Source organism: Hemiscyllium ocellatum, chromosome 25, assembly GCF_020745735.1.
Source record: "Hemiscyllium ocellatum isolate sHemOce1 chromosome 25, sHemOce1.pat.X.cur, whole genome shotgun sequence".
In the NCBI taxonomy this organism is placed as follows: domain Eukaryota; kingdom Metazoa; phylum Chordata; class Chondrichthyes; order Orectolobiformes; family Hemiscylliidae; genus Hemiscyllium; species Hemiscyllium ocellatum.
In genome coordinates, this window is record NC_083425.1 from 14,302,935 (window position 1) to 15,428,675 (window position 1,125,741).

General features: G+C 41.0%; 5 protein-coding genes and 1 long non-coding RNA gene across 12 annotated transcripts; 2 read left to right on the plus strand and 4 right to left on the minus strand.

Annotated features, from left to right (window-relative positions):
• The first annotated feature begins 2,113 nt into the window (after positions 1-2,113).
• On the plus strand, positions 2,114-47,605 carry LOC132827859 (uncharacterized). The gene is made up of 4 exons (XR_009646053.1): positions 2,114-2,175; positions 6,271-6,345; positions 27,631-27,680; positions 47,109-47,605. It is a non-coding gene; the product is annotated as an uncharacterized LOC132827859 (long non-coding RNA).
• A 267,254-nt stretch (positions 47,606-314,859) lies between these two features.
• socs3b (suppressor of cytokine signaling 3b) lies at positions 314,860-316,904 on the minus strand. Its single transcript, XM_060844849.1, has 2 exons — positions 316,268-316,904; positions 314,860-315,737 (listed from the first exon to the last, which is right to left on the minus strand). The coding sequence occupies exon 2, from the start codon at positions 315,648-315,650 to the stop codon at positions 315,033-315,035; it is 618 nt and encodes a 205-aa protein (XP_060700832.1). The 5' UTR covers positions 315,651-315,737; positions 316,268-316,904; the 3' UTR covers positions 314,860-315,032.
• Positions 316,905-323,095: 6,191 nt separating this feature from the next.
• On the minus strand, positions 323,096-323,585 carry LOC132827774 (V-type proton ATPase subunit G 1-like). The gene has a single exon (XM_060844479.1). It carries the CDS (start codon positions 323,572-323,574, stop codon positions 323,218-323,220), a length of 357 nt encoding a protein of 118 aa, XP_060700462.1. The 5' UTR covers positions 323,575-323,585; the 3' UTR covers positions 323,096-323,217.
• Positions 323,586-335,173: 11,588 nt separating this feature from the next.
• On the plus strand, positions 335,174-391,209 carry LOC132827775 (CDP-diacylglycerol--glycerol-3-phosphate 3-phosphatidyltransferase, mitochondrial). The gene is made up of 10 exons (XM_060844480.1): positions 335,174-335,278; positions 355,329-355,524; positions 357,238-357,315; positions 361,131-361,230; positions 363,024-363,213; positions 366,991-367,169; positions 372,621-373,145; positions 386,873-387,021; positions 388,801-388,945; positions 391,120-391,209. Exons 1-9 carry the CDS (start codon positions 335,175-335,177, stop codon positions 388,918-388,920), a joined length of 1,641 nt encoding a protein of 546 aa, XP_060700463.1. The 5' UTR covers position 335,174; the 3' UTR covers positions 388,921-388,945; positions 391,120-391,209.
• LOC132827952 (dynein axonemal heavy chain 17-like) lies at positions 391,045-834,394 on the minus strand. The gene is made up of 80 exons (XM_060844799.1): positions 834,029-834,394; positions 823,827-824,020; positions 813,414-813,606; positions 808,180-808,279; positions 807,945-808,030; positions 797,615-797,740; positions 788,892-789,044; positions 788,562-788,648; positions 783,380-783,547; positions 763,287-763,403; positions 760,240-760,508; positions 752,460-752,655; positions 747,944-748,090; positions 745,525-745,633; positions 742,203-742,306; positions 733,689-733,829; positions 732,004-732,147; positions 730,685-730,867; positions 722,160-722,414; positions 711,034-711,203; positions 708,054-708,276; positions 699,373-699,489; positions 693,034-693,120; positions 677,869-678,021; positions 675,166-675,414; positions 674,240-674,362; positions 670,967-671,314; positions 665,477-665,568; positions 662,616-662,742; positions 657,693-657,845; positions 656,666-656,791; positions 652,194-652,301; positions 643,393-643,524; positions 636,022-636,182; positions 614,882-615,038; positions 604,522-604,626; positions 600,633-600,790; positions 594,167-594,305; positions 589,638-589,865; positions 587,130-587,267; positions 576,896-577,028; positions 566,115-566,242; positions 557,668-557,816; positions 549,437-549,719; positions 535,731-535,904; positions 529,993-530,200; positions 523,714-523,879; positions 522,920-523,022; positions 516,954-517,101; positions 514,668-514,759; positions 511,634-511,795; positions 507,420-507,584; positions 491,366-491,557; positions 488,567-488,833; positions 484,737-484,898; positions 478,847-479,080; positions 475,675-475,839; positions 475,439-475,534; positions 467,509-467,726; positions 461,930-462,137; positions 458,062-458,177; positions 455,956-456,148; positions 444,836-445,071; positions 442,461-442,583; positions 440,794-440,998; positions 438,187-438,351; positions 437,006-437,146; positions 430,833-431,003; positions 428,719-428,841; positions 423,298-423,491; positions 422,347-422,495; positions 419,513-419,640; positions 416,666-416,893; positions 410,798-410,989; positions 409,389-409,568; positions 404,377-404,559; positions 398,214-398,396; positions 394,201-394,344; positions 391,680-391,905; positions 391,045-391,301 (listed from the first exon to the last, which is right to left on the minus strand). Exons 1-80 carry the CDS (start codon positions 834,392-834,394, stop codon positions 391,054-391,056), a joined length of 13,413 nt encoding a protein of 4,470 aa, XP_060700782.1. The 3' UTR covers positions 391,045-391,053.
• Positions 834,395-868,370: 33,976 nt separating this feature from the next.
• On the minus strand, positions 868,371-1,102,655 carry cyth1b (cytohesin 1b). 7 transcript variants are annotated; one of them, XM_060844851.1, is made up of 13 exons: positions 1,055,024-1,055,229; positions 947,509-947,591; positions 924,504-924,568; positions 907,632-907,698; positions 905,505-905,623; positions 895,958-896,038; positions 893,552-893,664; positions 892,642-892,790; positions 891,761-891,872; positions 880,826-880,902; positions 879,486-879,557; positions 873,294-873,448; positions 868,371-869,326 (listed from the first exon to the last, which is right to left on the minus strand). In XM_060844851.1, exons 1-13 carry the CDS (start codon positions 1,055,088-1,055,090, stop codon positions 869,248-869,250), a joined length of 1,239 nt encoding a protein of 412 aa, XP_060700834.1. In that variant the 5' UTR covers positions 1,055,091-1,055,229; the 3' UTR covers positions 868,371-869,247. The 7 variants fall into 7 exon arrangements, with proteins under 7 accessions (XP_060700834.1, XP_060700836.1, XP_060700840.1 ...); XM_060844853.1 differs by lacking the exon at positions 1,055,024-1,055,229 and adding an exon at positions 1,102,553-1,102,655 and having other exon boundaries at positions 868,372-869,326; positions 880,826-880,904; positions 891,760-891,872; XM_060844857.1 differs by lacking the exon at positions 1,055,024-1,055,229 and adding an exon at positions 1,029,598-1,029,788 and having other exon boundaries at positions 868,372-869,326; positions 880,826-880,904; positions 891,760-891,872.
• Between the last annotated feature and the right edge of the window lie 23,086 nt (positions 1,102,656-1,125,741).

Consider the following 1,125,741-nt stretch of genomic DNA (forward strand, 5'->3'; position numbering starts at 1 on the left):
ACAGGCAGGAGGCTGGAAGAACTGAGCAAGTCAGGCAGCATCAGGAGGTGCAGAAGAAAGGTTACACCCAAAATATCGACTTCTGCATCTCCTGATGCTGCCTGGCTTGCTGAGTCCACCCAGCCTCTTGTCATTCTACTCACTTACTATTGGAAACAAGGTTTCCAGACATACCCGGTCAAAAATGATCATTTACACCTCTGTTAAGATTTTCTTAACCTTCCCCACTCTCGGTAAAACATTTTCAGCTTCTCTCCAGACCTAATCAATCATTATTGACAATGCTGTAGAAACAGGGCAGGGAATAGTGAGACTGTGAAGGCATGGAAAGTAACAAATCAAATTGCACAGTATTGACGTGGGATTTATGAAGAAAATGGGGAGATGAACAGAAGGTCATTTTAGTCTATTTCCTTCATGCACAGAACTAAAAAGGAGTTAAGTCGTGTTGAGAACTTTAATGTACATTGGTGCACCTGATTGTAGTGACTTCAAGTTAACTGTTCAACGATAAGGTCCAAGTAATATTCGACAGCTCTTCTGTCCAGAATGTGTGCATGCAAAAGGAATGTTGGATGAAAAACACACAATGTAAATAATTCACAGATTTTGGCTTCAGTAGAATCATAGGAATTATGGCAGGTCTAGCACTTATTATGTCTTTAATTACCCAGGAGAGGGAGTTATTAAGCTGCCTCTTGACCTGCTCCTGACCTTGGGATATCAGTTAATGCACAGTGCTGTCAGAGAGGGAATCCAGAATTTTGGCCTCATGATACTGAAGGAATGGTAATAGAATTCCAATACACATCTGCAGGTGAACTTACATATCTGCTTTCCTTGTCATTCTGTGTGTTAGAGATCATGGGTTTTCCACTGTCGGCTGAACTTTGGTGAATTGTTGCAGTACACATTGCTACCATTGTACATTGGTGGTGAAGAGAATAAGTTGCCTATCAAATAGGTTGCTTTGTCATGGATAGTGTCAAGCCTTTTGAGTGTTGCTGGAGCTGCATTCATTAAGGCAATGGGCACGTATGATATAGAGACAACAATCCAGTACCAGGTAATTTTTCCTCATGCAGATCCTTATTCACCAGCTTTCGGAGTCATTTCCATTGATTTCCCAAATGTGCAGAGGCAGTCTGGCCAAATGGGAAATGTCAGTGTGAAAGTTTCCATGGTTACTTCATCCCCAGATCCACGCTCCATTTCTGTGAAAATCCCAGGGAATTATTTCAGATGAGATGGCCCCCTCTCCAACTGAAAGGAGTTGCCTGATGTCCCCAGCCTTTGCTGGTGGAATACGGATGGTCCACAGAAAGAGGGCAAAACTTCAGAATTAAAAAAAGCCAATTGTAATAAAATAAAAATCCCAACCAGGTTTATAGCACATTGTTAAAGCCAAAAGAAATTCAACATTCTGAAATTAGTTGACAATTACTGTGTAAAACGCCAAATAATATTTATGAAGAGAGAAACATTGCTTAGTTTTTAAAAAAATATCAAAACCATGTTAAATTATCAGCTGAACCAAGCAGAATGTCTCGTCTTTATACGATTATTTACTCGCTTCTGAAATTCCCCATCTGGTTTTTGCTTAGAAAGGGCATGGGAGAAAGTATCACGTAACTGCAATTATTTCTGTTGCAAATTGCTTGCATACGTCTGATAATCACTGAGCTGTGCCAAGCATTTATCAATAACTGACAGCTTTCTGCTATCGGCTGTCACACACTGATACCTCTTCAGACAGGAGGCTGGGAAGTCAGGTGACTGCTCGGAACCTTATATTCCAGTTGATTTAAATTAAATGGAAAAATCAGGCTCAGCTGCCCTGGGGCTGAACCCAACACACGCAAAGAAATTAATTAATGAAGAGCTGAACTGTGTAAAGCAAGCAGGGAACTGGGAAAAGGATCTCTGGAGAATAATCACCTCCTTCTGGCCCCCATATAATCATTCATGTTTGTATGTTGGAGACTTATTAGTTTCTGATAACCAAGTCTGCAACTTCTAGTCACCAACTGCAGTATCTGAGCTGCCAGCATCATTATGCCAATTGGCGAAAATGTAAAGCACTGTTTGACTTTTTTTTTACCTATTTTCTAATCGACTATTCAGAAATGTTCCTACATGCCTCTGGATTAGGAGCCCAGGTCACCGAGCCCGGAGGTAAGGAGATACATCCGCCACAAGAACCCAAGCGAGGTATTTAGTTGCTATTTGCTCAAAACGAGTGCAACATGTTTCTGTTTATCCAGGAGACACGCACTTCTCTCAACTCTGCGTCATCACTTTAACCCTTTAAATGCCGAACACGAGTCGTTCAGAGATCAGCAGCTGAGCAATGATCAGTTCAGCCCAAGTGGAGAAGGAGGTTGAAGTGTGAAGGATCAAATTAACCTGCTTGCTGAGCACTGACACAATAGGGGCTGACATTGTTCATCACAAGTAACAGCTTGTGAGTTCTTAAAGTGCCGCTATTGATCTGTGCTTGATTTATTTCATTTCCACTAATGGTCAGAATGATTTATTTGACTGTCTGACTTTTTTTTTCACTCTCCTCCCCCTGCAACAGGCTTTTCTCCAGTACAAACACCTTTTCCATGAGTGACAGCAGTTATGTGATCCCCTCTCAGAGGCCTCTGGAGCCAGTCACCAGGAGATGCAGGAAAAACAAAAGCATGTGGTTTCCCTCATGTTCTCTGAACACTTTTTTTGTTCTCTTAGAGGTCCCAATGTGTCTGTGATGCTCTAACAATATTCCTCCTAATGGGGGGAAAAAGGTTGAAACTGACTTGTGTCTCAAGCATTAAGTAGGTGCAGATTTTATTGCACTATAAATACTCTGGGATGGTCAGCTTACCATTATACACACACCGAACCAGAGAATGGTTTTCGCACTAATGGAGAACATTGTGTCCATCCAGTACACACTAGCTCTCCTAACAGCAATTTAGTTAGTCCTGCTTCCCCCCACCTTTTCCTTCCACTTTCATTTTATTTTCCCTTGAGTACTTCTCCAGTTTGGGGTGGCTCCATGGTTAGCACTGCTGCCTCACCATACCAGGAACTTTGGGTTCAGTTCCAGCCTCAGGCAACTGTCTGTGTGGAGTGTGCACATTCTCCATGAGTCTGCTTGGGTTTCATCTCACAGTCTAAAGATGTGCAGGTTGGGTGGAATGCCGATGGGAAATGCCAGATTGGATGGGGTAGGATAGTCTTCAGAGGATTTGTGTGTACTCGATGGGCTAAATAGCCTGTTTCTGCATTGTCGGGATTCTATGGTTCCAATTTCATTTTGAAAGCTATGACTGATGCTATGTTCTATCACCCTTTCACATACTGTTTTCCAGATTTTGCTACTTGCTGTGTATAAAAAAAAAACCTCATCTTGCCTTGGGAACCAATTTAAATTTTTTGTTAGATTAGATTCCCTACAGTATGGAAACAGGCCCTTCAGCCCAACAAGTCCACACCGACCCTCTGAAGAGTAACCCACCCAGACCCATTCCCCTAAATTATATTTGCCCCTGACTAATGCTAGATGAAGGGCTTATGCTCGAAACGTCGAATTCCCTATTCCTGAGATGCTGCCTGACCTGCTGTGCTTTAACCAGCAACACATTTCCAGCTGTGATCTCCAGCATCTGCAGACCTCATTTTTTACTCCCTGACTAATGCACCTAACACAATGGGCAATTTAGCTTGGCCCATTCACGTTGGAGGAAACCCATGCAGACACAGGGAGAATGTGCAAACTCCACACAGACAGTCGCCCAAGGTTAGAATCAAACCCGGGGCCTTGGCACTGTGATGCAGCAGTGCTAACCATTGAGCCACTGTGAAAGTTCCTCTCCATTGTCTCTTGAGATCTCATGATTTTGAACAGCTCTATTAAATCTCCTCTAAGAAAATGACCCCAGTGTTTTCAATCAGTCCATGTCACTGCAATCCCTCAGTTTGGAACCCGCTTGTTAGTGTCTCCTCCACACTTTCTCAAATGTCTAAAGTGCAGTGACCAGAATTATACACAATAGAGGGCTTGTGCCTGAAACGTTGATTCTCCTCCTTGGATGCTGCCTGACCTCCTCTGCTTTTCCAGCACCACACTCTTGACACTTATACATAACAGTGTACAGTCTTAGACAGTGAACTAGTATTAAACAAAAGCTCACCGTAACCTTTTTGCTTTTTGAAAAAATTCTGGGTCCTTTATAAATCCCAAGATGCTGAATGCTTTTTAACTACTTTCCTAACCTGCTGTCCCACCAGTTATGTAAGTGGGCAGGAAGAGGTAGATGTGAAGTTACTTGCATTGATGTTAAGTATAACAGTACACACTTTTTAAAAGTTCAGAGGGACTTGTGCACGCTCTATACAAGAAACACTCAAATGTGGCGTGCAAGTATAGTAAGCAATTAGGAAGGCAAATGTTTTGCTGACCTTTGTTACAAAGTGTTTGCATACAAGAATGAGAAAGTCTTGCAACTATTTTATAGAGCTTTGAGAGGGCACCTGGATTATCGTGCATAGGTTTGTTTCTATATTTAAGAAGGAATGTTATGTTGGAGATATTACAAAGCAGGTTCACAAGGTTGCCTGGAGTGATGGTGGTGTTCTATATTGAGGGACTGAGTAAACTGGGCATATACAATGTGGGGTTTAGTAAAATGAGAGATGATCTCACTGAATCATACAGGATACTGAAGGTTTTTCATCGGGGAGACACTAAGATGTCCTCTGGCTTGGGAATGTAAGACACAGGGCTGCATTTTACTAGAAAGTGTATGTTCCGGTAAGTTTCAAAGAGGAATGGCTTCTGTGAGTCCCAGTGAGTTTTCTCTATTTTCCCAAAGTTGCTTGAGTAACTGTACACCACATCACTATGGTGCCCTGCTCAATGTGTTCTCCTGCCAGGTGAAAGTACTGGTTATTGCTGGGATATACCAGGATTCCTTGCGCCAGGATCATCTTCAAAGCTCAGCCGTGGATCTGGAAAAGTGTTGTCAGTCCACAGCTGCCTGCATGAATCCTGTCAATTGGCTTTGACTTGTGGGCAGAAGCAAATTGAGAACCCTATTTTGTCAGCTGGGTCCTTGTGGCCTGGGGTTGGGGTCTGTGGTGGGGAGAAGGGGTTGTACTGTGGAGTAACACTGAGATTTGTTGACTAATCGATGTCTGAAGGAGCAGGCAGTGAGCTGGAGTGACCAGGTAACCACCCTGACTTTGTTAGGAACTGTCACCATCTGGTTTCTATCAGGCAGGTGGGAAGATGGGAAACTAATTATCAATGAGGAGAGATGATATTATTATGTGGATAATATGAGGAGAATCATATCTCGCTGTTCAACACTCAGTTGGAAAATGGGATTTTTGGCTCTTGATGTTTGGAAGTTCCCCCTGCCATCACACACTTATCTCCCCCAACTTTCTCCCCATTGCCTTCATAGTTCGGGAACTGGGAATGTTCCCACCCATAGTCTCATGAGAAAAGGTTGATCATTTAAAACTGAGGTGAGGAGAAATTTCTTCATTCTAAAGAGTTGTGAGTCTTTGGAATTTCAAACCTGAGAGTGTTGGAAATGCTCTGTTGTTGAGATTAAATTCTCTGGTCTCTGAAGCAATCACTGGATGTGGACAATGGGTGGGAAGATGGGCAAGGACAGAAGTGATCCATTGGTTATATTTGAAGCAGACTTATTGTCATATGTGGTCTTTTACTGTTCCTGTTTCTCATGATAGTATTTTGTGCACGCATACACTGGTACTGATGAAATGTGAAGAACACAAACCATTTAGAGAAGGATTTCTGAAGTGATTATCATTATTTCTAAAGTATGGGCCACAGGAAAGTGCATGAAAAGGAAAGTGCTGTTTTTGTTTATGGGGAGAATATTAACTCGGACCCTCTGATCCTTGACAACAAACAAGGATGGAGATGAGGGACACAGGAGCGCACATTACTCGTGACCCTAACTCATCACAAAATGATGAGTTCAAAATCTTGATCGAACTTGATAGTTTGAAAACTGGTCTCGAAATCTTGCAGAAATCATGTGGTAGTCGATGTCTCCTCGAAGGGTTTTAATGAAATCACAGAGAAAAGTGAAGTTATGATGACAATTGGCTTTAATATGTTGGGGTGAAGAATGCAAGAAAAAAATATATGCAATGCTTTCACTCCTACAGTCTGGAGGAACCTCAGAAAGCAGTCTCAGCTTTACCTGCCTGATAACAGAACTTTTAATCCCTTTGTTTTTCCAGGGTGAATCTCAGACTTTGCCTGAGGGAACCGTTACTGCACCAAGAAGTCACTTCTGAGACTGCGAGTGTGACAAGGTGAACACACACACTTATATTTTGTTGCTCTCACCTGATGCTTTTGTTGACTTGTGAAGAGGGATCAATACACAGACTTAGCCTGTTCACCTTGTGTGGAGAGATAAACTGTACTTGTGTGAAAGTGTACTAACAATACAAATACAAGATGGCTAAGAGTTAACCTAGGTTAAAAACAATGACTGCAGATGCTGGAAACCAGATCCTGATGAAGGGCTTTTGCCCGAAATGTCGATTTTACTGCTCCTTGGATGCTGTCTGAACTGCTGTGCTTTTCTAGCACCACTAATCCAGAAATAAGAGTTAACCTACTGAATCATAAAATAGTGACTTAAAATTGGTCATGGCTGTTTACGATGTCCATTACAATTTCACATTATTAATTACATAATGTCTTGGATGAATCCAAAACTTCAGATACCTGGCCTCTTGTTTATCTCCAGTTCAAATCTTCAGCTGAGACTCCAAGCTCTGGAATTACATCCCAACATTTCTCCAATTCTTCACTTGCTGTGCATCTTGAAGACATATTTTAAAATCTACCTCTTGGCCCAACATCATCTTGTGTTTCACTGATTGGTTTATGTTTCTCGTGAAGTAATTTAGGATATTTTGTTACATTAATGATGCCATATAGGTTGTTGGTTCTTAAAAAATGTGACTCCTTCATGATTACACTACAATGAAGCCTTAATTAACTATATTCTAATTTCTTATCTTCTCAACTATCTTCTGGAGTTTGCAAAAGACAAAGGCCTAAAGTCAGGTGCAAATCAATAGTCTCCTGACTGACATAAATAACTCAGGAAAACTTCATTTCTGTGCTTGTTGTTAGGATTGTGCTTATTTTTCACTTCAGTGTCGAAACTTTAGATGTACCATATCGATGAGATCAACATTTGATGTTTGTTAGTTATCTACCCATCACCCACATCTTGCTTGATGCTTTTCTCCATTAGAATAAATAAAGTAATTCCATTGTTCCCGAAGAAGGGCTTATGCCCAAAACGTCAATTCTCCTGCTCCTTTGATGCTGCCTGACCTGCTGCACTTTTCCAGCAACACATTTTTAAGCAATGGAGCAAATACCCAAGATTCCGAATGACTAATTTTGGAGAATTTTACAAAGTGTCATTAGATTTACTGATCTTCTTTAGCTCTGGGCTAGTGCAGAATATAAACATGGGCATGGATCTAATGGACAGAATAGCCTGGCTTCTTTGTTTGTACATGCTGTACTACTTTGTGACAGCGGAGAGAAAGTGAGGTCTGGAGATCAGCTGAAAATGTGTTGCTGGAAAAGCGCAGCAGGTCAGGCAGCATCCAAGGAGCAGGAGATTCGATGTTTCATTCCTGAAGAAGGGCCAACTTGTACTGATGTAGTACCTTAACACACTGAAGATGTTTTCTAAGGTAGGGAGAGGAGAGGAAATGAAGCCACGCTGTAAGTAGGTGGAGAAGCAGGAGTCTCAAGAGAGCCTTTTGAAGGCTTTTTGAAACTGAGTAGAGTTGCAGCAAAAAGGATTGGGTATGGCAGAAGAATTCCAAACTGCAGGTATTTGTTCGCTTAAAACTCTTGTTGAAAAGACATCTGAAGTCCAAGGTGAAGTTCCCTAAGCATTTTGAGCAGCAAAATTTCTGCTCCCTATAGACTTGTGCCACGCTGAGCATATAGATAGTCACTGAGCCATCAGGCTATACCTTATAACCAAACTCCAAAGCTGCAGTTTTGGAGCTTGGTTCAGCCTGACACAGCATCTGGTAATTCTTAGATCATGTCACAGGCAAACCTTCTTGCAGATGAAATTCATCAGCTCGCAATGATTTATGAACGATGAGACAGATTTGTAAACTTCATAAAATTCAATTCAGGCTGTAATGACAGGAATTTAATTCTCTACACTGCAATCTCTGTCCCTGCTGAATCTGTAAAAATAAAAGCAGATAGACTCAGCTGCTCATGTTGCTACGAGTGAAAGCTTTACAGTGAGATCCAAAAGTTTTTATTACAAAACCATGGAGTTTAGCTATGTAGGTCAAAGATAACACATTTACTTCATGTTGTAAACTGGAAGTAGCAATGTGAGTACGTGCTTGGAAACCAATAATTTCCAAGAACACTTCCCACAGATTCCTATCAGTGGCCAATGTGAGATTGAAGTTTTCAGAGATATTTAGCATGACAATCTATTACTGGCAGTTTCAGTCTTTTTGAAATATACTTTGGGGAAACAAATCCACTCTCCGATCTAAAATAAAAACAGAAAATACTGGAAATGCTCAGCAGATCAGAGTGTCTGCGGCAAGAGAAGCCAAGTTAATGTTTTGGGTTGGTGACCTTCCATTAAACTGCACCCTAAAGACCCTAGGCTAGGCTGTGTCTCCTGGCACTCCCCGATGGTGCATGTGGAAAGTTCTGCACATGCAGATCAGTAAAGTCACCACACGCTTACCAGACCATCTCTGATTAGAGAGAGACAACTGGTGCTGGTTTAAACTGAGGATCACCACACCTCAGATATTTGGAAAGGTTGAGAAGGAGAGCCATTCATCTGAGTGGGAATTGAACCTGCGCTTCACGAACCAGCTGTCCAACTGAGGTAACCAACCCGTCTTTCAGTGCATGAAACACTTTCTGAAACACTCTGCAACACCCGTGTAAACACAATAACTATGGGCGAATGGAATGGATTGAAGACAATGGCACAGTTACTGCTCATGTGTATTTTGCACACGTGTACTGTGAGCTTGTTTTGGGGTGTCAGCAGCCATTTGCTTTTAGCGATTATGCTACCTCCATGTGATTAGAGCACCTTGACAAGTCTCCACCAGGATTAATGTGTGCAGTTTTAATGTCCTAATCTGTACTTGCCAAAGCAGGAGTTTTGCAAAGCTTCATTAACCTAATTCCTGGAATGATGTTACAACCAGTTGCTGGGCGAGGTTCTTCAATTTATTTCAGTTCCAGACAGAATTCCCCAAAGGGCCAATCTCCTGGGAGAGGAGCCATGAATTAGTTCCCCAACTGGTTACACCAAGGTTAGTGCAGTGATGGGAACCAGGTGGATCTTGTTAACTATGAGGTTCCTGATTGGCCCAGATTAACAACCCCAATCAGGATCGCCCTGGCTGACCAATGTAACCAGGAGATTAGAATCTCCTCAGCTGAGTGGACTGACTCTGAACTGGCTGCCTACAGCCAGTGTAGTGTATAACCAAATAAAGGATGACTTGGTGATGGGATACTGGCCTCTGTGCATTTATTTTAGTAGTGATAGGAGAAAACACAATGTTCCTGAAGAACATTTGCTTGTAACACTCATCTTGGAATTGGGATAATTATTTTTGTCATCATGTGTTTATTTGGGAAACTTGACTCCTTTGATCCTGCTATTGATGACTAGGCCTACTATGTGGAACGAATGTGATAATTTTTCTGGGCAAATAATAATAAAAGGAACGAGTAATCATCCTGACTGCCTGCGGACTTGCAGTGTTCTCAGTTATAAGGGGCTTAACTTTGTCAAGAGTTGGAGTTGATTTAAGAAATATTATGACCCCCATACCACCTCCTAATTCTGAGATGTTATTGGTTTTACTTGGCATTAGAGACCTGAAAAAAACTGTATCAGGTGTTTTGACCAGGTTAAGATGTCTGGCAGAGGCGTGTGATTTTGGGTTAATCCTGAATGAGGTGGTGGGAGACTTGTTTGTTTGGTATGTGGGATTAATAATGTAACCATGCAGAAGTGTCTCCTAGTTAAAGCCCAACTGGACTTCAAACAGGCACTACAACTGGCATTGTCATTAGAAAATGTAGCAAAGAGCATGGGAGCTACAAGACATCCCAATGGAACTACGTTGCTTCACCTCTGAGCTTGTGGAACACCACTTGAGTATAGACATCGCAGAGCCTTACGCAAGGCATATCCTGAGCAGAGGGACCATAGGCTAATCCGCAGCAGAGCCCTACAACAAAGCCATGCCTTAGCCAAATGGCTAAAAAGTCCTTCAGGATCTGAGCCAGCAAGCTATTGTGGTTGCTGCCGGTATGTGGACCCAAGAGAGTAAAGGAGTGCTATAGGCCTCACTTGAGTAAGAAAATTTGTAATCTGGAATCCAGGAGAGTGCACACCCTGGAATGTCCCCCTATGTGTGAATTGGAACAATTAAAATGCTTAGTGACACCCAAATCAGAACCAATTAAAATTAATGTTTGCTTCAATGGTCACCCAGTTCCCATGGAGTTCAGTACCAGTGCAATTGTATCTGTGGTTGCAGAACCTGTCTTTAGCAAGATTTGCTCAGGACTCCAACATTTGTGTTTGCTCAAGGCCTCAGCCAGGCTGGGGAACTATTGCAGATTAATGGAATGACTGGTTCTGGTGTCTCATGAGAAGCAATTGGTGTAGTTACAGCTGGTAGTAATAAAACACTGGGCCCCAATTATTGGGGCAGAATTGATTGAGAAAGATTCACCTGGATTGGCTCAATATTTTTCAGTTGGAAAATGGCTACCTTAGTGAAGTCCTAGCGAAATAACCAGGAGTATTTCAGGAAGGGCTTGGGACTATCACAGGGGCCAAAGCTACATGTGACCAGGAAGCAATTCTGCAATTATGCAAGGCCCACGGGTGCCATTGTGGGCAAAGGTGGAGGTGAAAATCGGGAGGCTGTACAGCAAAGGAATCATCAAACCAGTGCAATTTGCAGAATGGGCAGCAACAGTCACACCGATTGTGAAACCCGATGGCTCAGTTCACCTTCGTGGGGATTTTAAGCAAATGGTAAACCGTTTCTCGCAGCTGGAGAAATGCCCATTCTCTCACATAGAGGACTTGTACACAAAGCTCGCAGAGAGTTACTATCCTTTACAACGCTGGACATGAGCCATGCCTCCCTACAATTGTGGCTGGATGAGGAATCCCATAAGTATGCCACATTTAACACCCATAAGGATTTACACCAATCTACAAGACTGCCAACCGGGTATCATTAGCCTGTGCCCTTTTCCAGCGGACCATGGAGCGCATTTCACAAGGGTTATCCCAGGCTGCCACTTATCTGGATGATGTGCCGATAACTAGGAAGACCAATAAAAAGCACTTGTAGAACTTAGGAATTGTGTTTAAGTGTTTCTCCAAGGCAGGCATACACCCGAGAAGGCAACAATGTGTATTCCACTTGTTCCAAATGTCCTACGTGGGTTATGAACCGAGAAACTGGGTTATCCACCTTAGAGGATAAAGTGAGGGTGATCAAAGGAGCCCTCACTCCTACATGTGTGCTGGAGTTTTAGGTCTTTCCTTGGGTTAGCAAATTATTGTCGGAAAATTTGTATATAACCTGATCTCCATCTTGGTACACTTACCTGCTGTTGAAAAAGGGTCAGCCACAAAAATGGTTGTGTAGGCAAGAAGTCACCTTTACAGAAGTGAAAAAGCAGTTATCGTCATTTAAGGTGTGGGGCCACTACAATCTGAAGCTAGAGGTGGTGCTGACATGAGATGCTTCCCCATATGGTATCAGGGTGGTGTTGGCTCACGGGTGGCCCAATGGAGAAGAATGCCTGATAATGTATACTTCCCAGACTGTGGCTGACGCCAAATGCAAATATGCCCAGATAGAGAAGGAAAGTTTGGTGGTCATCTTTGGTGTGAGGAAGTTCCACCAGTCCCTTTACAGACAAGTACCTTTATAATCAGAGTGCCAACAAGGACAAAAATTGCCACCAGCAGCACCCCCATGTCTGTGCAAATGGCCAGAAAGACCGTAGGCTCAGTTGTATGTTGGCTATGCTGGTCCTTTCATGAGCTCAATGTTCCTGGTCATTGTGAAAGGTCCTTCAAAATGGCTGGATGTGTAGAAAGTTTGTTTGGCAATATATTGATTGGAAGCAAGTTGACCACAAGGTCGTTGATTGGCCCAAGTTAACATCAAAATCAGGAAAGCTTATCAATATAACTGGGTGATTAGTATCTTCTCAGTTGAGGCTACTGATTCCAAGCTGGCTGGCCAGAGCCAGTGTACAGTACACAAGTAAATAAAGGGGGACTTGGTGATGGGATGCTGGCCTCTGTCCAGTAATTCCAGTTAATTTCCAAAGGTTCCCTTCCTTTTGTGAATGCCTTTTTCTCCTAGACCAAATGTTTACATTTTTAAAAGGAGTCGATTTAATTGGGCTTTCTGGAGTTAAGAAAATGTGCGTTTATTAGGTACTGAACTTGAGCTGAAATAATAACGTAACACAGGTTTGAAATAGGAAGGGGATCCCAATAAATAAAAAGATAAAATGAGCGATATCGGATCAGTCCCTATTGGTCTTTTGTGAAGAGTAAAGAATGGAGCTTTGATAGTTGGATCGCCAGTTTGTGGGTCTTGTGGCTGTGCAGGTTAGTTGAAAAGTTTTTGTCCAGTTTCATTTGATGGCTGATGCCACTCTGTGAGAGGATCCTTTTCTGTTGACTGGCTTGTGCTGGCCAGCTGGCTTCAAGCACTGACAGTGAGAGAGTTATTAACTACAATATACAGTGGCCAGCGGGTAGTTCTTCAACTGTAACCTTTACACCACAAACCAAGCCAGCAAACAGGAGTAGGTCAACATGCTGGCACACACGAGCATCTCTGCTCACTAGCACACTTACTTCTCCTAATGGAAACAGACCAGAATCGTATTGGCTTTAATCCCAATGTAGAAGATAACCTCACTGAATAGCAGAGCAAGTTTGAATGGTCGACTCTTGAGATGTCAGCTCTCTCCAACTTTCATGGTTGGAGCACTCATCTGCTTTACCAGCACCCAACCCCTCGGCCTCTGCCAGCATTCCTGGTGAATGCTGAACCTTAAACACTGAATTAAATCGTTCCCCTCTGTTCCAAACCAATTTCACCTTTTTATAATGAGACATGCTGTGAATGAACATCGATTACTTTATCCTGACAGTATTTTGAAGACGCGTGTTTAAAAGCTGCTACTTCAGAGATTGTTGCACATTTGACTTGGAAGTATAGCTGCTGAATCACAATAACATAAGCTGGAAATACTGGGCAGTTCACTAGATCTGATCTGTGGAGAGAGAAAAACTGAGTTACTGAATTTCAGATTGATAATCCTGTTGTGTTATATCTCATAGTCAGTATGCCAGTGTCCCTTTAAGCACCATAATATATCAGTATATCTTTTAAGACACATGTCACGATGGACTTTGATACCATGTACAAGTGTCCTGAGGGTATAAAGATCTTGGACTCCATCCTACCCTGAATTATGGGGAAAGAATGGGAAAGTAAAGTCAAGGTAGAAGATGAGACAGTATTTCACAGGCTCACCAAACCATTTGGTCATCCCCGTTCCTTAAATTTTCACAAGGTTTCTGTGTATGTCTGACCTGGGAATAAAATGCAAGTGATATGCTGGCAGTTCCTTGTGGTATCTTTTGCCTAAATGCTAACTTCGCTCTGAGAAACATGACATAATTTGTGAAGCTAAAACTGCCTTGTATCAATGTCAACTGTGTAGTTGAACTGACCAGCAAGGCTGCAGGAGAGGAAATTAATCTTTTGACAGAAAGATTGTACCAATTACCATCTAAATGCTGCGGTGAGGATCTGAATGCTGTTGGCCAGACAAAGAGAGTGCAATCAATTTGTCTGCACTAATGTCTAAATGAATTACTGATGCTTATTAATGAAGTTTAATACAGTTGAGGACAGACATTAAGTGACTGGCTGTTGTTTCCATTACAGCCACATTGTGAAAATGTTTAAGAATCAATTTCAATATTGGCAAACTACAATGTTAACTACATCTGCTTGGCTCCTGTGACATTGTAGCGCAATAGCATGGCAGCATGGATGTTGCCGAAAGCTTATTTGGTCTTACAGGTTGTTTAAGTTGTCTTGTCCTGACAGGCTGTTTTCCACAATTACCACCTCCTGTGACACTTTGTGCATTTGTCTCTGAACAACAATTGCAAGTGTCTTATATCTCATGCTCAATATGTCAGCATACCATTCAGGGACAAGCTCATTTTTTCACTGTATTGTGGCACATGACTTGAAAGTAGAAAAATTGATGCTCCATTTTACTTTAGATCCCCTGAAACAGGACACATCATTAAAAGCAGGCTGCCTAGTTGTTATCTATTAACTTGACAGCAATGTGCCAGTGAATATAATGCACATATAGAATAGCTAATTGTGGTAAATGTCTGTTGGACTCTTCAATATCTATGTCCAGTTTCTTATGTTGCGATGGATAACATTAAGCATTGGTGTATCAAGTATATTACTCCATTGGAGGCAATGTCTCAAAGTGGTAAGGTGACTGGTGAATAATCCAGGGCACTGTTTTCTCTAAACTTCAGGCCATGTAGCTGCTTTGAGTTTCTCTATCTTTTGGCACACTGACACCATTTGCAACACTGACTTCTGGTTTCAGAAGTAGCAACTGGGTATTGGAAGAGGGAAAGCTAATCAGCTGATCCAAAGGCCCATAGATGCTCTCAAAATAAGAGTTCAAATCCCGCCATCACGGTTCATGAAATTGAGATGCAAATGAAAAAAGTCTGAGATTGAATGCTAGTTTTAGTGATTAATTAATTTCATTAAGAATGGCCATTAGGCTATCATCATTGTTGTTAAAAAATCTAGTTCACTCTTCCTTACAAAAGGAAATCTGCTGAGCGATCCAAGATGGCGGTGGTGTGAGTAGTCTGCGGTGCTGGGCTCTGTGCCATACCCCCTGGCAAGGTAGGCCTTTACACACCTTATTAATCACCCTGAGGAGACAAAATTGCTAATATAAACTTACTGAGCATCTGGAACTGCTAAAATTGTGGTGTGAAAGCTTTTAAGGCCAGAATGAAAATTAATAAAGGAAAGGGGCCTAAAGGGGTGCAGCAGGCAGGGCACTCTCCTACTGCATCAGGGGTGCCTGCAGCCATTGCTCAAACTCTCAGGGTGACTTTAGGTTTAATGGGGCAGCAGCAGTTACTCACGGAGTTTGCCAAACTCTAAGAAAAGACTGAAGCAGCAGTGGAACCGCTATCTGCCATGCTGAAAAATAGAAATTTAATTGTTGGACCAAAGAGTAGAGGCAGTGAAGGAGAGGATCACGACATCGAAGACCATAGCGGAGGTCTGGGGAGAAAGGCTCGGAAAGCTGGAAGACAGGTTTAGGTCCTTCAGGAACAAGTGGACGATCTGGAAAATAAAAATAGAAGGAAAGCTTACAGTTTGTGGGTCATCTTGAAGGCGAAGACCTCATTGGTTTCCTGGAGAAGTCCCAAAGTTCCTGGGACTGGAGTTGGAGTCAGGTCTGTTGAGTGTGGAGTGAGCCCAGCAGAACGCAATGCACAGGTCCAGGTCAGACCTGTGGCTCTGCGTGGTCCCAGTGTGAATCCTGCATTATGAAGAAAAATAGTTATTGATTGAAACAGCAAGAAGACTGGGAAGAGATTCACAGGCTTTAATGCACAAAGGCTCAAGAATAATGCTTTTTCAGGACTTCTCATGTGCCCTAATTATGAAGAGAAGGGTTTTGATGAAGTTAAGAGAAAAATTAAGGGATTTGAACATTCAATATTCCTTGAGGTACCCAGCTGTGTTGCATTTCATGCACTGAGGGATGGTACATAATTTTGCTTCTGTAGAAAGACAAAGGAATTTGTGAATTCTCTGAATTAAAGGACTCTAGTCAGGGTGGGGGTGAGAGGGGAAATTGTTACAGACAATGGTATGGGTTTTTTAATTGCCCCTTTTCTCCCCTTTTTTTTGTGTGGTTATTGGCTTTATACATACTGCCTTGATGTAAAAACCGGGATTATTTCATATATCGGTCAGTTTGGGTATTATCTGGGGCTTTTTTTTTACTGCTGTCCTTTTCTGATTTTGGATTGGGGTGGCTATGCCTGTGGTTAAGATGTGTGTTGGTGGTGGGGTGGGGGGGGGGGGTGGTGAATGGGCATCCATTATTAATACTCAGAATATAAATAACATTTTTGAATTTCCTGGGGTGAGGGCACAGCCTCAGCTAGAGGGAGTTGGGATGGTAGCAAGGATTGGGAGGAGTGCCCCCTATGGGCAAGGGGGGAGATTGCTAATAATTGGGAGTTATTTGGGTGTTTGCTTAAGCTAAATGTAGTGATTATTTTTTTTTAGTTGTAATCGTTTTTAGACTTTTATAGAGTGAATGTCTTTGTTGCTCGCCACACCTCAGATAAACTTCCTCCTCTTGGGAAACCACTGGCTGCCCTGGATGACCATGGCTAGTGATTTATTTTTTCAGATGGTGCACCTGGAATGTACAAGGGAACCATTCCCCCTTTTAAAAAGAAAGAAGGTACTGTCAAGCCTTAGGAAGGAAAGGGTAGACATAGCCCTGCTGCAGGAGATGCATCTAACTGATAAGGTATTCTTCTTCTCCTTTAGCTCCATCAGTAGAGGGGTGGCTGTACTGGTAAGAAGGAACCTCACATTCCAGGTAATTGAGCAAATTAAGGACAAACATGGATAGTTTATCATTCTTCAGGCTCTAACACATAGAGAAGAGTATGGCGTCCTGAATGTATATTGTCCCCTGGCACACCTTCTTAAATTTCTAATTGATGCCTTTGCTAAATTAATGAATCTTGGGGTGTGCCGTATGACTACAGGAGGTTATTTTAATCGCCTATTAGATCCTAAGGTTGCCAAGGAGCCCAGCAGTTACACCTGCGCAATCGAAGCAGTTGATGGGCTTGTGCGAGGAGTTGGGATTAGTGGATGTGTGGAGGCACCTCTACCCTAATGGAAGAGACTTTTCTTTTTATTCCAAACCACACAAGTGCCGAATGCACATTGGCATGTTCTTTTATGCCACCAGTTTGTTTGGACAGAACATCTGTAGTGCAAAATTGGGAATATAGCTGTCTTGGACCATTCGCCAGTGTATTTAGATGTTAAAATCAAGGGTGGTGGAATAGATAGGCAAAAGTGAGGATTGCAGATGCTGGAATCCCAAGTTTGAATCAGAGTGGTACTGGAAAAGCACAGCAGGTCAGGCAGCATCCGAGGAGCAGGAAAATCGACGTTTCGGGCAAAAGCCCTCCACCAGGAAAGGAGTCTGAAGGGCTTTTGCCCAAAACATTGATTTGCCTGCTCCTCGGATGCTGCTTGACCTGCTGTGCTTTTCCAGCACCACTCTAATCTGAAGTGGTAGAATAGATGCATGACAGTGGCGCATGGACCCATTCCTGTTAAGATATAGCAAATTTGTTGAGTACATCACAAGAGAGTTCAGGGCCTTCTGGGGTAACAACTCGGGTAGTAATCTGACAATAGTGTGGGAGGCCACTAAGTCATATTTACGAGGCCTGATTATTTTGTATTCAACGATTAGAAGGAGGCAGAGGGAGGACCAGCAACAGATGCTGGAGACCCGGCTGAAAGTAGCTGAGAAAATAGGCCATTATTGTTCAAGCTGCAGTGGGTCACGGCTCTATGGGCTGCTCTCGACTCATTGCACACAAAGTGGCTAAAAATGAGTTCTCTTTTGTGAAACTAAGATTGTTTGTTTGAATTTGGAGATAAGCCAGGTAGATATCTGGCTAGAAAGAAAAATGCTTCCCAATCCATTCTGTCTGTTAGAGAGAAGGCTGGCATGGTTATATGTGAGTTGAAGATGATCAATGTTAGATTTAGGAAATACTTCACGGAGTTATATCAGTCAGAGGGAGGCGAACACGGTGCTGTGAGAATGCAGTCCTTTTGAGAACCTGGACCTCCCCAGTATAAATCTGAACAGATTTCCCTGTTGAATGCGCCTATGACAGTACAGGGAAGTGCGTGAAGCTCTGGGGCCAGATGGATTCCTGAGTGAATTTTATAAGGAATTCATAAATGTGTTGATGGAGCCTCTTCTGGCAATGTATAGCTATTCATATACACAGGATTGTCTTCAACCCTCTCTTAGGGAGGCTAATATCTCTCTCGTTTTAAAGAAGGGGAAAGACCCCCAAAAATGTGTTTCATACAGACCAATTTTGTTGTCTAGTGTAGAATTTAAAAATTCTGTCAGAAGTGCTGACCCTGAGGTTGGAAAAGGTGTTGCTCCATATTATAAAAGAAGAACAGATGAGTTTTATCAAGGGCCTTAGCTCCTCCAACAATATCAGGAGGGGACTGAACATTGTGCAGGTATGCCAGCAAAGATTGATCCCAGGTTTGGTGATCTCTTTAGATACAGAAGGCATTTGACCAGATAGAATGGCTGTACCTGTTTGGGGTCCTAGAGCGTTTGGTCTGGGGGGAGCCTTTGCCAGATGGGTAGCGGGGTTGCAAAATGATCCTCAAGTGGCAGTCATCACAAATGGCACTAATTCAGATAACTTCAGTATTGAGACAGGGTGTCCTCTTTCACCACTGTTATTTCCCTTGGCAATTGAGCTTTTAGCTGAGGCTATCAGGAAGGATCCTGAAATAGTACCGCCAAGGGTGGGAAGGGGGGGAGCATAAGATCACCCTATACACTGGTGTCATTTTGTTCTTGGCCAATCTGGAGGAGTCTATTCCTTGATTGATTCAAAAAAAACTAATTTATTTGGCAGTTTTTTGGGCTACAGCATCAACTTTAATCTCCCCACCAGCATGGCTTCCGATTTTGTGGTGGAGATGCCTGATCTGAAGGATGGAATGCAGTTCCCGTTTAGATGGTCGTCAAAAGCTTTTTTTGTATTTGGGCATTTTTATTACCCCTGCCTTCCACAGGCTGTGTAAAGTTAACTATGCACAATAACTGGACAGGATAAAACAGGATCTGCAGTGTTGGGAGGGATCACCATTATCATGGCTAGGCCAAATAGCCCTGAATGCTGTTCCTTGCCTGTTGTACCCCATGAGGATGCTCCCATTGTTGCTACCCAGACGAGTGTTATGGAGGCTCTGTGTTTGGCTAGGTTCTTTCATTTGGTGTCGCAGGTGCCCCCAATTAAATTTACCAAATTGCAGCTTTCACATGATGAGGAAGGGGTGGATCTTCCGAACTTGAAGTGAAATCAAATAAGCGCCCTGTTAGCATATGTGGGTGACTGGGTACAGGGGAATTCAGAGTCGATTTGGCTTGACCTTGAAGCCTTGCAGTCGGGATGTCCCCTAGTTAATCTATTGTTTATAGATAAGATAAAATCCATGACCAGGCAGTGTAAGAGTCCAATCATTTTTAATAAGTGAAAGTCTGGAGGATACGGAGACGAGACGAGAGCAATTGGCTTAAGACCTCACCATTTATCCTGTTAGTTGGAGCCCAAGGATTTAAACCTGGGACAATGGACTCTGGCTTTAAGGCAGAGGAAAATAAGGGAATCTCCTGTCTGGGAGATTTATTTGAGGGGGAGGTCCTGATGTCGTTTAGCCAACTAAGTCAAAAATATGGATTGTCTAATGGTGCCTTTTCTGGGACTTTCAGAGAAGGGATTATATACAGAGCAAGACCAGCCTCTTGGCTCAGCTTTACACATTAGACATGGAGAAAAGAGTGCTCCAGTTTACGGATGCTCTTTCAGTTAGTACTTTGTAACATTTACAGAAAGGAAGTGCCTTAGGGGATGTGGAGGGACTATGTAGAATGTGGAATTGAGAGAATATCTCATTGGAGGTATGGGAAAATGTAAGGAAAATTTCAGTATGTAACATAGGTGACCAAGGAAGTGGATGAGGGTAAAGCAGTAGATGTTGTGTATATGGATTTTAGTAAGGCGTTCGATAAGGTTCCCCATGGTAGGCTAATGCTAAAACTTCGGAGGTATGGCATTGAGGATACGTTAGAGGTTTGGATTAGGAATTGGCTGGCTGGAAGGAGACAGAGGGTAGTAGTTGATGGATTATGTTCATCTTGGAGCGCAGTTACTAGCGGTGTACCACAAGGATCTGTTTTGGGACCATTGCTTTTTGTTATCTTTATAAATGATCTAGAGGAAGGACTTGAAAGCTGGGTAAGTAAGTTTGCGGATGACACAAAAGTCGGTGGAGTTGTGGATAGTGAGGAAGGAAGTGGTAGGTTACAGCGGGATATAGATAAGTTGCAGAGCTGGGCGGAAATGTGGCAAATGGAATTCAATGTAGCTAAGTGCGAAGTCGTTCACTTTGGTAGGAATAACAAGATGATGGATTACTGGGCTAATGGTAGGCTACTTGGTAGTGTGGATGAGCAGAGGGATCTTGGTGTCCATGTACACAGATCTCTGAAAGTTGCCACCCAGGTAAATAGTGCTGTGAGGAAGGCATATGGTGTACTGGGCTTTATTGGCAGAGGAATTGAGTTCCGGAGTCCTGAGGTCATGTTGCAGTTGTATAAGACTCTGGTGCGGCCTCATCTGGAGTATTGTGTGCAGTTTTGGTCGCCATACTATAGGAAGGATGTGGAAGCTTTAGAACGAGTGCAGAGGAGGTTTACCAGGATGTTGCCTGGAATGGTAGGAAAATCTTATGAGGAAAGGCTGAGGCACTTGGGGTTGTTCTCATTGGAGAAGAGAAGGTTTAGGGGAGATCTGATAGAAGTGTATAAGATGATTAGGGGTTTAGATAGGGTAGATACTAAGAACCTTTTACCGCTAATGGAGTCAGGTGTTACTAGGGGACATAGCTTTAAATTAAGGGGTGGTAGGTATAGGACAGATGTTAGGGGTAGATTCTTCACACAGCGGGTTGTGAGTTCATGGAATGCCCTGCCCGTATCAGTGGTGAACTCTCCTTCTTTATGGTCATTTAAGCGGGCATTGGATAGGCATTTGGAAGTTATTGGGCTAGTATAGGTTAGGTAGGATTCGGTCGGCGCAACATCGAGGGCCGAAGGGCCTGTACTGCGCTGTATCCTTCTATGTTCTATGTTCTATAGCGCAGGCCATGCAATTGAAGATTTTACACAAGGCACATATGGTGCCAGAGAGGCTGGCTAAGTTCAAGAGAGGAGCGCCACCAGGTAGTCCCAAATGTAAAGTTAGTGTAGGCATTCTCACACACTGCTATTGGTCATGTTGTAAGATCCAGAGATACTGGAGTGCTATAGTAAGGGAGCTGAAGGACACCCTGGAGATTGAAGTTAAAGTGAATTTGGGGTTGCCAGATTTATCCTCTCTGGGAGAACATGGGAAGAGATTAGGTAACATTCTTACCCACTCTGCAAGGAAGAACATTTTAACATATCGGATGTTGGAAAAACCACCAGGCCTTATGGGGTGGTGTAGGCTAGTCATGGAGCATCTCCCCCAAGACTACCTCACAAATATGGTCGTCTTTACATACTACAAAACGGAGCAGTTTTACAAGATGTGGCAGCCCTTTTTAAATTATATTGGCACAGATTTATCAGCAATATTAATTAGGGCTGTGGTATAGCAGTCTGGGCGCCCATGGGCTCTTGGGAGGGGGAGGTTGGAGTAAAAGAATATGGATACTCTCGTGCTCACAGGGATGGGAGCCTCAGTGGAGGTGTGATGAGTGAAATAGAATGAAGTAGTGAGATATAATTTAGTTTTAATTTGAATTCAGTTTAATTTAATTTGTTTGTAGTTTAAATAGATACAATTCTAACAGAACAAACATAGGAAGTTCTTAGTTTTGTGATATGACATTGTTGTACTGCCAGTACCTTCCTGTATTTTGATTTTTTTTGTATATAGATGTTTTCTGAAAGATTTAAAAATGTTTCTCATAAAAATATTTATTAAAGCAAAGGATGTCTGGTATCAGTGCCTGGTTTGGCCTATATGTGACTCTAAGCCCACAGCAATGTGGATGTAAATTAGCTGCCCTTTGAAGTGGCCTAGGAAGCCTCTCAGTTCAAGGGCAATTAGGACTAGGCATGATGCACTCAACTCATGAAAGAATAAAGTGAAAGGAAAATTTCAGATCTGTTGAAAGTCTGTTGCTAAATGACTCCATTTCCTATTGAGGAGAGCACCATTTGGATACATTCTCAAGTCCAGGTATCTAACTTGTGCGCTACCAAGATCAAAACTTTCCTTTTTCCGATAAGAGGATGACCACCTTTTCCAATTTGAATGATCTCACTTCACATGACGGTGAATATTTTAGAAACAAGCAGAAATTGCTGGTAAGACTTAACAGGTGTGACAGCATCTGCGGAGAGAAAGCAGAGCTAATGTTTCAGGTCCAGTGACCCTTCATCAGAGTTGGACTTCGGTTTCTGATTTTCAGCATCTGTAGTTCTTTAGGCTTTTTTTTTTGTTTGGTGAATATTTTAGCCCCGCTCAGATTTCTCGATTGTTAGCAAAAATATCAAAATGAAAAATCAATCCATTTGTCAGTAACTTTATGATTTTAAATTGTGCATGGAGTAAGCAGCGAGTTCTGCTTCTTACTGTAGTGTGTAATCCCTTTTATGCAAAGCCCTTTCAGAATATGTTTGCTATTAATTTTATTGCGAAAGACGGCACTGTCATTAAATGTGACGCAGCAGGTGCCCACACTTGAAACAAACAAGCACAATCCTTCATCACTTTTGCTTTGTGTGAAACTAACTACACCAAAACATTTCACAGTCTTTGTGAAGAGCTTGTTGTTTTGCAGGTTGTGCTGCTTACAACAGCTGCAAATGTGTTGCTGGTCAAAGCACAGCAGGCCAGGCAGCATCTCAGGAATAGAGAATTCGACGTTTCGAGCATAAGCCCTTCATCAGGAATAAGAGAGAGAGAGCCAAGCAGGCTGAGATAAAAGGTAGGGAGGAGGGACTAGGGGGAGGGGCGATGGAGGTGGGATAGGTGGAAGGAGGTCAAGGTGAGGGTGATAGGCCGGAGTGGGGTGGGGGCGGAGAGGTCAGGAAGAGGATTGCAGGTTAGGAGGGCAGTGCTGAGTTGAGGGAACCGACTGAGACAAGGTGGGGGGAGGGGAAATGAGGAAGCTGGAGAAATCTGAATTCATACCTTGTGGTTGGAGGGTTCCCAGGCGGAAGATGAGGCGCTCCTCCTCCAGCCGTCGTGTAGTTGTGTTCTGCCGGTGGAGGAGTCCAAGGACCTGCATGTCCTCGGTGGAGTGGGAGGGGGAGTTAAAGTGTTGAGCCACGGGGTGATTGGGTTGGTTGGTTCGGGCGGCCCAGAGGTGTTCTCTGAAGCGTTCCGCAAGTAAGCGGCCTGTCTCACCAATATAGAGGAGGCCACATCGGGTGCAGCGGATGCAATAGATGATGTGTGTGGAGGTACAGGTGAACTTGTGGCGGATATGGAAGGATCCCTTGGGGCCTTGGAGGGAAGTGAGTGTGGAGGTGTGGGCGCAAGTTTTACATTTCCTGCGGTTGCAGGGGAAGGTGCCGGGGGTGGAGGTTGGGTTGGTGGGGGGTGTGGATCTGACAAGGGAGTCACGAAGGGAGTGGTCCTTGCGGAACGCTGATAGGGGAGGGGAGGGAAATATATCCTTGGTGGTGGGGTCCGTTTGGAGGTGGCGGAAATGGCGGCGGATAATACGTTGTATGCGCAGGTTGGTGGGGTGGTAGGTGAGAACCAGTGGGGTTCTGTCTTGGTGGCGGTTGGAGGAGCGGGGCTCAAGGGCGGAGGAGCGGGAAGTGGAGGAGATGCGGTGGAGGGCATCGTCGATCACGTCTGGGGGGAATCTGCGGTCCTTGAAGAAGGAGGCCATCTGGGCTGTGCGGTGTTGGAATTGGTCCTCCTGGGAGCAGATGCGGCGGAGACGAAGGAATTGGGAATATGGGATGGCGTTTTTACAGGGTTCAGGGTGGGAGGAGGTGTAGTCCAGGTAGCTGTGGGAGTCAGTCGGTTTATAATAGATGTCTGTGTTGAGTCGGTCGCCCGAGATAGAAATAGAAAGGTCTAGGAAGGGGAGGGAGGAGTCTGAGACAGTCCAGGTGAATTTCAGGTCGGGATGGAAGGTGTTAGTAAAGTTGATGAACTGTTCAACCTCCTCGTGGGAGCACGAGGCAGCGCCGATACAGTCATCGATGTAGCGGAGGAAAAGGTGGGGGGTGGTGCCAGTGTAGTTGTGGAAGATGGACTGTTCCACATATCCTACAAAGAGGCAGGCATAGCTGGGGCCCATGCGGGTGCCCATGGCAACTCCTTTAGTTTGGAGGAAGTGGGAGGATTGAAAAGAGAAGTTATTCAGGGTGAGGACCAGTTCAGTCAGTCGAAGGAGGGTGTCAGTGGAAGGGTACTGGTTGGTGCGGCGGGAAAGGAAGAAGCGGAGGGCTTTGAGTCCTTCGTGATGGGGGATGGAGGTGTACAGGGACTGGATGTCCATAGTGAAAATAAGGCGTTGGGGACCGGGGAAGCGAAAATCCTGGAGGAGGTGGAGGGCGTGGGTGGTGTCCCGAACGTAGGTGGGGAGTTCTTGGACTAAAGGGGACAGGACCGTGTCGAGGTATTGGGAGATGAGTTCGGTGGGGCAGGAGCAGGCTGAGACAATGGGTCGGCCGGGGCAGGCAGGTTTGTGGATTTTGGGCAGGAGGTAGAAACGGGCGGTGCGGGGTTGTGGGACTATGAGGTTGGAGGCGGTGGATGGGAGATCCCCTGAGGTGATGAGGTCCTGGATGGTCTGGGAGATGATGGTTTGGTGGTGGGAGGTGGGGTCGTGGTCAAGGGGGCGATAAGAGGAGGCGTCCGCGAGCTGGCGTTTGGCTTCAGCGGTGTACAGGTCAGTGCGCCAAACTACCACCACGCCTCCCTTGTCTGCTTACAACACACAACCAGATGATGAAAGGAACCTAGAGCAGGTTGATCTCAGTTGATGGCAACACTGGACAGTTGAAAGTAAACCTGAATTGAGAGAACAAATGATTTACTTTTGTAATTTGGTTATCAAGTGATTCAGTTGCAAAGGACTTCTGAAACAAATGGGTTTAGCAGGAGGAAATAACAGGAGGAAAGTAGGAACAGAAACTGCCTCAAAGAATCAGGCAATCATGGGCAGGCAACGTGAGAGGATCCATGAAGAGAATGAATGAATATACTTCTGTGAAATGAAAACAGAAAATATTGGAAGCTCTTAGCAGATTAAATAGATTCTGTGCCTAGAGAAACTGCACTAACACTTCAGGTCCATGATCTATCATCGTTCCTTTTTTGATGTTATCAAATTACTTTTCTTAGAAATCAAATGATGAACAGTGGAGACAAAGTGCAGTTATTCAGTGTAATTGTTGCAATGGCATAAAGGTAGGCTTAATATCAGGGCTATTGTTAATGTGATGAAGGCTTATAAAATATAATTATTTTGGGAACTTGGGCTCTAAAGTGGAAGTAAATGTGTTTTTAGGATTTTAATTGAATGAAGATGCCTTTTTTTAAACAGAAAGCCAAAACAGCATTTCCAAGAAATCATGTGACTTAAGCTAAAGGGCTCAGCAAGCTACTTGGTATGACAGATACCAAAGTCTTTACTAAGCTGACCTTCTATCACCCATAGAAAGAGAAAGCAGAGAACCAAAGCATATTCAGTTCAAAAGAAAATATCCATACCAGTAGACATCCTGGTGTGTGGGGACGGGGTGGGGGGGGGGGAGCGGGGAAGCTTTTGTTTTCGTTTCTTAGAATTCAGTGAGGAAAGTCAATGTTAGCCTATGTCTGTGTGTCTATTGACAGACAATATATAATTGTGAATGTCTCTATTAATGTGCAGAAAATTGTCAAAAGGAAACACACAATTGACAAGATCACAAATAAGATATTTTAAATTGAAGATAGAAGAGATCTTCTCTGGGATTGAGTGTCTGTAAAGGATATTGCTGGGAAAATGGATTAATTTTTTTTCTGTGGCCTGTAAGGTCTCTCTGAATTATTTATATATGTATTATTTTGTATGTAATGAACCCTGATGTTCTTTAGTTAAAATTGGGGCGGCACGGTGGCACAGTGGTTAGCACTGCTGCCTCACAGCGCCGGTAGACCCGGGTTCAATTCCCGACTCAAGCGACTGACTGTGTGGAGTTTGCACGTTCTCCCCGTGTCTGCGTGGGTTTCCTCCGGGTGCTCCGGTTTCCTCCCACAGTCACAAAGATGTGCGGGCCAGGTGAATTGGCCAAGCTAAATTGCCCGTAGTGTTAGGTAAGGGGTAAATGTATGGGTGGGTTGCGCTTCGGCGGGTCGGTGTGGACTTGTTGGGCCGAAGGGCCTGTTTCCACACTGTAAGTCTAATCTAAAAAAAAAATATACTGGCAGCTTCTTGTAAATCTGTTTAGTAACAAACCAACTTGATAACCAAATTGCAAAAGTAAACCATTTGTTGTCTCAATTCAGGTTTCACTCTGGAACTTGAACTGTCCAGTATTACTATCAACTGAGATCATAACGAAGTGAGGGCAGGTTGGGGAAAAAAATAAATTAACGTAAAAGGGACCGGTGAATTTAAAAAAAACTTGGTGAGGTGCAGAGTATAAAATGACGAGTCGTTGTAAAGTAAACGACATAGGTTGGAATTTAAAAATGGCTTGACTATCACTACGATGTAAAAAATGAGGTCTGCAGATGCTGGAGATCACAGCTGCAAATGTGTTGCTGGTCAAAGCACAGCAGGCCAGACAGCATCTCAGGAATAGCTGAGATGCTGCCTGGCCTGCTGTGCTTTGACCAGCAACACATTTGCAGCTATCACTACGATGTTTTGGGATTAGAAAATATAACTGTGGATTATTTGAATTCTTTGATAAAGTTGCACAAGGGCGAACAGATAAGTTGCTCACCAGCCCAAAGCCAGCATGGCTGACACTCCCTCACTCATACTTCTCTGTTCTGTTGCTCTAGTCACTGTTTAACCAGCAGACTGTACAGTTTACCTGTCCTTAGTTACATCCCTTTTAAAATCCCTAAGTCACTGATCTTAGCATCCAGCACATCACTTCAATGTCTGTTCCAATTGTGTAGAGCACAACACAACAGGATGATATGGTGCACTGTGTCCAGATTATACTGGATGGCCTATCCAGACTGTCCAAGCAGTGGACCCTCAGCAGCCCCATTGTCTGCTCCATCATGGCGCTGAGGAAGGATGGGCAGCATTGTATCTATGCTCCACATTATTGCAAATTTCAAGTGCTTTGGTCACTTATGGCCAACATTCACTACTTTTTAAACCATTGCCATTAACCTCATTGAGATGCCAACATTCAATTTGCAAACACCGATGGCATGATGCAAATAAACTTTGATCAGCATTTGAACCCTGAACATGTCCATTCAAAATACCTGAGGAATGAACAATGGAAAGATTGCAAATTAAATGAAAGTGGAATTTGCAAGTGTTCGCTTTGTTTATGTGCTGCTTTGATGTCCTACTGTCTTTCAGTTCTGCGTGGAGTGACAACATTTACTGAGTGGCTCAGGAAATTGCAATACGTGAGTATTAACAAATCATATACTAAAATAACATTTTTATTAGCTAGGATTACATAAAGGTGCAGTGAAATTTTGACACAGATGTCATATAGTAGGGAAGCCCTAATCATTATTTAAAGTGATTCCTCTAAATCCAACACCAGCTTTTGAAGAGTCATTTAGCAATGTCTTTTAAAAATTGTGCAGGACTTCTACGCAAAATCAGTAATGGGAAGCAGTATCTTTTAGTAATTATGCATGTTTCATCAAGATTTCTTGAAGCAAGCCTTTGGAAAACTAAATTGTAGTGCAGAAGTTGATTCAATTATTTACAGTGTATGGACAATTTCAAAGAAATATGATTAAATCAGCTTTCAAATTTTAGAATACAAATGTTCAAAGAGGTAATGCATACTTTAGGAATCATTTTATTTGTACAATTTTGTCATACTTTTTTCATCCACAACCTCCATAAAGGTGGCATCAAACACTAAAGATCATGATTAGACATTTAAAGGACATTTTTGACAAATAATATCCTGTATGGATAAAGGGGTGACAAAGTTACTGTTTGTCATTAGTGCTGCTCCTAATGCATTCACAGGATTTTGAACTGAAATACAGACATGAGATGAGAGGGCTCTTCCATAAATTAAAGCAAGTTTCAAAGAGTTAGTTTATGAGAGACTACACATCTAATCTATATCCCTCAAGTTTCCAAGAGACCGAACCAAAACGTTAGAGTTAGTCAACAAGCATTTGGAAGATTCTCAACAGGCAATGAAAAGGCCAAAGCTTGCAATTGCTACCAACAAGTTGTCAGTGTTGTTGTGTTCTAGGCAACCATCAGAGGCAAAGTACATGGGACCTTGTTGAGTCAGAAAGAAAGCTGAAAATGTGTTGCTGGAAAAGCGCAGCAGGTCAGGCAGCATCCAAGGAGCAGGAGAATCAACATTTTGGGCATGAGCCTGAAGAAGGGCTCATGCCCGAAATGTTGATTCTCCTGCTCCTTGGATGCTGCCTGACCTGCTGCGCTTTTCCAGCGACACATTTTCAGCTCTGATCTCCAGCATCTGCAGTCCTCACTTTCTCCTGAGTCAGAAAGTTATGGGAGTTACGAAGCAAATATTTCAGATAGAAGGAAAAGTCAATGACTGTGCTGAAAATGTGTTGCTGGAAAAGCGCAACAGGTCAAGCAGCATCCAAGGAACAGGAGAATCAATGTTTCGGGCATAAGCCCTTCTTCAGGAAACATGATCTCCAGCATCTGCAGTCCTCACTTTCTCCTCGAAAGTCAATGACTATGTCATGTTAATATGTTAACATTATATATACATGGATAGTCAGGGCATAATTGTATTTACAGTTGTGAAAGAAATAAGGAGCGAAGTAGCAAAACAGAATGATTTGAGAAAATTCTATAGTTGGTTCTCCAGTCATCAGATTTGTTAGTATAGGGGTACTTATAAAGATAGATGGAATATTATGCAGTTCCCTGAAAACTATTGCAATGAATTGTGAAATCTTACAGATTCATGGTGTTTAGGGAGGCTTGGAGAAATTTCTTTGGCTATGTATGATCACAATGTATGATCACAATGTAGGGGATGCATTACCCACAAGGCAACAACATTATAGACTCAACCCAGAGAAGTTAACTAAAGTAAGGGAAGAGCCGAACAATGAGTTATTGACCTAAGCCATATAGCAGGAGCTCACCTATTGTAAACTTTTCACTGCACTCCTGCAAGCAAGTATGTGTGATAGTAATTCTAAAATTCAAATTCTAATTCTACACATGCCAGGATAGTGCTATACAGTAGAATTTAGGGCAGAATTAATTCAATATTAAAGGCAGAATCTTACAACTTCAGTTGATTTTTCAGGCATTGGGACCCAGGTTTACATTAACCTGAGTGACAGAATTAACAACAAATCCATAAACTTTATCTGACCTGGTCATACGGTCTCTTCCTTGTAGAAATTCACTTAAACAAGTGAAGATTAAATTACATTCTGTTTAATGAAGCAAAATGATTAATTATTTAGCAATAACACCCCTACAAGATTAAGAATCCTGTCTGCATGCATTATCTTCTTGAAGGCACAGTGGCTCAGTGGTTAGCACTGCTGCCTCACAGTGCCAGGAACCCTGGTTCGATTCCAGCCTTGGCTGACTGTCTGTGTGGAGTTTGTGCATTCTCCCTGTGTCTGCATGGGTTTGCTCTGGATGCTCCAGTTTCCTCCCACAATTGGATTAGATTACTTAGTGTGGAAACAGGCCCTTCGGCCCAACAAGTCCACACTGACCCACCAAAGCGCAACCCACCAAATTGCCCATGGTGTTCAGGGATGTATAGGTCAGGGGCAAATATAGAGCAGTAAGGGAATGGGCTGAAAATGTGTTGCTGGAAAAGCGCAGCAGGTCAGGCAGCATCCAAGGAGCAGGAGAGTCGACGTTTTGGGCATGTACCCTTCTTCAGGAATCTCATGCCCGAAACGTCGACTCTCCTGCTCCTTGGATGCTGCCTGACCTGCTGCGCTTTTCCAGCAACACATTTTCAGCTCTGATCTCCAGCATCTGCAGTCCTCACTTTCTCCAGTAAGGGAATGGGTCTGGATGGGTTGCTGTGGAATTGTAGGGCTGAGTGGCATGTTTCCATGCTGTAGGAATTCTATGAGTAGGAGGCTGTATCCAGGACAGCCTGGCTAATTCGGGAGGGTGGGAGAGCATGCTAGTTCCCTGGGCAGCAGGATAAAGTGAGAGGCATTGGACTGTTCCTGACCCACTCAAAGAGGAATAAAAATTGAGGGCACTCCAAGATGTTGGCACACTCGATTCAAAAACCCAGAAATGTGCAATGGCAGTTGAGCCATCATGACCCAGTGGTTGAATTCTCTTTCCAAGATATCCCAAAGGACCTCTGGCTTTGGGGAATGGGGGAGCTGAAGGAGCCACCTTGGTCACTGGACTTTACAAGGGGAAGCTGCCTCAACCTACCGGCTGGGTTTTTGCCTCATTGAGGGGTCTCCTCTTGGGCAAATCCCAGCAACCTGACTAATTTTACTTCCAACTGGACACTTTGCTGCGAATAATTTGTGGCCAAGTCATTCAACAGGTCTTTTTGTTCGGGAGATGACGGCATGCTAACTGTACAGCCCATAAAGCAACTTTCCAAGGTTCTGTCTCCAACCTCAAAGCTGCTTCCGTTGGTTGATCAGATTCCATTGTGTGTCATTTTGTCTTGAAGATGGTAGTTATTTGGTAAATTCATTTCACTCAAGTGTTTGTAATGGAGTTTTTGACCTGGTGAATCCCTGAACCTCATACAAAGCACATTTTGAAATGTTGTTGTTCTCACTCAGTACATGAAATGACCTTTCAATATTTACTCACTCAATGCATAAATCGAGTCTGCTCACTCGATATATCTCATCTCACCATATCTCATCTCACCTTACCACCCAGAAATGACCTTAAACTTCCTGCCTGAGTGCATCTCATAGTGTTTTCTACATGATCGCACTCATAAGAAGATGGTTATGATTGTTGGAGGTCAGTCATCTCAGCTCCAGGACATCTCTGCAGGAGGTCCTCAGGGTAGTGTCTTAGATTCGCACGGTGGCACAGTGGTTAGCATTGCTGCCTCACAGCGCCAGAAACCCAGGTTCACTTCCCACCTCAGGCAACTGTCTGTGTGGAGTTTGCACATTCTCCCCGTGTCTGCATGGGTTTCCTCTGGGTGCTCCGGTTTCCTCCCACTGTCCAAAAATGTGCAGGTTAGGTGAATTGGCCATGCTAAATTGCCTATAGTGTTAGGGGAATGGGTCTGGGTGGGTTGCTCTTTGGAGGGTAGTGTGGACTTGTTGGGCCGAAGGGCCTGTTTCCACACTGTAAGTAATCTAATCTTCAGATGCTTTATCAGTGACCTTCCCTCCATCCTATGGTCAGAAGTGGGGATGTTCACTGGTGATTGCACAATGTTCAGCACCATTCGTGACTCCTCAGCTACTGAAACAGTCCATTTCCTAAAGCATAAAGACTTGGACAATGTCTAGGCATGGGCTGAAAAGAAGCAAGTAACGTTGCCTGGCACTTGTGTGGTATGAATCAGCATGTCCAATAAGAGACAATCTAACCACTGCCACTTGATGTTCAACAGCATTATCATAACCAAATCCCCTATTATCAACATTCTGAGATTTGCTATTGAACAGAAACTCAGCTGGACTCATCACATAAACACAGTGGCTGCAAGAGTAGGTCAGAGGGTAGGAAAACTGCGGTGAGTAATTCACCTCCTGATGACCCAAAGCCTGTATACCTCTCCAAGGCACTAGTCAGGAGTGTGATGGAATACTCCCCACTTGCCTGGATAAGTGCAGCCCCAACAACACTTCAGAAGTTTGACACCATCCAGGAAAAAGCAGCCTGCTTGTTTGGCACCACATCCACAAGTATTCACCGCCTCCACGACTAACGCTCAGAAGCAGCAGTATGTACGACCTACAAGATACTCTACAGAAATTCAACGAAGATCCTCAGACAGCACCTTCCAAGCCCATAACCATCTCCATCTCGAAGGACAAGGGCAAAAGGTACGTGGAAACACCATTACCTGCAAGTTCCCTTCCAAGCCATTCACATTTGATTTGGAAATATATTGTCGTTCCTTCACTGTTGCTGTGTCAAAATCATGGAATACTCTCCCTAACTGTATTGTGGGTCTACCTGCAGCACATAGACTGCAGCGGTTCAAGAAGGCAGCTCACCACCACCTTCTCAAGGGCAACCAGGGATGACAGAACACACGAGAGGCTGGACCAGCCGCTATCTCTGGACGAGCTGACCAAGGCCCTCAAGTCCTTCGAAAAGAATAAAACTCCCGGAAGCGACGGCTTACCGGTCGAGCTCTATTCCGCTCTGTGGGACTTGATTGGCCAGGACCTGCTGGAGGTGTATGTCAATATGCTTCAGGCGGGTACCATGAGCGAATCCATAAGGAAAGGCATCATCACCCTCATCTATAAGCGGAAGGGGGAGATGGAGGAACTCAAAAATTGGAGACCGATCACACTGTTGAATGCAGATTACAAAATCCTGTCAAAGGTAATCGCCAACCGGGTCAGGTCTGCTCTGGGGTTGGTGATTCACCCTGACCAAACCTGTGCTGTGCCAGGCAGGAAGATCGCTGAGAGTCTCGCACTCCTCAGGGATACGATCGCCTACGTGCAGGACAGAGGGTTGGACGCCTGCCTGATCAGCCTGGACCAGGAGAAAGCCATTGACAGGATATCACACAGGTATATGAGAGATGTTCTCTCCAAAATGGGCTTTGGGGAGGGAATCTGCAATTGGATCAGACTGCTCTACACCAACATCGTCAGTGCAGTCTCAATCAATGGGTGGGAATCAGATAGCTTCCCAGTCAGATCTGGAGTCAGGCAGGGCTGCCCTCTCTCTCCTGCCTTGTTTGTGTGCTGCATTGAGCCATTTGCCGAGTCCATCAGGAAGGATGCGAGCCTGAGAGGGGTGACTATTCCTGGCAGCGGGAGCCTGCAGGTTAAGGCCTCCCTGTACATGGATGACGTCGCCGTTTTCTGCTCGGATCCACTGTCCGTGCGCAGACTCATGTGCATTTGTGACCAGTTTGAACGGGCCTCGGGGGCCAAGGTAAATCAAGGCAAGAGCGAGGCCATGCTCTTCGGGAACTTGGCCGACCAATCCTTGATCCCCTTCACCGTCAGGACTGACCACCTGAAGGTGCTGGGTATTTGGTTCGGGGAGGCTGGGCCGTGCGCCAAGTCTTGGGAGGAGCGTATCAGTAAAGTGAGGCAGAAACTGGGCAGATGGAGGCTACGGTCGCTCTCCATCGCGGGAAAAAACCTGGTCATCAGGTGTGAGGCACTGTCATTGCTGTTGTACGTGGCACAGGTCTGATCGCTGCAGTCACCCGGGCCATCTTCCAGTTTATGTGGAGTTCAAAGATGGACCGGGTCCGAAGGGATTCACTATACAAAGATCTGGGCAACGGGGGAAAAAATACACCCAATGCCACCCTCACCCTGATGGCCACCTTTGTGTGTGGCTGCATTAAGCTGTGTGTGGATCCCCGGTACACAAACACCAAGTGTCACTACATTCTGAGGTTCTACCTGTCCCCGGTGTTGTGAAGGATGGGCCTGGCCTCGCTGCCGCGGAACGCTCCGAGTAGTTGGACCGTTCCGTACCACCTGTCTTTCATGGAGAAATTTTTGAAGAAAAACACCTTTGGCCACAAGTCCATCAGGAAGTGGTCAGCTCGTAGCATCCTTGAGACCCTTCGGGAAAAGGAGAGGGCAGATCCTGTCGAGTGGTTCCCTGAGCAGACTGTCAAAGCAATTTGGCAGAATGCCTCATCGCCAGAACTTTCCAACAAGCACCAAGACATGGCTTGGCTGGTGGTGAGAAGGGCTCTACCTGTGAGATCATTTATGCACGCCCGGACTCTCAGCCGCACCGCACGCTGCCCTCGAAGCGGCTGCGGGAGGGATGAGACTGTCACACACCTCCTTCTGGAATGTGTCTATGCAGAGGAAGTCTGGAGAGGAATGCAGTGGTATTTGTCGAGGTTCGTCCCGAGCAGCGCTGTGACGCGGGACTCCGTGCTCCACGGCCTGTTCCCCGGGACGCACACCGAGATGAACATCAACTGCGCCTGGAGGATCATCAACTCGGTGAACGACGCTCTCTGGGTGGTCCGAAACCTGTTGATCTTCCAGCTGAAGGAGTTGACCCCAACTGAGTGTTGCAGACTGGCACATTCCAAGGTCCAGGACTACGTGTTGAGGGACGCGCTGAAGCTTGGGGCAGCTGCTGCCAAGGCGCGGTGGGGAAAGACCACCATTTAACATCTGCCTGCCTGAAGAAAAACAGGGGGCTCATGCAGTCATTTGGGCTCTGCTGATGCCTCAGCTCAATATATGGGCGTATGAGTGAGAAATGCAGAGACCTGTATGTAATAATGATAACACTGAGCTGTGTATGTAAATGTTGACATATGTATGGCATTACCTAATGTACAGTGTATCAAATTATTTTATGAATATTTTACGAATAAAGTATATTTTTGAAATAAAAATAAATAAATACTTATCCAGCCTGCAACACCCAAGCTCCACAAGTGAATGCAAAAAAAATTGACATTCTCACTTGGATATAACATTTATTCTTTCCACAGAGCTCATTATAAAAAAACTGCCCTTTCCATCCAATAACTTTGCCTTCACAGCACCAACTTTGCTGTCCCAACGCACATCATAGAGTCACAGAGTCCTCAGCATGGAATGGAAGTTTTGCTCCAACTCATCCATGCCAACCAAGTTTCCCAAACTAAACTAATCCCCTTTGCCTGTGTTTGGCCCAAACCCCTCTAAACATTTCCTATATATGTACCTGTCCAAATATCTTAAGTGTTTGTTAAGTTTGTTCCACATTTGAATTGTCCCCTATCATGAACTGTATTTGTCCTGCCCTTGTTCATTTTACCAAAATGCAACATCTCGCAGTTATTTAAATTAAACTTCATCTGCCTCCCCTAAGCTCATTGGCCCAATTGATCAAGATCCCTTTGTAATCTTAGATAGTCTTCTTCACTGTTGACAATGCCACCAATCTCGGTGTCATCCGCAAAGTTACTAACCATGCCTCTTAAATTCTCATTCAAATCATTTCTATAAATGATGAACAACAGTGAATCCTGCACCGATCCTTGCAGAATACTGCTGGTCACAGACCTCCAGTTCAAAAAGCAACCCTCCATCACTATCCTCTGTCTTTTACCATCAAGTCAATTTTATATCCAACTGGTGAGGTCTCCCTGAATTCCATGTGATCTAACTTTACTAATCGATCTATCATGCAGATAGATAACCTTCAGTTATCTATCTTGCAGATGGTAACTGAAGGTACATGCGGAACCTTGTCAAAGGCTTTACTAAAGTCCATTTAGACAACATAAAGTGCTCTGCCCTCATCAATCTGTTTGGTTGCATCCTCAAAAACCTCAAACAAGGTATGTGAGACACAATTACCCTCGCACTATCCCTAGTCAGTCCTTGCCTCTCCAAATGCATGTAAATTCTCTCCCTCAGAATCCTCCTCAATAACTTACCCACCACCAATGTCAGACTCACAGGTCTATAGTTCCCAGGTTTCTCATTGCAGCCTTTCTGAAACAAAGGTGCAACAGTATGCACCCTCCAGTCCTCTGGCACCTCACCCATGGCTGTAGATGATGCAAATATCTCTTCTAGGGCCCCATAATTTCTTCCCTAACTTCCCACAATGTATCCCAGGACATTTGATCATTGATGCATTATCAAATGAAATGTGATTCCAAGCCACTTAAGGAGACATGACCATAGATTGAGGATAGATGACCAAAGGCTTAATCAAAGAGAGAGGTTTTAATGGATGCCTTAAAGGAGGAAATAACATTCCAGAGATTTATGGAGGGTATTCCAGAACTTAGAGCTTTGGGAACTGAAGGTATAGCTACCAACCCTGGAGTGATTTAATGTTACGGGTCCTCATGAGGTCAGAATTGGGGATCCGATAAGCCCCACCATATAAAATGATTTCCTGTCTAGTCCTTACACAACACTTTCCTTATGACCTTATAAACAAAACTGTCCCTAATGTAAGTGCTTTAAAGAGCAACAAGAAGAGGATGAGTCCTGATACTACACTCCCAATTTCCACATTACCCCATATGATTGTCAAGCGGTTTTTGCTATTGTTGTTTCCGAATGAGTTTACCTGGTAAAGGTGAGGCTACATTCACATCTGAGAAACCCTGGCTCATATTTCAGAGCATCATCCAATTTGCACCATAACAAAGAATATATTCTAAGCCATGTAATTCACACTGTTTACCATGGCCTTTGACTTTTTAGGTACAATGAGCACTGCATTCCAGTACTTTGAAGAAAAGAAAGGAAATCAAAAACAGTCAGTCCCAGTAAGCCACGTGACTTCTCTTAAACGAATGTTTGTGCTGAAATCTGATACTGTTTAGTTCATGTTGTGAACACTTGACCAATTTTGGAGATGCATGACAGTAATTTATTCATTTACACTCAGCATCTTTTCCATTTCATGGTTAACTCTTTACTAGCAGCTCTGCAAGGGAAGGTCAAACATCAACACGGTCTTTCGAAGTTTAGATTTTTAAAAAATTGTCCTTGATAAATTAACGCGCGTGAATATCTCAAGCTGATTTACCATGTTTAGTGCTTTGATCCAATTACAAAACTGAGCATTGTTCCCCCGTTTTCTCCGAATAACATGGCCGTAGTTGTCAGACCTTACAAACACACACCCTACATTTTTGCACTCTATCTTTCCGTTTGACTCTTACTGATGACTGACTTCTTTGTCTGCATGAAAAACAGGAAGTCATTCCTTTTTATAACATTCCTGTAAATCCCTCAGAAGGGCTGTGGCAGCAGTTATAGAGTTACTGCATAGATATTTGGGAAATCTAAATGCATGGCTCTGAAAGTTGCTTTCCCACTCTCCTCCATCCTTCGCTATGTCTGACCTTATCCTACGCTCACACTTTGATATTTCCTAACAGTTGAGAGTTTTCTACCAAGTATGCTGAGGAAATAGCTCCAGGTTTCTGCTTGTTCTGGGCAAAATGCACTTTCTCTACTTCCACAACTTTTCTGTCCCTCTCAAAGACACTCTTTATTCCCAATAGGCGAGCATATACTCCCCATTTTTGAAAACTATAAATATCCCCAACCCCTATCTGTCTCTAAGCAAACCAGAGTATACAGTAAGGTCACCGTAGTCCCACGCTCGTTAGAGCGAAGCAGCTGGTTGTGGTTTAATCTCAGGATAGCCACTCCTCAGGCAAGAGGGTGAGGTTGAGAAAATGCAACTTTCATGGTAACCTTAGTGTGGGATTTGTGGGCGGCACGGTGGCACAGTGGTTAGCACTGCTGTCTCACAGCGCCTGAGACCCGGGTTCAAATCCCGACTCAGGCGACTGTGTGGAGTTTGCACATTCTCCCCGTGTCTGCGTGGGTTTCCTCCAGGTGCTCTGGTTTCCTCCCACAGTCCAAAGATGTGCGGGTCAGGCGAATTGGCCATGCTAAATTGCCCGTAGTGTTAGGTAAGGGGTAAATGTAGGGGTAGGGGTATGGGTGGGTTGCGCTTCAGCGGGTCGGTGTGGACTTGTTGGGCCGAAGGGCCTGTTTCCACACTGTAACTAATCTAATCTAATCACACTGTTGGCTTCACTCTGTATTTCTAACCAGCAAACTGACCCATGGTGTGCAACTGTGGCCAGAGTCAGTATAATTCACCAAGCTTTGTCCAATAATATACTTCTCAGAGATCAGTTAGGCTTGAAGGAAAATGATTGCAAATGTTTCGTCCCCTGGCTGGGCGACATCATCAGTGCTCTGGAGCCTCCTGCGAAGCGCTTCTTTAATGGTTGAGATCATTTCAGGGTCAAATGACTAAAACGTTCTACCTCCTGGCTTATCAGCCTTGCTTCGCTCAGATTTCATGGAGTATTTAGTTTCCTTGAAAGAAGACTCATCAAAATGCTTTTTTTCAATTTTAGTTGTATGACAGTGGTTTATAATGTTAAAAAAATATCATTTGAAACGACCAATGGATTGCATTTTCACCCTAGTTGTACTTGTGAGTGATAGTTAGGGATATAGGTCTCTTCATAAATATTGCCAGGTCTGCTGATCATTTATAGCATTCTGCTGACTATATGCCACGTCACATCCAGTTGTACTAAGGAGAGATTCTAATGTACAGATTGAGATTGCAACCTTACCCTGTGGAGAAACCTATGTATTAAAATAATATGGGATGTGATTCGAATAATCATTTGATGAACCATTGAACTACTTTAACAAGTTTTTTTAAACACTAGCAATAAGGCTAATGACAAATAGATCAAGTTGTAGCTTTTTGATAAATAGGTTTATGTATTTTCAGGTTCAATATAATTTCTGTGAAACAATGTTATGATATTTCAGCCAAAACAAAACTTTTTGTGGAAATATAAAATGCACGTGTCCTTATTAGAAATTTACATATGAAGTTCCTCACTAGCCTTTTGAATCAAATTGCTAAAACCACAGGATTGCGAAAAACCATGGAATATTTGTTGGAATCATCTAGTGGAAACGGGGCCTTCTGTGTACATAATATCTCTTTGGATAGAGTTATCCAGTTATTTCCATACCCCCAGTTATGCAAAGTATTTAATCTAAATGAAACAAAGAACTGTGGATGTTGGAAAATTGTAACAATGTGTTTGCCTTCCAATTATATATCCACTTCCCTATTGAAAGGTTTTACCGATCTCTACACTTTCAAATGTTGTTTCTGATTCATTTTGTTCTTCTGCTTAATTTATGTTTGTATCGCTCCTTCCAGCTAAACTTCCTACTCCTGACCACTCCTTCCATTAAGCCATCTCTCGCTACTCCTTTTGGTTTGCCCAATGGCAAGGATCTGACCCATTCTGTATATTCTGTCCTATACCCAATTCCAACTCCACTTCTTTCTTTGTCCTTGGAAAACAGCTCGCCTCCTAAGTCACTTATAACAGACTCTTAATTGCTTCACTTTTGGCCTTCCATTTGCCTCAATACTTGTGTGCCCCAGCAGTGCCTTCTTCTTTAACACGCTTGTCCCCAGAAAAGAACTTCTCTGGCTTCCCTTTATGATGCTACATGAGGCAACTAATTTATTCCACTGCTTTACTGAAGTGGCCATAAGCTTACATCCTTCTGACTCAAAGCTGATAATACAACCACTAAACCAAGGTTCACTCCTGACAGCACAGCCTTTAATTTGTCCCGTTTTAGTCATTTGACCCTGAAATGATCTCAACCATTATTTTCTCAATTCCAAACGGTACAGATTTGAGCATATCTAATGCACAACTAATTAACACTAGCAATAAGGCTAATGACAAATGGATCAAGATTGTAACTTTTCAATAAATAGTTTAATGTATTTTCCGGACCAGAACAGCACAGGGCTGTTTCAATCAGATTGAGTGCTTCACTCTCTTTGACTAGAATTGTCCACTTCTCCAAGATTATCCTAGACACCTAAGGGTAACCCTATGTAAACACACAAACTGCAACCACCTTAAACCCCTAATTCCTGTCCCCTCCAACCTCACTTCCAACAACAAATGTAAGGAACTCCTATCCTTTTGTCATTGAGATTCAGAGAATCCTTAGGCTGCCTAAAGTTGTACCAATCCCAGCCCTATCCAGTGTCTTTCTCTCATTTCTTTCCTTTCCCTCCTCGATCTTTTTCCAGGCTCACCCTCTTCATTGTTTCAGGCTTAAGCCCTTCATCAGGAACACTGTGCTTTTCCAGCACCACACTCTCAACCTGATCTCCAGTACCTGCAATCCTCACTTTCTCCTCACCTTCTTCAATGAGACTTATATTAATTAAAACTAAACTACTGAATACCCTACTTCCTTATCAGGTTCCCACTCTAGTAGAAATTACAAACAGTTGTTTTGTATTAGTCTTTGCAACTCCTTTTCAAAGATGCAATCACTATCTCCCTCTGCAAGCACCCTATGTTTTAATACTCTTTTCTTGTTAAAGCTAACCATCTCTTTAACAACTCTTTTGTTATCCAAATCTCCTAAATTAGTGCTCATCATTGCACACCACAGCTTTGAAACTCTCCAAGAACTGTGCCCTAGCCACAGCATCGAAATATCTTGTTAGGAAAGTGGTATGTTATCCTTCGCTTTCCCTCTGACCTCTATGTAGACATTGACAAGATGCAACTTGCATCATCTTCTTTCAGCACACATCCCAACAAGTTGTTGTCCAGCTAACTCTGGTGACGGGATAAATGAAACATCTGAACAGGCGGCTACTACTACCCTTGTTCCTGGCTCAAGATTATCTGATTTATTTAGTTATAGTTTGAAAAACAAGGTCAATACTTTTGGGATGATGCATATTAACTGATAGTACAAAGGAGGTTGATTTTCAGTATTTTACTGAATCAGAGACTCATCTTATCTTGGAATGAGCTAATGGCTTTGATTTTGACTGCACGCTTTACTTAATTAAACGTTACTGCTACCCCCACTACCTAGGCAGCTTCTACTATTTCTTATCTATTAGTTTACTTAACAGAGAATTAGTGTATTACCATTTGTTTATGGTCACATAATTAAATAATGCAATCTAAAATGTAAGGACTTTATTTGTTAATTACATAATTTCTCTGTTCAGTGTCAACTTCATATTAATCATAAATATTTTCGATCATTTCATTGAATCTTCTTTTGAATGCAGGTCCTGTGTTTGAATTTAAAATCCTGGAACTTCATTCCTATTAGTACAGTGGAGTACTTACACCACATGGACTGTAGCAGTTCAGCAAGGCAGCTCAGTACCACCTTCACAAGGGACAGACAGCAAATATTGGCCGAATCAGTAATACATGAAAGAACAAGAAAAGTTGGTTCCTCTGCTAATGATATCATGTAACACTGCTCTTTCACTCTGCACTTCTTCGTTTATTCAATGTGCACTGTAAAGTTACTGTAAAGACGAGCAGGGGAGCTGGATGCATGGTTTTCAATAGCAGTGCATAGGGCAGCTTTTGGCATTGTACTGATGGAACTTGTATTGGAAACCAAGTGTGCAGGCCAGTATGCAGAGGGATGAGGGCTCCAAACCCAGGGCAGTGTGCTTGGAATTTGGGTGACTTGGTGGCAACTTTCTTAGAATGTAAAAAATCTGGGCTTTTTCCCAAGAGAGCAGTTGGTTTCTTGATATTTCCATTTTTGTGGGGATGGGGATGAAGTCAGGTCAGGATTTCCACATGTCCAGGTTATGGAGGCAGTTCAGAGGCTAATCATCAACTGCCTTGACTGAAGTGGGATATCTGTAGCTTTGGAGTCTGAAACCTGAGGTGTACAGAGTAGACCCGGTAAGTCCAGAACTAAAGTTTGTGCAATGCTTTGGATAGCTGGTGTGAGGTATTCCCACTGATCTGGTTCTGAGACACTTTTGTGGGAAGTTCAGGTCTTCTGTTACTGAGTTCAAGCACGCTTTGGAATTTTAAAAAGAATTGGTATAAAAGTGTACAAACATTACTGTGAAACCGAATGGACCTTCCAATCGATCTAACATATATGAGGGACCATGGTAGAGGGTAGCGAAGGGGTGCAGTTAGTGGGACTGCACAGCTTGGCATGGGTTTCAGGAAAAGCAATCATTTTTTTGGAAGGCACACCTTGGCATGGCAGGGTGGGATGGGGGTAAAGGCATTGCGACCTTGGATTGTGGGTGAGGGTGTAATGCAGCGTGGATTGGCATGGATAGGGGATTGAGCCCACCTTTGTGCCTGGAAAGCAATTGGGTTCTTCCAGGCTTACCAACCCTCTTCGCAATCCGCGCACCTCTCCGACCACCACGAACACTGCCCCCTAGCCCGAATTCATGGAACTGAGTATTTCCCCATCTCTATAAGCTTGACCCAGAGTGCAATCCCAGACTAGAGTTAACATTCCAAGTTGTAACCGACTATCAAGCCACACGTAGTCTGTATTTTTAATTCCCTTGACATTATTTGAAGAACAAATATATGAAAAACACTTTTCTTTAAAATAAAGGCATTTAAGTAGTTCAGTATTTTTGGGAGGCTTGGTAGTTGGCACATCGATGTTTGTGAAGAATCATTTCCTGTTTGGTTGAGATGTTCCCAATGAGTACCGTGGCCCTGTGTTCAAGTTCAGAGTACTCTTAGTAGTAAATCACGTGACTTTTCAGAATAATAGCTTTCCGTCTGCAATTTCTGTGTGTACAACATCACTGTGTCATACAGTTACCTTTCGACATTAGTGTATGAAAATAATTTTTTTTTGATCATTCATAGGAAGTGGTCAAATGTCTGTCAGATGTAAAGTGAAAATTGGGACTAACCACAAGTTACCTGCTGTATGCAACCAAGTATGTTTCATTGTAAATATGCAGGTCAGAAATGATACTCATTGAGTCATAGAGACGTACAGCACATAAACAGACCCTTCAGTCCAACTCATCCACGCCGACCAGCTATCCCAACCCAATCTAGTCCCACCTGCCAGCTCCCAGCCCATACCCCTCTAAACCCTTCCTATTCATATTCCCATCCAGATGCCTTTTAAATGTTGCAATTGCATCAGCCTCCACCACTTCCTCTGACAGCTCATTCCATACACTCATCACCCTCTGCATGAAAAAGTTGTTCCCTTAGGGCTCTTTTAAATTTTCTGCCTCACACCATAAACTTCTTCCCTCTAGTTCTAGACTCCCTCACCCCAGGGAAAAGACTTTGTCTATTTACCTTATCCATGCTGCTCATGGTTTTTATAAGCTTCTATAAGGTCACCCCTCAGCCTCCGCTCCAGGGAAAATCACCCTAGACTATTCAACCTCTCCCTATAGCTCAAATCCTCCAACCCTGGCAATACCCTTGCAAATCTTTTCTGAACCCTTTCAAATTTCACAACATCCTTTCGATAGGAAGGAGTCCAGAATTGCTATTGTCATTTATCAAATATTGTGTTGATAAATGTATATTTATGCAGAAATAAAGTGAAATGAGTGGTCGGCTTTTATTAACATTTTTGTTTCAATTATGGCAACTGGAAAATTAAAAGATGATCATTAGTGGATAATTCTTGAACACAAACACAGCAGGAATGCTTTATTTGTAATAAGAAGTTCATTTGACTCGGAAAACTATTCCTAAGAAATGGCCAGCTCCTCAGCTTTGGATATTGTTGCTGTGTTTTACAACGTCACCCTTTTATTAGTCAGAGCCTTGCCAGTAACAGGAACAAAAGTAACAGTGGACTGAATGTTATTCAAGGGGGAACCAGGCATTTTCACAAGGTAAATAGACTGAACTGTCTGAAATGCGTTACCTCATAGGAATTCCTGCTGCTCATTTCAACATATCCAAGTTGGTCAGTCGTTTGAACTTATCTTGAACTGATGATGGTCAGTTTTGAAATAGGTTGAGTTGCCTCTCAGACACGGCAACTGGCTGTTAACCAAAAACTGAGATTCTGGAAGCATTCAGTTGGCCGGTTATTATATGCAGAGAGAATACATAAATTAATAAAACAAAGCAGCTGCCAGTGCTAAAATTCTGAAACATAAGCATAAATCGCTGAAGGAAGGCAGCAGGTCTGGAAGCAGAGTGCATTCTCTCCAGAGAAACTGCCAGACCTGCTCAATTCTGTAGCAGTGTCACTTCTTGAATAATCTTTTATGAGCAGACTTTTGTCGGAACAGTTTTGAGTTGGTTTTATCAGATAAAGCTGCATTTTATTGGAGTTTAAACCACATTCTCTTGTTCAGAATTGTATTTTTTTTGCAGATGCCATTATACTTGATAACAGGGATCTCTCCAATCCAATGCACAAAGGCACATTTGGTATTTTAACCTAACTGGCATGTTCGTAGCATGAGGAAAGTGGAAGGAATTTGATTGTGTGAGCATTCGTTGCTGGGAATTAGGTTTGACGGGGCTGTCAGCTGTTTGTATTAAGGATTAACAAAGGGACAAAAACCTGAGGAAATCATTTCCCTGCAGGCTGGTTCTGATCCTCTGAGTTCACTCTGACCTTATTCTTTTCTGCAACAGATCGCATCTAGTGATATGTGAAGAGGTACATGTCTCATCCAGTAAAGCTTTAAATCCCTCTTGAGATTCAGCCAAAATCTTTGTTAGAGGGAGTATGTCTTTATAACAGAGTTTACTCCCCTATCGTTGTGCCAATAACATCATTCAGTAGAAGTACTTTCTGTAATGTTGCCTGACTGAGTCAATCTGCCCTCAGTATATTTTTGAAAGGGTGACTTTTGTACTGCAACTACATTACAGGTTCCATTTCTTTGTGTCACCTTTCCTTCATTTCTTTAGCTCATTCATTGAATGAGGCCAGTGTTGATTGTCCATCAATACCCGGTCTTGTGAAATTGGTGTTGAGCCACCATCATGAGCTGTTTTGGTCGTTGTGGTACAGTGTTGTCTGATCAGGAAGTACAGAGTTCTGACATAGCCACAAGAAACAATATGCAGAGGAACTTTGATAATATGAATTTTGGAATACCCAAACAAGATCACAAGGTCCCCATTCTTGGCTAAACTGTGTTATCCAGCGTTCAGTTATCCAAACAAAATGCACCCTGACCGTGTCGTTCGGATAATCAAGGTTCCTCTGTGTTTCCAAATCAGGATGATGTGTGACCTTGATGGAAATTGGGAAGCGATGGTTTTCTCAATGCGCCTGCTCACCTTGTCCTTCTCGATGGTAGGGGGTGAGGGTTTGCAAGACACTTTGCTGAGTTGCTCCAGTGTTTCTTGTGGATAGTACACACTGCTTCCCCTGTGTGTAGAAGTTGACAGTTGTGGATGGGTTGCTAATTAAGTAGCCTGATTTGTACTGAATGGTGTTGAACTACTTGAGTATGGTTGGAGTATTTTTACTTCCCTTCAATTTAGCGATCCCACATTGTTCTTCAAGACGCAGCAATGACTTCTCCAGAATCCTTTGCCAGGGAAACAATCCAGCCTTAACCAACATCATTTAAAATGGAGTAAGTTGTCATTCATTTAAAACCGTAGAATTAGATTAGATTACTTACAGTGTGGAAACAGGCCCTTCGGCCCAAGAAGTCCACACCGACCCGCCAAAGCGCAACCCACCCATACCCCTACATTTACCCCTTACCTAACACTACGGGCAATTTAGCTTGGCCAATTCACATAACCTGCACATCTTTGGACTGTGGGAGGAAACCCACGCAGACACAGGGAGAACGTGCAAACTCCACACAGTCAGTCGCCTGGGTCGGGAATTGAACCCGGGTCTCAGGCGCTGTGAGACAGCAGTGCTAACCACTGTGCCAGTGTGCCGCCCACTAGAATCTTAAAACAGAGGAGGCCATTTGGCCCATTGTGTATATTCTTGCAATAACAGCTTGTTTGCTGTGTGTGCCTCATTGAAAATTTCACTTTGAACTCATTTAATTTACAAATCGTTTGGGATATTTCCTAAGTAAAGGCAAGCATTGTTCCCTCACATTGGTGCTGAAAACGAATAGCCAACAACCTCCCCCCACAATCCCTGTGCTCCCTTTACAGTGGCCCCTTTTGCTGGTTTGGCTGAGATGAGCTAACTCGGCACAGATGTGCTCAAATAGGGCAGGCTCCTATCAAGCAGAAGTAGTAGACCTCTGCAGGCATAACAGACTGTGAATAATTTCCTTTGTCATTATACAACAAATCATACGACTTCTCAGAACCCAATTTTTTTTAAATAAGTGATTTTAGTCAAATAATTACAAGTCACTTCTATTTCCCTGAAGATATATGCTTCAGGGATTCAATAATCTCCCTCGAGAGAGCTAAGTTATATAACCCTTTCAGTACCAATCGTTCTTTGGTGACTCTGCTTCCAGCCCCTGTTTTAAAAAGTTTAGATTAGATTACTTACAGTGTGGAAACAGGCCCTTCGGCCCAACAAGTCCACACCGACCCGCCGAAGCGCAACCCACCCATACCCCTACATTTACCCCTTACCTAACACTACGGGCAATTTAGCATGGCCAATTCACCTGACCCACACATATTTGGACTGTGGGAGGAAACCAGAGCAAACCCACATAGACACGGGGAGAACGTGCAGATTCCACACAGTCAGTCGTCTGAGTTGGGAATTGAACCTGGGTCTCTGGCACTGTGAGGCAGCAGTGCTAACCACTGTGCCACTGTGCCGCCCAATAACTCTCCCTGGCGGGGAATTGAACCCTGGTCTCCCGCGTGACAGGCGGGGATACTAACCACTATACAACCGAGAAAATCACTAATGATATCTTTTTTTAACATCCCCAGACCTTGGCACCTCATGCACAATATCGTGGTGGAGGTAGGCGGATAATGACCTTTTGCAGTGGGAAATTGCCTCACCATGCGAAGCACATTGACTATTGTACCTATTGTGCTTTGGTGGTAAAGTGTCTCTTTTTCCCTTCCTGTGACACTCCTCCCCAGTGACACAGTTAATACTGGGAACTGAGTGTGTGGAGGACTGTGGGATTGGACCCACTTCCTTCCTGTACAAGGCACCTAGCATTGGTTTACCACATCCTGTACCAGTTGGTCATCTGTACATTCCCGTTTGTTAATTATTAATCAGAATTAACCAAGAGTATAGAATTGTGCAACATTTTATAATTTATTGCATTCTAGCAAAAGGAAAAGAGTTGAACAAGGTTTGCATGGTTGCAGAAACTTACTGGAAGTCTAGATTTGAATGAGTTTGCTGAGCAGCTGCTGTGGTACATTCCTGGGTTTCACTATTTGATATTTTGAATTATTTTAGTTTCAACAGATTCCAGGAAAGACTGGACCTGAGATGGTTGGTGACACAATGCAAACAAGTCTTCAAGCCTGAAGGGTCAAAATGGCCAGAACTGAGTGGTGGCCTTGTATCCATTTTGAAAAGCTCTAGTTGGTTTTCAGGTTCCACCACAGCATTGAAACAGTCTGAATGTTTCAGAGAAGACACTAAACCAAGTTTCCATCCACAAGATACTATTCAAAGTGGATCAGGGGAATTCTTCCTGGTATCTTGGCCAATACTCATGACTCAACCACCAATTACAAACAATGTTATTATATTGCCATTTGTGGGAGCCTTGCTCTGTGTAAAATGCCTGTCCTGTTTCCAACATTACAGTGACTGCACGTCCAAATGATTTTATTTTTATTCATTCATGGGATGAGGACATCACTGGCTAGACCAGGGGGCAGTTAAGAGTCAACCACATTGTGGGTCTGGAGTCAAGTGTAGGCCAGACCAGGTAAGGATGGCAGTTTCCTTCCCTAAAAAACATTGTTTTTCCAACATCATCATACATTTAATTCCAGATGGTATATTTTCATTGAATTCAAGTTCCACTGCTATGGTGGGATTTGAACCCAGGTCCCCAGAACATTCCCGAGGTCTCTGGATTAATAGTCCGGTAATAATACCAAAAAGCTGTCAACTGCCCATTTGTTGGTTGCAAAGTGCGTTGGACATTGAGTGGAATCTTCCCAGGCTCTGAATGATGCAGACAATGTCTTGACAATTCCTGAGTAAGAATTCCGAGTGGGTACTTGGCAAGTCCACCTTGCCACTTACTCCCCTGGGCTTCCATCTTAGACAACAGTCATGCGCATCTCAGGGCATGCTCTGTGGGCAGTGACTGGACACATAGACCTTGTTGTTGAATATGTTGCAGGCAAGGCTGGGGATAGAAGAACTGGCTATCTCCCGTCTGTCCCGAGGAGACTACGTGCCACATCCCCCAGCTGTGCACCTCCTAGCACTGACCCATTTCTTTGTGAGGAAGGGGCACCCAGAAGGAGCTAAAGGTTGCTCTCTCCACTACACCTCCCCCACCCCAGTCTCCTTGCTGTTGAAGCAGAGCACCAGCAGCCAGAGCAATGGAGTGCAGGTCTGTGCATACATCTTCTTGGCAGTCCCAACCCGTCCATGGAGGTGGACAGATACTCACCTGCTACAGACAGCACAGAGCTAACAGTGTTGGGTGGAGTTCTCCAACCTTTGGGCCAGTTTACTCAGAGCCTCTGACAAACCTGCCTGCTGCCCCACTGTCTGTTTGTGTACTTACAGAGTCATAGAGATGTACAGCAAGGAAAAGACCCTTCAGTCCAACTCATCCATGCTGACCAGATATCCCAACCCAATTTAGTCCCACCTGCCAGCACCTGGCCCATATTCACTCTAAACCCTTCCTATTCATATACCCATCCAAATGCCTTTTAAATGTTGCAATTGTACCAGCCTCCACCACTTCGTCTGGCAGCACATTCCATACCCGTGCTACCCTCTGTGTGAAAAAGTTGCCCCTTAGGTCTCTTTTTATATCTTTCCCCTCTCGCCCTAAACCTGTGCCCTCTAGTTCTGGACTCCCCTACCCCAGGGAAAAGACTTTGTCTATTTATCCTATCCATGCCCCTCATGATTTTATAAGCCTCTATAAGGTCACCCCTCAGCCTTCGACACTCCAGGGAAAACAGCCCAAGCCTATTCAAACTCTCCCAATATCTCAAATCCTCCAACCCTGGGAACATCCTTGTAAATCTTTTCTGAACCCTTTCAAGTTTCACAACATCTTTCCGATTATTTGTATTTGTATGGAGTTGTTAACTGCTAATAGCCTGGAGAGTCCCCTCCTGTGTGGGGTCTGGCAGCTCTCCAGTACCCTGGAGTGTTTCTCCCTCCACCGCCTGTGGGGATGTGGCAGGGAAGCGCTCACCGGCGTTTGCTCCTGATTCCAATCGGGCTAAAGTACCCGCCAGCGGGTCAGGATGGAGCTGGTGGAGGGTGCAGGAGGCAACCTTGCTGGTGTCCCCTCTGAGGGATCTGTGGCTCTTGCTGGGAGTTGGAAAGGAGATGTCTTACAGATTGATTGCTGAGGCCACACAGATTCCACCGGTACCTGCAGGAGACGAGAGAGAGAGAGTGCTTCGTGAACGGGGGGCAGACTTTCACATATATTAGGAGGACGTGCACAACGGCAGGGAATGGGAAAACAGCGATGGACAATGATTCTTACTCGGTTCCTGGGTCATTATCACATTAGAGGTCATGGTCCTCACTAGCTGGGGCTGGGATCCTTTTCCTGTTGGGAGTGAGGAGAAGGAAATTGGCCGGCCTACCACCCATCTTGGCTCTTCCTGCCTGACTGAGGGCTGTTTTTCTCTCAACATGAGGAAGGGCTGAGTGAGCTGCAAGTGGTCGACACAACTGTTGGTGATGGTGATGGTGTCGGTGGGGGAAAGGTGGTGAAGGGTGCCCAGTGAGTGAGTAGGCAATGCAGATGCCATGCAGGGTCAGTAAGGGATTGAGGGAATGAAGGAACATGGTACATATGATAGTGAGAGTGGCAGACTTAAGGGCCTTGGTGGTTGGTGGATGCAGAGATGGAGTGAATGTGAGGTGGTGGATGAAAGATGGTACCATTTATGATTGTGAAGCGGAGAAGATCATTGACCTTCCTCCTACATTGCTGGGCATTTCTCTGGATCATTGAAATGGCACTGGCCTTGGAGTTAACTTCAGATCAGACTGGCACGGTGTGTTGGTGTGCTGTTGACTTGATGCACAACTGTGTTTTAAACATGGCACTGGTGTCAGGGATCTCAGCAGGCCCTGGCCGTGAGGAGGACTTCTGCCAGTGGTGAGAGGGAGTAGATTGTGAACAGGACACTGTAGAGATGTGGGACATGGGCGATGAGGCATGTTTTGAAGGATGGTTTGAGAAATCTCACCTGCCCTGAAAGAGTGAAGCCTTCAATGGAACTTGTCAAAATGGATACTTAGCCGATTTCTAGTAAAATTTCAGCTTGTTTGGGGATGTGGCAGGGATGCGCTTGTTTGTGAGTGTTGCTATATAAATGCAAGTTCTGCCTGAAATGAAGTACACGAAAAAAAGTCTGCTTAGGATCTACTGGTCATTCTTAACTGCCTTGTGGCCTTACGAGATTCAATGTTTGGACAGAGAAAATAAACTTTTTTAGACTGAGTATTGTGAGATTATGAAAACCATTCCCAAGATTAGCGGTTGAGGTAGAACCTATGTCAGCATCCAGAATTTGGTTAGATGTTGGATTAAGGGAATAAGGAAAGGGGTGTGGGAAGAGCTTGAATAAATATGATGAGGTGTATTTGTGAACATGGAGGATAAATAGTTTCTGTAAAGTTGTATTTCCACGTTGCTTTTTGACTGATACTTGACATTCACATTTTGGTCAAATTACAAGAAAATTGTCCAAAAGGCTTGCACTGTTTTATAAGTGAAGTTTGTTTGAGTAAAAATAAAACTCTTAGAATAGCAACTTAATTACCTCAGCCTTTGAATTCCTTATCTTCACCTTATCTTCGCAATGGTCCCCGGTCCCCAACGCCTTACCTTCACAATGGACCTGCTCCATGATTTTCGCTTCCCCGGTCCCCAACGCCTTATCTTCACAATGGACATCCAGTCCCTGTACACCTCCATCCCCCACCACGAAGGACTCAAAGCCCTCCGCTTCTTCCTTTCCCACCGTACCAACCAGTACCCTTTCACTGACACCCTCCTTCGACTGACTGAACTGGTCCTCACCCTGAACAACTTCTCTTTCCAATCCTCCCACTTCCTCCAAACCAAAGGAGTAGCCATGGGAGTAGCTATGCCTGCCTCTTCGTAGGATATGTAGAACAGTCCATCTTCCGCAGCTACACTGGCACCACCCCGCACCTTTTCCTCCGCTACATCGATGACTGTATCGGCGCTGCCTCGTGCTCCCACGAGGAGGTTGAACAGTTCATCCACTTTACCCGACCTCAAATTTACCTGGACCGTCTCAGACTCCTCCTTCCCCTTCCTAGACCTTTCTATTTCTATCTCGGGCGACCGAATCAACACAGACATTTACTATAAACCGACCGACCGACACCCACAGCTACCTAGACTACACCTCCTCCCATCCTGCCCCCTGTAAAAACGCCATCCCATATTCCTAATTCCTTCGTCTCCGCCGGATCTGCTCCCTGGACGACTAGTTCCAACACCGTACAACCCAGATGGCCTCCTTCTTCAAAGACCGCAATTTCTCCCCAGATGTGATCAATGATGTCCTCCACCGCATCTCCTCCACTTCCTGCTCCTCTGCCCTTGAGCCCCGCCCCTCCAATCGTCACCAGGACAGAACCCCACTGGTCCTCACCTACCACCCCACCAACCTCCATATACATCGTATCATCCGCCTTCATTTCCACCACCTTCAAACGGACCCCACTACCAGAGATATATTTCCCTCCCCTCCCCTATCAGCGTTCCGAAAAGACCATTCCCTCCGTGACTCCCTCGTCAGGTCCACAACCTCCACTCCCGGCACCTTCCCCTGCAACCACAAGAAATGCAAAACTTGCGCCCACACCTTCCCCCCTTACTTCCCTCCAAGGCTCCAAGGGATCCTTCCATATCCACCACAAATTCACCTGCACCTCCACACACATCATTTACTGCATCCGCTGCACCCGATGTGGTCTCCTGTATATTGGGGAGACAGGACGCCTACTTGCGGAACGTTTCAGAGAACACCTATAGGACACCCGGACCAACCAACCCAACCACCCCGTGGCTCAACACTTCAACTCCCTCTCCCACTCCACCAAGGACATGCAGGTCCTTGGACTCCTCCATTGCCAGACCATAGCAACACGACGGCTGGAGAAAGAGCACCTCATCTTCTGCCTAGGAACCCTCCAACCACAAGGGATGAACTCAGATTTCTCCAGTTTCCTCATTTCCCCTCCTCCCACCTTGTCTCAGTCAAATCTCTCGAACTCAGCACCGCCTTCCTAACCTGCAATCTTCTTCCTGACCTCTCCGCCCCCACCCCCACTCTGGCCTACCACCCTCACCTTGACCTCCTTCCACCTTTCGCATTTCCAACGCCCCTCCCCCAAGTCCCTCCTCCCTACATTTTATCGTAGCCTGCTGGACACACTCTCCTCATTCCTGAAGAAGGGCTCATGCCCGAAACGTCGATTCTCCTGCTCCTTGGATGTGCGCTTTTCCAGCAACACATTTTCAATTCCATAAATCATTCAAGAAAGCAATGCCAAATCAAAACAAAAGAACAGAATTGCTGTTTTGGCACTGGTTACAGGGACATACCTGCAATGCTTTCTCAAGAGTGTTGCTGTACAAGCACTTTACCTTGTGTACTGTAGCTATGGTGATTTATGGTCTGGCATCGTGTCAAACAGACAAGTTGATCATTTAATTAGTGTTTCAGATCAAACATGAGGGGAATTGCCAATGCTCTAGCTGTTCAAAAATGTTCTTGTGCAAATTTCCATCTTTTGATCTGTAGCAATAACATTTGGAGCAGTTGGCATAGAAATCAGTGGGCGTAAGCTGATTTAGCAGAGAATGGCCCAAGCTCCAACTGCATGGATATTTAAGGCATTGCTATTTTCCAGGTTTAGGATCCACAGACATGGGATTGGGTGAGTGGAGGGGTGGGGGTGGTGGGGGTGTCGCTATCACTTGTTTATGGCCTTTTGCCGAAAAATGTTGGCAGTAGTTTGAGTAGGAGCAACGTCTATCCATTCATGATTCATCACTGGCTGCCCATTAAAGGTGAGTTATTTATTTTGTGCAAAATAATCAGACATTGCCAATGCGGAGCTGGGAGGAGATGCTTCCTGACTCCACAGCACGTACTGTTGCTTCCACCAACTTCGCCACATCCCCCACCTAGTTAATGCTCTGCTCCCTGGCAAGAGGCGATGGGGCTATTATTTAGTTCCTGTGGACAAAAGCTGAACACTCACTGGAAAGAATGAGGCCCAAAGACAGTTGTTGGGCTGGATCCTTCTGGTTGGGTGCAGTTAACTAATGGTCCTCTGGTTATGGACCTGCCAACGAACCAAAATAAATTTCATCCCATCATTTCTCAATCGCCTCTGCTGAAACAGTGCCTAGTTTCAACTCAGCATAATTAAACGGTCATTAACTCATCAGCCGCGGCATTATCATTTCAGTTTGATTCAGGTAAAGTACTGTTGAGGCTTTCATGCAAAAAGAGATGACTGCAGATTGGGTGAATCATAGTTTCGGTGCCAGTCAGACTAACCTCACCATTGCAGCATAGTGTGTCTTCTGATACCTCAAAAAGTGACAGTTCTCCCTGAGGGAGACTCAGCAGGATGCCTGGCTGGAGGGTATCACAGCAGAATCTGGTTCATCTTCACTCTGTGTCCACAGGCAATCTTTCATTGAACAGGGTTGTGGGAAGGTATGTTGTATTGTTGCCTTGGATCAGATAAACCAGCTGACATCTGATGAGGTGTCACCTGAAATGTTAACTCTGTTCCTCTTTTCACGGCTGCTGGCTGCTGTGTTGGGTATTTCCAGCATTTTTTGTTTGTACCTTCAGTGACTATTGTGTTAGCTCCGAGAGGATCATTCGCTTATGGAGAGCCAAATGAGCCATCAACATAGCATGTAGATTATTTTCTTAAATATTAAAGCAAGTTAGCTTTATTGAGTTCTCTCCACCTTTTTCTCAGTTATTTTTCATTGTACTTACTTTAGGCTGTAATAATATCCCTTAGCTATTAGTACAGCATATCGAATTTACAATCACTTTAGCCAGAATACATTCAGAATGGAATGTGCTGCCAGAGGAGGTGGCGGAGGCTAGTACAATTGCAACATTTAAGAGGCATCTGGATGAATAGGAAGGATTTGGAGGGATATGGGCCAGGTGCTGGCAGGTGGGACTAGATTGGGTTGGGATATCTGGTCGGCATGGACGGATTGGACCAAAGGATCTGTTTCGTGCTGTACATCCAAATGACTCTATGACTCTGATTCTAGCTACTGAAAAAGAAAAAAGATCTCACAACTTAGAACGTGACAACACAGTTTTAGTCCCCTTTATTTGAGAGGCATGTTGCATTGGAGTCAGTTCAGAGGCGGTTCAGTAGATTGATTCCAGAAATGAAGGGCTTGCCTTCTGCAGAGAGAACTCTTTTTAGAGTTTAGAAAAATAACAGGAGATCTGCAGAAGGATTTGACATGCTGACGAATGGGCAAAGAAGTGGCAGATGGAATGCAATGTGTTAAATTGTGACGTTACACAGTTTGGTACAAAGAATAGAGGCGTAGACTATTCTCTAAATGGGGGAAGGCTCGGAAATCAAAAGCACAAAGGAATTTCGGAGTCTTGGTTCAGGATTCTTTTGAGGTTAACATGCAGGTTCATTAGGCTGCTAGGAAGACAACTGCAAAGTTAGCATTCATTTCAAAACAGCTAGAATACAAGAACAAAGATATACTGCTGAGGCTGTGTAAAGAGAAAATGATGTCCGCAGATGCTGAAGATCGGAGTTGCAAACGTGGTGCTGGAAAAGCACAGCCGGTCAGGCAGCATCCAGGGAGCAGGATAATCAACGTTTCGGGTATAAGCTGTCCTGATGAAGCCCTCCTGATGAAGGGCTTATGTCTGAAATGTCGATTCTCCTGTTCCTCAGATGCTGCCTGACTGGCTGTGCTTTTCCAGCACCACTCTCGATTGAAGCTGTATAAGGCTGTGGTCAGACTGCATTTGGAATATGGTGAACAGTTTTGGGCCCTGTATCTAACAAAAGATGTGCTGGCTTTGGAAGGGATCCAGAGGAGGTTTACAAGAATAATCCTGAGGTTGAAGGGCTTGTCATATGAGGAGCGGTTGAGGACTCTGGGTTTGTAGTCAATGGGGTTTAAAAGGTTGAGGGGGGATCTGAATGAAACTTACAGAATACTGAGAGGCCTGGATAGAGTGGATTTGGAGAAGATGTTTTCATTAGTAGGAGAGACTAGGAAACAAGGGCACAACCTTAGATTGAAAGGACGACCCTTTAGAACTGAGCTGAGAAGGAATTTCTTCAGCCAGAGGGTGGTGACTGTGTGGAACTCATTGCTGCAAAAGGCTGAGGACGCCAAGTCATTAAGTATCTTTACGACAGAGATAGATTGATTCTTGATTGGTAAGAGGATCAAAGATAATGGGGAGAAGGCAGAACGATGGGATTAAGAACCATTTCAACCATGATCAAATGAAGGAGCAGACTCATTGTGCAAGAATAGCTTAATTCTGCTCCTGCATCTTATGGTCTAATTGATGTTTATAAGATATTAAAGGGGATTGACAAGGCTAATGGAGATCATTTCTCCACCCCCCCCCCCCCCCGCCCCCCCACAATGTGGCAATCTAAAATGAGAGGCCATAGTTTTAGGATAAGGGAAAGCAAATTTAAAACTGAAAAAAGGAAAAATTACTTCTCTGAACGGTTCATGAATCTGTGGAATCTATTACCCCAAGAGTGCAGTCGATTTTGATTTTCTGTGTGTCATTTCTCTACTGAAGGGTTTTTATATCTTGGGCACTATTTTATAATGATTCCTCCAGAATCTCATTGTTGGTCTATAACTTTATTTATTAAAGAAACTCTTCTCCCCTTTCTAAGATGGTTAATTATGGGACTTTTAAACTGATGGACGTCTAACGTGGAAGACATCTGCTTTCTTGAAACAAGTACCTTCTTATTGCAGTCATAATATGGAGATGCCGGTGTTGGACTGGGGTGTACAAAGTTATAAATCTCACAACACCAGGTTATAGTCCAACAGGTTTGATTGGAAGCACTAGCTTTCAGAGCACTGCTCCTTCATCAGGTGGCTCCTTCACCAGCTGATGAAGGAGTGACACTCCGAAAGCTAGTGCTTCCAATCAAACCTGTTGGACTATAACCTGGTGTTGTGTGATTTTTAATTTTCTTCTTGTAGTATCCTATAATTCTGGACCATGGAATATCTTCTTGCTTTACAGTTGTCTGTAGGTTCAGACCAGGTAAATTCTTTTTGATGGTGTCCTGTATATGTGAATAATGGCCTGGCTTCTATGGCACATATGCAACTCAACTCCATTTTGTTCAAACACATTTTCACTCTCAATATGCTGAAATATTGGAGTTGAGGTATGTTCTTCAGCTTGTTGATTAGATTGGACTCAGCACCATCTCTGTAACTGATAATTCTGCTTTGGAAGAAAAATGTTCTTCAGTAATGAAATAATTTTCCACCTGTCCTGTAGAATGTGTGACTTCTTTCCTGTTGACAGTATAAAATACTTGTGTCCTGCCAAATTAGGGAATCACAAATGGGTTCTTACTTCTGTTTGGATTCCACCAGGAGAAATCGCAATGCAATAATAATGCAAGAACTGATTGTCCCTTGACTGGTTAGTTTGTTTCTGAACAATTTGTTCTCTTGGAACTATTTGAACTGCTCTTGCTATTTTAAGAATTTTGAGGCCAAGATGTGGATGCAGATGTGAAGAGTTCTGATTGTGAATATGTAAACATTTTCAACTCTCATATATTCCTTATGTTGTACTGTTACTTATACTATGCTCCATGTATTCTCTTCTGTTTCTTTAGCTATAATATGATTAGGAAGTAATATACAGATCTATATCTAGATTAAAAACAATGGTTATCCATTGACATAAACACACATAATGAAACTTAAAAATATTTGGATCACCAATTTCCATTGGGGATACCTCAAATCCTTTTGTAATACAAGTATATCATCCAGTGAAGTGCTTTTTCTAATGAAGTAGTCCAACAGCAACAATCTCTTTTGTATAAGTAAGTATTTGGCTGGTCTGAGACTTTTGTACATTGTCTGGAAGTTTTTCAGAGTCAAAGAGTCACAGACATGTACAGCATGGAAACAGACCCTTCGGTCCAACTTGTCCATGCCGACGAGATATCCTAAACTAGTCTAGTCCCATTCGCCAGCATATCCCTCTAAACCCTTTCTATTCACATACCCATCCAGATGCCTTTTAAATGTTGTAATTGTACCAGCCTCCACCACTTCCTCTGGCAGCACATTCCATCCGTACACCACCCTCTGCGTGAAAAATCTTTTAAATCTTTCCCCTCTCACCTTAAACCTACGGCCTCTAGTTTTGGACTCCCACAACGCAAGGAAAAGACCTTGTCTATTTATCTTGTCCATGTCCCTCATAATTTTATAAACCTCTATAAGGTCACCCTTCACCTCTGATGCTCCAGGGAAAACAGTCCCAGCCTATTCAGCCTCTCCTTATAGCTCAAATCCTCCAACCCTGGCAACATCCTTGTAAATCTTTTCTGAATCATTTCAAGTTTCACAACATCCTTCCTCCAGGAGAGAGATCAGAGTTGCACAGATATTCCAAAAGTGGCCTAACCAATGTCCTGCACAGCACAACATGACCTCCCAATTTCTAGACTCAATGCTCTGACCAATAAAGGAATGTAGATATACAGACGTATATTGCCTATATGTAGTGCTTATGCCTGTGAGGCTTCATTGTTTTATAACACTGACACTGACTCTTAGTATCTGCTGTGCTGCTTTGTCACCTGTCCATACCTTATAAAGTGAGTAAGTTATTTCAAGAATTGTTTTCTTCAATATATCTGAACCTATGTTCATTTGACACATCTCTGATATTGAATCTTTTCACACTACTGTTTCTTCTTAGTGTGTTCATTTATTGCTTTTCTTTTAAAGCTGATTTAGGTTTGGAGCATTTCGATGTTGTTTTAAAATTGTTGTCTTTGGTGGTTCTGTGGTTAGCACTGCTGCCTCACAGCACCAGGGACCCAGGTTCCATTCCAGCCTCAGGTGACTGTCTGTGTGGAGTTTGCACATTCTCCCTTTGTCTGCGTGTTTCCTCTGGGTGCTACGGCTTCCTCTCACAATCCAAAGATGTGCAGATTAAGTGAATTGGCCATGCTAAATTGTCCATAGTGTTCAGGGATGTGTAGGTTATGCATTAGTCAAGAGTAAGTATAGAGTAATGGGGAATGGCATTGGGTGGGATGCTCTTCAGAGGGTTGGTGTGGACATGTTGGGCTGAAGAGCCTGATTTTTATAAACCCTGTTCTCGCAATATTGCAGTTTTGTATTTGTTTGCAAGCTATTAACATCTTTACATTGTTCATAATGTCTGGAGTGCTTGGAATAAATTCAATGAAATAGCAAAATTGGAATTTTACTTCTTTTAAGCATGAAATTATCTTTGTGTAGCAACGTTGTATCTCTGTGCTGCTTACCAGAGTTTCCCAACTTCCTAAATTACAGAAATTTACTTTTCTGCATTTCCCTGTCTTCTGCAGTGAAGATTAAGGTTACCTCCTTTTTTTCCAATTAAAATAGACTTTTCCCCATCTTTCACAGTCCAAAACACATTTTTTTTATCCCTGTGCATAGTTTTTTCAAATAAACTTCTGTGGTTATGACCTTAATACATTTTCTGACCAAAAGTTTCAGCTTAATTATGCATCCTGATCTTCTAAAAGCCTTACGATTTTTCCAACATGCTTCGTCTGTTTGATTCTTTGTTCAAATCTTTCAAACTTGCCTTTTGGTTGCCTGAAATAAACCATAAAACTTTTCTCATATTCTGAGCTGGTATAAAATTAATTTTCAAGTCCTTGTTCCTTTTACTGGAGCTGTGCCTCCTGGACCCTACTTGCGCTGCTGTCGGTATTCTTTATGAAGGCATGTGCTCCTGTTTTCTTTTATACCTCCTGTGCTGTTAGTGTAAAGTTTACCCCCTTTCCCTAGACATAATTAACTTTCCTCTCAGAACTCCCTACCACTCCTCCAGAGTTGTCATCTTTCTTTCCAGGTGGCTGGTCTTTCAACCCAGCCCACATTGTTTTTACTATTCCTCTTACCAGTGCTGAGCTGAACATTTCCTTCTGGAGTGCTGCTTTACATTGTTGCTGCTCCCAGAAAAGCTGCCGAAGATATTTCCCAGTCAACTTGGATCATTATTACACACCTCTGCAGCAGGCGGGACTTTAGCCCTGGTCACCAGGCTCAGAGATATGACATTACCATTATACCACAAGACCCCCTCCCAGAAAGCTTTTGATTTCTTGTTGGTTTATGCATTTCAGCTGCTGACTGCCTGTCTGTGTCTTCTTAAAGGGGTAACAGATTTAAAGTTGCAAATGTTCATTTGCAGCTGTGATCTCCAGCATCTGCAGACCTCATTTTTTACTAACAGATTTAAAGTGGTAAACTCACTTATTTTTAGGATCTATTTCCCCCAGGTCAAATGAATTCTCTCAATCATTGTTATTTTGATGTATTGCAGCTGTGATGCCCACCACTGATCACCTGGTCACCTTGAGCTCTGCCTGATTCACATATAGTGCTATCACCTAATCTCCTTTCCATGCTGAGTCTAGGGGCCTGGCTGTAATGGTAGAGGACATACCACTAATGAGTCTTAACAAGAAGAGGCACTATTCTGACGTGGCAAGAAACAATTTATTGCATCAATGCAATAGATACAGATAACATTGGCAAGTTAAGCCTCTTTAGATTATTAGGAGCCAGAGTAGACAGTTCTGCCCCATCTCCCCTGTAAGGTGCATAGTCATGCAGACCTCCAGCTGCTGGAAGGTTCTGTGATTGATTTGTCAATGCATTTGGCTTCTGCCCCTGGAGGCTGCTGCTGAGGTTAAGCTTCAGAGATCTGCATTGTGAAAATACAAAATTAGGAGGCACCCCATTGTTTCTCACCCCATTGGAGTTTCCTGGAGGGCAGCTTGGTTCTCTATCCAAAAATGGTGTAACATCATCAGTTTGAGTGGGGCTTAATACAGCATCAACTTTAACTTTTTTTGGAACCATTAATGTACACAACGTGGTATTATTCAAAGAACAATAATAGAGTTCTCCTGATGACCTAGCCAAAATTCCCCTATCAAATAAAACCACTAAAATTGGTCACTCAGTAATTTATCTCTTTTCTGTTGGATCTTGCTGTGGCTAGAACATAACAGAGACTAAATTGTTTTGTTGAGGAAATTAGAAGTGCATTGTGTGATGCAAATGCTTTTTCAGTCTTTCTGAGTGAGGATTCAATGTAACCATCCCAAATAAGAACACCGACCTGGGATACAGCCTGATTAACTCCAACCAACTTGGCCAGCTCCTGGTCACTCTTATACTTAGTATACAGTTTAATCCTTTCTTAAGGAACAATTGGTTGGATGAACAAATTGAAATGTCCTTGTGATCTAAGACAAAATGTACACAGAATGTGAATTGAACTTCATGGATGGTTTAGTGATTTAATCCACATCAGATAATAAAATGCAATTCCCTAAAACACATTGAGACAGATAGAGCAGCTTCATGTTAAGTTAGTAAATATAACTTGGGCTGTTACTGCTGGGATGTAGTTAAGTCTGTGTCTGGCGATAGGCCAGACTTTCCCAGAATTCTAATTTGTGAGTAAATATATCAATGTCCAAACCTATAACAACAATTCCCAAAGGAGACCTTTCATTGAGAGAAGAGACTGTGCAATGTTAATAACTTATGGGTAGCCACAATGACTGTGCTCTCTCCATCAAAGTTGTTTTTCCTTTGCTATAATTAAGTTCTAAAGATAAGCCAGATTTCAGTTCACATTGACATTAAGTTATCAGGCAGTGACACTGCATTTCTCCTCTGAGACCTTTGAATGTAAAGTAAATTTAATTATCAGTTTCACTATTGAAGCAATGTCTTAGTAATACCAGTATTCTTTTGCATTAATAAATCTTGGTATTGATGTTGAAAAACAAATCCAGTTTACTCTATTCTAAAATATTTTAATGTTTCAAGCACTAGTAATTGATTAGTATTCCTATAAAATTTAATTATGGTGACCATTTATGGTCAGTCTGGATATCAACATATAATGTAATACCAATCACTCTTTCTGTATAAGTTCATTCTGTTTTGTTGTCTTGATAGTGGAGCCATGCAATAGTTTTGAACTCAATTTTTCTCTCCTTCTTAAGTTATGTTTTTTTTAACTTAAATACAGGAATGACCCCATTCTGATGGTAAATCATGGGCAGGTTAGTGGGCGTGAGCACATCTCTCACCTTCTCCCCATGCTTTGACTGTCCATCCAAAATAAAAGCAAAATACTACAAAAATCCAAAATAAAAACAGGAACAGTTGGAGAAACTCAACAGGCCTGGCTGCAGAGAGAAATCAAGTTAATGTTTCGAGTGCAGCAACTGTTTGGTCCTTGAGAAAGTCAGCAGTTTTGAGTCATTAAGAAATAAATATTTGCATTTTCAGCCAGATTAAATTGAACAGAACGAGTCTGCACGAGACCATCAAGAGAATTTGCAATGGAGCTGACACACCAGATCATGTGAGACACTGGCAACAGTCAGGCTATTTCTGCTCCAGCATTGCACGTTTTTTAATGGTTGTCAGTTGTTTTTTTTTTACAGGAGATTCCCTACAGTGTGGAAACAGGCCCTTCGGCACAACAAGACCACACTGACCCTCCGAAGAGTAATCCACCCCTCTCTGACTAATGCACCTAACACACTAATGTGGGAGGAAACCCACGCAGACACGGGGATAACGTGCGAACTCCACACAGACAGTCGCCCAAGGCTGGAATTGAACATGGCACCCTGGCGCTGTGAGGCAGCAGTGCTAACCACTGAGCCACCATGCCACCCTTCTTCCTGCATTCCTGCTGAAAAGCCAATTCAAACTAGCATTGAAACTGTTCAAGTGTTTCATGCATATGGGTAAAATATTCCAGTGATTCTTGGGGCTACTGAGGTGGGTAGCTTGAGTTAGGATGTTTTCTGACTTGTTGGACGCACTTCACTAAGAGCTCCCCTGAAGGATGAGGTTTTCATTTGATTAGATTAGATTAGATTACTTACAGTGAGGAAACAGGCCCTTCGGCCCAACAAGTCCACACCGACCCGCCGAAGCGCAACCCACCCATACCCCTAAATTTACCCCTTACCTAACACTACGGGCAATTTAGCATGGCCAATTCACCTGACCCGCACATCTTTTGGACTGTGAGAGGAAACCGGAGCACCCGGAGGAAACCCATGCAGACACGGGGAGAATGTGCAAACTCCACACAGTCAGTCGCCTGAGTCAGGAATTGAACCCGGGTCTCAGGCACTGTGAGACAGCAGTGCTAACCACTGCTTGAGACGTACTTGAGACGGCAAGTATGGGATAGGACCAAGTCTGCTAACCCTGGAAGAAGACAAATGCCGACATGAAGACAGACAAGTGCAGAGGCAGGCTGGTTAGAAATCTCTCTTGGCTTTTTTTGGGACTCTTCCTATTTATTTTAGAAACTGTTAGTCCATCTAGCCCTCACCTCTCACTCCCTCACCTTGCTCCCCTTCCCATCCCCCACACCCCATGGTCCCTAAAACCACCATTGCTGCTTTCCTAGTCACTGACCTAGTATTCACCATAGTCAGACCTGGTGAACCAAGTAGAAATGAGAAAAGTAAACTTCTGGAAGGGCTCATGCCTGAAACGTCGATTCTCCTGTTCTTTGGATGCTGCCTGACCTGCTGTGCTTTTCCAGCAACACATTTTCAGTTGTAGCAATCTGAGCCCGGCACACTTGATACTGGAAAAAAAGTCAACTTTACTCAATCTATCTGTGACTCCCACACACTGGGTTAAAGCCCTTGATGCATGTATTTGAACTGAGCACTCAGTGAAAATGTGGTTGCTGAGCTCAGTTTTCACACATGCGTAAATTACACCTCACCCTCTTTCCCCTGCCAGCAAGAATTGGTTTTCTTGAATTCTTTTTTATTATCCGTTCACAGAATGAGGGTGTTGTTGGCTAGGCCAGCATTGATTGTCTACCCCTGATTGTCTAAAAGGCAGTTAACTATCAAATACATTGCTGTTAGGTTGGAGTCACATGTAGGCCAGACCAGGTAAGAACTGCAATTTCCATCGTTAAAGGATATCAGTGAGCCACGTGGGATTTTATGACTATTGACAACAGTTCTATCATCACCATTAAACTCTTAATTCCAAATTAAATAAAAAGCTAGCATCAATGGGATTTGCACCTTGGTCCCCAGAGATGTAGGACTTTGCATTCTAGTCCCTTATTAAGGTTTTTGGAATCTTCCAAACACCATGAAAATCTCATCCTTCATCCCTGTTACAGAGAAACAAATGAAAAGCACAGAGAGGATATTAGTGAAGTAATTGTACTAAACAGTTCTCAACTTCAACTCTACATGGCTGTTTGCTAATCATGTTTCTTGGCCAAATGATCATGATGATTTGGTTAATAAGTCACTGAATTACATATATTCCCAATATTTATCCTATACTCCCTAATTAGTTATGTCTGTGCAAAGTACCTAGGTATTTCTTGAGTGTTTTTCAATTTAAAAATGAACTTTGTTCTTCAAACTGACTCTTTTTAGATTAGATTAGATTAGATTACTTACAGTGTGGAAACAGGCCCTTCGGTCCTACAAGTCCACACCGACCCGCCGAAGCGCAACCCACCCATACCCCTACATTCACCCCTTACCTAACACTACGGGCAATTTAGCGTGGCCAATTCACCTGAACTGCACATCTTTGGACTGTGGGAGGAAACCGGAGTACCCGGAGGAAACCCACACAGACACAGGGAGAATGTGCAAACTCCACACAGTCTGTCGCCTGAGTCGGGAATAGAACCCGGGTCTCAGGCGCTGTGAGGCAGCAGTGCTAACCACTGTGCCACTGTGCCGCCCATTGTTATAATTTAAGTGACCTTAAGATATTCTGTACCATGATAAATAAGCTTCTGCACTGAATGTTCTTGCTATCTTCCATTTTCATGTTTAGCTGGGGGTGTACAGAGAGTGGTTGAAGGAACCATCCTCACGGGTTAACTTGGAGTGGACAATGGGAATTCACAGGGAACAATTCAAAGGAAAAACACTCAGAAAAATGCAGCTTCGTCTAGAAACAAGCATGTCATTAGACTTCGATGTTGAATTTTAAGGTCTGTACCTCTTATAGATTTGAGAGTACGGTGCTGGAAAAGTACAGCAGGTCAGGCAGCATCCGAGGAGCAGGAGAATTGACGTTTCCGGCAAAAGCCCTTCATCAGGACTCTGATCTCCAGCATCTGCAGTCCTCACTTTCTCGAGTACATTTTATGGAGAGTTTAGTCTTACCCTGGCACATTGACTGAGTTTGCCAGCTCCATCAAAAGCCTGTCGTGGAGGGTGGCCATAACATGTTGCTGGAGTTTAGCGCATTTTGTGATCTCTTTGAACACATTCAGAAATTCCCCAATAGGTTTATATGAGCAGTTCTAATGAAAGGCCATAAGCTTGAAAGTAAACTGTGTGTCTCTCTGCTCATGTTCTGTCAGATCTGCAGAATTTTCCATTGTATTTACTTTGAAGTGAGAATTAACATCAGAGTGCTTGGATTGCATTTCTCAAAATCATTGGGATAATGGTGCGTGAAGGGGAGTTTTTCTGTCCGTCCGTTTGAGTATGTTGGATCACCTGGACACAGCAAATAAAGGAATATTGGGTAGACAGGATTCTAAGGACAAGGAGGTGGTCTTTCCTGTCACCCATTGCTCCAGTAACTTTCCCACTGCCTGAACAATATTCACTACATTTCAAACTACAATTCCTGTGCCTCCAATTTTAATAAATATTCAGGTTTTAAGAAAAAAGTATAGTCCACATACACAAGTAAGGATTTTTTGTCAGAATCACTTTTAAGTAAATTGGAAAATCTGCTTTATTCACTGTTTGTAACCATTGACAACATTAGTCCAAAACTTGAAGAACTCCCCAGAAGTGTTAAGGTCAGTTATTAAGGCATCAACATAACAAGAATGAACAGAAATATTTAATACATAAGTGCTAAAATAAACATTTTTTTTCTGGGGAAGTCAGTGGCAAACAGTTAATGTCATTGCTTGTCTGAAATTATTTCCAGTAAAGATTAAATACTGTTCGCCACAGAAGGTCTCAGTGAAATACAATAAACAAAGGCACACACAGATCCTCAAATGTACAAGGAACAAAGAAGCATTCACATCAGGTCTGTTACTGTAATCCATTCTAAGTGGCACCAGAACTACAAGCTTGAGGGCTGTGGTGTGAGCAGAACTGAAGAGATTGCAATCACCAGACATTGTGAGCAAGCTCATACATACCATTTATGTTAGCCCTCTGTACAGTCAGTGCCTGGCACAGAAAATATAGCTGTGGAACAGGGGTGAGGTTGGGAAATCATAGGAGATCGTAGTAGTCAGAGGATCAATTAAAGGGAGGTATTCAATTAACAGTTTCAGTGATGTTTGGAAGCACTTGGAAACTTCTGTAAACATTGCAGGGAGAACTTGTGAGTAGCTGACTGCTTAGTTCTACATCTAAAGAATTATTTCACACCTTGAGTAGTGCAAGCGTAGTTACAGGAGAGGGGTTCATGAAGGGCTAGGCTTTGTATTCCTAGTTGTATTCCCCAAAGGGCAGGAGATTAACATGAGGCACCTTGGCCATTGGCTCTGTGCCTCAAAGAGCACTGAGGGATTCTAAATAACTTGACACACATAAAAACACTGTTCAACTGAAATGTCGAGTTCACCTCGGGGTGAATCCTATGCTTTTTTTTGGCCATGTGTCAGCTTCATTGAATTGCATGAAGAGGCCTAGGAAATTTTCTCCCCAAATCTCAGCAAACTCACCTGATTAATGACCTGCCCTTGCCCTCACATGTTGCTGCTCACATCCTACCCTGGGCCAATTCTACTACTCACCGTCCCTGGAAGAACACACCTCTGCCGGGAGATTCCAGATTGGACTGGGCAGCATTCCTGCTACCACTGCATAGGCCCTGGCAGTCTGGAGCTACCATGCATAGCTCCCAGTTTTTCCCTGGGCATGGCAGAGAAGGAAAAATTGGAACTCTGTGGGCAGAGAGCTGGAAGTCCTGCTTGATGGGACAGTGCAGAACAGAACATAGTCTTGATCCAGGGCCATGCCAGCCTGGACCAAGATTGCACCCAGATAAGGGTAGTCTCAGCCATTTGTAGGAATGTCCAGTCCTTGAGGAAGAAGGTCAATGATCCTCCCTACTCTGCCAACGTAAGTACCACCATCTCTTTCTGACACCTCGCACTCACTCAGTCTCTCTCCCTGCCACTTCACCAGCTCCCGCACTCGTTATTGTCTGCAACTTCTTCCCTCACTTTCTCTCAGCCACCTTAACCCCTTACTAGTACTGATCCTGCACACCCTCTGGGCTACCTACACACTCACAAGGAACACCTTCTACCTCCACCGAAAGTAACAGGGATGGCACATCCTGTCATTTCCCATAACACCTGGCCCCAACCCATTCCAGAAAACAGCCCACAATGGGGGAGAGAGTTAAGATGGATGGTGGGCTGACCAATATTCGGCAACTCATCTCTTATGAAATGAAGGTCCTGACTCTGACCATCCTGAGCAGCTGACCTTGCTCAGCCTGTATTAGAGACTGCCCTTGACTTACAGAGCCGGGATCCTCTGACTGACATCTGTCTTCTTCCTTGACAGATGCCTGCTGACAATAATGACAAGCTTCCTGGCTTTGTGTCTCTGCAGTAAATGGCAAGGCAATATTACAGAACTGTGAGCCTGATATCTCTGGCTGAGAGGCAAGACACGAAAAGGCACTGCAGAGATTCTGTGAGCATCCCGGTAGGTTCAAAGTGAGCATGTGCTGAGGGAGCAAGCAATTATTGGAGAGGATTCTGAGAGACAGGATCTATGATTACTTGGAAAAGCATAGTTGATTAGGGATAGTCAGCATGGCTTTGTGAGCTGTCATGCCTCACAAACCCTACTGAATTCTTTGAGGATGTGACAAAACACATTGATGAAGGTGGAGCAGTAGGTGTGAGGTGCATGGATTTTAGCAAGGTGTTTGATAAAGTTCCCCATGGTAGACTCATTCAGAACGTAAGGAGACAGAAAATGTGGCTGTCTAGATCCAGAATTGATTGGCCCATAAAAGACAGAGGATGTTAATAGATGGAAAGTATTCAGCTTGGAGGTCAGTGACCAGTGGTGTTCCATAGGATTGGTTCTGGTACCTCTGCTCTCGGTAATTTTTACAAATGACTTGGATGAGGAAGTAGAAGGGTGGGTTAGTAAGTTTGCCGATGACATCAAGGTTAGCAGAGTTGTGGATATTGTGGGGGGCTGTTGTAGGTTGCAACGTGACATTACCAGGATGCAGAGCTGGACTGAAAAGCGGCAGATGGAGTTCAAACTGGAGAAATGTGAAGTGTTTCATTTTGGAAGGTCAAATTTGAATGCAGATTACAGGATTAAAGGCAGGATTTTTGGCAGTGTGGAGGAACAGAGGGATCTTAGGGTCCATGTCCATAGATCCCTCAAAGTTGCCACCCACGTTAATGAAGTTGTTAAGAAGGCATATGGTGTTTGGCTTTCATTGGCGAGGGATTGAGTTTAAGAGCCGCAAGGTTATGCTGCAGCTCTATAGAGTCCTGGTTAGACCACACTTGAAATGTGTTCAGTTCTGGTCACCTCATTATAAGAAGGATATGGAAGCTTTAGAGAGGGTGCAGAGGAAATTTACCAGGATGCTGCCTGGACTGGAGGACATGTCTTATGAAGAGAGGTTGAGGGAGTTCGGGCTTTTCTCATTGGAGCGTAGAAGAGTAAGAGGCGACTTGATAGAGTTGTACAAGATGATGAGAGACATAGTCAGAGTGAATAGTCAAAGGGCAGAAAACGTTATCACAAGGGGACATAAGTTTAAGGTGACTGGAGGAAGGTTTAGAGGAGATGTCAGAGGTAGGTTCTTTACACAGAGAGTGGTGGGTGTATGGAATGCACTGCCAACAGGATAGCAGAGTCAAACACGTTCGGAACATTCAGCGACTCTTGGATAGACACACGGATGATACTGAAATGAAGGCTATGTAGGTTAGTTTGATCTTTGAGTAGGATAAAAGGTTGGCACAATATCGAGGGCCAAAGGCCCTGGACAGTGTTGTACTATGTTCAAAAGCCCAGAGACATAGCCTTGTCCAGTCCCTAAGTTGGGTGTGTGCCCCTAAGAGTACTGTGTCCTAACTGCCATTGCACCCCAAGGTGTAGCGTTGAAGTGCTGAAGTGTACTGCCGGTGAATCACAGATATGCCATGAGGGTTCTTAAAGGTTATTATCTATGAGATGCTAATGTGTGCGCATGTGGCTGGTGCTACAGAATATGCTCTGATATGTTGGTGGCTGGTGTCCAACTTGGAGGTCATTTGTAACAAGTCACTAAGTACCTGTTCTGATAGAATGTTGTTTTTTTACTGAGATGAGATATGCAGCTAATAAGGTTGTTAACATTCTATAATCCCACTTAATAAGTAACTCACCACTGCCTAGTGAGAATCTTACCTCAAAGCGTAGATGGAACTTAGTTAAAAGATACAATGAGTTGCTCCCAATGTCAAGATAGATTTCACAGAGTGTATTGTACAATTCTACAATATTTTGCACATAGCCCATGTCATTCAGGCCCCAGTTAGATTCTGTTCCTGGTTTCCTCCCATATTCAGCATTGTCTTTATTAGAACCAGTCACAAGTCAAGATCCACGAATGCCACATTATTCCTTTCTATTATTGTAATGTACCAAAGAACAGTAATGATCAGGACCCAACACAGAATCAGCCTTCATCAAGTTGATAGATGTCTTCAATGTGAAATGTAGATAAGGTCAATGTGTCTTTCCTGAATGCTTTCCCTCAGTAAAAGCAGTGAGTTCTCCACACACTCTCTTACAACATTGGTCCAGGAGAAGGATTAAGCCCTGAATGAAGTTTCCAAGGTGGCAGAATACACCCTGTGCTGAGTCAATGGATGGCACTGTCAACATGGGCATGACATTGGGATGGTGACTGCCTGGATGGCTGTGCAATGCGGTATACCAAGTGGTGACTAGAGTGGAGTGGCTGAATCTTTCAAACATGGCAAAATCCTGTGAGACACCCTCTCCATCAGTGCCAGCTCCTGCCCTATTTCAGTCGGTTACTGGAAGCTCCTCTACCAGAGATCTCTGTGAGAGCAACAATGAGGTTGTTGTCGTCCTACTCTAAGCTCCTCAAGCTGCTCTCCCAACACGCACTGAATCCTGAAGCAGTAAACCTCTGATCCCGAGAGTCCTAGGTCTTGAGAATGTCATGTGATGCTGACACGGGGATACCTTGGCATAAAACACTGTTAAGATCAGAGTGGTGCTAGAAAAAGCACAGCAGGTCAGGCAGCATCTGAGGAGCAGGAAAATCGACATTTCGGGCAGGAGGCCTTCATCAGGGATACGCGATTAGTAAAGTAAAAACTTTCAAGAAGTCAAAATCACAAATTAGCAATTAATAGGCTTGAGCAGGTGTCTGGACTAGCAGTATCCAGACAATAAAACACAGTTTAATATTTAACAGCCATTTTAATTTCAAACAACGGGCCTAATGTCTATCTGGTACTTTCTGAATGCAACGTGCTTACTCAGCAAAACGTTACATTTGGATTTACTTGATATTAAAAATCAAAGATCTCAGCATGCAAGCAATGAAGTCATACCAAGCTCCGGAGAAATATTCAGCCAGCAAAATGCAATGCATGCGCACGCATGCACACCCACACACACATACAAAGCTCATTCCGATCAAACCTAATCTGTTTATGAATAGAAATGGATACGTGCCCCATGGTCAGTGCAGAAGCAACAAAGCAGCCTTCGCACCCTTGGGTTATATAAAAAAAGTATCTCAGCCAAGATTCAGCTCTTGATTTCTGTGTGATGATTACTGCTAAAGCATACGCATATGTGAGAATCCCCTGGTTGAACGCAAGACTGTCCAGTCGTGATGCCTTCCACGGTCAACGAATGTGTTGAACTCCACTGTCTGGGGTCAGAGATAGAGAAAAACCCCTTTGGCAAGGCAGCAGAGTCCTACTGCTGTTTGTCAGAATGAGAACGAGAGAGAAGATTAGAAAGAGAAATGAACACAGAATGAAGTTTCAGATTTGAACAAAGGCAGATATTTCGAAATCTTGCCTTCACTTCTTGGCAGCTACAGCTATCCAACACATGAGCAACACTTCCTCAGGATTCCATTCCGTGTTCCCAGTCCTGCTTTAATCAAAGCCAGGTGAAACTTGGCTGGACGTAATGGAAAAAACCGAGCATACAGCATAAATGATGCAGAATGTGCCTAATAAATACTCCTAGAGCAGTAAATCACAGCATTCCAGCAATATGCAATCAGAAAAAGTAAATCCAGAAAGATGGATTAAATATTTTTGAATGCTATATACAGGAAACTTGTTTTGTGCTAGGAGGAGGTGAAAATCAGAATGAGCGTAGACTTTTTGATTGATAAAAGGCTGGTCAACCCCTTCCACTCATCACTGACGGTGTTGACTTAAATGCAAAAGTGTTAAAATATTAAGGAATTTTTCCAGGCATAGAAATATTGCTCAAGTAAAAACAATTCAGTTGTAAGAATTGTTATTATATAATCAGATTGCTTTAAAGAGTCATACAGTCATAGAGTCATAGAGAGGTACAGCATGGAAACAGACCTTCGGTTCAACCCGTCCATGTCGACCAGATATCCCAACCCAATCTCACCTGCCAGCACCCAGCCCATATCCCTGCAAACCCTTCCTATTCATATACCCATCCAAATGCCTTTTAAATGTTGCAATTGTATCAGCCTCCACCACTTCCTCTGGCAGCACATTCCATACACATACCACCCTCTGTGTGAAAAAGTTGCCAAGTAGGTCTCTTTTAAATCTTTCCCCTCTCACCCTAAACCTATGTCCTCTAGTTCTGGACTCCCCGACCCCAGGGAAAAGACTTTGTCTATTTACCATATCCATGCCCCTCATAATTTTGTAAACCTCCACAAGGTCACCCCTCAACCTCTGACACTCCAGGGAAAACAGCCCCAGTCTGTTCAGCCTTTCCCTACAGCTCAAATCCTCCAACCCTAGCAATATCCTTGTAAATCTTTTCTGAACCCTTTCTAGTTTCACAATATCGGCGGCACGGTGGCTCAGTGGTTAGCACTGTTGCCTCACAATGCCAGCAACCCGAGTTCAATTCCCGCCACAGGCAACTGTCTGTTTGGAGTTTGCACATTCTCCCAGTGTCTGCGTGGGTTTCCTCCAGGTGCTCCAGTTTCCTCCCACAGTCTAAAGATGTACAGGTTAGGTGAATTGGCCCTGCTAAATTGCCCATAGTGTTAGGTGCATTAATCAGGGGTAAATGTAGGGGAATGGGATTGGGTGGGTTGCTCTTCGGTGGGTCGGTGTGGACTTGTTGGGCTGAAGGGCCTGTTTCCACACTGTAGAGAATCTAATCTAATCCTGCAGAATCTAATCTAATCTTTGCAATAGGAAGGAGACCAGAATTGCACGCAATGTTCCAACAGTGGCCTAACCAATGTCCTGTACAGCCACAACATGAGCTCTCAACTCCTGTACTCAATACTCTGACCAATAAAAGAGTCATATTGGACTCAAAACATTAACTCATACAGCACAGAAACAGAGCCTTCGGTCGAACTAGTCCACACTGACCAAACTAAGCAAATCCGACTTACCTGCGCTTGGCCCATATCCAGATGTTTTTTTAAAATGTTACTTATCCAGATGTTTTTTTAAAATGTTCTAACTGTACTTGCATCCATCACTTCCTCTGGAACTTCATTCCACACACGAAACAGTCTCTGTATAAAAAAAATTGACCTTCTTGTCCTTTGTAAATCTTTCTCTTCTCACTTTAAAAATATGTCCCCTGGTTTTGAACTCCCTTACCCTAGGGAAAGACCCTCGTCATTCACCTTATTTGTGCCCCTCATGATTTTATAAACTTGCAGAAATAGAGAAGGCAAAGACCCTGAAATATCCTGGGATTGGATTGCACCATATAGGCCTTTACTTCTGGTGTTACCGAGAGTGTCTGGTCAGGATAAGGTCATTTAATTATTGTGGCCTGAATTTCATGGTCAGCAATAAAGCAGCAGCACTGACCTTGAAGAAAGATCCATGAAGACCTAATAATCTTGTCGTTTGGATCTCCTCTTTCCCAATGATAGTTCAAATCTGCTGTCAAGTACTGATGATGTCATCAAGCAAAGTAAGCAGCCATTGAAGATTTTTCACAGAAAACCAGAACATAAAATGTACTGAGGTCTTTACTTTTAATTATTTTTGCAGAGAGCATGATAGATGAGTTGGGCATTAACTTGGAATTAAGGAAGAAGATGAAAAATTATACGCAAACTTTAAAATTACTATAACTTTAAATGGAGGGGTCAACAGAAGGTGCATGCTGGGAGCAGCACCAGGCATACTTAAAGATGAAGTGTTAACCTGGTGAAGCTTCAGTAGAGGAATTTGTGCATGCTAAACAGCATAAACAGTACGGGATAGACAGAGCTAAGCAATTCCGCAATCAACAAATCAGATCAAATCAGAGTCCTGTCACATCCAGTCATGGATGGAGATGGACAACTAAATACTTCACTGGAGGAAGTGGCCTCACAAATATCCCCATCGATGGAAGAGCCCAACACATCAGTGCAAAAGATAAGGCTGACGCATTCGCAGCAATATTCAGCCAGAAGACACCAAGCCACCACTATACTGACTTTGAATTCTCTATTCCTGAGATGCTGCCTAACCTGCTGTGCTTTGACCAGCAACACATTTGCGGCTGTGATCTCCAGCATCTGCAGACCTCATTTTTTACTCGAAGATTTTAACCTACTGCGAATCCTCTTACAAGGATGCCTTCCTTGAAGAAGCTCTCTTCCTCCCTCTACAAGGATTTCAGTGAGTCCCTACCTATCCCACCTCCATCGCCCCTCCCCCTAGTCCCTCCTCCCTACCTTTTATCTCAGCCTGCTTGGCTCTCTCTCTCTTATTCCTGATGAAGGGCTTATGCTCGAAACGTCGAATTCTCTATTCCTGAGATGCTGCCTAACCTGCTGTGCTTTGACCAGCAACACATTTGCAGCTGTGATCTCCAGCATCTGCAGACCTCATTTTTTACTCGAAGATTTTAACCTACTGCGAATCCTCTTACAAGGATGCCTTCCTTGAAGAAGCTCTCTTCCTCCCTCTACAAGGATTTCAGTGAGTCCCTACCTATCCCACCTCCATCGCCCCTCCCCCTAGTCCCTCCTCCCTACCTTTTATCTCAGCCTGCTTGGCTCTCTCTCTCTTATTCCTGATGAAGGGCTTATGCTCGAAACGTCGAATTCTCTATTCCTGAGATGCTGCCTAACCTGCTGTGCTTTGACCAGCAACACATTTGCGGCTGGGAAATATATCACCAGTGTCACTGGGTAAAAATCCTGGAAGTCTCTTGTTCACGGCTTTGTAGGTCTACTTACAACACATGGACTGCAGTGGTTCAAGAAGGCAGCTCAAACCTTCTTGAGAGCAACTAGGGATGAATAATAGATGCTGGCCCAGCCAGCAATGCCCATATTCCATGAATTAATAATAAAAAATACGGAGAAACCTTTCATTCCACAAGTATAATGTTAATTTGACAGTGTCAGTCATGCTGTTCTGTAATAATTATGAACTCAGTATGAACAACACTGTTGTATCTCATTCATTATATTTCAACATTATCAAGGGTTTTTCCTGGATTTGGTTGCAATGGAAACCTGCTTCGTTCTGGTGAAAATTGTAAATGAGTCTGGAAATCACAAGTCCCATCCACAAACGTGACATCTCTCACTTTGCAAGAACAGGAATGGGGTTATGTTTAGATTTGCACTTGTGCCTCTTATAAAGGCATGTGGCCATTCAGAACATGAGCTGCTCCAATAAAATGAGATTTTGTTTGCCTCAGAGTGTAACAATTCAACTGTGCAGAGTTGACCTGTTGAAAACAGGTTCAACCTCTGGGCATTTCTTGGATAACCAGGATATCTGCTTAGACCCACCATTTGGGTTGGTCAGTGTCCTTTGATGTTGCAAAGGTTGGCATGAATATACGTAAAAAGTGCATAAACTAATTAGTGACGAGTTCATTGGAGCTGCCAGCAAACTTGTCATAACTGGCAGAAACACCTGTTAGAAGCAGCTGTCAAATGGAACTGTCAAAAATCTCAAGCTGTCACACTGTCAAGTTTTTTAAAAGTCCTGCCCTTCATATTTTTGCAAAACAAATCTGGAGGTTTTGTTTTGAAGAACAACAGCTCGATATTGAACTTTCTGTTGACATAGACCTGAGGGCTTCCATTAGTATTTTGATTCTCCATGACTGATTTCTCTGATGTTTTATTTTTTAATGTTAATGGTTAAGGACCAGACCAAACACTCTCAAAATATATGAAGAAGATTGCCTAGACTATAACCTTTTCTTATTTTAAAAGCAAGTGCCAGATGTTGTGTTCCAGATGCAATTTGATAGGTCAAACTACCAATCGTGAAGCAAAACACACTTACGCTATAGGTAAACAAAAGAAAGAAAAAAATTGGAATAACTTAATTCTGTTGGAAAACTTAACAGAATGGTAAATTATTTAACTGCTTAACAGTGACTGTTCCAATATTTAACATCACATAAACACGCCCTTGGCAAAGGCAAATTCAATAAAATAGATTGTCTCACAGGGAATTCTCCAGTCCAGGGAGGAAAAAAATGTCCAGAGAAAACTCTGAGAGAGAGTCGCAGGGAGAGATATATTGCAGTTTCCAAACCCAGCTTGAAGTCCCCAGCAACTGTTACTGAAAAACCACAGCTAAAATTCCTGGTTCAGTGGGAGCTTGACCCCATCCATTCAGGCTGCTGCTATTGTTCCAACTTTTTTTTAAAAAACCAAGGCTTCACAAACTGTTTATTGGATTCAAATGGACAACTCTTCCCCTCTGTCCTCGAGTCATAGAGTCATACAGCACGGAAGCAGACCTTTCAGTCCAACCCATCCATTCTGAACATAATCCCAAACTGAACTAGATCCACCTGCCTGCTCCTGGCTCATATCTCTCCAAACCTCTCCTATTCATGTGTCTATCCAAATGTCTCTTAAACACTGTAATTTTACCCACATTCCTCAGGAAGTTGATTTCACACATGAACCACCCTCTGTGTAAAATACTTGCCTCTCATATCTTTTTAAAATCTCTCTCCTCTCACCTTAAAAATAGGCGTCTAGTCTTCAAGGCTCTCTTCGAAAGAAAACAGGACAAAGAACACCTCTTAAAGCCATAGTATCTCAAATAGACATCAAATGATGCCCAATCCATAAAGCAGCTTTCCTCCCAGCCTATTCTCCATCCAGCTGCTTCCTTAGCTTTTCTGGGGGAAAAAATGACTTTATTTGACAATGTAACAAGGATGAGAGACAAAGTGGAACTTGCAGAAACAGAGCACGAGGATTTCTAAAAGGTATTCCCGATGGTGCTAAGATTAACACATAAGATTAATACAAAAGGTTAATACAAAAGAATAGGGCTCATAGAATTGTAGGTGATATCAGCAGGGAAAGAGAATTGATTAATGGCAAGAAGTAATGAGTGAAGAAAAATGGAGCATTTTCAAGTTGGCAAGTGTGACTGTGGAACGTCGCAAAGATCAGTAGTGGGGCCTCAGCTGTTTATAACTTACATTAATGTCTTAGACAAAGAGACCAAGAGTAATGTATCCATGTTTATGGATTATACAAAGTTATGTGGGAATGTAAGCTGTGATGTGGAAATGGAAATAAATGTCTGGAATTGAGTCAATGTGCAACAGACAGAGTTTACTGAGGGAAAGTATGAGGTTATTCTCACTTGCAGTTAGAATAGAAAAGCAGAATGCTTTTTAAAAGGTATGGAACTTGTAAATGTTGATATTCAGAACGGTTTGCAATTACTTACACAAAGATACAAAATGAACATCATGAACATATGGACATCTGAAATAGGAGCAGTAGGAGGCCATTCAGCACTTGAGCCTGTTCCGCCATCCAATAACATCTTGGCTCAGCTGATTATGAAGGCAAATAGTATCTTTATTGCAAGTGGATTGGTGCAGAGGAATAAGGAAAGGCAAAATATGTCAGCGCAGGTTTGGAGAGCCAAAGGGCCTGTACTGATCTTTGTTCTTTGACGTCATTCTACAATTCTATCAGACTTTGATGAGAATGCAGCTTAGCTATATGTGCAATTATAGTCTCCATATCTAAAGGTGGACCTACTCTAATTGGAAGTGATACACTGAATGTTCACTAGATTAGTTCCTGGGATGAGATCATGGTCCTGAGGCTGAGTAAACTGGGCCTGTGCTATCTTTGAGGAATGAAAGGTGATGTATTGAAACATAGAAGATTCTGAAGGGGGCTTGACATGCTAGACACTGAGAGATTGTTCCCCTTGGCTGGGGAAAGTAAATCATAAGGACAGTTTCAGGTTAAAGGATGGAGTATTCAGCACTAAAACACGGAGAAACACTCTCATTCAACCACTTGTGAATGTTTGGAATTATTCACTCCAGATGATGATGGATGTTCCATCATCAAGCATATTCAAGATTGATAAATGGAAATGTTTTGTTTTCTTAGAGGATCTAAGAAATATGTACAACTGAATGGAAATTGAAGCAGAAGATCACCCAGGACATGACGACGTCTTTCTATTTGATTGTTATCTTGAATTCACATATGAACAATCAAATTATTTTCCCCAACTTGGCACCTCGACGCATTTCAAACCAAAATTCTCCCTAGCAGCTCCAGACAGCATCAGAGATGATCTGATCATCAACCCTATCACGCCTTTCCTTTCCACCACCCCATCTGGCCAAAATTCTTTTAAAATATCTCTCCACTCTGATCCTAAAGTCACATCTTTCATGAGCTTCTCTCCTATTTACCTTCACTCCTTCTCTGAGTTCATCTTGCCCATGAGACCTCAGTCTTGTACAATGTTCCAGTTAAGCTGCTTGGCTATGCACGTGCACACATTTCGATGTTCCATGCATGGTAATTGGTGTTGGCACGCTGACTGTGGCATTGATTTCTGCCATTCGCGGATGTGGGAGGTAAGAAAAGTGGAGGGAATACCATTTCTATACCCTCAATCCTATTCTGGCTAAAATGATCCAGGCCTGTGCCTATATTGGCTAATATTGTGAGTGGTTCTCTCTCCTATGGACATTTTCCATTATCAACACCCTCCACAAATAAGACAAGTCTTTTCCTCATGTCTTTTCAAATTGCCACCCCATTTCCAAATTTCTTTTCTTCTCAAAGGTCCATGACCATGTTGCCTTTCAAATACAATTCCATCTTTCCTGGAATTCCATGTTTTGAATTTCTCCAGCAGGTTTCTGCCCAGCCACTGGACTAAAACAGTCGTGAATGACAACTTATGGTCAAACTTAGGAAGGTAAGATATCCCTCCTCATCCACCTTGACCTGTTTGCAGCTATTAAAATAGTTAAGCAAGCCATTCTCCTACAATACCTCACCACTGTCTTCCAGATGGATGACTGCTCCCACCTGAATCTATTCTTACGTATCCAACCAGAGCCATAGAATTGCAGTGTTTTACTCTTAGAAGGGAATGTTAGAATCATTGACAAGACCAGCACTGTTGCTCATTCCTAATCACCCTTCAGAAGGTGCTGATGAGCTGCTTATCTGAATAGCTTTTCAGTCTATTTCAGAGGGTGAAGATTGTGTGGACTTAAAGTCACAACTAGACCAGTCTAGTCAAGGCACATTCCTTTCCTAAAGGATATTAGTGAACCAGATAGGTTTTTATCTTCATCTGTTTGTTTTGTGGGAGCCAGTACTTGGGCAAGAGCCTGGGTATTCGGATATCTCCCAGCTCCACAAACCTGAAACCTAGAAGTTGGAATTATTATTCCTGGATAAGGAGTAGTACAGGTTTTATGGGTGTCGTGGAGAGTAATCCTGGAAGTGGTGCAGAGGATATCAGTTGTAGAGGTGGAATGTGCAGAAGAACTTGCTCAGTGCTCTGGCACTTTGTCAAATGTTTGCAAAACCTCAGTAAAAGTAAAACCCACCCTCTAGTTCTCACCCACTTCGTGCCCCACATACTGCACACAGGTGTCCCCCCCTCCCCCCGACCCACAAAACATTTAAAGCCCAGGAGTTTTAAATGCCTTCACAGAAACTGCGACTGTCTTTTATGGTTCCTTTTCCAGATCCATTTGACAGTTTCTTTTGACACCTCTTTTTACATTCCGATGAGTTAATGTACTTTTTAGGCACATTCATGTCAACTTTAAACAATCCCAAAGGGTAATCCTTACCTCTGCCAGAGAAGACCCTCACACCTCCCAAAGGGCAACTTACTTCTCTGGAAAGGAAATAGACTTGCACCAAGAGGAGTCTGGGATTGTATCTGAAAGGGTATCTGACCTCTCAACACATGTACCCCACATCTCCAGAGATCTTAGTAATTGTAGAGCTTCTCCTACTATGTCTGAAGTACATAGGTTGTATTTTTAATTAACTGCAGGTAAAAGTTAGATCAGCCTCGGCCGCAGTTTCCTCGTGAACCGCATGTGTGCAAATTAGAGACACTTCATAATTTATTAAGAGAAAGTGAATTAGATGCTGGAGATCAGAGTCGAGAGTGTGGTGCTGGAAAAGCACAGCAGGTCAGGCAGCATCCGAGGAGCAGGAGAGTTGATGTTTCGAGCATAAGCTCTTCATCAGGAATGACACAGAGCTTATGTTCGAAACATCAATTCTCCTGCTCCTCGGATGCTGCCTGACCTGCTGTGCTTTTCCAGCACCACACTCTCGACTCTGATCTCCAGCATCTAATTCACTTTCTCTTAGTAAATTATGAAGTGTCTCTAATTTGCACACATGCGGTTCACGAGAATCGATAGGTATTCAGAGCACAGGATTTCTGGATTCAGATATTCAGACACATTTTTATAATTTCTATATTGTTATCATTGATGTCACTTCAGAACTTGTCCCTGGCCTCCTCCTGTGTCTCTCAGTGCTACCATCCAAAGACACAGTGCTTGTTCTCCTTATTGATGTGTGTTCTAATGACACACAATTTCACCTCAACACCCTTTCTCTCGACTCCTCCCCTATTGCTAAATTTTCAGGCTGCCAATCTGACATCCTGTACTGCATGACCAGAACGTTTCTCCTGTTAAACGTTAGGAAGACTGAAACCATTTTTCTCAGTTTCCAATCCGAACTCTGTTCCCTGGCTACTGACTCTAAAGCCATAAGTCTAAGACAAAGTTTGTAACCATGGTGTCACATTTGATCCCAAACTCCTTTTGCTGTCATCGCTAAGACTATCCATTGACACCTTTGTGAGATTGCTTGACATCTCTCCGTTTCAACTCATTTGATGGTGAAACCATTATTCTTGTCTTCCTTACCTCTATACTTGGTTATTCCAAAGCATTCCTTGTTGGTCCCTCATGTCCATGCTAAGTAAACTATATGTCATCTCAAACTCTGCTGCCTATGTCCTAACTGTTGGAAAACCCCTCTCATTCTGCTTTTTGAATCCCTCGATGGCCTCACCCTCCATATATCTGTAAGCTCCTGCAGTCCCATGACTCTTCAAAATGACTGAACTCCTCAAATACTGGCTCTTGTAGGTTCCTGATTAGAATCACTGCACCATTTTGGTGATGTCTTCAGCTGACTAGGCACCAAGCTCTGGGATGCCTTTCCTTTACCTATCCACGTTTCTGTCTTACATTATTCCTTTTAAATCTATCACGTTGACCAAGTTTTTTGTCACTTGACCTAACATTTCCCTTTGTGAATCAGGGTCATGTTTCGCTTTATAATGCATCTGTGAAGCACCTTGGGATATTTAATTGGCACTATAAAGGCACTATATAAATATGAATTGTTGTTGTTCCCTCATAGCATTCATCAATCAATGACAGACATATTGAGATGGGTCCAATATGGAATTGAATGCAGTATAAGTTTATGTATTAACTCTCAACACTAAATAATCAAATTTGATAGAAATAGAGTTGGTGCTGTCTTCAAAATGAAAGATAAAATCTTTGTTCATGTGGATCAATGATGCATGGTTTGGGGTCTTGAGTGAAATGTGTTTAAATAGTTCCAATCTAGCTCCTGATGACCATCAGCAGAACATTAACCTCAGAACAGATGCCTTGAATAATTACATTTAAAAAATTGTACTGTGTCTTCTACTTTGTTGCAACAAATTGCTTGAATTAGACTGACAGTTTTCATTTAGAAACCCAGAGTTAAATTACTATAATGGAAATTTAAATTTCTTGTGATCTGTTTGTTCAGTTATATCTACAGTTTAATATAGTCCTGTAGATGCACACTGTGGGAACATATTTACATCCTTGAAACCATTTACCATGACTCACAGTTTTCAAAATCAATAGCATTTTCCCATCACTGATTGACATTTTCTAGTAAAAGTGCTGTGAATATCTTTGCTGACTCCTAACTGACCCACGTCAAAAGTGGTGGCTCCTCTGTGTCTATTGGACTATTGGGATAAAATGCCAATTATCTTCCTAAATGCTCAGATGCAAGATGTGTTGATCTTCTCCAACATCTAAAAAGATAAGATAATGTCATCAAGATTTCAGAGTACCCAGAACTGTAATCCTTTCAAAGTAAATATTTCATTGTGTGACCTTTCAATAGTTCAAATTTTTCCGGTTTTGTGTTGTTTTGTGAATGACAATGAAAAAGAGTTCAGTGACTTCATCCTCTCAATTTTCCAAACAGTTGAAATTCCATTGTGCAGCTCATTGCATATCCCATCCAATCCTTTGATAGGTTTAATGTCTTGCAGAAAGCACAGAGGATAGGCAATGAGGATTAACCAAAGATAATTATGTCTGTTGGGAACATGTCTGTATTATAATGATGGATTTGTCACACAACTCTAACCAATGGCTATGAACCTACAGACTTCTAAATGAGAATGTCCACTTCCAAGCTGAAAGCACAAAGAACATAGGCTCGTTTTTGGAAGATTATAGTGAAAGCAGATCCAAAGGTTGAGACTCCAGTTGTGTAGCAGTCTACAGAGGGAGATGTTGCTAAGCTAATTATATAGAAAACATTGGGTACTTAAAAGTGACTACTAAACTGTAATTTAGTTGATGGCTTGAGATAACGTCATAAATCATGGCAGAGAAACTCAAGCAGGTTAAACTGTAATCTGAAACCTAAGATTACTGTCTGGTGATTATCTACATAATTAGTTTAGCAATAAGTACAAACACCAGATTGGATGTTAGAATTTGGCTGACTTGTGTCTTGCTCTGATCTCCAATTGACAATATAAACACAGTATTAAACATGAAGCAGTTGACTCACACCTAATTGTCTTTCCTTCTCTATGACTTTATGGAGATTAAGTTTTCACTTGGAAACACAGCAAACATCATACAACATTCTGAACAGATGTTGTAATTACCTTTCCTTTTATTAGACAATTCTTCCTCTGTCGTTTTTCTGCAGACCTTCCATAAAGTTTCCAACAGAAGAAAGTTAGAACAACTGGAAATCGCGGCATGTATATAAAACCAATGTTTTTAAGGACTTCCAGCCTTCTCATACATGATCAGAAGCACACGTTTGATTAACCCCTTCCTGAAGCTCTGAATTTTGGGAGGGAGTGGAACAAACGATTTTTCCATCTTTGCAAAGTCATTAGAAAAAGAAGTATGCTGATTTGTGATCTGCAGAAATAGATTTAAACTCATAATTATCTTTGGTTAATCCTCATTGCCTCAGTGGCTTGGCACACACATGCATTTAGCAGGAAGAAGCATGGGGTCTTATCATTATTCTCTGCTTACTGGAATCACCAATAATGCAATAATTGCATGGCTAGAGAGTCCTGGAAACCACAGGGGTATTCTAAACTGCTGATAAAACATCTAAATATATCTTTGGGTAGGCTCAGCTCCACCCTCCAAAATTTTTCCAAGTTATGTAAAACCTTTAGAAGTGTTTGGCTATCCTTTAGTTTGGATATGTTAAATTTCGGAAGGATGCTGAGTTTTCAGCAAGGCTATAGATGCGGTTTACCAGATGATACAAGAGATGAGGGTTCTCAGTCCTGTCGAAAGGTTGGAGACTCTGCGATTGTTCCCCCAAGAGCAGGGAAAGTTAAGGCGAGACCCAATAAATTATTTCCACTCGCAAGTGGGTTGAGATCACCAGAGGTCGCAGATTGGTGGGTGGCTGTTATTACTTAAGGTTCTCGCAGTCAATGTACTCGGTTTGCTCACCAGTTTTCGCACATAAATCTTCCATTTCTGCCCTTGAAAGGGAAAATGGGTTCAGTATGTAACGTCTGTTAATATGAACATCTATTATGTGAGATAAAAAATATTTTAAAGTGACAGATGGCAGATCCTGTCTGTCACTTTAAGATGGCACGGTGGCACAGTGGTTAGCACTGCTGTCTCACAGCGCCTGAGACCCGGGTTCAATTCCTGACTCAGGCGACTGACTGTGTGGAGTTTGCACGTTCTCCCCGTGTCTGTGTGGGTTTCCTCCGGGTGCTCCGGTTTCCTCTCACAGTCCAAAGATGTGCGGGTCAGGTGAATTGGCCAAGCTAAATTGCCCGTAGTGTTAGGTAAGGGGTAAATGTAGGGTATGGGTGGGTTCCGCTTCGGCGGGTCAGTATGGACTTGTTGGGCTGAAGGGCCTGTTTCCACACTGTAAGTAATCTAATCTAATCTAAACTAATTTCAAATAATTGACAGAAAAGAAAGAGAAGCTTTTAAACACAGAGGGTTAGTAAGATGCGAAATGAGCTACCTGAAGTAGATTTCTAAAAATCTTCCAAATGACGGACACTTAAAGCGGTTTCATCTGCAGGGTTCTGAAGAAAAAGTTATGATGTGAGATTAAATTGACAGCTCTTGAAAGAGTCAGTACAGACCTGACAGCCCAATTGGCTCTTCCTCTGCTGTAAGATTATGTGATTCGAATATGCTGATGATTCGTAGATTTGTATCTCAAGATTGTGCAGGTTGAACAGTTTGTACAATGGGTTTCGATGTATCTTGTATTTGCCAATTATTTTGTAGGTTCTGAGAGATTTCAGAGCAGCAATAATAAGTTTGAGGAAACAAAGTTTGAATGACCTCAGTTCACTGATGAATTATATCTGATAAAGAAGGTTTCTCATAAATTGGAAAACTGATTTTACAAACAAAGCCAATGAAGTACTTTGCAAGCAAATGTTAACTCTTTTTGCCTTCGAGCATATTCTTAATTATCAGACAATCATTGAACAACATTTACTGTGACAATAATTTGGAATGCTAAAGTTTACTTGGGAACAAAGCAGTTGACATGGTTGTGGCAAATGTTCCCATTGTTCAATGTCTTCTATTAAACATAATTACACTTAGTGCTTTGATCCCATTTAGCATATGCCATCCTTGGATTTGAAGAACTGTATTTCCAGCCAGAGCTGATGACTATTTAAAACCTAACCCATGATTTTATCTCCATCTTGTAATGGAGCAGCAATAGGAAAGTTCAGCAGCTCTGGCACATGGAGGGACACAGCAGGACATTGAAAAGCTGAATAGACACACTGTGACTGACATGGAACCTGTTTGTCATAAGAGAGAAATAAAGGAAACTGTTGTATATCAGCACTGGCTTTTTGTAGCAACCTAAACGTTTGGCACTTTTAAAAAGGTATTCTTGTATTGGCTATTGTACTTTACTCTCATTACTGAGAGGGTTTAATGAAGGACAAGGGTTTGTGAAGGGCAACATTTCTGTTTTACAGTCTTTCAGATTTGGTATTCCGAGAATTCTGTTCTTTGGAGCAATAAGGAAACAGTCTGTTCCCTATAATCATCTTGCACTTGGGTGATGTTCAAAGCTGTAATTACACTTTGTACTGTGAACGTGAAAAATGCTTTGTTTTACATACTCTGTGCCAATGAACAGAACAGCTCCCATTTGGCGCCTCGTATCATTCTAATCTGTGGTATCTCACAATAATATGTTTTGAATTGTAGCTGGTTTTAATTAAAGGAACATTTGGATCTACTGATGGGCAATCCTCACTCACAATCTTGGCCTCAATGTTTTATTATATTTGCGAAAGGACCATAAACAGGATAGCTTTTTGCACGTTTTTGTCCGGCATTCCAGTTCGTATGAAAAAGTACCATTACATAAAGCCATTAACTTTCAGAAAGCATCCTTGAACGTCCCATTTGAGTATATGCAGTCCTCCCATTCCTGGAGAACATCCAGCCAATGCAGAATTGGAAGCAGGAAGAGTGAGTCAAAGGAACTGGAACAGGCAGGTACATCAGCCACATGTATTAAGATCCACCTAAAAATAGGTGGAAGTGCATAGCACAGAAATGATATGGATACCTTTCAGCTCCAATGGGAACTATCTCTGCAAATGGGAGTCAGTAAAAGCAGACTGCAACATAATTGACCTCCATCAATGGTCAACTACCCATCAAAAATATCCATAACATTTATTTTAACAAAGTGAACCTTTCAACTACAATTATTCTGGAATTTGAGTGTTTAAAAGAACCTAAATGGAATTTTGTGTAAATGTGTTTAGCTAGTTCACAAATATTGGATTATAAAAATAACCAACCCCATGGGCGGCACAGTGGCTCAGTGGTTACCACTGCTGCCTTACAGCGCCAGGGACCCAGATTTGATTCCAGCCTTGGGTGACTATCTGTATGAAGTTAGCATATTCTCCCCGTGTTTGCGTAGGTTTCCTCTGGGTGCTCTGGTTTCCTCCGACCATCCAAAGCTGTGCAGGTGAGGTGAATTGGCCATGCCCATAGTATTCAGGGATGTGTAGGCTAGGTGCTATAGTCAGGGGAAATGTAGAGTAATGGGGTAGGGGAATGGATGTGGGTGGGATACTCTTTGGAGAGTCCATGTGAACTTGTTAGGCTAAATGGCCTGTTTCCACATTGTAGGGATTCTAAGAAATATATGTAGTTTTTGTTTCAAATGGTAGTTTTGAGCTGACTCACCAGGGATCGATAGTATTTGCATATTCCAACTGTGTGCATTGTGGAATAAATCAAGCAGAACTGAACATTGAGGTTACACATTTTCATGTTATTGCACCATTGGTGTACCTCATAGTGCATAAGCTTAAATGTTTTCTGCTTTGAGATGATGTGAACCTTGCTACAAATTAGAATTTAATGCAAATAAATCTATTGGAGCCTAACAGGGATCGCCCTGCTTGTCATGGTAAATTTTACTAAACGTCCATTTCAATGTGTCACATTAAGAACCACGAGTGAGGTTGAAAGAACACGATGGACCGAATAGCCTCTTTCTGTACCATAACAAGTCTGTGATTTTTGTTGCCCAAGGTTTCAGCAGCATCAAGGCAAACTATTCTTGGCCTGGGGCTCAGACAGGTATCAGGCTCTTTTCTCAAGTGTACAAAGATAGTCAGGCTTTTTCAGGCATTGGCCCCACTGATACGAAAAGCATTATACAGCTAGCTCAGAATGAATGTATGTTTCTGGCTGAGTATGACAGGTTGAGGTGACCTGTTAATGCCCAGGGCGGGTCTAGGTTGATGCTCTGTTGAAGCATGAGCATGTAGGACAAGATGAATGAATTGACTGTCCTTCATTTGTATGTTTGTACCTTTAACCCGTTTTTTTTGTCCTTTTCATCCTGATAATGTAGTGTGTAAAACACCGGACACCAGCTTGGTTTGTTTGATACTAAGGAAAATAATTGTGCAAAATTATAATGTCAAACAACGTCAATGGGTTTAAAGTCTTGCAAGTACAAATTCGTTTATATCCGCAACTGTTAAAAATGGAAAATCGTGAAAGAAGAATGCAACGCCTGCAAACCATGTTTTGATTCCAAGAATTAAACACAGTCAATCATTGCAATAGTCAGCTGTTACTGGTCACTATACTTTTTCCGTTGGTGACACGATCTTGTGATAACTGTACCAATTGTGCCTTGTTCCTGTTACTATGTAAAGTTCCACTTCTGGTACATGCAAATAGTACTGAACTAATTGCCTCTTTATAACCCTCTTACTGTAAGTTACCTTACAGCAGCCAACTAAATGATTACAGTAAAGTGCAGGCAATTTTTTAAACAAATAAAGATTACCCTTACAGTAATTAACCCCCTAGGGTGTGTGTTCACTGCTGTACCAACAAATTCACCTGTAATAAATCATGAACTCTAACTTTTATAATGTATTCTAGAAATAACTGTGGCAGGATAAATATTGAATAAGTTCTTCTGACAGGCTGTTTGTAATAGAGTTTTCACCCACTGAGTACAAGAGCAGGGATGTCTTGCTGCAATTGTACAGGCCCTTGAAGAGACCACATTTGGAGTATTGTGTGCAGTTTGATCTCCTGATCTGCGGAAGGTTGTTTGGCTGCGCAGGGAGTGCAGCAAAGGTTTACCGTTCTGATTCCTGGGATGGCAGGACTGACCCATGAAGAGGGACTGGATTAGTTAGGGATAAGTTAAAAATCACATAACACCAGGTTATAGTCCAACAGGTTTATTTGGAAGCACTAGCTTTCAAAGCACCGCTCCTTCATCAGGTGGTTGTTCACTGGAGTTTAGAGGAATGATGGGAATGTCAGAGAATTCCATAAAATTCTAACAGAACCAGACAGGATACACACAAGAAGGAAGCTCCCGATAGCTGGGGAATCCAGAACAGGGGCTCACTCTTTAGGAGTACAGGTGAGACCATTTAGAACTGAGATAAGGAGAAATTTCTTCACCCAGAGAGTGGTGAGCCTGTGGAATTCACTTCCACTGAAAGCGGTTGAAGGTAAAACATGAATGTTTTCAAGATATAGTTTCTAAGGCTAAATGAAATAGGTAGAAAGCAGGAACAGGGTACAGAGTTGGATGCTTAGTTTTGATCATTTTGAATGGGGGAACTGACTCTTCGGGCCGAATGGATCCTGTGAATGGCTCGTTATATTTTGCATATTTTTCCTGTTGAAACTAAATTGGCTAATGCCTTCAATAAACTGATGGCCAAAGGAATGTTATATGAATCTTAATCATTTGCCAGGGATCAGCTTAGCTCAGTTAGTTAGTCAATTAGCATGTGGTTCAAAATATATCAAACAGTGCAGGATTTGGTTCCTAGGAACATAGGGACAGGAGTGAGCCATTCAGCCCCTCGAGTCTGCTCTGCCATTCAATGATAGCATAATCTATGGCCTAACTCCACATGTCTGCCTTGGGCCCATATCCCTTGATACACTTGCTTAATAAAAATTTATCATCCCCAGATTTAAATTTAACAAATGAATTAGCACCGATCATCGTTTGAGGAAGACAGTTCTAAACCTGCACAGGGAAGTGTTTTCTAATATCTCTCCTGAATGACCGGGCTTTAATTTTTAGACAATGCTCCTGGTTCTAGAATGAACCGTGGAAATAGTTTATCTTTTTCTATCCTGTCTTCCCCTGTTAATATCCAGAAGATCTCAATTAGATCACCTCTTATCCTTCTAAATTCTAAAGAAAAACAGCCAAATTTGTTTAATCTCTTCTCATAACTTAACCCCTAAAGTCCAGGTGTCAGTCTAAACCTACATTGCACTCTCTCCAGGACCAAAATATTCTTCCCTACGTTGTCATCCCTGATACAGCTGAAGTGAATTAGGGCATGTCTCCTTGCTCTGACCTGTATTAAAATGGGGATCATGATCCCTGAAACTCAAGCACCCTTCAAATTATCGAAGATGTCAACTATAGAAAAACAGCAGAAAATTTGTCCACGAAGACTGTGAAGTTAGTGTTGAGCCTTTAGTAGATGGTATTTGGGCAAATCATTCTGTTCTTTAAAATGGATATTGTGATTTGTTGTATGTCTTGAATTTCGGTTTGGTCTGTTTAATCATTTCTTTCCTTTATGTGTATAATATCCTCTCTCTAGTCCATTGCCACTCGTTCCAGTAGGCTGCACATTTTTTCTATCAGTTCAGAGCCTAGCCTGTGAGACAAAGGGACAAATTAATGTACAAAAACACAACAAAGAAAGGAAAGAGTCAAAAGGGTTGAAATTAAGATGGTGAATCCTCATTAAGAACATTCTCAATCCTATTGCTTTAAGTATTGTGCTGATTAGATTAGATTAGATTTCCTGCAGTATGGAAACAAGCTCTTCAGCCCAACAAGCCCACACCGACCCTCTGAAGAGTAACCCACCCAGACCCATTTCCCAGCCCTATATTTACCCCTGACTTGGCAATTTATCATGGCCAATTCAACTGACCTGCACATCTTTGGATTGTGGGAGGAAACCCACACAGACATGGAGAGAATGTATAAACTACAAACAGTTGCCCAAGGCAGGAATCAAATCTGAGTCCCTGGTGCTGTAAGGCAGCAGTGCTAACCACTGAGCCACCATGCCGCCCTTAAGACACAAGGATTAATAGTCTAACGATAATACCATTAGGCCATCGCCTCACCCAATGACATTACTCGGAAAATGTCCCTGTCATTTTGAAAGATAGGGCAACTCACTCATTTGCAAGACTTTTAACTTTAGAATTTTGCAAGAATTATCTCAAATTGCGGGAGTGCTTTACCCTTAAGTCCTGATCCCCACATTGTAATATGAATGTGTATCTTATGTCTTATTGGTTGAAAATTATTATTATTGATATTAGTGGACACACATTAATGCTACTCCTCTTACTTTAGTGGATGTTAGTCTTTATTATAGTAACTCTTCACACATTAATCTTTTCAATATCAACTGCTTACCTTCACAATGTTTAGAACAATGGGGTAGTATCATTAATAAGGACAAAATGGAAAAAAAACTAATAGTGGAGTAAACAAGAACCAAAGATAGAATTGAGACTATTGGGACTAAACCAAACTCATTACAATCCAGAATCAGAGCAGTTGGTAGTCAGTATCCAACTGTATCTATTCAAAATTCATTCAGCTTAACCTAAGCTTTTAAGCTGAAGAAGGGCTCATGCCCGAAACGTCAATTCTCCTGCTCCTTGGATGCTGCCTGACCTGCTGCGCTTTTCCAGCAACACATTTTCAGCTCTGATCTCCAGCATCTGCAGTCCTCACTTTCTCCTCCAAGCTGTTCAGTAAAACAACATTTCAGCTTTTGTGGAAATGAAAGCTATTTGATACCATGGCAACATTATCAGCAAGGCTTTCCCAGAAGGCACTAATCATTATATGACAGCAGTCAGTTACCAATTAATTAGAATTTGTAAGCAGGCTCATCAGTGCTGTATCTGACATCAAAATGAAGTTATGCTAAATTGTCGGACAATAATATGAGATGGCACAGAAGTGCAATTATTTCTGAAATGTTGTTTACATTGATAAATTTGGTGCTCACTCAGCACAAGCCAGTGACACTTTGCAATGATAAAGCTTCAGTATCCATTCTGCTGAATCCCTTTGGCTCTGCACAATTGCCCATTTTTAAGACTGCTGCTGTTTTGAGCTCTTCTGTTTCGGGAATTTTGAATGTCTGCTTCCTGGAATGACCTGAGTTGCATTTGCTTTTCAACCACTCCCTGGGTGTGTAGAGAATCTATTGTGGTGCCGAGGACATTACAATTGTGCTAGAACAGGTTGAATGAACCTTTATTCGTTAGCATGTAATTCAGATTTTGAGATTTGGAGGGATCCAGTTTTAGATCCCCAGTCAATGATAGCCTAGCTGTTCTATGAAGGGTTGACAGGTTGGGTGTTACGTTCCACATTGATGATCCTGAGCTGGGGAGCTGAAATGTTGGCTAGGATCCTGCTTTTGGGTGGGCAGGAAAACTGCATCATGATGCAGAAATTCTTCCAGTGACAGCTGAAAAATAGTTGTGTAAATGGAAAGTGATAAAAGGATCACATTTAACTGTGATATTTTAGACTCGATGAAGGATGCACTTTACTATTTTACACAATGTGTACAGTATGTAATACAATTATTGACAGAGAGAAGGAAATGACTTCAAACCAATTTCTTAAGATTTTGTGTAGGGCCTTGTCAATCAGCTTTAAAGCTTTTTTTTCAGGTCATTAGGTCTTTATCGATCTGCTGTCAAGAGTAAATCACATTTATATTCTATTGATGAAACATGGATTAAATTGTTTCTGAGTTCCTATGGTTGCTGGAGGGGGTTGGTTTCGCTCAGTTAGATGAATGGTTAGTTTCTGAAGCAGTGTGATAGCAACAGTGTGGGGTCAATTCCAATCACCAGCTGAGGTTACCATGAAGGACTCTCCTTCTCAACCTTCCCCCTCACCTGAGATATGGTGGCCTTCAGGTTAAACCACCACCAGTCATCTCTCTCTAATGAGAGAGTTGCTCTATGGTCTGGTAAAACTATGGCGACTTGATTGTAACTGGAGTCTGATTCATACATACACCTCCTTATGTTGCATGTTATACAAAAGTATCTCATTGGGTACTACTTTAACCTTTAAAATTCTTCCAAGTTAATGAACAATATGGGAGGGAAGAGCTTCTCAATAACTAATTGTGTGTGTTCTACTAAACTTTGTCCTTTGGGACCTAAAGGTCAAATGACAATGTTTTCACTGTCGATAAATACCTGCACCAGTTGTTTCAGGTGAATGGTCGGATCTGACGGCTGATTTAATCCATGATCAACTTTATTTCCATGTTAAATTTTTGATCACTGTGAAGTGGAAGGAGCTTTGTAGCAACAGTGAATGCATGAATTCATCTGAAATTAACATGTATTGGTCAACATGCAACCATTATGTCATACAATCCCTACAGTGTGGAATCAGGCTATTGGCCCACTGAGTCCTCTGAAGAGCATCCCACCCAGACCCAACCTCTCCTTGTAACCCTGCATTTCCCACGACTAACCCACCTAGCTGGCACATTCCTGTATACAATGGGCAATTTAGCATGGCCAATCCACCTAACCTGCACATCTCTGGAATGTGAGAGGAAACCAACGCACCCAGAGGAAACCCCCACAAGCACGGGGAGAATGTGCAAACTCCACGCAGATAGTTGCCAGAGGCTGCCCGTGCCAATGTTCATAAAGGTTTGTGAAGGTTTGTAGCTCAGGTTGCGGTTTAGGGTGTAGGTTTGCTCGCTGAGCTGTAGGTTTGATATCCAGACGTTTTATTACCTGGCTAGGTAACATCATCAGTGGCAACCTCCAAGTGAAGCCTTTTTTTATGTAAATGGCTTTGGTTGTGATTGTAATTTGTGCTTTATGGTCACTTTAAAGATCCATCATCTCGCTGAATTCCACTATCCTACAATTTCCCAGAGGATATCTCAGTGTGACATTACTCCTTCACTCAGCGTCATCACCCAATGGTCGATCTGAGATAGCCACATCCCTGGCCATTTGCACAATGTGTTATTCAGGGAAACACTGACACAAACATTCAAAGAGGAGTTCGGAGAACATCACTTTTGCCGATGTGACTGTTTAGGATGTAGGTTTGCTCGCTGAGCTGTAGGTTTGATATTCAGATGTTTCATTACCTGGCTAGGTAATATCATCAGTGGCAACCTCCAAGTGAAGCGAAGCTGTTGTCTCCTGTTTTCTATTTATGTTTGTCCTGGATAGGGTTCCTGGGGTTTGTGGTGATGTCATTTCCTGTTCGTTTTCTGAGGGGTTGATAGATGGTATCTAGATCTATGTGTTTGTTTATGACATTATGGTTGGAGTGTCAGGCTTCTAGGAATTCTCTGGCATGTCTATGCTTAGGATAGATGCGTTGTCCTCTCCCAGGATAGATGTGTTGTCCCAGTCGAAATGGTGGCTTTTTTCATCCGTGTGTAGGGCTACGAGGGAGAGAGGGTCGTGTCTTTTTGTGACTAGCCTCAGTTCGTGTACCCTGATGGCTAACTTTCTTCCTGTTTGTCCTACATAGTGTTTGTGGCAGTTCTTGCATGGAATTTTGTAGATGAGGTTGATTTTGTCCATGGGATGTACTGGGTCTTTTAATTTTGTTAGTTTTTGTTTGAGACTGTTGGTGGGTTTCTGTGCTACTAGGATTCCGAGGGGTCTTAGTAGTCTGGCTGTCATTTCTGAAACTTTTTTGATGTATGGTAAGGTGGTTGGGGTTTCTGGCTGTGTTTGGTCTGCTTGTCGTGGTTTGTTCTTGAGGAATCTGCACACTGTATTTTTTGAGTATCCGTTCTTCTTGAATACGTTGTATAAGTGGTTCTCCTCTGTTTTGTGTAGTTCGTCTGTGCTGCAGTGTGTGGTGGATCGTTGGAATAGTGTTCTGATACAGCTTCGTTTGTGTGTGTTAGGATGGTTGCTAGTGTAGTTAAGTATTTGGGAGAAAGTGAGGACTGCAGGTGCTGGAGATCAGAGCTGAAAATGTGTTGCTGGAAAAGCGCAGCAGGTCAGGCAGCATCCAAGGAGCAGGAGAATTGGCGTTTCGGGCATAAGCCCTTCTTCAGGCTCATGCCCGAAACGTCGATTCTCCTGCTCCTTGGATGCTGCCTGACCTGCTGCGCTTTTCCAGCAATACATTTTAGTTAAGTATTTGGTCAGTGTTTGTTGGTTTTCTGTATACACAGGCTTCACTTGGAGGTCGCCACTGATGATGTCACCTAGCCAGGTAATGAAACGTCTGGATGTCAAACCTACAGCTCAGCGAGCAAATCTACACACTAAATCTCCACAAATTTTTAGTCCTTGCAAATAAGGATTTGTAATCTTGCAATGCCCCTAAATTGTGCTCATGGACTTGTCACATTTACAGAATGATCTATAGCTCTCACCTTTGGAACACATCACCAAGTCCTATTGCTTTTTGCCTCCGTGTAAAATTCAATATTAAATAAAGGAATTCAATTCAGAATCATAAGTGAAATGGAAAGACTCAACGAAGCAGAATTGTGTTGTTTGCAGTGTTGTTTGGAAGTGAGGCACTTGCTGGAGAAGATGAGATGCCACAGTTCAGTCTCCCTCAGTCTGACATATTGGGAAAAACTTACAGGAGCCTGAGTGATGTGGCCTACGGTACAAAAAATTGCAGAACTACTTGAGAAATTCACCAAGGTCTTTCGTGATGTCAGGAACATCTTTCTGCGTCTTTTTAAAAGTTCCAAGCGTCGAGGTGTAGTTCCTGCAGGGCAGTTGTGCATTGGCTGTTAAGGGATATTATGATCTTATTAACTGTAGATCTCACCTTATTAAAATGCAGCTTTCTATCATACCTCCAGATATGAGTAAACTGGACACCAGGAATTCTTAACATGGAGGTCAATTACAGTTGGATCCTTGTTCCACTGACTCTCCATTTTCAAGGGCATACTCAGTGGGCACTAGCCACACCTCATCTGACACGTGCCAATCTCCAAGAAGCCTCATGGCACATCTCCGATCCACTTATAATACCTCAGTGCTGCACCTTAGGAGACAATCTCATTATAATGCTGCAGCAAAGAGACTGTGCAATCAGGAACATGCACCCAGCTAATGGACTGGACCAGGTTGCATCTCTGGCCCTGTTCACTTGCTCATTTACTGCTCACTCATTTTGAACCTACCTGGATAAACACAGCATCGCTGCTGTATGCTGCCTTTTTGTGCTTCATCCTTCAGACAGTGATTCCTGATGAAGGGCTTATGCCTGAAACGTCGATTCTCCTACTCCTCGGATGCTGCCTGACCTGATGTGCTTTTCCAGCACCACTCTCTTGACTCTGATACTCCAGCATCTGCAGTCCTCACTTTTTCACAGTACTATTGTGTTGCCTTGCTGTTTAGTGAAGACACAAAGCCAGGAAGATAATTATTATTGTCAAGGGACTGAGTCCTCAAGCAGATGTTCCTGGCACAAACTTGCAGAGCACTTCAGAGAACATCTCCGGCACACCCGCATCAACCAACTCCATGCCATGTGGCTGAACACTTCAACTCCCCCCTCCCACTCTACCAAGAACATGCAGCCTCCTGGGCCTCCTCCATCCCCACTCCCTTACCACCTGATGCCTGGAGGAGGAACCCCTCAACTTCCGCCTCGGGATCCTCCAACCCCATGGCATCAACGTGGATTTCACCAGTTTCCTCATTTCCCCTCTCCCCTACCTTATTCCAGTTGCAATCTTCCAGTTTAGCACCACCCTCATGACTTGTCCTATCTGTCCATTTTCCTTCCCATCTATCCGCTCCACCTTCCCCTCTGACCTATCACCATTACCCCCTCCTCCATCCACCTATTGCACTCTCAGCCACCTTCCCCCAGCCCCACCTGCTCCAATTTATCTCTCCACCCCCGAAGCTCTCAGCCTCATTCCTGCTGAAGGGCTTTTACCCAAAATGTCAATTTTCCTCCTCCATGGATGCTGCCTGACCAGCTGTGGTTTTCCAGCACCACACTCTCGACCTCTGGCACAAAAGACAGGGGCAGGCTGTTATACCAGTTCAGGGACTTGGACATAGTCAGTCAGCTGCTTAGGGCAGTCAAAGCCAGGATCATTACTTTGTAAGGGGTGAAGAGCCAGATGTGAAGAGTTTACCACCCATTTTGACTCTTTCACTCTATTGTGGGCTGTTTTCCTCTTGGAATAAAGGACAGAGTCAGCTCTTAAGGGAAGTAAAATTGGAAGGAGGGATGTGCAACTGTTATTTTGGGGGCAGGTGAGGTCTCTGAGCAGGTGAGCAGGCAGTGCAGAGGGTATAACAGGGCTAATGGTGTCAGGGCGGAGGTGAGTGATAGTGAGTGAGGGAAGTTGTTGCAGACAATGGCGAGAGGTGCAGCTCATGAAACTTGTTTGGAGAAGGGCGCAGTAGCAAAGGTAGAATAAATGTGAGCTATTGGATAGAAGGTGGTGGCACTTCCATTTGGTAGAGTGGTGAGTTATTGACCATATTCCTATGTTGCTGTGCATTCCTCCAAATGCCTGAGACTGCACTGACCTGAGTGCCAACGTCCGACCAGGCTGGTGATGTGACCTACACAGCCAGCCTGGGGAGAAGGGGGCATTGCGTCTCTGCCCCACCCCATCCAGGTCCCTGCCCAAAATGCTAGTGCACTTTTCTTTTCTCTGACACACCCAGGCAGCATGCCAGGAACTGTGCAGGACAGCCCAGACTGACAGAGGTAAAACAGCCTTTTGAAGATGACACCAGTGCCAGAGATGCTGACCAATTCTGGGTATGACCAGTGGTAGAAAGGGGCTAGATTTGAATGAGAAGAGCTCCATAGAGATAGGGTGGGTAGTTAATGAGGTGAGTTTGGTAAGGTACAGCAAGAAAATCTAGGAGGCCTTGCAGAGAGAAAACCTCTGCTCCAAAATGATACTTAGCCAAAAAAAATATAAGATTCAGCCTATGATATTTTATATTTGGAATCTTAAATGCCAATAAGCATACAGTTCAAAAAATTCACCAATAGTTTTTAATTCCAGATCATTAAAAATTGATACATTTCGCTGGATTGATTCCACTTGCTATTTTATGTCCACCTGAGAGTATAGAGGAAACCTTACCCAAAAGGAGACATCTTTGACCATACTGTACTGGAATTGTCAGCCTAGATGTGCAGTCGAGAGTATGGCACTGGAAAAGCACAGCAGGTCAGGCAGTATCCGAGGAGCAGGAGAATCAACTTTGTGCAAAAGCCCTTCATCAGGAATGATATGCAATCAACTTGCTGATGTGTTCCAAAGGTGAGAGCTATAGATCGTTCGGTAAATGTGATAAGTTCATGAACACACATTCTTCAATCTTGTAAGGAGTATCAAATTATTAAATTCAAAGCTCTATGGATGCTGGAGATCTGAAATAAACAAACAGAAAATGCTAGACAAACTCCTTAGGCTTGGCAGCATCTGTGGAGAGAAATAAAATTAATGTTTCAAGTCCAACATGAGTCTTTCTTTCAGACCTGATTATTAAATTGCCTGTTTTCCCTGTAGCAAACAGTAACACTTGTATTTGTGAGGTATTTTTCACAATTTCTGAACAATTTAAAGTCCTTTACGGTACTGTTGATGTGTTGATGGCTACTTTTGTCGTGTTCAGACTGTACCATATCTTTTATTTTAAGTAGACGCATTTAACACAAACCAAAGAAAATAGAAGAGATGTTTTCCATCTTACTTTCTGGTAATGTTCTGGAAATGATTATTTTTGCTCAATATTACAAAAGACCTGGGGCTCCTAGCTTATATTTTTTAGCTGCATGTGCTGTTTGCTCAGCTCACAGAGGAATTTGATGTGACATGCTGGCGCCTGTAGGGATCCAGGACTCAGCAGAATTGCGTGAAAATAGTCTTTGAGCATAACTCCAACATCAATAGATACCACATCTGGGAAAGGGGGGATTGGAAGGGAGAAGGGTTTGAAATTAAGGCACTCTTTCTTTCTGAAGTGTAGTATTATCATTAAATAAAACATCACAACTGAGGCCATTTTGTTGTGAAACTAAAATGAAGCTTTGTGCTATTGTATATGTCAGAATAATGAATGCTTACTCATCCTCACAGTCACGCACATTCACATTCTCTCTTATGCTCCTGCAGAATATTATTACAGTTTTACAAATGATTACATACTGATGTTCTCCTATTCAAGTCATTTAGCTCTAAAGTGAAATATGTACAAATCCAAATTTAGTTTGATGGCTTTTGTCTTGTTAACATAACCAGATGTGGTACAACAGTGAGGTTATGCCATTGTTTGGAACAACTAAATTTATTTTAATGTCTCACAAATGTGTTGAAAGTTGACATTATATCCGATCTGGGAGAATGTAGTAAATATTAGGCCATTCACATGCCAAGTATTTCACTTCTTGACATGAATTTTTTTACATAACATTGAACACAATACCAAGCAAACTTTAAAATTATATTGATTTTAAGAGATTTTCCATCAACTTTGTAATGTTACGCATGACCTAATCCAATGGATACATTCTTATACTCTGGAGTTTACAAGAATGAGAGGAAATCTAATTGAGAACATACAGTCAGTTCTGCTATAACGTGCCTTTCATTAACATGAACTGGCTGTAACGCGATTGGGCGAATAGGAAATGCTGTTTCTAAAGTGTGAACTTTTAAAGTGTGTGTTAACTATAACATGATTAGATCGGCAACACTTTAAGTGTTATTTGTATTGTATGATTTTTGTATAGTGTGGAGTCTCACTGAAACACAACTATCCTGTTCTTGAAGAACTGACTGTTAAAATACTAAAGAGATTGACAAAGAGACATAAGAAAGGATGTTTCCATGAATGAGACAATTTAGAGGTCATTGTTTTAAGATAAGGGGTGGCAGATTTTTTTAAAAATGAGGAGAAATTACTATTCTCAAATGGTCATGAATTTATGCAGTTTGTTTTATTAAATCAACTCAAGTTTTGAAAATTTGGAGCTGCTGTTAATTCAGTACACAGTATTTAAAAATACTGATGGTAAATCTCACCAATTTAGCATTAACATGCAAGTTGTCAGGGCTGGTTTTGATCTATCAAAGAATGTGGTGGATGCCAGGACATTGAGTAAATTTAAGGAGGAGGTAGACACTTTTAATTAATAATGGGTTCATGAATTAGGGAGAGTGGGAAAGAAAACGAAGTTGAGGTTGAAATAAGATGAGATCAGTCATGATCGTTTTAAATGGTGGAACAGGCTCGAGAGGCTGAATTGCCTATTTCTGCTGCTAGTTTTTTCTATGTCACAAATGAAAAGACTATTCTCAGAAATGCCAAAAAAAAACCCTGACATTTGGCTGGTGCTTCTCAATGGGAATAGAAAGGACTGCCGCAGGACTGACATAAATGGCATCAATTGTAAGTGAGTTAATGCAAAACATTTACAAAAGCAGTCAAAACTTTAACTGGAACCACAATGAGACTATGAGACTGATAGATGACTCTGACAGCAAAGAACATTAAATAAAGGGCTTTCAGATTATAAAAAGATTGTTACAAACTCATACCAAAAAAGAGAAAATGCTGGAAAATCTCAGCAAGTCTGGCAGCATCTGTAAGGAGAGAAAAGAGCTGACATTTCGAGTCTAACTGATCCTTTGTCAAAGCTCAATGTCCCAGTAGGCCCATTGTGTCAGCATGCTCCTGCCCTACTGAACTTATTTCCTCCTATCTTGACTCCACCCTTACTCCTTTGGTTCACTTCCTCCCCACCTACATCAGGGTTTCCTCTGATGCACTGCGACACATTGTTTAAAAGGAGCTTTGACAAAGGGTCAGTTAGACTCGAAACGTCAGCTCTTTTCTCTCCTTACAGATGCTGCCAGACCTGCTGAGATTTTCCAGCATTTTCTCTTTTTTGGTTTCAGATTCCAGCATCCGCAGTAATTCGATTTTATTTATTATTGTTACAAAGTCATTGTTTCTCAATAAACAATATAAAAGACACATATATGCTGACATTATAAAGGTCATATTATAGTATTTGCATGCTTGACAGAAAATATAACAAGGAGAAAGTGAGGACTGCAGATGCTGGAGAGTCTGAATCGAAAAAAGTAGTGCTGGAAAAGCAAAGTAGGTCAGGCAGCATCCAAAGAGCAGGAGAGTCAACGTTTCAGGCATAAGCCCTTCATCAGAAATGTTGGGGGGTTGGAAGGGGGCTGTGAGATAAAATAGGGTGGGGGATGGGGCTGGGGGGGAAGGTAGCTGGGAAGGCAATAGGTAGATGCAGGTCGGGGGGATAGGGTGATGGTGATAAGTCAGTGGGGAGGATGGAGTGGATAGATGGAATAGAGAATGGACATGTAGGACAGTTCAAGAGGACAGTGCCGAATTGGAGGGTTGGGATGAGGTTGAAGGAAGGAAAATTTGAAACCAGTGAAGTCAATGTTGATGCCATGTAGTTGAAGGTCCCAAGGCGGAAGATGAGGCATTCTTCCTCCAGCCATCAGCTGGCTTGGATTATTTTTAAGAGAAAACATCTCAGTTGTGTAATCCAATATAAGTTAGCTACAGAGGACTGCAGCCCTCAGAGTTGCCTGACTAAGTGACACTTATGGATATTCGAGAGTTTGTGTTTGGCTGAGGGAAATAATTTCAGCTTTTCATTCTTCTCCAGCTGCCGATTGAGGCAACTAGCACTGACTGTATAAGATAGCAACATTACAAAAGCTCATTAAAAAAGTACTACTCACAGGAAATATGCCACTGCAATCACTAGACTCTACTGGCCAATAAAATTCAACCAAACTCAAAGCAATTGGTTTTGGATTTTGCCACTTGCCCTTTGGCATCTGGGCTTAATTTAATGGTCAATTTTGTCTTGTAGTTCGGGGCATTTTATCAGGCAAACAGGAAGTGGGGGCAGGGTATGGTAGTCCTACTACCTTGCCACCATTACTCTAATTAAATCTGTAATGGGAAGCTCCATACTTGGCCAATGGAGTGTACCACATCTAAGACCCAGGAGAGAAAGGGAAGGACTTTACATTTTTTTCCATGTGGTTAGCATTTACAGTGAGTGACTGAAATCCAAACAAATTACAACCTTGTTTGCACGTCAAAAGTGTCTCATTGAGAGTGAGACATCCTGAGGACCTGTCAGGTGATGTAAAGTTCTTTCTTTCTTTGACATAGAAGCGTTTGATTCTCCAACACTTTTTGAGTAGACACATTTAACAGAAAAGGTTTACAAAAAGTATCTAAACCAGTCTCTACAACTTGTATTTTAATGCAAAATTGGTGATTTTTACCATTAGTGTTTTTAATAATTACAGATCGAATTAACAGCAGTTCTAAACTTTCAAAATTAAAATTGATTCAATAAGATAAATGAAACAGTCAATCTGATGGTTTGGGTTTGGGTTTGGGTTTGGGTTTGGGTTTGGGTTTGGGCTTGTGTTATGCATAAGTATGTTCTTTTGCTCGGAAATGATTTTGTAAAGATGTCCCAGCATCAAAAGTGGCATTTTAAAGTGTAGAGCCTAAGCCAGTCTGGGCAGGAGGTGAATAGCTCATGTCACACACGTAATGGAAGGTCAGTTTTAGATTAGACCATGACCTGATTCATTTATATGATGTTATTCAGGGTGTACACGCCATCAAAATTGCTGCTAAATGTGGTTGTCGCACCAATGGCTGGAGTGTATGATAAGACTTTATCTTCCAGGCAATATAACGTGAGTCACTTGTGCAATTCTTAGGCCAGGAGTCTTGATTGACAGATGATAACAGAACACTATATTACAGCATACCGCTGAATTACAGGAATCCCAAGAAATATCACTCAACAATCAACAAAGGACTCCCCTGCGACAAGCTGGTCTATTGTTAAGTTTGACATTGTGTACAAATACTTGACATTTTTTTGAGTCAAGTACTCTCAATGCTGTACTAACTGAAGTACATTTCAGAGTTCTTGTAATCATAGCTAAGGCCTTGGGCTTTTGCCAGAATGTGAAGAAATTGTTCCAGTGACGGGAACTGTTGGTTTTCATGTTCATTATCAGCAAATACACTAATGCATGTTAGTACATGAAGTAATCTGGTGCTTGAAAACGTACAGCCCCTATTAACTAGCAATTTCTTAATTTAAAACTATTGATGCATCTAATGATGTCAGTGAGATCTCACCATCAAGTTGCCTATTATACAGATAGTCAGATTAATATTTTGTGTTTTTGCATGATGATTTGTCTCATTTGTTAAGGATCTCTGGTCAGATGTTTTGAATTACAGCAAGCCTCAATGTCTTGTTATGAGCTCAGAATTCTATTCTGTTGACATCACTCCCATTAATAAAATAAAAATGAATCAAATTCCTTACTTTATTAAAAGCACATTGCATTTCAGACACTGCAGGGCTTTATGTGATGATTTAAATCACACCCCGAAAGCAGCTACATTTTTGATTAAAAACATATTCTTCACACACCATAAGAAGATTTCCAGTATGCTGTTGTAAGCTTAAAGTCCTTTTTGTGCAAGAATATAGCCTAACCCGCTTCACCCCAGCATGACCAAACTAATCATGCCTTGGCCATTATTATTATTAGTTATTCACTTTAGGTTTCTCAACTGAAAGCAACTGGTACTCCTCTCCTAGTGGTACAAAATGTCATTCATTTTGTAAATCTATTGAGGTACTAAGTTCTGAGACATAAGTTGGGCTGACTGCAGATGCTGAAGATCAGAATTGAGAGTGTGGTGCTGGAAAAACAAAGCAGGTCAGGCAACATCTGAGGAGCAGGAGAATTGATGTTTCGAGCAAAAGCCCTTCATCAGAAATGAATCATGGAGGTCCTTTGCCTGAAACGTCAATTCTCCTGCTCCTCGGATGCAGCCTAACCTGCTGTGCTTTTCCAGCACCACACTCTCAACTCTGATCTCCAGCATCTATAGTCCTTACTTTTACCTAACATTGCAGAATGATAAACAGAGGAAATTATAATTAGGCTTGCATGACAGGATAGAAATTCATCAGTAAACAAGATTGCATTAGAAACCTGTTAATTATTTTGCTTGATATTTAGCTCCATTAAAGTCAATGTTTCTGAATGTTGAGTGGACTTGAATATTGGGTGGGCCAAGACGAGGGTTATATATTGAATGGTGTATATTGAGCATGGTATATATCAATTGGTACATTGGATGATGTATTTATTGGTGGTCATAGGTCAGAGTTTGTATTAGCTGAAGTGGGACTTGTATACCAAATGACTTACGCCACACCACCAGTTTAATGCTACTGTTCATGACAAATTTCTCATCACAATATGTCCTACAGGGACAGCTGTCATTCAATTTAAACAGAAGATTTTCCTCTAAATCTGTCCAGCTGTATATTAAAATTTCAATGACTTTCACAGGGCATCTTTTCATGTGGGAATGACGCTGCAATCAGTACACAATTCTGAAAGCAACTCCATTGGGCCAACCACATGCTCAGGATGCCTGAGATCTGACTAACAGAATAAATTTTCTTTGCCCAGCTCAAGGAAGGCACTGAAACATGAGGGCAAAGGAAACACAGCTAGGCCAATGGGCGGAGGATTGGCATGTGGTGTTTAATTTAGATAAATGCGAGGTGCTGCATCTTGGAAAGGCAAATCACGGCAAGACATATACACTTAATGGGAAGGTCACGGGAATGTTGCTGAACAAAGAGACCTTGGAGTGCAGGTTCATAGTTCCTTGAAAGTGGAGTCACAGGTAGATAGGATAGTGAAGAAGGCACTTTGTATGCTTTCCTTTATTGGTCAGAGCATTGGAAGGTCATGTTGCGGCTGTACAGAACTTTGGTTAAGCAATATTGTGTGCAATTCCGGTCTCTCTCCTATAGGAAGGATGTTGTGAAACTTAAAAGGGTTCAGAAAAGGTTCACAAGCATGTTGCCTGGGTTGGAAGGTTTGAGCTGTAGGGAGAGGCTGAATGGGCTGGGGCTGTTTTCCCTGGAGCGTAGGAGACTGAGGGGTGACCTCATAGAGGTTTATAAAATCATGAGGGGTATGGTCGACAAAGTCTTTTCCCTGGGGTGGGCAAGTCCAGAACTATAGGGCACAGGTTTAGGATGAGAAGGGAAAGATATAAAAGGGACCTAAGGGGCAACTTTTTCAAGCAGAGGGTGATGCGTGTATGGAATGAGCTGCCAGAGGAAGTGGTGGAGGCTGGTACAATTGCAACATTTAAAAGGTATCTGGATGGGTATATGGATAGGAAGGATTTTATAGGGATATGGGCCAAGTGCTTGCAAATGGGACTAGATTAATTTGGGATATTTGGCTGGAGTGGATGAATTGGCCTGAAGGGTCTGTCTCCGTGCTATACATCTCTATAGGTCTATGACTCTATTTCAAAGACTCCCTGAAGGCTTCCCTCAAGAAACGCAACATCAAGGTCAACACATGGGAGACCCTCATGCAGAAAAAAATCAGCTTGGAGGAAACTCCTGTATGAACACAATTCTTTAAGAGCACCCATTAGCAAGAGGAAATAGGAAAAGGAACGGAAGATAGGAATGCTATAGATCTCATGTCAAGGACCATTTCCACTTCCCAAAACACGTGTCAAATGTATAGTCAGAGATTTGGCTCTTGAATTGGGCTCATCATCCAGGCAAGGATCCAAAGAACCCATGGCCAGTGATTCAGAATTTCCAAGGTGGACAGTCATACTCAGTACTGAGTGATCACTGATGCCAACAAAAGGTTCAACGTTTACTTGATCCAAATGCCTTGCAGAATTCATGAAAATTCCTCACATTCAATCTTCAGATGGAACACAAAGCTGATGACCCTGAAATCAGTTTTGTCAATGAGCCTTGATTCTTCTGCTTTCCTATTAAAGGAGAAAATTTGCGGGGACAGAAAAATTAAACAAGAGAGATAAGGGTGGCAGGGAGAGTGAACATCTAAGAGTTCCAAAAATTGAAAACATAAATAAAGTGCACTTATGTGGAACCATTTTACAGCAAGACCAAAAAAACTGAGAACCATAGCTGTTGGATTTAGAGCTTGGGCTCCTTGTTGTTAGTACCATGACCGTCGCTCTGACCTCTGCATTTTTTCTTGTGTGCTGCATTTTACTGAATGAAAATCCTTGATCTGCAGTAGCTGCATTCCTCTTGCTCTTTGTTGAGAATGTGCCAGTTGTCTTGGTTACAAAGTATATCCCAGGGTTGAATCCAAAATCTATCATAGATCAAAATAAAGGGCAAGCCTTGAACTATGGTCTGCGTTGCTCCATTTGCTTCATCACCAATCAGTCATTCTGAAGTGTTATCACATACTCTTTTTCAAAATATGACATGGAAGGCAAAGCCTTAATTTCTTGAAATAAAGCAAAAAACTGCAGATTTTGGAAATCTGAAGCAAAACGTACTGGAGAAACCCAGCAGGTCTGGCAGCATCTGTAGAGAGAGAAAAACAAAGTTAATATTTTGGGTCCAGTGACCCTTTTCCAGAACTGATAGCAGCTAGGAAAAAGTGATCCATATGCGGAAGAGTGTACAGAGAAGTGGGTGGATAGGTACACTCGGAGCTCAGGGAGAGAGTAAGAAAGTTGGGCAGGTAAAGGGATGGTTACTAGGAAGCCAAGGAAGGAAAAAAAGCTGTAATAGGGGCAATAAGAACATAAGAACTAGGAGCAGAAATAGGCCATCAGGCCCTTTGAGCCTGCTCCACCATTCCATAAGATCATGGCTGATCTTCTCGTGGCCTCAGCTCCACTTACCCACCCTCTCACCATAACCCTTAATTCCTTTATTGTTCAAAAACAATCTATCTTAACTTTAAAAACATCTACTCAAGTAGCATCAACTACTTCCCTGGGTGGGGAATTCCATAGATTTACAACTCTCTTGGTGAAGAAGTTCCTTCTCAATTCAGTCCTAAATCTGCTCCCCCTGATTTTGAGGCTATGCCCTCTTGTCCTAGTTTCACCCACCAGTGGAAACATCCTCTCTACTTCTATCTTATCTATTCTCTTCATAATTTTACATGTTTCTATAAGAACCCCCTCATTCTTCTGAAATCTAACGAATATAATTCCAACCTACTCAGTCTCTCCTCATAAGCCAAACCCCTCAATTCCGGAATCAACCTAATGAACCTCCTCGTCACCCCTCCAGTGCCAGTACATCCTTTCTCAAGTAAGGAGACCAAAACTGCACATAGTACTCCAGGTGTGGCCTCACCAGCACCCTGTATAGCTGTAACATAACCTCCCTGCTTTTAAACTCAATCCCTTTAGCAATGAAGGACAAAATTCCATTTGCCTTCCTAATTACTTGTTGAACCTGCAGACCAACCCTCGGTGATTCACATACAAGGACACCCAGGTCCCTCTGATTAGCAGCATGCTGCAACCTTTTACCATTCAAGTAATAATCCTTTTTACTGTTGCTCCTACCAAAATGGATGACTTCATATTTATTAACATTGTACTCCATCTGCCAGACCTTTGCCAACTCATTTAAAATATCTATGCTCCTCTGCATTGTTTCACTGTCCTCTGCACACTTTGCTCTGCCACTCATCTTAGTGTCATCTGCAAAAGTTGACACACTACACTCAAAATTATTTGTATACGTTGTGAATAATTGCACTGATCCCTGAGGCATACTACTACTATGATTGTCAACCAGAATAGCACTCATTTATCCCCATCCCTTGCTTCCTGTTAGTCAATCAATCCTCTATCTATGCTGATACTTTACCCATAATGCCATGCATTTTTATCATATGTAGCAGCCTCTTGTTGAAGGCCTTTTGGAAATCTAGCTATACCTCATCCACTGGGTCTCCGTTGTCCACCTTGCTCATAATGTTTTCATAGGATTCCAAAAGATTTGTTAAGCGTGACCTGTCCTCCATGAACCCATGCTGCGTCTGCCCAATGGGACAATTTCTACCTGGATGCCTTGCTATTTCTTCCTTGATAGTAGACTCAAGCATCTTCCCCACTACAGAAGTTAAGCTAAACCAGTCTATAATTCCCCATCTTTTTTTCTACCTCCCTTTTTAAAGTAGGTGGAAGTGGATTGGCTGTGCTGAAAGCAGCACTGGGGTGTGGGGGTGGAGAAAGGACATGGAAATAGGTGATTAAGCTCTAAAGTTCTCATATTGAGTTCTGGAGGCTGCAGCCTCTCCAAGCAGTTTGTGCTGAGCTTGCCTTATTTAATATTTAATCTAAAAGGTGGTCCCTCCCACAGTGCAGTGCTTCTTCAAAGCTGCCCCCCAAGGGTCAGCCTGGATAATAGGTTCAAATGTCAGAAGTGGAGTTGAATCTACAAACTACTGCTGCAGAATGAATGCCAAACCCACCGCACCACAAGGGCTGGAGTCTAAAATGGTTATTATCATTGGAGGGCCATAATTCCCTTTCTTACCCAACACTGTCTAATATGCTGAGAGTTTCTAGTATTTTTCAAATCTGGCTTTTGTTTAAAGCATGTGCAGGTGGTAGTAACGATGGGTCCTGTCATTGGTCTAAATGAGATAGGCTCAAATAAGTCAGCTTCAAACTTGGAAAGCTCAGAAACCTGCTGGATCCTATTGAACAGTTTGATTTTGAATTGAATTGAATTGAATTTATTGTCGCATGTACCAAGGCACAGTGAAAAGCTTTGTCTTGCGAGCAATACAGGTAGATTGCAGAGTTAAGTAGCATGGATAAATAAATAATAGGTAAGCAGCAGCAAAAACAAAAACACAGGTACAGGTGAATGTTAAGTGTTTGTGATTCCATTCAGTATTCTAACAACAGTAGGGTAGAAACTGTTTTGAACTGGCTGGTGCATGTGTTCTGGCTTCTATACCTTCTCCCCAATGGTAGAGGTTGTAAAAAAACATTGCCAGGGTGGGATGGATCTTTGAGAATGCTGGTGGCCTTTCCTCGACAGCGGACCCGGTAGGTGGATTCTTTAGATAGGAGGTTGGCTTTTGTGATTGTCCGGGCCGAGTTCTCTGTTACCATCTCTGATACAGTTGCCATACCAGGTGGTAATACATCCAGACAGAATGCTCTTGATGGCGCACCTATAAAAGTTGGCAAGGGTATTCGCCGTCACGCCTTCATGATTTACAATGAGTACAAAAAAAGGTCTGATTATGTTAGCGTTGTTGTGTCAGACGAAGGCTACGAAATAAAAATACTGTGCTACTTTGAATTAATTAATGTGATGGAGTATTGCATAATGCATAAATGCTGCCATGGAATGATTGGGGTAAAAGGCCTGAATCTGTGTAATTTTAGCAATGTTATGTAATTCATTCACAGGAGGTGGGGGGGTTATCTCAGGCAACCAGTGGAGAGTTTTTCCCTGATTCCCATTGGCTCCAGTTATGCTAAAAAATAGGATTCTGGGTAATCCAAGATGGAGGACGGGAATAATTTCTGGCTGTAACAGCTACTCCTTTATTGAGGTGTTGGAGGTCATTTCCTCAAATTCCAAGAGCAGCAATTACTGTTTTATACACTGTTGCATTCTTTTTGAACTTTAGGAAAAAAAGTTAAAGCAACAGCAGTGTTAAAAGGGAGAAGAACAGACAAAAGAAGCACATGGTGAGGTCAGTGCAGGGGAGAGAGGGAGAGAGAGAGAGACAGAAAAAACCCACACTGCTCCCTGACACAGCAGTGAACCTGCACAGTTACTGCCTTTGCTGTTTGAATTCATGTGTCGCCGGACATTGGAGTGGGACTGGAAAAATGAACAAACAGTGAAATTCACAACTGTTCTTGGAGGAACTGTTTGGGTGAAGTTCACAGCACTGAAGCAGCTGAACAGGCTGGGGCTGTTTTCCCTGGAGCGTCGGAGGCTGAGGGGTGACCTTATAGAGGTTTACAAAATTATGAGGGGCATGGATAGGGTAAATAGGCAAAGTCTTTTCCCTGGGGTGGGGGAGTCCAGAACTAGAGGGCATAGGTTTAGGGTGAGAGGGGAAAGATATAAAAGGGACTTAAGGGGCAACTTTTTCACGCAGAGTGTGGTACATGTATGGAATGAGCTGCCAGAGGAAGTGGTGGAGGCTGGTACAATTGCAACATTTAAAAGGCATTTGGATGGGTATATGAATAGGAAGGGTTTGGAGGGATATGGGCCGGGTGTTGGCAGGTGGGACTACCTCGGGTTGGGATATCTGGTCGGCATGGACGGATTGGACCGAAGGGTCTGTTTCCATGTTGTACATCTCTATGACTATGACCCTATGAACCCCTTGATGTCACAATGAGTCAAATCCAGCCTTGATTTCAGCATGGGTGAGTTGGACTGAAGGGTCTGTTGCCGTGCTGTACATCTCTTTGACTTGATTACTGCATGATCCCAGTTGCTTGGTTCTCTTTTGCTGCATTCTAACAACCGCTCCGTTCTCAGATTTATGATTGTATCTGTTCACTTTTTAGGCCTTCTTTTAGCCTTATGCCATCTTGAACTTGCTTGGTTTTTTTTGCACATTGAAGGATATTTAGTTGCTGTAAGTTAAAAATCACAACACCAGGTTAACGTCCAACCGGTTTAATTGGTAGCACTAGCGTTTGGAACGATGTTCCTTCTTCAGATGGTTGTAGAGAATAAGATTGTAAGACACAGAATTTATAGCAATTTTTGCTATAAATTCTGTGTCTTACAGTCTTATTCTCCACAACCACCTGATGAAGGAGCAGTGCTCTGAAAGCTAGTGCTTCCAAATAAATCGGTTAGACTACAACCTGTGTTGTATAATTTTTAACTTTGTACACTCCAGTCCAACACCGGCATCTCCAAATCATGACCTAGTTGCTGTATAACATGTCATAGTTCTTTAAAGAAGAACTGCATTTCAATCCTCATTAAGAGTATCACGTCAGATGTCAGCCATGTCTTAGCATGGGGCCATATTTAAAAAGCCAGATTGGGACTTGACATGCACTGTCAGTCATTTGCCAGACACATGGTGCTCAGGGAGAAATCAGCTCATTGCTTTATGATCATGGTTCTGATTTATGAATTGGCAAAGTCTCCTCTTCCCTCAGGGTCAGTGTGAGGCCATGATACCAATCAAGGTTAGTCCAAGGTTGCCACCCAGGCTGATGCAGTCTCAGTGCCCAGCATTGCAGGAAAAAGGTCAATGACCGTCTCCACTTCTGCAACATATGTTCCTCTCTCAACCCAGGAAGAAAGCAGCCCACAGTCAGGCAGAACGAATCGGGATGGGTGCTGGGCTGTCAGACATTTGGCGCCTCACCCTCTGTGAATAGAGCATGCTGACTCTGACCGCCCTGTGCAGGGCGTGGATGGGAATCGGGGGTTGCCCTTGACGTACTGTGCTGGGACTGCAAGCCAAGACAGTAGTAGTGTGAGCCAGGTCTCTCTGGTTGAGGGGATAATGCGTCGAAAGGTCGGGATACTGTAACAATCCAGATAGGCTCAGAGCGAGTGAGCACTATGATGGTGAATGAACAGCCTAGAGATAGATCGGGTCCGGTCCATAATCTGAGTACATGTTCCTAAGTACACATGCTCTTGATGCAGCAGTATAATGGTTATGACTGGGGCAGCTGGAGGTGCAGAAGTGCAGTGCAGAGATGCCCTCTAAGTAGATTGGAAATGTGCTCTGTGTGTTTCTAGATGATGGCACACATTGGATATCAATGTTTGTGAATGGAGAGTGTGTGACCAGAGTCATGGAGGCGGCCTAGAGATGTTTGTGCCTGTGTCCAACATGGAGTTCTTTTCGAGCAAGCAGTGAGTTGAACCTGTCAAGCACCTGTGGTGGTTTCTATTCTGGATAGATCATCAGTTTATTGTCAACCGTACTTATGAAAATACAGTGAGATGTGTACAAGTTGCCACAATCCGGTACCATTTTAATTACAGAAATTATAAAAAGAAGTAATTGAGACAAAGTTAGATTTCCTGATGGCTTGTTTGACTGGTGAGTTAGGCCCATGGCAAATCGGACAGTTAACAAGGTGATTAACAAGTAAAAATGATTATCATAGAGTCATAGAGATGTACAGCACGGAAATAGACCCTTCGGTCCAACTTGTCAATGCTGACCAGATATCCCAACGCAATCTAGTCCCACCTACAAGCACCCGGCTCATATCCCCCCAAACCCCTCCCATTATATAACCATCTAGATGCCTTTTAAATGTTGCAATTGTACCTGCCTCCACCACTTCCTCTGGCAGCTCATTCCATATACATACCACTCTCTGCGTGAAAGAGTTACCCCTTAAGTCTCTTTTATATCTTTCCCCTCTCACCCTAAACCTATGCCCTCTACTTCTGGACTCCCCCACACCAGGGAAAAGACTTTGTCTATTTATCCTATCCAAGCTCCTCATGATTTTATAAACCTCTATAAGGTCACCCCTCAGCCTACGACGCTGTAGGGAAAACAGCCCCAGGCTATTCAACCTCTCCTTATAGCTTAAATCCTCCAACCCTGGCAACATCCTTGTAAATCTTTTCTGAACCTTTCAAGTTTCACAACATCTTTCTGATAGGAAGGAGATCAGAATTGCATGCAATATTCCAAAAGTGGCCTAACCAATGTCTTGTACAGCTGCAACATGACCTCCCAACTCCTGTACTCAATACTCTGACCAATAAAGGAAGCATGCCAAACACCTTCTTCATTATCCTATCTACCTGCGACTCCACTTTCAAGGAGCTATGAACCTGCACTCCAAGGTCTCTTTGTTCAGCAACACTCCTGAGGACCTTACCATTAAGTGTATAAGTCCTGCTCTGATTTGCTTTCTCAAAATGCAGCACCTCATATTTATCTAAATTAAACTCCATCTGCCACTTCTCAGCCCATTGGTCCATTTGATCAAGATCCCATTGTAATCTGAGGTAACCTTCTTCGCGGTCAACTACATCTCCAATTTTGGTGTCATCTGCAAACTTACTAACTACACCTCTTATGCTCATATCCAGATCATTGGGAACTCACTGTTGCCTTGTGAGAAGCTTGCCATGACATTAGAGAAAGTGTACAAGATGCAGTGAGATGGTCTCAGATTCAAAATGGGCCTCAATGAACAGCCCCCCTGATTCTATCACCCATCTCACCACACTCCATGGCACACAGAACCTGATAAGATTCGGCCCTGTGCCTTACTTTGTGAACACAGAACTAAAATAGCTGTTTCATTGCCCTGCCATTTCCTTGGTCACTGTGGGGTGGCACGGTGGCTCAGTGGTTAGCACTGCTGCCTCATGGCACCAGGGACCTGTGTTCAATTCCCACCTCTGGCAACTGTCTATGTGGAGTTTGCATGTTCTCCCCGTGTCTGTGTGGGTTTCCTCCAGGTGCTCCAGTTTCCTCCCACAGTCCAAAGATGTGCAGGTTAGGTGAATTGGCCATGCTAAATTGCCCGTAGTGTTGGGTGCATTCGTCAGGGATAAATGTAGGGGAATGGGTCTGGGTGGGTTGCTCTTCAGAGGGTCAGTGTGGACTTGTTGGGCCGAAGAGCCTGTTTCCACACTGTAAGGAATCTAATCCTCCTGCTTTCTACTGTAAAGGATTTACATTTGTCTGTTCTAATTTTTTCTATCATAGTTATGGAAGCTCTTACAACCTGCTTTTATGTTTCTTGCAAGTTTACATTCATAATCTATTTGTCTATCTTAATCTTGGTCCTCATTTATTGAATTTTAAGCTGCTCCCAATCCTCAAAATTGCTAGTTTTTGGGCAACTTTATATAACTCCTCTTTGGATCTAATGCAATCCTTAATTGTCTTTTGTTCATCATAGTTGAGTCACTTTTCCTGATGTGGTCTTTGGCCTGAAAGGAATACATGCCTTTTAATGAAGGTATCGCTGCCAACTCATCCCTCACACATCTGTAATTTCCTTTGTTTAGTTTTAAGATCCTAGTTTTGCATGGGACTACTTTGCTTTCTATCATAATTAAGAAGTCTATCATGTTGTGGTCACTTTTTCCTGAAGGATCTCTCAAAACAAGATGATTTATTAATCCTTTCCTCATTGCACAAAACTAAATATATTGGTTCCTTAACATATCAGACTAAAATTTAAACTTGTACACTCTCCAGGAATTCATCAACCACAGTAATAATGTAAACATGTTTTTTTTCTGTCTATACATAGATTAAAATCACCTATAATTACGGTATCACCTTTGTTGCATGTATCTCTAATTTCCTGTTTTACCAATATTGTTTGTAGGCCAATCAATATCTTCCACCAATGTTTCCTGAGTCATATTGGTCTATAACGTCAGCTCTGTTTCTCTCTCCACAGATTCTGCCAGATATGTTGAGATTCTGCAGCACTTCGTGTTTTTATTTCAGAGTTTGAGCATGTGCAGTATTTTGTTTTTTATTTTAATATTTTCCACCCCTTGTTTTCCATGATCTTTCTTGTGATTTTTCCAAAGTTATAGGATATAATAACTCTATGCTGCACAGCCATGAATTATTGAAGTAAAGTCACTGTTAATCACATTAGCAGATTACGTCCAACAAGATGCTTCCAACGTGTACAAAGTCAGTTGAGACACGTATATTGACCAGCTCATAGTGTTATGACATGGGGTAAACCCTCCTGCTTAATTTAAAACCAGCAACACAGAAAATATTTATCCCGTACAGTAATCTGTAAAACCTCGAATGGCCAAGAACTATTTAAAGTAAAAATGAACAACTTTATTTCTTAAATTATAACTGAGAATAATTAACTAACAACTATTCAGAAGTCCTTACTCTAACCTATCTTTTACCTTCCCTTCTATAATACTAGTCCGGTAAAACTCCCAATTAGGATTTACAAAACAAAACTTATCTCAAAATCAGGCCACTTTCCGTTCTTCTAGTTGGATCTTCCTGTGTCTTCTTTTCTTCTTCTTAAGGTTTTCTGCTTCACAGGTTACTGATCAAAAAAGGTACCTTTTAAGAGAGCTATTTTTCAGGCAGCTTGTTTACATGCTGGTAGTTCTCCTCCCAGCTGTTCAATTTTCCCTGGTCTTATGCCTCCAAATTATTGGATTGTGTCTTTGGCTTTTAAGATTGTCAATATACTCAATTCAAACTTGATTGGAATTTGGTAATTTTGGGTTATAACTTTACTGATTGGCCAAATTTAAATTTGTGTTTTTGTCTCATGGCGACTCAGCCTGTGCTGTTTGTTCTGAATCAAATGTCACTTTGTAAAGTCTTCAGCACTCGGTGTGCTTGCCAAGTCCTTCACTCTCCCAAAGGAACAGTACACTTCTACACCTTCATAACAACAGAGAAAACCACTTGTTCTTCAGATAATTTCATGGATGCCTTTATGTCCACTAAAGTAAACAAACAGAGCCTTGATTAACATCTCATCCAAAAAATACACCTTTGACAATGCAGCATGCTGAGTATGGATATGAGGAACCTCAGATCAGCATTGATCCTATTGAACAGTGCAGCAGGCTCGAGGGACTGAACAACCTCCTCCTGTTCCTATTTCTTATGGTCGTATTAATTGAAGCATCCGTCATGATCATTTGCTCAATTCTGCAGAGTGGAACTAATCCCTCAGTCTCAGCCACTTGTACTCTCTCACACTTCCAGTCTCAGTTACCAGAATGCTGTCAGCTAAGCCCAATAGACAAAATGGGCCATTCATCCTTCTCCATGAAGCCCTAGCAGGCCATCATTCGGAGTTTCACAGAGTTGTTTGGTGGCCCATCTGCTGGAATTTAGGAGAAACTTTAAAGGAGGGTCAGCTATACAGCAAACAGTATAAAAAATGAATCCAAACTACTCAATGGTAGGATGGCTTTGCATTCTTTTTAACATTTCCATCTGATTAGTTTCCATACAGTTATATCTAGAACGATTTCTGAACATAAAAGGTATTTAATTTCAAAATGGTCTTACAATGTCTAGTTTCATAATTCATGATTTGATTCCATAGAGTTTCTTAAAGTCTGTTCCCCTATTTTACTAATCCAATGAACTTAGTTTTGTCCACTGGGCAATGCCCTGATATCAGGTTGTTAAATATTTAATGAGGAGCTGGAGAATGTGCAAGGTCTGTAATAGATATAAAAACTTCAAATGACAGGTGGACTTCAGCCCCCAATCTTCTCCCGATTTAACATGCCGTCTGCACAATGCACAACTTCCTTTGAATGATCTTTTCAGAACTTTCCCACTGTAGTTTTCTCAGCGTTCACATCACTCTGATACAACTGTAAACAGATAACCTTGGTTTCATGTGTGGGCTCTGTGATTGCGTGACAGGAAATGAAGGTGTCTCACAGCATAAGAACAGTACACCAGAGTTTAAAAAAAGGCTGATACAAAGTGGGGGCTTTCTATGAAGTGTAGCGGGGGAGTGACACCCCATTTCTCATTTCTCTGTCTAGGATATTAGATGCCATTCATAAGCTGCTACTAGTTTGTTCTAATGAGTCATAGAAATGTACAGCACGGAAATAGACCCTTCAGTCCAACTCATCCATGCTGACCAGATATCCTAACCTAATCTAGTCCCACTTACCAGGACGTGGCCCATATCCCTCTAAACCCTTCCAGACACCTTTTAAATGTTGTACTTGTACCGGCCTCCACCACTTCCTCTGGCAGCTCATTCCATACACGTACCACTCTCTGCGTGAGGGGAGATGATCGGACTTCCTTGGGTCCCTTGTGTGTATGTCAACATCAGGTTTGTTAATTTTAAATTAAATATATTATGATTTTACCAAAAACACTAAAGGTGAGGCAAAACTTTCTAAACCCTTTTGACCCTGGTGGTTCTTGAAAAATCATTTGGTGAAGTTGCTGCGATTTTCCTGCCATTCATTTCAATAAATTGTTGCCGGCGTCCATAATGTTTCATTGGGTTACCGAATTGCAGCAAGGCTCCTTCTGTCTAATATTTCTATAATTACTGTTAAGTATTTAAAATAATACTCGCATTTTCATTAACATAGTCATTGAGTCAGCGAGTCACAGAGATGAACAGCATGGAAACAGATCCTTCAGTCCAACTGGTCCATGCCGACCAGATATCCCAACCCAATCTAGTCCCACCTGCCAGCACCCGGCCCATATCCCTCCAAACCCTTCTATTCATATACCCATCCAGGTGACTTTTAAATGTTGCAATTGTACCAGCCTCCACCACTTCCTCTGGCAGCCCATTCCACACATGTATCACCCTCTGCTTGAAAAAGTTTCCCCTTAGGTCCCTTTTATATCTTTCCCCTCTCACCCTAAACCTATCACCCCAAGACATTTTATAGGTGTGTTATCAAACTGAGCCCTACAGGTTTTAAGGAACACCTAAAGGAAGGAGAGAAAGGTCAAGAGATGGAAAGGTTATTCCAGAGCTTAGGGCATTGGGTTTTGAAGGTATGGTCAGCAAAAGGTAGGTGAAGGAAATAGATGCCCGACTTGGAAGAGTACAGAGATCCTTTTATCTTCATTTATTTAATGTCTGGGATGTGGGTGTCGCTAGCTGGGCTGGCATTTATTGCCTGTCCCTTGAAAAGGTGAGCTGCCTTCTTGAACCACTGCAGTCCACCTGCAGTAGACAAGGGGAGTAGGCTGTTGCTGGTGATAGTAATATGGAGAGGTAATGCTGTGAAATATTGACAACTAAATTTGTGATCCTACTACTGTAGAAACTCCAGAAATCCATCTCTCTCTGTACATTATCTGTGGTTCAGTAGGTCACGCTCTCACCTCTGAGGCAGAGAGTTGTGGGTTTAAGATGCATACACAGTCTAGTGTTATGATCCCAGCTGAAGTAATTACTGTGCAGGCTAGATCATAGATTGAAATCTGGTTTGATAGATTGTTGTTTTTTTTGGTTTTACTGAGGTGGTCTGTCATTGAAACATAAGCATGCAATATTGCAGATTTGGTTACAACGACAAAACACTAAAAAAGTGAAGATAAATTAAAATAAACTCTATTTATGCATAGCCCAAGTTTAGAGACTTAGAAACTCAAAGTGATATATAATCCCATTAATCCTAAAACCTTTCCTCAGACAACACTGACATCAGAGAACAATGCCTTTCTTTAACATGGACTTTGAAGCCCATTTTAGAAAACTGATAGCGTTTTCCTGGAGCTTTCATATAGCCGAGTTTAGATGTCTTCAGCTTCAAATAACCACTTCAGAGTTTTCTTTCAGCACTTCTAGCCTGGAATATTGACTAAACTCTCTGCTCTAAGAGAATGTATTTTTACTATCCTCTCACTTTCTGAGATTATACTGCATATTATAGTAAACCTCTCAAACTGTCCCAAACTATTTTTAAGCTACGAGTGTTTCTGCTAAATTTGAAAGAAACAAGTCAGACATTTCCAAAGATGAATGAAAATGTTTTTTATTAGGGACTTTCACAGTACATCGACATTATCTTAATGACACTTCTATGTTGTCATCAAGTTTACAATGATTTACATAAAACACAGAAAAAAGGACTATATAACATGGGAAGAGGCCCGTTGGCCCTCCATGACTGCACTGACATATTTTGTCCTTCCGTACAAAAACCATCTTCACTTATAGGATCCATAACCCTCTAATCCCTCTATTACCTCCCTATTCATGTATTCATGCAGGTGCTTCTTGAATGCTGCTATTGAGTCTGCTTCCTGCACTCCTCTGGCAGCATATTCCAGGGACTCATCTCCCTAAGTGTGAAAAAAATTATCTTGCACTTCTCTTTTAAACATCCCCCCCCCCCCCCCCCCCACCCCCCTTGCACCTTGAACCTGTGTCCCCCTAGTAATTTGTCACTCCACCCTGGGAAAAAGCCTCATACTTTCCACTCATCCATGCCATTCAGAATCTCATAAACTTCTATCAGGTCGGCCCTTAACCTCCTGCATTCCAGTGAAAACAAACCCAGTCTACCCAAACTTTCTTCATAGCTAAAATCTTCCATACCAGGCAACATTTTGGTTAACCTTTTCTGGACCCTCTCCAAAGCATCCACATCCTTCTGTTAGTGTAATGACCAACACTGTATGCAATATTTCAAGTGTGGCCTAACTAAAGTTCTATAAAGCTGTAGCATAATTTGTCTATCCTTATACTCAATGCCCCTTCCAATGAAGGCAAGCATGTCATCAGTCTTTTCGACTACCTTATCTACCTATGCTGCCACCTTTAGTGATCTGTGGACCTGCACACCCAGATCCCACTGCATATCAATGCTCCTAAGGGTTCTGCCATTCACTTCACATGGTCTGTAGACCACGAACAGCAGAGGCCCCAAAACTGATCCCTGTGGAACACTGCTAGTCACAGCCTTCCATTCCAAAAAGCATCCTTCCACTGCTATCCTCTGTCTCCTGTGACTCAGCCTGTTCTGTATCCATCTTGCCAGGTCACCTCTGATGCCATGTGACTTCACCTTTTGAACCTTTTGCAAACTATAAAGCATAGGTTCATGGGTACAGTGTCTTATACATTTGCCCTCAATAAAGGATCTGCTGTAATGTCGTTATTCCAAGCTCATGAACAGTTTTCACATTATATGGTTGGTGATTTAAGATCCATCAAAACACTTGTAAGTTATTTTCTGAAAATTTTCAAAGAAGATTATAGGATTGTGGTCTGCATAAATAAGTCTCTTCCATGATATTTGTTGATGTATATTTTAATATGATACAGAGCCAGCACAAGACTCGGGGCTGAACCTTATGTTTACCTTGGCGAAGTCTGACTATCATTGAGTTTTTGTAGAGTTTTCTGCTGCTAGGCCTGGCAGGTACTTTCATTGCAGCTTACTGAACTGGCATCATTAAGTACCTACCTTGCCCCTATGGAGGCTGTCATGCCCAATTATTTGCCCACCTTGCCACATGCTGTGTGGCAAACCTCACCACTCAGTGAAAATCTGCCCAACCATGTGGCATCCCTTGTGCCTGTGCCATCTTTAAAAGGATACTGTGCACCTGGACAAGTGCTGGCATTCCAATGCTACCCTGCTTGTTGACGGACCAAGTCAGAACATGGCAAAGAGTGGGTAGTTGGCACTGCCATTCTCTGATGGGGACCCGGATGTCCTGGTGGGGGATCGGGTGGTCCAGAGGACAGGAAGACCAGCAGAAGTGGCCGTGCCACCAGACCTTGCTGTCTCGGTCAGCGCTGTTTCCAGGGTGCGGGAGAACAGCTGGCAGTGCTGCAAGAAGGTCAATGCTCTTTTCCGCTTTGCTGGGTAAGAGCCACACTCTTTTCTCTGTCAGCTCACACTCACTCTATCTCTGCCAGTGCACCAACCTCTCACCATGCTCTGCCACTCTCACTGTCGCTTGTAAAACATTCCCTCACTTGCTGTTGTCTCAGCAGCATCCCTCCTCTACCCTACCTCCCACATTGCTAACTACCTCTTCAGTACCATGGAACACCTCGCCACTACCTTTACCCCACCTGCAGCAGTGTACCCAGCCAGACCACCCACTGTTATTTCACTAATTTCTCCCCTTTCTGCATGTTGAAGGAGACAACTGCCCTAAACAGGTCAGAGGCACCCTTAATGGGTGGGAGTCCAAATTTCAGGTCCTCAGCCTGTACAAAGTGGGAGTCTTTACACCTGCAGAAGAAGACTGAGACTGTCCCTGCACATCGCAGAAACATCCATGTCCTGTCAAATCACTGAATCCAGCTCTGCCACTCGCCCATTAACTGCGCTGTCAGCCTCATTCATTACAGCAGCTCAGCACTCAACTTCTCAAGAGAAACTAAGGGTGGGTCATAGATGCTGGTGGCACAGTGGCTCCATGGTTAGCACTGCTGCCTCACAGCGCCGTGGACTCGTGTTCGATTCCAGCCTTGGGCGATGTCTGTGTGGAATTTGCACGTTCTTCCCGTGGTTGCCTGAGTTTCCTTGCAGAGTCCAAAGGTGTGCTGGTTAGGTTGGATTGGCTGTGCTAAAACAGCCATAATGTCCAAGGATGTGCAGGCTAAGTGAATTGGCCACGGCAAATGAAGGATCACAGGGGTTGGGCCTGAGTGAAATGCTCTTTGGAAGGTCGGTGTGGACCCGATGGGCCAAATGGCCTGCTTCCATACTGTAGGGATTCTATGATTCTGCAGTCTCCCCTCTTCCTCGGCACTACCTGTCCCTCCACCTCTCCAGACTTAATAGAGATGACCCTTCTGAGGGGCAGCTGGGGATGGTCCATCAGTGCTGGTCCATCCAGCGATGCCCACATCCTATGAGTAAATTTTTAAAAATGTAATAATTATTCTTCCACATCAATCAGCTGCAGCCTCAATTGAAAACTGGGATGGCAGGATTGACATATGAAGAGAGACTGGATTGGTTCAATCTCCATCACTGGAGATTTTGAAGAATGAGGAAGATCTCATAAAATTCTCACATGACTAGAAAGGAAGGATGTTCCTGTGGAGCAGAGGGTCCAGAAATGGGCACTGTTTAAAGATTCAGGGTGAGCCATTTCAGACAAGGATGAGGAGGAGTTTCATCACGCAGACAATGGCGAACCGGTGGAATTCTCTACCACAGAAAAAATGTTGAGGCCAATACATTGAATGTTTTCAAGAAGAAGTTAAATGTGGTTCTTAGGGATAAAGGGATCAAAGGGTACAGGGAGGAAACAGGAACAGGGCACAGAATTGAACGATCAGCCATGATCATATTGAATGGTGGAGCAGCTTGAAGGGCTGAAAGGCCTACCCATGCTTCTATTTTCTATGTTTCTATAAAAGTAATTTATACACTAACATAAATAGTGAGTGGTTTCTTTAAAAATGGCAGATTTTTGAAATGCTATGCAATGCATTTGATTTGTCGCAACTCAGTCTTTAATGGCTTTAAATAGTATAATAAAACCTCCAGAATACCTCAACAACACTAATTAGCAACTACATAGCACACTTGGTGTGAACTATCAGAAAGTATTTCACAGCGTGTTATTGGACAAAAGTTAATACTGAGCCATAGAATGAGATTGGGAGAGGCGACCAAAGGTTCAGTCACACCAGGAGGCTTTGAGGAGTATTTTAAAGAGGAGAGAGGAAATGAGGTGACATGCCTTAGGAAGGGAATTCCAGAATAGAGAAGCTCTGCAGCTGAAAACACGTTCACCCCTTTGTGGGCTGTTAGGCAATGTACGAGAGGCCAGAATGGGAAGAATACAGCTTTACAGAGATGTGTGTATGACTGGAGGAGGTTGCAAAAATAGGCAGGATTGAGGTCATGGAGGAGGTTGAACACAAGGAAGGGAACTTCATATGTTCAAAGCATTGCTGGAGCATATGCAAAGGCAGCCAGGAAGCACAAACGTGCAATATGACTTGGTCTGAGTCAACACATGAGCAGCTGAATCGTCGATGATCTGAAGCTTAAGGAAGGGAGAGAGATGGGAGATACAGTGCAAACAGTGGATTGGAAAAGATGAGAGCAGTCCTGGAAAAGCACAGCAGGTCAGGCAGCATCCAAGGAGCAGGAAAATTGACATTTCGGGCAAAAGCCAGGTCATTAAATTACTTCTCAAAGCCTCCTGTTGTGACTGAACCTTTGGTCACCTCTCCCAATCTCATTCTATGGCTCGGTGTCAACTTTTGTCCAACAACACACTGCGAAATACCTTCTGATAGTCCACATCAAGTGTACTATATAATTGCTAATTAGTGTTGTTGAGGTTGTCTGGAGTTTTTATTACATTATTTAAAGTCATTAACGACTGAGTTGCGACAAATCAAATGCATTGCATAGCATTTCAAAAATCTGCCATTTTAAAAAAAACATTCACTATTTATGTTAGTGTATAAATGACTTTTATAGAAACATGATTAGGAGCACTTCTCTGAAGTGTCAGTCTTGGCCAAGTCCACCCATCTCTGGAGCTGGGAATTGAATCCAAGGCATTCTGATTCAGAAGTGAAGCTCCAGCACCTAGAAATCGTGATCAGCTATACTACCTGTGGAGGGACAAGTAGTGCCAAGGAAGAGGGGAGACTGCAGAATCATAGAATCCCTACAGTATGGACGCAGGTACACATTTGGCTGCTACAGAACACAATTTCCAGAACAATGCTAAAACTAACTTGTTAAAAAGTTGTTCATAGCCTTCCATTTTCCATATCTGATTCAATGTCCAATTTGGCAGAATGTTCGTATTGGGCAAATGTTCAATGTTAGATTAGATTAGATTAGATTACTTACAGTGTGGAAACAGGCCCTTTGGCCCAACAAGTACACACCGACCCGCCAAAGCGCAATCCACCCATACCCCTACATTTACCCCTTACCTAACACTACGGGCAATTTAGCATGGCTAATTCACCTGACCCGCACATCTTTGGACTGTGGGAGGAAACCGGAGCACCTGGAGGAAACCCACGCAGACACGGGGAGAACGTGCAAACTCCACACAGTCAGTCGCCTGAGTCGGGAATTGAACTCGGGTCTCAGGCTCTGTGAGGCAGTAGTGCTAACCACTGTGCCTATAATACTGTTTATAGACGTTTTAATCCCTCTTGTGTTTTTCAGCTTCTATTGAATACAAAAGGGTGTGATATCCCCCTCCTTGACGTGGCACTGGAAGATATGGCAAGAATGAAAAAATCAGAGCCTCGATATCAAGAACAAGGTAGAGCGATTTTGCTCTACAGCTTTAAATAGCATTTTCAGAATCTCACTATTAAACCTTATTTCTCTGCCTTAGCAACTCTTTAATAGCCCAATTATTTTTTTCTAATCAACCTGCTCAAAGATGCAATTACACCACTCTCGCATACGTGGAATTTCCCTTCTGTCTCAGTGGCAGGGATACTGCCACTCCACCACAACATAGCCCAAGTATTCATACAACACTTCCAATTCCCCTGTCTTTTCCTGAGAGATAGACAGTGCAATTTCCTGACAGGTACATCTGGTCAGCACTGAACTGGGTAGCTACCTGGAGCCAGGCTGGCTGTGTCGAGTATATCAGCCTGCAGTAAAATGGATGGTTCTGCTCTCTCTACCAGCCTACCCACCAGCACCTTCGGGGCCTGGAGAGCAACCTTTGTTTTTTGGATCTTGTCCTCACTGATAACAGTGGAGCAGCACAGCTCCTGGCATACAGTGTCTGAGGTGGTGTGCAGCTGGGCTTTCAACATGGTGCCGCAGTAAGAATGCTGGTACATCCACCAGTACATCGGCCACTCCTGCAGCATGGGAATGAGGTCAAAGAGCACAATTATACAACTGATGTAAAAAGCAGAGGATTACATAAGGAAAATTGCTCTGAGCCATAGCGGACCAGGTGACATGAATCTCATTTAACAAATCTTTTGAACTGAATATGGCAAAACTAGCTTAAAACAGGAAGATCCTTCACCTAGAATTTTGAATTCACATTTGTTAGTCCTGCTTAAACAAGTTGGTCTCCTGCCAAGTGTAACTCATTTGATTCTGATAGATTAGATTAGATTTTTCTTAGATTACTTACAGTGTGGAAACAGGCCCTTTAGCCCAACAAGTCCACACCGACCACCGAAGAGCAACCACCTGGACCCAGTCCCCTACACTCACCCCTTCACCAAACACTACGGGCAATTTAGCATGGCCAATTCACCTAACCTGCACATTTTTAGAATGTGGGAGGAAACTGGAGCACCCGGAGGAAACCCACGTAGACACAGGGAGAACGTGCAAACTCCAAACAGGCAGTTGCCTGAGGCGGGGATTGAACTCAGATCTGTAGCGCTGTGAGGCAGCAGTGCTAACCACTGTGCCGCCCACCGGTAGACAGTGCTTTAAAATAGTACTTGTCAGAAAGGTTTGGGCATGTATTGGAGTACTTTTCATTCTTTCTGGTGCAAATAACACTTCTGGCAATAACTTAGTCTGTCGGAATTTTGCTGTGGTACCAGAATAGAATGCAAAATCACAAGAGTGCTTTGACTTCTGCTTACATTCTCACCTGAGCTATTTTTGGACTGTGTGAACTCGTGGGAACAATGGCTTTATTCAAGGAGAGTAATTTTGTAAAGGTCAGGTGAGAGTAGGTGTAACTCTAACATACCTGATACAGTGTTTTGCTGCTTGTCTGAATTGAGTTGTGTGTTAAATTTGGCCCACAAGTCTTGTAATTTGGAGCACGTTATTTAGTTCAAATATTGATTCTTCAATAACCAAAACAAAAGACCTCCTCGAGCTCCTTTCAATGTACCATTTTTGTAATTTTGTCAAGGGAACCAGAAATACTTAGAGTCATAGAGCTGCACAGCATGGAAACAGACCCTTCAGTCCAACTCATCCAGATATCCTAAATTAATTAAGTTCCATTTGCCAGCATTTGACCCATATTCCTCTAAACTCTTCCATTCATATACCCGTCCAGATGCCTTTTAAATTTTGTAATTGTACCAGCCTCCACCATTTCTCTGGCAACTCATTCCATACACATACCACCCTCTGTGTGAAAAAGTTGCCCCTTAGGTTCCTGTCTCAACTTAAATCTATACGATCTAACTCTGGAATCCCCTATGATGGGAAAAAGACCTTGGCTATTCTCCCTATTCATGCCTCTTGTGATTTTACATGACTCTATAAGGTCACCCCTCAGCCTCCAATGCTGCAGGGAAAATAGTTCCAGCGTATTCAGGCTCTTCCTATAGCACAAATTCTCCAATCCTGGCAACATCTTTGTAAATCTTTTCTATACCCTTTCAAATTTAACAACACCTTTCCTCTTGCAGAGCTTTCCCATAGTGCTTTTCACAGCTTCATGGGCGATCCAAAGGGCTTCACAGCCAATGGGATTTTTTTGATTGCTGGTCATTGTTGTAATTGGCTGTCTGCAATGACCAGTGGTTCACTCTTGGCAACTGTAGATGTATTTCAATTCATGTAACCTGTGGAGAGGTCTGTTCAGGCTTGCCTTATCATTTGTCCAGAATTTGGTCTCTTGGCAACCCAGTGTATTGAAATGCAGGGTGGGATTATTTAGATATGGTGACAAACTAAGTTGTTTTGGACAGATTGTCAAAGTTGTGATCTGTCAGTTAGAACTCACAGCGTTTTCTCAAGGAAAGAATACAAAGACACAAAAGCACAAGCAGATGGCCATTTTCTCAGCAATACCAGCAACATTAGTTTATTGTTGATACTAACTGATTTGCTTTAAATGTGTTGACGAGTTATAGAGTCATTGCGATGTACAGCATGGAAACAGACCCTTCGGTCCAACCCATCCATGCCGACTAGATATCACAACCCAATCAAATCCCACCTGCCATCACCTAGCCCATATCCCTCCAAACCCTTCACATATATATTCATATATATATGAATATACACCCATCCAAATGCCTTTTAAATGTTGCAATTGCACCAGCCTCCACCACTTCTTCTGGCAGCTCATTCCATACCCGTACCACCCACTGTGTAAAAAAGTTGCCCTTAGGTCTTTCCCCTCTCACGCTAAACCTATGCCCTCTAGTTCTGGACTCACCTATCCCAGGGAAAAGATTTTGCCTATTTATCCTATCCATGCCCCTCATCATTTTGTAAATCTCTATAAGGTCACCCCTCAGCCTCCGACGCTCCAGGGAAAACAGCCTCAGCTTGTTCAGCCTCTCCCTGTAGCTCAAATCCTCCAACCCTGACAACATCCTTGTACATCTTTTCTGAACCCTTGCAAGTTTCACAACATCTTTCCGATAGGAAGGAGACTAGAATTGCACACAGTATTCCAAAAGTGGCCTAACCAGTGTCCTGCACAGCTGCAACATGACGTCCAAACTCTGACCAATGAATGAAAGCATGCGAAACGCCTTCTTCACTATCCTATCTACCTGTGACTCCACTTTCAGGGAGCAATGAACCTGCACTCCAAGGTCTCTTTGCTCAGCAACACTCCCCAGGACCTTACCATTAAGTGTATACGTCCTGCTAAGATTTGCTTTCCCAAAATGCAGCACCTCACATTTATCTGAATTAAAACTCCATCTGCCACTTCTCAACCCATTGGCCTATCTGGTCAAGATCCTGTTGTAATCTAAGGTAACCTCTTTGCTGTTCACTACACCTCCAATTTTGGTGTCATCTGCAAACTTACTAACTGTACCTCTTATGCTTGCATCCAAATCATTTATGTAAATGACAAAAAGTAGAGGACCCAGCACCAATCCTTGTGGCACTCCACTGGTCACAGGCCTCCGGTCTGAAAAACAACTCCCCATCACCACCCTCTGTATTCTACCTTTGAGCCAGTTCTGTATCCAAATGGCTAGTTCTCCCTGTATTCCATGAGATCTAACCTTGCTAATCAGTCTCCCATGGGAAACCTTGTCAAACGCCTTACTGAAGTCCATATAGATCACATCGACTGCTCTGCCCTCATCAATCCTCTTTGTTACTTCTTCAAAAAACTTAATCAAGTTTGTGAGACATAATTTCCCACGCACAAAGTCATTAGAACCCTTCTACCTAAGTGGACTGGTTGGACCAGTCTGGGACTTTTTCATTTGGCAGCAAAATAACTTCCTTAATTTGGAAAGTTTACAGGGTTATTTTCTTTATTCCTTTTCACATGGAAAGTATCAATCCTCTCCATTACTCCTTTTCCATAAATTTATCACCGTATGGCCACTTTTCATTGTGGAACTTAAATGGTAAGTTTCAGGGTGATATACAACCTGGGGAATTATTATGGTCAGCCTTAGCATCGTCCCTATTGGAGTCACTTGATAGTGATCGTAATGGCCACCTTGACTGATGGTAACCCCCTCTCCATCATGCAGTACTGAGGAATTAGCATTTGTATTGTCTCATTGCTAGTCCAGTCAAAACCACCCAATTCAGAATGCCCATGGTCTGGAAGAATGGATGGCCCACAAGTGTTTGTGGCTCAATTGCTAATTCATCTCCCCACTTACCTCCCATACCTTTTCAGCTGGCCCAAACATTCTGCTTATCTCCCGACGAACCTCCTCCAACTTATTTCAGGGTGTGCTGGAGAGACGTGCCCATCTACATCAGCTTGGCACAGGTCCTCAGGACCAAAGGCAAGGTAACATACTCACATGGTTAAAAATCACACAACACCAGGTTATAGTCCAACAGGTTTAATTGGAAGCACACTAGCTTTCGGAGTGTCGCTCCTTCATCAGGTGGTAGTGGAGGAAGGAGCGACGCTCCAAAAGGTAGTGTGCTTCTAATTAAACATATTAGACACGTTGGGTGATTTTTAACTTTGTACACCTCAGTCCAACACCGGCCTCTCCAAATCACACTCACATGGTGGCAGGGTTATGCCAGGAGGAAGCACACACAGTCCCCTCAGAGGTCTTGAGAGATGGCCGGGCCCTCCAGCTCCACCCTGCCAAGACCCTCAGATCTTCTTACATTGCAGCCATGGAAGGTTCACTTGTTTCTGTCAAGTTGCCCCTCAAAATATCTGGCCAGTCCAGTCGCAGACCTCCAAGGCTCACCTAAACAAATCTCAAGGGCCAATGGGCTCCACTGCTGTTCAGATTCCTTCCACTCCAGCTGTAATATACTGAGACCTAGTGAGAGGGAGAGGAAGAAGGTGTTTCAAGGGCACTTTGGTGGCATGCATGCCAATGCACTGCATGTTATTTGCTACACTCCGAGATTAGTTACTGTTTGGATCTTACATTTGTTGGGTAGAGTGTGTATAATTCTGAATGTAACTGCCAGCATGATTCCTAACTTAATTTCCACTCGGGGTGTACCCCATGAGCAATGTTTATGTTGAGAACCTGCTGCAGAATGTGGAAGCAAGAGGAACAAGGTGTGTACGGGGCAATAGGTCATGTTGGTACCTTTGTCCTACAACATACATATTCTTTTCTTGACCTATTTGTCTGAAAGAGTTGTTGTGATTGAGGTGGTCACTGATTTCTGGAGAAATCATCTAGCAGCCAATAGGGATAAGGGACCCTGCAGATCTGCAGAAGAATAGATGGCCCGCAAGTATTTGTGGCTCAGTTGGTCTGAGTGTTGTGATGTTTGGGGTGGCACAGTGCCTCAGTAGCTAGCATTGCTGCCTCACAGCACCACGGACAGGGGGTCGGTTCCAGCCTTGGGTGACTAATTGTGTGGAGTTTGCATATTCTCCCCATGTCTCCATGGGTTTCCTCCGGATGCTCTGGTTTCCTCCCACAGTCCAAAGATATGCAGGTCAGGTGAATTGGCCATGCTAAATTGCCCATAGTGTTCAGGGATGTGTACGTTAGGTGTACGGGAGGCAACAGTAAGTTGTCCTCAGCTGGTGGCTTCCAGTCTCAGCCTCTTGTGTTAATGAGGTCCCAAACATCTAAACCCCTTTCCAGGTGGACCTTCATGTGAACCCCATCAACTGCACACATCCCAACAACCTATACATGTAACCCCTGCCTCCCTTCGTAATTGTCATCAACCATTCACCCTACTCCACAGCCTGCTGCCCCCACACCCCCACCCCCACCCTCAGCCTGAAGATGAGTTGAGTTTTTCTCTTGACCATACCCATACCCCTTTCTTTTTCGAAACTCCATCATGGAATGAGGGCATGCCAGTAATTATTGTCCATCTGTAATTGCCCAGAGGCAATTAAGTGTCAACTACATTGCTGGCGTCATATGTAACCAGACCAGGTAAAGATGGCAATTTCCTTCCCTAAAGGGCATTAGTGAACCAGATGGGTTTTCTGATTCTCACCAGTGGATTTGTGGTCATCATAAGACTCTTAAACCAAGATTTCATTTTATTGAACTCAAATTCCAACAATTGCTGTGGCAGGATTTGAACCTGGGTCACCAGAACATTACCTGAGTTTCTGGATTAACAGTCCAGTGATAATATCACTAGGCCATCAGTTTCCTTCAGTTTCTGTACACGTACCTTCAGCCTGATCATGGATCCTCCCCCTTTAATGACCTAATGGGATAGTACTGGCTGAGAAATGCCATGAATCCTGACTGAAGCTTATAGACATCTACCCAAAGCACATTAGCCCTACCCATTGATTGGATTTGACACAGGTCTGACAATGACCCAGGACTGCAGAGGTATGGATCACTGCGATCGATAATACCTGACCGGGTGCCTGATCACACCCTTGACTTACTGTCCCACCACTGAAGGGTGCCCTCTGTGGACTTTGTTGACAACTATGTCCCTAAGAGTGAGAGACCCAGTTGTTTGCTTGCTGCATATGCGATATTTTACCATATGAGCTATTGACACGTGGTGCAGGTGGAAGATTGACTTAGCACACTGCCACACTGAACAATATGCACCTACTCGACTGAGGACCATTGAGCATTGAGGCAGGCTGCCGGTTTGTGTGGTTGCACTAGCATTAAACAGTGAGGTAAGACATGGTAAGGAAAGGAGGCTGCGAACACGCAGGTAGGTGTGAAGTGAGCGAGCATTAATAGAGCAAGCAAGCAGCTCTGAGATGCAGCCTTGTCCATCCTGTGAGCTGTGTGAGCTGCCACTATACAAAGTGTCCTTGCAGCAGCCTTTCAATGCTAGGAGCTGGTGCACCATGCACTGCAGATGTGTTCTTCCTGGGCATCCTGCAAGGGGATTGGCAAGGTATCATGATGGCTGTGAGGTGTGTTGCCTTAATGAGAATCTTTCACCTTGTTGCTTAGTGATAGACCTCGCCAGACTTCTCCTCTGATACTGCCACAAATATCACTATCGCCCTTGTCACTCAGACCCCTGTAAGATTCCACCCTCAGAAATCTCACCAAATATTTCCCAAATTCTTTTAAATTTCATGCCGAGGCTGATCTTAGTGGCATTACCTTTCTCAGAATGAAAACTCATGTGGTAATTTTAACCTTTCCCAACTCCTCCCCAGGAGAAGCAGTGGTATTTGGGATGTCAGAAATTGGGGAAACATTATCTCCAGGTTTCCCACTTCTGACATTAAGAGGTTAATTGGGGGTGTGTGAGCGACCTATTTTTAACCTATTTTTCCAATCAGCCTGTTCAGAGCTGTCATTACACACCACTGGAGCAAATCAGATTTAAACCCAGGCCTTACTGGGCCAGGGGCTCTCCATCTACAGGTACCTAACTTTTAAATGAAGCTATGTTTCTTGAATATTACTGTGAGTTCCTCTTCTCTTGATTGAATGTCGACCAAGTGGAGGTCTTTGCTATTATGAAACTTTTTTGGACAAGAGTTCCCATGGATCTGGCATTTCTATGCGAATAAGATAAAAAAGTGTACTGAAGGCAGCAACTTACACACTCTATAATGGACTTACAATGCGTGAGAATTGTGGTTGCTGTAGCACCATTTTCAAAATCTAGTGTGGGTTTTTGAACTGCTGTGAAAAAGATGTTGAAGAATTTTGTTTTTGAACTAAACTCTTCGGGTTTTATGAATTATGTTCCATTAGTTGGAGTCCGTTTAGTGAGTGTCATGCAGATGTGAAATGTTATCAGTTTTAAAACCAGCAGCATTTGATAAACAGGAAAAAGTGCACCTCCCAAGAAAGGTGTGACACCTGCAAGTTGCGGTAAGTATGTGAGCACTGAAACCACCCTTCAAACACTTACTTAGATTCATCACACAACGATACACTGTCTTATTGAAAATTAAGGTCGGAGAGTAATTTCAGTGTCAGAGCCAGCAATCATTATTTCAGTTGTTATGTTGCAATCCTGAACTAGCATTAATATCTTGCTGACAATTCTGAAGGGCATTCTCCAGGGCAGAGGAATGTTATGATGCAAAAAGTGCAACTTTGCCAATTCATCAGATTTTGTGAACATCTCTTATTGTCTGGAAATGAGGGACTGTAAAGAAATGTCACTGGCTTTGGTGAGCTGACATTTTCTGCCCACAAGAGACATTATTGAAGTCTGGTGCTATGGTGTTTCATTTGCACTGTGTCTGCAGCTTGTTGCACAGTTAGATTTCATATATGCATGAACCAATCTTACAGATAGGACATCATAAAAATTAAATGTCTCTTGCTGGGATCAGTTTATTTTCCATTTCAGGCACCCTTCCAATCATAGGCCGCCATTTAGACTGTTTCGGAAGTGGGCAGGAATGATTTGACTGATATTTCCAGTGTTCCTGGCCTCTGTAGCCCCATTAGCAGTGCTGCCGCAGGACTGAATTTTGCTACTTTGGTTTCTGAATTTTTCTCCTCTTCAAATTCAAAACGTTGGTGGATGCAAGATCAGCTCTACTGGTAGAGTTTAGGATTTGTATCAGAGTCAAAAAATGTGGTGCTGGAAAAGCACAGCTGGTCAGGCGGCATCCGAGGAGCAGGAGAATCGAACATAAGGTCTTCATCAGGAATGTAGTGGGAGGCCCAAGGGGGCAGAGAGATAAGTGGGGATGGCGAGATGGTAACTGGGAATATGATAAGTACATGAAGGTAGGGTGTGATAGTGATAGGTCGAAGCAGAGGGTGGAGTGGATAGGTGGGAAGGGAGGTGGACAGGTAGGATAGTACAAGAGGGTAGTGCTGAGTTGGAGGGTTGATCTTGGATAAGGTGGGGGGAAGAGAGATTAGGAAACTGATAAAATCAACATTGATCCTGTGTTGTTGGAGGGTCCCAAGGTGGAAGATGAGGTGTTCTTCCTTTGGGTGTCGGGTAGCTAGAATTTGGTGGTTGAGGAGGCCCAGGACTTGCATGTCCTTGGCTGAGTGGGAGGTGGAGTTAAAGTGTTCAGCCACAGAGCAGTCAGGTTGTTTAGTGCGTGTGTCCCAAAGATGTTCTCTGAAACATTCTACAAGTTGGTGTCCCGTCTCCCCAATGTACACAAGACCACATTGAGAGCAATGGACACAGTAGATGACGTGTGTGGAGGTGCGGGAAAAAATGGAAGTGAGATGGGAGGTGTGGGCACAGTTCTCACTTTCTCCTTTAGGATTTGTATGACTGGGAACAGGTCAGTGTTCGAAGTCAATAGGGCCCCCATGCTTCTACCCATCCACTTCAAAGCACGTACTTTAGCAGAATTTGATCATGGGTCCTTCGTAGTACAGAAGCAGTTAAGGCGGCACACAGGACAGGGAAGACATTGTGTGAAATATGTCCGGTAACCCAGAGTGGTGTTAGCAGCTGAGAAGCCGTATTATGATGGGGCCTTCCTAATGACATTGGGAAAATGATAGAGGTGAGAATATGGCAGAGGATGCACAAACACCAAAAAGTAAAATTAAGGCTTAAAAAAACAACTTGAAGCTGATTTACTACTGATTAACGTGCCTGACTTGTTCAGGCTTTGTCAAACTAAAACTCAAATGTAAAGCTTTGAATAGCAAATGAGACCTATTTAGTGGAAGCATGCAACTTCACTCGCACAGTAAAATATAGAAATGGGCCTGATATATAGTCACCATTGTTTTGTAACCTATCCTGTTTTGTGGTTGAACAATCTGTTCTCTGTTCAGTCAGTTTATTTACAAAGAATATGGGTGCTGATCATTTTCCATTTAATACATAAAGCAGGATGAATGAATTGTGATTCCGAGAATGGGTGTACAGTGTTCTGTGATGAATTCAATTGAATGTCACATATTATTTTAGTACAAATGATGTGATAACAATCATGGATGTCACGTTGCAAAATGCAACAAACAAATGCAAATGCTGAAACAAAGAAGTATACTTTGAAATAATGCTATATAAGGAAAGTTTCCCATCACTTCAAAATATGCAGAAAAAAATTCTCTCCTCCCTCTGCCAGACAGTTTTGTAATGTACAACTCGTGTAAAGTCCTTCTTCTCTGTTTCCTAGTGCTATAATTGTAAGTGGGTATCAGTCACTTCTCATCAAAGAAGAGAAATTCAGAAAACAACACGATAAACTTCAGTACTAACAGTGCTACAGAGGTGAAGAACTTTGGAAATATCAGTCAAACTGCTCTTGGCCATTTCTGGCTCAGTGGTGGGCTATGATTAGGAGAATGGCTGTGACATGGAAGCATCAAAACTATTGTCACAATAACTTCCAGGACAGACTCTTGGAATTCTTCCTCTGACAATGCATTGGAAGTGTACCTCCCACCTCCTCCTCCTCCTGTATAAAGGGCTCTAGCACTGACGAACATGGGAGTCATACACTCTGACCTTCTTCTCAACTTACAATCTTCACACCATCAAAGCTTTTCAGCTGCTGTTGAACTAGCTTCTGTAGCCTGAAAGCAGCTGACCTGCCTTTAAATGCAGACTAAGTGTGCACTACCATGCAAGCCAGGCACACGCTACTGACTGTGTTGAAAGTGCATTGGGCTTCACTCCACAATCACGTAGCATTTAGGTACAGGCAATAAATGTTGGCTTAGCCAGCCCCACCCTCATCCCACGAATGAATAAAAAAAGTTCTTAGTCAAGGATTCAGTCACGGTGATGTTATTGAATGTCAAAGGGAAGGAATCTCTCTCGCTGGAAATGGTCATTGCCCTTAGCTCTAATTTAATGTGAAGGTTACAGGGAGGAATTCCCAAAGGACCCAATGGCAGCAGCGTAAGGAGCCCTCCATGTCTGCAGCTCACTGTTTTAAAGAAGGGAAATTACATAGACCAAATGCATTCAAATGCATCCAGGTATTTCAGTTGGATGCATTCCAGGCACCTCAAATACTTCTTCCTGATGTTTGTGGTGTGATGTGAATTCCTTCCTGCACCAATCCTCCTGCCCCGTCTCTATTCTCAGGTATGCAGTGCATACCTGATGCAGTTGTGTTGGTACTTAGTTTAATTTGGAAATATTATTTCTGGACTTGTTGCTTCAATTAGTTCCTTTTGGCTTTTGCTCACATAATTTGACTCCACTCGGCACCTGAGTTCTTCTTACGTTTCCTGTTAACCCATCATTAAAAACAGGGAGAAAGTGAGGACTGCAGATGCTGGAGATCAGAGCTGAAAAATGTGTTGCTGGAAAAGCGCAGCAGGTCAGGCAGCATCCAAGGAGCAGGAGAATCGACGTTTCGGGCATAAGCCCTTCTTCAGAAAGAAGGGCTTATGCCCGAAATGTGGATTCTCCTACTCCTTGGATGCTGCCTGACCTGCTGCGCTTTTCCAGCAACACATTTTTCAGCATCATTGAAAAGTCATGACTCTGAAAATCTAAATCCCTGTTAAGGTGACTATAATACTTTTGCATGTCCAGACTTCACAGTGGCAGATTGAATATTGTTGTTAGACTTGTTTGAAACTCTACCTCTGTTCTCCAGATCCTCAAAGGTGACTGATAACTGCTCAGTTGTTCCAGGAAAAATCACCCTCTCCCGTCCCTTTGTATGCCACAAATGTTACACAACAAAACCCAATTGATGTTTGTTTAACAAATACATGGGACGTGTAGTGTAGAATCAACGCATATGTTATCTTGCAGTATTAAAGGTCACATCACCATCGTCTCAGCAAATCAGAGGGTTTGTTAAAGAGTCATAGTCATAGAGATGTACAGCATGGAAACAGAGCCTTCTGTCCAACTTGCCCATGCCGACCAGATATCCGAACCCAAACTAGTCCCACTTGCCAGCACCCGTCCCATATCCCTCCAAACCCTTCCTATTCATACCCATCCAGATGCCTTTTGAATGTTGCAATTGTACCAGCCTCCACCACTTCCTCTGGCAGCCCATTCCACACACGCACCACCCTCTGCGTGAAACAGTTGCCCCTCAGGTCTCTTTTATATCTTTCCCCTCACACCCTAAACCTATGCCATCTAGTTCTGGACTCACCACCCCAGGGAAAATACCTTGATTATATATCCTATCCAAGTCCCTCATGATTTTATAAAACTCTATAAAGTCACCCCTCAGCCTCCGACATTCCAGGGATAACAGCCCTTGACTAATAAACCTCTTCCAATAGCTCAAATCCTCCAATCCTGGCAACATCCTTGTAAATCTTTTCTGAACCCTTTTAAGTTTCATAACATTCTTCTGATAGGAGGGAGACCAGAATTGCATGCAATATTCCAAAAGTGGCCTAACCAATGTCTTGTACAGCTGCAACATGACCTCTCAACTCCTGTACTCAAAACTCTGACCAATAAAGGAAAACATACCAAATGCCTTCTTCACTATCCTATCTGCGACTCCACTTTCAAGGAGCTATGAACCTGTACTTCAAGGTCTTTTTGTTCAGCAATACTCCCTAGGACCTTAACATTAAGTGTGTAAGAGAGGGGAAAGGTTGAGAAGGAAAGTCCTTTGTAGTAACCACTGCTGATACAGAAATTGAATCCACACTGTTGGTGTCACTTTACATCACAAACCAGATATGCAACCAACTGAGCTAATCAATCTCAAGCGATGAGCCATTTGCCTGAGCACAAATTGCAGGAGAAACTTAGCAAGTCTGGCAGCATCTATGGTCAGTCAATGTTATAGGTCCAGTGAGGCAGCTCTGAAGAAAGGTCCAAAGGACCTGAAACGTTGACTCTGCTTTCTCTGCACAGATGCTGACAAACCTGTTGAGTTTCTCCAGAAAATTTTGTTTTTGTTTCAGAATTCCAGCATCACCAGTTCTTTGTATTAGTTCAATCTATTGTTTTCCTTAATCCCTTACTTTCTAGTGATGGTCTTACTTATAATTGAGGTTAAGAAACCACATTGTCCTGAAGAAGAATCATTGGCGCAGAAACACTAACTGTCTTTCTCCATCCACCGATGCTGCCAGACCTGCTGAGTATCTCCAGCATTTTGCTTCTATTGGTTTCTAATATGAAAATATTTCTTAAATAAAACATTTCTCTTTTCACTTGACAAGTAGTTCAGTTGGAAGCAGCGACTGAGATTGCATTTTTGGCTTTATATCACAGCCTTAGACCTTTACAAGGCCAGTTGATTCTCAGATTGGTCACGGGTTTTGATTTTCACTGGGCCACCATGTGTGAAGGAAGGAAGGTGGAAGGGTATGCTGAACGCAGACCCAGAAATGGGAAGGATAATGCATATTAAAGAGCAGTTAGGCAATCTGTCTTTGAGTAACATCCCAGGTGCTAACCACTTCCAAACTGAATGTGGTGCCATGGAACCTGATTAGCTTAAGAGTAAATAAATATATAAGCTCCTAAGTTCAAATGGAAAATTCACACTTTGTTGTATTTGCAAGTATTTTTGACAGTATGAAATAGTGACAGTTCTCATCTATGTTCCTCAGCATCAGTGAAATCATTCTCAAAATCATAATCTTCAATGCTATTGTTGTGACATCTAAGCTTTTCACAGAATCTTGGGTCAGAGTAATGTTCCTGCCCTGTCAATGCATATACAAGTTTGTCAGTAAGACCGAAAACCAAGGCATCATCTTTGTAAATAGTGTTTATTGACTACTCAGTCTTATAGCATCTTCCATACGCTTGACCTTTCCCTTCCCCTCCCATATAATGTATACTCCCTACATGCATATTTAAATTCAAAATTTTGATAATCTTTTCAAAGCTAATAAAAAAAAGTATTTTTCTGACACACATTGACAGACCCTGCGTCCTCCATTCTTATATAAATCCACAAATAGAAAACAATTACAAAGCAGTTGAAGAAGAAAATTCTCTTCCATGATTTTACAAAGCAAAATTCCAAGTTCTCACCATAATATGATATGCCCCTCTCTGAGGGCATTCAACAATTTCTTAGGGCAAGAATTCTCTTTTGTAAAATAGCCTAACAATTGCTGACTTGAGTCAACCCAATTTAATTTAGAAATAAAAAAAACTGGAAGAACTGCGGATGCTGTAAATTAGAAACAAAAACTACAATTGCTGGAAAAGTTCAGCAGGAATGGTAGCATCTGTAAAGAGGGATATAGAATTGGCTAAAAGGTAGAAGACAGAGGATGGTGGTGGAGGGTTGTTTTTCAGACTGGAGGCCTGTGACCCGTGGAGTGCCACAAGAATTGGTGCTAGGTCCTCTACTTTTTGTCATTTACATAAATGATTTGGATGCGAGCATAAGAGGTACAGTTAGTACATTTGCAGATGACACCAAAATTGGAGGTGTAGTGGACAGCGAAGAAGGTTACCTCAGATTACAAGGGGATCCTGACCAGATGGGCCAATGAGCTGAGAAGTGGCAGATGGAGTTTAATTCAGATAAATGCGAGATGCTGCATTTTGGGAAAGCAAATCTTAGCAGGACTTATACACTTAATGGTAAGGTCCTAGGGAGTGTTGCTGAACAAAGAGACCTTGGAGTGCAGGTTCATAGCTCCTTGAAAGTGGAGTTGCAGGTAGATAGGATAGTGAAGAAGGCGTTTGGTATGCTTTCCTGTATTGGTCAGAGTATTGAGTACAGAAGTTGGGACGTCATGTTGCGGCTGTGCAGGACATTGGTTAGGCCACTATTGGAGTATTGCATGCAATTCTGGTCTCCTTCCTATTGGAAAGAAGTTGTGAAACTTGCAAGGGTTCAGAAAAGATTTACAAGGATGTTGCCAGGGTTGGAGGATTTGAGCTATAGGGAGAGGTTGAACAGGCTGGGGCTGTTTTCCCTGTAGTGTCGGAGGCTGAGGGGTGACCTTATAGACGTTTACAAAATTATGAGGGGCATGGATAGGATAAATAGACAAAGTCTTTTCCCTGGGGTTGGGGAGTTCAATACTAGAGGGCATAGATTTAGAGTGAGAGAGGAAAGATATAAAAGAGACCTAAGGGAAACATTTCCACACAGAGGGTGGTACATGTATGGAATGAGCTGCCGGAGGAAGTGGTGGAGGCTGGTACAATTGCAACATTTAAAAGGCATTTGGATGGGTATATGAATAGGAAGGGTTTGGAGGGATGTGGACCGGGTGTTGGCAGGTGGGACTAGATCGGGTTGGGATATCTGATCGGCATGGACGGGTTGGACCGAAAGGTCTGTTTCCATGCTGTACATATCTATGACTCTATGACTCTAAGTCAGAGTTAACATTTCAGGTCGAGTGACTCTTCCTCAGAACTGATGGTAGCTAGGAAAATGTCGGTTTATATGCAGAAGATAGGGCGAGAAGAAGGTGTAAGGAATAAATGATAGGTGGGGATAGAGCCCAAAAAGTGAGAAGAATAGGTGGACAGACAAAGGAGTGGATAATGGTCCGGCTCGGAAGGTAGAAATAACTAGTCTTGCCAACATTTTCTTCACACTAGCCAGGTCAGTTCTCAACCTTTTGTCTACAACACCTATTGTTCAATGAACATTACCACAAAGAGAACAGATATTGACATAACCTTCTGTGGGAAAATATATCTCAGATTGTGCCTTGTATGGGATTTCCTTCAGAAAATTGGTCAAGAATCCTCCTAAATCCATTAACATCAAATGGAGCACAACGGTTTAGGAAGGCATCTCACCACTACTGCCTTCTCAAGGATAATTAAATATAGGCAGTAAATGCTGGCCCAGCTAATGATGCCCACATCCCATGATTGATTAAAAAAAACATTGCTTAAGCCAGCTCTGGTATTTCAGCAGCTAAGGTGAGTTTAACCAGCCACTTTATTTTCATAGGTTCCCAAAAAAATTCATTATTCTTTATTAGGAGAAAGTGAGGACTGCAGATGCTGGAGATCAGAGCTGAAAATGTGTTGCTGGAAAAGCGCAGCAGGTCAGGCAGCATCGCCCGAAACGTTGATTCTCCTGCTCTTTGGATGCTGCCTGATTTGCTGCGCTTTTCCAGCAACACATTTTCAGCATTATTCTTTACTACCAAAGATATGATAAACTCCAGGAATTTTAGAATATCCACCTGGAAGATTAACATGCAAAGACTCTTCTGGATCACCCAAGGCTGGAAGGTTGAATGCACAATTTGTTGAATTTAATTTCTTAAATATTGTACCTGCCCTCAGCATTGCTTCAACTTCAGTATGGTTCAACATGGTACTCAGTGGCAATATATCATCACTGGCATTGTGCCTAGTCTCAGTGCACCACTAGCTCAGCTGGATCAATCAAACATGTTAACTGGTCTATTTTTTACCTTGGTTGCAGAACCCTCTTTCAGTGAGGACATGGATCTATTTATTGTGTTGCGATTAATACATTCTATGCCACTTCTGACTTAGGAGCAAAATACTGCACTTGCTGGAGATCACAGCAGGTCAGGCAGCATCCGTGAAGAGAATTCAAGCAAACGTTTTCAGTCTCTGTGGCTTTTTGTTAGAGCTACACTACAGTATTGTTGCTCCTTTTGTTCCTCGTCAGTGGTGCAAGGATGCAGTTGCATCAGCTGGTCCTATGTTGTGATGAAACCTGACAACCTCCAAAGTGTTGTTCAACATGAGTAAGCGCTGAGCAGGCGGTGTACTTTTCAAGAAGATGGCAATCACTGAGCCAGCGCATTTTCAGGATTAGTGATCGGAGTACAGACCAATCACCAGGATATGGCTACAACTCCTTAGTGTCTCTGTTCAAAGCTTCCATTTAAGAAGACCACATGCAGTATTTAGATTGGCCCTGGCAAGTTGCTGACAGCTTGAGAAATAGGTGCATTGGCTACTAAAGGCAGAAATGTTGAGTTAGCAGTTAATGATCTACTTGGATATTTTACCTCCCACCAAACTGCACTAAATAGGTCCCTGGAAAATCTACCCAACTGAAAGTTGGCAGTGGGTGGAGTGTTATCTGAATCATAACTTTACTTTGAGAAGATTTAATTCCCTTGCTCCAGGCTCAGATACCTCCTATTCCATCATATACTCCCAAGGGTGAAATCTTTTGCTGTAAAGGTGCCAAAAAAACCTATTCTTTCTCCAGAAACTTATAAATATCTTTGTTAATTAAAAGCTTGCAAACCATGCCAGTGATTACTGAATCAGCCGATACTTTAGAAGGGCGCCAAGTTCAGAACTGCTTGGGTGTGACTTTGTGCACGAGAGTTAAATGGGTAACTGGAAATCAGCCACCTTTCTCCCCTCATTATTCCAACTGACTTTGTAGAAGACAAAACTTACCCAATTAAAGTTTGGTTATTTGCTTTGTGGGTTTTGAAATTCACTGCAAACTTTAATAATTAATGACATCAGATTGCGAGAAGCAGTAGTAAAAAAAAATGGACTTCTATTTAAAAATCAGACTTCAGGTCTCCAGTTAACATTGTGAAACTCTGATGGTATTAATTTGTGGCTGCTCGTTACTCACTGACTGACAGAAAATGTCTTTTTTACAGTGAAGCGTTTTCCTGGACACGGTGAGGTCTTTAGAAGCTACTTCACTGGGTAACTGTGAAGGTGATGGATGTTGCGGTGGGACATGGAAATAGTAATGCCTTTGTATAATGGGGGCTCCGTTACTATGTTTCAATCCTCAGCTTTTAGCTGGATTTGGTCATAATGGACTTCCTTCATTACTGAGTTTTTGCAGGAGAGCCACTGGAAACTCATAGAAGGCAGGTATCTCGGTTTGTGTGCAATCTATTACCATATGTTCTGACATGCATCCTTGTGGTTTCATTGCCACCTTCCATTCTCTGTGCCCAGTAAATAACTTTTCTTCTTCCTCTAATGAAGTACCTTAGATTTATTTTTTAAAAACACATCAGTGCCAGGAAAATAGAAGTCACTTATCCTCCCAAAGCTCAGTGTGAACCATAAACATTTTTTCCTTTGTCAATACACTAATTACACCATCATTAGGTACAATGAGCAAGGTTAGAGTGGTGCTGGAAAAGCATAGCAGGTCAGGCAGCATCCGAAGAGCAGGAAAATCGATGTTTCGGGCAAAAAGGCCTTTATCAAGTCGTTCCTGATGAAGGGCTTTTGCCCGAAATGTTGATTTTCCTGTTTCTCGGCCTGACCGGCTGTGCTTTTCCAGCACCATTCTAATATAGACTCTGATCTCTAACATCTGCAGTCCTCACTTTCGCCACAAGGTGTTGGCTCGGCATGGCAATTTTATCAGATTCTCTGAACTGTTTTTCTCAGCAGCCACCTTTTTCAAATACAATGCTGATTTGTCAGACCCGGGTTGGAAGGACAGATTTAGGACAATTCCAGGCTCTCTATAGCTGACCCAAGATAACCTATCCCAGGTTGTTAGATTTTCATTTTGGCCAGGAGGTTTCACACTTGTACTGGCTCTGAAATTTCTTCCTATATCTGTTCCTTTGTGGCTTGGCAACTATTCTGCTGTACTTCTGAAGGCCCTTGTTGAAAGATCTTGTACAAAGGCAAGAGGTTTTAAATTGAGGACCAACAGTAAAATGGTTTGATTTTTGACTGCCTCAGTACTTAGCAATGTGTTTAGTTTTGACTGTATACACGTGGGAAGATTTTGTGTATCCACTCATATCAGGTTTATAGAAACATTGGGTGTATACTATTGCTGGGAATGAAAAGTTTGAATAATAAGGAAAGACCTTCCAGGAATTAGTGGAAGTGGGTACAGTTCGAATTAAGATATTTGACATAAGGTAATACAAAATTGTTGGAGGGATATGGGCCCAGTACAGGCAGGTGAGACTAGTTTAGTTTGGGATTACGGTCAGCATGGACTGGTTGGACTGAGGGGTCAGTCTCTGTGCTGTATGACTGCCTGCCTGCCTTATCAGTTGGGTCTATTGTCCTCAGAAAGAGTTTGGATGCAGTCACAGATAGATTTTGGCTTGTGGGAAAGGGTGATTTTCCAACTTTGTTGCAGCTGTTTAAAAACAGCGATAAAACCAAAACAGTCCCTTCAGCCCTGAATATTCATGCTCTAATCCTCCAGCACGCTTCTTGTGCATCTCAAGCTACTTCATGCCCTCAGGCATACCTATGGCTCTACCTTCTCTCCATGCCTTCCTCTACTCACCCGCGTGACCCTCTTCATTCCAACTCACCCAGTACCCATCATAGGCAGACCTCAGGATCCAAGCTGAGATGAAATAAAGTCTTTATGTGTCTATTGGCGAGTTCATTTTCATTTTCAAAAAATTATCTCATTGACTAAAAACCCATTCACCAGATTTAACTTCCTAAAAATGAGCATTTGTATTTATTGATCCATTTGAAGGACTTAGAACTGTTATTCAAAAGACCGTCCATGCAGCCAAACTGCGATGAGCTTGGGCAATCAGTGCAGGCATGAAGGGCTGAATGGCCTTTTTTGTGTTGTAACATTTCTATGGTTTTCGCCAATGCTCTGCATTCAGGATTCAGTGTATTGATTATTGATGTGGGGAGTGGCTGGTTGGGGGGTGGGGGGGGGGGGAGAGAGGGGAAATACATTTGCATACAATTTGTTTTCCTTCTCATCTGAAAGATGATAAATGTGATCATGAACATGCTGCATCAATTTATCTTTGTCTGTTTTCACTCACATCATAGCTGTGGCAAACTCCTGAGAGATTTTCCTCTCATTAAAGTATTTTAGGAGTTTGAAAGGAACCAAACTTTTTATTTACAAATTATGCACGTGAATAAGTGGTACTTGGTAAAAATAATGTCAGTGCCTCATTTATCACTGCCCAGCACTGTGGGAGTATCTTCACTGCACAGAGTGCATTTAAACATATGAACTAAGAGCAAGAGTAGGCCATAGTTGAGGCTACTCCAGGTTTCAATAAGATCATGGTGAATCCTATTTTCGCCACACCTCACTTATCCTGCATACCCCCATTAAACTTTTGACTCCCTTGTTAGTTAGGAGTCTATACACCTCTTAAAAACATTCATGATTTTGAGGTGCCAGTGTTGGACTGGAATGTACAAAGTTAAAAATCACACAATGTCATGCTATAGTCCAGTAGGTTTATTTGGAAACACTAGCTTTCGGAGTGCTGCTCCTACAACCACCTCATGAAAATTACTTTTTTCCACATACTTCATCTGCCAAAATATTTGCCCACTCCCCTCACATATCTATTTTCCTTCTTATTCCACACATGTGCAGGTCTTCCATTTATCCACGTTGCTTGTTACTTCCTTGAAGAACTTCAATAAATCAAGGAAACGTAGCTTCCATTTCACAAAATCGTGGTGACTCTATTTGATTGCATTGGGATTTTCTATGCATGCTGCTATAACCTTTTTAATGATAAGTTATGGCATTTCTCTATGACTAATATTAAGCTAATAAACTGTAGTTTCCTGCTTTTTGATTGTAAGCTTCCTTGAATAGAAATGTCGTGTTCTAACTCAACCGGACCTTTCCAGAATCTAGGCAATTTTGGAAAATTAAAACCGGTGCATTTCATAAGTCACTTCCTTGAAGATGTCAAAATGAAATCCATCAGTACCTACAGATTTATCAACTATTAGATTGAATAATCTTCGCACTACCCTTTCCCTGGTAATTATAATTGTTTTTTAAGTTCGTCCCTTCCTTTTACTTCCTGCTTCAAATTATTTCTGGGACATTATTTGTATTTTATTTGTATACTCTACAGTGAAATCAAATGTAAAAATACCTGTTAATTCATTTGGCACTTCCTTATTTTGCTGTTATTAGGTTTCCAGACTCACTGTCCAGAGGACCAATGTCCAATGTACTTTTTTTTAGTCATTCATGGGATGTGGGCACTGCAGGCTGGGCCAACATTTATCGTCCTTGGGAAAGTGGTGGTGAGATTTCTTCTTGAACTGCTGCAGTCCATGTGCTGCAAAAGCACTCACAATGCAGTTAGGGAAGGAGTTCCAGAATTTTGACTCAGCAGCACTGAAAGATCGGTTATACATTTTCAAATCTGGATGGTGAGTGCCCTGGATGAGAACTTGCAGTTTGTGGTACCTGCAGCCCATTTCTTTCTAGATGATAATAATCCTGGGTTTGGAAGGTGCTGCCCAAGGAGCTTTGGTGAATTTCTGGAATGCATATGTGTCTGTACTACAGGGAAGGACAAGGGCAGCAGATACTTAACAACACCACCACCTGCAGTTTCCCTTCAAGAGGCAGTTTACCATTGCCTTTTCAAAGCAATGGCCAAGAAGTGGCCAAGAAATTTGATAAACATAGATTCTTGTCTATAATGTGTGTCCTTTGCCTTACCTTCCAGTCTTGGTTCTATCCAGGCAGGGCTGTAGAGCAAAGCTAGTCTAAGCAAGACAAGGTTGGAGGGTGGTGGAGGAGAAATTCTTAAATGCCACCACATCTACATCTTGTGAATGAATCCATATTTGAAAACTGATTACACAACACCAGGTTATTGTCCAAAAGCTTTATTTCGAAGCACTAGCTTTCGGATCGCTGATCCTTCATCTCCGAAAGCTAGTGTTTCCAAATAAACCTATTGGCCTATAACCTGGTGTTGTGTGATTTTTAACTTTGTCCACCCCAGTCCAACACCAGCTCGTCCACATCATAGAAAATATTTCCATTTCATTGCAGGTGCTTCCAGCTGATGATGAGGGCATTTTTCCAGGCATCATACTCATAGAGTTTACCCAGAGGGGGAGACTAGATTGACAACTGAGGATGAAGGGAATAGTGGGTTATGCTGATAGAGTTAGAGCAGGGAAAGTTTGGAGTGCTGTGTGGCTTACGTCTATCCGTTGAAAAGAGGAAGTCCCTTCACTTGCCTACTCACAGACATTTCAGCAGAGACTGTGCATGGCTCGAATTTATCTGGTTGAAGGGGTGATGCTCTGTAATTGCAGCTTGCTACCTGGCACTGTGACTGTAATGTTGAGAATGATGTCAGTTGGAGTGATGCTGCAGGAGCTCAGCAAGAGAGAGCTGAACTAATCCTGTTTCAAACACCAACGTAAACAGTGCTTTGGAGTGAATTTCCTCCCCCCTTCTATTTTGGACAGGCATCTGTACTGTCAGGAGCTGCCTGGGCAATCCAATCTATTTTTAATGATGATGTCATTCCGAGTAAAACTGGCAGCATGACGCTAAAAACACAAATGATCTCATTGACCTGGCTCATGTAGAGACTCCGGCTTTTGTCGAGGGCAGGCACTGTCATTCACAATGAAACAACCTTTCACAAACTGGCCAGAAATTCATTCAAACAGGCAAAAGACAAATTAACCTCACAGGGATAAGACATTGTTATAGCATGAAGCAAGGCGAATTTAACCGTTCACAGAATTCTCGATCTTAAGGCAGGAAGGTAAAACGAACAGCTTTGAAAAGTATTACAATAACTTCGTGAAGCTGCTGTTCTATTCCTCATAAAATCATTCTCCAAGGGCAATATTAATTTTCAGCTTGGCATTCAACAGAGGGACAGTATCACTTTCCATTTGGGAAATAGAGAGACCATATCAACCGCTCGTGGAGTGGCTGGGGTTTGAGATATTTTATTTTTTATCTTCTCCTACTACTATGTTGTCAGGGAGACCTCTGGTAACCATCCAGAATATTTACACTAGCCAGACTCTGAATAGAGATATCTGCCAACATAACTTGGCTGGGAAAAACAGGTTACATTGCTTTAACACTGAGGGCGCCCTACTGACACATGTTGGTTTATTTCTTAAGAAGGACATCCTTTTAGATGCATCAGTGACGAACAAGTTTGAACAAGAAATGCGTGGGTTGATTGAGGGACTGTAAATATGTTAGGGCTGCTGAGGATGCCACATTGGTTAGTGCTGCAACAACACAATGACTCACATCAGCCGTTTTTAGGATTAGCAGCCCCCACAGGCTACTTGATCATCCCCAGCAACGTCTTCCAGAATCCCACCTCCAATGATATTTATATACAATCCGTTTATATCTTATGGCAGCTTGCCCCATAATGGAAGATGGGGGCTGGTGTAGATACCAAAAGATTCTTATCTTTATCATATGTGCTTTATCTTACTGTCCAGTGATGATGCCACCTGTCCTTAACTGTACTGTAAAAGTGGAGTCTGCCAGCAAAAGTGGGGGTGAAATTGATCATGACAAAAGTCACAAAATGGTTGGCAATAGATCAGCCACTTATTTCAGACTCCAATTTAGCTGAGAGGAAAATCAACTTGGGTCCAAAATTGACAATCGATTCATGATCACTTCTTCTGAAAACCAATTTTTTCTCTCCCTGCCCTATGCATTTCTATTTGTGTCTCCCTAACAAGGGGTCATCAGTAGATTACACTGTAATGACTTTAAATTCAACCCATTCAAAACAAAAACAAAATCTAGCATCTCTGACAGTGAAGTTAGGATTTTCTATTTGATCATGAAGCAGTGTCACTGTGTGATCTAAGCAATACATCCATATTGTCTTTATTTTATGAAATAACTGAACATAATCTAGTGAAAACTTTTCCATGCTTGTATCATATTTATTAATAACTGAGGTGTTAGTTGTTGGTAGCACTCTGTCCTCTGAGTCAACAGGTTGTGGATTCAAAGAAAAAAACAAAGGAATTATCTTTTGTGTTCAAGCCAATGTTAATACGTCCATCAACTTCACTGAAAGCAGATTCTCGATCCTTGTTACATCACTGTGGGATCTTTCAGTACATACATTGGCAGTATGTGAGAGGGTTGTATTAGGGATAGGGTTATAGTCCATGAAGTATTCAATTGATTGTAGAATGCCTTCTGATGCCCCGAGGCTGTGAAAGGTGCTCTACAGATGCTTCAGTGTTTAAAACTTATTTGCTCAGCCCAACAATACATAATTTAGTCACGCATCTTTCCAGCTGGTTTCAGGTGCACACTGAGCTACTGTATTGCATCTGTTTATCAGCATAGTTATGATCAAGGGTTTCCACCCAATTAATGAACCGATTTTTCTATTTTGAGCATGATGAAGTATTTTTTTACTTCCGACTCGATTTGTATAAGCCAAACTGTGGTTTGTTAAAGAGAAAATAGAAAGACTTGCCTTTATATACAACCATGCACAACCTCAGGTCAAACCAAAGCACTTTGTATCCATGAAATTCTTTTGAAGTGTACTCTATTGTAGTTTTGGAAACACTGGAGTCCATTGTACACAGCAGAATCCCATATGCAAGCAATGGAAAAATTACCAGAAAATCTGCATTTAGTCAAATTGGTTGAGAGAGTTTTGTGCCATCTAAACTAAGCTTTAACCAAATGTTACTTCTGTTAGTTATTGATTAGTTTGTTATTTAGAAGGTCCAGTCAACAATGGTCATAATTTCTTCCACTGCTGTCTGTCAAGACTAAGGTACTTAATATTGATTGAAGTTTTTGTATTGTTCTATGTTCTATTTATTTTCAGGTTGATGTTGATATGAGGCAGACCTGCCTTAACTCTGGGTTATTTTCTGGGTGCCATTTTTGAAATGGTCAAGATTACTCTTGGCCTTACTCACAACGTCCACCAGGAGAACCACTCAGTACCTAAGTTACAGGCCAATCTGCTTTCGGTAACCCCAGCAGGCATCACATCTCTGCCCGCATTGCTCCGGCCTTCTCACAAGCTCAAGGAGCGTTCTGTCAGGAAAATGTAGCAAGGGGATCATACTGGAACCAAAGTTGGTTTCTCCGAGCATCGGTCCTAACTTCAGGCCTTGTGGATTTACTTAGAAAGGGATTGAATAATTTTGAACTGTTCAGAATTGAGCCTGAGCTTGTTCTCTGAAAGAGAGAAGTCCTCCACAGCTTTTAGGAATATGTAGTTGCAAATATAGTTTCCACATGTGGTATCAGTGTGACTGCAGCACATGTTGTGCTGATTATACTCATGGAAACTCCTCGATTAAACCTCTAGCTGACAATTGCTCCTTCCAAACATTAAATACTGCTGGCAAGAGCCACAATGGACAAATCGAACACATACATAGGAAAGGTTAAAGACCTTCAGCTCCTCAAGTCCAATGAGCAGGAAACAAAATTGAAGTTGCTCCCATTGATGAGTCCTTGGCCAAAAGGGTAGAAAGCAGCAGCATAAAATAAATATTATCTGATATCAGGACATGCATTTCTCCCAAAAGACTGGAGAAATCTGAGACTTTCTCCTCAAGACACTGTAGATGCCATGATAAATGGAGATTTATAGATTCCCTACAGTGTGGAAACAGGCCCTTCGGCCCAACAAGTCCACACCAACTCTCTGAAGAGTAACCCACCCAGACCCATTGCCCTACATTTACCCCTGACTAATGTACCTAACCTATACATCCCTGAACATTATGGGCAATTTAGCACAGGCAATTCACCTAACCTGCACATCTTTGGAATGTAGAAGGAAACCAGAGTGCCCAGAGGAAACCCATGCAGACATAGCAAGAACGTGCAACCTTCACACAGACAGTCAGCCGAGTGCCAACCACTGGGCCACCGTGTCCCCCAAGGGTGAAATGTTTTATTGAGAAGGAAATGCGGAGCAAAGGATAGGGTGAGATGATTTGTCAATGGAATTGCTCTTTTCCCACCCCCATCTCCCCTCCCCCACCACCTTGTCAAGGCATGATCTTTGGTCAGCCAATTAAAGACTTGCCAAAAATTACTCTCCACTGGTTTCACTCATTTTATTTTCAGAGAAAATGAGCAGCCAGAAGTCGAACCTTTACTCTATACAATCCCAGTACTCTCCCCTGTCAGGCAGTGAGATTGGATTGTGCTAAAGAATTGTCCTCCAGAAGCGAACAACACAAATATCAAGGGGTTTTTGGGTTTAAGTGATCCATGCACAATCTTTGATACATTTGAACAATGTTTGGTGAGACACTGGTCAGCAACCTGAATGTCAGAAGAGGGAAGATTAAAATGAGGGGAGAGAATTTATGAAAGTTAAAAGGAAGAAAAGATGGTAAAACTCTTCTGATATCACAGTTTAATTTGACCGAGAAGGTCCAGAAGTCACATTTCTTCGTGATTTTCTGGTGGGCGGGGGGGGGAGGTCAGAAGCAACACTAACCAAACATGAGAAATTTTATATGTGTTTAACGATCGATTTTGGCTGTTTCTTTTAATTAAGTCACTCAATGTTTCTTGGAGATTATCTAAAACATCACTCATGGTTCACAAGTACTCAGTCAATCCTGTGCCTTCTCACACTCAGAATGGTAACCAGAAAATGTTTAAATTTAGTAATTACTCTGTCTAAACAGTGTTTTCCATTCACCACCCCCTCTCCCTGATTATAGTTTACTGCAAACAGTCATAACAGAAACCTTCCATCTCTGCCCACCCCATCCTGTGCAGGTCACATGACTGTGACTTACCTTACTGTACTAGGAAATCAGAAGGCTTGGAACTGCCAGCTAGATTGAGAGTTGCATCATTTCTTTGGTACCCTTTTGCGCCCACCTGTACTGAGAAATCAAATGCATTGACTGAAAGCTCTTCTGAGTTTGGGACAGATCTTAAAGCTGGAATGCCTTTCCATTCAAAACTAACAAAAAAAAACCATTAAAATAAGGCAGTGGATAGAATGTACACCAAATGGTAATAGAATTACTGTCTGAAAATTAGAGTCAGAGAAATTGCTTGGTTGGAAATACAATAACAAGTTTATTCACATAATGTTGAGGAAAGTTAATGATTTTATAGAACAATTCCTGTTTCAGGTTCTAGTTATTTTGATTGCAGTTATTTTAGCTAGAAAGAGGGTTGACCAGACTGGAGTTCCCTAGAATAGAGAAGATTAAGAGGTGACTTAATTGAATGGATTTTATAGAGGAGATAGAGAGAAACTAGTTTCTCTGAATGGTATGTAATAGTGGTGACTGGGGTCTTGTCAGCAATCAGAGACACATTGAGAGCCCCATGTTGCCTCTTTTTGGGACGACCTGTCAAATAAGGTGTCAGTCAAGCACTTAAGTGGCCAGCAGCTAGCCTTCCCTGTAAAAAACGATTGGGGAATCGTTAGACATTTTAATCACATTGGTCAGATTATGTGTGAACCCAAATTTCTGAAGAATGAATGCTGTCATTATACTACCTAGAATATTTCTCAAGTTATTACTGCTGACCATCCAATCAGACATGAGGATTTCTAAGAATAGCAAAGTGATACATTTCAAATGAACTGTGATGAGCACATTATGACAATGTAAGGCAAGTTAATATGATTTTCCGGTGTGCTTTTATAGTACAGAATGTCCAAATGGATTTAAGCCTGTGAGGCATCAGTACTTTACTGAGCAAGTCAGCGCATACGAAAGTGTGTAAGATACTAAAACAGTCTTTGTGATTTCTTGCCTTTCTCATGCTTCCAGATTTCTGCTACACTTAACATTGTACACTTCCTATTGTTCAGTGGAAAGTCCCTAGTGTTTCTCTTGTTTAGAAGTCAGCAATGATTTTCCCTGTTGGGTTATTACCCAATGACTTGAAAGCTCTTGATATTTTTCTTAAATAGCTCTGCACTTTTCTTTTGCTCTTTGTTCTAGTTCTTTCTTGCCCGCATCTAACATCTGCAATAAAGACTTCTTTTCTGCTTTTCTGTTTTGACTTCACTATTTTCTATAGCTCTTATTGTTTCTTCTTTATATTTTTCTTGTTGCTTCAATTTTTCAAATTTACACTTGTTCAGAATGTGTCTTTTGTGATCCTCACCCCAACAGGGAAAAAAAAACAAATCCTCAAAGGAGACAATAAAAATTGAGGATAGGATGCCCTTACAATTTAGAACAACTAATAAAAATGCTATCTGAAAATTATAGTAGGAAATATAATGGTTGGGAATATCGTAACAAGATTGTTAGAATGGTTTTAACATAAGTGATGTTCAAACATAATATTAACAGCTTATATTTATGTTAGACCTTTAATGTAGTTTAACACCCCAAGGCACTTCTCAGGAAATGAAAGAATATTTGACACTGAACCACATAAGCAGCTATTAGGGAAAATGATGAAAAGCCTGAGCGAAGAAATGATTTGCCTCTTTAAAAGGGAAAGAGATGTAGACAGTGAGGTTTGGGGACGAATTTCCAGCATAAAACTGAACAGTGGAGGATGAAAGCAAATTAAAATGGAGGCTATTTTGATGAAAACACCGGATCAGACTGCTTTTAGATGTCTGGAATCTTGGTTTGATGAAGGAGCGACACTCCGAAAGCTAGTGTGCTTCCAATTAAACCTGTTGGACTATAACCTGGTGTTGTGTGATTTTTAACTTTGGATTCTTAGGCCTATTGCAAATTGCCCCAAGTTAAACTTGTCTGGACTGGTTGAAACAGAAACAATTGCCGGATTAGTACTCAGGCACAATGTAAATACAGTTTTCAAGTAAATGCATGCATTGATTCCACAATTGCAAACTCCTGAAAATGTGGGACACATTCTATGGCATGCTGCAGCAGGTTTCAGAGTTGCTCAAGATACAAAGAGGAGTGTGCACTGGCTGTCTGACATTCCTGTGAAGCATCTTACACTGAAGGTCCAAGGAAGGGGAATCATTGTGCGAAGTAGTCCACCTCTCTCTCTCTCCTCTGCATAAAATCATAACAAGATCTTGAAGTGTAGGCACATGGTTCCTTGAAAATGGAGTCGCAGATAGCTAGGATAGGCATTTGGTATGTTTGCCTTTATTAGTCAGAGCATTGAATATAGGAGTTGCACCTTGGTAAGGCCACTTTTGGAATACTGTGTGCAATTCCAGTCATTTCTCCTATAGGAAGGATGTTGTGAGACTTGAAAGGGTTCTGAAAAGATTTACAAGGACTTTGCCAGAGTTGGAGGGTTTGAGCTATAGGAGAGGCTGAATGGACTGGGCTATTTTCTCTGGTGAGTTGGAGGCTTAGAGATGACCTTTTCGAGGTGTATGAAGGGTGCGGATAGGGTGATTACATGAGGTCTTTTCCTTGGGGTGGAGGAGTCCAAAACTAGAGGACATAGGTTTAAGACGAGAGGGGAAAGATTAAAAGGGACCCAAGGGGCAACATTTTCACGCTGAGGGTGGTGCATGTATGGAATGAGCTGCCAGAGGAATTGCTGAAGGCTAGTACAATTGCAACATTTATAAGGCATCTGGATGTGTATATGAATAGGAAGGGTTTGGAGGGAAATTGGCCAAGTGTTGGCATATGTGAAAAGATTGGGTTGGGATGTCTGGTCTGCATGGATAAGCTGGACAGAAGGGTTTGTTTCCATGCTTTATATCTCTATGACTCTATGACACTAAACATAAACACAAGCAGACTGTTCAGACCCTAGAGCCTACACTGCCTTCAATAGGATCATGGATGATCTGACATTCCTCATATCTACTTTCCTGTCTTTCCCCAACTGGTCAAGAAACTCTCTCTATCTCAGCCTTAAATATGTACAAGATCTCTGTGGCAACATGTTCCACAGACTCTCTACCCTCTTAGAGAAGGAATTTCTCCATGTCTCCATCTTAAATTCCACTGGTCCTAGACTCTCCCATGAGGGGAAACACCCTCTCAGCATTGACCCTGTCAAGCCCCTTCAGAATCTGATATGTTTCAGTGAGATCACCTCTCCTTCTTCTAAACAGCAGTGAGTTGAGTCCCAATCTGTTAAACTTTCAATCATAAGACAATCCCTCCATACCAGGGATCATCCTAGTGAACCTTCTCTGAATGGCCTCCAATGACATGATAGCTTTCCTTAAATAAGGGGACTGAAACTATTCATTGTACTCCAGATGGTGATGGTCTCATCACCACCTTCTACAATTGTGTCTCACTCTCTCCCATTTCTGTAGCAGACCAATGGAAACCTCTAGGAATGTGTCTATGAATAAGTATCATTCCCCCTCACTATCAGAAGATACTGCAAAGGTTTCAAAGCAGGCATAGCACTGAAGCTTTTCAGGTGAAGGTGTTATCAAACTTCCAAAGCAATGCAATTAGGGTATTGGCGAATGTTTAGAAAACTACCTGAGATTGTTTCCCGTTGCATTTCAAAAATCTTCACACCTTGAGCAGCAAATGAACAATGAAAGCTAAACAATTTTAAATAGCGAATTTAGCAATCCTCAGCTGTAACTTGTTTACTCATGTTTATTGTTAGGAGAGGTATTAGCTCAATGTTTGCCACCAAAATGGTTTGCAATCTCTTCAATGAGTGCTAGCAGACAATTTAGATATGAATCACTCCCCTAATGATCCTCTGGTAGCCATTTCTCATTTGTCCTTGTCTGTTACCAAGGTAGAGTTGTCCATTAAATGTAGCTAAGCCAGTATTGTAGCTGAAGACCCCATTAAAGACCTCTGTGGCCCTTTAATACTTAAAGTTGTCTGAAGAAAATTACCTCCAACATATAAAGAGCAAAAGGCAACCCAATAAAATTTAGCTTTGCAACCAAAATAAGAAAAGGAAACATTAGGCAAAGTACTGGATCAGAATACAGGAAGTGCAAACTGTCCCCAGCAAGGGTCCAAAGTACCAGTGTCACAAACTGGCTAGGAGCACTTCTACCTTATAGAAAATAAGGTAGAAATGCCGGCAAGGGAAGGTAGGTATCATCTCCTGTATCTGAATGATGAGGCCCTTAACTTTCTGTGTGAGGCTCAAAGAAGCTGGTAGATCGCTGCAGGAAACATTGGGGTTTTAGTATACAAGTTAATAGGTGTGGTTGAATTAGAATTCCCTTGTAGTTACATGGTGAAGATGGCAGCCATTTCGGAGGAGTTGAGGAATAATGATTATTTTCTTACTGTTACAAAATACAACAACTTTAACTCTGCTGCTATGTATGCTGATGGTTCTGGTCTTTCTCTCTCCTTGCTAAAGCATAGACTGTTTTGGATGAATCGACAGGTCATAGAGTTTCCCCAGAAGCTCAGCCAACATTTCACAAACAGTGATAGGTTTACAAGTGACTAACAGAAGCATTCCCACAGAAGGCACCAACTGGTTACTTGAGGGTTTGCTAATGTTCTTGAATTAGGATTGGGAAATGTAAATTGAGTGGCAGCACAGGACCTTAAACACACACTTAGCTGGGAGATATCCACAGAACGTTCTGCAATGTCTTGGCTCCAAGCCATTCAAATATCACAGAAGACCAAAATAAGTTTGTTTGATTTGGATGGGTGGTTGTCAGCCTAATATTTTTAGCTGTAACTTGAGCCTTGCTACACCCAATACTGTGACTTTTCATTACCAAACATCGCTAACGATTTTAAAAAAAGATTTATTTTGATATATGTCAATACTACAAAATGTGTTCAGATGTTTATATTCATTTTGCTTTGGGTGCACACACCCACAAAGAAATTTTCAACTATTTCAATGCAGGACTTCAAGGTGAAATGAATGGAGCAACAATGGTTTGGTGTAATCTCCTAAACTATTTGCCAACAGACATTTTCCCTCCATTATAGTTTCATAAATGGGAATTACAAGCAATGAGCAATACATGTTCAAACACTAAAACCTTATAGTGTAGAGAGGTACTGCATACCATTATCGACATGTGGAGCCCTTTTTTGTGTAGAAGCGCTGTTTTATTGTTATTGCTCCTGGGTAACTGTAATGCTATGTGTTGTTTAAAGTACAAAAGTGCACATATAAAGATGAGGTGGCTTACATCAAATGACTGGTTTACACTGGGTTAACTTTGCTTTTTATTTGGGTGTGGCTAAATCATTCCCAGAACACAATTATGTATTTTTATGTAAGGCGTATTAAGACATTTAGACTTACGGCAAGCTTGCTTCCAATTGTAGTTGGGATCTGTAATACCTTCAGGCTTTAACAAGCTGGGATTATCTTTGAAGACTATTGATTAATGAGGATTTGCTAAGAAGGTTCATATTCTTTTCATGCCTATCTCAGCAGCACAGGGTCAGCCAGAAGATTTTAAAGGCAACAGAAATGGCAAATGCATGGTCATCTTCAAGTAAATATAAGGTAACACTGGACTACCAGTGACGAAGACCACATCATTACCGGGGTAGTCTTGTGGTTCAGTAGCTCGTGCTGAAAAACAAAATTCAATTCCCACTTCAGGGCTTGTTACCTACAGAAGCAGTCTTCATGATATGTTTTAACTGGTTAATAATCAACTTGTTAATTTACCGTGCTATTCCCCAAAGGGGGAATAAAAGTGCGTGTGAAGACTTTAAGCAAACCAGCACAATGTATGTGCATATGCAACTGGAAATTGGCCATTTGACTTGTGTCAGTATTTACCACCCACAGAGTGAACAGTCCTAATGATTTCTACCCACACTGTTTCTGTACTGCTTCATCCACTGAGTAAATCTAATTTTAAATGTTGACTTTTTCTTTAACCCTGCCTGAGGTTTAAACGCCCCTTTCTTCATTACTTGAAGAAACTGTTTGCTGTCGCCTATTGTAGTATTCCAACTGTGTAGCAGCACAATGACACAACAACTTTCTCCTGCATCTGAATGTTTCTTGTCACTCAAGTGGAATTTTCTTTCTTGCATTAGTTTTTAGTTAGCATTTGCAACTATGTGGAAAACTACAGGCCTCTCTAAATATTGGGTGAAAGCCTATTGGGCTAGTTCAGGTTTCCATCCTCTGTTTAGGTCTTCTCTGTCCAGGAGGTTAAGAGTTATGTTGTTGATAATTTTACAGGTTCCTGCCTACATTGAGATCAGGGTGACTTCACCCAAACAATGGTAGTATACCGCAGTGTGTATCCAAATCTCTGTGGAGAGAATGTCACCCACTCAGCCTGAATTTCACTCAGAATACTGATGGACTTTGGAAATTGAGTTACATTCTTTTGGTGAAAGGGGTCCAATGCTGGAGGGATTTAAAATATCTTTTTAGATACTTCAAGTGAAAATCATTTGATTTTTGATGTGGATATTTCTTTCAAGTTAATGCAGCTGAAAATGTGTTGCTGGTTAAAGCACAGCAGGTTAGGCAGCATCTCAGGAATAGGGAATTCGACGTTTCGCGCATAAGCCCTTCATCAGGAATGAGAGAGAGTAGCCAAGCAGGCTAAGATAAAAGGTAGGGAGGAGGGACTTGGGGGAGGGGCGATGGAGGTAGGATAGGTGGAAGGAGGTCAAAGTGAGGGTGATAGGCCGGAGTGGGGTGGGGACGGAGAGGTCAGGAAGAAGATTGCAGGTTAGGAGGGCGGTGCTGAGTTGAGGGAACCGACTGAGACAAGTTAATGCAGATCAATCTTGTCTTGTATACTTGAAAGTGAATCTTTAGTTTAATCCAAGTTTTACTGTGTTTTGTTTAAAGATTCCCTCCTGAATCTGCTCATTGAGGTCACAAATTGATGAATTCATTTAAGGAATGGCAGACAATGGATGGGTGCGGATGACACAAAAATGGGTGGGAACACAAGCAGTGAGGTTGACACAAACAGTCTGCAGAGGGGTAGAAACAGGTTAAGTGAGTGAGTAAAAACTTGACAGGTGGGATATTATATTGGGAAACGTGAGGTTATGCACTTTGTCAGGAAGAATAGATGAGCTGAATACTATTTAAATGGAGAAGGACTGAAGAGATTTATAGAACAGAGGGATTGGGGAATCCTTCCGCATGAATCACAAAAAGCTAGTATTTCAGTTCAGCAACTAATAAGGATAGTTCAGCAACTGATAGGGAAGGCAAATGGACTTTTGGTCTCGAGTTCACAAGGAATGGAATATAAAAGTATGGATTCTTTGCTGAAAAAATATACAAGGTATAAGTCAGGACACAGCTGGAATATTGCGAACAATTTCGCCACCTTAGTTAAGGAAAGATATACTGACATTGGAGGCAGTCCAGAGAAGGTATACTAAGCTATACCAGATAGGCACGGACTTCCCTATGAGAAGAGGTTGAGTAGATTGGGCCTGTACTTGTTCGAACTTAGAAGAATGAGAGGTGACCTTATTGAAACCCACAAGATTCTTAGATGCAGAGAGGTTGTTTCCCTTCATGGTAGAATCGAGGGCCAGGGGGCATCATCTCAGAATAAGGAGTCACATATTTAAGATAGAGATAAGGAAAAATTTATCTTCTCAGAGGGTAATAAATCTGTGGAATCCTTTAACACAGAACACTGTCGAAACTGGTTTATCAAGTATATTCAGGGCTGAAATAGACAGTTTATTTTTCAGTAAACAAATCAAGGATCATGGGGAAAAATCAGGCAAAAGAATGATCAGATCAGCCTGCTCTCAACGAATGGCAGAACAGACTCAATGGGCTGAATGGCCTCCTTCCCTGTCATGGTCCTATGGAATGCAACTCAACCATGGTGTCTCCTGCTCAAGAAATTCTGGAGCATGATTATCTCTGGGTGGGATGGATTTGACAATAAAGATTATTTTCAGAAAAAAGATATATGGCTTATGTGAGTCCTGCAGTAGTTACATTCTTTAATAGGCTAGCCTCATGTCCTTGGTTTTAGGTCTGGAGCCCTCAATAACCTTGTCTCCTGTAACAAAAGAGAGAGAAAGATAGAGCATTCCTGAACAAAATGGGAAACCAGACTCCACCATGACTTTGCTGTTTATAGTGAGAATTACGTACAAGATAACCTAAATAATCCTAATTTTGAGAAGGGATCTGATGACTAACATTATTTCCAACAAGAAGGTGGAATGAAACCAAATGTTGTAGCAGGGATGAGAATTTTGATCAGCGATGTCTCCAAGCTTTTAATTGCTTCCATGGAAACGAAACCACTTGTGCCAAAATTTTGAATGAAAGGATTGACATGAACCCAGTGACTCAGCCAGTGTTTGTACAGCAGAGTTCTGTCTGCTGATAACCTAACACTTCTATTTGTAAAACTATTTAAGATAATGGAATTCTGCACCATTTCCAGAATGCTGCAACTATTGAACTGTATAAATTCTTCCACAGGCAGAAGCTCTCCATAGATTCAGTTGTAATCTAGTCTGGAGGTTTTCTTTTAATAAACTGTTACTGATTTTTTATTAGGTTTGACCACTGTAATTCAGTTCTTCTGCCACGTTGAAAACAATTATCAATTGTTTGAATAAAACAACTAAAAGAAATATAAACAAAATTACTGAAGGATCTCAGCAGGTCTGGCAGATTTTGTGGAGAATTAAAGTTTGACTCCAATAACCCTTCATCAGGATCGATCGTTTTATTTTAGCAAAGTTCTATGTTGCTCTATTATCTTTAATATTCTATAGTGCTCAATGGAGAATCGTTTTTCATAAGTTGAACTGCCTGTACTCACATTTGTTACAAGTGTATGATTACATGGGTTAACAAAGTTAAAAATCACACAATACCAGGTTATAGTCCAACAGGTTTAATTGGAAGCACTAGCTTTCATCACCTGATGAAGGAGCGTCACTCCGAAAGCTAGTGTTTCCAATTAAACCTGTTGGACTATAACCTGGTGTTGTATGATTTTTAACTTTGTACACCCCAGTCTAACACCAGCATCTCCAAATCATGGGTTAACAAATTATTGCTAAAAGATACCAAGAAACCTTGACATTGTATGAACTCTTATCACAATGAAATGACTTGAAGTGCTTCATGCAGCAAAATTACTTTTGAATTCCAGTTTTATCTAGGCTACGGGGCAATCATTCTGTCATTAACTTCCCCGTAATAACAACAAACATAATGAGGTTAGCTAGAGGAAGTCTCAATTTCTAAATTGGAAGAGCTAGTCTGATCTGAAATTTGTATAATAAATCTAACAATGTCAAATCCTCTAGAATAAATTTTATATCAGATTCACATTAATTTTAACATCCTGTGCACTTAAGTAGAGAACTTTAACCAGCTCAGACCTATTATGACCTCTTAATAGAGTCAAGGTTACTTTGAATTGTTGAAATAAACATTCCAGTGTCAGGAAATACAGGAGTGAAACTTTATTTTCCAAACCAACAGAGAGCACCAGGGGAATTTGTAACGTTGGAAACATTCCTTGGGTTATTAAAAAAGTTTCTGAGGCAAAGTTAGATCAGCATTCTGCAGAAACCAGGTGAGGGGAATTTCAAGCAAAGTTTCATAATGTAAATTATTTTTAAAAAGGGAGATCCCAGGGCAACGCCTCAAAGATTAAGACAACGTTTCAATCAGTATCAAAAGGGAACAGTTACCTTGAAAGTGATGCAGCATTTTAAGCCACGACGATTTGTAATTCACCATGTAAACCAATTAAGAGCAAATTCCCAAAAGAAATTGGATTAGATTCCCTACAGTGTGGAAACAAGCCCTTCAGTCCACACCGACCCTCCGAACAGCAACCCACCTATTCCCCTACGTTTACCCATGATTAATCCACCTAACACTATGGACAATTTAGCTTGGCCAATTCACCTGACTTGCACATCTTTGGACTGTGGGAGGAAACCAGAACAAATCCACGTAGACAGAGGGAGAACGTGCAAACTCCACACAGACAGTTGCCTGAGCCAGGAACCGAACCCAGATCCCTGGTGCTGTGAGGCAGCAGTGCTAACTACTGAGTCACCGTGCCGTCCCTTGATAAATCCATGAAAATTGTTCGGGAGTGCAGACATTGGGCTTGAGCATTGGAGTAGGAGTAAGCAAAACATAGAAAAAGGAACAGGAGTAGGCCATTCGGCCCTTTGAGTCTACATTGCCATTCAATATGATCATAGCTGATCATTCTACTCAATCTCTTGTTATCTTTCAATCCCCTTAACCCAAAGAAATATTCTTATCTCTTTCTTGAAAATAGTCAATGTTTTGAACTTGACCACTTGCTTTTGCAGAGAATTCCTCTGCTTGGACCTGCACCCTTAGGAACATGTCCTGCATCCTCGAAATGGACAGTTGAACCTTCTCCTATGCCTCAGGAAGATCTCCTACATGGGTTTGCTGACATTTAGTGTGGGATTAGATTTAAAATGCACATGAGGGAGGTGTGTGGGAAGGTGGAAGATGATGGACAGTGGTAACTTCACTGGACTACTTAGTTGTTCATTACCTCAGGGGTTTGTGGCGCAGAGTGATGTGAACACTATGGGTTCAATTCCCAAACTGGCTGAATCACTATGAAGAGCTCAACCTCACACCTCACCCAAAGTATGGTGACCCTCAGGGTAAACTCACCACTAGTTTTCTCTTTCTTTAAGAGTGCGGGACTATGATGACTTTACTTTAATAATCCACAGCATGATGGCTCAATGGACAGCACAATAGCCAAGTGGTCACGGCAACCAGGACCCAGGTTCATTTCCAGCCTCAGGCGACTATCTGTGTAGGTTCTCCCCATATCTGCACAGGTTTCCTCTGCGTGCTGCGGTATCCTCCTACGTTCCCAAGATTAAATAGATTGGCCATGTTCACTTGCCCATAATGTCCAGGGATATGCAGACTAGGTGGATTAACTATGGGAAATAGGAAGGGATGAGTTAGGGAGGATGCTTTTCAGAATGGGCTTGATAGACCAAATGGCCTGTTTCCACTCTGTAGGGATTCTGTGCTGCCCAGATGCCCAAGCTAAAGCTCTGAAAATATGAGTTCAAATCCCAGCACTTGATTAAGAGATCTGGAATCTAAAACTAGTCATATTAATGCTGACCATGAAAATATTTTCAGTTGTAAAATCCCCTCAGGTTCATTAGTGCCCTTTAAGGAAGGAAATCTGCTGTCTTTACCAGGTCTGGCCTACAAGTGACTTCAGATCCTCAACAATGTGGTTAACTCTTAACTATCCAATGAATTAGTCTAGCAAGCTGCTCAGTTCGAGGCCAATTTGGGATGGGCAACAAATGCTGACCTTCCAAATGACATTCACATCCCATGAATGAATGAAATATTCTGCCTACAGTATCTAAGATTTGAACTGATTTGTTTTCACTGTCCATGTCCTGTTAGCCCTTGTATGAGCACTGCTATGGAGAAGGACAAATTGGTAAGTTCCAAATGATAAATGTACATACACAGCAGGAACATTCATATAGGTTCATCTATGCTTTGTTAGGTGATCTCAGCCAAAATAGCAGTGGGTTTCACACTGCTAAGCATTTGAACAATTCATGCCCAATCACTCCTAAAGGATAGGACATGAGTGCAGCATTTCAGTGAAGACTTGATTGGGACCTGTGATATCTCAACAAAGATGTTACGCTAATACTTTACTGATTGGGGACCTAGCTGGAATATTATGATCAGCGCTGAAAGGTTGTCAAGAGAACAAAGGTGTCAGAGAAGATTCAATAGAATGATCCTAAAGAAGACAGATTTCAGCTATGTGGACAGACAACACAGGTGTTCTGAAGAAGAGAGTCATATTAAACTTGACTAAACTGTTTCGATCTCCACAGGTGCAGGTAGAACTGCTGAGTTTCTACAGCATCTTCTGATTTTATCCCTAACTTCCTAACGATTTGATTTTTACTTCAGCATCTGAGTAAATCTCTTTGCTGTCTTTGGTGCAATTGTATTCTTTCTATAATGTGGTGACCAGAATTGCATGTAAGACCTCAGTTATTTCATTGAAACAGTATTTATACAGTTCCAGAATATTTTATTGAGATATTGTTTGGAATTAGGATGTGGCACAATACATATCAAATCAATCCATTCTATTATATAATATTCAGAGATAGATTACCACTTTAAATCCTTGTACAGTAACCAGGTTCTGTGGAATGGTGGTCATCAATGCCCCACTGGGAGGTTCTTCAAGTTACAGAATGCCTAAGGTTTCCTGTCCATCTTATGAAATTTGGAGGTAAAATGCAGAAGATTTCAAAGAATGGAAGGGAACTAATGCTTACTTGTAAATACCAGCTACAACAGCAACATGAATTTACCTGTGCACATTGGAACTTCTTCTGAAGATTAAATGTACACAATGTTTAGAAGCAATAGAAATGTTCAATATAAACTCTGCTTTGGGGTCATGTTAAGATGGATGCTGACAGCACTGATCATCCATGTAGATTATAAACTTTAATCCTATTGTGTCTTTTGCAGTTACTGCAGCAGTGCGAGGTGAGGGGGCTAACAGAATGAAAGTAGAAGCCCATTGTTCATGGAACAAGTGATTGATTCAATGATGTCAGTTAAGTTCTCCTTTTTATTAAGCATTTATTCTCAGTCTGAATTATTTCCTGTTTTGGTTCACAAACTGAAACTGAAATGAGTAAAATTCTTTTGAAACTAAAGGTTACCCGGGTAGCCCATCAAGTTTGCCTAGTCTATTATCACAGGAAGTGACAAGCTACAGAAGGGAACCAGTTGCTTTTTGAATTAAGTGCAGGTTTCATGTGTTTTCTCATTGCATCAGTGTTGATTCAATAAGAATAAAACTACACATGAAATTATCTACAACTTTGGATGAAAAATTGCTAAATTGGTTAATGGAAACTCAACTCAGAACCATATTGTGTAATTATCTGTATATTGGTGTCTTACGGTGTTAACTATACTTTTTAAACTTATTTTTACATTAGTCTTGCAGAGCAGCAATAACTTGTTTATTTTAAATTGTGATTGATGAAGGAATCAAGATGGTTGTACTATCTAAATGCATAGGGGTTATTGGGAAATTTTCAAGGACTAAGCACTTTATACTGATGAACATGTTTTGGTAGTCAGACCAATGGCTCGTCCTAGGCTGAATGGGTTGTATCATGTCTCACAGTTAGCTTGTCAGTATACCTTTAAGAGCCATGTTCATAATATAATTGCGATGAAAGAATGTGATGAGAGGGTAATAAAATGTCTCCGATTCAATTTTAATTTGGAAAACCTGAGGTATGGCACATTGATGTTCGCTACTCTTTGTAACCATGTAGTTTAATGATAGCCCAGAGATGGATGTGGCTGAGAATGTAATATTTCCACGCATTAGTGAGCTGTAATATCATTTGTTAGATCTTTATGTAGCAGCCTCCTAGCTGCTAAAACACAGACAGATTGATAACTTGGCCAAGTAGCAAGGGATGCTGGGTATTGGCCAAATAAAACTCTGAAATCACAAAACCCACACACCAGACACAGCAGCCAGACGCTAATGGCATTAGCATTATATAAAAGGCAACAGTTAGCTTGGACAGACATGCCCCCAACAACGTATTCACTCAACAAAGGAGGGCTCAGAAAGTAAGGCACTGAGTCCTGCTACACAAAGAAATGAACAGTAGCATGCCATCTTAATGCTATGATGTGGAGGAGCCGGTGTTGGACTTGGGTGGACAAAGTTAAAAATCACATAACACCAGGTTATAGTCCAACAGGTTTATTTGGAAGCACTAGCTTTCAGAGCACCGCTCCTTCATCAGGTGATTCTCCTGAAGAACCAGGTGAAGAAGGAGCGGCGCTCCAAAAGCTAGTGCTTCCAAATTAATCTGTTGGACTATAATCTGGTGTTATGTGATTTCTATCTTCTGAAAGCCAGTACTTCCAAATAAACCTGTTGGACTATAACCTAATGTGTGTGATTTTTATCTTAATGCTAGTACTTAAAGCCAGTACTCCCAAATAAACCTGTTGAACTATAACCTGGTTTTGTGTGATTTTTATCTTAATGATTGCCTCTCTTTCAAACTATTGGCCAGAAATATAGAAAGTTCCAGAAAACCATCTAAAAGGTGTAAAAATAGGGTTCAGCTGCAGACTTGTCTCTTGGAACCACTCATGGAATATTGGGAGGCTTTTCGAGGAGACCAGCATGGCAAGGGGCAGAGATCAGCTGACCAGCCAGAGAGACAGACAGAGGAGGAAAGCAATTCTGCAGACCCAAAGACAGAGCTAGAGAGAGAGCAGCTGCGCAAATCTACCAGAGAGTCAGAAAGTATTGTAACCTCAAGGCACCAAATAGAATTAGAGATGGTGTGTTTAGTATTAAAAGTTATTGTAACTTTGTTTGTAATAAAGTTGGTATTGTTTTGCATTGGTACCAACTGGTGTTCATGTTGACTTGACTGCTTTGGTATTGTGGTACTCATGGGCAAATTCATTCATAACATTCTGGTCGGAGTTGTCTAAATTATTTAAAGGGAAGACTACACAACATTTCAATGCCACATTACTAATGTCTTAGTTCTTTCTATCATGAGGGATAACATAAGTATTGCAGCACCAGGTGCATATCGTACTGGAGGTAAATTGTGCATCAGAGAATATGGCAATATTAACTCCATTTTCTGGTAGCAACTTTATCAATTAGTTATCCTCCTGGACTTGAGGAAATGTTAATAAACTCTTTTTGGTGGCATAAAGGTCAGAAACTACAGGATTTTCAGAACCAAATAATTCTCGTTATTCAGCAAAGCTGCAAGCTCTTAGGAATAAGCAGTGGTAACAAATATAATTAGATTATTTCTAAATTGATCCCTATAGTAATTTTCTTGAATTGCTCCACCAGCATCCATGATTGAAACACACCAGGAACAGTGCAGTAACACACAACTTGTGCTGATATATACGTAAATAATTATTATTTTGCATTATTTCATCCAGTTGAGACTAATATCTGCAGAACAGATGACGCTAGAATAAAAGTGGAACAGATGAGCAGTCAAGGGGGCTGGAAAACCTGAAAGAAAAGCAGAAACTTGCAGCAATGGTCTGCTTCATTCATTAGGCATGACTAGTTATAGAGCTCATGACTGATTAATGCAAGACTGGTTCCCCAGTTTGTAAATCAGCTGCTGAAAGTGACGGCATTATACCACAATGTCATGAATCAAAGCACCAAAAGCAATCTTTCTATAATGAGCTTTTCTTTAATTGAAAACATCTCATTTGATGATGCAGTTAATTGCTAGCAGGAACATTTTATTTTGTGTTCTGTTTTCCAAAGGCCTAAAACTCCCCATTTGAGAATTGACAGAAGCTTTGAATCCTCTTGAAACTTAATTGCTTATTCTACAGTTTTGAACATATCACCTCAGGAAAGGTAAGCTGACAGTGAATGTGGTCGAATGAAGGTTCACCAGAGTGATATCAGGTATAGAGGGACTGTCTTATACAGTAGGTTTGGCCTCTTACTCATTGGAATATAGAGGATGGAGAGGTGATTTTAGTGAAGCATACAAGATTCTTAGGGGGCTTGACAAAGTCAATGTGGAGAGGTAGTTTCCCCTTGTGAGGAAGTCTAGGACCAGAAGGCACAATCTCAGAATAAAGGGGTCACACATTTAAGAGTTGAGGAATATCTTTTCCCAGAGGGTAGTGAATCTGTGGAATTCTTTATCACAAGACCTGTTAAGGTTGGGTCGTTAAGAATATTCAAGGCTGAGATGGACAGAATTTTAATCAGTAAGACAATCAAAGATTTTGAAAAGACAGGAAAGTGGAATCGAGGATGATCATGCTTACTAATGGAACGGTACAGCATACCCTGGATGGACTAAATCACCTACTTATGTTCCAACACACTTACTTTGCTCATGTGAAGAACATCAAAAATCGCTAACCTAAACGCCTAACATGAAAGATGATCAAAGCCTTACTGATTCATACAAAATTAGATGAGAGCATTACTGGAGATCGCACCTTTACAGAGAAAATCCAAGGTTCTCTCAGGAATGCAAAGCATTTGGTTGGGTGACATCATTTAAGAGATGAAGTGAGTAACTTTAAGAGCTTGACAGTCTTCATCAGATTTTCACTGGCACGCCGTAGTTATTACCTTCACCAGAGTTGATTAAACTTTTAATTGTTGACCATAGAGCACCTACTTCTGTAAATGGGTAGATTGAAAATTACTGCACCAAAGCAGACTACTTGGCTATTGTACAATTAGAACTTGGGAAAAGCGATCCAATGCGTGACACAACCTCTGCTCTCTTTCTCCGTTGCCTTGTGAAAATTTTCAGACTTCGAGTAAAACTAATTTCTAAGCCATTTGTTCCTGTCATTGCAGATTCCATTATTTACATGTTGGTGTTCTGTTTATCTTGATACTAACTTGTGTGTTGATTCCTTAACAAAACATAATGAATCATAAAACTCATTGACAAAACATTTTGAACAATGAATCTAGTTGCAGATGACACTGAACAAACATTTAGGCGAAGTAGCCAAACAGCCAGTGGGGACTTTCATTTAAATGAGCAAGTTATAAACTCGAATGCACTGCTAAAAAGCATGCTGGAAGCGAATTTAATAGTAGCTTTCAAAATAAAAGATAAGCACTTGTGTAATTTTCAGAACTTTAAGGCAATAGAAATGGAGTGGAGCTAATTGGATAGGTATTCAGAGGGATGTCACAGACACGATGGGCTGAATGACCTCTTTCTCTGCTGTTATACCTTATAACATGAAGATTTTGTAAATACTATTTTACGTTTTGAATAACTGATTGAAATTCAGTCCATTTTTGACAAAATGTAAATGCCCCTCTCTGTTTTACCTGTCCCTAACATTTGAAATAAAGAACAGCAGCAGCCTGTTATCTGAACAAAAACAAAAGGTCCATGCCCCATATTCAAGAAACTATGACAGGTACACAAAAAAAGCTGAAAAAAAATCGGTGGAAAGCTGTTTGTTTTCTTAAATCTGGACAAATATTTAAAAACTGAACTGAAACCTTAGCCTCCCTCAAGGATGCTAACGCAATTGTAAATATATACTAAAACAGAATTTCCCTCTGCTGAGATAACAGCTGTAGTTAGTTCCTTAAATGGAACTTGAAGCTTTTCAATGCCTCCTTTGTGAAATCAAAACTAGATTTCAGCCACTCAGAATCCCCTCAAAGCTCAGCAAGTTTCTCCAGTGGGTAGCTGATCTACAATGGATAGGAAAACCCCTGGTTTGATTAGCGGCTTGTGCTGACTGAGCTGGTTGTAGGTTGGACAGCAGAGATGCGGCGAATAGCCTATCAAGCCTCAGTGAAGGGAAAGTGTGGGGTGATTGGCCAGATTTCCCAGGTGATTAATGGGAATCCACCTTGTTTGAATTTTTACATGGACAACATGAGCCAGCATCTCAACTGGCCTTCCATAATTACCATTACGATTACACATCTTGTGAGGTACAAGATGAAGCCAAGCCCACACATTACTTCCAAGTAAAAAAAAAGAGAATTCTTATCAGGCCTGCATAACTGTGCTAAAGGGCAACTGGGTGGTGAGTCACCTTCCACGTTGAATAATCTCAAACAGCTTCGAATTGTTTGTTTCTTTTTTCTTTCAGCAGTTTTTACTGCTGCTCAAGGTACTGACCTAAAATTATATACATTGGCAGCCTCCTGGAAAATGATACAAGAGATACCACACACTTCCTGTAGCTTCACCCAAATGTAGTTCTTCCTTTACCATGAGGATTCAGGCATGGTGTTTAAATGTAGTGATATTACAGTTTCTTCCCTCCTCTAACATCTGCACGTGTGATTCCCTACACAGCAGAGGTGTGGTGTATTAGAATGTATCTATTGTATTGGGCTAGGAATGTCAGGGCCTGGTCTAATGATTTGGAGAAATTTGTTCAAATCTTACCCCAGCAGCTCAGGAATTTAAATTCAATCAATCAAATAAATCTGGAATTAAAATGTAATATCTTGAAATAGTGGCTAGAAATATTATACATATATATATTACACAGACACAGTTTATTCAGGTCAATAATGAAAAGAAATCTCTTATTCTTCTCTGGTCTAGTGTCGGAGAAATTAGCCCAATAAGTTAGAGATCACAAAGCGCAGTTTGAAGTGAAATAAACGAACAGTTTATTAGTAGGTGATATCAGATTAGATTCCCTACAGAGTGGAAACAGGCCCTTCGGCCCAACCAGTCCATACCGACCCACTGAAGAGTACCCAACCCAGACTAATTTCCCCTCTGACTAACGCACCTAACACTCTGGGCAGCTGAGCATGGCCAATTCACCTGACGTGCACATCTTTGGACTGTGGGAGGAAACCGGAGCACTCAGAGGAAACCCACACAGACACAGGGAGAGTGTACAAATTCCAAACAGTCAGTCGTCTGAGGCGGGAATTGAACCCGGGTCTCTGGCGCTGTGAGGCAGCAGTGCAACCACTGAGCCACCATGCCGCATATCGTGGAAGAGAAATTGACTGCGCTGAAACAGCATAGGCTGTGTGTCCAGGTAGCCAAGAATTCTCTTCCTCGAGATGAGGGTGGAGCCAGGAGTCTTGTACAATAAGATTAATTAAAATGGGGAAAGATACAATGTATTTGGGAATTAGGTAATCCAGTTACAATGATCATAATTGAAAAACAGTTATCGGAAGAATGTCCTGATTGTCGATACAATGTAACACCCTGACAGTATCAATGAGTTCTTGATGGGATCAGGAGATTCCAGCTCTCTTTGCAGGTCGGTGAGAATGGCTCTTTTGAAACAGTAAGGTGCTTCCATTGTTCCTGTCCTGGGAGCGAAGTCCTTGGTGGTGCCTCTCATCTGCTGAAAATGTGTTGCTGGAAAAGCGCAGCAGGTCAAGCAGCATCCAAGGAACAGGAAATTCGACGTTTCGGGCATAAGCCCTTCTTCAGGGAAAAAAAATTCCTGAAGAAGGGCTTATGCCCGAAACATCGAATTTCCTGTTCCTTGGATGCTGCCTGACCTGCTGCGCTTTTCCAGCAACACATTTTCAGCGGTGCCTCTCATCTGACCTGTTCTTTGTGTCACTTTGGTATTGCTGTATTATGAGACTGCCCTCGGGGCTTTGGGACAGCTGTGTTGACGAGTATTGTTAGTGGGTTTTGGGAAGTGTATTCCCTTGTCTGCGAGTGCTGTCTGGTTTCACTTGTCAGCTTGTTTGGTCACTGCTGAGGCATTCTGGGTGTTTCTGGTATAGTTTGGCCATGTTTGCTTTCCTATGTTTTGTGTGGGCCTACTAGGGGTAGGCAGGGTGGCTGATCTTCTCCCACATCTAGCTATCTGCTACATCTTAAGCAAGATTACGGATGACTTGCTTTCACTCAAGCTCATTGGACTCTGAGTGGTGGATAATTCCAATGAACAATTTGTAGGAACAGAAGCAGGAATTGCTGGAGAAACTCAGCAGGTCTGACAGCATCTGTACAGAGAAAGCAGATTTATTTTTTCAGGTCTAATAATCCTTCTTCAGAATGGTCCCAGGATCCAAAATATTAACTCTGCTTTCGGTCAACAGATGCTGCCAGACCTGCTGAGTTTCTCCAACAATTCCTGCTTGTGTATCAGATTTCTAGCATCTGCAGTTTTAAAAATTTTTTTGAACAATTTACAGGCTCTTCCACTTGTAGGACAGATGGTGCTTGGAAGTTTGAGTAGTTTGTGTTGTTTGGAGATTGTGTGACCCTGATGTCTAGACATCAATCTGTTGATGTGTTCAGTGCCTTCCTGAATTAATCTCCTCCATCTTTTGGCCAGTTACAGATGGGATCACCCCAATGCCAGTGGAGGTGTTTGACATTTTCAGGGATGCTTTGAGAACATCTCTCAGGCATTTCTAATAGTCTTCCCATGAATCTCCTGCCATAACCAAGTCTGAGTAGAGCAGTTGCTTTGGAAGTCTATGTCAGGGATATGAGCTATATGTCCCACATGTTGCAGGTTGGGTTGGGACAGGACACTGCTGTTGGGCTACATTTTCACCACCAGACTCTGGGGATCTTGTAAAAGTGCCACTAATGTGTGCATTGCCACACCTGAGTGCACATTTCGAGGTACCTGCTTTAAGTTATCTAATTCTGCAATTGTACAAAGCATACAGGACACAATAATCACTGTTTACAGATAAAAGATTTGAACTCCTGGCTCTTAAAATACTCTTTTCCATAGTCTTCCGGTCTAAGGCAGAACAGGCACATTGGAGGTAATAATGAATTTCAGAGTTCAGCCTTCATCAAGCGCAACCTCCTAAAATATGGAAAATAGTCAACATTTTCCCAGATGTGCAGCTGTACAGGACATTGATTAAGAGTAGAGTGGTGTTGGAAAAGCACAGCAGATCAGGCAGCTTCCGAAACATCGATTTTTCTGCTCCTCTTGACTCTGATCTCCAGCATGTGCAGTCCTCATTGGTTAGGCCACTTTTGGAATATTGTATGCAATTCTGGTCTCCTTCCAATTGGAAAGATGTTGTTAAACTTGAAAGGGTTCAGAAAAGATTTACAAGGATGTTGCCAAGGTTGGACGATTTGAGCTATAGGGAGAGGTTGAAAAGGCTGGCGCTGTTTTCCCCGGAGTGTTGGAGGTTGAGGGGTGACCTTACAGAAGTTTATAAAATCATGAGGGGCATGGAGAGGATAGATAGACAAAGTCTTTTCCCTGGGGTGGGGGGAGTCCAGAACTCAAGGGCATAGGCTTAGGGTGAAAGGGGAAAGATATGAAAGAGACCGAAGGGGGAACTTTTTCATGCAGAGGGTAGTACGTGTGTGGACTGAGCTGCCTGAGGAAGTAGTGGGGGCTAGTACAACTGCAACATTTTAAAGCCATCTGGATATATGAATAGGAAGGGTTTGGAGGGATATGGGCTGGGTGCTGGCAGATGGGACTAGATTGGGTTGGGATATCTGGTCGGCATGGATGGGTTTAACGAAAGGGTCTGTTTCCGTGCTGTACATCTCCATGACTCTATGACTCTATCTCATTCACTGAGCTCAATCAATGACACATACTCGACTCCAGATCCACGTCAATGTGATTATTTCTTAACCATCCGCTGAAATGGCCTAGGAAACCATTCAGTTGTAGAATGGTAGACATTAAATGTTGGTCTTACCAGTGACATCCAAACCCATGAATGAACAAAATTAGAAAAAAAGCCATGGTTGGGTTTTCTAACCCACTGCCAATGTTTTGTTCTATACATGCAACTTGTAATCACAATTATGTGTTTTGCAAAAACTTGGGGCAGAATGGGGGCCCAAATTATGGCAAGAAATGTGGTAGCATTAAGTGGGAAGTTCAATGAGGCCTATCTTGATGATGGGGACAACTCACTGTTCTTTTTAACTTAGCTCAGGGATGCAATATTATCAACAGGCCGTGATGAGTTATCTATTAAATGGATATTACTGCTTTAAGTACCTTATTAACTTCATATCTTACCTCCTTAATATCTAGTATTTTATTATAGAATCACAGAATTCCTACAGTGTGGAAGCAGGCTGTTCAGCCCATCGAATGCACATCGACCTCCAACATGTATCTTACCCAGACCCACCATCCCACCCTATCCCTATAACCCTGCATTTCTCATGGCTAACCCACCTAATCTGCACATCCCTGAACACTATGGGTAATTCAGCATGGTCAATCCACCATTACATGCACATCTTTGGACTGAGGGACCAAACCATAGCACCTGGAGGAAACCCACACAGAAACGGGGAGAATGTGTAAGCTCCATACAAGCAATCTGCCGAGAGCAGAATTGAGCCTGGGTTACCGGTGCTGTGAGGCAGCAATGCTAACCACTGAAACACCATGCTGTGTCTCATCATATCTAATGCCATGAGCAAATTGGACGCTGAGAATTCTTGCCATGGAAGTCTGAGACCTGTCAATTTCAGCTCACTGCTTGCTCCAAAAATGATTTCCATGCCGGAGAGAGGCACCGACACATCACAAGACATGCTCTATGCACCAGGGATGCTGGTCCATTCCTGCATATTCTTGCAATGCTGAGATGTTCTGGATACAGCAAGTGGTAAAATGGGATTAAACTCAGAAGAGGGGGAGTACAAGAGGTGCACGGTAGTAGTTAAAGAGGCAAGTTTGGAAAGACGCAGTGAGAAAATCTGCTGGGCCTCATGCTGAGAAATCTTCTGTGCAACTTGATGAAACTGACATTTAAACAAAAAACCCCATCAGATTTAGCGGTCTCTTTTTGATTTTGTCCCTTAAGCATTTTACTAATTTTGGGTTGATATGGCACGGGAAATACCAGGATGGTGGGGAGGGGGAGTGGTGTACTGTCTTAAATACCCCTCCCCCATCATTTTTATGATATTCCCAAGGGAAGCAGAAGATGCAGATTTTAAGAAGTTGGCGAATGAGGCTAAGTCAACATAGAGCCATACAGCCCAGAAACCAACCTTTCGATCCAACTAATCCATGTCAACCATAATCCCAAACTAAACTAGTCCCACCTGCCTGGTCCAGGCCCACATCTCTCCAAACTTTTCCTCTTCATATACTTATTCAAGTGTTTTTTAAACTATGTTAATGTACCCACATCCACCACCTCCTTAGGCAGTTTATTCCACACAACGCATTGCATGGTTTGGATCTAGAGAATATCATAGGGGTAGTTTCAACTGCGGCTTTCAAAAGGGAATGATTAAGTGTCTGAGTGAACATCCAAGAGTACAGAGAAAGGATCAAAACATCAGACTAGTTGAACAGCTCTTCCCAAAGTAGCATGGGCTTTCAGGGTACGAAGGCCTCCTCAGTGTTGAAGCCTTCACTGGTTCAAAGATTCTAAACTGAATACATCCACTTTCAGATAATGATGGGAAAACATCATTTAGCATATTTCCCATCATTTGTCCTGTAGCATTAACTGGAGATCAGGAACGATGCTGTTTTCCTGGTATCCAGCATTGTTAAGAAGCTGGGGGATGGGTAATACAAACTGGAAAGGCTGGCAAATAATCAATAGGCAAATTGAGAGAGTTTAAAATCAGGAATAAAATAATACTCAAAGAGTATTGATAGTGGCATTCTGATCTGTCACTCTGACAATCTGGAGCTCCAGCACAGCACATCTGCAATGAAATTCCATTCAAAGAAAACCTGATAATTTCCCTTACAATCTGAAACAAAAATTAGGTCAGCTCCTGTTTCATTTGACCAGAGATCACAGGGGTTATGGATGGAGCATTGTTACACTACAGTAAGTCTACTCATGGCTCAATACTTGTGAAAGCTCAGCATTAATTTATCTATTTTGAGTTCTATTTTGGATTTAACTCCTAGACCTATTGTCTTCCTTTTTCTGTACATTTTGTTCAATTTGATCTTTATCATCGCTTGTTATTGCTCGATTTCCCAATTCTGCACAATAACATATTCTCGATAAAATTACACAAGATTACTGAGAGCATTGTGTAACTTCCATGCCAGTTTTTAATACTGTCTACAAACCTCTAAAACTTCATGAATATTAATTAAGTACCATGTAATTAACATTTCAGTGAAAGAGATCAATAAAAGAATTTAAATGAAATTGCCTCCTGTGTATTAATTCATTTGTGTATCCCAGAAACAGCCATTAGACCCACACATCATGTCAATATTTACATTTGAGCCATTTACTGAGTAAAGAAGTTTCTCTTGAGTTCATTATTTGAATTTTGGTGACTGTCTTATATTGATTATCTTTAGTTTTGTATTTTCCCCACAAATGAGAATGAACGAATCTTTACATAATTTTCATAAATTTCCAAAATCTTTCTCCAAGGCAAAAAGAACCACTTCAGTGTTTCCATATCCTTTATATACCACTGGCAATATTCATTCATTTTGATAGCTTCCTGACCTTGCATTGTTATAACATACCTGCAGAGAATCCAATAGGATTAAAGATTAGAGTATACATTAATGGTCTGTACCATCAGAAACCATCTTTACTAAGCTCCAAACAGAGTCTATACATTGAACTTTAATATAGTTCCTATACATTGTGTGTATTTGTGTCAATTTGGATCGAAGCCTAAACAAAAGGCCACTTTATTTGTGTGCAGAGTTTATTAACTATTCAGTTTTACAGCTCCTTCCACACACCAGTCCTACGTGCTCCCACTTTATGTCTGTACATAGGTTTTTTTCAAGAGGCCCCTACAAGGGCTTCAATCTATTTTTCTAATCAACCAGTTGAAAAAAATGACTTTTCTCATGCTTTTAAAATGCCTCATACATTAAACATTCCCTTTCATGTATCACCAAACACTTCTTTGTTGTGAAAGTCTGACGACTAGTGACTTGCATCAAGCCATTTTATTTTGGAAATATTTTTTTTTCTAACATTTCCTTTATGCAGTCTTCCACAATCTTTTCTTAGCAACAACCTTCATCAAATGTACATGTCGTAAATGAAACAATTATCCTTAAAGCATTTTATAGACAAGGTTGTTAAAGGTTTCCTGAAGCATATTGGATATTTATGTACAAGTTTTATAAGCATCAGTGTTTCAGCAGCTAAGGTACTTTTAGTTGCCATTTTAATTTTCAGTTTCTGGGCTAATGAGCAATGTTCATCATTCTTTCCCACCAAGAGCATAATAAACTCTGTTATACCTAAATAACTATCTGGAACAGTAGCATACAAAGCATTCATATTTTCTAGGTCACTCAAGGCTGAAAACCTTAGTGTACATTTTACTGAATTTAATTTGTTTAATGCCTTATTTACTCTCAAACTTCCTCGATAGTAGCACGTTTCATCATAGCACTCAGTCAGATATGTCATAACTGACTAGTCTGAGTGCACCCCATTTACTGTCCAGTCAATCTTCTTAATGGTCTGATTCTTTCTGGTGAAGGCTTGGCCTGATTTATCAGAATGTGATTAACACAATCAAGCAGTTGATCTAAATTAATTCTGGACTTAAACTGATTAATCTTGAACTGTAACTAAAGTTAGAGTCATAGAGATGTACAGCTTGGAAACAGACCCTTCAGTCCAACCCGTCCACGCTGACCAGATATCCCAACGCAATCTAGTCCCACTTGCTAGCGCCTGGCCCATATCCCTCCAAACCCTTCCTATTCATATACCCATCCAAATGCCTCTTAAATGTTACAATTGTACCAGCCTCCACCACATCCTCTGGCAGCTCACTCCATACACATCCAACCTCTGTGTGAAAAAGTTGCTCCTTAGATCTCTTTTATATCTTACCCCTCTCACCCTAAACCTATGCCCTCTAGTTCTTGACTCCCCAACCCCAGGGAAAAGACTTTGTCTATTTATCCTATCCATGCCCTTCATAATTTTGTAAACCTCTATAAGGTCACCCCTCAGCCTCTGGCACTCCAGGGAAAATAGCCCCAGCCTGTTCAGCCTCTCCCTGTAGCTCAGATCCTCCAACCCTGGCAACATCCTTGTAAATCTTTTCTGAACCCTTGCAAGTTTCACAAGATCTTTCCAATAGGAAGGAGACCAGAACTGCATGCAATATTCCAACAGTGGCCTAATCGATGTCCTGTACAGCCGCAACATGACCTCCCAACGCCTGTACTCAATACTCTGACCAATACAGGAAAGCATACCAAACGCCTTCTTCACTATCCTATCTACCTGTGACTCCACTTTCAAGGAGCTATGAACCTGCACTCCAAGGTCTCTTTGTTCAGCAACACTCCCTAGGACCTTACCATTAAGTGTATAAGTCCTGCTAAGATTTGCTTTCCCAAAATGCAGCACCTCGCATTTATCTGAATTAAACTCCATCTGCCACTTCTCAGCCCATTGGCCCATCTGGCTTGGATCCTGTTGAAATCTGAGGTAACCCTCTTTACTGTCCACTACACCTCCAATTTTGGTGTCATCTGTAAACGTATTAACTATACTTCTTATGCTCGCATCCAAATCATTTATGTAAATGACAAAAGGTAGAGGACTCAGCACCAATCCTTGTGGCACTCCACTGGTCACAGGCCTCCAGTCTGAAAAACAACCCTCCATCACCACCCTCTGTCTTCTACCTTTGAGCCAGTTCTGTATCCAAATGGCTACTTCTCCCTGTATTCCATGAGGTCTAACCTTGCTAATCAGTCTCCCATGGGGCACCTTGTCGAACGTCTTACTGAAGTCCATATAGATCACTTCTACTGCTCTGTCCTCATCAATCTTCTTTGTTACTTCTTCAAAAAACTCAATCAAGTTTGTGAGACATGATTTCCCACACACAAAGCCAAGTTGACTATCCCTAATGAGTCCTTGCCTTTCCAAATACATGTACATCCTGTCCCTCAGGATTCCCTTCAACAACTTGCCCACCACCGAGGTCAGGCTCATCAGTCTATAGTTCCCTGGCTTGTCTTTACCGCCCTTCTTAAACAGTGGCACCACGTTTCCCAACCTTCAGTCTTCCGGCACCTCACCTGTGACTATCGATGAGCCAAATATCTCAGCAAGAGTCCCAGCAATCACTTCTCTAGCTTCCCACAGAGTTCTCGGCTTCTGGGGATCTATCCACCTTTAACCGTTTCAAGACATCCAGCACTTCCTCCTCTGTAATCTAGGCATTTTGCAAGATGTCAACATCTATTTCCCTACTGTCTATATCTTCCATATCCTTTTCCACAGTAAATACTGATGCAAAATATTCATTTAGTATCTCTCCCATTTTCTGTTGCTCCACACAAAGGCCACCTTGCTGATCTTTGAGGGGCCCTATTCTCTCCCCCGTTACCCTTTTGTCCTTAATATATTTGTAAAACCTCTTTGGATTCTCCTTAATTCTATTTGCCAAAGCTATCTCATGTCCCTGTTTTGCCCTCCTGATTTCCCTCTTAAGTGTAGTCCTTCCTTCTTTATACTCTTCTAAGGATTCACTCGATCTATCCTGTCTGTACCTGACATATGCTTCCTTCTTTTTCTTAATCAAACCCTCAATTTCTTTTGTCATCCAGCATTCCTTATACCTACCAGCCTTCCCTTTCACCCTGACAGGAATATACTTTCTCTGGATTTTTGTTATCCTTTCTGAAGGCTTCCCATTTTCCAGCCGTCCTTTTACCTGCGAACATCTGCCTCCAATCAGCTTTCAAAAGTTCTTGCCTAATACCATCAAAATTGGTCTTTCTCCAATTTAGAACTTCAACTTTTAGATCTGGTGTATCCCTTTCCATCACTATTTTAAAACGAATAGAATTATGGTCGCTAGCCCCAAAGTGCTCTCCCACTGACACCTCAGACACCTGCCCTGCCTTATTTCCCAAGAGTAGGTCACGTTTTGCACCTTCCCCTAGTAGGTACATCCACATCCACATACGGAATCAGAAAATTGTCTTGTCCACACTTAAGAAATTCCTCTCCATCTAAACCTTTGACACTATGGCAGTCCCAGTTGATTCTTGATGCATGAATTTCAAATGTAAGTTTTTTAAAATGCTTAAGGTCTTACATAATATTTGCGTGCAGAGTTTATTAACTACTCAACTAAAACTCTTATGTGCATATTAAAGATGGCTATCAGTTTCTCTCCATGACATCAGTTGAATCTCATGTTTGCTTTAAGCTGAATGCAATGTATTTTCAGTAACCCTCACTGAGAAATAACATACTTTCACTGTATTATTCAATCGAAATGAACCTGTTTAATTCCCATGTGTCACCTCTTCCCTGTGTAGTTTCAAGAGTGCTTCCTTTTGAAAATTTTCACCCTCCAAAAATATAGATTTTACATTAATTGACTTATATTCCCAGGAGTATATTGTTAAGAACTAAGAAGATCTTCAAGATCACTTTTCTTGCAGTCAGTGAATCTACTTTAATATCTTTAACACAAAAGCCCTGAGTCATTAGTCTGGCTTTTCTCTTCTATATTTCTCACAGGGAATACTTTTTCCATTCACAGGTTTCTGGATCTGAAGGATGGCTACCCCTATGAGGGATCTCAATGTACACACCAAAGTCTTTCCAGCTCTCCAACTCATTTTTGTTTGGATTCCTTTATCAAGTTACCTTCTCAAATGTTTGTAACCACCAAATTTTCTCGATCACGTTGGCTTCTACTTCTTGTGTTATTACTACTCTGACAACTGCAACATCTCTCTCTCTCTCTCTCTCTCTGCTATGATACAACTCGTTTTGCAACTTTGTAAATTTTCGGGGCCAGCTCCACTTTCCAGTCGTCTTTCACATCATGTGTTTTCTGGCCTTCCACATAGTTACCTCATTTGGGCAATCCACAGATATTTCCACTGCCCCCTCATCTTGTCCATTTCACCAATAATTGTGTTTGCCAGTGGATTTTCCTTGCTCTCTTTAAAGTAGTGGTATTCCTCCATTCGTTGGCTCCCTCTGGCATTTTAGTTATTGTGGTGCCAATTGATGGCATCAGGGGCAAATAGCTTAGTTCTGATTCTCTGTGTCACTTTGTGCACAATGAGTCAGCCCTTCACCTGTCATAATCTCCTCCTTATAAAGTGACTGGCCTAACTAGATGTGAATGGCCTGTTGCCTCATCACATACTATGGCTTTTCACATTCTGTAAGTGTGTGATCAATGCCAGGTAAGCTCAAGGAGTGGAGCTTAACAGCTTCATTGCCATGCTGTAAAATTTCTGTTTCTCCATTACTACCTGGGGTCTTGTTGGTCCTTTCCTCTTCCTGCTCTTCCCGTCTTTAATATATCAAGTCCCCAGAGTAAAATGTATTTCTGATGGCCTTATGTGATGCCATAGGGATTGCTGAATGTTTTCTGAAGCCACAGCTTTAATGAATGACCTTCTCCCTCTATGCTGGCACTGAACAGCTCTGAAAAAGTGGAGGCATATGTGGTCCTTTCCAAAGCTGGAGGTGAACACTCATCGCTGAAAGAATTATTGGATTTCTTCCAAAAAGTGAATGACATGCACTGTAGCAACTGGCCTTTTGCAATGAGTTCTTTGCATGGACTGCTCATTGCGGGGTTGATGTTAGTTTAAAACTTGGTTCATCCATGAAGCATCTCTTATCCCTTACAGTATATGGGAAATCAGAGACACCATCAGTGTCCATGGTGACAACATATGTGAACAGTGTGCCTGACTGCTGCTTCTGAATTGCCTCATGGAGCTGCTGGAGCTGCGGATGGACTCACTATGGAGCATCCATGAGGCGGAGAATGTCGTGGGTAGTACATTTAGTGAGCTGGTCACACCACCAATAAGGGCTATACAGACAGAGACGAGTTGGGTAACCACCAGGAGACATGTAAGCATGGACAGGAGTCCACGCCAGCCTTTCCCCTCTCAAACAGAGTTACCTTTTAGGATACTGTTGTGGGGGTGACCTTGCAGATGAAAGCAGTACAAGCAGCAGCAGCCATACCAGTGGCACCAGGAGCGGCATTGTTGTATAGCAGCGAGGGTTGAAGTGTAAGGAAATGGTAGTGATAGGGGATTCTACAGTCAAGGGTACGGGAAGGTGTTTCTGTTGCTGTGAGTGAAATTCCAGAATGGTGTTTACTTCCCTGATGCCAAGGTGAAGCATGCCACTAAGTGGGCACAGGATATTCTGTAGGGGGAGGGTGAGCAGCTGGATGTTGTGGCCCATATTGATACCAACAACAGAGGCAGAAAGAAAGATAAGGTCCTGCAAAGGGAGTTCAGGCAGTAAGGTAGGAAGTTTAAAAGCAGGACCCCAGAGTTGTAATCTTGGGATTACTTCCTGTGTCACCTGTCAGTGAGGTCAGGAATTGTACAGTTAAATATTTGGCTGAAGAGCTAGTGTAAGAGGGAGGGCTTCAGATATGTGGATCATTGAGATATCTTCCAGGGCAGACAGGATCTGTACCAGGAGAATTCCTTGCACCTGAACTGGAGGGGCACCAATATCCTGGCAGTAAGGTTTGCAAGTGTCATTCAGGAAGGTTTAAATTAGTGTGCAAGTGGGGGAAGGAATCACAACAGTAGGTCAGCAAGTAAAATGACTGAGAATAAGTCAGAGTCTAAGGTCAGTAAGACTAACAGCAAGAACAGACAGGGCAAGGTTACTGGACTTGGCAGGACTGCCAATCTGATGTGAATTTGGTTTAATGTGAGGGCTATGACAGTTCAGGTAGATGAACTTAGAGCTTAACTGTGATGTTGTAGCTAATACCAAGACTTGGTTATGAGAGGGGAAGACTCAATATTCCAGGATTTAGATGTTTCAGGCACTAAAGAGAGAGATGTAAAAGAATTGGGGAATTTTCTTTACTGATGAGGGAGAATATCACAGTTGTACCAAGGGAGGACACATTGGAGGGCTCATCCAGTGAGGCCATATGGGTAGGTGGTCAGAAATAGGAAGAATGAAGTTTTCCTGAAGTTGTATTGCAGGCCTCCCAACAGCCAGTGGATGATAGAGGAACAGATATGTGGACAAGTTGTGGAAAAATGTAAAAACAAGAGGGATGGTAATATGATTTTAACTTCCCCTGTATTGACTAGGACTCACTTAATGCTAAGGCTTAGATGGGGCCAGAATTGGTGAGGTGTGTCCAGCTCAGTTTTTTGAAACAATGTAGCAGAGGACGAGGAGAATAGCTCATGTTCCTTTATTTAAGAAGGGCAACATGGATAATCCAGGAAATTACAGATTGGTGAGCCTTGGGAAATTACTGGTGAAGATTTTAGGAACAAGAATCAATCACATCTAGAAAAGTATAGACTTACTGGCAGCATGGCTTTGTATAGGGAAGACCATGTCTCACAAACTTGATTGACAAATTGGGGTGATTTTGAAAGGTCTAATGCAGGAGGAAGTAAACAGTTAATACACAAGATGTAGGAATCCACAGTTTCCTGAAAAAGATAACACGAGTGGATAAATTGGTCAAGAAGGCTTGGGGCCTTCATTGGTCAGAGCATAGAGTATAAAAGTTGGCAATTCATGCTGCAGCTGTTTAGAATTTCAGTCAGATCACATTTGGAATATTGCGTACAGTTCTGGTTGCCGCATTATAGGCAAGATGTGGAGGCTTTGGAAGGGGTGCAAAAATGGTTTACAAGGACATTACCTGGTTTTAAGGATATTAGCTATGAGGAGAGTTTGGACAAACCTAGTTTGTTTTCACTTGAACGTCGAAGGATGAGAGGTGACCTGATAGAAATTTACAAAATTACGAGAGGCATGAACAGAATGGATAGTCAGTCTTTTTCTGAGGGCAAAAATGTGATTAGTAGGGGTCATAGGCTTAAGGTAAAAGTGGGTTAGTTTACACTCGTGAGAGGGAAGTTTTTCACACAGAGAGGGGTAAGTGCCTGGAATGTGCTGTCTGAAGAGGTGATGGAGGTGCATACAATTGCAATGTTTAAGAGGCAGCTTGAGGGATATATGAATAGGCAGATACAGACAGCATTGAGGTGAAAGGTTTCTCGTTTAGAAAGGGATCATATGTCGGTGCAGTCTTAGTGGGCCGAAAGGCCTGTTCCTAAACTGTACTGTTCTTTATTCTTTGTTAATCTGTTATGTTGTGATTTCTTTCACATATTCTGTTACTAAGAAAGAACTTTCAGCTATTTTGCTCGTTATTACCACATTGTTTATATTTTCATACAAATTCCTAAATTCATCATTGGCAAACTTTCACCAACTTTGCCTCCAACACACCCCCAAATCCCACTTAAGGAATTTAGTTGGTGTCCCCAGTCTGGTCCTTATCTATTTCTCCATTTCCTTATCGACTATCACACTTTTCTATTTCATGACACCTTATGAATTATGGTACTTCAATTTAAGGTGAACTTTCAATTCTGGTTAATTCTTGCTTCGTAACTTGAAATTGCTGTTAGAACATGTACAATCATCAAAGAGCATATTTGAAATTTCAAACACTTCCATTTTTCTCTCTGTGATAAACATTAAAATCTGCCAGCAATGGTTTGGCTATTTGCATTCGCCTGTACAGAATTCACTTATATATGTCACAGTGATTGCATAGAATGAAACAAATCTTATCCATTGTTATCCTACAGATTCCCAGGAAACAGACCTCAGGTATGTGATTATAAAACCACGAAGTATGGATGCTGGAAATCTGAAATAAAACAGAGTGCTGAAGAAACTCAGCAGGTCTGGCAGCATCTGTTGAGACAGAAATAGAGTTAATGTCTAAGACCCTACTTCAGAACTGATAGCGTCTAGGCATTTGTATTGATGACAGTGGAGGAAGAGTGGACCGGGGTGTCCCGGAAGCAAGGATCCATGCAGAAAGTGGTGGTATCCTATTGCGGGTGACAAAAATAGCGGCTTCTGATCCCTCCATTTCCTCCACTCCTCTTCCACTCCCAACGCCTTCCCACACCCCACAGTGCTTTCCCATGCAACTGCAGTAGGTGTTTTCTTCCTCCCTCCTCACTCTCCGAGGCGCCAGACACACCTTCCAATGAAAGCAGTGCTTTACCTGCACTTTGCTGCTCACAATGTGGTCTCCTCGACATTGAGGAGATCAAGTGTAGACTGGGAGTCAGCTTCCATGGAACACCTATGGCCTATCAGCAAAAATGATCCCAAGTCCCTCGTTACCTGCCACTTCCACTCACCACTGTGTTCCCGTGCAAACATATCTGTCCCAGCACTACTGCTGCGCTCCACAGAGTCTTAATGCAAATGGGAAGAACTCATTTTCCATTTGGAGACACTGAACCCTTTAGAACTCAATATCGAGTTTGACAATTTTGGGGCTTGATCACTTCCTTCCATGTCCTTTACCCAGCCCATACTCCAGGGCCTATCATGACAACAGCCAACCCATTTCAAACACTCTTTGCCCCCATGACCATTATCTAGCTTCTCTTCTTAAACAAAAACTGAAATTGTTGGAGAAACTCAGCAGGTCTGTCAGCATCTGTGCAGTGAAAATAGAACTTTGCTGGAGCACCGCAGGAGATTTGAGAGAGAAATGTTGGCCAAGGAACACAGTCATCTGTTAAAGTGTCAGGCAAACCAGAAGATCATGGTCAGGCTCAACATTACCTGGAAGAACTACATCTCATTGGAGACTCTGTAGCCTCCAGCACTCAGTATTGAGTTCAATTATTTCAGGGCCCGACCACCTTCTTCCATGCCCTTTGCCTGTTCCCACACATCAGGCCTTGAGATCACATGGGGTAAAAAGTGAGGTCTGCAGATGCTGGAGATCAGAGCTGAAAATGTGTTGCTGGTTAAAGCACAGCAGATCAGGCAGCATCCAAGGGCTCATGAAGGGCTCTGGCCCGAAACGTCGAATTTCCTGTTCCTTGGATGCTGCCTGACCTGCTGTGCTTTAACCAGCAACACATTTTCAGCTGGAGATCACATGGACTGCATACATCACAGCAAGAGAGTAGGGGGAGGAAGAGAGCTTCTTCAAGGAAAGTAGAGGGAGGAAAAGAAGGGCTCATGCCCGAAACCGATTCTCCTGCTCCTTGGATGCTGCCTGACCTGCTGCGCTTTTCCAGCAACACATTTTCAGCTGTATGCATCACAGCCAATCTATTTTCACCCACAAACGACCCTCATTTGCAGCTTTTCTTTCTCCTCACCTTATCACTGTCCATTCCTTTGTCTGCCTAACTGCCGTTTTCTCTATGTGTTCTCCATCTCCACCTAAAGTTTACCCTCCCTCTCCCTCTGCCTCATCTTCTGCATTATTACTGCCTTTTCCTAACAACAGTCAGTTCTGAAGAAGGGGCACAGGACCTGAAATGTTGATTCTATCACAAATGTTACCAGGCCTGCTGAGTTTCTCCAGCAATTTCTGTTCTTATTACAGATTTCCACCATTGATGGTATTTTGGTTTTTGTTTAACTTCTCCTCTTCTAGGCCTTAATACCAACAATCTACCTTTGTCTATAACTTTTCCTTTTTTTTCTCTCTCTCTGGGTTCTGTCTCTAGCTCCCCACTCCTTCTCCACCTCCCCCACCCTCTGATAACCACAGAATGGGAATGGCTGGTGACTCATGACATAGGAAACAGAGATGAGAAGTGAATTGGAGGTTTGGAGAATCAGTGTCATGATAACCATGATATCCCTCCACCACTTTCAAAACTCAATCCGTCCCCTAGTAAGGCACAATTGTGAACCATCTACAAAATTCACTCTATCAATTCACCAAGGCTCCAACTAGAAAGACACGGGCAGCAGACTCATGGGAGCATTATCAACCTCAGATTATCCTCCACACAACATCGCTGCCTTGGAACCATAACACTCTGCCACTACTGCACCTTCTGTGGGTACTTGAGGGCTTGTAGGAAGTTGAATGATTAAACTATTTGAGGGTTGGAGCTTAGTAGGGCTTTGAGGGGTCATAGAAGTTTGAGGAAATAGAGATTTTGGGGGATTTGATGGGTTGCAGTGCTTGAGGGTTTAGTACATTGTGGGTTTTGAGTGACGGTAGGTGTTTCCCCATTTCCTATTGACTGCAATTTTGCTGAGGTTCCTTGGTGTCACACTATGTTAAAAGTTGTTTTGATGTTAAAGGTAGTCAATCTCAACTCAACTCGAGGTCTACACCTTTTGTGCATGTTTGGACCAAGGCTGGAGCTGAGAAGTCTTGGCAGAACCCTAAGTGACAGTCATAGTAAGGGCCCATAGTAAGCAATTCCCCCAGAAGCTATTTCTGATGGGAATATTTTTTTAAATTTTGATTTTAAACTGCAGGCTGTCTCAGCACAGTATCAAGAATTCAAGAACAGCCCAAAAAGTGAATCATTAACGGTTGGGTAACAGTTAGATACAGCAATTGATTTCAATAAAGCCAGGAAAGGAAGCAATCTTCATTTATGGATGTTACTCAGTGACTTAAGTTACACAAACTATATGAGGACTGATCCCATTAAAACATCCTATTCCATGAATTGCAAGACTGTAAATCTCATTGATGAAGCTCATGTAGAAAATAAAAATACGCAAATGCTAAAAAATATAAACTAAAAGGAAAACATTCTGGAAATACCAGCAGCAAACTGATAGTCCGGATATATTAATGCATTGAGTACAAGCCCTCTTTGTTGTGACACTTACTAGATGGCTGTTTATTTCTAGAATTTTCATTTTCACTGAGAAAAACTGCAACTTAATGGATAAAATGGAGAGCACTCTTTGCTCATAGAAGTGGCTTCAAAACAAGATCCCATCTTCCTGGGACTGTAGAGAGATGGGGATAAATAAAGAGATATGCTGCCTTCATTTTGATGGAGGGTTTTTTTTGGGAATCTGAGGGTTGGGGATGGGTGCAGAGGCTTATTCTGTACATCTGCTGTCATGGTAAACCTCAGCTAGCAGATTTAGCATTGTGGGAAAATACTCAAAGGCAAATGGAATGCTGCAATAAAACCACTCCTAAACAAACACCAACTCAATGGCGCAATGACTGTAATTCTGGCAATAACAGCAAAATGAATAACACTCAAACAATCTTTGTGTTTGTCATGCATACAAGAATACACAACTTTAAACCTGGCTACTTACTGTCAAACAGAATGCTATGTCACCTAAGGAAACCACAATGTCCCGAACAATAGGTTTCAATGAATACCACTATTATTTTTGTCCAATTTAATCATTTTTCTAAAATGTTTGTTGCCCATGCTGAGATCCAAGTCAGAAATGATAAAGGATTTTGGTTGGTGTTTGTCAGTGTTTGGAGAGTGCCTTTTTTTTTCCCATGCCTGCTCTTTTCTGTGGCTGCTGATTCATTTGTGTTACTGTAGCTAATCTTGCTTAAGAATGTTCTCAAAGACACAAAATACTTTTCTCAAAACTGATTAGTCATGCAGCTCATTTCAGTTCTACCCACTGATTTCGCTTTTTCACATTTTCCTGAAGTTTTGGTGCTTTTTCTGTCAAAAGGAAATTTTTTAATAAAAGTAACGGGTGGTTATTCCCTAATGAGACACTGGTTTCGCTAGGAAACTTACTTGAACAGATAGTCTCAAGCAAGAGTGAAGGAAAATATTGAATACTAGGTTAGAATTAGTCATAAAACAAACAGTTTATCGACTCATTCCTGAGTAAGCTGTTTAATTGCTTGTTTTCTTATGAAGAAGGACACAACCAAATAGATTTTGGCGGTTCTGTGCTTGCAAGATGGACAAGAGATGCAACCCGTGGTCATATTAATGTAGCTAAACGTTACAACGTTTCACAGAACATTAATGAGAAAGGAATAAAGAGTCAGGGATGACTCAAAGTTGTGTCGGCGATGGGTCAGTAGGGAGAGTAGTAAAGGAATGAGTGGGGCTGGTGGAGTGGAAGGGTTCAGGGAGAGACAGGGTGGGATCTAGGCAGCTAACAGTATGGCCTCAAAAAATGCTCAACTGATGTTGTCAATCTCCTAGTTTGGAGATGCAGGTGTTTGACCGGGGTGTACAAAGTTAAAAATCACACTACACCAGGTTATAATCCAACAGGTTACACTTGCTTTCTGAGCACTGCTCCTTCATCAATTGGTTCTGAAGTATAAGATCGTAAGACACAGAATTTATAGCAAAGGATTATAGTGTGATGCAACTGAAATTATATATTGAAGAAGACCTGGATTGTTTGACACGTCTCTCATCTTTTAGAATGACCATGTTGGTTTCAGTTCTTTCATATGTAAATCCCAGAACTTTTTTAAAAGTTCCATTCTCAAGTAGATTTTAACAATAGGTGCCATGTCAGCTCAGATAATGCATTGAAGGTGTGAGGTGCCCTGTGTGAGGCTGTCTGTGCCCCAGTGTTCAGACTGATTCTATTTCTAAAAGTGGGACTTTGAGAATCTTACATGGATTCATGCAGTTTTTGAGCAAAATAAAATGTGATGCAGCAAGTACAAATTCACCCCACAAACATGTGTGTGTGTGTGTGTGTGTGTGTGTGTGTGTGTGTGGTGCTGTAGGGTGATCTATAGTGTGACATGAGGCCATCCCCATGGGTACTGAACTTGGCTATCAGCCTCTGCTTAGTCACTTTTCATTGTTGCCTGTTCTGAAGTCCGCCTTGGAGGACAGTCACCTGAAGGTCTGAGGTCGAATGTCCTGGGCTGCTGAAGTGTTATTGGACAGGAGGGGAACATTCCTGTCTGTTGATTATTGTGCGGTGTCCATTCATCCGTTGTTGTATCCTATGCTTGGTCTCATCAATGTACCATGCCTCAGGGCATCCTTGTCTGCAGTGTATGAGATCGACAACATTGGCCGAGTCAAATGAGTACCTAGCGCATACATGGTGGATGGTGTCCCCAGATGTAATGGTGGTATCCTTGTCGACATACTGACACGTCTTGCAGTGTCTACCATGACAGTTTTGCATGCTGTGGTCCTGAAAACCAGACAGTTTGCTACGAACAATGATCTGAATGTACATTTTGGAGGGGCATGTGTTGGACTGGAGTGTACGAAATTAAAAATCACACAGCACCAGGTTATACTCCAACAGGTTTATTTGGAAGCAGTAACTTTCGGAGCACTGCTTTTCGCCAGGCGGTTGTGGTGTACAAGATCGTAAGACACCGAATTCATAGCAAATGTTTACAGTGTGATGTAATTGAAAATATATATTGAAAAAGACTTGGATCCTTTGTTAAATCTCACATCTTTTAGAATGACCATATTAGTTTCAGTTCTTCCATATGTAATTCCCAGAACATTTTTTTAACATTACATTCTCAAGTGAGCTTTAACAATAGTGCCAGGTCAGCTCAGATAATGCATTGAAGGTGTGAGGTGCCCTGTGTGAAGCTGATTTTAAGGCCAATGTTCAGACAGATTCTGTTTCTAAAAAGGAATTTACAGAACCGTACATGAATTCATGTAAAAAAAATGAATTAACAGAATCTCACATGGATTCATGCAGTTTTAGAGCAAAATAAAATGTAATTCTGCAAGTACAAATTCACCCCACAAACGTGTGTGTGTGTGTGTGCGCGCGCGCGCACCCGCGTGTGTGTGCGCGCGCACCCGCGTGTGTGTGTATATGTGCGCGTGCACATGTGGGTGTGTGTATGTGTGGAGGGTAGAAGTGGCTGTGTGAGATTGTATGAGTGTGAATGTAAAGGGGTAGAAGTCTGTGAGAGAGAGTTTGTGGATGTGTGTAGTGCAGTGGGGTCACCTGTAGTGTGATATAAACCCAAGGTCCCAGTTGAGGCCATCCCCATGGGTACCAAACTTGCTGTCAGCCTCTGCTCAGCCACTTTGCGTTGTTGCCTGTCCTGAAGTTCACCTTGGATGATGGTCACCCGAAGATCCGAAGTCTAATATCCCAGACAGATGAAGTGTTCTTGGACTGGGTGGGAACACTCCTGTCTGTTTATTGTTGTGCAGTGTCCATTCATCCATTGCTGTTGCCTCTGCTTGGTCTCGCCAATGTACTAAGCCTCAGAGCATGATTTTTAACTTAATCTCACCCTAAGTTAACTGATCCTTCTTAAATGATTTTTAAATTGGGTAGCGATTTAAAATCAAACTTGGGACAAAGTGGATTACATCACATGCTAAGGATGTATATCTTCAGCTTTAACTTGAATGAGTTTCGGCACGGTGCCTCAGTGGTTAGTACTGCCGCCTCACATCACCAGGGTCCCAGGTTCGATTCCTGTATGCTCTGACAGTCCCTTATGCTTTCTGCTACTCCACCAATCTTTGTGTCATCTGAAAACTTGCTGATCATACCAACAGTGCCCTCTTCTAGATCATTTATGCATATTACAAACAACACTTGTGGAACACCACTGGTCACCTTTCTCCATTTCGAGAAACTCCCTTCAACTACTACTCTCTGTCTCCTGTTGCTCAACCAATTCTTTATCCAACTAGCTAAAACACCCTGCATACCACGTGACTTCACTTTCTCCATTAGTCTACAATGGGGAACCTTATCAAACGTCTCACTAAAGTCCATGTATATGGCATCAACAGCCCTTCCTTCATCTAACAACTTGGTCACTTCCTCGAAGAACTCAACTAAGTTGGTAAGGCATGATCTCTCCCACTCAAAACTATGTTGCCTATCACTGATAAGTTCATTCTTTTCTAAATATAAATAGATCCTATCTCATTCTATCTGTTTCCAACAACTTCCCACCACCAACGTCAAGTTCACTGGTCTTCATCTCTTGAGCTAGGAGATTCCCATAAGCTTGTGAAGGTGTACATTTTCTCACAAAGGTTTGAAGGCATCTTCAAAGTGTTTGCTTAGTCCTCCTGGCGTTCCCTTGCTATGGCAAAATTTGGAGTAAAGAACTTGTTTGGAAGCCTTGTGTCAAGCATGTGGACAATGAGCCCATCCCCTTGACCCAGTGCAGCTGATTGACAGTAATTCAATGTGTCTCAATGCTGGCGGTATTGTTCTGTGAGAGAACACTGATATTGGAGTTGATTTGTGAGATTTTGCAAAGGCATTGCGAGTGATATTACTCAAGGGATAAGAGATGTCTGCTGTGCATTGTCCACGGCCCTGACACATACAAGAGCAAAGGTAACATTGTTGCTCTGTTGGATTAGAAATCTTCGTCATCAAACACCCCGTTCCTCAGGTGCTTCAGCACATTGGAAACAATTTTGGTTTTCACTGCCAATTTCACTGAAGGGGACTCTAACATATAGAAACAGATCTACATTGTCCCATTGTTTACTGTGGATTCTGATAGCTGAAGGATAGTGGATGCTGTGTTGGGTGACTGAATCAGGCTGGTAACAAACCCTTGGCTTTTAGATGTTTAACCTAAGGGCCCATTGTTTCATAGAATGTGCTGATGGTAGTTTGCAGTGTGCTCTCTGGGTGTATCCACATGCAAAGGTATCTGGGTACAGCAGCTTCAGCACAGCAACAAGGGGTAATCTTAATTCTGAACTGGAGGCAGCACAGGCTGTTTTGTATCTTGATTCCATAACAATGAGAAGCTTCACATTATAAGGGGTGGACTGTTGCAGCAGGAAAAATTGGAACAAACATTGGTGAGGTCATTATTTACTCAATAATGACGCCTGCCTACCAACACTCAGTTTGGGTTTTTCCAGGCCCATTCAGCATTATAGGATTGGTCCAAATATAGACAGAAGAGCTGCACTCAAGAAAGGAAGGAGGATGTCACTGCTGTTGACATTAAAACTGCATTTGCTTAACGTGCCTGAACACAACTATAATCAATGGATATCAGGGGGGAATCTTTCTGTTGGATGGTGGCTGTTGGAGGTCAGTCATCTTAGACATGGGACATCATCGTAGGAGTTCCCCAGGGTAGTGACTTCGAGCCAATCTTCCTCAGCAGCTTCATCAATGACCTTCCCTCAGAATTTGAGATGTTTGTTGATAGTTACACACTGTTCAGCATCCCTCATGACTCCTCAGCTACTGAAACCCAAGTTCAAACGCAGCAAGACATGAACAGCATTCAAGCTTGGACTGGCAAGTGACAAATCCAGTAACTGTGGATCCAATCACAGTGTCGTATCAGACAGCCAATGTCGCAGCTTTCACTGCAACCCAAACATTGACCACATGAAGTCTGCAGTGGAAGTACTTCCATCATTGCTCGGAGCGCAGTGTGCAAAGTGACTTGTCAGGTGTTACAGACCTCCCGATGTGTGTTTTTAAGATGACAAGTTATGTTGAACCACTGTCTTGGGATTGGCAGTTCTCATTCAGGATGACAGGACTCATCCTCCCAGCCTTTCAAGTCCATTATCTCTCTTCCTGTTATTTCTTAGTCAGACTGCTGCTGGCCACGTCGTGGTGCTGCAGCCTAAAGCCACGCCTCCCAAGCCCAGAGCAGCTCACATCTGCATGTGCAGTGTCTGCTGGGAGATTAGCAGCTGGCAGTCACTGTGACCCCATTGTGTGGGAGCACTAGGACAGACGAAGGTACACGGAGGACAGGCACAAAGGAAATGAACCAGGAGCATTATTGTACTTTCTTATGCAATGCAGCAGATAGGAACTTAATTTGAATGAATAATTACTGACATTGGCGCCAAGTGGATGGTCAGTGAGGGATAAGAAGGTGTGCCACTGTTAGCAAATGAGGAATTGAGGTTGTGGTGATTGGTGTGGCACTTAGAAGAATTCTTCATAGTGAGCCCTGCCAAAGGAGCCTTGCTCCTCCTCCTCTTCTCTGACCTGCTCTCTGATTCTAGTGGCACAGGTTTAGCTGCAAGCAACATATTCACATTGAATCTTAATGACCTTTCTGCTGGCCAAGTGGCAGAAGTCTGTTTGACATACCAACACTCTGCTCAATTTGAGTGGCATCTTGGCTTTCCTCGTACACACATTGTGCTAGTGTGCATGGGCTACATGCTAGAGCCATCAGCCATATCTTTGGACAACATTCAGTACCTTCCCTTGCAGTGAGTCAAATGTAGCTGTTGGCACAGCTGCGGAATGAGTGCATTGTTATCACTGACAGGAGATCAGCATTACCTTCTGGGGTTCTCTGCTTATGGTCACATGACAACTGAGCACTGAGTGTGTGGAAACCCCTTCAGTCCTGAAGGTGTTGACATGTAGCAGCTGCAAAACTATTTTTGTGCAGCTAATGGCAGCCTGTAGCAAGGGGAAGCTGCAATCCCTGTGTGCTCACTCTGACAAAAGATGGTGAAATGTAGTTTCGCTCTTAGTGAATATAGAGCCCGAGTAACCTCTCACACACAACAACAGACACAAACAGTGAGACAGCACAAATAGCTTTAGTCCAGCCTGGCATGAGCCAGACACTTGAAGGGTCATCACCACAGATCACCTTCACTACAGTTGGCAATGCTGTTCTCATCCTCCTCTGATGTTACAGTTATGGCAAAATGATGGGTGACAGATTTCTGTAAAATATAGACATTTCAAACATTGTTCTTCTGAAGCTTCAGATAGAAGAATTACTCTCTGAACACCTCAAGTATATTAGAAATCCTGCTGGGAACCGTCCTCCCTACCACTGCTCCTCCCACTTCCAACAACTGGTACTGCTTGGTTTGAGCTCTGTTTCTTCCCTCAGTCATGTTATAATCCCTGGGGAATGGTTACCGGCATCTCAAGGCAACCTAGAAGTCAGCAAAAAAAATCACCAGCATACCGTTGCAACTTTAAACAATGTACCAAACACTTGTGGAATTTAATGTATAGCAAGGAGAAATCAATCAGTAATTGTGTGATACGGTGTTGATGATTCCTTCAAATATCTCTGATGCTAAGTCCTTCCTGCTGCTACTGAGTGTTTAGCGGTGCAGCTGGAGAATGAAGCACTAAAATAGCATCAAATCAGTATTAAATAGAGATGGCCACCATCTGCATCCTCTGCGTTATTGAATCAAACGTTGGCTGTGAAAACTAATGTTCTCACCAATATGGCATCTGGCCAAATTTGGCCCTGAAACCAATGCAAACACTATGAGTGCCACTTTGAAGATCTAAGCGTCCTTGTAGTGTCCAATAAATGGGTGCAAAAAGAATCCCAATTTCACAACCAAAATGTGATTTTAAAAAGTCTTGTTTGCAGTGAATGAAAATATTCTTGTCTGTGGAATATCTTTGGGAAGGTTAATGGAGGATATGACAAACCTGCCATGATTGAGAGTCAATTATTTGGAGTGAATTCACCTAGCCTCATGATACATCTTAAAGTCAGGGTAGGAAGAGATAAGTCACATTCTGAAAGATCTGTTTGTATAGCAATCGTCACCATATCAGATGCTGGAGTATTCAATGTTACTGAATTAGGTAAATAGAGAGGCAGAGTGTTAATAATATCCTCAGTATAACGAAGCTTCTCCTTATCTTACTACCAAACTACAGCTGTGTTATGCACTCCTTACTCTGCACTTCTTGGAATAGTCGAACTGGATATGATCTCATATGCTGAAAACTAGCTGGCATGATTTTTTTTTAGTTTACTGGTATGCAACTAAAGCACTGAGAATTCACAGGCCATTGGGCAACACACATTCTCACACAACCAGAGTACGTTAACTCTTTGAGTACTGAATGCTCTTTGGTTTCAAAATGCATATTCTCTGCTTATGCATTCTGGCATGGCTTTACCCATTGCACTGGGTAGTCCTCAAGATGGGAAAAACACAGATTTTCTGGGGACTGCTGTATCCCGCGGAGGGTGACAATAATTCAATCATTTACCAGGTATCTGGTCGTACCACAGGCTCCCACTTCCTAGTTACCTTATGTAAATGATACCAGACTTGCCATTTTCCAGGGACCTGTTGAAATCCTCATTCTTCCATCCAGTGAGGAGCATGGGATTAAATTAGATTAGATTACCTACAGTGTGGAAACAGGCCCTTCGGCCCAACAAGTCCACACCAACCCGTCGAAGCGCAACCCACCCATACCCCTACATTTACCCCTTACCTAACACTACGGGCAATTTTAGCATGGCCAATTCACCTGACCTGCACATCTTTGGACTGTGGGAGGAAACCAGAGCACCCGGAGGAAACCCACGCAGACACGGGGAGAACGTGCAAACTCCACACAGTCAGTCGCCTGAGTCGGGAATTGAACCCGGGTCTCAGGCGCTGTGAGGCAGCAGTGCTAACCACTGTGCCACTGTGCCATCTTAAAGTGACAGACGGGATCTGCCGTCTGTCACTTTAAAATATTTTTTATCTCACATAATAGATGTTCCTATTAACAGACGTTACATACTGAACCCATTTTCCCTTTCAAGGGCAGAAATGGAAGATTTATGTGCGAAAACTGGTGAGCAAACCGAGTACATTGACTGCGAGAACCTTAAGTAATAACAGCCCAACACCTTCAGCACAAGAGCCAAGAGCAAGTAAGCAGGAATGAAGATCTCCATCATTTGATCTGACCTTTGCAGCCACCCACTCAGACACTGGAAGCTTATCTTGAAAGTTGATCTAATGTTGGAAGCTGGTATAATTACAACATTTAAAAGGCATCTGGATGGGGATATGAATAGGAAGGTTTAGAGGAACATGGGCCAAATGCTGGCAAACGGGACTACGTCAAATTGGGATATTTGGTTGGCATGGATGAGTTGGACCGAAGGGTCTGTTTCCATACTGTCTGACTCTATTTTCTTTTATTTAGTAATTCAGAGGATGTGAGCATTACTGGCTAGGCCAGCATTTATTTCCTATCCTTTGCATTTGAGAAGCTTGCGGTGAGCCGCCATCTTGAATTGCCGCAGTCTAGTTTGACACATGTAATGCTGTTAAGGAGGGAGTTCCAGGATTTTGACCCAGTGAAGGAAAAGTTATTTGTTTCCCGAGTCAGAATGCTAAGAGGTTTGGAGGGGAAATTGTATCTGCTGCCCTTCTCTTTCTAGATGGTAGTGATCAAGGGTTTAGAAGGTGCTGTATCTAGGCATGAGTAGGTTTGCAACCACAGATAAATGCTGGCAGCTCAGCAGTGAGTGAAAATTGAGACACATATGGATACACCGGACATAAATGAGGCCCTCAGTGGGGAATATTCTGACAAGTGCTGAGTGGGGATGCCCACTGAGATGCTGAGTTTATTAACCTGCTTGCCAGGTATCTTCCTGTCACTATCAGTGAACATGGAGGAATTTGATTGCCACTTGGCTGAGGGGATGGCATGTATCTTGCCCTCTCCGCAACCTTTTGCTTCACATTCATGCCATGCTGGAGACCCAAAGGCACTCCATACCTATGGTCATCTGTAGCTCTGCCACACCCAACGGGATGCACCAACATTCACTGGCGAGTGAGGAGACCTAACACAACACCTCCAAGGATGTTGCACATTAATTTCTTACATTTTCCATGAGGTTCTAAGAATATATAGATGACTGCCCCATTTTGCTGCCTCTTTGCTCCAAGAGTGGGCCTCACAGACTCTGTGTTGTCCAAACTTTGCATCATGGCGTCACAGCAACCAGTCAGCCTGTCCGAAGTAAGGATAGCAGCAATTCAGCGTGGTTGGCCACACTTGGGAAATGCAGTCGAATATGCCCAAATCAAAGAAGTATTCCGAGCTGCTCGGGCAATCCCCGTAGCAGCACTGGACATGCTGTTGGCGATGTCAAATTGGTTTAGCTCAGTTTGCTGGACTTTTGGTTTACAGAGCAATGTGAGGCTAAAAATTCCCATCACTTGAGTTTACGATGAAGAACTCTCCTTCTCAACCTCTTCCCTCAGCTGAGGTTTGGTGGCCCTCAGGTTTAATCATCACCAGTTGCTTCTCTCTCTCATGAGAGAGCAGCCCTTATGGTCTGGTGAGACTATGGTGACACAACCTTCTTTAATTCCTTATAACTTCTATAATTCCTCCTGTAACTGTTGCCACAATCTGGAAGCTGCTATTTAAATCTACAATCACTTTCCAAATATGTTCTATTCCGAGCATTCACCTCACCTTTAAAAGTAAGGTTTAGCTTGATAATTATTAGAAATGAAAGCAAAGGTAGTTTCCTACATTTCTTCTTTTTAATGAAGCGTTCCCAATAACTATAATGATTGTTATTACCCCCCAGGCTGCAATGACACACACCTTTTCATTTACTTTGATTGCAGCAATGATGTTACATAAAAGGTCAATTTGAACCATTTCTGAGCAGCACGCACACACACAGCGGTATTCCAGTGATTGGAAGTATGCATTGCTCCACCTGTGCCCTGACCCCATCAGCTGGCTCATTTCCAGACATTTACCGACAGGACAACACATCATTACTAAATCCCTTCTGATTGCTCTCAGCAGGAAGAGATGTTCTTTCCTTGCACAGAAACACATGTAAAGGTTTTGCAGTGCAGTATTTAAATGGTAGATAATACCATTTTTCCAACCTTCAAATGGTCAGCATGGATGTACTTATAAACTCTCCAGATTATGTGAATTTCTGACCATCTGCAACAAATTGCCTAAATGACTTACATTAAATTGTCACAGGCATGAACTTAAATCAGTCAAAAAATAGCATTCAGACTTATTTCTTATTCAAAATCAGAAGTCATACGACACCAGGTTATAATGCTGCTCCTTTGTCACCTGATGATGGAGCAGTGCTCCGAAAGCTTGTGATTTCAAATAAACCTGTTGGACTATAATCTGGTGTCATGTGACTTCTGACCTTGCCCACCCCAGTCCAACACTGGCACCTCCACATCATATTGCCTGTTTAGATAATGAATTAACATTTATAAGCACTACAATGCTTAAAACTCCTAGTTGTATCAACAATAAACAAGTTGGCTGCAGCCAAACTGAATCAGGATCTTCAAGAAATTTTTAAAAATCCAACTTTAGTGGTAAGCTCAAAACAATGTTGTGCCAGAGTTTCCATTGAATGATAAGTTGTTTTATTCAGGACTAGAAGAAGGGAACCATGTAACCCACAATCTTTACTCAATAAAGTGGCTTTTGTCTAAATAGCTTCCTCCAAAGTATTTGATCTCTAGACATTTTAAAGTTGGGATTTCCTGTTTTTTATCTTTTGTTTATCATTTTACTTTGCAATTTCCACTGGCAAAGGACAGTAATCTGGCATCATCAGAATGCGATGGTGGAATGAATTTTGTAGATTCCTTTGAAAACACACAAAGAATGAGCATAAAGGGGAACCAGTAGGTTTTGTAATTTGAATTTAACAAAAGACATTCAATAGGTACCAAATAAAACTATGAGTACAGCTGAGTTCTGGGAAAGCAATGGCAAGTTGACAAGTTGCCTCTAAAATTGTATTGTGTGAGGAGGAAAAATGTTAGAAAAAAGGAGAGGTCACATTTAATGTCAAATAGCTGATCCCCATGAGATAAGGACAGGTATTTCCAAAAGCATTTTGAACGCAACACTCTCTCTCAGTGGCTTCCAGTTTCTGTTGGGTCTGGCTGTTTCCCTTTTCGAGCTTTTTGATGGTAAAATCTGTGCTCGTGCCTGAAAGTTAGTACCAGATGGTGAATTCAACAGAAGAAAGTTCCCAAGCTGGGCACAAAACTTATGAAACCACAGATGGCTAGATCTTATTGTAGATCATGAGTCTTGACAGATGATTTGGAGATGCTGGTGTTGGACTGGGGTGTACAAAGTTAAAAATCACACAACAGGTCATAGTCCAACAGGTTTAATTGTGCACAACCACCTGATGAAGGAGTGTCGCTCCAAAAGCTGATGCTTCCAATTAAACCTGTTGGACTATAACCTGGTGTTGTGTGATTTTTAACCTTGTCAGATGAGTGAGTGTAAAACCTGCTATTTCTAATGCATGGAGAGACGCTAATTATTATTTTTGAATCTGCAAATAATGAAATAAGTTGATTGAGAAAGTTAACGATGACATTTCATTCCTTTTAAAAGACAATTTGCCAGCTTTGGATAAATGGAATTCTACCAGTAGGGGGCCCCGTTGGGTCATTTTAAAACAGCTCTCAGAAGCAAATTAGAGTTGGTCATGCTTATCTATTTCCAGTGAAGTCCTACACAGGAAGGTTATTGTTCCACACAAGTGTTATTCCTCACATACCATGAATCCATATTCGAAGAAACAAATTTCTTTTTAAAAATTGCCCCATCTCCTATTGGTTTGGGGTTGTGTTGATCAAGAATATTTGAGCATATTGCAGCAACTCGATCGAAGAGCGGATAAACTAAATTACTTAAGCATGTGGTTCATGTGTGAAATAATTGCTGCAATTAGCATCATTGCATTCATTCAATTCTCCTTGAAATGCATGAGCTGACCATTCTTTATCATGAAAAAAGTAACACAATTAAATCTATGTGGTATAGCCAGAACATCTCACTGCAGGTGATCGATCTCATTATTCCGTTAAGTTGGTAAGCATCATAAAGGCATGCATTTTAGTCCTGTCTTTCAAATTCATAAAAATAAGGAATATGTGTAGGTTTACTCAGGGAAATGCGTTTGTGGTTTATAACTCTGTAGTCTCAAATAAAAAGCAGGACATGCTACCATTTGCTTCTGTGAATTCTCTTCATACAATCATTTAAGATTCAGTTGCCTGTTTTCCCTATCTGTTTTTTGTGCCTTCAACTGGGAGGTGAAAACCATTTTGATGGGAAGAGAGGGAAGAGAACACATTTGGTTGAACCTCTCGGAAGAGTTCCTCTGTTTGTGGTTTTGCTATATAGTATAAACACAGGAAAGTTTCTACCTTTAGCATCTTCATGTCGTGTGCTCGTGTCAGGCTGACCTCAGTCGAGCCAGCTCTGGGTCACAGCTGGAGTAAAATTTTCTCTGCTATTGAGCAAGTAACTGAGTTAGTGAACATAGCATTGCACCAACATCATATTTCTTTTAGGGCACATGAGGCATTCTTGTGGCCTCTCAGAGACTGTAATTTTATTTTTAGCTTGCTATCAGAGAGTAGCATCAAATTTCCAGTCATAGCACTGAGAAAATTCTTTCAACAGTGACGAGGTCGAAACATTTCTGTCCTCGGTGACATTACTTTAAGAACACACAAAATAATAAGCAACAATTTGTATCAAAACTGTGCAAAGCCAAAAACTTTAGGCTCATTATCAAGTTCAGTGCCAGTACTGTGTGGAAATAATGAGTGTCCTTGTTTCAAATTCACAGATCAAGATATTTGAGGCATTGCTGAATTAACACATTGAATGTATCAGATTTACAGCATTGCCCTGATTGGACTTCTTAACAAGACAATGTTCCAGAAAATGCAACTTATTGCATTCCTTGCAGAGGCAATTAGTGGCTTGCTTGGAAAGGGTGGACGCTAGGAATTTTTTTCCGTTAGGCGAGGAGACTAGGACCTGTGGACACAGCCTTAAAATTAGAGGGGGTCAATTCAGAACAGAAACGCGGAGACATTTCTTCAGCCAGAGAGTGGTGGGCCTGTGGAATTCGTTCCCGCAGAGTGCAGTGGAGGCCGAGACGCTAAATGTCTGCAAGGCAGAGATTGATAGATTCTTGATGTCTCGAGGAATTAAGGCCTACGGGGAGAATGCGGGTAAGTGGAGTTGAAATACCCATCAGCCATGATTGAATGGCGGAGTGGACTCGATGGGCCGAATGACCTTACTTCCACTCCTATGCCTTATGGTCTTATGGTCTTATGATAGAGGCCAAAGTCTTTCTGTGAGGAGCAAGGGTTCAGATGGTTGGGATGGTGACAGTAGGGAAGAATATAGTTCTTCCTGGCCTTGAGAAACCTCTATTAAGCAGCAAATCTGATGGAGCCAGCAACTCTTACCACTCCCAGGCTTCCTGAGTTCCGGGAAAGCCTAACAAAACTTGGTAAACGTAAAGCAGGTACTGTGACAATATAACAATAAAATAATGAAATATCCAGCCTCTCCAAACTGAGGCATACGTACACTTTACAACACTGTGAAAAACATGGTGACATGAGCAATGTGGCAGGTTGGGGGTCGTGTTCCCCCATTACTGATTTTTAATCGACTTGCCGTATCTTACCCTTTCATTTTGACTGGCGTGGGAGTGCAGAGACTGGGTAGGTTTACACTGAGACCAATGGCTCCATGGTGCTCTGCTGCTAACTGATGCGCAAGTCCATCCCTTGATATTATGAATTACATATAACAGGAAACATTTTTTCTATTGTCGATGCTGCAACCATACTTTATAATACAAGTACTTCTATGTCGTTTGTTCCCTATTTTGCAGATAAACATTATCATGGTTTAGAAAGAAACTAGAACATTGCATCACACAAGGAATAGTTCACTCATCACCGATAGTCAACGGAAATGGAAAATCTCTTGTTGGTAAATTTGCATTGATATTAATTCCCTGACCACCTGGCGGTGAGTGCTATTATTGATGCATGGCTTGACGTAGGGATTTGACATAAATTTGTATATCAGGATTTTTGAGAATGGATTTTATCAGGACCCCTCTCACCAGATACCTGTTGCATTAGAACCAACTCTGTTTTTGCCTTTTTTCATATTTTCCACTCCTTCACTCTTTAAAGCATTCCTGCATTCTTAGTATTTTTCTTATTGTGCTTCCTTTTGAGGCTTGAATATAACTCTTCAGTCAGTTAATTATCATCTCTTCCCCAATGTCATCATGTTACTGCAATGTCTATTTCTGTGTTTCAGACAGATAGTGAGCAGGTACTGCTAGCCCTCTCCAGAGTTCCCATCAATTGTGTCAGCCTAGAAGAAGGAAGGGAAATTTCTGATTTTGTTAAAATGGCTGTGGAATCTGTAATTGCTGTTAAGAATGTTTAAAAAGGATTTTTAAGAATTTACATTAATTGTTTGAATATAAAACAACATACAAGGTTACGGGAAACAGAAAGGAAAATGGTGTTAATGATGCTCATTTAGAGAGCCAGTGCAGACAAGATGGGCCAAATGGTCTCATTCTACACCTTAACAGGTCTGTGATTTTGTAAAGTTTCAACAACCTTATTGAAAAGATATGGGGAGAAGGTAAATTGGTCAGGGGAGTAGAGTGATAAGTAAATGGGTGAGATGTTAGAGTCCCAGGTAGAATATGAGGGAGTAGGGCACCAGGTAGACAAGGGATGTAAGGGATGATGAGTCAGGGGCTAGGGTTTCAGGGTATGAGGTGGGTGAAGGGTTTAGGGTGGGATTGGAGGGAGTTTAATTGGGTCCAAAAGGTGTGGAACAGGTGTGTCCGGTAGGGTTGTGGGAATGTCAGATTGGGAAGGTGTCTGTTCTGGTTAGAGGGAACTGAAAACAAAAAATGCTGGAAATCACAGTGGCTCAGGCAGCATCCACAGAGAGAGAGCAAGCTAATATTTCAAGTCATGATGACTCTGCACTAGAGGTGACGTGAAGTGTGCAGTGGGCAGCATTTACGCAATAGTGAGGGTTGGAATGCTGGTCAGAAATTGGGTTTGGGTTGGGGGGGGGTTTATCAAAGAGGTCAGGGGTATCAGTAATATCAGGGGAGGATGTACGGCATCTTTTATCCCTCTAACCTTTATTGGGGTAACATCCATGTAAGATCTGGCCTTTTGTGATTGTCTCATCCTAAGCACCTAGCAGCCTCAATATACCTATATTTCCAATGGTGCATGACAATTTACTCTGCTGGTTCTTCTATACAAACCTCCATTGATTGGAATCTAACAAAGGAATCTAAGCTGTGTCTGTAGAAATAAATGGCCCTCAATTTGCTTGGACTTTCGTTAGGCCCACTGCTATCTGTGAATGCTGTACATGTGAGGGACATTCTAACAATTTCCTGGCACTTACACAGTCATGGGTTGTCAGTAGTTTGATAACATGGAAAGGAAGAAAGATCTGCACCTCCATAAAAAATTTCATGTCCTCATTATGTCTCGAAGTGCTTTCCAATGAATAAAATACCTTTGAACTTTATATGCTGTTATAATATAAGAATACAACAAACACTGCACTTCCAAAAGCAGTATATAACCAGGTTGTGTTTTATGTTTCTATAAATAGATGGAGTGATCTTCCTTTGTAATAAAGGTTGACAGCATTCACCATGGAAGATTAAACTGGCAAATTGGGAGAGAAGTAAAGTTTCTAATGCCCTATCTTTGATAACTTGCTAGAAGGTTCTCAGAGCTTCATATGCACCAGCTATTGGCAAGAAACCGTCATTGCAAAGCTGTCCCCTACCCCTCCACACCCCTCTCCCCTTTGTGTTCAAAACTCCACAATTATTTTGGAACTTCTAAGTCCAGCCGAGTTATGGCATTTTAATTTTGTGTTCTAAATTTTAATTTTACATTTTAAATAGGCTAACACTTATTTTATTTCCTGACAAATATTGATAATGTGCTGTGAGGTGTGAAGATGGTGGTTTACAGGGTGAGTATGCCAGTGAGCTGTGATGGTCAACCTTCCCGAAGCCTTGGTATACTGATGCCAGTTAGATACACAAGCAAAGAAAAGAAAGAAATGAACATGGGCATCAATTAAAGAACTGCAATTAAAAAATAAATCACAATTTGAAAAAGAAAAATACATATGGAAATAATTAACTGCTGCACCTGATAAGTAAAATACAACTACATAGAAAGTGAAGCTTAACATTTAGATTTTAATTAAACATAGACAAACCACTAAATTCTCATCACGTAGTCATTTGTTCATATTTTATTATGTACAAAAGCATGATAATCTTTCTAAGTTGCTGGGGAAAATGCTGGTAAGTGGAGTTGAAATGCCCATCAGCCATAATTGAATGGCGGTGAGGACTCGATGGGCCGAATGGCCTTACTTCCACTCCTATGTCTTATGGTCTTATGGTCTTAAGTATTAACTACAATAAAATGCCTCCTTAAAATTACTGTTTGGAGCAATGTGCCCACCCTGTGACCACAATTTGACCTTCATAGTGGAACTAATCAGTGTGATCTAAAGAGAAAGAGTTCAGGGATCCAAACCTCCTTGTTTATCATGCTTTGGAGATGCCGGTGTTGGACTGGGGTGGACAAAGTTAAAAATCACACAACACCAGGTTATAGCCCAATAGGTTTATTTGGAAGCAGTAGCTTTTGGAGCGCTGCTCCTTCATCAGGTGAATTCTTTGAATTATTCTGATTCAACTGGAGCATACAGCACAAATGCTATATTTTATTACATAGTGTGTTCATTGTGGGCTGTTTCTTTCAAAAACGTGGGTGAGAGTGAATTGTGACTAATCATCAGAATTTACAAACATCTGATGAAGGAACAGCACACCAAATGCTTATGCTTCCAAATAAACCTGTTGGACTATAACCTGGTGTTGTGTGATTTTTAACTTTCTTGTTTGTTGTTCTCACTACCTGCTCTCTGGGGTTTCAAAGTTGTTCACTGGAGGAGTAAATGTCAATCAAATCAAGTTATCTGTTTAAAGCTGCAACTTATTTGATAACAAGATTGCAAAGATTTGAAAATAATCCTTCTTAACATCTATTCAACTGGTTCAGGGAAGTTATTTACCTGCTGACCTTCAACTTGTATTACAAACCCCAACAGTGAATAACAAAGTCACATGCACAGACATTCTTTGAATCAAATACAGTTCCTGAACAGTACAGTTGCTGATTCAACTGGAGCAGACAGCACAAGTGCTACATTTTATCACATGGTGTGTTTTTCAGTGTGCGCTGTTTCTCGTGAAAATGTGGGTGAGAGTGAATTGTGACTAACCATCAGAATTTGCATCCATGTGATGGTTGTTTTTAATTTCAGGTTCCCTTTTATGTGGACAAATTATTACGAAAATAACATGAATGTTTTGGAAAGTCTCAACAAATTAAGTATATTTTTGTAAGAAAGGGAAATGATAACGTTTCTGGCACCAGGCCATTAGACATCATATGAGTAGACATCCAGGAATATGGTGAACCAAATGTGTCAATATTTTAGCCACAATTGTCCTGATCTTAATTGGCAGGATGGTGGCTCAGTGGTTAGCACTACTGCCTCACGGCGTCAGGGTCCCAGGTTTAATTCCAGCTGATTGTCTGTGTGAAGTTTGCACATTCTCCCCATGTCTGCATGTGTTCCCTCTAAGTGCTCTGGTTTCCCCCCACAGTCCAAAGATGTGCAGATTATGTGGGTTGGCCACATTAAGTTGTCCCTAGTGTCCAGGAATGTGCAGGCTTGGCTGCATTAGCCATGGGAAATGCAAGGTTATAGATAGGGTAGGGTGATGGGTCTGGATGGACTGCTGTTCAGAGAGTCAGCGTGGACTTAGAGTCATAGAGATGTGCAGCACAGAAATGGACCACTCGGTTCAAATCATCCATGCCGACCAGATATCCCAACCCAATCTAGTCCCACCTGCCAGTACCTGGCCCATATCCCTCCAAACCCTTCCTATTCATATACCATCCAAATGCCTTTTAAAGGTTGCAATTGTACTAGCCTCCACCATTCCTCTGGCAGCCAATTCCTTGCCTTTCCAAATACATGTACATCCTGAGAGACAGGATATACATGTCTTTAGAAAGACAAGGACTGATTCGGGATAGTCAACATGGCTTTGTGCATGGGAAATCATGTCTCACTGATGGGCTGAATGGCCAGCTGCCAAACTGTAGGAATTCTATGATGCTTCTGAATAGACCTGATGGCTTTAATGAGATTGCAAAAGTCAACCATACCTCATGCCTATTTAGACATGTACATTAATAAACATGTCCATTGATGCATTGATATTACCGATTGAACGCATATTCCTGGCAGACAAGGGACAAAAGATCATTCAGGAGGCCTGAGTGAAGAAATTAAGCATAGAAATCACGAAAACTGGAGACACCTTTCAACATGTCCCCATCTGCAGTAAATCAATGTGAATTTCATTAATAACAAAGGATGAAGAGGCAGATCGAGCACTACAGTTCAGGAATGATAAATGATATTGTGTCTCTGCCATACTTACATTTGTTAATTACATACTCTGAGGATCTAATAAGTTCTTAAGCAAAGAAAAGATACATTGAACATGCAGCAATGCTATTGTTTAGGTTTCCCTTAAATCTGGTATTACAAAGAACAAAGAACAATACAGCACAGGAACTGGGCCTTTAACCCATGAAGTCTGCACTGACATATTATGCCTTTCTAAACTAAAAACATTTGCCTCTACTTGGTCCATATCCCTCTAATCCCTGCCAATTCATTTATTTGTTGATGTCCCTTAAACATTGCTATTGTATCTGCATCTACTACGTCCTCATGCATTTCAGATACTTACCACTCTCTGTGTAAAATGTTGTCTCTCATATCTCCTTTAAACTTTCCTCCTCTTATCTTAAAGCTATCTACCCTAGAAATTGACATCTCTACCCTGGGAAAAAGACTCCGACTACATGTTTCATCCATGCCTCTCATAATTCTGTAACCTTCTATCAGGTCACCTGTCAGTCTCAACTGTTTAAGTGAGAACAAAACAACTTTGTCCAATCCTCCTGTTAGGGTGAAAGGAAAGGCTGGTAAGTATAGGGAATGCTGGATTACTAAAGAAATTGAGGATTTGTTAAAGAAAAAGAAGGAAGCATATGTCAAGTATAGACAGGATAGATCGAGTGAATCCTTATAAGAGTATGAAGGCATTAGGAATATAGTTAAGTGAGAAATCAGGAGAGCAAAAAGGGGACATGAGATAGCTTTGGCAAATAGAGTTAAGGAGAATCCAACAAGGTTTTTACAAACACATTAAGGACAAAGAGGGTAACTCGGGAGAGAATATAGCCCCTCATAGATCAGCAAGTTGGCCTTTGTGGGAAAATGCAGGAGTTGGGGCAGAAACTAAACAAGTATTTTGCATCAGTATTTACTGTGGAAAAGGACATTGAAGATATAGGCTGTAGGGAAACAGATGATGACATCTTGAAAAATGTGCATATTACAGAGAAGGAAGTGCTGGCTGTCTTGAAACACATAAAAGTGGATAAATCCCCAGAACCTGATCAGGTGTACCCTAGAACTCTGTGGGAAGCTAGGCAAATGATTGCTGGGCGTCTTGCTGAGATACTTGTATGTTCAATAGTCACAGGTGAGGTGCCAGAAGACTGGAGGTTGGCTAACGTGGTGCCACTGTATAAGAAGGGCGGTAAGGACAAGCCAGGGAAATATAGACCGGTGAGCCTGACATCGGGGGTGAGCAAGTTGTTGGAGCTAATCCTGAGGGACAGGATATACATGTATTTGGAAGGGCAAGGACTGGTTAGGGATAGTCAACATGGCTTTGTGCGTGGGAAATCATGTCTCCCAAACTTGATTGAGATTTTTGAAGAAGTAACAAAGAGGACTGATGAACCGCAGAGCAGTAGATGTGATCCATATGGACTTCAGTAAGGCGTTCAACAAGTTTCCCATGGGAGACTGGTGAGCAAAGTTAGATCTCATGGAATACAGGGAGAGCTGACCATTTGGATACAGAACTGGCTCAAAGGTAGAAGACAGAGGGTGGTGGTGGAGTGTTGTTTTTCAGACTGGAGGCCTTTGACCAGTGGAGCCCCACAAGGATTGGTCCTTTTCATCATTTATATAAATGGTTTGGATGTGAGCATAAGAGGTATAGTTAGTAAGTTTGCTGATGACACCAAAATTGGAGATGTAGTGGACAGCAAAGAAGGTTACCTCAGATTACAACAGGATCTTGATCAGATGAGCCATTGGGCTGAGCGTAGCAGATGGAGTTTAATTTCGATAAATGTGAGGTGCTGCATTTTGGGAATGCAAATCTTCGCAGGACTTATACACTTAATGGTAAGGTCCTCGGGAGTATTGCTGAGCAAAGGGACCTTGGAGTGGAGGTTCACAGCTCCTTGAAAGTGGAGTCACAGGTAGATAGGATATGAAGAAGGTTTCCTATATTGGTCAGAGTATTGAGTACAGGAGTTGGGAGGTCACGTTGCTGCTGTACATGACATTTATTAGGCAACTTTGGGAATATTGCGTGCAATTCTGGTCTCCTTCCTATAGAAAGGATGTTGTGAAACTTGAAAGGGTTCAGAAAAGATTTACGAGGATGTTGCCAGTGGATTTGAGCTACAGGGAGAAGTTGAATATGCTGGGGATGTTTTCCCTAGAGCGTCGGAGGCTGAGGGGTGACCTTATAGAGGTTTATAAAATCAAGAAGGACATGGATAGGATAAATAGATAAGGACTTTTCCCTGGGGTGAGGGAGTCCAGAACTAGAGGGCATAGGTTGAGTGTGAGAGGGGAAAGATATAAAAGAGACCTAAGGGGCAACTTTTTCATGCAGAGGGTGGTGTACGTGTATGGAATGAGCTGCCAGAGGAAGTGGTGGAGGCTGGTACAATTGCAACATTTAAAAGGCATTTGGATAGGTATATAAATAGGACGGGTTTGGAGAGATATGGTCCGGGTGCTGGCAAGTCGAACTAGATTGGGTTGGGATATCTAGTCGGCAAGGACAGGTTGGACCAAATGGTCTGTTTCTGTGCTGCATATCTCTATATCTCTGTGACTCCATGACTCTATACCCTGCGGTATCCTCTGACAATCCTCTTTACTCTCCGCAGCTCCCCCAGTCTTTGTGTCATCTGCAAACTTACTAATTAGACCATCTACATTTTCCACCAAATCATTTATACATATTATACACAACAGGGATCCCAGTACTGATCTCTGAGGAATACTAGTAGTCACAGATGTCCAGTCAGAAAAACATTCTTCTGCCGTTCTGTATCCATCTTACCAACTCACTACAGATTCCATGTGACTTCACCTTCTGTATCAGCTTGCCTGTGTCAAAGACCATGCTAATGTCCATCCATTAAACATCCATTGCCTTTCCCTCTTCAATCATCTTTCTCACTTCCTCAAAAAACACAATCAAGTTTGTAGAAAACAAGCTTCCCTGCACAAAACCATGCTGCCTATCACAAAATCCATATTCTTCCAAATTTGAGTAAATCCTGTCCCTAAGAATCTTCATCAATAATTTCCCAACCACTGATGTAAGGCTCTCTGGCCTGTAGTTTCCTGAATTTTCCCTGTTGCCCTTCTTATACAAAGTAATAACATTGGCTATTCTCCAGTATTCTGGAACCTCTCCTGCAACTAAAGAAGATACAAAGATTTTGTACAAGTCCCAGGCAATTTTCTTTATATTCGTCAAGGGCTCTGTGTGTCTTCAGTTCCTAAACTTAATGTATTTCTTCTTTTTCTTTTGACCACACTCATGAATTCCCTTGTCATTCAAGGTTCCTGAATCTTATTCTTGTCTTATCCCTGCCATCCTTATCCTTCACTTTCACAGGAACACGATAGTCCTCAACTCTAATCAACTGCTTTTTCAAAGATTCCCAATTACTAAATGTGGATTTACCCTCAAGCAGTGACCCCAGTCTACATTACCCAGTTCCCTCCTAATATTGTGCAGTTAGCCTTCCCCAATTTAGTACTTTCACACAAGGACTATTCATATCCTTATCCAGAAGTAACTTAAAGCCTATGAAATCATGGTTACTTTTTCCAAAATGCTTCCCACTGAAACTTTGATCACCTGGTTAGGCCCATTCCTCAATACCACATCTAGTATGACCCCTTCCCCAGTTGGACTGTTTACATGTTGCTTCATAAGACCCTCCTTTACACATGTAACAATGCTTCCCCCCCAACCCCGTCATCCGGGCCTTGACACTAACTGAGTCCCAGTCAACACAGAGGAATTTAAAATCACATCACCAATCCTGTTGTTTTTAGATTCTTCCACAATTTGTCCATCTATCTGTTCCTCAATCACCACTGGCTATTGGGAGGCCCATAGTACAACTCCATCAAAGTGATTGCACCCTTCCTATTCCAGGCGTCTAACCTTATGACCTTGCTGGATGAGCCCTCCAAGGCATCATCCCTCAGTACGGCTGTGATATTCTCCCTACTAATTAACATAACTCCCTCACCTCTTTTACATCACTCTCTATCGTGCCTGAAACGTCTAAATCATGGAATGTTAAGGTGCCAGTCTTGCCCCTCTCTTAACCAAGTCTTTGTAATAGCTACAATATCACGGTTATAGGTACTAATCCAAGCTCTAAATTCATCTGCATTACCTATTATTCTCCTTATATTAAAACAAATACACTTCAGAGCACCAGTTCGGTTGTGTTCAGTGACCTCTCCCTGTCTGTTCTTCCTCTTGGTCTTACTGACCTTAGGCTCTAACTCCTTTTTGGCCATTTCACTTTCTGACTTAGGTGTGAAAAAAACGTCTAACTGAACTTTTTGTTTGTGAGAAGTGAATCATAGAAAGGACCACAAAGGCTACAACAATACAAATAATTATTTCTATTCATTAGGTGCCTTTACTGCCACAGGACATCCCAATGTGCATCAGAGGAACATTATAAAATGAGATGTGATACCAAGAAACAGAAGTAAATGTTAGGGCTGATGGGCAAAATCTTGGCCAAAAAGATAGGTATTAAGCAGTATCCTAAATGAAAGCGAGGAAGGCAGGGATGGGAAGAGGCAAAGGGAGGGCATTCAGTTTGGGGGCCTTGGCTTTGCTAAGCAGAGCCTAGAGCAATTAAAACTGTATATGTTCAAGAGACCAGAATTACATGAGTATGAATATCTCAGAGGGTGGTGAGGAGGGAGGAAACGACAGACATAGGAAAGGAGGAGTGAGGCTAAGGCGGAATTTGAAATTCAGGACAAGAATTTTATAATCATGAATGTGCCTTGACTGGAGTGTATGTAATTCAGTAAGTATTGGCCGATAGGAGAACTAGACTTGGTGCACGCTAAGATATTTGGCAGTAGAGCTTAAGATAGCAGTAAGTTTGCAAATGTTGGAATGCATGTGACCAGCCAGGATTGCATTTGAATGGTTGATCACGAGGACCTGACCTTTAATTTAACATGTTGCCCTTTGTCTTTCTTATTGACAAATGCAGCTTGCCAGAGGATAATAATAACCCTGTTACCATCAGATTTAAAACATTTGCAAAACCAGTTTTACAGAATTAAGAGGGTGGGAAAATTGTAACTGTACATTCCTCACAGATATTTTAGTTAAAACATCCTTCATAGTTTCAATAAATCTTGCGTAACCCTGGCCATGTTAAAGTAATTAAATGTAAGTATTACGTCAAGTGCTGATCATAAATATGTTAAAGGAACTTGGGGATTTAGATTTTTTAATCAAAAATGCAGAGCTTTTGTCAATATCTCTCTCATGATCCTTTTGTGTTGATGGTAGATTTCAACATCAACATATGAATCCTGCTGTTTACAATCAAACTGAGCAGTTGGTCATTAATACCCATGCTTATCTCATCAAACTGTTAGAAGACTATTAACAAATTCTTATTTAAATCATAACACTGGCTGTTACATTAACCCAGTCATCTCATTTCCTGCTTTACAGAGAGTTGCCATGTTAAATTAGGAGCACGTTGCAACCTCCTGTTATAGAAATTTTACAAATGGACTTTCCAATAATCCAATGCACATCATGAATAACTGATTTGGGGACACTGCCCCTATTCCTTCTTGATTTTAAGATGCTGATTCTTGCTGTGGTAAGTCATAGAGTCATAGAGACCTACAGCAAGGAAAAGAGACGTTTTGCCCATCATGTCTATGACAGTCAATAACAACCATCTAGCTATTCTAATCTCCCATAGCCTTGTATTCCCTGACATCACATTAATTGTCCTTAAATGTTGTGAGGTTTTCAGCCTCTACCATCCTTACAGGCAGTGTGTTCCTGATTACCACCAACCTCTGGGAGAAGAAGCTTTTCCCCACATCTTTTCTAAATCTTCTGTTCCCTATTGAAATCTATATTTCCTGGTCATTGATCCCTACTATTAAGGGAAACATCTCTTAATGGCTATCCTACTGATGCCCCCTATAAGGTTCCACAGATGCTACCAATCCTACACTAGTGAACCCACTTGTCTCCCCCTTATTTAAACAAGTGTGTAAGATTTTCAGCAACTATCTCCCCCCACCCTTTGCTCAACCAGGCTGAGCAAATATTGTCCTTGTCTTCAATCAGTACTGTATGGAAAATAGCAGCCCAATAAGGTACAGACACTAATGGACCAAGGGATCCAGATTGATCAATCATCAGAAGCAATAGCATCAGCCAACACAACCATCATAAAATGGAAGGTCAAAAATCATATGACACCAGGTTACAGTCCAACAGGTTTAATTGAAAACACAAGCTTTCAGAGCCTTGCTTCTTCTTCAGGTGTTAGCAAAGAACTGGGTAGAGGAACAAAATTCAAAAACAGTGATGTTAAAATTTTATGCAATCTTAATTCAAGCACACTTAAAATAACAGATTCAGGTGAAGTTTCCACCTCATAAGAAAAAAAGGAGCTTTAGCATAAATTAGGCTGTTACAAGGGAAAAGGAAAGGTGGACAGGCTGAGATATCCATTCTCTCAAAAAACAGATCAGAGCAGTGAGAATTCAGAACAACAGAGCTGCTGAGGGAGAATAATGTGGGTTTCTTTTAAGGAGCAGCTTGGTAAGTAGATAAGAACCCCCCCACCCCCACCAAATCAAAATCAGCTTTTGACTGTGGAACTTCATCTCTATGTCACGTGCTTCCACCTTCATAGCATTATCTGACTTTATTCCTGCTTATCTGCTGCTGAAACCATCGTCCATGTTCTGTTATCTGAAGATTTGGTTATTCCAATCACTGCTGACTGTCCTTTCACCTTCCACTCTCCATGAATTTATGCTCATCCAAAACTTTGATGCTTATAATCCTAATTTAGACCAAGTCCTGTTTACCAAATGACATACACTGGCTCCTGAAGCATGCCTCAATAAAAAATGGTCAACTATGTCTTCTTATCACTCAATATCCTTGCTTTTCCTTATGCCTACAACCTCCTTCAGTTCATTAGCCCTGCGAGATATATTGTTTCTCCAATTCTTTTTTCTAGCACATTACTACATGTGCCTTCAGCTGCCTGGGCAATAAGTTCTGGAATTTTCTCTCCAAACCTCAGTCTCTCTCACTCTTCCTTTTAAGGTGCTCCTTAAATCTGTATCATTGACCATTTTTTAAAATTTATCTGCCCAAATAGCTCTTCGTGTGACTCGATGTTGGATTTTGTTTGATAACACTGCTGTGAAGTGCCTTGGGACATGTTGCTGCACTAAAAGCGCTAAATTAATGTGAGTTTTTGTTGTTATTATTAATTTCTTGAGCATCATACCCAGTATGACTTTCTGTCAGAGGCCTGGAGGGTGTCCTACAACAGGCAAGGTGAGCTCTCTGAGAATATGTATGTCTCATGATGGGGTCTGTGTATAATCATGCTCTGAGGATCTTAAACTCTCTCTGTGTCTGTGTAGGTTTCCATGGGATACTCCAATGCTCTTCAGAGGGGCAGTGTGGACTTGATGGGCCAAATGGCCTGCTTTCACACTGTAGGGATTTTATGATTCTATGATCCCTAACCACAACAAAGACAGCCAGACGACCACATTACGATCATCATAAGCACAGCAAGGTCATTGAATGAACAAACTCTGTTTGGTGATCCCCTTCCGAACTTTGAGGTCCACCAGTTAAATAGAAGATTCAAACCATGAGAAGTATGAACCCACCATCAGTGTCTGCGATAAAAGCTGAAAGGTTTTCCACTTGGTCCATGTGAATCAAAGTGTCCCTTTTATTATATCAGCGCCAATAAAACATGCCATGCCTTTACAGGTTGTAAAAAAAGTAAGGGTGCTACATTTCTTTCCCCCAAATGAACTAGCTTGGCTCTCTCAACTCCTGCTGGATGCTGGTTGTACCCATTTTGAGATGGCCCAGGTGGCATCTGCCCCACCAGGACTTCACTTGCCTTTCCTTGCTTCATACTGACTGACAAAAGATCAGAAATTTTGGGTAAAATTTTCCACGTGAATTACTGTTGTAATGTGGCCGAGACTCTGACTAACTTCCCTTTCTGTTTTTCCAGAATTTTTGTGCAACTGAGGGAAATTTTTCATGGAAGTTGAAACTATTGCTTGTTTTATTTCCACAATTTTAGACAGGGGATAAAAATCTTTTCCTTCTCTTGTCATTTTACCATCAGTTCGTGCAATTCCCAAACGTGTGAATGATCCAATTGTCTTTTTGTTTTGCAATCCTCTGTGAGGAAGTTTGTCAGCTGTGTCAGTGTGAAGGGAAGTTCCTTCCCACTATGTAAAGGAGGAAACTCTTGGTTACACGAATTGATTTGCATGCAAGCTCTGTGTAGGCAAGCGTTCTTGTGTAGTCTGGTTTGATGCAACCAATGATTAATGTTGTGCTGTCACTTTCTGGCAAGACACTGGGTTCTATTGCAGAACTAACAGCCAGATAATTAATGACTTGAAACTGAGAACATAGCACAGTGAAACCGTCAATTACAATACAAAAACTCCCCCAACCTCATGCTATTTTAAGTAAATAATTCTCAGGCTGAATTTTACCAAAATTTGCTGAAGTGGCCTTTTTTTTGATGAATTCCAGAGAGAGATTCTGTCCATGAACCCTGCTGAGGTATCCTGGTCTTTTTCCCCGAATGGCCTCATTCGCTATCCAGCATACCATGCCATGGCACCCTGTTTGTTGTGATCTCCCCCTTGCCACAGGCAGAAGTACCAGCCATTGCCAGGAACCTCTGGGGTGCCTTGGCACCATCACCATCTTTACTGGTAGTCCTCAGCTATCCTGCGTGGTTCCTGTCACTTGTCCCAGATGAGTGGGCAGAGGCACATTGGCACCCCATTTCACAGATGGAACTTTGCTGCCCTTGGAGCGTGCCCTGAGATTGATGGAGGCCCAGAGTCAAGTACAGTGACCTGCCAGGTTATTGCTTTGACTTTCATTGTTGGGAACTGCTTTATGTAGGTTTGTTCCAGCAATTGGGTGAATGGAAACTGCTTATCAATAAGGTGAGATATGAAACAATGAGATTGCTAAAGAATACTAATGCATGCAAATAAACCTCTCACCACTCGCTGGCGACAATCCCGTCTCACACTCAAAACACAGTTAGAAAATGTGACTTGGAGATTGGTGTTGGACAGGGGTGTACAAAGTTAAAAATCACACAACATCTGTTTCAAACAGATGAAAGACTCAACATTCAATCAAGGTATTTTTCAATGTATAATTTCAGTTACATCACACTGTACATTTTTGCTATAAATCCTGTGTCTTAGGATTGAGTCTTCCACTACCACCTGATGAAGGAGTGACACTCCGAAAGCTAGTGTGCTTCCAATTACACCTGTTGGACTATAACCTGGTGTTGTGTGATTTTTAACTAAGAAAATATGATGTTTTACTCTTGATGGCAGAGAGACACACAGAGAGAGATTACCTGATTCTCTCTACTTTCTGGCCAATGCCCACATCGCCCAAGTGCTGGGACAATTCCAGCCTTGTGGCTAGTCGGTAATTTGAGTCAGTTCTGAAAGAGGGTCGCTCGACCCGAAACGCTAACTTTGGTTTCTCTCCAGATCTGCTGCCAGACCTGCTGAGATTTTCCACCAATTTCTGTTTTTGTTTGTAGTTTCAGTTGAAGTTTGTTGACTGAAGGTAAATACTAGAGTGTTTCAGGTTTATCTAGTAAGTACACATACCAGCAAAACACATGAAACAAATATATGATACTTTAAAACAAATGAGATTATTTGGTAAACTCTGTTCACTGGCTTCTAAACGCAAGTCACAATGAAAGGAAAAGGCTCTGTCTCATGATTGCACAACATTGCCAGGTGATTCTCCAGCTCAACCCTTCACCAAACATTGACAATTTGGCCATCGTCTTCTGATAAGTGCATCTATAATCCGTCTTTTGTGCTGCAAAGGTTAAAATAAACAACCTTAAAATAAATGACCTTATATTGTGCTGTCCTTGTAGGTGAAAACACTTCCTAATGTAGTGTGACTTGTTAAACAATGCTGGAATGATAACACAAACAAATTTGCAGATGCTGGGAATCTTAACAAAAACAGGAAGTGCTGGAGAAACTCAGCAGGTGTGGTAGCATCTGTGGAGAGAAAGCCGAATCAACTTTTTGAGTCCAGTGACCCTTCTTCAGAACTGCCTGGAATGATGTTTCTGTTAATAGACTAGTAATCCAGAGACCATTCTGTGATGCTAACACAGCAGGAAGAGAATTCAAGCTCAATTAACTAAATAACGTTGAAATACAAGCAAGTATCGGTAATGGTTAAAGGAAACTACTAGGTTTCCTTAAATCCCATCAGAGCAATTAATGTCATTTAGGAGTTGAAATCTACTGTCCTGAACTACAGTATATGCGATTTCAGAGCGTCGGTAATGGGGTTGACTCTGTTCTTCAAGAGTACCTTCCTTGGCAACAGTCAGGATTTACTTGGAAAGTACCTCTTAACCGGTTCAAGTTTTTGCTGAAAGTCCACCTGTTTTAAAAGGTCAGTAGTAAAAACTAAGTAATAGAGATCATTGTAACAAGCAGAATAAAGAGGTGCTGGATCGACAAAGAATGTGATTAAAATTCTACAGCCATCTTCTGCATTCAATAGCAGGACATATGAATCAAATACGCTTAAACTAACTTTTGTTCATTAGGTTATAGAGTCATAGAGACGTACAATACAGAAACAGACCCTTCGGTCCAACTCGTCCATGCCAATCAGATATCCTTATCTTATCTAATCCCATTTTCCAGCACTTAGGCCATATCCTTCTAAACCCTTCATATACCCATACAGCTGCCACTTAAATGTTGTAATAGTACCAGCCTCCACCACCTCCCCTGGCAGCTCATTCCAAACATGCATCACCATTTGTGCAAAAACATTGTCCCTTAGGTCTCTTTTAAATCTTTCCCTCTCACCCTAAACCTATCCCCTTTAGTTCTGCCCTCCCCCTCCCGACACCCCAGGGAAAAGACCTCATTTATTTATCTAATCCATGCCTCTCATGATTTTATAAACCTGTATAAGATTACCCCTCAGCCTTTGACGCTCCAAGGAAAACAGCCACAGTCTATTCAGCCTCTCCCTTTAGCGCTAACCCAGGTTGAGAAATTCAGGTGAGAGATCCATCTGCAATCTCAGTTTCAGGGTTACAGATGCTGTTCATGAGGACCCACAGATCGCAAATTATTCATGCAGTTGTTAGAAGGCAGTTCATAAATATCTTCTTGTGGGCAGCCAGAGATGGGCAACAAATGATGCCCTCGCCATTGATGGCCACCTCCCGTGAATGAATATTAGCACCTTGGTTTGGTTCCTAAGGGGTAATAGGTATAAACAAAGACTGCAGATGCTGGAAACCAGATTCTGGATCAGTGGTACTGGAAGAGCACAGCAGTTCAGACAGCATCCGAGGAGCAGCAAAATCGACGTTTCGGGCGAAAATCCTTCATCAGGAATAAAGGCAGAGAGCCTGAAGGGTGGAGAGATAAGTGAGAGGAGGGTTGAAGAAGTTTTCCTCCTCTCTCTACAAGAATCTCAGGGAGTCCCTCTTCCACTGCAACTCCCAGGTCATTCCCCCCGACCTATCACCTTCATCCCCTCCCCCATTCACCTATTGTACTCCATGCTACTTTCTCCCCACCCCCACCCTCCTCTCACTTCAGGCTGTCTGCCTGTATTCCTGATGAAGGGCTTTTGCCCGAAACGTCAATTTTCCTACTCCTCAGATGCTGCCTGAACTGCTGTGCTCTTCCAGCACCACTAATCCAGATCCTAAGGGGTAATGTCTTTTACTTTCACACACCGAACAGACGGCTTATTATTCTTAGCTTTTTTACATGATCACGCCCATTCAACTGATGTTCAGTGTTGACCCCTGGGGGATTGAAAACTTAAACCTGCATCCCCACATTCCCCACCATCACCTATGCTCCCTCACCCACTGACCTCCACCCTGTAACAAGCTCTGTCAATAGTGACATGGCATTGATAGAACAAGGAGCAAGCCATTTGCTATAGACTGCCAATGCTCAGCTCTATGTGAGCAATAGAGTTGAAATAATTCATTTAAAGGAACTTTAATGAAATTTATCTGAGAATGGTGGTGGTGGGGAAAAGTACATAAACTGATTATGGTGGTGCCTCTGAAGGTCAGTGTGAAGGTGGTTATGCCTGTTCTTGCTGACGTTTAGGTGGTGCAATAATTGTTACCTAGAGAAATTAATTTGGTTCTGATTTCAGATCTGGTTCCTCCTAGACAGAAGAAAATTAGGTAAATTCCCACGTGAATCCCCGTGTTCTATTCAGAGACTCACAAACCAATAGTAAATAGGAAAAGGAGATGTCATCTGATCTGGTGTCAATCACAATTTTTCACAATGATGAAACAGTGATTTTAAGAAACAAATGTAGGAAGTCAGCATCAGTGATAAAACTCAAGCACTGGTGCACATTCAGTAAAAGGCACTACTGTCTGCATTAAAATGTCAAGTGTTTGAGTCAGACTCAACAACGGCATTTCAATTTGTTACTAAAGAGATGCTGAACTGTCGCAAATACTCATTGTTTCAGAGTGATGTTTTACTCTCTGCCTTCTAAAATGGGCATAAAAGATGCATAGTACTATTTATATAAAGAGCCAATACATCCTTGTGACCACACTTTTATTCTCTCTGCAAATATCACTCAAATAGATGATAGAAGCAAGAGACGGATATTCAGCCCTAAAAGCCTGCTGCATCATTACCTTCCCCAACAGACCATCTGTCTCAATGCCTTATTTCCATGCCAACCCCACATCCCTTAACATGATTAGTAACTACAAAGCTCCTAGTTTTTGTCTTGAGCTTAATTATTGTCTAAACGTCTGCATCCTCACAGGCAGTGAATCCCAAAGATTCACCACCCTCAGTGCAAAATGGTTCCTCCTCTTCTCAATCCTAAAGGGCTTGCCTTTTACTCTGAGATTGCGTATCCTGGTTCTCGACCCCACAACCAGGGGAAACATCCCTTCTGCATCTTCCCTGTCGATCCCTTTAAGATATTTATACGTTTCTGTAAGATTGCTTCTCATGATTTGGTCATCTATCTCTTTGCTGTTTGTGAGAGGTCACGATGTGTCAATCTGTTGCTGCTTTACCCACATCACAGCAATGGCTGCCCATCACATAATGATGAAGAGTTTTGGTTGGTTTTGAAAGGTGTTGGGTTGGATAAGTTTGTTGTTTGCATATCCACATCACATTTTTTTTTCTAACTAACAAGGCCAGAATGAAATTTTGCAAAGCTAAGGGATTACAAAAATGGATTTTGCTGTTAATTAAGACAATGAAAAAGTGTATTTTTCTGAACAAACTTTAAATGAGATGACTGATTTATTTACTTACTTTCTTGACCCCTGTTGAACATTGATTCAATGATCGAGATATCTAACATTGTTTTTGTTTACTGTAGTGGAGAATATCTATCCACATACTTGATATAGTCATGTGGAATATTCCAGAAAGGTCTCCAATATTCAGGAGCGATCGTGACTTTGTTGTGTATTATTCTTGAAGAGAACTGAGTGATTTTACTAGCGAAGAGATTATGTCCGAAACATCGTTTCTCCTGCTCATTGGATGTTCCTGACCTGCTGTGCTTTTCCAGCCCCACATTCTCGATTCTGATTTCAAACTATGCAAAGAATTGGAGGTTGTATCTTGATACATTTTGACAATACTCTGAGAGAGCATATTGACTCTAACCCACGAGCTGTATGTTGACAACCCTGTTATTTGCATTATCTTCCAATTCTGATGTTGACTGAAGCATTGATTGATTGATGATGATTGGCTGAGTGCTTAAGGTATTTTCTGGTTTACTTTTGTGTCCAAGTTTATCAGAACCTCTGAACATATTTACATTTTTCATGTCTTTACATCTTTTTCTTTCTATAATCAATTTTACTGGAACATGTTTAATATTTAATAACTCTAATAACCAAGGACTCAGGGCTGAATTTGTTGGCTGAGTCTCAGTTTTGACAAGCTTCATGTATGGTTTCTTTCTCTGATGCCTAGCACATTTCCTTGAGCCAGGCAAAAGTGAAGGCTGAAGATGCTGGAAATCAGAGTCTAGATTAGAGTGGTGCTGGAAAAGCACAGCAGGTCAGGCAGCATCCGAAGGGCAGCTGCCATCCAACCTTGCATGATTAGTGTTAAACTGATATTCCCTTGTGTCTTAGTTGGAATTTTTAGATTAGATTACTTACAGTGTGGAAACAGGCCCTTCGGCCCAACAAGTCCACACCGACCCGCCGAAGCGCAACCCACCCACACCCCTCCATTTACCCCTTACCTAACACTATGGGCAATTTAGCATGGCCAATTCACCTGACCCGCACATCTTTGGACTGTGGGAGGAAACCGGAGCACCCGAAGGAAACCCACGCAGACACGGGGAGAACGTGCAAACTCCACACAGTCAATTGCCTGAGGCAGGAATTGAACCCGGGTCTCTGACACTGTGAGGCAGCAGTGCTAACCACTGTGCCACCGTGCCACCATTGCCCTGGTGTCCTGATTGGACTGGCATCCCTGGCACTGGTGCCAACTTTAAAAGGCGATTATGCCCCTGGACAAGGACTTTCAGTCTGGAGCTGCACTGCACAGTTCCTGACCTTTGCCTTGGACATGGCGAATGAGAGACATTTGGCACCTCACCTTATGGACTGGCCCCTGGAGTTCCTGGTAGATTGCATGGTGCAGAGGATGACCACTACCTTTCCCCAGGACTGGTAGAGAAGGCCATGGTATTGGATCCTCCCAACTGGCAAAGTGCAAAGACAAGGCACAGATGCTAAATGGCATCCAGGTAGATTCAAGGTGAGTGAGTATGAAGAGAGCAAGCCATCTCCCCAGAGATGCAACCTGCAAGGTCTCCTTGAGGAACAAAATTGCAATGATAGATGCCTGTACTGCCCAAGGTGCTGCATGTCCTTTCAGCATCAGAGATGTACCATGATAATGCAGAAAGACCAGCAAGTGTCTGATAGAAAGGTCCATGGATGTGGGGTGTGTGTGGCCACTGCCCGTGGAGCCTACCTAAGGAGAGGTTCAGTCATGGAAGTGGTGAGCTGGAGACATCAGGTACCCACTCAGACTTTCATGGTGGGAATTCTCGTTTCCTCACAGCGGGTGGGAGGAAAAGGAAGCTGAGATCTGCTATTAATGAGGTTGAGAAAAAGCAATCATCCCCTTTAATAGACATCTTGCTGCTCTGTAGAGAGAATCTCGTCTTGTCATTCAGACCTCTGTCAGAAAAAGCAAGAAGTTGGTCCTAATGTTGAGAAAAGTTTTGCTTGACTTCTCATGCAATTCTTCCAGATTTCTCACCATACCTACATCATTCAGATCCCTTTGAGATTCTTCCACAGGTATTAATGCATCAAATTTGTTTCCTCTTCTAGCATTGTTCATCTGTCAGGGTATTGACTCTCAGTTGTTGACAACCATCTGGTACATTGTCTCATGCCCCTTATGATAGTGTGAGCTGAAACAATAAGGCTGCAGATGCTGGAGATTAGAGTGTGGTGCTGGAAAAGCTCGGAAGGTCAGACAGCATCCAAGGTGCAGGAGCATCAACATTTCGGGCAAAAGTTCTTCAGCAGGAATGAGGGCTACATTCCTGATGAAGGGCTTTTGCCTGAAACGTCGATTCTCCCACTCTTACATGCTGCCTGACCTGCTGTGCTTTTCCAACACCACACTGTCGACTGAAACAGGAAATGGTTTAGCAGGTTTGTGAAATATTGCCGACATTAAAACCATGCTAACTCTCCCCCTCCCCCCCCCCCACCCCCCACACCCCCACACCCCCACCAATGCCCACAGATTGTAACTTTCCAGCATCAATCAGGGTCATCAGCCTCTGTATTGGCCTGGAATCTTTGTTAGACTATAATGGCCCAACGATAGATCAGGCTGAGAACAACGAACTCCACTCAGACCCAGGACTGACCCAAAAGGATGGATGGGCAGTGGTTTAACCATGTGAGCCACCAGTGCAGGTGGGGTGGGGGGCGGAAATCATGGTAAAAGGATTAGAAAGATGTGTTTTGGATTTTGGCTGCCTAATTGTATGATCTGGTTTTTTTGTGGAATTCAACAATCTAGATTGAACAAATTTAAAAGACTCTCCTCATTTTTCTTACTAAATTCTACTGATAACAACCACATCAGTCAGAAAATATGAGAATGGGTTGATAGTCTCCAACATGATCAAAGCAGGACAGTATCAATGAAGTGGTCTGATGGGCAGAATAATGGCAAGAGGAATTAAACCTGGGTGAGTGTGAGGTAATGCATTTGTGGAGTAAAAAATGAGGTCTGCAGATGCTGGAGATCACAGCTGAAAATGTGTTGCTGGTTAAAGCACAGCAGGTTAGGCAGCATCCAAGGTCCTATTCCTTGGATGCTGCCTAACCTGCTGTGCTTTAACCAGCAACACATTTTCAAATGCATTTGTGGAGGGCAAAGAAGATACAGGAATATGTGAGAAATTGGTTTGAAACAGAGAATTCAAGAGAGAAATAAGTAACTTACGGTACATGCCCATGGATCTTTGAAGATGACAGGACCCATAGATAAGGTGGTTAAAAAACAGTAAAGATACTTAGACATAGTAAACGAGGGTCCATAAGCATTGCTATCTGATTGGGACAAAGGTTAACTTTGGGGTGCATGGATGCAGAGCTGCATGAACAGTTTCATTAATGTCATTTTGCACCAATGTTCTGGTCATCCAGCCAACAGACATAATAGACATTGCAAAATGGTTAAAAAGAGATTTGGGATACTTTGCTTTGTCAGCTGAGGCACAGAATATAAAGGGGTTTGGGGTCCATCTGTGAAGCATACAGGGCAGACTAATGCCAACAACATGTACTCGATTTCCATTCCAGACCTGGAACCTGCCTCTTAATCTGCTCCTGAGAGTTAAGGCAATTACAACCCACCAGTGATTTTAAAAAAAACTACCCAGAAAACTGGTTCAGGCTGAAGCATCATACAATCAGTAAATACTTGCTATCAGGAAGAACACCGATGAACAAATGAGAAAATAAGGGAAGGGAGGGTGTGTCACAATAAGTGTACTGTAGAACAGGTCCGTAACCACATAACAGGAAATCAACTCAAGCTATTATAGAGGAGACTCACAAGGAGAATGCCAGGAATGAAGAATTTCAATGATGAGAAATGAGTGATTAAAATGTGTTTATTTTCTAAGGAACAGAGAAGGTCAAGAGGAGATTTAGTTGATATGCATAAAACTAAATGGGACCTAGAGACAAAGTGAAACGAGAGGAATCTTTTCCCTTCAGTGGAGAAGTCAATACTGGGGTCATTGTTTTAAGTAATTTTTGGGAGAGTTAGGGCAGATTTAAAGGTAATTTCTATTTATTCAGAGAATTGTGGGGGTCTGCAACTCTGAAGAGGAAGTGGTCATTGTTTGGAGAGCAAGTGAGATTGAGTCAAGAGCAACATTGGTGGAGGGAATCAGAATATCACAGGATGATCATGGTGGAGGGAGTCAGAGCTCAGAGGGATCATGGCTCATTGATAATGGGGGTGTAATAAAATCTAAGAAGGTGGGTCATTGATACGGTGGGGAGAAGTTGGGCACAGTGAAGAGTAGGTTTCAATGGAAGACCCTGAAAGGATCAGGCAATGAAGAGGACACCATTGTCCATTCTGCTCCATTCATGAACACCATCTGTAGGCCCCAGGTTTCGACCACAGATCTTCATGTGACCACCAGGCCAATTCTTGACCTTTATTGCGAGGGTTTTTTTTTAGATTAGACTTACAGTGTGGAAACAGGCCCTTCGGCCCAACAAGTCCACACCGACCCGCCGAAGCTCAACCCACCCATACCCCTACATTTACCCCTTACCTAACACTACGTTCAGAAGTACAGGAATAAACTTGCTAAAGTTGTGCAGAGTATTGACACGGCCACAGCTGCAGTATTGTCTGTTGTTTTGATCACTGCATTTAAGATGATACATTTGCAAGGATACTTAAAATTCCCTAAATTGGTTCTTGGGATGAAGGGGGATATCTATGATGAGAGGTTGGATAAATTGGGTTGATATTCTCTGAAGTTCAGACTAATGAGAGGTGATCTCATTGAAATATGATTCTAAAGGGGTTTGACAGATGGAAACACTTAGAGATTATTTCTGCTGATCAGGACTCAGTCACAGGATGAGCATTCAATTTTTTGAGATGAGAAGAAATTTCTTCATGCAAAATGTTGTGAATCTTCAGCATCCTCTGCCCCAAGATGGTTATGGACACTTCAGTGTCGGGCTTAAGGCTGGAATTGACCAATTTTTGGTCACTCTGGAATTGAGGGTTGTGGAGAGCAGCAGGAGAGTGGACATGAGCCCAAGGTAAGCCATGATTGTATTGAATGGTGCAATGGGCTCAATGGTGTACTCCTGCTTCTATTTCTGGTGTTTGCGTTCATATTCCTGTGGCTGCCAAGGACTCAGACTATTCCCGAGTCCTCCTTTCACATATTTGGGAGGTGGAATACTTGACTTGTGCTTTGTTTTATCAACACCCAAGAACATCAATAGATGGGTAGGAGAAGTCTGGCATGTGTCAGGGTGCGCAGGAGTTGGGGAGGGTAAAATCAATGGAAATGATAACAAATTTGTTCAGTGAGTCCTGGGGACAAGCATCTTCTGGTGGTCAGTTTACATAGTTGAAAATGCGTTGCTGGTTAAAGCACAGCAGGTCAGGCAGCATCCAAGGAATAGGAAATTCGACGTTTCAGGCATAAGCCCTTCATCAGGAATTCCTGATGAAGGGCTTATGCCCGAAACGTCGAATTTCCTATTCCTTGGATGCTGCCTGACCTGCTGTGCTTTAACCAGCAACGCATTTTCAACTGTGATCTCCAGCATCTGCAGACCTCATTTTTTAACCGGTCAGTTTACATACTTCACATGAGAAATCCAGCTCCCTTGATAATAGAAAAGCACCAAGGAGTTTGAGGACTTTGGCAATTTTAATTCCCACTTGCTCCAAAGCATCCACTTTAGGCAATTAAAATTAGCAAAAGACCCTTCCCCACACACACAGATACAGAGGCCCTTCCCAACACACACACACACACACACACACACACACCAACCTGAATACCCATCCTCACACATTTACTAACACACATTGACGCACACACATATTTACAAGCACACATTATTCTCACTTGTACACACTCCTCTTTATCTTGTATGTGCATTTATAAGGAAATGGGAATAATTATACAGCAAATAATGTTCATCTGTCCAAAGGGAAAATGCAAGATTGTTAGTTCATAATTGGTAGAATTATTTTAGTTATTGGGATCCTGATATTAATACTTTAAAGCACAATACACACTGACTGGAATTCATGTCAATCATTTCCTGGTAAGAACACCCTGAGGCCCCTGTTACTTGAAATATTTCCCTTGAAGGTTCTCTGCCAGTATTGTGTTCTGCTTTAAGGTGTGATATGAGATTCATGTTTATAGTTTTGACTGTAATACACTGGGAAGATCAGCTTCACTGCAGCAAAAGCAAAAGAGAACAACAAACAAATCTGTTGTCAGTATGTTTGTTTTGTATAAGGCATTAAATCAAATAATATTTTAAGCTGCTTAAATTTTAAGGATAAGAATATATAGGAGTGGAAATCCATCTGGTCTGGAATATAGCCCAGCCAAAACTGGGTCTTGGATTTAATTGTTCAATTTTTTTACAAGAGTTGCCAGTACCTATTACAGCCCTCAGACAGTTTCCATATTTCAGAACATAAGCGTTGTGCTGTGTGTCTCACTGGCAGTCACTCAAAGAAGATTATGGTGGGCTTTAGGGGTAAAAGGTGGGGCTGGGGGTGGGGGAAGGGCATTGGGGAGGCAGCACGAGGTGGACTGTGACAAGACTAAAGCCAATGGCACTGTAAGAAGGCTCTGTTTTGAAACTCTTACCTATTGGTGGTGATTCAGCTGTGCTTAAAGATCTCAGCAGTTGCTGCAAATTCTGAAGAAGAACACTAGGCCCAAAACCTGCCTTTCTGTTAGGGATCAGACATTTGGCCTATCATTTCCAAATATACGGAAGCTAACAGCTGTATTAGGTGTTTCATGTTCCCCATGTTACTCCACCCTGCTCCCAACCAAGACCATCCTCTGCTGAAAACTGTCCTTTTTAAACTGCTCTTCCTTGAACACACACACACACACACAACCTCCCACAATATGTGTGATCGCATGATCAGATTTCAGCAAAAATTAAAATAAACATTGGCTTGAAGGACCACTGGACTGGGCTGGTAGTGGGGAGCGTGGGACTGAAGGTGGTTGCTGAGAGGTTGCTATACAGAATGTGGGAGTGGAGCTGAAAATGTGTTGCTGGAAAAGCACAGCAGGTCAGGCAGCATTCAAGGAGCAGGAGAATCGACATTTTGGGCATGAGCCCTTCTTCAGGAATGGTGCCCGAAACGTCGATTCTCCTGCTCCTTGGATGCTACCTGACCTGCTGCGCTTTTCCAGCAACACATTTTCAGCTCTGATCTCTAGCATCTGCAGTCCTCACTTTCTCCTAGAATGTGGGAGTGGACATATTGTGCATGTGTGATAACATCTATGGTGCGTAGCTCACCTCCTGACATTGCAAAGATTTTCCACTGACTACAAGGCACAAGTCAGGAGTGTGATGAAATACTCCCCACTTGATGGGATGGGTGCAGCTCCAACACCACTTCAGAAGCTCAACACCACCCAGGGACAAAGAGGCCTGCTTAATTGGCACCACATTCTTCACCATTAACATTCATTCCTTCCACCAAGACACAGTGGCAGCTGTGAGTGCCATTAATAAGATGGAGTGCAGCAACTCACTGAGGCTTATTTGACTGGACCTTCCAAACCTGTGACTTCCACCGTGTAAAAGGTCAAGGAGAGCTCCTGGAAGAGTTCCTCCCAACAACATCCATACTCAGAATTATATTATTGTCACTGTCACTGAGTCAAAACCTGGAAATTCCTCGCAATCAACACTGGGGGTGCAGCTACACCACATGGTCTGCAAAAGTTCAAAAATGCAACTACCCAGAGTCTTCTTCAGGGCACTTAAGAATAGGCTACGTCAATTAGCAATGTTAGCTATGTCAGTGATATCTAGATTCCAAAAAGAAAGAAAACAAATCCATAAATAAAGGTGCAAGTCTTGAGCTGCTGTCTTTTATCTTAATCTTTTATATTTTTTATTCGCTCAATAGTCATGGGTGTCATTGCCAGTATTTATTGCCCATTCCTAGTTACCATTGAGAAGATGGTGGTGAGCTGCCTTCTTAAATGCTGCAGTCCATATGATATGGGTTTACCCACAGTGCCCTTAGGGAAGAAGTTCCAGGATTTTGACCCAGTGACAGGGAAGGAACAGCAATATGTTTCCAAGTCAGGATGGTGAGTGGTTTGGAGGGGAACTTGAAGGTGCTGGTGTTCCCACGTATCTGCTGACCTGGTCCTTCTAAGTGGATGTGCTTGTGGGTTGGGAAGGTGCTGTCAGAGGGATCTTGGTGAATTTCTGCAGAGCATCTTGTAGATAGTATACACTGCAGCTACTGAGCATTGGTGGTGGAGGGAGTGGATACTTGGGGATGTGGTGCCAGTAAAGTGGCTGCTTTGTCTTGAATGGTGTCAAACGTCTCCACTGTTGTTGGAGCTGCACCCATTCAGGCAAGTGGGGAGTATTCCATCACAGTCCTGATTTGTGACGTGTAGATGGTGGACAGGCTTTGGGGAGTCAGGTGGTGACTTACTCACAGCAGTATTCCTAGCCTCTGACCTGCTTTTGTAGCCACTGTGTTTATGTGGTGAGTCCAGCTGCGTTTATAGCCAATGTAACTCCCAGGATGTTGACAGTGAGGGATTCATTGATGGTAACACTATTGAATGTCATGGGGGGTGGTTAGATTGACTCTTATTGGTGATGGTTATGGCCTGCCATTGTGTAATACGAATGTTACTTGCCACTTGTCAGCCCAAGAATGGATATTGTCCAGATTTTGTTGCATTTGAACATGGACTGCTTCAGTGAATTGAATTGGCTGAAGACTGGCACCTGTGATGCTGGGGACATTGGAGGAGGCCAAGACGGATTATCCACATGGCACTTCTGGCTGAAGATTACAGTGAATGCTTCAGCTTTATCTGCACTGATGCGTTGGGCTCATTCATCATTGATGACAGGAATATTTGTGGAGCCTCCTTCTCCAGTGAGTTCTTTAATTGTCCACCATCATTTAGAGCCATATAGTCATAGAGATATACAGCATGGGTGCAGACCCTTCAGTCCAACCAGATATCCCATCACAATCTAGTCCCACCTGCCAGCACCCAACCCATATCCCTCCAAACCCTTCCTATTCGTATACCCACCCAAATGCCTTTTAAATGTTGCAATTGTACCAGCCTCGACCACTTCCTCTGGCAGCTCATTCCATACACGTACCACCCTCTGTGTGAAAAAGTTGCCCCTTAAGTCTCTTTTATATCTTTCCTCTCTCACCCTAAACCTATGCCCTCTAGTTCTGAACTCCCCAACCCCAGGGAAAAGACTTTGTCTAATTATCCTATCCATGCTCCTCATAATTTTGTAAACCTCTATAAGGTCACCCCTCAGCCTCCGACCCTCCAGGGAAAATAGCTCCAGCCTGTTCAGCCTCTATCTCTCTCTGAAATCCTGCAACCCTGGCAACCTCTTTGTGAATCTTTTCTAAACACTTTCAAGTTTCACAACTTCTTTCCGATAGGAAGGAGACCAGAATTGCACGCAATATTCTGACAGTGGCCTAACCGATGTCCTGTACAGCCGTAACCTGACCTCCCAACTCTTGTACTCAATACTCTGATTAATAAATGAAAGCATACCAAATGCCTTCTTCACTATCCTATCTACCTGTGACTCCACTTTAAAGGGGCTATGTACCTGCACTCCAAGATCTCTTTGTTCAGCAACACTCCCCAGGACCTTACCATTAAGTGTATAAGTCTTGCTAAGATTTGCTTTCCCAAAATGCAGCATCTCGCATTTGTCTGAATTAAACTCCATCTGCCACTTCTCTGCCCATTTGTCCATCTGGTCAAGATCCTTTTGTAATTTGAGGTCACCCTCTTCGCTGTCCACTACACCTCCAATTTTGGTGTCATCTGCAAACTTACTACACCTCTTATGTTCGCATCCAAGTCATTTATGTAAATGACAAAAAGTAGAGGATCCAGCACTGATCCTTATGGCACTCCACTGTTCACAGGCCTCCAGTCTAAAAAACAACCCTTCACCACCACCTTCTGTCTTCTACCTTTGTGCCAGTTCTGTGTCCAAATGGCTAGTTCTCCCTGTATTCCATGAGATCTAACCTTGCTAATCAGTCTCCCGTGGGGAACCTTGTCGAACGCCTTACTGAAGTCCATATAGATCACATCTACTGCTCTGCCCTCATCAATCCTCTTTGTTCCTTCCTCAAAAAACTCAATCAAGTTTGTGAGACATGATTTCCCATGCACAAAGCCATGTTGACTATCCCTAATCTTTACCTTTCCAAATACATGTACATCCTAATTCAGGATTCCCTCCAACAACTTGCCCACCACCGACATTAGGCTCACTGGTCTATAGTTCCCTGGCTAGTCCTTACTGCCCTTCTTAAACAGTGGCACCACGTCAGTCAACCTCCAGTCTTCCGGCACCTCACCTGTGACTATCGATGATACAAATCTCTCAGCAAGGGGCTCAGCAATCACTTCTCTAGCTTCCCACAGAGTTCTCGGGTACACCCGATCAGGTCCTGGGGATTTATCCACCTTTATGCATTTCACGACATCCAGCACTTCCTCTTCTGTAATTTGGACATTTTGCAAGGTGTCACCATCTATTTCCCAACAGTCTATATCTTCCTTATCCTTTTCCACAGTGAATACTGATGCAAAATACTCATTTAGTATCTCCCCCATTTCCTGCAGCTCCACACAAAGGCCGCCTTGCTGATCTTTGAGGGGCCCTATTTTCTCTCTAGTTACCCTTTTGTCCTTAATGTACTTATAAAAACCCTTTGGATTTTCCTTAATTCTATTTACCAAAGCTATCTCATGTCCCCTTTTTGCCCTTCTGATTTCCCTCTTAAGTATACTCCTATTGCCTTTATACTCTTCTAAGGATTCACTCGATCTATCCCGTCTACCTTACATATGCTTCCTTTTTTTTCTGAACCAAACCCTCAATTTCTTTAGTCATCCAGCATTCCCTATACCATCCAGCATTCCTTTCACCCTAACAGGAATATACTTTCTCTGGATTCTTGTTATCTCATTTCTGAAGGCTTCCATTTTCCAGCCGTTCCTTTACCTGTGAACATCGGCCTCCAATCAGCTTTCGAAAGTTCTTGCCTTTCTCCAGTTTAAAACTTCAACTTTTAGATCTGGCTTATCCTTTTCCATCACTATTTTAAATCTAATAGAATTATGTTACGACTGGATGTAGTGGGACTGCAAAACTAGATCAGATCCAATAGTTGTGGGCTTGCCTATCTCTGTCTATCACTTGCTGCTTATGCTGTTTGGCATGTAAGTAATCCTGTTTGGAAGCTTCACCAGGTTGAAGTTTTAGCTGTGCCTAGTGCTATTCCTGGCATACCTCCTCACACTGTCCATTGTACCAAGGGTTGATCCCCTGGTTTAATGGTAATAGTTGAGTGGGGAATATGCCAGGCCATGAGGTTTCAGATTTTGTTGGAGTACAATTCTGTTGCTTTTGGTAGCCCACGGTGCCTCATGGATGCCCAGTCTTGAGTTGGTAGATCTGTTTGAAGTCTTCCCATTTAGCACAGTGATAAAACATGATGGAGGTATTCTCATTTATCTCAAGAGGGTTGGAATATAAAAGCACCGTTGTGCTACTGAGACTTTATAAAGCTCTGTTTAGGCCCCATTTGGAGTACTGTGTCCAGTTTTGGTCCCTACACCTCAGGAAGGACATACTGGCATTGAAACATGTCCAGCGGAGATTCACACGGATGTTCCCTGGAATGGTTGGTCTAACATACGAGGAACGGCTGAGGATCCTGGGATTGTATTCATTGGAGTTTAGAAGATTGAGGGGAGACTTAATAGAAACTTACAAGATAATACATGGCTTAGAAAGGGTGGACGCTAGGAAATTGTTTCCGTTAGGTGAGGAGACTAGGATCCATAGACACAGCCTTAGAATTAGAGGGGGTCAATTCAGAACAGAAATGCGGAGACATTTCTTCAGCCAGAGAGTGGTGGGCCTGTGGAATTCATTGCCGCAGAGTGCAGTGGAGGCTGGGACGCTAAATGTCTTCAAGGCAGAGATTGATAGATTCTTGATGTCACGAGGAAATAAGGGCTACAGGGAGAACGCTGGTAAGTGGAGTTGAAATGCCCATCAGCCATGATTGAATGGCGGAGTGGACTCGATGGGCTGAATGGCCTTACTTCCACTCCTATGTCTTATGGTCTTATGGTCTTATGTGGGACTTTGTCTCTGTAAGGACTGTGCGGTGATCACTCTTACCGATACTGTCATGGACAGATGCATCTGCAGCTGGCAGATTGGTACGGATGAGGTCAAGTATGTTTTTTCCCTCTTGTTGGTTCCCTCAGCAGCTGCCACAGACCCAGCCTAGAAGATACTTCACTTACCCAACTAGATCGATCAGTAGAACTGCTGCCAAGCCAGTCTTGGTGGTGGACATTGAAATTCCCCACCCAAAGTACATTTTGTGCTGTTGCCACCCTCAGTGCTTCCTCCAAGTGTTGTTCAGCATGTAGGAGTATTAGGTCGTCAGCTGAGTGAGAACTGTACACGGTAATCACAGGAGGTCTCCTTGCTTGTGCTTAACTTGAAGCCATAAGACTTCATGGGGTCTGCAGTCAATGTTGAGGACTGAATTGGTGATGCTGGAAGAGCACAGCAGTTCAGGCAGCATCTGAGGAGCAGCTTCTTGGATGCTGCCTGAACTGCTGTGCTCTTCCAGCACCACCAATCCAGAATCTGGTTTCCAGCATCTGCAATCATTGTTTTTACAATGTTGAGGACTCACAGGTGAACTCCCTCCCAATGTATCTCACTGTGCCACCACCTGTGCTGGGTCTGTCCTGCTGGTGGGACAGGGCATACCCAGGGATGATAATGGCAGTGTCTGGGACAGTGTCTGTAATGTATGATTCTGTGAGTATGACTATGTCAAGCTGTTGCTTAGCTCATCTGTGAAACAGCTCTCCCAGTTTTGGCACTAGCCCCCAGCTGTTCGTAAGGAGGACTTTGCATAATGGACAGGGCTGTTTCTGCCATTATCTTTAGAGAATCAACCACATTGGTGTGGGTCTGGAGTCACACGTAGGCCAGACTAGGTGAGGATGGCAGATTTCTTTGATAGGCTGGGTGGGTTTTTCTGACAGTTGGCAATGATTCTTAATTCCAGATTTTTTTTTATTGAGCTCAAATTCCACCATCTGCCATCCTCAGAATATTAACCGAGTTTCTGGGTTAATAATCTAGTGATCATACCACCCGGCCATTGTCTCACCCTGTTATACTCGAAAACATGTAAAGATCATGGTTGATCATAATTTTTGTCCCAATAATGTGAATTAACGGTGCTTGTAGATCTACTGTAATAAAAGTAATACAGTTTATGAGTTATCACATTTGATCAGGAATTCTGGCTACTTGGTGCCACTAGGTTTCATCATTATAAGTATCATTCAAATCTAACAAAATTTCTGGTATGATCTGTATTTGTTGACATTTTGGGTAACCATTAGTACAGGCACTGGGATACACCAGAAGGTGCTATGGCATTTGGTAAATGCTTTGGTTCTGACTTGAAAGATTCTGCCCCAATACCTTGCTACCAAATATGGTGCATAGTTACTGAGATATTGTGGGGGAATGAGCAGTGCACAGAGTTGCACAGACAAGCTGCTGAAATGGTGGAAATACCTTCATCCATTGTATTGTGACTGCGCTGATCACCATTTACAGAGTTAATTCAGATAGAATTTGCAACAGGAGTGCTATAGGAGGAAGCATGACTTTATAATTGATAATGGTAGGAAATAGCCCATCCTCACAGTGTCTTTGATGTTAAATTGGCTCCAAACTATTACATATAGATTGAAACCCAGTCCAGGCTCTTCAGTCTTCAGACTGAAGCACTTCTGTAGCATTATTGTTGACAGCTTTAAGCTTCCTTCATGCTTAAAGGAGTTGACTTGACACTGGGAGATGATAAACTTCCTAGTGGTTTCCAGATAAATGTAGCAAGTCAGCGCCTTGATAGGTTGGGTGGGTCTTGTTGGACAAGCAATGGCAAGTTGATCCTGACATTTTGTCAAGATTTCCAATCAGTGATCATTTTGTAGATAATTAAACTCTTAGCCCTCATAGCAACCTTCGCTGCAGCTTACAAGAATTACAGTCACACGCAACATTCAGACACTGTCTCATGTGTTATTCTATTGAAACCTTTCCAAAGATTTGAAATGGGAAATTCCAGAGAAATGAGACACCACTTATGAAGTATTTGTGATATTCCTGTAGAGGCTGTGGTGACTTAACTCAGCATCAAAGAGGAGAATTCTCACAATTCCTGAAACTAGTTAGCAGTGCAGACTTGAAACTGGGACTTCCACACATCAGCAGTACTCGGTAATTGATGAATTGATCAGCTCCCTGATTAACTCAGTGTTGGGAATGGGTGTAGGGGGTGGAATGGAGCATTTGGAGCTGAACCTGCTTTCAGCATAGGGTAAATAGATTCAGAGTTGTGTAGGCCTTGTTGAAGGACATCTATAAATCATCCTCACCAATGTTGGCTGGCCAATTCTTTTTTTAGATATGCAGGTAACTTTTAACAGACTTTGGTTCCTTGCATGTCCCAATGTGAGGCCAAATGCCTGTTTCAGGATTTACTCTGAAAATTGGTTTGTCCAATGCTTGCTTTGCTCAAGCTCAGCAGGATTACATACAACTTATGACAAAAGTCCTTAAAGGATGCAGTAGATCAAAAAGGTAACTTTTTCTTTAATTATGTTTCTGTGAAGATAGAGGAAGGAATCACTCTCCTCTCTCAGCTCCTGAACATGACTGCTGACCTACATTCAGCAGCAACCCCTCCACCAACCCTGTTCTCTTCCATTCCTTCAAGCAGTTATCTTACAGCCAAAGGTATGGGGCAGATGATCCATTGTGGGCATCAAAGTGAAGGGCTGCCTCTAGCTGAGTGAAAAGACTGACTAATTCCCAAGAACCAATTATGCACCCTCTTCCAATGTGTGCTGCTAGTGGGCAAGATGGTTCATGCAAAGTACAGATGTCAAGAGGCTCCTGCATCTCTCTAGGTCTGCACTCTCTCCAATACCCAAAGTGTGAAACCTACGTAATACTCCAGCTAATGCCAACTTAATTAGAGACAAAAAAAATCTGCAGATTGTGGAATCTAAAGTAGACAGGCAGGAGGCTGGAAGAACACAGATAGAGCATCAGTCTAATTGTTTTTGCACTACATGCCTCTCTTAATAAAGCCTCGGTACTGCATTCTTAAAATAATTTCTCTTAATCTGTCCTGTCACCTTCAATGACTTTGGTACATAATCATCTTGGCCCTCTGCTCCTACACCTCTTTCAAAGTTCTTTTCGATATTTTAATGTTTCCCTCCATGGTCTTCCTGCTGAAATCAATCACTTCACATTTCTCTGCATTGAACTTTATCAACTACTCATTTGGGAATTGCACTACTCTCCTATGTCCTTTTGAAGTTCTACACTATCTTTCTCACAGTTCACAATGCTCCAAGTTTTACATCATCCACAAATGTTGAAATTATGCCCTGTATCCTGATGTCAACATCATTAATATATATGTAACAGACCAATGATCCCAGCACTGATCACTGGAGAGCTCTACTATAAACGTTGCTGCAGCCTGAAGAGCATCCATTAATCATTCTCCTCTGTTTCCTCTCACTTGGCCAATTTTGTATCCATGTTATTACTGATCCTTTTAACCTAAGAGCTGCAACTTTGCTCAGAAGTCTGTTATTGGCACTACAAATACCTTCAGAAATCCACGTCCAACAGCATTACCTTCATTAACATTGTCTGCTACTTCTTCAAAAATTTCCACCAAGTCAATTAACAATGATGCTCTCTTCACAAACTTGTGTTGCTTTTCCTTAATAAACCCACCCTTGTGCATGCGACTATTGATTTTGCCCCATGTGATTGATTCGAGAAATTTCTCTGCCACCAAAGTTAAATTGGCTTGTAGTTTCTGGGCTTATCTTTTCACCACTTTTTTAATATAAATATGTACCATTTTCAATTCTCCTGTCTTCTGACATCACTTTTGGCTCTTAAGTCAAAGGATAACTATAAAATTGTGGCTGCAATTTCCACTCTCACTTCCTTCACTATCCTTGGATGCATCTCATCTGGTCTTGGTAATTTATCAGTTAGAAATATAGACAGCCTATCCCTCTTACTAATTTTAAATCCTTCAAGCATATTAATTACTGTTTCACCATGATCTGGGTAGTATCTTCTCCCTTAGAAAAGACAGATGAAAAGTATTAATTTAACACTTCAACTATTCCCCCACCTCCCTGCTTAAATCCGTTTGTGGTCTCTATTCCATCCTACTCTCCCTTTAACCATTATTTTACCCTTTATATGCCTATAGAAATCTTTGGAATTCCCATTTATGTTATCTGCTAGTCCCTTTTCATATCCTCACTTTACTGCTGTTTTTAAATTTTCACATCGTCTCAGAATCTCCTATCGCCAACCTGGTTCTCCATTGTGTTATGTGCACGATATAAGCACACTTCTTCTGCTTCTTAATCTCTGTCATTTTTGTCATTGAGAGAGCTCTGAGTTTGTTTGCCCTACCTTTCCCCTTTGAGGGAATATTGTTAAGAGCTGTTCCCGGACAAAGTTCCCCAACTTATTACGGCTCCAGATAGGATACCCCAAATCGTAAAGCTCCTAAATGAGGAACAGTGAATTGGATCCTCTTCGTTATTCACATGCCCCCTCAGTCACAAGATGAGTTAAAAAAGAATTTCCTCTCTTGCAGATGGGTAATAAATGCTGGCCGAGGCAGTGATGCTGTCATACTGCGAATGAATAAAAAAGAAATGAAGTTCTGCTTTTTCTGGAGCCATCACAAACTTTGAGGAGCTTATAAAAGTTTGCAAAATTCCCCAATTTTCTGATCTTTTAGACCCAGGTTGACAGAAAATTAGGCTAAATTTCAGTGCTTAATAAGAATTACTATTTGTTACAAATAATTAGATTCCAGCTACAGGTAAACAAGTAGGAACTGTTAATGTATAACATCACAAATTAAATCCAGCTCTATCTATTTCGTCATCTTCAATTTCCACCTGCCAGCCATTGGCCACTGTTTTTAAAATGTCCAATTTTCTAGATTTGGGCAAAATTCCTCACAGGCCATTAGACAGAGGAGTAGAATTACACTAGCTGCCAGAGGAAGTGGTGGAGGCTGATACAATTACAACACTTAAGAGACATTTGGATGGGTATATGAATAGGAAGGATTTGGAGGGATACGGGCCGGGTGCTGGCAGGTGGGACTAGATTGGGGTTGGGATATCTGGTCAGCATGGATGGGTTGGGCCGAAGGGTCTGTTTCCATGCTGTACATCTCTATGACTCTACTCAACCCATTGGATCTGTCCTGCCATTCAATGAAATTGTGGCTGATTTGATTATTCTCAACTCCACATCCCTGCCTTTTCCTCATAACCCTTGATTTCATTACTCATTAAAAATCTGTCTGTCTCAGCCTTGAATGTACCCTAATGACCCATCGTTTTCTCATCAGAGAACGGCGGGAGCTGGGCGGAAGTGAAGTCGGAGTACAAAGCCGGTCGGGAAGGTAAGTGATTGTTATTTGAGTGGGTGTGTTCTAGATTCCAGGTCCTACAAAATAGAGCCTCCCTCCCTCCCTCCTACTCTAACCTAAATTAAAAGTCCACAGACTTGCCCCAAAAAGAGGGTCCAAAGAAGTTCCTGTGCATTGAAGAGTGAGGCTTTAGCTCAGGAGTCTTTGACAAGGAGGTTGAGTGAAGTGATTACGCCACAGTTGAAAAGGGTGAAGACATGACTGCCCAGTTGGTTCAGTGTGCTAAGTGTTTGATGTGGGAGCTCAACGACTCTGGTGTGTCTGGCTCGTATAAGTGTGGAAAGTGTATGCACGTTCAGCTACTGACAGAGCATATTGCAGCACTGATGAAAGAACTTGAGGACCTCAGGCTCATCCGAGAGAACGAGATCTTTCTGGACTGGACCTTCAGCAAGGTTATTACACCGACCATACCAGAAGAGAGCAGAAGAGAGCGAACGATGAGGAAGGCAGAGAGGAGACAGGTGCAAGAGACCCCGGGGGAAGTACCCGTCGGGAACAAATTGAATCTTTTGGAAACAGTAGAGACAGATGACACTGCCAGTCCGCGAGGCGGCCAGGTCTGTCAATCAAACATTGGCATGGAAACAGAGCGGAAGAGTCGGACATCGCACAGAGCCATGGTGATAGGGGACTCCATAGTGAAAGGAACTATAGTGAAAGGGGTTTTTGTGGCAGCAGACAGGACTTAAGGATGGTGTGTTGCTTTCCTGGTGCCAGGATTAAAGACATCATGGACAGAGTGCAGGAAATCCTCAAGGAAGAAGGTGAAGAGCCAGAGGTGGTGGTACATGTCGGCACAAATGATGTCGGGAAGAAGAGGAGGAACATACTACAGCGGGACTTCGGAGAACTAGGAAGAAGGCTGAAAAGCAGGACATCCAAGGTGGTTATCTTCGGTTTGCTTCCAGCTCCTCGGGCTGGTGAGGCCAGAAACAGGGAGATAATGGACTTGAACGTGCGGCTGAGGTACTGGTGCAGGAAGCAAGGATTTAAATTCTTGGATCACGGGGTATGTTTTGTGATAAGTATAAATTCTACAAGAGAGACGGTTTGCACCTTAATAGGTTAAGGACCAGCATTCTGGCAGGTAGGTTTGCTACTGCAACACAGCTACGTTTAAACTAAGTAGCGGAGGGGAGGGGACAAACTGGAGGGAAGCAAATTGGAGGGAAAGTTAGAACAAGGAAAGTCAAGAAAGACAACTGTATCAATGAGGCAGAAAACTCAGAAAGGGATCATGCTGTAAGGTTGAATGAAATAGGAGTTGATGGAAGGGTGAGGGCAGTAACAACTTAAAAATACTATACATGAATGCACGAAGCATTAGAAATAAGATGGATGAGCTTGAGGCTCTTTTGGAAATTGGCAGATACGATATTGTGGGGATAACTGAGACGTGGCTTCAAGTGGACAGGGCCTGGGAAATGAATATTCAAGGCTATATGTGCTATCGTAAGGACAGACTGGCGGGCAGAGGGGGTGGGGTGGCCATGTTGGTAAGGGATGATATTCAGTCCCTTGCACGGGGGGACCTAGAATCAGGGGATGTAGAGTCAGTGTGGTCAGAGCTGAGAAATACTAAGGGTAAAAAGAACCTCTTGGGAGTTATCTACAGGCCCCCAAACAGTAGTCTGGATGTCGGATGTAAGTTGAATCAGGAGCTGAAATTGGCCTGTCGCAAAGATGTTACTACAGTTGTTATAGAGGATTTCAACATGCAGGTAGACTGGGAGAATCAGGATGGTATTGGACCTCAAGAAAGAGACTTCGTGGATTGCATCAGAGATGGATTCTTAGAACAGTTGGTGCTGGAGCCGACCAGGGAGAAGATAATTCTGGATCTGGTGTAGTGCAATGAACCAGAATTGGTCAGAGACCTCGAAGTGAAGGAGCCATTGGGAAGTAGTGACCATAATACAATAAGCCTCAGTATGCAATTTGAGAGGGAGAGGGTACAATCGGAAGTGACAATTTTTCAGTTGAATAAAGGGAACTATGGAGCTATGAGGGAGGAGCTGGCCAAAGTTCAATGGTGCAATACCTTAGCAGGGATGACCATGGAGGAACAATGGCGGATATTTCTGTGTATAATGCAGAAGTTGCAGGATCATTTCATTCCAAAAAGGAAGACAGATCCTAGGAGGAGGCATGGGTGGCCATGGCTGATGAGGGAAATTAAGAAACATATAACGTTAAAAGAGAAAAAGTATAACATAGCAAAGATAAGTGGGAAAACAGAGGACTGGGAAGCTTTTAAAGAACAGCAGAGGAATGCTAAAAAGGAAATACGCAGAGAAAAAATGAGGTACAAAGTAAACTGCCAATAATATAAAGGAGGATAGTAAAAGTTTTTTAGGTATGTGAAAGGCAAAAAAATGGTTAAGACTAAAATTGGGCCCTTGAAGACAGAAACAGGGGAATATACTATGGGGAACAAAGAAATGGCAGAATTGTATTGGGACTTCAGATCTGTGTTCACTGGGGAATAAACAAGCAATCTCCCTGAGGTAACAGTGGCTGAAGGACCTGAACTTAAGGGAGTTTATATTTGTCAGGAATTGGTGTTGGAGAGACTGTTAGGTCTGAAGGTTGATAAGTCCCTGGGGCCTGATGATCTACATCCCAGGGTATTGAAGAAGGTGGCTCGAGAAATCGTGGATGCGTTGGTGAATATTTCGCAGAGTTTGATAGATTCGGGATCAGTTTCTGCGGATTAGAGGGTGGCTAATGTTGTACCACTTTTTAAGAAAGGTGAGAGAGAGAAAGCAGAAAATTATAGACCAGTTAGTCTGACCTCAGTGGTGGGAAAGATGCTGGAGTCTATTATAAAGGATGAAATCATGACACATCTAGATAGTAGTAACAGGATAGGTCAGAGTCAGCATAGATTTATGAAGGGGAAATCATGCTCGACTAATCTTCTGGAATTCTTTGAGGATGTAACTCTGAAGATGGATGAGGGAGATCCAGTAGATGTAGTGTACCTGGACTTTCAGAAAGCTTTTGATAAAGTCCCACATAGGAGGTTAGTGAGCAAAATTAGGGCGCATGGTATTGGCGGCAAAGTACTAACTTGGATTGAAAGTTGGTTGGCTGATAGGAAACAAAGAGTAGTGATAAACGGCTCCATTTCAGAATGGCAGGCAGTGACCAGTGGGGTACCACAGAGATCAGTACTGGGACCGCAGCTTTTTACAATATATGTTAATGATATGGAAGATGGTATTAGTAATAACATTAGCAAATTTGCTGATGATACTAAGCTGGGTGACAGGGTGAAATGTGATGAGGATGTTAGGTGACCAGGACAAGTTAGGTGGGTGGTCAGATGCATGGCTGATGCAGTTTAATATGGATAAATGTATGGTTATCCACTTTGGTGGCAAGAACAGGAAGGCAGATTACTACCTAAATGGAATCAATTTAGGTAAAGGGGCAGTTCAGAGAGATCTGGGTGTTCTTGTGCAGCAGTCAATGAAAGTAAGCATGCAGGTACAGCAGGTAGTGAAGAAGGCTAATAGCATGCTGGCCTACATAACAAGAGGGATTGAGTATAGAAGCAAAGAGGTTCTTCTGTAGCTGTACAGAGCCCTGGTGAGACCACACCTGGAGTATTGTGTGCAGTTCTGGTCGCCAAATTTGAGGAAAGACATTCTGGCTATTGAGGGAATGCAGCGTAGGTTCACGAGGTCAATTCCTGGAATGGCGGGATTACCTTACATTGAAAGACTGGAGTGACTGGGCTTGTATACCTTTTAGTTTAGAAGACTAAGCGGGGATCTGATTGAGACATATAAGATTATTAAAGGATTGGACACTCTGGAGGCAGGAAACATGTTTCCGCCGAACCAGAGGACACAGCTTAAAAATATGGGGTAGACCATTTAGGACAGAGATGAGGAGAAACTTCTTCACTCAGAGTGTGGTGGCTGTGTGGAATGCTCTGCCCCAGAGGGCAGTGGAGGCCCAGTCTCTGGATTAATTTAAGAATGAGTTGGATAGAGCTCTCAAGGATTGTGGAATCAAGGGTTATGGAGATAAGGCAGGAACAGGATACTGATTAAGGATGATCAGCCATGATCATATTGAAGGGCAGAATGGCCTACTCCTTCACCTATTGTCTATTGACTATTGTCTATTGTCTATTATTGTCAATCCTAAGAGCCTGGCTAAGGTTTTTATAATCTGTTGGAGAGATAGAACGTTAACATCCTTCAAAAGGACCTTTTCCTAATTCTCCTAGAAATGTGTCAGCATCGAATGTGGACATTTCTATAATGTGTCACTGCAAATTCAGTAAAATCTTTTGTGTAGTTTTTTTTAAAAAAACCTGTGTTTGTTGACACGTGACACATGCATGCTGTGTATGCAGATTTCAGGGGGACCTGGCTGGGGAGAGGAAGTAGATCGGGGTATTAGGGAAATCAAAATGGGGCAGAAGAGATCAAAACAGGGTAGAAAAAATTGGGATGAGATCGATTGGTACGAATGGGAGGAGAATGGGGATGGGGATTGCAGAGATTGGGGTGGGTGATGGTGGAGATTGGGATGGAGGTGGCAAAGATTGGGATGGAGGCTGGCAGAGATTGGGAAAGGGTGAAGGCTAAAGGGATGGAGGGGTGGCAGAGATTGGGATGGGAGTTGCAGCAGATTGCAATGGGGAAATGGGGGTGGACCAGATTAGGATGGGGGTGGAGAAGATCAGGATTGAGGTGAGAGATTGGGACCCAGGAGGAGGATGGGGTTTCCTGGCTCCTGGGACCTCCTTGTGCCCCATGTCCCCTGTTTCTGAGCCCTTTTCCCTTTTCAGTCCAAGTGTTCCACTGCTGTCTCACAGCCCCTCTCCCCATCACTAATTCCCATTTTGAAACAGCCCATGCTTCCTGCACTGCACAGTTCTATGCTTACACATGACACATGTAACGTCTACGTGATAATGTTAGTGTTTGGGATCATGTGCAAGCCTGTTCCTGAAGGACCACACATGCTCAGCTGCCTGTAGTTGTCGGTGTCAGCGAGCACTGCCGTTAATAAATTGGTTTCAAAAGAGACAATTTACCCACGCTAGTTCTTTCATTTTAGTTGTGGTTTCAAATTGCAGGACCATTGTCATACTGAGCTGCGATGCAGCTCTGCCCAGGACCCTAAAAAACAGCCCAGTCCATCACACAAGCCACCCTTTCATCCACTGACCCCATGTACATTTTCTACTGCCTTGGGATGGCAGCCAACATCATCAAAGACCCCTCCCACCTCAGTTATAATCTCTTCCAACCTCTTCCATTGTGCAGGAGCGTTGGTGGCTGAGGGGGGACCTTACAGAGGTTTAGAAAGTCATAAGGGGCATAGATAGGGTAAATAGATAAGGTCTTTTCCCTGGGGTCAAGGACTCCAGAACTAGAGGGCATAGGTTTATGATACAAGGGGAAAATTTTGAAAGGGACCTAAGGATTGACATTTACCAGAGGGTGGTGTGTGTATCGAATGAGCTGCCAGAGGATGTGGTCGAGGCTAGTACAATTACAACATTTATAAAACATCTGGATGGGTATATGAATAGGCAGGGTTTAGAAAGATCTGGGGTGGAAATAGGACTAGATTCGGTCAGCATGGATGAGTTGGACCAAAGGGTCTGTTTCTCTGCTGTACATCTCTATGACTCTATGAAAAGCTTAAATACTCACACCAACAAATTCAAGAACAGTTTCTTTCCCACTATATCAGACTTCTGAATGGAGTGCTGTTATTAGACTTCTGAATGGACCTCTTAAATTGCAAATCTAACATTGATATCGCTCTCTGTACACCTTCTCTGCAGTTGTAACATTGTATTCCTCACTCTGTTCTATTGCCCTAATGCACGATCTTCCTGTATTACACGCAAAATGAAACCTTTCACTGTACCTGGATACATGCAACAAAATAAATCAAATTAAAATTGTGGACAGAAGTCCCAGTTTGTTATGATCAGTCCCCAGACAGGGGTCTCCAACCTGTCATGGCTCCAGATGGGCTATTGACAATAGTCCAGTGCCCAGGTGAAGAGAGAAGAACTGGCTTACCCACTTCATCATTTGCTCACTTGGTAAAAACAAGGACTGCAGATCTGAAAACCAGAGTCTAGATTAGAGTGGTGCTGGAAAAGCTCACTTGGTTGATCATGAAAAGGTTAATTTGAAAAGATTCCCTGGCTTGGTGCATACCTGTCTCCAAAACCAAATGAATTGATGATGCTTTAAAGGGAGGCAGATGGCCTAGTGGTAATATCACTGGACTGTTAACCCAGAGACTCTCTGGGGATTAGGTTTGAATCCAACTATGGCAGATGGTGGAATTTGAGTTCAATAAAATTGCCATTATTACCTGGTCTGGCCTACATGTGACTCCAGGCCCACAACAATGTGGTTGACTTCTAACTGCCCCCTGGGCAATTAGTGATGGGCAATAAATGCTGCTTAGTCAGTGATGCCCTCATCCTTTGAATGAATGAAGAAAAAAACTTAGATAGTAAATATATTATTGTAACTATATAAATTTTATAACACCTTTCATGGCCTCAGGACTTTTTAAAGTACTTCGTTCTCAATAAATTGCTTTTCTACAATAATGTAAGGAATGTAATGTAAGGAAATGCAGCAGCAAATTTATATGCAGTAAGACCACAAACAAAAATAAGATAAATGATAAGTTATTCTGTTTTCGGCAATCAGTTGAGAATAAGGGTGACGACTCTCCAGGATTGCCCTAGAGTCACCAGGAATTTAAGATTAATCTCCAAGACACTGGCAACAATCCTGAAGAAAAATCATGGGCTGTTAGAATAGTAATGCATTTTATTTCTTGCTTAGTATGTTGTTGTTTTCTTGTTATAATATAAAACATTTTGTAAAGTTGCTATAGTCCTACCAGACCATGGGGCTGCTCTCCTATGAAAGAAAGATGACTGCTGATGATGTAGGTTGAGAAGGAGAATTCCCTTCATGATAAAAGATTTTGTTGTTTTTTTTCTCTTTTTTTAAAATTTTCTTTTTTTTTTCTTTTTTTTTTCTTCCCATCACCCATGGTGTGTGTAGGTGTGAGACACAGTGAGAGAAATCTCCTGGTTATATGTTTTTAACGTTTTTTTTTCTTTTTTCGGTAGTGCTTATTTTTAAGCATTTTGTTGATAGATGAGGAAGGGCTATTTTTGATTAATAACTAATTATCCAATCAGATATCAAAGATTCAGTTCCAATTGGGAAGGTTTGGGTGGAGGCATTGTGACATGTTGGTGACCAATGCTGGAGATTGTGTGATTAAACTTCCATGAATATCTTCAACAGCAGATGGAAACACTAGGAATAAGTGTAGCCAGAACACTCCCTACTTTTCTTTGAATAATGATGTGTGATTTTTTTTTTACATTTCCCTGAGAGTGCACATTAGGCTCTCGGTTTACTACCTCAACTGAAACACAGTGCCTACACCCTGCAGTTCTCTCTCAGTATCATATCCCATGGGTGAAGGTCAAAAGTTTGAAAAATTGGTCATTCTGTCAGGTGACTAAAAAAAAATGTTAGGAATATAATGACATTGACCTTTAGTTCATCAGTTAAGATAGTGGAGCCTTCATTTCTGTTTAATTTTTAAACAGACGCTGGGTCAACATTTTGACCCTCAGTTGAGATCCAAGATAAATATTTTGCATCAAGATACCAACATAGCAAGGGTGATTGTTCAGGTTTTAGATGTTCTGTTGCAAAAATTCAGAAATATAAATTGTTCTTATGTTGAAGCCAATGTTACAATTTTGTGGAGGACTAGCAGCCCAGTCAAAACCTTTTATAATTTAGACATGCTTCTAACATTCAGCCTCCCTCCCATCCTGACCTCATGCAAACCTTACAGTCTGTGCTTCTCTCCATCTACTCTTAGTCCATTAGTTTCTGTAACATTGCATTCTATTGATTTTAGGAAAGAGAGCATTTTACATTAAAAAAGAATGGTCACATTGTTAGAACATAAAACATGGAAAAATACAGCACAGAACAGGCGCTTAGGCCCACGATGTTGTGCCGAGACTTAATCCTAATGTAAAATTTAGTAACTTAACCTACACACCTCTCAACTCACTGCTATCCATGTGCATGTCCAGCAGTCGCTTAAATGGCCCCAGTGACTTCGCTTCCACCATGTCATCTGGCAATGCAATCCATGCATTCACAACTCTCTGCGTAAAGAACCTACCTCTGATGTCTCCTTTGTACCTTCCTCCTAATATCTTCAAACTATGACTTCTTGTACCAGTCAATCCTGCCCTGGGGAAAAGTCTCTGGCTATTGACTCTATCTATTCCTCTCATTATCTTTACACCTCGATCAGGTCTCCTCTCTTCCTCTTTCTCTCCAGAGAGAAAAGTCCGAGCTTATTCTGCCTTTCTTCATAAGGCAAGTCCTCCAGTCCAGGCAGCATCCTGGTAAACCTTCTTTGCACCCTCTCCAAAGCCTCCACATCTTTCCCATAGTAGAGCAACACAATATTCCAAGTGTGGCCTCACCAGAGACTTGCAGAGCAAACCTTGCAGCTCTTAAACTCAATACCCCTGTTAATGAAAGCCAAAATACCATATGCTTTCTTAATAACCCTATTCACTTGGGTGGCAACTTTGAGGGATCTATGTACTTGCACACCCAGATCCCTCTGTTCCTCCACATTGTCCTGTCAATGGGTTGCTTGTTATTGCCATTTGTTCTTGGGATATAGGCAATGCCTCAAAAGGTACATTCATTGGCCACGAAAAGGACAAATGCTGGAGATTTCAGTACAGATTCTAACATCTGCAGTAATTTGCTCCTACATTTATTGGCTATCTCTTGTTGTCCACAGGTATGCTCTAGTCCTTGAAGTGATACACTTTCACAAAGGTGTTAGGGCTTCTTTGATCTTCAACCTCCATATCATTTCTGTCACAGAGACCACTTCAGCATCATCAGATATCTCTGTGCCTACCTCAGACCATCTCAATCAAATCCAGCTGTATGAAATAATAGCTCTGGAAGGATGAACAATGGACACGGTATTAGGCTCATTCCAAGCTGATGGTGTCATACAGAGCTCGGTGGAAATTTGAGCAGCTTGAGATTCCGTTGGAGTCAGACTTGTCATCCTTGACTCCTGATAGTCTGTGCAAAATACGTCTAACTAACCAGCGTAACTTTACCCACTCCTATCATGCAATAAACTACATCTTGTTGTTAAGATAAGTGCCTCTTCTTGTTAGGACTTATTCATGGTTCACCCTATACCACTGTGAACCCATTAAGCCTTTAGACTCAGGTAGAAAGAGAGACTACTGGCAGCTCTCTATCCCACTAAGCAGCTGATGGTTGCTTTTGCATGACATATGACAAAACCTTTATTTCTGCTGCCTCCAGACATAACTATTCCAATCCATCCCTGACTGCATTCAAATCCTCCAACTGTGCCAATCTTCACTTCATCCAACACTCCGTTATCTGCATCTTATCCCCAGCAATTGCTATACCCACACATCTGACTCTTGGCTTTCAAAATTAGTTTTTATTCTGATGTTTTAATCCTTGAATGCCTCTTTCCCTCCCTAACTTTCATATCTTCTCCAAACCTCTGAAAATAAAATATCCATCTGACACCGGTCTCATGTATCTCCTATGCCTATTGACTCACCAGTGTTTGCCATCCAGGTCAGGAATTCTTTCCTTAAGCCTCTCTCTCTCTCTCTCTCTCTCTCTCTCTCGCTCTCTCTGACCTACCATTTTGACCAAACATTTCACCATCTTTCTTGATAACTCTTTCTTGCGCAAGTCACAAGTCTTTATCTGAGCATTTCTGTGGAGTGTCTAAGGATGTTGTTCTGTTGTTCTGGTGGCTCAGTGGTTAGCACTGCTGCCTCACAGCGCCAGGGACCCGGGTTTGATTCCAGCTTTGGGTGACTGTCTGTGTGGAGTTTGCACATACTCCCCGTGTCTGCATGGGTTTCCCCTGGGTACTCCATCCCATGTGGTTAAAGATGCCCTCCAATGCATCTCGTCCACATCCTGTACCTCCGCCCTCAGACCCCACCCCTCCAACCGTAACAAGGACAGAACGCCCCTGGTGCTCACCTTCCACCCTACCAACCTTCCAGCTCAGCACTGTCCCCATGACTTGTCTGGACTTGCCCTACCTGCCTGTCTCCTTTTCCACCCATCCACTCCACCCTCTCCTCCCTGACCTATCACCATCATCCCCTCCCCCACTCACCCATTGTACTCTATGCTACTTTCTCCATACCCCCATCCTCCTCTAGTTTATCTCTCCACACTCCAGGCTCACTGCCTTTATTCCTGATGAAAGGCTTTTGCCTGAAACGTCGATTTCGCTGCACTTTGGATGCTGCCTGAACTGCTGTGCTCTTCCAGCACCACTAATCCAGACTCCAGTTTTCTCCCACAATCCAAAGATGTACAGGTTGGGTAATTGGCTATGCTAAATTGCCCATCGTGTTCAGGAATGTATATTAAACAGGGGCAAATGTGGAATGGATTTGGGTAGGATACTCCTTGGAGGGTCAGCGCGGACTTGTTGGGCCGAAGGGCCTGTTTCCACACTGTAGGGATTCTAAGATTCTTAGTGTCATTAAATAAATTAAATTCACAATCTGTAAGTGCCTCCTGTTGTTATTGAGGGGAAAGATGCTGACGTTAACAGATTAGAGGTCAGGAACTAGTCACTTTCTCCCTGTGAAGTAAATTGGTGATTGCTGTCTATGGCTGCAGCCACAATGACATTCCTTTTCCATTGAATTACAAGAATCCTTACACTGAGTTCTTTATGACACCATTGCAGAAATATTTAAACAGTTTGACATGAAGATGTAAAATGTTAAAAGTTTTCACTGTATTCATTATTTGATATAACCATGTAAAAATTTATTTTTCAAGGCTTCAATTGATTTTATTTTATTTATTTATTGTTACATGTATTTTGTTACAACATACAGTCAAAAGTGTTGTTTAGTGTCATCATATTCCGGCACCATATTCAAACACAGAAAAAGCAAAACAAAACATGGAATATAAAGGGAAGAAAATAAATAAATAAACAAAAAACTGTTCAACTTTACAGTCTTTCTTCTTAAGTGCTGCAGTGTGGACCATGGGACTGGTGGCCAGGCACGACTCCCCTTCAGTGTGTCACTGCCACGGAACAAAAGTTACCACACTTTGGTATCATCTTACCTCCACCAACACCCTTGCCACTATGAGGCCTCGCTGGACCTTGCCAATGCAGACACCAGGTAGTGGACTGGCCCAAATGTGTCTCAGCTGCCGCCTTGAGACAGCTTTGGGCCCACACTCACCTCTGCTGCTGTGTAGATGCTGCAGGAACCCAAATTCACCTCCGCTGCAGCACCATGAGCCGACATCAGGACCACCCCGTCAATACAGAAGCCGCCAGGAGCCCAAATTCTCCCTGATGCTGCTGCTACGTATCTGTACTGCGCCCACCCGCCCATCACCACATATCTGTACTGCACCCACTCGCCCATCATCATGTATCTGTACTGCGCCCACCCGCCCATTACCATGTATCTGTACTGCGTCCACCCACCCATCGCCATGTATCTGTACTGTGCCCACCCGCCCATCACCACATATCTGTACTGCGCCCCCTCGCCCATCACCACCTATCTGTACTACGCCCACCCGCCCATCGCTATGTATCTGTACTGCGCCCACCCGCCCATCACTATGTATCTGTACTGCGCCCACCCGCCCATCACCATGTATCTGTACAGCGTCCACTTGCCCATCGCCACGTATCTGTACTGCGCCCACCCGCCCATCGCCATGTACCTGTACTGTGCTCACGGCCCATCACCACATATCTGTACTGCGCCCACCCGCCCATTGCCACGTATCTGTACTGCGCCCACTCGCCCATCACCAAATATCTGTACTGTGCCCACCCGCCCATCATCACATATCTGTACTGCACCCACCAGTCCATTGCCACGTATCTGTACTGTGTCCACCCGACCATCGCCATGTATCTGTACTGCGCCCACCTGCCCATTACCACATATCTGTACCGTGCCCACCCGGCAAACATCACATATCTGTATCTGCCCATCTGGCAAACACCATGTATCTGTACTATGCCCACCTGGCAAACACCATGTATCTGTACTGTGCCCACCTGGCAAGCACCACATATCTGTACTGTGCCCACCTGGCAAACACCACATATCTGTACTGTGCCCACCTGGCAAACACCATGTATCTGTACTGTGCCCACCCGGCAAACATCACATATCTGTACTGTGCCCACCTGGCAAACACCACATATCTGTACTGTGCCCACCAGGCAAACACCATGTATCTGTACTCTTCCCACCTGGCAAACAACGTGTATCTGTACTCTGCCCACCCGGCAAACACCATGTATATGTACCGTGCCCACCCAGCAAAAACCATGTATCTGTACTCCATCCACCAGGCAAACACCATGCATTTGTAATCTTCCCACCAGGCAAACACCACGTATCTGTACTGCGCCCACCCGGCAAACACCACGTATCTGTACTCTGTCCATCCGGCAAACAACATGTATCTGTATTTTGCCCACTGGGCAAACACCACGTATCTGTACTCAGCACACTGGCAAATACCACATATTTGTACTGTCCTCACCCGGCAAATACCACGTATCTGTGCTGCGCCCATTTGGCATACACCACGTATCTGTACAATGCCCACATGCCAACCACCACGTGTCTGTACTGCGCCCACCCGCCCATCGCCACGTATCTGAACTGTGCCCACCCGCCCATCGCCATGTATCTGTTCTGCGCCCACTCGCCCATCACCACGTATCTGTACTGTGCCCACTTGCCCATCGATATGTATCTGTAATGCGCCCACGCGCCCATCGCCATATATCTGTATTGCGCCCATCTGTCCATCACCACATATCTGTACTGCGCCCACCCGCCCATCGCCATGTATCTGTACTGTGCCCACCACCCCATCATCACGTATCTGTACTGCGCCCACCCGCCCATCGCCACGTATCTGTACTGCGCCCACCTGCCCATTACCACATATCTGTACAATGCCCACCTGGCACACGCCACATATCTGTACTCTGCCCACCCGGCAAACACCGCATATCTGTACTCTGCCCACCCCGCAAACACCATGTATCTGTACTCTGTCCATCCGGCAAACAACATGTATCTGTATTTTGCCCACTGGGCAAACACCACGTATCTGTACTCAGCACACTGGCAAATACCACATATTTGTACTGTCCTCACCCGGCAAATACCACGTATCTGTGCTGCGCCCATTTGGCATACACCACGTATCTGTACAATGCCCACATGCCAACCACCATGTATCTGTACTCTGCCCACCTGGAAAACACCACCTATCTGTACTCCACCCACCCAGCAATCACCAGGTGTCTGTGCTGTGCCTACGTGGCATACACCATATATCTGTACTCCACCCACCCGGCAAATACCATGTATCTGTGCTGCGGCCACATGGCATACACTATGTATCTGTACAATGCCCACCCGCCAACCACCACGTATCTGTACTCTGCCCACCTGGCAAACACCGCATATCTGTACTCAGCCCACCCGGCAAACACCATGCATCTGTACTCTGCCCAATCAGCAAACACCACGTATCTGTACTCTGTCCAACTGGCAAACACCATGTATCTGTACTCCACCCACCCAGCAAATACCATGTATCTGTACTCTGCCCACTTGGCAAACACCTTGTATCTGTATTCTGTCCACCCAGAATGTGCCATGTATCTGTACTCAGACCACCGGCAAACAGCACTGATCTGTACTCTGCCCACCCGGCAAACACCACGTATCTGTACTCTGCCCACCCGGCAAACGCATGTATCTGTACTCTGCCCACCTATCAACACCACGTATCTGTATTCTGCCCACCCAGAATGTGCCACGTATCTGTACTCAGACCACCCGGCAAACACCATGTATCTGTACTCTGCCCACCCGACAAACACCATGTATCTGTCCTGCGCCCACCCGGCAAGCACCATGTATCTGTACTCTGCCCACCCGGCAAAAACCATGTATCTGTGCAGCATCCACGTGGCATACACCACGTATCTGTACAGGTAAAACTTTGATGGATGTGGAAGGCTCCTTTAGGGCCTTGGATAGAGGTGAGGGAGGAGGTGTGGGCACAGGTTTTACAGTTCCTGCGGTGACAGAGGAAAGTACCTGGATGGGAGGGTGGGTTGTAGGGGGGCGTGGACCTGACCAGGTATTCACGGAGGAAACGGTCTTTGAGGAAGGTGGAAAGGGGTGTGGAGGGAAATATATCTCTGGCGGTGTTTTCATGGAGGGAACGGTTTTTGCGGAAGGTGTACTGTGCTCACCCGGCAAACACCACGTATCTGTACTGTACCCACCTGGCAAACGCCATGTATCTGTATTCTGCCCAACCGGCAAATACCACATATCTGTTCTGCACCCACCAGGCAAACACCATGTATCTGTACTGTGCCGACCAGGCAAACACCACGTATCTGTACTCTGCCCACCCGCCAAGCACCACCTATCTGTACTCTGTCCACCCGGCAAACACCGCATATCTGTACTGCGCCTACCCAGCAAACACCACGTATCTGTACTCCGTCCGCCCGGCAAACACCACATATATGTACTCTGCCCCACCGGCAAACACCACGTTCTGTACTCTGCCCACCCGGCAAACTCCGTGGATCTGTAGTGCCCACCAGGCAAATACCACGTATTTGTACTCTGGCCACCCGGCAAACACCACGTATCTATACTGTGCTCACCCAGAAAACACCATGTATCTGTACTCCACCCACTCGGCAAATGCCATGTATCTATACTCTGCCCAACCGCCAAACACCACGTATCTGTACTCAGCCCACCCGGCAAACGCCATGTATCTGTACTTAACCCACTCGGCAAATGCCATGTATTTGTACTCCACCCACTCGGCAAATGCCATGTATCTATACTCTGCTCAACCGCCAAACACCACGTATCTGTACTCAGCCCACCAGGCGAACTCCACGTATCTGTGCTCCACCCACCCTGCAAACACGATGTATCTGTACTCCACCCACCCGGCAAACACCACGTATCTGTACTCTTCCCACCTGGCAAACACCATGTATCTGTACTCCGCCCACCCGGCAAACACCACGTATCTGTATTCTGCCCACCGGAAAACATGCATCTGTACTGTGCCCACCAGGAAAACACTATGTATCTGTACTCAGCCCAAAAGGCAAACACCATGTATCCGTACTCCGCCCACCAGACAAACACCACATATCTGTACTCTGCCCACCCGGCAAACACCACGTATCTGTACTCCACCCAATCAGCAAACACCATGTATCTGTACTCTACCCACCTGCTAAACACCACATATCTGTACTCAGCCCACCCGGCAAACTCCGTGTATCTGTACCGCGCCCACCCAGCAAACACCACGTATTTGTACTCTGGCCACCCGGCAAACACCACGTATCTATACTGTGCCCAGCTGGCAAACACCATGTATCTGTACTCTGCCCACTCGACAAATGCCATGTATCTGTACTCTGCCCAACCGCCAAACACCACGTATCTGTACTCCACCACCCGGCAAACACCACGTATCTGTACTCTGCTCACCCGACAAGCACCATATATCTGTACTCTGCCCAGCCGCCAAACACCATGTATCTGTACTTCGCCCACCTGGCTAATGCCATGTATCTGTACTCCACTCACCCGGCAAACACCATGCATCTGTACTCTGCCCAATCAGCAAACACCACGTATCTGTACTCCGCCCACCCGGCAAACACCGCATATCTGTACTGCGCCTACCCGGCAAACACCACGTATCTGTACACTGCCCACCAGGCAAACACCACGTATCTGTACACTGCCCACCAGGCAAACACCATGAATCTGGAGTCCGCCCACCAGGCAAACACCATGTATCTGTAATCTACCCACCCGGCAAACACCATAAGTTCACCCTGGGCCGACTTGCTGACCACTGATACTGTCGCCATGACAGAGCTCTTCAACAAGAGGTAAGTAAATTAGAAACAACAAAACAGAAAAATAATAACAAAAGTGAGACAATAAAGAAAAGAAATGAAAAGAAAAGTGGAATGCATGAGCGCCAGGCTCAAGAAATCTTCTTCTACCGTCTTCTTACCAGAAATGAGTATTTGTATAAGTAACTAGTAGCTAATAACTAGTAACTTAGGGTAAAAAACACATAGAACTGTGGATGTTAAAGGGCTGGAAGAGATAAAGCCATAAATTACTGCAGAAACTCAGCTGGTCTGGCAGCATCTGTGAAGATAAAGCAATCAACATTTCGAGTCCAGTGATCTGGGACTCCAAACCTGAATTCTGTTTTCTTTTCACAACTGCTGCTGTAAATAACTTGATTTCTCCAGAAAGTTCTGCTTTATTTGTTACTGACTTAAACTATCAAGTGCGGAGCCTTCAGCCAATTGAATGATAACAAAGCAAATACAGCAGAACTATGTTGTAACGTGTGCAATTTCTTGGAAAACTGTTTTAACAGTCGCTTCCAATGAATACGTGATGTAAACGACATGCAAAGACTCTGATCAGTGTCAGCAACAAAGGAACAAATTGCAGCAGTGAAGTTTCACTCTCTGAAATGACAGCTCTCGGAGCCAAGCCTGACTTTATCATCCAGGCTGTCAACAAGGCTGACGCTGTTCTTGTCTGGTGAACTGACCTCTACATTGTGAAGGCTGATCTCCAATTCTCGGACATCTCCTCCTATCTCCCCTTGAACCTTGACCTCACCATCAAACATCAGATGATTGCTGACTCATCTCATTTGGAGATCTCCCCCACACCATCCCCTCAGCTTTCATAGACCCCAACCCCATTCACCCCTTCTACCCTCTCCCCAAAATGCAGTATAAGATTGCCCGGGGCAGACTCTCTATGGGTTCCCTCTTCACCTGTCTACTCACTCCTATCCCTCCTCCACCTGCAGCACAAATATTACCTTTTCTTAGATGCTATCAGTTCTGGAGAAGGGTCACTAGACTCCACCCATTTCTGGGTAAAAAATGAGGTCTGCAGATGCTGGAGATCACAGTTGAAAATGCGTTGCTGGTTAAAGCACAGCAGGTCAGGCAGCATCCAAGGAATAGGAAATTCGATGTTTCGGGCATAAGCCCTTCATCAGGAATGAGGAGAGGGTGGCAGGCAGGTTAAGATAAAAGGTAGGGAGGAGGGACTTGGGGGAGGGGCGATGGAGATGTGATAGGTGGAAGGAGGTCAAGGTGAGGGTGATAGGCCGGAGTGGGGTGGGGGCGGAGAGGTTAGGAAGAAGATTGCAGGTTAGGAGGGCGGTGCTGAGTTGAGGGAACCGACTGAGACAAGGTGGGGGGAGGGGAAATGAGGAAACTGGAGAAATCCGAGTTCATCCCTTGTGGTTGGAGGGTTCCCAGGCGGAAGATGAGGCATTCTTCCTCCAACCGTCGTGTTGTTATGTTTTGCCGGTGGAGGAGTCCAAGGACCTGCATGTCCTCGGTGGAGTGGGAGGGAGAGTTAAAGTGTTGAGCCACGGGGTGGTTGGGTTGGTTGGTCCGGGCGTCCCTGAGGTGTTCTCTGAAGCATTCCGCAAGTAAGCGGCCCGTCTCCCCAATGTAGAGGAGGCCACATCGGGTGCAGCGGATGTAATAGATGATGTGTGTGGAGGTACAGGTGAACTTGTGGCGGATATGGAAGGATCCCTTGGGGCCTTGGAGGGATGTGAGGGAGGAGGTGTGGGCACAAGTTTTACATTTCCTGCGGTTGCAGGGGAAGGTGCCGGGAGTGGAACCCATTTCTGACATAGCTTGTTTCAGGGATCTCCAGCATTCGCAGTTCTTTGTGTTATTGAAGCAGTAAGCTTCTTCTGCCTCCTGTACTCAGTGGGAAAACAAAGAATTCCTCATAAGTCATTTTGGTGCACTTTGCTGTTCATGGCTATTGATGAAAATCAAGAATAGAGAGTGGGGCTGGATTTAGGAGGCCAGATGGGAAGTTTAAAGTTGGGAAAGGGGGGTTGAGTTGAGAACAGGACTGCTGCACCCTGTGGAACCTGCAAAGGTGTTCAACCCTCTCCTGGCTGCGTGTGAAACCAGTGCATTTTACTAAAGCTGTTGGCATCACAACTGGCTTTGCTCTCTGGCACCGCCAATGCAAATAAAACCAGTAACAGCAGGATCATACCCTTAAGCGGCCTGAGGGAGGCAAATAGCTAAAGTTCCAATGCTCCTTATTTAATTGTAGTGAAGTAGAGATGGGTGGCTCAGTGGAAAGCACAGCATCTGCTGGATTTAACCTTTAAACCCACTGCTGGGGAACATATAACCAACTGTTAGGGTTAAAAGAGTCTTTCCAGTAGGATATGTTGCAAGTCACGGTTTTGTTTATGGGCAGTTTTCAGGTGCTGAGTTTTAAGTTTGTTAATAGCCTGCGATATATTTACAGTGAAGTTACGCATTTATTCATTTCCACATGATCCATGTTTGGCAACTATCAACACAGTAGCAGGTATATAAGTGGAAGGGTGCTGGATAAGGGACACAACTGTTCCAAAAGTACACTGAAGGCTGGAAGAGTCATAACTGGCGTCTTTTCCTACAATTACTTAACCTCATCCTCAAAAACACACATGGGTTTGTGAATTAAGATCAGATGGTTTTCACATCTTGAACCATTCAACCAGGAGACAGCATCAAGATCTTTCGAGACTGGTTACATTGGACAGCAATTACGTGAATGACAAAGTTATTTCTGACTCCTTGCAAAACATTTTCTGATGGACTCATAAGGCAGAATTTTCCATTTTGAAGTTAAAGAACGGTGTTGGGTCTATTTGAGGTCATCCCTTCCATTTGGGCCTCAGAGTACTCGTGTAATCTCGCTCTTTAGAGCTGATTATTTAGGGATGCGCATTATTGCGTGAGTTGAATGATGAATCATAGGGGATGGATAGTCAAAACCTTACTGCTTTCACCAAGATCTTCCTGGTTTGAAAGCTTGGGTGCTATATTTAACAGCCAGTTGGACAAGCTTTTATTTACGGTACACCTCACTGGGTACCCAAACGAGTCATATCCACCCAACCAGATAGAAATTGGCCCCAGTGTTCAGGAGCACCTCGTTCAATGTTCTACTTGAGACTGTTCAGGAAAAGAGGGAGGTCCTCATCCCCAGAGAAGGCAGCAGGAAGCCAGGAGGCCGAAGTTGAAATTAGAGGGCCTTTACGAAAGATGCCAGTGCCAGAACAGAAAGGGGATCAACTGTACCCTGCACCTTACACGGTTAAATGGTGCCATCTAGGCAAAAGTGAGGACTGCAGATGCTGGAAATTAGAGTCTAGATTAGAGTGCTGCTGGAAAAGCACAGCAGGTCAGGCAGCATTGGAAGAGCAGGAGAATCGACATTTTGGGCAAAAGCCCTTTGTCAGGAGTGGTGTCATCTACTCAGTGAAAACTGACACTCATGAGGCATCACTCTGTCCAACTTTGCCACTGAGCAGGCATGTCACAGAACGATTGTCTGTAATCCTCAGCACCACATGGCTGAAGTGCCTCTCATACTCTCAAAGTTCGAACACTTTCTGGACAGTATACTTTCTAATCAATTCCTGGGGAGTGCTCAGAATCTGATGTGTTTAATCCATGCTTATCATGCATTCAGATATCATTGTCATCATACTCAATCCTTCATTCTTTCTGTTTAGATTAGATTCCCTACAGTGTGGAAACAGGCCCTTCGGCCCAACCAGTCCACACCGTCCCTCCAAAGAGTAACACACCCAGACCCATTTCCCTCTGACTAATGCACCCAACACTATGGGCAATTTAGCACGGCCAGTTTACCTGACCTGCACATCTTTAGACTGTAGGAGGAAACCGGAGAACCTGAAGGAAACCCATGCAGACACGGGGAGAATGTGCAAACTCCACACAGACAGTTGCCCAAGGCTGGAATCGAACCTGGGACCCTGGTGCTGTGAGGCAACAGTGCTAACCACTGAGTCATCATGCTGCCCGTGCAGAACAAAGTGACCACAAACAGAGGGAGACTAGCCCATCGGAGGGAGTGCTACATTTTCAGAATCTCATCCCTGTTTTGAAAGAGCATCTGACGTTCTGGCAGCTACTGGGAGGAATGTGACCATTTCTGTAGGAATTTTCCATGAAGTCAGTGATGAACATTGCAATCTGCTGTTCTCAGATCCCCAGGCAGTGTTACACATTAGCCTGAAGAAAGGACAGTCCATTTTCACCACCTGCTTCTTTCTCCTCCCCACTGTATGTACTAATGGCCTGTAAGAAGAGGACAAAGCACAATGCCACAATTTCCCTCCAACATTAACAACACAGCCACCTCAGGCCCTGAGACCTCCCTTCTCTGAGACATCAAGAAGACACTGTCATAACATGCACCCTCACCTTTCACCAGCACAGAGACAGTCATCTCATGAGATTGAACTGGTGGTGGGGGTGGCGTGACAGTCTGGTTAGTACCTCACGAACACGGGTCGACGGGGGAAGCAACTCTTGATGTCTCTGACACTTAGAGGACTGCTGGTGACCAGGTACCCCCTTTGCCCTTTGAAGCTCCTGTGCCTCTGTACTCAGCCGTAAATGACATGTTAAATGTCCAGAAACAGGCAGAAGAACTTCTGGCAGGGATGCCGGAGATGCTCACTGGACGAGGGGAAAAGTTGGAGGAGTCCATCCAAGTTCTGTCCACTGTGGCTCCTGCCCTCATGGAAAGGGTGATGGTCACACTGGATATCCAGCTCCAGGACACTCTGCCAATCAATCCAGTTCATAGGGCAGCCTGCTGGCAATGTGGATGCAATTGATTCTCCACTTCACCTCAGGGGAAGCCTGCTCTGGCAGCAAAGGTGACTGTCCTAGCTGCTTGCATCCAAAGTGGAAGCACACACATTGGTGCTCTTTAGTGAGGAGAACATCAGTCATCGCCTGAGTGGCTGGCTGTGAAAGTCTGCAGAGATCCCAGTGTGGGGTTTCCTGAAGCCATTCACTCACACCAAAGTGAAGTATCACCTTCAAGCTTCTGACATGGAATTCCCACCACCCCCCACCCCAGCCCATGTGACTCCAGATGTGCACCTAAATGCTGGCAACTATTGAAGCTAATCTGGGCCATCCTGAGGTGCCTCTGAGCTTGCCTCTTTGTCAGTTACAGATAGCTGTGTGGCAATCTGTAGATGTGGTTCCTGGCCAATGCACATTGCAATGTTCAATGCGAGGCCTGGTGTTCCAAATGTGGTGCCCCTGCAGCCTGGGGCTGCAACTATTACTCCTCCATCCCAATGCCCTTCAGCTGTAAGATGACCAGAAGAATCTGTTCTATCTTACTGTCAGTTTCAGGAGATCTGTAAATTTGATGCATATTTGAAACATTGATGCAATGAGTATTTTGAGGCAGACCACTCTCCTTGAAATTTGTCTTGCAAGCCTCTTTCATGGTAAATCCTTCAGTAAGCAAAATTCCCCACTTCCCCATTCTCCTCCCCAACCAGCATACATATCACGACAAGCTCAAACTGAACATCCCCTTGTTACATTTTGGCAGAAAGATTCTAGAGGGTGGTCTTTCCCCATTGCACCTTGGAAGCAGCTGCCCCAAGCTTTAGGACATCCTTCAGCCTCTTATTGTTACCATTCGACTGGTTACAGGACACATATTTCCTTTTGTAGTTAATTACACTGTAAAGGAGGGAATCACTGGCTCATCCTCATCATTGTGCATATGACTGATGATGCGCTGACTATATCAGTGTAACTTCATTTCCTACTTTGATTGATAAAATAGATTTTGTAATGGGATCTGTTCTCTGCCTAGACAGCTTTATATGTGATACTTTTAGTAACTAAGAAAGGTTAATGGAACCTATCTTCCAAAGTGATCTTCTGAATAGCTTGGAGCTGCCCCGTTGGGAGAATGGATAGAAAGTCATTTATAGCCAGAAGTGAAACAGTGACCGACCCCTTTAAAAACACATCTGTGTTTACTTTTCACAGCGATATACATCAAAAGTAGGTTACATACCCAAATCAACACAACTGATTTGCAGTCTAAGTGAACAAGGCTTGACAGCTACACCAAACAGTAAGTCAGTCCCATTTCCCTCAGGACAAATACCATGTGATCCATTTAGCCTTTTTCCCAGAAAACTGCATTGGATAATAAAATCCGTTCTTTTCAAAGTAATTAAAGAATAATGGGTGAATGATACTGTCCATTGAAATATTTACTGATGTGTTTGTCCAGCATATGTACTGTGGTGAATTGGTGAGAGAATTGCAGTGCTCTGAAAGTACTTCGGAAAGTGTTCAGAATTTTTAAAAAAATACAAGGCACTTCCTAGCAGCTCAGCTGTTTCATTATTAAAGTCTTTTCTCAGATCAATATTTGTATCCAAGCAGTGCCAATATCATGAGATCATCTGAGGTAGAATGGATAAAAGTTGACTTTCAGTTGACAATGAGTGATATTGTGACTGCATGATGTTGTGAAACATCGGCTCCTTGTAACTTAGGATCAATTTATCCTGAGTCTATGTGGAACAGACCCTGCTCAGATGAAGAGTCATCTGGACTCTAGGCATTAGCTTGCTTTCTCTCCACAGATGTTGCTTGACTTGTTATGATCTCAAGCATTTTTTTTAGTACAGATTCCAGCATCTACAGTAATTTGTTCCTAAACCCTATTTGTTGTTTAATATGAGAAATCTGTACCTCCCTCAGTGGGGATAGTATCCTAAAAGATGGGGTAGCATAGTGGCTCAGTGGTTAGCACTGCTTCCTCAAAGCACCAGGGTCCCAGGTTCAATCCCAGCCTTGGGCGACTGTCTGTGTGGAGTTTGCACATTCTCCCAGTGTCTGCGTGGGTTTGCTCCGGTTTCCTCCCATAGTCCAAAGATGCACAGGCCAGGTGAATTGGCCATGCTAAATTGCCCACAGTGCTAAGTGCATTAGTCAGAGGGAAATGGGCCTGGTTGGTTACTCTTTGGAGGCTCGGTGTGCTCTGGTTGGGCTGAAGGGCCTGTTTCCACACTGTAGGGAATCTAATCAAGATCGCTATAGGAAATATCTACTTACATGGTAAAGTTTATTATTCTGCATTCCTGGATAGTAATCTTCACTGTTAGAAAGAAAATCTGACTCTAGTTACTAAAGAAGAAATCCAAAGAGATCATAGCTTACAAAATGATTTGGAGTGTTCAGACTAAAACAATTAGATTTTATTTCATTCGTTTATCTTGTTATATATTTTGTCACTGTAATGATTGGAGCGAGGGCCAGGGGGATATCATTGACAATGAGACCCTTAACTGGGGTTGTTAAGCTGAGCCATTCAGGGAGCCCTGGCCGTCAGGTATACCAGGAGATTTAGAAGGTCTCCTCACTCTAGGGACTGAGTCTAAGTTGACTGGTCAGAGTCCAGTACTTTGCACATCCAAACAAAGTGTGGTTACTGGCCTCTGTGCAGTTATTCCAGTTCAGGGTTTGCATTAAGGTTTGTAGCTTGGGTGCTGGTTAGCAATTGTTGGGAGTTTGTTTGCCGAGTGGGAAGTTGGTTTGCAGATGTTTCATCCTTTGTCTAGGTGACATTCTCAGTGGTGTGGAGCTTTCTGTGAAGTGCTGTTGTACAGGTGTTGGTTGGAATTTATTTGGATTTGTTCCCACTGCTTTTCTGTTTCTGATTCTGCTTTACCATTGCAGTGATAGGTATATTGGGTCTCGGTCTATATGTTTATTGATGGAGTCCAAAAAGCCAAACAGAGGACAGCCAGAGAATGTCAATAAACATGACACTTGTTCGCAGACTCCATCAACAAGCACATAAGCCTAGACCTAACATACAGATTACTGCAGCGAACAACTAGAACTGGCAACGGAAGCAGCAGGAAGGGAACCAAATATAATCCAGAAGACACATTACAGCAGTGTTTGACAGGAGTCTCCCCAGCACTGAGGATGTCACCGAGACAGGGGACAAAACATCTGCAAACAACTTCCCAGCTTGGTGAACATACCCACAACAACTGCAGTTATTTCAGTCACTGGATTGTTTTTGCAGGATCATATGTTTCTAACATGCAGCATAGTAACAAGTGTCATGCTGAACAGTAAACCTGATGACATAATTAAATGATGAATGGATGTGAAGCGTTTTTAATATTCATTCTGGAAATGTGGAGATGACTTCCCAAAGTGAGCATTTATTGTTTGTGACTGGAATGCTGAAAACTGCACATCAGCTCGAAACCCTTCTTATAATGGTTCACCAATTTCAGACAGTCATTTGGCTGTGAGAACAAAGCACAGCCTGGTGGACTTGTGGTTCCTACTAAAGTTTTTGTTGGTGTAATAGTACCTCAGGAAAATACACTTCTCCCAGTAAAACTTATGCAAAATATTTATCACTTCATAGACTTTCTGCTTGTTAATACTTCAGCTTGGTATTCTGGCTACAAGGATATAAAACTAAAACTGCCATGGTGCACCGAGCTCCCAATCATGTACACAGCTTGACCACAGGTATAAATAATTGCTGATTTTTCTAAAACATGTTGGTGTTCTGGAACAAAGCGCTGGAGACACTCAGCAGATCTGGCAGCATCTGTGGAGAGAAAGACTAAGTTTACATTTTGAGTCCAGCAATCCCTTGTCAGAACAGTTCTTTGAGAAATTCACTTATCAAACAATTCTTCACTTTCTGCACATCCACAAGCTTTCATAGTTGCAATCTTTTCTCACCTTTCTGTTGTTGGTCAGTACTACATTGCTCTTGTGAACACACCCAGCCCGCACATCCCTGACACTATTAATGTGGCCCATCCACCTAACCTGCACATCTTTGGACTGTGGGAGGAAACCAGATCTCCTGGCAGAAACTCACACAGATTCATACAGGGGAAAATGTGCAAACTACACTCAAACAGTTACCCAGAGCTGGAATTGAACCCAGGTCCCTGGCACTGTGAGGCAGGAGTGCTAACTAGTAAACCCTCAGGCCACCTATAGCTAAACTTTTGGTGTATTGGATAAATTCAGCATTCTTAATTATAATAAGCTTGTGCAAATGTCTGGCTGTGGTCAACAGCAAAGAGTTTTCACAATAGTTTCTTCTGAATTCTTTTACAACAACATAAAAATGTTTCATGTCTATAGTGCGTTAATATAGTAAAATTGCCAAAGTGCATCATAAGGATGTTATCAAGGAAAATATGACACCGATCCATATTGGGGCAGATGATCATAAAACATGCTTAAAGAGATTGATTTTTAAGGGGCATTTTGGGACTGAGGTAGGAAGCCAAAGTGGTTTTCCTTTCCCTTCCTGTTTCGTGTGTTCCTTGTGATTAGGATTGCTAATCTCACCAAGAACTACGCAAGCTGGACTAAACCTGTGCTCTGGTATTTTCCACACCACACTCTCACCACCAAACCCATCTCCTTCCAATAGGGATTTAGGAAGGAAATTTCAAAGTTTCAGGTCTAGGCAGTTGAAACTACAGCTCCAATGGTTGAGTGCTGAAAATTGGAGATGTACTAAAGGCTAGAATTAGGAAAGCACAAAGATCTCCAGCTGGTGGGTTTGTGGTGAGCTGATTCAGTGATTCAAAACAAAGAACCACTTTAAAACTGAATGTGAGGAGTTATTAAATTGGCTGCCAAAGGGATCATCTAATGTTTGCAACTTCAGACTATCAACATTTCAGAAGGTTCTGAACTGAATTATAATGCATGGGTGACTCTCCCCGGTCCCTACCCCCCACCACCCTATCTTGAATGCCTAAGTTTCATACCTGCTATTACAGAAGCGTCCCCCAAAATACAAAGACTTTGGGCCCCAAATCTTTATGTCTCCAAGTTTGTGACATAACAAAGGGAAGCTGAGGTCAGTTATCCACAAGTTAAATGAAAAAGACTTCTGTTGAGATCAATGACCTTTGTTCATGTGATTGAACAAGTCCTCTGACACTGAAAGATGTCCATTTGAACTTCACTTGCATATTAATAGCCATTAAACATGTGATTAAAATTGCTTCTCTGATAAACAAATCTCTACATTTGAAAGGCTGGGAATGCTGAAGAGTGCATGCACAAATAGGAACCCAGCAGCCTTTGGAAGTGATGGAAAGCAACAGGCAGTCTCAATGATAGCATTGCTGAAAGTTTGTATCATCGAAGGATGAGGAATCCAGGACTCAGTCGCCTGAATCAGATTCCACATTGAGTGTGAGTAACAGCAGTGAGATTGGGAGGGCTTGAGTGTCCGCACTATTCCAGTGCCATCCATTGATAGTGATGCAGACCTGGATAAGGAAGGGAATCATTCCTTCTTTGAGTAGGAGCAGCAGCTGGAAAGGGCCATGCAACGAAATGACAATGGTGATGATGGCATGTACGAGAAGGAGTGGCAACTGAGGATTTGCACACCTCTGGCTTCATCAGAACCAGGCTTCACCTCCACGTCCCTCTCCTTTCCAATCTCCATGGCCCTCTGACCCCCAGCCTTGGGACCAGCAGGAGTACATGAACACAAGCTTGCTTCTACCCTGCAGGTGTTATTTTGGAATTATAGGTAATTACTCTATATTCCAAAGGTCAGAGAGATTTAAGCAGTCTGCAGAATGAAAGCAACAATACAACAACTGCAGAGAAAGGTTGTGCCATTGTTGACTTTCAAGAACTGCAAGACTTAGTGTTCTTTTTTGATTCAAAAATCTGAGCTCACCCATTGAGGAATTGGACTCCCCGATGCAAGAACCACAAGGACCTGTCATTACGACCTGCTGAACATTCTTCACTTCCAAAGCAACATTGCTGTTAATCTGGATTTGATGCCAACTATGTGAAATTATCTGAAATACAATTCCAAAAGGATAATAACTTCCTTCTTCACTGGACTCTCAAAGGTATCTAAGCTGTGAACTATTTTGTTGGTGCAATTCTTGTGAAGTACACCGCCTTCTTTTATTGTATTTTTCTTGAGTGAGTGCTGTGTGACTGATGCAGCATTTAGATTCTTCGAGGTGATTGTGCTAATAGATAATACTCCTGGTTTAAACCCACAAGACGCTGCTGACGGTGTTTCTAAATTGGTCACATACTATGTGGGAGGGAGGGGAGTAGGGTCTGGTAACACACTTATCTACATTTTTAAAAATAAAATATATTGATGATAGACTGAAGGAAGGAAATTAGGGGTTTAATTTTATCTGTCCTCCCCTGTCTTTAATATTGAGGCATTTCTCGACTTGGAGCTGATGTGGGTCAGGGAGAACAAGGATGAACTGGATGTGATTGTTTAAGTTGCAAAAGAAAACATTACAAAATGTATAATGTTTCCATTTGTTTAATATGTAAACAATAGCAGAAAGCACAAAGGTGTGTGGGGAACGAAATGACGGTAAAATTATTGTTATTTGAGTTTGTTCAGTGACTGTAACTGGATTAGTGGTGCTGGAAGAGCACAGCAGTTCAGGCAGCATCCAAAGTGCAGCGAAATCGACGTTTCCGGCAAAAGCCCTCCATCAGGAATAAAGACAGAGAGCCTGAAGCGTGGAGAGATAAGCTAGAGGAGGGTGGGGGTGGGGAGAAAGTGGCATAGAGTGCAATGGGTGAGTGGGGGAGGGGATGAAGGTGATAGGTCAGGGAGGAGGGTGGCATAGATAGGTGGAAAAGAAGATAGGAAGGTAGGACAAGTCCGGACAAGTCATGGGACAGTGCTGAGCTGGAAGTTTGGAACTAGGGTGCGGTGGGGGAAGGGGAAACTGTTGAAGTCCACATTGATGCCCTGGGGTTGAAGTGTTCCGAGGCAGAAGATGAAGCGTTCTTCCTCCAAGCGTCTGGTGGTGAGGGAGCGGCAGTGAAGGAGGCCCAGGACCTCCATCTCCTCGGAAGAGTGGGAGGGGGAGTTGAAATGTTGGGCCACAGGGCGGTGTGGTTGATTGGTGCGGGTGTCCTGGAGATGTTCCCCAAAGCGCTCTGCTAGGAGGCTCCCAGTCTCCCCAATGTAGAGGAGACCGCATCAGGAACAATGGATACAATAAATGATATTAGTGGATGTGCAGGTAAAACTTTGATGGATGTGGAAGGCTCCTTTAGGGCCTTGGATAGAGGTAAGGGAGGAGGTGTGGGCACAGGTTTTACAGTTCCTGCGGTGGCAGAGGAAAGTGCCAGGATGGAAGGGTGGGTTGTAGGGGGGGGCGTGGACCTGACCAGGTATTCACGGAGGAAACGGTCTTTGCAGAAGGTGGAAAGGGTTGGGGAGGGAAATATATCCCTGGTGGTGGGGTCTTTTTGGTGATGGCAGAAATGTCGGTGGATGATTTGGTTTATGCGAAGGTTGGTAGGGTGGAAGGTGAGCACCAGGGGCATTCTGTCCTTGTTATGGTTGGAGGGGTGGAGTCTGAGGGCGGAGGTGTGGGATGTGGACGAGATGCGTTGGAGGGCATCTTTAACCACGTGGGAAGGGAAATTGCGGTCTCTAAAGGAGGAGGCCATCTGGTGTGTTCTGGTCCTCCTGGGAGCAGATACGGCGGAGGCAGAGGCGGAGGAATTGGGAATATGGGATGGCATTTTTTCAAGAGGTAGGTAGGGAAGAGGTGTAATCCAGGTAGCTGTGGGCGTCGGTGGGTTTGTAAAAAATGTCAGTGTCAAGTTGGTCGTCATTAATGGAGATGGAGAGGTCCAGGAAGGAGAGGGAGGTGTCAGAGATGGTCCAGGTAAATTTAAGGTCAGGGTGGAATGTGTTGGTGAAGTTGATGAATTGCTCAATCTCCTCACGGGAGCATGAGGTGACGCCAATTCAGTCATCAATGTAGTGGAGGAAGAAGTGGGGAGTGGTGCCGGTGTAATTACGGAAGATCAACTATTCTACATAGCCAACAAAGAGACAGGCATAGCTGGGGCCCATACGTGTGCCCATGGCTACCCCTTTGGTCTGGAGGAAGTGGGAGGATTCAAAGGAGAAATTGTTAAGGGTGAGGACCAGTTTGGCCAAACGAATGAGAGTGTCGGTGGAAGGGTACTGTTGGGGACGTCTGGAGAGGAAAAAATGGAGGGCTTGGAGGCCCTCGTCATGGCGGATGGAGGTGTAGAGGGATTGGATATCCATGGTGAAGATGAGGCATTGTGGGCCGGGGAAACGGAAGTCTTGGAGGAGGTGGAGGGTGTGGGTGGTGTCTCGAATGTATGTGGGGAGTTCCTGGACTAGGGGGATAAGACAGTGTCGAGGTAGGTAGAGATGAGTTCAGTGGGGCAGGAGCATGCTGAGACAATGGGTCGGCCAGGGTGGTCAGGCTTGTAGATCTTGGGAAGGAGGTAGAACCGGGCAGTGCGGGGTTCCCGGATTATGAGGTTGGAAGCTGTGGGTGGGAGATCTCCTGAGGTGATGAGGTTCTGTATGGTGTGGGAGATGATGGTTTGGTGATGGGAGGTAGGGTCATGGTCGTGGGGGCAGTAGGAAGAGGTGTCCTCGAGTTGGCGTTTGGCTTCAGTGGTGTAGAGGTCAGTGCGCCAGACTACCACTGCGCCCTCTTTATCTGCTGGCTTGATGGTGAGTTTGGGATTGGAGTAGAGGGATTGGAGGGCTGCGCGTTGTGAAGGTAAGAGGTTAGAGTGGGGGAGGGGGGTAGACAGGTTGAGGAGGTTAATGTCCCGGCAGCAGTTGGAAATGAAGAGGTCGAGGACAGGTAATAGGCCAGCGCGGGGTGTCCAGGTGGATGCAGTGTGTTGGAGGTGGGCGAAGGGGTCCTCGGAAGGTGGGCGGGAATCCTGATTGTGAAAGTAAGCTCGGAGGCGGAGGCGACGGAAGAATTGTTCGACGTCACGGCGTGTATTAAATTAATTGATGCATGGATGGAGGGGGATGAAGGTGAGTCCTTTTGCTGAGGACTGATCATTCGTCCTCAGTGAAGGGGAGGTCTGGAGGGATGGTGGAACTGAAAGGATTGTAAAGTAGTTTCAGTAATATAGTCTGGATGGTTTTGCTTGAAGCATAGCAGGTCCGTACTGTCAATATTATTTGACGAATAGTAATAATCCTCCTACTCTGTCAATGCCAAGAATACAGAGGTGTTTTGTTTAAAAGTTATGAACTGTTTTACAATTGGGTGGTTATGACCTTTTTTGCTTGCTGTATATTGTGTCACTCTAAAGACAATCAAAATAATATTTTTAAAAAATTTATGTGAGATGTGGGACTTGCTGGTCAACCAGCTTTATTACCCTTACCTTTAAGAGTCAACCACACTTTGCTGTGGGTCTGGTGTCATATATAGGCCAACCAGATAAGGATGGCATTCCCCTTCCTGAAAGGGCATTAATGAACCAACTGGCTTTTTCTGAAAATTGATCATGGTCAGCAATAGTCTCTTAATTCCAGAGTTTGACTGAATTGTGGAACTTCAACACAGATCTCCAGAATATTACTTAGGTCACTGGATTAATGGTCTGGTGATAATGCCACAAGACCATCCCATCCCCTAAAATTCCTGCTTTCATGCTATCCATGATGGGAAGAGAGCACACATTACATACTCCCAGTTGGCAACTGTCCATCCAAGGACTACAGCAATAGAGTCTCTTTTTTTTAACCTCATGATGATTCCAAGACAAAGGCAGTATTTTCCCATTTCTGTTTAAAAATGTGGAGCTGAGCATGTTAGCTGGTGACTAACATGCCATGCTCACCATTGTGAAAGCTTATACAATTGCATGTCAATAATCAGCCTGTTAAGAGATAGCAGACGAGCATGGGAGAATTTCTTGGTGAAACTCAGGTCTTGACACTGACAACACACGTTACTAGAAGCTGTCAGCCAATCAGAGGCCAGAAACAACTATTGGGGCTGGGGGAAGGAGGAGGTGCGAAGCAAAGGGGGACTGGGAGGGGTTTCAGATGGTATCAAAGACAAGAGAAGGGAGTTGGCTTACTCTGGTTAATTTCCTGTTCTAGATTGTGCCTGTGATTGGCAATTGGAAATCCCCCAATTGGACAGGTATGTCAACATATAATCGAGCTGAGAAACTTTCCACTTTCCTCACTCACCTGGGGAGTAGGGTGGTGTGTTGAGGCTCTTCAGTTGTGATTAATTGACCATTTAAAAGTTTTAATTGATTGAGATTCTGGAATGTAATTAGTGATGTGGTGAGAGTGGTTGCCAGGGTCAACTTGCCCAAATATTTCCCCTTCTTGACATCCCACTTTCCACCTTTGGATGGGGAAAGTTGCAAACATAGAATTTAACATTTACTCCACTGAATTTAAAACTGTTACACTGTAGATATAACACGCACCCCCTATTCTGTCAGACACAATGCAGCTGACTTCCTCTGAGATTTCCAATTAAGTAAATTACGGTAATTATATTGTTTTTTGATTCTGTTGTTGCTTTCTCTATGGTGACAGCTTAGCAAATTCAGTGTCAACTTGCCAACCAAGCAGTTTGGATTTCTCCTGTAACATAAATTGTTGCAATTGTTTGAGATTTTGTACTCGTCCTGATCAGTGCAGGACAGAAAGTTTCAGCAGCCTGTCTGTTTTTACCATTATTTTGCTGTTGGAAATAAGTAGCTATTACAAAAGATACTTTCAAGAAGAAGGATGTTCATCCAAGATATTTAAAGGAACATTTTCACTCACATTAATTATTGTTCCACCAAAGTCTAGGTGTACCCTTAATGTTCGCCAGCTGACATCACTTTTCTTTTGAGCAGTAACTAAACCTGAGTAAAGGCATCCCTCCTTTCCATTGACCAGTCTATCTCCTTTTTGTGCAGTTATACAGTTACTTATTGCTACTTTTTACACTTTCTTGCATTTAAACCATCGGTTTTGTTCCGGGGATGCTTCTTTCGAAGTACTGCTGACAGGCAGAGATTAAACTTTACCTTTTCAATGAGAAGGGCTGTCTATAGCCAGAACTGACTCAACTGATATTGAAGGAACTGCGTTGGGTTTCCGTTTAGTCTCTGTGTGTGGTAGCCAGTTATTACCAAAAAATTCCTCATACTGCTTCCAGTAAATTGCACTTCTAACAGTAACAGTTAGTCTCAAATCCCTGCACTGTTCTGACAGCTCGGTTGCAGAAACATGACACGCTCAATGAGAAAATGGTGGGTAGGAAATGCCTTGGTTGCCACAAATGACCTCAATTCATAAGGTGGAATCCAATCCAATAGGTTCTGAGACACATTGAGTATTATCCAGGGAGCACATGTTTCTGAGCATCAGATGAAGGCTGAAAATGACTACGCTGGATTTCCAGCCCCTCATTCTCCTTCTGAAGAGCCTCAGGTCAAACCCTAGCATACGCCATTATTTCTTAAAATAAATTGGGAAGAAAGCAAGCTACGTACATCACAGCAAGCTCCCAGAAATATTGGTCTGCTAATGCCTAGATAATGTGGTTTTGTGGCATCAGTAAAGGGATAAATATTGACCCTGCTTGTCTTTGCGATAGTGTCGTGGGATCTTTTGTACACACCGGATAGTCATAGAGTCATAGAAATGTACAGCACAGAAATAGGCTCATCCATGGTCCAACTCATCCATGCTGACCAGATATCCTAACCTAATCTAGTCCTATTTGCCAGCACTTGGCCATATCCGTCTAAACCTTTTCTATTCATATAACCATCCAGATGCTTTTTAAATGCTGCGATTGTATCAGCCTCCACTACTTCCCCTGGCAGCTCATTCCATACATGCACTACCCTTTGTGTGAAAATGTTGCCCCTTAGGTCCCTTTTAAATCTTTTCCCAAACCTATGCCTTCTAGTTCTGGACTCCCCCACTCCAGGGAAAAGACCTTGTCTATTGATCCTATCCATGCCCCTTGTGATTTTATAAATCTCTATAAGGTCACCCCTCAGCCTCTGATGCTCCATAGAAAACAGCCCCAGCCTATTCAGCCTCTCCCTGCATCTCAGATCCTCCAAACCTGGCAACATCATTGTAAATTTTTTTCTGAACCCTTTCAAGTTTAGAATATCCTTCCGATAGGAAGGAGACCAGAATTGCACGCGGTAAGGCTAATAGTTCATCCAGAAGGAGGTCATTGCACAAGCTACCGATGCAAACTCACACCTTATACTCCTGCAGACACTCAATGTAAATATGCTAAAGGATTTAAAGTTTCAACATGAAGTCTTATCTGGTTTATGTAAAATTAAAGTTTTTAATATCACCACATAAATCTTAATTACAATTCTAAGTTTCACATGTCATACATTTTAATATTTCCTTTTTTCATTTAGTTGGAAAGGACATTCAGTTTTTTAGAAATAAACTGAATCATTCACTGAAAATCTGGTTTGCTTCCAGAAATATGTGACTATACAAGTTCCAACGATCCACTTGCATAATGAAAAGAGGAACTGCAATGTATTTTGTTATACATTTCGCTGGAACCGCGGGAGATAGGTAAATAAATACTGGTTAAACAATTATCAAGAAACTATATCTCCAAAGATTTCCAGGTAAATATTGAAAAGATGACCACAAATGACTGTGTTTCTCATTACAGTCAAAGACTTATCCTTTTAAAATCTGAAATCAATTTCAATCATTGTATCAGAATTTTGTGTCTATGAAGAAAATGATGTCATAGTTAGTGATCAGACAGATGCGATGTAGGTCATTCAGCTCAATATGCCTGTGTTAGCTTGGAAAGAGTTCTCCAGTTATTCCAATCTTCCCATCCCCTTTACACATCAGTTCCTTTTTTTTTTGTCTTACTGAGTTCCACTGGTTTATAGTTGCTATTTCTAAATTTCAGTATAATCTCTGATTTTACTGCAGTTTGTTCTCACTGTGCTGCCTCACCATGTCTCATTATAAAACTTGCTGCTGCAGTGGTAGGTACAAGAGAGCAATCTCTCAGCACGTTGACCATGAGAAAAGAGAGGAAGGTCGATCAAAACGAGGAAATTGCAAAATAACACCCAGATAATAAGAATTATGACACAGTAAATGACTGATACAGAATTATGTGGAAATGCCGACAATGATAAAGCTCGTTTGGTCCAGTCAATTATTTGTCGATAGGGAGAGGCTGAATAGGCTGGGGCTATTTTCCCTGGAGTGTCAGAGGCTGAGGGGTGACCTTTTCGAGGCTTATGAAATTGTGAGGGGCATGGATAAGGATAAGTCAAGGTATGGTAGGGGAGTCCGAAACTAGAGGGCATAGGTTTAGGTTGAGAGGAGTAAGATTTAAAAGGGGACTAAGGGGCAACTTTTTCATGCAGAGGGTGGTGTGTGTATGGAATGAGCTGCCAGAGGAAGTGGTGGAGGCTAGTACAATTACAACATTTAAAAGACATATGGATGATATATGAACAGGAAGGGTTTACAGCAAAATGCTCAAAATTGGACTAGATTAATTTAGGATATCTGATCGGCATGGACATGTTGGACTCAAGGACGAGTTGGACTGAAGGGTCTGTTTCTATGCTGTACATCTCTATGGCTCAAACTCAGCACCATCCCGATGCCATGTGCCTGTATTAATCTGTAATGAGGTAGATTCTACACTTCTGGTAATATACATTAGCAGCTTTTTGAATGTAACCATTTACAAGTCAATAATGAGGAAGGGGAGGCATCAGGTTCCAGTTTTCCTGAGTTCTGATGTCACTGTGACATAGCTCATTTCCAGACTTGCTCAATAGTTTTTATTGGAGTAAAGTTATAATTAACCCTTTACTCAAACACTCATTTACTTCATTCACCTTTTGAACTATTCTTAACTGTCAATTTGCTTTCTGCTTCAGTCTCTAAATGTGGCAATGCATTCCACAGTCTCATGGACTCAGTAGAAAAGGGTTCTCTGATGTTGTATAAAGTCAAAATCAATTACAAGATGGCGGCAGAGTGGGATGCTCTGGCTGGGGCTCATCTGTTCCGTCTGTTCCTTTTCATTCTCTTTCCCTCTCATTTTATTCTCTTCAGTCTTTTCCTGTCCAACCAGCTGCTCAGAGCAGTGTGGGGGACATCCAGTCGCTCAGAGCAGTGTGGGAGACAGCCAGTGGCTCAGAGCAGTGTGGGGGCCAGGCAGTGGCTCAGAGCAGTGTGGGGGACAGCCGGTGGCTCAGAGCAATGTGGGGGACAGCCAGTGGCTCAGAGCAGAGTGGGGGGCCAGGCAGTGGCTCAGAGCAGTGTGGGGGACAGCCGGTGGCTCAGAGCAGAGTGGGGGGCCAGGCAGTGGCTCAGAGCAGTGTGGGGGACATCCAGTGGCTCAGAGCAGTGTGGGAGACAGCCAGTGGCTCAGAGCAGTATGGGGGCCAGGCAGTGGCTCAGAGCAGTATGGGGGATCCAGGCAGTGGCTCAGAGCAGTGCAGGGAGGGGGGGGGGGGTGGAGCAGGCAGGGGCTCAGAGCAGTGTGAGGGGCAGCCAGTGGCTCAGAGCAGAGTGGGAGGCCAGGCAGTGGCTCAGAGCAGTGCAGTGACAGCCAGTGGCTCAGAGCAGTGTGGGGAGGGGGCCAGGCAGTGGCTCAGAGCAGTGCGGTGACAGCCAGCGATTCAGAGCAGTGTGTGAGGACAGCCAGTGGCTCAAAGCAATGCAGGGGGGAACAGCCAGTGGATCAGAGCAGAGCAGGGGGACAGCCAGTGGCTCACAGTAGTGCGGGGGGGACAGCCAGTGAACCAGTGCAGGGCAGGGACAGGCAGTGGATCAGAGCAGTGTGGGCTGACAGCCAGTGGCTCAGAGCAGTGCAGGGGGACAGCCAGTAGCTCATAGCAATGTGGTCCGGCAGCCAGTGGATCAGGGTAGTGCAGGGGGAACAGCCAGTGGCTCAGAGCAGTGCAGGGGGACAGCCAGTGATTCAATGCAAGGACAGCGACAGGCAGGCCCAGAGCAGAGGAGGGGTTGTCAGTGACCTGGAGCAGAGTGAGGACGGAGACAAGTGGGGACGGCCAGCAGATGGGTGTGAAATGTTATCAGCCAGTGACCTGGAGCAGAGTGACGATGGCTCACAGCCCGGAGCAGAGTGAGGATGGCCCACAGCCTGGAGCAGAGTGAGGATGGCCCACAGCCCGGAGTAGAGTGAGAATGGCCCACAGCCTGGAGCAGAGTGAAGATGGCCCACAGCCCGGAGCAGAGTGAGGATGGCCCATAGCCCGGAGTAGAGTGAGGATGGCCCATAGCCCGGAGCAGAGTGAGGATGGCCCACAGCCTGGAGCAGAGTGAGGATGGCCCACAGCCTGGAGCAGAGTGAGGATGGCCCACAGCCCGGAGCAGAGTGAGGATGGCCCACAGCCCGGAGCAGAGTGAGGGTGGCCCACAGCCTGGGATGGAGTGAGGATGGCCCACAGCCTGGAGCAGAGTGAGGATGGCCCACAGCCTGGAACAGAGTGAGGATAGCCCATAGCCTGGAGCAGAGTGAGGATAGCCCATAGCCTGGAGCAGAGTGAGGATGGCCCACAGCCCGGAACAGAGTGAGGATGGCCCACAGCCCGGAGCAGAGTGAGGATAGCCCATAGCCTGGAACAGAGTGAGGATGGCCCACAGCCTGGAACGGAGTGAGGATAGCCCACAGCCCGGAACAGAGTGAGGGTGGCCCACAGCCCGGAACAGAGTGAGGGTGGCCCACAGCCCGGAACAGAGTGAGGATGGCCCACAGCCTGGAGCAGAGTGAGGATGGCCCACAGCCTGGAACAGAGTGAGGATGGCCCACAGCCTGGAACGGAGTGAGGATGGCCCACAGCCCGGAACAGAGTGAGGATGGCCCACAGCCCGGAGCAGAGTGAGGATGGCCCACAGCCCGGAGCAGAGTGAGGATAGCCCATAGCCTGGAACAGAGTGAGGATGGCCCACAGCCTGGAACGGAGTGAGGATGGCCCACAGCCCGGAACAGAGTGAGGATGGCCCACAGCCCGGAGCAGAGTGAGGGTGGCCCACAGCCTGGGATGGAGTGAGGATGGCCCACAGCCTGGAACAGAGTGAAGACAGCCCATAGCCTGGAGCAGAGTGAGGATGGCCCACAGCCTGGAACGGAGTGAGGATGGCCCACAGCCCGGAACAGAGTGAGGATGGCCCACAGCCCGGAACAGAGTGAGGATGGCCCACAGCCCGGAGCAGAGTGAGGATGGCCCACAGCCCGGAGCAGAGTGAGGATAGCCCATAGCCTGGAACAGAGTGAGGATGGCCCACAGCCTGGAACGGAGTGAGGATGGCCCACAGCCCGGAACAGAGTGAGGATGGCCCACAGCCCGGAGCAGAGTGAGGATGGCCCACAGCCCGGAGCAGAGTGAGGGTGGCCCACAGCCTGGGATGGAGTGAGGATGGCCCACAGCCTGGAACAGAGTGAAGACAGCCCATAGCCTGGAGCAGAGTGAGGATGGCCCACAGCTTGGGATGGAGTGAGGATGGCCCATAGCCTGGAGCAGAGTGAGGATGGCCCACAGCCTGGAACAGAGTGAGGATGGCCCACAGCCCGGAGCAGAGTGAGGATGGCCCATAGCCTGGAGCAGAGTGAGGATAGCCCATAGCCTGGAACAGAGTGAGGATGGCCCACAGCCTGGAACAGAGTGAGGATGGCCCATAGCCTGGAGCAGAGTGAGGATGGCCCACAGCCCGGAGCAGAGTGAGGGTGGCCCACAGCCCGGAGCAGAGTGAGGGTGGCCCACAGCCCGGAGCAGAGTGAGGGTGGCCCACAGCCCGGAGCAGAGTGAGGATGGCCCACAGCCCGGAGCAGAGTGAGGATGGCCCACAGCCTGGAGCAGAGTGAGGATGGCCCATAGCCCGGAGCAGAGTGAGGGTGGCCCACAGCCTGGGATGGAGTGAGGATGGCCCACAGCCTGGAACAGAGTGAAGACAGCCCATAGCCTGGAGCAGAGTGAGGATGGCCCACAGCTTGGGATGGAGTGAGGATGGCCCATAGCCTGGAGCAGAGTGAGGATGGCCCACAGCCTGGAACAGAGTGAGGATGGCCCACAGCCCGGAGCAGAGTGAGGATGGCCCATAGCCTGGAGCAGAGTGAGGATAGCCCATAGCCTGGAACAGAGTGAGGATGGCCCACAGCCTGGAACAGAGTGAGGATGGCCCATAGCCCGGAGCAGAGTGAGGATGGCCCACAGCCCGGAGCAGAGTGAGGGTGGCCCACAGCCCGGAGCAGAGTGAGGGTGGCCCACAGCCCGGAGCAGAGTGAGGGTGGCCCACAGCCCGGAGCAGAGTGAGGATGGCCCACAGCCCGGAGCAGAGTGAGGATGGCCCACAGCCTGGAGCAGAGTGAGGATGGCCCATAGCCCGGAGCAGAGTGAGGATGGCCCACAGCCCGGAGCAGAGTGAGGATGGCCCACAGCCTGGAACGGAGTGAGGATGGCCCACAGCCCGGAACAGAGTGAGGATGGCCCACAGCCCGGAGCAGAGTGAGGGTGGCCCACAGCCTGGAACAGAGTGAGGATGGCCCACAGCCCGGAGCAGAGTGAGGATGGCCCATAGCCTGGAGCAGAGTGAGGATAGCCCATAGCCTGGAACAGAGTGAGGATGGCCCACAGCCTGGAACAGAGTGAGGATGGCCCATAGCCTGGAGCAGAGTGAGGATGGCCCACAGCCTGGAGCAGAGTGAGGGTGGCCCACAGCCCGGAGCAGAGTGAGGGTGGCCCACAGCCCGGAGCAGAGTGAGGGTGGCCCACAGCCCGGAGCAGAGTGAGGATGGCCCACAGCCCGGAGCAGAGTGAGGATGGCCCACAGCCTGGAGCAGAGTGAGGATGGCCCACAGCCTGGAGCAGAGTGAGGATGGCCCATAGCCCGGAGCAGAGTGAGGATGGCCCACAGCCCGGAGCAGAGTGAGGATGGCCCATAGCCTGGAGTGGAGTGAGGATGGCCCACAGCCTGGAACGGAGTGAGGATAGCCCACAGCCCGGAACAGAGTGAGGGTGGCCCACAGCCCGGAGCAGAGTGAGGGTGGCCCACAGCCCGGAACAGAGTGAGGATGGCCCACAGCCCGGAGCAGAGTGAGGATGGCCCATAGCCCGGAGCAGAGTGAGGATGGCCCACAGCCCGGAGCAGAGTGAGGATGGCCCACAGCCTGGAACGGAGTGAGGATGGCCCACAGCCCGGAACAGAGTGAGGATGGCCCACAGCCCGGAGCAGAGTGAGGGTGGCCCACAGCCTGGGATGGAGTGAGGATGGCCCATAGCCTGGAACAGAGTGAGGGTGGCCCACAGCTTGGGATGGAGTGAGGATGGCCCACAGCCTGGAACAGAGTGAGGATGGCCCACAGCCCGGAGCAGAGTGAGGATGGCCCACAGCCCGGAGCAGAGTGAGGATGGCCCACAGCCTGGAGCAGAGTGAGGATGGCCCACAGCTTGGAGCAGAGTGAGGATGGCCCACAGCTTGGAGCAGAGTGAGGATGGCCCACAGCCTGGAGCAGAGTGAGGATGGCCCACAGCCTGGAGCAGAGTGAGGGTGGCCCACAGCCTGGAGCAGAGTGAGGGTGGCCCACAGCCCGGAACAGAGTGAGGGTGGTCCACAGATTGGAGCAGAGTGAGGGTGGTCCACAGCCCGGAACAGAGTGAGGATGGCCCACAGCCTGGAGCAGAGTGAGGGTGGCCCACAGCCCGGAACAGAGTGAGGATGGCCCACAGCCCGGAACAGAGTGAGGGTGGTCCACAGATTGGAGCAGTGTGAGGGTGGTCCACAGCCCGGAACAGAGTGAGGGTGGCCCACAGCCCGGAACAGAGTGAGGGTGGCCCACAGCCCGGAACAGAGTGAGGATGGCCCACGGCCTGGAGCAGAGTGAGGGTGGTCCACAGCCCGGAACAGAGTGAGGATGGCCCACAGCCTGGAGCAGAGTGAGGGTGGTCCACAGCCCGGAACAGAGTGAGGATGGCCCACAGCCTGGAGCAGAGTGAGGATGGCCGACAGCCCGGAGCAGAGTGAGGATGGCCCATAGCCCGGAGCAGAGTGAGGATGGCCCACAGCCTGGAGCAGAGTGAGGATGACCCACAGCCGGGAGCAGAGTGAGGATGGCCCACAGCCTGGAGCAGAGTGAGAGTGGTCCACAGCCCGGAACAGAGTGAGGGTGGCCCACAGCCCGGAACAGAGTGAGGATGGCCAACAGCCCGGAACAGGGTGAAGATGGCCCACAGCCTGGAGCAGAGTGAGGATGGCCCATAGCCTGGAACAGAGTGAGGATGGCCCACAGCCCGGAGCAGAGTGAGGATGGCCCACAGCCCGGAGCAGAGTGAGGATGGCCCACAGCCCGGAGCAGAGTGAGGATGGCCCACAGCCCGGAGCAGAGTGAGGATGGCCCACAGCCCGGAACAGGGTGAGGATGGCCCACAGATTGGAGCAGAGTGAGGGTGGCCTACAGCCCGGAACAGAGTGAGGTTGGCCAACAGCCCGGAACTGGGTGAGGATGGCTCACAGCCCGGAACAGAGTGAGGATGGCCAACAGCCCGGAACAGGGTGAGTGTGGCCCACAGCCTGGAGCAGAGTGAGGATGGCCCACAGCCTGGAGCAGAGTGAGGATGGCCCACAGCCCAGAGCAGAGTGAGGATGGCCCACAGCCCGGAACAGAGTGAGGTTGGCCAACAGCCCGGAACAGAGTGAGGTTGGCCCACAGCCTGGAGCAGAGTGAGGATGGCCCACAGATTGGAGCAGAGTGAGGATGGCCAACAGCCCGGAACAGAGTGAGGTTGGCCAACAGCCCGGAACAGAGTGAGGTTGGCCCACAGCCTGGAGCAGAGTGAGGATGGCCCACAGCCTGGAGCAGAGTGAGGATGGCCAACAGCCCGGAACAGAGTGAGGTTGGCCCACAGCCTGGAGCAGAGTGAGGATGGCCCACAGCCTGGAGCAGAGTGAGGATGGCCCACAGCCTGGAGCAGAGTGAGGATGGCCCATAGCCTGGAGCAGAGTGAGGATGGCCCACAGCTTGGAGCAGAGTGAGGATGGCCCACAGCCTGGAGCAGAGTGAGGATGGCCAACAGCCCGGAACAGAGTGAGGTTGGCCCACAGCCTGGAGCAGAGTGAGGATGGCCCACAGCCTGGAGCAGAGTGAGGATGGCCCACAGCCTGGAGCAGAGTGAGGATGGCCCATAGCCTGGAGCAGAGTGAGGATGGCCCACAGCCTGGAGCAGAGGGAGGATGGCCCACAGCCTGGAGCAGAGTGAGGATGGCCCACAGCCCGGAACAGAGTGAGGATAGCCCACAGCCCGGAGCAGAGTGAGGTTGGCCCACAGCCTGGAACAGAGTGAGGTTGGCCCACAGCCTGGAACAGAGTGAAGATGGCCCACAGATTGGAGCAGAGTGAGGATGGCCCACAGATTGGAGCAGAGTGAGGGTGGCCCACAGCCTGGAGCAGAGTGAGAGTGGTCCACAGCCCGGAACAGAGTGAGGGTGGCCCACAGCCCGGAACAGAGTGAGGATGGCCCACAGCCCGGAACAGGGTGAGGATGGCCCACAGATTGGAGCAGAGTGAGGGTGGCCCACAGCCCGGAACAGAGTGAGGATGGCCCACAGATTGGAGCAGAGTGAGGGTGGTTCACAGCCCGGAACAGAGTGAAGATGGCCCACAGATTGGAGCAGAGTGAGGGTGGTTCACAGCCCGGAACAGAGTGAGGGTGGTCCACAGCCCGGAACAGAGTGAGGATGGCCGACAGCCTGGAGCAGAGTGAGGGTGGTCCACAGCCCGGAACAGAGTGAGGATGGCCCACAGCCTGGAGCAGAGTGAGGGTGGCCCACAGCCTGGAGCAGAGTGAGGGTGGCCCACAGCCTGGAGCAGAGTGAGGGTGGCCCACAGCCCGGAGCAGAGTGAAGATGGCCCACAGCCCGGAGCAGAGTGAGGATGGCCCACAGCCCGGAGCAGAGTGAGGGTGGCCCACAGCCTGGGATGGAGTGAGGATGGCCCATAGCCTGGAACAGAGTGAGGGTGGCCCACAGCTTGGGATGGAGTGAGGATGGCCCACAGCCTGGAACAGAGTGAGGATGGCCCACAGCCCGGAGCAGAGTGAGGATGGCCCACAGCCTGGAGCAGAGTGAGGATGGCCCACAGCTTGGAGCAGAGTGAGGATGGCCCACAGCTTGGAGCAGAGTGAGGATGGCCCACAGCCTGGAGCAGAGTGAGGATGGCCCACAGCCTGGAGCAGAGTGAGGATGGCCCACAGCCTGGAGCAGAGTGAGGATGGCCCACAGCCTGGAGCAGAGTGAGGGTGGCCCACAGCCTGGAGCAGAGTGAGGGTGGCCCACAGCCTGGAGCAGAGTGAGGGTGGCCCACAGCCCGGAACAGAGTGAGGGTGGTCCACAGATTGGAGCAGAGTGAGGGTGGTCCACAGCCCGGAACAGAGTGAGGATGGCCCACAGCCTGGAGCAGAGTGAGGGTGGCCCACAGCCCGGAACAGAGTGAGGATGGCCCACAGCCCGGAACAGAGTGAGGGTGGTCCACAGATTGGAGCAGTGTGAGGGTGGTCCACAGCCCGGAACAGAGTGAGGATGGCCCACAGCCCGGAACAGAGTGAGGGTGGCCCACAGCCCGGAACAGAGTGAGGGTGGCCCACAGCCCGGAACAGAGTGAGGATGGCCCACGGCCTGGAGCAGAGTGAAGATGGCCCACAGCCTGGAGCAGAGTGAGGATGGCCCATAGCCTGGAACAGAGTGAGGGTGGTCCACAGCCCGGAGCAGAGTGAGGATGGCCCACAGCCCGGAGCAGAGTGAGGATGGCCCACAGCCTGGAGCAGAGTGAGGATGGCCGACAGCCCGGAGCAGAGTGAGGATGGCCCATAGCCCAGAGCAGAGTGAGGATGGCCCACAGCCTGGAGCAGAGTGAGGATGACCCACAGCCGGGAGCAGAGTGAGGATGGCCCACAGCCTGGAGCAGAGTGAGAGTGGTCCACAGCCCGGAACAGAGTGAGGGTGGCCCACAGCCCGGAACAGAGTGAGGATGGCCAACAGCCCGGAACAGGGTGAAGATGGCCCACAGCCTGGAGCAGAGTGAGGATGGCCCATAGCCTGGAACAGAGTGAGGATGGCCCACAGCCCGGAGCAGAGTGAGGATGGCCCACAGCCCGGAGCAGAGTGAGGATGGCCCACAGCCCGGAGCAGAGTGAGGATGGCCCACAGCCCGGAACAGGGTGAGGATGGCCCACAGATTGGAGCAGAGTGAGGGTGGCCTACAGCCCGGAACAGAGTGAGGTTGGCCAACAGCCCGGAACTGGGTGAGGATGGCCCACAGCCCGGAACAGAGTGAGGATGGCCAACAGCCCGGAACAGGGTGAGTGTGGCCCACAGCCTGGAGCAGAGTGAGGATGGCCCACAGCCCGGAGCAGAGTGAGGATGGCCCACAGCCCGGAGCAGAGTGAGGATGGCCCACAGCCCGGAACAGAGTGAGGTTGGCCAACAGCCCGGAACAGAGTGAGGTTGGCCCACAGCCTGGAGCAGAGTGAGGATGGCCCACAGATTGGAGCAGAGTGAGGATGGCCAACAGCCCGGAACAGAGTGAGGTTGGCCAACAGCCCGGAACAGAGTGAGGTTGGCCCACAGCCTGGAGCAGAGTGAGGATGGCCCACAGCCTGGAGCAGAGTGAGGATGGCCAACAGCCCGGAACAGAGTGAGGTTGGCCCACAGCCTGGAGCAGAGTGAGGATGGCCCACAGCCTGGAGCAGAGGGAGGATGGCCCACAGCCTGGAGCAGAGTGAGGATGGCCCACAGCCCGGAACAGAGTGAGGATAGCCCACAGCCCGGAGCAGAGTGAGGTTGGCCCACAGCCTGGAACAGAGTGAGGGTGGCCCACAGCCTGGAACAGAGTGAAGATGGCCCACAGATTGGAGCAGAGTGAGGATGGCCCACAGATTGGAGCAGAGTGAGGGTGGCCCACAGCCTGGAGCAGAGTGAGAGTGGTCCACAGCCCGGAACAGAGTGAGGGTGGCCCACAGCCCGGAACAGAGTGAGGATGGCCCACAGCCCGGAACAGGGTGAGGATGGCCCACAGATTGGAGCAGAGTGAGGGTGGCCCACAGCCCGGAACAGAGTGAGGATGGCCCACAGATTGGAGCAGAGTGAGGGTGGTTCACAGCCCGGAACAGAGTGAAGATGGCCCACAGATTGGAGCAGAGTGAGGGTGGTTCACAGCCCGGAACAGAGTGAGGGTGGTCCACAGCCCGGAACAGAGTGAGGATGGCCCACAGCCTGGAGCAGAGTGAGGGTGGTCCACAGCCCGGAACAGAGTGAGGATGGCCCACAGCCTGGAGCAGAGTGAGGGTGGCCCACAGCCTGGAGCAGAGTGAGGATGGCCCACAGCCCGGAGCAGAGTGAAGATGGCCCACAGCCCGGAGCAGAGTGAGGATGGCCCACAGCCCGGAGCAGAGTGAGGATGGCCCACAGCCCGGAGCAGAGTGAGGATGGCCCACAGCCCGGAGCAGAGTGAGGATGGCCCACAGCCCGGAGCAGAGTGAGGATGGCCCACAGCCCGGAGCAGAGTGAGGGTGGCCCATAGCCCGGAGCAGAGTGAGAATATCCCACAGTCTGGAGCAAAAGTGTCTACAAAATCAGTCTAGACAAAATAAACTGATATTTTGTTTTGTTCATGGGATGTGGTCATCGCTGGTTAATTGCCTATCTCTAATTTATCATAAAGCAACCTAGAGTTATCCACACTGTTCTTGGTCTGGAGGTATTTGTAGGCCTGACTGAGTAAGTATGGCAAATTTACCTCTCCAAAAGTCTTTAGTAAATCAGACTTTTTAAAATGACAATCATTGTTAGATACATGGTCACCATGAGGAGAGCTTTCTTTCCTCCCCTGATTTTTGTGGAATTGCAATTTCACCTTCTGTCCCAGAGCAATATGAACTCATTCCCAGAACAGTAACCTGGGGTATTACTAGTGCAGTTACATTACGATTGCTTCCCCCAATGAAGGTTCTCTTGACAATTATTGAGCTCTGGTTGAATCTAAAACTGTTAAAAAAAACTGCACAAAGTTTATGATTACAGAAGAAGACTTGCATTTCTATGCGGTTTTCTACAGTTTGAGATTAACGAAAATACTTTATATGCAATTAGGTATTTTTGAAATGTAATCCCTGTCCTAGTGTAGGAAACATAGCCACTATTTGATGTACAGCAAAGTCCCACAGACACAATGAGATAAATGGCCTAGTCATCTTAATTGTGATAATCATTAAGGTATAAGTATTGGACAGGACACCGGGAAGAACTGATCTACTCTACTGTCCTTCAAAATAATACCATGGGACTTCTTACATCCACCTGAGAGGGCAGACTCCTTAATATCTCATTTCAACGATGGCACATCCTGCAATGCAGCACTCCCACAGTACTACACTGGGGTATCTGCCTCGATGAAGGCATTAGAGTGCAATTTGAATTCACAGCTTTCTCTAGCTCAGTGAGGAGACAGAAGTAAATCATGACCACTAGAGTTAATTTTCTGAGCTTAAAAGCGAGTTGAGGATAATGGTGGTCCAATGATATCCATTTTTCCAACATCCGTTCCCTTGGAGTTGCTCATGGAATGTACCCAACCCCTGAATGATGTGGGCTTTGGTGACAAGGTTTGGAAAATAGGATGGAAAGAGATTTTCGATTTTGAGAGCAAATTGTTCAATTCTCCAACCAGTATTGAAAGGTGGTACGAGAATCTCACTAGTGAGAGATGCTGATTTTTGTTTTCTATTTGTATATATAAGCATGTCATTATGAATCTATCCTGACTCATTGATATGCAGACGCCTATTTTTCCATCTGCTGATTAAGTCAGAATGGGTACTTGGCAACTCTGGGTCACTGCCTTTACGTTGACAGCAGCTCCTGCAGGGGACACTTTGGGGGCAGTAACTGCTTGCATCCTCTGTCCATAGACATTAGTATTGGGTGTGTAAAATCTTCAGTGGACCCTCATGTCATATCTCTGATCCACTTACAATACGGTTGTGCACTTCAATGCTACACTTTGGAGTTGCAATTTATTGCACTGCTGCTGCCAGGACATTTAATGTTTAGAGATAAGGTCGTGGATTTGTCTAAGGTGCACCACGGGGTTCATTGCTTGCTCTCTTAGTATCCACCCATTGTGGATGTACTTCAATGCTCACTGCATCTCTGCCTTACCTTTCAGCACAGACACCAAGCTAGATAGCTCATTTTGGTTGTTAGCAGTCAAGGAGGTGGATACTGTGCTGTGTTAAGCTCATAGCTGCATCATGAGCATCTACCAAATGGTGATGTCTCAAAATATAGGGTGAGTAGGTTCTTGGTCAGGTCAAGGGAGACAGTCTTCAGTTAGTGGGCCCTGGCAGAGGGTAACCTCCAACATCAGTCCAAGGGCTTTGCATACAGTCAGACAGCTGCTTTGGGGCAGTCCAGATCAGGTGGTTTATACCTGTACAATGCAGGGACTGGGCCACAATCAGCACTGTAATAGGAGCAGGGCTGCACATCCTACATTGCAGCACTCCCACGGTACTACACTGGGGTATCTGCCTAGATCAAGGCATTAGAGTGCAATTTGAATTCACAGCTTTCTCTAGCTCAGTGAGGAGACAGAAGTAAATCATGACCAGTAGAGTTAATTTTCTGAGCTTAAAAGCGAGTTGAGGACAATGATGGTCCAATGATATCCACTTAAGGTGGGAAGCGACACACAGTACTAGTCTGGATTTTGGTCAGCCACAAGCCACAGCTGTCCTTTCACATCAGTCAAAAGGATGTTTCAGGGGTATGGGTACTAGGGAAGCTGAGCAACTCAATTGTGTGCATTGTAGGCAGCAGCCTGGCATAACAATTGTGAAAGTGGGCAATTTAACATATGAAAGAGGAGATGATAAAACATGGGAGAAGGGGGAGGGGGAATTCACTGACAGTCAGCACCATTCTGGCTCTGATAGGAGGACAGCACACTATTCTGCCTGGCATGATGATACAGCATGTCTGCAGCTTGGGGGAGAGTGTGAAGATGAACAAGTTGATTGGGAACATGAGGAAGATCAAAGTTGATGAGGAAGACACTTGAAAAATGTCCATATTACAGAGGAGGAGGTACTGGATGTCTTAAAATGCAGAAAAGTAGATTAGTCCCTAGGACGTGATCAGGGGTACTGTGGAGTTCTGTGGGAAGCTAGAGAAGTGATTGCTGGGCCTCTTGCTGAGATATTTGTATCATCGATAGTCACAGGTGAGGTGCCGGAAGACTGGAGGTTGGCCAGCTTGGTGCCACTATTTAAGAAAGATGGTAAGGACGAGCCAGAGAACTGTACACCGGTGAGCCTGACGTCAGTGGTGGGCAAGTTGTTGGAGGGAATTCTGAGAGATGGATGTACATGTATTTGGAAAGGCAAGGACTGATTGAGAATAGTCAACATGGCTTTGTGCATGGGAAATCATGTCTCACAAACTTGATTGCATTTTTTGAAGAAATAACAACGAAGATTGATGAGGGCAGAGTGGTTGATGTGATCTATATGGACTTCAGTAAGGCGTTTGACAAGGTTGCTCATGGGAGACTGGTTAGCAAGGTTAGATCTCATGGAATCCAAGTAGAACTAACCATTTGGATATAAAACTGACTCGAAGGTAGAAGACAGAGGGTGGTGGTGGAGGGTAGCTTTTCAAACTGGAGGCCTGTGACCAGTGGAGTGTCACAAGGATTGGTACTGACTCCACTGCTTTTCATTGTTTATATATAAATGATTTGGATGAACATGGGAGGTATAGTTAGTAAGTTTGCAGATGACACCAAAATTGGAAGTGTAGTGGACAGCATAGATAGAGTACAATGGGATCTTGATCAGATGGGTCAATGGGCTGAGAAGTGGCAGATGGAGTTTAATTCAGATAAATGCAAGGTGCTGCACTTTGGAAAGGCAAATCACAGCAGAACCTATTCACTAAATAGTAAGGTCCTGGGAAGTGTTGCTGATCAAAGAAACATTGGAATGCAGGTTCAAACTTCCTTGAAAGTAGAGTCACAGGTAGATAGGAAGGCAGATAGGATAGGTAGATAGTGAAGAAGGCATTTGGTATGCTTTCCTTTATTGGACAGAGCCTTGAGTAAATGAGCTGGGAGGTCATGTTTTAGTTGTACAGGACATTGGTTCGGCCATTTTTGGAATATTGTGTGTAATTTTGGTCTCCTTCCTATCAGAAGGATGTTTTGAAACTTGAAAGGGTTCAGAAAAGATCTACAAGAATATTGCCAGAGTTGGAGGATTTGAGCTACAGGCAGAGGCTGAATAGGCTGGGGCTGTTTCCCTGGAGCATCAGAGGCTGAGGAGTGATCTTACAGAGGTTTACAAAATTATGAGGAGCATGGATAGGGTAAATAGACAAGGTCTTTTCCCTGGGGTCTGGGAGTCCAGAACTAGAGGGCATAGGTTTAGGGTGAGAGGGGAAAATTTTAAAAGGGACATAAGGGCTACTTTTTCCACGCAGAGGGTGTTGCGTGTTTGGAATGAGCTGCCAGAGGAAGTAGTGAAGGCTGGTACAATTGCGACATTTAAAGGCATCTGGATGGGTACAAGAATAGAAAGGGTTTAGAGGGATATGGGCCAAGTGCTGGCAGGTGGGACTAGATTAGGTTGGTATATCTGGTCGACATGGACGAGTTGAACTTGAAGGGTCTCTTTCTGTGCTATAAGCTCTATGATAATCAAGAACGGAATATGACGATTTGAGGGGTCACCTCGACTGAGAGGCTGAGTCTGTGGCTCACTCCATGAAGTACGAGTTTCCTTCCATTGTCATTCAAATAATGAGTGGACGATGAGATGAAAATGGCTACTCCCAAGCCCTGAGTAAAAGTGCTTTTACGTCAGTAAGTGCTTTATCTATGAGGGAGTGGACTTCACTTAGTGCGATGACAGGCCCTTCAAAGGGCAATAGCATTGAACAGACACATGCACAGCACAGGTGAGAGGCACTAAATGCTGTATGTAAACTATACACATCAACTTACTGTGGCCCCAAACATGCTTCACCACATCATGCAACACACCACATCATGTATTCCCAGGTCTACTAATGGCTGAATATACAAGCAGTGTAGTGCAGTCTGGAAAGATCTTCCCTAGTTACCAAAGCAGCAATCCCTTTCCAAGGTCCCAGAGCCTGCACACAACGTGGGATTTGCTCACTTCACAGCTTGGACCACAAAGCATCAGACAGCACGAAGGATGCCTGGACACTGCACTTTGATTTTTGTTGTTGCACTGGAATGACATTTGCTCACACAGCTGATGATGAGAAGTATTCATACATTGACAGATGTTGATAATATATTTACAATGAAATTTCACCCATGCCATCTATAGGCCCGCAGAAGGCCTGCTTCTAATTCCTTCAACTATATCTAGGTGCAAGCCTGACTTCCACAACTGGGGTAGTGGAAGCCTGCCCTACAGAGAAACCTGTTGGTGTTGGAATGTTTGTTGGTAGCATTTGTGGCTAGAGTGCCCAAACATGCTCAATGTGTCTTTCCCATGGATACGTTGACCCTTCTTGGCTTAAACTGTCACAGCACTGAGGAGGGCAAGCAAGGGGAAGGTGGAATGCCTGCCCATCTTTGATGTAGTTCCTCATCTGGTTGGTTTCCCACAATGCATCCTTGTGAGGAAGGGGCAGCCAGAGTGAGGTCAGGCTCCCTTGTCCTCCTGTCATTGTGCTGGACACTAAAAGTTGAAGCAATGGAGTGCAGTTCTGTGTCTATCCAGTAGACACTGAGAGTGTTGGAGCTGGGTCTCCTCAACAGCTCTCCTATTATTAACCTGTCGATGAGGCAGTCAGGTCCCAACTGCCAGAATCGGCACAATGCAAACAGTGTTGCTGGAACCTTGACTCTTTGGGGCAGTTTGGCCAGAGCCTCTGACAAACCTGCCTGCTGCTCCAGTGTCTGTTTGTGTATTTGTATGGAGTTGTTAATTGCCGATAGCCTGGAGCGTCCCCTCCTGTGTGAGGTCTGGCAGCTCTCCAGTACCCTGGACTGTTTCTTCCTCCACCGGCTGTGGGGATGTGGCAGGGATATGCTCACCGGCGTTTGCTCCAATGGGGCTAAAGTACCCGCCAGCGGGTCAGGATGGAGCTGGTGGAAGGTGCAGGAGGCAGCCTTGCTGGTGTCCCCTCTGAGGGATCTGTGGCTCTTGCCGGGAGGTGGAGAAGGAGATGTCTTACAGAGGTGACCTCTTGATGGCTAAGGCCACACAGATTCCACCGGTACCTGCAGGAGACGAAAGAGAGAGTGCTTCGTGAATGGGGGACAGACGTTCGCATATGTTAGGAGGATGTGCACAGCGGCAGGGAATAGGAAAACAGTGATGGACAATGATTCTTACTCAGTTCCTGGGTCATGGAGGTTTCTGCATTACCACATTAGAGGTCATGGTCCTCACTGGCTGGGGCTGGGATCTTTTCTCTGTAGGGAGTGAGGAGAAGGAGGTTGGCTGGCCCATCACCCATCTCAGCTCTTCCAGCCTGACTGAGGGCTGTTTTCACCCAGAATGAGACAAAAGAATGGGCTGAGTGAGCTGAAAGTGGTTGACATTGCTGTTGGTGAGGGAAAGGTAGTAGGTGTTCTGAATGAGTGAGTAGGCAATACAGAGGCCATGCAGGGTTAGAGGGCTGAGTGCAAGTGAGGGAAGATGCTGCTTGTGATACAGAGAGTGGCAGACAACAGGCCTTGGTGCCAGGTGGCCACAGTAGCAGAGTTTGAGTGAGCGTTGGGTAGCAGAGGGAAAGTAGTGGCACTTACCCAGTTGCAGCACAGCTCGCTGACCTGCCTATAGCATCGCCACATATTTCTTTAGACCATGGAAACAGTACTGACATGGGTGGCAACCTTAGACCAGGCTGGCAGGGTCTGTTTGTGTGGTGTCCTCCACTAAGACTTCCAAGTCCTGGTTGGCAAAGTGGGGTTCCAAGTTTCCTCTGTTTGCCATGTCCAGGGCAATTCTTGAGTCAATGAAACGGTGCAGGGCAGCTGCAAACGGATAGCACTTGACCTGTCGTACAACCACATTCCAAATATGGTGTTGGCCTTGGGTATTCTCATAATGGCGAGTAAACCCGTTTGCAGTGAGAGGGAAATGTAATGAGTGGGGCACCATGGGAGTGTGGTGCACAGCTAATAGAGTATGGTTTTTGAGAATAGTAATGAAACCTCACCATGGAGAATCCCTCGATGGAACTCAGTGAAATTGATAATTTACAGCAATATTTAGCCCAACAGGTCCAAAGCAAATTTTGCTTTCTCATAAATTCCACATTTATAGCATTGATATAATCATGTCATATTCATCTCTAATTTCCCTTTTGGAACAGCGTCCTAACCCGACTTAACATGTCTTTCCTTTGATCTTATAAGTCAAAAGGTTAATGGAAATAAAAGAAAATTTTGTGACATCTGAGTTGGCAATGGCAGAAAATAGAATGAAGAAACATTAGAATTCAGGCTACAAGGTTAACCAATTGTATTGCAAATGCAAAGTTACAACATACAATTACATCAGAGAAAGTAACAGATTGTGAAATTGCACATGATTTAGTTAACAAACTGAAAATTTTAAAAATGATTCATTTTTGGCATTCTTATTTCAAGGAAACATGTTTTTGCAACTTTGATTCAATATTTACTAAATAATCAAGATACTTATAAGCTTTTACATTGAAGGGTATTACATTGAGAATGTCTGACGTGTTCGATGATGATAGTGAGAAGCTGAACTTTAGATTCTTCCCACCCTATATTGCAACAGGGTCAATAGTGCAATAAATCGCTTTACACTGCTGAGTCAGCAGCAGCAATGTCACAGATAGGGGACATGGGGAGAACAGGTGATTAAATTGCTTGTGGCGATTGGCTAGAGATGTAAAATGTTACATTAATGAGCGCCAAATAACAATAATGATTGCCTTTTCTGGAAATGCAATAAAACTCCATTCAGCGCTAAGAGAAAAGGAAAAGAATTGTCAGATTTATATTCTTGTTTAATACTTTTAATAGCCTTTTGATCATAAATGTACTGGGCAGGGCCAGGGCAACAAAACAGAACCTCGGGACTTTACTAACAGTAACAAAAAAATTACATTTATATCGCATATTTAACATAGTGAAATGCCTTTGCATTATCAGACATGGCCAAGTAAATGGGTATTAGGCCAAAAGAATCAAAATGCTATTGTGAAAAATGAAGCTCACTCACTTCAATAATTTCAGTCCGAGACAAGATCTGAATCAGTAGTATCGTTTATTACGCTCTTGCAAGAGGGTTGTGGTGCCCACTGTCCACAAGGCAGGCACACACACTGAATTTAATGAGTACACAATATTTACGTAATTTGTTTCTCTTCCCTCCTCCCATTGCTCCTCCCCTGTTTACATCTGTTTCTAATCTAAACCCAGCTGTTTATCTCTGAACTCATCCTGCCTTGTCCATGTCAAAATGTTTATCTCTGGCCTCAGAAGGCCGTTTGACCACCTCCCTCCGTGGTCTTATTGGTATTTATCCTTCTTCATTGCCATCTGTTTCCGTGCTTGCCAAAGCAATATTTCCTTTTATTCTTTATTTACACAGAGCCTTATAACCTCTTGATGGTGGTCTTTTTTTGTTTTTGCTGAAGCGGAAAATAGATGCTTGTAACAGTTTGTACAGGCATATCTAGCTTAACCTACACCCCCTCCCCTCACAGCACCTATTTATTTATCTGTAACGTCTACCATTGTTTGCTGGCACATTTCATTCTTGTATGCACATTTTAGCTAATGCAAAAACAATTATGTATTTCCTTCACATAGCTTTCATTCTTGTTAACTCAACTCTTGGCTGAAACAATTATACACTGGTGTGAGTTCATTTACCTTGCATAAACAATTATGATTGCAGAAGTAACACTGCTTTACCTATAATCCACACTATGTTTTATAAGTGTCTAAAAGAGCAGAAAAAGGCAGAGAGAATTAGGGTAGGAAATCAAACTTAGCGGGTAGGTACCAACCAACAAAGAAGCAAAGGAGACTGAAGAAGCACAGTTGACTAGACTATGAAAAAAAGCAGAGTGTCAAGAGAGTTACAGTGTGGGCAGGTGTTCCAAAGATAGGGGGGGATGCAAAAAAGTGATTGGAACACAGGGACAAGAGGCATCTTGGAGCCAGAAATAGAGAATTATCTGGTTTGTGACATGTTTTCTCTAATTACTTCAAAAATGTCAAAGAAAATCTTTTGGCCAAATTCAAATTCAAATTGCAATTAGGATCACTTTAACTCTTTAACTCTTTAACTCTACCAACCACCCCGTGGCTCAACACTTTAACTCTACCAACCCACCCTGTGGCTCAACACTTTAACTCTCCAACCACCCTGTGGCTCAACATTTGAACTCTCCCTCCCACTCCACCGAGGTCATGCAGGTCCTTGGACTCCTCCATCGGCAGAACATAACAACACGACGGTTGGAGGAAGAGCGCCTCATCTTCCGCCTGGGAACCCTCCAACCACAAGGAATGAACTCAGATTTCTCCAGTTTCCTCATTTCCCCTCCCCCCACCTTGTCTCAGTCGGTTCCCTCAACTCAGCACCGCCCTCCTAACCTGCAATCTTCTTCCTGACCTCTCCGCCCCACCCCACTCCGGCCTATCACCCTCACCTTGACCTCCTTTCACCTATCACCTCTCCATCGCCCCTCCCCCAAGTCCCTCCTCCCTACCTTTTATCTTAGCCTACCTGGCACACTCTCCTCATTCCTGATGAAGGGCTCTGGCCCGAAACGTCGAATTTCCTGTTCCTTGGATGCTGCCTAACCTGCTGTGCTTTAACCAGCAACACATTTTCAGCTCTGATCTCCAGCATCTGCAGACCTCACGTTTTACTGCAATTAGGATCAACACCTGTTTTGCTTATGAAAGTTCTTGACAAATGTATTTTGCATGGAGTCACAGGATAATAGAGTTTACAGCATTGAGGGAGGTTACTTGAACCATTGCTCTGTGCTGAACATCAAGCATCTATCTTCTCTAGTTCCACTTTCTAGCACTTGGCCCATTGTTTGTGTGTTATGGCTTTTCATGTGTTAATCTGAATACCTCTTAAATGTTATGATAGTTCCCACCTCTACCTTTAAGATAGTGAGTTTCAGATACCCACTACCCTCTGGATAAAATATTTCTTCTTTAAATCGTCTCTAAATCTTCTGCCCCTTATCTTAATGCTATGCCCCCTCATTGAGCCTTCTAATATGAGGAAAAAAATGCTATCTAAGCTACCTCTGTCCCTTGAAACATTATATCCCTCAACCATGTACCCCCTTAACATTTTGTGCTTTAAAAAAAACAACCCAAGATGATCTAGGCTTTTAGCTGAAACATTGCAGGACAGGTAACAGCTTGGTGAAGTCCTCTGTGCCATCTTTGGAGCAATCATATCCTTCCTATAGTGTGCTTTTCTTAATTCATTAACAGGATGAGGGCATCACTGGCAAGGCCCATCAACAATTGCTGAGAGGGCAGTTAAAAATCAGCCACATTGTTGTGAGTCTCGAATCACATGTAGGCCAGTCCAGGAAAAGATGGCAGTTTCCTTGTCTAAAGGTTATTAGTGAACCAGATGGGTTCTTTCCAATAATTGACATAGTCGTCATGAGTGTCTTTATTCCAGACATGTTTCTTTAAAATTAAATTCAAATTGCATTGTATACCATGGCAGGAATTGAATCTGGGTCTTTGGATTAACAGCAGCAATAATACCATAAGGCCATTGCCTCCCCTCAGTTACCAAAACTGCACAGGAACTCTAGGTGTGGCTTCACTAATATCTTATACATAACATCTGTGATTAATAAAGGCAAGAGTCTAATTTGCCTCCTTAACCACCTGCCCTGCTGCCTTCAAGGATCTGTGAATACGCACACCAAGGCTCCTCCCACACACCTACCACTTACTGTGTACTCCCTTGCCTCGTCAGTCGTTCTAAAATGCATTGCCTGATGTTTCCACACTAAATTCCATTTGATACTGCTCTGCCCATCTGCCAAACCATCTGTATTGTCATGTAGTACAAGGCTTTCCTCCGCTATTTATCTCACCATCAATTTTCATGTCATCTGAAACTTTGCTGATAAAACCTCCTACATTAATGCCAAAATGATTGAACTACAGCATGAACAGCAAAGGACTCAGGACCAAAGCCTGCGGTATACAGTTATAAACAAGCTTCACATCATAAAAGCTTGAGTGTAGGCATCGATAGAGTGTCAACCTGCGCTTTACTGACTGATCCACAGCATTTAACAGCCTCTAGGTTGTTAATCGGCTTGAGGTTGGCCTTTAACAGTCATTGAGGTAAATGTGCTACTTCTGTGAATTACTGAACAACCTCGACTTCCTGAGGCACCTCCAGCAGCAGTGAGTATTGTAGAAACTGCAACCAGTCCCGAAAAATGCATGTCACAATGGAGCTTGAAGGTAAGTCTGGAATCACACAGGAACCAGGTTGGCAGCTGGGACTTAGGGATTTGAGTGCCATGGTCGGTGGGGCTGGAAGTGAAAGAAATAGAGACCATGAGTATAGTAACTCTGAGCAATGGAGTCTCCTTAAAGTGGTAGCGATCCTGTTGACCAATTCTGCAGCTCACCCAGTGAAAACTATGGACTGGAGAGCTGATTGGGCTCCCATCACCATGCGTAAAGTTTCTGCCATGCCAAGAGTGAGTGGACCTTAAGTAATCATTAATTATGGGATTGGTTTCCTGATGCCTCCTTCCCTTATTGCTGGGAAAAGCACAGAAGGGCGGGTATGTGGGCAATGGGAGTATGGTTCTCAATTTTACACCTTTCCCACCTGCCTTCCTGCCACCAGGGATGGTAAAATCAAACTCTCTTATATGGGAAACTTACAGCATAATGTCCTGAGAGTAAAACAGAAAACCCACAAATTTACATTATAATTCTAACTCTTGTGATACCAGTTTCATAGTGTGAAAATTTCTTTAAAAACTAATTGTCCAGGTATTGTCCAAACGTTTGACAGAGACAACTTTTGGTGAGTTTAATCTGAAGGTCAACACACCCCAGGCAAGGTTGAGAAAGCGGTGCATTTATGGAAAGTTCTGCCAGCAGGTATTGAGCCCATATTGTTAGTGCCTTCATTGCAAAACAGATAACTCAGCTAGGTTTCAGAAAAGGTTTTCTTAAAATAAAAATAGAGTGCTATAGATAATTTGAGACAGGAAATGTATCTAGGGAGGTAAATGCCACACTTGAACAAAGTATGTGCTTTGCCTAAGATTGTTTGTATAATCTTAGAACTTCACATCTTTACAGATGACTGCCACGAGCACTTTTAAAGTTTGCATGAAAATGAAAAAAATGTATAAATGGAATAATTCATTTTCAGTTGTGAAATGGTCGATTCAAATTGCTGAACTTTAATCAAACATCAGAACTACTCTTCTTCCAGTGAACTGGTGCAGAGGTATCCAATTATTGAATCAAATAATTGGATCCGTGCGTTCAGCGAGAAAGTTGGCTAAATTTAATGCAATCACTTGCAAAGAAGGAAAAGTGGTACTTAAATGCATCCATTTCCAGATGTATTTTGCAAGATTTGTCGGTCAATGCCACTTCCATCTCCCACCATCTGTGTCTGGGTACCGATATAACTCAGTCCATCTAACTCATTTCATTTTAGACAACTCACTTCTTGTTGCTCTTTTTCTCCCTCTTTGTCTCTTCACTCGTTCAGTTTAGATTAGATTAGATTACTTACAGTGTGGAAACAGGCCCTTCAGTCCAACAAGTCCACACTGACCCGTCGAAGCGCAACCCACCCATACCTCTACATTTACCCCTTACCTAACACTACAAGCAATTTAGCATGGCCAATTCACCTGACCCGTACATCTTTGGACTATGGGAGGAAACCGGAGCACCCGGAGGAAACCCACACAGTTCTGCTTGTCTCTCCTTTACTTCCATCTGTATTTCTTGGGTTTACTTCTTTCTCTTTTCTCAACTTATATTTTTGTTTGTTCGCCTGTCTGTTATCTCATTTTTACTTCTGTTATTATTCAATACTGCTTTTACTCCTACTTTCTGTGTCATTGATTTCTTGCAATCTTCTGATTTTCACTTCTTTTTCTTACTTTTTAACTATTATTGTTTTTGTACACATGAAGTCAGTGATTAGATGAGGCATGTCATGGTCAGAAATAGGAGGCATATATAAATGTTTAGAATCAAAGTCCAAGGCTAAGTTCAATCTTAAGTTATGAACAGTGGAGTTTTATTTTGTTTTTAAGGGAAATTGGTCATTGCTGGAATGATTAATATTTATTGCCCATCACTAATTGCAATTGGGAAGGCATTGGTGAAATATTTAATTGAACTACTGATGCTATGTGATGTAGATACGCCAGAGTGCTGTTAGGTAGAGAGTTCAAGGAATTTGACACAACAAAGATGCAGGCATACATTTCCAAGCCAAAATGGCCTATTACTTGCAGGTGGTAGTGTTCCTATGCACCATTTACTGTTTTTCTATGAGGTGGCAGATGTCATGGATGTGCAAGAACCACTCAAGAACTTTATTGAGCTTTGCCCAGCCTTTGGTAAATGGTATGCACTGTCACCACTTTAGAGAATAAATTTTAAAAAGTACCTGTAATTAGCTTGGAATGCTCACAAACCAAGCTCCAAAATAGGAATTGTCATTACCTGTAAGGGTGTGTTCAGGTGCAGGATATCTGCAGAGGCACTGCCATAGATTGTACAACAAAATTGCAGACCAAAAAGGAACAGACTGTTGAACAACAAAGGTTGATCCTGGGGTCAATTGGAGATACATAGTGATCTCAGAGATTAGCACTGCGCACTAGTGGATCCTGCAAATAGCAGAAGAGTCATTGAGTCATAAAGCCACACAGCACAAAAACAGTCTCTTCCATTCAACTCGTCTGCGCTGACCAAACATCACAATCCAACACAGCCCCATTTGCCAGAATTTGGCCCATATCCTTCTAAGCCCTTCCTATTATATGTCCATCCAGGTGCCTTTTAAATGTTGTAATTGTACCTGTCTCTGCCACTTCCTCTGGCACCTTGTTCCATATACACCCCACCACAAGTGGTGAAGAAGGCATGTTTGCCATCATAAGTCAGTGGCAGCTGAAAAGGACATTGGGAGGCCACTTTGACAATAAACAGCTCTGGTCACCCTTCAATAGGAACGATGTTGTTAAACTTGAGAGGATACAGAAAATATTTACAACGATGTTGCTGGGATTAGGCAGTTTGATGTATAGGGAGAGACTGAATAGTCTGGGGATTTTTTTCCCTGGAGCATCAGTGGCTGAGAGAGGTTTATAAAATCATGAGAGGCATGGACAGGGTGAATAGCTAAGGTCTTTTTTTTAGGGTATGGGAATCCAAAACTAGAGGGCATAGGTTTAAGGTGAAAGGAGAAAGATTTAAAAAGGACAGTGGGATTTAATTGGAAACAGTCAAACTGGGAGGTCTGAAGAGTGTGGATGTTAAATTCATGGGACATTGAGGGAGCTGGTCAAAAAAAGTCAATGGTGCTGTGCAAAAACATGACCAAGTGCAGCAACTATTGCAGGAGTCAGGAAAAGATGATGGGAGCATCATAGATGGACAAGTGAAGCAGTGTAGTAACCATGAGTACTAAGTGGATAGCAGAAAAGCAGAGGTCATTCACTAATATGGCAGCAGAGTTTTGAGCAAAGTGGAACCAGCAGAAACAGGTCAAAGGCAGCTCAGTGGAATGCGAAAAATCCCAACGAGGAGTTTGGTTTTGAACCCACAAGGACAGAGTGGGTAAAGGACAGAGGTAGCTCACTGGAATTTAGAAGAATTCACTTCAGTAGAAAGCATCACCAGTTGCTGATTTGCTAACTCTTATGACCAGATCTCGGCAGTGGTTCCCTAACATGATAGAGTTCTAGACAGGATACCCCAAGTCAATAATCTCCCAGGCTCCCTTTGGTTATTCACCCAACCCTTCCATTAGTCATGACTAGGTTAATCTAGAAAGGATCACTTCCCATTTCTAAGCTGATTTAACCAAGTTTTTATTAATTAACAAAATGTGGGTTTATTGGTTACTAAATATGAGAAGATATAGTAATACAACACATAAACACGTAGGAAAAAATGAGGACCGCAGATTCTGGAGACCAGAGTCGAGTGTGTGGGGCTGAAAAAGCACAGCAGGTCAGGCAGCATCCAAGGAGCAGGAGAATTGACATTTCGGGCATAAGCCCTTCATCAGGAATTACACATGCACGCATAGCGTGGAAACAAGACCTGAGTTCATAAAAATAAGTGAAAAATAAAAACGTCTGGATTAGTTTCTGAATTATTCGTGAAGGGCAGATATGAAGACATTGTGACTGTTACTTGGACAGCATTACCAGCATTGAAATTACATCCTTATGATATCTATTGAATTGGCTGATAGCATTCAGAGTGAGAGAAAGAACTTTTCTTTTATTTTACCTGAAGGGCAGGGATATTGAAAATGGCAGACCTCAAAACTGCAGCACTCACAGCACTCTAGCCATGGGATATCTGGCCAATAACACATAGAGACTAATGCTTTTTGTATGTTTTTGAGCATTAAATAGACATGCCTGCAAGTGATAGGTTAGATTATATTACATACAGTGTGGAAACAGGCCCTTCGGCCCAACAAGTCCACACCGACCCGCTGAAGCGCAACCAACCCATACCCCTACATTTACCCCTTACCTAACACTACGGACAATTTAGCATGGCCAATTCACCTGACCCGCACATCTTTGGACTGTGGGAGGAAACTGGAGCACCCGGAGGAAATCCACGCAGACACAGGGAGAACGTGCAAACTCCTCACAGTCAGTCGCCTGAGTCGGGACTTCAGCTTTCTGCTGAAGAGAGAAGAGAATATTCAGCCCTTTCTTCATCCCTTCTTATTGCATCTCTCCCTGGTTAAAGTTTCTCTGACTCTTTACAGGTACAATATGCATTAGTTTTTCACAAGACTTTACCAGCCTGTCACTGAATTTATGTCTGCAGTTTCCTTTTACTGTCGCAGTTCTTAATTTAAAGAAAAACACATTTGGAATTAAAAGTAATACTTTGAGGTTCTGATCCCTTCTGAGAACATAATTAGAAACAAGCCTAGAATTGGGATTTGATCCATGACAGAAAGTGAACTGCTCTCTTGGACAGCAGAGAAGCATTGGCACAGAGTCCAGAAGAAACAACAGTAGTTAGTGGACAGCCATTCTGACTGGGAGGGTTTATTCTAAATTTGAAAACGGAAACATAGATAATAGGTGCAGAAGTAGGCCATTCAGCCCTTCGAGCCTGCATTACCATTCAATATGATTATGGCTGGTCACGCAATCTCAGTATCCCACTCCCACTTTCTCTACCTACCCCTTTGTACCTTTATCTGCAAAGGTCACATCCAGTTCCCTCTAGAATATATCTAACAAATTGGCCCAACAGCTTTCTATGGGAGAGAATTTCACAGGTTCACAACTCAGAGTGCAGTCTTTCTTCCTCACCTCAGTCTTGAATGGCTTATCTCTTATCCTTAGACTGTGACCCCTATGTTCTTCCTACATCTAGCTGGTCCAGTCCCATCATGATTTTGTATATTTCTATGAGATCCCCCTCCCCCCTCATTCTTCTAAATTCCAGTGAGTGTTAGCCCAGTCGATCCAGTCCTTCCTCATATGTCAGTCCTGCCATCCTGGGAATCAGTCTCGTGAATCTTCGCTAGGCTCCCTCAATAGCAGGAATGTCCCTCCTCAAGGTATGGCCTCACCAAGGCCCTGCATAACTGCAGGAAGAAATCCAAGAAACAGTAAGATACAGTCAGAGTAAATTCATGGCAGTGGAGCAGTACAGTGTAGTTTAGCACACAATACATTTCTGATAGGAGGAAATGTGAGCTGCCTAGTTATCTAAAATGCAAAAGCACGGAAAAGAAAGGGCAATGTGATTTCAAATTGCAAAATGAAACCACAACTAATTAGATTGACCTTTCACAGAGTCAACACTGGTACTTACGATTTGATATCTTCCTATCTATGATTTAGTGATAACTTCACAGAGAAACATCCATGTTTTGGGACACCATTATTGATGTAATACAAAACCACATGACTCATCAGAAGGTTTATTAAAGTGTTAATCTAATTCTGGGAAATTCAAGCTCTTGTGCAAATTATTGCCAATACTCACTTATTGTCATGTTTTTACATATAACTTGCTTGAAAAATAACACTTTTAAGAAATAGACCATTGTCTTAACAATTGATCACAAATAATTAAAATTCTCTTTGGCAGCACAGTCACTTCTTTCCAAAGCTGGAGCTGTTCCAAGAAATTAGTTGTAATACTTTAACTAAACAACAGTACAGAAATTAAGCCCTACATTATTATCATTTAGCATTTGGCATACATTGCTGTAGTTTTGCCTGACAACCAGCAAATTAAAAGTACATGATAATGGCATGGATTGGAATTAAAGAAATAATTCATTTAATAAGTGCTTTTCATGACCAAAGCATCTCCCACTGTTGGGGAAATGCTGTTGTTCAGATAATCAAGGCTCCTCTGCACAGTCACTTTGCTACTTGAGAGACCTTTCCTCTGTATTGCACAGCCTGCTCCACAGCTTCAACACAGAAACAAGGATGTAATAAAATGATATGAAAGAAGAGAATTAGAATGAACAGAAATAACAGCTGGGCAGGATTATCTGGAATAAGGGATTTGCCATGACAGGCAAAACTGAGCAGTAAGCTACCTTCAAAGAGGAACTGCTCAGCTACAGTTGAGGGGTATTCCCTAAAATGGGAAAAATAGAGCAAACAAATCCAAGTTCCCTAGGTGAAAAGGAGACAGAAACTAAGATAAAGAAGAAAACATGTGCTTATGAAAAGTATCAAGTTCGGAATAAAATTGAGAATGAAGAAAATTACTGAAGGTTCAGAGGGCCAGTAAAAGACCAAAGCAAAGAGGAATTATGGGAAAACACTGACAGCCAACATAAAGGGCAGTCTCAAAGTCCTCTGTGGTGGTATTAATAGACAACAAATAATAAAAGGAGGAGTATGGTCAAAGTAGGGTTCAAAAATGAGATTTACACCTGAAGGCAGGAGGCATGGCTGAGGAGTTAAATGAATAAGAGAAAGATGTTACCCAGGCCATGGTGACAGATGAAGGAACACAGTTAACAGAAGAGTTCAAAATTAATAGGGCAGAAGTGTTGGATAGGCTGTTGGCACTTATAATTGACAAGACAAGGGTCCGATGAGAAGCATCCAAAACTTTGAAAGGAGAGTGGAAATTACAGGAGCATTGACCATAAGCTTTCAGTCTTTCTTCAACGGTGGCACAGTGGTTAGCACTGTTGCCTCAGAGCACCAGAGACCTGGGTTCAATTCCTGACTCAGGCGACAGTCTGTGTGGAGTTTGCACGTTCTCCCTGTGTCTGCATGGGTTTCCTCCCACAGTCCAAAGATGTGCAGGTCAGGTGAATCGGCCTTGCTAAATTGCCTGAAGTGTTAGGTGCAGGGGTATGGGAGAGTTGCGCTTTGGCGGGTCAGTGTGGACTCGTTGGGCCGAAGGGCCTGTTTCCACAATGTAAGTAATCTAAATTCAGGTGAGGTACCAGAAGGTTGGACAACTGCAAATATTATGGCTTTGTTCAAGGAAGCTTGTGAGGATAAGCCCAGCAATTATGGTACAGACAGGTTAATTTCAGTGGTGTGGAAGTTTCAACAGACAATTGCTGGGTGTGGAATTTGTAGTTACATGGAAAAAGGTGGGTTGATTAGGAAGAATCAGCAAGGATTTCTAATGGGGAAATCATGTTTAACTAACTTGTTGGAGTTTCTTTTTTGAAGAGGTAACAGAAAGGCCCAATGAAGGTAACATAGTTGATATGGTGCATATAGACTTTCACAAGGCATTTGATATAGTGTCATAAAAAGATTTGTGAGGAAATGATAGTTTATTGAATAAAAGAGACAGTTGCAGTTTGGATACAAAATAGTTTGTGTGATAGAAACCGACAATAATGCCAAATGACTATGTTTCAGATTTGAGGAAAGTTTATGGAGCAGTTCCCAAGCGGTCAGTACTTGAATTCTTGCTTTCCCAGATACATATTAATGATATAGATCTTGGTGAGTAGGGGGCAGTTTCAAAGTTTGCAGATGACCCAAACCCGGAAGAACTGTAAACTGTGAGGAGCACAGTTTAGAATCTGGAAAGACAGACAAGTTGGTCAAATGGGCAGATTGGTGGCAGATGAGTTTTGTTGCAGAGAAGTGCAAGGTGATGCATTTTGGTAGGAAGAACATTGAAACACAATAACAAGAAGGGAGTACAATTCTAAAGGAGCAGAGGGACCTGGGTGCATATGTGCATAGATCATTGAAAGGGCCAGGACAGGTAGAAAGAGCAGTAAGGAAAGCATTCAGTATTCTCAGCTTTATTAAGAGGGGCAGAGATTAAAAGTGCAAGGAGGTGATGTTAAACTTGTAAAAGACACGTGCTAGATCCCAATTGGAATATTGTGTACAGTTCTGGGCTCAACATCACAGGAAGGATATGAACACATTGAAGAGAATGCAGAAGATGTTTTGAAGAATCATTCTGGAATGAGAAACTTCACTTATGTGAATGGATTGAAGAAGTTGGGACTGTTCTCCTTAGAGAGAAGAAAACTAGCGAGTTTTGAGAAGATTTGTAGCTCAGCATGAGGTTCTGGATATAGGTTTACTCACTGAGCTGGAAGGTTCATTTTCAGATGTTTTGTCACTATACTAGGTAACATCTTCAGTAAGCCTCCGGATGAAGCACTGGTGGTGTAGCCCACTTTATATTCAGATGTTTGAGTTTCCTAGGACCAATGATGTCATTTCCTGTGTGACACCATTTGCTATGTGATGTCATTTCGTGTTCTTTTTTTCAAGGGGTGGTAAATGGGATCCTAAGAGGGGATATGATAAATGTTTCTAAAATCATGAACTGGCAGGATAGAGTAGAGATGGAGAAATTGCTACCATTTGTATAGACAACAAGAGCAAGAGGGCATAGATTTAAAGTGATATGGAAAAGAAATAAGGGTGAAGTGAGAAAACCTCTTTCACTCAGAGGGTAGTTAGTGTATGGAATGCAGTGTCTGGAAGTGTGGCAGAGGCAAATTCATATGAAATATTCAAGAGGGCATGAGATAACTATTATGTTTAAAAAAGTGTGCAAGGGTAAAAAAGCAGGAGATTGGCTGATAATGCTGCTCATTTAAAGTGCCGTTACAGGAATGATGGGCCAAATGGCCTCCCTCAGTGCCAAAGCATTTCTGTGATTTCATTACATTAGCAATGAGAAAAAGAAATCATCTGTTCATTTGGTATTAGTTGAGGGATAGATATGGTCCAAGACAGCAGAATCTCTTCTGCTCTTCTTTAAATGGCGTCTGTGGATAATTTGCATGCACCTGACAGGGCAGACACAGTCCTAATTTAATGCTTCAGACTGTACTCAACACTCTGGAATGAGATCCAAAGTTACTTCAGATGTGAGAGTGTCGCCATTGAACTATGACTGATACCACAACCTCTTAACGATTAGATTAGATTACTTACAGTATGGAAACAGGTCCTTCGGCCCAACAAGTCCACACCGACCCACCAAAGAGAGACCCACCCATACCCCTACATTTGCCCCTTACCTAACACTACGGGCAATTTAGCATGGCCAATTCACCTGACCTGCACATCTTTGGACTGTGGGAGGAAACCGGAGCACCCAGAGGAAACCCACGCAGACACAGGGAGAACGTGCAAACTCCACACAGTCAGTCGCCTGAGGCGGGAATTGAACCCGGGTCTCTGGCGCTGTGAGGCAGCAGTGCTAACTACTGTTCCACTGTGCCGCCCACTGAATTAAACTTTAGTGGGCAGCACGGTGGTACAGTGGTTAGCACTGCTGCCTCACAGCGCCAGAGACCCGGGTTCAATTCCCGCCTCAGACGACTAACTGTATGGAGTTTGCACATTCTCCCTGTGTCTGTGTGCGTTTGCTCTGGTTTCCTCCCACAGTCCAAAAATGTGCAGGTTAGGTGAATTGCCCGTAGTGTAAGGTGTAGGGGAATGGGTCTGGGTGGATTGCGCTTTGGCGGGTTGGTGTGGACTTGTTGGGCCGAAGGGCCTGTTGCCACACTGTAAGTAAGCTAATCTAAAAGTAAACTTTGTGTTCTTGGCACGGGTATAATGCAATTTTCTGAAATGCATGCCAGCAACTAACAACACAAGTAAATTTCCCTGTACTGGAGTTGTTCATTAACATATTCATGCTGTGTTTCCTGTGTGGGTAAGGCAGTGTAAAGAATTTGGTTGACAGTATACCATAAGAGCTGTTTCCCCACATTCCCACCCAAAAAATCTGTTTTGGGGTCTCAACTAATAACATGGTTTAAGGAATAAAGAGTTGCATATCCAAATTTTTAGATGATACTCAGTTAGGAGGGATAGTGAGCAGCGCAGTTGGATGCAGGAAGTAACAAAGAGTTGTAGGGAAAACTGATGGCAAATTGTTCGATGTGCACAAGGGTGTGGTGATTTACTTTGACCCCAGGAAATATAAATTGAATACTTAGCAGTGGTACAAAATTTAGAAACTGCAGGGAGGTAAAGAACATTGTGAAACCAAGTGGCCAGTTATTAAAATCCAGTAAAATTATATAAAATAAAAAAATCAAAAAAGCTAATGGAAAGTTAGATTTTAACTCACAAAACTGCAATAATAAGTGGAGGATATTAGGTCTACTTCTCAGGCAGTCTCCCCGCCCACTTGCTTCGATTGGTTCTGAAATGACAGATGAGTCTAATGTATGACCTGAAGCCAATTTCGTATGCAGAGAAGATGATACTGGGGCAGATCACATATTGGGAAGTTTGTGTGCTCTCACTCTGATGCCTCAACTTTGTCTCTGCATGTTCCTGTAAGTCTCTCGATGTGCTTGGTCCATTCCTAAATTTTTAATTTTGCTCAATCACAGGCAGGGACTTCCTTGAGTTGACAGCAAGCCTGTCTTCTTCTGGAGTACTTTGAGGACATCCCTAAAACACTTCCATGGTCCTTCTGGGAATCTTCTGTTACAGCCAAAGTTCTGGGTAGGATAACTGCTTCGGAATCTGGTATCAGGCATTTAAATGGCACATTATATCCAGCAGAGTTGGTTCTTTATGTGATTATCTTTCGAAGCTGGACATTTGGCCTGGGAGATGTTGGACACTATTTTTGTTGCCAGATTTGGAGAGTGCTACAAGGTTGTACCCAGTCATGTCTACAGTATTCCATTTGTTTTTGGACCCTGCACCTGAGGAAGGACGCATTAATCTTTCAGGGTGGCAGCATAGATTCGTCAGATTAATACCAAGGCTTAGAGTGAATTTATAATGCCTGTTACATAAGCATTGTTGTAGTAATGATAATGGTCTCGTAATTAATTGTTCAACAGAGATTGATTAACTCAGTGGGTTAGTTAATTTAAAATGGCATTATAAGCTGTAAAAGAGACATAAAAGCACAACTGATTTGTGTGTGAACAGCTAGACAAACTGACAGACAGAGTGGCAATATTGTATACAGCATATGGAGTTCTCTTAAAGGTGAGACACAATTACAACAAACACAGCTTTTACTCCCCTGACTATAACAAACTGGTCTGATGTTCAAAATGTTGTAAGGATTTTGTTGAAATATTTGATAGGCTTGATAATGGAGAAACAATTGGTGGGAAATCAAAGGTTGGGAGGGGTGGTGCAACCTTACATTAGAGCTAGGCCATCAAGAGCAAAATCATTGAGGCACTGTTTCTGCACAAGTGTCAGCTATGCCATCATGTATAACATTCTCTGCACTGAGCCCAAAATGGCTTTGGGCTCTAGTCTTAATTTTGCAGAGACTCAGAAACAAAACTATAAGTTGACACCAATACAGTACTTGTGGAAAGCTACATTCTTGGAGATGTTGTCTCTTGGATGAAACTTTAAATTTTTAATTTATTAATGATCTAGCTCTTTGTGCACCTTCTCCGCAGCTGTAACATTGTTATCCTAGTTCTGTTCTATCACCCTTATGCACTTTGTACGGTATGACCTGCCTGTACTGCACGCAAAACAAAACTTCACTGTAACTAGGTACATGTGGAAATAATAAATCAAATCAAATCAAAATTAAAGTCAGTGCTGATTTGATTTCTCAAATGCACATAAAAGATCCCATGACAGTAATTCTGGGTAGAGGAATGAATCCAAGTGTCCTAGCCTGTACTTATTTCTTTATTAGCATCACGGCATCAGCTGTTCAATGGAGTTCGTCATGAGCAAATTAGTTGACACAATTCCTCTGTTAGCACAGGAAGTATTTGAATGGTTGTACAGAATTCAGGATATTGTGAGGTTGTGAGAAGTAAGATATAATTGCAATAATTTATTTTCTTTTACAGATCTGTGGATGTTTTCAGGATTGAAAAAGACTTTTTAGGTAATAATACAAGGTATATCGAGGAATGTCTGTGATCTAGTTGAACTGTGATGCAAACATGAGGAGCTGAAACACAAAATATTTCTCACAATCTCACATGGTTTTTTTTACGGATCTAATGATTTTGCATTTCAGAAATAATGGATAAATAGAATTACATTTGGGATCTAACAAATGCACTTGATACAAAACTTCATGGACAACTAAATAGAAGCAAAAAACAGCAAAGCCAGAAGAAAAATGGTTTAGAAAAAGTGCCAGAATTCCACTGCAACTCTTATTGACAATTCTTTAAATTAGTATCCCCAAATTATATATCAGAATATTTAAAACAGACAAGATATAAAGAACAATTGGTCCAATTATCAGTACCCATATAGTGTTGATATATGAAGCAGCAAAACTTGCCAAACTCACACAGCTATTTTATCGGAGGGTGAGAAAACAGATAGAAATCTGAGCCTATTAGGATAAAGATTGTCTGGAAATCTGTGACCCAGTAGGTGATAAAAAACTAGTCCAGGAGACTATATTAACCATAATGTATTGTGCCTTACTGCATCTAAATGGATCATCTTCCCTTCACTGAAATAAGTCTGGTTCTCTCTTGAAAGAATACTACAAATTAGCATTCACTGCAGAAGCCGCCAATCTATTATGCAGGTCTGCTATTCTAACACAAAGTTGAGAAAGCATTTAATCTTACATAGCCTATAAGCATAACTCCTGATCCTCCCTATTAAAATCCATTTTAAAACATATTTTCAGGTAAAGACAATCTAGCTTCTTTAAAATTATACCTATCTTGATCAAATCACTCTGACATTTTTCTTTTCTGTATTATATACACTCAATTGTTTAATCCTATGTTGGTAATTATGGTGTTTTGAATTGAATCAATTCTCTAGTTCTTATTTCAATCAATTGCCAAACCTTAATATACCCTCAACCCCTTCCCCAAAGCATGTGGGGGTCCCAAAACTAGACTATTCCAAATTAAGCCTCACTAAATACTGGTAAATGAGAAAATAGTTTGTTTCATAGTGAATTGAACTTGGAATACATCCTAAGAGTCTGTGTAGGCCTTAAAACTTATAGAATGGGATATTGAAGACTCAGATCTCTTCCTTTTATCAACAGAATCAATTATTTTCCTGAAGTGAGCTTACACCGATCTAAGTTAAACATAATTTAGCAAACATAGAAACATTTTCCCACTACATTGAGACTTTGCTTACCCAGCTAAGTATCCTCTAGTTGCAAAGCCTCACATAGTGAGTATCATCATAAACATGAAAATCATTTCCCAAACACCAGTATCTGTCCACAATTGAAGATAGTAAAAAGCAAACACTGATTTGTGTTTTTTAAATGAAAGGATATATGACTCTGTACGATGTAAATGACATGAACTGGACTTAGGTTCAGCTGCAGACTGGTCAATGCTTTTAGTGTTAATGAAAACAAAATTGGATAATTTAATATGACCCTGGTGGATATGGTGGATAATATGGTGGATATTGATACAATTGCACTTCACAAACTCTTCCAGGATGTGAGCACAAACATCAAGGCTGGTGCATTGGTGAGCAAGTGCTGCATTGTCAGAGGTGGCATCTTTCAGATGAGATATTGAACCAAAGTGTTGTTTCCCTTGTTAAGAGGATGACAAAGATACCATGTCACCATTCGAAAGAACAGCAGAGCGGCTATCTCTGGTATCCTGGCCAATATTTATCCCTCAACCAATTTTAAAAATAAAAAAACCATTAATCATTATTATGTTGTTATCAACAGGAGATGTATCATTCTATAACGATTCATGTCTTATGATGGGACATCAAAAGTTGGGCACAGATGGCTGCCTGATCTTTTTTTTAAAAACTGTGGCTGCATTTCAAAGGTGCTTCCTTAGCTGTTAATCACTTTGGATGTCCTTACGGCACATTAAAGGCACAATGGAATTGCAAGTCTTCTTTTTTTACATGCAGGGAGATAGGAGTTAAATTCCTTGCCACCAAATTTCTAGTCTCTGACTTGCTCTTGTAGCTGCAGTTTAGATTAGATTAGATTACCTACAGTGTGGAAACAGGCCACAGGCCCAACAAGTCCACACCAACCCGCTGAAGCGCAACCCACCCACACTAGGGACAATTTAGCATGGCCAATTCACCTGACCCACACATCTTTGTGACTGTGGGAGGAAACCGGAGCACCAGGAGAAAACCCACGCAGACACAGGGAGAACGTGCAAACTCCGCACAGTCAGTCGCCTGAGGCGGGAATTGAACCCGGGTCTCTGGCACTGTGAGGCAGCAGTGCTAACCACTGTGCCACCGTGCCACCCACATATTTATATGATTTATTTTATGGTCAATAGTAACCCCACCCCGCCCCGAATGTTGAGTGGGGAATACAGTTTTAGTACTGCCATTGAAAATGAAGGATCAATGTTTAATTCTCTCTTATTGGTAATGATCATTGTCTGGCACTTGTGGGGTACAAATGTAACTTGCCACTTAAAAACCCAAGCCTTGATATTATCCAGATTTTGCTGGTTCAGCATCTGAGGAGTTGCAAGTGATCCTGAATAATGTGCAATCATCAGGGACATCTCTACTTCTGACCTTAAGATTAAGGAAAGATCTTGATGAAGCAACTGAAATTTGCTAAGCCTACGATCAAACTGAGGAACTTCTGCAGAGATGTCCTGTGGCTGAGATGTCCTTTAGTCCTTCCACAACCACAACCACCTTCCTTTCTGTTAGCTATGAGTCCTGATTTTTGCTGGTTTCCATTCGACTCCAGTTTTGCTAGGGTCTTTCTTACCATACCTGATCAAAGGCTAACATGATATCAACAGCAATCTCTCTCACCACCCCCTTAGAGTCCAGGTTCATCGTCCATGTTGGGACTCAGGCTGTAATGCAATGAGGAACTCAATGAACTCAGCAAAACCCAAACTGAATATTAGTCAGTTGGTTATTCTAAGCACATGCTGCTTGATGGCACCATTGTTGACCCCTTCCTTTGCTTTGCTGATTATCAACAGGAGATTGATAAGGTGGTAATTGGCTGTGTTGGTTTGGCCTACTTATGGTGAACAGCTAGGCAATTTTCCACATCATTGTGTAGATGAATAAATGAATAATATTTTTTATTGTCACATGTATTTTACAGTGAGGAAAACAGTAAAATACGTAAGAAAGAAAATTAGAAAGTGTGGAAGCCATTTTCTTGGCTATGGCTTCCGTCCTGGTTAAGGAACCATTTTACTGAAGTGCCACTCACCAGCAGAACAGTACTTGACATGTAGCTGTGAGAGGCTGTCTCGCAGACTCCTGTACATTGCTTAGCTCCTCTCTCACTAGGAGGTAATGTTAAAGTGTAGCTTATCTGTTCAAGGTGTCACAGTTTGCCTGCTCACTGTTTCCCCACTGTGGTGTATTGCTAGAGTATGGAGCTTAGTTGCTCAAGCATGCTTAGTCCCATCAATTAGTTTATGATATATTGCCAATGTGTGTGATTCCTCTAATTAAGGACATCTGTCCTACATTTGTTAAGGATCTCTGTAAACAGCATGTTAGGTGATAACTTTCAATCCTGTCCATTAGTGGAATGTGTAGGGTCAATTAGGGCTGACCCTGAGAGCTGACCCCGATTCAGTACCTCCTTGGACCATCCTGACACTTTGTAATTAACAGTCAACCTGTGTCTCAGCCCAAGTCTTGTTTCCTATATAATCTAATAACTTTCTGCTGTTTTTCGTAGTTCTACTGAGCCACTGTTAGGACAGTGCTCTTCTGATGCCCTTCTGCTGTCACTTCACTGCTATCAGTCCAGGCCCAACCAATGACACAGTCACCAATCCTCGGGCACCATCACTCACCACTTTGTCTAGCTTACTGACATCACCTCTGCCAATGAAGCAGCTGCCGACTCCAATGCAATTGTGCTGGAACAGCTTGGTTATGGGTATGGCTAATTATGGGAGAAACGTCTACACTACCATTGCTGGAAAGTTGTCAGAGCCCAATAACCTTTGTAGCATCCTATGGCTATAACCATTTCTTGACATGGTGTGGAGTTAAATGAATTGTTCGAAAAATGACATTTACAATGCTAGGGGCCTCAGGAAGACACCCACATGGATTATTTACTCAAAATTCTAATTGAAAATGATGCAAATGCTTCAGCATTGTCTTTTGCTTTGATATCAGGGTCAAAAAGATGTGGTGCTGGAACAGCACAGCTGGTCAGACAGTATCCGAGGAGCAGGAGAGTTGATGTTTCGAGCATAAGCTCCTCATCACATTTGTGATGAAGAGCTTAAGCTCGAAAAGTTGACTGTTCTGCTCCTTGGATGCTGCCTGACCGGCTGTGCTTTTCCAGCACCACATCTTTTGACTCTGATCTCCAGCATCTGCTGTTCTCACTTCCTCCCTTTTGCATTGAAATGTTGAACTTACCATCATTGAGAATTGGGATATTTGTGGAACCCCCTCCTCCCATCAGTTGTCTAATTGTTGGCCACCATTCATGGTTGGAAATGGGAGCACTGCAAAGTTCATATGTTTATTTCAAAGGGAATAGAACATAAAAATATGGAGATCTTGCTAGTTAGGCACTAGTTAGACCACAGCTAGAATGCTGTGAATAGTTTTGGCCCCCTTGTCTAAGGAAAATAATATAGTGACATTGAAAGCAGTCTGAAGAAAGTTTACTGGGTTGATTCCGGGGGTGGAGGCACTTTCTTATGACAAGAGGTTGAGTAGGTTGGGCTTGTACTCACTGGAATTTAGAAGAATAAGAGGATATGTTCTTACTATATATAAGATTATTAAGGGGCTTGACAGGATGTGTGCAGAGAAGGGGTTCCCAATTTAGGAGAGTCCAGCACCATATAGCACAATCTCAGAGTAAAGGATCACCTATTTAAGACAAAGATGAGGATGATTTTTTTCTCTCTGATGGCAATCAATCTATGAAACTCCTGACCAAAGAGACTGGGCCATTAAATATGTTCAAGCCTGAAATGGACAGATTTTAAAACAGCAAAGGATTATGGGGTAAAGGCCATAAAGTGGAGTTGAGGATTATCAGACCAGCCATGGTGTCATGGAATGATGCAGTAGACAAAATGGGCTAAATGGCAAACTTTTGTTTATATATCATATGGTTTCATAGGTTATGGAATAGCATAGTTTTGTCCAGAGAGGGCTTAATGGGTATAGTCTGGACTATTAATCCAGAGACGATGTTCTGGGAACCTGGTTTGAATCTCATCATGGCAAATGGTGGAATTTGAAGTCAATAAAAATAAAATCTGGAATTAAGAATGTACTATTGACAATAAATCCATTATTGATTATCAGAAAAGCCCATCTGGTACACTAATGTCCTTTAGGGAAGGAAACAACTATTCTTACCTGGTCTGGCCTATACGTGACTTCAGACCCACAGCAATGTGGTTGATTCTTAACTAACCACTGGGCACTTAGGGATTGGCAATAAATGCTAGCCTAGTCAGTGACACCCTCAGTCCATGAATGACTTAAAATAAAAACTACATGAATGCCTCTTTTGTTTGTTATGTAAATAATCCTATGTTGAAGCTTCTCGAGTTTGACACATCTTTGATAGCTATACTTGATACTGCTCCTGCCATGCTCTGCTCCACTGAAGTAGGATTGCTCTCTCAGCTTGATGATAATGGCAGAGTGGGTATATGGCAGATCATAAGATGACAGATTGTGGCTGAATACAATTTGGCTGCTGATGATACCCAGTGCAATTGATTGCACAGTTTTGAGCTATTAGATCAGTCATTTAGCAAAATGGTATTGACACCATTGCGCCATTTAGCAAAGGATTGCGCCATTTAGCAAAATGGTATTGACACACTTGATGGAGGATATCCTCAACTTGAAGACAGGATTTCATCTCCCTGAGACTATATGGTGGTCACTCTTACCGATACGGTCATAGACAGATGCAACCCCTTCAGTTAGATTGGTAAGAAAGAGGACAAGAAGGTTTTTCCTCTTGTTGGTTCCTTGATACATTATGCAAATTAGTTTGACAAAACTTGGAATTACAGATTATGGTGAGTGGGTGAGTAAGTAGAGCTGAGTGCAATGAAAAGATCAGCTATGATCTTATTGAATGGTGGTGCAGGCTCGACAGGCCAGATGGCCTATTCCTGCTCCTATTTCCTATGTTCTTAGGTTATGGTTTTTTTAGGACTTGGCCAGTTTGATCAGTAGTGATGCTACTGAGTGCCCTTGGTGATGACATTGCAGTCACTCACCCAGAGTACATTCTGTAACCTTGCTACTTTGACAACTGTTCAACATAGAGAATCAGCTGGGGAGGGGAGGAATAGGTGGTAATCAACAGGAGGTTTACTTGTCTATGTTTGATCTGATACAATGAGACAACATGGAATCTGGAATCAATAATGAGGACTCCAGGGCAGATCCCTCCCAACTGTATAAATCTGTGCTAGTCCGTCTGGTGTGTTTATCAGGTTGGTGGAACAGGATATACCCCAGGAGGTATGATTCTATGAGGAGAAAGTGAGGACTGCAGATGCTGGAGATCAGAGTGGAGGGTGTGGTGCTGGAAAAGCATAGCCGGTCAGGCAGCATCCGTGGAGCAGGAGAGTTGATGTTTCGAGCATAAGCTCTTCATCACGTTTGTGATGAAGAGCTTAAGCTCGAAAAGTTGACTGTTCTGCTCCTTGGATGCTGCCTGACCGGCTGTGCTTTTCCAGCACCACATCTTTTGACTCTGATCTCCAGCATCTGCTGTTCTCACTTCCTCCCTTTTGCATTGATATGTTGAGCTTACCATCATTGAGAATTGGGATATTTGTGGAGCCCCCTCCTCCCATCAGTTGTCTAATTGTTGGCCACCATTCATGGTTGGAAATGGGAGCACTGCAAAGTTCATATGGTTATTTCAAAGGGAATAGAATATAAAAATATGGAGATCTTGCTAGTTAGGCACTAGTTAGACCACAGCTAGAATGCTGTGAATAGTTTTGGCCCCCTTGTCTAAGGAAAATAATATAGTGACATTGAAAGCAGCCTGAAGAAAGTTTACTGGGTTGATTCCGGGGGTGGAGGCACTTTCTTATGACAAGAGGTTGAGTAGGTTGGGCTTGTACTCACTGGAATTTAGAAGAATAAGAGGATACGTTCTTACTATATATAAGATTATTAAGGGGCTTGACAGGATATGTGCAGACAGGGGGTTCCCAATTTAGGAGAGTCCAGCACCATATAGCACAATCTCAGAGTAAAGGATCACCTATTTAAGACAAAGATGAGGATGATTTTTTTCTCTCTGATGGCAATCAATCTATGGAACTCCTGACCAAAGAGGCCTATTGAGGCTGGGCCATTAAATATGTTCAAGACTGAGATGGACAAATTTTAAAACAGCAAAGGATTATGGGGTAAAGGCCACAAAGTGGAGTTGAGGATTATCAGACCAGCCATGGTGTCATGGAATGATGCAGTAGACAAAATGGGCTAAATGGCCGACTTCTGTTTATACATCATATGGTTTCCTAGGTTATGGAATAGCATAGTTTTGTCCAGAGAGGGCTTAGTGGGTATAGTCTGGACTGTTAATCCAGAGACGATGTTCTGGGAACCTGGTTTGAATCTCATCATGGCAAATGGTGGAATTTGAATTCAATAAAAATAAAATCTGGAATTAAGAATGTAATAATGACAATAAATCCATTATTGATTGTCAGAAAAACCCATCTGGTACACTAATGTCCTTTAGGGAAGGAAACAACTATTCTTACCTGGTCTGGCCTATACGTGACTTCAGACCCACGGCAATGTGGTTGATTCTTAACTAACCACTGGGCACTTAGGGATTGGCAATAAATGCTAGCTTAGTCAGTGACGCCCTCAGTCCATGAATGACTTAAAATAAAAACTACATGAATGCCTCTTTTGTTTGTTATGTAAATAGTCCTATGTTGAAGCTTCTCAAGTTTGACACATCCTGAGTGACTTGCCAGACTGTTTCAGAAGGCAATTAATAATCAGCCACTTTACTGAGGATCTAGACTCATGTGTAGGACAGAATTAAGTACGGATGACAGGTTTCCTTTCCTAAAGGATATTAGAGAACTGGATGCACCTTTAGGACAATTGACAGTGGTCACATGGCAGCCATATTCCAAATTTTATTGAATTCACATTTCCCCACCTGCCAAGATACAGTGACACTAGAACATTAGCCTGGGGTTGGTGATTATTAAATCGAGGACATTACAGGTAAGTCACCACCTGTAGGAAATAAGCCTGCTAATGTTCTTTCTTGTTGACCTTTGGCAATGATGTCATATTTCTAGGCCAATCTATGCTAACTGAATGAGTAGAAGGAGAATTAATTTACTTCACTCTTGAAATGCTCATGACACTATAATGCGTTAGAGGGTGAGAAAACTGCAAATCATTTCTCCACAATTAATCGAAACAGAGAGTGGCATTCTAGTATAAAATCTTCACAACATTTTATAAGTCCTTCCAGAAATTGTGGTTTTTATGGACATTTATATGTTAAACATTACCTGAGGATTCTGATCTATGCTTTTCCATCTGATTGTGGCCAGATCCCAACGTCAGTAATGAAATGCAGTAAAGCATTGTACTCACAGTTAGGATACAGGATTTAAATAGGGCATTGGTAACTCAAAATATTTTTTGTCAAAGTTTACTCACTGCAAAGAGGCTTAAGCACTACCTCCCTCTATCAGTTTGAATAAAATCCACGTGTGAAACAACCACTATCAGAGCACCAGAAAACAGAAACTGACGGAGAACCTCAGTACATCTGACAGTATCTGTGGAGAGAAGGATGAGTCAACATCTAAGGTCCAGTGACCATTCTTCAGAACATATTGTAGCTGGGCAAGTTGGTATTTATGTTGGAGATTAGGGTGAGGACAGAGGGGGAAGGGAAAGAAGTGAACAACAGGTGGAGACGGAGCCAGAGACAAAACAGCAATTGAGCAGAGAAAGCCCTGACAAAGGGCTTTTGCCCAAAACATCGATTTCCCTGCTCTTTGGATGCTGCCTGACCTGCTGTGCTTTTCCAGCACCACTCTAATCTAGACTCTGATTTCCAGCATCTGCAGTCCTCACTTTTGCCAGAGAAAGATATGGATAATGTTGTATGTTTTGACTTTGATAGGTTGCCACGTGGCGGGTTGGTTAACAAATCAGAAATGTTTGAGTCTGATGGGCCCTTGGTAGCATGGGTTAGAAGTTGGCTAAAAGATGCGTAATTCTCAGACTGGAGAGAAGTTGAACGTTGTATTCCCCAGGGATCAGTGTTGGGACTGTTTTTCTTCTGATTTATATATTGGAGATGGGTTTTGATCATTTAGGCAAACACCTGGCTGATGAATTTCAATGCAGAGAAATGTGAAGTAATGTATTCTGGTAAATGAAACATGGAGACACAATACAGGCTCAATGTACTACTTTGAGAGGAATGCAGGTTTCGGTGCAAAATTCTCTGAAGATAATTAGGCCAGTTGAAATAGTTATCAAGAAGGCTTATAGGATCCTTGGCTTATTAATAAAGGGCAACACGGATAGATATGGTCATTGTTACACGCTCACTGAAGCACAGTGCTGGAAATTCCTACATAATAAAACCTTGGGCGCACTTTCATTGCATTAAGTGCTGCTGTTCAAACACCACATTACTTCCTCAAAGAAACCATGGGTGGGCGGTAAACATCAACTTTGCCAATGATGCCTAAAAGAATGAAATATATTTTACATCTGAAAAACTTTAACAAGTATATCTGTATTATTTAGCGCGGCCCGTACACATGCTTTATTTTTGGCGCTGCTTTCATCAGTGTTTACACTCAGTCAGAGATTTCCACGTAGAGAATGATTGATCATACAATGTTCAAACTTGCTTCCTTCCCTCACGTTCTCTAACTTCCCTGTCATTTCTAGTAGAATTTGTCATCTCTTCTGAAAAGCAGAGTCTTTCTTACGTTCTGTGACTCACAGGAAATGTGTGTACGGCTAACTGTCCCCACCCTCTGGCTCAGTGGACTGTTCAGGAACATGTATTTTGCAAACGAGGAGTGTCGTTTCCAAGGAGACATCCGATGAGTTGGACGTCCTTTTGGAACTTTTTCTAATACAGCCTGATGAAGTTGATGATTCATTATGACAATTCCAGCTAAACACACAAAGGGACAAAAAAAAATGTGTACGGTAAAATACTTCGGCTGAAATCTAAGTCATCGGCGATTATGATACGGCAGAAGGCAATTCGGCCCATTGAATTCATGCCGACAATAGTTGAGAAAATGAGTGAAGTTCGGAGCTCGACGAAGTTTATGCATTCTGTGCATTTACCCAGAGTGTCTATTGCCTGTTGAAAAAAGGGTTCAATCTAAACTGAGGTCTCACTGAACTCAATTCCGCTGTTCTTTTAAATTGTGTTTTTTTTAACATTAAGCACATGGTCACGACATTGCCTTCCAAAGTCTGAGACAGCCCTCTATTGAACTATAAAAGCCTGCAGTTGTATGACATAGTTGAGACGATAGAGTTTCACAGCGTTTTACTGTGGTTTCCTGGTATTTGCTATGAATAAACAGCTGTGCTTACATTTGCTTTTGCAGCTATGGTAACAGAACATTGGGGGGCGGGCAGAGTTGTAAATTACGTCAAAGGAACCTCCTTTAACTGTAGATAAACAGTGAATGAGAACTAGAAAACGGTTCTTGTGCAATTTCAAATACTTCTCATGGCTTTCATATGTGGAATAGCGGGACGCCTGATGAAATGGTTTTAAAAGTAGAAACTACACTCATTGTAATAAATAGACAAAATAATTTGAATTTATTTCTTTTTTTTGTTAGAATGTGCATTTATTACTCTCATCGATTCAAGACTGCTTTTATTGTCCTGTTAGTACAAAATTCTAGATATTTGCAGGGGATAAAGTGCAAAAGCCAGGCTCCGAATTAAAAGCACTGGAGTTACTGAAGCTTCCAGACATGTAATCAGTTTTCTTACACCTAAGTTAGAATTACGTTTTTGGATTTACTTTCATGCTAAATAAAGTAGTTAAGACGTTGAACGTAAATTTTTTTTAAAGCTTCAATTGATTCTCTTGCTGTATCTCATTTTCACATCGGTTGAGATTATTTGTGCCTGACCATTTATTTAGAAGCCTGACTCCCTTTGGTGAAATCTTGATGTTTCCAATTATTTGCGCCACTATTTATCATAACAAAACTTGCTCCATCCTCCATCAATTACATTAATTATTGCTGGGATATTGATTCATTTTTGCCAATTACACACACTTGTTATTGCAAGATATCATTATTCATCTGTGAATCTTAACAGTGAGTGTTTGCAAGCTACTTAATTGAAGCAATCACCAAAGGTGAACCACAATCTATCCTCATCTGACAAGTCACACACACATACATTTATGTAGCTATACGTTTACACACTTACACCAGTATCACTGTACATTAGTCAGGATAATCCCTTTCTGAACTTGAGGGAGAAAATGTTAATTGCAGTACCCTGATATGAGTTTGAATGAGATCCAATAACTGTATAGCCTAGATATAAACCTAGGATATAAACTTAGGATGTTTAATGAATATTTTCACTAAACCAATAGAGGAGGCTTTTCTATTTGTTTATCTGGGATATTTATTTGACTAAGTGTATATAAATTACATCAAACAGTGAAAAGAGCTGGGATCACACATATTCCAACTTTTTCTGTGCAGGAAAGAGTGGTTACTAAGCGAAGCTATTATATTACTTACCTCATTGTGTTGAAATGAAATTGAGCTGCACAAAACATTATTTTCTATTTTGTTTCAGTACTCAGCATTAATCTCAAAAGTTGGTCGAGAATATCTTATATTCTTATCCAATGGAAAACATTTTATGTCAATAAATACCTTACTGGGTTACTCAGAGCCTTTAACTGGAAAATTGCTGCTGAATTCACATCATAAGTAACTGAATGCAGCAGTTAATGTAATTTAACATGATGGGAAGCAATAATTTGTAATAGAATTCACTGTCAGTTAAGGTCAGTTTGGAATGGAGCCAGGTCCAAGGCAGACCTTGGGTGTGGGTAGTTCACATCCGCCAGCACTACGTATGTGTTCAATACATTGATCACTAGTGAAATATAGAAAGCAAACAAGACTAATAATTTGTCCTTGAATTTATACAGGAAAAGCAGCATGTCTGTCAACCATTACAGTGTTGTATACATCGTCATGCTTTCCATTGAAACAAAATCTTTATATCTTCATTCAAATGGGAGTTAAATGAGTATGCGGTTTCTAATATGTTTTCTAAATCTAGACCATAATTTGTTCTAGGAAAATTAATATTTTGAGATAGATTAGATATTTAATAATGTCTTTACATTTCCAGTGCTTGTTAAATTGGATGATATATTCTTACAGCACAGTGGAAAAGCTTATGCAGTGTACACAATCAAACCACACAACCACAGCTATTTAAATTTATCAGCATTCCCAGCCATTCACATTTGCGCATATAGTGGCAAGTGATTACTGGCACAAGCATAAATTGATTTCAAAAGAACACATTTCCATCAAGCCAGAATTGACTGATGTTGCTGCCCTAGATGAAGGGGATTACATTGCTGAAGGCTTGAGTGAACAGCTATTGATTTGAGTATAATCATCAACACAGTACCAATGATTGAAGCTTTCAGCTGCTTGTGGATAACTACCAGCTGTTACAAGCACTCCCTTCATGGTCAACCTAGCTGAGTTCATTGTAAGTTATAGCTTACATTACAAACTCAGCCTTTAAACACTTAGTACAACCATAAAAAGAGATTGCATAGAAGATTCTGCTTTATTGCTATAGGCTTTTAAAGCTATATTGAATGAAAGATTTGTAAATTGGACAGCATTTTAATGGAATCACATGCACAGTTCCAAATGCCATAGGGGTTATGATAATGGTGTTCGAGGGGCTCTACTAGGGTCCATTAAGTATTATGTGCTAAATGCAGCTAAGTTTGGATACTTCTCTGTGAATTATCAATTTGTGTAGTTTTAAACTTAGATTTTGAATGCAAAAGAGGTACATAAATTGTTTGGAATCCAATTTAGTGCTTATCATTGAAATTATATACATTGAATACACATAATATTTTTGTCCTTTTCTAACCATGTAAGAGATCCTTCTAATTCATAGAAAGCACAATTAAATGTTTACACAAAAACTCTAGCCACTAATTAAGCACTACAGGAAATAAATGTGTGAAAACGGAGGGGTGGTGCTTTGAATGAAAGTCAATAGTCTGTCTGTTTCAGAGAAACCTTTGCAGAAAATAGCAGCACTTGAAATTGTTCGAACAATGCACAGGATTAAACCTCTTCAAACATGGTGATGTTGGTTCTTGAGTACTTGCATCTGTCCACATATCAGCGTGGGTTAACTACAGTGCGGTCAAAACAGCTAGAAATGTGCAGTACTCTGATTATCCTAATGAAATGTTGCTACACTGGTGTGTTTTAAACTAGTTTAATATGTTAGCTACCTTAGGCCCCACAATCATATGGGATGCAAATACTATTCCATTGAGCTAAGAGTGATATAGAGCATGCCTTTTTTTTCTGGTAGTCTGCTAAAGCAGTAATACCAAGTTGGTCCTTAAAAAAAAGGAACAGGACAACATTGGAGGCTGATTGAAAGCAGATTTGTGCTTTTTACATGATAGTGTTTGGAGAAACCTGACAAAGTAAAGGCAGTGATTGATATATACATTTGGAACTCCACTTTGTCTGACATATGTTTCAAACTATATGTTTTAAACACCATCTGGTTGAAAAGCTCCACCAGCAACAGATGACATATTTCAGAAACGAAGCATGCAATTTTGTTGTCATTAAAAATAGTGCATTTTATTATAAATTATTGAAACTTTTTTATAAATAAAAAATGAGTGCAAATGTTTCTGTTTCTTCAAGCTTAGTTATCCAGCCAAGAGGCTATGTGGTTCTTCGAAAGTTCATATGGCAATTTCAGGATTATACTGGAGCGTCATAATCCTTGAGGAACTGTCTGACAGGCACAGGCAAATCTTGAACTTTACCAGATACCTCCACATGTCCGTTTACAGTTTTCCTGCACAGGTGCTGCAGTGTTGAAACACTAGATGAGAGAGGTCTGGAGAGCACCAAAGGAATTTTGTCACCCCCAGAGTAAATGAAATAAACTCTCTTCACATTCCCTGAGTCTGTAGACTTTGAAGGCATATAATGGTGGATCAATTTTAACACACAGTCAAACTTAGGAACGGTTTGGGTGCTTTTAGGGTCCGTTTGCAGGAAAAATGAACAGTTCTCACACTGTATCCTCAGATTCTTGGTACCCGATTCCGTTTTAACACTAAGGGTAAAGAAATGCCTATTGTCTGAGCTGTCCCTTATGAGAAAAGTTCCAACTGGCTCGGGACTAAGGAGGATGTTCGCCTCCCCCCCATTCATTGTACTCCAGTAAAAACCACTCTCTTTCAGTTTCCGCACAGTGTTCACAATTAAGTTGTACTCGTTTTTGGATGAAAACGTCTTCAGTCGGTAAGAGAGTCTTTGAGCGGGGACATCGACAGGACGGCTCATCCCGTCAAACTTACTGTATGTTACCATTGCAGATACGTCCAAATATTGGAAGTTCAGGAAGAATTTGTAAACTTCTGCTAAAGCATAAGTGGCTTGTTGATAGGTTTCCCGCCTCTGTGAAAACAGAGAGAAAAAAAATGCCAGTTAGTAACTGATACTAGAATGTGTATTAACCATTACGTTTAACTAGGCAATGCTACAGTAGATGAGCCTACTTTCAGTTCACAGAGCGTGCTGTTTAACAAAAGATGGAAGTGCTGGTCTCACTCAGCAGAATCTGAAGATCAAACGAACGAGCCTTTTAGACTTTCACTCCCACAACAGTAGGAACGGTGGAAGTTGAAAGGTTTGTTTGTCTTGTTTCAGATGTTGTGTAAACCTGCTTAGAGTTCCCGGCACTGTTTTCATGTCCTTGCTAACATTCTCACTAACATGAAAAGACATGACCTTTTCAAAGCACATAATGCATGAAACTTCTCCCCCCGTGTTTATTAAAAGTTCCCAACAAAAAATCCAGGACAATTCTATTCTTGCTTTTAAAACCCCCCACTAAACTACAATCGAAGATTCCCATGAAGTTCCCAACTGCACGCGGTGGGAAATAGTTCCAAAGCACGGACTGACAGGAAATCCAGGCAACTTACCTTCAACTGTAACTTCTTTTATTCCTGTTTAAATCAACGCAGTAAAATCCTTCTTTAATAAAAAAAAACTGAGGATTGAAGCTGTTTCAGGTCGGCAGTGGAGAGGACCCAAGGTAATTTTCTTTTACAGTCTCTGAGCCAGTGTGTGTGTGTGTGAACCACACAAATGCTTACGTCCAGAGGCACTCCGTCTGCTTGGCTCCTTTCAGATCAATGCCCTTTTAAATGTATTTCAAGAAGTCGATAAAGTTTGTGTGTGTGGGTCGATCAGACGGTTGCCAGACTTCTCTAGAACGGTGCTTATCACGATCTCTCTGATACCTTCTAACAGACTTGCTCTGGGAGCCTGCCTTTATATTGTGTTCAAGCTCCGCCCCTCGCGTTCCTGGAAATGCATTAGTTCTGGTAACAACGTGATTCAAAAAGAAAAAAATGGGCGATTTGCCAGAAAAGGGAAGTGTCTAAAGAATACGCTCCTTTACGGGTATTGATTTTGAACTAGTTCTGGGGGAGTCTGAATCAGTGTTTTCATTCTTAGAAGGTGAGAGTAACTCTTAGATTCCCCTCTCTAACCTGGGCTCACCCCCCTCCTGCCTGTCACTTGCTGCTAGCAATGATTTACAAACGTGGTATATTGTCCTCGATTCATAAAAGATTAGGCGGCCCAATGTTAGACACCCTCTTCCAGTAATTTGCCTCTGTCAGAGCTCGCTTGTAATTTCATTCTCTCTTTCATTCACAATGTGTAATGCTTTCCTCCGTCTCCTTTTGCGATATTTTTGACTCACTCTCTTGTTTCTCATTCTCAAAAGTCTGCCCATTATTCTTGCCTTCCCTCCCGCCCGGCTGTTTATTCGCGTAATGGATCAGTTATCCCGGAACTGCAGGCTCTGACCTTCAGTAAGAGTGGAATTTTGCTCTGAATAAGGAACTGGTAAAACGGGGAGAAGAGAAATCCCTGGCATCTGCCCGGAATGCATCAGAAAGCAGAACGAATGGCCCTCCAGAGAAAGCCTCTCAAGTGGCTCAGCACCTCTTTTCTATTTTGGTAGGGTTGGATGAGTGTAACTAATTCTATGTAAATTGTCACGAAGCCGCTCCTACTGCCACCTCTCGAGTCTTGTCACAAAGAACTAGTGGCGCCATCACTTGGTACATGGCAACATTGCATCGCCCCTCTCTATTCAAAGTCCGAGAGAATTGCTACTTGTTTTCCTCACTTTTGCAAGCTCCCTTTCCGCTCGAAGTCACTTAAACTAACTTAATCACAGAAACAAACTTATTCCCTGACGTGTTCAGACAACGAAAGTTCAACAGCGCTACCGGGAAAAAAATATCTATAGACATTTTGAACAGAAGGGTCATATTCGACTCAAAACGTGCACTCTTGTTTTTCTCCGACTTACTAAGTATTTCCAGCACTTTCTGGTTTTGGTTATTATGAATACACAAGGGATGAAATCAATCGTGTTCAGAGAGTCCTTGAATGTTGGAAGCGGAACCCAGAGCTTCTCAGCTGGGTTCTTCCCGTATCCTCTTCACGTGGGGAATGTTGTGAAAGTTGTAAACTTGGCTTCCAAGCATGAACCGTGGGGAGAGGCAAGGAGATTGCCTAGATTTCGAAGACAACAGAAGGACTTTCCAAATTCCGCTTTCGAAATGTGAACGGCGCTTCTGAGAAGAGCAAGCGCCGAGCAATAATTGAAATATGATTCATTCCCTAATCTCGGGTGGCACATGGAGTAACCCGACGCGGTGCGGAAGAAATACTCGCACATTTTCCATTTCTCCAGAAGGCACCAAGTTACGGTTCCAGGTTATTCTGTTAGGGAAGAAATGTTTCTATTTTTACTGAGCAAAGTTTACTCGTTTGTACCTAAATAAACCATGTAGAAATTCTGGCAAAACGCGGCTTGTGAAATAAAATGTCTCGTTATTTATGGATTAAATAAACGTTTAAAGTTGCTATATTTGTAAGAAAAAAACCCACAGCAATTTATGAATGGACTTTTTTTAAATCGTAATCTTGATTATTGAAAAGTTTCATCATCTGATATTTGCAAAACTAATGGGACTTTTTCTACATCAGGAGTGTGGTGCTGGGAAAGCACAGCAGGTCAGGCAGTATCCCAGCAGCAGGAGATTGGAGGTTTCGGGTATACACCGTTCATCAGCAGGGCTTATGCCCGAAATGTCGATTCTCCTGCTCCCGGGATGCTGCCTGACCTGCTGTGCTTTCCCAGCACCACACTCTTGGCGTCTGATCTCCAGCATTACTTTCTCCTCTGACTTTTTCCATGTTTTTGGTTTTAAGTGTCATACAGCACGTAAACAGACCCATCGGTCCAACTCATCCATGCTGAGCACAGAACAAACTGCCTGCTTTGGTCCATATCCCTCTAAACCCTTCCTATTCATCTACCCATCCACATGCTTTTATACTGTTGTAATTGTACCATCCTCCACCACTTCCTCTGGCAGCTCATTCCATACAAGCACCATTCTCTGCTTGAAAAAGTTGCCCCTCAGGTTCCTCTTAAATCTTTCTCCTTTCACCTTAAACCTATGCTCTAAGTCTTGCACTGCCTTACCCTGGGAAAATAAAATCTTGGCTATTCACGTTGTCCATGACCCTCATGATTGTATAAACCTCGACAAGTTCACCCCTCAGCCTCCAACATGGGGAAGGATTTTGCATTTTCTTCATTTTAATAGTACTTTCAAGTCTCTAGCACATCAGAAATGAATGACGTATACATTATCAAAACTCTTGAGCTAATGAAATATGGATTGAGACCATCCAGTTGGCTTTCATAAAAATGTTAATGTACAGTAAACTGATTTTGTCAATTTTAAGTTACCATACACTTTCACATGGAAGAGATCATATAGATTACATAATGTGTTGCTTACTATATTTAAAGAGTTTCAGAATGGAAAATATTTAAGCTGTGATTTGTAACAAGTGTGGTGGCATCAAGTTAGTGTAAAGCAGTAATACCTGATCATGGCTAATATAACTAAGGACCCAAATATAACCTGAATGCTTTATTATAAATGCCAAACACTTCAAATGCTGAAGCATCATAGGCATTTTATTATTAAATATAAAGAATGTTCAGATTTCATTTAAATGAAAATTGTACCTAAGTAAAATCTCATTATTGTTTCTTGACCCACTAGTTGTTATTCCCAGAGGGAGCAAGCACATTACTATCGACTTCAGCTTTTAGACCTTACTGATACATATCTATTTGAGATTATACACATTAAAAATATTCTCATGTAGATTTCCTCCCTGTAGCATGTTTCTGGTTCAGGATAGTACTCAAAGGAATCATGATTTAAAATTGTCTTTCTCAAAACTTCTCAAAACTTCACTAGTAGAACTTGTCATCAAAATAGACTCATGATTACAAAATTACAAAGAAACCCGAGTCACACTCCTAAATGCCAATCTTCAATAGCATCATAGTCATTCCGAATGATCTTCCATATGCTCACAATATCCAAATTTGTTTTTCCACCAGACTTTTAACCACCATGAAAGACTCTGGGCCTAAATACAAATATTAAAATATCAAATATTAAATAATAGAGACACCAGAAATGCTTGAGCTGCACTTTGGGAAGAGTGACCCCATCATTTGTTCCATCATTTGTCAGTGGTTCCAAATCTTTTGTCAGCAGCTGCTTTTTCAGGTTGTATGTAGCCTAGATCTGAGCTTAAAACTTCATATTCTATGCACCCCAAAGATCCCGAGTTTCATCGTTACAAAAGTGTCTGCCAGTTATGCCTCAAAGATGTCTGTATGAGATGATAGAATTTCCTATTGTGTTAGGGGGAACCAGAAAATGGCAACATCATAAGTAAGTAGCAGTACTTTTTAACACGTTGTTTTGGAACCTGATAAAGCAGGAAAGCCAGCTTCCAGCTTCTTTAGATTTCTTTTACCAGTATTTTCAATGCCTTTCAACTGGCTTCTGTGATGTTACATACTATGGACTTTTAAGTTTTGAGACCATATCTAATGAAAGTTTGCATAGTGAAAGCTTTTTTAAAAAGAAGCTTTTTAGCTGTCTTCTGTATTGCTGCTAAGAATATTTAAATTACTAATGCAATGTTGCTCTGCGATGTTGCATCATGTATTTCAGTGCTGAATGTCTATAATGTTGATCTTTATAACAGTTTGAGAACACACATAATAAGAGTTGTGCAGCATTTCATAATTCACGCTGTTACTTTCTGACACACAGCATGGATAGGGTAAAGAGACAATGTGGGTATATCTTTGGGAAGGGTTTGGAGAAAGTGAGGACAGCAGATGCTAGAGATCAGAGTCAAGAGTGTGGTGCTGAAAAAGCAGAGTAAGTCAGGCTCCATCTGAGGAACAGGAGAATTTACGTTTTGGGCAAGAGCCCTTCATCAGGAAGGAATATGGGCCAAGTGCTGACAAATGGGACTAGATTAATCTAAGATTAATCTAGTCGGCATGGACGGGTTGGACTGAAGAGTCTGTTTCCGTGCTGTTTATCTCTGTAACTGTATGACTCTGTACAATATATGCGAGAGAAGAGGAAGCGGATTTATCTCTCATTTTTAATAGGTATTCTATAATCCTTCCAGTGCTGAAACTTTTAGCAGGAGATCTCACTGCCATTACATTGTTAATGATGAGGTTATGATGCAAATACAGGAACTTCTAAAGGAAAACATTTCGATTTCTTGTGCATAGGAACAAATACCTAATCCAGACAATGTACACACAGAGGATTTCATATGAAATGATTTCTGAGGAATTGTGTCAATGGTACATTGCTTCATCAGGAGTTGGTAAATTGGATGTCTCCATGTGATGTTGAATGAAGAAATGCTGGTGTGAGGGGCCTGCATTTTTGATAGGACTTTGAATATTATTAAATCTGACATGCCCCAACTTAGGATGAAGGACAGTTTATTGCATGCCACAGGATTGTTGTGTTTCTGCAGATGATTGGGGCTATCAATGGAACACAAGTACCATGAAGTCACCAGTACCTGAGGCTTTTTTCTTTATCAAAATGAAGGGACTTTCTAATCAACCCATTCAAAGATGTTATTACATACTTCTGGAGCAGATGGGATTTAAAACCAGGTCTCCTGGCTCAGAGATAGGGAGACTACTACTGCAACACAAGGCCCCCATTGTTCTTTTAGGCACCAGGGCAGGCCAATGCCTGTTATCCAAACTCATACTCAATGAGCTCCATGAGGAGATTAATCAGTGATTTCCCATGGACCTTGTAGAAGTTATCACAAACCCTTCACCTTTGAAATTAAATAGGGGTGGAAAGGGATGATCTGGTTGAGCATCATGTGCAGCCAGATGCAGTTCAGTTGATGGATCATGCTGAGCCATCTGTGATACATTTCATTACTCTTGCTAAAATCTAAAGGCCACACATTTTCTAATTTAAAGAAAACACTAGATTCATTGTCAGAGCCAGCTCCAAGACAATTTCATTTTATGACATTTCATAGAATTTTAACAAGAGCACCTTTCCATGTGAAGCTCACTTCTTTGCCTAAAAACATAGGATTTGAAGTTTCACACCGACAGCATTGATCTCCTGTGCTCGGCACAGTGCTAATGGGAGTGACTGTAGTGAATATCTTCTCCCCGGCAATGCTTTCACTTCTCACGGGTGCCTTAACGTTGAGAGTCTAAGATTTCTGTTGTACCTCAGCAAGAATATTCATGTCTTTGGCTCTGAGATTCTGGCATCTTTTCTACAATGTTTGCATGCAAAAATAAAAGCCCTTTTCATCAAGTTACACTTAGCAGCATTTCATATGTTACATGTTTAAAATAAGTCACAATGAATTATAATAAGAATGACTGCACTAGGGAGACAATCACCGAGTACTATTAATGGTAGGCTATTAATCCAGAGATGTAGATAAATTTCTGGGGACCCAGGTTTGATTCCCACTGAAATAACTCCACAGAGGCTGATATCCCGTCACTAGGTTACCCTTCATTTACACGTGCATAGTACTTGTCAATGTTTCGGCTTTCTCAGAGCTAGCTCTCATGGTGGACAGAAACTTTGACACTTCTACTTTTTAAAAGTCTTTTCACTTTTTTTTCTTCTTTTTTGTGTGTGGGGTTTGGACCAAGTGAGAAACAACAAGGTTGTAAATCATTATTTATATTCCACTACCGGGAAGAAAGGAAACACCCGAGTGGCCAGTGAAAAGCAGCTCCCTTCTCAGGGGGCAATGCTGTGTGACCAAACAGTGAAGGGGAGGGCAGGGACTGTCACTTCTGTTTAATTTTTTTTTGTTTTCTTTTTCTTTTTCTTTTCTTTTTTTTCCCCCTTTCGTGTGCAAGTGCGAGACACAGTGAGAGACACAAAGTGCACGAGTCTTTATTCAATTTCCACCACCAGGAAGATAGGAAACACCCAAGTGGCCAGTGACAAGCAGCTCCCTTCTCAGGGCAATTCTGTGTGATCAAACAGTGAAGGGAGGACAGGGACTGACGCTTCTGTTTTTTTTTAATTTTTAAAATTTTTTTTTAAATTAACCCCCACACTACTGCCTAACTGCAGTAGTGCTTATTTTTTCCCCAGCACCCATGGTGTGTGTGTGTGTGTGCAGGTGTGAGACACAGTGAGAGACACAAAGTGCACGAGTCTTTATTCAATTTCCACCACCAGGAAGATAGGAAAACACCCGAGTGGCCTGTGACAAGCAGCTCGCTTCTCAGGGGCAATACTGTGTGATCAAACAGTGAAGGGAGGGCAGGGACTGACATTTCTGTTTATTTTTCAAAGTTCATCTGATGCAGATTTTATTGAGAAATATAAATGCTGCACAAATAAGTTTGCATAATCATGGTAATATTACAAAATATTGCTATTCCACCAGCTGCTTTTATTCCTTAAGGCAAAACTACATTGCAGTTCTAACCATTAATGCGAAAGTTTACATGAATTTCTGGTTTAATGTCATAAATCAAACCAAGAAGAGTATTCAAGACAACTTCCTTGCTCTCTTCATAGCTTGCTCCAATTTCACTAATTTTCTCTTGGGTTTCTTTGTCAACTTCAATTGCAGAATTACCATGTGAACCAAGTGCATCATTTTCCTTAGCTTTAAAGTCCTTTTCTTTCTGCAGGCGATACTGTTCAATCTCAGCTTGAGCTTCCTCTTTTGCTTGCTTCAATCTGCGATTCTTTCGTTTTCGAGCCTCAGCCACCTTCTCCGCCGCCCGTTCCTCGGCCTGAAGCAGCTGTTGAATTCCCTGCGACTGACTCGCCATTTCCAACGGCTACGCTCCACATTTCTGTTTATATCTGTCAGCCAGGGTTCCCTGATTGGACCAGATTAATTGCACCAATCAGGGAATTCATATTCTAGGGGGTCTAATCACTACACCACCATGCCAGAGGCTGCAATTTGAATTTAATAAAAATCCAGAAGTGTCTGATGATGACCATGAAACCATCGTTGATTTTTGGAATTGCCCATCTGGTTCATGAATGACGTTTAGGGAAGGAAATTGCTTACCTGCTCTGGCCTACATGTGAGTCCAGATCCAAAGCAATGTGGTTGACTCTTAACTGCTCTCTGGGCAAAAACAATAAATGCTCACCTAGTTAGTGATGCCCACATCCTGTGAATAAATAACTTTCAAAAAGTATATTAAATGTTTAAAGTAAAACTAAGTCATGAAACTTACAATAATTTGAGTAATAATATCAAAGCTTTAAAATAAGCTTTACAACATACATGATGGCTCAGTGGCTTAGTGGTTATTACTGATGTCTCACAGCACCAGGGACCCAGATTCAATGCCAGCCTCAGGCGACTGTCTGTGTGGAGTTTGCACATGCACAATGTGTCTGTGCTCTTCTGGGTGCTCCGGTTTCCTCCCACAGTCCAAAGATGTGCAGGTTAGGGTGAATTGGTCATGCAAAGTTGCCCATAGTGATTGGGGATGTGTAGGTTAGGTGCACTAGTCAGAGGTAAATGGAGACTAATAGGTTAGGGGAGTGGGTTACTCTTTGGAGTGTCAGTATAGACTTGCTGGGTCAAAGGGCCTGTTTCCACACTGTAGGGATTCTATGGTTGAATATGCAATATCCTTTTATTGTCACATGTACACTACTCTATTTAAGGAGTACAAAGTAAAGCTTTTACAATGTCTGCCTTCTTATGGCGACATCTTAGGTACTTGTACCTAGGTACAATTCTGATACAGCAAAAGGAATAAAAGCAGTTGCATTACTTAGAGAGTTGAAAAATAAGTTAAAAATAGGGCATCATTAAAGAATAGGAAATTTCAAATAGACATTAGAGTGTGTCAGCTATGGCAGGGGCTACACATGTGCTCTGACAGACCGTGCCACACCCGAGTGCAACAGCTGTCTCTGATCCACTCTCAGCCTCAGACCACACTGTACCAGCTCTCAGAAGTTCCAAGCCTCAGACTGCTACATAACAGCTCTCAGCTGCTCCAGGACAACCTCCCCGATTCTGGTCTCTGCCCGGGACACACTGCCCTTGCACTGCTCCAGGCTGCTTCCCTGTGCTTTTCCAGGGTTCAGATCCCACACGCTGTACCAGAGCTCGCTGCTCACACTGTTCTGGGACTCACAGCCCACACGCTGTACCAGGGGCTTGCTGCTCACACTGTTCCAGGACTCACAGCCCACACGTTGTACCAGAGCTCGCTGCTCACAGAGTGCTGGAACTCACAGCCCACACGCTGTACCAGAGCTCGCTGCTCACATTGTGCTGGGTCTCACAGCCCACACACTGTACCAGAGCTCACTGTTCACACTGTTCTGGGACTCACAGCTCATACGCTGTACCAGAGGTCACTGCTTACACTTTTCTGGGACTCACAGCCCACACGCAGTACCAGGGCTCACTGCTCACAGTGTGCTGGGACTGACAACCCACACGCTGTACCAGAGCTCACTGTTCACAGTGTCTCGGGATTCACAGCCCACACGCTGTATCAGAGCTCACTGCTCACACTGTTCTGGGACTCACAGCTCAACCGCTGTACTAGAGCTCACTGCTCACATTGTTCTGGGACTCACAGCGCACACGCTGTACCAGAGCTCACTGTTCACAGTGTCTCGGGACTCACAGCCCACACGCTGTACCAGGCCTCGCTGCTCACACTGTTCTGGGACTCACAGCCCACATGCTGTACCAGAGCTCACTGCTCACAGTGTGCTGGGACTCACAGCCCACACGCTGTACCAGAGCTCACTGCTCACAGTGTGCTGGGACTCACAGCCCACACGCTGTACCAGGCCTCGCTGCTCACACTGTTCTGGGACTCACAGCTCATACGCTGTACCAGAGGTCACTGCTTACACTTTTCTGTGACTCACAGCCCACACGCAGTACCAGGGCTCACTGCTCACAGTGTGCTGGGACTGACAACCCACACGCTGTACCAGAGCTCACTGTTCACAGTGTCTCAGGATTCACAGCCCACACGCTGTACCAGAGCTCACTGCTCACACTGTTCTGGGACTCACAGCTCAAACGCTGTACCAGAGCTCACTGCTCACATTGTTCTGGCACTCACAGCCCATACCCTGTACCAGAGCTCACTGCTCACAGTGTGCTGGAACTCACAGCCCACACGCTGTACCAGAGCTCACTGTTCACAGTGTCTCGGGACTCACAGCGCACACGCTGTACCAGAGCTCACTGCTCAAGTGTTCCGGGACTCATAGCCCACACGTTGTACCAGAGCTCACTGCTCACAGTGTGCTGGGACTCACAGCTCAAACGCTGTACCAGAGCTCACTGCTCACAGTGTTCTGGGACTCACAGCCCACACGCTGAACCAGAGCTCACTGCTCTCAGTGTGCTGGGACTCACAGCCCGCACGCTGTACCAGGCCTCGCTGCTCACACTGTTCTGGGGCTCACAGCCCACACGCTGTACCAGAGCTCACTGCTCACAGTGTGCTGGGACTCACAGCCCACACGCTGTACTAGGGCTTGCTGCTTCGGGGACTTGCTGCTAGTGCCTGCTGCTGCATCAGTATTCATCTCCGGTGCTGAGGGGAGAGAAAAAAGAAAGAAAGAGAGACAAAAAAGGAAAAAGAAAGAAAAAAGAACAGGCAGAACAGAGGAGCTCCAGCAGAACTGTCCTACTCTGCTGCCATCTTGCCTCCTTTAAACCCTCCAGTGGGATGCTACCACTTATTTCGCTGCCTTCCCTTGTTAGCATTCTGCCGGGATTGTTTTGTCTGCGACACTCTGGTTCTTCCTCCTCTACTTTCATCACTTCACCACTCTCCCACTTTCTCATTCTACAATTGTCTAATTGAAGGTCTAACACTTGTCCATTTACTTCTTCCCTTGTCACTATCCAAAGCTCAAGACCTGCCTTCCAGGTGAAACAGCGATTTATCTGCACTTCCCTCAATCTAATCTACCGTGTTTGCTCTTCATAATGTGGTCTCTTCTGTCTTGCAAAGACAAAAAGCAGACTGGGTGACCGCTTTATAGGACACCTCCCCAATCTGTCTGTAAAAGTATTCTCAGGTTTCCAGTTGCCTGCCAATTCAGCATACCACTATATTCCCATATCAACATTTTTGCCTCCAGCCTACTGCTCCAGTGAGGCTCAATGCAAACTGGAGGAACAACGCCACCTAATATTTTACAGCCTTGGGGACACAACATTGAGTTTAACAATTTCCAGAGCTGAAAATGTGTTGCTGGAAAAGCGTAGCAGGTCAGGCAGCATCCAAGCAACAGGAGATCAACGTTTCGGGCATAAGCCCTTCTTCAGGAGGGCCCTCCTGAAGAAGGGCTTATGCCCGAAACGTCGATTCTCCTGTTGCTTGGATGCTGCCTGACCTGCTGTGCTTTTCCAGCAACACATTTACAGCTCTGATCTCCAGCATCTGCAGTCCTCACTTTCTCCTTTAAAAATTTCCAGGCATAAATATCATCCTCTGTCAAGTGCCCACCCCACACACTTGCTCCTGTCATAAAAAGGGTTGCTTTTACCTCAGCCAACCCATTTTCAACTATTCACACTTTCCGTTATCACCAACTCAATATTTATCTCCCTACCTGGCTTATCATCAGTATTGCCTTTTGTCTACTCCTTTTTTTTCTCAATTTCACTCTGTGCACCATATTCCTCTATCTGATTCATTCCTCTTCCAATCCACTGCCTCTGTCATCAGCATAAATATGACCATATCCCAACTGCTTTCAGTTCTGACGAGGAGGCAAAAGATTCTCTATTTTCTTTCCACAGATGCTGCCAGACCTACTCAGTTTCTTTAGCACTTACTTTTTTTTTGGTTCAGATCTTGAACGTTTGCAGTTCTTCAGTTTAGCTAAGAGTCAACTACCATTCTGAGAATCTGGAGCTTTGTGTAGTGGCCTGACCAGGTAAAGATGATAGATTTCCTTCCTTTCAAGAATAATAGTGAACCAGATTGGGTTTTAACAAAAAAAGGTAGTTTCACAGCACTGTTACTGAGACTAGGCTTACAGTTCAGATTTATGAATTGAAATTCAATTGTACTAGTTGCCATGGTGAGATTTTAAGCTGTGAATAGTTGCTGTACTATCTAACACAATGACATTACTACTACACTAAGTTATGCTCTTTTCTAAAACTGCAATGGAGAGCCATGGAATGAGGTTCAAATTTCGCAGGGACACTAGGTATGTGGACCTTAGGAGAAAGTGAGGACTGCAGATCCTTGAGAGCTGAGTCGAGACTGTGGTGCTGGAAAAGCAGAGCAAGCACAGTGAAATTCCTGATGAAGGGCTCACGCCCGAAACGTCGATTCTCCTGCACCTTGGATGCTGCCTGACCTGCTGTGCTTTTCCAGCACTCCATTCTCAATTTCTGGACCTTAACACTGTGAGCTGTAGAAGTTACTGCTTCAGTGAGAATCTCTGGCCAATAACTGTTTTATATTTTAGCATCGTTGTTTGAGGACAACCAATACAGATGGATCAGACTGACCAGACACTATCAGGAAAACTCCGTTGTGCAGCTTACAGTGTGGAAACTGTAGTTGCAGTTTGCAGCATGCAAGGCTGCAGTCTGCATTGTACAGTTTGTAACATGTTGTGCTGCATGTTATAATGTGAAGCTGGCAACATACAAGAATGCAGATTATATTCGGTGGTGTTCAGTGTGTATCCTTTTTATTTCAAAAATATACTTAATTCATAGAAAATATCCTGATATGCATACATAGTCACTAAAGCAGTTTGGTTCCGTAGAGTAGCATATGAAGAAACAAACAAACATTGGAGTTTAACTCTATCCAACAAACAAACCAAAGGCATTTCTTACTTGTACAAAACTATGTTTACATAATTTGACGCACCAGAACAGTCTGATAACTGAATGGACTCGCATTGCACTTTGGCAGAAAGACCTTAGATGGTGGTCTTTCCTCAGTGTGCCTTGGCGGCAGCTGTCCCGAGCTTTGGTGCATCCCTCAGCATGTAGTCCTGGACCTTGGAATGTTCCAGTCTGCAACACTCTGTTGAGGTCAATTCCTTTCTCTGAAAGACCAATACATTTTGGGCAGACCAAAGAGCATGTTTCACTAAGTTGATGATCCCACAAGCACAGTTGATGTTTGACTGAGTGTACATCCTGGGGAACAGACAATCGATCACAGAATCCTGCATCACAGAGCTGCTTGGGAAAAACCTCGACAAAATCCACTGCGTCTCTTGCCAGACTTCCTTCACGAAAGCACATCCCAGAAGGAGATGTCTGACAGTCTCTAACCTCTCGAAGCTGCTTCGGGGGCAGTGTGCTGTGGTGCAGAGTCCAGGCATACATGAGGGTTCTCACACAGGAGGGTTCTCACACAGGAGGGTTTCTCACCACGAGCCGAATGATTTCTTGGTGCGTTTTGGAGTATTCTGGTGGTGAGGTGGTTCTCGCCAAATGACTTTGACAGTCTGCTCAGGGAAAAACCAATAGGATCCACCCTCTTCTTTTCCCACAGGGTCTTGAGGACGCTATGTACTGACCATTTCCTGATGGACTTGTGCTCGAAGATGTTTCTCTTTGCAAATTTCTCCATGAAGAATAGGTGATACAAGAACGGTCCAATGCTTTGGCATGTTATGAGGCTATGAGGTCAGTCCTGTCCTTTGCACTACTGGGGACAGGTACATAGTCACACATGGTGTTTGAGGCATTGGGTATGTTTTCCCCCCTCTTTTCCAGTGTTTTGTACATGAAGTCTCTGTAGACACAGTCCATGTTAGACCTGAAGTGAAAATGGCTCAGGTGACTGCAATTGCGCAGGTTCTGGGAATGGGCCAGACTTGAGTCATGTCCAATAACAGAGACAGAGTGCTTCACACATGATGAGAAAGTTTTTACCCATAATGGAGAGGGACTGGTGCTCCCCCGTTTCTACCTTAATTTGGCAATATGCTCCTCCCAAGATTTTGCTCATGCCCTGGCTCCTCCAAACCATATTCCCAGCACCTTCAGATAATCTGTCCTGATTGGTGAAGGGGATAAAGGATCGGTTGGCTCAGCTGTAAAAATCTGCAAATGAGAAGGTGACTACCCACCACTTCTTTAACCTTGGAAATGGTGAAGTTGCCTCCTTGCAGCAGAATATCTAGGCTGAAGGAATGGCTATCGTTTCTGCCCGACCAAATCGAAGGCCTGTGGGGCCCCAGAAGTTTGACTATTTCCAGTAGCTGGCGAGGTGCAGTATCCCGCATTCCTGCAGAAACTGGAGGTCTGTTTTGATATTGGCCAGGTAGACCAACGTGGAAACACATCACATATTAGATTTAATGCTACGAACATCAATACTAGCAATAGGGCAGGCATCCACCTCTGCTATCCTGCACATAGGTGATTGTATCCCTGAGAAGCACGAGGCTCAGAGATTGGATTGGTTGGGGTGAATCGCCAATCCGAGATCAGACTTGATCCAATTGGTGATGACGTTAGACTGGATTCTGCATTCATTAGCGAAATTGGCTGCTAATTTCTAAATTCCTCCCTCTTCCCTTTTGGCTTGTTGATGAAGGTGATGATCCCTTTCCTCATGGATTCATCCATTCTACCTGGCAGAAACACATTGTTGTACACTGCAGCAGGTCCTGACCTATCAAGTCCCATCAAGCTTTTTGAAAGTTTATTGAATTAACTGCAGAGCCATTCTGTCCGTTCGCCTGCTGTCTTGTCACCGGGGGACTCCCCGCATCCCCATGAAGTGGGCAAAGTGATAGACATTCTCCACATTGAGGTAGCCATCCTGTCCGTCCCTGGGGGGGGGAATTGCCCTAATCCGGTATCATCAAGGTGAGAACGGATTCAGGAAGGTCTGGTTCGGAATCCGATAGAAGGATAGACGTGCTCTGCTCCTGATTCAGACTGTCACTATTCCCGGTTGCTGGGAGGTGTGGTGGGGTGGGTACCCCATGGTTCCTGATGGACGGACGTTGGGCTGCACTGGACCCCTTGAATTGTCCGGTGTTTCCAGATTGGGTGGGGTGCTCCTCTCCCTCTCTCCTGTGGTTCTGTTTGCCTTGCTTTGTTGGCGGCCATCCCTTCACAGGTCTTTGTCGTCAGAGGACTGCTGGTGTGTCCATCCTTCGGCTGCCTCTTTCCTTTTTGTTGTGGTCCTGTGAGGGGCCTGATGTGCTTTCCTTTTCTGGTTGTTTCTCGCAGGTATCCACACACCATGCCATCCTCATTTCTTCCTCCTCCATTGAGTCCGTCTGTTCAGATGGAGGTTGGATTGGTTACTGAACTCCATGCTGGATACCTTTTCCTGCTGTCCAGCCTGATCTTCTTGCTGGGTGCTCCTCTTTTCAGTTTTCTCGCTGGAAGGTGACACCTGATTATCCTTTGGGGCCCATGGCTCACATTTACACTTACGGCCATCTGAGCATATGTGCAGTGCCCCTCCAAACTTGAGCAGGCCTTGTCTAGGTGGCCTGCTTCCTCATGTAAGATGCAGCTCTTGGACCTTGGACTTCTTGCAATCTTTTGTCAGGTGGCCCTCCAGAGGTCCATTGCCCTCCTACAGGTGAGACACACTCTAGGTTTTCCTGTAAGATAGCCTCGGCTCCGTCCGATCGCGAAGCTGGAGGGTGGGTGGAGGATGTTCCCACTAGCATCCACCTTTAGGGTCACCTTGACCTGCCGCTTGCTGGATAAGACGCCGATAGAATCCACTCGTCATTACTGCCTCCTTCTAGCTGTATGTACCTTCCTGGAAGGTCAGGGCATCTGCATCCCAGAGCATGAGGCTTGGACATGTGGATTGTAACAATCCGGCTCCTCTGTGCAGGTAGAATAAACAATGGTGCTGCAGACAGGATGGAGAGGGATCCCACACCTCCTTTCTCCTCAAAGTCCTTCAGGAGATTCTCACATTCCTTCACACTCCTGAAGGTCAAGGTCAAGTCCCGCTGAGGAAATCCTGAAGGCAGAAAATATTTTTTATATCAAAAGTATATTTTATTCATAAAATTATTTTGGTATCTATACAATTGGTCATGCTATACATACGTATACATTCCATTTCTTTATATAAAGAGATCGGAATTAATCATTCGTATGTACATGTCTGTACATTGACCATCCAGATATTTTGCTGAGGTGTCAGTGGGCCCCCTTTCCTCTTGGGCAGACAGACCTTACACTGTGGTCTTTCTCCAACGCGCCTTGGCGGCAGCTGCACCAAACTTGAGCACGTCCCTCAGCACATAGTCCTGGACCTTGGAATGTGCCAGTCCGCAGCACTCAGTCGGGGTCGGCTCCTTCAGCTGGAAGATCAACAGGTTTCAGACAGACCAAAGAGCATCTCTGACCGAGTTGATGATCCTCTAGGCACAGTTAGATTAGATTAGATTACTTACAGTGTGGAAACAGGCCCTTCGGCCCAACAAGTCCACACCGTGCGGCCGAAGCGCAACCCACCCATACCCCTACATTCACCCCTTACCTAACACTACGGGCAATTTAGCATGGCCAATTCACCTCTCCCGCACACCTTTGGACTGTGGGAGGAAACCGGAGCACCCGGAGGAAACCCACGCAGACACGGGGAGAATGTGCAAACTCCCACAGTCAGTCACCTATTCATCTCAGTGTGCATCCCGGGCAACAGACCGTAGAGCACGGAGTCCCGCAACATGGAGCTGCTTGGGACGAACTTCGACCAACACCACTGCATTCTCCTCCAGACTTCCTTTGCGTAGGCACATTCCAGAAGGAGGTGTGTGACAGTCTCGTCCCCTCCACAGCCGCTTCTAGGGCAGCGTGCGGTGCGGCAGAGAGTCCGGGTGTACATAAAGGATCTCACAGACGAGCCCTTCTCATCACACCACCAGAAAATATCTGCTGCTTGGAACCCACAGCAATCCAGGAGGACTCTCTTCACGAAGGATCCTTCTTCCACTTCACTCTCACCCTGACTGTATTTCAGAACCCCCCCTCCCTTGTCCTGGGGTGTGGGCACTAGCAGAGACTGTGGCTCTGGTTGACTGGTTACTGAATTGAAGTTAGGCTGAAGTCAGTATAAACATCCACCAATTGCTGTTCAGCCGAACCAAGTTCTGCTTTCAATCACTATCCAGCGATGATCTCGTGACCTTCTGAAGATGAAGGTTCTCAGCTCAGATTCGTCCTGGGAGAACCACCTACTGGATCACGGTTTCTCTCCGGACAGGTTGCAGTATGTACCCCAAGGTAGCACTGCTTGTCATGTGGCTCTATGTTGCATTTTGTACTTGGCAGTGTTTAAGGTTGCAGATTGCACTTTGTTGATGTGACAATTGGTTGCAATGCACATTTAGCAAAACATAAGGCTGCAGCTTGCATTGTGTAGATTGCAGCATGGAGGGTTGCTGTTTACGTTGCATAATTTGAACAATGTATGGCTGCAGACGTTATTGCACAATTTGCAGCTGTTAAGGCTGCAGGTTTCATGGTGCAGTTTGCATTTTATAATGTTGACAGAGTCTGCATTATGCACCTGACGACTAGAGGAAGAATGCCTCATCTTCCACCTTGAGACCCTCCAACCACACGCATCAATGTTGACTTCACCAGGTTCCTTATCTCCTCTCCCCCCACCTCATTCTGGATCCAATCCTCCAACTCATCACCGCTCTCTTGAACTGTCCTACCTGTCCGTCTTCCTTCCCACGTATGTGCTCCACCCTCTACTCCAATCTATCACTATTTGCCCCCACCTGAATTTACCTATCACTTTCCCAGCTACCTCTCCCTCCCTTCTATTTATCTCCCAGCACCCTTGCCCCACATTCCTGATGAAGGGCTTATGCGGGAGACATCAACTCTCCACCTCAGATACTGCCTAACTGGCAGTGCTTTTCCGGCACCACACTTTTTGACTGCTGTTACTATTGTGCAGTTTGTGATACCTGTGTCAGGATGATGTCTGGATTCCTGTAAATATGGTTGCACCTTGCATTTTGTAGCTTGTAGCGTGTAAGGTTGTAAATTGCACATTTCAATTTGCAGCGGTTTGCACTTTGCAGATTGCAGCACGTAAGGCCGCAGCTTTTAGTATCCGTATTGCAATCTGTAGGGTTGCACAAGCAATTTCTAGTGTGTAGGACAGTAGACTTAATTGCACATTTATTAGTGGTATCCAAAGGCTGCAAACTTCACTGAGTTGCTTGCTGTGTGTAAAAGTTGCAGGTTTCAATATGCCGAGGTTTTATCATCCAGCTTGCATTATGCAGGTTGCACATCATTCAGGGTTTGCAAGGACTGCAGGTTGCATAGTGAGGTTTCCAACAACTCAGGTTTCAACCTACATTATGTAGTTTGCAGCTTGCAATCCCAGGTTTGCTTTATGTAAGGCTGAAAGTTGCATTGTGCAATCTGCAGCATGAAAAGTGGCAATCTGCACTGTGAGGATGTAGGATGCATTCTGCAGTTGGCAACATGTAAAGCTGTACATTGCATTATCCAGTTTGCAGCATGTAAGGCTGCAGGTTTCATTTTCCTGTTTGCAAAATGTAAATCGTAGGTTGCATTATGTATTTTGTGCATGGAAATCTGCAGGTGCATTGTTCAGCTTAGAGCGAGGTTGCTGTTTACATTATGCAGTTTGCAATATTTAGAGCTGCAGTTTGCACTACGAGTCTGCGTTGTGCCATATGCAAGGCTGGAGTTTTCAATATGCAGGTCGCAATAAGTTCAATTGTGGTCAATATTGTGCAATTTACAATGTTTGGAGTTACTCTTTGATTCAGCATTGCACAATTTATAATGCATAGTCTGTATTGTGCAAAATGTGAGGCTGAAGTTGACAATGTGTAGTTTGCAAAGTGCTAGGCTGCAGCCTGCATTGTGCACTTTTCGGGGGAAATTGACAATGCGTAGTTTGTGATGTACAGTGTGTATTGTACGTGTTTAAAGGCTGAAGTTGACAATGTGCAGTTTGCAATGTGCCAAGATGTCGTTTGTATTGTGCAGTTTGCAATCTGAAACCTGCATAGTCCAGTTTTCAAAGCTGCAGTTTGCAATGTACAGTCTGCATTGTCAACTTCAGCTTTGAAAACTGCACAATGCAGACTATACATTGCAAACTGCTAATTGTCAACGTCAGCCTCTAAAAGGGCAGAATGTACGTTGTGCAGTTTTCATAGGTGAAGTTGACAATGTGCAGTTTGCAATTTGGAGTCTGCATAATGCAGTTTTAGAGGCTGAAGCTGACAATGTGCAGTTTGCAATGTACAGACTGCATCGTGCAGTTGTCAAGGCTGAAGTTGACAGTGTGCAGTTTGCAATGTGCCAAGCTGTAGTTGATGCTGTTGCCAATGTGCTCATCGCAGCTCGAGCCTGTTGCTCTCTCCCAGGATGCTTCACTCCTCAGTCATGGCGGCTCCCGTCGCGCTGCACAGGCTGCTGGCGTCGGTCCTGAAACCTTTCGCTGCCGGTTTGACAAGGATGAAAGTGGGGCTCCGGAGGCGGGAGAGGAGGTGAGGTTTTGACGAGGCTGACTGTGTCGTTTCCCGGCGGGGTTTATGTTTGTGTGTGTGTGTTTAGGGTCGGGGAAGGGGAGAGGGGGGGACACTCGGGCCCGGCCTCTGCCCAGAGCCAGAGACCGACCTGAAACCAGCAGCAGCAACATTGTCATCACCATCAGTTACTGTAAACCGCCTGTCCCTCTGTGCAACAACTTCCCAGCTCCCTCCCTGCCACCGTGGGAACTGCCGTTCAACTTCAGTCCTTTCACAACACTGAAAACAGACACTTAATCTTTCTGTTCCCTCATTGCACCGACAACTTTTGTCAGTAACCACACACAAAAGCGCTTACCGGAAATTCCGTCTTTTGCACAACCCAACACGAGAAACACTTCAAAAACAATAGTTACTGGGTTTCCAGAAAATGTGTTGGGAATAAAGGAGCTTTTCTCACAACAAAGTGACAATAATTTCACATCTTTCTAAGAAAGAATAACTAATATTCAAGTAGTGATTTCTGACTTTTAACTAATTGGACAAATAAGTAGATGTACCTGTGCATGGTTACTTGTAATTTTATATTGTACATACAAAAAAAAAGAAATTGCAAGAGAAATATCTAGCAGCATCAATGAAGATAAAATAGAGTTAATGTTTTGAGTTCGCTGACTGTTCTTCAGAACACAATTTAATACAGTTTTGAAAGAATTGTTAGCCTAATCTTTCTCATTGTTTGGAAAATGTAATTTTATATACTGCTTTGAAATTTTGAATGTAAAGTACACGCAAATAGATGTGCCCCATGAAGATAATCTCGTATACCATTCTCCCTTGTATAATTTTGCATTTAAAATTGTAGATCTTTTCCTTTAAAATTATGACTGTGATATATTTTAAATTGTATCATAAATTCATAAGAATATGAGAAATAGAAACAGGTGTAGTCCAGTCAGCTCTGCTCTGCCATTCTCGTGATTTGGAAAATGTAATTATGACTGATCTTCTGCTTCACCATATGCTGCATATCTCATTGTTTTAACAATCACTCAATCCAACAATGAACATAATGACTAAACCTCCACAGCACTCTGAATTCTAAAGAGTCATCACCCTTCCAATGAAGAATTTCCTCCTGATCACAGTCCTAAGTTGCCTGTCCCTTATTTTGAGACTGTATCTCCTGATTCTCAATTCCCAGTCAAGAGAAACATTCTTTCTGTATGTACCCTATTATCTCTGCCAGAATTTTGTATTTGTATGGAAATCCCCCTCATTCTACAAAGCTCCAAAGCATATGGGCCCAATATATTGAACCTTTGCTGAAACAACAATCTTGTCATCCCAAGAATTAATTTGGTGAACTATTGTTTTACTGACTAGTATTCCTATCCTCTGACAAGCTGTCGCAGTCACAATATTTCTATGGATGGTCCAGTTCAGCTTATCTCTGGTCAGAGCTTACCCTGAATCGGAGTCCTACAGCACAGAGACAGGCCCTTTGGCCTAAACTGGTTCATGCTGAACAAAATGTCCGTCCATGCTAATTCCATTTCCCTGCACTTGGCCCATATCCTTCTAATCCTTTGCTATCCAGGTATTTGTCCAAATGCCTTTTAAATGATGTTAATGTACCAGGCTCAATCATTTCCGCTGGCAGCGCATTCCATATGCATACCACCCTCTGCTAAAAAGGTTGCCCCTCAGATTCCCTTTTATTCATTCCCCTCTAACCTTAAACTGATGCCCTCTCGTCCTTGATTCCCCAACCCTGGGAAAAAGACTGAATGCATTCACTCTATCTGTGTCTCTTGTAATCTTATACAACTCTGCAAGGTTCCCTCCTCAGTCTCCTGTGCTCCAAAGAAAAACTTGTCCAACCTCTCCCTGTAACTTAGACATTGAGTCCTGGCAACGTCCTTGTAACTTTTTTCTGCACTCTTTTCAATTTAATAAATCCTTCCTATAGCAAAGTGGCCAAAACTGAATATTATTCTCCAAGTGTGGCCTCACCAACACCCTAAACAACTGCAACATAACTTCCCAACTTCTATACTCAGTGTCCTGACTGATGAAGGCCAGTGCGCCAAAAGCCTTCTTCACTGTCCTATCTACCTGTGATTTGACTTTTAGAGAACTGTGAACCTGAACTCCAAGATCTCTCTGTTCCACTACACTCCTTAAGGCCCTACCATTCACCATGAAACTCGTACCTTGATTTGACTTTTCAAAATGCAAGACCTCACATTTATCTGTGTTAAACTCCATTTGCCATGTCTCGGCCCACTTCTCCAGGTGATCAAGATCCTGCTGCAATTTCTGACAACCTTCCTCACTGTCCATGATACTGCATATTTTAGTGTCATCTGCAAATTTACTAATCATGCCTTGTACATTCTCATCCAAATCATTGATATCAATAACAAACAGTAATGGCCCCAACACTGACCCCTGTGGCACTCCACCAGTCACAGGCCTCCAGTCTGACAAGCAACTATTACTGTCTGCTTCCTACTATCAAGCCACTTTTGTATCCAGTTTGCCAGCCTGCCCTGGATTCCATGTGATCTCAGCTTGCAGAGCGGCGTACCATGTGGATCCTATCAAAGACTTTCTGAAATCCATATAGACTACGTCTACCACCCTTCCCTCATCAACCTTCCAGGTCACTTCATCAAATAGCTCTTCACAAGTCTGAGGTGTTGATAATATGGAATCATTGATGGTAATGCCATTAAATGTTGAGGGATAATGGATAGATCCTTTCTTGTTGAAGATGGTTGTTGGCTGGCACTTGTTTGGCAAGATTGTTACTTGCCCATGCAAGCCTGGAGATTGTCCACGTCTTGCTGCATTTTGACATGGACTGCTTCATCACCTGAGTGGTCATGAATGGTGCTAAACATTGTACAATTGTTGGTGAACATTCCCACTTTTGACCTTCCAATGGAGGGAAGCTAATTGAAGCAGCTGAAGATAGGGCCTACAACAATATCCTGAGGAATTAGGGCTATTGTGGTGCAGTGGTAGTGCCCCATCTCTGAGCCAGGAGACCTAGGTTCAAGTGCTACCTACTCCAGAGGTGTGTGATAATAGCAATACCATCCCTGATCAAGTTGATTAGAAAATATATTCTGAGGAATTAGGGCTTTTGCGGTGGTGTGATGGTGTCAGTATCTCTGAGCCAGAAGGCCTGGGTCCAAGTCCCACCTGCTGCTTAATGTCTCTGAACAGTTGCAGTAGATGATATTTGTCTTGAGCAATTATGGGTCTTGTGATACAGTGGTAGTTGTTTTTTTAATCTCTGAGCCAGAAGGCTTGGTTTGCAACCCTACTTGCTCCAAAGGTGTGTAATAACATACCTGAACAGGTTGATTGGAAAAATGTTCTGAGGGTTGGAGAGGCAATTTCTGGAGTACTGTGTGCAGTTCTGGTTGCCCTGCTGTAGGAAGGATATTGTAAGATGGGAGAGGGTTCAGAAGGTTTACCAAGATGTTGTTGGGAATGAAGGGTTTAAGTTATAAAAATAGGCTGGATAGCCAGGGTTTTTTCTCACTGGAGCGTAGGAGGTTGAGAATGACGTTATAGAGGTTTATCAATTTATGAGGGGCATGGGGAGGGTATTTTCCTCGGGTGGAGGAGTTCAAACCCTGGGAACACATTTTAAGGTGAGAGGAGATAGTTTTATAAAAGGCATGAGGAGCAACATTTTTACACAGTGGTTTGTGTCTGGTATGAACTGCCAGAGGAAATGTTGGTGCAGGTACAGAGGCGTTTGGATAAGTACATGAATAGGAAAGATTTGGAGGGATATGGGCCAAACACTGGTAGATAGGACTAGTTTTGTTTGGGAACATAATCGGCATGGGCTAGTTAGATTGAAGTGTTTCTTTCCATACAGTATGTATAAATTAGGGTTCTTGAGGTGCAGTGGTAGTGTCCAAACCTCTGCACCAGGAGTCCCGGTTCAAGTCCCACCTAGTTCATATATATGCCATAACATCAGAGCACGTTGAAGTAAACAAAACCCTGAGGAATTCTTTCAGTGACATCCTGGTGTTGAGAAGACTGACCTTCTGCAACTAGTCATGTTTATTTGTGCTCTTTTGTCCCTGATTCCCTTTGACTCTCGTTTTGCTAGGGTTCCTTGATGCCACATTCTTCAAATATGGTCTTGATGTCAAGGGCAGTCATTCTCGCCTCACCAATGCTGTCTTGTTACATGTTTGAACTCAAGGCTATAATGAGGTAAGGAGCTAAGTGGCCCTGATAGAACCCAAGTTGAGTAGATGAATATTGGCTGTGAGTAGATTATTGCTAGGTAAATGCGGCTTGTAGCATTACTGATCACCTTTTCAATGATTGTACTCATGTTTAAGAGTAGTCTGATGGAGGATGGTGGTAACTGTCAGCATTACATCTGCCATTTTTATCTGTACAGGGATATTATAACACTGCGGTGAACCCCACTTAATTTAACTAAACACCCAGAAAAGCCCACCTTGCCTCGTAATCTGTCAAAAAATAAGTGATAGAGAATCCCAAGTTCAACTATTTCACAAAAATAATATCAATTTATTCTTTAACTCTAAAAGTGAACATTAAACAACAATTCACAACTCTAAGCCCCTCCCCTTTCTCTTAACTGCTTATTATCTGCCACCAACTCTATGACAATATACTGTTCAATAAATTGCATCAACTCATTTTCAAAACCATACAGCAGCTGTCATCGTCGGTGTCTGTCTGTCTTCCGGCTGAAGATCTCCCTGGGCTTTGTCTTTCATTTACTGCGATTATTTTTATGTGAAAAGATACCATTGATACAGAGTGTTTCGATGTCAGTTACTCTATCTGCCTTTCAAACAGCCTGCTTTTTTAATCCCCCCCAACATTGAATCATCTCATTGGTTCGAGGTTGGAAGTCAATTGATTTTAGTATCCTGAAGCATAATTTAAACTGGTTAAGTTCAAATTGTTGTCAAAACAGCAACCAACTTAGGTATCCATTTCACAGCCAATTGTTACATATTTTCAATTTTTAGTACACTCTGGGACTGCTAGCTAGTCAAATGACAGTGCTTGAAAGCTCTTAGTGCAAAACAGCATTCACACTCTCTTAAAGGTACAGAACACACCTTCAACTTCATAACGGGGAAAACCTGTTTCCACATTGTTGACTAGATTCTCTTATTGTAACTATATTTGAAGACTTGGTTAGGTTGCATACCCGTGTTATGAAGTACAAGTCTTGAGTTTAATTGCTACACTGTTGGTGCAATATTGGTAGAGCCCATGGCTCTTGTAGCATGCAGTGCTTTCTGTTGGTTCCTGATATCACGTGGAGTGAATCGAAGTGGTTGAAGACTGACATTGGTCATGCTGACACCGCAGGAGGGGATTGGTGATGATTCGCCACGGCAGATTTGCCGCCAATGATTAGCCACTGCCAGCGTTTCTCCACTGGGGTCGTTTGACCTCTAGAGACTGATTGATTGTTTTCCCTCCCACCTATTCTTTCATTCTTCTCATTCCCCTTTATTTATACAACCACATACTACATATTGATTTAAAAAAAAGTAAAATAAATATCATTTTGTTGGTTTATATATAAAATTGAGTTACAAACTTTAACCAGAAAAAGGAAATATATTTTAAAAATCTTTATAATGGCAGTAAAATCTCACATTAATATTAAACAATGAAATTTTAGTTCATTTGATGGTTATGCGCTTTTCCTCTAAGATATTCCAAACAGTCTCTTTCACCGTATTCAAGAACAATTGTTTGTATTCTGTCATCTGCGTCTCCTATCATTCCTTTTTCGTCGAATTATTTTCTTCATGCTGCTTGTCGTTGGTAAAGATGCTAGGACTGACTGAGGGACATCAGCTACACATTCATTAATAAGAGCACTACAAGAACACAATAAGAATGTTCACATAGCCAAAACTTAATACTCGAATCACTCTTGGACAGTTTATCAAAAACATATAAAACCATCGTGGTAAAACTTCTTATTTTCACGTTTACTAATAATTGCTGTTTCCATTTTGGAGGTTTGAGGGTAAATGGAAAACAAAACAAACTTTAAAAAAATTCTCCTGTAACAAAAGTAAGTTGTTACTGAAACAACACAAACACTACCTTAAACAATATAACGACAATTTTATACAGTTTAGATATGCTTGTTCTCTAACATTTTAAACTTATTTGCGGTGGCGAATTGTCTTCAGTGGCCAATGGGCGGTGGCTAAGCACCCTCGGTAGTCAAAGGGCAGTGGCTAATCGTCGGCGAATCTGCTGCGGCGAATGTTCCCATCCCGGCAGGAGGATGCCAAGGCAGGTTGGCACTTCTGGCTGAAGATCACTGCGAATGTTTCAGTATTATCTTCTGTACTAGTACTGAGCCTCCCTGTTAAGGATGGGGATATTTGTGAAGTTGTCTCCTTCTCCTGTGAGTTGTTTAGCTATTCCTTAGCAACTCTTAGCTCCAGGTCATCCCTGCAGGAGTCCTTCAGGGTAGTGTCCTAAGCCCAACAACCTTCAGCTGCTTCATCAATGTCATAAAGCTCAGAAATGGTCAGTTTGCTGATGATTGCATAGTGTTAAGCACCATTCACGACTCCTCAGATACTGAAGCAGTCCGTGCTCAAATGCAACAAGATCTGGACAATATCCAGGCTTGGGCTGACAAGTGGCAAGTAACATTCGCTCCATACAAATGCCAGACAATGATCAACACCAATAAGAGACCCTCTAACCACTGCCCCTTGACATTCAATGGTATTACCATTGCTGAATCTCCCTCTGTTCACATTTTGGGGTTATCAATGACCAGAAATTCAACTGGACTCACCACATAAACACAGTGGCTACAAGAGCAGGTCAGAGACTAAGGATACTCTGGCGAATAACACATCTCTTGACACCCTAATGTCTATCTACCACCTTCAAGGCACAAGTCAGGAGTGTGATGGAATACTCCCCACTTGTCTGGATGCGTTCAGCTCCAACAACACTCAGGAAGCTTGACACCATCCAAGACAAAACAACCCGCTTGGTTGGCACCACATTAACAAACATTCAGTCCCTCCCCCACCAGCACTCAGTAGCAGCAGTGTGTACTATCTACAAGATGCACTGAAGAAAATCACCAAAGATCCTTAGACAGCACCTTCCAAACCCAACTAGAGGGACAAGGGCAGCAGGTACATGGGAACACCACCACCTGCAGGTTCCCCTCCAAGCCATTCACCACCTTGACTTGGAAATATACCACCGTTCCTTCACAGTTGTTGGGTCAAAATCCTGGAATTTCCTCCCTACCAGCATTATGGGTCAACCCAAGCAAGTGGACTGCAGCGATTCAAGAAGGCAGCTCACCACCACCTTCTTGAGGGCAAATAGTGATGGGCTCTCAATGCTGGTCAGCCAGTAAATGAATAAAAAAATGGATATGATAGGACTACAGAGCTTAAATCTAACCTGGCAGTTTGATAGGATTAATGAATGATTTCAGTGAAGGCACCCTAATGTGGCAGTGATTATAATATGATTGAATTTTACATTTTTTTAAAGGAGAGGAGAGTGCATTCAAGATTAGTATTTGAAACTTAAATAAGGGTAATTATGAAAGCAAGCTAACTAAAATGAGTTGACAATTTAGATTGAGATTGTTCAACTTAGATGCAATGGCATAAGTATATAATTCAAGAAAAAAAAAATTCCTGAGGTGACTGAAAAATTCCCAGTAGCAGACCTGGTTACTTTGAAAAGTTAAAGATATTATCAAACCATAAAAAAGCATGTAATTGTGCAGACAGGTAGCAGATCAAAAGATTGGACAGAACAGAAAGCAAAGAATGATTGAAGAATTAATAAGGAGGGACAAAATTAGAGTAGGGGAGTAATTTAGCTAGAAATATAAAAACAGATGGTAAGAGTTTGAATATATGTTCTAAAAAGTGTAAAGACAATGATCATTGATTCTATAGAAAGTGAGCCTGTGGTCGAAATGGAAAATTATGAGATGCCTATTAATTTATCCAGTATTTCACATTGCCCTTCATGATAGAAGATATGAGTGAGATCCCATAAATAGCTTTAAATTAGGAAATATAAGGGGGAGCAGAGGAAAATTGTAAGCACCAGGGAAGTGATGTTGGACAACTGGCTGGAGTTGTGGTCTGATAAGGCCCTAAGTCCTGATGAACTTCATCCTAGAATCTGAATGGTTCTGAATGGTTGCTATATTTGGCTGATGTCAGAAATATAGGTTGAAAAATAAGCTATGTAGACAATATAATGAGGTTACAAAGGGATATTTCTCAGGAAGAATACAGAAGCATATTATCTAAACAGTGAGAGCTTGCAGAATTCTGAGATATGGAGGGGTATGGATGTCCTGATACTCGAATCACAAAAGGTTAGTATGCAGGGGAGTATGTAAGGGGAGTAATTAGGAAAGCTAATGGAATGTGATATATTAAAGTCGCCATTGTCCCAAAGGACTATAAGACTGTTGCTCTCGAATGACAGGAACAATTAGTGGTGAGTTTGAGCTGAGGGTCACCATGCCTCAGGTGAGAGGCAAGGTTGGGAAGGTGGGGCCTTCATGGTAACCGGTGTTACCAGCACTGTAGCATCACTCTGCATTGCAAACCAGCCATCCAGTCACCTGTACTAATTGCTCTCCTTGATGGAATGCGATATATCGGTTTGGGGAGTAGACAAAACCTTGGCATATAATGTGGAGAAATCTGAGCTCATGTATTTTAAGATTCAGAGAGATGTACAGCATGGAAACGGACTCTTCAGTCTAACTCATCCGTGCTGACCAGATATCCTAAATTAATCTAGTCACATTTACCAGCATTTAGCCCATATCCCTGTAAATCCTTACTACAGAGGAACTTCGATTATTTGAATGACACGGGCGGGGAGTATTTTGTTTGGATAATGGAATGCCGGACAGTCAAATGCTGGACAACACAGTTTAGTCAAGCATTGGACCTTGCAATCTTGTTTGGATAATTCGAAATTCGGATGCTCGAATGCCAGATATAATCGAGGTTCTTCTGTATTCATATATCCATCCAGATGCCTCTTAACGTTGTAATTGTACCAACCTCCATCACCACTTCTGGCTGTTCATTCTGTACAAGCATCACCCTTTGTGTGAAAAAGTTGCCCCTTAGGTCCCTTTTAAATCTTTGCCCTCTCACCTTAAACTTTGGGCTCCCCTACCCTGGCGAAAAGACCTCGACTATTCACCCTATCCATGCCCCTCATGATTTTATAAACTTCAATGACATCACCCCTCAGCCTCCCATGCTCCAAGGAAAACCACTCCAGTCTATTCAACCTCTCCCTATAGCTCAAACCCTCCACCCTCGCAATTTTGTAAATCGTTTCTGAACACTTTCAAGTTTAACAACATCTTTCTGATAGAAGAGAGATGACAATTGAATGTTGTGTTCAAAAAGTGGCCTAATCAGGGCAACGTGGTGTCTAACTGATTAACACTACTGCCTTGCAGTGCCAAAGATCCGGATTTGATTCCAGCCTCAGGCGACTTTCTGCGTGGAGTTTGCACATTCTCCCCGTGTCTGTGTGGGTTTGCTACCACAATGCAGAGACGTGCAAATTAGGTGAATTGGCCATGCTAAATCGCCCATAGTGTTCAGGGATGTGTGGGTGAGGTACGTTGGTCAGGGGTAAGTGTAGAGTAATTGGGTTGGGGAATGGGTTTGGGTGGGTTACTCTTCAGAGGGTTGGTGTGGACTTATTGGCTGAAGGGCCTGTTTCCACACTAGGGATTCTGTGATTTCAACAAATGCCCTATGCACCCGCGACATGACCTCCCAACTCCTATACTTGATATACCTGACTAATAAAGGCAAGTGTATCAAATACCACCTTCACTATCCTGTCTACCTACATCTCCATTTTCAAGGAACTATGAACCTGCACTCCAAGCTTTCTTTGTTAGCAATACTCCTTAGGATCTTACCATTAACTGTATAAGTCCTGCCCTGATTTGTTTTATCAAGATGTAGCAGGTCACATTTATCTAGATTAAACTCCACCTGCCAGTCCTCAGCCCATTGACCCATCTGATCAAGGTCCCATTGTCGCCTGAGGTACCTTCTTCACTGTCCACTGCATTTGAAGGAAGTAGAGGAACTAAATGTTGTTTACGTGGTGAAGGACTGCAGAAAGCTACCGCACAGAGGGATTTGGAAGGCTTCATCCATAAATCACAAGAAGTTAACATCTAAGTTCAGCGTGTAACAGGGAAAATAGATGGAATTTTGGACTTTATTTCAAAGGGAATCGAGGATAAAAGTAGGAAGATTTTTCCAAAACTATATAAGGCACTGGTCAGAGCACAGGATGCCTTTTCCAAGGAAAGATATACTGGCGTTGGAGACAGTCCAGAGAAGTTTCATTGAGGATGATACCCTGGGTATGGAGGGGTTGTTTGATGAGATCCTGCTCCTCAGCTGCTACCTGAACTGCTGTGCTTTTCCAGCACAACTCTAATGTAGAATCTGGTTTCCAGCATCTGCAGTAATTGTTTTTACCTACCTGAGATATTGAGAAGGTTGGGCCTGTAATGATTGGAATATAGAAGAGGTAACGTTGTTGAAACATACAAGATTTTTAGGGTGCTTAATAGTAATTGTGTGGAGGTGGTTTACTTTTGTGGGAGAATCTTGGACTAAGGGGCATAATTTCAGAATAAGGGGTTGCAAGTTAAAAAGATGAGGAATTTTCTCTCTGAGTAATGAATCTGAGGAATTCTTTACTACAGAGCCTTGAGTACAGCAGTTGGGAGGTCATGTTGCGGCTGTACAGGACATTGGTTAGGCCACCTTTGGAATATTGTGTGCAATTCTGGTCTCCATCCTGTCAGAAGGATGTTGTGAAACTTGAAAGGGTTCAGAAAAGATTTACAGGGATGTTGCCAGGGTTGGAGGATTTGAGCTATGGGGAAAGACAGAACAAATGGGCTGTTTTCCCTGGAGAGTCAGAGGCTGAGGGGTGACCTTATAGAGATTTATAAAATCATGAGGGGCATGGATAGGGTAAATAAACAAGGTTTTTTCCCTGGCGTCGGGGAGTCCAGAACTAGAGGGCATAGGTTTAGAGTGAGTGGGGAAAAATATAAAAGAGACCTAAAGGACAACTTTTTCCATGCAGAGGGTGGTGTTTGTATGGAATAAGCTGCCAGAGGAAGTGGTGGAGGCTGATACAATTGCAACACTTAAAAGGCATCTGGACGGGTACATGAATAGGAAAGGTTTAGAGGGATATAGGCTAAGTGGTCAGCATGGACGAGTTGGACTGAAGGGTCTGTATGTCTCTATGACTGTAATCACTTAAATAAAAATACAACTTTGGCTTAAATAATACTTACTGGCAGAGAGCTTACTCACTCGCACTCTCAACTGACTATTGGGACATTGCAGAGGTTGCGATAATATAGTAAACTTCTAGTATTTGAGGTACATAGTTTTGCTGGTTCATCGAGGGCGCTGGTTAAAACAAACTTCCTGTATAAGATCCTGAGGGAGTCTGAGAAGTTTGAGGTTGGGAGGGTGTACCCTCTGTGAGAGAATTGAGCACTAGGGGATGATGTTTCTCTAATTTTTCTTGCTGCTTCATGAACATCCTTGATTGTGCTGCTTGGAGAGAATATTGCTCGGGATCACTGTTTAAAAATTAGGCGAGGTTTGTCCGTTTAAGACAGAGGTGACAAGTTTCCTGAGAAACTCTCAGAACTTTCTCAAAAGGTGGTAGAAGCAGAAACTTTTAATATTTTTAATGCAGAGGTAGGCAAATTCTTCATAAGAGGGTGAAAGTTCACTGGGCGTAGGTGGGATTGTGGATTTGAGGTTACAAGCAGGTCAGCTTTGAGCTTATGAAATGGCACAGAGCAGGCTCACGGGGCTTCTGGCGTACACTTGCTCTTAAATTGTGTGTTTGTGTTTCTTGCACTGGGTGAGGTTTGCAGGATCCTCCCTTAGCAGCTTGCCCATAAAAAACATGAAGAAAGGCTGGTGGGGAGTTTTTTTTTGTTTAATCAGCATCGGAAAAATTAGTTCAGACTCTAATCAGAAGAGGGCCATTGAAAATGTAAATTACTGTTCAAAGAAAAATTACACTCAGCAGCTGCTTGGGTTTAATGACATGGCTCCATCTAGTGACAGATGTTTGCCAATGCAGAGAGCAGCTGAAGAGTCAGTGAAGGGAGCATGAGAGCTGGAGCAAGAGTAATAAAGGAAGAGAAAGTGAGGACTGCTGGAGACCAGAGTTGAAAAGTGTGGTGCTGGAAAAGCGCAGCAGGCCAGGCAGCATCCGAGGAGCAGGAGAATCGATCTTTCAGGCATAAGCCCTTCTTCCTGAACTTGCAGCGTGGGTTTGTACCTGGGATTTCGATGTTGTGGCTATTACGGAGACATGGGTAGAACAGGGACAGGATTGGCTGTTGCAGGTTCCAGGGTTTAAATGTTTTAGTAGGGTCAGAGGTGGGGGTAAAAGAGGGGGAGGTGTGGCATTGCTTGTCAGAGATAGTATTACAGCGGTGAAAAGGACGATGGATGAAGCCTCACCATCTGAGGTAGTTTGGGCTGAGGTTAGAAATAGGAACGGTGAGGTCACCCTGTTAGGAGTTTTCTACAGACCTACTAATAGTCCTAGAGACGTAGAAGGAAGGATTGCGAGGATGATTCAGGAGAAGAGTGAAAGTAATAGGGTGGTTGTTATGGGGACTTTAATTTTCTAGATATTGACTGGGAAAGTTATAGCTCGAGTACGTTAGATGGGTCAGTGTTTGTCCAATGTGTGCAGGAGGATTTCCTGACACAATATGTAGACAGGCCAACAAGAGGTTAGGCCATACTGGATTTGGTTCTGGGTAACGAACCAGGCCAGATGTTAGAATTGGAGGTAGGTGAGCACTTTGGGGACAGTGACCACAATTCGGTGACTTTTACTCCAGTGATGGAGACGGATAAGTGTGCACTGCAGGACAAGAGTTATAGCTGGGGGCAGAGAAATTATGATGCGGTGAGGCATGACTTAGGATGTATGGCTTGGAAAAGTAGGCTTCAAGGGAAGGGCGCAATCGATATGTGGACCTTGTTCAAGGGGCAACTATTGAGTGTCCTTGATAAGTATGTACCTGTCAGGCAGGGAGGAAAGGGTGGTGTGAGGGAGCCGTGGTTTAGTAAGGAATTGGAATCCCTTGTAAAAGGGAAGAGGGTGGCCTATGTAAAGATGAGGCGTGAAGGTTCAATTGGGACAATTGAGAGTTATAAGGTAGTTAGGAAGGATCTAAAGAGAGAGCTAAGAGCAGCAAGGAGGGGACATGAAAAGTCCTTGGTTGGTAGGATTAGGGAAAACCCAAAGGCTTTCTGTAGGTATGTCAGGAATAAAAAGATTGACTACGGTAGGAATAGGTCCAGTCAAGGATAGTAGTGGGAAGTTGCGTGTGGAGGCTGAAGAGATTGGGGAGACACTGAATGAATACTTTTCGTCAGTATTCACTCAGGAACAGGACATTGTTGCTGATGTGAATATTGAGTCACAATTAATTAGAATGGATGGCTTTGAGGTATGTAGGGAAGAGGTGTTGGAAATTCTGGAAATGGTGAAAATAGATAAGTCCCCTGGGCCTGATGGTATTTATCCTAGGATTCTCTGGGAAGTAAGGGAGGAGATTGCAGAGCCATTGGCCTTGATTTTTATGTCCTCGTTGTGTACAGGAATAGTGCCAGAAAACTGGAGGATAGCAAATGTGGTTCCCTTGTTCAAGAAGGGGAGTAGGGATAACCCTAGTAACTACAGGCCGGTAAGTCTCACTTCTGTTGTGGGCAAAGTCTTGGAGAGAATTGTAAGGGATAGGATTTATGAACATCTGGATAGGAATAATTTGATCAAGGATGGTCAGCATGGTTTTGTGAAGGGCAGGTCATGCCTCACAAACCTTATTGAATTCTTTGAGAAGGTGACTAAGGAGGTGGACGAGGGTAAAGTGGTAGATGTGGTGTATATGGATTTTAGTAAGGTGTTTGATAAGGTTCCCCATGGCAGGCTACTGCATAAAATACGGAGGTATGGCATTGAGGGTGAGTTGGAGGTTTGAATTAGGAATTGGCTGGCTGGACGAAGACAGGGTAGTAGTTGATGGTAAAGGTTCATCTTCGAGTGCAGTTACTAGTGGTGTTCTGCAAGGATCTGTTTTGGGACCATTGCTGTTTGTCATTTTTTTAAATGACCTGGAGGAGGGGCCAGAGGTTGGGTGAGCAAGTTTGCGGATGATACGAAAGTCGGTGGAGTTGTTGACAGTGAGGAAGGATGTGGCAGGTTACAGCGAGATATAGGTAAGCTGGGCAGAAAGGTGGCAAATGGAGTTCAAAGTAGGTAAGTGTGAAGTGATTTACTTTGGTAAGAGTAACAAGAAGATGGGATACTGGGCTAATGGTCGGATACTTGGTAGTGTGGATGAGCAGTGGGATCTTGGTGTCCATGTACACAGATCTCTGAAAGTTGCCACCCAGGTAGATAGTGCTGTGAGGAAGGCATATGGCCTACTGGCTTTTCTTGGTAGAGGAATTGAGTTCCGTAGTCCTGAGGTTATGTTGCAGTTGTGTAAGACTCTGGTGCGGCCGCATCTGGCGTATTGTGTGCAGTTTTGGTCGCCATACTATAGGAAGGATGTGGAACGGGTGCAGAGGAGGTTTACCAGGATGTTGCCTGGTATGGTAGGAAGATCGTATGAGGAAAGGCTGAGGCACTTGGGGCTGTTTTCATTGGAGAAAAGAAAGTTTAGGGGTGACTTGATAGAGGTGTACAAGATGATTCGGGTTTTAGATAGGGTTGACCATGAGAACCTTTTTCAACGTATGGAGTCAGCTATTACGAGGGGGAATAGCTTTAAATTAAGGGGTGGTAGGTATAGGACAGATGTTCGGGGAAGATTTTTTACTCAGCGAGTCGTGAGTTCATGGAATGCCCTGCCAGTAGCAGTGGTGGACTCTCCTTTATGGGCATTTAAACGGGCATTGGATAGGCATATGGAGGATAGTGGGCTAGTGTAGGTTAGGTGGGCTTGGATCGGTGCAACATCGAGGGCCGAAGGGCCTGTACTGCGCTGTATTTTTCTATGTACTCCTATTTTCCTACATTTGGCCCATATTCCTTTAAACCTTTCCTATCCATGTACTTGCCCAAATGTCTTTTCGATGCTGTAATTGTACCCATCTCTCCCACCTCCTGGCATCTCGTACCATACATGCATCATCTTCTGTGTGAAAGAGTTTTCCCTCAGGTCATTTTTAAACCCTTCCCCTCTCGCCTTATACCTATGCCCTCTAGTTTTGGACCTACTCCACACTAGGAAAAAAAAAGCCTTAGCTATTAACCCTATCCATGCCCCTCATGATTTTATAAACCTCAATAAGGTCACCCCTCAGTGTCCAATGCTTCAGGGAAGAAAGTCACATCTTATTCAGCCTTTCCCTCCAGAAAATAATGTCTTCCAGTGCCAGCAACATCCTTGTAATTCTTTTCTGTGTGCTGTTTTGAGTTTAACAACATCTTTGCTATAGAAGGGAAACCAGAATCGTACACAGTATTTTAAAAGTGACCTTACCAGCGTCCTGTACAGCTGCAACATAACATACCAACTCTTGTACAGAACAACCTTGATTATCTGAACTAGACGGATGGGGAGTATTTTGCTCAGATAACAGAGTTCGGCTGTTGGACCATTGGATAATGGGTAGCGTTTTTACCGGACCCTGAGATCTTGTTCAGATAATCTGAAATTTGGATAATTGAGGTTGTTCTGTATTCAGTATTCTGACCAATGAAGGCAAGTGTGCTAAATGCCTTCATCACTGTGTCTGCCTGTGACTTCACTTCCAAGGAACTATGCATCCTGCTCGCTTAGGTCTCTTCCTTCAGCAACGCTCCCCAGGGCCCTACCATGAACTATATAAGTTCCATCCTGGTGTGACACCTTGAACCTATGCCCTTTAGTTTTGAACTCCCTTGCCTGGTTAAAAGACATTGGCGATTCACCTTATCTGTGACACTTGTGATTTTATAAACATCTATATTTATTAGATGTTTATAGCCTATAGCCTCTGATAATCCGGGGGAAAAAAGTCTGAGCCTCTCCTTATAATTCAAACTCTCCAGTCCAAGCAGCATCTTGTTAATCTTTTCTGCACCCTTTCCAGTGTAACAATAACTTTCCTGTAGCAGGGCAATCTCCAGAATTGTATGTAGTATTCGAAAAGTGGCCTAATCATTGTCCTGTACAACCACAACATGATTTCCCAAGTCCTAACGGTGCTCTGACCAATGAAGGCAAGCATGCCAAATGCTGCCTTCATCACCCTGTCTACCTGCTACGCCACTTTCGAGGAACTGTGTACCTGCACCCTCGGTCCCTCTGTTCGACAACACTCCCCAGGGCATTACCATTAACTGCGTAGGTCCTGCCCTGGTTTGTCTTACCAAAATGCAGCACCTCTCATTTATTCAAATTAAACTCCCATCTGCCACTTCGTGACCCGTTGCCCACAGATTTTGTTGAAATCTTAGATACCTTACTTCACTGTCCACTGTATCACCAATTTTGATATCCTCCACAAATTTATGGATCATGCCTCCTACATTCTCATCCAAATCATTTGTATAAATGGCAAACAATGGTGGACCCAGCACCGATCCAGTCTGAATAACAACCCTCTATCACCATCCTCAGAGTCCTCCTGTTAAGCCAGTTTTTTATCCAGTTGTTAAGTGAGTCAATGTTACGCTGTTTTCTTTACTCTTCTCGCATCCTGTCAATTGCATTTACACTTCTATGATATTCCTTGCGTTGAATTTCTTGTATTTATTAATGACTTTGTTACATCTTTGTAAAAACTGATAATTTGTAACTTCAACTTGTAACAGCAAATTCATAGTTTAACATGTAATGGTTAAGATTTAATTTAAATGTTTTACTGTACAAAGCAAGTAAAACCACCATTAGCTAATCATTGTTTTGTTGGCAATATATATTTTAAATTTAACTTAACACAACTGAGAAAAAAACATTTTTATGTTTCACTCACTTTTAAGTAGACAGTCAGTTCTCCTAGAGCTATTTTTTCATGTTGAGAATTTTTCTGGAGATTCCCTCGCATAAGCTGGGTGAATTTTAATGCCTCAAATTTAGTTATTTTTCAATTTAAGCCCAAGCTTCCTGCCTACACATCTGCATTATAACCACAGAGACTTTTGGATTCTAGTTGTGCTCTGTCTTTCTCAGACCCCAGTTGTCTAACTTTTTCGTGATATTTTAGCAAACCTGATCTGACCATGGGTTTTTCTTAACCTCTCAAAACACATTATGAATCACATACATAACCATTTACAACCTGATATTCTTATCACTTTCCTGGGACTTTGGAAATACTGGAAGTCGAGTCACTGTCAATGTATTGCTACCAGCTGTGAACACCTTTTGCATTCTTTTGAACATAGCAGTCTGAGTCTCCCTTTAATCTAATAGCTATGTCACTCACACCTGTTGTCAGACAGACTTTGGAACAGGTGACATGACATCCTTCATTTTAGTTATTTTATAGATGTATACATTTATAGACACATTCTCAGAACATAAACTTATAAACTTTATAACCATGTAATCATTTCTTACAGCACAGAAAAAGGCTTGTGCCCTATCCTATATTGATTTTTGTGTAAGGAACAAGTTTAACAATGAAATCAGAACAATTAGCCCACAGTCTGAGTATTAGTATCCTTTGGATTTCTAATTAATTATCTACTTTGAACTGTTATAATTCATGTATTATTATAAAGCATAACAAAATAAATTTACGTGGGAGCTCACGCGCGGTGTGCCTAGTCTCCTGAATGAAGAGCAGAGTTTTCACAGAAAACTTTCAGCCCCAGGGGAAATCAATTAACCGAATAATCAATTATCCAAACGAAATAGTGTCCGCCCATCTCGTTTGGATAATATAGGTTCCTCTGTAATTGCAGATTCCTGGCTGCTCCAATGTCAGGTAAACAACTATTGATCTTTTCCTCTTGTTACATCTTAAAAGACAACTATGTTTGAAAAATTCATTTTACCTTGAGGTGAAATAGGTGTTCTGGTGGGGTGGGGCAAATGTTCACACTAAACACCCCTTCTCAGAGATCTTGTGACAGTGGGAGAGAAGTCCAACTAAACTTATCAAAATATTAAATGACAGTTTTTATGTCTTTCCACAGTAATTCTCAGTAAAGAAATAGCAGTTTTACCAAACACATGAATAGCAAGAAATAGTCAAGGCATATTCTACTGGGCAGCGAAGCAACAAAGCTGCTGTTGTGAGAGAAGGGTAAACTTGTGTTAATGATGTAAGATGTTCCAAAGAGTTGGTTTTCTATTTGAAAGAAAGGGGACTAAAGCAACAGGATTTTGGAGGTGGAAGGAACAGGAGTTGCTGAGGTGAGATTTGCTGATGGAAGTCAATTTGTAAGACTGAGACTCAGCAGAATCATTTCCTTTAGTAAAGTGTTGCTTGTTATATAAATGTTTCATCTATGTTGGTTTTAGTTTTTGTTACATTAAAAATATTAAAAAGTGAAATTTTATCCTTCAGTAATATCCTTTGACCACTTACAGATTTATCTCTTAAAAAGTTACGGGCCTATCAAAGCATTATAGTGCATTAATTCCCAGAAAGTTATACGTGTATAACAGTGGTTGGAGTGGAACGCACGTTTACAGAGCATCCAGCTTTTTGGTTGGAATCTGAAATATTCACACTGCAAATTATTAAAAGACTTGCTTGGGGGCTGAAGTGTGAAAATGTTACTTGTCTGTTTTTGTTTTTTGAGAGGTATGTGAGTTGTCACAGCCAAAATTTGTATTTCTTTTTACAGCTCTTGATTAGTAAATTAGTATGTAAGAGGAATGTGACTTTTTAAATTCATAAACATTGAGATTTGATACCTGTTGCATAGCCCATATCTGCTGTCTGTCCCTCATTACAACCAGAGGGACCCTTTTGGCGAGCCACAGTGCATTTAAAACGTGTGTTATACTGAAAGAAGATTACATGTTGAAAAGGCTGCACTTGCTGATATCAAGGAACATGTGCATTAACAGCAATATATCTCAGCTATTGTATTAACTAGGTTCAAATTAGTGATACAATTTCCAGGAAAAAGTACATTGGGCCACAAAAATCAACTGTTAACCGTCCTAAGAAATTTTTAATTTGAAAGATAGGCTTAATATTGTTTGCATGTGTACACAAGCAGTCAGTAAGAATTGATTGTTTGAAATTGTCAAGAGCGACACTTAACTAGAAATTTAGGTTACGTATTATGGCTGTGTACTAATAAATGCAGATAGAGTCGCTGATTTCCAGCAATTGAATAATGATTTGCTTGGGTGTGACGATCTAGACAAGGTGAACTTGGTCAACTGCCCTCCCTGATCCACATTAGAGTCGTAGAGTCATAGAGATGTTCAGCACGGAAACAGACCCTTCGGTCCAACCCGTCCATGCCGACCATATATCCCAACCCTATCTAGTCCCACCTACCAGCATCCGGCCCATATCCCTCCTAACCCTTCTTATTCAAATACCCATCCAGATGCCTTTTAAATGTTGCAATTGTACTAGCCTTCACTATTTCCTCTGGCAGCTCATTCCCTACAAGTACCACCCTCTGCATGAAAAAGTTCCCCATAGGTCTCTTTTATTATCTTTCCCCTCTCAACCTAAACCTATGCCCTCCACTTTTGAACTCCCCAACCCCAGGGAAAAGACTTTGTTTATTTATCCTATCCATGCCCCTCATGATTTTATAAACTTCTGTAAGGCCATCCCTCAGCCTCTGACGCCTGAGGGAAAACAGCCCCAGCCTTTTCAGCATCTTCCTATTGCTCAAACCCTCCAACCTTCTCTACTATCTCAACTATTTCCATCTATCCTGTTGCTATATTTTTAATTGAGAACTTTTTTGTGCCTAGGTCATCGTACTTGCTGTTGGCTCCATTACTGTGTCAGGCCAAACCACAGGCTGAAGTGCCATCTCCTTCTTGCAGTGCATATGCACACAATATTCAGCGATTCCAGTGGATTGGGGAGTTTGTTCCAGCTTTTGGAATTTCAGGCAGCCAGGTGAAGGTGCTAAGTTCCCCCTCAGAGTTCTATGAAACAATGAAGGTAAGTTAATGTGCAAAATGGATTACCATTTGAGCATGTGAGCAATGTCATTTTGTGTATGCAAAAGGCTCAGAGCATTCTGGTTTTTGGTGTTGGCCTTTTTGTATGCTCTTCATTTTTTATTCCTTCATCTACCTTGGAAAAATATGTAATGAATTTATATGCACCCGACCATTTCACATGCACAGGTACATATGATGGTTTTCAGTTTTTAAACAGTTAGTTGACTGTTAGAATTGCAACTTAAGTGGTTCGTGTTCTTTTTAGTTCAGAGCATCAGAGCGTACAACTTTGTATGGTATTTTTTGCATCTAAGTTGGATCTGCTGTAGCAGTGATTTACCAGAAGTTGCAGTGCAGTTGCAGCAAATTTTGCAAAGCTGCACTCGCCAAGTTTTTGAGGAATTCAATGTAACAGTATAGGCATTCTCTTACTGTAATCTGGAGGCCTGGACTAATAATCCAGAGAATGATTTCAAATCTCAGTATACTAGACAGAGAATTTATACTATGAGGCTGTAATATTCTCATCGAAAATACTATTTTCTTTCACGCATGCCATTTGGAGGACACTTGGTACTTGTTATATATACAATTCCGTTCCTCTCCAGTAGGGTTGACTGTTAGAATGAGCACTTCAGTAGATAGATCACTGAACAGGTCTGTTATCATTTTCTCAGACCAGTTATGGCAGAGCCTTGTCCTATATCTTGAGAATTATAAGTAAGATTAATTTAGTCCACAGATGTCCTTTGGAAGTTCTGCATAAAATTGCAGTTTTATTTTGTTGCTACCACAATCACATCACTACTGTAGAATTATCAGTAGAACCTGTAAGTGGAGTGCATTGTATTCTTTCATCTGCGTGCTCTGAGATTCATTCCACATTGACTAAAGAGCTAAGAGCTACCCACTGCTGTTGTCGGTGCTGAGGTGCATGCTAATGAGACAAAGTGGCGCAATGGTAGTGTCTGTGTGAAATGTTCTGTGTTTAAATACCACCTGCTGCAGAGGTGTCATAACATGCCTGAATAGTTAATTAAAAAATAACTTTAAAAAATCTAAATTTCAATAGTGATTTGCAGTCTCACCAAAGGAACAGGATAGATGACAGATGGGAATAATGTAAATGCCACGTCAGAAATTTTTTTGGATGCTGATTTATAGGTTTAAGATGTGCAATCCTAGAAACTTCACTCTCCATCCAGTAAATTCTGTACCAAACATCGAATTAAAAAACAAGTTATGGAAATTTTTTATTTGCAGATTGACAGCATACAATTGACACATTGCAAAAGAAACAAGTAAGTTTATTATCTTTGGAATTGTTGGAGAAATTTGTTTAGAAGGTTTAAATAAATTCCTTTAATTCTTAGGCATACTAAATCTGCAAAATTAATTAACCAAAAAATTACATTAAAAACAATATTCATATAATACATTCATAATCATATAATTGTGTACCTCCAATTTAATGTCATTAAAAATGATTTATAATAAGAACAAAGATTAGAATGAGAGGTTGCCCACTTTGTCATCATCTTGATACATGTATAGGTAGTGGATTATAGTCTACACTCATGGCGATTAAAGCTTTCAACATTTCATGTATTCATTTTGACTTAGTTGTTGGTGTACAGCAATATAACTTTCATAAGTTTACATTATTGTTAACTGAATTGAAATAATGTTCTGTTTTGATTTATATAAATAGGAACATATCAAAATGGCTAAGAAGAGAATCGTTATGGCTTCTTTATACCTTGGGACAGGACCTTTGGAGCAGGAGCTGGTGGGTAACATACTGGAGGACCCCAGAAGTTAATTATTGAATGGTATTGTATTTTGTGTATTTTATTGGAATTAAACAATAATTTGGTATATGCAGCACCATTACACCATATGATGTAAGAACAGAAGTAGGTTATTTGGCACATTGAAACTGCTCACCATTCAGTGAGATCGTGGATTCCCTTTCCCTACCTTTTCCCCATAATGCTTCTTTCTCATATTGATTAAAATTCTGTCTATCTCAGCCTTGAATACACTGAATGACCCAGTCTCGACAGTGCTCAGCAGTAAAGAGTTTCACAGATTCACTACTCTGTGAGAGAAGAAATACATCCTAACCGGGCAACCCCTTACTCTGAGATTATGCCGATCAATCCTAGACTCTGCCCAAAAGGGAAACAGCCCTTCAGCATCTTTTCAAGTCCACTATGTTTCAAAATGTTGCCTTTCATTTGTGGAAACTCCTCTAAGTATAGGCCCAACCTACTCAATCTTTCCTCCATATCTAGGATCAACATAGTGAATTTTCTCTGGACTGACACCAATGCCAGCACAATTTTCCTTAGTTAAGAGGCCCAAAGCTATTCACGTATTCCAGATGTGGCTTAATGAGTTTATAGTTGCATACTTTTGGCAAGATTTCTTACTTTTATAGTCCATTCCCTTTGAAATAATTAGCAATGTTCCGCTTTCCTTGCTTATTACCTGTTGAGCTTGTATGCAGAATTTATTATGATGTGTGCTCAAGGATTCCATTTAAATAATAGTCAGCTCCTCCTCCTCCAGCCAAAGTGCATTAACTCACATTTCTCCGCATTATATTCCATCTGCTCAGTTTTTACCCAGTCATTTATTTATATCCTTCTGCAGAGTCTTTGTGTCATCCCCTCTATTTGCCTTTCCACTTCTTTTTGTTTCATTCACAAACTTAGCTTAGTATATTCACATCTCTCTTCCAAGTCATTAAAATATACTGTAAATAATTGTGATCCCAGCACTGATCCCTGTGGTACTCTGCTGGATTCAAGTTACTCTCCTAAAAATGCCCACGTATTCCAGCACTCTGACTATCTAATAGAAGACGATCATCTAACAATATACTATGAATGTGGTGCCCCTAATGCCATGGACTCTTGCTTTACTTTGATAAGTACTTGAATAGGAAAGTTCGGAGGGATATGGGTTAGGAGCAGGCAGGTTGGACTAGTTTAGTTTAAGATTATGTTCGGCATGGACTGGTTGGACTGATGGGTCTGTTTCTGTGCTGTGTGGCTCTATGACTCCATTAAGTAGCATCTGAGCTCAGTGAGTTGGCTCCTGCCCTTTGGGCTGGGGATAGGAGAAGGGGGATTGATGAGGGGTGAGAGTGTGGAAGGGAGAGGAATGAGTAGAGAGGAGAGGAAAGAGACTGAATGGAAGAGGTGGTGAAGGCGAAGGAGAGCAGAGGAGTGTTGGGAGAAAGATGTAGTGAGTAATTAGAAGGCAAAAGGCTTCCAACTTCTGTAGTAGGCAGCACCCAATGGATGGGGTGAGACTGCTAGTGGCAACAGCCCTGAGAACAGAGATGGGGAGGAGATACTGCTGAGCTTGGCACCCACTGTTCTGCCTCTGTCACATGGGACCTTGCACAGTGGTGAGGGATGTGGAGACATTGGGAGCGGCCACTAGTTTGAGAGGGAGCGTTCACTCCAAAATAAAACCATGTGGTCATGTAAGGTACTATAAGCAGATCATATGAATATTGCAGTGCTCAATAATATTTCCCATCCTATGAACATAGCGATATTAAGATGAAATGATACTCACAACTGCAAGATTAAACAAGAACTCCCTGTGTATCTCAGCTCTGTGGAGACCTGTGAATAGATTATCCTGCTGTCACCTTTGTTTCTAGGATTTGGAAGGATAACAGAAAAGGAAGGGCAATACTACATTTGAGTGTATATTAACAAACTTTTGGAACTCTGAAGTAAAATCAACAAATGCTGGAAAATCTTAAAGTAGCAGTATCTGTGGAGACAGAAATGGTTTTAACTTCAAGTCAGATACAACTTTCTTTCCTCAGAACTGAGCCATGATGTTTGCTGAACCATGTCTATTTTGGTTAAGTTTTAAGTAGAGAGTGGACTCAGGGCCATATCAATGAAATCAATTACTGTTGCAATGTGTAATTCTGGGCAGGATGATTTAAGTATTTCGGTGTGTGCAGTATAGATTCCTTGGAGTTTTGGACAGTTAGCTCGGTTGACTATAAATCTTTGTGCTGGCTTCTTTTTGATGCAAGTAGCGCAAGCAGGATTTGTGCTTGCTTGCGAAAGTTGGGCAATATTTCCATGAATGCAGTGTTTGAACTTTTAAACTGTTATTTACTGTTTCTCAACTTCTGCTGAACTGGTCTGTTCATTCATTGGAATAAAGGTAGCTATAGCTTGTTCGCAAATTAGTAATCTTTGTAAGTTTCAGTTTGATGTCTCTAATTTATTTGCATATCAGAAGATTCTAAAATTAAGTATTATTTCTAAAACAAAAATGTAAATTTTATAACAGAGTGTGACAGATGAGCAGTCAATATATTTTATGTGTAGATGTTTCAGCAACCCCTTTCAAGAGCTACAGCTTTTAAAAGAAATACCGATTTCCAGTGACCAATTTAAAGGACAGAGAGATTTGACGTTTTAAAGTTTTTACTGCAACAAGCAGATCAAAAGCAAGGTTGTCTAAACAGTATTTTCATATGTTGCTTATATTTTAAAATACAAAGCAAAACTTTCTCCCTTTACTTTTAATGCAACTGAGGACCCCACTTCATATTTATGTGTAGCACTATCCCATAAATAGATACTAATTTCTCTTGGAGCCAATCAAAAATAATTTTAGGCTCCCAAGGAGCTACTTACATTCTTTTGTTTTTCAGATCTGGAAGTTTTAGATCTCAGAACTAGCTTTTGCAGTGGCAGTTTCCCTCGAGATTCTCCCTCTATCTTGATGTGGGCGAATGTTCAAATCTTGTTTCAAATCCTCATGAATGTGGGCTTTTCACTTTGAATACAAACTTCCACGCACACTCTTGTGTGGTGAACAATGTAGGCTTGTGGCCTCTGCCTTACCCCTGGCAGACTTAGCTATATGTGAAACTCCTGAATATCTTTTAGGAGAAACTTATAGTATGGTGGTACTATAGCTGCCAACGCATCTCAACCCCGTCTACATAGTAATGTGTATCACATAGCCATTATATCCAGGTAGAAGTCTTGATTAACGAGTTAAAAAGTGTGGTGTTGGAAACCACAGCCAGTCAGCATCTGAGGAGCAGCAGAGTTTACATTTCGAGCAAAGGCTCTTGTTTAGGAATGTCACATTCTTGATGAAGAGCTTATGCTCGAAACGTCGACTCTGCTGGTCCTCGGATGCTGCCTGATCTGCTGTGCTTTTCCAGCATCACAACTTTTGACTGATCTCCAGCATCTGCAGTCCTCACTTTCTCCTAGCTGATTAACTAGCTAGTCTAATTTGAAGTTAGTCTATTTTGTTCTATTAATTTGCAAATCTATGAAAATCCTGTACTAATTATGTCTGTTCCCACTGTTCTACTCTGCCATGTTACAATGCTAAAACAACAGAAGGTGGAAATTTAAGTCCGTTTTAATGGGTAAAATCCAAAAAAAGGTCTTTTTAAATTAGAGGGATCACTAAACTAACACATTTAGATTGCTAGGACTGAAAATTAAAGAGGGATTTAAAGTTTGATCAGTGCTAACGGCATTGATATTTAAATTTCAACTAATGAAATATGATTTGTAACCTTGATTTTATTAGGTAGATTGCATTGAAGAAACACTGCAACGATCACAGGATGAAACTCCGAAATCTGATCTCAGAGTTTCTGTTCTGCTGGATTGCACAAGAGGGTCTAGAGGTACGTAGATAGGAACAGTTGTTACCACCTAAAACATTAGATATTCCTCAAATAGTTTGATACGATTAGGGTTAAATAATGCAAATGTAGGTGAACTCAGTTTAAATGAATAACATTAAATTTTATTGGTGATTTATGTTGTATGTCCAGTTGTCTATTGTATGCACTTTTATTGCTTTCTTACTTTGATAAAAACTTTGCATTCTAATAAACAAAATTGTACTTTATGTAGACATTTTGAATTTTTAAAACAATGTTCTTTCACGAGATAGCCAGCATTTACTGCCCATGCCTAATTGTCCTTGAGAAGGTAATGGTGAGGAAAATTCTTGAGCCACTGCATGTAGTTTTGGTACATCCATATAGTTCTTGGGAAAAGTGAGGAAATGAAAGATTTTATCTACCTTCTATTAGGAAAGCAGAACTATTGAAGCATGCTGTTATTCTTATGGTTATTCTTACTGTAGGTTTTCAGGAGGTTGGTGTTAAGTTAACGCACTAATATTCTTAGATTTCTACTAGTGGCTTCTGTTATGATTTGTTTTTAATTTTGTGACTGAAGATCCCAGGTTCCTCTTTTTTGCCTTGAAGGAATAAGCTAATAAAACAGGGAACGAGAGCTCTGGCCTTTCCCAACAAAGGGACAAGAGAAAATGCAAATTGCTTCAATTTTTCTTCCTCCTGACTACACTCTTGTCTGAATACAGATGATCTAAGTAGTGACCTCGGAATGTGTTCTGTCCAAGTTTTCAATCGTTTCTTAGTCTGTAGCGTGGGTGATGAATAATGGAGAAAATATAAGTTGGACTTGTCCCTTGTAAAAAATGAGGTCTGCAGATGCTGGAGATCACAGCTGAAAATGTGTTGCTGGTTAAAGCACAGCAGGTTAGGCAGCATCCAAGGAATAGGAAATTCGACGTTTCGGGCACAAGCCCTTCATCAGGAATGAGGAGAGTGTGCCAAGCAGGCTAAGATAAAAGGTAGGGAGGAGGGGCTTGGGGAGGGGCGATGGAGATGTGATAGGTGGAAGGAGGTCAAGGTGAGGGTGATAGGCCGGAGTGGGGTGGGGGCGGAGAGGTCAGGAAGAAGATTGCAGGTTAGGAGGGCGGTGCTGAGTTGAGGGACCCGACTGAGACAAGGTGGGGGGAGGGGAAATGAGGAAACTGGAGAAATCTGAGTTCATTCCTTGTGGTTGGAGGGTTCCCAGGCGGAAGATGAGGCGCTCCTCCTCCAGCCGTCGTGTTGTTATGTTCTGCCGGTGGAGGAGTCCAAGGACCTGCATGTCCTCGGTGGAGTGGGAGGGAGAGTTAAAGTGTTGAGCCACGGGCTGGTTGGGTTGGTTGGTCCGGGCGTCCCTGAGGTGTTCTCTGAAGCGTTCCGCATGTAAGCGGCCCGTCTCCCCAAAATAGAGGAGGCCACATCGGGTGCAGCGGATGCAGCAGATGCAATAGATGATGTGTGTGGAGGTACAGGTGAACTTGTGGCGGATATGGAAGGATCCCTTGGGGCCTTGGAGGGAAGTGAGGGAGGAAGTGTGGGCGCAAGTTTTACATTTCCTGCAGTTGCAGGGGAAAGTGCCGGGAGTGGAGGTTGGGTTGGTGGGGGGTGTGGACCTGACGATTTCAAATCTACGAAGTGTGCTTCAAAGTGAAATATTTTTTAAATGCAAAGTGTTGAACATTTATTCTGTTTACAGTGTATTAAATCCTCCCATTAAGCATTTTGACATGTTCTTTTTAAACTGAGTGTTGGTCATCCTTCGAGGTATAATTGTGTTGTGTCACTCCCTATAGGCAAGAAGAATTCTCGAACTATGCTGATTCCATTGTTAAAGAAATTTCCAAATCAAGTGCGTGTTTCTTTGTATCACACTCCGGATCTCCGAGGTATTTTTAAGTTCCTTCTCCCAGAACGGTTCAATGAGATAATTGGACTGCAACACATCAAAGTCTACCTCTTCGACGACAATGTCATTGTTAGTGGGTGAGTATGAAAAAAAAGGCTGAACTTCTAAAAATTATTGCAGCAGGCAGGTGTTTGAGTAGAAGGTAACACGACCAGTGAATCAGGAATCCCTGGAGCTGTAGAGAATTTTAGTTAGAGGGGTTCTGTCACTTTTTAAAAAAAAATCTGTTTCCTGCCCAGCAGCTGGACAGTTTCCAGCCAGCAAATTTAACTGCAGGAGTTCAGAATTAATATTGATGGGGTCTTGTGTGAGGGTGCTGGTGTTGGGAAGTGGAGGCTGGTTTAGATGGATTGGAGATGTAGGGTGTTGGCAGATTGGTGATCAGGAGGTCAATGATAAAAGGTAATGAATGGGACACGGTAGAATGGGAATCAGCTAATTGTGGCATTGAGATGCAGTTGTGATTAATAAAGGATTGTTTGTTTGAGGGCTTGAGTGGTAAAATAAAACTAATCTTGGCTCACAAGCAGAGCTCTTAAAAACTGCTTATTATCTGTAGCCTGCTGCACGTCTTTCTAGTTGCCAAGTTTCATGAGTCCCGGGAAATCTGTCTAGCACTGTACTGTAAAAACTTTGCTTAAATATTAGTCAGTGTCCCAGATGGCCCATGATGAGACACAGGCACATGTGCAAGCCCAGAATAAAATTTGCAGCAGCATTGGGTTCGAGTTATGTTTCCCAATGTTCATTTTTAAACCCGTTGTGACTCAGTTCTGCATATTGTAAACTGAGTACTAAATGTAAACAACCTGAAATTCTTAAATTTCACGTAATCATGATCATAACTCATTTGTAAAGAAGTTGTGATTTACTGGCTGACTATTTGTCAGGTTTGCATGATTCATATATATGAACAATGTATTGGGGCTTGCCAGGAGCAGCACAAGGCATATCTAAAAATGAGATGTCAACCTGGTGAATCTGCAACACAGGACAGGTAATGTGGCCAAGCAATCCCAAGCACAGCAGATCATGTCAAAGCTTTACAGTCACTGCACATCCAGCTGTGTTTCATGGTGTACAAGTAAACATCTGAAAAACAGTGGAGCGTCTACTGATATCTCCCATTCACCTCCATGGGGTTCCCAGCATATCAATGCTAAAGACAAGGCAGATGCATGTGCATCCGTTTTCAGCCAGAAGTGCTGGGTGGATGATGTATCTTGACCTCCACTGACAATCCTAGTATCATCGATGCCAGTCTTCAGCCAATTCCGTCATTCAACATGATATCTGTTGAAAGGCATAGGATGTTATAATGGCCATGGGCCCTGACAACATTCTGACAGGAGTACTGAAGAATTAACTGTGTCCGAAGCCAAGCTGTTCCCCTAAATTGCAAAACATATTAATATTAGCATCGGCCTGACAATGTGCATAATTGCCTAGTTATATCCTGTACACACAAAGTGGGTTTATATTTTTTCGCCATTCATTCATGGGTGTGGGTTCTGCTGACTGGAGGAGCATTTATTGCCCATCCCTGCTCACCCTTGAGAAAATGCTGCAGTGTTTTTGTTGTAGTTAGCCCTAAAATCCCACTGAGGAAGGAGTTCCATGATTTTGACCCAGTGCTATTGAAGGGGCGATAATATATTTCCAGCTCAGGATGATGCATGGTTTGGAGGAGAACTTGTAGGCAGTGGTATTCCCATATACCTTGCTGCTTGTCCTTCTCGCTGGTGGTAGTTGTGGGTTTGGAAGGTGCTGTCGGAGGAGCTTTGTTGAGTTTCTGCAGTGTATCTTGTAGATAGTCCACCCTGCTGCTGTTGAGTGTCTGTGATGGAGGGAGTGATTGCTTGTGAATTTGGTGCCTATCAAGCAAACTGCTTGGTCTTGAATTGCATCAAGTTTCTTTAGGGGCTGCACTCATCCAGACATTCTGATTAATCACCGACTTGTCCCTTGTAAATTGTGAACAGGCTTTGGTCAGTTAGGAGATGAGTTACTCAATGCAGGATTCCTAGCATCTGACCTCTGCAGTTAGTCCATTTAATTTTCTGGTTATTACTAATCCCCAGGATGTTGATAGAAGGGGATGGTAATGCCATTGAATGTCACTGGTTAGATTCTTTCTTGTAGGAGGTAGTCTTTGCTTGGCAAAAGTGAGGTGTGAATGTTACATGTCAATTTTCAGCCAAAAACTGGAAATTGTCCTGTTATTGCTGCATTTGTGTTTCCATCCTATCACTTTATACTCAGTCATTGGCAAAGTGAACGAAGGGGTTGTTGACAGCACTATCAAGCAGTACATACTCAGAAATTAACTGCTTGCTTGTGGTCTTATTTATTGTTAATGTTGAGAGTTCCACCAATCTTTCTGCCACAAGTATGTGGAGACCTTCTTCATTTCCAAAATAGACTGAACTGATATTGTGTTGTATCTGTGCAATTATGATGCAACTTATTGGTGTAGATTTTGTGGTCAACTGCAAATGAATAGTGATAGTTGTTAATTACACTTTTCCTCAGCCTTTGTGTGCTTTTGCACTGGAGTCTCCAGTTATGAGAATCAGAAACAGTGTGTTTGTATGATGGTTCCTCACCACTGCTTCATCATGTTGTATAAGCTGTTTGATAAACTTGCTACTCTCATCTTATTTCCTGGAATAGACCAATACACTTACTTGGTTTAGGTAGTAGAGAAAAGCCACTTGGTAAGACAGGTTCTTGCCTTAATAAAGATGTACTTCCCTGTGAACAAACAAACAAACAGATTAGATGCAGGGGTAGGCCACTGAAAATACCCTCTCAGGATCTCATGTTTTATTCAAGTTGCTTATTACTCCTCTAAAACCCCTGTGGATACAAGCCCAGCCTATCCAACCTTTCCTCAAAAGATGACCAGAAGTCTTCTGCTTTCTGTCTCCCTTTTTGAATAAAGGAATTACATTTGTATCCTTCATATAAATAGAAACTTGTTTGCAAGAGAGAGATTTTGGAAAACTAAAACCAATGCAATCACCTCTCTCTCACCTGATAGCAGTCATGTACAATTTACATTAATGTGATAGACATTGCCACAGTGACTATGAGCAACACAGAAGTGATAGGATTTACTCGTTTGAGATTGTAAACTATTGTACAAAGGATCCTACGATATCATGTTTGTGGTGATGCTTATGGCTTTCCTTGGCATGAAGTCTTTCAGACCCTGACACCTTTGCAACAATGATCTTTACAGGGATCCAGGACCTTTGTGAACAGCATGCAGCACTGTACTTGTTTTACTAGTCAGATTGAAGAAGCCTTAGTGAACTATGCAGAGTTTAAATCAGGAAGTGAAACTTAGAATATATAGATAAATGTAAATGGATAGACAATAAAATGGAGAGGGAAAGAAAGATATGGTTTAGAGACATAAAGGAAAAATAGAAGGAAAGTTTTAAATTTATTTTTGAATAAACAAACCTCAACTTTTATACAGTTTACTTAGCATTTATCATGTATGTAATCTTCTCATGCTGCTGCATGTATTTGCATGTGGAATCTTTTAACGTGATACTCCTGTAGTGAAGCTTCTGGAAGAATAGGATCTTGATTAGCAGTGTCCTGATTTCCCCAGGTGGTAGATGTTGTCATTTGATTTTTGTTAATAATTTGTTATTTCTATCTCAAAATCCTGCCCACTTATTCAGTGACATCTTGAACCATTATGGATAATGATAGAACGCTATATCGAGATGAGTGCAGCTTTATAATGTTGAAGCTCCTAACACTTGGAGAGCTGAAATAGTATTGCAATCTTCAGGGCTTGATTCCAGTAACAACTTTGATTTTTTTTATCTCTGTAGAGCAAATCTGAGTGATTCCTACTTCACAAATCGACAGGATCGTTACGTTTTACTCCAAGATTGCCATGAAATAGCAGATTTCTTTGATGACCTAGTCAATGCAGTCAGTGATATTTCACTTCAGTTACAGCAGGATGATACCACTGACATGAATCAGGGAATGATCCACCCATTCACAGGTAGAGTACATTCATTTTAGCAAGTTTTGAGAAGATTTGTAGCTCAGTTTGAGGTTCTGGATGTAGCTTGCTCACTGAGCTGGAAGGTTCATTTTCAGACGTTTCGTCACCATACTAGGTAACATCTTCAGTGAGCCTCTGGACAAAGCACTGCTGGTGTTTCCTGCTTTCTGGTTTCCTTGGGTCAGTGATGTCCCTGTGATGACATCATTTCCTATGGTGATAACATTTCTTTTTCTCTGGAGTGGTAAATGGGAATGGAGAAGTCCTAGAAGCATGGCATTCCAACCAGAACTCTATCAACAAACACATTGACTTGGACCCCATTTACTACCGTCTGATAAAAAAAACAGGAAATGACATCACAGGAAATGACGCCACCGATCCAAGGAAACCCAAACTTATAAATAGAAAGCAGGAAACACCAGCAGTGCTTCATCCAGAGGCTCATTGAAGATGTTACCTAATATGGTGAAGAAATGTCTGAAAATGAGCCTTCCAGTTCAGTGAGCAAACCAGTACATTTGTTTGTCTGAAAAACAAATTGATCTGATTTGAAGCCTGTAGACTGAATATTGTTAGGTTTCAAAGCATGCATGTGAACAAATTGGTATGTTTCTGAAGATAAGTATCATCAAAATATGTGAGGGTATGCATTAGAAAAGTTGATCCTTTTTCATTGTCTGTGAAATATTCTGTCACCAGAAATTGCTCTTGATTCTGAGTTCATAAAATACACTTAATTTAGTGAAAGAAATTCTGTTTCTGTATCATACAGAAGAATATATTTAAAGATGTAATGATCAATTTGACTGAATTTGATGGATGTCAGATTTAATTTTTCCACTGCAGATGTTTTTTGTTAACATGAGTTTCATGTGAAATTGGAATACCACTTATTGCTTTTTGCAATTCTGTCACCTTTTTAAAAAAGCTATTTAAACCTTGTATTTCTCCTGCAACCATTCTGTTTGCATCATATTTCTTCAGCTAACATTTTCTCGGCAAATAGACTCCCCTTCTCCCTTAGTGCGGTGAATGAATCATTGCAACTTCACTTCCTTGAAGCCTTTTGGGCCATTGAAAATTTCAATTTTTTTCAATCCTTAAATCTAGGCGTAGTTTCTCCCTGTCTTCACACCCATCAACTCTTGCCTCTTGATGGTTCAATGTTAATCCCTCATTAATCAATGTTTTTAAACTCACGAGCCTTTCTGAGCTCAAATACAATTGCAGTCACTCTGGTCAGCCATTCTTATTTGCTCAAGTTTTCAGTCTTGATTTATTTATATTCCTAAACTTGAAGTATGCTCATTTTCAAATGGAATTTCTGTAGGCTACATTACAACAATTCTTTATTTGACCATTGTCAATATTTTTCCCCAATCTCAAATTGGTCAAAAGTTTAATATTCTTAAAAATCTGGAGGGATTCATTTAATATTTGTTGATATTGAGGAGAAGAAAATAATTGACATGTAATGGATGATCCGTTGCAATGTCTGATCTCTGAATCAACAGTCAACATGACTTTTTTTTGAGTTTTAGAGTTATTTTTCACTATGGTTTTGGCTTTCTTGGTTTAAAAAAAATTGTTTCCTGCCTTTTTTTCTTAATTAAAAAAGCTGTCATGATGTAGCAGGGTTAGAGATTAGTGTTGTAATAATTGTAGTAAGGACTGCTACGTGATAGAAGGCTAAAAGGATGAGGGAAGTGAATAGTTAATGAGGAAGAGGGATGTGATTGCGGGGGTTGGGGAGGGTAGGACGGTGAAGAACGAGGAGTTCCCTTTACCCTTGCTCCAATGTTACAGCATAAAATTTCAAAAAGACCTCTGCTATGGGCACAGGCTGTACAGACATCACCACCATCAGCATACTAGCCTCGATGAACATCAACTGGTCGGTTGAGCTCATTATCAGAACAGAAGCAGCTGAGTGAGAGGGGAGGGAAAGAATTTTTCAGTTATGGTGACTATTGAGGACAGATGCACAGTCAGAAGGCAAAATATCTCTCAGACAATTGGTATCTTACCTCAAGCTGAAAATGGAAAAGTGAGAGTAATATTGAATACTAATTTTGTAAAAGTAACTAGATTTAAAATTAAATATACACTAAGCTCTCAGAAACCTTTCTTAACAGTACTGTAATCAATTTAAATGTTAAATTATTAGGAATTAACACCGGAAACTTATATTATGGTGGCAACTCCCAGGTTAACACCATGCTGGAAGTCTGACAAGTATGGTTAACATTGGCATTTTTGGGCATTTTGAAATCAAATATTTTGTTCCACTTTCCGGTTTTTGTAAATTATAAATGTTTATGAGAAATCTTGGGGTGCCTTCAGTGATCCACAGCATATATTTTATTATAGATATCTTTGAATTCAATATACTAGGTTGATTATATAACTTAAGACAAATGATTAGTTTTTCTATACATTTCAAGTTTCATTATTTCATGTTTGCTTGGTTTGGAACGCTTGTTAGGGAATGACAGCATTTCAGTGATTTTCTAGTTGGTTGTAGGTCAAAAACGGGCTAAATTGTGATATGTAGATAATTTGTTTGTGAATAGTTTCTGGCAATTGTTTCTCGAAAAATACTTCACTGAAGCAAAGCTGCTTAGTAAATTAAACTGTCACTTCGAATACAGGAAAGTGGATTTTCCATGGTATTGATTTGTGAATAATCGTAATATCTTAGTCATAGGGCTATTGCCAGAACATTTAAGAACTGATCATTGCAATCCATTGACTACTAACTGAACACATTATCCTCACTAATGTTGACTATAGGGACTTTGTTGGAATTGAGTCTTGCCACATGGGCATCAATCCTGAGACATTCATTCTTGCAATTTATGTTCCAAAGGCCTTGTTTTAACAGGAGCTGAATGATCCCTATACATAAATGAGCACTAATGGTTTTGCTATGGGGCCAGACTGTATTATGAATGTGATTTCCTGCACTCAGTTCATGTGACCTTAATTTCTATTAAATTACTGTAAATGAAAATTACCTCACTGTATAAAATTGGCACTAAATGTTGCATGTGATTCTGGATCAATTGCCATTCACAGAAGATATTTCCAAACTTTAACCACGCTTTATATGTGGGAGAGTTCCTCTAGTTTCACTGGTTGTAAAGTTTAGCTGTAATTTGTAAGCTATACCCCAGTCCTGGATGGACCAACCAATGTAAATAGTTTCTGTCTATCTACCACAGTATGATTGAAGTAGGTGGGGTTGGGGGAAAGCCACAGCCATTTACTATGACAGTTGCAAGTTGTGATCCTGTCATAGATATAGTCTTGGATTCCTTCATTGTCCCCGTTCCTTTCAATTCAGTTGTTCTTCTCTGTCTAGTATCTAGTTATGATGATGATGAAACTTACTAACAATGGTGCGTGCTTATTAAATGACTTAAATATCAAGATCTTTGCACTTAACCTCAAGTGACCTTTGTATCAATTTTAGAAAGTCTATTTGTGCTGAACCTTGCTGGAATAGTGCAGCAGGCCTGAGACAGAAATGTTGGGCGCAAACACGACGGTGTGTTGAAATGGGAGGCAACTGAAAGCTCAGGATCATTTGTAAGGACAGAATACAGGTTTGTTTTGTTTCCCCGTGTTGTGAGCAGCAAATACAGTAGTCCAGATTAAATGTAGTGCTGGTAGATTATTGCTTCACCTGGAAAGTGTGTCTGGGACCTGGGGTAGTAAGGAGGGGGGAAGTAAACAGCTGTTCTGCACTTGCACGGGAAGGTGCTGCATGGGTGTGAGGAGGTTTTGGGAGGGGAAGAGGAGGAGTGCACCAGGCTGACCCAGAGGGTGTTAACCTAGACAGAGCTGTCCCTGTGGAAGGCTGACAAGGCATGGCAGGGGAGGGTGGTGGAAATGGCAGCTTGTGATCCTTTGGATGTGGAGGCTGGTCGAGTTGAAAGTGAGGACCAGAGGGACTCTGTTAGCGTTGTGGGAGGGAAGAGAAGGGTGCGGGCAGGGAAAAGAATTGGACATGGCTGAGGGCCCAGTTAACCACAGTGCTAGGAGTCCTCGATTGAGGCAAAAAGTAGACGTTGCTGAGACCCTCCCCCGCCCCCCAAGGAAGCATCAACAGAACAGAATGATGCATTAAAACTCCTTATTGTTAGGGATTACATGTACAACAAATGAACTATCTGCCTTGACTGCACTCATTCCTTTGCACCATCAAGTTGAAAAGTTTGATTCTAATTGCTGTAAGCTGACTATTTTTCAGTGGAAGTGAAATATAGCCTGGATGTTGTGGATGCAGTCTGATCTAGCCTGGATGCTGTGGATGCAGTCTGATCTAGCCTGGATGCTGTGGATGCAGTCTGATCTAGCCTGGATGTTGTGGATGCAGTCTGCTCTAGCCTGGATGCTGTGGTTGCAGTCTGATCTAGCCTGGATGCTGTGGATGCAGTCTGATCTAGCCTGGATGCTGTGGTTGCAGTCTGATCTAGCCTGGATGCTGTGGTTGCAGTCTGATCTAGCCTGGATGCTGTGGTTGCAGTCTGATCTAGCCTGGATGCGGTGGTTGCAGTCTGATTTAGCCTGGATGTTGAGGTTGCAGTCTGAGGTGGCCTGGAGGTTGTCGTTGCAGCTGTGTCCCCAAGGGAAGAAACCACATCTTAACCAACCCCGAGAAACCATTAGATTAAAAGAAGCCTTCACTCCCCCAAACAACCCCTTCCATTGCTGAGAAATGTGTTTCCCCCCCACCCACCCGCACAACACCACCACCAAGAACAGCAGTCCCTTGACCTCCTCCTAACAATGTTCAACCCCTCTCCTCTCTCTGGGTGTCGCTTGCCTGTAGAACACTTATCCTGGGCGCATAACATTAACTCTGCTGCTCACTGTCAGATGCTGTCAGACCTACTGAGCTCCTCCAGCATTCTTTGTGTTTGTTTAAGACACAATCATATTTTCCATTAGTTATCAGAATATTTTCTGGAATAGTGAGCAACATTTGTTACCCCCTGTTTTTCACTCAGATGTTTGATCACTTTTATTCATTCCAGGGTCTTCGACATTCTTGTCAATGTTAGAATTCATTACGATCATTAGTTGCCCTTGAGACAGTGATGGTGAGCTGTCTTTTAAAGCCTCTGTAGTCCATAGGGTGAAGCTACACCCATAGTGCTGTTTGTTTGGGAGTTTGAAGATCTAGACCTAATGACCACCGATTGAATGGAATCACATTTTTGCCAAACATTTTGTGAAGTTAACTTTCCTTCATTGCTGCATAAGTCAAAATTCGGTGGTTCTTCTATCCTTGAAAATAATACAGAATTTATAATGTTTTACGGAATGTCAACACACATGAATTCTAATATTTAATTGAGTATTATTCAAACGTCTGTTTTATTAAATTTAAAAATATGCCAGTCACAGATGCAGTATTATCTTAAAATTGTTTTTCAGGTAACCGAAAAGATTTCTGTGCAGAAGCAAATAAGAGGATCATGGCTGTGGTGAATGAAGCAAGAAGCAAGCAGCTGTACAGAAACCATATAAAATGCCTGAGTGAGAACAATTCTGAACAGTTGTTAATACCCAGTGACAATGGTCAAGCTCTGAAATGCACAGATACCTGGATCTATCCCATAATACAAATGAAATCATTTGAAATTAGAATAGACGAGCAAGTGACTGAAACATTAATGACTAGAGCTGAGGCGGAGTCTAAGATGTACTTGACTTCGGGGTATTTTAACCTCACTAAAGCATATATGGATCTTATTTTGGGTACCAGTGCGGATTATCAGATACTGCTCGCATCACCAGAGGTAAATGGCTTCTTTGGTGCAAAAGGTGTGGCAGGAGCCATTCCTTCTGCTTATGTTTACATTGCCAGACAGTTTTACAGGAGAGTGTACCAGAGTGGCCTGCAAGATAGAATAAGACTACATGAATACTTCAGGGAAGACTGGACTTTTCATGCAAAAGGTGAGTGGTAATATTTTTTTGTAAACTTACCACTTTTTCCACAGCTGTGTTGGTGGTTGTATTGGTTTGGTTTGTCAGCTCTCATATCTGTTGTATGAAGACATCCTAGATTTTACACAAATTCATTTCTACATTGGTAGATATGGGCTCAAGATCCACTCCAGAAATTGAGTACTTAATGTAGGGTCATCAGTTCAGTAAAGTATTGAGGGAGTGTGACACTGTCATAAGTATTCTTCAAATGAATGATTAAACTAGTGTCCTTTGGTGATTTTGCAGAAGAGCAGGAAATGCTCTCTGTCAACCTTCTTGCTTGACAGTAAGGACTATGTGAAACAAAATCGACCATTAATCTCAGCTGTTTTTGGGATGTGGCTCACACAGAAAGTGCATGTAACAACAGTCATTGAACTCCAAAAATAATTCAACATCTGAAGTGTCTTGAGTCATTTTAACATGTAAACAGCTTCACGTTATTCTGAGAACATTATTTTAAGCAGCAGATTTTGCATGGTAGCTGATTAGGTTAAAGTAACAGCACTCTGATTTGCATTTTTACTTGTGCCAATAGTGTAATGTCATACGTTAGTTGGTGGAGAGTAGCCTGTGACCACATTATATATGTCACACCTTAAACATGTAGCAGTTGCCATGGCGTAACTATGCAATTCCTTGTAACCTGAACTTAATGTAGCATTTTTCACAAATGCCCCAAGTGTCACATTTGCTCACATCGTAATAAGTGCCTGGATGCAAAATGCTAAGTTATTTCACTTCACAGCTGGTGTGTGAATATAGTTTAACAGCCGAGCCAGATCCCAGTACCTATAGCTCAGTGGCACTTCTCTAAAAAAAAACTTGGAAATGAAGAGTATGAAGAAGTTTGCAGTATGGGTGAATAAATAAAACATGTGATATTCCTTCACTGGTCTAACTTGCTTGTTTCTTTTGGAATTGCTTTATTTTCAGACTGTGTTCCTAAACACTGACCTTTTTTCAGTTTCCTGCTCTGTTAAATTTCACAACCTCCTATTCAGAACTCGAGTGCCTTTGTAGTTCATTGTCACTCCACCTAGGGAGAGGGCGTACAAAATGCCGATTTCCTCCTCCTATTGCTTTGTCATTTGGCTTTCCCTTTGGGATAAGATATTTAAAGAAAACAATGTCTTGTGTTGTTCTTAATGACCAGCAGTTATCCCAGTTAATGTGCCTGGGACAAAACAAGCAACATTCATTGTATTAATGCTGAATTCTACGAACCAAAACAAAAGTAGAAACTAGTGAAAATACTCAGCAGGTCAGGCAACATCTGTGGAGATGGAAGCTGAGTTAATGCTTCAAGAGTTTAATCTGTCATTAGAATTAAAATACATTAAAAATCTGATGAGTTGAGCGTGAAAGGAGAAAGACTGGGAAAAGAAAAAAAAGGGAAGGCTTGTGATGTGTGGAGGGTAAGTGGGATTATATGCCTAAAATGTTAATGAATCGAATGAAAAAATAAGAGATGTTATCGAGGAGGTCTGAATGTCAGGATAGTTGACATCTGCTTACAAAGTCACAAGAGGAATGAATGATTTTTGTCTCCCCATTGGCATCTTGTTGTGGGAAGGGACTACACGATACTAAATTGAACAGTGTGCAAGGTGCTGGAAGGAATTGGTTTGTTTAAAGAGTGGACCAGGACGTTGTAGAGGAAATGGTCCCTTTGGGTGCTGAAAGGGGCGAAGGGAAGGTGCGATTAGTATTTTACCATCATGGAAATGTCAGAAATGGTGGGGGTAGTCTGTTGAATGTGGAGGTTTATAGGGCATTTAGAGGTGAGGGCAAGGAGAAACCTATTGTCATTCTGGGAAGCAGGGAAAAGTGAGAGAAATTTATGAAATTAAAGTGGATTTGATGGAGATCAACATGATCATATTAAATAATGGTGCAGTCTCAAGGGGCTGAATTGCCTATTCCTACTCCTAGCTATTAGTTCTTCCCTGGTTGCCTGTGAGGGTTTGTTACTGATGTAACTGTGGAAGTCAGTGGGCTTACAGTAAATATTCATTGATAACTTGTTCTCAGGAATAGATTCAAAGAATTCAAGGAAAGGGAAGCATTGGCGATGGACCATGTGAAATATGAGAAGGGTAGAAATTGGATCAAAGTCAATTAATTTTTTTCAGTTTGAGACAAGAGCAGGAAACAGCTGCAATGCAGTCATCAGTATAACAGGTGAAATTGGAGGCCTGAGTATAACTAGAATAAAGAATGACACACAGTTCCCAAAAATGGCAGGAAAAGTTCTGATCCATGTGGGCAGAGATAACAGCATTATTTATTTTGAATAACTGAGTGGACTTGAAAGAGAGGCAGTTCAGTATGAAAAGGATGATCAACTGATTGCACCTCCCATCAAGGAAGATGCACAGGTCTCAGACGATCCTGGTGCAAGATGGAGGTATGCAGAAATGAAAGCCCATGGTGCAAGGAAGAGACTTAGTACCAGCAAACTGTTCAAATGATGAGGGCATCAGAAGACTCCTGGATGGAGGGGGCTGGAGATCAAGCAAGTGGAGCAATAAGAGTTAAGATGATGATATTGTTTTGGTGGATGAAGAATAGGCTGAAACAGTGCTGTTTGTGTATTTTGGGAAGTAGGTAGCAGTTTGAGAGGCTGGAGCCCTTCACAGAAGGGCCACCAAAGAAAAATGAGGTCGTTGAGAGTCCTAGAGTAAAGATTTGCTATTCACTGGTGGGCACATGGCCCATTGGGACTGAAGAGAAGTATTAGCAAGTTGGCATTTGTCAATACATGACACAGCAGCAGCTTGGCAAAAGTGAGGACTGCAGAAGCTGGAAATCAGAGGCTAGATTAGAATGGTGCTGGAAAAGCACAGACAGTCAGGCAGCATCCAAGGAGCAGGAAAATCGATGTTTCAGGCAAAAGCCCTTCATCAGGACTGAAGGCAGGGAGCCTCCAGGGTGGAGAGATAAATGGGAGTGGGGGGGGGAGGGGGCTGCGGCTGGGGAGAAGGTAGCAAAAAGTACAAAAGGTGGATGAAGGTGGGGATGACGGTGATAGGTCGGAGAGGAGGGTGGAGCGGATAGGTGGGAAGGGAGATTGGCAGGTCGGTCATGAGGATAGTCTGAACTGGAAGGTTAGAACTGCAGCTTGCTCAAGCATGTTTGAAACTATGAGGGAACAAAATGCAGCAACCTCAGGGATATTAATTAAGGTGATTGACAGGAGCAGGAAAATTGAGATGTCTATGAACAGGCTTTTATAACTTCAGAAATGTTCTTTAGTATCTACAGACTGTGACCATTTTGAATCTATATAGATTTGTTTGTTTTAAATGCAGCCCTGAATCATAAGTCAATTTCAAAATCCTTTTTGTTGAAGAAAAATACTAGAGACCTGAATGTTGTGTAAGGGGATTAAATTTTGGGGTAGCCTTGTTATGATGTCATGGAACTGTATCACCAGGTATAAATAATACTGTGTGGGTGGAGTTACAGTACTTCAGAATAATGTGACAAGAAGATACACTAAAATGGGTGACCCTCTGGAAGACCCACTGAGAATGCATGATTAGTTATTTAACACTTGATTAATTATTACCTAATCTAATATTATAGTTTACCATACGTAATAGTAGTTAGTTTGACGATATAACAAATAGTGTTACTTTGTGGTTTAAACCTAAAGATAGTTCTTGACTTTGCTTATTCCCTGACCAGTCTGTAAGGAACCTAACCTCATTCTATGGCATCAAATACACAAAAGGGAGTGTCCAAGGTGGGATGCACACCAATAGAAGACTGAAATGTTTGCTAGACATTTAAAACAAAATATATGCTTAAAATGAAAGTATTTTTGTCATTTTAACATGTTTTGTATCATCAAAATTTGCTTGTTAAAAGGGCAGTTGTTGTGATAGATGTAAAACATGTTAATATTCAGAGATGGGCTTTGGTGCTCTCCCTGTTGAAATTCTGGACAATTATTCCTCACTAAAATAGATTATCTGGTAGTTTATTTTTGTGTTGTTTGTGGGTTTTCTATGCACCGATTGGCTGCTGTGTTCCTTTACACAATGTCAGTAACTTGTCTTCAAAAATCAAACATTGTCTGTGAAACCCTTTGCCTCATCCTCCTTCCAAGTTTTTTTTCTTCCACGGACAGGTATGCTTTGGAATTGTAGGAGACTTTTTACACTTTGTTGGGATGTAGAAATTTTTAAAAACCATCTGTCATTGAGGAATCCGGGTAAATTTTATCTGCTTTCAAGTAGTTGAGGTCAAGGCATTTCATACGTTGGAGTTTTAGTCAACAGTTCTCCTTCTGAAACATGAAAAGGGCCTGTTACATTCCAGTAAAGTTCTAGGTAGCCTAAAGTGACCTTGTTTAAACTCCTAGCTAATTGAATTGATAGAAAGTTGCATCACTAGACATGGTGGCCAAACTGTTACCAAGTAAGCATGGTAACCTCAATTTAGACCATGTGTCAAAATCTGAAATGAAGGGGATGCTCAAAGTAAACCATAAGATGAATGGTAGTACATTAATGTTCAGGGGTTTCAGCCTTGTATGTTGACAAAGCCGAAAGATCAAGGCTTCATTGTATTTGTACTCTACTCCCTGTCGAGTTCAGACATTTTCACAGCCAGTTCAACTTCAGTAGTAACTGATGTATTGGAGGATGTAGTTGCTAAAAAGTCATCCATAAGACATAGGAGCCAAAGTAGGCCACTCAGCCCATCGAGTCCTTTCCATCTTTCAGTGAGATCATGGCTGACCTGATTATAATCGACTCCACTTTCCTGCCTTTTTCTCATGATGCTTGATTTTCTTACTGATTAAAAATCTCTAGATCATAATGAAAGCTGACACACGCATTTTTTAAACTAATGGGACCGGAATAATTTTGTAACAAATCCATGCTTTACAATTTGCACTTTAGAAACAGTGCCCCCAATTTATCAGTTGCGTTAACAGCGAATTTGCATTAATGAAATCCGTATTATAGAAGAACGACCTGTGCATAGAATAATTCTCAAGTCATGAAAATAATCTACCCAAATTGGGCTAATTCTGAAAATATGAAGCTGAGATGCCAGCAGTGATCAGTCCAAATGGAAACTGATGACACCAGAGCAGTCACCATGAGCTGAAAGGACCGAAATAGTGTTACTGCCATAAGTCTTTCCTTCATGGCAGTATGTGAACTTTGAACTCAAATCAAATCTACAAAAGAATATTCAAACCTTTTCTAAATTTCTCGGTAGTGCATACGTGTAAAGCAATGGACAGCATAGTCTTTTTGCTCCATCTTGACAATTAATTTAAGATACTCTTAGATGTCATAAAACTCCGCTAAACTGTCTCTGTTGAAGATCTTGCTATAGTTTCAAAAAGACAACAAATAAAAACAGGAAAGACTCAGTCACTGGACCACAGAGAATGGCTATCTCCACAGTTGCTCTGTTTAGATAGTCTAATGTCAGTATAAACTGCATTCTTTATCCCATAGGTACAGGGGACTGAATCTTAAAATCAATGGATTCAGAAAGACAATCTAATATCTCTCAGCCAGCACAATCACCTGGGTGGTATTACAAAGAAAGTGCACTTGTTCAATCACCGTCACAGATTTTATGGTTTTGAGGGATTTGATACAAAGGATATTCTCCATACTGAAGTGTAAGAACTTCTGAAATCATAGCATTTAGCAGAACAGTCAAAGATTTACATTTACACATATAACTTTTTTCAATGAAGTACTTTTAACAGATTGTCACTTCGCTTGTAACTTGGGCAAAGGTTTTGAAAACAAACCTAAAGAAAGTGCTCTTTAGTCCAGCAATTGTTCCACATTCCACCTATTTCTGACTGGACCATTGAGCACTTCCATCCCAAATCCTAGCTATGCTAGCTGGTATTTTTAACTTCCTCTGTTTGTAGCTCAGCACCCGACACACAGGAATTCTACTTGGTTGCCTTTTTGATAGTACTACATTAACAGGGGAGGGCATAAACCATGTTTAGCACTGGTAGTTGAATAGGGCCTGATTAAGATAAACTTTCCTTGAGTTTTTGGGTTCTTCCTTTAATAAATTATCCAGATTGATCCTAGGCATTATGAGGCCGCTGGAAATTATTCGGCAAGAAAGCCTCTGTGACATGCAGCAATTCAACCTTTTATTTGACCTGAAGTCAGCATAGTGCCAAATTGCACTACCCAGTTAAATCTGTGATTCTGGTCAACTAAAACAGATGTTGAGCAAAGACAGAGAGAGGATGGGCAGAGCATAAACTGATTTTAAAGAATTGCAATCAATTGTCCTAATGTGGATCAAAATTGTAAACTGAAGGTATCTAATTGTAAATTAGATTGCAAACACAAGTGTTAAGGTTTACCAAATGTATTCTAGGATGGAGGAAACTTGTATGTAGCACGGCACAGATAATTTCATGTTATGCCTGATAACAAGTGTGTCACTGGGTCTGTCAGCCACTATGTTGCTTTCTCAACCAACTTGGTTTAACTTCACCAAAGGAATGGAAAATGCTGAATGAAAATTGCATATTGTAATGCATGTGGTTGATGAAAAAACAGTAAGATATTAAATTCACAGGAATTGGATAAACACAGAGATTCTGCTCATTCTTAAGGTCCGGGCCTCTGGCGACTGTCTGTGTGGAGTTTGCACATTCTCCCTGTGTCTGCGTGGGTTTCCTTTGGGTGCTCCGGTTTCCTCCCACAGTCCAAAGATGTGCAGGTCAGGTGAATTGTCCATGCTAAGTTGCCCAAAGTGATAGCTGCATTAGTCGGGGGAAATGGATCTGGGTGGGTTACTTTTCGGAGGGTCGGTGTGGACTTGTTGGGCTGAAGGGTCTGTTTCCACACTGTAAGTAATCCAACTAAAAAGCTAACTGAGGAGTTGGTTACAAGTGAAGCTGACTGGTTCTTAGCTAACTGAGCAGGTTGGAACTGGAAACGAGTTACACAAAGAAAGACCCTGTGGTCAACTGATCTCCCAGCAGTCTGTTCGCTGCAGCTAAAGAAAAAAAGCTAATTTTAAAGCTTGAAGAAAACGAGTCACTGTTCCTGCAACAGTGAGCTCTGACTTTTGAATCGATAATTCAGAGATATTTTCCAAGTGAATCATTGCTCTGTACTTCTTACAAACAAGTGGGTGCTTCCAGACAAAGACAACTGAACACCAAGGGCCTGTCTAGTTGAAGGAGGAGCTTCTCAACAATTGGAATCTGCAAGCAAAGACCACTGAACAGACTGTCAAGTTTACCTCTACCTCTGCTAACAATCCATTTTCCTTATTTGTTTGTCTGTAGAGTGTGTGTGTAAGAGGAGTTTATAATGGGATTAAAGTTTTAGTTGTTATATGCCAGTAGTTTCTACCTGTTTACAGGCTATTCTGCTGTAAGGTGCATTCCGTTAATGTGAATTCACTGTGACACGATTGACGAATTGGGGATAGTGTTTCAAAAGTGCAAACTTTTGAAATGTATGTTGGCTGTAATTTGATTACAACGCCAACACTTTAAGCGCTGTTTTTAAAGCGCAATTTTTCTGTAATATGGAGTTGCAGAAGAATGTAACCATTACATTATAGAAGAATAGCCTGTAATAAATAATAGAACAGTACAGTACACATGCCCTTCGGCCCACTATATTGTCCCGAGCATTTATCTTAATCTAAGATTAACCTAAACTACCCACCCCTCAATTTAATGTGCTTGTTGAGCAGTCGCATAAATGTCCCTAATGTCTCTGACTCTACTAGCACTGCTGGCACCCACCATTCTGTGTAAAGAACCTACCTCTGACATCTCCCCTATACCTTCCTCCAATCACCTTAAAATTATGACCCTTCGCGACAGCCATTTTTGCCCAGTGGAAAAAAGTCTCTAACTATCTATTCTTATCTATTCCTCTCATTACCTGTACAGCTTGGTCAAGTCACCTCTCTTCCTGCTTCTCCAGTGTGAAAAGCCCGAGCTCACTCAACCTCTCTACTTAAGACAAACCCTCCAATTCAGGCAGCATCCTGGTAAATCTCCTCTGCACTCTCTCTAAAGCTTCTACATCCTTCCAATAAAGAGACGACCAGAACTGGGCACAATATTCCAAGTGTGGTTGAGCCAGAGTTTTATAAAGCTGCAGCAAAACCTCGCAGCTCTTAAACTCAATCCCCCTGTTAATGAAAGTCAAAATTTCATACACCTTCTTAATAACCCTATCAACCTGGGTGGCAACTTTGAGGGAGTTGTGTATGTAGACCCCAAGATCCCTCTGTTCCTCCACACTGCCAAGAATCCAGTCTTTAACCCTGTATTCAGCATTCAAACTTGCCCTTCAAAAATGAATCACTTTGCATTTATCCAGGTTGAACTCTCTCTGCCGCTTCTCAGCCCAGCTCTGCATCTTGTCAATGTTGTAGCCTGCAACAGCACTCGACAGTATCTACAACACCACCGCCCTTTATGTCATCGGCAAACTTACTAAACCACCCTTCCAAGTCATTTATAGAAACTACAAAGAGCAGAGGCCCAAGAACAGATCCCTGTGGGAAACCATTGGTTACTGACCTCCAGGTGGAATACTTTCCATCCACTACCTGTCTTCTTACGATCAGCCAATTCTATATCCAGACAGCCAAATTTTCCTGTATCCCATACCTTCTAACTTTCTGAACCTGCCGTGAGGAACCTTATCAAATGCTTCACTGAAACCCACATACATCCAATTCACTGCTCGATCTTCGTCAACTTGTCTCATCCTGTCCTCAAAGAACTCAATAAGGCTTGTGAGGCACGACCTACTCCTTTCAATTTACTCAAACTATGTTTTTCCAAATATAGTGGAACCTCGATTATCTGAAGGACACGGCTGGGGAGTATTTTGTTCGGTTAATCAAATGCTGGGTAACATAGTTAGCTAAGCATTGGGACCTTGTGATCTTGTTCAGATAATCCGAAATTCAGTTAATTGAATGCTGGATAATCGAGGTTCCTCTGTAGTCATAAATTATATCTCAGAATCCTTTCCAGTACCTTGCTTACCACTGACTGGTCTATAATTCCCAGGGATTTCCCTATTCCCTTTCTTGAATAGAGGAACAACATTCACTCCCCTTCAATCAGCCCGTACTACTCCCGTGGAGAGTTTGGATGCAAAGATCATCGCCAGAGGTGCGACAATCTCATTCCTCGTTTCTCGTAGTAACCTTGGATATATCTGGTCCGGTCCTAACGACTTATCTGTCTTGATGCTTCCCAGAATTTGCAGCACATCCACTTTTTTACTGTCAATCTGTTCAAACCTATTAACCTGGTCCACAGTGTCCTCACTACCAACAAGGACCTTCTCTCTTGTGAATACTGAAGTAAAGAACTCATTCAGGACTTCCACTACTTCTCTAGACCCCAGGCACAAGTTCCCTCCTCTATTCCTGATTGGCCCTACCCTCTCTTTGATCATTCTCTTATTCCTCAGTCTATTTTTGAGTTCTTTCTTAGTACCCTGTAATCCTCTAAAGCTGTGCCAGATCCTTGCATCCTCAACCGTTAAGCTTTGTTTTGATGAGAAGCTCCTCTGCTGTTGTCATCTAAAGCTCCTTCACCTTACCATTCCTTGCCTATCTCAGTGGGACAAAGTTATCCAGCACTTGTAACAAGCGTCCTTAAACAGCCTTCACATTTCCATAGAACTGCCTTTTCCGTAGAACTGTTCCCAACTTGTACTCCACATCTCCTGTCTAAAAGCAGTATAATTCTCTCTCTTTCCCCCCCCCCCCCCCCCCCCCCCCCCGCCTCCCCCAATTAAATACCTTCCTATACTGTCTGCTCCTATCACTCTCCATGGCTATGGTAAAGTTGAGGCAGTTGTGGTCACTGTCACCGAATGCTCTCCCACCAAGAGATCTGACGCCTGGCCTGGCTCGCTATCCAGCACCAAATCCAATGTGGCCTCCCCCAGTCGGCCTATTTACATATTTAGTCTCTCGCTACAGAAGGATTTAGATTTCATTTAAAGTGAAAGTATTGGTAAATGACACAGATGGAGAGTATATCCCAATTCTATTGAACAAGTTCCAATTGGAGTGTCAGTTGTGCTAAGACCAGTGGTAATTGGAGTCGTTAAGAAATGTCCTGTGGATGAAGTTGATTTGCCTATGGGGAATGATTTTGCAGGAATGAAGATTAATTTGATAATCATGCAGAGTCCAGTTGAGGCTTGAGAAATAGCACAGTTGCAGGCACGCCATTTAGGTCCCAGGTATTTTTCAGTCATGTGTTGTTAGTAGGGCAATGGCTAAACAAATCCCATCGTCAGAGGTCATAGTACTACCATGAGCAGATATTAGTGTAGCTGAAACTCTATTTGTGTGAAGTAGTTCAAGAGGTGTTGGTCATATCTTATTTAATTGTATTGGTTATAATTCAAGTTTCACTTGATTCTGAAAATCATTCAGCATCTTCCTGTATTGCATCTGTATTCATTGAGTAACAGTTCTGACTCTGACCTCTGTTACAATGCACTGTCTCTTGAGTATAGGTCTGAAGGTCTTCCTATAGATACATGACATCTCTCCTCTTCTCTTCCAAAAAGATCTCCACTGCATTATCAAATTGTTGGTGCTTGCTGTGTCAGATGTTTAATCTCACCCGAAGTCTTGACACCAGACTGAATTTCAGAAAACCCACCTGTGCTTACCATCTTGATGAAGCTCACCTTTGTAAGACTTGCAAAGCATTTTATTGCATCCCCTGCTGATATGTGTAGCTGATGAAAAGCACAGGGAGCACTGGCTGCAGACAGAATCATTTAAAACTTTAGGCAACACACATTTAATCTGTTATATAAACTGCAATGAATGAGTTGATAATTGATATTTAATCATGCGTCCCCTTATTACGACCCCACATGCTTTGTACCTTGGCAAATGGTGATCAGCATACTAAAGGACAAACTCTAACTCTGATTGGCTGGCTGGAAGAAGACAGAGGGTAGTAGTTGATGGTAAAGGTTCATCTTGGAGTGCAGTTACCAGCGGTGTTCCGCAAGGATCTGTTTTGGGACCATTGCTGTTTGTCATTTTTATAAATGACCTGGAGGAGGGGCTAGAAGGTTGGGTGAGCAAGTTTGCGGATGATACGAAAGTCGGTTGAGTTGTTGACAGTGAGGAAGGATGTGACAGGTTACAGTGGGTTATAGATAAGCTGCAGAGCTGGGCAGAAAAGTGGCAAATGGAGTTCAATGTAGGTAAGTGTGAAGTGATTCACTTTGGTAAGAGTAACAAGAAGATGGGGTACTGGGCTAATGGTCGGATACTTGGTAGTGTGGATGAGCAGAGGGATCTTGGTGTCCATGTACACAGATCTCTGAAAGTTGCCACCCAGGTAAATAGTGCTGTGAAGAAGGCATATTGCGTACTGGCTTTTCTTGGTAGAGGAATTGAGTTCCGGAGTCCTGAGGTCATGTTGCAGTTGTATAAGACTCTGGTGCAGCCGCATCTGGAGTATTGTGTGCAATTTTGGTCGCCATACTATAGGAAGGATGTGGAGGCACTGGAACGGGTGCATAGGAGGTTTACCAGGATGTTGCCTGGTATGGTAGGAAGATCGTATGAGGAAAGGCTGAGGCACTTGAGGCTGTTTTCATTGGAGAAAAGAAGGTTTAGGGGTGACTTGATAGAGGTGTACAAGAAGATTAGGGTTTTAGATAGGGTTGGCCATGAAAACCTTTTTCCACGTGTGGAGTCAGCTATTACGAGGGGGCATAGTTTTAAATTAAGGAGTGGTAGGTATAGGACAGATGTTCGGGGTAGATTTTTTACTCAGCGAGTCGTGAGTTCATGGAATGCCCTGCCAGTAGCAGGGGTGGACTCTCCCTCTTTATGGGCATTTAAATGGGCATTGGATAGGCATATGGAGGATAGTGGGCTAGTGTAGGTTAGGTGGGCTTGGATCAGCGCAACATCGAGGGCCAAAGGGCCTGTACTGTGCTGTATTTTTCTATGTTCTATGATCTCTAGGCAGAGCTGTCGTGGCTTCTTTATGAATTGGAATTCAAATAACAGCAGAACCGCCTAACATTTAGCCTATTGCTACACTCAAGTTGTTTATGGGCATTACTTTGGTCCTCTTCAATAAATCTGTCAATAATATGCAATTTCATTAATTTATGTACCTCTATCACATCACCTCTAAATCAATGCTTCTTCAGCTCTGGGGAATCAGTGTGAAAACTGATTGCTATACTCTAGATGCAGTCTGCCCAGAAGTGTGTAAGGACCGAATATCGTCCTTGACTCTTATTGACCGAATCTTTTAGTTGTTCTAGGATTTGTAAAGAAGAGGCTGCAGAGATTGTAAGTGCATTAATTGAAATTTCCAAAATTCCCTAGATTCTGGAAGAGTCACAGCAGGTTGTAAAATGTCAAATAGAATATCTCTGCTAAGAAAAAAGGAAAATCAGTAACTGTAGGCTCATCAGCTTACAGTCAGTCATTGGGTAAATGCTATAATCTATTATTAAGCAGGCAGTAGCAGAGCAGTTAGAAAATCAAAACGTATTCAGGTAGAATCTGAATATCCTCCGTTATTGTATACATTTTGTAGCCAATGTCAAGAAGATTACTATCATCCATTAACCTAATAGCATTCAGAAAAAACATTTCAAGCATGTTTGTAAAGTATAAATTTCTTTTCCAGAGCATCTTTCTCAGGGAACATTAAAAGCATTTCAAAGATCCCTTCAAACGTCTTTTCAATGATCCAGTGTCAGATTAATGAACCTGTAGTCCACTAGCTTTGATTGTCTCTGTTTGTACTACCTTGCAGTCTGAGAAGAATATACCTGATGCTGTTGAGCCTTTATGTCCTGATTCTAATGCTTTTATGTCCTTGAAGATATAGGCAAATAACTCTTGTCTCATGTTTAGTTGTCCTTGGTTGGGGTCATTTAAATCTGGAGATTAATCTAGTTTGAGATTTCCTTTCATACCTGAGATTACATCATTATCTATTTTAATATTTATAGAGTCTCTGTGACATGTACAGCTGGAAGCTGAGCAGCTTGTGCAGGAATATAGACTGATGCAAATTTTGAAACTGCTGTATATTGTCTTTTCATAGCCCTGATTTATTTATATATAAATTAGAAAATGAAACAAAAGACTATTTCCTGGCAATTTCATTGGCTTATGTAATATTTTTCAGTTTATTTTAATTGAACTTATTTTTTTATTTGAATGAAGAAACTTTGTCTTGTCCTGTAAGTCACTGTTACATTGAGGCTTCAGTTATAGTTGACTTATCTGCCCTCGCAGATTCTGCTTTGTAGATTAGTTATTAATCTGGGAAGAAAATTGATCCAAACACAGTAAATTATTATGTAAAGTAAGATATTAGCATTTATTGATTAATTCTCTTAAGTAGTCAATTCTAGTGTCATCGTTCTAACTTCTGTGTCATCAATTTATCTAACTCTGTGGCAACTATAAAACAAGCCAAGATAGTTTATATCACTTCGGCTCTGTCCAACAGAAACCAGATGAACTATATAAAGGCTTCTAGTTTCAGAAGAGATTTTTAATTCACATAAAATAATATTTAACTTTTGATGCTGTTAGCCATGACTGTTAGAAGGAATTGTTCTTTCTCGTCTAATATATATAGAGCTGATTCTCATTACTCCCTCTTTTCTCTGTAGGTCTGTGGTATTATCTGTCAGGAAGCAGGTGGCCTTGCCTAACTTTAATTGGTTCTCCTAACTTTGGGTACAGATCAGTGCATAGAGATCTGGAGGCTCAGCTAGCAATTGTCACAGACAACCACAATTTGCAGCAGCAATTACAGCAGGTCAGTAGTGAATTAGTAAACTTAAAACTAAAATGAACATTTCTTTTTATGTTTCACAATCAGAACAGTTACTTACGTCCATTTTACTTTAAGGGACACATTTTTCACTTTCATGTTCTTGATGCAAAATTTGACACGTCTGCAATGCTAAGGAACTCCCCCATAACTTTAAATCTGAATAGGTTACTTATGAAGTTCATAGTGATGTTTCTCAGTTAGAAGGAACCAAGGGCAGAGGCTGGTAAGATATGCTATGATTACAAATATGTGTCTTTTGTATTGTAGTGAAAACTTAATTTGCACCATATAAAAATACTTAGCTGCCAAGTCACACTACTCATGATATGCTGTCTGTATAAAGTTTTGCAGTGCATTGAAATTTGTAAATTAAATTTCCATTGAAGGAACAGTCTGCAGTACTGCCTACAATAGTGAATATTTTTCTTTAGTTCCTTGTTCAATTTCTCATGAGACAACAAATGAATCTTGATACTGATGCAAAATATACATTTCTTAAATGCCCATGGTTGTCTTAATATTTCAATATTCTTTCAAGTGCTGCATGGGCTGTGAGCCACAGGTGCAAGACATTCCACTTAATCCCAGCTTTAATTGTTGAACTTAATTGGCTCTTACCCGTTGTTTACTGCCTTCAGCAGCTGTTTGTAACAAAAGTTTTCATCTTCAACAATCTTTTCTGCACAGTGATAAAATTTTTCCAAACTCCCTCTTTAGTTTTTGATGTTACTTCTGAGATATCAAACCCTTATTAATTCCAGAATATAGTCCATTGTGGTAGCATGGGCTCTCAGTATGAGTGTTTCATCTAATACCATACTCTGGTCTTTACTCTCTAGTCCTGCACCTTGTTCATTTTCATGATTTAGTCTCTTTAAAATAAGGCTAGTAGTTTGCATATATTATAAATAATGGTAACCACTGTGTTAACCATTGGTATAATTCTGAATGTTAATGTGTCGTTTCCGTTTCCGTTTAGGTCTTCTCCAGTATTGCTTTTCCATACCCTCTTGGCTTATCATGTTGATAATTCTTTATTTAAACACAAACAAAATACTTGCTGAGCGTCTGGTTTACTCTTTTATTTCCATCAATAGATTCAGAGCTCTCATCCGACTGCATTTATCTTTACTGTCTTTTGTTAACATGCTTATAAAAGCTTTTGCTATTGCATCAGCAGTTTTCACTTAATATGCAGCTTAAATGAAGAAAAATACTCCAAGACCTCATGACTCCGTGGTCATGAAAAATGAGTATTGAAATTCACTGGGATAACAAAAGTTTGGCCAAATACATGCATTTTGAAGGGCATTCTAAGAGGGAGTGGAATGGATGGTCTTGGAGATGGAATTCCTGAGAGTGGAACGTGGGCAGGTGGAGGATCAGAGAAACATGCAAGAGGCTCATGTTGGGCAAGTTTACGACTGAGGGTTGTTTACAGAGACAAGGTGTAGTTGAGACTGTGGTGGGATTTAAAGATAAGGATATGAATTTTACAATTTACAATATTAGGGAACAGGTGCTGACCTAAATGAGACTGAATATTAAAGTAAAACAGAACTTGGTGCTTGATGAGATACAACTTGTAGAGATACAACTTGTAGAGTTATGATATTTGATTCTTATACTTTTCACATTTTCTGAATCATCATAATCTCTCTCCTAGCTTTGTGAAATATACCTTAATGAATAACTGCATTGCTATCGTAAAATAAAATGAACCCTGTCACTCAGAAAAGTATTTGTACCCACATTTTCTAGGAACAAGAAAATCTGTACTGCCTCTCGAATGAGATTTCGACTATTACATTTGACCAACCAAATAGACATGTGAAGCTCTGGGTGAAATTGGTAACTCCACTAATAAAGAATTTTTTCTAAAATCTAAAGGAATGCCATTCCTGTTGTAAGTAATATAGCTTAACTGGAATTTTTTTTACACGTTTTACAAGCAGCTTTTACTGTGAACTTTGTATCAATTCAAAACTTCTGAAATCAAGTCTGGTCTCCATTGGCCTCAGGAGTATTGTATTTGAATGGTTGATTTTAGTTATCTGCTATTAAAACTCTCTTCTCAAGCATTATGTTTTTAAGCAAATGGAAAAAAGATCCATATCAAATAGTTTTTAATGTTTCCTTAACAGCATCTAAAATATTACTGTGGGTTACAACTGAAGGACGGATCACGATGTTTTATTCCAGGAACATTGAATTTCGGGCTGAATAATTATTGTGATACATTTTCTAACTGTTAGTTACATTTTGAAGAAAATGTTGAGATAAAATTGTTTGAGATGCACCGATGCCTCAGAATTCTAACATTTTAAGGAATTTAAGTTTGGGGATATTGGAATAAATCCCAGACAAGAATTTGGTTGCTGGAATTGAAATAAATGTGCAAGAGTGTGATGAAAGAGTATGCAAATATATTCTTTAACTTGCTAATTGTCACAGTCAGATGTTCCTTATAATCAAATAAGAGTCAAACAATTTGTTTCCTTCAAGGTTCAGGGGTGTGTTTGGTGTAAAATTATCGCATGGGCAAAAAGCAGAGGTGATGTCATCAATGAGGAGTTCTTGGCTCTCAAGTTAGATTGTTGTCAGAGCAAAGGAGATTGAAGGGAGATTTGATGGAGGCATACAAAATTATGACAGTTTTCATTAAGATAGACTAGCAAAGTTGTTTCCATTGGCTGTTATTAAATGGACTGTGGAACCTAAATACAAGGCTTTGGGGAGAAGATATTGGGTGGAGGGGCAAAGGTCTTTTTGTTTGCACTGAGTTATGATGATTAGGAATTAGCATCTATGATGAGAAATCAGTTAACATTTCAGGTCCAGTGGCCCTTCTTCAGAACTGATGGTAGCTGGGAGAAAGGTTTTTTTAATGCAGAAAATAGGATGGGGAACAGGAATAAATGATAGATGCAGAGAGAGGCCAAAGAGAGAGCAAAACAGTTGGAAAGTAGATGAAGGTAAGCCTAAGAGAATGAATTGCTGCTAATGTGGACTGCCAGTAACTAATGCTGGGTTGTGCATAGTAGCAGTCCATGTGATGACAAGGCCCTAGGTATGTGAGGGAGAGCAAAGGGAAAGTGCCCAAGTCTTAGAATTGTTGAACCCGAATCTATTTTCCTCCACTTACACAAGACGACCTTCGAGAACTCTTGCCCTCTTTGGATCTCTGGCAACTGGGACTAATCACCAAACATTTTTATTTAGAATGGATCACAATTGAGAATTGTGAATGGGAATTTCTGATTTTGAGAATCTTCCCTGATCTCCAACCACCTTGTAAAGCTGAGATGGAAGTTCCATCTTTTACAAGACATTGAGGCATATAATTAAGCTTAACATTGCAAACTTCAGTTCTGTTAAGTACACATTCACCCATCTCCTGTTCAAGTATAAATAACAACAGTAGCTTATTTTCAGTTACCACTACTGTTTTGTAGTGAGAGAAAAAAACTTTGCTGTTTGTCAGAGCTTAAGGTGAACTCAACAGCATGAAATTTGGGACCTCTTATTATGCGCATGTGAATTTCTCTGCCCTACTTGCCAGTTCCCAGGTGACTAGATGGAATTTTACTATGCTGTCTTTACAATGACTAGCCATGTTATGAATTTTTGTTTACTTATTTAAATTTGGAAATTGTGGACTGAAAAGCACGTGAAGGAACAAAGTATAACAATAGTTGGATAATCTTTTAAGTTAATCTTGGCTGGTTCATTTTAATCGTTCAGGAAATGATTTCAGGCTTTCTTGTTAGCTCATTGAACGAGGAAGAAGGTAAATTTGTAACAAATATTACAAAGTGTCTAAACTTTTCAAAGCTTTCCAAGAACCTCTTCTGTTTAATTTGGCATTATTTCAGCTTGAATAAATCACTTAAATTATTAATTTTAAGCACGTATCATTTATTCAGAAGCATTTTCAACAGACACAATTGAATTATTTTAAATTTGCATCATGACATTTTAAATGAGATTTTTTTTAAGTCTACAGTGTACAATTTAAACTTGTAGTAAAACAGCAACACCTGCAAGGATCCACTTGGCTCGATTTTCTTTTGTTTTCAGGTTAAAAGTCCAAACGTAAGTAGGACCTCGGCTCCGGGTTTTGTACACTGGACACTCGTAAATGTTTTTTGTTTCTTGACGATCTACTGGAATGGCTTTGATGAATACAACTGGCATTCCTGGTGTAAGCTCCTTCAGTCGTGCATCAGTAATGATTCCACTGTTCTTCTCCCAACGCGCACCTTTCAACATATCAAACATTACTGGTAATTAACTGGAAAAAGATTTATCATGTTTTTATAATGAAAATAATGAAGACTGAGAAAGAATTATTTCTCGTGAAATGCCTATGTATTGAAGGAAACTTTGTAATCAATTTATTTGTATTTTAGAATTCTGTTAATTTGCTAAAAATCTAATAAAACAGATTGAAGGTTGGCTGGAGAATTTTATTTTAACATCTATTTGTCTTTACATTTTTGTGGGTAGTTGAACAGATATTTCTTATTTAGCATGTTTTATAGTGACCCATTAGTTGAATAATAAAATGTTTTCACTAGGTGAATATTTTTGTAAAATTGTTATTCATGGCAGTGATTATTAGTTTTCAAATGTCTCACCTTCCATGTATAGTCCATGGATGTAGGCGCCTTCTCTGGGAGCACTTGTCATGTCTTCTCTGTTTTTCTTTGTAACTTCAACAGCTAGACACATTTTGTCAAGTGGCCATTCATTTTTCCTGGCCATGGATTGCATTATAGCTGTGAGGAAAGACTGTGGGTTGAAAAAGCCACCAAGCCACACTGCACTAGGCAAAGCAAAATCCGTACTCCAAGCTTCCAATTCCTGAGAATACAAAGACGTGAGAAAATTGCTACCAAATATTTGTCACTGTCTACATTTTTGAATAACTTCAACGAAATAGTTAAAAATCACACAACACCAGGTTGTAGTCTAACAGGTTTAATTGGAAGCACACTAGCTTTCGGAGCGCTGCTCTTCCATCAGGTGGTAGTCTATCACCTGATGAAGGAGCGTCGCTCCGAAAGCTAGTGTGCTTCCAATTAAACCTGTTGGACTACAACCTGGTGTTGTGTGATTTTTAACTTTGTACACCCCAGTCCAACACCGGCATCTCCAAATCATGACTTCAATGAAATAAATTGTGAAAAAGTGCACCAAGTATGATTGTCCTATAAATATATTCTATCTGTTACAAAGCAAAGTACAAGCTCTTAGTCATGTGCCAGTTACATTTGTTTTACATGATGCTTAATCTTAAGGCATTGTAAAGGGTGTGAAATCATCTGACCAGATTACTCCTGAGTAATGCTAAGACCTTAACCTGGAATTAATGTGATGCAAGTTTATAACATATTGAAAGAACAAGATTTTGATTGTATAGTTGAGCTGTTTCATTAAATATTGTAGGCAGGACCAGATTTCTCTCTGAAGTTATGTAAACGAAAAGCTAGGTTGGTCATTGAGATTATTATTTTCCCAAAGATTAATCAACCTGTAGGGTTAATGCTGATTTAATTCAAGTGAGAGTGGATGTGTTTCTTGGAATAGAGTACACCTTGGTCTCTTGCCGTATTCAATGGGTTGGTCTGCTAGACACATTTTGATTGCTTGTGGAAGTCTGAAATTAATGTTTTATCTTGAGATTTTGTCTCATTTTTCGTTTCTTCTGGAAGATTCTCTCCCACCAGTATGACATTCCATTGTAAGGGCAGACTGGAAGAACTAAATAAGTTCGTTCTTGTCTGTCATTTTTCATATCTTTGTAACAGTGGCACTTTAGCTCAGTGATAGCACCCTTAGTTTCTGCATCAAGTTGTATTCAAGGACACCAGCTGATAACATAGACTTGTTGAAGATGACATCTTCAAAAAGTTAATCATATTTGAAATAAAAGTGGAAACTTCAATAGCATTGGCTTCCTTCAAACTTGTGTGATGCCAGGAGCCTGTGTCTGCTAGCTCATTCAGTTAGCAAAATATGTTGTGGCCGTATTCAAAGAGGAGCATTTATTTCCCAGCTAGCTTCACAGAAAAACATTATTTAATCTTTTAGCTCGTGTTTATTTGTGGAGCTTTGCTGTTTATGTTCACTTACAAATGACAGTGAATGTAGCTAATGCTATGACACATTTTGGGATGTCCTGAGTATGTGAAAGACTCGGCCTAAACATGCATGTTCTTTCTCTACTTATATTTAGGACCACAAACTCTAATAATGAAATACTATTTTGTGTATTGTTATCTTTGTTTGCTGCTTTGTATTTTTACTCCCCTTTGCTTAACAAAAAAAACCTAAAAATTCATTTAATTAAGAGTTATTGCCTGTCTAAGAATTTTAATACAAATTTATATTTTTAGCATTTCAAAACAGTTAAAGTCCAACATTTGAAGTGTACTCACTTACTCTGGAAACAAACACAGCCTGTTTGCAGTGAGAATTTAGTCGGTAAACAATGACGAGTTAATTTGTTTTTGATAGGATCAGTTGAAGGAATGTTGACTCGAATTTCCAGTTTCTCTCAAAGATACCATGGAAATTCTCATATCCACTTAAACAGGCAGTCAAGATGCTTGATTAATGATTGATCTGCAAAATGACACCTACCCAGTGTCCCCGCTGTGTGCAACTAAGACATAACATTCATTTAAAATTTTCCTTGCTCATACGAGCAGGTTAAGTATCCTCCATGGTAATTTTCAGATTGCAGTACAGATATGTACAGTTTGTAAAGAATACTGATCCTATTGTCTATTAGCAGTATCACGGGAGATGAAGTTCTCGACTGTTACTGTTTAGAAGCAGATTATTTTTGTGCTGTACAAACTAGAGGAAATTCAGATTCAGTACCAACCTCTGAAGCCTCGAATCAAAGGTATAATTCATCAGATGTCTAGGTTGGCAGATGTTCGTTTATTTAACTTAGTACAAGCTACGTATAAAATCAAAAATCATTTTGGAAATGACTGAAGATGGTACTTTCAAAACTCAAACTTGATACAGTATCTTATGACATCAATGTTAGAGAAATACTTTAAGAACACTAAAACATTGTACGTAATTGTGATATTCAAAGTACGAATGACGAAATGAACATGCAGTTAAGCTACTGTGGCTCACCCTGATGCGAAGGAGAAGATCAGTAAACCAAGCACCTAAGCTAAAAAGTGATGGATAAGCTAGGGCTGCCCATGTTGCTGGAACTGTGTCGAAAAATAAGGCATTTGAAATCTCTTCCATGTCAGCTGTGATGGTTAATTCTCCCTGAAAATCAGCATAGGTATAAAATTTGTTACTGAAATCCTGACTTCAAAGATTTTGTTTTGCCTTAGAAAAGAGTACAAACGAAAGTGTCCCCTATGGTATTTATTTAAAGATTTTCCAATATGCATCAGGCTGGTGTGTGACTTTATAGGAGTTTATAAAATAATGATGGGTCTGGATAGGGTGGATAGCCAAGGCATTTTCCCCAAGGTAGGGGAGTCCAAAACCACAGGCCTGAGGTGAGAGGGTAAAGATTGAAGAGGGACCTAAGGGACAACTTTTTCATGCAAGTAATGGTGCATGTATTGAAGGAAGTCGGGGATGCTGGTACAATTACAACATTTAGATTAGATTCTTTACAGTGTGGAAACAGGCCCTTTGGCCCAACAACCCCACACCGACCCTCTTAAAAAGTAACCAACTCTTTTGGTTACTCTGAGTAACCAAGTCAGAACCATTTCCCTCTGACTAATGCACCTAACACTATAGGCAATTTAGCATGGCCAATTCATCTGACCTGCACATCTTTGGATTTGGGAGGAAACTGGAGCACCCGGAGGAAACCCACGCAGACGTGGGGTAACTCCACACAGACAGTCGCCCGATGCTGGAACCGAATCTGGGTCCCTGGTGCTGTGAGGCCACTGAGCCACCGTGCCACGTCCAAAGTCATCTGGATGGCTATGTGAATAGGAAGGGTTTAGAGGGATATGGACCAAATACTGGCAGATGAGACCAGATTAGTTTAGGTTATCTAGTCAGCATAGATGAATTGAACTGAAGGGTCTATTTCCAAGTTGTACAGCTCTATGACTCGTAATAACAAAACCACTATCTCTGAATGAACTACATTGATCAACTCACCTATTAGGTTACTCAACCACTTTCAAGGTCTACGTTCTTATTTTTACCAACTCATTACAAAAATAAGGGGTAAATCTGGAGCTGCTGAAATTTGCAATTGTATAGTTTCTGGTTCAGCCTTTGTGTTACCCCATGCTGTTAAGGATGCTAGTCCAGATGAGCTGTATATTGTCTGAAAACTTTAACTTAGGACAGATTGTGATATCAAAACAGCATCTCAGGCTGACGACACTGTTCTGTGACCTGAAACATTACCTCTGATTTCTCTTCAACAGATACTGCCAGACCTGCTGAGTTTTACAGCAATCTCTATTTTTGCTTCTGATTTACAGCATCTGCAGTTCTTTTGATTTTTACATATTCTGTCAATTTTGATCATGTAGATCCAGTGATGATCAAACCTAAGCATTCCTTCAGTCCCATGAAGGAACTTGAAGTGGGAGATGGCATGGGGCAGGGTGACACTAGGCATATGCACACACAAGATGGCCACTGAGCCATCAGTTGGCCACTTGACACATAACATGGCCACCAGACCACAATATGGAGAGAGACAGCAGACCAAATACAGACATGGCCTGGGGCCACCAGAATGTCAGCACAATTCACTCACAACCTAGTTGATTAGTTTAAGGTGGGTGGGGGAGAAATTACACGTGAGTAGCGTACACTGTCCGCCGAAGTGTCTGGGTCCAGCCAACACCTTTAATAGAAATGCTAACAGTGATACAGACTCAATACAAAGCGCTAATAGCCAGGGCTGCAGTAATCATCCTTTTCATGAAGAGCGATTAGCACCCATTGCTACAGCAATGTCTTCTGTGCAGACATTGAAACTGACAACAACTGCAATGAAATTAACAAAGGCTGCGCTGGGACTGACTGCACTGAAACTATCAATGATTCTGCAATGTTTACAATATACTAACTATACTACAGAGACAATAACCTCATCACTGAGCTACTATATTAAAAAAATGTGTAAAAGTGTCTCGACATATACTCCAGGTTGAGAGAAGACTCACAGTTGACCACAGTGCTGTTGGTGTCTTTCTTTCCCCAGAGCTCTGGTATTTGTTTGTACAGTAAACTCTGTCATTGAACCCCGACTCTGACTCTGAGACTGGTGATTTTCCCCATAACAAACTCCTTTTCTTGCAAGATTTAAAAGGGCCAGGCACCCAACTTAAATAAATGCTTGGTAATACAGAACCTAAGCATTGATAAAACAAGACAGATACGAATTTTACACTTTTCAGAACGAAGACATAAGAAACTGACTGGAAAAAAAGGCATCATTTTATAAGATATGAAAAGAGGGTGCTGATTGAGTAAGAACACTGGCAGTTTTAATTCTCAGACCAGGCTGGAAGATTCTGATTGGTCAGGGCATGACTATGGGAGATGCAGCAGTATTTGACTATTTCCATGACCCTTTTTTAATATGGTCTGTCAATAGTTGGGATTACAACCTATATACTTGGTGTCACACCAGCACTGAATTCAGATTAAGTTATTCATTTGTGTGGTAAACAAAACATCTTTGTGGAAGCATTTATATCATTTGGATTGGGCTAAGATTAGTTGGTCACTGAACCATATTCACACGTAGTTGCAGATGTTCTTTATCAACAGACCAAATGTTTAGTGCATAAAAAAATTCTATATTTGTCAGTTGGAAAGACCTTGACAACAACAGCAATTCAAAGTTTCACCTGTTTCCCCACACTTTTTTTTCACAGATATCAGTTCCAGAGATCTATCATTCTCACCTCAACTCTTCAAACGTTTGCTTAACTGATTCTTCCCAGTTTCTTTTCCTTGGACTGTGGAGCCAGCTTCACAATTCTGACAGCCTAAAGCTTTTCAGTTTTAACAACTTGAGGACTTCTAGACAAGTTCTCTTAGCTTGAACATTCATGAACTAACATTACTTTGGCAAACTAGAATTTGGTTCTCCTAAAAGTAAGCTGTTCTTCCTTCTGAACTAGTCAAAAGTTAACAGCTTCTGGTCTGATGCAAATGCAGCTGAAACTCCTGCAATTTGACATTGTTCTTCCTTTCTTGCTGGGTTTTCCAAAACCACTTTTACTAAAAATACAAGTGTAGAATTCTTTGCAATGGAATTGGGGTGGGGGAGTGGTGTGTGAGGTGAAAAGAGACTACAAATGGCTTTTATGGGAGGAGCTGCCCTATAATAAGTTTAGATGCCCAGTTTGAATAATAGTGAGTGAGTGAAAGAATAGGTTGATATGTAGATGGTGGGTGAGATGCTAGGTTGTTAGGCTGGTAGATGATTAAGGTGAAGAGGGTGATAATTAACAGGCAGGTAGGATGGCAAGTGATTGAGTTGGTAGGTACAAGAGTGGCATGTGTAGGATTGCAGGTGGGTGGTTAAGTGGCAAGTAAGTGAGATAGTAGATGTATAAGGTGACAGAGAAGAAGGAAGAGAGGGCAGAGGTTGGGGCAGTTGCAGTTTGGAGATAAGGGTGAGTGATTTGGCTAATTCCAGAACTGATGTCCCAGAGTTTTACTGAGTTTTTTCTGTCTAATATTTCCTGGGCAACTATTCAGTACAGCTGAACTGTCTGAAGTCTTCAGCTGTAACTCAGAAATATTTGTGGAGGAACCCAAAGTAGCAAAGGAATTGATCAATGGACATTGAAATTTGCAGTTAAGTCAGCACCTCAGGACTTCCACAAGGTTCAGATAACCATTTCTGATTGCACATCTGATCGTTGATGATCTAGATTTCTTTTCAAACTTAAAAAACAAGAAGTGTAACTGTATACACATGCCCATGTCAAAAACAGCTGGGATGAATGGAGTCTGGGAACAGGCAGATATAAACTCGCTTTGGAAAGTTTAGTAAGTTTAAAAACAACTTACCCATTGGATATCTTTATTATGGTTATGATATTAAAATTCAAAGCATCAGCTCCCTCCCCCAATGTCATCAGCAAATAGCAAAATAATGAAGTCAAATATTTTAAGTATGTCCAAACCTTTAATCCCAGATTCAGCTCCTTCAATGACCGTTTTAGCTCTGCAGTTAAAATGTTTGTTCTTTCACATTCCTGGAAAGCTACTACTACATAAGGTGTCCGTTCTTCCACTTTGCCCATGATCTCATGCATATTAAAACTTTCTGGCAGTTTTTCCAGGATTTCGTCCAAAACTGACTTAACCTGAATATCAAAGTATTATTAAATTCCATTATTGCTAAAATTTTACAATGTTAAAGAAAAATAATATTTTCAGTGACGTTATACGAATTCTAATACATACAGTTTGATTTCGCTAAGAGAAATTTAGTATTTACATAATGCATACACATTTCAAAGCACGTTTCGAGCACAAGCCCTTCATCAGGAATAAGAGAGCGAGCCAAGCAGGCTAAGATAAAAGGTAGGGAGGAGGGACTAGGGGGAGGGGCGATGGAGGTGGGATAGGTGGAAGGAGGTCAAGGTGAGGGTGATAGGCCGGAGTGGGGTGGGGGCGGAGAGGTCAGGAAGAGGATTGCAGGTTAGGAGGGCGGTGCTGAGTTGAGGGAACCGACTGAGACAAGGTGGGGGGAGGGGAAATGAGGAAACTGGAGAAATCTGAATTCATACCTTGTGGTTGGAGGGTTCCCAGGCGGAAGATGAGGCGCTCCTCCTCCAGCCGTCGTGTTGTTGTGTTCTGCCGGTGGAGGAGTCCAAGGACCTGCATGTCCTCGGTGGAGTGGGAGGGAGAGTTAAAGTGTTGAGCCACGGGGTGATTGGGTTGGTTGGTTCGGGCGGCCCGGAGGTGTTCTCTGAAGCGTTCCGCAAGTAAGCGGCCTGTCTCACCAATATAGAGGAGGCCACATCGGGTGCAGCGGATGCAATAGATGATGTGTGTGGAGGTACAGGTGAACTTGTGACGGATATGGAAGGATCCCTTGGGGCCTTGGAGGGAAGTGAGTGTGGAGGTGTGGGCGCAAGTTTTACATTTCCTGCGGTTGCAGGGGAAGGTGCCGGGGGTGGAGGTTGGGTTGGTGGGGGGTGTGGATCTGATGAGGGAGTCACGAAGGGAGTGGTCCTTGCGGAACGCTGATAGGGGAGGGGAGGGAAATATATCCTTGGTGGTGGGGTCCGTTTGGAGGTGGCGGAAATGGCAGCGGATGATACGTTGTATGCGGAGGTTGGTGGGGTGGTAGGTGAGAACCAGTGGGGTTCTGTCTTGGTGACGGTTGGAGGAGCGGGGCTCAAGGGCGGAGGAGCGGGAAGTGGAGGAGATGCGGTGGAGGGCATCGTCGATCACGTCTGGGGGGAATCTGCGGTCCTTGAAGAAGGAGGCCATCTGGGCTGTGCGGTGTTGGAATTGGTCCCCCTGGGAGCAGATGCGGCGGAGACGAAGGAATTGGGAATATGGGATGGCGTTTTTACAGGGGGCAGGGTGGGAGGAGGTGTAGTCCAGGTAGCTGTGGGAGTCAGTCGGTTTATAATAGATGTCTGTGTTGAGTCGGTCGCCCGAGATAGAGATGGAAAGGTCTAGGAAGGGGAGGGAGGAGTCTGAGACAGTCCAGGTGAATTTCAGGTCGGGATGGAAGGTGTTAGTAAAGTTGATGAACTGTTCAACCTCCTCGTGGGAGCATGAGGCAGCATCTGCTCCCAGGAGGACCAATTCCAACACCGCACAGCCCAGATGGCCTCCTTCTTCAAGGACCGCAGATTCCCCCCAGACGTGATCGACGATGCCCTCCACCGCATCTCCTCCACTTCCCGCTCCTCCGCCCTTGAGCCCCGCTCCTCCAACCGCCACCAAGACAGAACCCCACTGGTTCTCACCTACCACCCCACCAACCTCCGCATACAACGTATCATCCGCCGCCATTTCTGCCACCTCCAAACGGACCCCACCACCAAGGATATATTTCCCTCCCCTCCCCTATCAGCGTTCCGCAAGGACCACTCCCTTCGTGACTCCCTCGTCAGATCCACACCCCCCACCAACCCAACCTCCACCCCCGGCACCTTCCCCTGCAACCGCAGGAAATGTAAAACTTGCGCCCACACCTCCACACTCACTTCCCTCCAAGGCCCCAAGGGATCCTTCCATATCCGCCACAAGTTCACCTGTACCTCCACACACATCATCTATTGCATCCGCTGCACCCGATGTGGCCTCCTCTATATTGGTGAGACAGGCGCTTACTTGCGGAACGCTTCAGAGAACACCTCCGGGCCGCCCGAACCAACCAACCCAATCACCCCGTGGCTCAACACTTTAACTCTCCCTCCCACTCCACCGAGGACATGCAGGTCCTTGGACTCCTCCACCGGCAGAACACAACAACACGACGGCTGGAGGAGGAGCGCCTCATCTTCCGCCTGGGAACCCTCCAACCACAAGGTATGAATTCAGATTTCTCCAGTTTCCTCATTTCCCCTCCCCCCACCTTGTCTCAGTCGGTTCCCTCAACTCAGCACCGCCCTCCTAACCTGCAATCCTCTTCCTGACCTCTCCGCCCCCACCCCACTCCGGCCTATCACCCTCACCTTGACCTCCTTCCACCTATCCCACCTCCATCGCCCCTCCCCCTAGTCCCTCCTCCCTACCTTTTATCTTAGCCTGCTTGGCTCTCTCTCTTATTCCTGATGAAGGGCTTGTGCTCGAAACGTCGAATTCTCTATTCCTGAGATGCTGCCTGGCCTGCTGTGCTTTGACCAGCAACACATTTGCAGCTGTGATCTCCAGCATCTGCGGACCTCATTTTTTACATTTCAAAGCACAGCAGCTGACAGAAATGGAAGCTAAATGAAAAACACAGAAGCTAGGAAGAGTAAGCCATTTGACCCTTCAAGCATGCTGCACTATTCAATATGATCATGCTGAACCGCTTTCTCAACACTATATTTCTGCTTTGTCTCCATCCAAACATGTAATTTGATGCTTATAATGTAAGAAACTATATCATCTCCCTCACTAATCAAGCTAACCTACCACCTTTTTCTCTTTGCCTGTTCTACCCAAACATGAATAACCCTGTATGTTGGTTCCATTGCAGCCATGTCTCTGCAATTGCAACTGTATCATAATTGTGTATATCTATTTGCACTGTTAATTAATCGATTTTATTGTGATTGCTCCATGTATTAAGACACAATGTACTGAGCTCAACAGTCCTATCGCTTTGCTTTATACTGTGCTCACAGTTCTTCATCCTCATTTTATGTTGGGTTCACTGCTGTCCTGACAGGCTCCCTAATACCAAGACAGGGATCTTTTTTTCCTTCTTCAATCATTTATGGGATGAGGGTGTCTGGCTGGACACCATTATTGCCCAGAGGGCAGTTGAAAATCAACCACATTGCTGTGGGTCTGGTGTCACGTGTGCCCAGTCCAGGTAAGGATGGCAGTTTGCTTCCCTAAAGGAGCTTGGTTGAAACAGATGGTTTTTCTGACAATGAGGATTTCATGGTCATCATTAGACTTATCCAGATATTTATTGAATTCAAATTCCATCCTCTGCTGTGATGGGATTTAAAGCTGGGTTCCCAGAACTTCTCTGGATCTCTGAATTACAAGTCAAGTAATAATAACACTTAGCCATTGCCTCCCCGCCTATAAACAGGTGAAAATCATTGTCTGTTTCTTTCATATAATATGGGCTTTGCTGATAGGGCATTATTTTTTGCCTATCCATAGGTGTCAGAAGGTAGCCGGTTAGAAGCAAGTTGAAGGAGGATATTGCACAGGAAGCAAGAGCCAGGGGACCAAAGAAAATTGCCATGTTCTGCTGTCGGAACAATAGTCTTCGCCTCATGAGCCTTTTAGTCATTCATTCAATGGCAGCTGACTTATATCAGCTCTATTTACCCAACTTGGTCCATATTAATTCATGTCTTTACATAATCTCTATGAACATTTTAATTCAACCACCATCCTCAGCCTTTATTCTAGGTTATCTCTATATTTCGTGCGAAGAATGCTGGCTCTAATTTTAAAATGGTGCCTTCGTGTCCTGGATTTCACCATGAGAGAAAATGGTTTCATTAATCATTTAACAATTTCATTTGGATCATTAGAATTTTCTTTGTCTAGACAGGAGTGAGACTGGGATTCACTACCGCACAAAGCGGCATTCCAACCGCAACTCTATCAACAAATGCATCGAGTTAAACCCCATCTACCACCCCCAGAGAAAAAGAACAGGAAATGACATCACCAATGCGAGGAAACCCAAACACATAAATAGAAAGCAAGAATCAGCATCAGTGCTTCACCCGAAGGACCACTGAAGATGTTACCTAGTAGGGTGATGAAACATCTGGAAATGAACTATCCAGCTCAGCGAGCAAACCTACATCGAGAACCTCTTATAATTCAAATGAATCTGCAATGTGCCCCTCCCATGTTCAACATACGTTTCCATTGATCTCAAACTTCAGTATTTCAGATGGGATCTAACCAAGGCTGTATTCATAGAGTCATGGAGATGTACAGCATGGAAACAGACCCTTCGGTCCAACCCATCCATGCAGACCAGATATCCTAACCCAATCTAGTCCCACTTGCCACCACCTGGCCAATATCCCTCCAAACCATTCCTATTTGTATACCCATCCCAAATGCCTCTTAAATGTTACAATTGTGCCAGCCTCCACCACTTCCTCTGGTAGCTCACTCCATACACGTACCACTCTCTGCGTGAAAAAGTTGCCCCTTAGATCTCTTTTATATCTTTCCCCTCTCACCCTAAACCTATGCCCTCTAGTTCTGGACTCCCCGACCCCAGGGAAAAGACATTGCCTATTTATCCTATCCATGCCCCTCATCATTTTGTAAACCTCTATAAGGTCACCCCTCAGCCTCCGACGCTCCAGGGAAAACAGCCCCAGCCTCTTCAGCCTTTCCCTGTAGCTCAGATCCTCCAACCCTGGCAACATCCTTGTACATCTTTTCTGAACCCTTTCAAGTTTCACAACATCTTTCTGATAGGAAGGAGACCAGAATTGCACGCAATATTCTAACAGTGGCCTAACCAATGTCCTGTACAGCCGCAATATGACCTCCCAACTCCTGTACTCAATACTCTGACTAATAAAGGAAAGCATACCAAACGCCTTCTTCACTATCCTATCTACCTGCGACTCCACTTTCAAGGAGCTGTGAACCTGCATTTCAAGGTCTCTTTATTCAGCAACACTCCCTAGGACCTTACCATGAAGTGTATAAGTCCTGCTAAGATTTGCTTTCCCAAAATGCAGCACCTCACATTTATCTGAATTAAACTCCATCTGCCACTTCTCAGCCCATTGGCCCATCTGGTCCAGATCCTGTTGTAATCTGAGGTAACCCTCTTCGCTGTCCACTACACCTCAATTTTGGTGTCATCTGCAAACTTATTAACTGTACCTCTTATGCTCGCATCCAAATCATTTATGTAAATGACAAAAAGTAGAAGGCCCAGCAACGATCCTTGTGGCATTCCACTGGTCACAGGCCTCCAGTCTGAAAAACAACCCTCCACCACCACCCTCTGTCTTCTACCTTTGAGCCAATTCTGTATCCAAATGGCTAGTTCTCCCTGTATTCCGTGAGATCTAACCTTGCTAATCAGTCTTCCATGGGGAACCTTGTCGAACGCCTTACTGAAGTCCATATAGATCACATCCAGGGCTGTGCCCTAATCAATCCTCTTTGTTACTTCTTCAAAAAACTCAATCAATTTTATGAGATATGATTTCCCATACACAAAGCCATGTTGATATCTCTAATCAGTCCTTGCCTTTCCAAATACATGATATGCTTGTTCCTCAGGATTCCCTCCAACAACTTGCCCACCACTGAGGTCAGGCTCACCGGTCTATAGTTCCCTGGCTTGTCTTTACCACCCTTTTTAAATTAAATTCTTTTATGAAAAGTGTAATGTTTTAGGACATGGCTTTTAAAATACAGTCATTTTCTGCTAAAATGTTCATCTTTTCAATGCAAATTGACTTTAATACGATTGAAAAATTTAGACCATTAATTGTGGAACCAAACATTCTTTACCTGTATTGGCTATAATTGATTCCGGACCTATTTTCTTATAATGGGAGATCACACAAGAACGGGACTTTCACATTATATCAGAACCAAATTTATAATATATCTCTGAAGTACATTAGGTTTAAAGTCAGAATCAGAAAAAAATCATACCTTTTCCTCCCTCGTTACTCCACCACCACTTTCTGCAGCAGATTCTTTTGGTTGCAACTCAAGGACTGTGCGAAACAACTTTTCAGATATCACTGTCAGAAATCCAATTTCTGCATTTGGGTGCAGGCCATATAAGTATGGGCTCTCAGGAGGCAACATCTCATTCACGTAATCATGATAGCCCTTTAAACAAGAAAATTGCAATTTATACCATTTATTTATGTTGGAGGTCATTTTGCCTCCAGCAGCAGATGGAATTAGGTCAGTTAGATCAGAGTAAAAACTCAACAGGAACTCAACCAGGTGGGTGGGTTGAAGGAAGGTTGTATTGGAGATGGGATGATAGCACAGTGGAAATGTCACTGAATCAGTAAATCTGGAGACTCAGGTTCAAATCCCATCATAGCAGGAATTCAATTAATGAATCTTGAAGTAACAAAAAAAACTACAATAATGCTGCCCACATGAAACCATTGTTGTAAATATCTAATTGGTTCACTGAAGTTCTGAGGGAAGGACATCTGCTGCCCTTGTCAATTTGTGACTCTAGACCCACAGCAATGTGGTTGAGTGTCTTTGGATTGCCAACATTGCAATGCTTTCCTGATTAATAACTAGAGGTTCTGCCAAAACTGGAAGACCCACAGATTAGTCAAGTAACAGCCTGACATAGTTATTCTCATTGTATTGTACATTACAGACAATATCGCAGGCATCATCATTTCAGATAATATCCTGTATCACTAAAAGGATAGATCTACCAGAGGTAGTGGCACAGTGGTATACAGTCAGGAAGGAGTGGCCCTGGGAGTTCTCACCATTGACTCCAGACTCTATGAAAGATCAAAGCAAGAACTTAAAGATGGGTCTTTGATCTGCTATTTATCATTTACCAATCCCTGCCACCCACCCAGCTAATTAGTGACCTTTTGGAAGAAGTACTAAGAGTGGCAAAGCTGCAGAAGTTTGAGATGACATGAACATGAAAGTGTCAGCCTCTGCAAATTTCCAATAGGCTTAATGTTGTCTCAGCTTGTTTGGATGAGTACAGAGGCTGCAGCATGGATGAGCAGCCTAACCATAACACCAATGTAATGCAGATTGAAATTGATGGGTACAATATTGTTGGTGTCACAGAGATGTGGTTGTAAGGGGATCAGGGCTAGAAACTAAATATTCAAAGATATTTGGATATCTAAAGGACAGACAGTTGGGCAGGGTTGCCTTGATAGTGAGAAATGAAATTAATCAATAGCCAGAAGTAGTATAGAGCCAGAAGGTGTAGAATCTGTGGGTAGACTTGAGAAACTGCAAAAGGAAAAAGACCATGATGGGAGATCTATACAGACCTACTAGCAGTATAAATCAAGAGATAGTGAAGACATATAAGAAAGGCACGGTTATAATAATCATGGGAGACTTCAATATGCAGGTGGACTGGGAAAGCCAGGTTGGGAGCAGATTTCAAGACAAGGAATTTATGGAATGTCTACAAGATGGCTTTTTTGGAGCATATGTGTATTAAAACAGACTTGATTGGGTCAGTGACCATAATATGATTTGACCACTATCCTTCAGTTTGAGAGGGAGAAGCTGGAATCAGAAGTAATGTTGTTACAATTGAGTAAAGGTACAAAAACATAAGGTGGGAACTGGCCAGAGTTGATCGGAAGGGGAGCCGAGCAGGGAAGACTGTGGAACAACAATGGCAGGAGTTTCTGGGGGTAATTTGGGAGACACAGCAGGCAGAAGAAACATATGAAGGCAAAGATGAGGCAACTATGGCTGACAGGAAGTCAGGGATAGCATAAAAGCAGAAGAAAAACACGTGAAGTTGAGTGGGAGGCCAGAGAATTGGGAAGCCTTTACAAACTAAAGAGGATAAGTTTAAAAAAAAAGCAATAGCGGGGAGAAGATGAATTGAGAGTAAGCTAGCTAGTGATATAAAAGAAGATTGCAAGAGTTTTTTTGTACATACTAAAAGTAAGAGGCAAGATTGGATATTGGACCACTGGAACATGGGGCTGGAGAAAATGCAGTGGGGAACAAAGAAATGGTGGAGGAACTGAATAGGTACTTTTCACAGTGGAAGAAACAGTAACATCCTAGAACTTCATAAAAGTTAGGGGGTAGAGGTGAGTCTAGTGGCCATCACTAAGGAGAAAGTGATGGGAAAGCTAAAAAGTCTGAAGGTGGATACGTTATCTGGATCCAGAGTTCTGAAGTCAATAGCTGAGGAGATTGTAGAGGTATTGGTAGCAATCTTTTAGGAATCACTGGAGTCAGAGAGGGTTACACATAGGCCAGACCAGGTAAGGATGACAGTTTCCTTCCCTAAAGGTCATTTCTAACAATTGGCAATGGATTCATGGTCATCATTCGACTCTTAATCCCAGATTTTTAAATTGAATTCAAATTCCATCATCTGCCATGGCAAGATCCAAACCTGGGTCCCCAGAACAGTACCTGGGTCTCCAGATTAACAGTGCAGCAATAATACCACTAGGCCATTGTATTTGATACAAATATAGGTGGAGAGACAGGTAGTGTTGAGGAAGCGGGGAGGCTGAAGAAGAACTTGGACAGCGAGGAGAGAGAACAAAGAAGTGGCATATGGAATACAATGTGGGAAAGTGTGAGGATTATGCACTTTGGTAGGAAGAATAGAGGCGTAGACTATTATCAAAATGTAAATCTGAAGCACAAAGGGACTTAAGAGTTCTAGTTAAGGTCTAGTTAACTAGTTAACCTTGTAAGGTTATTATGCAAGTAGGAAGGCAAATACAATGTTGGCATTCATTTCAACATTGGGTCCTGTACCTAAGGAAAGATGTGGAGGTATGGAAGGGCTTCCAAAGGAGGTTTGCAAGAATGATCCCTGGGATGAAGGGCTTGTCACATAAAGAATGGTTGAGGACTAGGGGCCTGTACTCAGTGGAGTTTATAAGGATGAGAGGGATATCTCAATGAAACTTAACAGAATACTTAGAGGCCTGAATAGTGTGGATGTGGAGAAGATGTTTTCAATCACTGAAGAGACTAGGAATGGAGTACACAGTCTCAGAGTGAAGGGACGGCCCTTTAGAACTAGCACGAGAAGGCATTTCTTCATCCAGTGGATAGTTAATGTGTGGAACGCATTGCTGCAGAGGGCTGAGACCAAGTCATTGAATGTATTTAAGACAGAGATAGATAGGTTCTTGATTGGTAGTGGGATCAAGGATTACATGCTGGAAGGCAAGAGAGTGGGGTTGAGAAACATATCGATCGATCAAACAGTGGAGCAAATTCGATGGGCCGAATGGCCTAATTATGCTCCTTTATCTTATGGTCTTATCTCAGTAGCAGGACATCCCATCCCAAGACTGTTCACAATATTCCAAATATGATCTGAGCAGAGCCTTTTGCAGCTTCAGCAGTACATCTTTGTTCTTATATTCTAGGCCTCTTGGTCCAACTATTTTCAACTGCTTCATCAAAAATCTTTCTTCCATTATAAAGCAGGAAGTACAGATGTTTGATGATGATGACAATATCCAAGCTTGGACTGATAAATCTGCATGTAATATTTGCATCACACTAGTGTCTGGCAATAGTCATTCCCAATTGAGTGAATCTAACCATCTTCCCTTAGCATTCAATGACATTGCCATCACTAACTCTCCAGCTATCAATACCCTGGGTGTTAACATTGACTGGAAACAAATTGGAACAGCCATATAAAGAGAATGGCTACAATGGCAAATCAGAACTGAGACATTAAGTAGATAGCTCCTGACCACCACAAAGCTCTTCCACCGCTTACACCGGAAGCAGAGTGGAAACATGATATTACCTTCATTTGTAGTGTAGGTCTTGTGAGTTTTTTGCCAAGGGGACTGGAGGCCTGATTGCTTATGTTTTTATAATCGTTGAAATGAAGAGATGGGGATTAGTAATTTATTGCATTTAAAAAGATAGAAAATCAGCCAATGTATGTGTATAACAAAGTATATGGGCAGGAGCATTAAACTCTATCGTTATTCTGTTTTCCTTCTTCCCTAGTTCATCAATATAAATACTATTATATTTCAAACTTTTATCAGTTCTGATAAAAAATCATGGCAACTGTCAACTGTTTCTCCCTCCACAGATACTACCAGACTTGTTGAATATTTACATAATTTTCTGCTTTTTTTCCTGAGATTTGGCTGATTTAACGTGAAGGGAATCAAGCTAAGAACTAAGCAATTCCTGCATACCCAGCTGAAGTCCAAAATAAGAACTACACAGATATGTAAGATGCACTGACTCCAAAGGTAGGTGATATTTTAGATTAGATTCCCTACAGAGAGGAAACAGGTCCTTTGGCCCAACAAGTCCAAGCTGACCCTCCAAAGAGTAACCCACCCAGACCCATTACCCTACCCATGCACCTATCACTATGGGCAATTTACCATGTTCTGGATTAGTGATGCTGGAAGAGCACAGCAGTTCAGGCAGCATCCAAGCCTCCGAGCAATTTACCATGGCCAACTCACCTGACCTGTACATGTTTGGACTGTGGGAGGAAACCAGAGCAAACCCATGCAGACATGTGGAGAATGTGCAAATTCCACACAGACAGTCACCAGAGGTTGGAATTGAACCTGGGTCCCAGGTGCTGCGAGGCAACTGTGCTAACCACTGAGCCACCGTGCTACCCAATGTTCCCACAACTGCAATGGAGGTTTCCAAAACTATTGACTGACTTCAAAGTCATTAAAGGAGCAATCCTGAAACTCCTAAACCCAATTAGCTCCATCGTTGTATTTGAATTCTAGGATAACACTTGTTTATATTTTTATTTGCCCAGTCTGGGATCTTCAGATTAGTATTACATCACAACTAACATAATTTAATACAATGTAAGACCAATGCTACCAGGATTCATGAACACTGATTGCCAGGAAGATGCATAAAAATACACAGAAAAATGCAGTTGATATTAACATATGACAATAATGAATCTTTTTAAAAGAAGCTTATCTTACTTTGTAATCAGAATTGGGTGGGATAGGGAAGCCTGGTGCAAGCAAAAGTTCTCCATCCAGCATTTCATTTTTGATGTATTCCTCTAGATAGGTACGACATAGTTTGCGATCCCAGTCATCAGTGATGTGGCCTCCATACATTATTTCACCAAAGAGATAGCGTAAATCATCCCAGGGAACCTAATAATGAAATGGTTTGCCATGATTAAAAAATAAACTGTAACTGCTGAGCTTCTGTTTTAAAAATATAAAGGAATGTGAATAATACTATTAGATCCTCAGGATTATTCCATTCAATAGATCAACAATGCAACAAGTCTCAAGCTTCACTTTATCTGTGATACCACTTCAACAGGTTAAGTACTGAGGAAAGATTATACAAATTAGGTCTGTTTTCTAGAAGTTAGAAGCTTAAGGGGAGATTGAAGTCTTCAAGATATTAACAGGAGAAGACAGGATGGATAAAGATAAATTGTTTCCACTGGTTGAAGATTCTAGCATGAAGGGACATAGCCTACAAATTAGGGCCAGATCATTCAGGAGAGATCTTAGGCATCATTTTGACAAAGTGTGGTGGATGTTTGGAACTCTCACAAATGACAGCTGATGCTAGATCAGTTGTTAATTAAATCTGAGATAGGTATATTTTTGTTCAGTAAAAATATTAAGGGCTTTGGATCAAAGGAAGGTGTATAGAATTAGGCCACATATCAGCTACGATCTCATTGAATGATGGAATAGTCTCGATGGGCTGAATGGCCTACTACTGTTTTTATGTACCTCGCCACCCAGCCCTTGTATCAATATGTAGTAGTGAACAAACTATACCAAGTTAAGATCACACCTTGACACTGACAACCCCCATAACATAGTTGTTTTACTGTTCTTATTTTCTCTCATGTCTCATAAATCCATCTGGTTAATTGATCTAGAGTAACAGAACGATTAAATTGATTGTGGACAGTCCTTCTTATGAGCATAACTTGTAACACAAATCTCTCTCTTGCTTAGAGGGACAATTGTAAGAAGTGAAAACTGACACAATTTAAAGGACAGCTGCTCTGCTGTCTATTTTACCTTATTTCCATACATTTGTAGTTCCAGTCCCCAATCCATTCCCTCTCTCTCTCTTTCATCTAGTGTTAAGATTAGATTAGATTCCCTACAGCGTGGAAACAGTTGTTCTTCCTTACCAATTATGAAGGAGAGATTAATATCAACACCATTGGGAAGGCAGTGGGATCAGAAGGAATAAATTGCTTGTTAACTTCTTTCATCCACTCCATAATATGAAACTATTTGTCAGTTTGATCACATAAATTTAGCATGTTCTAGACTGAAATGATTTTTTCAAGTTTTCATCCATCCGAAATTGGACATCTACACAACTAACTTTGTTTACTTTATACCTTGGGATTAGCTTCCAAATAGTTGTACAGAACATAAACAGAAATTGTAAGATCTCCATTGTTAAATGGGTAGGCTCTGTTCCATCCTTGTGCTCCGAATTTACGCCTCTCAGCAACCACGGCATGAAAATAACAAAGAGCAAAAAGGATGCATTTGAATTCGGATTCTTTGGAACACATCTCCAAGGTATCCTACATTAAAAAGAAATAAACAGTTAAGGACTCTTAACTATGAAGAAAATGATTTGTAAGATTAATACTGTATCAACATTAATTGCTAATATCAAGATATTTGTATTATTGTTGTTAAAGGTTGCAAATATAAAGGATTAATGTGCTAAATATATGACTCATCATATTGGTTTAATCAAAAATCCATAAGTTTATAATAGTAGTTTGCACCAATAAGAATTAGCTATGCATTGTACTCTTGATACCACATGTTATTTTCTACACTGAATTTATAATCAGCGAAATAGCAAGACAACAGTGATTTCACAATTAGAATTTACTGCCTGTATGGTGCTTGCTGGCCATGCATCTTTCCAAATCAGGGTAACGTTGTAATGACTTTATATCCATTCAGGAAACAAATGGATGCTCTAACGTACAGACTTTACTAATCTTTTGATAATTAAGATGGGGAGAATTGCCTGTCTTCTCTGCAATTATTCTATGAATAGTAATAGCAATCAATGGATGAGAGTAGAAGGACTAGGTAGGGGTAGGTTAAAGTTGGAGTTTAGGGTTGGGAACATGTGGCTTTCCATGTGAGGCCAGAAGCACCCCTTCTCCTTTCGGTCCAACTTATATTGGAGGGAGCCTTCAGGTTATAGATCTGCTTTAGCATTGTGTGGAAAATCAGAGCAGACTTCTCCCACAGGTCCAGTGAACATGCCATCACAGCATATCTTTGATATAATATTTGGATTAATTTAGGAAGCTACCTCCTATTTTGTGTGAGTGTTTTATTTTCTTGTTGAACCACACAGATTAAAATCAAAAATGGGGGAAAGAAGTTAAGTTCTGAGTATCTAAGGAATCTATCACTTTTTACATCTCACTTACCCAAATGTTAAAATTTGTCATTTTTATTATAGTTCAGCAATGTGTAATATATCATAGAACATGTGCTCTGTTTTGGCTTCCAATTCAAAATACTTGTATAAGTTAGATGAAATGCAGATGATTTGTGGCAATTCTTCCTGCAAATCATACATCATCCTGATTTCACAGAATCACAGAACTGTTACAGTGCAGAAGGAAGCCATTCAGTACAACATACCTGCATTGACTCTCCGAATAAACAATTCACCTACTATCATTTTCCATGTCTCTCCCTGTAATTTTGATTTTTTTTCCCAGATAGTATAACTTCCTTTCAAATATTTCAATTGAACCTGGCTCCCCTACAGTGTCAGGCAGTGCATTCCACTGCTACAAGAAACAATTGCTTTTGTTTCTTTTAATTCTTTTTTAAATCTGTGCCCTCGCAACCCTTTCACAAGTGGGAACAGTTCCTTCCTAATGACTGTCCAGAACTTGCATGATTTTGAAGACTTCTATGAAATGTCCTCTCAGCCTTCTTTTCACGAAAAACAATTCTAACTTCACCAGTTTTCTAACTGAAGTCCCTTATCTCTGGAAACATTTACATAGACATTTTCTGCATGACCTCCAATGCCTTCACATTTTTCCTATGTGTGTTACCTGGAACTGGACGCAATACTTGATCAGTGTTTTTAATACAATTACCTTGCTTTTACTCTCTGGCTGTATTACTAAAGTCTACGATATCAAATGCTTTATTAACCATTCTTTAAATCTGTCCTTCCACCTAAATTACTTAGTGCATATGCATCCAGTTCCCTCTTCTCTGCACCCACTTTAATTCATGCCCTTTATCTTAATGTTCTTCTTAATGAGTCCCTTCATATTTCTGATATTGAACTTAGCTGCATCCTGTCCTCCCATTCCACCAAACTGCCTATGTCCCTTTGAAGTTCACAGCTATCCACTCACAGTTCACAATGTTGCCAAGTATAACTCACAAACAATAAAATTCTGTCCTGTGTATCAAGTTCTACTCAATTAATATATATCAGGGTAACAAGGATCCTAACGTTGATCCTTAGGGAACTATGCTACGTACCTTCCTCCAGCCTGAAAAGCATCCATTACCTAATACGTTTGTTTCCAGTTCATTAGATAATTATGTATCCATGTTGCTATTGTCTCTTTTATTCTATAAGCTTTAACTTTGTTTACAAGTCTGTTATGTCGCACTATATCAAACACCTTTTGGAAGTCCGGAGAAACCACACTCACCGTATTGCCTACATCAACTCTCTCTGTTACCTACCTATTTAAAACCTTAAGAAAGTTATTTTATCATGGTTTTCCTTAAGAAGTCCATCCTAGATTTGCCAATTAACCCACCTTCATTGCTGTGATTAAATTTGGCCTGAATCATTGTTTCTAACAGTTTCTCTACCATCAAACTTGTGGGTTTCCCCCTTTTTTTGATCAATGATGTAATATTTCCAATTCTCTAGTCCTCTAGCACTATTACTGAATTTAAGAAAGATTGTAAAATGATGGTAAGTAACTCTGCAATTTGTACTTTTACGTCATCTGGTAATTTTGAATGAATCTCATTCTGTCTTCATGCTTTATGCTCTTTACATACAGCCTTTCTAATATCTTCTTATCAACTTTAAACCCTTCTAAGATCTAAATGACATCAACATTTTTTCTGAGGTCTGGGGAGTGTCTTATTTGTTGTAAAGACATGTGGAGAATACTGACTTAATAACTCAGCTACACTTTAATAACTCAGCTATTCTTTTCACATAATACCCCTTTTCAAGTCTCCAATCAGCCCTTTTACTGACTTTCTACTCATTATATACCTACAGAAGACACTGACAATCCCTTTTTTGTTGGATCTTATTCTCATTTCACACTCCCTTTTTGATTCTCTGATTTGTTTTTTTGTTCCAATTTACCTCTGAATCTTCTAAAGTTAGCCTGGCTGTCAATTGTATTTTCCATGGTAAATGGGGTTAGTGACTAAATGCTAATAACTAAACTGCATCATTAATAATGCCAGATAACGTCACATGTAATGTAACTAAGATGTAAAGAGTGTAAGAAATTAAGAAGAGTTTATCATTTCTACTAATATGGCTTTCAGTCCTTTTCTGTTGAAAACATTCACCCTTGTCAGTTGTGATATAATTTATACTCAACATCCATCATTAGTTAAAAAGTGTGATGTTGGAAAAGCACAGCCAGTCAGGCAGCATCCGAGGTGCAGGAGAGTCGACGTTTCGAGCATAAGCTCTTCATCAAGAATGAATGTCGACTCTTCTGCTCCTTCGATGCTGCCTGACTGACTGCTTTTCCAGCACCACACTTTCTGATCTCCAGCATCTGCAGTCTTCACTTTTTCCCTATCCATCATTAGTGCATCTTTTCTTTTTTGTGATCTGGACTGGATCTGAAATTCTTCTTCTTTGAAGGTAACCCACCATTCAGAAATGTCTTAGCCTGCAAACATTTTAATCCATTTGATTCAGCCCCAGATCTGATGTTCCCCACTGGAATTGGATTTTCCCCAGTTAACCATTTTTATTTTGGATTGTTCATTGAACTTTTACGTTGCATCATAAAGTTTAGGGTGACAATGATCACTGTCACTTAATGTCCTCCTAATGACACTTGATCCACTTGGCTCATCTCATTCCCAAGAACCAAGTCTAAGAGTGCCACTCTTCTTGATGGGTTGGAAATATTCCATTATAGAAAGGTTTCATGAACACACCCTCACTATTCTTTACACTTCTACTGTCCCAATTTATATTTTATAAGAAATATTTCTCATTTTTACCACCCTATAATTTTGCACATCTAATTTCTTGCAAACTTGTTCATCTACATCCTTCTCACTCGTTGGTAGCCTATATATAACACAGGGGAATGCAATTTCTCTTGTTCCATTGTTGGATGTAACCAAATAGCTTTTTCCCTGACCCCTGTTGGAACTTCTTTCTCCAGCAATGTTATGATCTCCCCTATCAGTACTACTAACCCTTCCTCTTTTTTATATTTTTGAACACCTTATATCCAAAAAAAATTAACATCCCAGTTTTGCCTTTTGATTAGATTCCCTACAGTATGGAAACAGGCCCTTATGGCCCAACAAGTCCACATTGACCCTCTGAAGAGTAACCCACCCAGGCCCAATCTCCTACCCTATATTTACCCCTGGCTAATGCACCTAACACTATGGGCAATCTACTTGACCTACATATCTTTGGACTATGGGGGAAACCGGAGCACCTGGAGGAAACCCATGCAGACACAGGGAGAATGTGCAAACTCCACACAGACTGTCACCCGAGGCTGGAAACGAACCCGGCTCCTTGGCGCTGGAAGGCAGCAGTGCTAACCACTGAGCCATCATGCTGCCCTAAAGCATGGGGATGGCAGGGATCTGAGGAGGTGTGGTACAGCTGGAGCGCTCACTGTTTTCTGAGTCTGTCACCAATTTTCCTGATTTCATCAGAGTATCAGAGGCCTGAGGAGCGGCAAACACCCACAAGAAAATAAAGTATCGCGAACTTGAAGCTACCCAGATCTTTTGCAGGTATATCAGCCATGATAGTGGTAGTGGTGGCATTCGAACTCACGACTCAACAGAGACTGGAGTTTAAATTCAGTGCCTTAAACCACTCGACTACACTTATTAGATTCCCTACAATATGGAAACAGGCCCTTCGGCCTAACAAGTCCACACCGAACATCTGAATAGTAACCCAAGCAGACCCATTCCCCTACCTTATATTTACCCCTCACTAATGCACCTTACACTATGGACAATTTAGCATGGCTAATTCACCTGACCTGCACATTTTTTGGATTGTGGGAGGAAACCGGAGCACCCAGAGGAAACCCATGCAGACATGGGGAGAATGTGCAAACTCCAGGTGGACAGTTGCCCGAGGTTGGATTCAAACCCAGGTCCCTGACGCTGAGAGGCAGCCATGTTAACCACTGAGCCACCGTTTCTTTGAACCAGGTTCCTTTCTCCTTTTTCTGAACTCAACTATTAACTTACTATCCTCTATTAAGTGCTATCTATTTCTTCCAGTATTCCATGTATCATAGTATTCCTCTCTTTGTGTACCTCTCTTGGTTCCCACACCACTGCCAAATTAATTTGAGTCCTCCACAAGAGCACTAACAGTTGACTCCACAAGAAATTTCATTCCATATCTAATTAGGTGTCATCTGTCTGTCTTGCACATGTCCTCATCCACAACAGTGTAGTTGCTTCTTAATGAACAACTGAAATGGCCTAGGATACCACTCAGTTCTATTCAAAAGGTGGCTCACCAACTCAAGGACTTTCAATCTGTGCAGTAAAGGTTGGACTAAGTACCGTTGAATTTAAAAAAAAATTGAAAGCTCCTGAGTATAGCTTAAAAATAACTTTTAAACTCCATTATAAATTTCAGCATGTGAAAGCAGATATTTCAAAAATTCATTGTGTCCAGTACGACTACATTTTTATTTGCAATCCAAATTTCAAATGATAATGTATCTGAGCCGACAGAAAAAGGCCAAAAAGAAATCTAAGTCCTGTTTAAAAGCACAGTCATATTGGACTTGAAACATTTACTCTGTTTCTCTCTCCATCAAGGCTTTCTGATCAGCTTATCTTTTCCAGCACATTCTTTTTTTATTTCAGATATCCAGCATTTCAAGCAGTGCTTTGCCTTTGAAAGAAATCTAATATTAAGAAAAGCTGCCCCAATGGCTAGGCTATGAGTAGGGTGAAGAATATTTGTATTTTATTTTTACCTGGTTAAATAAGTCCAGAGCTTTGTGAAGGTTGGCGTACATTCCTGTTGGGGGTTCATTGGTGATTTTAATGGAATTTTCTAATAATCCTTGGGGAATAATATGTGACTCAGGTGTTCCTGCTGGCTCAGCAGTCATAAACACACGATAATCGTCATGGCTGTTAAAACTATAAAATTCCACTTTCTTATCCAATGTACCCAGCCATTTAGCAACTAGATGAATGTTCTGCAAAAGATTTAATCCAAATATATGAAGAACTGATCAATAATTCTAGAAATATATCATAGACATTTATCATTCTTGACTAATTTGGCACTATTTGAATAAACATTAGTTGCTTAAAATCTATTTATTACTTTAATGGTAAGTTGAATGTGTGGTTCAAGGATTGGTGAGGGAGCAATGGGTTTCAGTTCAAGCAGCGCTGATAACAATGCTCGGAAAAAGAAGCACCTATACTGTATCATTTGAACGGCCTTCACCTGAACTGTGATGATACAACTGTCATGGAGAATTATGTAACTCATTTAAAGCCCTCTCCTCTCTAAATCCTCAAGAATTGATAAAAATGAAATGGTTCATTTGAAAGGAGATTTGGAAATGATAATCTTGAGCATGCTAATCTGTGTGACAGGGAGGAACAACATGTACAAACATAAGAATGCAATGACAAATAAGATTAGACTGAGGAACAATGGTCCGAAAACAGAACTGAAGACTGTTTTATTGGAATATGTGTAGCATTCAGAATAAGACGGACAAATTGATATGGGCACTAGAAATAAGTATCACACGATAGCCATTACTAAAGACATGGTTGCAACATGAAGATGACAGGGAACTGAATATTAAAAAATATATGACACCTTGGAAGGGCAGGAAGAAAGGAAAAGGAGGTGAGATAGCTCTGTTAATGAAAAGTGTAATATTGAAAAATTATTTTGACGAGGAATATCAAAATATAGAGATAGTTTGCATGGAAATAAGAAATTGCAAAGAAAGGAAATTAATCATGGGAGTAGTTTAAAGATTATCCTGACAATAGTAGTTACACAGTAGGACAAAGTATAATGATCCCTCTGGAGACTGACAAATTTAAAAAATTGAATTGCAAGAGACTGATAGTATAAGTTGCACAAGATTTCACATTTGAACACTTTTACTGTGACAATCAAACTAAAATCTACATAGACTAAATCTATGGCAATTTAGATTTAAGGCATAGTTTAAGTGCGTTCTTACAAGAGTTACACTTCACTTACAGATGAGCGTTTCTTTTTACTACTGGTCATTTAACTTTCATTCTGCACAAAAGGTCATCTTGCATCAGTTATAGGGCATTTTCATATCCTTGGTTGAAATATTATAAATATTTTTTGGAATCTTTATGTAACACATATAAAAGAGCATTATATTATACATAGTCTGGATCCTGCAATGTTATCTGTGATGGGCCCAGAGGTTTCACAATTTATTTGGTCAAATTACCTTTGCCAAGAACAATCCTTCTGGCTTTACTGACTGCTATGAACTGTACTTCAAGGAAATATCCCGATAATGCACTTTTACCCTTTATTATTTTTTTAAAAAGTTAGACACTAAGGATGCATCTTATAGGAGTCTGAGTGATGTGGGCTGTGATGGAATTGGACAAGAAGTTTGATGAGGTCCATCCTTACACTGAAATCAACCTGTTCTGTCTTGTATTCTTTCACACGTAGCATGGTCAGATTCTCATTAATTGACTGGAGTTAATGTTTGTGTAATGCCTTGTTAATACTGTAACTTGCTGAATTAATATTCAGCTTCTATTACAAAGCTCAACAACCAAGCTAAATGTTGGGAAAACCCAACAAGGAAAACAGCACTGGATACCTGGTGGATATCCATGCTGGACACTGGGCAATAATATATCAGGACATGAACCATGGCCACTAGCTACACACACCCTTCATCTGCCAACCCAACACAACCATTATGGGAGCTCTCCAATACACTGTTAAGTTACAACTCAGGTCACACTGATGACTATTGAGAAGGCTGCAGCAGGAACATTTTGCACATATGACTGTCATCAGCTTATGTGATGAACCAGGCTGCATCTGAGAGCTGCTTGCAGTGTCCATGCATTGCCTTGCCTTGCTGTGTCTTGCCTATTAATCCATTGATCTTTTAGCCTGAGCTAAAGGATTTCACTGTTGTCAGTTTGAGGGGCTTTTACACATTGACACATTGATAGGCTACTTATCATATCCTTACAAATGTTCTCAATTTTATTCATTAAGAAAAGAACGAAAATATTTTATGTAATTAGCGGAATAAAGAAACCAAATAAATAAAATCAAATAGCTCTGCCTACATTTTCTACAATTGTTGAAAAATGTGGTGCTGGATAAACACAGCAGGCCAGGCAGCATCCAAGGAGCAGGAGAATCGACGTTTCGGGCATAAGCCCTTCTTCAGGATTATGCCCGAAACGTCGATTCTCCTGCTCCTCGAATGCTGCCTGGCCTGCTGTGTTTTTCCAGCACCACATTTTTCAACTCTGGTACTCCAGCATCTGCAGTCCTCACTTTCTCCTACATTTTCTACAGCATACCATACCACATCCTGTATTAAAATGGGATTCCTCTCACTATAAAATAATTGGAAAACATTTAAACTGACTGAAAAATATGGTAAAAAAGAAGACTTTTAAAAAATTTCGAAGTGACTAAAAAATTGTCAAGATTTTTTGGCTGACCATCGACATAACCTAAAGAAGCTAAAGAAAATGGTAATTTGGTTGATTGAATGTACAGTTTTACATATGTATAACATTGACACTTTAAATGTATTTATTACCTGAAGAATAACCCAGTGTCCATCTGCAGCTGCTTCATCCAAAGCTTGCTCTGCCACTATTTCCTGTCCCTGTCCCAACGATACATTATGAAATTTGCCATTGTCAATGGTAAAGCCCAATTTCTTGCCTATAAACAAATAAAAAAGATATTATAAACCTGTGTTAAGGTTTCTGTGAATAACAGCACATATATTATCTTGAGTGTATGTTATGAAATTTGCCGTTGTTGGAAGTAACATTTTCTGATGATGACATTGGAAATATCAAAATTGCTGCATTTCTATTGTCCAACTTTGCAAACATAGATGTACTTATATATAGTATTCACATATATAAAAAAGTACTTTAACAGAAATGAACTTAGAAAGACTATTAAACAGTGAGAACAATTTACTACAATTACATTTGATGCATGGTATCTATCTGATTGTAAGCAAAAGGGTTAATAGGTGAATAATATTTTTCAAGTCACATCTATCTTTGAACTTATAGCAACAATTAAGTTTATTCTTTGCCGGCTTTTTTAAATGGTCTGCAAGGACTTTCCTAATGTTGATATTATACTTTATTACAAAGTCCATTTGATTTAGCATCACTGAGAATATTGAGGATTCTGCTTTTGCTTTAAGCCAATTCCGAACTTCCATTTCACCTGAAAATTAATATGTTCAGTAACCTCTTGTTGGGCTGATCATGGATCTCTTGTTTCAAATCCATCTGCTTTTCTTTGCACCAACCTTCCCCTCTGAGCTCTGCTTTCAGAAAGTCAAGAATGACTTTCTGCACAGCCACACTTGTTCTGACATACATAGGCCACTAACTTAGAAAGGCATTCAGAACAATATCTTAACCCCTAAAAGAGTACTACATATGATAAGAGCACATGGTGTAGGGGTTAAGATATTAACATGGGTAAAGGATTAGTTAGCTAAGATAAGTTGTAACTTGTTGAGTGCCATCGTGCTGGGCCACAAGTACTTACAATGTACATCAACAGTTTGAATGAAGGGACTGAATGTAAGGTAGCTAAATATGCTGCTGACGGCAAGATCAATTGGTAATTAAGTTGTCAAGAGGAGATAATGAGCCAGCAAGGGGAGATATTTACATTAAGGAAGTAGGCAAAAAATTGGCACATGGAATCTCATGTGGACAAATGTGAGAAATAGAAAGTTTATAGAAAATCTAAATGGAGAGAAGGCTGAACTTGATGGTTGAGTGAGCTTGGTGTCTTGTTAACTGAATCACAAATTTGAAGTTGAGACTGTAATATGTTGGCCAATATCTTATCAAATTATGGAGTAGTATCAAGGACTGAATGGCCTACTCCTACTCCTAAGTTCTATGTTTCTAGAACTTAAACTTTGATGTGGCATCATATGTGAGTACTTGGTGTAGCAATTGGTCCAGTAAGGAGTCTCCTTCAAATAAATAAGATTAGACTGGCATGACAGGGATCGTGATGGCGGGACTGTAGCATGTGGGAATATTCACTGCAGTTTAGAGGTCTCCTGTGGACAGTGGTAGTATCCCTACTTTTGAGCCCAGAAGTTTGGGTTCAAGTCCTACCTGCTCCAGAAGAGTGCAACACCTTTTCTGAACAGGTTGTTCAGTAAATATCTCTCTGCAATTAGGGAAGAGAGATTAGAGGTGTTCTCATTGAAGCATATAAGATTCTCAAGGAACTTGATTAGTAAACATTGAGAGATTGCTTTTGCCATTCGAGAAATCTAAAACATACATACAGAGTCTTAGGATAAGCAACCAACCATTTGGACTGAGATGAGATTAAATTACTTCACTCAAAGAATATTGAAGATTTGTAATTCTATATCTGGATAGATTCGGTATCCTCCACTGTTGGATGCATTTAAGGCTGCAATAGACAGATTTTTGGTCTCTGAAGAAATGAAGGAATATGGAGAATGGCTGGAAAAATGGAGTTGAAGGTCAAGATCAGTGATAACTGTAATGAATGGTGAAGCAGGTTCAATGATCGACCCCTGCTGCTAGTTTTTGTTTCCTTCTACTGTCACTGTCAGAAAACATGAAAGTATCATTTTGCAACATGGCTGATTGCACTGTGCAAAGATTTTCTTCTCTATTCCCTATGCTGCATTTCACTATCATACTACTGACTATGATGTTATGTCACTACAACTCCCACTGCCATTGCAGGCTTTAAGTGGAAAGGTCACCTCCTCCTCTGTAAACCATTTGAAGATACAAGACCACTGTTTGCTAAGTCCATCAATGAACATCACTTCCAGAATCACTCACAGCACTTGCAGATACTTAGCAATAACAGAGCTTCTTAAAATTCAACTTTCTCACAAGTTAGTTACATAATATAATGCTTGTGCAGGACCAAGGTTGTAGCCTATTTCATTGTCTTGGAAAGGAAAGTGAATTCATTACCTGAGCCTGTGGAGGTCCAGGATCCTGATGCCACAAAAGCCCCAGTGACAAACAAAATGACAAACTGCTTGAGGTAGTACCATGGATATGTTGCTCCCCCTTCAGCCTCAGCCCCAATTTCAACCCTCTTCTCCTTGACAAACTGATGAACAGTAACCTTGCAGAATCATTCACTGTAACTGGTCTTACTCACATACTAGTTCATTGTGTGGGAAAATTTATGTCTCTTTTATTGACTTCCACACACGGAACAGATTGAAAATTAGCTGGTGAAATTTAAATGATGTCTGAGAGTTAATATATGTTGGGCTTTGAAATTACAGCAGCAAGTAAATTTTCCCATTTAAATTGGAGCCAGAGGTTTGAATCCTTCCACAAATATGCATAAATTAGTTGCCTCATTTAAGGCACCTACCCAATGCCTCCACATCCTTAAGTGGATCAACTCCTGGTGAGAGAATGAAGAATACTGGAATGGAAGGACTGCTTTCTTCATATGATTTTGCAAATTCCATACTACGGCCTTCCACATATTTAGCTCCGAGCTTCTCCTCCACAAAGCCACTGTAAAATTCCAAATAATGTTGTAGGATAAGGTTAAACCTTTGATATTGAAAGATTGAAATTGAAATCCCACTAGCCATTCTCACTATTAAAGTTCTTGGTATCCATTGCCATGATGGGACTTCCTTAGCTGGTTCCCCTTTTCCTGCCTCCACCTTCAGTTTTAAAGTTTCCTTCCCCTTATGTTGCTGCCCGCTGTTGCCTTTAAAGTTCCCTGTGTCTTTTACCACCATCAGGACCACACTTGGCTGGAACTTCTTCCGCTGCTACTTGTATTGATCAATTGCTGACAGTAGATGGAGTATGGCCAGTCTAAATTCAGGGAGCTGGTTGGTGTTAGTAATATTTTGTTCTATTTTATATTTGTTTTTGCAAGGAAAAGGCAGTTGAAAAGCAAGGGTAGACGGTTAGAATTTCTCTTTTTGAAGATGATCGTTGTCTAGCACCTAAGTCACTTGCTACTTATCAGCCTGAGCCAGAATACTATCAGTCTTGTTCCATTTGAACACCATTGCTTCACTATGTGAGGAACTGTGAATAGTAAAACACATTGTGGAATCAAAATCAAACACATTCAATTCTTACCTGTATTAGATTAGATTAGATTACTTACAGTGTAGAAACAGGCCCTTTGGCCCAACAAGTCCACACTGACCCGCAGAAGCGCAACCCACCCATACCCCTACATTTACTTGGAGGATAAATTAGATAGTTACCTACTGGCATATCAACCAACAACAGTACATATATTCAAACTAATGTACATTTTACAATGATACATCATCAGGCTATGATACAGCACCTAACAGCGTATGTCATTCTGTCAGGTCTCATACATCGCATCATGCATAGCTTCTCCATTGGCCCTTTATTTTTCCATTCTTGTGGCAATTTCTCCTTCTCTGGAGCTTCGGACTCCACAATTTTTTTCCAACGATTGGCTGAACCTTCTATGTCACTGTCCAGATTCTTAAACTGTTCCATTTCTGCCAAGACCTTTCAAGTAAAATCCATATGATGAGATTTCCAACAAATATAGTTTTAGAACATAATCTAATGTTTTATTTTAAACTGACCCACTAATGGTTTGTTTAATGTTCTTGTATTTGCATTTCAGAGAAAAATAGTCTGGGAAATATTTTATTTACCTGCTCAGTACATAAGGTAGCAAAGAGATTTTCAAATGAAGGGTGACAATCTCAGAGGCTTGTCACCGTCTCACTTCCTCAATTGTGATCTTACTCCCCACTGGAACTCCCAAGACTTTTTCCTTGTCTTTATACCATACACGAATGCTATCAGAGAGGCATAGTTAGGTTTCTAGACTGTTTTCTTCCCATCTGTACCAGTTACCAGATCTCCTTATGTGGAATCTTATTGAGGCCCAGGGGATCTCAGCAGCTGACTGAAGATCTGACAAAAGACCTGCACTGTCTTTTCCCACTTAAGCATGCATCAAATTAGACATTCGAGAAGTCACCGGCAGCCTTCACCTGAAACCAAGACGCCAGACACAGATGTCCTGCTGAGTGTGAGATGCAGGCCAAACATATGTTGCTGACCACTTATCAGGCAAATCTCAGAATGTTATCCAGGTATTGTTGCATACAGACATAGTCGACTTCAATAATATCATGGAGGAGGCTTCAGCTACCTTCAAAAGAGTACTTCTGTAGTTTCAGCATCATGGATGTCCCAGGACTATGGCATGTCACAGATTCAAAGAGGATGGAAAGAGACTCTTGGGTCAAATTAGTCCATGCTGACCATGTTCCTAAACTAAACCAGTCCCACCTGCCTGCACTTGGCCCACATCCCTCCAAACCTTTCCCATTCTTGAACTTATCCAAATGTCCTTTAAACATTGTAACTGTACCTGCATCCACCACTTTCTCTGGCAATTCATTCCACACACAAACCACCCTCTGTCTAAAACCATTGTCCTATATCTTTTATTAGATCTTTCTGCTCTCACCTTAAAAATATGCCTCCAAGTTCTAAATTGGTGTGTGAGTGGAGGAGAGGGAGGAGAATTCTTGGATTGGGATCACAGGAGGAATGGGGACAGAAGAAGCAAAGACAAGGGGTTGGCTCCATCATTGCCTGCACAGAGTGGCTTTGATCAAGGGTCTCATGCAGTCCCCCGCCTCCACCGGCTGACAAACTATTGGTATAGATTGACTGGTAGGGCATGTAACATAGCAGCAGGGTTGTGACAGTTGGGATAAGGCTGAGGTCATTAAAAGTACTTTTTAAGGGCTTCAATTAATTGAGGGGCAAGAAGAGCCTTTTGGTAACAGAAATTGTATACATTATCAATGGGTTTAATTACATCTAAGAGTTTGAGTTCAAGTTCACCATCTCTGACAGAATATATTCCAAGCTTGGGACTGCTAGGTAAAGCCCAGTGAATAAAAGAAAGAAGATCCCAAATTGCATGGATGCATGGAATGGGCTTTATTGTGCCTTTTCTCCCTCCAATTTGACCCAAATCATCGACTTTCACATCCATTGAGTCAACCACTTATTTAAAATCCATCTGCCTTTTAAATGACTCAATGCCTTTTCTTATGTAACAGTAGCAATAAAATTGCAGATCATCTATATTTTCCCGGAGTAACAAGTGGGCTTTTGCATGTGTGAATACTATCAGGAGCCTGCTGTGAGTTTATAACAAGCATTAAACCCATGTGACTATGGTCATGGTGGGGTTATGGCAACCTGCAGAATACTCTTTTTGATTCTTTGGAGTCAGAAAAGAATATTCTAGCTTGTAAAGACAACTTCATTGGAACTTAACTTAATTTGCACTTTGTTTTCATTCAAACAAACTAACTGCGAAGGTAAATGGCGATTAAGTGCATCAAGCGCATTTGGTAGCCCCATAATGCTGATGCTGAAGTTTACACTAGTCAGGATATTTGATATAAAGGAAATCAAGTACATCTAATGCCATTCCTTTGGAAATCAATGCTAGCCATACAAAGGTCTTAGGAAAAGTTAGATCATCTGTATGAAAGAATGTGATTCCTTGCTACTTTATCAATATGTGGAATGTGTGACATTAATATAATAGCTAAATGCATGTTGATCAAATGATAGACCAACAAATCCTTCACAGGAAAGAATGATTTTGGATATAAGAAATAATTTCTTCTTATCTAATTAACTGAAAAATACTGTATATGCCTTTTTGTTATTAGTTTAAGAGTTTTATAGCTCACTTATTTCCTGACAAACAGAAAGCCCTGTTGCAAAACAAATCTACATCTGTGGAATTAATCTATTGTTTTACAAAGTAGGAGACAAAGGATTCACTTCTTCAGTTAGATAAAGGCTTGGTCATTTTATTAATATTTCCTTCTGGATTTTTTTTCCATTTGATCTTGGTATATTTCTGTTGCTGTCAGTTCAAAATGGAGAAACAGGAGGATAATCAGTCCCTTGACCTTGCTTTATTGCTCATGTAGATCATACCTCAGCTATAATTTCAAGCCTTACATAAAGGGTAGTTCAAAGCTTAGTTGAACCCCTGAACAAAACAGCTGAAAATTATACTCAAGGTGGAGCACCTTTTGTTATTTTCCAAATTTGATATTATTACATTGAGTGAACAACTATATTGTAACAGGAGTAGGCCATTCAGCTGCTTGAGCTTGTTTTTGATAGAATTTCTTATATAGACAAATACATTGGACTTGTTTTAGCACATGACCTTAGTTACTGTGGAATCTACATCTGAAACACAAAGTCTGGCTTTAGTAGTATTTGTATTTGGACAACTTCATTGAAAATACTGAATACCATGTACACATTTGGTTTCACAACCAAGGAAAGATCATCTTTCCTTAGTGACAGTTGAACAAAGATTAAGTAGACTAATTCATGAGATAGGAGAACTGTCTTATAAGGAATATAGGAGTTGGCTGGGCTGATAAAGCTTAGAATTTAGAAGAGTGAGAGGTGATTTAATTGAAACATGAAATTCATAAGGAGCATGACAGTGTAGATCAGGCTTGAACACTAGGGAGCTGGGAGCCACAATATGGGCCATCAGGGTTTCCCATGTGACCTTTCAAACCTTTGTTCAAAATATAGAAAGTACGAATGGAAGATTGTGCAAGGAGATTCTCTTCCAATTTAAGGCAGGTTCTCATTCTGTCTCCCATGAATGTGGCAGAAAAACAACCTCTGATAGGAAGGGCAGTGTGCTGTCTGACCAAATAGCTTCATGAAGCTTGAGGTCTGCATATTGGGACCGACGGTGTCTGTGAGTTTGCAATAGTATAGGGTGGGAAAGAGAAAATAAGGAACCGTACTAGCCTGTTAAGTATAGTGAAGACTAGCCCCAGGTAGCCTGGAAGAGATTGCCAAGAAAGGCGGAGCAAGATGCTTGCGACAGGGGACCCTGGGTAAGCATGTGAGAGTGAGTGTATGTCAGCAGACAGTGAAAGTGGAAATGAGGGACAGAGGATGGTAGGGGGACTGGTGTGAGAGAGAGTGTGAGGGATGGACGGAGAGAAGGTGTTAAGGGAGTATGATGATGGGACAGAAGGAAATAGTGGGGGGGGGGAATGTATGAGGGAGGATAGTAGAAGGTGAGAGTGAGGGAGAGGGAAATATTGTGTATGAGTGAGAGAGAAAGTATGTGAGCACGTGGGAGAGAGTGTGTGAAATCTGAGACAGGTGAACACACATACCTCTAATTTCTCCTCAAACAAATATCCACACAGCTGGCTGGAAGAGGACAAAAACCCATACTGAAGGGCAACGCACTTCAAATTCTACTTTCACTTGAATTCTACCAAGGCCAAGTTACAGTGCATGCAAATACAGGTGATTGCAAGTGTGCATTAATTAAATCCAACTCCTTAGCTAAGTGCTGGTCTCCACCCTCACTGTTGGGGATCAGGACTGGACATCTGTACTGTTTCATTTTAGCTGGGTTTCTTGACTGGGAAAGCAAAACAAATTTTATGAATTGGCTCTGCTGCTTGAAACTTTTCATTGACCATTTATATTAATTACCCATGTAAATTATTGATTTTTTTTTGCATTGGATTTTGTTTTCTTTGAAATTCATGTTTACTGCTTTATGCTAAATCTTCCTTTTCAGAAACTTGCAAACAAGTCCAAGCAGGAAGAATATTTAAATGAAGACTCCCATGTTGAAAGGTTGAACCATCCTGGGCAAATGCTAGGAGGATATTTACCCTGCCTAAGGAATCAGGAACTAGGGACCACTGTCTAAGAATAAAGGGTTGGACTGAGATGAGGAGAAATTTCTTCATTAACAAGGTTGTCAACCTTGCAAATTCTTTATCTAGAATGTTATAGATAATCAATTATTTTCAAGCCTGCAATTGCTGTGTTCTTGATTCTAATAGAAACATGAGATATAGGGATATTGTGAAAGTGGAGGAAAATGATGGCGAAGATGGAAGTGAAGTAGATAGAAGATCTGTTATTATCTTAATGAATAGCAAAACTGGATCAAATGGCTGAATGGCTAGTGCTCCTATTTCCTAAGACAGTATGAAAATTTGGAACCAAGAATATTTAATTACTCAAGACTTGGTTTTATCTAAATCAAAATCTGAGAGCACAAATTAACAGGAGACTCAACAAAATAGAAAGTGACAGCTCTGGTTTTGAGTCACAACCCTGTAAACCCAAGGAGAGCCACAAGGCAGACGAAGTTTAATGAAGTCACTGGAAGAATAGTTGTGTTACCAGATGAATACCAGGCATGATATCCCTGAAGCAAAATAATTAGGCAGTACTTATTCAATGGATGCAGTACATGCTGAACACCCATGATTCTTCAGGGAATACTCAGATTATTTTAATAAGGTCCAATTTGGGGCCAATCTCTTGCATACACTACAACTCCATTGCTACCTTTTGGCTTTAAATAGAGGTAGCAACACATTTTACCCCTATAAATACACTCTCCTGTTTGATTTCCATAAGAACCAGGGAAATTAAGCCACTTTTTTTATACACTTCCAATCCAGATTGCAGTCAATTCTCTATAAAATACCTTCAAGACACCATCTTAGTTAATTCCATGGTTTTCTTATTATCGATTTGCTTTAGTATACAACACAGCATATTTTGCTCTGCTTATAAAAGCCTTTCGGTTTGCATTCATAAAATATTACATTCATTATCTTACTCACCAATATCAGAAAACAATGCCATTTTGTCTGTAACTACATACCAAAATTCCACCCCATCCTTGGTGTGAAAGAAAGTCAACAGGGCTTGTAACACCAGCTTTAAATGGGAACCGCAGCAAAAAGTCGAGATGATTCGGATTTATTTCCTTTTTCATTAAAAATACCTATGAGGCAGAATATTAGTAATGGTAATTTCTAAATGGCAAAAATATACTTCTATTTATTGGTCAGTATTGAATTTATCTTTGAGCCATATGGCAATAACTTTACAAAGTACCTGTTCAATAAAGGATATTAGAGCCCAAAGATTTCCATGTCTTTTTAGATGTTACAATTACTGGTATTTTTTTGTTTTGATTTCTTTGACAGTCCCATCACTATTATTCAATGAAGTTGGCAACATGAGGCTGCAATCCTGAGGGGCAAAAGTATTCACTATCCCAGACGTATGCCTAAGGCCTAGAAAGCATTCCAAGTGCACAGCTGACTCTACCTGGCTCTTACGGCAGAAATAGAAGTCAGATGAATACAGCAAGCCAGCCAGTACACGGAGAATGTTTGGTTCTCTGACCTTTAATAAAATTAAGCAAACATTCCATATTTCTGATAAAATACATTTGCAGTTCTCCACTTGTGCAGTATCCATTCTCTAAACTCCACGCTTCACAGCATATTTGGGTGTCAGACTGAAAACTCTGTATTCCATCTGCAGTAATCTGCTTATTGGCTTCTAGTGCCTAGAAATCCAGTTCAGTTGTTCATGAGCATTGCACCAGAATTAACAGCCAGTTGTACAAATATACTGACCTCGAAATACTCAGTATATTCAGAATATTTGAGCTCAGTGCACGCAGTACCTGGAAGGAGATACTGAAATTCTATCGACATGTGTTTTCTGGTCTGCTAATTCCTAACTGTCCCTGCATTCATTTGTGCTAAATTGAAAAGTACTCTTGACGTAACTTTAATCATGTTTTAAATTCTGCTTGACTCACTTAACTTTGCTATGCAAAATGTTTGAAGAAACTACATATTCCTCTTGAAACAGATATATAAGATGACTTTGGCAAAATATGCAAAATTATGAACATGCTAATTCCTTGATATTTTGTACTTCTCAATCAATCGACTAATAATATCATTAAATCAAAAACAAAAATTAACTTAATTTCATCTTCTTGTATTTCTTGTCAAAACTGTTTTTGGTTTGAACAAAATGAACCATTTATTACTCTATTTTGTCAAAAATGTTATTATTTTCTTCAAAAGGATTCCAATGACACATCCTGAACATGAACGTGAATTTTCCATGGTCCGTGCAATTTCTTCCTACTAATTCTATTTTCTGATTTAACTTCTGTATCATTCTTCTCTTCACCTTGTAAAACATTTAGCTCCCTTCAATTGATTTGTGCTTTCCATTACTGCGCTGTATAAATTTATTGCATTGTCATGTAGTTTTTTTTTAATGCTTCATTTGTTAATAGTATAGTGGAACATATTGCAACCTTGAAATCTATGAACATCTTAAAAAAAATTCCAGCAAAGCTGAGAAATGACAAAGTAGATCAACTAACAAAGCTATAATATTTAGCAACTAGAAAATCCTTATTATATCTGCAGACAATAAATATGTTAATCAACAATAAAACAAATGAAAGTGTAATTTGGAAAAAAGTATTGCATGTTCATATGACATAAGCTGTAAAACAAAGTATGAAATAATTTTTCTGCTTTGTGGCTACAGATGCAGGATTATTATTGTCATTTTAATGAGGTGATGTGGCCTCCTGCCTGACTTTTTGTTAATTATGCTCTTGGGCATGTAGCTTTGGGAGCAGTTTAAAAGTCCCAATCCTGAAAGCTGAAGGCCCAATTTCAGATGGAAGAGTTCAGATTTGTTTACTTTTCAGATACAGAGCTCAACCAGTGGAAGGAGTTACCCTAGAATTTGGAGGTACACTGAAATGAATCTACCATACTTTATCTTTGGATTTAGTCCATTATTGATAGTCTGAAATAATACTGCCCTATGCGGATGGTAACAAATCAAGATGAAAAATCAAATTCTTAGCACAATGCTGAGAAGTACAGACACTTTTTAAGAGTATGATACACGCTAGTTCCCTTAACCAAAAATAAAGCACTGATATACCTGAAAAGCAACTTGAGCTGTGAAGATGAGTTTGTCTCTTTCAAATAGACCTCTGGTTATATACACAAAAACAGAATATGTGATTTCATCTGTGAGATTGAGGACACGCTCTTTGACATCATCTGCTGGTACTGAGCGCTGAATGGCTTTCTCAAATGTGACATGAAAGGCCTAAATAATAAAACAATAATTGCATTATTTTTCTGTTAAAGTTTACACATCAACTATTAGCTGCTTTGGCATAACTGTATTAAAAGATCATATTGAATTGCATATCACCCATAAATGAGCATAAGGCTCAGAATACTCAATCAACTTGTAGCCAGTAGTGGTACTATGAGCAGTCTCTGTAGATTGTGACTTTGGCATGGTAGAGAGACTTGTTTGCTCTCAAAATCTCTTGAGCAATGTTGCGAGGAGCTCCTTGCTCCTAGTCGTCCACCCATGGTGACAAGAACTGGTGGGGTGGGTAGAGGGAAGGTGTCAGGCAACACCTAAACTTGCAAGTTCTCAAAATCAGAACAAGAAAAAGATGATTGTGCACCTCACCAGCCACTGAAGACTTGTTACCTTAACTGCTCATGCCGAGAACTGTGTGTAGAAATTTTGGTGCTACAGACCCGAAGGACTGAAGGGCCTCTTCTACACTGTCTGATTCTAGATTCCTGCTGCCTCATGAGCAATGCACCTGAATTATCAGCTCGTTGTGAACTACCATGATCTCAAGATATTCTATGGGTTTAGGTTAACTATGCTCAAATGCAGACTGTATCTTGTAAAAGAAGGTTGCATTGGCAATGTAGCACCTGTCATTGTGGTTTGACACATTTCTGAACTATGACCACCAATTAATGACTGTCTGCTCATTCCAAATGGAGAGGAGCCCAGAAAAGATGGTCTAAAATTAGCGATTCATTTTCTTCCAATCTTAAACATGTAACAAGTTTAAGATTGTGTGGACAATGATAGCATCACAAGGTCTCCATGTGAAACAAAGTAATGAGAAGCTTCTACCATGGTCTATTTGCCAAGTCCTATGGTGACAGACAATGATGACAGGGACATTGCTGTGAAATTGCCTGGTCAAGAATCACAGGCAACAGATGAAAGTGATAACAGAGATGTCTTTGGCCCCAAGCATCGGCGATTGTGCAGTCATCTTCAGGATAACCTCTATTCACTCTAAATGGTGTGAATAGTAGGCTAGAAATGGTAGGCTAGAAAAGGTGTTCTTAAAGGCTATTCACATTCTTTTACCCAGAGAACAACACCCTGCAGTATGACCATATTAGGAGTGAAAGAAGAATATTTTAAATTTTGCAACTTTGAATGTTAGAACTCTTCTGGTTAGTCTCCAAAGTGACCATCTGAAAAAAATCTGAATTCAGTGAGTCCCACTTTCCTGAAGTGGGGAGCTGAAGGAACAAGCACGTGTATACATCTTCTCTTGCAAGGAAAAGATTAACGACAACACTCATGTCTAAGGAGTTAGATTTTGCCATGTGGGGTTTGATCTTGGATTCACTACTGGAAATTTCCATTTGGATTGATCAAAAATTCATGATCTGTTATCTAAAGATTAGCTATAACTAATACGCCAATATCATCAGTGCTAATTCCCCAACCTTTGATTTTGAGGATATCATGGACAAGTTCCATTCTCACCATGATCATCTTTTTGAAGGTTAATCATAAAATTGATATTCGAAGTTGAACTATTTTGAAAAAGGAGTAGAAAAAGTCCTGCTGACAAAGTATGCTTAGCACAGTTATATTATAGCCCCTTTCACTCGAAGGTCAAACACAAAACCACATGAAGGATTCCTACATCAAATCATTATTGCCCAGCTCCAAAGCTGAAGTGATGTCTGTGACACTCAATCCATGCTGAGGATGATGCCAGCTAATTGAATCGTTCAATCAATGATGAACATTCACCTAGCACCAAGATATTGCAAGACCCAGAACAGCAAAAGAAAAAACAAATCATCACTGAGCAATGTTATCACTCAGACTTATTCAACAAAAAATGCTCTCACCATCATAGATGCCAAAATTCAATCAATTTGATTTACTCCATGTGATATCAAAAAAATGGCTGCAGGCTGTTGATACTGCAAAGGCTATGGAACCTGACAATATTCAACCAGCAGATTTAAGCTTCAGAACTTTCCACGCCCCTAGCCAAGCTGTTCTAGCCTGGCCTGACATCTCCTCAGCAATATTAAAATTGCCCAGGTGTGTCCTGTATGTAATGAGCTGGAGAAATACAACCCAGCCTATTATTGCCCCATCAGTATACTCTCTACTACCAGTTGCATGATGGGAGAGTTCTTAAGTCGAGGTAATCACCTCGAATACTGACATTGGTCCAGGTTAATAATCTGGTGACATGGTAGATGGTGAAATTTGAATTCAATAATGATCTGGAATTAAAAAGCTAGCCTAAGAGTTACCATGAATCCCTGCTGATGGCTATAAAACCCATTTGGTTCACCAACATCCCTCAAGGAAAGAAATATGTTGTCCTTATCCAGTCTGGCACACAAGTGACCCCCATAAAAAATTTGATTTATTAAACAGCATTTGACTAGCAACATCCTGGTCATTGACATTTAGTTTGATTTCTGGTAGCCTACTCTGTTCCAGTCCTCATTATAGCCTTGGTTGAAGCATGGACCAGAGAGCTGAATTCCAGAGGAGTGGTGAGACGGGCTGCCCTTGACATTAAATCCCCATTTGACTGAGTTTGCCATCAAAAAGCCCTAGCTATATTCTTCACTGATAGTTTCACAATGTTACAATGTTCAATTTTTACAACTCCTCAGATACTGAAGCAATTTATGTCCAAAGTAGCAAGACTTAGACAATATCCTGGCTTGGTCTAACAAGTGGCAAGTAACATTTGTGTTGCACAAATGCCAGACAAATGCAAGACCATCTGCAGCAAGAGGAGTCTAACCATCACCTTTTGACATTCAATAACATTACCTTCACTGAATGTCCCACTAACAACACTCTGGGAATTAAATGAAAACTGAACTGGACTGGCCATGCAATTACTTTGGCTCTAAGACTGAGTTAGAGGGTAGAAATTCTGCAGTAACAAATTAATCTCCTAATGGTCCCAAAGCCTGTCCACCATCTACAAGAATAAATATCTAATAGCAGTGTGTACCATCCACAAGGTGCACTGCAGAAATTCACCAAGGGTCCTCAGACAGCACATTCAAAACCCACTACATTACTATTTAGAAGAGCAAAGCAGCAGATACATAAGAACACCACCATGAAAAAAAGCAGCAAATCAAAGGGCAATTTTCCAACAGCTCAAGGTTGACGCATAAAGACAAATCCACAGAAGTAGGGACGTGTGGTGGGAATAAAACATCTGAGATATCCAACCATCAGGACATGAGAATGTTTTCTTTAAAGCCACCAGGCACATCTAAAGATCAAGGTAAAACTTGATAATTCCACTTTTCTCAAAGAATGGTTTCTTTTCAATGAAACTACATTTTCATCATGTGCACTATAAATCAACAGTGGCAGATGATACTATCTCCCGATCTCTTGTGGCAGAATTAAAGAGTGAGAATGCTATTTATATGAGAGCCAAAACAAGCGATTGAACCCATGAAAAACAGCAAAGTCTAAGGCCCTTTCTATATTCAGATTGACAGGGTTGTTAAGAAGGCATATAGTGTTTTGGCCTTTATTAATAGAGGGATTGAGTTCCGGAACCAGGAGGTTATGCTACAGCTGTACAAAGCTCTGGTACGGCCACACTTGGGGTATTGTGTACAGTTCTGGTCACCGCATTATAAGAATGATGTGGAAGATTTGGAAAGGGTGCAGAGGAGATTTACTAGGATGTTGCCTGGTATGGAAGGAATGTCTTACGAGGAAAGGCTGAGGGCCTTGAGGCTGTCCTCGTTAGATAGAAGAAGGTTGAGAGGTGACTTAATAGAGACATACAAGACAATCAGAGAGTTAGATAGGATGGACAGGGAGAGCCTTTTTCCAAGTATGGAGACGGCAAACACGAGGGGACACAACTTTAAAGTGAGGTGAGGTAGGTATAAGACAGATGTCAGAGGTAGTTTCTTTACTCAGACAGTAGTAGAATGGAATGCTTTGCCTGCAACGGTAGTAGATTTGCCAAGTTTGAGTGCATTTAAGTCGCCATTGGACAGGCGTATGGACGTACTTGGAATAGTGTAGGTGGGATGGGCTTCAGATTAGTATGACAGGGCGGTGCAACATCGAGGGCCAAAGGGCCTGTACTGTGCTATAATGTTCTATGTTCTATGAAAATTCAGTGTTCTTATAAAGTATAGGTAACTCTGGGTGGTGCAGGAGGTGCATGGAAGTTAAAATGTAGAACTGTATTTATATCACAAACAGAAAGTACTGGAGAAACCCAGCATGTCTGGCAACATCTGCAGAGAGAGAAGCCATGTTAACATTTTGAGTCCAATTACCCTATGTTAGATCATCAGAGAAAAGTTGATAATTTAACCATTTGGCCTCTTGTCATTTACGTCACTTTTTCTCTGATTTAGATTGAGCTATGCACTTGATTTTCTTTCTGGAAGACATCACGATAGATCATTTAGTCGATGTTAGTCCCATCTGTCCCTTTATTTAATGAACCAAAGTAATTACCGGAAAATTAATAATCAAACACAAAAAAAAGCACTGACTTTTACACAACCTGGATTTTTACATGAGAAAGGATCCTGACAAAGGATCACTGGACTCAAAACATTTTTTCTGTTCCTTCCTTTACAGATGCTGCTTGAAATCTTTAAAACTATTTCTTCACTGTGACCTGCTCCTGGATACAATGCCTCTTACATTGACCAGTTTTATCACCTATCTACTGACTATATAAAGCTGGCCAGGAAACTCATTTACTGCTGGGAGTAAAGTGGACAGCGCTTCCTTGGTTGACTTCCTCCACCAATACTTCTAAAACAGTGTTGGAAAATTGAACTGAATTGAATTTATTACCACGTGTACCGAGGCACAGTAAAAAACTTTGTTTTACAGACAGATCACATTGTTAAGTAGCATAGATAAGTAAATAATCAGCGGCAAAAACAAAAACCCATGTACAAGCGAATGTTAAGTGTTTGTGAGTCCATTCAGTATTCTAACAACAGTAGGGTAGAAACTGTTTCGAAACCAGCTGGTGCGTGTGTTCAGGCTTCTGTACCTTCTCCCTAGTGGTAGAGGTTGTAGAAAACATTGCCAGGGTGGGATGGATCTTTGAGAATGCTGGCAGTCTTTCCTTGACAGTGGGCCTGATAGGTGGATTCTATAGATGGGAGGTTGGCCTTTGTGATTGTCCGGGCTGAGTTCACCACCTGTAACCATCTCCGATCTTGAATGGTACAGTTGCCATACCATGTAGTGATACATCCAGACAGAATGCTCTCGATGGTGCACCTATAAAAGTTGGCAAGAATATTAGCCGTCATGCCAAATTTTCTCAGCTACCTGAGGAAGAAGAGACGTTGTTGGGCCTTTGTAACCAGTGCATCCACATGAAGAGTTCAAGAAAGCTTGGTGTGGATGACTACTCCCAGGACCTTGACACTCTCCATTTGTTCCACCTTTGTGCTGTTAATGTGTAGGGGGCATGAGTAACATCCCGCCAAAATTTAATAATAAATTCCTTGGTTTTGCCGGCATTGAGAGCTAGATTGTTTTCAGTGCACCATTTTTCCAGGTCTTCAACCTCCCGTCTAGTCAGTTTCATCACCATCTGAGATTCGACCGACTATGATGATGTCATCAGTGAACTTGTAAATGGCATTTGTCTGGTATTTGGTGATGTAGTCATAGGTACACAGTGAGTACAGTAGGGGGTTGAGTACGCATCCCTGGGGGGCTCCAGCATTGAGTGTTAGTGAGGATGAAACATTATGAGTCTGTGCTGAATACTTTAGCCTACCATTTTGCCTATTCTGTTGAGTGCACTCAAAGGTGTGTTCATTTGGAAGATGTGTAAACTATCTTTAAATGAGAGCAATGATTTCTTGTCCTACCCATTCCCTCAATGAACTTGCCAATAACGAGTGCAAGTAATCTTTAAGCTTGTCAATTTTGTGTTCAAATATGGCTCATGCCTCTACCAAATGTGATTGGATTTACCAAACATTTACCTTGAGAGAAAACTGGTAAATAGGATTGATCTTATTCAGGTCATCAATAACAAAGTAGAGTAAAGATGCTCTCTGGGCAGCAGGTCTGTAGTTTTCTCTTGCCTCATTTATTTTAACCTCTGTTACCTTTGCTTCAGCCACCTGTATGAAAAATAAAAATTTATATATCAACGGATTCATTCAAGCTAAAGAATTGTTACATAAGGGAAACATGTGGAACCTAAAATTAATTCACAATGATATTGTACAGAAATAATTCAAATATTTAGATAAAGTTATTTAGTGAAAGCATGTAACATGATAAGTTTGAAAATATATTCTATTTTGTTATAGGTTGATCTGGCATGAGGATAGGTTATCAATAAAAACATATTGTGCAGGTGAAACTAATGTTTTCATTTTGACTCCAGTGACTCCTTTCCAAAAAAGAGTCTTGGATTTGAAACATGAAATCTGTTTCTCTCTCCACTGTTGCTGTCACAACTGCCCAGTATCTTATTTTTTTCAGTTCTCTAATAACTACAGTATTTTTATTCAGGTTTCGAAGATTTATTCTTTATAAATGGCACAGTGGTTAGCACTGCTGCCTCACAGCGCCTGAGACCCGGGTTCAATTCCCGACTCAGGCGACTGACTGTGTGGAGTTTGCACGTTCTCCCCGTGTCTGCGTGGGTTTCCTTCGGGTGCTCCGGTTTCCTCCCACAGTCCAAAGATGTGCGGGTCAGGTGAATTGGCCATGCTAAATTGCCCATAGTGTTAGGTAAGGGGTAAATGCAGGGGTATGGGTGGGTTGCGCTTCGGCGGGTCGGTGTGGACTTGTTGGGCCGAAGGGCCTGTTTCCACACTGTAAGTAATCTAATAGCTCACTTTACAACAAATATTGTAATTCCAAATAAGAATTATATTGGATTCCAAATGTTAACTCTGCTTCACTTTCTATGATTATTCCCAGACCTGCTGAGATCTTCCAGCACTTTCTATTTTATTCCAATGTTTTGAAATTGTTTCCTTACTGAAACAGCAGCAAAAGCAGTTTCCTATTAAATGTTATATTCTATCTCTGTCAGTAAAATACAAATATATAAAATACTCCAAAGGTTTGAGGAATTCTTATAACTGTGGATCTCATTTCCAAAGAATAAAAATAATGAGTGCATCAAATTTAACATTAACTAGCTGACCTTCTGTTCTATTTCAGTCGCAGTTTGTTTGGTTGTCTCTAAGTTCTCCACCAGAGCTGTATCACCAAGGAAATTTCCAGAAGCTTCTGAGAGTCGAGCTAAAAGAGAGTCTTCTAATTGTTTAAGAACAATCTTGAACTCATTCTGTTGTGTTGTAAGTCTTGCCTAAAGTAAAACGAATATTTATTGTTAGCTGTTAATGAAACTTTCTGTACGAAACTGATTGTATAGGTAGAGAATCTGGTAAGAGGATATATTGCAAACAATGGGTGTAATCTCTAAAATTTGTCTTTCTTTAGAAGAACATTTGAATTAATCAAATAAAGCCTAATTTTATGAAATCATTCTCAATTAAAAATAGAAAATTGTGGGTAGCAAGCTTAAAATTGTCTAACAAATGATTTTATTGATGTAGTTTCCATGTTGAGAGAACACTGGCAAAAGAAATTAGTCCTATGTTTTCCTTTTTGAATCAAGGTTATCATTTATAAATTGCTGCAGTAAATCATTAATAACACCTTTGTTGTGAATAATTGCCAAAGGATAAGTTCTGTTTAAGGTGCTTCTCTGCAGGAACTTTACCTACACCAGGCAGCTTTATAGAATCAAAGAATCATAGAGTTGTACAGCACAGAAACAAATTCTTCGGTCCAATTTGTCTCTGCTGACCAGATAAGCCAATCTGACCTAGGCCCATTTGCCAGCATTTGGCCTTTATTTCTCAAAACCCTTTCTTTTCATGTACCAATCCAGGTGCCTTTTAAATGTTGTAATCATACCAGCCTCCACCTCTTCCTCTGGCAGCTCATTCCATATACATAGCACCCTTTGCGTGAAGAACCTCTCAGCTCCCTTTTAAATGTTAAGTTTTCTTGCCATCCAAGTTGTTGCATGTGCAAAATAATAATACGCAGCAAAGCCAAAGTAAATAGGGCAGGAACCTTGGTGAACAATGGTGCAGTATATCACATTAGCATAGGATTAAATGATTAAGAAATAAATAGAGGAAAGACTGAAAGAGTTGATTTGAGTGGATGGTTTTGCCATCAAATCATGTACTGCAAAAAAAATTTAAGTGGAGCTCCCAATTAAAGAACCAGCTGGACACAACTAAATTTGAAAGGGAGCATTACTTATAGTGATTTACTTAATGGACAGGAAATTCTAGTTTTGGTTTTAAAATTAGCCTGTTCGGAAGTGTTATGACACATGAGGGGCAGATATGACAGAACCAGACTTTCTGGTCCAGACGTGACCAAGAAGAAAAGTTTAGGTTTATCTTATGTAGACATGTTATGATACACCTCTAGGATAGGTGAAACTTGAAATTGAGAGGAAGGGATACTACCTCTGCACCAAAGTTCCCCTCAACAGCAGTTATTTAAAATAAAAGCTATGGCAGATATTAATTATTGTCATGTTGTTAAAATGATTCTTTACCTGTAAGTTGCTAGATTTAACTTTCAGTGGCATAATTGCAGAGCAGTCAGTGTGCAACTGCAGGAACTCTATCAAAACTTCAGGTAACTGAATTTCAAGATGCCATTGTTATAATGTAGTTTGAATCAATCACAATCTGGGTTCAAATTCCACCAAGGCTCATGATTAAAATTGAATTCAATAAAAATCTGGAATTAAGAGTCTAATGATAACCATGAAACCATTGTTAATTGTCAGAAAAAAACATCTGGTTCATTAATGTCTTTTCAGGAATAACCTTACCATCCTGAGGGTGGCGCAATAGCTCAGTAGTTGGCACTGCTGCTTCACAGCACCCGAGGCCTGGGATTGATTCCATCCTCCGGTGACTATCTGTGTGAAGTTTGCACATTCGCCCTGTGGCTGCATGGATTTTCTCCAAGTGCTCGAGTTTCTTTCCATAATCTAATGATGTGCAGGTTAGGTGGACTGGCCATGCTAAATTGCCCACGGTGTCCATGAATGTGCAGGCTAGGTGGGTTAGCCATTGGAAATGCAGGTTTATAGGGAAAGAGTTGGGTCTGGGTGGACTGCTCTCCAGAGGGTTGGTGGATTCAATGGTCCAGATGGCCTGCTTCTACACTTTAGGGATTCTATGATCCTTACCTGGTCTGGCTTACATGTGAAACCAGACCAACTGCAATATGGTTGACTCTTAACTACCCTCTGGGGCAACTAGGGATAGCCAAGAAATACTGGCCGAGTCAGCAATGTCTACATCCCATGAATGAATAAAGAAACCGTTCCGATCCTTACTACGAATTACAAGATGATTTGAGCATTAACACCATGTCAATTATACACTATTATATTTTCAACAAAATCCAGCCATGTTAGTCAAATCCATTGTTTTATAATTTGAGAGAAATAAGAACAAAGTCACATTTGAATGCAAAGATATTGCTAACAATTTCACAATGCCTATAACAATAAAAAATGATTATTGTATTACCATAAATAACTTAGTAATATCTATTCTATATAAACAGCATCAAATAAAATATCCTTCAATTAATTAAGTAATGTCATGAGAAATATACCACTGTCTTAGAATATGTGTTATATTTAATTATATTGTGCATGATGCTGCAAACTTTTTTTTAATATCTTATGTCTATTAAAATATACCTTCAGCTCTTCTAAATCAGGACGTTCTTTAGCAACCACAGCAGCCAGTAGTTGATCTTCCAGACCATCTCTTGTTACAAGGAAATTAATTAAAGTACATTGAGCTTGCATTTCTGGTTTAAAATGGGGATTAAAATATTTGGTCTGAAGTATCATTCTGAAGTTGGGATGATATTCAACTTCTTTATCTCCTATATGGATATACCTAAATATGCAATAAATATTAATTATTGTACATTTTAGTTCAGAACAGTCATTTGCTGAACTTAACTTACAATAGTTTTGAAGGGTGTAAATATATAGGAAGTACCATGTTTAACTTTAGACATATCATTACTTGCTCAGGAAGTGGGAGTTGAGATGTTAATCATTGCCCATGGATTTCTAGGGCTTTTCTGAGAGAATGGTATTGGACCGTCTGCAGTCAAAGCAGATACATTGCAGCCGTGTTAATGAGGCCGGAGACCTTTATGGCCCTGATTCTTCTAGAGGAAGCACGGTGGCTCAGTGGTTAGCACTCCTGCCTTGCAGCGCCAGAGATCAGGGTTCAATCCCTGCCTTGTTCAACTGTCTATGTGGAGTTTGTACATTCTCCCTGTGTCTGCGTGGATTTCCTTCAGGTGTTCTGTACTCCTCCCACAATCCAAAGATGTGCAGATTTGGTGAATTGGCCATGCTAAATTGCCCATAGTGTTCAGGGATGTGAAGGTTAGGTGCATTAGTGGGGAGAATGGGTCTGCATGGTTTACTCTTTGGAGGGTCGGTGTGGATTTCTTAGGCTGAAAAGCCTGTTTCCAGATTGTGGGGATTCTATGAATACTTGTTACAATCCTCAGCGTAGGCATACTATATTAAGATGGTGGGTAAGACTTGGGAGGGAACTCAATACTGAGTGAAGGAAGGAAGGCAAGTTGTTTATTACTTTTTTCATTCCCCTTGTGATTCGGGCCATCATCCTATTTACTATTCCTAATTACTTATTGTATCAGTATGTGACATTTTTATCACAAGGAACCAGCAGCTCCTTTTGGACACAAACATTTTCCAATCTCTCAACATTTAAGAAATACTATTGTTTTTGCTTTTGCGACTAAAATGAATACATTGATCCAGTTTTTCCTGATCTGCTATTCACCTCAACTACCTCTTGCACCAGCAAATTCCACATTCTTATCACTCTCCAGGTAAAAATAAATCTTCTGGATTCCCTACTTGATTTTTCTTGTATTTATCTTATATTTGGTTCTGCTATTCCTCACAAGTGAAAACACACTCCCTGTGACTATGCTATCAAAATATTCCATTATTTTCAATACCTCTATTCGGTTAAATGTTAGCTTTCGCTTTTCAATAGAGATATAAAAAAGCCTTCAAAATTTGGTGTAATCTCGCAATGCAAATTTTTGTAACCCTTCCAGTGCCACGTTAATACTCTTGATAAAATGGCAATCAGAGCTGCTTTAAATGAGATCAAATCGAAGTTTGATATAAGATTTAGTAAATATTCTCCAGTTTACAAGTCTTTACCTCTTGAATAACTTGGTTTGTTTACATTTAAAGGCCTTATTGATCATACTGTAGCTTAGAATGATTTATGTACTTGGTGTCTATAAACCAAAGAAAGTCAGTATATGAATTATCAAAAAACATATGGTGGCTAAACTTACTTTCCCTTTTTGATGGTGTTTCTTCCCAAAAGAGCATCTAGGACTGGTTCCACCGTCTCACTGATGTTTTCAAGTAATAAAGTGTCTCCATTGGCTACAGCATGTTCAATTTTATCAAGGTAACTGTATGCCCAATAATTAATGACAAAATATTAAATTCTTACGTAGCTTTAACACTTAGTTTAATAATAAGTGGCCTGTAAATTAGATCATATCAGAACTGGAGCTATTTCACACATACCAATGCAGGCCCATGGGAAACTGCTGTCAGCACTAATGCTAGCCCTTGACACAATTCAACAGTCTAGAAAACACTGTGCTCAACCTGTTCTCAAGGTACTGAGGTATGGAACATAAATTGTTGTCCATAGAGCTAGGAGAAACATTCCTATGTTTGTAGTTGCTCAATAAGATGATTAACAATACATTTACTTTACCAGTGGTTAACTGAACAGTCTCTATATCGACCACATTATCAGGACTACCATCTGGGCAGAAAATGTCCGATTAGTTAGCTAAAAATGTTTGCGAAATATGGGGTCTGTGATGGGACAGACTAAAACAAAAGAGGGGATTTATTTAGTTGCTGGATGCCTAAGACTACAAAAGTTTCATTCTGAATTCTAAAGATACTTTACCAAAATAGAAGGCAGTTTTCATGGCAGAATGAACATTTGCTGCCAATTATAAAATCATTATGATGAGAAGAAGATTGATCAGGCCAGTGTCTCTGCATGGCACATTGGACTGTTAGAGACTTGCATAATTCAACTGCTAGGCCAACAATTCTTAGTGTTGTTTATAGTTTGTAAAAAAACTAACACTAAGTTTATATCAATCTAAAAAACTAAGAAAGATTAGATAGACCACACAATGGAAACGCTGTATCATCCAAACTCTCCTCCCCATAGCTATTCACAATCAAGCTTAGTATTATATCAAGAAATGACATTTTATTGATAGTCTGTAAATTTGGATAGATTACTTCTCTAAATATATAGCCTCAAATCTATTGAGGTTGAAATCCCTATTTCTGACAAAATCAGACAAAAATTATTGAATAGGGTTTCACTGAGTTCTTTTATGTTTTGGGTTTGACTTCTGTTAAAGGATTCTTCACAATAAACACAGGCAGCATTGTGAATCTGCAGAAGCTATGTCCTCTTTCTACAACAAAAGCTGCTGTATTATAATAAGTAAACAGAATTAAAAGTCCCAAAGCCACTTTGAAAAGCTACAGAAGTAAATGGTGGCAGGTAAGCGGGTGAGGTGTACGGAGTTGGTAGTTGAACAAGGAAGGAATGTGACAGATTGATAGCAGGATAATAGGCAAGTGGGTGAGGGGGTGAGGTAAGGAAGGATGTTTGGCTGGGTGTCAGGAGGGGTTTTGGGTTGGGTTCTGGGATCGAGGTTGGATTGGGTGCCAGGTTGGGGGTGTGTGTCACTGTGAGAAATTGGTGATCAGAAGTAAAGTCACCACAAGTTCAAACAAGGTTTTAATTCTCTAACGTTACCTGGATCATTATTCAAGTGAGTCTTTTAAAGTGCCTTTTAAAGTCTGTGACTCTGTATCGAACTTGAAGGCACTTTCTGAGGGTTCTACACACCGGGTTGTTGCCCATCAGAGTTTAAACTTCCAGACCTGTTCACAGGCTATCACTGGGACTTCCGAAGGGTCTCAATATACATTAGCTAGGGTATGTCCTCTGGAAATTAAAAGGTCTGAACTATTTTGCTGGATGGATCCGATTCCAGACTATCCCATTTAGAACTAGCCTGGAGTTGGTGCAGTCTGACACCTGTTCAAGTAATGCAGCTCAGGAGTGCCATTTTGATGAAGTCCACCCTTCAAATCAGCCACTGATATTTAAAGCTGTACCTCTGGTGTAAAAAGGCACAGCTATGAATAATCATGAGAAGAGGCTCTTTACTCTTGATAAAAACCAGCTGAGAAGTTCTTTATAACATTCCATTATATCATCCAGTGCAACAGAACCAGAGAATACAATATATAATGCTGAATGAAATAGAGGAGGTAAATTCAAGACAACGCTTTTATGATGGCAGCTGTGTACAGGTTTGGCATTGTAAATGGAAAAGTCAGAACAATTTCATTCCAGGGATTGTGGTATTAGTTGTATTACGTTGCCATTAAAAGCAGCTGAGGACCTATTGGTTGACTTAACAAACAGAAAATTCCTTAGTGGGAAGATGGGAATGTTGGTATTCTGAGAGAATAGTGTCACATGAATTGAAGGTCTTTCCCGCAACTAAAACTATCTTAGAAAGAAAAGTAATTATGCAGAAATTTGCTAATGTATTCAAATTAAATATATTAAATATCAGAAATTTCAATTTTAACCAAATGTACAAACCCTCTTTGTCCAAGTCGTATGATTTTCAAATCATCTCCATACTTCCTTTTAATCCATTTGATACCTTGCAGTTGTGCATCAATAATTAGAGGCCAACGTTCTGTGTTACAGAGGATTGTAGCATTTTCAGATGATGTCCGATCACTAGGCAAACCCTGATTATTCCAGGCAGCAATGTCAACATCATCAGTCAGAAGGGAAAGTGGGTCTAAGTTTTCAGTTATTGGAATTGGAACCTAAATTAATTACATAAAAAGTGTGCATCTTAAAATCTGATTGAAACGTGTATTAACAGTAATTATAAATTGCAATTTTATGCTTTACATCAAGTTTTAAAGTTGAGAGAATAATCTGACGTAATATGATTGCTAAAAATGTTCTGGATTATTGTGTTTTATTGTATTTAGATAATTTTCTCTTTTTTGACAATAAATCACAGCTATCTTCTCAGACCTCAATGTCAGTTAGTGAAGGAGATGTAGACATGTAGAAGTAAGTGAATATATAGCCATTGGTAGAGTGTTGGGCAGGAGTGAATCTGGGTGTCTTCAACATGGAGTTGTGTTGTTGTGTCACCATAGTCCTACCAGACCATAGGGGTTGTTCTCTTATTGGGGAGAAGCGACTGGTGGTGATTTAACCTGAAGACCTCCAGATCTCAGGCAAGGGAAGGGGAAGGTCGAGAAGGAGAGTCCTTCATGGTAACCTCAAACCGGTGATGGGAATTGAACCCACGCTGTTGGCATTACACTGCTCTATAAACTAATGATCTGGCCAACTGAGGTATACTGATTCCCTCAACATGGAATAAGAATCCTTCCATAACATCAAGTCAAACATGGGGAGGGAAACCTGTTCTGGATTACCATCCTTTCTCACCAGATGACACATTGCTTCTTCATGTTGAAGAAGAAACATTAAGGATACCAAAGGCATGGAAAGTAATTTCGATGGGGATCTTCAATGTAGACTCAGCTGCAGTCCTTATTATTACTTTAATCCAAACATGGACTGATGAGCTGAACTCAGTTGGTACAATGAAAATGACTGCACTTAACATCTGTGAAAGAAGGTGTGAAATTTTTATGATTAATTTTTGGAGTTTCGATTTTGAATTGGTGGCATGTGGGTTCTGATCTCTATGTATGAAGGGCTTTAATGATTAACTTGTCTGTCTTCCTCAAGTGATTTTTTTTAAAAAGAGAAAGGCAGTGTTCCTGGAATGATAGTGGGAATTTATTTGTATTGTAAGAAGTTTACAATCAAACAGAATAAATATTGAAAAACATCATCTTGCTTTCAGTTTAGAACAATCAGGATTTTCTTTTACTTGGGTGGATGATCTTATGGAGTGGGAACCTTTTGGTTTAAGTTTGCAGAAGTCCTGGTTAGTTGTGAAAGCAGTTTCTCCAGGAAAAATGACTTAATTCAGAAGGTGTGAAATAAGTTAAATCAGTGTAAGGGTTTGTTTAAAAAACTGCAGACCAGTATCTGTTTTGAAACCTTGAAGGTGTTATTTAAAGCTAATGAAGTTTAGGCTTAGTTGTGTGACTAATTGAAAAAGGTCCACCAAATTCTCAACTGGGAATTGAAAGAAATAGTCAAGCCAAACTTATAGCTGTGATAGGAAGAATAATTTGGTACTTGAAGACTATAAAGTGATGGTTTTAGGATAGTTGGGATTATATTTTTTGCTTTAAATTTCAAAATTTCAAATTGTGATCTACATAAATAGTTTGGTTTATTCTATTCTACCTTCATGTCTTTTGGGTAATAAACTTTGTTTTTTAAAACCAAATCTGAAGCATTAGGATCGTAGAATTATACAGCACAGAAAAGGTGCTTAGAACATCAAGACTGTCCCACCAAGATTACATTAAATATACAGTAGTCCCACTTTTCAGCATTAGGCCCATAGCGTTGAAAGTTATGACATTTCAAGTACTCCTCTGCGAGGCTTTAAGCAAAACAGACTTTTTTCTCACAACACAGTCAAAATGTAAATGAAAATTTATTGCTATAACTTTAATTCCATTGAAATATTTAATAAAATAATCTATTATCCAACTATTAATCATCAACTCTTCCAATATAGCAGCATCCCATAAATGCACCCTTGGCAAAGCCATGTTCAGCAAAACAGATTTTCATCATGTGCTATCTCCCTTTCAGTCCAGCAGAAAGGAACAGCACAAGATACAACCTAGCAGCAGAGAGAGAACTCAAGCTTTTTACTGCAGCAGAGAGAGAGAGAGAAAAAAAGAGAGAACTTTATCAATCAGCTTCAATAGCCAACTCTAAACCTCAACTGAAAGCAAAACTAAAATGCTGGGTCTGTGCAAGCCTAACTCCATCCACTCAAGCTTCTTTTATCTAATTTTCAAAAAAAAACACATTCAGGGAGTTCAAAGTGGTTTACCCACTGTTTATGAAGCAGATATTCTAGCAACACCTCTCTGCAAGAGAAACAGCACAGAACAAATATCTCTTAAAAGCACAGTAATGTCTCATATTTCTTTTCCATTCTCCTGCTCTCTCTCAATACCTTGTTTCTAAAAATCTTTTTTGTTCATAAATATATTCAGTGACTTTGTCTCCACACCCTTATGCGGTAGAGACTTCTGAAGATTCACCATCCTCTGTGTGAAGAAGTTACTTCTTATCCCTCCATCCAGTCAGTCCATCCCTGTCAAAACTTTATAAGTTTCAGTAAGATTCCTCTAATTCTTCTTAGTTCCAGTTAATACAAGCATAATCTACCCAATCTTTCTTAATATGACAATATTACCATGCTAATATTAAATCTGTTTAATCTTTGCCGAATCACCTCATGGCAAGAATTTTTTTCTTGGATAAGGAAACCAAACCTGTACATAATATTACACATATAATCTCACCAAGGCCCTATATAGCTATAGTAAGGCATCCTTGCTGCTGTATACAAACTGTTTTTCAATAAAGTCTAACATACCATTTATCTTCCAAATTGCTTGCTGCATCTGCATGCTGTTTTCAGTGACTGATATTAAGGACACTGAGCTCCCTTCATACATCAACATTTTCAAATCTATCACCATTTAAATTAAATTCTGTTTTGTTTTCCCTGTTAAGTGAATAACTTTACACTTATCCATGTCAAACTGTACCTACCATGCATTTGCTCAATCAGTAATTTACCTAAATTGCCTTGAAGAATTTTTACATCCTCCTCACCACTTATAATCTCACCTAGTTTTGTGACATAAACAAACCTGGAAATATCACATTGGATTCTATCATCTAAATCTTTTCTGAACTATAAGTAGCTGGGATTGAAACACTGAATCCTATACATTTGCCTAACACTACAGAATATAAAATATAATACAACTGCTGAAAGTTGTAGAAAACCTTTGAATTCAGAGGACGTAGGTTGTCTTGTGAAGATTTTTTAAATTCCAGATGCACTATATAATCTAACATGACAAATTATTTGACCTTGTGAAGAGCAATTGAACCATCAAAGGATATTTGACTTCACTTGAAGAGGATAAAGAGGCAATTCATCTGCTGAAATAATGTTGGACTTTACTGGTCTTGGTCTGCTGTTTCAATAAGGATACCTTTTTGGTCAGGAACCTAATTTCCTGACAGGTGAGCTTAACTATTGCTCACTGGGTTTTGGATCCAGTGCATTAAGAGGATGCAAGACCTCAAGAGGGCATATTAGATAAAATCCAACATTTTCATATGTCGAGCTCCACATGCATGGTATTTGAGAATGCTCGTAAAGTTATTCTTCAGCCTTCAAAATTGCAGTTTGACCCATTGCTCTTTTGCTTGTTCTTTACATTGCTAACTATAATTCACTAGAGGAGAAAGTGAGGTCTGCAGATGCTGGAGATCAGAGCTGAAAGTGTGTTGCTGGAAAAGCGCAGCAGGTCAGGCAGCATCCAAGGAACAGGAAATTCGATGTTTCGGGCACAAGCCTGATGAAGGGCTTGTGCCCGAAATGTCGAATTTCCTGTTCCTTAACTATAATTCACTGTCAGCTTGTAATCCTATTTCATTCATGCCTCAGTCACTCTTCACAAATGTTGTTGTTTCCTCTTTCCAAAACAGTACAATCTGCTTCAACTCTCAGTAGAACATGCGAGCACCCAATCTAGTGAGATACATAATTTGGGGTAGGTGTGTGGTCGAAGAGTGTGGTGCTAAAAAAGCATAGCACAGGCAGCATCCAAGCAGCAGGAGAGTCGACATTTCGGCCATAAGCTCTTCATCAGGAATGAAGGGGTGGCCCAAGGGGGCTGATAGATAAATGTGAGGGGGAATGAGGCGGTGGGGAGTGGGGGGGGGGGGGGGGGGGGGAGAGTGGGAGGTAGCTGAGAATGCAAAGTTAGGTCGGAGAGGAAGGTGGAGCAGATAGGTTGGAAGAAAGATGGACTGGTAGGACAGTTCAAGAGAGCAGTGCCAAGTTGGAAGGTTGGATCTGGGATAAGATAGGGAGGGGATGGGGGGGGGGGTGTGGGAATTGGAACCAGGTGAAATCTACATTAATCTCAAGTGGTTGGAGGGTCCCAAGGTGGAAGATGAGGTGTTCTTTCTCCAGGCATCAGGTGGCAAGACTTTAGCAGTGGAGGAGGGCCCAGGACTTGAGTGTCCTTGGTGGAGTGGGAGGGGGAGTTAAAGTGTTCACCCCACAGGGCAGTGGGTCATTTAGTGTGTGTGTCCCAGAGATCTTCCCAGGATCAATGTTGAATCAAACCGGGGTCCCTGGTGCTATGAGGCAGCAGTGTTTAACCACTATGCCATCGTGCTGCCTAAATTGTTTTGAAAGGTATGATGATGGTGCTTGTCATGGCTTAATGGAAATTGGCATTGAATAATCATGCTTGTTTGAAAAGCAGATGAGGCACAATGGGCGAAATGGCCTCCTGCTATGGTGTAGTAATTCTGTGATTTTGTGCTGCTTGTATTGCAGCTGCTGCTGGAGGTTTATTTGGTGGAATCACTTCTCCTCATTCCAAAGAGAAGCAGCATAAGTTGTTCCCATGCCATGGTGAAGGCTGGAAGGAAGGTAATGCAACTAAAAAATGAGTAAAATTCCTTCCAAAAGGTCAGAATCACTTGCTGCCATGACCAAATGTGGAGTGCATTTACAATGCTCTTTTTAACTGTCTAGGTCAGATGAAACAAATATCATTAATTCTTTTTAGCGTGCATCTGTCTTATTCTTTAAGGAAAATATGGTACGATTTAAAATGAAGGAACAAGTTAGAAAACTTTTTTGAATGCATGAGGAATACTATTACATGCTAAACCCAAGCAAAATAATGAAGTGAAACATTAAAAGCTCAAAACACAGGTATAAATTTTAAGAGTATCTAGTACAAAGGAAGAATGTACAATATGGAGTTTAAAAGTTTTTAAGGTCTTGAATTGTGAGAGTCGGCACTGACACCATACCATGGCTGATTAGTTGATGTATCATGTCATTAGCTGTAGCTCCTAGTGAGGATGTGTTTCTCCCACTTCCAAGAAGTTGACAAAACAGGAAGACAAACAGCAAGCCTCTTTTCTGCTGAATGGATTCATTTTCTTTCTCTGCTCTATCCAAAAGCTGTTTGCCTGAAATGCAGATCACTTGTGTATTCCCATGTCTGGTGTCACTGTTTAGTTCAAGCTCAATAATGTGTGTAGGTCATCCCAAAATATGAAACATGCAGAAAGATGTAAATCAAAAATTGAAATTTCTTCACATCAGACTGAGTTTCAGCACTTTTCAACAAAATTTGAGCTTAGATTCTCTCTGTTAATCTTGTATTGGTTTCATGAGCTTAGTTCAACCTCATCAAGTGATCACTGCAACCATCTTAAATCAGTGTGTTCTCATTTATCAGAAAAAAATATTTTGCTTGTGATGATATTATGGCTTTAAGATGTGCACTTTGTCCTCGTTTTGTTTTTGAAGACAGGTTTTGAGGCAGAGGTGTAGAGCTGTCTATTTGAATCCAACAAAGTAATCAGCTTTGGAGGCCTTGGGTACTTTTTAAAAGTTGGAATAATAGGAGCAGCCTGAACGGCTGGGGTCAAGCACCCCCAGAGCCAGGATTCTTAGTTTTAATCTTTGACTAGCAATTGTTGGGGTCTTGAAGTTGGGTTTGGAAGCTGACGTACATCTCTCCCTGCTTCTCTCTCTTTCAGAGTTTTCTTTTGATGTTTTTTCCTCCTGAACTGGAGAATTGCCGAAGAGACAATCTATTTTACTGAATTTGCCTTTGCCAAGGGTGTATTTATGAGATAGTGCTATGTTGGAACAGTGCTATTGCTTGAATATAGCATTCATGAATCCAGACTGAGCTGAGGAGGTTCTGCAGATTTTTCCAGATTTCTACGGAGGTGGATTGAAATGAAGTAGGCACCTATGGTACTCCTGTTAGTTGTGTGCTGCTATCAGCTGAGGAACAGGTTAGCTCCTAGAAGGGGAAGAGCTGAAATTCTTTGTGAGGAAGGCAGAGTTTTGAAGAATCTTGCTCCTGAGATTGACAATGTATTTGCTGTGCGAATTGTTGAACCAAGTCATATGATTTATCTTAGCTGACTCTGTCTAAGTTATAGCTTTTAACCAGTAACAATTTTCTTGTTAATTCATCTTTAACTTATGTTTCTTTTGGATGATAAGGTACAGGTAGCTACCTAAAATGATGCTTAAGGTTTGCTTTATCTTACATTTTTACAGTAAAAATTTCTCTAGTTTTAAATGGTGGAATCTTGAGGCTTCATTCATTCAACAAGTGGGATTTAAAAAAACAACTACTTGTCTCTATTCACATTATAGCAGATTATATCCAGATTTACCTAATAGAACCAGGGAAAGTGACCACTTGATTTCAGTCCCTCCCTGCATAAAAACAGAAAAGGTTGGGATAATGTCAGAATAATTTCAATTTCAGAGGGTTTAACTCCCATTAGAGAACACATGCAAATCTTTCTCCCTCCATCCTCCTTTCAGATTCTTTCATTTCACCTGGAGGCTGCTGGTTACCTTTCATTTTTCATCAAACCAGTCACCCAGTTTTGTGTTAGTTTTTCCACATTTAAATCTCTCACTGCTGAATTCTTCCAACTGGTTTGAGGCCTTCCTTGTCTTATCCTTCCTGTCAGTTCCACATCCATTCCTCATCACGTGTCTATCGCCTTACTAATATATGGCTATTGTGATGAGATGTGCCTTTAAAAGGAATTTGTTCTGTTTTGATTCCCTTGCAAGCATGTATTGTAAACCTGACACCAAACTGTCTGCTCTGTGCACAGCAGTGTGGATAGATTTGCTTTCTTTTAAAAAAAAAGTAGACAACAGAAGCATGAGTGGGTGGAGTCAAACTCGCACAGACCCAGGATTTCCAGGTTTTGCTTTTAGTTGGTGTAGCTGGGAATTTGGAGAAAGTTACAGCTTTCTCTGTTGCTGCTGCAAAAGCTTGTGTTCTCTCTTCACTGCTGGGTTCGTGTCTATCTGTTTTCCTTTCTATTTGCCTTTGCCAAGGATATTTATACGATGCTGATATATTGGAACAGTTAAGGTGTAGTAGTTAAAATGTATATTATTTTGTTAAATATTATGAGTTACAGTTAAGCCAATTATTTTTATGTTTGTATTTTGTCTTTGTTTTAACTGTAGTGTAAGAATAAAGTGTGTTTTACTTAAAACTTCATAGCTTGAACAATTGAAATGCATCTGAAATGCAATACCTTACATTTGCCTTTAAATATGAAAAAGTTAGGGTCTAGGTCATCTCCTTAATATATTTTAAGTAGGTTGGTCTGATTCATAGCACTATAACATTTCAATCTCTTCTTGATTCACTTTGATCAATATTTCTATAGTCTTCTCTGATCCTATGTAGTTGTTACTGATCCTGCCCTTTCTCATCACTCCACGCATCCATCTCAGCATCCACATCACATTAGTATCCAATCATTGTTCCTGTCGTCTTGATGTATGCTAGGTTTCTGCACAATAAAGTAAGGTCAGACTCATAAATATCTTGCAGATTCTCTTTTTTGGGTTCAATGATATTTTTCTTTCACATCACACTCCAGTACACTTCTATTAATTACTTGAAATAGAGCTAACTCCTTGTTTAATTTCCAGTTCTATACTTCATCTTCCATCAGTATCAACCTAAGATACTCAAATCACTTATTTCACCACGAACTGTGCAACCTCAAGCTGATTTTCATCCTTAAGGTTAAATTGGCAGTCCATACTCTGGGTCTTTCAGCAACTGATGTTGAAATCTTCCAGTGCTTTTTCCAGTTCTTCAGATTGGTTCTATTCATATCATCCCCCCCCACACCGATCATTGACCATAGCATTTTTGGTCTGTATTGTTCAGTTGGAAGACCCAATAACAATTCAGAAGAAGAATGATTTGGAGATGCTGGTGTTGCACTGGGGTGTACAAAGTTAAAAACGATGCAACACCAGGTTATAGTCCCACAAGTTTAATTGGAAGCGCTAGTTTTTGGAGTGCTGCTCCTTCATCAAGTGATAATGGTTGCCAATATTTGGTGGAATCCAGCTTTAGTTGTGAAATCTCCACTTTCACCACATTGCTCCTTCCTCTTTCTGGCACTTATTATACATTTCCGGTCATAGTTGACTGCATTTCTTAGGGACTCCTTACCTTCAAGCACTTCTCCAGACTTGTGCCCTATGCATCCAGTCTTAAGCCTTCTAGAGATTTATTAATACAATCTCCACGTTTCATTGACCTTTCTGACAATTATGTAATTTTTGTCTCAAAATGAGAAAGACATTATGATTCCATGCATGAATCTGAACAGACCTTCGTGGATTTCCACTATTCTCCTCAGTCTCTTGTCCATTATTCTCTTCCTTACCATGAAGGTATGAGGTAGGAAATTAATTCTTTGATAGCCTTGAAAAATTCCCACAATTTCAGAGAGAGAATGGTCAAATTATAGAACAGGGCTCCCAAGGGAGATGCTGGAAGCAATTATTTATCACTTCATTCAAGATTAATGTCGTTGGGAAATAATACTGGGATACAGTGAGTAATTTTCAGATGTAAAACCTAGAGCCAACTTGAAAGGAACAGGTTTCTTTTAGATGTATGGTTCCCAATGATTTTCTTTGTTAGATAATAGATAGAGATTTATTGCTATAATCAGCCAACAACTATTATTGTTATATCTCTTAGGTATCAGTGTGTCGAAGCTGGTCCATTCTCAAAATTACTGTGCCTTGAGTTTTTTTCAGAGAGTGGGTAATTGGCTAGACTCCAAGTAGGCTGGGTTTGAAAGGTTTATTCGGGCCCAATTTGTTTATCCCTAACAGATGGTGCCTCTAGTCTAAGGCTTTCATGTCTTTAAAAATAAAAGGAGTAAAGTAACCAACTTTCTAGCTGTGCAGATCAGTTTGATTTGGGGATTAGCTGAGTCAGGATCACAGTTGAAACTGGACGGTCTGTCCCTTCTTCTATGTTCTGATTTCGTAACCTGCAAACTTTTTGTGTCATTTTTACTCTTTGTGCTAAGGGGTTTGTTTATTGGGACTATTGCAAGTATTTTGCAACAGCATCATTAAGTCAGGATAGCCTGTCGGGTTTGGATAGGATAAGTTATTTGGGTATTCTATTTTCGGTTCATTATCTTTCATTCCATAATTTTGTAAATAAATTCTCTTTGTTTAAAACTCGGCAGTCTGACCAGCTTATTCACTCCAGGGATATCCACTATACACTTACCTGAAAAACTTGCGAAGTTATGATCTGGGCTACCTGCTTAAAAATGTTTTGAGGGGGTCAGGCTTGGTCCAGAACAGCCAGAATGATAGAATATAAATGAGATGGACTATGGCCTTTATTCTTCAAGCGGTTCTTATGTCCTGTAACAAGTTTCAAAGTATAAAAATCTAATTGCAAACTTGTATGTTTTATTTCATGATCAGGTCCAAACTATCCAAGTTTTCAGGGTTATGTTTAGCATACTAAGGAAAAACATTAAGATCGAGTGCTTTTTTCAAGGAGAATCGGGTAAATATAGTAATGAGAATCCGAACACCTGTTTTATTCCCCTCGAAGAAATTGAGGGAAGTTCATATAGGGAAGCAAGTACTGGTCGGTTTTGCGCAGATCTTAGATTATAGCAATTACCATAATTATTTACCTAACGGAACCAAGTGAAAATATTCACTTAATTTCAATACAACCCTGCAGAAACCCAGAGAAGGGGGAGATAATGTCAACAAAAATGCATCATGGTAAGCAGTCCATGTCAAAAAGACGGGTAGTTTTTATTTCTTAAAGGTGATGTGGAGTAATATCTGATCCTGATACTTTTCTGCTCCATTGTTGCCTGCTCGTAATCTTCCAATGACACGTAGGCAAGACACTAATCCAGCAGCATGCTAACCAAAGGAAGTCGAGTATCAGGAAATGAGTTGATGCAAGAGAAGATGTTTGAAAGTCTTCATTGCAAGCAGTCAGAATTATTTGCAGTACCTCATAGGTTAGCAATCCTAGTGAAAGAAGAATACCAGCAAATCCCATCCCATTACTCAAGCATTAACATATCTTAAATACCATTGCACCTTTACATTCACAGTGCAAATTAAACCCCCAGATCAAACCTTTTGCTCTGTAGCACATTAGTCTGTTGCTATAGGTGTTGATTTAGGAGAAAAATAGAAAACATTATTTCCAAATTCCTTTCTAACTCTCCCTCACCACATTTCAAAATCAATCAGCATTCTTCCATCATCATGGGGTTAGCTCCTGACCTGATAGCATCCTGAGAGTACTCCCTGGGACCAAAGTGGTTCAAGAAAGTCTCTACCACCTTCTCATGAGCAGCTAGGAATAGTAATAAATAAATGCCAGACTTGGCACTAAATGCTTAAATAAATAAATGGCATAATATTTTATTGGTGAGACTTCAATGTTAGTTCCAATATAATTGAACCATCACTATTAGAACACTTTGATTAATAATATAAATTTGAGCATCTGACAGTTAACTTCATTTTCAAGCCAAAATAGGAAGAAGGCTAATATTCATCAATACATTCTCTTAAGTTGATGTTCATATTTTCTTAAAAAAATTAAAAATCTCACTTCTAATTGTTGCAGAAAAGGCATCCAGTGGTCATTCAAAAGTTCATTTCTGTATTTTTTTGTGAAGTATCCAAGATATGAAACAAAAGCTGTAACAAGGAGCACGTCTCCACACAGTGTTTTTTCCTGCTCCTTGAACTTGGCTATTGAGTCACCCCAGCGTATTTTCTCTGAAACCAAACCTCCAACAAGTCTGTAAGAAAATTGTTACTTTTTAATGTAAATATCTTATGTTTTTTCCTATTTGTCCAGTTTGTACATTGCACAATTATAAACTAGGACAAAGTGTAGGAAGATGATTTGTTCACAGACTTTAACAGTGACATTCTAAATTGTGGTCTAGCAGGTGTGCAAGTGAGATGCTAGGGTAATTTACCCTGTTTTTCTGTGAAAGTAACCCAAAAGGTCAAAGCTGCTGTTTCAAAATTCCTCTTAGCTTAATTACTGCCTACAAATAAGGAGTGGAAGTTTGCATTTCACCATTTAGAAGAAATGACAGTAATTTTGTTGCCCTAAACCAACTAATTATTTTTGATGTGTATTAGCTGACTTGAATTTTCCTTTCACAAAAGCAGATAAAGCTGAAAATGCCTATATTGAAGGGACCCTTAGACCTGGAATTGTAACCTGTATTTACCTTAGTAGCCAAGCATTGACATTCATCATGATTGCACAAGAAAATCCCAATGAAATTCAGTGTACTATCCAATAATAAGCCTAATGGTGTACACATATACAGTCCAGGAAATGGTGAAAAGATCGCCTTCTCAGGGTGTGTCTCTGCTGTAGACTAATAGATCAAGTTACTCTTGCTTATTTGAACTATAAAGAAAAAGATATTAAAGCGACTAATGCATACTGGTCCAATTTATCTTCCATAAGTTCCAAACGGCCAGTACATTCATTTCCAATTTTTACTGGTTTCTCCCTCTGGTTTTAACATTTTAAAAATATTTAAACATAGGTGTAAGTGTTTAAAATGATTAAAATAATTTAAAAGTTTTAGAAGTTCAATACAACCTAATACCATTTAAAAACAGTGTTGTTAGAACACCAGCCTGAACAGTGACTGATTTATTGATCTCTTTTCCGAAGACATCAGTGGGGTTTAACTTTGCCGAGAGTGGAACATGCTCTTAGATCTTTGAAATTAGTTTGCCATGCTATAGCTTAGAGCGAGCTGATACATGAGAACAAGATATTCATGGATTTATTTTGAGCAATTAGCAATATTTTTGTATGTCCGCTTGTATAGCAGTAATGTGAGACTTCATTTATGTTTCATTGAAGGAACAGCTTCTTTGACAATCCAGATGTTTTTGTATGTTTGCAGTTTAGCTCTGGAGAGTGCAGCTTATTGCTCAGAGATGAGAGTACTACATTGGGTCAAGGTGACATGATAATTTGTTTCAAAAATCTTAAAAGGTCTTAACCAATGACATTGCACCATAGTATGTGAACAGTTGATCTTTCTTCTGAACATATTTTTTTCTTATAAATCTAAGAGGTCAGTGCTAAATTATTGAAAATAAACCAGATTTTATGATCAAAGCAGCATACCCTTAAATGGAGGTGAGGATCTGTAAGCGTTAAAAACTGCACAATTTTTCAGACAGTTTGGCACTGTAGGAATTGGAAATATGGAGCAAACTATAGGTATACTGCTGGAGCAGTGTAAATATTTTGTTCACTTGAATTAATTGGCCAAAACCTATTAATACTTATGATGTTGTAGAGTCCTTCATGAACTTAACTCCCTAAAGTATTGTGCATGGCACAGAAACACCAAGAGCCTACAATGTTTTCGAAGTCCTAAAATTCAGTATTAATAGGCTGATAATCATTAAATGTGAATATGCTCACCCATATTTAAAATGACCAATTGAAGTAATACTTGAACAACATTACAACTGTACAAAGGGCCAAGGACCCAGTGTGTTTGTCAAACTCAATTTTTCATCCACCACCCTTAGTATCACTAGAATTTTTTTCCAAGTTCAGTAACAGCTCAATAACGTAATGAAATATAACCCAAAGACAAATTATACATCTAAAAATTGTGAAAGATCTGCTCATTTGATTCTATTTATTCAAGTCCAAATTTACCTATTTGCAAGGGAAATTGTCCTATTGGTGTTATCAGCTTCTTGCTGACATTTGAGTTTTTCCGATGTGGCTTTTTCAAATTCAGCTGTCAATTTTGCTAAATTATCATCAAGTTCCTAAAAAATTAATATTGATAAGTTGTTAGAGAAAAAGATTGTAATCTAGAAACCCCTGTTTGTAATAATGTTTAATATTCCTGTTATTTTAAATTTTTAACATATTTAAGATAAAACAAAGATAGTGATTAGCTAATAATCATATTCTAATATGACTACTGTAATATTAGGCGTGTGTGACATTAAGACAATACAATACAGCATTCTCTTTATCATTTTCATGTCAGAAATATTAACACCCATCTAAATGAAAAGTAACAAATAGATTGTATTATAAATCATTAAATTTAAAAGATAATAGCCAAAATAATATTTATGCTTATGCACTTAGATAACAATATATTATGACTACTATATTTTCCATCATTGTTGCAGTTAAGTTTACACTTATATATCACTATTATTATGCAGGGTGCTTCAAAAAGGATTGCAGGTGCCAGATTAGAAATTAATGGAAATTTGAAGAATGTTACTAAGTTCTGAAGAGACATTCTAAGAGAGAAAAGAATGTGAAAGTATGCAGGATCACACCAAAGTGAGAAAGGAAAGATTAAGGATCCATTTTCAGAACTGCAAAGTTAGTAGAGGTGTACTATTTCCCCTGAAATTAAAAAATCAAATTTAGCCTTTAATTTATAAATTCAAAGATTCTAATGCCTAACTTTGGCATGGATTTGGGACTTAATAGATTTGACGACTGCCTGCTCAGGTTGAGTCCAGCCTGTTCCACTACTAAATTGGCATACATTTTATTTTATGGCCATTTTAGGTCCACAGAAAACAGGTGCAACACATACACATTTCTGTCCCAAAGAATTGTTGGGTGAAAAAGCATGTCAAATAAGAGTCCCTAAAAGCATCGGAAATTGTCAGTGATTTACCAGAGTATGAGGTATTATCTGATACACAGCAAACATTTGTCCAGTGTAGACTAGGATTGGAAAGCCTTGTAAATAGGAATGCGTACTTTGAAATCAATACACTTGGTCCAATGGAATTTTGTGTTATTTACGGCAATGCTGAGAAACATTTAGTATAGGACAAGATGTAATGGTACAGGGAGGACGAGCCATTTGGATGCAAATCTGGCTCAAAGTTAGGAGACAGAGGGAGGCGGTGGAGGGTTGCTTTTTGGACTGGAAGCTTGTGACTAGCACTGTGTCAATAGGATCAGTGCTGAGTCCACTGCCTTTTGTCATGAATATAAATGATTTGGGCGTGAACACAGGAGGTATGGTTAGTAAGTTTGCAGATGACGCCAAACATTTGTGGTGTAGTGAACAGCAAAGAAGGTTACTTCAAAGTACAATAAGAGCTTGATCAGATGGGCTATTGGGCCAAGGAGTGGCAGAGGAGTTTAATTTAGATAAATGTGAGGTGGTGCATTTTAGAAAGGCAAATCAGGGAGGACTTATACACTTAATAGTAAGATCCTGGGGAGTATTGTCAAACAAAGAGACCTTGGAGTGCTGGTTCACAGTTCCTTGAAAGTGGAGTCATGGGTAGACCGGATAGTGAAGAATACATATCGTATACTTGCCTTTATTGGTCAATGCATTGAGTATCGGAGTTGGAAGGTCATGTTGTACTGTGCAGGACATTGCTGGGCCACTTTTGGAATACTGCATTCCATTCTGGTCTCCCTGCTACAGGAAGGATGTTGTGAAATTTGAAAGGATTCAGAAAAGATTTACAAGGGTGTTGCCAAGGTTACAGGGTTTGAGATATAAGAAGAGGCTGAAGAGGCTGGGGCTATTTTCACAGGAGCATGAGAAGCAGAGGGGTGACCTTATAGAAGTTTATAAAATCATGAATTGCATGGATAGGGACTTTTCTCCGGAGTAGGGGTGTTCAAAACTAGAGGAAATAGGTTTAATGTGAGAGGAGAAAGATTTAAAAGAGGTTGAAGAGCAACTTTTTCACGCAGGGGGTCATGCATGTCTGGAATGAGCTACCGGGGATGTGGTGAAGGCTGGTACAATTATAACATTTGAAAGGCACCTGGATGGGTATATGAATAGGAAGGGTTTAGAGGGATGTGGGCCACTTGCTAGAGAGTAGGACTAAATTAACTTATGATACCTGTATGGCATGGATGAGGTGGACCAAGGGGTCTGTAGGGATTTTATAAAAATTGGCAGCACGGTGGCTCAGTGGTTAGCACTGCTGCCTCCCAGTGCCAGGGACTCATGTTTGATTCCAATCTCAGACAACTGTCTGTGTGGAGGTTGCACATTCTCCCTGTGTCTGTGTGGGTTTCCTCTGGGTGCTCCGGTTTCCTCCCACAATCCAAACATGTGCAGGTTAGGTGAAATGGCCATCCTAAATTGCCCATAGTGTTCAGGAATGTGTAGGTTACATGCATTAGTCAAGAGTGGATTACTCTTCAGAAGGGATATGTTGGGCTGAAGGGCCTGTTTCCATTCTGTAGGGATTCTATGATTCTAAAATATATAGTCTATTTCCATGCTACAGCTCTATGAATCTATGACTAAGGGTCAGGACAGCAAGTTTCAAGTCCAATCTGCTCCAGAAGTGTATCTGAACAGGGTTGATTGGAAATGACTACAGCTAGTAAAGTGTATCAAATTCTTGGCCCTTCAGACTCCAAGTATTATTTTATGATCTGTTGTGACTTAATTATGTCCCAACCCGATGCCAAGAGACCTAACTTCAAGTCCCACCTGTTCCAGCGATATTTAAACACATCACTGAACAGGTTGATTAGACAATGTCCATCATAGTATAATTGTTTTTGTGTAAGATAGAATTAAGATTTAAAAGTCATTCAGAAATAGCTTGAATCACAATAATCATTTATGGCCCACTTGGAGATGATATATTGTCATGAAGTTGAAGGTGTGCACTGACCTTTAAGAGAGAGTGAATGTTGTTTTGCACTGAGAGCTTACAAGCACCTGTCATATGAATAACTAGCAGTCTCAGAGTGTACTGGAAAATTGAAAATATGTAATATTTGGCTGTGAAATGAATACCTGAATTGGCTGCTGTTTTGACAACAATTTGAATTTAACCAATCAGTTCAAATTATGCCCCAGGATACTAAAACCCAATTGAGTTTGAATTTATTGTTTTGCCAATCTCGAACCAATAAGATGATCAAATGTTGGGGGTTTAAAAAAGCAGGGATTTTAAAAGTCAGACAGAGTAACTGCCATTGAAAGAGAGAGAGAGACAAAAGATTGAAACACTCTCTATCAAAGGTACGTTTTCATATAAAAAATATTCTCAGTAACAGAAAGTAGAAGGCCCAGAGAGATCCTTCAGCCAGAACAGGCAGACACCAACGATGACAGCTGCTGTTTGGTTTTGAAATTAAATTGATGTAACTTTAATAAGAGTTTTATTGGAACAGTATATTGTCATAGTGTTGGAGGCAAATAATAAACAGGAAAGAGAAAGAGGGTCTTAGAGTTGTGAACAGTTGTAGTTAAGTGTTCAGTTTTAGAGTTAAAGAATAAATTGGTATTATTTTCTTTAAACAGTGGAATTTTGGAATTCTCTGTCACTCATATTTTAACAGATTATGAGGTGAGATGAGCTTTTCTGGGTGTTTGATTTCATTAACAGAAGGGTTCTCTGCCAAGTTGTAGCAAAATTTAAGGCATAAATGTAATTTGACAAATACACAACTTTTCAAATACATTATTCTCTATTATGCATATTAAAAATTCTTAATAATGTTTAAAATAACTATTGAAATTTGTACATTATTTGACATGCACACTCACATTTATCATACGTGTGATACCAGCAAGTTTCTCCTGTGCAGCTGCCAGTTCAGCATTGGCCTGTGCCAGAGCTATCCTCTTGGGTTCCACTTCACAAAAGACCTCATAAAATTTGACAATATTTATGCACCATGAACACAGACCAGCTGCAGCAATGGATTTAGTACGAATAAAATCAGGATCAAACATTGCATTATCAAGAATTGGCCTGAAACCAATGATGTAAGCAAGTAAATTTTATATCAATGTTGTTGAAATGTTAATAATTCATTTAAAGAAAGCTGTCCTTAAAAAATGTAATCACATACATGAGAACCATGATGGAAAACAAATGGAAATATAATATAACTCACTAAGTACTACAGAGGAGCTCAAACACTGAAGTAATCAATCAAATAAAAGTTCATGTAAGACAAAAGCTGCAAATAATTTTGGGAAAATCTTCATTTTGTGCTAAATTATCTAAGATACAATCAAAATGTCTTTAGAAGCATTCGATCTTCAATAAAACAATACTGGTAATAATCATTTGCGAATGCATCCAGAGATTTCTGGGAGGATAAAATGGTTCACCAAAGAATGGTTAAGGAAGGTTTGATAAATATTTTTCACAGACAAATCTACAATGACTCTGAGTAGAGAGTAAAGTTAAATGAGGAGCAAATATCCAAAAAGAGACACATATGGTTGGCAGAGGCCCTCTGGTAAATTGCAAGGGTTTGGGGTAAAGGTTGGTTAAGGATATGCAGTGGTGAAGTGGATTGGTTGTTTGTTAAGGTGATGGTGGTGATGACGTTTTAGCTCTTCCATACTCAAGGACATTGCAATTTAGACTTTCAATGCTGTTTTAGTTGCTGCCTAAGGGGAAAATGGAAGTCAGGTTGCTTATTAGGTTCTCAAGACAGAATGAGGGAAACAGAAACTCAAGAATTTCAAGTTTAAAGAAGACAGTGACTTAATTTTTATTTGAATAGATTTTAGTATTATTCATGGATGTCATGGAATAGAGTAGAGCAAACTTGCTTGTGGACATGATTTACATTTAATTTAAACTCACCATGGCAGACTTTACTATGGCTGTTATAGTGACTCCAAAAGAAATAATTTCCATGAATTCTTGGGAGATCCAGATGTCTGAAATTTGGAGCAAGACAAACTTTTATTTTCATAGGGATCTAAAGGTGCTAGAAGCCAGGAGGGTTTAAGAGGAAGGTTTATTTCTGGGAGGATGGCAGGAGAAGCTGTCCATATAGAATAATTGGTGTGAACATTGCTGATGCTGCCTGTCACAGAAGTATGATGAAAAAAACTAGGATCCAATGCAGGAAAATGTTCAGCAACTTGATAGCTTTAGCAAGATAAACACAATCCCCAACAGGCTGCTGAATATCCACCATGCAGTAGGCGTACCTGAGGAGCCTTAGAGTGCAACAATGTGGGAGGCCACTTTTGACTTTCTACCAGCCTCCACCACTTCCTTTGGCAGCTTATTCCATGCACACACCACCCTCTGCATGAAAAGTTGCCCCTTAGGTCCCTTTTAAATCTTTCCCCTCTTGTCTTGAACCTATGCTCTACTTTAGGCTTCCCTACCCTGGCGATTCACCTTATCCATGTCCCTCGTGATTTTATAAACTTCTGTAAGGTCACCACTCAGCTTCTGATGTTCCAGAAAATAGTCCCAGCCCATTCAGCTTTTCCATATAGCTTAACATATCCAACCCTGGCAATCCTTTCAAGTTCCATAACATATTTTCTATAACAGAGACACCAGAATTAAATGTAGTATTCCAAAAGTGGCCTAACCAATGAACTGCACAGCTGCAACATGACCTCCCAACTCCTATACTCAATGCATTAACCAATAAAGGTGAGTGTACTAAGCACCTTCTTCACTCCCCTGTCGACCTGTGACTCCACTTTCAAGGAAGATGAACCTGCACCCAAGGTCACTTTGTTTGGCAACATTCCCCAGGACCTTATCAATAAATGGGTGAAAGTGAGGACTGCAGCTGCTGGAGATTAGAGTTGAGAGTGTGGTGCCTGAAAAGCACAACAGGTCAGGCAGCATGCGAGGAACAGGAGAATCGACGTTTCGGGCAACAACCCTTACCATTAACTGTACAGATCTTGCCCTAATTTGCCCTATCAAAGTCCACATCTCATAATTATCTAAATGAAACTCCATCTGATACTCCTTGGCCAAAGTTGCCCATCTGATCAGGGTCCCATTGTACTCTTCTTCACTGTCCACTACATCACCAATCTTGGTGTTATTTCAAAGTTACTAACCAAACCTCCAGGATGCATATCTAAATCGTTTATGTAAATGTCAAAAAGCAGTGGACCCAGCGCTGATTCTTGCAGCACACTGATGGTCAGAGGCCTCCAATCCAAAAGCAACCCTCCATCACTGCCCTCTCTTGTACCTTAAAGCCAAGTGTGTGTGCAAATGGCTAGTTCTCCCTATATTGCACATGATCTAGCCTTGCTAATTAGTCTACCCTGTGCATCTTTGTCAAATGCAGTCCCTAAATATGTTTGGAAAGTTAAAATCCCGTAATGTAACCACCCTATTATTCTTACAGATAACTGAGACCTCCTTACAAATTTGCTTCTCAATTTCCTGGTGAATATTGGGGGTCTATAGTACAATCCCAATAAGGTGATAAATGCCTTTCTTATTTATCAGTTCCACTCATATACAGAGGAACCTCAATTTTCCGAATGACATGGGTTGGGGGTGAGTATTTTGTTCGGATAATCAAATGTCAGGTAATTGAATGCCAGATAACACAGTTTAGCCAAGCATCGGTACATTGCAATATTATTTGGATACATTGTAATTCAGATCATCGAAGTTTGGATAATCAAGGTTCCTCTGTAACTTCCATGGATGTACTCCCAGGAATATCCTCCCTAAGCACAGCAATAATGTTATCCCTAATCAGAAATACCATTTCCCCTCCTCTCTTGACCCCTTTTCTTTCCTTCCTACAGCATCTATGCACTGGAACATGAAGTTGCCAGACTCTAACCCATATTTCTGCCATAGCTATGATATCCCAGTCCCATGTACCCAACCATGTCCTAAATTCATTTGCCTTACCTGTCAGGCCACTTGCATTGAAATAAATGCTGTTTAATTTATCAGCCCTACCTCATTCTTTACTTTGCTCCTGCCTGCGTTGACTGTTTGACTTGTTCCTTTTCTCAACTGCACTGGCTTCAAACTGATCACTTTTACCACTATACCTGTGGATCCCAGTCCTCCCGCCCACCCACCCCTTTACTAGTTTAAACCCTCCCGAGTAGCTCTAGGAAATCTCCCCATCATTATATTAGTCTCCTTCCAAATAATGAGCAATGCCTCCTTCTCATTTAGGTCACTTCTATCTCAGAATCACCAGAAGAGATGCCAATGATCTAAGAGTGTGTATTCTTCAAGTCCTTGCTAAAGAAAAAAAGATAAAATATTTGAAAAACAGTTTAGAAATAGATGAGGAATTAAGCCAAGTTCCATCCATTTTGCAGCATTTAGTGCTATTCAGGTTCCTGATATAGATTCTGGTCCAGATGTCTGTATCCTCACAGATAATGATACAGTCTTTTTTTTTGACAGAGTTTCAGAAATGTCCTTGCTGCAGAGAACCTGCAATCCCAGTTCAACCCTACATATTCCCTTTCTGATAATAACAAGAGAGCATCCATATCGTCTTCCCACAAGCTGGGAATGCTGCTACAAAATAATACCTCATGCTAAACAGATTTCTGGGGGCAGCGGAGATGGGAGTAAAGAAGTAAATGTTCATGGTTAAATTTTAATGTTTATATCATTGTCCCAAAAGAACTTGGCAGATATGCAGAGAAAAGGATCAATTGCCAATGGTGTGCCACAAGGACTGGTGCTGGGTCCACTACTTTTCATCATTTACATAAATGATTTGGATGTGAGCATCAGAGGTAGAGTTAGTAAGTCTGCAGATGACACCAAAATTGGAGGTGTAGTGGAGAGTGAAGAAAGTTACCTCAGATTACAATGGTATTTTGATTAGATGGGCCAATGGGCTGAGGAGTGGCAAATGCAATTTAATTTAGATAAATGCGAGATGCTGCATTTTGGAAAGGCAAATCAGGATAGGACTTATACACTTAATGGACAGGTCCTAGGGAGTGTTGCTGAACAAAGAGACCTTGGAGTGCAGATACATAGCTCCTTGAAAGTGGAGTCGCAAGTAGATAGGATAGTGAAGAAGGTGTTTAGCATGCTTTCCTTTATTGGTAAGATTATTGAGTACAGGAGTTGGGACGTCATGTTGTTTCTGTACAGGACCTTGGTTAGGCCACTGTTGGAATATTGCATGCAACTCTGGTCTCCTTCCTATCGGAAAGATGTTGTGAAACTTGAAATGGTTCAGAAAAGATTTACAAACCTGTTGTCAGGTTTGGAGGATTTGAGCTATAGTGAGAGGTTGAATAGGCTAGAGCTGTTTCCCTGGAGCATCGGAGACTGAGGGGTGACCTTATAGAGATTTATAAAATCATGAAGGGCATGGATAGGATAAATAGACAAAATCTTTTCCCTGGGGCGGGGGAGTCCAGAACCAAAGGGCATAGGTTTAGGGTGAGAGGGGAAAGATATAAAAGAGACCTAAGGGGCAACTTATTCATGCAGAGAGTGGTATGTGTATGGAAAGAGCTGCCAGAGGAAGTGATGGAGGTTAGTACAATTGCAACATCTGGATGAGTAAATGAATTGGGTGGATTTGGAGGGATATGGGCTGGTGTTTGCAGATGGGACTAGATTGGGTTGGGATATCTGATCAGCATGGATGAGTTGGACAAAAGGGTCTGTTTCTGTGCTGCACATCTCTATGACTCTATGAATCAATATGTTTTCTCTGATATAACTGCTCAACATGTGAGAAGGAAATTTGTTATAGCCTGTCAAGGTTTCAGCAGCGTGTATATTCTTACCCTTCCTTGAAAATAAGTATGTTTAATAGAGCCTATTAATTATACCTGGATTCATTTTGATTTCACATCACAATAGATTTTCTCCCCCTGACTGATGTTTACAATGGTGTAGGTATCTCACAACAAGACAGTGCAGCAGCAGGATCATTGAGCTGCTCTAGACCACCTATTTACATATGTAAAGTCCTCAGGTCCATTTCAATCATCGATGAAGGATGCCTCAAAAATGTCTTTACTTAATTTGGCAATTGATCCACCTTTGACTGTGAAAGCAAGCGCATTTCCTGATTCCCATTTTCAGGATTAATAGACTATGTAGAGTATAAAAGAAAATTTCTAGGCACATATGTTTCAAATTGAAGTGTACAATAAAAACTATGCAAATTTGCATATTTGTTAGAAAAATATCGGATTTAAAAGAAAAATCATAGACTTGCTATCAATTTATAGCTCATGCAATTACCATTAGATTAACACACGATGAATGAACAAAAATACATTTATAACTATAAGACAGAATTTATTAAATGTATAGATTGTTTTAACTAATATAAAGTTGTAAAATTCAAAGCAATCAAAGACTTAAAAATTCATTGACATACCGGAAAGCTTTCAAAGAAGAATCAGGGATGTGTTCCTTGTCATAGTTTATTAGTGAATCTAAAAAACTATCCACTTTACCCATCATAACTTTAGCAGCTTTCCAGCTTTTGTCCTTTGGGAGTTTTCCACTTGGTGCTAAAAGGATCATTACGGCAGCTGCCACAAGAACTACAGCATCTGGTGGGGAGCCAAAAGATTTCAGCTCTGTCAAGTTGTTCTAATAAGAAAAAAGAATCAGGTTAATAGTTTAAAACAAAACATGAAAATAAATATTCTAAGAGAATATATTTCTTGAAGGCACATTGCTCAAGAAAATAGGCTGAAGAGAAAAGAGTTTTTCGACTTTTCCAGTCAAGGTAATTGTGCTGCATTTCTTTGTGCTGCATAGTAGAGGAAATTTGGTGGAGGCATACCGATCTGAATAAAATTTCAATTTTTCTGGTGAGCCAGAAATGTCCTCTCTTTACCCTAACAAAATCATTTCTATCTTGGTATGACTTAAATAAAGTTTCAAAGAATCAAATTCCATTTGCAAACATTTGGAAATATATAGGAATGGGACAAAATCTTCAAAAGAATCCATACAGACTCAATGGCCAAATGACCTTCTTCAGTGTTTAATGAATGAGAGAGGGGTAGAGAGACTTGGCAAGGGCCTCGCAGGGAGTTGATGACAAGGTTGAGAATTTTTAAAATGAAGTGTTCCCAGTTCATGAGCAAGTGTGGGACATGAATACAAGAGTGATGGATGGTTGGTGCTTAGTGCAATTAAACTATGGGCAGCTGAGTTTTGGGTAAGCTCATGTTTATATTACATGGGACAAGGCAAGTCATCCACTGTAGTATTTTAAATACTCACGGCTGGATATAATAGAGCCATGGCTAAGGAACAGACAAAAGCAAATGATATTGAGTTAGTAGAACTTATTCGACTTAGGGATGGTATGGATATGGGTCTGAAATCATACTTCAGGGTCAAGTAAGATGCCAACACTTTAATCAGCCTGTTTCACCATCACACGTATTGAAGGAGAGCTTTGTATGACATAGTAGGCAGTATGACATAGTAGATTGGAATCAATTTACACAGAACAAATTGTAGTGAACTCAGAAGAGATTTCCAGTTATAACTTTAAGAACAACTTGATCATATGGTCTATACCAAGAGGAGTCAAACAATTTAACAACTTGGAGCTGTCAAACTCATGGGTGCTGGAAAAGCGCAGCAGACCAGGCAGCATCCGAGGAGCAGGAGAATCAATGAGGCTGGTGTGCCAAGCGGGCTAAGATAAAATGTGTGTGTGTGTGTGTGGAGGGGGGGGAGAAGTGCTGGAAATACGATATTCCCAGTGCGCCCCACCCCCCACCTTTTATCTCAGCCCGCTTGGCACACCAGCCTCATTCCTGAAGAAGGTTTATGCCCAAACCTCAATTCTCCTACTCCTCGGATGCTGCCTGACCTGCTGCGCTTTTCCAGCACCACACTTTTCAATTCTGGTCTCCAGTATCTGCAGTCTTCACTTTCTCCTAGCTAGCAAACTCATGCCAAGATTCTATAAGGAAGAATCTACATGAAAGGGCAAAAGCATTTCAGATTAGGTAAGAGAAGTACAAAAGTAAATATGAACAAAAAGCTATTGTAGAATTTGCCATACTACTCTCACAAAGCAGTTACAAATTGTATCAGATATCAACGAAATGTGGGTCCAGTACTAATTAGAAGTTCAAGCACAGAGAGTGAATGGACATTGGAAACTCTTTGAGTAACGTTAGTCATTCCTGGTGAACAAGGTGAAAAATTTTAAAAATGAACAGCATAGTCTTTGGCTGAAGTTGCCAGAAGTTAAAGAAAAGTATTCACAGCTCAGACCAAGCATTGCTACCACAACAGGTGAATACCATGAGGAACAGCTATAGTCAGAAAATGAAGCACCTTGGAAGTAATTTCAATCAAGATCATAGCACCACATAAATTGCAAAGCTAGAATTAAATTGCTAAGGGAACAATTTAGAAGTCTCAGCATGGATTCAATTGATAAGGGAGCAATTTAGAAGTCTAACAAAAAGAGAAAGTATGGAGACTATTTAAGATCTAATAAGATTAGGAGATGTATAATTAAAGCCAAGCAGATAATGAGAATCATCTATGAAAAGTTATTAAGCCAGCATAATTCATCTCTAAGGTCCTGAGTAACAGAATGCACCAATAAAGTTGGAGAATTATTTAGTGGGTATGTTTCACTGAGAATGTTAGCTAAGCCCATAAGAGCAAGCCTGACCTCCCAGTCACTGCCCATTTCAATTTCCCCTCCTACCCCTTCTCTGACATGTCCATCCTCGGTCTTCTCCATTGACATAGTCAATCAGACCGCAAATTGGAGGAAGGAGTTAGAGGGCTTGAGCTATAGGGAGAGGCTGATTAGGCTGGAGCTGTTTTCCCTGGAGCATCGGAGGCTGAGGAGTGACCTTATAGAGGCTTATAAAATAATGAGGGGCATGGATAGGGAAAATAGACAAGTCTTTGCCTTGATGTGGGGAATCCAGAACTAGAGGGCATAGGTTTACGGTGAAAAGGGGAAAAAAAATTAAAAGTGACCTAAGGGGCAATGTTTTCATGCAGAGGGTGGTGCATGTATTGACTTCTGCCTTAAAAATACTTCAAGGTTCTTCCTTTTGAGGAAGCGAATTCAAAGACCCACAATTCTCTCAGAGATAAAAAAAAGTTTACTCATCTCCATCTTAAACAGGTGATCCATTATTTTTAAACTATGATTAGATTCTCCCACAAGAGCAAAACATCCTTTCTGCATCTACCTAGTCATAGAATCATGGAGTCATAGACCATGGAAATGGGCCCTTCAGCCTAATGTATCGATGATGACCAGGTTTCCTAATCAGAACTAGTCCCATTTACCTGTGTTTGGCCCAAATTCCTGTCATTTAAATGTTGCAATTGTGTCTGTCTCTATCACTTTCTCTGGCAGCCTGTTCCATATACACAACATCCTCTATGCATCTGTCTAAATTCCATCTGCCATTCCTCGACACACTGACCCAGTTGATCAAGAGCACACTGTACAGTAAGCTAACCTTCTTCATGATTCACTATACCACCAATTTTAGTATCATTCACAATGCCTCCTACATTTTCATCCAAATCATTTATATAAATGATGGACAACAAAGGCCCCAACACTGATTCTTGCAGCACACCACTGGTCACAGGCCTCCAGTATGAACACCAACCTTCTACCACCACCATTGGTGTTCTATCATCCTGTCCAATGGCTAGTTCACTTTTGATCCCATGTTATCTCACCTTGCTAGTCAGTCTACCATGCAGAAGCTTCTTGAAGGCCTTGGTAGAGTCCATGTAGACAACATTTATCACTCTGTCTTCATTTGTCTTCTTGGTTACCTCCTCATAAAATTGCAACAAATTTGTGAATCATGATTTCCCAGCACAAAGACATGCTGAAGATCCCTAATCTGTCCTTGCCTTTCCAAATGCATGTAATTCCTGCCTCCCAGAATCCCTTCCAATATTTACCCAGCACTGACATTAGGTGTACCAGTCTGAAGTTCCCTGTTTTTCCCTTGCAGCCTTTCTTAATTAATGGCACAACATTAGCCACCCTCCTGTCTTCTGGCATCTCACCCATGGCTGTGGATGATACAAATATCTCTGCTGGGGCCTTGCAATTTCTTCCCTAATTTTCCACAATATGCTGGGATTTATCTACCTTTATGCATTTTAAGACCTATAGCACCTCTTCTTCTGTAATGGGGACTCTTGTCACCTCAAACCTTATATGTTTCAATTAAGCCATCTTTGACTCTTTGAAATTCCAGAGAACATTGGTCCAACCTCTCTAGCCTTTCCTCATAATGCAATTTGCTCATTCCAATATTAGTCTCATAAACTTCATTAATGGACTAAATTGCCAACTTCTGCTCTGATGCCTTATGATATTATTAACAAATCAACTGGCCAATAATCTGAACTGTCTGGGTTTCTAGATCCCACTTTGCACTCTCCTGAGCAAAGTTAGAGAAAAATTGGCAAGTGAGCGTGTTGGTTTAATTTGCCAATTTTTGTACCCAACCATGCTGTTGGAAATTTTACAAATATTAAGTTTATTTTATAAATTATTGTTCCTTTTTAATTTTTTCTCTTGCACTTAATTCCAATCTTATATTCTCTCTTTATTTTTCTTTTTATACTTTATACAGTGTTCTAAAAGTAGCCTAAAAATGTTTTGTACAGCTGCAACGTGTCCTCCCAACTCTTTTACTCAATGTTCTGACCAAGAAAGGCAAGCATACCAAACACCTTCTTCACTATCCTATCTACCTGTGACTTCATTTTTAAGAAACCAAGAACCTGCACTCCAAAGTCCCTTTACTCAGCAATTATCTTCAGGACCTTACCATTAAATGTGTGAGTCCTGCCTTGTTGACCATTTCCTTGCATTTCCAAATGTTTGTAAACCCTGTCCCTCAGAATCCCCTCAACAACTTACCCACCACTGACATATAGTTCCCTGGCTTTTACTTACAGCATTTCTTAAATATTGGCACCACATTAGCCAATGTCCAGTCTTGTGTAACCTTACTGCAGCTTTCGATGATGTAAATATCTGAGCAAGGGGCCCAGCAATCTCTTCTCCAGCTTCCCACAAACTTCTGGAAAACACTTGATCAGGTCCCAGAGAATGTGTTCCTTTATCAATTTAAGAACTCCAGTACCTCCTCCTCTATAATATGAACTCTTTTCAAAACATCACTATTTACTTCCCCAAGTTTCCCAGCTTCCATGTCCTTCTCCACAATAAATGCTGATGCAAAGTATTTGTTTAGTATCTCATCCGTCTACTGTGGTTCCACATATAGACAACCACATTGATCGTTGAGAGGTCCTATTCTCTCCCTAGTTGCTCTTTTGCCCTTATTGCACTGATAGAATCCTTAACACTATTTGCCAAAATTATCTCATGCCCCCTTTTTGCCCTCCTGATTTCCTTCTTAAGTATACTCCTTCTGCCCTTATACTCCTATAGGGATTCAATCCCAGCTGTCTATACTTGACATATGTTTCCTTTTTCTTGACCAGGGCATCAATTTCTCTAGTCATCCAACATTCCCTACACCTACCAGCCTTGCCCTTCACACTAATAGAAACATCTTGTTGCTGAATTCTCGATATCACATTTTTAAAGGCCTCCCACTTCCTAAATGTTCCTTTACCTACAAATTGCTTCCCTCAATCAACTTTTGAAATTCCTGTCTAATACTGTCAAAGTTGGCCTTATTCTAATTTAGAACTTTAAAACTTTTTTGATCAATTCTACCCTTTCCTGTAACAATTTAAAAAATAATATAATTATGATCACTTGCCCCAAAGTACTCACTAACTGACACCTCAGTCACTTGCCTTGCCTTAATTCTCAAATGAAGGTCAAGTTATGCTCCTGTAATAGGTACATCCTAGAGTTTCCATAGGTTTTCTTGTACACACTTAATAAATTCTTCCCCATCCAAACCCTTACCACATAAAGAGTCCCAGTCTATATTTGGAAAGTTAAAATCCTCTACCATCACAACTCTATTATTCTGACTACTGGGGGTCCATAATGCAATCCCAGCAAGGTGATTATCTCTTTCCTATGTGTCAGTTCCACACATATAACTTCACTGGATGATATCTGTAAGTACAGCTGTAATGATCTCCCCAACCAAAAACGCCACTCTCCCTCCACTCTCATCTCCCTTTCTGTCCTTCCTATAGCATCTGTACCGCTGAACATTAAGCTGCCAGTTCTGCCTATCCCTGATCCAAGTTTCTGTAAGAACTGTGATATTGCAATTCCATATTCCCAATCATGCCATAAGGTCATCTGCGTTTACCTGTCGGGCCTTTTTTCAATGAAATAAATACAGTTTAATTTATCAGTCTTATCTCGCTCTCTGCCAAGCTACTTTCTGTTTTGTCTATTTAACTTGCTTCCCTTATTTACTGTACTAGCCTCAGTCTTTTCCATTTTCTCAATATTGCTTTGGTACCCACCCCACTTTACTAGTTTAAAGCCTCCCAAGTAGCACTAGCTAATCTCCCCACAAAGATATTGTTCCCTTTCTAATTTAGATGGAACACCCCTCTCTTATACAAGTCATTTCTAATCCTGAAGAGGTCCCAATTCTCCAAAAATGTGAATTGTAGCCTTCTGCACCAGCTCCTCAGCCACACATTCATCTTGCTCTATACTCCTATTGCTAACCTCTCTAGTACGTAGCACCATAAGTTGTCCAGATTTTATTACTACCCTTGAGACCTACTTTTTAACTTCCTGCCAAGGTTCCAATATTCTTTCTGCAGAACCTCATCCCTTTCCCTACCAAAGTGCATAACAGCCTCTAGCTGGTTACTTTCCCCTATCAGAATATTCTGCACTCTTTCCAAGATATCCTCTTGTTCTTGTAAACCCCTCATTGACTCTATCTGCCACACCAACCAATCCATGCAGTCCAGCAGGATTCCCAATCCTTTTTCCAGTTTCAATGCAATTGAAAACATACTATGATTACATTAAGCCGTTTGAAAACTAAGACAAGGAAATAAATGAGAATATTTATTTCTTTTAAAATAAGCTTTTCTGCATATGTGCCAAACCCACAATCATCCAGAAATGAATTTTAAATTCAATGTCATAGATAGTTAACATTAAACCATGTAAACTTCAGAGAAAGATGAAACAAGTAAACCAGATGCAATCTTACATAACATTTATAAATTCTCTCTTGTATTAGATTAACGATCGAGGGTTAAATTTCATGATCTAGGTAGAAACAAAAGCTATCAGGTGTTAATTTCCAAATTTAAAAACAGTAGTTCATGTGAATCTTCTCTGTAAGAGTACTCAGTGAAACTGGTTTGGGCAGTCTCATGAGAACTTATGACCATTGAAAAAATCTAGTTTTAACTGCACAAAAGTGAAAATTCCATTCTGAAATAATACCCATTCTGAAATAATATTTCCTAAAGTGCTACATGCAAGAGGAAATAGTCACATTGGTGGTCACTATTTATGCTATGGCTCTTTATTAAATGGTAAAATTGCCATTGTCTTATTAGACCATAGGGCTGCTCTTTCATTAGGGATACTTGACTGGTGGTGGTTTAACCTGAGAACCACCTCACCTCAAGTGATGCGGGGAGGTTCAGAAGGAGAGTCCCTCGTGGTAACCACAGCCTTTACATTTACAGGTCAGGTAAAATAGTTGTAGACATTGTAAAGATGCCTTTACTTGATCTTAAGCTCAGTTGGCTTGACAGCTGGTTTATAATGCAGAGTGATGCCAACAGTGCACAAATTGAACCCACACTGTTGGCATCACTCTGCATCATAAACCAGCTGTCAAGCCAACTGAGCTTAAGATCAAGCAAAGGCATCTTTACAATGTCAATAACTATTATACCTGACCTGTAAATGTAAAGTCCTGTTACTAGAGGGATATTTCAGACATGAAATTCAGGAGGTAAATGACTTATAAATCATGGGGGCATTTATCTAAATTCTAAATGCATACATCCTTTGGCCAAATTGCTGTGACAAGAATGCAATTTCATAAAATCACCTTGCTTTCTAATATTTAGGCAGATATAAATTCACTCCATATTTATATGAGTGTGTTGGCTGGGATTCTCTGCTTCAGTGCATCATGAGAAATGCTGAGGTAGCTCCTCAATCCAAACATATTAATTTTTCTCACCTCTCAATGTTTTATTCCAAAGAAATGTTGCATGCCCTGCCATGCTGCCTGCTCTAAATATGGTCAACATTCCAATTCAGAATAAAAACCATTCCAAATAAATTACATGCAACCCATGAACAATGCCATTGCACATTGTCCATTATTTCTTAGTTTTACCTTATTTAATGTATTCAGTGCTTCTTGTGCTGCAATTAAAGCTGGCTCTGCTTTTGCCAAGTCTTCTTCACAAGACTGTTGTTTTTCTCTTACATTCTAAACATAAAACACAAAAGCTGAAAACCTCTTTAAATTTGTGCATTTTTAAATACATTTTAAACATAAAAAGGCTGAAAACCTCCTCACATTTCAAAGATTAATGCAGTAAGTCAATAAATTAATACAAAGTACTTTACCTCATTAATGATTTGTACTTTCTTCTCTTCCTCATCAGCAATTTTTTTATTTTTGGTCACAATTTCTGTTTGCTGTCCAACAACTTTAATTAATTTGTCTGCATCCTCATTCTTCTGTTGTAGCTCCACTTCTTGTATAGCAAGTTTACTTTTTAAATCATCTACCTGTATGTAAAGATATATTCATAATTGTTAGTTTCACAATTTATTACAGTATTAAAAGAGAATATGTATATGTATAGGTTGGAAATGCTGGAATTGTTTTTCTTGCAGAACAAATGGCTGAGGGATATTAACAGGGGAGATAGAGGACAACTGTTCTAATTGGAAGGATCAAGAACAAGAAAACATCAAATAAAAATGATTGGCAAAAGGAGCAATGGCAACATACAAAAATGTTTTACAGAATGAGTAGTTAGGATCTGAGTTGCAATGCTTGAGAGTTTGATGCATGTCTTCAGAAAGAGAATTAGACAATTACCTGAAGAGCAAAAATTATGCAGGGCTCTGGGTGGAATTCAGGATTTGGGGAGAGGTGGGACGAAGGTGGAAGGTTCCATTTGGTGAATTGGCCAAAAGCCCTCCTGTGTTGTATGACTATAAGACTGTAAGAAGTCGGAACAGGTGGATCCTGTTTTGCTCCTAGAGCCTGATCTGCCATTCAAAAGGAATGTGTCTGATCTGACATTCCACACGTCCACATCACTGTCTTTTTTCCCGTAACACTGGATTCCCCTACTGATAAAGAATCTAAATCAGTTTTAAATATACATGAGGACTCTACCCCACAGCTGTCTGTGACAAAGAGGTCCAAAGACTCTCAGCCCTCTGAAAAAAGAAATTCCTCCTTATCTCTGTCTTAAATTGGCACTCCTTATTCTGAGATGATACTCTCTGGCCCTATATTCTTCCATGAGGGGAAATATCCTCTCAGCCCATTACAAATCCTATCACCTCTTATTCTACCAAATCTCAATGAGTAGAGCCCTAACTTGTTTAATCTTTGCTCCTGAGACAATCTGTTCATAGCAGGGATCAAGCTAGTGAACATTCTCTGAACTGTCTCCACTGAAATAATATCTTTCCTTAAATAAAGCATCAAAACTGCTCACAGTATTCCAAATGTGGTCCTACCACATCATGTACAGTTGTAGCAAGACTCCCTACTCTTATATTTCAACTCTTTGAAATAAGGGCTAACAATCTATTAGCCGCCTTCAGAGCTTTTCCAGAAACATGGACACACATTGAGGATACATCTTTCTCATTCAAGAAATTCTCCTTAATCAATTTTACTAGACCCCTAATCTCATTGTCATAAACCAACACATGAGCTAAATCCAGCTGATTAAATTAGAGAATATCTGATAGCAACTAATAAGAAAACTAAAATTTTGTCTGAATCCCATGAGGAGTTGAGACATTGTGCCTTAATCACGATTGTTGAGAATCTGGTAATACATCTAAAAAGCTCCCTAGCTTTGTGAATGTTACACAGTTGGCTTCAATTATTTTATTCCCAAATTGCTAGAGATTTCTTGGAAATTTTTAGGCATGAAGTCAGGACCCTGATCAGACAGTACCTCAAATAGTTATACATAATGAATAAAAATCTTAATTAACCTTTCACCTACTACCCTTGCTGTAATGGTCCTTAAAAGAACAGCCTCTAGGTATCAAGTTAGCGTGTTCATAATTGGATATACTGAAGTCCCAATTTTCCTTTTGGTATTAGTTTTACACAATTCACTACAAATTAAATAAATAGTTTTTGAAAACTTTGAATGGTTTAGGTATGAACAACACTGGTCTGATTATATGTTCGGTTTTATTATCACCTGACATGTATGGCACTTTACAGAAATACTCTACATCTTTATGAAGTTCCAGTCATATATAATACTTGTTTGTTGACGCTGGTATTTTCCATATTCCTAACAGCCCTGCTATAGGCATTTCATGTGATGCCTGCAACAACTTCTAAGATATCTGTGCAGTAACACTACTTGATGAACAAGCCTCCAGTACTGGATCAGTGGTGCTGGACGAGCACAGCAGTTCAGGCAGCATCCAATGAGCAGCGAAATCGACGTTTCGGGCAAAAGCCCAAGCCTCCAGTACTGGTCTGCAGTTATGCAGTTATAGAGTCAAACAGCACGGAAACAGACCCTTAAATCTAACCAGTCCATGTGAACATCATCTCAAACTAAACTAGTCCAACATGCCTGCTCCTGGCCTGTTTCCCTCCAAATCCTTCCTATTCATGTATCTATCCAAAAACGTTGCAATTGTACTCACAACCCCCACTTTCTCAAGAAGTTCATTCTACATGCAAATCACTCTCTATGTAAAACAATTGCCTCTTATGTCTTTTTAAAATCTCTCTCCTCACCTTAAAGTGTGACCCCCTAGTCTTGAAATTCCCCCATCCAAGGAAAAAGACAACTACTATTATCTCTATCTATACCTCTCATTATTTTATAAACTTCTATCAGATAGCCTCTCCACCTCCTACGCTCCAGTGAAAAACGTCCTAGCCAATTCAGTCTTTTTGGTAACTCAAATCTTCCATACACAGCAACATCCTGATAAATCTCTTCTGAACCCTCTCCAACTTGATAATATCCTTTCTATCTTTCCACTTCCTCATTAAAACTCTGTTTTTGATATAATAGCACTCTGGAACCACTTCATCCTCAGCTTCAGTATGAGTTATCTTTGTTAATTGACTGAACTCTGGCTTTGCTTTCTGACCCTCATCAATTGTCTTTGTTACTTCCTCAAAAAACACAATCAGGTTTGTGAGACACGACCTCGCCCACACAGCGCCATGCTTATTGTTAATAAGTCCATATTTTCTGAATTTGCGTAAATTCTGTTTTTAAGAATCTTCTCCAACAGTTTCCCTACCAGTAATGTTAGGCTCACCAGCCTAATTTCTTGAATTATCCTTGTTGCCCTTCTAAAATGAAGAAACAATATTGGCTATTGTCCAATCCTCTGCGAACTTTCTTGGAGTATAGATTAGTGTTTGTCTCATCACGGAAAACACACATAGAAATTCATCTAGCTGTAGTATATTAGCTGCAATTCTAATAAAAGTTAGGATTCTGTTCTACTTTTATGTTCAGTAAATACAGTAATAAATATGAAACATTAGAGATCTACAAACCTGGCCAGCAGTGCTATTAAGTTTAGCCAAACCATTTTCAAGTCTATCCATTTTAGCAATCAAGTCTTTCCTTTGCTTTGAGAGCAGGTTTTGATAGAGCTTTATTTGTTCCAGAAATGTTTTGGGAGTAGTGTAGTTGTAGCGCCTTTCAGTTGTTAGGTAGATTGAAGACATCTCTTGGACGCTTTTGTGTACAAATGACATGAACAAGCTTATAGAATGCTTTACGTCACTCTGAAAGGTAATTCAGTATACAAAAAAGTATTCAGTGCACTTGTGTTAAATTAAACATGCAATTTAATAGTACAACTGTAATGAAAATGTTTCATATTGAATATTTTATTTGGGGATTAATATTTTGAAAGATTTTGAAAGAATTATTTTATTCCAAATTTTGGACTAGTTTCTTTCAGAGGTAATTGAAAAGTAACTGTAGACTTTGGAACATACTTCTCACAATGTTTCCTGGAAATCATACAACTTGCAATGAATGCTTCTTTTGGTGGTGACCTCCTCCCATGTCTGTTTTGAAAAGTGTTTGGTTTGGAGTTTGTTCTTGTCTTCTTTTGGAGGAAAAACACTACAAACAAGGAGGTAGAGACAAAAAAACTGCAGATGCTGGAATCCAAAGCAGACAGGCAGGAGGCTGGGAGAACACAGCAAGCCAGGCAGCATCAGGAGGTGGAGAAGTCTATGCTTTGGGTGTAACCCTTCTTCCGGATGAGGTCCCCAGTCCTGCAGAAGGGTCACACCCGAAACGTCGACTTCTCCACCTGCTGATGCTGCCTGGCTTGCTGTGTTCTTCCAGCCTCCTGCCTGTCTACAAGCAAGGAGGTGACTAACATATTGCAGCTTTTTCCAAAAGAAAAACCCCTATTATTGTGAATTCAGGATGAAATCCATTCCTTTTTCTGGAAGGGTGATTGAAATAATTTCTTAATAGTTAATTTATGAGCAGGCTGCATCTGCCAAGATTTTGGAGACAAGTGAAGATATTTAATTTACTAGTACAAGGTCCCTGACCAGAAGACTGCATAAAGGTTTTGTTTCCTTTTAAAGGACTAAAACCCTATGGGCCAATGCTTTTTTGTCCAGAAAGCCAATCTTTACAGATTTGCCTGGTGTGAGTAAACATGTATGTTTTTTGGGGCTAAGGGAGAGGAATAAACATTTATATTTCCATATTACAATCCGTATGTATTAGTGAGTTTTGCATTTCAATTGAATAAATTTTGTTTCTAAACTAAACCAGTAATTTTGTGTTTAACAATAAATCTGTTTAATAAATTTGATTTAAACTGATTATTTAATTGGCCATCTTAATAACTGGAAAATGTTTTACATTTGATGTTGTGACTGTGGAGTCATGGGACTAGAGCAACGGTGTCATAGCCTTGTTATAACACCATTTTACGTAAAGATAGATTTTGAAACATATCCATGAACATAAAGTGTAAGAGATTGTCTAAATCATTATAATTAATTTACTAGTAAGTGGATAGATTATTGCATTTTAAAAATTACACTATATGTATTCATTTTTTGACAGAATCCACTTCCTGTGAGATGCACCTGGAGATACTTCCATAATACCAGTTGTGTTTAACTTTGAATCATTTAAATCTTCAAGATGACTTTGTGTGCAAAATGGGAGATAACTTGGAAGATTGCTGGATCTAGACTAAGGCAGCCAACTACCTGTGTGAATAGATGAATTTTTGACTAAAAACAATAAAGCTACTAATGATGCTCATTCAATGGCAACCTAAGAAGAAATTGTAGAAAATATACATTATACTTCATGGGAGCAAAATACTGCGGATGTTGGAATTTGTTGCAAAAGCAAAAATAGCTGGAGATTACAGCAAGTCAGGCAGCATCCATGGAGAGAACCCGGTCCATCTCCCTCCAAACCCTTCTTATTCATATACCCACCCAGATGCCTTTTAAATTTTGCAATTGTACTAGCCTCCACCAATTTCTCTGGCAGACCATTCCACATATGCACCACCCTCTGCGTGACAAAGTTGCCTCTTCATCTCTTTTATGTCTTACCCCTCTGACTCTAAGCCTATTCCCTTTAGTTCTGGACTCCCCCACCCCAGGGAAGAGGTTTTGTCTATTTATCCTATCCATGCCCCTCATGAGTTATAAATCTCTACAAGGTCACCCCTCAGCTTCTGACACTGCATGGAAAAGAGCCCCAGCTTATTCAACCTCTCCCTATAACTAAAATCCTCCAACCCTGGCAACATCCTTGTAAATCTTTTCTGAACCCTTTCAAGTTTCACAACTTCCTTCCGATAGGAAGGAGACTAGAATTGTACATAATATTTCAAAAATGGCTGGACCAATGTCCAGTACAGCCGCAACATGACCTCCCAACTCCTGCACTCAATAGTCTGACGAATAAAGGAAAGCATACCAAGCGCCTTCTTCACTATCCTATCTACCTTCAACTCTACTTTCAAAGAGCTATGTACCTGCACTCCCAGGTCTCTTGTTCAGAAACATTCCCTATGACCTTACCATTAAGTGCATAAGCCCTGCTCTGATTTGCTTTCTCAAAATGCAGCACCTCGCATTTATCTAAATTAAATTCCATCAGCCATTCTTCAGTCCATTGGCCCGTCTGATCAAGATCCCATTGAAATTTGAGGTAACCTTCATCACTGCCCCTACACCTCCAATTTTGGTGTCATCTGCAAACTTACTAACTCTACCTCTTATGCTCACATCCAAATCATTTATATAAATGACAAAAAAAAATGGACCCAGCACCAATCCTTGTGGCACTCCACTGGTCACAGGCCTCCAGTCTGAAAAACAACCCTCCCCCACCTTTGTCTTCTATCTTTGAGCCAGTTCTGTATCCAGATGGCTAGTTCTCCCTGTATTCAATGAGATCTAACCTTGCTAATCAGTCTCCCATGGGGAACCTTGTCGCACGCCTTACTGAAATTCATATAGATAACATCTACCGCTCTGCCCTCATCAATCCTCTTTGTTACTTCTTCAAAAAACTCAAACAAGTTTGTGAGACATGATTTCCCACGCAAAAAGCCATGTTGACTATTTCTAATCAGTTCTTGCCTTTCCAAATACATATACATCCTGTCTCTCAGGACTCCTTCCAACAACTTGCCCACAACCAACATCAGGCTCACTGGTCTATATTTCTCTGACTTGTCTTTATCACCTTTCTTAAACACGTTAGCCAACCTCCAGTCTTCTGGCACCTCACCTGTGACTATCGATGATACAAATATCTCAGCAAGAGGCCTAGCAATCACTTCCTAGTTTCCCACAGATTATACGTAGGGTATACCTGATCAGGTCATGGGGATTTATCCACTTTTATGCATTTCAATACCTCCAGCACTTCCTCCTCTGAAATATGGACATTTTTCAAGATGTTGTCATCTATTTCCCTACATTCTATACCTTCCATGTCCTTTTCCACAGTAAACACTGTTGAAAAGCACTTGTTTAGTATCTCCACCATCTCCTGCATCTCCACACAAAGGCGCCGTGCTGATCTTTGAGAGGCCCTATTCTCTCCCTATTACCCTTTTGTCCTTAACGTATTTGTAAAAACATTTGGATTCTCCCTAACTCTCTTTGCCAAAACTATCACGTGTCCCCTTTTTGCCCTCCTGATTTCCCTATTAAGTACACTTCTACTGCCTTTATATTCTTCTACTCAATGTCTATACCTGACATATACTTCCTTCTTTTTCTTAACCAAACCCTCAATTTCCTTAGTCATCCAGCATTCCCTATACCTACCAGCCTTTCTTTTCACCATAACAGGACTATACTTTCTCTGGATTCTCGATATCTCATTTCTGAAGGCTTCCCATTTTCCAGCTGTCCTTTTACAGTGTGAACATCTGCCCCCAATCAGCTTTGAAAGTTCTTACCTAACACCATCAAAATTGGCCTTTCTCCAAGTTAGAACTTTTAGATTTGGTCTGTCCTTTTCCATCATTATTTTAAAACTAAAAGAATTATGGTCACTGGCACCAAAGTACTCCCCCACTGACACGTCAGTCACCTGCCCTGCCTTATTTCCCAAGAGTAGGTCAAATTTTGCACCCTCTCTAGTTGGTACATCCATATACTGAATCAGAAAATTTTCTTGTGCATACTTAACAAATTTCTCTCCATCTAAACCCTTAACACAATGGCCGTCCCAGTCTATGTTTGGAAAGTTAAAATCCCCTACCATAACCACACTATTATTCTTACAGATAACTCAAATCTCCTCACAAATTTGTTTCTCAATTCCACCCAAATAACTTCCCTGGATATATTTCTGGGAATATCCTCCTTCAGTACAGCTGTAATACTATCCCTTAGCAAAAACGTCACTCCCCTTCCTGTCTTGCGTCCCTTTCGATCCTTCCTGTAGCATTTGTATCCTGGAACATTAAGCTGACATCCTGTCCATCCCTGAGCTACATTTCTGTAATTGCTATGACATCCCTGTCCCGTGTTCCTAACCATGCACTGAGTTCATCTGCCTTCCCAGTTAGGCCTCTTCCATTGAAATAAGTGCAGTTTAATTTATTAGTCCTACCTTGTTCTCTGCTTTGTCCCTGCCTACCCTGACTGTTTGACTTGCTTCTTTTCTTACCTGTACCGGTCTAAGATTGATCTCTTTCCTCATTATCACCCTGGGTCCTTACTAGTTTAAATCCTCCCGAGCAGCTCTAGCAAATCTCCCTGTCAGTACATTAGTCCCCTCCCAGCTCAGGAGCAATCTGTCCTTCTTGTACAGGTCACTTCTACCCCAGAAGAGATTCCAATGATCCAAAAATGTGAATCCTTCTCCCATATACCAGCTCTCAGACATGCATTTATCTACCTTATCCTCCTATTCCTACCCTCACTAGCTTGTAGTACCAGGTGTAATCCAGACATTACTGGTCTTGAGCACCTCATTTTTAAATTCTTGCCTAACTCTCTATATTCTCCCTTCAGAATCCCAATGTTTTGTGTTTCCTATGTCGTTGGTTCCAACGTAGACAATGACCTCCTGCTGGGCCCTCTCCCCCTTGAGAACATTCTGCACCCCCTCTGAGACATCCTTGATCCTGGCACTGTGGAGGCAACGCACCATTTTGATTTTTCACTGCTGGCTACAGAAATGTCTGTCTGTGTCTTGAACTAGAGAATCCCCTAACATAATCGATCTCTAGGAACCCGGTGTACCCCTCATTGCATTAGGGCCAGTCTCAAAATATTAGTTTGTTTTTTCTTCATGGATGTTGCCTGACCCTCTGTGATCTCAAACAATTATTGTTTTCAGTAGGTCTCAGATTTCTCATTTAGTCCCTATGGCATGTAGAAATTCTGTTCTTCTAGGTAGAGTTTCAATTCTTTAGTATTGCAAACGTTAGGATTGAAATTCAATTGAACAGCAGCTTTATCAACCCTGAGTTCTATGGATATAAGATCTGCCAAAATGTATATATTTCTAATCATTCTTTGTACTGCTCCCAGAATCAGTACTTCTCAACTTCTGAAGAGCCCAATAGTTTTGTACCTTTGTACTCTGACAGCTTCTCAATCATTGTTTTTTTTCTTTCTACTGATGGAGTTTGACCTTTCAGACTGCTTTTTTCCTCCGAAATCAGCTTCTGTTTCTCTAGCAAACTAAACCAAAGATTGATTTTGCAAAAATCTGCTTCTACTCCCAGTTGGAATTACAATTAACAACTTCCTCTCTCAAAAGTCTGCATGTTTAGCTTCTGGTTTCAGGTGGTACTGACTCAAAAATTTAGGGCTTGAATCCAAAATCAATGCAGTTAATATCTAACAAGCTACTGTTTTTATTACATTTGCACTAGAATATATACAAATGAAAACAGTAGAATTTTCTTACCTCAATACCCTCAGTTTCCTCAAGGAAACGTTTACTGACAGATACCAAAGCTTCTTCTGGCCACTCATGGAACCAGTCGATAGATGTGCAGTTTACCAATGCAGGAAATTTCCGTGCACGTACTCGTAGAATTGAACCCACAGGTGAAAAACATAAAACAACCTGCAAAATCAAAAAGCATTGACAGTTTTAAAAAGACAAAGCAGTACTATATTGTAATTTGTAAAGAAATTATAAATCATATAATGATTAACTTGCAGATAAAATTTTAGTCTCTTTTGTTGCACATTTAATTCATGCATTCATAATTTTTAAATTATTATCAATCAAAAACTCTTCTTGTAGCTTTATAATAATTTCTATTGAATTAAAGAGGAAGATTTACTCAAGATATGGAAGATGGAGCATGTGTGGAAATAAATAGTCAATCTTTAAAAGTGTCCATATTACAGGGGAGGAGGTGCTGGATGTCTTAAAATGCACAAAGGTGGATAAATCCCTGGGACCCGGTGAAGTATACCCTATAACTCTGTGGGAAACTAAGGAAGAGATTGCAGGGTCCCTTGCTGAGATATTTGTAACATTGATAGTGACAGGTGAGGCACTGGAAGATTGAAGGATGACTAACGTGGTGCCACTGTTTTACAGAGGTGGTAAGGAAAAGCCAGGAAACTATAAACTGGTGAGCCTGACATTGGTAGTGGGCAATTGTTGGAGGTAACTCTGAGGGACAGGATTTAAATGAATTTGGAAGGCAAGAAATGATCAAAAACAGCCAACATGGGTTTTTGCATCGGAAGTTCGTCTCACGAACTTGATTGAGTTTTTTGAAGAAGTAATAAAGAAGATTGGCGAGGGCAGAGTGGTGAATGTGATTTATATGGACTTCAGCCTGTCTGTCGACAAGACTCCTCATGATTGACTGGTTAGCATGGATAGATTATATGGAATAGAGGCAGAACTAGCTATTTGGATACAGAACTGGCTCAAAAATAGAAGACAAAGGGTGGTGGTGGAAGGTTACTTTCCAGACTGGAGGTCTGTGACCAGTGGTGTGCCACACAGATCGGTGCTGGGCCCACTACTTTTCATCAATTATATAAATGATTTGGATGTGAATACAGGAGGTATGCTTAGTAAGTTTGCAGATGACACCAAAATTGGAGGTGTAGTGCATAATGAAGAACATTTCCTCAGAGTACAACAGGATCTTGATCAGATGGGCCAATGGGCTGAGGAATGGCAGGTGAAGGTTAATTTAAATAAATGTGAGGAGTTGCATTTTGGAAAGGTAAATCAGGCCAGGACTTACACACTTAATGGTACCGTCCTCGGGAGCATTGCTGAACAAAAAGACCTTGGAGTGCAGGTTCGTAGTTCCTTGAAGACGACGCTTGGTATGCTTGCCTTTATTGGTCAGTGCATTGAGTATACAAGTTGGGACATCCTTTTGTAGGTGTATAGGACATTAGTTAGGCCACTGTTGAAATATTGTGTGCAATTCTGATCTCTATGCTATTGGACAGATGTTGTGAAACTTGCAAGCGTTCAGAAAAGATTTACTAGAATGTTGCCAGGTTTGGAGGCTGAATAGGATGGGGATAGTTTCCCTGGAGTGTCAGAGGTTGAGGGGTGACCTTATAGAAGTTTATAAAATCATGAGGGGTATGAATAAGGTCAGTAGACAAGATAATTTCCCCAGGGTGGGGGCGGGGATCCAAAATTAGGGATCATAGGTTTAAGGTGAGGGGGAAAGAATTAAAAGGGACCTAAGGGGCAACTTTTTCCTGTAGAGGGTGGTGAGTGTATGGAATGAGCTGTCAGAGAAACTGTTCCGCCAACTCCAATTAGATCCCACCACCCAGAACATCTTCCCCTCCCCATCCTTCTCTGCCCTTCGTAAGGACCATTTCCCTTGTTACTCCTTGGTTTGTGCCACACTCCCCATCACCTCCCCCGTCCCCGCTCCTGCCAGCATGCCACCTCCTTTGCCTAAATCCAGGGCCCCAAACAGTCCTTCCAGGGGAAACAGAGGTTTACCTATATCTTCTCCAACCGAGTTTACTGCATCAGGTGTTCCTGATATGGTCCTCTCCACATCAGTGAGATCAAATGAAAACAGTCACTGCCCATTTTAATTCTCCTTCTCACTCCCTCTCCAACATGCCATCCTTGGCCTTCTCCATTGCCAGAGTGTATCAGAACACAGACTGGAGGAACAACACCTTATCTTCCACCTGGGCAGACTACAGCCCAAAGGACTCAACATTGAGTTCTCCAATTTTAAATAACCTTCCCACCCATCCTCTGACTCCCTTTCTAAGCCAACCTCCTCCCTTTCATTCCAACTACCTAACCCTCCTTTCAGTTACCATGGATTCATTCCTCCCATCAACCAACCAGGTCATATCCACATTTGTGATGATCTATCATGACTTCACCATTCTGCCCCTCTCCCCACCCAACACCTCCACCACTTTATCTGCAGGTCCCCCTATCCCCATCTCGATTCCTGAAGAAGGGTTATACCCAAAACGTTGACTTCTCTACCTTCATGTGCTGCCTAGCTTGCTGTGTTCTTCCAACCTCCGGCTTGTCTACTTTGGATTCCTACATCTGCAGTCTCTCTCTGAAGGAAGTGTGGAGGCTGGTACAATTATAACATTTAAAAGGCATCTGGGTGGCTATATGAATAGGAAGGGTTTAAGAGGGGAATGGGCCAAATGCTGGCAAATGGGTCTAGGTTTATTTGAGATATCTGTTTGGCATGGATGAGTTGGACTGAAGGGTCTGTTTATGTTCTGTATATCTCTGACTCTATGATGTTATGGTAAGAAAAAATAACCCCAATCTATCAAAAATCAAGTAAAGTCTCTGGAGGTCTGCAGGAGTTATTTATACTTATTGGTGACTTCAAAATTCAAGTTAAATTCAATTCTTCATACCTGAGTACAACCCACTGAAATTCATGAGGACTTGGCATTCATCATTGAAATGGATATCAAACAGATAACTTTTGATAACTTTTCTAAAAAAAAGTATCTTTTAACTGTGCCTGGCTGTTAGTGAGTGGGTGTTGGTGATCAAAGAAGATTGGTCTTAGATCATAAATGTTAATTAGATTTCCTTGTAGATCACCTGTATTTTGTTAAAGTTACATTATTAACAATAAACTGTTGAAGTTATGAACTTGGTGTCCAAGGTTGCTTGTTTCTAAAATCTGGTTAAGAGCAACTGAGCATTTTTTAGGTTCATCAGATGTCTTAATTTCACTATGTTGTTGATCCAGCGTGAGCACATCTTATTTGATTAACTTCCTATCCCTGGGTTGTAATATCCTGGAAAACTTTAATATAATGAAAGCTTTTGACTCCGCTGACTAAAATCTTGTACTAAGCTGAAAACATTTTCTGAACCGAAAACATAATTATTCTGCTAGTCTGTAATGAAAACTTAAATTTCTAACTGAACTCAAACTAATCCATCAGTATTTCATAATCATCTGTTTGTTTGTATGCCATAAAATCAGTATGAACTCTTCAGCAGTGAACATTTTTAGAAATTATTTAAGTAATTTTTCTAAATTACGTTCTGACCTCTTAATTTTCATGCACTTTAACAAAATATCACAAAAAAAGGACAGAATATGTGATATTTGAAATATGGGCCAATTTAATTCTGCACATTCTGGTCTAACTTTCTGTCAATCAGTAATCTCTTTCATCTGAAGATGATGTTTGCCTTTGTTTTCTGTATTTAACATCACATATGGCTGTTGAAACTGTACAATATGTTTGATTTAAAAAGCACAAAAATTCCATCAGCCATACCTTTAACTGCCTCCTTACTCTCTCTATGAAGAATTTCCAACAATTTTCTTTGGTATCTTGCAAACCCAGTAATTTAACTTCATTTCTCATTGCACCAATAATGTTTTCCAGCTCATCATCCTGAAACAGTCCTGGAATCTCACCAGATGCCAAAAGGTCATTGATAAGCACAAGAAAAATCTCCTCTGCAACCTGGGAATCTGTCATTAGAAATACTGTTCCATGATTTTTCACTCCAGCATTAATATATTGAGCACCAACATCTACCTAATTGAAACAGGAATCATAAAATAAATCAACTTTTGTAATTAATTTAACTTTTTGTTTTGTTTTGATTCCCCCAAAAAATGTAATACTTAGGGGTGAACTATAAAAATACGAAACACATTGTCTCCCAGTAAACAACTACAGAATTAATTAATATTTTGCATTGTGTCACAATAGTGTTAAAATATGTACTTCTGATATTTGAATGAGATCAGCTAGGACTTTTGTGACTGAACAGGTTTTACAAGAAGGTAAAAACATTAACTTAAAATGACCACAACCAATCTCACAGAAATTAGCGTTATCAAAAGGCACTGAAACCACTCAATCCAGTTAAGCATGAAAAGACCCTAACTTCCTATTTTGATTTACACTTGTCTAAGAACTTGCACATATTGGAGATGAAAATAATCACCTGCAATTGTCAAGCTTGGAGATAGTGAACACAAAGCAGCTCCATTTTATGTAGTGCTTTTGGCAAAGCAGTGTAGATTGGTCTGTGTCAGTGGAACTGGAGCTAGAGAAAATATTCTCTGTCTTTCAAGAACGAAAAGTGCCCAATAACCTGACACATTTAACAGAGGATTAGGACACTGAGAACCCAAAGAACAATTGAAATATTTGCTACTGCTGTTGATTCAAGAAACCAATTAAACAACTGATTAGATAAATTTAGATTAGATTAGATTTTATTGCCTCATTACTGGAGTACTAGAATACAGTGAAAAGTGCAAACAGTTGCCACTCTCCAGCATCAAAATGGACAAATTATAGCAAAAGATATGAAATTTTACCAGTTTGTCCATCCACTTGCCTACTCAATCACGATCACCCTGACTGTATCTTCTGATGCTGGAAATCAGCTGGACCCTGGAACGTTCACCACATCCAGGAGGCCTGGCAGGGTCTCAGTTCTGGGCTTCATCCCTGCTGCCACTGGCACCCACCCAAATATGCTGGTTCCATCCTTCCTGCCGTCAACCCCTCCACTGACACCGGTGCTACTTCCACAGCTGTGAGTCCTCCACTGGTCCCAGACTAGTCAATGCCGCCATCATGTGTCCTGCGCTGGTCCCACCCTCACCATTGCTGCCACCATGAGTCCTGCAATGGGCCCAACTTACACCCCTACTGTTGCTGGACCACCCTCACTGCTGCCATGTAACTGAGTTCCATGCCACATTTGACCCAACATCTCTGTCACTGCTGCCACCATGAGTCCAATGCAAGGCCCACCATTGCCACTGCCTTCCTCCGCAGTCACTGCTGAAATGACAGAAAGGAAAAGATGAAAGCTAAGGAAAAGATGAAAACGTGTGGATGCGGCCTATGCTCAGGAACGGATGAGCCTTGGGTTCAGGAACCTGAACGCTACCTATCCTGCCGCCCTTCCTCCTAACAGTGTCTCAGGCAAATATCTTATATCACAAGTTATCCTAAAGACTTTAAACTGTATATTCCTTTCACCTTCCTTTTGTACTGGACACCATCCTGTTTGAACAATGTAGGATGGGAAGGGTGCTGAGTGATAAATATGAGGGTGGGGGGAGATAGCTGGGAAGGCGATAGGTAGATGCAGGTGGGGTGAGATAGTGATCGTTTGGAGGGGAGGGTGAAGCATTTGTTGGAAAAGAAGTTTCCTCATCTCCCCTCCCCCTCATCCCAGATCTAACCCTTTAATTCGACACTGCTCTCTTGAACTGTTCTATCTGTCCATTTTCCTTCCCATCTATCTGCTCCACCCTCTGCTCTGACCTATCACCATCACCCCCCCACCTGCGTCTACATTTCACCTTCCCAGCTACCTCACCTCCACCCCCAACCTCCTTGTTATCTCTCAGCCCCCTTTCCCAACACCACCCCCCAACATTCCTGATGAAGGGCTTATGCCTAAACTGTCGATTGTCCTGCTCCATGGATGTTGCCTGACCTTTAGTGCTCTTCCAGCGCCACACTTTCTTTCACTGCAGCAAACCTTGTAATTGTATCCTTGTAGCGAAAATAGAAATGAAATAACTTGATTTTGTTTGAAGAGAAGTATAGCCTCACATTAAAAGAATGTAAATCGATGTTGTATCTAAATGAGGAGGTTGAAAAAGGGAAGCTGAATCAGTTTTCCTCACTTGGTCATAACAAATGGTCATTGTGAGCATCTGGTGTGTTGAATCCACCAGCACTTGCTTTAGTTTACATGTCAAGTTTTCTCGATGTGTTGCTTATTTGACAAGTTTACTAAGATAGGAAGAGGAATATAAATGAGGAGGTTGGGCTGCCAACAAAGCACTGAACAAACAATAACTTCCCTTAATTGGTAGGTCACTACAGCCCAGCAAGAAACTTGCCATGCTGCTTGTTTCCAGCATAAAAGATTAAGTAATTTGCTCCGAATGTCGACATAGGCTTTGACAGACTCCTGATGGGATTCTGCCACAAATCTCATCATAGCCCACATTGCTTAAACCCCTATAAGTTTCTGCCCAAGCTGTTAAAATCAATATAAGGAAATATTTTATATATTAAGAATTGTAGTACCTTGAGATCAGCAACAGAGTACCCTTTCTTAAGAGCGATTTGGAAAACATTTAAAGAGCTTATATATGCTGCTAACCGAGACAGGCTTTGCTTTCCACTGCCTCCAACTCCAACAAGTAGTGCATTTCCTCTGGGTGATTCTAAGATACGATTTATCCTACAGATATGAGACATTGCATCTTCAAACAGAACCTATAAAATATGAAATGTTAACAAAGAATACATTAAAGTGCTTTTCTATTAATTTTAAGTTACTTTGAAATTAAAAAGACAAAACATTTAGTAGTTCTTAAGAGTTAAATACTATTCACCTGAATAATATCTGTCAGAACTATTACTTTATTGTTTCTAATTTATTCTACTGTTTATTAATTTATTGAATGATTTATAAATAAAGTAATAGCATTAAAAATAGAAACAGGAATAGCATTCTGCCCTTGGAACTTGCTCTGCCATTCATTAAAATCATAGATGTTTTTAACTGAAGTCCACATTTCAGCCCAAACCTATAAAAACCAAAAGGAATATAGAAGGTTCAGAGAGGAGGGGAAAAAGTAAACAAGTGATGCACTAAGGAATTATGAGGAAACCACTGACAACCAACATAAAGAGCAGTCTCAAAGTCTTATGTAAGCATATAAATCATTTTAAAAAAAGTAATAAAAGGAGGAATAGGGCTGATTAGGGACCAAACATGAGATTTCTAGCAAATGGCTGGGGGCATGATTGACAGGTTAACTTAATATCTTGCACCTGTCTTTACCAAAAGAGAGATGCTAAACAGGTTGTAGTGAAACAAAGAGGGATCTCAATCACAAGGAGGTTCAAAATTGTTAGGGGTGAAACACTGCAACTGGATGAACTGCATCCAAAGATTTTGAAGGAAGTAAGGGTGGAGATTGTGGAGCATTGACCATAATCTTTCAGTCTTTCCTCGACTCAAGTAATGTTCCAGAACACTGGACAATTGCAAACATTACTGGTTTGTTCAAAGAAGCTTGTAAGGATAAGCCATCAATCACATACCAATCAGTTTAACTTCAGTGGTGTGGAAGTTTCCAGAGACAATTATTTGGGATAGAATGAATTGTTACATAGAAAAGATTGGGTTGCTTAGGAAGAGTCAGCAAGGATGTCTAACAGGGAAATTGTGTTTAACTAACTTGCTGGAGTTTTTTGATGAGGTATGGTGACTCAGTAGTTTGTATTTCTGTCTAACAGTGCCAGGGCGCCAGGTTTGCTTCCACCATTGGGTGACTGCCTGTGTGGAGTTTGCATATTCTCCCTGTGTCTCTGTGGGTTTCCTCCAGGTCCACTGGTTTCCTCCCACAGTCTAAAGATGTGCAGGTTAGGTGGATTGGCTATGCCAAATTGTCCAAAATATGCAGGGATGTGTGGGTTGGACGGATCAGCTGTGGGAAATGCAGAATTATAAAGATAGGGTCTGCTGGCATTCTTTGGAGGGTCAGTGTGGATTCTACAAAGTTACAGAAAGGCTCAGTGAGGGTAGCATTGTTGTTGTGGTGTACATGGTCTACTAGAGGTGTCTGATAAAGTGGCACACAACAGACAGTTGAGGGAAGTTATAGGTCCTGAAGTAAAAAGGTCAGTAGCAACATGAATACAAATGGGTTGACTGATAGGAAAAAGAGAGTATTGGTCAATGGAAATTTTTCAAGTTGGAAGAATGTTTGTTGTGGAATTCCCCATGGGTCATTATTGGGACTCTTACTTTGCCTGATATATATTGTTGATCTAAGTCTTGGTGTGCCAAGTGAAATTTCAAAGTTTGCAGATGGCATAAAACTTGGAAAAATTGTAAACTGTGACAAGATCAGTGTAGAATTACGAAAGGACATAGACAAATTGGTGCAGTGGCAGATAGGTGGCAAATGGATTTTAACGCAGAGAAATGTGAGTTAAAGCATTTTGGTAGGAGAAACATTCAAAAAAGAAATAAAATTGGGGGTACAGTTCAAAAGAGAATGCAGGATCAGAGGATCCCAGGTTTGCATTCGATTATTTGAAGGTGGCAGGAAACATGGAGAGAGCAGTTAATAAAGCATACAGCATTCTTGCTGTAACTAACAGGGGCACAGAGTACAAGAGCATGGAGGACAGACTAAACTTGCATAAGACACTTGTTAATGCTCAATTAGAGCACTGTGAACAGTTCTTATATGAAGGATTTGCATGCACTGGAGAGAATGTAGAAGCAGTTTAAAGGAATACATTCAAGAATGAGGAACTTCAGTGATGAGGATAGATTGAGATTTGGGTTTGTTGTTCTTAGATAGAAGAAGGCTAAGTAATCTGATGGACTTTTTCAAAATCAGGATAGAGTAGAGAAAAAGTGTTCATGCTCATAAAAGGAAGAAAATGAGAGGGTGTAGATTTAAAATGATCAATGAAAGAAGCAAGGGCGAAGTGAGAAAAGCCTTTTTTCACCGAGCAAGTAGTTAGGGTCTGGAGTGTGCTGTCTGGAAGTATGTTGGAAGTAGTTCAGCTGAGGGATTCAAGAAGCCATTGGTTGATTATTTGGATTAAAATAATGTGCAAGGGTATGGGGCAAAAGCAGGGGATTAGCAGTATGAAATGGTGTTTATTTACTAAGCAGGAATGATGGGCCAAGTAGTCTCTTACCGTGCCGTAACACTTTTGTGGTTCTGTGATAACTCCAGGCCATCTATGTGTGATGATTTTGCTCCTTTAATAAGGCTTTGCTGTCCTTGGTTTACTTTTCAGGAGGTCGTAAAAACATAGGTTTTGAAATGTCTATGTTTGAAGAGTTTTATGGCCAGTTTGATTATAGCTAACAGATACTGCCTCAGGAAAAAGGCTTTTAAGTTTTTAAAAAAAACACTTGTACAATGAAAGGGGAGTGGCCTTTCAGCTCAGCTTTTCTCTGGTTTGATTTGGTTTTAGCAGTCTGGCTGTTCACTGAAAGCAGTCAGTCAGTTTTGAGGCTGCTGGTCCAAGAAACAGTGACATGGAAGATAATGTTCCATGCGGAATCTCTCTGCCATCTCTCTCACTTCTGTAAGACTCTGTGTTTGATTTTAATTTATTTGCCAAAGGGTGTTAATGGGGATTGTTGCAAGTATTTGGAACAGCATCATTAAATTGGAATAATCTGTTGGATTTTCAGATAGGTTAAGTTATTCTGTATTCTGTTCCCTTTTGTTCATATTTCATTTGGTAGTCTTGTAAATAAATTTTGTTTTGTTTAAAACTAAGTGGTTGGGCCAGCTGCATCACTCCTGGAAAATCCACTATACACCTGTTTCAAACAACTAGCAAAATTAGGGTCCAGGCTACTTTCTTGAAATGTTTTGAGGGGTTTGGCCTGGTCCATAGCAGATTGGAGGTTCGCCCTGGATTTGTTCTATACTTCCAAGTTGGGAATAGGGTTGTTTGGCTCAAAGGCTGTGAGTGGTAGGTCTTTTGTTCTGGGTGTTGATTGCGCTTGGTTTAAACAGTGCTTAGGATAGCAATGGCTCTTTCAGTCACCAAGAGTTTTCTAGAGGTGGAAGAAGTGGCTTTGTGGGTTTAGCTAAAGGTGATTAAGCCCAAGCTGCTAGACAATCCGGAGTTGAAACTGCCTCCTTCTGTAAGGCAAGGAAAGATAAATACAGCAATAGTTCAGTATTTGAATTTACTGGAAATACCATCAGAATCTTTAGAGATGGCTAAAGCTCAATTGAAAATGAAGCAGCTTTAGTTCGAGGCAAAAGACAAGGAAAGGGCAAAAGAAATGAACCTGTTTGAGTTATGATTAAAAGCAGAGGAAAGAGAAAAAGAATGAAAAGCTGAGCAGAACATAAAGAAAATGAGAGAGGGGAGAGAGAGAGAGAAGAGAGAGTAAAGGTGATAGAAGAAAGGAAGAAAGGGAGGGAGTTTGAACTTCAGAATTTGGCACTTAGACTGGATAGTCAGCTTAAAAAGATGGAGATGAAGGCTGAAGGTGAGCTTAGTGAGGAAGCAGCTGAAATGGTGAATGATTATGAGTTGGTCCAAAATCAAAGTTTGGCTTCCAAAATCAATTTCAATCCATGAACAATAGAAATTGGGGAAATAGAAATCCTCACATGGCTATGCAAATATAGATCTCAGTGAAGATCATAAGGACAACTTATCCCATGGTAAAAAAATAAACCCTTGAAGTGGAAACAGATGTTGAAAAATTCCAGTGTTTTTATTACAATAAAGTAGGCCATATGAAATCACAGCTTTGGTGGATTAGGAAAAGCACAGGAAAGCCAGATGTAGGAAAATAGAATAAGCCACTGAATTTTATTGGAGTAATAAGGGAAAACATAGCGGAGACTTACAAGCTGCACCAGAATGTATAATCTGTTTGGAGGTTGGTTAAAGAGGAAGTGCCAGATCTTCTGAAACCATATGCCTGTGAAGGTACAGTTTAGTTGCATAGACCAAGAGCAGCAGGTCAAGAGGTTACAATATTAAGTGATCCATGTTCCTCTCAATCTTTGAAAGATAAGGTGGGATGTACCTCTGAAGAACTATTGCCAGAAAAGGTGCTAGTAATGGTAACTCACAATGGGACAAGAAGTGCTCAATTATGTAGAGTGAGGTTAGAATGTTCAGTGAAGAGTGATTAAGTCATGGTAGTAGGAGTACTGGAAAAAAACTCTCAGCTCAAGGAACACAATTTGTCCTTGCTAATGCTATAGCTGGTTCACAGGTAGGAATACTGCAAGTACGTTTCACGCGAAAGGTCCCTTTGATAGACAGTCCTTCCTAATTTCTTGGATATGACTCAACGGCAGTTGTTCTCTCTCTAATTTTCAAAATGTCTGCATTTTAATACCCTCAACATCAGATCATCTCATTGGTTCGACATTGGCAAAACAATAAATTCAAATTTGACTGGGCTTTAGAATCGCGCAGTATATTTTGAGCTAATTGGTTAAATTTGAATCATTGTCAAAACTCAGATATCCATTTCACAGCCAAGTATTATATAATTTCAATTTTCCAGTATACTCTGGGGCTGCCATCTAGTCATATACACAGGTGCTTGTAAACTGTAAGTTCAGAACAGCATTCAATCTCTTTTAAAGGTACAGTACACGCGTTCAATTTCATAACAAAAGGCATACACGGAAAAAGAATCCAAATGTGTCCCTGAATGCTACAGTCTTAGTGAGGAAATAGAGACCATCGTGCATTCAGGCAGATGAGAAATGGGCAGCAGTTCATCAAGGGGGAGAGGGGCCAGCCAGAGGTCACTGCACACAGTGGAACCAATGATATAAGAAGGGCAAAGGTTGAGATTCTGAAGGGAGATTACAGAGAGTTAGGCAGGAACTTAAAAAGGAGGTCCTTGAGAGTAGTAATATTTGGATTACTCCTGGTGCTATGAGCTAATGAGGGCAGGAGTAGGAGGATAGAGCAGATGAATGAATGAATGAGGAGCTGATGTATGGGAGAAAGATTCACATTTTTGGATCATTGGAAACATTTTTGGAGTAGAGGTGACCTGTATAAGAAGGATGGATTACACCTAAATTGAAAGAGGCTAATATCGTGGCAGTGAGATTTGTTAGAGCTGCTGGGGAGGATTTAAACTAGTAAGGTGGGAGGGGGTGGGACCCAGGGAGATAGTGAGGAAAGAGAACAAGCTGAGACTGATGCAGTTGAGAACAAAGGCAAGTCAAACAGTCAGGGCGAGCAGGGACAAAGCAGAGAACAAGGTACAACTGATAAATTAAACTGCTTTTATTTCAATGCAAGAGGCCTAACAGGGAAGGCAGATGAACTTCAGGCATGGTTAAGAACATGGTACCGGGATATCATAGCAATTACAGAAACATGGCTCAAGGATGGACAGGACTGGAAGCTTAACGATCCAGGATACAAATGCTACAGGAACTACAGAAAGGGAGGCAAGTGAAGAGGGGGTGTGGGAAGCTAGGAAAGTGATTGCTAGACCTATTACTGAGATATATGTATCATTGATAGTCAGAGGTAAGGTGCCAGAAGACTGGAGGTTGGCAAATGTGGTGCCACTGTATAAGAAAGGTGTAAGGACAGGCCAGGGAACTATAGACCAGTGAGCCTGACATCATTGGTGGGCAAGTTGTGTTAGGGAATCCTGAGGGACAGGATGTACATGTATTTGGAAAGGCAAACACCGATTAGGGATATCAACATGGCTTTGTGCATGGGAAATCATGTCTCACAAACTTGACTGAGGTTTTTGAAAAAGTAATAAAGAGGATTGATGAGGGCAGAGTGGTAGATGTGATCTATATGGACTTCAGTAAGGCTTTCATCAAGGTTCCCCATGGGAGACTGATTAGCAAGGTTAGATCTCACGGAATACAGGGAGAACTGGCCATTTGGATACAGAACTGGCTCAAAGGTAGAAGACAGAAGGTGTGGTGGAGGGTTGGCCTGTGACCAGTGGAGTGCCTCAAGGTTTGGTGCTGGGTCCACTAATTTTCATCATTTATATAAATGATTTGGATGTGAGCATAAGAGGTATAGTTAGTAAGTTTGCAGATGACACTAAAATTGGATGTGTAGTGGACAGCGAATAAGGTTACCTCAGATTACAGCAGGATCCTGATCAGATAGGCCAATGGGTTGAGAAGTGTCAGATAGAGTTTAATTTAGATAAATGCGAGGTGCCGCATTTTGGTAAAGCAAATCTTAGCAGGACTTATACACTTCATGGTAAGGTCCTAGGGAGTATTGCTGAACAGAGAGACCTTGGAGTGGAGGTTCATAGCTCCTTGAAAGTGGAGTCGCAGGTAGATAGGGTAGTGAAGAAGGCTTTCCTTTATTGGTCAGAGTATTGAGTACAGGAGTTGGGAGGTCATGTTGCAGCTGTACAGGACATTGGTGATGCCATTGTTGGAATATTGCATGCAATTCTGGTCTCCTTCCTATTGGAAAGATGTTGTGAAACTTGAAAGGGTTCAGAAAAGATTTGCAAGAATGTTGCCAGGTTTGGAGGATTTGAGCTATCGAGAGAGGCTAGAGCTGTCTTCCCTGGAGTGTCGGAGGCTGAGGGGTGACCTGAGAGAGGTTTATAAAATCATGAGGGACATGGATAGGATAAATAGACAAAGTCTTTTCCCTGGGGTGGGGGAGTCCAGAACTAGAGGGCATAGGTTTAGGGTGAGAGGGGAAAGATATAAAAGAGGCCTTTTAAAAGATTTAAAAGGGGCAACCTTTTCATGCAGAGGGTGGTACATGTATGGAATGAGCTGCCAGAGGGACTGGTGGAGGCTAGTACAATTGCAACATTTAAAAGGCATTTGGATGGGTATAATAATAGGAAGTGTTTGAAGGAATATGGGCCAAGTGCTGGCAGATGGGATTAGACTAGATTGGGGTATCTGGTAGGCATGGACGAGTTGGAGCGAAGGGTCTGTTTCCATGCTGTACATCTCTATGACTAAGTCGTATCGCCAGTGAGTCATGTAAAGAAAGTGTCGTGGATGGCACATGAACTATCATTCGTGAGTCATTTAGTGATGACAAAAACACAAGCTAAAATACAGAAACATTTTTACCGGCCTGGACTGTACAAGGATGTAGTTGAATTTTGCTAGACATGACATACATGTCAGGTAATTGGAAACCTACACCTTTAATATCTATTCCTGCATTCGAGGAAACTTATGCAAGAGTCTTAATTCATTGCATCGTACCTCTACTTCAAACAAAAGGTGGGAATCAGTATTTGTTAACAATAATAAATGTGTCCATTAGATATCCAAAGGTCATTCCATTGCACAATATCGCAGCTAAAAGCCAGAATTCAGAGGTCACATATTTAGACTGTGTGCCAAATTTTAGGGAATGATTAAATAGAGCCGGGAAGTTGGCTGGACAGCATTTAAAAGCATCATAGGATGTATTGTAGATGAGTTGCTAGATACGGAATACCTACAAAGATACAATCAGGTCAAGGGTCAAACTTCACATCAAAATTTTTCATGGAAGTTATGGACAGCTTAGGAATAAAATAATTCAAATCTACTGCATACCATCCAGAGTCACAGGGAGCACTAAAAAGGTGATATCAGACATTAAAGACCAGGTTGAAGTATACTCTTACAGTCAAGACAATCCAAATGATTGGGATAAGGGAATTCCATGTTTATTTTTTGCAATCAGAGGTGCACCAAATGAATCGACCTAATTCAGTCCATTTGAATTAGTTTTGAGTTTGGAGGATTGCTAAAATTGAACAAGAAGAGATAGGTAAGTCAGAATTCAGAGGTCACATATTTAGACTATGTGTCAAGTTTTTGGAAACGATTAAATAGAGTGGGGCAGTTGGCTGGACAGCATTTAAAAGTATCACAGCATACAACAGGAAGCAGACAAGAAATCAAAAACTCCAGACAGAAAGAAATCTCACAGACTGTGTTATATGAATATGCTGAAAAGGTATTTTGACAAAGAAGGAAAGACAAAGGAGACTGTGTTATTGGTTACAACACAAAGTGAAGAAACAAGTTCAGAGGATTCTGAATTGGACATTCCTCAAATTAAATTGTACAATGAGGAAGTTGTCAAAAGTTGGGATAAATTATTGAATTACCTTCCAGATGAAAATCAAAATGACCTGAAAGAGTTATTACTATCACATGGGGAGATATATAGAAATAAGCCGAGAAGTACTATCCTAAATATGCATAATGTACATATTGGAGATGGTGTTCCAATTAAGCAACATGCTTATAGGCATAACCCTCTAAAGGACATTAAATACATGCTTCAAAATGACATAATTGAAGTGCGTTACAGTGACTGGAGCTCACCCATAGTAATGGTGCCAAAACATGTTACGTGAGGACTATCATAAAGTCAATGCCATTGCAAAGACATATCTGATTCCACATTTGGAATATGGTGTTGAAAAGGTGGGACAAGCAACTTATATTTCTAAGTTGGACTTGTTCCGAGGATATTGCAGGCACTTTTGTCCAAAAGAGCTAAGACAGTTTTGGCTTTCATAAAGCCGAATGGACTGTAACAGTTTAAAGTTATGCAGTTTTATAAGAAAAATGTGCCCACCACATTTCAGAGACTAACCAATAAGGTTATTGCTGGATTATCCAATTGTGTCAGAAATATTGATGATCTGGTGATTTTTAGTCTCACGTGGAATGAACATTTGCAACATTTATCAGAATTGTTCGATCAACTTCAAGAGGCAGGTTATGTAAATTTGTCAAAGCACAAGTCACCTTCTTGGGCAGTGTTACTGGACATGGACAATGCCCTATAGAATGCAAAAGCAAAGTTAATTGGGGAGTTTCCCATAGTATTGATGAAGAGCAGTACTATGATTCCTGGGATTGAGTGGATTTTGTCAAAAATGCATACCAAATTTTAGCAGTGAAGCTGCTCCACTCACTGAATTGCTTAAAAAAAGGCAAGAAGTTCCAGAGGATAGTGGACTGTCAGAAGGCATTTGATAGTCTGAAAGCTGTGTTAACCACAGACACAGTATTAGCCACACCTAATTACACTAAGCCATTCAAGGTGGCTATCGAGACAATTGATGTGGGTGTCAGTGCTGTGCTCTTACAGGAAAATGACAAGAAAATAGAAAGACCTATCAAGAAATTGAATGTTCATCAGCAGAAATATTCAACAGTCGAGAAGGAGACTTTCATCTTGGTGTTGGTGTTACCACATTTCAATGTTTATGTTACCAGCAATGTATCTGAGGCAATCACATACACTGATGATAACCCATTGAAGTTTATGGAGAAATTTAAGGAACAAAAATTCCACACTGTTCAGATGGAGCTTGTTGTTACAGCTATTCAATTTGAAAATTATTCATGTGGCAGGACGAGAAAATGTGATTGCTGATTCATCGTCCAGACATGAATGAGAAATGGAGGTGTTCAGTGGCAGGAGTAAAACAGACTGAAACAGTATAGTAGTGCATATTTGCATGCTTATTGTTAAAGCAGTGTATATGGGTGTTGTAGTGTATGCAATCAATTAAATGAAACCTTCAAGACCATCAATAATATCTTTACTGGCATAAAATTATGGAGGAGGAAGAAAACAATGACAAAATGCCATTCCTCGATGCTACAGTACAGTGAACAACCAACGGAGAACTTCAAACCAGCGTCTACAGGAAAACAACACATACGGACCAAATACTGAACCACAGAAACAGTCGTCCCAACACCGACAAATGAAGCTGCATTAGAATATTATTTGAGTGAGTCACCACACACTGCAGCACAGAGGAACTACGAAGAGCAGAGGAAAATCACCTATACAGCGTACTCGAAGAGAACAGGTACATAATGAACACAGTCTGCCGATTTCTAAGCAACAAGCAGACAAAACATGTCCAGAAACCCTAGCCACTTTCCCCTACATCAAAGACATCCTGTAAATGACTGCCAGACTACTTAGATCTCTTGGCATCACGGTAGCCCACAAACCCACCAACACACTAAAACAGCAGCTAATGAACTTAAAAGACTGTATGCAGACAACAAGCAAAATGAACTTAATTTATAAAATACATGGCAAGAACTGTAACAAACACTACATTGGACAAACAGGCAGAAAGCTAGCTACCAGGATACATGAACATTAACTAGCCTCAAAAAGACATGACCCACAATCACAAATATCCTTACATACAGATGAGGAAGGGCACCACTTTGACTGGGACAACACATTCATTCTGGACAAGCCAAACAGAGACACACATGAGAATTCCTTGAAGCATGGCATTCCAACTGGAACTCTATCAACAAACACATTGACTTGAACCCTAACTACCACCCTCTGAGAAAAAGAACAGGAAATGTCACCACCACAGGAAATGACATTACAACAGGAACCTAAATACATAAATACAAAGAGGGTCATAACAACAGTGCTTCACCAAACTGTCACTGGTGATGTTACCTAGCATGGTGATAAAATGTCTGTAAATGAACCTTCCAGCTCAGCAAGCAAATTTACATCCAGTGTACTAACAATTTAAGATTAAGGGGTTTTAAAATGAAGTCATCTTTGGATATTGATGGTTCGTTTATTTTTATGGGCGGAGGTGTGATGACGCTGCTCATTTAACAAGGTTGTGTTGTCCTTGGTTTACTTTTCCAGGAAGTCGTAAAGACTTGGGTTTTGAAATGTCTAGGTTTGAAGGGATTTAGGGCCAATTTGATTATAGCAACAGATACTGCCTCAAGCAAAAGGCTTTGAAGTTAAAAAAAGCATTTGTACAATGAAAGAGGAGTGGCCAATTCTACCAGCTCAGCTTTACTCTGGTTTGGTTTGGTTTTAGCAGTCTGGCTGTTCACTGAAAGCAGTCAGTCAGTTTTGAGACTGCTGGTCCAAGAAACAACTACATGGAAAATAGTGTTCCATGCTGAATCTCTCTGACATCTTCCTCTCTCCTGTGCCCTGTGTTTGATTTTACCTTTTTTTGCCATGGGGTGTTTATGGGGATTGTTAGAAGTATTTGGAACAGTTGGAATAATCTGTTGGATTTTCAGATAGATTAAGTTATTCTGTATTCTGTTCTCTTTTGTTTGTGTTTCATTTGGTAATTTTGCAAATAAACTCATTTGTTTAAAACCATGTGGTTGGGTCAGCTGCAACACTCCTGGAAAATCCACTATACACTTGCTTAAAACAACTCATAAGTTTTGAATCCGGGCTACTCTCTTGAAATATTTTGAGGACATCTGGCTTGGTCCATAACATATGGACAATGAAACTTTAGTCCCAACATGTGTTTTTTTAAATAAAATATGACTAATTCAGCCACAATGACTGTGGATATAAATTTTATGGCTATCTGGAGAGAGGCCCTGGAATATTCTAACTGATGAGGTGCCAAGGAAACTTTAAAGGAAAATCTTAAAAGGAAGAAATGCACTGCAAATTGAATAGTAGTATCCTGGGAGTTTTCTCAGTTGGGAAAGAAGGCACAAATTCAAGCAAGTGACATGTTTTGGGTCTTCCCTTTTCAAGAATACTCAAAAACACAAGTTAAAGCTTGTTCAAACCTACTTGACTACGTTTGTGAGCTGAAAGGCTTATGTGTGCCATTTGTTGAGGTGCTCATCTATAATTGCTTGTGTTCGAGCACTAGTCTCCTGTGAAAGTTACAGTTGAGGGATGATCCACTGATCACCCTTAATTGAAGATAAAGGACCTTCCATTCTCTGGGTGTTGAAAGCCAGCTAGTCAGCATGCCAGTCAAAAAGAAGGAGGACATTTTCTCTCTGCCAGTCAGCTGCTGTAAAAATGTAACAGGTCAAAGCCATTTCAACTAATTTAAAAAGCCAAGGATCCCAAAATTGACAGTTCAATCCATTATCAATGCCTTATGATTGATCAGACAATACTAATCCAAATATCTTTGCTTTTGCTTCAGTTCTGTCTTAGGTGAGTTGTGCTAATATTTAGTAACTCATAAATTCACTTTTTTGTAATTTACAAAGGACTGGTTAAATTGATTTCTCTTAAAACATAAATTCATTTGGTCTGGAAGAAAGATAGAATATACATAAGTGAGGAAATTCTTTGTAAATTAACATTGTTGCAATCAACTCAGGGAAAAGTGAATGAAGAAAGGGAGCCAATTCATTCCCCCTCATCCAGAAACTTTATAATTTGAGGTCTCTTTTATGAACCTTAAGAATTTTGTAAACCTGGTTTGGCATCAGGTCATAACAAAATGGGAGCACATTTGGGAACTGGTAGTAACAATCTTTGACTTGGATTAGATTAGTTTAGATTAACAGTGTGGAAACAGGCCCTTCGGCCCAACAAGTCCACACTGACCCGCCGAAGCGAAACCCACCCATACCCCTACATTTACCCCTTACCTAACACTACAGGCAATTTAGCATGGCCAATTCACCTGACCCGCACATCTTTGGACTGTGGGAGGAAACCGGAGCACCCGGAGGAAACCCACGCAGACACGGGGAGAACGTGCAAACTCCACACAGTCAGTCGCCTGAGTCGGGAATTGAACCCGGGTCTCAGGCGCTGTGAGGCAGCAGTGCTAACCACTGTGCCACCGTGCCGCCCACAACCATCACCCGAGGCTGGAATTGAACCTGGGTTCCTGTTGCTGTGAGGCAGCAGTGCTAACCACTGAGCCACTGTGCCACCCCACAGTGGATATACTGAAATACTCAAGGTTTGTGTAAAGATTTGTAGCTGGGGTGTTCCTTCCCATAGTTGTGGGTATGTTTGCCGAGCCAGGAAGTTGATTTGCAGACATTTTCTCCCCTATCTCGGTGACATCTTCAATGCTTTGGAACCTCCTGTGAAGCGCTGCTGTATTGTGCCTTCTGGAATTTCTGGTTGCCAGTTCCAGTTGTTTTTTGTAGTGACTGGTATATTGGGTCAAAGTCTACGTGTTTGTTGATGGAGTCTATGAATGAATTCTAATTAAGAATTCCAAGACTTCACAATTCTCATCCCTGAAATAACTATCTTATCTTGATTTTATGATCCCGAGTTACAGATTCTTCAATCAGGTGATGTAACCTTTCAGCAAGTGTCCTGTTAAGCACTTGTGATATTTTATATATTTCACTGGAATTACCTCATAGCTTACCTCAGTGAGTAGAGAGCTTGGAGAATAGCCCATCCAAAGTTCTGTGTCCCTCCAAAACATATTCCGCTTACAAAACTGTGGCAGAATTGAACAGGTGCAGAGTTTCAGCCTCATCACCTTAAGATTTGGCAGGACAAATACCCATCACTAATTTAGTAATCCCATCTCACAGGAGTTCCAGCACTGCCAAGGAGTGTAATTGATTTCTGGGACTAAAAGAAGTTCCATGAGTCAAAGTTGAAAATGCCGGATATATGCGGTGTTATGGGGTGGGCAGTCTTCTTGGGAGTCAACCCAAGGAAATTGATGGGCCTGGACAGTGTCCCCAGCAGACCACTCAGATCCTGTATGGATCAACTGGCAGAGGTATTCACCAACTCTTCCTCTCTACAAGCCAAAGTCCCCACCTATGTCAAGGAGACCCATACCTAAAAAAAAAACACATAAAATGTGCCTTAATGACAAAAGCCCAGTGGTTCTGACCTCAATAATTATGAAATGCTTCAAGAGACTGGTCATGGCCCACATCAACTCCAGTCTCCCCTACAATATGCTTACCAATGTAACAGCTCCACAGCAGATGCCATATCCCTAGCCTTGCATTCATCCCTGGAACATCTAGACAAGAAGCACGCTTACGTCAGATTCTAGCTCATTGAGTACAGCTCCACATTCAAAACAATTATCCCATCTAGACTCACCTCAAAACTCCATGATCTTGGTCTCAGTTCCACCCTTTACAACTGAATACCCACAGACCACAATCAGTGAAGGTAGATAACTGCAACTCCTCGAAAATAACACAACACTAATGTCCTCCAAGGATGTGTCCATAGCCTCCTACTCTACTCCCTGTACACCCATGACAGTGTTGCCAAATTCTAAATGAATGTCATTAACAAGTTTGCTGATGAAACCACCATAGCAGGATGGATATCTAACAACGAAGAGTCAAAATACAGAAGGGAGATAGAGAGTTTGCAGCATGGTGCAATGAGGACAATCTCTTTCTCAACATGGGCAAAACTAAAGAACTGATCATTGACTTCAGGAAGAAAGGAGGAGGACATGCCTTCATCTACATCAACAGAGCAGCGTTTGAGAGGGTGGTGAGTGTCAAAGTTCCTCGGAGTAACAATAACCAACGATCTGTCCTGGATTTCCCATGCAGCTGCGATGGTGAAGAAGGCACAACAATATCTTTTCTTCCTCAGGTGGCTCAGGAAATTTGGCATGTTCATAAGAACTCTCACCAACTTCTATAGATGTCCAGGTGCATAATAGTTTTGTGTAGCAACTGCTTTGTCCAGGAGCATAAGGAACTACAGAAGGTGGTGTGCACAGCCCAGACCATCACAGAAACCAAAGGCTGCCAACATCATTAAAGACCCATTGCCCTGCTAATGCTCTCCTGCAATCTCTTCCATCAGGCAGAAAATACAGAAGCCAGAATACATGCACCGGAAGGTTCAAGAACAGCTTCTTCCCTGCCATTATTAGACCAATGAATAGACTGTTTTGCCTCAAATAATACTGATCTTGCTAATGTTGATCTCATCTAGCGCACACCTTGTGCAATGTAACATGTCCGTGTCTGTCTGATTCTTTTTGATCTGTACATCCTTGCTTATGATGATCTGCTTGTATTGCTCATAAACAAAGCTTTTCACTGTACTTCGGTAAACGTGACAATAAATCAAACAATCAATTGCCAGAACTGTGTACAGTGTTTCAAGTGCAGTTACACAAGGATTTAAGTCCCACCTGCTCCAGAGGTACAAACAACATTACAGTGCAGTACAGGCCCCATCGGCCCTCAATGTTGCGCTAACCTACGAAATTAAAAAGGTGTTTCATAACATCAATGAATAGGTTAATCAGGAAAAATATATAAGAGGCTATTGAGGTGCATTGGTAGTGTCCGACCCTTGGGACCAGAAGATCTTGGTTCATGTCCCATCTGAGCTGAAAGTGAGCCTGAACAGGTTGGTTTTAATAAAAAAGTAGCTAGCAAGATTAGGGTTTTTAAAATTAAGATTAAAATAATTTCTCAATGACCACATTAACAATATTAAATGCAAGCTTTAAGAATGCAAGATATTGCTGATGCCCAGGATTACCATTTGCAGAAGAGTAATAATTCTGGCATTAATATCCGAAATCAAAACTTGTATAATATAGAATCAGGAATAACATCTGTATCTTATATGTCTTATATTTGTCATTTGTGCTCTGTCCAAAGATAGACCCTTAGTTCATTGTCAGGTGATGCTTCCTCCTGAATCAATGTCTGGGCAGATTTTCTGTCACTAGCACAAGTTTATTTCTATTCTTTTCTCTTTGTAGTTATGTTTGGAAGTTTTGGGGTGTTAAAGTCATTAACTATTAAATCCAAAAATAATTTCATTTTTCACTTCAATGGTTTTCTTTCAATATACTTACCAAGTTCATGACAGCATTGATTTCATTGTAGCCGTCCAGAGCTTCCACTAATATTTTGTTCAAAGAATTCCAATTCTTCACAGGTAAATACTTTGGTTCTCCAATACCGGAAGCAAAATGGCAAAAGACATTGGGTTTTTGAAAAAGAGCAGATTCATCCATATCCTGCCCACACAAAAATAAAATTACAGTACAAAGTTGTATAGGGTAAGAAAATAGGTTGAAATTGAAGAATAAAACACATGAGTATCTAGCATGTACGAATACTTACTTTGCCACATTCAAATTAAATATACTTTGGAAAAGACGAAGATTTTGAAGTTTATCTGCAAACCTTTGTTGTACATTGACCATTCATGTCATTCGAGAAGTATTCTGGCATTTTGACCAAATGACACTGAAGAAATATTTCCAGGTCAAATGGTATGCAACATGGAGGAGGGTTTGCAAGTTCTAGTGTTCCAATGTATCTGATGCCCTTGTCCCTCTAGATGATAGTGGCCATGAGTTTGGAGCATTTGGGAATTTCTGCAGTGCATCTCTTGGATGTTATACATCTGTGGAGGAGGCAGTGAATATTTGTGGATTTGTTGCCAATCAAGCAGGTTGTTCTATGCTTTGTAAATGGTGGACACATTTTGGAGAGTCAGGAGATCAGTTACTCATCACAGAATTTCTAGACTCTGACCTGCTCTTGTAGCCACTGTATATATATGGCTTGTCCAGTTCAATTTTTGGTCAGTGGTCAATATGGAAGGTTGATTGTGGGGGATTAGTTGAGAGTTACAATATTGAATGGAATGATGATCGGATTCTCCTTTGTTGGCAATCTTCAATTCCTGGCACTAGTGTGCTGTGACTGTTACTTGCAATTTCTCAGCCCAAAACTGAATGGTGGCCCAGTCTTGCTGCTGTTAGGCATAGACTGGTTCAGAATCTGAGGAATTATGAATGATGAACATTAATGCGAACATCTCCACATTTGATTTTAATGATAGAGGAAAGCAGCTAAAGATGATTAGGCCTGTGAGGATGCCAAGAATAACTCCTCCAGAGGTATCCAGCAGCTGAGATAACTGAGTTCCAATAACTACACCCAGCTTCCTTTGTGACAGGAATAACTCCAATCAGTAAAGGTTTTCCCTCAATTCCCACTAACTCCAGTTTTGCTAGGGTACAAAGAACAAAGAACAAGGAAAATTTACAGCTCAGGAACAGGTCCTTCAGCCCTCCAAGCCTGTGCTGATCCTATCATCCAACTCCTAAGGATCCCTCTGCTCCCCACCTACTCATACATCTGTCCAGATGCACCTTAAACAAATCTACCGTGACTGCCTCTACTACCTCTGTTGGCAATGCATTCCAGTCACTTACCACCCTCTGGGCACCTTGATGTCACACTCAGTTATAGTCCAACAGGTTTAATTGGAAGCACTAGCTTTCAGAGCGCTCCTCCTTCAACAGGTGGTTATGGAGTACATGATTGTAAGACACAGAATTTATAGCAAAAGTTTACAGTGTGATGTAACTGAAATTATACATTGAAAAATACCTTGATTGTTTGTTAAGTCTCTCATCTGTTAGAGTGACAATGTTAGTTTCGCTTCTTTCATATGTAAATCGTGAAACCGTTTTTTAAAAAAAATGTTACATTCTCAAGTGAACTTTAACAATTGTTGTCAGCCCAGACAATGTATTGAAGGTGTTAGGCCCCTGTGTGCTGCTGTCTGTACCATAATGTTCAGAGTGATTCTAATCTCAAAAATGAATTAACAGAATCTTACATGGATTCATGCAGTTTTTCAGCGAAGTACAATGTAATTCTACAAGTACAAATTCACCTCACAAATGCATATGTGAATGTGTGCATGTCTGTGTGTGTGTGTGTGTGTGTGTGTAGGAGTGTCTGTTTGTGTATATAGTGCAATGGGGTCACCTGCATTGTGTGACATGAGCTCAAGGTCCCGGTTGAGGCCATTCCTATAAAACTTAGCTATCAGACTCCACTCGGTCACTTTTCACTGTTGCCTATCTTGAAGTCTACCTTGGAGATGGTTACCTGAAGATCCAAGGTCAAATGTCCCGGACCGCTGAACTGTTCTCCAACTTGGAGGGAACACTACTATGTGTTATGACGGTAGACACTGCAAGATGTGTCAGAGTGTGGCCATGGATACCTTCATTACGTGTGGGGACACCTCCCACTATGTATATGGCAGGTACTCATGTGACTCAACCAACGTTGGCTATCTCATACACTGCAGGCAAGGATGCCTAAGACATGGTACATTGGTGAAACCAAGCAGAGGCTACGGCAATGGATGAGTGGGCACTGCTCAACAATCAACAGATAATAGTGTTCCCTCCAAGTTGGAAAACACTTCAGCAGTCCAGGACATTCAACCGCGGACCTTCGGGTGATTATCCTCCAAGGCAGACTTCGGGACAGGCAACAGCGAAAAGCGACCGAGCGGAGACTGATAGCTAAGTTTGGTACCCATAGAAATGACCTCAACCGGGACCTTGGGTTCATGTCACACAATGCAGGTGATCCCATTGCAATACAAACACACACACACACACACACACTCACACACACACACACACACACTCACAGACCCACACACAGACACACACACACTCACTCACTCACTCTCTCTCTCTCTCACAGACACTCACAACACACCCCCCAACACACGCACACACACAAAAACACACCCCCAACACACACACAGACACACACGCGCACACACACACACACACTGAATTTGTACTTGCAGAGTTACATTGTACTTTGCTCAAAAACTGCATGAATCCATGTAAGATTTTGTTAATTTTTTTTTAGATTAGGATCAGTCTAAATATTATGGCACAGACAGCAGCACACAGGGGCCTAACACCTTCAATACATTATCTGGACTGACAACAATTGTTAAAGTTCACTTGAGAATGTAATTTCTTAAAAAAAGGTTCTGTGATTTACATATGAAAGAAGCAAAACTAACATTGTCATTCTAACAGATGAGAGACTTAACAAACAATCAGGTTATTTTTCAATGTATAATTTCAGTTACATCACATTGTAAACTTTTGCTATAAATTCTGTGTCTTACAATCATGTACTCCACAACCACCTGATGAAGGAGCAGCACTCTGAAAGCTAGTGCTTCCAATTAAACCTGTTGGACTATAACCTGGTGTTGTGTGATTTTTAATTTTGTACACCCCCGTCCAACACCAGCATCTCCAAATCAGTTAAATGTGGACTTCTCAACAGAAGAATATGAAACTGTGATGACATTGATTGACAAAACAAAACTAAGTTAATATAATAAAAACCATACAGTGTCATAAAAGTCAAAACAAACAATCTATTTGGTTAGAATATGACAAAAATACTTCATGTGATTAACGTACTTTAAAGCACTCTGAACATGATGTGTATAATACTACTAACTGCATAACTGTACCCCACAAATTCCAAAATTATAAAACATGGAGTTAGTCTGTCTCAAAACCCTACCAAAGACAATCATCTCAGAGGAATGTGAATTAACTCAACTATTTTATCATGCGGACAATCACTTGTGCATTCAACTGGGTGCGGAAGAAGCTGTTAGATGGAATTGCTTTGGACAATGTACTCTGACAGAGAAGGAAACTTCTCTAACTTGTACCCAAACCAGATGGACTGTAATTGTTCAAGAGAGTGGCTCGTCACCACTTCTATAGGGCACTTAGAATGGGCAACAAATGGTGGCCTTGCCAGCAAATCCTCAATTCATGAAAGACTTAAATAAAATTATCAGTGTTTCACTGAACTATCAGTTCAGATTCAAGAATCTGAATTGGAATTTGAACCCTCAATTATTTATCATTAGGGAAGAGGAATAATTGAGAATATGAAGATACACATCACCAATAGTTTGGTTTCTAAGTTTGTTTTAACAATTTAGTATTTGTTGTCTTTTAATAGTTGCTTGTACACTCTTGGTTTGGTAAAAGCTGTAAAGTATTTTTGTACTGATTCAAGGGACAGGCATTAGGGACAAGGATGCTGCCTAAGAAGTAATATAATGAGAAACAACAGGAGTGAGTTAAGCGTCATACAAAGTAGTCTAAATGCTAATAAAGAAGCTGTAGTTTATATTGTAAACTTTTGAACAAGAAAATTAAGTAATAATTTTGCAATTCTTATAATGCTTCCTATTTACCTGGAAGAATTTTTGACAGATGTTACTCTGATGTTTTGGAAAGTTTTCTGTGTCATGTTCATCAACTAATTTATCACCATAGACTCGGGAAGCTTCATGTAATAGGAGTCGGACTAAATCTTGAGGAATTTTTGCACATTCGGTTGTTGCAAAGAGAAAGCCCTGCAGTTGAACAGTTTAATAAAAATATAAGCATATCAACATAACAGCAATGCACTGTTATAGTTTTAAAGGATTGCAGTTTATGACAGCATTAAGATTGCAGATATGCAGGCTCTTGACAGTACCTATTGTCTGACAAACAATGCTTTGAAAAATAATCTGTGCTGATACTTAGCAGGCTCAATCAATGTTTAAGAAGGTGGCTGCAAGGAGGTTTACATTGCAATTCTTTCAGCTGACAGCACAATAGAAGGCCATTGATACAAAGTGTATTGCTGACTGGCCACAGCATACAATGGGGAATTCCCCACACATGTGTCATTTGTTCTGGGGGAAGGTAAAATTAATGAAATGGGTGACCTAACCCCAAGCTATTGCAAAGATGTCACTTTCCAGTGCACTTAATTAGATTGGGTATTGACTAAGTAATTCACATTGTGAGCCAGAAGAGGCAGAAATGTTTCTTGCCAGTGTCTACCTTTAGAATATGATCTTTAGAATATCCTTTGTTGTCATTATGTACTGAAGTACAAAGTACAGGAGTACAGTGAAATGTTTACAATGTCACCCCACTTGGTGCCATCTTAGGTACAAAGTACCGAGGTACAGAACCTGGAGATAAAATACAGAAATAAAGGAAACCAACTACCATCTTTGAACCTTGTTGAAATGCATCTATACCTCAGAGTTCAGGAGGCAAATTCCAGGTTTGTGGAAGATGCAACACTTGTGGGCATTGTAAACCACAAGGAGGGCAGTGTAGAATGCCAAAATGACATTTGTACAAGAGTGGAGTGCAGAGAGTTGGCAGATGAAGTTCAATGCAGAACAGTGCAAAGTGATACGTTTTGGTGCAAAGAAAACAAAGCGTGCTATTCTCGAGGATATGCAGGAGCAGAGGGACTTGGGCCAATATGTGCATAAGTCATTAAAGTTAAGAAAGTGTACAATATTCTAGCTATCATTAATAGGGGAATAGAGTACCAGAGTAAGGAGGCTAATTTGAATCTGAATAAGATGCTAGTTTGACCTCAGTTGGACTACTTCATACAACACTCTAGGAAGGATGTGAATACATTAAAGTAAGCGCAAGAATAGTCCCAGTGTTGAGAGACTTCAGTTGTGTAGAGCAAGCAGTGATTGCAAAGAGGTTGCTGGCATTCTTGAAGATATCACTTCTATTACTTGTGAAGCTTATGGCACTAATTCTACTGATCCACATTAGTGATTCATGGTAAAGAACTGCTCAATGCCATGTGTTTGAGAAAGTTGATAGCTAGGAAATTTAAGTCAAAGCAAAAAAAAAAAATAATTAGCCTCCTAAACCTGTAAAATCACTTCAAAGCAGAGGAGGTACATTCTAAGAACAAATCCTGTGAGTAGAACTATGTGCAAAAACGTAATTGTCAGATCTCAGTATTTAAAGATTTTCCAGCCTATTGATTAGTCAATGCCATCTGATACTATTGTTCTCTCACCTTGTTCAACCTGTGTCAAACAGGCAGGGAAACCCATGAATCAAGATTCAGAATACAAGGATAAAGATGGATCTAAACATATCGTAATAACTGATCCACCTGTCCCATTGTAGTTTCATGCATGCTAATGAATCAAATCCAGAAGTCAGTAGTTCCTACCTTTTTTCCAACAGATGGCATATTTGGTTTCTTTACCCTTCAATTTGTACCAGCATCAACCCAAGCAGAAGTTGGCAGTTCTTACACTTAGCAATGCTGCTGAGGGAGTCGTGGCTATTGTCAATGACTAACACTCCAGAGTTTCAGGATCATGGAGGACCTAGACAACAGGTATGTAGTGAGGGCTTCTGTAGGCTCAGGGTTAAATGAAATTAGGTTAGGATCTGGGTCTCGCCAATGTCCAAAGGTGATGTCTGGCTTTGACACAGGGACTTCTTCCAAGTTGAAAAATGAACTGTTAAACCTGTTGTGGAATGAGGTATTCATATTTTGGCCATTTATGGAACTCAAATGATGACAGGGGGAAAGGGTGAACCATAGTGAAGGTAAATTGAATATTACTATAATTATTTCATGGAATATTGGCCTTTAATTCAAAAGTTTGCGGTATAAAAATAGGGAGGAATTGTCAAAGTCTACCAAGGTACCAGTCAGACCACAGCTGGAATACTATGGACAGTTTTTAGTCCCTTATCTAAGGGAGATATACTGGCATTGGGGACAGACAAGAGAAGATTCACTGGTCTAACACCAGGTATGGAAGGTCTGTCTTATGAGGAGAAGATAAGTAGGTTGGGCCTTTATCATTGGAATTTAGAAGAAAGAGAGGTGACCTTATTAAAACATACAAGATTTTTAGTTGACTTGACAGAATAGATGTGGTAAGATTAGTTCCCTTTGTGGAAAGTCTAGGACTGGATATCATAATCTCAAGTTTAGAGATTGCACATTTAAACAGAGAGGAGGAAGTTCTTCTTTTATAGGGTAGCGAATTTGTGGAATTCTTTGTTTTGGACAGTTAATGAGGCTGAGTTGCTAAATATATTCAAGGCTGAGATTGACAATTTTTAAATTATAAGGGTATCAAAGTTTATATGAAACAGCAGGAAGTGGAATTGAGGCTAATAGCATTACATGGAAACAATGTAAATTTCTATTCTAAATGATCAGTTTATGGCAGATTTTAAGTTTGACAATGTGCAAAACTTTAGAAAATAAATATTTCTTACAACATTATAACTTTAAACACAGTTAGTACCTAGGTCACTATTTGCAACCAAAGCGGAAGCTTTTTGAATCTATTGCTATAATAGTTCATTTGGAAGTCACTGTAAAGTTTTCTCTTGCTTTTAATTACAAACTTAACATAAATGGATAAAGAAATTATACTGTACCTGAAATATGTTAGAAAGATCTCTCAAGTTGAATATGTAATGAAATTTAATGGCGGTTGGTAGATAAAATGATGCAATTCTCTGGTGCAAGGCTGTTGATTAAAAAATAATTTGGCAAAATGGAACATGAAGCATCTTAATGTTGCACTTTAAAAGTCTAAAATAAAATTTCTGATTAACAAATGTCTACTTCAGCATAAACTTGGCAATTCCATGGGGGAAATGCGATCAGTGTTTTAAATACAGATATAACACAGAACAGTACAGCACAGGAAAATCCAAAATGACGCCATACATCAGCAGAGGGCTTTAAAATCTATATGTTACAGATGAATTGTACAGAAGAAGGAAATAAAAATGCTGGGGAAACTCAGTCAGTCTGGCAACACCTATGGAGAGAGAAGCAGAGCTGTTGTTTCAAGTCCTATATGACTCCTCCCTAGAATGTGACTTAACATTAACTCTGTTTCTCCCAGATGTTGCCAGACCTACTGAGATCCCCAGCATTTTCTATTTAATTTCAGATTTCCAGCATATAAGGGAACTAATGTCAGAAAGGAAAAGAACTGTTATACACTGAGGAAATTAATCTATATTTTACTTTCTCGAGCCTCTTGTCTTTTATTAAAAATTGTAAGGGTTATGTGATAATTATTATTTAATTAAAACATTGGGATTTAAAAATAAGCCTGATGTCTGCCATGACCGAGTTGATAGTGCATAACTGATCAAAGCAGAGTACCTGCCATTTCAGTTTGATTGACAGCTCCAAGCATTTATAAGCTCTCTGGAGTGGAACTCCAGAGCTTATTTATAAGCTCTCTGGCTGCATTTTACCAAACCTTGGCTGCATTGATTTCGGCAAATTTCATGGAGAGTTTTTCTCCTTGAGCTCCTGTGAGTTATCTCACACAATTCTGTGCTTTTCACCTCATTATGTATGCACCACATCCGTTTGGTCCTGCTTTCATTCTATCTTGAGTTCTCTAGTTCAGTTCTGGCAAGATGGCAGCAGGTAGCATGCTCCTTTGCTCTTCTCTGCCTTTTTCTTTCTTTCCTTTTTTTCCTCCTATTTTAGCAGACCTGGAGCAGTGCTTAGTGAAGTAGTCCCCATAGAGTGTGAGGGGAAGCATGACCTGGACCAGTACACAGGGAAGCGTGTTCCTGAGCAGTGAAGAGAAGAATGTCTCAGACCAGTGCAAGGGGAGCGAGCCCTGGAGCAGAGTGAGCAGAAATGTGTCTCAGAGCAGTGCAAGAGGAAGTGTGCCTTGGAGAAGCACGAGGGGAATGAGCCCTGGAGCAGTGCAAGGGGAAATGAGACTTAGAGATCTGCAAGAGGAAAGGCGGGCTCTGGCACAGCTGATTGTCTGGTGGAGCGGACTGGAGGCTTAGAATGGAGTGTGACTGTTATTAGAATGGAGTGTGCCTGGCACTGGCGGTCAGACCATGTGCTTGCTGAGCTCTGAAAATGCCCTTGCAATGTTATATCAATCTGAAATTGTCAACTGGACTGTAATGTCAATCCTTTAACTATGTTATAACTATCTTACTTCCAATTTATTTTTCACACTATAAGTAATGCGACTACTTTTCCTTTTATTCTGTTTTCCAGTCCAAAATTTGAACCTAGGTACTTGTACCTAAGATGGCGCCATTAGAGGCAGCCATTATAAAAACACTGTACTCCTGTACTCCTATACTGGTGTATATATGACAATAGAGGTTATTCTATTCTAGTGGCAAAATTATTCACAACTACAAGTAGCTTCAGGGATTCATGACACTAGCACCATATTTAAATCCTAGCTGTGCTCAGATCAAATACTGCCAGTCAGGAAAAGCTTTCCACAATGTGTTGCTGCATAATTCTAAAGAACATGACTGGGAAGGGAAAGTTGACAGCTAACTCCACTATACTTCAAGCATCACCTGCTTATCAATAACCTGATCACTGATGCACAGAACATTAGCTGAGTTTCTGGATTAATAGTTCAGCAATAATACCACTCAGCCATCACCTTCCCTTTTAATTACCATTCTGAATATCACTAAAATTTGTACAATTCCAGTTTTTATGAAATATGTGGTGGCTGCAAGTTTGATATAAAGCACATTAAAATGAGACTTCTTTCATATAGGATCTTGTAAGAAAATGAGACATCAGCAGACTCGAAACAAATTATAATAAATAAATAACAATTCATAAACAATTATGTTTTTGGTTATTGTAGAAAATCTATGCAGCAGAAATAAGAGTTTATTTAGTGTGTAGCTTTACGTACTAACCAAGAGCTGCAGTGACCAGCTGTGTATGAAATTTTACCATTGATGATGGAAAATTTCGACCAGTTAAATGTTGAGAAAGGATGCTGCTGTAGATGGATTGAAGTGCATCTTGTCCTGGGAAACTCACAGCAAAGACACAGAAATGACGCTGAAATAAAAGATTATAAAATACTTTCACTCTAATTATCTGTGTCATAATATGATAACCGATCTTAGACCTTTTTAAAAAACCTGTATAATCACTTAGTTCTTGGATAAAATTGCAAATTAAACAATACAAATGATGGTGAATTAACCCAAAGTTAAATAGATTAAACTGTGGGCAGGCATTATTTGTAATTGGACAAACTGATGGTGGATAGCGAGTTTTGAGAAGATTTGTAGATTAGGTTGAGGTTCTGGATGTAAGTTTGTTTGCTGAGCTGGAAGGTTTGTTTTCAGACATTTCATCACCATGCCATAGTATGGTATTTAATTCATTCAAAAGAAAAGCTAAAAGTAAGCTTAAAGTTTCTGCAATTTCCTCCAAGTGTCCAAATATGTGTAGGTTAATGGATTCTCCATAGGACATGCAGGGTTATAGGGACAGGGTAAGGACAGCATGCGATGCTCTTCGGGGTGGTTGGTGTGGACTTGATGGGCCAAATGGCCTGGTTCCACGCTGTAGGGATTTTATGAGTCAGTGAATATTACCATACCTGTGCAAAGTAATATTATTTTCTGCCTTTCTGTGATCAGTCAAAAAAAATCTCCAAACTACCCCAGCAATATTGCTTCCACAAACTTGCCTCAGCACAATAAATCAAAAAAAAAATTTCAGTGCAACTTTTTTGACTGATGCATTTAATAGCCTTTGGCTAATAAACTTTGGCAGAACAGGGTTAATCTTGACTGATAATGCTTTTTACTTCTTGAATGATTAAGGAAGGCTCTACTGGCACATTCCATGAGCAAGTTTGGACTACTTACGTATCTTGCAGTGATGGCATATCCTGCTCTTATAATGGCTTCAGATGCATACAGGGATAAAACCTGTTGTTGCCTCACCAGCTGACTTGTGTTGCAGCCATTGCTGGCAACATTTTTCTTCCTCCAAGTTGTGTGGACAGTGTTTTAGCATTCAATAAAAATTGTTGTTGTATTCTGAAATGTCACTAAAGTGAATCGTCCTTCACTTGCTGCTGTTTTAATAACTACTGGGCAAGTATTGTGAGCATTTAAAATTAGTAATGGTAATAGGCAGAAAAAACATGACAAAAATGAAAATAAAAAATGGAATTCACATAGATGATAGCTCATTGTGGAATAGCTACTGATCTTGTATATTTATACATTAATGATCCAGATAAAGGAACGAAGGATATTCTGGCTATGGTTGTTGATGATTTAAAGATAGGTGGAAGGGCAGGTCATATTGAGAAGGTGGGAGGCTGCAGAAAGATTTAGACAGGTTAAGAGAATGGGCAATGAGGGGTCCAAACTGCATTATAGTATTCCTCTAACCTGGCTGACAGATCATCCTCTGCTCCCAGCAAACCTGTTTGGTGCTCCTCAGTCTACATGCCCATTTGCAAGAATTCACAATTTGCTGACAGCATGAAGTCCTTTCCCGTCTGGGGCTGAGCAAGTTCCTGGTCTCTGACAGTCTTCTGTATGTAACAAACCTGGGCATTCCTTCCTTTGCCAGGTGTGGAGTTGGTGACAGTGAAGTGCTCATCAGCATGTGCTCCCAACTGTAACCTAGCTAAATATCTACCAAGGTAACTAAGCTGTTAGAAGGTACAGGAGGCAGACTTACTGATTTGTGTGCCAACAGAAATCAAAGGAGAGAATGCATAGTGACCAGGGGTAGGGGTTGTAGCATGATATGCCAGATAAGTCAATAATTTATGGCATGGCAACATCCCCACCTGCAACATTTTACTGTACTCCTGTACTTGAGTACACAAGACAAGAAATTATATTCTAATTCTAAAAGGTTTCCCTCCGAGACACTCACCATCTTATTGAGAAAGATATCACTGATCGTGCATTATTGCTGGCTCAAATTCTTGAAATTCTGTAATGAAATTGTGGGTCAACCTACAGCACATGGATTCAGTGGTCAACAAATCAGTTCACCACCATCATGTACATTCCATAAATTAATAAAAATTAAACAACTCTCGACGGCCCTTGCTGATGCAAATTAAATTGCTCCAATGATCAGTTTGGATATCTAAATTGCAATCTGAAGAGATCAACTGTCTTTTTAATTGTTATGATCATAATCGACTGGCCCGCATTATAGTATTGCATTGATTTGTCCTTAGTCACTCATTGATATCATCTGCCATTTCTTCAGTGAGCAACACTTCTGAACAAATATCCATTCTTGTAGTTATGCTGAGTAATTGAAAAGCAGGTTCTAGGATCTGGGGGTCCTAGAACATGCAAACACAATGATTGCTCCCAGGGTAACAAGTACACAATGCAGGATCTACTGCCAGTGATCACAGATCCATTCGATACTGAGGGAGGGAAACCCCTTTCAGTTGATGAAGCTCTCGCTATCATTCATTGTATGTTTGATGTGAGGCTAAGAGCAGAATTCATCAAACAGCAAAGGCAGGAGAGTCTAAAGAAGAACCATGGAAATCAAGAACTGATGGTGGACTTAGAAAGCTAAAGAGTTGACAAGCACGACACCCAGGGTTCTGTCAGTGCCACTAAGGCAAAATACCAATCCAATAAGCTTGGCCTCAAGCTGATGCAATGTAGGGATAGAACTCTTTTAGGAGACAAAGTAAACATCAGCCTCCTATGAAAAGAATGCCTTCAAAAAACTTACACTGCGATCTATTTGCTGGCAAGAATGTGTTTGAAAAAATCCCCTGCACGTCCATCAAAGATGGTCTTGGACTCCCATCCAGCTTGGAAGAAGTTGAAGCCTCATGCAGACTGGAAAACCTGCAGAAGTAGATGGGATTCCAGTGGAGATCTTCAACTTGAGGAGAAGAGCTTACCCATCTTCTCAATCAACTGATTTTGAAAATCTAGGACATATTCCTGCCAATCTCATGGATGCTGCCATCACCACCATCTTCAAGAAGGGAGACACAGAGGACTGTGGGAACGTCTGAGGGATTTTCTGGCTTCTTGTTGCTGGGAAGATCATTTTACAAATGCTCACTAGGGAAAATCCTTCTGGTGTTGCTTTTGAACAGACTCCAAAACTATGGACATGATTTTTATGCTCGGCAACTCCAAGATAAATGCCAGGAACAGCACTAACCACTCTACATTGCCTTCATTGGCCTGAACAAGCGTTTTGGCTCAGTCAGTTGGAAAGTGTTTTGGAAGATCCTGTCAAAAGCCAGCTATTCGGAGAAATTCAACAACATACTCCATCTCCTTCATCTTATGATGTCACTGATGGTCCTCACTGATGGTAATATGACAGAGTCCTTTGACGACAAGGCAGAGGTCTAGCAGAAATATGTCATCGCACCCGTCCTTTTCTCCATCTTCATCACCACCATACTTCATCTTATCAAGAACAAACTTCCCAGTATTGCAGACATTGTCTACAGGATAGATGGAAAACTTTTCAACTGTAGTTGGTTGAAATCCAAGAATGAAACAACACTGATCTTCCTTGTGAACTTTCAGTATACAGATAACAACATCATCTCTGCTCTCTCAGGAGGGAATCTTCAAGCATCACTTAATGCCACTGTGGAAATTACTGAAGAATTAGAGCCAGCCTTAACTTCCACAGGACTCAAATCCTTTACCAACTTCTCCAGGTCAAGTTTCTAGTCATCCCTCCATTAAAATCAACAGAGAAATCTTCCGAACATGGGACATTTTCTCTGCCTGAGAAGTTACCACTAATCTAAGGCTGACTTTGATGAAAAGATTCAACATCATATTCAGTCGGCAAGTATTGCCTTCAGAAGCCTAAGGATGAGAATCTTTGACAACTGTGACATTGATGCTGATACCAAGGCCCTTCTGAGAAAGGCAGTCATCTTTCTCACTTTTCTATATGGTTCCAAAACCTGGATTACGTATAGATGCTACTTCAAGACTCTTAAGAAGTACCATCAACACTGTTTCAGATGGATTCTCTGCATTAGCTTGGAGGACAGGCGTACTAACATCAGTATCCTTGAATATACCAGCATAGAGGCAATGATCATCTGAAACCAACTCCACTGGGCTGGCCACATGCTTGAGTTCTGACTGCCAAAACAAATCTTTGCTGAGTTCAAGGAAGATAATTAAATGAAAGGAGGTCAATGAAAGCATTTCAAAGATTCTCTTAAAACTTCCCTCAAGAAATGCAACGTAGAATTCAATGCATTGGAGACCTGCATTCAGAAGAAACTGACTTGGAGGAAACACCTTTATAAAGGGACACAATTCTTTGAGAATACATTTTGTCATTGGGTGCAAGAGAAAGTTGAAATGGAACGAGAGAAAGGAATGCCAATGATCTCAAGTACAAGGACCAATTCCACTGCCCAGAAATACATGCCAAATGTATGATCAGCCATGTGACTCTTGGATTGGGCTCATCAGTTACACTAGGAAGCACAGTATGACCAGTGACACAGAATTTCCTATGTGGACAACCATACTCAGTAGCAAGTAATAGCCAATGAAGATGCACTGATTGGCCCTCACAAAGACAATATCTGCACCAATCTTGATCCAGTTTATATGGCTGACTAGAAAATACCACACATGTCTTGAGTAGATGATTGAAATGGGACTAAAGCATAGAAATTCAGGACCACTGTGATCTTTAGAGCCAATAGAATTACCTCCAATTACATCATCTCTTACAGACTGACACAGCCGCTTGGAAAAGATGCAGTGTTTGAAGACATTACTACACTTACACTGGAGTTAGCTTGTCTGGTGTATGTACAATTGGTACACTAGTTACATGTGTCTTCTCACAGGTGTCTGCACCAGTTCACTGTGTGGCTCCTGAAGAAGGGTTATGTCTGAAACATCCATTCTTTTGCTCCTCAGATGCTGCCTGACCTGCGCACACTTTATCGACTCTGATTTCTCTAGCATCTACAGTCCTCACTATCTCCTTCTGTGCTCTTTGCCAATTCTACATTATGGAATTGGCCTGGCAGTTGACAAGCAGGTTTCTGTTGTTGGTGGGCAATTGCTTACTGCTTCCTCTCACTCCAGTTCACATCCTCACTATAAGACCCTTGATAGGGATAGAGCATGTCGACTTCGTGTTAACAAGCTAAAAGTGCTGTGGTAAGTGAGTGCTGGGAAGCTGTGCAATTCTAGACTTCTTGAACATCTGTCCAAAGAGATCCTTGCAATGAAGTCATCCACTCCAGATGTCTAACCATCTCTTGTTCCACTCAGTCAATGAAATATCTTAGTTCCAGTGGCCTGGGTTCTACAGGTCCCTGCAGGTAATAGCCTCCAGTGGTCCTTTAAAAGCTGCTGAGGCTGTGATCCATCCATTGCGGTCTGCGATCACCTTACAAAATATTACTCATTCATTGTTAGAGAGCAGAATCCCTATCTGGTTCACCATTTGTTTCATGTAAATACCATTCATGCTTCATGATGTTGAAGGCCCGACTCCAATGCCACTTTATAACTCATTGCCCTCACTTGACACCACCTTGCATTTTCTTTGGTAAAATTCTGACCATAGTTTATGAAGTTAGGCTTTCAAGTCAAATGAATGGTTCTACTTTCTAGCAAATAACGTTTTTGAAAAGGAGAGTGAAGCAAAGTCATTGTCATAGTCAAAGATTTTTTACAGAACATGCTGACATTTGACCATGCTACTTTGAATGCACTGTCACATGTGCAATGATGCATTCTAATTAGTAATGAGGCAAATACAGTAGGATAAATTGATAAAAGAAAATCTGGGCCAATATAAAATCATGAAAAAAGTCGTATTTAAAAACAAACCATATATAATTAGTTACCTGAAGTCTAGAATCAATTGTAAAGCTACCAGCTGTGGGATTCATACAGGCAACATACTGGCAATTATGAATATCTTTCAATGTCAACTTGACCTTATCATACCTAATGGAAAAATATATTAGGTTATCTGAAACCAAATGAATCCAATCATTACACAATATCCTTTCATAAAGAAAATTGTTACATCAAAATAGACACGTTTTAATGAAATAATTTGCTTCAATTGATAGTGCTATTACTAAATATTTAATATATCTAGTTGGACATATTAATAGGGGAATATTGAGTGAGAAGCCACAACATGTAAGCTAACCATCTATTTCTTATGGACCATTTGAACGAAGCGATCTCATTTATCCATCAAAGGTTAGCTGCTCATACAACAGCCATCCAGAAGAAGCTTTCTAGTTTAAGCCTCATAAAGATTGGGTGGCTTCAAAGCCACTAACCAGGAATCTTCAAAGTAGTAAGTGAGACAACCTGAATTAGCAGAGGTTCAAGGTAATTTTCTGGGTTATATTTTAGAAAGTGTGCTTTATGTTTTACTGTTCTATTTTGGTTTTCACTCCTGCTCAGTCCAGTTTCTACTGGAAGAAGGAAGCTAAAATCTTCTGTAATATGGGCATGAGGTACTTCAATTGTAAAATATTTCAATAAAATGCATGAGTCAAAATTGTGGCAGAGTAAATCAAGACTAATGCAAATAGAGAATAAAAACTAACTACCATACTTTAATATCTTACATGTATATGCAGTATTATAACTATATTTAAAAGTTTCTTACAGTACTTACCAATGTCCATGATCCAAGTGTTGTCTAATTAGTGTATGAGGTGCCACAGTTCCATACTTATCCACCTCGGGCATATTCATGTCATCAATAAAATAAATTAATTTCTTGATTCCAGGTGGACCAAAATTTCTTCCTGTTTTCTTTTCCAATGGTTTCTCCAGAACAGCTATAAGGAATTCAGAATGAAAATTTAAATGCACTAACTATAATGATAATCTTTTATTCACAACATTCTTCACTTAAATACTTTGAATGTGTAGCAATCAAATTATGACAAACAGATTTCAAACAATTTTGGAAATAGATGTAGCCCTTGGTGGAAACTGACTCCATCTGATCTCTTCAGTAGATTCATCATTTTTTTCCCATATTCAATTCTGTAATGGCTTGGAACATCAGAGGATTTTTGATGGCGTTCACCCTAAATTTCTGCTGCTGGCAGCAGATTCAATCACAATATCCACTAGAGAATTGGAGAAATACTTGAAGGAACTATTGAGAAAGAGCTTTCTATTCAAGGTTTGTGCGAAGATTTGTAGCTCGGGTGCTCGTTGTTATGGTTCTGTTCGCCGAGCTGGAAGTTTTTGTTGCAAACGTTTCGTCCCCTGGCTAGGCGACATCATCAGTGCTTTGGAGCCTCCTGCGAAGCGCTTCTTTGATGTTTCTTCCGGTACTTATAGTGGTCTGTCCTTGCCACTTCCGGGTGTCGACTGACACCCGGAAGCGGCAAGGACAGACCACTATAAATACCGGAAGAAACATCAAAGAAGCGCTTCGCAGGAGGCTCCAAAGCACTGATGATGTCGCCTAGACAGGGGACAAAACGTTTGCAACAAAAACTTCCAGCTCGGCGAACAGAGCTTTCTATTCCAGAAAGCTATTTGGTAAGGAATGGAATGTTAGCTCATTTTAGATGCTTTTACACTTACTTGCAAGGCACTTGTACGAGACACTTGGTAGTTCTGAGGTAGAGTACTGTGTACGGTTTTGGTCACCACGTTATATGAAAGATGCGAATGCATTTCAGAAAGTGCAGAAATGATTTACAAGATTGGTTCCATGAATAAGAAACCTCATGAGGGTAGAGTGAGGAAGTTGTGACTGTTCTCCTTGGAGAGAAGAGTCTGATCGATATTTGATAGACATTTCAAAATCAATCAATATAGTCTGTTGTCCCTTTCGTTCCCCATGATAACATCCCCTATGTCTGACTGTAAAGGAACTATATTTGTCTTCACTAGTATTTTTCTCTTTGCATACCTATAGAATCTTTTACAATCAGTTTATATGTTCCCCTCAGCCTTCTCTTATAAACCCTTTTCCCCTCTTAATCAATTCTTCTGTCCTTCTTTGATGAAATGTAAACTGCTTACAATCCCCAGGTCTGCTGCATTTCTTTGAACACTTCCTTGTAATATGGACCAGGCCAGCTCCCCTCAAAATACTTTAAGGAAGTAGCCTAGACCCTAACGTTTTCTTATTTTAAAGGTAGATGTGAGTGAACGCTCCAGATGTGATACAACTGGTCAAACCACTCAGGTTTAAGCAAAACATAATTTATTTAAACACTATAGTTAAAACATGAACAAAAGAAAGTGGAACTTAGAATAACTTAAATATTGGAAAACTTAACTGATCTGATATTGCAACTTAACGAATTAATTGTTCCAATACAATAACATCCAATAAACATACCCCTGAGCAAAAATGTAAATTTAAACTCAGATTGATTCTTACAGGCAGTGTTATGAATCGGGCCCAACCCCTCAAAACATTTTTAAGCAGGTTGCCCAGACAGTAACTTTGCTATTTGTTTTAGTTAAGTGTACAATGGATATTCCCAGAGTGAATTAGCTGTTCTGACTGCCAAGTTTTAAACAAACAGAATTTATTTACAAAATTATGAATGAAACACAAAGAACAGAAAATAGAATACCAGATAACTTATCCTATCCCAAAAACTTGACAGATTATCCTGGCTTAATGATGCTATTCCAACAATACTTGCTCAGCGGTTAGCACTGCTACCTCACAGCACCAGGGTCCCAGGTTCAATTCTAATCTTGGACGATTGTCCGTGTGGAGTTTGCACATTCTCCCTGTGTCTGCGTGGGTTTCCTTCAGGTGCTCCGGTTTCTGCCCACAGTCCAAAGGTGTGCAGGTCAGGTGAATTGGCCATGCTAAATTGCCCATAGTGTTAGGTGCATTAATCAGAGGGAAATGGGTCTGGGTGGATTATTCTTCGGCAGGTCGGTGTGGACTTGTTCGGCTGAAGGGCCTGTTTCCACACTGTTGGGAATATAATATAATCTAATCTAATCCCAACTAATATATCCTTTAGCACAAAGAGTAATAGTGAAACAAACCAGGGCTTACAAGCTTGAAGTTAGAGACACAGTACCCGGCTGAACTTGCCTCAGCGGGCCTTTTTCACATGCACTGCTGCTGAACTGAATCAAAAACTCTAATCAAAACAAAGGCTAGCTACACAGCTAGCTGACCATACCCCTATGATTACACTGGGTTTTTTAATACATGAAAGCCTTAGGCTGGAGGCGTTATCTGTTAGGGGTAAACAAAAAGGCCCCAATAAACCTTTCAGATCTGGTCTAGTTGGAGCCTTGCCAATTACCCCCCTCTCTGAAGAAAAAACTCAAGGGCATAGTAACCTTGCAAAAAGAACAGGTTCCTCACAGCTGGAGGAAACAACATCCAGGGAGATTTCAGAGGAAGTCAGTTAGGAATCATTTACTGAATCTTGCAACCCTTTTGGCCTTTCACATCTTGTGATTACAACAGCAAAAAAAAACTAGAAAACCCTGAACTGGGAGAACTAGCTAATCCTCTTCCATTGTTAAACTGTTTTTAGCTTTCTAACTCCTTAGACTCTTTGGTAACTCTGCCTTTACAGCCTTTTTTTCAAAAGAACCCAGGACAAAATAACCCTTTTAAAGTGATAGTCACACTTGGATCTAATAGAGTCATAGAGTCATAGAGATGTACAGCATGTAAACAGACCCTTCGATCCAACTCGTCCATGCCGACCTGATATCTAAACCCAATCTACTCACACCTGCCAGCACCTGATCAATATCCCCCCAAATCCTTCCTATTCATATATCCATCCAGATGCCTTTTAAATGTTGCAATTGTACTAGCCTCCACCACTCCCTCTGGCAGCTCATTCCATACACGTACCACCCAATGTCTGAAAAAGTTGCCCCTTAGGTCTCTTTTATATCTTTCCCCTCTCACCCTAAACCTATGGCCTCTAATTCTGGACTCGTCAACCCCAGGGAAAAGACTTTGTCTATTTATCCTATCCATGCCCCTCATGATTTTATAAACTTGTATAAGGTCACCTCTCAGCCTCCGATGTTCTAGGGAAATACTATCCCTTTTTCCCCTTGTTAGCCACAGTCAGGCTCTTTCCTGTTTTATTTTCGTTCCAAACAGGAACAAACAATTGTTGCAGTTTGTCTGTACATGCTTTAAGTATTTGCCGTTGCTTTCTACCATCATTCCTTTAAGTAAGATTCACTAATTTATCATAGCTTGTGCATCATGCCAGTTAGATTGTCAATTATGTCAGAGGTGTGTTATGTAAGTATCATTATACCATATGGCCTGCACCCACCTAAGGTAGCAGCACAATTGTTTACAGTCAGTTAAAAAGTTTCTGTGGTAGTCCTCAACATTGTCTCTGTTTCCCATTTGTCTTATGACATTGGGTCAACCATATGCAAAAATCCTCTTGATTCTCTTCTCTGAAGAATCAGTGTTCCTCAATAGCAGACACCACTTAATGGGAGCAATGAAGATAGGAAGCAATGAAGACAGAACGTACTCAGGGTGGGATGCTTCAATGCATATCACAAATATTCATTGGTAGCACTGATGGTCACCATGTATAATGATTGAAACTAGGGCCAGATGGATCTCATTAATCTGAGGTTGTTAACCTGGGTCAATCAGGAAGCCCTGGCTGGCAGATATAAACAGGGAATTCAGAAGGTCGCCTCAGTCAAGAGACTGGGTTTGAGCTAGCTGGTCAGAGCCCATATAAATAAAGGATGACTTGATGATGGGATACAGGCCTCTGTGTGGTTATTTCAGTGGCGACCAGGACATGCCTGAAGAAGATTTGCTTGCAACAGTTGTCTTTGAATTGGGATAAGCATTTATGGCATGATGCCTTTATTTGGGAAGCTTGACTTGTTTGATTCTGTTTGTTCAAAAACTGGGCCCAGTATGTGGAAAGAACACATTTCTGTTTGGGCAAATAGTGGGCGGCACGGTGGCACAGTGGTTAGCACTGCTGTCTCACAGCGTCTGAGACCTGGGTTCAATTCCCGACTCAGGCGACTGACTGTGTGGAGTTTGCACGTTCTCCCCGTGTCTGCGTGGGTTTCCTCCGGGTGCTCCGGTTTCCTCCCACAGTCCAAAGATGTGCCGGTCAGGTGAATTGGCCATGCTAAATTGCCTGTAGTGTTAGGTAAGGGGTAAATGTAGGGGTATGGGTGGGTTGCACTTCGGCGGGTCGGTGCGGACTTGTTGGGACGAAGGGCCTGTTTCCACACTGCAAGTAATCTAATCTAAGTAATCTAATCTAATCTAAGATTGCGGTAGATGAAAAGTAAGAATCCTTCTGACTGCTTGTAGACCCATAGCATTTTTGGTTACAAGAAGCTTCACTTTCCATGAGGCTCCAGAGACTAAAGATGTGCAGGTCAGGTGAATTGGCCATGTTAAATTGCCCGTAGTGTTAGGTAAGGGGTAAATGTAGGGGTATGGGTGGGTTGCGCTTCGGCGGGTCGGTGTGGGTTTGTTGGGCTGAAGGGCCTGTTTCCACACTGTAAGTAATCTAATCTAATCTAAAAACCTTTTCAAGAGATGATAGATTTAGTTAAGTAATATTACAACTCAAAATCTCATTTAATTCTGAGATGCTATCCATTGTATTTGGTTCTCTGAGAACCAGGCCAATCTGTATTGGGATTTTTGAGATTAAGATGATTGCAGAGGCATGTGATTTTTGGTTAATCCTGACTGAGGTGCTGAGAGACTGTTTGGCATGTGGGATTAATGATGTAGCCATGCAAAAATGCCTACTAGTTGAAGCACAACTGAACTTCAAACAGGCACTACAACTGGCCTTGTCATTAGAAATGCGGCAAGTGGAGCTACAGGGATCACAAAGAAGTGGACACCATCAACTGTCCAACTACGATTGGGGAGCACCACTTGAGTGTTAGCAATTACAAAGCCTCATGCAGGGGATATCCTAAACAGAGGGACCCTAGGTCAGCCAACAGCAAAATTCCAAATCAAGCTGAGCCATGGCCAAATGGCTAAAAAGGTCTTCAGGATACAGGCCAGCAAGCCTTGTAGCTGCTGCTATAAACAGACTCAAGACAGCAAAGAGGTTGTTATGGTATGATTGCTATTCCATAGGCCATTGCCTCCCCTTTCTAGTCACTCAAAACTGGGCATGAGATGACATAGAACAAATAACAGCAGAATTGTGTTCCAGTACAAAGTGAAAGCTCATAGCTTTGTATATTCATAGTCACAGACTGGAGATTAACCCTGATGAACAGTTTAAGACAGCAAGCCAAAAATAGTAGAAATGCCGAAAATCAGATGCTAATCTAGTGAATCTATAACACAGTGCCTGTGAATCTATACAAGTTGAACAGGGGAAGAAACATTTGATAAACAGAACTAAACAATTTCTCAATCAATAAATTGGATCAATTAGCGCTGCTCTGATCTGATTAACTAGAAGGAGGCTCCACAAGTGCCTCGATTTTCAATGATGGGGAACAACGCAAAAGTACCAATGACAAAGCTGAATCACTTGTAAACATCTTGAACTGCAAATGTTGAGTAGACAGTGTGACAATGCAAGACATGATTTATTTTGAAAATGTTTGGATGTCATGGCAAGAGATTTAAATTTTCTATATTGGAGCAGTATGGCCTGGTATTTGTATGACATGACTGTTTAATTTTCAAGAATTCTGAACATTGCAAGACAATTGTTCTATAAAATGTCCTTCTAACTTAATGTAAAACAAATAATTTCAGAAAGGAACGATAATTAGAATTTCTGGTAAACACTTCAGCTTGCACTTTAACCATGCAAATGGAGTTGCCAGAACAAGGGAAAAACCTCATCTTTGCCTGCAGGAAGGCATTTTTCTTGCCCTGCCTACCTCTAGCATATTTCTCCATTGGAGATAAAAATCATCCCTCTTCTTTGGGTAATTTTAATACCTTGTAACATTGCAGAGTTTGTGTAGAAGTTAAAAGGGACAGCTTGAATCAGATAATCCTCAATATTCAGACTATTCAACTTTTCCCACATGAGGACAGATTTTCCTGTTCCAGCATTTCCTGCTAACATTATTGGCCGACCAATTTCTAGCATAAGATCAATGAAGTAACGTAGGCGGATGGTCTCTGTTGTATGTACAAAGGTAGCCTGCATCATAAGAAGTTACAATTAGAATATAGATCTGCTAGTAGCACAGACATATGGCAGTTGCACATTTAAAGCTTTTTAAAATTAATAACCTGTAATTAACATTTTTCAAAAGAGTATCCATAATAAAATCAAACCTTAAAGACTGGCCTATAACAAAACTTGAGAATGGAGCTATAATAGTTGTATATATTTAAAGGAATAACAACAGAAGAGAATCTTCCAGGCATTTATGTCCAAGTCAGGAAAGATGAACTGACTCCTCATTCGCACCATTCCTGAGCTGAGTACAAGAGAATTTGAATTTAAAAGAGAAATGACATTGTCAGCTTAATACATAAATACTTCACTGTGTATAACTTGGTCTAAGAACCAAGTTAACTCAGTTCTTTGGGTTAACAATGAAAAACATTTTATTTCTAAACCTCAATGAAGTAACTATATAAAATGGTTAAAAGGTTTAAGACGTAAAAATATATATAGTTTTGTCAATTTTAAAGATACGTAAAATTGAAACTGCACATTTATGACATATTTCCCTTTTCTAGGAAAAATGTAAATACATATGCTCACATTTTTTTACGAATCTATTTTATCTAGCTGTGAATGCAAACCCCTAGAGCCAAGTGATTTTCTAAATATAAGGTGATTATGCCACCACTTAGACATTTGAGGAGACAAATTTCAGTAAGGGGCAATCTTATTTGTCTCCATGAATATACAAGGTGTTTGTATGAGCCCCAGGAAGGGGAGATTAGCTGCCCACGGCTTTGGCTTGTCTTTAACCTTGTAGAAAGAATCACTCCTGCCATAAGTTCAAAAGCTGTCATTTACCAGATGTCTGCTGTTTGCAGGAAGGTTGCTTCATATGGAACATTGAGAAGCTGGGCAGTGCGTAGCTTGATCATGTCATTCTGGAATGGTAAGGGAGGAGCAGGAAGGATGGTTTCAACCACAATATGAGTTTTTGTCATTTAGCAGTATGTGTATGGGAGACTCACGTTTGAGAACTGGAAACAGTAGACAGGTATTGAAGGGAGGGTTCGAATTGTAAAGCATATTATTGAATTTGAGAAGATGTGTGTAAAGTGATCTATATAGAGAATTACATTGTAGAATAAAAATATAAGAAATACACTGTTTATTTTTGGATAATTACAAAGCTGGTGCAGTATAGTTCCCCTTTATATTTTCCACTTTATTTCATTGAGAAATTCTCATCCATATCTTTTCTCTGTCTTTACGAAAGTTTGTATTGATTTTAACTGTGGAGCTTCATCAGATTTCCTCCATGTGGTTTCTTCATTCTTCTAATCAATAAAAGAATATACAGACAAGCCTGAAGCTACCTCAATTGTTTTAATATGAAAGCAGGACTTGAATCCTTCAAATTCCCCCTTTGAGATAGCAAGTTAACAATAGTCTATTGCTGTGCCTCTAAACCATCACTTTTCTAGTCATTTTTTGCAGCTACAGGGATGCTAGTAAGAGGCCTTTCTGCCAGTAAGAGGCTTTTATTCTCAAAGAAAAATGTTTTCTCTCTTTTCTGGTTTGTTTTTCAAAATTTTTACATCTGTTTTTCCTGAGATCAAAATTTAATTAATTCTTTGCAAACAATATTGATTGCTTCTATGTTTTGACACTTTTGTTTATTTTTCTCCAGTCATGTGGAAGTTGTAATTGGTCTTCTCAACTAAATCCAGTAAACACTATTTCTGCAGTTTTCAAAGACCAAACACTGACAGGTAAGTTGACCATTTTTCTGGCTGTTAGACTTCTGGGCTTTGCTTCAACTCAGATTGCATGTTAGACTTTTTCATAAAGTAGGGCATCTCCCTCTCTCTTGGCCTGCAAGAGAATTTGCTCAGTTACTATTTAATCCTGATGAAGGAGATGTGCTCCAAAAGCTTGTATTTCCAAATAAACGTGTTGGACTATAACCTGGTGTTGCGTGATTTTCAACGTTGTCACCCCAGTCCAACACTGGCACATCCAAATCATGACTATTTAATATAATCGACTATTGATGAACAATTTCATGGGTTCCATTAACCCTGTAGAGTTTTTGCACCTTTTTCAGCTGTCTGCAATTCTACAGGTTCTTGCTGAAATTATTCAGCCTGTTCAGCTGCCTTGGTCTGACCTTGAGCTAACGTTTTCCAATTTGAAGTAATTTCCTAGCATGACAGACTTGAGATTACATGCACCATCACTAGTTCAACAATGAATGACTTTACTCGATAAGTGAATTTTCACACCCTCTCCAGTTAGTTTTTTGACTACTCTTCTGGAATTTGTCCTGCTTCTATGTGGGGAAATCTCCATTATTCCTGATTGCAAACAAATAATTTTCTAGCGTATGGTGAATTCCTTATAGGTTCATTGGAACCACTACAGGCCATTTCCCCTTCAAAATCCTGAAAGCCTTAAGTGCCTTCCTTAGAACTTGCAAAAAGCATTAGAGCTTCAGTGACGGCAGATACAGATTGTGTTGAAAGATTTCCTGTGGATTTTCTCGCACACCAACAATTGTTTTATATGGTCTATTGTTCTCCAATTTAATTGGCAAAGCATGCCTGCAGCTTAGCCTTCTCCAAATATTCTTCAAGTTGGTGATTGTTTTCTTCTGTTTCTCCCCATTTGCTTTTCCCTGAAAATATAGTTTATTTTACTGCTGATCCAAACTATTTGACCTGCTGTGATTTGGAGTTCTGAATCAGTTCAAAGTCCTTGTCCTTTACATTGTCCACACTTGCAGAGGTTGTTTGTTTCTCAGATGCATTCTAGTATTGTAAAGGGATCATTTTTGCATTTCTCTAATACCAATTGTTTTAGTGTTTTATTCTTAAAGGTTATACCAACATCTATTTTGATTTTTTCAAATTCCAGAAACATTTGTGCAAACTGCTTTTCTGAATTTCAGAATCTGACAATATGCATCTCTCATGAGCTCATAGGTGCTCAGAAACTGTATCTTCAGGCTGTTTGCATTTAGCTGTCCCTTCAGGGGACTAGTTGGACAAGACCTTTGGGCTTTTTCTGTTAACCTCCCCTGGATCATCAGTGTCTCATGCGTCTATCGAATGCAATTGATTTGCAACCTTTTCAAATGCTGGAAATAAGGTTTGTCTCCTTTTGAATATGGGGACAAATTTTAAAAATCTTAGAACTTTGAGGCCTGGCTTGAGGTTCTGATGTCTCTTAGGCACAGTGGAACTTTCCCTGGCAGCTTCAAGTTGCCTTTGGTCTTGCCGTGTGTGCTTGCAGCTCCAGTTTCAACTTCCATAGTTAAATATATATGTCCATCTCTTCTTTGTCACTGATTTATCGTTTTGCCTTCCAGGCTTAGTTTTTACTCCTTTTTTGTAATGGGCCATGCTGCCTTCTTTTCCTGAGCTTGTCTTCCTAGTTCCTTTTTTGGTCTCTAAATTCTGTTTGGGCTAAAGTAATCTAATCTGGCTCTGTCAGCTTCTGCTACCTGTTATGACTCTGGAGTCAATGCAAAATGTTCAGCTAGCATTATCAAGAAATCATTTCTCTTTTACTACAGATTTAAATGTTACCTACTTCATATGGCTTTTAAACATTAATTGTCTAAGGGCTAATCTAAAATTTGAATCATTCTAATTGAATTAAATTGTCAAAAGTCATCAACTTCAATTATTGTTAATATTTTTGAAAACAACTTGCTACTGTAACTTCTAGTTTGGCTTCAAAGGTCCAGATATTGCAATGGCCAGATAGTTGATGGAACAGTATAGACTGGAATTGAACATTTGGACCATACAGAATCCATGGCACAGCTGACTGTGGGAATTACCCAGGCAATTAACTTCCAGTGGGCAATTACCTCTTTTTTGAACCATCTGAAAAACTTACTTGAATTTGGAGATTTCAAGGTTAAGCATAGTACATAGTACTTGCCCAGGAAAAGTTAGAGGATTGAAATTTTTCTCTAACTCCTGGGTAACTATTAAGTGTTCACCTAATTTACCAATGGTCCATCTTCTTTGGTCTATTTCCTGACACCCCATCTTCAATCCCACCCTAAGCTATCTCCTAACCACCCATGACTAAACTTCATCATTATCCCTCCTGCAAACTTAACACTGCCAGACCCAACATTCAATCTTTCTTCACCCAACACCCACATCTCATGACATGAGTCAACATAGTTCTCCTTAATATTCCTATGTAGAGCACCTTGGGACTATTTTTGTGTTAAAAGGATTAACACAACCTGTTGATGTTATTCCTTTCCTAAATTTTTCCATTCTAGCACCTCAGTTTGTAAGGAGTTTAGCTCTGTCAGAAAAAGCTCAAGTAGAGTTTGGATAATAAGCATTACCTGCTAGAGGCACAGGGAGCCAAGTAGTCACTACAAACTTGATTTTATTCCCTATTAGTAAGATGGTTTCCACCTTGATGTCAACATGTTCATTTCTCCTTGCACCAGACTCATGGATGATTAGAACCTGCTCCAATTCACCAGTTTTCTTTCCTTTTACCTCATCCTTTATCTATTTACATGGCTTGTGCCCAATGTAACCTTTATCTTTATGCCTTTTCCTCCTGCTCCTTATCACTGTTTAATGATTCCACGTAAAAAAAACATTTATTTCTTTCCCATTTTTGTTCTTCTTTCCCTTTAAAGTGCTGTCTTTTTTAAAATGTCACTTGTTTGGATTTTTAAAATATCCAAGATCTGGTTCTTTAAACATTCTACTTGGTCTGCCACCAGTATTACCAGCTTTGACTGCTGGGTTCCATACTATGTAGCATTTTACCTCATGTCTGATATAATTCTGCTGTGACATCCACATATATGTAATGGTCACCGAGCAATTCAATCCAGAAAATCTAACTGAATTTTCTTCTCCTGGATCAGAGATATCAGGGCACAAAGTCAACAAGACTGCTAATTAGCAAAGAAACAATTCATCCTACATTTTTAGACCTTTTATGCAGACTAGGTGTTAACCTGAGATGAAGAGTCCTCATGTCTACATTAGACAAATTCCAACTAGTTTTCAGTCACTACATGATCTAATAGTATTGCTGTAGATCACTGAATAAATCAGCAGAAGTTTGTTTTAACTTAATGTAATATGGAGCCAGAGGACAAGGGGTGACAGTGTTAACTCCATATCAAATCACAACTCATTGCTTTTCCCTCTTTAGACATAAGCAGGATGGACTGGTAAGCAACATTAGGATATCTGATTTGTGCTTGCAGCTCATTGAATTTATTTAAGTATGCCCAAGCATAAATTTGGGATGGTCCTTAGGTGAGACATTGCAACATGTCTTGTTTCATGCATTATTAAATGAAGACTCCGCAGAATATCTATGTGTAGGATCCCACAGGAGCTTTAGTGAAAATTAATGAATGAACAATTAAAACTTACAACTACATGACCATGTATGACCCAGCACTATATCACAGGAGACTCTTGCACAGCTATAGAAGGAACAGGAAGGAATACAGTAAATGATTACTTATTCAATAGTGTGCTGTTTTCGCAAGTACCTGGAGTGGTAACTCAGAATCCAATTCAAATGTGGGCACCTTATCTGTCCAAGGCATAAATCTCTTTGATTCTGAGTCAATGTAGTAGTCAAAGATGGTACCTTGAGATGGGAACTTGACGGATTTAAATTCATTCACCCACCATTTACTGAATTCTACACGATAATCCACAAGCTGGAAAAAAATTGGTCCACTTAAAAAAAAGTATTTTATAGCTTTCAGTAAACTTACAAGGCTTAATGAATGCTCAAAGTTAGAGGATTTATCAAAAGAATCATAGAAACATATCTCCCAATGTAGTTTCATGATGTATGTAGTAAATCAGTACTAATGCAAAGCAATGACTCTTCAGATTTTAAATATAGACAGCATTAAGACTACTTTTTCTAAAAAAATTAAGTCCAACTGCTAACACATGCAGGAATTGTTCATCCTATGTAAGATGCCAACAAGAGCTCTGTAAAGTTAAAAATCACACAACACCAGGTTATAGTCCAACAGGTTTTTTTGGAAGCACTAGCTTTCGGTGTGCTGTTCCTTAATCAGGTAGCTAGTGGGACAGGATCATAGGACACAGAATTTATAGTAAAAGGTCAAGGTGTCATACAACTGAAGCAAGGTATTAAACAAATCTAGATTGCTGTCAAGTCTTTAATCATTTAAAACTGGGATGCAGGTTTCAATTGATTACTATGTAAATCCCCAGCATTTCTTTCAAGTCCACAGTCCCGTGATAATTTAAGGTTTTATCAATATAAAAAATCTCAGCTCAGACAATGCATTAACAGTGTGAGGTCAGAATTTGTCTGTATCCCAACCTTGAGTCAGAATGATTCTATTTCCAAAGTACAAATTTATAAAATGTCACATGGACTGATTGACTACAGATTGTGTGCTTTGAACATAGTTGATTATATCTGCAAATGCATAATCCCTCCATAGACTTATATGTGTGTGTGTATAAAAGAGTGTGTGCATGCGTGCTTGATAGAGTCCGTGCACAAGTGTGATGGAGTACAAGCCTGTGTCCATGTGAGTGTGAGAGAGTATGTGAATGAGAGACGGTCTGTATGAGTGTGATACTGTGTGTATGTGTGTGAGAGTGTATAGTGTAGTGGAGTCACCTGTAGTGTGACATAAATCCAAGATCCCGGTTGAGGCTGTTCTCATGGGTACAGAACTAGGATATCAGCCTTTGATCAGTGACTATGTTTTTTGTGTTTCCCAAAGTCCACCTTGGAGGATGGTCATTCAAATACGTTCTTGACCGCTGAAATGTTCCCCCATTGGGAGGGAACATATCTGTCTGGCGATTGTTGCGCAGTGTCCATTCATTCATTATCATAGCGTCTGCATAGTAATTTCATGTCACACTACAATTGACCCCACTGCACTATACAATCTCACACATGCACGTACGTACACACAAGTGCGCGTGCATGCACACATATACACACACACACACCCTCTCACAGGCATGTATTCATCACACTCACGCACACACTCTATCAAGCATAGACACACGTAAACACACTCACACACTCTCTTCCTCTCTCACAGACACATATATGCACTTTGACTCCCTCACATACACACGTGCACACACACATAAGTCTAGGGGGTGAATTTGAATTTGCAGATACATTCTATTTTTTTGAAAAGCACACAATCTATAGGCAAGTCGATGTGACATTTTATAAACTCCTACGTTGGAAACTGAACCAGTCTGGCTCAAGTTTGGGAAAAAAACAGACTCTAACCTCACACATTTAAATGCATTGTCTGAGCTGAGCTATCAACTTTCTTTCATTTTATAAAACCTAAAATTATCTTGAGACTGTGACTTGAAATAAGTGCTGGGATTTACATATTAATAAGTCGAAACCTGCATCTATGTTCTAACTAATCAAAGACTTAACAGCAATCTAGGTTTGTTTACTACATTGCATCAATTCTATGATACTTTTAATCTTTTACTATAAATTCTGTGGCCTATGATCCTTCCCCACTAGTTACCTGATGAAGGAACAGTGCTCTAAAAGTTTGGAATTTCAAATAAACTTATTGGATTATAACCTGGTGTTGTGTGATTTTTAACTTTGTCCACCACAACCCAAAACTAGCACTGTCACATCAAGAGTGCTAGAGTGATTATAACAAGGTGGACCAGATAGAATGAGTTCCCTGATTGGGACTGTTAATCTGGTTTAGTCAGGGAGTCCTGGCTGACAGATAAAAAAGGAAGCTTTGAAGAAGCTTGATCAGTATCAAAGATTCTCCACATGTAAGTAAAAGGTGACAGTGTGACAGGATACCAGTTTCTGTGGAGTTATTTCAGTGGCAACAAGGGAAAAGCACACTCCTGAAGAAATTAACTTGCAATGCATCTTTGAGTTTGGGGTAAGCATTTCTGTCATCATGCTGTTATTTGGGTAGCTTGACTTAATCGATCCTGCTATTGAAGACTGGGCCTAGTATATCGAAATAATCTGTTACTTTTTACTGGGCAAACAACATTGGGCAGATGATAAAGAACAAATAATTCTCCTGACAGCTGTGGACCCACAGCTTTTTTACTTAATATGAGCCTAACTTTCACTGAGTCCCAGATACCAAAATCATTCAAGAGTTGATGAATTTAGTTAAGGAATATTACGACGCCAAGCCACCTCTAATTCTGAGACACTATCAGATTTACTCAGCAATTCAAAAAGCAGGGGAATCCGTATTGAGATTTTTGACTCAGTTCAGATGACTGGCAGAGGCATATAACTTCTGTTTAACCCTTAATGAGATGCTGAGAGACCACTTGGTATGCGGGATTAATGATGTAACCATGCAAAGCATCTACTAGCTGAAGCCTAACTGAATGTAAATCAGTCACTGTCTTAATGATTGGAAAATGCAGTAAGTGGAGCAAGATATTTTGCTGGAAATGGACACCCTTGCCAATCTGACTGAACGTGGGGAACACCACATGCATGCAGGCAACTACATAGCCTCACACAAGACATATCCTGAACAGGGGGACTGTAGGCCAGCTGTCAGCAAAACCCCAAAACAAAGCCAAGCCTCTGTCAAACAGTTAAAATTTCCTTCAATATCCAGGCTGGCAAGCCATTGTAGTTGCTGCTGGTATGCAGAGTTGAGACAGCAAAAGAGTCTCACTTCACCTAATTGGAGGAAGAATTCATGGGCCAGTATCCAGGAGAGTGCACACCCTGCAAAGTCCATTTGCATTTGATTTGGAGCAGTTAAATTGCTTAGCAACATCCAAATCAGTACCAATCAAAGTAAGCTCCTGGTTAAATAGTCACCCGATTCCAATGGAAGTCAATACCAGCACGACTGTTTCAGTGATCGCAGAAACAGTCTTTCACAAAATTTGCTTTGGAATCCAGCCTTCAGGATTGCACACTGACTGAGCCTGTACTGGGGAACTTTTGGTTCTGGTCTCATGAGAAGCAGCTGGTTCAGTTACCACTACTTGTAGTAAAAAGCTGATGTCCAACTTGATGGGCAAAATTGGTTGAGGAAGTTTCACATTGATTGAAAAATGTTGAGCTAATTAGAAAATGGCTGCCTGAGTAAAGCCCTAATTAAATTCCCAGAAGTTTATTCAAAAGGTCTAGGGACTATCAAAGGGCCATGGCCACCCTGCAGAAAACAATTCCATGATCCTGCAAGGCCCACCCAGTACCAGAAATCTGAAGGCTGGAAGTGAAGGAATCATCAAACCAGTCCAGTTTGTGGAATGGGCTGTACCAGGTGAAGCCTAACAGGTCAGCTCACCTTTGGGGATTTCAAACAAACAGTGAACTGCTTGTCGCAGCTCGATAAATTAGCAGTCCATTGCAGAGAGGACATATATGTAAAGCTGACAAGGGGATACTGTCCATCACAAAGCTGGACCTGAGCCATGTATACTTCTAATTGTGGTTAGGTGAGGATTCCCAGATATATGCCACAATTATTACCCATAAGAGTTAGTATCAGTGTACAATACTGCCATTTGAGATATCCTCAGCTGTGCTCATTTCCAGCAGACAATGGAGAACATTTTACAAGTTCTACCTCAGGTTTCCATTTATTTGAATGATGTGCTAATGACTTGGACATGGTGTTTAAACATTTCTCCCAAGCGAGCGTATGCCTTATATGGAAAAAGTGTTCCAGGCACCCCAAGCTACCTACTTAAGTTACAGAGTTGACAATACTGGCCCCGCACCAATCAACCACACCGTCCTATGGCCCAACATTTCAACTCCCCCTTCCACTCTGCTGAGGACATGGAGGTCCTGGGCCTCCTTCACTGCTGCTCCCTCACCGCCAGACGCCTGGAGGAAGAACGCCTCATCTTCCGCCTCGGAACACTTCAACCCCAGGGCATCAATGTGGACTTCAACAGTTTCCTCATTTCCCCTTCCCCCACCTCACCCTTGTTCCAAACTTCCAGCTCAGCAATGTCCCCATGACTTGTCCTACCTGCCTATCTTCTTTTCCACCTATCCACTCCACCCTCCTCCCTGATCTATCACCTTTATCTCCTCCCCCACTCACCTATTGTACTCTATGCTACTTTCTCCCCAACTCCATCCACCTCCACCCTTATCTCTCCACCCTTCAGGCTCTCTGCCTTTATTCCTGATGAAGGAATTTTGCCCAAAACGTCGATTTTACTGCTCCTTGGATGCTGCCTGAACTGCTGTGCTTTTCCAGTACCACTAATCCAGAATCTGTTTTTCAGCATCTGCAGTCATTGTTTTTACCTAATACTGGGTTGCACCAGTTGAAAGAAAGTGAGGTCAATCAAAAGTCCCCTGGCTCCCACATGTGTACTGGAGCTTAAGTCTTTCCATGAGCTGGTGAATTATTAAGGAATGTTAATACATAATTTGGTGACCATCAGGCACCTTTGTATCAACTCTTAAAGGGTCTGCCTTGGAAATTGTCAAATAGTCAAGCCATTCAGTGAAGTGAAGGGACAGCTAACATCCTCTCAGGTGTTGGCATATTATGATCCCAAGAAAGATCTGGTATTGACATGTGATGACTCACCATTCAGCATCAGCTAAGTATTATCTCATAGGTGATCTAATGACCAGCAACTCAATAGTATATGCATCCAGGACTTTGGCTAATGCAGAAGGAAGGTTTGTTTGTCATATTGAGTCAGGAAGTTCCAACAATACGTTTATAGACAAAAATTTCTAATAGGCGACAAACCCCTGCGATGTTTACTTATAGGAGACAAGGCAGTGCTGTTCATAACTTCAGGCTGCATTCAGCAGTAGGGTCTAATAATAAGTATGTATAATTACAAGTTGGAACACTACCTGAGAGGCCAAACAACTAATGTGGATGCATTGAGCTGCCTCCCACAAGCCAATATACCGCTGATGGTTATGTCACTGGAAGAGTCCATAATGGTGTTAAATTTTCTGGATACTTCCTGTCACAGTTGACAATATGAGACTTTGGATGCAGAAAGACCTGATCCTGGCAAATCGAACAGCAGGTGGTGATGGGGGAAGAGCAGTCGCAACCACAGTTGAAACATTTTGGATCTAGAGAGACCGGATCACAGTAGAGGACAGCATATTATGGGGAGCAAGAGTGATTGTCAAGCAAAGGTCACTGACAGTTATTGGCTGAACTCCACCAGGTCATGCAGAGGCTTCCAAAATGAGGATGTTGGCAAGTAGTTATATCTAGTGGCCAGAATTGGATGCAGACATAGTTGTGTTTGTTGGGTAGTGGCCAGAGTGACAACAATGTCTTACCACCAGCAGCTTCACTAAAATCATGAAAATGGCACCGCAAATTAGGGTGGCATGTGGCTCAGTGGTTAGCAGAGCACCAGGGACCCAAGTTCAATTCCCACCTTGGGTGACTGTGTGGAGTTTGCACACTCTTCCTGTGTCTGCATGGGTTTCCTCCAGGTGCTCCAGTTTCTTCCCACAATCCAAAGATGTGCAGGTCAGGTGAACTGGCCATGCTAAATTGCCCATAGGGTCAGGTGTAAGTATATGATAGAGGGATGGGTCTGGGTGGATTACTCTTTGGAATGTTGGTATAGACTTGTTGGACCGAAGGGCCTGTTTCCATACTATAGATAATCTAATCTAATCCTACGCTTGGTCACATGACAACTATGCAGGTCCTTTCAAGGACTCAATTTTCTTAGTCATTGTAGATGTCCACTAAATGTGGCTGGTTGTAGATTCATTCATCAAACATAGGGCTAACTATAGAAAGTCGATGCACATCTTTTGCAATACATGGACTTCCGGAAATGTTGGGGATACAACAGGCCATTCTTTCCCAGCAGGGAATTTGTTTATTTCAGAAAGTTCAAAGTTATTTGACATAAGGACAGCATTATACAATCCAGCATCCAATGGTCCGACAGACAAGCCAAACTTTGAAATTGGGCTTAAACAACTTAACTAGATACCAGATTGTCCCAGTTCCAATTTGATGATAGGACCACCCCTCTTGCAGCTACAAGGATAGCTCCAGCAGAATTGCTGCTGGGAAAATGTTAAATCTGATCTTTCCACCCTGGGAGGGTGTTGTGAAATGGCATCAAGAAATTCAATGCTAGACATCAAAAGTCTGCTAAGCGAGAGAGAGATGGCTTATTTCAGGGACATAGGTTGGTGCTGGAATCACGGAATGGCCCTCCATGGGTAAAAAACATGGTTGACACGAGGTCAGATCCAGTGATATATAAAATTCAGTTAGGTATGATGGTCCTGAGCAAGCACATGGACTGACTGAAAGCTGAAAACTTACACATAGTGTAGGAGCAAAATGTGCCCAGTTCTTCGACTGACTTTCTGACTGTGGAACCCATGGGCTCCAAGCATTAAAGATAACTCAGAATCTGAGATAGACGTGGTAGATCTCGTTGAGTCAAGAGGACAATTCATTTCTTTTTCCCCAAGACACCAAGCGTAAGTGGCAAGCTATCTGAGACAGAGTTGGAGAAAACCTGACATGGGCTAAACCTTTCTCAGGACAGCTACAAAAACAAAAATTGCCTATGCCCTCAGAGGAATGTAATGACGTTACGAGATCAGCCAGGTGGACCTCATGGAATGAGTTCCCTTACCGGTCCAGACTGAGAGCACCAATCAGGGAGCTCTGGCTGACAGGTATAAACAGGAGTAGCAGAGGTTCTGCTCACTGAGAGCTGGCTCTGAAGAAGCTGGATTAATGTCAAGGACTCCATGTGTAAAATAAGGGTAACTTGGTGATGGGATACCAGCCTGTGTGGAATTACCTCAAATTCTCTTTTGTAAATTTGAGAGTGCACAATGCTAGCAAGATTGGAAAAGTATGCCTTTGTGCACTAGGCCCCGAACTGAATTCTTCAGAGCAAAAATTTTGTCAATTATGGCAACACTTTAAAATAATGCACTAGTCCCTTTTAGATTGCACCAACATTATTTTAATTAAGATAGTAGGGCTCTGGGTATGTTGTCAAACAGACCTAGGGGTTCTGGTACATAGTTCTTTGAAAATTGCATCACAGGTAGTCAGGGTGGTTAAGAAGGCATTTAGCACACTTGCTGTTATTGCTAAGATCATTGAGTATCAGAGTTGGGCTGTCATGTTGGGGTATACAGGGAATTCGATGAGGCTGCTTTTGGAGTATTATGTACAGTTCTGGTCACCCTGTTAGAAGAAGGACATCAGAAACTGAAAATGATTCAGAAAAGATTCATCTGGTTGTTCTGGAACTGGAGGGTTTGATTTATAAGGATAGGCTGAGACTTTTTTCATTGGAGCATAGGAGGTTGAGTGACTTTTTATAAAGGTTTATAAAATCTTGATGGGCATGGATAAGGTAAATAGGTGAAGCTTTCTCTCTAGGATGGGCGAGCTCAAAATTAGGAATATTTTTAAAGTGAGTGGAGAAAGATTTAAAAGAGACCTGAGGGGCAACTTTTTCATGCAGAGGGGGTTCATATGCAGAATGGACTGCCAGAGGATGTGTTAGATGCAGGTACAATTCCAACATTTTAAAATGCATTTGAATAGGCAAATAAATAGGAAAGATTGAGGGATATGAGCCAAATGCAGACAAGTGTGATTAGTTTAGTTTGTGAATCTTGGTTGGCATGGATGAGTTGAGCTGAAGACTGTTTCCATGCATTAATTCCACAATTAATTCCCCATTTTCAGTCCAGTCCCTTATTGGCTGTACACCCATAAAATTGAGTTCTCCCCTTTACTATCAAGGATCTGACATGAAGAGTAGTGTATGCAGTCAATCTTAGGTTAAATCAGTTCATGGACCCCCAGTCTTTGTGTAATTTATTTGAGTCCATGTTTCACATTTGTATAGGCTTTGCAAAGATGCTGCCTCTATTTTACTATTTGAAGGGCCTAGTATACAGTATTTAGCTGCATTTCAGCTCTACATTTTTGATCTTTGGCTGCATGATGTGAGGATGAGCAGGCAGATTGGAAGAACCCCTCATGTGTCTTTTCCTGGGCCTAGCCAAGGTGGCCATGAACAGGTCTGGGAAATAGACTTTGGAGGGGTTCGTTAGACTTGATTCCCTGCCTCTCTGCCATGATAATGCTGCACCTGGGTGATTCCAGAACAGGAGTTGATAGACTTAAGGCAAACTGCAACTGGTGGACTGCAGAAATAACATTATATTGTAATGTTGTAACTTGCCTTGATGTGAATTTTGTTACTGTGTTCCACTAAGGAGTCATCACAATTTAGTTTAGATATCTATATTATTGATCTTAAATAATACAAACTGTGATACTAACTCTAACGCATTAAAACCCGTCTACTTCACAGAGATAAAATCAGGCTCAGGTAATATTTGCCAGTGACAAGCCCAAATGCTGATTGCCTGATCAGGAGGTTTGTTCCTGAAAGATGAAATTTTGTTGGCAGTCACACAGTAATGAGAAGCCCTCAATGTGAATGATTTGCAAATACTTAAATGTAATTGAAGTCCTAATATTGTCGATCACAATTGCAATTGATAATACATGATAACAGGCTACTAGACTAAGTGTGATTGAGGTTCATAAGGAGGAGGTATTAGAAATCCTGCAGGGTGTGAAAATAGATAAGTCCCCTGGGCTGGATGGGATTTATCCTAGGATCCTCTGGGAAGCCAGGGAAGAGATTGCTGAGCCTTTGGCATTGATCTTTAAATCGTCATTGTCTACAGGAATAGTGCCAGAAGACTGGAGGATAGCAAATGTGGTTCCCCTGTTCAAGAAGAGGAATAGAGACAATCCTGGTAATTATAGACCAGTGAGCCTTACTTCAGTTGTTGGTAAAATGTTGAAAAAGGTTATAAGAGATAAGATTTATAATCATCTAGAAAAGAATAATTTGATTAGGGATAGTCAACATGGTTTTGTGAAGGGTAGGATGTGCCTCACAGACCTTATTGAGTTCTTTGAGAAGGTGATCAAACAGGTAGATGACAGTAAACCAGTTGATGTGGTGTATATGGATTTCAGCAAGGCATTCGATAAGGTTCCCCACAGTAGGCTATCGTACAAAATGTGGAGGAATGGGATTGTGGGAGATATAGCAGTTTGGATCAGTAATTGGCTTGCTGAAAGAAAACAGAGGGTGGTGGTTGATGGAAAATGTTCATCCTGGAGTCCAGTTACCAGTGGTGTACCACAAGGGTCGGTGTTGGGTCCACTGCTGTTCGTCATTTTTACAAACGACTTGGATGAGGGCGTAGAAGGGTAGGTTAGTAAATTTGCAGACAACAGTAAAGTCGGTGGAGTTGTGGATAGTGACAAAGGATGTTATAGGTTACAGAGAGACATAGATAAGCTGCAGAGCTAGGCTGAGAGGTGGAAAATGGAGTTTAATCCAGACAAGTGTGAGGTGATTCATTCTGGTCGGAGTAACCAGCATGCAAAGTACTGGGCTAATGGTAAGATTCTTGGTCGTGTAGATGAGCAGAGAGATCTCGGTGTCCAGGTACACAGATCCTTGAAAGTTGCCACCCAGGTTGACAGGGTTGTTAAGAAGGCATACAGTGTTTTAGCTTTTATTAATTGAGGGATCGAGTTCCAGAACCATGAGGTTATGCTACAGCTGTACAAAACTCTAGTGTGGCCTCACTTGGAGTATTATGTACAATTCTGGTAACCGCATTATAAGAAGGATGTGGAAGCTTTGGAAAGGGTGCAGAGGAGATTTACTAGGATGTTGCCTGGTATGGAGGGAAAGTCTTACAAGGAAAAGCTGAGGGACTTGAGGCTGTTTTCGTTAGAGAGGAGAAGGTTGAGAGGTGACTTAATAGAGACATATAAGATAATCAGAGGATTAGATAGGGTGGACAGGGAGAGACTTTTTCCAAATATGGTGATGGCGAGCACGAGGTGGTATAGCTTTAAATTGAGGGGTGGTAGATATAGGACAGATGTCAGAAGTAGTTTCTTTACTCAGAGAGTAGTAAAGGTATGGAATGTTTTGCATGCAATGGCAGTAGATTCGCCAACTTTAAGTACAATTAAGTCGACATTGGACAAGCATATGGACGTACATGGAATAGTGTAGTTTAGATGGACTTCAGATTGATATGACAGGTCGGTGCAACATCAAGGGCCACAGGGCCTGTACTGCGCTGTAATGTTCTATGTTCTATGTTCTATAACCTGGCAATAAGGTCAAGCCAAAACCTCAGAATTCCCTCTCTCACAACTCTCTGGCACCACTTCAGCAGTTTAAGAAAATAGCTCACCACAATTTCTTAAAGGCAGTTTTAGGGAGCGGAAATAAATCCTGGCCCTATAGATAACATAATTGGAATGAATGAGGGGAAAAAAGCCCCGTAGCTAGATAAATCATATGAAGTCCTAAGAAAAATATTTCCTTTCTGCAAATTTGCACAGCGGGTTGCCTGTTTAGGAAGCAACTAAGTGAAACAACTGAGAGGAGTCATGCAGTTGCTTTCAATATCAACAGTGTCCTCCCAAAAAAAATGACTGACTCACCTTAAATGAGAAGCCCTTTTGTGAGTTGCTGCACTTCAAATTCCCCTTTCCAACATACAATACTCTTAAAAGATCAGAGAATATGTTCAAAATAGTCGAGCTAGACCAACTGAATGCAGTTGGGCAGGAATGCTATGTATCAGCATAGTTACAGGAGAAAGGGCTGAGAAACATTTAGCAAACTAATCCTCTAGCTTCACCTTAGGGAATATCTTACATTCAGCTGTTACGCCAATAAGTAAAGCAGCAACTAGAGTCATAGAGATGTACAGCATGCAAACAGACCCTTCGATCCAACCTGTCCATGCCGACCAGATATCCCAACCCAATCTAGTCCCAATTGCCAGCACCCGGCCCATATCCCTCCAAACCCTTCCTATTCATATACCCATCCAAGTGCCTCTTAAATGTTGCAATTGTACCAGTCTCCACCACATCCTCTGGCAGCTCATTCCATACACATACCACCCTCTGAGTGAAAACGTTGCCCCTTAGGTCTCTTTTATATCTTTCCCTTCTCACCCTAAACCTATGCCCTCTAGTTCTGGACTCCCCAACCCCAGGGAAAAGGCTTTGTCTAATTATCCTATCCATGCCCCTCACAATTTTGTAAACCGCTATAAGGTCACCCCTCAGCCTCCGACGTTCCAGGGAAAACAGCTCCAGCCTGTTCAGCCTCTCCCTATAGCTCAAATCCTTCAATCCTGGCAATATCCTTGTAAATCTTTTCTGAACCCTTTCAAGTTTCACAACATCTTTTCGATAGGAAGGAGACCAGAATTGCACACAACATTCCAACAGTGGCTTAACCAATGTCCTATACAGTCGCAACATGATCTTCCAACTCCTGTACTCAATACTCTGACCAATAAAGGAAAGCATACCAAATGCTTTCTTCGCTATTCTATCTACCTGCGACTCCACTTTCAAGGAGCTATGAACCTGCACTCCAAGGTCTCTTTGTTCAGTAACACTCCCTAGGACCTTACCATTAAGTGTATAAGTCCTGCTAAGATTTGCTTGCCCAAAATGCAGCACCTCGCATTTATCTGAATTAAACTCCATCTGACACTTCTCAGCCCATTGGCCCATCTGATCAAGATCCTGTTGGAATCTGAGGTAACCCTCTTCACTGTCCAGTATACCTCCAATTTTGGTGTTATCTGCAAACTTATTAACTGTACCTCTTATGCTTGCATCCAAATCATTTATGTAAATGACAAAAAGTAGAGGACCCAGCACGATCCTTGTGGCACTCCACTGGTCACAGGCCTCCAGTCTGAAAAACAACCCTCCACCACCACCCTCTGTCTTCTACCTTTGAGTCAGTTCTGTATCCAAATGGCTAGTTCTCCCTGTATTCCATGAAATCTAACCTTGCTAATCAGTCTCCCATGGGGAACCTTGTCGAACGCCTTACTGAAGTCCACATAGATCACATCTATTGCTCTGACCTCATCAATCTTCTTTGTTACTTCTTCAAAAAACTCAATCAAGTCTGTGAGACATGATTTCCCACGCACAAAGCCATGTTGACTATCCCTAGTCAGTCCTTGCCTTTCCAAATACATGTACATCCTGTCCGTCAGGATTCCCTCCAACAACTTGCCCACCACTGAGGTCAGGCTCACTGGTCTATAGTTCCCTGGCTTGTCCTTACCACCCTTCTTAAACAGTGGCACCACGTTTGCTAACCTCCAGTCTTCCGGCACCTCACTGTGACTATCGATGATAAAAATATCTCAGCAAGAGGCCCAGCAATCACTTCTCTAGCTTCCCACAGAGCTCTCGCGTACACCTGATCAGGTTCTGGGGATTTCTCTACCTTTAACTGTTTCAAAACATCCAGCACTTCCTCCTCTGTAATCTGGACATTTTGCAAGATGTTACCATCTATTTCCCTACAGTCTATATCTTCCATATCCTTTTCCACATTAAATACTGATGCAAAATATTCATTTAGTATCTCCCCCATTTTCTGATGGCTCCACACAAAGGCTGTCTTGCTGATCGTTGAGGGGCTCTATTCACTCCCTAGTTACCCTTTTGTCTTTAATATATATGTAAAAATCCTTTGGATTTTCCTTAATTCTATTTGCCAAAGCTATCTCATGTCCCCGTTTTGCCCTCCTGATTTCCCTCTTAAGTATATTCCTACTTCCTTTATACTCTTCTAAGGATTCACTCGATCTCTCCTGTCTATACCTGACATATGCTTCCTTCCTTTTCTTAACCAAACCCTCAATTTCTTTCATCTACTAATGATGTTTTTTTTTAAGTGAAATACTTCTCAACCACAAGAAATTAGCATGTTGTGTTGGCTTTTGGAATACGCAAGTGTAATGTTCAAATCAATTTGAATCTGAATTTTAAGAGCCAGAGTGATAAAGAAAACCTAATCACTTTAGCGACAGTTAGGATGGAAGCTTCTGCTATTTCTGAGAGTGTATTTAATAATACAGAACATGAACATTGCTGAAAAGGACACATTTTGAAACCCTTTCATCTTATACTCATCAGGACTTTTGCAAAAATACCATAGTATGAGGGAAAAACATTTTCCATCATTTGAAAATAGAGTGATGATTGTTTGTAAACAATAGAATTTGAATGATGCAGAAGAATCTAATTCACATTACAAATACAAAAACACACAAAAAAACACAAATTTGGTTTGAAACAAACACTTGTCAGGGCCTTACCTGATCTTGGAACATCGTACCTCCAAAACCCCAAACACAAGTAAACACAAAGTACAGTTCATAGAGTTCCTTGGGAGAATCAGCAGGTGTATTGATTGGGGTCAGAAGACATTCCATCAAATGGAGCACTGTCTGAACCATGGTGATCTCTGGAATTGGAGTAATCATTTTAAATCCTGTACGTAACTTTTCAAGGCAGGTAGGCAAGTATTTATCAAATAATATTAGAAGGTTTGCCTTTTCTGATTGCACTTCACGGCTTTCAATCCAGCTGGCTACAACACTAAAGGAGAAAGGAAAAAAAAATAATGCAATTGACTAAGTATATCAAATAAACATATTTTTGGGTTTGATTATTTTCATGTGTATTTTAGATTTCACTATCTTCTGCTAACGATGGCAGATATTGGGCTTAAGAATGCTGTTATGCAGTGTTCACATTTCACCACTAATTGGCCTAGCATAGTTCCAACATTGCAGGGAAGGGAATACTCAAAGTATTTCCGTCCTAAAGAGCACCACCCATCAAATTAGATACTGTAATCACACTGATGTCAACAGCACAATTATCATTGTTTAAATTATATAATATTGTATTTAAATTAAAGTTCTAAATTTGAAGGATATATTTTAAAATTTTGAACATCTCAGTTCTCCATTCACAACGTGCTCTATATATGCGGAGGATGTATGCTTAATTAGTGAGAAGGATGGTAGATGGTTGATGGTAGACGAGTAAGGACAACACTTTGATTAAGACAACACATCCATCCTCAGACAAGTCAAACAGAAACATGCACAAGAATTCCTAGAAGCATGGCATTCCAACCAGAATTCCACCAACAAATACATCGATTTGAAACCAATCTACCACCCTCTGAGAAAAAGAACTGGAAATGACATCACCCACCCAAAGAAACCTAAACACATAAATTGAAAGTGGGACATATCACCAGCATTTCACCGGAGGCTCACTGATGATGTTATCTAGTATGGTGATGAAACGTACAAAACCGAACCTTTCAGCTCAGCAAGTAAATCCACATCCAGATAATCCATACGCATGGCACTTGCAACAACACCCAATTATCTAATCACTAAATCTGTATGGATCTTGCTTTCACTTTACTACAAAAATAAATTCATTCTAAATTCAGAACAAATTATAAATCAATTCAAATACATCTTTTCAAATAGCTAACATAAGCAATAACTAACTATCCTGTGTCAGGCATTAGTGCCTGTCTCATTTCGGATAGTTCTTTTCCTAATGTGGTACTCCTATGAAGTATTTCCTCTGTTGATTGGGAGGTAAAAGTGTGTTGAAATCCCAGGACACTTAAGATGGCCTTCAAGCAGTTCAATGTTCAAAACTCTTGAGTATAAACTCTAGTACCTTAACTGGGACCAAAAGAATTTTACTCAGCTGGTTGTGTGCCACGAGAAATGAATTCAGCAGAATGTAAGGCAGACATGCTAGAATCCTGTGAGATGGTGGTTGAAGAAACAGCAATTCAAGTGTCTATAAGGTATGTAGGTGAGGAGATAGGATGGGTAGATGGATAGGACATGTAAATATATAGGATGGGTGAGATAAGTGGATGAAAGGGTTGTGCATAAGGTGTGTAGCGTGATAGGTGTGTAGTGTGGAAGGTGGATAGGTTTATATGTGGAAAGAATAGCAGATGGGTAGAGTGGAAGGCAGATAGGGAAGTAGGTGAGCTGAAAGTAGGTGGGTCAGAGGAGTTAGGTTAATTTGGGTAGGACAGGAAGTCAGCAGGATATCAGGTGGAGGGGTCTGATCAGGAGAGAGTCAGGTGTCAGTGGGGTCTCCAGGGTGAGGGGGAATTGGGCTGAATGCTTGAGGCATCATTGTGCAGTTTATTCTCTGACTGTAACTTAGAATTAGGGACAATTTCTGGGGAGAAGAGGAATTGTACAATTAAAAGTACAAACTTCCTGGACTATTCCCAAGAAGTCTTTGTATTGGTACTTCTGAGCAATCCCAATGCAATTTTTCCTAGGCATGTTTGATTTCCAACCAGACAGAGACCAGAGGATATGGGCCATTGTGAAATTTATGATTGCAGGAAAACAAAGGCAGCAGAAGGTGAGTCTTTGGAGCAGTGTGAGCTTCATGATTAATGAGACTGGAAGTAACACAACTGTGAGCACAGATTAACAGGCCATTTTTCTCACTTTAAGGAAGGGTGCCAGTGGAATAATAGCAATGACACTGGACTAGTAATCCAAAGGCTCAGGCTAATACTCAGGGGACACAGCTGCTAGTGGAATTTAAATTCAACCAGTAAATTTGGAATTAAAACATAGTGTCAGGAATGGTGACCATGAAAACATGGTTATCTTAAAAATCCATCTGGCTTATTGATACCCTTGAGGAAGGAATCCTGCCATCCTCACATGGGTCTGGTTGACATGTGATTCCAGATCCAAAGCAATGCGATTGACATATTGGATTTTGGCTGGGCTTCGCAAGCCACTCAGTTCAATGGCAATTAGGAATGGGTAACACATGCTTGCTAATGATACCCATGTTCTATATAAGTGTAAATTAATGACATCTAATCATGGCTAATTTGATTATCCTCAACTATACTTCCTTGTCTTTTCCTCACAGTATTTGAATTGTTTGTTGATTAAAAATCTGTCCATCTCATGCTTCAAAATGTTTAATTATTCAGCAGCCCTCTACAATAAAGAATTCCAGAAATTCACGACCCTCAAGGGAGAAATCCATCCTCATCTCTGCCTGAGATATGCAATTTCTTATTCTGAGATTGGAAGACCATAAAACTGTAAGACATAGGAACAAAACTTCTATCATGGCTGCTAAGTTTCTCAACCCCATTCTCTCACTTTCTCTCTGTAACCCTTGATCCCTTTGATACTCATTATCTATCTCAGTCCTAAATATACTCCATGAACTGGCCTCCACAGACTTCTTTGACAATGAATTTAATAGATTCACCACTCTCTTGCTGAAGAAGCTTCTTCTTACCTCTGTTCTAAAAGATCTTCCCTTTACTCTATGCATCGGGTTCTAATCTCTCTGACCAATGGACACATCCTCCCAACATCTATTCCATCCAGGCAATTCAGCATTCTGCATGTTTCAACTAGAACCCCCCTTATTCTTACAAACTCCAAGAATAGACCCAGAATCCTCAAATGTTCCTCATATGTTAAGCTTCCTACGCCTGGGACAATTCTCATGAACCTTCTCTGAACACCCGCTAAGACCAATACATCCTTCTGAAAATATGGGGCTCAAAACTGTGCATAATGCTCTAAATGTTGTCTGACCAGAACCTAGTAGAGCCTCCGAAGAACATACCTGCTTTTACAATCAAGTCCTCTCAAAATAAATTGCATTTGCCTTCCTAACTACAGACTTAGCTGCAAATGTGTTGCTGGTCAAAGCACAGCAGGTTAGGCAGCATCTCAGGAATAGAGAATTCAACGTTTCGAGATCACAGCTGCAAATGTGTTGCTGGTCAAAGCACAGCAGGTTAGGCAGCATCTCAGGAATAGAGAATTCAACGTTCGATTCCTGAGATGCTGCCTAACCTGCTGTGCTTTGACCAGCAACACATTTGCAGCTGTGATCTCGAAACGTTGAATTCTCTATTCCTGAGATGCTGCCTAACCTGCTGTGCTTTGACCAGCAACACATTTGCAGCTGTGATCTCCAGCATCTGCAGACCTCATTTTTTACTAACTACAGACTTAACCTTCAAGCTTACCTTGAGAGACTCCTGGACTAGAATTCCCAAGTCTCTTTGCAGTTCAGACTTCTGAATTTTCTCCCCATTTAGAAAATAGTCCATGCTTCTATTCTTCAACTAAAGTGGCACTACCTCACACTTTTCCACATTATACTCCTTCTGCCACTTCATTTCCCACTCACCTAATCTGTCCAAATCCTTCTGAAACTTCCCCACCTCCTCAATTATGCTGACTGTCCCTCTACTCATCTTTGTACCATTTGCAAACTTAGACAGAATACCCTCAATTCATTCATCTAGATCGTTAATGTGTAAAGTGAAAAGTTGTGGTCCCAAAACTGATCCTTGTCGAACACGACTTGTAACTGGCTATCATTCTGAGAAGGACTCTTTTATCCCCACTCACTGCTTTCTGCCAGACAGCCAAGCTTCTAACCATGGTATCTCATTGCCTCTAACACCATGGGCCCTTGCCTTAATCAATAGCCTCCTTTGCGGCCTTCTTGAAGTCCCGGTAGATAACATCTGCTGGATCTCCTTGGCTCATTACTTCCTCAAAGAATTCTAGTAGATTTGTCAGGCATAACCTCCCCTTGATGACACCATGCTGACTTTGCCCTATTTTACCATACACCTCTAAGTATTCAGAAATCTCATCCTTCACAATGGATTCCAGGATCTTACTCATGACCAAGGTTGGGCTAATCAGTCTGTACTTTTCGTCTTTTGCCTTTCTCCCTTTTTAAACAGTGGTGTCACGTTAGTAATTTTCCAGTCCTCTGGAACCCTTCCTGATTCTAGTGATTCCTGAGACATCACCACTAACACATTTACTATCTCTTCAGCTATCTCCCTTAGGATTTGGGTTGTAGGACATTTGGTTCAGGTGATTTATTCATCTTCAGGCCATTCAGTTTTTCTAGCACATTCTCCTTGGTAATGGCTACTATACTCAGCTCTGCTCCTTTACTTTCTTGAATTTTTGGGATATTACTCATATTGTGATTAGAATAGGTTCTCTACAGTTTGGAAACAGGCCACCTGGCTGTTCAAAGAGCAACCAACCTCAACCCACCTCCCTACATTTACCCCTGACTAACGTACCTAATACAATGGGCAATTTAGCATGCCCAACCCACCTAACCTGTACATCTTTGGACTGTGGGAGGAAACCGGAGCACCCAGAGGAAACGCACACAGACACGGAGAGAATGAGCAAATTCCACACTGATGGTCACCCGAGACAGAAATCGAACCCAAGTCTCTGGTGCTGTGAGGCAGCAGTACTAACTTCGATTGTGAATCTATACCCTCTGGTCTTAGATTCTCCCTCAGGTAGAATCAATCTTTCTGTATCAACCTTGTTAAGAACCCTGTAAATCTTGTATGAATTTCAATAAAGTTGCCTTTATTCTTCTAAAATGCCAACGAGTAGAGGCCCAGTCTACTCAAACTCCCACTCATAAGACAGCCCCTCCATTTCACAAATTTTCTCTGGACAACCTCCAATGCCAATATTCCAGCTGAGGTCTGACTAATGCCTTGTATAATTTTAGCAAAAACATTCACTTTTGTACTCCACTTCTTGAAATAAAGACGAACATTCCATTTGGTTCCCAATTACTTGCTAAATTGCATGCCAGTGTTTTGTGATTCATGAACGAAGACTCCTAAATCCCTCCTTTAGTCTGCAGTCTTTCTCCATTTAAACCATATTCTGCTCCTGTATTCTTCTTGCCAAAATGCATAGCTCCATATTTCCCCACATTGTATTCCATCTGCTAACTTGTCTAGGTCACTCCTTTTTCCTTTTATTCATTTGCAAGTTGAGGGCATCACTGGCTAGGTAGCATTTATTGTCCATCCCTAATTGACAAGAAGGCAGTTAAGAGTCAACTACATTGTTGTAGGTCCGGAGTCACATGTAGGCCAGACCAAGTAAAGATGGCAGATTTCCTTCCCTAAAAGGCACTAGTGAACCGGAGGGGCTTGTCTGTCAATCAACAGTGCATTCTTGATTAGTCCCAGATTTTCTTCATATTGAATTCAAATCCCTCCATCTGCCATGACAGGATTCGAACCCAGGTCCCCAGACATTATCTAAGTCTCTGGATTAACTGTCCAGCAAAAATACCATAAGGCCATTGTCTCACCTCTACAGACTTTGTCATTATCACCACTTGCCTTTCTACCTATTAATGAGTCATCAACAAACTTGGCAATAGTACATTGAGTTTCCTCACCCAAGTCATTATAGAGTCATAGAGACGTACAGGATGGAAATAGACCCTTCGATCCAACTTGTTCATGCCGAGAGATATCCCAACCCAATCTAGTCCCATCTGCCAGGACTCAGCCCATATTCCTCCACACCCTTCCTATTCATATACCCATCCAGATGCTTTTTAAATGTTGCAATTGTATTAGCGTCCACCACTTCCACTGGCAGCTTATTCCATACACATACCACTCTCTGCATTAAAAACTTGCCCCTTAGCTCTCTTTTGTATCTTTCCTCTCTCACCCAAACCTATGCCCTCTAGTTCTGGACTCCCCAACCCCAGGGAAAAAAACTAATTCTATTTATCCTATCCATGCCCCTCATGATTTTATAAACCTCTATAAGGTTACCCCTCAATCTCTGACGCTTCAGGGAAAACAGCCCTAGCCTATTCAACCTCTCCCTATAGCTCAAATCCTCCAACCCTGGCAACATCCTTGTAAATCTTTTCTCAACTCTTTCAAGTTTCACAGCATACTTCCGATAGGAAGGAAACAGAATTATATGCAATATTCCAACAGTGGCCTAATCAATGTCCTGTACAGCTGTAACATGACCTCCCAACTCCTGTACTCAATACTCTGACCAATGAAGGAAAGCATACCAAATGTCTTCTTCATCATCCTATCTACCTGCCACTCCACTTTCAAGAAGCTATGAACCTGCTCTTCGTTCAGCAACACTTCCGAGGACCTTATCATTAAGTGTATAAGTCATGCTAAGATTTGTTTTCCCAAAATGCAGCACTTCACATTTACCTAAATTACAATATACATTGTAAATAGCTGTGACCCCAGCATTGATCCATGTGGCACAACATTAATTAAAGGGTGTCATCTGGAAATTAGCTCTCCTTGCCCCAACTTTCTGATTTCTACTTGTGAGCCAATCATCTATCGTATTATTATGGCCTCAAAATGCTGGCTGCATATTTCACTCTTGGATATTGAATGCATTTTAAGAAAGTTGTAACAATCACCTCACACACTCTGCAGCCAAATCTGGGCACTATCACACTTCTAGTACTTGCATTTATTAAGATTACATCCGAGACCTTCCAGTTTCTCAATAGTTGGAGACAGGATATATTCTGACTGATGTGCCTTGGAGTCCCTTGGAATTCCCAATACAGTGACCAAGCAGGAATTGCCCATGAAGTTAAACTTTTGATGAGTTTTCAGCCAATATCTGTAAAACTCCGAGGAAATCTTCAGGATCTGCCTCATTCGCCTGGATAGTTATTCAGAGTATAAATTGCTCTATATTACTGATCATAAATCACTCACAATTACCCCTCCCTGACTCAACCCTTACAGCATCCTACTCCTCCACTCTGCTGGCACGACAGTTCACCCTTCAACCATTTACCAAACTAATATCTCATCCATTTGGCAACCTACCTCTTACCTACGAAACCTTCCGTCTACTTTCTCACCCACATGTGAGTTTACCTATTCAACAACCTGGCATTCTATCCATTATCCACTAAACTGTCATACTATTTCCTCCTCAAAATGGCAGTCCACAACCTCACCCACCTGGCATCCTAACTCCCTTACCCACTTTCTTTCCCACCCTGACATTTATTTGTTTCCTTATCCCTACACACCAAAAATGTACCCACCTGCCACCCTATAACTTTAGTCACTTACTTCATCTCCATACCTTTACAAAGTGATTTTAGTACCTTCAAACTGTATTTACTTCCCAGTATATGACAGGGGTGCTGCAAATGAGGGCATGGCTTCTGTAAAGATTCATTCTACTGTTGTATGATTAGTGTATTACACTTTGTCTGCAGTTGGATACAAGAATCAAACAAAGTTAAGTGTGGAAGTTTTTGTCTGATCTGCATTAGAATTGGGAATTCCAACCCAGGTCAGGAGATTTAGGGCACATAATACAACTTTTATTATAATTATGATATGTAGATATATGTCCTTGTGGATTGAGTTGTCTAGGTAGTTTAGCTTATGATTCAGGACAACATCAAAACTGTGAGTTTGAATCTAGTTGAAGTTCACCCGAGTCTTGCCTTGTTCCCACCCCTGACCATGGAGTACAATGACAAACCACTACCAAAAAGTAGTTCAGGATGAAACATTAGCAGAGAATGAACTAAGGAATTGTCTGAAGACAGACCACACATTTATCTGTATTTTAAAACTTGCATTTAATTTAAGAATTAAGAAAATGCAACTTACGGGTTCCAGCCAAGATCAGCTGGATTGATGTAGAGTATTCCTGCCCGAGACACTGTAGCTGGTGTGGCTGTTCTTAGGTGACTTATCTCAAACAGTAAACGCATTGTGGGATTCAGTGGAATTCGTTCATTGCTGGCAAGTGTTAAAACCTTCACATAAGTTAATTAAAATAAATGAATTAATATTTAATTTCTGAAATGGGGATAATATTATTGCTTTGAACAAATATATTAAACATGGGAGTCAGTTAGCTCAGTTGACTGGACAGCTGTTTGTGATGCAGAGTGATGCCAACAGTGTGGGTTTATTTCCCACACTGAATGAGGTTATTATAAAGGACTCTCCTTCTCAATCTCTCCCCTCCCTGAGGAGTGGTGACTCTCAAGTTAGACCACGACTAGGTAACTCTCTAATTAGAGAGCAGCCGATGGTATGGCAGCACTGTGGCAACTTTATTTTTTATATTAAATGTAGAATGGGTTACACTTTATAGGCATCCAATCCTATGAGAAATAAAACAATCTCTTTCTAGTTTCATATATAATAAATATGTAAGGTGCTGGTAAATCTTCTACTTAAAATCAAAATTACAGTTTTAGGAAGCAAAGGAAAAATGTGTTGCATAATTTTAGTGAAAAATTCAAGACTGGAATAAGAGCACTTTTATGTTTTAAAAATATTTTGTTAAAAGCAATTTCATCATGCTTGATGGACGAAAGGTATTTTTTAACTAAAACATTTTTCAATGATCAATCTGTTATGAAGACGTGGGGGTACTGTACAATGTAACTTTTTGGTCCAGCAGCTGGTGTAGCTGGTTGCCTGGAGACAAAAACAAATTTGAATTGCGGCAATTGATTTAAATTATACCAAAAAAAAACTCCAATCAGGTTTGAATTTAGTATGTTGGCAATATTAAAAGTGAATGACACACTCCGATGCTCTGGGGTATAAGACTGGGAAAAATTGAACAGTTGAGGGAGAACTGCCAAAAGACCAACAGATGTAGGCTGCTTGTCACAAGTCACTGATAGATACTTACCTAGAGAAGAAGTTTGCACAGAGAAAAATATTAACACTGACCTGGAGAGCAAATCTACAAAGAAAATATAATGAGAAGATTCGACAGCTGGTTGGTTTTGAAATTTGAATTTTTCAGTCAATCTTAATTGGGAGATTTATTGGACTAGTATTATAGAAGGGAAAATAAATGATTGGTTAGTAGAAGGAGTTGTAAATAGTTGTTAGTTATTTATTTTCTGTTATACTTTAAGAAATAAAGTTGTTAATTTTTACTTTAAATAGTTCTTGGCCTCTCGAATTTTTCAGATTACTGCACATGATAAATCTATTCTGTATTGCTGGTTTAAAATAAGCAGGAGGGTTACCCCATGACGTAACAAATATAACTTTCACAAGCAGTGGAGAATAGTTTTGAGGCTTTCAAGGTATAGTGTTGACACATAGTTGCTTATTTTTTTAAATAAGTAGTTTTTTACACATTTAAGTAGTAACATGATGTAGCCTTATTAATACTGCTGAAGTGAGTCTTACTAAATAAGTATTTTTAGTAAATTGTTAGCCTGATTATCCTAAGTTCAATTCATTGAAATCTACTTTCATGGCCAGTCAAGAGTAAGTTTTACAACAAATTAAATTAAAATAACTTTTTAAATGTGAGTCATATCTATGCATGTAAGAAAATTAACATAAACTAGAAACCTTCCTTAATCAGCAAAATAGGTAGAAACATGATACTTTAATTGGGAGGAGGGGCCAGCATTGTGGGTGGGGCCTGAACTGCGTGATTTGATTCTTGAATTAGCCTAAAAGATTCAGTGAAACATGAAAGTAGATCTGTTTGGTGTATTTCCCCACTTGCCTGGATGAGTACAACTCCAACAGCATTCAGGAAGCTTGATACCATCTAGGAAAAATCAGCCATTTGATTTGTACCATATCCACAAACATTCAGTCCCTCCTCCACTGACACTTCAGCAGTAGCATTGTGCACCATCTATAAGTGGAATTCAGAATTTCTCCAAAGTTCCGCATACAATATCTTTCAAATCCTTGACCATTATAAGGACAAGATCAGCTGATACAAAGGAACACCATCACCTGCAAATTCTGTCCAAGCCACTCAATATTCAGATTTGGAAATAAATGATCATGCAGTGTTAGTTGTCTAAACTCTGGGAACAGCTTCCCTAATGGCAATGTGGGTCTACCTACACCAAATGGACTGTAGCAGTTCAAGCCGACTGCTTACTATCACTTTTCAAGGGCAATTAGGGATGGGCAATAAATGCTGCTTACATCCTATGAGAGAATGAACAATCTTTTTAAAAAAATAACATTTAAAGTAACACAATATTTTGTGCTGATTTGACTGTTTCTACCAGAGAGTTGAAATAAACATATGTACACCATATAAATTAGGAGCAGAAGTAGACCACCCAAAATTTCAAGTTTGCTTCACCATTCAGAAAAACAAATAACAATCTGATAGTGTTATTATAACATTGTTGAACCAAAATTCCAATACTGTGTTGTAAATTCTATGCAGTGAGAAAGGGGACCCTCATATCTTTTGGAATCTCTCCCTTGCATTGTGTGCCCCTTCAAAACAGAATGAGATAAGTACTGCTCTGCTCAAAAAGTAGACAAGAGAAGCAGGAGCCCATCAAGTCTGCCCACCATTCAAAATGATATTGGAGGTTCCCCTACTTAATTTCATATTCTCAGTTTTGCATACTCATTGGATCTTTGTTAAATATATGCAGTAACTTTCCCTCCACAGAATTTTCTGGTAAAGTATTCCACAAATTCACCACCCTCTGATTGAAGAAATTTCTCATCTAATGTATCCTGTAACCTGGGCAATGTTCCCTATAAGCTGGATGGCCATGTTTTGAGGTACTGCAAGGTTCTGTATATGTTGGTTGGCATGCCAATGCACTAACTTCCAGTTTTGTAAGTCATTGTTGCACATGAATCTCTGAAACTGCACTGAAAAAGAATATTTGAGGGAGTATTGATGCTAAGACCGTGAACCCTTTTCTAGATCCTGCCAGTCTGTGGCAGGTGGGGGAATCTTTATGTTTCCAGCATGTTCTTCTAAATTCCTGAAAATACAGGTTCAATTGATGCAATCACTCCTCATGACAATCTGGTACCCTGGAACCTGTCTGGTAAACCAATCTGTACTTTTCCATGGGAAGTAGAACCTTCAGAGGACCCTAGGAGCATGGCCACACAGCTTAGAAACACTATTCAGAATACTGGTTAAACCATTTAGGATTGAAATAAAGATAAATTTCTTCACTCCAAGGGTAGTGAATCTTTAGAATTGTTAACCACATAATGGGCAGATACCTTCTTTCCAATTTTTTTTCAACATCAACAACCAAAACTCAACCTGTCAGACTCTGGATTCACACAAGTGCACAAAGATGAATAGAACTCACAGCTTTAAAAGAATGTGACCAGAGACTTATGAGTTTCCCATGTGCAGCTGACTTTATTTTGATGGTAGGATGTAATCATAAAAAGTTTTAAGACTAATGCGTAATGATGGCCATACGAATATACTACAACTCCAGAGGACAGTTAAGTGCATGACACACCATAAACATGTAATTGATTTACTGTCAGCATTTCAATCATTTTTCAGGAGATCAAAATTTTGATTCCTATCTAATTGTGTCATGGTACTAGCGGTGTTCCACAAGGATCTGCTTTTGGACCATTGCTGTTTGTCATCTTTATAAATGATCTAGAGGAGGGGCTTGAAAGCTGGGTGAGCAAGTTTGCGGATGACACGAAAGTCGGTGGAGTTGTGGACAGCGAAGAAGGATGTGGCAGGTTACAGCGGGATATAGATAAGTTGCAGAGCTGGGCAGAAAGGTAGCAAATGGAGTTCAATGTAGCTAAGTGTGAAGTCATTCACTTTGGTAGGAGTAACAAGAAGATGGATTACTGGGCTAATGGTAGGCTACTTGGTACTGTGGATGAGCAGAGGTATCTTGGTGTCCATGTACACAGATCTCTGAAAGTTGCCACCCAGGTAAATAGACCTGTGAAGAAGGCATATGGTGTACTGGGCTTTATTGGTAGAGGAATTGAGTTCCAGAGTCCTGAGGTCATGTTGCAGTTGTATAAGACTCTGGTGCGGCCTCATCTGGAGTATTGTGTGCAGTTTTGGTCGCCATACTATAGGAAGGATGTGGAGGCATTGGAACGAGTGCAGAGGAGGTTTACCAGGATGTTGCCTGGCATGGTAGGAAGATCGTATGAGGAAAGGCTGAGGCACTTGGGGCTGTTCTCATTGGAGAAAAGAAGGTTTAGGGGAGATTTGATAGAGGTGTACAAGATGATTAGGGGTTTAGATAGGGTAGACACTGAGAACCTTTTTCTGTTAATGGAGTCAGCTGTTACTAGGGGACACAGCTTTAAACTAAGGGGTGGTAGGTATAGGACAGATGTTAGGGGTAGATTCTTTACTCAGCGGGTTGTGAGTTCATGGAATGCCCTGCCAGTCGCAGTGGTGAACTCTCCCTCTTTATGGTCATTTAAGCGGGCATTGGATAAACATATGGAGGTTATTGGGCTAGTGTAGGTTAGGTAGACTTTGGTCGGCGCAACATCAAGGGCCGAAGGGCCTGTACTGCGCTGTATTTTTCTATGTTCTATGTTCTGTGTTCTATGGTACGTTGCTACTCCAAGCTCCATAAAATAGTTCATATGTATCTCTATTCCTTTCTGCCTCAATTACTGCTTCCAATGCCAGATCAGAAAATAAACCTTTTCTCCTATTGCTCCACTTACTGTGCCTTTGTTTCTATCAAGCTATTCTACAGATAATTTGCACAATTTCTGTCAAATGTTAAGAGAGGCAAATTCTTTAAGACATGGCATATCGCCACACACACTGATGGCTGTTGTGATTGGAATGAGGGCTTGGTGGATTTTGTTGAGTATGAGATCCCTGATGGGGTTTGTTAACCTGAGACATTGCGGGAATCTGGCTGATGGATATAAATAAGACTCTCAGAGATTTTACTCACTAGTCAGAGACCATGTACCGTGCATGAGTAAATAAAAGATGACTTGGTGATAGGATACCAACCTCCTTGGAGTTATTTCAGTGTCCCCATTGGAAACATGCAGGACTAATTACAGAAATAATTTAGAGGAACAAACAGTATAAAATTTGCCTGCTGTCTATCTTTAATGGACTAGTGAGTGAGCAGACTTCACGCCGCATCTTGGAGCCCAAGAACAGGTTTTAGCAAATTTGCCTTCTCAGTTATTACTGTTAGTATTTTTCATTGTCTGTCTGGGATATTACTGCTGTACAAATGAATTAAATTTCAGCCCTTTGAGATGGCACGTTGTAATGAAGGATGGTTAGATTGCATTTCTTGAGTTCTTATATTTCAACAACCAAATGTTTTTATTTAAGAAAAGTGATTCCTTGAACCAACAATTGGATTTTATTAGGTAAAACGTATATTGGTATGTAGAAAGTATTTAATAAGGTGTATCACAGAAGAGTTGGTAGATAAAATATGACTGACGTATAAGTAGCAAAGAATCATAGGTAATAGATGTTGCTCAAATCAGAAAAGAGTAAGGAAAAGTATTCATTTAAAGTTAGTAATGATTAACCTGTTTATGTCTGTTTACCTGATCTTCACAAACTTGGAATCCACGGGTTCCAACAGCCTTTCTGCCTGTTCCAAGGAGCAGGGCATGTTTTGCTCATGAACCATTTGCAAGTTCACAGCTTTGATTCATGTACTTATTCATGACAGTTACACAAACTTGAACTTTAAGTGGCACTGGCCCTAACCTCCTGTCGATCATGCCTCTCACCCAGGCAATTATATCTGTGGTTCTTAAACCAACTTCATCCCCTGTAGTAAATGTCCCTCTCACATGGAAGGTCTTGGGTCTGCCAGTGGTGTTCCTGACACCATTTCACACCTCCCCTCCACACCACCAAGTTTGTGAAGATCAGGTTTAACCTGGTACAGAGTTTTCTACCCATTAGCAACTCTGCCAATGTTATCCCTGTAGTTACATGTGGACGGTCCTATAACCAAATAAGAACCATTACAGCTTGGTATCTAGCATGGCTATAAGCTTTTTCCTCAAGCCTGCCTTCAAAGTTTGGACAGCACAACCAAGGAACTTATTCTATGAAGGTCCATCGGGCTGGCCCTGTTACAATCATTACATCCCTCCCCCTCTGAATCCTCAGACTTAGGCCAGTCCTTATTCTTGAAGAGTCTCCTGGGGCATTATAATACTTGATCAGGTTCCTCCAGTTCTGCATCTGATATGGTGATATGTATGTAAGAGCTTGCCTCTTGCACCAGGCAAACCCCAGTAAAAAATCACTCTCTTCTTCCCCTGGCAAAGGCAGCATTGCAGCTACATCCATTATGTCCATACTAATTGAAAAATGTTGAGCCAATCTAGCTGAATCTCTCAACCAATATGGTCCAGTCAAACATGGGCCTGAGCTTTTTATTACAATCAGTGATAACTGAACCAACAGTTTTTCATAAGCGATCAGAACCAAAATTGTACTCTTAATTTATAAAGATTCCCTGGTATGGGTTCTCAGCTTAGCCAAGGTCTTGCACAAATTTAGGGGTTGGAGTCCACAGCGAATTTTGGTAAAAGCCGGTCATGCAGTAACTGATATCTATGATGGTATCAACCTCCATTAGAACGAGATGACCACATTTAACCAGATGTTTATTTTGATTGGCTCTAATTTGGATGCTGCCAGTTGTAGGTGGACTTTCCAGGGTGTGCATTCTCCTGGATACCGGCCTATAAGTTCTCTTACAAAATTTAGATTTAGTAGGACTCTTTTGTTGTTTCTGATCCGCTTACTGGCAATACGTATAATAGCTTGCTGGCCTGGACCCTAAAGCAAATTTTAAATGTTTAGCCGAGGTTAGGCTTTAGTTTTGGGTTTTGTTGTGAGTCCTTGGAGTCCCTCCGATCAGATATGTCCTAAGCGAGGTTATGTAATTGCCTTTACTTAAGTGGTGTTCCCCAACCTTTACCTTTTACCTTTTTGCCAAGGGGTGTGTTTATGGAATGTTACTATATTGGAACAGTTGATTAGTAGTAGCTATTGTATTGGGTCAATTAAGTTTTCCAATAGTTACGTTAATCTAAACTCTACTTTCTTCTGTTCTTATTTCAACTGTCGTGTTTAAATAAATAGCGAGTTTCATCAGAAATGTGCTTTACTCTCATTGCCACCAAAATAGCTCCACATCACCAAGTCACCTTTTATTTACACATGGAGAATTCTTGACTCTGGCACAGCTTCATCAGAGTCAGCACCCAGAATGTCAGAATCCCTGTCACTCTTCTTGTTATCTATCAGCTAGGATCCCTGATTGGACAAGATTAACAGCCCCAACCAGAGAATTCTTATTCATCAAGGTCCAGCTGGCTGACTCCATTACTGTATACTCATTACAGAGGGAGTGTTCTGACATGGTTCAACAGGATGATAATCAACCTGCAGATCCTTCCAGCACTTTTCCCATTAATCCCCAAAAGGGAAAAAGTGTACACAAAGATAAGCAGCAAACAATCTTGGCATTAACATGCATGTTTGGTAAATTTCCTAATGGTACTTAAGTAGAGTTTAGAAACCTAGGAGCTGGGCTATACAAAAAAAAAATCAGATGTCAAGTTTGATAGATTGGATAGCCAGTTGCAACTTAGTATCAGGAAACAAGAGCAAGACATTTTTCTCCACATGCCCCATACTCACTCTTTATACTTTTCACATGAAGTATAACCAATATAACCTCATAAAACTTTCAAACAAAGCTAGTACTTCCCTTTGCGACTCGAGAGCAGAGCCCAATATCCATTGTTGGAGCTAAGCCAAGAATGCTTTTCTTAATTAGTTTATTTCTGTTGATATAGTTGGAAGTTGGGCCTGCAATTTTGGGAACTGGTTTAACACACTGAAGTCATGTATTTGAATCACAAGATCTTTTTGCGTTCATCCAGACCTTTTAATCAATATTCATTCAATGTTTTTCTTCCTATTGACATTGTCTTGCTCGTGTTTGCTGATACTAAGTTACAACTGGCTATCCAACCTATCAAACTGGACATCTGATTAAAAAATAGCTTTGGCAAAGACCATTGTACTTTTTAAGGGAAAAGTAGATACAGTTTCTGACAACAAAGGAAGATACAAGAGTCCAGGGAGAAGTCAGGCTTATATTGCTCTAAAAAAGTGGTGGCACTTTATATAGTAGAGATAGTGGAAATTATATAGTAAATTCAACTGTCTTCTTTTAAAATGCTGTGACTCTGTGAAAAAAATCTAATCTCAACTCACATTTGCTTTTCTTAAGCAAGTTCAGCTAGCTTTAACTGAAATGTCTACTAACCTTGTTGTCATCCATTACAGTATTAAGAGACTCGATCCACATAGGATCTATATCACCATCAAGCACAATCCATTTTGGTCCATCATGTGAAATATTGGCTAGATCACGCATGATAGTTGAGAAAAGTCCTAAGTTGTGTTAACAAAGTAAAGAATAAATATAAATTTTCTTCTTCCTTGATTTTGAACTTGCATTTGTATTCAAGTACAATACTGGATATACAAAAAAGTCTGAAATGTAAAGAAATGTAATGACTGTTGCTAAGTTCACCTAGCTGCTGTAAAATATTTTTCTCATTGATATTCATGCAATATGTTCACTTTGAATAAAGTTCTTACATTTAAAAAGAATCTGTCATCTGCATCTGCAGATGTTTTACATTTGGGATCTGAACTTAAGTAGGAGAGAGAAAAGATAAAAGCTTATCAAATATTTAGTTGAAATTGAAACACTTGATAGACTTTCAAAGATAGGATGTAAAGGGGGATGGTTTCAAAATTTAGGGCTGGATACTGAAGTTTCTGTGTTCAAGTAAGCACAGTGATGCACAGAACTCCAAGTGAATCAGCAAGTGCATACAGCTGAGACAGTTTCTAGAGATAGGGTGGGAAACTTTTTAGATTAGATTAGATTACTTACAGTGTGGAAACAGGCCCTTCAGCCCAACAAGTCCACACCGATCCGCTGAAGCGCAACCCACCCATACCCCTACATTTACCCCTTACTTAACACTATGGACAATTTAGCATGGCCAATTCACCTGACCCGCACATCTTTGGACTGTGGGAGGAAACCGGAGCACCCGGAGGAAACCCACGCAAACACGAGGAGAACGTGCAAACTCCACACAGTCAGTCGCCTGAGTCGGGAATTGAACCCGGGTCTCAGGCGCTGTGAGGCAGCAGTGCTAACTACTGTGCCACCGTGCCGCCCACAAACTATGGATGGATTTACATGCAAAGGCAAAGCTTACTGAATTCAGTTGTTTCAGGAACGAGTGGATGTTTGTGAAGACAGGACTCATGATCAAGTACATCTTCATTGCAATGATAGATATGAGTAACAGATATTTGGAAGATTTGAAGTTTGTGTTGGAAAGATTTCCAAATATTAGCAAAGAGGATATTAAAGAACTTGAGACTTGAGGTCACAAATGCAAGGTTAACATTTAGAATCACCAGAGTGAGGAAGCAGGCTATTCAGCCCATCAACTCTGCACCAACCCTCTGGAAAGTATCCCACCACTCCACCCCATTACTGCAACCATGCATTTAGCATAGCTAATCCACCTAACCTGTACACTAAGGGACAATTCAGCATGGGCAATCTACCTAATCTACATACCTTCAACTGCTGCCACTTGCCCAAGGTGGGCCAGCAGTGCTAACCACAGAGCCTCTGTGCCACTGTAGTACTGATGCATGCAGCTAATGCTCCAGGGAAAGAAGCAAATAGTCTATGCATGATGAATATAATATGCTTCGAAGCTTAGCTTTGGATCAAAAAATAATGATGATGAAAATGATCTGATTCAATTTGACCAAGCAGCTGGAAATGAAAATGAAGTTAGGAAGTAGAGTTAACACTTCTTGCAAAAGGTGAATCAGGTAACTTTGGGGTCTACAGCATACAATTAGAGAAAGTCATGGAATAACTATAACTTGATGGCAGAAAAGCAGTTGGATAATATGGGGTGGTTGGGAAATGTATAGGTTCATTGAATACGTGCATCAGGACTTGGCCAACATTCATTGGTCATCTTTAATTAGCATTGAGAAATAATGGTCAAACACCTTCTTAATTTGCTGCATTTCCCGTAGATGTTCTTACTATTCTGTTATATAGGAAATTCCAGGTTATTGATGTATTGGTGGTGAAATAATGGGAGTACATTTCCAAGACAGGATAATGTGTGACACACAGATAAATCTCTAAGTTCCCATGCAATCTTTGCCCTTGTTCCTCTATGTTTTCAGGGTTGTGGGTTTTGAAGATACTGTTGAAGAAGGCTTAATGAGCTGATGCAATACATTTTACAGATGACGTTTACAATATTTTTCTTTAAATAGATTAGAAACTCATTCGGAACAGTGAACCAATTTTGAGAAAAGCATGTGTTTTCAATTCAGTACTGAGTGTTACACCAATTGCTCTAATTGATAAAGTGATACAAAACAAAACAACAGCCAGTAATAGGTTTCAGTTCTGGAGAACAGATTCACCTGAGCAGAAGGATTTTAGTTTCTGATGTCCAAATGCAGCATAACCTGGACAATTTCCAGGTTTGAGCTAAAAAGTAGCAAATAACATGTACACTACACAAATGCCAGGCGGTGACCATCTCCAACCAGAAATAATCTACCTTTTCCCCTTGGCATTCGATGGTTTCATCATTATTGACTCTCTGACTGTCAACATCCTGGGTGTTACCATTGATCAGAAATTAAACTGGTTTAGTCATACAAATACTATGACTACAAGAGCAGGTCAGAGTCTAGGAATCTTGTAGGAAATAACTCACTTCCTAACTCTCCAAAACCTATTCACCTGCAAGGCACAGGTTAGGAGTTTGATAGAATCCTTGCCACTTGCCTGGATGAATGCATCTCCAACAACACTCAATAAGCCTGTCATGATACAGGACAAAGCAACCTGTTTGGACCATTAGCCATCATTTCTGCCATCTTCAATGTGATGCTACCACCAGACACATATATTCCCTTCCCCTCCCTTGTCAGCCTTCCACAAGGACTATTCTCTCTGGGACACCCTGGTCCACTCTTCCCTCACTCCCAACGCTCCCCACCACAACATGGCACCTTCCCCTGCAGCCACAGAAGGTGTAACATATTTTGTTTACTTCTTCAATCCTCAGTATCCAAGGGCCCAAACACACTTTCCAGAGGAAGCAGCGTTTTACCTGCATTATGTCTCACAAACTTGATTGAGTTTTTTGAAGAAATAACAAAGAAGATTGATGAGGGCAGAGCAGTAAATGTTATCTATATGGACTTCAGTAAGGCGTTCGACAAGGTTGCCCATGGGAGACTGATTAGCAAGGTTAGATCTCATGGAAGACAAGGAGAACTAGCCATTTGGATACAGAACTGGCTCAAAGGTAAAAGATAGAGAGTGGTGGTGGAGGGTTGTTTTTTAGACTGGAGGTCTGTGACCAGTGGAGTGCCACAAGGATCGGTGCTGGGTCCTCTACTTTTTGTCATTTACATAAATGATTTGGATGCGAGCATAAGAAATACAGTTAGTAAGTTTGCAGATGACACCAAAATTGGAGGTGTAGTGGACAGCAAAGAGGGTTACCTCAGATTACAACAGGATCTGTACCAGATGGGCCAATGGGCTGAGAATGGCAGATGGAGTTTAATTCAGAAAAATGCAAGGTGCTGCATTTTGGGAAAGCAAATCTTAGCAGGACATATACACTTAATCTCCCAGACCATCCATAACCTCATCACCTCAGGGGATCTCCCATCCACTGCCTCCAACCTCCTAGCCCCACAACCCCACATGACCCGTTTCTACCTCCTGCGCAAAATCCACAAACCCGACCGCCCGGGCCAACCCATTGTCTCAGCCTGCTCCTGCCCCACCGAACCCATCTCTGCATATCTCGACACTGTCCTGTCCCCTTTAGTCCAAGAACTCTCCACCTCCTCCATGATTTTCACTTCCCCGGCTCCCAATGCCTTATCTTCATGATGGACATCCAGTCCCTATACACTTCCATCCGCCATCACGAAGGCCTCCAAGCCCTCCGCTTCTTCCTCTCCCACCGACCCAACCAGTACCCTTCCACTGACACCCTCCTTCGACTGACTGAACTGGTCCTCACTCTTAACAACTTCTCCTTCCAATCCTCTCACTTCCTCCAAACCAAAGGAGTAGCCATGGCCCCCCGCATGGGCCCCAGCTATGCCTGCCTCTTCGTCGGATATGTGGAACAGTCCATCTTCCGCAGCTACACTGGCACCACCCCCACCTTTTCCTCTGCTACATTGATGATTGTATTGGCGCTACCTCGTGCTCCCACGAGGAGATTGAACAGTTCATCCACTTTACTAACACTTTCCACCCCGACCTCAAATTTACCTGGACCGTCTCCTTCCTAGATCTCTCCATTTCTATCTCAGGCAACCGACTCAACACAGACATGTACTACAAACCGACCGACTCCCACAGCTACCTAGATTATACCTCCTCCCACCCAGCCTGCTGTAAAAATGTCATCCCATATTCCCAATTCCTTTGCCTCTATAGCATCTGCTCCCAGGAGGACGGAACAGCCCAAATGGCCTCCTTCTTCAAAGACCACAATTTCCCCTTCCACGTGGTCGATGATGCTCTCCACCGCATCTCCTCCACTTCCTGCAAATCCACCGTTGAACCCTGCCCCTCCAATCGCCATCAAGACAGAACCCCACTGGTCCTCACCTTCCACCCCACCAAACTCCGGATACATCATATAATCCTTCGTCATTTCCACCACCTCCAAACAGACCCCACCACCAGGGATATGTTTCCCTCCCCACTCCTATCAGCATTCCAGAGTGACCACTCCCTCCGCGACTCCCTTATCAGGTCCACACACCCCACCAACCCAACCTCCACTCCCGGCACCTTCCCCTGCAACCGCAAGAAGTGCAAAACTTGCGCTCACACCTCCCCCCTCACCTCCCTCCAAGGATTCAATGGATCCTTCCATATCCATCGCAAATTCACCTGCACCTCCACACACATCATTTACTGTATCCGCTGCACCCGATGTGGTCTCCTCTACATTGGGGAGACAGGCCGCCTAATTGCGGAACGTTTCAGGTACACCTCTGGGACACCCGCATCAACAAACCAACCGTCCCATGGCTGAACACTTTAACTCCCCCTCCCACTCCGCCAAGGACATGCAGGTCCTTGGTCTCCTTCATCGCCAGACCCTGGCCACACGACGCCTGGAGGAAGAGTGCCTCATCTTCCGCCTAGGAACCCTCCAACCACACGGGATGAAAGTAGATTTCTCCAGCTTCCTCATTTCGCCTCCCCCCACCTTATCTCAGTCCCAACCCCCGGTTTCAGCACCGCCCTCTTGACCTGCAATCTTCTTCCTGACCTCTCTGCCCCCACCGCCTCTCCAGCCTATCACCCTCACCCTCACCTCCTTCAACCTATCGTATTCCCAGCACCCCTCCCCCAAATTCCTCCGCCCACCCCCCCCCCCCCCCCCACCCCACCCCCACCTTTTATCTCAGCCCACTTGGCACACCAGTCTCGTTCCTGAAGAAGGGCTTATGCCTGAAACGTCGATTCTCCTGCTCCTCAGATGCTGATTGGCCTGCTGTGCTTTTCCAGCACCACACTTTTCAACACTTATACACTTAATGGTAAGATCCTAGGGAGTGTTGCTGAACAAAGAGACCTTGGAGTGCAGGTTCATAGCTTCTTGAAAGTGGAGTCGCAGGGAGATAGGATAGTGAAGAAGGCATTTGGCATGCTTTCCTTTATTGGTCAGAGTATTGAGTACAGGAGTTGGGAGGTCATGTTGTGGCTGTACAGGGCATTGGTTAGGCCACTGTTGGAATATTGAGTGCAATTCTGGTCTTCTTCCTATCGGAAAGATGTTGTGAAACTTGAAAGGGTTCAGAAAAGATTTACAAGGCTGTTGCCAGGGTTGGAAGATTTGATCTATAGGGAGAGGTTGAATAAGCTTGGGCTGTTTTCCCTGGAGCGTTGGAGGCTGAGGGATGACCTTATAGAGGTTTACAAAATTATGAGGGGAATGGATAGGATAAATAGACAAAGTCTTTTCCCTAGTGTGGGGGAGTCCAGAACTAGAGGGCATAGGTATAGGGTGAGAGGGGAAAGATATAAAAGAGACTTAAGGGGCAACATTTTCACGCAGAGGGTAGTACGTGTATGGAATGAGCTGCCAGAGGATATGGTGGAGGCTGGTATAACTACAACATTTAAGAAGCATTTGGATGGGTATATGAATAGAAAGGGTTTGGAGGGATATGGGCTGAAGGCTGGCAGGTGGTCTAGATTGGGTTGGGATATCTGACCGGCATGGACAGGTTGAACTGAAGGGTCTGTTTCCATGCTGTACATCTCTATGACTCTACTGCATTTGCTGCTCACACTCTGGTTGCCCCTACATTGAGGAAACAAAGCATAGACTGGGTAACTGCTTCACAGAACACCTGTGTTCTGTCTGTAAAAAAGAGCTTCCAGTTGCCTGCCACTCCAAAACACCACTCTGTTTCCTGGCCAACACTGCTGTCTCATGTTAGCCACTAACATGCTCTTTTAATAGCTATTCACCCTTCTAGCCAGATTGTTATCCACTCCTCTGTCTGTCCAACTGCTCTACTCTCTCTTTGGGCTCTATTCCCACCTATCATTTACTCCTTACCACCACTAACCCCCACACCAACCCCCAGCCTCCCACACCAACCCCCAGCCTCCCAAATCCCTGTCTTCTGCATATAAACTGTCATTTTCCTAGCTACCGTCAGGTCTAAGAAAGGGTCACTTGAACCCAAAACATCTTTTGTTTACTTCCCCAATCCTCAGTATCCAAAGGCCCAAGTACACTTTCCAGAGGAAACAACGTTTTACCTGTACTTCACAGAATCTAGTCTCACATTCTGGTCTCCTCTACATGGAGGAAACAAAGCATAGACGTTAACGCTGATTTCTCTCAGATGCTGCTAGACCTGCTGAGCTTTTTCAGCATTATCTGTTTTTTGTGTTGAAAGCAAACTGCTGAATTGATATAACATTCACAAATATTCAGCCCTCCATCATTACTGCTCAGCAGCGGTAGTGTGTACCATCCAAAAGATGCACTGCAGAAATTCACCAAGGCTACTTAGACCTCACCTTCCAAGCCTACTGCTATTATTATCTAAAAGGACAAGAGCAGCAGATACATGGGAATACCACTAACTGCAAGCAAACCTCCAAGCCACTCACTGTCCAGAACTGGAAATATTACCATTCCTTCAGTGTCACTGGGTCGCAATCATGAAACTTCCTCTGTAACAGCATTGTGACACACCAAATTGAATGTAGTAGTTCAAAAAGGCAGATCACCATCACCTTCTCAAGGGTAATTAGTGATGTGCAATAAATGCTGGCTGAGCCAAAATTGCCCACATCCCATGAGTGAATGTAATTTTAAAAAACCGTGATTTATTGTTTATTTTAAGATCGTTCTAAACTTACATTTTCTATATAGAGATAGCTATGTTCGTGTTTACTTTAGTGTGATAAATGTATATTCTTCTGGTAAACAACATTGACTACCTTAAATGAACATGTGAATATGTTCAATGAATAACCATCAAGGTGACTTATTGCAAAAATTGAACTTATGATCCAATAAACTAAATGCAGTATTACTAAATGCAGGACTTACACAGTTAATAGTAGGTTCCTGACAGTGTTGCCAAACAATGAAATCTAGGGGTGCAGGTGCATAGTTCCTTGAAATGAAGTTGCAGGTGGACAAGGTAGAGAAGAAGGCATTTGGCACTCTTGCCTTTATTAGTCAATGCACTGAGTTCAGGAGTTGGGACGTCAAGTTGCTACTGTACAGGAATTAGTGAGGCCACTTTTAGAATGCTGCATACAATTCTGGTCACTCTGCTAAAGGAAAACTGTTTTTAAACTAGAAAGAGTGCAAAAGTTTTACAAGGATGTTGCTGGGACTGGAGGTTTATAGGGAGGGCTATAGGGAGAGGATGACTATGCTGGGCCTTTTTAGCCTGGAGCATTGGAGATTGAGGTGTGACCTTATAGAGGTTGATAAAATCATGAGGGGCACAAATAAGATGAATGACCAAGCTCTTTTTCCCAGGGTGGGGAAATCCAAAAGTAGAGAGCACAGATTTAATGTGAGAGGGGAAAGATTTAAAAAGGAACATAGTTCATAAAAGATAGAACAGTACAGCACAGTACGGGCCCTTTGGCCCTCAATGTTGTGTCAACCTCTTATCCTATTAGATTAGATTAGATTAGATTTACAGTGTGGAAACAGGCCCTTCGGCCCAACAAGTCCACACCGACCCGCCGAAGCGAAACCCACCCATACCCCTACATTTACCCCTTACCTAACACTATGGGCAATTTAGCATGGTCAATTCACCTAACCCGCACATCTTTGGACTGTGGGAGGAAACCGGAGCACCCGGAGGAAACCCACGCTGACACGGGGAGAACGTGCAAATTCCACACAGTCAGTCGCCTGAGTCGGGAATTGAACCCAGGTCTCCGGCGCTGTGAGGCAGCAGTGCTAACCACTGTGCCACCGTGCCGCCCATAAAACCTACTTCTCGTTTTACTATAATCCATGTGCTTATCCAAGAGTCGCTTAAATACCCTAATGTACCTGACCCTAAAATCACTGCTAGTAGTGCATTCCATGCACCCACCACTCTCTATGTAAACAGTCTACCTCTAATATCTCCCCTAAACCTTCCTCCAATCACCTTAAAATTATATCCTCTTCTGATAGCCATTTCCACCTGGGAAGAAGTCTCTGGCTATCCACTCCATCTATGCCTTTCATCATCTGGAACAGAAGTCATCATCTGGCATCTGCCAAAAACGTTGACTCTCCTGCTCCTTAGATGCTGCCTGACCTGTTGTGCTTTTTCAGTGCCACACCTTTCGACTCTGATCTGCAGTTCTCACTTTCTCCCATCATCTTGTACACCTCTGTCAAATCACCTGTCATCCTTCTTTGCTCCAATGAGAAATACCCTAGCTCCTTCAACCTTTCTTCATAAGACATGCCTCCAGTCCAGGAAGTTTCTTGGTAAATTTCCTCTGTATCTTCTCTAAACCGCCCATGAGGTGATTAGAACTGAATGTAATATTCCAAGTGTGGTCTAACCAGAGCTTTATAGGGCTGCAGCAAAACCTCACAGCTCTGAAACCCAATCCCCCGCTAATAAAATGCAACACACCATACACCTTATTAACAATCCTATCAACTTGGGTGGCAACTTTGAGGGATCTAGGACGTGGACCCCAAGATCCCACTGTTCCTCCACACTGCCAAGAATCCTGTCTTTAACCCTGTAATCTGAATTCAAATTCAACCTTCCGAAACGAATCACTTCACACTTTTCCAGGTTTAACTTCATCTGCCCAGTTCTGCGTTCTGTCACTGTCTCGTTTCAACCTACAACAGCCCTCCACGCTATTCGGTCATTGCCAAGCACCAAATCTATTATGGCCTCCCCTCCAGTCGGCCTATTTACATATTGAATCAGGAATGCTTCCTCGACATACCTGACAAAATCTGCTCTATCCAAGCTTTTGCACTAAGGAGGTTCCAATCAATATCAGGGAAGTTGAAGTCACCCATGACAACAACCTGTTACTTCTGCATCTTTCCCAAATCTGTCTCCCATTCTGCTCCTTCATGTCTCTATTGCTATTGGGGGGTTGAAAGATTACTCCCAATATGGTGACTGCTCCTTTCCTGTTTCTGACTTCCACCCATACTGATTCGGTAGACAAACCTGAGGAACACATTTTTCATGCAAAGGATGGTGCACATATGGAATGAACTGCCAGTGGGAGCAATCAGAGCATTAAAAGGTATCTGGATAAGTATACGAATAGAAAATGTTTAACAGGAAATGGGCCAAATGCAAGCAAATGGGACCACATCAGTTTTGGACATGTGTCCAGTGTGGACAAGTTGGACCAAAGAGTCTGTTTCTGTGCTGTATGACAATGACTCTATAACAGCTGGGAAAGACTACTTATCAACTGTGGAGTTTTAAATGAAATTGAACAGCGTGCAATTACCAACAAACCATCCTACCTTTTCTCTTATGTTGGATGGACAATGATTAATGAAGCCACTGAAAATGTTTGGATTCAGAAGATTGCTCGGAAGAGCTTCTTAAATGATGTTCTGGTCTTGAGATGACTGTTCCCAACAAATACTATCTCTCTCTGTGCTATAGATATCATTTCAATTAACAGTGAATTTTCCCCATACTTTAGCAGTATTCTCCCTATTTTAGCAGTATTTCCCCTTTTCAACCTCTGGGTTCAAGTCCTACCTGTCACAAAGGTGTGTCAATTTCCATGTTTAGATGAGATCTGTGTCTGAATATTGTTAGTCAGTGTAAAATTGATTGAGATGCATTCCCAAAATGTACTGAAACTAATATATCCCTTTCATTTGAAGTATCTTCAGAATATGGCATGAACTTCCTCACAAATTCTTGTCCCTTGCTATTCGAACTTGAGCAGAAGTTTGCCGAAATCTCTTTTATAGAGTGTCATCTGATGTGACTGAGGGTGTTGGTCTGACATTAGCAGAGAGATCAGAAGAGATTCGAGTAAAACAATCCTGAAAATAGAAATGTCTTAGACACTGCATTAGACAACTTTATTCAATAGCCTGGATGCTGGTTGGTTAGCTCAGTGCCTGGATAGCTGGCTTGTAACACAGAACCACACCTCCAAGAAGGAGTGCGTGTGGAGATATCCTCAGTCCTCAGAAATATCTAACTACACGACTAGTGAGAGTAGCTTTAAGTATATAATTAAGGCCCTAACAAATAGGGTGAGCTCAAAATTTAAGTAGCAGACTGGTAGAAACCCAAAATGAATTCACCCTCAGCATAATTCTATAGATTTGCTTTAGCATAGCAATTGACAATGTTTGGAAGTCATCCACTGTAAGGATATCATTTTCCCTTTTTATTCTTAATCCTATAGGTACATGGTAAGAAACTGATTACCATCCTTCCATTCCCTCGTGGCTGGGTTAATGACTCCAAACAGTTCATCGCAAGTCACAGCCTTAGGATCAAGATCTATAGTAATGGCTTTTCGCTTCATCTTCAAATAGGTAGTTTTCAAAGATAGCATCACCTACAAAAAGTGAAACAAAAAACAGTCTGACTCAAAATTTATTCTAATGCTACAGAATTAACATTAATTCAGAAGCTGATTTTATAATTGCCAAACTAAAATTTATAAGTTTATAATTGTTAATACTAAGAAGACTTTTTTAATAGATTGTTAAAACAGCAATAATGGTCTGGAGCAATAACTCCACATTTAGACATAGAAACAAATTAACAAATTACAGCATTGTTGCATTTTTTTAAAAGAACCTTCACAGGGAGAAGTTCTCTCTTTTTCTAAGATTTCCCTTCAGATTGTATTATCCAACTGAACATTGCTGCTGAGCAATAAAACATGAAACAAAAATAGAAATTGCTGGGGAAACTCAATAGGTCTGGCAGAACATTTGGAATAAAAGCAGAGTTAATGTTTGAGTTTGGTGTTTCTTCATTAGAACAGACTCATAGCATTAACTCTGATTTCTTCCCACAGACACTGCCGGGCTTGCTCAGTTTCTCCAGCAATTTCTATTTTTGTTTCAGATCTCAAGCATCCACGGTTCTTTGTTTTATTTTAAATATGAAAACTGCTTGCCACTTTGATTTCTCTCTAGAATTACATTCATGTGTTATACTTTTATGATACTTTGATAAAATTATGAATGTTTAAGTGTCCTCTGTATGCACAAAGCAGCACTGCATGAAACTTTGCTGAAAAAGAATACATAATCTGATTAGGTTAAACCTTCAAGCCTCCTGGGAGCAATGAAGTTAGGATTAACAGACACCTGTATGTTACTATCACCAAGTCATTTACAATTATCTTCCTTTCCACATGGAGGAAGACAACATTAGTTCTCACCCAGAGTACTGAAGAACAATTTTGCAAGAACTCCATATCCTGACCAGAGTTGGCAAGGTAGTATAATGCACCACTCACAGTTTACTTGCTTGGCCAGCATGGGCTTCAATATCTAACTATATTGCCGCCGGGTCCTCACAGAATCAGTTACTCACAAAAGATAAAAGGGAAGTTAATTGGTATCGTTTAATGTCTGGGAGGTCCACTATCCCCAATCTATGGGCCAGTTGCAATTTGACTAGCTTGATAAGGGGCAGCCTGTGATGCCAGAATTAAGTCTCTAGAATATTTGTATAGGAAAGATCAAAGGAAGCATTTGCATAGGATATAACAAACAAGGAAGGATATTCATTTTAATAAGGGCCTAACCAAGATATTGGAACTGCCTCCCCTCTTTAAAGTTCTTGCTTAATTCTGTCAAACAAATGGGCTGATCAAAGTCTGCACTATCAGAAATACCCAAAGAAAAAAAACACTGTGACCATTTAAAGGGAAATGGTGATTCACCCTCAGTGTTGGGTATCCTTCTAAAATCCCCATAGGCATTACCTTCAATTCAGAAAAATTAATCACATAGTACGAAAAGGCGCTAAATGAATTAATGCATTCTATCAGATGGAGTACCGAAATTATAGGGTTAGACAAAAAGATAAGAACATCATCTGCATATAATGTCATCTTAAGTGATTTGATCCCATTTCTGGGCCAAACTATGTTGGGATTCCTACGGATAGCCTCTGCCAGTGGCTCAATCACCAAGGTCAAGAGCGATGGTGAGAGGGGACAGCCTTGCCAACTGCCAATACAAATATTAAAATTACTGGATCTCACACCATTGGTGAGAATTGCAGTAAATGACCTTTACCCACTTAATAAAGGCTTCACCAAGGCCAAACCATTCCAAAGTATAAAAAAGATAAGGCCACTCAACCCAATCAAATGCCTTCTTGCATCTAGGGAGATCACTAATCATGGCACAGATTGTTGTTGATACGTTTGCATCATATTAAGTAAACTCCTGACATTGTTAGATGATCTGCAACCCTTTACACCTCTGACTGGTAAATAGGGAATAATTAACCCCTTAGCGTAAGCCTTAGCAATTTCCCAGAGAATAGACGGGTTGCTGGCCTTTTCTGAATTAATAGCTAAGAAAGCTTTAAATTCTTCAGAGAAATACTCAATGAACTTACTGTCCTTAAGAATAAAGGGGTCCATTCACCAGTGCTGCAAACCTGTTGTATGCCCTTTATCTTAACCACTAAGTGTACTGCTGCATGGTCAGAAACAGTAAGATTCCCAATTTACTACTGAATCCAAGTATGCCGCAGGGGTAAGGAAGAAATCAATCCTAGTGCATTTGTGCAGATTAGAGAAGAATGTGAAGTCCCTACCCATAGGGTGGAGCCATCTCTAGACATCACCCAAACTCAATTCCACATGTAAGTCCACTAGTTGCTTGGATTGCAAAGAGAGTGTTGGGGGACTTTTTGGCATTCTGTCCACCATGAGAACCATAAAATCTCACCCATAACAATATGCAACAATACAAGGGTACTCAGTTTAGAAAATGCATCTACCAGGAATTTAAGAGGATGAGCCAGGGACAATGAATATTCAAAATACCATAGTCCTCCGCATGTACTAAGGCTTTAAGGATTACGAACCACCTTTGCTCATCTTTAATATGATCTAATAATTTAAATAGGAGATTCTTTCTAACAAGTATGGCCAATCCCCTACTCCTAGTATTAAAAGATGTAAAGTATACCCAATCCAACCCACCCTGCTGCAATTTCAAATGTTCCTTATCATCAAGCTGTGTCTCCTGCAATAGGGCAATTGAGGTAAGAAAGTATCCTTTTCCTCTTAACTGGTGAATAGCTCACCTTAATGCTCCAGATACTTAAATTTAAGCATGCCATTAGCCGTAATATTTGCAACGACATTTGAACTCCTGAGAGGAATAATTCAACTTACAAATTGCTGAGCATCAACAAAAAAAGACTCATAGAGCCTAAAAACTACACAAACTAAAATTACTATTACTACTAACAAATTTACAAAATTTTCAAGAACTATATGCACAAAAAAACCAAAAAGCAAAACAAAATACAAATTACCAAAGGCACTCAATAAGGGAATTTACCTCCTGTCTACCAGAGGCACTTACTCATCCCACAACCGCCTTTGTCATCCCTTCCAACTTGAGCCACACCCCAGATCCAAGCAAAAGAAAGAAAATAGCAATATTAACAAAGAAGTTAAAAGTAAGTATTTCACCCATCCCCAACTATACATTAATCCTGATTAATATCAGAAAACATCCATCAAAACTTACTTTAAGAGAAGGAAACAAAAAACATTATTGTTCGTGTACATTAAACCATCCAGCCTACTTTGAAGTGTCCAGAAAGATTTTTGGTTTCTCTGAGAAATCAAATGAGTATGTAAGACTATTGTAAATAAAACAAAGCACCACTGGTCCCTCAGTCTTCTCTTAATATCATTAAAGGACTTCCTTTTCCAAATCACCACTGCAGAAAAATCCTGAATAAACATAATCCTAGAGCCCTCATGAATTAGGGCCTGTGGGGATCCCTCCTCTCTGTTCTGGATGCTTCCAGAACTCTTTGTTTGTCTCAGTAACTATGAAATCGCACTAGGACTGAACGAGGACACTGGTCTGAACCTGACCTGTGTGCACATCCTGGTGAGTTCTCCTTTGTGCACAATCTGGTAAGTTCTCTCGGTCTTCACCCGACCAGCTTCAGCCTCTAAGCAAAGGAATCGTGGAAGCCATCTCTCAAAAAAACCTCACTGGCTGACCACCTCCCACTCCTTCCGGCAGTCCCAATGATGTGGACATTCTTCCTCCTCCCTCTAATTTCGAAATCGCGATTTGCTCAGTTAAGACCCAGATCAGCTTCTCAAGGGCCTGCATCCATTCCTTTGAGGAATTGGTTATGGTCTCCGATGCTGCAGTCCATTGTTCAACCTCCTCCGTTCTCTTTCCAAGGGCCTCAAGCTGCTGCTCGTGTATCTGAAGCATGGCTGAAATCGGGTCCAGCCTATTGCAGAGGTTCACTTCAATCAAAGCCTTGATAATTTGCCGTAGCTTCACAAACTCTACGACCAAGGCCTGGTAAGCAATGGGTCTGACAAATTAGCAGAGGGAGTCGCAGTCATGGCCGCAGGCGTGTTCGGTGTCTCTGGAAGATATCCTACTTGTTGGGACTTACTCGAACCTGTTCCATGTTTTGTCATCTCTGCTAAAAAAAACAGGATTAGTAAAGGTTCTAAAATTGTTTTAATGTCAAATTTTATCAGAATAGCATAAGTAGAGATGGCTATCATACTACTTTGCTTGAGTTGTGATGCAGAGCTCAGTAAAGCAGATCTTTCAGATTGTTGCCATTTTGGATCCCTTCCTGGGCCAACTTTAAAGTAAAAACTTAAGCTGTGTCAGTCATCAGACACCTCCAATAGGAACTAATTATGATTCAGAGTTCCTTAGATTTTTGGGATGGAAGAGTAAATGAAAAGACAACAGTCCAAGTGAAAGGAATGGCACACTGGGGAGTGAACATATCAAGGGAAGACAGGGACTACCTACTATGCAGGCAATGAACTTCCATTTTCTAGGTCATCTCAGATCACCCCCTCCCTGATCAAAACTTTAGGGCATATTTTATTATCAATGGCACCAAGTTCAAAACTGGCTCAGGCTCAGGCCCAAGCAGTTGTTAAAGAGAAGGATGGTGTTATTGATTAGGGAATAGTGTGTGTGGAATGGACTGTAAAAAATGAATTTTCTCTATGTTTATTTGGAAGAAATTTCTTCTCATCCAGCACTGGACTTGAGAAAAGCAGATGAAGTTTTTCAAGCTTGTGGAGACTTTGGAATGTGTGGATATGAAATTGAACTCAGGGTGATCAGTGACGATGTATTAAGAAGTCTGGTTGCGTGTTGAATGTTTTGCTGTAACTGGACTTTGGATTTGCAAGCTGTTTTGTGATGCAGAGTTTCCACTTCATGGATAAAGCATTTTCCTTTGCTTGGGAGAAATTAGATGTGCGGACAAACCAGGTTAGGTCAGATGGAGCTGATGTCAATGGCCTGCTTTCCACTCTTTCCCTTTAATGCTAATGCCCAGTAAAACTAGTTTGTAGCATATGCTACAAGATGTAGTGCAGCAACTCACCAATGCTCCTTCAACAACACATTCTAAATGCATAAACACTACCTATCTTCAAGGCCAAAGTTAGCAGATTCACAGGAACAATATCACCTGACTAGCACTTTCCCTTTCTGGAGAACATGCAAGAATGGATCTTTGTTTGAACCTGATGATTGGAGTCCTGCATGGATCTGTGACGGCCACTCCTTTCACCAGTATTTAAAACAGTCTTTCTTTTTGTCAGGGAATAGCCACAGGAGAGTCCTGCTATATCTGTTTGGTCCTCTTACTCAGCTTGCTGGCCACCCTTTCTCCTCCTGCCTGTGGAGTCTTAACCTGCGGTATGACCACTTCTCTGTATGTGGTATCCATGACACTCTCTGTGAATGTTCTTGACTGTCTCCAGCTGCCACTGAGGCTCCAATCCCCAGGCTCCCAAGAGTTGCAGCTGGAGACATTTCCTGCAGACATGCTGGCCTAGCTACTGGAAAGTTTACTGACTTCCCACATAGAGCATGACTTACACCTTTCAAATTAAACTTTTTTAGAGGATAATTAATTAATTAATATAATATAATATAATTAATACAATGCAATATCAATGACAAACTATAACACACAATACACAAAAGCAAAAAAAACAAAAAATACCACTTCCCCGCTGCACCAAAATTCCAGTGAGCTCAAATTCATAGAGGTACAGACATACTTTGTTTTTGTCTCACTTGTGATGTGCTCTCTCCCAACTGCTCATGTAAAACTTACTAATGAATTACTAAGATTTATTCTTCATGTGCTCATGAACACTGTAGACTTAAGAGTCTGAATTTTAAATAAACTGACTTTGAGAAAGTATAGATGACGAGATGGGAGACAGGAACATTTAGACGACTGGTGAGGGTCAGGCTTCTCAAATAATGTCATATATAGAGTTTGGGATTGTATGCACCACCACTGTGGAATTTTAACTTCTCACTGAGCATGTGTTATCTCTGACTATTCATTATCAGGAAGCCAGGTTAACTGACAAAACTGATTTCCAATCTGATCTAAAACCAGTCAATTCAGTTAAAAGACAAAGTGCACCTCTGGTAGAGAGGGATAGCAGTGATGTTGGCAGAGGAATGGAAGTAAGAATGATAATCTAGATAGGGAAGTTTGCTAGTTTGGAGGAGCTGGAATAAGGAATCAGAGGCAGGGAAAAGGAGTGATCAGGTACCTTGTAAGGCAAGGTTAGAGAACTCATTTGGGGGAAATCAGACATCCAGAGACAAAGCAATCAGAAACAGGAACAGTGCTCACAGTTCACAATTCACCCACAAGAGGAAGCGTCCTTTCCATGTCCACCTTGCTAAGACTGTACACATCTTACAAACTTCAGTCAACTCACCCCTCACTGTTCTATATCCATCTGGGAGCTCCTCATGAACTTTTTGCAACATTCTTTCTGACTATCTTTTTACATCATTTGTAAATTTAGCTAGCATGCCTGCACTACCCTCACTTATATCATCATAGCATTGGAGTAAAACTTGGAAATGCAATAATTATAGGAGATTCAATTGTAAGGGGAAATAGGCATTTCTGTGGCTGCAAACAAGACTTCAAGATAATATGTTGCCTCCCTGGTGCTGGGTCAAGAATGTCTCAGAGTGGCTACAGGACATTCTGGAGGTGGAGGACGAAGTGGTGGTGGTACATGTACAGACATAGGTTAAAAAAAAAACAAGGTCCTAAAAGCAGAATATATGGAGTTAGGAAGTAAGTTGAAAGTAGGACTCATGATCTTACGATTAATACCAGTACCATATGCTAGTCAATAGAGAAATAGCAGGGTATATCAGATGAATACATGGCTGGAGAGATGGTGCAAGAGGGAGGGGGTTTCAAATTTCTGGGTCATTGGGACCAATTCAGAGAAGGTGGGACCAGTTACAGCCAGGCAGGACCAAAACTAATATCTTTAGGAAGTATTTGCTACAGTGGTTGAGGAGGCTTTAAGCTAAAGTAGCCTGGGGATGGGAGTCAGAAAAAGGGACTCTGGATAAGAAAAAAAGACAGAAAGAGGAATAGGAAAATTGATGAACAGAGAAATCAAGAGCCAGGAACAAACAGGGACTCAATGAAAACTGATAGGAATGAGACAAGCAATGTTGAAAGGAGAAATTTTAAGACTTTGTGCCTTAATGTGTTGAAAATTTGCAATAAACTAAATAAATTAATCACACAACTGGAAGAAAATAGTTATGATAGAATCAGGATTGTGGAGACATGACCACAGTGGGACTAGGGATTGGACAGAATATCCAGGGGCATTCAATATTTAGGAAGAACTGAAAAAAAAACAGTGAGATAAGAAGGAAAAGGCGGTGGAGTTACTTTGCTGGTTGAGGAGGAAATTAGCATAATAGTGAGGAAGGATATGAACAACAGCCCTGGTGATATGAAATCTGTATGTGTAGAGCTGAGAAACACCCAAGGAACAAAAAACATTAGTGGGGATTATAAATGGATCCACAAACTGTATATGTGATATTGGGAATGGCATTAAACAGGAAATTAGAAACAAGAAACATGTAACAAAGGAACGCCAGCAGTAATGGGTGACTTTAATCTACATACAGATTGAGCAAATCAAATTAGTAACAATAATATAGAGGAAGTATTTGTGTAGCTTGCAGATGGTTTCCGGATCAATACATTGAGGGACCATCTAGAGAACAGATTATTGTAGACAGGGTAATGTGTAATGAGAAAGAAATAATTGGCAATCTAGTTGCGCAAGACCTCTTCAGAATGGGAAATCACAACATGATAGAATTCATTATCACAAAGAAATATGACATAGTTGACTCTACAGCTGGAATCCTGAAACTAAATAGAGGAAACTATGATGATACAAGGTGCAAGACAATGGAAAACATGCAAAGAGTGCATGGGTGAACTGCTGCTAAAGTAAAATGGGAATGGTAGCCAAAAATGGCTTCCAAGGATAATTAAAGTTGGTATTAGATCCAAGGAAGAGGCATTTAAATTACCCAGATAAACCAACAGATCTGAGTAATGAGAGCAGTTTAAAATTCAACAAAGGCAGACAAAGAGTTTGATTAAGAAAGGGAAAATAGAGCAGAAAGATAAGCTTACAGAAAACATTAAAAATTGCCTGTAAATGCTTCCATAGGAATGTGAAGAGAAAAAGATTTACAAAGTTAAATGTAGTTCCCTTACAATCAGAAATAGGCGAATTTATATCAGGGAAATGACTGACCAATGAAATACATACACAAATGTTTGGGAACATAAGGTTTAGTGAGAGTAAGGAACTGAAGGAATTCATATTATTAGGGAAATGATGTTGGGGAAATGGATGGGTTTGAAGGCCAATAAATCTCTAGGTCCTGACAGGTGAATATATAAATTGTCTAATTAATTATCCCTACAAGCTCGTGGAGCATTGCAATTATGGTGACTTAAAGTCAAAATTTGTAATAGATTGGATCATTAAAGGCATTATGAGCAAGTCTTTGTCATTTGCATTAACTTTCAAAGAAAACCTAACTCCAGAGAAAGTCATTCAAATGGTGAGTGAAGCAGCAGTCCAGAAGGAAAACAGACCAATCCAAAGAGAAGAAGACAAATCTTGACACAGGATATCGACAGAATGTATTAATTTCTGAAGGTACAAAACCTCAAAAGACAGGCAAGGTAAGATAGTGCAGCAGGCAAGACAGACACCAGGCCCATGCCTGTGCTGTGGAGCAAAGAAACTTTACAGGCGTGAACAGTGCTGAGATTTCAACATTGAAAGCTTTTGTTATAAAATGTACATTGTTTTCAGAAAATGTGCTAAAGCAACTCATAACCACAGAAAAGCAGAAAATTAAAACTACCCACACAAAGAGATAAATGTGGTAGACCAGTTTCTAGTAGAAGATAAGCCCAAAGTTTATCTTGGGGAATTAATTGACCCAAACCAAATATTTTGACAGGCAGACATTTATGTTAATTGGCATTTAACGAATTTCATATCAGACACAAGAGCCAGTGTCATAGTACTGTCAGATAGGAAATTTTGGTATGTTACAACATTGGTTACATTGATGACAGAAGATCAGCTACATTTCCCAGGTGCATCCTATTTAATGTTAAAGGTATACAACAAATGACTTTCAAACAAAGGGGATGTTAAATACCAGAAAACCGATATGTACTGCACAGCAAAGAAGAGTTTATATTGATCTTAATCTCATTCAAAAATAGAAGCGGTTAAACAACGAAAGGTTCAGGAAGTCCCTGCAGAAAATCTTGCAGTGTTCTCTAAAGTCATGGTGGAACCTAAACGAAAAGCAGCATCTCCTGAAAAAAATGATTAACACCATCAAGGAGATAGAAATGGCTTGGCTGAAATGGTTTCAACTGAAGGGTTCTGATTCCCAGTTGTAACAAACTTGAAAATGAAGTGCAAGCAAAGAGACAAAAACTATACTGTCTACATCACTTGAAATGGTATACAGTGATATACAGACAATAGAAAGGTCTGCAACTAAATTAAATAGAGTAAACAAAAACTCTGACATATTCAAGACTAATCTGAGGTACTGACGTGATTAGAAAAGGACACCTTCAACCAAAATGTCCAATCTCCTCATCTACCAAAGAAAATTCCTAACTATCAAGCAATTATTTATCTCCAGGTAACACAATTGAGGTAGTGAACAAGCTGATTTCAGTAAACAATTTATTAATTGAGAAGGAAGCAGAAAGTCCAAAGAGTAAGTCTACTTACTGCAGCACAGATCTAAAGCTAGAATGAGAACCAATTCCACTGACATATAACTCACCAGAAGAAACAAACAATGTGCAATATCCAAGATAGCAGAAAGGAAAAGGTCACCTAATCCAGCAGAGATATTGACAGCTGTAAAGAATAAATGTTTGTCATGACTTGTTAGTTCTCATATGGCAACCTGATGTGTTCAGAATGATCTGATGTGCTAACACATTGTTGACCTTAGCATATGGGAAGATCTTTTTTAGATGACAAAATCACTGATTCACAGCATCAAATCACATAAATATTTACCTGTGATTTTCCAGTTCCAGCATTGCCAACAACAAAGACTGAGTGACGTACTTGAAGTATTTCCTCCAGCTGAATTACTTTCAGAACAAAGCTATCTTCAGGCTGTAGATGGAGTTCCAGTATGGACTGCCTAACAACCTATACAAACATATCAACATAAAAGAAAACAAAAATTGAAACATAGCATTAATATTTCGTGATGGAGAAGGCCACAGGCCGAATATGGCTGACAGCGATAAACTGCAAAAGTTCTGGTGATATGGAGATAAGACCATTATAACAGCATAAGAAATAGGAACAGGAGGGGGCTGTTCAGTCCCTCGAGCCTGTTCTGCCATTCAATAGTATCATAGCTGATCCAACATTTCTCGTATCTACTTTCCTGATCTTCCCCTCTAACACTTGATTCTCCCACTGATTAAGAAGCCATCTATCTCAGCCTTAAATAGCCACATGGGCAGTTCTGATTTGTTCCTTGTGGTTATGGCAGCAAAGTGGCGGCTTCAGGCAGCGACCGAAGTGGCAATGGCTTGAGTGTCAGCTTCAGCATCGGCTACTTGGTGAGTCCAATCTGTCCCTCCTGCTATGGCAGTGACGCAGTGGGTTCAGCGGTGGCAGCATTGCAGATTGGTCCAGAAATCCTTGTTTTGGCTACCTCATTGGTGGCTTTGGTAATAGCATCCTGTAGCCACTTCAGAAGTCCAGAACCCCATGGAAGGAACAAAAAATTAACTTTGTCCTTATTTTGTCTCAATTTTTTTTCACAATATCTGTATTTAAAATTGTGCCAAATTGTGGTGAATTTTAGACTTCGCACTGTATTTTTATAATTACACTGACAATAAATTGCTATTCTATTTTATTACCAGTTGAACTTATATGCTAGCATTTTGTGATTTATGCATGAGAACTCCCAAATCTCTCTGTGCTACAGCTCTCTATATTTAAATTAATCTCTTCAATTCTTCCTGCCAAAGTGCATAATTTATATTTTCCCACATTAATTTGAAGTTGCATGAACTGACAAAGTGAAAAAGAGCTGAATAAATCAGCAGAGCAGGACCTAATTGACAACTAACCTAGAAAGCAGCAATTCAAAAAATCAATCATGTAATCGGTCCAAAATTCCAGGGGTGGACTTTGAATGCTCAACTTTTTGATTAAACAAAAATTAGGCCAAGCTGATGCTCAAACAAAACACATAAGGGAGTGACACGACGTACTATGTGGTAGGTACAAGAAGAATTTATATTTTATAGATGGGGGAATGTTCCCAGTGCCCTCTATACATAGAACAACATAGACCAAAGAACAATACAGTGCAGATCAGGTCCTTCGGCCCTCGATGTTGCGCTGACCTGTGAACTATCCCCTACACTATCCCAAAATCATCCATGTGCTTTTCTAAGAATTGTTTAAATCTCTACTAATGTGGCTGAGTTGACTACATTAGCCAGTAGGGCATTCCACGTTCTAACCACTCTTTGTGTAAAGAACCTGTATCTGACATCTGTCTTAAATCTATCATCCCTCAATTTGTAGTTATACGCCCTCGTACACGCTGATGTCATCATGCTGGGAAAAAGACTTTCACTGTCTACCCTATCTAATCCTCTGATCATCTTGTGTGTCTCTGTCAAATCCCCTCTTAGCCTTCTTCTTGCCAATGAGAACAGGTTCAAGTCTCTCAGCCTTTCCTCATAAGACCTTCCCTCCAGACCAGGCAATATCCTGGTAAATCTCCTCTGCACCTTTTCCAATGCTTCCACATCATTCTCAAAATATGACAACCAGAACTGTACACAATATTCCAAGTGTGGCTGCACTAGTGTTATGTATAGTTTCAGCATGATATTGTGACTCTGGAACTCAAGCCTTCTACGAATGAAACCTAACACACCATATGCCTTCTTAACAGCGCTATCAACCTGAGTGGCAACTTTCAGGGATCTATGTACATGGACTCCAAGATCCCTCTGCACATCCACACTACCAACAATCTTTCCATTGACCCTCTGCCTTCTTGTTATTCTTCCCAAAGGCGTCACCTCACATTTAGCTGCATTGAACTCCATTTGCCACCTATCAGCCTAATTCTGAAGTTTATCCAAGTCCCCCTGCAACCTGTAACATTCTTCCAAACTGTCTACTACTCAACCAACTTTAGTCTTGTCTGCAAATTTACTAATCCATCCACCTATGCCTGCGTCTAAATCATTTATAAAACAGCAGTGGTCCCAAATAGATCCTAGTGGCACACCACTAGTAACTAGTAATATGCTTATTTACGGTGACAATGTCAAATATACTTGAAAAGTGACATAAAAAGAATGATTCTTGCATTTTATTGCTTATAATATGATATGATTTTAACAGTGTGAATTGCAATCTATTTGTAAATACAGAATACAAATCTAATTGGTGTGTTAGTGGGCTTGTTTGTTAATATTTTGCAAAACATTGAAAACTAAGCATGTAAATTATAGTTGATCTATATATTTATATTACCTGTTCAAAATCTAAATCTCTCTTTCTCGGCACATCTAATGCTGGAAATAGATCTCCAATGAGTCCCATAAAAACAGGCAAATCATCTGTAACTATCTTTGGAATATTAAAGTCTCGCAAAGCTCTCATGAGAACCTGATCTTCAGGACGAGTTGGATCTCCTCTTTTCAATGAGCCAGCCACAACCAATACAGACTTGATAGCCCGCAATCCCCAATCATAGTGATCCTGTGAGATAAATGATATGTTACATATTTGGTATCATTTTGTTGGAATCCTTTCAAATTAGGACAGCCATTGATTGAGAGAGAAAATAGAGAGATTTCTTTACAGTGATTTTAATCATTGACATTTTTATGAAACACTTCAATGAGAGTCTTAATCATGCTAAATCTCTGATTTCTTTGTAACTCTCCTTAAAATTGACTCAGTTGGCCAAGTTTTTCGTCAACTGTTCAAGATCAATGAGGCCATCAATGTGTGGAATTACAGGAGAAAGGCGAGATCTTAAATGATCTTTCATGCCAGTATTTACTGTGGAGAAAGAAATGGAAGTTAGGGAACTCAGGGAAATAAATGGTGATGTCTTGAAAAGAGTCCACATTGCAGAAGAGAAGGTGCTGGAATTGTTAAAATGCATAAAGGTAAATAAATTCCCAGGACATGATCGAGTGTATCCCAGGACACTAAGGGGAGCTAGGAAAGAAATTGCAGGGCCCATAGCAGAGACATTTGTACTATCAACAGCCATGGATGAGGTGTCAGAAGACTAGAGGGTGACTGTAAGGAGAGCCAGGGTACTTCAGATTGGTGAGCCTGACTTCAGTGGTGCTAAGTTGTTGAAGGGGATTCTGCGAGATAGGTTTGACATGTATTTGGAAAGGCAAGGACTGATTGAATAATCCTTTGTATTCTGCTCTGGGTGCCTTATTATAGGAAAGATGTGGAAACTTTAGAGAGGGCTCAGTGGAGATTACCAGGATGCTGTCTGGGCTGGAGGGCGCATCTTATGAAGAAAGGTTGAGGGAGCTAGGGCTTTTCTCTTTGGAGTGAAGCAGGATGAGAGGTGACTTGATAGCAGTATACAAGTTGATGACAGGCATAGATAGAGTGCTAGGTAATTCTTTCCATAGCAGAAATCACAAGGGACCATAATTTTAAGATGATTGGAAGAAGGTTTAGAGGAGCTGTCAGAGATAGGTTCTTTCCACAGGGAGTGGTGGCTGCGTTAAATGCACTGGTGGTAGAGTCAGATACATTAGGGACATTTAAGTGACTCTTGGATAGGCACATGTAAGATAGTATAATGAAGGGTATATAGGTTACTCTGATCTACGTGTAGGATAAAAGGTCAGCACAACATCGAGGACTGAAGAATCTGTACTATTCTATGGCTTTGTGCATGGAAAATTGTGTTTCACAAAGTTGATTGAGTTTCTTGAAGAGATGACCAAGAAGATAGCTGAAAGCAGAGCAGTAAACATTATCAACATGGACTTTAGCAAGGCGTTCAACAGGGTTCCACATGGTAGACTGATTAGTTAGATTACATGGGATCTAGGATGAGCTAGCCAATTGGACACAAAATTGGCTTAGTGGTAGGAGGCAGAGAGTGAGGTAGAGTACTGTTGTTTGCACTGGAGGCCTGTGACCAGTGGTGTGCTTCAAAGATCAGTACTAGGGTTCACTGTTGTTCATCATTTATATAAATGATTTGGATATGAATACTGGAGGCATGATTAGTAATTTTAGTGATATCGTGGACAGTTAAGAAAGTTATCTAAAAGTACAGCAGGATCTGGATCAACTGTTACATTAGGCTCAGGAATGACAGATGGAGCTAATTTAGATAAATTACAACAAGGTGTTGCATTTTGGTAGTCAAACGAGGCAGGACTTATGTAATTAATGGTACGATCCTGGGGAGTGTTGGATGGGGTTTGGGGGACAGAGGATGGTGTTGGTCTGGGATTAGGGGGCGGCAGGGTGGTATTGGGGGCACATAGAGGGATGGGTGGGGACGGTGTTAGATGGGGTTTGGGTGGTGGGGCGTGGTGTTGGACGGGTTTGGGAGTGCAGATGGGGTTGGGGAGCAGGCAGGGTTGGGGAGGACAGCCGGGGTAGTATTGGGGCAGGTGGTAGGCAGTGTTGGATGGGGTTTGGGAGGCAGTGGACAGTGTTGGATGCGATCTGGGGGGGTTGGTGAGTGGTGTTGGATGAGGTTTGGGGGGTGGCGGGTGGTGCTGGACAGGGTTGGGAGGCTGGGGGTGGTGTTGGACGGGTTAGGCGGATGTGGACTCGCACAAGCTGTTCTGTTGCCTTGTCTCCTGAACAGGGATCAGACTTAATCGAAAACTCCGAGCCCCAGAGGAAAGGCATTGAATTAATAAACCGAATAATCAATTATCTGAAAGAAATAGTGCCCGCCCATCTCATTCGGGTAATCGAGGTTCCTCTGTTCAGATGCAGTGCCTTTTAAGTGCTGTAATTGTACTAGCCTCTTCCACTTCCTCTGGCAGCTCCTTCCATATCACACCACCCTTTGTCTGAAAAAGATGCCCCTTAGATATCTTTCCCCTCTCATCCTAAACCTATGCCCTCTAGTTCTGGACTCTCCCACCCCAGAGAAAAGACCTTGTTTACTTTCCCTATCCATGACCCTCATGATTTTATAAACCTCTAAAAGGTTAACCTCTGTCACTCCAAGAAAAACAGCCCCTCCCTAAAGCTCAAACCCTCCAACCCTGACAACATCCTTGTAAATCTTTCAAGTTTCACAACATCCTTCCTATGGGAGGGAGATTATGCTTGGTACAGATAATCTTCTGATCAATGGAGCCCTCAAAAATTTGATAAAATGACATTCAATGCTGATAATGTCAGTGAACATCAAGGAGAGAAGGGTAGATTCTCTCTCAAAACTGATACCTATGATGTTGTGAATCTTAGCTGGAGAAAATGAGGACTGCAGATGCTGGAGATCAGAGCTGAAAATGTGTTGCTGGAAAAGCACAGCAGGTCAGGCAGCATCCAAGGAGCAGGAGAATCGATGTTTCGGGCATGAGCCCTTCTTCAGGAATAATTGAAGAAGGGCTCATGCCCGAAACGTCGATTCTCCTGCTCCTTGGATGCTGCCTGACCTGCTGAGCAATCTTAGCTGGAGGTCAAGATGGATCAATCATTTGGTACTTCTGGCTGAACTTGTTTGCAAAGGTTTGACTTTAACATTTCTATTGATGTGTTGTGCACTTATATCACTGAGGATAAGGACATTTGTGGAAAGTCCTGCTCCTGTTAGTGCTTCATTAGTATTCATGACTGAATGTGGCAGAACTGTAGATTTTAAATCAGGTTTTAATTCTGAGGAAGGGTCACTAGACCCAGACGTTAATTCTGACTTCTCTTCACGTTTGCTACCAGACCTGCTGAGCTTTTCCAGCAATTTCTGTTTTTGTTTTTGATTTACAGCATCCACTGTTCTTTCAGTTTAAATCAGACTTGTTAGCTGTGGTGTCAATTATCTCGGTCTATAGCAAGCTGCTTGCATTGTTTGGTAACCAAACAATACATTTAATAGTGTCACCAGGCCGATACCTGAGGACAGAGGCAAGAAGGATAGGTGTGATCTTGGAGAAGAGGGGTGTCCATCACTGATGGTCGAGGAAACATTCTTCAAAGGAGGTTCCCTCACTTACTGTCTGCTTTCAACCTACCCAGTGAAACCTTTCAGGCTTGTCATCTTCCTTCCATCTCTCAAGCTCTATGTGTTATCGTGTCAAAGGCAGGATAAAGTCTTTAAAACAAAAGGACCTCAATATTTCTATGGCATTACCCACCCACTGTAGCGTGATGGGCAACTTGGTATTTGCTGAGAAGGAAATTTCTTTATTGAATTTGACCACCCTGTTTTCAAATGTGTTTTTATGGACAGGATGATTGGGTATATATTTTAATTACAATTTTTGTTGTTCCCTTGGAAGATTGAAGGGTCAATTTCCTTTCAATTTTTTTCTGTTTCCTCTCTGTTTGCATTTTCGGTTAGCACCTGCATCAAAAACATGCAGACTTTGAAAGCGGGTTCCACCACAGTGGGGAAGCATGTTTCCATAATGAATTGTTGTGTCCAGAATACACTGTACAGATGAACAGATTTTAACAGTAATTTCCCCAGGGAATATGACATTAGAAAGGGACTTTTGCTGGGTTTTAGGTAAAGAACAGGGCAGCAACATTAATCAATAATTCTTTCAACAAACTAGTAGACACATTTCATATCAATTATTTGTTGCTGTATAATTCTGTGACTACTTATTCAGAAAAGGCAAAGGGTTATAAATCGAAAGGCACTTCATTGTCTATAATTGTTTCCTACTGCAGTTAATAAACAATTATGGATCAGGGAACATACCATTATTACTAAAAGAAATTTAAATTAGTACCTTATTTTAACTACACATTAATGCAAAGCACTTTTTCAGATTTTATGTAGAAAGATGAATCCACTACAATAAACAATTCATTGAAGTTACCTGTTTAGAAAGGAGCTCTTTACATAATGTATAAAGGGTAATAAATTTTCTAGCAAGTAGTCTGGCATCAATGAAGCCTTCAGCAACCAACATGATTTCACAAATTAACTCGAAGTCTGGTACTACCATAGCACAGGGTCTGCAAAGAAGAAAATTAAATAATAAGCTTATCTTTAAAAACACAAAGAAAGCTACAAAACACACATTGGCAGGCTGTGCATTATATCTAAAAAATGACAAGATAGGCAGGGGTAGTGTACTGACATGGATAGAAAAGTGGTTAGCAGACAGGAAACAAAGTAGAAATAAACATTGACCCAGTGACCAGTTGGAAACTGCAGGGATCAGTGTTTGAACCCCAGTTATTCACAACACACATTAATGATTAACTCAGGGAATTAGTGTAATATTTCCAAGTTTCCAAATGACTTAAAGCTGGGTAGGAGGATAAACTGTGAGAATGATGCAGAGATGCTTTAGTGTGATTTGGACAAGTTGAGTGAGTGGGCAAATGAATAGAAGATCAAGTGGAATGTGGACATATCTCAGGGTATCCATAGAGTCTTGGAGATTTACAGGATGGAAACAAACCCTTCGGTCCAACCTGTCCATGCCGACCAGCTATCCCAAACCAGTCTAGTCCCACCTGCCAGCACCTGGCCCATATCCTTCCAAACCCTTCCTATTCATATACCCATCCAAATGCCTTTTAAATGTTGCAATTGTAGCAAAAACAAGATGGTGATTATTACGAATGGCAATAAGTTGGAAAAGGCGAAGGTGCTTTGAGTCTTGGGTGTCCTTGTACACTAATCCCTGAAAGTGAGCATGTGATTTTCAACCATCACAATTTTTCTTTTATTTTTCTCATTTTTGGTGTGGAACTGTGAGTTGAAGTTGAGAATTGAACTTTGAACTTTGAACAGCAACTTGTTTTAAAAAAGAACAAAGAGTAATACTTCCTATTGGGAACTGACCTGGAAAGATCATGCAATTTAATTACTGATCTGAAGACACAATACATGATTTGGCAAGGAGATGTTACTATGCTCAGGACTGGCAATTGGTTGAATGTTGAATTAGTTGATCCAGGAGGGCCAGTGTTAACATTCTGGGTCCAGTAACGCTTCTTCAGAACTCATTTTAGTTAGGAAAATGTTGAGGAGGTATGAATAAACAAAAGATGGAGATGAAGCCCAGAGAGAAAGAAAATAATTGAAATGGGTAAAGGTCAGTCTGGGAGAATCAATAGCTGCTAATAGGGACCATTGGTGACTGACAATAAGCTGTTTGTGGAAGCAGCCCATATAATGACAAAGTCTGATTTGGTGAGGATGGGATAAGGTGAAGGTGCTCAGGCTCTAAAATTATTGAACTGGATTTTGAATCCTGAGGGCTGCAGGGTCCCCAAATGAAAAATTTAAATGCTGTTCTTCCATGTTGTGCTGAACCTTACTGCAGCAGGCCTGAGATAGAAATGTTGGGCCAGGGAACATGATGGTATGTTGATATGGCAGGCAACAGAAAGCTCGGTGTCATTTTTGCAGACAGGGCATAGGTGTTTTGCAAAGCAGTCACCCAGTCTGCATTTCATCTCTACTATATAGAGCAGACCACATTGTGTGCAGTAAATACAGTAGACTAGACTGAGTGAAGTGCAGTGAATGTGCTGCTTTCGGTTGGCTGGGCCCTTAGATAGTGAGAAGAGAGGACGTAGTTGGGCAGGCTTTGCACCTACCTTGGGGAGGTGTTGAGAGTGGAGAAGGAGTGACCAAGGTGTCCAGGAGGAAGTGGTCCATGTGGAAGACTGACAACTGAAGGGAGGGGAATTTGTGTCTGGTAGTATCATTCCACTGAAGGTAGCATAAATAGCAGGTAATGATTCTTTGAATATGGATGATGGTAGGGTTGTAAGTAAGAATCGGGGACCATTATCGCTGTTGTGGGAGGGAAGAGACAGGGGTGATAGGTTCAAGTGTGGGAGGTGGGTTGGACATGACTAAGGGTCCTGTCAATCAGGCTCTATGATCAAAAAAGATTGGACTTTAATTCGTAGCTATTAATCAAATTACCTATGTTCTGTGAAAGTAAGTCAGATAGTTGGACCTGCAATTAGTGATAAATACAATACAGGGATGAAAGATGTTGAAATACAACAATAGTAGTGGAGATTAAATGTCAGAAAGCACAGCTTTCAATAAGTTTTACTCAGCTGGTCAAAAATATAATACTTTATGGATTGTCTTTGAAAAGAGAACACTGAGTGGCAGCAAACAATTAATGTACTGACAAGATCTTCAGGAATTGGGAGAATTCACATCAAACATCCAAGGGATGATGTTCTATTTTTATCAAACAAGTGACTACCACTACGTACTGGCAAATCCATTAACATTATTGTCTATACTCATGAATCTACTAGGATTCTTTGAGGAGATAACAAGCAGGATATGTATAGGTGAAATGGCAAATACAATATATTTATATTTTCAGAAGGTGTTTGACAAAGTGTCTCACATTAGCCAACTTAATAAGATAAGAACTCATAGTAGTATATTCACATGGATAATGTATTGATTCACTAATCGGAGATAGTTGGTTGACATAAGGGGGCATTTTCATGGAGGCAACCTGTAGCATGTGGTATGCTGCAGGGATCAACACTGGGGCCACATCAAGAACAACCTCAGTTATCTGAACATCGATTATCTAAATGTCAGATTATCCGAACAAGATCTCAAGATCACATAAATGCTTCCTTTGTTTATGATCAGATCCGTTATCTGAACAATCAGCTATCCTAACAAAATACTCCCCGCTGTCTTGTCTGGATAATTGAAGTTGTTTTGTATATTAAATGCTTGGGTGAGAAAAGTGAATATACAGGTGCACAATCCTTTATCCAAAATCCTCAGGGCCAGCTGGTTTTCGGATTTTGGATTTTTTTCAGATTTTGGAATAATGATATTTTCACAGTGAAATAAAAAAAAACTTATCGAGAAACAGACACATGTGTGATTACTATCAGCACTGAGACAGATTTGACGCTTTCCAGTGCTGGGCCATGCCACCACATCATATCTGAGTGGCATGGGTTGAGTGGGTGTGGAGTTGGGTTAACTGTTTGCAGGCCAAACAACCTTGTTATGGAGAAAAAAAAACTTTACAAAGAAAGCTTTGGATTTCGGAGCTTTTCGGATTTTGGAATTTCAGATAACGGATCACCTACTTATACAAAGCCAGGTTTGCAGATGAAACAAAAATAGGTGGGAAGGCTAGTATTGAGGATGACAAAGACCCTTTAGAGGGACATAAACAAGTTAAGTAAATGGACAAAAACATGTCAGAAGGAATACAACGTAGAGAAATGTATAATAATGCACTTTGCTGGAAGAATTGAGGAACTGAACATTATTCAAATAGAGAAAGACAGGACCAAGCTACAAATCAAAGGGATTTCGGAGTCTTCATCCATGAAACAAAAAAAGCTACCATCTATTTTTAATGGGTAATAGGAAGGGAAATGAAATGGAATGCTTCAAAGGGAACGAAGTTTAAAAGTAGGGAAGTTTAGCTAAAACTATGCAAAGCACCATTCAGACCACAGCTGGAATATTGTGAGTAGTCTAGGAACCTTCATCTAAGAAAAGATAAAATGGCAATGCAGGCAGTCTAGAGATTGATGCGATGGCCAAGAAGGCTCAACAATGCCTCTTCTCCTCAGGAGCCTAAGGTAATTCAACATGTCCATAAGGACTCTCACCAACTTTTACAGATGCACAATAGAAAGCATTCTATCTGGATGCACATCATGGCTTGGTACGTCAACTACTCTACCCAGGACCATAAGAAACACAGCCACATAAACCAACCTTCAATCCACTGACTCCATCTATACTTCTTGCTGCCAGAAAGGCAGCCAACATCAACATGTGCCATCCCAGTTATAATCTCGTCCAATCTCTTCCATCAGCCAGAAGATACAAAAGAATAAGCACACATACCAACAGATTCAAGAACAGATTCTTCCTTGCTGTTCTTAGACTTCTGAATATACTCTCAATTTCAATTCTAATGTGGATTTTATGTTTTGTACATCTTCTTTGCAGCCATAACTTTGTATTCCTCCCTCTTTTCAGTCACCCTACGATCTGCGTCTGTTATGATCTATGTGTACTGCACGCAAAACTATTCACTGTACCTAGGTACAGGTGACAATAACAAATAAAACCAAAAAGATCAGTTATACATTATATAACTGATAAAGGTGGGTAGCTTATCTGTGGGAACTTTGCAGGCCACATGTGTGCCATCAATCAAACCCTACACTTGTGAAAATTAACAATGGTTCTGAACCTGATGAATATCTGAGCTTGACCGTTTTGAGCAGTGCACTAATGACCATTGTCAATTACCTCCTTGTAAAGGTCATTAGTCACCAGCTGGATGCATCAATGAATCGAAGACTACAAGACCCCACAAGAGTCTAGTGGACCATCAGAAATATCCAGAAGCATAGAAGCTCAGTGCCACTGTGGCCTTCAATGTAATTGGTATTGGCTACCCACCAATTCCCAGGGGTCATGCTCACCCTGCAGGCTGGCACATGGATGACATGGCTTCCCTGGAGAAGCAGTCTGCAGAAACACTGCTACACAGATATTTGCAGATGAATGAGCCTCAGATGGTGGATACCCATGAGAATTGTTTCATCTCCATGAAGGATACTGTTCCTTTGATGTTCTGTTCCCTTTTCCTGTGTTTTAGGCAATCTCAACGATTATTTGAGGATTGCCTAAAAATTCCAGTTTCCTGTGCCTGAGCCTCTCTCCCTCTCTGCTGTTTCTTCTCAAAGGAGGCCCTGAAGCCTGAGTGAATGAAATCTGTGACAGATTTCTCTCATCATCAAAGGAGGCTGGAAGAACACAACAAGCCAGGGAGCATCAGGAGGTGGAGAAGTCAACGTTGTGGGTATAACACTTCTTCAGGAATGGAGATGGGGATGGGGGAGCTGCAGATAAAAGGTGGGAGGTGGAGAGTTTTGGGTGGAGAGAAATGCAGAATGGTGAGGTAGTGGTAGGTAGTGGGTACAACCTGGTTGGTTGATGGGCAGGTTGTAGCTGGAAGGAAGGGTTGGTTTAGATTAGATTACTTACAGTGTGGAAACAGGCCCTTCAACCCAACAAGTCCACACCGACCCTCCGAAGAGCAACCCACCCCAACTCATTCCCCTACATTCACCCCTGACTAATGCACCTAACACTATGGGCAATTTAGCACGTCCAATTCACCTAACCTCCACATCTTTGGACTGTGGGAGGAAACCGGAGCACCCAGAGGAAACTCACACAGACACGGGGAGAATGTGCAAACTCCACACAGACAGTTGCCCGAGGTGGGAATTGAACCTGGATCCATGGTGCTGTTAACCACTGAGCCACCGTGCCACCTTACCATTGGTAGAACGGTAGGGTGGCACGGTGGCTCAGTGGTTAACAGCGCTGGAGGTCGGGGTAATGGGTGGGAAGGTTATGTGAAATTGGAGAATGACTTTTTCCTCATCCATTCTTATTGCTCAAATGATACTACCTTAATGATAACAATATCCTCAAGTGCTAGCATGGTATTCACCACTAAAGTTCAACCCTGACTCCATTTATTGCTGTCCAAGTTCTTCCCTGCACATCATGCTGGTACTTTCAATAGTTGAGCTCCCACTTGCTTGCCTTCACCTCTTATGAGTCAAGGACCTACATCTCTGTGAATCACAGGCGCTGCTAAAAAAGATGAAAATTCATTGTAAACTTGCTGTTAATCGGCCCATTAATTGCCTCAATTATACACTGGCTGTATTGATGTGTAAGGTCTGCCCTCCATGCTGGCTGCTGTCAGTGATATGGGGAAACAACATTAAGATGTTGAATCCCAGTCTGTTGTCTTCCATTCTGATTTTACACACCTTCTCCTGCTACTGAAGCCAATTTGAAAGGACCTATAAAATTATGTCATAGTATTGCCTATTACAGAGTTCAAAACCTGGCATTTGGGCTGGATTGGGACTTTGAAATGAAATGATTTTAATTGTATTGAAAATAGGAATGAATCAAAAGTCAGTTTCATGGACATTATGATGTGCTGGGATATGTAGTTTTGAGTCTATTGTTTTGTTTAAAACTTTATGCTGCAAATTATAAAGCTTCAGTTACTGACAGAAAAAGGACAATACAGCACAATGTGATAGTATGTCAATGAAGCATAATACCTAATTTACTTAGGCAAAAAAGACAAAGTTCTATTAAAACATCATCAGAGTAGCAGATAAAATGATTTTGGAAATTCTACAACAGCTATCATTTTTGATCGCCCAAATTCTGATATTAATAAATTGCACATATATAACAGACATATTTTTAATATACAGCAAATCTACAGTACAATATTTAAACTAAATAATCAGTTACAGTACCGGAATAATGCCTTCAGATTTTCTGGAAGTTCTGTACGCCCTGCATAACCTGGGTTCATCGTGATGAAAATGCCAACAGTAGGGATAAGAACAATATTTTCTCCCAGAAAATTAAATTGCTTTTTCTTGTCACGTATTGCATCCTGTATACATTTCACCTGCAAAAGCAAAGTACTGCACAAGCTATAAATCTAAAATAACAGCAGAAAAAACTGAAAAGCAACATCCAGGAAATCAAGTTACCATTTGAGGCTGATGACATTGATGAAAAGTCAGTGGTCTGAAAAGTAATCTATTTCAAACCTTATTACATCTTTTCAATTATCTTTCTCTTTACATATTCAACGAAGAATGTAGGATGAAAGCCACAAGCATCATCAGACGTAACTAAAATGATGAGGTGTCAATTTCGTGAAGCTATTACACACGACTACTTGTATGTTATACAGCATATCCAACATGTTATAGACAGGGTTAAGCAATCCCACAACCAATGGATCAGATAAAAGTTTCACAGTCCTACCATATCCAGTTGTGAATGGTGATGAGCAGTGAAACAACTAATAGGAGGTAGTGACTTAAATAATAGGTGAACCCAGCGCACCAATGCAAAGATAAGGCTGATATATTTGCATCCATCTTCAACCACATTTGTTCAGCTAATGATTCCTCTTGGCAGTTTACTGAGGACCCCAGCATTGCAGTTGCCAGATTTCAGCCAATTGAGTTCACTCCAAGTAATATCAAGAAGCAGCTTAAAATAAAATTGGACATTGTCGTTACCTCTCGTCCTGAGATTGCAGGAATGTTAAAGTATGAGAACAATAGGCTTTCCAGCCATAAACTGTGCAAAGAAGGCAGACAGTACTCTGTAATCATGTATCCCATGGATTTCACCAACTGAATTGATGTGCAGTGACGTTTACAACTCCTTCCATTTTCCACAAGCCACCCACCATACAGAGCAACCTTGATTATCCAAATGACACAAGTGGGAAGCATTTTGTTCAGATAATCGAATGCTCGGATAGCATAATTTAGCCGAGCATCGATAATTTGCGATCTTGCTCAGATAATCCGAAATTTGGATAATCGATGTTCGGATAATCAAGGTTCCTCTGTATACTGTTTCTTTCCACTTTGATCTCTAATCTCAACCGCACATGTGCTTCTGAAAATTTTCAGGAATAGGCACCCATTACCCATGCACCCTCCTCATGTCATCTTTATTTCTCAAAATCATCAATTTTCAGCAGATCACTTTGGCCTTTTTTTACCCGAATTCTTCAACATCCCCCATTATACCAGATCCTATTACCAATTGATTGGAAATACTATACCTCACCTCCTTAATTGAGGTTGTACCCATCTTTGTTAGCATTGCTGTTTCACTCTAAACCCTCCTTGTGACATTCTGAAAGTTATAGCTCAATTCCATGGACTATACTGCAAGGTTTCTTTGATTGGTCCTGCCTCTATTACAAACCAACCACAGCCCATGATTTTGAAAATTCGTTCTCCCAGAGAACATATTTGGAAGGATCCAGATGTGGACTGTACTGGCCCCTGCTTTAGGCCAGTCAGTTTTCTTCTTGAGTGACTATCGTCACCAATCACCTGTCTACCATATCAGGGATGCTAGGCACTTCCCTCTTCCACTCAATTCTCCTCACTTCACTCCACATACCTCATGGCCCATTCACTGCTTAACCAAACCTTTATGCAAGCTGCCAGTCCCCAACTCCACTTTCTTGTCCCACCAAATGCAACATAGAAAACCACTGATCTTAAACTCCAATGCTGACTAATGCACGCCATCAATAAATGAGCATAAACGGAGTGCAGGAAGTTTTTCATTTCTTGATTTCATCTTGATGGCATGATACAATAATGAAAGCTTTTATGCTAATCAGTATTCATGGCGTGCCTATGTAAGAACTTGCCACAGGCTGGCATGAGATTCAACAGACTACAAACATGTCGCTGACTTAATCTCAACTCTCATTGAGGATATCAAAACTTCAGTTCCTGCCTAACTCAATCACTCCACATGGTGAATTTAGGCACTTTGGGTTGTGTAAAATTTCCCACTAAAGATATGGTGTTTGGAGTTTGCTTCTGCAACTTATAATTGATGCAAGTTATTTGATCATTCAAACTTGCGATTGATAATTTTGTTGGCAAATGGTAGCAAGAGATATGGGGAATGACATTGTATTGTAGATTGAATTGGAGATCAACCATGATCTTGTGGAATGGCAGAACAGGTGCAAAGGGCTAAATGCCTTTTCTTGTTGCTGCATTTCTTCAATCTTGTTCAACATTCCATTGCTATTGAGCTGATATGCTGAATAGAAGAATGTAACTTGGTTCTCTGGCAAATGAAAGTCAAATCTACTTGGGAGTTTCAGGATTGGTTCCTAATCACCCCGCAAAAGGCATTGGCAACTTATGACTGGAAGAAGCTTAAAATAGGACCAAGAGGCAATTTAAATGTTAGTAATGCTCTGAGACTGATTTGTACTGCATACCAACTGTCTCCACATTCATAATCTGTCAGGGTAATACTGAAATTAAGGAACCTCTCCTCTAATTCTCCTTTGAGTTGCCAAGAACAGAGGCTCCCAACAGGACTAATCGCTGTACTTATGCTCGCAATAAAAGCTTTGGATTTTCAAGAGCAACTTCACAATTTTGCAACTAGGAGGTTACATCGACAGTGCCGTAAAGGAATCCAGGCGTCCATCTCAATTCATCTCAGGGGAGAGTCATTGGGATCAGGTTCAGTAAAGCTTGTGGCTCTCAGAACTCTATATTTTTATTACATCTGTTCCTTTGCATCAGAGTTATTTAAAATTGAGCAATTCTGTGAAATTCATGCAGTGAAGGTTGCAGCCTTCTAATTTCTATCCCTTCTCAAGTAAAAGAAATTCTCGCAGAAGTTGGGGTCCATAGAAAATATGCTCACTAAAGAGTGGTGCAAATAAATAACAGCATAATGATCCAGCAAATAATTTGACCTATTAGAAATTTTTAAACTTAAGCACAAAATTTGTCTGGCCTGTATAAAGGAAGCTGATTTACTAATTTTGACTCCATAAATTGGGTTAAAATAACATAGCTGTGCTGTTTCCATCTCTATGTCTCTATGTTACAAAGAAAGCTGCAAATTCACTTTCCAAGAATCTAAGATAGGAATTCAATTCCATTTTTTATAAAAAAATTAGTTTCCCCTTCCTAATGGTTCCAATATCTCCTGATGGAGAAAGGTTTACTCTTCTACAAGGATGTGGTCCAGGCAGAATTACAATTCTAGCAGTAGTATGATCCCATTGTGCCCTTTGATGGCCTCAATTGACTCTGGTTAGGACGGCCACTCTTGAACATTCCCATATGGGGAACACCCCGTACCCCCAAACCCTCACCATCCCACTCCACATTCCAATCCACCTCGGAGCAGAGAATTAAATTATGCCCTTACTGTCAAAGCAGGCGACATGGTGGCTCAGTGGGTTAGCACCACGGCACCTGGCTTTGAGTCCAGCCTTGGGCAACTGTCTGTGTGGAGTTTGCACATTCTCTCTGTGTCTGCGTGGGTTTCCTCCCGCAGTCCAAAGATGTGCAGGACAGGAGAACTGGCCATGCTAAATTGCTCATAGTTTTAGGTATATTAGTCAGAGGGAAATGGGTCTGGGTGGGTTACTCTTTGGAGGATTGGTGTGGATTTGTTGGGTCAAATGGCCTGTTTCCACACTATAGGTAATCTAATCTAAAATGTGTAACAGTGATTTTCCATAAATTGGAGTACACTTACTTTGAAACTTGAACAAAGTAAATGTCTTCAATCGGGAAAGTATGATTTAAAAAATTAAAAATTTTTTTAAATTACCTGCACAGCAATCACCGACAAAACCTCTACGGAGATCCTGTTGAATTCATCAAAACAGCCCCAAGCTCCACTTTGTGCCAGACCCTTGTAGATATTCCCACAGGACTACATGGTGAAGAGAGATCACTTCTATAACTATTAACATACTTTGTAAAGTAAAAACATAGATGCTATTCTTAAGGAACAAATATGTTAAATATCAAAGATGAAAATTACGTTATTCAAACCTCTGTTAAAGTCCAAATAATTTAACTTCCTACTTATAATAAAGTTTAATCTTATTTTCATTTCATTGTTTTAAAGTTCCTGTCCCATTTCATTTTTATACAGAATAAGTATTGAAATGGTGAGATATGCACAGCATTCTTACTTTAATGTTATGAAAACATATTGAAGTGTGTACAGTTAGTTGAATTGAATTTTAAGAGTCATAAGCATTACAAATACTTTGAATACCAATGAGCATTGTTTATGGATAAAATATCAGCTGTTTTGAAGGCTGCTAGTAAACATATTCTTCTGATATTATATTTTCCATTGCTGCATCAACTTTCTTCTAAACAATTCCTTGTTTCATTTTTCAGCATGAGAAATGTTGCAATTGTTAGAGAAAACTGTAAAGGTAAAGTCACCGTAGCCCTGGAGGATCATAAGTCCACACTAGGACTGGGAGTTATAGTCACAGAGGATCATGGAGCAGCTATCTCATTAAAGAAAGATGTATTGTGGTGAGTTAGGGGAGTTGGTGGCTCAGTAATTAGCACTGCTGCCTCACAGTGCCAGGGACCCAGGTCCAATTCTAACTTTGAACGACTATCTGTGTGGAGTTTGCACATTCTCTGTATCTGTGTGGACTTCCTCCAGGTGCTCCAGTTTCCTCCCACAGTCCAAAGATGCATAGGTTATCTGAATTAGCCATGCTAAATTGCCCAGAGTGTTCAGGGATGTGCAGGTTAGGTGCATTAGTCAGGGGTAAACGTAGAGTGATAGGGGAATGGGTCTGGGTGGGATGCTCTTCAAAGGATTGGTATGGACTTGCTGGTCCGAAGGGCCCGTTTACACACTGTAGGGATTCTATGAGTTTAAATTGAGGATTACCATACTTCAAGCAAGGAGCAGAGTTGAGAAGGCAGAACTTTCAAAATAACCTCAACCAATGTGGGAATTAACACTGTTGGCATCCTGCATGTCACACCAACCATCCTACTGATTTGATTTAATTTATTGTCACATGTACCTAAGTACATTGAAAAGCTTTGTTTGTGAGTAGTACAGATCATAGTAAGCAAGGTCATACAGAACAGAGTGAGGCGTACTGGTTACAATGCATAAGATGTGCACGAGGCAAGATCATTATTTGAAGTTAGAGAGTCCATTCATCTATCTAATAACAGCAGAAAAGAAGCTGTCCTTGAAACTATTGATGCATGTGTTCAAGCTTCTGTATCTTCTGCCTGATGGAAGAGGTTGAAGGAGGGAATTACCAGGGTGGGAAAGGTCTCAGATGATGTTGGCAGCCTTTCCATGGCAATGAGAGGTTGGCTTCTGTGATGGTGTGGGATATGCAGACCACTTTCTGTAGTTTTTTTTACAGTCCTGGGCAGAGCAGTCACCATACCAGGGCAGTTATGTGCCGGATAGTATACTTTCTATGGTGCATCTGTAAAAGATGGTGAGGGTCCTTGTGCAAATGCCAAATTTCCTGAGCCTCCTGAGGAAGAAGAGACATTGTTGTGCCTTCTTAATCATTACATCTATGTGGGAAGTCCAGGACAGGTTGTTGTTATCATCACACCTAGGAATTTGACACTGTCAACCCTTTCAACCTCTGCTCTGTTGATGCAGATGAGGGTGTGTCCTCCTCCTTTTTTTCTGAAGACAATGATCAGTTCTTTTGTTTTTCTGACATTGAGAGGGAAGTTGTTATTTTTGCATGTCATCAAGCTCTCTATCATCATTCTGTATTCTAACTCATTGTTGTTTGATATCCATTCTATCATGGTGGCTTCATTAGCAAACATGTAGATGGTGTTTGTGCGGAATTTGGCAACACAGTCGTCGGTGTACAGGAAGTAATTCTGCAGACCCAGCACATTTTCATCCAAGGCAAAAAAGAAGCACGTTACAGGGAGGATGAGGCATCCATGGCTGAGGAAGGAAGTCAGTGAAAGCATAAAGGCAAAAGAGATACATTTAATCTGTGAAGGACAGTGGGAAGCCAGAGGATTGAGAAGCTAACAAAGACCAACAGAAGGCAACAAAAAAAGAAATAAGGAGGAAGAAGATTAAATATGAGGGCAAAGTAGCCAGTCATATAAATGAAGGCTGTAAGTTTCCTTAGATATTTAAAGGACAAAAGAGAGGCAAAAGTACACATTGAACCACTGGAAAATGATGCTGGAGAGATAGTAGTGGGGAACAAGGAAGTGGCCGAGGAACTGAATAATCACTTTGCATCAGTTTTCATTGTTGAAGACACAATAGTATCCCAAAAATTCAAAAGAATGAGGGGGCAGAACTGAGTATGGTGGCCATCACCAAGGGGAAGGTGCTAGAAAAACTGAATGGCCTGAAGGTGGATAAATCACCTGGACCAGATGGACTACACGCCGGAATTCTCAGGGAGATAGCTGAAGAGATAGTAGAGACATTAGTGGTGAGCTATCAGGAATCACTAGAATCAGGAAGGGTTCTAGTAGACTGGAAAATTGCTAATGTGACATCTCTGTTTAAAAAGGGAGTAAGGTAAAACACAGAAAATTCACACCGATTAGCCCAATCTCAGTAGTGGGTAAGATCCTGAAATCCGTTGTGAAGGATGAGATTTCTGAATACTTGGAAGTGCATGGTAAAATAGGGCAAAGTCAGCATGGTTTCATCATGGGGAGGTCATACCTGACAAATCTGCCAGAATGAGCAGGTTAGACCAAGGACAGCCAATGGATGTTATCTACCGGGACTTCAAGAAGATCTTTGACAAGGTGCTGTACAGGAGACTACTGAATAAGATAAGGGCCCATTGTGTTAGAGGCAAGGTGCCACCATGAATAGAAGGTTGGCTATCTGGCAGAAAGTACAGAGTGGGGATAAAAGGGTCCTTCTGAGGATGGCAGCCAGTGACAGGAACTTACAGCTTAAAATATAAGGAATGTTTGAGGACTCTGGATTTATACTCAATGGAGTTTAAAGGATGAGGGGGGGAATCTAACTGAACCTTACAGAATACTGAATGGCCTGGACTAAGTAGACGTTGGGAAGATGTTTTTATTTGTAGGAGAGACTAGGACTGGGGGAGATAGCCTTTGAGTAAAGGGAAGACCTTTTAGGACAGAGATAAAGAGGAACTTCTTCAGCCAGGGATTGGGGAGTCAATAGAATTCATTGTCACAGAAGGCTGTGGAGGCCAAGTCATTGAGTATGTTTAAGACTGAGATAAATAGGTTTTGGAGAATCAATGGGATCAAGGATTACAGGAAGAAAGTAGGAGAATGGGATTGAGAAATTTATCAGCTATGACTGAATGGCCTAATTTCTGCCCCAAGTCTAATGGTCTTACAGTAAAGGGTGAGAACGCATTTTTGGGTGTTATTGTGAGTTATTGAGTGAGAGTTGAGTGAGCTCACTTAACAATTCAAATCAGCTTCCCAATTAACACGCTAGACTAAAATGCTACAGAGCCCAATAAACTGTCAACACTTCAATATGTTTTCATCACATTTGGGCAACAATACTATGCGTAGCTCTTCACCATTTTCCGTTATTCATGGAAACATTGTGATGTTAAATAAACCAGCTGTGTTTTTATATTGGTGAAAAAAAAACACTTGTCAAAAACTGCATTTTTCCCTTTCGAATGTTTCTTTAATAGCAATCAATCATTTTGATGAGTGATTTCCTGTTCTCATCTGACAACATCAGTAGGACGAGAGAAGATCCATTGGGCTGATTGGGTGATTGAGAAAGGTCCACTGTGTGCTGTACAAATATGGAAAACCAGGGATAATCTGAGAATACCTTCAAAGGTTGGTTGAAGGTCTCATAGCATCCCTTCAATTTCAAGCTGGATTTTTCACTAATCATGCATATTCTGTGGACCTTTAGAAATGATGGCCACATATGGATATTGCTGTCCTATCTCAATTTTTGACAGAACTGTGTGCTGTACTTAAAAAGATCCATCTTTTGCTGTTGCAAGGAATCCAACCCACATTGTCGGAGTCATGAATATATACATACATACAAAGGTTCTTGATAGGTCCAAAAGATATATAGAACTGCTATGATGTTAAGTAAGTCAAATGGCCAGCCCTTAAAGATTAAATAAAAGGCAATATCTTTCAGAGAAAGTTGAAAAAATTCTGTTGTAACAATTGAAATAGTTGTTTTTGGATATTTGTTTAAAAGATCTTTATGAATGCATATTTGCTTTCAACAAATTGATGATGTAATCATAAGGGATGAGGGAATGGGGGGTGAGGCAGTAGAAAGGGGTGGAAGAGAGGCTAGTTTTAATTTAAAGTTTGAGAGATAATTTAAAGAGTTACTAAATGATACCCCTCTATGATATGGAATGATGAATAGATAATTGTTTTTATACACTTGAAAATATTTAAATGTTTTGAGTGTATTTCCATGAATGGGAGCATTTTGTTTTATAGAGAAGGCTGTAGCAGACAGTTACATCTTTAATCCATTTAATCTCACAAAGGCTCCTAAGCTTTGCCCCTGGTGGTTACTGGATTAATTGGCCTGGAAGGTCTCAGGTCAAAACTTGGTGAGTGGGTTGGGATAAAATGGCTACAAATGGCCATGGAATGGATAAAAAATGCATGGTTTGGGATAACTTGATATTAGCTTAGTATGGAAGCCATAGGAAGCCATATGGTTGAGCAAGGTATTTAGTTGGCATTAATCTGACAGGGACTATTAAAATCCTTTGGGATTGATGGAAGGCGTGGGTTGGTGTGTTTTTGAATCAGTTAAAGGATCATTTGGGTTGTTAGGTTGGACATGAATCAGCAGTAGCATTTCATATGAGCGACAAAGCAGTTTGGACATGAGTTGGTAATAAAAGCCATGGGAGTGGGTGGGAATGAACTGGCTTTTAAATTAGGCTTAGAATGGGGGTATTGGGTGATAAGGAATGAATGGTGCGAGTTAGATATCCTAAAAGTAATAAAACATTGGGACAAAGAGCCATCGATCTCAAACTCAGTCATGAAAATCTAAACTTGCAAGTTCCTTAGCTGAAATTAAGGTGGATCCAAGAATAGATTTAAATTCCTTTCATGAGCTCTTTGTTTCAATACTCTCAACACTGGAAATTCAATCTCTTAAGATCGATAATATGGATTCAGACATGGGAGTTGGAGCACCTTTGATTGCCCTCACTTAATCTTCCAATGGGTATAACCTAGTCTTGTTGATTCTGTCCAAGTAGGTCATTTAGGTTGCCTGGAACACATTTTTCCTTTCTAAGGCATCTGCCCACCTGGGAGAAACATTTAAGGACATATCCAATTTCCTTAAGTACTCCTTATTGGTCTTCCTTGTTATTAGCACATCATCTAGATAAATGGCGACCTGAGGTAGAACTTATAAAATGTTTTCTATCATCTGCTGAAAAATTGCACAGGCTGACAATACCCCAAATGGCAGTCTCCTATATTGGTACAAACCTTTATAGGTATTAACTTCTGTAGTATACTTCTGGGAACCCTTGTCTAACCATAATTGCAAGTACACACGATTCATATCCAGCTTCCTGAATGATAGCGTCCCTGCCAGTTTTGCATATAAATCCTCTATAATCCCAATCTAGAGATTGGGTATCTATCCAGTTGTGAAAAGCAGTTTACCATTTGTTTAAAATCCTCGTAAAGGCAAACTGACAGGTAGGACATCGAAATCGGTATGACCAGTGCTGCCCATTCTGCAAACTGGATTGGGTTGATGATTCCTTTACTTTCCAGCCATTTGATTTCTGCCTCGAATTTTGCCCATAATGGTACTGGGCAAGCCATGCAGACTCATAGATTTGCTTCCTGGTCAATAAGCAAGGTGGCCTTGGCTCCTTTGATAGCTCCTAGACCTTCCTGAAAATCCTCTAGGTATTTAATAAGGACTTCCCTCAGGCAACCATTTTCTAATCAAAAAATGTTGAGCCAATCAAGGTGAATCCTTCTCAACCAATTTTGCCCCTCTAGGCTTGGGCCAAAGCCTTTTACTACAATCAATGGTAACTGAACTATAAGAGACCAGAACCAAAGTTGTACCCTTAATCTGTAAATGTTCCCCGGTATAGGTTATCAGTCTGGACAAGGTCTTACACAAACTTAAGGGTTGGGGTCTAGAGCAGTTAAAAACATGTGATCAGTGAGATGGCTGTGCCAGTATCAATCTCCATTAGGACCGAGTGACCATTTAAGCAGACTTTTATTTTGATTGGTTCAGATTAGCATGTTCCACACCATATGTGGATAGACTTCCAAGGTGTGCTTTGTCCTGGATGCTGGACTGTAACTTTTACTACATTCAGGTCCGGTGGGACTCGTTTGCTGTCTCAAGTCCACACCTACAACAGCTTTCCTGCAAGATGCTGAAGAAAATTTTAACTGCTTAGCCAAGGCTTGGTTTTGTTTTCAGATTTTGCTGTGGACTGACCTAAGGTCCTTCTGTTGTGGTTCTGTTCGCCGAGCTGGGAGTTTTTGTTGCAACATTTCATCCCCTTTCTAGCGGAAAAACTCCCAGCTCGGCGAACAGAACCACAACAACGAGCACTCAAGCTACAAATCTTCTCCCAAACTTTAAGGTCCTTCTGTCCAGGATATGTCCTGAATGAGGCTACGCAATAGCCTTCACCCGAGTGGCATTCCCCAGTCAGACCGGTGAGGGTGTCCACTCTCATCAGAATATCCTGCAACTCATATGCCTCTGACAGTCTTCTTTACTTTTCAGCATTGCTTCGCCTGAGGCCCACTGAAGATATTACCTAGTAGGGTAATGAAACGTCTGGAAATGAACCTTTCAGCTCAGCGAGCAAACCTGTATCCAAAAGTCATCTTAACCTAGTCAAAAATCCCGATATTGTTTCCACGGTTCTTGAGTTGCTGAATAAAACCAATAACATCTCAGTATTAGAGAAGGTTTGTGGTTCATAATATTCATTAAGTAAATCTGTCAATGGTTGAAAGGTTTTAGTATCTAGTGCCTCAGGGGAAGTTAGGCTCTTAATAATCTGCAAGTCCACAAGCTGTCAGGAGAGTTACTCATTGCTTTTCATCTGCCCCAATGTAATTTGCCTGGAAAAAAATAACACATTGTTTCCACATACTGGGCCTTGTCTTCTATGGCAGGATTAAATGAGTCAAGCTTCCCAAATAATGCCATGATGCCAGAAATGTTTACCTCAACTCAAAGATGATTGCTGCGAGCAAATTTCTTCAGGACCGTGCTTTTCTCTCATTGCCTTTGAAACAACTCCACAGAGGTTGGAATCCTGTCACAAGTCACCCTTTATTTACTCTTTATGAGAGTCTTTGACACTGATCCAGCTCCCTCAGATCCAGCATTCAGAGTGAAACTCCTGTTTATGTCTGTCATTGAGGGCTACTGATCGGACCCTTTAACAGGCCCAACCAGGGTTCTATGAGGTCCACCTGGCTGACTTCATTACAATCACTATAGTGGGCTCCTATGCAGCAATGTCTGACATGCAACTCCAACCAAACACTAAGGGCCTTCCAGTATTTTTAAAGTTCATTCATGGGGTGAACTTTGCTGGCTAGGTAAGCATTTTTTGCCCATTCCAGAATTTCACATCACTGGAAATCACTATGGATGAGAAGCTGAAATGGACTAAGCATATAAATAATGTGGCTATAAGAACAGGTCAGAGACTAGGAATCCTGCAACAAATAACTCACCTGTTGATTTCCTACAGTCAGTCCATAATAAAAAGCATAAATCAAAATTGTAATGGAATACTCCCCAATTGTCTCAAAAGTGTACCTCCAACAACATTCAGGTTACTCCACCAACAACTCATAGGGTGTATCATCTACAAGATGCACTGGAGAAATTCACCAAGGCTCCATAGACAGCACTTTCCAAACCCATGAACTATTAAATCTAGAAGGACAAGGGCAGCAGATTCATTGGAAAACTACCACTCACAATTCTGACTTCGATGTAAATCCCAGTTCCTTCAGTGTCCCTGGGTCAATCTCCTAAAAGCCTCTCCCTAACGGAATACTGAGGTTACCTGGAACATAAAATATGGGAGAAAAAGCAGCCTTTAAGCCCATTAAGTCAGTTCTTCCACTTAATGAGTTCATACCTGATCTGGTAATCCTAAAGTCCATTTTCGTCCCTTTTCCCCATAACCCTTGAGTTACTTATTGCTTCAAAACCTGCCTATCTCAGTCCTGAATATACTTAACCCAACCTTTACAGCTCTCTGCGGTAGAAAAAAAATCCATAAATTCACTACCCTCCGAGTGAAGAAATTTCTCCTCATTTCTGTCGTAAACATTATTCCAGGAGTATGCCCTCTGGCCGTAGACTCAACTACAAGGGGATATAACCTATCCACCTTCATCTTGTCAAATTCCTTTAGAATCCTTGATGTTTTAAAAAGGTTGCTTCACACTCTTCTAAACTCCAATGCATACAGACTCAACCAACACAAATTTCCTCATATGACAGTCCCACATCATCTGAGTGAACCTGCTTTGAACTGCCTCCAATGCCATTATACCTTTTCTTAGATAAAGGGCCAAAAACTATCCACAGTGTTCCAGCTATGGTCTGACTAGTGCCTTGCACTTCAGAAAATTTTATAAAGTCTTCCCTATTTTGATTCTTCATTCCTTTGAAATAAAGGCCAAAATTCTATTTGCCTTCATATTACCTGCTGGACTTGCATAACAGTCTTTTGTGATTTATGCACAAGGATTGCCAATGCATCTGTGATGTAGCTTTCTGCAGACGTCCTCCACATAAATAATATTCAGCTCCTCCACTCTTCTTGTTAAGGTGCATATCTCCACATAATATTTAATCTGGCAAGTTTCATGCTCACCAGGGTTGCCCTCGAGAAACAAATGCTCACTCAGTCAGCAAATATCACATTCCATAAATTGAGAAAAAGAAGATGCAGGGACTCTTAAAATCTTGCAGTCTTTTTTTTTAATACGAGTTAAATGTAACTGCAGAATATTGTAGGCATGAATCCTACCTAAAATGGTGTTAGGAAAGTCAATGTTATTGGCTTTAAAAAACTGTGTATAAAACAGCTTTTCTCTCCCTTACCAACCTTCCAGGTCTGGAGTCTCAAGCAACATTTGAGCATCAAAATGGAGTCTCAATAAGAAAAAAATTGTGAAGCACTGTACTAGAACAAAAAGGAATTATTCTGGATTGCTTAGCTGAGGTTTCTAAACTGCAGGTCATGTTTCATAAATCTTATGGAAATCTAAACAAATTAAACAGGTAGTGAAATGCATTTGATAAGATTTATAGAGATTTTCAAAGGTAGCAATGGAATTAAGGAAGAGTTATCCAGAAGTATGTAGATATTTGGAATTTTGAATGCATAAAATAAAGATGAAAGATAACTTATAGTAATTGGTGTCCACTGTAACTGGGCATACATATAAATGATCTGAACTTAGAAACTGAGGAGCAGTTTCCATTTTGTACTGTAACATGAATTATAGTAAACCACGATCAACAACTGTGAAAAAGTCTTCAGCTTATAGCTAACTTAAAATTTGCAGTGCTGCTTGATGTGTAAATAACAACGAGATGTGAAATAAAAGTAAGAATAGTCAAAGAAAAAAACATAAAATGGAGGATTTTACATAAAATACAAGAGGAGCAGCATCTTGGTATGCTACATGAATAAAATGGCAAATGGGTTACTTGGTTTTGTATGTGAACATGTAGAATTTGATATGTTTTGATAGAAAGAACATAAAAGCAATTGAAATGATGAAAGATAGATTTTCCAGGATGTTATTTGAATATGTGCGGTTACTGAGAGACTTGAGAAGTTATTTTCTTTTTACGAGTGATTTCCTGGTTAATAAATTATATGACACATTGTTTCCACTTCAGAAATAAAATAACAAGAAGATTTCAATTTTGAATATGTATATATACTAGCAATTAAATGTAGAAATCTTTGTTTTTGAAGCAGAATCTTGATGTTATTTTTGTGAGATTCTGTGGTTACATAAGCCTGTGGAAAAATAAAGTGTACTAAGATCAAGCAGGAAAATGTGATTAGACTAAATTTTCACACAGAGAAAATAGGCACACATCCTTAAAGTTGCAAGCAAATCAATATTTTTCTTACTTTGTAGTCCATTTGTTCTGAGCAGTTGAAAACATACACCATTATGCCTAAAGCTCTCCCTAAATCTTTGGTTGTCTCTGTTTTTCCTGTTCCTGCAGGTCCTGCTGGTGCACCACCCATAATTAGATGCAGTGATTGTGTTAATGTAATATAGCACCTGCTCAAAACAAAAAGTAAGATGAACTTCTGATTTTCAACCAACAGAATGACTATAGACTATAGGCTATATCTATAATTATGTTGTGAGATTGATACAAGTAAACTGAATCAATCTCACTAATACAGGTAAAACTGATACAGTTTTATTGAATAGAAGATATTCAATGACAAATCACCCAGTGGTATTGAATTTGTTCCATCACTAAGATGTGTCTTGCAGAGTCTTCTTTTCTCTGTGGGAATAGTTCAGGGATAGTTATAGTGTAGATGTTATATCCCTGGAATAATATTTCAGCATCTCAAGCAACTGCAAACGGACATGTGTTTAAATCCCACTTTGGCAGATTGTGAAAAGTGAATTCAATTTTTCTTTTCAAAAAATGAAAATAAAAGCCTGGCCAAATGGCATCGACACAGCAATTGTCTGTTTACTGAACAGCTGTTTATTGAAGTCTTTTTAAGGAAGGACATTTGTCATCCTTATCTGCTCTGGACTACATGTAACTCCAATGGGGTTGAGCCTTAACTGCTTTCTGGGCAAATAGGGATGAGAAATAAATGTTGGTCTTGTCAGCAATACCCACATGCATTGAATGAATTTCTTAGAATTGCAATGTAATTATTATTATAGTATGTAATCTATACTATAAAAATTAAGTTGTTCGGATAAATGCTATCAGGTTGGTTCAGGTAAATGTTTACCTTTCAGAGAATGCCACAGAAGATCTTAATTTCTGATAAAAAACAGATAATTTGTGGCATATGGATATTGCTGGCTGTGCTAGCGCTTGTTGATCATCTTAGTTGCCCTGGAAAAAGGCGATGGTGAGCTGCATTTTTCAACTTCGGCAGTCTATTTAGTGTAGTTTGGCTCATAATCTTGTGACAATAGAGTTACAGAGTCATAGAAATGAACAGCACGGAAACAGACATTTCAGTCCAACTCATCCATGCGAACCAGATATCCAAAATAGATCTAATCCCATTTGCCAGCATTTGACCCATACCCCTCTAAACCCTTCCTATTCATATACTCAACCAGATGTCTTTTAAATGCTGTAATTGTACTAGCCTCCACTACTTCCTCTGGCAGTTTGTTCCATAAATGTACCACCATCTGTATGAAAACGTTGCCCTTAGGTCCCTTTGAAATCATTCCCCTCTCACCTTAAATCTCTGCCTTCTAGGTTTGGACTCCTACACCTCACAGAAAGATCTTGTCTACTTATCTGATTCATGATCCTCGTGATTTTATAAAGCTCTATAAGATTACCCCTCAGCCTCTGATGCTCTAGGGTAAACAACCCCAGCCTATTCAGCCTCTCTCTATAGTTCAAATCCTTCAACCCTGGCAAAATTTTTGTAAATCTTTTCTGAACCTTTTCAAGTTTCACAACATCCTTTCTACAGCAGAGAGACTAGAACTGCACACAGCATTCTAAAAGTGACCTAATCAATGTCCTGTATAGCCCCAACATGATCGCCCAACTCCTGTACTCAATACTCTGACCAATAAAGGAAAGCATACCAAATGCCTTCCTCACCATCCTGCCTGCCTGGTATTCAACTTTAAAGGAACTATGAACCTGCACTCCAAGATGTTTTGTTCAGCAGGACATTACCATTAAGTATATAAGTCCTGCTTTGCTTTGCCATTCCAAAATGCAGCATCTCACGTTTATCTAAATTATACTCTACCTATCACTCCTCAGCCCATTGGCCCATCTGATGAAAATCCTGTTGTTTCTGAGGTAACCTTCTTTGCTGTCAACTACACCTCCAAATTTGGTGCCATCTGAAGCTTACTAACTATACTTCCGATGTTCATATTCAAATAATTTATATAAATGACAAAAAGCAGTGGACCAAGCAATGGTCCTTGTGGCACACTACTGTTCACAGGCCTCCAGTCTGAAAAGCAACCCTCCACCACCTTCTATCTTCTACCTTTGAGCCAGTTCTATATCCAAACGGTTAGTTCTCCCTGTATTCCATGTGATCTAACCTTGTCAACCATTCCTGATGAAGGGCTCTGGCCCGAAACGTTGAATTTCCTGTTCCTTGGATGCTGCCTGACCTGCTGTGCTTTAACCAGCAACACATTTTCAGCTACTACTAACCAGTCAACCAGTCAACCTTGAGAAACCTTGTTGAACGCCTTACTAAATTCCATATAGATCATGTCCACCACTCTGACCTCATCAGTGTTCTTTGTTACGTCTTCAAAAAAACTCAATTAAGGTAGTGAGACATGATTTCCTATGCACAAAGCTACGTTGACTATCCCTAATTAGTCCTTGCCTTTTCAAATACATGTACATCCTGTCTTTAGGGATTTCCTCCAACAACTTGCCCACCACTGCTGTTGAGTTCATTGGTCGATATTTCCCTGGCTTTTCCTTTTCATCTTTCTTAAGTAGTGGCACCACATTAGACAATCTCCAGTCTTACAGCACTTCACTTGTGGCTATCGATGACAAAAACATCTCCACAAGGGACCCAGCAATCACTTCCCTAGCTTCCCAAATGATCATGTCCTGGAAAGTTATCCACCCTTATAGATTTTAAGACATCCAGCACCTCCTCCTTTGTAATATGGATGTTTTTCAAGATGTCGCTATTTATTTCCCTACATTCTCTATCTTTTTTACCCTTCTCTACAGTAAATGCTGATGCAAAATACTAATTTAGTATCTTTCATGCCTCCTATGCTTCCACACATAGGCAGAGTTGCTGGTCTTTAAGGGGTCCTATCCTCTCCCTAGTTACCCTTTTGTCCTAAATGTATTTGCAGAACCCTTTTGGATCCTCCTTAACCTTATTTGCCAAAGCTATCTCATGTTCCATTTTTGCCCTCCTGATTTCCCTCTTAAGTATATTCCTATGCCTTTATATTCTTCGAGGGTTTCACTCGATCGCTGCTGTCTGTACCCGACATTGCTTCTTTCTATTTCTTGACCAAGTCCTCAATTTCTCTAGTCATCCAGCATTCCCTCCATCTATCAGCCTTGCCCTTCACCATCATAGGAACATACTGTCTCTGGTCTCTTGTTATTTCATTTTTGAGGGCTTCCCATTTCCCAGCCATTTCTTCACTTGCAAACATTCATCCCCCATCAACTTTTGAAAGTTCTTAGGAGAAAGTGAGGACTGCAGATGCTGGATATCAGAGCTTAAAAATGTGTTGCTGGAAAAGTGCAACAGGTCAGGCAGCATGTTCCTTTGATGCTACCTGACCTGCTGTGCTTTTCCAGCAACACATTTTTAAGTTTTGAAAGTTCTTGCCTAATACTGTCAATATTGGTCTTCCTCTAAACCTAACTTCTAAATTTTAGTTCTAGGATGCTATGGAAGATATAGCAATATATTTCGAAGCCAGGGCGGTAAGTGGTTTTAAAGTGAACTTAGAGGTAGTTGTGATCCTATGTATTGGCTATCCTTGTCATTCTAGGTTGAAGTGTTAATGATCGGCTACCCTCTGAGGATTCTTGGTGAATTTCTTCAGTGCATCTTGTGGATGATATGCAATGTTGCTACTGAGGGTCACTCCCTATTGGAGTGAATAGTTTTGGACATGGTTGAGAGTGTTGTTCTGGAAAACCACAGCAGGTAAGGCAGCATCCGAGGAGCAAGTAAATGGACATTTTGGGCAAAAGCCCTGGTGCCAATCAAGTAATCTATATCTCTGATGGTGCCAAGTTTCTTGGGTATTGTTAGAGGTGTCAGCCTGGTAAAGCTGCAAAACAGGATGTTATGAAATTGTGTAGAGTCCTCTTGAAGTAGAAGGCAGGAAGCTGAATGTTTTTGTACAAATGATTGGAGGAAGGAATGCGTAGACTCTTTAAAAAATGATGTGCTTTTCTTTGCTTAGAGATTCAAAAAGGACGTCTGTGAATTTGCAGATGCACAGAACACTTGAAGTGAAACATTTGTATCATTTGTATGATTCGCAGTAGAAGCACCATTTTTACCAAGGCAACAAGTTTCAAATTTGAACCGGGCACTTAGCAAACACAAACCTATTAAATTTAAATTTGGTGGTTTTGACAATTCAGAACCAATTGGATTATAAATAAATTAATAGATCATCAAAGGTAAAAAGAAAAGGGCATTTGGACAATTGGGATGAGAGCCAACTGTCATCTGAAGAGACAGCAAACTGCCATTTGAGAAAACATCTCGCTCTCACAGAAATTTTATCACTCTAAAAAAGCACCATCTATTCATAAAGGTACATGACACTCTTTGATAATATTCCTGACACCAAAATTTGACAGACAGAAGTGTTCAGAACAGAAAATTCCCAGAGAAAACATCCCTGATAAAAGGATCAGTGGAAGAATGGAGTCTATGACTGGAGAGACAGAAGGCACATGCTGTGTGTACTTTGATAGTCTTAAGTTTTAATTTAGTTTTCTTATTACTTGAGCTTATTGGAACAGTATACCCGTAGAATTTAGATCACTTAGGGAATAGTTATTATTTAGGGAGAAATTGTTCATTTTGTTAGTAATTCTGTTAATTTGTTCACTGTTAGGGTTAAATAATTAAATCATTACTTATTACTTATAAGGTGAGCATCAGGGATTCCTTTCATCTAACCACTCCTTGATAACAAATTGGGATGTGAGAGGTAGGTTATCCTCTTATCATTTCTTTTAACAGATTATGAGGTGAGTCAAGCCTCTCTGGGTGTTGCAGTTTTAGTTATCGGAGAGGGGTCAACTTATGCTTCATAACATTTTAGTGCTATTAGAGGTGTGACCCTGGTAAAGCTGCAAAACAGTACAGATTCCATGCCAAACAGCATAATTAAGAAGTAATAGATAGAGCTAAGCAAATCCAGAACAACTGGATCAGCTCTAAGCTCTACAGTTCTGTCACATCAAGCCATTAATGGTGTGCACAATTAAGATAGCACACTAGAGGAGAAGGCCCCACAAATATGTCCATCTTCAACGATGGGAGAGCCTAGCATATCAGTACAAAAGATAATCCTGGAGCATTTGCAACAATTTTCAGCCATGAAGGTTGAGTGGATGATCCATTTTGGCCTTCTCCAGAAGTTCCCAACATCAAATATACCAGTCTTCATCCAATTCAATTCACTCCACATGACGTCAAGGAATAGTTGGAGGCACTGGATACTGCAAAAGCTGTGGGTCCTGACAACTTTCCGGAAATTGTACTAAAGACATGGCTCCAGAACATATTGCTCCCCTAGCCTAGCTGTTTGATTATATGTATAATGGTTCAGTCTACCCAATAATCATAAAATAACCATAGCATCATATAGTACAGGCTGTTCAGTCCATTGAGTCTGCACTGATAAAAATAACTTCTCTAAATGTACATTAGTCCCACTTTTCAGCATTTCCATAGTCTGAAATGTTGAGATTTCAAGTGCTTATATAAGTACATCTCAAATATCCTCCCAGATTTCAATCCGTGACAGTATCAACAAGAGCAACTATCACATAATCTTGAAATCGAGAATATCCTATATTGTGCTGTGTAGCACTTTCATAGAACATAGAGTAGTACAGCACAGGAACAGGCCGTTCTGCTCACAATGTCTGTGCCAACTAGGATGCCACTCTAAACTAATCCCATCTGCCTGCATATGACTTGTAACCCTCTATTCCTTACCTGCTCTTGTGTTTGTCTAATTGCTTCTTAAACATTACTATCGTATCTGCTTCTACCACTGTCCCTGGTAGCGCGTTCCAGGAACTACCACTCTCTGTTTAAAAATCTTTCCTTACACATTTCCTTTAAATTTTTCCCCTCTCAACTCAAACCTCTGCCCCAAGTATTTAGCGTTTCTACTCTAGGAAAAAGACTGACTGTCCATCCTATCCATGCCTCTGAAAATTTTGTATACTTTTTTCATATTGACCCTCAGTCTCCAATGATTTGACGAAAATAATTCATGCTTGTCCAATCGCTCCTTTCTTGCTAATAGACTCTAATACAGTCAACATCCTGGTAAACCTCTTTTGCACCCCATCCAAAGCCTTCACATCCTCCCTATAGTGTGGTGAATAGACTGAGTGCATGCTAAGGAGGAGCAGACACAGGACTGCTGAGTAAGTGAGGTAATATATATGGGTGGTTGCTTTACCTGAAACACTATTTAGGTAGTGTCTCCCAACCATCCTCCTCCTCTAACCAAAAAAAGCTCTGGTCACCAATTCGGTAAGTTTACTAGATTTTTTTTCAATAGTCTATTTGGGAATTCAGAACAGTAGGAATGGATCTCAGGACAGTCGCATGATCCTCCTGTAGAATGTGGGAGGTAAGGGGCACCACTGGTGTCCCCACTGACTTCATCTGTGGGAAGTGCACCCAACTCCAACTCCTCAGAAACAGCATGAAGGAACTGGAGCTGGAACTGGATGAACTTTGGCTCATTCAGGAGGCTTAGGACGTAATTGAGAGGAGTCACAGGGAGAATGTCTCACCTCAAGTACAGGAAAAAGACAGATGGGTTATAGTCAGGGGACAGAGAGGGAACAGGCAGAGAGTGCAGGGATCCCCTGTGGCTGTTTCCCTCAATAATATGGATAACATTTTGGATACCTAAAATGTGGGGGTACCTAACAGTGAAAAGCCATAGTGGCCAGGTCTCGGGCACTGAGCCTGACTCTGTGGCTTAGAAGGAAGAAGGGAGAATAGAAAAGTGCAAGTGGCAGGAGGCTCAATAGGGAGAAGAACGTGCAAGAGATTCTGTGGTCACAAATGGGACTCCTGGAAGTTATGTTGCCTTCCAGGTGCCTGGGTCTGGAATGTCTCTGATCGAGTATACACGCTTCTGAAGGGGAAGGGTGAGCAGCCAGAAGTTGTGGTGCACATTGGCACCAATGACATAGCTAGGAAAAGGGATGAGGATCTGAAAAGTGATTTCATGGAGTTAGGTTGGAAACTAAAAAGCAAGATGAGCAGTGTGTTAATCTCAGGATTACTACCGGAGCCATGTGCTAGCAAGGTGAGGAACAAGGAGCTTATGCAACTAAACATGGGGCTGCAGGGCTGGTGCAGGAGGGAGGGCTTCAGATATGTAGTTCACTGAGGTACCTTCTGGGCAGCTGGGACCTATACATGAAGAACAGGTTGCACTTAAACTGGAGGGGCACCAATGTCTTGGGCGGGAGATTTGCTAGAGTACTTTGGGAGAGTTTAAACAAGTTTGACAGGGAGATGGGAACCAAAGCTACAGATCAGAGGAGAGGGTAATTGTTGAATGGGTAGAAATAGAATGCAGAGAGTCTGTCAGGAAGAATACACAGTTGTTAGGGCAAAGAGATGGATTAAAACGTACCCGTTTCTTTCAATGAGTGACAGGAATAAGAGTAAGGAACTTAGAACATAGATCAATGCTTGGAACTACGATATTGTGGCCATAACAGAGACATGGATTTCACAGGGGCAGGAATGGTTGCTGGATGTTCCAGGGTTTAGATCTTTTAAAAAGAACAGTGAGAGGGGTAAAAGATGAGGGGGAGTAACATTGTTAATTAGAGATGGCATCACAGCTGCAGAAAAGAAGGTTGTTGAAGAGGATTTGTCTACTGTGTCAGTATGGGCGGAAGTCAGTAACAGGAAAGGGGCAGTCACTTTCTTGGGTGTTTTCTATAGTAGCAGCAGAGATATGGAAGAACAAATTGGACTGCAGATCTTGGAAAGGTGCAGACGTAACAGAGTTGTTATGGGTGATGCCAACTTCTCCAATATTGATTGAAACCTCCTTAGTGCAGATGATCTAGTTGGAACCAATTTTGTCAGGTGTATCCGGGAGGAATTCCTGACTCAAAGTAGATTGGCCAACTAAGGGGGATACCATATTGGATTTGGTGCGAGGCAATGAGCCAGGCCAGGTTTCAGATCTCTCAGTGAGAGAGCATTTCAGTGACAGTGGCCACAACTGCTTCACCTTTACCATAGTCATAGAGAGGAATAGAAGCAGACAGTGTGGGAAGGTATTTAATTGGGAGAGGGGAAATTATACTGCTATTAGATAGGAGCTGTGGAGTGCAAATTGGGAAGAATTGTTCTATGGGAAAGGCACAACAGAAATCTGGAGGCTGTATAAGGAGCACTTGTTGCGAATGTTAGATAACTTTGTCCCACTTAGACAGGCAAGGAATGGTAAGGTGAAGGAGACTTGGATGACAAGGGCAGAGGAGCTTCTCATCAAATGGAAGAAGGAAGCTTACTTAAGGTTGAGGAAGGAAGGATCTGGCACAGCTTTAGAAGATTACAGGGTAGCTAGGCAAGATCTCAAAAATGGGCTGAGGAGAGCTCGGAGGGGTCAAGAAAAAGCCTTGGCGGGAAGGATTAGAGAAACCCAAAGGCATCCTACACACATATGAGGAATAAAAGAATGATCATAGAGAGGGTAGGGCTGATCAACATTTTATTACGCTCCCCATGGTAGGCTCATTCAGAAAATTAGGAGGTACGGGATACAGGGAGAGTTGGCTGTCTGGATACAGAATTGGCTGGCTAAAAGAGGACAGCGAGAGGTAGTAGATGGAAAGTATTCTGAACTCAGTGACCAATGGTGTCCCACAGGGATTTGTTCTTGGGTCTCTGCTCTTTATAGTTTTTATAAATGACTTGGATGAAGAAGTGGAAGGGTGGTTTAGTATGTTTGGCGATGACACAAAGGTCAGTGGTGTCAATGGCTGTTGCAGGCTGCAACATGACATTGACAGGATGCAGGGCTGGGCTGTGAAGTGGTAGATGGAGTTCAATCTGGATAAATGCAAAGTGAATCAATTTGGAAGATCAAATTTGAATGCTGAATACAGGGTTAAGGACAGGATTTTAGGCAGTGTGGAGAAATAGCGGGACAGTGGAGGGAATTTGTGCCTGGAGTCTGAAGAGGTAGGGGAGTTCCTGATTTAGCTTTTTGCTTCAATATTCAGTAGAGAGAGGGACCTTGTTGATAGTGAGAACACTGTGGACCAGATTAGTTGGCTTGAACAGTTTGATATTAAGTAAATGTATGTGCTGGAAGTCCTGAGAAACATCAAAATAGGTAAGTCTCCAAGGCCTGATGAGTTATAGTCAAGGTTACTATGGGAAGCAATGAATGAGATTGCTGCACTTTTGGTGATGATCTTTGCATCCTCACTCTCCATGGGAGTAGTACTGGCTGATTGGAGGGAGGCAAATGTTGTTCCTCTGTTCAAGAAAGGGAATAGGGAAATCCATGGGAATTACAGACCAGGCAGTCTTATGTCTGTGATAAGCAAGGTACTGCAAAGGATTCTGAGAGATAGGATTTATGACTATTTGGAAAAACATAATTTGATTAAAGATAGTCAGCATTGCGTTATGAGGGACAGATCATGCCTCACAAGCCTTATTGAGTTCTTTGAGGATGTGATGAGAGAAGTTGATGATGGTCGAGCAGTGGATGTGGTGTGTATAGATTTCAGTAAGGCATTTGATAACGTTCCCCACGGTAGGCTCATTCAGAATGTTAGGAGCTATGGGATGCAGTGAAATTTGGCTGTCTGGATACAGAATTAGCTGGCTAAAAGAAGACAGTGAGAGGTAGTAGATGGAAAGTATTCTGAGGTCGGTGACTTGTGGTATCCCACAGAGATGTGTTTTTGGGCCTCTGCTCTTTATAGTTTTTATAAATGACTTGGATGAAGTGGAAGGGTGGTATAGTAAGTTCGCCGATGACACTAAGGTCAGTGGTGTTGGTGGCAGTTGCAGGCTACAACATGACATTGATAGGATGCAGGGCTGGGCTGAGAAGTGGCAAACGGAGTTTGACCTGGATAAATGTGAAGTGATTCAATTTGGAAGATCGAATTTGAATGCTGAATACAGAGTTAAAGACAGGATTCTTGTCAGTGTGGAAGAACAGTGGGATCTTGGGGTCCATATACATAGATCTCTGAAATTGCCACCCAAGTTGATAGGGTTGTTAAGAAGACTTATGGTGTTTTGGCTTTCATTACCAAGGGGATTGAGTTTAAGAGCCGCAAGGTTTTGCTGCTGCTCTATAAAACCCTGGTTAGACCACACTTGGAATATTGTGTCCAGTTCTGGACGCCTCTTTATTAGGAAGGACGTAGATGCTTTAGAGAGGGTTCAGAGGAGATTTACGAGGATGCTGTTTGGATTGGAAGGCTTGTCTTATGAAGATAGGTTGAATGAGCTCAGGAATTCACACTGGAGAGAAGAAGGAAGAGAGATGATTTGATACAGATGTATATGGTAACGAGAGGCATAGATTGAGGAGATAGCCAGAGACATTTCTCCAGAGCAGAAATGGCTGTCACAAGAGGAGATTGGAGGAAGGTATAGGGGAGATGTCAGAGGTAGGTTCTTTGCGCAGAGGGTGGTGGGTGTGTGAAATGCACTGCCAGCGGTAGTAGTAGAGTCAGAGACATTAGGAACATTTGAACGATTGCTGAACAAGCACATGGACGGCATTTAATTGAGGGATGTTAGGTTAGGTTGATCTTAGATTAAAATAAATGCTCGGCACAACATCTTGGGCCGAAGGACCTGTACAGTGCTGTAATGTTCTATGTTCTATGCACTCCAAATAAAAGTTTGCACATCTGCAACATAACTTGTCACCTTATACTCAATGCTCTGATCAATTCAGGCATGCAATTCACCAAATCAACATACATCTTCTCTACCACCTTATTCACTTTCAAGGACCTTTGGAGTTATGCCCCACATTCCCACTAAATATCAAAGCTCCTAAGGATTCTGCTAATTACTACAGGGAGAAAGTGATGAAAGGGCTCATGCCCAAAACATCGATTCTCCTGCTCCTTGGATGCTGCCTGACCTGCTGCGCTTTTCCAGCAACACATTTTCAGTTGCCAATTACTACATACTTCTTCTTACATTTGATCGCCCAAGATGCATTACCACACGCCCATCTGTACTAAACTCAATCTGCCATTTCTCTGTCCAACTTTACAACAGGTCATCGAGAGCCAAAGGGCCTCTACTGTGCTGTACTGTTCTATGTTCTAGGTCTATGTCCTGCTGAATCCATTGATAACCTTCCTCACTATATGCAACTTTGCTTCTCTCTCCACAGTTGTTGCCTGACCCATTGAGTTTCTCCAGTATTCTGTGTTTGTTTTCTATATCCGCATTTATTATTAGATTACTATGCAGCCAACAGGTGCAATATGACACAATTCAGTTGTGTGTTGGCAACCCATATTTGAGTGATAGAATTCTAATGCACCTCTGAATTTCACAGTAAAAGGTGTCGTCTGCATCTGCTTAGAGGGATCAAATGAATCCTGAGTTAATACCCATCACTTGCAAATAATTAAGCACAAGTAATATGCAAATATTCTCTTCCCTTCATTATACATTAGTATTAATATGTAGAAACAATATTCCAAAATTTGTTAAATAATAAACTTCTATATTCTGTACAAGCCATCACATTATGAGACATTGTTCCTTTAAGTCCTTTCTTCTCAATGTGTTTGCTTTTAAAACAGCCCCTGATAGTTGATGACACGCTGTTCTAGATTAGAGTGCCGAAAATGCACAGCCAGTCAGGCAGCATCCGAGGAGCAGGAAAATCGACATTTCGAGCAAAAGCCCTTCATCAGGAATGAATGCAGGGATCCTCCAGGGTAGAGAGATAAATGGGAGGAGGGTGGGCTAGGGTGAAGGTAGCAAAGTGTACAATAGATGGATGGAGGTAGGGATGAAAGTGATAGGTCAGAGAGGAGGGTGAGAGAAGGTAGCAAAGAGTACATTGGGTGGATGGGGGTGGGTATGAAGGTGATAGGTCAGAGAGGAGGGTGGAATCGATATGTAGGAAGGAAGATTGGCAGATAGGACAGGTCATGAGTATGGTGCTGAGCTGGAAGGTTGGAACTGGGGTAAGGTGGAGGGAGGGGAAATGAGGAAACTAGTGAAGTCCACATTGATGCCCTGGGGTTGAAGTTCCAAGGCAAAAGATGAGGCGTTCTTCCTCCAGGCATCAGGTGGTGAAGGAGTGGCAGTAGAGGAGGCCCAGAACCTGCATGTCCTTGGCAAAGTGGGAGGGGGAATTGAAATGTTGGGCCACAGGTTGGTGGGATTGATTGGTGCGGATGTCCTGGAGATGTTCCCTAAAACACTCTGCGAGAAGGTGTCCAATCTTCCCAATGTAGAGGAGACCGCATCGATGACATACATCCATCTATTTCATTTTCCAGGTGTCTTTTCCTGCCAGCATTTGTTTCTAGCCAGCAAGATCAATTTGAAATGTTTTTACAATCCCATTTTTGTCAAGCATATACATTCCCACAAAAAATTGTTGTCAATCTAATACTCAGTAGTACAATATTTTTAGTGCAATGATGGTCTGCTGATGCAAAGCCAACCTTAGTTTTCTAAGCATTTGATGAAATGACAATTTTCTTGTATGCTTCACAGAAAGATTCAACCATGATCTGAATTTCAGTTTGTGAGTGAGTGTACACATCAGTGTCATTTGCATACTGGAGCTGAATCACTGAAGGTGGTGAATGTTGAATAGTTTTCTGTTCATTCTGTAAATTATCTCCATTACTGATGGTGGTTTATTCAAGGTAAAGTACAGTATTGCAGCAAGGAAGGTGAAAAAAGTGTTGGTGGAATGATAGAGTATTATTTGACAAGGAGAATACTAATTTTGATGGTATGTGGCATGCATTGGCTACAATAAACTGGACAAGGATACGTAAGGGTTTGACAGTGGATAGGCAATGGCAGACATTTAAGAATACATGAATGAACTTCAACAATTGTACACCCCTGTCTGGCATAAGAATAAACAGGGAAGATGGCAAAATCATGGCTAACAAGGGAAATCAGGAACAGTGTAAAACCCAAGAGGAGGCATATAAATTGGCCACAAAAAGCAGCAAACCCGAGGACTGGGAGAAATTTAAAATTTAGCAGAGGTGGACAAAAAGTTTAATTCAGAAAGGGAAAAAAGTAAGCTTGTGGAAAACATAACACCTGACTGCAAAAGCTTCTGTAGGTATGTAAAGTGAAAAGGACTGGTGAAGACAAATATAGGTCCACTGCAATTAGAATCAGGTGAATTCATAATGGACAACGAAGGGATGGCAGAGCAGTTGTACAAATACTTTGGATCAGGCTGCAGTAAGGAGGACACAAATAATTTTCAGGAAATGCTAGAGGACAGAGGGTCAAACTTGAAGGAGGAACTGAAGGAAATGCTCATTAGTCAGGAAATGGTATTGGATAGGTGAATAGGATTAAAGCTTGATAAGTTGCCAGGGCCTGATGCTCTGCATCCTAGAGTACTTAAGAAAGCGGCCCTAGAAATAACTGATGCATTGGTAATGATTTTCCAGCATTCTGTAGACTCTGGAAGAATTCTAATGGACTGGAGAGTAACTAATGTAACTCCACTCTTTAAAAAAGGAGGGAATTATAGGCTAGTTAGCTTGACATCAGTAATGTTGAAAATGCTGGAGTCGATCATTAAGGGATATCTTACTTGACAAATCTTCTGGAATGTTTTGAGGATGTGACCAGTAGAGTAGACAACTGTGAATCAGTAGATGTTGTGTATTTGGACTTTAAAAATGCTTTTGACAAGGCTCCATACATGAGATTACTAAGCAAAATTAAAGCTCATGGTAAAGGGGGTAATGTATTGACATGGATAGAGAACTAGTTGGCATCAGGAAGCAGAAAGATTGAATAAATAGGTCCTTTTCAGAGTGGTAGGCAGATATGAATGGAGTGTCATAGGGTTCAGTGCTGGGACCTCAGCTATTCACAATATATATAAATGATTTGGACAAAGGAATTGAAGGCCATATCTCCAAATATTTGCAGATGATACTAAGCTGAGTGGCAATGGGTGCAGTGAGAGAGATGCTAAAAGGCTGCAAGGTGACTTGGACTGATTGGGTGAGTGGGCAAAAACTTGGCAAATGCAATATAATGGGGGTAAATGTGAAGTTATCAACTTCGGTCACAAAAACAGGAGGGCAGATTATTATCTGAATGCTGGCAGTTTAGGAGAAGATGAGGTACAATGAGACCTGGGTGTCACAGTGGAACAGTTGCTGAAGGTTGGCATGCAGATGCAGCAGGCAGTGAGGAAAGTTAATGGCATGCTGTTATTGATAGCAAGAAGGTTTAAGTATCGGAGTAAGGATGTCTTGCTGCAGTTCTACAGGGTCTTGGTGAGGCCATACTTTGATATTGTGTACTGTTTTAGTCTCCTCATGGGAGAAATGACATTCTTCGCATTCTGGGAGTCCAGCAAAGGTTCACCAGATTGATTCCGGGATGGCAGGACAGACATATGAGGAAAGACTGGGTTCACTGGGCTTGCAGTTGATGGAATTTAGAAGAATGAGGGGATCTTATAGAAACATATAAAATCCTGATGGGATTGGACAGACTAGATGTGGGGAAAATGTTTCCAATGTTGGGAAGTCCAGAACAAGATCTTACAGTCCAAGAATAAGGGGTAAGCCATTAAAGACTCAGATAAGGAAAAATGTCTTCACTCAGAGAGTTGTGAACCTGTGGAATTCTCTACCATAGGAGGTTGTTGGGGGCCTGTTCATTAGATGTGTTAAAGAGAGAGCTAGACATGGCTTTGGTGGCCAAAGGGTATGAGGAGGGGGTGGGTATTGAATGGTAGTGCAGGCTTGAAGGGTCAAATGGCGTAACTGCTGCACTTTTTTCTTTGTTTCTATGTTTCAATTAGATCCTGTAGTGTTAGGGTTAAAAGTGATATCACCAAACTAGATTATTAAGGATTCATTGTTAAGGATTAATTTGACATGACAATAGGCAAAAGTGAGGACTGCAGATGCTGGAGATTAGAGTTGAGTGTGTGAATTCCTGATGAAGGGCTTTTGCCCAAAATGTCGATTTTCCTGCTCGTTGAATGCTGCCTGACCTGCTTGTGCTTTTCCAGCACCACATTCTTGACATGGCAATTAGCAATTGAAGGAAAATATGTGACAAACAGGTTTAGTTTAAAAGCAGCTTGTTTTGGCTGGAAGGTAACTGCAGTGACATTGGCTGGACTTGGGAGCAGATTGTTGTGCAAAGGCAGAGATACAGACCTATTTTTGAAGATTAGAGTAGATTAGATTCCCTACAGTGGGGAAACAGGCCCTTCAGCCCAACAAGTCCACACCAACCCTCTGAACAGCAACCCACTCTATTGTGAATTTGCAATGGCCAATTCACCTGACCTGCACATCTTTGCACAAAGGAATGCTTGGGAAAAGTACTCAGAGATGACACCGAGTATCAGATTCAAAATCGTACTAACATTGGAGACTTCTTCCAGCTCATGGGACTTTCATCATGGGGCAGGGGTTTGCAAGAATGTGACCATGGATCTTCACCATTGGATTGGGGTTCATGAGAGAAGTGCCATAGAATCTAAGGTAGAGCTTCAAGTGCCATCATCGCCAGTTCCTGAAGAGCTGGAAGGCACTGAGACTCATCTGTATAAAGTCTCATCAGTATGCATATGAAGTTGATTACGTGAATAAATTTCCTATGTATTGAAGCACACTATCCTCTTTTACTCCCTTTGAACAGACTTTAAAGAACCAGTAGGTAATTTCAGCGTAACAATGTAGATCCTGAAAGACGTTGACCACTTTCTATAGCTTGGAGCCTCCATCTGACGTAGGTCGACATGAATGGGGAAATATATCATTACCTCCAATATTTCAACATCTTCTGCAAATGATTTTAAATTAAGGTCAATGTTTATCAGCACAATTTATCCCCATGTCCCTATATGCTTCAGAGACCTGAAAGTCTGAAACAGCACCTTAAATTTCTGGAGGTGTGTCACCAGTAGAGCCTTTGCAAGATCCAGCAAATCTGGCACCAAATGGTGAGCCAATTGTAATGTTCTCTCCCATGCATACATGACCAACACTTGGTTACATCTTGGCCAGGATGGACCTAAAGAAAGAGCTAAAAGAGCCAGGAGAAGACATGAGAAATCTTTGGCAGGTAGAATTCAGGAAAACCCGAAAGCTTTCTATAGCTATGTCAGGAATAAAAAAATGCCAAGAGAAAAATTACAGCCTGTCAAGGACAGCAGTTGGAAGTTGTGTGTGGAGTCGGAAGAGATAGAAGAGGTGCTAAATGATTATTTTTCTTCAGTATTCACACCAGAAAAAGGCAATGTTGTCGAGGAGAACACTGAGATACAGGCTATTGGACTAGATGGGATTGAGATTCATAAGGAAGAAGGTGTTAGCAATTCTGAAAAGTGTGAAAATAGATAAATACCCTGGGCCAGGTGGGATTTATCCTAGGATTATCTGGGAAGCTAGGGAGGAGATTACAGAGCCTTTGGCTTTGATCGTTATGTTGTCATTGTCTACACGAATAATGCCAGAAGACTGGAGGATAGCAAATGTTCAAGAAGGGGAGTAGAGACAACCCTGGAAATTATTGACCAGTGAACCTTGTTTTAATTGTGCATAAAGTGTTGGAAAGGACTATAAGAGATAGGATTTATAATCATTTAGAAAATAACAATTTGATTAGTGATAGTCAACACGGTTTTGAGAAGGGTAGGTCATGCCTCACAAACCTTACTGAGTACTTTGAGAAGGTGACCAAAAAAGGTGGATGAAGGTAAAGTGGTTGATGTGGTGCATACGGATTTCAGTAAAGCGTTTGGTAAAGTTCCCCACGGTAGGCTATCACAGAAAATTTGGAGATATGGGATTGAGAGTGATTTAGCAGTTTGGCTCAGAAATTCAATAGCTGGAAGAAGACAGAGGGTGATGTTTGATGGGAAATGTTCATCCTGGAGTTCAGATACTAGTAATGTACCACAAGGATTTGTTTTGGGTCCACTGCTGTTTGTCATTTTTATAAATGACCTGAATGAGGGCGTAGAAGGATGGGTTAGTAAATTTGTGGATGACACTAAAGTCCGTGGAATTGTGGACACTGTAGAAGGATAGTGTAGGTTACAGAGGGACATAGATAAGCTGTAGAGGTGGGCCGAGAGGTGGCGAATGGAATTTAATTTGGAAAAGTGGTGTAGTGATTCACTTTGGAAGTAGTAATAGGAATACAGAGTATTGGGCTCATGGTAAGATTCTTGGTAATGTGGATGAGCAGAGAGATCTTGAAAGTTGCCAGCCAGGTTGATAGGGTTGTGAAAAAGGTTAGTAGAGGGATTGAGTTTCAGAGTCATGGGGTCATTTTGCAGCTGTACAAAACTTTGGTGGGGCTTCACTTTCAGTATTGCATACAGTTCTGGTCGCCACATTATAGGAAGGTCATGAAAGCATTGGAGGGTGCAAAGGAGATTTACCAGGATTTTTTAATGTTGGTGGCGGCATCTACATATCATAAGTTCCCCAGCCTAATTCCTATTCCAAATCCAACCATTAAAAAATGACCTCCTGGCTAGAAAAGCTATGAGGGCTGTCTTGGCAGCCGGTTGAACCTCCATCTCTTCGACAAAGTCCTGCAACAATCTTGATATATGACTCCACCTAATGAACCCATGTAAACTACATATCAGACTGAAACGTGGCCTAGAACAAGCCCAAAAATGACATTCTGTTTTTTCAGTGAGGAACCAAACATGTGATCTACAAACTATTCTTTTTAAACTATTTATGAAAGTGCAATGTTCTCTTGCACATATGTTTGTGCGTATGTGTGTACAGGTGGGTGAATGATCTCACGTCACTTCTTTCAGGGTGAATTAGCTCATAAAGGATCCTTTCTATTTAACTTCACAAATTAAGGCTGCTTTACATTCACTGCAAACAGTTTGATTCTGAACCATTTGGACTAAAGTGAGTCGAATCTGAGATTGAAAGCAGAAATCAGAAACTAAACTGAAACTTTAATAGCTACTATTGCACCTTTAAAACAAAAGGACTACAGCATCAGGATTTTTGTGGTAAGACTAGAAAACAAAATAGTTGGCTTTAATAGGAAAGAGTCAAAAAGTGTGGTGCTGAAAAAGCACAGCCTGTCAGGCAGCATCCAAGGAGAAGGAGAGTCCAAGGAGAAAAATAGAACACCACCACAAGTGCCCCTCCAAGCAACTCACCACCTGATTTAGAGATATATCACTGTTTCTTCATTGCTGCAGGGTCAAAATATCCCAAAATTCTCTCCTTCACAGCATTAGGGGTCTATCTACAGTATGTGGACTGCAGCAGTTCAAAAAGCCACTCTCTACCACCTTCTCAAAGATAACTCAGATGTGCAATAAATACTGGCCAAGCCAATGATGCCTACATCCCACAAGTGATAAAAAAAATTCAAGAGAAAAGGAGTGAGGGGAAAGTGTAATTACAATGTCATATATTTTGAAAAGGAAGCTAATCGGCATTTAAAATGTTCTCATGGAATATTACAAAACAACTTTCAGAAGTTGCATGACTTTCTGTGTGGATTGTGGTATTGGGTAAAGATTGTGCTTGTCTTGAAAATGTTGCCCCTTAGGTCTCTCTTATATCTTTCCCCTCTCACCCTAAACCTATGCCTTCTAGTTCTGGACTTCCACAACCCAGGGAAGATACTTTGTCTATTTATCCTATGTATGACCCTCATGATTTTATAAACCTCTATAAGGTCATCCCTCAGACTCCGACACTCCAGAGAAAACAGTCCAGCCTATTCAACCTCTCCCTATTGCTCAAATCCTCCAACCCTGGCAATATCCTTGTAAATCTTTTCTGAACCCTTTCAAGATTCACAATATCCTTCTGATAGGAAGGAGACCAGATTTGCACACAATATTCCAAGGGAGGAAACTTGTCAGTCCCTAACCAGGAAATAACCTGGACTCCAAAGCAGTAGGAATATGCCCAAACTGTTTTAAGTGGACATTTGAAATAAAATTGTTGGTATTCCAAACATCCTACAGGAGGAGCTGCAACTAAGACAGTGTAGCCATTCGTGCAGTGACTTTGATCTCAAATGCATCTTGGAGGAAGGTATGTATAATCGGTAAATAAATCGGTAAATAAAGCCTCGGTGTCACGGGCCTTGTGAAAAGAAATGATTATCCTGAGGGACATTGGTTATCTTCAAGCTCTTCTTGTAGCAATGCCTACAGAGATGCTCACTTAAAGCAAAACAAATGTCACAGTGTTGGTAAAAGAGTTTGTTAGCAAATGCCTAAAGGATAATTTAGTTAAAAATTTTCTGCGAAGTGTGTTGGTTACTGGGTTAGTGACAGTCAGTGTAGTCCTAAGTTTACCAATGTAGGCGTCAACGAAATTCGGAGCAAAGAAGTATTTTATGATTCTAAAAGGTTGACAGCAACCAACCTCCAGAAACTCAAATCTAAGTAACTTCAGTTCAGAGCTGGTCATTTACAATCGGTCTGCAGTGTAGCTTTGCCAAAAGAAAATCCAGTAGATGTGTGAAGTCATCAACTTTGTTTCCAGATGCTTGGTTCACAGTAGTTGTTTTTTATTCCCCTTTAGTTTTGTTTTAAAACCATAATTTTTGCAGAGATTTGTCTTTTTGTGTTGTGTGAGTATGTCTGAGGCTGGGATTAAGATGATTTAATTTTAAAGGTAGATTATACTTTAGGTTTAATCAGGATTTTCCACTTAATGTAAGAATATGTTTTGTTCACAATAAGTGGACTATTTTCAGCTCATCAAGTAAACTAGTTCTTTTATTCTGGGTAAAAATAAGAAAGAAAAGCTTTGGATATTTTTGGGTAAACGAATCAACAAATTTGAACTAATGGTACAACTGGTGGAGTATGGGATTGATTATTAGTGCATTACTCCCATTGCAGCTTTAACAGAAATGACACTTAAATCTGGGAAGTTGGACTTCCAATGAGTTATAATTACATGCAAATAAGCTGCCTGACTCAGGAAAAGTCAATCTGCCTCTGAAGTCAAAGAACTTCAACGCCAAAGTTTATTTTATTGTTGGCTTTCTGAATCTTGGCCTCTCGCCCAGTTAACTTTCGCCACCTGCCTTTCTGCTCATATCTTCCACATCCAGAACATTCATCACCTATTTCATGCGCAATTCATGTCTAGGATACACCATCCATTTAAGTTACATTAGTGGCATCAGTATACATCCAATTTAATAATTTCTCTGATACTCAATTTAGTTTCTACAAGATTTTGAGATTTTAAAATTTTACAATTACTTTTATTTCACTGTCTTCTTGTCTCATTGCTGTTCCTTTCTATCATTTTCTGATTCTTACCAAATTAATTTAAACTAGCTTTTATATTGATTTATATCTGCTTATACAGAGTTCAGTCTTGATCTTTCAAATTTCCATTGGCATAAAATTGGTCCTAAATCTTTCAAAATATCTTTTGGAAATATTTGTCATTCATTAATTTCCTTTCTGTTTCACTTCTAGCAATTTTCTCCAGCTGCATTACTTTCCAGTTTGATTAAATTTCCCACACCCAATATTCCTTTTCTTGGCCCTGTCTTTTGTTATCATTTTGATCATCTCTGCACATATAGCTGGAAAATTCTTTGGAGCTGCTTGAATTCCGAAAACATTGCTTCATCAAAAATGCACCAGTATTATCATGTATACTTAAAAAGGATTTCTGCTAAACCTCTGGAAACTTAATACATATTAAATAGAAGCAGTTCCAAGAAATGTCCCATTCTCAATCTTTCAGTTCCAAAATATGTGCTTAAATCTTTCAGCAATCAAACAAGCCACCTGCCAAGTGTTCTGCTAAATCATTCTTGAGCAAGTCAATTCGAATCATATCTTTCTTCTGTTACTCTCTACATGGGGAAGTTCCTGATTATGGTGCCCGTGATCATAAATTCTTGTGATATGTTTTAGTAATATCCTTGAGACCACACTAGAAGTCAGGAAAATGTTCTTCAGCAAATGCCCATCTGAAGGCATTGCAATTTGAAAGAACAACACAATGACTTAACTACAAATTAAAAGCCAGTAGAAATTACTCATTAGCTTTCCATACCTATCTGTAAGCGGAGTAATAACCAATCGAGGAGTGTTGCCTAGATACTCATAAGAATATCTGAACTGTGCATCGCAAATGTTTGCAAAACAGTGCTGCTTCTCGTCATCCCAGCGATGCCTTAGTTGAGACTGCCAAGTAAATGCTTGGATATTCTCCACCTGTGAAAAAGTATAATCCATTATTATTAATAAAGAGTTTTCACTACAGATAAAAAAACTTAATAAATTAATCACAGAATCATAGAATCATATAGCACAAAAGAGGCTCTTCAGCCCATCGACTCTGTATTGTTAAAAAGAGTAAATCTAAACTAGACCCTCTCTACTGTACTAGGCCCATAGCCTTGAAGTATGACACTTCAAGTGCTTATCCACGTACTTTTTAAATGTGTGAGGTTACCTGCATGAATTTCCTTCCCAGGAAATGCATTTCAGATTGCCACCATCACTCTGGATGAAAAAAAAGTTTCCTCAAGTCCCCTCTAAATCTCCTGCTCACCTCAAAATTATGCCGTCTTGACCGTACAAATTAGGGGAAAGCTGCTTTCTAACCCTGTCCATGCCTTTCATAATCTTATATACACAGATCAGGTCCTACCTCAACCATCTCTGCTTCAAATAAAACAACCCAAGCTTATCTAGTTTCTCTTTGTAGCCAAGATACTCCATTCTAGACAATATCCTGGTGAATTTCCTCTGCACCCAATCACATCCTTCCTATAGTTCAATGACCAGAACTGCACACAGTACACCAAAGTCCTGTACAGTTTCAACATAACCTTCCTGCTCTTACAAACCATGCCTTGGCTAATGAAGGTAAGTATTCCAAATGTCTTCTTAACGTCCCTATCATACTGTTTTGGATACTGTTGAATGGGACCTACTTACCAGGGGTAAGCAGTGGAGCACAGGTCTCTGGCACAGAGTCTGTCCCTGTTGCTCAGAAGGGTAGGGGAAAGAGAAGCAGAGCACTAGCCATTGGGGACTCCATAGTTAGGGGGACAGATAGGAGGTTCTGTGGGAACAAGAGAGATTCACATTTGGTGTGTTGCCTCCCAGGTGCCAGGATTCATAACATCTCTGATTGTGTTTTTTCCAAATAGTTCCAGAGATGTAGAGGATGAGATAGCAAAGATGATCCTCAGTAGGAGCAAGAGTGACAGGGTAGTTGTTACGGGAGACTTTAACTTTCTAAATATTGACTGGGAATACTATAGTTCAAGTACTTTAAATGGGTCAGTTTTGTTCAATTTGTGCAGGAGAGTTTCCTGACACAGGCCGACAAGGGGCTAGGCCACATTAGATTTGGTACTAGGTAATGAAGGAGGAGAAAGTGAGGTCTGCAGATGCTGGAGATCAGAGCTGAAAATGTGTTGCTGGAAAAGCGCAGCAGGTCAGGCAGCATCCAAGGAACAGGAAATTTGATGCTTTCATCGAATTTCCTGTTCCTTGGATGCTGCCTGACCTGCTGCTTTTTCCAGCAACACATTTTCAGTACTAGGTAATGAACCCAGCCAGGTGTTAGATTTGAAGGTAGGTGAGCACTTTGGCGATAGTGACCACAATTTGGTTATGTTTACTTCAGTGATGGAAAGGGATAGGTATATAGCTCAAGGTAAGAGTTATAGCTGGGGGAAAGGCAATTATCATGAAATTAGGCAAAAATTAGGATGTGTAGGATGGGGATTGGCACAATTGAAATGTGGAGCTTATTCAAGTACCAGCTACTGCGGGTCCCTGGTAAGAATGTATCAGTCAGGCAGGGAGGAAATTGTCGAGTATGGAAGCTGTGGATTACTAAGGAAATTGAATCTTTTGTCAAGTGAAAGAAGAAGGCTTATGTTAGGATGAGATGTGTTGGCTCACTTAGGGCACTTGAGAGTTACAAATTAGCCAGAAAAGACCTAAAAAGAGAGCTAAGAAGAGCCAGGAGGGGACATGAGAATTCATTGGCGGATAGGATCAAGGAAAATCCTAACGCTTTCTATAGATTGGAGTAAGATTAGGGCCAATCAAGCAGAGTAGTGGGAAGTTGTGCATGGGGTCAGAGGTGATAGGGGAAGTGCTAAATAAATACGTTTTGTCAGTATTCACACTAGTAAAAGACAATGTAGTCAAGGAGAACACTGAGATCCAGGCTACTACACTAGATGGGACTGAGGTGCATAAGGAGGTGTTAGCAATTCTGAAAAGTGTAAAAATATATAAATCCCCGAGCCAGATGGGATTTGTCCTAGGATTCTCTTGGAAGCCAGGGAGGAGATTGCCGAGTCTTTGACTTTGATCTTTAGGTCATCATTGTCTACAGCAATCGTGCCAGAAGACCATTAGTTTTAAAATAGTGATGGAACAGGATAGATCAGATTAAAATTGCAGTTCTAAATTGGAGGAAGGCTAATTTTGATAGTATCAGGCAAGAACTTTCAAAAGTTGATTGGGGGCAGATGCTCGCAGGTAAAGGGATGGCTGGAAAATGGGAAGCCTTCAGAAATGTGATAACGAGAGTCCAGAGACAATACGTTCCAGTCAGGGTGAAAGGAAAGGTTGGAAAGTGTAGGGAATGCTGTATGACTAGAGAAATTGAGGGTTTGGTTAAGAAAAAGAAGGAAGCATATGTCAGGTTATAGACAAGATAGATCAAGTGAATGCTTAGAAGAGTATAAAGGCAGTAGCAGTATACTTAAGAGGGAGTTCAGGAAAAAGGGACAGGAGATAGCTTTGCCAAATGGAGTTAAGGAGAATCCAAAGGGCTTTTACATCAAGGACAAAATAGTAATTAGGGAAAGAATAGGGCCCCTCAAAGATCAGCAAGGTGGCCTTTGAGTGGAGTTGCAGGAGATGGGCGAGGTTCTAAATTAGTATTTTGCAACAGTGTTTACTGTGGAAAAGGACATGGAAGATGTAGAATATAGGAAAATAAATTGTGACATCTTGAAAAATGTCCATATTACAGAGGAGGAAGTGCTGGATGTCTTGAAACGCATAAAAGTGGATAAATCCCTAGGACCTGATGAGGTGTACCCGAGAACTCTGTGGGAAGCTAGAGAAGTGATTGCTGGACCTCTTGCTGAGATATTTGCATCATCGATAGTCACAGGTGAGGTGCCAGAAGACTGGAGGTTGGCTAACGTGGTGCCACTATTTAAGAAGGGTGTAAGGACAAGCCAGGATCAGTGAGCCTGCGTCGGTGGTGGGCAAGTTGTTGGAGGGAATCCTGAGGGACAGGATGTACATGTATTTGGAAAGACAAGGACTGATTAGGGAGCGTCAACTGGCTTTGTGTATGGGAAATCATGTCTCACAAACTTGACTGACATTTTTGAAGAAGTAACAAAGAGCATTGATGAGGGCAGAATGGTGGCATGATCTATATGAATTTCAGTAAGGCATTTGACAAGGTTCCCCATGGAAGGCTGATTAGCAGGGTTATATCTCGTGGAATACAGGGAGAACTAGCCATTTAGATACAGAACTGGCTCAAACGTAGAAGACAGGGGGTAGTGGTGGAGGGTTATTCTTCAGATTGGAGGTCTGTGACCAGTGGAGTACCACAAGGATCGGTGCTGGGTCCACTACTTTTCGTTATTTATATAAATGATTTGGATGTGAGCATAAGAGTTATAGTTAGTAAGTTTGCTGATGACACCAGAATTGGAAGTGTAGTGGACAACGAAGAAGGTTACCTCAAACTACAATGAGATCTTGATCAGATGAACCAATGAGCTGACAGTGTCAGATGGAGTTTAATTTAGATAGATGCGAGGTGGTGCATTTTGGGAAAACAAATCTTAGCAGGACTTATACTCTTAATGGTAAGTTCCTGGGGAGTGTTGCTGAACAAAGAGAGCTTGGGGTGCAGGTTCATAGCTCCTTGAAAGTGAAGTCGCAGGTTGATAGGATAGTGAAGAAGGTGCTTGGTATGCTTTCCTTAATTGGTCAGAGGATTGCGTATAGGAGTTGGGAGGTTACGTCGCGACTGTACAGGACATTGGTTGGCCACTTTTGGAATATTGCATGCAATTCTAATCTCCTTCCTATCGGAAGGATATTGTGAAACGTGAAAGGATCAGAAAAGATTTACAAGGATGTTGCCAGGGTTGGGGGATTTGATCTATAGGGAGGGGTTAAATAAGCTAGGGTTGTTTTCCCTGGAGCATTGGACGCTAAGGGATGACTTCATAGAGGTTTATAAAATCATGAGCTGAAAATGTGTTGCTGGTTAAAGCGTAGCAAGTCAGGCAGCATCCAAGGAACAGGAAATTCGACGTTTCGGGCATTAACCCTTCATCAGGAATGAGGAAAGTGTGTCCAGCAGGCTAAGATAAAAGATAGGGAGGAGGGACTTGGGGGAGGGGCGAAGGAGATGTGATAGGTGGAAGGAGGTCAAGGTGAGGGTGATAGGCCGGAGTGGGGTGGGGGCGGAGAGGTCAGGAAGAAGATTGCAGGTTAGGAGGGCGGTGCTGAGTTCGAGGGAATCAACTGAGACAAGGTGGGGGGAGGGGAAATGAGGAAACTGGAGAAATCTGAGTTCATCCCTTGTGGTTGGAGGGTTCCCAGGCGGAAGATGAGGCGCTCTTCCTCCAACCGTCGTGTTGTTATGTTCTGGCGATGGAGGAGTCCAAGGACCTGCATGTCCTTGGTGGAGTGGGAGGGGGAGTTAAAGTGTTGAGCCACGGGGTGGTTGGGTTGGTTGGTCTGGGCATCCCAGAGGTGTTCCCTGAAGCGTTCCGCAAGTAGGCGGCCCGTCTCCCCAATATAGAGGAGACCACATCGGGTGCAGCGGATGCAATAGATAATAATGAGGGCATGGATAGGGTAAATAGTTGGGGAGTCCAGAACTAGAGGGCATAGGTTTAGGGTGAGAGGGGAAAGATATAGAAGAGACCCAAGGGGCAACTTTTTCATGCAGAGGGCAGTGAATGGGCTGCCAGAGGAACTGGTAGAGGGCCTTTGCCCGAAACATTGATTTTCCTGCTTCTTAGATGCTGCCTGACCTGCTGTGCTTTTCCAGCAGCACTCTAGTCTCAACTCTGGTTTCCAGCATCTGCAGTCCTTGTTTTTACCTAGAGGAACTGGTGGAGGCTAGTACAATTGCAACATTTAAAAGGCATCTGGATGGGTATATGGGTATGAAGGGTTTGAAGGGATATGGGCTGGGTGCTGGCAGGTGTGACCAGATCAGGTTGGGATAGCTGGGCAGCATGGACAAGTTGGACTGAAGAATCTGTTTCCGTGCTGTACATCTTTATGACTCTAGAATTATCACAGTTAAGTCTGTTGAACTCAACATAAGCTTGACCTAGTTCCTTCTTCAGGCTTCTGAACAGCTGTCTATATGCTTCTGATACAAATTCATAAACAATTAAAATAACCTGTTTGACCTTTTCATAATCTCTTAACTCCTCATCTGACAGTGCTGCAAATAGCTCAGTGGTTCTGCCTATCAGTTTAGTGTGAACTAACATTACCCACAAGTCCATTTGCCTAGTCAATTTTTCAAATGAAATAAAGAAGGCTTCACGGGGTAATCCAATTTGTGTACATCACTACCTTTTCTATTAACCTCTATCTTGTTAACTTGACGTTCCTGACTAAGTCGCAACTTCTGAAGTTCAAATTCCTTCTTTTCCTCTTTCCCTTTCTTCTCTCTCTTTCTGTTTCTTGTCTCTCTGTTTGCTCACCTGAGAACCTTCTCTCGCTTTCTTTTTCCTTTCTCTCTCTTTCTTCTCTGTCTTTTTCTTTCTCTCTCCATTCCCTTATCTTCTAACACCATTTTCCTCAATTGTAATTTAAGTTTTTCTAACTCTACTGCACTTGTCTGCTTCTCTGATACACCTAAGTGCTTGAGTAATTCCTTTACATGAACCCTTTCAAGTTTCACAACATCCTTTCAATAGCAAGGTGACCAGAATTGCACACAATATTCCAAAAGTGGCCTCACCAATATCCTGTACAGCCGCAACATGGTTGGGAGGTATCAGAAAGTAGGGAGCCAGAGTGCAAGATGGCAAGAGGGGGTCAGATAAGTGATGCAATGTTTACATTGGTCAGGATTGGTAGGAGACATCAGGCCTGGTCCGGCAAGACATAAGCATTTTTAACTCAGTAAAACGAGCCCCCTTCCAGTTAACTAATTTAATGCTTAATTGTTGCTATTTTTTTCTAAAATTATTCTAAGCTTCCTGATATTATGATCACTGATCTACATTCTCCATTGAAATATATTTCACTCATTTATAATTCCACTGCAAAGGCATAGACGTTATGAAGATATGCTTGTATGTCACATTAATTTGATAGCACATCTGTTGATTTTTACAACTTTAAAAGACAAAGCTTTCTTTGAACTAACACCTTACCAAAACCAAAATGGCTGAAACTTTTCAGCATCAGATATTTAGGTTGAGACTTGCCCATTTGCAACTAATAATGATGGTGATTAGTGTGTTTCATGATGCCATTGCTACCAAGACCCAGGGTGAGTTATCGCACACAATCAGTGCTTTTCAACTTATTAATTAATTTGCAACTGAGCTGGACATTGGGCTTGTTGTTTGATGAATCACACAGCAAACAAGATGGAAGTGCCTGTCAGGATAGTGCAGATTCTAAAACTCCAGTGCCCTATTTAAAACCTTGATGGACACTTCTGCAGATACTGCAAGTCAGTAACCACCTCTCACACTTGGTGTTCCCCGCTAATTCTCAAACCATGTTACCTAAGTAAACTAAGCTCACTTTAGGTTCCTGGAAAAAAGTCATGAGACTATGCTGAAAGAGGTGATGGAGAGAAATTTAATCCTCTTCCCTGCTGACAGATCCAGTGGCCCTCATAGTGCAGCAGTCTAAAGACTGACAAAAGCTCCACAAAGTGCTGCTTCTCATAGAATCATACAATACAGTACAGGCCTTCGGTCTATCAAGTTTGTACTGTCAAAAATGTACTAAATCTAAATTAGTCCGAGTGTGCACATCAAGTGCGCATCCAAGCATCTTTTAACAGTCATGAGATTCCTGCCTTATTCGCTCCCCCCCACCCCTGAAGTAATTTGATACAAATGTTTTAAATACATTGGACTTTGGATCATCATATGCTGGGCAGCGGTAGGGGTGAAGCCAGGTAATGTGACGGAGGTAGAAATATTTAGTCATAGTGGTGGCATAAATGTGTTATTAGTAGCTCAACCATTACTTGAGCATCAGAGTTGTACACACCATGCAGGATTCACATTGGCAGATATAGGAACTGTTGTATTCCTTTTGATTATTGAATAGTGAATGACATTGCATTCTTACATTCCTACATTTGTTCCTTTTGTGCAACAAGTAAACATAAACACACTGAAGAAAGAAGGACAGTACTACCTACCTTAGTTGTAATCATTTTGTTTACAACATCTCGAGCATGTACTTCTACTGTACAAATAGTCATGATCTTTTGCCTGTCTCCCACCGATAAGTTACCGATCAATAACGTGATAAGCGAATTCAGTTGACTGATCTTGAAGAAGAAATAAATAAATCTTTAACTTAACTGTTTCAAGCAAATTTTTGAGTAAACAAGATTATTAGAAAATGTAATGGATTTGTCATTAATTATTGCAGTTCACCAACTCTTTCTTACATCACAAAATGGATGAAAGGAATTACTGAAAAAAATGTTTTAAAAATGTTGTTTATTAAAAGTTGCAGACATCGATGTTAGAAAAGTGTTTCTTTTAATAGAAATGGGAAAGAAAATCAGACACTCGATGTGGTCTTGTGAAAGAGAAATTGTGTTTGATTAATATATGAGAGTTTTTTGAGGAAGTACAAACAAGGTGAGTAAAAGGAACTCGTCGATGGGGCGCATATGTTTTCCAGAAGGCATTTGACAAGGTGCCATATCAGGAATTACTGTATAAAATAACAGCTTGTAGAGTCAGTAGTAACATATTAGGTGCATAGAGGATGAGTTTTCTAACAGCTAACACAGTGTACATAAATAGACCTTTATATATTGGCAAGGTATAACAAGTAGAATGTTGTAGGAATCAGAACTAGGCCTCAACTATTTACAATTTAATTCAATGACTAGAGCAAAGGGAACAAATGTATGGCAGTTAAAACTGCTTAATTGGAAAGATGGATAGGAGAATAACACAGAAGTAAACACTGGTCTTCATACTAGACATGAAATATTAACTCTGTTTCTCTGTCCACAGTTGCTGAGTTTCTCTGACATTTTCTGTGCTTGGTTTTGTGTAAATAGCTGTAAAGAAGGAATTTGATTGGTTAAGTGGCTGGACAAAATTTTGGCAGGTTTCCCTTTCATAAAACAACATTGACTGCTTGATTGCATTAAGATTTACAATGTGTCCTGCTATAACCTTCTTAATAACATTAAATAATAGCATATTGCCAAAACAGATGCTCATCTTCCAATCTCTGGTTTCCTGTCTTCTATCTCCCCACCCCACCTTTTCTTGAATAGAGGAGTTATATCTGTTGTCTTTCAATCTGGGAACATTTGTGGATCTACAGATGTAGTATAGTGTAAGTGAAATAACTGTACAGAGGCCAGTATCCCATCATCAAGTCACTCTTTATTTACATGTGCATAGTAGTACATGGCCTCTGACCAACTAGCTCAGCACCAGTGTGTAGAATGAGGAGACTCTGAATTCCCCATTTATCTTTTTTTCCTTTTTGAGACCTTTATGTACACACAGAGCATCCTTGACACTGATCCAGCTCCTTCAGAACCAGCTCTCAGTGAACAGGATGTCTGTCACTCCTGTTAATTTTTAAACATTTTTTTCCTTCTTTTAATTACCCCCACACTACCGCCTAACTGCGATAGTGCTTATATTTTCCCCAGCATTCGTGTTGTGTGTGCAGGTGTGAGACACAGTGAATGACTCAAGGTGCACGAATCTTTATTCAGTTTCCACCACCAGGAAGAAAGGAAACACCCAAGTGGCCAATGATAAGCAGTGCCCCTCACATCAAAGGGCAATGCTGCATGATTAAACAGTGAAGGGGAGGGCAGGGGTTAAATCAATATAGAATTGGATGGGAAATCTCCCATTTTTTTCTTGTTTTTTTTCTATAATCAAGAAGGAGAGTCCTTGCGCGCACACACTGGTCCAGCTCCCTCAAGAGCCAGCTCTCAGATTGTAAGGATGTCCAACACTCCTGTTTTTTTTTCTTCTATTTTAGAACTTATACTCTTTTTTTTCTCTTCCTACCCACACTATCGCCTAACTGCAGTAGTCCTTATTTTTTCCCCAGTACCCATGATGTGTATGTGCAGATGTGAGACACAGTGAAAGACAAAGGTGCACGAATCTTTATTCAGTTTCTACCACCAGGAAGAAAGGAAACACCCGAGTGGCCAGTGACAAGCAGTGCCCTTCACATCAAAGGGCAATGCTGCGTGATCAAACAGTGAAGGGGAGGGCAGAGACAAATCAAAATTGGACAGGGAATCTCCGATTTATATCTGTCTGCCAGAGCTCCCTGATTGGTCAAAGTTAGCAACCTCAGTCAAAAATCTCATTGCCAAAAAGATCCACCTGACCCTCATTCCAATCGCTATATTCCTCTGCGCCCCCCACCACCCCTAATGCTAAACAGGGGGAGAGAACCCACGGTTTCTAATAGACTTTCTAGCAATTCTGCAGGGCCAGGTATGTTTTGTTCCTGCTCTGTTAGCGAGGTAACAAGTTTCAGGTGAACCCTGTTTTTGTTCAGGACCACCTAACCTACCCGAACTTTGTATGCCATGACCTTGTGTTGACCTCACCTTGTACCCATGCAGGGCCATTTCCATGGTTTTGATACTAAATTTCATCTCCTGAAGCAAAACGTTCCTGTCATATAGAGGAACATGCGGCCGGCATTGGCGTTCCTGCTGCCAATTTACCCTTCTGCCCAGGACCGGAATATCAGGGTGCAGAGTCATCAGCAGCTTTGCTGGAGCTATCCCTAAAGTTGCATGAAGAGTGGTCCTATAATCAACAGGAACCGAGATATTTTGGTATCGAATGAAGCTGCTGGCTATATCTTTAAGCCTGCCTTCAACATTTGGACTGCTCTTTCTGCCAGATTATTGGATGATAGATGGTATGGAGTTATCCAAACATGCCAAATGCCATTTGACTTTCGGAAATACTTGAATCCCCTGCTGGGAAATGCTATTGTCTGTAAACAATACTTCCATGAGTCTGTGTATCATGAACAATGCTCGCAGCTTTTCAGTCATCTTCCCTGAGTTTGCTGAATAAACTCTGTGCACATCCGAACACTTTGAATTGGCATCCACAGTGACCAAGAACATGAAATGATCATCATAGTTGACGTGTAACTGAATCCAAGGTTTATCCTACCATTCCAAGGAATATGGGGTGCTGCTGTCAATCATGTTTGTTCTTGTTGGCACTCTGGACACTGCCCCACCAATGCAGCTATATCAGCATCCAATCCTGGCCACCAGACATAGCTTCTTGCCAATACTTTCATCTTGGATACCCCTGGATGACCCTGGTGGAGTTCAGCCAGTAGCTAACGGTGATCTTTACTCGGGCTAGCCACTCCTACTCCCCATAGTAATATTTCATCCTTTACGCTGATACAGTCTAATCTTTGTTGTGATAGTCCATTACTCTCCCCATCACCACCAGCTGTTTTAATATTGTCAGAATGGGATATTTTTCTATCCACAGTCGGATATTGTCCGCAGTGTCCAGAAGGATGTCCAAAAAGTTGAAAATGTGAAGGACTCTTTCAGGGCAGACACCACTAGCCAGTGGGAGGCAGACCAAGGCATCGGCATTTGCCAATTGGCCTCCTGGACAGTGTTTCAACTTGTCCTTCTACACACCGAGACTAAAGGCCTACTGCTTAATTCGACCAGATGTTATGGGCAGCATGACCTTGTCTTCATTAAGTAGCCCCGGCAGGGGTTTGTGGTTTGTTACTACTAAAGGTATATGTTCCTAAAGGTATTCGTGGAATTTTCTGACACCAAAAATAACTGGCACACCTTTGTTCTCTATATGGGCATATTTGCATTCAACATAAGCCAAAGTCCGGAAGCATAAGCTTTTCGGTGTTGTACATAGAGATAGCAAGAATCCGGAAAAAGTGTATCCCTGTCAGGGTGACAGGCAAGGCTGGTAGGTATAAGGAATGCTGGATGACTAAAGAAATTGAGGATCTGGTTAAGAATAGGAAGGAAGCATATGTCTGGTATAGACAGGATAGATCAAGTGAATCCTTAGAAGAGTATAAAGAAAGTAGGAGTATACTTAAGAGGGAAATCGGGAAAGCAAAACAGGGACATGAGATAGCTTTGGCAAATAGAATTAAGGAGAATTCAAAGGGTTTTTACAAATATATTAAAGACAAAAGGGTAACTAGTGAAACAATAGAGCACCTCAAAGATCAGCAAGGCGGGGTCTTTGTGTGGGGCCACAGAAAATGGGAGAGATACATTATGAATATTTTGCATCAGTATTTACTGTGGAAAAGGATATGGAAGAGAAAGACTGTGGGGAAACGGACAGTGACATCTTGTAAAATGTCCAGATTACAGAGGAGGAAGTGCTGGATGTCTTGAAACAGTTAAAAGTGGATAAATACCCAGGACCTGATCAGGTGTACCCGAGAACTCTGTGGGAAGCTAGAGAAGTGATTTCTGGGCTTCTTGCTGAGATATTTGTATCATCAATAGTCACAGATGAGGTGCCGGAAAACTGGAGGTTGGCAAACGTGGTGTCACTGTTTAAGAAGGGCGGTAAAGACAAGCCAGGGAACTATAGACCAGTGAGCCTGACCTCGGTGGTGGGCAAGTTGTTGGAGGGAATCCTGAGGGACATGTTTTTGGAAAGGCAAGGACTGATTCAGGAGAGTCAACATGGCTTTGTGCGTGGGAAATCATGTTTCACAAACTTGAGTTTTTTGAAGAAGTAACAAAGAAGATTGATGAGGGCAGAGCAGTAGATGTGATCTATATGGACTTAAGTAAGGCGTTCGACAAGGTTCCCCATGGGAGACTGATTAGCAAGGTTAGATCTCATGGAATACAGGGAGAAGTAGCCATTTGGATACAGAACTGGCTCAAAAGTAGAAGACGGAGAGTGGTGGAGGTTATTCTTCAGATTGGAGGTCTGTGACCAGTGGAGTGCCACAAGGATCGGTGCTGGGCCCTCTATTTTTTGTCATTTACATAAATGATTTGGATGCAAGCATAAGAGGTACAGTTAGTAAGTTTGCAGATGACACCAAAATTGAAGGTGTAGTGGACAGCGAAGAGGGTTACCTCAGATTACAACAGGATCGGGACCAGATGGACCAATGGGCTGAGAAGTGGCAGATGGAGCTTAATTCAGATAAATGCGAGGTGCTGCATTTTGGGAAAGCAAATCTTAGCAGGTCCTAGGGAGTGTTGCTAAACAAAGAGACCTTGGAGTGCAGGTTCATAGCTCCTTGAAAGTGGAGTCGCAGGTAGATAGGACAGCGAGAAAGGGGTTTGGTATGCTTTCCTTTATTGGTCAGAGTATTGAGTACAGGAGTTGGGAGGTCATGTTGCAGCTGTACAGGACATTGGTTAGGCTACTGTTGGAATATTGCGTGCAATTCTGGTCTCCTTCCTATTGGAAAGATCTTGTGAAATTGGAAAGGGTTCAGAAAAGATTTACAAGAATGTTGCCAGGGTTGGAGGATCTGAGCTACAGGGAGAGGCTAAACAGGCTGGGGCTGTTTTTCCTGGAGCGTCAGAGGCTGAGGGGTGACCTTATAGAGGTTTACAAAATTATGAGTGGCATGGATAGGATAAATAGACAAAGTCTTTTTCCTGGGATTGGGTAGTCCAGAACTAGAGGGCATAGGTATAGCTTGATATAAAAGAGACCTAAGAGGCAACATTTTCACGCAGAGGGTGGTACATGTATGGAATGAGCTGCCAGAGATGTGGTGGTGGCTGGTACAATTGCAACATTGAAGAGGCATTTAGATGGGTATATGAAGAGGGATATGGGCCAGGTGCTGGCAGGTGGGACTAGATTGGGTTGGGATATCTGGTCGGCATGGACGGATTGGATTAAAGGTCTGTTTCCATCTGTACATCTCTATGACTCTATGGTGAGCCAACACTATTCTGATAATATACCATGAGATATCGCACACCAGCACCAACTCTCACTTGGGATCATTGTAGGCCAGTACCTTAGATGACAAAAGCTGCTTTTTCAATTCCCTAAAGGCTCCTTCTTGGTTGCATGATCATTTCCAAGCCTGATCCTTTTTCAAAAGTAGGCAAAAAGGTACCAAGATGGAGGCCTGGTTACATTTGACCTAAGCTCTGGTACAGAACCCCTTTTGATCGCCCTCACTTTATCTCCCAACAGGTGTAACCTGATCTCGTTGACTTTGTAGTCCAAGTAGGTCACTTTGGGCGCCTGGAACACACATTTTTATTTCCAAAGGTGTATGTCTGTCTTGGAGAAATGTTTAAGCACTATGTCCAAGCTCTTCAAGTGCTCTTTATTGGTCTTCCCAGTTATTAGCATGACATCCACATAAATGGCAATTAGGGCTAGACCTTGTAAAATGCTCTCCATCATCTTCTGGAAAAGGGCATGATACCCCAAATGGCAGTGTTGTATATTGGCATAAATCCTTATGGGTATTAATTGTGAAGTACTTCAGGGATTCCTCATCCTGTCACAATTGGAGGTAAGCGTGGCTCAAGTCCAGCTTCTTGAAGGACAGCTCCCACCACCAGCTTTGCAAACAAGTGGGCGGCATGGTGGCACAGTGGTTAGCACTGCTGTCTCACAGCGCCTGAGACCCGGGTTCAATTCCCGACTCAGGCAACTGACTGTGTGGAGTTTGCACGTTCTCCCTGTGTCTGCGTGGGTTTCCTCCGGGTGCTCCAGTTTCCTCCCACAGTCCAAAGATGTGCGGGTCAGGTGAATTGGCCATGCTAAATTGCCCGTAGTGTTAGGTAAGGGGTAAATATAGGGGTATGGGTGGGTTGCGCTTCGGCGGGTCGGTGTGGACTTGTTGGGCCGACAGGCCTGTTTCCACACTGTAAGTAATCTTAAAAAAAGTCCTTTATGCAAGGAACTGGGTATTTATCCCGCTGTGAGAAGCAGTTCATCGTTTATTTAAAATCTCACAGAGGTTAACCAACCTTTCAGGCTTTACAATTGGTACAATCAGTGCAGCCCATTTTGCAAGCTGTACCAGTTTGATGATTCTTTTGCTTTCCAGTCTTCTGAATTCTGCTTTGACTTTAGCACACAAGGCAAATGGCACTGGGTGACTTCACAGAATTGCTTCCTGGTCAAAATGTAAGATGGTCTTAGCTCTTTTGATAGTCCCTAGACCTAACTGAAAAAACTCCAGTTATTTAATTAGGACTTCACTTACACAGCCATTTTCTAATCAGAAAATGTTGTGCCAATCAAGGTGAATCTTCTTCAACCAATTCCAATCAATTAAGCTTGGGCCTGAGCCTATTATTACAATCAGTGTAATTGATTCTCACTATATATTCTTAGTCTGGCCAAAGTCTTGAGGAAACTTAAGGGTTGAAGTCCAGAGCAAATCTTGTGAAAGACTGGTTCTGCAATCACTGATACAGCTGCACTGGTATCAACCTCCATTAGAACCAGATGACTATTTTTTATCAGACATTTATTTGATTGGTTCTGATTTGGAACCATTTTAACTGTTCCAAGCCACATGTAGGTAAACTTTCCAGGGTGTTCGCTTTCCTGGATAGAGGCCTATGAGTTCTCTTACTCAAGGCAGGCCTCGTAGACCTCCTTGGTTGTCTCAGGTCCACATATCAGCAGCAACTATAGTGGCTTGCCAGCCTGGATTCTGAAGAACATTTTGCTGAGGCTCAGTTTTGTTATGGGATTTTTCTGTGGGCTGACCTAGGGTCCCTCTACTCCAGATATGCTCTGCATGAGGCTCCATGAAAGCCTACACCCAAGTGGTGCTCCCCAAGCTCAGTCAGACAGGCAAGGGTATCCATTTCCATTAGGATGCCCTGTAGCTCTACTTGCCACATCTTCTAAGGACAAAGCCAGTTGTAGTGCCTGTTTGAAATCCGGTTGGGCTTCAGTTGGTCAGTGCTTTTGCATGGTGACAAATCATTAATCCCACATACCAAATAGTCTCTCAGCATCTCATTCAGGGTTAACCCAAAATCACATGCTTCTGCCAATTGTCATAACCTCGTCAAGAATTATGATGTGGACTCCTCTGATTCTCGAACTGCTGAATTAAACTGATAGTGTCTCAAAGTTAAGGAGGTTTGGAGTCATAATATTCATTAGCTAAATCCGTCAACTCTTGAAATGTTTTAGAATCTGGTGCCTCAGGGAAAGTTAGACTCCTAATAACTGAAAATGCTGCAGGTCCACAATGCTAGAAATGATGCTAGAATGCTAGAAATGCTTACCTCTACTCAAAGATGACTGTTGCAAGTGAATTGTACTGTTTTCTCTTATTGCCACTTAAATAACTGCACACAGATTGGTATCCTGTCACCAAGCCATCCTTTGTTTACCAGTGCACAGTGCATGGGCTTTGGCCAGACATCTCAGAGCCGGTCCTTAGGATAAGGAGACTTTCTGAATCTCCTATTTATATATATCAGCCAGTTCTCCTGATTGGCCCAGGTCAACAACCCCATTCAAGGATCTCATAGTCAATAAGATCTACTGTCCCCCTTTCCAATTATTACAGTAGAGAAATATGAACTTGTCCAATTTTAGAGGAAGAAATGCTTTTTAAATGAAGCAATAATGCAGAACTCAGTGACATAGAGATATCTGAGTGTTCTGGCATTTAAAACAAGAAATGTTAGTATGTCAGCACAGCAAGGGATTAAGAAGGCAAGTGAAATTTTGTTCATTATTTTGAATAAATAAAGAACTAAGGAAGACAAATGTTGCATGCCATTTCAAGCAACTTTCCCTGAAGGTGCAGCTGTTCATTTTTTATTAGATGAATTGAAGAAGTGATTGAATGCCTGCAATATTTTGGCAAGTATTATTCCCAATAATAAAGAACAATATCAAATTTGCACTCAATCACCCAAATGAAAGCCAATTAATAATGCGAATAATAATACTTAAGAAAAGAAAATATTTTTCCAATTTAGCAGACCTGCTTTTTCAGATAGTCTTTCATAGCATTTTCATAACCTTCTTCCAGTTTTGCAAATGTACTGCTAACTTCTCCATTCCAAACAATCTGTGTGCCAGTCAAAGCGATCTAAAATAAATATTGCAACAATATGAACATTACATAATTGCTTAAGTATCACCATAATTAATCATCTATAAATGACTACGTTACAGAGAAATAACAAGTGAGATTGCTGCAAGGTCAGAATGAGGTGTTCAAGAGGTTCAAATTAGTCAGGTGTACTTGCCAGCTTTACTTTGGAATCTTTACATTTTATCAGCATTTACTTTCCAACAGATGATACTGTTACTACTAGCTTACAGGAGCCTTATGAATTACGTACATACTCAGGTCCTAAAATGCCATTAGGATTGCAATTATTATGTGATTTTAATCAAATCAAGAAAATCTTTGCTACTGATCAACCCATAAAATTAAAGTTTATGAAATTAGTTTCACAAATAGTAATGGCAGTATTGAAGTTGTTAGGAGCTCAAGATACTTACATTATTGACCCTTGGGCACTTAAATCATCCTAATGAATTATATTGTCTCCTTGCTTTCTGGAGGTTCATTGTATTTGGATCTGATCATGTCTCTGTACAATGAAGCATTGTTTCCTCATATTGAATGCTGAAGCTCAACACTCCATGTTCATTTCAGTAAATTTTGTACCTGTATATTTGATTTTTGAGATTCATGTAACCTAATTCTCATCCTTTTCAAAAAGGAAACTGAACTTACTTGAATTCAGAATCTGAAAATACAAATCCAAAAGTTCAGTCAATCTAGCCTTCATGAGAGATTTAGGTAACTTCCAACAATTGAAGTCAGACAGGATTGCATTTTGTTCCTTCCGCACTCCCTTCTTCAATAATGAAATTGTAGTCATAATTTATTTCATCAAAAGAGCCAATTCCTGGACATAGTAAGTGTTATAAATTGATGGCTTACATACTACATTACCTTACCTGATTCTGCTCATATCCTGAAGTAGAAACCAAGTGAGACATGAATTTTCTTAAGTACTGTTATTTTCTCTATTACTTTTTTCCAATTAACTGAAATCTATCAAGCTATTTTCTTTTCACTTATCTTCAGATTCCCTTGTAAGGCTGGTACTTAGTCCTCTTCCACTAATGTGAAAATGAACACAAAACTGCCAAATTAACAGAACTATTTCCTTATTGACAATTACAATTACGATGCCATTCATCTTTAATTGACCAGCATTCCCCTTTTACTATTTATTTCTTCTTCAAATATTTATATCTGGCAGCCCCAGTCCTTCGTTTTCTTTTCAACCAAAACTAATGTTTGTTGTTGCAAGCTATGATATACGCAACAGGTTCTTTTTACAAATTTCTGCTTGCATCTCATAATTTAGGTGTATCCCTTTGATACTTCTTAGAGATCTCCTAATGTGTTATAATCTGACCATACCTAAAGAATTTGATATACCAAACTGCTGCAACTTGAAAAAGAACCTCTTGAAGCATGGTTTAAGATACATTGATAGATTCAAGGCCTCCTGAAGACGTTTTGGAAAATTTCATAAGAACACAGGAATTAAAAGCAGAATTATACTATTTTGCCCCTAAGATAACTGCCAATTTGATCATAGTCTAAATTTCAGTTAATGTTTATCTCTGTAATTGTTGATTTCTTAGTCAGACAAAAATCTATCTAACCGCCGTGACGTAGCCCAACTGTTCTCTAGCTAAAAGAATTCCACAGACTAAAGATCATGTGAAAGAAGAACTTCCTCCTTAATTATATCTTAAATGGGAGACCCCTGATTTACCCCTACCCCATCTTCAGCATTTATACCAAGATTTTCCTAGTTACAATCAGTTTTGAAGAAGGGTCACTGGTCACAAAATATTAAATCTGCTTTCTCTCCACAGTTGCTGCCAGACCTGCTTCGTTTCTCTAGCAATTTTTGTTTTTATTTCTGATTTCCAGCAGCCTCAATCCTTTGGTTTATTTTCAACCAAAAACTAATGTTTGTTGTTGGGAATTGGCCTGGAAAGATCTTATAGGTTAATTACTGCTCTAAGAATACTGTTGATGATTTGGCACTACGATGCTGTTAAGCTCAGAGACTAGTAGCTAGTTGGATGTTGAACTGGTTGATCAAAGGAGGACTGGTGCTGACCAGTTAACCATCAAAGAAGAAACCGATTTTGACTGGGCTTTTGGACAGGAGGAAGGTAGGGTGCTCATTATGCTGTTTTGCCAGGCTTCTGCTTTTTCCTGAAAGCAAGTCGTGAGGTGCTAAACAACTTCCCAGATGCTCATCCTCCATTTTGGATAGTCTTGGGTCAATGATTCCCAGGTGTTGATGGGAGTGCTGCACTTCACCAGTGAGGCCTTGGAAGCATATGCTCTTGGGCAACAGGGGGCCAGCCTGCCATTTCGAGTTGAGAGTAGTCTATCACTTGAAGGAGTCTTGTGTCAGTTATGTGGATGATGTGCCCAGCATATCATGTTGATCAAGGGCGGTCAGTGCCTCAATGCTGGGGTGTTGGCCTGTAGAGGATGCTGTGTTGTGGCATCTGTCTTCTCAGCACGTTCGCAGGACTTAGCAGTGTAGACTATCTACAAGATCCTCAATCAGCACCTTCCAAACCTGGGAACACCACCACTTTCAAGTTCCTCTCCAAGCCCTTCAGCATCGTGACATGGAAATATATCATCATTCTTTCACTGTTTCTTGGTCAAAATCATGGAACTCCCTCCTTAATGGCATTGTGGGTCAACCTACAGGAGGTGGACTGCAGCTGTTCAAGAAGGCAGCTCACCACTAACTTCTCAAGGGCAAGTAGGGACAGGCAATAAATGCTGGTCAGCCAATTATGCCAACATCCGACTCCCTGCTCCAGCAGCCTTGTTGTTCTTAAGTTGATAATGGCCTTCTCTACTTCGTGCAGGGCTCAGGTGTTGCCGATCTTGTGGTACGTAGTATGCTTATGGATGTGGTCAAAAATGTTTGGATTGGTGACAGAGCCCTGATTGAGGAAGTCTCTGAAGTGCTTCTCAGCATTGTTTAATGGCTTCTATGCCTATGATAAGAGTCATTCTGCCCTTGGCCAGCAGTGGGGTGGGGCTTGGGTGTTTGGTCTATAAGTGGTCTTGACAGCACAGAAGAAATCCTTCACATCATGGTTTTCAGCAATTCGTTGGGCCTCCAGTACTTTCTCGACCCACCACCTATTCTTTATTTTGCAGGCTTGTTATTGGACCTCAGCCTTCAGTAATCTGTATAGCTGCCCTTTCCCCCACCTATATTTCTCTATTTTGAAAGTCAAACTCTAGAATGTGTGTGTGTGGTATGCACTTTACATCACATTACAAAGTAAATCATTATGACAAAACTATGTTACTTAAAATTATTTGGAGAGGGGATTTAATGTTATTTTCATAAAGGCATGGGGGGGGGGGGGGAGGCGGGGGAGCTAAATTAGGCATTTGTATGATAGAAGGCTGAATCTGAAGAACAATTCTACCATTCCTAGGTTTGCCTTGAAAAAGCAAGGCAATGTGACAAGTATATGACATGCATATTGTTTGCCAACTATGTTTCAAATTCTCAGCCAATTTGGCTTTAAAAATGTACTTGATTGCACAGTTAGTGAATTCACATAGAAGATTTGGAAGATCATGTTTATTTGAATGCACTTAGTTGTGAACTAACAGTTTATTTTGAGTGATGCTTCTATTTATCAAGTATAATACTTCTAGATGTAAGTATAAATAAACAAGCTAAGAGCAGGAGTAGGCTGCACTGCTGACTGATTGGATTGTGAACTCAACTCCACATTCCTGTCTAACCCCTCTGATTCCCAAGAGTCTATCTATCTCTGTCTTAAAAAATATTCAGTGATTCTGTCTCCACCACCTTCGAGGAGGAGAATTCCAAAGACCAATGATTCGGTGAGAAAAAATCTACATCTCTATCTCATATGGGTGGCTCCTATCACAAAATGAAACTCCACCCTTTCAAGACTCTTCAGGATTTTACATGTTTCAATAAAGTGGCATCTTACTCTTTGAAAGGCTAATGGGTACAAGCTTAGCCTATCCAACGTTTCCTCATTAAACAATCCACCCACCCTAGGCATTTGTTTAGTAAACTTTCTCTGGTTCACTTCTAATGCATTTACATTTTTTCCTAACATAAGGAGACCAATAATGTACACAATATTCTAAATCGATCTTAACAATACCCTGGATGATGAAACATAAATTTTCCTAATTTTGTTTTCAGTTTCCCTTTGCAACATCCAATAACATTCTATTTATTTTCTTATTTACTTGCTGTACCAGATACCTACCCTTTTGTAGTTTATGCACAAGGACATCCAGATTCCTTTGCAATTCACCAACCAAAATGGATAATTTCACAATTTAACTGTTGGACATTTAATACCATCTTGTCTTTATTGTACCTGTGCAGGGTATTCAAATATCCATTGCTCTCGAGGCTTCTCTTCATAAGCTACAATAGCCTCAGCGATTTCATAACGCAATGTGGCACACATTCTGTCTAATAGCCGATTTAACCAAATTTCAACCTACAAGCAATGCACATAACAAAGACAAGTTGAAAATAAATATAATTAGAGACAAATACATTAAAAAAAGAAAAAGTTTCATTTCAGAAACTGACCTTTTAAAAGTAAATGGTTTCACAGTTAATTAATCAAGTGAGCTATAATCACTGATTTTCTACAGAAAGATTCAGCAGCAAATTTATATTTAGCAAGCTTGTCCAAAGAGTAATATGATAATCACCAAATACACTTTCTATTTTAACATTGCTTGCAGTGGGATCTTTTAAATTCGACCTGATATATCAGTTTTACAAATCATCAGAGAAATGACAGTGCAGCAATCCTTGGTATGAAACAAAGACAATAAATGCTGGAGATCTGTATCCTATTCAGAGACTTGAATAAGGTATCTAGGTTGAAACTTTTGTGCACAATAAGAAAGGTCTGCTGATACAGAAGCTGAAATTGCTGAAGAAACTCAGCAGGTCTTGCAGCATCTGTGGAAAGGAAGCAGAGTTAACATTTTGAGTCCAGTGACTTTATATCAGAACTGTTAGTAGTTAGAAGTTCTAATTAAGGATCACCGGACTTGAAATGTTAACTCTGCGTTCTTCCTGCAGATACTGCCAGATTTGCTGAGTTTCTCCAGCAATTCCAGCTTTTGTATCAGCAGCCCTTAGTACTTTTTATTGTGCACAGAAATTTCAACCTAGATAGTATATTCAAGTCAGTGAATAGGTCTTTAACCTATTGACAATGCCTCAAGAGTTGAGCCAAAAAAAAACAGCAAAAGTGAGACAGAGAAATTGATTTTTTAAACTATTCTATCAGTTCAGATGAGTGCTGTAGATATCCAACATGATCAAGCACTTTCACATGAATTAAATAATCATTCCACTGTAGTTGATGTATTGACAGTCACCTGACCAGAGCAATCACATGGTTTATCAAATGGCACATACTCCTGTTCTTTACTGTACATGCCAATACCAACTTTCATTGGATTGTTCTCTGCGTCCAGTTGGAACTTCAGTTTAGCCATGTTATCGAATAGCTTAGACAAATGTTGACTCACCTAGAATATAAAGGAATATTAATCACCACAATAATGAGATTGTCTCAATAAATCATTCATCCACACTTAGATTGCAAAAGTATGTCACATTAGAAGTTATTCTATTCATCTTGCACAATTTCTTGCTGAATAGCATATGACCAGTTTTAAACCCAGAAGGGATGAAAAGAGAGCAAAATTGTTGTTTTAAGCAATTTGATTTTTTTTAGGTTGACACTTGCTGGAATTAGGCAGAAGTAGGTACTGCGGATGCCGGAGATTAGAGTGGTGCTGGAAAAGCACAGCACATCAGGAGCAGGAAAATCAATGTTTCAGGCAAAAGCCCTTTATTAGGAAATGAACTTGCTGGAATTAAGATGGCAACTAGCAACAACAGAATATGTTCCAGAAACCACCAGTGGAAAATAGCAATACTGCGAGCATCACCTCCTGGAATGTCACACACTTGCATTATGTAGACATTCTAGTCAAAGCCACATAATGGAACTGCAAACTGCATCTCCACAGCTGGAAGAATGCTGTGAAATGTTCAAGATGTTGCTAGCACCTTCACAGTTTATTTCCTATGACACACAATGGCTTTTGGCCAGCTGATAAAGTTCATATTGTAAACTAAAGTGACACACTTTGGAAGCCCAACCATGTGACTGATTTTTTAAAAAAATAGTTTCACTTATACAGCTTTGAACTCTTTCACCTTTGGGATATCATTGGGCTAGAAAACAACAAAGCAGATCCAGGCTTAGCTACAGACTGCCTCTACTCTTGACCTCTCTCAAAGTCTGATTTCCAGAAAGAAACCCATTTTTGCTTGAAAAGTGAACTAAATTCCAGTGTACAAGTGCATATTGCTATATCTCAACTGCATTCACTATGTCTGGGTGTCTATGAAAAGGAACTCTCCAATTAATTGCTAAAACTCATCAGATATTGATTTACAGAAGTAAGTATTCACCTGATCTATGCCCCTCATGATTTTATAAAAAGCTCTGTGAAGTCATCCCTCAGCCTTCAATGCTCCAGGATTAAAAGCTCCAGCCTATTCAGCCCCTCCAGCCTCTCCTTATTGCTCAAACTCCAGTGCCAGTAGCATCCTTGTAAATTGTTTCTACACCCTTTCAAGTTTAACAACATTTGTCCTAAGCAGGGCAACTAGAATTGTATGTCGTATTCTAAAGGTGGCCTCACCAATTCCTGTACAGCTTCAACATGATGTCCAACTCCTATACACAATGACCGACCAGTGAAGGCAAGTGTGCCAAACACCTTCTTTACCACCCTGTCTAGCTGCAACTCCACTTTCAAGGAACTATGCACCTGCACCTCTTGGTCTCTTTGTTTGGCAATACTTTCCAGGGCCCGAGCATTAATTGTCTAAGTTCTGTCCTGATTTGCCTTATCAAACTGCAACACCTCAGATTTGTCTAAATTAAGACTATAAGACATAGGAGTGTAAGTAAGGCCATTCGGCCCTTCACGTCCACTCCCCATTCAATCATGGCTGATGGGCATTTCAACTCCATTGACCCGCATTCTCCCCATAGTCCTTAATTCGTCGTGACATCAAGAATCTATCAATCTCCGACTTGAAGACATTTAGCGTCCCGGCCTCCACTGCACTCTGCGGCAATGAATTCCACAGGCCCACCACTCTCTGGCTGAAGAAATGTCTCCGCATTTCTGTTCTGAATTGACCCCCTCTAATTCTAAGGCTGTGTCCACGGGTCCTAGTCTCCTCGCCTAACGGAAAAAATTTCCGAGCGCCCACCCTTTCCAAAACATGTATTATCTTGTAAGTTTCTATTAAGTCTCCCCTCAATCTTCTAAACTCCAATGAATACAATCCCAGGATCCTCAGCCGTTCCTCATATGTTAGACCAACCATTCCAGGGATCATGCGTGTGAATCTCCACTGGACACGCTCCAGTGCCAATATGTCCTTCCTGAGGTGTGAGGACCAAAACTGGACACAGTACTCCAAATGGGGCCTAACCAGAGCTTTATAAAATCTTAGTAGCACAACGGTACTTTTGTATTCCAACCCTCTTGAGATAAGTGACAACATTGCATTCGTTTTCTTAATCACGGACTCAACCTGCATGTTTACCTTTAGAGAATCCTCGACTAGCATTCCCAGATTCCTTTGTACTTTCGCTTTACAAATTTTCTCACCATTTAGAAAGTAGTCTATGCTTTTATTCTTTTTGCCAAAGTGCAAGACCTCGCATTTGCTCACATTGAATTCCATCAGCCATTTCCTGGACCACTCTCCCAAACTGTCTAGATCCTTCTGCAGCCTCCCACTTCCTCAGTACTACCTGCCTGTCCACCTAATTTCGTATCATCGGCAAACTTCGCTAGAATACCCCCAGTCCCTTCATCCAGATCATTAATATATAATGTGAACAGCTGCGGCCCCAACACTGAACCCTGCAAGACATCGCTTATCACTGGCTGCCATTTTGAAAAAGAACCTTTTATCCCAACTCTCTGCCTTCTGTCAGACAGCCAATCCTCAATCCATACCAGTAGCTCACCTCGAACACCATGGGCCCTCACCTTGCTCAGCAGCCTCCTGTGTGGCACCTTATCAAAGGCCTTTTGGAAGTCTAGATAGACCACATCCACTGGGTTTCCCTGCTCTAACCTACTTGTCACCTCTTCAAAGAATTCCAACAGGTTTGTCAGGCACTACCTCCCCTTACTAAATCCATGTTGACTTGTTCTAATCAGACTCTGCTCTTCCAAAAATTTAGAAACCTCATCCTTAATGATGGATTCTAGAATTTTACCAACAACCGAGGTTAGGCTAATTGGCCTATAATTTTCTATCTTTTGTCTTGATCCTTTCTTGAACAAGGGGGTTACAACAGCGATCTTCCAATCATCCGGGACTTTCCCTGAATCCAGTGACTCTTGAAAGATCTCAACCAATGCCTCCGCTATTTCCTCAGCCACCTCTCTCAGAACTCTAGGGTGTATCCCATTGGGACCAAGAGATTTATCAATTTTAAGACTTTTTAACTTTTCTAGCACTATCTCTTTTGTAATGGCAACCATACTCAACTCAGCCCCCTGACTCCCTTTAATTGTTGGGATATTACTCATGTCTTCCACTGTGAAAACTGACACAAAGTACCTGTTAAGTTCTCCTGCTATTTCCTTATCTCCCATCACTAGGCTTCCAGCATCAGTTTGAAGTGGCCCAATGTCTACTTTTGCCTGTTGTTTGTTTCTTATGTATTGAAAGAAATTTTTACTATCATTTCTAATATTACTGGCTAGCCTACATTCATATTTGATCCTCTCCTTCCTTATTACTCTCTTTGTTATCCTCTGTTTGTTTTTGCAGCCTTCCCAATCTTCTGATTTCCCACTGCTCTTGGCCACTTTATAGGATCTCTCTTTTTCTTTAATACATTTCCTGACTTAAATTCCATCTGCCAATACTTGGCCCACTGACCCTTCTGATCAAGGTCTTATTGTACTCTGAGACAACTTTCTTCTCTGCTCATTATACCACACAAGTTTGTTCACCATATACAAGCATAAAACAAAAGTGTGATAGAGTGTTCCTCAATTGTCTGGATAGTGCAACTCCAGCAGCACTCCTGAAACTAACCAACATGTGGGACAAAGCTTGATTGGCACCTTCATCCACCAGCTAAAACTTTTAGTCCCTCCACAATCTGCCCAATAGAGCTCGAGTGTGTACCATCTACAAAATGCATTGTGGCAAATGACATAGCTTGCTATGGCCTCACCTTCCAAATCCATAGCCTCTATCATTTAGATGGACAAAACCAGCAAGTGTATGGGAACAACATCTGCAAGTTTTCCTTCAAGTCACACAAAACCATTGACTTGGAAGTATACTGTAAATTTATCATGATTTCAGGATCCAAATCATGGAACTCACATTCTAACAACACTTTGGATGTAACTAGCCACAAGCGTATAATCACTAACTTCCCAAGTCCAATTAGTTAAGTGCCATAAATGTTGACCTTGGCAGAGATACTTCCAGACTATAAAGAGATTTTTTTTAAATGCCTGATGCCTCAATATCTCAGTGTAAAAGGCTTCAGCACAAAACAGAATCAATACTTTTTCAAAACATATGAAACAGAAAATTATGAAATTAATATTAAAATAAAGCTAAAAATCACACAACACCAGGTTATAGTCCAATAGGTTTAATTGGAAGCACACTAGCTTTCGGACCGACGCTCCTTCATCAGTTGATAGTGTATGGGCTCAATCCTAACACCCTTAGTGTTAGGATTGAGCCCTCTGCTATCACCTGATGAAGGAGCATCACTCCGAAAGCTAGTGTGTTTCCAATTAAACCTGTTGGACTATAACCTGGTGTTGTGTGATTTTTAACTTTGTACACCCCAGTCCAACACCGGCATCTCCAAATCAATATTAAAATAAATAGTGTTCAGAATACTTTAAACAAGAACACACCACTGATTTCACAACAGCAAGTAGAAATGAGTGTGATCTTCAAAGTGGAATGTAATTTTTAGTCACAAAATTGGCAACTGTCTAATTATGGCTGAAAATGTGTTGCTGGAAAAGCGCAGCAGGTCAGGCAACATCCAAGGAACAGGAGATTCGACATTTCGGGTATAAGCCCTTCTTCTAATTATGCATGGAAAATATTTGCTTACTGTACTTAGTTGTCTGAAAAAGCTATATATTCAGATTTATATTACCACATAACTATTCAGTATAATACTGAAAATATAGATCAAAGTGTCTCACCTCTAAAGGGTTGTTACCATTAGATAATATATCTAGCAGGTCAGCAGAAGATATAAAGTAGAATCTAGGAAAGGCCAGTCTTTTTGTCTCAAGGTATTCAGCCAAGGCTTTTTCGCAAAGTGTTAAACTAAATTGAAATCACAAAAAAGGAATTTTCTAAACATCGGAAGTTAGAATTGATAAAAAAATTCTGAAGGTGCTAGAAATCTAAATAAAAAAGTGAAGATGCTGCAAATACTCAAAAGGCCTGGCAATATATGTGGACAAAGAGAATGTTTGTGGGTGAAATCGTGCGCTGTTCCCAAGGCAATTTTGGTGATAATGGGATATTTAGTTAGGTGGGGACCTTGCTACCTTCCTTCCTTTCCTTTGATTAAATACAGGTGGGAAATCAAGTGAATAGTTTTCTTAAATCTTCACTTGAGGCTGCTAAATGGACAATGAATCTGCACAAGAGCCTAATCTTACTACCTCTGAGGGATGGTTATATTGGGAGACCAACAGGAAACTCTGATGTGTTTGCTTGTGGGTACCCAGCTGGGTTCCTCATTCAAAGGCATTCTATGCCTGATTGAGAGGTTCAGTATCAGAAGGCAGAGGGACAGAAACAGAGAACAAGGTAAGACTGCATAAATGAAACTAAATGACAATAAATGAAACTGCATTTATTTCAATGCAAAAGGCCTAACAGGCACCCAAACTCAGAACATGGTTGGGAACATGGGACTGGGATATAAAAGCAATTACAGAGACATGTCTCAGGGATGGACAAGACTGGCAGCTTAATGTTCCAAGGTATAGATGCTGCAGGAAGAATAGAAAGAGAGAGGGAGTGGTATTTTTTGATTAGAGTTAACATTATGGCTATACATGGGGATGATAATCCTGGGAATATATACAGGGAAGTTATTGGAGTGAAACTGAGAAGTAAGAAAAGGATGATCATTTTATTAGGATTGTACTATAATCCCACAATAGTCAATGGGAAATTGAGAAACAAATTTGTAAGGAAATCTCAGTTATCTGGAAGAATAATAGGGCGATTATGAGAGGGGATTTTAATTTTCCAAACATACACTGGGACTGCTATAGTGGTAAGAGCTTGGATGTAAAGGAATTTGTTAAGTTTGTACAGGAAAATTTTCTGATTCAGTATGTGGATGTATGTACCAGAAAAGGTGTAAAATGTGACCTACTCTTGGAAAATAAGGCAGGCAGGTGATTGAGGTGTCAGTGGGGGAGCACTTTGGGGCCAGTCACCATAATTCTATTAGTTTTAAAATAGTGATAGAAAAGAATAGACCAGATCTAAAAGTTAAAGTTCTAAATTGGAGAAAGGTCAATTTTGAGAGTTTTAGGCAAGAACTTTCAAAAGTTGATTGGGGTCAGATGTTCGCAGGTCAAGGGACAGCTAGAAAATGGAAAACCTTCAAAAATGATTAAATGAGAATCCAGAGACAGGATGTTTCAATTAGGGTGAATGGCAAGGCAGTAGAGAGTGCTGGATAACTCAAGAAAGTGAAATTTTGGTTAAGAAAAAGAAGGAAGAATATGTCAGGTGTCAACAGTAGGGATTGAGTGATTCCCAAGAAGGCAGTACAAGTATACTTAAGAGGGAAATCAGGAGGACGAAAATGGACATAAGGTATCTTTGGTAAATAGTGTTAAGGAGAACCCAAAGGGATTCTACAAATACATTAAGGACAAAAGAGTAACAAACGAGAGAATACGGCTACTTAAAGCTTAGCAAGGCTGCCTCCGTGTGGAACTACAGAAGATGGGGGAGATATTAAACAAATATTTTGCACAACGTTTGCTGTGGAGAAGGATATGGAAGATCGAGGATGTGAAGAAATAAATAGCACATCTTGAAAAATGACCATGTTACAGAGGAGGAGATGCTGGATGTCTTAAAACACATCAGGGTGTATAAATCCCCAGGACTTGACCAGGTGTACCTAGATATCGGCGGGAAACTTGGGAAGTAATTGCTGTGCCCCTTGCTGAGATATTTGTATCATTGATGGCCATAGGTGAGGTGTTGTAAGACTGGAGGTTGGCTGACGTGGTGCCACTATTTAAGAAAGGTAGTAAGGAAAAGCCAGGGAACTATAGATCGGTGAGTCTGATATTGGTGGTGGGGAAATTTTGGAGGGAATCCTGAGGGACAAGAGTTTCTATGTATTTTGGAAAGGCAAGGGCTGATTAGGGAGAGTTAACATGGCTTTGGGCATGAGAAATCATGTCTCATTAACTTGGTTAAGTTCTTTGAAGAAGTAACAAAGAGGATTGATGAGGACAGAGCAGTGGATGTGATCTATATAGGCTTCAGTAAGGCATTCAGCAAGGTTTCTCATGGTGGACCGGTTAGGAAGGTTAGATGACATAGAATATAGAGAGAACTGGCCATTTGGTTAAAAAAAACTTACTCAAATGTGGGAGACAGAGGCTGGTGATGAAGGTTTATTTTCTAACTGGAGAACTGTGACCGGTGGTGTGCCACAAGGATCGGTGCTGGGTCCACTGCTTTTCATCATATATATATAAATAATTTGGATGTGAACATAGGAGGTATGGTTAGTAAACTTGCAGATGACACCAACATTGGAGGTGTAGTGAACAGTGTGGAAGGTTACCTCAGAGTAAACGAGATCTTGATCAGATGGGTCAATGGACCAAGAAGTGGGAGATGTTGTTTAATTTACATAAATGTGAGGTGCTGCATTTTGGAAAGGCAAATCAGGGCAGGACTTAAACACTTAATGGCTATGTCCTGTGGACTATTGCTGAATGAAGAGAGTGCAAGTTCATAGTCCCTTAAAAGTAATATAAAAGAAGAAATAAATAAAGCAGCTACTAACCGTCCCTGTAGCTCTTCCAATCTGTCATACAAACCAGGTTTATTTGTTGCTACCACAACATTTGGGGTCTTTATTGCATCTGCCATGATTTCCTGCAGAGTACCAAATGGTGCATTACCACCTAACAGTGCATTTTTAATATTTCAAGTGGACTAGTCCTTCAAATATCAGTTTGGCTAAGTTCACATCACAAATGGCAAAAGTTTAATCACAATTTATCTGATTTTATTATGTTCAGCATTTACTCTGTCATTCTTGTTCAAAATATAGAGGATACCTCCCAAAATCAGATTCAGAAATGGCGATTCTACATCATTGTACTTTAAGACTCAACTCCCAAACATCTTTTGATAATTGTAGGACACTTCCACATGAGGAACAAAAGCTTTAAAAGTAAGCTTTGTAATGACAGCTAATCAAAATCTAACACAAACAAGAACATTAACAACTTACATTTATATACACTTTGACATAGAAAAATGTCTGAAAATCCTTCACATGGTTGTACTCAGACAACAATGGACACTAAGACAAAAAGGTGACGATAAAAGGGATGTTCAGAAACTTGAAGAGAGGTCATAAAGGCAGAGGTGTCAACAAGTGTGGGAGTTTAACAGTTTAGCAATGGAAACGGAATGATCAGTTTTGCCAGTTCAGGGTATTTCCAGGTTTTTTTTAGCTGTAGCAGTCACAAGATATTGGAGTCCAGAAGTGTTGCAAGCTTCAGTAATGGATTCTATTGGTTTTCTCTGAAATCTCACTCTGGATGTTGTTCCCTCCTGTCTGTAACAATCTGTGTTTGAATTTACCTTTTTGCCAAGGGGTGTGCTTATGAAATATTACTGTTGGTTAGTTGAGTTGCTATATCAGGTCAGTCAAGTTTTCCAATAGTCAAGCTATTCTAAATTATTTTGTTTGTGTTCCAACTAAATAAATTCTGTATTGCTTAAAACCGAGTGGTTTGACCAATTGCATCACACTTGGAACACCCACTTCATACCTGCCTTTAAAATAGGAACAAAATAGGGTCTAGGCTACTTTCTTAAAATATTTTGAGGGAGTCTGGTCTGGTCCATAACATTAGATAACTCTCTACCTTCCAATTGTGATACAATATCCACAGCTTGGACACCAGTTCAGCCACTCTGATCTCAATTTTCACAAGCACACAATATTTGCTGCAGATGTGCTCATCTTGGACAGCATTAGTGTCCATGTATTACAGATGCAACACATCACCTGCCCAGCCAAGCTGATGCTATTTAATTAATTAAAATGTTAAATACTTTACAAGTAAATTTCCTAACTGTAATTTTCAGCAGTAACAACATCAACTGATTTAAATAATTTGATCAATCAAATGATGTATGGAAGAAATCCCCATCAATCACTAACTGTTTTGCTGTTATGTCACATTTCAATTTTAACAGGAGAAACAGGTTGAAGGGGCTCTCTACAGTTTTTATCTCCCACCACCATTCTCATGGAGGCCCACCATCTCAGTCTGCTTTACAGTGATGTTGACTTGTTGTATATCACTCCCAATCCCTGCAGGTAGAAAAGTAGTGACAGATATTTGAAAAGTTATTCCATAGCTCTCAATAAAAATGTATTCCATTGAGGAAGATGAAATCAATGAGAAAGATGTAGCATCTCTCAGTAAAATTAAATCTATGATGGTTTCAAATTGAAAGAGGTATACCCTTGTACAAATTAGTGACAGACCAGAGATGTAAAATTTTAGAAATCAGCAATGATGACTTTAAAAATGGGAAATTTAGAGTTTGAGAGTAAATGGTCAAGAAATATATAAACAGACAGTAAGAGCTTCTCAAACAGTATAAAAAGGAAGGATAGAAAAAGTTGATTCATTAGAGGGTGTGCATGGTGAATTATAATCAAAAGCAAGGAAATACCAAAGATGTTAAACAAACATTTTGAATCTTTCTTCGTTGTGAAAAAATTCTAATAATAAATGAAAATCAAAAGAATTAAAGGAGAAATGAACTGAGAACAATCATTGTGACAAATGTAAAATCTCTATTCAAGAAAGGAGTTTGACAAAAAGCATGGAACCATAGACTTGATAGGTGGTGGCATAGCGGTATTGTAAACCAAGATTCAGAGTAATATTCTTAGTGTATCGATTTACACGTCACCAGGGAAGATGATGAAATTTAAGCTTAACTCAAAAACTTGAATTTAAAAATAAATGCCAGTTTAATTATAATGATGAAACCTCTGTTGATTGCCGTAAAAAACTTATTTGGTTCATTAATGTTCTTCAAGGAAGGAACATCTGTCATCCTTACTTGGTCTGATTTGCATATGATTTAAAATCCATTGCAGTATGGTTGACTCTTAAATATCCTCTGAAATGATCTAGCAAGCCACTCAGTTGTATCTAACCACAACAAGGTTTGACAAAAACAATGATATCAGGCAGATCACCTGACATTGACCAATGTGAAGTAACTCCACAGAAACCAGTGTACTGTCACCAAGTCACCCTTTATTTACATATGTGTAGTACTTGACACTGCTCCAACTTCCTCAGAGCCAGCTCTCAGGATCAACAGTATCCCTGACAGTCCTGTTTTTATCTGTCAGCCAGAGCTCCCTAATTGGATCAGTTCCACACCTTGCTGACCAGGTTACCATCACTACATTCCTCCCCATTGAAGTCCAGGGACATAGGTCTGTTTTTTTCTCTTGTAGCCTGTCCAGGGACATTTTCATTATGGGCTCAGTTCCTTCAACTCACCCTCGGATGCAGGCAGTGCCTGCAACATCTTGGAAGATATTCATCCACTTCTTCAGGTGGTAAAGATGTTGAGGCTGCAACATCCTCTGTGTCCATCTCAGACTCTCAAGTTACTTTGAAACTAGAGAGACGGAGAGAAACCACAGGTTCTGATGGGCTTCCCGGTTGTTCTGAGGGGTCGGGTTTGTTTTGCTTCTGCCCTGTTCATGGTCCACATGCTTTTTCAGGTCCGCCTCTATCCAAACTTTACACGTCATGAGACCTGACCTCGTGGCAAATTTGCCTCTTACCTTCCCGTGGTTTTGACACAAAACTTTATCCCCTGAAGTAAATTTTCACCTCTTTTAGGGGAGTATTGTGTCCAGTATTGATGCCCCTGGTGCTGTTTCACCCTGCTCCCCAAGTCTGAGAAGATAGATTAGATTACTTACAGTATGGAAACAGGCCCCTCAGCCCAACAAGTCCACACCCTCCAAAGAGCAACCCTGCTAGACCCATTCCCCTACATTTACCCCTTCACCTAACACTAGGGGCAATTTAGAATGGCCAATTCACCTAACCTGCACATTTTTGGACTGTGGAAGAAACCGGAGCACCCGGAGGAAACCTACACAGACACAGGGAGAATGTGCAAACTCCACACAGACAGTTGCCTAAGGCGGGAATTGAACCCTGGTCTCTGGCGCTGTGAGGCAGCAGTGCTAACCACTGTGCCACCATGCCACACACATTTTTAACCTCATGCATAGTCTTCTCCCCAGAAGCAACTCTGGTGGAACTCTCCCTGTAGTTGCATGAGGAGTGATTCAAAAGGCAAATAGGAACTGGGATAGTTTGGTATCGAGTGAAGCTGTAGGCTGTAACTTTAAGCCTGCCTTCAAAATTTGTACACCTTCATCCATTAGACCATTGGGCAATGAATGGTATGGAGCTGTCCTTATATGCCAAATCCCATTCATCATGAGGAAATATTCAAATTCACTGCTGGTAAATGATGGTCTATCGTCTATGACCAACATTTCCGGGAACCCCTTTATTGCAAAAGATGTTTATGGCTTTTCTATCATCATCCCCATGCTTGATGAATGAACTTTCTGCACATGCAACCACTTTGAGTGGGTGTCCACAATGACAAAGAATGTTAAGCCCATGAAAGGGCCCACATAGTTGATGTGCAACCAAGTCTAGGGTTTATCCAGCTGTTCCCAAGAAATTGTCTATGAGAATGACTGTGCCAGTCTGCTTCTTCTCTCGTCTGTGGGACAACTCTCCCAATTTTGGTACTAGCCCCCAGACGTTAGTAAGAAAGACTTTACAGGGTCAACGGAGGTGTCTCTTCCATTGTCTTTTCCGTTGCCTAGGCCAATGCCAACTAGTCCATCAGTTTCATCTCTTTGTTCAGACTTTGTAGCAATTCATAAAATCATAAATTCCTGTCAGTGTGAAAGCAGGCTATTCAACCCACGAGTCCACACCGCCTCTCTGAAGAGCATTCCACCCAGATCTACCACCCTAACCCTGCATTTCCCATGGCTAATCCACCTAGCCTTTACATCTCTGGACACTATGGGCAATTTAGCATGGCACCCAGGCCCACCTAACCTGCATATCTTCGGATTTTGGGAGGAAGCCCATGCACATATGGGGAGAATGTGCAGATTCCACACAGGCAGTCGTTCAAGGCTAGAATCAAATCCAGATCACTGGTTCTCTAAGGAAGTAGTGTTATCCACTGAGCCAGCATGCTGCCCAATTGATACAACTGAGTGACTTGCTAGACCATTTCAGAGTGCAGTTGAAAGTCAACCACATTGCTGTGGATCTGGAATCACATGTGGGTCAGACCAGGTGAGGGCAACAAATTTCCTTCCCTGAATGACACTAGTGAGTCAGATGGATTTCTCCAACAATTGACAATGTATTCATGGTCATCATTAGATACTTCCAGATTTTACTTTTATTGAATTTAAATTCCACCATCTTTCTGGTCCCCAGAACCTTAGACTATTAATCCAGAAATTCAGCTAACAATGAAACCACTAGGCTATCGCCTCCCATTTATACTGTCCTGCATTCTGATCTGGCTTGCATGCAAATTGACCTGTGAGCATACTCAAGAATAGAACCTCTTCACAACTAGAGGTAAAGGAAGAGGAGCATAGGAAACTCTACAATTCAGATTAATTAGTTGGCATCCAATAAGAACTTTCCTTGAGTAAAAGAGATATGCCGTCATTTTCAAAGTTAATACAATTGAAATGACAACATTCATTTTGTGATTGCAAGTTTTTGGAATATTGTCACCTTTTTCTTAGCTGAGATGTCATCAACACTGTCAATGCTAGTATTTGTTGCCCAACCCAGATTGAAATGAATGGCTTGTTATTGGCAATAAAGAATCAATAATGGATTGGGAGTCAGATGTAGCCAGACAATGTAAGGATTTCAGATTTCCTTCACCAAATACCAGATAGGTTTATCAACAAAAAAACAAATTCATGATCACCAAAAACTAGCTTTTAATTCCAAATTCTATTAATATTCCAACAGCTGCTTTGGTCAGATTTGAATCCATATCCCCAAAGGAATTGAATTTAGTCTTCTGAGTCATTAGACCAGTGACAGTATCACTATGCCACCCTCTTCCTTTAAATGATCCATTTAGAACAACAGCTGATGAATCAAACAATGACTGTTTTTACATTTTTGCTGTGAAAACTACATACTTTAAAGTCAACATCAATCGCTTCAAAACGCTTGCTGTCCTCAGGCAGCTGCATACGGATGTCTTCAGAACCAATAAAAATGCTCTCAAGATGAACCCACGTTCTCTGAACTTCAAACCATATTGAAATGACTGCATCTGCAGTAGACAACTTTTGCTGCCAGCTTGAGACCTCTTTGAGGAAATATGCAATATATTTAGAAGTTATTAAGTTTTGCAACTGAACTTGATTGTCCTCCAATGTCTCTACAAGTTCATCACTTCCTTTTAATAACATAATTCCTGTCCTGCCATGAACTTCATGTTCAAATTCCATGGCACTCCAAATGTTATCGAGCTGACCTAACACCTGTAAAATACAGAATTAAACATTTGTTTTGTTAAAGTTAATCAATTTATCCTTTTAAATTTGTAATTTTTGATGTTTAATTTTAATAACATGCACACAGACCAAGCAATAGCATGGTAATGAAGTGGGCGGTTGTTGGAACTCATGTGGAGGTTGGAGGCACTGTGATGATCTGCAAGGCTGAGAGTTACTTGACTAGCACATTTGGGAAAATGGTCACATCTCAGCTTAAGATCATGGAGGAATGTGACCGCCAGGAAGATTAAGATAACCAAGTAGTAAGGAGTCCCCTGAGAAGATCTTGTTTATTCAGGTAATTGGTTTATATTTCAGATAATGGTGAGGGTGACCATTTCTTGGAGGAGTGGAGTCAGAGCAAAATCAGTTACATCATGGCTGTGCTGGAAGGGAGGAAGAAAGAGGCAGAGCAGTATTGATAGGGAATTCTTTAGTTAAAGGATCATGTAGGCATTTCTGTGGCCACAGACATGACACCAAGATTATATGTTGCCTCTCTAGTGCTAAGTTAAAGACTATCATGGAATGCAGGACAGTCTTCGGGGGCAGGAGAACTGTCAGAGATCATGATTAACATTGGTATCAATGACTTTAGTATAAAGAGGGATGAGGTCCTGAAAACACATTTCAGATAGCTAGGAAGATTGAATGGCAGTACCTCAAAAGCAGTAATCTCAGAAATTCTCCCAGTCCCATAAGAGTGAACATAGGAATAAGAGAACTGAGTAACTGAATTTGCAGCTGGAGAACTAGTATAAGCAAGAGGAAGGGTGTCAGATTTCAGAGGTATTGGGCATAATTCTGTGGCAGATGGGATCTGTACAAAATGTATCTAACATCCTCACAACAGGATTTGATAATGCAGTTATGAAGGATTTAAACTAAATTGGTACAGGGAAGGAAGCAAAGAAGAAGCTCAGAGTAAAGCAAAACTGTTAATAGGAAGTAGAAAAATAGCAAGCACAAATAAAATCCAGATGAAACAAAGTATCAAATGGGATCAGAATGGAGAATATTATTAAAAGGCAGAATTAAAGGAACACCATTTGAATGCAGATTAGATTTGCAAAAAAGGCTGTTGATTTAAAGACACAAATTGAGGTGAATGAGTGTAATTTATTTGCCATTACAGAGATGTACAGACCATATCTACTTGTGTATAGGATCACTAAATTGAGAACTGAACATCCAAGAATATTTGGAACTTAGGAGGGATAAGCAAAAGGGGAAATGGAAACAAGGTCAGATAGCCCTCCTCAAAAAAAGGGCAGTCATAAATTTGTAAGCGGAGATCTTCAAAGAACCAAAGGTGCAGCCCTTCCTTCTTACACAAGTATCTTCTATTTCAGAAGAAATCCCAATAGTCTAAAAATGTGAATCCTTGCCCCAGCAACTCAGCCACACATTCACCTGCCCTATTCTCCTATTCTATTTCTCACTAGCACATTGCAAGGGGGAGTAATCCAGAATTTCCAACCCTTGAGTTCTTAATTTTTAAGCTCCTGCGTAATTTCCTGTATTCTCTTCATAACCTCATCCCTTTCTCTACTTATGTCATTGGTACCACATGCACTCTGACCTCCTGCTGGTCACCCTCCCCTTTCAGAATATTTGTACCCACTCCAAGATATCCTTGACCCTGGCAATAAGAGAACAACACACCATCCTAAGTTTTACAATCAGTTTGGGCACAGAAAGGATTTACAAGATGTTGTTGGGACTGGAGAATTTGAGCTTTAGGGAGAAGCTGAATAGGCTGGGGATTTTTTTCCTTGGAGCATTGGTGGCTGAAGGGTGACATTATAGAGGTTTGTAAAATCATGGGGGTATGAATTAAGTGAATAACCAAGGTCTTTTTCCCAGGGTAGAAGAGTCCAAAACTAGAGGGCATAGGTTTAAGATGAGAGGGGAAAGATATAAAAAGGACTTGAGGAGCAACATTTTCATGCAGAGGGTGGTACTTGTATGGAATGAGCTGCCAGAGGAAGTGGTGGAATCTGGTACAATTACAACATTTAAAAGGCATCTTTCATGAATAGGAGGGGTTTAGAGGGCAATGGGCTAAATACTGGCAAAGAGGACTAGATTTATTTAAGAAATCTGGTCAGCATGGATGCGTTGGACCAAAGTGTTTATTTCCATGTTGTATGACACTATGACTCTATGACTCTAAATCTCCCCAGCAGGGTATTGGTCTCCTCCCCATTCAAAGTAAGTAACTTCTACTTCAGAAGAAATCACAATAATCCAAAAATGTGAATCCTTGCTCCATGTACCAGCAGCTCAGCCATGCATTCATCTGCCTATTCTACTATTCTATTTCTCATTTGCATGTGACACGAGGAGTAATCCAGAATTTCCAACCCTTGAGGTCCTACTTTTTAATCTCCTGCTAAATTTCCTATATTCTCTCCAGAACCTCATCCCTTTTTCTATGTATGTAATTGGTAACAAAACGCACGATGACCTCCTTCCCATCACTCTCCCCTTTCAGAATATTTGCACCCGCTCCGAGACATCCTTCTCTCTGGCACCAGGGAAGCAACACAACATTCTGATGTCTCACTGATGGCCACAGAAATGTTGATCTGTGCTCCTGATATTGCAGATAAATGGGCACTGTTTTCTCACAGATTACATCCAGATCAATTTTGGGAGAGTTACCTTTATGTAACAGTTAATTATAAAAATAGTTATTAAAAATCAGCATTCCCAATGTAAAACTTTGACCAGATGCATAATTTAAGAATTCACAGGGAAGTGCGACTGAATCCTATTGGATTTTCTATCTGTTGAACGTGCATTCCAAAAATCTGCCCTTATTGCTTGATGAGCATACTGGTGAAAATGGAAAGTTCTAAGTATTCCAGGGATTTTCTTTCTCCAGCTAATTAATGCATTAAATACCTTCTCCATTCCAGACTCTTTTACAGATTTATCGACAATGTTGCGTACTTCATCTTCAAAGTTATGCAATTGCAGACTCAATAAATCCGCAAGAGTTGTTTCATCTGACATCACAAAATTGACCTACAAAACAATGAAAGGAAGTAAATAATTTCATATTTTCTCTACACTTAAAATCAAATTCATCTTCCTTTCTAAAATCAATTTCAGTTCCATTTCTCAATACATTGAGTACAGTGATGTACTTTTTCAGTTGCAAGTGTCCTCTTCTACCTGACTGAAATTGTAATCCTGACCTTTCAACATATTTTCTCAGTGGAACCACCAAATGTGAAAAAATGGAACAGAAGCTCAGCTGAACTTTTCCTCGTTTTAGCCAAAGGTACAGCAGATGAGAACATCAAACAACACTTCAGATTTTCTCATACAATTTAACTACAGACTGGTCTCAAAAGTCCTGGAACTCAACAGGGCAGAGTCAAATTTACACACATAGTGCATGCAGGATTACAACTGGGTATTGGCAGTGCTGAGATTCCTCCCCATTTAGAACTTCAGCAATAAAGGACATTAGGAGTTCCAAGGTTTACTCTAGAAATTCCTTACTTTATGCCATTGAAAAGCCTCCGTTAATATTTGGAATGAATTGAAAGTATTCTAAAGGCCTCATCCACTTCCTAAAATAAGGTTATTAATGCCAAATAAGAATGATTAAATTTTGTAATTATATTCAGCTTGATTCTGTTTTCAAATCACCAAAGCTAAAGAGCAGAAAAATGAGACAGGGATGTACAAAACTGTCAGATTGCATCCCAGGATATCCAGTGCTCTAAATGACTCAAGTGAGCAATGTGTGACTGGAAATTGTAGGCCACACTTTCTGCATTTATATTTATATAAACAAAATATGCCCCAATGTTTGGTACCTTTGTTGCCTGCATGAGTTGTTGCCAGTGACGTTCCCTTATGGCTGGGTTCTGCAATTCACTTACAGCTTTCAATGAAGTCATTGTGTTCTTTATTAAGTTGTCTAAACCAGAATAAACATCCCATGCCCTTATCTCTTTATCCATACTTCTCAAGTCTTTCACAAACTTCTTACAATCTGCATCCATGTTCTCCACACTAATGTTTTTCCATTTGGTGGTCTTCCAATCTTCAATGGTTAGGCTAACCTGTATAATGGAGATAATTTGTGAAAATAGGAATGTATTTGTTACATCTTTCAGAGAGAAAAATAGCTGTACTAAATAAACTTAGTAAAACTTAAAGTTAGGTTTTGAGAAGGTTTGGACAAAAAAAACAGACAGTTGACCTTTGTGAGAGTCATACATTCGAACTGTTAACTCTGGATCTCTGAAACTAACCACCAGCTACAAGGCACAAGTCTTGTAGATCAGATACTCTTCATTTGCCCAGAGTGCTTCAATTTCAACATCACTCAAAAAAACCTTGATATTACCTCAAATAAAACAGCTGCTTAATTGGCACTTTATCCCATACGTTATACATTCACTCCCAGTATCACCGAGGCACAGTGGATCTCATGGAGAATCTGAGGCAAAAAGCTCACAAATCCAAACACATCCCTCCTCCACAGTTCCCAAGCTCTTGACCTAAAATCTCCACATTGCTTGCCAAATGTTTTGCAAGTCCCTAGCAAGATTTAGGCCTGTACCATTTTTATACCCAAGCCATGTAAATGATCTGAGACTGGAACATCCTTGGCAGTCCACCTATGACATTACCGGTGTGCCTCTGTCATACCTTGCCTGCTGACCAGTTATCAGAGTCCTAGGCACTGATTTTAGCTTTTATATTCAAAAACAAGATGTGCCCATCGCTATCTAGGCCACCGTTTACTGTCTATCCCGAAATAACCTTGAGAAGGTGATGGTATGGTGATTTGTTGCAGTTCATGTGATATGAGTACACCCACATTGCTGTTAGGAGGGAGCTTCAGGATCTTAACTGATTGACAGTGAAGGAATAGGAATATGTATCTGAGGAAAACCGGCGTATTGGAGTGCAACTTTCAGATACTGGTGTTCATATGCATCTGCTGCCCGCGTCATCAGTGGCATCACTTATAACATACAGTGCAACAATACTTCATGACTACTCTTAAAACACCTTCCAATCCCACCCCATTTACCACCTGGAAGGACACGTTGTTGTAAAGAGAGATTGGATAGATTGGGGCTGTTTTCCTTGATGCAGAGGAAACTGAGTGGGGGAGGGGGGGACATGACTGAGATGTACAAAATAATGTGTGTCATAGACAAGCAGACGAGAAGAAACCTCTCCCCTTGGATCAATAACTGGGGTCAGTGATTTAAGGTAAGGGACAGGAAATTTAGAGAGGATGTGAGAATTTTCTTTTCACCGAGAGGGTGGTGGGAATCTGGAACTTACTGGCTGTAAGTGTGGTAGAGACACAAATCCTCATAAGAAGTATTTAAGAACTATTTAGATGTATTTTTGCAATGCCAATGTATACAAGTCAATGAGCCAAATGCTGGAAAATACATTAGAATAGTTTATGTGCTTGACTTTGATTGGCAGAGACTCAATGGGCTAAAGAGCCTTTTTCTGTGCTATAGATCTCATTTACTGTAGCCTGAATTACTGTAGTCCTTCTTGATTTGTTCACTTCTTTCACTCAGCTTCTGACTGCTCTTCCAATCACAGGCTTTCCTCATTTGTTTGTTTCTGATAGGTACATTATGAGCAAGAGCTGAAAATGTGTTGCTGGAAAAGTGTAGCAGGTCAGGCAGCATCCAAGGAGCAGGAGAATCGACATTTCGGGCATGAGCCCTTCTTCAGGAATGAGGAAAGTGTGTCCAGCATGCTAAGATAAAAGTTAGGGAGGAGGGACTTGGGGGAAGGGCGTTGGAAATGCGATAGGTGGAAGGAGGTCAAGGTGAGGGTGATAGGCCTGAGTGGGGGTGGGGGCGGGGGCGGAGAGGTTAGGAAGAATGAGCATATTATGAGTAAGCACAAGAGTGAACCTATCTCTGATTAGAGAGGTAGCTCCTCATGGATTTTTACTGAGCCAACTATGAGGATGACTTCTCTAATAGGTTACCCCTGCAATTGAATATTCTTTGATAATTTGGCTACTTTTGGGGGTGAATTCATACTTAACTTCCATCCATCTTGGATTTTGGTTGTTAAAATGGACAAGGTATAGGACAATTTCTGCAGTGTTATTTGCTATTTTGTGTCCTTTATCAATGAAATCTTATCCTCAAACAGTACATTCAACAAAGAGTAACTGCTATTAATAGCCACTTGTTTATTTCGCACAGTATGTTAACTGTTTCTTCACTCTTACGTTAATCGAAAACTGGGCAGCCAAAGAATGAAGTGCTGATGAAAACATGGGCCCAACTGATACTATATCTCTTGTCCTCATCTTAGTAAGTCCCAGCACAAGACACCAGCTTTGTGCATATGATTGATGTTCTACTCCAAAAGCCACTCAGTTAAATTCTTTGACAGAGCATCTACATTGAAAATATTCATCTACCTCGGCATGAAGAAATTGCGCTTCCTAATGATCAGTCTGTTCAATTATATCATGATTAAAATTGTAAATCTGAAATTGAATGATTATCAAAACTTACAAGGATAACCATGTCCCACAGATTTTTCAATAATACTATTTCTTTGCGGCAGGCTTTCAACTGTTTGCAATCAGGAACAGAAACTTCAAATAGAGCAGCTGACTGTGCTAGTGCTTGCAATTCAACTTCCATGGCAACAATTTTCTTTTGAGCCTGTAGAGGAATTAAGGAAGATATTTAAATATTTGGAAATTCCACAACAATTTATATTTATACTTTAAATACAATCTCTATTTACTTAATAATGAACAAACAGTAGACAGTTTTTTTGGATTCACAAGAGAATGAATAATAGTACAGATGCTAAATCACAGAAGTAATCTACCTAAAGAGACAATGAGGTGCTTAGAAATAGAAGTATACTATATGAGCAGGGATATATGGTTGAAAGAACTGAGGGAAGATTGTGGAGGAATTTGAAAGTATGGATAATGATTTTGAGTCAATTTGCTTAGTCAGCTATGTGGTATATTCATCGGCATAAATATTCATGCATATCTTGTGGTACGTTAGTTTAATTAATTAGAGTAGATATAAATGAGAGTTAACCTTTAAAAAGTCAGTTCAGTCCACACATATCAATAGCTGAGTACACAACAAAAGGATGAAAAAATTAACAGCACTTGGATCACCCATTTGAGCTCAGACTGCTTTCTATTATTTCTCCACATAAAATTTTGAAGAATTCTGACCAAAAGAAGTGAAGTAACCAAACCAGAAGAATATGGCACACTGAAAAATGAAAGGAAGTCAAAAACCTTCTGGAGGTGAGGGAGAGCAGTATGCACATACAAGGAGCAGGAGAATCGACGTTTCGGGCATGGGCCCTTCTTCAGGAATTCCTGAAGAAGGGCTCATGCCCGAAACGTCAATTCTCCTGCTCCTTGGATGCTGCCTGACCTGCTGTGCTTTTCCAGCAACACACTTTTAGCTCTGATCTCCAGCATCTGCAGTCCTCACTTTCTCCTGGTTTGCACATGCACCTAGGTGCACATGTTAAAATGTCAGTTTGGGACATCACGGGATGTAAGTGGCACTTAGTTCCAACTTCCTCATTTCCAGAACTCAGAGCTATTTCTGAAAGAAATTCATATTCCACAGATTGGAAGAAGATAAGCATCTCATTCTTTCTCACCCTGTTCATGAGCAGTTTTGCACACTCTCAAAACAACATTCCATGACACTCAGGTTAAGCTGGCCTGTAACTCGGCTTTTGCAAAAATGGGATTGAAACACCTCTAGTGGCAAAAAAATGCACAGCCTAAAATTTCTTGCTCCACTAAAATATGCTGATGGCTCGGGTTTGGCTTTTAAAAACTATATAAACAGTCACAATGTCCAGCTTAAGCAAACCAGTGCAACTTTTGTAAGAAAATGGGACTTATCCACAGAATGTACAAAAGTCAAAAATAACTACTGAACCACGGAATTGCTAACATAGGTTAACGTCTTACAGAATGCATCTGTGGAAGCAAACATATAACAAAAGATTGACTTCCATTAGAATGAATATCATTATATGAGGATATGCCAGACCTTGGGAATGTTTGAATTAACATTTCCTGGGGATTCTAATGTCATGGGATCAGAGCAGCACCCCAAAATACTTACTAAAATATTGAACTATTGAACTAGATATGGCTTTTTAAACAAGGCATGCAAGGTATCCTAGCTGATAATTGAGTCATAACTCATAGAGACCTACCATACAGGAATAGTCCCTATGATCCAAGCAGTCAATGCCGACCATAATCCCAAATTAAACTAGTCCCACCTCCCTACGCTTGGCCTATATCACCATGACACATGGTTATAATGAAGCAGGTTTATTTGAAATCACAACTTTCTGAGCATAGCCCCTTTGTCAGGTGAAGTGAGAGAGATGCACACAGATACAAAATTTATAGGGAGGCAGATCAATGGTAGAGAGATCAAAAGATCATACAAATGATGTGAGTGGAGTGTCGAATAATAAGTCTCTGCAGGTGATTAGAAGTGTCAGATGGTGTGAGTAAAGTGTCAGTAGCTGAATAACAAGTGAAGGGATGACCTATAATCCAATTAAATGAAACAGAGACATAATTTAAAAAAGGAAGGTGGTGCTGGAGAGAAACCAAATGATTGGAATAATATGATTGTATAAGAGTAGCCGTCAAGGATCTAACCAAAGTAACAAGTAATCCAAAACTATACAAAGTAATTAAGGTGAGAGATTATAACAATTTATCAAGGTGATGGTGTCAAAACAGGACAGTAAGGAAAATGTAACGGATACAGAAGTGTGTTGGAGTCATATATCACATGACATGAACCCAAGATCACAATTCAGATTGTCTTCATAGGTATGGAACCTAGCAATCAGTTTCTGCTTGGCGATTCTGCACTGTTGCATATCTCAAAGACTGCCTTGGAGGACACTTACCCTAACATCGGAGACTGAATATCCTTGACCGCTGAAGTGTTCCCCAACTGAAAGGGAACATATCTGTCTGGCAATTGTTGTGTGATGCCCATTCATCCATTGTCATAGTGTCTGCATGGTCTCACCAATATATCATGCCTCGGAGCATCCTTGCCTGCAGCATATGAGATCAACAACATTGACCAAGTCTGCCATGTACATGGTGGGTGGTGTTCCCACATATGATTGTAGTATGCTTCTTGATGATCTGACATGGTTTCCATGGCCGGGGCTCTGTGGTATTGCAGTCACTGTTGTTCTGGGTAGTCTGCTGTGAACGATGGTCTGTTTAGGGTTTCGTGATTGTTTGAAGGCGAGAAGTGGAGGCATCAGGATGAGCTTAGCGAAATGCTCATCATCATTGACAATCTCTCCAAATATTTCTAATTCATGTACTTATCTAAATGTCTTTTAAACTTTGTAACTGTACTCCACATCCATCACTTCCTCTGGAAGTTCATTCCACGCATGTAAAACTCTCTGTGTAAAAAGAATTGCCCCTCATGTCTTCCTCCACTCACGTTAATAATATGCCTCCTCTTATTGAAATCCCACCACCCCTTCCACCTCCCTCCACGCCAGGGAAAAGACACCTGTCTTTCATCTTATCTAATTCCCTCATGATTTTATAGACCTCGAGAAGGTCACCTCCTCAACTTCCTATGCTCCAGTGAAAAAAGTCTATCCAGCCTCTTAACTCAAACTTTCCATTGCTAACAACATGCTGGCAAATCTTTTCTGAACCCTCTCTAGCTCAATAATATCCTTCCTATAACAGAGCAACCAGAACTGGACACAGTACTCCAGAAGAGACCTTACCAATGTCCTGTAAGGCTTCAACATATCATCCGAACTCCTATACTCAAAGGTCTGAGCAATGTAAGCAAGCATGCTAAACACCTTCTTAGCTGAAAATGTGTTGCTGGAAAAGCGCAGCAGGTCAGGCAGCATCCAAGGAGCAGGAGAATCGACGTTTTTGGCATGAGCTCTTCTTTAGGAATAGCTCATGCCCGAAACTCTGATCTGCAGTCCTCACTTTCTCCTAAACACCTTCTTAACCAACCTGTCTATATGTGATGCAAGAAATATGCCCCTGAACTACAAGGTCTCTCCATTCTGCAACACTTTCTAAGGCCATACTTTTAATTGTATAAAGTCTTGCCTTTGGTTGTTTTACCAAAATTCAATATCTTGCATTTATCCAAATCAAATATAACCTCTAAGCATGGAATGCACTGACTATCAAAAGATTTCATGTGAACCCTTGTAATATGGCACTTAGTAGGGTACCAAGCAACTTCAAAGAGTGAGACTTCAAAGAACAGAATTGCAAAAAAAATGTAATTACCTCCTCTCAGCAAGAAAACACCCTCTGCAGTTTGTATTCTACATAGTGAGCATGTCTTGAAGGACCTGCTCATGGGTTTTCCTTTCAAGAATACTCAAGAACATGGGTTAAAAGCTAGTTTCAACCTTTGTCTGTAAGTCTTTATGCCCAAAACATCAACTCTCCTGCTCCTCAGAGGCTACCTGACCTGCTGTGTTTTTCCAGTGCCTCACTGTTTAACTTCAACTCTCCAGCATCCGCAGTCCTCACTTTCTCCTTGGTCTGTGAATGCCAATGTTTGAAGATGTGTGCTGTGAGGATCACAATTAAAAAAATCCTTAATCATCCCTGCACTGCAGGTACAAAGAGAGTAAATTTATTTCTCTTTGCTGGAAGCCAGAAGGCAAGTGAAACCACTGAAGGAAATAGGATAAAGATCCTTCAGCTGACCTGCAAGGCCAAGCATCACAGAATCAACTGCTTGCTTACACAGATCATGCTACTCAACAGAACAGCCACAAAGTCTCATAATCAACTTTTCACAGAACTCTAGACTGATCATTATGACTTTTTTAACCATTTTTGGACTCGTCATTTATTGCAGTTAACCAAATGCAAGTGAACAATGAAAGGAAGCCAATTCACCCCTCCTCACCTTGGAGTTTGACAACTTGGAGCACCCCATCTAGAACCATAATCAATTGGGAAATCTCATCCAGGAACTGATTATAATGAAGTGGGAGATGGCACAGGGCAGGGTGACACTAGACACACAAGGTGGCTGCTGAGCCATAAATTGTGTACTTGACATATATGGCTACCGGACCACAATATGGAGAGAGACAGCAGAGCAAACATAGATACTTACTGGGGCCACCAGAATGCCAGCACAATGCACTCACAACCTAGTTGATTAGTTGAAGGTGGGTGGTGGAGAGAATACACATGAGTAGCATATATTGCCTGCCAAAGTGTCTGGGTCCAGCCAACACCTTTGATAGAAATGCTATCTGATATGGACTCAATCTGATATGGGCGGCACGGTGGCACAGTGGTTAGCACTGCTGCCTCACAGCGCCTGTAGACCCGGGTTCAATTCCCGACTCAGGCGACTGACTGTGTGGAGTTTGCACGTTCTCCCCGTGTCTGCGTGGGTTTCCTCCGGGTGCTCCGGTTTCCTCCCACAGTCACAAAGATGTGCGGGTCAGGTGAATTGGCCATGCTAAATTGTCCGTAGTGTTAGGTAAGGGATAAATGTAGGGGTATGGGTGGGTTGCGGGTCGGTGTGGACTTGTTGGGCCGAAGGGCCTGTTTCCACACTGTAAGTCTAATCTAATCTAAAAAAAACACAAAGTGCTAATAGCCAGGGCTGCAGTAATCGTCCTTCTTAGGAAGAGCGATTAGCACCCATTGCTACAGCAATGGACATCCAAGCAGACATTGAAATTGACAATGTCTGCACTGAAACCTACAACAACCGCGCTGAAATCAACAAAGCTGCGCTGGAGCTGACAATGACTGCATTGAAACTATCAACAATTCTGCAATGTTGACAACAAACAAATTATGTTACAGGAACAATAACCTCATTACTGAGCTATTATGTCACAAAATGTATAAAAGTATCTTGACATGTGCTCCAGGTTGAGAGAAGAATCGCTGCTGACCACTGTGCTGTTGGTGTCTTTCTCTCCCCAGAGCACCAGTATTTCTTTGTACAATAAACTCTAATTGAACACCGACTCTGACTCCGAGGCTGGTGATTTTCCCCACAATGACTGGCGCTGAGAACAGGGTTCTTATTATTGGTGTCCTAGTCAAAGGCCACGATCAAGGAGCCAGAGATAGGGTAAGAACCAATTTGTACCTGCAAACGGGAAGAGTCAGACTGGGCTAAAGACACAGTTTGAAAGGTATAGTGATTGTAATGTCTAACTTTCTACAGTACTGAGTTAAAAAAAAATTTTAAGTGCATGTCTGTGGAGAATAAGTGTTAACTGTATTAACTGTTATAAGGAGAAAGTGAGGACTGCAGATGCCGGATATTAGAGCTTAAAAATGTGTTGCTGGAAAAGCGCAGCAGGTCAGGCAGCATCAAAGGAACAGAAGAATCGACATTTCGGGCATAAGCCCTTCTTCAGGAATGAGGAGGGTGTGCCAAGCAGGCTAAGATAAAAGGTAGGGAGGAGGTACTTGGGGGAGGGGTGTTGGGAATACGATAGGTGGAAGGCGGTTAAGGTGAGGGTGATAGGCTGGAGAGGGGGTGGGGGCGGAGAGGTCGGGAAGAAGATTGCAGGTCAAGAAGACGGTGCTGAGTCTGAGGGTTGGGACTGAGAAATGGTGCGGGGAGGGGAAATGAGAAAGCTGGAGAAATCTGCATTCATCCCTTGTGATTGGAGAGTTCCTAGGCGGAAGATGAGGCGCTCTTCCTCCAGGCATCGTGTTGCCATGGTCTGGCGATGGAGGAGAAGGACCTGCATGTCCTTGGCAGAGTGGGAGAGGGAGTTAAAGTGTTCAGCCACGGGGTGGGTGGGTTGGTTGGTGCGAGTGTCCCAGAGGTGTTCTCTGAAACGTTCCGCAAGTAGGTGGCCTGTCTCCCCAATGTATAGGAGGCCACATCGTGTGCAGCAGATGCAGTAAATGATGTGTTTGGAGGTGCAGCTGAATTTCTGATGGATATGGAAGGATCCTTTGGGGCCTTGGAGGGAAGTGAGGGGGGAGGGGTGGGCGCAAGTTTTGCATTTCTTGCGGTCGCAGGGGAAGGTGCCGGGAGTGGAGGTTAGGTTGGTGGGGGGGGGGGGTGTGGATCTGATGAGGGAGTCGTGGAGGGAATGGTCTTTCCGGAACGCTGATAGGGATGGGGAGGGAAATATATCCTTGGTGGTGGGGTCTGTTTGGAGGTGGCAGGAATGACGAAGGATGATACGATGCATCTGGAGGTTAGTGGGGTGGTAGGTGAGGACAGTGGGGTTCTGTCCTGATGGCGATTGAAGGGGCGGGGTTCAAGGACGGAGGAGCGGGAAGTGGAGGAGATGCGGTGGAGAGCATCATCGACCACGTCTGAGGGGAAATTGCGATCTTTGAAGAAGGAGGCCATCTGGGTTGTTAAGTATTGGAATTGGTCCTCCTGGGAGCAGATGCGACGAAGGCGAAGGATTTGGGAATATTGGATGGGTTTTTACAGGGGGCAGGGTGGGAGGAGGTGTAATCTAGGTAGCTGTGGGAGTCAGTAAACGTCCATGTTGAGTTGTTCATCTGAGATAGAAATGGAGAGGACTAGGAAGGGGAGGTCCAGGTAAATTTGAGGTCAGGGTGGAAGTTTTTAGTAAAGTGGATGAACTGTTCAACCTCCTCATGGGAGCACAAGGTAGCACCAATACAGTCATCGATGTAATGGAGGAAAAAGTGGGGTGTGGTGCCAGTGTAGCTGCGGAAGATGGACTGTTCCACATATCCAACGAAGAGGCAGGCATGGCTGGGGCCCATGTGGGTGCCCATGGCTACTCCTTTGGTTTGGAGGAAGTGGGAGGATTGGAAAGAGAAGTTGTTCAGAGTGAGGACCAGTTCAGTCAGTCGAAGGAGGATGTCAGTGGAAGGGTACTGGTTGGTACGGCGGGAAAGGAAGAAGCAGAGGGCTTTGAGGCCTTCGTGATGGGGGATGGAGGTGTATAGGGACTGGATGTCCATGGTGAAGATAAAGCATTGGGGGCTGGGGAAGCGAAAATCATGGAGGAGGTGGAGGGCGTGGGTGGTGTCCCAAATGTAGGTGGGGAGTTCTTGGACGAAGGGGGAACAAGACCGTTTCAAGGTATGCAGAAATGAGTTCGGTGGGGCAGGAGCAGGTTGAGACAATGGGTCAGATTTGTGGATTTTGGGCAAGAGGTAGAAACGGGTGGTGCGAGGCTGTGGGACTATGAGGTTGGAGACGGTGGATGGGAGATCCCCTGAGGTGATGAGGTTATGGATGGTCTGGGAGATGATGGTTTGGTGGTGGGAGGTGGGGTCATGGTCAAGGGGGCAGTAGGAGGAGGTGTCCGCGAGCTGGCGTTTAGCCTCAGCAATATAAAGATTGGTGCGCCAAACTACTACCGCGCCTCCCTTGTCTGCTGTTTTGATGGTGAGGTTGGGGTTGGAGTGGAGGGAGTGGAGGGCTGCACATTGCGAGGGTGAGAAGTTGGAGTGGGTGAGAGGAGTGGACAGGTTGAGGCGGTCAATGTCGTGGTGGCAGTTGGCTATGAAGAGATCAAGGGTGGGTAAGAGGCCAGCATTGGGTGTCCAGGTGGATGGGGTGTGTTGGAGGTGGTCATCAGAGCGTGGGCAGGAGTCCTGGTTGAAGAAGTAGGCGCGGAGGCGAAGGCAGTGGAAGAAATGCTCAATGTCTTGCTGCGTGTTGAATTCGTTAATCCGGGACTGTAGGGGGATGAAGGTGAGGCCTCTGCTGAGGACTAATCTTTCATTCTCAGAGAGGAGAAGATCTGGATGGATGCAGAATCCAGTTAAAGTTAAAAGTTGGATACTGTTTGTATTGGTAATTCTCAATATGGTGTGGAAAAGGAGCTAATCACTCTGACCAAAGGCAAACCTCAGTGGAACGCATGTTACCAAAGTGGGGAGCATGGACATCGTGAGTAACCGTGATATCCTGTCAGTCCATAGTAGAACGCCAGAGCTTAAATAGTGGCGGTGGTCGGGAGGATAAAGAGTCCAACTGGTAGAGAGCACACCAGACTAGAGGTAGGTTTCTGGGCCTATCGGGAGGTGTTGGGTCAGTAGAGGTAGCTGGGAGGGTAGAGGACTCCTGGTACAGAGCACACCCTATCGGGCCAGCATTCCCAGCCGACCAGTAGGTATCAACTAGTAGTGGTGGCCAGGAGGGTAGAGGGCTCCCACTGGTAGAGAGCATACCTTGCTAGGAGGCTGCTAAGGCCATATGAACAGTGCTGGGACAGTATTATTGGCCGGGGGTAGAGAAGTCCACACTGCTTAGGAATACTTTACTGTTGGTGGTATCTGGGGAGGCACAATCTCCTAAATGGCAGATCGAAGTTTTAAGGGGAACACTGCAGGCTCCCTTATTGAGAAATCCATTGCAGACAGACAAGGGTTGACAGAGCAAATGAAGAAAAGTGGTTGGGATCCATCTCAGACATTAGCACAACAGAGAGTGTGGATAAATAAACAAAAACAAAATAAAACTAAAAAGATACGGGTAATGTTCGTGTACCAATTAGCAGACCTAATTGAACAACTGGCAGGTGAAGAAAAGGCAAGAACAAATTGAGGAGCTGGAGGATAGGATAAAGGAACTAGAACAAAGATGAGAAAAAGTACAGGAGGAAAGGGAGATTGACTCTCTCCAGCAGGGACTAACTGCTCCCTCTATTGGACAAACCGTGCAAGGAAAACATAGCGTCCATTACCAGAGGAGGAACAGACTCACAGCTCAAAACAAATTATAAACCCTTCACCCCAGGGGAGAGGCAGCAAATTATTGCCTCCCTGGGCAAATTACAGCCCCGTAGCGCAAACACCAGGTTCTGGGAAGAGCTGGATAATATATGGGTCGGGCACCAATTAACCTGAGGGACATACACCAGCTGGTGCTGGCAGCTTGCCCAGTGGACAAGTGGAGACAGATAGCTGGCGGATCCAATGCCATAGCAGCCCGAAACTTTAGGGGAGATCTGTGGACACATGCTGTTGCCCTTACAGCTGAGATAGAAGCCCAGCAGACCCCTTCATTGATTTTCAAGAAGAAATACAGAGACTGCTAGGAAACGCTCCCACGAACTGAAGCAAGATCACAACCATGAAGCAACTAAAAGGGGAAGGAGCCTCTGAATTTGGGGAACAATTATTTAGGGTCTATCAGGAATGGTCAGGGCAAGCAAACCCAGATCGGGGAAACTGGGCATTCGTCCAAGCTTTTAGAGATGGGCTCTCTAGCGCCCACCAAGCCATCCTGAAAATGGGAGTAATAATATCCCAGGATTATGATGATCTAGTTGAGTGGGTTAGCAGGATGCAGGAGGCAGAAGCTCCTGAGATAAAAGGCAAGACTTGACAAAGCAGCCAATGTAAGCAAGAGCAGAATAAAATTATCCTTCCACAACTGTGACAGACAAGGACACTTTGATAGAGAATGTAGCATCCCACAAGCAAGGAATACAGCAGGAAACAATGCAAAATACTGCAGTCATTGCAACAGAATAGGACACGTAAAAGCAGTGTGCTGGGAAAAGCATGGGGCACCCCCAAACATTACCCGGAACACCGCTGAACCACAGGAATCCTGAAGTCAGCAGAGCTGACAACCAGCTGCCCCCATTCGCGAGGGTAAGGGAAAGGGGAGAATTTACATACCCGCAGTAATAGGAGGGAGGAAATGTGAAATGTTGGTAGACACAGGAGCAGCTGTATCCAAACTTACCCTTACCCCACACAAATAAAATGATCCACTTGACTGGGGTAGAAGGGGATAATAAAACACCAGCTTACCTAAGTGAAACTACCCTCAGAAATAAACAATGTATATATCCCCATGAAATTCTATGTATGCCAAATAACAAGGGCACCATAATGGGCAATGATCTCATGAGAGAATAAGATGTTCTAATCGATTGTGCAAAAGGGAAATTGATTTGGCCCAGACAAGACGGTTGAAAGACTGAGATTGGGAAACTTACAAGTCACCTTGAAACTATTAAAGTGGTTGTAGCCACCAGTAGACACTGGACCCTCGAAAAGGGGGATTTGGAGCCATCTGCACCTCTGGCCCAGAGCATGAGCAGAAACAAAGTTAGTTACAGGTCTAGTTAACATTGGGCAAGGGTTCCTGGTCCGGAGCATTAGCCCCACCAGCAATACCTAATAAAACCTGAAGCAGGAAAAGCAGTTGTGGAGATAGTGAAAGGATTAGTGAAACAGGGAATCCTGAAAGCCATCACAAGTACAACTAATTCCCCAATGTGGCCAGTAATAATGCCTGATGGGAACTATAGGCTCAACATTGATTATACAGGATTAAATAAGGTCACCCCCAAATTGCATCCCATTGTAACAGACCTCTCCACCCCCCGAACAAGCATTTTTACTGTTTTAGACATAGCCAATGAATTCTGTTCTATTCTGATACACCCTGAGACCCAGTATAAATTTGCTTTTACAGTAAGGGGCACGCAGTATGCGTGGACTCGCCTGCCACAAGGGTTCCACTACAGCTTCATTATTTTTTACAGGGTGGTGAGCAACATTCTGAAGAAAATAGATTTACCAGAGAGTAGCACTGCCCTCCAATATGTAGATGATATCCTAAGTGTCTCAGAGTCCGAATTAGGACACCAGGAAGCTTTATGTCTAGTATTACAGGAATTGGCAAACACAGGGTTAAAAGTTAGCTGCACAAAGGTGCAAAATGGCGAAACACAAGTCTTAGACCTGGGACACCTTAGGTCCCAGGGACTCAAAGAACTGCCTAACGACAGGAAGAAGGCAATCCAACAGATACAACCTGCCACTGTCACAGGAGTCAGAAAGGTCTTGGGGCTATTCAGCTACAATCGGAGCTTTATACCCGAGTTCGCAAAATTGGCTGAACCAATCCAGAGATTAACTAAAGGAAGCAAGCCCGCCTTGGAATCTATAACCTGGGGGCCAGAACAGTAGGACTTAAAACCCAAATCATAACAGCCCCTGGGCGAGGGCTGCCAGGTCCCAGCAAGTATTTTCACATCCACTGTAATAATGAGGGAGGATTTTACTCCACAATGGTCACCCAAGACCACGGTAGCAGGAGAAGGCCCGTACGGTACGACTCAACTACAGAAGAGCCAGTAGTCACCGGGTTGCCCAGGTGCATGGCAGCCTTAAACTGTGCTGCTTGGGCCAGAGGACTATTAGGGATAGAGAGCCCATAGTAATGACAGGGAATGTCATTCTCCACACTAAACACACCCTAGTAGAGATGCAAAACACAGGGAACTGAGTTCGCCCAGCCAAGGGAAAGGAAGACCCATTTAATATCCAGTAATTACACATTCTGTTTCACAGGACAGGGATGGGGTTGCTTTTATGCCCTGGTTCCCAAAAATGACTCATGCGTCCAGATACAGTGTACTTATCAGCACTGTACAGTCACCAGGGGACAGTTTACCTGCACCTACAGGGAACAAGTGTGCTTGAATGTGACCACGGACAGAGAATTCATATGTGGTCAGTGAAATGACACCCATGTCAGCTCTGCCACATGGACATATCCATTCAACACTTAGGAGCTGGGGTGGACAGACAGATGGAAGGACAGGACAATGTACGTTACCGAGCAGCGAAGGGGTTTGTTTTTCTATTTAAGGGAACTTATGCAATAGACACCCCACACTTCACAAACCTGTTTACAGTGGGGACAATTGGACCCCTTCCTGTACCATGCCCCGGCGGGGGACATGTTAGGAAAAGGATAGTGACCCACTCCATCAGCCAGGAGCTCTGTGCTGACTGGAAGGTGCCCACCACTTTAGGGTCATCATTGGGATATGAATTCTTAGGATCTCTATTTTTGGGGTGGGGGGACACAGTAGGGATCATCATCACTAAAAACCGAAATTACCTTGTACAGGGCCTGACTATCTTAGGCAATAATACCTCAAAAGCGCTGGGAGCAATTAATACAGAGCTGGCTGAACTCAGACTCTACACACAGTAGACACATTATGCAGTGGATTATCAAGTATCAAAGCAAGGTGGAGTTTGTAAAATCATTGGTGACAATTGTATCACACATGTTATTGATGCCTCTTATTACAGTAGCCATCAAGCGAGACCCGCGCGATAATTTTGGACAGGGAGCCACAATCACAGACAGCTAGCTAAATAGGTTCATAGGTAAATCTTGGGGGCACTATTTGGCATATGGAATAGTTCTCCTCATTGCACTCATGCTGGTATTCTGTGTGCCTCAGGTGTTAAAAGTTCTGTTGTAAGGCGTTACTGATGAGAACTGTACCAGCAGTGAGTGTCCCAATGGAAGAACTCCCAATGACATTAGCACTCCATGATTCCTCTCAGGAGGAGCAGCTCCTAGAGAGGACCGACCTCTACATGTAAATTGGGTAACCTGTGGGAGATCTCCAAAGTTGCCTTCTTGACCACAAAGGGGATAGTGAAGTGGAAGATGCCACGCGACAGGGTGACACTTGGCACACATGATGGCCACTGAGCCATATGTTGGCCACTTGACACACAAGATCGTCACCAGACCACAATATGGTGTTAGACACCAGAGCAAACACAGATACTGCATGGGGCCACTAGAATGCCAGCACAACCTAGTTGATTAGTTTAAGGTGAGTGGGGGAGAGAATACACATATGTAGCGTATACTGCACACCAAAGTGTCTGGGTCCAGCCAACACCTTTGATAGAAATGCTAACTCTTTGATACAGACTCAATACAAAGTGCTGCAGTAGTTGTCCTTCTCAGGAAGAGTGATTAGCACCCATTACTACAGCAATGGACATTTGCGCAGACATTGAAACTGACAATGTCTGTGCTGAAACTAACAAACCACGCTGAAATTAACAAAGGCTGCACAATGACTATATCGAAACTATCAACGGTTCTGCAATGTTTACAATAAACAAACTATGCTACAGAAACATCCCTGACCTATTATATCACAAAATGTATAAATGTATCTTGACATGTGCTCCGTGTTGAGAGAAGAATCGCAGCTGACCACTGTGCTGTTGGTAACTTTCTCTTTCCAGAGCTCTGGTATTTCCTTGTACAATAAACTCTGTCATTGAACCCCAACTCTGATTCCAAGGCTAGTGTGTTTTCCCACAACAATAACAATAGATGTCTCATCTATATCAGATATGACATAGAACTCACAGGTTAGCAGTCATCCAACAAATTTGAAACTTGACACAGAGATGAGTGTTGTGGCATTAGTAGAGAAAGTCCTTTAATTGAGAAAAATGAAACTATAACCTTCTGATAGAGAACTGCACAGTTCAGACAGAACCCCATCAACATGGAAGGAAGGTTATGAGTAATCTTAAAATGTAGAGACCAATCTATTCAAGATATTCTAGATGGTTCTGTCAGAAATTAACATTCATAATATGTTGACAGAGCTGACATACAATATTTTAATAGTTTAATCTTAATCGAGAAACCTTGTATCCTTTTTGTTAGAATGTTCCTTGAGATTAATTTTAGATATTTTCTAGCTAATTGTCTCAGAGATCTACTACACATCTTTGGCACAGGTAGAACTTGAACCCCTATCTCCTAGCTCAGAGGTAGGAATTTACCACTGTGCCACAAGAACTTTAATCAGACTACTTTCATGATTGGAGTCTTACATAGTTACTCCATGTAAATCATTAAACAGGTTTCATAAAATGGAAAGATATATACATTTTAGGTACAGACTTCCTCATTCCTTACTTTTAACAAAATGCTCCAGCTAGAAAGTAAACAACTCCAAAGGATAAATTCTGATGAAAGATTGAATTCTGATTAAAATTAAAGACTGAAGGACATTGACTAATTTTAGCTATTTTTAGCTGTTAATTGTATTTTTCTTTCCAGTTTCAGGAGTTCCTGGTGTTACATGGAGTTGGCACAAGGTTAGTTGATCACTTCACCCATCATTATTTTATTTAACCAATGGATTTACAAATGGATGCTTTTCCTTCTAATAGCCCACCTATTTACCAAGTATGGTGACCAGCAAAAATACACACAGACTTGTATCAGTAGCTAGATTCTTTTGTAGCCATCAAGTCCTGGAATGAAACTAGAACCCAAGGTTTTCCAGCTCAGAGGCAAGAGAGCTACCTGTCGAGCCAGTCCAGTTCCCAAGATTCTAACTCGTAAAATCTTAATTCTTAGCTGAAAATGTGTTGCTGGTTAAAGTGCAGCAGGTCAGGCAGCATCCAAGGAACAGGAAATTCGACATTTCGGGCAATAGCCCTTCATCAGGAATGAGGAAAGTGTGTATTCCTCATTCCTGATGAAGGGCTTTTGCCCGAAATGTCGAATTTCCTGTTCCTTGGATGCTGCCTGACCTGCTGCGCTTTAACCAGCAACACATTTTCAGCTCTGATCTCCAGCATCTGCAGACCTCACTTTTTACTCGAAAATCTTAATTCTTATCCATGAAATGACAATGAGATAATTAATAGGAATTAAATTAAGGATTCATTTTAGTTAACAAAAAGAAGATACTGATAATGAGATGCAGATCTTATTTTCCTTCCAGTATTACTTAGTTATGACTATATCTACTATGCTTTCTTAATGCATGCAGGTAGTTATTGAATGGACATGTTTTAGTGCCAATTGATTAAAATACAAATTCATAATTACCTTATCTAAAGCCTTATATGGATTTGGATTGTCAAACTTAAAAGGAGCCTTCACTTTAAATTTTTGTCTAAAGCCATGTTGATTAATCTGCGGAAAAGATTAAATAAAAATTGTCAATGTACAAAGGAGTTTCTACTATAAAGTCTTACTTTAGAGATAAGATGAAAAATAAATACCAATGAGTAGATGTATTAATCAACAGCATTCCTTTACTTTTATTCCTTAATTGGTTGTGGTATCACTGGTGAGTTTGGCATTTGTTGCTCATCCCCATGGAGTCATAGAATCATACAGCATGGAAAGAGACCCTTTGGTCCAACCAGCTTATGCTGACCATGTTCCTAAATTAAACTAGTCACATCTGCCTGCATCCTTGAAATTGTTGGAAGGAGGAGTTAAGAACCAATCATATTTCTGTGGGTCAGAGTCACTTGAAGGTTAGTCTAGAAAAAGACAACAGATTTCCTTCTCCAACAACTTTGTAAGACTACCGTTACTTAGACTAGGTTTCGGTTCCAGATTTTATATATTAAATTCAATTGTCACGGTGTGATTTGAATATTTGTCACCAGAGCATAGCTTGGGCCTTTGGATTACTAGTTTAGTGCCATTAACACGATGCTCGTCATGATTTGGAGATGCCGGTGTTGGACTTGGGTGTCAAAAGTTTAAAATCACACAACACCATGTTACAGTCTAAAAGGTTTATTTGGAAGCCTTCATCAGGCTTCTCCACAACCACCTCCCAGGTTGTGTGTGTGCAGGTGTAGGACACAGTGGAGAAGAACAGATATACAAATCTTTATTGATATTTTACCACCAGGAAGAAAGGAAACACCCGAGTGGCCAGTGACAAGCAGTGCTCTTTTCCCCTGTTAATTTTTTTCTCCACACTAATATTGGTCAGTCTGTGCCTCCTAATTGGCCAAGGTTAACAACTCCAATCAAGGACTCCAATCATCAACAAAATCCACCAGGTTATAATCACTACATCCCCCACTCCCAGGTCCAGTGACGTAGGCAGAGGGTGAGAACCTAGAGTTTCTGACAGACTTTCTGGCTGTTCTGAGGGGCCAGGTATGTTCTTGCTCTGGCCCTGTTTATTCAGGGTCACCTCACATATCCAAAATTTGCAAGTCACGGGACCCAAGCTTGCCTCATACCATATAGGACCATTTCCATTGTTCTGGCACCAAACTTTGTTCCACAAATTAAATTGCCTCTCTCTCTTAGGATCATAGTGGGTCAACACTATAACTGATGATACCTTTTTTTACTTCACTAAAGGCTACTTATTGGCTGCAAAACCATTTCCAAAGTTGATCCTTGTTCAATAGCAGGTATAAGGGAGCCAAGATGGAGATGAGGCTATATATGACTTTTCTGTAATAATTCACGAACCCAAGCAAAGATGTAAGTTCTGGTACAGATGTAGGAGCCAGGACTCCTTTGATTGCCCTCATTTTATCGTCCAGTGGGTTGTAACCCGGTTTTCTCGACTCATAACCCATGTAGGTCACTTGGGGCGACTGGAACATAAATCTTTCCCGTCTCAGGTGTACATTTGCCTGGGAAAAACAGTTAAGCATTATGTCCAAATTCTCCAGTTGTTCTTTATCGGCCTTCCTGGTGTTAGAAAGCCATCCAGATAAATGGCAACCTGGGGTAGCCCTTGTAAAATGCTCTCCATGGTCCGCTGGAAAAGGACACAAGGCTGTTGATATCCAAATAGCAGTCTTTATATTGGTGTAAACCCTTTGTGGTGTGAATTGTGGTAAAACATCTGGAATTCCTCATCCAGTCACAACTGTAGGGAGGCATGGCTCATGTCCAGCTTCACAAAGCATGCCCCAACCCACCAACTTTGCAGAAAAGGACTCTATGTGAGGGACTGGGGATTTATCCAGCTACAAGAAGCAGTTTTCCATTTGCTTAAAATCCCATCAAAGTTGAACTGAATAGTCAGACTTCACAATCAGTATGACCAGTGCTGCCCATTCCTCAAATTAAACTACTTTGATGATTCCTTTGCTCTCCAGCCTGCTAATCTCAGCCTCTACTTTTGCCCACAGAATTGCTTCTTGGTCAACATGTAAAGTGAGTTTGGCCCCTGTGATAGTCCCAAGTCCTTCTTCCAAAAACTCCTTAGTATTTCACTAGGATGTCACTGAGGCAGCCATTTTCCAATTGAAAAATGTTGAGCCAATCTAGGTGAACCTTTCTCAATTAATTCTGCCCCAATAGGCTTGGACTGCTCTTACTACCATCAATGGTAACTTCACTAACTGCTTCTTGTAGGAGTCCAGAACTGAAGTCATACCCTTAATTTGCAACAGTTCCCTAGTGTATGTTCTCAGTCTGGCTGGTGTCTTGTGCAAATTTAAGGGTTGGAGACCCAAGTGAATCTCGTTAAACAGCTTCTGCAACTACAGATCCAGCTGCACTGATATTGAACTCAGTGGGAAGTGGGTGACTAATTAATATTTCATGATATAAATTTCAATCAGTTCTGATTTGCAACTTACTGCTCCAACCCACATGAAGGGGTCTTTCCAGAGAGTGCACTCTCCTGTGTACCAGTATACAAACTTTCTTACTCAAGTCAAGTTTTGTGGAACTCCTTTGCTGTCTCGAGTCCACATACCTGTAGCAACTACAATGGCTTGCCAGCTCAGATTCTGAAGAACCTTTTAGCTACTTGGTCAAGGTTCGCCTTTATTCTGGTGTTCTGCTGTGGGCTGGCCTAGGGCCTCTCTTATTAGGATATGCCCCATGTGAGGCTTTGTGATTGCCGACACACAAGTGGTTTTCCCCATGTTTAATCAGACAGGTGAGAATCTCCACTACCATTGGGATACCCTGTAGTTCCCAGGCTACACTTGCTGATTTTCTAATAACAAAGCCAGTTGAGGTGCCTGTTTTAAGTCCAATTGGGCTTTAGCTAGTAGACTCTTTAATTATTGTCCCTCCCTGCACCACTGAGATAACTGCAGAGAGCCAATATCCCATCACCAAGTCACCTTTTAATTTACTTGCGCAACATACGCTGGCTGTGTACAGAGGAGATTCTAAATCCCCTGTTAATATTGGTCAGCGAGTGCATCCTGATTGGGGTTGTTAACCTAGATCAATCAAGGACCTTAGTCAAGAAGATCCATCTGATTCCAATCACTAGAGGATCTTTGGCGAATTTTTGCAGTGTATCTTGTAGGTAATACACACTACTGCTAGTGATCTTTGGTAGTGGAGAGAGTAGATGCTTGTGGATGTACTGTCAATCAAACAGATTACTTTTTCATGGATGATATCCAGCTTCTTTAGTCGTGTTGGAGCTGCACCCATCCAAGCAAGTGAGGAGTATTCCATCACACTCCTGTCATCTAATGTTTGAAATGTGGACAGGTTTTGGAAATCAACAGGTGAGTTAGTCACCACAGTATTCTAAGCCTCTAACCGACTCTTAAAAACACTGTTTCTGTGGCAAGTCAAGCTGAGTTTGTAGTCTATACTAACTACAAGGATGTTGATAGTGGGGGGATTCAGTAATGGTAAAATCAATGAAGATCAAGGGGTGGTGATTAGATTGTTTCTTATTGGTGATGGTCATTGCCTGGAATGTTACTTGCCACTTGTCAGCAAAGCCGGGATAGCCTCCAGACATTGTTGTATTTAAATACTGACTACTTCAGTATGTGAGGAGTCATGAATGGTTTTGAACATTGAACAATCATTGGCAAACATCCCCATTTCCGATCTTATGATGGAAGGCAGGTCATTGATGAAGCAGCTGAGGATGGATGAGCCGAGGACATTCCTGAGGAACTCTTGCAGAGGTGTCCTAGAGCTGAGATGACTGATCTCCAACAACCATAACTGTTTCCCAATGTGCCAGGTTTGACTCCAACCAGCAGAGAATTTGTCCTTGATACTCATTGATTCCAATTTTGCTAGGGTACCTTGATGCCACACACAGTTGAATGATGTCAAGTTTATCTCACCTCTGGAATTCAGCTCTTTTGTCCATATTTGAACCAAGGCTTTAATGAGATCAAGAGCTGAGTGTCCCAAGTGGAACACAAATTGGACATCACTGCACAGTTTTTGCTTGATAGCACTATTGATGACATCTTCTGTCATTTTACACATGATCAAGAGTAAACTGATGGGGTGGTAATTGACTAGGTTGAATTTATTCTGCTTTTTGTGTACAGGACATACCTATGCAAATTTCTACTTTGTCTCGTAGATGCCAGTGCTGTAACTATACTGGAAGAGTTTCTCTAGGGGAGCGGCGAGTTCTCGGCACAAGTCATCAACACTATTGCCAGAATGTCATCAGGCCCCATAGCCTTTGCACTATCCAGTACCTCTAACTATTTCTTGATATGGTGTAGAGTGAATCAAATTGCCAAAGACTAGGGTTTGCAATGCTGGAGACCACTGAAGGAGGTTGATATAAATCACCTACTTGACACTTACAGCTGAAGGGTGCTGTGTATGCTTCAGCCTTATCTTTTGCATGAATGTGTTGAACTCTTCTATCATTGAGAATGGGCATATTTGTGGGACGTCATCCACTTCTGGCGAATTGTATAATTATCGACCACCGTTCACAATTAGAGGTGACAGAATTGCTTTGGTCTGATCCATTGGTTGTCAGACCACTTAGCTCTCAGCATAACTTTTCGCTTGTGCTATTTGGCATGCAAGTAGCTTCACCAGGTTGACACCTCATTTTTAGGTCTAGCAGGTGCTGCACCTGGCATATTGTTCTGCACTCTTCATTGATCCAGGGTTGATCACCTAGCTTGATGGTAATGGATGACTGGGGGAATACGCTGGGCCATGAGACTACAGATTGTGTTGAAGTAAAATTATGTTGCTGTTCATGGCCCCTAGTGCCTCATGGTTGCCCAGATCTGTTTGAAGTCTGTTCCATTTAGCATAATGATAGTGCAACACAACATTGAGAATAGAGGCCAATTGGTCCACTGACCTTCTGAAGAGCTTCCCACTCAGACTTCCCCACCGTATCCCTTAACCCTGCTTTATCATGACTAATTGACCTAGCCTGCAAATTCCTGGACACTACAGGGCAATTGAGCAAGACTAATTCCTAGCCTGCATATCTTGAGGCTGTTAGATGAAACCCACATAGATAAAAGAAGAATGTGAAAACTTCACAGACAGTCAACCAAGGCTAGAATCGAACCCTGGCACTGAGGCATCAGTGGTAACCATGTTGCCACCATGCCACTCACATGAAGGTGGGACTTCACCTCCACAAGGACTGTGCAGTGGTCATTAATACAAAACTGTCATGTACAGATACATCTGCAGCCAGCACACTGATGTGGATAAAATAAAGTATGTTTTCCCTTGTTAGCTCACTCACCACTTGCCACAGACACAGTCTATTAGCCATATCCTTTAGGACTTGACAAGAATGCAAAAACAGGCAAAAAGCAATAGGTTGAGGGTGGCAAAGGGAAATTAGTTCACAACATCTTTGACTTACAGAAGGAAATCTGTTACTTGTATATTAAGCACGATCAATCATAGGTAATTGGTGGGCATTAATAGACATTCAGTCTTTGAATTAAGCATACCTGCCTGCCTGCCTCCCTTCTGTAGCTACAGCCATTCTGTGGTGTCTCAAAAGAGGAAGCATATGATGTCCACTAATATACATCAGCACTTCCACAACCTATGAACACTAAGAGAACTGAAATGCATTATCACTCAGAAACATCATTTTAATTTGATCTGTTCAGTTTTCCTGAAAATTTTGGATATTTAGATTGTTAATTTGGGTTAGTGATGGTTCTTTCAAATGGAACATTCAGTTTGTCATAAATGAAAATCTCAAACTTTAATAGAAATATAGTTGGTCCCAGACTAAAATTGTATTTGTTGAGTTCTAAGATTTATTCTGTATGTAAGTGCTTATAAAAATGTTCAAAGAATAGCTTTGGCTCTACCCTTCACCAACTGACTTTCTGGAGTAGAACACTTCAGTTGATAGACTGCCTAAATTTCAGATTCAGAAAATCTGCTAGTATGCTTTGTGATCAAGCCCCTTAAGATCACAGAACTCAGATGATCTGGCATCAAGGCAAACCAGAAAGGATAAACCCTCACTTTTTTGCCATAACTCCATTAAAATTGCTGGTCCAGCATCAGTAAATATAAGCATAATATTTTAAAATATTCATGTCACTACCATTTTACCAGACCTAACACATTTAAATTAATTGGGTAAACTGTTAGTTTAAAATAAAAGGATTGTCATTTTAATGTCAATAACCATTAGTTAGGAATTTTCTAGGAAAGGTTTACCTCAAATCGTAGACACTTTCTTCGAATGACATTGACTTCATTGGCTTGTAAAGGTGCCACAGCATGCTTGCAAATAACAGAAATTTTCTTTGTGTTGTTCCATTGTTCTGGAAGATCCTAAATATATGATATTAAATAAAATAGCATAATTGTTTCATAATTTTCTTTGAAACTGACTTAGGAGTATACAGCCCAACAGGTTTACTCATTTTAAATTAATGATTAACTAGGTTAGACCAGCTACTGATAGGGCACCAGTATTTGTGCTGCACGTGAACCAACTCCCATACTATTTATTTAATCTACCACACACTCTCACATTTATTCTCAAGACACAAAGCTCTGCTCAACTATTGTCTGCTCCACTCTATCTAAACCCTCACATTATTTTTCCAATATTAAATTTTGGATGAGCAGAAATTTCCTCTGCATAAATAGATAATACTGAAAATGTTCCTTTAATTCAAGACCATAAAGTACGCTTTACAGTGATCAGTTATATTCCTCACCCTGGAAATTGACTGAAATTGTATCAAATAGGGTGCATCATCAGTGCTGCATTTGATTGCAAGATAGCTTCAAATCATATATCATTGTGGTGACAAAGATTACCTACATCCACCTCTGCTATAACATTACTCTCAGATTTGGAGATGCCAGTGTTGGACTGGAATATTCAAAGTTAAAAATCACACAACACCAGGTTTTAGTCCAACAGGTTTATTTGGAAGCACTAGCTTTCGGAGTGCTGCTCCTTGATCAGGCGGTTGTGGAGTATAAGATCATAAGACACAATTTATCATAAAAGTTTACAGTGTGATGTAACTGAAATTCTGTTGAAAAAGTCCTGGATTTTGTTAAGTCTCTCATCTTTTAGAATTAACATATTGGTTTCAGTTCTTTTATATGTAAATCGCAGAATTTTGTAGAAGTTACATTCTCAAATGAACTTTAACAACAGGTGTCATGTTGGCCCAGATAATGCATTGAAGGTTTGAGATGCCCTATGAGACTGTCTGTGTCACAATGTTCAGACTGATTCTAATCTAAAAAAATGGATTTACAGAATCTTACATGGATTCATACAGTTTTTAAGCAAAGTAAAACTAATTCTGCAAGTACAAAATCACCCCACAAACTTGTGTGTGCATGTGGGTGTGTGTGTGGAGTGGGGGTGGGGGTGGCGGGGTGCAGTTATGACTATGAGAGAGTGTGTGTACGTGTGTGTGAGTGTAAAGGGGCAAATGTCTAAGAGGGTGCATGTGGATGTGGGAATGTGCGAGCATATGAGAGAGAGCTTGTATATGAGAGAGTGTCTGGGAGAGTATATGGGTCTGTAGGAGTGTGTATGAGAATGTCTGTCTGTCAGTGTGTCTGTATTGCAGTGGGGGCACCTGTAGTGTGACATGAACAAACGATCCAGGTCTTTTTCAAAATATAACTTCAGTTACATTATACTGTAAATTTTTGCTATAAATTGTCTTATGATCTTATACTCTACTATCACCTGATGAAGGAGCAGTGCTCCAAAAGCTAGTGCTTCCAAATAAATCTGTTGGACTAGAACCTGGTGTTGTGAGATTTTTAACATTGCTCTCAGACACTGCCTCAGTTTATCTACTGCTGCAACTTTCATCCATGTCTCTGTACTAGAGTTTTCGTGACTGCTCTCCTACCCCACCTCCATGAACTTAAATTTATCCAAACCTCTGTCTGTATACTAACTAACAGAGTTCCACTTACTTTTTACCTAGTATTTGCTGGCTTACACTGGCTCCTAGTCAAATAATGTTTCAATTTTAAATTTTAATCTTTTCCTTCAAATCCTCTTGTGCTGTCCCCTTCCTCATCAATCCTTCCTCTAGCCATACAATTCTCTAAGATGCTTGCAGTCCTGTAAATCTGCACTCTTATACATCCCCTATAATTACTGTTCAATGGAGTAATTGTATAATGGGGTCAGCCAGGTGGACTGCATAGAACGTGAGTACCTGATTAAGGCTGTTAATGTGGATATAAACAGGAGTATTGGGGAAGTGATGACCTAGTGGTATTGTTGCTCGACAGTTAATCAAATGTCCTGGGGGGCCTGTGTTCATAAGCCTGCTGTGGCAGATGGTAGAATTTGAATTCAGTTTTTAAACAAGTATCAGGTTTTGAGGCTTGTCCTCATATCCCTGAAAACTGGTGAACAGTGGGGTTTGGGATCTGGCTTTGCCACTCCTCTCCCTTGTTAATTGGCTGTCAGCTGTACTGTTTAATAAAATTTAAAAATATATAAACATGAGTGTCAGAGGTTCTGTCCCCTCACAGGTAGCTCTGAGGAAGCTGAAGCAGTGACAAGTGCTATGCATGTATAAATGAAAGGTGACTTAGTGACAGGATACTGGCTTCTGTGGAGTTATTTCATCCATGTTATTAGCTGTATGCTGATAGATGTGTCCTCTGAACTTCCTTCCTAAGCCTCACTTCTCTCAACTTCTACTTCTTCCTATGACAGGCTCCTACATTTTTGATCAAAATTAACATTGATATATCAGACATCACACAGCACCAGGTTATAGTCTAACATATTTATTTGAAATCAAGCTTGGAGTGCTGTTCCTTCATCAGATGAAGGAGACTGAAGTGAAGGTGACTTCACTTGATAAAGTAACAGTGTTCCAAAAGCTTGTGATTCCTACTAAGCCTGTTGGACTATAACCTGATGTCGTGTGACTTCTAAGTTTGTCCATCCTAGTCCAAGGGTCTAGATTAGAGTGGTGCTGGAAAAGCATAGTAGTTCAGGCAGCATCCGAGGAGCAGTAAAATCGATGTTTCAGGCAAAAGCCCTTCATCAGGCACATAGGCAGAGTGCCTGAAGGGTGGAGACTGCAAGCAACTTAGAGAATTGTATGGCTAGAGGAAGGACAAGAAGGAAAGATGAGGAAGGGGACAGCACAAGAGGATTTGAAAGAAAAGATTAAAATTTAAAATTGAAACATTATTTGACTAGGAGCCAGTTTTACCACCCTAGTCCAACACAGGCACCTCCACATTATCATATATCCTAATGAATCTTTTGTAGGTTGATGTCATATGTTGCTTCATAACATTCCTGTTTATTGCAATGTTTCAATCCTTTAAGATAAATGCAAGCTGCTTAGGCAGCTAAAAGTATGATGTCAATGGTAGAATCATTAGAGACTAGATTTGGAAGATTGTTTCGATATTGTATCTATGCATCACTCAACATACCGTCTGGTAGTGATGTTCACATTCTAACCACACTCTAGATAAATGAATGGAGTATCTGAAGACACTCAAGACAAGTCAATGTAACATAAATCAAGTAGTTGTTTACTGATCCATACAAATGTGTAAAATTTGGACTACTCCAAGGGCATTGTCCCAAGACATCTCAACACTTCAAACAAACTCTCATTTATATTATTCTCATCACATTATATCATTAATTATATGCCCTTGTTTAAATTTTCAGTTCCATATATACAATTTCAGAACCAACTCCTTTTTCTTCATCTTTCTCTAGTTGCTGGGTATTAGAGACTTTACATTTCCTTCTCCTATTGCTTCTGTCGTCATGAACAGCAAAATAATGATGTTGTTTTCCATGCAATCTTGAACTTTTAATTATGAACAAAACTATTCTCCACTCCACTACTCCTCAGATTCATCTTGGGCTCAGTTTCATCTGGCAACCCAATATCCCAATTAGTCTTTTGATTCTAATAGTTTTCTGAAAATTTAGCTGGGCTAAATGACATGTCACCACATGTATGTAGCATGTTTCCACATTAACCCTTCCAGTAAAGATGTTTATCCTAAATTCACTATTGAATGCATCTTTGGATATTTAATTGGTCTTGGTTAATGAATTCCCACAAGTGGAAAAGTATTCTATGTTCACCCTGTCAAAATTATCAAAGTTTTAAAGGCTCTTATCATGCTAACTCTCACTTTTTTTTCTATAAAGACAAGTGCTAGATTATAGTTTTCTGACAGTTGTACATTTTTTTGTTATCATTCTTATGAATATGGTCTGGCACTGTCCAGTAAACAGGTAATTATAGGCTATTTAGCCATGCATCTGTTACTGAGAAAGTGTTAGTATCCATTGTAAATGATGCAACTAGAAACGCAAGATATTATCAAGCAGAATTAGAATGGCTTCATGAAAGGAAAATTACGCCTGATAAGTTTACTAGAATTCTTTGAGGAGATAGCAAGCGGAAGAGATAAAGGCATATATGTGGGTGTAATATATTTGTATTTTCTGAAGGAGTTTGATAAGATCACACATTAGGTTACTTAATAAGATCTGAGTCCATGGTGTTGAAGGGACTTTAATAACATGGATAGTGGATTAGCTGACTAATAGAGATAAAGGGGACATTCTCAGAAGAGTGCCCTGCAGCTATTGGTGTACCTCGCAACAATTATTTACAATATAAATTAATAACTGAATCTCCTGTATTGATGGCTATGAGTGAACATATTCTAGCCATGTTTGCAGGTGACACAAATAGAAGAAAGTGATGAGGATGACAGTTTTACAGGGATATAGACAAGCTAAGTGAGTGAGCAAAATCTTGGCAGAGGAAATGTGAAGTTATGCACTTCAACAGGGAGGAGCTAAATATTAACTAGAGAAAGACCACAGAATGTTTTGGAACAAAGTCTTGGGTGTCATCACCCACGAATCACTAAACTAGCACTAAAGTTCAGCATGTATTAAGAACAACAAAGGGAACATTGGCTTTTATTTTAAAGGAAATTAACACAAAATAGGGAGATTTTGCTAAAATTATACAAGGTCCTAGTTAGACTACAACTGGCATACTGTGACCAGTTTTGAATGCCTATCTAAGAAAAGATACCTTGGCATTTGAAATAGTCCAGGAAAGTTTCATTAGGTTGATACCCTAGGGATGGAGGGACTACCTTGTAGGTGAAGTTAAAAAGATTGATGCTTAATTTGAAGATGGAAAAAAGAGAGCTGACCTTATTGAAATAGATAACCTTCTTGACAGGCTTGACAGGATAGAGGGGGAAAAGGTTGTTTCAGCTTGTAAGAGAGTCAAAGATCAGAGGCAAATCTCAGAATAAGGGGTCACGCATTTTAAGACAGATGAGGAGGAAGTTCTCTCTCACAATATAGTGAATCTGTGGAATTCTGTACCATAATGGTCTGTTGAGGTGGATTCATTAAGTATATTAAATATTGAGAAAGACATTTTTATTCAATAAGGGAATCAGATTTTGGGGAAACAGCAGGAAACTGGAGTTGAGGATTATCAGATCAGCCATGATCATAATGAATGATGAAGCAGACTCAAAATGAGCAGATGTAGGCCATTCATCCCATAATCTTATGGCTTAAGAGTAATCAATATCAGCAGTATCCTAGGCCAGTAACACCGCTGTCTGGTCAGGGCAGTTTGCATGACTTGATGATGAACTGCAACCAAAAATGTCTGGGAAGAGTGTCCTTGCAGTCAGCCTTATGGTGAAGCAATCTGGAAAGGACATCCTCACAGTTTGACAAGGTAGAAGGAGTTTAATTTAGATAAATGTGAGGTGATGCATTTTGGGAAAGCAAGTCTTAGCAGGACTTATTCACTTAATGGTAAAGGTGTTTGGGAATGTTGCTGAACAAAGAGACTTTGGAGTTGAGGTCCATAGCTCCCTGAAAGTGTCACAGATAGGATAGCGAAGAAGGCATTTGATGTGCTTTCTTTTATTGGTCAAAGTATTGAGTACAGGAGTTGGAAGGTCATGTTGCGGCTGTACAGAACATTGGTTATGCCAATTTTGGAATATTGCGTGCAATTCTGGTCTCCTTTCGATAGAAAGGATGTTGTGAAATTTGAAAGGGTTCAGAAAAGATTCACAAGGATGTTGCCAGGGTTGGAGGATTTGAGCTATGGGGAGAGGCAGAACAGGCTGGGGCTGTTTTCCATGGAGTGTTGGAGGCTGAGGGGTGACCTTTTAGAGGTTTATAAAATCATGAGGGACATGGATAGGGTCTTTTCCCTAGGGTGGAGGAGTCCAGAACGAGAAGGCATAGGTTTAGGGTGAGAGGGGATAGATATAAAGGGGATAAGGGGCAACATTTTCATGCAGAGGGTGGTGCGTGTGTGGAATGGAGTGCCAGAGGAAGTGGTGGAGGCTGGTACAATTTCAACATTTAAAAGGCATCTGGATGGTTATATGAATGGGAAGGGTTTGGAGGGATATGGGCTGAGTGCTGGCAGGTGGGACTAGATTGGGTTGGGATATCTGGTCGACATGGATGAGTTGGATCGAAGGCTCTGTTTCCATGCTGTACATCTCTATGACTCTATGACACAGTGAAGCAGTCTGCGAAGAGTGTCCTCAGAGTCAGCGTCAAGATGAAGCAATCTGGAAAGGGTGTCCAAGCAGTCCACATCACAGTGAAACACAGTCTGGGAAGAGTACCTTCACTGTTAATGGCATGGTGAAGCAGTCTGGGAACAGTCTCATTGCAGTCGGTATCATGGTGTAACAGTCTAGAAAGGGTGTCCTCACAATCAACATCATGAAGCAGCAGTCTGGAAATTATGTCCTTGCAGTCAATGTCAAGGAAAGATGCCTGGGAAAGATGTCTTCACAGTTGATGTCACTGTGAAAAACAGAATCTGGGAAATATGTTCTCGCAGTCAACATCAACATGAAGCAATCTGGGAAGGGTATCATCACAATCGGCTTCCTGGTGAAGAAGTCTGGAAAGAATGTCCTTGCAGTTGATGTCATGGTGAGGTACACTAGGAAGAGTGTCTTTGCAGTCAGAATCACAGTGAAGTAGTTTGGGAAAGGTTTCCTTGCAGTCGGTATGATCGTGAATCAGTCTTGGAAGGGTTTCCTGCTTGTTGGGGAGAAACAAAGAATGACATTGCAGGAAATGGAATGGTCTTGCCTACTGCACCAGTAGAAGTTCCAAGGGAGAGATCTGACTATTTAATAATAAGGTCAATTAAAATTTACAAGTTTATAGTTTGTGAGGTCTTTGTGGTGTATTGTTTCTAAGATCTGTATTCTGTAGTATATAAAAGTATAGGAAAGAAGGGTGCTAGAGAAATTGATACTATTTGATATTAAACATCTGGCAAAACATTGATTTTGAAAAGGTAAGTCATGGCAGGAGAGCTCAAAGTGATAATATGTTCCTCCTGTTCTATGTGGGAAGCCAGGCACATTTCGAGTCCTTAGGAACATCTGTGCAGGAAGCCCACATTTCAGAGCTGGGCAGCAGCTGGGGTCACTGTGGAGCATCTGCAAAGCTGAAATAGTCGTTCATAGCCCATATAGCAAGGTGATCACATTGTAGGCTAAGACTTCACAGGCAGAAAGGGAATGGACAAATACAAAGTAGAGTAAGAGGACTAGGCAGGCAATTAAGGAAACACTTGTGGCCATTCCCCTGAAAAAAACAAATATTACTTTGGATACTATTGAGAGGAATGGCCTCTCACAACAGCCAAATTTGTGGCACTACACTTTGCTCTGCTGTACGAGGGAAGAACAAAGTTGTAGAAATGCAATAGTCATAGGGATTCAGTTATCAGGCGACTGCATAGGCATTTCTGTAGCTGCAAACCAGACTCCAGCTTGATGCATTGTCTCCCTGTGCTAGGGTAAAGGATGTTTAGTGTTGCTACAGGACATCCTGGAGAAGGAAGGTGAGCAGCCAGTAATTGTGGTGCACAGTGGTACCATTGACAAAGGTTAAAAGGGATAGGATCCCAAAACCAGATTTAGGGAGTTAGAAAGCAAGGTGGAAAGTACAACATCAAAAGGTTGTATAACAACATCTCAGGATTACCACCAGTGCCACATGCTAGACAGACTTGAAATGACAGGTAGACCGGATGAACATGTGGCAAAAGAAATGGTGTAAGGGGGAGGGTTTTAGATTCCTGGGGTGCTGAGACCAGTTCTAGGAGAACTAAGACCAGTACAAACTGAATGAGTTACAGCTGTGCAGGATTAGGATAGATGCCTTGGGGTGGTATTTGCTGGAATGGTTAGGGAGGGTTTCAACTAAATTGGCAGGGTGATAGGAACCTTTTAGAGGAGGAGTCAGAGGAAGGGGAATCAAGTATAAAGAACAAAAAACAAAAAGGGAATAAGAGAAATGATTTGTAGAATCAAACAAGGCCACAGTAAAAAAGGAATAGGTTCTTCAAGTTGAAACTATCAAAGACTATCACAAAATATTACATTACCTACACTATAGAAACAGGCCATTTGGCCCAACAAATCCACACTGACCTTCCAAAGAGTAACCCACTCAAAGCCATTCCCCTACTCTATATTTACCCCTGACTAATGCACCAAACTCACAATTTAGCATGACCAATTCACCTGACCTGCACATCTTTGGATTGTGGGAGGAAACCTGAACACCCAAAGAAACCCATGCAGACATGGGGAGAACATGCAAACTCCACATAGATAGTTGCTTGAGGTGAGAATTGAACTTGGATCCATTGTGCTGTGAGGCAGCAGTACTAACCACAGAGCCACTGTGCTGCCCTAATTTTTATTTAACCTAAGTGGATAATTAAACTGCCATACATAGCATGGAATTCATTTTTGAAGCAATGACCAAAAGTCTACAGATATATTGATAGAATTAAGAAAAGGTTATTTCTTACATGTAATTGTGTGTGAACTTCTTCTGGCATCTCTACATCATAGGTCTTGAGTAGTTCAATGGTTTGCTTCAAAGGTTCAAACATATTGTCTGTGGTCACTTGTCGTTCTTTTACTTTTTTCAGATATCCCATTACTTGTATAAGGGCTTTCAAATCCCCTTCTTTCACTGTTTTAGATAATTCAGCATTTGTCTCCTTTATGAAAGCCTCTAAAGTACTCAGACTAAAAAAAAATAAATAGTGTTATGAAGCAGCTATCATTTATTTTAAAGTTTGAAACTTTGTACTTGTGACATATGAGTTTTGGGTGTCAGAAGTGTTTTAGCAATTAACTTATCACTAGTTATACGGACATGGTGATCTTCATTGAAGTACAATATGAAGAGGTAATTATGAGAGCTAATGAACAAACCGAGTGAAGTGTAATACATTAGGCAGTTGGATGAAGTTGCTCCTGAGAATGGAAGGAGATAGTTTAGAATTGTTAAAAATGTGCTACTTCAGTGCAAAGAGTTCCAGACCCAAAAAAAGTGTTTGTTTAAATCTCTGGAGGGCTGATTTGAAGCTAAGAAACTTTAAGCTCAGTTATATGATAAATTAAGGAAGACACCATCAGATTCCCACAAGCAGGAGGAGTTGAAGCCACAGCTAAGTCAAACCCTATGTGGGATAGAGAACAACATTCTCTCTGGTGTTTTGAGTACTATAATTGGATGCTTTTGTGTTTAATAGAATTATAATTTTACCTTGTATTTGAAATCTTTAAGCATGTTTTACGTGTAAATAGTTTGGTTTTGTCTATTTTATGTTCAGATATTCTGCACAATAAACTTGTTTTATTGTTTAAAGCAAATCTGCAATATTATGTGCTTCTGTTTTGGTGAGAGACCACCTCGCCAAAGCCAATAAACAAAATAGGATTTATCAAACTTCAGTTGAAAAGTACAGCAGGTTGGGCAGCATACAAGTGGCAGAATAATTGACATTTCAGGCATAAACTCTTCATCAGGATTGTATGGGGCGAAATGAGGGCTGAGAGATAAATAGGAGGATGGCGGTGGGACTTCGGAGAAGGTAACTGGGAAAGCAATTGTTTGTCACCTGGTCTGACCTACATGTGATTCCAGATGCACAGCAGTATAGTTAACCCTTAATTGTCCTCTGGCAATAAAGCATCCAAGGAACAGGAAATTCGACGTTTCGGGCCAGAGCCCTTCATCAGGAATTCCTGATGAAAGGCTCTGGCCCGAAACGTCGAATTTCCTGTTCCTTGGATGCTGCCTAACCTGCTGTGCTTTAAACAGCAACACATTTTCAGCTCTGATCTCCAGCATCTGCAGACCTCACTTTTTACTCTGGCAATAAATGCTGATCTAGCAAAATTAATTATGTTTTGAAGTTAATTGCTGGAGCTTGAAACCATGAGTGAACGTGGAACTTGCTGAAAGTTTTAATAAGCTATAAAGTGGTTCTTTAACTGACCATGCATATTAACATCTCACATCAGAGTGTACATGGAAATGACATACTGAACCTGCCAACAGGAGTATTTCTAATGAAAGGGCAGAGTTAAGAAAAATCAATACCAGAGGAATAGAAAAAAGACTGACAAAAAATCTTTTAAAAAACCAAGAAATGTTGTCCATACTGACCCATAATATGACTCTGCCATTAAAGACAAGATTATGGCTGATCAAATCTTGGCTTCAGTTCCACATTGAGAGTTCCCTATTCACCTTGATGCTACTATTGTTCAAGAATCTACCTATCTCAACCTTGAATATAGTTAAATGAGCAGCCTCCACAACTCTGTTGGTTAAAGAATTTCAAAGTTTCCATAAGAAATTCCTCTTCATCTCTATCCAAAATTGATGTTCCTTATTTTGAAATTATGTCTTAGAGTTCTAGATATCCTCCATAAAAGGGAAAAACCTTCAACGTTTACTGTCAAAGCCAATTAACATCTTTTCTAATCTAATGAGCTTGACCATGAACTGCGCAACCATATCATTGCATCAAATGTCATGGACCTTGTTTGATGAGGCTACCAAGGAATGTGACGTAAGAACAATGTTTAGTAAAAAAATGAAGAAACATGCCTGGGTTATGAATGTAAACTGCACAATCAAATGCATACATTTTTGGACTTATTAGTGTGACTGCAGTATTTCAGCAATTAGATATCATGGATATCAATGTAATCTGTTGTTAGTATTCTATTGCAAATGACGAATTTGAGAACTTAATATTGGAAGGGTAATTAAATTACAAACAATGAACTGCAGATGCTGGAAATCTGAAACAAAAACAGAAAGTGCTGGAGAAACTCAGCAGGTCTGGCAGCATCTGCAGCAAGAGAAACAGAGTGAATGTTTTGAGTCCAGACCTTATGTTCAAACTGAAAGTAGCTGGAAAAGGGTAGTATATATGCTGATGATGTTTTCTAAAGGTATAACAGAAAAAAAAGATATCTATAGAAAAATTAGAAATTTTCCTGTATGTAGTAAGAGAGAACTATTCATCACGCAAATTTAATTTGACATGTGACTACATAATCAAAATGTACTTTTCTTTTTCCATTGGTTTTATAAAATTGTAACAATCAGTGATACAGAATTGAAGAGCAAGAGAATATCCTCCACACAATTTATATGGAAACATTGAGATTTTCAGATTTTTTTTTCCCCAAACATGAAACTGAGATGGCCTGAGACATAAAGTCAACCTAAGTCAGTGGAATTCATGGTTGTAATCAATCAGTATTATTGTGATAAGACAGGTCAAAAGTTATTAAATCAGTGTTACAACATCTTCTTCCTTTTACAGAATCATGATAAATTCAAAATCCACATTTCTTCTTTAAATGGAGGCATTCTACATGAAGCATAGAAATGAAACAGTCACTAGTGAATGTGCCACAAAAATTATACATTTCTCAGATTACACCCTATTATATTACAACTATGGTATTTGGTATTACCTGTCAGTTACATGGTTAATAAGATATTGCTTGAATAAAAGGCTCCAGCGTTTGATCAGGTTCAGAAGTGCCTGCCTGAAAGGCCTGCAATCAATTTTAAACCAAGAATCTAGTATCTTTACAGTCTCAAATTTTAATACCTCTTCATATAATTGCTCGTAGCTGTCAATCTAAAGAAAACATAGTGAATACATCTACTCAAACACTTTTCATCAAACACACATGCTAAAAAGTTACAAGTCCATTAATTAACAGAAAATTATACATTTAAAAGTATAACAAAGAGAAATTTGTGTAATACTGTATCTGACAGTTCTATGCTGACATTATCAATTTGTCAGCAATTGGCTACACAAAACTAGCTACCCACGTAGATTATAGATACCTTAATTAGGTAAATCACTAGAAGTGGTGATGTGCAAACAGAATTCTCTATTATAATTTGGGATTAAAAACTGATGCCAGGAAATTACAACTGTTCCTGATCCAGTTTTGAGAAGAAAGTGGAAGTAGAAGTAGAGTAGAGTAGAAATAGAAGGAAGTAGAGTGGAGACTCTTCTACACTTGTGATTTCTGTCAGAAATATAGCAGTTTAACAAAAGCAGAGGATGGGCAATTTGGAGTTTCCCAACCTTTAGAGCAATGGAATTGAGTAGTACACTTTGTTAATTCACTTTTGATATTTTTCTCCAAATCCAAGTAATGTGTAAAATTATACACAACATTCAGTAACATTCATGAGTCCATGCCCAAATGCAGCAAGCCCAGCACAATATCTAGTTTAGGCTGAATAGTGGCATGTTACATTCACTCCATGCAAATGTCAGGCAACAAACATTAAGGAGAAGCTAACTGTCTTTCCTTGACATTTAATGGGTATTACCATCACCGAATCCTTCATGATCAATGTACTGTGAGTTACTATTGACAAGAAACTGAATTGGACTAGCCAGATACATGCAGTGGCTACAAGAGTCAGAGGCTGGGAATCCTGCAGCAAATAACTAACTTCCTGACTCCCTAAAGAGAATCCAAATCAACAAGGCACAACATAGGAGTTAATGAAATGCTGCCCACTTGCCTGGATAAGTTCAATTTCAACAACACTCAAGAAACTTGACACCATCCAGGAATAAGCAGACTCCCTCCCTGCTTGACACTACATCCAGAAATATCCACTCAGTCTATTACAGCTGCTCAGTAGCAACAGTGTGTACCATCTCAAAAAATGTACTGTCAAAATTCACTAAAGATCCTTAAACAACAGTTTCCAAATCCACAACTATCGAGGACAAGGGTAAGAGATACCACCACCTGCAAGTTCTCCTCCAAGCCATTCAGCAAGCTGACATGGAAAAGTATCCCTTTTTCTTCATTGTTGTTGGGACAGAATCTTGGAATTCCTTCCTTGATGTATGTGAGCCTAATTATAGGTGGAGGCAAATAGAGATGAATCATTGACCATCAAGTACATGTCACCAGGAATGATGGTGGATGCGTTTCATATAGCACAAGACAGGCAGTTGCCCAAGATAGATATTTCTAAATGAACTGTTCAGAAATGTTATGACACACATCTGGAGCAGGTGGGACATGAACCCAAGTCTCCTAACCCAGATGTGAGACAGTACAAGACTCCTAAAGCCACATTATTCCGACATTTTTTCACTGACTACTGAACCCAGGGCCTTCAGATTATGAGACTGATTTGCCCAAGATAAGCTTGGAATCCTACAGATGTCGAACAGGCCAAACAAATGGAACCCCTGATAATTAACAATTGAACTATGTACAAATGGAGGGCTTGATTGGATTCTTACTTGAGCACATATAAAGAGACGTCATTGACAAGCCCACGTTGTATGCTATGAAAGGATTGCTTTACTGCCCATCTTCTGTGATAATGATTTGATGATTTATTGGTTTAGGTTGTTTTATTTGTAAAAGGGAGTCAAGAGACACTTACTGACAAGATGAATAGAGTCATAATTATATATTTCTATTGTTTCGTTCTGTAAATGAACTCCAAGTCATGACTAGATTTATTTTATTCCTTCACTAAATGGAGATCAGAACATACTATTCTCAAAGACTTTATAAGGTTTGGTAAGGTCTGTACTGGAGGGCAGTTACTGGTACAATCTCCAATAAATGGCTCAGTCCACACAGTTATGGGCCTAGGCTTACATATGACATTATTATATCGCAGAAAACTTCCTTCAGGTAAATAATTCTTAATTTCAAAGATGCATTTTGGTACATTTATCACAGATAATTGGTAATTAGAATTTTGATATTTTGAGTTACATATTGGGTGGCATCTTATAGTGGTCTGAACAAAATGGCTATTGTGAGGCATGTTGTAGAATTGACAGAGATCTCTAATAGGACTCATTCTCAATGTGGGAGTAACTCATTTCATCTTCTATGCATTTGCCAATTGATGAGGCGGGTTTTCTCTAGGCAGTGGCAGATTAACAATTAAGTGGGGATTATTGCTTTTTGAATGCTTTATTAACATCACAACCTGCTTTGTTAATATTCAGCTCCCTATCTTGCCAAGTATGCTGAACAAGATAAATATCAAGAATTCTCAATATGGAAGTCAGAGCAGGTAATGTGGTGAGCAACTGGTTGCTGGCTGCGACCAGCCTCCATAGTGCACAGTTCCAAACTGAGTTCCAATGTGTAATTCATGATAATCAGCCACATGCATCTTTCATACATGGACATGGCCAACTCCTCGCAACCATTATGGTACCTGTGCCATACACTTTGAAAGTTTCTTCAGAAACACAGGCTTGCATTGCAATGCGAATCAGAACTAGCATCGGTAGGATACTATAGGGAAACTTTGCATGCAGGGCATGAAACCCAGTTTATGATTGAACAAAAATGCATATCTCAGGTCTACTTCTTTGCTTAAAGTAAAAAGTGAGGTCTGCAGATGCTGGAGATCAGAGCTGAAAATGTGTTGCTGGTTAAAGCACAGCAGGTTAGGCAGTATCCAAGGAACAGGAAATTCAACGTTTTGGGCCATCAGGAATGAGGAGAGGGTGCCAGACAGGCTAAGATAAAAGGTAGGGAGGAGGGACTTGGGGGAGGGGCAATGGAGATGTGATAGGTGGAAGGAGGTCAAGGTGAGGGTGATAGGCCGGAGTGGGGTGGGGGCGGAGAGGTCAGGAAGAGGATTGCAGGTTAGGAGGGCGGTGCTGAGTTCAAGGGAATCGACTGAGACAAGATGGGGGGAGGGGAAATGAGGAAACTGGAGAAATCTGAGTTCATCCCTTGTGGCTGGAGGGTTCCCAGGCGGAAGATGAGGCGCTCTTCCTCCAACCGTCGTGTTGTTATGTTCTGGCGATGGAGGAGTCCAAGGACCTGCATGTCTTCGGTGGAGTGGGAGGGAGAGTTAAAGTGTTGAGCCACGGGGTGGTTGGGTTGGTTGGTTCGGGCGTCCCAGAGGTGTTCCCTGAAGCGTTCTGCAAGTAGGCGGCCTGTCTCCCCAATATAGAGGAGGCCACATCGGGTGCAGCGGATGCAATAGATGATGTGTGTGGAGGTGCAGGTGAATTTGTGGCGAATATGGAAGGATCCCTTGGGGCCTTGGAGAGAAGTAGGGGAGGAGGTGTGGGTGCAAGCTTTGCATTTCCTGCGGTTGCAGGGGAAGGTGCAGGGGGTGGAGGTTGGGTTGGTGGGGGGTGTGGACCTGACGAGGGAGTCACGAAGGGAGTGGTCTTTGCGGAACGCTGATAGGGGAGGGGAGGGAAATATATCCCTGGTGGTGGGGTCCGTTTGGAGTTGGCAGAAATGACGGCGGATGATACGCTGTATACGGAGGTTGGTGGGGTGGTAGGTGAGAACCAGTGGGGTTCTGTCTTGGTGGCAGTTGGAGGAGCGGGGCTCAAGGGCGGAGGAGCGGGAAGAGGAGGAGATGCGGTGGAGGGCATCGTCGATCATGTTTGGGGGGATTCTGCGGTCCTTGAAGAAGGAGGCCATCTGGGCTGTACGGTATTGGAACTGGTCCTCCTGGGAGCAGATGCGGCGGAGACGAAGGAATTGGGAATATGGGATGGAGTTTTTACAGTGGGCAGGGTGGGAGGAGGTGTAGTCCAGGTAGCTGTGGGAGTCAGTTGGTTTGTTTATGATCTCGGAAGCTAAGCAGACTCAGGCCTGATGAAGGGCTCTGCCCCGAAACGTCGAATTTCCTGTTCCTTGGATGCTGCCTAACCTGCTGTGCTTTAACCAGCAACACATTTTCAACTGTGATCTGCAGACCTCACTTTTTACTCAGGCCTGGTTAGTACTTGGATGGGAGACCGCCTGGGAATACCAGGTGCAGTAGGAAACATCTACTATAAACCGACTGACTCCCACATCTACCTGGACTACACCTCCTCCCACCCTGTCCCCTGTAAAAGCTCCATCCCATATTCCCAATTCCTTCGTCTCCACCGCATCTGCTCCCAGGAGGACCAGTTCCAATACCGTACAGCCCAGATGGCCTCCTTCTTCAAGGACTGCAAATACCCCCCAGACGTGATCGACGATGCCCTCCACCGCATCTCCTCCACTTCCCGCTCCTCCGCCCTTGAGCCCCGCCCCTCCAACCGCCACCAAGACAGAACCCCACTGGTTCTCACCTACCACCCCACCAACCTCCGTATACAGCGTATCATCCGCCGTCATTTTCGCCAACTCCAAACGGACCCCACCACCAGGGATATATTTCCCTCCCCTCCCCTATCAGAGTTCCGCAAAGACCACTCCCTTCGTGACTCCCTCGTCAGGTCCACACCCCCCACCAACCCAACCTCCACTCCCGGCACCTTCCCCTGCAACCGCAGGAAATGCAAAACTTGCGCCCACACCTCCTCCCCTACTTCTCTCCAAGGCCCCAAGGGATCCTTCCATATCCGCCACAAATTCACCTGCACCTCCACACACATCATCTATTGCATCCGTTGCACCCGATGTGGCCTCCTCTATATTGGGGAGACAGGCCGCCTACTTGCAGAACGCTTCAGGGAACACCTCTGGGACGCCCGAACCAACCAACCCAACCACCCCGTGGCTCAACACTTTAAATCTCCCTCCCACTCCACCGAAGACATGTAGGTCCTTGGACTCCTCCATCGCCAGAACATAACAACACGACGGTTGGAGGAAGAGCGCCTCATCTTCCGCCTGGGAACCCTCCAGCCACAAGGGATGAACTCAGATTTCTCCAGTTTCCTCATTTCCCCTCCCCCCACCTTGTCTCAGTCGATTCCCTTGAACTCAGCACCGCCCTCCTAACCTGCAATCCTCTTCCTGACCTCTCCGCCCCCACCCCACTCCGGCCTATCACCCTCACCTTGACCTCCTTCCACCTATCACATCTCCATTGCCCCTCCCCCAAGTCCCTCCTCCCTACCTTTTATCTTAGCCTGCCTGGCACACTCTCCTCATTCCTGATGAAGGGCTCTGGCCCGAAACGTCGAATTTCCTGTTCCTTGGATGCTGCCTAACCGGCTGTGCTTTAACAGCAACACATTTTCAGCTACTTCTTTGCTTTCCTAATGCTTTCTCATCTAGCAACCATTTGAATGCTTACAGCATTGTGGTTTTGCCTTGCCATTCCACATACTGCAGTCACACAACTTGCAGACCTCAATCAAGAGACGTACACCTTGCTGTACAGCAGGGTGCCAAATCAATCTCACACCAGTAACATGAACCAGCAGCTAACAGAAATACACTACTTGTGCAGCATGCAAGCAGCCATGTCTCAAAGTCCACAGAGGTATCTGTGGGTGTTTGGGATGTGCTTCCAGATAGACTGGTCAACAATAACCATTGCTGACTACGCATTCTCATCAGCACTTTTGGATAAAAAGAACAGACATGTTTTACCATAAAGAACAATAATGTCAGTAGAAGTCATGGCCCTATAAACCCAATTTATTCTTACACCCACTGGCAAAAGCAAGCTCTCATCACAGACAGAGCCGGTCTGTCTATGTGGGCATGAAGTTAGGCATCGTGTTGGCAGTTACATTCTGGGCTGAATTGAGACTCACACAGATACACTGCAGACACAATCAATTTCACACCAATGTCACCTGTGCCACCAAAGGTGCCTTCCATATGTTTTAATCTTTCATTCCCTTCCATTATGTCTTAGTTTATTTAAGCTTGGGTAAGCCTGCTCAGAAATAAAGCCTGTTGAACCTAAAGGTTTGGTCAGACAACCTGGCTATGTTTGTGTATGGCTGGGCCAGACAGGCTGATGGTCTTCTTGCCAGAGGTAAATGGAGACTCCTTGATGGAGATTAAGGATTAAGTCAGAGCCAACAAAGTAAAAGTGGAGAGTCATTCACCTGGAGTGTCCCAACAGAAAACATCTGAGGGTTCTGCAAGTGCTTCTTCCTTCTGCTGATTGCCTGTTTTTGTGTAAGGAAGTGGCACCTGGAGTGTGCATGAGGTTCCCTGCTCCCTTATTTTCATGCCATTGGTGGCTGAGGTGATAAGAGTGCTGCTGTGTGTATGCTTCCACATATCTGACTGGCACTTCTGTTCCTCACTGTATATGTTTTTGATTTTGTTTTAGACCACTAGATTATCTCCTGCCTCGGGCTCAGCAGGTGCCTAGGGTCTGACACTCCTTTGTCCCAGCAGCTTGGCACATTTCTTGCTCGACCAAGTGCACAGCTGTTGCAGTGAGATGTTCACTGACAAGTTCTCCAAATTCCCTAAGCCTAAATTTCTGACTGAGGTGTCAGTATCTGAGTTGATGGGAGTGTGCAGGAAACAAACCTGTTGCTGCTTTTTACAAGGCCTTGGTACTCTCAATCTCAGACATCAAGGTGGCATTAGGCACTGCAGCCATTTCTTCTGAGCTCTTGGCCATTTCACTAGTATCTACAAGTCAAAAGGTAAGGAAAATGTTGTGACCAGTGGTTCAAGTTGGTTACTGGAGAGTTGTAGTGGAATGAGGAGTGCTAGTCACACAGTTGGTGGAATATAGATGTCAAGGCATATCCAATGGTATGGTACAATCCTTCTTTCGAAGGCTAGGATTCTCTCCTCACTGTGGTTGAGGAGACTAATGTCAGTACCCCTCCACATGCCCAGATCCTTTTATGGGAATGGGAATGATTGTGTATGCTGAAAGTAGACAGCACAGTTGTTAGTGCTGATGTACATAGGGAAAAGGTAGTGAGGTTTCAGATGTCGTGAGGAGAAGTTTGGGCAGATTTGGGTGAACTGACAGTGAGTGTGGAAGGATGCTGCAAACAAAGAGTGGCAGATCATGAGCCTTATTGGAGGTGGATAGAGTATGAGATAGCAGAGAGAAGAGAGGAGAAGGTTATTGACCTTCTTTAGTACTGCTGCCTGTTCCTGCACATGACTGAGACTGCACTGACACAGGGTGTCAAACTCAGACCAGGGTCTAGTAACATGGTCTCTTCTGTCAGTCCTCCATGAAAACAATGCCTTGCATTTGCACCATTCTGTCCACAAGAATCACGAAAACTTCAGAGAATCATAGTGTCATTTTCAATGTACCTATTACCTATTGTACCTATTCAGAATGCCAGCAGCCTTTTATATGTGCCACAGGCTGGTCTTTTGGCAGATATCCGCTTGGTGGTGAGCTGTTCTGAGAATGGCATGTGATAAAATCGGACTAGAACTTGATGAAAGGAATGTTATAGTGGCAGGGGAAGGTTGTTAATGGAGTGAGTTTCCTAGGATACAGTGAAAAAAAAACTTACTAGAGCAGTAGCGTGAAACCCTCCAAAACAACCAGTCACAACTCATACTTAGTCAAAGGAAATGTAAGATTCAGCCGACAGTATGTCACAGGAGTTGTTTGGGTCTGTGTGATTGGTCATGGAGATTGTACGCAGTTGGTAGGTATAGCAGGAGAACTGGCTCAAAAATGGATAAAGAGTGTATCAAGCCATTTTCTATTTTTTTCTATATTTATCTGATGGCAACAAACCTAAAGAGAGAACCTCACATGAGTGCAACAGCAAGGTAGTCAAAGCAATTCATTAACAAATTGATAGTAATTTAATGGAGAGTTTTGAAAATTACTCATAGTACGCTGGAACCATGAACTTTCATACAATTGACCTGTAAGTCAAGGTGACAAGCAAGCATGAGTTCCGTGCTGAATCTCTCCAGTGGCTATCAAGCACATAGGGTGTGATGCAAGGGAAGAAGAAGTAGTGCAGACAACAGCAAATCAAGCCAGAAATATGGGGGAAAGGAGATAAAGTGGCCTTACAGCAGAGGGAAGGTGTCAGAGTGCCTCTAGGGTAGAAACATATGAGTAAAACAAACAAGTGGGAAAATGGGGGTAAAAATGCTTGTTTCATAAAATGCATTTAACAGTGAGAGGCCACTTGCCATTTGAGAAGCAAGAAAGCTTAGGGCCAAGTAGTGGGAGATCAGAAACATCACACAGGAGTGCTTTCCTCATGCTGGGAATTGAGAGGAGACAACCAATCTATATTGAAATTGCATTTTCTTGAAGGGAGTTCACATTACAGAACAGGTTGTGCTGGAAATCTTAATGTGTTAGATAAATCCCTGGGACTTAGTGAAGTATATCCCAGAGAGGAAATTGCAGGACTCCTACTGAAGACATTTGAATCATTGACAGCCAAGGGTGAAGTTCCCGAAGATTGGAGGTGACTAATATGGTATCAGTATTTCAGAAGAGCTACACAAATGTCTGGGAACTACAGAGCAGTGATCTTCATGTCTGGAATAGATAAGTTGTTAAAGGGGATTCTGAGAGACAGGATCTGCAGGCATATGGAGAGGCAAGGACTCATTCAGGATAGTCAGCATGATTTTATGCATGGGAAATTATGTTTCATGAATTTGACTGAGTCTTCAGAAGGAGTCACCAAAAAAGTAGATGAGGACAGTTGGGTCGACATTGTCCACATGAACTTTAACAATGCCTTTCACAAGTATGCATAGTAAGTTGTTGAGTTACATTAAATCTCATGGGATCCAGGGACAGCCAGCCAACTGGAGACAAAATTGGCTTGATGGTAGAAGATACAGGGTGATGGTAGATGGTTCTTTCACCCCAAACTGGAGGTCTGTGACTAGCAGTATGCCACGGGGATTAGTGCTGGGTTCACTGTTATTCATCATTGATATAAATGATTTGGATGAGAATTTAGGAAATATGGTGACACCAAGACTGGTGGTTTAGTGGACAGGGAATAAGGTTATCTGGGAACACAGTAATATCTTGATCAACTGTTCCAGTGGGCTAAGGAATGGCAGATAGAGTTGAATATAAATAATTGCAAAGTGTTGCATTTTGGTGGGTCAATCCAGGGCAGAACTTACATAGTCAATGGTAGGGCTCTGGCAGTGTTATAGAACAAACAGATCTAGGGGTTCATAGCGCTTTGAAGTGGAGTCACAAGTAGATAGGATGGTTCAGAAGGCTCTCAGCATTCTTGCTTTCACTAGTCAGAGCATTGAATATAGGAGGTGGGATGTCTTGCTGCAGCTGTACAAGATTTGGTGAGGCCACACTTAGTACTGTGTGCAGTTCTGGATACCCCACTATGGAAAGGATATTATTAAACTGAAAAGTGTACAGAAAATATTTACCAGGATGTTACTTGGACTGGAAAGTTTGAATTACAAGGAGAGGTTGGATAGGTAGGGATTTATTCTCTGGAGCATAGGAGACTGAGGAGTGATCTTTATAAGTCTATAAAATCATGAAAGGCATAGATAAGGTAGATAGCCAACTGCTTTTCCCCATGGCAGGGGAGTCTAGAACTAGAGAGCACAGGTTTAAGGGGAGAGGGGAAAAATACAAGAGTCCAGAAAGGCAATTCTTTCAGCATGGCAAGTGTCTGAACAACCTGCCAGAGGTAGTGGTGGATACGAGAACAACTGTCATTTAATATGTTGATGGGATAGGTATAGAGGGATATGGCAAATGAGACTACTTTAATTGAAAACGGGGCAGCTGAGGCAAATTGGGTGAAAAGGCTTGTCAGATGTGGCATTGCAGGGTCACTTTCTGTTTGAAACCACTGAATTAAGGCTAGATGTCCTTTTTAAAAAAAAATGTACATGTTATAATTCAAGTTCAATATGCATATAGGTGATCTAGAGTTATGATCCATGGTCACAATACTTATCCAATACAACAAATGAAATGAAATTCATTCATTTTGTTGCAGAAGGGAGGGTGTAAAGGAAAAAAAAACATTAAAACACATGCAATCATCTAGCCTTGGTTAATTATATCCCTTCATTCCTAGCTGGGTCTCTCCAGATTCAGGTCAAGTCCCTGTGCAATCACATTTAATTTTCCAGCGATCTGGGTGCTTTTTTTTAGTGTTACTATTGAAGGAATCATAAACCAGCCACCGAACTAATCGATCTAGTGGGATGAGGTGTGGTGGTTAAGGTTGGTTCAGCTCAGTTGGCTAGATGATTGGTTTACAACACGGAATGATGCCAACTACATGAGTTCAATCCACACTAGTTGAAGTCACCATGAAGGATTCTCTTTCTCGACCTCTCACCTCATCAGAGGCACGCTGACTCTCTGGTTAAACTACTACCAGTCATCTCTCTCTAAATGAGACAAAAACCTCATGGTCAGAAAAGAACTCTTTAGGTTTACTAATCACCAAGTTATGAAGTATTGGAAATTTCTCAATTTACTTTCTCAGAACCTCAATTGTGAACACTTTGATCTTGTGTTGATTAAGAATTCTATTTTCTCAACATCTTTTAACTGAAGTTCTCATCCCAGTATCACCTGTTTTGAGATGTCTCAATCGTCTAAAATTCTATGAATATATTTTCTATAACTTGGAATTCAATGTGTTTTAAGCACTGACTTACTGAAAATGTTGCAGCATACCCCCAGACTGAGTATTCTCCATAGCAAGTAATTAAAATCTCATTATCCAAGCACGTAACGTATTATGCGTGTTTCTGCTGTATAAAACCATAGTAACACACTTAAAGTTTAAAGTGAGTATAATAGGTGGAACTTTAAAATTCATGTTGGTACAACTCAGTCATTTTCAGGCTTTTCTAAGTTTATTTTTAAAGATGGTATATCATAGAACATTAATTACCTGATTTTTAAACTGTTCAAGAGTGGGTGGAGTTGGAGGGACACCTCCTTCACCATAAGATTCTATTTCTTCCTGGGTGAGCACACGCCCATATATTAGAAATTCTTCCAGAAATTCATTGCGATCATCCACCCACAAATAAGAATAATTATCAAATGATTCTTCATATTTCTCTGCTTGTCTCATAGTGGTTATCACCAGAGTCATTATTTCTTCTCGCATCTCAGTCAAATCTGTCATTTCTTCAAGATCTATCTGCAGTCAAAGAAAGGTGATTATAAATTAGATATATTTTGTTTTCATAGATGGTTTGATAGCCTTTATACCATATAAAATAAACTTGAATTAAAATTATGCATGTCACTTCATTTAAGAACAATTCATTAGTTTTAAAAGGAAACTGAGCAAAGTAAACTCACTTGCATTAATGCTGTTTTCCCAAAAACATATGAAGCAAGAGGTCGATTTTTCATGTGAAAGATGAAAGAAAATGAGTGTCAAAAAAACAGGGAGATGGCAATTCTGGATCTGGTATTGTGCAACGAACCAGAATTGATCAGGGACCTCGAAGTGAAGGAGCCATTAGGAGGTAGTGACCATAATACAATAAGCTTCAATCTGCAATTTGAAAAGTAGAGGGTACCATCGGTAGTGACAATATTTCAGTTGAATAAAGGGAACTATGGAGCTATGAGGGAGGAGTTGGCTAAAGTTCAATGGTGCAATACCTTAGCAGGGATGACAGTGGAGGAACAATGGCAGATATTTCTGGGTATAATGCAGAAGATGGAGGATCGGTTCATTCCAAAAAGGAAGAAAGATCCTATGAGGAGGCAGGGGTGGCCGTGGCTGATGAGGGAAGTTAAGAAACATACAAAGTCAAAAGACAAAAAGTATAACATAGCAAAGATGAGTGGGAAAACGGAGGACTGGGAAGATTTTAAAGAACTAAGAAGGAAGTACGCAGAAAAAAAATGAGGTACGAAGGTAAACTGGCCAAAAATACAAAGGACGATAGTAAAAGCTTTTTTAGGTACGTGAAAGAGGTTCTTCTGCAGCTGTACAGTGCCCTGGTGAGACAACACCTGGAATATCGTGTGCAGTTTTGGCCTCCAAATTTGAGGAAAGGCATTCTGGCTATTAAGGGAGTGCAGCGTAGTTCACGAAGTCAATTCACGGAATGGCGGGAATATCTTACATTGAAAGATTGGAGCGACTGGGCTTGTATACCCTTGCGTTTAGAAGGCTGAGAGGGGATCTGATTGAGACGTATAAGATTATTAAAGGATTGAACACTCTGGAGGCAGGAAGCATGTTTCCGCTGATGGGTGAGTCCCGAACCAGAGGACACAGCTTAAAAATAAGGGGTAGGCCATTTAGGACAGAGATGAGGAGAAACTTCTTCACCCAGAGAGTAGTGGGTGAGTAGAATGCTCTGCTCCAGAAGGCAGTGGAGGCCCAATCTCTGGATTCATTTAAGAAAGAGTTGGATAGAGCTCTCAAGGATAGTAGGAATCAAGGGTTATGGAGATAAGGCAGGAAGAGGATACTGATTGAGGATGATCAGCCATGATCATAATGAATGGTGGTGCAGGCTCGAAGGGCAGAATGGCCTACTCCTGCACCTATTGTCTATCGTCTATTGTCCTCTGAAAACCTTAGCATAAAGTTCAGGCAATTTTAATAGATTGGACCTCATTTTAACCACATTACTCATTGGGCACCACAATTTCCAGTGGTCTATCTGAGGACATTTTGGGAACAGGAACATGTATGATAAAGCAAGGACGTAATCAACTTTCCTAAATTTTAAATGGAGCAATGTAAAGAGGCTGAAGTGGCAGGAGGCCAAAGCGGGGATGAAATGCTACTGTCAGCAGAGCAGGAGATTAAGATGCATGTCCAGAAAGCCTGAAGAAGGAAAGCTGAGAGGATCAGGGCTGACATCATTTCTAGGTACTGGGTCGATGTAGAAAATGAAACCAAATGTCATCGTAAGAGCAAAAGGTGAGAATCACTCCATTTCTTCCAGCAATGCCTGAAGCATTCCTTTCATTTGCACAATCCTCAAAATTCCCCTCATTTACACTCTTCAACAAATGATGCACCCGCACCCGTTGACATTTCACACACACGTTCACACATACCCACTGCAGTCTATATTCCTTACGTCAGTCAGGAACAGCATACTTTCATATTTTTGCACTTAAAAGGACAAGTTATGCTTTCTATATCTTCCTCATTTTACATTCCACACACCATTCATTCCCCAATCCAATTATACTCAATAACACAATATAAATGAACCCTACGCATCCACTTTCCATTTCAAAAGTCATTAGTTAACTCTTCATTTTTCTGAAGAACAAAGCAGAGCAGAATATCAGCGAGAAGCCAGACCAAGCAAGTTCAATGTAACATAAGACCTTAAGAAATACGAAGAAGAGTAGGCCATTTGGCTCTTCAAGCCCACTCTGCTAAACAATAGAGTCGGGACCGATCCATTATTCCTCTTATCCACTTTCCTGCCCTTTCCCGTAATCAGTGATTCCCCTACTGAAAGAATCTATCTTTCACAGCCTTAGAAAAAGATTTTATTGTCACATGTACTCAAGTACATAAATCAATGAAAAGTTTACAATGTCACTTCTTGTGGTGCCATTTTAGGTACAAAGTACCTAGGTACAAATCTTACATATGAAAAGAGGAATAAAGGAAAGAAGTTGCAGTGATTTATAGTACAAGCTGGAAACAAAATATACTTAAAAAGGATAACATTGCAGTTTTCCCCCACAACTCTCTGTTGCAAGGAGTTCCAAGGACTCAACCATCAGAAGAAATTCCTCCTCAATTCAGTCTTAAATTGGCATCCCCTTTATACTGAGATAATTCCCCCTGGTCCTAGCCTCTCCTGTGAGGGAAACATACTCTCAGCATTTACTGTGTCAAGCCACTTAAGAATTCTATATATTCAAATGAGACCACCATTCTTCTAAATTCCAGTGAGTAGAGTCACAGCCTGTTTAATCATTGCTCATTATACAATCCCTCCATAGCAGGGATCATCCAGTGAAACTTCTGAACTGCCCCAAATAAAATAATTTTTCTTAAAACAAGGAGACAAAAATTACTCACTACTCTAGATGTGATCTCAGCAGCACCTTGTATAATTGCAGTAAGATTTTCCAACCCTTACACTCTTGAAACAAGGGCCAATATTCCATTAGCTTTCTGAATTACCTATTGCACCTGTGTGCTAGCTTTCAGTGTTTCAGGCACAAGCATCCCCAATTCCATTTGTGTTATAGATTACTTCAGTTTTCTTCATTTAAATATTCTTTTTCATTGTTCTTCCTTCTAACACGAATAACATTGCATTTTCCCATGGTATATTCCATGTACCAATGTTTTCCCTCTAACATAACCTAACAATATTTTTCTGTTTATATCCCGCTAACAGACTGTCTTTCCAACTATTTTAGTGTGGTTGGAAATTTGGTGACAGTACATTCTCTTCCTTCCTCTAAATCATATGTATTGTAAATAGTTTCAGTCCCACAAGCTATCTCCATGGAACCTCACTGATTGTGAGTTGCCAACCCTAAAAATAACTATTTATTCCTGAAATAACTCCACAGAGGCTGGTAACCCTTCACCAAGTCACTTTATTTTCACACGTAAAGTCCTTAACAGATACAGCTTTCTCGCAGTCAACATCAGAGTGAACAGAACTTCCGACACTCCTGTTTTTATCTCTCAACCAGGGTTCCCTGATTAGACCAGATTAGCAGCCCCAATCAGGGAACTCATATTCAATTAGGTCCATCTAGCTGACCTTGTAGTGATCACAACTCCCACACACTGTTTCCTGTTCATGAGCAAATTCTCTATCCGTGTCAAATACCACCTTCAACTCCATGTTCTCTAATCTTATAATTTAACCTTGCGTGAATTCTCTTCTTTGAAAACCTTCTGTAAGTCCAAATATAACCCACACTGATTCCCCTCTATACACTGTTGAGATTTCCTTGAAAAACATGAATTAGTCAGATAGAATTTACCTTTTAATGATCTCTGATCAAATTACAATTTTCTAAATTATCTGCTTTTACTTCCAATTGATTCTGATACTTCTCCAATAAAAAGGTGTTAGGTTAATTGGCTTATAGTTACCTGTTTTTTTCCTCCTTTTCTTACTGAATAGGGTATCACATGAGCAGCTTTCCAATTCTCTTTTACTTCTCCAGAATCCAAGGATTTCTGGAAAATTACAATACATTCCCTTTCTCTGTTGTTTTTACCTTTTGGAATCTTAGGATACAAGTCATCAGGGCCAGGGGACTTATCTGCATTTAGCCCCATTAGTTTGCCTAATACTACTTCTATGGTGATGGTGATGGAACTTAATTCTTGCTCCATGTCGTTTAATTTTAATTAAATGTTCAAAGTATCTTGCACCTGAAAGACTGATGCAAAATATCTGTTCAACTCCTCTGCTGCTTGCTTGTTCCTCAAACCCAAGTCTCCAGGTTAAATTTCTGAGTAGCTAAAATGTATTTTAGCCCCTTTATTCGTATTGATATTTAAAGATCTTATTGTCAGTTTTAAATATTCCTTGCTAGTTAGCCCTTGCAGTTTATTTTCTTACTTTAATATATATTTTAATATATTATTACTGTAAGTAATCTAATCTAATCCAAACAGTTTAAGTTATACCCCAAAATATTATTCTCCAATTGAGATAAATGTAGTATATTGACAATATTTAAAAATCAATGAAATAATCCAATGCTTTGGGGTATAAGACCAGGGAAAATTGAATAGTTGAAAGAGAACTACCAGAAGACGAAGAGATGTAGACTGCTAGTCAGAACTGTCCGAGAGGTACATATCTAGAGAAGGCGTTTGCACAGAGAAAGACATCAACACCAACCTGGAGAGTAAATCTGCAAAGAGAAGATTCAACAACTGTCTGGTTTTGAAACTTACATTTTTCAGTAAATCGTAATCGGGGATTTTATTGAACTAGTATTGTAGAAGGGGAAGGCAAAAGATAGGTTAGAGGAAGGAATTGTAAATAGTTGGTAGTTATTCTGTTATACTTTAAGAAATAAAGTTTAACTTTTACTTTAACTAATTCTTGGCCTCAAATTTTCAGATTACTGAATGGGATAAATCTTTTGTGTTGCGTTGAAATTAAGCAGCAGGATAATGCTGTGTCGTAACAGTTTGGGGGCTCATCATCAGGATTTGAATTGGTTTAGACAGATTTGAAAGCATGACAAATCCCAGCAGATTTAAACATTTGTAGGTTAATGTCCTAGTTCTTTAAATAAAATGTAGGTGAGACAATTTGTTTAATTTCAGTGACTTGTGGTTGATTAAATTAAAAAGTGAGGTAAGTGACTCTTAAATGTACTAAAGAGGTTCTGAGATTTGATGATGATTCCCAAATTTACCAAGAAATGTTAGAAGGAAAGGAAAATGCCATACTTTTAGAATTAGCAAATAAGTTAGATTTGGGTTAAACTAAAGACAAAAGTAAAGCTGAAACTGTAAGGGGGATACACACAGACACGACAAGAAGAGAATTTGAATTTGAGAAGTTGTGACTTTCTCAGCAAAGTCAAATTAACAGAATGGAGATTAAAAAAGATGGTAGTGTTATATAAAAATATGTCAAAACTCTGCCACATTGAGAAAGATGTTGAAACCTTCCTAGTTTCATTTGAAACATTGGCCAGGCAGATGGAGTGGTCTGAGGATTTATGGGTAATGCTAGCTCAGACTAAACTGGTAAGCAGAGGTATTGAGGTACTTGCTGCACTGTCAGATGAGGGGTCAAGAGATTAAGAGGTTAAAACGGCTATTTTAAGTGCTTATGAATTGGTACCAGGAGCCTATAGACAGCAGTTCAGAAAAACAAAAGGAGGAACCAGGTCAAACTTATGTTGGGTTTGAAAGAATTAAACAGAATCATTTTAATAGATGGTTGCCTGCTTTGAAAATAGACAGGACCTATGAAACTCTTGGAGATTATTCTGCTGGATAAGTTTAAAAATTCACTTCCAGAGATGGTAAGAATTCACATGGATAACAGAAAGTTCATGAAGTGAGAAGGTCAGCAGAACTAGCAGATGAATACAGGTTGATGCATAAGACAAGCTTTTTGCCAGAATTTCATCCTTTGAGGGATAGAAGTTGGGAGAAGGGGAGATCTTACATGATACAAACAAGAGTAGAGAGCACCGGATAAGAATTTACCACAGGATGAAAAAGAAGCCCAAGAGCATGGAAAGGAGGTGAAAGGCCTCAGGTATTTCCACTGTAAAGTGTGACCCGTAAAGTCACAGTGCTGGTTGTTAAAGAAAGGCACTGTGGGAAAAGATATGGTAAAGAAACTAAGCCGGTGGCATTAATGAAGGTAGTAAAGGAGACCCCAAGAAAAGTCAAAGAGCTGCATGAGAGTGTACAGCCTAGGCAGGGGCTGGATATGGAGTTAGTACTGATCGTGACAAAGAATTCGCCTCTGTGGGTAAAGTTTACTCAAAGAATGGGGGAGAAGGACAAGAAGTTAATTTTGAGAGGTACAATATCTAACCAGTCGCTGATAGTAAGGGATGAGCGTTTAGGCACTCTTTCTGACCTGTTACCTGAGAGAGTGGTAATTTGTGGGATAGATGGACAGAAATTTAGCATTCGCCGATGAAAGATCAGGTTGGAGTGCCAACTCAAGACTGGGAAAGTTATAGTAGCAATGATCAACAGTGTCAGTTCGAGGAATTCAGTTTGCTCTTGGGAATGACTTGGCAGGATCCAAAGTGAGAGTTACACCCCTTGATGTGGAGAAGCCTAAGGAAGACTAAGAAACTGAGGAGGTAAAACAAATATCCTGATATTTTCCCAGACTATGGTAACCAGATTTCAATATCACAAATCAATGTACAAAGCGAAAAGTAAAAAGATGAAGGAGTTGAGGTTCAGTCAGCAGATATCCTTTTTGAAGTAATGGTACAGGAAAAGAACCTGAACAGAGGGTCAGACAGAAGTGTTTTGTCCTGAAAGGCTAAGAGACTTGCAAAAGCAAGACAAGATGATAAAAGATAGATATGTGGATGTCGACTCTGAAAAGAAGGCAGAATATTCTAGAGGCTTATTATCTGAAAGATGGAATTTTAAGGCAGAAATGGAGACCATGGCAGGTTAGTGCAGAGACGAAATGGGCCGAAGAACATCAGATTGTGTTGCTGGTTTAAATTAAGCAGGAGGGTTTACCCAGTGTTGTAACACCTTGTTGTTTTATTCACATTCACACAAACGGACTCAATCATATTAGCCTAGAAGATCGCTCAATTGTCCTAATTTTGTTGACATGATACCACTGGCCTCACCAAAAACAGATGAGGAGATGACTGGTCTGTGAGATTCTTAAGTTATTATTTATTTCAATAAATCAGAGAGCAAAATACTCTCAGCTCTATTTTGTGGGACAAATTGGAAGAATCAGCTCTAAAAAGAAACCTTGGATGGAAATTTCCATTTTGGACTTTATGTTAGAAATCATCATTTTCATGAGTGTCTGGGACAAGTTTTCTTCATACGATCATTTACATTTCAGCTTATTTCCATTTGCATTCAAATTCTGTGTGACTAGAGTGACAAGTTTTATGGGCCAGGACATTCTTGTCGACATCGAGGAACACTGGAGCCTGGGCCAGTCAGTCAGTCATTCTCATTGTCTTGATTGAGTCTCAGACCAGACAGAAACTGGGCCTAAGGATTGGCAATGTTCCAGGCAAATGGTTCTGGTACAGGCTGTCCATGAAAGAAGCAAGTAAACAATCTGCTTTATTTCATGTAGAAACATTTTTTTCAGGCAGGTCCTTGATAAAATATAATTGAACTAGGAATGGTGGAAGGCTACATTTGCCATGGTGGTTCTAGAAGAACAATAATTAACTAACTTACAGCTTTTATCAAATATCACACACAGCAGATTTCATAATAGCTTTTATTAAGTTCTATGTAGACCTAGAAGTCTATGTAGACCTAGAAGTATTCAGTACATTGTAAATGGTTCCTGTATTTTTGTTGTTCTTAAATAGCTTGCTTACTGAGGCTTTAAAACAAAAAAACTACTGTACACTGTCAGCTGTGTTGGAAGTGTATATTTTGAAAATAATTTGTGCAAGTGCAACTTTTCACATCAAAATAAGTGCAATGAATAGAATATGAAAGAGGAGTAAGTTGATTGTGTCCCATTTCAGACTTACCTTGATTACCCAGGTGCAGTAAGTACTATAGACCGTTATCAGCATTAAAGGTCTCCACTTTTATCATTGAAGAACACTAGATGCAGACTGTGCAGATTGAAAACTACAGGACAGTCTCTGTTAGTGTAGCAATGTAATTTGTATAGCTAGAAGAGGGGTGTCAGAAATGAAGTACTCTCCCTTAATCATTTGGTAATCTAAGGTAAATTATATGACAAATTGTAAGAGATTATTCCATGTTTTTGGTCTCACCTGATACTTCTTTCGAGTAACATGCTTTGCTAGACGTGGAACAAGGCCAACAAATTTATATACATCATTCATCAAAGTCTCTATGAGATTATAGAATTCACTGCCTATTCCAATAGTTGGTCGAAATTCAGTGTCAGATTCAGTGAGTTCAAGACGCACTTCAAACAGTGGTGAAGCATGAGCCTAGATGTCCCAAATATCAGAAGAAAATAATTTAGTCAGAAACAAAATTAACTGATTGTTAAATATATTGGTAGAAAATGATGAAAATTGTAAAATTGGTCTTAGAATGTCTTTTTGTAGCAAGCACCTATAAATCCAGTGAGATCTTTCCATATATTATATCTTTGAAAATATTCAAACTGAATTGTTACTTTTAACAATTTGTGTTTAAAATCATAGAATGTTAGCAGAAAAGTGACCGCTTGGCCAAACATCCATGTGTTGGCTCTTTTAAAGAGATAACTAATTACACCTTACTCTTTTTCATAAGCCTGCAATTCAGTAAAGACTTTATCCAATTCCTGTTCAAATTAAAATAAGATTATAGAATACAGGCCTAGAAGGAGGCCATTTGGTTTAACTAATCCAAGTCAGTGTTTATGGTCCATTCAAAGCTCCTCCCATCCTTGGTCAGATAATTCTATGGGATAGGTCTGGGTGGAATGCTCTTTGGAGGATCTGTGTGGACTCAATGACCAAATGACGTGCTTCCACAGTTGGGATTCTATCAAAGTCAGAAGTCACACAATGTAGGGATTCTATGATTCATATTTTAAAAGTCCATAGACCACAATGTTAAACGGCAATTTTTCCCAGAGAAATCAGGATGAAGTCACCCTTTGTTCCATAAAATATGGTTCTTTGGAAAGCTGCTGCCCAGAAAGAAAAACAGTAAAACTGACATGAGACATACTGCTCCACCTCATCTTGCATACTTCAAAATGGAGCTGCATTACACCAATATGTTACTTTCCAAATTTAACTTTTTATTTTCACTGGCCTTTCCCAATGGATGGGAGACTATATACATGTAGTTGTTGACTTTCCAAAGTGACAGAGGCCTACCTACAGCTAGCAACTTGCCATTTTTCATGAAAATGGTTTTTATTAGATACTTAATTATTTACATTGGATGCCATCTCCATTCAGCAGATAGCTATTCTGGCACAACTTCCCCAGCAGTGTCATAGCACAGGGGAACTGACCTGATGGAGTTTCTGAGTCCATCTATCTCCCAGTCTGCCTTTCAGGGGTCAGTAAAATCTGGACCAAGGTTTTCATTGTATCTTAATTGGGTTCTGCTCAGTGTTACAAACCTGACTTTCCATATTGCTGAGAAGAAATTGGAGAGACTTCTGAACTACAGCATGAAAGCCTTCCACAACCATCTCATCTATATAATTCACATATTTCTCCCAGTTGGGATCTTTTACATCAGCATGAAAAAATATTCTGTTTTCCTGCAACAAGACGAAATAGAACAAAGTATAAAATAGGGTACGAAACAAACAGTATAACATACATTGCTTTTGTCCTGTCTTTAGCCTTGGAATACCTAGGTATGCTGACCTGAAATGACATGGATCAGTCATACACTAGCACAATACTCCGTGAAGCCCACGTACTAAGTTAAAGCAGTAACAGCTGCCCCACAACTCAATCTTTTGAGTTAGATCTTCCTTTCATTAAGACCTAAGTGGTAGCCTTAATGCTGTCTTTATCACATTCCATTTCATTAACCTGCTGTAGACAGTTCAGCATATGATCTTGCTATTTGCATACTCACATTATTGCCGCAATGCAGGCATGTGTCATGCCATGCCTGAGAATGTTGCTCTATTCTGCACACTACCTTTAAACTGGTAGTTGCATAGCCTGATGAATAAGGTGTATGTTATAAGATAATGCAAGTTTGAATTCTGCTACTATTGCCAAAAGGAGCACTCTTTTGGCACACTTGTAATGTCCCTACCCCTGGACAAAGAGGCCTTAGTTCAAGTCCCACCTGCTCTAAAGGTGTGCAAAAATATCTCTGAACAAGCTGATTTTTAAAAAAGCATACTCCTCAGGGAAAGCCTGGAAAAGGCTCCCCAAAGGCAGCAATTCCAAATATGCAACACCTTTGAATCTGACTCAAAGTCAAGATCACACTGCTTTCAGGTACTCCTCCATATGATTCAAAGAAGGCTTTCTCAAGGTGTCAAATTAATAGATCATTAAGTGTCCAGGCTCAAATTTGTCTCTAATGACTTCTTTAAAGCATTACTTAAATGTGGTTAAAAAGGTAATGTAAATGTGTCAGTGTACTTTTACTTGTCCATGGAAACAGCATAGATGCCCAAAGAAACTTACAAATTTGTGAAAGTGTTGTCATGTTCAATATTCATTATACATAATAAGCAGATGATCTTATTCCTCACCAACTGCTATTTTCATTGAAAATAACAATGCATTGAATGCTCATAGTAATATTGTACCACTCTACTGAGCACTAATGCTAATACAAGAGAGCCAACTAACCACCTTGACACTAGAATGGAGGGTTCTCATTGAAGCTGCATCTCTGTTCATTTCCTCTGATTGGCATGTGATGAAGAGAAACCATTTGTGCATGACTAAAACACTTTAGTTTCATTGTACAAAGACTTTCCAGACTGTCATTTTTTCTGAACTACACACAGTTATGCAGCTGTCTGGTTTAAGCTGAAAATAGGCTGTTAAAGCAAGAATGATTAAAACATCAGTTAACTACTTAGATTTGGGCAACACGTATTTGCCCAAGCGTTTCATGCAGGTTCTCTGCTTGAATTTAAGCCCATTATTAAGAAAATTGAATCTGGAAGTAAGCAGGATTATCATGGGATTCTTCTGTCATTCTTCAGCAAGTTAATTCCCCACACATATGATCCTTCCCATTATGTTCAATCTTACAGTGGATAGGTCAGTATTTATTTTAAAAAGACATGATGGAATAAATATTATACACTTCATTTTTTTTTACCTCCAATAGTGCATGAAGCTTGACACCATCTTCAGTAACAGCTGCATATCTTTTGTTTAACATATTCTGTCGCCCATCAAGGTCCAAAAATGAATCTTTCTTATTGCCACCTCTTTCAAACAAGGGGCTTATTGACCATTCCTACCAGAAAAATCAACAAAATAATTTATAACTTGAACCAATGTAGAAAACATAAGTATCCAATTAACAATACAGTTTACTTAGATTACTTACAGTGTGGAAACAGGCCCTTCGGCCCAACAAGTCCACACCGACCCGCCGAAGCGCAACCCACCCGTACCCCTACATATACCCCTTACCTAACACTACGGGCAATTTAGCATGGCCAATTCACCTGACCCGCACATCTTTGGACTGTGGGAGGAAACCGGAGCACCCGGAGGAAACCCACGCAGACACGGGGAGAACGTGCAAACTCCACACAGTCAGTCGCCTGAGGCGGGAATTGAACCCAGGTCCCTGGCGCTGTGAGGCAGCAGTGCTAACCACTGTGCCACCGTGCCGCCCTGAAACATGTAAATAGGCAACTAATTAAATTGATCAAATATCTTGAACCATTCTCCATCAGAAGACTGTGATGGATTAACCAAACTCAGGATGCTGAAACTACAGCAGTGGTTGGGACCAGTTTTCAATAGTGTGGATGGGCATGCCACTAACAATTTAAAAATGTCAATCGCTGTTAGTCAATTCAGATGGAATTGATGAATAACCAATTATGTTACTTCCATGCTACATCTGTCAAGCGATTTTTAAAATGTTACCTTGGCTAGATGGGCTGGTTGATACCTATTAAGTGTCTTATAAGTTTTAACAATTACCATGTGTCTTTGACTAATAACCTATCAACCAGAAGGCAAATAGATGTTAAGGAGGTCTACCTTGGAAAGAAATGTAAATCATGAACTGTGGCAATCTGGTCTATTTTACAAATAACTTACCTTTGGGTCAACTGTTATAAAACTATTGAGATCTGGTGGGCTTGTGCCAGGAAAGAAGATATCCAGGACATCAATACAGTTTCCAATTACAAAACAAAGAATGTCTCGAAATATCAGTAGCATTAAAAGAACATCTAATTATGTTACTCAATGTATAATAAGAATGTACTCTAATAAAATAGTGCAAGAATTGTTTTATGGAATCAGAAGTATTCCAGTGCAGTCGCAAAAGCTCAAAGATTTTGTGTTCCAAATTGAAGTTGACACCTCACAATCATTGTATTTTCAAAAACAGGTCAAGCAAATAGGAACAAAATAGCATATATTCTTTCCTTCCTCAATCAACTGTCAAATTATCAGGGATTAAAATCTATTGGCCTTTAAATTATTTGAAAAGAATATCTATCTGCAGTGTAAAAAAATTCAGTGTTTTCTGTTTCACTATCTCTTGATGAGTCTGAAGCTGTCACAGGATTTATGCCAAATGACTGTGTTCGTAACTTACCATAATTTACCATGCAGTATCTATTAATTTAGAGTTTAATTGAAAGCTTCAAATGCCTTTAAGTCTTTGCATGGGGTTATGGATACTAATGCATGGTTTTGTAAGGGACTAAGTAATAGAAAAAGTTAAATCTAGTTATTTCATTATTTTTTAAAATCTAGATTCTTATTCCTTTTTTTAAAAAATCAAATTCATAAATAGAAACTTTAGAACTTCATTTCATCTCAGTATGGGACCTGAGGGCTGCCCATGGTGGATACTGGGTGAGTTGGCTTAGAGGATACAAAGGCAAAGCTGATGGATATGAGGCAAGGATTGGCATAAAGTATATCTGTTCCTGTGTTGTATTGAATTAAATTGAATTGAAAGATAAGAGGCATTTGGTAGATTCATAGGAATTTCAACACAGAAGGAGTCCATTCAGTCCGTCATATCTGTGTTGTTGAGAAAAATCTGACTACATCAATCTCATTTACCAGTTCTTGGATGATTGCCCTGGCGATTATCTAAATACTGTTGAAATGTTGCTGGCTCATGTTTCAGACTGTGAGGTCCAAAATTCCACCATCCTCTGCATGAAAGTATTTCTTAACTCTCCTCTTGTCTTATATCTGTGCCCCCTAATTATTGATCTCTGTACTATTGGAAAATGTGCCTTCCTATCCACCTTGTTAATACATCCCATAATTTTACACACCACTATCTGGTCCCCTCTCATCCTTTTCAGATCCAATGAAAAATAGGCCAGCTTATCCAATTTTTCCACATCACTTAAACCGTTTTGCGCAGGTTACATTCTGGTAAGTCTCCTCTGATTCCTCTATTGCACAAGCACATCCTTTCTCTAATATTATATTAATTCTACCATGAGGGACCTTATCAAAAGCCTTGATAAAGTCCATGCAGACTGCATGAAACACACTACCTCATCAACATTCCTTGTGACCTCCTCAAAAAAATTAAATGAAATTTCTAAGGTTCAACTTACCCTTAACAAATCCATGCTGATAATACCTGATTAATCTCTGTCTCTCAAAGTGCAGAAAGACTCTATTCCTCAGGATTCTTCCTAATAACTTATATACCACCAAGGTTAGACTTGTAATTTCCTGGTATATCTGTCATCACTTCTTAAATAATGGACAGCATCAGCAGTCTTCCAGGCTCTGGTATTTCACCTATAGTCAGAGAAGCTTTATAAATTCCTGCCATGACCATGATAACTCATGTTTTGCCTTTCCTAATGGGTATACTTTACCTGGACCTGTGGATTTATACACTTTTAAGGCTGTTAGATTTGCTAGTACCATATAAATAAATTTAAATAACTACGCAGAGGCCTGTATCCCATCACCAAGTCACCCTTTATTTAGTTGTGCACAGGATACTGGCTGTGGCCAGCCAGCTCATAGTCAGTCCCCTGAACTGAGGAGATTTTAAATCCCCTGTTGATATTGGTCAGCCAGCATATTTTAGTTGACCCAGTTTAGCAACCCCAATCAAGAACCTCAGATTTAATGAGGTCCACTTGCTTCAAATTGCTTTATCCCTCTCCCCCAAGTTTGGGGATGTAGATTTAGCGTTTCTCTTGTAATCTTTCCTGCGATGTTTTCAACCCAGGTCTAGTTCCTCTGATTCAGACACTGACACGGGGCAGCATGTACCTCATCATAGTCTGTCTCTTGCATCCAGAACATCTTGGAAGAGTTTCCTCCTCTTCTTCAGGTGGTAATGGTATCAAGGCTGTGTCCATCTTGGACTCCGAGGTTTCCTCAACACAAAAGGGGAGAACTTCTGGTTTCTGACAGGATCTCTGGCAATTCTGAGAGGCCAGTTTTGTTTTGCTCCTGCCCCATTTGTAAGGTAACAACTTTTAGTTGATCCACATCTTTTTTCCAGTCTAATTTAACCAAACTTTAGAAGTTATTGGACCTGACCTCATGCTAACCTCGCCTTGTATTCATACTACGCCATTGCAATGGTTTCGGCACTAAAATTCATCCTCTGAATTAAATTGCCTCTCTCACTTAGAGGAGGCGTGTGGCTGACATTGGATTCCTGCTGCCATTTCACCCCTGCCCCTCACGTTTGGAAATATCTGGTTTAACCTGATGGGGAGTCTTCTCCCCATCAGCAACTCTGCTGAAGCTATCCCTGATGTGTGTGGGGTGATCCTATAATCGAACAGGAACTGGGAAAATTTGGTATCAAATGATGCTTTAGGCTGTTTCTTCAATCCTGCGTTGAACATTTCGACTGCTCTTTCTAGTAGACCACTGGATGATGGATGATATAGAACGGTCCTTATGTGTCGGATGCCATTTGACTTCAGGAAATACTCAAAACTCCCTGGTGGTAAGTGCCGTTCCATTGTTCATATATATTTCTGGAATCCTTGTATCATGAGCGATTCTCAATTGTCATCCGTTAGTGTGCCGAATGGACCTTATGCACTTCCAACCAGTCTGAATGGGCATCCACAATGACCTGGAACATTGAGGCCATGCACAGTCGACATGTAACTGGGTTCAGTGTTTGCCCAGCTATTCCCACAAATATGGCGGTGCTGCTGGTGGCAACTTTTATTCTTGTTGGCACTCTGGGCACTGCCCCATGTAAATGCAGTTACGTTGACATCCAACCCTGGCCACCAGACAAAGCTACTTCATCGTGGAAACTCCTGGATGACCTTGGTGGTGTTTGGCCAGTATCTGGCGGTGACCTTTTGTCAGGACAATTACTCTTGCTTCCAAAGTAATACGCCATCCTTTAAGGTGATCTGGTCTTGCTGGGTCCAGAAGGGTTTCAATCCTGGTTGCAATGGCCCTTCTGTCTTCTCCATTACCACTAGCTGTTTTAGTTTTGTTAGGAAAGAATCTTTTTGTGTCCACAGTTGAATGTTGTCAGAATAGACTCTTCTGGGGAGGCACCACCGATGTGGGAAATGGTTCAAGGCATCTGCATTAGCCACTTGGCTTCCTGGACAGTGTTCTAACTTGTATTTGTACACTATGAGAATAAGGGTCCACAACTGAATTCTACTGGAAGCTATGGATGGCACCACCTTGTCTTCCTTCAGTAGTCCTAGCAGGGGTTTCTGATCTGTTACTAGAACAAATTCCCACCCATAAAGATTCACGTTTGCACATTCTCCCCATGTCTGCGTGGGTTTCCTCCGGGTGCTCCGGTTTCCTCCCACAGTCCAAAGATGTGCGGGTCAGGTGAATTGGCCATGCTAAATTGCCCGTAGTGTTAGGTAAGGGGTAAATATAGGGGTATGGGAGGGTTGCGTTTCGGCAGGTCGGTGTGGACTTGTTGGGCCGAAGGGCCTGTTTCCACACTGTAAGTAAGTAATCTAATGATTGCCAAATCTTCCTTACTTCTCTGGGCATAGTTGCATTCAGCATCAGCCAAAGTCCGGGTAGCATATGCTACAGAGCATTCATCTCCATTGGGCCATCGGTGAACCAATGCTACCCTGATACCGTTAGGAGAGGCCTGGCTCATGTTCAGCTTCATAAAGAATGGCCTCCCCACCACGAACTTTGCATACATGTCCTCTTGTATTTATCCAGCTGCGAGAAGTTTACTGTTTGCTTAAAATCCCCACAAAGGTGTACTGAGTTGTTGGGCTTTACAGTTGGTACAACTGGTGCTGCCTATTCCTCAAACTATGATTCCTTCATTCTCCAGCCTCCTCATTTCTGCCTCTACTTTTGCCGACAAGGCAAATGGTGCAGGGTGGGCATTGCAAAATCGTGGAATTGCTTCCTGGTTAACATGTAAAGCCGCTTTGCCTGATTTGACAGTCCCAAGAATTTGAATTCAATTACATTAAGAATCTACTGATGATGAAATCATTGTTGAAAACCATCTGGCTTAATGATATCCTTCAGGGACAGGAACCTGCCATTCTCACCTGGTCTGGCCTACATGTGAATCCAGATCTTCAGATGTGGTTGGCTCTCAACGCCCTCTGAAATAGCCTCAATAGGTGGTGCTAGAAAAGCACAACAGGTCAGGCAGCATCCAAAGAGCAGGGGAATCAATGTTTTGGGCAAAAACCCTTCATCAGGAAGAAAATTCAAGAAGTCCTTTCCAAATCGTCTAATGAACAGGTCAGGCAGCATCCGAGGAGAAGGAAAGTCGAAATTTCGGGCATAAGCCTTTCGGGCATAAGCACTCACAGACCTGATGAAGGGCTTTTGCCCTAAACATCAATTCTCCTCGTCTTTGGATGATGCCTGACCTGCTGTGCTTTTCCAGCACCACACTATTGCCTCTAATCTCCAGCATCTGCAGTCCTCAATTTCACCGCTGAAATAGCCTCGCTTACCATTCAGTTGTATCAATCACTGCAAAGCGTTAAAAAATAAATTAAATGTGAACAGATCACCTGGTATCAAACTAGGCATTGTAAAAGACAAATAGAAAGTGAGGACTGCAGATGCTGGAGCATCAGAGTTGAAAAGTGTGGCACTGGGAAAGCACAGCAGATCAGGCAGCATCCAAGGAGCAGAAGAATCGATGTTTCAGACATAAGCACTCACAAACCTGATGAAGGGCTTATGCCTGAAACATCGACCCTCCTGCTCCTTGGATTTTCTTCATCATCCACTGAAAGGAAATTGTCAGAATTCAGTGAATGAGAATTTGAAGAGTAAATATTTGGAGAACTGGTCAAGAAATAGTCTGACTTTGTCATACTTACAGAATCAGACCTTAAAGACCATGTTCCAGACACCACCATCACCATCCCTGGCTATGTTCTGACCCACTGGTGAACAGACCAGTACAGTAGTACACAGTTGTGAGGGAGTTGCACTGTGAGTCCTTAACATTAACTCCAGACCCCATGAAGACTCATGGCTTCGGTAAAACATGGGGAAAGAAACCTACTGGTTATCTCATACTCTTGGCTGATGAATCAGCACTCCTCTAAATTGAACCACACTTGAAGGAAGCACAGAGTATGGCAAGAGCACAAAATGGGTGGGGAATTTTAATTTCCAGGCCAAGAGTGACTCAGCAGCAGCACTGTTGATTGAGCTAATCCAATCCTAAAGAACATAGCTGTTAAACGGGGTCTGTGTCAGGTGATGATCAGGGAACCAACAAGAGGGAAAATAATTACTTGACCTCATCTTTACTAATCTGCCAGTGCAGACAAATCTGTCTATGATAATATTGGTACTCGTTGAGCCAAAGTCCCACCTTCACATTGAGAATAGCCTTCTTCCTGTTGTGTGGCACTATCACCATGCTAAATGGGGCAAACTTCGATCTAGCAACACAAGACTGGGCATCCATGAGGTGCTGTGGGCCATCAACAGCAGCAACCCTGTGGTCCAGCACAATCTACAACCTCGTGGCCCAGCATAACCCTCACTCAATCATTATGATCAAGCCAGGAGATCAACCCTGGATCAATGGAGAGTGCAGGAAGGCATGACAGGAGCAAATTGACACCTTTTAGTTTCTCACCCATGAGTGGGAGAATCGCAAAGTCCATGAAAATAAATTAATATTACTTAATATTGAGATGCAACTGTGTGGAATAAGGTACTTGCCATTTGTTATAGAGATTCTTACCTTGCCATTTAAGGGGAAAATTGGACTTATTTCCCAACACCAAAAAATACTGTCATCCCAAATTTTTCACAACTATCTACACTGCTCAAAGATTGGGATAATTTCATCATGAGTCTTATGTTGGCCTGACATCAGTTTTAAATTTGCACATCTAATAATTCTGATGAATCTGCTATTTATATTGGTTACAATCCTAGAATTCTGCAGGAGAAGTTTGTACAAGAATTAGTGCTTGTTACAGTTGTTTAAAATATTACAGTTGGACACTATCAAATGTATGAAGGAAACTGAATGCTATGATTAAAATTGATACATGTAAAATATTTTTGTTACAAACTTTGTTGTTTAGTATAAATATGTTTTTATGTGATACTAACCATAATAATAATGTTAAAATAACATTTTGAGAGGAAATGAAGATGTCTCTAAAGGATATATTTTCACTCAACTTCAGTGGAAGGCATGATGAAAGTTTTATAATATACAAATATTAATACTTCTGGAATTTACATTTTCGAATATAGGTGGTTAGGTCAGCAGACGGTTTCTTTTAAAAAGAAAATTCCAAGAGTCCTTCCAGAACTGTGTTTAAATTTAACAGTTTGTGAGCCAACAGGTGATTACTGTCCCCTGCACTATGAATGGAAATATGCTTATCCCATTGTGTTTACAACAGCTGGAAAAAAAATGTAATTTATCCAGGAGCTTAAATGTAAACCTGCAGGTTATCAGACCTGAGAAAGCTATAGCTTTCCAAAATGAAAAACGTTTTCTCAAGAAGATTTGGAAAGGACTCATTAAATTTTCTTCATGGTCCACATCAAGGAAATTGTCAGAAGTCAGTCACTTTGAAGAGTAGAAATAAGAGGGTGCTTTCTCTGGACTTGAGATTCTTTAATGAAAGTTGATTTCATACTGCATGTTTTGAAATCATTCTATTTGTCTTAATCGTACAGAACTGTATATATGAATGATTACTCTGTCTCTGCATGCAAAAGAACTGGAAGGTTTACATATGTATGGCATGACCAATTGTACAGATCATCAAAATATTTTATGAATAAAGTATATTTTTGAAATAAAAAAATTGAATTGCATATTAGATAGCTTGTTTTATTTTATTTCTTCTTTCAAGTAGTAAATATCTGTTACTAAAGTAAATCTGAAACCTAGTATGAATATGTTTCATTGGTCACGTTAACTAAACAAAAAGGAAAAGGATCTAGCAAGCTAGATTTCACTCTGAAGTCATGACACTATCCAGTAAAGTGGGTAGACAACCAGCAAATTCATTTTCTCTTTTATCACATGAATATTGACAGATGTAATATTTGGCACAACCATTCAAAATAGCACTTAAGCTTGCTCTCTGATCATTACATGTCTTAGCAAAGATAGTGTGTCAGTCTTCTAGTTATTATTAAAAATGTAACATTGTGTTCAGACCATACTCACCACCATCATGAGATGCATTGTTTCTACATTATTTTTAGCTTTCTGAATCCTACTCTCAAGATCATACAATATGCCTCTCATCTCTTGAATATATTCCCAAACACCTAGCAAAAGATAATTGTGTTAAAGAAATTAACTCTATATAAGATACCAAGACCGTTTGTAATATAATATTTAATTTTGGCTGATTATGATAGCTGGAACTCTACGATTTCCAGATGATTTCTGCTCAGATATCATTGGAACCTGAACAGAATTCAATGAAATGCTCAAATTAATTGTAGTTAATTTTTTAAGCTTCGATCTCCTTGTAACTATGTCTCTGTAATAACTATAAGATCATACCCATTTGCCTATGCTTGTGTTGCCAATGCATTTTTTTTCTTGCTGATTTAATAGTTGAGGCAATAATTAAAGCAAACATCAAAAATACTGGAGAAACTCAGCAGGTCTGGCAGCATCTGTGGAGAGAGAAATGGAGTTATGTCTTGACTCCTATATGATTGTTCTTCTCTTCTCCACTTTGATTCTCAGTAACAATAGACTGGAATTCCTGCAAGGGGTGTAATAAACATAAAACGCAACTACTGTTTACTGAAATGACCGTTTACTTCTGGTTCCAAGGATTATTATCAATTGTATTTGACTACAGACTGGAACATTGCCTGAATTCGTAATGCAGGTTATTCTGTTATAATGCACCTTTCATCAATGCAAATTCGCTATAACATGATTGACGAATTGGGGACGCTGTTTCTACAGCGCAAACTTTTAAAATGTGTGTTGGCTGTAATGCAACTACAGCACCAACACTTTAAGCACTGCTTCTAAAACACAATTTTTCTATGACTTGGAGTTGCACAAGAACAAAACCATCACATTATGGAAGAACTGACAGTAATACGAACTAAAGTTCAATTAATTTTGGCAAATGAACTTAATAAGTCAATGAGAGGCTTCAACTGACAGATGTCATAAATGTTAGGCATAATTTTCAATTGACAGAAAATCAATTGACAAATTAATATGAACTGCATTTTAAAAATACTTTAAAGAAATTACATCATTGGTTTGACAAACGTCCAAATCAGGTTTTAATTCATTGCTGGTCTTGCAGCTGCAAGTCATTAATGGATTAATATGACTCTAGGATGAGATACATCCCAGAGTTCTGAGAGAGGTGGCTGAGGAAATAGCAGAGGCATTGGTTGAGATCTTTCAAGAGTCACTGGAGTCAGGGAAAGTCCCGGATGATTGGAAGATCGCTGTTGTAACCCCCTTGTTCAAGAAAGGATCAAGGGGGTTAGTAGACACTGTGGGCTCCTTCTCCAGGGACACCCAGGCACGGACATAACCATGGAAGAGGAGCAGGCAATAGGCCATAACGACCCCCTTTTTAGCTCGTTGCCTGTACATGTTTATGGCCAGTTTGGCCAGGCCCAGGAGATACCCTGTTTATAATTTTCTTTTTTTGCAGCAGCAGGAACGCAATGACTATGGCCTAGCCAGCACAGAGCCAGTCCTGAGAGTGAAGAGAATCCTAAGATTCCTATTTTTATTTTTTTAGTTCAATATCTCTTGTTTTGTTTCTAATTTTACCCCCACACTACCGCCTAACTGCAGTAGTGCTTATATTTTCCCCGGCACCCATGTTGTGTGCATGCAAGTGTGAGATACAGTGGAAGACAACAGGTCTATAAATCTTTATTCATTTTCCACTAACAGGAAAAAAGGAAACATCCGAGTGGCCAGTGACAAGCAATACCCTTCTCATCAAAGGGCAATGCTGCATGATCAAACAGTGAATGGAGGGCAGGGATTAAATCAAAATAGAGTTGGAGGGGGAAATAATACACTCCACTCCCTGCAGCGCCCACCTCTCCCTGAACAGCTCAAAGGTGTTGGTGGACATCGCGTGCTCCTTCTCCAGAGACACCCGGGCTCTAACATAACCGTAGACGAGGGGCAGTTAGTCGGCCCTAATAACCCCCTTCTACAGCCCACTGCCTGGACCTGTTTATGGCCAGTTTGGTCAGGCCCAGGAGAGTTATCTCCTTTTGTGTATTAAACCCCACCCCCCCCGCTTAACTGCTGTAGTGCTTATTTTTATTTTATTTTTATAAGAGATCCCCTATTTATATTGGTCAGCTAGGACTTCCTGATTGGCACAGGTTAACAACCCCAATCAAGGATCTCATAGTCAACTTGATCCACATGGTTCCAATCACTACAATAGCTTTTTTTGACAAATGTATGCTATTATGATTGTATAGTGGACACCTTGCTTATGGTCAGCTTCAATCACAATGATTGCAGTTCTCCCATTATAGCCCCATGATTATTGGAAAATAACAAGCCTTTCCACAGCCTGAATGTGCCAGAGCACTTACTCCATTAACAGTGCTCGTTTGCTTGTATCTTCGTGCTAAGGGCTGAGTACCCCATCAGCTGTGCACATTTTCATGGGACAACCAAAATGGACTGGCTGAGTTGGTGCTTTCTTCCACCTGGATTCTTCCTGCCTGATCCTTTGTACAACCTGTATATGTCCTACACCCTATCCACCCTCCCCCCCAACCAAAATTCCAAAATGATCCTTGATACACTGACAAGCTCATGAACAAAATAGAATCATACATTTTCACCTCTATTGTTTAATTAACCTCAACCCAAAGATTACAGAATTGCTATAGATGAACACCTCATCTCTCATTCTTAAAGCAAAGACCTTTGATGAGGTAGTATACCCATTGATAGAATTTTCACTGCGACTTTATATAGTTTTATTATTACAACACTAGAGGCAGAAAGACAAATAGTCAGTTTTATATTCATACCAATGCAACACAAAAGTGCTACAATAGGCAAAACTTCACTTCAATTGCAAAATAAATAACATTTGTTGCCTAGTGTTCCAAGAAATCACACCAGACAGTTAGAACTTTGTAACAATTCATTGGTCTTGCAGGAGAATTGTCCAACCTTTACTACATTTGTAACCAACATCATATTCGTATAGCATTTTCTTTATGGAGGTTCTCTCCAACTGCAAATTGCTGTTATGCCAATGATATATTTTAAACAGCTAAAATATCTAAATTCCAACAAAGTCAAGTGAAATTGAAAACACAAGCATTGCAAGATTGAATACGTCATTAACATTGCTGATAAATCAAATTTCATTACTTACAGTAATCTACTAAAATAATTCAGAAAAATACTTAACAAAAGGTTTACAATATTGCGTAATTTTGCTTCTGACTGCAAAAATATTGTAATATAAACTTATTAATTACAGATTTTACAGCAATAGCATACTTACCTTCACTGTTCCAGTGTAAATTTTGTTCAGCTTTAACCAATTTAAAGTCTATCTCAGCCAGTTCACTGCTTATCAGAGGATATTCAACATCGATAACTGTAAGTCTTATCTGTATGAGTTGTAAAATAGTAAGAATAGTAAAATAGGTGGAGGTATTATTAAATACTGCAAATGAAAATACTTTCATTTGTGTAATAAATTACAATAAGTACAAAATGGATAACAAAGCACTGAGACAGCATATAGTCTTGCCACATATGACTGGCTTTGATAAACAAATTGCTTAGTAGCTCCCCAAAGTGATTGTTAATAATATTCAAGGAGTAAAAAGACTAAAATTACATTCTTCTCGGAACCTAAAATCATATTTAAAAATATAATACAAATGATTAGCAAGTTAAAAATTAAAATAACAAATTCCTGGATTCAACATTACGTGGAGTTGTGCACTTACAACTGTCCACTTATCTTTTCAGAACTTTTGAGTAGTAAGCTCCTGTCATCTGATTCAGTGGGGTGTTTTCTTCGTGGTGTCTTTGGCATGTTTAAGGAGGGAAAATGTTTCTTCAACCAATCAGTTGAAGGATCTTCACTAAGATGTGGAGATGCCAGTGTTGGACTGGGGTGGATAAAGTTAAAAGTCGCTTTAAAAGGATTTATTTCAAGATGGTCCTGATTTAAGGCTTCAAAAAATATAAGGAAAACCCTTATCAGCTAGAGCAAGGTGAGTGCCTGGAATTCATTCCCCTGTTTGATAGTGGAGGTAAATACCCTTAACACATTTGAAAGATAACTGTATCTGCACAAGAAGCGCTGTAACTTGAAAGATTATAGAGCAGGTTTGGAAGATGAAATTCAAATGGTCATCTAGTTCTTTAGTTTAGGCCATCACAGATATGAAAGGGCTGAATAGCCTATTTCTGTGCTATAACTTTTCTCTGGTCCAATGATTTATATATATTCAGGAAGGACACCCTCTCAGCACTATTCAAAGGGTTCATTAAATGCCTCTATATCTACCGGCTATTATTGCAAATTGTAGAAGTATTTGGGAGGGATCATGTGGTGCTTACCTCTCAGCCAGAAGGTCTGGTTCAAGTACCACTCTGCTCTGGAGGTGTATCATAGGATACCTGAATCAGATTGATTAAAATAGCTCGAAGTATTTGGTGATGGGCTCTTGTGATGCAGTGATGTGTCCCTACCTCTGAGTCAGAAGACAACTCCTGGCCAGTATGCTTGCTGATCGCTTACTGAAAGTGGGTTAGCAGCAGGCAGGGCTACATATAAATCCAGTACTATTTGAGGGAACTGGTTGGCCTACGAGGTTGGCCTTCTCCTGCTATGCTCCCATCTAGCCACATCCTCAACCAGCATGTATTCAATGGAAAACTCCAACCGGTATATCTTTATCCTTGTAAGCAAACTTGCAGGTGCATAGTAGTGTGCATTGAATGGAGTGCTTAAAGCATATCAGTGTGCCCTCCGCAGTAATTAACTTCCCATTAGGAAGGGTGCAGCAAAAGTATTCTAATCTGGCATGGTACAGCTACTCGCTTCCCCTCACTTTTCTTCACTTCTCCTTCTGCTTGTCTGGCAGGAGCTTCAACCTGGGACTTCAGAGTCTGCAGTCTTGAGGTTTTTCACTTGCACTGAGAGGACACCTTATATATTGAATGTATCTCCTTATTCCATGGTGGCTTGCATATACATGACACATCACAAGATCTTACTTAGCACTCAATGTACAGCGATTCTCTGCATTTGTGGGAACTTACTGCTAGAATATGATACCACATGTTTTGTAAATATGCTGGTTACATTTTTAACTGGGCTAAAGTCCCAGAGATTCAAGGCAAAAGATTAGATAGATTCCCTACAGTGTGGAAACAGGCCCTTCGGCCCACCAAGTCCATACCGACCCTCTGAAGAGTAACCCAACTAGACCCATTTCCCTCTGTCTAATGTATCTAACACTATGGGCAATTTAGCATGGTCAATTGACCTAATCAGCACATCTTTGGACTGTGGGAGGAAACCAGAGCACCTGAAGGAAACCCACACAGACATGGGGAGAATGTACAAACTCCACACAGACTCCACACTCCCGAGGCTAGAATCGAACCTGGGACACTGGTGCTGTGAGGCAGCAGTGCTAACCACTGAGCCACTGTGCAGCCGATTTCAGTGAATACCATTCATCTATATTTAGGAATGGCATGCCCAACAACCCACGCTTCCCCAACCCTGGAGAAAAAAATATCTTGTCTGGCGGGACACCTTTTCTCATGACTGGTGCAGCAGAATGGAACATTTTCTAGAGTTAACTGCTTTGGGAGCAAAAATCAACTTTACATTTTTGAACTTGCTGAACAAACTTTGCAGAAATATAACAGAAAAATGATAGTGTGAAACTTGCCTTGTTATACCATCCAACAATGAGATCTAAATTGTCAACAAAATTTCTGAAAATTTTCATCATTGCAAAGACATCAAGTCCACTCTGTGGGATATCCGTCCTTTCCTGAATGTTCAAATAATGAACTTCTCGAAGAACTGCGACCAACTAATTAAAATATATGTAATCATCATAAAAAACATTTAAAAGACATCGCCATTACACTTTGAATTATCATAAATCCCGACAGTGTGTGGAAACAGAAAGGTATTGGGGAAAATCTGGAAGGCCACCAAATAATCAATAAGAGCTATTTACTTTTTGCTACAGAATTCGCGACTACTTGCGTTTTCTTTTCTAATCAGATTATTCATGATTCACACCCAAGTAGACCCGGTGCGGTGTCACAAAATCCACCAATACTGCATAAGACTATTATATATGTACACCCATAACAATGGAAAACTACAGTTTATCACCACATAAAAAATAGCAAATGCAAATAAAAACATGACAGGTAATTTTGCCACATTTTTTGTATAACTATGTCTTGCTACAAAGACACAAATAAATTATAATCCAGTTTTAGTTAGCAAAGACAGATCCTCAGTCGTAGCGTTGCAATTCATTAGTATTCTCAAGGTCTTCCAATGCTAAGCAATATATTCTGAAAGGGCAAGCACTGAAATTGCTCTCATATTTCTGTAAATGTTAGTAATCATTCTGGTAATAAATCAAGTGAGTGAGCAGTCCACTGGCCTGCATATTGTCCCCTTTAGTGCCTGTTCCTGAAAAGCATTTGTTAAGGACCCACATTTCTCACTCTGAGTTCTAAACTTTACCATATTATGGTCACATCCTCAGAGGATCTTTTACTCTGAGATCATTTATTAAACCAGATCACTATATATCACCATCTCCAAAATAGCCTGCTTCCTGGTTTGATCCATGATATATTGTTCTGGGAAAGTATCGCAAACATTACGAATTCTGTCTTGTAGTCACCTCTGTTAATTTGACCGATCCAATTTACATGAACATTAAATTCTCCCTGATTAATGCAATGTCTTTTCTCTATGCCCTCACTTTTTCATGACTTATTCTCTACCTACAAAACAACTATAACTAATGGGCCTAGATACTACTACCACCAATATGCTCCTCCCTTGTTATGTCTTACTTATAATCTATATAGATTTTATATCATCCAATCCTAGACCATTTCTTACTATTATACTTATTCTTTATTGTAACATCAAAGCTACCCCAATACCCTTTCCTTCCCCTTTCAAAAAATGCAAATAGCCCATCAATATATAGTTCTCAGCTTTGATTGCCTTTAATAGGTATTAGATGATAACCAATTAACCTCTAAGTGCATTATTAATTCATTTATTTTAGTTTGAGTGGTGCAAAAACAGTGCACTGATATGCTTGATGTACATGTTTTGTGTGTGATATTAATATCTAAGTTTGTGGACAATGCAGCTGGTAGAAACATGTGTTTCATCTAATATTGTTAAAAAAAATTGAAGTATTCTGAGTTGTACACATTATGAATATGTCCTTTTGCTTATTGGAAAGAGTCTTACAGAGCCAACTTGCTTACATTGTAAGTATTTTTCATTAGAAATCTGTCTGGATCAGTGACCATCATGTCCCTACAATTCAGAAGACTATTTTGACTCATAAGATACCATTGCATACTCCCTGCAAAACATGATAGAGTTCTTCACTAAATCTTCTTCCTCCTATTTTTCACCTTCCTACCCCTCTCCTCGGGACTCTGCATTCCAGGACTTCTCCCACTTCAAAATTCACAACTATCAAAAGGGCCATGTTACGAAGATTGTAGCAGACCACCATGTGACAATATGAAGCAGATCAGACATACTGTGAGTCAGAAACATATGCAAAGGTTGGAGCAACGTAAGAGATATTAAAAAAATGCTGGAATCCAACGCAGACAAGCAGGAAGCTGGAAGAACACAGCAAACCAGGCGACATCAGGACGTGGAGAAGTCAACATTTTGGGTGTAACACTTCTTCAGGACTGGGGGCGGGGTTGGATGTAAGGGGAGCTGCACATAAAGGCGGGGACAGGGTCGGGGTTAGGGAGGATTTTGGGTGGGGAGAGGGGCGGGGTGGTGACCTAGGGATAGCTGAACACAGGTAGAGGGTGCCACCTGGTTGGTTGATGGGAGGAATGAATCCAGTTGGTAGATGGAAGGAAGGGTTGACCAGATGAATGAAAGGGAGGAAGAAAAGCTAGAAAGGGAGTCGAAGGATGGGAAGGGAGGTTATTTGAAATTGGAGATCTCAACGTTAGGTCCTCTGTGCTATAGCTGCCCAGGTGGAAGATGAGGTGTTGTTCCTCTAATTTGCAGTCTGATTCACTGTGAAAATGGAGGAGGCCAAGAATGGTCATATGTGAAATGGAGTGGTAAGGGGATTAGAATGTGTGGTGACTGAGTCAGGTTAGCCTCTGTGGGCCCAGCTGAGATGTTCGGCGAAACGTGCCTTAGTTTATATTTGGCCGCACCAATGGAACAATGTGAAGCTGGTCAGCAACTGTATTAGACAGAGCAAGATCATGGCAATGCAATTTGCATATGGTGGGCATTAGCAGGGGAACAAATATACAAGGAAATTCCTGAAAGGTGAAAAGTTATACAGTAACTATAATGGGAGATTTTTAACTATTCTAATTTATACCAGGATAGTGTAAAGGGCAGAGAGGAGAAAGACTTTGTGGAGTGTATTCAGGAGAAAGTCCTCCATCAGTATGATCCAAAAAGAAGGGAGATACTGCTGGATGTGTTTCAGAAGAATGGTGTGGGTCAAGAGAAATAATTGCAAGTAAGGAGCACTTAAAGGACAATAATAATTGCACCATAAGATTAGGTCGGCTACAGGAAAGGGTATGGAGAAATCCAAGGTAACAAAAAAAGTGACAGAAAGTGCTAGAAAAACTCATGTGGTCAGCAGCATTTGTAAAGAAAGAAACATTATTAACATTTAGAGTCTGATATGACTCTTGTTCAGAAATCTTCATGTTCCAAAGAAGAACAATGTCAGGCTCAAAATGTTAGCTTTGTTTCTCTCTCCACACTTACTGCATACTTGCTATTTTTATTTCCAGCACTTTCTGTTTTAATTTCAGGTCTCCATCATCAATAGAAATTGTTTTTATTTATATGAGTAATAAGTAACTGGGAGAGGCCCAACTTCCATGGGGTGGAAACAGATCTGGCCCAGATAAATTGGAATCAAAGTACAGAAGGCAAAACTGTAACAGGATAATAGAGGGATAGTTCAGTTAGTCACATTTCTACTGGAGGAAAAGTAGTGCAAACAAATTCAGTGCTCACTTGACAATAAAAGATATGGAAGATAAAATGAAGCAGGAAATATATCGAAATGATGGTCATCTGTTTCATTATCAATTTCCCACCCAATCAGGATTTAAATCAAACTTGCTTGTTAGCATCTACCATAGGCAGTTGGGAAGTAATATATTTAAGACAGCTTCTTGCCTGAAACTCATAAGCAACTTAAATCCAAGTAGATTTATTTCCTAAAAATTACAGATTAAAATGTAGAACATTAAATGAGGAATATGCCATTTAGTTCCAAGGATCCACTCCACCATTAGACAATGCTTTGAGCTAGCATTTCAATTCTATTCTCTTGCATTTGTTTCATCTCCTGTTGGGCTATCAGTGCCATGGATTGAAAGCCCAATTGTCCTAGCAACTACAGCCTTGGAGGAGGTCATTCCTAATTTCTACTACACTAAAATGCCAAATTTCCACCACAGAAAGGAATGCCTATTACATTCCTGAAAGCTAGTTGGTGAAGATAGAAACAAAAGCCAATGTTTACTTCAAATTGATCTATTCCTTGAATTAAACAGTTTTACTATTTGTGTTAAGATCTTTCAATTTTATATATATATATATATAATATAGCTTTTCTTTTCTGTTGAGTAATCAACTTATGCTCTAATGTAAAAGAACATCTTCAGCCTGTATGAATATGTTTCAATAACTAATCACCACATTAACCAAACGCAGAAATTAACAGACTTGCTGTCAAGATAAGTTCCGTTTGGATTTGAATTGTCCAGCAACCCAGTCAACTGGAATTGAAGCACTCTATCGGACATTTAGATTTTCTGCGTGATTTCTCTGAATATGTGTGCATCAGAACTTGTGTGGGTTCCCCATACACATCTCCAATACCTGCATAATCACCAATAATCTGGATGCTGGAAGATTTGGGTCATTGAAAACTTCCAACTGATTTTTCATGATTCATACTTAAATTAATCGTAGAATATAATCATGAAATAGTTCATAATTTTTATTGTAGCCATTTGAAGTAACCTTAAAATTTTACAATAGCAAATATTGATAGTGTAAGGTAGACTTCATGACAGACAAAAATACCATTTTCAAATTATTTGCATTATGACATTTTAACACATTTTACAGATTTTATGTTTATTAAAAATGATTGATAAAAATATTCTAACCTTTTTACTGAAGCTGACACTAATGAGGTTTGTGGTTGGATTACGAGTTATAAGTGGTTGTTTTAAGTTGAATTGGCAGTCTTCATCTACTTTCATAATCCAGTTTGTGTATACTTGCTCTGAGAACTTCTCAAGTAGTGATTTCATCTCTGTGTATTTATTTAAAATGTGTTTTGTCTCATCATTTGATGTATAACTGTTCAAAAAATAAAATTAATGTAAAATATGAATTCAGGAACACTAAAGATGATCTTAGAAATTATCATCTGATTGTGAATGCATGAAGAAGTTTCTACATTTCGGTAAAGCAAAACCTAAAATGTCTCCCACAAAAAAAATCAAGCAGTGACACCCAGTGGAGAGAAATTAATGTTTTAAAGAAATATATATAATAAAAGTACACAACACATAAGAAGGGTTATTTGGTCAAAGTTGCATATAGCAGGTAAAGACATCCACTTCTATATATTTCTTCAGAGTACCATTTCATTTTTCTTTAAAAGATTTATCAAAGTCCCTGCTGAAAATATAGGAGGTAGTGACAAGGTGGTAATGTCATTGGAATAGTAATCCAGAGGTCTGAAGAAATAATTCAAATCCTACAACAGCAGCTGAAAAATTAATTTCAATTAATAGATCTGGAATGTAATGGTGTCATAAAAGCCCACTGGTTCATAAATATCTTTTAGGGAACCAGCAATGATGGATTGGCTTACATATGATTCTCAAATGATCTGTGAAATAGCCTGGCAAACTATTCAGTTCAAACAACAGGGAGGGTGCTAAATGCTGGTCTTGCCAGCAACACTCATATCCCATGTAAAAGTGACAAAAATATATCGTTATCAAATCTTCTTCCATCCTAATGTCTGGTAGTGCATTTCAAATCACAACAACTCATCGTGTAAAAAAGCTTATTTCATTTCATCATAAATTCTTTTGCCAATCATCTTAAACTTTGCCCTCTGCTTTAACGCTTCTGCCACCAGAAAACATTTCTTCTGATTTATGCCATCAAAACCCTTTCCACTTTTGAACATTGCCTAATTTTCTGTACTTAGAAAAAGGAGAACTATCCCCAACTTCTGCAATCTGTTCACATAATTGAGGTCTCTCTTCCATGTTACACTTGTATTTTATTTCCTTTGCACCTTCTCTAAGACTGTGACATTATTTCAAAAGTAATGTGGCCAAGAATTTAACATAATGTATAGATGAGACTTATACATATAAGTTTAATGTGGCTTCCTTGTTTTTGCAACATATACCTCTATTAATAAAGCCAAGGTTCTACATGTTTCCTTTCTAAGACACTACTCAAGTTACCTTCATGAATTTGTGGACATACATCACCTTAACTTTAAACTTTATAAAGTTTTAACATCATAGCACCCCTAAACGGGCTAGGCAACACCATTATTAATATCATTATTGCAAGTGCCATATTGTCTCCAAAAAGGCACCCAATACATGTGGAATACTTTTAGTCATGTCACCTAAGAATAGAATTTTAGTAAGAATATGAATGTACATTAGTCACATCTGTCAGAGATATGCAGAGTGTGATGTATGTCAGCCTGAAATGCTTATTTGAAGACAATACTGCCATTTCGGAGAACAAATGTTCATCTGACACCATCTTGTAACATTCCACAGCAAATATGCATTCGGCAGCAAGAAGGACACTCAAAATGTGATATTTAAAGAAACCAACAATGAATTACAAGTTGATTGTTTTTCATTGAACTTTCCTGAGATTGCCATATATTTGGAATTGCTGGAATTTGTTTTAAAGTTTATTAAGCTTATAAAGAATGATATAACGTGCTGAAAGAAGTTGTCAGAATTTTAAGAAGATTGAATTAAGTTAACTGGTCCTAGACATTGACAAAATGTTTACATTTCCCCTGGATAACAGTATAAAAGAGAAAATAAGCAAAGGAGAAAAAGAGCAAGCCAAGCCACTGAAAGATAGAGAAAAGAGTTGAGGGATTTCAGCAGGATGTTATGTCTCAAGGGTGTCACTTGAAATAAATTATTCGAGCTGAACCTTAGCAAAGAAATGCTTTCATAATAACATCCTTACTGAGAGTTATAGTTTGCAGAACTCTCGACTTAAGAGAGGGCAAAGACAGTATTGCCAGTGAACACAAAGATGACCATGGTGTTAAGCATTACTGGGCTAGTGTGCTGGATATCAAGCTCTGCTATTTCCATGTCATCACTCAAGTTAAAGACTTTATAAAAGTATGCAAAATTTCATCATTTACCTGTATATTCATACCAAGGTTGAGACCGTGTTTCTGTATTTAATGAGAATTACTATTTGTTACAAATAAAAACATAATATAAACAACAAATGTTGGAGATCATAGCTCTGATTAAGAGCCATCTCGACTTGAAACGTTAGCTTGCTCTCTCTCTCCATGGATGCTGTCTGACTCTGTGAACTCCAGCATTTGTTTGTCTCAGTATAGATTTCAGAATCTGCAGTAATTTGCTTGTAAATAGATAAATAAATACAGATAAGCATTTATAAACAGTTAACATCTAATTCCACTTTAACACACATATACAGACAAACACAAAAAAAATGGGCAGAGGGAAAGACTGTGAAAGCAATTTAATAGTCCCTGTCCATAGTGTTAGCTGAGACGATCATATTTGCTTGTCAGACCCTGCTGTTCCATTTCAGTTCATATTCAAAAATAAAAATTAGGAAGAAAAGTAAATAAAAAGTATGTGTAATGAACATGTATCAATCTGACCTTTCACCAGACTGCAGTAAGTTCCCAGTTCATTATGTACTTCTGTTTTATTCCTTCAAGGGATATGGGTAATATTGGCAAAGCTAGTATCAATAATGGGCAAATAGGCACACAGAACATTACTTGATTGGTAATAAACTGAGGGAAGGGGAGATACAACAAGGCCTGGGTGCCCTTGTACACCAGTTGCTGAAAGTAAGCATGCAGGTGTAGCAGGTGAGAAAGAAGACAAATGGAATTTTGGTCTTCATACCTAGAAGATTTGAGCTCAGCAGCAGGGATTTCATGCTGCAACTTTACAAGGCATTGTGAAAATCACATCTGGACCATTGTGTGAAGTTTTGATCTCCTTTTCCGAAGAAGGATGTTCTAGTTATTGAGGTTATTGGGTGCAGAGAAGGTTTACCATCCCAGGAAAGATCCTGGGATGTCAGGACTGAGATGGGGGAGAGACTGGAGTGTATGCACTAGAGATTTAGAAGAATGGTGGGATGGGGTGGTGGTGGATGTGGGGGAGGGGGCGAAAGTGGGGAATAGTGAAATCTCAAGAAAATAATGACAGGTTAATGCAGGGGATGCGTCCATGGTCAGGAGCACCCAAATTCAGGGTGGGACAGTATATGACCAGATCTGGCATGGTTACTTCATATGACAGGCTGGAGAGCAAGTGGGCAAGTGCAGACTTGGATGAATCGGTTGGATGAGATCTGAAGAGGTGCAGAGCCTATTACATTCAAGGGAAGGGCTGTCAGGAAGGGAATCAGGATTTTCAGGGCCTTGCTGACAAGAGACAGAGGCATGAAACCACAGAGCCAGGAATATTGACAGTTACTTTCCATCATTTCCATTAATTTGGAAATTGAAAATATGCAATGTCTCTCAGTATTGCCCCATGTTCCACAGCTGGGATGAGGGAAGACTATTTGACAGTGAAGCCAATTATCTTTGGAGGATTGGCCCTGGGGATGTTTGTGCCTGGATGGCCAGATATACTGAGGGTATCCTTGCCAGAGGTAACTGACAATCTGCTGTTTGAATTTTGAAGTGTCAGAGAGGGACAAGCAAGTTGGAGGCAGAAGTACCTTTGCAGTATCGTGACAGAATACTTCTGATGCGCATTTTTGTGGTTGGTCCTCCAGCTGTCTACCTCCTGACACCACCTCATTTGTAAAGAAAGGGCACCTAAAGTGATATCCCCATCTCTCTGTTGTCATGCATCTGATGAGGAGGACCAGTGACTGGGATGATGGGGTGTAAGCATGTACACATATCCAGTGAACCCAAGGGTGTTGTACCCAGCTCCTCATTGCATCAGCCAACCATCTATGGAGGCAGTCAGTTGATTGCACGCTTGAGGCACTAGGTCCCACAGCACTGATGTAGCCTCTGGAATATGAGAGTCATATCTCATCTATATCTGTCTACTCCTACTTTTCCCTGCATGCATTTAGATCAATTGCTGATTTTCAACATCACAGGGTCTTCTCTTGCCTATGGCTGAACAGTTGCCTGTTTCCTGGCAGTCTTTGAAATACCAGTGGCCTGGGGCATTTCTATTTCAATCAAGTGTGGAGCTGGTGCAGCGAGGTGCTTACCAGCATGTGCTTCCAAAATTTATGAAACTGATATTTCCAACAAGGTGTCAGTCTGAGCTGGTGGGGGTAAAGGAGGGAGGCTTCCTCTGAGGTCTCTGCACTTCTTATCTCAGAAGTTGAAGAGGTGCCTCCTCACAGAATGACTCATTTCTCTGCTGAAGTGTGGACATACTGTTAGTACCTGTAAGACACAAGGGAGAAAAGGCATCACAGGCAATGAATGATACAAGGGTGAGGTTAATGTGAGGTGCAGTGGAAGGAAGAGTGGTACTTTCTCTGTTAGTTGAACACAGATGTTTCAGTATCTCTGAAGGAGAGGTTCCAGTCATCTCTTATGAGGAGGAGGGCTCTCTCCTCATAGGGTGTGAGGACACTAATGTTAGAGGTCATTCACAGTTGGTGGTGTGGGAGGCTAGGGAGGAATGAGACTGAGTGAGGGAAGATGTTGCAGTACAACAGTGAGAGCGATAGAGCAAGAACTTTGGTGGGAGGTACAGAGATAGAGTGTGCAAGGTAACACAGAAAATATTGTGGCACTTACCCTGGCAGGGTGGAGAAGATCATTGACCTTCTTGAGACAGTGCTGGCTGTCCATCAGACTGTGGATACCGGACTGACCCAGGTGGCAAGTTCAGACAGACATTTGCACTTGTAGGAGACAGTAGGACCTGAGGGCACAGTCTCAAGGTGAAGGGATGGTCTTTTAAAACTGAGATGAGGAGAAATTACTTGAGCCAGAAAGTACTATGTCTGTGAAACTCATTATGCCAGAAGGCTGTGGAAGTCAAGTCATTGAGTGCACTTAAGACAGAGATAGATAGGTTCTTGATTTAAGAACGTAAGAACTAGGAGCAGGAGTAGGCCGTCCAGCCCTTCAAGCTTGCTCCGCAACTCAATAAGATCATGGCTAATTTTTTCATGGACTCAACTCCACTTACCCGCATTTTCATCATATCCCTTAATTTCTTTATTTTTCAAATAAGTATCTGCCTAATCATTAAAATCAATTACTAAAGTTGCATAACTACTTCCCTGGACAAGAAATTCCATAGATTAACAACCCTCTGGATGAAGAAGTTGCTTCTCAGTTCAGTTCTAAACCTGCTTCCTCTAATCTTGATGCCATGCCCCCTTGTCCTAGTTTCACCTACCAGTGGAAACATCCTATCTATTTCTATTTTATCGATTCCCTTCATAATTTTATATGTTTCTATAAGACCCCCCATCATGCTTCTGAATTCCAACATATATAATCCCAATCTCATCAGCCTCTCCTCATAAGCCACCCCCCTCAACTCCGGAATCAACCTAGTGAACCTCCTCTGCACTCCCTTCAGTGCCAGTACATCCTTTCTCAAGTAAGGAGACCAAATCTGCACACAATACTCCAGGTGTGGGCTCACCAGCACCTTGTACAGCTGTAACATCTCCTCTCTGCTTTTAAACTCAACCCATCTAGCAAAGGAGGACAAAATTCCATTTGCCTTCATAATCACTTGTTGTACCTGCAGATCAATCTTCTGCGATTCATGCACAAGAACACCCAGGCCCCTCTGCAAATCAGCATACTGCAACTTTCTACTATTCAAGTAATAATCTATTTTGCTGTTACTCCTATCAAAATGTATAACTTTACATATACTAACATTGTATTCCATCTGCCAGAACTTTGCCCACTCACTTAAAGTCCCCTGCAAAGTTTCACACTCCTCTGCACGCTTTGTTCTGCCACCTATTTTAGTGTCATTGGCAAATTTTAACACTGTACACATGGTTCCCAATTCCAAATCATCTATATAAATTGTAAATAATTGTGGTCCCAACACCGATCCTTGAGGCACACCACTAGTCGCTGATCGCCAGCTAGAATAACACTCATTTATCCCCACTCTTTGCTTCCTGACAGTCAATTAATTCTCTATTCACGCTAAATCTATACCCCTAACACCACGCATCCTGATCTTTTCAGTGGACACATGTGTGGCACCTTGTCAAAGGCCTTTTGGAAATCTAGGTACACTGCATCCACTGGGTCTCCATTGTCCACCTTGCTTGAAATGTCTTCATAGAATTCCAAAACATTTGTGAAGCATGACCTGCCCTTCTTGAACCCATTCTGCATCTGTGCAATGGGACAATTTCCTTCAAGAGGCCCTGCTATTTCTTCCTTGATAATAGACCAAAGATAACTGGAGAAATATATCAGTCATGATTAAATTACGTAATTCTTCTCCTGTACCTTATGCTCTTATGCTGTTTGTATCCAAAAGCTCACTGCCCCATTCACTCATTCCCTGTGTCACTGACTTATGTTAGCTTTTTAGATTACTTACAGTGTGGAACCCTTCGGCCCAACAAGTCCATACCGATCCTCTGAAGAGCCATCCACCCGGATCCATTCCTCACATTTATCCCTTCACTTAACACTCCGGGCAATTTAGCATGGCCAATTCACCTAACCTTTACGTTTTTGGACAGTGGGAGGAAACCGGAGCACCCGAAGAAAACCCATGCAGACACGGGGAGAATGTGCAAACTCCACACAGACAATTGCCTGAGGCGGGAATTGAACCCAGGTCTCTGGCGCTGTGAGGCAGCAGTGCTAACCATTGTGCCACCGTGCCTCCCACACGCCGCTCTATGTCAAGCAACATATGAATTTTAAATGTCTTCCATTTATTCTCAAAACACTTCAATACTTTGATCCTCCTCAGCTCTGCAATCTGTTCCAGTCCCACAGATCTCTAAGGTACCTGGGTACACCTAGTTCTGGCCTCTTGACCATCCAGAATTTCAATTGAAATACATTTGGTGGTTCTGTCTACAACTGCGTAGTCCAATCTCTTGGAATTTCCTCACTGCCTCTCTATCATTACAGCTCATTCTGCTATAACGCGACAGTTGTGTTCTTCTGTGATCTTGCAGTTTAGAAAATCACACTGTAGAAGATCACTAATCGAAAATTGCTATACCCATTCACAGAAAGTTTAGTTATGCAAACAATTGCTACAATTCATCAATTGCATTTTAGTCAATTTGCACTGACAAAATACATGTTATAGCAGAATGAGCTGCATTTCTTCCTTTAAGATACTTCTCAAAATATACCTATTTGACCAAAATTTTGTCCGCTGGTGGTTAATGTCAAACTTTGCTTTATAATCCTCCTGTGATGTTCGTTGCAATCAAGAACATTATATTAGTACATGCTGTTTTAAAAGTTAATTCAATCTCAAATATTTTTGCTAGGAAACCTTTTCCTATGACTTCTTCCAAAGTAGAAGCTTGAGTTAAACTTGACTGTAGCTTCAAACCTGTTAGCTCATTTCTTTTATACCTCTTCGCTTACAGTCAAAGTCAAACTTTTGCTTCTATGTAAAAACATATAAAATCTATTACAGCATTGTAAACACTTACGAATAATCAATGGAATTGAAACACTTCATTGATACTTCCATTCTTTCATTAACTTCCTGTGCCCACTTCAGTTCACCAGCCACATATGGCATATTTCTGTTGATGGTAGGAACACCATTCTTCTCTGCCATTGCAGTTAAGTGTGCATCAAATATTGACTTGATGTTATCTAAATCACTGTTAATCATGTCAACCAAGATTGGATACTTTTGAGATACTTCTTCTTTTATCAATGGCCGCTTAATGAAAAACGCAAACATATTCAACATCTGAAACAAGAGAAACATAATAATTATTCATTAAACTATACATGTAATTGAAGGTCAATAACTATAAAAACTCAACCTATTAACAAGTCCCTTTTTCCATAACAATATACACCAGAACCTCTATTTGCATCCATTTGTTATTGTAAACAACCATTCATCTTAACCACCTGCAGCCACAACCATTCTGAAGCCTTTTAGCCTATTTCCTATTCTTAAACTTTTAAAAGTTTACCTCAACCAAACATCTACTTAAATCCCATTTCTGTCACTTATTATGACACAGGGTAAACCCCCTCTGTAAATTTTAAACTGGCAACACAGAAGATTTATCTCATGTGGTAATCTGTGAAAATTTGAGAGACCAATAACTATTTAAAGTAAAAATTAATAACTTAATTTCTTAAAGTATAACAGAGAATAATTTAACTAACAACTATTTACAACTCCTTCCTCCAATCTATCTTTTACTTTTCCCTTCTATAATACTAGCCTGTAAAACCCCCAATTAAGATTTACTAAAAATTCAAATTTCAAAACCAGGCAGCTGTCTAATCTTCCATTTGTATCTTCCTCTGTAGATTTGCTCTCCAGGTTGATGTGGATGTTTTTCTCTGTGCAAACTCCTTCTCTAGACAGGTACCTCTCAGAGAGTTCTCACTAGCAGCCTACATCTTTTGGTCATTTGGCAGTTCTCCCTCAACTATTTATGTTTTCCCAGTCTTATACCCCAAAGTATCGGATTGTGTCATTGGTTTTTAATATTGCCATTATACTAAATTCAAACTTGATTGGAATTGGGTATTTTTGGGGGTATAATTTAAACTGATTGTCTAATTCAAATTTGTTTTTGTCTCCAGGAAACCAGCTACACCAACTGCTGAACCTAATGGTTAGACTGTATCTTGTTCAGAACACTTGATGTTGTCAGGGAGCTCCGCTTGCTTTTAACTTTCTTAAAGGTACAGTACACTTTTACACTGAGGTATAGAGATCCTCAGATTAAACAACAACAAGGCATCCATCTCTAATGAGAGCACAGTCCTCTGGGACCATGACAACTTTACCTATATAGTTTTAGCAGAACTTCCCTCTTTTTATATTAAATTATTTTTGAAATAAAGGCCAAGTTTCCATTTTCTATTTGTATAATTCACTGCACTTGAATGCAAATGTGTTGTAATTCCTACACGAGGGTCCTCAAATCCCTCTGTGCAATAGCTTTCCACAGTCTTCACTTAAATAATATTCAGCTCCTCTACTTTTCCTGTCAGAAGTGCATAACACATTATATTCCATCTGCCAAATTTTCACCTGTTTGCTTAGCCTGTTTATATCCTTCTGCAGACTCTTTGTGTCACCCTCAATACTTGTCTTCCCACCTATTATTGAGTTATCTGCAAACTTGTTGACATTCACTCTCCTCATTCAAATCATTAGTATCTGCTGTAACTAACTGAGACCTTTGTACCTACTAGTGTCACAGGTTGCACCCTGAAAATATCCCTCATATTACGTAGCCTAATGTGTGGTACCTTATCAAATGCTTTCTGAGAATCCAATTATTTAAATCCACTGTTTCTCCTTTATCTATCCTATATGTTACATCTTCAAAGAATTCTAATAGCTTTGTCAGGCATGATTTCTCCTTCACGGAGCCATGCCAATTCTGTTTGACAACATCATGTATTTCTAAATGCTCTGCTATAACACCCTGCACAATGGATTCTAACATTTTCCCAATAACAGATATTAAGCTAAATGTTTATTTTCTTTTCAAGACAAAGGTATTACCTTTGTAGTTTTCCAATCCTCTGTAATTTTTCCAAGATCTAAGGATACTTCGAAGATTACTACCAATACATACATTATCTCTACACTTATTCTTATAATATCTTAGGTGCATCACATCAAGTCCAATGGATCTATTAGTCTTTAGCCCCATTATTTACCCGAACAGTTTTTTTCTCTGTACAGTTATTGTATTTAATTCCTATCCTTTTGCCCTTTGATCATTCAGTAATTTTGGAACATGATTAGTGTTCTGTACTGTGGTGGCTGATGCAAAATATGTTCTTTAAGAGACTGATGTTTAATGTGGCCTCTCTCTTCCCTTTTATATATTCAATTAAAGTTTTTAGATTTGTTTTAATATTACTCATAAGTTTACCTTCTTTTATTTTTCACTTGTCCCAGTTGTCTGACTCATCAATAATTTTGCCACATTGCATGTTGTTTTGCATGATAGACTATGTCTATCATGACCTTTCAAATGACCTCTTTCAAATAAACTCTCAACATTTGTCCAAGTATCCACAAAACCTGAAATAGATTAATTTTCTCAAAATACTTCAAAATCTATTTGCAAAATTTGAAACACCTTCAAAACATCTGGCTTTTTCAGTGATGTGCTCCACCATCATTAAGGACAGTTATATTTGTGGATCCTTCTCAGCTGTTTAATTGCCCACTACCAATCACAACTGGATGCAGCAGAGTTGTGGAGCTGCAATTTTTAAATCGAATCAGTTAGCTGTGCAATTGCTTAGCTCTATCAACTATCTGCCGGTTTTGCTGTTTGGCATACAAGTAGTCCTGTGTTGTAATTTCATCTGGTTGACACCTCATTATTAGGTATTTCTGATGGTATTCATCTCATGATTTCACTGATTCCTCATTGGCCAATGCACATTGTGAAATGAAAAACAAAATTATTTGCTAAAAGAACCCTAAGGTTGTCATTTATGAGCAGTATCAAATAAAATCATAATCTAGATTTACCTTCACAGCAGGTAAAATGCTTGCACAGTCACTAAATCCTTGACAAATGATCATTGCCAATCTGCGGTCAAAATCATCAATTTTTCTCTGAAATACTGCATGGTCTTCTTCAAATTTCTGTATAAAAATACATCCATACAGAATAATAAGCAATTAGGTTTTATAAATATGCTCCAATAAAATCAAATAAACATGAATTAACACCAAAGGCTATTCTGTAACCAAGCATTTCCCCCCATACAGAGAATATAACTCAAAAGATCATCAGGAAATCAAACCCTTTCTAGCTAAAGAGTTCGCATGTGATTTTCCTAATAGTTCATTTCATAATGCTAGCATGAGCAATTACAACTTACATTTTGGTTTTAATTGTTGGTAGTGTCACTGGCAATACCAACATTTTATGCACAACCACAACTGTTTTGAGAAGATAATACTGTTACTTTTTTTTTAATACCTTACAATTTATCTGGTATTAGTGCAGCCACATTAAACTTCAGGAAAAATGATCAAAGATTTTGACAAAACATTGAAGGAATGGTGATACAGATCCAAGTCAGGATATTGTGTAACCTGAAAGGGAGCTTGAAAATACTACTGCTCCCATTGCTTCTGCTGATTTTATTCTTCTAGATGTTATGGGTCAAGAACTTGTGTTATGAAGTTGAAGGCATGTATTGGACCTTTAAGAGAGTGAGAATGCTGCTCTGAACTGAGAGCCTACAAGCACTTGTGTATATGACTAGATGGCAGTCGCAGAGTGTACTGGAAAATTGAAAATATGTAACATTTGACTGTGAGATGATACCTGAGTTTTGGTTGCTGTTTTGACAACAATTAAAATTTAACAAGTTTAACTATGCCCCAGAATACTCAAGCCCAATTGAGTTTGAATTCATTGTATTGCCAACATCAAACCAATGAGATGATCTGATGTTGGGGGGTATAAAAATGCAGACATTTTGATAATTTGTTAGAGGGCAACTGCCATAGAGAGGGAAAGAGAGCTAGTTGCCCACCTAACATCTTGCTCTCCAAGAAATTAGGAAACATTCTCTATCAAAGGTACCTTTACATGTGAGACACATTCGCAGTAAAAAAAAATGACCCAGGGAAAATCAGTAGCTAGAAGAGTGAAGACACTGAAGAAGACACCAATTGTATGGTTTTGAAATTAAGTTGATGTAATTTCAGTAAGTGTCTTATCGGAACAACATATTGTTATAGAATTAGAGGCAGATAGTAAGCAAGTAAGAGAAAGGTGGGCTCAGAGTTGTGAATAGTTGTTGTTCAATTTTCACTTCTACATTTAAAAAATAAGTTGATATTATTTTCTTTAAGTAATGGAATTTTGGAGATCCCTAGCGCTCATATCTTAACAGATTACAAGGTGAGGTAAGCTTTTCTGGGTGTTTGGTTTAACTAACAGATAGGTTCACATCCGTGTCATAACAATAGGATAGTGCTTCCAAAGTATACTTGTCAAACTGCTGCATCTTGTCAATTACACACCCTTCTATGTCAATGGTGAAGGAAGAAATTTTAGGTAGGCTACTGATCAAGAAGTTGCTTTATCTTGGATAGTGTTGAGATTCTTAAGTTTTGTTAGCACTGCACTTATCTGCAGAACAAGACATTTCATCACACTTATTATTTGTGCCTTGGTAGACATGTTTCATGGACTCAAGAGTGGACTAACTTATTGCAGAATTTCCAGGCTCTGCCCTGCTCTTGTTGCTGTAGTATTTATATGGCTGATCCAGTTCAGTTTCTAGTGAATGGTAACTCTCAGCATGTTGGTGGTTGGTAATTCAGCAATAGCAAGATCATTGAATGTTAAAGCAGATTGCTAAATAGTCAGCTGTCAATTTTGTGATGTCAATATTGTTTATCACTTGATAATCTAAGCCTGTTTAGTGTCTAATTAGCAGAGGATTAAACTGGCCTTCCTGGAAAGAGAGAAATTGGGTTCTCACCAGTTCTCCAGGCAACTACCAAGACCCCTATCACAAAGAACAAACAACAATACAGCACAGGACCAAGCCCTACAGTTTACCAGACTGTGCTGACATATAACACCTTTCTAACCTAAAAACGTTTTTTACCTCTACATAGTCTGTATTCCTCTATTCCCTGCGTATCCATATTTCTGCCAAGGTGCCTCTAAAATATTGCTATGATATCTGCCTCCATCATTTCCTCTGGCAGCATATTCCAGCACTTACCATCCTCTGTATAAAAATATCTGCCTCAAAGTAACTTTTTACCATAAACCTATGTCCCTATTAATTGACATTTCTGTCCTAGGTTAAAAAAAAACTCCTACTGTCCATTCTATCCATGCCTCTCATAATATTGTAACTTCCAACAGGTCATCCTTCAATATTCAAGTTACAGCAAACCAGGTTTGTCCAATCTCTCCTCATTGATAATGCCATCCAAACCAGGCAACTTCTTGGTAAACTGTTTCCATACCCACTCCAAAGCCTTCTGGTAGCATGGTGACCACACAATACACAATGAATACACATAATATTCTAAATGTAGCCTAACTAAAGTTACCTCCACTAGATCTTCCTTATTCTATCCTAACCCTATTTGATTGATGAAGACGGAGTGGTTACATGATCTATATGGCATTCAACAGGTTCCGCATGGTAGACTGGTTATCAATGTTAGATCACATGGAATACAGGGAGAACTGGCCATTGGGCTATAGAACTAGTTGAAAGGTAGAACAAAGGATGGTGATAGAGGGTTGCACTTCAGACTAGAAGCCTGTGACTAGTGGCGTGCCACAATGATCGGAGTTGGTTCCCCTGGTTTTTGTCATTTATATAAATGATTTGAATGTGGACACAGGAGCAACGGTTAGTAAATTTGCAGATAACACCAAATTGGTGGTTTAGTGGACAGCCAAGTAGGTTATCTTGGTAAAAAGGTACCTCAATCTGATGGGCTGGTGAGCCAAGGAATGGAAGATAGAGCTTAATTTAGATAAATATGAGATGTTGCATTTTTGAAAGGCAAATCAGGACTGGACTTATACACTTAATGGGAAGATCCTGGGGAATGTTGCCGAATAAAGAAATCTTAGAATGCAGGTTCATAGTTCCTTGAAAGTAGAGTAAAAAATGAGGTCTGCAGATGCTGGAGATCACAGCTGCAAATGTGTTGCTGGTCAAAGCACAGCAGGTTAGGCAGCATCTCAGGAATAGAGAATTCGACGTTTCGAGCATAAGCCCTTCATCAGGAATAAGAGAGAGAGAGCCAAGCCGGCTGAGATAAAAGGTAGGGAGGAGGGACTAGGGGGAGGGGCGATGGAGGTGGGATAGGTGGAAGGAGGTCAAGGTGAGGGTGATAGGCCGGAGTGGGGTGGGGGCGGAGAGGTCAGGAAGAGGATTGCAGGTTAGGAGGGCGGTGCTGAGTTGAGGGAACCGACTGAGACAAGGTGGGGGGAGGGGAAATGAGGAAGCTGGAGAAATCTGAATTCATACCTTGTGGTTGGAGGGTTCCCAGGCGGAAGATGAGGCGCTCCTCCTCCAGCCGTCGTGTAGTTGTGTTCTGCCGGTGGAGGAGTCCAAGGACCTGCATGTCCTCGGTGGAGTGGGAGGGGGAGTTAAAGTGTTGAGCCACGGGGTGATTGGGTTGGTTGGTTCGGGCGGCCCAGAGGTGTTCTCTGAAGCGTTCCGCAAGTAAGCGGCCTGTCTCACCAATATAGAGGAGGCCACATCGGGTGCAGCGGATGCAATAGATGATGTGTGTGGAGGTACAGGTGAACTTGTGGCGGATATGGAAGGATCCCTTGGGGCCTTGGAGGGAAGTGAGTGTGGAGGTGTGGGCGCAAGTTTTACATTTCCTGCGGTTGCAGGGGAAGGTGCCGGGGGTGGAGGTTGGGTTGGTGGGGGGTGTGGATCTGACAAGGGAGTCACGAAGGGAGTGGTCCTTGCGGAACGCTGATAGGGGAGGGGAGGGAAATATATCCTTGGTGGTGGGGTCCGTTTGGAGGTGGCGGAAATGGCGGCGGATAATACGTTGTATGCGCAGGTTGGTGGGGTGGTAGGTGAGAACCAGTGGGGTTCTGTCTTGGTGGCGGTTGGAGGAGCGGGGCTCAAGGGCGGAGGAGCGGGAAGTGGAGGAGATGCGGTGGAGGGCATCGTCGATCACGTCAGGTATCATACAGGATTTGGTATGCTTGCCTTTATTGGTCAGTGCATTGAGTATAGGAGTTGGGAGGTCATGTTGCAGCTGTAGAAGACATTGGTTGGGCCACTTTTGGAATACTGTGTTCAATTCTCTCTCCCTACTATAGGAAGGATGTTGTGAAGCTTGAAAGGGTTTAGAAAAAATACACAAGGATGTTGCCAGGGTTGGACGATTTGAGAATACAGAGAGGCTGATTAAGCTGGGGCTATTTTCCTGGTAGCAAATGAGGTTGATGGCTGACCTTATAGTAGTTTATAAAATCATAAGAGACATCAATAGGGTGAATAGAAAATATCTTTTCCTCAGGGTAGTGGAGTCCAAAACTAGAGGGCATAGGTTTAAGGTGAGAGGAGAAAGATTTAAAAGAGACCTAAGGGACAATCTTTTCATGCAGTGGGTGGTGGTGTGTATAGAATGAGCTACCAGAGGATTTGGTGGAAGCTGGTACAATTACAACATTTTAAAGCCATCTCGATGGGTATATGAATAGGAAGTATTCAGTGGGATATGGGCCAAATTCTGGCAAATTAGACTAGGTTAATTTAGGATATGTGGTCAACATGGACGAATTGGATCAAAGTGTCTATTTCCATGGTACAGCTCTATGACTCTGTGAATCGATGAGTACTGCTCCACCAGCACTCGATAAGCTCGAACAAAATTCACTTGACTGGAACCCAATTGCCACGTTAAACATATAGTCCTACTGAAACACCATTGCAATACAGCAAGTTTTTAAATGCTTCTTTGAGGGCACCTTTCAAACTGGGACCCCAACCACCTAGAAGAACAAAGATGGCAGGCATAAAGAATCAACAGTCCCTGCCAGCTCCCATCCACCAATCTAAAGTGAAATAATATCATAATTCTTTCCACTGCCATTCACACAGAATTGTGAATTCTATTCCCAATAATCCTGTGAGTATAAATGCAATGCAGTGATACAAGAAGACAGCTTACCATCATTGTCTCAAGGAAATGTAGGGATGGGAAAAATAGTACAGCATTGGCTTTGCAAGTAATGCACACAATCCCTGAGTAAATTTTAAAAGACGATAAACAGCAGAAGAGTGGACCTTGCCTAAGCATAGTGTCATACAATGTTTCATGACCTCATCAAAGCAAGAAAGATGTTTTGTGACATTCAAGTGGAAGCCTGCTTATACTGTTAATTTCACAATACTTCCCCTGCACAGTACTCCTTCAATTAAAGAATCTTGAAGAAGTATCTATTTGTCCTTTTGTTTTGAAGAACCTTTTCATACCTCCAAATACTCCAACTACCACCACAATCACTCTCTCTTATTTGTATCTAATACCAATCCCTCATAATTTCCAAAAACATCCAGTTACATTGCAAATATGTTATCTTCCCATCTTTTACCTGATGAATGCAGTTTAAAGAATACTGAAAAACCTCAACACTATCCTAGTGAGTTTTGAGAAGATTTGTAGCTCAGGTTGAGGTTTTGGATGTAGGTTTGCTCGCTGAGCTGGACGGTTTATTTCCAGACGTTTCGTTACCCTACTAGGTAACATCTTCAGTGGGCCGCAGGCAAAGCAATGCTGAAAATTCCTGCTTTCTATTTATATGTTTGGGTTTCTTTGGGGTTGGTGATGTCATTTCCTGTGGTGATGCTATTTCCTGTGGTGAAACCTTTCCTTAGAGGAAAAAAGATTACAGAACACCAGGGAGAGGCAGAAAACAAGAAATGGTCATGACTCAATGTGAACCTTATCATTGAAAGATGACATGTGAGGACTTAAAAGACTTTCATCTCAGTAGCTCTCATTCATGCCATTTCTCTTCCAAAATTCCACAAAATGTTTGTCAAAATGGTTCCCACCTCAATGTTGTGCTGAAAATGGGAGTGTCTGTAAGCACTAAATTGTTGAGAATCAGAATGTGACAATTGATCTGCTAACTTGCAACTTAAACACAGTGGATCTGGACAGTGTCTTAAAAAACAAGTGTGCACACAAGCCATGGTTTCACATCCCACAACAAAGTCTCTCAATCTAGCTTTCATATTGCACCACCAGTATGTGACTGAAATGTAATCCATTATGGCAGAAATGATAGCAAGCACAAAGCTTTTGATTGATTCAGCTTGAGACAGATCTGATCTCGAAAATTTGTTAAGTAAGCTAGCACACTAATCCCTTTTTAAGATCTAGTCACAGAGTCACAGAGATGTACAGCATAGAAACTGACCCTTACATCCAATTTATGTTCATGCTGACCAGATACCCTAAATAAATCAAGTTTGTATTTAGTATCTAACCACAACCTACTGTTATAGTGAGGCTTCTTTCTGTCTTAGGAGAAAGGGAGGACTGCAGATGCTGGGGAGATCAGAGTTGAGAGTGTGATGTTGGAAAAGCACAGCAGGTCAGGCAGCATCCGAGGAACAGGAGAATTGATGTTTTGCGTAAAAGCCCTTTTCTTTGCCCGAAATGTTGATTCTCCTGCTCTTCGGACACTGCCTGACATGCTGTGCTTTTCCAGCACTACACTCTAGACTTCTTTCTGCCTTAGTCAGAAAAAACAAGCTCCTTGCCAGAGAGGCAACTGTTAGTTAATTAAGTGGCTAGTTATCAGGCTAGTGATCAGGTCTGTAGAATTTAAGTTAATACAAATACAGGTGGTCTTTTTACGCAGCAAGTGAGCTTGGGATTGAGTGTGAGCCTGTGAATTTGGTAAGGGAGGGATGTGGTACTAGAGGCTAGAGATACTGTTCTGACCTTTTACAACAAGAAGCATTCTGAGAGAGGAAACCATAAAGCAGCAGGCGAAAGTGAGAGCTGAAGGCCAGAACCCATAAATTAGGTAAGCAGGTAAATGAGTGCTTGGTGAGTATTAAAGAATTTTCCTCCTGTCTGAGAACATAGATTAAGCTACTGCAAGGGAGATATAATTGTTGCATTAGGTTTACACGTTAACTAGTTAAATTACTTATTACAATCACACAAAGATGAATCTCTTGGACAAGTGGAAGATCTAAGATACCTTCCCAGTACTTAGGAAAGAGGGAGAGTTTCATTGGGACAGTCTTCAGGGGAACTGCGCTGGGATCTGTATCCTGGTAAATCTTATAATTTGTGCTGTAAACAGGACTTTAAATTAAATAATGAGTGGGTCTTATAGCAAAGGTAAGACCCCAGGAGTTCAAGGAAATTTGGCTAATTGAGTCGAGAATGGTTGAGAGGCAGGAAGCAAAGGATGATGATCAAAGGGTACGTTGTAACTTGAATCCTATGATAAATGGGGTTTTGCAGAGATCAGTGTTGGGGTCCTTGCTCTTTCCGGAATGTATAAATGATTTAGACTTGAATGTAGGAGGATTGATCAGTAATGTGCAGATAATGCAAAAATTGGTGGAGTGGTGAACAGTGGGGAGGAAGTCTCCCATGCGGGTCCTTATCAAAAGCCTTGCTGAAGTTCAAGTAGACTATCTTATCTATACCTGGTCACCTCTTCAAAAAAATTCAATCAAGTTAGTCAGACATGATCTACCCTTAACAAAACCATGCTGCCTCTACTACTTTTAACTTTAATTCTTTATTTTCTATCTTTATTTTCTATGTTTTGGTTTATCTTCTGTGTTTTTAAGATGGTGCTGGAGAATGGCAACATTATACAACACTTTCACTGTATTTATAACAAATAAATGTAACAAGTCCATGTGACAGTAAATAAGTCAATTCAAATCTATGCATAATTTGCTTTAACCATCAAGCTATGGCACTAACACAACTGGAGAACTCCACTGCATTGACCAGGTTCAATTAAGTGACTTTCCAACATATAGTGGATTTTGCTTTCACTTGAGCCTGTTTATCTGCACATAACCAATAAGGATAAATTAGGATATTATGAGAAGATAAATCAATATTGAAGCAGCTGATAGATCTTAAAAGGGATATTTCAGAATATGCCCAATAAGTAGATTCCTAATATAAAGAAAAAATCCATGGGAGGGCCCATTATCCTTGGTTAACTGAACAAGTTAAGAAAAGTATCAAACCTCAAGAATTTGCAAATAATTGTGCAAGGATAAGTGGTAGGACAGATGATTGGTCCGAAACATAAAGAATAGTAAAGAATAATTAAAGGTTAATCATAAGAAATAAATTAGAACATAAGAATAAACTAGTTAGACATATAAAGCAATAAGTTTCTTTTGGCACCTAGAAATGAAAACAGTAAATAAAGTGAGTGTTAGTCATTTACAGGGTGAGAATGAGAGTTGATAGTAGATAATGAATAGATGTTTTACACCTGTCACCACAATACACAACACAAGAAAACATTGCAATGATAGCTATAAATACGAATGTTGAAGCAACAGAGAAACTTGGGGAAATTATAATCACTCTGGGAAAGGTACTGAGCAAACTGATGGACCTGTGAATTGATAAATTTTCAAGACTTGATGGATTGTATTCTATGGTCTTAAAAGAGATGGCTAAGGAATTAAATTGGTGTATTCCTTAGCCACGAGGGAGCAAAATTACAGGAAATGGAATATAATGTGGGTAAAATGTGAAATTGAAAAATAGCAGAGGGTTATTTAAAAAGAGAATGAGAACAAAGTTCTGAAGAGTGATCCAGATATTATATAAGTCACTAAAAAGTAGCATGCAGGTACAGCAAGTGGTGAAGAAGACTAATGGAAAGCGATCCATTATTGCAAAAGGAATTTAACATAAAAATAAGGATGTTAACTTCAGTTGTACAGGGCACTGGTAAGGTCACATCTCAGACAAAATGTGCAACTTTGGTTGGATTATCCAACAAAGGATTAAATGAGTTGGAGGCAGTGTGGAAGTGGTTTACTAGATTCATACCTGGAATGGATGGGTTGTCATATGAGGAAAGATTGATAAGCTGGGTTTGTTTCATTGGGATTTTAACAAAAAAACAGAGGATTTGATTGATAAATAAGATATTGGATGGTCTTGACAGTTTGGAAATGGAAAAAATGCTACTTCCGTTGGTGAGTCTAGAAAGAGGGGACATTGTTTTAAAACAAAGAGTAGATTAGATTAGATTAGATTAGATTAAACAGAGATAAGGGGAATCGTCTTCTCTTGGAAAGTTGCGCCATTTTGGAATTTGTTTTAAGAAGCAAGTTAATATATTCTTGTAAGGCAAAGAATCAGAGATATTGGGGTAATTGTGAAGTGGAAATCGCAGCATAAACAGATCAGTCTTAATTTTGTTGCATAACAGAGCATGCTTAGAGGGCCAAATGGCCAATTTCTACTACATAAACTTTAGGCAATATGCACCTAAACTGGAGGGGAACCGATATCCTTAAAGGGAGGTTTGCTCGTGATACTCATGATTATTTAAACTACAGCAGCAGGGAGCTGGGAATCAGAGCAGCTAGTCAGCAAGTGGAGGGATTGATGGGAAGATAGATGTTAGGCCATTAAGTCGTAAAAGAAAGGCAGGCAGTGACAGGTAAATGAACACAATGGTACTTGAAGGCTGAAGTGTGTTTATTTCAATGCAATGAATATTATAGGTAAGGCAGATGAGCTTAAAGTCTGGGTCAGTGCATGGGACTATGTTGCAGTAGCCATCACAATAACTTGATTGAGGGAGGAACAGGACTAGCTGCTCAATTTTCCAGGATTTTGTTGTTCTGGATGAGATAAAGAAGAAGGTAAAAGAGGTGGAGGAGTTGCATTATTAATTAAAAAGAATGTCACAGCTGCACTCAGAGAGGATATACTGGAGAGCTCATCCACTGAGGCAATATGGGGAGAGCTCAAAAATAAAATGAATGCAATCATTCTGGTAGCATTGCCACTGAGACATTGAGGAATAAATATATAGGCAGATTATGAAAAGATGCAATAACAACAGGGTTGTCATAGTGGGTGATTGACCGGGACTCCCTTAGAGCAAGAAGCTTAGATGGATGCACTTAACAAATTCTGCCCAAAGAGGGTTGCTTGAAACAGTACTTGGATAGTCCAAATAAGGAGAGGTCATACTGGACTTTGTATTGGCTAATGAGCCTGGCCAGGTGACTGACATTTCAGTGGGAGAGTATTTTGGAAACAATGATGACAACTCCTTAAGTTTTAAGTTGTTATGAATAAAAATAAGTCAGGTCCTTGTAGGAAGGTACTAAATTGGGTGAGGAAAATTATGTCAGTATTGGGAAGGAGCTAGGGATTGTTAATTGGGAGTTGGTTCAGGAAGGGAAATAGGAATAATTCAGGAAACTATAGACTGGTGAGTCTCACATCGGTGGTTGGAAAGTTATTGGAGAGAATTCTTAGGGATAGAATTTACACACAATTGGCCTAATTAGGGACAGTCAGCATGGCTTCGCGCAGGGCAGGTCAGGTCTTACTAATATGCTTGAATTTTCCAAGCAGGTGATGAAGGTGGTCGATGAGGATAGAACAGTGGATGTCATCTTCATGGATTTTAGTAAGGCTTTCAACAAGATCCCTCATGGTAGGCTCATCAAGAAGATTAAGATGTATAGGATCCATGGTGACTTGGCCCCTTGGATTCAGAATTGGCTTGCCCATAGAAGGCAGAGGGTAGTGGTAGAAGGATGTTTTTCAGCAAGGAGGTCCATTCTTCTCCAAATACAAGTCAATCCTGTCCCTAAAAATCTTCTCCAGTAATTACACTACCATTAATAAAAGGCACAGCAGCCCATAATTTCCTGGATTATCACAGTTGTTTCTTTGCCCGAGATGGGCAACATTGGCTATTGTCCAGTCTTCTGGGATTTCATCTGTGGCTAAAGAGGACATAAAGAATCTGATCGACGATGCCCTCCACCGCATCTCCTCCACTTCCCGCTTCTCCGCCCTTGAGCCCCACCCCTCCAACCGCCACCAAGACAGAACCCCACTGGTTCTCACCTACCACCCCACCAACCTCCGTATACAGCGTATCATCCGCCGTCATTTCCGCCAACTCCAAACGGACCCCACCACCAGGGATATATTTCCCTCCCCTCCCCTATCAGCGTTCCGCAAAGACCACTCCCTTCGTGACTCCCTCGTCAGGTCCACACCCACCACCAACCCAACCTCCACTCCCGGCACCTTCCCCTGCAACCGCAGGAAATGCAAAGCTTGCGCCCACATCTCCTCCCTTACTTCTCTCCAAGGCCCCAAGGGATCCTTCCATATCCGCCACAAATTCACCTGCACCTCCACACACATCATCTATTGCATGCGCTGCACCCGATGTGGCCTCCTCTATATTGGGGAGACAGGCAGCCTACTTGCAGAACGCTTCAGGGAACACCTCTGGGACGCCCGGACCAACCAACCCAACCACCCCGTGGCTCAACATTTTAACTCTCCCTCCCACTCCACCGAAGACATGCAGGTCCTCGGACTCCTCCATCGCCAGAACATAACAACACGACGGTTGGAGGAAGAGCGCCTCATCTTCCGCCTGGGAACCCTCCAGCCACAAGGGATGAACTCAGATTTCTCCAGTTTCCTCATTTCCCCTCCCCCATCTTGTCTCAGTCAATTCCCTTGAACTCAGCACCGCCCTCCTAACCTGTAATCCTCTTCCTGACCTCTCCGCCCCCACCCCACTCTGGCCTATCACCCTCACCTTGACCTCCTTCCACCTATCACATCTCCATCGCCCCTCCCCCAAGTCCCTCCTCCCTACCTTTTATCTTAGTCTGCCTGGCACCCTCTCCTCATTCCTGATGAAGGGCTCTGGCCCGAAACGTCGAATTTCCTGTTCCTTGGATGCTGCCTAACCTGCTGTGCTTTAACCAGCAACACATTTTCAGCATAAAGAATCTCTGTCAAGACCTTAGAAATCTCCTCCCTTAAATCTTTCAGTATCCTGGGATAGAGCCAATCAGGTGCTGGGGATTTTCTGTTTTTCAAGACATGCAACACATCCTCCTTCTTAACATTGAAATTTAATTGACTTTTTGCCTACTTCTAATTCACTTATGACATGTTGGCATCACTGGTTAGATCAACATTCATTGATTATCACCTTTTTGAACTGCTAATACTAGAGAAGCTATTACTTCTTATAAAATTACTCAGACTAAGTTAACTCTATCCACTGGTCAACTATAGTCAAACTTTACAGGAACTGTTGCAGACATCAGATCACACTCCAGATGGAACTGGTACAAAGGTATGGGTTATACATTCCCCAGTAATTAATTTTTTTCAAATTTTAGCATTCACTCTCCAGAGGAAATATCCTGCATTTCCTCAGCATGTTTGGGTGACTCCTGTATCCTTAAGTATAATTATAGGTTTATGTAGTTCATTTGGAATCTAAAGAATTACTTTTCTTTTCGAAAAGCATTCCCTATAACTCTCAGTATCAGTTCATTTTTGTTGCACTTCAAATCGCTTCATCTGCAACTGATTTGTTTCAAATACTCAATGCAATCACTGCCTGGTTTTGCTTTGTTGTCTTCTAATTTCAAATTATGTGTTTTTACAATTACATCTGCAGAAATTCTCAAGTCCCAAGGCAGCCAATTAAAAACCTTATCTTGATCAGATATTTTTAAAGAAGAGAAATACTAATGAGGTTTCTTTGATAAATGCAAAAATATTGGTTTAATCTTAAATAAAATTTCTCCAATGATGACAAAACATGAGCTAAAACATACAGTAAATAACACGAAGTACTATTTAATGTTGATCCATATAAATAGCCCAAAACACACATATGTTTGTATGCAAGGTAATAGATCAAAAACATATTTCTCTGCATGAGGTGGTTTTCTGTAAAACAATTTGGCCAATGGGTTTAGTCTTTGAAGGAGAAAAAAAGATCAGGTGTGGAAAATTCATGCCTAATCATGCTATCTGGTACTTATAGCTGACTATGGAATCTTAGCAGAGACAGCTTGCTCTTTTAAAACAATATTCAGAAATTCCTTCAATCAATGTTTCAGAAGAACAAATAGATTTCAGTCTGATCTCAAGAGATCAGCTGATAGTGCCTTCTTCATAGGACTCTTCCCCAACTGATGACAACCTCATCTCTAACCCAAATACTGTTCAAACAGTACAAGCAGGAGGTCGTCAGAACATAAAAAAGTAAAAGTCAGATGATTTACAGGAAGCCTTGTTAAAAATGACTCCAATATCCATAATGAACTTGAAACAAATGTGTTCTCCACAATGCTTCAAAGCTTAAAGTTCTCACATATAATATTAAATATAAAGAGTCTTCATAACAGAATATCAAGATGCAGAATTAGTTTGGGTTGAGATTATATTATGAATATTTCATTTATGATTCATGTGTTTTTATATATAATTTATAATTAATAAGGGCTCAGTGTAGAAAATGATATGAACTCAAATGAAGTACAAGCACGTCCATTACATTTGAAAGCCTGGTTTCATGTTGCTTGAAGCCAAAGGTCAACAACTAGAATAATAGGAATAATAATAATAATAATAATAGAAACAGCAGCTGAAATTGCAGATCTGGAGATTTGTCGTCTATACTTTGTGCCACACTGACAGTCTCGAGAGTTTGCCTCTTTTGGAATTAAAACTCAATTACATTAAGACATTCAGTAAACTGTTTAAGGTTAAAAATCCCATTCATCAGATCAGAGAAGAACTTGCGAATCAAGAACACAACATAAAGTCTGTACAAAGGACAATTCAGAGCAAACTACATTATTATGGAGATAGGTGGGTCTTCAGAAGCTATGTGATTGTATGCAAAGGAGCTAGTTGCAGCTTGAAGCAGAGATAGTGCTGAACTAAGTGGATCCATGATCTGGAAATGCCAGTGTTGGACTGGGGTGTACAAAGTTAAAAATCACACAATACCAGGTTATAGTTCAACAGGTTTAATTGGAAGCACACTAGCTTTCAGAACGCCGCTCCTTCATCAGGTGATAACAAATACCAAAGGAAATAACTCACTAGAGAAAGATGTTGATAAGCCACACAACAGTAGAAACACAGAAGACCTGAGTGTTAATCAAAAAAATAAAGTGTGGTTTTGCAAGAGAGTTACTGCAATGAGTATGCGTCACTTTAATCTTTACATTCATCGGACAAGTCAAATCAGCAAAGGACACAAGAGGATGAGTTTAAATAGTGTTTTCTAAACAGTTTATTAGAACAATATATTATGGAATCTACCAGGAACACGCCCATTTTGAATATGGTTATATGTAATGCGGTAGCATTGCAGAAGTACTCATAGTAAGATGACCTCGAAGCAAGAGTAATTGTAACATGCGAGAATTTCACATTAATTTAAAGACAATAAATTTGGGTCCATGCCCATTGGCTTAAACCTAAAGGCAATTGCAAAGTTGTGAAGTTAGAGTTGGTAAAGTGGACTGGGAAACAGGTAAAAAGATGATAGAAAAGCAGTGGTAGACATTTGAAGAGATATTTCATAACTCCTAACAAAGATATATTTCACAGAGAAAGAAAGACTGACAAAATCCGCAGTATCATTGAAATGACTAAGTCATTATGGGTGGTATCAAAATAAAAGACATACAATGATGCAAAGATCAGTGTAGGCCAGAAGATTGGGGAAGTTTTAAAATCTAGTAAAGGATAACCAAACTAAAGAGGAAATTGGAGAATGAGAGAAAAATAGCAAGAAGTAAGGTGGCACAGTGGATAAGTGGTTAGCACTGCTACCAACAGCACCAGGGACCTGGATTTATTCCCACTCTTGTGTAACTGTGTGTGGAGTGTACACATTCTCCCTTATGTCTGTGGGCTTCCTTTGCGTGCTCAGGTTTCCTCCCATAGTCGAAAGATATGTTGAGTAGGTGGATTGGCCATGTGAAATGTGGGTTATGAGGATAGAATAGAGAGTTGGCTGTAGGTGGGGTGCTGTTCTTAAGAAATAAGAATAGATCATCTGGCCCTTCCAGTCCACTCTGCCATTCAAAAAGATCACAGATGATCTTTTCATGACCTCATCTGCCTTCTCACCATCACCTTTAATCCCTTTATTGTTCAAAAAATTATCTTAGCTTGAAAAACATTCAGTGAGGAAGCTTGAATTATTTCACTGTGCATGGAGTTCCACAGATTCACAACACTGTGGGTGAAGAAGTTCCTTCTCAATTCAGTCTACTTCTACTTCCATCTTATCTATTCTCTTCATAACTTTATGTTTCTGCAAGATCCCCCCTCATTCTTCTAAATTACAGTGAATATAATCCCAATCTACTCAGTCTCTCCTCATACGCCAATCCCCTCAACTCAGAAATCAACCTGCTGAACCTCCTCTGCACTATTCAAAGGGTTAGTGTGATCTCAAGGGACTGTAGGGATTATATCATTCTGTAAATCTGTGTATTGTAAAGGATGGTTGTAACTTTTTAATTATCACCCCATTTTTAATGAATTAACTTTATGCACATCCAACCACTTTGAATAGGAGTTCACAATGGCTAAAAACAAAGAGCTATGAAACAACTAACATGGTAAACCCGTAGCGGAGTCCAGGGCTTACCTGGCATTCCCATGAATCTGGAGAGCTGCTGGCAATAAAACTTGGATCTGTTTTGGCACTCTGGGGGCTACCCCACCAACGTGGCTATGTCGGCATCCAATTCTGCCCATCAGACATACTTCTCATCAACAGCTTCATTTTGGAAAGCCCTGCATGACCTTGAAAGAATTCAGCCAGTATCTGGTGGTGATGTCTGCTCAGGACAATCACTCTTGCTCCCCATAATAATATGCCATCCTCTATGATGATTTGGTCTTGCCGGGTCTAGAAAGGTTTAAATTCTGGTTGTGATGGCCATTCTGCTTCTCCCATCACCACCAGCTATTTTAGTTTTGTTAGGAAAGGATCATTTTGTGTCCACAATTTGATATTGTCAGCAGGGACTGGAAGGGTGTCCAGAAAGTGTAAAACCAGAACAGGTTTAACTAGTGGCTACACTGGTGGTGTATCCACCAGGGGAGGCAGCTCAATGCATCCACATTTGTCACTGGGTCTCCCACTGGCAGTATTCCAACTTGTAATTGTGCACATTCAGATTAAGAGCCCACTGCTGAGTTTGGCCTGAAGTTATGGACAGCATGGCCTTGTCTTCTTTAAGTGGCCATAGCAGGGTTTGTGGTTCATTACTATTACAAATTTACATCCGTAGAGGTATTGGTGGATCTTTCTCACGCCAAAGATGGCCAGTAAGCCTTTCTTCTCTATCTGGCGTATCGTCATTTGGCATCAGCATAGGAAGCATATGGTATCGGGTGTTCCTCCCCATTGGGCCACCAGTGAGCCAACACTAACCTGATACCATATGGAAAGGCATTGTATGTCAGCACCATATGTCACTTGGGATCATAGTATGTCAACACTGTAGATGACAACAGCTGTTTCTTCACTTTCCTAAAGGCTTCAACTTGGCTACAAGAACATTTCCAAAGCTGACCCTTTTTCAATAGCAGATATTAAGGGTGTCAGGATGGAGGCCAGTTAACGTGCGAATTTTCTGTCATAATTCACCAATCTAATCCAACACAGATGTGGGAGCTGGGGCATTTTTGATCAACGTCACTTCATCTTCCAACTGGTGTATTACAGTCTTGTAAACTCTATCAAGTAGGTCACTTAGGACATCTGTAACACACATTTTTCCCTCCTAAGGTATATATCCTCCTTGGAGAAACTTTGAAACACCATGTCCAAGTTCTCTAAATGCTTTTGACTGGTCTTCCCAGTTTTTAGCAATTCATCCCGATAAATGGTGAACTGGAATAAACCCTGTAAAATGTTTTCCACTGCCTGCTGGAAAGCTTTGTATATTAGTTCAAATACTTATGGGCATTAATTGTAGGATTTTTCTGGGAATCATGATCTAATCGCAATTACATGTAGGCATGGCTCAAGTCAAGGCATGGACAGCTCCCCACCAGTTTTGCATATAAGCTGTCTATGCAAGGGATGGAGTATTTATCCAGCTGCAAAAAGCAATTTATCTTTTGTCTGAAATTCCCACAAAAGTAAACCGACCTTCACAAACAATATGACTGATGCTGCACATTCTGCAAACTGTAATGGTTTGATGATACCTTTGCTTTCTAGCCTCCTTATTTCTGCCTATATTTTTGCTTGAGAGGCAAATGGCATTGGGCAGGCCTTGCAGAATCATGTAACTGCTTCTTGGTCAGCATGTAAGGTGACCTTGGACCCTTTATAGTTCCTAGACCTTCCTGAAAAACATCCAGGTATTTAATTAGGATTTCATCAGACAGCCAATCAGAAACTGAACGTGCTGCTTCTCATAAGAGACCAGAATGGAAGCTGTACCCTTAAGCTGTCAGAGTTCCCCGGTTTAGGTTGTCAGCGTGGCAGATGTCTCGCACAAACTTAAGGATTGAAGCCACGAGCGAATTTTTGTAAAGACTGGTTCTGCAATGATTGATATAGCCACAATGGTATTGACCTTCATTAGAACTGGGTGACCATTTAACTCGATGTTCACTTTGACTGGATTTGATTTGGATGTAGCAATTTAACTGCCCAAACCAGCTGTAAGTGTGTAATCTCTTGAATGCCAGCCAAGAGTTCTCTTACTCAATTCTGATCTAGTGGGAGTTTTTTTGCTATCTTGAGGATCTGGGTTGGCTGGCCATTGTAGTTGCTGCCAGTATGCAGACTCAAGAAAATGTTAATGGCTTGGCCGAGGCTTGGCTTTGCTTTGGGGTTTGCTGTGGGCTGACCTAGATTCTTCTGTTAAAGATATGCCCAGAATGAGGCTGGGTGTCCACCAACTCGGGTGGCCTGCTGTGGGTTTCCACTTCTATCGGTATACCTGTAACTCATATGTTCCACTTGCCACATTTTCTAATGACAAAGCCAGTTTTAATGCCTATTTGAAGTCCAGTTGGGATTCAGCTAGTGAATGCTTTTGCATGATCACATCATTATTCCCATACCAAACGGTCTCTCAGCATCTCACTTACGGTTAAACCTAAATCATAGACCTTTGTCAAAAATCTTTATATGGATTCCCCTGGTTCTCAAACTCCTAAGTAAAACCAATATCATCACAGAAATAGAGAAGGCATGGAGTCATAATATCCCTTCACTAAATCTGTAAATGCTTGAAAGGTTTCAGTATCTGATGCCTCAGGTAAAGTTAGACTTCTAATAATTGAAAAAGCTGCAGGTCCACATGCCATCAGGAGAATTACTCATGCATTGTGGAAGCACACTTCCAAACAATAATTTGCAGCACCCTAAAAATGAAACCTAAAAGAAACCTATTTTCATCTGGCACAATGTCATTTGCCCAGAAAAAGTAACACCTTCTTTTCACATACTGGGCCCAGTCTTCAACAACAGGATCAAACAAGTCAAGGTTCCCAAATAGCGACACAGTGCCAGAAGTGCTTCCCACAATCTAAAGATGTGGTGGATTGGCCATGCTAAATTGCCCATAGCATTAGGTGCATTAGTCAGAGGGAAATGGGTATGGGTGGGTTACTCTTCAGAGGGTTGGTGTGCACTTGTTGGGCCAAATAATCTGTTTCCACACTGTAGGGAATCTAATCAAGCTTCAATATCTTACCTGAACAGTATCATAATTATTGTATCTCCTATTAGCAGCATCCTGGAAGTCACCAGTGCCAAAAGCACTGACAACTCTATGACGACAAGAATAGGAAAGAAACTATACAACAACCCATCTCTCGACCTCACAAAACATCACCACAATGGACAAATCAAGGGAATGGTAGAAAATTTGGCTGAATGCATGCAGTCCAAAGAGTATTCAAAAATTACAAATTAATTCTGTTCAAACCGATCTTGCAATCAATATCCCGCCACTGAATTCAATATCCACTCACACCACCAATACACAGTGCTTTCTTATCAAATAAAAAAGTCAGTAACTCTATATCTAATGACTGTTATAAAGGCTACAGTGTTCAAGAAAGCAGCTTACCATTGCAACTTCAGGATAATACAGAGGACAATAAATATGACCATTTTGCGTAGCCCAAGAACAAATCAAAAGTGACACTTTTATTCTTAGTCAATGTATATCAGCCCATCCAGGACTAATCCATATATCATGGAAGCATGACAAAATCAACATCCCAGTTGACTGTAATGCTTAAATCAATGCTAATGTTATCACAGTGAAGAAACTTCTTTAAACATTTACCTAGGTGTTGAGTATACAATTTGTGAACTTCAAAAGCTTCAAGGGTAAATGATTTAATGTTCATGGTAGATGTAAAACACGCTAATGTTATTTCTATTAAGTAACTTTGAAATATGAAATAGGTTTCTTTTAGGTTTCATTTTTAGGGTGCTGCAAATTATTGTTTGGAAGTGTGCTTCCACAATGCATGAGTAATAGGGTGGTAGATGTGGCATATCTGTTTGAACTACTTATAAAAATATGTAAATACCTGAATTAACAAAAACAAGCTATTTATTGAGCCTGTAGCAATCAAAAGATCAACTTTTAATTTGTGAATCTGTGGCTGAGTTTTCTTATGGGATTGTGCCAAGTACGCTTGAGTCAATGTCTTGGCTTTATTTGGTGAAAAATATCCCCAAGTATAAAGATTATTTTCTGAATTATAATTTTGATAATACCATCATGTAGTAACAAGTTCAAAGTTTGAAAAATATTTTAGAATGTCTATCAAATTATGTCTCACTGCAAATTCAATGTAACTATGAACATACTCTTAGCATGAAATTATCAAAATTAATAATGTTAACATTTCAATCAGCCTTTCAATAATCCTATCAATTCTGACAATTCCGAAATACTTCAGTTACAATAATCATTTTTGTATATATTATTTTGAATAACAAGATTAAATGCTATCATGATAGCCTTACATTGCTCACAGATAATTTTCCTTACATGTTCTGCTATGTCCAAAGCGTTGTATGTGCAGTCAGCAAAGATTTTAATGTCTTCTAAAAATTCCAGATAGATCTGCTGCACCATCTGGCCGAGGAGATTTCCTCTAACGCCACCTACTTCAACTTTTTCCAGCTTTAGGAATTCAACAGTAGTGGAAAATATCTCCTGTAGAAATCAAACTTGATATCAGATTATGAGATAATAACTTTACAAGTCACATGATTATTGTCAAATTGCATAGTAGCTGTTTCCTGTTGGAACTATTTATAACTATTATATTTCCTATGTATGCCATGTACTTGTAGCAAAATTATATGACTTAGGAATCCATAAACTGCATATCTTCACATTCATGACTGTAGTGTCACTCATGCATACTGGTGCCCCATATCTTTGATCAGACAACCAAATCTGATGTTTCATCCAAATATGCATTGTAATAAACTGGGAGCTATTAAAACATGAAGGAAAATCTGACCTGTCCCCAAGCAGAAGCTCTCGGACACGATCCAAACACTTAAAAACAAAGGCTACATCTAAACAACACTGAAGATTAAAGATAAATTAACTTCTTCTGGATGTTTACACCAATAATCCAACAGGGAGAGATGAAAAAGGGAGAGATGTCAGGGTTTCAACAATTAAGTTGCACTGTGTTTTCTACCACTCTCTGCTAACTGGAACCCAAGATGAACAATTCCAACTCCAATGAAACACTTAACACTGTTCCATGTTGTAAAAGCTACCCCTCTTTCAACATGGTGTATTGTGTTATTGGATAAATTCCCTTCCATCAAACCTTCTTATTGGTAGTAGTCTAAGTTACTGATAAGAAATGGAGAAGGATACCCATCTTTTAGCCTTCAGCAAAAGATAGACCTAGTCTTGATAAAGAGAATAATTTGATCACATTTGAAATTCATGACAGTTTATTGAGACTATCTGGCTCAACTAAAGATTAAATACTAACTATATGGACTTAACATTAGAACTGGTCTTGCAATTTTAAACAACAAATGGCTAGAACACATTGGACATACACACAAGCTGATCTGCTCCACCCATGATCAGTCCTTATACCCTGATGGGCAGAACTTATCTTACGATGCTCAGTCACCTTTTGCTGTACTAACTATCTCATACAACATCCACCACCAATACCTTACATATGTTGCTGACAACATTTAAATGGGTCACTGTTACCCCCGCTTGAATTTTGATCTCAACCATTGGCAGATTCCAGTTAGCAGAGAGTGGTAGAAAACACAGTGCAACTTAATTGTTGAAACCCTGACATCTCTCCCTTTTTCATCTCTCCCTGTTGGATTATTGGTGTAAACATCCAGAAGAAGTTAATTTATCTTTAATCTTCAGTGTTGTTTAGATGTAGCCTTTGTTTTTAAGTGTTTGGATCGTGTCCGAGAGCTTCTGCTTGGGGACAGGTCAGATTTTCCTTCATGTTTTAATAGCTCCCAGTTTATTACAATGCATATTTGGATGAAACATCAGATTTTATAGGCAGCAAGTTCTCAAGTTTGTCAGGACCTTCTAGGCTTGAATTCCCACATGCCATATTTAAAAGTCATCCAGATAGTACTTCACTGTCAACAACCTAGACTCCATGGTCAACATGAACATCCTTCCTGCATTTACTCTGTGTAGTCCTGTTTGAGTTTTACATGTTTCTCTGGGATCCCCATTCACTCTTCTAAACTGCTGTGATAATAATCCTAATCAATCCAGTCAGTTGAGCCAACCCAGGGATCAGTCTGTTAAACATTTGCTGCACTCCATCCACAGCCAGGTCATCATTTGTCAGATAAGGAGACCAAAACCACACACACAATGCTCCGGGTGCGGTCTCACCAAGGCTCTTCTCCCTTCACCACTCAGTAACCATGAGATGCAATGTCACACTTGGTAGCCATATATCCCTCATCCCCTAAAATAAAACACATGCATGAATTCTTGTCCCCACATGAAACGTATGTCCAACGCTTTTTCCTCTATGCTTGATAAGCATTTTTAATCTTAAAAGTAAAGGGAGAGTACTGGAAATCTGAGATAAAACAGAGTGCTGGAGAAACCCAGCAGGTCTGTTCACAATTATGCAAGCGAACCAGAGTTAATCTGTCAAGACCAATATGAATCTTGTTTGGAACATTTAATGTTAATATTTGATTATGAGCAAATCAGATGGGCCAATGGGCTGAGAAGTGGCAAATGGAGTTTAAATTAGATAAATGTGAGGTGCTGCATTTTGGGAAAGGAAATCTTAGCAGGACTTATATGCTTATTAGTAAGGTCCTGGGGAGTGTTGCTGAACAAAGAGACCTTAGACCGCAGGTTCGCAGCTCCTTGAAAGTGGAGTCGCAGGTAGATAGGATAGTGAAGAAGGTCTTTGGTATACTTTCCTTTACTGGTCAGAGTATTGAGTACAGGAGTTGAGAGGCCATGTTGCGGCTGTTCGAGACATTGTTTAGGCCACTTTTGGAATATTGCATGCAAATCTGGTCTCCTTTCTATCAGAAGGGTGTTGTGAAACTTGAAAGCGTTCAGAAAACATTTACAAGGATGTTGCCAGGGTTGGAGGATTTGAGCTATAGAGAGAGGTTGAATAGGCTGGGGCTGTTTTCCTTGGAGTGTCGGAGGCTGAGGGGTGACTTTATTGAGGTTTATAAAATCATGAAGGGCATGGATAGGATAAATAGAAAAAGTCTCTTCCCTGGGGTGGGGGAGTCCAGAACTAGAGTGCATAGGTATAAAGTGAGAAGGAAAGATATAAAAGAGACCTGAGGAGCAATCTTTTCACGCAGAGAGTGGTATGTGTATGGAATGAGCTGCCAGAGGAAGTGGTGGAGGCTAGTACGATTGCAACATTTAAAAGGCATCTGCGTATGTGTATGAATATGAAGGGTTTGGAGAGATATGGGCCGGGTGCTGGTAGGTGGGACTAAATTGTGTTGGGATATCTAGTCAGCATCAACAAGTTGGACTGAAGGGTCTGTTTCCATGCTGTACATCTCTACGACTCTACACATTAAAATTAACAGAGGTCAAGGCATGCTTTAAAAGAAAAATAAAGTTCAGAGTGACGATCATCAGATTTTAAGATACAGTCCAAAAGAAGCATAAGAGAATCAGATTTATTCCTGACATAGAACTGTTTGTAGATGAAGAAAGTAAATGTTATATGATTATAGTTAAGTAACTTATATTCAAACTCACCCACACTGTGCTAAAAGTAGAAGACAAATCACAAATGCATTCATTCAAGTCTCAGGAGTAATAACCAAAGCAGCATTAGGTTTAGTAATGATGACATGGGTAGTCAAAGCTACCTCCCACGCTTCACCACTGATGGCTAAAGCCCTATCCCATCATCTACTCTTCATGAAACCCAAATGGATTCAATTATATCTCTTCAACTGCTATCCTTTTAATTAATTCATACTTCTAAGCAGTATGTATGTGTTGCACTTTATTACCTTTTCTAGCATTTGGAGGGAATTCTGAGGGACAGGATGTACACGTATTTGGAAATGCAAGGACTGATTCGGGATAGTCAACATGGCTTTGTGCATGGGAAATCATGTCTCACAAACTTGATTGAGGTTTTTGATGAAGCAACAAAGAAATTGATGAGGGCAGAGCAGTAGATGTGATCTATATGGACTTCAGTAAGGCGTTCGACAAAGTTCCCCATGGGAGACTGATTAGCAAGGTTAGATCTCATGGAACACAGGGGGAACTAGCCATTTGGATACAGAACTGGCTCAAAGGTAGAAGACAGAGGGTGGTAGTGGAGGGTTGTTTTTCAGACTGGAGGCCTGTGATCAGTGGAGTGCCACAAGGATCGATGCTGGGCCCTCTACTTTTTGTCATTTACATAGATGATTTGGATGCGAGCATAAGAGGCACAGTTAGTAAGTTTGCAGATGACACCAAAATTGGAGGGATAGTGGACAGCGAAGAGGATTCCTCAGAGTAGCCAATGGGCTGAGAAGTGGCAGATGGAATTTAATTCAGATAAATGCAAGGTGCTGCATTTTGGGAAAGCAAATCTTAGCAGGATTTATACACTTAATGGTAAGGTCCTAGGGAGTGTTGCTGAACAAAGAGACCTTGGAGTGCCGGTTCATTGCTCCCTGAAAGTGGAGTCGCAGGTAGATAGAATAGTGAAGAAGGCGTTTTGTATGCTTTCCTTTATTGGTCAGAGTTGGGAGGTCATGTTGCGGCTGTGCAGGACATTGGTTAGGCCACTGTTGGAATATTGCACGCAATTCTGGTCTCCTTCTTATTGGAAAGATGTTGTGAAACTTGAAAGGGTTCAGAAAACATTTACAAGGATGTTGCCAGGGTTGGAGGACCTGAGCTACAGGGAGAGGCTGAACAGGCTGGGGCTGTTTTCCCTGGAGTGTCAGAGGCTGAGGGGTGAACTTATGGAGGTTTACAAAATTATGAGGGGCATGGATAGGATAAATAGGCAAAGACTTTTCCCTGGAGTCGGGGAGTACAAAATTAGGGGGCATAGGTTTAGGTGAGACAGGAAAGATATAAAAGAGACCTAAGGGGCAACTTTTTCACTCAAAGAGTGTGGTACGTGTATGGAATGAGCTGCCAGAGGATGTGGTGGAGGCTGGTACAACTGCAACATTTAAGAGGCATTTGGATGGATATATGAATAGGAAGGGTTTGGAGAAATATGGGCCGGGTGCTGGCAGGTGGGACTAGATTGGGTTGGGATGTCTAGTCGGCGTGGACGGGTTGGACCGAAGGGTTTGTTTCCATGCTGTACATCTCTATGACTCTATGATCTATGACATCTATTCCTGAACTCAGGAAAGCCCGGTTAATTTGACTCCACTTAACCTACAAATGCAAAAGGCTTGGAAAAAGATACCCATGAGGGAAGGTAACCTTTTGAAAATTGATATTTCTATGACCAACTGGGAATGGAGTTAAGCTAAGAGGAGGCAGTTCATCTGGATTTACAACCATTTTGCAGTCTTCCATCCCGAATCATGAACAATCAGAGACTTTCACCTGGTGTAGGTTGGAATATTAATGATGAATTATGGTCAAAATGCCTTGCCACTCACAATGAGATATAATACAAGTGTCAACACTCCAGTGCCACTGATAGAAGTAAAAAGAAAAATATGTAAATTATAAGTACCTCAATAGTCTGTAATCGATGCATAAATCGGTCTAATCTTGCAAATGCAAGATGTGAAGGGAACTCCCAGTGTTTTGGTTCTCTGTCCTAACACAGAAGGAAATGTATTTTAACAACAGTTATCAGAAAAACATTTTACAACATGCCTCACAATTATTATGTTATTGTATTATTAGTTCCAGTATCCTTTTCTATCTGGAACTCAGGTTAACAGACTTTAAACTTTATAACATAAAAAGAGGTAAATCAATTATACTACTTCAATAAATATATTCAATTAATTGTTCAAACTAGTAAATGGAAAATACTTACAGTATGAATGTACAGTACCTTAAAGAATGTGTGCATTTCAGACCGGTTATGATCATAAACCTGATAAAGCTTCTTTAAGACAGATATAGTCATGTGTATTGTTTCCAGCACTTCTTCTATTTCTCCCTGTAATCCCTTCATTAACTCTTCTGGATTTAGAAAGTTACAAGTCTACAGAAAACAGAAGATTTTCATTCTTTTAATTACTCTAACATATATAATAAATATTCAGCATCCACAGAGATTGTAAATGTATTTGCACAGTACTCTAAATTATAACTATAAGTTTGCAACAAAATCATAATGCCCATTTCAAAATAACAGAAAAGTGCAGATGCTGGAAATCCAAAGTACAAACATGAAATGCTGCAAATACGCAACAGATTAGAGAACATTCCTGGAGAGAAGAAAACAGATTTAAATATGTTTGTGGATGTATCAGTGGGTTCTGACATAAAATGGGTGGTAAAAATGTCACCTCCTGTGATCGCGGCCTCCAAGTTAAAGTTAGTAACACTGGATTAGGTGGTGTGGGAGGGAGCTGATGGTGTCAATGGTTATTTTCACTTCATCAGAACTGGGAAAAGTCAGAATGCAATAAGCTTTGAGCAAGGAGTGGGTGGATAAAAACCAAGTGAAAAGGTCTTAGTTAGGGCAAAAGAGAGGAAAGACAAAATGACAGAAGTGTCTCAGGGCCAAAGACAATGTGATGCAGCATGAAAAGAAACAAAAGATATACCTGAATTAAGTGTGCTATTCACCAAGCTGCTTTCTAATTGCAGCAAGATATCCCTGCTCCTGTACTCAAAACTTCTCACTATGAAGGCCAACATACCATTTGCCTTCTTGACAGCCTGCTGCACCTGCTTGTTTACCTTCAGTGGCTGGTGTACAAGGATACCCAGGTCGTATTACCCATTCCCTCTCTCAATTTATAGCCATTCATCTAATAATCCACTTTCCAGTTTTTGCTCCCAAAGTGGATAACCTCAGTTTCAAGACTATCCTGCATCTGGCATGCATTTGCCCACACACAGCTTGACCAAATCAACAAAATTGTGGTTGTCATTTCTGGTGCCAAGGTTGATGCCAACTGTATGTCTGATTTTCTTTCTTTGTTCCAACTTGATAGGAGTTTGATACAAATGAGTGGTATGCTAAGCTATTTCAGAGGGCCTTAAGAGACTACCCACAAAAGCTGTGCATCTGAAATCACATGTAGCCAAACCAGACGAGGAGGGCAGATATATGTTAATGAAGCAAACATGTTTTTATGGCATTAGGGGCTACAAGGTCACTACTAGGCCAGTTTTCATTTCTGGATTTTAAAGAATTCAAAATTTCACAAACACCATGGAGAGAGTCAGTCCCATGACCACTTAAAATTAGCCTGGCGTTCTGGATTACTATTTTAATGACATTACTACTATGTCACAAACTTCATTCAAGAATGAAGTGGTAAACTCCCAAATAGTGCTGCTGTTAGATGCAGCTGCAGAGAGATTGGATGTCTATAGTAAAGAGAAAGTGGTTAATCAGAAGATGCAAAGCTTTGAAAATGACTGAAGGCACAAGGATTATGACAGATGTTGGTGAGGAAAGACTGGAGAAGAGGAAACTGAAATAACTGCACAGATCCCAGTATCCCGTCACTAAGTCACCCTTTATTTACTTGTGCACAGTTCACTAACTGTAGCCAGCAGTAGTGTAGGGAAAAAAAAATAACGGAGAGATTAGAATTTCCTCAGCTCTGGGGATTGAAAAAAATATAACCAAGAGATTAGAATATAGCACTGTACAGCTGTCGTACTTATTTTTACCCATGGGACCTGTGTAGTCTATGTGCAAGTGCAGGAGTTAGTAAAAACACCATGTGCAAAATAATTTTATTCAACATTTTCATCAATGGGAAAAAAAAACCATGTGGCCAAGGAACCAATGTCAATTTCCTGGGTTTTTTTTCTACCCCCGCACTAGCACCTAGCTGCGGTAGTACTTATTTTTCCCCAGCACCTACGTCATGTGTGTGTAGGTGTAGAACACAGTGAAGAACAACAGATGTGTAAATTGTCATTTACATTCCACCATCAGGAAGAAAGGAAACACTCAAGTGGCTAGTGACAAACAATGCCCTTCTCATCAAAGGGCAATGCTACGTGATCAAAAAAGTGAAGGGGAGGGATTAAATCAAAATAGAATTGAAGGGCGAATAAAACACTCCACTCCCTGCGGTGCCCACTTCTCCTGAACAGCTCGAGGGAGTTGGTAAACACTGCATCCTCCTTCTCCAGAGATCCTCGGGCTTGAACATAGCCAAGGAAGTGGGACAAGCAATCAGCCATAACAATCGCATCCAAGGCCAGCTGCCTGGACTTGTTTATGGCCAGTTTGGCCAGGCCCAGTAGCAAGAGCCACAATGAGGTTCTCTGACTTCCCCTCTCCTCTCTGCACCAGATGCCAAAGATCAGGAGCATGGGACTAAGTGCAACCAAAAGCAGAGAAGAAGGAGTGCAAACATCAACACTCCATGGACACACGGTCCATGGACTACACAGCGCAACAGAATAAGCAGTTGGGCTAGGAGTCTGTGAACCACAGCAATCTGCTGTTCTAATTCCTGGTTATATTGGTCAACAGGCTTTCCTGATTGAGGTAATTAACCTGGACTAATTATCACGTAGTCAACAAGGTCAACCTGGTTCCAATCACGACATCTCTCCCCACCAAGTCTAGGGATGTTGGCCTGGTCTTTTGACTTGGAGCTTTTCCTGTAACGTTTTCACCACAAGTACAGTTTCTTTGACATGGGTGGCATGTAGCAAATGGTAGCCCATGTTTGGAGCATCTCAGGAGAGTTTCCTCCTCTTCTTCCAGAAGTAATGGTATCGAGATTGCATCCATCTTGGACTCTGAGATTTGCTTGACACTACACAGAAGGGGAGAACCTATGGTCTCTGACAGATCTTCAAGCTCTTCTGAGAGGTGCAGGTACACTTTGCTCCTGCCATGTTTGAGAGATAACAGCTTTCAGGTGATCCACATGTTTGCTCAGATCTGTATCACTGACATGAACTTGGTGACAGGAGCTGACCTCGTGTCAACCTCACCTCGTATCCATACAGGACCATTTCCATGGCTCAGCACAAAATTTCATGCCTGGATCAAATTGTCTTTCTCACCTAGAGGCTGGTATTGGCGTTCCTCCTACCATTTCACGTTTCCCTTACTCCAGATCTGAGAATCAAGTTTAACATGGTGTGGAGTCTTCTCCCCATTAGCAAATCTGTTGTGGCCCTATAATCAGACAGGAACCTGGATGGTTTGGTATAACTGACGCCATAGACTGCTTACTTAAGCCTGTCTTCAACATTTGGCCTGCTCTTTCTGTGAGACCATTGGACAATGAATGGTATGGAGCTGCCCGTGCTGAATGCTGTTTGACTTTAGGAAATATGCAAATTTATGGCTGGTAATTGACATCCTATTGTCCATGACCAATACGTCTAGGAGCCCATGTATCACGAACGATGTTCACAGCTTTTCAATCGTCATCCCCGAGTTTGCCAAACAAACTTTACCAGTTTGAAGGATTGTCCAGAATGCCAAGGAACATTAAGCCCATGAAAGGACCAGAGTCCAGAGTTTTTCTGGTCATTCCTACGAATATGGGGGTGCTGCTGGTGGCAATTTTTGCCTTTGTTGGCACTCTGAGCACTGCTCCACCAATGCATTTTTGGCATCCAACACTGATCACCAGACATAGCTTTTTGATAGCATTTTCATCTTCAAAACTCATGGCTAATACTGGTGAAGTTCAGCCAGTAAGAGGCCTTCACTCAGGACAATCACCTTTACTCCCCATAGTAATGCCGACCTCTATGGTGATCTGGTCTCGCCGGGTCCAGAAATGTTTCAGTCCTATTTGAGATGGCCCTTCTGTTTCCTCCATTATCACTAGCTGTTTTTGGTTCGCTAGGAGACAGGATCTTTGTGTCCACAGTCGTATATTGTCAGTGCTGACTGGAAGAGTATTACGAAGTTTAAAATCAGAGCAGGCTCTACACCAGTAGAGTATCTGCCAATGAGAGATGACTCAAGGCATCCATATTAACCACTTAGTTTCCTGGATGGTGTTTTTAACTTGGATGCACTGAGAATAATGACTCACAGCTGAAGTCTACTGGAAGCTATGGGCAGCGTCCTCCTTCAGTAGCCCTCATAGGGGTTTATGATCAGTTACTGTAACAAATTCCCATCCATAAAGGCACTGGTGGAACTTCCTCACACCAAAGATGACCACAAAACCTTCCTTCTCTGTCTGGATATATTTGCATTTGGCATCAGCCACAGTCCGGGAAGTGTACACTATCACGCATTTTTCTTCATTGGGCCACCCATGATCCAACACCACCCTGATACCATACAAGGAGGCATCTCACGTCAGCACTATCTCTCGCTTCAGATTATAGTGGCCCCACATCTTAGATGACAATAGCTGCTTTTTCGCTTTCCTAAACTCTACTTCTTGGCTACGCAACCATTTCCAAGGCTGATCCTTTTTCAATAACAGATTTAAGGGTGCTAAGATGGAGGCCAGGTTATGTTGGAATTTTCTGTAATGATTCACTAACCCAAGGAATGATCTAAGCTCCAATACAGACATGGGATCTGGAACTCCTTTGATCACTCTCACTTTCTATTCCAACAGATGTAACCCAGTTTTGTCAGCTCTGTAACTCAAGTAGGCTTGGAACATACAACTTTTCTCTTCTGAGGCACACACCCATCTGGGAGAAATGTTTAAGCACTATGTTCAAATTTTAAAAGTGCTCTTTATTGGTCTTCCCAGTTATTAGCACATCATTCTGACAATTAGCAACCTGGGTAGGTCTTGTAAAATCTTCTCTGTGGTCCTCTGGAAGAGGGCACAGGCTGATGACACCTCAAATGGCAGCCTTATATATTGAAATAAATTCTTACAGGTATTAATTGTAGTGTATGTCTGGGGGGTGTGACTCATGTCCAGAGTTGTAAAGGATAGCAACTCACTGCGAGCTTTGTGTACAAGTCCACTATGTGAGGGATTGGGCATTTCTCCAGCTGCGAGAAGCAGTTCACCGTTTGCTTAAAATCACAAGGACGAACTGAGCCATCAGGTTTCACAGTCAGTATGACTGAAGCTGTCCATTCAGCAAATTGCACTGGTTTGATGGTTTTTTTGCACTGATTTTCATCTCTACGTTTGCCCATAAGGCAATTGGCACCCATGGACCTTGCATAATCACAAAATTGCTTCCTGGTCACATGTAAAGTAGCTTTGGCCCCTATGGTAGTCCCAAGCCCTTCCTGAAATACTCCTGGGTATTTTGCTAGGACTTCACTAAGGCAGCCATTTTCCAATCAAAAAATATTGAGCGAATCCACGTGAATGTTTCTCAACCAATTCTGCCCCAATAGGCTTAGGGCCCAGCCTTTTTTTACCACCAGTTGTAACTGCACCAATTGCTTCTCATGGGACACCGGAACCAAAGTCATACCCTTAATCTGCAACTGTTCCCCAGTCTGGCTGAGGCCTTGAGCAAATATAAGTGTTGGAGTAGTGAGCGAATCTTGCTAAAGACAGATTCTGCAACCACAGAGTTGCGCTGGTATTGAACTCCATGGGAACTGGTGACCATTTAACCAAATATTAATTTTAATTGGTTCTGATTTGGATGTCACTGAGCAATTTAATTGTTCCAACCTACAGGTAGGGGGACTTTCCAGGATGTGTGCTCTCCCAGATACCGGATGCATTTTCTTACTCAAGTGAGGCCTGTAGGACCCTTTTACTATTTAGGGTCTGCATACTGGCAGCAACTGCAATAGCTTGCTGCCCCAGATCTTGAAGGACATTTTATCCATTTGGCCAAGGCGCAGCTGTGGATTGGCCTAAGGTCCTTCTGCTTAGGATATGCCCTGCATGAGGCTCTGCAATGCCAACACTCAAGTGGTGTTCCCCAAGCTCAATCAAAGCGGTGAAGCAATCCAGTTCCATGGAAAAGTCTTGTAGCTGCCATGCTCTACTTGCCATATTTTCTAATGACAATGCCAGTTGCAATGCCTGTTTGAGGTCCAGTTGGGCTTTAGCTAGGAGACACTTCTGCATGGTTACATCATTAATCCCACATACCAAACAGTCTCCCAGCATTTCATTCAGGGTGAACCCAAAATCACAAGCCTCTGCCAGACATTTTAACCTCGTCAAACATCCCGATATGGATTTCCCAGGTTTTCTAATAGTTAAGTAAAACCAATAGTGTCTCAGAATTAGAGGAGGTTTGGGGTAATAATATTCCTTCACCAACTCTTGGAAGGTTTTAGTGTAAGACCATAAGACCATAAGACATAGGAGTGGAAGTAAGGCCATTCGGCCCATCGCGTCCACTCTGCCATTCAATCATGGCTGATGGGCATTTCAACTCCGCTTACCCGCATTCTCCCCGTAGCCCTTAATTCCTCGAGACATCAAGAATCTATCAATCTCTGCCTTGAAGACATTTAGCGTCCCGGCCTCCACTGCACTCTGCAGCAATGAATTTCACAGGCCCACCACTCTCTGGCTGAAGAAATGTCTCCGCATTTCTGTTCTGAATTGACCCCCTCTAATTTTAAGACTGTGTCCACGGGTCCTAGTCTCCTCGCCTAACGGAAACAATTTCCTAGCATCCACCCTTTCCAAGCCATGTGTTATCTTGTAAGTTTCTATTAAGTCTCCCCTTAATCTTCTAAACTCCAATGAATGCAATCCCAGGATCCTCAGCCGTTCCTTGTATGTTAGACCAACCATTCCAGGGATCATCCGTGTGAATCTCCGCTGGACACGCTCCAGTGCCAGTATGTCCTTCCTGAGGTGTGGGGACCAAAACTGGACACAGTACTCCAAATGGGGCCTAACCAGATCTTTATAAAGACTCAGTCGCACAACGGTGCTTTTGTATTCCAACCCTCTTGAGATAAGTGACAACATTGCATTCGCTTTCTTAATCAAGGACTCAACCTGCATGTTTATCTTTAGAGAATCCTCGACTAGCACTCCCAGATCCCTTTGTACTTTGGCTTTACGAATTTTCTCACCGTTTAGAAAGTAGTCTATGCTTTTATTCTTTTTTCCAAAGTGCAAGACCTCGCATTTGCTCATGTTGAATTCCATCAGCCATTTCTTGGACCACTCTCCCAAACTGTCTAGATCCTTCTGCAGCCTCCCCATTTCCTCAGTACTTACTGTCTGGTACCTTTGGGAAAGTTAAGCCCCTTATAACTGAGAATGCTACAAGTCCGCAGGCAGTCAGAAAGGTTACTCATTTCTTTTCATCTGCCCCAATATTATTTGCCCAGAAAAAATATCACATCCTTCCACGTACTGGGCCCAGTCTCCAATAGCAGGATCAAATGAGTCAAGCTTCCCAAATAAAGGCATGATGTCAAAAATGCTTACGCCAACTCCAAGATCACTGTAGCCAGCCAGTTCAGAATCAGTTGTCTGAACTGACAAAATTCTAATCTCCTGGCTATACATCTTTTTTTCTTTTTTTTAATAACTGCACAGAAGCCAAATCCTGTCACCAAGTCACCCTTTATTGATAAGAGTGCACGTTACACTGTCTGTGCCCAGTCAGCTTGCACTCAATTGAGGAGATTCTAATCTCCTGGTTACATTTTTTTAAGGAAAAGAATAAGTAAAATGAGTATTAGATTTCAAAGAGTGAGAATAGTGAGTTAATAGTAAATATTAAGGAAATGGCAGATGAAGTGAACAATGTGTTATGAATGAAATAACTGCACAGAGACTGGGTCCTATCACCAAGCCATCCTTTATTGACTACTGCACAGTACACTGGCTTGGAGTCAGCCAGCTCAGAGTCAGTCCTCAACTGAGGAGATTCTAATCTCCTGGTTTTTTTTAAACAGAACAAAAACAAGAAAGGAAGCCAATGTATCCAATTGACAGAATTTTTCCCCACAGTACACTGGCTTTGGCCAGCCAGGTCAGAGAAATCCTCAACTGAGGAGTTTGATGAGGTAGTATCAGGATTCCTGATGAAGGGCTTATGCCCGAAACGTCGAATTTCCTATTCCTTGGATGCTGCCTGACCTGCTGTGCTTTAACCAGCAACGCATTTTCAACTAGTATCAGGCTTAAACCATTGGTCAATCTGGGCAGTGTTGTTTATGGATCTTGAGAAGGAGACAGAACTGATCAATACAGAATTAAAAAACTATGTGGTGGGAAGTCATGGAGAGGAGGTCATTGGAGGAGATGAGATCAGTGACTGTTCTGGAAGCAATGACCTGATACTTAGGGATGGGGTCGTGGCTTAATGAGAAGTTGGAGAACAAGTTAAAGGATTGGTATGCAGCTTCTATAAGTAAGACATTTCAACATTTACATTTACTAGTTAACTTGACAAGTATGCCCAGATGAAGGATTGCCTCAAGATGCTGGTAAAGGGGTCAGTTCAATATTCCTTTCAAACAGCAAGCTGAAAAGGACCAATAAAGTAAATTAAGAAAACAACTGTATTTTAATGGCCACTTGCAAATGGAACAATGAAGTATGGTAAAAAATAATTATGCAAATGAAAACATGTATGCAAATGTTTCTTAACTGGGTATGAGTCAATTTTGAGATTATACCATGTTATAAAATTTTCTAACATGCAAATTAAAAAGTATTGGATGATCTAAAATATATACCATACCATGTGAATGAAGAGATTGAAAATCTCTTGTAAGATAACAATGATTCTGGCAGGAGTATTGTAATATCGAGAATTGGCCCACACTAAACAAACAGTATGCAGTATAATATCAACGTAGGGAGACACCTGAAACCAAATGAATCTAATATTAATAAAGATAAATGTTTCTATTACTCTATTCACAATTAAATCTAATATGAACAAACAAAAACAGAAAAATAAGATACATTTTGCAGGTGTGGCAGCATTTCTGGAGAGAAAAACAGGTTTAATGCTTCAAATCCATGACTTGTAAATGTTGTCACAGACTTAAAATATTTAAAGTCTATGCCTGTGTGTAGCAAGACCTTGAAAGACAATCCCACTGGAATGGGAGAGGGGAAAGAGGACACAGTGACAGAGAATGTAACAAGTAAACCTAAAAGAAAGAGAGAAAAAAATAGGCGAATGTAACAAGCAAAGCTAAAGAAAAGGGTTATGCTTGCGCACAAACTGGAGGTGTTCCACAAAGTGGTCACCCAGTCTGCGTTTGGTTTCTCTGATGTACAGTAGGCCACACTGGGTGCAGAAAATACAAACACAAGATTGGAGGAGGTACAGGGGAAATGCTTCTTCACCTGTAAAGATTGTTTAAGCCCTTGGACAGGTGAGCAGAGAGGAGATGAAGGTGTTGCACCTTCTGTCGTTACATGTGAAGTTGCTGTGGAAAGGGGACAATGGTGTTAGTTGTCAATGAATAGAACTAGCGTGTCCCGAATAGAACTACCCCTGAGAAATACTGACAGGGGGAGTGGAAAATGTGTTTGGTGGTGGTGTTCTGCTAGAATTGGCTGAAATGGCGGAGGATGATCCTTTATGGAGGCTGGTGGTATGAAACATAAGGACAAGGGGGACCCGATCACATTTATGGGTGTAATGCAGAAGATGTAGGATCAGTTCATTCCAAAAAGGAAGAAAAGAAAAAGAAAGATCCTAAGAGGAGGCAGGGCTGATGAGGGAAGTTAAGAAACATATGAAGTCAAAAGAAAAAAAGTATAACATAGCAAAGATGAGTGGGAAGCTTTTAAACAACAACAGAGGATAACTAAGAAGGAAATACGCAGGGAAAAAATGAGGAACGAAGGTAAACGGGCCAAAAATATAAAGGAGGATAGTAAAAGCTTTTTTAGGTACGTGAAAGGAAAAAAAAGTTAAGACTAAAATTGGGCCCTTGAAGTCAGAAACAGGTCTTCATATTACGGGGACTAAAGAAATGGTAGAAGAGTTGAATTGGTACTTCAGATCTGTGTTCACTGGGGAAGACACAAGCAATCTCCCAGTGGTAATAAGTGGCTGAAGGACCTGAACTTAAGGGTACTTACATTTGGCAGGAAATGGTGTTGGAGAGATTGTTAGGTCTGAAGGCTGAAAAGTCCCTGGGACCTGATGGTCTACATCCCAGGGTACTGAAGGAGGTGGCTCTAGAAATCATGGATGCGTTGGTGATCATTTTCCAATGTTCTATAGATTCAGGATCAGTTCCTGCGGATTGGATGGTGGCTAATGTTGTCCCACCTTTTAAGAAAGGAGGGAGAGAGAAAGCAGGGAATTATAGATCAGTTAGTCTGACCTCAGTGGTGGGAAAGATACTGGAGTCAATTATAAAGGATGAAATTACGACACATCTGGATAGTAGTAACAGGATAGGTCAGAGTCAGCATGGATTTATGAAGGGGAAATCATGCTTGATTAATCTTCTGGAATTTTTTGAGGATGTAACTCTGAAGATGGACAAGGGAGATCCAGTGGATGTAGTGTACTTGGACTTTCAGAAAGCCTTTGGTAAAGTCCCACATAGGAGGTTAGTGAGCAAAATTAGGGCGCCTGGTATTGGGGGCAAAATACTGAGTTGGATTGAAAATTGGTTGGCTGACAGGAAACAAAGAGTAGTGATAAACGGCTCCCTTTTGGAATGGCAGGTGGTGGCCAGTGGCGTATTGCAGGGATCAGTGCCGGGACTGCAGCTTTTTACAATACACATTAATGATATAGATGATGGTATTAAAAGTAATATTAGCAAATTTGCTGATGATACAAAGCTGGGTGGCAGGGTAAAATGTGAGGAGGATGTTAGGAGATTACGGGGTGACCTGGACAGGCTAGGTGAGAGGACAGATGCAGTTTAATGTGGATAAATGTGTGGTTATCCACTTTGGTGGAAAGAACAGGAAGGCAGATTACTACCTAAATGGAGTCAAGTTAGGTAAAGGGGCAGTACAACAAGATTCCCTAGAGTGTGGAAACATGCCCTTCAGCCCAACAAGTCCACACTGACTCTCAGAAGAGTAACCCACTCAGACCCATTTCCCTCTGACTAATGCATTTAACACTATGGGCAATTTAGTATAGCCAATTCACCTGACCTGCACATCTTTCTACTGTCGGAGGAAGCTGGAGCACTCGGAGGAAATCCACAGACACGGGGAGAACATGCAAACTCCACACAGACAGTCCCCCAAGGCTGGAATCGAACCTGGGACCCTGGTGCTGTGAGGCAGCAGTGCTAACCATTGAGCCACCATGCCATCCCCTTTGTGCCATATTGCACATGGCATGATGTCAGTGCCAGTCTTTGTGCCATCCTGCACATGCGAGATGTCAGTGCCGGTCTTTGTGCTTGTCCTGCACATGCATGATGTCAGTGCTGGCCTTTATGCTGTCCTGCAAACACATGATGTCAGTGCCGGTCTTTGTGCCATCTTGCACATGCATGATGTCAGTGCCGGTCTTTGTGCCGTCCTGCACACGCATGATGTCTGTGCAGATCTTGTGCCGTCCTGCACATGCATGATGTCAGTGCCGGTCTTTGTGCCATCTTGCACACGCATGATGTCAGTGCCGGTCTTTGTGCCATCTTGCACATGCATGATGTCAGTGCTGGTGTTTGTGCCATCCTGCACATGCATGATGTCAGTGCCGGTCTTTGTGCCGTCCTGCACACGCATGATGTCAGTGCTGGTCTTTGTGCCATCCTGCACATACGAGATGTCAGTGCCGATCTTTATGCTATCCTGCACACGCATGAGGTCAGTGCCGGTCTTTGTGCCATGCTGCACATGTGAGATAGTACAGTCTTCATGCCATCCTGCCCACGTGCAATGTCAATGCCATTCTTCATGCTGTCCTGCATACGCATGATGTCAGTGCCAGTCTTTGTGCCATTCTGCGGATGCGCCGGTGTCAGCTGCCAACAGAGCAGCGTTCTGTGAAAGGCACTGTACAGACAGCAGCTTTCTTACATTTTTTTAAATGTGCGGTATTAAATTTACTTTTGTTTGGTTAATAAGTATGATTGCAACCTTCATTCAGGCTGTGCTATACCTTGCGTTAGACTTTGGTTTTCGAGCGATCATGAGTTTTATTTTTTGCTGATCTGCCCCTGACCCCACTTTTCCCATCAATCCCATTATTTCTATTAAGTGATTTTCTATTAAGTGAGGTTTTTCTGTAAAGCAACCAAGGCATTATAGGAGAACTACCTGTACCACGAAAAGTTGTGGGAGGAGACTAGTGTAGGACTAGAACAAGAATTGTTCCAAATTTCCCATAAAGAGGCACACATAACTGGGACAGAGTGGGTACCCATAGCCACACCTTTAACTTGACAGATGTAAGATAAATTAAAGGAGAAATTGTTCAGTGAAAGAAAAAGTTCAGCCACGTGGATGAGAGGGGTGATGGATGGGGAATGCTCAGGCCTCTGCTTGAGGAATAAGCCAAGAGTTCATAGAACGACCTGGTGGGGAATGAAGGAGAAGAAGTATTGGACATCCATGGTAAACATGAGGCAGTTAGAGCCAGGGAACTGGAAATTGTCAATATGGTGGAGGGCCTCAGAGGAATCGAGGATGTAGGTGGGAAGGGTCTGGACAGGTGAGAGAGAATGGAGTCAAGGGAGAAGAAAATGAGGAGAAAGTGAGGACTGCAGTTGCTGGAGATCACAGTCGAAAGTGTGATGCTGGAAAAGCACAGCAGGTCAGGCAGCATCCGAGGAGCAAGAGAATCAACGTTTCTGGCAAGAGCCCTTCATTAGGAATGAGGCTTGTAAACCAAGGGGGTGGAGAGATAAATGGATGTTGTAGCTGGAGGAAGGTAGCTGAGAGTGCGATAGATAGTTGGAGATGGGGATAATGGTGATAAGTCGGAGAGGAGGATGGAGCGGATAAGTGGAAGGAAGATGGACAGGTAGGATATGAGATGAGGGCAGTGGTAAGTTGGAAGGTTCGAACTAGGATAAGGTAGGGGGAGGGGAAATGAGGAAATTGGTCAAGTCCACATTGATGCCATATGATTGGAGGGTCCCAAGGTAGAAGATGAGGCGTTCTTCCTCCAGGTGTCAGGTGGTTAGGGTATGGGATTGGAGGAGGCCCAGGACTTGCAGTCTTTGGCAGAGTGGGAACAGCAGTTGAAGTGTTTGGCCACGGGGTGGTGGGTTTGGTTGGTGCGGGTGTCCCGGAGATGTTCTCTGAAGTGAGTAGGTGTCCTGTCTCCCCAGTGTAGAGGAGACTGCATCAGGAGCAAGAGATACAGTAAATGACCAGTGCAGGTAAAACTCTAATGGAAGGCTCCTTTGGGGTTTTGGACTGAGGTGAGAAGGGATCCCATTTATCTTTCCACTCCATCGGCTCACAAGCCTCATTCCTGATGAAGGCTCTTGCCTGAAATGTTGATTCTCTGTTGGAGGAAATGAGCCCCATGGGGCAGGTGGCTGATACGATGGACCTACCAGGACAGTCTGGTTTGTGGATTTTGAGAAGGAGATAGAAGCAGGCTGTCTGGGATTAGGAGACTACAAGGTTGGAGGCAGTGGTGGAAAAGATCTCTAGAGGTAATGAGGTCAGTGACAGTCCTGGCAACAGTGACTTGATGTTTGGATGTGGGGCCATGGAGGAGAAAGTGAGGTCTGCAGATGCTGGAGATCAGAGCTGAAAATGTGTTGCTGGAAAAGCGCAGCAGGTCAGGCAGCATTCAAGGAACAGGAAATTCGACGATTCGGGCATAAGCCCTTCTTGGGGTCATGGTCCAGGGATGCTGCCTGACTCACTATGGTCTCTAGCATTTGTTGTTTTCAGTGTTGGAAAGGTCCATCTGGTTCACTAATGTCCTTTAGGGAAAGAAACTGATTTCATTACCCATCTAGTTTACATATACTTCCAAACTAACAGCAATATGGTTGACTATGGGCAATTAGGGATGGGCAATAAATGCTGTCTAGTCAGCGATGCCCTCATTCCGTGAATGAATATAAAAAAGTAAGTGGTTTTAACTTTCCAAGCATCGACTGGGAGCCATAGTATTAAGGTTTGAATGGGGTGGGGGAGGAAGTGTGTTCAGAAAATGTTTCTCAATCAATATGTAGATGGCTTTCCTAGAGAAGGGGCAAAACTCAACCTTTTCTTAGGAATTAAGGCAAGGCTAATGACTGAGGTGTTGCTAGACGACCACTTTGGGACCAGTGACCATATTACTATTAGTTTTAAAACAGTTATGGAAAAAGATGGGTCTGGTTCACAAGATCTAAATTGAGGAAAGAGCAATTTTGATGGTATTATACAGGAACGTTCGAATGTTGATTGGGAGAGGCTGTCACACTTAAAGGGACACCTGACAAGTGGTAGGCTTTTGAAAGCAAGATAGTAAGAGTTCAGGGCCAGCATGTTCCTGTTAGTGTGAAGGGCAAGGCAGGCAGGTGTAGGGAAAACTAGATGAATAAAGATATTGAGGTTCTGGTTAAGCAAAGGAAGCATGCATATATATCAGGATTAGGCAGATGGGATATAGTGAATTTCTCGAGGAGTATAGGGAGCATAGGAGGGAAATTAGGAGGGGAGAAACAGGGTATGAGATAGCTTTGGCAGATAAGACAAAGGAGAATCCAAAGAGATTCTACAAGTATATTAAAAAGACTAATTACAGAGAGAACAGGGCCCCTTAAAGATCTACAAAGTCATCCACCCGTGGAGCCACAGGAGATGGCTGAGATCCTATGAATATTTTTCATCAGCATTTACTGTGAAGAAAGGCATGGAAGCTAGGGAACTCAGGGAAATAAATAGTCATGACTTGAAGAGTCTACAGAAGAGGAGGTGTTAGAGGTCTTAATATGCATAAAGGTAAATAAATCCATCAAACTTTCCACAGGACATTGTGAAAAGTTGGAGAGGAGATTGTGGAGTCCTTTGTTCAGATATTTATATCATCAACAGCCATGGGTGAGACACCAGAAGGCGAGAGGGTGGCTAATGTTCTGCCATTATTTAAGAAAGACTATAAGGAAAAGCCAGCGAATTACAGACTAGCAAGCCTAATGTCAGTGTTGGGTAAGTTGTTGGAGGGGATTCTGAGAGATAGGATCTACATGCATTTAGAAAGGCAAGGACTGGTCAGGAATAGTCAGTCTGGCTTTATGCATGTAAAATCCTGTCTCACAAATTTGATCGAGTTTTTCTTTTGAAGAGGTGATTAAGAAGCTAGGTGAGGGCAGTGTAGTAAACATTATCTATGTGGACTTTAGCAAGGCCTTTGACAAGTTACCACATGGTCGACTAGGTAGTAAGGTTAGAACACATGGGATCCAGGAAGAGCTCGCTAATTTGAACACAAAGTTTGCTTGATGGTAGGAGACGCAGGATGGTGATAGCGTTTCAGATGAGGCCTTGACCAGTGATGTGTCACAAGGCTTTGTGCTGGGTTCACTGCAGTTCACCATTTACATAAATGATTTGGCTGAGAATATAAGAGGCATGGTTAGTAAGTCTGCAAATGACAGCAAAATTGGTGGTGTAGTGGATAGTGAAGCAGGTGTCTAAGAGTACAACTGGATCTTGGTCAACTGGGCTAGTGGGCAGAGGAATAGCAGATGGCATGTAAAGCAAATGATTGTGAGATGTTGTACTTTAGGAAGACAAACAAGGGCTGGATTTACACACTTAATGGTCGAACCCTGGAAGGTGTTATCCAACAGAGAGACCTAGGTGTTTAGGTACATAGTTCCTTGAAAGCGGTAATTGGGTAATGAAGAAGGCCTTTGGATAGATTGCCTTCATCAGATAGAATATGAAGTGCAGGAGTTTGGACATCATGTTACAGCTGTACAAGACATTGGCAAAGCCAGATTTGAAGTCTTACATTCAATTCTGGTTGTTCTGCTTAATGAAGGATGTTATTAAACTAGAAATGAAAAAGATTTCCAAGTATGTTACTGAGACTGGAAGATATGAGTTATCAAGAGAGGCTGGATAGACTGGCACTATTTTCCTCGGAACATTAGAGGCTGAGGATTTGCAAGGTTTATAAAATCATGATGGGCATAGATAAGATGAATAGCCAAGGTCTTTTCCCCCCAGAGAAGGGGAGTCTGAGACTAGAGGCCATAGGTTTAAGGTAAGAGGAGAAAGATTTAGAATCATAGAATCCCTACGGTGTGGAAGCAGGCCATTTGACCCAACAAGTCTACACTGACCTCTGAAGAATATCCCACCCAGACCCATTCCCCAACCTTGTTATTCGACATTTCCCCTGACTAATGCACCTAGCTTACACGTCCCTGAACACTATGGGCAATTTAGCATGGCCAATTCACCTAACTTGCGCATCTGTGGGCTGTGGGAAGAAACTCATGTAGACACAGGGAGAATGTGCAAATTCCACACAGATATTCACCTGAGGCTGAAATTAAACCCGGGTCCCTGGCACTATGAGGCAGCAGTGCTAACCATTGAGTCACTGTGCTGCCCTAAAAGGGACCGTCACTATTCCTGGCCCTGTTCCAACCCAGCTGAAGGACAGACACATCAGAGGTGGTATCACAGCGATGTACAGTTGGGATGGAGTTTCCCAGGAGATCCTCAACATTGACTCAAGAATGCATGAAGTCTTACAAAATTAGGTCAAACATAGCCAAGGAAATCTCCTGCTGATTATCATCTATCCCCAGTGTGTGAATCTGTTCTCCATATCGAGCACCACTTGGAGGTTGTACTGAAGGTGACAAAGACAAACAATGTACTCTGAGTGGAAGACTTCAATGTCCATCACTGAGAGAGGTTGGGTATAGCACCACTGGTGACCACACTGGCTGTATCCTGAATGACAAAGCACCTAGACTTTGTCAATGATGGGAGGTGGTAGGGGAAACAAGAGGTAAAAGCATACTTAAATTTGTCTGCAAAAAACAATCAGTCAATGTCATTGTGATGATCTTCTGCCACTGCTTTGACACTGCCAGTGCTGGACTCAACCAATGATGAAGTCGCTGGTCCTCAAGTGCCATCTTTCACCACTGGATCTACTTCACCGATATCGCCTCAAATGTAGCAGCCACTGATTCTGATGCCAGGACCTGTGCTCGCTCCGGAAAAGTAAGTAAAGGTCCACTCGAGGTCCACGCTGGGCTTGATCTCCTCCATGCTGATGTCACATGAGATCCGTGCACTGGGCTCGCTCAGGATTTGTATATTGGGCTTGCTTCAGGTCCATATGCTGTGCCTCCTCAAGGACCATGTTGTGGGCCTCCTCAAGGTCCACACATTGGGTCCAGTTGAGGTCTATGATGGATTTGTTTGAGGTCTGCTCACTGGGCCTGCTTGCAGTGCTCACCAGGCTCACTTAAGGTCCCCATGCTGGGTTTGTTCGAGGCATACAGTGTGTGTACTTGAAATCTGTGCTGAGCTCTTACCACCACCAATGCCAACCAAGCTCAGGACAAAAGGTATAATAGCACAAATAGTATGAGACTGAACACTGACCCCTGAGAAATACCACTGGAAACCACTTTCCAAACATTTGACACCAATACCCCTTGTTTCCAGTCACTGAGTCAATTTACAGTCCAAGTCATCACATTCTCTTGTATTTCATGAGCTTTAATTTTCTGACCAGTGTGCCATGTAGTACCTTGCCTTACTAATTTCCATGTAGACAACACCTACTGGACTAATCTGATTAATCCTCCTCGTTACCACCTTAAAAAATGCAAGTGAATTTGTAAGAATGATCTTTCCTTAACCAAACCATGCTAACTATCCCTAAGGAATCCATGCCTCTCTAAGTAATAGTTAATCCTGTATTTTAGTGCTGATTCTCATAACTTGTCTATCACTGAGGTCAGACAAAAATGAAGATAAATATTTGGTATATATCTTGCACATTTTGAAAATTGTTTTGAAGATCACAGATATCCAGTCTATGGTGCACTGCCTGAAATTTGGGACGTTTGGAAAAGTATCCTTATAGCATCTATTTTTATTCCCTTGCTTCATTTAATAGTATTGTGTACAATTCATTTGGCCTTAACGATTTCTTCACATTCAAGAAGTCTCTCCCTCCAATACTTCCCTTTTCATTACACTTATTTTATCTAATATTTCACACCCCACTCACCCCCCACACATCTTTCAATAGAATGTCGACATTGTACCTCCCTTTGTAAAGGCAGAGAAAGTACTGATGAAGAATCTTGCCCACCTCATCTGCATCCACATGATTATACTGAGTCTGACCCTCATTTTTGAAAACCTACTCATTTGCAATTTACTTTCCTTCAAGCAACTATATTCATTTAACCTTTTTTCCAGAACATCACTAAACCACCTAAAATTTTCCTTTGCCCATTTAGAACTTCCACTCTTGTTTTACCATTGTCTCTTTCCTTAATGTTGCTATACCAAAATGAACTACGATCACTCACTCACTGCTATTCGTCCACCTAACCAACTTCATTTCTGAGGATTAAGTCCAGGATTTGGGGCTCTATCGTTAGGCATGTTATGTTCTGGCTAAGAAAGTTCTGCTGAAAGCACCAGTTGATATTTGGACAGTTGAAAACCCAAATACTATTGCCCTAACATTTTTGGTTTCAGAAATCTGCCTACGTACTGGTTCCACTAACTCTCTCCCACTATACAGGGGTCAAAAATGTATGGCAGTTCTAAGAAATAATGATACACAAGAAAGCAATGTTGATGAATAAGCAATGTTAAATGATAAAGAATGCAATGATTTTTGATAAGCCATATTTAAGTGAAGTTTTATTTTCAAGAGAGCCAATTGCCTCCACTAACGAGGAACACATTCCTGAAGAGGTGAATAGGAAAGGTTTGAAGGGATATGGGCCAGGTGCTGGCAGGTGGGACTACATTGGGTTAGGATATCTGGTCGGCATGGACGGGTTGGACCAAAGGGTCTGTTTCGGTGCTGTACATCTCTATGACTTTATGACTCTATAAGAGATAATTGATAGTTCCTAGTTATTCCCACACCTTTGCTCCTACCGCATGACAATTCTGCTTACCTCTGAATATTCTGTTTGCTCTAAATCCTCTATTAATGACTTCAGTGGTATCAAGTGCAAAACAATATCACTTGCCTCTTCTAGACCTATATTTAACACGGATACCAGGTAACAGAAAGTAAATTTAAAGTTCATCCGTAAGTCCCATCTGAATTTAATAAAACAAAAGTATTTGCACATACTTATCTTTCAACACATACTTTACAGGAACAAAATCTTATTATGTCATTAGTACCTGCTCTGATGTCATCATACAAGCTTTTCAGAGCTGGCCAATAACTGCTCTTGGACTTTTCTAGAACTTCAGAAATTTTGCGTGCTTTTGGCATCCATAACTGAAATACAGAAAAAAGTTTAAATGCTAATGAAGGTGCACACTGTATTAATTCTGTATAATACTAAGTAAAAGATATTTTGGACAACAAACAAGATGTTTTGGAGAAGACAGGCGATTATTGATTTACTATTCAGTGAGAAACTCAGCTAATATTCTATCGACCTGTGTTCAAATCCTACCATTGCGCTGGCAAATTTGAATTCAATAAAGAATCTGGAATTAAGGTCTAATGATGAGCACAAAGCCATTGTTATTTGTGAGGAAAATCCCATGTTGTTCACTAATACCCTTTTGGAAAGGAAATCTATCATTCTTACCAGGTCTAGCCTACATGGGACTCCACATCCACAGCAATGTGGTTGACTCTTGACTGTCCTCTGGATAATTAGGGATAGGTAATAAACCCTGAGCTTGCCAGAGATGCCTACATCCCATGACTGAATTTTTAGAAAGCTGACAATGTTTTGATCAAGAGTTGCAGGACTTGAAACATTGATGCTGTGTTTCTCCAGCACTCTGTTTTGATTCAACTGGGCTTGTATTCACCAGAGTTCAAAGAAAGAGACGGGATATGATTAAAACATATAAAATTCAAACAGGGCTGGAGAGTCTAGAAGCAGGGAGAACACTTCCCTAATTGAGGAGTCTAGAACTCAAAGTAAGACAATAAGACATAAGAGCAGAATAGACTATTCAACCCATCGAGTCTGCTCCACCATTCAATGAAATCATGACTAATCTGATAACAATCAACTCCACCTTCCTGCTTTTTCCCTATAACCCTTGATTCCCTGACTGATGAAAAATCTGCTTATCAAAGTCTTGAATATACTTAATTATCCAGCCTTGAAAGTCTTCTTCAGTTAAGAATTCCACAGATTCATTCTCCTCTGAGAGAAGAAATTCCTCATTTCTGTTTTATGTGGATGACCCCTTATTCTGAGATTATGACCTCTTCTACAAGGGGAAGCAACCTTTCCATCTCCACCCTATCAAGTCCCATGAGATGCTTCTATAAGATTTCCTCTCATTCATGCAAATTCCAATGAGTACAGACCAAACCTATTCAACCTTTTCCCGCATATAGTATCAGCCAAGTGAACCTTCTCTGGACAGCCTCCAATGCCAGTATACCTTTCCTTAGATAGGAGGCACAGAACTGTTCACCAAATTTCAACTGTAATCTGAATGCTGCCATACATAATTTCAGCAAAACATCCCCTTTGAAATAAAGCCTTCCCAATTACTAATCTTCTAATGAATAACTAGTAACATCCAATGAATGAGGAAAAAAAAATCTGTTTGGCAATTCTCTTTGCTTCTTGTTACTCTATGTGGCAAAGAAAACCATATTCTTCCCACTCTTTTGGTAAAGATATGATCCTGGATATCTTAAGAATCTAATGATTAATGGGCTGAAGACCAGCAGATCAAGTTTAATTTGAATAAATATGAGATCTTGCATTTTGATAAAACAAACAAGGGCAGGACTCATACAATTAGAAGTAGGTGCTTGGATAGTGTTGGAGAACAGAGAGACCTATGGGTTGAGATACATAATTCTTTAACATTTGATTTACATGTAGATATGGTGGTTAAGAAGCATTTAATACACCTGCCTTCATTGCTCAGATCTTTGAGAATAGGAGTTGGGACACTAAGTTGAAGTTGTACAAAATGTTTGTGTGGCCTCTTCTGGAGTACTGTGTTCAGTTCTGATGCTGGTGAGGGTTCAGAGGAGATTTACTAGGATGTTGCCAGGAATGGATGGTTTGAGGTTTAAGGAGAGGCTGGATAGGCTGGGACTTTTTCTATTGGAGTGTAGGAGGTTGAGGGGTGATCTTATAGCAGTTTATATAATCCTTAAGGGTACAGATACAGTGAATGACAGGTATCTTTTTCCTAGGGTGAGGAATTTCAAGACAAGGGGGCATATTTTTAAAGGTGAGAAGAGAATGATTTTAAAAAGATATTTGGGGCAATCTTTTTACATAGAGAATGGCCCATGTGTGGAATGAACCTCCAGAGAAATTAATGGATGTGGGTACAGTTACAATGGTTAAAAGGCATTGAGATAAGTACATGAATAAAATTTGTTTGGAGGAATATGGGCCAAGTGCAGACAAGTGGGACTAGTTTAATTTGAGATTATGGTCAGCATGGACTGGTTGGACCAAAGAATCTATTCCTGTGCTGTATGATTCTATCTCATATTATCTCATTTCCTCCAATTTTCGACCCAACCAATCTCATACTGACACATGGAAATAGCTTCTCTAAATTTACATACAAAAACATACTTCTTGGGTCCAAATGGAACAACCCTATACTTTCCAATGTTGAGGTTTATCTGGCAAAGTTTTCCTCATTTAGTTAATCTAAAACTGTTCATTTTAACAACTTTCTGCTTTCATCTACACTACCCTTTAACTATTTCACTCACCTTAACTTGGATAGATAGCGCACTATTCATTCAATTATGTTAATTACAAATATACTTTAAAATTGAGATCCATATACACATACAGATATTTGGGGACACTAACAGAGAAGGAAGAATGTCAATGAGTGATTTACATAACATAATTAAATTGTTGGAATTATAGTGAGCAACTATAGACTGATTAGTCTATTGCTAGAAAAGTATTGGGATTGATTATTAAGAAAGTTATGGGAGAACATGTGAAACATCAAAAGTGATTCCAGTAGAGTCAGCACGGCTTTGTAAACAGAAATCATGTCTGATGAATTTATTAAAGTTTTTGGATGAAGTTTCACTCAGAATGGACAGAAGGGAACCAGGTACCCAGGTACCTGATAGTAAAGTCCAGTGCAGGTTGTAATTTGGCCAAATGAATCTCCAGGTTTGTGGTTGCTTGCTCTATCATGACCATGGATCATAATTCTGGATTACTTCTGAATATCTCTTATATATTAATTCTGACATTTTTTAAACAAAAGGACTGATAAAGTCAAAATGATTTTGAATGTAAATCCAACAAAAGTCTAGAAATAGAAACCTGGAATGTGTTACCTGACAAAGTGTCAATTAAGTCGAAAAGGGGAGAAATGCATTATAAATTAAACTATAATTTCCAGTAAGTTATCTCAGACTGCCAACATATTGTGAGAAAAAGCAGCAGTCAGACTGAAAGATGTTTTGTGTGTTCCCTTTTCAAGAATACACAAGCACGATGATCCAAGCCACCACAGTCTGTGCATGTGTGAGTGAAAGAAGATAGGTTAGTAAACTGTGAAGTGTGCACATGTGCCAGTGGGTTGAGGTACTCATGTACACTAGTCTGAGTTTGGGTACTAATATGCTGTGAAATTCACAAGCAAAGAACCACCAACTAAGTTATCTCTGCATTGCAGACAAAGGTCTTGCTCACTTTGACAGCTAGAAGCCAGAAAGCCTGACAAAAGGAAATGGGACACAAGGATTTCAACAAACTGACAAAATCAAAAGTTCTATAATCAATAATTCAGCTATTAATGAACTAGGTCAAAACTATTAATGAACCACTATCTACCTTTCACAAACGATCCAGAAACTGAATCGTAAATTTTTCAAGTTTTTTCTTTTATTTAGACTCAATTCTCATTTCAAATCTGTGCATATATGTTGCATTATTATTTCTTGTGTTTAGTATCTAGAAAATTCTCTCTTTTATTAACTCAAGAAAGCCTAGTTAAATTGGCTCCTTTTAAAACATACGGTCATCTGATCTCAGGAAAGGTATCCACACAGGAGAGATCCTTTATCAACTAACTTTGTTTTATCCACTGGAGTAAGAAAGGGGAGCCAATTCATTTTCACCTAGAAGGTTGACAATTTGGGTATCCCACTGACAACAGTGATAATTGGAGGAGCCTTGCCCAGGTCTAGTCATAACAGCAGTGTGCCACACGATTATATGCTGTATTACGTCGAGTGACCGCACCAATCAACCCCACTGCCCCGTGGCCCAATATTTCAACTCTCCATCCCACTCTGCAAAGGACATGCAGGTCCTGGGCCTCCTCCACCGCCACTCCCTCACCACCCAATGCCTGGAGGAAGAATGCCTCATCTTTAGCCTCGGAACACTTCAACCCCAGGGCATCAATGTGGTCAAATAAAAAAGCCCCTCCCATTTATCTCTCCACCCTGGAGACTCCCTGCCTTCAGTCCCGAGGAAGGACTTTTGCCCGAAACGTCAATTTTTCTACTCCTCTGATGCGTTCTGACCTGCTGTACTTTTCCAGCACCACTCTAATCTAGACTCTGATTTCCAGCATCTGCAGTCCTCACTTTTGCCTTGCTGTAATGCATAGTCATTCTGTGATTCAGAGGAGCCAAACGTTGCTGCCATAAAAGTAAGATGTACCAGAAAAAGATGAACAAAAGGACTTGAACAAAAGGGCTATGAGGAAAGTCCAAGTCATGCACAAAGGCACCAAATTATCGAGAAAGGAACCTCTGAAGCGAATTCTCTACCCAGTGACTCCTTCCTTTCATGCATCTTCTGAATGTTTTCCACCCTTACACTCCACAGTTTTCATTATACAAATGAAAATGAAAATGAAATTCAACCTCAATACATAACAATATCAACCTCCTTACTTGGTCATGACTTACATCATTGTCATCAATCAATTTGATGATTTTGTTTTCCTGTATTTAAGTTGTCAGGAACACCAAATGTTCAAGCTCTGAATTAGGTGAGCTGATGATTAATAGCCAAACAAGCAAGCTCATCATGCTGTCTTGCGATTAAAAAGCCAAGAAAGTAAGTCCACTTTTTTATTCATTCCTATTTCCTCATGATACTTGGTAAGTGATACATACTCCTATAATGCGTGACTGCAGTTACAGAACTGAAGTGGTCAATTTATCATCTCTTACACAACTATAAATATCAACTTTAATGATAATAAATTAGTTCTTGGTCAGGCCATTGAAGTTCTGCATCGAATTGAGCAGATTTGATCCAATTAACATTTCGTCTAACAATGTTTTCATGTTCAGTGTTATAAAGTAACCAAGGTTGTAAGTATTTCAAAACTCTATTAAATTTGTATTTTGAAAAATAATCAATCTACTATCTTATAGTCCTCAACATCTTATAAGCAAAATCCTTTAATGCTACCTGTTCATGAAGGCACTTTAAATCCTTCAGTCTTAAATCCCAGAAATCAATCTCTTCTCTCGGCAGAGGGTTTAAGCCATCAAGCAAAGCTTGTGCTGAATCTTTGTTTAATACGTCTTTGACTTGATGTGTCCAATCAATGACTACAGATTCAATAGCATGTAAAGTGGCACCATCAACTTGAATAGTTGAGCTGGAATTTAAAGAACAAGTTTAGAATGCAGATTATTTGGTGTTGTTGCTAGATAATTTCAACATACTGCATGCCATAATTATTAATAGATAACCGTATTTCCTGTAACTTTAAAGTGTTTATTTTCCAAGCCTGTGATGGCAAACTTGAAGTTGGGTACTGGAAAATTACAAGGGACTACATTGGTAAAGCTTTCTGACGAATTTCCACAGCCAAGCAACTGTCAAATGAGTGAGCTGGGGAATAAAGTGATAGAGATCTATAGCACAGGAAAAGGCTGTTCAGCCCATCATGTTGGTGGCAGTCAACAACAACAATCCAAATAATTCTAATCCCACTTTTCAGCATTCATCTTTTCCGGTGCCTAGGTCGATGAGGTGGTCCATCTGCTTTCATTTTATTATTAACACTTTGTAGTAATTCATACAAATGAGCAGCTACCAGGCCACTTCAGAAGGCAATTGAGAGTCAACCACATTGCTTGGATCTGGAGTCATATGTAAACCAGACTAGGTGAGGATTTCAGATTTCCTTTCCTGAAGAACATTAGGGTGCCAGTTGGGTTTTTTCAACAATTGACAATAGTTTCACAGTCATCAGTAGATTCTAAGTTCCAGATATTTTTTATTGAATTCAAATGCCGCTATCTGCAGTGGCAGTAATACCACTGGGCCATAGCCTCCCTGAATCAAACTTTGAATCAACCTGCTCAGACAAGTTATGACAAACCTCTGGACCACATGGGATTTTGCAAAACTAGAGTCATCCATGGTTATATTATGTATTTTCTAACCAACCCTGGTCTGCAGCAAGTGAATTTGATCATAGACCTTCTGGCTCAGAAGTAGGGACTTCACTAATATCAGTGACTAATTTCCTGAAGTGGCTATATGGATTATAGTAGATAGGAAGGTGGCAGGTAGCCCCTTAATTAGAATTAATGACCGTTCAACAATCTCAATCGGCTTCTGCTTGTGCTTGACAAGTAAACCTTTGAGGGATATCTGTCTTCTTCTGGGGACTAGGGTGGCCCTTCTGCATGCTTTATCGAGAACTCCAAGATCAGAAAGGGACAAGAGATTCGGCCAATAAGGGCCAGTCCCTGCCCTTGCTCTTCCTACATCCCTTACATGTCAACTCCAATTCCTGCAAATCTCCCAGTCACAATTTATCTCTGGTCTATGTCTGTGAACCTAGACATCTGGTAGGCCTTTCCTGGAACAGATCTTGCAACTTGTGCATGCTGCAGAGAAAAAACAGCTGCTAACCTCTGACGAGCAGATCCTGGATCTGATGGGAGGCTCACTACTACCTGTTTGGCTTGTAGCTCTTAAGCATTCTAGCAGGCAGACAAGCCCCTGTCACATTCATAACATTCTATCCATGGAAATTGATATTAATTCCACTACTACATTAATCACTTTTACAGAAATGAACATCCATTCCATCTAAAAATAGCAGCATCATTCTGCCTCAAGCTACAGGAATAGTAGTCCTCCAGAATACCGTAGATACAGAAATAATTCCCAAGAATTGGGTAATAGTAAACAACATGTTGCTTTTAAAGAAAGGGGAACTGAGAAATCAAGAAACTATAGGCCAATTTACCTAATGTCAGGTGCAGGCAAAATTATTCTTCTTCAGGCATGTTTTAAAAGACACATAGCAAATCGTACAATGATAAAATGGAATGAATAAGACAATAAGGTAAAACTAGTGGAGTTAGATTTTGAAAATGCATTTTATAAGGTGCCATGCAAGAGGTCATTACTTGAAATTAAGAATTAGGGATTGGAGGTACATTATTATAGATTGAGAAATGGTTAATAAACAGAAAATCAGTCATTTCTTTTGGTTGATTTTACTGCAAGAATCAGTAATTAAGGCTAGCCAAATACGAACAATATTAAAAAGTGTTAGATCAGAGGACTACTTTTATTTCATCCAAGTTTTAGATTAAATTAGATGTCCTACAGTGTGGAAACAGGCCCTTTGGCCCAACAAGTCCACACTGACCCTCGGAAGAGTAACCTACCCAGAGTCATTTCCCTACATTTACTCCGACTAATGCACCTAACACTTCAGCCAAGCAAACCGAAGCATCGGACTCATGGTTCGAGACATCACTTCCGCCAACCAATCAGAAATGTTGGCCTCATTGTTCGTGACGTCATTTCCGCCAACCAAACTGAAACATTGGCCCCAGCACTCATGACATTGCTTCCGCCCCTGTTAACACAGTTATAAACCCCTTTGTGAGTGTTACTTCAGTTGGGGACATCACTACTGACCCTATAACCAGGCCCACTCAAGCAGCTATCTCCACCCTCATCTCGAGCTCCAGCCCGACTCCAGATACTAGCTCCCATCCTTGCCATTTCTTCACCAATCCCCCAGATCTCCCCCCACACTGAGGATGGATGTTTAGTCCTCAGTAAAGGCCTCACCTTTATCCCTTTTCATTACCAGATGAATGAGTTTGACACACACTGTGACCTTGAGTGTTTCTTCTGCTGCCTCCGCCCACTTTTTCAACCAAGACACCCACCCACCAAGGACCCCTTCTCCCGCCTCCAACACATGCCATCCACCTGAACATCCCATGCTGGCCTGTTAATCAACCATAACCTCTTAATTTCAAATTACCACCATGACATCGACGGCCTCAACCTGTCCACCCACCTCACCCACTCCAACCTCCTGCTCTCATAACGTGCAGCCCTCCACTCCCTATGCTCCAATCCCAATCTCACAGGCAACGTGGGTGCAGTCATAGTGTGGCATACCAACCTCTACACTGCTGAAGCCAGGTGCCAACTTGCAGACACTTCCTCCTCCTGGCCCCTTGATCATGACCTCACCTCCCATCACCAAACCATCATCTCCCAGACCATCCACAACTTCATCATCTCTGGAGATCTCCTATCCACAGCCTCCAACCTCATTGTCCATGAACCCCGCACTGCCTGATTCTATATCCTTCCTAAGTTTCACAAACCTGACTGTCCCCGTCAACTCATTGTCTCAGCCTGCGCCTGTCCCATTGAACACATCTCTTCCTACCTCAACACCATCCTGTCCCCCTTCATCTAGGAACTCCCCACCTACTTCATGACACCACCTCCTCCAAGATTTTTGTTTCCCTGGCCCCCAATGTCTTATCTTCACCATGGACATCCAGTTCCTCTACACATCAATCTGCCACAATGAAGGTCTCCAAGCCCTCCGTTTCTTCCTCTCACGGTGTCCCAATCCCAACCAACACCTTCATCCACCTGGCTGAACTGGTCCTCACCCTCAACAACTTCTCCTTCCAATCTTCCCACTTTCTCCAAACCAAAGGGGTAACCATGGACACCCACATGGGATCCAGTTATGTCTGCCTGTTTGTTGGAGATGTGGAACAGTCCATTTTCTTCAGTTACAACAGCATCACCCCCAACCTGTTTCTCTGTTACACTGATGGCTGTATTGGTGCCGCCTCATGCTCCCACAAGGAGGTTGAACAGTTCATCAACTTTACCAACACCTTCCACCCCAATCTCAAATTCACCTGGACCATCTCAGACACCCTCCCTCCCCTTCCTGGACCTCTCCATCACCATCTCTGGTGGCCAACCAACCTCAGACATCTACTTGAAGCCCAGTCACTCCCACAGCTACCTAGACTACACCTCCTCCCACCGTATCTCCTGTAAAAACACCATCCCTTATTCCCAATTTCTCTGCCTCCACATCTGTTCCCAGGATGACCAATTCCACCTCAGAAAGTTTCAAACGACCTCATTCTTCCATGATCGCAATTTCCCTTCTCACGTGGTTGACGATGCCCTCCAGTGCATCGCCTCCACCTCATGCACTATTCGAACCCGACCCTTCCCAATGCAACAAGGACAGAACCCCCATGGACCTCACCCTTCACCCCACCAACCTCCACATACATCGCATCATCCTCCACCACTTCCTCTACCTCCAAACGGACCCTACCACCAAAGATATATTTCCCTCCCCACTCCTATCAGTGTTCTGAAAAGACCATTTCCTCTGCAACTCCGTCATCAGGTGCACAACCCCACCAGCACACAACCAACTCCTGGCACCTTTCCCTGCCATGACAGGAAGTGCAAAACCTGCACCCACACCACTTCTCTCACCTCTATCTAAGGCCCCAAGGGATCCTTCTACATCCGCCAGAAATTACCTGTACCTCTGCCAATGTCATCTACTGCATCTGTTCACCGGTGTGGTCTCCACTACATCGGGGTGACAGGATGCCTTCTTGTGGATCGTTTCAGAGAACATCTCTGGGACACCCGCCCCCACCAATCCCACCACATCAGGGCTGAAAACCTCAACTCGCCCTCCCACTCCATCAAGGGCATGCAGATCCTGGGCTTCCTCCACTGCCAAACCATTACCACCCGACGCCTGGAGGACGAATGCCTCATATTCTGTCTTGGGACCTTGCAACCACTCGGGATGAATGTGGATTTCAACAGCTTCCTCATTTCCCCTCCCCTACATTATCCCAGACCCAAACCTCCAACTTGGCACTGCCCTACCGACATGTCCATCACTCCCCCCTCTGACTTATCACCTTCATCTATCTATCACTTTCTCAGCTACCTTCCCCCCAAACCCTTACCCCACTCCCATTTATCGCTCAGCCCCAACCCACAAGGATTATTATGAAGGGCTAATGCCCAAAAGTTGATGCTGCCTGACCTGCTTTGCTTTTCCAGCAACATAGTCACCTAACACTATGGGCAGTTTAGCACAGCCAATTCACCTGACCTGCACATCTATCTTTTGCAATGTGGGAGGAAACTGGAGCACCAGAGGAAACCCACGCAGACACGGGGATAACGTGCAAACTCAACACAGACAGTTGCCCAAGGCTGGAATTGAACCCAGGTCCCTGGCGCTGTGAGGCAGCAGTGCTAATCACTGTGCCACCGTGCCGCCCCCATCTTTTCTCATTTTCTAAGCCTAGGTGAGAGAGCAAGTAGTAAGGAACCCTCAAAACATCTGCCGTAAGTGGGCAAGAACATTGAAGACAAGATTTTAATATTGCTACCTATTTCTGGTGACCTGTTAAAAATGATTACTGGATTTTTTTTAAAGTTAAAAGAAACTCAATTATGTAACTTATGTGCTCCAGTTGGAAAGTAAAATCAGCAAGTGTGTCATATTTATATGTTAAAGCAATACTATGACAGGGAAGATAGTCAAAAAGAACTGTGTTTATAGTGATGAAAAAGTAGGAAGTTTAATAAAAATATCAAAGTGATTTAAAAATGATTAGATTGGAAATTCTAACATCATCATTACAGTACTCATCAGATAATATAGGGGTGCTTAAAAGTTTGGTCTCAGAAAACTTTAAAGTGACTTACGGAAGCTATTACAGACCCATATTTTGACAAATGTAAACAGTCCAGGAAAATCATATTTGGTCATACATTTTTTTAATGTACAAGAAGCATCACCCATAAAGCAACATTCTTGTAGACACAGTCAAGAAAAGTTACCTCAAGTACATGAAGGAAAATAAAGTTGAATTGAACCACACCATAATTTTGCTGAAACTGGTGATTATATATAGCTTTTTGCAAAAATCAACATGGTAACAAATGTCGCTTCATAGCTAATTCCTTAATTGGATAATTATATTGAGATAATGAACAAGCAAGCATTTTTGCAAAAAAATTTATGAAAGAGATATTGGCTAATTTCATTGAGCAATGCAGCCAAATAAATACCAACTGTCACAATTCTAAATTGACTTTATCAATGTAAAATGATGCCATTCAGAATGAAAAGTACACCAGCTACTTTTCCTTCATTAATCAACAAGATAATTGAAGGAGTATGCAACTATGTTGTACAAGTTAATGATTTGATTACGTTCGGCCAAACCTAAGAGTAATGTTTACAACACTTGAACAAATTGTTTAATCGGTTATAAAAAGGAAATTTAGTTATAAGCTCTGATCATGTTTCAAAACTAAGTAGTCCTTAATGAAGTAAAAATCATGGCTACCTTGGATTTTCCTGAACCTAAGACAAAACAAAAAATTCTGTGGTATATATGCATTGGTGGATTCTATCAGAAGCCTATTCCAAATTTCAGTATTAGTAGTGGCTACTCAAATAAAGACACAAAATTTGAATGAATAGAGAAGTTACAGAGTATCTTCGATAACGTGGATGCTGTACTAGCTATTGTTTTAGCAGCATCAAATTATGTTCAGCTATTGATGCCTGCAATTTGCTTGATTATGCAGTTTTAGTACTAGAGGAGGAGCTAGGGATAGAGCGCCAGTCAGTCACTTCTCTCAAAAATTGGATTTTTGCCAGCACAAATTCTCAATTATGGAAAAAGACAGTTTAAAATTTGGTGTTGGCTTTACAATATTTTGAGGTCTACATATCCAGTAACTCTTTTGAGATATTATCTATATGGACCAAAATCCTCTAAACTTGTTACCAAAATTTCATCCCAAAACTCATCCCAGACCTTTTCATTAGACTCATCCTATAACCATACAATTTGAAAATCATTCATTTAACAGGAAGATACAATATTATAACAGATACTTAATCAACAGCTAATACGGAGGAACACAAATAAACTAATGTGGAATATGATTTTCATGGCAAGTCAGTGTATATTTGATGTAAATATATTACTTCAAGAATAAAATCTATATGTGTAAAAGAGAAATAATAATGTGGAGATTGTAATAGAAAATCAACATGACTCTTTGTGATACTTTTCCATATTTTCTTGCAGGGAGATGCTATGAATAATGTAGAAATGAGTTTGTTCTATATTTTGATATTGTATATTGAGGATTAAGGAAGACATGATGTTTAGTAGGGATTTATGGGCTTGGTAGTAAAGAGTATAGAACCTACTTTGTTTGTATGCATTTTAATGTTTTTTAAAAATATTTTACCACAAAGGGGTTAACAGTTCAGCGCATTAAAAAAATGGCAGAACAAAACTGCTGTTGCCTAGTGACAAGATCTAGGCTTGCACACACAGAAGGAATAATCAAAAAGCAGTCAGTCAGTCCGTTTGTGCATGTGCTAAAGAGTAGAGGCTGCATTGTTAACCTCTAATGAAAAATCTAGGAAAAAGGCTGCATACTGTGTTTAGAGAACTCATGTTTGCTCTGAAGTTAAAGTCATAAGGAATTTAGCTTTCAGTCTGTTTTAGTTGTCTTTAGGAAAATATACCTAAAGACCAGTATCAAAAGAAATTGGAGCAGGAGCAGGCCAGTCAGCAATTTATTCAACACTAGGAGTAATATAGAAGGCAATAAATGTGAACAAGCCATAAGATTAAAAACAGAACTTCAATAAGACAGAACTACAGAACTACTTCAAGATGGATAAACCTGGAAAAGAAGTGGCAATGAATTAAACACTCAAATAAAACATTAACTACAGATAGTGGAAATTTGAAACAAACACAGAATGTCCAGTAGCAGATTGTTCTACAAACAACTTTGTTCGCATAGCAACATTTCTGTCCTGGCTCTGCTGCAATGTTCCAATGAAGCATAACACAAGCTCAAGGACAATCACCTTAATTTCCACATAGCCACCCCACCACTTTGCCCCACCACCCACATCCCATACCTTTGTCTTTTTTGTGTCATATTTATTTTACTAAGTATAGAGGGCCTATTCTTCCCCATCACATTTTTTTTTCTCCCTTTCACCACTACTAACATTCCTTTTGTCCTTTTGTACTGAGCCTCGAAACCATGTATTTATTTCACACCACCACCTTTGTCAAATCAGAAACATTTTCCAAGATGTTTCAGTTCTAAAGAAGAGTCATACAGGACTTGTGTCTCTCACACAACAGATGCTGCAAAATCTGCTTGAGTTTCTCTAGCACTCTGTGTTTCAAATTTCCAGCATCCACTGTTTTTTTGCTGCTGAATGGATCACTATTGAGCTTATCAGCAGCAAAAGTAAGAGAATATCATTCCGTGACTGGAGGTGCATTGAACTTTGCAACTGTGAGTGGCTCTGTGGCTCAATTTCCATAGCAGGTGACGTTACCATGAAGGTCCCACCTTCTCGACCTCTTCCCTCTACCGAGGCCTGGTGATCCGCAGGTTAACCCCATCACTAATTGACTCTTTCTCTCTCTAATGAGAGGGCAACCTGTGATCCTCTGGGATTATGGCGATTTTAGTTATATCATCAGAGCTGCAGTTTTAACACTGCAGAGCAGAGAATCCTCAGAACTACAAAATTCAAAAGATTCACAATCCTTTGAAATTTCTTACCTCAATCCTAAATGGCAAAGCCGTTACACCAGAACTATAAACCTGAGTCCTGACTCTTAAACATTTTAAAAAGTCAAGTCTCTGAAACATTTTATCTATTACAACAATTACAACATTATTCGTCAAAATTCTTGGGATTAGAACAGATTTTATTCGACATTTACTTACAAGACAATCCCCTCAGCCCAAAAACCTGCATTGTCTTTTTCCACTTAGAGTCATAAAGTCATAGAGATGTACAGCACGGAAACAGACCCTTCGGTCCAACACATCCATGCCAAACAGATATCCCAACCCAATCTGGTCCCACCTGCCAGTACCTGGTCCATATCCCTCCAAAACTATCCTATTCATATATCCATCCAGATGCCTTTTAAATGTTGCAATTTTACCAGCCTCTACCACGTCCTCTGGCAGCTCATTCCATACTCGTACCACACTCTGAGTGAAAAAATTACCCAGTAGGGCTCTTTTATATCTTTCCCCTCTCACCCTAAACCTATGCCCTCTAGTTCTCTGATGCCAGGGAAGAGACCTTGTCTATTTACCCTATTCATGATTTTATAAATCTCTATAAGGTCACCCCTCAGCCTCCGACGTTACAGGCAAAACAGCCCCAGCCTATTCAACCTCTCCCTATAGCTCCAACCCTGGCAACATCCTTGTAAATCTTTTCTCAACCCTTTCAAGTTTCACAACATCTTTCCGATAGGAAGGAGACCAGAATTGCACGCAATATTCCAGAAGTGGCCTAACCGATGTCCTGTATAGCCACAACATGACCTCTCAACTCCTGTACTCAATGCTCTGACCAATAAAAGAAAGCATACCAAATGTCTTCTTCACTGTTCTATCTACCTGCGACTCCACTTTCAAGGAGCTATGAACCTGCACTCCAAGGTCCCTTTGTTCAGCAACACTCCCTCGGATCTTGCCATTAAGTGAACAAGTCCTGCTAAGATTTGTTTTCCCAAAATTCAGCACCTCACATTGATCTAATTTAAACTCCGTCTGCTACTCTTCAGCCCACTGGCCCATCCAATCAAGATCCCGTTGTAATCTGAGCTAACCTTTGCTGTCCACTATACCTCCAATTTTGATGTCATCAGCAAACTTACTATCTATACCACTTATGCTCACGTCCAAATAATTTATATAAATGATGGAAAGCAGTTGACCCAGCACTGATCCTTGTGGCACTCCACTGGTCACAGGTCTCCAGTCTGAAAACCAACCCTGCACCACAATCACTCTCTGTCTTCTACCTTTGAGCCAGTTCTGTATCCAAATGGCGAGTTCTCCCTGTATTCCTGAGATCTAACCTTGCTCACCAGTCTCCCATGGTGAACCTTGTCAAACACTTTACTGAAGTCCATATAGATCACATCTACCGCTCTGCCCTCATCAATCTTCTTTGTTACTACTTCAAAAAAACTCAGTTAAGGTTTACTTTAGCTACCTAGCCCTTCACAACTCTTTAATATCTTTACAGCTTACTTTCTCTGAAAAGTTGTGTAAAACTATCTGTCAGACATCTTGTGACATTCCTCTGTGACAAACAGGGACTTGAACCAGAGGCAAGGAGTCTTTCACTCCACCTCAACATTCTCTCTCATATAATTGCATCGTCAGCAAACTTGGATGCCTTTCACTTGGTACTCTTGTTTATACATTTGATTCTCACATCAAAATATTTTTATAGATTATAGGCAGCTGAGAGCCAAGCATTGACCAAAGCAAGTTATCATTAAACCATCAGATGCCTTTTAGAATCATATCAGAAGAGTTCAGAGTTTATCTTATGCCTGTGCTTCTAAGAGGGAATAATTCAGCGAGAACAAAGAATGTAAGAAATATATTTGAGAAAATATGAAGTGCTAATATTAGTAAGTGTTTGTGGCATCATACCTGTCTGACTCCTCATCTGAATCTTCCAGATCATCAGCACTTTTTGGAAGAGCAAGAAGTGCTTTACCTTTTAGTTGTCCACCAAATACAAATACATCATTTTTAAGTTGTTGGGCATGTTTCACTACATCTTCTGATACCACCTGAGGCCAGGCAGTCATATTGTCAGTGTTTGTGAAAAGCGTACATACTACCTAGAAGACAAGAATCATCATGAGTTTTGAAAAACAATTAACACAAAGTATGAAAGCTATCATTGAACAAAATATTGATAGATTTTCCTAATTAAGGTAAGTATAATGCATTGTTTTAAATGTTTATTTATGCTTTGTAACTGTGAGAATAAAATTGTAGATTTTAATGTGGATTTTACAAATACATTTTCTAACTTAAATCAATAGAGTATCAAACATGCATTTATGACATTTGTTTACAAAAATCTCTATTCAGATATGACAGTGCTACAATTTGGCCATTATTTATTTACTCTTACATATTTGAGCTTCACCTCAAAGTATGTTATAAAATCATTAATTATTTACCAAAGAATAAAGATATCTGTCTATATTTAGTTCACCTAACCAAAAAGATTCTAATTCCCTCTTACCAGTCAGTGAGACTGATCCATATTCAAGAACACTGGAATATAATTGGGTGTGTGATGACCATCACAGACTTCATCAGGAAGTGGTTAGAGGACTGCATGCCAAAGAACTTAATCTAAATGTTCCCCAACTGGAAACTGTGGATGAACTGGGAGATCCACTCTCTACTGAAGTGCAGATCTGAGGTGCACCCTATGATTGTAAGATTTTTGAATGGATCGCTCAAATACTAAAGTTGATCTCTCTCTGCACTTGTTCTCCAGCTGTAACAAGGTGTTCTGTTTTCTGTTGTATCACCCTGATGTATTTATGTGTGCCAGAATAGCACACAAAACAAAACTTTCACTGTATTTCAATATATTTAGCAATAAAAAATCAAATCAAATCAAACCTGGCATCTAATTGAAATATTTTTAGTGCGAGGGTTGGCCATGACTGAGCAGCACAAATTGGCTAACAGTAGTGCAAAAGCTTGAGAAAATATTTGCTAAAGCAGTTGTCACAATGTTGGTCTTTTTACAAGGATAATATGCCCTTAAGTTTTTTTTTCCAAAAAGAGCATAATTGGTCAGGCTCCAACTCAGCTGGGATTGAAAGATTTATTGGTGCCATTTTTGTTTATGCCTTACAGATAATGCTTCAGGAAGAAAGTTTTCAAGTCTTTTTTAAAAACAAAACTGGTATAATCAAGGGGCTGTGGCCAGCTCTCTAGCTGTGCATGTCAGTTCAGTTCAAGGGTTACTTGAGTCAGAGTCACAGTTGAAACTGGAAGCTCTCTCCCTCCTCCTGCCCTTCTGACATCATAAACTGTAAGCTTTTTATGTCATTTTTATTCTTTGTGCTAAGACGTCTGTTTATGGGGATTGTTGCAAGTATTTTTGGAACAGCATCATTAAGTTGGGATAGACTGTTGGGTTTTTGGATAATTTCTGTTCTTTGTGTTTCATTCCGTAATTTTGTAACTAAATTCTGTTTGTTTAAAACTTGGCAGTCACATCAGCTAATTCACTACGGGAATATCCACTATATACGTACCTAAAATAAATAGCAATGTTACAGTCTAGGCTACCTGCTCAAAAATATTTTGATGGGTGGGGCCTGCTCCATAACACAGTCTTCACAAGTAGAACAATAATAGCTCTGTAGACCCAAGGTGGCAGAACTAAGATAGATTATGCAGCTGCAGTTATTCATAAGACGAGACAAGAACATTTCAAACTACATTTAATTAGTGAATCGTTTTACAATATCTGTGGTAAATTTTAGTTAAGATCCTTCAAATAATCATAGATATAGATTATGAAGTAGTCATAGATTCACCTATTTACAAAAAAAATCACAAAAAGCATAAGAGGAAAGACTTCAAATAAAAGTATGAAACCAAACCAGTCTCAGACAGTAAAAGCAGCTCCCATTTATAATAGGGAGGAATGAATCAAACGTACAGAAACTAGCAGACATTAGAATGTGGTTTGAATGAACAGAGTATAAGACATCCAAGGCTAAATCTAGGGGTGTTTAGTAAATACAGTAAGAAAGAAACTGTGCACAATTGTTAGCTACAGAATTCTTACATTAGGTGTAACCACATAACTTTGTTCAAACTGACATTATAACAATTAGTAAAAGTCAGTATTCTTTTGTATTTCCTGTAATGAGGTTAATATGGAATTTAAAAGATTCTTAAGTGATAGACAAGTATCCAATTAATTGACAGTTAACGTGTCAATTGCTTGGGAAGGAATGTACTTGAGTATAGTGTCCATTGTGAAAAGCCCCAAGAAGGAAGATAAGCAAGTCTGGGAGGACCAGGGGTTGACCACAAGCCTGTCCATTTCCAGCCTTGCAGTTATATAATTACATTAATTGGAAACGTATGTAATAAATTAATAATATTATTCATTTGTAAATGTTAAAGGCAGGATGAAGCAATTGTATAAAAATATATGTTTTCCTTTGCTCACTGAAGAGTCTTTAGATTTTCAGAGGGTTTCTTCCCACCAGAGTAATTTCAATAAACTCTTTGATGCTGGAAGTCAACTCCCGGGTATTGAGTGAATCATTTGGCCATTCCACCACAACATGAGGATTTTGGTTTCCACTAGTCTTCACAGACGTATAAGTACTCTAATCACTAATTGCGGAGTCGAGAGTGTGGTGCTGGAAAAGTACAGCAGGTCAAGCAGCATCCGAGGAGCAGGAGAATCGACATATCGGGCATAAGCCCTTCATCAGGAATTGTGTGACGAAATTCCCTGAAATCAGCCAAAAACTTTTATCATTGGATTCTAGTCCAATTCTTACAAGTAAATTCAGATGTTTTATTCCAAATTTACCTGCACAACATGAACAATCTCATTTACAGCTTAAGAAGATTATAAAGTTTCAGTCAGATAGAGCCGACAAACATGTAACAGATTGTGGTATATAATCAATCTGTCCTGTGAAGAATGACTGAGTAACCAAGAGAATTTGTAACAAGGTTTTCAGATTCATAGACAAAAAGATGTGGAGGGTGAGAAGAACCTTGATACATGTCCAGGAAGTAGAGACAAAGTAATGGCATTCTGTACTTGAAGTAGAACAAGGCCAGCAAAGAGCTTAACTGAAATCCTCATTCCTGACATGAACAAATATTCCAGCAAGTATCTACTCTGTCATTCCAAAATAGTGCTGAGATCAAGACACAATGCTCCATTGGATATGAACTTGTTTTACCTATGTTCAACATTCCTTCTTGGTCTTTAAACCCAAAGAATTCAAAAATTAGGTCTGTACCATCCAATTTAAATGGGCACAAGTACCTACAGATGTTCAAAATGTTGTGTGCAGTGCTAAGAAACACTTCTAGTGCAATCTTACCAGACACACACACACAGTTAGAACCTGCCAGACATATGTAGAAAGAGCAGATTATAACATGGAAGTGGTGGAGGCTAGTACAATTGCAACATTTAAAAGGCATCTGGATGGGTATATGAATGGGAAGGGTTTGGAGGGATATGGGCCAGGTGCTGGCAGATGGGACTAGGTTGGGTTTAGACATCTGGTCGGTATGGACAAGTTAGACCAATGGAGCATTGTGTCTTGATCTCGGCACTATTTTGGAATGACAGAGTAGATACTTGCTGGAATGTTTGTTCATGTCAGGAATGAGGATTTCAGTTAAGCTCTGTTTCCGTGCTGTACGTCTCTCTGACTCTATGACTCAAGAAGCAGTATATAATGCTGAGATTATATTTTGACTGCTATTTTGGAGCACAGTGCTCCACAGCTAAATTACACATGTATTCAGCAGCAGGAAGAAGCCCTGAACAATGCTATTCAAAGAGAAATCATTGACAAGATTCATTATTAATTAATTACTACTGGCTGTTGCTACAAATATATTTGTGTTTGCTGCTTTTGAAAGTAATTTAAAGTTGTTAAAATAGAAATGGAATGATATGGCAGGTGATGAAGCACTATCTCCTGAATTCATCAGGTGAAGCGGCTATGCTCTGAAAGCTTGTAATTTCAATTAACTTGTTGGACAATTGTCACAGAGCTGGTTTCTTTCTTCTAAAAGCTGTTCCTTTTCTCAAGGATACTTTATCCTTAGTTTTTTAACAGAGGGGTCATAAACAGCTCCCGGTTCTGATTGGACTGGTTTGGTACAGAGATTAAAGAGTATTGAGAGGCCTTTTTGCTTATATGTAAACAGAAGAGAGTTCAGGCCAAAGTGATCATGTTTTAGATGTGAACTGTATAATAAAATGGGAGTGGTCAGCTCTCTGGTTGAATAGTTCAGTCCAGAGCTAGTTAGGAGTTCAACAGTGGGTTGTGTGGAAACAGGTTGCTAAACTGTCTCCTTCTGCCCTTCTCACTTCAACCCATAAGCATTTGTTCCATTTTTACAGTTTTTTTTTAAAGGGAGTTGCTTATTGAGGCTGTTGTGTATATTCAGAACAGCATAATTAAGTCTAGTTTGGACTGAGTTTTATAGGGGTTCTTTACTCTGCTCTTTGTGTATCATTGTGTAATTTTGTGAATACATTTTTCATCTGTTTTAAAACCTGGTACTCAACCTAGCTAACTTACTCCAGGTATTTTTCACTGTACTCTTGCTGAAATAAATTGCAAAGTTTTGGTCTGGGTTGTCTGCTTAAGAACATCTTGAGTGATCTGGCTAGTCCATAACACTATGACCATTTCTTCGGAGAAAATGAGGACTACAGATGCTGGAGAGTCAGAGTCAAAAATTGTGGTGCTGGAAAAGCACATGAGGTCAGGCATCTGAGGAGCGGGAAAGTCAACCTTTCTGGCATGAGCCCTTCATTAGGAATGCATTTCTTTGGACTTCAGCATGACTGGGAGTAAAAACAGAGGAAAAGGAAAGAAGGACAAACTCTCAGAGGAGAGAAGAGAAGGGAGAGAAGTATTTTCACCAGGAGGCGTTATCCACACAATGTGTTCAGGGAACAATTGTCCTACCAGAATCTGAGAAAGAAACAATGTATCAGACTTGCATGAAAATAAGGCTGTCCTCAATAATAGATGTCATTTCTATAGCAATATCTCCTACAACAGAGTGACTGCAACATTTCCAGTATCTGCTCATAAGCATCATGTGTCAGTCAGTTTTCAGATTAGAACAGGTGATGTTTTAATATCTCCTAGTTTGTTGTCCAACTTTGCATATTCAAGGTCATTAAGACTCTGTATTCCAACTATGCAGCACACATAAAATGAGAGCCATGCTCCATACGGAAGAATGATATAGCAAGCAATGAAACAATGCCTCCTCTGGCTGGGATGCTATCTCAATATTTCATTTTTGTCACAAACCTTACTTTCCCTGTGTTATCGAATGTCACAACATTCATTTAGGCCACAGTGCAAGCATAAGTGCCAATATAAACAATCTGCAGCAAATGTAGAAATCAAAGTGTATCACATGACGCAAAAAAAATCAACAACTTACCTGTGCAAATGGCATCTGAGCCCTTGTTTATCTAAATGAATTTTTTTTTAGATTACTTACAGTGTGGAAACAGGCCTTTCGGCCCAACAAGTCCATACCGACCCACCGAAGCGCAACCCACCCATACCCCTTACCTAACACTACGGGCAATTTAGCATGGCCAATTCACCTGACCCGCACATCTTTGGACTGTGGGAGGAAACCGGAGCACCCGGAGGAAACCCATGCAGACACGGGGAGAACGTGCAAACTCCACACAGTCTGTCGCCTGAGTCGGGAATTGAACCCGGGTCTCAGGCGCTGTGAGGGAGTAGTGCTAATCACTGTGCCACCGTGCCGCCCACATGTTATAGCATGAATGTGACATGGCTGAAGAAACAAGTAATTATGCCTGGAGTGTCATGTTTCAGGGTGCTCCATTGCAGTTGTTAGATAGCAGCAAAGACCTCAGATATTTGGCTGAATTAGGCCATTGAATCTATCTGTTGAGTCTGCTCATCCATTCCATAAGCTCATGGTTGATCTAATAATCCTCAACTTCACTTTCCTTCCTTTTCACCATAACCCTTGATTTCTTTACTAATTAAAATCTATTTATCTCAGCCTTGAATAAACTTAATGACACAGCTTCAGCAACTCACTGTGGTAAATAATAGTATAGATTCACAATGTCTGAGAGAAGAACTTTCTCTCATTTTTTGTCTTAAATGTATGACCCTTTATTCTGAGATGATGCCCTTTGGTCCTAGACTCTCCAACGAAAGAAAACAACCTTTCTGCATCTGCCCTTTCAAATGCTCTAAAAATCTTGTACATTTCAATAACTTCACCTCTTAATCTTCTATGTTCCAACGACTACAGGCAATCTACTCAATCTCCCTTATAAGGCAGTCTTTCCATGCCTGGTATCAAACTAAGTTAACCTTCTCTGGACTGCATTTCCTTGGATAAGGGACCCAATACTGTCCACAGTGTTCCAGCTATGGTTTGAAAACTGTCTTTTACAGTTTTCGCAAAATCTCCCTACTTTTATATTACATATCATTTGAAGGAAAAGGCCAAAATTCCATTCACTTTACCTATTACTTGCTGAACTTGGATACTGGCTTTTTGAGCTTCATGGAAAAGGAATCCTAAATCCCTCTATTCTGCAGTTTTCTGCAGTCTTTCCGCATTTAAATAATATGCAGTTTCACCATTCTTCCTGCCAAACTGCATCACTTCACATTATCCCATGTTATTTTCCATCTGACAAGTTTTGCTCACTTGTTTAACCTGTCTATAATGCTCTGCAGATTCTGTGTGTCATTCTCACTTGCCTTTCCACCAATTTTTGTGTCATTTGCAAACTTACCTGTTGTCCATTCACTTTCCTCTTTTAACAAATTAAATTATATTATAAATAGTTGTGGCCCAAGCACTGATCCCTGTGGCACTTCCACTAGTTTGCATGTTGTCATCCTGAAACTGTCCCCCTTATCCTATCTCTGTCTCCTATTAGTTAGCTATTCCACTATCCATGCTAATATACTACCCCAATACTCTACCTTATTAAGTAGCCTGTTTGGTACCTTATCAAATGCCTTCCAAAAATCCAAATATTACATCTGCTGCTTCTCGTTTATCTATCTGCTTCTTCTCATGTTCTTGGTACCTCCTCAAAGAATTCTAGTTAAGTTGTCAGGCATGATTTCCCATTCAAAAAGTCATGCTGACATTGTTTGATCATATTATGTATTTCTAAATGATCTGTTGTCAGATAATTTATAATAGACTCTAACATTTTCCCAATGACAAACATTAAGCTAACTGTTCTGTAGAAGGGTTACTGGACACAAAATACTAACTCTGCTTTCTTCCCATGAGTACTGCCAGACGTTGTGAGTTTCTCCATCAATTTCTGTTTTTGTTTCAGATCTCCAGTACCCATAGTTCTTTGTTTCATTTTAGTATAAAGTTATGCACTTTTGGAAAGAGGTATATCATATTATTTCAATGGAGCAAAAGTGCAGAAAACTGCCACAGGCAGGGATTCGGGCATTCTCATGCACAAATTACAAATAGCTATCATCAAAGTTAAGTCAGTAATAAGGAAGGCAAATGCATTGGGCCTTTATTTCAAAAGGAAAGAAATATAAAATGGGAAAGGCTATGCAAGGCAGGAGTCATGCCACATCTACAGTGAACAGATTTAATCCCATTTTCTGATGAAAAATGTACTGGCTTCGGAGGCAATTTAGAGAAGGTTTATTATGTTGATTCCAATTACGCGCAGATTGTTTTCGTGACAAGAGATTGAGTAGGTTGGGATTGCATTCCTTAGGATTTAAAGGAATTAAAAGAGTCCTTGTTGAAAGACAAGAGACTCTAAGAAGACTTGTCAGGGTGGATGCAAAGACACTTTTTTCCCTTCTGGGAGAATCTAAGACTAAAGGGCACAATCTCAGAGCAAAGGGTCACTCACTTAAGGCAGAGATTAGGAGAGTAGTCTCAGAGAGTGGTAAATCAATGGAATTCTTTACCACAGAGAGTTGTTGAGGCTGATCCATTAAAACATATTCAAGGCTAAGATAGACAGTTCTTTAACCTGTAATGGAATCAAGGGTTGTGGGGAAAATGCTGGAAAACAGAGACGAATACAGAGTTGAGATCAGCCATGATCTCATCATACTGGAGCAGATATGACAGTCTGGATAGCATAGTTCTGTTCAAATGTCTTATGGTATTATTACCACTATTTCACCACCTTCTCCTTTACAAATGTTCTAGTTGCCCACTGTTATTTCTGAACAACATTGTATGCATTAAGTTGCTCACATTGTTTCCTATAGTTCTGAGATTATTCTTTTACCTAACAATATGGTGATGAATTAACTGGTTACTGTGTCCAAACATGTCACAAGTTACATTTTTTCTGTGCATTTTCTGGGTCTCTTTTGATACAAAATTGAGATTAGATTGCTTAGTGTTATCTTTGATACTTTTGGTCACAAAGTAGTCATATATTTCAATTCCCAACTCTGTTTCTAAACCATTTAGGTTTTCCAAAATTATATTTGGGTAATTGAAGCTGTCCATGAATGCAATGGTTTTCTTCTCACATATCCCTTCTACTTCTTCATAAATCATTATATATTTTCTTTCTGATGCTGACTTGGTTGTCAATAGGATTGTCAATTGTAGTTTAATCTTTTCCACATTCGAAATGTCTAGCCAGATGTACAAAATAATATGGTAAATTTGCAATCATTGTACCCTAGAAAATGAGCAACCAGACTGAAAATTAGTGGAAGGTAAATTTAAAGTATTACTCAAAGTCTAACAAATATATCAAGAAAATGTTAGACAGTATAATACAGCCAAAAACAGTGCAGCACTTCAAGGTTGAACCTTAACAGAACGTTTTTGTGAATAAATACAAAATAAAGCTCAATTATCTGAAAGAAAAACAGAATACTGTAGATATTAGAAATCTAAAACAAAACCAGAAAATTATGGGAATGTTCAATGGGTCTGGCAGTATCTGTGGAGAGAAAACGTTAATTCTGAAGGGTTATTGACTCAAAACACTAACTCTGTTTCTCTCTCCAAAGGTACTGTTAGGCTAACTGAGTAATTCCTGCAAATGTGTTGCTGGTCAAAGCACAGCAGGTTAGGCAGCATCTCAGGAATAGAGAATTCGACGTTTCGAGCATAAGCCCTTCATCAGGAATAAGAGAGAGAGCCAAGCAGGCTGAGATAAAAGGTAGGGAGGAGGGACTAGGGGGAGGGGCGATGGAGGTGGGATAGGTGGAAGGAGGTCAAGGTGAGGGTGATAGGCCGGAGTGGGGTGGGGGCGGAGAGGTCAGGAAGAGGATTGCAGGTTAGGAGGGCGGTGCTGAGTTGAGGGAACCGACTGAGACAAGGTGGGGGGAGGGGAAATGAGGAAGCTGGAGAAATCTGAATTCATACCTTGTGGTTGGAGGGTTCCCAGGCGGAAGATGAGGCGCTCCTCCTCCAGCCGTCGTGTAGTTGTGTTCTGCCGGTGGAGGAGTCCAAGGACCTGCATGTCCTCGGTGGAGTGGGAGGGGGAGTTAAAGTGTTGAGCCACGGGGTGATTGGGTTGGTTGGTTCGGGCGGCCCAGAGGTGTTCTCTGAAGCGTTCCGCAAGTAAGCGGCCTGTCTCACCAATATAGAGGAGGCCACATCGGGTGCAGCGGATGCAATAGATGATGTGTGTGGAGGTACAGGTGAACTTGTGGCGGATATGGAAGGATCCCTTGGGGCCTTGGAGGGAAGTGAGTGTGGAGGTGTGGGCGCAAGTTTTACATTTCCTGCGGTTGCAGGGGAAGGTGCCGGGGGTGGAGGTTGGGTTGGTGGGGGGTGTGGATCTGACAAGGGAGTCACGAAGGGAGTGGTCCTTGCGGAACGCTGATAGGGGAGGGGAGGGAAATATATCCTTGGTGGTGGGGTCCGTTTGGAGGTGGCGGAAATGGCGGCGGATAATACGTTGTATGCGCAGGTTGGTGGGGTGGTAGGTGAGTAATTTTTAACTGAGTAATTCCAGCAGTTTGTATTTTTTCTTCAATTATCAAAATATTTTTTAACTATACTGAAACTCTCTTAATTAAGTAGGACAATTTTCTGTCACTCACCTCTTCAAGCACAGTTAATAACTGCTCAACTGGTGAATTGCTAATATCACCAACTGATAGCGAATCTCTAATGTTTTCAGGGGTGATACGCACTATTTTCTTTTTCACAAAATAAATTCCCTTAGTTTTAATTGAGGCAGGAAATCCCAAACTTGCAGTTAATTGTCCAACACTATTGATATAGAGTACCAGAATCATTATGTCTTCTGTATTGAAGAAGTCCATCACCAGATGTTTGTTTTCTTCCGTCCCAGAAAATTTTGTCCATTTATCTGGTTTCATACTGAAAAACATCAGACTTAAGCTCTGTAAAAAAGCCATTCGTGGATCAGCCTCTTGTTCGTGTGTTTCTTCATCTTGTTCCATGGTCCACTCAAAATTAGTTTTCCCAAATCAAAACAGGTTTTCTTGAAGTCAAGGGTATTTCGTACTTTCCTACAAAAAAATGTTAGAGTAAAAGGTTATAAGAATGCTACATCCACATTAGGCCTGTAGACTTGTTGTCTTCCACACCTTACTTGATGCTTACATTTTTGTCGCAGTGCTATGTTCATGCTTGTCTTATTAAAAGACTCTCCTTACATATTTATAGATAAAACTATCAATCAATCTAATGTACATAGTACTTTCACCAGGATCATTGCTACATCCCTTAGTTTTTTATTGAACAGTACACCACAGTAGAGACCATTCACCCATTAGAGTTAATACACAGGAGGGCATGTGTCCCATCAAGTCCATGAGTCATACAGTTTAAGATTCATAGGGGTTTCGCTCTCCAGAAAGCTAGCAATCTGGTTAGTCCAATTCCTCATTTGCTTCATTTTGCTGCAATTTTAGTTCCTACGTGTACCCATCTAATTTCATTCCAAATACTGATTACCCTCTGCTTTTGCCATCCTCATAGAAAGCAAGTTCTAAGTCATTACCATTCATGGCCTAAAACTAGTCATTTTCTAATGTCCCCCTGCATCTCAAGCTCAAATCTCTGTCCCGTGGTCTTTCTACCATCAGCTAGTGGGGACAATTATTTTTGTGTATCTTATTTAAACTTGTCATTAGCCTGCACACCTCTATTAAAATCTCCCCTCAACCTAACATCCCCCTGCATCACTTGCTCAAATCTCTGTCCCTTAGTCTTTCTACCATCTTCAAGCTGGGACATTTTTTTGTGTGTAACATGTTAAAATTTGCGATTAGTCTCAAATAAAATCTCTCCTCAACCTACTTCTACAACCTTAAGTTTTAGAAAAATTGCTTAATTCTTGACAACATCTCAGCATGTGCGAGGATTTGAATGTGCACCCAAAACTTTAGCCTAGGCCTTTGATTATTATTCCACCGTGATTAACACCACACCAGCAACTCTCCTAATGAAACTCAACAACCTATATGTTCTGCTGATGACTACCACATTATACCCTAGTACTTTCAAAGAGCTATGCTCATGAACTCTCAGATCTGTGTATCCCTGAACACCCTTTGGAACCATGTCATTAAGTTTATATTGTCACTTCCATCACTCCTGTCAAATAACCTCACACTTCTATGTATTAATTTCTATCTTTACTTGTCCATTCTGCTATCCTATCCATTTTCAATACAGTTGATTGGTACAGTTGTTACTGTTTGACTCACCTCCATGTTTGCTATGGTGTATTCAATTTATTTCCAATATCCTAGTTATTTCACTGGTTATTTTACCACTTCAAGTGAATATTTAATTTTCTTTTGAAAGTTATTCCCAAATTCCAGATCATAGCTTGTGATTTCTTTTCCTCACATCACCTATCATTCTTTTTGCAAATTATCTTCAATCTCAGTCTTCCAGCTGCTAACTTTTCTGACATTGGAAGAATTCTCATTTATCTATCAAAGCCTTTCATGAACTTGAACATTCTCAAATTTCCACATTTTTTTTTCTCCAGGAAAAACTTTTCCATGTAACTGATGTCTTTTATCTCTGGTGGAGTTCTTATAAATTTCCCATGAATCCACTACAAGACTTTGTTGTCATTCTTAAAGCACAGTGCTGTCATTTTCAAAGACTTTTATACATACACCCTTAGGTTTATTCTATCCTATTTTAAATGTTTTCTTGCCATGGAAAGATATTTACGCTCAAGAACCACATTTCTATTCCCCAAAACCCAAGTTAGAATCAGTTTCAATAATAGTCAGTACAAAAGCAAGTACTAATATAGTGTTCAATTTCTCTTCCAATATTCTGGTCTTTCCATCATGTTCCTACAATATGTCTTCTCCTGAAAGAGGACTGTATTATATTAATTGACTGAAACAGTCCGCAGATCAAGAATCAAAATCAGACCAGTACAATAAAATCAAAAGTACTGTAGTCATTGTGGCTAGAACAAAAACCCAAGATTTTAATTTTCTGACATAGAGCACATAATGGGAGATAAATCATAAAAGTGTTTGTCAGGTTACAGGGGCAAGGAACAAGTTGCCTTAATATCATTAATAAGTACAGCTTCAATATTAGATGAATTAATGTATCTCTGCACCTTTAGCAATCTTGAAAGAACATTAGTACATTCAGATACTGGAAGGGAATCTTTAAGGTTATGAAGGTGTCACCTATTCAAAAGATCTAAGTTATACCTTTGCTGACTTTGGCTCAGCTTTTCCAAGGTATTAATGCTTTTAACACTGATTGTTAACAAAAACTTCAATGACATCCTTAGGAAAATTGAAAACTGGTCTTTTTTACTCCAGCTTACAACAAGGGATCAGTGCTGGGTCCACTTGTGTTTGTCATTTACAAATAATTTGGATGAGAATTTAGAAGTTGGTGGTATAGTCAAAATTGAAGAAGGTCATCTATGATTACAAAGGGATCTTGATCAAATGAGCCAATAGGATGGAATTTAATTTAGATAGTTAAAGGTAGGGCCTTGGGTAGTGTTGAAAATGTGTTGCTGGAAAAGCGCAGCAGGTCAGGCAGCATCCAAGAAGCAGGAGAATCGACGTTTCAGGCATGAGCCTCACTTTCTCCTTGGGTAGTGTTGTCGAACAGAGAGAAACCTAGAGGTTCAGCGTGTTTGAACGTTGCATTATAGTTATACAGCATGGTTAAGAAGGTGTTTAGTACACTTGCCTTCATTGCTCAGACCAATGAGTATAGGAGTTGGGAAGTCATGGTGAAGTTGTACAGAACATTGGTGAGGCCACAGTTGAAGTCCTGTGTACTGTTCTGGTCGCCCTGCTATAGAAAGGATATTAAATTGAGAGGGTTCAGAAAAGATTTACAAGGATGTTACTGGAACTGGAGAATTTGACTTATAAGGAGAGGCTGGATGGGCTGGGAAGTTTTGTACTGCAGCAAAGGAAGTTGAAGAGTGACCTCATAAAGGATTGTAAAATCATAACAACATAAATAAGGTGAATAGCAAAGGTCGTTTCCCCATGGTGGGAGGAATTCAAAACTAGGGGACACATTTTTAAAGTGAGAGGAAAAACTTATTAAAGGGACCTGAAGGACAATCTTTTCCACACAGAGGGTGGTTTGTATGTGGAATGAACTTACAGAAGAAGTGGTTGATGCAGGTACAGTCACAAAACTTTTAAAAATATTTACATAGGCAAATGAATAGGAAAGGTTTAGAAGGATACGGGCCAAATGCAGGCAAATAGGACTAGCTTAGTTTGGAAAACTTGGTCAGCATGGATGAGTTGGACCAAAAGGTCTCTTTCCATGCTGTATGACTCTATGACTCTATAACCATTGAAATCCCTGCCAAAGTAATGTGGCTCCTACTAAATTTGGGTGCAGCATTTCAATAACCTATGCCTCACTTATGAATTTTGTGCAGATTCTGTCCTGGCTTGATCTGCTGCTAATAAGAGCCAGTCCTTTTATGAGCAGGACAATATCTTACTGGATCAGCACACTCACAGAAAGCTTTGTAGATTTATCTTTTAGATCGTTTAAACACAATTATTCTAGTCCAGATGAGAAAAGTTCAAAGCAGAGCTCTCTCATACTCTCAGGGTAACGGTTTGTACAACTCAACATGACATCCAGACTCCTTTATGAGTTGCTACTAATGTTCTAGGTGCTGGCTTGGCAAGTAAGATTTTCCCAGGCAGTAAGCAAGTTCAAAGAGCTGGAATTGGCTCAATTGCTCATTCCTTTAACAGTGAAGTGAAAGTCACTACAGTCCAGTATAAAAGCAAATTACTGCGAATGCTGGAATCTGAAACCAAAAGAGAAAGTGCTGGAAAATCTCAGCAGGTCTGGCAGCATCTGTAAGGAGACATTTCGAGTCTAACTGATGCTTTGTCAAAGCTTTGTCATTACAGAAAAACAAGTGGTGGTGAGTTTAACCTCAGGGTCACCAGGGTCTGATGAGGGTCGAAGTTGAAAATGCATGGCCCTCCCAGTGACCTCATCCAGAACAGGAATTGAATTATTGGTCGGCATTAACCTGCATCGTAAACTAGCCAATCATGCAAACGTTGCTAATAGATCCTTTTAATAAAGTGATCAACTGGGTGAGTGGAGTTGGGCTGGTTCATTGTTTTGTAGTTTCTCTTAAGTCTTGATTCAACTTTAATTTGACTCAGCAACTCGCAGCACAATGGATGCCTATACTGATGTTCATGAATGGAGACATTTGTGTCCACTGAGAGCACAAAACATCTGCATGGCTGCCATGTAAACGTTCCATGTCACCGTACTGTATCTGCTTGGGGGTTCTGCTTACAACTGCAAATCATCCAATCCCTTTCAGTTAATGCGGTCACCAGAAGTTAATTCATGAACTCCTATACAGAGCTAAATTTGTTTAGATTTTAATAACTGCCAAGAAATTGAGAGTGAATCATTCCAGTAATCTTTACTGCGCTTTAGATTCCACCTGTTCAAAACCTTTGCCTGTTGGTATTGATATGTGAAGAGAAAAAATATGCAATGACAGTGTCAGAAACACAGATATTGTAATCGGGAACAGAGAGATGACAGAGCAATTAACTACATATCGTTCGATTCTCTTTCACAAAGGACACAAACAACATCCCAAAAATGTTGGGGAATACAAAGTCTAATAAGAGGGGGTAACTGAAGAAAATTAGTATTAGAACAGAAATGACCTTGATGAAGTTGAAGGAATTAAAGACTGATAAATCTCCAGGGCCCTCATACTTAAGGAAGCAATCCTATAAATAGTGGATGCGTTGTTGATCATCTTTCAAGATTCTATAGAATTGGACGGCAGCTAAACTAACACCATTGTTTAAAAAGAAAGAGGTAAAGAGGAAACAGGAAATTATAGACCAATTAGATTGACATCAGTAGTATGGAAAATGCTACAGTCCATTATAATCGTGTTAATAACAGAACACTTGGAAAACTGAAACAGTTTCAGACAAGTCAGCATGGATTTAAGAAAGGAAAATCTTGTTTGAAAAATCTACTGGAATTATCAAGGATATGCCTAGAAGGATTTATCAGAGGGTGTAATATCTTCAAAATTTGCAAACCCACACCCAGCTGGGTGGAAGGGTGAACTGAGGAGGATGCAGAGATGTTTCTGTGTGATTCAGACTTTTTAAGTGAGTGAGCAATATATGGCAGATGAAGTACAATGTGGCCAAATGCGAGGTTATCTACTTTGGTAGCAAAAACAAGAAAGTGGTTTATTATCTGAATGGAAATAAATTGAGAAAGGGGAGGTACAACAAAACTGGATGCCCTTGTCCACCAGTCACCAAAAGGAAGCATGCAGTTGCAATTGGTGTGAAAAGTCAAATGGTCTGTTGGTGTTCATAAGGAAAGAATTGGAGCACAAGAGCAGGGATGTCTTGCTGCAATTGTACAGGGCCTTGAAGAGGCCACAGCTGGAGTATTGCATGCAGTTTTGGTCTCATGATCTGCAGAAGGATGTTCTGGCTGTGAAGCGAGCTCAACAAAGCATTATTAGACTAATTCCTGGGATGGCAGGACTCATGTATAAAGAGAGACTGGATCAGAATTCAGAACAATTGAGAGGGAACCTCACTGATATATAAACAGGACCATACAGGGTAGTGCTGGAAGGATTTTCTAATGACGGCTTGGTGGCACAGTGGTTGGCACTGCTGCCTCACAGCACCAGAGACCCGGGTTCATTTCCTGCCTAGCGACTCTCTGTGTGGAGTTTGTACATTCTCCCCGTGTTTGCGTGGGTTTCCTACGGGTGCTCCGGTTTCCTCCCACATTCCAAAAATGTGCGGTTAGGTGAATTGGCCATGCTAAATTGCCCGTAGTGTTAGGTGAAGGGGTAAATGTAGGGGAATGGGTCTGGGTGGGTTGCACTTCGGTGGGTCGGTGTGGACTTGTTGGGCCGAAGGGCCTGTTTCCACACTGTAAGAAATCTAATCGAATGACTGTTCGAGCCCAGAACCAGGGATCACAGTCTAAGGATATGGAGTAGACCAATTAGGACTTATACACTTAATGGTAGGGTCCTGGAGGAGTATTGTTGAACAAAGAGACCTCGGGGTGCAGGTTCATAGTTCTTTGAAGGTGGAGCTACTGATAGCAGAGAAGATGTTTGGTACACTTGCCTTTACTGGTCAGTGCATTGAGTATAGGGCTTGAGATGTCATGTTTTGGCTGTACAAGATATTAATGAGGCCACTTTTAGAATACTACAATTCTGCTGTAAGAAAGATGCTGTTAAACTTGAAAGGGTGTAAAAAAGATTTAAAATGATGTTGCTGGGGTTGGAGGGTTTGAGCTATAAGGAGAACTATTTTCCCAGGAGTGTCACAAGGCTGAGGAGGTGACCTTTTCGAGGTTTACAAAATTATGAGGGGCATGGATAGGGTGAATAGCTAGATCTTTTTCCTAGCGTAGAGGAGTCCAAAACTAGAGGGCACAGATTTAAGGTGAGAGGGGAAAGATATAAAAGAGACTTAAGGGACAACTTTTTCAAGCAGAGGGTGGCGAGTGTATGAAATAAGCTGCCAGAGGAAGTGGGCAAAAGAGAGGACTGCAGATGCTGAAATCAGAGTCTAGATTAGAGTGGTGCTGGTTAAGCACAGCAGGTCAGGCAGCATCCCAGGAGCAAGAAAATCCTCCTTTTGGGCGAAGTGGTCGAGGTTAGCAAAATTACATCATTTAAAAGGCAATCTGAATGGGTGTGTCAATAGGAAGGATTTAGAGTGAAATGAGCCAAATGCTGGCAAGTGTTTTCAAAGTATTCAAGCACTGGAAATCGTTTAACATATTTCTGTGTGCAGCAAGCGAGACCGCTTCAGCATAACAGCTTCGAATACAAATGTTCAGGAGAACGAAATGATGACACAGTTGTCTAAATATAGAAAGTATATTGAAAACATGGAAATCATATTATTACCTGAGAGATCGTGCAACCTTCACAAGATCAGCCTCCAACTCCAGTTTAACGCGTATTCGTTACCGACCTTTTCAAACTAACCGACTTCCAACCGTCACTTCGGCGCGCGCCAGCGAACGAGGAGTGAGTTTGGAAGTCTTCATTGCGCGGACGTGCAACAGCATTCTGGAATGTATTTATCATTTAATTTTTACAGGAAGAAAAATCACTTGTGTGAGCTTTGCTCGATGAGGATCATGGTTTAACACTGGTTAGCAATATGATGCCCACAATGTGGGTTCAAATCCAGCTCTGGTTTGAGGTGAGATTACCACGAAGGATTCTCAACATCTCCCCTGACCTAAGTTTTAGTTAGACCGCCTTCCCTCTCGAATGAAAGAGTCGACCTATGGCTTGGTAAGACTGATAATCGTGCCTTTACCTGACTCCTGTTAGTAGAAAATGGTAACTCGGCAAGCACCGTGCAAAGCAATGAGAAGATGGTACTGCAAATAAATGTGACAACAGTGTGAGCTGATCATACCAACCCGATCCTCTTTATTGTTAATGCACGAATGCACATTTTTTTTTTGTCGGCTTTGGAGAGAAAAAAATTGAGAAAGAAAACAATTACTAGCATTTACATGTAGACCATAAGACATAGGAGTGGAAGTAAGGCCATTCGGCCATCGAGTCCACTCTGCCATTCAATCATGGCTGATGGGCATTTCCACTTACCCGCATTCTCCCCGTAGCCCTTAATTCCTCGAGACATCAAGAATGTATCAATCTCTGCCTTGAAGACATTTAGCGTCCCGGCCTCCACTACACTCTGCGGCAATGAATTCCACAGGCCCACCACTCTCTGGCTGAAGAAATGTCTCTGCATTTCTGTTCTGAATTGACCCCCTCTAATTCTAAGGCTGTGTCCACAGATCCTAGTCTTCTCGCCTAACGGAAACAATTTCCTAGCATCCACCCTTTCCAAGCCATGTATTATCTTGTACGTTTCTATTAGATCTCCCCTTAATCTTCTAAACTCCAATGAGTACAATCCCAGGATCCTCAGCCATTCCTCGTATTAGACCTACCATTCCAGGGATCATCCGTGTGAATCTCCGCTGGACACGCTCCAGTGCCAGTATGTCCTTCCTGAGGTGTGGGGACCAAAACTGGACACAGTACTCCAAATGGGGCCTAACCAGAGCTTTATAAAGTCTCAGTAGCACAACGATGCTTTTATATTTCAACCCTCTTGAGATAAGTGACAACATTGCATTCGCTTTCTTAATCAAGGACTCAACCTGCATGTTTACCTTTAGAGAATCCTTGACTAGCACTCCCAGATCCCTTTGTACTTTGGCTTTACAAATTTTCTCACCATTTAGAAAGTAGTCTATGTTTTTATTCTTTTTTCCAAAGTGCAAGACCTCACATTTGCTCAGGTTGAATTCCATCAGCCATTTCCTGGACCACTCTGCCAAACTGTCTAGATCCTTCTGCAGCCTCCCCACTTCCTCAGTACTACCTGCCTGTCCATCTAACTTCGTATCATCGGCAAACTTCACTAGAATGCCACCAGTTCTTTCATCCAGATCATTAATATATAATGTGAATAGCTGTGGCCCCAACACTGAACCCTGCGGGACACCGCTTTCTACTTCATTCTTCAGGCTGCCATTCTACTTCAAATGCTGGATTTTTTGAATGCTAGAAATCTAAAATTTGAAAAAAAACCAAAGCAGAACATTTTAGAAGAACTCTTAGCAAACCAAATAGTTCATGAGAAAGGAGAAGGAAGAGAGTTGTATCTTCCAGGTCAGTTGTGACCTGTGTCCTCTACCTGCTATATGTCAGTTTGGCTGGGACCTGCATCTTTTTGCCATCTCGTTCCAGCATGGAGTTTTTACTTGTGAATTTGGACTCACTCAAATCTTTGCCTCTTGTAACTTGTCAAGTGTTGCTACCTTTCATCCTGAGTAGCAACAACTACTGAACATCAGTTTAAATCACCAGAGTGCAGATTGTTTTTTTGGATCACTTTCTAATGTGGGTTCTTTATGTCTTCATACAAGTTCATAGAAGATAGAACAGTTACAGGCCGCTTGACCCATGATGTTGTGCCAATCATTTATCTTAATCTAAGATCAACCTAACCTACACACCCCTCAATTTACTGCTCTTTGTCCTTGTCCAGCAATCGTCCCTAACGTCTCTGACTCTACTACCACAGCTGGCAGTGCATTCCACACACCCACCACTCTCTGCATAAAAATAACCTACTTCTAACATCTCCTTGATACCTTCCTCCAATCACCTTAAAATTATAATCCCTCATGGCAGCCATTTCTGACCTAGAGTCATAGAGATATACAGATGGAAACAGACCCTTCGGTCCAACCTGTCCACGCTGACCTGACATCCCAACCCAATCTAGTCACGCTTGCCAGTCCCGGCCCATATCCCTCCAAACCCTTCCTATTCATATACCCATCCAAATGCCTCTTAAATGTTGCAATTGTACTGACCTCCACCACATCCTCTGGCAGCTCATTCCATACACGTACCACCCTCTGTGTGAAAAGCTGCCCCTTAGGTCTCTTTTATATCTTTCCCCTCTCACCCTAAACCTATGCCTTTTAGTTCTGGACTCCCCAACCCCAGGGAAAAGACTTTGTCTATTTATCCTATCCATGCCCCTCATAATTTTGTAAACCTCTATAAGGTCATCACTCAGCCTCCGACGCTCCAGGGAAAACAGCCTCAGCCTGTTCAGCCTCTCCCTGTAGCTCAGATCCTCCAACCCTGGCAAAATCCTTGTAAATCTTTTCTCAACCCTTTCAAGTTTCACAACATCTTTCCGATAGGAAGGAGACCAGAACTGAATGCAATATTCCAACAGTGGCCTAACCAATGTCCTGTACAACCGCAACATGACCTCCCAACTCCTGTACTCAATACTCTGACCAATAAAGAAAAGCATACCAAACGCCGCCTTCACTATCCTATCTACCTGCAATTCTACTTTCAAGGAGCTATAAGTTTCTGACTATCTACGCTGTCTTTGCCTCTCATTACCTTGTAAACCTCAATCAAGTCACCTTTCTTCCTTCTTTTCTCCAGTGTGAAAAGCCCAAGTTCACTTTATAAGACAAGCCTTCCAATCTAAGCAGTGTCCTGTTAAATCTCCTCTGCACTCTCTCTAAAGCATCTACATCCTTCCAATAATGAGGTGACCAGAACTGGACACAATATTCCAGGTGTGGTCTAACTAAAGTTTATGATCAGACTTCTTTGTTATTGATAAATAGTGTTTATTAATACAATACATGATGGTAAGATTGCAGAGCAGCATGCTACATGCTGTACAAATCCAAATTCATGGCATATCACTAACAATTATCACTTAAGTTTCACTGACATCAGAGCTGAATTCAGAAGTTTATTCTAGACATCAAGTTTCCAACTAAAAGAACTCAATAAACATTTTTGACTAGAATATTTGAGTAAAAGTATTCCAAGTTTTTATTTCATAAAACTGAACAGTTCCAACCCCACCACCTCACTTAAGTTAGGTATTCCACAAACTCAAGCACTGTGAAGAGGTTGTCCCTGAGCCAGTCAGTGCGAATGATAACATGAACGCTAGACTGAATCATTTCTTGGTAGTTGAAAGGAGCAAAAATTAGTTACTGCATCCCAAAGCTTACAGAATTGGCTGTCAATGGATTACTATAGCAGAATGAAGACAGGTGGGTGCTCATCAAGAGAGTACCACTTCTGCCTGATTGGACATTGTAATTATATTTCTTTCATGATAACGTCTAGAGAAGAGAAGATCTGACAATGAAAATGTTCCAAATGGTGAAGTAGCATGTTTAAAGAACTGAGGAGTAATTTTGAATATAGTAACATCTTAAGCTATCTGTTCCTGATTTGCAAATTTAGGACAAAGAGAGTAGTGAATCATTAGGAAGATTGGCAACATATAAATTTATTTCTTTAATGGACTGTCATAATGACTGCAAAGTATCAGCAATTTTGTGGATTTATGAATGTTTCATTTTTCCTGTGTTGCAAATCCATACACAGGGAGGCTGACTTGAGTCATAGGTCATAGAGTCATACAGCATGGAAACAGAACCTTTGGTTCCACACCGACCAAAAATCTGATCTAGTCCCATTTGCCTTCATTTGGCTTATAATCCCTCTAAACCCTTCCTATTCATGTACCCATCTATACACCTTTTAAATGATGTAATTGTCTCCACCTCCCCCACTTCTCCTGGCAGCTTATTCCAAAAACGCACCACCTTCTGCATGAAAAAACTACCCCTCAGGTCACGATTAAATCTTTTCTCTCTCATATTAAATCTATACTTTCTAGTTTTGGACTCCCCCACCCTGGGAAAAAGAATTTGGCTATTCACCCACCCCTCATTATTTTATATACTACTATAATGTGCCCCCTCAGCCTCCAACATTCCAGAGAAAAAGCCCCTATTCAATCTCTCCCTCTAGCTCAAATGTAGCAACATTCTTATAAATCTTTTCTGCACCCTTACAAGTTTAGCACTATCCTTTCTAAAGCAAAGTGACCAGAATTGTATGTAGTGTTCTTAAAATGGTCTCACCAATGTCCTGTAAAGCCAAAATATGATGTCCCAACTCCTATGCTCAATACACTGACTATTGAAAGCAAGCATGCCAAACGTCTTTTCTACCATCCTGTTACTAGTGACTCCACTTTTGCACACCTGACCCATAGGTCTCTTTGTTCAGCAACACTCCTCAGGGCACGACCATTAACTATACGTCTTCATGTTGTAACACAACATATGCCAGCCTCTGTGATTTATGCATTAGAAAGGTTGTCACCTCTCTGGGTTTTAAACAGATTTCAACTCTGCATGTTTACTGTCATTATTTCTCTACAGAGTTAAACAACTCCCTACTTTCCATAAATTATAATATTTCTGTCTTCTCTTATAATTTTAATCAGGTTTCGCCTTTGAATTAAGTAATTACCAACCCTTTTGATGCCTGTAGCCATGTGTCACCACTATCTCTAGCTGGCTATTCATTTCTCTATCTGTACCTTACTTCAGTATGGCACCTTCATATGGCCTCAACCTTATTCAGGGCTTAATGTTTGGAATGCCATATTGAGCTTCTTCACATAGGTCTGTGAAGGTTCTGATGTTGCATGGTGCATCGGTGTTAATCTGAAACCTATGTGAAACTGACATCGTTCTTCTGCAGTTCTCATACCAAAAGTCAGTAACTATCACCTATTAACCTGACTCAACCAACTTGTTTTGTGTTGTACTCAGAAACTTTGGTGGATACCTCTTTACCTGCTCATTGTGTTTTCTTGTGGCTGTACACTTGTATGCAACATTATTTAATATCTTGCAGAGAGAATTTTGCTTTCGTACCCCTCCCCCAACCCAGTGTGCATGCCTCTTTCTCCTTTGCATGATGCCCTTCATAGTCTATGTTCTTGGTCAATGCTTGTTCTGTCCTTTGAGTCTGGACTCGCTGTTAACATAATGAAAAGCTTGGCCCATTCTGCTTGAATATGCTCAACCTGCTAAATTCAGTGCTTCTCTACGTCAATTGGTATCTCCTCTTTCAGCAGATGTGCTCTAACTGTGGGATCTCTTCTACTTAATAGTATCTGTTGTCTTTACAATTCCTACTTAGATTAGCTTTCAGTTATGCAAATTCACAGAATTCTGTGAATTGAGTTAAGGAAGTCATATATTGATCATTGGCCTATTTTTCAACTTGAGTCATGAAGTGGCACGGTGGCACAATGGCTAGTATTGCTGCCTCACAGTGCCAGGGAACAGGATTTAATTCCAGCTTCAGGTGACTGTGGGATAATTGCATGTTCTTCCTGCCTCCATGCAGGTTTCCTCCAGTTGCTCGTTTCATCCAACAGTATAAAGATATGCAGGTTAGGAGGATTGGCCATGCTAAATTGTCCATAGTGTCTGGGAAATATGCAGGGTTAGCCATGGTAAATGCAAAGTTATGGGGTTTAGGGTAAGGTAGGGTGGACTTGATGGGCTGAATGGCCTCCTTATACATTGTGGGGATTTTATGATCTAGTGAACATACGTCAACAAAAATTGTATTAACATAGGTTCAAAGTTTGTCTTCATGTTTTTGGAATACACTTGCTTCCTAACAGTAATAAGAATGTGGCTTGTTAACAGATTCTTCACAATTTTGTCATCATGTGTGAAATATTGATGAATTCTGCTTTGTATGACCTTTAATTTCAATCAAAACTGGGAGAGGAAAAGTTCGAGCCATTGTGTCTTACCCAATATTTCAGCTGTGACATGTTTATTTGTTTATTTTTAGTTTCTTTCAGGTTCTTGTAGCAACTTTCACAACTTTGAACATTCCTGTGATTGTCAGTAGCTGTGATTTCATTCTAAAATAAACTCATCAACAGTCAATCACAGCTCCACTTTTTACACCTTGGGCTCTCAAGACAAGTCTAGCCTTGTGCTGTGATTTTATTGAAACTGTTTGGAAGATGACAAACCCCATTCAGTGCCTGATAACTGAGGGTACCAGGCTAAAATAGCCAGGAGGCACATTAGTATAGATTGTTGTGTATATCTCTAATAGTGGCCATTAGAAAATGTCATGAAAGAGAGTGAGGGGCTAATAAATACAATCTTCTAGCCATTATAGAAACACAGTGAAGCAGGAGATCAGATTTAGAACATTGAATGTAGAACATAGAATTGAACAGCACAGGAACAGGCCCTTTGGCCCACAATGTTGTGCTAATCATGATGCCAAATTAAACTAATCCCTTCTGCCTGCAGTTGGCCCATATCCCTTCATTCTTTTCATATTCGTGTGCTTAAGTAAATGTCCCTTAAACACTTCTATCGAATCTGCCTCCATCACCACCCCTGGCAGTATGTTACAGATTCCAACCACTTGGTTAAAAAAAAACTTGGTCCTCACACCTCCTTTGAACTTTCCCACTCTCACCTTAAATGCACGCCCCCTGGTATTTGACATTTCAATTCTGGGAAAAAGATTCTGATCGTCAATACTATCTATACATCTTATAATTTATAGATTTCTATCAAGTCTCCCCTCAAGTGTGCATTTCTAGCACCACACTTTTCAACTCTGATCTCCAGCATCTGCAGTCCTTACTTTCTCCTATTCCAGGCTGCTAAAAACCAAGCATATCAAGAGACCCACTCAAATATAAGGAATCCAAGTATGACCTTCGCAGAGCCAATAAGACAGTCAAGGACCAATACCGATCCAAATTAGAGACTCAGACAGACATCCGGCGACTATAGTAAGGACTGAATGACATCATAGATTCTAAAAAGAGACCTATCCCTCTCAGATTGTCTCAAAGCCTTCTATGCTCGCTTTGAGCAGAATTTTGGTGGAGAGGTAATACCTATTCCGACAAGTCCTGATGAACCTATCCCAACAGTCACTGCATCAGAGGTCAGATCAGTTTTCTTTCATGTGAATCCAAGAAAAGTGATGGGACCAGATGGAGTACCAGGCCGTGCACTCAGAGCACGCGCAGGTCAACTGGCAGAGGTCTTCTCAGACATCTTCAACCTCTCCCTGCAGCAGACCACTGTCTCTGCCTGTTTCAAGACAGCTAACATCATCCCTGTGCCTAAGAAGGCTCAACTACCACCCAGTGGCCCTAACATCAGTGGTCATGAAATGCTTTGAAAGGCTGGTCATGGCATTCATCAACTCCAGTCTCCCCACTACTCTTGACCAACTCCAATTTGCCTATCGGACCAACAGATCCCCATCAGATGCCATATTACTTGCCCTTCACTCCACCCTGGAATATCTTGACACCAAGAACGGCTATACAAGAATACTACTCATTGAGTTTTGAGAAGATTTGTAGCTCAGGTTGATATAGGTTTGCTTGCTGAGCTGAAAGGTTCATTTCTAGACATTTCATCACCTTACTAGGTAACATCTTCAGCGGGCCTCCAGGCGAAGCACTGTTGATACTTCCTCCTTTCTATTTATATGTTTGGATTTCTTTGGGTTGGTGATGTCATTTCTCGTGGTGAGATCATTTCCTGTGGTGATGTTACTTCCGTGTCTTTTTCTCAGGGGGTGGTAGATAGGGTCTAACTCTATGTGTTTGTTGATTTTGTTCTGGTTGGAATGCCATGCTTCTATGAATTCTCGTGTGTGTTTCTGTCTAGTTTGTCCTAACATGGATGTGTTGTCCCAGTCAAAGTGGTGCCCTTCCTCATCTACATGTAAGGATACTAATGAGAGAGGTCATGTTATTTTGTGGCTAGGTTGTAGCATAAAAAAAGAAGGAAACACATTCTATACACAAGAAAGGAAAGCACTGGAAAGACTAAAAAAAGATAAAAATATTGTTATCCTACCTGCAGACAAAGGATGCTTGACAGTCATTCTCAATCGAAGAGACTACATTGAAAAAGCGAACGCACTACTTTCAGAAACCAACATTTACTAACAAGTGGCAATAGACCCGACCCCACAACTAGAGAACCGAAACACAACCCTACTCAAAAAACTTCAGAAATCTGGAGAAATAAATAAGACTGACTTCCAAAAAATGACACAAGATGGATCTAACACACCACGCTTCTATGGATTACACAAACTTCACAAACTAGAAGCCCCCCCAGACCCATAGTCTCGCTATCTGGAACACCAACTTACAGATTGGCCAAGGAGCTACACCAAAGGCTAAAACACTTAGTAGAAAATTCGTGACACTCCATCCACTCCATCCAAGAATTCCAGAAAACCGTCAAAGACGCTAAGGTAGAAGAGGATGTAACAGCCCTGTTTACATCAATCAACATTAACCTGTCCAAGGAAACACTGACTACACTATTAGAAGACCCAAAGACACATACACCAAACACCACTAACTTCATCAGCAAGGACAGTATCGTCAAGCTAGACCTATGCCTTATTACACACTTCACCTTGAACAACAAAACTTACACACAAGTCAACGGAACACCCATGGGATCTCTGATATCAGGGTTCTTAGTAGAGGCAGTAATGCAGAGACTTTAACAAACAGCTCTGCCAACCATCCAACCCAAACTTTGGGTCCACTATGTGGACGACACCTTTGTCATCACTAAATGAAACAAATTAGAGGAAACCTTCAAGACCATCAATAATACCCATACTGGCATAAAATTCATTAAAGAGGAGGAAAACAACAACAAACTACCATTCCTGGATGTCACAGTAGAGCGAACAGCCAATGGGGAACTTCAAACCAGCGTCTACAGGAAAACAACACATACAAACCAATTATTGAACTACAAAAGCAATCACCCCAACATCCACAAATGAAGCTGCATCAGAACATTATTCCAATGAGCCACAACACACTGCAGCACAGAGGAACTGCGCAGAGCAGATGAAAATTACCTGTAGAGTATATTCAAAAAGAACGGGTACCCAATGAACTCAATCAACAGATTTCTCAGCAAAAAACCAAAACAGACAAAATGCGTCCAGAAATCCTCACCACTCTCCCTTACATCATAGACATCTCAGAAATGACTGCCAGACTAATCAGACCCTTTGGCATCATGGTAGCCCACAAACTCACCAACACACTAAAACAGCAGCTAATGAACTTGAAAGACCCTATACAGACAACAAGCAAAACTAATGTTATTTACAAAATATTGTGCAAGGATGGTAACAAACACTACATTTGACAAACAGGCAGAAAACTAGCCACCAGGATTCATGGACATAAACTAGATACAAAACGAGCTGCAAATGTGTTGCTGGTCAAAGCACAGCAGGCCAGACAGCATCTCAGGAATAGAGAATTCGACGTTTCGAGCATAAGCCCTTCATCAGGAATGAAGGGCTTATGCTCGAAACGTCGAATTCTCTATTCCTGAGATGCTGCCTGGCCTGCTGTGCTTTGACCAGCAACACATTTGCAGCTGTGATCTCCAGCATCTGCAGACCTCATTTTTTACTCGTAGATACAAAACGACATGACCCACTCTCACAAGTATTCTTACATACAGATGAGGAAGGACACCACTTCGACTGGGACAACACATCCTAGGACAAGCCAGACAGAGACACGCACAAGAATTCCTAGAAGCATGGCATTCCAACCGGAACTCTATCAACAAACACATCGAGTTAGACTCCATCTACCACCTCCTGAGAAAAAGACACGGAAATGACATCACCACAGGAAATGACATCACCAACCCAAAGAAACCCTAACATATAAATAGAAAGGAGGAATTATCAACAGTGCTTCACCCAGACGTCTGCTAAAGATGTTACCTAGTAGGTGACGAAACGTCTGGAAATGAACCTTCTAGCTCAGCGAGCAAACTTCCATTCAGATTCTACTCATTGACTATAGTTCAACCTTCAACACTATTATCCCCTCGAGACTGATGACTAAACTGAGTGATCTTGGATTAAGCCCCACTCTCTGCAACTGGATCCTCAGTTCCTGACCAACAGGCCACAATCAGAGAAAGTTGGGGACAATATTTCATCCTCACTAACATTCAACACTTGAGCCCACTGGGGGTGTATCCAACCCCCTACTGTACTCACTGTATACCCATGATTGTGTTGCCAAATACCAGATTAATGCCATTTACAATTCGCTGATAACACCACCATAGCCAATTGAATCTCAGATGGCGACAAAACAGACTACAGACGGGTAGTGGAACACCTGTAAAAATAGTGCACTGAGAATAACCTAGCTCTCAATGCTGGCAAAACCAAGGAACTCATTATTGACTTCCGACGGGATGTTATTCATGTCCCCCTACACATTAACAGCACAGAGATGGAACGAATAGGGAGTGTCAAGCTACTGGGAGTGGTCATCCACATCAAGCTTTCTTGGACTCTTCATGTGGATGCACTGCTTACAAAGGCCCGACAATGTCTCTTCTTCATCAGGCAGATGAGGAAATTTGGCATAACGGTGAACACCCTTGCTAATGTTTATAGGTGCACCATCAAGTATCTGGTATGGCGAGTGTACCATTCAAGATCAGAGACAGTTACAGAGAACAGTGAACTCAGCCCCAACAATCACAAAGGCCAACCTCCCATCTATAGAATCTGTCTACCAGGCCCATTGTCAAGAAAAGGCCACCAGCATTCTCAAAGATCCATCCCATCCTGTCAATGCTTTTCTACAATCTCTACCATTGGGGAGAAGGTACAGAGGCCTGAACACACACACACCAGCCAGTTTCATAACAGTTTCTACCCTACTGTTGTTAGAATACTGAATGGACTCGCAAATTCTTAACATTCGCCTGTACCTGTGTTTTTGTTTTTGCCACTATTTACCTATTATTTACTTATCCACGCTACTTAACTATGTGATCTGCTTGTATTGTTCGCAAGACAAAGCTTTTCACTGTGCCTAGGTACACGTGACAATAAATTCAATTCAATTCAATTCAGCATTCTGGCAAACCTCTTCAGCACCCTCTCCAAAGACTCCATATCATTCCTGTAATGGGGCAATCAGAATCGAACATAATACTTTAACTGTGGTTAACCAAAGGCTTACAAAGAAGCAACATGACATAGATTAATAGACTGTACAGACCCTTTGGTCCAACTCATCCACCCCAACCAAATTGTTGCATTTGTCAACATTTCCTATAAACCCTTCCTATCCACATATCCATCCAGATGCACTTTAAATGTTGTAATTGTACCAGCCTCCACCATTTCCATTGGGAGCTCATTCCATATACGCACCACTCTCTGCATGAAAACGTTGCCCATTAGGTCCCTTTTAAATTTTTCCCCTCTCATCTTAAACCTTGGACCATCATGACTCACACTCAGTTCCCCAACCAATAAAGGCAAGCATGTCATACACCTTATTTACCACCCTATCTACTTTCGAGGTCACGTTTTGGGAGCTATGGATTTGAAACCCATGATCCCTATGTACATCAATGCTGTTCAGGGTCCTACCACTAACTATTCCTGAACATTTGATCTCCCAAAGTGCAGCACCTCACACCCATCCAGATTAAACTCCATCTGCCATTTTTCTGCTCATATTTACAGCTGATCCATATTCCACTGTATCCTTTGACACCTTTCTATACTATCCACAACATCATTGACCTTTGTATTATTTGCAAACTTACTAACCCACCAGCGACATTTTCATCCAAGTCATTTATATATATCACAAAGAGAATAGCTCCCATTATGGATCCCTGCAGAACACCACTAGTCACAGACCTCCAGTTAGAAAAACACCCTGCCACCACTACCCTCTACCTTCTATGGGTAATGTTCTGGATGAGCCTATCATGAGGGATCTTGTCAAAGGCCTTACTAAAATCCATGTAGACAACATCCACTGCTCTAATCCCATCAATCACTTTTGTCACCTCTTCAAAAAATTAAATCAAGTTATTAAGGCATGACCTGCCCTGCACAAAGCCATTCTGACTGTACCTAACTGGGTCATGCTTTTCCAAATACGCTTAAATCTTATACCTAAGAATTCTCTCGAATAGCTGATGTGAGACCCACTGATCTATAGTTTCATTGGATGATCCCTATTTCCCTTTATGAACAGAGAAACAACATTAGCCACTTAGAGAAAGTGAGGACTGCAGATAATGGAGATCAGAGTTAAAAAGTGTGGCACTGGGAAAAGCACAGCTGGTCAGGCAGTATCCAAAGAGCAAAACAGTCAATGTTTTGAGCATTAGCTCTTCATCAGGAATGAAGAAGAGCTTAAACTCGAAACATCGACTTTCCTGCTCCTTGGATGCTGCCTGAGTGGCTGTGCTTTTTGCAGTGCTACACTTTTTGACTCCAACATTAGCTACTTGCCAGTCTCTGGGACCTCTCCAGTGGCTAGCAAGGATAATACAAAGATCTTGGTCAAGGCCCCAGCAATCTCCTTTCTTGCCTGTCTCATTAACCTGGTTCAGATGCCATCAGGTCCTGGGCTCTTATCCACCTCTTCAAGAGACCCAATACTATTTCTTTCTTGAACCCAAAATGCCCTAGCATAGTAGGATGCTCCTTACAAATTTCCTTATCTTCCATACAAATGCAAAGTTGGGAATTAAATATTCAGGGATCTATGACTTTTCTAAAAGGCAAACGGGAAGGAAAATGTGGAGTAGCTTTATTAGTATGAAACGGAATAAGGAGAACTAGGGACATAGTCTAAAAATTAGGGCCAGAGCATTCAGAAGATATGTTAGGAAGCGTTTCTATACACAAAGGGTAATAGATGTCTGGAACTCTCTTCCACAAATGGCAGTGGATGCAGAATTAGTTGTTCATTTTAAGTCTCAGATAAATTTATGTTAAGCAAAGATATTAAGGAATATGGGCCCGACCATATTTACATAAGGCATGACTTTATTAAATGGTGGTTTGAAGGGCTGAATAGCCTGCTCCTATGTTCATATGTCCCTAAATACAATTGCAAGAAATTATGTTGGATGATATGGGATCCATATGGGCATAGGGAACAAATAACAAGAGGAGTTGGTGGGAGTAGTCTACAGTCTCCCTGACAGTTACTGTTTTGTAGGACAGAGAATAAATCACAACATAACAATGGCATGTAAAAAAGGCAGTACATAAATAATGGGTGACTATAATCTTCATATACATTGGGAAAGTCAAATGGGAAAACACAGCCAGGAGGGCAAATTCATAGATTGCATTTGGAGCAGTTTCCTGGAACAGTATGTCATGGATAAAAATAGGAAGTAAACTATTTTGGATCTGATAAGGTGCAATAAGGCATGCTTCAGAAAATATCTGAGTAAGACTTTAGGAAGGGGATAAATCAACCATGGTTAAACAAGGAAATTGAGTTAAGTGTAAATTTGAAAGAAAAACATACAATGTGGCAAAGATTAATGGTAAACAAGAGGAAAGAAACCTTTGAAAGCCTACAAAAAATGACCAAAAAGATAAACAGGAAGAAAATAAATGATGAGGGCAAACTAGTGAGTAATGTAAAAGCAGACAGTAAGAGCTTCTTTAAATATAGAATCATAGAATCACTACATGTGGTAGCAGGGCATTCAGCCCGTCGAGTCCATACAAACCTTCCAGACTCACCGCATCTCTGTAACGCTGCATTTACCATGGTTAATTCACCTAGCCTGCATATCCCTGGACGCTGTGGATAATTTAGCATGGTCAATCCACCTAACCTGTACATCTTTGGACTGTGGGAGGAAACCAGGTCACCCAGAGAAAATCCATGCAGTCATGGGGAGAATGTGCAAACTCCACACAAAAGTTGCCCAAGGGTGGAATCAAATCTGGGTCCCTTGCACTATGGGGCAGCAATGCTAGCCATTGAGCCACCTTGCCATCCTTAAGAAAGAAAAAGAGAAGCCAATATAGGAAGACATATTTTAAAGAACAAGGCTGAGAAATAATGGGGAATCAGGAAATGTCAGAGGAGTTGAATAAATTCTGTGCATCAGTCTTCAAACTGGAAGACATTGCTAGCATTTCAAAACTAGTAAATAACTAAATGGCCTAAAGTGGATAGGAGAGAGTAAATAAGCATAGGATTTCTCACCAGAGAAAATATCCTAGGGAATTTAAAGGGGTTGAAGTCTGATGTCTCCTCAACATGATGGGTTGCATCCTAGCATTTTAAAAGCAATTGCTATAGTATATTAGGTTGGATAGACAATTGGCTTACTAAAGAAGACTAGGAATTGAGTTAAAGAGCAATTTTCAGAGTGGTATCTTGTAACTAGTCAAATGCTACATGGATCAGTGCGGGGACCACAATTGTCTAAAACTGTGGTCTCCAGCATATGCATTGCAGAAGCCTCTGACAATTGGTTTCACCACCTATCCACATTCCCTATGTGTATTTCTGGCAGTTCATCTCGCTTTCTGCCCATTTTCCTCCTTCACGCAAGCCTCTGTTCTCTCCTTCATGCACATTGGTCATTCATGGCACTGCATGACCTCCTCTACCAGAAGATATATGGCCAGGGAAATGTTCATGCTGTTAACAGCTTGTAGCATTGTTTTTCAGTTTGGTCCAGTTGGACTAGCATTGCAAGGTAAATTAAGTTTTATGGTGCAATACAAATGAATGAATAAAAAGTGTACTAGGCACTGACATGTGAAGCCAATATATTACAGTCCTAGAAACCTACCAGATTATTCAGCCTGTTATGTCCAGGCAAACTCTACTACAGGAGTTCAGCTAGTACAACTCCTCTGCCTATTCTCTGTAAACCTTCAGTTTTTTTTTTCTTCACCTGCTTATCTAATAGGTCTGTGCAGTATAAAGAAAAACTACAGGCAACACTGCCATGCCTCACACCCAATATTTGAGCAACACAAGCAAATTCAGGTCACTGAAATCAATCATGACTACAGGAATCACCTCCAGTGCCTCCTCACTTGAAAGAAGCCAGTGACAATCTGGATGATCCAAAGGCCTACCAGCAACAATCACAAGCTGCATAGTGATGTCACAAACTACAAAGTGAAGCAATAATGATGAGTAATGAACCTGGACTATTTAAAAAGAAACCAAAAATATATAACTTCCACACAGAATGGGAAATAAACGTCTGATCACAACCGTAGAAGAAGATAGTATTTGTTTTATATGTTACACCAAAGTGCATCAACAATTAAAAAGAGGAATGTGGAACAATGCCATAGAATAATGCTCAGTATATTCAAGGAGATTTTCCTTTGAACTGCATGCTTTAGATAAAGGCAGTGGATGAACTAATGGCAGTTGTGAAATCTCAAAAGATATTTTTTTTTCTCTCAATCAGCAGCACAAAGGCAAGCCCTGCACTGAAGACTTATTTTGCATTTGTTATCTTCTAGCAAAGCCAAAGATTCATTCACAGATTACCAAGTAATTAAACAAGCGATGACTGTAACTGTTGACTTTACATTCAAAGACTTTAAGGGGAAAAAAAAATTTTGGAAATCTAAAGAATATTTGATGCTGCACAGTAGCAAGATGAGTGGAGTCTTTGTTGGAAGATATCTTTCAACAATTACAGCAGGATCTAAAGGACTGTAAATGCTTCTCACTGGAATTTGATGAATTCATCAACATGACTGACAGCAATTGTTTTTGTACACATGGTTTTGATGGACATAACAACTAAAGGGCATATTCTCACCCTTTTTCCCTTTAAAAAGAGACCAAGAATTGAAGATATCTACAACAAATTCAAAAGGTACATGTCTGAGAAAAACATTCCAAGCATGTAACTGGTTTCTATCACAGCAAGAGGATTTGCAGTAGGGTTAAAATCAACTAGGTAAAAACAATGATTGCAGATGCTGGAAACCAGATTCTGGATTAGTGGTGCTGAAATAGCACAGCAGTTCAGGCAGCATCCAAGGAGCAGTAAAATCAACGTTTCAGGGAAAAGCCCTTCATCAGGAATACAGGCAGACAGTCTGAAGGGTGGAGAGATGAGTAAGAGGAGGGTGGGGTGGGGAGAAAGTAGCATAGAGTACAATAGGTGAGTGGGGGAAAGGATGAAGGTGATAGGTCGGGGGGGTGAGGGTGGAGTGGATAGGTGGAAAAGAAGATAGGCAAGTAGGATAAGTCATGGGGACAGTGCTGAGCTGGAAGTTTAGAACTGGGGTGTGGTGGGGGAAGGGGAAATGACGAAACTGCTGAAGTCCACATTGATGCCCTGGAGTTGAAGTGTTCCGAGAAGGAAGATGAAGTGTTCTTCCTCCAGGCCTGGTGGTGAGGGAGCGGTGGTGAAGGAGGCCCAGGACCTCCATGTCCTTGGCAGAGTGGGAGGGGGAGTTGAAATGTTGGGCCACAGGGCGGTGGGGTTGATTGGTGCGGGTGTTCCGGAGATGTTCCCTAAAGCGCTCTGCTAGGAGGCGTCCAGCCTCCCCAATGTAGAGGAGACCGCATCGAGGGCAACAGATACAATAAGTGATATTGGTGGATGTGGAGGTAAAACTTTGAAGGATGTGGAAGGCTCCTTTAGGGCCTTGGATGGAGGTGAGGGAGGAGGTGTGGGTGCAGGTTTTCCAATTCCTGCGGTGGCAGGGGTAGGTGCCAGGATGAGAGGGTGGGTTGTAGGGGGGCGTGGACCTGACCAGGTAGTCACGGAGGGAACAGTCTTTGCGGAAGGCGGAAACGGGTGGGGAGGGAAATATATCCCTGGTGGTGGGGTCTGTTTGGAGGTGGCGGATGATTCGGTTTATGCGAAGGTTGGTGGGGTGGAAGGTGGGCACCCAGGGGCGTTGGTTTCTATCACAAATGATGGTGCATCAACCATGCTTAACATAAATCCAGGCTTTGTTGCATTTTACTGAAATTATCCTGATTTCCCCTCTTTTGTCAGTTACCAATAACCCACTAGCAAGTATTAGCAAATAAAGCTATGGATTTTTCTCATGGAATGAAAGTTGGTGTTGAGATTGTAAGCTTGATTCAAGCAAGCCCCCTTCAGTACCATTGGTTTAAATCCTTACTCAACACAATGCTGTTTACAGTGAACCAATTCTCCATGCTGATATGAGATGGTTAAGTCAAGGGAAGGTTTGTAAAATATTTTAGACTGAATGTCTGAATTTGTCACTTTTCTTAAATCAAGGTATTAAGTGTGCAGTAAGCTTTCAGTCAACTTCAGGTCCCTTACATTCATAATGTCAAAATTGAAAGAGCTGAATTGTGATCTGCATGGAAAGGGCAGAGACTTTGCACTATGATCAGAGCTGTGAAAGCATTCAGATTGAAATTTAGCCTGTTGTTCCGTTCAATTAAAAAATGAAATGCTGCAATACTTCCTGAGTCTGAAGAAAATACTAGAAAAATCAAAGACAAAAATAGTTCCAGCTATAAATCTTCTGTGCACAGCTGAAGAAGTTAGAAGAGCAAGACAACAGGTGATTTAAGGAATTAGTCGTGATGTAACAAATCCTAATATTTGTCTCAATATTGGATTCCTGGGCAATGGGGTACCTTCAGAGATGGTTTGTGCACAGTTAATTAATGTTCCCTTGGAAGGCTGGGCAAACAAGTCCTGAGTTCCTTGGATAACAAAAGAAATAAAAATTATGATTTAAACTAAGATATAAAACATAATTGATAACCAAGCTGAATTTAACAGTTTCAAAGTCATGTAAAAGCAAATCAGAAAAGCAAAGAGATGACTACCAAAAAGAATTTCAGCTAACAAAAGACAAAATCCCAAATGTTTCTTTAAGCAAAAAATTAGTAAAGGTGTGATGAAGGGCTGAGTTGGGATCAAATAAGGGATATATGTACGCAAACAGTGGGCATGGCTGATGTATTAAATTAATACTTTGCATCTGTCTTTAAAAAGGAAAGTGAAAGAGGAAATTCAATTGCTGGAGGGCTTAAATTGATGAAATATTGAATAGGTTGTCTGTACCTAAAGTGAAGAAGAAACCAGGATCAGCCAAGATGCGTATTGAGGGAAGATTGTCTCAGCAATTTCCATTCTCACTCTCAATAATTTTTACATTTTTGTTAGATTTGGGTAGTGAAATAGGATTATAGAATTGCAAATGTTACATCCTTGTTCAAAAAGGGATGTTAGGATTAGCTAAGCAACTACAGATCAGTTTAACTTCAGTGGTTGAGAAACTTGTGAAAACAATAATTCAGAGTTAGAGTTGCTTCAACAAATGTGATTAAGGATAGCCAGCATGTTCATCTAACGTACTAGAAGTTTATCGGAGGTAAAAGTGTTCAATTCTGGCTGCCTCATTATAGGAAGATTGTGGAAGCTTTAGAGAGGGTGCAGAGGAGATTTCCAGGATGCTGCCTGGACTGGAATGCATGTCTTATGAAGAAAAGTTGAGGGAACTAAGGCTTTTCTCATTGGAGTGAAGAATGGTTAGAGGCGACCTGACAGCAGTGTACAAGATTATGAGAGACATAGATACAGTGAATAGTCAGAGACTTCTTCCCAGCCAGAAATGCCTATCACAAGGGGCATAATTTTGAGGTGATTGGAGGAATGTTTGGGGGAGATGTCAGAGGTTGGTTCTTTACATAATGAGTGGTGGGTGTACGGAATGCACTGCCAGCGATGGTAAGAGTCAGATACATTAGGGACTCTTGGATAGACACATGGATGATAGTAAAATGAAGGGTATGTAGGTTAGCTTGATCTTAGAGTAGGATAAAAAGTTGGCACAACATCAAGGGCTGAAGGACTTATATTGATTAGGGAAATACTATTGATATTGTGTATATGAACTTTCAGAATGGATTTTTTTTTACTTATGAGTTATTCAAGGTCATGGAGTAAGAGGGTTCAGTAACATCATAGAAATAAAATTGGAAGAGTGATAGGAAACAGAATAAATGGCTAAAACATATTCTTTTGGCTGGTGGCAAGATTTGCACTGGAATCTTTCAAGGGTTCGTACTTGGTCCTTGCTTTTCTTGACAATATTATTGACCTCAACCTTGGTGTATAAGGCACAACTAAAAATTATTGTTGATACAAAATTTGGAAAATTGTATGTTGTGAGGAGGACAATGTAGAACTTCAAAAGATCAGAAATAAGTTGTTGGAGTGGGCAGATAGGTGGCAGATGAGGAGCAATGTGGGAAAAGTAAGAGATGATACATTTTGCTAAGATTAACAGGGAGAGACAATATGGAATAAAAGGCACAATTCTCAAAGGGGTGCAGAAAGAGTGGGACCTGGATATACATGTACATAAATTATCATGGGACAGGTGAGAGAGTGATTAATAACACTTACACTGTATAGTGTATAAACCATACATGCTTTATTAATAGGGGCATGAAATAGAAAATCAAGGAGTTACATTGAACATCTATAAAATACTGATTTAATCTCAACAGGAGTACTGCATTCAGTTTTTAGCACTGCACTTTAGTCTCCTTCCTATTAGAAAGATGTTGTGAAACTTGAAAGGGTTCAGAAAAGATTTACATGGGTGTTGCCAGGCTGGAGGATTTGAGTTATAGGGAGAGGCAGAACAAATTGGGGCTGTTTTCCCTGGAACGTTGGAAGCTGAGGGGTGACCTTATAGAGGTTTATAAAATCATGAGGGGCATGGAAAGGAGAAATAGGCATAGTCTTTTCCCAGTGGTTGTGGTGGGGGGGGGGGGGGGGGGGTGTTGGAGTCCAGAAATACAGGGCATAGGTTTAGGGTGAGAGGGGAAAGATATAAAAAAAAGCCTAAGGGGCAACTTTTTCATGCGGAGGGTGGTATAAGCTGCCAGAGGAAGTGGTGGAGGCAAGCACATTTGCAACATTTAAAAGGCATTTGGATGGGAATATGAATAGGAAAGGTTTGGAGGGATATGGGCCGGGTGCTGGCAGGTGGGACTAGATTGGGTTGGGATATCTGGTCGGCATGGACAGGTTGGACCGAAGGTTCTGTTTCTATGCTGTACATCTCTATGACTCTATAACAATGTGACAGTACTAGCTAAAGTGCAGAACAGGTTTAAAAAAAAAATCTTTTGTGGGACATTGGCATTGCTGGCTGGCCAGCATTTATTGTCCATCCCTAGTCATTGTGAGGAAGTGGCAGTAAGCTGCATTCTTGAATCGCTTCTGTCCATCTGCTGTGGGTATTCAAACAATGTCATTTGAGAGGGAGATACAGGAGTTTAACTCAGTGAAGGAACAGTGATACCATTCCAAGTCAGGATGCCTACTGGTTTGGAGAGAATTTGCAGGTGGTGGTGTTCTCATGAATCTGCTGTTCTTGTCCTTCTAGATGGAAGTGGTTATGAGTTTGGAAGGTGCTGTATAAGGATCTTTGGTGAATTTCTATAGTGTATCTTGTTGCTACTCAGCATTGGTGATTGAGAGAGTGGAAGCTTTTGGATGTGATGCCAATCAAACAGGTTACTTTGTACTGGATAGCAGCAAATGCCTTGGATGTTATTGCAGCTGTACCCATCCAGGCAAGTCAGGATTTGTTCATCACACTCCTGTCTTGTGCCTTGTAGATGGTCGACAGGCTTTGGGGAATCATTAGGTGAGTTAGTTACTGCAGTATTCTTATCCTGAGTTCTTAGCAGATCGGACGCTATAATTACAGTGACTATGAGTTCAGTTGAGTAGCTGCTCAAGGTAATGCCAGAATGTTGATAGTGGAGAATTCATTGATGGTAACACTACTGATTGTGAAATGACGGTGGTTAGATTATCTCTTGTTGAAGATGGTCATTGCCTGGCATTTGCATGGTGTAATTGTTACTTACCATTTGTCAGTCCAAGCCTGGATACTGTCCAAGTCTTGTTGGATTGGAACATGGACTGTGTCAGCATCTGAGGAGTTGTGAATAACCCTCAATATTGTTAATTGCACAATGAACATTCCCACTTTGACTTCATGATGGAGGGAAGGTCCTTGATGAAGCAGTTGAAGATGGTTGGGCCTGGGACATTATTCCTGCAGAGATGTCCTGGAGTTGACAGCCATCAACCATAACCATCTTCTGATGTGCCAGGTATAACTCCAAACAGATAATGGACCGAGAGGTGAGGTAAGTTTCCATTTATATAAATAAGTTGGAGAAACTGGGATAATTTTCCTTGGAAAAGAGAAGGTTGAGAGGAAATCTAATTTAAGTATTTAAAGCACAAGAGGTATGATCAAAGTAAAGAAAGAGAAAAATACCTACTTTTGAAAAGATTGAGAATAAGAGATTTAATTAATGAAAAGTAAAGAGACAGGAGGAATCATTTTTTCATACAGGAGTGGTTTAAGGTCTAGAATACATCTAAAGAATGGTGGTGGCAGATACAGTCAAGACACACTAAAAGCAATTAGATAGTTCTTTGAAAAGGAATATTGTGCAATGTTAAGTGGATACGTCAGGAGAATGGCACTAGGTCATATGCTCTCATTTGGAGACCCAATACAGACATGATTGGATGAGTAGCTTCTTTCTGTGCTGTAATAATTCCGTGATTCTATGATCGTATCCAGACATTCTGTTCAACAGCCATTTAATGTCATGGAAGAAGGTTATGGAATAACAGGAAAAAAAAATTGAAGGCTAAAATTCCTTTTGATTTCTTCAGACGACTAAAATTATTGTAGGACATCACTTCCACCATGCTTAAATTATTTGATATTTCAGTTCACTACAGCATGCAGAGTTAGGACCCAGCCTACAAATGAGCAACTTGTTCCAGAGTTGTATCATTCACTGGGAACAGAAGTAGTATCTAATGTGTAAACTAAACAGGTCTTCTCCAATCAATGAAACAATAGCAATAAACTTTGTCCTTTCACTGACATATTTAACAATTTACTTCAAATCTATGTGTTTTTAATAGATCAAACATTTTGAATCTGTCGCGCTCAGGTTTGCTAAGCCAGAATCTTTCTTGGATTGCTCCTCTGAAACTTTTTCAAAGTCTCTTATGACACCCACTATATGATGTAGGAATTTGACATTTCATGATTAATTTAGTTCAGTTGTAATCACAAAGTATATTCATTGATTTATCAAAATGATTTTGATTAACAGTAACCAATGCAGATTTTAATAATTTAATATCATGCTTAATCTCATTTGACAAAGAAATGCACCATGCAATTTTGAAAAATGCCTGTTTGGTTCATTCTATGACACATAGTCAGAACTGTGAGAATGTGCAACATTCAATGTTGAAAAAGGCAAAGTTTACATCCTATCAGCTCATTAAATTCTTATCAGGGAACAGAGGAAGACTAAGAGGGAGCTGTAGGAAAAAAAAGCTGTGTTCTACACTGGCTTTGTTTTAATTCATAAATGTTGTTTTTGTAGTAAAATTAACTTTATAATGATGTTTTTAAGTTTTAACTATAGAACGTTATGACTCAAAATTGCTTTGACTAAACGTAGATGAATATATCACTAGCTTGGATTTGTTGTTGGTCTGTTCACCAAGTTGGCATACGTTTCGTACCCTCTCTATACCCTTTCGTACCCTGCTGTACTGTTCTGCTTTGAATTTATGTGGTTTTGTTTGAGCTGTTTCCAACTGGTCCCAGTTCAGGGATTTCCTCAGCCTCATTCTGCAGGCAGCCAAATTTAACTTCAACCTCTGTGGTCATTTATATATTTTTATAGAAGTCTTGCCTTGATATTATTTGCAAGTTTACACTCAAAATGTATTTTCCCCCGTTACTTTGGTCATCTTTTATTGTTTTTTTTAAACTTTCCCAATCGCTCTCTTATCACGAATCTTTGCTATATTGTTTGCTTTTTTCTTTCAATTTAATGCAGTATTTAAAATGCAGACTAACCGAAGGTTTTACATAAAAATAAATTTCCTCTATACTTTGTGCTAAGTATTCTTTATAATGAAATTTAATATCTTATTTGCTTGGCTGCACTTTCTCCCACGAGTCTTGAACCTTTAAAGAATTATAAACTGTAACTCCAAGATCCTTTTCACACAACTTTTATGTAAAGGGCAAGCATAATTTGCATCAGTTCTGTCAAGATGCGTATTATTTTCTAAATGAATTAACATTTTAAAAAATTTGGTCAATTTTTGCAGTACATCAAAATTTCTAATTTCTTTAGAAAACAGATCTGACAGATGTTCTTTAAAAAAAACAAAATTATAAAATGCTTTTACGTTTGTTTAAATCATATTATTATAATTTAAACTGAATATGAACAATAAAATCAGTAATGAGCATCAACCTCTCCATACTTTCACAAATCATTGTGGATTGTTTGTTAATTCTTTCATAGAATGTGTGTCTCCTGCCTAGGCTAGCATTTATTAGCCATGCCTATTGGCCTTGAGAATTGGGATCAATTTTCTTCAGCTGCTGCAGTCTATAATCATGTAATTACTGATGTTAGGAAGGCAGCTGCAGAAATTTGGTAACATTATAACTTTCTAATATTTATACAGAACTCAACAAACAATTTCATATTGTAAGCAATATAGTAATGTTAACATCAATACTCAGAAATTAACTGTTCAACTGAAATATTTACTCCTTCCACTACGGAAACAGTGACAGCAGCATTGCTATATTTCATTAGGATTGTGCATTGTAAATCAAGCCCCACTATTCCCGGACTTGGCAGAAAAGTTGAAAATTTTAGCAAAAAATACAAAATCCCCAATGTACTTGTCAGTGACTCAGCGTAACAGAAAGCATATACTAGATTTCTATACCTAACAACAGCTTCTATTTATTATAAACAAAGGTTTTAATTGCAGTTAAACAACTATGAAACATTAACCAATAAAACTCTACTGGTTAAAACTCTAACTGTCTTCTATAAGACTCCCTTTGACACACATATAGACAGGGTAGACAAGCAGGAGGCTGGAAGAACACAGCAAGCCAGACAGCATCAAAACGTAGAGGAGTCAACACTTCAGATATAACCCTTCTTCAGGACTGGGGATGGGTGTAAGGGGAGTTGCAGATAAAGGAACAGAGGGGATGTAGGGTGGTGAGATAGGGATGGGTAAATACAACTTCCACCGTGTCCTCAAATTCACCTGGTCCATCTCGAACACCTCCCTCCCCTTTCTTGATCACTCCATTTCATTTCATTTAAATGTTTTCTATAAACCTACAGTCTCCCATAACTACCTGAACTACACTCCATCCACCAAATATCCTGCAAGAACTCCATTTCATTCTCTCAATTCCTGTGCCTCCACTGCATTTGCTTGGACGAGGAGACATTCCACTGCCAAGCATCCCAGATGTCCACCTATTCTGAACAACGTGCTTTTCCCCCTCTGATATCCAGACAGCCCTCCTCCGCACCTCCTCCATTCCATTACACTGCTCTAAACCCCCCTCTAAATGCAGTGAAGACAGGGTCCCGCTTGTCCTTACCTAACACCCCGCCAGTCTCCACATCCAACGTATTATCCTTAAACTCTTCCGCCAACTCCAATTAGACCCCACCAAAAACATCTCCCCTTCCCCACCCCAATCTGCCTTCCACAAGGACCATTCTCTTCTCCAATTCTCCCCACTGTCCCCGAACCCCCAGGTACCTTCCCCGCAACCATAACCTGCCGGCACACCACCTATCTCACCTCCATTCAGGGTCTCAAACAGTCCTTCCAGGTGAGACAGAGGTTCATCTGCATCTCCTCCAACCTAGTTTACTGTATCGCGTGCTCCCGATGTGGTCTTCTCTACTTCAGGGAGACCAAACGTAAAGGGCACGTTTTGCTGAGTAACTCAGCTGGGCCCGCAGGGCTGACCTGCCCTCCCAGTTACCACCCATTTTATTTCCTCTTCCCAGTTCCTTTCCGGCATGACCATCCTTAGCCTTCCCCATTGCCACAGTGAATCAGACCGCAAATTGGAAGAACAATGCCCCATCTTCCGCCTGGGCAGCCAACAGTCCAGAGGCTTCAACATTAGTTCTCCAATTTCAAATAACCTCCCTTCCCATCCCCTGACTTCCTTTCCAGCCCCTCACTCTCCCTTCTCTGATTTCTCTGATCAACCCTTCCTTCCAGCTACCAACTGGATTAATTCCTCCCATCAACCAACCAGTGATACCCTCTACCTGTGTTTACCAATCCCTAACTCACCACCTCCCCGCACCTTTATCTGCAATTCCCCTTACACCCACCCCCAATTCTGATGAAAGCTTACATCTGAAACATTGATTTTTTTCAGCTCCTCATGCTGCCTGGTTTGCTCTGTTATTCCAGCCTCCTGGTTGTCTACTTTGGATTCCAGCACTTGTAGTTTTTGTATCTCTAAAAAATGTAGACTGCCCTAGGCAGACAATAAAAGAGTGTTTTCGTTTTTCTCTCCATAGATACTGCCAGATCATGACAGTTTCTACAGCAATTTCTCTTTCTTTTTGTTTCAGATCTCCAGCCACTCTTTGCCTAATTTTAAAAAATGGTGTTATGTGAAAGATAGTGGAGTGACATTCAACAGCACCAATTCTCAGGATTCAATGGAGAGATTCCTTTTGTTTCCCAAGTCCTTTGGTTCACCAAGCTTTTCATTCAAGTTCTTCACAGAAATTACAAAATGACTGGTTCACAAATTATAAAATCTCTGAATTGTTGGTTAAAAGCAACAGTTTACAGCAATTTAGGAACAAACAATTGGCTTTTTTTTAGTTACAGGTATTTTCACTTGAGAGAGACAAACACACCACCTCTCACTCCAGATATGAAAACAATTCTCACTGTAATGTTCACACACACAAGCTGTTCAGCAATCCTGGATCCAATTAGAATTGTTATCTGAACAATGACCTTTGGCATCCACAACTGGTCACAGTTCTACAAATAAATCAGCTATCTTTTGCTGGCTTAATCTCACTTTGTGTACAGGCCCTGGTGCAGTAACATCTTTTTATTCATTCCCCGTTGCTTTCAAAGCAATATTATAAATACAACTAACAATGATTTTCAGTAATTTGCTTCTTAAAAATACAGCGATTCCTTCCATTCCTTTGTTGTAAAACAGTCATTTTCCTACTTCAGTCTATAATCAAAATTAAAGTAGAATAAAAAGATGCTGTATTTACATTGTACATTGTATACAAGGTGCACTTCAAGTCTTCTTTGATAGTATTTTTCAACCCATGACATCTATCACATAGTTGCGTAAAAATATTAATCCATCTGCAATTCTGTCATCCTGACTTAGTAATAAATCACTGTTCCTTTATTGCCACTGGGTCTATATCCTAGAACCCACGTTCTAAGAGTATGGATTACATAATTTGAAGAAGATACATCTTCTGGTGTGTAACTACAGATGGACAATGAACACTGGCCCAATCAGTGACAGCCATGTCCTGGGAAATTATAAAGAAATGTAGTAGAGTACAGTAAAACACATCTCCAAGTTGGTTACACAGAATTGGATTTATTTGACCTGGTTTGTCAGTGCTAGATTACAAGTATGAATGGGAAATGATGAAAAAAAAATTACTGACACCAATTTATCACACAACTTAAAATGAACTGAACAAATACAAAATAATCCAAAAAGAAATCTATACATTAAGTATATACAGCTCTGATAAATAGACTAATACTGCTTAGTCATCTCATTTTTTCTGTATTTATCTACCAGTGCATTGAAAAATAGAAAACAATATGGAAAAGTGAAACACCTACAAACAAATAGCCTCAGTTAAAAAAATTAAGTCAAAATGTATAATCTGATGGACAAACAGTTCGTTTTGCACAATATTCTCAGTAGTAATGTGGCTGCCTTCTTTCCAGGTGTTCTCATTTTCCAATTCTCTTGACACCACACATCCCTCTCCATTAAACTCCACTGAATGGACTCTCTCTATCCCAACTCATCATCAACCTTAGTCATAGTACCTAATTCCAATCGAGCTGTCCATTAGCATTAAAACTCTGGCCTTACCAACTTTGACAAGGCCATTTTTCATGGCTTTATACTTATTTCACAACAGCTGACACGAATCTTCAGAGATGACAGTCTTTTGTATATAGCTGATAGAATCATAGGCCCCTTGCAACAGAAAAATGTTAAATCAAGAGATTCTTGATCACAATTATAAAGCTTTGAGGAGGTAAAGTAGAAGCCCTACACTCACAGACCAGCTGTGTAGAGGGAAATATTGAGAGGTTGCTGAGTAAAAACTATCTCCTCATTTGTTGAGGAGGAAGTAGCATAAGCTCATTAAGAGCCTTCTAACTTGCATCAACTTCTCTCCAGCACAAGCACGTAGTCAGCCCCAGAATGCACTGTGGTTATTACTGACACTTGGAAACAGACCTCCTTAGGTCATATGGCCAATGTTAGATATTTGATTCAAGCTGTAATGCTGTCATTTTAATGCTTCTTAGTTGAGGAAACTTTCTTCTTTCTTGCTGCCAACATTTCATAAAAAGGGTCTCTGCTGATTGCAGCCCTATAAGAAACAAAACATGAGACAGAATATTAAATAATCTAAACAAAAAACCTCGTAACATTGAACCCTTTTTTCTTATTCATTCATGGGATGTGGGTTTCACTTGTTGGGCTAGCATTTATTGGCCATTTCTGATTACCCTAAAGAAAGTGGTGGTGAGCAGCTTTCTTGAACGGCTGCAATTCACTTGACGTTGGTACATCCAATGCTGTTTGGGAGGAAGTTCAAGGAGTTTGACCCAGCAACACTAAAAGAACTGTGATACATTTTCAAGATGAGGAGTGACTTGGAGGGTAACCTACAAGTGTTGATATTTCTATTTATTGTGGTGGCTTTGACCTTCAAGATGGCAGTGGTCAAGGGTTTGGAAGGTGCTCTTTAAGGAACTTCAGTAAATTTTATGCAATGCATTTGTAGATAGTACACACTGCTGCTTCTGAGTGTCAGTGATAAGGGTTTGTTTTGTGGATGTAGTACCAATCAAGTGGGCTTCAACCAAATGATTTGCAACATGGAGGAGTGCTGATTTAACTAACAAGTTGGGAGTTAGGAAGTAATGTGATAATTATCAGGAGGCTTCCTTCCCTTTTCTAAGCTAAGACTTCATCAAGTTATTCATATGACTTCAAAAGACAATCATTATTAGTTTAAATAGTCATCACTTCATTACTGCCCTTTAACACAATACATTGGACAGTGCAATTATCCACTTGAATAGTTGAATAACAGAATAACAGGACAGTGTGGGGCAAGATGAGGAACCAGGACTTGCTAAACAAGGCTATTGAAGAACGCTGATCTTAGTGGCCCTATATTCAAAAGAGAAATGTGATAAGAGTACAAGTTCACAAAAGGAAATTTCTGCCTGGTAACCGTAACTTTGGTGAAAGAGTGACAAAAAAACCCCCAAACTATTGCAAAAGCTAATTACACGTGTTTCAAGTAAGCACATGCATTTGTAAAATGCAGTGGTATAATCATGTTGTCACTCCAATAATAATACATAAGCCCTGTTTAATGTTCTGGAGGCACAAATTCAAAATCCACAATGGAGATGGTGAAATTTGAATTCTGTCAAATATAAAATAAAAGTGAACCAAATAATGACCACATAACCACTGCTGATTGCCATGAAAATGCGATCCTTACCTGATCTGGCCTATATGTGACTCCAGATTCACAGCAATGTGACTGACTCTTAACTACTCTCTGAAATACACTAGCAAACTGCTCAGTTATGTCATACTACTTAGCAAAGACCAATGAAAAGAATGAAATCAGACAGAATATCTATCATTGACTTAGGCAGCAGAAGCAACAATGACAAACAAAATCTTGTCAACCTGCGAAGTCCTACATTTGGAGGCGTGTGTTAAAATTAAGACTGCTGTTCCATGGACTAGTTTAGCAACAGCCAGGCAGTCATACTCCCATAATCATACATTAAAGGCAATGTCCTAGAAACTACCACCACTATCCCTGAATATGTCTTGCCCCATTGAAAGGACAGACCCACCAGAAGTGAAGGCACAGTGGTATAGAGATTGGATATTTGCCACTGGAGTCTTCAACATTGACTCTAGATCCTTTGAAACCTCATAGTATCAGACCAAACATGGGCAAGGAAACCTCCTACTGATTCGCATTTACCCATTCTTCCTTAGTTCATAACTTAGTACTCTGCCCTGTTGAATACGAACTTGAAGATGCACTCTGGGTGCAGAGGGCACAGCATGTACTCTGGGTGGGGGACTTCATAGTTAATCACCAAGAGTGAATTGGCAGTACTGAAGATAATGTTCTGGGGACCCAGGTTCGCATTCTGCCATGGCACATGGTAGAATTTAAATTCAGTAAAAAACCTGGAATTAAGAGTCTGATAATGGCCATGAAACCATTGTCAATTGTTGGAAAGAAACCATCTGGTTGACTAATGTCCTTTAGGGAAGGAAACCTCCAAACTTATCTGGTCTGGATGACATCTTACTCCAGACCCACAGCAAGGTGGTTGACTCTTAACTGCCCTCTGGGCAATTAGGAATGGGTAATAAATGATAGCCTAGAAAGCAGTGCCCCCATTCCGTGAATGAATAAAAACAAATCCAGCCTTGCTAACACATTACCAAGCAACAGGACAAACTTAAAAATCCTTCATCAGGTAGCAGCGCTCCAAAAGCTAGTACTACCAAATAAATCTGTTGGACTATAACCTGGTGTTATGTGACTTGTAACATGGTTTTCCATGTCAACCATCTCAGCCACATACATCAGTGCAGGAGATCCTCAAATCCTAGTTTCCTTATCACAATGGTCTTCAGCACATTCATCAAAGACTTTCCCACAAACATGAGTCCAGAAGCGGAGATGTTTGCCGATGACTGATTGTTTCATACCGGCAACCCTCAGATAGTAATGCAGTCCATATGAAACAATACCTGGACAACTTTCAAGCTAAAACTGGACAAGGTCCAGGCTTAAACGTATGAGTGGCAAGTAACATTCATGCCACACAGGTACCAGACAAAGAGCATCTTCATCAAAAGAGAATCAAACCATCCATTTTTGACATTCAACAGCATTACCACCAATGAATACTCCATTGTCAATGTTCTGGGGTGATCATTGGCTAGAGATTGAACTTGACCAGCCATATAAATACATCAGCTACAAGAATCAGAAAGAGACTAGGAATTCTCCAATGTGTGACCTACCTGCTGTTTCCCCAATGCCTGTCCACATCTTCAAGAAACAAGTCAGGAGTATGATGGAAGATTCCCTTTTTGCCTGGATGGGTGCAGCTCTGACCTCACTCAAGCAGCTTAACACCATCCAGTGCAAAGCAACAAACCTGATTAGCTTCACATCCACCAACATTAACTTTCATTGCCTCCCAGCTAAGACACAGTAGCAGCAGTGTGCACTATCCATAAGATGCACTGCAATAGCTCATCCTGTATTTTTTTTAACAGTTCTTTCCAAAGCTGCAACCGTACCACTTAGAAGTACAAGGATAGCAAGTTCAGGACCCCATCACTATCTGAAAGTTCCCTTCCAAGTGACAAATCATTCTGACTTGGAACCGAATCACATGTTGTTCCTTCACTGATACTGAGTCAACATTCTGAAACTTAATTCCTGAAAGCACAGTGGGTATCCCTACACCCCAAGGACTGCAATGGTTAAAGCAAGCAGTTCACTGCCACCTCTAGGGCAATAAAACTTGGTTTAGCGAGCAATGCACAGATTCCATGAATGAATCATAAGTACAAATAACGTTAAGCTGAAATTTATGCTTCCTAGGGCAGGGTGAAATGCAGGAAGAACATAGTCTTAGTCACCATGCCTTAAGTATTTAAGTACTTAATTAGTCCACAAGTGATCTAAAGCACTTGTGGACTAATTGAGCCCTTAAGTGTCCAAATAGTGACCTATTGAGGGTCTCTTTCTAGCCCCACTGCAATGTTTTTCGCAGTGAAGAAGCTGACATCAGATGTGAAGCTGGACAGCCTTTACAGGCTCCTTGGACACATCAATAATCCTCTCATCCAAGGCCCTTCTATCCCTGATTTTCACCTTCTCAACCATAATGGCCCCTTCCCCCTGCCAGTGCCTGCCAGCCTGCCCAAAGTGACAGCCCCCATTTCATTCTCGCACTTACCTCCGTATCTGGTTCCAGTTAGTGATGACTGAACGCTGTCCTAACTGTGGCCAGTGATTCCAGCAGCATCAAACAACCTCCAACTATTTGACTGGCCAGTAACTATAGGAGATAGGACATCATCCCCAAATGGGAGCTCAAGTCAACTGAAGGCTCAATCAACTGAAAGGCCCACTGACTGTGAAACCACCACCAGGCAGGTTGCCAGAATAGTTTGGGCTCACTCCTAACATGTGCACCAGAGTGTATAAAATCTCAAGTCATTGTTAGTTTCTCTTATTAAAATGATGTATTTAACTATTTGCTCACTTGATGCACTTTATCCATTCATCTTTTTCCTCTGGGGTTGGTGCAGATATCCTATAAACTGTATGACTTCCTTCTACCACGCGTCCATCTGCCTCAGTCTTGCAGGCCTTGATAAATTGGTCTTTGTTATCTGGAATATAGAGCTCAAAACAATTCTGAAAAATATGAAAAAAAATTATAAGTCACAGCTAAAGAAATTTGGAACTAACAAATCTACTCAAGTAAGATCATATTTTTATACCATTTAAAAAGTATCTCTACTTTCCAACTTATTGAACAAGGCTTTGAATTGTTTGAAGCAACTATCATCAAGCAACCTATAATCATCAGGATGAGGCTTATGTACTGTTCTGCCCCAGATTCTGAATGGTCTGTCATGCTTTTACACTATTTTCTTGCTTTTTGTCTCAGAATTTGATTTTGAATTTACAATTGCTTTATTCTTTTATTGAGCATTCTTCAATTAATTTCTATTTCTGAACGCAGGGCCTTTGGTTTATTATTTGCTGATGCTTCATCCTGAACCATTTTCCTTACATCTCTACTAGTAATGTATTTGCCATTGCCATAACTCTCAGAGACACACAAAAGGAATAAGTTCCATGTCTGCCTTAGCTGACATGGTGCTGGCATTATTCTGAATCACATGCTAACTGTCGGAGCTAGCTGACTCTCCAGATCTCTCGATATGGATATAAAATTAACTTAAATGTCACTGTTCATTGTTCTCCTCCCAAGTCTCTGTACTAAGCAGCATTACAACACAGGACTGAATGACATCACAGGTTCCAAAAACAGACACTGCAAGATAGCAGACGATGACATATCCCTCTCAGATGGTCTCAATGTTCTACACTGGTTTTGAGCAGAATTTCAGTGGAGAGGTAACACCTATTCCGACACGAACCTATCCCAACAGTCACTGCATCAGAGGTCAGATCAGTTTTCCTTCGTGTGAATCCAAGGAAAGCGATGGGATCAGGCAAAGTACCAGGCTATGCACTCAGAGCATGCGCAGATCAACTGGCAGAGTCTTCTCGGACATCTTCAACCTCTCCCTGCAGCAGGCTGCTGTCCCTGCCTTTTTCAAAAGGGCCAACATCATCCCTGTGCCTAAGAAGGGTCATGCAATATGTCTCAATGACTACCGCCCAGTGACCCTAACTTCGGTGGTCATGAAGTGCTTTGAAAGGCTGGTCATGGTATTAGTCAACTGCAGCCTCCCCACTACTTTTGACCCAATTTGCCTATCGGAGCAACAGATCCACGTCAGATGCCTCTCCTCCCTGGAACATCTAAACACCAAGAATAGCTATATAAGAATCCTACTCATTGACGACAGTCAGCCTTCAACACTATTATCCCCTTAAGACTGATTAATAAACTTACAGATCTTGGACTAAGCCACACTCTCTACAACTGGATCCTCAGTTTCCTGACACACAGGCCACAAGCAGTGAAGATTGGGAACAATATTTCATCTTCACTAACACTCAACACTGGAGCCCTCCAGGGGTGCGTACGTAGCCTCCTACTATACTCACTGTATACCCATGACTGCGTCGCTAAATACCAGACTAGCCATTTACAAGTTTGCTGATGACACCATCATAGTCGGTCGAATCTCAGATGGTGATGAAACAGACGACAGACAGGAGGTGGAAGACCTGGAAAAATGGTGCACTGAGAATAACCTAGCTCTCAATGCCCGCAAAACCAAGGAACTCATGATCGACTTTCAGCAGGATGTTACTCTTGCCCCCCCCTACACATCAACAGCACATAGGTGGAACAAGTGGAGAGTGTCAAGCTCCTGGGAGTGGTCGTCCACAACAAGCTTTCTTGGACTCTTCATATGGATGCACTGGCTACAAAGGCCCAACAATGTCTCTTCTTCCTCAAGCAGGTGAGGAAATTTGGCATGACGGTGAATATTCTTGCCAACTTTTATAGGTGCGCCATCGACAGCATTCTGTCTGGATGTATCAATACCTGGTATGGCAACTGGACTATTCAAAATTGGAGATAGTTACAGAGAGCGGTGAACTTGGCCTGGACAATCACAAAGGCCAACCTACCATCTATAGAATCCATCTACCAGGCCCTGCTGTCTTGGAAAGGCCATCAACATTCTCAAAGATCCATCCCACCCTGGCATCGTGTTTTTACAACCTTGACCATCGGGCTGAAGGTACAGAAGCTTGGACACACGCACCAGCCAGTTTCATAACAGTTTCTACCCTACTGTTGTTAGAATATTGAATGGACTCACAAACACTTAACATTCGCCTGTATCTGTGTTTTTGATTTTGCCGTTGTTTACCTATTATTTACTATCTATGCACTTAACTATGTGATCTGCCTGCATTGCTCGCAAGACAAAGCTTTTCACTGTACGTCGGTACACGTGACAATTAATTCAATCCAACTCAATTCAATTCAACATCAGTGACTTCAACATATTAGCTGCATCTTAGTTCATTGTACTCTCCTCTCTGAGTCACAAGGTCCTCAGTTCAAGTCTCATTTCAAGTGTCAAGCTTGAAAATCAACACTGATATAGCTTTACTGAGGGAGTAACCTATGATTGGAAGTGGTTTTTGAATCACAGTTTAAAATGAGATCCTATCTGCCTCTCAGCTGGACAGAATAGTTTTCACAGTACCATTTTGAAGATGAGCCCTATTAATATCTAATCATTAATAGATCCTGGCTAATATTTATCCCTTAATCAATATCATAAAGATAGATTATATGGTCATTATCAAGTCATTACAAGGGCAACAATCAACAAACTAACCAGTGATGAAAATCACAGAGGATGAAATTCTGCAATTTAATTGAGATTTCAATAGAGCCAAACCACTTGTGAAAAATTGTGACTTCTCAATTTCAAAGGAGGCATTTCAAAAAATCACTGCAGTTTCTATCAGCTGAATTTTATCAAAAACCAACTAATTGCCAATGTTTGGGTAGTTTCGTGGTGGCTTTATCTCCATGAGCACTAATGAGTTCTAAGCAATTTTCTGCTGCTCACCACATTGTGTGCATCTTGCCTCTGGATCCTCACTTACACTGCAGTATGCTCGCCATTGGCAAAAGTAAGCACCACTGCCAGAACCTCCCCAGATTTCAGGTGCCAATGTCAAATTTAAAGCTTGGCCAAGCAACTGGTCAAGTGCTGTGAGCCAGGTGCTGCCTTTCACAGTGCACGTAGTGGAAGTGGGAAGATTTTTAGGACACATAGTTGACACAGGTATTTGCACTTCATTGTAAATAGAATTCACAAATTATTTGCTACTTTACTTCATCACCTATCTGATTGTCATTGTGACTGTAGTTACAAAATTCAATCAATCTGCACAGGCCACCCATCCTTCGCGCCATACCATCTTAGAACTCATGATAATGGAATGCCACTCTTTATTTAACAGGCAATGTAACCTCGCATCTTCTCACAGTTCAATGTGGGAGCATCTCATGCTGGTGAGCTTTCAAATTGATAATATTAACTTTTATTGAACAATTGCAAAAGAAATGTAAATACAAAGAATTGAAATTTGAAGAAGGGGCATTGGATTTGAATTATTAGCTCTGCTTTTTCTCCATAGATGCTGAATACTTTTTCTTTAATTCTTCATTTTTCTGCCTTTATATTGTAACATTTGGTTTATTTTCTGTGTCATAAGATGATGCCAGAAGTTGTGAACCATACAACATTTTCCATTGTAATAAAATACACATGATCATGAATAAATCAAATAAATAAGACCTGCGGAGTTTCTCCAGCAATTTCTGTTTTTGTTTAAAAAAAATCAGTTGCTTCTGGGAACAGACAAAGACTATGTTCCTTCTGAGCAGCAACAAATTTACAGTCAATTGCAGACAGATCATATCTATTTGAATTGGGTGTCATTAAGTCCTGTCCATCTTGTTTCACCTGATACTGTAGGCTGACAATGATGTTCCCCGTGGTCAATATCCTCATCCTTCTCTGAAGACTGCTGTTACCTTTTCAGCTCTTCAGTTACCTGCAGATCCCCCTTTGCCTGCTCCAGTCATATAGATCACAAAATGCAAACATTACATCACACATTCTGTCTGCACTGTAAGGACCCCAGACTGATCCACATACAAAACCATCATCTTCATTTGGCTTTTCGTTTGCTTCATGAAAGCCCTGATCAAAGAATAGGCTTTATTTTAACATTGCCTCAGTCAGGGGGTTGCATAATGGAGTTATCAGCCATGATTATAAACGTTGTCTTCCGGTAACTATTCATGTAAGGCACCCAGTCCTTCAAGTAAAATAAGAACATGAGCATTCTCAAGGATATACACTTTATGTCACCAGGATAACTGGTGCAAACTTTCAAGATACGGTATTGATGATCACAACTAACTTGTATATTGATGGAATGGAACCCTTTTCTGTTGGTGAAGCGTGTAGTGTTATGAACCAGGATTTGTATTCCTTATAGCTGAACTGCAACAATATATCAAGTACCTAAGTAACATAACTGTCCCTTAAAAACATAATTTTGCTCACAAGTAGAACACACATGCTCAAGAGAAAATGAAATACCACTCATTCCTTGTGTCGAAGCAGCCATCTTCCATTGCCATTGTAGCGTATTTATGATTTGGATTAGAATGAAAGTCAAAGTGTTTGCATTTGGCAGAGTGAGTCCCAGACTCAGCCTGATACACAAGGCCTGTTTCCCCAAACCTCAATGTTCCATTCTTCCTTGCACTCCCAGTCAACTTGATTAGTACTAACCTTCCACTGATTCTCACCTAACTCATTCATATACATCTTCATCTTGCAACATTACCCTTAGCCCCAACTCTACTGCTTAGCCTTATCATACAATGTGCCGGACTGTGCCCCTGTCAAAGCCTAGGTGCCTATGACTGTCAATCAGTCATTCCCACATCACTCCTGCATCTCCCTCCCTTATATGCTGAGTTGCCTTTTTAAGATTAAACTGACTCATGGCCACTGCATGATAAAGTGATGTGAAATCTGATATCCTGACTACGCCATCTAATGAAATTACTGTTTCAAGCCCATGGACTGAGATCAAATGCTGCTGTTCACTGACCATGATGGGATCCCTAATTGCTGACAGTCCCATTTGACTTTACTGAAGACTGAAGACTTTACTATTGGACATGGCAATTTTGCTGAAGCAAGTGTGTTCGCCGCATATGTGCATGCTGCAAAGCACATGGTATAGGTATGACACTGATGTCGCACAGTACTGTACACCCAACATGTGCACACCTTTGATTGATAACTGCTGACAACTATGACAATCTGCCTGGATTTGCATCTGTGCTAAAAGGCAAGTGAAGACAAGCCAGAAGTGTATGTTCTGAATGAAGCAGGAAAGAGCCGGTACATTCTGAATGAAGCAGGAAAGCACAAAAAGACATGGCCTGGAAGAGATACTGTGAGCATCCAAATAGGTGTAAAGTAAGTGCTAAGAGAGCAAGCAGGGGCCCTTAGGTGCGTCACGGCCCAATCCAAGAGATCAGTGTGTGTGTAGTGGCTTGGCAACAGGATTACAATGAAGTATGGCATGACATGTTGTAGTGCCATACTGAAGTAGAGAACTCCATGAAGTGAGTCAGAAATGTGCCATGACTGTGTCATGTCAACTTCTGTGGATGGAGTTGCAGATGGTTGCCGCCTATGTGTGTACCTAGGGATGTTGCAATCTACTGTCCAAGATGGAGCAAGCAGAGAACTGGAGCGGCAAGCTATCTGCTCTAACTTTCATGTCAGATATTTTGTCGTCAGTTACTTTCCAGCACATGGGAGAATAGGAAACTGCATATAAATGGAGAGAGATTAGGTACTAATAAGATGGAAAAGCTTGCAAATAGGCCTCTTATCGCTCACAAGCATTGCCCATGTTTTTCATGAATGGGAAATTTCAGCTCCAGGTTATAGGTCCTTCTGTTCTATTGAAGGAAGGGTATTTGTTTTATGACAGTATTGGCCACATTTCACTTACATTTCAGACCATTTAACATTAGACAGATTCTCTTCTGTGGAATATTGACATCTCAGAGAAAATTGCTGGAATAATTAATTCAATGTAGAAATTTGACTGTTAATACATAAAAAATAAATTTGGGATAATAAAGCAACATTTAGAATGTTAAAATTTCTGATTAACTCACTGGCTTCTTGGAGTCATCTACTTCTCGGATGCTGAGGTTTTCAAGTGGAATAATGCCCCTGGGTTCTTTGTCCTGGAAATAATTTTGACAAATAAGAGTAATATTAAATCAAAACTAATAAATGTATAATTTATATTTTAATGCAATTACTTGTAAAGACAAATAACATGCATTACTTTTTACGTTTGAAAATATAATAATGGTCAAAATTTATATTGACTTTAACACTTCAAGATAAATTATGGGGAAAGTCATTGCTGGCTTCTATTGTGTTCATCTGTCTGACATGACCTCAAGGTCTCCAATCAACCTATTAAGATGGAAGAAGTATTGGTGCAGGGAGATGCGCATAGAAGGAAGTAAAAAGAAGTTTTGTATTTTCATATAATAAGTTAGCTAATTAATTTATATTCATCCATAATTTACGACTAAATTATGATCTTGAGAAATCTGTCTAGGTTTTCAATAAATTATCAAGTAAAATAGCCTGCATTAATAAAAGAACAAGATCCACTCTTACAGAAAAACTCCATCACAGCAATATACTAAAGTCTTTCAACATTTTCTCAACAGAGTTCCAACCATACCTCAAGTGTAGTAGCTGCTGACAACAATATAAAAATTTCATAAATTTATTTCCAAAATTCAATTCAGATGCATCAAATTTAGCCACGAATTTCAAACTATCAGCAGCATCGTGTAACTTCCAGCTTGAGGTGCTTGGTCAAACACAAAAGTAAGTATCTGACATTTGATAAGGTGTATAAATGCATCAAGATAAATTAAGGCTCACTGCTGGAGTAGATAAGCAAAGTTGGGACAACAAATGGGTATTTTTAGCCAAGTGAATGGAATTCCACCCAATCCCAGGGACTGATGTCTTCTTCCATGAGCATGAGATTGCTGCATTACCAGCTGCCAATTCTGTTCCCCTGATGCCTGTCCTTTGGTTGCCAATCCTTGTCCCAAGTGAATCCTGACCTGTAGTCAGTGACTTATATTCGAACCACCCTACAATCCCAACTAATTCCCGCCCTAGGGACATGGCTGCTACTGGCTTTCCCATTGAGTAAATGTCCACTCCTTCAGTCTGCCTAGGCAGAAACTAAAAGAAAAATGCCTAAATTTAATAGCAATCACCTTCAGTTAGTTTTGGGTCGTACAAAAGATTTGAACCTTCGTCACTGGATTCTCTTCAATAGCTAATGTATGCATAGCTACATAACCAGATGAACAGAAAAATAGAAATTTCATTGCACAATCCTCTCTTTTAAAAATGGTGCACAATTCAAGTAAGAAGGTAAGCACAGTTACAAAAATTAGAAATTCCCCTAACTCACCGTGGTGTATTCAAAGTAGTACAAGCAGTTGTCAGTTAGAATAAACCAACGTCGTTTCCATGTTTTCACTCTTCCACCTGTATTTGACAGATATAGCATTTGTAGAAAGGAAAAAAAAAGAGAAAACTCAAAAAGTTCACAACTTGTCATGAAGCTCGAGTCACAGCTTGGTCTCTTGAATGCTACACTGTTTAGTGAAATTGGCAGTTCCCAAAGTTTTGCATGCAATTGTGACAATATTGCTGATTCAAAAGGATACATTAACTTTGCTTGGACTAAAGAATTTAAGTTCATTATTAGCTTATGAAATTGTGGTGAATATTGTGGAAAATCTGAAACTGAGAATATGACACAAAATAAGGCAATGCTTGGAGATGAATAGCCCAAAAAGAGGTAGCATGATTTGTATCTATAATTGACAATATATGTCATACACAGGATCATATTAAATGTCAAAGATTCTTCAATAAAACTGCTGCTGGAAAAAAGACAAATTTAATCCACACAAAGAAAAGACAAAACATGGAAATATGAACTCCTTTAACTGAAATAAAAGAAACAAATATGATTAATGAAAAATGTTAAAGGCAGTATATGTCAAAATTAGATCCCCTTTTAAATGTTGAGAGAGGTACATCTGTACATTAATATCTTGCATTGCACATAAAGTAAGTTAGTTGAAAGGTTGTTTTGGACCAAACAAGCTAGAAAATAAATGTTTTACAGCTTGCACTCCTTGTTACTCTCATCACTTGCATGTTTTCTATACATTTAATATCATGATGAAGGAATAGTTATTATACAATAATGTTTGACCTTATTAAAAAGAAAGACACAAATGAAACTAAAATTAGGGAGGAAGTCGTACAACCACCTGATGAAGGAACAGCACTCTGAAAGTTAATGCTTCCAATTAAACCTATTTGACTATAACCTGGTGTTGTGAGATTTTTAACTTTATTTCCCAAACCCATGCTTACATGTCCAAGGCTTGATGGGGATCAATAATAGCTCATGAGCAACAATTTATTTCATTAGTTCTGAGCTGAGTTCTGAGTTGAATATATGGTGTGAAAAAAATAAGGAAATCCACTGCAGTAATCCAACTGGAGCAGGATGGCATGGAAAGCTTGTTTGGAAAAGTATGAAATAAATATAGATGTACTGAAACACAGTAATTTTTAAAAAAAAATAAAGTCGAAATACCTACTGAAATTGTAGAGATTTGTCATCTTGATTTGAGCATGAGGGTGGTGTGTGTATGGAATGATCTGCCACAGGAAATGGTGGAGGCTGATAAAATTACAACATTTAAAAGGCATCTGGATGGGTATATGAATAGGAAGGGTTTAGAGGGATATGGGCTAAGTGCTGGAAAATGGGACTAGATTGGGTAGAATATCTGGTCAGCATGGACATGTTGGATCAAAGGGTCTGTTTCCATGCTGGACATCTCTATGACTCTGTGATCCAAATAAACTTGTCTCAAATGGGTATCGAGATTCTTCTAGCTAGTTTCCTGCAAAGCACACAACTAAGAATATCTGGATCAATTTTATCCTAAAATAAATGAATTTCTTGCACATTACAGTATGACACAATATGCAGTATTCAATTCTATTCACATTGGTTCATGTGCCAGTCTAAAAGAAGTAAGATCAAATGAAATTTCCGTGGAACAAATTTAAATGATTTATGGTAATTGTTATTTTTAAAAAATCAAATTATTTATTTGAACATCTTGTCATTTGAATTCAGGGAAATTATAAAACTAAATACATTATATCAAGAACTAGATCAAAATCAAAACTGCATTACAATAATATTACTGGGTAATGGGTTTGCATGAGCTTTATAATGCTTTCAATGGAACAAATAATTTCTCTCAATTATTTGAAGAAACAAAGTGTCAAACTATCAGTCAGACCCACAACAGGACTACACTTGTGCAGTTCTATAAAAAGAGTATTATCTATTCTTTAATATAAAAGCAAGTAAAGCTTTTCAGTCATCAGTGCTTGCTGCTTGGATTATTCAAAAAGTACCTTCCTAATTTAAAGTACCTTCCTAATTTAAAGCATATAAATTTTATATTTGTACAATACCAAGTGCCCATCTAGAAAATGAGCCGAATAACACAGATGAAGTGCAGCAACCTAAACTTTTGTTCATTTTCCACTAAAAGGCTGGACTATCATTTAGGCATTAGGGATAAGAAATTAGCAAATTCCAGAAGAATCAGAATTTCCTATTGTGGACAAATAGCATTTTTGGAAAGAACTTCCATATTTTCTTTCCCTACTACGTAAAATTGGAATTTTAAGAATAATGGACTTGGTCTCCTTTTCTTATCAAAAAAATGAAGAACTTTTCTTTCATATTTCCCAAATTCAGCAACACAATGTCAAAACATGTTATTCTGCTATATCTACAGGCAAGTTTAAAAACAATGTATGCTATTGTTTCAAAGTACACAGAAAAATATGCGATAAGAGCTGAGCTCACATTAGCACAGAAATGCACTGTGTACAAAATGGTGCAAAGTGGATTTATTCTGATTTTTAAAAAAGGAATTTTCAGTTGCATCTGAATCATCTATACAGAATAATTGGTGGAAATGAGAGAGGGAAAAGTGAGAAAACCTAAAGCTATTCTCATCATCTTTAAATTATTAGTGAAGAACCTGAGAATAATTTATCCTACACTGTAATGTAAAGATAGAACTGAAAAATGCCTCTTACAAAATAGGTGTGCACTATTTCTTAGCATCACAATTCTTGTCTTGCTCATATTATTAAAGTTTGTAATGTTTCAGGCAATAGTATGGTTTCTCGGGGATCAGTTAGCTCAGTTAGCTGGCTGGCTAGCTTGTGAAACAGCGTGATCCCAACAACATGGGTTCAATTCTCACACTGACTAAGAATACAGTGAAAGTTGCACCTTCTCAACCTCACCCAAGGCATTGAGACCTCAGGTTAATTCACCACCAGTCTCTATATAGTCCAGTAGGACTGTGGTGACTTAACCTTTTACTATGGTTGTGCTTTCATATACAAAGTGTTCAGTTTTTTTGTTAGGGACGCATTATATTTTAATAAAGAGAGTAACCTATAGTTTCCCATTCCTTTAATGTAGCCCAGTGTGTGGGGCACATGCTAATGTCTCATGCCAATGAGGAAAGTTTTAAAAATGGAGTTAAGTTAAATAAATAATTTCCTTTAAGAGGAGTTATGAATAATGCATACTTTGCAGATCATGAAAATACAGAATAAATTAACAAAATGATATTTTGTTCTCTGTCCTGAAGCATTTATGTCTAGCTTAACTCTGCCTTTATAATCTGAGCTAAATGTAAAAGAAAACTCAAATATTTTACACCAAATTAATGTGATCTATTAACTATAGTAAAAACAGAGTTGTTGGCTGAAGTCTTGAACCACAATGGCGAAAATTCAACTATTTTACAAAACAGAGAATATGGAATCTTTACATTTAGTCATGAAGGTATTTGTAAATGTAGATCTTATCTTGAAAACTGACAGAATACTCTTCGTACTCTGTTTCTGACTCGAAGCTTGTTTTGAAAATTCAACTTGAAATCTTCACAAGATGGGTTTCTAGTTTCTAACAAAGCTTTGGAGGCTCCCAAAAGACAAGGCGGCAAACATTCCAAGGGTTGAGGATAAAGTGAAAAATCCCAAAGAAGTTTTGATCCACTGGTCATCTATTCAATAACATTTCACTTAACCATGCCTTAGGGCTGAGATAAGTATGTGGTGTAATGGACCTCAAACTGTGAAATGATTTTTCTGAGAAGGTAGAGAAAACTATTTCAAATTTAACTGTGAATGAATGGCTTATAATTTGATTGACAAAAACGATGACTTATGATATCAACTGAATTTACATGCTAATTTAATCAAAGTAAAATATTGCACATTTACAATTGTAAGGAACATTATGAAATTTATGACATGTTAAGTTCTTTATTTGAAAAATAATCAGTTCAACCACACTTTTTGTAACTAAACAATACGTTCAACTTCTATTGCAAACTAATTCAAAGGAAAATTCTAATTTGAATATATTTTATTGAAAGCAACAAGAGTACTTTGATTAAACCTATTTTTTTTTATCTTTGAAAATAATAAGGACCAAATCAAAAGGAAGGAAAGACTACCAATGAAGTGAATTTTATATTTTTTAATTAGTGGAAGCTGAAATTATAATTAAGCTGAAGGACAACTAACCATGGCTCCAAAGTGTGTGTGTATTTTGCTTTGCTAAAATGTGGAAGCAATTATCTAACAGATACATTTACGAACCATCAGTTTTGGGAGGAAAAAACACACTAAAAGAATAGAGATATGAACTCAAGCTCCGTTCAAATGCAAGATCTTGAAATGCATTCTTTATCATTTTGCTGAGCAAGGATGTTCAAAATTGTACCTTTTTCAAAAATCAGATTAAGCTGATATTGATCTTTTTACATTTTAGAGACATAGAGCCATAGAGATGTACAGCATGGAAACAGACCTTTCAGTCCAACTCGTCCATGCTGCCCAGGTAATCCAACACAATCTAGCCCCACCTGCCACACCCGGCCCTTCCCATTCATACACCCATCCAGATGCCTTTTAAATGTTGCAATTATACCAGCCTCCACCACTTCATCTGGCAGCTCATTCCATACATGTTTAGTACAATTTAACTATATTGCACTACTCATAGAATCGTGAAGTGGGAATTCAGCCCATAATGTCACTGCTGGGTGTATGAATGAGCAATGCAATTAGTTCATTTGCCTTGAATTATCTACACATTTCCTTCTCAATTTTGTCATGTTCTTAACACTTGGGTAATGTTGTCGAGGTTGCATTCATTGCTAATACCCATACTGAATCTTCCCATTAAACCCTCCTCAACCCTTGTGATGATGCTGTCCCACAGGGTGATAAGTCTAGATTCCCAGAATATTAACCCACTGACAAAAAAAGGACTCAGATATGTTAATGGTAACATCCTAAATTAATTAAACAATTAAAAGTAAGAGATAACAATTAACAATTAAGACATAAAACAGTTGGAGCTCTGACAACTAAATCTGGATTTTGAAAAATATTTCAAATCACACAGTAACTAGTGATCACAAATTAAAAGCCTGCGGAAGAAATAATTCTGTCAAGTAAAATCCTTGCCTTGCTGGAAATAAATGGAAACCCAACTGAAAGTCTATGCAATATATCTCATTCTTTTAGACATGAATACATATAATCTGATTTATATTACTGTGCCAAACAATGCTTAATTTTAAGAATTAAGCACTCAGTTTATCATACTTGTAAAATGTCTTATTAATCTTCACCATAAAGGTACTGAATATTCCCACTTATGAAACAATTCTTTGAATCTGAAGAACAATTAGGATAAAAAAATCAGTACGGCAGTGCAAAAGCAACTGTCTTTGTCAAACAAAGGCCACAGATTGATCACCAGATAAAGCAACACTGCAGTACAGTGGAAACACTTAAATACATAATACCTGTGTGAGTATTTAACTATGTTGCTTGTTACATCTTTCATTTAGTGCAACATTCTGTTTGATCCACTGCTGAAAGTGAGATAGATGATGTATTTACATTTTAACAGGTTAATTATAACTAATTAAAATAAAAAGCAAATATACAGCACAGATCATTTTTTGAGATTCAACATTGAACAATTAACATAAGGACATCTTTACTGAAAAGTATAATTATTTATGTATTTAAGAGTAATCCACTGTACTGCTACTGTAAGCTCACATGTAGCATATAGCTAAAGAACACCCGCTAATGAAAGCAGCACACCTCTACCACCAGCTGTAAGACAAAGACCAGCAGCACCCTGGGCACAATTAGCTACATGTCAGTATGGTACATACCTCCTGTGTATAAGGAAAGACAGCCAGTCATGTAACAACCAAACGGGGGAGGGGGAGAAAGAAATTAAAAAGAAAACAAAATTAATTTTAGAAATTAACCCTTTGAGTACTAGAATTGCAGAAGTGACTTGATAAACTGACTTTGCTTTGAAATATAAGCATGAGAAACTGTCTCCGTTTTTTCTCCATACTGGGTTTTTACTGGCAAAATTCCTACTAAACACTCGAAAGTTGTATCTTACCTTTTCAATGGGCTGGATTTTGGGGTCAGCAGTGAAGCAACAGCAGACATTACTGACTTCAAAATCTGCTCACAAACAGTTAGTGATACGTTTCCAACATCAATTTGTTTCTGTTGCCAAGTCAAGTGGATCTCGTTGCATCCAGCAATGATGATGTCACCAAGCATCAAGGTAAACAGCAAATCACAGTGAAGTATTCACACAGACAGCAAATCAGGAAGAGTATACAATTAAAGCCCTCATTTTAATTTTTAGATTTTGTAGATGGCAAAATAATTGGCTGGGAAATACACACAGGATTAAGGCAAAAGATAAGAAACCATAGATAATCCTTAAAATATCTAAAAACCTATGGAATTTACAATCATAAGGAAAAAGTTGACATTCAATAAACAGGAGATTACTTTTTCAGGGCTGTGAGGATTTTTATCACTAATTCTACACTCAACATATGATTAAAAAGTCATGTTGCACTTCATTTAACAAACTGAAGCCTTTACAAGACTTTTCTTTAAGAGAGACTAAGAGTGTAAAATAAGACGTTCTTGCCAGTTCAATTGTTTGTAATTCATTATAGTCTGGAGAAGCTCAACAGTACATCACTTGGAGAAGCACAGAACTACTGATAGCAGTTTCTGGATATTAGTATTTAACTGTGCATGTGTGGACTGTAGATGTTACTAACAGTTTTAAAGGAGTGATGACAGTGAACACTGACAGTTTATCACCATTAATTTCACAAAATCTAGACCTAGTTCATTATGAACATCATTTATCTTTTCTTTAACTCTGGATTATTGACAATTTCAACCTTGCTATTTCACATGTGAAAACAAAAATTAAATTTCACATGTATGAAACCAGTTGAATATTACACAATTCATTTAAAGTGGCCTTATAAATGCTCAAAACATCACCCTGATAAAAAATAACAGATTGTCTCCCTAGTTCTGGCAAATTCAAGAGTATCATGTCTTGGGTGCTTCACTGTTCAGTAAGTTTCTTCTTGTAAAACAAGTATTGGAACTCATCTTCATCAGTGGGCTGTACATTATTTTTGGTTGTAATTTAATGTGCTTTCATAAAGTTTATTACAAACAATCACACAAACCTATTCTGGTTAACCCGACAATGACATTCGCCACTGATCATTACAGGACTTCTGATGGCTATTATTGCTTCATGTATCGAAAAGGAATGGCATATCAGCTTACAAATAAACATATTCACTGTCAAAGACAAACTCAATTCAAATAGGTAAAATCTTTGCATTGATACGGGGCCTGAAGCTGTGACATCAGCAGATACACTTAACAAACTCAATGTGGTGCCAACAGATTGTTCATTTTTGAATTTCTTTTTTGAGACTTTAGCTCTACAGTATTGTAAAGCAGCTGCAGTAACAAAAAAAAACCAGATAAACTTTATTTCTACCATCTTTTCTGTGAAATTAAGTTATTTATGAAAAAAATCTCAAATGTAGTCACCTAGAGACTACATGTTGTCAGATTAAGGAGTCACAACTGTATTCTGAGGCATTTTGCATCTTTCAAATTGTCTGTTTTATCTAATAAATATTTTCTTGCCAGATGAGTGTGCAAAGATGCCAGACTGGATCGCTCAAAGGGTTAAAGAAAATAAACAAATTTAAACATGAGGAGGCAAAGCAAAATTACTGAAATGTATATAATAATCAAAATGAAAAAAAACACTTTATTGCATATATTGTAATTGCTGATATTATTAATGCTGGGCTGATATTGTAACCCACTCAGCTTTTCAGATTATCAGCACAAAAATCTTCACTCTTCCCTCAGTCAAGAACAACTAAGTTATGCCTTCTGATGTCACATCATAAAAAACATCAATAAACTCATGATACCTTGTAAACATTCTATGAGTGACTAATCCCAAGTACAACAATAAATCAATCTGTTTATGGTATTTCCAGCAGTTATGCTAAATAATACATCTAATTGGTACAATTGGTAACTTCATCACTAAAGTTTATTACTGACTTGATTGGAGCATATAAAATCCTGAGGGATCTTAACAGGTTGAATGTGGAAAGGATATTTTCTCTTGTAGAACCTAGCACTAGGGGTTGCTGTTTCAAAATGTAGTGTCATCTTTGTAACAGAGCTACAAAAGTCTTTGAATGTTCCTAAAGCAGAGGTAGATAGAGTTTTGATGCGGCGGGGGGCGGGCGCGGAAGTGGTGGATGTTATCAGGAGCAGGTAATGTGAAGCAATCAAGTCAGCCATGATCTTATTGAAAGGCAGAGCAGGTTCAAGGAGAAGATTGGCCTACTCCTGTTCCTAAATCATATTTTCATATGACCCTCAGTTATAAATTCAATAATTAAATGTTTTTCTCAATAGCAATTACTGTTCCTTGACCAAGTGTTCATATAATGCTTCAAGTTTGTGCAAGCTATGCGATCTTCAATCCATCTGTCCATAGAACACACCTAATATTCATCTTAGACTTGATGTGGCATAAAAACAACTTCAGGTTTTAGAAGCTGCAAAAATCTTTAAGGTTTATATTGACATTGTTTACCCACCATCAACAGTGCATTTAAGTAAAGCAAATTACTCAGTGGAGAAAGAACATTAAATATTTACATCATTGAAATTTTAGCATTAATATACACACAATATGAGTTATTTAAGGTTAAACATGCAATTATTTCTAAGTGAGGAAAACATTTGTTTGCATTTCGTGAAGGCTGCCATCGTGAAATATTGAATATATTTTCCTCTCTTGTAAGCTAGTGCCAACATAAAGCATTCCTAGGTCAGATTAAGGTGAAATAGAGGGAACTATTTAATGTAGCAGAAAGCTCCCTCTATTCTTTCTCAATGTCAGTTGGATACTTCAAACTATATCATAACGGACTTTTCTGCACCTCACACCTTTTATTGGTTCTCAAGATATAACTGCGAATTATGTTTAAATCACTAGGTTTAATATTGTAGATCCAATCTATTTAGATATGTACTAATTTTACTTAAATTTTTTTTAAGCCAGCAAGAGAAAGGTTTTCATTCCATCACAGTTTGGTTCAGATTCAAAACTCACATGTGAATGGCAGAATATTACCACTTTCAATGGTGAAATATATTTAAATACTCAGCTTTTGAAATAAAGAGTAACTCATTTAAACTTAATTAATAATTTAATTTCACCAACAGGCAAAAGTTTTGTTTTTTCAGAACAGACAATGAAAATATGCTTGATGCCTAACCTGTTGAAACTGAATAGATAAAAATGATAGATTAGCTTTTAATTTTAGATCTGAGTAAATTCCAATATGTGCAATATCTTGCGATACTATTACTTACTCTTGTAATATTAGTTTTATATAGACATTTTGGTTTTTATCTCTTTTACATTATTCTATGCAATTTAGAATTTAGTAATTATAGATTTTATTTTGTTCTATTTAGAACCTATTCACAAAGCTCCATAAATGGATCCATCCATTTATTAAATAAGCAAAATTAAAAGCTTGTCCAGTCTTTTGGAAAAGCATGAGAAATGCAGTACTGGAAGACTTCATAGAGGCATTTCATAATTGAACGGTTAGTCTAGAATATGCATAAAACATCTTTTAAGCTTTCTCTGGTACACCATTTCTTCATATATTGAAGAAACAAAAAGAGGTGCATTCATACAGCATCTTGCCAGCCTCTAGCCATCCCCAAGCAATTTACAGTCAAGTAACTACCTAGCTATTTTAAGTGTATTCACTGTTATAATGGAGAAAATGTGACAGCCAATTTGTGCTCAGCAAGAACTTCGAGAATTACTATATGGTCTGTTTATTGCTTAAATTTGTGGGGATATAAATGCTGGTCAGAAACAGAGGACAATTCCATTGCTGTTCAAGGAATAGTTCCTTGAATTCTTTTATGTTCATTTGAGACAGCAAACAAGGTCTTGGTTTAATGTTGAATGAAAACGTTGATACATCTAATAATGTAGGGCTCTGTTAGTGCTCATTGAGCATCAGCCAGAATTTGCCTCTAGAGTGGAAATTAATCCTTCAATCTTCTGACTCAAAGAACCAACTGAGCAATAATTGACAAATTATTTAATACTTCTTTGACAATTAAAAATACTGTGAATTAAGTTTCCTTCATTTATTTTTAAGTTAAAATTTGTATTATCTGTATAATGCGTAATTAACCAAAGCATTACTGTATCTATATAAAACATTCAGCCCAAGTTTCCAATAGTTCGTACTTTACGGACAGCACGGTGGCCCAGGGACCCAGGCTCAATTCTAGCCTCAGGTGACTGTCTGTGTGGAGTTTGCATGTTCTTCCTATGTCTGCATGGATTTCCAATGGGTGTTCTGGTTTCTTCCCACTGTCCAAGAATGTGCCATCTAGGTGGATTGGCCATGCTGAATTGCCCTGTATCTAGGGATGTATAAGCTAGGTGAATTATCCATGGTAAATGTAGGGTTATGGGGATAGGGAGGCGGGCTGGGTCTGAGTTGGATGGTCTTCAGAGGGTCGGTGGAGACTCAAAGGACCAAATGGTCTCTTTCGGCATTGTAGGGATTTCATATGATTTTAATACATTGTTGTTCTAAAGCTAAAGTACTCTCTTTGCTGCCAGTCATTATAAATCTCTGCAAGCTAATTTCGTAAAGTATACCAACATATTTTCACACCACACAATACGACAGATTTATGGTAATGAAATTCTGATGTCAATGAGAAAGTTGCTCTCCTGAAACCAGAATAAGTAACTCACCTAATTTGAGGAGCCAACCCTCTCGATCCGGGTTGAAAAATGTATGTGTCAAGTCATTGCCATCATCTTCTGGAATTTTGAAGGGTTCATTCTTAATACTTTCATACAGATTCTGTTAATAAGATAGCAAAATGAGTCAGATGCATTACTAACTAACAGGGTTAAGGTTTGTTAACAAGCATTTATGAGCACCATTGTAAATATCTAAATCTCCAGCTACTCTTAAGTGAATGTTCTTGTCCAGGTTGAAACAGTTTCCTACAAAATTACTTGTTAAATGATGAGGACTTGCACACTTGGACATCTTTTTTACATGAAGGTCAGGCCTGGTTACAGGTTAGTCTTCTTAACCCAGACACTTCACTGATTTGAAAACTAATTTTGAAAAAAAAAGCAGTTTCAATGGCCGAAAATAAACAAAAGCTGTCCTTAATCTCAAGAATGAATGATAGGAACAGAGGCAATAACAACAGGTAAATTAAGGATTTTTAAATCCTAAGGATATAATTTGTTAAAACAACATAATTGAAATGAAAAGAATGAGGAGAAAATGTGGAAAGTATACAACATATATGGACAACCACTTTAATATTATACACAATTGGCTGTTCCTGATTTGTTTCTGTAAGTTTTAGTTGATACAATAACTTTTTTCTCATCATAGTCGCATTGTTTTCTTCACTACTTCAGCTAGGTACTTCTGAACCGGCCAACAGTGTAAAGATCTGCACGATATACCAATGAAACCATGCAAGTTGCTAACTTCACCTTTAAAAATACATATTTTTATACAATGTTTCACCACCACATCCACACACACACCACATCAACTCCATCACCCACCTCTATATACAAAATTAGTAATCAATTGCAATACTAACTCTCAGGAGTTCTTCAGGTAAGTCACCGCCGTCGTTTATTCCTCTATTCATTAGAATGAACCTCTCCACACTAGGTTTATCCTTAACATTTGGATTGTGTAGACTGGTATTCAACATAATAATAGCAAAAGATAACACATAGCACGTATCTGTAAAAGAAAACTGCACTTCAATTCGGAACAGTACAAAGGGTTAAAACATTTAGGGAACAAGCCGGAGTTAATAAGTACTATTTCTAGCACTCCAGTACCGCTTGATATTGACAAATATCACAAGTACCAGAAGGGGTTGTCAGGAAAAAAACATTATTAACAGAGTATAATTTAATCTCCCCAAAAACATAAGCTTACTGCACATTTGTGCACTAATGTAATTTCAGTTTACAATATCAATGTATCTGTTATTTCATGTTTCAACACATTTCAGCATTTAGTACATCTGTCTCTCTGAAAGCTGGAGAGGAAGTCCTTGTCTCCACCCAGAGACTGTGTCTGTTATGGATGAAGCCAATGTAATATGAACATTAACTCCTTCAGACCCACTTCCTTATAGCAATAGTAAAAATGGAAATATCTGCTAATATTGTACTTCAAGATCTCAATGCATAATAATTGTTCAAATTTACAATTTAGTCAAAGAGAAAAAAAATAACAAGAAGCCAAAAGGTCTTGCCTTCAAAACAGGCATTGCCTTATGCCTTATGGAAACTGTCCATCCATCCTTCCATTATAATCTCAAACATATATAGCTCAAGTTAGGACTTCTATACACTAAGACATTTTATAGCATTCAATCTAGTGTTCCAATGAAAAAGGTAAATTCTGGCTTTTTTTTCAAATTAATATTATAAATAAATTACAAATTATGACTGAACTAATTGGCAGTAATACACAGCTGTTATCAAACATACCAGTAGACTGAAAGACTCCAGGATTGCACTGACAGTATCGCTGTGCAAAAGCTTCCATCATCCGGTCAATTTTCTGCGCCTCTCCAGGTAACCGGAAGCTCCACAAGAACTGCCTAAGATTTTTATATGTTTAAAGGAAAGTAATTTTAATTGAATTCTCATACGCCGCTTCTAAATTTTCATTTATATTGTCATTCATGTGATAGAGTTAAAAATCATCAAATCTGCCTGAATGCATGCTTTCTAATTTTAGACAGAAAAGTCCCTGCATCAACACCAACATTTCTTTATGAACAGTGTACTTGATATTTTCGAGTACAAAAAAAAGCATGACTAAGATGGGAGGAAAAAAAAAATCTTTCTCTACTCCCATTTCTCCATAGGTCACAACATTAATTAGTTTTAACCTGTACCTAAAAGCAGCTAATCATAAGTTTCCCCAACTTTGAATAAAAAAAACATTAAAAAGGCTTAATTAACAAACACAAAATTATAAACACAAAACAAAACTTAATTAACAAAGATACAGAATTAGTTAATAAATACAGTTTGCATGGTGAAAATACAACTGTTAACCTGTCTAAATAATAGACACAAATACATACACATCAGTCATCGAAAACATTTTTGGCCAAGAAGTATATAGCTCTTGAAAGCAAAAGTTTGAGACGGTCAAATGGCTACCAGTCTGACATTTTGGTGCATAAAGACAGATGTCACTGAACATATCCAGTTCTCATTAGGAAGTTTTGCAGAACATTCAGGGAACAACTGACAAGCTCTTTAAGAAGCTTTTCATACGCGAATAACAAGGCACCACACTGTACCCAGAACACACGGGTGACCAACCCTCAACAGGATGGTCACCAATTACTCCAGCAATATCCAAAATAGATACTGCAACCCCATAGTCACAGGCTCAGGCTGGCATCTCCAATGAATAAACAATTATTATTAGACATCTGATTAACAAGGAATGTTAACAAATCGATCCAATATCTTTTCATTAACTCGCTATCAATCCTTGAAACTCACATCCATAATAAATATTCAACATGAATACTTCATTCATCAATCCTTCAAATTTACATCCATGAAAAATATTAGAAACATCGGAATAGGAGTTGCCAATCAGCCCATCAAGCCTGCCCTACTATTCAACATACCCATTGCTGATTGAACACCAATGGCTTTTACTCACCCCGTCCCCATTGCTCTGCATGCTACTGGTAATCAGAAATCATTGATCTCTACCTTAAACATACTCAATGTCTGAGAATCCACTTCCCTTGATGGGGCAGAATTCAAACCCTCTGCTTAAAATAATTTCTCAGCTAAAACCTAAGTGGCATTCTCCCTTAATTGAAGCCTTGAAAATGTATGCATTTATGAATATGTAGTGTCATCTCAAGATAGTGGAAAACCTAAACATTCAACTATTTTCAAACAATAAATAATTCTGTACATTTAACTCATGTGGAGCTCATTGGTTCAATGGTATTTATCAAGTATATTCTATGAATACATATTATTCTAACAATTTTATTATATATATTTGTTGAATTAAAACGAGCACTTGATCAGTTATGTTTTAAAAATACCCACTCCAACAACTTTCTCTAACTCTTTACACTCCACTCTTGACTCCTGGACATAATCCAGTGCCAGAATTGCCAATGACCCTCTGGTAACTTGCTCAGTTACCTTTCTCTAATAGTAGTCCATACATTGGTATTTCAGTTTCTTATTCTTTCAGGCAGAGAGTGCACTTTACACCAAAGTTGTATGTGAAGTCATATGAAATGCTTCACAAATGTGTTTCAAACAAGCATTGCTGGATAGCAATCAGAAGGTCAAATCCCAGGCAATGTTCTTTACCATAAACTAAAGGTAACATAAACTCCTAAATCCACAAATTTAACATATTATATCAACTGAAACAGCACTGCATTAATCTCTCTGACTTACTGTACAATGGTTGGTGTACTATCTTAATTAATGAAGCATCTAGAAATGTCGGGCACACAGATAAAGAATTTGAACTACATATTATAAAGAAAAGGGAAATAGAAGATTTTATGAGTTTGAAATAAGTATTTATGTAATTCAAATTGTATTTATTTTCCATAGCATAAACTATGGAAAATAAGTGCATTTTATGTCCAAATAAAATCCAGAAGGATAATATTTTATAATGAATAAGATTGAAAGATAGTTGCAAGACTAAAACTAATGTGACACCATTCTGTAAATCTGGTCATATCCCACTCATCCACTTTGTGTGCTTCTGAAAATTAAATTCTAACATACCCGTGTGGAGTCAAGACAAGGCGGCTATTTCTATGCTTGGTCACTAAGAAAACAACATCTATTTCTCTGCATATAGTCATCAGTAATCATTCTTACCGCAATGCCTGCACCAGGTTTAAGTCTGTGAATTCATGAAGCTCCACAAATGCATGAAGAACCCTGATGTTAAATTCATCCCTGCATGAGGACAGAATGCAACATTTTGTGAGAAGAGAGATTTGGCGTTTATTATATTTGTTTCATAATCAGTCAGCCACTTAGAATAATATTGCACTAAGAACGCCATATGGTCCAAAACACTGGGCTGGCTCATTGAAAGAGTTATTCAATTAACTTCATTCCCTTTTCCCCAAGCTTTGCAAATTCTCAGTCATTAAGAAAAGGGTCACAGCTCTGAGGTAACCTTTTCTTTTTAAGATTCCACTTTGATTAGATTACAATTATATATATTCACCAGATATTTTCTATTATGATCTTCAATGTAGAAACATTACCAATTTCTAAAGATCCATATTTCAACATTTATTACAAGCCACAGGCATCAGTCAATTCAGTTCAAATAGGTTTCAGCTAAATTGGCCTAATCTTGGGAACCTTTAAACCAAGGTCACAATCTTCGTGCAACTTTAACTCAAGGATCACAGCCAGGGTAGAAAGCATGGTATGAAATGGGTCCACCAATTGTCCATTTATGATTGTGAAGCAGCAAACATCTTAAGATCTTATTTGCAAACATCTGGTGACATACGGGGCAGCTTGTGCTTTTGAGAGAGACGATGGTCAGCCAATTGCTACAAAAATAGTTGAAGCCTGGGGTAGACGATAACAATCCCAGGGGAATCTCCTATAGAGTAGCAAGCACTACAGATCCTCCTAAACAGCAAAATAAAGTCCTCAGCTATTTTCTAGATAGGGTCACTAGTTAGGGCAATTAAAAAATTGGTACAAGTAGATGCAATGTTTGATTCACCCATTTGTACCTCAATTTCATTTGGGGATCCTATATACCTCATAACATTCTATTTTATGTCTTACAAATGAGCAATAGGGTGACGCGCCTGCTGACCATCACAGGCTCTTAGTCTGGGTAATGACAGCTGGCAAACTACTATCAATGTGTTGGTTCAGTATCTTATCGTTATTCTTAGGTGAGTAGAGGCCTTAAAATGAAGCTTTCAGCGTTTGTGCTGTTACGTGAAAGTACATTGTCCTCTATTCCCTGCCTGTACATATGTATGTCCATATGCATTTTGCATGTTGCTATCTTATCTGCATTCCAGGCATCTATCACCCTCTGTGTAAAAATCCTGCCTTGCACATTCCCTTTTAATTTTCCTGCCCTCACCTTAAGCCTATGCCCCTAAGTATTTGATCTTTGCATCCTGGGAAAAAGACTCCAACCATCCACCTTATCCATGTTTCTCAAAACTTCATCTACTTCTATCAGGTCACTCCTCAGCCTTAGTAAAAACGATTCAAGTTTATCTAACCTTTCTTTATAGCGGAAACACTCCCATCCAGGCAACATCTTGGTAAACCTCTTTTGAACACTCTCCAAAACATCCACAATCCTTCTAGAGTGTGGGAACCAGAACTGCACACAATACTCTAAATACTAAAGTTTTATACAGCTGAAACATGTCATGCCAACGTTTATGCTCAATGTCCCAACTGACAAAGGCAAGCATGCCGTATATGCATTCTTTACCACCTTATCCACTTGCTTTTCAGGAGTTATGAACATGCACTTCAAGCTTCCTCTCATTTACTATATACTTTCCTCTTGCAAGTGATCACCAAAATTGCATCACCTCACACTTGTCTGGATTAAACTCTATCTGCTATTTCTTCACACAGCTTCCTGAATGATCTATCCTTTGACATACTTTCTCATTGTCCACGACTCTACCAACTTTTGTGTTGTTTGAAAACTTACTAAATCAGATCGCCTACATTTTCATCCAAATTATTTACATGACAAGCAACAGAGGTCCCAGCACTGATCCTTGTGGAACATAACTGGTTACAGATCTCCAGTCAAAAAAAATCCTTCTACAACTACCCTCTATCTTCTACGACCAAGCCAATATTGAACCCAACTTACCATGGATCCCATGTGATTTAATCTTCTCGACCAACCCACCATGAGGGACCTTGTCAAATGATTTACAAAAGCCCACATAGACTGCATCCACTGCCCTACCCTTATCAATCATTCTCGTCACTTCCTCAAAAATATCAACTTTGTGAGACAAGATCCACCCAGCACAAAATTATGTTGACTATCCCTCATAAGGCCATTCTTTTCCAACCGCGAGTAAATCCTTACACTAAGGATCTTCTCCAATAATTTCCCTACCAGTTGTGTAAGGCTCACCAGCCTTTAATTTCCTGGATTATCCCTGTTGCCTTTCTTAAACAATGGAACAATACTGACTATTGTCCAGTCTTCTCGGACCTCGCCTTGGTTAAAGATGATACAAAGATCTCTGACAAGGCCCGAGCAATCTCTTCCCTTGCCTCCCTCAGTATCCTTGGGTAGATCCCATCAGAATTTATCTACCTAATGTTTTTTTTCTAGATGCCCAAAATCCACACAACTCCTCCTTATATTAACATGCTCTAAAATATCAACAAATCCCTCCCTAATCTTATCATCATCCATGTTCTTTTCCTTGGTGAATACTGACGCAAACGTATTTATTAAGGACCTCAACCACTTTCTCTGGCTCCCTCCTTTGTCCTGGAATGGGCCTACTGTTTCCCTAGCTAGCCTCTTGCTCTAATATATGTATAAACTACCTAGGGATTCTTCTTAAGCTATATGTCAAGGACATTTCATGACCCCTTTTAGTCCTCCTAATTTCTTGTTTACATTCTATTTTGGTTCCTTTATATTCCTCAAGGACCTTGTCATTCCAGTTTCCTAAACATTATATACACCACCTTTTTCTTTTTGACTGAGCTTTCAAATACCTCTTCTCATCCAGGATTTGCAAATCCTGTCATCCTTATCTTTCACCCTCGCAGGAACATACTGGTCCTGAACTCTGGCCAACTGGCCTTTGAAAGACTCCCACAGGTCAGATGTGGATTCACCCCTGAACAACCACGCCTAATCAAATTTAGCCCGTTTCTGCCTAATCTAATTTCTCCAGTTTTGACCTAATACTATTGTAATTAGCTTTCCCTAAATTGAGCACTTTCACTTGGCGGACCAGTCTTATCCTTGTCCATAACCATCTTAAAACATATGGCATTATGATATTCTTCTAAAAATGCTCACCCAGTGAAACTTTGATCACCTAGCCCGACTCATTCCCTACTACAATATCAGGTGTAGCCCCTTCCCTAGTTGGACTAGGACAGTAAAACATGGGGGTAGAATCCAAAAGAGGAATTTTTGGAGGCAAAAATAAAAGTTATCATAATAAATTAGATGCAGAATCTTCAGATGGTTGTGCAGATGGATAGTTCCAAGCCTCTCAGTTTGAAGATGGTTGGATAAACTAACAGGTTGCTGCTCCAATAGAGACTTAGAGTCAAACAAATGAAAACAGACCCTTTAGTCCAACTCGTCCATGCCAAACAATTTTTCCCAAACTAAACTAGTCCCATTTGCGTGCCTTTGGCTCATGTCCTCTAAACCCTTCCTATTCATGTAACCATTCAAATGTTTTTCAACTATTGTGTCTGTACCTGCATCTACCAATTCCTATGGCAGTTCAGTCCATATACAAACCACACCGTGTGACAAAGTTGCTCCTCAGGTCCTTCTAAATCTTTCTCCTCTCAACTTAAACATAGCCCCCCTGGTTTTGAACTCCTCCACCCTAGGGAAAAGACTTTTGCTATTCACCTTATCTATGTCCTTCATGATTTTATAAGCCTCTATAAGGACACCCTTCAAGCTCCTATGTTCCTGTGGAAAAACATCCCATAACAAGACAGATGAGAATTGTTCTGAAGTTAAAGAGGGCAACTTACTTAGAAAAGACAGGAAAGGACAAGTCAGAGATGAGTTAACTCTGAAGAATTGAACTGCATTTATTTCAATGCAAGGGGTCTTACAGGTCAGGCAGATGAATTCAGAGGACGTATGAGAACATGGGACTGGGATATCATAGCTTTACAGAAACATGGCTGAGGGAGGATCAGGACTGGCAGCTCAATGTTCTAGAGTCTAGATACTATACGAAGGATAAAAAGGGAGGCAAGACAGGTGGGGAAGTAATATTTTGATTAGGGAAAACATTACTGCTGTACTTAGAAATGATATTTCTGAGGGATCATCCAGTGAAGCTATATGGGTGGAACTCAGAAATAAGAAGGGGATTGCAAGGCTTGTGCAAGTTTGTAGCTCAGGGTGAGGTTTAGGGTGTAGGTTTGCTCACTGAGCTGTAGGTTTGATAGGTTTTATTACCTGACTAGATAACATCATCAGTGGCGACCTCCAAGTGAAGTGAAGCTGTTGTTTCCTGCTTTCTATTTATATGTTTGTCCTGGAAATGGTTCCTGGGATTGGTGGTGATGTCATTTCCTGTTCATTTTCTGAGGGGTTGACAGATGGCATCTAGATCTATGTGTTTGTTCACGGCGTTGTGGTTGGAGTGCCAGGCCTCTAGGAATTCTGTGGCATGTCTTTGCTTAGCCTGTCCCAGGATAGATGTGTTGTCCCAGTCGAAATGGTGGGTTTTTTTTTCATCCGTGTGTAGGGCTATGAGGGAGAGAGGGTCGTGTCATTTTGTGGCTAGCTGGTGTTCGTGTATCCTGGTGGCTAACTTTCTTCCTGTTTGTCCAACGTAGTGTTTGTGGCAGTCCTTGCATGGAATTTTGTGGATGACGTTGGTTTTGTCCATGGGTTGTACTGAGTCTTTTAAGTTTGGTAGTTTTTGTTTGAGAGTGTTGGTGGGTTTGTGTGCAACTAGGATTCTGAGGGGTCTTAGTAGTCTGGCTGTCATTTCTGAAACTACTTTGATGTATGATAAGGTGGTTAGGGTTTCTGGCTGTGTTTGGTTTGCTTGTCGTCGTTTGTGCTTGAGGAACCTGTGGACTGTATTTTTTGAGCATCCGTTCTTCTTGAATACGTGGTATAGGTCGTTCTCCTCTGTTTTCTGAAGTTCGTCTGTGCTGCAGTGTGTGGTGGCTCGTTGGAATGGTGTTCTGATACAGCTTCGTTTGTGTGTGTCGGGACGGTTGCTGGTGAAGTTAAGTATTTGGTCAGTGTTTGTCGGTTTTCGGTATATGCAGGTTTGTAGTTCTCTGTTGTCCTTTCTTTCAACTGTGACGTCCAGGAATGTGAGTTTGTTGTCGGTTTCTTCCTCCTTGGTGAACTTTATGCCTGTGAGGGTGTTGTTGATGATGTTAAATGTCTCTTCTATCTTGTTTCATTTTGGGATGACAAAGGTGTCATCAATGTAGCGGACCCAGATTTTTGGTTTATAACTCCAAGAAAATTACACAATTCAGGAAAATTATACAATTCCGTAAAATGAAACCAGACGGGACCAACACCCCACGATTCTATGGACTACCAAAACTCCATAATCCAGGAGCCCCCCTCAGACCCATAGTCTCACTACCCGGAACACCAACTTACAGACTGGCCAAAGAACTACACGCAAGACTGAAATACTTAGTTGAAGAGTCACAGCACTCCATCCACTCCACCCAAGAATTCCTAAAAATCATCAAAGACACCAAAATAGAGGAAGACGAAACAATGATCTCATTCAACATAACAGCACTGTTCACCTGCATCAACATCGACCTGGCAAAGGAAACACTTACCACACTTTTAGAAGAGACCATCACATGTACACACCAACCACCACCAATCACATTACCAATGAAAACATCATGAAGCTAGTGGACCTGTGCCTCACCACCCACTTCACCTTCAACAACATAATCTACAAACAAACAAACGGCACACCCATGGGATCTCCACTATCAGGATTCATAGCAGAAGCGGTAATGCAAAGACTAGAACAAACAGCCCTACCAACCATCAAACCAAAAATCTGGGTCTTCTACATAGATGATACCTTTGTCATCACAAAACAAAACAAGATAGAAGAGACATTTAACATCATCAACAACACCCTCACAGGCATAAAGTTCACCAAGAAGGAAGAAACCAACAACAAACTCACATTCCTGGACGTCACGGTCAAAAGAAAGGACAACAGAGAACTACAAACCTGCATATACCGAAAACTGACAAACACTGACCAAATACTTAACTACACCAGCAACCATCCCAACACACACAAATGAAGCTGTATCAGAACACTATTCCAACGAGCCACCACACACTGCAGCACAGACGAACTTCAGAAAACAGAGGAGAATGGATACTCAAAAAATACAGTCCGCAGATTCCTCAAGAACAAACCATGACAAGCAGACCAAATACAGCCAGAAACCCTAACCACCTTACCTTACATCAAAGTAGATTCAGAAATGACAGCCAGACTACTAAGACCCCTCGGAATCCTAGTTGCACACAAACCCACCAACACTCTCAAACAAAAACTACCAAACTTAAAAGACTCAGTACAGCCCATGGACAAAACCAACGTCATCCACAAAATTCCATGCAAGGACTGCCACAAACACTACGTTGGACAAACAGGAAGAAAGTTAGCCACCAGGATACACGAACACCAGCTAGCCACAAAAAGAAATGACCCTCTCTCCCTCGTGGCCCTACACACGGATGAAAAAAAAACACCATTTCGACTGGGACAACACATCTATCCTGGAACAGGCTAAGCAAAGACATGCCAGAGAATTCCTACAGACCTGACACTCCAACCACAAAGCCATGAACAAACACATAGATCTAGATACCATCTATCAACCCCTCAGAAAACAAATAGGAAATGACATCACCACAAACCTCAGGAACCCCATGCAGGACAAACATATAAATAGAAAGCAGGAGACAACTGCTTCGTTTCACTTGGAGGTTGTCACTGATGATGTTACCAAGCCAGGTAATGAAACGTTTGGATATCAAACCTCAGCAAGCAAACCTACATCCCATAAGAAGGGGACGATCACCTTGATGTGATTGTACTATAGACCTCCTCAATTGTCAGTGGGAAACTGAGGAGCAAATATGTAGACATCTCAGATATATGGAAGAATAATAGTGTTGTTACGGTAAGGAATTTTAACTTTCTAAACATAGACTGCGACTGCCATAGTGTTAAGGGTTTAGATGGTAAGTCATTTGTTAAATGCATTCAAGAAATTTTCTTTGCCTATATATGTGCAACCACAAGAGCTTGGATGGTAAATCATTTGTTAAATCTGTTCAAGAAATTTTCTTTGCCTATATCTGTGTAACCACGAGAGAAGGAGCAAAACTTGACTGACTCTAGGGAAGTAAGGCAGGGCAAGTGACTGAAGGAGAGCACCTTGGAGCTAGTAATCACTTTTAAAATAGCTATGAAAAAGGATAGGCCATGTATAAAAGTTAAAGTTCTTAATTGGAGTAAGGCAAATTTTGACAGTATGAGACAGGAACTTTCAAAAGTTGACTGAGATAGTCTGTTCGCAGGTAAAGGGATAACTGGCAAGTGGGATAACAAGAGTTCAGAGGCATTACATTCCTCTCAGAGTGAAGGGTAAGGCTGGTAAGAGTAGGGAACAATGGATGAATAAAGATATTGAGGCTCTGCTAAAAAGATTAATCAGGAATTTGAAAGACATAGAAAAAAATACCCACCGGTAACCTACTTAAATTAGCATCCCTTTATTCTGATACTATGTCCTTTGGTCTTAGAATCTCCAATGAGGAGAAACATCTCAGCATTTACTCTCAAAAGGCCCCTTAAAAACCCTATGTTTCAATGAGATCACTTCTCATTTCTTCTAACTTCCAATGAGTTGAGTTCCAACTTGTTTAATCTTTGCTTATAAGACAGTACCCTCATGTAAGGGATCATTTTAGTGAACCTTCTCTGAACTGCTTCCAATGAAATGATATCTTTCATTAAATAAGGGACCCAAAACTGCTCAGAGTACCCCAGATGTAGTTTTGACAGCACATTGTACGGTTACAATAAGACTTGTCTACCCTTGCATTCCAAGCCCCTTGAAATAAGAAGCAACACTCCATTTTTATTCATGATTTTCTTAATCTGCTGCACCTGCATGCCAGTTTGTGTGTTTCATGCACAAATACCTCCAGTACCCTTTGAGTTGCAGCTTTTCTCTATTTCAGTGACACTGTTCTTTTGTTCTCCTTTCCAAAATCAACTTCACATTTTCCCATATAATACTCCATTTGCCAACCTTTTACCCACTTATTTAACCTACCAATAATACCCATTTCTAAACTTTTTGCAGCCTTCTTGCAGCTTGCCTCTCCATTTATTTGCATTTTATGCAAATTTAGCTACAAAATATTCACTTCATTTATATATATTGTATATTCTCAACATTGATTCACCAACCTGAAAAAGAACCCCTTATGCCCACTTGCTGTTCCTGCGCATCAGCCAAATCCCTATCCATGCCAATGTACCACTTCCAATACCATAGGCTCATTTACTGGTGGAGAAGGAATTTCTTCTCACACAAGGCTGAGTGTCCTAGAAAGCTGTTACCACAGTGACCTGTGCAGGCAGAGTCCTTCTGTATGTTTAAGGTTGAGGGAGATAGATTCTTGATCAGTAGGAGAATCAAGAGTTATGGGGAAAGGGCAGGAAGGAGAATGTGAGGAACACTGAATCATTTGCGATCCTATTGGTAGGGCAGGTGAATGGCCTGCTATTACAATTACTTATCGTTCTACTTGCTCTCCTATAATGTCGCACTTCAGGTCTCACAGGAAGAAACAAATTGTAAGATTTTCTGCTACCGATTTTTCTCTCCCGCTCTGCTTATCCAGACACAGGTCGGCTTTTCTCTTTACAAAGCTGTTGATCCGCTATCTCATGTTTAAGAAACTCCAATTCCTCTCTCTCCTGATCTTTATGAATCTGCTGTACCTGCGTGCTCTCTCACTGTTTCAGAAACACAGACTCCTCGTCCACCTTGATCACCCTGAACAGGCTTGAGAGACTGAATGATAGTCTCAGCGTCAGGGACCTGGGTTCAATTTCACCCTGTGTCTGTGTGGGTTTCCGTCGGGTGTTCCGGTTTCCTCCCACAATTCAAAAGGTGTGCAGTTTAGGTGAACTGGCCATGCTAAATTGCCCCATAGTGTCCAGGCTATGTGGATTAGCCATAGTTATTACTGGGCTACGGGAATAATGTGGGGTTGGGTCTGGGTGAGATGCTGTTTGGAGGGTCAGTGCAAACTCGATCAGCCGAATGGCTTCTTGCTACACTGTAGGGACTTTATGACTACGATATACCCCTCTTGCTACCTCACAGTGGCAGGGTTCCACGTCATTGATTTGACTGAGGATCTGGAGCTTTTTATGTCAGAATTTTCTGGGCTTATTAGGTTTAATCTGCTATCTGTTCAAATGTTATATGAAGCGTGATGAGAGAATACAGCACCAGTGTTAGTACTATTTTTCATGATATTCTTCTCTCCATATTTATTTTCTGCGGAGTAATAACTGTTCAAATAATTTACTTAACCAAATATTAAGCCAAAATAAACTAGAAATGAATTTACCTCTCTCCTAGGTAATCCCCAATCGCTGTCTTATTTAGTCCCTCTCCTTTGTACAGAAACTGTGCAATATCTTCTCTGGTGTTCTTTAGAAGTTCATTCTCAATTAGAAACTGAATACCCTGTAACAAAAAAAGGTATTTCAAATTAATAAATTCAAAACAATAGATTTTGGAGTCTCGATTTTACATTACTCCACTACTTCAACTATTATTAAAAAAAAAGCTTAAGAAGTTAATAAAATTTCAAGTTCAAATTAGAATCTCTGGCATACACAGTCTGTTACTTTGGATATTGTGACTTTAATATTCCCCATCTGGCCAGGAACAGAGGCTGTGTTCTTGTCCATCTAGTGTATGGAAAGCTTGATGAAGTTTTGCAGTGCATCTTATAGAGTAACAAAGATGTACAACTCGTCCATGCCGACCAAATATCCCAACCCACTCTAGTCTGACCTGCTAGCAAGTGGCCCATATCCCTCCAAACCCTGCCTATTCATATATCCATCCACATGCCTTTTAAATGCTGCAATTGTACCAGCCTCCATCACTTCCTCTGGCAGCTCATTCCATACACGTAGCACCCTCTGCGTGGAAAAGTTGCTCTTTAGGTCTCTTTTATATCTTTCCCCTCTCATCCTAAACCTATGCCCTCTAGTTCTGGACTTCCTCACTCCAGGGAAGAGACTTTGTCTACGTATTCTATTCATGCCCCTCATGATTTTATAAACCTCTATATGGTCACCCCGCAGCCTTCAACGCTCCAGGGAAAACAGCCCCAGCCTGTTCATCCTCTCCCTATAGCTCAAATCCTCCAACCCTGGCAACATCCTTGTAAATCTTTTCTGAACCGCTTCAAGTTTCACAACATCCTTCCAAAAGGAAGGAGACCATTGTAGATGGTACACACTGCTGCAACTGAGCACCGGTGGTGCAGGGGGCTAATGCTTGTGGATGTGATGTTGATTAAGCAGGCTGCTTTATCCTGGATGATGTCAAGCTCCTTGAATGTGGTAGCTAAGTATAGTGCTGAACATTGTGCAACTGTCAGCAAACATTCACACTTCTGACCTTATGATGGGAGGAAACTAAATGATGAAGCAGTTGAACATGGTTGGACCTAGGCAGTTGGACCTAATGAAGGGCTTATTCCCGAAATGTCGACTTTCTTGCTCCTACTATGCTTTTCCAGATTAGTTCCCTAAGGAACTCCTTCAGTGGCTGAAATGATTGACCTCCAACAACCATAAGCATCTTCCTAGATGCCAAGTATGACTCCAACCAGAGGATAGTTTTCCCACTGATTCCAACTGACATCAGTTTCACATGCCACATCGGTTAAATGTGGCCCTGCTGTCAAGGGCAGTCACAGTCACATTCACTTCACTTCTGGAATTCGGCTCTTATATCCATGTTTGAACCAAGGTTGTAATGAAGCCAGGAGCAGACGGACTCTTCTGGAAGCCAAACTGGGTATCAGGAAGTATGTTATTACTAATCAAATGGGTTTTTTTAAAATAGCACTGGTGGTGGTGACTTCTATCAGTTTACTGATAATCAAGAGTAAAGTGATGGCGTTGATACTTGGCCGCGTTAGCATTGTCCTGCTTTTTCTGTACTGGCTGTTACTGGGCAATTTTCCATATTGTCAGGTAAATGCCAGTGTTGTAGCTACAATGGAACAGCTTTGCAAGAAGCATGACAAGTTTTGAAGCCCAAGTCTTCAAACATCAGTGGAAAATTCAGAAGTTTGAGATTTGGCTTTGTGATACACGTTAACAAATATTTTCATGCAAAATTAAAGACTGCACCTCCTCTTTCAAGCTGCATTATTACTCATCTTCAAAAGATTAACTTCGGGCTGGACAAAATACACACAAAATGATCAAGCTGAATGGCATTGTTTCTGTATCTTTGTGCTTAAAAGGAGACCAAGTGACATTCTACAGAAGACAGTAAAATCAGAAGGTAAGTGGGCACTGGATTGCTCCCCTGCTCTTATTACACTTAATAGTTGTAGTGAAGATGACCACAGCTAAAGTACGACAGATATTTGACAAAACTGGGAAGATTCAGAAATGAGAAACAAACACAACAAAACTGAAACAATAAAAATAAATTGATTTCACACCTTTTTAGGGTCCATGTTGAACTTTTTCCGGCCCATAGCCACTTGTTTATTCCGTTGCATATTTTTTCTAGAAAATAAAAAATGACATGGTAATTTGAAGTGACATTGTCAAAAAAAAATTGTTCTTATGAATACCAACTGCACAGAGTTGTACCAAATGAATGAATATGAAGAAAAACATAATAATAATAATTTTTTATTTTGAGCTGCACCACCTCAAACTTCTGACAAAATTGTTTGGGGCCTTAATAAGACCACAGCTGGAGTTTTGTGGACAACTATGGTTTCTTACTTAGAGAAGGAGAAAAGAAGCAACAAAGATTCATTACAGACTCTTCCTAGGAAGACAGAAATTTCACATGTGGCGGATTGGATGCACTGAGATTATATTACCATCAATTTAGAAAAATAAAAGATGATCTCATTTGAAACTTTTCCATCAAATTTTTCTATGATTTGATGGAATCGATGCTGGATTCTTCCACTGGCTGGAAAGACTCGGACCAATTTCATCACTCAAAAGGTTGCATGAGTTTTGAAGTTTTCTACTTACAGGACCACAAATTCCATTGGTGCACACAGTGATCAACAGATTCTTCAATACATAGGGAATTAAGGGACATGTGGATAATGTGGGGTAGAATTAAGGGAGATGATTAGTTAAGGCACAGCCTTACAGCCAAGTAGCCAACTCCCACTGTTAATACTTATGTTTTTGTATTTTTTATGTGTTTATTAAGAACTTAAGCTATATACCTATCTATACGTCTCATGTCCAAACATAATAACAATGTACAGACAAGGAATATTTAGTGCTGCAGTTTACACGAAGATTGCCTATCACACCATTGTAATAATCATCCAACAATTTATATTTATATAGCACCATTAATACAAGGAAGCATCCCATGGTACTTTGCAGGAACTTTACAGAACAACTAATGACACCAACCTAAATAAGGAGACATTATGTTGTATAATCAAGAGCTTGGTAAAGGAGTATTTTAAAAGTGGAAAGTGAGGGAGAGAGGTATAAAAAAGGATCATCAAAGATCAGGCCTAGGAAACAGAAGGCACAATAACAACGTGTCATAATTCAATTTTTTGTAATATATTGGATGCTGCAATCGAGAATGTATCAAGCATTGAGTATACAGAGTGTGTTGGCCCATAGTGGGGACTAATGGGTCATCGGCTGCGGCAGTACTCGATGCTCAGCGCGGTACCCAGAAAGGGCTGCATCTTTTGTGTAGAAGATTGAGCTTGGAACAGAATGGTGGATAGGTTTAGTGCAGCCTGGTTAAAGGACTGAAATGCTTAACTTTATATTTAGTTTTCTAATGTATTCCTAAGATTTTGTGCCTAAGTACTAAGATGGTGCAAAGGACTGTGAAGCTGAACTTTGTAATTCTTTATTTTTCTAATTTATTCTTTTGGACCTAAGATGGTTCTGTAAGTGGTGACTTTGTAAACTTTTCACTGCACTCATGTGAGTATATGTGACAATGGACCCAAACCTAAATTGGGATTCACAAGAGGCGACAATTAGAGCAGCACAGATATCTTAGCACAATTTGGGATGGACAGATGCTGCATTTCACTGATTAAGAAATGCAAAGAAGAAATTCTGGCATTCTTATTCCAGAAGTAACAAACAGAACAATCCCATGCTAGCACACCTTGGAATTTTGCAATCAACACACTCAGCAGAGGCCAGGATTCCACCTGGAACTTTCCAGGTTGTGCAGATGAACATTATGCAAGGTACTCATGGTAATAAATGATTTATGAAGCCCTATGATTCAATTTAAAACAATCTTATTTACATATGAAAATTTCTTTAAAAGTATGCAAGTAGTCATTCCAATAAAATTCCACTGAGTATGCTCAAATGAGTTGACATTTATGAAGACAATTTTGTGTTTTAAATAAATATTTCTGAATATTCATAATGCATACTAAAGGGTTGCAAGTACTGAAACTGAAGCTTTATTGTCTGTTTTGATGAAGTCACTCGACTCAGCATGTTAATACTGCTTTCTCCCCACAGATGGTGCCAGACTTGCTGAGGTTTTCCATTAAGTTATTTTTTGTTTATCATACAGTATCTTTGTAGTGCAAATTTGTGTACAATAAGCTGGAACAGAATCAGGTTTAACTATGAATATTCTTCCCTCCATATTGATGGCATTCTCTAACAAAGCTACACCCTTTATTATATATAGGTTTCATCTGTATACCTTCTCACTGTTGTGTTGTTCTGCTGCTGCATAAACAAATATATTGGTACACTATTCTCTAATAGTTTTCTATTTTGATTCTAACATACATTGCGAGATATTATTAGATTGAACAATAATAATAACATGCTCTACAAGAAATCTATAACATATATGAAATGTTTCAAGACGTTTTACAGGAGCATTATCAAAAAAAAATTGACTCTGACTCATATAGGTCAGACGACCAAAACCTTGGTCAAAGGGTTGAGTTATAAGGTGTGTCTTAAAGGATAATAGATAGGATAACTGGGGGAATGTATTCAGAGCTGAAGGTCTAGATGACTGTGAGGGTTCGCTGATGGTTCGAGCTTGCCTCCAACATGGTATTTTTCATCTGATGTTACAATATTTATGTTATCTTCTATCATATAAGGAACTGGGTGTGGATACTATGGTACATTTATTACAACTAACTATTATATACAAACATTACATTCCTCAGACACATAGGTGTCTGAGCTAATATTAAGCTATTAAATTATAACAGAGTAAACTGTCATGGTTCAGGTATCCAAGCAGTAAGGTATGAAATTTTTATACACTCAAGTCACAAGCCTTCATCCAGTAAAGATGTCATGAGCATGTCTCAAAGGTATACTGACATACTTAAGATGAGACATGACACTACAGCTACTAATGTTGCAGCAATGGAAATCATGGGTTTGCAAGAAGCCAGCCAACAGTGAAAAGAGTACATAAGTATAAGATCTGACTGTAAATGCTGAGTAGTATTTCTATTGTTGTGGATATCTTTTCCCAATTAAGTTAAAGGAACAGTCATTTTTCAAGTTGCACTTTAAAGTTGAAGGTATTACATGTTGTTTACAGCTTATCTATTACAGATGCACAAGTCTAGCTTAATGCTATCAACTTTTTCCATATTCTCGGATCAACCCTTATTCAAACACAATGAAATTCCTAGCAATAAGATTGTTAACCAGATTTTATATCTGTAACTGGAGATAAATTTAATATTGTTTTACTGAAACTATCACCAAGATTGATTTCCCATTAGGCTAAGCTATATTCCTCTCACTACAGGTTAAAGTTTTTCATATTTAAAAAAATATTAAGTGCAATTGAAACAGTTTTTCATTAGTTCAATGTTCCATGTAGAAATCATATCACACTACAAAAAAATACTTACATTTGATGAGCAATCTCTTACGAAAGCTTTTGTTATAGGATTGCCACAACATTGACCTGTCTCTGAATTCCAATCTTTAAACAATTGATACAAAGTTACAATACACTGAAGCTTAAACCATCAAAACCAATTCCTAAAATTCACAATAGGTTTGTAAATATGTTGGAAATAGGAAGTTGTACATATAGCTGCAAGCTAATCATTAATGAGTGCACGAACTCACCACATGATCTCTCTTAAAAAAAACTTGATAAAAATTTGATTGTGAATAATGTCAAAGCAGATTGTTTGAAGATTCAAACCAGCGAAAGCTTTCATCAATACATTCCAAAAAGCCACATGCTAATTTTGATGCTGCTAATCTTGTAACAACAGAAGTTGTACTATTCCTATGTAACAAAGGAACTTTTATATCAACTCAGATATTGCTCCCAGCACATAGTTCACCTTAGGAAAAACAGCAAATGGAAATATACGAGATATGACATGTTTTAAAATATATTTCAAAAAATGACTAATCCCAGTAACATAGTTCTCTATTTCACATTGAAAGTTGTCATAGAATTGAAATAAGATATTTCTATTTAACAAAAACTTTTCATTTAAGGAACAAGTTTTTAGAAATACAGGATAATAACTTGTAACAAATTTAACACTGCGTGGTGATACCAAGCACAGTGTTTTGGTGAAAGTAGGATATAAATCCACCAAATGTATATAAAGCTGGTACTTGCCACTTATTTGTACCCTCAGACCCCACTCCTCCAACCGTAACAATGTCAGAACGCCCCTGGTGCTCACCTTCCACTCTACCAAACTTTGCATAAACCAAATCATCCGCCGACATTTCCGCCACCTCCAAACAGACCCAACCACCAGGAATATATTTCCCTCCCCACCCCTTTCCGCCTTCCGCAAAAATCATTCCCTCCATGACTACCTGGTCAGGTCCACGCCCCCCTACAAACCACCCTCGCATCCTGGCACCCTCCCCTGCCATCGCAGGAATTGCAAAACCTGCGCCCACACCTCCTCGCTCATCTCCATCCAAGGCCCTAAAGGAGCCTTCCACATCCATCAAAGTTTTACCTGCACATCCACCAATATCATTTATTGTATCCGTTGCCCCCAAAGTAGTCTCCTCTACATTGGGGAGACTGGACGCCTCCTAGCAGAGCGCTTTAGGGAGCATCTCTGGGACACCCACACCAATCAACCCCACCGCCCTGTGGCCCAACATTTCAACTCCCCCTTCCACTCTGCCAAAGACATGGAATTCCTGGGCCTCCTTCACTGCCGCTCCCTCACCACCAGACGCCTGGAGGAAGAACGCCTCATCTTCCGTCTCAGAACACTTCAACCCCAGGGCATCAATGTGGACTTCAACAGTTTCCTCACTTCCCCTTCCCCCACCTCACCCCACTTCCAACTTCCAGCTCAGCACTGTCCCCATGACTTGTCCTACCTGCCTATCTTCTTTTCCACCTATCCACTCCACCCTCCCCCCGACCTATCACCTTCATCCCTCCCCCACTCACCTATTTACTCTATGCTACTTTCTCCCCACCCCCACCCTCCTCTCACTTTTCTCTCCACCCTTCAGGCTCTCTGCCTGTATTCTGGATGAAGGGCTTTTGCCCGAAATGTCGATTTCACTGCTCCTTGGATGCTGCCTGAACTGCTGTGCTTTTCCAGCAAGACTCTAACCTAGACTTATTTGTACATGCCTCAGGACAAAGACAGGGCATGGGATATGGTTACAGCCACAGAATCTCTTTCAGCCCAAATATATATCAAGGAGAAAACGTTCCAGTTTTTAAATGCATATCTTAGCCTTGACATCAGCTATTGACAGCATAAAGTACTGACAAATAAGTCAGACAATAACACAGAAAATAAGTTAGAAATGAAGCATAATTATAACTACTACAGTGGGAGGAAGGTTGTCTTGTTTGCCATTTCTCCGTATCCCTTTCAGATTATAGCACATGGCACATTGGTAGGAGGCAATGATAGCCCCTAAAGGTCCCCACCAGATGCCAATCTTCAGCCAATTCAATTCATTTGACTGGATATCAAGAAAAAGCTGAAAGCACTGGATAATGTAAAGCTATGAGTCCTGACAATATTCCACCAATAACATTGAAGACTTTTGTTTCAGAGTAGCTACAATGCAGCCCTTTACCCAACAATGTGTTAAAATAAGGCCTGTGCACCAAACAGAGGACAAATCCAATCTGGCCAATTCCCACCCCATCAGTTTATTCTCAATCATCAGTAAAGTGATGGATGGAGTTGTCAATTCTATTACCAGGCAGCATTTGTAAAGGGATAACCTTCCCACTGACAGTTTTCAGTTTGTATTCAGTCAAGGTCACTCGAACTGTGAATCCATTACAGCTTCAGTCCAACATGGCCAAAGGAAGTGAACTCCAGAGGTGAAGTGAGAGTGACTGCTCTGGACAGTAAGGCATTTCCCAGAGTGTGACATCAAGGAACCCTAATAAAACTAGAGTCAATAAAAATTACACATAAATCTCTCTAATAGTTGGGAGTCATACCTAGCAAAAAGGAAATCTTTTTTGATCTTTTGAGGTTAACCACTTAATGCCCAGGACCAATAGCTGGAGTATCTCAGGTAGATATTTTCCAACCAACCTACTTAGAGATGTCAGTACACACCTCTGGAGCAGATGGGACTTGAACCGAGTCCTCCTGGCTCAGATACAGGGACACTACCATTACACTACAAGAGCCCCAGCACCTTAGGGAACTGTACCAGGAGAAAGTGAGGACTGTAGATGCTGGACAAGTCAGAGTTGAAAAATGTGGCGCTGGAAAAAACACAGCAGGGTGGGCAACATCCGAGGAGCAGGAGAATCGACGTTTCGGGCATAAGCCCTTTATCAGAAATGTCGGAGGGTAGAGAGCTGAGAGATAAATAGGGGGGTGTGGATGGGGCTCAGAGGAAGTTAAGTGGGAAGACGATAGGTGGATGCAGGTGGTGGGTAATTGTGATAGGTTGGAGCGGATAGGTGGGAAGGAATAGGTCAAGAGGGCGATGCCGAATTGGAGGGTTGGATCTACGATGAGGTGGGTGTGGGACAGGAAATTTGGAAACTAGTGTAATCGATGTTGATGCTGTGTGGTTGTAGGTTACTGAGGCAGAAAATGAGGCATTTTTCCTCCAGTTGTCGGGTGGTTTGTATTTGACAGTGGAGGAGGCCAAGGGCTTGCATGACCTTGGAGGAGCTGAAGTCATTGGCCACAGGGAGGTGGGTAGTTTCGTGCATGTGTCCCAGAAATGTTGCCTGAAACACTCTGCAAGTTGTCCCAGTTGTCACAATCACCTTTAGTTTCTTCATCAATGACTTTTCTTCCATCATCAGGTCAGATGTGGGGGCACTTGCTAATGATTGCACAATATTCAGCATAATTTGTAACTCCTCAGATACCAAAGCAGTGGACAACCATAGATTGATGAGAGGCAAGTAACATTTATGCCAAGCAATGACAATCTCCAATAAGAAAATCCAATCTTCTTCCTTTGATATTCAATGACACTACCATTATTGAATCTCCTATGATCAACATCCTGAGGGCTACCAGTGACAAGAAACTGAACTTGACCAGTCATGACCGTGTGATGGAATACACTCCTAATCCGAGTGGAGAGTAACTCCAACAATAACCAAACAACAAAGCAGTCCATTTAATTTGCACTGTTGTAAGCTTTTGTTATCAGATTTCTGTAAACCTGACCTGTCTCTGAATTCCAATCTTTAAACAATTGACACAAAGTTACAAAACAATGAAGCTCAAACCATCAAAACCAATTCTGAATATCCATAATAGGTTTCTAAGTGCCATGAAATGGTGAGTGAGGCTGAGGACGACGTTACATTGTCTATCACCACATAGGCCATTTTATCAGGGAGGTTGAAAAATGGTCCAGCATTTTGTCGCTAACTAAATCATTTAAATGACCACCTAAAGATCTCTTCCAGTTACTGCATGCATTATACCAGTGGTATTAAGGATAGCAAAGATGATTCTCAATAGGAGTGAGAGAGACAGGACAGTTGTCATGGGGGACTTCAACTTTCCAAATATTGATTGGGAACAGTATAGTACGAGTACTATAGATGGGTCAGTTTTTGTCCAGTGTGTGCAGGACAGCTTCCTGACACAGTATGCAGACAGGCCAACAAGGGGCAAAGCCACATTAGATTTGGTATTGGGTAATGAGCCCGGCCAGGTGTTAGACTTGGAAGTAGGTGAACACTTTGGTGATAGAGATCACAATTCTGTTATGTTTACTTTAGTGATAGAAAGTGATAGGTGTATACCACTGGGCAAGAGTTACAGCTGGGGGAAAGGCAATTACGATGTGATGAGGCAAGATTTAGGAAGTGTAGGATGGGGAAGGAAACTGCAGGGGATGGGCACATTAGAAGTGTGGAGCTTATTCAAGAAAAAGCTCCTGTGTGTCCTAGATAAGTATGTACCTGTCAGGCAGGGAGGAAGCTGTAGAGCACGGGAGCCATGGTTTACGAAGGAAGTGGAATCTCTGGTCAAGAGGAAGAAGAAGGCTTATGTTAGGATGAGATGTGAAGGCTCAGTTAGGGTGCTTGAGGGTTACAAGGTAGCTAAGAAAGACCTAAAGAGAGAGCTCAGAAGAGCCAGAAGGAGACATGAAAAGTCGTTGGCGGATAAGATCAGGGTAAACCCTAAGGCTTTCTATGGGTATTTAAGGAATAAAAGAATGACGAGAGTAAGATTAGGGCCAATCAAGGATAGTACTGGGAAGTTGTTTGTGGAGTCAGAGGAGATAGGGGAAGCTTTCCATGAATATTTTTGACAGCATTCACTCGAGAAAACGACAATGTTGTCAAGGAGAATACGGAGATACAGGCTACTAGACGAGGTGGGGTTGAGGTTCATAAGGAGGAGGTATTAAAAACCCTGCAGTTTGTGAAAATAGATAAGTCCCCTGGGCCGGATGGGATTTATCCTAGTATCCTCTGGGAAGCCAGGGAGGAGATTGCTGCGCCTTTGGCATTGATCTTTAAATCGTCATTGTCTACAGAAATAGTGCCAGAAGACTGGAGGATAGCAAATGTGTTTCCCCTGTTCAAGAAGGGGAGTAGAGACAACCCTGGTAATTATAGACCAGTGAGCCTTACTTCAGTTGTTAATAAAGTGTTGGAAAAGGTTATAAGAGATAGGATTTATAATCATCTAGAAAAGAATAAATTGATTCGGGATGGTCAGCACGGTTTTGTGAAGGGTAGATCGTGCCTCACAGACCTTTATTGAGTTCTTTGAGAAGGTGACCAAACAGGTAGATTAGATTAGATTAGACTTACAGTGTGGAAACAGGCCCTTCGGCCCAACAAGTCCACACCGACCCGCCGAAGCGCAACCCACCCATACCCCTTACCTAACACTACGGGCAATTTAGCTTGGCCAATTCACCTGACCCGCACATCTTTGTGACTGTGGGAGGAAACCGGAGCACCCGGAGGAAACCCACGCAGACACGGGGAGAACGTGCAAACTCCACACAGTCAGTCGCCTGAGTCGGGAATTGAACCCGGGTCTACAGGCGCTGTGAGGCAGCAGTGCTAACCACTGTGCCACCGTGCCGTGAGAGTAAACCGGTTGATGTGGTGTATATGGATTTCAGCAAGGCGTTCAATAAGGTTCCCCACAGTAGACTATTGTACAAAATGCAGAGGAACAGGATTGTGGAAGATATAGCAGTAATTGGATCAGTAATTGGTTTGCTGAAAGAAGACTGAGGGTGGTGGTTGATGAGAAATGTTCATCCTGGAGTCCAGTTACTAGTGGTGTACCGCAAGGGTCGGTGTTGGGTCCATTGCTGTTCATCATTTTTATAAACGACCTGGATGAGGGCGTAGAAGGGTGGGTTAGTAAATTTGCAGATGACACTAAGGTCGATGGAGTTGTGGGTAGTGACGAAGGATATTGTAGGTTACAGAGAGACATAGATAAGCTGCAGACCTGGGCTGAGAGGTGGCAAATGGAGTTTAATGTGGACAAGTGTGAGGTGATTCACTTTGGTCGGAGTAACCGGAATGCAAAGTACTGGGCTAATGGTAAGATTGTTGGTAGGGTAGATGAGCAGAGAGATCTCAGTCTCCATGTATGTAGATCCTTGAAAGTTGCCACCCAGGTTGACAGCGTTGTTAAGAAGGCATACAGTGTTTTAGCTTTTATTAATAGAGGGATCGAGTTCCAGAACCATTAGATTATGCTACAGCTGTACAAAACTCTGATGCGGCCGCACTTGAAGTATTGTGTACAATCCTGGTCACTGCATTATAAGGATGTGGAAGCTTTGGAAAGGGTGTACAGGAGATTTTCTAGGATGTTGCCTGTATGGAGGGAAGGTCTTACGAGGAAAGGCAGAGGAACTTGAGGCTCTTTTTGTTAGAGAGAAGAAGGTTGAGAGGTGACTTAATAGAGACATATAAGATAAACAGAGAGTTAGATAGGGTGGACAGGGAGAGCCTTTTTCCAAGTATGGTGATGGCGAGCACGTGCGGGCATAGCTTTAAATTGAGGGGTGATAGATATAGGACAGATGTCAGAGGTAGTTTCTTTATTCAGAGAATAGTAAGGGTATGGCATGCTTTGCCTGCAACGATGGCAGATTCGCCAACTTTAAGTACATTTAAGTCATCATTGGACAAGCATATGGACGTACATGGAACAGTGTAGGTTAGATGGGCTTCAGATTGGTATGACAGGTCGGCACAACATCGAGGGCTGAAGGGCCTGTACTGCGCTGTAATGTTCTATGTGTTCTATATGTGGTTGGTGGGCCTTATTTCAAACTCTTTTTGACTCCCTGTGGGTCCTGTCAATGGCGCCTTTCACCAATAACACCCTTTAGATAACTTAAAAGGCACATATTGTCAGTATCCCTCCACCTTCTTTACATCACCATCAAAGAGAAATTGGTGAATTGTTAGTACAGGTAAGTTCCAAGGGAACTTAAATATCCTATCTGTTGACTCGGTTTCCCTGCCATCAATGCTGCTTGACCTGCTAAATATTTGCAGAATTTTCTGCTTTTTATGAATTGTTAAATGCATTCCAACATGGATTTTCAGTAATTATCAATATCACCAGTTGCCTCAGCCTAAATGAAATTAGAGATGGCACTGAGGGAGTCCCAGTCAATACTGGGAAAGTTAAAATCATCCACTAAAATAGTGCTGTTGTTTTGTGTCTTTTCATGATCTGCTTATATATCTGTTCCTCTAATTCCTATCGGCTATTGGGAGGCCTATAGTATAAACCCAATATAGAGACTGCACCTTTCTTATTCCTAAATTCTACCCATCTTGCCTCGCTGGATGAGTCCTCCAAGATGTCCTCTCTTCGTGCAGCTGTGACACTCTCCTTAATCAGTAATGTAACTACTTCATTCCTTTTCCATCCCTCTCCACCACCCCTGAAACTTCAAAACAATGGAATGTTGAGCTCCCAGTCCAGCCCTTCTCTCAACCAAGTTTCTGTAATGACTACAAAATTGTACTCAAAATCTCACAATTCTAGGTTGTAGTCCAACAGGTTAATTTAAAATCACAAGCTTACAGAGCGCTGTTCCTTCGTCAGCATGTAGAACATCATAGTTCCATGCACTAATCCAGACTCTGAGCTCAACTGCCTTAACTGTTTAACTCCTTGTATTAAAATAAATACACTTTGGATCGCCAGGCCTGGTGTGTGAATGGCACTAACAAATTGTCCTGGAAGGATATTGATATCCCTGCAGTTTCGATGCAACTCATCCTCTTGTACAGGTCTTCCCTGCCCTGGAAAAGATCCATTTATCTGAAGCCCTCCCTCTTACACCAGCCATTAAGCCGAGCTTTCAACTGTATCATCGTCCTATTTCTGGCCGTGCATGTGGCACGGGGAGTTATTCAAAGATCACATTCCTGGAGGTCTAGATTTTCAAATTTCGACTCAACTTCCTAAAATCGCTTTGCAGGATCTGATCTCTCTTTCAGCCTACGCCACTAGTGCCAAAATGACCATGACCTCTGGCTGCTCACCATCGCCCTTCAGAATACTGGGTGCTCACTCAGAGAAATCCTTGACCCTGGCACTAGGGAGGCAACACACGATGCTAGAATCTCAGTTGCATCCCGAGAAACATCTACTTGTGCCCTGACTATAGAGTACCCTCTCATTAGTACAGATTTGACTGCTGCTGCTTTTCCTTGAGAAGCCGTTTCTGCCGCCCCCACCCCCCAACATTGTCCAAAATGTAATGCCTGTTTGAGAAGGGAATAGCCAGAGAGGAGTACTGCACTGTCTGCCTGCCCCTCCTGATTAGATTACTAGATTAGATTAGATTACTTACAGTGTGGAAACAGGCCCTTCGGCCCAACAAGTCCACACCGACCCGCCGAAGCGCAACCCACCCAAACCCATTCCCCTACATTTACCCCTTCACCTAACACTATGGGCAATTTAGCATGGCCAATTCACCTAACCGCACATTTTTGGATTGTGGAGGAAACCGGAGCACCCGGAGGAAACCCACGCAGTCACAGGGAGAATGTGCAAACTCCACAGAGAGTCGCCTGAGGCGGGAATTGAATCCGGGTCTCTGGCGCTGTGAGGCAGCAGTGCTAACCACAGTGCCACTGTGCCGCCCATCCTGATGGTCACCCATCTACCTGGCTAAACCTTTGGTGCAATTGCATCCCTAAAAATCCTTCATGTAAACCTTTCTGGCTCCTGTATGCTCCTCGGTGAATCCAACTGCAGCTCCAACTAATCCATATGGTCTGCAGGTGGACTCACTTCCTGTTTGTTAGGCACATTTGCCTGATCTCTCACATCGCACAGGAGGAGCATGCCCATCCACTACCATTACCATCCGTCTAATAACTACAGGATTTAAAAAAAGGCCTTACATTGCCACAGCTTATGCAGCTCACCCTAATTAGCAACATCCAACATTCATGAAAGCAAAATGCATAATTCTAAGCACAATGCTGAGGACACATTAATAATATTTTGAGATAAGAATTTAAAGGAACATAAACAGGTTATTTCAAAGCTACATTGACAATTTAAACATTCATCATGTTACAAATTCAAAATTTGACTAAAGGATGCAGGGGTATTGCGTGCCAGGATAGTAGGAATATTGAGGGCATTAATGAAAATTGTAATATTTGTAAAATGTACAGAAGAATTGCATCACAACTAATGTTTAAGTCTTTCATCAGTGAGACATTTTACTGAAGCTGAGCAATTGACAATTATAATATCAAGAAAAACACATTTGCCTTTTACATTTTGTGTACATTGCAACTAGATTTCGTCTCTCTGTGGTATTTTATAATTAAGACAAAAAAAAGGAACTACAGTCAGACAATAGAAAGATGGGTCGGAATAGGGTTGGGAACATTAAGTTCTTAATGGACAATCGCGAAGAATTGGTCAATGAGGAACTGAGAAGTATATTCTCTATTGGAGTACTGCACAGAGTGACAGAAATTCCTTTTCATAATTGGAATTGAGGGAAAGTCACATTGTGATTGATAAAATGTTCTGAAAACTTCTGGTTGATCAACCAAATTGCAAATTGGCTACTGCTTTAATGTGGACAGGGCAAGATATGAAAAAATATGCTTTAGGGCAGATGGGACCACAACCGCTATCAATTAGTTTATGACAGGAAGCCTAAATTATCCTCTATCACATTGCATCAACTTTAGATGGGACTACAATTAATTCAATTTTTGCAGAACATAAAAATGCTATGAATGCAGGCAGAAAAACATTTATTCAGACAGATGTTTCAGAAAAGATCAGGAAAGCTTTGAGTTATCATAACATACTGTCAGAGGAGCATTTTAATCCTGGGAACATCTTTCAAGAGGGAAGGGCAAAAAGATCGGAGCTGTCTGGAACAGGTTATAGGCACTGATGCCAAAATAATAGTCTTGGAACATAGTGACCAAATTATTAGAATACATTCCCCATATCTTGCTGGCACATATTGAAGAAAGTAGCTATGGACAAGATATTAGAAAGATGGATTGAAATAGGATTGGGAGCAATGGCTAAGTTCCTGGTGGACAATCGAAAATAATTTGCCAATGAGGAATTTAAAATTACATACAAGAATTTAAATATTGGAGCAATGCACACAATGGCAGAAATACATTTTAATAATAGGATTTGAGGGAGAAATCCACTGTGATTGATAAAATGTTCGGATATCTATTACAGTACATTCCACACATCTTATTGACACTTATCAGAGAAAGTAACCATGAACAAGATAACAGAAGTAATAGAATCTCCTGGTGATATGGCATCGTTCAATAAGGAAGAGAGGAAAGATTGGAGGAGTCCAACAAAGGTTACAGGCACCAATGGCAAACAATCATCTTGGAACATAGTTGCCAAAATGTTTGAATACTTTCCAAAGAACTTACTGGCACTTATTATACATTAATGGAGCCTGAAGTAAAATGGAAAATGAAGATACACCAGATACTTCGTACAAAAATGTGCCAAACCTTTAAGTATTTCAGAATATGACAGATAATGGGGTAAACGGAGCGGACTGAGTGATGGAAAGATCAGGATTAGGCCATTTATTTCAAAGATCAATTCCCAAATGTTGGCACAAATGAACTAAATTTTACAAGGAGGAGCAGAATATTAGGTTTATAATTGGAAGGAAGTGAAAATGTGAAAAGCCAAGAAATGTAGTGTTAAGGCCGTGAGCCTAATACTGATCTTAGATCAAGAATTCTGGAAAGCAAGTCAGGTGGCAGGAGGGACAGGTCAAGTAGTGGTAGTCCAGATAGGGACAGAGCATTGTTGAACAGGTGAACAGCACCATAAGAGGCAGAAGCTCCATGGGTACCAACAGCTAGTTGGTAAAGGAAGCAAAATGAAAAGAACTTGATAGTTGGAAATAGTTTGGTGTATACACAGAAATACCGGATAAAGGACAACTAGCGTTGCCTCACCAGTGGATATATCTGGAGAAATTACTTGCTAATGGTTCATGTAAAGCTAAGGTCAGACCTGTAACTTGAAGATATAAGAAACAACTGTAACCGCAATGTGTGAATAGCCTGCACAACAGCTGGAAAAGCAAATTGAAGATTTTCTTTGCACTCTTAATAACATTTTCATGGAAATATTAATCTAATGATGTCAAAGCAGCATTTTTGCAAGGGTAACAATTTCAAAGAGAAGCATTTTTAAAGCCTTCAGTAGAAGCTAGAGAGTCAGAAGGCAAATTATGGACATTGAACAGTGCATTTATTGTTAAATGATGCATCTGGAGTGTAGCAATTTTCAGTTAGGTCTGTCCTATGAAAAAGTGGTTGTATTCAGCTAGAAGCAGATCCAGTAAGGTTTTATTTGAACTAAGGAAAACTGGAATGCATTTGCTTCATGTAAGAAGATGATTTACTGAGGGAAGGATCTGAGGCATTTGAAAAACTAATGATAGATAAAACTATAAATGAATTCAAAGCTTCAGAAGCTTTTAAACAAACAAGATTGGATATTGGAAACTGGTTAAGTGGCAGGTGACAGAAAGTAGGGATAATGGGTAGGTATTCAAATTAGCAGAATGTTATTAGTGTGTCCGTCGTGAATCTGTGATAGGGCCTCAATTATTTGCATTATTTATAAGCAACTTGAATAATGGCACAGAAAGTCATATACCCAAATTTGGTGATGACACAAAGTTGGGCAGGATTATAGGATGAAGTTACAAAAGGGTATTGATAGATTACGTGAATGGGTAAAACAGTGGCAGAGGGATTTCAATGTAAGCAAATGTGAGGTTATCCATTTTGGACAGAGAAAGGACAGACTGGGGTAATTTATTGATGATATGAAGTTAATTACAATAGCTGTCTGAAGAAACTCAGAGTTCAGGTATATATATGTATATGTATATATATATTATATATAATTAAACTATAATGACATGTACAGAAAATAATCAGGAAGGCAGATATCTAGAGGAGTACATTATAGGGACACAGACATTATGCTGCAGTTGTACAAAATCATGCTTGGACCCCACTTTGAATACTGTGAGCAGGTCTGAACACCACACCTTAGGAAGGATATATTGACCTTGAAGGGGATATAGCATAAGTTTACATGAATGATACCGGGACTAAGTTATAAAGAAAAACTGGACAAATTAGGCCTGTTTTCTTTATATTTTAGAAAGTCAAAAGGTGATCAGATTGAAGTCTTTAAGATATTAACAGGGAAAGGCAGGGCAGATGAATATAAACTATTTCAACTAGTTGGAGATCTCAAACTAGGGGCACAGTCTAAATATTAGGGTCAGGAGAGATGTTCGTAAGCATTTCTACACAACGGTGGTAGATGTTTGGAACTCTATACCACAAGTAGCAGTGGATGCAGGGTTAATTGCTAATTTTAAATCTGAGAGAGATAAATCTTTGCTCAGCAAACATATTAAGGGGTATAGGCCAAAGGCAGATATACGGAGTTAGGCTACAGATCAGCCACAATCTCACTGTTTCAGTGGATGAATAACCTATTTCAGTTCTTATGTTCCCATATTAAACAGGCTAAGTTGGAAACTACCCTGAAACAACACTCTTACCTGGAGAATGTTCCTAAGAGCCCAATGAGACAAGCTAGATCCACATAAATATACATCAGTAGCACCAAGGAAGAAACAAATCAGTTGAGAAATTTGTTTGGGCAAGTAAATTGGCTATGCATGCACCAGAGAGGGCTGCGCACATTGGAATGGTGTAACACGATGTGTGAAAATAAAGAAGCTCCTCCAAAGCTTATGGATCTCTGTATGTGCTTTCCAATAGACTCAAGTCACCTTCAGCACCGTAACTTTCACTGGTCTAGAATAGACAATTGGCTGCAGCCAAACAGCAATTTCCCGACACCAGAAGAACAGGAGAGGTCAGCAAATTGTTTTTTAAAAGCTGCTCTCATATTTCTGTCATAACTTAATTGGGTAGACATATGAAATTAACATCAGAAATACAGTATTTATTCCAGGATACTTGCCCACGCCATAGTGACTATAGCATCATGACCCTAACGATTGCTTACACGCAACCCATTTATATGGGTAAACGTTTTCAATGCTACACTTTCCACAAAGTTTTGGGAGTAGTAGGTGTAGTTCTAAAGAAATTGCAGGTCCATATAACATGATTCTTACATCTGAAATTATAAATGTAACTAATTGGGTGTTGTAAACTGTATCTCCCAAATCCAGTACACCACCATCCCTAGTCCCCAAGTCTAGTCAATACATTAGTGAACAATGTTACATGGAGATGGTACCTTCATACTGCACGGAGAGTAATATTCATGAGACAAAAAACAAAAATGAGTCCTTACCGCTCTTCAGTGGAACCCAGGTTTTCAATCTCATTCGTAACCTCTGCTATCTCATCTTTCAACCTCTGAAAAAGATCAATGAGTTACATCATCACAACATATGAAATGAAATTATACTCTAACAAGTCTTCCATAAACAAAATATGGCAACTGATGCAAAAATTTTTCTGTTCGTTATCTGTATCAAATTCATAAATGCATTTAGAATTTGGTTACAAACAAATCTTCCCGGATGTGTGATAGCTAGTGACTACTGTACAGAAGCTATAACAATATTTAAGAGTTTAATCACATCACTTCAGTGCTGTTACTTATGACTTAAATTTCAATATAATCCAAGGCATTACCCAGTTTTTGCTTTGGACCAATATTTGGTAATACAAAAGGCATCATCTAAAAATCATCCACGAATATTTATCCTAAGGTAAGTAATCCAGTTATCCCTCACATGTACAACAGTAGTACACTTCTATTAAGATAAGGTCACAAGATGTAGGAGGAGGAGTTAGCTATTCAGTCCATCTCACCATTCAATCAGATCATTGCTAATCTGAAAACTCTCAAGTCCACTTCCCTGCCTTTTCCCCATAACCCTCAACTGAATAAAAATCTGTCCATCTCAGCCTTGAATATAAGACCATAAGATGTACGGGCAGAAGGAGACTATTCACTTTCTAAGGACTGGAAAGTCATGTGGCAACACATTGCAATACAAAGCAAGAGTTGTCTGCTTGAATCCCATGATCTTACTGGGCAGGAGAAAGTATGTCCTGAATCAAAAGGTAAGCAAGGTCTGTTTGGGAATTTGGAGAAAGTGAGGACTGCAGATGCTGGAGATCAGAGCTGAAAAATGTGTTGCTGGAAAAGCGCAGCAGGTCAGGCAGCATCCAAGGAGCAGGAGAATCGACGTTTCGGGCATAAGCCCTGAAAAAGGGCTAATGCTCGAAACGTCGATTCTCCTGCTCCTTGGATGCTGCCTGACCTGCTGCGCTTTTCCAGCAACACATTTTTCAGCGCTTTTGGGAATTTACTGGGTTATTGAATTCCAGAAAATATTCTGTGTAAAACCTAAGATCATTTCATGCATTGTATGGTTGTAAAGCACTTCATAACCAACAAAAGTCACTTTCAACTTCAGTTGCGCTAAAACTTGGTGTAGGAAGGTCAGATACTTATCAATTTTCCTATCATCTGACCTCAACAGAAAGGAAAGTTGAACAGAGTACATCCAATATTATGTCTAGACAATTTAGTAGTTGAAAGCCACACACAGATTGCATACGGTTGATTAAACGTGTAAATTGATGAATTTATTTTTCTCTTTTGCAGAATTTGTCATGGTTTGCACTTTCGTTTCATCTAACAATTTCTTGTCTGACCTTAGTTGCAATTGGAAAAGTGACTTTTAATGACAGTATTTTAAATTAGCCTCTTCTAATTTTATTTAATTGGAGCAGCAAGGTGGCACAGTGGTTAGCACTGCTGCCTCACAGCACCAGGGACCCGGGTTCAATTCCCGCCTTGAGCAACTGTCTGTGTGGAGTTTGCACATTCTCCCCGTGTCTGCATGGGTTTCCTCCGGGTGCTCTGGTTTCCTCCCACAGTTCAAAGGTGTGCAGGTTAGTTGAATTGGCCATGCTAAATTGCCTGTAGTGTTAAGTGCAGGGGAATGGGTCTGGGTGGGTTGCTCTTCGGAGGGTCGGTGTGGACTTGTTGGGCCGAAGGGCCTGTTTCCACACTGTAAGTAATCTAAATCTAAATTAGCAATCTAAATCTTAATTTGTAATCTAAATTTTAATTGCAAGATATTATAGATCATAAAGTATAGAAGCAGAATATGACCATTTAGCGCAATGAGTCTAATCTGCCATTCAATCATGGCTGACATGCTTCTCAGTTCAATATTCCTGCCTTCTCCCCATAAGATTTGATCCCCTTACCAATCAAAAACATATCTATCTCTATCTTAAAGACACTCAAAGACTTTGCCTTCAGAGCCTTCTGCAAGCACTGAGTTCCACAGGTTCACCACTCTCTAACTGAATGAATTCCTCCTCATCTCAGTTCTAAAGGGTCACCCATTCACTTTGAGACTGTGCCCTAGGGTCCCAGTTTCTCCTACTACTGGAATTTTCTTCTCCATGTCACCCTATTCAGGCTTCTCAGTATTCTGTAAGCTTCAATTAGATCCCTCCCTCATCCTTCAAAACTCCAAATATAGGCCCAGAGTCCTCAACAGCTCCTGATATGACAAATCATTCATTCCCAGGATCATTCCTGTAAACCTCCTCTGGATCCTATCCAATGTCTTCCTCAGATACAGGACCCAAAACTGCTCTCAATATTCTAAATGCATTCTGACCAGACACTTACACAGCTTCAGTGGTATGCTGTTGTGTTCCAGTCCTCTTGAAATGAATGCCAACATCGTAGTTGCCTTCCTAATTATCCAATGAACCTGCATGTTAACCTTAACCTAACCTCATCTAATCTTAAGAGAATCATGAACTAAGGCTCCTCAGCCCCTTTGTGCTTCATAGTTCCACAACCTTTCACTATTTAGGAAATAGTCTATGCCTCTGTTCTTCCTACTCTGTTGGAACTGTAAATACAAAACTTAAACAAATGTACACAAACACAAATGAAAATACAAAGTCACTCAGACACTGAAGTACGTTTTCATGGGTGTGTACAAACGTACTGGCTTTTCATGATTTCTGAGGCAATGTGGTACTCTGACAATTCTCTCAAAGCTATAAACAATCTTGACAATTTATTTGAAATTCACTTTCTTGGCATATTTCTGTAATCTCATTGAATTCACAATGAAATCCAGCTTTAAACATGCATTCCTCCTTTAAAAAGAACATCCTTGATTCTGATGCTAAAAACAAATTGTGATTTTTTTTCTCTACCCGAGTTTTGCCAAGAGTTAACTGCACTTTCAAAAATGTTACTCCAGGTCCCTGTGGTTTGACATTGTTTCAATTTAGCATTTTTCTTCATTTTTGGTGACTTAGTAACACAGGACAGGAGGTGTTAGTGTTGGATAAGGGTGGACAAAGTCAAAAATAACACGACACCGAGTTATAGTCCACCAGGCTTATTTGAAACCACAAGCTTTCAGCTCTAGCTTCTTCCTCAGGCAACTAGTGAGAGAGAATATATCGGACACAGAATTTGCAGATAAAAGATCAAAGGGTCATACAACTAATGCAAATGTATTGAACAAACCTTGATGGCTATTAAGTCTTTAATCTGTGAGAATGGATGTGCAGGTTTGGATTGATTAGCGTGTAAATCCCAGAACTTCTTTCAAGTCACTGCCTCAAGGTAACTTCAGGTTTTATCAGAATAAAGATGACGCCTCAGGTTAGTCAATGCATTTTAGGTATGAGGCCATGTTTCAAGTCTGTTTGCATCGCAACCTAGAGTCAGACTGGTTTCATTTCCAATGTAGGTATTTATAAAATGCCACATTGACTGACAGTCTACAGGATTGTGCGCTTTTTGAACAAAATAGAATGTATCTTTATTTACAATTTCACCCCATACATTTATACGTGTGTGTACACATATGAGGGGGAGAGAGAGCATGTGTGAAGGAGTGAGACTGTGTGTGTGTGTGTGTGTGTGTGTGTGTGTGTGTGTGTGTGTGAGAGAGAGAGAGAGAGAACTCATGCGTGTGACTATGTGCGGTTAAGGATATTCAGCCTCGGATCCTTGGTTAAACATTCTCCAAGGTTGACTTCGGGACACGCAACAACACAGTCACCAAATAGAGACCGATAGCCAGGTTCAGTACCCATGATGACAGCCTCAACCAGGATCTTGGGTCTATGCCTCACTACAGTTGATTCCACCACATTTTACACACACACACACACACACACACACACACACACACACACACACACACACACACACACACACACACACACACACACACACTATCACAAACACACACACAGACCCTCCCTCATAAACAATCTCACTCTTTCACAGGCATATACCCCCACACACTTGCGCGCGCGCGCACACACACACACATACCCACCCACTCACACATATACACACTCTCTTCCTCACATACACACATATAAATCTATGGGGTGAATTTGCATTTACAGATTTGTACTTGCAGATACTTTCTATTTTGTTCAAAAAGCACACAATCCTGTAGACTGTCAGTCAATGTGACATTTTATAAATACCTACATTGGAAATAAAACCAATCTGACTCCAGATTGTGATACAAACAGACTTGAAACATGGCCTCAAAATGCATTGACTGACCTGAGGTGTCACCTTTATTCTGATAAAACCTGAAGTTACCTTGAAAGAAATTATGGGATTTACACATTTATCAATCGAAACCTGCACCTCCATTCTAACCAATTAAAGACATAATAGCCATCTAGGTTTGTTCAATACATTTGCATTAGTTGTATGACCCTTTGATCTTTTACTTATAAGAGTTTAGTTTAGAGTGGTACTGAGAAAGCACAGCAATTCTGGCAGCATCCGAGGAGCAATAAGTTTTACTTATGACTTCTGTGTCCAATGTATCCTTTCTCACGAGCTGCCTGAGGAAAGATTAGGGGCTGCGAAAGCTTCCAGTTTCAAATAAACTTGTTGAACCATAATCCAGTGTCGTATGATCTTTGACTAATAACAGAGAAACATTCTCTTCAGTTTCAACTCCGTTGTATGTCTATTCAGTTAGATTTGATACTTCCACACTCATTTTAAGAATTATTCGGCTTTGCTCAGAATTGTTATTTTCTTCTGGTTTTATGGTGTTGTCCACTTCTTGTACAAGTTCCTTTTTCAGAGACTTTCCTGTTTACTCAGTGTGGTCTGTTTTGCAGACTCTTCTCAAATATCCCACTCTTCCGAAGTTGTGCCATTCTGCACCCAACGTTGTCAATCGCCCAGCTTGAATGGTTTATGCACACCTCATTTCAGGTACTTCAACATGGTGCTTTTCTTAGTTTAAAAATTTGTTTATGGGCTATGGTTAGACCAGCATTTGATATTCATCTCTAATTATATGGCAAAGGATGTGGTTTGCTGCCCTCAAAATAACTGAAGTCTTAGGTGTAGGTACAGCCAGAGTCCTCTTGGTGTGAGATTTCCAGGATTTTGTACGAGCAACAGCGATGGAGCAACAATATAGATCCAAGTCAAGATGGCTTCTGGTTTAAAGGGAAACTTATTTCCATGCATCGAATGTCCTTGTCCCTCTAGGTGGAAGAGATCACAAGTTTGGAAGCTTGTGGCATGGGAATCTTGGCAAGTTATTGGGGTGCATCTGCTTACCAATATGTGTTGGTGGTAAAGAGATTGAATGATGGGGGTGCTTTGCTCTGAATAGTGTCAAGCTTCTGGAGTGTTGTTTAGAGTGGTACTGAGAAAGCACAGCAATTCTGGCAGCATCCGAGGAGCAATAAGTTTTACTTATAACTTCTGTGTCCAACGTATCCTTTCTCACGAGCTGCCTGAGGAAAGATTAGGGAATGGACCAGAAAAGTGGAAAATATTCCATCAAACTTCTGACCTTTGTCTTCTAGATGTTGGATATGAAAGACAGTGGATAGTAAGAAGCAAATTACATACCACAACATTCCTAACTTTTGAACTGCTCTTAATGTCACAGTTTAATCTGACAGTTCCAATTCACTTACTGGTCAATAGAAACCCCTCAGGGTGTTGATAGTAGGGTTTTCGGTGATTATATTGCCATTGAATGTCAGGGGATGATGATTTGATTGTCTCTTGTTTAAGACGGGCATTGCCAAACACTTACGTAGCATAAGTGTTCTCGCCATATATCAGCCCAAGCCTGGATGTTCTCCAGTGTTTGCTGCATTTATACATGAAATGCTTCAATATCTGAGGTGTCACAAGTGATATTGAGAATTGTGCAAAATCCAGCGAACATTCCCATTTCTGACCCCATGATGGAAGGATGGTCATTGTTGAAGCAGAAGATGGTTGTGCCTAGACAGCCTCCTGAGGAGCCCCTGCACTCAGATGATTCACCTCCAACAAAAACAACCATTTTTTTTGTGCTATGTATGATTCCAACAAATTCCACCCAATTCTCTCTTTCTTGGAACAAAGTATCTACCTGACTTTCCCCTTCCTGATGTGGCACAGTGTCTGTGGCTCAGCCTTCAGATCAATGGAGTGGAGCCAAAGTTCTTCATGCCACAGACAACAGACATGTTTGTCCTGGATCACACCAATATCTATAAATCCCACATCCTGTAATCACAACACATCATTTGCACTACCATCCTTATTTTGTCTAATTAAGTAATTAATGTATTATTAAATTACTGAATTGAATACTACTTTTCGCTACCAGTTACTGCACTAATTTAAGCCTTTGTGGTCCAATAAGCCCTGCCAATTAGAATATATAATTGAGTCACCAGCAATTTATTTCCATTCTGCTAATGCCTACAATTAAAAGATAGCTACTGAAGGTTTATTTTTGGAAAATGTTTTCTAAATTTCAACACTTCACACACAATCCTTGACAATAGTTATTTGCCAACCAAACAACTTACTTGCTTCCTGTGATGGTACATTTTAAATTCTTTTCTCAAACTCTGCAAGATGCAAACTGGAAGCTGCTCCAGTTTCTCCGCAAGTCCACCTCTCTCTGAGGTCAGTGGTTGGCCCCAAAGTATGCCCGAAACGTCGAATTTCCTATTCCTTGGATGCTGCCTAACCTGCTGTGCTTTAACCAGCAACACATTTTCAACCCAAAGTATAACACTCTATGTATCTGAGTGAAGGTTCGAAAACTTCTTCCAACTCCTGAAGTTAAGTGGTTTCTAAATGACTTTACAACCAAAGTAGTAGTGTACTTTCAAAACATGGGATGGTAGGGAATAGCAGTAGCCAATTTGTTTCTCAAACAGCAATGAATTAGTGACCAGACAGCATACCTAAGTGACATCAGCAGAGGGAATAACTGCTATCATACTAGTAAAACTTAAGTCTTTTCTTTGAATAATGGCATGGGATCTTTCACACTTATTTGAGGGATTGATGTGATCATTTCATCTGAAAGACTGGACTTCCAATGGTGTAGTATTACACTAAAGCAGCATTTTCGCAACCACTTTGTGAACCCCTGCCAAAGGTAGCTGTGAGGCGTATTGGTCAGGTATGTAGAATGTAGTACAATCACATGGCCTTCCAACTCAGAGGCACAAATGCTATCACTAAGACAAGACTGGTACCCAATAATGCAAAAGATGCCACAACCAATGAAATAAACAACCTATTTTCACATTCAATACATTATCCAATAGTAGATGCTGTGTTTAGCCACAGGCTAATCACTGGATTTCCATGCTCATTTGTTCTTATTAAAATGCAACTCTGGTAACATGAAAAAATGTCTTAATCAGTTAATTCAAAACAGAGGGGATGTTCCAAGAGAATTCCAATTGGTTGGTGTCAACACAGTATATCCACTTTACAATTTCACTGAGCAAATGCATTTTTCGACAAAAATAGTATTAGCAAAAGTGTACCATGTTGCTTAATTTGATGGAATTGTAATAGGACTCCTCAGGGCTCCAAGTGAATGCATATTTACCTTCAGATCTAAGTTGTTATGGGAAAATGTCTTTTAAATTAAAAGCACACACCATTTTACTTCATTTAGTATGCTTCAAGTTGCACAAGAAAATTTCATTGCCATAGCAACACTGTATATTACACCATGTGATGCACTATAGCTAAAACATGGAATAGTATCATTTCAAACATAATATTTTGTGATAAAGGGTAGAAACTGCATGGCACTGAAGTCTCTAGGCAAATTGCAGTAAGACATATACTTGCAAATATCATTCAAATTCCATCATAGCTATTGCAGTCCATTAGCATTTTGACACCATTCTCTCTCTCATTAGGTACCACACCCTAACCATGACGTCCACAGACTTCCACTGCATCATATCAGTCCATACTCATGTTTACCTAGGTACTACAGTGGTTGTGCTTGGAGTCTTCAGTATAGTTGACGATGAAATTCTTCCACTGTTACTGCCTGTCATCAAACAGACTAGACGGATTTACTGACTGATTATCAACCTGTCTGGCACATTATGAAGGCATCTTTCATGGTTATCAAGTGTGTCTTAAACCCAGAGATTTTGGTCCAGAGGTACGGATGGTACTTGTAGCATCTTTGGTGCTCTTCAGAATTCATATTAAAGAGGGGAACATGAATGAATAATACAACTTTGTGCTTTTGCTGGAAAAGTTGAATGCCATCAAACTTGTAGTTTTCAACACAAAAATGCTTATTTTTTTTTAATTACTATACTTCAAGGCTATTTGAATAAAACTGATAATGGTAGACCAGACAGTATGTTTAACTTCCCAGATTTCAGCTAATTCTTTCGGAATTACAAAACGGACTTTTTAATATTTTTCTACACACTTAAGGAAGTTGAAAAATAGGGACTTCAATATTCACACGAGAAAATGACATTTCGACTGCAGAAATTTAGTAGGGTAAACTTTATAAAACTAATTTTATCTATTAGTGATAATATAGTGTTTATCTAGCACTCACTGTATTGTTTACATGTAACACCACTATGATTATTTATCAACTTAATCAATGAAAGTTTTAAATTTATAACAGAACTCCGTGAATTGGAGTAGCATAAGTAATATTTCTTGGACCAGCTGCTGTTCCATACTTGACATACAGGCCAGAAAATTCCAAGATTGCTCAATGCTAACAGAGCTAGCTGATGTAAATGACACTTTAAAACTAGAATAGCTTTGAAGAAATTTGTTGCCTACAAATAATTGGAAAGTTTTCTAAAATCTGTGGACTTCTAGGAATTCCAGCTTTAGCAAACTGCTCTGAATGATGGCATCAATTTCCACAAATCTACTACTTCATTCTACTCACAAATAACAAGGGTGCAAGTCAATGCAAATATATACATATTGCATCTTGAACAAACAAACATAAATGGATATGAATTTTAGCAAGGCGTTCGATAAGGTACCCCATGGCAGGCTAATGCAAAAACTGCGGAGGTATGGCATTGAGGGTGCATTAGAGGTTTGGATTAGGAATTGGCTGGCTGGAAGGAGACAGAGGGTAGTAGTTGATGGTATAGGTTCATCTTGGAGTGCAGTTACTAGCGGTGTTCCACAAGGATCTGTTTTGGGACCATTGCTGTTTGTAATTTTTATAAATGACCTAGAGGAGGGGCTTGAAGGCTGGGTGAGCAAGTTTGCGGATGACACGAAAGTCGGTGGAGTTGTGGACAGCGAAGAAGGATGTGGCAGGTTACAGCGGGATATAGATAAGTTGCAGAGCTGGGCAGAAAGGTGGCAAATGGAGTTCAATGTAGCTAAGTGTGAAGTCATTCACTTTGGTAGGAGTAACAAGAAGATGGATTACTGGGCTAATGGTAGGCTACTTGGTAGTGTGGATGAGCAGAGGGATCTTGGTGTCCATGTACACAGATCTCTGAAAGTTGCCACCCAGGTAAATAGTGCTGTGAAGAAGGCATATGGTGTACTGGGCTTTATTGGTAGAGGAATTGAGTTCCGGAGTCCTGAGGTCCTGTTGCAGTTGTATAAGACTCTGGTGCGGCCTCATCTGGAGTATTGTGTGCAGTTTTGGTCGCCATACTATAGGAAGGATGTGGAGGCATTGGAACGAGTGCAGAGGAGGTTTACCAGGATGTTGCCTGGCATGGTAGGAAGATCGTATGAGGAAAGGCTGAGGCACTTGGGGCTGTTCTCATTGGAGAAAAGAAGGTTTAGGGGAGATTTTTAGAGGTGTTGCAAGATGATTAGGGGTTTAGATAGGGTTGACAGTGAGAACCTTTTTCCGCTAATGGAGTCAGCTGTTACTAGGGGACACAGCTTTAAATTAAGGGGTGGTAGGTATAGGACAGATGTTAGGGGAAGATTCTTTACTCAGTGGGTTGAGAGTTCATGGAATGCCCTGCCAGTAGCAGTGGTGGACTCTCCCTCTTTATGGTCATTTAAGCGGGCATTGGATAAGCATATGGAGGTTATTGGGCTAGTGTAGGTTAGGTAGGCTTCGGTCGGCGCAACATCGAGGGCCGAAGGGCCTGTACTGCGCTGTATTTTTCTATGTTCTATGTTCTAAAAATAGTTTAGGCAAATAAAACTGTCGCCCAGAAGCTGCCTCAAATCATTTCCCATCTGATAGCTCAAACCTAACAGTTCAGTAACAAAAAAGGAGGCAATGTCCCAGAGCTTGCTCCAGTTTCTCCAAGCAGGGTAACATTGTAAAGAGGTGGCCAGTGCTAAACTAGTGCAGCAATCACATCCAAAGTGTATTTCCACAGAATGGTCATCAAATCAGAGATATTTGAAATAAATGACTGGGCTACTTTGCACGTAGTTGAATCTGATTCAGGAGAAACATAAACAAGCCAGCATGGAGACTTCCACAGCTCAAAGTATCCTTCAGTACTGCTGAATAACAATTTCCCCATCTAGGCCCAACACTAAACAGCCTGGCAGGGAAGTGAGGGATTAGAATTGCCAATACTAACTTCATATACACCTGGAGGTTTCCTTGCTCTGGACTTTTCATTCAAATGTTTCTTCATTATCAAAGACACATTTTACCTCCAATTCAAATTTTTAAAAAAATATAACTCATAAGCATTAGGTTAGCTTTGAATTCTAAATTTTTACCAACTGTCATGATGGATTTGAACTCATGTCCCTAGAACATTAGGGTTTCTGGATTACTAGTCCAATAACATTATCACTGTCAGCACTTGGCAAACATATGCATACAGTTATATATACACGTATACAATTAGTATTACATACATGTAATACATATATTATAATTTTCTGATATTTCTAAAGAAAGTAAATTCCATTTTTACAATGCAAACTTTAAAGGAGATATAAAATATCAAAAACAAACTGGTTGTGTAACTTGATGGGTTTGTTATTTGAGCTGTCAAATAGTACATGTATTTTTAATTGATTTTTAAAATTTGCTACACAATCACTTGCCACATTGACCATAATTTTCCCAGTTATGAACTTTCTGCACTGTATTACATTCATTAACAAGGCAGCAAAAACAATGGGCACTTTAAACAACCATAAAGAGACATGCAACAGGGTTTGCTTTGCTCACTCTTTTGCTCGACTTCGCCTTCTACAATAATCAACCTGTAAGCAGGAATACAAATCTTAGATTTGAGCAAAACTGTATTCCTTCCCCAATGTGTTACAATGTAAGGCTCATCACACCACAAAATAGCATATAATTTAAATTAGTCACTGCTCTCATCAGGTTTCAACTGCATTGCTTTTTACTCTGATGGAAATAGAGCAAGCTCTTTCTGGGTTCTGCTCAACAACCTTTCTTGACCCAATTTTGTCTGCTTCAATTTTCTGCCCTAGAAACTGCCATACTTTGTCTACACCTTCCTCAGGCTTCACAAAACTAGTTTTAAAAAAACTGCACAGAGTTCAGCCTGAGGCAAAGATTTCAGTCATTCTGACTGCTCTAATTGCCCTGATTGCTGGCTTATCGTAAGAAGGCTCAACAGGATCCATCTGCCACATTCTATACAGCAACCTCATAGGCAGTAGTTACATTCTTAAGTTATCAGGTGCTGCAATTGAAGTATTATGTTTTGACACTTGCTTAAAATTGAAAAATAGCCAAATTATAATGAATCAAAATTGGATAACCCAAAATTCCAGTCATGTCCAAGTTACTTATACTGGCAGAATAGAAATTCCATTAGAAGGATGTCTGTGATAAATTGAAGTTCCAGACTGGTAACTCCACATTTGCTGAATTTGTGCAAGCCAACGACATGACAAATCCAACTAGTCAGAATGGAATTAGGTCACATCCAACACAGAAGTAAACCATTATTTGACATTGAGATTTCTCTGTGAATCCCTGAAGCTATGCATACACATGTGAAAGAGTTAAATGTGCTGCCAATTGATGACAAAGTGAGGTAGAAGCTGCAAATGAGAGGAGAGAGATTTAAAAAGACATGAGGGCGGTTCGCATGTGCGAAGAACTTCATGAGGAAGTAGTGGATGTAGGCACAGTTACTTTTAAAAGACACTTAGGTAAGTACATGAATAGGAAAGGTTTAGAAGGATATGGGCCAGGAGCAGGAAGTGGGACTAGGTTAGTTTGGGATTATATTCGGTACGGACAGGTTGGACCGAAGGATCTGTTTCTGTTTTGTATGGCTCAATGGAAAACTGCAATACAAACCAAAAAGCATCATAATTCCACCATCATGTTTTTCAACTGTCTGAAGCACAAAACAAAAATATTACAACCATTAGATGTTTGCTTCAGCAAAGAAAACGACTGCCTATCCCAATGCTGAAGAAGTTCTAACAGTAAAACAAAGAACTGTGGATGTTAGAGGCCTGAAATACAAACACAAACTGCTAGCAAAGCTCTGTGAGAGGAAAGCAGAGTTAACATTTTGAGTCCAGTGACTCTTAAGCAAAACATTCCCATCCCCAGTCCAATCCTTCAGGAAAGAGAGTCACTCTGAAAAACGGACTGAGCCACAATGAATTCACCTGCAGTGACGGGTAGCTGGATCAACTCAAGGGAATACACAGCATAGTCTTCTGGACAAGACTGATTACCATCTTTTACAAGTTCAATCTGATTTGACATGCAGCGTCAGATTGTGTGAAATCAGATTCAATGGCATTTTTTTGAAGTGAATAAGGAGATCAAGTTATATTGAAATGGGGAAAGAGTGAAAATGACTAACTGGACTCGACTGGCACATTTAATGGCCCAACTGGTTGTCATCTGTGCTGTACTACTCAATGTTTAAATTGTTGAAAAATGGGTATGGGTCAAATGGGAAGGCAGTGGTACAGTGACACTGTACTAATAATTCAGACGTGCAGGCTAACGTTCGGAGGACTTGGGTTCAAATCCCACCATGGCTGATGGTAAAATTTGAATCCAATTAAAACACAGCCAGTGGAAAACTATGTAACCACTGTCACTAATGTCCTTTAGTGAAGGAAATCTGCCATCCTTACTTGACCTCATATACCTGTGACACCAGACCTACAAAACTGTGGGTTCAGTCTTAACTGTTCTCTGGACAATAATTACTGGCTGAGCCAGCGTCACCCACATCTCACGAATGAATAAAAAAACATTCAATTTAAAATGATTTCTTCAAAAGTCATGATTTGTCTGACCAACTTCACGTAGCTGTGCCATTGCTAATGCTGAATTTAAAATGCTATTTCTTATTGGTGAATTATAGTCAACTGATTTGATTTTCTGTGACAGCCTTCATAATGCATGATAAATTCTTGCATGGTTGGGAAGATTTTCACAGTGCCTTGTTTTAGAGAAGTTGTCAGTTCATTCTTTATAAAGAGGTTGTGAGTTTAACCAAACATGGTGCAAAGAAGAAATCTTCCCTGATGGTTAGCAAACAAAAAATGGGACTGAGCAAGATTTGTACTAATTGTTACTCATTAATGATGGTTTTAGAGATTGGCTAATAGAATACACTGTTTAGAAAGATCTTAAACCTATTAAAAACAGATGCATTCGAAGCTTTATTGAATTTTCCTTTGCTAATTTAGTACAATGCACACAGAATTTTCATTAAGATCAAAAAGCTAAAGCTCAGTGTATTACTATACAAATTTGTCAATGTCTTTAAAATGAACAATATAATGCATTAATGAGCAAACATTCATACCAATAATTTGCAGGCAATCAATATATGGTAACATAAAATCCAAAATTTTGGATAATTGAAAATTTCCCAGAAGAAATATTTTGTTTTCACTTCACCTGAGAGTTGATACAGAAAAGTAGATCCCGAAAGTATCTACCATTTAGAAGAAAATTTAGATTCTAATTCCAGATCAGCAGAAGAACAAAAACAAAGCTCTTATGAAAGTAGATTTTATAATTGGCAGCAGTGAATAATCCCTCAGGATTTAGGGTGGATCATTGATCAACTATCATACAATGCTTTATTAGTACTGGTCCCTATGAAATCTTAAAACTGGCTGGATTATTCATGATGATCAGACCAAAAATTCCTGTTGTCTGTTTTACTGTGCTTTCCTACATTCAATACGTTAGTTGAATATTTTTATGGTTATTATTTTGTTGCCTACTGATTCCTAATAATTTCACAAAAAAGTCAGATCCACAAAACATTGCCAGCTAATTTTCCTGTTCACAAAAATAGTTACATCATGGCTTACTGAACTGAAGGAATGTTTCTAAAGATTCCCACACTAGGGAATGCAAAGAGAACAATAGGAGATGACATGCTAAGATCAACACAGTATAAGCAACAAAGAATATCCTCACAGCTTTTGCTCAAACTATAGCTTTAGCAGGCACCAGATGAAGTTGATAGGTCTGGTCATTGTGAACTAACAACATAGAATCCACCATGTAGACATTTTTCATCATTGCTATTACACTGCTAATAATTAAACATGAACTGCAATTCTGCAAACTGCATTCATGTGCGATCTGTTCACTCAGATGTACAGTAACACAAATTAATTTCATTATATTGCAATTTAAACAATTTATTGACACTAACTTATGAGAATGGTATCCTTGAAGATAATTCTAATTACAATTATAGGTTCCTGAAAGAGGAATCTGTTACTTTCAATTAGTTTATATCAAGACTATACAGAGAACCCCAAGATATAACAGCTTTTGCATACATTCCAGAAAATGAGATTTTCATGTTTCCATGTTATATTCCACGCTAAGTAAACTATACATTGGAGGTAAAATGCTTTACAAAATATCAACAACTTGATTGTACATTTTACAAATCTATGTACAAACACAAGACACAGTTTAAAGGACTAAATATAACTTGAGCATTTGATTAAGTTCTGGAACAAGTATTCCATGTAAAGAAATGTACGATTCTCTTGCACCAGAGAAGCTACCAAAGGAAAGAAAGAATGAAGTGAAGTGTACTTGGTAAAATGCAAACATCAAACTATAACAGAAATGGCCTTAATTTTTGTATCTACTTATACATGCTCAACATTTTTGATTTGAAGCAATCGTACAATATGTCTCTACCCAGGGTAGAAATTAGAGTTTTAGCAATAACACAGAAAGAATTGTGTGGATTTGATTTATTGAGTAAGGCCAATCAGGTCAACAGTTGTCCAACACTTTCTGGAATGTCTACAAGACCACCAACTGGAATTTTTAACTTCAATTTTCACATCACATTGACTTCAACCTCTTGTTCAGTGCCAATGACTTCGGACTGTCACTGACCACAATGACTTTATCTACTCTAATCCTTCTAACCAGGAATTCCTGAACTAGAATGAGAGATCCAGGTAGAAGATTGGTGAGGAGGAAGGGTGAGCATTCTCAGAGTGCTGTAGTGTGCTTTTCTTAACTATTTCTAAACTTTTATCTTTGCTATTTGTAAAATTTAGGACATTTCATTCTTGTTTTGAGCTTGTGAGAGTGGGGAGGGGACGTACTAGCAGGTGAGGCATGGTGTTTAGGTTATGAGGGGTGAGCACATTTTCAAGAAACTGCTAAGGTGGATTGGGGCAGCATGGTGTCTCGGTGGTTAGCACTGCTGCCTCACAGCACCTGGGTCCCAGGTTCAATTCTACTCTTGGTCAACTGTCCGTGTGGAGTTTTGAAATTCTTCCATGTCTGCGTGGGTTTCCTCCGGGCTCCAGTTTCCGACTACAGTCCAAAGATGTGCAGGTTGGGTGTATTGGCTATGCTAAATTATCCATAGAATCCAGGGATGTGAAGGCTAGACGGATTAGTCATGGGAAATGCAGGATTATAGTGATGGGGAAGGGATGGTGGGTTGGGTCTGGGTGGATTGATCTTCAGAGGGTCATTGTGGACTTGATGGACTGAATATAGCCTGTTCTCACTCTTCTCACACTGTCAGGATTCTATGATTGGTATCTTTGAAAGGGAGAGTGATGGCTTGAGGATTGCAAGGGGCTAGGTGAGAATTGTTCAGAGCCAGGGAGAGGGGTGAACATTCTTGAGTTGAGTGAAAGGAAGTGGCTGATCATTCATATTGATACTGGGGTGGGGCAAGTGCTGCAGTTTATTTCTTTGTCCATACCTGTCCAACAGGTGGAAGATCAGCTATAAGGCGGCCTAGCAAAATGTCCTACCTGGCCCAGAAGCATGTTTTCAAATAAAGGTCAGTCGATGTGGAGGATACTTCAAGGACAATTTATTAGCAACAAACATGGAAGAGAAGTAACTTCTGACTGGAGGCAAGGCAAATCATGTTAATGTTCCCACACTAAGCTATCCAAGTGAAAGTAACCTGGATACTGGGGAGGACAGAGATGTTGCTGGGGTTGGATGTATTGTGTTGCTGTAAAGGTCACAATGCTTGCTGGGTCAAAGTGGTTAGTGGGTCTGGAGGGTCAAGGCAGCAAGTGGAATTAGGGTTGAATCAACAAGTGGGGCTGAGGCAACAAACAGGGTTGGGAAAATGAGACAACTTCACAAACAGAGGACAATCCCCTGTAACACACTGTGCTCAAAAGAGCAGAGTAGGCCTCCCGAGTCTTGGGATTGTGTGAGAGAGAGAATGTGGGAGGCAGAAAGAGACAGTATGGAAGGCAGAGAGTGAGTGTGTGGGAGGAAAAGAGTGCCAGTATGCATACGAGATTGAGAGAGAAAATTAGTATATGGAGGCAGAGAGAGAGAGAGAGACAGAGCGCGCGCGAGGAAGAATGTTTTATGGGAGTAGAGAAAGAGAGCAAGAAAATGTGAGGGAACAGAGAGAGAGTGTGTATGGAAAAGGGAGGCAGAGACAGCGAAGATGTTTGTGGAAGGCAGGGAGAGCAAGAATAGAAGACAAGAACAAGACAGAGTGTGTAGGGAATGGAGGGAGTGAGTGTGTGAGCGAAGGATAGACTGTGCGTAAGTATCTGAGTGTGCATGTGTCTTAGTGTGTGAGTGTGTGACTGAGTGACTGGAATGAGTCAAATACAAAAACAAAGTGGTGGACTAAAAGAGCGGAAGGAGAATAAAAGGGGTAGAAAGGAAAACTAAGGAAAAACAAGTGTTCCAAGTTGAATAGCCTTAAGAAACAACTTATCACCTGTTGAAGTGAGAATCCACAGTGCCATTGTTTACTTTCTGATCCTCCAAAGTTGATTGCTATGTTGAGAACAAAACTCTACATTAACAGGTCCTTTCAACATGATTTATCAGCCCAAAATGACTGTGGTCATATTAATCCCATAAATACAGCAATTTCAGGATATGGGCTTTCAGTGACATGGAACTTTTCCCAGAGGCTAACAACAAAATAGAATAAATCAGTTTAATTGGTGGCAAACTGGAACTCATAGCATATCTTTCTTACAGCACAAATTGTTGGGAGGGTTTACTATTAATAGCAGGCACTTTGAATTTGAGATTACTTTGCCAGCATTTGCTGTTGGTAATTTTAACACAAAAGGGTGAGAGTGGAAAAAGTCGGTTCTGCTTCTTAACTATTTTCCACCATCAGAATAAACAAAACTTTTAAAAATAATATAACACTTGTCATCTCAAATTACTCACTATAGGTTTCATATCAGGCTATTGAAATGATTTCCATGAAAATAAATTTCAGCTTGATTCAAAACATTTAGGTTTAAAATTGAATGAGAGCATAGGTGAATGTGAAAGCATTACTGACCAAATACTGGTCAACCTAAGTAGAGTATAGTGCTGTTACTTATTCTGGCAGTTTAATGTTGCTTTATGCACTACTTCCCAATTTTGTCATTCTTTGGCATGAAAGATGGAAGCTGTCGATTGAATGGATTCTCATAGACTTTCAGTAATTAGCTTTTCAAAAGTACTTAGTTTGGGCGGATCAGTTATGAAATCAGCACTATTTCATTAAGTGCTCTGAATAGTATAGCTGTGGCCTGAGTCAACCAATGCATGTCATTCTCTTCAAAATGTAATCATGGTTCTTTGTTTAATTTATTTCAAAGGGAAATGCTACAATAAAGAGTTTCTTACATTTACAAGAAATACTTTAAACTGCTGCTTTAATTTTCTAGATATGTCATATTGATTCAACATAACCAACCTTAGCTATCATGTATACAGAGACAAACATAATCTGTGGCTTCTACAATTTGAAGAAAAACAATTGAAATAGGTGAATTAGATTATATTATATAATAATTCAACAGACAGAACAAGATAAAAGAAACATTGTCATTTAAGGTTTGATTGCCTTTGGGTATGAAATCAGAAATTGAATATGAATATGCTACTGCTCCTGTTGGCCATTTTATTTCCCTATGGAAAATATGAGTGCCTCTGAATAATATTTCTACACATACATCCCCCAGGCAGAAGTTTAATGATCCTCTAACCTAATTTTAACTTGAGCAAAAGTTCACCATGAGAATGCAGTCACTGCTTATTTTAACTGAAGAAATTTGCTCAACTATCTACACTATTAGAAACAGCATGAGTACATATTTATTGTAAAATGCAGTATTGGAGACTACATGTTGTATCAGCTTTTCATACAATACACCCATTCTAGTCAGATCTGCAAATTATTATCCTATAATCAAAAAGGAAAGAAAAGCAATTGTAATGACAAAATAATTACAATAACTGCTGCAATCTTGCTGTACAGCACTCAAGCTTAGAAAAATTCCATTATTTTAAACATTAAAAGTGATGAAAATTCAGAGGGTTTCCCTTGATGTGCCTAGTATACCCACTCACCCATTGTAGAGAAAAGAAGAAAAATACACCTTTTGTAACCTTCAAAAATCCTAATAAATTCCGAGGCAACTCATAGACTTTTAATATGCATTATTTGTAGTTAAATTATTTCAACCAAGTGCATACAACCATGAGTTAAATAACTAGGCAATCTGTTTGAAGGATGATTATTGAGCAATAAATGTTGGCACAGCTTGCTTATCTTCTTTGTGTTGTGGCCTCGTATTTTTTAAATCCGTAACTTCTAACTTGAAAGCAACACCTCCAAAAATGCAGCAATCTTTTGATAAGATACTGAAATGTCAGCCCAGACTAGGTGCTCAATTGTCTGGAGAGGATTTAAAGTCTCTGGCTTGAAATATAGAAAGAAAAAGTGAACATTAAATGGAAATTGTGGAGAGACAAACGTGCTTTTAATATATTTTTTGATTAACATCTGCCTGTACTATTTGTGTCAAATATAATGTTGAATAGAATTGGAGATGTGTATGTCTATTGAACAGAATTTTCAAGCACATTCTAGAAAGGAGAAGTTACAACCAAACCTTACTAAGCAATGCACAATATACCATTAATATTTTACATCCTTGTAGAACTGGTTAAGTAATTAAAAATTATCTAAAGCAGTCGAACTAATGATTCCTTCACTTAAGATGATTGCTGTTGGCAGCAGTCCTGATTTTGATGGTAACATTAGAAGTTAAGAGAATTAGTACTTCTGTTTGCGTGGGTGCCTAGATTCCTTTTCTAGATATTCATAAAACAGTTAGCACTTTCTCCAGATGCAAGTTGAGTATTCAACTAGAATACACAAACTAGACAATTTTCCAAATACTGGTCTGCACACTCCTTCTCTGCTTACTAGGTAGGTTTAGTGGTCACATATCAAGTCACAATTTGCACATTCCAAACAACATCAGGTTCCCTGGACAAATTCGAATGCATCCAATTGCTGTGGAGGCAGCGTGAGGTATCAGCTGCTTTTGACATTGGATTGCTGACCACATGTACATTGAAGCACACAGGTCCAAGAGCGAAGGGCAATTGAAGGTCAGGCAATTGCTGGTATTACAACTAAGTGAAGGAGCACCATGACCCCGAATGAAGTACAAACAGATTGAGGATCGAGGGGCAAGGGAGCCCGACAATGACAACAATTAAGGATTGGAATAATAATTGAGTACTGGTGGCATTGAACAATGGGAGTTGGGACAAATACTATTGCTCTTCCTCCCCACAAAGTATGCAAATCCATAATTCTTTGGACCCTAACAGGCAGCTCTTTTGGTACGTAAAATTGGTTTTCCAGAGTACAGTTGTCTATGGCTACTATCGGAAAAAATACTTTTTTTTTATCCAAAGCACCTAACCCTTGTTTCAGGAGTAGGAACTGCAGGCCATATTTGGCAGTGCACTTCTGGCTAGATTTAAGTGTTTGCTTCTTGCCCACTCATACCAGAGGATTAAATTCCTATCAATCACTTGAAAACAGAGCATTGGGCAGTCAGCGTCTTAGACCCACACCTCTTTAATACACTTTTGCAATGAAAATGGGATTGGTAGCAATTAGACCTCCAGTAAGTAACAGTAATGTTGTGTCTTGAGGGGATAAACTGTGATTGATTATTCACAGTCTATTTTGCATAAGACTTCACCAGATCTTTCATAACTCTTTTCGTTTATTGGTCAGAGTATTGAGTACAGGAGTTGGGAGGTCATTTTGCAGCTGTACAGGACATCAGTTAGGCCACTGTTGGAATACTGTGTGAAATTCTGGTCTCCTTCCTATCGGATAGACGTTGGGAAACTTGAAAGGGTTCAGAAAAGATTTACAAGGATGTTGCCAGGGTTGGAGGACTTGAGCGATAGGGAGAGGCTGAACACATTGGGGCTGTTTTCCCTGGACCGTTGGAGGCTGAGGGGTGACCTTATAGAGGTTTACAAAATTATGAGGGGCATGGTTAGGGTAAATAGGCAAAGTCTTTTCCCTGGGGTCGGGGAGTCCAGAACTAGAGGGCATAGGTTTAGAGTGAGAGGGGGAAATATATAAGAGAGACCTAAGGGGCAACTTTTTCACACAGAGAGTGGTATGTGTATAGAATGAGCTGCCAGAGGAAGTGGTGGAGGCTGGTCCAATTGCAACATTTAAGAGGCATTTAGATGGGTATATGAATAGGAAGGGTTTGGAGGGATATGGGGCGGGTGCTGGCAGGTGAGATTGGGTTGGGATATCTGGTTGGCATAGACGTGTTGGACCGAAGGGTCTGTTTCCATTCCGTACATCTCTATGACTCTATAACTCATAACAATATGAGAATAGAAATGTTATTTAAAATCTAAATGTAGCAATACACAGATAATGACAGTTAGTTCACTGTTTGGAAATTGAAAAATGCAGGAAAAGTTCCACTAAAATATTTTAAATGGGTACCTGAAAAGTTATAAAGCATGAGCCCCAGATCTTCTGATTGAAAGACAACTGTTGCAGTTAATTACCCTGACAGTGGCGCTGCATGATCTCTTGCCTCTCAGTGGTCCCAATTAACCAATTATTTGGGAATTTCCAGAAAATATGAATTTCCATCAGGTCATTACCCTGCATCTGGAACCTTCCTAAAAAAAACTAATTCTAAATTGGAGACTTTGGAGGGTGTCAACAGACTTGTCAGAATATTTTCTCTGAAAAACTCTCAATCACACAGCATGTAAACAGACCCTCTGTCCAACTCATCCACATCAATCAAGTTTCCCAAACTGAACTAGTCCCATTTGCCTGAATTTGGCTCATATCCCTCTAAGCGTTTCCTATTCATGTATCTATCTGAATGTCTTTTAAATGTCATAAAGTGTACCACTTGCTCTGGCATTTTATTCCGCATACGAAGCACCCTCTCTGTGAAAACGTTGCCCCGCAGGTCCCTTTCAAATCTTTCTCCTCTCACTTTAGAAATATGTCCTGCTAGGGAAAAGACCTTTGCTATCTATGCCCCTCATGATTTTGTAAACCTCTATAAGGTCATCCCTCAGTCTCTTATAATACTGTGAAAGAAGACCCAGCCTATCCAGCCTTTCCTTAAAACTCAAACTCTCTTCAGTCCGGTACATCCATGTAAATCTTTTCTGCACCTTTCCAATTTGATAACATCCTTCCTACAGCAGGGTGACTGGTGATTACAACCTGCAGCAATCTCTGGAATAACTGTAAAATTGAGCATGCACCCCTTGCAAACCTCACCCAAACTAGACACCTCCTTTGAGATATTCCCTGCCCAACCTGCTTAGCTATCACCCCAACTAACCCCTTACTGACCTATCTGCCCTCATCAATTATCTTCACTCTGCAGCTTCTCAAAATGCTTTTGGGACCTTTAAACCCCAGAATAAAGAAGTAATTGCCATTAAAAGGGGCATAGTCTGGCCTCCAAAGCTGCTGTGCTGGAAGATTCTCAGGTCACTCCACATTTCCTGATGGCCCTTTGTGGACCATTGGGGAGGATAAGTGGAAAGGAAGGCAGGGCAATCCAATGGTGAACAGGAAAAAAGGAACAGAAATTCATCCCTTCAAGACTACTTCGCCATTTACTACAATTATGGCTGATCAAACATTTCAATGCCTTTGATTCAAACTATCGCCATAACCCGTTACTACCTCACAGAAGATTTGGCCTATCATAATAAATGAAGGCATGCCTCAATTTTCTGCAAATTATCCCACTAAAATTCACATCTGCTTCTTATCAGTTAACCACTTTTTTAATTTCTAACAATTTCTAATTTCAGGACAGTCTAATTATTTCATATGGAGCATTGCTGTGACACTGTGACTCAAATACAGTTACTTACTAGTTTTCTAACCTAACAATAGAATATGTTTATGTCAAACATATCTGTGAATGCATGCTGAACCAGCAAGAATCACGGAAGCACATAATCCTCAAACATGATTAATAGTAAATTGGTTTGTACAAGTCACAGGAAAGCCACTTACTTGGGAAAAAAAATTCAAACTTTTATATGTTATGTTTCACAGTCATATATGTTGCTTAAAAAAATACTGAGACTTCAAGAAATCAATCACATCTGTTTCGTAACTGGTAACAAAATTAAAACTGTAAAAACAGCAATCAAACATTGGAATCTTGTGTGTTTGCCTACCATCTGAGACAACCAGCTGCTTACCTGAATGTCAGCCAGGAGTTCCTGCTTGCGTTTGCGGATACTTTCTAGCTCTATCTCTTCCTCTGGAGTCAGGTCTGCGGGCACTGTAAATAAAGACATGAGCACAGTTAGCTAGCGAGATCAAGACTGTAAGCACAATTGTTGGTCGGACGCTCAGCTGTCTGACCTTCAAAGTCTCCTGACCTATGTTTAAACAAGTCAAGAGCTCCATCGTATGCTCCATGCCTTTCATTTCTCTTTGCCCAAACTGATTTTTAATGATTAAAAACTGCCTGAAGCAAATGCCTTGGAATAAAGGAAGAGACTTCCTCTCATTTAGATAATGCATGCATGCTCATATGTGCTGAACTCTATCCTAATATATAACATGCCCAACTCAAATGCTTAAGCCACTGTCAAGTAAGCAGGTTATGAAGATTTCAATTCAATTCAAGTAAATATACAACTTGACACTGTATAAATATTATTTCACATATAGCACCACCTGTCAAACACTACAAATTAAGCAACAGGGTATATAAGATTATAATACAGCAAAATTTAAGCTGTATTATTGCAACACTGATAAACAAAATGCTAAACACATGGTGCTGTGTATAGATCTGAAAAGGTTAATACTGGATTAAGTGAAATAAGCACCACCCATTGTGATGACATCATTAGGGCTTGATTCGAGTTTTCAAGGAGACAAATCTGGGGTTAGTGGGCTCCTAACAGTCTCTGACGTAACTTTAGTCATAGTCATACAACCTATAAATAATGGCAGTGTTGAGATAAGGATGTGGGCATCACTGGCTAGATCAGCATGTTTTTGACTCTAATTGTCCTTGAGAAGGTGGTAGTGAGTTGCTTTCTTGAGCTGCTGCTGTCCGTGTGGCATACTCTCAGCACTGTTACTCAACAAGACGCTCCTGGTTATGCCAGAAACACTGATATCTTAATCTACACTAGACAACTTTAGATTTGAAGGAACCAAGGAACAATACATGGTCCGGTATCCTGGACTTATTGATTAATTAATTCAAGATCAATAATGGCAGAAAAAGGTTTGTCAATTGACATGAAAATATATAAAATTAAGATTCTGTGGAGTTTCTGCTTCAGGTAGCATATAAAAATATATAACAACATCATTGGAATGGCTGGCAGTGGTGGAGTACAACATATCAAATGTCATAATAATATAAAGTTCAACAGCTCACAATAGATTGAACATTTCACTGGAGACTGCAAATTCTAGGGATTTTTTTCAGTTCAGGTGAAAGACCATTGCAACTAATGAATGGCATTTCGAGAGAAATAAATTGCCTGAGCTTTCACAAAGGCTTTCATTCATGCAACAGAACATTCAAATGTTTCAAGAAAACATTTCTTACATCTGTGTCAAATTCACAATGAATGTTTCAGGGAATTCTGTATGAATGAAAGGTTACTGATAGCTTTTGGGAAAGTATTTTGGGAAATTAGATTTTTTAATGCCATCAGCAAGTGATGGTGATGCTCTACATGAAGACTCAGGTGAGATACTCAATCTGTTGATTCCTCAATTGATCTCCTCCCCGCATTCTAAATATGCTTTCCTATTCAGTCATTTTGAGTATTTTCTTGTCAACGTGTTCAGAGATGTTATCACATGCCTCGGGAGAAGGTGAGACGCGAACGTGGCCTCTTGGCTCAGAGGTAGGAACACTACACATTGTGCCACTAAAGTCCTCAGTGATTTCAGAGAGTTCTGAGAGACTACAAACACCTGAATCGACCTTCCAATTCTGGAAAAGTAACCCACTGTTGGGGATAGACTTAGCTCAGCAGAATATTGCTAGCTCAGCTCTCATCGCTGCACCCTAGCATTACAATGGCCTGCCTTCCTGTCCATTCTCAAATATGTGCCAAGAGGACATATCTCAACCTCAACCTAAATTCATTCTCCATCAGCAAGTTGAGAACCACCAAGTAGTCTGCTCCTACTTTCAGCAGGTCATTCAGAGAATGAAAGCATCTCTATTACACTAGAATATGCTTCATTCAGAAGAATGTTGATCTGTAACAAAAAACTGGGATTTATAGATCACCATTCAAATCCTTAGAAGGTTCAAAGTATTTCACAGCTAACAAAACCTTTTTTTTAATTCTTGCAGCGTTGGAGAGAGGGTCACTGAATATACTTAAAGAAGTATTCATAGAATCATAAAAGCTCTACAATGGTGGAAGCAGGCCATTAGGCCCATTTAATCCAGACCAACACTCTGAATAGCATCTCACCCAGAACCAGCCCCCTACCCTATCCCTGTAACCCTGAATCACCCATGGCTAACCCACCCAGCCTGCACATCCCTGGAAAGTATGGGCAATTTAGCATGGCCAATCCACCTAACTTGCATATCTTTGGACTGTGGGAGGAAACCCAGAAACATTGGGAAATGTGCAATGCCACACAGACAGTAACCCGAGGGTGCAATTAAACCGGGTCCCTGGTGCTGTTAAACAACAGTTCTCACCACTGAGGCACTATGCTGCCCTAGGCTGACAGTAATAACTCAGACAAATTATAGAGTTGATGCTGCGATGAGATCATCCGAGATCTTGTTGAATGGCTGAATAGGTTTGAGCAACTAGATTGCCTACCCTTGCTCCTAACACTCATGCTCATATGAAATCATGCTGTTTCATTCTTTCAGCCAGTATTTTATTTTTTAAAGTTGCCATTCTCTACAGAGGCTATAACAATGGATCCCAAAATCAAAAAAAGACCCTATAAAGTGTCTATAGCCCCAAGACAAAATTCATACAAAGTGATAGGACTGCACAATCCAAAGTGGTGCATGCAATCTTCATATGCCTCACATCAGCTTCCTGACTGGAATGCAGTCACTGAAGGAGACTCCCAGAACAATAACTGAGATACTTTAGGGATTTCTTCAAAGCATCCCTAAAGAGATGAAACGTACATGCTGCCTCTTGGTGTTCCCAACTTTTGGCCTAAAAATTCGAGAATGGTTTATCTCAGGAGGAACTGAAGACATTGCTTCTGCCTGTTCCCCATGAAGTCAAAGTCAAAGGATTGGGGCGACAGCACAAACCCCCAAATGAGTCATCCACCCTACCTTTCAGCATCACCTGCCCCATATGTTGCACAGTCTACATTGGACTTACATGCTCTCTCAGACTACAACAAACTGTCATGCTTAATTCTGAGAGACTTCTGAAGAAGAAAACATACTTTGCCAAAAGGAGGCAGCGGCTAAAATTAAGCATATTTCTAGGGATATTTTTGCACTGGACTGTTCCTAAGATTTTTCAATGTGTCAACAATCAGGTCACATAGCAAACCATATTAAAACTAAATGGTGGCATTTGTTTCATTCAATAAAAGTCTTATTTTTCATCTTGAACTCTCAATACAGCTTTCAGAAAGGCAGCATGTGTAATAAAAGTATTGTATTTCCAAGCTGAACTTTATATACACTACATGTACAATGCAGGTGATCCACTAGACCACTCTCACCAAATAGAAAGCAATAAGTCAACTCCACTCAAGCCCTTTTGCCTTATAATGAATTTCTCCATTTCTTGGCAATATTATGAGTTTCTCTTTAATCTTTAGCTTCAGTGATTATATCATATACAATAGAAGCAATTAACATCAAAGTGAGGAAAACACATTATAAACCTTTGATAGTGCATACTTGAATACGACTAAAAAAACATTTAGTTAAAGATTTTCATCTTGCACTCATCAGCATAATTCACATCAATACCAACATAAAATGGAAAACAACATTTGTACAGGATGAAAAGACGGTGATGATTGGTTGGCAAGGAGACTCTGATTAGTAGAAGTGTTACCATAGAGAATGGGTCTGTTAATGAATGACAATTAACTGCCATGCTTTGTTTAAATTTTAATCGAGGCAGGTTGGCTCTGATTGGCCAAGGTGTTGTTCTGAGGAAATAACCAAAAAATGATCATCATATGTTTTGTCAGTTTAATTATTTACATATAAAGGATTACTTTGTAAATGTTGCTCATAGAATCGCATCAAAAATTTGACAACGTATTTTACTTTAAATAGATTTATAAGTACAATCAGTGCCTTGTTTTCTGTAAAAGGTCATGCTTGACACAGTGTACGAGTCTTCAGGATATACAGCACACATATGTCAATATCATACTGGCATGGAAATTCATATACCACATTACACATTTGTGTAATCAGCAGAACATCCCAAAGACTGGATTTAGTTAATAACTATTGCCAATTATATTGCCACCATGTTTTCTGCATATGGCAAAACACGGAGTGAAAATAGCCCTTACTTCACCCTCCATTCACATGATCCTCTTTAGGTGTTCATCAAATTACTTCTTTTTTCCATAATTTATCAATAGCTGTCATAATTTTGAACACTTCGAACAGATCTTTGAACTTTTATATTCTGATGAGAAGACCACTTAATTAAAACCAAAAGTTTTAATTCCCAACATCTTGCTAGTTATTCTGCTTACAATCCAAGGTTTCATAGCCTTACTAAATTATAGCATCCAACATTGGGTACAATTGTGGTCTAGACCAGCTAAAGTCATTCTTGCATAACATCTTATCAAATTCAAACATCTCAAAACACTATGCGCAAGAAATTATTTTTAAATGCACTAACTTGTTATGCAGATTAACGCAAAAGTTATTCTGCATGAGCAATAGTCCATAAACAGCAATAAGATGAATCACTAATTTTTGTTTGAGGGAGAAATGTCTGCTGGGACATAAGGAATATGATTTGCCATGAATGTCTATTTGAGCAATGGAGGAAGTCAGAACCTTCAATTAATCTCTACTTGAAGTGAGGGATCCTCAACAATAGACACAACCTTACCAGTGCATAAAACAATCAGCCTAGATTACGAAAACAAATGGAATTCCCACATCAATATTCCAATCCAGAAATCAGTGCAACTAACCAAGTCAAGTTAAAACACATTAGTTATTTTAAGCTAGTCTGGCAGACGTAATACAGATTCTCTTCTTTCTGTCACATCCAGAATTGTAATTCTCAATTGGACAAGCCATTAATTCAAATTTAGAGACTCAGATTATGAGCCAGTGAAATGTGAAGATATATTTTGAGCTTGACAGTGCACATTCTGGACTAGAATATTCTGCCCTTTAGAACCCTATTTTAATAGCTCAGTCTCAGAAATATGATACCCAGATGACTTATCCGTCGTGGTCATATATGCACATTTTGAGCATAGCAGGTTTAGTTAAGGTCCATCATTCAAAATACAGTATATCCATTACATAGTTCTACACCAAGATCTCTGCACTACTTTAAGTTTCTAAGAATACCATCAGAGTTTCTCAGTTACCAGCATATCAATTGCCTGAGAGAAATTCAAAACTATTTGTGCATGATAAGCAAGTAAAATTATTGCATAGATTAGCATAGGAGTTTGAAAATTTAACTGTATTGTACAGAAGTATGGGCCTGTGCCAGAATGTGGGAACATGTTGTTTTATATACTGTGCTCAAGAAACTGTCACAAGTTCTGGATTATAAATATGCCACCATCATACAGCCTTACAAGTAGAATCATGATCTATAGAGCAGAAAGCAGAAATGACCTTGAAGTTAGCCAAAACTTGCATTTATATGGCACCTTTAATGCAGCTAACTGTCACAAGTTGCTTCCACGATGCCATCATAAAACAAGATATGACTATATAACACTTAAATTTTAATACCCACACAGATGTATGCTAGATAGAAATTTCACTGATACTTCAGTAACTAACATCCAAAACAACAGTATGGAACATTTCAAATACTGTTCTGTTAGTTACATTCCAACATGAAATGTAAAAAAATGCTGACAGTGAAGTGCTCAAACCAGTATAAAATGGATTCTTTAGAAATCTTGGGTTAAATGGAGGGGGAAAAGATTAATTCCTAAATAATGAGTGACTGGCCTCCTCCCCCGGATGGATCAAACAGTAAACTTCTGTTGAATAAAAGCAGCTTTCTTCAGCTGTGGAATTTCACAGAGGATGCAGTTCTCTATTCTAATGGCTGTACACATCACTAGGTTTGCACACAATGCAGAGCTTGGCAGTAGTCTGGGAACTTCTGAAAGGATACAAATTTGACTTTATGGTAGGAAACAGAAGGTGGTGAAGGGTTGTTTTTCGTATGGGAGGCCGGTGACCAGCAGAGTTCCATAGGAATTGGTTCTGGGCCCACTTTTGTTCATCATTTATATAAATAATTTGGATGAGAATATAGTGGACATGCTTAGTAAGTTTGCAGATGACACCAAAATTGGTGGTATGGTAGATAGTGAAGAAGGTATCCAAGGTTACAAAGAGACCTTGATCAACTGGGTCAATGGACCAACGAGTGGCAGATGGAGTTTAATCTGGATAAATGCAAAGTATTGCATTTTGGTTAAACGAACAAGGGCAGGACTTATACAATTAATAACAGAGCCCTGGATAGCATTGTACATCAGAAACACCTAGTATTGCTGGTACATAATTCTTTGAACTTGCCTTTACAATGAGAGAGGGTGGTTAAGAAGACATTTAGCATGGCTGCCTTCATTGCTCAGACCATTGAGTACAGGAATTGGGACGTCGTGTTGAGGTTGTACAGCACATTGATAAGACCTCTTCTAGAGTATTGTATGCTATTGTGATCACCCCCTCATAGGAAGGAGATTATTAAGTTGAACAGAGTTCAGAAAATATTTACCAGAATGTTACTGGGACTGAAGAATTCGGAGTATGAAAATAAGCTGGATAGGCCGGACTTTTTTTCATTGGAGTACAGGAGGTTGAGGGGTGATCTTATACTGGTTTATAACATCATGATGGGCATAGATAAGGTGAACGGAAAGGGTTTTTTCCTTAGTTTGGGGAAGTTCAAAACTAGGGGATATACTATTCAGGTGAGAAGAGAACGTTTTAAAAAAGACTGAGGAGCAACTTTTTTACACAGAGAGAGCTTCATGTGTGGGTTATGATCCGACAGAGGAAATGATAAATGTAAGTATAGTTAAATATTAAAACACATGTAGACAAATACATGAATTGGAGAGATATGGGCAAAATACAGGCAGGTGGGACTAATTTAGTTTGGGAACATGGTTGGCATGGACTAGTTGGACCAAAGGGTCTGTGTCCATTCTGTATGACTCAATGACACTCATACCTAGAACATTCTAAATTAAAATAATTGTTCACTGCAAATCTAAGTGTAAAAATGCACCAATGTTTCATATTAAATTAATAAACATCAACGGTCCTGTCACATGTTGCACAACTAGCTTCAACACAGATAGCTCAAAGAGCTACCACGAGCCGAGGTTCAGCATCCACTTTAAAGAAACCCCTCATTGTTGTCAGAAACTGTACATATTTATTACAAAGAGAAATTAGAGTATTTAAAATCAAATAATTGCTTGGTAACACAGAACTTAAACACTGCTAAAAAGGAACAAAATCAAAGAGTTTCATCATGTACTAATCAGGATTGAAACACAAGAAAACCAACTTCAGAAAATGCAGAACAATTCATACAGCATAAAAAGATGGTGCTGATTGGTTGGACTATGGTGGGCTTGTAGATTTAGCAGGAACTGTCAGCTACCTTCGCTAACTGAGTAAATTCAAACAAACAAGACAAATTTGAATGGACACTGCTTTGCTGAAGCACTTGGCTAGCTCGATAACCCGTCTCTGTATGGAAATAACTACAGATTCTCGCATGTGCAAGACCAAACTGATAATGCCAGATTGGTTTCTGCTATAATCCTTAGTGCAGTCAAGGTTACATAAAAAATGTTGCCCAATAATAGAATCACATCTAATGTTGGACATCATTTTCTGAATTTTGCTGGCATGACCTGATTGAGTACTGTCATTCACCACAGACATGTTGGTCAATACTGTCCACTGGTTGTTGGGATGTAGAACGCATAAATCTGGCATTACACTGAAACTTGTATTCCATATTATACATTCATGATTGGCAAAATGTTACTTTCGCATGACAGTATATTGTTAGTACAATATACCACACATGTATCCTGCAAGTTAGCTACATGACAGCTAGCTTCACCTGTTGCTCAAATTTGTGAGGCACCCTCCCTCTCCAAAGAAATCTAAGGTAGACTAGATACTTTTAGGGTCAAATATAGTGGCCTTAGATTGCTTTATGAGTTTGCACAATATAAAGCAAACTATGATTTTATTAGGCTAATCATTGTCTCCAGGATAATTTTGCTAACCACAATCTTAGCATCAAGCACACATGGTAAGTAGATGATCAAGACCCTATTTATGAGGGTTCCAATGAGGCTAATGTTGTAACATAAGAACATTTCAATAGGTTTTGGTCACTTAACACTGGTTGTGGTGGATAGTAATACAGAATCCATTGATAGACTTCTCAGTTAGCACATTGAAGGGAGTTGGTTTTACTGATCACTTCATGATCTGATCACATCACGAGGCCTAATAAAGCATGTCAGAAAATTCTTAGACATAGCTGTTGCACATATATTAAATACATCATCTATGAATCGAAAGATTTTTCAAAATTAATTCCAAGGATTTTGGGTATTGCTCAAAGCTCAACATTTATTGCCTGTCCCTAACTGAACTGGAAAAGGTGGTGGTGAGTTGTCTTCTTGAACTGTTGCTTTCCTGTACTAGAGGAATACCCAAAGTGCTGTTAAGTATGCCACAGAGAGCAGGTTAGTAGTTATTCTATTGAAGTCATGGAAACTAATGAAGATATTGCTGTAATCTAGGGCGGCAGGGATATAATGGCAATATATATTGATTTTGGGTAGGATGCAGTCTTGATGAAAGTAAACTCAATACCATGAGTTGCTAAGTTCATGAACTCCATGAAAGCAGATTCAGACACTGCTGATACATCTAAATTGGCATGATATAAAGACCGAGTGCAAACTTGGATGACTTCCTGGTGTACATTGCTGAATGGACTACCAATGCTGAGAGAACTGTTACTGACAAGCAGGTCTTGTGTGGTTTAAAGTGAAAGAATCCTTCACGCAGTAAGCAGAAAACAGACTTAATACTGGTTCCAACAGTTCACTTAACCATTTTGCTAATCCATGTTGTGCAGAACCAGACACAGATAAAACAAGATATAAATGACATAGTTTTTGCATGTCTAGGGAAATTAATGCATGTATGGATGCAGAACGCTTTAAGGACAAATCCTATCAATAACATCAGGCTGATCACCAACACTATGCAAGTCAATACAAGCCTCTGCAACTTACTACTTATATAAAAGCAAAATATTATTGGTGCTGGAAATTTGAAATAGAATAAAATGCTGGAAGTATGATTTGAACTCTTCCTTATATGTAAGAATTGGACAAAACATGGATTTTAGCTTTTTGTGTTGCTGCGACGGGGTACTAAGATGCCAATTCGGTAATACCTAAATATAAATCACCTCAATGACATTTTACAATCTTGTTGGTCTAGCTCATAGTCCAAATAACTTTAGTACAGAGTTAAATAAAGCTATGGGATCATTGCTGTTTTCGGCTCAAATTAAATTCCAAAATTCTGCATAAAAACAACTATTGATTCAACACTATCATGTCAGGACAGAGCCATAACTAGATGATGAAATGAATGAGTATTTCCATCCAACATATTGTAAGAACAACAACTTCTATATTGTGAATTGAGTATCTACACAGTCAACTTCTTTAATATTCACATGAGACTGGGGACAAGAGCATGTTTATCTATTGAGCACTTCCCGTCTATGACTTTGGACATTGTATAAACTGTCTGTTGCAATACAAGCAGAAAGAGAAGTTTATCTGGATCTGTGTACCAAACTTAACACTTCTGTACAAAATTCTCAAAAGAAATGTTCATTTTTTTTTAGGGCCTGAAGAGTAATTCCAGAGAAAGGCCTTGCCGTTTTCAACACCAATTTAAACTAGCTTTCTCAATTAAAAATTCACATAATTGCTATATTTGGCTCTCCTGAAAAAGCAACCCGTGAATAATTAGCTACTTAATTCAGGTCACTGCTAATATCAGATTTACTATTACTAACAAGTCAGTACAATTGTCAACTGGGTGGTTAACTACAGTACGTGTCTGGCACTTTTTTTTCTGTAGGAATTTTACAAAGTACCAGATTTAAGCTGACATAATCAAGAATCATTTCTTTTGGGTTTATAGGTGCAAAAAAAATCCCTAATCTTATCAGTACATTTTTCCATTCCTATCAAAATCAACAACAGAACTATCATCTTACACTGCTCTTTTTCTTTCTGTTTCATGTTGACATTTAAGCCAATACTGCACAATGTTACATTTATTCTGATTAATCATGTGAACATTTGCTACCCTTAAGCAAAATGAAAGGAATTTACCAAAACATTTTTTTGGAAAAGTCCCAGGTAATTAAGCTGCTGGAAATGGATACAAAGTTAATCAAGTATAATTTTACATTCAACATGTAGCATTATTTAAAATAAATGCCTTCTTCTTTATCACAAAATGTTATTTTCTCCCACCACCACAACAGTAAATTATTACACAGCAAATTGCCAAAAGAAGGAACAGGAAAAATAGAAGAATGATAAGGTTTTGTTCAGATAGAGCCTGTTCAACTTCCAGGAAAGGAGAATTTATTTTGGATCACTACAAAGCCATTATAAAAATAAAAATAATTGTAGTACAGTTATATAAATATCACAAATTAAAATTCTACAAGTCACTCCAGTGTATTTTTTTGCTAAAATACATTTGAAAGCAATTGGTAGGTTAATCAATAAACATAACTGCTGCAAAAATTCATCTATCAAATCAAATCCAATTGAGATTTGTACTATATTACACTACGTGCCCTGAAATTTGTAACACTTCACCAACTCTGTTGAAAATGGAGGATTTCTCTCAATGTAGCCTGAGGCTCTTTTATATGTATCCTGTTCCAAGGACTGTCCTGCTTGGTAATATGGTGAGTCTAATAGGTCCAAGGTACTGAACACTGTCGCCAACTGTTGAGAAGCAGATGGCTTGATCCCAACAGACACATGCTGAAACAGCATATATTACACGAGGGATTTCATTATGCTTTTCAGTAGGGCACATTTTCTGAAAGAATGGAATGCCGTTAATACACAATTGGGTTATTATCCAAGAATCAAAGTCATGGTGCTAGAGTAGGCGGTGAAATTCTTTGGCCCTCATGTCCTAAATAACCCACGCTACAGTACAACAAAATTTCAATCTATACTGCAAATGCAAAATCACCTAACATTTGCTAAAAAGAATTATTTTCAATTTTAGTCGAAATACTATAGACAGACTGACAATGACAGACACTATAGAACTGCTCTACCTACAGTATATAAAACAAAAGGAAAGGATACAATCCACTAATCAAATAAAAATGCTCAAATGTAATAAATAATTGCAGATACCAAAAATGTAACATGGCTCAAAGGTTCTCAATCATAATCTTTGATGTAATTACAGTCGAGTTATTTCCTCTCAAGGCCATTACAAATGAAATACTGAATAAGGATTTGATGACAATGACAGTAAGTGTTGAATATGTATGCAATAAACCTTGATATAAACCAAGTACAGCACTGAAATCACAATAATAATGCCAATATCAATGCGTATTTTCAAATTAAGGAAAGATTCTAAATAAATGATTTTGTAAATCTAGAAATGGTGCTTACATTTCATACAACATAAATACTGTACCTGGTTATATTTGTGCAGATCTCTCTGACAGCACTTCTACCCACTAGCTGACAGTCTTCAGTGTACACAGCAACATCATTACAAACGATTGGATTTTTGAGACAGTAGACAAATCCCCAAGACTAACATAAATTTTCAACAAAATATAATCACGAATATCTTGTTCTACGTGCTAATCAGAACGGAAGGCATTTCATCAAAACGTTATTCTGCCATATACTGTCTTCACCTCTATTACAGTTGCTTTTGTAATCCTAGTGTTGTTCTTCGGTCCACAGGCAAATCCTTGGACAGTGCCGTGAAGACCAGTAAATGCCGTCAGTAAACCCCTAATCGGAATTATCAAATGGAAATGTTGCGCCAGTAACCTGAATACAAAGCTTTCCCAGCTAAGTCCCTGTTCGGGAGGCTGCAAAAGGTGCTGATACCGCACTCTCAGTGTTTCCCCAGTGATGCAGCTGTGACACTAGTGAATGTGCGGAGTTCTCTTTCTCTGCTGGATGCATGAGACTAGGCTCCACCCTTGCCGATGCTAAACACAGCTCTGCTTAAAACCAGCTCAAACTCTGATCGGATTCTCCAAGGACACATTACAGACCACGCATTGCAACGCATTTATAGCACATGCAGTTAACTCCGTAGTGTCTAATCCGTTCAATAGTGCGCCCTATGAAATCGATGCCCACCGATTAGTTTTTCATAAATGCTGACTCGTTATTTTGTTGGAACTAAGGATTGAAGAGGAAAATAATCAACTGCCATAATGTATAAATTCAAGTTATGTTGTAATTTGTTATTTTTCAAAAGAATGTATAGCAATTTTAAAACTTTTTGTGATTAAAAAATTGCCATCTCCAGGAAATATATTGCACAAGGTACATTCGGACCAGAACCTATTGCATCATGTTCCCACAGGTCATTGTGCAAGTCACCTCCACCATGATGCAGCATTCAGACAGTTCCTTAGCTTCATTTCTGATCAGTACTGACTCTGAGATATATGGATACAACTTACAAAATAATAATTCATTTGGGTCCTTGTCATAATTGTCTTTAGCATCCCTCATATCATCAATCCCATTTTTATTTGAAGGCCCCAGCTTTGTTCCAAAAGCAAGACTTTTGAGTTGAAATTCTTTCGGGGGATTTCATGTCGCTAACTACAGTCCTGTTTGCAATTCTCAGAGTGTTGCATTCTCATTGTGAACAACCTCCCAGCATCCATCACTATGATTCAGCCAGTGCCAGTGTCTTTCTGATATTTATTTGAGAGACAGAGTATGATAATGTGCTCTTGGACTCCCCTTGAGCAAAACCATACATGTAAGTCTAATAGGAAGAACAGGCAGGACCAGGTTAATGAACATGGTAGGGCTTGTGAAGTGCAATTATTTTAATGCAAGGAGTATAGTGAGGCTGAGGTGTTCAGAGCCTGGATTAGTAAGTGGAACTACAATGCTGTAGGTATTACCACAAACTTGTTCGGAAAAGGGCAACTCAGCGTTCCAAGGTTTACATGTTTCAGGCATGATAGACCGGGATGTAAAAGGGATGGGGGACTCACATTACTGATTAAGAAGATGTCACAACTGAATTAACTGAGGCCACCTTGGAGAGCTCATCCAGCAAAGCCATATGAGTAGAATAATCAGGAATAAGTAAGGTGTAATCACTATGATGGTGTGATAGTGTAGGCCTCCCAATAGTCAGTGGGAGACAGAGGAACAGATAAGTAATCAGATCCTGAAAAGATATAAAAACCACAGAGTTACTGTAGTGGGTGAATTTAACTTCAATACTGATTGGGGCTTCCTTACCACCAGGATTTCAATGGGACAGAATGTGTTAGGTGCATCCAGGAAGCCTTCTTGAAACAATATGTACACATTTCAGGAAACAACAACATGCTGGAGATCACAGAGAGTCAGACAGCAAGCTAACATTTCAAATCTAGCCAACTCTTCACCAGAGCTGAAGTGAAGTGTGGAGGGGACAGCATTTACAACATTTCACAAAAGCTGTCCCTCCACACTTCACGCCAGCTCTGATGAAGAATCAGTTAGACTTGAAATGTTAGCTTGCTCTCTGTCCATAGATGCTGTCAGACTCACTGTGATCTCCAGCATTTGTTGTGTTCAGTACAGATTCAAGCATCTGCAACAATTTGTTCCTACATGTAAACAGTCCAAATAGGGAAGGAACCATGCTAGACCTTGAACTGGGATATGATCCTGGCGAGGTGATCAAGTTCCATTGGGGCAGCATTTTGAGAACAATGATCATAATTCTGTAAGTTTAAAGGTAGTTACAGTAAGGAAAAGACTGGCCCTCTGGTGAAAATGCTAAATTATGAGGAAGTTAATTACAATAGTATTCGGCAGGAACTTGAGAAACTAGGTTGGGGATGGCTGTTTGACAGTAAATCCACATCCAACATGTGGTCTCATTTAAAGGCCAGTTCATCAGAGTTCAGGACCAACATATTTCTATAAGAATGGCAAGAATCAGGAACCCTGGTGACAAGAGATATTGAAAGGTTAGTCAAAAAGGGAAAGGAAGCATATGTAAAGGTTTAGGAAACTGAAATCAGATTAGACCCATGAAGAATATAAATGAAGCAGGAAAGAATTTAAACAAGGAATTGTGAAGGCTGAAAGGGACTATGAAATGTCCTTGGTGAGTAGGATTAAGGAGAAACCCAAGGTATTTTATACTTATATTAGGAGCCAGAGGATAGCTAGGAAATAGGTAGGTCCATTCAAGGATGTGCCAATATTAAGAAAGGGATGGTGTTGGGTGTTTTGAGAAACATTAAGGTAGATAAGTCCCCAGAACTTGATGGGATTTAGCCAAGGATACTGAGGAATGCAAAGGGAGGAGATTGCTGGGGCCTTGACAGAGAACTTTATATATTCTTTAGCCATAGGTGAGGTCCCAGAAGACTGGAGAATAGCCAATATTGTTCCTTAATTTAAGAAGGACAACAGAAATAATCCAGGACATTAAAGCCCATAATACTTATATCAGTGGCAGGAAAATTACTAGAGAAGATTCTTAAGGGTAGGATTTACTCTGATTTGGAAAACAATAGACTTATTAATGGTACCATGGCTGGGGAGGCCTTATCTTAAATTTGAGTGAATTATTTTGAGGAAATTATGAAGATGATTGAGGAGGGTAGAAAATGGATGCAGTCTACAATAGGCTTCAGAAAAGCATTAGACAAGGTGCCTCATGGTAGGCTGGTCCAGAAGATTAAGTCACATGTGATCCACAATGAGTTCATAAGCTGGATACAAAACTGGCTTCGTCAAAGAAGACGGAGCATAGTTGTGGAAAGATATTTTTCTGACTGCAGGTCCGTGACAAGTGGTGTTCTGCAAGGATCAGTATTAGGACCTCTGTTGTTTGTTGATTATATGAAAATGATTTGGATGAAAACGTAATTGGTCTGATTACGACACAAAATTGGGTTGAGTTGTGGGTCGTGAGGAGGTTTGTCAAAGGATACAGCAGGATATAGATCATTTGGGAAATTGGCCAGAGAAATGGCAGGTGGAGTTTAATCCAGATAAGTATAAGGTGACGCATTTTTGAAGGTCAAATGCAAGAGGAAAGTATACAACACATGACAGGACCCTTATGAATACAGATACACAGAGGGATCTCGGGGACCAAATCCAAAGCCCCCTGAAAGTGGCACCACAAGTGGATAAAGCTGTAAAGATCAGTGGCATGCCTGCCTTCGTCAGTCAGGGAACTGAGTGTAAAAGTTGGCAAGTCATGCTGCAGCTGTATACAACTTTGGCAAGGCCACATTTGAAGCATTGTGTGTACTTCTGATCACCACAGTATAGGAAGGATGTAGAAGCTTTGGAGAAGGTGCATAAGAGGTTTATCAGGATGTTTCTTGGATTGGAGTGTATTATCTTACAGGAAGAGATGGGATAAACTTGGATTGTTTTCAGCAGAGCATCTGAGGCTGACAGAATGATATAAAATTATGAGAGGTAACGGATAGGGTAGATAGTCAGAGTCTTTTACCCCAGGTTTGAAATGTTCATACGAGTCGGCAGAGATTTAAAGTGAGAGGGGGCAAGTTTAATGGAGATGTGTGAAGTAATTTTGTATTAAAAGAGGGTTGTAGGTGCCTGGAACACACTGCCAGGGAAGGTAGTAACAGATACCACAGCAATGTTTAAAAAGCATTTAGACAAACACATGAACAGGCAGGGAATAAAGTGGTATGGAACATGTGCAGACAGTTGGGATTAGGTTAGATTGGCACCATGGTTAGTACAGACATGGTGGACCAAAGGGCCTGTTCCTGTTCTGTACTGTTCTTTGATTTACTCATTGGGTGTAGTGTGCGCATCTAGTGCAGAACTCCATCATTAATATTCTGCTATTGCCATTTTGATTGGTACATTCAAATGGGTAGTCAAGACTCCACGAGAAGCAGTTCAGATACAATGTTCAGTAGGGGATCCTATGGCATCTCTGGACACTCAACACAGTACGATGTCAGGACAAGTCGAGGCCTCTCCACAAACAGGATGGATAGGATTATTCTTGCAATTCCAAATTGGCTTAATTAATGTCTAATCCTCCACAGTCCTCCCCTGACTTCAATAACCTGGACAGACACAAATCTGCGGAGGAGCCAAAAGAGTTTGTGGCTTCACTATTTACAAGTGCCCTTTAATTACCTGGATGCATCTATTTAGAGGAATGGCCATACAGACAGGTTAAAATGAACAGCTAAACATCACAAGCAAACAGTGCCACAGGAGGTTCACTGGAATAATTTAAATGTTGAGCACTGATTAGACTACTGATGGAATTGGCTTGAGCAAAAAGCAATGCTGACAGGTCAAGGGAAGTAAATTAAAATGCGCAGTTGAAGCTGAAGCAGTGAATATATCTGTGCTGATGTTAATTAAATTCTCTCATTGGCAAGGCCAGAATTGTCTTCGACCAAATAGCCTCCCTTCCACACTGAAATTTCCGAGTCGATTTCAGTTCAGTTTACCTTTTGATGTCGGTGTCAGTCATAACAAAACAAAAGCATTTTAAAGATAATAATATATTTTATTGGTAACATTTGCAACAAGAAAATCCACTGTGACTCAACAATAAACTCCAATGCATGTCCTTTAGTTACACAAACAGAAATATGAAAATACATCTGGCAGTTCACTATCTCAATAAAATTGGGAGAACAATAAGAAAATGCTCAGAGCTCAAAATTGCTCAGGGTCTTCACAATAAACACACAGCTCACAATACAATACTGCTTCTCGTGATCTGGGCATCTGGAAGGTTTCAAGGATTACATTAATGTCAGCCTGAACACAGTTAGAATTGATCAGAGCAGGTAAAACTATCAACAGAGGATACAAGCAAATGAATTATTGCTGTATTCCATTTCTAGTAGCACATAACACGCAAGGTCAAGCCCTGATCTTCCCTTGTGCATGCATATTATCATAGAAATGAAATATCCTTGTGGAATAGCTACATCTGAGTTAATTAGGCATGATAATCCATACATCTGATTTTTCCTGAAAACATGCAGACACTGCATACCCTTGTTCAAGTCAGTACAAAGACATGAAATTTGTGCGAATACCTCATTATGAGTCAAAAATTCACCCACTGTGAATGCTGCCAGTTGGTTAGTACTAGGGTTTAAATCCAGCATTACTGACCGACATTACTTAAGGGTAACCAGTATTGATCAAAGAGGAAGTCCATGATGACTGCTGACAATAAGGGAAAAGGAAACCTGGCTGCAAGAGTCCAAAGAAGGCACGGGGTTTTCAAATACTATGCTGAAAGCTCTATGCCAGTCAGGGACAATTAGCAGATGTCAGTTTCCCACACAGGACAATAAGTCTGTATCTTATATCTATGGAATACACTACAGCAAATTATCAAGGCTCCTTCAATAGCACCTTGTAAACCTACAATCTTGAAGATGAAGGGCAGCAGATGAATGGAAACTCCTCTGCTTGCAAGAACTCCTCCAAGCCATCTATCATCCAGACTTGGAATTATATTGCTCTTCCCTCACCATCGCTGGGCCAAAATTTTATAATTTATAATATGCAACATGGACAATAACTGTTCAAGGACGTGGTTCACACCGTCGTACCAAGTATGCTATAGCAAGCAAATTAGAGACACTGTATGCATACAGGAGCCAGAGCATAGAATAATGTTGGCACTTCCTTCAGAGTATGAAGACTATCCTGTCCAAACTGGCGTGTGATCAGCTCCCTGAACACAACAGGGGTGCCTGTTAAGATGGAGTCTCTTTTAACTCCATGAATTTCAAATGCACTGTTCGTATAAGTACCTGAAGGGTCATCTCACTTTTTCATTCTGTTCTCATACATGCTTTAGGCAATGATGTATTCCATTCGAATGGCATCAACTCCATGAGGAATATACAGGGCAACAGCACGTTTGCTCTTAAGCTAGTTATTCCACTAGTCCCCTTGTAATTGAACTGATAAAGCCAGGCTGCAGTCCAGACGTCAGTGCTCAAAGCTGTTCAAAGTCACTCAGCACTACAATCTGAGGTTTTCTCTATGGAGGCAAAGTAGTCTTTCATTCCAAACCCATAGCTACTGGAGATAACCCTCTAGGAAAACAATTAGATAAATGTGTCAGGAAGTTGGCATTAATTAAGAATTCAACTTAATGCAAGTCTTCAGTGATGTTAACTAATGGGATCTCCATGGTGCTGAGGTTAGTATATTAGCATGTATAGTAGATTGGCTAACGAATAGAAAATACAGAGGAGGGATAAAGGAGCCGTTTTCAGGATGGCAACCTGTAACTAGTGGACTGCCACAGGGATCAGTGCTGGAGCTATAATTATTTACAATACATATTAATGACTTGGATGCCCAAAGTGAATGTACCCTTTCCAAATTTGAGGATGACACAAAAAAAGTGGGAAGGCAAATGTTGAGGATGACACAAAGAGTCTTGATGGGAAAATGGATATGTTAAATGAATAGGCAAAAACTTGGCAGCTGTAATGTTATGTAGGATAAAGTAAGATTATGCACTTTGGCAGGAAGAATATAGCAGCGGACCAGTGTTTAAATGGAGAAAGACTCCGGAAGGCTCCAGTACAGCAAGACCTGGTGTGGTCATATATAAATCACAAAAAAAAACAGCATTCAAGTTCAGCAGGTAATCAGGAAAGCAAATGGACTAATGCTCGCCTTTACTTCAAAGGGAATGGAGTATAAAAATAGGGACCTCTTGCTTAAACTATACAAGTCAGACAACACCTAGGACATTGTGAACAGCTAAGGAAAGAGACACTATAATTGGAGACAGTTCAGAGAAGGGTCACCAGGCTGATTCTGGGTATGGTGGGAGTTTCTAATGAGGAGACATTGAGTAGATTAGATTCTTTCGAAGAATGAGAGAAAACTGTATTGAAACATATTCGATTATTAGGGGGTTTCCATGGCAGATAAGAGATTATTTCCTGTTGAGTGAGAGTTTAGGACCAGAGGGCACAATGAGTAAGAAATTGCCCATTTAAGACAGAGATGAGGAGGAATTTCTTCTCTCAGTGTCAAGTATAATCAAAATTGAGATGTAAAGGTTTCCAGTCAGTAAGGGAATCAAGGATTATATGGATAAGACAGGAAAGTAGAGTTTAAGATTATCATATTAACCATGATTTCACTGAATGATGGAATAGATTCGATTGGTCAAATGGCCTACTTCTGCTTCTTCATTGTTTGACCACATGGTCTATCTTAAAATAAATGTTAGAGTAATTTTGAGTTCAGAATTTTGTGTTGTCATCAATATTTGTAGTTAACCTTGGTGAAAGTGAAACAAGATTAAAAATGTGTTGCTGGAAAAGCGCAGCAGGTTAGGCAGCATCAAAGGAGAAGGAGAATTGACGTTTCGGGCATAAGCCCTTCTTCAGGAAGGGCTTGATTCCTGATGAAGGGCTTATGCCCAAAACGTCGATTCTCCTTCTCCTTTGATGCTGCCTGACCTGCTGCGCTTTTCCAGCAACACATTTTTAAACTCTGATCCCCAGCATCTGCAGTCCTCACTTTCTCCTGAAAGTGAAGCAATGCAAGCTGGTGTCGATAATAAGCATTATGACGTAAATGATTGAGGTGTGTAAGAGTGTGGGATGGTTCAGGTGACGTGCTCTTGGCAAAGCTGCTATACAAGAGCTCAGGCAGCGAATGCCCCAATGATCTAAACTGTTTTTATCTTACCTCTTTTGTTGTGCTGCTTTTCATTGGTTGGTGAGGGCAAGAGATTAATTTGTACTAACTTTCTGATAAACAGAAACCGTGCCCTGGTAGATTGCTCTGGGACTTGGATACTTAAAGATAGTGAGAGGTTTCTGCATGCATCAGAAGTAACAAATAATACAAGCATACTTTGATCTATGGAGTTAATAATGTATAGATCCTTGTACATGTAACTGTAGGAAAAAAATCTTACTTTTTAATTCTTTAGATATAAATAAATAAACCCAGTCAATTTTCTTCCTTTCTTAGAAAAATGTTGGATTATTTCTAATCATAAAAAAACGTACTAAAATAACGTTTCTGCAAAAAACACTTTCAAGTTGCTTTGATTTTTAATTACTACACTATATTATGTATCTGTGCAAATAAAAAGGACAACTCGGACTCTAGGGGACACCCAAGAGTCAGCTGAAATTAAAAATATAACTTCAGTCTCCTGATCAATAGTCCAAAGTTGTATCTAGCACTGTGCAATATCACCCGACCTGCTGTGTCAAACAGAATTTAAGGCCATCTTATTCTATTCAATTTGCACTTTTTAAAAAGACAGCACAGCTTACTGCAGAAACTGCAACAAAACAGATACATTTGGTTGTCGGTGTGATCCACTACAGTATATGCAGACTTTTTAAAATTGATTCTATATCATAATTTGACTAATTAGAGATTCGGTATTTTGTTGAATATAAACTGAGGGGGCAGATTACAAACTTCAAAATCACAGTGAACACAAGATGACAGATGAACTGAACTTGACATAGATGAGGGCAGAGTCAACACAGTTTTGAATGACCTCAGAGGATAGAAAGTGCTTTGGAGTAGTTAAGTTGGGAGATACCAATGGTCTGGATGAAAACTTCAGCAACCAATGAGCTGAGGCAGGGACTGAATGGGTGAATTTTGAGAAATGGGAATGGGTTGTCTTTGTGATGGTATAGATATGTAGTTGGAAACTTATCTGAAGATTATTTTAGCATCAGACCATTTCCAAAGAAATGGCTGGAGTTGGTGATTAAGGGAATGGAGTCTGTAGCAGGAACCATGAGCACTGGCTTCAGTTTTTCAGTTCAGCCAGAGAAAATTTCTAGCACATCCAAAGTTGGATGCCAATCAAGACAGCTAACAATATAGCAATATTACAAATTAGCAAGACATCATATTTTACTTTATTGGTCTTAATTTTAGTTGTTGATCTCCACTGAACACTTCACCTTGATGCATTGCTAACCTTTAGGTTTATGTGAAAATTTCTATTTGAAGAGCTCCATTCGCATGCTCCCTTCCTTCAGTGCTTCATTTACTGACAAAAGTTAAGTCATTTACAGGAACAGATGACATTATCGGTAGTTCTTTTATAACCCAGTGGTTGCTTCTTGTGCAACCCAGCATTATAGAAAAATCGCACTTTAGAAACAGCGGTTGAAGTGTTGGTGCTGCAATCATGTTACTGCCAGCGCACGTTTTAAATGTTTGCGATTTAGAAACAGTGTCCTCAATTCGTCAATCACGTTACTGTGAATTCAAGTTAACAAAAAACGTGAGAGCAGAACAACTCGCACATTCACTTACAAGTGAGAAATATCAGATGACAGCTCTAACAGCAGTTGAAGGGGAAATAGGAATCAGGGCAAAATGTCTTTGGCACTTTTAACAGCTTCAAGATCTTAAAAATCTATACGGGTGAGGGGCACATTTTGTGCATCCATTTCCAAGCTGTTTAAATTAAGCCATGGTTCTATCTCATCTAGAACACTTCAGATAGTCTGCTGGAAACTTGTTGGGATGCAGCTACTTGAATCTGAAGCAAGTTTTCTGGTCCTCAGTGCCACTTATGCTCCTGTATTATTAGTACAGTAACTAGAAACATTACCTTATATCACATGTTCAGGAAACAAAAATGGATTTATATTATTCAAATTGTGGCTTGTGAGGTAATTTCAATACCAAGTGTGCAATGGGTAACGAATAGGAATTGCTGAATACATGGAATAATTTGTTTTCAAACAGAATTTGATTGCTTTTGTTTCTGAGGTGAGTGCTGTTCTACTTGTACTGAGACAACACAACCATTTCAAAAAATGTGCTATGGGTTTTCTGAAGCAGAGAGTCACAGCAACTGTCTGCTGATATTAACCATCCATCACCTAAATATTGAAAAAGCAGTACAAAGTCCTGTGTTGGATACATTACAGTCTACAATTGGGAAAAACCATGGAGTTTTTGAAAAAAAATCAAGTCCTGAAAAATGATGAAGCACACTAACAATTCCACGAATCATGCACTACTTAATCTATCCAAGGTTTTTATCTGCAGATCATTTTGTCGAGTACTTTTCACACTTGCAGTTTCAGTATCACTCCCCATTACTCACAAATCTAGATGAAAATTTTAGTTGCAATTTGAATTCCAACCAAAGTTAATTCATGGAAGTAAGTATTTCTTCTCAGGTTGTTGAGCTTTTTGACAAAAAAACAAGCAGCAACATTTTTTTCTTCATGATTATAAAGAAGCATAATACTGCATAAAAATCTTTGGCTCAGATATTTGCACTGGAATCAGGAAAGTGGAGTGGATAGGCCCCCTGCCCTCAGAGGTGGGTCAGAGGTGACATGGGGGCTGCTGAATAACCAACATGCCATCTCATGCTACTTCATTCCAACCAACCGTCACTATTTTGCCTTACACCCTCCATGCCAATTGAAAGTACCCACCAATGACAGGAGGCATGTTGAGAATAAAATGAAATAAAATCAAGTCCTGAATATCTGTCAAAGCCTTCACCATATTAGAAAATATGAGTTTGCCAATGATTTGCCTCATAGTTGGTTCCCACCTGAGTCTCTTCCCTGATCAGTGAAATTGGACGATTGGAAATGGGGTGAGGATTATCATTGTTAAAGGAGAAAGCGGGGACTGCAGATGCTGGAGATCAGAGTCAAACATTATGGCACTGGAAAAGCACAGCCGGTCACACAGCATCCGAGAAGCAGGAGAGTTAACATTTCAAGCATAAGCTCTTCAAAGGTCCACAAAATCTCCACAACTTAATTTTTAGATAAGAACAGTCAATTTAAGCCCAACCACAAAAATCACATGATGGTCTTAATGTAAGCTCCATATTCTCACCACTCTGCATAAAGAAACTTCATCTTAAATTTTCTATTAGCTCTGTTAAAGTTTAAATATGACCCCATGTTCTAGAAATCACTTGAAGAGAAACAGTTTCTCCATCTCCACTCGTATCAATTTCCTTCATCATTTCAAAGTCATCTAAATCTCCTCTTAGTCTTCCCCATTTTACAAATGAGTCGAAGCATGCTGAATGTTAATTGATAGTTCCATGCTCTGAATTTTAGTAACACTCTTAAGGTGTTTTTAAACACTTTTCCAGTTTTTTTTGTACTGAACTGACTGGAACTCCACACAATATAAGTAGTCTAACTAAGGTTTTGCATTAATTTAACATTAGCTCCTAGTTTTGCATTCTATTCAAGTAGGAATGGCTGGCAGTATTTTTTTCCAATTCACTTATAGATCATTTACAGGCTCCACGGCCTTTTCAATTTGCATTAATACCACTGGCAATTTATGTACCATAGAGCTCAAACTGTTTTGATCCTTTATCCTATTTAATCTCCTGTCTTCCAAGGAATAAATGAGGAACCAACTCAGATATTAGCATATAGAATTTCATTGATTTGCTAATGCCTAAAGCCTGTTCATGAATTCTTTATTCTTGCACCTTTGAACTATTAGTCACACCCAACATTATATTAGGCCATTAAAGTTAAGAAATTTCCTACATTATAACAGTATCCACATCAAATAAATATACTTTATTTGTTGTAAAATGCTTTGCATCATCTTGAGGTCACATAAGATGGTAACCTCCCAGCCCCAGAACAATGCAGACAATCAGTTGGAAAAGTAGGCTGTGATTGTCGGATTCTCAAAATTGAAGAAAAATAGCCAGATTCCCTAATCATCTGGCAATTCCAATTCCCCCAACTGACCCTCTGGCCTCCATCACAGACAGGAGTGCCCAGTAACCCAGGGCATTTCTGTAGGCAGCAAGTTTGCGCCCCATCCCTGCTCATGGAGTTTAGCATCAGGCACATTCCAGCCTTACCACACCATCATGGCACATCCTGAACCTACCTACAATACAGTTCTGCATTTCAATGCTACACTTTGGAATCACCACCATCTTGCTTGTAAATGCCCTAGCCAGAAGACTGTGTGTAGGGATTGGCACCGAAAACATGGATGGGACTAGGCTGCACCTCAGGGTTCACTATTTGTTCTCTTAGCACTCATTCACTTTGTGCCTGCTTGGATGCTCATAGTATCTCTGCCTTACTTTACCTTTTTGCACATTTCCCCCACAGCCAGACTTTAAAGGCTCATGGTACTTCTGTCTTGCCTTACAAAATAGTGCAGTCATAAAGCTACACAACTTGTCAGCAGTCATCAGTCAAGAGGTGGGCACGTTGCTGTTATGACATCCTGCTATATTAGTCTCACACCTTGTGTTAGCAGTATATGCAACAAATAGTCTGCTACATGCTTCAACCAAATGGCCATGACTCAAAGTCTCAGCACAGAACCCCTTGACCAGGGGGTCCCCCAGCATGGAAAGTCAAGGGAGGTATCCAGGGAACTTGAACACAATCACTTGGGTTGTGCAGGGAGTCATCCTTCAGGATTAGTCAAGGTAGATTATGAGGGGGCCATTGCTTTGGTACTCATGTCAGGGATGTCAGCTGTGGGAATTGGAGGCAGTATGCTGAGATGCAGATGGGACAACAATTGAAAAGGGAAGGGAAAACCCAAGACACAAGGCGGGAGGGAGACAATAGTGCATTGGAGGATATATTTATTTGGGGGTAGGTGGGATCATCGACACTCAACTTCCCTGGCCTCAATGGATGGAAAGTTCAGCACGATGGTTAATATGACTACATTATATGGCTTAGTCTGTGACTCACTGTCAAGTATGCCCTGCATTGTCTTCCATACTCATGCGAGTCATAAATACACTGGAAAAGGGCTGAGACCACACCCAGAGCGGGTGCAGTAATTTTCTCCTGTGTCAGCACTGCAGGCTCTCCTTGTGAGCAGTGTGAGGCTCTGCAAGGTACAATTATTTCAGGCATTTAAGCAGTACAAGTTAAATACATTTGCATTTGTGAAATGTGTTTAGTGTCCCAGTTGAATGGAATACAAAGCCTGCCACAAGCAATCTTGACCATGTCAGTGAAGATTGAAGACAGTCACCTCTATGCAGCAGGGGTGATCACGGATGAACTGAAAAGTGGCTACACAAGGGGATGAAGCTGATTTCCTCTCACCTTGAACACTAATAACTGTGATCTTACATGCAATGCTAACCTTCTAGACGGATGTGAAATTTGTGAGGAGGGACTAGGTATCAAAAACCATGCATCAGATTTTAAGTACTGTACTTGTGTGAGATGGCATGTGTAGCATTCATCGGAATAAGGTCTCTGTGTCAAAGGTCCACAAAGAGTTTTTCCCTGGCCCCTCCATGCACCATTGTCGGGAAGATATGCTAAACCATTATTTGTGTCACTTGTTCTGTTTTTTTAAATTTCCTGCACAAATTCATTGGAAGTGTAACCAAAGTATCCAGCCATGGCAGAATTATTGTTGCTGTGATATGCTGAAGGTGCAGAGGAATATGGGAGGACCAGATGTTGAAGTAAGCCCAGAACTAACAGAGAACTCCAGCTGTGGAACAACCTCCATAAAAAATGGTTCACAGCTAAGGATTCCCTCAGGATACAGAATTGGTAGACGATGCCCAGAGTCTATCATCCTCTATGCCATTTCCTGTAGGCGTGGTGTCACTTCAGACTGAGGATGTTCCAGGATAAAGTCAAAGAAATCTGACAACTGCTGGAGTGGGAACTGTGACCTGAAGGACTGGGTGGCCATCCTATCACAGTGGCTGGGAGCCTGTGAGGGATCTCACAACCCTTAACCCACAATCATATCGAGGTTGTCACAAATGTTATTTGAGCCAGATCACACCACTTCACCTCAGTTCCCTGTGGAGAGATCAATGCTGCAGCATGAGTAGCAGGCTTTGCGTCGGAGGCTGAGGGGTGACATTATAGAGGTTTCCAAAATTATGAGGGGCATGGATAGGATAAATAGGCAAAGTCTTTTCCCTGGGGGCGGGGAGTCCAGAACTAGAGGGCATAGGTTTAGGGTGAGGGGAAAAAGATATAAAAGTGACCTAAGGGGCAACGTTTTCACACAGAGGATGGTACGTGAATGGAATGAGCTACCAGAGGAAGTGGTGGAGGCTGGTACAATTGCAACATTTAAGAGGCATTGGCATGGGTATATAAATAGGAAGGGTTTGGTGGGATTTGGAGGGCCGTCTGCTGGCAGGTGGGACTAGATTGGATTGGGATATCTGGTCAGCATAGACAGATTGGACCAAAGGGTCGATATCCATGCTGTACATCTCTATGATTCTATGACTCTATAACTGGCTTCCCTCAAGCGTAAGGTGCTACATGGAGAGCACCACAACAGAACGCAGTTGAGTTCACAAACAGAAAATGGTTCCATTCCATCAATGTACAAAAGTCTGGTTGAAGATTTGTAGCTCGGGTGTCCGTTGTTGTGGTTCTGTTCGCCGAGCTGGAAGTTTTTGCTGCAAACGTTTCGTTCCCTGGCTAGGGAATATCATCAGTGCTATTGGAGCCTCCTGTGAAGCACTGCTTTGATGTTTCTTCTGGTATTTATAGTGGTTTGTTCTTGCCGCTTCTGGGTGTCAGTTTCAGCTGTAGTAGTTTGTATGTGGGGTCCAGGTCGATGTGTCTGTTGATGGATGTTCTTGCCGCTTCCGGGTGTCAGTTTCAGCTGTAGTGGTTTGTATATGGGGTCCAGGTCCATGTGTCTGTTAATGGAGTTTGTGGATGAATGCCATGCCTCTAGGAATTCCCTGGCTGTTCTCTGTCTGGCTTGTCCTATGATGGTAGTGTTTTCCCAGTCAAATTCATGTTCCTGGTTGTCTCAGTGTATGGCTACTAGGGATAGCTGGTCGTGTCGTTTTGTGGCTAGCTGATGTTCATGGATGCGGATTGTTAGCTGTCTTCCTGTTTGTCCTATATAGTGTTTTGTGCAGTCCTTGCATGGTATTTTGTAAACTACATTAGTTTGGATCGTGCTGGCTATTGGGTCCTTTGTTCTAGTGAGTTGTTGTCTGAGTGTGGAAGTTGGCTTGTGTGCTGTTATGAGTCCTAAGGGTCGCAGTAATCTGGCTGTCAGTTCTGAGACGCTCCTGACGTATGGTAGTGTGGCTAGTCCTTTTGGTTGTGGCATGTCCTCGTTCCGTGGTCTATCTCTTAGGCATCTGGTGATAAAGTTGCGTGGGTATCCGTTTTTGGCGAATACCTTGTATAGGTGTTCCTCTTCCTCTTTTCGCAGTTCTGGTGTACTGCAGTGTGTTGTGGCTCTTTTGAATACTGTCCTGGTGCAACTTCGTTTGTGTGTGTTGGGGTGGTTACTTTCATAGTTAAGGACTTGGTCTGTGTGTGTTGGTTTCCTGTGTACCCTTGTGGTGAATTCTCCGTTGGGTGTTCTCTCTACTAACACGTCTAGGAATGGGAGTTGGCTATCCTTTTCCTCTTCTCTCGTGAATCGTATTCCTGTGAGTGTGGCGTTGATGATTCGGAGTGTTTTTTCTATTTCTGTGTTTTTGATGATTACAAAGGTGTCATCGACGTATCTGATCCAGAGTTTGGGTTGGATTTGTGGTAGGGCTGTATGTTCTAACCTTTGCATGACTGCCTCTGCTATGAGGCAGGAAGACAGCTAACAATCCGCATCCATGAACATCAGCTAGCCACAAAACGACACGACCAGCTATCCCTAGTAGCCATACACTGAGACAACCAGGAACATGAATTTGACTGGGAAAACACTACCATCATAGGACAAGCCAGACAGAGAACAGCCAGGGAATTCCTAGAGGCATGGCATTCATCCACAAACTCCATTAACAGACACATGGACCTGGACCCCATATACAAACCACTACAGCTGAAACTGACATCCGGAAGCGGCAAGAACATCCATCAACAGACACATCGACCTGGACCCCACATACAAACTACTACAGCTGAAACTGACACCCGGAAGCGGCAAGAACAAACCACTATAAATACCGGAAGAAACATCAAAGCAGTGCTTCACAGGAGGCTCCAATAGCACTGATGATGTTCCCTAGCCAGGGAACGAAACATTTGCAGCAAAAACTTCCAGCTCGGCGAACAGAACCACAACATCAATGTACAAGTCATGTGAAATCATTGGTACCACATCTAGAAAGCCTGAGTCATGATGCCTGAATCCTCAGGAACTCTCAATGTTCCTGTTTCATTTCAAGGGCCATAATTAGATTGATTAGATTAGATTCCCTACAATGTGGAAACAGGCCCTTCGGCCCAACAAGTCCACACCGAAGAGTAAACCATCTAGACCCATTTCCCTCTGACTAATGCACCTAACACTATGGGCAATTTAGCATGGCCAATTCACATGGCCTGCATATCTTTGAACTGCGGGAAGAAACCGGAGCACCCGGAGGAAACCCACACAGACACGGGTGGAAGATGCAAACTCTACACAGACAGTCACCCGAGATTGAAATTGAATCTGGATCCCTAGCGCTGTGAGGCAGCGGTGCTATTAACAGTGGTGCTGGCGCTAGGAATCCCTGTATGCCACAGCAGTGTTGAGTATTTTTCCCTTTAGTGAGAGAGCAGACAAGTTGAGGGTACCACAGTGGCATGTGCGCAGGTAAAAAAATGAGACGTCAAAGAGTAGTGAGCAAAAAAGTCCCTAGCATTGAGAGAAACTGAACAAAACTTGCCAAAACTAAGACTTAGCTGATTTCTGATACAATCCAACTCACTGTTCTATTACATAACTCCTTCTAATTTGATATCTACAAATTTTGTAACCAATTTCTAAGGCCAAGTCATTTATTTGGTGAGCAAAACTCTTCCAGCACACACACCTGTGAGATACCACTTTCCAAGCGATTCTTCCCTTAACACTTTGATTCTTTCTGTTACATACACACACATATTTATAAGCTGTATCTTTTTTGATTAGATTCCCTACAGTGTGGAAACAAACCTTTGCCCAACAAATCCACACCAACCCTCTGAAGAGTAACTCACCCAGACACATTTCCCTACATTTAATGCTGATAAATGCACCTCACATATGGGCAATTTAGCAGGGCCAATTCACCTGACTTACACATCTTTTGGATTGTGGGAGGAAACCGGAGTACTCAGGAAACCCAAGCAGACATGGGGAGAAATGAGCAAACTTCATACAGACAGTCGCTCGAGGTTGGAATCGAACCCGGGTCCCCCACACTGTGAGGCAGCAGTGCCAACCACTGAGCCACTGTGTCGTTTGTTTTGTTTGTGGACTGAAATTAGAAAACAACGGTTTTAAAAATCAAACATTATTGAGGGATTGCTGCACTTCTGAAAGCAAGTGACCTGGTTCTCATTACAAGTGTTGTTTATACAGCTATTTAAACCATAAGCAGAAGATGGTTTGCAAATGAACCGGGGCTAACAGCTGTGTACAAATGGGGATCCAGCAGGCAATAAGTAGCTGATGCATGACTGGTCACTAGTCCACAGACCAATGGCAAAGGCCTTCTGCCGGCCAACCACAATTGATTCCCAGATAGCTGAACAACTTGGGGTTATGAACAAGATAGTGAGATGCCATCAGATCTCCACAGGCTCAAGAGTTGTCTCGATTCTTTACAGTAAAAATACTTTAAGATTGAACAAACAAAGTATAGCTTTCCCCTTCAGCCGTTACTGTAAATTTAACATTTAAGTTATAAGTCAGAGGCCTTTGTAAATGTGAATTAGTTACCGTGTGCCTCTTACAAACAAATGAAAGCATCTGGAGAAGGAAAATTGACAAGCAGCATTCTGATCGGTACGTGAATCAAAGCAAATCTTTTCTTCAGGGCTCAGAAAACTGTTTTCTAAATCATTCTATTTGTTCATGACATCGATCTCTTTATTTCCTGTAAGTCTGCGCATGTAAGAAGAGTAAGGGGAGAGGGAGGGAAGGTAACAGAGCTTTAACTGGTAGAGTTATTTTCCAATGGTTCATAACTGTTAACCTGTAGTTAGAATCTATTTATTTTGAATAAATAGCAATTTTTGTTATGTACTGAAACCTGGTCTATGCTTTGTCAACCTGGGCCAAATAGTTAAATTGGGGAATTCTGGGTACTTTTCAAAATATTTCAGTTTTGTGAAAACTCCAGGAATAGTAGGATTTGATTTTCACCACACTACCCCAATGAGTCCTAGCATATAAATCTTCCAATCCAGTCTGCCACCTAATCTCTGACTCCACATGACCTGAATCAATTTTCTACCATTACCCACCTGAATCACACTAGAAAACCAATATCATTCTAGAGATAATACTCCCCAGCCATTTTCCAGTATCTCCAGGTCAGATGCAGAGCTAGTCTCCTTTTATGTCCCTCAATCTCCAAAGAACATCCACTTTGCACTACTGTAAACTATTTAGTTCTCAAAACAAAGTAATTGCTAAGTATGTTAACATCATGTTAACTAGTAGTCATTTTTGTAATTGTAGTAAACCAGCAAAAATGGCATTACATTAAACGCACAATGGAAAAGAAGTACTTATTTCATCCAGAATTTGGAAATGGATATCTTATGTCCTTTTGGGAGCAACATTTCGTAATATAACACTGTAGTATTTAGCAGTTTCAGTATCTTTTAAACATTGGTTTCAAAGCTAGCAAAACCACATTTGATGACTTACTCCAGTTGCAAAATATATGTTTTTAGAAACTATTCTCAAACCTGGTGAAATGGTTTGCTCCAGAGTGTGTTATAACTTCACTTTAAAGGTTATTAAGAGTCAATCAGTTAACATGAACAAGAATGTTAATTGGGCAAGCAAGTTATGGGTGATAAGTCCCTTTCAGTAACAGGAGAAAGTGAGGTCTGCAGATGCTGGAGATCAGAGCTGAAAATGTGTTGCTGGAAAAGCACAGCAGGTCAGGCTGCATCCAAGGAACAGGAAATTCGACGTTTCGGGCATAAGCCCTTCATCAGGATTCCTGATGAAGGGCTTATGCCCGAAACATCGAATTTCCTGTTCCTTGAATGCTGCCTGACCTGCTGCGCTTTTCCAGCAACACATTTTCAGCCCTTTCAGTAACAGTCATTAGTGAATCTATTCAGCTCCAATGCCAATATCATTGCTTTTGTGAGTTCCTTTTAACTGGTACCAGCCCATAAATGACCTTTCAGTCAACTTAACTAGGACTTTGGTCTTCTGATGTCTAAATTAAAGCAGGAACAAAACAAAAATTAATAATAGTCTCTCACAGGGACCCAAGGCTGTGATCATATATTCCATCTTTGAAAACTAACAAACCTTCAACAAGAAAGAAGTCCCAAACAGCTGAAAATCAAGAGTGCCCAATTATGAAACTACAGCATGTGGAAACAAGTAAAAACATGAGCTTTGTAACTTAAACAATATGCATAATTAACATTGCTTCACTTGAAAAACATTCATAAATCTCACCCTAAAGGGGAAAATCCAAACATCAAACATACAGTGGGTAAGGTCCTGTTTTTATTTTGCTGGTGAAGGCCCTAAGGACATGGAGGTTTTTGACTTTTTATACGATAAGCAATTTCCCAAAATATTCAAGCTGGCACTTGACCTTTACACACCTATATTCAATTTGGCACCAATCTCTTTCCCCATTCAATTTGGTGTTTCTTTTCTGTACAATTCAATTGAAGTGAATTCAAACAAAACTCATTCATTTCTCTGTTAGGAAGATTTGAAGATTGTGGAAAAATTGATTTATTTCAAATTCTGTGAAAATACCAATTTAAAAAAAAACACATGGCAATTCTTTATAACAAGGCATTTCTTCACAATCCCCTGCTTTCATCTAGTTGCTGGACAAGTTTGCTGGCATTCATTTGACAGTTTTATGGCTGTTTTGTTTAAATAATGTTTTGCTGACAGCTGGAGGTTTTGGTTTTCAGTTAGAGTAAGCTTTCTGAAGAGTAGGATGCTCAGCACATTTTTCCTGCTTCTGAAACACACGTGTTGTGAATCCATTGTGAAATGTGATTGTTATCTTGAAGACCAATGGGAAGAACATAAGAAGTAGGACAGGAGTAGGCCATCTGGCCCTTTGAGCCTGTTCCACCATTCAGTAAGATCATGGCTGATCTGTTCGTGGCCTCAGCTCCACTTACCCGCCCTCTCACCATAATCCATAATTCCTTTACTGTCCAAAAAATTATCTATCTTAGCTTTAAAGACATCTACTGGGGAAGCCTCAACCACTTCACTTGGCAGGGAATTCCATAAATTCACAACCCTCTGCTTGAAGAAGTTCCTTTTCAATTCAGTCCTTAATCTGCTCCCCCTAATTTATGTCCTCTTGTCCTAGTTTCACCTGCCAGTGGAACCATCCTCTCAACTTCTATCTTGTCTATTCCCTTCATATTCTTACATGTTTCTATAAGAGCCCCCTTCATTCTTCTAAATTCTAATGAATATAATCACAGTCTACGCAGTCTCTCCCCATAAACCAACCCCTACTCCGGAATCAACCAAGCAAACTTCCACTGCACCCCTTCCTGTGCCAGTACATCCTTTCTCAAGTAAGGAGATCAAAACTGCACACAGTGTTCCAGGTGTGGCCTGACCAGCACCCTATACAGCTGCAACATAATCTCTCTGCTTTTAAACTCAATCCCTTTAGCAATGAAGGACAGAACCCCATTTGCACATACAAATCAACCCTGTGATTCATGCAAAAGGACACCCAGGTTCCTCTGCACAGCAGCGTGCAACAATTTCTTACAATTCTAGTAATAGTCTTTTTTACTGTTATTCCTACCAAAATGGATGACTTCACATTTATTAACGTTGCACTCAATCTGTCAGACCTTTGCCAACTCACTTAAACTCTGTCCCTTCGCAACACTTCACAGTCCTCTGCACTCTTTGTTCAACCACTCATCTTAGTATCATCCACAAACTTTGACACACTACATGTACTCCCCAACTTCCAATCACCTATGTATGTATGTTGTGTATAATTGACGTCGCAACACTGATCCCTGAGGCACACCACTAGTTACTGATTGCCAGAATAACACTCATTTATCCCCATTCTTTGCTTCCTGCTAGTTAACCAATCCTCTATCCATGCTAATACATTGCCCATAATGCCTTGGATCTTTATCTTATGCAGCAACCTTTTGTGTGTCACCTTGTTGAATGCCTTTTGGAAATCTAGATACACTGCACCTACTGGGTCCCCATTGTCTACCATGTTCGTAATGTCTTCATAGAATTCTAAAAGATTAGTTGAGCATGACCTGCTCTTCATGAACCCATGCTGCATCTGCCCAACAGGACAATTTCTATCTAGATACCTTGCTATTTCTTCCTTGATAGTAGACTCCTCAATATTGTCTTTCCTAAGCAAACTGAACCTGCTAAGTCCCCAGAGATAATTGCCATGCCTGGTGACCTGTTTATATTTGCCCAGAACACCTGATTAATAGCTATCTGAACATTTTACATTGTTCCTTTTGGTTTCTTCAAGAACCCCCAATACAAATCTTTACAAAAAAAATCCATTTTCCTTCACCTGGTGTGTATATTCATGGTTGTTTAGAGGCATAGCATATTCATTGTAAAAACTAGAATGTTATTCAGTGAAGTTATAAAACAGATGAAGTAAATCTGATATTTGTATCTTTTCAATCTAATATAGTGAAAGCATACATCTGACCATTTCAGAAACTGGGTAAAACAGTAAATTTATTTGTGACCAGTGAAGGAACAGGACAAGAGAAAGACAACACACCACTCCCACCACGAATGTGATGTGTCCAACAACCCACACTCACGATTCATGCTGAAACTTTTATCCTAAGTACTGGTAATTCCTTTTATTATCTCCAAACAGCATCACATTCAGCTTTTTCCCTTATACACCCCACAATGCTTCAATTCAAACTTTTGACCACCCCTCTCCTACAGTGGCATGCATTCTGATCTTGCCTTTACTGTCTACTGGTTCCATTTCTGGAGGAGTTCCTTCAACAAGTTACAGACAAGAACACTTATTCAGACAAAGCAGAATGTAACTTGGTTTTTAGGGATCTTTAGATTTAAGAGCACGTGGGAAAAGTACCTCACAGAGACAGACTGGACAGTGGTGGGAGTAATGGGGCTTGGCTAACAATGAGACAAGAGAAGTTCAATCACTTTTTTTGTCTGATTATTCAGAATGGGTTCTCAAATCATTAGCTATCAAATCTAAACACTGAAAGATACTATGTATGCCTAACACCCAATTTAAAAATATATACTGCTAGCTTTATCAAAGAGTTGGCAAACTGGGCTAAATGACCTCTTTCTATGTTATATCATCTGTAGTAAGTACACAAAAATAACTTAGTTTGAGAGTAGCAGAAAACAAACTAACACCAGGTGTTCCCTAGTTTGAGTGCAGACATGAAATCAGCTATGGCTGTGGCTAAAGATCAAACCTCACATGGAAACCTATGTTATTCACTGAGCAACAAAGAATCATCCATTCCTAACAGTTTAATAATACCACCATTAAAATTGGTGAAAATTCTGTTTCAACCTAGTTTCAGTGCTTTTCACACATTAATGCAAATACAAAAGACTCCAGAAACAATTGAGATTCACAAAAATGATTTGGTTAAAATAGATTATTTTACATTTCAGAGTTAGAATCTCAACTACATGCATCAGTGAAGCAACAAAGTGAGAACAGTTCAATTTTTAGAACACAAATGATATCATTGTGCCTTACGTACTTTTTCGAAGGTCTTTTGTAATACAAATATTCTCTGGCACAATCCAACATCATTACTGATTAACCAAAATAAGTTGGTTAATTTGATTTCACAATGATGTAAGATCAGAATAGAATGCAGCAATTTATAAAATAGAAAACAGCACTTCTGCAGTATAAAAGCAGTAGGTTGTGGGTTTACATCTGTAGCATATTCTAAGGTGTTCCTTATATTATCAGTTGAAGCAGTGAGAATTCATGAGAAAAAAGCTAAATTTCCCAGTAGCCCAATGTTACAAATGCACCAAAGGCTAATACCTAAGTTGATACATAGCATTTATCTTTCTTCTTTCGTTTGATTTTTTTTTATAAATTCCACCTTGGGATAACAAGCATAGCCAATATTTATTGCATATCCCTAGTTGCCCAAGGTGGTGGTGATGGGCCTTCTGCTTAGCAATTTATCACAGCTGAATGGATAACTTGATAATTTCAGAGGAAACTTAAGCAAATCAATGTTACACTAGAGTCTTGAGTATGACAGACCAGGCACGGAAAGCAGTTTCCCTTCCCTAAATTTGGGATGTTACAATGATACATTTTACTGAGAGTAGCTTTTTGAAAGAAACTGAATTCAAACCCTCTAACTGACTTAGTGAAATTCACACTCATGTCATCTGGATCATTACGTTTTGGATCACGAGTAACTGCTCTGATCTCTGTGCTACTGTTTCAGAGTGTTAGGAACATTCTGATGTTCATAAAAAAACTTGTGCCATTCCAGGTAAAGATCTTTCAAACCCACATCGTTGCCTCATGAAACTGACTATACATAACTAGAAATTGATCATTATATTCTTTCAACCTAATGGAAGTAAAATCTTATTCTCCTGGCCTTGCCCTGTAGGTGTAAATGACGTGGAACATTCGGAAATCCCAGCCAAACTCTTAAAGCTACAGACTTCATCCCAATTCCCTAATCCTGGAATGGTTACTTACGTGACCAAGTTAATAACAGCATATCTCTATAGAGGTTTCAGGAGCTTAAAAACTGATTAATAGTCTTCCCAAAACTATTGAAGTTAATAATGATTTGGAGATGTCGGTGTTGGACTGGTGTGTACAAAGTTAAAAATCACACAACACCAGGTTATAGTCCAACAGATTTAACTGGAAGCACACTAGCTTTCGGAGCGATGCTCCTTCATCACGTGGTAGTGGAGGGCTCTGACTTGGATCAGAAATCTAATTGAAGGTGGTTACTTAGCACAGCAGCCTGGTGATATGAAAGTGAGGTCGTCACATCACTAGCTATAGTTTGAGCCCAAACATTAAATGATCCATCTTATAAGTAATTTTTCAGCTACTATTTGCTCTAGATGAAATATTAGGTCCCTCAATGACTTTTTTTTTCCTTCACAAGGGTAAGCAAGTGATCAAATTAATTCCAGTATTATTTTGACACATTCTCTCATCCATTAATAATGTAAGTACACAGGTAGTGGAGATTCTGGTGCTCTCAGGTTTTTGAGAAATTTATACTTTTTTTATATTAAAGATGCTAAATAAATCAGAAGTTTTGCCTTGAAGACACATCTATCCCTTCCCTGGCCCCAGTTAATACAGCACATCTAATACGCAAAATGCATATGAACATTTAGGAATAGTGTGAGCAAATATATATGGATGCTACAGCAATTGGAGTACAGAAAAAAAAATAAAGCTTTGGAACAGCTTTGAATTTATAGGATTCTTCCATAGCAATTACATGAGCATCTCAATGATACTGCTGAGTTCAAGCTCAGAACTATTCCAAATGTAATGCTAAATACAATGTCATAAAAGCAACCAAAAATATAAAAAGACAAATCTTATGAGATTAGCTGTGGATCATATATATATTAAACAGAACCTTAAAAAGTATGTGTTGGAGCCTTAGCTTTTAAATACAAAACACAAGGTCAGGAAGTAGAAAGAAAGAAGATCATAATACCAGTACTTTTATTTTGAAAGCCATTTTTGTGCCTCAAGAAATATTTTTCAACCAACATTTGACCTAAATAAGAAGGTTAACTGCAAATGCTGGACTGTTTATTGACTAGTCTGTTTCCTGGTGCAACTAGGTGGGGTTCTTTGACATCTGCAATACTTTTCTTATAAGTCATTTCTCTGTAAATGTGAGACAACCAACATTATCAATGTGATATGATGATTTTATCTGGTGACTAACAATTAACAGACATTTAGTAGCCGGCTGGTGATTTTCAATTCATTTCACAATCAAACTGTAATTTTCTCAACTACTTACCAAATGTCTTAAACTTTAACCAGGCCATATATGATAATAACTGAGTTTGATCATACAGACGTTTTTGCATTCTCAAAATATAAAAGGAATGTCATGCAGATATATCACAGTAGATTACATCGTTTCTAATGCCACTTCAAATTTAGAAGGGTTCTGAAAAATGGTCTCTACTTAACAAATACCAATATAATTGTGATAGTCTGTTGAGATAATGCAATTAAAAATACCTGCTGAAAAAAATAAAAGTTGAATCTAAGTTATAAATCTAATCTCTGTACACGTCAACAGGTTATGATGTACTTGTTTCAGTGTGAAAACATGCCAGGACCTAAACCACTTCCTGAAGTCTCATATGATTTCTTGCTAAGTATTTCACATTTAGAGAAACTGTTGTCAGCATTTAGCTCATCTGCAGATTACAACAGCAGAATATTTTCACACATCTCATTTTTAAGTAGAGTTAAGAAATCATCTAGTCTGGTTGTTCTTAAGTAAAATACGACTTGGGAACATTTTATACACGGTCCAACAAGAAAGTACATAGAGATGTACAGCACTGAAGCAGACTCTTTAGTCCAACTCGTCCATGCCGACCAGATATCCTAACTTAATCTAGTCCCATTTACCAGCACTTGGCCCACATTTTTCTAAACCGTTTCTATTCATATACCCATTCAGTTGCCTTTTAAATGTTGTCACTGTACCAGCCTCCACCACTTCCTCTGGTAATACATTCCATACACGCACCATCCTCTGCATAAAAAAGTTACCTCCATGTCCTTTTAAATCTTTCCCCTCTCACCTTTCACCTCTGCCCTCTACTTTTGGACTCCTCTACCCTAGGGAAAAGATCTTGACTTTTCTTTCGGCTTTTCATTGAGACTCAGGTTCCTTACTGCAGAGGACAATGTCAATAGCTCTCAGTACACTGCCCCCCCCAACTATCAGCACACTCCACATGGCAAAGTTTTTATGCCGACCCTCCTTACTGGATCTGGCTCAACTGACATAAGTGTGGTAACATGTAAAATTTCAAAGGAATTCAAGCAACATTCAATGGCCAAAGTTTTGCGCTACCAAGTTTGACATGGATTTATTTCATTTACTTTTGTGCTCACATTATTGGAAAATCTGCTTCAATTTAAAAAAAAGAATTATTGCTTGTCAAAAAGTAATTTGCAAATCTATAAGTCTACAAGTGATGATTAGTTTTACCTTTTAAGTAATTTCCAAATGACATAAAGTAATAAAAGTTTTTTCCTGGACAGTGGCCAATGTCATACACAATGTTAAAAATGACAAAGTAATTACAAATCAATTAGCTTAACATCCATGGTAAGAAAGCAAAACCGGCAACAATATAAACCATTTATGCCTTAAAGACATCCCAGGGCTCCTTAAAGCCAATTTAATGCTTTTTAGTAGTCTCTATTTATAGCATGGAAATGTGTTGATGATTTTATAGTATTTAGATAAGGCTGAAATTACCATGCATTCAGATAAAGTGAAATAACCAAAGATTTTAAATAGATGACTGTGCTCAACAGGTCTTGTAAATAAGCTCTCTTCCTCCCTCTACAAGGATTTCAGTGAGTCCCTCTCTCACTGCACCCCCCAGGTCATCTCACCTCCATCGCCCCTCCCCCTAGTCCCTCCTCCCTACCTTTTATCTCAGCCTGCTTGGCTCTCTCTCTTATTCCTGATGAAGGGCTTATGCTCGAAACGTCGAATTCTCTATTCCTGAGATGCTGCCTAACCTGCTGTGCTTTGACCAGCAACACATTTGCAGCTTGTAAATAAATAACAGACATGGTAGCAGAAGAACTGCAGTGGATGCAAAGTACATGACTTTTAAGAAAACCTTTGAGAAGGTACAACATCAGAAAATAACTGATGAATATTAAATGGTACGGAATTAACAGATAGGAAACACGATTAAAAATTGAATAAAAACAATAAGTCTTCAGGTCTCAAACGTGGAAAAATCTTTTGTCAACATTCCAAATTATATTAGAAGGATTGTTGAAGGAAAAGGTGCTGAATTGCTATAATAACATGAGCTAATGTAATTCAGATTATTATTTGTTACATGGAGAGTAAATCGTGACATAGACTGATTGAGCCAAATGGTCTGTTTGTGTTTTGTGACGTCTATATATTTCTAGGAGAACAAAACATATTATTAGCAAAATTAGATATCTGAACAAGGTGTAGCTTTCCACAAATGCTGCCATAACCTGCTAATTTGCATAACCATTTCCAACATTTTCCTTTTGAATCAAGGATGGATCTTGGTTTTAATCATTAATTTCTGTAATTATTACTTTTTCTGTAAACTATCCAAGATGTTAAAGTATTAAAGGGCGGCACGGTGGCACAGTGGTTAGCACTGCTGTCTCACAGCGCCAGGGACCTGGGTTCAATTCCCGCCTCAGGCAACTGACTGTGTGGAGTTTGCACGTTCTCCCAGTGTCTGCGTGGGTTTCCTCCGGGTGCTCCGGTTTCCTCCCACAGTCCAAAGATGTGCGGGTCAGGTGAATTGGCCATGCTAAATTGCCCATAGTGTTAGGTAAGGGGTATATGCAGGGGTATGGGTGGGTTGCGCTTCGGCGGGTCGGTGTGGACTTGTTGGGCCGAAGGGCCTGTTTCCACACTGTAAGTAATCTAATCTAATCTAATGTTGAAAAATCTATCAATACATCCAGATATTCCAAAGTATGTCCTCAAATAACTTAGTCAATTTTGTTTTGATGGAATCAATAACTACTTTAATATTTTAAGGGATTAGCTCATAGAGGTGTTAGCCCTGCCTTTGAAAACTAGGCAATACAAATACAAGTTTATATATCTTAGCCCAGCAGATTATCTCTCATCCTCCAGACCCCTATTATTAGGCAACAGACAGTATTAAATATACTCATTCATTTTTAGATCTTCAAAAAAAATCAACATAAGATCAATGGAATTCAAAGTTTAGCCTCAATGATACTTTGTGCATGGAAAACCATGGAAGAATGAGAGCATAAAGATGGCCATTGATAAAAAGAACGTCCATTTAAATTTATTTCTAAAATTAAGTATCATTTTCCAAGGGGATCAGTATGATTAATGTACCATTTAGGTACTACCACACTCCCATACTTAATTGCTGAAACTAAACTCCTATTAATGCAGAACGCTTCAGGGAACACCTCTGGGACGCCCGGACCAACCAACCCAACCACCCCGTGGCTCAACACTTTAAGTCTCCCTCCCACTCCACCGAAGACATGCAAGTCCTTGGACTCCTCCATCGCCAGAACATAACATCACGACGGTTGGAGGAAGAGCGCCTCCTCTTCCGCCTGGGAACCCTCCAACCACAAGGGATGAACTCAGATTTCTCCAGTTTCCTCATTTCCCCTCCCCCCACCTTGTCTCAGTTGATTCCCTTGAACTCAGCACCGCCCTACTAACATGCAATCCTCTTCCTGACCTCTCCACCCCACCCCACCCCACTCCGGCCTATCACCCTCACCTTGACCTCCTTCCACCTATCACATCTCCATCGCCCCTCCCCCAAGTCCCTCCTCCCTACCTTTTATCTTAGCCTGCTTGGCACCCTCTCCTCATTCCTGATGAAGGGCTTTGGCCCGAAACGTCGAATTTCCTGTTCCTTCGATGCTGCCTAACCTGCTGTGCTTTAACCAGCAACACATTTTCAGCTCTGATCTCCAGCATCTGCAGACCTCACTTTTTACTCCTATTAATGTATCACAATTTTCCTGCAACTAAGCTGCCAATTCAAAATCAAAATGTTCACTCTCTAAAAATTTACGCCAGTCTTGCATATTTGAGTGTTGTTTGGAGCACATATAGTGAAGCTCACCGTAATGAGCAACTACTTATTTTCTAGGACCTGCAATGTTATCAAATATAATTGATAAAACAGAATGGATAATACTATTTTGAAAAGGCTTCCAAAGAAGGGCAAAAGTAATTTTCAAAAAGTTGCCTCTGATAGCATATTTGGCTAACATATCGGAAAAAAATGTATACTTTGCAAATTGTAAGACTATTATTTCAAGTGTGGACCTAAAAATAGGAAAGTGATGTAGGTGGCAGGATATGTTTTTAATCAGCATCCCTGCAAGACACTACATACTTCCATGTTAATCAGACTTTCAGACTTCTTTCACATTTTTTCAATTAAAAAAAAATTGAGAAACCTGTTCACACTTTGGATAAATATATGACATTGTGGAATGACCTCTAATCAGTGGTCCATACTGAATAGCTAATCTCAGTCAAGGAAGTGGTAAGACACCACAAACAGTGGTGTACGGATTGAACATAAATTGGGGTCCTGCTTACATGCAAACATCTAGCAAGTGTCAATCGTGTTTGCTTATGTGTAGATTGTGCTTGGTTCCTATATCCTCTGCATGTTTTATATAGTACAGTATCACGCTAACAGCGAAGGCTTGCGCTTTGTTGGAAAGATACTGGAGGCCCCTCAAAAACCATCCGCAGTTATCTTTCAAGCTCAATTTTAGCATATACTCTGCTCAAAATAATATTTAAAAGTAATGGAAACATGGTCCACAGAGTGACGCAGCACTTGAATGCCAGTTCTTTCAAACAGATGCCCTTACTTCATCTATAATGTTTACTCTGTTAGCTAATATTGTGATTGGATTCAATAATGCACATATTTAAAATATTCCAGTAAAAAAGATAATAAACCATTAAGTAATGTAAAGAATGTAATTCATGAACTGGCTATTGCATTACTAACTCAATGTTTTTATAGACCCTACTTACAAGAGAAAATTAAATACATTGGCTAAGTTTCAAACAATTTGAACAACAGAAGAATTAAAGAGAAAGCAATAGATTGGAATAGGAGTGTATAAAACAGGGAGTACATCTGAAAGATATGCACAGAGATAATGCCAAGTAGTAATAGTAGAAAATTAAACCTTTGAAGAATGAATAATCAATTTAAAATTCAGATTCTGATAAAACTTACAATACGCTGTTATGTGAGAGGTTATTGGTTTCAAATCATAGTTAAGTCCTCAATTTGAAAAACTGACAGCAAAATAGTATACAGCAAACCTTTCACCAGAAAATATGCTTTACAAGAATGCTCAAGTTATATCCTCAACTGGTCACCATTGTGTAACAGAACACTGCAAAAGTAACCACACAATTACTAACTCTAATCATAATCTTTGGCAAAACAAAAATAGACAATAGACAATAGGTGCAGGAGTAGGCCATTCTGCCCTTCGAGCCAACACCACCATTCATTCATGGCTGAACATCCTCAATCAGTATCCTGTTCCTGCCTTACCCCCATAACCCTTGATTCCACTATCCTTAAGAGCTCTACCTAACTCTTTCTTGAAAGTATCCAGAGACTTGGCCTCCACAGCCTTCTGGGGCAGAGCATTTCATACACCCACCACTCTCTGGGTGAAGAAGTTTCTCCTCACCTCTGTTCTAAATGGCCCACCCCTTACTTTTAAACTGTGCCCTTTGATGTGGGACTCACCCATCAGCAGAAACATACTTCCTGCCTCCAGAGTGTCCAATCCTTTCATCCTTTAATCAAGGCATGAATTTGGTTTAACAATGAATTGCTGCTCTACTTTAGAGCTGGGAAGAAAAAGCTTTTTTCAAGTGCTTTGAAACATGAAAAGGAGAAAAAAGGTTGCATGTTCCTTAATCTCAGTAAAGATAATTTTAATATCTATACATTTCATATTTTCCTGCACCTCATTTTCAGTTAATTGGTATACAATTTAATTTATAAGAGGGAAAGAGTGACTATCTTTGAGGAGTAATCACTTATTTTATTATTTTCTTTACAGGAACAGACATTTAGCATTCCCTCAGGTTTAAGTAAACATTTGTACAGTCATCTACAGAAACTCTGATTACAAAACAGACTAATATTCAAAGAGGAAATTGCATCCTAAAGTTCTTACTGCCTCAAAGACCTTGGCTTCAGCTGTTAATTCACGGATATGTGTTTTTCCTCATGGAGTCAGGGAACTATGAAAAAGAAATTTGCTGCAGTCCAAGGCTCACCTGATATTAGTCGTCAGACCTCACTTATACTATATCAGTAAGTTGCTGGGTATCCCCAAGCAGCTTGATAGTAAGACCACTGCAGCTGATACACTGTAAGGCACTGAATTCCCACTTGTAGCATAGAGTCTGTTCTCCAGAGTGAAATATCAGCATAAGATACAGCTGAAACAGCAGTGTCAAGGATCATTAGGAAACAGAGCAGCAGCTAATTCCTGGCCCCAGATCTCTCGGGCAAAAAAAATGAAATGTTGCATCCTAATGCACTGATGTACTGTCCTGGGGTAAAATTTGCAAATGGTGTACACATCTGACCACATCCCCAAAGGTAATCCGTTTTGTTGTCAATGGTACATGTTGAATGCAATGGCTAAACCAATTGCATTATCACTAGTAAATTTGCAATATTTCAGCCATTTCCCATCTGTAGGTTTCCACCATATGCCTTTCACCTGCAACATTTTAAAGACCAGAAGAGTCTGACCAAGTATATAGCCTCTAAGACAGTACTAAAATAATATAATTTCAAATGACCTTGGATCAAAAATTATTAGGAATTAATTAAATATTTAGTGAACATCATTGTATAACATGAACTACAAGATATAGATAAATATATATAATATTTATTGAAAGGACTGCATGCAAGTCTAGTTGTGGTTTGTCAGTTATGAATTAATGTCTCTCAGCATTGGAGCAATATAAATTAAAAGACCTGCAAGATCATCAGCTCCACTGTGCCACTTAATGCATGCAGCATAAATAAAGGACAATTAATCAAAATATTAAAGAATCCATAAAGGGCACAGCAGATCACACCAAAATATACAAACTAAACCAATGGTCCTTGTTCTCTTATTAACCACACAATCTCCACAATAATGAATTGCATTCTCCAAAGCTGATGAAAGGTCAACTCAGATTACGTTAGAAGCATTTTCAAATTCACTCAACATTTTGAAGAGATTTTGACATTGATTATTGTGGATAGATGAGTTTTATTGCCACACAATTTCAATTCTGGTCACCCTGCTATAGGGTGGATATTATTAAACTGGAAAGGGCACAAAAAAAAAGAGTTTCAAGGATCTTAGAGACTGGAAGGCATGAGTTATAAGGAGAGGCCTGATAGGCTGGGACTTTTATTTCCTGCAGAGCAGGAGGCTGAGGGATCACCTTATAGAGGTTTATACAATCATGAAGGTCATAGATAAGGTGAATAGCCAAGTCTTTCCCCAGGGTAGGGGAATCTAAAACTTGCGAGCAGAGGTTTAAGGTGAGGGGGGAAAGATTTAAAAGGGACCAGAGGGGCGACATTATTACACAGAAGGTTGTGCATGTGTGGAATGAGCTACCAGAGGAAGTAATGGATGTAGTACAATTGAAACATTTAAAAGACATTCGGACAGGTACACGGATAGGAAGGGTCTAGATGGATCTGGGCCAAACATGGGCAAATGGAATAAGTTCAGTTTAGGAAACCTGGTTAGCATGGATGGGTTGGGCTGAATGGCCTGTGTCCATGCTGTATACTCTACAATAAATATACATACTACATTCAAATTTTTTTGTCCCTGTCACTGCACTGGAGAACAATGATTAAATAATTAATATAGCATTTATTAGGCCGAAAATTAAGTTGCATGTAAGAATTGTATTTAACGTAGTAAAATGTATTCAAGGCACTCTGTGGGACTGCAAACAGATTAAAATTGACAAACCCAAATTATCCAAATATATCGTACAAACAAGGAATGGAGGGGCAAAAGTTTGGGAAGAGGTTTGAGAGGCAAATAGGATGAATGACTTAAGCTGTTGTGATAGATGAGGCTTTTCAAGGTACATAACAATGTGGTAAGGTACTAGAGTTCAGGAAAGGAACTCAGAAAGGCACGGTTATGATGACTTTTTGACAGTGCTTTCCAAATTAATCAACTCAATACAATACATCAGACACAATGGAACATCAGCTGCAATAGCAGAAAAAAACTAAAACTTGCCCAAAACCATGAAAAAGGCAGAATTTGTGGAGCTCACACTTAATGAACTAATATGCCATTCTAGGAAAGCAGAAGCCACATTAAAATTCCCACATACCACACCACATGAAAGCAAAGGATCCTCACAGAATGAAGACATATGCCATTCTTAGTTATAAAATTATAAAAAGGAGCATGTTGTGTTACAAATTACCTAGTCAAAATGTCTTAAAGCCATCCAATGATAATTTAGCTTCCAAAACTTGCTTTTAAAACAACATGCTAAAATAGAATTAAATCTTTCAACTTGATGATGTTGGCCACCCAAACAAAATTCCGTGATTGCTCTGTGTTTTCTGAGCATAAATGCTTAAAAGAGTTACCATCAAGGCCGGGTAACCCATTTCAACATTGACAAATAATTTCTAATTTACGTGTTTTAAATCAATTTCTCTATAAGCATCCTAATTTCTTTTCAGTTCAGCAAACTATTCATACCAATTAAAGTTATTGACACATTCCATATACAACAGATGTAAAATGTAATACTCTGACAAACTGTGATGTCTGTCTCAAACAAGTTGAAACACAGCCTCTATTGTGCCCTTCACAATATGATTCTTACAGAACTCTCAGATAAAACGTTAATGCTTCACAAATGTAATGCTCACAAATCAATGATTTAACTTTCTTTTTAAGAAATTCAGGAAGACTATACCAAAGAGAAACAGCAACATCAGTTGTTACTGATAATAACTTGGACCTAAAAGCTTGCTTCACCCATTAAATGTTCTATTAATTAGTTCAAAAACAATTATGTTCATTATTTAAAGCAAGGTGTAACTCCATTCTTGGCAAGTTATAAAGGTAAAGAGTGTGGTGCTGGAAAAGCACAGGCAGTCAAAGCAGCATCTGAGGAGCAGGAGAATGAACTTTTCAAGCATAAGCCTTCATCAGTAATCAGCTCATTCAGGAAGAGCTCATTCAAGTCAATTCTCCTGCTCCTCAGATGCTGCCTGGCCGGCTGGGCTTTTCCAGCACCATATTCTTTGACTCTAATCTCCAGCATCTGCAGATCTTACTTTTTCCAAGTTATATAAGTAAGTAAGGTTAACTCTTGATTTAGTGCAAGATTTAACCTCTTCTCCCACAACTCTCCCATCCCTCCTAAAATAAAGATTATTTTTCATTTTGTAAGCTTACAAAAGTTGTAATTATGATAATAATTAAAATGATCATTTATATATCCATAATTTTATTCACGTATTTTATATTGTTACCAAAATTACAGACATAAGCAAATGTATATACTAATATGAAAACTAAACAGGCATCTTAATAGTCACCGGTGTGATTATCTAAAAAGGAAAAGGATTTCCTGGAATATATTTAAACTTACCAACACCACTTTCAGTATTCAGCACCATCGTTCCGGAATCTATGGCTCCGAATAATGTGTAAATAAGGAATATTTCAATGAAAGAGACAAAGCTGAAACCTAAGCTGGTGAAAAGAGATCTAAAAATTCTTAGCACAGCTCAAATAGTTAATAGCAGGTGGGGCTTACCAGTACCTACATTTCACGAGCCAATCCTGAACATCTATATTACTTTGTGTATTTTAAGTCTACTGCGTAACAACATCAAAACACCAATTGACTGTCAGTTAGATAGCTATATATGGAGGCAGCTAACTTTATTTGCAGCCAGCACTCTTGAGAAAGGCACACCCTCCTTATGCAGCTGAGCTGGCGACCTTTCTGTATGTTTCAGAAATGACTCAGTGAGCTTGGCATTCCCAGGCTCGTACATGTACATGCGAAAAGACAATTCAAGACCTGTTTCAAAATAACACAGACACACCAACATGCAAACACAAGTAACAGCAGATCCTAGGAACAGCATATAACTGATATATTTGAGGCTGCCTTTATTAACATACGGACATAGGAATTTGGAGCATGAATAGGCCATTTGACCCCTCAAGCCCGCTCGATTTGACATGGCTGATTTGATTGTAGCCTTTCTTGTCCTACCTTAACCTTTATACTTCCTTAAGGTCAGTCAAAAATTTATCTAACTCAGCCTTAAAAATATTAAATGATCATGCTTTCACTACTCTGAGGAATAGAATTCCACAAAACACAACCCTCAGAGAAAGAAAATCTTTTCAGTCTTGAATGAATTTTCTTTCCTAATTCTAGCCTATCCCAGTACATCCTTTCAAATCCTCTCAGGAGATCCTATCTTCCTCAGGGTCCGATGATTCAGAGACTGCAAACTCATTTTATTTCACGGAAATGCAGGGAAATAGCTTGACATCCTTTTTTTGTTTTACCTTCCCTTTGTAAACAAATGCTGATTTTAAACTGCATTCAAAACTGCAATTCACTTCTCCAACGTACAGTACTTAAAACCTTTTTCTTTAATTTTCTGTGACTCTAGATTCGAGATAAGCTTCCAAGCCCAGAATCACACCTCCACTAAGAACCCCAATTTCCATCTGTACAATACCACCTACCTTTGCCCATCTCATTTCACCTGCCCTCCTTGCCTCTCAGTTTGATGATACTAATGCACTCCCGACTGATCTCCCCATCCCCCATAAACTCAAGATCATTCAAAACTCCACTACCCATGTCTTAATTCACAGCAAGCGCAATTTCTGTCACCCCTGTGCTTATTGATCTAACTTGGAATATGGTGAAACAACATCTGGTTTTGAGAACTTTCATCTTGAGTTCAAATCTCTCACCATCTTGCTCCCTCCTTCATCTTCGTGATTGCTTCTAGTACCACATCCCTCCATGATATCTGTACTCCATTAATCTTGGTCTCTTGTATGTCTCAAATTTACTTGCTCCACTTAATTATTTAGGCCTTCTCTACACAATACAGCTCAGCCTCCCAACTTCAGTTTCTTCTTTTCTCCCCCCTCAAAATCTACTTTTTTGATCAAGCTTTTCGATAACGCTCCTAAACTGTGCCTTGGGACATTTTGTTACATTAGAAGGCACTACATGAAGTTGTTTTTCTAAACTGCAGTACGATGAACATTTATAATTCTTTGTTGAAATGTCCTTGCCCTCTTGGATTTACACTGAACCTTCTACGCCACACCCATTCCTTCATTCCAAATTATTTTCATCTCTGGAACATAATCTACCTACACCTCTTCCACCCTCAATCTTGATTAAACTCTAACATATCTCCATGCAATTTGACTGCTCCAATGGTCTCAGCAAGGTCTCCACCTCCAAAAACTCCAGTGCTATACATCAAACATCCAATCCTCTGCCCAAGTAAATCAAGCGCATTTTTCAAGCTAATTTTCAAACCACAATCTGCCGTTCTACACATTGCATTAAAACAAATTGCAAGAAACATGAATACCTGTGGGGCTAGGAAAATAGACACTCTGATTTTCACTAAAATCAGTTTCATCCCCCAGTGTAAGAGTTTGGATTGAAAACTTTGCAATTGCTCGTTACTGCTCTAGAAAATCTTAATGTGTCTTCAAGCCAAGTTTCAGTCCATCGATTCATGGAACAGGATGGAAAACAGCTGATTCCATTGTATGACACAACTCTTTTTGCAGTACCTCAAACCACGACGCTTTATTTTCTCCACCTACCACTCGATACCGAACCTTTATTCTCCAAGAGGAATTTCAGCATATTGTCATGTAACCCCAAATAATTTTTGCTACGTCGTAAAAGAATGAAAACTTTTGATAACTGAGCACAAAATAAGAAAATTCAACTGATCTCTCATCAAAACTCCATATATACCTGACATTAGCCCTCAGTGCTCTGTTTAGATAGCATGCGAATATTTGCAGTTTTTCCCTTATCAATGTTGAATTTTTGCAGATTTCTTTGCATTATCTGCAATACTCAGCTTGTGCTTCAAGAGAATTATCTGCTGAATCAACTCTGTAAATGTTTTAACTTTGAGCGTACAAGGCACAAGTTAGGTAATGAATAATAGCTTACATCAGATTGAGTTGAAAGGCTGCAATTTAAAAGGGTTCAGACAGTCTCAAACAGCAAGCAATGCTCGGTTAATGAAATTGTTTTCTAAAAATTAAATTCTTTCACTGACATATTATAATACAATAAAGTTATTTTAATAAAGTGATCATGCCTGTAGGAACTTTGGTGCATTTGCAAAGTGCTGAATGATGATGAAAACACAATACTAACAAAAATAATGTTAGATCTCTTTAATCAACCTGTTCAGACATATTATGACATACCTCTGAAACAGATGGGACTTGAACCTGTGTCTTGTAACCCTGAGGTAGGGGTATCGGTATTGTACCACAAGAGCCCATTAAAGAGGGATGAAGCTAGAGTCTCGTATCTAGATATTTTCCAATCAACCTATTCAGACTCCTGATGCAGGTGGGACTTGAACCTGGAATTTCTGGTCGGAATACAACCATTGTACCACAAAAGCCCCCTAATTTATATGGTGTAGGTATTGTCTGGACAACCTGTTCTGACATGTTACAACACTCTTCTGAGGCAGGTGGGACATGAACCTGGGCCTCTTGGTTCAAAGTTAGGGACACCACGTGAGCTCCTCCACAGACTACAACACAGCGTACAATCATGTGCCACATAATTGGCCTGTCAGCAAAATCAAAGCCATGGAATAAAAGGGGCAGTGGAAGCATTGATGTAAAATTGCACAAGTGACAAGAAACAATTGTTTTTCAAATTGGTGCAAGTAGTATAGTGTTCCTCAGCAGTCAAAACTTGCACCATTGCTTCACTTGATCTAAATGAATGAACTCCATTTCAGCATGCAAGCAGGGCACAAGTTTTTAAAAATTCAGATAACATGAAACTCAGAAATAGAGAAGGACTTCAAAAGGACATAGGAGAGCTGATGGAATGGCTGGGCACACAGCAAATGAAATTAAACAGAAAAGCGTGAAACGATAGGATAAGGGGAGGATCTGGGCAGTTAATGGCTTAATGGGCCGAATGGCCTCTTTCTGAACTGCAGGGATTCAATGATCTGCTTTGGTTGGAAAAATAAAGCCAGCAATATGAAGTAAAAGAATTCAATTCTGAAAGGGTGTAACAGATGAACATAGGCAGACCTACCAGAAGAAAGCCATAGCAGTCAGTTCTCTGGCACTGAGCCTGACACTGTGGCAAAGAAGGGAAGGGGGCAGAATAGGAAAGTACTCGTGGTAGGGGACTCGATAGTTAGGGGAATCGACAGGAGATTTTGTGGTCAGGATCGGGATTCCCGGAAGGTATGTTGCCTCCCTCGTGCCAGGGTCCGGGACGTCTCCAATCGGGTGTATAAGGTTCTAAAAGGGGAGGATGAACAGCCAGAGTCTTGTTACATATTGGCACTAAGGATATAGCCAGGAAATGGATCGAAGATATAAAAAGTGATTTCAGGGGGTTAGGATGGAAGTTGCAAAGCAGGACGAGCAGAGTAGCGTTCTCTAGTTTACTACCGGTGCCACGAGATAGCGAGTCGAGGAACAGGCAGCGGGCGCAGCTTAATACGTAGCTGCGCAGCTGGTGTAGGAGGAAGGGCTTTGGATATGTTGATAATTGGGATGCCTTCTGGGGAAGGTGGGACCTGTTCAAGGAGGACGGGTTGCATCTGAACTGGAAGGGGACCAATGTCCTGGGTGGAAGGTTTGCTCGAGTAGTTCAAGAGGGTTTAAACCAATACGGCAGAGGGGTGGGAACCTGAGCTGTATACCGGAGGTGAGAGTTGATGAAAATGAGGCAATAGCAAGAAGTAGACCAGCGAGTGGGAAAGATTTTCCTGGGAAGGAACCAAGGTATCAATTAAAGTGTGTTTGCTTTAACGCAAGGAGTATCAGGAATAAAAGTGACGAACTTAGAGCATGGGTCAGTATCTGGTGCTATGATGTTGTGGCCATAACAGAGACATGGGTTTCTCAGGGGCAGGAATGGTTGCTGGATGTTCCAGGGTTTACAGCATTTAAAAAGAATAGGGAGGGGGGAGAAAGAGGAGGGACACTACTAATCAGAGGGGGGTATCACAGCTACAGAAGCTTCCACTGTCGAAGAAGATCTGCCTACCGAGTCAGTATGGGTGGAAATTAGGAACAGCAAGAAAGCAGTCACCTCTTTAGGGGTTTACTACAGGCCCCCCAATAGCAGCAGGGAGATGGAAGAAAGCATAGGTCGGCAGATTTTGGAAAAGTGTGGACGCAGTAGGGTTGTTGTAATGGGTGACTTTAACTTTCCCAATATTGATTGGAACCTCCTTCGAGCAGAAGATTTGAATGGAGCTATTTTTGTAAGGTGTGTTCAGGAGGGTTTCCTAACTCAGTATGTTGACAGGCCGACGAGGGGAGAGGCCATTCTAGACTTAGTGCTCGGAAACGAGCCGGGGCAGGTATCAGATCTTGTGGTGGGAGAGCATTTTGGTGATAGTGACCACAACTGCCTCACATTCTACATTGCTATGGAGAAGAAGAGGATTAGGCAAAATGGGAGGATATTTAATTAGGGAAGAGGAAACTATGATGCGATTAGACATGAGTTAGGAAGCATGGATTGGGAGCAATTGTTCCATGGTAAAGGCACTATAGACATGTGGAGACTGTTTAAGGAACAGTTATTGCAAGTGATGAATAAATACATCCCTCTGAGACAGGCAAGAAACGGTAAGATAAAGGAACCTTGGATGACGAGAGCAGTGGAGCTTCTCGTCAAATGGAAGAAGGTAGCTTACATAAGGTGGAGGAAGCTCGGGTCAAGCTCTGCTCTACACAATTACAGGCAGGCGAGGAAGGAGCTTAAAAATGGTCTGAGGAGAGCCAGGAAGGGGCACGAGAAAGGCTTGGCAGAACGGATTAGGGAGAACACAAAGGCATTTTACACTTATGTGAGGAATAAGAGAATGGTCAAAGAAAGAGTAGGGCCAATCAGGGATAGCATAGGGAATTTGTGTGTGGAGTCTGAGGATGTAGGGGAAGCCCTAAATGAGCTTTTTGCTTCTATCTTTACGAAAGAAACAAACTTTGTAGTGAATGAAACCTTTGAAGAGCAGGTGTGTATGCTGGAATGGATAGAGATAGAGGAAGCTGATGTGCTGAAAATTTAGTCAAACATTAAGATTGACAAGTCGCCAAACCAGGACCAGATTTGTCCTCGGCTGCTTTGGGAAATGAGAAATGTAATTGCTTCGTCACTTGCGAAGATCTTTTCATCCTCGCTCTCCACTGGAGTCGTACCTGAGGACTAGAGAGAGGCAAATGTAATTCCTCTCTTCAAGAAAGGAAATAGGGAAATCCCCGGCAATTACAGATCAGTAAGTCTCATGTCTGTCGTCTGCAAGGTGTTAGAAAGGATTCTGAGGGATAGGATTTATGACCATCTGGAAGAGCATGGCTTTGTGAGGGGCAGGTCATGCCTCACAAACCTTATCGAATTCTTTGAGGATGTGACTAGAAAAGTTGATGAGGGTCGAGCTGTGGATGTGGTGTAAATGGACTTCAGCAAGGCATTTGATAAGGTTCCCCATGGTAGGCTCATTCAGAAGGTGAGGAGGAATGGGATTCAGGGGAACATAGCTGTCTGGATACAGAATTGGCTGGCCAATAGAAGATAGCGAGTGGTAGTAGAAGGAAAATATTCTGCCTGGAAGTCTGTGGTGAGTGATGTTCCACAGGGCTCTGTCCTTGGGCCTCTATTGTTTGTAATTTTTATTAATGACTTGGATGAGGGGATTGAAGGATGGGTCGGCAAGTTTGCAGATGACACAAAGGTTGGAGGTGTCATTGACAGTATAGAGGGCTGTTGTAGGCTGCAGCTGGACATTGACAGGATGCAGAGATGGGCTGAGAGGTGGCAGATGGAGTTCAACCTGGATAAATGCGAGGTGATGCATTTTGGAAAGTCAAATGTGAAAGCTGAGTACAGGATTAAGGATAGGATTTTTGGCAGTGTGGAGGAATAGAAGGATCTTGGGGTGCAGATACATAGATTCCTTAAAATGGCCACCCAAGTGGACAGGGTTGTGAAGAAAGCATATGGTGTTTTGGCTTTCATTAACAGGGGGATTGAGTTTAAGAGTCGTGAGATCTTGTTGCAGCTCTATAAAACTTTGGTTAGACCGCACTTGGAATACTGTGTCCAGTTCTGGTCGCCCTCTTATAAGAAAGATGTGGATGCTTTGGAGAGGGTTCAGAGGAGGTTTACTAGGATGCTGCCTGGACTAGAGGGCTTATCTAGAGGACTAGAGGTTGACTGAGCTAGGAGTTTTTTCATTGGAGAAAAGGAGAAGAGGGGACCTAATTGAGGTATACAAGATAATGAGAGGCATAGATAGAATCGATAGCCAGATACTATTTCCCAGGGCAGAAATGACCAACATGAGGGGTCATTGTTTTAAACTGGTTGGAGGAAAGTATAGAGGGGATGTCAGAGGCGGGTTCTTTACACAGAGAGTTGTGAGAGCATGGAATGCGTTGCCAGCAGCAGTTGTGGAGGCAGAGTCATTGGGGACATTTAAGAGACTCCTGTACATGCATATAGTCACAGAAATTTGAGGGTGCTTACATGAGGATAAGTGGTCAGCACAACATCGTGGGCTGAAGGGCCTGTTCTGTGCTGTACTGTTCTATGTTCTAAATGTTGAAGGTGGAAGGGTGGTTAATATGACAGACCAGGGTATTGGGCTTCAGAAATAGCAATAAGTTGCTAAAGCAAAGAGTTTATGGCAAACTTTTATAAAATTCTGGTTCAGCCTCAAGTGAAATGTGTACAATTCAAAGACCACATTTTAAGGAAAATGTGAAGCCGTGAGAGTGTGCAGAAAAATTCATGATAATTTCAGGGAAGAGGAGCTTCAGTTACATGTATCTGTACTGGGAAATGTGAGGCTATTCTCATTAGAGAAGGAAATTCAAACACTAATATTTGATATAAATGTTCAAAATAATGAAGAGCCTTTACAGAATAGATAGGGAGAAACCTGAAGACACTAGTTTCAGTTTATTGTGGCATTAGAAAACCATTTTTACACTGAAAATGGTTAATTCCCTGCCTGAGAGCATGGAGCTGGATTCAAACAAGCCCTTCAAAAATCAATCAGATAATTATCTGAAAAGAAAAATTGTATGGTTGTAGGGAAAAGGTGTGGTAATAAGGCTGAGAGAGCTGGCATATACACAAAGGACCAAATGGCCTTCCTCTGCGATGTCATACTATGAGCCAAAGTCAATGTCAAAAACCTAAGCCATATAATTCTGTGAAGGTAGAAAAATCAATCTCTGTCAATTCAGATGACAAGAGACAGTATACCCTTAGAGGTATTGAGCATAGGGAACAGGCCAGTTGCACTCTATTTATAGAAGAGGTTTACATGCAGTAGTCCCACTCAATCAATAACCAATTGGGCTATCTACATCTAATATAACTGAGAAGAACGAGTTGTTGTCTGATTTGCAAAACGCACCTGAAAATTGCATCAGGCCAGTTTGCTGCACATAAGGATAAGCTGAGATGATCACAGTCACTCAATTTTTAACCACCTACTGTCTGTGTTGGCTGATGTTTAAACAGTGCTTTGCACAACCCTGAGTGTTTCACTGCCAATGAAGTACTTCATTTAAGTGCAGCCACTGCTGTAATTTAGGAAAGGCAGAATTTGCGCTCTGCAAGCTCCCATTAACAGCACTGAGCAAAGGACCAGATCATCCATTTTGATGCTCCTGATTGAGGGATAATATTGGACAATACACAATATTGGATAACATTGGATAACTCCCACAACTCTCTTCAAAATAAAGAGATGGCATATATTTAAATCTACAGACAGAAGGGGCTCTGAGTTTGCAATAATTCTTTAGAGTTGCACAGGAGAGTCAGCTTTGATTTTGTGTTCAAGTCTGAAAGCAGAATCAGAACCCGGGAGCTTAGGAGTCAGTGGCAAAAATGCAAACAACTGAGCCACGGCTCATATGTACGAAATTATACCAAACAATTAAAAATGGTCCTCTGAATTTTAATTATTTCAACGTTGTCAGTTAGATGAACAAACAAAAGCATCAACACGGTTTCAATAAAAACCTAACAACTGTTTATTTCCCTTATCAATTCTGATAAAATACATAGGAATTAAAAACAACCCATTTTTCTTTACAACTGCTATATAATCATAGAATTTCCTGTTTTTCTTTTAGAAATTCTAAGTGGCTTTTTTCAGACTGACAGCATGTTTCCTGGAAAGATGGTCATCAAAATGAGTGTATCACTTAAAATCATACACTGAGAGCAATGTAACCAAGCAGCTTGTATATTCCACATCTAGGGTGCAAGGATGGTATTAATTTATAGCATATACAGTAAACAAATACCAGTAATGTAAGGACACAGTCTGCAATTCTCTACGCACATGCAACAGTGTGTAATAATTACAGGCGTTTCCTGATTTACGAACATCCAACTTACAAACACATATACTTAGGAACACAATTTCATACAGGGATGTAAGTTTACAGACCTGACATACAATACTTCCACTATTTACGAATGCTCCTTTATATTGTCCCGCAATGTGCTCCAACTTATGTACAACTTGACTCGCAAATAGTCTCCAAAAAGAAACCATTTACAATCCAAAGACTGCCTGTACAACGTAACTAAATTTCCCAAAGAACTTCATTGGCACATTACCAAATAAGTTTGATGGTCAGAAGAGATATTAAGACCAAAAGCTTGGCCAAAGTTGTAGATTTTAAAGAGTGTCAAAAATGATGGAAGAAAGGCAGAGAGGCAATTCCAGTCCTTCGGGCCTTCACACAGCTGCTAATGAGAGATTCTCAAAAGGCCAGGTTTGAAGAGTACTAATATTGTCAGGTTGTATGCTTCGAGGAGATTACAGAAATAGGTAGTTATGATCCTATACAGCCATTTAGGCCTATGCTTGTTAAATTTTATCAGAATGAGAGGGAAGCTAATTAAGATACACAAGATGCTAAAGGGGATTAACCAAGTAATCATGGAGCAGATATGTCCCCCTGTGAGGCAATCTAGAAAAAGAGGACATAGTTTTAGATGTGCCAGCCTTCAGCCTAACACTAAGATGCGGAGGAAGTGCTTATTTCAAAGAGTTGTGAATCTATGGAATTCAATAGTGCGGAATGCAGTGATTGATGGAACACCACATAAATTTAAGTAGGAAGTATTCAAATTTTTTTATGAGAAACAAGTTAAAATGTTATGAGGATTAGACAGAAAAATAGAGGTAAGGCCAAGATGAGGTCAACCAGGATCACTGTCATTGGTGGAGCAGGTTCGAGAGGCTGAATAGCCTATTCCTACTCAGAGTTCTTCTGTTCTGAGAAGGATTTGATTTTTGAAACAGAACATTGGTTTACTTGGAGCCTTGATAGGTCAAGACGCGCAGGGGCAAATGCTGACAGCAGTTTATAATGTTTAAGTTTATGAAGAGCAAAACATGGGAGGCCGGCCATTGGAACAGTCAAACCCAAAAGTAACAGAAGCAAGCGATCCAGCTTTGAGTAGGCTGAGGTGAGGTGGAATCAAACGCTATTACAGAGACGAAATAGCCAATCTTAGTGATAACAAAGTTGTGCATTCAGAAACTCACTTCACTCCCAAACAAAGAGCAAAAGAAGGATCAACAAAGAGATTTTAAAAGATACACTGTTAACATTGTAATTGGAGGTTTCCAGTTCAAACGTAGACTGGGTAAGTGGGTGTATAGCAAATTTTACTTTGGAGACTCTGTTAAATGCTGTCTCTGTTGGAGCTTTTAGGGCAGTCACATTACAATTTTAACAGGAGATTCCAGGCAGAAACAAAGACTAAAATTTGGTGCTTTCTGAAAGTGGGCTAATATATCATATGTGGATTTCTAGTCCTGCAACATCTCCTCAAAGTGGAAAGCATTTTTGGAAAATAAAACATTTCCAACTCAATTAATTAGAGATCTTTGAATGAGAAAGAAAATTGCCTGGCCTTGATGGAAACTGGGGACAGGGATGGGGGGTGGGGAATAATGGTAGGGGTAGCAGATGTGACCCAATGACCGACAGCCAGCGTTTGTGAGGTGGTGTCCTAAAGCAAGGATTATCAGAAATAATCACAAGGGACAAAAAGTCATTGCACCAGTTACAGTTTGGTTTTTTCTTTACTCTTGACACAATTGAACTGCTGTCATGGAATGCAATGCAAATTCCTTACATTAGTAAACAAGGCATCATTCACCTACTTCACACAGCTTTGCCCTGTAAATTGAATGATGTTGCTAGTGTCAGTTTTTGAGAGGCTGAAAAAGGTCTGAAACATAAGAGTGAGTGTTCAAGTCACCTTGTCAGCTCCTGCCACTTGCAATTTGGTAGTACTTGTTTGCAAATGAAACAAATTGAAGGTCCCATTTGTTTTCAGCAGAAGCTTCTGGTACCAAGTCTCATCCAATCCTCAGTGTGTGCAGAGTACACATTATGAACAGAAGGATGGGGAGGTTGTCCTTTGTACCAGCTCCAATCCAAATGCTGTCCTCATGCCATCTCAGGGGGAAAAAAATCAGAAAGTTTTCCATCATCATGATAGAAATGGAATCACCTTTTAAAAGTGAATTATTTTGGGCAAGGATTCTGCCAGGAAATCTGACATTTCAGTGGGAAAAAATTGAAAATGTTCATTTATTGCTAAATCACACACCAAACACTCTACCCCCTTTGTGTTTTTATAGCAGCATTCACACTCAACAAGTACAATTTCTGCCCATACTCATATGTCAGCATCTCAGCATAAACTCTACTCTACAACCATAAAATATGTGTCTGTGTAATCAGAGATGTTACAAAACTGAGAAATAAATGGGCAGCTGTATCAAGTTTTGGAAGTTTGGCATGAAGACGACTTATCTCTGAAGATAGATCCTGATAGCATTCAGGTAGAGAGTATTTTAAGTCTAAATAAAGATTGCTAATGTTTGGATTGTACCATGATTCCTGCTGGCACGCTTTGAATGACTGCTTTGTAAATGCACTAATAATCACTTGCTGTTCCTTTGTATATGGGGTATAAGTTGATTTTGGAATGTAATGCAAGATGGGCAGAGATAGCAATTTGGCACTTGCTTTCAAAAGTCTGCCCTAATTCATTGTGCACTCACTTCAATGCAAGTTGCGTTATTAGCTATTTTGTACAGACTGAATGAGTTTACACTGAACAGCTTGAACCAAATACCAATACAGAATTGTGAAAATAAATACATTATATTGAGAATGTCCTCCCCAAACAAGACAATAAAAACTCAAACTATATTCAAAAGCAACTACTCAACTTTTTTTTGTTTTAAGAAAAGAAGGCACACTATTGTGGAATGGCAAACTGTACTAGAGGACTCGTCATACTGTGGAATTGTCTTGTGGCTTTTCCACAACAGTGAGTCAATTTAAGGCATGGCACTGTTAAGTAGTACTGAGTGAAAGAGAGCACAATGAAAAACAAAAAACTGGAGGGAAAGTCTACATTGGGTACATTCTGGTGACTCAAGGAGGGCAGGGTTGCAAAAGTTCTTACTGATACAAAAATTTGACAATAAATAAGAAAGCACAAGCATCCTCCCAAAAATGGGGAAAAGTGTGAAAAATTAAAAAGTGTAAAAATGTACATGTCAGCATCTTCAGAAATATAAAATATATTAATATTTATGAGCGATCCTTCATTTTGATTGAGCTTTGTATTCCCAGCATTTTCTTTTTTGCATTTCAGATTTCCAATGTTGGACATCATTATTTTTTGCCTGCACTGAATAACATTAGAAACTTTATGTAGCCATTGCCAATTAGCATGAGAAAAAGTGAAATAAAATATTCCATTTTAATATTTTAATTTGTGGATATTCTAGTCAATTGCATCCCATCTGCTTATTCTGATGAAAAAAAACTAACAACTGGAGGCGGCTTGTTCGGCAGTAATGGTGAAGCAGTGTACATATGCCTGGACTACATTAAAGCCTGCCTATTTTCTGAGCATCCTGCACTTAAAATCAAGCCAGCCCATTCATCAAATTCATCAATTGGTTTTACTACTTATCCAGCAATGTCTTACATACTGCACTTGAACTTGTATGTATACCACCTTATACTGCAAAAACAACATCGGTTTAATTGTGGGAGTAAAGAACTATATAAAATAGTTACAAAACACACCAATTGAATGTGTTGTAAAAAATGGAAGGCACTATGATTGCTTTCTTCCCCCACCAGTTCCTGAGATTCAACTTGTAAATCAGCTTTCCCGTTATCTTTATATCCAAGTTTGGGACATCTTGTGGTGCAGATTCACAAGGTTCACAGGCTGTACACCACTTGTTTAATATTTAGCAATCTTCTGTGTGAACCACATGACCACCCAGCAAAGCTGAGTTCCGACAACTATACATACAAACCAAGTATGCTGCACGTTCGAAGAACCTTTATTTTGGGAATTTGTCCTGACATTTGATGGGGCAAACAGATCTCAGACAGTGAAGCTGGAATGGTTTTATTAGCTTTATGAAATACTAGTAGATTGACCATAATGAAGCAATGTAAGAACCACTGTTTGACACACACTGATCTTTGGTTCAATATAAATACCATGCTCTTTCCAAAGGCTTGCTTTTGCTAGGTGACGCTTACTTTGTCACACAGTATTGTATATTTGGAGCTTTCCAAAACCTCTGTAATGAACTGAGGGCTGTGATTAGATTAGATTCTGTACAGCGTAGAAACAGGCCCTTCAGCCCAACCAGTCCACACTGACCCTCCGAAGAGTTACCCAACCAGACCCACTTCCTTCTGACTAATGCACCTAACACTATGGGCAATTTAGCATGGCCAACTCACCTGACCTGCACATCTTTGGACAGTGGGAGGAAATCCACGCAGACACGGGGAGAATGTTGAGTTTGCACACAGACAGTTGCCAAAGGCTGGAATTGAACCTGGGACCCTGGTGCTGTGAGGCAGCAGTATTAACCATTGAGCCACCGTGCCACCCTATTTTAAAGCTTCTGTATCTTTGTGCACATAGCCAGAAAAAGATTCATATAAGATCTCTGTGTTTAAACATATTGCCAGACTGGTGAAATAATCAACAAAAAAAAACACAAAATGTTCACTGGAGTATGTGCTATGAGAATGTAGTAGCCTGCAAACATGAGTTCATTGACTCAGTAGCTCTTGATTAACCTTTGTACCAACTCTGGGCCTTTGTTTGTTGAAGAGGATGCCCTCTGTCTTGAATTGAGTGTGTACAGCCCAGCAAGATCTTTGACTGTGTATTGGCACGTCATTGGTGACAAGATGGGAAAGAGAGTTCAAGACAAAACACAGCCTTGCAGCAATATAGCCATCATGCCAGATGGCACATCATCCTTCGGACACCGATATTTATATATGAAAGACCTTTACAGTTTAGTGCCAAAAGCCTTAGTTAAATCAAGAGCACTAATTAAGGTCCTTATTCTTTTCATGGGACTTTCTTGAATGTGACATGCTGCATAAGTTCACATTTGCTGTTTTCCCACCTGCAAGCAAGCCAGCCAGAGATTCTGGTCTACAGATTCAATGCAAGGAGTGACAATCCAAGTAAGGGAAAAGCTTGCTGGAATTTTTCCAGACGTTGAAAGAAGTGTCATTCCATTTGGAGAGATGAGTTGCGGAGGTATTTTAAGTCTTGACATATTGTGCGCAGAATCCAGATTAGGGAGAAGAGACTAGTGAGTGCCCTGGTCATGAGAGCCCCTTTATTGCTGAACTCATTGGGTAGGATGTCATCAGCTCCCACCTCGCCCATCAAAAGCTGTTTTAAGGCTTTTGTGATTTTGATAGAGATGGAAGCAACTCAGCGATATCATTACACAGTGAGGATCTTTAATTGAAGGAATTGCTGAAGTCCACTGTCCAATGAGAAAGAATCTCATGGGTACTTGTTTGCAGCGGATTGCATTTTGCTCAGAAGGTAGGTACCACCCCGTTTTATTTATTTAATTGAGAGATCACAGACCTTCACATCGACCTTCAGGTAATTTTTTTTTCGATGCCGAGTAGCTTTATTTTCAAGACAACTTTTTATCTCTCCAAGTTTGGCCTGTGCTTTTTTGTTTTACACAATTATATATATGGTGCTTCTTGCTGGTAAGTTATTGTTAGATATGTAAGATCAGTATGTGTTATGCACTTTATCCAGGAACTTATAAATGTTTTGGATGTTGCATTTAAACCAGTCTGGTGCTTCCACTTAATGAATCCAAGGACCTCAAATGTTGCACTTCAAGTAACATTCTTTAAGTTTTTCCAAGAATATTGTCCTTGCTTCTTGGAAAAGATAAAGGAATCTCAATGGCAGATGCAATAAATCTTATATTTAAGTTAAGTTTTGGTTTAATAAATATGAATTTTCCAGCCTTTGGAAACATGATGCTCACTACTAAAGTCAGTCCACTAATTTAAAACTGGCAGAACTTCAAACATCAAATGCTCAGTTCAGTCCAGAAATCTAGAGTGTTGGTTATTGTCAATTCTTTCAAGCATCCTCCATTAACTTACACTGAGTACACATCACAGAACAACTTGGTAAAAACAAGGACTGCAGATGCTTAAAACCAAAGTCTAGATTAGAGTGGTGCTGGAAAAGCATAGCAGGTCAGGCAGCATCTGAGGAGCAAGAAAATCAATGTTTCGGACAAAAGCCCTTCATCAGAAATAGAGACCTGAATCCCAGAACAACTTCCCTAACTTCTTAATCAAACAGCATTCCTTGTGAAATTGAATGTGTCACCTTATACTTTTTGAACAGAGAATGTGAACATATCTGGTCTCTGCAGAATTGCAAAATATATTGTAAGATTGATGCATAAAAGTGCTGCAACATTATGAACTCTCTTGGATAGAAATGTTCTTCATTCAGTGCTAGCAATTGATTTAAGGCATAGAACTGTTTGACGCTAAGCATGCTGAATAAAGAATGCCTTTCGCTTAATTATCATGGTTTACAATTTGCACTTGGGTTTGGGTGAGGAAACTGTGGCGGTACCCATCTGCACTTTAGCACATTTTGCATTGCACAGCACGGCAATGGAAACAGAACTAGAAACAGGCCAGCTAATATCGGATAATCCAAAAAATGCCAGAAACGAAGGGTGGTTTACTTTGGAAAATTCTTTTGAACAGAGTCCAATTAAATAAAATTGCATAAAATTAACATATTCTCATCCCTACAACGTTCAAATAAAAATAAGGCAAATGAATCAAAGTCTTTGCAGTGGATGATTGTGTTCTGGTTAAAACAGGGAGTTTCTGGTTAATCTCAGGGAGTCCCTCTCTCACTGCAACTCCCAGGTACTCTATGCTACTTTCTCCCCACCCCTACCGTCCTCTCATTTATCTTTCTACCCTTCAGGCTCTCTGCCTGTATTCCTGATGAAGGGCTTTTGCCCGAAACGTGGATTTTACTGCTCCTCGGATGCTGCCTGAACGGCTATGCTTTTCTAGCACCACTCTAATCTAAACTCTGGTTTCCAGCATCTGCAGTCATTGTTTTTACCTTCTGGTTAAAACATTCACTTACCATATTGCTTGGAACAAACTCATTGTTCAGTCTTATCAATGTATGTTCTCATTTTGATCTATGCTAAATGGAGGATTGGTGATATTATTCCAATGAATGTTGGCTTGTAGGGTATAGGATGACAGTAGTTTCTGCTGAGTAGAATTACAGATATAGCTGTATTACAAAGAAGAGTAGCAGAAGCATGGCAAAGGCCATTATGACTGGCATTCTAGCATGTAATGACCATTATCAAGATTGATCAGAAGTGATACACTTACTGGTAGGGTCCTGGTAGTGTTGCTGAACAAAGAGACTGAAATAACTCCACGAAGGCTGGTATCCCATCAAGTCACCCTTTATTTACATATATATAGTACATGACTCTGACGCAGATAGCACAGAACCAGCTCCTAGAGTGTGCAGAACTCTTGGTATTCCTGTTTGTATCTGTCAGGAGAAAGTGGGAATGCAGATGCTGGAGATCAGAGTCAAGTGTACGGTGCTGGAAAAGCACAGCAGGTCAGGCAGCATCCGTGGGCACGAGAATCAACGTTTCGGGCATAAGTCCCTCATCAGGAACGAGGCTTGTGTGCTAGGGGGTGGAAGAGAGCTGAGAGATAAATGGGAGGGGGTTGGGGGAAGGTAGCTAAAAAGATGGGTAGATGAAGATGGGGAGAAAGTGATAGATAGGAGATGAGGGTGGAGCGGATCGATAGGGAAGACAATGGACAGGTGAAGAGGGCAATGCAGAGTTGGAAGGTTGCGTCTGGGAATAAGCTGGGGGAGGAGAAAGGGGGAAACTGGTGAAATCCACATGAATTCCGTGTGGTTGCAGTGTCCCAAGGTAGAAGATGAGGCATTCTTCCTCCAGGCATTGGGTGGTTAAGAATTGGTGCACCCACGAGGAGATCGGACAGTTCATCAACTTCACGAACACCTTGCACCCAGACCTCAAGTTCATCTGGACCATCTCAGATACCTCCCTCCCCTTTCTGGATCTCTCCATCTCAATCTCCGGCAACCGACTAATCTCACACATCACCTACAAACCCACCGCCTCCCACAGCTACCTTGAGTACAACTCCTCCCAATCCGCCTCCTGTAAAAATACCAACCCTTATTCCCAATTCATCCATTGCATCAGTTTCCAGGAAGACCAATTCCGCCATAGAACATCCCAGATGGCTTCCTGCTTCCAAGACTGCAACATCCCTTCCCACCTGGTTGATGGTGCCCTCCAGAGCATTTCCTCCACTTCCTGTACCTCCACCCTTGAACCTCTCCCCTTCCAATGCAACAAGGACAGAATCCCATGGTCACCTTCCACCCTATCAATCTCTCTTTCCATCGCATCATTCTCTTCAGTCACCTACAAACAGACCCCACCACCAGGGCTATACATCCTTCCTCCACCCCTATCAGCATTTCAGAGAGACCATTCCCTCTGCAAACTCCCTCGTCAGGGAAATACCTAGACAGGGGATGAAACGCCTGCAACACAAATTCCCAGCTCGGCGAACAGAACCACAACAACGAGCACCCGAGCTACAAGTCTTCTCACAAACTTTGAAGATCCACACCCTCTAGCAGCCCACACCGCACTCCTAGCACCCTGCCCTGCCACCCCAAGAAGTGCAAACCCTGTGCTCACACCTCCCCCCTCACTTCCATCCAAGGCCCCCCAAAGGATACTTCCACATCTGGCAGAAATTTACTTCCACAAATGTCATCAACTTTATCCGTTGCACATTGTGGTCTCCTCTACATTGTGGAGACAGGATGCCTACTTGCAGATCATTTCAGAGAACATCTCTGGGACACCCGCACCAACCAACCCCAATGCCCTGTGGCTGAACACTCTCATTTCCACCTAGGGCACGCAGGTCCTGGGCTTCCTCCATCACAAAAACCCTAACCACCCAGAGGAGGAAGAATGCCTCATCTTCCACTTGGGACCCTGCAACCACACAGGATCAATTAGGATTCCTCATTCCCCTATACCCACCTTATCGCAGTCCCACCCTTCCAACTTGGCAATGGCCACTTGACCTATCCATCGTCCTTCCTATCTATCCGTTCCACCCTCCTCTTCTACCCATCATCTTCTGTCCCACCTTCATCTACCTATCCCATTCTTAGCTAGTTTTCCTCCAGCTCCACCCCCTCCCATTTATCTCTCAGCACCCCCACCCCGGCCCACACGCCTCACTCCTGATGAAGGGCATATGTCCAAAACATTAATTTTCCTGCTCCTCGGATACAGCCAGAACTGCTGTGCTTTCCCAGCACCACACTCTCGACACTATTAATGCCTGTCAGCCAAGATTTCCTGATTAGGCCAGTCAACCAGGTCCAATCAGGGAACTCATTCTATGAGATCCACCTAGCTAGCCAATTTCCAACCACTACAGCGATATTGGGTACAGGTTCATAGTTCCTTGAAAATGGAATCACAGGTAGACAGAGTAGAGAAGACTGCATTTGGTACGCTTGCCCTTATAGGTCAGTGCATTGTGTATAGGAGTTGCAATGTCATGTTACAGCAGGTAGAGGACATTGGGTTAGGCCACTTTTAGAACACTGCATTCAATTTTGATCTCCCTGCTACAGAAAAGATGTTGTTAAATTTGAAATGATTCAGAAGAGATTTACAAGTATGTTGCCAGGGTTGAACTGTTTGAGCTATAGAGAGGCTGAATAAGCTGAGGTTATTGTCCCTGGACTGTTGGAGGTGGAGGGGTGACCTTATAAAAGGTTTATAAAATCATGACAGGCATGGATAGGGTGACTCACCAAGGTTTTTTCCCCCCAAAGTAGGGGTGTCTAAAACTAGATAACATAGGTTTAAGTTCAGAGGGGAAAGATTTAAAAGGGACCTAAGAGGCAACTTTTTCACGCAGAGGGTGGTGCTTGTAGGGAACAAGCTACCAGATGAAGTTGGGCAGGCTGGCACAATTAAAGCATTTAAAAGGCATCTGGGTGGGTACATGAATGGGAAGGGTTTCAAAGATGGGCCAAATGCTGGCAAATAGGACTAAATTAATTTAGGATACCCGTTTGGCATGGATGAGTTAAATCAAAACGGTCTGTTTCCATGGTATATAACTCATTGATTCTATGAAATTGAATTCCTGACTATATCTGATAATATCCCTTTTGAACAAAGTCTAAGCATCTACGTAATAGTATTTCCATTCTGGTGATTATTTTTGGATATGATTAGATTCCCTACAGTGTGGAAACAGGCCATTCGGCCCAACCAGTCCACACTGACCCTCCAGGGTGTAACCCATCCAGACCCATTTTCCCTATGATTAATGCACCTAACACTATGGGCAATTTAGCATGGCCAATTCACCTGGCCTGCACATTTTTGGACTGTGGGAGGAAACCGGAGCACCCGGACAGTGCCTGAGGCTGGAATCAAACCTGGGACCCTAGTGCTGTGAGGCAGCAGTGCTAAACACTGAGCCACCAAGCCACCCCTGTTTCACTTCATAATTTTGGACAGCTCAGTGGCTAGCACTGCTGCCTCACAGTGCCAGGGACCAGAGTTTGATTACAACCTCTATTGACTGTGTGGAGATTGCACATTCTCCCAGTCTCTGCGTGGGTTTTTTCCGGGTGCTCCAGTTCCTCCCACAGTCCAAAGATGTGCAGATCAGGCGAATTGGCCATGCTAAATTGCCCATAATGTTAGATGCCTTAGTCAGGAGTAAATGTAGGCAATGGGTCTGGGTGGATTACTCTTCAGAGGGTCGGTGTGGACTTGTTGGTCTGAATGGCCTGTTTCCACACTGCAGAGAATCTAATCTAAAAAGATTGTGGTGCCCTGAATGTCACAAATGTTTCTGTGAGGTATGTTATATAACACAGGGGTGTTACAAAGCAGATATTGCTAACGTGCCATTGATTTTTTTTTACTGTTTTATTATGAGGTTAGTGAAGTAACAAAAAAGTTGCCTGTTTTTAATGAATTTGAATTTTATTTGTAAGCACATTGAACCAGCATCATGAAAACACAACACTATTGAACACACACCACCAAGTTATTCTGATTAAATATCCCACTTCTCGGAATTTGTTGAAACTATACAAAATCAGAATCAAGTTCTCAAGTCTCTCGGAGCCTTCTAGGATTTTACCATGATTTGTTCTGTTTAAATAAATTTATTTAAAATTGATTCCCAGGTCAGGGCAGCACGATGACTGTTACACGAATCACTGTTAATTCATTGTCCAAAATTCTGGAATACCCAACTAAATGTAATTGAGAGATCTCGGCCATGACAAACACTTGGTTTATATAAAAGGCTTAACATTAGCCATTCCTTTTTATGAAGAACAAATCTTAAAAATCATTTCCCTCAAAGCATTTAAAGACATTATTTGTTATGACCCATAACGCATGACCCTTATTTTCTGTTTATACCCAAGAGACAAACAAAGTACAGCTAATGTTGGAACTTCCTATTTAGTCTGGAGTTGAGGGAATTGTTTGCACACTCATTAGCGTATGTTGGTTGTTGAAGCTCAGGAGGGAACAAGATGTTTCAAATCCGTCTCTGTAACATGTGACACGTAACATCATTAAACTCTGCTTCACACACGAACCACAAATTTCCCAGAATTCTGATATTCCTACACATGTAATTTTTGGATAACACCTTTGTAATCTCACTTTGGGTGCTACTCTGCCAAATGATTGGCTTGGAAATTCACCTACGTGGCAATTCTGAATAACAGGAAATGGAGACGAGGAGAGATATCAAAGAATGCACAGTAATCAACCTAGTATGACACGGGAGTGGTTCAGGAGAAATTGTTTTTTGTTTATCAAACTTCACTTTTCATTCTCATCTGTTTTTGTAGTTTAAACCCAAAAAATGATGTGGATAATGTAAATTCCCATGAAAGGGATTTTAAAAATGTACTGCAATTTAATTCTGTACGTTGTCTTCCTTTGCCATCCCGTGTATTAGTACAACTGGGTTCCAGAAATGTTGCGACTATAAACAATTTTAATGGCTTCATATTGGAAACAAAGGAAGAATCTGATTGTTTTTTGTAGTCAGTCCACTTAATAAAACTTCCAACTACCCTTTCAACCCATTAAATTTCCAACAGAATACCAAGCTTTCAGTTGCGATTTTTGACTATTTTGCTTTCAACCCAATGGGTTTATTATTGTATCTACCTCCTGGGATCCTTTCAAAACATTCGTGCTAGAAATATTTACTTTTTTCAAGAAAGGAATCTGCTGAGAATGTCTTTTCCTAGAGAAACTAATGTTATAATACATAGTAAGCAACATATTCTTTACAGACCATAACAATTCTCTAGATCTCTATGATAGTACTCCCACACACACCCAAGGGTAACTTTATCTAAATAGTCTTAACTCTGTAATGTGCAAGAATGATTTTGTTCGGTTGTATTTGCCACAGAAATAAATGGTTTAAAAATCAAATCCCAAGAAATTTGTAATTTACAAACCTGAGAGTTATGACAGCACTTTAGCAAGAAAGCAAGCATATGAAAGGTTACTTTTTTTTAAGGTGAAACATTAATAAGAGTTCTGTTGTATATTTACTAACAGTAAAAATGTTATACACAGGGGAGTGACAAATTGGCTATCTAACCACTCAAACCTGTGCTGTCATTCCAGGTCATGAAGTATATCAAGCTCTGTCCTGAGCTTGATATACTTTCAGAGTCTTCAAGTTAAGACTTACAAAGATCCTGAGAGAAGATGATCCTCCTCATCTCAATTCTACATGGCATACCTTCTTTTTCAAGAGTCATCACGGCAACAGACCCTTCGGTCCAACTCTGAGAAAATGAGGACTGCAGATGCTGGAGACCAGAGTTGAAGAGTGTGGTGCTGGAAAAGCACAGCAGATTAGGCAGCATCCGGGGAGCAGGAGAATCAACATTTCGAGCAGACGCTCTTCATCAATCTCATTCCTGATGAAGAACTTGTGCTCAAAACGTTGATTCTCCTGCTCCTCGGATGCTGCCTTATCTGCTGCGTTTTTCCAGCACCGCATTCTTTGACCCTTCATTCCAACTTGTCCATGCCAACCAGATACCTTAAATAAATCTAGTCCCATTATCCAGCATTTAGCCCATATTCCTCTAAACCCTTCCTATTCATATACCCATCCAGATGCCTTTTAAATTTTGTTATTGTACCAGCTTCCACTACTTCCTCTTAGAGTTCATTCCTTCCATGAACCACCCTCTGTGTGAAAAAGTTGCTCCTGAGGTCCCTTTTAAAACTTTCCCCCTCACCTTAAACCTATGCCCTCTAGTTTTCGACTCTCCCACCCCAGGAAAACAACCTTGCCTATTTACCCTATCCATGCCCCTCATGATTTTATAGACCTCTATAAAATGACTCCTCAGCCTTGGACACTCCAAGGAAAATAACCTGGATCTATTCAGCCTCTTGCCATAGCTCAAACCCTCCAACACTGGCAACATCCTTGTAAATCTTTTCTGAACCCTTTCGAGTTTCACACATTTTTCCCAAAGCTGGGAGACCAGAATTGCATGCAGTATTCCAATAGTGGCCTAACCAATGTTCTGTATGGCTGCAACATGTCCTCACAACTCCGATACTCAATGCAATGACCAATCAGAACATAACATACTTATGTTTTTATACTCAGTGCACTGACTAATAAATGCAAGCATACCAAATGCCTCTTTACTATCATATTTACCCATCTGTAACTTTGTTACTCTGGTTCTACACGCAATAGCTTTTTTGCATTTTCTGTGACTATCCCATTAAGAATTTTATAAGATTCCATGAGATTGGTTCCATTGAGGTTCATCTAAACACCAGAGAATACAAGTTCAGACTTCTCCGTCACTCCTCATAAGACAGCCTCACAATTCCAGAAATCAGTCTGGTTAAACTCCCCCTGTAGCAAGAATATCTTTGCTTAGACATTGGGACAAGAACTATATATAACAACCTTTCCATGATCTCACCAGTGCTCTATACAACTGAAGCAAACACTCCTTGCTCTTGTACTCAAATCCTCTCATGATAGAAACTGAAATACTGTTTGCCTCCAGCACTGCTGTTGCATTTGTATGTAAGCTTTCAGTGTCAAAAAATACCTAAGCCCCTTTGGACATCAACACCAATCGCACACCATTTAATACATACTCTGTATCTTCATTCCTCCAACAAAAGTGGATAACTTCACCCTTACTAATTCAATAAAAATCTTGAATTAAGAGTCTAATGATGACCATAACAACAGATTATTGGGAAAAAAATACGTAGCTCACTGATGACCTTTAGGGAAGATAACTGCCATCTTTACTTAGTCTGGCCAACATGTGACTTCAGTACGACAGCAATGCGGATTAACCTTAATTGCCCTCTGGTCATATTGATGCTCAGACATTCAGTCATGGCCATGGAGTAGGAGGCTCAAAGGACTGAGTGGCCTACTCCTATTCTTTGTTCACAAGTTCATATGGCTCATTTAGTGTATCTTTAGATTAGATTATATTATCTACAGCGTGGATACAGGCCATTCGGCCCAACAAGCCCATACCGACCCTCTGAAGAGTAACCGACGCAGACCCATTTCTCTTTGACTAATGCACCTAACACTATGGGCAATTTAGCATGGCCAATTCACCTGACCTGCACATCTTTGGATTGTGGGAGGAAACTGGACCACCGAGAGGAAACCCATGCGGACACAGGGAAAATGTGCAAACTCCACACAGACAGACAGTCACCCAAGGCAGAAATTGAACCTGGGTCCCTGGCGCTGTGAGGCAGCAGGGCTAACCACTGAGCCACTATGCTGCCCCTATTTTCTGCTTTCTGTTTGTTAACCAATCCTCAGTCCATGCTAATATACTACCCCCATCCCATGCACTTTGATTTTGCTTACTAACCTCCTGTGTGGATTTCCATCAAATTTCTTCTGAAAATCCAAATACACCATAACTATTGATTTCTCCTGATCAGCTTTACTGGAAACTCACTCAAAAAATCTCTCAGGTTTTCCACTTCGTAAATGTATGTGGATTCTGTCCAAGCAAATAATTATTTTCAAAGTATCTAGTAATAACATCCTCTATAATAGATTCTAGTATTTCATCTGTTGACGTCAGGCTAACAGGTCTGCGTTTTTTTTCCCTTCTTTCCTAAACAGTAGAGTTATTTTTACAACCTTCCAAAATGTAGAAGCCACAGCAGAATTAATGAAATTACGTATAATGCACAAAATTAATTTATAAAATGATATGCCACAAGTTTGACACAGACCAATGGCATTAGAAGAATAGCAGCACTTACATTTATATAAACAAAGGTAAATTTGTTATAGTCCCAGTGAATCACATGGCTGCTCTTTCATTTGACAGAAACAATTGGTGGTGGTTTAACCTGAGGGCCGCCACACCTCAGACAAGAGGCGGAGGTTGAGAAGGAAACACCTTCATGGTGACCTCAGCAATTATGGAAATTGAGCTCACACTGTTGGCATCACTCTATCACAAACCACCTGTCCAGCCAACTGAGCTAACCCATCCCATCAAAAGCATAGTTTCTTTGAAATACAGTGATTGCTGATGTACAGGCAAATGTCACACGTATTTTGCATGCATCAGCAAATGAGTAATCAGGTAACCTACATAGTGATTTTGCTTGCAGTACAGGGAAAGCTCTTTCTTTTCTGACCATACAATTGTACCTTCAACACTAGCTTGAACGAACAATGGAGCCTTGATTTAGTGTGTGCATTTGGACAATCCATCATTTTCTAATTATTGCGGTGGATCATCAAATGAGTTACACAATGGCACATCTGCACAGAAGGGAGACTGGGAAACCAGTAGTGTGGAGAATTCAATAATTTGGGTACCAAGCATTTTAGGGGGAGAGAGAGTGATCCACCAGCAGCTGTGATTTGCCATGGTTCCAACGACTGGCAGAGAGAGATATGACGTTCCGAAGGCAGATTTTAGGAAGCTAGGAAAGGAATGTACAAGCAGGACCTGACAGACAGTAATGGTTACTCCCATTGTCACGCACCCCAGTGAGTATAGCAATATCAGGATTGGACAGGACAAATACATAGCTGGATCTATAGGATGACGGGTTTTAGATTCCTGGGAGAGTAGAACCAGTCTTGGGGCTTTCTATAGGCTTGCACCTGAACAGAAATGGGAAACATCCTTTTTGAGTTGGTTTATTTTGTCTATTGAGGAAGGTTTAAACTAATTTGATTAGGGTTGTGAACTTGAAGATAACAAGAAGGAAAAAAAATGTGAACAAAAAGTTGGGTGACACAGATGATATTAGAGTAAGGAGTCTTAAGATATATGTTGGGTCCAGAATAAGAGGGAATGTAATGAGGGTTTAAGTCAAGTTTACAATGGCTGTGTGTGTACACAATGAGTTGAAAGTAGCTATGTGAGTGTATCATGCTGTGGTTATATTAGAGACCAGTTTCAAAAAATATTCCAAGATACCAACTATGAAGAAAACAAAAGTGAATGAATGGCAATGTATTGCTTTAGGATAATATTACCGATGGCAGGGTGGGTGATGAAAGCATAAGGCATAGGTGATGCCAGCTTTATAAAGAGGCAGCAAGTACAAAAATAAAGTTATGATCAACCATAATAAACGTCAAATTGAGTACGTGTTCAGTTCCAAGTATACACTTTAGGATGGATGTCATGGATCATACATTTTTCCTCTCTACATATGAATGTAACAAAATTGCAACTTAATAATCTACTTGAAGACTTAGAGTTCACGCCCACTTATTTTGATAATATGCAACTCCTGAACAGGAATCTTTATTTGCAAAATTATGGGGTATCTAAACAGAGTTAATAGGGAAAAACTACTCCTATTGGCAGAATGCCCAAAAACCAGAGGCTCCTTTTTAAAGTGATGGACAAAATCACACAAAGGTAACAGGAGGAAAATATTTCTTCTTAAAAATGCAGCTGTTGGTATCTGGAATGCAGCACCTGAGGATACAGCAGAGGCATGTTCAAGTGCAGCTTCAAAATGGAACTGGTAAATGGGCAAGGAGAAAGACCAGCTGACTCTAACTTACAGATATCAGGCATAGACCTGATGGATTAAATAACATCTTCTGTGTTGTAAACAATCTATGAATCTATGAGCAAGCCCTGGAACAAAAAACTTAAATTCTTTGTCTCAAGCTGTGATGAAGCAGAACTTAATGAAACATCAAGACTGTACAGTATTTGTCTAAACATTGTTGAAATTCTGCATTTCCATCTTTATGTCTTAGGATTAATATTGAAAGGTTACAGATTCTCAGTTGGATATCTTGTCTTTGAACTACCAGCAAAAAAATACTCAAATCTCCAGAAAAGGTGACCACCTTGCCAACAACTTTTTGAAAATGCTTTTCTGAAAAAAACCCAGAGCATTGCGAACCACTTTGTAATCTCTGATTTCTGAACAAACTATCCCATAATACTCATCACTTCATTCAGAAAATGTTGTCGACCATAATAGGTAGCACACAAATGTTTTCAGTACAGGATCAAGTTCAACACAAAATAATGTACCACTTTTAACTACTGTACTAATAATTGTTAGTCTGTCAGATATGTAGATTAAAAGGAGGAATCAAAGGTGGCAATGATTAAAGCATACTAACACTTTGCTACATTAGTATATATTTAATAATTGTTGAAAAGATGTTCAGTGACAAATATGAATGCCCTAATCCTATGCCAGTCTGCCACCTATTGTCCAGCAAACTGCTCAACCAGTTCACGTACTGACAAATTAAAAACCACTGTAATGAGCCTCAAGTAGCCTTGAAAGATACAAAATTTCTGATGTTTACTATCAAAATATCTACCTAATTTATAGTTAATATTAACCTCATTTAGGTGACGAAGATTCAGAAATAAAATCAAGAAAACAACTTGCACAGTGTAGTCTGTCACAACAGAGGATGTCATAACATGTTTTACAATGATGAGCAATTTATGAAGCATAGTCTCTGTCGTAATGTAGGAAATGCAGTAACCAATTCAAGCACAGCAAGATCCAGAAAGAGCAATTAAATAGATAGTCAGGTCACCGATTTGTCATCTCACATGATGCATAAATGTTGCACAATACACTGGGTGAACTCTCCTGCTCTTCTTTAACTTGTGGAATTTTTTTGATGACCAATAAAGGAAATAAACAGGGCCTCTGTGTGATGTGTATTAAGATATGAAGAATTCAGCAATGAACAGGAGATCATGAGTGCCATTAAAATCAAAAGCCAAGTACAAAACACAATTTCTTTTCTAGAAATACAGAAAAATCATTACTTCAAACATACACCCCAAGACAAGTATGCTTTCAAAAAAAAACAAGTAGCAAACAAAACTCAACAAGACTAAAAGACAAAGTTACTATTATTGCATTCAATTGAACTAAATGTTTGCTTGTGCTAGTAAATTGAATTGGACTTAAATTTGGTCAAAAGTTCAGGTGCAGATAGCATTTGCCCTCAGACATTCATTCATAATGGACATCACGTTCTGTCAGTGCATAAGTAAAGGAGACAGAGTGAATATTCTGTGGTTAAGCCTACACAGACAAACTGAAAATAACGGTTATTGACCATAACGGTCCAAAGGTGGTTTTGCATTTTTGGTAAACTATAGACAGTATGCATAAAAGCAGCATTTGTTCTGGTTTGTTTTTGAAAATGAATTATTTTGGTTTTTAAAGCAATAAATGTAAATTAAATATTCTGCAGTGTGTCTTTTGTAGTCTTTAGGTTGTGTTATAGTCAAACAGGGAGCTGCAGATGGCAGGATACTATAGTCACAGCATTCTGGATTTCCAAATGGTGACTTGAATCATTAAGTGAATTAATTTATCCTGTCACAATTATAATCTCCCTCTATATTTGAAATGGCTTGTGCTGCACACATCAAGGTCCACAATGTCAAGGGCTCTGGCCCGAAACGTCGAATTTCCTGTTCCTTGGATGCTGCCTAACCTGCTGTGCTATAACCAGCAACACATTTTCAGCCACAATGTCATATGCCAAACTGCTCACATTAACAAGGACATATTTGTTTCTGACATTCCCCACACAGGTTCATCATGACCAATGGCTCCATGGAGGAACCAATGTGTCAGCAAGTCCAGAACCAGCAGCAACTTCTTGCATCAGCCAAATAGCCTCTGGATAAAGATGCTGCAGCTGAAAGTCCCTTCATGATGTGTAGGTGCTACAGGAGGCCCAGAGTCTATCGTCCTTGATGCCATTTCACAGCATCACTGCAGAATGCCAATGTCCCAGGGCACAGTCACAAATCTCTGTAATTGATGGATGTGCAACTTGAAGGAGTTGGTGGCCCAGTGGCAACTGTTCTTTTTTTATATGCAAATCACTGGTTGCTTCTAAGTTTCCACCAGGAACTCTCCCACAGATATATCAAGACTGTTACGGAGATAGTTTGCTAGAGTGTCAACATCCTTTCTCCCCAGCACACCACCCTCCTCACCCACCTAACATCTCTCCCCACCACCACCCCCCAACACATTGCATAAACGCTGCCATTTTTTCTCAGCTCTGATGAAGAGTCATCTAGACTCAAAACATTATCTTGCTCTCTCTCTCTCTCCATGGATGCTGTCTGACCCGCTGTGATCTCCAGCGGATTTTGTTTTCAGCTGTTAGAGATCACACTGCTTCATGTTTCCTTGCGATGAGATTCCATGGTGCTGCATCCCAGGCAGGAGGATTTGCTGACATAGCTGGCTTCGCACAAGTGAAGGGCACTGCAAATTGTACACATTGTAGAGAGTGCCATATCATAATGCAGGAGAAAATGAGGACTGCAGATGCTGGTGATCAGAGCTGAAAAAGTGTTGCTACCTGGATGAACTGAGAGATAAAGTGAGACAAAATCAAACCGCACTTGGCTTTGAACAGTTAACTTGAAGCTGTCCTCTTATCTTTGATAGTTGCATTAATTTGAATCTAAGATATTGAGAAAAATAATCTTGCATATTCCCAATTCTTATGATCCTAGTGATCACAAAAAAAACTGTTGAAACTTCAGCTGGTCTGGCAGCATTTGTGAAAAGAAAGCAGATTTTATGTTTCGGGGTCCAATGACCCTCGTTCCGACCTGTTGAGAATATAGCCCAAGATTTATTATTAACAGACATTAGGCTGACTACTTTGAGGTTAAAAAAAAACTCAGAAATAGAAACATTTCAAAGTTATTCAGAAGAATACTCCTTGGATTAGAGCATTGCAAAGTAGTAATGTGCTGCATTTGACCAACTCTCGTTTAGGATTACCCTGTGATGTTGATAGAGGAAAAAATGCAAAATTGGATAACTATAACATGCCCTAGACCTGATACATCTCATCTTCACAAGTGAAATGGAATTAAAATTGCTATCTACAAGACATACTGCAGAAACTTAACAAAGTTCCTTAGATAACATCTTCTGGACCTACAACCATTTCCACCTCAAAGGACTAGACCAGCAGCTACTTAGGAATAACATCACCTCAATGTTGTCTTCCAATCCACTCACCATCCTGACTTGAAAACATATTTCCATTTTCAGTGTTGGGTCAAATTCTCAGAATTTACCTCTTAATGGCATTGTGGGTCTACCTACAGAAGTTCATTAAATCATTTCACCATGACCTTCGAGTACAATTCAAGGGTAATAAATGTTAGCCCAATCGGCGACATCCATCTCCCATAGGTGAATAAAAAATTAAAATAAAACTTGCAAAGAGAGGTACATTATGTGCACATGATCTCAGAATACATTGCAATGAAGGGGGCGACTTGGATAAACTGCAGAATTGGGCTGAGAGGTGGCAAATGGAGTTTAATGCAGTCAAATGTGAGGTGATGCACTTTGGGAAGAATAACAGGAAGGCAGAGTACTGGGTCAATGGAAAGATTCTTGGCAGTGTGGATGTGCAGAGGGATCTTGGAGTCCATGTACACAGATCCCTGAAAGTTGCCACCCAGGTTGATAGTGCTGTCAAGAAGGCATTCGTAGAGGGATTGAGTTCCGGAGCCGCAATATTATGCTGCAACGACACGAGTTGCAGCCACATTGTGGAATATTGCGCACAGTTCTGATCGCCATATTTCAGGAAGCATTGATTTACCAGGATGTTGCCTGGTTCGGAGGGAAGGTCTTATGAGGAAAGGCTGAGAGACTTGGGTCTGTTCTCATTGGAAAGGCGGCTAAGAGGAGGTTTGGTAGAGACATAGAAGATGATCAGAGGATTAGATAGGGAAGACAGTGAAAGTCTTTTTCCTAGGAAGATGACATCAGCTTGTACGAGGGGGCATAACTACAAATTGAGGAGTGATAGGTTTAAGACAGATGTTAGAGACAGGTTCTTTACACAGAGTGTGATAAGGGCATGGAATGCCCTACCTGCCAATGTAGTCAACTCAGCCACATTAGGGAGATTTAAACAAGCCTTGGATAAGCACATGGATGATGATGGGATAGTGTAAGGGGACGAGCTGAGAATAGTTCACAGGTCGGCGCAACATTGAGGGCCGAAGGGCCTGTTCTACGCTGTATTGTTCTATGTTCTAACATCAACAATATTATGTAAAATCATGTGCTCACAAAATAGCAGATACTGCTATTGCAAGTGTTTGGGGAAATGACAGTATTTCCTGCATTGGTTGAAGAAAAAAGCAGAACTAAACATGCCAAAAGTATGAAATGACGAACAGGAAATCTGCTTGGACTTCTGAGATTAGGTTTTTTTTTTAGAAAAAGTTTAATCAAAATGGCAAAATTAAACAGGCAACTCCATGATGTTAATCAGCAGCAGCTTCTACAGGAACTCTCTTGGGTAAACTTTAAAACTTCATATTTTAACGAACCAAAACAAATTCAAACCAAATCCAAACAATGAACGAATACTCTGTTTCAAATCACCTCAAAAATTGATACAGGATAAAATTTCTGTTTTGTTAACCAGAGAATCCTCAAACAAAATTAAGATACCAGCTATCAATTTCTGGAAACTGACAATGAGCTCAATGTTCTGGAGACCAACTAAAGCGCTCTGAGCACTTTTCTTGCAGAAGTTAAAAATAATCAAGGTAATCAGTTTTGAAGTCATAGAGATGTACAGCACAGAGACAGACCCTTCAGTCCAAACAGATATTCCAACCTAATCTTGTCTCATTTGCCAACACTGGTCCGATGTCCCTCCAAACCCTTCCTTTTCATATACTCATCCAGAGGCCTTTTAAATGTTGTAATTGTACCAGTCTCCACCACTTCATGTTGCAGTTCATTCCATATATGCATCACCCTCTGCATGAAAATGTTGCCTCTTAGTCCCTTTTATATCTTTCCCCTGTCACCCTAGACCTAAGTCCTCTAGTTCTGGACTCTCCCACCCCAGGGTAGAGACTTTGTCTGTTTATCCTATCCATGCCCCTCATGATTTCATAAACCTCTATAAGGTCACCCCTTAGCCTCTAACATTCCAAAGAAAACAGCCCCAGCCTGCTCAACCTCTCCCAATAGCTCAAATCCTCCAAACCTGGCAACATCCTTGTAAATCTTGTCTGAACCCTTTCAAGTTTCACAACATCCTTTCACTATGAAGGAGACCAGAATTGCAAGCAATATTCCAACAGCAGCCTAACAAATGTCGCATACAGCTACAACATGACCTCCCAACTCCTGTACTCATGTTCTGACCAATAAAGGAAAGCATAACAAACACCTTCATTATCCTATCTACCTGCCACTTCACTTTCAAAGAAAGATGAATCTGCACTCAAAGGTATCTTTGTTCAACAACACTCTCTAGAACCCTATCATTAAATGTATAGGTCCTGCTCTGAATTGCGTTTCCAAAATGCAGCACCTCACATTTATCTAAATTAAACTCCATCTGCCACTCCTCAGCCCATTGGGATCTTGATCAGGTAAGCCATTGTACGCTGAGGTAACCTCTTTGCCATCAACTACACCAATTTTGGTATCATCTGCAAACTTGCTAACTATTCCCTAAGATCACACCCAAATCATTTATGTAAATGACAAAAAGCAGTAGACCCAGCACAGACTCTTGTGGCACTCCACTGGTCACAGGCCTCCAGTCTGAAAAGCAACCGTCTACCACCACCCTCTGTCTTCTACCTTTGAGCCAGTTCTGTATCCAAATGGCTAGTTCTCCCTGTGTTCCATGAGATCTAACCTTGCTGACCAGTCTCCCATGAGGAACCTTGTTGAATACCTTACTAATGTCCATATAAATCACGTCTACTGCTCTGCCCTCAATCTTCTTTGTTACTTCTTTAAAAAACTCAATTAAGTTCGTGAGACATGATTCCTCATGCACAAAGCATGCTGACTACTCCTGATCAGTCCTTGTCTTTCCAAATACATATAAATCCTGTCCCTTAGAATATCCTCCAACAACTTACCCACCACCAATGTCAGGCTTACTGGTCTATGGTTCCCTGGCTTTTCCTTACCACCTTCCTTAAATAGTAGCACCACGTTAGCCAACCTCCAGCCTTCCGGCATCTCATCTGTGACCATCAATTATACAAATATCTTACAAAGAGCCCAGTACTCACTTCACTAGCTTCCCACAGTTCTCGGGTAAACTTAATCAAGTCCGGGGGATTTATCCACTTTGATGCATGTCACAACATCCAGCACCACCTCCATTGTAATATGGAAATTTTTCAAGCTGTCACCATCTATTTCCCTACATTCTATATCTTCCATGCCCTTCTCCAACGTAAACCCTGATGCAAAATACCCATTTAATGTTTCCCCATCTCCTGCAGCTGCACACATGGGCTGCCTTGCTGATCTTTGAGGGGCCATATTCTCTCCCTAGTTCCCCTTTTGTCCTTAATGCATTTGTAGAATCCCTTTGGTTTCTCCTTAACTCTATTTGTCAAAGCTACCTCATGTTGCCTTATTGCCCTCCTGTTTCCCTCTTAAATATACTCCAATTGCAGTTATATTCCAAAGGAGTCATTCAATCTCTCCGGTCTATACCTGACATATGTTTCCTACTTTTTTTTTTAAAATACCAAAACCTCAATTTCCCTAGTAATCCAGAATTCTCTAAGCCTACCAACTTTCCTTTCACCCAAAAATGAATACACTGTCTCTGGACTCTCGTTATCTCATTTTTGAAGGCTTCCCATTTTCCAGCACCCCTTTACCTTTATCTGCCTCCAATCAACTTTACCTTTCATTTTGTAGTATTTCAAAAGTCCACACAGCAACATGTATGTCAACCACATTAGATTAAATTGTAGATACATGGAGTTTAAGAGTGCATACACTAGGCAGCACAGACAGCATTGTTTACTCCAGGATGGTGCATGTACCAGTCCTCCTATCTGATATCAGGTCATGTGAGTGCAGTATATCTCAGAGGTTTGTCAACTGGGACATAGGCCAATCCTCCAGCATAGCCCTGGAGTCTCTGGGAACTAAAGATTTCTGCAGGACCAAGCTTTAATATATTCAGCAAATATTCAGGATGTGGTGGATGTGAAGGGGGCAAGGTTCAAGGGTCAGAATCAGGAGATCACTCAATGAAATATTCAGCAACAATCCAAGTGTAGCTGACAAACGTAGGTTGCATAAGCAATGTGAAGTTTGGTTTAATTAACGTACACATTCTCGTTCCGACTTCATGCCACAGGTACACGGCTTTCAAAAGTTATCTGACATTACATCTACATCCTTTCTAATACTAGGTCCCACAACTATCATACAGGTAACCAGCAGCTTCCCTGCTCAGGAAGTGAAGATAGTTATCTGAAGCATATCCTGTCTGCTATTCACCTCAAAAAACTGTATATTGCATGAAATAAATGTCTACATTGATTGCATCTTTTAATTTGAAGTAAACTCTATTCAAATGTGTGGCAATTTTATAAAAACAATAAATGCTAGAAGAGCTCAATGAATTCTTTGACCAGCTGAGATTTAGGTGAATTGTTCAGCTATAAAATATTTGCTATAGAATACATTTCTTTACATGAATTACAAAGGATTTATTTCAAGTTTACTTATCTGACAGCCCTAGAAATGCACTTGTGTTGTACAGCAGTGTGCAGGAAGTGTGGGCGTTATTTCAAGTCCAGATATGCTAGCCCTAACTTGGATTAAATGCATCTGCTGCTTTCCAGTGTTCATGCCACAGCTAGTCAAAATAATGAATACATTATTCAAGCTGGAATGTGAAACCTGTTGCAGGACCCTCCGCTCATTTTGGTCTATCTCAGTGCGACACATTTTAGCAGGCAAGAATGCCATTTAAAGGGATTAGGTCATTTTGCAACTTAATTTACAGCCGGTTTGCGCACAAGTGTATTGACAGACTGTCCAGAGAACCCAACGTTTCCTGGTGTAAGCCCATTAGCCCTTATTCATAGCCAAGACCTTCTGAATCCTCTGCAGCAGAGCAGGTATACAACTGTGGCCTCTGAGCAAGCTACCAACTAACACTTGCTGGCTGCCTGCCTTTCCTACTCTTGCACACTTGAGGCTTCAACAAAGTTAGTACAATCATGTCATTCCTTGCCAGTCACGATCAACACAAACAGCACATAGGTGGCCTCAGCCTCTTCCAACAGGACCATGCTATTTGGCACTGTATGTAATCATTATCTGAAAGAAGCAGGTAAAGATATAATTTTGACAGAATCAGCAGCTCATCAGACATGCATCCTCATCTTATTTCCCATTCATCAAGTCAAGACAGCTATAAATCAAGCCTTCTGTTCACAATCCTGTGTTTTACCCTATCAAACAAAGTCAAAAGCTACAGTCCTCGGAAATGGTTAGAGAATTTTCTTATCATGACAGAATAGCTTGGGTGTATCATGTGAGCTGTGGGGCAGTAACAGTTACAATAGTATTGAGCCTGAGAGTAAAGGAAGGGGTGGGGAGCGAGGTGCAGTGACTATCAGTGCACAAAGGGAGACTGGAGAGAGAAACATGGAGAGGGGTGAAGCTAGGGGCGTCAGGTACGTAAAGATAAGCTAAGAGAGCAATAGTCTTACCTTAACAACTTTGAGAAGGTTTTTGTAATGTGCGCAGCATTGCAGCCATTTCTTCGAAGCAAAGGTTGTGGCTTTAAAATCCTCTTTCCACTTCAGGCAAAGTTTATTGAGGGCTTCTATCCTCTGTGAAGGCAGAGAATCCCCCTCCTCTTACTTGAATTAAGGATGTCAAAGAATCTTGCTACTCTCTGTGCATTCTGCATCAATCTGTGTTGTGAAATGCATCAGAAACATGCAAACTCTAGCTCCCAAAATATGCAGGAAGGACTAATGCCCTAGGGCATGATAATTAGCAGGCAATACAAACATTACATGTTGCCTGGGACAACATTAACGCTTGCATGCAACATAGGCACCGCCCACAGCACATCAGTTTTTGGATACAGCCAGATCTTCAGTCTTTACGTTTAATTAAATTAATGCCAACAGTCTCCAATTCATTCCTATTCAAAACACCGTCCACTGTACTGTGCTCTTACACAAGCACACATTCAGACACTTAAGTTTCTCCTTTTGACCATTTTTAACCTCATTTGCAGGTGCAGAATTCCTCAGGTACTAGACTACAACTTCAATCTTAACAATTCAGATTGCGGTATATCTGATTAACAAACACGTGCTCCAACTGTGACACAAGCAAACAGGAGGAGAAACTAGAGATGTCTTTTTAATTAATCGTAATGGAATATGGGCATCATTGGCTAGGTCTAAATACAGTTAAAATTCAACTGCATTGTTTTGTGTCTGGTGCACATATAGATCAAAACAGATGAGGATGGTAGATTTCCTCCATGAATTAACAGGATTAGAGTTTGTCATTGTGGGATTTAGAGTCGTAGAGATGTACAGCACGGAGACAAACCTTCAATCCAACTCGTCCATACCAACCAAATATTCCAACCCAATCTGGTCCCACCTGCCAGCACTCAGCCCATATCCCTCCAAACCCTTCCAATTCATATACCCATCCAGATGTCTTTTAAATTGTGCAATTGAACTAGGCTCCACCACTTCCTCTAGCAGCTGATGCCATACATATACCACCCCTTGCGTGGAAAAAGTTGCCCCTTAGGTTTCTTTTATGTCTTTCCCCTTTCACCCCAAACCTGTGCCCTCTAGTTCTGGACTCCCTTATCCCAGGGAAAAGACTGTCTTCATTTATCCTATCCATTCCCCTCAAAATTTTATAAACCTCTATAAGGTCACCCCTCAGCCTCAGACGCTCCAGCGAAAACAGCGCCAACCTATTCAGCCTCTCCCTATAGCTCAAATCCTGGCAACATCCTTGTAAATCTTTTCTGAACCTTTTCAAGTTTCACAACATCCTTACAATAGGAAGGAGACCAGAACTGCAAGCCAATGTCCTTACAGCCACAACATGACCTCCCAACTCCAGTACTCATTACTCTTATTACCAATAAAAGAAACCATACCTAATGCCTTCTTAACTATCCTATCCACCTGCAACTCTACTTTCCAGAAGCTATTAACCTGCACTCTAAGGTCCCTTTGTTCAGCAACACTCCCTAGGATCTTACCATTAAGTGGATAGATCCTGCTAAGATTTGTTTTCCCAAAATGCAGCACCTCACATTTATCTAAATTAAACTCCATCTGCCACGTCTCAGCCCATTGGCCCATCTGGTCCAGATCCTGTTGTAATCGGAGGTAACCTTTGCTGTCAACTACACCTCCAATTTTGGTGTCATCTGCAAACTTACTCTTATGCTCACATCCAAATCATTTATAAAAATGAAGAAAAGTAGTGGACTCAGCACTGATCTTTGTGGCACTCCACTGGTCACAAGCGCCCAGTCTGAAAACAACCCTCCATCACCATCCTCTGACTTCTATCTTTGTGCCAGTTCTGTATCCAAATGGCTAGTTCTCCCTGTATTCCATGAGATCTAACCTTGCTAATCAGTCTACCATGGCGAGCCTTGTCGAACGTCTCACTGAAGTTTACATAGATCACATCTACTGTTCTACCCTCATCAATCCTCTGTTACTTCTTCAAAAAAAAACTTAATCTACTTTCTGAGACAGGATTTCCCATGCACAAAGCCATATTGACTATCCCTAATCAGTCCTTGACTATTCCAAATACATGTACATCTTGTCCCTCAGGATTCCCTCCAACAACTTGCCCACCACTGACATCAGGCTCACTGGTCTACATAGTTCCATGGTTTGTCCTTAACACCTTTCTTAAACAGATGCATCACGTTATACAACCTCCAGTTTTCCGACACCTCACCTGTGACTATCGATGATACAAATATCTCAGCAAGTGGCCCAGCAATCACTTCTCTAGCTTCCCACAGAGTTCTAGGGTACACCTGATCAGGTCCGGGGATTTATCCACCTTTATGCATTTCAAGACATCCAGCACTTCCTCCTCTCTAATATGGACATTTTTCCAAGATGTCACCATCTATTTACCTACATTCTATATCTTCCATGTCCTTTTCCATAGCAAATACTGATGCAAAATATTCGCCTAGTATCTCCCCCATCTCTACACAAAGGCAGCCTTGCTGGTCTTTGAGGGACCCTATTCTCTCCCTAGTTAGCCTTTTGTCCTTAAATGTGTTTTTAAAAACTCTTTGGATTCTCCTCAACTCTGAAATCTAGCCAAAGCTATCTCATGGCCCCATTTTGCCCTCCTGATTTCCCTCAAATATATTCCTACTGCCCTTCTACTCTTCTAAGGAATCACTCAATCTGGCCTGTCTATAGCAGACATATACTTCCTTCTTTTTCTTAACCAAAACCTCAATTTCTTTAGTCATCCGGTATTACCTATACCTGCCAGCCTTTTCTTTCACCCTAACAGGAATATACTTTCTCTGGACTCTCTATCTCATTTCTGAAGTCTTCCCATTTTCCAGCTCTCTTTACCTGTGAAGATGTGCCCCCAATGAGCTTTTGAAAGTTCTTGCCTAATACCATTAAGATTGGCTTTTCTCCAATTTAGAGCTTCAACTTTTAAATCTGGTCTATCCTTTTCCATCACTATTTTAAAACAAATAGAATTATAGTTGCTGGCCCCAGAGCACTCATCCACTGACACCGCAGTCATCTGCCCTGCCTTACATCCCAAGAGTAGATCAAGTTTTGCAACTTCTCTAGTAGGTACATCCACATACTGAATCAGAAAATTTTCCTGTACACTGAACAAATTCCTCTCCATCTAAACCCTTAACACTATGGCAGTCCCAGTCTATGTTTGGAACATAAAAATCCCCTTCCATGACCACCCTATTATTCTTACAGATAGCTGAGATCTCCTCACAAATTTGTTTCTCAATTTCCCTCTGACTGTTAGAGGGTCTATTGTACAATCCAAATAAGGCGATCATACCCTTCCTATTTCTCAGTTCAACACAAATAACTTTCCTGGATGTATTTCCGGGAATATCCTCCCTCAGCACAGCTGTAGCGCTACCCTTATCAAAAATTGTTTCGCCCCACCTCCCGCCCCGTCTTGCCTCCCTTTCTATCCTTCCTGTAGCATTTGTATCCTGGAACATTAAGCTGCCAGTCCAGTCCATCCCGGAGCTGTGTTTCGGTAATTGCTATGATATCCCAGTCCCATGTTCCTAACCATGCCTTGAGTTTATCTGCTTTCCCCATTCAGCCCTTTCCATTGAAATAAATGCAGTTCAATTTATCAGTTCTACCTTGTTCTCAGCTTTGTCCCTGCCTGGCCCTACTGTTTGACTCGCTTCTGTTCTCAACTGTACCAGTGTCAGATTGATCTCTTTCCTGGTCTCCCACCCGCTCCCCCCCAACCTTACTAGTTTAAATCCTCTCGAGCAGCTCTTGCAAATCTCCCTGCCAGTATATTAGTCCCCTTCCAATTCAGGTGCAATCCGTCCTTCTTGTCCAGATCACTTCTACCCCAGAAGAGCTTACAATGACCCAAAAATGTGAATCTTTCTCCCATACACCAGCTCCTCAACCATGCATTCATCTGTTCTATTCTCCTATTCCTCTCCTCACTAGCTTGTAGCACCAGGGGAAATCCAGATATTACTACGCTCAAGGGCCTCCTTTTTAAATTCCTGCCTAACTCTCTATATTCTCTCTTTAGAATCTCAACGTTTTGCCTTCCTATGTCGATGGTTCCAATGTGTACATTGACCTCCTGCTGCACATTCTGCACCCTCTCTGAGATATCCTTGATCCTGGCACCAGGGAGGCAACACACCATTCTGATTTTCTGCTGCCAGCCACAGAGATGTCTGTCTGTACCTCGGACTAGAGAGACCCCCAGCACAATCAATCTCTTGGAACCCACATATCCCTCGTTGCATTTATACCAGAAACTTGGCTGTTCGTGCTACATTCCCCTGAGAACCCATCACCCCTACATTTTCCAAAACAGCATATTGGTTTGAAAGGGAGGTAGCCACAGAGGACTCCTGCACGAACTACCTACTTCTCTTACCTTTCCTGGAGTTAACCCATGTGACTGTATCTGCAACTTTCCCACCTTCCTATAACTGCCAACCATCACATCCCCTTGCTCTTGTAAATTCCTCATTGCCTCTAACTGTCTCTCCAACCGATCCATTCAATATGATAGGATTCGAAACCAAAGGCATTTATTGCAGATATATATTCCTCAGTAACCCGTAAACTCTCCCTAAACATCCACATCCGACAAGAGTATATCACACTACTAAAAGCCATTTTTGCTTCTTTCAATCTCCAGACCTAGAAAATAGCATTGTCTTATTCCTCTGCAAAACATTGCACCAGGTTAAATTAATACTTATGGCTTATATTTTAAGTTTAATCAAGAGACATAGCTCAATAAAACATATAATCAAGATTGATCTCACGTTCCCTAGAAATGTAACCCAGGGTTCTGGATTACTAGTCCGGTGACATCAACATTGTGCATCAACCTATCCCATTCAAGCACCAACATCATTTGTTTGACAAACACATTATATTAGAGTAGATTTTGCTTTGCTGATCTTGTCTTTGCTGCAAGGTGGTTTTGAGCAAATCTTGTGGAAAAACAGTACCCTCTTTTTTTTAAATCTGGGATTTATTTGCAAAAAGCCAAACAGGAAGTTGAGCAGATTACTTCACTCATTTTCAAGCAGAATCCTCATGTTTAAAAAGCACCTACACTTTGCTTTCACTAAGCTAAATAGTGGGTTCCATTTCAATGCAAAGCTTGGTATAATCAAAAGGACAGCAGTCAAGGACATTTGTAGTTATTGCAAGAAATGATTGCTACCAGGCACCCCTTGGTGAAACTGTGCCTCATTCACATGTGGCAAACAGCTCCCTGCTTCATTAGTACTCTGCACGTTGTTAAAGTCTGTGCAGGAATAGTAAAAGATGACAGTAACCATAGCAGATCAAGCTGCACACCACAGATCTCTCGGCAAATTGTTTACTTCAAAGAATGCAGCAGGAGGCAAAGACAGGTGACGAATCTACCTCACACAACTGCACTTCCTTCTGACAACTGAAGGAAATTTAGGAGTAACCGTGACTTGTAACTAATTTTCACTTTAAAAGGAGACTCAATTTTGAAATTAAACAAAAACACAGGTTTCAAATAACTGGTCTCTCCTTGCCCAGAAACACTGACTGGTAAAATGGGCCAAATATATAAAATCTAAGGTTTCTTAAGTGATTCTACAGAAAGTATTTGAATCTTATTAAAATTAGTAAGTTAATTCTTCAATACTGAATTGGAGTGTTGGGCATGTTGCAGCTTGAAAAATCCATCACAGGACATTAGAGGGTAATTATCATAATACGCTGAAATGACAATGCTCGCTTAATTTAACACAGTGCTGTTGTCATTCAGAATAGTATGCAGGAGGCTTCTGCTAGAAATTACTCACGTTTCCAAATAATTTACTCAACAGATTGTTCAAAATTCATTCCAACATGATGGCATACAACACTGCAAACTAAATGTTGCAAAATCATGGTTTTAAGCTCACATTTAAGGGTTTGTTTTGAGCATGCACATCATTCCGTATTTTGCTCTTACCACAGAAACATGAACAAATGATCATCTCCTGTTCTATTTATATATTTCTATTCTTTGAAACAAAATGCATTTTTTTTAAAAGTTGTCTACTACCCTCAGCTATTTAAGGTATTGTGCATTCACAAGCCCAGAAAACCTGGCCTGGACAGAGTTTTCTAATCTCTTTTGCCTTTGATTAATGAGAGTAAAATTTCCATGGTCCCTAGTCCTGGTCGCTGGAGGTAGGCATGTGTGCATGTTGGAGGAGGAGATGATCAGGTTTGATTATTTTCAAGCATCCACTGAATATTCTGTCTCAGTTGATTTATAAAGGTGCGACTGAATGATTGGTTACAGAGTATTTTACTTAATGTAGAAATGCTTATGTTATCACCATAACATAAGAAACTGGACATGAACATCATGGAATCAAGGAATCCAACACATTTTTACAGCCGTCATGTACAAAGATTATATTTCTAATGTACATAAATATATGTTTTAACATTAGGCCATTAGGTTAAAAAAAGTGTGCTTCCAGTAAAATGTCATGCTTCAAGTGATCCAAGGTAGATGGAGTATTTATAACCTCGGATACATGTTATGATTTAGTGAGAATAACATAAGCATGTCTCTTAAAAGGTATACTAGAAATACTGACTAAAGCTTACCACAGCAAAGTTAGCAAGATATAATTATTGAAGTGGGATCAGGGCTGGATCTTCACTATTTACAATGTTTATCAATTACTTGGCTGAAGGAACTAAAGGTATAGTTGCTAAATTTGCTGATGAAACAAGGAAAGGTAGAAGAGCGAACTGTGGAGAGGACATAATAGAGTATGCAATGGGATAAGATAGGTGAGTGAGAGGAAAAAAATTCAGTCGATGGAGTTCTTGATTCGTAAAAGGATCAAGGATTCAGATAGACAGCAGGAAAATGAAGTTGAGAAACATATCAGCCATGATTGAATGGTGGAGCAGACTTGACTATGATGGTCTAAGTCCGTTCTGTTCAGACATCAGATGTCATCCAAAAACCTTCCAGCAAGCACCAATTCAGAGGTTTCCTACCAATGGCAATATCGGATTGCTGCCGTAAAATCTGGTGATCTGTTGTTCTTACTGGTCACAGGAACTAGTCATTTTGCTGCCTTGACATAAGGGCAGCATGGTGGTTCACTGGATAAAACTACTGCCTCACAGCATTAGATTCCAGCCTGTCTGGGTGGAGTTTGCACATGCTCCCTGCATCTGCGTGGGTTTCCTCCCACTGTACAAAGATGTGCAAAGATTGACCATGCTAAAATGCCTACAGTTTGCAGGGGTGTGCAGACTAGGTGGTTTAGCCATTGGAAATACAGGGTTGCAGGGATAGGGTAATGGGGAATAGTGTCTGGGTGGGAAGCCCTTCAGAGGGCCGATGTGGATTTGATGGGCTGAATGGCCTTCCCCTGCACTGTTGGTTTCTATGATTCAAAGAACATTGTCAAATTCAATAACATGCCACAAAGCAATGTTAAACAAAAGCAATCAGACAGATAATTGCTGAGGAAAAAAAAACATTAAAGGGTTAATTCTGGGAAATGTTATAAGTGGAGATAACTAGACAGGACAATAGAAGGACACAGCAGGCCAGGCAGCATCAGGAGATGGAGAAGTCAACATTTCCAGTGTAACCCTTCTTCAGCACCTGAAAAAGGCTTACAGCCAAAACATCGACTTCTCCACCTCCTGATGCTGCCTGGCCTGCTGTGTTCTTCCAGTCTCCTGACTGTGTATTTCAGATTCCAGCATCTGCAGTTTTTTTTGTCTCGAACCAAGTGTAGATAACGGACAGTGTTAATATTTCATTTAGTGCTTAAATTTAAGATTTTACGAACATGAGAAAATATCTTCACACACACACACACACACACACGAAATTACACAGGTATAAAAACAGATCGCCCAAGAACAAAGCACCGAACAACAGAATTCACTCAACAGAATATTTTTGATTGCTGGTTCCTCCCAGTTGTCTGGGAGTGAATCACTATTCCACTTTCAAGCTGCTCTGGCCATTGCAATTCTGCTTTACCAGCAACCAGCATTTATTTATTCATTGTAAATAAGACAGTCTTTGGTGCTCGCTCCAAGTGGGACACAGCACTCATTTCAGCTCAAGATTCATGCTCCTAGGAATATCATTAGTCAACACATTGTCTTGGAATATCATTAGTCAAGACAAAGAGACACACTCCATATTGACTCAAACTATCAAACAAATAATTTCACGCATATAAAAAAATTTTATGGATTAGAATGGAGATGCACTAAAAACAATAATCTCACCATTAACTTTTGAAGAATCTTCTTTCGATGTGTATTTTCATAAATTTTATTTGTCGAAGGAAAGTCAGCAAAAAACTTCATTTCTGGCTATTACCAGTAACCATTTTTCATTTTCCCTTGCTGCTCAGGTCACAACACTTGCTGCTCATTTCATTTATTTGCAATGTTATCATTGCTTCCAACAGTTGAACATAAATAAAAATGCACAGTTCCAATGATAATATCACACACTACGTCTTGAATTTCACTTAATAATGAAGATGAATAATGAGGGAGAAAATTGAAAGAGCAGTTGTGGATATTTTTTGCCTGTAACAAGATACTGGTTAAATAAAGTCTCCCTTGTCTCATAAACAACAATTTACGTCAAAGTTCAAAATTGGAAAACATAAATTACTCAACAAAACAGCATTTGCTGTGTTATGATTTTCACTTATTTCAAATTACAAACTCTAGTCTCATAAATCTAGGCATGTTGATACATCCAAATAAGCAGGCAGAAACACTTATCATGGGTAGATAAACAATTGCGAACATGGAACACACGACAAATGCAATTTCAGTATAAAGTCTTGGAACTCTAAACTTTATAATGAAGTATCATTGAGGGACACAAGAGCTTTAAAGGAATATCAGAAATCTCTTGGCTACGTTGTATAAAAATAGAGAATACTCAATATTGCTGTCTAGACAACCTTAGAATATTCTGGCTAGCCAATGAAGGCGGCAACAGTCTAATATTTTCAAGTCAGGTACAATCGCTGGGGAAACTCTATTATACAACAGTCGAGACCATGCCAATGCCGCCACCTCCGCCCCTCCCCCCTGCCCCCAACTCATTAACAAAAACCTTGGCAACAAAGTAATCAGCTGTATTGTAGGAACAGATTAACCTGTACATCTTCAACACAGCTTCTACACAATTAATATTTCAGTGTTGTACAAGTAAACTGTTGTGCTTTATAATAAAATTTAAAAATACTGAAGACGCTAGAAATCTGAAACAAAAACAGAAAATACTGAAGAAACTCAACATATTTGACAGCATCCGTAGAGGCAGAAACAGAGTTAACATCGAGCCCAGTGTTCTGACAAAGGGTCACTGGACCTGAAATGTTCACTCCATTTCTCTCTCTACACAAGGTGCCAGGCCTGCTGAGTTTTGTCAGTACTTTGAGTTTGCTCCTAATATGAAGGTGGACTCGGGCCAGTTGTATTCTACTGTACTAATTGCAGATAAAGAAACAGGAAGACTAGCTGGTCAATGAAGTCTATCCTATCTCACATAATTAAACCATTCAATTCACTGCAGCCTCAGCTCTCTTCACAACCACAGAATTGCTTTAAAAATCGCTTTCAAGTAGTCATGATATGGAGGTGCTGGTGTTTGACTGGGGTGGACAAAATTATGAATCACAACACCAGGTTCTACTCCAACAGGTTTATTTGAAAGCACTAGCTTTCGGAGCACTGCTCCTTCTGACACAACTACCTGATGTTGGTGTTGCGTGATTTTTAACTTTGCTTTAAAGTAGTGTTTTTAGAAAGAAATTTAGTTTATGGCTGAAAATAATTTATACTATCAATCAAGTTTTGAATCATACAATCCCTACAGTGTCGAATCAGACTTTTCGGCCCGAGTCCACACCGACCCTCCAAAGAGCAACCTCTCAGACCCATCCCCATACCCTATCCCTGTAACCCTGCATTTCTCATGGTTAACCTTCCTTGCCTGCACACTATGGGTAATTCAGCATGGCCAATCCACCTAACCTGCACATCTTTGGATGAAACCAGAGCATCCAGAGGAACCTACCCAGACACAGGGAGAACACGCAAACTCACAGCAGGTTAGCCAAAGCTGCAATCAAACCCTGGTCCCTAGCACTGTGAGGCAGCAATGCTAACCACTGAGCCACCAGCCTGCCCACAGTGAATTTTAATAACTAGCACTTGCTTTGACTTCATCTCTCTTTCACCTATCATTGGCAGCTATTGTTTCATTTCCCAGAGCTTTCTCATCTGAAATGTCTCACTGTTACAGACATTATCCCTCCTTTTTTGGCTCAGCATCCACTTATTTATTAACAGACATTGGGATTGTTTTTCTTCATTATAAGCTGCCAGTTGAAGTATTAGATTTTGCACAGACTTGCCTCTTGACCAGTATAAAAATGAAAGCAGCATTACGATGCACGTCATGTGAATTATTGAAGCAAGAACTAGACAAAATACATAAGTTGAGAGGGGATGCAAAAGGAAAATACAATTGTCAAAGAATAGAAGAATGGATTGGCATTAACTCAAAGGAAATCCAATCAGTATTTTACTAGTATAAAAGCAGTGGGGAGCAAGAGTTCATTTGAAACTGAGTGCAAATCTGAAAACCTGGGGAACAAGGAGGTAAAACTCAAGATTTAATGTACTTTATCCAGTATTGTTTGCTTGCTATTAACATTTAACTTAAATTTACTGTTTTAACTTTGTACTAGTGTTTGGGCAGGGCAGGACAAGCTTCCTGAAGAGCAGGCAAGATTAAGTTAATTCTGGTCTAATCTAGTTCTGTAACAATCAGAAAGTTCACTCATGTAAAATCTCAGAATGAAATGATGAGCAAATAGGCCATTCTCATTCATCGGCTGTAACTAGTGAGGAATTGCAAGGATCAATACTAGGGCCCCATCTGTTCATGATAAACATCTGGAATGTGTGGAATTTTGGTCACATCACATCTCAAATACTGTGTGCAGTTTTCTTTCTGAAGTAAGCCTGTAAAATCAGAGATGATTCAGAGGAGACTTAGTACATTGATAGCTGAAATGACAGGTTGTCTTCTGGGAATGTTTGGATAGACTGGGCTGGTTTTCATTGGAGTTGGAGGAGAGAGGAGCAACATGATTAAAGTTCACAACATCCTGAATGGACTTGGAATTTAGATCATTTTAAAAAGGGTGGCCCACGCATGTGGGTTCAGGCAGTTTAGGGTTTTTTTAAAAAGATCATGAGGTTATTCTGAATTAATTAACTAAAAACACCAATTCCAAGAACAAATGTTTGGTAGAACCCCTGGAGTGTTCATGGAATAAGATGCTTATGAAATAGACAAGGTCTTTTCCCTGGGTTGGGGGAAGTCCAGAACTAGAGGACATAGGTTTAGTGTTAGAGGGGAAAGATATAAAAGGGACCTATGGGGCAAATTTTTCACACAGAGGGTGGTCGTGTATGGAAGGAGCTGCTAGAGGAAGTGGAGGCTGGTAGAATTACAGCATTTAAAAAGGTATTTCAGTGGGTATTTGAATAGGAATAGTTTACAGGAATCTGGGTCATAGGCTGGCAAATGGGACTAGATTAATTTAAGATATCTGGTCAGCATGGAGGAGTTGGACCAAAGGGTCTGCTGCTGTGCTGTACATCTCTATGACAGGCAATGCAAGCACATGAATTTTGTCTTTATTTCACAGCAGAAAACTGAGAGTTCAGTTGAAATGGATCAAGGGCTGATTAAGAGCTAATTTCTCTCCAATCAATTTATTTTTAATCCAGTTCAGGGGAAACCATAAACCAGGAAGAAAGGGTGAGTAGGGAGACGCGAAGGGGAGGGGGTGGGGGGGGGTGAGGGTGAGGATGAGGGGGAGTGGGGGCAGAGAGAGAAAAAGAGAGACGGTCAGACACAGAGAGAGGGAGAGGGAGAGGGAAACTAGAAAGGGAGAGTGCCTGTGGAGGCAGAATGTGTGACAGGCAGAGGAGCAGGTAGAGACAGAGAGAGCAACAGTGAGAGATTGGGGAGTGGGGAGACTGACTGGGAAATTTACATATTAATTATTATGGGAAAATCTGAGATACACTTTAAAAAACACAAATAGGATGTTAACGTACTGTGTGTCTAATTTCTTACAATGCCTTTCACACCCTCTTGCTGTATATCTTGCTTTTAAGTTACTCACAGAGACTTCTTTTATTTGTTACAGCTTTCAAATTCACCACTGCCACTTATCGGCTTTGGTAATTTGGAAAACAGACTTGCAACTTCAAACTCTTCAAGTCTCCAGGATGATCTACTCGGATATCAGTGGTCAAGTTACATTTTTATAAAGGATTTTGTTCTCATTTGTGAAATTGTGATTGGTTGTGAATAGTTACCGAAATGCGAATAGACCAATAGCAAGGCAACAGCGTATAAATTCAGGCTGTTACTGATTCATCTGCACCTGAGGAAATAGAAAATGCTTCATGCCCATTGAATCCAGCACTTTCCAATACATATTTGGAATGGAGTTAGTAATGTAGAATTTTAGTATTGCTGAAAACGACTGTGTTGAAGCTCTTTATTCTTGCATTCATCAGGACATTTCCCTTTACTTGAGCATTTCTTTTAGAATCACAGTGTGGAAACAGGCCATTTGTCCCGACAGGTCCAGACTGACCCTCCGAAGTGTAACCCACCCAGACTCATTCCCCTAGCTCATTACTCTACATTTGTCCCAACTAATTCATCTAACCTGCACACCCCTGAATACTATGGGCAATTTAGCATGGCCAATTCACCTAACCTGCACATCTCTGGATTGTGGGAGGAAACCGGAGCACCCGGAGGAAACCCACTCTGAGAATGAGCAATCTCCACGGGGAAGAATGTGCAAATTCCAGGCATTCGACCGAGGCTTGAATGGAACCCAGGTCCCTGGCACTTGATGTAGCAGTGCTAACGGCTGAGTCACGGTGCCACCCCACTTGCCAAACACACACTACTTGTGTAGTGCCAGACACCCAGGTTCAATTCCCGCCTCAGGCAACTGTCTGTGTGGAGTTTGCACATTCTCCCCGTGTCTGCGTGGATTTCCTCCGGGTGCTCCAGTTTCCTCACACAGTCCAAATATGTGCAGGTTAGGTGAATTGGCCATGCTAAATTGCCTGCAGTGTTAGGTGAAGGAGTAGATGTAGGGGAATGGGTCTAGGTGGGTTGCCATTCAGAGGGTTGGTGTGGACTTGTTGGGCTGAAGTGCCTGTTTCCACACTAAGTAATCCAATCTAATCTATTCTAGTATAAATGTTAATTTCTTTTGAAAATAACATTTATACTGTGCAAGCAGAGCGTAGTTGGCAAGTGTACTTTGGTAGGGACATGGCTGTGAAGAATGCACCAATTAAATGATGACCGTCAGTTAACTGTCTAGCTTTGTTTACACTGTAAACTCAGCAGGTTGACTGCGATTGCTCATGTCATTACTCTAAAGAAAGGAAGCAGAGAGTAACTGTCAGCTATTTTGGTTGAGTCGAAACAGGTAGTGTTCAAAAAGTGCTGCCTGCAAAGAACAAGCTTTGTGTAGACGTTCATGTAAAAAGGAGTTTGTTGCTCTGTTCAATTTCAGCCACCAGTCAGATCCTAAAACTTGGAAAGCCAGGCAAGTCCAAATATTCAAGATTTCCTGGGGGTTCTAGCGTAGCAGTTTTTGCAGGGTGATGACTGGTATTAGTGACACAAACTTTCATTTTACTTTACATTGTGCATTGTAGGACAACATAGTTAGTCCCCACGCTTTCTCTCGCAACACTTGCCTTAATGTGCTTACAACGTCTATAAGGCAAGTCATGTCTGCACGAGACCCTTCTTAGATTTCCAAAGAGTAAAGCCATATTAGCCCAGATTTTCCAATCAACAAGGGAAAAGTGCAAACAATACATTACCATTTACCTACAGAATTTCTATGGGTTGCAGGTTGCATTAATTAAAGATCAATTTCAATCCTGCATTTGGGATACATGCAGTCCTTAGACAATTATATTCGCAAAATCCTTACTGGAATCTTGCACTATTGGATCCAGTAATCAGCAGGCAAAATATTCATTCAATGCCAATTCATGTACCGAAAGCAAAATAAAGAGAGGAAAGAACAGACGGGATTAAGAAAGAGTAAAAAAGATAAAAAGTAAAAAGCATTTTGTTTCAGCATCTAAAAATGTACAATCATAAGCTGAAATAATGAAATTCCAAAATAATAAGCATTACTCTCCAATGTCAGAGGGTTTGTTTGACAGTAATTAAGACCACTGCATATTCAGTATTAATTCAATGAACAAACCCAAGAGCTGATAAGTATCTGACAAATACCAGAACTTCATAGATTCCATATGTTCAATGCTGGGTTCAGTGGCAATACAATCAAACTAATAGCAAACAGAGCTTAACTTAATTTCATAAAAACAATTGCCCGAAGTTGCTGTCCGTTAAAATCTAAAAAAAGGTGAGGGCTTGTAGCCTTGTCATTATTCTTGCTGCAAAGTTCTGGCTCTGTAATGAGATCAGACCTTTGCTGTGGACTACCAATGGCAGATGGAAAGCTCTGTGCCTATAAACAGGACTCTTTAATAAAGGTGTAGGCAGTATCCACCTGTTGCATCAAGAGGAAACTTACAGCAGGATGTGAAAAATAACACTATGTACACAGAACCTCATTTTAAAAATAAATTACTTGTATTGGTACTTGTGTTACTGAAACGCAAAATTGTGCCAAATTAGGACATTTGGGGAAAAAAAATCTCAAGTTATCAGTATTGTGCACTTCTAGCTTGTTTCAATGCTTAATTTCACACTGAGGCGAAGATGTGAAGCAGAAGTCAAATTGCAAATAAATATATTTCACTTCAGACGGATGTCACAATGACACACATCCCTGTGGACTGATACAGTATTCTTACCCAACTTCTCACTCTCAAAAAACAATTCATGGTGGTTTAACAAATCATGAGCCCTAATAATTTTGATATCTCACCAAATATCTACTCTTCATTAAGCCATCACTTTTAGTTCCACCACGTATTTGCAAATTTTTGGATTCTCTTCCTACAGACATTTTTGCAGATTGAACAAAACACTTTTGAACATTACCATCCTTGACCTCAAAATGTGCTTCTGACACGCTATCGCTACTATAAAGGCTGCCAATTTCCACATTTGTTACATCATCTGTATTCTGGTTTCAGCCCATCTGCTTCTGGAATCATCATTCATGCCTTTATCACTTCAGTCTCAAATTATTCTAATGATCTCACAATCTAGGAGGCCATTTAGCCCATCAAGCCTGCTTTGATACTCCATTTCAGTCAGTGCCATACTCTTGACTTATCCCCATGATCCTTCGATTTCCAGATATTCTCTCAAATACCTTAACTGAATCTGCCACATAATGAGGCCATGTATTTACACCACACTCGTGCCAGAAAATGATTATCCCCAACAAAGGAGAATCTAACTATCAACCCTTGACGTTCAATGGCATAACTGTCACCAAATCCCCACAAACAACATTACGGAGTTTACCACTGACCAGAATATGAACATGACTAGTCATATACAGTGGCTACAAGTTCAGGTCAAAGGCAAGAAATCCTGCCGGTACCTCACCTCCTGACTCCCTGAAGCCTGTCCATCATCTTTAAGACAAGTCAGGAGTGTGATGGCGCACTCTCTATTTGCCTGCATGCGTGCACCTCCAACATTAAAGAAGCTTGACACCATCTAGGACAAAGCATCCCACTTGACCAGTACGACAGTCACAAACATTCACACTTTCACTCTCAGATGGAGAAGTGGACCATCTACAAGACGGTTTGTAGAAATTCACCAAGGCTCCTCAAATAGTACCTTCCAAAGACATGACCACTACCATCAAGTAGGACAAGGACAACACAAACATGGCATCACCACCGCCACCAAGTTCCCCTCCAAGCCACTCAGCATCCTGACTCAAAAGTATATCACCAATATTTCAACCTGGTCCTGCAAACTCTATACATCAAACACCACTATCCCTGCTGACTTACTTGATTTGGAGTCCCTCAGTACCTCAAACTTCACTCATCATCATCATACTTTGTTCTGCATTCCACTCAGCCCTTAATTTCATTCACTAGTTGAAACAGACATTATTATTTTCCATAATGTTTTGCTGTGTAAATGAGTAAAAGGACTCTAAAAAGAAATATTAAGTTACTGAAAATTAAATTGATGATCCAAAAACTAAAGTCACTTTGGTGAAAATTCAGAATGATTCCAAATTGAAATGACACACGAATATGTTGCTATACATAAATCAAGTTGAGTCAAATTAGAATCTAGTTGATTTTAAAAGTATCAATTACAAGTGACTCTGTTTAGCTTCTGACAACACTTAAAACACAGCTCCAATGTAGCATTTTGAAAATATAACCACCTTGAATTTGTTCCATTCATTTTTTATTGAACCTATTATACTTCTAGAATATTTTGAGTCAATATAAAGTTACAATCCAGAGGTGCACAGTTAAAGGAGAGAATGGCACAACTTCGCATTGATATATAGCAATGTGCAGAGTGCAAGAATCAAAACCTCACTAACCACAATCTGCTGCTTCTCTGCAAGTACAAGTTCTCCACCCAACTCCACCCAAGTTGGGATATCACCACGAAACACTTAAATATGTTCTATGTATCATTCTACTTTTACCAATACACTGCTACCATCAGCTTAGAGACTACTGCTTTTCACAAACTAGGTACAATCAAGCTTTCTATTCTTTCTTCTCTCAGCTTAAGAAAAATGTATTGGAAAGGATTAAAGCCAGGACTGTGCAGTACGACTGTTGGCAGTTTGCGCTCGCAAATGCATCATTCTGTTTTGTGAGGAAGTATATTCTGTACACAACTGTCAAGTTTATATACAAGACAAAGTAATACTTCCATTTTTGGTACTCCAGTCAAAATGCAGTCTGCAAAATGGCCGTACTGACTCAGGTGTCAAGGTAGCCAGCAAACTCAAATTATATTTCCATAGCACCTTTATTGTAATGAAATATGTCCTAAATCGCACAGAAGCATTGTAATACAACATAGAACAGATCCAGATAAAAAGAAAATGTGAGGGCAATTGACCAGATGCTTGGTCAAAGTGGTAGGTTTTAGGAATTGTTTCTTCAAGGAAGTGTGTCAGGTAGATGGAAAGGTTTAAAAAGGAGTAGTTCAGCGTTTACAACCTGACAATCAATGATAAAGCTATTAAAATAGGGGATACCCAAAATGCCAGAATTAGATGAACCCAGATTTCTAAGGTTCATGAGGCTAGAGAAGATTTCAGAAGAAGTGGAGAACAATGAGGCTATGGACAGATATGTAACCAAGGATGAGAATATTAAGATTCAGATGTTACTTGACTTCATGTCAAATAGGGCAGTGCACAACAGGCTGCGAGTTAAAGTGAAAATGTTGGGACTTCAGCCATGAGCAGCATTTTGCACAACCTCAAGGTTACAGAAGTTGGAATGTGGGAGGCCAACCAAGAACATATTGAACAGTGAAGTCGAGAGCGGATATGGGGAGCAATGAGGGTTTTAAGCAGCAAATGAATTGAAACAGGGGTCAACTAACAGAGGTGGAAATAAACTGCTCTGGTGGTGACAAAAATGGCATCGAAAGTGTGACAATAAAGTTATGAACAGACCAGATTAATATCAGATTGTTTCCAGGTACAGGCATGGAGTTGTCATTATGGAAGTGTGATTTCAGTCATCATTTTTTGAAAGTATTAAGTTATTAATTAATGCCTATGATCAATTAAGCTAATTAGAGAGAGAACACTTTCAGGAAATCATACTGTTATGAGTTTTCACAGTACATCAGCATTACTCAACCCTCCTGTAACATTACTTTCAAACAGTATTCAAGCAGAAAATTAATCCTAAAATATCCAGCATTCTAAAAGAACAAAATGACAAATAACGTGCTTTAAGAATTGGAGTCCATTGAAACACCAATGAAGCAACCTGGTGACTGAGCACTCCAAATTGGTAAGCAGGTTTATCACATGATAAGCCAGATTGTGCAGCTAACCAATTTTCCAAATAGACCCCTCAACAATTGAATGACCCTTATTTAAAGACAAGGTGAGGTTTTTCTTCAAACCTTCCAGCAGCCCTGGATATCTAACATGGAGATCTAAAACAACATTATGGATGTGTAGGTGTGGACCTGCCAGCCATAATATTGGATATTGTGATTGTTTTACAGCTGCAAAACAGATGTGTTATGTGTAAATCAGTTTCTGTTCTCTCTTGCTTGTGAAAAAGAAAATAAGTACAGTACCTGTCGCACATTTCTCAGGATGCTGGAGGAACTGAACCTTGTTCCAAATTTTAACTAAATAAAAGCACAGACCACTTATTCCATCAAGTTGATACAAATTTACTGAAGTTATACCAGCAGTGTTTTGCCCTAGCAGGAATTCCACAACAGTACTAAATTAAAATTGGCCAATTAAAAACTGCTTTAAGGTGCAATTATGTATGTGTGTACATGTGTAATTAGTACTTTTGAAAAGATTATTACTGTTGTGCTAATTTAAACGCATCTACATTGGATGCAACAATCATCAAGCTCGATTTACCTTTGCTGTGAAATAAACTTCCATTCCTAAGATTATGCAGATTTATAAATTTTCAACACCCACAGCAGACAACTCCTTATAGAACTGAGTTGTGGTTTGCTCAAAAATATTTTCATTGTGGACATAATTACACAAATGTACAATGATGTGCAGGTGGGGTATTGAGAAATACAAACAACTGAAGGTATGAATGCATTATTAGATTGTCCACAAGTGAGTCATGAATGTCATGTGGAGTATTTTATAACTCAATAATCTTCTTTTGTCCTGATAGTCCACACCCTTTTTTCCCCACATTGAGCTAAATCTCCCATTTTGATCCTTTGATACCACTTTCTTTGATGTAAGCTTCACAGGTGAGGCCAGCAATTGCTGCCCATTCCAAATTGCCATCAAAACAGTGGCAGTAAGCCACCTCTATGAACTACTGTAGTCTGCGTGGTGTTGTTACACAGTCCTGTTAGGGAGTAAATTTTGGATTTTAACCCAGCAGAAGTGAAGGAACAGTGACATAGCTCCACGTCAGTAAGGTGTGTGGCTTTTGCCAGGGGCATGGGAGTACTTAGTGATGGTGGCGTTCCCATTGATCTGTTCTTCTAAATGGTCACAGATTTGAAAGATGCGGCAATGTATTATGTATAGTGCAAGCTGCCCTAACAGTGCATCACTATTCTGATGTATCAACCCTGCCTAGCACTCCATTCAACTCATTCCTGTGAATTTCTACAACATTTTTGCGTCAGTCTCTTTTCCTCTATCTTACATACAGTACTTTCAGTGTATGTGTGAGCTGTCCTTCATTTCTTCACTGATGCATTAATTTTTATGTCTTGCTCTGAAACATGGAACAAGGTGGAAGATCACATGTCTCAGCTGGAAGGTGCAGGAAAACTGTTGAAAAGGTTCTCAATGGGGTGGGTGATGAGAAACTGCTGCTCAGGTTCAGTCCACGAACAACTTATTGGCTGCATTCAGAAAATGCCAAAAGCTGAGGTTGGAGAATGGACAAGAAGGCAGTGATTCAGGAGAGAATAGCTAGCGCTCTGCATGAAGCAACATTCCTGATCAATGGATAGTGGGAGTGCAAGCGATCCCGAAATGAACGTTAAAATTGCAGTATGGCTCTGAAAGGTCTGAGGGTGGTGATACTCCAGCAACACCTATAAATCAGGGGAATAATACAAAACCACATCAAGGGTGAGAAGGCATAGGCGAGGGGTTGGAAGCATTCAACATGGACTTTAACAGTTGATTTCTGGGTTCAGGAGTGGGCTGTTGTCCATGGACAGTCAGGAAGCGGGTTAAGGCTGAAATTAGATAGACGTTGGGAGTACTGTAGAGGAACCGGATTACCCGGTTACTTAGAGTAAAAATTATTGACATAGGAATGGAAACTTGAAGAGGTGCAAATGTCACTGCCAGACCCAGAAGTAACCAAAGCAAGGGAATGGAGTACAGAGTCCCATCAGGTGTGCACCAGAGATGATATGCCAGAGCGAAAAGAAATAAAAGCATGCAGTGGTAAACAACAGGCACTATACAAAAAGCATCACTGAAGAACGAGGCCCTGAACATCGCCGGGTCAGTTCGTAACCACAATCATTTCAGAGCTGAAATTCTCCTCACAGTGAGTAGAGTTGGTAACGTGGGTTAAAATGTTGAAAAAACACAAAAAAATCAAAATTATGCTTTTCAATAAATGGGCTGGCAAGGAGTGGATGTTTTGCAAACTACAAGATTTACCAAACAGCTAATGTTATTGTCCTGAGTTAATTATATTCTCTCTGGAAGATATTCTAAAAATGATGTTCTTGAGTATTATTGAGAGAGGGGGGTCAAGCAATAATTTACATAGACTGCCTCAAATAAAAAGAAACCAGAGACTATATTTAAAAGAATTGCAAATCTCAATCCAGTAGTTTAAACTCCAGCCAAATATTCAAAAGTTCAAGATGAAGTCTCATAGCCATTGCAATACGAGCTTCACAACTGAAAATAATTTTGCCTATACTTGACTTGAATGTGATTTGCACTGATTATGCAAGTAGCATGCAGATCCCAAGGAATATCTAAGATGCTCTAACACAAAGATTTTAGCTTTGTATTCGTAAAATTTCTAAGCTATTTTGTCTATCTTCCAATCTTAATTTTCAGCACTTTGGCTGCTTGTGGTTGACTCCTTTTAAGCCCCAAAAAAGTATATTTAATTTCATAAATAACAGTGCACAAATGCTGCACATTCAACCATTTTAATGGCTGCAACGTCTGAATATGCAAGTTACATTAAGGAACAGAAACTTCAAACTAAGCATTCTACTGTCAGCATTTCTTGCTTTAATCAGCTGATTGAAGTCTATTCCATTCTTAACACTAACATACACTGCAGACTTTAATAGCAAACACACATTTTAGATATAGCATTTGGACTGACAGGCAGCAACAGGTTCTATTTCCCCAAATTAATATTTGCATTTGATTGCTCATTTTGGATGACAATCTACCACATGACAGAACATCATTTCCAGCATGATTCCCATGATCAACATATAAGTCTGACAAATGGCATTCTTTTAAAAAAAACAAACAATGAAAAATAAGGTATTACTATGTACATATTTCAAAATCATTGCACGTTATATGCTGAATCAACCATTTCAGGATGGAAAGGCCAAAATGGACTAGAGTAAGTTTAGAGTCAATGAGATGTACAACACAGAAACCGACCCTTCGGTCCAACTCGTTCATGCCAACCAGATATCCTAACCTTTTCTAGTCCCATTTGCCAGCACTTGGCCAATATCCCTCTAAACCTTTCCTATTCATACACCCATCCAAGGTATTTTTCAATGTATAACTTCAGTTACATCACACTGTAAACTTTTGCTATAAATTCTGTCTTCCAATCGTGTCCTCCACAATTGGAAGACAGATGAAAGGGCAGCGCTCTGAAAGCTGGTGTTCCAAATAAACCTGTTAGACTATAATCTGGCATTGAGAGATGTTCACCTTTGTCCACCCAGTCCAACACCAGCGCCTCCAAATCATACTTTTGAATGCTGCAACTGTATTAGTCTCCATCACTTCCTATGTAAGCTCATTCCATAATCGCATCACCCTCTGTGTGAAAATATTGTCCCCTAGGTCCCTTTTATATCTTTCCACTCTCAACCTAAACCTCTGCCCTCTATTCCCTCCCACCCCAGGGAAAAGACTGTCTTCATTTATCCTATCCATTCCCCTCAAAATTTTGTAAACCTCTATCAGGTCACCCCTCAGCCTCCGACGCTCCAGGGAAAACAGCCCCTATTTAGCCTCTCCCTATCGCTCAAATCCTCCAACCCTGGCAACATACTCGTAAATCTTTTCTGAATTCTTTCAAGTTTCACAACATCTTCCCGACAGGAAGGAGATCAGAATTGCACACGATATTCCAACAGTGGCCTAATCTAAGTTCTGTACAGCTGCAACAAGACTTCCCAACTCCTATACGCAATACTCTGACCAATAAAGGAAAGCATACTAAATGCCTTCTTCACTATCCTATCTACCTGCAACACTACTTTCAAGGAACTATGAACCTGCACTCCAAGGTCTCTTTGTTCAGCAACACTCCTCAGGACCTTTTCATTAAGTATATAAACACTGCTAAGATTTGCTTTTCCAAAGTGCAGCACCTCACATTTATCTAAATGAAAATCTGACACTCCTCAGCCCATTGGCCCATCTGGTCAAGATCCTGCTGTAATCTGAGGTAACCTTCTTCACTGTCCACTACACCTCTAATTTTGGTGTCATCTGCAAACTTACTAAGTATACCTCCTATGTTCACATCCAAATCATTTATATAAACAACGAAAGGTAGTGGGCCCAGCATCGATTCTTATGGCACTCCACTAGTCACAGGCCTCCAGTCTGAAAAGGGCAGACATTTATCTCTCCACCCTGGAGGCTCCCTGCCTCTATTCCTGATGAAGGGCTTTTGCCCGAAATGTTGATTTTCTTGCTCGTCAGATGCTGCCCGACCTGCTGTGCTTTTCCAGCACCACTCTGATCTAAACTCCAGTCTGAAAAAACAACCTTCCACCCACATTCATCTATCCTTGAGCCAATTCTGTATCCAAATGGCTAAGCTCTCCCTGGATTCCATGAAATGTAACCTTGCGAACCAGTCTCCCATGGGGTATCTTGTCGAACCAGTTACTGAAATCCATACTGATCATACCCACCTCTCTGCCCTCCTCAATCCTCTTTGTTACTTCTTCATAAAATTCAATCAAGTTTGTGAGACATGATTTCTCACACACAAAGCCATGCTGACTGTCCCTAATCAGTCCTTGCCTTTCGAAATACATGTAATTCCTGTCCCTCAAGACATCCAGCATCATCTCCGTTATAATATGGACATTTTTCACAATGTCACCACCTATTTCTCTACATTCTCTATCTTCCACCTCCTCCACCACAGAAAATACTGATGCAAAATACTCATTTAGTATCTCCTCCATCTCCTGCAGCTCCACACATAGGGCTGCCTTGCTGATCTTTGAGGGGCTCTGTTCTCTCCCTGGTTACCCTTTTGTCCTTAATGTATGTGTAAAAATCCTTTGGATTCTCCTTCACCCTATTTGCCAAAGCTATGTCCCCTTTTTGCCCTCCTGACTTCCCTCTTAAGTATACTCCTACTGCCTTTATACTCTAAGGATTCACTCGATCTATCCTGTCGGTACCAGACATATGCTTCTTTCTTTTTCTTAACCAAACCCTCAATTTCTCTCGTTATCCAGCATTCCCTATAACTACCAGCCTTTCCTTTTACCCAACAGGAATATACTTTCTCTGGGTTCTCGTTATCTCATTTCTGAAGGCTCATTTTCCAGCTGTCCCATTACCGGCAAACATTTGCCCCCAATTAGCTTTTGAAACTTTTTGCCTAATACTATCAACAGTAGCTTTCCTCCAATTTAGAACTTCAACTTTTAGGTCTGGTCTATCATTTTCCATCTATATTTTAAAACTAATAAAATTATGGTCACTAGCCCCAAAGTGCTCCCCCATTGACACCCACCCTGCCTTATTTCCCAAGCGTAGGTCAAGTTTTGCACCTTCTCCAGCAGGTACATCCACAAACACTCAGAAAAGTTTCTTGTACATGCTTAACAAATTCCACTCCATCTAAACCTTGAACACTATGGCAGTCCCAGTCTGTGTGTGGAAATTTGAAATCCCCTAACATAACCACCCTATTATTTATTTGTACAGATAACTTCAATCTCCTTAAAATTTCTCAATTTCCCACTGACTTTGGGGGGGGGGGGGGGGGGGGGGGGGGGTCTATAATACAATCCCAATAAGGTGATCATCCCCCTTATCAAAAAGGCCACTCACCCCCCTTTTTTTTTCTTAAACATACAGCACAGGAGGCCATTTAATCCTTCCTAACTGTTCTGGCTCTTCTGAAAGTGTTTCTACTTATTCCCAAACACCACGTTCTTTATCCATCACCCTGCAAATCTATCCTAATGCAGCTGGAAGCAGTTTCAATAGTGGATTTCAAAGGGGAATTAGACAACTGCCCAAAGAGAAAAATAAATTGTAGAGCTACAGGAAAAGGAGAGAGAGTGGTACTAGCCAAGTTATTCTTGTAGTGGACTAGCATGGACACAAAGGGCCAGATGGTTAACCTTGTGCTGTCACTACAATGGAATCCTGTTAACATGAACAATCATTCTTCAAGGGACAGTCAACAACTGTAATATGGTCTATATGTCAACATAAATGAAGTAAATTGGCACATACAGCCAAATGTTTGTGCATTTTGACAATTTATCATATATCTCAGTAATTATTAGACAGAATATTACCGCAAAACTTGTTTTTAATAATCAATGCTCAAGTGTCTACAACACAATTTATTCCTGAGAGTGCTAGACTATGAAATTCAAATTAACAAATTACTGATTTCATTAACACTAATCAACATCTCAGCATTCTTCAGTACAAAACAATGAATATGTAGATAGCAACAATATTAATTTCAAAACCTTCTAGATCCTATAGTTCTACTGCAGTTCAAGTGGGGGGAAAAATACAAGTTAGTGAGCTAATATAGGAAGTTTCTCAAAAATAACAAGCACTTCCACCATGTTTCCAGATGTTCATTGCTCAAGATTGCAGTCAACTACCTAAAAAACAATGTTAATCAAGCCACAACTAGAATTAAATTTCAAGTTGATCAAAAAAAATGTAAGTTTTTGAAAAATGGTTGTAGAATTTCAGGAGTAAATACAGATTTTTATTTATTTTTAACTGTTCTCCCTTCTGAAGGAATTTAAAACATGTGAAAAAGGACGGTATTCAATACTGGCAAATATCTCAACTCCAGTGTGTTTTCTTCATTGCTAAGGATATTCAGATCATACAGAATTAGTATTGCTACAGCATCATAGTACAGCAATAGGAAATATACTTAACTCAAAACTGAACAAACATGCTGAAAAATGGATAATGGATCATAATGTCTCACTTTTCCGAGGGATTACCTTATGCTATGGCCATTGTATCTGATCAATTTGTCCTTTTTTATTCAATTTTGAAAAATACCACTTAAAGTGCTGTCTCGTACAGTACTGGTCAAAGGCTACTTTTCAGTTTCAAATCTCATTAAGCCATACCTGGTTTTACATTTACACAGAGGAAAGCCTGGAAGCTGGATGCACAGAGCTCACTAACAGTTCCCATCACTCGGTTCAATCTCTTTATAATCCACAAGCCGTCAAATATATTTATTTCAGTGGAGATGGGATTTTCTCCACACAGCCTTCACGGGATAATTTAATCTCTCTGGCAGTCAGTTTTCAAGTCCTCTCCCAAATGGGGAAATACTGTCATTCAGTTTTTCTCTATATATAGTCTCTTGCTGAACCACTGCAGCAGACTGTCAGTAATCAAATTTCACTGGCCACACATCCAGGAAAGGCTTAATATTTCCAAATCACCAAGTATTACAACGTCACTGCCTGACAACCTGCCTCACAGTCTTCATTCAGCCAATCAGGTACACATAGATGACAACACAATCTAACCTCTCTTGAAGCAATATAGTCATATAATTGTGAAATACTTTCATCTCCAACCCTACCAGCTCCTACCAGCCCCTTGATGAGCTGCATTCCATTTAGTTTGTTCTAGGGGCTTTTAATTGATAACGAAGATTCTGTGTTCACCTACGAAATCTTTTTCGTATCAAGTGTTCATTGTTGCTTAGCAACTTACTCTCCATTACATAAAATGAACACTAAAAATGTACTATCAGTATTGTGAAAAAGGTTTGCTTTTTTAAAGTGTTAGAAATTAAGAGTTGCACTATTACAAAAAAACTTGACAACTAATTACAATTAGAACTTTCCTCAAAAAGAATGAAAAGATTCTTCTAAACCAGGTTCCAAGAAACCAGCTTCTATAGTAAAATGAACATTTTATCAAATTTATTGGCAAAATTACAAGTTTTTTTTAATAGCTGGCTACAGCATAGCAATACCACAAAACAGTACCTTCAGAGGATTTTTTTTGCAATGTTTTAAATGATTGACTTACCATAAATAGCTCTAAGTAATTTGCCCTTTGGACATGCATCACTGCGTTTCAGAAATCTATATACACTTCAAGCAAATTGTGAAAAGATACACATTTGTTTCATTACTACCCACAGGTATGTTTCACAAGGCAACTTCTCTCTTTAAATATTGATCTGATACTTTTAGTTGTATTTTTGAAAATCAGAAAAGCACTGCAAAAATGTAGTTGTCATATTTTTGTGCACAGTGGTCACAGTAAGCAGCAGCTATAATTTAGCAAATATATTCATGCTTCTTTTGCAAAAATCTGAGTTTCTAATCTCAGTTTGGTTTTCAGTCAAAATGAAGAACAAAACTGAAGTTCTTCTGCACTGGAGTTACTGCATTATATGGAGAGCAGGAGTAAAGCTATTTGAGTACTGTCAAGTTTGATTCTGGACCCAAATTCAGATGATATGTTGTTGGAGGTCTTCAGAAATGGTAAAACATATTTTCTTTTTCCAAGACACTTTCACCTTAGATATACTACTTTAAAGAGAAGGCCATATTATCTCCATACAGTCAATAACAGGAGCTATCAGCAGGTCTACGTACTGAAGAAAGCATAATATCCAGTGATGGTGTATATGGCAAGTTCAGTTATTGTACAGATAATGCTTTCAGAGAAAGTGTACTAAAACAATGTACGAAAGAGCAATAGAGTAATAGGATGCCAGTCCATCCCTTCAATTCGTCGCATGGTAAGTTTCAATTTCTGATCAATTAACCTATGAAGGATCATTTACCATAAAGAAGCATACTGAAGTTGAGGCATATCACTTCACCCCATCTTTTTTTTTTAAAAAAGCTTCTATTGATGTGCAAATAACATTGGAGATATTCCCCCCCACCAATTATCTTGTTGGGCCAGCATTTATAGCACATTCTTAGCTGCTCTTGGGAAGGTGGTGATGAGCTGCATTCTTGAACCACTGCAGTCCATATGCTGCAGATAGACCCACAATGCAGACAGGGGGAGAACTGCTGGTTTTTGACCCAGCCACACTGAAGGAATAGAGATATATTTCCAAGTCAGGATGAGGATGAGGAGTAAATCATCTACAGCCACATTGGTCTGAGAATATCGTAGTTATGTGGCAAGCATAAAAACACACGTGTACGTTATAATAAAAAGTGAGGAGAATATAAATACTCTGGCCAAGAAAAGTGGCAGATTGAGGTTGCTCCCATTTTATAATATAATTATTAGTGTAGTCATTAAAATTAACAGTGGAGTTGTTGATCAATGCACAGCATCTTGACAATTGATAAACATAGCACTTTAAAGTTGCAGTAATTGGGACCCATACAGAGCAGCATAGGAGCAGGAAGAGCTCATTCAGCAGACGTCAATGATTAAAGATAAAAAAAAACCCTTCGATATAGTTCCATTGATCAAAAACAGTTATATGGTGTTTAAATTATGTTTCAATCAGACTAGTTCAGTGATCTAACAGCGATGAGAAAATACAAGGATGCATAATCAAAACCACAGAAGTCTGTAAGAAAATAAAATAAAGAACTGCAGATGCTGGAAATCAGAAACACAAACAAATTGCTGAATCAGCAATCACAAACAGACTCAGCAGATCTGGCAGCATCTGTGGCAAAAAAGTTAATGTTTCAGGTCCAGTGACCATTGTTCGGAATTGATTGTAGCTAGGACACAATGCTACCTACTCAGTGTCATGTGGTGTCACATGCACCTTCTTAACCTCTCTCGCCATCAGCACTGACTCGTGCTGGCTCAGAACTGCCCTGACCCCAGTTCCAGTTCATCTTTCTGCTTACTCAGCATTCTAACAAGAAATTTCTTTTCCTTTCAGGCATTAACCGATGCAAGATGCAACAACTAAAGATATCCACACACCCCTGGAAAATTCCTCCTCTTCCCCAAACCCACCTTCTGTGGTGAACTTACTATCACACTGACCTTTGTTTTGTACTCAGCAGAACTTTGTTCTATCGCTCAGCATTCCCCACCTCAATGAAGTCTTACCATTACAGAATGCTAATCTCTTCTTCCGTCGCCTTGGCCTCTGCCCATTTCTTTGGATAAAAGTCCTCGCCCAGTCCCACAAACCGCTTCATCCACTTCCAACACACTCTCTCCACCTGGCCCCCTTCCACTGGTCTCTTACTTGCACACGACCTATTCATCGAGAACTGTTGACGTGACACTGGTTGCCCTCACTGCACTCAGTGTTCTCAGATCCAACCCTGATTTTGGAATCAAGCCTGTCAACAAGGGTGATGCCGTTGCTGGGGCTGGTGGAGCAACCTCTTCATGAGAGTCTGAGCACCAGCCCTTGAACACCACCTAGTGCCTGACTGGACTTTGACCTCAACATGCAACACCAGGCCATTGTGTTGACAATGGACACTAGTTTCATTTCGTCTGGTGGTCTCCTCCACCACTGTCTCCAAGGTCACTTCTACCTTTTTCACAAAATTCACAAACAGGACTGTCTGGGCAGACCCGTTGTTTTGCCTGCTCTTGCCCCGCTCATCTCTTCCTACCGCAATTCAATTGTTTCTCCCCTTCTCCTGTCCCACTTACTTCTGCAATTCTTCTGATGCTTTACATCAGTTTCAAAACCTCCATTTCGCAGGCTCCAGCTACCTCCTCATAACCATGGACATGTCATCCCTTTACACATCCATTCCCCAACGGATGGTCTCAGGGTTTTCTACTTCTTCCTGGAAAAAGAGGAGTGGACCATCTCCATCCAGCACCACCCTCCTCTGCTGGCCAAACCCATCTTTACTTTGAACAACTTCAGTTTTAACTCCTCTCGTTTTCTTTGGGTCAAAGAAGGAGCCAAAGGGACCTCTCTTTTCAAAGTTTGTGAGAAGATTTGTAGCTCGGGTGCTCATTGTCGTGGTTCTGTTCGCCGAGCTGGGAGTTTTTGTTGCAAACGTTTCGCCCCCTTTCTAGGTGACATCTTCAATGCTTGGGAGCCTCCTGTGAAGCGCTTCTGTGCCGATTCCTCTGGCATTTATAGTGGTTTGAATCTGCCGCTTCCGGTTGTGAGCTGCTGTCCGCTGCAGTGGCCGGGATATAGGGTCTAGATCGATGTGTCTGTTGATAGAATTTGTGGATGAGTGCCATGCCTCTAGGAATTCCCTGGCTGTTCTGTGTTTGGCCTGCCCTATAATAGTGGTGTTGTCCCAATCAAATTCATGTTGTTTGTCATCTGAGTGTATGGCTACTAAGGATAGCTGCTCGTGTCGTTTCGTGGCTAGTTGGTGTTCATGGATGCGGGTTGTAGAGGCATGGCACTCATCCACAAATTCTATCAACAGCCACATCGACCTAGACCCTACATACCGGCCACTGCAGCGGACAGCAACTGACAACTGGAAGCGGCAGATTCAAACCACTATAAATGCCGGAGGAATCAGCACAGAAGCGCTTCACAGGAGGCTCCCAAGCATTGAAGATGCCACCTAGAAAGGGGTGCAACAAAAACTCCCAGCTCGGCAAACAGAACCACAACAACGGACCTCTCTTTGTTGGGGGTACATGGAACATTCCTTGTTCCCCACCTCCAACTCTTTTCCCAGTATATTGATTACACTACCAGTGCTGCTTCGCTCTCTAACCTGGAATTGGAAAATTTTAAAAAATTTTGCTTCCAGTTTCCAGCCTGCTCACACTTTCAACTGGTCCATCATTTGACTCTTCCCTTCCATTCATTGACATCTCTGCTTTCATTTTTGGGGATAGGCTGGCCACAGTTATCCACAACAAACCGACCAACTCCGACAGTTATCTTGACGATACATCCTCACACCTTGCTTCTTGGAAAGACACTATTCCCTTCTCCCAGTTTCTCTGCCTCCATCACATCTATTCAGGTGATGGAATATTCGACAAGACGGCCTCAAACTCCCACCTTCTTTTTCAGCTGAGCATTCCCCACCAACCTCAGCCATGTCCGATCTATCCCCTGCACTTTGGCCCTTCTCTGCTCTCTGATAACAGCTAAAGGATCTCTTCTCTGGTACTCATTTTCTAACCCACATCCAAATGATCAACTTCCATTTTCACTACCTCCAATAGGATACCACCACCAGACACATATTCCCTTCCCCTCCCTTGTCAGCCTGCTGCAGTGACCAAACCCTTCACGACACTGCAGTCCACTGCTCCTTCATCCCAACATCTTCCCTTGCTATTGCAGGTGTTGTTTCACCTGCCTGATTACTTCCTTTCTCCTCACTATCCAAGGCTCCAGGTGATGTAATGATTTACCAGTACTTCACTCAATCTAGTCAATTGCATTTGTTGCTGACAACATAATCTCCTCTACACTGGGGAAATGAAACGATGACTGGGTGATCACTTTGCAGAACACCTTTGTTCTGTCTGCAAAAGTGAGCCTGAGCTTCCTGCTGCTTGCTAATTCAACATATCACCATATTCCCTAGCCAACACCAGTGTCTCAGGCTTACTGCAGTACTCCAGTGAAGCTCAGAGCAATCTGGAAGAATGTCATCTCATTTCCACTTGAGTACTCTACAGCTTTCAGGACTCGATATCAAGTTTAATAATTTTAGGTCCTCAGTATTTTCTCCACATTCTTACCTGAACCTCCACCCACCTGGTCTTGTTATCACATGGGCTGTTATTGGTCCCCATTAGTGGCTATTGATTCTCCCAGGTTGACTGTTACCCACTCCTTTGTCTGCCCCATCATGGTTTGGTCTGTCTCTCTGGACTCCATCTCCACCTATTGTTTACTCCTTCCTGCTCCACCTCATCTTTAGCAGATATATCCATTTATTCTAAGCTACAGTCTGTTCTGAAGAAAAGTCATTGGACCTGAAACATTGACATTGTTTTCTCTCCACAGATGCTACCAGACTTGCTCAGCTTTTTCCCCAGCAATTTCCATTTGTGTTTCAGAAGTCTGTAAGACCAAGGCTGAATTAGTATAAAAGATGCAAATAGTCAGGAGGTTTCACTCTAAACTTACATTCAGAACAGTTCATCGTAATAAGCATGACATCCCTCTTTGCTGCTATGATTTATTTGAAGTACAATTTCGTCATAAGACTTGATAGGATTCCTATCAGAATGGAATCGTTGTGTAACCATCACTTCAGCATTTTGTTGGAATTTGCTGCACTCGCTAATTTCTTCTACAATCTTATGCCACTCTATAATCAACAATTTGGACTCTCATACAAAATTAAGAAAAAAACCTTCAACAGCATTTTACTGTTAAGGACCTGACATTTAAACTAAATTACATATTCTTTGAGTGACTAAAAATAAAACAAAACATTTTGAAGGATTACTCCAACTAAAAAGTAAATTGACTTTCTTTCATTATGGATTCATTGCTAAAATCCTAATTTCTAATTGCATGCAGGCTATTATTGGTCTTGGGAGAGATACGCAATCTCTCATGATATTGTAGAAATTGAACTGAGAAAGTTGCACATTAGCTCACAATGGCAATGCAAAAAAAAATGATTTAGCCAAAGTGTTTTTTCGAAACTGATATTTTAATGTATAATTTAGCATTTTAAATCATAGTAATTTTGTTTTAAAGTGTAAAAATAGATAGGGTTGAAATACTTGTGAGAAAGGAATGAGACTTTTACCACAAAGAACATTTGATTTTTGCGGAACGAAAGAGCACTTACGTTCTTAAAGAAAATACCTCCAAGAGCACAGAACTCCCAATGCAACGCACTGGACTGTCAGCCTTGATTTCTGTGTCCAGCCCCCAGGGGGCATTTAATGTTGGTGACTTAATGTTGGTGGCAAAGGTTTCACTATTAGCTAGAAAACTAACAAGGCTAGGTGCAACTCCATTTGGCAAAGCCTGCTAAAATGAACACAATGTCAGGGCTTCATGGAATTTAGGATCCCAGAACTGTAAATCCTGCCTGCTCAGAGCTGGTGATCAGCTCTGGATAACTTTCTGTTATCTGCCTGTAATGTAACGTCCTGGGGACAACAAGGAACTCAAACCATAGGAATTGAGGATTGGATGAAAGGTGCGTGATTGATGCTGTGATGGGGTGGTTGACAATGGGCTCTCAGCTTCCTGATCCTGGGTTCCTGGAGTAGGTCCTGAATGCCTTCAAACCAGAGTTTCTCTTCTTTGTAAGCAAATTGCCTACTTAAGCAATTAACAAATGAGCATTCATGAAGGAAGACTATCCACAAGCCATCTCGCCTTAGACCTGAACAGGTGGAAACACTCCTGCTTGGTCAAATACTGCCCACCTCAGAACTTTCCATTCAGGGAGCATTTAATTCAACCCAGAGTGTGGATCTTGAAGCCTCACCCCCCTGATTTTGTCCTATTTGCTTGCACTTGGCCCTCGAAACCTTGCATGAATGTTGCTGCTACCACATCACAGAAATGTTTAGTAAAGCGAGTGCTTTTGATTATTAAATGCATTGAGCAATTAATTCAATATTAGCATTAAATCATCAGAAATAATTACCAGCGAAATGAGATACAGTTGGCAGTTTCATTGTAAATGTTAAAAGGTGCATTTATAACTTTTAAAAATTAGCATTCTTCCACCAAAACAAACAATGCCAATTTTTGGAGCTTCTTCAAAACTAACTCCCAATGTTTAATCATCAACAGAAACCATATTCTAGTTCTGAGAACTTTAAATGAAATAGCATTAAAGATGATACTGGTAACTTTCTGATGAAATACAATTAATCCTTGGAGTACGAAACAATGTTCTAAACTTAGTTACCTCCAGAGAGATTAAAAAGTGTATGATTAGTCATAAATGCCAGATCACAAATTGCTGTTTAATGATTTGTTCCTTCCGTCAAAATCATAATTACCCAATATTAAGCTATTATAATGAATGTCACATTAACATTGTAATAATTGCAAATTATATTTAAATAAATGTAATTGTCATTTTCATCGATGGTAATTCAGCAATTTGTAAAAGGTAACATTTTGTTGCAAATTAGCTAGCATCCACTGAAAAACTCCAGCTACAATTTCAAATATTTAATATATACATACAGTTTGCTGGGAAACCACTATATGAACTCATGATGATATAAAATGTGTTGCTGGAAAAGCGAAGCAGGTCAGGCAGCATCCAAGGAGCAGGAGAATCGACGTTTCGGGCATGAGCCCTTCTTCAGGAATGAGGAGAGTGTGCCAAGCAGGCTAAGATAAAAATGTAGGGAGGAAGGACTTGGGGGAGGGATGTTAGAAGTGCGATAGGTGGAAGGAGGTTAAGGTGAGGCAGAAAGGTCAGGAAGAAGATTGCAGGTTAGGAAGGTGGTGCTGAGTTTGAGGACTCGAGTTGGGACTGAGACAAGGTGGGGGGAGGGGAAATGAGGAAACTGGAGAAATCTGAGTTCATCCCTTGTGGTTGGAGGGTTCCTAGGCGGAAGATGAGGCGCTCTTCCTCCAGCCGTCGTGTTGCTATGGTCTGGCGATGGAGTCGTCCAAGGATCTGCATGTCCTTGGTGGAGTGGGAGGAGGAGTTGAAGTGTTGAGCCACGGGGTGGTTGGGTTGGTTGGTCCGGGTGTCCCAGAGGTGTTCTCTGAAACGTTCCGTAAGTAGGCGGCCTGTCTCCCCAATACAGAGGAGGCCACATCGGGTGCAGCGAATGCAGTAAATGATGTGTGTGGAGGTGCAGGTGAATTTGTGGCGGATATGGAAGGATCCCTTGGGGCCTTGTAGGGAAGGGGGGAGGTGTTGGCGCAAGTTTTGCATTTCTTGCGGTTGCAGGGGAAGGTACCAGGAGTGGAGGTTGGGTTGGTGGGGGTGTGTGGACCTGACAAGGGAATCACGGAGGGAGTGGTCTTTTCGGAACACTGATAGGCAGGTGAGGGGAGGGAAGGGAAATATATCCCTGGTGGTGGGGTCCGTTTGGAGGTATCGGACTTTTATACCGCTGAGGCTAAACGCCAGCTCACGGACACCTCCTCCTACCCCCCCCTTGACCATGATCCCACCTCTCACCACAAAACCATTATCTTCCAGACCATTCATAATCTCCTCACCTCAGGAGATCTCCCATCCACACCTCCAACCTCATAGTCCCACAACCCCGTACTGCCCAAAATCCACAAACCTGACTGCCCCGGCCAATCCATTGTCTCAGCCTGCTCCTGCCCCACTGAACTCATCTCTGCATACCTCGACATGGTCCTGTCCCCCTTAGTCCAAGAAAGCCCTCCACTACGTTCCCCACGCCCTCCACCTCCTCCATGATTTTCACTTCCCTGGTCCCCAATGCCTCATCTTCACCATGGACATCCAGCTCCTGTAAACCTCCATCCCCCATCACAAAGGACTCAAAGCCCTCCACTTCTTCCTTTCCCACCGTACCAACAAGTACCCTTCCATTGACACCCTCCTTCGACTGATTGAACAGGTCCTCACTCTGAACAACTTCTCTTTCCAATCCTCCCACTTCCTCCAAACCAAAGGAGTAGCCATGGGCACCCGCATAGGCCCCAGCTATGCCCCCCTCTTTGTAGGACATGTGGAACAGTTCATCTTCTGCAGCTACACTGGCACCACACCCCACCTTTTCCTCCGCTACATCAATGACTGTATCGGTGCTGCCTCGTTGAGGTTGAACAGTTCATCCACTTTACCAACACCTTCCACCCGACCTCAAATTTACCTGGACCATCTCAGAGACTTCCCTCCCCTTCCTCAACTTCTCCATTTCTATCTCGGATGACCAAATCAACACGGACATTTACTACAAACCGACCGACTCCCACAGCTACCTAGACTACATCTCCTCCCACCCTGTCCCCTGTAAAAACGCCATCCCATACTCCCAACTCCGTCGTCTCCACCGCATCTGCTCCCAGGAGGACCAGTTCCAATACCAAACAACCCAAATGCCCTCCTTCTTCAAAGACCGCAATTTCCCCCCAGACATGATCGACGATGCTCTCCACCGCATCTCCTCCACTTTCCACTCCTCTGCCCTTGAGCCCCGCCCCTCCAATCGCCACCAGGACAGAACCCCCACTGGAACTCACCTACCACCCCACCAACCTCCATATACATCATATCATCCGTCGTCATTTCCACCACCTCCAAACAGATCCCGCCACCAGGGATATATTTCCCTCCCCACCCCTATCAGCATTCCGAAAGCACCACTCCCTCCACGATTCCCTTGTTAAGTCCACACACCCCACCAACCCAAATTCCACTCCCGGCACTTCTCCTGCAACCGCAAGAAATGCAGAACTTGTGCCCACACCTTCCCCCCCCTTACTTCCCTCCAAGGCCCCAAAGGATCCTTCCATATCTACCACAAATTCACCTGCACCTCCACACACATCATTTAATGCATGCGCTGCACCCGATGTGGCCTCCTCTATATTGGGGAGACAGACCGCCTTCTTGCAGAACGTTTCAGAGAACACCTCTGGGACACACGGACCAACCAACCCAACCACCCCGTGGCTCAACACTTCAACTCCCCCTCCCACTCCACCAAGGACATGCAGATCCTTGGATTCCTCTATCGCCAGACCATAGCAACACGACGGCTGGAGGAAGAGCGCCTCATCTTCCGCCTAGGAACCCTCCAACCACAAGGGATGAACTCGATTTCTCCAATTTATTCATTTCCCCTCCCCCCACCGTGTCTCAGTCCCAACCCTCGAACTCAGCACCACCTTCCTAACCTGCAATCTTCTTCCTGACCTCTCCGCCCCCGCCCCCACTCCAGCCTATCACCCTCACATTAACTTCCTTCCACCTATCGCACTTCTAACGCCCCTCCCCCAAGTCCCTCCTCCCTACCTTTTTATCTTAGCCTGCTGGACACACTCTCCTCATTCCTGAAGAAGGGCTCATGCCCGAAATGTCGATTCTCCTGTTCCTTGAATGCTGCCTGACCTGCTGCGCTTTTCCAGCAACACATTTTCAGCTCTGATCTCCAGCATCTGCGGCCCTCACTTTCTCCACGATATAAAATCTGGGCAAGCAATCTTTGAACTCCATTGCCTAATGTAATCCTGCACATTAATGGACTGAAACAGTTTTAAAACATGACTGAAAATATTAAATTTAAATTTGGACAAAGGAAATCACCTGATCCACATAGATTGGTGAAAAGTCATGAAATTGGCGTGTATTAAACAACAAAAAAAGACATTCCAATGAAATTAATTTTTTTACCAAAGATAGTCAGCCAGCCCCCTTCCGAAGTATGCAAAAGTCATTACTTCCATTTTGAATTACACCATTACAAGAATCTCCACTTGTCGGAGATAAAACATAGTCTACAATCGCTAAGCAAGGAAAAATAAACTTCCGTGAACTGAATTTATATAGGAATTGCTATTTCAAGAACTTTTTTTACCTTTGGCAGCAGAAGGGGTTGCATAACTGAACACAGGCAAAGAAGACTCTTACAAAAGAAAGCATTTAATTACAACAGTGATTAGAAAGAGACATCAGGAACCTACGAACTGAAGATAACTACAATATTCGCAACTGCTGATGATGCATGCTGTTTGTGTGAGCGTGCTCAATTGACTGCAGGAGAGCCACAAGTTTGACTTCACATCCTTATTTTCAACATGGGATTTTAAAAATGTTTATTTGCCAAAGTACTTGGTAATTGGCTAATTGCTTACAGTAAAAATAACTGATGCATTTCAATTCAAGAAATATAAAGCCAAGAGCTAAAGTGAACCTAAATCTTTGTTGAGACCAAACGGCCAAAGGATGAAACATTTTTGAACTGGTACACCCATTTGCACTGGGTCATATTGCAATCTCTCAGCATGCAGGATAACGACATTCCAAAATAAAATAAACTACCTATGACTAAAGCTCAGGTATGTCAAATCAAATTAGATAGAACTCAGATAAGAAGTCATGCTCAAACCTTAGAGGTATGCCCTTTCAAGGACTTTGTTAATAATTATGGCTCTATGCACATGTAATGCTGGTGAAAGAGTAGCAACAGTAAAGTTCTAGCTGTAAGAATATTAAGCATCATTATGCATGGGAGGTGGTAGTCATGTTTTCACTTAAATATGGCATTTTAGTGGAATGCTCCCAGCTTCTACTGAAAATATTGCTGAATCTTAAGTACAAATCAAACAAAACTCAAACTGAGTTTCAAGTGGTTATCTTTTAGCACTGGTTATAAAGATAATGTAGAAAAAGCCAGCCACAACCACAAAACAGGCCACAGACCTAGGATGAAGCAAACAATACCATTTGTCCACAGGCCTTAGGGGAGGTGTCAAAGGTCATGATGACTCATTTGGCATAAGCACACCAATAGGCACATTTTGAAAGTTTCTGAATATACCTTCTAAAAGTTGAGGAAAACTATATCAAAATTTCACTACTTTTTGGGTCGGTATGAACGTCAAAGTATTTTTAATAATTTATACTTAGGCCAAATTCTTTTACCGATGTAGAGTCAGTTCAGCTATTACACACATTTCTTCAATGTGAATTGGCTTTAATGTGATTGAAGAATTTAGATCGTTATTTGTAGAACTCGAACCTTCCTTACTGTATTGGCTTTAATGCGATACCGGCCCATTAGTTTAAACAGTATGGCTATTACACAATTTTCTTATAACTCATGTCAAAGTCATAGGGCCTTTTCTGTACTGTAAATCTATGACCCAAGTCTGCACTGACATAATTACCATTAATGATGTGTTAACCCTAATTTCCTGCACTTGTCCCATATCTTTGAATGTTACAATATTGCAAGTGTTCGCCCAAATAATTTAAGGTTTAAGGTTTCCAGTCTCCACTACCTTTCCAGACACAGCTCCAGATTCCTAACACTCAGACAAAAAACTTTCTCCCCCACAAATCCCGTCTGAATCTCCTGTCCTTCACCCTTAAACTATGCCCCCTCGTGATTGACCCCTCAACCAAAGGTAATAGCTACTTCATACTCATCCTGTCAGTACCCCTCAATCTTATACATAATGTTACCTCCATCATGTTTCTCCACCCCCTCCCCCCACCCCCAGCCGCCTCTGCTGGAAAGAAAACAATCCAAGCCAATCTCGCCTCTCCTGATGGCTCAAATGCTCCAGCCCAGTCAGATGTGTGTCGGACATCCATTGTTAGGTGGGGGAAGATGTAAAACAATCCACTTATGGGCAATTTTCCCTCAGTTGGCCAATTCGGAACCCAGAGGCCAAATTGATCACCTTGGTGGGGTCCAAGAGCTCGAGAGGCAATAGAAGGCCTTTCCTCCGAGAAATCGCAGATATATGGGCTTTGCAAGTAAATGAGAAAGAGAGGTGCCCAATCTTCACACTTTTGTTCTGCTAAATTTTAAATAAAAATGACCAAAACAGCAAGGCCATCACTGTGGTGGAGGGAAGGCGGGGAGAAAGTCTCCAGAGGGCAGCTAGTGGCTGCAGCAGAGACCAAAAAGTTTGCCTGAAATATTGCCTCTGACATCAACGTCAGGAAGTCATCTCCAGGAACTTACATAGAGCTTGATACCTCAAACAACTGGCCCTTAATATTTAAATCATCTCGGAAAATGATCCCGGAGCAGACGGAATGGAAGATCCAGTTTCCCAGCCAGCCAACTGTATGCCACTTACTTCCATATCTGCCCTCAATGAGAGCTACAAGTCCTCCTCTCAGTTACTCACATGTAACAGATTAATACTGATTAAATTTGTTACATTTTGGTGAAAAAGCACATTTCTAGCAGTAATAACCAACTAAACATAAAAGGAACATTTAGTAATGAAGCAATTTATTCAAATATAGTTTTAAAATACTGACTGATTGCACTGGCACACTTTGCATTTGGCAAATATGCAAATAAGGTGGAGTCAATTTTTTTTAAAAAGCTTCAAAACAGCTGTAGTTTACCCAGGTCACTGCACACACTGTGGAAATTCTTCTGATGAGTATTGTATACTCTTCCCAATGGCACAACATAAAATTTGTATACAATATTAATGTGGCATTTTTCAACTTCATGAACAATCATAAAATAACAAACTTGGATGCAAATAATGATTCAATCTTCAAGACTGTGTCAGTGGAAAATTCAGAAATCGGAGGAATTGAAAATGTGCAGAAATTAAATTGGTTCAATAAACAACAGCTGTGTCTCTTTCTGAATTGCAGCAGAGATGCTCATATTACAAAAAAACAGCTACAAGATAGAATGGTAAAGCTAAAGCTCAAAATAAAGGATTGAAACATGTTGCTATAAAACAGAAATACTAACTTTATTTCATTGATCTATTCTTAGATAATGGTAAAATTGCAATTGTTAATCTTGCAGTTGACTTCATAATTCACGACAGATTTTAGCTTACATCTGGTGGTGAAATATGGTGACATAATATTTCTGTAGGTGCCATTAAAATATAGATGCAATTATCCTGTTATGCTGCTGGAATAATTCCAGACAGGCCGGTCTTCCATCACCAAGTCACCCTTTATTAATGCATGGAGAGTCCTTGATACTGATTCAGCTCCCTTGAAGCTACTCTCAGAGTGAACAAAACCTCTGCCACTCCTGTTTTTTTATATCTGTCAGCCAGGGCTCTGATTGAACCAGATTAACAGTCCCAAAACAGGGAACTCATATTCCACGATGTCCACCTGGCTGACCTCATTACAATTACTAAGTAAAAACAATGACTGCAGATGCTGGAAACCAGAGTCTAGATTAGAGTGGTGCTGGAAAAGCACAGCAGTTCGGGCAGCATCCGAGGAGCAGGAAAATCAATATTTCGGGCAAAAGCCCTTCATAGAAAGCTCTAATTTCATTACAATTACTACAAAAACTGCATATTTCATTCCAAATGTTGTCTCAGCAGAACTTTGTAAATTTCCACAATTTTTCTTGACATTATACAGCTAGTTAAAAAAAGTGTAAACACTGATAAATCAAAATAAACAGAATATCACAAAATAGTCAAATGTCATAACAGAGAATGGCACCATGGGTTTAGAGACTCTAGAATGTGCCTTCATCTGGTGAATGTGATACAAATCTGAATCTCATCCTGTTCTTCTGCTCTCGTGGAGAGATGCCAGCTCACCAGAGGGTATGATCACATATTATGGTCTCATGCATCGAGGAGATCCAAGGTAAACTTCCAGTTCCTGACCCACTCCTCCAGTGCCCCATGTAGCAATGAAGGGTAATCATATAAAGAAAGTAATGGAACAAATAATGAGGATTTAAGATAATGATGATTTGTAGGTAGAGGGAGGCATGGTTTACCTGAAGCAACCTCGTACTTCTCTCTAAGTACTCTATGAAAGCAAAGCTTGATGTTCATCAGGCTCTTCCTGCATAAGATAGTATCCAAATGGTCAAAAGAGTTAGTCCCACAATTATAGCAAAATTGTAATGCAACCAAAGATGACCAGAAGTCTGAATTGATATCCAACATCAAGCCTGTCACCTGACTGGAACAAAGACAAGAGTCTGGACAGAGACTTGCATGATGTATTGCCTGTGATGACAAACAATTGGAACATTGTGGAAGCATAAATAGCTTCCATTCATTAGAATGCCAACCTACAGCAACTTACAGTCAGGGAATCCTGCAAAATTGCGACTGCTCTTGCTTTCTTGTCTTTTCAGTTATTCCTCTATTGCCAAAGAACACCAGAACACATTGAAATTGGTTTCAAGGCTGGAAAAAAGTAATCCAGGTCATGCAAAAACTGAAGTCAGAAATCTAGGGGATAAATCAAAACTAGAGGGCATAGGTTTAAAGTGAGAGGGGATCAGATTTAAAAAGGATCTGAGGGCTAATTTCTTCACACAGAGTGTGGTGCATGTATGGAACCAACTGCCAGAGAAAGGGGACAGAGGCCGAGGTAATTGCAACATTTAAAAAGCATCTGGATTGTTATACGAATAAGAAGGGTTTAGAGGGATATGGGGCCAAATGAAGCAAATGCCACTTGGTCAGATTGGGATGTCTAGTCAGCATGGACAGGTTAGACTGAAAGGTCTGTATCCATACTGTATGTCTTTTTGATTCTAAATGGGAAAGTTAATGAGCAACATAAAAGGACATCTAACCAGTTGGCGCATGTGTTATTTAAGTACAGCTGAAGAGTCCTTGTTGTTTGCAAGCACAAATTGCTGAGTGAGTTATCAAAAGATGAGCCAAGCATTCAAAGTAGACCTTTTTCACAACAGAGTCTTCATCCCCATCTTGCCATCAGCACAGCATCCAAAGTTAATGGTTTTATCAAGGCATTTTAATTCTTTGACATGCCCCATCAGATGCAGATGGGATTGATCCAATATGGTGAGCATGGCATAACTGGTGTAAAATAAGCTCAGATGCCCTTTCAGGCCATCAGATGCTCATTTTTTAAAATGTTTTATGGATCTCTATTTATCTATTTAGTAATCTATCTTGAACAATTGATATTTCCTTGGCTCATTGCAATTGAGAGACAAATGAGTTGTTTAGACGTCATAGAGATTTTGCAAACTCTAATTTAAACTAGTATATTTAACATAAACATGCCAATGCCCAGACTTTGTATGGGACAAAAAGCTGTAGGTTGAAAGCCAACATCACAACATCAACATCCAACAAAGCTGATATTCCGAATAATTATTCAGGATCTTCTTGTCAAACGAGCTGTTCCAACAGTTTAAGACAATGTTAAAAAATCATGTGGTATTAGAATTAGGAGATGTTCATGGTGGGCTGGTCAAAATTTCTTCCTCACCACAAGTAAAAACAAAAAACTGGCTAAACATGTCATTGTTGTTTCTGGAAACAGTGAGCAACATAGCTGATGCAAAGCATTTCAAAATAGTTAATAAAAACCGAAGGAACTGCGGATGCATTGTAAGGAGGGATCATAGGACATAAAACGTTAACTTTGATTTCTCTTCACAGATGCTGCCACACCTGCACAGCTTTTCTAGCAATGTCTGTTTTCATTTCAAAATAGTTGTGTCCCTTCAAAGACAAAGCTATTGTTACATCAGGGGGAGGTTATCACCACTGGATTGTTAACCCAGAGACCCAGGTCCAAATCCTGTCAGAGCAGATGGTGGAATTTGAATTGAATAAAAATCTGAAACTAAGAAACTAATGATGACCACGAAACTATTGTTCAATATCAGAAAAACCCATCTGATTCACTAAATGCCCTTTAGGGAAGGAAACTGTCATCCTCGCCTGCTCTCCCACACACGACCCCAGACCCACAGATATGTGGTTGATTCTTAACTTGTCCTCTAGGCAATTAGAGATGGATAACAAATACTGGGCTAGTCAGTGATGCCCACATCCTGTGAATAAATTTTAAAAAGACAGATCGCAGGGAAGGTTCATGATTTGTTATCGATGCGATAGGACAAACTGTCAAAATCCTGGGGAAGAGGGACGAACTAGCTCCCTTTCTCCTTCCACCCCCTCCATTGGCTGGTTGTAATAAGGTTAATTTAAAAAAAAGATCATCTTCCTTTGTGGATACCCTTCTCTCAGACCACGAGTCCATGTTTCAAAGGGAACATTCTTGATTTAACAAAGAGTGTATTGCTTAAATGAGAAAAGAATTAGGAACTTAACGTACGTTCAGTTTCCTGAGAGCATTCAAAAAATTAAAATGATAAATAATGGTTTAACAGATCAGTTTCTGAATTCTACACAAAGAGTTAATGAGGCAACGTTGTGTTAATGCTAAACAAAGGACGAAGGGATGTTGTAAATCTGAAACAAAAGGCAAAGGGTGGAGAAACTCAACAGGTCTGGCAATGCTGTGGCCATTACTGGGTTGCACCATAGTGTTGACTCTGGCAGTTGAACAGATGAGTTTTGAAATCCTTGGTTTTGTAGATTGTTGGAAATGTCTTTATGTCACTTCCTTTTAAAAACAAACAGTCTGTGGAATGAGTGTGAGTGTGAGTGTGTCCTCCTGTATTTGCAACACAGAGGAACCAAGGGAAAGTTCTTCAACTGAACCTTGACTAGTTGAACTGGCTTTTAACCCCTTTCATTACCTCTTCAAAAGGAAAAGAACGAAATGTGTGTAAACTCAGAGACCAGAGGAGGCTTACTGTTCAGCAGGGGGTCATCAGTCCCTTGTTATCTCCATAAACATAAAAATCTCAGTCCAGCCTGTTAAGATTTTTTGACACTTTGGGTTTTACATTCTCAATCTCCCCCTCTCTTGGCAGCCACTTAATTTACAACCAAAAATGACTCTAGATGTATCAACCCTCTAAAAAATTATATTTTGGAATTACAAGTTAGTGTCCACAATACTTCAGGGTTCTGACCCATTGCTGCACAAAGAATTACAGATTATGTGATCCTATTAACATTCCTGAAACTCTTCATTTCCTTCTTTCCTGGCACTTGTTCTCTGTTTACTTAAGGAATCCAATACTGCAAAGTACCTGTTGGAAAGCATTACAGCTTAAGCATTTGTTTGTTAGACTTGATCATGCAAAGAAAGTCTCAGTGAAGCTGTCGACTATGCCTGGCCTGAGTAGTGGGGAAGAGATATCCTGGTTTCTTCTGTTCCACCTCCCTGTTCAGCATTTGTTAGTTTCCAGAGTCAGGCAGGTTGATGTTCACACTTACTCCACATGTGTGCAATGATGGCAGTACCAAGTATGTATTTGATCTTTTCATTAACATGACTCTAGTATTAGACTACAATAATTATAGTTTTAAGGAAACAATCACAACTCAAGCCCTCCTTTCGGTGTGTAGAATGCATCAGATTTCCATTTCCTCCTTTCCAAACAGACACCTCAGCAGATTTATTCCAGAGCGCATTAGACAGCATTGTCACAACATTCTCACATTTTGTGATGTTTAAAATCTAGTGTAACCCAAATTTCTTCCCACAACCCACCCATAGAAAATATTGCACATTTTCTCTCCTGTCAATGACCACAAATATATTGATCTTGAGGGAAAGATGTTAGACTTTCAGTTCTCAATGCCATGCTTAATTCCAAATTGAACTTGAAACTGCACATCAAGCCCATCAGTAAAACTGCTGACTTTATCTGAAAATATCACCTGTATTAGCTCCTGCCTCAATCCCTTGCTGCAGAAATTTCTATGTACAAAGGGAGGAGGGAGCATGATATTGGGAGAGACAAGAGAATGAGTGTAAACTGTTCACTTTTTCTTCATGAACAGATTGTAAAACTGTGTTTTTCAGCACAAAAAACACTTCCATAACATCATAAGACCATAAGACATAGGAGTGGAAGAAAGGCCATTTGGCCCATTGAATGGCGGAGTGGACTCAATCATAGGTGATGGGCATTTCAACTCCATTTACCCGCACTCTCCCATGGCCCTTAATTCCTTGTGAGGTCAAGAATTTATCAATCTTTGCCTTGAAAACATTTCATGTCTCTGTCCTCACCTTAATACATCTGATTCTCAATTCTTTAAGCTTTGATTTTGTTCTATCCAGACTCAACTGTTCAAACACTCTATTCCAATTGAATGTGCAGGCACAAGAACTTTTCGCCTGACTGGTAGGATCAGTGCTGGGGACAGGATGGCATGGATGGAAGGTAAGGGGCAGGAGTTGAAAGAGAATGAGAGGAATTATTTTTCACCCAGGTAATGGTGGAAATCTGGAACTAACCGACTGTAAAGGGTGGTAAAAGCAGAAGCCCTCATAACTTCTAAGTTGTGTTGAGATGTACACTTACGATGCCAGGGCACACAAGTATAAGGGCCAAGTGCTGAACAATGGGGTTGGAATACTTAGGTACTTGTTTTTGACTGGCACAAAGTCAATACCCTTTTTGAGCGGTAGTACTCTATGACTATGATTATCCTGGACAATCTCTTATTTTACACCTTCTAAAACCCGTGCTCATTCAATACGCTGTTTCCAATTTAATGTTCTCATCCTTTTCTTCAAGTCACTCCAATGCCTAGCCCCTGTAATCTTTCGCCAGATATTTTGCATTCCTTCAACAACAAACTCTTAGGCAGAGGCCCTCCTATCTTTTTGCACCACCATTGGGCATCCTTATCTTCAGCTGTCTAATTCACATTCCCAGAATTTCCTGGATGTGGTGGTGCTCATGTTGGACTAGGTTTGGGCAACATCAGAAGTCACATGACACCAAGTTATAGTCCAGCAGGTTGATGTGAAATCGCAAGCTTTCAGAGCACAGCTTCTTCATCATGTGACTTCACCTGATGAAGGAGCAGCATTCTAAAAACATGCAATTTCAAATAAACCTGTTGGACTATAACATGGTGTCATGTGACTTCTGACAGAATTTCCTTGAAACAAACATTCAAACATCCCTTTTAATTTCATGCTAAACCCAGTGATATTTTTCACCTATTAAACTGACATAAAACACCTTGGAATATTTTCAGAGATTGCGAGTTATTATTTGAATGCACTTGCAATTCTGAAACTTTTTTAAATAAATGAATTTACCCAGATATCAAAGAACATTATAATGAAATGCCACTCTTTATCTTAGCTTATCAGAATATAAGCTAATCAACATTTAAGAATTTATCACACATTTTAAAAAGGTTAATTCGATAAGTGTGAAAACCAAGACTGCCACACCTATTTCAAATACTGGGGAAAGAAGCAACAGAATTTGTGTACTTTATCACATCATGAAATTCATGTCCTGCACAGTGAAGAGTCATTACTATGCATTCTAATCAACATAAGATCTGGGAACAGGAGCAGGCAAAATCAACCCTTGACCCTGCTCCAACATTTAACATAATCATTGCTGATCTCATCTCGGCCTTAACTCCACTTTAAGCATGCAAGACACCACCACCCCCCATCCCCGCCCCCCCCCCACCCCAAACTTCCACGTTTGTTTCAGAAGTAATGCTAAAACTAGGTCCCTGTTTAATTGAAAAAAAACTTACTATTTCAAAATAAAGATTGCTTAACATTCGCAAATAGATTTAAATAAATTTGGAATGTACTTTTGGCATTACCACTAAGATACTGCTCTAATAAGCAAGGTTCATCTAAAATGTGCAGGCACAATAAGCCACTATTCAAATTCTAACAAAATACTTAACTCCACATCCCTGCGCTTGCTGATCAACATGGTCTTGAATTTAGGTTTTACAGCCTTTTATTCAAATTCCTCTGTGACTTTGTCCCTCCCCTCTGCAGTTTCCTTCATTCTCAAAACCATCCAAGCATCTCTCCATCTTACATCCAGGATTTTCTAAACCGCTCCACTGCATAACCATGCCTTCAGCTGACGAGGCCTTAAGCTCCGAAAATCCAACCCAGACCTCTACCTCGGTCTACCAAGCTTTTGTTTACCTCTTCCATTTAGTGAATTCATGTCAAATCTTATTTGGTAAGACATTTATCAATTGCCCCAAGTATTTTTTTTCTATGTCACAATTTAAGTTATTTGCATTGGAAAGTCTCTACTGTACTTGATCAAATGATTCAATTACATATCATTCAGTGAATGTGGCAGGAAACTTGCCATCTCAGTGTTCGCATCTAATCACCATCCTTAGTCAGGAAGTCATTAGGAATTTACCCTCCTACTCAGGGATGTCTTGGCCACATATTTATGTCAGTTAATCAAGGGATTCAGACACATGGCAATTCTCATATCTAATTGCTGCCCACTGTTAAACATGTTTATGGGATGTTGGCTATTTGCATGAAGGACTACACTAAGGCAGTTACAATTCTAACTGGCGGAATTTATGAACATACATATTAAATTTTTCAACAAAGAAAATTAAAAACTTGATCTTTAATGTCCCTATTTCGAAGTCAGCATTTCAGTATTGCTTTAGATTAATGTCAATAATGTTAAGCAGTCAGCTTTATTTTCTCAGATCTCAGCAGTGTGCTATGTTGAAATGTCATGTAAATGTTTCCACATACCAAAGCTTCCCCTTTCACAATAAGTGTGCTCTCTTGATAAAGTAATTGTCAAAGTTTGATACAATGTTCAAACATTTGGTGCTGCATTGCTATATTAATGAAAATATATCAAAGGCAGTATACGTCACATTGCCAAATATGTACAACTTATCAAATCAAATCCAATTGCTTAAACAACATGACCATTTCCAAATGAAACTTTCTTCTCCTTTCTACATGAATTATTGCTTATGGCAGTGGCAGCACCATTTTGATTTTTGATTTGCACTCTCCTGTTCCCAGCTGTCTGCATTTTACTCCACCTACCATGTTATAAACAAGTTTACATTTGCTTCATTTATTCATGATTCAATCAATACCTGGAGAGTTAGGCTTAACTCAGGACTATTATTAACACAAGCCTGAAATGAATAACAGTGGCAAACATGCCAGCTGTAGACTTCCTTGAGAGGTTGGTAAAAATTAACTCGAACACACTGTAGCTTTAAACTTTTACTCATAATGTAGATAAGGTAAGGAAACTATAAAGCTTGCCTAAGAATCATTGCACATTACAAATTTAGTTCTTGAGGACATTCTTCTTGGGTTCCACAGTCATGTTAACCGACAGACAGTCTGACATGATAATTGTTTCATGCCAGTTAACTGATAATGCCCTAATATCTCCTTGTGTTATAGCATATTAAAGGAAGTAACAATCAAATTCTCGAGTCAAACTGTATGATTTCACATGTCAGTGAACAGTCAGATCAAGGAAAGATTGGATTAAATTAATCTCTGATCTCCAGCATCTGCAGTCCTCACTTTCTCCGAGTAAACCATTAAGCTGCCTTATTTCACAACTAATGAATATTTGACTATTCTAATCGGCTCCACTTAGTTCAACCAGCACTCAGTGCAGCAAAATACAAGGAACACTATGTTTTCACCCACATTAGTGAGTCAACTTGCTTAGCTTAGGCTATTTCCTGATCTGGGGAGTCTGGCAAAAGAGAGCATAGTCTCAGGATAGGATGGGCATTTTGACCTGAAGTGAGGAGAAATATCCTCATTCCAGAATCTCTGGAATTTCTAGATCAAATGTTGTGGGGATTCAATAATACAATATATTCAAGGCTACAACAAAATTCCTTAACTGCCAATGACAGTAATGTACCTTAAACTGAGCCAATTTTATATTGAGTCATTTCCCATACATTCCCATCCAACAGCACAAGTTATGTTTCTATTTAATACTAAGTGAAGTAAATTTGGGATAGTGATTTTCACAAGGTGATAGACCTTTTTTAAATTTGGAACTGAGAAATACCCAATTCCTGTTTTCTGCGGTCAGTGAACATGATTGAGTTCCGAATGGTGACAGGCACATTATATACTGATTTGTGTGGAATGCATCATACAAACTCTCATATTATACACAAAATGTGGTAACTTGTGCAAACAGAGAAGTCTATTAAATGAAGCCGATAGTCAATTTCTTTCAGCTTGTCAGCTTATTGCAAACTGTCAATCAAATGTTCTTGATTCTCCTTTCATATCATGACTGCTTTCTCGTGGAAACTGAAAGCAAACCATCATAGCCCTAAAACTTGAACTGAAATTCTTTAGTAAAGTTCATATTAAAACAGACTAAACTTAATACATTTGGCAACAGAGCAATGCATTGTACAGATCCAATGTCTGAGATTCCACTGCACATCCATGGTGTTAAATGTGAAGTTGAGCACAGTGGAGCAAAGATAACAAATATGCCAGATAGAAGTATGCATCCAGGGTCTTAGTCATTAGGGGATTGCAGAGGGAGGAAGGTGGTCTTCAGGCTCACAAAAATGTACTGCATCTGAAGTTCTGTTTCTATGTTAAGGAGGTATTTGAAAATAAAGGTAATTCTCAACCTGATTCTCTAAGTCACAAGACATTGGGATAATGGCAATGCAGCTCTCGTACATACACATGTTCTCCTACTGAAAATAAATTTATACATTTTACAAGTGCCAATAGCCAAACTGTTCAATAGCGAGAGAGGAAATGGAAACAAATCAATTTGAATACAAAAGTGCAAACCATATCAGTAACAGTGTGGACAATACCTTCACAGACAGCCAGTTAACTCAGGTGGTGAAACCACGGTTCTGAACACACATTATGCCAATTTAATACCTGCACCAGCTTAGGGAGCTCCTGGGTTTCTGCCTGTTCTATTTACTCCATGACAATATTTGGGATCATTGGACCATTGGACCGTGTATAGTGAACCCTGGATAAAAAGGATGCCACATGAAGAGAATATTTTTCACAGAATCCATTTCGGCATCAAGTTACATATTCTTGTTAAAATATATAAGGTTTAAAATTACATTTGAGCACATATGGATGGATGAAACCACTGCTATTACAATTCTGCATCCATCCAATTGGTTTTGTGCAAACAAAATAGCAAAAACAAACTCCCTCACAATCTTCCACCTTCTTGTGATAAATGGCCCATGCTTGTCGAAATAAATCCAAAATCCATTTACAATAACTAGTCAAGGTAAAATCACCATAATCTTACCAGACCTTTGGGGTGCTGTCTCGTTAGAGAGATGACTGGTGGTAATTTAATTTGAGAATCATATGAGGGGAGAGGTTCAGAAAGAGAATCCTTCATGCTAACCTCAACCAGTGCTGAAATTGAACCCAAGCTGATGGCATCACTATGTATTGGAAACCAGATGTTTAGCAAACTGAGTAAACCAACCTCTGGCTCCTGCTTGCTTGATCTGTTGTATCATGGAGTTGTTCCAGATCTTCCTATAAACCTTTATAACAGCCAGGAAGCCTATGACCACCTACAATATATTGGAAATCAACAGGCACATCCACATTTCATGATGTTGACTTTATCTGGAAGTGCTGCCATGTTTTTGTTTAAATGGACTGCAACCATTCCAATATTACTTATCCTGATGGAACCAAGTTTTCTTCTAAATATCCACTCGTGATCTTGTTCCTCAAGCTGTTGAATCTCTTAAAATCTCTTTGGCAGATACTCTTTTGTTCCTGAATAGCTTCCAGCTAATTTAGAGGGTACTGGTTTTGCACCATGGATTCTTCCAATTCTATCAAAGTTTTATCCTTCTCTTGGTCTCGCATATTTTTCTTCTACATAGTATGCTCTAATTAAAGACCCAGTCTCTTCAATACTCGTTCTTATGCGTTTCCCTATTTGAAGCCTGGACCTCTTCCAGTTGCTACTTAAATGAATGTTTGGCTTCCTCTAGGTCATCCTTGGATTCTTTCAGCAGAGCAAGATTGCTGGCACTTATTTCCTGAAACGAGTGTCATGAGGGATTGGCAGCTCTTGCTATATGCTACACTTCTTAAATGTGCTTTCACAGATCAGCCATTTACTTCAGCTTTGCTTTAAACTCAAACTCTGGGGGTGGCACTGTGGATCAGTGGTTAGCACTGTTGCCTCACAGCACCAGGGACCTGGGTTCAATTCCTGCCTCAGGCAGTTGTCTGTGTGGAGTTTTCACATTCTCCCAGCGTCTGCATGGGCTCCCTCCAGGTGCTCAGGTTTCCTCCCACAATCCAAAGATGTGCAGGTTAGGTGAATTGACCATGCTAAATTGCCCGTAATGTTAGGTACAAGGGTAAATGTAAGGGAATGGGTCTGGGTAGGTTGGTCTTTGGAGAGTCAGTGTGGACTTGTTGGGCTGAAGGGCCTGTTTCCACATTGTAGGGAATCTAAGAATCTAATGTCTCTGTAGCTGCTCCTGCTGAGCTTGATCCATCCCATCTGTGAGTTGCCGCAGATTTTCCTCTAAATGGGTAAGCTTTTCATTGAGTTGATAACAGCTTGTAGTGCACACTGCTTCCTCGCATTTTCTCATTTCTCTTTGAGAGTTGAAAGAACTGTCCCCTGAAGACTCCATGTCACGTGATATTTTCAGATTTTAATTTATCCTGAGTTGTTCAGCTTTTAACTCTTGAACATTTACTTAAGCTTCCACAGCAGTGGTGATATTTTAGTTTTACTAATTCAACAGAGAGCAAAGTGTTCCTTTTTTAGACATTCAATCGTGCAAGTGTTTCTTGAATTTTCTGTTGTCTATGATGTTGAACTAATTCCAGTGATGGCGATTGGAGCAGTTTGAGGGCATACAGTATATCTGTAATTGCTAATCCATGACATAGAACATCCAGGAAGATTGCAGACTTCATCATGGCTACTCAGTGAGCACTTTTTATAAAGTTAAAGATCACAACACCAGGTTATAGTCCAACAGGTTTATTTGGAAGCACTAGCTTTCAGAGAGCTGCTGCTTCATCAGGTGGTTGTAGAGTATAAGATCATAAGACAGAATTTATAGCAAAAGATTAGAGTCATGCAACTGAAATGATATATTGAACAAACCTGGATTGTTAAGTCTTTCATCCTTTAGAATAGAGTGTAGGTTTTGGTTCATGAATATGTAAATCCCAAAAGTACTTTTAAGTCACCTTCTCAAGATAACTTAAAAAAAGGTGACATCTCAGCTCTGACTGCTGAAGAGCTCCCTGGAAAGGAACACCTCTGTCTGTTGTGATGTGTTCTTTCATCCATTATAGCATGTGTTCCCTTCCATTCGAGAAGCACTTCAATGGTCAGGGACATTCGGCCTCCAAGACAGACTTCAGGATACGCAACAATGCAAAGTGGCTAAGCAGAGGCTGATAGCCAAGATCGGTACCCATGGGAATGGCCTCAACTGGGATCTTGAGTTCATATCACACTAAAGGTGACCCTACTGCGTGACACATACATATACACACACTTACATACTAACACTCACGCAGATCCTCTCATATACACACACAACCCACATTCACACATACACATGCCCTCTCACAGGCTTATATTCCATCACATCCATGCACACACTTTATCAAGCTTTCTCACACGCAAACACACTCTCTCACGCATGCACAAACACATACAAGTCCATGGAGTGAATTTGTGTTTACAGCATTATATTTGCAGATACTTTCTATTTTGCGCAAAAAATGCACAATCCAAAGGCAGCCAAACATGTAGTGCTTTGTAAATTGCATTTTGGAAATAAAACCAGTCTGACTCAAGGTTAGGATATTGACAGACTCTGACCTCACACTTTAACGCATTGTCTGAGCTGAGATGTCACCTTTTTAAAGTTATCTCAAGAAGGTGACTTCAAACTGCTGTGTGTCCTTCTTGTCATCTTACAAACTGGGATACATTTTTAAAATCAAGGTGAATATGAACAAGTGACAAATTCTATTTAGTAGTTTGGGACTTACATATTAATGAACCTGCAACCCATTCTAAAAGATGAAAGAATATACAGCAATCTAGGTTAGTTCAACATATCATTTCAGCTGCATGACACTGTAATCTTTTATGAGAAATTCTGTCTTATGACCTTTTACTCCCCAACCACCTGATGAAGCAGCGGCGCTCCAAAAGCTAGTGCTTCCAAATAAACCTGGTGTTGTGAAATTTTTAACTTTGTCCACACCAGTCCAACACTGGCATCTCCAAATCATGACCAGTTTTCTAAGTGCAGATCATTTTGATTTTTTGCAAACACTTCTGGCAGTGAGATGACACTGATGTTTTCCACAAGATTGGCTGTGTGAAATGTGTTCACAGTTGTCTGACTCATTATGAGAATTAACAGCTTCTGGTTAGTCGATCACTTCATGTACACCCCTATGGATGCCAGATGGTCTTTATTGAGACTTGAAGCTACCCTTGTGGGGTCGGCATACAGCTCTTTATAGCTCCATCAGCCCTTGCTCAAGTGCACTGCTTCTGGCTATGGTCTTTTCTACCACACACCTTGCAAAATAGATTGAAGGCTGAATATTTCCGGAAGGTATGTAGAAAGCCTCATCTTCCACATGTCTTACTATGCTTGGGTGAACTTGTGTTTCAACTGTTGCATATGAGAAAAAGCCAACAAGTAATATAAAAAAAATTTATAAAGCTATTTGAAAAAAAAGTTAACAAAGATGGAGTTGCTCCTATGAAAGTATGTCTGGGGATATAACAACAGAAATAAGGAAGTAGCAGAGAAATAAAACATATCATGCATTGAACTTCATTATTGAGATTACAAGTAATATCCCAAGTAACGTCCCAGAAATATATATACTTGGAAATTGAAGAAATTCAGAATAGCAGCAACCATAGATGATCAGCCTGTCATTATGGTCTATGTGCGAGATTGGCTGCCTTAGACACTGACCATCCAGAGTAGAGTAGCTTTGTCATTTCTACCATAAACAGCTGGTACAATAAAAACGAGACAGTGTTCCTCCAGGACCAAGATGCTATATGAACACACAGACTACATGACAGTAGTCATACACAGGGAAGCATGAAGTAGACAATAGATGCAGGAGTAGGCCATTCTGCCCTTCGAGCCTGCACCACCATTCAATATGATCATGGCTGATCATCCTTAATCAGTATCCTGTTCCTGCCTTATCTCCATAACCCTTGATTCCACTATCCTTGAGAGTTCTATCCAACTCTTTCTTAAATGAATCCAGAGACTGAGCCTCCAATGCCCTCTGGGGCAGAGCATTCCACACAGCCACCACACTCTGAGTGAAGAAGTTTCTCCTCATCTCTGTCCTAAATGGTCTACCCCGTATTTTTAAGCTGTGTCCTCTGGTTCGGCACTTACCCATCAGCGGAAACATATTTCCTGCCTCCAGAGTGTCCAACCCTTTAATAATCTTATATGTCTCAATCAGATCCCCCCTCAGTCTTCTAAACTCAAGGGTATACAAGCCCAGTCGCTCCAATCTATCAGCGTAAGGTAGTCCCGCCATTCCAGGAATTGACCTCGTGAACTTACGCCGCACTCCCTCAAGAGCTAGAATGTCTTTCCTCAAATTTGGAGACCAGAACTGCACACAGTACTCCAGGTGTGGTCTCACCAGAGCCCTGTACAGCTGTAGAAGAACCTCTTTGCTTCCATACTCAATCCCTCTTGTTATGAAGAGGGCCAGCATGCTATTAGCCTTCTTCACTACCTGCTGTACCTGCATGCTTGCCTTCATTGACTGATGTGCAAGAACACCCAGATCTCTCTGTACTGCCCCTTTACCTAAATTAATTCCATTGAGGTAGTAATCAGCCTTCCTATTCTTGCCACCAAAGTGGATAACCATATAGTTATCCACATTAAACTGCATCTGACCACTCACCTAGCCTGTCCAGGTCACCCTGTAATCTCCTAACATCCTCCTCACATTTCACCCTGCCACCCAGCTTAGTATCAGCAGCAAATTTGCTAATGTTATTACTAATACCATCTTCCATATCATTAATATATACTGTAAAAAGCTGCAGTCCCAGCACTGATCCCTGCGGTACTTCACTGGTCACTGCCTGCCATTCTGAAATGGAGCCGTTTATCACTACTCTTCGTTTCCTATCAGCCAACCAACTTTCAATCCAAATTAGTACTTTGTCCCCAATACCATGCGCCCTAATTTTGCTCACTAACCTCCTATATGTGGGACTTTATCAAAAGCTTTGTGAAAGTCCAGGTACACTGCATCTACTGGATCTCCCTCGTTCATCTTCAGAGTTGCATCCTCAAAAAATTCCAGAAGATTAGTCAAGCATGATTTCCCCTTCATAAATCCATGCTGACTCTGACCTATCCTGTTACTACTATCCAGATGTGCCGTAATTTCATCCTTTATTATAGACTCCAGCATCGTACCCTGAAATCTCAGTAGGAACAGTCCAATCCAAGCACTGGTAAATTGGCAAAATAAAAATGCTTGCTTCAATGTTAATAAAACATGAATGGAACTGCTGCTAATGCCTATTCACTCAGGAACTACTATTGCATTGAAGTTACAATCCAAACACATTATGTGCTTCAATAACAGTGCCTTGATTACAATTTTCCAAAGTATTGAGTCAGGAAACTATTCAATCTTAAACTGCAGAAATCCGAGTCACAGGTTATTGTTGAGGGAGAGATAACCCCCATAACCCTCAAGCAAGTGGGACTCAAACCCAGATCTTTAGGCCCGGAGGCAGGATCACTACCCATGCAACATCAGTTGCTGTTTACTGATGCTGTTTTGCAGGTGCTGTGACAAGCATCTCTTCACCTGGGAAATAAACATTTGATCTCTTGCAACAAAGGGGATGCTACGGCTACTAAATGCCCAACAGACAATGCTGGCCAGAACAGAAAATAAACATCTAACTTTGAAATATCAATGAAGTTGTTGAAAACAACATTAACACTCTTAAGTGTGTCCCTTACAAATATCGCAGAATAATTCAAACAATTACTTTGAAGTCATGATTTGGAGATGCTGGTGTTGGACTGGGGTGTACAAAGTTAAAAATCACCCAACATCAGGTTATAGTCCAACAGGTTTAATTGGAAGCACACTAGCTTTCGGAGCATCACTCCTTCATCAGGTGATAGGAGTGTTGCTCCGAAAGCTAGTGTGCTTCCAATTAAACCTGTTGGACTATAACCTGATGTTGGGTAATTTTTAAACTTACTTTGAAGTGTAATTGTGTGTTATTGATACAAATATGGCAAATATTGAGTAACACATTCCCCAAAAAAATGAATTAAATAATCAGCTCATAACTTTGGAGCACTTTGACAGAGGTTTATTGGCCAGGATATGGAAAAATTCCTAACACTTTGTTAAGTTTACGCCACCTGAACATAAAATCCTGAACTGAACAAACTACTAGAGCCCCGAGTTAACATTCCAAGAATCACCCTTCCTCAACGACATCAAAACAACAGCTTAAAGTAAGTTTTCAAACTCCAAAAACAAAAGAACTTGAACCCATAACTAACTTGAGGAAACAGGTTGACACAGTTGCTCTGTGCAGTAAACACAGAAATAACTATAGCCAACTTAAGCATGCAAAGGTGCATATAAGTGTATACATATTCTAGCTAAATGTTAGTGAGAAAAATGACCTTGGCATCAATTTACTTTGAATGGACATAAGCAAGCACTCAATGGCTTTTTACATTAAAAATGTATGCAATCATTTAAGTTGAATATGCACCAAGTGGGTTTTGAATGCAACTGTTATCCCTTCGGTTGTCAAATGGCTCCCCATTTAATAGTTTAGTAACAAAACAATAGCTTGCATGTATCTCTATAGCCTGGAGCCATTTTTCTCAAAAGCATCTAAAACTTTCTTCATAAAGAATCACATATTTGTGTACTCTTTCAATGACTCCCTGCATTTACTGGCTGCTTTCTAATTACACTGCTTGCATTACATTGGCCATTTGTGACAAGACATCTTACCAATACAAGATGTAATGCAAACTTCTGCAAACAAGCTGGAGCTTGATAGATGACTAATTTCTGTAAACAGCATACCCAAAAGTGAATTGGAGAACATTTGCTTTCATTTTAAAATGCTACTTGTACAGCCATTAGGTTCACTTCCATTTACAGTTTGATTCTCTTTTGTTGCCTGAAGTACATCTCAAAAGAGCAGTCAGGTGAAACAATGCATCTGAGACTTAACCATATGTAATTGGCTGCAGAATCTTACAGCACAAAACATAATTATTGTCTGTATCAGTTATTAGGAAGAATTGTCAATTTAGCCTGCCACCCAGACTCGCACCATTCCTTGCTGCCCAAAAAAAGCCTGGGTCTTCTTCAATGTCATAGAAAATCACGTTGTTTCCTCCTGTGGATAACAAACTCCTGACAGACTGGAGATCGGTAGTACCCCATCATTATTAAATGGCTCAGTAAAATTAAACTTCATAATTGGACAGTGATTCTGCAAGTTAGTTCTTTTACTTAAATAAAAGACTGTTTTGATCAAAGTGTTCTTTCCAAGATCACGCTTTGGTCCTCTCTCAATTGTCACGTAGAAGAGGTACAGATTCCTGATTTGTTATAAACCTAACTTTCCACTCTGCATGGGATATTTTGCTTGCTGCAAAATGCACAAATAATTTTATTTTGTAAAAGATGTAATGTTTATTGTTTTCCTTGATGAAAGAGCTCAGTGAATGAACTTTGTTTCGCAGGAAAATAGAACTCAATCAGGAACTTGGAGTTACAGCAAAGGGAGCAGAGTCTTCTGAATTCATGCATATGATATTTTATAAGGAACATAAGTGCAATATTACTAAGAAATGTGATTTTATTTCAGATTTCTGGTTTTGTTGGTAGTATTTTGATACCCTTTTGCTCTTATGCACTAACACAGTTAACAAAGAATTTTAAAAAACCTGAATTCCATGCAAGATACAAGTGTCAATCTGTGCTTGAAAAGAAGTCCTTGGATTCTCTTAAGGTTAGCATGCAGGTTCAGTTGGCAGTTAGAAATACAAATACATTGTTAGCATTCCTTTCAAGAGGGCTAAAATATATGAGCAGAAATGTACTGGTGAGACTGTACCCTGTATTAGGGTCTGGTCAGATTGCATATGGAATATTATGAGCAGTTTTATGCCCCACATCTAAGGAAGGATGTGCTGATGTTGGAGGGGGTCCAGAGATGGTTTACAAGAATGATCTTAGGGACGATGGGCTTTTCCTATGAGGCGCAATCGAGAATGCTGGGTCTGTATTCAGAGTTTTGAAGGACAAGGGGCATCCAATAACTTTGATAATAAATGAGAAGCCTGGATCGGGTGAATGTGAAGATTATGTTTCTACTAGTAGGAGATTAAGACCAGAGGACACAACCTCAGATTGAAGAGGTGACCTTTTACAACTGAGATGTGGAAGACTTTCTTCGGTCAGAGGTGGTTAATCTTTGCTGTAACAGTTTGTGGAGGCCAAGTCACTGAGTATATTAAAGACAGACATAGGTAAGTTCTTGACTGGTAAGGGGATCAAGGGTTACAGGGAGGGGATGTTGAGAAACATAGCAGCCATGATTGAATGGTGGAGTAGACCCAATGGCTTAACTCTGCTCCTATAGCTTATGGTCTTAAGTTGCAAAGGCATTTGCACAACAACAAAGGACATTGCTTGCTTCATGCACAAGCTCAGCAAAAGATGACCTCAAGAGAAACTAAAACTTGATTCTTCAAATAATAAACATTTCAATTCAACATGAAAGGAAGGATAGACGGATCAACTAAATGGGGTATAGCTATGGTACTGGGACAACTTCCAAATTTGTACCATGTCTAAACATTCTTTGTACTTGCACATTATATTGGACTGTAGGGCATTTGTTCCACAACAGTTACAATAGTGACCCACATAGAGACCTCAGGTGTTTTACGATCAAATTCAGGGCAACATCCTGTTTGCCTTGCTCACAGAGATATGTTTTATCAGTCTCAAGTTATAAACTATAATTTTGCCTTAGCTTCAAGATATCTGCAACATTTACATGGTTTTAGCCTAACTGTATGAAAGCTTCTTCTAATATAGTTATGAAAGTTCCAATTCTTCGCAATTCGTGGAAAACCCCTCTTCATTTTACAGAAAGCAGAAATAGGCAGGAATGAAACTGTTAACATAGACTATTACAGTGCAGTACAGGCCCTTCAGCCATCAATGTTGCACAAACATGTGAAACCAATCGAAGGTTATCTATCCTCCACTATTCCATTTTCATTCATATGTTTATTCAATGACTATTTAAATGCCCTCAAACTTGACGAGTCTACTACTATTGCAGGCAGTGCATTCCACGCCCCTACCCCTCTCACTGTCCACCTGATCTAACCCTCTGATTATCTTGTATGTCGCAATTAAGTCAACTCTCAACTTTTTTCCAACAAAAACAGCCTCAAGTCCATCAGACTTTCCTCTTAAGATCTTCTCTTCACACCAGGCAACATCCTTGTAAATCTCCACTGAATCCTTTCCAAAGCCTTCCTATAATGCAGAAACCAGGACTTTATGCAATACTCCAAGTGCGGCCGCACCAAGCTGCTAAATCAACTTCAACCCCATGCCTCCATATTTTGTGCAATAGCCTACCATGGGGAGCCTCATCAGATACCTTACTGAAATCCACATACCCCACATCAACCACTTTACCCTCATCCATCTGTTTCGTCACCAGCTCAAAAGAACTCAATAAGGTTTATGAGACATGACCAACCTTTCACAAAACCATGTTGACTATCCCTTATGAACTTATTCCTCTCTGGATGATTATAAATCCTATCTTATAACCTTTTCCAACACTTTACCCACAACTGAAGTAAGGCTGACTGGCCTACAATTACTCTGGTTGTCTCTACTCCCCTTCTTGAACAAGGGGATAACATTTGCTATCCTCCAGTCTTCTGGCACTATTCCTGTAGACAAGGACGACATACACATCAAAGCCAAAAGGTTTTGCAATCTTCTCCCTGGCTTTCCAGAGAATGCTTGGATAAGTCCCATCCGCCAGGGGACTTACCTATTTTCACACTTTCCAGAATTGCTAATACCACCTCCTTGCAAATGTCAATCCCATTACTCTAGTAGCCCATATCTCACTATATTCCTGGACAACATTGTCTCTTTCCAGTGAATACTGATGAAAAATATTCATTTAACACTGCCCCATCTCCTTGGACTCCACGCACAACTTCACACTACTATCCTTGATTAGCTGTAATCTTTCTATAGTCATTCTTTTATTCCTGACATAACTACAGAAAGCTTTAGGGTTTTCAGTGATCCTACCTGCCAACGACTTCTCATGTCCCTTCCAGACTCTCCTTAGCTCTCTGTTTCGGTCTTTCCTGGCTATCTTGTAACTCTCAAGCGCCCTAATTGAGCCTTGACATCTCATCCTAACATAAGCCTTCTTCTTCCTCTTGACAAGAGATTCAACTTCTTTAATAAACCACGGTTCCCATGCTCGACCACTTCCTCCCTGCCTGACGGGCATATATTTATCAAGGACACGCAGTAGCTGGTGCTTGAATAAATGCCACATTTCAACTGTGCCCATCCCCTGGAGTTTCCTTCCCCATCCTATGCATCCTAAATCTTGCCAGATTGCATCATAACTGCCTTTCCCCCAGCTATAACTCTTGCCTGTGTTATATACCTAGCCCTTTCCATTGCTTGAGTAAACATAACTGAATTGTGGTCACTATCACCAAAGTGCTCATCTACCTCCAAATCTAACACCTGGCCTGGTTCATTACTCAGTACCAAATCTAATGTAGCTTCACCCCTTGTTGGCTTGTCTGCATACTATCAGAAAACCATCCTGCACTCATCGGACAAAAGTTGACCCATCTAAAAGTAGATGGTTTTGGGACACGGTTCTGTCCCCTTTAGTCCAAGAACTCCCCACCTACGTTCGGGACACCACCCACGCCCTTCACCTCCTCCATGATTTGCGCTTCCCCGGTCCCCAATGCCTTATCTTCACGATGGACATCCAGTCCCTGTACACCTCCATCCCCCATCACGAAGGACTCAAAGCCCTCCGCTTCTTCCTTTCCCGCCTCACCAACCAGTACCCTTCCACTGACACCCTCCTTCGACTGACTGAACTGGTCCTCACCCTGAATAACTTCTCTTTTCAATCCTCCCACTTCCTCCAAACTAAAGGAGTTGCCATGGGCACCCGCATGGGCCCCAGCTATGCCTGCCTCTTTGTAGGATATGTGGAACAGTCCATCTTCCGCAACTACACTGGCACCATCCCCCACCTTTTCCTCCCCTACATCGATGACTGTATCGGCGCTGCCTCGTGCTCCCACGAGGAGGTTGAACAGTTCATCAACTTTACCAACACCTTCCATCCCGACCTCAAATTCACCTGGACTGTCTCAGACTCCTCCCTCCCCTTCCTAGACCTTTCCATTTCTATCTCAGGCGACCGACTCAACACAGACAGCGTATCATCCGCCACCTCCAAACGGACCCCACCACCAGGGATATATTTCCCTCCCCTCCCCTATCAGCGTTCCGCAAAGACCACTCCCTTCGTGACTCCCTCGTCAGGTCCACACCCCTCACCAACCCAACCTCCACTCCCAGCACCTTCCCCTTCCGCCACAAGTTCACCTGCACCTCCACACACATCATCTATTACATCCACTGCACCCGATGTGGCCTCCTCTACATTGGGGAGACGGGCCGCCTACTTGCGGAACGCTTCAGAGAACACTTCTGGGACGCCAGGACCAACCAACCCAACCACCCCGTGGCTCAACACTTTAACTCTCCCTCCCACTCCACCGAGGACATGCAGGTCCTTGGACTCCTCCATCGGCAGAACATAACAACACGACAGCTGGAGGAGGAGCGCCTCATCTTCTGCCTGAGAACCCTCCAACCACAAGGACTGAACTCAGATTTCTCCAGTTTCCTCATTTCCCCTCCCCCCACCTGGTCTCAGTCGGTTCCCTCAACTCAGCACCGCCCTCCTAACCTGCAATCTTCTTCCTGACCTCTCCGCCCCCACCCCATTCCAACCTATCACCCTTACCTTGACCTCCTTCCACCTATCACATCTCCATCACCCCTCCCCCAAGTCCCTCCTCCCTACTTTTTATCTTAGCCTGCCTGGCACATTCTCCTCATTCCTGATGAAGGGCTCTGGCCCGAAACGTCGAATTTCCTGTTCCTTGGATGCTGCCTAACCTGCTGTGCTTTAACCAGCAACACATTTCCATCTAAAAGTACTCGAACTATAGTACTTCTATGCAATATTTGGAAAGTTTAAGTCCCCTATACCAAATACCCTGTTACTCTCACTCCTCTCCAGAATTAGCTTTGCTGTCCTCTCCTCTATATCTCTGCAGTGATTCTGAGACCTATAGAAAACTCACAACAGGGTGACCTATCCTTTCCTATTTCTAACCTCAGCTCATTCTCCCTCAATAAACGAGTCCTCAAATGTCCTTTCTGCTACCTGTCCTCATACTATCTACCCTGTGATACTGTTCTTGACTAACAATGCCACATCTCTCCCTATTTTACCATCTTCTGTGTTCTTACTGAGACAAATAAACCCTGGAACATGCCCTAACCATGTCTCCAAAATGGCCACAACATGGAAGTCCCAGGTACCAACCCATGCTGCAAGTTATTCTGGAGGCTCCTAGCGTTGAAGTAGCCACACTTCAAACCACCTTCCTGCTTGCTGGTGAACTCTTGCGACCTTGAAACCATATTTCTGATCTCACGCTTTCAACCTCCTGGACACTGGAATGACAATTTAAGTTCCCACCCTGCTGCTCAATTAGTTTAAATCTTCCCGAAGAGCATTAGCAAACATTTCCCCCAGGATATTGGTAACCCTCTGATTCAGGTGTAGACCATTTGTAGAGGTTTCACCTACCCCAGAAAGAGCCCCAATTACCCAGGTACCCGAAACCATCCTTCCTACACCATCCCTATAGCCACATGTTCAACTCCTCTCTTGCCCTACTCCTCACCTCGCTAGCACATGATACAGGCAACAAACCAGAGATAACAACTGGGTTGTTCTGACACTAAGCTTCCACCCTAGCTCCCTGAATTTCTGCTTTAAATCCCCATCCCTCTTCCTATCTATGTCTTTAGTACCTATGTAGACCACTACTTGGGGCTGCTCCCCCTCCCTCTCAAGGATCCCAAAAACACGATCCGAGACATCACAAACTCTGGCACCTGGCAGGCAACACACCAGTGAGTCTCTCTTGCTCCCACAGAACCTCCTATCTATCCCCCTAACAATAGAGTCCCCAATGACTAATGCTCTGCTCACCTCCACTGTTCCCTTCTGAGCAACAGGGACAGACTCTGCGCCAGAGACCTGTACCCCATGGCTTACCAATGATAAGGTGTCTGCCCAACAGTATCCAAAATGGTATACTTGTTATTGAGGGGAACAGCCTCTTGAAACTTGTCACTTTATCACCAACATTTACAAGAATCCAACAGAGTTGCAGTTCAACCAGATAAATAAAATGAAAAAGGGAGCAAATGCTGCAATTCAGCAGAACATGGGAGGAATATCAATTTATTGATACAATTGTGTATTACTTCATACTGTGACTATGTCACTCCTACAAACAAGCACACCAGTCAAAATGTGAAGCAAGCATCAGTCATCCTGTTCATCCATTCATATCATAGGGGATACACAAAGAACTGGGAAAAATGTAACAACTGTATTCAGAATACAGCAAAGTTGATTATTTCTGAATTGATGATATTCAAGCTAATAATGAATGGTAAGGTACAATAAATCCACATTCACCTGTTAGCAAATCAAATCGGAAATTTGCAAATCAGTGCCAGAGGATATTCAGTACTGGAATGAGTTCACATTAAAGCAGCTATAAAGAACTGCTTAATGCAGACAACTGAGAAATTAAAGTACTGGCTATATCTACTGTAGATCCAGGCACCAAGTGAAACAGCATAAAATGCTGAAATTTGTACAACACTACAAAAACGTAAGCCTTTAGCTGAAAGCATAAAAGTCTATTTTAATCTCGAACAATACCAAAGCTCTTTTCCATGGTACAGTTTACTGTTATCCAACTTTGCCTCATTCCTTCCTCTATTATCCAAGACACCAGTTTTCCTTACCCCCCTAATTTTTCATGTACAAATTGAACATAGACTTTTGGATTATTCAACCAAGTTTCATCCTTCACTTCACTGACAATCAATGCCTGATCTCCTACCACCCACATACACACAAGTGAATTGCCAGACAAGAATGATTGCACATTCCAAAATAACAATACTTAAGTCCAAGATTTCAGTTTTTTTTACTCCATTCACTTGTAAAAGTCTGGTCACAATTAAGCTGCATTCTCATGCCATCGCATTCAAAACTGACAAATTTTCAACCCTGACATGACAGTCTGTATTCCACATGATGTAATAAGACAATGGAGCTAAGTCACTTTCATAAGTTAACTGCTTCTTTGTATTTTCAAAAGTTGTTAATTAGAAGCAGTCATTCAGCATGACCAAAACACTTCTATGTTTACCTGGTTTACAAAGGTATTGCTTACAAGATGACTGCACAACACCCATCATTATACCAAGAACAGTGATTGTACTATGGTCAAACAAAAAAAGTACAACTAAAGATGAAAATTGATAAGCAAGGACAGTTTATTTGAGAAACAAAAGGAATAAGCTTCCTTGTTTAAACAAAATTAAATTAAAACTGATTCTATAATTAATCAACACACTATAGCCAATAACATACAACAAGCCTGCATTAAGAATATATGAAATGCTATTATCCAGTAAGCAGTGCAGAAATACGTAGTCCATCAACTATGCAGATCAAAACAGAAGAAAACGTTTCACTTTTGCATGGGATATATTAATCCATGGAGAAAGGGAGGACTGCAGATGCTAGAGATCAGAGTTGAGTGTATGGTGCTAGAAAAGCACAGCAGCTCAGACAGCATCAGAGGAGCAAGAGAATCGACATTTCGGGCATAAGACCTTCATCAGGAGAAAGCATATATTAATTCATACCAGTTCAGCAGCATCCCTTGCTGTTGAGAGTGGAATTACAGTAGTGGAAGATGAAACAGACACAGGCCAGTGTTCGATCAGCAATTTAGAAATGTTGAATAGATTCCAAAATAAGGCAGAACACAAATTAGTTTCTCAGAAAACTTCCCTTATTTGGCATCATTGTTAAATAATTTGAGAATAACGCCATCGTTGGATAGTTACGACATGGGACACTTTTGGCCTTGTGCGAACTAAAATAAGTCCAAATATTATTCAAAATGCAAAAATTCTTGCAAACTTAAAACAAAATATAGGAGAAATGGGTGATCAACAAATATCCAAAATATTTACTTGGGGCTTTCTGTTTATAACGAGAAAAGAAGAAATATTTTTCTCTTAAACTCGTGGAAAACATAATTAAAAGCTCATGGAATCTAGGGTACCTTAGCAAGATGGATCCAAAATTTGCTCAGTGGAAGGCTGTTGGTATGACTTCTTTGGTGTGCAGTGGCCTTCCACAGGGATGGAATGCTGAGTCCCTGATTGTTTGCAATTTTCATAAATGATGTAGATGAACACATGGGAGGGATAAGTAAGCTTATAGATGACACAAAGATTGGCCAGGTTGTTGAGAGTGATGGGTCACAAGGGAAAATAAATGGATCGGTCAATTGGCAGATCAATAGCAAATGGAATTTAACCCTGAAACATAAAGGTAATGGACCTTTGAAGGAGAAACAAAGTTAAGGGAGTATTCAATGACTAGCAAGACATTAGGAAACTTGGAGAAATAGAGGGATCTTGGGATGCTTAACCACAGACCTCTTTCCCCCCCCCACCCCTCAAGGTGGCAAGACATGTTAATAGAATAGCTGAGACTGCATATGGAAGGCTTGCCTTTCTCAGTCATGGCACATATATAGAAAGGCAGGAAGATCATGTTGGAGATGTACTGAACGTTTGTTGAACCACAGATAAAGTAGCTCTGTCACCATACTGTAGGAAGAACATGATTACATTGGGGGAAACGTATAGGAGATTCACCAGGACGCTGCTTGGAATGGAGCACTTCAGCTATGACGAGGTACTGGATAAGCTTGGATTGTTTTCTTTGCAGAGAAAGTTGGAGGGGGACCTGATAGAGGTGCCCAACACTATTAGGGGCATGGAAAGCTGAACAGAAAGCAGCTGTTGCCCTGAGTTGAAGGATCAGTAACAGTGGGGCATAATTTTAAAAGTGAAAGCCAGAAAGTTTAAAGAAGATTACAGGAAATATTTTTTCCATCCAGAGGGTGGTGGGGGCTGACGGGAAAACTCAATTTTTTAAGAAGTACTTTAATGAGCGCTTGTGTCATAATATTCTAGGCCCATTGCCTTGTGCAGTAAAGTGGGACGAGTGCAGGCAGAAATACATTTTTGGCAGTACAGACTTGATGGGCTGAAGGGCCTCCTCTATACTATATGATTCAATGATTCTTTAGGCTGTAGGATTATCCTCCAGGAAGACTGATGGAGGTTGCATCATGTTACTTATTCAAGGTCAAGTTAGATAGATTTTTGACCAAAGAGGAATTAAAGATACACAGGCTGTGCTCTGGAAGTGGAGCTAAGGCCAAAATCAGATCAACAATGACCTTATCAAACAATACAGCAGTTTCAAAAGGCCAAATGGCCTGCACATCCTCTGATTGCATGTGTTCAGTATTGTTTCCCCTCGATCCTTTATTGTCAACTGAGATTGGTGCTTGCCAGGGGGCACAATAGTGCAACCGAGTCAGAGGGCCAAGGGGAAAGCTTGCACCAAAATCCCACATATGGACATCCTGTGACCAGTCATAATCATTTTCCTGCAGGCACGTGAACTCTGCCCTTGCACCAAAAATCAAAGCCATAAGACCACGCGGTCTGTGTAAATTTTCCTGGAGCAGTTAATTAAATCATCTCACCAACTTCTCTAAGACTCAAATTTTAATAACGACCATTATAACTGGGCTACCTTTGTTGGAATGGAGGATGAGGACACCAATGGACTTCAGACCAGTAACCTGGGATACCTGGAGCACTGGTCACATGGTCTGCTGCTGGCGGGACAACTTGCAGGAAGCAAAAACAAAAATGCTCCGTCGATGCTATGAACCTGGAAGGTGACTGCAAATTCCCAGTCAGCCACATTAAGTGATTCAAGTTTAAGTCAGCCAGCCATGTACTGGAAGGTTGTCCAGCTGCTGTCCTACCCTTTGCAAATTCCACCTCAGAAATGGCCTGGGGTGAAATGGTAAAAAGTGAAGATGCTGGGAATCAGAGCTGAAAATGTGTTGCTGGTTAAAGGGCTCTGACCCGAAACGTCGAATTTCCTGTTCCTTGGATGCTGCCTGACCTGCTGTGCTTTAACCAGCAACACATTTTCAGTTGGGGTAGAATGGACTGACATACAAGATGGCAACATATTTTATGACTGCTTCCTCCATTCCTGGCCACAGAAGGACCTCAAAAATCTTGGTTAACACCATTTCTCCCTCCACAGAAACTGTCAGAGCTGCTGAGTACTTCCAATGTTTGTTGGTTTTCCTTCAGATTTCCAGAATCCGCTGCATTGTGCATTTGTGCTTCACCCACTCCTTTGCTAATCTGTATACCAATTACCTTGAGCTCAAATCAGGTGCAAACATTTCCAGCATGATAAAGCATCACTTCTAATAGTTAGCCGATTGCAATTATTTTAATACTTGGTTCATAGGTCACCCCTTAATTTGTTATTCAGCCGTTGACACTTTACTCACACCGTTTGACACTTTTGACCTCCTGCAAAGACTTGTTATTCAGCCAGTCAACATTCCATTTCCATGACTTGTACTTATCTGTTGACACTTTTTAATTACCTGGATTGATCTGGGCATTATCTCTCCGTCTATATTTTCTGTGTCTGTGCATTTCCCTCCACCTCACTTGATGAAGGAGCAGTGCTCCAAAAGCTCATGATTTCAAGTAAACCTGTTGGACTACAACCTGGTGTTGCGTGACTTCTGACTTTGTCCACCCCAGTCCAACACCAACATCGCCACACAAGCTCTAAAAGGGCCATGCACTTCTACAAATCACAGCTTTATCCATATAACAATTTTGTCTATGTACTATTCAGCACTAAGCTACCTTCCGGATGGGCATGATTATATGTAGTCGACAGGTCAAATATCAGGGCACCATTAGTTCACACCACAATGCGCTCAAAACAACACCGGAATCAGCATCATTAGTGGAATCATTGCTTGTTACATGATAGCGAAAGATATATTGCACAGGCTTTCAAACATTGACATTTTGCCGATAGCAAAATTTATAGCATATCTTTTCCAATTATTGGGTTGAAATAGAAGAACAGGCTTCACTCATTCATTCCTGAAGTACTAAAATGACAGCGAAATTAACATCTGCAAACCAATACATGAATGTACTCGAGTTAATTTGGTCAAACTCTAAATAGACACACAATTAGAAAACTAAAATGATTTTCTTATTTAATCTCTATTTACACTGAACAGGTGATGGATTTCTCAAACTCACTCCAGTTGTAATGCGAAGTTTCATTCTCAAAGTGCATGTTTCAGATAATATTCCAAGTTTATAAACAAGTTTGAAAACATGTGCAATACGCTTTAGATTATGTAATGCGAGCAGAAAAACTTGCTTATAAACAAGTCCCAACAGACAGCAACTGCAATCATGAGTCAGATCAAAACTGCTTAACATTAATTCAAAGACGTTAACTTTATTTAGCAATTGACAATGTAAAATAAACGTTATAATCTGAGTTTCCTCAATTGTGTATCAGATTACTCAAACTTTACCAACTTGATTAAAGTAAAAGTACATAGTTCTTGCAACAGGTACAAGAGTAAAGAGTTCCCCTTTCAGTAAATGCAGGAAGCACGTCAAACTTCCTTCAGACACTAAGAGAGGGGGGGAAAAAAGCACTGATTATAATCAACTTGTCTGATCATTAGATATGATAACTGGGAAACTTTCCAGAGTACAGACTGTCACTTTCAGGTATAGTTACATATTATCTGCATTTGGACTTTTTAAACCCAAACTCCTTTCAACTTCCTTTGCTGTAAAACAATACACAAGTGTTCAAGTGAGCAATTAGTTGGATTAAAAACACATCTATTAGTTCCTTTCAAGTTGTTCTGCTTGCATTACATAATTTAAAATGTATAGCACATGTTTTCAAACTAGTATCACTGAATCCTAAGGGACCCATAGAGATACTGTGGCTCTGTTGTTAGCATACTTGCCCACTAATAAAGACATTTCGCACAATTACAGAATTGCTTCTCATCGGATAACCCATTAATATTTGCAGGATTTGCAAATTTACAAGCCACAAAAGCACAAAAACCATTGGCTGAACATGGATCATGTGGGCAGTGGTAGTATCCCTAACTCTGGGCCAGGTTTAAGTTCCACCTCAGGATGGCACAAAGGTGCATCATAACCTGTCCAAAAATGAACTGGAACAAATTTTACCTGAATCCTCAGGAGATTACCAATAAAACCACAGTTATACTACATCCACCTGATGGGACAAATAAAGCCTTGATCTATTTTGAAGCTTAAAAGAATGCTAATCTTTAGAAAATACAATGCTGTTTAAAAATAGATTCAAGACATAAGGCTATTCTGTGGTGGCTGAAAATTGCATCAGCTTTGAGTTCACCACTGACATTGATATACAGTCAATCTTTTGCAACATACTAAGATTAAGAGACAATAATATTTTATCAGATAGTTATTTCTCAACCCTGTCCATTACTTTATGCTATAGAAGTGAGAATTAGAGAGTGCCTAAAACAGAACTGTCTGCATAGAACTACAATAATGTGAAGCTGCTACACTCTACAAACACTATGAACAGGCTCTGGCCAGTGTGCCCATTCATACCTGACCCATGGCAGGAACTCCATGGTCAGAGAAATATTCTAACTCTCAATATCTATTATTAGATCACGTTGAGCATCCAGTTAGTGCTTTAAAATAACAAAATACAAGCAAAGGTTGCTTACATCAAATGAAGAGATTTTATCCGGAGACAATTAGCATTATAGCATTAGCAGTATGGTTTTACAATTTGTAATTTTCACAAGCAGATATACAAGTTGAAATCAAGCCACAATTTATAGGTTATGAAGACATTAGAACATGCATGCAATTTTCTACAGGGCTGTTAGTGTATTCCATTGAAATACTCTGAGTGCACCATAATTCTATTTTAGCTCAGTACTAGAATACCCAGTACTGCCATAACAATCATCCTTTTTTTTTAAATAAAGGAACCACTGATACCCAGTCAAATACAGTATAAAATAAACATAAATATAACTATTTGTTTCTCAACCACACACTGCTTTCAGCAGCTGAGTGGGCACTACAGAATCGTAGAGATGTACAGCATGGAAACCGACCTTTGACCCAACTTGTCCATGCTGACCAGATATCCCAATCTAGTCCCACCTGCCAGCACCCAGCCCATATCCCTCCAAACCCTTCCTATTCATATACCCATCCAGATGGCTTTTAATTGTTGCAATTGTACTAGCCTCCACCACTTCCTCTGGCAGCTCAGTCCATACACATATCACCCTCTGCGTGAAAAAGTTGCCCCTTAGGTCTCTTTTATATCTTTCCCCTCTCACCCTGGACTCCCCCACCCCAGGGAAAAGACTTTGTCTATTTATCCTATCCATACCCCTCATGTTTTCTAAACCTCTGTACGGTCACCCCTCAGCTTCTGATACTCCAGGGAAAACAGACCCAGCCTGTTCAGCCTCTCCCTGTAGCTCAAATCCTCCAGCCCTGGTAACATCCTTATAAATCTTTTCTAAACCCTTTCAAGTTCGATCCATCTCCAGAGTTACTAAAGTTTCCAAGAGGCCAAGAAGACAGCAAACAACTCTCGATTAAAGTGGTGCTGGAAAAGCACAGCAGCTCAGGTAGCATCAGAGGAGCAGGAAAATCGAAGCAAGCTTAATAGCAATGTCGATTTTCCTGCTCTTCGGATGCTGCCTGACCTGCTGTGCTTTTCCAGCACCACTCTAATCTAGACTCTGACCTCCAGCATCTGCAGGTCATCACTTTTGCCTATCGAACAACCTCGCCCTGTGTATTCCAACCATCACAGACCACGTACGATGGTTTTAGACAGGGACCCAGGTGAATCCAGGAGGAAAAACGGAAAGAACTACAGATGCTGTAAATCAGAAGCAAAAACAGAAATTGCTAGAGAAGCTCAATAGGTCTGTCAGCACTTGTGGAATGAAACCAGAGTTAATGTTTCAGGCCAAGTGATCCTTCTGTTCTGAGGAATGGTCACTCAACTTGAAACGTTAACTCTCTCCACATATGCTGCCAGACCTACTGAACTTTTCCAGCAATTTGTGTTTTCGTTTCTGGATCCAGAAGGAAGTCCTCAAGTGATCAGCAACCCGTGTCCTTACATAGCTCGTAATCTAGGATTCAGAATAGGGAACAAAGTTTCAAAACATTAATGAGCATTTTCCTTCACACATGCATGCTACACAAATAATTAATGAGTTGAGCAAATGGAGTTAAAGGACATTTTATGAAATCTATCCATGAGTTGTAGTTGAGCAACTAGTTTTCAATTCTACAATGAAAAGTTAGAAAATGTTATATAATGCACAGTTTCCTCAATGATTATGTACTAAATTGTTGAACACCAAAAAAACTGCCTTCCTGCGAGAAGACACAGTCTTACAAAATGGTTTTAGCCATTTCTCCTGCTTTGTGATACAAGCTTAACAGCAAAAACAAAGAGACAGTAGATAGAGGGGACCAGGTGAAAACCATTTTTTAGAAATATTCCACATCCAAATTTTCTTCCTTGCTTGTTTAAATATTTTCACCTCTACATGATCCCAGAGGTCTTAGAGGTCCTCTGATACATTGCTCATTGATGCAATGAAAACCTAATAAACCCCAAATTTCAAATTTGCTGCAGAAGACATCAGTGAGCCAATCTTACTTTCACTTTTACAAATCACTCCACCAATGTCACTTTGACCCCTCATGTATGTAACAGTCATAACACATTCAATGCAGGATGATTTAAAAAAACTGTTCATATACGTTGAACAACAGCACTGTCTCACATTGTCATCTTACTACTTAATGCTGACACTGTTCTCAACAGCAAAACAAAATCAAGCAGCAATACCAGATAGAAAATGTTAAGATACAGTATGGGCAAGAAGATTGCAAAATATGATTTTAGCAAAGACATACTCAACCTGTAAATTATACAAAAATGGAACACAACATTGTACAGAATTAATTAAACTGCATGAGATTTCAACTTCAGCCCTAAAATTTACACCTTGAAGTGACAGCTCATTTGAATACTGGATGATGTCTTCTGCACAAATGCTAATCGAAATCCACCGAAGGGCAAAAGTGTGTGACTGCTCCTCAACAGCCAGAAGGTCGTCTTGGAACAGGATTATTCGAAGTTCATGCGCATGGCTAAATATCACTGGATACTTTGGGCTGCATTACTACTTTAGAACATGAACATCTCAAACAATTTATTCAGATTTAAGAAAGCAAACATTTGCACTATATGCTGGCCACCCTTGAATTGCATGCATTTATGCAATAGTGCTTATCTTGGGTGGCAACGAAAAAAAAATCAGACATGGGAACGGGAGGGAACGAAGACAGACCGGTCGATCCGTCCACCATCAAAGCGTGATCCCACTCATCTACCAACACAGCATCACAACACCCCCCGGCACAAAAAAAAGTCCTGAAAAAAAAATACAAGTTTGAAAGTCTCTCAGGCTATCACGTGTTAATTTAAAGCCTCTCTCTCTCACACACACTCTCCCACTGCCTGCTGAAGCATGGTTGGAGGCAGCATGCTCTGGAAACAGGACACCCTGCAGATCCGTTTCCTACGAGAGTCGGTCTCTGAGGAGACGGGATCTCGCCCCCAACTCCATCTCTCCGCAACCTTTGTATTTGTTGCAAGTTGGAGTAGCGCAGAGACAGTGGCAAAATTAATTGAAACATTGTAGCAGCGCGCGGGGGGTGTTTCCTCAGCCAGAACTAGGGGAAGGTTTTGGGGAGGGGGGGTGGTGAGTCGTGTGGGAGATAGGTGCAATCCAGTCTGGGGCTCCATGCAGCCGGTTTCCTCCACCCCGCCCCCTTCCTTGCACGTCTGAGCTACATTGATGTTGCACTGACCGTAGTTGTCCTGCTCCATGGCTCAGACTGAGTAAGCGTGTCCTCCCCTCCTGCTGTACCGGTGGCCACCAGCTGTGCTGAGTGGGCTGCCTCGCGCTCCGCCCAGGACTCCGCTCGAGCGGGTCAGCTGACGTCAGCGCTCAGGGGAAAGGGGGCGTGGCCAGCTGGCCACGTGATCCCGGAAGCTGACAGCCCGCTGTCGCGTTTGACACACTGCAGGCTTCCCCTCCCAATTCCTCGCAAGGTCACGCCAACTCTTGCTCAAGCTGCACGCTAATCCTGACTTCTGTCCTCTGCAAACAGGTCACCCGCCCCAGTGCAAATGTTCATTCGCAACATGATGCGAGTGTGAGTTATTACTACGAATTTCCTGCCTCTTTGTGGTTGCTTTAAGCTACAGGTCAACCAAGGAGACATATGAGAAGTACTTATTTAACGCAAAAAATAGAGGTACACGATAGAATCGGGCCAGTGGGTGACTCTTGATTTCTGGGACTCCCTCCAACAAACTACAGAAAAGCAACAACGTGACAATATTTTTTTAAAAAAGCACATTTCTACACTAATTATTCATCGTCAAGACAGGCAGTTCTTTGCTGCAAATTCACACCCATCAGAAACAGGCCTAAAATATGACAAAAGGATCTCTGCAGTCAGCAGAAACTTTAGGGGGCAATTCCTGGTCTTCCTAAGAATTCCAGCTTTGTATGACAATGAGTTCCTGATGAAGGGCTTATGCCCAAAAAGTCGATTCTCCTACTCCTCGCATGCTACCTGGCCCGCTGTGCTTTTCCTGCACCACACACTCTCGGCTTTCTTCCACCAATACCAACCAGCGATAGCCCCAAAGCAGCACTGCCAAAGGGTTGCGAGTCCCAGCTGGACTGATTTGAGTTCAACGGTCAGGGATTTAACAGAAAGACAATGCAACACCCATTATCCGACCCATTCCCCATTGGCATAGCTCTTCTCTATACCTTCAAGCTAACAGTGGTTTACTGCACTCGTGCTGACAGGTTCTTCAGTCACGGGGAGCCTCAGCACCGACGCACTTCATTCGTTACAAGTAGGACATCAGTACCCAACTTGGTCGAACATTTGCTGACCTCGCGGGCAACCCCCACCTAATTTACAGGGATACTCAAACTCTTATTATTGGAGCAATAATAACCACAGAGCGAAATCTTTAAGGGCGGGCGGGTTGGTGGAAGAGAGACTAAGTTCACTTTTGTCCATAAGCAGGGACATCATCCTCAAAAGGAGGCCAGCATCAAATCAAAGTTTTTTTAAACTCCAGACTGAATAGCCAAGCAAATTCTCCACTGAAACTATGAACGGCTCTGCCACTATAGTGAGCACTCAGTTCAGAACACCTCCATTTACCACTACATTTCCTCTTAGAGAAAAGTGAGAAACCGTTGCAGTCAGAAATGGCTTGGCAACAAATTTCTCAGAACCACAACGACGTTAGTCGAATGAAAAATTACTTCATATATCATGTTCTTATCTGCTGATCACAGTTTTAGAAATGCAAACGAACATCAGTTGAGAAAAAAAAGTTAAGTAATGACTCTACCATGGTCAGAAATAGTTAACGTTCATGTCGACAATCATCTTTATTTCAGATTGCCACCATCTGTAGCATTTTGCTCTTATACTCTATTTACTGAACTACGTTCTTTGATTAACGAGGGACAGCCATTTTTCGGTTGCAAGATTTTCAATTGACGACAGGATATAGTGACAATCCATGTCGAAATGCTACAGATCTGAGCAGACTGATAACTATGACAACATGATGAGTTGAAGTGCTGTGCTTTGCAATGATTTTGTTCAAATTTTTCCAAATTGTCAAATCTCCTACATCTACCAGACATTTACGGGGGCGAGGGGAGCAGAATCTCAGAACAAATCTGCCCATGTCACATTCAAAACCATCCTGGTAGTCATTTATACATCATTATCTGACGGCTGAATCGGTCGCCTACTCACTCTTTAATTCAGATTTGGACAAGTAGGCATAAGAACAGGCAAAGGAGATTTAAAAGCGAATTTTAAGTCTTGATCAGACCCATTTCTATTCCAAGTTTCCGTCTCGATAGCAAGTTAACGGAGAGATGGGAAATTCAAAGGCCAGTCCTACCATTCACCACATCTTCAATTCAGTCACTGGTGGAAGCATTTTAGGTGTTTGGAGGTGGAGGACTGGGGGATAAAATAACATTTTGTTTTGCACAATTCTAATTTAAATTGTTTAAATAACACATTGGAATAAAGTAAAACAAAATGCACCAAGTGTATAAAGTATAGCAAAAGTTAAAATCAATTATTCACGGTGATTAAAACACGATATGAATCTGTCATTGTTAATCTAACAATTTCCAACATGGCACATAGTGACAGAAATATTTAAAAGGCAGGAAAGAAATCTTGACAGTGAAAGAACCAGTCCCTTGCACATTCTCAAACATCCAACTGTAAACACTGGACTCTTGCTCTGGTTGTGAATCACTTCCTGTGTTTCCCCTTTTCCAAGTATCTTATGAAATATTCATATCTTGCATTATTGGATCAGTAATGACATGGGTTTTAGGCAACTGAAACAAATCATTGAGACACATTATGGGTTTTGAATGGAAGCAAAGTGATAATTGAAGTTTCTCTGATTTACATTTATTTTTATGATAATTCACATCTTTTAGAAGGAAGCATTGTCCAGTTGATGTTCTGCAAAGCACCAAATAAATGATTTCAGAAACCAAAGCATTACAGTATGATCACTCAACAGAAGGTGTCAGAGTAATAGACGATCCTTAAAAAGGTTAAAGCTCTCATGTGCTATTACTGTAATATTATAGTATACCAGTTTGATTTATGGCCAGAGAATCATAAAAGCCAGCATTTTCTAACAATTGAAAATGTATTTCCATTCTACAATACAAATTTACACAGATGAAAGATATGCTAAAGTACGGAGATATTCTGGTTTGTAGTGCAAGAGAACAACAATGGAAATACATTTACAATTCTTAAAAGCATGCACCACAATTAGTGTCATCACTGGAGAGCACAATTTTCAATTTAACTTTCGAGAACAATCCCATCATTCAAGGTTGACCCTCTTAAATTGTCTCCTGTATCCAAGGTGAAGTAGATAGTATAACCAAAGTCCTGCCATTTCCCAGTAGGAAGAACTCAAAAATAGTATTTACACTTAATGTGTTTTTGCTTTCTTCCCACATTGCTGTCATCATAATATGTTGACTTACCATAGAATCATAGAGATGTACAGCATGGAAACAAACCCTTCGGTCCAACCTGTCCACGCCGATCAGATATCCCAACCCAATCTAGTCCCACCTGCCAGCACCCGGCCCACATCCCTCCAAACCCTTCCTATTCATATATCTATCCAAATGTCTCTTAAATGTTGCAATTGTACCAGCCTCCACCACATCCTCTGGCATTCCATGCACGTACCACTCTCTGTGTGAAAAAGTTGCCCCGTGGGTCCCTTTTATATCTTTCCCCTCTCACCATAAACCTATGCCCTCTAATTTTGGGCTCCCCAGCCCCAGGGAAAAGACTTTGCCTACTTACCCTATCCATGTCCCTCAATTTTGTAAAGCACTAGAAGGCCTGTTCAGCCTCTCCCTGTAGCTCAACTTATCCAACCCTGGCAACATCCTTGTAAAACTTTTCTGAACCCTTTCAAGTTTCACAACATCTTTCTGATAGGAAGGAGACCAGAATTGCACACAATATTCCAATAGTAGCCTAACCAATGTCCTGTACAGCTGCAGCATGACCTCCCAACTCCTGTACTCAATACTCTGACCAATAAAGGAAAGCATACCAAACACCTTCTTCACTACCCTATCTACCTGTGACTCCACTTTCAAGGAGCTATGAACCTGAACTCCAAGGCCTCTTTGCTCAGCAACACTCCCCAGGACCTTACCATTAAGTGTATAAGTCCTGCTAAGATTTGCTTTCCCAAAATGCAGCATCTCGCATTTATCTGAATTAAACACCATTTGCCACTTCTCAGCCCATTGGCCCATCTGGTCCAGATCTGTTATAATCGGAGGTAACCCTCTTCGCTGTCTACTACACCTCCAATTTTGGTGTCATCTGCAAACTTACTAACTGTACCTCTTATGCTCGCATCCAAATCATTTATGTAAATGACAAAAAGTAGAGGCCAAGCACCGATCCTTGTGGCACTCCACTGGTCACAGGCCTCCAGTCTGAAAAACAACCCTCCACCACCACCCTCTGTCTTCTACCTTTGAGCCAGTTCTGTATCCAAATGGCTAGTTCTCCCTGTATTCCATCAGATCTAACCTTGCTAATCAGTCTCCCATGGGGAATCTTGTCGAACACCTTACTGAAGTCCATATAGATCATGTCTACTGCTCTCCCCTCATCAATCCTCTTTGTTACTTCATCAAAAAATTCAATCAAGTTTGTGAGACATGATTTCCCACGCACAAAGCCATGTTGACTATCCCAAATCAGTCCTTGCCTTTCCAAATACATGTACATCCTGTCCCTCAGGATTCCCTCCAACAACTTGACCACCACTGACATCAGGCTCACCAGTCTATAGTTCCCTGGCTTGTCTTTACCACCCTTCTTAAACAGTGGCACCACGTTAGCCAAACTCCAGTCTTCCAGCACCTCACCTGTGACTATCAATGATACAAATATCTCAACAAGAGGCCCAGCAATCACTTCTCTAGCTTCCCACAAGTACTAGGGTAAGCCTGATCAGGTCCTGGGGAAGTACAGTAATGCATTGGAGTTGCATTACTGAAGATGTCATTCTTAAAAAATGTCAACAGCTTTGGTCAGATGGCCACAATAAGATGTGGTCTAGAGTCATTAAGATGTATAGCACAGAGATAGACCCTTCGGTCCAACTTCTTCATGCTGACCAGATATTCTAAATTAATCCAATCCTATTTGTCAGTATTTGGCCTATATCCTTCTAAGCCGTTCCTATTCATTTACATAGGTGCCATTAAATGTTCACACCAGCTTCTGCATAAAAACATTGTCACTTAGGTCCCTTTTAAATCCTTCCCCTCTCACCTTAAACCAATGGTCTCTAGTTTCAGACTCTCCTACTCTGGGGAAGAGACCTTGACCAGCCAACTAATCTACACCCCTCATGATTTTATCAACTTCCACAAGGTCACCCCTCAGCCTCTGACACTTTCTAATTTAAGAATGGAGTCCTCATCCAAATTTCACTTCAACCACTGTCACCAAAAAAGAAAATTAGCCAGCTATTCATCTCAGTCAGATTCAAGGAATCTAGAACTTTTTAAATTCACTCATGAGATGTGGATGTCACTGGCTGACATCATTTATTGCCCATCCCTAATTGCCCTTGAGAAAGGGATGGTGAACTGCGAGTATGCCACTGTTACAGACTTCATTAGTAAGCGTGTAGAAGACGGAGTGCCGAAGTTAATGCAAACATTCCCCAACCAGAAACCACAGATAAACAGAGATCCACTACCTACTGAAGTTCAGGTTTGAGGCATTCAGGTCGGGTGATCCTGCCTCACACAGGAAATCCAGGTACAACCTTCACAGGCCAAGACACCAAGAGACAATACCAACCTAAGTCTGAAATGCAGATGAGCCACATGGACACCTGTCATTTGCAGCAAGGCTGACTTGACATAATGGGCTAAAAGCGAAGTCAAACAGATTTAGAGGCAACAGGATATCCCTAACCGATGACCTCAATGCATTCTACTCTTGCTTTGAACAGGAGGGCACTGAAATGATATTACCTGTCCCATCAGTCTCAGATGCAGCTGTCACTGCCACAGACACTAAATGGGCCTTAAGAGTGAATGCATGGAAAGAAACTGTCCCAGATGGAGTCCCCAGTCATGTATTCAGATCCCATGCGTATTATTCATTGACATCTTTCTCTCATTACTATTATCTGAAGTCCCCATCTGCTTCAAGATGAAGGGCATCATCTGAGTGCCAAAGAAAAATCATGCAGCATGTCTCAAGGGCTGCCACACAGTGGCTCTGACCTCCATAACTATGAAGTGCACCAAGAGGTTGGTCACGGCTCTCATTAACTCCGGCCTCCCAGACTGCCTCGATACTTTGCAATTTGCCTACTGATGCAACAGATACCATCTCCCTGGCCCTAGACTCATCTCTGGAACATCGAGGCAACAAGGATCCTGATGTCAAGCTCCTATTTATTGACCACAGCTCTATCTTCAACACCATAATTCCAAACAAACTCATCTGCAGACTCTGGGACCAAGGTCTCGGCTTCATAGAACATAGAACAATACAGCACAGAACAGGCCCTTCGGCCCACGATGTTGTGCCGAACATCTATCCTAGATTAAGCACCCATCCATGTACCTATCCAACTGCCGCTTAAAGGTCACCAATGATTCTGACTCTACCACTCCCACGGGCAGCGCATTCCATGTCCCCACCACTCTCTGGGTAAAGAACCCACCCCTGACAACTCCCCTATACCTTCCACCCTTCACCTTAAATTTATGTCCCCTTGTAACACTCTGTTGTACCGGGGAAAAAGTTTCTGACTGTTTACTCTATCTATTCCTCTGATCATCTTATAAACCTCTATCAAGTCACCCCTCATCCTTCACCGTTCCAACGAGAAAAGGCCGAGAACTCTCAACCTATCCTCGTACGACCTATTCTCCATTCCAGGCAACATCCTGGTAAATCTTCTCTGCACCCTCTCCAAAGCTTCCACATCTTTCCTAAAGTGAGGCGACCAGAACTGCACACAGTACTCCAAATGTGGCCTAACCAAAGTCCTGTACAGCTGCAACATCACTTCACGACTCTTGAATTCGATCCCTCTGCTAATGAATACTAATACACCATAGGCCTTCTTACAAGCTCTATCCACCTGAGTGGCAACTTTCAAAGATCTATGAACATAGACCCCAAGATCCCTCTGCTCCTCCACCTGACTAAGAACCCTACCGTTAACCCTGTATTCCGCATTCTTATTTGTTCTTCCAAAATGGACAACCTCACACTTGACAGGGTTGAACTCCATCTGCCACTCCTCAGCCCAGCTCTGCATCATATCTAAGTCCCTTTGCAGCCGACAACAGCCCTCCTCACTGTCCACAACTCCACCAATCTTTGTATCATCTGCAAATTTACTGACCCACCCTTTGACTCCCTCATCCAAGTCATTAATAAAAATTACAAACAGCAGAGGACCCAGAACTGATCCCTGCGGAACTCCACTTGTAACTGGGCTCCAGGCTGAATATTTACCATCTACCACCACTCTCTGACTTCGACCGGTTAGCCAGTTTTCTATCCAATTGGCCAAATTTCCCTCTATCCCATGCCTCCTGACTTTCCGCATAAGCCTACCATGTGGAACCTTATCAAATGCCTTACTAAAATCCATGTACACTACATCCACTGCTCTACCCTCATCCACATGCTTGGTCACCTCCTCAAAGAATTCAATAAGACTTGTAAGGCAAGACCTACCCTTCACAAATCCGTGCTGGCTGTCCCTAATTAAGCAGTGTCTTTCCAGATACTCATAAATCCTATTCCTCAGTACCCTTTCCATTACTTTGCCTACCACAGAAGGAAGACTAACTGGGCTGTAATTCCCAGGGTTATCCCTATTCCCTTTTTTGAACAGGAGCACAACATTCGCTACTCTCCAGTCCCCTGGTACCACCCCCATTGACAGTGAAGACGAAAAGATCATTGCCAACGGTACTGCAATTTCCTCTCTTGCTTCCCACATAATCCTAGGATATATCCCGTCAGGCCCGGGGGACTTGTCTACCCTCAAGGTGTTCAAAATTTCCAACACAGCTTCCTTCCTAACAAGTATCTCTTCTAGCTTACCAGTCCGTTTCACACTCTCCTCTTCAACAATACAGTCCCTCTCGTTTGTAAATACTGAAGAAAAGTACTCATTCAAGACCTCTCCTATCTCTTCCAATTCAATACACAATCTCCCACTACTGTCCTTGATCGGACCTACCCTCGTTCTCGTCATTCTCATGTTTCTCACATACGCATAAAATGCCTTGGGGTTATCCTTGATCCTATCCGCCAAGGATTTTTCATGCTCTCTCTTAGCTCTCCTAATCCCTTTCTTCAGGTCCCTTCTGGCTATCCTGAATCCCTCCACTGCCCTGTCTGAACCCTGTTTCCTCAACCTTATGCAAGCCACCTCTAACTGGATTCTCAACATCCTGACCAACAGAGCGCAGTCTTTAAGGATAAGCAACACCTCCTCCACGATAATCCTCAACACCGATGCCCTGCAAGGCTGCATACCCAATCCCCTACTATACTCCTTATACACTCAATTGTGGGGCCAAATTCCGCACCCACTCCATTTACAAGCTTGCTGATGACAACACTCCAATTATCAGGAGATAGAATACAGGAAAGAGATGGAGTGCTTAATGGCATGGTGTAAAGACAGCAATCTCTCCATCAAAGTCAGCAAAATGAAGAAGCTGGTCATTGATTTCAGGAAATGGAGTTGAGGGCATGCACCTGTCTGTGTCAGTGGTGCTGAGGTGGAAAGCATCACCAACAATCTATCTTGGTCCATCAACGTTGACACCACAGTCAAGAAAGCACAACAACCTCTCTACTTCGTCAGGGAATTAAGGAAACTTGACATGTCCATAAAGATGCTTAAAAATTTTTATAGATACACCACAAAAAGTAGCCTCAATACGTTAAGTGCTCTTCCCAAGTTCAAAAGAAATGACAGAGTTGTGAACACGCACACCAGTCTCTCATCCAGCGACTTCATCTATACTTCCAACTGCATTGGGAAAGCAACCAACATAATCAAAAAAAGATCCCTCCCACCTCAGTTATACTTTGTTTCACCCTCTTCAATCAGGCAAAAGATATAAAAATTTGTATACACATACAAACAGATTCAAGAATGGCTTCCACTCCACTGTTATCAAACTTTTAAATGGATAGCTTTAAATGATAAATGTTGCAATCACTCTGTACCTTCTCAGCAGCTGTAACATTGTATCTTGCACTCTGTTCTGTTACTCTGATGCATTTGTATAGAATTGCTTCAGTATCATCAGTCCTGAATGGTGCTGAACACTGTGCAATCATCGGAGAACATCCCCACTTCTGATGGAGGTAAGGTCAGGTTAAGGACACTCCTCCAACCACAACCATCTTCCCATTTGCCCGGTATGACTCCAATCATCATAAGAGCTAAGGCTGTTGATCAAACAGATATGCACTTCCAAGTAACTCACCACAGACGCACTCAAGACTTTACAATAAAACATTTAAATGCAACTCCTTGATTTCCTGGCCCCACCTGTCATGAGCCTGGATTGTTCATTCCACAATAAAACATTCATGTTTGGAAACAGAAACAATTTCACTCATTCCCAACCCACATCAGCTCTAAAATGAATGTTCTCATGTGCTGTATAATAAAGAAAGAATCTTTCCATTGCCCTTTACTTTTCAAACCTGCACGCCAGTTCCTATCTCTCTGACAAAGGGAAACATCTTTATATATCCAGCCTGACGGGTCTTCTCAGGACTTTACGATCGCAATTCATTATTCTAAACTTGAATGGTTACAAGTCCAATCTCTCCCAGCTCATCTTATTTTTGGAAACACTTGAATGAACACATTTTCTGAACTGCTTCTTGAGCTAAATTTGTACTTTAATATGTGAGCAAATGAATGATTTTAAGATACAAAAAGAGATCACTGGCAATAACTTCAGTCATTGGGAACATTTTGGAGTTGGAGTTGATTATAAAAGGATATAATAGCAGAAAATTTAGAAAATCATATTGTACTCAAGCAGAGTCAGTATGGCTTCATGAAGGGGAAATCATGCCTGACTAATTTATGAGTATTTTTTGAAGAAGTATCAAGTAGGACAGATAAAAGGGAAAAATCAGTATATGTAATAAACTAGGATTTGATAAAGGCATATGATAAAGTAGTGTGCATAAGGCTAATTAAAAGGAAACACCCATAATGTTGGGTGTAGCAAATTAGCATATAGAAGTGTGGCTAGCAAATAGAATTTGGAGAACTGAGATAAATGTGGCATTGTCAGGAATGGCAACTTGCACCTAGTGGAGTGGCACATGGATCAGTGCGGAGGTCACAATTATTTATCATATAAATTCATGAATTGAATCATGTTACAGTTGTATCTGACTTTTGTTCAGTCACATTTGGAATGTTGTGTACAGTTCTGGTCATCACATGACCAAAAGATGTGGATGCTTTGGAAAGGGTGCAGAGGAGGTTCCTAGGATGTCGCCTGGTATGGAGGGCACTGGCTATGAAGAGAGGTTGAGAAGATTAGGTTTATTTTCATTAGAAAGATGGAAGTTGAGGGGGGACCTGATTGAGGTCTACAAAATCTTGAGGGATACAGACAGGGTGGATGGCAAGAAGCTTTTTCCCCAGAGCGGGCGGGCACTCACTAGGGGTCACGAGTTCAAATGAGAGGGGAAAAGTTTAGAGGAGATACGTGTGGAAAGTTCTTTACGCAGAGGGTGGTGGGTACCTGGAACATGTTGCCAGCGGAGGTGGTAGAGGCGGGAATGATAACTTCATTTAAGATGTATCTAGACAGACACATGAATGGGCAGGGAGCAAAGGGACACAGATCCGAAGAAAATAGGTAGCAGGTTTAGATAGAGGATCTGGGTCGGCACAGGCCTGGAGGACGGAAGGCCTGTTCCTGTGCTGTAATTTTCTTTGTTCTTTGAATGAGAAAAGTGATTGTCCTACTGCCAAGCTTTCAGGTGAATAGGTGAGAAAGCAAGTGGTGGTAATGACACAAAGACTCTAAAGAGGAACATAGATAGGTGAGGTAAGAGTGCAAAACTTGGGAGACAGAATATAATTGTGAGGAATGAGGTTGTGTACTTTGTTATGAAGAATACCAGAGCTATTATTGAAATGGAGAAAGACAGCAGAAAGTTGCAGTGTAGAAGAATTTGAAGTTCTCATGCATTAATCACACATTCAGTGGGTATTAAGAAAGGTAAATAGACTGTTTACCTTTAATTCAAAAGGTACTAGAGTATAAAAATTGGGAGGTCTTACTAAAACTATACAAGGCACTAGTTAGACCATAACTGGGATACTGTGAACAATGTTGATCCAGTTATAATGGTAGGTATCCTGGCACTCAAGGCAGCCCAGAGAAACTGGACATGCTGGGCTTTCTTTTAAATGACAGATTGAGTAAATTAGACTTGTACTCACTGGAGTTTAGAAGGATCAGAGATATCAAAAGAATGGTAAGATTTTCAGGGTTTTTGCCAGGGTAGATACCGAGAGGCTGTATATACTGATGTCTTATTACAAATCATCTGCTCCAGAATAGCCTGCTCATTGCTGGGCTTCAAGAAACTGTCACAAAATCACCATTAATACATCTTCAACATTATCTCTGCCAAACTAATTTTCATCACAGAGATTTGAAAGAATCACCCACGATTATCACCATTCCTTTCTCACAAACCTGCATTGCTCCTTCCAGTATACCAGAGTAATTATTTGTAGGAGCCTATAAAGGACTCCCACAAGTGATTTCCCACCTTTATTATTTATCCCGACATAAAATTATTTCAGGAGTTGATATTGCTGTACAACTAATGTCGTTTTAATTAAGAGAAATACTCCACCTTTTTATGACTTCCCATGTTTTCAAAATATAAGTTATCCTTGAACATTCAGGTCCCAGATGTTATCATACAGTCAGAACTCTGTAATGGCTATCAGAACATGCACATTTGTTTCTAATCAAATTGCCAATTCAACCATTTTATTGTAGATGGCAAATATATTCTCATACAGAGCAATAAATAGTGTATTTTTATTATGTTTGCAGAATCTAATCTTATCTACTGGCACATGTTTTGGTTTGCACTCTGCTATGCTGTGGATAGCATTTCCCTTCATGCTATTCTATTCACTTGCTTTGTTGTCAATTTATCAGATCACCACTTTCACAATCCTGCACCTCCACAACTTAGATCAAAGCCTTTTCTCCTGCTCAAGACTTGCCAGAACAGTGCCCCCCCCACACAGTTTAAAATGAAGGCCATCTCAACAATGGCCACCCCCAATTTCCACAGGTAATGACTAAATTTTGAATATTCTTGCCTGTGCTGAAATTTTTAGTCCTTAAATAAACTTTTAACATTTGCAAGTTGAAATTCCTTAAGTTAAATAACAAACACTCACCAGAAGTCTCTTTGTGGATTGTCACCGTGCTGTGGTGGAGAGGCTAGAGTGTTCTGTTGATCTTGAGAGTGATGCCATTCGGACCCCTGGACAGGGCCAGGTGATGACAGTAAGATTGGAGGGATGGAACCAAAGGGCAGTCCAAAACAGGTCCCCAAGGACAATTCAGGTGGGCCATACCCATGTAATTTCAATCAAAGTGGATGGAGACTACAGCAATAGAGAGACCGCCAGATGTTGAGGTATTCTTGCCACTAGCTCTAACTTCCGTCAGGGACTGCATGTCTGTTGATTTGCAATGGCATTCCCACAATAAAAGATGAAGTAAAAGTTCAGAAAAAAGTTCATGTTGAATGGCTTCAAGAGCCAGGCAGATTAGTGATCTTCCAACAATGTCTTCACCAAAATCTCCAAAGCATTCATTTCAAAAGGAGCAGAGGAAAATTGGGAAAAGGGGAAGACAGTCATCATCATCACCTACTGTGAAGAAACCAATCAGCTACAAGACTAGGTAGCGACAAGAATGACATCATCCAAGTCCCCATCGACATGAAGAGGAAGCTCTCCACGCCAGGCGAAACACCACCAATGCAGCAAAGAGGAAAATTCACCAAACAGCAAAAGTGAAGTTTCAAAGAAGAACGAGAGAAATCAAGAACCAATGGTGGACTCTGAAAGCTAAAGGAGCTGCAACTTCTTGCTCAAAGACATGATACCCAGGGTTTATTCATTGCCATCAAGGCAATGTACAGACCCAGTACCCTTGGCATCAGAGTAAGGAGGGAAAGAAAACATCAACCTTCAATAAAGAGAATAGCTCAAGGGACTCTTGACCTGTGAAACAGTCATAGATAAGGATGTGTTTCAGGATATCCTCCAACATCACTCCCACCTAGTTTGGCAGAAGTCAAAGCCTCCATTTAACTCACAAAGCATGGAAAACCCGCAGAAATGGAAAAGATTCCAGCAAAGATTTTCAAACTCTGAACAGAGTTTACCTGGCATCTCCAACTGGTTTCTTGAAAATGTGGGACAGAAATCTCAGGGATACTGCCATTGCCAAGGAGACAACATTGACTGTGGGAATGACAGAGGAATCTCCCAACTTCCCACAGTCAGGAGGATCATCGCCTGAACCCTCATTTGGCTCCTTCTCTCAGCCTCAGAAGAATTCCTTCCTGAAAACCAGTGTGACTTTCGAACAAACCAGGAAATTGCAGACATGATTTTCACTGCTCGCTGACTCCAAGAGAAATGCCGGACCAATACTAATACACTACATGGCCTTCATAACCTGACCAAAGCTTTTGACTCAAATCAATCATGAAGTACTTTGGGAGATCCTGTCAATGGCCAGCTGTCCAGTGAATTTCATCAACATCGCCATCTCCTTCACAACAAGGTGTCAATGACAGTCTGCACTGATGGTAATATGACAGAGTGTTGAGGTCAAGAGAGGAGTCAAGCAGGAATGTGTCATTGCCCCCATCTTTATCACTAGCATTCCTCATTTTTTTAAAATGAGCTTCCCAGTAGACACTTTCCAACCTCAACCGATTGAAAAACACGATGAAAACAACACTGACATTGTTCATGGAACTTCAGTATGCAGATGAGAGTGTCATCTCCACTTGGAAAATAATTTACAAGCTACACCTAATACCTTTACAGGAGCATACCAAAGAATTGGTATCCACTTCAATCTTGACAATACTAAAGTCCTTTACCAATTCACCCCAAGGCAAGTTCCAGTTCATTCACAACAGCCATGATTCTATTGATGACTGTGACATCTGCATTGATACTAAGATTCTTATCTTTAAAGCTAAATCTCAATCCAGAAGAGATTTTCAAACTTGGAGCAACAGAGTTTACCTGCTATCTCCAATAACTGTTCTCTTGAAAATCTGAGATAAAAAAAAAGAGAAATGTCAGGGAGACTGCCATTGCCCCAGCTTATCTATATCTCATTCAGTAAGAACAGAGAAGATATTAAATGAGGTGGGGGTGTGACATTGTTAGTCAAGGACAGTATTACGGCTGCAGAAAGAATGTTTGAGGAGTCAGAGGTAAAATAGACTGAGATTAGAAACAGGAAAGGAGAGGTCAACCTGTTGAGAGTTTTCAATAGGCCTCATAATAGTTCCAGAGATGTAGTGGAAAGGATAACAAAGATGATTCTTGATAGGACTAAAAGTGACAGGGTAGTTGTTATGACGGACTTCAACTTCCCAAATATTTATTGGGAATACTATAGTTCAAGTACTTTAGAGGAGTCAGTTTTTATCCATTGTGTGCAGGAGGGTTTCCCAACACAGTATGTAGACAAGCCAACAAGGGACAAGGCCACATTAAATTTGGTATTGTGTAATGAACCCGGCCAGATGTTAAATTTGGAGGTCAGTGAGCACTTTGGTGATAGTGACCACAATTCAGTGGTGTTTACTTTAGTGATGGAAAGGGACAGGTATACACCAGAGGGCAAGAGCTACACCGGGGGGAAAGGCAATTACAATGCGATTTGGCAATATTTAGGATGGGGAAGGAAATGCAGGGGAGTGGCACAATAGAAATGTGGAGCTTATTCAAGGAACAGCTACTGCATGCCGTTGATAAGTACATACTTGACAGGCAGGGAGATAGTTGTCGAGCGCAGGAGCCATCGTTTACTTAGGAAGCTGAATCTCTTGTCAAGAGGAAGGTGGCGGCTTTTGTTAGGATGAGATGTGAAGGCTCAGTTAGGGCAATTGAGAGTTACAAGGTAGCCAGGAAAGACCAAAAGAGAGCACTAAGACGAGCAAGAAGGGACATGAAGAGTTGTTGGCAGATAGCATCAGGGAAAACTGATGGCGCCTGAAGTCCAAATGTCAAAGCAAATCTTCTGCAGCCAGCTCAAGGTAAACATTCGAACAAGAGGACGACAAAGGAAACAGTTCCAAAATCTGTGAAGGCTTACCTTAGAAAGCACAGCATCGGTGGCAATGCACAGGTGACCTTCAGTCAGAAGGAACTGATTTGGACAAACCTCCTTTGTGAAAGGACACAATTTTTCAAGGGTATCAGAAGGCAAGAGGAAGCACAGTAAAAAGCAGCCTGAGAAAGGAATACCAAATGGTTGAGTTCATGGACCAACTTCACTTCCAGAAATAATGTGCAGTCAACATCGTGGCTCTCGAATTGGGGCAGCCACAAAATGACCCACAGAGCCCATGGCCAGTGATACACAATGTCCTTGGTGGACAATTGTTAGCAAGTGAGTGACAAGGACTCCGCAGAGAATCAATTCCCTGCTTCCCGGAGATTGCCACAGGACAAGGAATGGGGATGATAGGTTGGGGGCGTGGGTGGGGTGGGGTCTGAAGGCAGCTTGCTCTGGTCTTTTTCATTATGGGCATGGGTTGCTAGAATCCCAGTCTCTCTTGATATATTCAGTACTCCTCCTGGTCTCACTGATATCGCACCGACACTCATCTCAAAACTATTTTGATCCTCATGACAAATTAAACCAAAGAGTTTGGCTACTTAAGGAACAGGCGTTGGCTTTTGACACATTGAGTCTGCCAAAAAAGACGATTGTGGCTATGTGCTGTCTGGGATCCTAACTCAAATTCAAATTATAGCTCAGTATTTAACACAGTACTGGATGAATTTTAGTGACTAAACCAACTTGCTGGATGCAAACAATAAAAACCTCCCAAGTGTGCAGTCAAGTTATGATCTACTCAAGTTGAAGTATTTCCAGACTAAAGGCCTTTTATAGCCTCGAACTTGCAAGCACTTAACATACACCTGAATCAGTTTTCACTTCACTGAAGCTTTTACTTGATATGCAATTGCTTCGTCTGCGTACTTGTTAAATTCTGGATGCTGTCATCTGGCACTCACTGCCTCTTTGCCAACTATATATTATTCAGATTAAAGGAAAAGACCACCTGCAACAAAATGAAATGGTTAAGGAAAGGTTAAACCCTTGGGGAATGAAGCACCAGAGAAATTAGGTGGGTTGGGAATAAGGGTGCTTAGAAATCAGCAACTAGTCATAGTTCTTTTGAACTTTATTAACTGCTTCCCATCATCATGATATTGTTGGTTGACAAGTCAGATTGTAACATTCCTCCCATTACAAAATAGTATTTGAACGCTGTTCTTCAATGTCTTTTTCATTTAAAAAAAAATCAATCATTCAAAAATCGGCATTTATTGCCCATCCCTAATTGCCAGAGGCGAATAAGAGCCACACATTTCCCTATAGCCTTGTACATCAACAGGAGCAACAAGGAGGGTCATCTGCCCTCACAGAGAAAGTGAGGTTTGCAGATGCTGGAGATCAGAGCTGCAAATGTGTTGCTGGAAAAGCTCAGCAGGTCAGGCAGCATCCAAGGAGCAGGAGAATCGACGTTTCGGGCATGAGCCCTTCTTCAGGAATAAAACTTGTGTAGCACCTCTCCTCATTCCGGAAGAAGGGCTCATGCCTGAAACGTCGATTCTCCTGCTTCTTGGATGCTGCCTGACCTGCTGTGCTTTTCCAGCAACACATTTTCAGCTCATCTGCCCTCACATATGCAGGTGCCTTTAATACTGACACCAGAAATCCAACCATGAAAAATGATTGAGTGCACAGCCCTGACGTGACAGATCTGTTCCCCACTTCAGAGCCTCACGTGTCGGCATACCACCAGAATATCACACATTTCACATCAGATAAGCCTGCAATGTGCCCAGAAATTTATACAGGTGAAACAGCTGTGTTTTTCTGGTCTTTCAGACGTTGTCTGTAAGAAGATTGAAAACTGTTCTATTTCCTAATAAGACAAAAGTTTTAGGAAATTAATGGAGCAAAGCAGTACAACACTGATGAATTCAAAATCTTAAAGTTTTAAAACTGTTATTTGGGTGAAATTTACCCAAATATCATCTGCATCCAGCCAAAAACATTGCAATAATGTGAAGCTGTCATAACAGATACTTTAGTGACGCAGGTGCTACACAAGTTTTATTTAAAGAAACTAATTATAGCTATAGCAAATCATAATTATATATTTCAAATGTGTATGCAAATGTTCTATTTTTTTCTGTTTTAACCACAGCAGGTGTCCTGAAAATGCATGCCTACAAAATGATGGGGTAATACCAAAAAAACATGAGAAATCTTTCCTTGCAATTACCATATAATTATAAACAGAACTAATTCTGTTTGTAATTGATGAATTAACCAGTGGGAGCTGGAAGCTGATTAGCATTAGACCAGCAGTCAAGTTTACTGATGTATGGACGTTACAGTGCAAGTAAACGTCCATCTTCCACAAACACTGCGGATGGAGTCTCTTTGGAATTCCCTTCCTCAAAACACAGGAGAAGCGGCATCTGCGAATATTTTCAAGGCAGAACCAGATAGATTCTCAACTATTCAAGGGGTTAAAGCTGGTCAGTGGTGTGCAGGAATGTAGTATTGAGGTTAAGAAACAAATCAGTCATGATCTTGTTGAAGGGTGGAGCCGGTTCGAAGGACCGAGTGGCCTATTCTTGTTGTTTGTTCCTGTTCCTTGTAAACTAGAATTAATCAAAAGCTTTGCTGCATGCCAGTATCCTAACTGACAAGCTCCACATAGCCATTCCCATCTGCTCACTGACTTGAATCATCTCCTGGTGTGGCACTTTCTCTATTTTAATGTACGGGCCTCAGCTCTCCTTAAATTCCTCAAGTGACATAATGATCAGAAGTCTCCACTGCATTCCTTTCTTCCTCTTGCAAATTAATTGTCCACCTACAAAGACTTCAGGTGCCTAGGTCCTAAGCTTCAAAATTCTCCTTTGCTCACCTATGTTAATATCTCGTGTGCCTCAACATCAAACTTCAGTATACAACCTTCGTATGAAATGCTCCAGGAAGTTTTATCATGTTAAAAAGTTCTATACAATATCAAGGGTTTAGATTAGGAGGGGGGAAAAAAAAAGACATATCCAGGCTGAAATAGGGCAGATGAAAGTTAATGCAGTTGGGTGGCAAGGTGGCTCAGTGGTTAGCACTGCTGCTTCACAGCGCCAGGGACCTGGGTTCGATTCTCGTCTCAGGTGACTGTCTGTATGGAGTTTGCATGTTCTCCCGGTGTCTGCGTGGGCTTGGTCTAGTTTCCTCCCACAGTCCAAAGATGTGCAGGTTCAAAGTTTGGGAGAAGATTTGTAGCTTGGGTTCTCGTTGTTGTGGTTCTGTTCACCGAGCTGGGAGTTTGTGTTGCAAACGTTTCGTCCCCTGCCTAGGTGACATCCTCAGTGCTGGGGAGCCTCCAGTGAAGTGCTTCTGTCACGTTTCCTCCGGCATTTATAAAGGCCTGTCTCTGCCGCTTCCGGTTGTCAGTTCTTGCTGTCTGCTGCAGTGGCTGGTATATTGGGTCCAGGTCGATGTGTTTGTTGGTAGAATCTATGGATGAGTGCCATGCCTCTAGGAATTCCCTGGCTGTTCTCTGTTTGGCTTGCCCTATAATAGTAGTGTTGTCCCAGTCGAATTCATGTTGCTTGTCATCTGAGTGTATGGCTACTAAGGATAGCTGGTCATGTCGTTTCGTGGCTAGTTGGTGTTCATGGATGCGGGTCGTTAGCTGTCTTCCTGTTTGTCCCATGTAGTGTTTTGTGCAGTCCTTGCATGGGATTTTGTACACTACATTGGTTTTGCTCATGCTGGGTATCGGGTCCTTCGTTCTGGTGAGTTGTTGGCTGAGAGTGGCTGTTGGTTTGTGTGCTGTTGTGAGTCCTAGTGGTCGCAGCATTCTGGCTGTCAGTTCGGAAATGCTCCTGATGTATGTTAAAATGGCTAGTCCTTTGGGTTGCGGCATGTCCTCGTTCCGTTGTCTTTCCCTTAGGCATCTGTTGATGAAATTGCGCGGGTATCCGTTTTTGGTGAATACTTTGTATAGGTGGTGTTCTTCTTCTGTGCAGGTTCGTTGAACTGGCCAAACTAAATTACCCATAGTGTTCAGGAATGTGTACGTTAAGTGCATTAGTCAGGGGAAATATAGAGTAATAGTGTGATGGGTCCGAATGGGATACTCTGAGGGTCAGAGTGGACTTGGGCCGAAGGGCCTGTCCCCACATTATAGGGGTCCTATGCAAAGAGAAAGGGGAAACTGGAAAAAAATTATTCTGGATAAGTGGTTTCAAATTAACTTTGGGAGAAGTTGTAACATGTTGGCAATTTGCTAGACTCACTGTGTTCTGCCAACACAAAGCAACAATTCAAGAAAACCAATGAAATGTTAACTATACAGTCACAAAATCAGAATACAAATGAGGGGAAGTTATGATCAAACAGAATAATACTGTCAGCCACATCTTGAGTACTGCATCCATATCTGGTTTTAAAAACATAAGGATAATTTGAACATGGAAAACAATGTGCAGAAGTAGCAGTAAAATCCCTGTTACCAGGTGGTGTAATTCTCAGGGTAGGACGGAAAAAGCATTGACATTGCTACCTCCAAAAAGGTTTAAAACATGACCTGCTATTATTGTTAATGACATGGAAAAGCTAAACATGGAACTTTCTTCAAGATAAATAGTGAGTGTAGGATGTTGAGATGCACGTTCCAAAAATCAGAAATGCCGGCCTGATATCAAGGAATTCTCCAATGTTTTCAATGGACTCCCACTTTGAACAATTGAGAAAAATGTCGTTCTACATTTAAGAAAGCATAGGATGTTGCAATGGGAGACATGAGTGTCATTTTAGGTTATGAGCTGAAATGGATCAAATGATCTTTGTGCAGGATTCTCCCGATCTGTTGGCAGCGTGAGGATGGTGTTAATCATTGCTTCCTTACTGCGTTTTAATTTTTCAACATTTTTAATTAAAATATTAAAAAAGCATATTTAACAAAATGTTTGCAATTTGCACAATGTAACAGCATGACACAAAGATAACTCTCTGATGAGAAGAGGCTGAAAATCAGATCAATAAAAAGATAAAGTTTTATCAAAAACAAGCTTGGATTTCAGGCATTATATCAAACCTTTGTAAAAGGTCAGTTTTTCAGTAGGCACTCAGTTCTATTGAATAACATTAAAGTTATCACTTGAGTATCACTGATAAGTGATGAACTTCACTATTCATTGGAAAACGGATTAGCCATATTAACACTGAGAAAGTAGAGCTCACAATTCCAAGGTGTGTAACTCATTTCCTCTCCTCCCAAAGTTGGTCCTGTCCACCATCTACAAAGCACAAGCAGAGTGTGATAAAATATTCTCCACTTGCATCGATTACTACTACTACTACAACTACAACAACAACAAAAGCTGGATACCATCCAGACAAAAAAAAACAGGCTCAATTGGTACAAAAACAGAAATTGCTGGTGAAGTCAGCAAGTCTGGCAGCATCTGTGGAAAAAAGCAGAGTGACCATTTTGGGTCTGGTGGCTCTTCATCAGAGCTGATCTGTTGGAAGAACTTCTTCAGTTCTTCCCACAGATACTGCCAGACCTGCTGAGCTTCGCCAGCAATCTCTGTTTTTGTTTCAGATTTCTAGTATATGAAGTTGCTTGTTTTATTATAGACTTGATTGGCACCTCATTCACCACCTTCAGCATCAATTTCCTTCACTACTGATGCACATTCACATGTACCAGTTATAAGATGCAAGGCAGTAACTCATCAAGAATGGTCTAGCAACCCACAAACCTGCAAATGTAATCACTTACAAGTGTACCAGATGCACGGGACCACCTCCATCTGCAAGTTCCCTTCAAGCCACACATCATCCTGAATTGTACGTACATCACCACTCCTTCATAATTGTGAGGTCAAAGTCCTGGAACATTCTTCCCAGCAGCCCTGTGGGTGTTCCTACAACTGAGGGATGGCAGAAGTTTTAAGACAACCATTTACCACTATGTTCTCCAGGGCAATTAGGGATGGGTAATAAATGCTGTCCTAGGCAGCAACAGCCACATCCCTTGAACAAAATAAAATCTACTTCTACAGTCAACTGGACAGTTTCAGAAGGACGTGAACAAGGAAAAAGGTGGAGGACTAGCTCTGTTAAGGATGACATTGGAATAACAGATTAAGTTAGTTCTAAACAACTGCATCAGTTTGGGTATAGACAAGAAATATTAAAGGTAGGAAACATTTGACTTCAACAACAGGTACCCCAGCAGTAAGCACACTATAGAATGGACATACAGGAAGAAATATTGCAAATTTATGAAAAAGATGCAGCAATAATGATAGAAATTTTAGTATGCAAAATAGATTTGTAGAATCAAATTGGCAAACTGGAAAATGTGTTTATGGTATTTTTGAAACTGTTTCTTACAGTACCATGTTCTAAAGCCAACCAGAGAGCAGGCTTGAAGAGATCTGATCGTGTCTCATCAGGCTTTGACCATGACAGAATTGAATTTTGCATTCATTTAGAGGTACAGAAGATGGAGTCAAAGATTGGTATTTTTAAAATTAAATAAGGCAAACACAAAACTATGAAGGCAAGAGTTGGCTCAAGAGAGGGAGGTTATGGCCTAGTGGTATTATTGCTGGAATGTAAATCCAGAGAACCGGATAACTTTCTGGGGACCTGGGTTGAAACTCCGCACTGAATTCAATAAAAGGAAGTTTGGAATTAAAAGTCTAATGTTGACCATGAATCTATTATCGATGGCTAGAAAAACCCATATGGTTCACTAATGCCTTTTAGGGGAGGAAACTGCTATCCTTACCTGGTCTGACTTATGTGTGACTCCAGACCCAGAGCAATGTGGTTGACTCTCAACTACACTCTGGGCCATGAGGGATGGGCAATAAATGATGGCCTAAGCAGCGACATACACATCCCATGAATGAATAAAAAGGCAAACTGACAAATTAGGTTCAGGGTCAGGTTAGTCCAGATGCAATGGCAAACATTTAAGGAGATATTTAATAACACTGAGCAAAAATACGTTCTAGTGAGAAAGACAGACTTTATAGGAAGATGCACCAGCTGTGGCCAACAAAGAAAGTGAAAGTTAGTATCAAATTGAAAGTGTAAATTTCTGTAAGAGCAGTGGTAGGTGAAAAGATTGGACAGAGCATCCAAGATGAAGACTGACTAAAAAGTAGGGTTGATGACATTAGAATACACGAGAAAGCTCGTAAGAAATGTACAAGTGTTTTGCACATCAATCGAGTAGGAAAATAACCCTAGTAATTAGCCATTAGTTTATTTTCCAGTTGAACTACTTACTTATATGCAAAGAAAAATTAAGCCCATGGGAAACATTGGTGTTAACAAAGAAACGATCATTCCATTGCACTCCAACCTACTACACCTGTCAACACTTTAGTATTTTACAGATACAATTTCTGCATGTATATTTTTCTTCACATTTTAGGAGAAAAAAATGTTACTTTTCTCTAAAGTCCAAACAAAGTTTAATATTTATGAATATTTATATTTACATTATAAATAAACAAATCTATAAATACATATACATACAAAAAAGCTACGGAATTTCAGTCAACATCCAGTTGAGAATTAGAACATAGAACAATAGAAAACAGGAACGAGTCCACTGGACCACGATGTTGTACCAACCATCTCACTAAAGTAAACTAACTCCTTTTGCCTGCCTAGGCCCATATTCTTCCATTACTTGTATCTTCCACGTGTTTATCGAAAAGTCCTACATTGCCCCTATCATATCTACCTCCACCAGGATCCCTGGCAGTGTGTTCCAGACTCCTACCACTCAAATAAAAACTTGCCCCTCGCATCTCTTTTGAACTTTCCCCCTCCCAGCTCAAATGCATGTCCCGCCCCCTAGTTTCAGACATTTCAACTCTGGGAAAGAGATTTGACTGTCAATCTTCTCTCTGCATCTCAGAATTTCATAGATTTCTATCAAGTCTCCCCTCAGCCCCTGCC

Excerpts from the sequence above, each read along its gene's own strand:
- socs3b (XM_060844849.1), bottom strand. The coding sequence starts at position 315,650 with ATGGTAACATACAGTAAGTTTGACGGGATGAGCCGTCCTGTCGATGTC.
- LOC132827774 (XM_060844479.1), bottom strand. The coding sequence starts at position 323,574 with ATGGCGAGTCAGTCGCAGGGAATTCAACAGCTGCTTCAGGCCGAGGAA.
- LOC132827775 (XM_060844480.1), top strand. The coding sequence starts at position 335,175 with ATGGCGGCTCCCGTCGCGCTGCACAGGCTGCTGGCGTCGGTCCTGAAA. Across the intron at positions 355,525-357,237 it reads AGTTCTATGAAACAATGAAG|GAACATATCAAAATGGCTAA; the intron begins GTAAGTTAATGT and ends TTATATAAATAG. Across the intron at positions 357,316-361,130 it reads GACCTTTGGAGCAGGAGCTG|GTAGATTGCATTGAAGAAAC; the intron begins GTGGGTAACATA and ends TGATTTTATTAG.
- LOC132827952 (XM_060844799.1), bottom strand. The coding sequence starts at position 834,394 with ATGGAACAAGATGAAGAAACACACGAACAAGAGGCTGATCCACGAATG. Across the intron at positions 604,627-614,881 it reads CAGAACAAATGGACTACAAA|TCCTGTGGGAATATCTACAA; the intron begins GTAAGAAAAATA and ends TTCACCATGTAG. Across the intron at positions 491,558-507,419 it reads TCAATGCTGTCATGAACTTG|GTTCTGTTTGAAGATGCAAT; the intron begins GTAAGTATATTG and ends CATATTTTATAG.
- cyth1b (XM_060844851.1), bottom strand. The coding sequence starts at position 1,055,090 with ATGGGAACTGTTAGTGAGCTCTGTGCATCCAGCTTCCAGGCTTTCCTC. Across the intron at positions 905,624-907,631 it reads TCAACATGGACCCTAAAAAG|GGTATTCAGTTTCTAATTGA; the intron begins GTGTGAAATCAA and ends TTTTTGTTACAG. Across the intron at positions 892,791-893,551 it reads TGGAGTCTTTCAGTCTACTG|ATACGTGCTATGTGTTATCT; the intron begins GTATGTTTGATA and ends TTTCTTTTACAG.